This window comes from Amblyraja radiata, chromosome 21, assembly GCF_010909765.2.
Source record: "Amblyraja radiata isolate CabotCenter1 chromosome 21, sAmbRad1.1.pri, whole genome shotgun sequence".
NCBI lineage: Eukaryota > Metazoa > Chordata > Chondrichthyes > Rajiformes > Rajidae > Amblyraja > Amblyraja radiata.
The window spans coordinates 33,415,772-34,528,452 of NC_045976.1; the positions used below are offsets into that span (position 1 = coordinate 33,415,772).

A 1,112,681-nucleotide genomic window follows, 5' to 3' on the forward strand; every position below is an offset into this window, starting at 1 on the left:
CAGTCAGAGGGCATTGCCTTAAGATAAGAGGGGCAAAGTACAAAGGGGATGTGTGGGGCAAGGATCATGGCGGGTGCCTGGAAAGCACCGCCAGGCAAATGCGATAGTGGATTTAAAAGGTTTTTAGATATGTGCATGGATATGCACCCATAGTCAGGATTGAACCCGGGTCTATTTGAAGAACTGTTAATGAGAGAAAAGGGGGCCAGGAATTGGACCTTGCCAAGGCAGTTAACAATGTTCCCTGACATGAATTCAATTGGACAACGGTCTTCCCATCTGCCATAAATGTTGATTGTACCTTTGTGATGGGGACTGGGGACTGGAGAAAGGAGGTCAGCTACAAATGATATAGAAACATAGAAACATAGAAATTAGGTGCAGGAGTAGGCCATTTGGCCCTTCGAGCCTGCACCGCCATTCAATATGATCATGGCTGATCATCCAACTCAGTATCCCGTACCTGCCTTCTCTCCATACCCTCTGATCCCCTTAGCCACAAGGGCCACATCTAACTCCCTCTTAAATATAGCCAATGAACTGGCCTCGACTACCCTCTGTGGCAGGGAGTTCCAGAGATTCACCACTCTCTGTGTGAAAAAAGTTCTTCTCATCTCGGTTTTAAAGGATTTCCCGCTTATCCTTAAGCTGTGACCCCTTGTCCTGGACTTCCCCAACATCGGGAGCAATCTTCCTGCATCTAGCCTGTCCAACCCCTTAAGAATTTTGTAAGTTTCTATAAGATCCCCTCTCAATCTCCTAAATTCTAGAGAGTATAAACCAAGTCTAGCCAGTCTTTCTTCATATTGGTCCGCCATATCCTTGTTCCCCATGATCAACTCACCTGTTTCTGACTGCAAGGGACCTACATTTGTTTTAACTAATCTCTTTCTTTTCACATATCTATAAAAACTTTTGCAGTCAGTTTTTATGTTCCCTGCCAGTTTTCTTTCATAATCTATTTTTCCTTTCCTAATTAAGCCCTTTGTCCTCCTCTGCTGGTCTCTGAATTTCTCCCAGTCCTCCGGTATGCTGCTTTTTCTGGCTAATTTGTACGCATCATCCTTCGCTTTGATACTATCCCTGATTTCCCTTGTTATCCACGGATGCACTACCTTCCCTGATTTATTCTTTTGCCAAACTGGGATGAAATTTTTTTGTAGTTCATCCATGCAGTCTTTAAATGTCTTCCATTGCATATCCACCGTCAACCCTTTTAGAATTAATTGCCAGTCTATCTTGGCCAATTCACGTCTCATACCCTCAAAGTTACCTTTCTTTAAGTTCAGAACCATTGTTTCTGAATTAACAATGTCACTCTCCATCCTAATGAAGAACTCAACCAATTATGGTCACTCTTGCCCAAGGGGGCACGTACAACAAGACTGCTAACTAACCCTTCCTCATTACTCAATACCCAGTCTAAAATAGCCTGCTCTCTCGTTGGTTCCTCTACATGTTGATTTAGATAATATCCCGCATACATTCCAAAAAATCCTCTTCCTCAGCACCCCTGCCAATTTGATTCACCCAATCTATATGTGGATTGAAGTCACCCATTATAACGGTTTTGCCTTTGTCGCACACATTTCTAATTTCCTGTTTGATACCATCTCCAACTTCACTACTACTGTTAGGTGGCCTGTACACAACACCCACCAGCGTTTTCTGCCCTTTAGTGTTTTGCAGCTCTACCCATACCGATTCCACATCCTGCAAACTAATGTCCTTCCTTTCCATTGCGTTAATCTCCTCTCTAATCAGCAACGCTATCCCACCTCCTTTTCCTTTCTCTCTATCCCTCCTGAATATTGAATATCCCTGGATGTTCAGCTCCCAGCCTTGGTCACCCTGGAGCCATGTCTCCGTGATCCCAACTATATCATAATCATTAATAGCTATCTGCACATTCAACTCATCCACCTTATTACGAATGCTCCTTGCATTGAGACACAAAGCCTTCAGGCTTGTTTTTACAACACTCTTACCCCTTATACAATTTTGTTGAAAAGTGGCCCTTTTTGATTTTTGCCCTGGATTTTCCGGCCTGGCACTTTTACTTTTCACCTTGCTACCTATTGCTTCTACCCTCATTTTACACCCCTCTGTCTCTACGCTCACACATTTAAGAAACCCTTTCCTTTTAACTCCATCCTCCACTATCCCATTCGACACCCCACCCCCCTTATTCAGTTTAAAACCACCCATGTAGCAGTGGCAAACCTGCCTGCCAGAATGCTGGTCCCACGCCTGTTAAGATGCAATCCGTCCCTATTGTACAGTTCCCCCTTACCCCAAAACAGATCCCAGTGATCTAAGAATCTAAATCCCTGCCCCGTGCACCAGTTCCTCAGCCACACGTTCAGGTCCCGTATCTCCCTGTTCCTGCTCTCGCCAGCACGAGGAACTGGAAGCAAACCGGAGATAACAACCCTGGAGGACCTGCTTTTCAGCATTTTTCCGAGCTCTATAAAGTCACGCTGGAGAATTTTCATCCCCTTCTTTCGGACATCGTTTGTGCCGGCATGCACTACCACTTCCGGATGTTCACCTTCGCCCTTGAGGATTTTCTGCACTCTCTCCGTGATATTCTGGATCCTGGCACCGGGAAGGCAGCACACCATCCTCGCACCCCGTCTGTTGCCGCAGAAACCCCTGCCGGTAACTCTCAGAATGGAGTCTCCCACTACAATGGCGTTGCCTGCCTTAGGCCTTTTTGGTTCTGGCTCAACAGCCCTATTCGCATCGCAAGCCAGTCCGCCGCTCAGTGTAAACACGTCTTCTGTCCCGACAGCGTCTAAGTGGGTGAACCTGTTCACAAGAGGTACAACACCCGGGGACGTTGTCATTCCATGCTTCCCTCCCTTTTTCACTATCTCCCACTTTCTCTCTTCCAGTACCTTATGTGTAACAATCGTACTGTAGGACTTGTCGAGGAACGACTCCGTTTCTCGGACGAACCGGAGGTCATCCACTTGCTTCTCCAGTTCCCCAACACGGCCCTTCAGGAGCTCTACCTGGATGCACTTCTCGCATTTGTAGCAGCCAGAGGCACCGGCGGTGTCCTTGACCTCCCACATACTGCAAGCATCGCACTGAATCAGCTTGCCTGACATCTCCTTCTTTCGTCTCCTCTCCGAAGATTCTCGAGCCAAAGACTCACACTTTTCTCACAGGGCTCTCGAGCCAAAGACTCACACTTTTCTCACAGGGCACTTCCCTCACAAGGCCGCTCACTCACTGCCGCTCGCTAAGAGCAGTCTTGCTTAACTTGACTGATAAATTGCCTGATTTACCAATTTACAAACCAAATTCCTCAGTTTTCAACTGTTTTCCCAGCACTGAAACTGTTTTCACTTCTCTCCTCCCACTTGGGCTAGAGCCAATCAGTCGTATATCTTGCTATGCTCCTGCTGCTGTTGTTGCTCCCAAAACTACAGCAGTTCTGAGTCAAGTCTGCCTGTCCTTGACCTGTACTTTAACTGTTTTCACTTCTCTCCTCCCACTTGGGCTAGAGCCAATCAGTCGTATATCTTGCTATGCTCCTGCTGCTGTTGTTGCTCCCAAAACTACAGCAGTTCTGAGTCAAGTCTGCCTGTCCTTGACCTGTACTTTAACTGTTTTCACTTCTCTCCTCCCACTTGGGCTAGAGCCAATCAGTCGTATCTCTTGCTAGCTCCTGCTGCTGTTGTTGCTCCCAAACCTACAGCAGTCAGAACAAAAGGTGAAAAAAGCCCTCACGAAAAATGCTGAAGTAACTCAGTGGTTGAGGCAGCATCTCTGGAGAAGATGGACTGGTGTTGTTTTGGGTCAGGATCTTCCTTCAGACATTATGTGGGGGGGAGGTAGTGGGGGAAGAAAGCTGGAAGACAAAGCCTGGTAAGTAATACTGTAGGTGGATACAGGTGAGGGGAGTTCTACCTTTTCTCTTGCCCCTCCTCTTTTCCAGTATTCTACCCACCCCCCCCATCTCCACCCCTCACATCAGGCTGAAGAAGGGTCCCGACATGTAACGCCACCTATCAATGTTCTGCAAGAATGCTGCCTGACCCGTTGAGTTACTCCGACACTTTGTATCATTTGTTTGTGTAAGCCAGCATCTGCAGTTCTTTGTTTCTACAGGACAAACAATGTCTGGTCCTGTGATGCCAGTGCAAGTGGGGGCATCAGTGATTTGTTTTTTTTCTCTAATTTGTCCTGTATCCATGTATTCTGTGTGAGTTATGTCGGGGTTGTCTGCGAATACTGTCTGGGGTAATAGAATGTCTCCGGCAATGGTGTCCATGATAACAGGTTCAGGGTGTGCCCTCTTCCTTCCTTGTTCTAGTTCTCCCTCACTCTTCTCTCCTCCCACTCATTCTGTCCACAGCATACATTGTAAATCTCTAAACGTTGACACTGGGATAGGGGAGGATTCACCGAGTTGCTGTTAAGGCCTGTCCTCGTTTCACTTGCTTTTCACTGAGTCATTTGAATGGGAATGAGGAGATAAAGAGGCCATCCGCCCAGCACTGTTTCCTCATTTATTGCTGATTGTTTTTTATTTATTGCAGCAGTCTCACAGGCTGGTAAGGGATATGCTTGTGAGCAGCAGGTGAGTGGGAAGAAGCTGTCACCTTAAACTAAACAATGTACTTCCCTCTGGGCAAATGGGAAATGAATTTAAAAAAATCAAATCACAGACAGTGATCCCTGTAATGTGCGTGTGCGGACTACAGCCACCAAGCATCTTGTAGATCGATCAATCTCTTGTCTTAAGGGCCTTAAGGCAGAAAGAGTTAGAAATGGATTAAGGTCTGCTTCAAAGACTGATCACTGGAGGTATTTCCCCAGGAAACAGTATTAAGACTGTAACTAATCTGCATTTTCACTCAAGGTCTAGATGTAGTTATTGTTGTCCCCCTAAAACGTGCAGAACTCTCACCTCAGTGTGGAAAGATTCCTCAGTATCAGACCTTAAAGTGTTGGGAGACTGGACCTGTTGTTAAATCTATTAAACTGCCTGTCACAAATTATTATTTATTTTGTTACCTTGTGTGCAAGATCTTTGGGTCTTCCCTCGTTGGGGCTCAGTGCTCTGCCACCCTTGATCTGCAAGCACCAGTTAGATGTATTCCTGGCAGGTTTGTTGACCTCCTGACACCCACCACTACCTCGTTAGATCCATGTATTGTTTGGCTGTGAACCATAGATCTGTACATATTTAAGCCTCGACAACTGCAAAAGCATGTCAGTGTATCCACATCCTTACTCTGTAACATTGATCCATGCATTTACATCCCGTAATCTAATGACAGCACGATTCTCTGCATTCTACGTTTATGGGGATGAATCATTACATCTGCATACACATGCACTCCATTTCAGTCCTCTTGCATCCATGTATCTAGACATTTATGATGCACAATTTATATGCCTGTGACTGCACATATATACAGTACTTACGTTCCCAGATCTATCGACCTACATTCTGTGTTTGCACCACTGTTTCTTTGGGTGCAGTCACAGGCAGATTAATTTTATAATATAAACATCTTGGTATACGAGTTCAAGAGAACTGATGCAGAGTACATACAAATATATAAATATAAAGTTCGTCTACATAAATATGTGATGCAAGTATAAGGTACTATTAGATATAGGTCTGAACCCCGACATGTTCAAAGAACATGTTCACATAAAGAAGGGTCTCGACCCAAAACGTCGCCCATTCCTTCTCTCCAGAGATGCTGCCTGTCCCGCTGAGTTACTCCAGCTATTTGTGTCTATCCCCTACATGTACAGTTGTAAGTATGGGATTATGTCCACAACCTTCTGGCTGAAACCTTTTGTCTTTTGTTCCATGCGCAAGATTTTTCTTTTGATTTTACAGCAATAAAGAAAAGTTGTGTTTGAGCTCAGCAGGGTGTAGTACCTGAAGCTTGCCAGAAGGAGGCAGGAGGCTCACACAGGCATCCTGGTACAACTGTTCTCCGTTTCTTGGTCTGTTGCATACTGCCATCTGTATATCTCCCCTTGGGGAAAATAACTTGTGAAAAGAAATTCTCAACAAACTATAAAAGAAATTCAGAAATAAGAATCCTCAAGTATAGGCCCACGGAGAGCGCTCTAATCACTGCCAGTGAGATGATCAATTCCATGGAGACAAGTAAATAGTGAACCAACCATGTACAGCCCCAGAAATGGCACAGACCTGTCTTAATCACAGCGTTCACCCAGAACAACATGGATCCAGGGTTAGAGGCTGCAAACCTATCCAATCTTTCACACAGCATCTATATACAGTAATGGGCACCCGACTGTGAAGAGGTATAGCATTCAGCAAGGGGTTAGAAGATAAAAGCACCATGGGGAGTGAGTTGCAGGCTGCGATCTACTCAAGGAGTTTGGGTGGTTCATATTGCATGCTTATCTGAGAATACATTGTAGGTTCAAATCTAATCAATGGTTTTACATAGAATGGCAGCTCGAGTGAGTGAGTTTCAGGCTGGGGATATGATATTCCTTGTAAACCTGGCCTTTATTGTCCATTCTTGACCAGAATTCCAAATTTTCCAATCCATTCTCATGTTCTGAAACATTGTTTCTATCTCAACCAACTCCCGGCCCATTCCACAAGTCTAATAGAGTATTAATTCTATTTGTTTTGAACAAAATGTCTATGTTGAACTCCATCAAAAACATCCTTGGAATCGACTACGACACTGCCCTCTAAATCTCTTCATATTTGATGTTTTACAAAAAACCTCAGTCTAATTCTTAGAAAGGATATCAAGATCTTGGCAAGCATGTAGACAGGAGTCACTGCAGTGGGTACACAAAAATGCTGGAGAAACTCAGCGGGTGCAACAGCATCTATGGAGCGAAGGAAATAGGCAACGTTTCGGGCCGAAACCCTATAAGGGTTATAGGGTTTCGGCCCGAAACGTTGCCTATTTCCTTCGCTCCATAGATGCTGCTGCACCCGCTGAGTTTCTCCAGCATTTTTGTGTATCTTTGATTTTCCAGAATCTGCAGTTGCTTCTTAAACACTTTGTCACTGGAGTGGGTCCAGGTTCTTAGGACTTCAGCTACTTGGTAATGGCAGAGATGTTGGGATTGGCCATGGAGCTGAGAAGGCTTATAAAATATTCATTGGAGATGTTCAAATTTATGAGTTTGAGTTCGGGGAAATTGTTTCTACTGGCTGTCGTGAGAAAAAAGTTTAAAGTTAATTTGCCAAAAAGCCAATTGAAAAGTGATCAAAGCAGAATCAAAACTATTAAGTAAGTAAATAACTAAAGTAAGTAAGTAAGTAAGTAAGTAAGTTTATTGGCCAAGTATTCACATACAAGGAATTTGCCTTGGTGCTCCGCCCACAAGTAACAACATGACATACAGTGACAGTTACGGAGAAATGGATTTGGATAAATGCTCAAAGGAAAATGTTGTTAAGTTGACCAGTAGGAATGGCGTCAATTAGAGCGCATTGTCAGAGAATGGGCACAACAGAACAATTAATCTCTCTTTGTGCTATGGGGTTCTATGATTGTACATGATGTTAGGTGTGGCACAAGCCTCCTAAAGAGACAAGAGTGCCTTTGGATCGGCAGTCCCCATAATGTCAATGCAGCACAGATTCACAGGACTTCCCTCTGGAGGAAGGACAAAAGATGAAAACAATTTCATGTCAACTGCCAGAATCTGACACTTGGAGTGCACTGAAAAACTCAGATAGCAGTAGTTCCAGGGAAGATAAAGTCGCCAAGTTACATTGATGCTTAAATACTAACATTTGTAACTCTCTGTATTCAGATACAACATTTTGGAGCATGGGAAGGCTTGAGCAACTGAGATTGTTTTCCGTTGAACAGAGAATATTAAGCGAAGATTTGACAAGAGGTGGTCAAAATTACCAAATGTTTTGTTATCAGTCGTAGTTATGTATGGCAAGTGAACATTGGTTCTGCAACACTTCATCGTAAAACTATCTGATTATTCCCAACCCTCAGTTGTGCATCTAGTTTACAAGTTGCTGCATAAAGTTCATTAAAGATGGTTAGATGAACGTGTCAGGTGAGCGTCTGCAACATTTAGTCACTGTTGCATGGAATAGGGACTGGATATGGAACATAAATGTCAGATTTGCCAGCAACCTCCACATTTATGAACGAACACAAAAGCAAATTGACAGCCTTTTTTGAGTAGATGTTTACTAAATAACTATTAGTTAAAATTAAAACTCTTTGAATTGGAGGCAAATTATTGACCTGGGTGGAAAATTGGCTGTGTGGCAGAAAAGTGGAGATAATGGTCTTTCTCCAGGGTGTGATTAGTGGTGTTCCACAAGGACCTGTGCTGTGGTCACAACTATTCACTGCATTTATAAATAATTTAGCTGAGGGAAAGGAAATTACGTTTCTAATACGTTTGTCAATGACACAAAGAGAGGTGACACCCTGAACAGTGCTGAGGGAAATATTAAACGATAAAGTGCTATTCATGGATGAAGTGGATAGACACCACTATGGAAATAGATCGCATTCTGGACAAATGCAAGGTCATCCATTTGGATCTGAATGAACAAACAGTGATGGTTCGAAAGACTTGGAGATCGTGTACATTGGTTATTAAATTGTCACAGGTGCAAAATAAATTGAGGGCTGAAGATTACTGGCTTTCCTATTTAGAACATTTGAATAAAAGGGGGTAGAATGTAGGTTACAATTATACAAAGCTCAGTTTCCACCACACCTATGTCGCCATGGCAACAAGCCTCATGTTATGCGTGGTTTAAGTTTGGAGTTCTATTATTCAGACAACAATTCGTGCTGTCAATTGTTCATTTCTAATTAACAATTGGTCGCAATCTTTTTCTCAAAGTAGAGGAGCTCAGAACTAGAGAGCATAGTTTTGGCTGAGAGGGGGAGTGATTTAAAAGAGACCTAAAGGAAAATGTCTTCAGGCAGAGGATGGTGTGTATATGGAACAAAGTTGTAGAGGCGGGTAAGTTGGCAACATTTAGATGATATTTAGACAAGTACATGGATAGGAAAGATTTAGGGGGGATATGGGCCAAATGCAGGCATGGTGCTAGCCCAGTTGTAAAACCTGGTCAGCATGGACGGGTTGGGCAGAAGGACCTGAATCCCTGCTGTAAAGCTCTATCGCTATGCCTCGAATTTCCTGGCAGCTGAAGGTATTAAGGTTCAGTGGATACAGTGGGTGCATGAATCTGTCAGGCAGTTCAAATATTCCACATTTCAGGATGTGTACCTTTATTCCAATTTCTCCCCAGGTGACGAGCACTTCCTAATTTAATTTATGAACGGCCCCTGTCCAATTTTACTATTACCCCCATTTGTCCTTGTCACAGTCTGCCCTCTCCTCATTCTCATCCACTTCACCTCCCAGTATTTTTCCACCGGTCCCTCCTTCTCCTCGCCTGCCACTCCCCTCTCATCAGCCCAACTCTCCTCACCTGTTGCACTCAGTTGCCTCTGATCACCAATTAACCCGGTATATAGACTCTCCTCACCGGTCACACAGTGCCAGATTGTTCACAGCATTCATGCAAGACTCTCCAGCGATTTCCCGACTTCCTGCCTGGCTTCGTCTCTCCTTTCGTCTGTCCCTCGCTGGTTTGTTTGCATCGTGTGTTGGATCTCCTGGTTACCGGACCTTCCGCTACCCCGACTACGTCTCCTGCCTGCCCCTCTTCGGAACCCTCGCTCAATCCTGAGCCTCTGTGTGAGTACGGTGTACCCATTCCTGTGTTACTACTCTGTGTTACAGTATCGTAATAAAGTTTGTTACCAACTATACCTGCCTGAATCTGTGCTGCTATTGGGTCCAAGCTATACCCGTTACAGTACAATCTGGCCAACAATGGACTCAGCGCACACAACGTCTCCGTCAAACCGCTTCGAGAGGATTGAGCACACGCTCCTGCAGCACAAAGCTATGCTCACTGCCTCCAACTCCGAGGTTCGACAGGCTGTGTCAAACGAGCAAGCATTGGTTGCACTAGCCACCCAGGTCCAACAGCTGACGACCACCCTCGCCCAGGCTACACCCCATGCTTCGCCTCCGGCTCCGACAGCACCAGCTCCCGGTCCGCCAGGACCATCACCTGAGCCCCGGGTGGGAACCCCGGAGCGCTACGCTGGAGACCCGGAGGGCTGCAACCCATTCATCACGAACTGTTCCATTCTCTTCACCCTACAGCCCTACACCTTCGCCCAGGAAGCGGCGAGAGTGGCGTTTACCATTAATCACCTGACTGGCAGAGCTTGGCTGTGGGGAACGGCTGAATGGGAGCGACGAGCGCCGGCTTGCTCCTCTTTCCAGGCCTTCGCCGCGGAGCTTCGCAAGGTGTTCGGTGAGGTTTCGATGGGTCCGGACGCTGCGGGAGGTCAGCTGGGGTTGAGCCAGGGGAACCAGAGCGTCGCTGACTTCGCCATCGACTTTCACACCAGGGCCCGTCAGAGTGATTGGAACGCCCCGGCCCAGTGTGACGCTTTCTTGCTGGGCTTGAATGACTATATCAAGGATGAGTTGGTGTCCCACGACCTTCCTTCTTCTCTGGATGGGCTTATCGAGCTAACGAGCCGTCTGGACCGACGCATCCTGGCGAGACGTCGGGAGAGGCGACAGGGACAGGCGGACCGCCAGCTATCCACCCAAGCTCGTTTTCCTCTGGAGACTGGACTACCCTCGTCGGGGCAACCGTCGAGGCAACCCGAACCCATGCAGGTGGGTCGCACCAGTCACACCCCCGAGGAACGGGAACGTCGGCGTCGGGGGAACCTCTGTCTCTACTGTGGCCTGGCGGGTCATTACATCTCCAAGTTTCCAGTAAAAGGCCGGACTCACCAGTAGCGGAGGAATTACTGGTGAGTCGAACCTCTGAACTTTCCTCTGCCCGACGCCCTCTTTGTCATGCCCGTCTGCTGTTGTCTGATGGTTCTCACACCCTCGCCACCTTCATAGACTCTGGTTGTGACATTAATCTCATGGACATGGAACTAGCCCGCCAGCTAGGCATCAGTTGTGTTCCCCTGCCTGAACCTGTTCCCACCAACGCCCTCGACGGCCATCTCCTGGGGACTGTTTCTCACCAGACGGTCCCAGTGCGCATGCTCCTGTCTGGTAATCACCATGAGGCCATCCAGTTCCACATCCTGCAGTCTCCCCGTCTTCCCCTCATCCTGGGTTACCCCTGGCTTCGGCGACACAACCCCAACATCGACTGGAGGACGGGGGTCATCTTGGGTTGGAGTCCTTCCTGCCACCAAGTGTGCCTGAAGCAAGCCTCAGCTCCTCAACATGCCACCTGCTCCAGTTCTGCTCCAGATCTGACGGGGGTCCCAGCCGAGTACCATAACTTTGGGGAGGTTTTTAGCAAGTCTAGGGCCACCTCCCTTCCTCCTCATCGGCCCTATGACTGCGCCATAGACCTCCTGCCTGGTTCCGCTCCTCCTAGGGGTCGCCTTTACTCCCTGTCCGCCCCTGAGAGAGGCGCCATGGAGAAATACATCAACGACTCCTTGGCTGCTGGTCTCATCCGTCCCTCCTCGTCTCCTGCTGGGGCTGGGTTCTCCTTCGTGGAGAAGAAGGACAAATCTCTGCGTCCCTGCATAGATTACCGGTGCTCAATGGCATCACGGTGTAGAATAGCTACCCTCTCCCACTCATCTCCTCTGCTTTCGAGCTCCTGGAGGGGGCCACCATCTTTTCGAAATTGGATCTACGCAACGCCTACCACTTGGTCCGCATCAAAGAGGGAGATGAGTGGAAGACCGCCTTCAACACTCCCACGGGACATTATGAATACCTGGTGATGCCCTTTGGCCTCACCAACGCCCCGGCCGTCTTCCAGGCTTTGGTCAATGACGTTCTCAGGGACATGTTGAACAAGTACGTGTTCGTCTATCTTGATGACATCCTCATCTTTTCACGGACCAAGGAGGAACACGTACACCACGTCCAGGCAGTTCTACATCGGCTCCTGGAGAACTCGCTCTTCGTTAAAGCTGAGAAGTGCGAGTTTCACTCCCCGTCAGTCTCCTTCCTAGGATACATCGTTGGCCAAGGGAACATCAAGATGGACCCCACCAAGGTCTCTGCTGTCACCACCTGGCCTGTTCCTGACTCCCGCAAGCAGCTCCAAAGGTTCCTGGGGTTCGCCAATTTTTACCGACGGTTCATCCGTGGCTACAGTACTGTGGCCGCACCCCTCATGGCACTCACCTCCTCCAAGGTTCCGTTCCGGTGGTCTGCCGCGGCCGACGAAGCTTTTCAGACACTCAAGACACGGTTTACATCGGCCCCCATCCTCCAAGTTCCGGACTCAGAGAGACAGTTCGTGGTGGAGGTGGACGCCTCCGACGTGGGGGCGGGAGCTGTTCTGTCCCAGCGGGCTGCCGGGGACCAGAAGCGCCATCCATGCGCCTTCTTCTCCCGACGCCTGACCCCTGCTGAGAGGAATTATGACATTGGCAACCGAGAACTGTTGGCGGTTAAGTTGGCGTTGGAGGAATGGCGTCACTGGCTGGAGGGAACCGAGCAGCCTTTCTTGGTTTGGACTGACCACAAGAACCTTGAATACCTCCAGTCAGTCAAGAGGCTCAACTCTCGTCAGGCCCGCTGGTCTCTCTTCCTCACCCGCTTCAACTTCTCCCTCTCCTACCGACCTGGGTCCCGCAACGTGAAGCCCGATGCCCTCTCTCGACAGTTCTTGGCGAAGGAGGAGCCTGCCTCTGGCCCCAAGACCATCCTCCCGTCCTCGCACAGGGTTGCCTCCCTCACCTGGGAAGTGGAGGAGAAGGTCAAGGCGGCCTTGGAGAACCAGCCGGGACCCAGCGCATGCCCTCCTGATCGCCTGTTTGTGGTTTCTGCCCTGCGGTCCGACGTCCTTCAGTGGGCCTACAGCTCTCGACTCACCTGTCATCATGGCATTCAGCGGACCAAGGAGATGGTGCTACGGAGGTTCTGGTGGGCATTGCTGGAGGAGGACACTCGGGAGTTTGTCAACGCCTGTCCCGTTTGCAACCAGCACAAGATCTCACACCAACCTCCTGCGGGTCATCTGCTTCCACTGCCTGTACCCCATCGACCATGGTCCCACATCTCCCTGGACTTCGTTACCGGCCTGCCCCCATCCAGTGGTCACACCACCATCCTGACCGTGGTCGATAGATTTAGCAAGATGGCTCACTTCATGCCCCTGCCCAAGCTTCCGTCAGCCAAGGAATCTGCCGAGCTCATGTTACTCCACGTCTTCAGGCTCCATGGTCTCCCCGTCGATGTGGTCTCCGACCGGGGACCCCAGTTTGCCTCTGTATTTTGGAGGGAGTTCTGCACGCTTGTGGGGGCCACCGTGAGTCTGACGTCCGGATTTCATCCCCAGTCCAACGGCCAGACTGAAAAGAAGAATCAGGAGATGGAGACGGCGCTGCGGTGTATGGTGTCCAAGCATCCCTCCTCCTGGTCCCAGCAGTTGTTGTGGGTGGAGTACGCCCACAACACCCTGACAAGCTCGGCCACTGGGCTCTCCCCTTTCCAGTGTGCCTACGGGTTCCAGCCTCCACTGTTCCCGGCGCTGGAGAAAGAGGTTTCCTGCCCGTCCGTCCAGGCCTTCATTCGCCGCTGCCACAGGACGTGGACCCAAGCCAGGGCGGCTCTTCTCTGCTCCGTGGACCGTTACGCCACGGCTGCCAACCGTCACCGCAACCAGGCCCCCACCTACCTCGCGGGCCAGAAGGTGTGGCTGTCGACCCGGGACCTTCCCTTGAGGGTGGAGTCCAAGAAGTTGGCACCCAAGTTCATCGGTCCCTTTGAGATCCAGAAGGTCATCAACCCAGCAGCTGTGAGGCTCAAGTTGCCTCGTTCCATGCGGGTCCATCCTACGTTCCACGTGTCCAGAGTAAAGCCAGTCTGGGAGAGCTCCCTGGTCCCCGCAGTCCCTCCACCTCCACCTCCTCGTCTCATCGACGGAGGCCCCGCCTTTACGGTGCACCGCCTCCTGCGCTCCCGCCGTCGCGGGAGGGGTCTCCAATACCTGGTCGATTGGGAGGGTTACGGTCCAGAGGAGAGGTCCTGGGTTCCTGCTCAATACATCCTGGACGCCTCCCTCATCAGGGAGTTTCACCGGCGTCATCCCGACCAGCCGTCCAAGTCCGCCACTCCTAGAGGGGTCGCCGCCCCTGAGACTCTGTCCCCTCTTCCGTCTGAGGCGCCCAGTGACGACGAGACGGAGCTTTCCTCTGATGCTATGGAGGAAGATGCTGTCATGGATGTCTCGGACGAATATTAGCCCTCCTCCGGTCCCCCTCCTCCCACCCGACTCTGCGTGGGATTGGGTTTATTTTATTTATTGTTTTTTCTTTTTTTGTTTTGGGACGTCAGGAGCCGTCCCTTGAGGGGGGGGTTCTGTCACAGTCTGCCCTCTCCTCATTCTCATCCACTTCACCTCCCAGTACTTTTCCACCGGTCCCTCCTTCTCCTCACCTGCCTGCCTGCCACTCCCCTCTCATCAGCCCAACTCTCCTCACCTGTTGCACTCAGTTGCCTCTGATCACCAATTAACCCGGTATATAGACTCTCCTCACCGGTCACACAGTGCCAGATTGTTCTCAGCATTCATGCAAGACTCTCCAGCGATTTCCCAACTGACTTCCTGCCTGGCTTCGACTCTCCTTTCGTCTGTCCCTCGCTGGTTTGTTTGCATCGTGTGTTGGATCTCCTGGTTACCAGACCTTCCGCTACCCCGACTACGTCTCCTGCCTGCCCCTCTTCGGAACCCTCGCTCAATCCTGAGCCTCTGTGTGAGTACGGTGTACCCATTCCTGTGTTACTACTCTGTGTTACAGTATCGTAATAAAGTTTGTTACCAACTATACCTGCTTGATTCTGTGCTGCTATTGGGTCCAAGCTATACCCGTTACAGTCCTGAATTTCTCTATTCGAAGTAAAACCATTAAATCTCTCGATCCAGCTAAACTCGAATGCGTATACATCTTCTTATGCCCCTGTCCCACTTAGGGAACCTGAACGGAAACCTCTGGAGACTTTGCGCCCCACCCAAGGTTTCCGTGCGGTTCCCGGAGGTTCACGGAGGTTTTTGTCAGTCTCCCTACCTGCTTCCACTACCGGCAACCACCTGCAACCTCCGGGAACAGCATGGAAACCTTGGGTGGGGCGAAAAGTCTCCAGAGGTTTCCGTTCAGGTTTCCTAAGTGGGACAGGGGCATAACTTTGTGCATGTTAGCCTTATAAATTTTAGCCAGCTTAACCAATCTTCGTATCCAGCCTTCTCTGTCCTGGGCATCTGAAATCCTGAACGGTGTCCCAAATTCTTTTCCCTGAGGGGTTCCACTATTCCCCATCCTGGTTTACTAGTCCAGTGCAGTCACAGTGATGCCATCATTCACATTTATCACACAGAGCATTGCAAAGGTTCGGCAGTGCAATGGATCTCAGGATCATACTGACTATAATTTAAAATGGTTCTGTCCAATTTATTCTTAATATACATGATGGTGTTATACTTGAGCTTGATTCATTGCCTCATTTGGTTCTCACATCTTATTGTAAGGCCATAAGCTATTCGATTCAATCAGCATCTAAAATACCTGTGATGGTATTATATCGCCTGTATTTTCTTTCCACTTTGACTGATGCATCATGCAGATAATATCATCAATCCAGCTGTCCAGCATCATTAAAAAGACACATAATAAAACTGGAGTAAGAGTTCTGTAATATATTATTAATATTTGATATGCTTTTAAACACAACAAAAATATATTACATTTTGTTCAGAATGATTCCCAACATTGCTCACGTAGACACATCATTAGAAACTCACAACAGGCACTGGGAAACTGGGGCCAGGGTCGCGGTGTGCGATTATCACACTGACACTTGATCCAGTCCAGGATACACACAAGATTTCACCCTAGTTACTGCAACCAGCTGTGTCCTTTCGCAAATCTTACCTGGGGGCTATTTCTTGAATGGCTAGTACCAATTCAAGCCAACCAGCACTGATTAAATTCAAACTGCCGCCTCCTAAAAGGGTGCGTTATTGCTGGAATCAAAGGCATTCCACACTAATTTGGATTTGTTAGAAGCTGCGGCTGATCACGAAGATCCTGATTTTCCAACCAGGAGCCATTTCCCATTAGAGGAATTTTCTCTACCTGAAAAGGCCAGGGTGACAATAAGGCGAACTTTAAGAGTGGCCGTGGGAGGCGCCAACAGCTGGACCTAATGCCCCCAGGACTTGAATGTAGAGCAGGAGAACGTTCAATGACCTCACATGCATGGCCAACATCAAATGATGCATCTTTAAATCCCATTTCCACCATCTGCACCACCAGCTTCAAACAGCAGAATACATGGGATTAGAGCTCGGTCGATATGGTACTCATCTGCCAGTCCAGAAGTCTGGACAAATGTTCTGGAGATGGCATTTCAAAGCTCACTGTCGCAGCCGTAGAAATGAAATTTAACTGATTAAATATTCTGGGAATATTCTTGAAGGGCCGAATGGCCTCCTCCTGCACCTATTTTCTATATGGTGCAGCAAATGTGAAATTACCAGAAGATTATAAAACCCCACCTGGTTCACTAATGTCCTCAATGACCCTTTTCTAGTTTAGCCAGTATGTGACACCAGGCCATGGCAATGTCATTAACTGTTAACTCCTATTTGCAATATTTAAAACACCAAGCAATCAAGTCTAATCAGGGGCAGGCCTCGAGAGTGATGCATACATTCTATAAATGAACAAGTAAGAACCATCAGTGTTTAAGAAGGAACTGCAGATGCTGGAAAATCGAAGGTACACAAAAATGCTGGAGAAACTCAGCGGGTGCAGCAGCATCTATGGAGCGAAGGAAATAGGCAATGTTTCGGGTCTGAAGAAGGGTTTCGGCCCGAAACGTTGCCTATTTCCTTCGCTCCATAGATGCTGCTGCACCCGCTGAGTTTCTCCAGCATTTTTGTGTACCGAAGAACCATCAGTCCTTGGTTGCCTTATAAGCCGCCACACCAAGCTGCTGTTCAGGGACTATACGCTGTCAACGGGTGTCCTGGGGGATTTCCGTGACCGCTGGGCACCGAAAATCGGGTGGAACGTATCCTTGACAATTATTGTAATATAGTTGTTTAATGCTCAGTATATTTGATATTTGAGAATATTTGTTTTGCTTTGTACTATGTTGGTGGGTTTGTTGGTATTGTTTTTGTATTGTACATATTATTCTTGTAAATAATTGATTACATTTATTTTTGGTAAAAATAAAATGCTGTTGTTCATGGAGCGATATCCAGTCTAAAACTGGAGCTTAAAATATAAGAACATCAGAAGAAGATAGGAGCAGGAGTCGGACATTCGATCCCTCAAGTCTGTTCCACTATTTAATATGATCATTGTTGATGTACTCCAGGCCTCATTTCCTCTTTTCTGCCAATTCCTCACATCCCTTAATTCCTCCTAGTCTTTGAAAAAGTATCCACATCTTCTTTAAAAGCCACCAATGATATAGCCCCCACGATAGCTGCCAGGACAGCTCTGTTCAAAGGAGGTAGACAAAAAAGCTGCAGAAACTCAGAGGGTGCAGCAGCATCTATGGAACAAAGGAAATAGGCAACCTTTCGGGCCGAAACCCTCGGCCCGAAAAACGTTGCCTATTTCCTTCGCTCCATAGATGCTGCTGCACCCGCTGAGTTTCTCCAGCTTTTTTGTGTACCTTCGATTTTCCAGCATCTGCAGTTCCTTATTAAACACTCTGTTCAAAGGAGCTTTGAGGGTGGTATCACACTCCAGAAATCTGCTCTCTGAAAGATCACAGGGATTGCTGATGTACCGGCCTGGAGAGCAGTGGTTCTTTGCTGTTCTCTCTCAGGGTGGCCGTATTTGCCCGCCTACCACTGACAATCTGCTGTTAACCATTAGCAAGGTTATGGGGTGGAAGATTGCAACCTTCATGTGGTCCGCCCTGTTGCGACTAATGCAATCAACTCGACGTGCACAAACGGAAGATCAAATAGAACAAGTTGTCCAACAACTTTAGGCTGTGCACGCCACACGAAAGAAGAAGAAGAAGAAGAAGCAAGGTTATCACCAAACCATTGCTGATCATGGGAGCTGGTCCAGTCCAAAGTTGGATCTTTTATGCCAAGAGTCCTTCAAGATTTGCCTCAAGTGATACAACTTCCTCCTGTAGGTCAATTTAGCCATTCAAAAAGCACTGTTAATTAATTTAATTTAATTTCTTTATTTATATAGCACATTTTTAGTCAACTTGCATTGACCCCAAAGTGCTTCACATAATTACATCCACACACACAGGCAAAGGTGGGTGAAGTGTCTTGCCCAAGGACACAACGACAGTATGCACTCCAAGCGGGATTCGAACCAGCTACCTTCCGGTTGCCAGCCGAACACTTAGCCCATTGTGCCATCTGTGCTAATGGGGATTAGCTCAGGCAAAGGCAGAGGAACAGACATTGGGGGGGAAATGCAAGTGAGTTTTATTTTTGAGTTTTGTGCATTTGTCATGGTCGGATGTCTAAATATGTTTTAGAATACTGATTTGTTTGTTTAATTTTATTCTGCCATCAGTGTCTAGTGGACATGAATAGCAGCAAAAGAAGCTAAGATAGGAATGAGATGGAAAATTAAGGTTGTATTTACAACTTACAGTTTGATCAATTAATCTCATTATGAGATCGAATGAGGGCTTTCAACATTATCCCCTCCCTTTCTCCTCTGCCACACCATCCCCTACTGCTGCAAGCAGCACGTCACGTTACGGCCAACTTACAGTTCATACAGGTGTCAAAGGTTTTGGGGAGAAGGCAGAAGAATGGCGTTAGGAGGGAGAGATAGATCAACCATGATTGAATGGCGGAGTAGACTTGATGGGCCGAATGGCCTAATTCTACTCCTATCCCTTACAACATTATGACCTTATGACAAAAACATCATCATGGAAGCCTGTAAAAACAAGGAACTGCAGATGCTGGTTTACAAAAAAAACAAAGACACAAAACGTTGAAGTAACCCAGCGGGTCATGTTGCATCCCTGGAGAACATGGATAAGTGACGTTTCGGGTTGGTTCCCTTCTTCAGACTCAACATGGAAACCTGCTCTGCTGTAGACTGTGAGGCACTTTCATATCAATTCAGGCACTGGGAGTTTCACAAGACCATCAACTGTCCTCTTGATGAGGTTGCAGGAGACAACATTCTGGGCAAAATCACACAGGAGTGAAGGATCAGATGGTGAGAGGAATGCCCCGAGGCTCTGAACATTAGATACAAATTTATAAGAGGAATGGACAACACAATTTCTTGTCTCTGACCCCATCTGTCAACAAGAACACACCAGTCTTTTACCTCAGCACTACATTTTTGTACTAATCCTTGATTCCCTTAACATCCAATTATCCAGGCTTATTGTTCGTCTTCTTGTTGCCCTCAGGATCAACGCGTCTGTCAGTCTTTCAATCATATTAGTTTATGGTCAGGATTTTGCAGAGTCGTGGAGCTGTACATCAGGAAAACAGGCCCTTTGACCAATCAAGTTGCCAAACCAAGCTATTCCCATCTGCCTGTGCCTGGCCAATATCCCTTTTCAATCTTTCCGATCCATGTACCTTCCCAAGTGTAATTGTAGCTGCCTCTACCACCTCCCGCTGGCAGATACACACCACTCTCTCTGCAAACATTGTTCCTGGAAGTATGCACTTGCACCCTTAGATATCCATGTTCTACAATATTCCCCAGGGCCCTATAATTTACTGTGCAAGCCCTGGTATGGTTTGTCTTACCAAAACACAATACTCACATTTATGTGAATTAAACTCAGCTGCTATTCCACGCCTGTTACCCAGTTGATCAAGACCCCATTGTAATTTCAGATAACATTCTTTACTGTCCACCATACAAACATTTTTAGGTTCATCCACAAACTTACTAACCATGCCACTTACATTCATCTCCAAATCATTAACATAAATAACAAACAATAGTGGATCCACTGTGGCCTTCAGTCCAAAAAACCTACACTGTACCATCACTCTCCGCATCCTATCTTCAAGCCAACTGGCTAACTTACCTTCGATTCCATATGATCTGATCTTCCAGACCAGCCTGCCATGTGGTGACTCAACAAAAGGCTTACTAAAGTCCATGCAGACCACATCATCCACACTGCCTTCATCAATCTTCTTGGTCACCTCTTCAAAGAACTCAAATTCATGAGGCACAATTTCCTACGTACAAACCCAGACTGCACATACCTGATGAGCCCTTATCTTTCTAAATGCAGACACAAGGAACTGCAGATGCTGGTTTGCAAAATAAAAGACACAAAGTACTGGAGTAACTCAGTGGGTCAGGCAGCATCTCTGGAGAGCATGGATAGATGACGTATATCGGGTCGGGACCGTTCTTCAGACTGATTGTTGGCAGAGTCAGTGGGCCCAGTCCACAGGTGGCTGGGGACCTGCAATGGCAGTGACCCGGCCTGGGAGTGGTCAGGGACACGGTGAGATCTGGCACTGGTGTGGGAATCGGTGGGCTCGGCCTCATGGGGCGCGATCTGCAGTGGAGACTCCGGCCTGTGGGCGGTCAGGAACGGGGCTGGGTTGCAGCGGGTCCATCATTGGCCCGGCGAGCTTGTGATCCTGGGTGGAGATCAGGTAGGTGAATAAGTGTTGATTGAAGGCGTGAATCTGGAGGAGGATAAAGTTTCTCAACTTTAGAGGTCCCTTGCAGGTCTGGGTGAGTGAGGCCGAAGCTGTGGGAGGGGCAGAGCAGGGGCCTGCTGGTGCCGGTCATGGCGGAGAGTGTAGACTGTGAGGGGCAAGGAGGGAGAACTGCTGCAGGAAGCCGTGGATTGAGCGTAGGTCCCTGAGATCCTGGTTGGCCCCAAACCTGGTGGCGCAGGCAAGTGCTAGGGCTGCAACAATTGGACTGGTCCTACCTATACTTTTTCATAACTATTTTACAACTATAGATTTATGCTTATAGGTCCCAAAGTACCACCAACCCCCTCCCCTGCACCCTCCCACCCCCTCTGCAACCCCACCCCCTTCTCATGCACCCCGCACTCCCCCTCACTCCCCACTGCCCCTCCCCTGAAATTCTCTCCACAGAAATAAAATTGCAAGTGCTTAATAACCAACACAACCAATAAGGGGCACCCCATGCTTTGAATAATGAAAAGTTCATCCAAAAGAGTATATTTTAAAAAAACAATCAAAACTTAATAAACAAGATACTTGGAATTCTGTTTGAGTTTTCGCAATTGTGTGCCATACTGTATGTTTGGAGATTTATACAACAGCTCATTGCTACATATCAGAGCAGAGTACTGTATACTGTAATGGGCCTGTCCCACTGTACGAGTTTATCCAAGAGCTCTCCCGAGTTTAAAAAAAAATCAAACTCGTGGTAAGCACGTAGAATGTATGTTGCGGGTACGTCGGAGCTCGGGACGTCTCTTAGCGGCTCGTAACGCTAACGGCAGGTACTCGGGAAACGTAGTAAGCTCGTGAAGACGCGTGAAGATTTTTCAACATGTCCACGAGAGCCCCGAGTACCCACGAGCGGCTATTACCGTAATTCTCCGAGTTCGAATCAGGGGAAACTCGGGAGAACTCTTGAATTAGCTCGTACTGTGGGACAGCCCCATAAGTCTAGAGATATTAGAGGCTTGTGATATATGCACTATAATAACCATAGGTGATTCTAATTATAACAGAGATTGCACAAATTGGCAAGGGTAGCCCTGAGGGCACGTTCATAGAGTGTATTTGGAATGGTTTCCAAGAGGAATAGAATGAGGAATCATCCAGGGATCAGGTTATTTTAGATCTGGTTAGAGTAATGAGACAATATTAATTAATGACCTTCTATTAAAATATCCCCTAGGATCACAGCATGGTAGAATTTCAAATTCAGTTTGAAGGTGAAAAACTTGGGTGTGAAACTAAATGTCCTAAATTTACCTAAAGTAAACTACAGCAATGGTATCAGGACACAGTTGGCTAAAGTAAGTTTGAAAATAGAGTACAGTGTGGCGGTCCCTGGGGGGTAGGCCACTCCTGGGATCATCCCCCTCGCCGATTGAGGGACAGGGGCATTGGTCTGCCACGGGGTTTCCTGACGACCCTGGGTTTAGTGCTCTCGAGGTGTGTATGTAGTGTACTCTCGCTGTAGGGATTAAAAGACTACTGTTTGAACCCGCCTGGCATCTGGCCTTTTCCTGACCTCGTCCAGGCCGCTACAACAGAATAAGGTGTTTAAGAAGGAACTGCAGATGCTGGAAAATCGAAAGTATACACAAGTGCTGGAGAAATTCAGCGGGTGCAGCAGCATAGATGCTACTTCACCCACCCGCTGAGTTTCCCCAGCACTTTTGTCTACGTACAGAATAAGGTGACAGATCAGCTGTTGCAGATACTTAAAGAGATAATTTTTAAATCGCAGCATGATATATTCTGGTAGCTAACTGCAGATGCTCTGAATTGAAAGAAAAGGCGTACATCGTTGTGCAGAATGGTGGTAGGTTGGAGGATTCCCCCCCTCCATGAGCTGTGAAGGCAGTCAGTGAGTATGGTCAAGATGGTGATTGAAGGATATTTAAACTATAAAAGGGTACGGGTAGAGAGAGCGGGGAGGTAAAGTCGAAGCTGACACTGAGCTGGGACATTCTTACTCCTTTATTATTTTCCAAACTCTGACAAACATGAAATGTATGGGTTGTTGTTTCAGTTACTTTACAAACCGAGAAGCAGCAGTGAAATTTCTTTTTTTTTAAATATTTTTATTAGAAGCAAACACATATTATAAACATTTCAGCAGTGAAATTTCAACGGCACAGAGCCGAGGAATACAAGTGACCTTGATATACCAAAAAAAAACCACCTTAATAATAGAGCCCAACCCATTTGGGAGCAACATAAGGAAGCTTTTTTCCCCACCTGCTGTGTTGGAAATTTTTAACCATGCCTTGAAGTATTCAAGAGAGAGTTAGATATAGCTCTGAGGGCTCACAGAATAAGGGTTGTACTTCCGGTGGCGCTGGTGCCAGCAGCCTCCACCTTCAGCCCGGTATCTTTTTGTTTTTTTGTTTTTTTTAGTTATGTTAAAGTGTGTTTTTTATGTTTTTTTAAATGTCTTTATGTGGGGGAAGAGGGCACGGTAAGGGGGATACCGTCCTTCGGTCGCTTCCTGGAGAGGACGCGACTATTATTCGAGTCGCGTCCTCACCCCCCCCAGCGGCCTACCTACTGGATTGGCGCGGCTTTTCCTGCCGGGAGCGACCAGAGCACCAGCAGCGGCGGGACAGCGCTGTAACATCGCGGGGCTGGCGATGCCGTCTGGAGCCCGGAGTGCTGGACCTGCTGCACCGACATCATGGAGCTGCGGTTTGCGGAGCTCCCAACGCGGGCGGCGCTGATCAACAACGCGGGGTCCTGCGACTCCGCCCGGCTCGGGAGCTGCGGACTCGGGAGCTGCGGACTCGGGAGCTGCGGACTCGGGAGCTGCGGGAGGCTGAGGAGGAGGATGGTCCGGGCCGCTGAGGAGGAGGATGTTCACCGTCGGGGATCGGCGTCGGCGTTCCACCAGCCCGGCGTGAGGGCCTGAACATCGGGCCGCCCGGGGTGGTGACTGCGGGTGCTCGGAAGGCCTCGACCACGAGTGAACATCTGGGAAGAACGGAGGGGAGGCTGGCTGGACTATGGTGCCTTCCTCACCTTGGTGCCATTGTGTTATGTTGTGTCGTGGACTTTCTGTGTTTGTGCTTTTTTTTAAATTCTATTTTATTTTTAATATATTTTATTATTTATTATTATTTATTTATTTTTTATGATACTGCCTGTAAGGGAAATTCATTTTGTTGTCTCTAACTGAGACAATGACAATAAATTTGAATACAATACAATACAATACAATACAATACAATACAATACAAAGGGGATATGGGGAGAAATTAGGAACGGGGTGTTGATTTTGGATGATCAAACATGATCATATTGAATGGTGGTGCTGGCTCGAAGGGCCGAATGGCCTCCTCCTGCACCTATTTTCTATGTTTCTATTTTTCTATGTCCTGCAAAGAATGTGGGTTCTTCTTCTTGCGTATGGCGTGCACAGCCTAAAGTTGTAGACACCAAAGCACTACATCTAATTGTTTGTGCACGTCGGGTTGATTACATTAGTCGAAACAGGGTGGACCACGTGAAGGTTGCAATCTTCCATCCCAGAATGTGGGTGCTGCACGTCAATTAAAACTTTCAAATTGGGATGGGCAGATTTTTGTTGAACTGTGTATCAAGAATAAGGAGTGAGAGAAATTATATGAATTTATGTTTGAAACCAACCACAGTAAAATACAAGAACTTTCAGGTATATATTACCTTCTGTAGCCTCAGTGTTTTGCAGCTAATCAAAATGTGGTCACTATTGCAATGGAGAAAATGAGCAAAATGCAAAAATACTGACCTGATAATAAATAGCAATCTGTTTGGTGTTATGAGTTTAGGGATAAATAACAGTCAAAATACAAGGGAAAACTCTGCTCTACTTCAGAATAGTGGCGTGATGCCCCAGTTTAACATCGCATCTGAAAGTTGACACCTCTGGGAATTCAGCATCCCTTCTGTACCGAGGGCAAGTGTCAACTTTGAACTTTGGAGTGGGACTTGAACCCACAACCTTCTGATCCAAAGGTAGGAATGCTACCCACTGAGCCGAGGCTCAGCAATGACCTGCTTCAACCGCAGAGGAGGCTCAAGGAGCTGAACGGTTTTGGCCTGCTGCTGTGTTTCTAAGGGACTTCAACACTTCGACAGGTAGAATAAATGGAGGTGAGACACCAACGGGAAATAAAGATCATTGTCTGGGTTAAATAGATGATGATGTTAACGCCTGTGCTCCTGAAACTGCTGACTGCAAGCAAGTTCCACTTACAGGCTGACAGCGTCACTGCTTCACAGTGCACCGAGAAGCGGACAATCCAATCAGGTAATATATACACCCGGGGGCACCTGCAGACAAGTCCTGCTCACACTGCAGTTATGCACGGATCAGATAGCTCCACAGGGTATAGAAGCTGGACATTAATAAATGTTAATTGCTTTAGTAACAGTTTGAAATGATCTGCTTTGTTGAATTTAGGCAGAGCCAGATTAGATCCAGCAAAGCATGGAGCTGGTGTTCTGCTGTCACCATGTTCTATGGCTGATAGTTCATCAGCAGCCCCTTGTCCTACCACCCTTTACCCCATCCTCCCATAGACCAGGAGAGGAGAGGGGCAGATGGGGGTGTAGAGGTGTAGGTTTAATGAGGGAGCTGAAGGTCTCAGGGATTTGACAGAGGGCAGGTGTTGAAATAGATGGTTTGGGGGGATGGGATGGGATGGGATGGGAAGCAATGGGATGGGATGGGATGGGAAGCAATTGGATGGGATGGGATGGGAAGCAATGGGATGGGATGGGAAGCGATGGGATGGGATGGCATGGGATGGGATGGGATGGGAAGCAATGGGATGGGATGGGATGGGAAGCAATGGGATGGGATGGCATGGGATGGGATGGGATGGGATGGCATGGGATGGGATGGGATGGGAAGCAATGGGATGGGATGGGATGCCGTAGGGTTAATAGAGTGGAAGGGTGAAAAGGAAAGCGAGGTGGAATAGTGGGAAGATAGAGAAGATTCTAGAGGATCAGATTGTTTTTAGGCATCGGGTTAGTCAGGTAGAAATGTATAGTGGGAGGGATGAAGGGGACCATCAGGCCATGATCAGATTGTTGATTGAAGGAACTGGATGGATCAGTACTTTGGAAAATCGGGTGGCAAAGAGGTGAGGGGAGGGTTGGAGGGTTTTGTGGTGGGCTCTGGTGGGGTGGCATGAATGAGCAGAAGAGTGGGTTTGGAGGGTTGTTACCTGTTGGGGTGGAGGTGAAGGAGCGGAAGAATGATGGTGCGAGGAAATATCAGCTGCTGAATGGAGTTTGATTGGGGGTGAGGAGGTTAAAGGGTAGTGTGTTAGAAGGCCAACGTGGAGAAGAGAATGATGCAGAGGAGTGGAGTGAACAGGGAAGAAGAGGAACAGGTGATAGGGTGTCGATAGAGGGAGCAGATGATGACAGAATGGGGGCATTGAAGCGAAGCATGCATCTGCTTGTCTCAGTAACAACACATAAGGTTGGGTTGTACAATGGCAAAGCCTACAGTATTTCCAATATCTTCCAACATTGCAACCTAGACTGACACGGATTAGGACAACGTGGGAATCCAGTCACCTCCAAGTTTCATCTCCAAGCCACTTATCATTCTGACTTGTGAATACATCAACGTTCTCCCGTGTTGCTGAGTGAAAATCCTGGATCACCCTTTCCTATGGCATAGAAGCACTTGCATCACACAACTGCTGCAGTTCAGGAAGGTATTTTCTCAGAAGGAAATAGAAAATGAATTCTGGCCTTGGCGACAATATCAGGTTCTTGATGATGAAAGGCTGGGGCTTATTAAGGCATCAGGTTTAGATTTAGATCAACTGCATTTTGTTGATTACTGCATTTCGTTGTCTCTGTACTGTACACTGCACAATGACAATAAAGTTTGAATCTGAATCTGAATCTGAATCTTAGAAAGCCGCGATATCCACATTTGGCAATTCTGTAGAAGTTGTTCAGGAGATGGTGTGGTCAACACCAACCTGTCTTTATTACAGTTAAATAGTCAGGCTGCTTCATTGTTACTGGAAAACCTTTGACACTGAGCCACAAATGGTGAGATTAGGAGAACTGGCCAAAATAAATAAATGTTAAGGTGCAACCTTCAGGTGGAGAATTCAATGTAGAATTCACTGAGAGATTTGGTAGCAAAGGTGACTCATGGCCAGTGAAGTTGGAGATGTACAAGAAGTGAGATTTGGAGGACTACCAAGATCTGATTTGTGAGACACGACCTCCCACGTACAAAACCATGCTGACTATCCTTAATCACAAACGGTCTGTGTCAAGGGTGAAGAAAATCATCTCTGATCCCTCCCACCCAGCACACCACATCTTCCACCTGCTGCCATCAGGAAGGCGCTACAGCTCACTGTCCGCCAAGACATCTCGATTTAAAAACAGTTTTTACCCACACGCAATCCGAATTCTGAACACACTATGATAACAGCACATATCCTCCCCATGCATGAACTGTATATTGTAAGATGTTGTGTTTTATGTTATGTTTGACGGGAATCAGCCTACCTTGTAACATCCTGTACTGAACCTGAATTCCACCAGCTTGACTGTGTGGTCATTAAATAATCTATCTATCTATCTATCTATCAGCCCTAGTCCAAGTCAAGTCAAGTCAAGTTTATTCGTCACATACACATACGAGATGTGCAGTGAAATGAAAAGCGGCAATGCTCGCGGACTTTGTTTAAAAAAACCCAAAACAAACAACCAACCAGACAAACTACAAACAGAATGTAACAGAATCACATATTCTTTTACATATTAAATATTGTGGGCAGAAGGAAAAAGGGGAAAAAAACAGCAATTTAAAAAAAAAAGCAGTAGAGTGGTTCAGTAAAGTTAGTCCCTGGTGAGATAGGAGTTTACTGTCCGAATGGCCTCTGGGAAGAAACTCCTTCTCAACCTCTCCGTTCTCACAGCATGGCAACGAAGGCGTTTGCCTGAACGTAGAACATCCATGTAAATGAATGTATATCCGTTCCCTCAGAATACTTTCTAGTAACTTCCCCGCTACAGATGTTAAGCAGATACTAAGGGTTTTGACAGTAATATTGTCACACTGTATCATGGCTGTATCATGAATGGTTTAGCACAAGGAGCTACTATGGCAGGGATATGTTAAAAGAGATATGTAGGAAAGAACTTAAAAGAGATATAAAGAAGCCAATATATAAATTCATCACAGAATAATTCAGTCGAAAAAGATGATGCTCAGCCTGCCGCGCCTCTGCCTACTCTCTGAAAGAGCCGCCGTGAAGTCCCACCTCCCTGCACAAACAACTATCCAGAAATGAGGAGACTGCATGGTGGCGCAGTGATAGAGTCGCTGCCTTACAGCGCCAGAGACCTGTGTTCGATCCTGACTACGGGTGCTGTCTGTACGGAGTTTGTACGTTCTCCCTGTGACCGCATGGGTTTTCTCCGGATGCTCCAGTTTCCGCCCACACTTTGTTGGTTTGTACAGGTTTGTTGGTTGATTAGGCTTTGGGGTGATCGCTGATTGGCATGCACTGGTGGGCAGAAGGGCCACTGTGTCTCTGACGTCTAAAGTCTAAAGAATTGGTGGAAAGGGCAGGGCTTTAGATCAATGATAGCTGTGGCTGGCTAAAAGATATGCACAGGGACGATGGGCTGAATGGCCTCTTTCAGGGCTTTATTTTCTATAACTTGGTTTCTGTCTTCCCACATGCTTGATAGGCAGCGTGATAATTGTAAAAAGAAACTGCTGTTGGATTCAGACTGTGAGCAAAGAGCTAGAGGACAGAGCTTCAGAATTAACAAGCTTCAAGCAAGACTGCAGATTAAGAGAATGTTTTTCCCCACAGACTGGGAATCTGCAAAGCAGACGCTCAGCAAAGCAATGCGTTCTTCAGAGAAGAGTTAGATAGATATACCGGAGCTAATGAAGTATGAAGGTCACAGCGATCCTTACAGAACTATGAATAGATGTAGTGAGGAATATGTGTAAAACCACGGATAGAACCAGGACGGCGTGTGAAACCAGAGGTACGGGTAGAAGAGGATATAAATATAGACCCAAAGAAATGTACAAACCCAGGGAAAAAATTAGAAAAAATTATTAAAATTTGGGAGAGAGGGGATGGATTAAGGGTACGTGTAGAACTAGGCAGCACCATAACTGTGTGTACAAATAGGTATAGAACCAGGAATATGGCTAGAATTATGGATAGAACTTGAGGGTCGAGTCGCAGGTAGATAAAGTGGTCAAAAAGGCTTTTGGCACTTTGGCCTTCATCAGTCAGAGTATTGAGTATAGAATGTTTAAGAAGGAACTGCAGATGCTGGAAAATCGAAGGTACACAAAAATGCTGGAGAAACTCAGCGGGTGCAGCGGCATCTATGGAGTGAAGGAAATAGGCAACGTTTCGGGCATCCAAGATTTTCCAGCATCTGCAGTTCCTTCTTAAATACTGTATCACTCTATGACTCTATAACAAGGGATTCTGCTAAAATCAGGCAAAAGAAAAGAAGCATTGACTTGAGAAGTTGTTTAAAATTAGGGATAGACCGGCACTGAGAATAGGAATAAAATATGGATCCATGGAAAACCTGGAGTGGAAAAAGAACCAAAGATGGAGCCAGGCTTTGTACAGAATCTGGATTAGTACCAAACGTGCAGGATGGAGACAAGGACAGAGCCATAATCCACACAGGGCAGGTATAAGAATAGCTTATGGGATACCAGGAATGCCTATAGAACCTAATAGAGACCCATTGATGTATGTAGATGCCCAGTTATGAATGGAACAGGGACCTGGTGATGGAACCAGAGATAGTTGTGCAACCAAGGGATGAATCTGAAACCGGGAATCTAAGCTGTAAGGAATGGGACGGACGATAGAGCAGGGCTAAAAGCCTAGACGTGAAGTGTCCTGTAGTACAGGGTGTTTGTAAACCTTCTCTCACAAAACTTCATCCATTTCACTTCTGCACTATTCAATTGATCTCTGACCTCAATGTCATTTGTAATCTTTCAACACAAATCTACTCCACGCAACTTGTCTGGCTCGTGCTGCCCCGGCATTGTTCAGCTTAAATCAAAACATTGCTCTGGCATCCAACATGTCCTTTCATTACTTCTCCCACGATACCACTGTGATTACACTTCAAATGTTCTTCAATGGCTGCAAATTGGTTGGGTCGTGCTGAGGTTATGATAGGCACTATATAAATGGAAAGTTATTGGAGGCTTTGAGCTTCAGGTTGGCACGCCACCCTCAGAATGGGAAGCTGAACTGCAAATGGAGCACCTAGTCTTGAGGAATTACAATTGGCCTCCTGGACATGGCTCAGGAGAACAATCAGAGGTGCATCAAAAATAATTTGTGATCATTTTGTTTTCCTTTAGCTCTAGAAACATAGAAACATAGAAAATAGGTGCAGGAGGAGGCCATTCGGCCCTTCGAGCCAGCACCGCCATTCATTGTGATCATGGCTGATCGCCCCAAGCTCTGGATTTAGTTTAAAAACAGATGAGGGAAAGCAGCATTCCATGTTTTCCAGTTTTTGGAAAATTAATCCTCCTCATGGTCCCTGGACCGTGACTCCCATCAGTTCTCCAGGAATTGACCCGTTACATGTTCTGCAGGAAGAAACAGGTTAGCTGACTTCCAGAAATATTCTGTCAAGAATCATAAGAGTTAAGAGTGTTTATGTGTCATATAGACCAACAAAGGAACAATGAAATTGTTTATTTCAGCAGTTTAACATGCCCATAAAGCAATGCACATAGATCAGTATAATAAGCAAAAAAAATAACCACTGTAACACAACTACAAAAAAAAACAAAACCCATAGTGCATCCAATGACACAATGCACTGAAGTTCATAGTTGCTGAGGTTAATGTTGTGCAGTGTTCAAGAGCCTTATGGTTGCTGGGCAGAAGCTGCTCTTGAACCTGGTGGTAGTGCTTTTCAGGCTCCTATACCTTCTTCCTGATCATATGATCATAAGGTCATGTGATGGGAGCAGAATTAGGCCATTCGGCTCATCAAGTCTACTCTGCCATTCAATCACGGCTGATCTATCTCTCTCTCTCCTAACCCCATTCTCCTGCCTTCTCCTGAATGGTGGAGTAGACTTGATGGGCCGAATGGCCTAATTCTACTCCGTGAACTTGTGAACTTGTGAGGTGGGGTCACGGGCAGCAGTGTAATAGCGGCTACAAAGCCTGATCCTGTGATGTTGGTTACTGGCTGATGGAATTTCTTTTCCCCAAGACACTAAAGAACGTTCCCCGTGTGTATTTGAAATTGTGTGACAGGATCATTTGCTTTCCTGCAGCAAGCAGACAGAACAATTTTTTAACATCTCATCCAAAAGATGGATTATAACTGGAGTATTATTCTGCCCATGTAATGGCAAATGTCAGAGTTGCCAACATCATTGCCTTCAAACCAGAGTAACAACCTGCATTGTTATATCCCTGCAACAACGATTTACATTTATATAGCATCTCTACCATTTATTCATTTCTTGGGACCTGTATTTATTGCCCTTGCATCATGCAGGTGAGCAGAACGTTAGTCAGCGCTCCTGACCTGTGCTGTGGAGAGGCTGTGGTGTTTACATGGCAGATATTTTCATGATCGATAGTGACCTCAGGATGTGAGTAGTGGAGCCTTGGCGATGGTAATGCAATTGAATGTCAAGGGAGTTGGTTCTGTTCTGCCTTGTTGAAGATGGCCCCTCTGGGACTTTTGAGGCTCAAATGTTACTTGTCACTTATTAGTCCATGTCAGAATGTTATCTACATTTAACAGTATACAGTCGTGGACTGTATTTAATGCCCCTGTCCCACTTAGGAAACCTGAATGGAAACCTCTGGAGACTTTGCGCCCCACCCCATGTTTCCGTGCGGTTCCCGGAGGTTGCAGGTGGTATCCGGAGGTTGCAGGTAGTGGAAGCAGGTAGGGAGACTGACAAAAACCTCCGGGAACCGCATGGAAACCTTGGGTGGGGCACAAAGTCCCCAGAGGTTTCCGTTCAGGTTTCCTAAGTGGGACAGGGGCATTACTGTGGAGCTGCAAATGAACTGAACAATATCTGCAAACATCACAAGCAAACATCTGCACGTGAGCTTTTGATGGAAGGAAGGTCATCGATGTAATCTGGAAGCCAGGATTGTAAATCTTCTGAAACAGTTTAGCTGAAGGCACAGCTTGCCTGGAGAACTAGTCTTTGGTCCTACAGCCGAGATATTGTCTGATCGTGTTCTTGTGATTCATATCCCGCTATTCCCCGCATTTCCATGTGCTTATCTTAAAGCCTCTTAAACTCCACTATCTTATCTGCCTCTACCACTAACCCTGGAAATACATTCCGGGCCATCACCACTCTATGTGTAAAAAACATCCCCATTAAACATTCTCCCCTCTCACCTTATAGCTGTGCCTTGAGTGTTGGACATTTCTATCCTGGGAAAACGGTTGGAATAATGATTAAATAATGATATGTGTGACCTAAGGTTGGGAACACTCACACACTCATTTGCCTCATGATGTCTTGGCTGCAGATGAAAGCCAAGAGGACTGTGGACATGATGAAGGAGGGGCAGTGCTGCTATCTCACAGCTTCACCAACGTGGGCTTCGTACTTAAGCTTTGGTCCTGTGTAAAGTTTGCACCTTCTCCCTGTGACTCTGTGGGCTTCCCTTGAGTGCTTCTTCCCTATTTGGATGATGGAATTGATGGTTTTGAGGCCAAGTTTGCAGATGATACCAAGACAGGTGGAGGGACAGGTAATGTAGAGGAAGCAGGGAGTCTGCAGTAGGATTTGGACAGGTTGGGAGGATGGGCAAAGTGGCAAATGAAATACGGCATAACAAATTTTGCAGTCGTGCACTTTGGTAGTAGGAATAAAGGTGTAGACTATTCGGACTATTCAGAAATTTATAAGTACAAAAGGATTTGGGAGTGCTGGTGCAGAATTCCTCAATGGTTAATGTGCAAGTTGAATTGGTAGTAAGGAAGGTAAATGCAATATTAGCTTTTATTTCGAGAGGACTAGAATATATAAACAGTGATGTAATACTGAGGATTTATAAGGCACTGGCCAGACCCTATTTAGAATATTGTGAGCAGTTTCGGGCCCCATATCTGAGGTGGAATGTGCTGGCATTGGAGAGGGTCCAGAGGAGGTTTACGAGAATGATCCCAGGAATGATTGGGTTAACATATGATGAGCGTTTGACGGCACTGGGCCTGTACTCGTTGGTGTTTAGAAGGATGAGGGGGGGGACTCGTTGAAACTTACCGAATAGTGAAAGGCTTGGATAGAGTGGATGTGGAAAGGATTTTCCACTAGTGGTAGAGTCTCGGACCAGAGGGCACAGCCTCAGAATTAAAGGACATACCTTTAGGAAGAAGATAAGGAGGAATTTCTTTAGTCAGAGGGTGGTGAATCTGTGGAATTCATTGCCACAGACGGCTGTGAAGGCCAAGTCATTGGGTATTTTTAAAGCAGAGATTGACAGGTTCCTGATTGGTAAGAGTGTGAAAGGTTATGGGGAGAAGGCAGGAGAATGGGGTGGAGAGGAAAACATTGATCAGCCATGTTTGAATGGCGTAGTTGACTCGACGGGCCGACTGGCCTAATTCTGCTCATGTGACTTGTGAACTTATGAACCTCCCACACCCCTGTGATCTGCTGACCGACAGGTGAACTGGCTGTAGTAAATTATCCCAAGTCTAGGTGGCTCAGTGGCAGGAAAATCTGTGTGCAGTTGATGTGCACACACAAGAGAACATGTTGCAGGAAAATAAATGGAGGAATAGGATTGAAGGGATAGCCATGAAATCTGCCATAGACTTGATGGGCCAAATGGCCTCATCCTATGTTATGATGAAAACTAAAAATGAATTCTGAGACCTGTATACTGACATTACATTTCCCTGCTCCTTTCACTACCTCTTTTTTTTCTTTTTTCTTTTGTTAGCGAATTCATTCTGAAATGCTATGATTAACTTGGTATCAATAGTTGGTTTTGCAGGTGGATAGGACACTGCACTAATAAAAGTCTAATTCCAAAGAATTGCTGCTCCATCAACTGTGACTTTTTGATATTACGCAGTATTTATGACTTTAAGACAGTAAAATCAATACTAAAGAAAATGAAGTGTTAAATCCAAGTGTCATCGTTTCTGTTTAGTTAAAACATATGAAAGTTTGAAAATCTCAGGCCGGAGTCTCGTGAGTCTTTACAAGCTCTACAAGGCTACTAAAACACTTTGATACAATCCACACCGGAGCCTTTCAGAACTTGACCTCTGCAGTTCATCATCAAAGGACTTCACTCCTGAAGAATTCATGGCTGAATGCTCGTTAGACGCTGAATCTCGCCTCCTTTTTAATATTCTGAACTACAGTATGTGCAGCCAGAATATAGATATAAACCATCTGCCGCATCCTATGGCAGGGGAAGTAAAATAAATCGGTTGGTTGGAAAAAGCTAAGAGGGAAGGGAGGAGAGGGGGGGGAAGGAGGGAGTGATAGAAGGAAAACTGTCCTCCGACCCTTGCTCTCTGTAAATTCCTCATTTGCTGTTCTCTCATTCTCGCACATCTCTCATTTTCTTTCTTTGTCTTATTTCTTCTCCCTTCTCCTGGGAATCCTCTTTTATGCCTCCTCTGCCATTCCACCCATGTGTAAATCTTTCTCCTTCTCGCCCGCAGTCCGTAGCAGCCCAAGTCTGAGACATTATTTTTGATGTCAATGCTCAACAGATTGTTTCCTTCAACACGGTGACAGCTGATTGGAGCCTTGCAAGGCCTGAAGGGCAAAGCGTGACCCAGACAATATTCAGTCGAACCAGAAACAGAAGGGGAATGAACATATTGTGGAGCCCATCGACCTGCCTCGACAACAGATCAACATCTGATGGCATCTCCCGTAGAAACCAACCCGACCATCCGGCCATTCTACACCCACTTTCACCTCAGCGGAAATGATGTGGTTTGAGTGATGTAGGTCAAATGGAACGAAATGACACTGCTACTGTGTAATACACTGACACCATCCCATCTGGATCGTATATGGAGCTGCAATCTTCTCGTCATAGTTAAGGATTTATTTTGAGGAAGTCAATAAAACCAGGAGACAAGGAGAAATATTGAGGATGACTATGGTTTATTTCCTTGGGAAAGAGGAGTTTTCAGAGGTAATTTATTGTCGATTTTTGGGCATTTTTGTAGACCTCCCATGGCACTATCTGGAGGGTAAGTGAGACATTTCAGTGATTACATCTTCAAGATGGTTGTTTAGTGTCCAGCGGAAATGGGATAGGAGATGCTTGATAGGATGGGAGCACCTTGCTTGTGAAGTACAACACTCATTTCTCCATTTGCAGAGGGCTTCTGTGCATCGGTGACATGGGGTCTCAGTGACATCTGGAACGATCCTTCCCCTACTTTGCGCATTGATGGGCCGGTGATTCCCAGGAGATGGAGGAGGTGGTTCATTGTCCAAGGAGGCTCTGAAGATATGCTTGAATCCTGTTGCCTGACTCCCGGTAATCTCTGCCACGATGGAGCTTAGAATAGTGTCTGATTTCACGGGCGGCACGGTGGTGCAGCGGTAGAGTTGCTGCCGTACAGCGCTTGCAGCTCCAGAGACCCGGGTTCGATCCTAACTATGGGTGCTGCCTGTATGGAGTTTGTACATTCTCCCCGCGACCACGTGGGTTTTCTCCGAGATCTTCGGTTTCCTCCCACGCTCCAAAGACGTACAGGTTTGTAGGTTTTCAGGCTTAGTTGAAGTGTAAATTGTCCCCAGTGTGTGTGTAGGATAGTGTTAATGTGCAGGGATTGCTGGTCGGCACAGACTCGGTGGATCAAAGGGCCTGTTTCAAGGCTGTATCTCTAAACTAAATTTGTGAGCCTGATGTCGGCCACAGAACTAAGTGAAATATGGGTCTAAATGCTGAGCCTCTTGTCCAGGAAGAGGACCTTGATATTGTTTTCCGTGGATCTAGAGGATTTTACAGGAGACCTTTGGTGAGATCTCTCCATAGCCTTGAAGCGCCTGGTGTAGGAAGTCCAAGTGCCATCAGTTTAGGAAGGTCGGGATCAGTGCTGCCAGGTAAACCATGAGTTTTGTGCCAGGTTTGAGGTCATGGTCTTTAGGAGCCTTTTACTCAGGCGTTGCTGGTGCATTGAAGGTTTAGTTTAGTTTAGAGACACAGTGCAGAAACAGGCCATGCGGCCCACCGAATCCACGCCGAATCCACGCCGAATCCCACCGAATCCACGCCGAATCCCACCGAATCCACGCCGAATCCCACCGAACCACGCCGAATCCCACCGAATCCACGCCGACTTGTGATCCCTAGACCCTAGAACTACCCTACACACTAGGGACAATTTACTCTTTTTTTTTAACCAAAGCCAATTAACCTACAAACCTGTACGTCTTTGGACTGTGGGAAGAGACCGGAGCACTCGGGGAAAACCTATGTGGTCAGGGAGAGAACATACAAACTCCATTCAGAGAGCACCCATAGTGAGGATCGAACCCGGGTCTCTGGCGCTGTAAGACACCAACTCTGCCGCTGCATCACCGTGCCGCTCCATGAAGGTGATGGTGAATCTCGTCATCAAAGCCTGACTTGATGGAGAGACAGCTCCAAATCTATCAAGAATCTTTTCTTGTCCGAGGCCTCTGTTGTGCAGCGGGGCGAGGATGGGAGAGGACCTTGGTTTTGCAGAAGTTAAGCGTAAAACCCATTCTCTCCTACGCTTCAGTGAACAAATCAATGGTGAAGATTAGCCTCTGAATGTGCGCAGATGCAGGCATTATCTGAGGTCAGGGGGCAGTCCGATTCTGAAGTGGAAGCAAAGTGAATTTGAAAGTATCCCACTAGATCTTAAATGACCTTCACTCCAGGAGGAAGCTTATTGGGCTGAGGTGTAGTGCTGCATTAGGTGGATAAACGTGTTGGACAATGATACCGCCTAGCTGGAGACCAGTCTAGAGTGGGATTGGGTCCGGTATGAACCATTTGATTAGGATCATGCCATCGTTAAGCAACCATAAATGCTGAGGACATTTTGCAGACAAACCCAGCTGGATGTGGAGTCAGGGGTTCTAGTTTCCAGGGAAATTCATCAGCAGGGTGCTCCGTGCCTGAAGAGGTCCACAAGTCACAGTGCCGACTCTGACACCTCCTGCCACAACTAGCATGATGCCCTCGTACTTTGTGGTCACTGCTCAAGAGTCAGCATGTCAACATGGTCGTAGGTACAGGCGATCTCCCCATCGAGTGACGCAGACTCGCCGTTACAGAATTCACAAATCGCCACCCAAAAATGTGAGACGCAGAATAATCTTTGCTCTCTTTATATGGAAGAAAGTTAATAAATAAACACAAGCATTCTATTTTCATCTCCTGTGTCTTGACGCATCTGCGGATGATGCAGCTCCATATGATGCGAGATTGTGATAAGGAGCATTTTCTTGGAACACTGTTCAAAATGGGCAAAGGTTTACTACAAGTCACAGGGAATAGATTTTAGTTTAAAATCAAATTAGATGAAACATCATCTCCATAAAATGGCAGAGCAGGCCCTCGGAGCTGATCGGCCTACTCCTGCTCCTAAGTTGCATGCTAGCTGTTCACAATTTCCTCCTCCCACTCGGAGGTCAAACACATCTCCCTCTCCTTGGTCGGAGGATCAAACACGTTTCCTCTCCCAGCTGACTCACGTGGTCTTTGTGGACAGTGAATGGTGGACATGTAGCTCATCCTGCAGCATCATGAAGTACCGTCTGAAGTGACCCAGCAAGCCATTCAACTGCATCTAATCAGGTTCGGAAGAAGAGCAATGCTTCAATCTTCTCAGAGCAAGTAGAGTACGCTGGAGCTCGGAGAGATTTTAGAGAGTTATGGCATGGAAGGAGGCCATTGAACTGAGCAGTCACGGTGGCGCAGCGGTAGAGATGCCGCCTTGCAGCGAATGCAGCGCCGGAGACCCAGGTTTGATCTGCTGTCTGTACGGAGTTTGTACATTCTCCCCGTGACCTGCGTGGGTTTTCTCTGAGATCTTCGGTTTCCTCCCACATTCCGAAGACATACAGGTTTGTAGATTAATTGGCTTGGTAAATGTAAAAAAAATGTCCCTAGTGGGTGTAGGATAGTGTTAATGTGTGGGGATCGCTGGTCCACGCTGACCCGATGGGCCGAAGGGCCTGTTTCCGTGCTGTATCTCTAAACTAAACTGGTTTACTATACGGATATAGCGACAGGCCCTTCAGCCCACCGATTCCACACCAACCATCCATCACCTGTTCACACCAGTTCTATGTTATACCATTTTCACATCCACTCCTTGCAAGCCAGGTTCAATTTACAGAGGCCTATTAACCTACAAACTCTCACATCTTTGAGATGTGAGAGGAAATCCAGGGCACCCGGAAGAAATCCACGGGGAGAAAGTGCAAATTCCACACAGACAGCAGCCGAGGTCAGGTTCAAACCCAGGTCTTTGGCGTTGGGAGGCAGCAGCTCTCCCGGCTGCACCACCATGCTGACCACCTGTGCGGCGTTTGGGAAGCTGCTTAACTGATCCCACCAGGGTTGCCGATTGTGGATTCCATGGATCATGGAAGCGGCAATTGCAGAGGCTGCCATCTCCTGGCCCACTCAACACTAACATTTTTATAACAATGAACAAAACTATTCAAGGAAATAGATGATAAAAATCTACTATATTTTGCCAACTTTTGATGGCGGTGACTCTGAAATCAAACATTAATTAAATGGGGGGCACCATTGGCCAATCACTCAACTGTTTCCTCATGACCTTGCTAATCTTAATAACCTCAGCAAATAACCTTGCTAGTCTTAAAATCAACAGGATGTTATATCAAGAGAAATAAAAAATGCAGAATGTGATAAATAGAAACATATTCAAAATAAACAACTGCAAAAAATGCAGTGATTTGAGGAAGTCCTCTTTTATACAGAGGTAGTGGTCTCCTCCTCCACATGTAACAGGCTAACCTTCAACCACTGCAGCAGGATAATTAAAAATAACATCTGACTTCTTTCAGAGGCTCCAGGGTTCACCCTCAGCAAGAGCTTCAACACTGGCAGAGCGGCTTAACTGGAAGGAACTAGGCTACGTGATGAGAATTTGAGGAGCCACCAACACCTCCCTCCGCCCAGCCCCCAGCTGGTCTGTCAACATGCATGTGCATCCAAGGAACCAGACTGCAAAGTCAGTCTGACACCTACACTTCAGCACACTTGCCTCCCCCATCTTGTTTTATAACAGGAATAGTCACTCACACTCTGATTCCCATCTCCGATTACCCAGCTTAAATGTAGCACCAAGAGGTCAGCCATCTGACTCTGGTTTCAGGTGGACTGTGTCCGTCACTGCCAGATCAGTCCGCACGCACAGACCTTCACATTCACACAACAAATGTGTCAGCTTGACACTTGCCTTGTGCTTTGGCACTTCTTGGCTGCTAAATTATTTTGAACCTCGCTCTTGTTGAAGAGGACATTTCTGTTAAGAGCCCAAGGAAAGAGTCAGTACAAAGTGATTCAAGTCTCCCAACTCAATCCGTGTGGTTAGTAAAGCACACGGCATCGTCAGCATCAAGTTCTAGCTCAGGCCCTGGATCCTTCCCACTCCGTCTTGGTCCCTCAGTCCCAGCTACCTGTCACAGCCTCCTTCCCTCAGTCCCGGGATTCCCTTCACACAGACTCACTCCCTCAGTCCAAGTGACATGTCCGAGACTAAGGGGTGAGTCTGAGTGTCGGAGCCTGTTACAACCTGCTTCACTCAGTCTCAGGACAGTCTATCACTCAGACAGTACACAATATTCGCCATGTTTCCTGTGCCATTCACCATCCAAGTCCAAAGTTGGTAGAAATGTAGTCTTGTAGTTAGTAAATTGTCGAGTCTTGTCCTGATGGCAGCACTGGGTCAGAGTTGCAAGGTGGTCCTGGCCAGCTGATATTGTTGAAGTCCTCCACCGCTGCTCTGCCACTCCCTGCCCTTCCAGGCCGTGTCCAGTCCACATGCTCAGACATTTGCAGCACTGCCTGATCTAACCGAATCCCAGGCTGCTGCACGGCCTCCAGAGGCCTACTCCACTGTCACCTTGATCTGGACACATGGACTCGGGAACGCCCCATTCCTCGCCTATCGTAGCCACCACTCAGCCTCTGGGCCCCACGCACCTCCTGCAGCCAATCTAGGAACACCCAGAGCAGGAGATCAGGCCCCAGTCTGCTTAGCTTTGCCATTGTTCTCCTACATCCACTGTCACTGCATCTTGAAGCAGTCGATGCCTCAAGAGTCGAGATACCAGTAGACATTTAAGAGTAATGTGGGGCACTTTGGGAAAATAAACAAATTAAAACAGCAGCATAATCTCAATGGAACCATTTTGAGATGTTTACAAAAGTAGGTTAATCTGGATGTACAAAGATTAATTAATTCAACAATAGGCAGGTCATGCTCCACCTTCACAAATAATCAGTTAGTTCTCATGACCAATTCTTGATGCCATGCTTTAGGAAGGATTCCACAGCTCTACCAAGATGCAGAGGAGATTTGCTCAGATGATATCTAGATAGAAAGTTGTGCGGAGAGACTGGGGAAGCTTGGACTGTTCTTGAAACAAATAATGTAGTGGGGAGATCTAATGAAGATAGTCAAACTTGTGAAGAGTTTTGCCAGAATAAGGAGCAAAAACAGAGCTCACACTTGAAGGTCACTAAGTAAAAATAATTACAGAAGAACCGGAGGAGAATATTTTTCAATAAATCATTGTTCACATCTGGGACGAACTTCATGAAAGTGTGGTGAAGGCAGTTTTTACTGGACCTTTCAAAAGCGAATCAAATGTGTATTTGCTAAGAACTAATTTTGAAGAAGAATCTGCAGCTGGGACTAATTGGACTTGGACAAGAGGCACCAAGTAACCCACTTCAACGCTGTCATTCCAATTCCAATTATTTTATTAAAGCTCTGGAACACGAATTCAGTCTGGATCTCTCTGACTTAGAGAGAGGTGTCTACTGGGCCAGATGCATCCAAAAGTAACTGGCTAGTACTCTGGCTAGAGAGTTTTATACTGGGTCTAACCTACTTCCGGAACCATGTATTCCCTGCTACAATGATTGATGGAGCCTTTAACTAGTCTGATTTACTTCCTGGGCCTCCTGGGTCACAGACAGAGCAAGAATAGAGTTCCTCTGGACCTCATCATCCACCCCACTAGTATTCAATGGATTGTCCTTCACACTCTCTGACAATTGTAATAAGATGTCACCACCAAACACATTTTCCCCTCCTTCCCTTCTCTTTCAGCATTCCAGAGGGATCATTCACTTTGCAACTTCCTGACCCACTCTCGCATCTTCATCAACACTCCCCCCTTCACACCACCTTCCCATACAAATGCAGGAGATATAACACCTGTCCTTTCACCTTGTTCCTTCCAACCCCTCAAGGTGCTACAAATTCATTCCAGGTGAAGCAGCCATTCACTTGCACATTGCTAATCGGGGACACAGCACTCAGTGTTCACAGTGTGGCCTCCTCTACATTGGAGAAATCAAACACAGACTGGGTGGCCATTTTACAGAGCAGCGTACGTTCATTCTGCACGGGTAACCCTGAGGTTCCTGTTGTCTGTCATTGTAAATCTCCATTGCAATCTGATGCCAGCAGCCTCTTGCATTGATCCTGAGCGCCCACATCATCTTGAGGATCAATGTCACGACTTCTGCCTTGACATGTTGTAGCCTTCAGGACTCAATTACCAATTCAACAATGTCAGGTAACTCTCCTTCTGTATTTGTATTATATTTTGCCGTTTCTGTTGTAAGTTGTCCAGCTGCAAGGTTAACTCTTTGTTTTTCTCTCGCCTAACTGCTAGATTTCTTGGGCATTTCCTGCAGCTTTGACCTACATTTCTCAGCTTCCATATCTTTGCTTGTTTTATTTCTCACTATCTTCCTGCCCCTATTAATCTACACATAGTCTTGGTAGTCCTGGCCCCAGCCTATTGAAAACAATATTCCTTTTGTCTTCTCTATCCCTCCCCAATCCTTGTTTGATAGGGCAGAATAGAGGGAGCTTCATCCCATGTTGTGTAAGTAGGAACTGCAGATGCTGGTTTAAACCGAAGATAGACACAAAATGCTGGAGTAACTCAACAGGATAGGCAGCATCTCTGCAGAGAAGGAATGGGTGACGTTGCGGGTCGAGACCCTTCTTCAGACTGATGTCAGGGGAGAGGGAGATACATAGATTAGTAAGTGTAAGGTGTGAAAATAGGATAAAGGGAATAGAGATCAAATAAAATATAGAATAGATCATTGTTAGCTGGGAGAAGGTAACAACAGAGACAAAGAGACATGTAGTTGGAGACAGTAATACGGGTCGGAGAACTGGGAAGGGGGAGGGATGGACAGCCTGGGTGACAGCTGGAACAAAGAAAATTTAATTCTGGATCTAATTCAACCTGTGCCTATCTGGGCGGTGTTTTATGGGGCAGTGTCGAGGGTACTCTACTGAATGCAAACAGGCATGGGGTGTGTGATGGCATTGTTTAGAACCTTACTCTGGATTTAGATTTGCCATCATTGTGGGAATTTGGAATTTAATGACAACTTTACACTGGATCTAACCTGTTCTGTGCCTGCGCTGTAAGTGTTATTGGGAAAATGTATTGAGAGCCATAATCAGGATCTAACCTATGCATTTCTATCCTGGGAGTGCTTTATAAGGGATGGAATTAGCTTCATCCTGCAGTAAGTACTTTTACCCCTACATCTCCAAAGAGCAAGAAACCTCTTCCATTAAAATTAATTGAAATATCTCAATTTAATATAACATCTCTGCGCCATCAATTGCTGTGACTTACAGGAGATGGCTCTGTAATTCAACTCTTGGCTCAACTCATCTATTTCTCTCCATTACTGTCCCATAGCAGGTATCCGGGGTGATTTAGGAAATCATTAATTCAGTCTCAGCACAGCCATGCCTACAGATTTAGGCAGTACAGGAGATGGGTGTAATTCTCTGGGTAAGACATGGTCATTCATCAATTGCACAACTTCCTCTAATTTTCTTTTGGTTTACATACAAATTAATTTGTTGCCCTCCGCACTTGCTGCAGTGGGATGGTTGCGTCAGGATCATATTTTATTCCGACATTGGGTAATCACTGAGGAATTATATTCCTTGTTCACGGTACTTCAGAATTTGTTTTGCAGTAATGGTTTTATAATTAACTTTTGAACCAGTGTTGGGAAAGCTGGCCGTTCAACCCATGTACGCCGTCTGTTCTAACACTCCAACACTTGGGAAATGTGCCTTCTTTTAGGGCAGATTATAGGGCCAGGGAAGCAAAGCAAAAAATCCCCAGTCATCTGTGAATTCCCTTGAAGGATTTACTGAGCTGTCAACTCCTTTTGCAAGTGATACAGTGTGTTGCTAACAGAGATAGTGCCTCACAGCTTGAGCAACCTAGGTTCAATCCTGATCTGCCTAGCGCTGTCTATGTGGGGTTTGCATGCACTCCCTCTGATTACCACCACCTTCTTTAGTCAGAGGGTGGCAAATCTGTGGAATTCTTTGCCACAGAAGGCTGGGGAGGCCGTGTCAATGGATATTTTTAAGACAGAGATAGATACAGTAGATTCTTGATTAGTACCGGTGTCAGGGGTTATGGGGAGAAGGTAGGAGAATGGGGTTAGGAGGGAGAGATAGATCAGCCATGATTGAATGGTGAAGCAGATGTGATGGGCTGAATGGCCTAATTCAGCTCCTATCATTTATGAGCTTATGACCTTATGAATACACAGGTTTCTTGCAGATGTTATTGTTCCTTCTCATGTCCCAAAAGGTGTGCGGTCTGGTCGGTTAATTGGCCATTACAGATTCCCCCAAGCATGAAAGTGAGTGATAGAATCAGGGAGAGTTGGTGGGAATGGGGGCATAATAAATTGAGGTCAGCATTGATGTGTAAGAAGGAACTGCAGATGGTGGTTTACACCGAAGATAGACACAAAACGTTGGATTAACTCAGCAGGTAAGGCAGCATCTCTGGGGAGAAGGAATAGGTGACGTTTCAGGTCGAAGGCCCTTCATCAGACTGAGGCACTTGATGGTCAGCCAGGGAGCAGGTGAGCTGCAGGATCTGCCCCTGTGCTGCATGAATCCATGGATCTGTAACTTTCCCTTATACAGTGAGATGTAGTGACCTCCTGCTTCATAATTATGTTTCCATGGCGATGTGATACGATCTCAAGTACGCATCCAGTCATACTTGGCGATATGAATTTTCAACGTTGAGGGGAAATAACAAGCTTTGTAAGATGCACATTAGAATAAAGATGGTTGAATAAAAATCCAATTGTGCAGAGAGAAAGATTTGCAAGATTCACACAGAATTATCAGGAAACAACACTCTGGTCATTTGAGGGCCTTTTATATGTTGAGGTCGGAGTTCTCATGGAAGGAAATAATGGACGTGCCAAATGGACTCTTCGATCTAACCCATCATCTTGGCAGGAGGTGAATCGTTAACTGTACGACAGATTAGCCACTCTGAAATTGACCAGTGTTGATCCTGAAGCATGTAAGGGAACCACAACCAAGGAGATTTTATCTCAAAGCACTGGTACAACACTTAAATTAAGCAGCAGGATGCACTGCTCTGAAAGGATCAGCACTATAACAGTTTAACTTGGAGACCTTCTAACGAGAGACAACCACTATCAGCATTGAACGGGTATGGATTATTGGTAAAGCTGTCCTATAATGCAACCTGCACACCACTGGGCTAAGTACCTAACCCACCTATGAGCTTTGAAGCAGGAATTAATTCATGTTGCCAACTTTGGTTGGACATATCCCTGGAATTTGCATCTGATGGCCTTCCACCTCAGCAGCCCCTTCCCATGTAGCCGCCTTGATCATCCATCTTCATGTGTCCCCCTTTTCACAAGCATCTGGAAAATAAATAGACTCATCATTACCCAAAGGATGATTCTTGATAACAGTCAAATGGCCTTTACCCTTCCCCATCACTTAATAGGTATTAACCTATGAATGAAACACAATTTTTAAATTGCCAACTACTTGTCCTGGATAGACACAAAACGCTAGAGTAACTCAGCAGGACAGGCAGCATCCCTGGAGAGGAATGGGTAACGTTTCTGGTCGAGACCTTCTTCAGACTGAGAGTTGGGGGAAAGAGAAATTAGAGATATAGAACAGATGAATGAAAGATATGCAAAAAATTAACAATGATAAAGGAAACAGGCCATTGTTAGCTGCTTGCTGGGTGAGAACAAGAAGCTGGTGCGACTTGGGTGGGGGGTAGGAATGGTGACAGAGGGAATGCAGGGGTTACTTGAAGTTAGAAAAATCAATATTCATACCACTGGGATTGCAGCAGTGTCCTGGAAATTACCTTGATGCTTGTCAATCAATCTCGGAGGCTTGGCGACCCCATAACTGGAGTTGCCATCACTGACCCAGTTTCTGAAGCAAGGAATTTAAATAGGGAATACCTTCTCTCAGTTTTGCTCAAAGCTGTCATCAACAAAAAGGAATACAGTGTTTCACTTACTGGTTCAAGTGAGTTTATTGTCATGTGTCCCTGTATAGGACAATGAAATTCTTGCTTTGCTTAAGCACACAGAAAATAGTAGGCATTTACTACAAAACAGATAAATGTGTCCATATACCATGATATAAATATATACACACATGAATAAATAAACTGATAGTGCAAATAACAGAAAGTGGTTGGTAAGCTTTTTTTTAATAAATGATGTGCAAAACCAGTAATCTGAGTAATTTAACAACGACTGAAAAAATAGCAATAAAACAACAACAATCTTTTACACAGATAAGCTTTCTGAAATATTTCCAAAGTCAAGAGAAAGAAATGGATGCATTGGTCAAAGGGGAAACTATGGCAGGAATATGAACACAGGGCAGGGGACAAAGTGTCCAAAACCCTCAACACATTTAGACAGTACCTGGATATTAAACCAAAGAGCTGTGTCTATGGAGCCAGTGCTGAAAGGTGCCATTAGGTTGGGTAGCTGGTTTTAAGCAGCACGAATGGGCTGAATGGCCTCTTTTTCTGTTGTAAACTTACTCTGTTTTCTCTTCTGTTGAAGTGAGGGAGAGTTATCTTCAATGTTAAAGCCGTGCAAACCGTTCACAGATTTTCTCCAGTCCTGGCCAACTTGGACTGGATGAATGTCAGGAGCTTCTATCACTAGACATAGCATATTTAAACGATTGGTTGCCCAGTCATGCCCTATCATCACTGCCTTCCCAAACTCTTCATTACCTGAATGGATGATTCCCTGCATCCCTCTCCCACCCAAGTCCTACTGGATTCAAGTCGTCCTGTTGAGTCTCATTGTTGTAATCGTTCTCACCCAGGCCACAGTTTAAACCAGCATCTGCAGTTCCTTCCTAAAACAAAGAATATTTGTTTCCCATTTTCAGTCATGTTATAGCCTCCCCTAAAATGCTGCATCAAATACTCACAGGGCAGACAAAGTGGAGTGTAAAACTCCCCCTATAGCTTCAAAGACACGTACACCTTGGATTTGCTTCAGTAAAACTTCCTCTAAACTCATTCATCAATCACTGGGGTATCTCACACGTTAGACTCTCTGCAATGTCCCATCAAACATTCCAGGGGTAGATAAACCATGGGTTAAATTAAAAATAAATATCCCCCTAAACAGGCATGAAGTATTCAAGCAGCATCCTCGCTGTTATCTTGAACATTCCCTGGGCACATCTACATGAGGGAACAGTACAGACTAGATGCTGATTATCACACATTTTATAGTGTTCCAGGTCAAGTAGGGGTTAGCTGTGATATTGACTGAAATCTTACATTTCCATTTCTACAAGCAATCTTTCATGTACATCCAAATCTACAATATTTTATATTTTTACGTTATTTTACCTTATACTCTCTCCACAATAGCCTTATTCCTTCCAATTCAAATTACACAGAGAGTGAACGAGTGCTGCATTTTTTTTCCCCTCACTTAAATGGTGTTTTGTTTTTAATCTTTTGGGACTTTTCTGTCCCTTGATCCCTATTGATCATTCTTGCTTGTGTAGTCTTATTAAAATCATTATTCATTTATTCAAACACACTGCTGTTCTTGCTTGATTGAATATTTAACTCCTTTGCCCCTTTTATGTGAGATGGAAAGTTTCCTGAATTAATGGAACGTTTCATCTTAATGATAATCATTAAAAAATACATTTTAAGGAGCATTGCCCATCTTAACACTTTATATTACTTGGAAACTATTAGCCGACACATTAAGTGAAAGAGTAACAAAGGATTTAGTTCTTAAAGAACAAAAGAACTGCATTCATCACATCTTCTGCCATTTGTCTTAAAATGGTCCATGTACTTTGAAAGATGATGATTACTGTAAATGGGCAAATATGGTGATCAATTTGCAATTAAATGAGAGATAAACATGGCCATATCATCAGTAGCCTCTCCTTGCTAGTCTTTATTTAATACCAAGCTCTTCAACAGCTTAGAGGTGGATATAACAGATTTTAGTAACTCACTAGAAGTCAGTTTAATACCACATCCAAAACACATCTATTCCAAAAATGCTCTACTTTGTCCCGCAGAGTAGCTCAGTCTAGAGCAGGGGTGGTAAACCTTTTCATGTTGGAATGCCGCATCAAGTTAGCTGTAATATAATAAGGCCGCATCCAAGAAACTTCAATTAGATATACTTCAAAATGTATCAAAGGTATCAAAGGTATTTTATTGGTCACATTCACATACACCTAGGTGTAGTGAAGTGAAATGCTTCTTGCCATTTTGCAGCACATAAAGAAGGAATACAGACATAACATTAATAAGAGTTTTAAACATAAAGAACATCCCCCCACAATGGTTCCCATTATGAGGGAAGGCACAAAGTCCAGTCCCCAACCCCAGTTCACCCATAGTCGGGCCCATTGAGGCCTCCACAGTTGCCTCTACGGAGGCCCGATGTTCCAGGCCGTTCTCGCCGGGTGATGTTGCTCCGGCGTCGGGAGAGTCCTCTCAGCGGCTTGGGAACCCTGGAACGGCCGCTTCCGTACTGGAGGCCACGGCTTCCAAAGCCAACAAGGCCGCGCCGGTTGGAGCTCCACAACTGGCGATCTCATCTAGAGATCCCAGGCTCCCGGTGTAAAGTCAGCGCCGCCGCCCGCAGCTGATCGCTCCACAGTCCCGCAGCTCCGTGATGTTTTCCTCAGCGATCTTCAGCTCGCCGGAGCTCCAGCGCGGCGACCCGGGCAAGGCATCGCCCGCTCCGCGATAGCGCTCCAGCGCTGTGCCGCCGCTGAATGCCGAGGTTCTAAATGTACATTATTTTGTAAAAATCTAACTACTATGTACTAACTTCAAGAAATTGAAAATAAAATTGTTAATTCTAAAGTTAACTAACCTTTTAATGACTTTGTTGTGACTGCTTTTTGTGGGAAGTTAACGGACATTCTAGAGTCGCATTAGAACTAAATCATGAGCATAACAGGTGTTAAAATAGCCCTCATGACTTACTAATGTTTTAATTGTGTCCGTCCGTCGAGGAGGATTAGTTCGTTGAATCTTCTTTTACTCTTTGGTATTTTAAATACGTTCATTTTAAGATTAAAATAAAAATAATAAAGGCGAACAAAAATGATTTGTTCTACAAAATTTGGATTCATTCAAAAGGCTGCACTTAATGGCCTAGAAGGCCACAGGTTCCCCGCCCCTGATCTGGAGCAAGAGGAAGAAGAGGAGGCCATTGTGTACCATTAAATTTGATCACAATCTGATCTCTTTTATTAGCCCCATAGGTCTTGGCACCCTGACCCTTCCCCTCCAGTACTCTCTCACAACTGGTGGACCTGTCTCACTAAACTCTCATCAGTCTGGTTGTCTGGGAGCTGGTAGTTGATCCCTTTTACAGACACACCTTTATAACTACCTCTGGAGTGTCCTTTCATACTTCCTGATCCAGGGTTGCTGGCCTGAACAGATCTAAGGATTGTGTGCCACACTTCAAAACCCTCTCCTTTGTCCACTTCCAACTAAATCCCTCCCTCTAGCTTTACAATTCACTCCCCATTTCTCATTAGCTGACACCTCGTGGCAATGTTATTGGTCTATATTTCATTTCTAGCCTTCGCCACTTTCTCTACCTATCTGCCATCAAATCCTTCCTCATCTGTATCCATCTATTACTTGCCAGTATTTGTTTGTTCCACCTCTCTTTTACAGCTTCCTCCCCGACCCCACCCCCACCCCTCCTACCCACCCCTCCTCCATTGTGGGGGGATGTTTTTTATGTTCACATTTCTTTATTATTGTTATGTTGTATTCTTTTTTATGTGCTGCAATGGCAATCCGCATTTCACTACACCAATTGGTGGATGTGACTAATAAGGACATTTTGAACCTTTGAAGTAGACCAAGTAGTTGAGGCATTATCTAGGTGGAACAAATACTGATTTATCAATCAGGAAATCAACCAATAAAGAGAAGCAACATGAAGGAAAGTGTGTCAAGAGTCAAGAGACTTACTGTATTATGAGCGTTTAATGGCTCTGGGCCTGTATTCGCTGGAGTTTATAAGGATGAGGGGTAACCTCATCGAAACATACCGAATAGTGAAATGCCTGGATAGAGTGGATGTGGTGAGGATATTTCACTATCCAGAGAAGTTAGGACCAGAGGGCACAGTCTCAGAATAAAAGGATGTGCCTTTAGAAAGGAGATGTGGAGGAATTTCTTTAGCCAGAGGATGGTGAACCTGTGGAATTCATTGGCACAGATGGCTGCAGAGGCCAAGTCTTTGGGTATTTTTAAAGCAGAGATAGACATGTTCTTGTTTCGTTAGGGTGTCAAAGGTTACGGGGAGAAGTCAGGAGAATGGGGTTGAGACTGAAAGATAGATCAGCCTTGGTTGAATGGCGGAGGAGACTCAAGGGGCCGATTGGCCTACTTCTGATCCTATGACTTATGAACTCACATTGTCATATGTACTGGCAACGGAACAATGAAATTATTGCTTGCAACAGCTTAACAGACGTGTAAATGCAATACAATACAATACAATACAATTCAATTTATTGTCATTTGGACCCCTTGAGGTCCAAACGAAATGCCGTTTCTGCAGCCATACATTACAAACAAATAGACCCAAGACACAACATAATTTACATAAACATCCATCACATTGCTGTGATGGAAGGCCAAAAAAACTTCTCTCTCCACTGCACTCTCCCCCCCCCCCCCCCGATGTCAGAGTCAAAGTCAAAGCCCCCGGCGGGCGATGGCGAATTGTCCCGTGGCCATTAAAGCCACGCCGGGTGATGCAAGGTCGCTCACCGGGTCTTGGTGTTAGAGCCCCCGGCGCGCGCTCGCAGTCCCGCAGCCATTCCAAGCCGCGCGGGGCGGTGGTGTAAGGCCCCGCTCCAGGATCTCTTCAACCCCGCAACTCGGGCGGGAGAAGTCGCCGTTGCGGGAGCCCGGAAAAGCGGTTTCCCTCCAGGGACCCGCGGGCTCCCGGTGTCACTGTCCGCCAAACCCGCAGTTGCAGCCACCGAATCTCCGGGGGTCGGGCCGCAGCAGCGTCCACCACAGCTCCACCCGCTCTGGACTCGGCCAGCTCCGCGACGGTGAGGTGAGTAGTCGGCACCACAGCCCCCGGTCTTCCTGTTGGAGGCCGCTCCTCGTTGCAGCCCCAATGACAACGGAGACCCGACAAAGAAAAGGTCGGGTCTCCCGTGCAGGGAGAGATTTAAAAGTTACCCCCTCCCCCCCACACCACCCCCACCCCCCCACACACATACCCCAACAAAAAATAACAAAACTACATAAAAACATAGACATAAAATAATAAAAACGCAGACGGACTGCAGAGGCCGCTGCTGACGAGAGTCGCGCCGCCTACCGAAAGATGCAAACAACATGTAGATGATATATAACTATCAAAACACAATAAATTAATACAGTAATACCAGTCTCACCGAACACCCCATACACTAGCACTATCCTACACATTAGGGCCAATTTACAATTTTACCGAAGCCAATTAACCTACAAACCTGTCCATCTTTGGAGTGTGGGAGGAAACCGGGGCACCCGGAGAAAACCCAGGTGGTCACAGGGAGAACGTATAAACTCCGCACAGACAGCACACCTAATGAGGATCGAACCCAGATCCCTGGTGCTGTAAGGCAGCAATTCTACTGCTGTGCCACTGTGCTGTCTGACTCTCCCTTCTGCCTTCTTCCCAATGGCAGCAGCGAAATGTGAGCATGGCCCCGGGGGTTGTGTGGGCCTTTGATGCTGGTTGCCTTCTTAGAGGCTATGCCTCCTATAGACCCTGTCAATGGTGGGAAGGTCAGAACTTGTGATGGGCCAGGCAGCATCTACCATCCTCTGTAGTCCCCTTAATTCCTGGGCGTTCGAGTTGCCGAAGCAGGCCGTGGTGCAACCAGTCAGGATGTACTCTATCCTACACCTGCAGAAGTTCCATAGAGTATTTATACGAGTGACATACCATTGACATTGGAACTGAGCCAAAACTTTGACCAGTCAATCAAAGTGAAGAATTATCTCCTCAGTCTGCAAAAAGAAATGGCCCTTCAAACTGACATTGAACCAACGAGAGACAGCTTTTTATTGATCCAGCATGCGAGTAAATTGAAATATGAAAACCTGAGTTGGATAAACATTATTAACCATCTTCAATCTGCGACATCATGTCTGCTGTAATTTCTAATAAGCCTTAAATGTTGCTTCAGTCCATTATGTAAAGGTCATGTGGCATGAACTAGACGGCTATTTCAAACCCCAATCTACAGAGTCCAGGCTGAGGGAGTGTTGCAATGTCTGACACATTGACCTCCGTGTGAGATGATTCACTGTCCAGGTGAATACAGAGAACTCCTCAACAGCACGTTGAAGCAAGGCAGAGGAATTCGCCATTGAAAGAGCCAGTAACCTGACATATTTCCCTACATTAAAACATCACCGATGTTGGCAAAGCACATCAGGGATCCATGAGTTTATGAAAAGCGTAACAGAATTCCATGTTCCTCTTCCTTTATATGTGATGCATACACCGACCTGCAAGTCTAGTGCTCGGTGGAGTAGCCTTGGATGCTCAGAGTACACATCATCCTTGCCCTTGCTGAATATCACTTGATATTGGGAACTTGCGAGTAGTCAATCAAACTGAAATGTGTGTCTTAACTGCAGCAAAAGCAATGGCCTTTCAAACAAGTATTGAGCCGCTGTGAGATAGCTTTTCATTGATCACAGCTTGAGCAGAAACGTCACTCTGACATTTCCTATTCCTATTTCTGCTCCAATTTCCTCCTACTTTTATAAAGTGCTCAAGAACAGCTACAGCCCCAGGGTCAGTCAATGCGAAAAAATAAATGACTATAAAATACAGTATGTACAAAAATACATAAACAGCCAGATTTGGGAAACATGACAAAGCTCAGTATCCGTTGACTCTTTATGCCGGCTGAAAACCGACTGGCCTATCACTTGATCATGGGTATAGAGTTATGCAGCTATAGAAACATATAGCACAGAAACAGACCCCTCACCCCGACTTGTCCATGCTGACTAAGATGCCCCATCTGTGCCAGGCCCATCTGCCTGTGCTTGGCCCAGATCCCCCTAAACATTCCTATCCATGCACCTGTCCAAGTGTCTTTTAATTGTAGTTATGGTACCTGCCTCAACTACCTCCTATGGCAGCTTGTTCCATATAACCACCACCCTCTGTATGAAAACGTTGCCCCTCAGACTCCTTTTAAATCTTTCCTCTCTCAGCTTAAAACTATGTCCTCTACTGCTTGATTCCTCTACTCTGGGTAAAAGATTCTGTGCATTCAAAATGTGTAGGAAGGAATTGCAGATGCTGGTTTAAACCGAAGATAGACATAAAAAGCTGGAGTAAAAGCTGGATGTGCATTCCTCCTATCTGTTCCTCTCGTGGGTTATATGTACCTCTTTAAGATCACCTCTCTGCCTCCTGTGCTCCATGGAATTATATCTTAACCTACCCAACCTCTCCCTAAAGCTCAGGCCCTCGAGACCTAGCAACATCCTTGTAAATCTTCTCTGCACTCTTTTCAACTTAATGACATCCTTCCTATAGCAGGGTGATGGAAAATGACCACAATGTCTCACAAATGACAGGCCTCACCCAATGTCTTGTACAACTGGAACATAACATCCCAACTTTTATACTCATTACCTTGAATGTAGTAGGATAATGTATTGAAACCCTTCCTGACCACCCTATCTACCTGTGACACCATTTTCAGGGAACAATGTTCCTGCACTCTTAGATCTACAACACTCCTCAGCCCCCTGCCATTCACCCTGAAGGTCCTGCCCTTGTTTGCCTTCCAAAAATGCCACATTTTGTGCTTATCTGCATTAATTTAATTAGCTATTGCTTAGCCCACTTACCCAGCTGATCAATGTCCTGCAGTAATGTTTGATAAACAAGAGCAGACTCAGGCAATGGGGGCAGGGTAAATCAAACACACATTTCCAGCTGGAATCATTGGATGATGAAATGTGTAGGAAGGAACTGCAGATGCTGGTTTAAACCGAAGATAGACACAAAAAGCTAGAGTAACAGCAGGACAGGCAGCATCCCTGGAGAGAAGGAATGGGTGATGTTTCGGGTTGAGACCCTGCTTCAGACTGAAGAAGGGTCTCGACCTGAAACCTCACCCATTTCTTCTCTCTGGAGCTGCTGCCTGTCCCGCTGAGTTACTCCAGCTTTTTGTGTCTATCTTCAGTTTAAACGTCGGTTTGTGTCTATCTTCGGTCACTGGATGACAAACTCCCTGAGTAATCCGAGCACAAACTAAAGCTGTGAGGGCACACAATATGGGCCGGTTCCTATTACAACCATAGAAATGATCTGATTGGGAAAAGTTCAACTGAACGACTCAGTGATAGTACGGCTTTCTCTTGCATTGCCCCTCCACTTCAAAGAAGGACATTTCAGGACCAATTGATCCACCTCAACCAGACTTAAAGTAAATTAAAGGCACAATGATAAATCAAAATGGTAACTTGGAGTAAAGAATCATAAAGCCATAGAGCACAGAACAAGGCCATTAGGCCCAACTTGCCCACACTGACCAAGCTGCCCCATCTTCACCAGTCCCACATTTGGCCCATATCCCTCTATATCATGGGGTTAATCTCAAAGTGGCCTGGGGTATTAATGTGACCTGGTCAATAGTAACAGTCTGAACTAGGTGTTACCTCAGCATACTTTGCGTATTTTTTAGGCCACAGTTGAAGTAACAGGGTCAACTTTTTGAAGCTCCATTTTGTGGCTGATCACCACACATCGATCCAATCAACATTCCTCCATCGACATTCAAATCAATCCCGAGATTCGTCACACAAGAGTCAACCTATAAAAGCCGCTCTTGGATTCCGACCTTTAAGAAGACATTCGGGAGAGTTGATTGAGGGCGGAATTGATCCACGTCTTGAACACTGCAAAATATTTATTGTGCAGACACAGGGGCCACTTTAATTAAAATCACGGTGCCACAGGCCTTGATAGAAAATGAATGAGTCTTAAACAAGATTAAAAATTAGATACTTTTTTCTAATCAAGTATTGGATGTGCAAAGTAAACTCTTACCAAAAGTTGTTAAACACAGTGAGTCACTGTTAGGATAATAATCTTAATCTATAAATCAACATTATTAAAACAGATTACATGATCATTGCCGCACACTATACAGCTTAGTCCGTGAAACTTGATTTCCAAGTTTCCAATTATAAGGCACAGCAGGTAGTGCTGCTGCCTCATGGCGACAGGTTTATACTTGTCCTTTATGTGGAGTTTGCATGTTCTCCCCAGGACCATGTGGAATTCCCCCTGGATTCTCCGCTTTCCTTACACACCTCAAAGACATAGAAGGTGATGGGTTAAATGCCTGGAAGTTGGACAAGGGCTCTTGGTATCAAACTGGGTAAAGGAATTGATGAGAACGTGAAAAGAAATTGTTACAGGGAAAACTATTGGAGGAATGGGATTGATCTGTGAGACACTTGAAGCATCAGTTGGCCATCATCTCTTAAAGGGTGGTACCATGCCACAGTTAACAAAGCTGTTGCCTCACAGTTGAGTGGCCAGGTTCAATTCTGATCTCTGGTCCGATTGGAGTGGAGTTTGCATTTTCACTTTGTGACCCAGTTAGTTTCCTTTGAGTGCTCCAGTCTCCGCCCACATCCCAAAGCCATGCAGATTGGTCAGTTAAGTGACTACTTTAAGTTACCTCTAGTCTAGGCAACACATTGGTTTGTTATTGTCACGTGTTCTGAGATACTGTGATAAACTTTGTTTGAATGCTTTCCAGTCAAATCATACTTTACATGGGTATAATCAAGCCATTACTCAAGTACTCGAGGGAGGCAAAGAGAAAATACCAGGGTGCAGAATACATTACAGTTACAGAGAAAGTTCAGATAAAAAAGTTCAGGCTCAAAATTCAGGTTGGTTGAGAGATCAGGACTACACCTTTATGCCCCTGTCCCACTTAGGAAACCTGAACGGAAACCTCTGGAGACTTTGCGCCCCACCCAAGGTTTCCGTGCGGTTCCCGGAGGTTTTTGTCAGTCTCCCTCCCTGCTTCCACTACCTGCAACCTCTGGCAACCACCTGCAACCTCCGGGAACCGCACGGAAACCTTGGGTGGGGCGCAAAGTCTCCAGAGGTTTCCGTTCAGGTTTCCTAAGTGGGACAGGGGCATAATAGTTTATAACTGGTAGTCTGATAACAGAGGGGAAGAAGCTGTTCCTAAATCTGGTGTTACGTGCCTTATATCTTATACCTTGTGGTCATTACTTCCAAAGAGTCCACCAGGGACTATACTGGAAGTTGGACAATTTATACTGGATAATTTTTACATTTACCAAGCCAATTAACCGACAAGCCTGTACGTCTTTGAAATGTGGGAGGAAACCGAAGATCTCGGAGAAAACCCACGCAGGTCACGGGGAGAAGGTACAAACTCCATACAGACAGCGCCTGTTGTCGGGATCGAACCCGGGTCTCCGGCGCTGCATTTTGCTGTCAGGCAGCAAGTCTACCGCTGCGCCACCGTGTCTTTTGTATCTCCTGCCCCACAGGTGAGGGGAGAAGAGTGAATGTCCAGAAATCAGAGCCAGAAAAGGGCAAGAAGTCTGGGCAGAGGTGGCGAAATATTATAAAGGAAGAAAACTGTTTTTCAAACCTTTGATGAAAGAAACATCTTAAAATCAGAAATAGTTATCTCCCACGACATAAACACAAACAATTAGGACCGGTCTTCTCCATGGTTAAAAATTGGTGTACTGTGCAGCAAATGTTAGCCACTGTTTTAAATTCATACCACATCTTGATTTTTTATATATTTCTATAATAACTTTTAATGCCCATATATATAATGGAAACTGCCTATGTCCTGTAAACGTGTCATTCTGTAATAACAAACATCTAGTACTGTTGCACAAAGTTTAAAAAACGGGTTTACATTATAAATGTGGGCTTGGGGAATTCATATTGGAGAAAGTCGGTTGAAATGTGCACAGATATATGATTTAAATATATTAATAAATTATTGAAATCTGTCAAACTAAATGGAAAACATGATATGATTCATGAAGCACAAAATACTTTAATCTGTCAGCTTTTTAAGATTTGTTCTCCGTTGAATAATATTTATTATCTAGTAGTGGTTGGCCATTATTAGATGTAAAGCAATTTAGGGTGTTCCGAAGTTAGGAAAGCTGCTATGAAATTTCACTTTTATGTAATAAGAGCTTGGCTTTGCACTCCCTTTACCTAGAATCTGACAGCCCATCTCGCAAGGATCACCAACTAAACTCTGGAATTTCATTGACTATTTGAAGGGGTAGATCGGTCCAGCACGGGAACCTAACTGAAGTTTGAACTCAGGATTAGATGAAAAGTTATACTTTATAATCCACGAACCTATCTCCAAAGATGTATTATCAGTAAATCATTCCATTCGTTTTTTTATCTTGACATTTGTGTTTTTTTTCCTCTTTCTCTCTTACTTCCTATCTTTAAAAAAAACAAAAAAACTCTGGAATTTCTCTGTGTAAACTTTGCCTCCTCTAAGTCTCCTTGTTCCCCACTCAGAAATTCCTTTAAACGAAGATGCTGGAGTAACCCAGCGGGACAGGCAGCATCTCTGGATAGAGGGAATGGGTGATGTTTCCGGTCTTCAGACGTGTCTCTTTGGCAAAGTGTTTGGTCATTTGACTTGATATCTCCTTTTAAAGCCAAAAGTCAAATTTTGTTTGAAGCACCTTTATCATAATAACATACTGTACGTGATGCATTGCCCTGAAAAGCATTGTGTATTTTATTTTGATAAAGGTGCTTTATAAATGCAAGGTGTAATATTTATTCTGTTGTGAGTTATCTGTTCTCTGGAACTCACTGACAAAACCATCCAAAATCCTTTCTTGCCTTCAATAGCTTTTGTAAAAATGTTTATTTTTGATCGTGACCTCAATCTCATTTTCTGTCCAAATTTCCTCCACACCTGGTCAAAAATCCTTTGCCTTTTCCTCCTGAGACCTTCTCTTACATAAGAATTGCCTAAAGGCTGTTTGTCTGTATCGTGGACATTGCAAAGGGAGGAGATAGCTCAAGAGCATCTCATGAGGGAGCCGGCCGACATTGACCTCAGCTTCTCCAAACAGCCTGCAAGGTGTTCAAAGATAAGACGGCAAAACACAAAGTAGTCCTGGCACACTCGTAGCCTATTTGGATGAAAGTACTTTTGAACAAAGGAGAGTTTAAAGCCATTGCCGTGAGTGGAAAAAGGGAAAATCGCATGGGAATCAGAGAATCAGCAGCAAACTGAGTTTGCTGGAAGTAGTCCATTGTAGGCTGCTGTTAGTTTCATCTCAGCTTGTTCAGATCACACGGACGAACATTAAATCAAACATGACCTCTCGTCTCTCTCTCTCTCACACAAACTCCCTTGTCTCTCTCCTTCCAGAAATCACCATGTACTCTGGGCTATTGTCCTTACAAACTGGAGTCAATCATTATTTTATATTGAAGTAATTATTAAAGCTAATTATTATAAGGTTGTAATTAAGTTGCCAATTAATTGTATGCTTGTTATAATAGGACACCAATGGCCTTCTGCAAACTTTAGATTTCTCAGAACAATTCAATCTGCAGTTTGCTGGAACGGCAAAACTCCTGATTTAATGTTGAATTACATAGAAGTTGCAGTACAGAACGGGCCGTCAACTCACCCGGTCCGTGCCAGTGCTTGTACCCTAAAGGAGTCTCTACTATCTCACCCTAATGAGCAGGACTTGCTTTTCTTCCCCCTTCCCCTTTATCTAGCCTCCTCTCAAGTGCATCTGTCCCACTCGTATCAGCAACTTCATTGCTTTCTTCTCAGTAGCTGGGAACAAACCTCCTCTTAATGTGGATCTCATTACCACAGAGAAATTCATTGCCTGGTGCGGAGTGAAGGTGTAACCTCATCCTGCTTTGGTTGGCAGTTGTGTCACGTTGATGAACAGTGTAAAGATGGTCCATAATTGCTTTCTGAGCATCTTAGGAGTGGGCAGTGAGCTTGTGGTCTTCAGAGTTTGAGGAGCTGTCTGTCAGTCCTCATTCCGACTGGTTTAAATCCCAAAATGTGTGAAGGATCACTAACTAGTTTAGGACAGGAATTTTTCCGTTTTTATTTTCGACCTAATTCAGGGGGAGTTTTCCTACTGTTTATTCGTGCCTGGCAATAATCGAGATTTCCTGTTTCGAAAATCTTCATTCAAGAGATGCATTACCTTTCAATTTCTCCAAGAGCAACTAAATCAAAATCAATAATAATAGTAATTACTCACCTCATTCAGGTTTTACTTCAATTATTTATTTGACCAAATCTTCATTTCCTGTCATGTAATTGTAAACAAATGGTGTATCTCGCTGTATTTGTTTGCGCTGCTAACACCAGACCCACACCTCATTGATCCATGCATCTTGTAAACAGGCATCAGCCAGTCTGAAACATAGAAACATAGAAAATAGGTGCAGGAGTAGGCCATTTGGCCTTTCGAGCCTGCACCGCCATTCAATATGATCATGGCTGATCATCCAACTCAGTATCCTGTACCTGCCTTCTCTCCATACCCCCTGATCCCTTTAGCCACAAGGGGCACATCTAACTCCCTCTTAAATATAGCCAATGAATTGGCCTCAACTACCTTCTGTGGCAGAGAGTTCCAGAGATTCACCACTCTCTGTGTGAAAACAGTTTTTCTCATCTCGGTCCTAAAAGACCAAATACCCCCTTATCCTTAAACTGTGACCCCTTTTTCTGGACTTCCCCAACATCGGGAACAATCTTCCTGCATCTAGCCTGTCCAACCCCTTAAGAATTTTGTACGTTTCTATAAGATCCCCCCTCAATCTTCTAAATTCTAGCGAGTACAAGCCAAGTCTATCCAGTCTGAAGAAGGGTCTCGGCCCACAAACGTTACCCATTCCGCCTCTCCAACTCTAACGTGTTGGTAACAACGTGTATTTATGATTCATTGACTTTGTGTTTTAACAAAGCTCCTCACTATCCCCGCACCAATCTCCCACTAGTTACTCGTAATGATTAGTGGGATCAAAGCCTGGTTTTCACAGATGCTCTCTTTGTCAGTCTCTGCAGCAACTACAGAGACGGCAGCAGGAGTTATATTTGAGCAATGTTGAGCCTTGCAATGGATTGCTCACGGTGCTTTTTGTGTGTAATTGAAGAGGTAAAAATGTGTTTAGCAATCAGTCAAAGCAGTTTGAAAACGAATTAAACACATGCAGGCACAGCTGCAGATGCGAGGGATTAGCTAAGCTTTACTTCACCCCGACTTCACCACTTGGGTGCATTGCAGAAAAGATTAATATATGATATTGATAATTGTTATGAGCCCAAAGATCCATAATGTTTCAGATGATAACAGATTCTATCATTTATCTTTCCTGCAAAATTCATTTGGGGCCCCAACACTGTAATAATTCAGAAATGGGTTCTGATCCAGAAGGATTCAATCACCATTTGTGCAGAGCAGTGTTGCCCAATAGAAATTGCTGCTGTCGTTTTGGCAATGAGTAGCTTATCCACATGCACTAATTTCAGCAGCAATCACTTCACAGGCAAACAAGTAAATGTATTTCCCATATGTATATATACTTAAACATCCACTTCCACTCCTTGTCAAAGCCTGTATTACTTCTTCTTCACCAAGGTTTAATACTCTGGAATGAAATTAAAACGCAGCGTGCTTCAGTTCAACTTCAAAGCTTGAGTCCAGCATTAGCTTGAGGAGACACAAGAGCCTGCAGACGTTGGAATCTTCAGCAAAAAAACAAACTGCTGGAGGAACTCAGCTGGTCAGGCAACGTCCACGGAGGGATATGGACAAACAAAATAAAGGATCCCGACCTGAAACGTCATCTGTCCATTCCTTCCACAGAAGCTGCCTGACCCGCTGAGTTCCTCCAGCTGTATGTTTTTTATTTGTTTTTGCCGGAGTTCTTGGACTTAAGAATGTGAACTCACTCAATGTGAAAGATGTGGCTGATGTAATACCAGGTTGCACCGTTTTAAAATGTCAAGCCTTGTCCGGCTGCGTTTCATCTGCTGAATGGAGCTGCAAATGCTCGTTTATACCGAAGTTGGCACAAAGTGCAGGAGGAACTCAGCGGGTCAGGCATTGGAGAAAGAGAAAGGGTCATGCTGCTTCAGCTGCTTTTTATGTTGTTTACACAAATAGTTCAGTGAAGAAATGCGGCAAACCAGTTTTTGTGGCTGGAGTGCACCACAACAATGCTGTTACTCTTCAGCTGTTAAATAAATGACCCTTGTTGTAGATTTGAATTACCGTCTATTTTCAGGGAGAGATTGTTAGATGTGGTGTCAGAGGTGTGGTAGATATAACAACAAAGTGTAGGTACTGTGGCTGATGTGGGAATATTAAGTACTGGGCAAGGAGCGTGCTAATGGTTTGATGCTTGGACATGTGCCCAAACTCAATGAACTCTGTGATTCAACTGAAACAGGAGATGGTGGAACAATTGAGGATGCCTGAACCGCTGGATATCACAGCAGGTTGATTGTGTAAAAAATGGAAACATAGAAAATAGGTGCTGGAGTAGGCCATTCAGCCCTTCAAACTAGCACCGCCATTCAATATGATCATGGCTGATCATCCAAAATCAGTACCCCGTTCCCGCTTTCTCCCCATATCCCTTGATTCCATTAGCCTGATGAGCTAAATCTAACTCTCTTGAGTACACAGAGACAATAGAAGGGAAAGCTTACATTCTTCTTTGAGGGGTTGCGGCAAATAAACCAGATCAAATACAAATCAAGATGTTCTATATAATTGTGTAGGAAGGAACTGCAAATGCTTAAACCAAGGATAGACACAAAAAGCTGGAGTAACTCAGCGGGTCAGACAGCATCTCTGGAGGAAAGGAATAGGTGACGTTTCGGGTGGAGAGGCTCTTTTGTATCTATCATCTTGTTGAAATAACTTTATGATGACATTGACAGTTTTGACAGAGGACAATCAGTCTGGAACATTAACTTGCTCTCTCCCCAAATGCCGTGGGATCATCTAGGCATTAACAGGAGTTTCTGTTTTATTTCAGTGACAATAACTCTCAGTGAATCACTCCAGTGACAAACTTCATCCCTTAACCTTTGCCACTGAACACATTCTTCTAAATGTGCAGGCCTCCTCGTTTTTTGTTGCATGGTATGTTAACACATGTTAAAACCCATCTACACCATTTAGTTAATCTGATTAATTAATTCAAATCTCTTGAACTATTGTTTATTTTCTGCATCGTTCCTTGGGCAATCGCTTCCAGCTTGTTTCTCTTCCTCAATCAGTTTTTAGTTCAATTAATTAATGTGATACTAGCTCTAGAAGCCTTAATCATCTTTTAAAGCCTCATAAAAGGAATCAGCCATCGAAGACCATTCATCCCTTTGAGTTCATGCTAGCTTCTTGGAAAAACAGCTTTTGTACGCATCTTGCCCAAGCCTCATCTTGATAGCCCTGAACTTTATTTTCTTGCAAATGTTGGTTGCGAATGATTTAATTATCTTTTGAAAACCATAAAGGATTCTGCCACCACCATCCTGTCCAGCCCGGAACACTTGTGAGTAACAACAATTTAATCTGGCGCTTCAGTTCTGTTGCCAAACACCTTAAATATGTCCATTCAGGGTGTTGACAATTCCATCAATGGGAACAGTTTAGGTTAGCTTACAGATACAGCATGGAAGCATTACAATTCTTACCTTCAGCGGCACTGCAGTTCTGCCACTAAATGTGTGCGCAACTTTGGCGCCTTTGTGGGGGGGGGGGGCGGGATTAAAATGCCGTTTTCTCCTGCCTGTCGGAGTCGAACTTCTTCAGGATGTTAAGCTGCTGCAGAAAAATCGTTCCGACTTCTGTTCTCGGACGTTTAAAAAAAAAAATCGCAGGTCAATTTAATCCCTGGAGTAAAATAAAAAGCTACTTCTAACGCCGTCAACGTCTACAATGGGACGGATCTCACGTAGGGGACAAAACAAAATGTAAGTTGTTTATTTTACGTATAAACTTGCTTCTTAGGATGACTTTAATCAAAATTTCATTGGCGATAATGTGATTATAGCCCCATACGAACCGGCAGTGTTTTTCCTGCCGATATGGGGTTCAAATTCACTGCAACCGCAACGTTCCAATCAATCGCGTTCCACAAAAACCCACTCGCAAGATGATTAAAATGCCCATTAATTTACGGGAATTAAACATTCCTTCCATTTGGCCTATAAATTCATGACAATGAGATTTAAAAATCATGTTATATTGTGAATTCTTGTGTGAATGTTATTTGGACACTTAGGCTATTTAAAAATGTTAACCGTTTCTTAAGAAATGGATAGATGTTTAGATCTAGTAATTGAATTTTGTAATTAGCTACAATTAGGTAACTAACTAATTATATGCTTTAATTTCAGGTCATCCAAGTAAGATTGTTTCATATTTGTTTCAGAATGCTTCTATCTATAATAACTGAAATTTTCATTCAGTTCTCTTAATTTTTAAGAATGTTATGGGCTTTTGGCTGTCCTCGATCACAGCATTTGAGTTAAGTCAATGGAAAAGCAATAGGGAACAAGATGCTAATTTCAGAGTATGAAAATGGCCATACCTTTGTTAATACTGAAGTGAATTAGGTGTCAAATTAAACTTATTTTAATGCTTTATCTGATGGGATAAATTGCAGACTTGATTTTTAAAATCTCAACATTTTGTAACATTGCTACACCATGTTGCATTTCCTTCCAACCATCTCTTTAAAGAAGAACGATACAAGCTTTCCCAACCTTCCCCTGTAACATCAGTCTTTCAGACCCGCAACCATTCCAGCAAATCTTTTCTGCACCCTCTTCAAAACTGAAGCACAGTGACTGGAATTGGGTGCAATACTACATTTGTGTCAAGGCCATCATTATATAAAGCTTCATCTTGACTTTCTGATGCCCTGGCTCCTGTAGATTTTCTAAACTTGATCTGCCACCTTCATACAGTAGATTCATGCACATACACTAATGTCTCCCTGTTCTGACATTTCCTTAAAACTTCACACTTTGTATTTTATTACAACGTGGTTTTCTGAACAAGTTTATCATGTTCTTTTCTGCATTACATCTTGTGTACCACCAGCTAACTACTCCACTAATGTCTCTCTTCTCCACACTGTTCACTGGGTTTCCAAGTACTATATCGTCTGATAATTTTGAAATATTCTTTTGAGTACTTGAATCCAGTTATTAACATGTATCAGAGGAAGCAGTGGTCCCAGCACCGTCCCTGAGGAATGCTGCTGTCTCCACTCCAGAAACCACTTGCCATCACTCTCTGTTTTCTATCCCAGAGCCAGTTCCTTATTTACGGCCCCTTTGTTTTATGAGTTTCAATTCCATTTGCTATAATGTTGCACGTTAAGGTCCATATAAACCACAACAGCCACATGGCCCTAATGAACCCATTCAGTTAGCTCATCAACGGACAATTAATTAATTAAATGTCCTTTTTACAAATCTCTGCCAGATTCCATTAATGATTACATATTCAGCCACTTAACTGTTGATTTAATCCCAGGTCATTATATCGAAGAGCTTCTATCATCAGAGAGATTAAATTGAATTCCAGAAATGGGCCAATGTGACCTGCCAAAGATCTGGGATCATGGACTTCCGGGAAGACAAGTCAGAAACATAGAAACATAGAAAATTGGTGCAGGGGTAGGCCATTCGGCCCTTCGAGCCAGCACTGCCATTCAATATGATCATGGCTGATCATTCAAAATCAGTATCCCGTTCCGGCTTTTTTGAATTGAGTTGTTGAATTCTTGGATCTCTTGCTGAAGCCAATGAGAAGCACATAAAATTCATCAGTTTCCTCCTGATTGAGTGTAATTTCTACCCAACAGATGCAACTTGATTAGTCAGGGCATCAAAGGTTATGGGGAATAGGCTGGAGAATGGGGAATGGGGTTGAGAGAGATAAGCGATGATCGAATGGCAGAACAGACTTGATGGGCCGAATGACCAGATTCTGCTTCTATGTCTTGTGGTCCATGACCTACCTGAATGACCCACCAGATTCAGGGAGTTTCTTTCCAGCTGTTATCAGGCAACTGAATCATCCTACCACAACCAGAGAGCGGTGCTGAACTACTATCTACCTCTTTGATGACACTCGGACTATCCTTGATCGGACTTTGCTGGCTTTATCTTGCACTAGACGTTATTCCCTTATGAATCCCTTATGGATCGACGGTAATCATGTATTGTCTTTCTGCTGACGAGTTAGCACGCAACAAAAACTTTTCACTGTACCTCGGTACACGTTACAATAAACTGAACTGAAACTGTATTAAGGCCAGCAAGAAGCGCAGTTCATGTGATGAAACATTAGCGCACATTCAGCCTGGTGCTTGAATATGATAAATGCAAGAACCAAGGCACATAGCAACATCATGGAGTGTCTGAAAGACAAAGTAGCCAGACACAGATGTCTATACATCAAACTATACTTCATGACAGTAGGCATGGCCTTGTGGAAGCTAAACCTAATATTCTTGAAGGAGAAAAATAGTGATGGCCACCTTTACAATAAGATATGAAGACATCAATTAATCCGTTGAAAAGGATTTCATTTTTTTAAATTAAATGGGTCTTCAGGGTCATTCTTACTTCTCCGTTTGAATAAAAGTATGACACATGCAATCTTCTTTTGAAAAATATAAATGCCTTCTCAGAATCGCATTCATGATGTTCACCAAGTATTTGTCAAAGAATGTGGGTGTCAGGGGTTATTGGTGTATGTTGGTGTTTTGTGTTCAGACCCTGCTTCATGACAGAGATGGAAAAGGAAAGATTGCCAGTGTACAGAAGTTCAAGGATGGATGCCGGCAGGTGATATGTGGATCCAAGGGGAAAGGAGATAAATAGAAGGTGTGACAAGGGGGTGAAGGGATGGTAAAGCTGAACAAAATGGGGGCAGAAAAACAGGTGGACAGGCAAGGCCAGATTTAGATGAAGAGAGGCCCTAAGCTGTTCCACTTGTGAGGCCCCCCCCCGCGTTGGTTTTCAGCGCTGGCGGTGAGACAGCCGTGGCGGCCAAATCTCCCACAATTCAAAGCGAGGGAGAAAGTGCCCAGCGCTGACCAGTTGCCGTTGCAGTGCGCATGCGCAGGGTGGCCGGTGATGCGCTGGTCGTGGTTGTGCGCATGTGCAAGGTGGCCTGCCGTGCCGGCGGATGAGGAGCGAGCGGAGCCCGGCGGACCCGGACACGGCTAGCGGAGGGAGATGGAGAGAGGGAGATAGAGACGGGGGCCGCCCAGAGTTGAACGGTAGGTGTCCTGCCTTGGCCGGAGGCCCCCTAGATTTCGAGGCCCTAGGCTTCAGCCTATGAAGCCTAGTGGTGAATCCGGCTCTGCGAGGCCCCCCTAGACCTCGAGGCCCAAAGCTTAAGCTTGTCTAGTTTATAGGTAAACCGGCCCTGTGATGACAGAGAAGGAAAAGGAAAGATTGCCAGTGTACAGAAGTTCATGGATGGATGCCGGCAGGTGATAGGTGGAACCAAAGGGAGAGGGGAAAAATGGAAGGTGTGACAAGGGGGTGAAGGGATGGTAAAGCTGAACAAAATGGGGGCAGAAAAACAGGTGGACAGGTTGGTGTATGTGGAAGAACACCAGGGGAAGTGGATTGACATTGGAAAATTCAATCCTCATGCTACCCAAGTGGAGTATGAGATGTTCTTTTTCCAATTAGTCTCTCCGCAACAATGGAGAAAGGTGAGGGCAGATAGTTTGGTGTAGGAGTAGGAGGGAGAGTTAAAATGATATGCAACCAGAATAATCCTCCAAAGAATGAATTTCCTTCTGGCTTATTAGCAGCTCTTGAGATAACTTCAAAACAGATTTTGTTTGATCTCCATGAAGGGAGTTGGGATTCACCACAGTCCTTCACCTGCAGTGGGGTGATGAATTCACACACTTGCTAACTGAAATACTTGTCACAGAGTCATAGATTCACACAGCATAGAAGCAGGCTTCCAACTACAGTTTCCACACCGTGAGCCACAATAGGAAAATACACCCAACTACAAAACAAGATGTTTCGATCTGAAGGTTAGCTATGTTCCACTCTCCCCATGGTTGCTACCTGACCCTAAAATGATTTAAACGTTTTTCGATTTTATTTTGGATTTCTAGAATCCACAGTAGTTTGCATTCATTTTGGTGAGAACCCCGAAAGATACAGCATGGCAATTGGGCCTTTCAGCCCACCGTCCACATCAGGGGCGGAAATCCCGGGGAGGGAAGGTGGGACACGTCCCCCCCTATTTGAAAGGTGAGGGACAGTCCCGTTCCCCGTCCCCATTTTTTGTAATCCGGATTTTAAAAAACGGTGAAATCTCCGCTTTCCGCGAGACAGTGGGGGCGGGACTGCTGATCAAGGGTGCAGATTGGACCAGAGAGACGTCGGTCAGCAGGCAATGGGGGCGGGACATGATAATTCAGCGCGGTGATTGGAGGAGGGAGACGTGCCAAAACACTCTCCGCACAGACCTGCGCCTCATCTGCAGCCAGGATCGATCCCGGCTCTCCGGTCCCGTCCGCACCCGAGTGCCCCACACCCGGGGGTGGCCAGAGACGTCAGGAGTCAGACGGGCGCGGTGCCCCCAGGCCCACAGCCAGCGCTAAACTCAGCTCAAGCAGAGCTAAACCCAGCTCAACTCTGCCTGTCCCGCCAGGTTAACCTACAGCCCTGCCGGGACTTGCGGGAAATATGGCCCAGGTTTACAGTCAGCGTGGAGAAGTAGCGCTGGTGTCCCGTCAGTCCAGGCAGGGCTGTAAGTTAGCCCGGCGAGACAGGCAGAGTTGAGCTGCATTTAGCGCTGGATTAAGCCTCCGAAGCCTCACGTGTGTGTGTGTGAGTGTGCATGCGCGCGTGGCCGCCAAGAAATTGTGTCCCCCCTGTCCCCCGGTCCCCTCCATATTTTGATAGCGATTTCCGTGCCTGGTCCACATTGACCATTGATCACCCATTCACACTCATTTTACGCTAACCCACTTCCGCATTCGCTTCCTACACATTGGGGGCAATTTACAGAGGCCTTTCACATGCAAACCTGCAGGACTTTGGAATGTGGGAGGAAACCGGAACACCCGGAGAAAACCCATGTGGTCACAGGGAGAATGTGCAAACTCAACACAGACAGCACCTGAGGTCTGGATCGAATCTGGGTCTCAAACGCTGTGAGGCAGCAACTCAACCAGCTGTGCCATTGTAGCCTCCTGTACAATCTTGGTTTATTTAAAAACATGTCCAGTCATTAACATTCGTTGATCCAGAAGTGCAGGGGAGGGGGAGGATTTTCCTCAGCATGGATCAGAGTGAGGTGCAGAGAACAGCCTCTAATTTAACCTTAAGCCAAACGCATGGCTTCAATAACAGAACAGCAACCAATTCAAAAACATTACGCTTTTCTTATTCTAGCTGGTGTGAATTTAAAGCAAGTCCTGACAAACGAAACAAAAGGCCTTCTCCGTGATAGGGGAAGCTGTCTGGATCCCACTGGGAAAGATACCGAAGTCACAAAGTCCCGTCGTATTCCACTGAGCGTGGTGATAACGAGCGTGTGGAACAGGAAATGTCACAGTAATCTCAGGCACCAAAACTGCCCCGCTCCCAAGCACCGTCATCCATCATTTTTAGGAGTGCAGTTATGTAGAAAAGTTGTAATAATTTCAGACTAGCTCAGAGTGACAGAAGAAACATAAAGGGCAAGGCAGCCCTGTCTGCTCTCTTCTTCCTTCGAGTGCATGCTTAAACACGGCTTCTGCTGGGAATGATTCCTAAAGGAAGGGGTGAGAGAGGGCCAGGCACTTGGCTGCCTCTGAGACGGCTGTGCGATCAGGGAGAGAGTCAGCAGCGGAAATCATGCTGGAAATCCCAAAGTGAAACAGAGATAGCTGGAGGTGCTCGGCAGGTCAGGTAGCGCCTGTGAGAAGAGAAACATGAGTTCACGGAGCATCAAGGACCCTGCGTCAGAAGTGGGAAAGTCAGGAAATGGTGCCTTTTAATTGCAGGGCGGGGTGGGGGTAGGGGTGGAGATAACAGAGGAAATGTCCATGATAAGATGCAGACTATTGTTATCAAGGCAACAACTGTCTAAAGGCACAAAGGCTACATACAGAAGAGAAAGAACATGAAACCACGACATCTATGGAAAGGGAAAAGAAGGTGAGTTCCCTGAAATTGTTACATCTTTAAATTGTTCCAAGATACAGCACACCCAGATGGAGATACAGTTCCACGGTCTTACACAAAGTGCTGGAGTAACGCAGTGGGTCAGGCAGCATCTCTGGAGGGATCGCCTTACACTTTGCGTTTTGCTCAAGATTCCAGCATTTGCAGCTTTTTATGTCCCTTGGGCCCTACTTTGGAAATCAGGGAGGAGGTCAGCGATGATGAGATCAAAGGTGGTGTAGAATGGAGAATTAAAGTGACGGGTGACTGGATGATCTGGATCACCTGGGTGAACTGAACTGAAAAAGCAGTCATCCCCATCCATGTTTAGCCTCTCGGGTGTAGGGATCCAAATCCACCAAATTGTGGGAAGTGCAAATATATTCCTGCTTCCCTGGATAGTGGGACAGAAGAGATGAAGTGGAGCCAATGTTGATATTCACTTTACCCCAACTGGCTCCGCCAACATCTTTAAAAGATGCTGTTACCTGTCAGAGAGGACCAAAATAACGCCTAGTGTTTGATCTGTCAGAATGCCGCGTTCATTGAAAAATAGCGGAAATTAGCGAACCAAATTGAAAAAAAAATACAGTGAGTGTGTGGTCAGTCAGTCGGAATGAAGAGACTCACCATCCCGGTGCAGTCGTGAGAACATGCGGACAAAACTAGGACACAGGAGGTAAATTGGCAACGTTAGCAATACAACCATTCTGATAAGAATATAAGCTACGTTCACCCACTGACATGGAGAGATTGGGCCACATTTGGGAGGAAAGCAGATAATTAACTGGCAGATGAACCAAGTACAGCTCTTGGCTCATGTTTGCAGCTGGTGCAAAGGGATTGCTGCACAGAGTGCTGATAACCTGGCAACTAGTTACGGAGCGCGTGGGACGGGTGCACCTCGGCTGCTGTGAGGACATGAGAAAGGCAAATGAAACAAACCTTTTTTCATTTGAATCCACGTAAGTTTTAAAGGATCAACACAGACTACACCGCTATCCATCTCCCTGAAAGATAACGTATAGAATTCCCTCCTCGTTTTTGGAACATTAGCAATGCATAACTAAATGCTTTTTCACCATTTCCACAAATGAAGTGCATCCCCCAATGATGAATAATCACCGAGATCTACGAGCCAACAATTAATTAGGTTTATATTCTCAAATCACCAGGAGAACAAACAATATGGAATGAGCAATGGGGGTAATTGTGCTAAAACCAATTAGGCCGCTTCCTGGAAGTTCCCAAAAAGAATCCCTGAAATGACTGCCTCATCCGGTGATGCTCCCCTCCACACTCCGCTTATCTCTGCACGTGGCTTGGTTCTCACCCACACTGTACTTGCGATAACTTAGTTGGAGGATGGATGAGGCACAGTTACGGTCAATATCAATTGAGACCGGAAATGAGGTAGGGGGAGGGATTATTCGAGCCCAGTTTGTGATCACGCTCTTGTCAACAGGGTCATAATAATATCTGTCCTCCCATCAGTTCTCTTTGATAAAGTTCCTGACCAGAAACTTCCAAAAGGACACAAGTTGCTGGAGTAACGCAACGGGTCAGGCAGCATTTCTGGAGAACATGGTTTGGGACCCGGCCCGAAATGTTATCTGTCCATATTCTCCAGAGACGCTGCCTGACTCACTGAGCTGTTCCAACAATATGTGTTATTTTGTACAAACCAGCATCTGCAGTTCCTTATGTCCACAAGGAACTCCTGGACTCTACCCAACAACAAACTCTCCCACAACTCTCATGCAACTGATCTGAAACGTGGCCTATCCATGTCCTCTGGAGATATTACTTGACCCGCTGAGATACTCCAGCACTTTGTGTTCTACACAAGATTCCAGCATCTGCAGTTCCTTGTTTCTCCATTCTTGCTCAGCAACTAGAATGCTTTCCCTTACAGGTCAGAAGCAGCCATTGGTTGTGTATAGTTGTCATTAATGTGTATTCACAAAACTGTACCCTAATTGGAGAATCTGTACTCTATGTGTACCACCAGGGGGCACCGCACGATGGCAGCCTCACCAACAGTCTGTCCGTCTATTTCTCTTTTTTTTGTTATTTTTAGTGTGTTTTAAAAGTTTGTGTTAATGTTCTCTGGTTTGTTTTATGCGGGGGGTGGGGGAGGGGGGTCGGGGAAACTTTTTTCCAATCTCTTACCTTGCCGGAGATGCAATCGTTTTCCAGATCGTATCTCCGGTCGCTCTGCGGCCGAACATCATGGAGCTGGCGTCCTTGCTCGGGACTGACATTGAGTTCCACCGCGGGGACGTGACTTACCATCTGAACCTGCGATCCCTTGCCTGGGATCGACGCTCCAACCACGGCCTGCGGATTTCACCATCGAGGGACTCGCAGACTCGGGTAGAGACCGATGTCGGGATGCTCCAGTCGCAGAAGGTTTCGACCAGCCCCGACCTGTGGTAGATCGCCCGGTGTGGGGGAGCTGAGATTCCCCCCCCACCCGATGTAGGAGCTTGATCGCCCCGACATTGAGGGCCCAAATGCCGCCGGGTACAGGAGTCAAGATCGTCCCGTCAACGGAAGGCTCGAGGCCCCCGACCGCAGGAGAACAAAGAAGGGAAGAGATTGAACTTTTTTTCGTCTTCGATAACAGTGAGGAATGTGGAGGAGTCACTGTGGTGGATGTTTATGTTAAAATGTATTTTGTGTGTTCTGTTGTTTTTTATTGCTAAGACTGTTTGGCAAATGAAATTCCTCGTATGTTGCAAAACATAGTTTGGCTAATAAAATATGATTATGATTATGAACAGGCATCCCTTAAAGCTATTCTTTGCTTTTTACTTAACCAATCCATATGGCAGTAAGAGCCACACTCATCACATGGGTTATATTTGGGTTTATTAATGTCCATCTTAAAAGTACTGCCTCTATTATTGGACTGCCCCAGAAGTGGGACCATTTTCTCCACATCCATGCCGTTGAACCTTTCCAGAATTGTAATTGCTGGATCACACCTCCATTTCTCAGCATCCATCTGCTTAGTTTCGCTGTTGGTTATTGTTTGTAGATCACCATGAAATGGTCATAAGTAATCCTTATAGGTTCCTTGGGCTTCTATATATTTAAACTATTCAAATGACTTTGAGATTCTGTGAGGATAATGATACAGTGTGAGAGAGTATGGAGGATATTAATACAGGGCTTTCCACTGCACAGCTCGGCACAAAGTATTTTGTTCGTGGAGACGGCTTTCTTCAAAGTCTCTGCGTTATCTGGCACTTAGCAATAAAGAAACTCGCATCCATACAACCATACTTATCACTTCAGGTTCTGTAGGACTGTAATCAAATGTCAGATCAGACAACATAAAAAGCTGAAGATACTTCACAGGTCAGGCAGTATCTAGGATCTCAGGAGAGATTCACTCCTTGCAATCTGCAAACTGCTTGAGAGGCTTCCTGTGGGCAGGGCTGGCCCTGGACAACGGCCCACTCATGGGAGCCATTGCTGGCAAAAAGGAAAAAAAACCCTGCAGATGCTGGCAAGCATTAATAAAAACAGAAAATGCTCTTAATACTCAGATCGGGCAGCGTCCGTGGGGAAAGAAACAGAGTTACAGTTTAAGTTTGATAACCTTCAGTAGAAGCACTCCCGGCCTAGAGCACAGGGCTCACCCCTAGAAGGGAGACATTGGTGAACTTGTTTACGAATAGTAGACAAAAAATGCTGGAGAGACTCAGCAGGTGAGGCAGCACCTATGGAGAAAAGGAGTGGGCGACGTTTCGGGTCGAGACCCTTCTTCAGACTGATGTCAGAGAGAGGGGAGGGGAAAAAAAGGAAGAGGCGGAGACAGTAGGCTTGTGGGAGAGCTGGGAAGGGGGAGGGGAAGGAGGGAGAAAGCAAGGACTATCTGAAATTAGAGAAGTCAATGTTCATATCGCTGGGGTGTAAGCTACCCAAGTAAAATAGGAGGTGTTGTCCCTCCAATTTACGCTGGGCCTCACTCTGGCCATTGAGGAGGCCCAGGACAGAAAGGTCAGATTCAGGTGGAGTTGAAGTGCGTGGCAACTGGGAGATCAGATTGGTTAGTATGGACTGAGCGGAGGTGTTGGGCGAAGCAGCCGCTGAGCCTAAGCTTGGTCTTGCTGATGTAGGGAAGACCATGGATGCAGTAGATGAGGTTGGAGGAGGTGCAAGTAAACCTCTGCCTCATCTGGAAAGACTGTTTAGGTCCTGGGATGGAGTCGAGGGGGGAGGTAAAACGATAGGTATAGCATTTCCTGTGGTTGCAGGAAAAAATACCAAGGGAGGGGGTGGTCTGGGTGGGAATGGACGAATTGACCAGGGAGTTATGGAGGGAACGGTCTCTACGGAAAGTGGAAAATGGAGGAGATGGGAAGATGTAGCCAATGTCAGAGGATTATATTTTGTATGCGCCGGCTGATGGGGTGGAAGGTGAGGACAAGGGGGACTCTGTCCTTGTTACGAGTAGGGGGATGGGGTGTAAGCGCTGCGGGATATAGAGCAGACCTTGGTGAGAGCCTCATCTATAATAGAAGTGGGGAACCCATTTTTCCTAAAGAATGAGGACATCTCCGATGCCCTGGTCTGGAACACCTCATCCTGGGTGCAGATGTGGTATAGATTACGGATAGGGTTGCCAACTGTCCCTTATTAGCCGGGACATCCCGTATATTGGGCTAAACCATCCTTGTCCCGTATTTGACTACTATTACTTGGGTCGAGGGGACTGTCGGGTCGGAACGCCGCGTCCGGCCCCGCCTCACCCGTCCTGACGTAGTGCAGCCCATGCAGTGCGGCAGCAGCGCCTCGCCCGTGGTCGTCGGTCGGCAGTCCGGCCAGCCGTCTGACCTTCGCTTACCGCCGACACCACCACCCCTCCTTCTCATGACCGATCATCGGTTCATGAGTTGGACGGGGTGCCAGACTTTGCGCACGAGGTCGCACGGGCCAGAACTCCTCAGCTGGCCCGCCGGCTGGGCTTTGTGTGCAGTCCAGCACCCGGGCCAACTCATCATTCACCGAGCCACTGCCTAGTCGGTCAATGAATTGCCGTCGGGAATTTGTCCCTTATTTTGACCATTTGTCCCTTATTTGGAAGTGAGAATGTTGGCATCCCTATTCGTGGACCTCATTAGGGTTAGGGAGGCACTGCTGGCCTGTTATCGAGATCCTCTCCTCGCTAACACCGGGCTGGTGCTGGGTACGTTCACTGCCATCTGGGGCAGATTGCCTGGTGAAGAAGCCCCAATGTGAATTTGTAGATCATGGCAGTCTTCTCCTTCCTCCCCCTCCTCTTCTTCCTTCGGGCAGTGGATCAGGTGAGAATTCAATCTTCTTCAAAGTGAGAATCTACCAACTGAGGGACAACAAGAATTTGGTGAGAATGAGGTTTCACCGCAAAACCCAGGCATGCTTTGTGTAAACAGCACGTTGATCGAACTGTTTCGTTTAAGCTGAAGATGAAACTAATTTTCTTGCTTTAGGCATTGCTGGTGGGGAGAGGACTTGGTAAAATAATGGATTCACAGAGCGCACAAAGGAAAAGCAGCGTTTGAATTACAAAGTAGATCATCAAAAGATGGGACCAGACAGGAATGGGGGAGGTGGTAGTGTAATGTGAGGCAGATAAAAATGGAATTAGCGTGCATGTGCATAAATGTCTAGAACATGGTAAATAAGGTTGATGAGCTGTAGGCATAAGTAGCCTCAAGGGATTGTGATATAATGGCAATAATAGGAAATTTGGCTCAAGCTAGGGAGCAATGAACAATTAATTGTCCCGGCTATGCTGCATTCAGGAAGGATAAAAAAAGAATCAAAGATATTTTAGCAGTGCACGGAAGGGCTAAAGTAGATTAAGGTCCGTAGCCAGTTTCTATTTAGTTAGATTAAGGAAGAGTGCAGGAGCTGTTATGCTGATGAGTGGGAACTATCGGCTACAGGAGAGCAAGAAAGATGTAGAGGAGCAAGTTTGTGGGCTAGTTGCAAAAGGGTGTAATTCCTTTAGAGAACTAACAACGCAGCGGTAGAATAATCTTATATCTACACGGACAGTAATTGTATGGGATGGAAGGGCTAAGAATTCACGGTTTCACCTTCACACTGGCATGGCTAATGGGGCTGCTGCCTCAAAGCTCCAGAGTCACAGGTTCAATCCTGTCTTCAGGTGCTGTACGCGTGGAGTTTGTACATTCTTGCTGTGACTGCCTGAGTTTTTCCACAATGTCCCCACACCTCCAAGACATACAGGATGGGAGGTTAACTGGTCCCGAGTGCCTACATGGGTAGTGAGTGGTAGAAACTAGGGGGATGATGAGATTGTGGATTGATAAGGATAGATTAGAGGGAATTAGTTGGGGAATGGGATTGCACTGAGGGCTAGCATCAACTCGATGGGCTGAACCAACTTCCTTCTGTGACAATGGGAAGAAAGGGAGTGTCATGATCAGTTTACTTCCAAGGTAATCCTAGATCTAGTCTGAAGAATTAAGTGGGGCAAGTGAAACATATCTGGGAAGAAGAGGGTTTTGAAATGATGGTTATAATATTCTGTAACATAGATTATGATGATGCCGTACAGTTCCCTGTTGCACTGGAGCCAGGTCTGGGGGCACTATCCCTCGCGCTAACCACCCTGACTACAGAACTTTAGAAACAGGCACAACAATCTATCTTGTGAAGACACTGAACTGGAGGAGGGCTAACTTTGCAGAGTTCAAAGGAGATCTGACCAAGGTGGATTTAAATCCAAGAATGAGACTGAAAGAGTAATGGAGGGCAACAGGGATGGAGTAGTTTGTGTGAACAGTGGAAACGGTTGAATGTCTCTAGTGCAGGCATGGGACTGTGAATGTGAGGGTGTGTGTGTGTGAGAGTGTGGGACTGAGTGTGTGAGTGTGAGACTGTAAATGAGGGAGTGTGAGTGTGGTGCTGTGTGTGAGAGTGTGGGACTGAGTGTGTGAGTGTGAGACTGTAAATGAGGGAGTGTGGAACTGTTAGTGTGAGCTGTGAGTGTGGGACTTTGGGTGTGCATGAGAGTGAGTGTGAGACTAGGTGAGGGAATGTGAGTGTGATGAAGGACTGTGAGTGTGTGCATGTGGGACTGTGAGTGTGGAACTGTGTGTGTGGTACTGTGAGTATGTGAATGTGTGAGTGTGGGACTAAGAATGTGTGAGTGTGGCACTGTGTGTGTGAATGTTTGAGGATGGGACTGTGAGTGTGTGCATGTGTGCATGTTTTGCGGTGGCGCGACTCACCCGTTGCAGCGGCCCCTACAGCCTGTCTGTCTTTTTTTTATTTTTTGTCTAGTTAAATGTAGTGTTGGTGTTTTTTTAATACTGGTTTTAAATGTGTATATGCGGGGGGGGGGGGGGGGGGGGAAACTGTTTAAAATCTCTTCCCTGTCCGGGAGACCCGACCTTTTCCCTGTCGGGTCTCCGTTGTCGTTGGGGCCTAGCACCGTGGAGCAGCCTCCAACCTGAACGACCCGGGGGCTCGGGAGACTGCGGAGCTGCGGACTACTCACCATCGTGGGGCTGGCCGGCCTCGGAGTGTGGGGAGCGGTGGTGACTCGCTGCTGTGACTCGACTCCTGGGGCCCGAAGGCTCCAGCAACACAGCCGCAGGTCCGGTGGGCTGTCGGGACATCGGGAGCTCGCGGGTCCGGGGGGAGAGAGAGGCCGCTTCCCGGAGCTCCCGCAACGCGACTTCTCCAGCCCGTGTCGCGCGGTTGGAACGACCCGGAGCGGGGATGTACATCGCCCGGCGCGGCTTCATGGCCGTGGGACATTCCAGCGCCCGCCGGAGGGCTCCAACATTGTGACTTTTAGACCGGGAGCGGGGCCGTAAATCGCCCGGCACGGCCTAAAATAGCCGTGGGACTTAGCATCGCCCGCCTGGGGCTTGGACATCGGGAGAGACATGGAGAACAGGGGAGAGAAAAGACTTTACCTTCCATCACAGTGGGTTCACTGTGATGGATGTTTGTGTGAATTAAATTGTATGTATGTCTGTAGGAAATTGTCTTTGTTTGTATGGCTGTGGAAACGTAATTTCATTTGAGCCTCACTGAGGCTCAAATGACAATAAATGGTATTGTATTGTTGTATTGTGTGAGTGTGGGACGTGAGTGTGTGTGAGAGTGCAGGTGTGGGACTGAGTGTGGGACTGTGAGAGTGTGAATGTTTGAGTGTCGGACTGTGAACGTGTGTGTGAGTGTGGCTGTGGTTGTGTGTGTGTGTGTGTGTGTGTGTGTGTGTGTGTGTGAGTGCAGGTGTAGGACTGAGAGTGTGTGAGTGTGAGTGAAGGATTGTGAGTTTGTGAATGTGAGTGTGAGCGTGGGACAGTGAGTGTGTGGGTGAGTGTGAGTGTGTGGGTGTGAGTGTGTGAGTGCGAGTGTGGGACAGTGAGTGTGTGGGTGAGAGTGTGGGTGTGTGGGTGTGAGTGTGAGCGTGGGACAGGGAGTGTGTGGGTGAGAGTGTGAGTGTGAGTGTGAGCGTGGGACAGTGAGTGTGTGGGTGAGAGTGTGAGTGTGTGAGTGTGAGTGCGAGTGTGGGACAGTGAGTGTGTGGGTGAGAGTGTGAGTGTGTGAGTGTGAGCGTGGGACAGTGAGTGTGTGGGTGAGAGTGTGGGTGTGGGTGTGAGTGTGTGTGTGTGTGTGTGTGTGTGTGTGTGTATGTGTGTGTGTGTGAGAGTGCAGGTGTAGGACTGAGAGTGTGTGAGTGTGAGTGAAGGATTGTGAGTTTGTGAATGTGAGTGTGAGCGTGGGACAGTGAGTGTGTGGGTGAGAGTGTGAGTGTGAGTGTGAGCGTGGGACAGTGAGTGTGTGGGTGAGAGTGTGAGTGTGTGATTGTGAGTGTGGTATTTCTGATTTGCATATCCAGTCCAGAATCATGTCACTACTGAATTGCCCCAACATGCACTCTGCTGCTTTAGCAGGAGAGGGGAAGACTGGGGAAAATAACCAATGTGAAAATGGATTATTTTTTGTCGTTTGGGTCACAGATTCAAACTGTGTTTACAATCATGTTGAGGAGAGGAAGTTGGAGCTGAGCCGTGTCTCTCCCGGGTACCGCGGGTTGATTTGCTGATGTGCTTTCACTGGCCCCTGGAGGCTCGGGCAGGTTTATAAATATAATCTGGAGTATTTCCCTACAGAATGCCGTGATCAGGATTGACTGGCTGGCTTGTCCGATCTCCCGGGATTGCCTCTTGGCTGTGATTTATTTCTTCATTCTTTTTATTCTGCTCTGGCTATCCTTCATTTCTTTAGATTAGATTCATTTACCTTGCTCCTGGTGCCAAAGATTGTTGTATCTGTCTGGATCTGTTAACTTGTTTTTTGTTGCATTAAAGCAGCTTGAAAGCTGTGATGAAACAGTTGATCACTTCATAAACCCCCAGCCAGGAGAATGCCCCACAGCCCACCGCTACTTGGACAAAGCACTCCCGCTGCTTATCGGTTAAAGGGGTCTCCTGCCGGCTGAGCAAAGGAATGAGTTAGTGCAAAGCGTTTAGATTTCGGTGTCTATTCCTCTTTTTTGGACAGCCCCCCAGGGTTGCGTATATAACTTGTTTTCACTCCAGTTCGAAGGGTTCTGAGGGAGTCCAAGTGCAGAGCAAAGTGTTCTTGTTGGGGGCAGGAGGGTTGTTCATTTTCCTCAACAATTCCACCTGGCTTCTGTCAAAAAGATACAAGAAGCTCGATACCTTCAGGGAGGTTGCCATTTTGAGAGATCACATACCACAGATTCACACACATCAGTGATGATGTTACAATTGTCAGCAGATTTGCGAAAGCATGCTCAAGGAGATTTTACTTCGGAGTCACGTGAGTGACTACGTGAAGAACCCCGCCAGGACGCATGCGTGTCATATCGCTACACGCATTGCAACAAGTCACAGCAGGGGGAACGACGTTCCCCTAGCGGCAAAATTTGAAAACCAGAAACAGCAGGGAAGGAGACTCTGCGTTCCAGAATTTGAAAGTCGGGAACAGCAGGTAAGGAGACTCTGCGTTCCTTCCACTCACCTTTTAGGTGGAAACATGGACCGGATCCATGAAGGCTGCGGGAAAGCTGGCAGGGGGAGGACCGCGGAGTCGCGGGCAGCCGGCAGCAGCAGGTAACGGCACGCTAATCTCCCGTAATGGGAACAGCTGTGCCCGGCTTTCGCTCCCGACCCGCTCCCGCACCGGGCCGGGCGGGAGAGGGAGCAAAACTAATGTTTCCCCGCGCTGGGTCTTTACAGGAGGGGAAGCTGGACAAAGGAGTGTCCACAAGTGCTGCTAGTGAAGCTGGCTGGGGAAGACCGCGTAATAGGAAGAGCAGTGCCGACTTTTGGTCTCGCGCCGGCCAGAACACCACGGCCGGGCGGGAGACTATTCAAATGGGGCCGTTGACTTTTGACAAGTCAATAACGGCAGCAGACGGGGTGGAACGACGCTCACCCGTAGCAACAATTTTAACCTGGACCTGCAGGGAAGAGCTGCGGTCTTTTTTGTATTTCCATGCTGATTGCAGGTGCAGAAACCAACGGGCTGCGGCAAAGCTGGTGGGCTAGATGGAATCAGCTGTGCCAGATGACCTCCACACCGGCCATATCCACTCCACGGAAGGACAGTAAGGACAAAGCTGGAGAAGGAGGACCGTGGAGCAGCGGGCAGCCAGCAGCACTTGGATCACCGGTAGTGGGATCAGCTGTGCCGATGTCGCCTCCGCACCGGCCAGATCCACGCGGCCGGGCGGAAAGGCTAGACACAAAAGAAACAAGGTCGTGGACTCAGAGGAGTCCGACTTTGAACAACCGCGGGCGGCCAGCGCCCGAGAGCGCTGGAGCCGGAAGAAGCGGTGTATGGAGCTTTGCTCCAACGCGACAGATTCCGGGAGATGGAGTCGGGTCACTGTGGGCCCTATGATAAACCCACAGCAGTTCCTCTTGAAGGGCTGCACAGTGCTTCTACCTCATCAGAGGGGAGCACTGCGGGTCAGTTCTGGGCTGACCTGGAAGAGGGGTCCACAGAATAAAAGACAAGTGTGCAGGGGGTGCAGGAACAAGAGAACCTACTGGAACCCACGACGGCCAACGACAGCACCCCCACGCACCCACCAGCAGAACTGGTGAAAGCTCGAAGGACCGGTACCCAAAACATGAGTCTTTTTAGGCCATGGCCCAGACCGGCCTTCTTGGAAGATGCGGGGACCTCCAACGCCAACCAAACCGAAAATCCAGACCCCAGCGCTACAACAGCAGCGAAGAACCTACAAAAAGTAAACCTGCCACTGGTAACTATGGAGGTAGGTGGGTCTGGTTCCCTACAATATACAGTGGGCACGGAGATTACACTCTTTTCTGAATGCATGGAGCATGATAACAACCGATACTTACATCTTAAGCAGTATCCAGGGATATACAACAGAGTTTATACACAAGTACAGCCCTCCAGTTCAACATATACTGAACTGAATGTTCGTGCCTTCTGATAAAGGAAAATCAAAAGCGCAAGCTGAACTGAAGCAGCTTCACATAAAAGGTGTAATTGAGAAAACTCAACACGAACCATTAGAATTCGTGTCCAATATATTTATCAAAAACAAAAAAGATGATGGTCATCGCATCATCATAGATCTGACAAAATAGATACCTTTGTTACTGCTTAACAATTAATTCCCAAAGGTTACTTCAGTGGCCAGCATCGATTTAAAAGATGCTTACTATTCAGTGCCTATACGAGGTGACCACAGATGTTACTTAAAATTCAACTGGATGGTACAACTCTGACAGTATAAAGCACTGCCAAATGGGTTATCATCAGCCCAGGCTGTTCACAAAAAATTTGAAACCAGCCCTAGCGTTTCTACGGAAACGTACACACATGGTCATGGCATATTTAGATGACATACCCATTATGGGCAAAACTTTGGAATTGGCCAAACAACCTGTAACAGCCACAAAACAGTTATTTGGAAAACTGGGATTCATTTTTCATCCAGTTAAATCTAAACTAACGCCTTCCACTACTATGGACTACCTGGGGTTTCACCATTGACTCAGTTCACATGTCGGTGACTCTGCCTAAGGGAAAGGCTAGAGATTTAATAGAGGCTTGCAATAACCTCACTGACATCAGCAAACCATCCATCAGATTGGTAGCTAAAGTAATTGGCATAATGATGGCTACCTTCCAGCCACACTATTTGGACCTCTACATTACCAAAACATACAGAGAGCAAAATACAAGCACTCTAAATTATGCAGGTCACTTTGACAGATCTGTGAAACTACCAATCAAGCTAAAATGGAACTAAAATGGTGGATAGATAACATCTGGCCTTGTTTCTATCCAATCATTGTCAGTAACCCTTCCATGGTACTACAAACTGATGCCAGTGCACTTGGGTGCGGAGCCACCAATACCATACCACCGTGGTAGCATACATTAACCACAGGGTGGAAACAAATCGACATCATGTGACAATCTGGCTATACAAATTGGCAATGGTGTATCCAGAGAGATATTTGGATATCAGCCACTTACCTACCAGGAAGACTAAATTCAGTGGCAGACACCAGGTCACGCAAATTTAATGAAAACACCAAATGGATGTTGAATAAAATAGTACTGCTGATATCACAGCAAAATATGGAACACCAGATATTGATTTATTCGCATCCAGACTTAACCACCAGTTATCAAATTATGTTACATGGGAATCAGACCCTGGGGCAGCGGCGACAGATGCATTTTCGCTGCATTGGGGGGTGGAATTGTTTATTACGCATTCCATCCTTTCCTGCCTCATCAGTCGGGTATTAAGGAAATACAACAAGACTCTGCATCTGATATTGGTAGTACCCGATTGGCCTACACAACCATGGTTCCCAGTGGTATCAAACATGGTATTAAAGACATGAACATCCCGTCTGTTCTGGAATATCTGACAGGCCTCCACTATGATGAGGGGCTCAGTTACAGTGCCATCAACTGCGCCAGAAGTGCCCTATTGACTTACCTATGGCAGGGGACAGAACATTACACTGTTGGGACTCACCCACTGGTACAAAACCTATGAGGGGAACCAGATACTCCCAAATATGGGATGTGAGAATAATCCTGAAGATGGTCAGGAATTGGTCTCCAGCAACAGTTCAGTCACTGCAAAAACTAGACTGGACAACATGACTTCCTCAACAGAAAATATTACGTTTCATATTTATGAGATAGTAAGCAGAACAGAAAAGGGATTAGCAGGCCTCAATATACAATTAGGTCATACCCAACAGATGACCGTCTGTGTATAATAAGACATCTGTCGTTATACATGGAGAAAAAGAATATCCTAAGAGGCAATGAAAAGGCACATTTTGGTCAGCCGCTAGCAACCACACCAAGAGTGACGGTCCAGACCATCTCAAGATGGCTGAAACAGGTGCTAACACAGGCTGGGGTGGATACTAATTTTTAAAAATCTCTTTCCACCAGGGCTGCAGCTACATTGGCAGCGATACAGTTGGATGTACCAATGGACCAAATCCTCAAGGCAGCAGGATGGTCTGGAGGGGAAAACATTCCAATTATTTTATAATACACCAGTAATGAAACCTGGAACGTTTGCAGAAACAATTTAAGTTCTGTAAATTAATTTAAACCCATAAAAAGGGGTTATAAATTTGTGTTAAAAATTTTTATGATTTCAATGTCGAATTCATGTCCAAATTATGTTAACACAATTCCTCCCACAGTCAAGGCAGACGTGATGCATGGACTCGTTTCCACGGCATGAAATCACAGAGCTTTAAAATCTTCACGTAGTCACTCACGTGACTCCGAAGTAAAATAGTAAGATTAAACGAGAACTTACCAGTTTGAAGTTTGATCTGTATTTTATGAGGAGTTACGATGAGGGATTACGTGCCCTCCGCTCCCACCCAGATCATATACTTAACTGGTACCTCTTCTCTAATCTTACTATGTTTAGTCATTACAGTTATCTGTGATTTCACACCGCTGCTTTGAAGAATGGCACGCATGCGTCCTGGCGGGGTTCTTCACGTAATCCCTCATCGTAACTCTTCATAAAATACAGATCAAACTTCAAACTGGTAAATTCTCGTTTAATCTTACTATTTCTTCCTAATCTCGTGCCATGATGGAGTGTGGTGCATTTGGCATCCGTGCAATGTGACCCATTCAACAGCACTGGCTGAGTGGAATCAGACTTTCGATGTTGTGAGCAATGGACACTGAAGATGGATCGCTGATCCTGTCGGTGGATTTGAAGGTCGACACAAACTACTAGAGTAACTCAGCGGGTCAGGCAGCATCTCTGGAGGAAAGGAATGGGCGGCGTTTCGGGTCGAGACCCTTCATCGGACTAAGAGTCAGGGAGGGGGATTGGAAGGACTCTGCAGACATGGCAGGGAAGGTCACTCTGCAGTGACTCGGAGTTACTATTGCAAGTTGCTCCTTGCCGCTGAAGCATTGCAGAGGGCAAGGATCACTGTTGCCAGCCAGACGTGAGTTCTTGATTTGCACTCATTCTGTGCTTCACACCATCAGTGCTGACACAATAGAGGCAGTGATGGATTTGTCATGGACGTCTGCCTTCACTGGGGGTGGGGGGGAGGGGCTCCTGAGATCTGCTGCCTTCACATCACGCAGTGTTTGACTGAGCACTGCTTCAAGAACTTGAATAAATATGAAGTGCATGGGAACCCTTCCTATGGTTCATGATTCTCTTCCCAGCCCTAAGTTCATGAGTTTGTGATTAATGAATTGCTGAGTGACACAGGGTTCATGAATGGACCATCTCTTGGTTAACGAAGATAGACAGAAATTGCTGGAGTAACTCTGCGGGTCAGGCAGCATCTCTGGAGAAAAGGAATAGGTGATGTTTCGTGTTGAGATCCCTCTTCAGACTCTTGGTCAACGAGCTCTGGTCAATCAACTTCTCAAACCAAAATGGTTGAAGGATGTGAATTGAAAATCCAAAAAATTGCAGATGTTGGAAATCTAAAATAAAAACAGAAATTGCTGGAAATATTCAGGAACCCAATCAGCATCTGTTGGAAGAGAAGCAAGGCTAAAGTTTCAGGTAAAAGACCCTTCATCACAACTGTTCCGATGAGCAGCCAGATATGTAATTCCCATGGCAGCCAGGCCATGTACAAGCCTCTCGATACAAGTGCTGCCTGAAGTCCACACCGTCTGGTTCAGGAACAGCTATCTCCCTACAACGATCAGGTTCCTGAACTGACCCACCATGGGGCGGCAGTAGAGCTGCTACCTCACACAGCGCCATAGATCCTGACCTCGAAGATAAGGGGATACTGAAATAAAACTCATAAACAAAACATAAAACTAATTAGGTACCAATTAACCTGGATCAGGCTAAATCTCTCTACTAAATGTAACTTAGACCTTAAGTAATTGCATTTAAAATTGTATTAGTACGAACAAATAAAATAACTGGAAGTGACAGTGTAGGCTGTGTGTCTGGATCGTGGTATGGAAGTTTATGATCGAGAATATCCCGGTCGTTATTTATCCGGGAAATGTTGTTCCAAATCTCATTACAGAGCACCTGACCTCAGGGCAGCGCTTGAATGAGGGCATCGTCGAGGAGCTCTGGTAACACGGATGTTGATTGGCATTGCGGAGAACCTTCCCCACTCACTGGATTTATACCTTGCACAAAGGCAGAGAGTTGGGATAAGGGAGGTTGATCAACTCAGCCCCTGGGGCATCACCACAGGAGTCCCTCAGGGCAATGTCCTAGACCCAATAGCCACTGACTACTTCGTTAACGGCCTTCCTCCCATCGTAAGGTCAGAAGTGGAGATATTCCTGCCTGCATTCAAACAAGCAACATTCACTTTACATAAACACAAAATGCTGGAGTAACTCAGCGGATTAGGCAGCATCTCTGGAGAAAAGGTACTGGTGACCTGTTGGGTGGAAACCCTTCTTCAGACTGCGAGTCAGGGGAGAGCGAAACTAGAGGTATGAAAAGGCACAGAACATTTAAGCACAACATTTCATGCCTCTATTTCAGTATTCAGTATTTCTTTAATATCATTTTCACTGAGTACTCGCATACACAGAGGAAACGAAAAAACGCTACTCGATCAGTTTCCATTCAGTGTAGTTAATTAAAAAAGGATAAATACATAGAGCTTTAAAAACAAATTAAAATTACCATGTCTAAAAACAGAAAGTAGGCCTAAAATTTACAATAGAATAAAAACAGACATTCCGCCCGACAGTGGCTTTACTTTGACAGGTGCCTAACTGTCAAAGTATAGACGGGGTTGGATGTGTTGGTGAGTGATATTTGGGGAGGGGACAAAGTCCGTTAATCAGTCTTATTGCCTGTGGGAAGAAGCTGTGGAGCGTCCTGCTGGTTTTGCCTTTCCCCTGACTCTTGGTCTGAAGAAGGATCTTGACCTGAAATGTCATCTGTTCCTTTTTGTAATGAGTCGAATCGTACACTTGTCAAGATACAACACATATTTATTAAAGTCCACTTACAGCATTGGTTTGCAGGACATTACAGTAACTAGCAGCCACTCAGACTGACTTACGTGAGCAAGATGTTGGTAATATAAACCGCATATTAGGCTGGGCAACTACTAACAAGCACTACAAATGGCTGGTGGGAAATAACCAATCTACATCTTTCCTTGTAGAAACAAAATAAAGCATAGATACGTGGAAACATGGTGGCCAAACAATACTGTAGCCGGAACGTTAATAACGCGTATGGGGAAGTATAAATGGTTACACAAAATCGCCGTATGTAATGGGTGGCCTGCTGACCCGTCCAGCACGTGTGCAGTACGAATCAGCATCTCCTCCTTTCACTGGTGAAGTGACGGGAGGTGACAGGGGACGTGACTGTGGATGGCACCGGAGACCCGCCGGGTAGAGGTGGTGAAGTAGGCGAGCTGGGCGTTGAACGGCATGGAGAGACCACGGGGGACACAGTCTCTGATAGTGGAGCAGCCGGCCCGGTAGTGGGAGGGTATACAAAACGCGAGACCTCTGGATACGGAGTCAGTGGATATGGATTCCTTCTCAGGAAGGAGATGTTGACGATTGCATCTGTAAATGTTCCCGTCCGCGCTAACCAGGTAGGAGCGCGGTTCTTTGGCAGGGCTGTGGATGTGACCCAGACGCCCATAGCCCTTGTTGGTCTGGAGGCGATCAACCTGTCCACTGGAGAGAGGTTTAAGTGGCTTACTGGAATTGTAGTTGTTTCTGGACTGCGGGCAGAGACCGGACCAGTGGCTGCAAAAGCTGCTGGGGTACAGGCAAGGCAGCACGGGTTTGACAAGACATCAGTCGTTGGGCTGGGGAACCCAGTATGGGATCCCTGGCAATGTTCCTTACATTGAGCAGATCCAGGTAGACATCAGATTTAGCAGGGTAAGGGGGTGCCGAACGTAGTAAGGTTGGACGAGTCTGGGTCCAGCGGAATCTGCCAAAATGAACTTTTGGCATCCAGAATGGGGAACACTGATGCGTTGTCTATTTGAGCAGCAACTTCCGCTACCGTAAGCATAGGGTGGTGCGGGCGTTTGATAGCTGTGTTGAGATCCCTGGGGTTTATACAGATATGGATTTCCTCTTTGTTCGTCTTCGTTGCAACCCCCATGGTGGAAGCCCAGTCAGATGGGTCAGTAACTTGAGCAATGTCATCCAGGGAGACCATCCGCTTGAGCTTATTGTGTACTCTGTCATGCATGGCATGCGGAACACGATGTGAGGCTCGAACCACAGGAGTGACTTTGAGATCAACGGCGATGCTGTACTTGAGGGCCAGCTTGCCAAGCTCATCGTTAAATAGTTCTCTATATTAAGAGAGTATTTGCTGAGTGGAGCCCTCAGCGATAAAGAGTTGATGGACAGCGCGGCCAAAGTAGACTAGGCCAAGATCGTGGCATGCATTGATACCAAGCAAAGTTTCAGAATCCCCCTTGACGATATAAAACTTCAGGGTACGAGGCTGCGAGTCTATGATGCAGTTTAAATCAGTTTGTCCAAGCGGGTGTTGAACAGCACCCCCATGGGCCTGAAGCGTGGCCAAGGTCTTTTCAACATGTTCAGCATTACATATTTTTTTTAACTCAGATAACGAGATGACATTGCATTTCGCGCCGGTATCAATCTTTGCGATCACAGGCTTGTTATTCACAAACATGGTTACCTCAGGGTCAAGTTGCTCATTAGAGGAAGGGAGGAGAGAGTAGGTGGCTGAATTGGTATCTTCACTTTCAGAGAGCTGAGCGGAGGATGGCAACTCAAGCTCTCGGCTTTCGTTATCAGCAAACTCATGTTGTAACAGGTGCAAACCCAGCCTTGAGACGGATTGAGTTGCACGGGAACGGCAACATTTTGCAAAGTGGTTGAATTTCTTGCAGAAATTGCAAATTTTACCATAAGCAATACTGAACCGACCCGGAGCATGAGAATAGTTACAATAAGGACATCGAGTAGCAGACCTTCTCTGCTGGCAGACTGGGGGAGGCTGCGGTTGACACTATACTAGGAGCGCTGGCTAGAGATCACAGACTTAATGTGAGAAGCCATTATCTCAGCAATCCGACAGGCATGTTCGGCTTGATTAGGAGTCAGTTCAGTGTTACGAAGTAATTCATCTCCCACCTTGTCACTGAGCATACCTCTAACGAGTTTGTCACATAAATCTCGAAAATGACAGCGCGTAGCCATGTGTTTTTAAATCACTGATAAAGCACTCTAATGGCTCCCGACTTGTTGCTTACGAGCAAAAAACTTGTTACGTTCGATAAGAGAGTTCGAGGGGAGGTCACACAACTGTACAAACTTTGCAAGTAGGACAGCAGGGTCATCAATCGTTTCTGCAGGCACTTGAATCTGACCGTTTGTGTATAAAACAGCAGGCTCAAAAGTAAAACGGTCGGCACGTTTCATTGCCTCAGGACCAGCCAGGTTTAGTAACACAGAAGCACGTACATCTGGGGGATCATTGCAATGAACGATGCGAATGCGGTGAATGTAGTCGTGCTCAAAAAGGCGCCAGTGTTCAGCAATGTCAGAGTCAAAGATCAGAGGACTAGGACGGCGAGACGAGTTTTCCATGATAGAGATAACAGGCACATAAAACAAATATAAAAAACAAAAGCCGATAAACATGAACGTGGACTCACTTCTTGACACCATGTAATGAGTCGAATCGTACACACGTCAAGATACAACACATATTATTAAAGTCCACTTACAGCGTTGGTCTGCAGGACATTACAATAACTAGCAGTTACTCAGACTGAATTACCTAAGCAAGATCTTGGTAATGTAAATCGCATATTAGGCAGAGCAACTGCTAACAAGCACAACAATTGGTTAGTAGGAAATAACCAATCTACACTTTTCTCCTGAGATGCTGCCTGACCCCCTGAGTTACTCCAGCATTTTGTGTCCATCATCGATGTAAACCAGCATCTGCAGTTCCTACCTAAACATTCACCTCACACATAGTCAACCATTTACAGGCTCTAAGAGGGGAAATACAGCCCAGGATATTCTAGCCTTGCCATTGCCGAGTCACCCATCATCAACACCCAAATCTGAGGAAGGACATTATAGCCATAGAGGGAGTGCAGAGAAGGTTCACCAGACTGATTCCTGGGATGTCAGGACTTTCATATGAAGAAAGACTGGATAGACTTGGCTTATACTCGCTAGAATTTAGGAGATTGTGAGGGGATCTTATAGAAACATACAAAATTCTTACGGGGTTGGACAGGCTAGATGCAGGAAGATTGTTCCCGATGTTGGGGAAGTCCAGGACAAGGGGTCACAGCTTAAGGATAAGGGGGAAATCCTTTAAAACCGAGATGAGAAGAAACTTTTTCACACATAGAGTGGTGAATCTCTGGAACTCTCTGCCACAGAGGGTATATTTAAGAGGGAGTTAGATGTGGCCCTTGTGGCTAAAGGGATCAGGGGGTATGGAGAGAAGGCAGGTACGGGATACTGAGTTGGATGATCAGCCATGATCATATTGAATGGCGGTGCAGGCTCGAAGGGCCGAATGGCCTACTCCTGCACCTATTTTCTATGTATCTATGTATCTAACACCCTGGGGGTGGAGGGAGGGGGATCACTATCAACCTGAAGTTTTAATACTATGACTACAAAAGCAGGTCAGAGGTTGGACATGTGGTTGGTGACTCGTCTTCTGACACCCAAAGGTCTTCCAGCATTTATCGGCGAAGGTCAGGCGTAAAGTGGAACTTGGCTGTAACAAAAGTCAAAACCACAGCACCATCCACGACAAAGCAGCCACATGACGAAGCATTCACCCCCCCCCCGCAGCTCCTCCCATCCTCCCATCACAATGCACAGCAGTAACAGGCTGCACCATCTCCTCCCAATGCACAGCTCCTCCCAAACCTGAAACCTCTATCTGAAGGACGAAGGCAACCAATGCACAGAAACACCGCCACCAGTTGGTTCCCCTCCAAGCTCTGCAACATCCTGTTTTAGGAATATATCATCCGCCTGTAATCATCACTGGGTTTCCTTCTTATCGTCACCGTGAGAGAAACATCAGCAGAACATCTACAGAGGGGGAAGGAAGGGTTCACCGATGTCTTCTCAGGGGTGGGCAACAACTCCAGCATTGACACCCTGCGAATGAACTTTTATGAACACTCAGGAAATATGATTGCCTTGTTACACTCCATCTCAGGGTCCTTGAGTTGGAGATATCCTAATAATTAAATGTGTGAGAGGATTTTCTGGATAGTTTTCCCCAAGGCACAATCACGCCAGAGAACAGCAGTTGCCGGAAGCAGAGGTTGTGAGTGTCAGACACTTGCGTGGGTGAAAGCTAGAGAAGGTAATGAAGGTTACTTGAGATTTGTGTGCCCCAGTCCAGGGCAGCTTGGTTCCTGCACTGAGCCTACCTGGACTGCACTGGGAGACATAAAAGCATCAAGATTTATTGAAGACTTTTGTAGAGAAAGGAAGAGACAAATGTACATTAGAAGAGGAAGGAATGTCAAAGGTATCGGGGAGGGTGGAGGATCGAGGGAGGGTGGTCTTCAAAAGTTGGTTCAGTAAAGTTAGAAATTAAACCAATGAAATAGCAAATTGGTCGGATAATCACGTTGTGCCTTCCTTCACAGCACAGGAAGCAGAGAATTTATTCAACACTCCACTAAATTTGTTCACGCAATGACCATGAGGCTGACAATTACTTCCCATGATCTCTGACTGAATGGACACCAATGGCTTAACACGCTCAGGTGATGTACAGACCGTTTTCCCTGAAGACCTTCAGTGAGCCAGGTGGGTGGCCATGGTCCACTAGTAGTTTTGTGATCGCCATTACTAATACTAACTATTTAATTGTTAATGATCTGAATTTCTATTGTCCTGCTGTGGGGGTGAGATGCAAACTCATGCCATTAGATCACTAGTCCTTAATAATGAAAAGACTGGAACTCTAAGCAAGATAAACATTAGCACTAAAGACCAACATCTCCCAAGCCTTAAAGCTTCCACACCAAGGGTTGCAAGGAAGCAAGTGAAGAAATATTAGGTGCTTTTCCTCTTCCTTTAGGAATTGTCTCTTTTGATGATAAATTTACAAATGCAGTTCCATCATTTATGAAAGGTGAGAATAAAATCAGAGCGTGAGAAAATTTGTTTGTTCAATACATGTCCTGTGAAATGATTGGAATTCATATCTCCAAGGTAACTGTTTGCTCTGAGGTATTTGAGCATAATTAGAAAATTGAGTTTATTAAGTGTAGGTCATGGCCAAAGAAGCAAATGTATTTTTTTTGAAGGAGCTGCTAAAGCAGTGGTCATGTCTATGATTGATATTTAAATAGACTTTCAAGCAGTATTCAGGTTAAGAAACTGTTAGCCAACATTAAAGCTCGTTGAATCTAAGACAAATTATTGATTAGATGGTAAAGCCAGTGAGTAGGTTAAAGATCCGTGTTCGATTCTTGACTATTTACTTTATTTATTCAGGATTTTAATACAATAGAGAGAAGGATATCAATGTTTGCTGATGGTACACGGATTAAAGCTATAGTAAGTCTAGTAGACTGGAACATGAAGTTGCGGAGATATTGATAGATGAGGTAAATAGGCACAACAATGCAGGTGGATTTCAGTGAGAGATTTAAAGTACACAGACTACTGAAGATGGAATGTTCAAGTACAAAACTTATCATACAGGCTTACGAATATTTGTCTTTATAAGAATACGGCAAAATATAAAGGGGAAGACGGAGGTACAAGAAACCACAGGTGCTAGAATCTTGAGCAAAGCACAAAGTGCTGGAGGAACTCAGCAGGTCAGGCAGAATCTGTGGAGGGAATGGACTGATACTAATTTGGGTCAGGACCAATGAAGGGACCCAACCTGAAAAGTCATTTATTTGTACATGAGACATAGCTGTGGGGGGGTGGGATTGAACTGTGGCGAAGATGCAAGGTGGTTCCAATCTGATGGTTCCAACCTGGGCACTAGGGGCGCTGCACTGGCAGCAGCCTCTACCTACAGCCTGTCTGTTATTTCAATCTTTTTTATTATTTTTAGTTAGTCTAAAGTCTTGTGTTGGGGGAAACTTTTACTTTTCTATGTGGGGGAGGGGGGCAGGGTAAGGGGGAACCGTTTCCCAGTCTCTTCCTGGCGGGGACGCGACTATTTCTCCGAGTCGCGTCCTCGCCCCCCCACCTCGCGGCCTACCGGTTGGATCGGAGCGGCCTTTCCTGCCGGGGACCGGGGACCGGACCAGGGCTGCTACAGCGGCGGCGCAGCGCTGGAGTCACCGCGGAGCGGGCGATGCATACCTGGGTCGCCGTTTGGAGCTCCGAAGCGTTGAGCCGTTGCTCCAACATCGTGGAGCTCTGGTGCGGAGAGCTTCCAACGCGGGCGGTGCTGACCGTCATCGTGGAGTCCTGGGGCGCCTTGCAGAGGGTCTCCAGCAGCAGTCTCCACCCGGCGCGGCCTGCGGACTTTGGAAGCCGCCGACTCCGGTAGGAGGGGGCCGACTCTGGTGTCCACGCCGCTGAGGACGTCCTGCAGCCCCGACGTCGGACTTACAACACCCCGGCGAGCGGTCCTGAACATCGGGCCGCCCGTAGCGGCAACTGCGAAGGGCACGGGGAGGCCCTGACCACGGGGAACAGTGGAGGAAGAGACTGACTTTGGTGCCTTCCCACACAGTGGAAAACTTTGATTCTGCTGTGTGGAGATGTTTTATGTCAAACTCTATAGTGTGTTATGTCCCTTATTTTATTGTATGGCTGTATGGGAATCTCATTTCACTGTGCCATCTGGCACATGTGATTAATATATCAATCTTGTATCTTGTATGTGGACAGGTCTATGCCAGAGGCTGTGTGACCGGGTAAATGTGAATTTCTCCACTGCGATTGCAAAAACAAAAGGACATATGTTACGTGAAGGGTGAGAGAGTGGGAAAGGGGAAGGGTCAGTGGGACTTGGGTATCCATGCCCCACAGTCACTGGAAGCAAGCCTCGTGTACAGCAAGCAATTAGGACAGCAAATGGTATGTCGACCAACATTGGAAGAGAATTGAAGTACAGGAGCAACAATGTCTTCCTGCAGTTGCACTGGGTCTTGGTGAGATCCCATCTAGAGATTTCTGTGCACTTTTGGTCTCTTTTGCTGAAGTATAACAGGAATAAGTTGGGATGAAGAGGAGCAAAGGGCCTATTGGTCTGACTGCTGAGATGCCAGGACTGATGCATGAGCAGAGGTGGGTCACTGCATGCAGTGGAGTACAGAGGAATGAAAGGGTATGCCATGAAACTTACACCATTCCAATGGCAATAGGGGGCATAGATACAGAGAGCATGTGGACATGCACGAGAGAGCCAAGATCAGGAACATTTGGATGGTGGTGAACCTCTGAAATTCTCTGCACATAGTGCCCAGGTAATTAAATATGTTCAACAAGAATATAAATATAATTCTTAATGCCAAACAGTTCTAGAGAAATGAGGAGACAGAGGAAACAGGGTACAGAAGGCGTTGAATGGTGAATCAGATGTAAAGGCCGAATGGTCTCCTCCGGCTCCTGATCTCTCTGCTAATAATAGCCTGGTGTTTATGCTGCTGAAAAGCTGCTTTGTCCTCCTGATGAGCAGACAAATCAATTTGATGTTTTATTAATTCTATTTTCCATTATTGAATTTTTTGATCTTTCACAATTAATTAAATATATCTGTCACACTTACTGTGAAGATAATTAGGTTACTTGGAAAGATTGAGTCTAAGAAATGAATATTCATGCCCTTAACATTTCGGGAGATGTGCAAATCTGTCATTGTTACTGGGTTGAGGCAGAAATCTTGCATTAATAAAGTCTAAGTGGCTGTTATACTTTTCTGTCACAATGACACAGATCAGGTAATTGAAGGAGGAAGAAAAGTGTTAACATTACTCATACGGAAATTCACCAGGGGAATCAGATTCAAAATCCGTAAATAGCCAATATCCCAGAGTGTTTACTTGATAGTGCACTGGAAACTCAATAAACCTGTGGCAAAGGCTACGTCCGACAATGGAGGGGTTGAGGCTGGAAACAGCAAGTAGCAGACAGGATAAAGGAGGAAAGGAGCGTATTTGCATTTATATGGTATTTTAATGTACTTTAAAGCCCATGCAATATATATTGTCAGTGTCATCGCGTTATAATGGAAGAATCCATCAGGGGCTTCCATGTGTGACTATGGGCTTCCCTGGGGTGGTCTGATTTCCTCCCAGATCCTCAAAATGTTCGAGATGGTAAGTTAATTGGCTTTTAAATAGTCCCTAACGTGTATGTGAGAATCTGGAAGAGGATTAATGCGGATATGGGGAGAGTTGGTTCATGGGAAAATTAGTGTGGAATAGGGTTGCTGTATAAGCTGCCGTAGACTCGATGGGCCAAATGGATTTTTTCTGAGAGACAGAAAATCTATCTCTATTGGGCGGCATGGTGGCGCCGGTAGAGTTGCTGCCCTACAACGCTTGCAGCGTCGGAGACCCGGGATCGATCCCGACTACGGGTGCTGTCTGTACAGAGTTTGTACGTTCTCCTCGTGACCGTATTTTTTTCATCAATCGACACACAGTACCCCATAATAAAAAAGTGAAGACAGGAGTTTAGAAATTTTTGCAAAGTAATTAAAGAGAAATAACTGAAATATCACATTTACATAAGTATTCAGACCCTTTACTCACGACTTTGTTGAGGCATGTTTGGCAGCGATTACAGCCTCAAGTCTTCTTGGATATGACGCTACAAGCTTGGCACACCTGTATTTGGGTAATTTCTCCCATTCTTCTCTGCAGATCCTCTCAAGCTCTGTCAGGTTGGATGGGGAGCGTCGATGCACAGCTATTTTCTGGTCCCTCCAGAGATGTTCAATCGGGTTCAAGTCCGGGCTGTGGCTGGGCCGCTCAAGGACATTCACAGATTTGTCGCGAAGCCATTCCTGCATTGACTTGGCTGTGTGCTTAGGGTCGTTGTCCTGGTGGAAGGTCAACCTCCGCCCCAGTCTGAGGTTCTGAACGCTCTGGAGCAGATTTTCTTCAAGATCTCTCTGTACGTTGCTCCGTTCATCTTTGCCTCGATCCTGACTTGTCTCCCAGTTCCAGCTGCTGAAAAACATCCCCACAGCATGATGCTGCCACCACCATGCTTCACCGTAGGTATGGTATTGGCCAGGTGATGAGAAGTGCCTTGTTTCCTCCAGACGTGATGCTTGGCATTCAGGCCAAATAATTCAATCTTGGTTTCATCAGACCAGAGAATCTTGTTCAGGTGCCTTTTGGCTTCTGGAAAGCTCTCCCATCTCCACAGAGGAACTCTGGAGCTCTGTCAGAGTGACCATCGGGTTCTTGGTCACCTCCCTGACCAAGGCCCTTATCCCACGATTGCTCAGTTTGGTCAGGCGGTCAGCTCTATGAAGAGTCCTGGTGGTTCCAAAGTTGACGGAGGCCACTGTGCTCTTCGGGACCTGCAATGCTGCAGAAATTGTTTTACACCCTTCCCCAGATCTGTGTCTCGACACAATCCTGTCTCGGAGGTCCACGGACAATTCCTTCATCCTCATGGCTTGGTTTTTGCTCTGACATGCACTGTCAACTGTGGGACCTTATATAGACAGGTGTGTGCCTTTCCAAATCATGTACAATCAATGTAATTTACCACTGGTGGACTCCAATCAAGTTGCAGAAACATTTCAAGGATAATCAATGGAAACAGGATGCAGCAAAGCTCAATTTTGAGTGTCATAGCAAAGGGCCTGAATACTTATGTAAATGTGATATTTCAGTTATTTCTTTTTAATTACTTTGCAAAAATTTCTAAACACCTTTTTTCGCTTTTTTATTATGAGGTATTGCGTGTAGATTGATGATAAAAAAAAATAATTTAATCCATTTTAGAATAAGGCTGTAACGTGACAAAATGTAGAAAAAATGAAGGGGTCTAAATGCATTCTGAATGCACTGTATGTAGGTAATTGGCTTGGTATCAGTATAAATTGTCCCTAGTGTGTGTAGGATAGTGCTAATGTGCGGGGATCATCAGTCGGTGCGCTGAAGGGCCTGTTTCCGCGCTGTATCTCTAAATTAAACTAAACAGTTTACTGGGGGCTGTTAGTTTCCATGGACAGCAGCGTCATAATAGCCAAATAATTAGATTTACTGATGTTGGCTAAAAGGTAGAATAGTTACCAAGGCACAGGTGATAACTCGTGCTTTTCTGCAGAGTAGTGCAATGTAAAACACCAGGGTCATATTCACAGTAGAAGTTTATACAAATTTATATTTTGGCAATAGCTTCCCATATTCCCATATTTTTTCCCATAGCAAAAAATGCCCATCAAGACCTAACAGTTGATGGACAGAACAGTTTTTGAACCTGTTCACAGACTTCTGTACATTTTTCTCAATGGTAGCGGTGAGAGGAGAGCATGGCCAGGTTAGTGTGGGTCTCTGATGCTGGTAGTTGCCTTCTTGAGGCAGCTCCACCTGTAGATCCCTTCAATAGTGGGGTAGTCAGTACCCATGATGGACTGGACAATGTCCACCACTTTCTGCAGCCTCCTTCATTCCCAAGTATTTGAATTTCCAACCCAGGCCATGAATGTAATGCCCCTGTCCCACTTAGGAAACCTGAACGGAAACCTCTGGAGACTTTGCGCCCCACCCAAGGTTTCCGTGCGGTTCCCGGAGGTTTTTGTCAGTCTCCTACCTGCTTCCACTACCTGCAACCTCCGGCAACCACCTGCAACCTCCGGGAACCGCACGGAAACCTTGGGTGGGGCGCAAAGTCTCCAGAGGTTTTTGTTCAGGTTTCCCAAGTGGGACAGGGGCATAACCGGTGTGTATGCTCTCCACTGTACTCATGTTCGATAGGGTATTTGGTGACATGCTGAATCTCCTCAAACTTCTGAGGAAGTAGAGGAGTTGATGAGCTTTCTTTGTGATTGCAGGAACATGCTGGGCCAAAGACAGATCGTCAGAGATGTGTATGCTTCGGAAGTAGAAGCTGTTGACTCTATCCATTGCTGTTGACATATAAAGACAGGTGCATTGTCCCATAATTTACCCTTCCTGAAGTTATCAATCAGCTCCTTTGTCTTGCTGATGTTCTGAGCAAGATTGTTGTTCTGACACCAATCAACCCAACAATCGATCTGCCTCCTGTACTCATCGTTACCTGATATTCGTCCAACATAGGTAACATCTGCAAATTTAAAGATAGCATTGGAGCTGTGCCTGGCGACACAGTCATGGCTCTAGAGAGAGTAGAGAGCCCTGTGTTGATAGTCGGCGAGGATTAGGTGTTGCTACCAATCTACATTGATTGAGATCTGCCGGTAAGGAAGTCGAGGATCCAGCTACATAGGGAGGAGCAGAGAAACAGTTGCATGAGTTTTACGATGAGGTTGGAAGGGATGACGTTGTGGACTGGGCTGAGTCTGAGGAACTGGAGGCGAGAACAGCTAAAGTCATTGCAGAGCCAGTATGAAGTCAGTAGGAGAGATGGACTGAGAACCTACTTTGTTGTGAGCAGGGGGTGGGATGGGCATAGTGCTTGTACAACGTCCAGTGCCATCAATATGTTCCTGCAGACCTGGTGGGAGTGAGGATGAGGGAGTGCAGTTGACAAGGATGATAAACAAAGGAGGGTCTTATACAAAGTCTGGCATTGCTTATCTGATCCCCAGGCTGACGTGGCCACAGCAAGTTGCTAACAGCAAATCCTGAACATCTATTTTCAGGCTTGGTACAAAGGATGTTCCTTGTTCAGGTGCAATGTATCAATTAATCTGTCCAAACGTTTGAGAGGCAAAGACTGGCCTCAACTACACAAACTGTGCAAGATGAGCAATCAGATGGCAGCTCTGGTTAAACCTATGTTCAGTCAGCCGGTGTAGTGGGAGTCAGAAGGCAGCATCCAGCTCTCACTCCTTCTATTGTTTCCATTTATTAGTTTATGAGGAGAGGTGCAGGCGCTGTCAGCGTTGATTTATGAGAGTAGTGTGCTGCACTGATCCCAACTCTCCCCGTACATCTCTAAGCCATTACTCACAGACAATCAGTGTTTGTGCGCACACCCCAGCTTGGCTCATCCCAATTTAATAATATATATGTTATTACTGTGGTGTATAAGGCAAGGACACCACGACCATCGATATGGTTAGAACTGCACTTCAACCAACAGCTCTGTGCAGGCAGTGAGCAGCGAAACAACAGCAGGTACTTGGATTAACATTGAAGTACGCAAGCAAAATGTTAGCCTTAATGCAAAAACTGAATTCTGCCGACTCTGGAAAACGGAAACGACAGTATATTCTGAAAATGCCCACATTTCAAGCTCCAGTCTGTGGAGAGAGAACGTATTGGGATCGATGGCCCTTTATCAGGACAAAGAGTCAAAGATGTTTTAAACAGGGACATGGGTGAAGGGAGATAAAGAACAGAAAATGTATGATAAAGTGGAAGACACAAATGATAATAGGAATGGGATGAATAGAGCTAAAGAACCAATAGCTGAGTTTGGAGAGGGGGAGTAAATCATTCCCAACTAACATCCAACAGATGGGGGCAATAATCGTGATCTCAGAGTATTGGAACTGTATTCCAATCCTCGCAATTTTAAAATGCTTGAAAGCCTAAACTGAGCCTGACTGGGACAATGTCAGAGGCTGAGGGCAGAGGTCGGAGTGGAATGCAGATGGAGAATTAACAGGTGAGGAGATTGTAAACCTATGGTCACACTTGAGAACTTTTTACGCAAAGCCCAGCTTGCATCCGTGTCTCCCCAGTGTCGGCAAAACTATGTTATGAACAACGAACAATAGACAATAGGTGCAGGAGTAGGCCATTTGGCCCTTCGAGCCAGCACCGCCATTCAATGTGATCATGGCTGATCTTCCCCAATCAGTACCCCGTTCCTGCCTCCTCCCCATATCCCCTGACTCCGCTATTTTTAAGAGCCCTATCTAGCTCTCTCTTGAACGCATCCAGGGAACCTTCCTCCACCGCCCTCTGAGGCAGAGAATTCCACAGACTCACCACTCTCTGTGAGAAAAAGTGTTTCCTCGTCTCCATTCTAAATTGCTTACTCCTTATTCTTAAACTGTGGCCCCTGGTTCTGGATTCCCCCAACATCGGGAACATGTTTCCTGCCTCTAGCATGTCCAAACCCTTAACAATCTCATATGTTTCAATGAGATGCCCTCTCATCCTTCTAAACTCCAGAGTGCACAAGCCCAGCTGCTCCATTCTCTCAGCATATGACAGTCCCGCCATCCCGGGAATTAACCTTGTAAACCTACGCTGCACTCCCTTAATCCTTCCTCAAATTAGGGGACCAAAACTGCACACAATACTCCATGTATGGTCTCACTAGGGCTCTGTACAACTGCAGAAGGACCTCTTTGCTCCTATATTCAATTCCTCTTGTTATAAAGGCCAACATGCCATTTGCTTTCTTCACTGCCTGCTGTACCTGCATGCTTGCTTTCAAAGACTGATGTACAGATCCCATTGTACTTCCCCTTTTCCCAACTTGACGCCATTTGGATAGCAAATTTAGAGACACAAGAGACTGCAGATGCTGGAATATGGAGCTTAAAAAAAGAGAGCTGATGGAGGACCTCAGCGGGTCAGGCCGAAACTATTGGAGAGAAATGGTCAAAAGATGTTTAGTCCCGGGACCCTTCATTGTTCCCCAGATGATGGGTCCTCACTTGAAATGTCGACTGGTTGTGAGTAGATAGGTTTTGTTGACAACACAGGGTTTTTGCATTAGATGACTGTATGTCATTTTGTTTACGCTTGTAGACGGTTGTTATTACATGTTTCTCCTTCAATGCTGTGCATCAGGGACTTAATGTTGCTTCTTGATGTTGCTGGAACTCATGGGCCATGGGGTTTAGAAACGCGGAGGGGGAAGTGAATGACACATCCCCCGTGGGGACAAATCGTGGGGCTAAGATATTCAGAAACCCTGCCCCAAGGCTCCTTGATCTGAGTGAATTAGTTGTGTGCTCATCAGCGTTCAGCTGCACCACAGATGCTGCTTCCTCTGAGAACCACTCTCACCCCTGAGTATTGCAGCCTCAATGAATTAGTCGCAGCTGGCCAACTTAACATAGTTAAGGAGGCAGGGTAGGGGATGAGAGCGTTTGGTCAGCTCAGGGGGTTACAACATGCTCCTGTGGTCTCTGGTTTCACACTTGGATTGTGACACTTCTGTTCAAGTGTCCTTGACATGTTTTGCCATCACTCCTAGACCCTAGTATGCTGCATTTCCTACTTTTGACAAACATTCCAGCTTTTTTGTTCATGTATTTGGAATATTAACAGCTCTATTAAGAGCTTCCATACCTTAATCATTCCTGATATGAACCATGACGGATTTAAAAGGTCCGATGACAATATCTTGAGGAAGAGTATTAGAATTCTTCCTGGTATCCTGAACAATTATTCCCTTTCATTGAACATCACAAAAATAGATGATCGTCACTTAATTCAATGCTGTTTCTCAGATCCTGCTGTTCAAATTAGTTATCACATTTCCCTATAAGTAAATGGGCAGCACTTTCAACGTTCTTCATTGTGAACGATAATCAAATGTTTTCAATTCATAAAAGCTGATTGTCTTCAGCACGCAAATAGGAGGAATAAAACATTTCTTCCCGGGGTCCCAGAGTCATAGATGGCTATATGGCACAGAAACTGGCCCTTCTGCCCACCTGGTCTGTGCCGACCAAATTGGCCTTCTGGAACAGTTTTGTCTGCCTCCATTTGGCTAATTTCTTGTCCAGAGTCTCTTACCCAGAGTAGGTGAACCAAGGACCAGAGGACATGGGTTTAAGGTGAAGGGGAAAATATTTAATAGGAATCTGAGGGGTAACTTTTTCAAAGGATGGTGGATGTATGGAACAAGCTGACAGAGGAGGTAGTTGAGGCAGGGACTATCCCAACATTTAAGAAACAGTTAGACAGGTACATGGATAGGACAGGTTTGGAGGGATACGGACCAAACGCGGGCAGGTGGGACTAGTGTAGCTGGGAAATGTTTGCTGCTGTGGGCAAGTTGGGCCAAAGGGCCTGCTTCCACATTGTATCTCTCTATGACTCTATATCCTTCTAAACCCTTCCTATCCATATATTTGGAGATGCATCTTTAAAAAGGTATAACTATATCAGCTTCCTCTAGCTTGCAGAAGAGAATTTGCAGTTCACATTGATTCATGCAGTACAGAAGCAAACCCTTCAGCTCATCAAGTCCATGTGACCATCAAGCACTCATTCACATTCATCTCATTTTATTCAGCAAGTCCCCCCATATTTTGCCACTCACCAGGGGCAATTTACCTTGGCCAATTAACCTATCAACCTGCACATGTTTGGGTTGCAGGAGGAAACCGGAACACCCGGTCATTGAAAGAAGGTACAAACTCCACACAGGCAGGACCCAAGTCAGGATTTCTTTGGTGGTATGAGGCAGTGTCAGACTCTACAAGGACCAAGTGTCAGGAACAAATGCGATCAGCCCTCTTGTGTTTGTCAAGGGTCTGAATCCTGTAAGCCTATCAGATAAATTGGAGACTTGCAGGGGGCAATTTGTTCTCCCGGGGCTAAGGAGCCTGAGGGGTGACCTGATAAATGTAGACAAAGGTATAAGAGGCAAAAAGGTCAGTGTGGATGTAGAGCCTGTGATGATACTACTGTTGTGGGATGAATAACTGGTAATGATGAGTCAGCTTATAGGAGGGAGATTGAAAATCTGATTGAATGGTGTCAGAACAATGCTGTCAACTCCAGCAAGAACAAGGAGCAACATAGTCTGCCAACCTGCCTTCAGCAACAGATCGGTGGTGGAGAGCGTCCACAGCTTCAAGTTCCAGCGCGCGCACATCCCTGAAGATTTGTACTGGGCCCAGCGCATTGATGCAATCACAGAGAAAGCTCCTCAACTTCCTTTGAAGATTGAAGAGATTCAGTGCGTCGCCCAATACTCTCATGGAATTCTACAGATAGAGAGCAGGCTGATTGGTTGCATCATGACCCAGTTTGGCAATTGAAATGCACAGGAACATAAAAGATTTCCAGAGAGTGCCCAGTCCATCACAGTTACTGACCTCCCCACCATTGAAGTGATCTATTGGAGGCACTGCCTCAAAAAGTCACCCAGTATCGTCAAGGACCTACACCATGCTGGCCATGCTTTTGTTTCACTCCTATCATCGGGAAGAAGGTCCAGGAGTTTTAAAATCCTGACCACCAGATTTAAGGACAGCTTTTTCCCACCATCGGGCTCTTTAACATTGCACAACACTAACCTTAATAACTATGAACTTCTGAAGTGCCTTTGGTTGCACTAAGGACTTTGGTTTCTGCACTAGTATTGCAGATATTCATTTATTATTCAAATATATATAAATTATCTGTTATCTATTTATTATTAGGTTTATAGACGAGTTCAGCTTCTTCAATAAGAATTTAATTGTTTTGTGATCTGAAGAAGGGTTTCGGCCCGAAACGTTGCCTATTTCCTTCGCTCCATAGATGCTGCTGCACCCGCTGAGTTTCTGCAGCATTTTTGTGTACCTTCGATTTTCCAGCATCTGCAGTTCCTTCTTAAACATATAACAAGCACTCTTGACATTGTTAAATCTTGACAGTTTGTGTGCTGTACAAGGCCGAGTCAGAGCCTCTCCAGTCCCATTCCTTCTCTCCAAAGATGCTGCCTGTCCTGCTGAGTTACTCCAGCTTTTTGTGTCTACCTTCGTGTCCCCCTCCAGTTACAACACTTTCACTGCTCACAGCTCACTGCAGACGCACAGCAGGCCCCCTGAGGCTGTTATGTCATTGGCTGCACTCATGCGCTCCTCACTGCTTCCTGGTTCACATAGATAACAACAAAGCTCACAGCCCGTGAACAAATGAACTGTGAGGAGAAACAAACTGCTGGAGGGACTCAACGGGTCAGGCAGCATCTGTGGAGGCAACTGAACAGACAACGTTTGAAGATCGGTCTTGAAGATGAAACGTTGTCTGTCCATTTCTCTCCACAGACACTGCCGGACACGTTGAATTCCTCCAGTAGTTTGTTTTTTGCTCGTGTTGCCAGCATCTGCAGTCTCTTGTGTCAACGATTGAACTGTGACAACCGTATAGTAATAATATATTGATATTGACTTGCAGGGCATCACAGCCTCTCACTCATAACCTGTCATTACAAACACACTCGGTCTCCAGAAACAAACATTCACCTGGATACTTTCCGACACTTCCCTACCATTCCTTGACCTCACCATCTCCATCGCAGGGGACAGACTCCTGACCGACATACATTACAAACCCACTGACTCACATGGCTATCTGGACTACACGTCTTCCCACCCTGCCTCCTGTAAAGACTCCATCCCCCACTCCCAATTCCTCCGCCTACGCCGCATCTGTTCCCAGGATGAGACATTCCATACCAGGGCATCGGAAATGTCCTCGTTCTACAGGGAACGTGGATTCCCCTCTGCCACCATAGATGAGGCTCACACCAGGGTCTCATCCATACCCCGTAACACTGCTCTCTCTCCCCATCCCCGCACTCGCAACAAGGGCAGAGTCCCTCTGGTCCTCACCTTTCACCCCACCAGCCGGCAAATATAACACATAATCCTCCGCCATTTCCGCCACCTCCAACGTGACCCCACCACTCGCCACATCTTCCCATCTCCCCCCATGTCTGCCTTCCGCAAAGACCGCTCCCTCCGCAACTCCCTCATCAATTCTTCCCTTCCCTCCCGCACCACCCCCTCCCCGGGCACTTTCCGTTGCAACCGCAAGAAATGCAACACCTGTCCCTTCACCTCCCCCCTCGACTCCATTCAAGGACCCAAGCAGTCGTTCCAGGTGCGACAAAGGTTCACCTGTATCTCCTCCAACCTCATCTACTGCATCCGCTGCTCTAGATGTCAGCTGATTTACATCGGGGAGACCAAGCGTAGGTTGGGCGATCGTTTCGCCGAACACCTCCGCTCAGTCCGCAATAACCTACCTGAACTCCCGGTGGCTCAGCACTTCAACTCCCCCTCCCATTCCCAATCCGACCTCTCTGTCCTGGGTCTCCTCCATTGCCAGAGTGAGCAACAGCGGAAATTGGAGGAACAGCACCTCATATTCCGTCTGGGGGCCTTGCGTCCGTATGGCATTAACATTGAATTCTCCCAATTTTGCTAGCCCTTGCTGTCTCCTCCCCTTCCTTAACCCTCTAGCTGTCTCCTCCCACCCTCCCATCCGCCCGCCCTCGGGCTCCTCCTCCTCCTCCCCTTTTCCTTCTTTCTCCCCCCCCCCACCCCCCATCAGTCTGAAGAAGGGTTTCGGCCCGAAACGTCGCCTATTTCCTTCGCTCCATAGATGCTGCTGCACCCGCTGAGTTTCCCCAGCAATTTTGTGTACATTCACCTGGATACTGATGCTTCCCAGCTGTGACCTCTGCTGGACACCCAATGAAGAAGTTTTACAAGTACCTGATTCTTTCAGCATTCCCTCCTCACACACTGCATGGCCTGTCTCTGTGTGTGTGTGTGCACCTGGGGTGGAGAGACTACCTGCCCCCGAGGGCATGTTTACACATCAGTGCTCCAGGGAGCTTTGATTTATTTAAATTCATTAACAGGATGGCTCATGGCAAGGCCAGAATCCTTCGTCAATCTGTAATTGTCGACCCTCTGAGACGATTGGGTATCGGTGGATCTAGGGACAGATGCAAGTCAGTCTGGGCAAGGACATAGACTTCCTCCCCAAAGTGCACTGGGCAACTGGATGAAATTTCACAGCCTGCCTGTAGTTTGATGATTACTATTACAGTGACCTGTTGCTTTATGTAATGCCAGATTTGTTTAATCATATGATTTCTTTAAAATCCAAATCATCAGTGGGATTTTGTCTCTCACCCCTGGGCCAATGGTGTTAATCCCAGGCAGCTGATCTAGCAGGTAAAAACTACGTCACTAAGCACGTCGGATGAAAACAGCATTAGGGGGAACGTCCATCCGAGTCTATCCTGATTTTAGTTGAAATGCATTATTTCAAAGGATGTACAGTAGCTGCCGCTGCCAAGGCTGATATTTATTGCCCATCCATAGTTAAGGCCATTATTTATTGCCCATCCTTGGTTAAGGTTATTAGTTATTGCCCATCCCTAGTTAAGGTTATTAGTTATTGCCCATCCCTAGTTCTTCTCTTCTTCTTCTTCTTCTAAAGGGCCTGTCCCACTTAGGCGAATCTTTAGGCGAGTGCAGGAGACTCTGCGCTCGCCTCATGATTGCCACATGGTCACCACATGTTCACTGGTGGTCTCTGGTGAGTCTCCTTCATGGTCGCAAGGAGATCCCGCATTCTGGGAACTAGTCATGGCCTCAGTATTGTCTCAGCAAATTTTTCAACATGTTGAAAAAGTTACTCCGACCAAAAATTGTTCACCATGGAGAAAATCGATAACCGTGTAGTCATAAGTGCAGCGGTAGTGGGGTCACCATGTCGTTGTAGGTAGTCAAGGCAGCCGTAGGTAGTTTTAGTTAATCGCCTTTGCTGACCGGTCATTTTACTTCGGAGTCACGTGAGTGACTACGTGAAGAACCCGCTCAGTGCGCAGGCGCGGCATTACGCCAGCAGTGCAACAGCGGCCGCAACGGGAGCTAGGCTGTCCCGTTACAGGATGAACCGGACCGTCAGGTGAGTATCCTGAGGTCGGGTTTTCTTTTACAGGTGAGCCTTTTTTCTGCTTGTGTTTTTTACAGGCAGAGAAAAAGGCTCTGGATAAAACTGCCCCGCGTTCAAGGAGGAACGGTTTCCCGTCGGGGGAAGGGGGGCAGCAACAGGCGGTAGGAGCGTTACCCGGTGTTCCGCTATTCCCCGACACCGTGCCGAGGCCAGCCCGCTAGTACCTGAGCAGCGGGCTGGACGCATAGCCACTCGAGAGGCATCCGGCAGGTGTTCCCGATTTGGGACGGGACGTCTCTCCACCCGCAAGGGGGGAGAGAGAGCCGCCTGAGCCGCTGGAGCGGCTCACGGAGCAGGAGCCTGCGAGACGCGCTGCTTGAGGGGCGCTCTCGCTTCTACAAGGCAAAAGCTCCAGAAGAAGGCGGTAGGAACCGGGCGCTCCGCTATTCCCATCACCGCGCCGAGCCCAGTCCCGCTAGTGCCTGAACTGCGGGCTGGATATCTAGCCATCCGAACAGGCATCCGGCCGGTGGCGTCCGATTCGTCGGACGGGGACATGTCTCCACCTAAATGGAGGAGAGACAGCCGCCTGAGCTGCATCCAACAGCAATTGGAGCAGCTCCAGCGAGATGCGCAGAAAGAGCGCTCTCGCGAAAAGAAAAAACAAGACTTTCGAAATCTGCCCCCGTCCAACTCCGCAAGAGGAGAAGGGGGGGCAGCAACAGGCGGTAGGAGCGCTATCCGGGCGTTCCGCTATCCCCGACACCGAGCCGAGTCCAGCTCCGCTAATGTCTGAACAGCGGGCTGGAGGCAAAGCCAAACGGAAGAGCAACCGGCCGGTGGCATCCGACTAGTCGGACGGGGACGTCTCTCCACCCAGGAGGGGGAGGGACAGCCGCCTGAGCCGCATGGAGCGGCTCTTGGAGCAGGTGCTCCAGCAAGGTGCACCCCAGGAGGGGAGCTCTTGCAGAGGGAGGTCAGGCACTCTCTCTACAGTGCCTCCTGCACTGTCCATTGCATCCTCCTTTCCAGAGGATAGCTTTGGGGACCAGGACTGGGCTGGTCCAGAACAAGGGGTTATGGCTGAAGATTTCGGGAGTATGCAGGGGGTGCAGGAGCAGGAACAGCTGCTTGGTGCAGTGGGCCGCTACGTGTCAAAACCCCGTGCAGGGGAACCGCTAGAGGCCAAACTAGCGGCAAGTATCAATCACCTTTCCAACAGAGCTCTGCAGGGGCAGGTGATTAATGAAGCTTTAGATACTATACGGCGCCGGAGAACTGTGAACCTCTAAAAAGTACCAGCGGTGAACAGCCAAATCTGGGGACACATTGGGGCAACCATCCGGGACCACGAGCTAAAGCTGCAGCGGATACTCCGACTATTGACAGCAGGCATCACTTCGTTTGCTCGTTCTATAAACAACACCGAGATGACCACCAATCAACAGGATACACTCGCGTTGTTGTGTAACACGCAGTTTGAAATTAATAGTCTGCGGAAATAAATCATCAAACCTGCCATCAGTCCTCGATTTGCCGGGCTGTGTAAAACACCAGCCGATAAGCCAGACAGGCTGCTCTTCGGGAAGGCAGGGTATAAAACGAGCAAACTGAAAACACACACCACCAAGTGGCAGCACCCCGCCGCATCCACCAGTAAACATCCACCATTCAACACTGGTGAAAGCTCGGGGTCCGCTTACTTTCACCGTAAGTCTTTTTAGACCAGGGCCCAGAGCGGACCCCATGGAAAATGCGCCAACCCCCAACAAACACTCCACATCAGACACCTCGCAAGCCGACCAAAGGGAATCAGAGGAAATACCCGTAACCAGGGAGGTAGATTGCACCGGTTTGAAGCATAGTGGATATAAAATACAATTCATGTCAGAAAAAACGCTGCCAGTTCAACAATGGTCCCAAAGGGTATTTCTCCCTCCGTCAAAGAGAAACGTGAGGGACAAGCTGAACTGGTGAGACTTATCACAAAGGGGGTCATCGAAAAGACCAAACATGAACCTTTGGAATTTGTATCGAATATATTCACAAAAACCAAAACAAAAAAAAAAAAAAAAAAAAAAATGGTGGCTGTCGCATCATCATTGACTTAACATCACTAAACAAATTTGTTAAATATATACATCTCAAAATGGAGACATATGTTACTGCCAAACAACTGAATTCCAAAGGATATTCGACAAGTAGCAAGAGTAATTGGGAAAATGGTAGCAGCATTTCCGGCTACTCAATTCGGACCTTTGCACTATCAAAAAATTTACAGAGAGCAAAGGTACAGGCAATAAAACGACATACAGGTCACTATGATCGTGTCATGAACTTACCCACTGAAGCAATATCAGAGCTACAGTGGTGGGCAGAAAACGTTTGGCATAGTTTCAGCCCTATCTTTATCACTAACCCTACTTTAGTTACTAAAACAGATGCCAGTGCTCAAGGCTGGGGAGCGACTAACTCCATATCCAGCACAGCTGGTAGATGGACTAACCTAGAGTCATCATTACTATTTACACTAGGCATTAACTATCTAGAGATGTTGGGCGCCTTTTATGGTTTAAAAGCATATGTATCTAATATGCAGCACTTGCATGTTCGGTTACAAATTGATAAATACTACGGTGATGGCTTATATTAACCATATGGGTGGCATAAAATCATTGTCATGCGACAAATTGGTCAACATGATTTGGCAATGGTGTGTCGAAAGACATATTTGGCTATCAGCTACTTACCTACCAGGTAAGCTAAACACACATGCCATGAGAAAATTAAACGCCTGGGTTGCAAGTTTGAACAGACCTTACCTGGAACTGGGATTGTCCAAACAAACCATCACCATGTCGGCATCCCTTCGAACATCCACCAGAGGCAGTACTTAACCAGTATCAAAAAAGGGAGAAGTACTGCCAGGAAACAGGGACGACATACGCAGCAGCTACAGCCACCAACATACTGGAGTTCCTGGCCTATCTACACCACGATGTAGGGATCAGCTACAGTGCCATCAACAACCAGCGCCAGGACAACAGGCGATGGGATCCCATCCACTGGTGGTAAAACTGATGAAGGGCATTTACAATATCAAGCCCTAAGCCCAGGTATACCCATATTTGGGATATCAGTGTGGTCCTGACATATCTCAGGGAATGGCCACCAGCCAGATCCCGCCGGCCTCGAGCAAGCTACACTAAAGACGCTCATGTTGATGGCACTTGTATCCGCTCAGAGGGTCCAGTCACTACACCCATTGCGACTGGACAACATGATCACAGCTCCAGACCAGATCTGTCGTTATTCAGCGACTGATCAAACAGAGCAGACCAGGAACACCTAATCCAGTCGTAGTTTACCCACCAGAACCACGGTTATGTGCCATGACTCACCTACTATCCTACATAGACACAACCAAAATATACGAGGGAGATGAAAAGCCTTGTGGGTCAGTCACAAAAACCTTATGGTCGGGTGACGAGCCAAACCATTGCGAGATGGCTCAAGCAGGTGCTAGAAACTGCTGGGATAAACACTAACATGTACAAATTTTATTCCACCAGGACAGCATCCATGTCGACGGCTAAAGAATGGACATGCCTATAGACCACATCCTGGCTACAGCAGGATGGTGGGGGGGAAAAACCGTTCAGAAATTTTATAATAAGCCGTTGGCAAAACCTGGTTTATTTGCAGTAAAGATTTACGAACTGCAAATATTTAATTTAAGCCCAGGGGAGCAACTTAATTCTTTGTTGTTATTGTTTAAAAAATACCATTGTGTTTTTCTACAAATAGACTCATTGGTTGATTACGATAACACTTCCTCCCTCAAGAACTTCGGCAGTGAGTGAAATGAAACTGTTACACGGTTTGAAATCACAGAGCTTTGAAATCTTCACGTAGTCACTCACGTGACTCTGAAGTAAAATAGTAGGATTAAACGAGAACTTACCAGTTTGAAGTTTGATCTGTATTTTATGAGGAGTTACGATGAGGGATTACGTGCCCTCCGCTCCCACCCTCATTATATGGATCAAACTAATAAATTGATGTCTCCTTATCTTTACTATCTTTACTTCAAATAACTGTGTCTATCTGTGATTCCACACCGCTGCTTGGAAGTATGCCGCGCCTGCGCACTGAGCGGGTTCTTCACGTAATCCCTCATCGTAACTCCTCATAAAATACAGATCAAACTTCAAACTGGTAAGTTCTCGTTTAATCCTACTATTTTCATTGGCTCATTGGGGGAAAAAACATAAGCAGGAATTTTCAGAACCAAGGAAACTTCACAGCTGTGTATCTCTGGCTTATTAAAAGTTGGCTGGCTTCTTAAAAGTGTCTCCGCGTCTTCTCCCCCCATCCCCCCTCCCCGCTCTTTTACTTACCATACACTGTGCTAGCCGTCTTAACCTTCCTGTTCATCGTGGTGTGTGTCTGTATCACCTTGGCTTTGCACCGTGTGAATTTCAGACAGCGCTCCCCCGCTTTCCCTGGCCCCCGTCTTTGTGATGTGTTTGTGTGTGTGTGTGTTCCGCTCTGACAGTAGCTGTTCCAGTTCACGGTTTTTCAGGCGAGTGCCGCGAGTTTGAAGGTCGCAGGCAGTCCACTGAAAAGTCGCCTGTGAGACAGGTCCTTTAAGCCCTTGGCTCCTCTAGGGAGCATAGGCCATTGACAAATGTCCTCCATCTCACTCAGTTGTTGGCAATTCTTTCGTGATCTCCCCATTTGAACCCACTCTCAGACATTTCTGTCTGAACACCTCTTCTCCAGCTGTTCCTGGGGCGACCTCTTTTCCTTTTTCCTTGGGGGTTCCATTTCAGGGCTTGTCGGGTGATGTTTGTGGCAGGTTTCCTGAGGGTGTGTCCAACCCAACTCCATTTTCACCTTCGAATTTGTAGGTCAATGGGCTCCTGGCTTGTTCTTTTCCACAGATCCACATTGCTTACTTTGTCTCTCCACCACATGTTAAGTCTTCTCCTAAGGCAGGTGTTAATGAATGTTTGCAGCCTGTTTGTAGTGTGTGTTGTTGTTTTCCATGTCTCTGATCCATACAGCATCACCTGTTTCACATTTGAGTTAAAGATGCGTATTTTGGTGTTGATTGAGATGTGTTTTGAGCTCCAGATCTTCCCGAGCATTTTAAACACCACCCTAGCCTTATTGATTCTACTTCTTATGTCTGCTTCTGCCCCTCCGGTGATGTCCACAACGCTGCCTAGGTATGTGAATGTTTCTACCTCCTCTAGAGCAGTGTTGTGCATAAGGATAGGGTTGCTGGTTTTGGAGTGGATCCTCATCCCCTGTGTCTTTGCTGTGTTGGATGTAGGACCATGTTTTGTTGCAGCTTGTGAGAGTCTGTCCGTCTTCTCCTGCATTTGTATCTGTGTGTGTGAAAGGAGAGCTTTGTCATCTGCAAAGTCAAGATCATCTAGCTGCTCCCACATTGTCCACTGAATTCCATTTCTTTTCCCTTCAGTTGTTTCCATCATGATCCAGTCAATTGCCAGGAGGAAGAGGAATTGTGACAATAGACATCCCTGCTTGACGCCCGTCCTGACACTAAAGCTCTGAGAGAGCTGGCCTGCATACATAACTTTGCATGAGGTTCCATCATACGAGTTCTTGATTACGTTTATGATCTTGGTGGGAATTCCATAGTGGTCCATTAGGCGCCATAGTGTTGTCCTGTCTAAGCTGTTAAACGCTTTCTCAAAGTCGATGTACAGGGACGTGTTCCATTCAATAGACTGCTCAATGATGATGCGTACTGTTGCTATGTGGTCTGTGCATGAGCAATCCTTCCTGAATCCTGCTTGCTGGTCCCGTAGCCTCTTGTCTACAGCTTCCTGAAGACGGTTGAGGATGACCCGGTTGAGAATATTACTGGGTACAGAAGGTAGGGAAGGCCACTATTTACTGCCCACCCTTAGTTAAGGCTATTAGTTATTGCCCATCCCCAGTTAATGCCCCTTTTTATTGCCCATCCCTTGTTAAGGCCACTATTTATTGCCCATCATAGTTAAGAGTTAACCACATTGTTCAGCCTGGAATTTCATGTAGCCGAACTTTATACCGATTGCAGATTCCATTCCCTCAAATGGACTGGATGGTCTTTCATCACAAGTCACTAGTTTTGTGGTTTCTATTACCATGTTTAAAAAATTTTTTTTTTAATGTATTTAATTACTTGAAGTTAAATTCTCCAGCAACTATGGTGGGATTCAAACTCATGTCCCAGGATCAATGGTCCATAATGACCAGTGGGTGCGTGACCAGTTATTTACCACCAGGCCCCCACACATCGACAGGCCAGGCACGTGGAATCCACTTCTGTAAAACATACTGCTGAGTGTGGGGGAACACCACTGTTGTCACGCACGCTGTGGGGCATGTTTTAACTTTATTCATTGCAAGTTTGTAAGACTATGGACGTGACTTATTTGTATAATAAGCATTCTGCAGGCACTGGGAAATTCCCCTCCATAAATGCATCTGTATCTAGCGAGAGGCAAAGTAATGATTTTCACTGATGTGCTTAATGTACGCAGAGGCAATTAAACTTCAAAGTGCAGGGAGCTCAGCTCAGTCACAAGCAATCCTCATTTGTGGAGAAAGGGGGCTGCTCCCTCTTTGAAGTTCCTCTTGCTACAGGCCCTTACACAGGATCTGCCTGTTCAGTTAAGCATTGTAAAAAGTCTCATTTGACAGTAATACCGTGAGGAATGGAGATGAATAAATGCTGATGTTCTGTGATGAACAGTGCTCTGGGCTTGAGAAAGAACAGGCCACATTACCTACCAACTCACCAGGAACTATGTGCAGATGTTAAAAGCTTCTGACCAAGCCTCTTGCTGTGTTCATAAAGCCTTGTCATGTAGGAGTGGACATCTTAGTGGACCAGAGCGGTTCTGGAGCCAACCGTAACCTTACGAATATGGATGATAAATATAAAGGCTGGAGGCATAGCTCTAATTTGGCTCAAGTAAACTGTGTATAGCGTGAATTTATAGATTCATAGATTCAGAGATACACAGCACAAAAAACACTCCCTTTATCCCAAGTCATCCACCTTCAGCTTTATAGGGCTTTGTTAAAGCCACATTCGGAGCACTGTGTGTAATTTTGCCCCCCCCCCCCACCCATTCCAAGACAAATGTGGAAGTTTTAGAAAGGGTGCAGAGGATATTTACCAGAATGATGCTGGATATCAGCAACAGGGAGGTTGGACAGACTTGGATTGTTTTCTCTGGAACACCTGAGGTTGTAGAGAGACCAGATAGAAATATGTAAAAGTATGAGTGGCACAGACAGGGTATATAATTAGAACCCTTTCCCAGGATATAAAAAAACAAAGGCTAGAGGGTATAGTTTTAAGGTGACAGGGGTAAAGTTTAAAAGAGATGAACGGGGAAATTATTGTTATTACAGAGGGTGGTGAGTGCCTAGAATGTGCTGCTGTTGGAGGTAGATATGGTAGTAGCATTTAAGAGACTTTTGGATGGGCCATGGATATGCAGGGAATGGATTATGTGCAGGCTGATAAGATCTGATCTTGGCATCATGTTCGGCACAGACATTATGGGCCAAAGAGCCTGTTCCTGTGTTCTATGTCCTATGAACCAAGATGCCTATCTACACCAATTTTCTATACATGTACCTATCCAAATGTCTTTTAAATGTTGTAATTCTACCCACTGCTACCACTTCCTCGGACAGATGTTCCATAAACCCTCTGTTCCCCCCCTCAGGTATGGTTTAAAACCTTCCTCTCTCTCAAAGGTGATCGTGGCAGGCCCCACAGCAGCAGGGTGAGCAAGTGAGCTGCTTGGAGGGAGCTGACTGATGGGCCAGGCTGACCCCTACTTCATCCATTCACTGCCGCCAGGACACCGGGCCTTCGGGTGAGGAAATAGAGACTTGGATTTTCAGAGGCTTGGAAGTTGCAAGCTGATGCTGGAACATTGCCACAAGACCTGTGCTGTCCCACAACTGGATCTACTGTGGGAATGTAGGGAATGACTTGACCGGATAGTGAGCAGAACAAGCATTTCACTGTTTCTCTGGCCATGTTACAATAAATAAACTAACTCTCCCTAAGCCTGTACCTACCCCACCCTGGGAAAGACTGTGACCATTTACTCTTTGACCATCTTTGCTCCTCCTCATAATTGTATAAACCTCTATATAGTCACCCCTCGACCACCTTTGCTCCAAAATAGTCCCAGCCTTTCCAATGTCACCTTTTAACTCAAGCTCTCCAATTCAGACAACATTCCTGTGAATCTCTGCTGCACCCTCTCTAGTTAAACCCCATGCCATGGGCCCTGTTATTCACTGTGCCTGTGCTGCTCTGGTTTCCCAGCCCTGCTTTAATTTCCAAAAATGCATCACATTACACTTAGTCTGAATTAAATTCATCTGCTATATCCTCGTCCACTTTCGTAGGTTAATCTACAACATCCTGTTGTAACATTGGACAACCTTCACTGTCCATCATATCAGCAATTTTGATGCAATCTGCATTTTTGCCAATCATGCCACTTACATATAATTTGATATATATGACAAACAACAATGGATCCATTATCAATCCCTGCGACAGACCACAGGTTACAGGCCCCAAATCTGAAAAACAACCATGCATAAACCCTCTGCCTTCTACCCACAAATCAATGTTGTATCTATTTCGTTCTCACTCTGGATCCCATTTTTATAACTTTGCAGGACCCTATAAAATCCCTTGTTTATGTCCATGCAGACAATATCCACAGCCTCACCCTTATCAGTGATCTAGTGCCTCCTCAATTGAATTTGTGAGGCAGGATTTACCATGAACAAAACCATGCTGACTATCCCTAATTTATTCTTACCTTTCTAAATGCCAGCCTTATCTTCCACTCTAACCGGAACTGACTCTGAACTGTTCTTATCAATACGTTTAAACCCTCCCACGTGCCATGCGTCCCTTTAGCTACTAACTGCCTCTCCTAACCAACCTTTACAAGTTCCTGTCCAATGCCATCAAAATTAGCCTTGCTTAAGGAGGGGATGTGATGATTGTACAACCAGGTGAGTCTTGTGTGTTGCTAGGCTACTCTTCATTCTCTCAGGGTTGATTGATTGAAAGATACAGCATGGAAACAGGCCCTTTGGCCCACCAACCCTTTGCCCACCACACATTCACACTAATTCTGTATTATCCCACTTTACATCCACTCTTGATACACTAGGGGTAATTAACGTACCAACCAGCATGTCTTTGGGATACGGGATGAAACCGGAGCACCTGGAAGAAACCCACGCAGACACAGGGAGAACGTGCAAACTCCCGACACACAGGTCTGGATCGAACCCGGGTCTCTGGCGCTGTGCGGCCACAGGTCTATCATTTTCACCACTGCTAATTGAGGTGATTGTAATTGAAGGTGACCTCAGATTCAGATTCAGATTCAGATTCAGATTCAACTTTAATTGTCATTGTCCGTGTACAGTACAGAGACAACGAAATGCATTTAGCATCTCCCTGGAAGAGCGACATAGCATATGATTTGAATAAATATTTACATTAGCATATATACAGACATAGTGTTTTTCCTGTGGGAGGAGTGTCCGGGGGGGGGGGGGGGGGGGGGTGATTGGCAGTCACCGAGGTACGTTGTTGAGTAGAGTGACAGCCGCCGGGAAGAAGCTGTTCCTGGACCTGCTGGTCCGGCAACGGAGAGACCTGTAGCGCCTCCCGGATGGTAGGAGGGTAAACAGTCCGTGGTTGGGGTGAGAGCAGTCCTTGGCGATGCTGAGCGCCCTCCGCAGACAACGCTTGCTTTGGACAGACTCAATGGAGGGGAGCGAGGAACCGGTGATGCGTTGGGCAATTTTCACCACCCTCTGCAATGCCTTCCGGTCGGAGACAGAGCAGTTGCCATACCATACTGTGATGCAGTTGGTAAGGATGCTCTCGATGGTGCAGCGGTAGAAGTTCACCAGGATCTGAGGAGACAGATGGACCTTCTTCAGTCTCCTCAGGAAGAAGAGACGCTGGTGAGCCTTCTTGATCAGAGTTGAGGTATTGTGGGTCCAAGAGAGGTCATCGGAGATGTTAACACCCAGGAACCTGAAGCTAGAAACACGTTCCACCTCCGTCCCGTTAATGTGGATGGGGGTGTGCGTGCCGCCCCTGGACTTCCTGAAGTCTACAATGAGCTCCTTGGTCTTCTTGGAGTTAAGGGCCAGGTTGTTGTCAGCGCACCATGCTGCTAAGTGCTGGACCTCCTCCCTGTAGGCCGACTCATCGTTGTTGCTGATGAGGCCAATCACCGTTGTATCATCTGCATACTTGATGATGGTGTTAGTACCATGTACAGGTGTGCAGTCATAGGTGAAGAGGGAGTAGAGGAGGGGGCTCAGCACACAGCCCTGTGGAACGCCGGTGTTCAGGGTGAGGGTTGAAGAGGTGTGCTTGTCTAACCTAACAGACTGTGGTCTGTTGGTTAGAAAGTCCAGTATCCAGTTGCAGAGGGAGGGATCGATGCCCAGGTTACCGAGTTTGGTGATCAGTTTAGATGGTATAATGGTGTTGAATGCTGAGCTGTAATCGATGAACAGCATTCTTACGTAAGTGTCTCTGTTGTCGAGGTGGGAGAGGGCGGAGTGAAGTGCCGTTGAGATGGCATCCTCCGTACTCCTGTTCTTGCGGTAGGCAAACTGATAGGGATCCAGTGTGGGGGGTAGGCAGCTTTTGAGGTGTGCCAGGACCAGCCTCTCGAAGCACTTGGTGATGATGGGGGTAAGTGCAACTGGGCGGAAGTCGTTGAGGCTTGCCGCAGTGGAGTGTTTTGGCACTGGCACGATGGAGGTGGTTTTAAGGCACGTGGGGACAACTGCTTGGGCAAGTGACAGGTTGAAGATGTCAGTCCAGACGTCTGTCAGCTGCGCAGCACAGGCCCTGAGCACGCGCCCGGGGATGCCGTCAGGGCCAGCAGCCTTACGTGCATTAGTCCTACTCAGTGCCACGTATACGTCATAGGGGGTGAGTGTGAGGGGTTGGTGATCAGGCAGGTAGCACAGCCTTGATGGCTGTCTCTAGATTGTCCCTGTCGAAGCGGCCATAGAAGTGATTAAGCTCCTCAAGGAAGGAGGCGTCGCTGGATGTGGGGGTGGTGTTGGAGGGTCTATAGTCCGTGATGGCCTGGATGCCTTGCCACATGCGTCGGGGGTCGGAGTTGTTGTTGAAGTGCTCCTCAATCCTGAGCTTATGGCAGTGCTTGGCCTTCTTGATGCCCCTCTTCAGGTTAGCCCTGGATGAACTGTAGGCTCGAGCATCGCCTGACCTGAAAGCGGTGTCCCGTGCTTTCAGCAGTAGCCTGACCTCGCTGTTCATCCATGGCTTCTGATTCGGGAATATGGTCACCTGTTTGAGGGAGGTGACACTATTGATGGTGGAGTTTATAAAGTCCAGAATAGAGGATGTGTAGGAATCAATGTCCGTGTGGGAGTCAAGGGTGGCCTGGGCTGCAAACGCCTTCCAGTCAGTGTTTCCAAAACACTGCTGAAGTGTGAAGTCCGCTTCCTCTGACCAGACTTTAACTGTCCTCACAGTTGGTTTAACCCGTCTGATGAGTGGGGAGTACTTAGGGGCAGGAACAATGATACGTGATCAGACTGACCAAGGTGGGGGAGGGGGATGGCTTTGTAAGCTTCAGCCATGTTGGTGTAGACTTTGTCCAGTGTCTTGTCTACTCTAGTGGGGAAGGAGACATGTTGGTGGAATTTGGGGAGTACAGTCTTCAGGTTAGAGTGATTGAAGTCACCCGCAACAATGAAGGCTGCCTCGGGGTTGTGCGTCTGTTGATTGCTAATGGAAGTATGCAGCTCTTTCATTGCAAGCTTGGCATTAGCATCAGGAGGGATATAGGCTGCAGTCACAACAGTGGAGGTGAACTCTCTGGGCAGATAGAACGGTCTGCATCTAACCAAGAGGAACTCAAGGTTAGCTGAGCAGTGACTCTCGATGATGGTGGAGTCCGTGCACCATGCTTTATTTACATAAATGCACAGACCCCCACCTCTGGTCTTACCGGAGTCTGATGTCCTGTCCGCTCGGAGTAAATGACGCCCCGTTAGCTGGATGGCGCTGTCAGGAACGTCGGTGTTGAGCCAAGTTTCCGTGAAGATCAGGATGTTGCAGTCTTTGATCCAGTTGTGGGAGGTGATCCTTAGCCGGAGTTCGTCCATTTTGTTTGCCAGTGAGCGCACGTTGGCGAGGAAAAGGCTAGGAATCGCCACCCTGTGTGGGGCTAGCTCTAACCTGGCCTTTAACCCACCTCTGCGTCCCCGGCGGTGCTTTCCTGTGTTTATAGACACAAGAAACTGCGAATGATGATTTACAAATAAGACGCAAAGTGCTGGTCTAACTCAGTGGGTCAGGCATCATCTCCGGAGAACATGGATAGGCAATGTTTTGGATTGGAACCCTTCTTCAGCCTGATTGTGGTGGGGAAAAGAATGCAGGAAGAGAGGTGGGGCGGGACTAAGCCCGGTGAGCGATAGGTGGATACAGATGAAGGAGGGGTTAGATTGGCAGATGGTTGGACAAAGGCCAAAGGTGAAAAGACAAAAAGTGTGAGAGTGGGAGATAAGGATAGAAGAAGCACAAAATGTGAAGCCAGATAGGTATGAGAGGGGGAAGGGAAAAGGGAGAAATGGGTGTGCATCCAAGTGGGGCGCATGGTAGAGAGGGGAGAAAGGGGGGTGGGGGATGTAAAGTGGAGATTTTTATAGGTTTACTAGACCAAGTGCAGACCCGTTGGGTCTGTTTCCCCAACGGCGTTTGCGGGGGGGGGGGGGGGGGGGGTGAGAAGAGGGGAGGGAGGGGAGAGGAGGAGGAGGAGGAACGGGATAGATTTGGGAAGGAAAGGAGAGCGGGGTAGGGGGTGTGAGATGGGGAGAGAGATGTGGGGGAGGGGGGATGGGGAAGATGGGGAGGAGGAGGGTGGGGGGAGAGGGGTGGGGGAGAGAGGGGAAAGAGTGGGGAGGGAGAGTGGAGGGGAAGGGGGAGAGAAGTGGAAGAGTGGGGAGGGAGGAGGAGAGGGGTAGGGGGAGTGATGGAAGAGGGACAGAGGATAGGGGGAAGGGGGTGTGGGGAGAGAGGGAAGGAGGTGGGGTTAGAGAGGGAAGGGGGTGGGGGAGAGAGGGATGGGAGAGGGGTGAGGAGAGGGGGAGGAGAGAGTGGGAGAGAAGTGGGAGAGTGGGGAGGGAGGGAGGGGTAGAGGGGTAGCGGGAGTGGTAGAAGAGGGACGGGGGAGTGGTTGGAAGAGGGACAGAGGGGAAGGGGTGGGGGAGAGAGGGGAAGGGAGCGGAAGAGAGAGGGGTGGGGGAGGGAGAGGCGTCGGGGAAGGGGATAGAAGTGGAAGAGTGGGGAGGGAGGGGTAGGGGGAGTGGTGAAAGAGGGACAGAGGGGTAGGGGTAAGGGGGTGGTGGTAGAGAGGGAAGGGGGGTGGTGGAGAGAGGGATGGGTGGGAGAGGGAGAGGGGTGAGGAGAGGGAAACATAGAAGCATGGAAATTAAGTGCAGGAGTAGGCCATTCGGCCCTTCGAGCCTGCACCACCATTCAATATGATCATGGCTGATCATCCAACTCAGTATCCTGTACCTGCCTTCTCTCCGTACCCCCTGATCCCTTTAGCCACAAGGGCCACATCTAACTCCCTCTTAAATATAGCCAATGAACTGACCTCAACTACCTTCTGTGGCAGAGAGTTCCAGAGACTCACCACTCTCTGTGTGAAAAATGTTTTCCTCATCTCAGTACTAAAGGATTTCCCCTTTATCCTTAAACTGTGACCCGCTTGTCCTGGACTTCCCCAACATCGGGAACAATCTTCCTGCATCAGACAAATGCAATTCAGGACTTTTCTCTTCACAAGCAAAGTCAGAATGACGGTTAGTGAAGAATTCGAATATTCGCTGAGCGTTCAGATGATGCGCGCGCCTCCTGCACCAAAGGCCTCTGCATCAAAGGGAGAGAGGGATGGAAGAGGGGAGGGGGGGAGCGTGTGTCGTCACACACAAAGATCTTGTAGCGGAGAGCTCCGCTATAAGATCTTTGGTCACATACTAAGCATGCGCCTCCACAAACAGATGAGCGTCTTCTTGAATGGAGAGCGCGTGGCCTGCCTCCACAAACAGTCACACACACTGAGGACCCGCCCCCACAAAAAATATTTTGTGAGGAAGGGAGGAGGAGGGTGGAGAGGGAGGGGGAGGGGGGGGGAAGAGGATGGGGGAGAGAGGTGAAGGGGGGGGGGGGGGTTGGAGCGGGCGTGCATGAGTCGAGAGAAGAAAAAAGGACAGAGAGAGAGAGAGAGAGAGAGGCTGGTACAACAACAAAAAAGCTGGATAAACTCAGCGGGTGCAGCAGCATCTATGGACCGAAGGAAAAGGGCAACGTTTTTGGCCGAAACCCTTCTTCCGCGTTTCGGTCAATTCGCTGCTTAGATGCTGCCGCACCCGCTGAGTTTATCCAGCTTTTTTATGTCTACCTTCGATTTTCCAGCATCTGTAGTTCCTTCTTAAAGACAGAGACTGTGCACGGTAAGGGAATGAGGAGGGAGAGGGGGAAGAGTGTGGAGGGAGGGGGAGAGTGGAATTGGAGGGGGAGAGGGGTGGGGGGAGAGAGAAGTGGAAGAGAGGGGAGGGAGGGAGGGAGGGGGAGAGGGGTAGCAGGAGTGGTGGAAGAGGGACAGGGGGAGTGGTGGAAGAGGGACAGAGGGGTAGGGGAAGGGGTGGGGGAGAGAGGGGAAGGGAAGGGGGGGGTGAGGGAGAGGGGTGGGTAAGGGAAGAGAAGTGGGAGAGGGAGGGGTAGGGGGAGTGGTGGAAGAGGGACAGAGGGGAAGGGGGCAGGGGGAGAGAGGGAAGGGGGTGGGGTAGAGGGGGAAGGGGTGGGGGAGAGAGGGATGGAAGAGGAGTGAGGAGAGGGAGAGGGGGAGGAGAGAAGGGGAAGAGAAGTGGAAGAGTGGGGAGGGAGGGAGGGGTAGCGGGAGTGGTGGAAGAGTGACGGGGGAGTGGTGGAAGAGGGACAGAGGGGTTGGGGAAGGGGTGGGACAGGGAGGGGAAGAGAGGGGTGAGGGAGGGAGAGGGGTGGAGTAAGGGGAGAGAAGTGGAAGAGTGGGGAGGGAGGGGTAGAGGGACTGGTGGAAGAGGGACAGAGGGGTAGGGGAAGGGGGCGGGGGGAGAGAGGGAAGAGGGTGGGGTAGAGAGGGAAGGGGGGTGGGGGAGAGAGTGATGGGTGGGAGAGGGAGAGGGTTGAGGAGAAGGAAACATAGAAATTAAGTGCAGGAGTAGGCCATTCGGCCCTTCTAGCCTGCACCACCATTCAATATGATCATGGCTGATCATCCAACTCAGTATCCTGTACCTGCCTTCTCTCCATACACAAGGGCCACATCTAACTCCCTCTTAAATATAGCCAATGAACTGACCTCAACTACCTTCTGTGGCAGAGAATTCCAGAGATTCACCACTTTCTGTGTGAAAATTTTTTTCCTCATCTAAGTACTAAAGGATTTCCCCCTTATCCTTAAACTGTGACCCCTTGTTCTGGTCTTCCCCAACATCCGGAACAATCTTCCTGCATCTAGCCTGTCCAACCCCTTAAGAATTTTATACGTTTCTATAAGATACCCCCTCAATCTTCTAAAATCTAGCGAGTACAAGGCGAGTCTATCCAGTCTTTCTTCATATGAAAATCCTGACATTTCAGGAATCAGTCTGGTGAACCTTGTCTGTACTCCCTCTATGGCAACAATGTATTTGAGCATTGGGCATTGTGACATCACACGATGGAACGTTCACCATGGGCTGGGGATCCTGCAAAGGCATATGTAAATGAATCCATTCCGATTGGTGCTGCTTCTATGGGTGCGAAGCCAGTTTATTTTTGAAATATTGGGGGGGGGGGGGGGGGGGAAGGATTTGATTAAAAACGTGTACTTAAACACGACGAAATGTAATGAGGAGCGGATACTTAGAAAGAAAAGTGAAATCTCTACCGAAATGGAAAAGATGTCGGCGAATCTGCGTCTGGTTTCGGAGTTGCAGGGAATCAAAGGAAGAAATGCGGCCGGAAGCCGTACATGTAAATGGATCCATTCCGATTGGACGTCTGCGAGCGTCGGGCATCGCGATTGGACGTCTGCGAGCATCGGGCATTGTGACATCGCACGGCGGGAACGAATCGAAAGGCAGGAAGGGATCCGGACGCCAGCCGGACGGATGGGGCGAGAGTTTTATATATTAACTAGACCAAGTGCAGACCCGTTGGGTCTGTTTTCCCAACGGCGTTTTGCGGGGGGGGGCTGCGGCATCAAACTCACATTAACCACCCCCCAAACACCCAGGTGGGGGGAGGGGGTGGAGGAAACGGGACAGATTTGGGAGGGAAAGGAGAGCGGGGTAGGGGGTGAGAGAGGGGGATGGGAGAGAGATGTGGGGGAGGGGGAGGATGGGGAGGAGGGGAGGAGGGAGGGGGAGAGGGGTGGGGGAGAGAGGGGAAAGAGTGGGGAGGGAGAGTGGAGGGGTAAGGGGGAGAGGTGGAAGAGTGGGGAGGGAGGTGGAGAGGGGTAGGGGGAGTGATGGAAGAGGGACAGAGGGGTAGGAGGAAGGGGGCGGGTGGAGAGAGGGAAGGGGGTGGCGTAGAGAGGGAAGGGGGTGGGGGAGAGAGGGATGGGTGGGAGAGGGAGAGGGGTGAAGAGAGGGAAACATAGAACCATTGAAATTAAGTGCAGGAGTAGGCCATTCGGCCCTTCGAGCCTGCACCACCATTCAATATGATCGTGGCTGATCATCCAACTCAGTATCCTGTACCTGCCTTCTCTCCATACCCCCTGATCCCTTTAGCCACAAGGGCCACATCTAACTCCCTCTTAAATACAGCCAATGAACAGGCCTCAACTACCTTCTGTGCCAGTGAATTCCAGAGATTCACCACTCTGTGTGAAAAATGTTTTTCTCATCTCGGTCCTAAAAGATTTACCCCTTATCCTTAAACTGTGACCCCTTGTTCTGGACTTCCCCAACATCTGGAACAATCTTCCTGCATCTAGCCTGTCCAACCCCTTTAAGAATTTTGTACGTTTCTATAAGATACCCCCTCAATCTTCTAAATTCTAGCATGTACAAGCCGAGTCTATCCAGTCTTTCGTCATATGAAAGTCCTGACATCCCAGGAATCAGTCTGGTGAACCTTCTCTGTACTCCCTCTATGGCAACAATGTATTTGAGCATTGGGCATTGTGACATCACACGATGGAACGTTCACCAGGGGCTGGGGCTCCTGCAAAGGCATATGTAAATGAATCCATTCCGATTGGACATCTGTGAGCATCGGGCATTGTGACATCACACGATGGAACGTTCACCAGGGGCTGGGGCTGGTGCTGCTTCTATGGGTGAGAAGCCAGTTTAGTTTTGAAATATTGGTGGGGGGGAGAAGGATTTGATTAAAAACGTGCACTTAAACACGACGAAATGTAATAAGGAGCGGATACTTAGAAAGAAAAGTGAAATCTCTACCGAAATGTCGGCGATTCTGCGTCTGGTTTCGGAGTTGCAGGGAATCAAAGGAAGAAATGCGGCCGGAAGCCGTCCATGTAAATGGATCCATTCCGATTGGACGTCTGCGAGCGTCGGGCATTGCGATTGGACATCTGAGAGCATCGGGCATTGTGACATCGCACGGCGGGAACGAATCGAAAGGCAGGAAGGGATCCGGACGCCAGCCGGACGGATGGGGCGAGAGTTTTATATATTAATAGAAGATAGATAGATAGATAGATAGATCACTTAAAATTGGAGAATTAATTGTTCATATCATTGGGTTGTAAGCATTTCACTGCAATGTAAGTTAGATGAGAGAGGCAAGCATGGCCTTCCTTGTGACATGACCGGACACACCGAGATCCCAAAGGGATCCCACTCACTCGCTTTCTCCGAGCAGAGCTTCCCTTGCACTGATGGCAATGGGACGACCACCTAGTTTGGCTAAGGCTTTCAAATGTCCTGGAGTAGCACATGAAGGGTAGACCTGCCTAGAGTCACAATTGCTGCATGGTGTCAGATCTTGCTACTCACTCCAACATGAGACCGTGGGATCACTATAACTTGCAGTGTAGTAAGAGTAACATCAGAGAAACATTCTGCCTGTCTTGATTGAAATAAATCACTACCTCTTCCTTCAGCAGAGAGAGAACTGTGGGTGTAGGTGGTAGTCCATTGTGTGAATGTTGTTTAATGATTGCCCTAATTGTAGTGTTTGTGATTTTCTTTTGTGTTGCGGCAAGCACTGTATGCCAAATTAGCCAGCTAACAATATAATGTCATTTATCGAAGGCAGCTATTGTGGAATTGAACAACAGATTATGGTACAGCAATTTTTCAAGGTCAAACCACATGATACACTCAGATCTTAAAGGCACACTTATACCTCTGCAAGCTATGATACTATTCTACTATGAGTCAGTCATAGAGATGTACAGCACAAAATCAGGCCCTTCAGCCCACCACGTCCCTGCTGACCATCATGCTCATCTATTCTAATCCTCTTTGCTTGCTTTAGGTTGGTATTCTCCTCCTGTATCATCTTCCCGGTGGAAGCAGTTAGATGAGAGCTAGCCTGGGTGGTGTTGGTCTTTGCAGATCTTAGATTCCTTCTTGAAGCTGTGCCTCCTGTTGATCCCCATGATAGTGGGGAGGTCAATAACTGTGATGGACTGGGCAACGTCCATGATTTTCTGCAGCCTCCTTTGTTCCTGGACATTTGAGTTACTGAGCCAGGCAGCGATGCAACCAGTCGGTAGGTCCACAATCATGCACCTGTTGGAGTTACACATGGATCCGCAAACATCCGATAGGTTAATGGTCCCTTGGATTTCCCTACCTGAAGTCAACAATTAGCTCCTAGGTCTTGCTAACATAAAGAAGAAGATTGTTATCCTGATACCACTCAACCAGATAATCGATGACCTCTCTGTACTCAGACTCACCTTACCAATTATTCACCCAATAATACTATCATCTGTAAATGTATAGATAACATTAGAGCTGTGCTGGTTATAAAGTTATATCTATCTATCTATCTATCTGTCTATCTGTCTATCTGTCTGTCTGTCTGTCTGTCTGTCTGTCTGTCTGTCTGTCTGTCTGTCTGTCTGTCTGTCTGTCTGTCTGTCTATCTATCTATCTATCTATCTATCTCCAATTTGTACTGACTGACGTCTGCCAATGAGGAAGTTGAGGATCCAGTAGCACAGGGAGTAGAATACCCAGTTCCTTGAGTTTGATAATAATTTTAGAAGGGATCGTGGTGTTGAACGCTAAGCTGTAGTCAATGATTGTGCAGAAAGAACTGCAGATGCTGGTTTACTCCAAAGATAGATACAAAATGTTGGAGTAACTCAGCGGGACAGGCAGCATTTCTGCGAATGGGTGACGCTTCGGGTCTGAAGAAGGGTCTCGACCTGAAACGTCACCCATTCCTTCCATCCATAGATGCTGCCTGTCCCGACGAGTTACTCCAGCATTTCATTTCATATATGTTCTTGTTGTCCAATTGACAGACAGCATCTCCAGCACAATGTAGACCCAGGGAGATTACATCTGCTGTTATTCCGTTGTGACTGTAGGCAAATTGAAGTTGTCCAGATCTTTACCACGGCAGTAGTTGATATAGTATTACGGATATCCTTTTAGTGCAGGTGAGAACCTTGGACTGTAGTAGTGAGAGGTTGAATAGGTCCATGAAAATTCCAGCTGGCTGGTTCACACATTTAAGAAAATGGCCAGGTACACCATCAGGTCTGGATGCTAGCTGAGCTTGCACCTTCTGAAGGATCTTTTCATGTCACCCTTGGAGACTAAGATCACCTGGTTGTTGGTGACTGTGAGAGCTTGTGTAGGTATATCATTGTTCTTCCTGCATCCAGGGAGTCAGACCTCACAACACTGGATGTCTGGGTTCTGTATCCACAGACGTTTTAGAGGATCCATGTGAATTATTTTTCCCAGAAAAGATGCCTGAATTTTCGGAGGTGCCTTATCAGTTACGATGTGCTCCCACGGTAGATATGTACTTCAACTGAATCATTTGTTGGTTCAAAAATATATTTTGGATCCAATTAGCCAGCTTGCCTTGGATCCCATGGGTCTTTACCTTCTGGATCAGCCAACCATTTTGGAGTTTGTCAAATGCTTTACAATAGTACTTCGAGACAACATCTACCACATTGCCTAATCTTCAATATATTTATCTGAAATTATGAAATTAACTAATTATTTACAGATATGAATAGTCTCTTAGATATCTTAACTTGAAAACTCTACACTGTGAACTATATTTAAGACCTCAAGTGTTTACTTCAGATATAAGTGATTCCAATAAATCTCTCTTCATGTGCGTTTTGTAAATATTTAGTTTAATGTTGTGTTTTATAATTGACAGGTGGATATAATTATCTCCATATCTATGAACCCTAAAGCTTGGAGTGAGCCTACCTGATCGCAATTCAGATTTTTTTAGTTGTGCAATAAGCATGTTTTAAGTTGTAGAGCAGGGGAGTGGAGGGAGGACAAAGGAAACGCCTGTAATAACATGGAGACGAAGCAAAATAGAATGACAGAGATAGCATTCGTGGCAGCTGAGAGAGGGTGGTAAAATGTTGTTAATTGCAAATATTCTGTCAGGCGGTGGTATAAATAGAAAAAGACAAATTGGAACAGGGAGGAAAGAAAAAAATAATAATACTGGAACTGTGAGGAGCAGTCTCAGGAAATTTGGAAATACCCAGCAGGCTGAGGAGAATCAGTAAAGAAATACTGAGTTAACATTATAATATTACAGTGGAACTGGCCGTGTTTGTTTAAGTTATCCAACTAACATTAACTTACAGATGCCCTGTGACATTTTTTACACAAACTGGTAGGGCAGTGAACTGACATTTATGAATTAAGTGTTGAATCCCCTGTGCTGAACCCAGAGCAAAATGAGATGTTGTTCTTGTCATTGACATTGGGCTCAATTGGATGAGATCAAATACGGGGACACCAGAAGTGGTGTGGGATGGACAATTAAAGTCACAGGCAAATTATGGGGCATTTTTGTGGACTGAATGTCGATGTTCTGCATAGTGGAGACTCAATCTACATTTGGCTTCTCCAGTCCTGACCAACAAATATAACTTACTAAAGTTATAAATATAGCTCACTGCCTCATCTGGAAGAAATAAATAGGTCCCTGGTTAGTGGGATGGGAAGAGGTAGAAGGGCAAAGGTGTTGCCTTCTTGTGGTTTCATGCAAATGTGCTGTTAGAATGCAATTGGATGTATGTGCAGATGGAAAAGTAAACATGGAGTTCCAAAGGGAACCGTCTATATATGTGAAAGGAGAGGGGTGGGAAAGGGAAGATTTGTTGTTGTAACTATTGAGAATGGTGCAGTGGAAGAAGAGAAGGGAAACCTTATCCCTCAGTCCAAATGGCATGACCCAGTCCATTATCTGGTCATTGCCAATAACTATGAAAGATAATTGGGGCTAACAGCATTTCATTGTGCTTCAACGGGAAAGCGTTGAGGTTTTTTTCATTTGACTTGCTGGCCTAATGAAGGTTTCACTTCATACAATACTAACATGCATTCTTATTGCTGTCATTCCAAAATACGACAGCCTTTGGTTGTGCCATAAATGGTGTTCCTCTCTACTTACTCATTATCCAATTCTACTGTGTATTCAGGGGCTCTGCAGGAATGCTCCATTCCAAGGCAAATGGGGACAATCGTCTTCACATTTTTCAAGGAGTCGATCCCTATGCTGTGACATTTATGGCACCAGGCTGCCTTGAACAGCCATTCTGAGCCCAATTCTCCAACATGTCTTGCTGTGTTCCCGTCTCCCGTACTCACTTGATCTCCTGGTTTCCCTCTGAACTCACTCATGGCACCCATCTGATTCAACTGTGAAGACCTTGTGGCCATTAAACTTGTCCCTGGTTTGTTTCATTAAGAGACTCACCATCATCTCATCTGTTTCCAGCCAAACCACCCGCAGCAATGAGATGTTTCTCTCCTCAACATATCATCACAGTCCTCTATTCGCTGTGCCTTGCCCCAAGCTTAACTATGTAATTGGTCTGAGAAACAAGTCCACATTGAAAACAAGTCCACAGAGCAATAGCTGAGCCTGCTGACACTTGATGGGGCTAACCTAATTACTGTTCTTAACATGTCATCTACATCAAAGGCCATGGAATGAAAGAGACTGTGGCCACATGGAAAGAGAATTGCGTCCAGAGGAGTTCTCGAGGTCAGGATTATTTTTCTTAGTTTACGGTATTAACACGAATACAAGGCACAGTTTCTGAAGTTACAGGTGATCCAAAACATAGCAGTGTAGTAAACTTCATGAATGACAGCAACACCAAGGAGACATTGACAATGGGCGGATAGGCGGCAAATGAAATTTAGTGCAGAGAAATGTGAAATCTCACACCTTGGTTGCAATTTAGTGGCTGAGAGAATAAATTTAATTGCAATTTAATTCGATTTGATTTCATTTCAAATAAACTTGAAATTTCGTGCTGAGAAATGTGAAACCTTACACTTGGTTCATTGCCCTCTGTGCCCAAGTGATCCCAGTGCCCATCTAAACACCACTTAAATGGTGTCAGTGACTGCTTCCATCACTCTTGGGCAGTGAGGTGGGCAGACTGATTGCAGCAATGAAACAGGAGCTGGACAATTAGCGGAAAGGAAAGAATGTGGGAGACCATTGGAGAGGTGGTGGAGTGGGCCCGGCTGGATTGCTGGCACATAGAGCTACCATGGAAGATGAATAAATGGACGTGGACATAGAAAATGAACGAATAGTTAGTTTTGGGCAGCACGGTGGTGCAGCGGTAGAGCTGCTGCCTTACAGTGTCAGAGACCCAGGTTTGATCCTGACCATGGGTGATGTCTGTACAGAATTTGTACAATCTCCCTGTGACTGCGTGGGTTTTCTCCGGGTGCTCCGGTTTCGTCCCACACTCCAAAGACGTGCAGGTTTGTAAGTTAATTGGCTTCTGTAAAATTGTAAATTGTCCCCAGTATGGGATAGTGCTAGTGTATGGAATGATCACTGGTCAGCGCAGACTTGGTGGGCTGAAGGGCCTGTTTTCACACTATCTCTGAAGCCTGACAGACTACCCCTGATAGATAAAAAAATACTGGAGTAATTCAACAGGACAGGCAGCATCTCTGGAGAGAAGGAATGGGTGACATTTCGGATCGAGCCCCTTCTTCAGACCAAGGGTCTCGACACGAAATGTCACCCATTCCGACTCTCCAGAGATGCTGCCTGTCCCGCTGAGTTACTCCAGCATTTTGTGTCTATCTTCGGTTTAAACCAGCATCTGCAGTTTCTTCCGACAGACTAGCCCTGTGTTGATTCTGTGAAATCCCATAATCCATGTGACATACGTTGTACAGACTGAGCATTTTGTGACACAGTGTTGTCACTTAGGTGGTGAAGCTTTCAGGACATCTAGTTCTAGGATTGTATTACAGGCACAACCCTTAGAGTACAGAACCAGTTTTGACATTGCCATGGGAACCACAAGCGCTTGGACGCAGATAGAGTTGAGATGTGTAATTTAAACTTGAAGATGTTGCTCGCCCCTCACCTGTCCAGTTCTGAGGCGTGAAGTGGGGCATCGACAGCGGAGAAGCCTCGGCGGTGGCGACCCCTTGCGAGTCAACCCACGGTCGACGGTCAATGAGAGCGCCGAGGACCACTGTGAGGGGGAAGAACAATGCGGGTGCAAAGGACAATGGGGACCCAGGGTGGGGGAACAGTTGTGTGTGGAGAGGAGGCGAAGAACGAAAGGAGCAGCCGCCCTGCTTTGTAACTTTGCCAGTGCCGTAGGTGGCTGCTATGTGTTTACATTGTGTATGCAAGCAAAGAATCTCACTGTGCCTAGTCACAAGTGACAATAAAGTATTCCTATTCCTATATTCCAGATGTTGAAAGGGGGACCTGGCGGGGGGGGGGGGGGGGGGGTGCCCGACACTGGGGTCACCAGGTTCACAAGCCAGGCTCGCTAACCTCTGGGCAAATGTGCTGCCCGCCACTCGCTGCCGGGACTGCGGACAGGGCCAAGTCTGTGGACTCTTCACTCGGTGTTCAGACTGAAAAATAAACGCCAGTGTGTCTGGGCCCAAACCTCGGACTTTCACACGGTGATTGCAGAGAGCATTGGTGTGCTTCGTGCTTTGTGTTCAGCTAATCCCCGGCTGGACGCAGCGAGCGAGCGAGACTCCACGGGTCTCTGTCTCTGTCTCTGTCTCTCCGGGCCGTTTATCACGCTGCTCTAATTGGTATGCAGTCAGAATAGTCGCAAACGATCCAATGCCTCTTCGGGGACTCGCTTACCTGCTACTGCTTTTAAACTTTTACCATTTCATGTTTCCTTTTAACCTTTAAAATCAAGGATATAAATCAAGTCCTTTTCACAATGAAAGCCCGAGTTAGCATTTAGTGATTTGCAGTTTTTACAATCAGCACCCACGGATGGATAGTGTTTTTTTATTGTTTGCCTGCCTTAGCTTGAAGCTGAAGCCCCCCCCCTCTCTCCCTCCGCTGGGTGTTGGTGGGGGAACAATACACAGAGGCAGAGGGAAGACATCGGGATTAGGGTGGACAGGGCTGCTCCGTAAACTGCTATAATAAGCAGTTGCAAATGGAGGGATTGTACACACGGCAATATGAGTGTGATAAATGTCATTAATTACCCAGGCTCTGGACCTCTCAGCTCTTCCTATTTCTGCTCCACTTACAGCAGCTGCATCAGGTGATCTGAATCTCTCCTAAGCTGTGCTGAATGGAGATGAATTTTTTCCACCGTCTCTATCTCACTTATTATAATTTGCTCAGTAAAGGATGTGTTGCCGGGAAAGTGCGGCGATCAATCTCCGTGGCACCTACTTGTCATTCCCAGTTAAGTTCCAATCTGTTCCCGAGCTCCAGTTGCCATCGGAATATCAAATAGCCACCTGTGTGAATCCTTCCTATTGCAAGGGGAAGTGTTGGGATCCGGACCCAGCAGTTCAGGTTCAGTGTGTTAGAGGGTAACACGTGGCCATGGAACACACAGTGTGGAGTCAACTCTAGAGGGCGAGGAGAACAAGAAACAATCATGGCTCTGCTGAAGACCTCAGGGGTTGAGGGGGGGGGGGGAGAACAGGGGTTCTTGGTTCTTGGTTTCTTGGTCCTCCAAAATATTCCAAATGGAATTTAAACTGGAGGTGGTGGAGGGAGGACTTAAGCCAGAAAGGGTTATTGGGAAGAAAGAGCAACTTTAAATTTAGTTGCATCTGGTTGGGTTCTCCGTAAACTGCCGCTTACTGTCGGAAATTAAGAGATTGTGCACATGGCAAGGTGTGAGTTTGATAAATGACGAAGGTCTGAAGAAGGGTCCCGATCTGAAACATCACCCATCCCTGTTCTCCAGGGATGCTGCCTGACCCTGGCGTTACTCCAGCACCTTGTACAGAGAAGATTTACGAGGATGTTGCTGGGACTAGAGGGTCTGAGCTACAGGGAGAGGTTGAGCGGGCTGGGACTCTATTCCTTGGAGCGCAGGGAGATGAGGGGTGATCTTATAGAGGTGTATAAAATCATGAGAAGAATAGATCGGGTAGATGCACAGTCTTTTGCCCAGAGTAGGTGAATCGAGGACCAGAGGACAAAGGTTTAGGTGGCGGGGGAAAGATTTAATAGGAATCTGAGGATTAACTTTTTCACAAAAGGGTGGTGGGTGTATGGAACAAGCTGCCAGAGGAGGTAGTTGAGGCAGTGTCTATCCCAAAATTTAAGAAACAGTTAGACCGGTACATGGATAGGACAGGTTTGAAGGGAAATGGAGCAAATCCTGGCAGGTGGGACTAGGGTAGCTGGGACATGTTGGCCGGAGTGGGCGAATTGGGCCGCAGGGCATATTTCTACACTGTATCATTCTATGACTTTGTGTCCTCATTCCTGAGTTGACCAGAGAATGTTTATCAACACAGCCAGCAGATAGAATAGCTGGTTAACAGCCATTGACTAAACTCACAGATCACACAGGAGTCGATGAGAAAGTGGGATTACATCAAATTAGTTTGAACAGGTGATCAATGATCAGCATGAACTCAGTGGGCCGAAGGGCATGTTTCCATGCTTAATCTGTAAAATAAACAAAACGAAAGACTGATCCTTGGGGAAACAATAACCGCAGATGCTGGAATCTTGAGCGAAACACAAAGTGCTGGACTAACTCAGTGGGTCAGGCAGCATCTGTTGAAGGGATGGATAGATGATGTTTTTGTTCGGGACCCTTCTTCAGACTGACTAGAGTGGAGGGGAGAAATCTGGAAAAGAGGAGGGGTCAGGACAGAGCTTGGCAAGTGATAGGTTTGTACAGGTGTTTTGATTGGCAAATTGGTGGACAAAGGCAAGAGATAACAAAGGAGACAAAGGGGTGTAAGCTCAGGAAAGGAGCGAAATGTGAAGCTGGAAAAGGGATACAGGTGGAAGGGGACAGGGAGGAGAAAAACGGGCAGAATAGTGGTAGAAATGGGTGTGTACCTGGGTGGGGCTAGCGGAAGAGAGGGGAGAAAAGGGAAGGGGGAAGGGGAAGTTGGTACCTGAAATTGGAGAATGCAATGTTCATAGTGTATGAGGGAACTGTAGATGCTGGTTTAAACTGTAGACTCAAAAAGCTGGAGTAACTCAGCGGGACAGGCAGCATCTCTGGAGAGAAGGAATGGGTGATGTTTCGGGTCAAGACCCTTCTTCAGACTGGTCTCGAAGAAGGATCTCGACCCGAAACGTCACCCATTCCTTCTCTCCAGCAATGTTCATAGTGTTGGGTTATAAGTTGCCCAAGCGGAATATGATGTCCCGTTCCTCCAGTTTGCGTGTGGCCTCACTTTAGCAATGGAGGAAGCCTAGGGCAGAAAGATCAGAATGGGAAGGGGAGTTCAAATGGTTAATAACTGGGAGATCCAGCAGGCCTTCACGGACCAATTGCCAATGTTTGGTGAAATGGCCGCCAAGTCTACGCTTGGTTTTGTCGATGTAAATGAGGTGGCATCAGGAGCACCAAATGCATTAGATGAAATTAGACTAACCCTTGCACTGATGCGCAGTGGGACCGTAAGTAAAAATGAAAGGAGACAATCTATTCAAAGTTGTCTTAATAATGTCGGAAAAAATATTGCAGCATCTGTTTCTGTTCCTGACCCAGTGGAATAGTTTGTTAAAAATGTACAAAAGATTGAAGATGGATTTGCTGCATCATGCTTCCTTCTGTTGCCGGGTGCACCACTATTCAATTTGCAATATGCAGGTACAAGGTGTATGAACAACACTGCCTGACTCCCTCTGCTCTGCTTACTGCTGTGAACATATGGTCTTGAATGTCAGGAAATAACCAGCTGGTCCACTCTGCCCGTTTCATGATAACCAGAACATCGCAACTGAAAACCTCTCTCCCTGCAGCATGTAACGTCCATGCAGAGGTAGAACAGCACAAAATCAGTCTGAAGAAGGGTCTCGACCCTAAACATCACCCATTCCTTCTCTCCAGAGATGCTGCCTGTCCCACTGGATTACTCCAGCATCTTGTGTCTATTTTCAGTTTAAACCGGCATCTGCAGTTCCTTTCGACACAAAAACAACCAACAAGGGGAACCTCCGACACACTTCCTGCAAACCAGCCCAGATCAGCAAACATAATCTCTCAAGTTCAAGTGAGTTTATTGTCATGTGTCCCTGTATAGGACAATGAAATTCTTGCTTTGCTTAAGCACACAGAAAATAGTAGGCATTTACTACAAAACAGATAAATGTGTCCATATACCATGATATAAATATATACACACATGAATAAATAAACTGGTAGTGCAAATAACAGAAAGTGGTTGCTAATAATCAGAGTTTTGTCCGAGCCAGGTTTAATAGCCTGACGGCTGAGGGGAAGTAGCTATTCCTGAACCTGGTTGTTACAGTCTTCAGGCTCCTGTACCTTCTACCTGAAGGTAGCAGGGAGATGAGTGTGTGGCCAGGATGGTGAGGGTCTTTGATGATACTGCCAGCCTTTTTGAGGCAGCGACTGCGATAAATCCCCTCGATGGAAGGAAGGTCAGAGCCGATGATGGACTGGGCAGTGTTTACGACTTTTTGTAGTCTTTTCCTCTCCAGGGCGCTCAAATTGCCGAACCAAGCCACGATGCAACCGGTCAGCATGCTCTCGACTGTGCACCTGTAGAAGTTAGAGAGAGTCTTCCTGGACAATCCGACTCTCCGTAATCTTCTCAGGAAGTAGAGGCGCTGATGAGCTTTTTTGATAATTGCGTTAGTGTTCTCGGACCAGGAAAGATCTTCAGAGATGTGCACCCCCAGGAATTTGAAGTTCTTGACCCTTTCAACCATCGACCCGTTGATATAAATGGGGCTGTGGGTCCCCCTCCTACTCCTTCCAAAGTCCACAATCAGTTCCTTGGTTTTGCTGGTGTTGAGGGCCAGGTTATTGCGCTGGCACCATATGGACAGTTGCTCGATCTCTCTTCTGTATTCTGACTCATCCCCATCAGTGATACGCCCCACAATAGTGGTGTCGTCAGCGAACTTGATGATGGAGTTCGCACTGTGGTTCGCTACGCAGTCATGGGTATAGAGTGAGTACAGCAGGGGGCTGAGCACGCAGCCTTGAGGTGCTCCCGTGCTGATTGTTATTGAGGCTGACACATTTCCACCAATACGAACAGACTGTGGTCTGTGGACGAGGAAGTCGAGGATCCAGTTGCAGAGGGATGCGCAGAGACCCAGTTCTGCGAGTTTGGTAACCAGTTTGGAGGGGATGATTGTGTTAAATGCCGAGCTGTAATCAATGAATAACAGCCTGACATATGAGTTTTTGTTGTCCAAGTGGTCCAGTGCGGAGTGGAGGGCCAGCGAGATCGCATCCACCGTTGATCTGTTGTGGCGGTATGCGAACTGCAGTGGGTCCAGGTTTTTGTCGATGTAGGAGTTGATTTGCTCCATGATCAACCTCTCAAAGCACTTCATCACCACCGGCGTTAGTGCTACTGGTCGATGATATTCCCTCTTTATGATACAATCTCAGCTACATTTAAGATCCAGTTGAATATCCTCCTGAAGCCATGTGGAGACATGGAGTCAGCACACGGACAATAAAATCCAGAAGATCTCTGGGATGAGGTCAAGCAACATCTAGTGTTCCCAACCACACATTGTTTACACTCACGAACAGGTCCTCACCACTGTAAGGGAGGCGTTAGGATAAGGTAATTATGAGCATATCTCAATGAATGGTGAGTTGTTCCAGCCTCCTTATATAATCAAGCAGGAAGTAAAACTTGTACATGGGATGACTAGCTCGCCATAAAATTCATCCCAACCCATTGATCACAAGGGCAAGACTGGCATCAAAACAGTTGTCATCTGGACATTGCCACTCCCTCAGTGGGCACCTTGCTGGAATTCAAACAGGTTCTGTACCCAACACCTTCTCAAGCACATTTTCTTTCTGTATATGGTTGGCCACTACTTTAAGATCTATATTTTGAAAGCTGTCAAAGTGGCATCCCCTAATCTCTTGCCCAAATCATTCTTGAGGAACTGATAAATTTGAACCTCATCATTTTATTCAATGCTTTTAATCTACTAAACACCCTGCCCAAGTTCTCATTACCTTCGCCTCTTAGTCATTTTTCAAGGCCAGATCTAGACTCCTGTCCCCACATTAATCTTCTCAAGTTTAATATGAAATTTCTCTTCCTGCCCAAAATGTAGAATTAAACATTGTTCCTCCTCTTTACTGTTTCAATGTAACTTCATAAGAACAGGGTTCAGAGATTAAAGAGTAACTCAGTGTGGCTGCTGGCATGTCTGGAGAACATGGATAGGTGATGATTCAGGTCAGGATCCTTCTACAGACCCACAGATTCATACTGATGGAACATTGTACCACATTTAGACTAAGGTGTCAGGATAAGAAGTGTCTTGAGGTAGTGGCTCTTTGGAACGCCCTACGTCAGGGGACTGTGGAAGCTCAGTCACTGAGTACAGTCATTGCTGGGATCAAGAGATTGTCAGAGAATAAGAGGATTGATGAATGTGGGGATCAGGTAGGGATTTGGACAAGGCATTTGAGGGCCTTATAGTCTGCTCCTGCCTCTTGTTCTTGTGTTCTTATTGTCACGTGATAACCTTGTAAGTGAGACATTACATGCCTGCAGACAGTGCTCCCAATGCATCCTCATCAATGCTCTATCAAGGCAAGGATAAGCACTTAAACTTGGATATGCTTAAGATCCATGATGGTGCTTGATCAGTTTCCTTGACAACATTTCCCCATTGACTGGAAACTTTATGTGAATGATTAATAACCATACTCAAATTATTTTCCACTTTTGCTAATGGACACCCCATTCATGGTGAATATATTTCACATTTCCTAATCCAATCTCCATATTTTACATTTACCTAGATTAACATCCATCTGCTTAATTGGTTCTCATCTCTCCGAATGGTGTTTATCTCTCTTACAGTAAATTGTCACTTAGCCTGGTACCGTCAGCAAATTTCACAACACCGAGGCAGCATACTCCCTAAATAATCTATAAAATGGCTGTACTCCCCTGAGGGTTCTGCAAGTTTATCCAGTCAGTAGCAAAACTATGAAGTTGATCTTCAGTTTTCATTAAGCCCAGGGGAGAGAAAGTTGAACCAAGGTCTCTCATTAGGAATGACAATGCCCAATGATGCGTGCTCACATAAACTGCCTGGCCTGCTGGTTGTTCACAGCAGCTTCTGACTTTTATTTCTGAGATGGTGGGAAAAGAGTATAATTGAGATTCAGATCTTCATTCTGACATCAAGATCACAAATCCCATTCAGTAGAATGCCCTTGGATTGGAAAATGTGTTTTCATATATTACTGACAATCAATAACCAGTTTGACCTGATGCCTGAAGGCATTGGAGAGTGTTGCTCTTTCTTCGCCACCTTGCTCTCCTCTGACCTTCAGCCCTTGTTCTCCTCCACAGTCATTTTCCTCCTTCCTTCGACATGTTGAGAGGATGTTTCCACTAGTGAGAGAGTCTAGGACTAGAGGTCATAGCCTCAGAATTAAAGGACGTTTTAGGAAGGAGATGATGAGAAATTTATTTTGTCAAAGGGCGGTGAATCTGTGGAATTATTTGCCACAGACGGCTGTTGAGGTCAAGTCAGTGGATATTTTTAAGGCAGAGATAAATAGATTCTTGATTAGTACAGGTGTCAGAGGTTATGGGGAGAAGGCAGGAGAATGGGGTTAGGATGGAGAGATATATCAGCCATGATTGAATGGTGGAGTAGACTTGGTGGGCCGAATGGCCTAATTCTACTCCTATCAATTATGACCTTAGGACATTCCATTCCCACCTCCATTTTTTGCTTCTGTACTCTCCTCCAACCTTCACATCACTCCACCCCACTCTCTTCCTCAACCTCCATACTGTCTTCACCCATTCTCTCCTCCAATCATTTTCCCCTGCTCTATCCAATCCTCACCATTCTTAGCCTGATTTCCTCCAGCCAATAGACAATAGGTGCAGGAGTAGGCCATTCGGCCCATCGAGCCAGCACCATTCACTGTGATCAAGGATGATTATCCACAATCAGTGCCCTCTTCTCGCTGCTTGTGCCTGATGTCCCACACCACCAAGTTCACTGCTACATTCCCACTACTCTCAGGTTCGTGAACCCTAATCCTATCTTGGCAACAGAACAATACAGCCCACCTCTTACACTCCCAAGGACTTGTTTTCTAATTGTGTATTTTTGCACTATTTTTGTTTTTCATGCAACCTTTTGCTCACTGTCTTGTAGAAATTGTGTAATGAATGTATATTTTATTTTGTTGTGTTGCCTGAGTATATGTGTCCGTGATGCTGCGAGCAAGATTTTCATAGATCCTGTACCTCATCGTACCTGCACATCAGACAATAAACTCAACATTGTTGCACAATATAACGTGGGTCTTTCTATATTCTTGTCTCATGAGCACTGATTACAGGCACAGGGAAGTTTAGTTGGAGTCTGTTCTTTTTCCAACTAATGGTGTGTTTCCCCAAGACAAATAAAATAAGTATTTGCTATGGGTCGCGTCTGGCAATTTTGGGTACAATATATTAGTCTTCATTTTGTCTGGTTATTGTTGACCAGAGATTTGTACCCTGACAACAGCTCAGCCATCTCAGGCTGAACTAGTCTTGCAGACAAACTTCCAAGCTGTCTAGAGTGTTATACAGTGGCTGGTTTTCTTCTAGCTGGTGAGCATGGAGGGCACTTACCAGCCACTTGAACAGCCTGATTGATGTCAAGGGACAGGATAACCAACTGGAGAATTTTGTCCTTATGTATTAGTCGTTTCCCATCTTAGTACTAATGCAATGGGGAAAAACTGTTTAAATCGCTGAAAAACAACTGAAAACGCTTCACAGAAGTGAAATCAACTTGAAATAGACCATGCAAAAGACAACAGAGTCTTAATTAGGATCTTAAGGGATAGAGGTGGCAAGTTTTGTATTGAAATCGCAGCATGGAGATTTGGCAGCTGAACACAATGGTGTGGTATAGTTTAGATAAGGTGCACAATCGGATGGCACATACACATAATGCCAGAAACCCAGGCTCAATTCTGACCTCGAGTGCTGTCATTATGGTGTGCACATCCCAGAATATGCGAGTTTGTAGGTTAATTGGCAGTGTGTATGGTGGAAGCAAGAGAGGGATAACATAGAACTAGTGTGAAGGGATGAGTGACGGTCTGTTTCCATGCTGTATCTTTCAATACATTCAATTAATAGACAAAACATCAATTAATGGTCAAAAAACATGTTCTTTGAAGGTTTTCAGTTTTAGAAAAGTTATTGTGTTAGGAAGGGTAATACCATGGAAGGATTTAAGGACAAGAATAATTTGGAGGCCTTGGTGGTTGGTGAGCAAGAAGAGAGATGATGGGTTTGGGAATTGGATGGAAGCAGAATTATGGATGAGTTGAATGTTGCGAAGGTTACAGCAATGAGAGATGGCCCGGGAGAGGATTGTAAAACTTGAGTGGAGAGTTGATAAAAAGCAATAAGGCTGAGGCAGTGGATTGGGAAGAAGGAACAGAATGGATGGCTGATGTTCTTGGTGTGGAAACTAAGTTCAGCTTGGAGTGCAACAGGAAGCCAAGTGGAGAGAAGAGGCTGCATCAATCAAAATTGGTGGCGACAAGGGAATGGAATCAGTGACATGTCTTTGTGATTGAACATGACAGAGACGATGGTTTCACTTTTCATTGTTTGAACCGGAGGATATTATACTACTGTGGCAGAAGCAAATTCTTTGTCGAGAAGAGAGCAAAAGCAAAGATGCAGGAGGGAATTGTTTCCAAGTGAGAGGAAGAAGTTTTAATATTTATTTTTACACAGGGCAGTTGATATCTGGAACTCGCTGCCAGAGGAGGTGGTGGTATCAGATACAATCACTGTGTTTAATAGACAATTAGATAGACACTTAAATAGGCAGGGTATAGAAGCATACAGACCTATTGTAGGGAAATTACATTAGCAAAATAGGTCAGTATCGACCCATTGGGCCCACACATGCCACACCTACACCACTGAAGCATTTGAAGGGATGAGATCGTGGAAGTGTTACTTTATATTCAATCCCTGACCTAGAAATTATGATGGGTCATTGTGGAGGGGAGCAACCCAATTTCTGAATTAGGAGTGTTTAATGGTGAGTGAGCCGTGAGCCAGCACTGACAGAATTACATTTGATAAGCAGGAAAATATTTTGTTCCTGATTTTGCTTGACAGAATCGGAAGTGATTCCTCTGGAGCTGGTGATGAGAATAGAATTCTCCTCGCTCAGATTAGATGAATTGCAATGGAGCTCTTTGTTCCCTTGTTTCTTCCTCAGAGGTCAATTATTGTTACATTTAATATTTACATCATAAACCCTCGTCTCCATTTTCTGCTGCTTGTAAAACCTTCTCCCTTGTCCCCCTGAACAAAGAGTGTTAAATTGGCCAGTCCCACTTTAACATGGAAAATATATTCCCAATAATATACTGCTCATTAATTAAACATCACAAACTGTCTCAATAATTCAAAATGTTAGCAACAAATTATAAGCCCAGCTTTAAGCCTGCCCAAACAAAAATGATATATTGGGGCAGGATGGAACAGTCTATTTAAAGTTTACCCATTTGTGTCCAGAGCTTTAACTGTACACAGTGAATGAAGTCCTAGCCTTGCTGGCGTTGTATTGACATTTGTTCGAAACGTCCGCGATTATGAGCATCTGAGCAATGCAGTGAGTCAAAGTGAGTCCAATAGTTTCACTCTGGAGGCCTGGCTATGAATGTGGTCTGGACAGTTGATGATGATGGTCTCTGCTCTTTGATGACTGTTAAGTCTTCTTAATCAACATAATTAATTCAGGCAGCACTAATAAATTTCCCAGCAGACATCACTCTCCACTGCAGGATGACCTTTATAGTGATATTCATTCTCAATTATTTTTGTATTAAAATCAATAGCACTTGGCAAAATACATCGTTCTTCAGAATACTGCAATTTAAATCTATTTAACTTTTGAGCCTCAAGATGGAATATTTGCTGAAGGCAATTTAAGAGTGAGCGCATTTTATCACGTGTTTCAGGATTTGAGCGTGCCAATCTAGAGGGTACACTGAATGTATGAATCAAAGCCAACATCTCTTTTATTGAGCATCATTCCTCCTTGTGATCTTTTATTCGGCAGCTGGAGCAGGCTTTCTGATCAAAGGAGGGCTTCAAATTCTTTTAAAGATGTTAATGTCAAAGGCCCAGAGTGAAGGACACCATCAATCTTCCAAAGAACTGAAGAGAAGATGACATGGGTTAAATCAAGTGTTGCTGGAGTATTCTCATCATGCTTGTGTTTTTAAAGTCTGTCGGGTGCAGGATGACGATTCAGGAAAGGAGGAGGTTCTCGTGGAGAATAAAACAAGAATAGGTTGGGTGTCCGTTTCTATGGTATAATAGAACTGGTCAATACAAGGAACTGTAGATGCTGGTTTACAAAAATAAGACAAACAGTGCTAGTGTAACTCAGCTGGCCAGGCAGCATCTCTGAAAAACTTGGATAGGAGACGTTTTGGGTCAGGGCGATGGGTCCCGGCCCGAAGCGTCATGTATCTATGTTCACCAAAGATACTCCCTGACCCATTGAGTTACTCCAACACTTTATGTATTTACTTTGTCCATGGACCTGGGCAGTTTTGAAATACTCAGATTGTGAGTTGGTGTGGGACTTATACAGTCAGTGTGAATTCTAAACAACAAAATTAACTTTGTACCATTTTCAAAAAAGGACATTAGCTCATCTTTGTCCACCATCACCCCAGGTAGCACATTCCAGGCACCTACTCCCTCTGCGAAAAGAACATTGCCCCGCACATCTCCTTTAAACTCAACCCTTCTCATCTTAAAGCTATGCCCTCTAATATTTGATATCTCTATCCTACTCTTTCAACGCCTCTCACAATTGTATATGCCGCTATCAGACTCCCCTCAACCTCCTGCATTCTAGAGAAACCAATCTGTCCAGTTCCTAACTGTAGCAAATACCCTCTAAACTAGGCATCATTCTAGTAAGCCTCCTCTGCACCCTTTCCAAAGCCTCCTCATCCTCCCTGTATTGGAGGCGACCAGGCCTGTCCACAATACTCCATATGCAGCCTAACCAAAGTCACACAAATCTGCATTACAAGAGTTTTGCATTATTACCTTTTTTCAGACATTGTGCAGCATGCTGTCAACTTCCTCCATTGCCATTTTGCTAAGGTACTCTTTGCTGCAATATGAATCTCCTGAAGTTTGCACATGGTTGTCACTGAAACTGAAATGTGTCAATGGAATTAAGAAAAAATATTTTACTTCTTGAACCTACACCTGCTTTTATAATTCGTGCATATCTGAATTTTAAATTTCTTCTTAATCTTAAAAGTTCTGTCAATTCTTTCCTTTCTTCAACTAGGAAAGGTACAGCAATGACTTTTTATTCAGTCTCTTAATATTAATCGTTGCCTTCAATGAACAGTCCCTAGTTATTTGTCATCACTTTCAAACTAGGAGATTCAATTCAGGACATATTACTCCATTGAGATGCTAGCTCATTAAGTTTGAGATGACTTCACTTTTATGCCACAGCGTTTTTGTTGCTTTTTCAGCAACAGGAATATTGAAGGATATTTGTAGCTGCCCTCCAATATTTCCCCCTCGCCCAATCTGGTTGTCTAACGTGTTGGGGATTCAGGAGTGGTTGGAAAATGACCATGCAGTCCACTGGCAGGATAGGAAATGTATATTAGACATTGATACATTGACATTCACACAGAGAGTGGTGAATCTCTGGAATTCTCTGCCATAGAAGGTAGTTGAGGCCAGTTCATTGGCTATATTTAAGAGGGAGTTAGATATGGTCCTTGTGGCTAAAGGGATCAGAGGGGTATGGAGAGAAGGCAGGTACAGGATACTGAGTTGGCTGATCAGCCATGATCATATTGAATGGCAGTGCAGGCTCGAAGGGCCGAATGGCCTACTCCTGCACCTATTTTCTATGTTTCTATGAGTGATGCTTTATAAATGGAGAATAACTAGAACAAGATAGGCTTTAAAGAAAGGAGATGATATCATGGTTTTGAGAAATGTTAGCATAGCAGAGGCTGAATATATAGCCAAGATTAGCACTGAAAATTACAGTTAGTTGGTTGGGAGCTCTTTTGAAAGGGATTTAATGGAATACAAAGCAAACCTAATGGAAAATGCAGCCTAACAGCAGCAACTCAGACATTCCACGAGTTACGCTAGAGCTTCAAAGGTGGAGATTTGCTTGGTTTTATAAACATGGACCTTGTTTCTAATAGTTATTTCTGATTAATTGAAACTACGTTGATCTTATTAGCAATTTGTGAGTGGTAGATCAGTAACAATCATCACATTTGGACCATTGCGAGTCATTTTGGGTCAACAACATTCAATAGGTCATGGGTTTAGAAGATTGCTGTAAATAGGCAAAATGGCTGTTTGGCAATCACCTTCATTCTTGCACTGTGGGTTTTCAAGTCTCATCATGAACCATTAAGTCTAGACCATCGCTTCAGTGCATTTTCAATGCAATGTTGAAGGAGATGTTTGTTGGACGGAGCATTAATTTGAAACCTTTTGTTCTTTCAAGGGCCGCAAAATATGCCAAAACGACAGTGGAATTCCCCAAGTAACTTGAGAACTATTTTGTTCGCATCCACGAGAGACTGAGTCAAAGAAACTGCTGTGTGCCCATGTCAAGCTGGCACATTACTCGACGGTCACTCAGATGACGATGTTGTTCCCACAGTCTTTTGTTTGTTCTCTTCAGTGTTACTTCTCCAGTGACAGCTGCTACTGCCAAGTAACCTTGACTGAGTGCTGCACAGTGACTGCAAAAGAGTGGTTACGGGTTGTATATTGAGCTCAGTGGCAGGGTATCGATCGAGCAGACTGCTCTACCCTGATAACATATCACACATAAAGACTACAAAGATTGATGATGTGCTGTTGTTTAAGCCCCAGTTATTCTCCAGTACTTTGCCCAATCTGCCATTCTTCATCTGAGTGTATTGTCTCTCTAGCTGACGAGAAGCCCAAATACATGCACCAGGCAATGTGAAACCTGGATGGAGTTTCCTTCTCATCTATAGTTCAAAACGTTAAGGCTGAGAGCTGGGACCTTGCTGATGTGCACAGCTTTTAAAATGTGGCAAAGAGTTGCATTTATACATTGACTTATTGAAGAAACAAAACTATTATATTTCAGATTCCCTGTGCCCCAACAGGACGCTGCGTCAGTCATTGGAGCGAGGAAAAAGGATAAACAAAAAATAAAAGGAAAATGAGAAAAAGACACACCGGCCAATTTACATAGTGCAATGTTCCTCCAGAAACAATATGATCATCTGTTTCCGGTGAAGTGGATTGACGGATAAATATTGATCAGGGCTCCTGGGAGCTCTTCCCTGCTCTTCTTTGAAACAGACAGTGCTGAGTCACAGTGTCCATTTATAAAGTAAGAAGATGATTCACACGCTGACTAAACTGGGGGCCAGCTCACCACACAGACCATGGGAATGCAGGTTTGATAGCTGCCTGGCTGTGTGGGATGAGTGCAGTGGAGCTGAATTAACACAAGTTACAGTCATTAATCTAAAGGACTTCGACTGTGCATTTTAATTCCGTTTTTTCACACTGCAGGAGAAATAACACCCCAGCTGAGAAACACGAGCCAGCAGTCATCAATGTCTCCCGCTAAATAAAGATATAAATGAGACAAAAACCACTATTAAGTCAAAGTAAAAAATTGATTCAAGGCATGCGACATGGATACACGACTGAAATGATGGAAATTGCCGTGTCTGCTCTACAGTGGCTCTTTTGATGAATAATCGCTGCAGATGTGTGAAAATAAATTGCAGTGTGGCAGACAGAGAATAGGTAGGGTCAATATTAGGGATCCATTTAAATCTACTTTACCCCATTGGCAGTGGGAAACGATGAATAGAAGTGGGGAGGCCATAAGTGGCAGCAGTCTATTGTCAGGAGTGAGGATGTTGTACTTATACTTGAACTATGAACTTAGAAATTGAATCACAGTACATCTCTTGAACACCAGTGGATTCTAGTAGTGGCCTCCTGCCCACATCAGTACTTCAATGGCACAGCGCTGGATTTCCATAGCAAACAGTACATCTAGAAAATTCCCGATATCCAACAATGGATTGGTGAGTTCTCGGAGGTTCTTGTGTGCAAACTGATATATCGTCAATACTTAATTGACTCATTCTTCTTCTGTTAGGCAGAGTCTCGGAACGATTTATCCCCAGCATGGTTCTGTGGATCTGAGGTGGCTGATGATGCCACAGTGTGGTCCTCAGATGGGGAGGGATTGCTCAACAATGTTTGGGGACTGCTCGTGTAGGAAGCTTCTTATGTTAGGGCTCTGCATACTTGTAGAGTCCCTCGGTATACTGTGATTTGGGGAATTCAGTAGAATTCAGAAATTGATGCTACCCTATGGCAAAATGAATGGAGCTTTAGCTGTTACGGCAGTGAGCTGCTTTCTTGACATTGGTCACAATTACAGCATCTGAGAGGTTCCTAAGCATGGTCTTCATCCATCCTGATGTGAGAGATCTGGTTGTGAGTGGCTGTCTGAAGTTTCTCGTGTCACATATTAGAACATTGGCAAGGATACGGTCTGCTCCAGAGACCTTGTGGCTCTCAAGTTGGATTTATCATTTTCAACCTCTTCTCGGTCTGGGATGTTAGCAAGTCCGGACCGGAACATGGAATGGAGCAAAGGATTGCAAGTTGGTTGAGGAGTTCTTCAAAGTGTTCCTTCCATGGGGTGCTGCCTGGCTCCTTATCTTTGGTTAGCACTCATCCATCCTTGGCTCTCAGAGGTGAGGTAGCGTGTGCAGTAGTTGGTACTGACTATACTGAAGAACCTGCATGTTTCATGCTGGGTCTCCTGCATTCTTTCCACCCACATGAGTTTTAAACACCTCATTAGTAAGCAGAACTAAACCCTTTTCTTGCCGCGCTCAATATAATGGTAAGCAGAATGTTCACGTGACATGATAGAAACTGTCAGAGTGATTAATTTGATTGAAAAGTATAGAATTTGATCATTTTGGTCATGGTTAACATCAGTTAACTGTAATGACATTTGTAAATTTTCAAAGAACACTTCTTCAGTTCTTCCTTTTCACTGTGTAGATATTTCTTATTTCCTGTCCCATGTGCCCAAATCACTGTTTATTCACATTAAAATCTGCCAGTGAGTATTTCCAAGAGCATATGCAAGAAATAGCAGCAGGAGCAGACCTTCAGCGCCTGGCATCTGGTCTGCCAAGGCCAGCATTTTATCAGTGTCACTTTGCTGCATTAACCTCATTTTCCTTAATTCCCTTAATATCCAGAAATCTGTCTATCACTATCTTGAATATACCCTGTGATTGAGACTCCATAACTATGTTGGATAGAGAACTCGAAGGAATTGTACCCCCGGGGGCAAAGACATTTCTTCTCATCACAATTTTTAATAACTGTCTCCTTATTATGGGACTGTGTCCTTGGTTCTAAGGTACATGAGGAGAGATGCAGGGCTGATGTTTTAGCCAGGGAAAATATCAGGGCTGTATCTATTTTAACAAGCTCTCTAAGAATGTTATATTTTTAAATGTGATCAATTCTCATTCTTCTGCATGAGATTACAGGCCAGATATGCTTAATCCCCCTTTTATATGCATCTATAGAGGCTTTCCATGTTTGTTTTTTTCTGGGGTACTCTTGTATCATATTTTCTCTTGTGTGGGAAGGAACTGCAGATGCTTGTTTACACCAAAAATAGACACAAAATGCTGGAGTAACTCAGGCAGTATCTCTGGATAGAAGGAATGGGTGACGTTTCGGGTCGAGACCCTTCTTCAGATCTATTTTCTCTTTTCTTGCTATAAAGGGTCTCCTTTGGTCTAATACTTTCTTTAAATTCTCATTAGCCACAGTTGGACCATTTTTGTCACTGGGTATATATACCTGGAAACAGCTTATTGTGTCCATTTAGCTCCCCTGTAACTTTCTTGATTTACCCTCACATGAACCCTCGCTGTACGATTTAATTTAAATCTTTATCTATAATCTTGGTTATTCATTCACTCAGACACTGGTTCCAGTCCAATTCACAGGAAGCCTGTCTCAAGGGAACATCTCTCTCTTTGCCCAGTAATGGCTCCATGAGTCGAAACACTTTCACCCACACCCATCACTGAACCGCATATTCAATTTTCTCATTTTAATGACCCTATATCAATTTGTATGCATCTCAGGAAGCAATTCAGAGAATATTAACCCAGAGGTTTGTCAAATTATGCATGCTATTAATTCCTTAATATGTTCGTCATTCTATATCTGTGATTAGACTACTTTGTTAGATCTGAAGGCATTTAACAAAGTGCTCCCCCTACCTATGTAACCTATATCCCTCTGGGCATCTATTCTTCCACAATTTTGGCTTTGTGCTACATTTTCATAGCTTCATTATTGATTACTGCACTTTCATCTTTCTGTACTCTTTCACTCAGTGGGCCAACAACCCGCGTCCCCTCGAAACTCCTCACTGCCCCAGTTCCTGCACTCCCTCAAAATTCACCTGATAATGTGGCCCGCACTCCCTTGAAACTCACCCTCATTCTGCTTCCAGCACTCCCTTGGCACTTAAGCACTCACTGGAAAATGTATTATTCTACTGTGTAACACCTTATATAAACATGAATTAAAATGTTTAATAGGAAATAACTCCAAAAGTCTGAAAAATCTGATGCACTGGCTGCCCCAAACACCCGATAGCATTGGCCTAACAGGGTTTTATTGCAGCTATTTCTATTTAAATTAAAATCTTTGTGAAGTGCCTTGGAAGGGTTTACTATCTTAATGTATTATACATGACTAGAATATCTACTAAAGGTAGAGATCCCCTTAAAATTATAAAGGGGCAATCTTCTTCCTTTATTTAACTTCATTATTTTACCTGTATGGTGCACCTATTTATATAATCGTTGTAAGTACTTGACAGTGTCGCACAATTCGACATATTAAATAACTAATTAACAAGCAAAGCTAAATCCTATCCCTACTGCACTTCACATAATGATGCAGACTGCACTTTAATCATTATTTTCCCTTAGCATACTTCTGCTTACCTTTCTCAATATTAAATGGCATTTAACATTAATCTACCCTATTGCTAAGTGTTTGGCAATCTCAGATCATCCTGCTTTTCTGTGAATCGGTGTCTTCTGCAAAAGTAGAAAGCTGTTGTCACTTATTTGTTGGGATATTGGGGAGCGGGCAGGGAAGAAAGGGACGCTGGTTATGGAACAAAAATCAGAAGATGTATCCACAGGAATCATAAATGTAAATGGCAGAATCCATAGCAACAAGCAGTTGACTGGAAAAATGGAGGCAGTGGTCATGATCTCTGAAATTATCAGACTGAATATTGAGTCTAGAAGAGTGCAAGGTGAATAGTTTAAAGATATAGCTTGCACCAAGCCTCGTTGGAAGTGTTGGGAGCTTTACACAGGGAGATTAGAATGCAAATGCAATGGAAAATTAAAATAATGGCGAAATCATTGGCTCAGGACCCTGCTAACAGACTGTTCACACATTCTGCGCTTGCTCTTCCCAATGCAGACAATGCAAACTGTGAAAATAGTACCCTGAATGCACAAGTAAATCACTTGGTGAAAGGAAACAAGTGTGGGAGGCTCAGGACAGTGGTACAGCTCAAGCATCACATCTCCTGTACATGTTGAAAAGAAGATGGAGTGACTGAAGAATGGATCAACGTGACTTCCACCTTTCCTTGGTCACTAGTGCTGTCTCAGACTGGTTCTGATCCTTTTCATACCTCGTTTCTTTCTCTCTTCCCTGACTCTCAGTCTGAAGGGCCTCAACCCGAAATGTCACCTATTCCTTTTCTCCAGAGATGCTGCCTGACCTGCTGATTTACTCCAGCATTTTGTGTCTATCTTCACCTATTAATTGCCAGGCTTTGTCCTACCCCCAACCTCTTTTCCAACTTTACCCTCCCTACTACAGTCAGTCTATGGAAGGAAGACACAAAATGCTGGAGTAACTCAGCGGGTCAGGCAGCATCTCTGGAGAGAAGGAATGGGTGACGTTTCGGGTCGAGACCCTTTCTCAGACTGTCCATAGAAAGATCCTGACCCAAAGTGCAATACAATACAATCTGGGCCTCCTATGTCCTGCGCAGATGCTGCCTGACCTGCTGAGTTCCCCCAGCACTTTGTGCTTTGCTCAAGATTCCATATCTGGAGTTCCTTGTGCCTTCATTTTCATTTCATTTCATTTTCAGGGCTTACCTGATGCTGGCTTGGGTCCAGGTATCCTGATGTCAAAGTCCAGTTCCAGCTCCAGACATAGAAGTCGTGCACTGGTGGGTACGCTTAGGTTAATAGCATCATACTGCACAGAAACAGGTGCTTTAGCCCGTCAAGTCCATGCCCACCATCAAATAGCCATTGGCACTCATCCTAATCACCAGCACTTGGCCTGTCGCCTTCTTTACATTCGCAATTCAGGTGCTTGTCCAGAAATTTTATAGGTTGTGAGAGTATCTGTTTTCGCTATTTTCTCACCTATCAATATAACAAGGATATTGGTAGATTAGCACTGATATTGTGTAACACTCTGGTACAATACAGGTGGGTACAGATGTGCCATATTATAATAGCTGCCATCCCAAAGACCTATCTTAAAGAGCTAGAACTGGCCAAATGGGCACTAACATTTGTTAAATGATAATTTTCTTCATGTTCTCTCTTCTGGATATATTACTCTTGTTGAGAGAACTACATTGGAAGGATTCCCAGATAAAGCTAATGCTTTGAAGCGAAGTAATTTTTGAGGGAGGACAGGAAGGAATTGAGTCCAACTTCCTCACTTAGGAAGAATGTGTGAACAACTTTAAAAAGAAGCACTTAAATTTTATGTACCTTTCAGAATGGCCTGGAGTGTTGCCGTTAGTTTACCTCAATGTAACACCACACACTTTGGGCAGTGGTTTGAAAAACAGATTTCAGGAATGGGAACCCGCTGGCCCTTTATTATATTCCCTTTTCCCTCTTTGACCATTTAACATCATTTCATACAATGACCAAGGTGCACAAGATAGTTTAGCCCTCTGACCCTGAGCTGGTGCTGGGAGGTAGTTACATAGTGGGGTGTGTGATTGCCTGAAGCACACCGTGGGGTTTGCGATTGCCTTAGGCACTTGTCGATTGTGGTTGGAATACAACGTTGGTGATCTTATAGGCGGTACGCACTTCAGATATTGTATACGCTGCTGACGGATCAGAGCCCGTTTGCAGGGGAACTCTATGACTATGTCAGCATTTGATGAGGATCTCCTCTGGGACCGTGCCAGTATTTAACAAACATCTATTCTGGGATTGTGCTAATATTTACACGGGGATCACAGGTGCATGTCAACGGTTAACCACATTCTTTACAGAGATTATGCCACTGGGTGTGGGGCTGTTTTGTAGGGATTTGCTCTGGCACATGCTGTTATTTGCTAGGGATCTCCGCTCAGCGTATGCCAATATTTGCAGGGTGAGATCCATATAAGAACATTTAGAGTACTAATGCAATAACACACGTTTCCTATTAACATGCTATTGCTCAATGGAGACCTAATCGCCCAGCTGATAATTGTCTCATGTCAAGTAGTACTTGGCCCTTCAAAGCAGGCATGGTCCAATGTTTGAAATCTGCTCTCTACTCATCTCAGCTAAGCAGCCTTAACAAACCTCAGTGAAACGAAATAACATGCGTCATTATTCCTGCTCCTGATCGTCGCCTAATTACCTATGCTAGGGACATGCATGTTTGTAGGTGGATGATGTTATTTGAGGCCATAATAAAGATTGTCCATGGCGTATTATCCCCACAGGTATTGCATGAACACTGTCTATGCCCTCAGCTGTGCAAGCATCCAGGTGGAAAAGCTGTAATTCAGCATGAACCATCAGTCTCCAGAGACTGGAGTGCAAGAAGCGGAGGAGGGGGTGAAAGTGCAGGAAGAACTGAAAAAAAAAACGATTAAAAAAAAAACTTTGATGCAAAGCTTTAATGCATTCCCTTCTAGAAACCCACTTGAAAATCGAATAAAGTTCAAAATGACAGGTCTATGCGTGCTTTCCCCTCTGCTGGGCGCCATGCGATGTTTCAGTGCAGCTGGCTGCTTTATTATTTTGTTTTCCCTGCTTGATATATACAGGAGTCCCAGAGAGAGAGAGAGAAAAGCAGCAAAGCCAATGGGGCTTTACCCTGCTGTATGAATAAAACAAATCACACTGCCATGTGACTTGCTGCTGAACCGCACTGCAGCTGCTCCAGCCTCTGTAGGATCAATTCTGTCACCACGTTACTCTCAAACTCTCATTATCATCAGAGACTGTATGCTTTCCCTCTCCTAGCCAGGGGCATTTCACTTTTCAGAGATATACAGTTTGTTAAACAAAAGAATTCACTAACTTGCAAAATCTTGATCTCTACATTTGTCTCTGTCTTGTATAAATCTCTTTCAGATTTTTTGCTTGTTCAAATCCTTTGGGTCTGGTGAGATTTTGTTGGATCATAGAGGCGCTCACATACCAGAGAAGCCTCCATTTTCTTTAGTGTCTCTCCTGAAGGGATGACTCGCCTACTGCCATTTACCTGTCACAATTCTTCATCTTGAGCCTAAACAATGCCCATTGCTGTTTGTTGGCAAGTAGCGACCAACTGAGAAGTACCTTTTACCATCTATTGCCTGACCACAGGGGCACGTCATTTGGCCCGTGGATCTCTGCCAACTCTCTGAAAGAGATAATTAATCTCACAACCGTTGCTCATTCCCAAAGCCCTACAACTTACACCCCTTGAATTATTTATCCATTTCATTTTTGAAATTTATTGGATCGGTTTCCATTTCTTTGGGCAGTGTATTCCAGTTCACAACAATTGCTCTTGTCAAAGATGATATTAAATGTTCTTACCAATAATTTGCTCAGCAAGGACCACTTCAGTCCAGATCTTATTATGTCTTCAGACAACATTGACTGCAGAGGTGAGGTCTGACTGCCCTTATCATCAACATTGTGCTTGACTGAAGAAGACACAATGCTCAGTGGTTCAGACAGCATCTCTGGAGAAAATAGATAAGTGACGTTTTGGATCAGGACCCTTCTTCAGAGTGATTGAAGGAGGGTATTAATTACTTCATAATTACTCCAGCAATTTGGCATCTGCTGTTTCTCTCTGTTACATTTGATGGAATCATTTTAGTTCCGAGCCAATGTTATTTAAGTCGGTTAGGGCAGTTCATCCAAGCGATCAATAAGTTCCATATCTACTGGCTCTTAATAAGACCAAATGCTTGAAATGAAACCATTAATTTTATACTTGATACTATACTGGACAGTACAGTTCAAAACTGGGCTCTCAGAGTAAGGAAAACTGAAACCTTCCAAATTGGTGTTTCCAATGTCATTGCGTTAGGTTAGATATAAACTCTGTCATATTAACACATAGGAATACTTAATAGCTACCAGTCACCATATTTAATAGCATCACATCATGAACTTCAATCTCAATTCATTTGATGATTTTAATGTTATTATATCTCCATACTGCACATTCTAGGTGTAGCAATCTTTTAATTGTTATCAGCATATGAACAAAATTATCGACTAGTATAATCTACCTGGAGGTCCACATATATCAAAACGTTCGACCATTCTTAGCACAGGGGTCAGGCACTCAGGTGGCCTTGCTCAAACCACTCTGGTTTGGTGACGCAAAAAGCTGGAGTAACTCAGCGGATCAGACAGCATCTCTGGAGAAAAGCAATAGGTGAAGACCCTACTTCAGACTGAGAGTTAGGGGAAAGAGAAACGAAACATATAGACGGTGATATCGAGAGATATGGAACAAATGATGAAAGATATGCAAATAACTACAGATGATGCGCTGGCACCAGCAGACTCTCGCTCTGACTCTCCCACAGCTGCAGGCCTCACTCACCCAGACCTAAAGTCAACCCCAACTTTACTTCACTCTACATCCTTTATCATTGTTATTTTTTTGCATATCTTTCATTCATTTGTTCTATATCTCTCTATATCACGGTCTATATATTTCGTTTCTCTTTGTCTGAAGGGCCTCGACCCGAAACGTCACCTATTCCTTTATTCCTTTATTCCAGAGATGCTGTCTGATCCGCTGAGTTACTCCAGGATTTTGCGTCAATCTTCAGTTTAAATCAGCATCTGCAGTTCCTTCACACACACACTGGTTTGGTGACATATGGCCGAGACAGAGCATCCGGAACGGCCAGTCTACCTGCTTGGGTAGACTGTTCAGCTGATGGAGATGAAGGCAGCATGCCTTGCACCTTCCTCAGCATTTAACCACATCAAACTGTAAGTGAAGAGATCATGGCACTAAGGATATTCCATGTTGCCAATGCTACTTTTATTGAGACTGTAAGCATTAAATATAATGACAAGAGACAACATCAGGTAAGGGAGGAAGCGGGGGGGAGGAAGAAATCATAAACCCAGTTAAGAGTTACAAATGATAATTACTTGCAATCAAGTCACAAGCAAAATTAAAATCAGAGAAAAAGAGGAAGGAACAGTTTCCTAATGTACATTACACTGCATCAGCTATTTGTACCCACGTTCTGCTCAAAATAAGCGACTGATAGCTAAGCAAACAGGGCATGTACCTTAGAAAGACTCTGTTGGCACCATGTTTTAGGTTTATATATGGTCCAAGCTTGCGCAGACACAGGATTCTAACATTTGGGTAATATTTTTAAGACATTAATAGGATGAACTCAGGTGCCTCCGCTACCCATTCTGTCCAAGGCTAATTGATTTTTGGGGGTGGGATAAGGGAAGCTCCAGATGCAACAAAATCCTAAACCTGCTATTGTGAGCAAGCTCAACACAGAGTTACAGATAGAAAATCATTCCCCTTTGTTAAAACATAACAGACAAAATGTTTAAAAACCCATCAAAAAAAAACAATGCAATAAGCAGGGTATGCAAACTTGGAACCATTTACAAGTTACACAGGAATTTCCCCTTTAACAATCCATCTGTCCTGCTCAGGAACATCTGCTTGAGTTTTTCCTTGAACAGGACTTGCTTTAATTACCTGCCAATCAAACATTGGGTTGTCAAGTGCAACATTTGCCAGCATCTTATTGTGTTACTGGATCTCGCTCGAGATAACCTTAGCTCGTAATGTTTTATCAAAGTGCAGACTTTTAAAAAACCCCAACAGGAATGAAAAGAAATCGCCAAATGAAGAGTGCTGATTTATTCTGCAATTCAGGGGGGTTTAAAAGAGAAATAAAAAAATTCAGATCAAAGCAAGGAATTAAGTTTCCAGTTCATTTCACAGACTAAGATCATCATCCAATCATGATTAGTATCTCAGCCTCTAACTGCCAACTGTTCATTTGAAAATAGAGGCCAAGTGCAAAGAGAGTCTGAATGCCTGAGAGGAGGGAACTGAAAGTAGCAAGTCTCTCTTTTAATGCATTGGTTGGGGGATTGGGAAACACTGAGAGAGAGAAAAGGCAGAGGGGAAATCAGTATAGTGTTGTCTTCACATGTGGTGTCTTCAGCGTCTGTAACCAAATTCATCAGCGTCATCAGCTCGAAAGTCACCATAGCGCCAGAGGTTCAACTGCAAACAGAGGAGATTATCAATGCAGCAATGAGTGGAGATGAGCAAAGCAGGGGAAGCATTTCAACAATAAGGCACAAGGCATATTACTAGAAGGGCAGTGACCAAGGGAGGCAGGCAGGTAAGCAGGACATGGCAAGTTGTCAAATGTGGGAGTCAAAGAGAGAGGCAGTGAGAGAGGGAGAGAGAGAGAGAGAGAGGGAGAGGGGAGGCAGAGAGAGAGAGGAGGCAGAGAGAAAGGGGGGGTCAGAGAAAGGAAGTCAGATAGAGACACAGAGCGAGGGGTAGTCGGAGGAGCAGTCGAGAGGGGAATCAAGGCGGGGGTCAATGGGGGTCAGTCAAGGGGTGGGTCAAGAGGGGGTGTCAAGAGGGAGGAGGTTGGGGGGTTGTCAAGGGTCCCAGGGGTCCAGACAAGGCACGGGGATGTCAACTGAGGTGGGGCGGGAGTCAAGTGGGATGGGCTCAGGGGGGAGATGGAGGATGAGGGAGGAGGGATGAGGGAGGGGGGGGGGGAGGGGTTGTGTGATGGACAGAGAACGAGGTCAGGGGAAAGAAGGGATTGCACACTGCTCTTACCCTGGCAGATTTGGCAGCCTCTTGGGCATTCAGGTATTCTGTAATCTGCGTAAAGAGAAAACCAGCTTTAGTCTAAATTATAACACTAAAGCAACATTCTGCAAATGGGGATAAAGAGACAAAAATACTTGAAATGCTCAAGCAGCATTTTTGGACAGAGGAACATTTAATGTTTACAATATTGCAAATACTTTTATCAGTATTGAAAAATCTGGTGACAAGACACGTTCTACAATGGAGACAGAGGTGGAGGAGGGGAGATTAAGGATAGGTTGGGTGCAGAGGTAGGATCTTTTGTTCCTACCTCTGCACCCAACTTTCTCCACCTCTTAAAAGTGTTTGACTTTAAATACGTTATCTAGAGAAGCCATGCTGCATATTCTATCTTAGACAGGTCCCCAAGGGACTCATGAGGCAGAATGGGCTTTAAACATACAGATATCCACACCTATCTACTTCTTCCTATCCATGTCTTCCAGAGATGCCTCCTGACCCACTGAGTTGCTTCACGCTTTGTGTTTTTCCCAGATACCCACATATCTACACTGGTGAGGCCGCATTTGGGGTTTGGTGTTCAGTTTTGATCACCCTGCTGTTAAGGATGTTGTTAAGTTGGAAAGAGTGCAGAAAGGATGTACAAGGGTGTTGCCAGGACTTGAGGTAGCGAGAGGATGGACAGGCTACTTTTATTCCTTGGAGCGCAGGACGAAGAGGAGCGATCTTATAGAGGTGTATAAGATCATGACGAGAATAGAAAGGGTGATCACACAGTCTCTTGCCAAGAGTAGGGGAAACGATGATCAGAGGACATAGTTTTAAAGTGAGGGGGGAAAGATTTAATAGCAACCTAAAGGGTAACCTTTTCACATAAAGGGTGGTGGGTGTATGGACGAGCAGCCGGGGGAGGTAGTTGAGGCAGATATTATAACATTTAAAAGACATTTGGACAGATAAATGGATGGATATGGTCCAAACGTGGGCTGGTGGGGCCAGTGTAAATGGGGCATCTTGGTCGGATTGGGCAAGTTGGTCGGACGTATATTATACAGAAAAATATACATCTGCAGCTCTAAGTAGTAAGATTACAACCTGGTATTTTGTATGTAGATAATGCATCATATCCACTCATCTCAGGCAGATTGGATGGTCAACAAAACTGCTCATGATCATTTTGGGAGGGATCAAACATGGACTAACGGAGAGGTAGCCTGGATTTTTAAAGTATTGTTGGGAGGCCAGTGATATTGGCAAGGTAAATGTTTTGGTCGTGGTGATGGAATTCCTCTTGAGTGAAGAAATTCCAGAAAATTATGCAAATACTCAGCAGATGGGACAACATCACAGTACAGAAAAATCAATCAACATCTATGGGTAATGGCCTTTCAATAGGAACTGATGTGGTTTGAAGAAAGGTCATTGATCTGAAGCGTTAATTGTTTCTCTTTCCACCAACGCTGCTTGACCCACTGGGTATTATGAGTATGAATGTTATAGGAGCAGCATTAGGCCATATGGCTCATCAAGTCTACTCTGCCATTCAATCATGGCTGATCTATCTTTCCCTCTCAACCAATTCTCCTGCCTTTTCCACCTTGTCTTGACACCCTTACTAATCAAGAATCTGTCAATCTCCACCTTAAATAATACCGAATGACTTGGCCTCCACAGATTTCTGTGCCAATGAATTCCATAGATTCACCACCCACTGACAAAATAAATTCCTCCTCTTCTCCTTTCTAAAGGTATGTCCTTTTATTCCAAGGCTGTGCCCTCTGGTCCTTGGGTCTCCCACTTGTGGAAACATCCTCTCCACGTCCACTCTATCCAGGCCAGAACAAAATCTCCAGCATTTTGTTACACGTTGCCAATATTTGAAATGCGGTCCTTTGCCTCTGGAATTTATTTTACTGTTTTACAACCGAGTGGCTTGCTAGCTCACTTCAGAGGACAGATAAAAGCAGGTCAATAATCCTAAAGGACATTCATGAAGCAGTTACATTTTATATCAGTTCTCCAGGTGTTGTGATTATTTTTTTTCTTATGCCAACTCCTAAATGATCACATTTATTGAATTCAGTTTCACCATTGCTGGTGAGATTTGAGGTTTTTAAGGTGTTTAGTTCTGGCTCTTAGTTAGGCCAGATTGGCTTATTCTACACGGATCACCGGTAATCCTCCCTCTAGGAAGCCACACAGAATACTAGACACTTCAGAAGGACACTGAACAAACACGAACTGTCTTTCAGATCAGGCATTAAACCATCTGCACTCTCTAGGGTGAATAAAAAACATCCCATGCCTTTAATTTAAAAGAGAGAAAGGGAGATTTCCCAGTAGCCAAGCCAATATTCAGACTTCAAAAAACCCTAGAAACAATTATGCAGTCATTATCACATTTTTGTCTGGGGGATTACACTGTTTGGAGATCGACTTCCACTGTCTTACACTATAAAAAAGTGTGTTGCCTGCAATGTGCTATAGTACATTCCGAGGTTATGAAAAGGTTTATAAAAACACTAGGTTTTCATTCATTTTATTGGCCAAACAGCCTGCCAGCACATACACACAATCAAGGCCAATGCACAAAGAGTAGCTGTTAAGGTGAGGCGCTGCAGAACTCTAGTGAATTCATGCTCAAATAAAGGAGCCAACAGATTCTGTAAGGCAGGAGTGAAATAAAAAAAGCCACATAAGAAAAATACCGCAAGAAAATGGATGTGGAGGCAGCAACATCATTTTTATGCAGTATAACAGCTCAGCTCAGACACTCGGTCCAGGAATTACAGAAAATTTATCACACAGAAGGTCTTCTGGACAATCGTGTCTGAGACAGATTAAAGAGCAGCACAACCCAATTCCACCTCCCAGTGTCACGTCTGTGGCCCTGCAGGTCTCAGTTATTCATGCACATGTCAACTAATAACCTTTCAGGCATATGCTCCACATCCCTTATGGCTGCAGTATGAAATGTCGCCTCATCTTCCCTCCGAACCAGTTATCTTAATCAACTTGTTTTTGACCCCTTTTTCTTATTTAATCCATCAAGTATCTCATATTATGTACCTCAGTTACTATATCTCACTATCTCATCCTCCTCTGTTCCAAAGAACACAACCCAAGCTTATCTAATGCCTCTTCACAGCTCAAATCTTCCCGACTTGAAAATAGCTTTGTAAATTTTCTCCACGCCTTCTCCATCTTTCCTCTCGTATGATGACCAGAAATATATACAATAGAATCATAGAGACATGTAGTACAGAAACAGTCCTTTGTAGCACTGACTCCGCAGAGACCATGTTGTCCTTTTCATTCATATTTTATTCTCCCCACATTCTCATCAACTCCCCCCAGACTCTCCCACTCGTCTACACACGAGAGGCAATTTACAATAGCCAATTAACCTACTAAACCCACATTTCTTTGGGATGTGGTAGAACAGGGTAAAAATCCTTAGTCACAGGGAAAATGCATAAACTCCACACAGACAGCGAGCAACCTAGGTCTTTAGCGCTGTGTGGCAACAGAACAGACATTTTTTAGGTCTAGTGCTGCCCTGCTCCTATATTCCATGCGCCCATGATAGAGCAAAGCATCCTGCTTGCTTTTTAAACCATCTTATTAACCTGTTCCTGCTTCTTTAAGGATCCGCAGACAACCACTCCAATATCCTTTTATTTTTCCTGCCTTATTCAATTTCCTCCCATTTATCGAGGAGACACTTTTTCTCACAGAGAGTTGTGAATCTGTGGAATTCTCTGCCTCAGAGGGCGGTGGAGGCCGGTTCTCTGGATACTTTCAAGAGAGCTAGATAGGGCTATTAAAGATAGCGGAGTCAGGGGATATGGGGAGAAGGCAGGAACGGGGTACTGATTGGGGATGATCAGCCATGATCACATTGAATGGCGGTGTCTAGCTCTCTCTTGAAAGTACCCAGAGAACCGGCCTCCACAGCCCTCTGAGGCAGGGAATTCCACACTCACAACTCTTTGTGTGAAAAAGTTATTCTGCAAATATGGTCAGGAAAATATTTAAGAACCTTTCCCTTATCCTCAATTCCCACACACAGATTCCCTTTTGGCCCTCTTGCTATTAATACTCTAGACATGTTCTTTGCCAAGTTATTTATTGCTCTTTATGCGCATACAACATCATTGAATTAAAAAAAAACTTTAATTGTCAATAGTTTCTCATTCTCATTCTTGCTTTTCTTCTAATGCAGCAGAAACAACCTGGTACTCAATCCATCAAAGACAAAAGAGCTGGTCGTTGACTTCAGGAGGAAGAGGAGAGAGGAACCTGCTCCCTTTTACATCAAAGGAGACATGGTAGGGAGAGTCACTGGCTTTAAGTTCCTGGGAATAAACATCTCCCAGGACCTCAAATGGCAAATGAACACCGTCACTCTCGTGAAGAAGTCACATCAGCGGCTGTATTTCCTGAGGTCTCTGCGGGGAGCAAACGTCTCACAGCCGCTGCTGTTGTCCTTCTACCGATGCGCCGTGGAGAGTATCCTCTCCTATGGAATCCTGGTGTGGTTTGCTAGCTGTACTGTGGCTGAGAGGAGGGCGTTGCAGGGAATTATAAAAACTGCGCAGAACATTACAAACGCCCAACTGCCCTCCTTGGATGACATATATAGGGGCCGATGCTTGCGCCGGGCCACAAATATCAAGCAGGACACATCCCACCCTGCCAACCACCTTTTTACTCTGCTACCCTCTGGGAGGCGATTCAGGACTCTGAAGGCTCGCACCGGTAGACTAAAAAATAGTTTCTACCCATGTGCGATAATAGAGCTAAATTCCAACAGAGAATGCTGAGGAAGCAAAATGTAATTCCAAGAAATGCCGCCAAATTCTTTTAAATTCTTTTAAAATACCTATTTATTTTTTACTAATAAGTGTACATATGTGTTAATGGTTGTCGTGTTTGTATTTTTTTTTTAACCGGAGGAGATGTAATGGAATTTCGTTGCACAGTATTGTGCAATGACAATAAACGTATTCAACATCTTCATCAGAAATCACTGCTACATTATCTACATTCTACCAGGCTTTCTGGTACTCCAGCCTCTTGGGTGTCTGACATTAGCCATTTCCTTTGTCTTCCCCTACCCTCCATGAACTTACCGGCAGGCTCTGGTTTAGCATTTCCAACCTGTTTCCTCATGGCAGCTTTTAATCTCAATTTAGAATATATCTTTGCCTAGACCTTAAGGCATCGTTATTCTCCTGCTAATCTACCTGCCTCTCCTCATTTACATTCAACTCTTTGACTAAGATTTTGGTTACCTTAACTTACTTCTCATTCTCTGGCTGAGTGTTCATTTGATGCTGGAGATTTTGCCAAAACCCCTTTTACACTATTTTTAATTTGCTCTCTCAAATGTAATTAGATTGAATGTTTGAAATCAAATTTTAAAATCTGATGTTAAAAGATTGATATTAATAAAAGCTATCATGTTTGAAGTAAGGAAATATGCTTGCTTAATGACGAAGATTGGAGATTAGATATTTTGGATATTTGACCTGAGGTAATTACCATGAGGAAGGATCTTGGGCTCAGATCAGGAGTTAAGGCCCTGTCCCACCTACGTGTCCTTGGCATGCTAATTACGCAACCTCGTCGTCGCTTTGAGGCGCGACGGTCCCGCGAAGGTCGCTCGCGTCATCATGCACCCGCACAGCCGTCTGGAGCGCGTGACGTCATTTGAAGATGAACACAAAATGAAGGAGTAACTCAGCGGGACCGGCAGCATCTCTGGAGAGAAGCAATGGGTGATGTTTCGGGTCGAGACCCTTCTTCAGTCTGAAAGTAAATGTAAATTGGAAGGGATGCCATCTACATCTATCTATCTATACATAACTCAAACTCTGATCTTGTTATCTTCGAGTTTGGCAGTCTTTCTATTCGCGCAAAAACGGTTCGCGATAGAGCTACAATTTTTGCCAGTTCACTCACAGTTCACCTGTGCTGCGAGTGCGCCAAGTTTCATTCCAATCGGTTGAATGTCGTAAAAGGTAGCGAGGTTTAAAAATCTTAAAAACCGCGCGTGCGCAGATCGATCTCTTATCCTGCCAGTCGGCGCCGCGCAAATTAATCTCTTTCCCTGTCACTCCCGGGGACGGTCCGCCCCTTCCTGCGCCATCGCATCTTTACTCGAGCTGAGGGTGGCCGGCGGAGGTTTACAACCGGACTTTCGGAGGGACCCGAAGCAGCCCCGCCCCAATCAGCAGCCCCACCCCAAGCAGCAGCCCCGCCCCAATCAGCAGCCCCGCCCCAAGCAGCAGCCCCACCCCAAGCAGCTGCCCGTCCCAATCAGCAGCCCCGCCCCAAGCAGCAGCCCCACCCCAAGCAGCTGCCCGTCCCAATCAGCAGCCCCGCCCCAAGCAGCAGCCCAGAGTCGGAGACGTCGCCGATGTCGCCAAATGGAAAGCGGAGACTCTGATCCCGGCGGAGGAGAACGACCAGCGACCACTGTGAGTCCCCATCGCACCGCCAATTCCAGCCATTACCCCTCTGGTCCCCCTCGCATTCCTCCTCCCCTCCCTCCCTCCCCATTGATGCTCCCCTCTCCTCCATGGCTCTTCCCCGCCTTTTCTCCGAGCTTACTCCCTCCCGCCCACACACCCCTCGCCCCCCATAACTGCCCCCTGCCCACCCACTCCTTCCCCCACAAACCCCCCTGCCCACACACAACCACCCCCCGCTCACACACATTCCCCTCCCCCACATCCCCTGCCCACAAACCCCCCAACCCCCCATGCCCCCACAAACCCCCCCCTCCCCCACACCCCTCCCCCAATAACTCCCCGCTGCCCACACACCCCTCCCCCCCACAAACCCCCCTGCCCTCACACCCCCCCCACCCACACACCCCGGCCTCCATAACCCCCCTGCCCCCACACCCCTTCCTCCCGCTCACACACCCCTCCCCTCCACAATCCCTCCGCACGCACCCCCCCCCCACCCACACACACCCCGCCCACACATCTCCCCCATCCCCACACCCCCTCCCACATCCCTCCTCCCCCTCCCACACCCCTCCCGCCCACATCCACACCTCCCCCCCACCCCACACCTGCCCCGTCACACCCCCCCCATATCCCCCCATATCCCACACCCACCCCCCCCCCACACCACCCTCTCCTCCCCTCCTACACCTCCCCGTCCACACACACCCCTCCCACCCAACACCCCCCCACCCCCGCCACACACCCCACTTCACTCCCCCCCCCCTTCCACACATGAAGAGGAGGGGGAGGCAGTGCTCGGGGATGAGGGGAAATGAGCCGTACCTGTGCAGTTAGGGGCTATGGGTGAGTGGTGGAATATTGCGTTGGGGAATGGGTTGCGTTGGGGGACCAGGCCTCTCGTATGACTGGGACCCAACGGGTCCCACTTAGTCTAGTTATCTATAATTCCTTCTTAGATGCAGAAGAGGTTGTGGAACCCTAGAAAATGGCAACTGTGACACCACTGTTCAAAAAAGGACATAAAGATGTGGCCAACAAATACAGGCCAGTCTATTTCATTTCAGAAATGCAGAGAATCTTTTAGAAATAACAATCAGGGATAAAGAAGGAAAGTCCAGGAGAGAGTGCAGAATGATTTATTGGAACCATTTCAACCCTGCGAGAATTCAAATGCAAGATTTGACGGTAGAAGCTTGGGTTATTCTTGGAGCAAAATCTGAGAGATTATTTGACAGAGGTGTACAGATTGTTCCAAGTTCAGGTTGGGATAGAGAGAATCTGTTTTCATTAGTGGATAGCTCAAGGACTAAGGAACAGAGATTTAAAATAATGGGGTAAAGATAGCATAGAAAAATGCATTGTAAAACCAACAAAGGAGGCATGATATTTTAGGTCCTGCTATATGTCAACCAGTAATCTCATGATGAGCAATCCTCTGAGGGAAGATGATGGCAGTATAATAGAACTTTACATTGAGTTTGATGGTGATGTATTAAAGTTAGAAACTAGAGCCTTAAATGAAACAAAATCAATTACATGGTATGGCATGTTGCCGATGGCAGAGTCAAAGAGCTATACTCTACATATAGTGCATTCTACATTATACAGTTATTCAGCCCAACTTTCCATGCTGACCAAGTTACCTACCTGAGCTAGTCCTATTTGCTTGCATTTGGCCCAGGTCTCTCGAAATCTATTTAATCCATGTACCTGCCTTCATGTCTTTTGGATATTGTAATTTCACTCACTTCTACCATGTCCTCCGATAGCTCGTTTCACATACCCACCACCCATTTGTGTGAAAACGTTGCCTTTCCGAATCCCTTGAAATCTTTCTCCTCTCACCTTAAATATATGCTCCCTAGTTCTGAACTCCCCTCCTCTATGAAAATGACTGTGATCGTTCACCTTATCTATGCCCCTCATGATTTTAAATACCTCATCCCTCTGTCTCTTATCTTCTCTGGGGGGAAAAACAGGCTATCCTGTCTCTTCTTCTAACTTAAGCCTTCCAGTCCTGGCATTGTCCATGTAAATCTTTTCTATACCATTTCTAGCTTAATACAATGAATGCCATATGACCACAACTGGAAATGATTGGAGATTTAGTTTGGGGAATTAGATTAAAAGGTAAACTAGTAGGTAAACAAACATTTAAAACATGATTTCATAACTCACTATGACCATACATTCTACTCAGTATAAAAAATTCATCAGAATCATAATCCATCCGTAGCTAACTAAAGAGGTTAAGAATAGTATTAGATTTAGAAAGACATGATGCTGCCTAGCAGAGCATAAATGAAAGGATTGTAGATGAGTAAATAGAGGAAGTGTAGGATGAGCAGCCAATCACGTTGAAAAATTCTCAGATATTTGTACAGCTAAACAAAAGCTAATATTTAAAACATGTAATGGACCACAAAATAAAGATTGGAACCTATTTGATATGTTGAGGTAGATGATGAAATAGCATTTTTAATAATATGTGAAAATTGCATGCCTCATGCATGAAATTTTATTTTTAGGACCAGTGAGTTAGCCTGGAAGTAATTCTGACATAGAATGCTATTAAAAGTTAACATTTTCCAAGATATTTTACAATGAGATCAGTTAATACTCGGAATTTTCATTTAATTCACTGATTTCCCTTGATTCCAATAGAGCAAGGTGTAAAGTACTGCAGTCTGTGGGGAAACACTGCAACTTCAGAGTTTCCCTGCTAAACTACACGCAACCACTTCTATGGTATAATATTGAATGCTGATAGTTTTGCCAGCATTATAACTGCAAAATATGAGCCAATGTTTCCATAAATTAGTTTTGTCCTGTCAAGCATAGGCCACGTCCTCTGGTTTTATTGTAATGGACGAGGTGCGATAACTTGTCGTGGTTTCCATTATCTAGTCATTTTACAATCCTTAAAACACAAGTCACAAATAAATCACTCAATATACTCTTTGCTACTGTGATGCATTCTACTTAATTTACTGTCCCCTGTGTCTGTCCATCCTCTTCCTCCCAAATCATTCTGGTTCCACCATTCTATATTGTTCCTGTATAGAACTTGAACTGTACATAATATTTTAAGTGAGGATGCATCAATGATTTACAAAGAGGAAAGATTAACTTAATTATAACTCACTGACTTCTTAATGCATCCCAATTCTTGATTTATTGCACTTGTGGCCATTCAGCATTGTTGTGATGAAGTTAATGTAATGTCATTCAGTACTCATCTGTGCATATTTTTTTTTCCTGGGTTAGTACACTAGATCCATCTGCCCCTTTTATTTTCACTGTGACATTCTAATTGAGTTATTGGCATGATCAAGAAAAATTGCTTGAAAATGCTGCAAGGTACATGCATTGCGCTGAATTAGCCAGAGATGCAAGTACATTTAAGAATATCCTCAAGGTTGAGGCCTACATTTAACATTTGTGGCTTGAGAGGTTAGGAACTTGCAGTATGGTCAAAAGCATGTGAAAAACAATAACTAAGATTTAATGTTTAAAATATAGTCCAAAAAATTCTATCACATATCGGATCCCTTGCTGCATTGTAAACAATTCTATATCTCTGTATATCTCTGGAACTCTCTGCCACAGAAGGTAGTTGAGGCCAGTTCATTGGCTATATTTAAGAGGGAGTTAGATGTGGCCCTTGTGGCTAAAGGGATCAGGGGGTATGGAGAGCAGGCAGGTACAGGATACTGAGTTGGATGATCAGCCATGAGCATATTGAATGGCGGTGCAGGCTCCAAGGTCCGAATGGCCTACTCCTGCACTTAATTTTCTATGTTTCTATGTTTGTATATGATCTTCCACTTATTTTTTTTATTTATTCAATTTTGGGACATGGGCACAAATGGCAGGGCCAGCATTATCGCCCATTCCTAAATGTTCTTGAGATGTTAGTTGTAAGCGGCCATCTTTCTCATAAAGGTACTGCCACAGTGCTGCTTTGCAGGGAACTGCAGATTAGATATATTTCCAAATCAGGCTGGTGTGTGATTTGGAAGGGGACGTGCAGTTGCTGGTGCCTTGTCCTTTGTGATGATAGAGGTCTTGGATATGAATGAGCTGATGAGGCAGTCAAGCCAGGAAATTGCAGTATTCTACGTGGTATTGCAGTGTGACTGCTGCGCACTCGTGGTGGAGTGGAAGATGGGGGAGCAATTTTTCCAACACTCCCCTGACTTGTAATTTATGAAAAGATTGTGCAGTGTCAGGATCCCATCCTCAGCCTGCTCTTGCATCAAATGTATTTATGTCACTAATAACTCAAGTTGCTGGTCAACAATGACCCCTCTCTCTGTCCCTGTCCCTGTCCCAGGATGTGAAGGTGGTGCATTGATGATAGAAAATGACCACCGGGTGGCGCCTGCAATGGCCACCTCACCAACAGTCTGTCTCATCCCTTCCTTCTTTGTTGTTTTTTAGATTGTGTTAAATGTATGTTTTAATATTCGTTAACTTGTTATATGTGGGGGTTGGGGGTGGGAGAAACTTTTTTTTTAATCCCTTAACTTGACGGATATGCAATTTATTTCCGTATCGTATTTCTGTTCGCACTGCGGCCTAACATCGTGGAGCTGGCGGCCTCTGCTGGAGACCGACTTCGGGAGCACCAACTGCAGGAGCCTGCGGACTTTAACATGGTTAGGGACCGACTTCGGGAGCTCCAACCGCAGGAGCTTCGACCGCCCTGACGAGGGGGCTTCGATCGCCAGCTGCGGGGGATTTGATCGCCCCGACTGGGGATGGTTCGACTGCCCCGACCGTGGGAGAATAAAGAGGAAAAATATTGGACTTTCTTGCCTTCCATCACAGTGAGGAATGTGGGGAATCCGTTGTGGTGGATGTTTATGTTAACTTTTAAGTAGTTGTGTGTCTTGTTGCTTTTTTTTAATATGGCTATATGGTAATTCGAGTTCCACTGTGCCTTAATTGGTACACGTGACAATAAACTGACCTTTGACCTATGAAATGCAATTGAACATTAAGAGTACACGTTAGACTTTTTATTGGCAATTGTCCCAAAATCGTTTGTAGCACAAATGTTACTTGCACTTATCAGCCATGGACGTTGTTTGGGATTTGCTGCTTCATTTGCTGTGGAATTGCCAATGAGGTTGAACAATATTTAATTATCAGTAAATGTCCCTACTTCTGATCTTATGATGGAGGGAAGGTCACATGAAGCAGTTGAAGACTGGGCTAAGAGACCAGCTTCAGGAACTCCTGCAGTGATGTCCTGGGGCTGGGATAATTTGACCCCTACAAGCCACAACCTTTCTTAATGTGAGATATGACGAGAAATGTTATCTACTTGATGTCAACTAATGTTCATTGTACCAAGCTTCCTTAATGCCCCACTCGATCCAGTGCTGCCTTGTTGTCAAGGGTAGTTACTCTTGCCTCACTCTGGAATTCAGCTCTTGTGGTCCTGGTAAAACCCAAACTGGGCATTAATAAGCAGGTTATCTGCAATACGGAAATTACGTCACCAACATGGACCTGAAAACTTGAGCTTCCTCAACCATATACTCCCATTACTTGCCAATCTTTCAGATCCAGCACAGATATATAATGTAGACACAAAATGCTGGAGTAACTCAGTGGGACAGGCAGCATCTCTAGAGAGAAGGAATGGGTGATGTTTCGGGTCGAGACCCTTCTTCAGACTGATATCAGGGTAGTGGGCGGTACAGAGATGGAATATAGTCGGAAACAGTGAAATGATCGCCAAGCCTAAGCTTGATCTCGCCAATATACAGGCGAGACCAAGCACAGGCTCGGCGATCGTTTCACTGAACACTTCCGCTCAATCTGCCTTAACTTACCTGATCTCCTGTTTGCTCAGCACTTTAACTCCCCCTCCCATTCCCAATCTGACCTTTCTGTCCTGGGCCTCCTCCATTGTCAGAGTGAGGCCCAGCACAAATTGGAGGAACAGGACCTCATATTTCACTTGGGTAGCTTACACCCCAGCGGTATGAACATTGACTTCTCAAACTTCAAGTAGCCCTTGCTTTCCTTCTCTCTCCATTCCCTCCCCCTTCCCAGTTCTCCCACCAGTCTTACTGTCTCCGACTACAATCTATCTCTGTACCGCCCACTCCCCTGACATCAGTCTGAAGATGGGTCTCGACCCAAAACGTCACCCATTCTTTCTCTCCAGAGATGCTGCCTGTCCCGCTGAGTTACTCCGGCATCTTGTGTCTACCTTTAATATAAACCAGCATCTGTAGTTCTATCCTACTGATATTATGTATGTACTTATTTCCCATGAGAATTTTGTTACAGAATCATACATGATCTATGATCTTTGATTGTTCCTGCCTCTACAGCTTTCTCTAGCAGCTTGTTTCATTATATCAAATCAAAGTTGCTATTTTGTAAAGATGTTGCTGTATCTCCTCAATGGTGGTGCTGTGTTCAATGTGGACCCTTCACCTGGGTTTCTCTTTAATTCATGTCGAAGATTCATTGAAATTGTCCTTTTATGTGGAAAAAAATGTCCACAATCATTAGCACTCTTCCCAGTAAAGAACCAGCTCTGAGGGGGGTATTGTAAGGGAGAATGTGCTTATTATCCAACATTCTCAGTTGATATTAGAGAAATTTATAAATCAGAATTCTATGCACTGATCTGCGAATCACCATGAAATGCTGCAAACACACCCGAGGACTCAAAGCCCGCAGAGAATAAGCAGTGCGCTATTAAGATTACTCCTGTTTACAAACTAATCTCCATAGAAACCATCAGCTCTTTCTAGGGCTCAAGGAGATAATGCTCACTGGTCATGTACAATAGGTTTAGGTGTAGGCTTATTATTGTTACGTATACAGAGATATGATGAAAAGCTTTGTTTTGCATGCTACCCAATCAAAACAGATAATTCTATACATAAATGCAATCAGGCTAAATCAAGTACAATAGGTAGAGTGAATAGAAATATAGAGAATGCAGAATATTGTTCTCAGCATTATAGGTAGATTTACAGATAGAAATAGAAATGAGTAAGGCAATGCACAGGAGGAGAGTCAATCCTCCTCTGCGACCACCGTGCAAGGAGTCGCCACTATCTGGCACCGTCTTAACTACATTATTATTTCGAGTGGCAGGCATGTGGAACTTGCTGATGGTTAAAATGCATACATTTAAAGGGAAGCTAAATTGTAAGAGCAACAAGAGCAAATACATTGATTAAATTTGGTGGGGGAGAGTGTATATTGGAGAGGCTAGAATTTGGGTGTAGAGTAGGGTTGGGGGAAAATATATAGTATGAGCATTTGTCAAAGATCAGGGCTGCATTAATAGGAGGCAGTGATAGCAGCAATCCAAATCAGGAGTTTGTAGAAAGTCATCCATTTGAAATATTAACTCTGTTTCCCTCACCACATTTTGTGCCTGATCTACTGTACATTCCAGTAATATCCTGTTTTATTTGAAAAAATATATCAATTTATGAAATCACAGAGGACAAAGTAATAACGGATTACTAAGATCGCCAGTTTTTATTTATTTCTATATCATGTTTTTTTTTATCAGAATGATAATCCACAGCAGAAAGTACCACCTAAATTGTTCATTGAAACCAGATTATTAACTAGACTGACGTTATAAAAAGCAACTTGAAAAATCTACTTTTAATTTAAAGGAATAAATTAAATCATGAAAGACATGGTAAAACAGGCGATATTTTGTGTGCAGCATGTGACTACCTCCCATCACCAGTAGTCATGTTTGCAGTACGTATCTGTAGTTTGAGGAATTTCAGTGCTGAGTTGATGAAGTGTCTGGGGTTTAGACACTGAATCAGGGGAAGATGAAGTTACCTGGACAGTTTGTTCCAGGAAGTGGAGATATCCCTTTGGCTAACTACTGTGGATTTGGTTAGTTGTCAGGGATAGAGGAGAGTGGGACTATGACCGAGACAGGTATCGGGATTCTGATGGAAGCTTTCCTTCCTGCATTTGTCCAATAGGTACAAGGCATCTAAGCCTAAATCAAAAAATATACCCTGGAAAATGATGATCTCAGGACTGTTGCCTGAACTACATGCAAAATGACAGAGATAATAAGATCAGAGCATGAATAAGTGTGGGAGAAAAGATCTTCAGTTAATCGGGTAATGGGGAAGAGAGCTGTTCTATTGGCGTAGCTTCCCCTGAATTGAGCTGTGACCAGTGCCTTGCAAGTAAAATAACTAGGGATGTACAAAGGGCTTTAAACCTAGTAAGGGTGGTATGTTGCATTAGTTGGGCAGTAAAGCAAGGGTTCAGGTGAAGGGAAATTTAGAATGCCAAAGAGAAAGGCCGAGGAAAATGTTTAGGGACAAAAGGGGACTGCAGGTACACAGATAAAGGTGTGTGTGTGGAGGAATTTGGAGGAATTAGGAAAATCAGTGAGATCCGAAATTAAGGGCTCTTCACCCGAATGCATGCTACATTCATAAAAATATGTTGGAATTGATGGCACAAAAAGAGATAAGCGTTGATGGAAAATAACTAGTTAAAATCTAATCTTGTGCAATGGGAAAGTGTAAATAAATAAGCTTGTGGTTAAAGGGCCATCCATGGGAAATGTTCACATGTGATGGAACCTTCTATTAAATGTAACTTAATTCAATCTGAAATCAGGGTCCTAAATCTAAACAATGTGAACTTTGAAGATATGAAGCAAGAGTTGGTTATGGTGGAGTGGGGAACTACACTAAGGCAAGCAAGAGCATTTAAAACACTTAATACATGTTTGCAACAAATATACTATATATCGCTTTTAATACCTAAGAAGTTAAAGATAATATTAGATCAAAGGAAGAGGCTTATAATGTTAACAAGAACAGTAAGCCTAAGGATTGGAACAAAAAACAGAATTATGCAAAGGAAGGCATTTATAAAGGAAAGCAGAATATGAAAATAATCCAGAGAGATACATGAAAACAAACTGCAAAAGCTTCCACAGATATTTAATACAGAAAATAATTAGCAAAAGTTAATGAGATTCTTTATGGACTGAGACAAGAACATTTATAGTAGAGAGTAAGGAAACAGTAGAAATATTGAACAAATGTGATGTATCTATCTTGTCAGACAAAGTTGAATAAACATTCAGGAAACAGTAAACAGGTCTAGAGAGAATGAAGTTTTGAAAACAATTAGAGGTAATTGAAATTTCGAATGGTTATGCATAAAGAAAAAGGTGGTGGAGAAGGATGTGATGAAGGATGAGATGGTTGATAAAGGCTGAGATTGATGGCATTGAGAGAAATTATTTGTCTCAGAAGATCAAGATGCATAATCAGTTTAGGTAGCAATCCACAGGTCCTAGTCAATAAGCATCCAAACAGTAGCTGCACTGTGGGACATGATACAAATTAAGAAATAATGAGGCTTGTTAAAAAAAACAGCAATGCAATAATCATGGATGAATTTATATAGATTAGACAAAGCAAATTGGTAAAGGTAGTCTTGAATGTGGCTTCATGGAGTGCATTCAGGCCAATTCCTCAGAACAATACACTATGGAGCCAATTAAGGAACTGGCTATTTTTAATCTAGTCATGTGTAATGCGACTGAATTAATGACTATCATGCAAAGTAATCGTAACATAATACTATTTCACATTCTGTTTGAAAGTGGGATGCTTGTGTCTAAAGCTGATGTTTTCAACGTAACTAATGACCATTATCAAGGGATGAAAGCAGACTTGGCTAAAGATGCTTTGGTAAATAGACTCAACAACAAAACAGTAATAAGAACTGGCAGAAATTTAAGGGAACATTTAATACTTCTTAACATGTATACATTCTGTTCAAAAGACAACAAAAATAATGATTTATTCTGGCTAAGTAGATAAGTATGGTAACAAATTGAAAGAAGAATGTGCGAAGATTAGTGGTAGGCCAGAAAATTGGAAGCATTTTGAAAAACACCAGAGAATGACAAAGAGGGGAGGGAGAAATGGATTATAAGAATTAAGTAGCATTTAAGTACTTAAGGAAGTGACTCTAGAAATCGTGGACTCTAGAAATCGTGGTGATCATTTTCCAATGTTCTATAGATTCAGGATCAGTTCCTGTGGATTGGAGGGTAGCTAATGCTATCCCACATTTTAAGAAAGGAGTGAGAGAGAAAACAGGGAATTTTAGACCAGTTAGCCTGACATCAGTGGTGGGGAAGATGCTGGAGTCAATTATAAAAGATGAAATAGCGGCACATTTGGATAGCAGCAACAGGATTGGTCCCAGTCAGCATGGATTTACGAAGGGGAAATCATGCTTGACTAATCTTCTGGAATTTTTGAGGATGTAACTAGGAAAATGGGCAAGGAAGAGTCAGTGGATGTAATGTACCTGTACTTTCAGAAAGCCTTTTATAAGGTCCCACACAGGAGATTAGTGGGTAAAATTAGAGCACATGGTATTGGGGTTAGTGTACTGACATGGATAGAAAATTGGTTGGCAGACAGGAAACAAAGAGTAGGGATTAACGGGTCCCTTTCAGAATGGCAGGCAGTGACTAGTGGGGTACGCCAAGGCTCGGTGATGGGACCGCAGCTATTTACAATATACATCAATGATTTGGATGAAGGGATTTAAAGTAACATTAGTAAATTTGCAGATGGCACAAAACTGGGTGGCAGTGTGAACTGTGAAGAGGATGCTATGAGGATGCAGGGTGACAGTATAATGTGGATAACTGTGAGGTTATCCACTTTGGTGGCAAGAACGGGAAGGTAGATTATTATCTGAATGGTGTCAGGTTCAGAAAAGGGGAAGTACAACGAGACTTGGGTATCCTAGTATCTCAGTCACTGAAAATAAGCACGCAAGGACAACAGGCGGAGAAGAAAGCTAATGACATGTTGGCCTTCATAACAAGAGGAGTTGAATATGGAATCTGTGGAATTCTCTGCCACAGAAGGCAGTGGAGGCCAATTCACTGGATGTTTTCAAGAGAGAGTTAGACATAACACTTAGGGTTAATGGAATCAAGGGATATGGGGTGAAAGCAGGAACGGGGTACTGATTTTGGATGATCAGCCATGATCATATTGAGTGCCCTTCGGTGCTGATTCGAAGGACAGAACGACCTACTCCTGCATATATTTTCTGTTTCTATTTAATGAACTGTAAGATTGGAAGCTGTGGAGAGGTAATTTCCTGAAGTGATGAGATATTCATTGGTCTGGAGTGATTAGACTGATGCTCATTGGTGCGTCTGTGGTCAAGGCGTAGGTATGAAGCTTTGTCCTAGAGTCTAACTTCAGCAAGGTAGAGGTTAGTCTACTAGACCACAGAGACACCCATCTTATCTGCAGGTTTGACGGCATGTTTGGGGTTGGAGTGGAGTGACTGGAGGTCACCGGAGAGGGTGGAAGGTGGTTCAGAGACGACTTCAAGGTGGTTTTGGAGTTGGGAGTGGTGATGAGATAAGAGGAGGGAGGAAGGTTTTTTGGTGTGGTCAGTGGCAGGGAAGAGTGGCCATGTTAGTGTCAGGAGATGCGGCTTGGAGGTGGCCGGGAAGCAGTGATGACGTCTGGGACCCCCCCCCAGGCTTGTAATCCTTCGTGACATCAGGAAGCAGCAATGCATAGATCAAAGCATAGATCCAGCAGAGGTGTAAGAAGAGCGGAATAGGGTGGAGTGCAGGTGTCAGGGGTTATGGGGAGGAGGCAGGAGAATGGGGATAGGAGGGAGATATAGATCGGTCATGATTGAATGGCAGAATACACTTGATGGGCTGAATGGCCTAATTCTGCTCCTATCACTTATGACCTTATTGCCTTATAGGTGCTTGGCATGTTTGAGAGGATGAGGCCAGGAGCTGCATGAGTGACAGATAAAGGGCATGAGGTATCAACTCAGGGCAGAGAGGGTAGAGTGTAGGGAATATTGTTGGGAGAAGCAATGAATGGAGTGTAGAGCAGCGATTATGCTTTTGGAAACTTCCCTAGATTCTGGAACGATCCAAGTAGATTGGAAAACATATCAACTCCTTTACAAAAGAGGGAGACAGCAAACACGAAACTCTGTCATTGGTAAAATATCATCATAAAAAGTAGGAGCCTTGATATCTAGAAAGTGGTTGTACAATTTAATTTAAGGGCCTGTCCCACTGTACGAGGTAATTCAAGAGTTGGCCCAAACTTTCCCCTGATTCGAACTCGGAGAATGTCCGTAGCGGGTCCGTAGGAGTTCGTGGATTTCTCGTAGCGAGTAAAAAGTTTTTAAAAATTTCATCACGAGTATTCTCCGAGTTCGAATCAGGGGAAAACTCGGGAGAACTCTTGATTTACCTCGTACAGTGGGACAGGCCCTTTCGTTTAGTTTGGAGATACTATACAGCAAGGAAACAGGCCCTTAAGCCCACCGAGTCCGCACCGACCAGTGATCCCGTCACATTAACACTATCCTACACACATTAGGGACAATTTACATTTATACCAAGCCAATTAATCTCCAAACCTGTAAATCTTTGTGGAGTGTTGGGGGAAATTGGAAAAAACCCATGCAGGTCACAGGGTGAACGTACAAACTCCGTACGGCCAGCACCTGTAGTCAGGATTGAACCTGGGTCATTGGCGCTGTAAAGCAGCTACTCTACCGCTGCACCACCATTCCACCCATTCATACAACATGAACACAGTTTTGTGAAAAGGGACGGGCGTTGGACAAATTTATTTGAGTTCTTTTAAGACATAACTGGCAAAGTAAATGAAGGGGAACCAGAGGTTATGTATCTGAATTCCCAGAAGGTATACGAGAATGTGCCAGATAAAAGGTTACTATACAATGTCACAGCTAAAGAATTTGGGATAATGTATTGGCATGGAGTGAGAATGGCTAACTAACGCAAACATTGTGAGAGAAGATGGATTGCTTTCAAACTGGTCAACTGTAACTAGCAAGTGCACCCCAGCAGTATGAACATTGACTTCCTTAACTTCAAGTAACCCTTGCTTTCCCACTCTCTCCATCCCTCCCCCTTCCCAGATTTCCGACCAGTCTTACTGTCTCCGACGGCATTTTATCTCTGTTTACTTTGTGTTACCTTCTCCCAACTAAAGGGCCTGTCCCACTTTCACGACCTAATCCACGACCTCTGCCGAGTTTGCCCTTGACTCATACTCGCAGCATGGTCGACACAAGGTCGTAGCAGGCCGTGATGCTAGTCGTAGGTACTCGTGGCATCAAGTAGGTCGGGGCGTTTTTCTAGCATGATGAAAAATGTCCACGAGTAAAAAAGGTCATGAATTAGGTCGTGAAAGTGGGACAGGACTTAACAATGATCCATTCTACATTTTTCTTGATCTCCATTGCCTTTGCCCTGTTTTCACACCTTACATTTCCTTACCTGTGTATCTTCCTCACCCCTGACATCAGTCTGAAGAAGGGTCGCGACCCGAAACGCCACCCGTTCCTTCTCCCCAGAGATGCTGCCTGTCCCGCTGAGTTACTCCAGAATTTTGTGTCTATCTTAGGTGCAACAGGGATTTTATTTGGCTCTTCAAGGTAATCAAAATGCTGACAATACTAAATATGGCAGGAAATGTATCTGTGAGAATATGAAGGGATACAGATAAGTGACTGGGCCAGTATTTGGCAGTTGGAGCACAAATGTGGGGAAATGTGGAGCCATAGAGAACATTGAGCTTTCTGCATTATTCAATAATATCGTGGCAGCTCTGATCTTGGCCTCAATTTCACTCTCCCCATTGGGAGGGAAAAAATGAAAGGCAAAATATTAGTTAAATGTAAAGAGACTTTAGAATGCCGCTGTACAAAATAATCTGAGTTTCTTCAGAGATAATCAGAGAAAGTTGGTACACAGGTGCAAGTACTTGGAAAAACATATTGCAAGGATAATTGAGTATAAAGTATGGTAACTCTGCTGGCAAAATCACAACTGGACCACAGCGCAGAGTTTTGATCTCTGTGCTAAAGGAGAGATACTGTTGCTTAGGAAACAGTTCAGAGAAGGTTCTCCTGGTTAATTGCTGAGATGGAGTTCAGAGAGCATGACATGGTGGTGCTGGAGGGGGAATGCTGCCCCTCATGGAGAAATGAAGAACTACTTTCAAACCAAGTGGTTGCCATTTAACGCAGACACACAGTAAGGATTTCGTTTTACTCTCGGCGGATCATGAATCTTTGGCAAAGACGACAAAGAAGGGACCAACCATAATTAAGAGTACTTGTGGCGACTCTTTTGTGTACTGTGTATGCAAAAACAAAGAATTTTATTGTACCTTCATGGTACACATGACAGTGAAGTATCTAGCTATCTATCTGAAAAATGGTGTGGAGAACAAGGTAGTGAAGAGATCATGATGCTCGAATAGGGTGTGTGGGGGTAGGTTCAAGCATAGTAATGATGTTCTTCACAAACCACCTAGCGCGACAGCCTTACACCAGTTAAATGAGCACATGGGAGAAAGCTGTGGACTCAAGTTCCAATCCAGTCAGATGACTACAAAACTATTAAACTAGGGCATTGTTTGAAAATGGATATAGAAAAATTATTGGTATTAAGGAGCAATGTCTGGTGTCCTGGTCAAATGCAGCACTCAATCAAGATCTGTAAAATTATTATCTGATTGTCACATTGCTATGAATTGGAGCTTACTGGATATAAATTGGCTGCTGTTTCCTACATTACAACGGTAACTGCACCTTGAAAGTACTTAATTGGATGCTAAGTATTTTGTACATCCATAAATTTCAAAAGATGAATTACAAATCAAAATCTTTCTTCTTCTTAGGGTATCACCATTATATATGAATTATAGCTCAGCATCGCTTAGCAACCACAAGCAAGGAACAAGGTGCAAATTAACCAAAAAGGGCATCCTCTTCATGCAAAGGATGTTGATAACAGATTTTAAATGCCACAAGATTCATCCATGCAGAAAGAACAGCTGTCTGCAAAATTATTTTGTTTTTTCCTTCACTAACAAGTTTCTACAACTCCATTCCACATTGATAATTTCTTATAAAATAACCGTGCATAGTTCCTTGAAGGTGGAATCTCATATAGATAGGGTGGTAAAGAAAGCTTTTGGTATGCTAGCCTTTATAAATCAGAGCATTGAGTATAGAAGCTGGGATGTAATGTTAAAATTGTACAAGGCATTGGTGAGACCAAATCTGGAGTATGGTGTACAATTTTGGTCGCCCAATTATAGGAAGGATGTCAACAAAATAGAGAGAGTACAGAGGAGATTTACTAGAATGTTGCCTGGGTTTCAACAACTAAGTTACAGAGATAGGTTGAATAAGTTAGGTCTTTCTTCTCTGGAGCGCAGAAGGTTAAGGGGGGACTTGATAGAGGTCTTTAAAATAATGAGAGGGATAGACAGAGTTGATGTGATCAAGCTTTTCCCTTTGAGAATAGGGAAGATTCAAACAAGAGGACATGACTTCAGAATTAAGGGACAGAAGTTTAGGGGTAACATGAGGGGGAACTTCTTTACTCAGAGAGTGGTAGCGGTGTGGAATGAGCTTCCAGTGGAAGTGGTGGAGGCAGGTTCGTTGGTATCATTTAAAAATAAATTGGATAGGCATATGGATGAGAAGGGAATGGAGGATTATGGTATGAGTGCAGGCAGGTGGGACTAAGGGAAAAAAATTGTTCGGCGCGGACTTGTAAGGCCGAGATGGCCTGTTTCCGTGCTGTAATTGTTATATGGTTATATGGTTATATGGTTATAATTTCTTACAAGCCCATTATGTGGAAAGAGAAGAGCCTGAAAAGCTCACTGTGATATATTGGTACTATGATGCAACATACATTTCAGTCTGCAGTAAAGGATTATACAATTTTTAAAACAGTACTTGTTCCATAAAAATCTTTCCTATTCCGGTGGGATTTGCAGGAAAGAGGTTGGGGCAATCCTTATGAAAACATGCAAAACCAGAATTATCAGTTTGTAAGATGAAAGTGTTTGCAGACAGATCTGTCTAGAGCAGACAGGTCGTTGCAGGGAGTGGTGTAGTCAAGTTCACAGAACACCCCTTGTACTACATCCTTGCACATCTCGGTACTAATAAAACGGACTTTTAGCGGCCATTTTCCTTCATCCTCAAACATGCACCAAAGCTGATCTCCACAAGATCTACCATTTGCAATAACCTAGCTGATGTTGTTCCCGCTTCCACTTCCGTTTGCTATGCACTCTAATGATAAGCATAGATGTTTTTGTTCCTTCGTTAATTTGTTATTGAGGGCCACCCACCACCATACCCCACCCACCGCTTGGACCTTCAGCCAACCTCATCCAATATCAGGCACTATTTCACCCACGTGGCACCTCCCACAGGGAAGGAACAAATTCTCTATTTCAGCAGTGGGTGCGAGGCAAGAGTTGAGCAAGTTAAGCACAGGGTTTGGGCTGAGTGGTGGTGAAATAGTAACCAGTATTAGCAAAAGCTATAAATGAACATATGCCATGCATCCTCAGCATTTCAGTATCTAAAAAGATCCAAACAGCACTTTGTTGAAATGTTGCATTAAATGTGCAAATGAAGTTGGGGTGGCAGGATCCTGCACAATCTGGTAACAGATTAAAAGCGGGCTTATAATACCGCAAAGACATAAGGAGCAGAATTAGGCCATCGGCTCATCGAATCTGCTTTGCCATTTGAATGGCTGGTTAATTTTTCCCTCTCCACTCCATTCTCCCGCATTCTCCTCAAGCCGTTGACGCCCTTACAAATCAAGAACCTATCAAACTCCACTTTAAAAATACCCAATGGCTCAGTGCTTTTAAAGTCTTGTTCAGTTAGCTTTGCTTTCATAAAATGTTATGAACAATTAACTTAGTGTCATGACCTGATTTATAAGATTCTTCATAGATATTCATTAAAAACAGATTCTTTTCATTGAAAAACTACTTCCAGGATGTGATGAATCTGAGTTTGCCATCATCACTGTTCCTGCATCCACCTCACCCGCTTCTACCATCTCATTTCAAAGGAGATCGCAGCCAAAATACTATTTTATCCCTGAAATGTTAACTCTGTTTCTCTTTCCACATTTGCTGCCAGTCCTGCTGAGTGTTTCCAGAATTTTCTGCTTTGAATTCAGTTTCTGAAATGTTTCTGATTTTCATGCGAAGAATCGAGTTGGGACTTTCCCCGAGTAATTTATGTTCCAATTTTCCTTCCTCATACGACACAGCACAATGGAGCATTTCCATTAAAAATAAGCACCTGCACCGTCTAAATTTCTATAAAGGTTGAACTGTTTGCTGAGCGAACTTAATGTGCAACACAGAACTGCTGTATTAGACACTTTGCTTTATTAGTTCATAACCATGGCTTTATTTAGTTCCGTTTGCTTACCCTGAATATTGATTTAAAAAGTATAGTACTTTTCTCTGCTACTTCTGCAGCCTTGGTTGATGAAATGTTGTTTGTGCACTTCTCATATTCACTGTAATTAGCTGGGTTCAAGCTCAAAAGCCACAAAGGAATCCTCTCCTAATGGCTGCCCAGTGTTTCCTACTAGAAACTGCATATATGTATACAGTAGTAAATGGCCAGCAGGATCCACCAATTTAAAATCAAATGCACGTGCCCAAAGGCAACAACAACATCACCTTCACGGGAATAGCTGAAATGTTTTTCTTCAGCTCCCTCAGCACCACTTCCAAGAACAATCCTATTGGCACAGTAGAAGCATCTGGCTCGCAATCCAGAGTGCAGAGTTTCAACTCCAACTATCACTTGTTTCTGGAAGCTGGAACTGCAACTCTGCATTCTGGGTTAACTGATCAACAAGTGGAGAAGTTTAGTTGAGTTTAGAGATACAGCGTGGAATTGGGCCTCTCAGCCCACCGACTCCGTGCAGACAGCATCTGTAGTCAGGATCGAACCTGGTTCTGGGTCTCTGGTGCTGTAAACAGCAACTTTACCATTCCACCACTGTGTCACCCGCACGTATTGACTCAGATGAGAATAATTCTAAGCAAATGAACACTAGAGGTGGACTGGAAAAGTCAGCTACCATGACATCGTGCTTTGTGTTGGGACTATAGCCTTGATTTTTCAAATAGTTTTTCCCAGAAAGGCAAAGCTTTCAACATTGATGACTGCTTTTACTGAAGCAGTCTTGAAATAAGTAAATTGTCTGCATGTTCCAGTGTGGCATCATGGATGTTCATTGGAGTTTGGAGATGGGATGTTGGTGAATTCAGCAAATGCTGGCACCTCTTGATGGTTGACATTTCTTTAATTTCCATCCAACCAGAACAATATTTTCCTCAGATAAAAAGTGATAAATTAACTCAGGATTTGCTAATTAGCATTGGGGTTTGTTAAACCCATTTTTCCATTCACAGACCCCCTAACATGGAGCTTATTAGGAGTTTCCCAATATATGGAGGAATACTCTCTTTCATTTTAGAAGTGGCATTGCCTTCCTGTTGCAACCTAGAAGTTGAAAATAGGCTTATAATTGTAGACACAAGGATGCTGGCCACTTAAGCAAAACGCAAAGTGCTGCAATAACTCAGCACCGCAAGCAGCACCTGTGGAGGAAATTAATATACAACATTTCAAGTCAGGACCCTTCTTCAGATTGATGGTCTGATCAGTCTGAAAAAGGGACCCAACCTGAAATGTCACCTATCCATTTCCTCTACAGATGGTGCCTGACCCGCTGAGTCACTCCAGTACTTTGTATTTTGCCTGAGCCTTATAATTGTTACACTTGGGAGGATTAAAGTGCATCTGTAGTTTCTGCCCATTTCATTATGTTATAAGAGATATGATCTACCCATTAATGTTGGTCTCCGAGTCCGGGTACCAGCATCCAGATGGCTACTGCTGCATCTAATACATTAACCTTGGACGTAGAGTCAATGGTCTGTTTCCTGCTTCATTTATAGATACGGTTGGGCAAATGATTTGACCTCCTTCACTGCTGTAACTGTTTTTGATGATATTACTGGTATAATAAATGGACAAGTTTATGCCAATTCTTATTTCAAATCCTTAAGTATTACAGATGTAGCACAAAAAATATTCTAGATATCAAAAATAACCACAGACAATAGGCTTCTTTCAGCAGAGTGGCACAGTGGGATATTTTAAAATCAATTCTGTGAGGCAAACATTCAATTGCCGGTCAAGAGAATGGAAATGTTTCTATTGATGGAGGCAATAAGCATGAACAAAGAACATGGAGAAGAACAAGGTTGGAAGATATTATTCTTTGGACCTTTGAGAATCCTTCCAATCTAAGTGCCCCAGCAAACAACATGCCTTAGGCTTACTTCAGGGCTGACTTAAATAACTGTAACTGAAACATAGAAAGCTATTGGTGACCTTAACATCTGTTAGCAGTGCCAGGCCACTACCAGCAGAAGAGGTCAGAGTAAAAATCTGTTTGCAACTTGTGTCATGTTCTACCAGTAACTTCCCTAGCACGGTGTAGCCTTCAGGAGAAATACTCGTCTAACTGTGTAGGGTTATGTAGCTGTCTGTAAACTCCAGGATGGGGTAAATGAGGTGATACTTGTTTCCAGTTCTGGTGACAGACAGGCTCTGTATCCGTTGTTCTTTAAAAGGCAAAGATGGACAGTGATTCACTAAGTGCACTTACTGTTCCAATTTGGATTGTTTGCAGAATGGGATAAATTAGGCACCACAGTTAATGCCGGAATGACAAAAAAGACAAAAGCAAAAGACAAAATGTTACAATAAACTTCATTGACTGACAGCGAGTGTACTGATCAACAATGCATTCTTCAAAACCTCCCTGCCCCTGTTCTTCAATCCACCTACTCCAGCCCTGCCTGTCTGCTTGGTAGCCCACATCTCCCTCCCTATTCGTCATCCTGCTAACCGCCTTCAACTCTGCCCGTTTACAATTCTGGAGATTGCTTTCAGATGAATAGGAGAGAAAAATGGTGAAAATACACAATGTATCTCTAAAGTCTGAAGTCCAAAGAATGCTGCTCGTAGTAATGAACCCATGTTATTAGGCCACGTCCTGCATATTAATCCCAACAATTCTATTGTTCAATTTTATACATTGGCATAGAATCTTAGAAATTTACACTCCAAAAGAACATCATTCGGTCCACTGAGTCCAGGCCATCCCAAAGAAAATGTTATCAGCCTTATCCCTTTTCCGAGTTCTTGGCCTCGAGGTATTCCAGTTATGTATGGCACATCAAGTGCTCATCCATGTACTTGATGATGACAGCTTTTGCATCAACTACCCTTTGAGGCATTGACTTCTGGACCCACATCATCCATATGATGAGAATTATTTTCCTCAAGTCTCCTCTACTGCTTTTGTCACTTACCCTACATCCATATCCCATTGCTATTTATGCATCTTCCAAGGGAAGTAAATCCTTCCTGTTCACCTTGTCAAGAATCATCATTTTAAACACAAAATCTACCATCAACATATTTTGTTCCAATAAAACTACAATCAAGCCAATCTGAAATTCAATCATGTTAGCCAATCTCGACCTTCCATTGCCACATCTATGATGTCTGGTCTGGATCAACCTGTGTCTTTTGAAACAATTAAGTATACTATTCCTCAGAATTGTTCCCATTTTTATATGTACACAATTTACATTCCAATCAATTGGTTTGCAGCTACTGGATTGCTTTCTCCCTTATAAAATATCGTATTAGATTTAGTCTTCCAAATCTCTGGCACAATGCCAGTAGTTAAAGAGGGCTGGGAAATAAAGATCACATACGTTTTCCTCCCCTGCTTAGGAGACTCCAATGCATTTCATCTGAGCTTGGTGAATGGTCCACTGTTAAATGTGCTGAACTTTTTAATATTTCCGATACAATTCATTTCACAGCATTCCTCCTTCAATGTCAATGTTTGTATGACTCTTTTCTGAAAAATCCTTTGCATTGTTAAATCATTCACTTGAAATGAAGATAATACAAAGCAGTGAATTGGAAATATTCTGGAGAATGCTTTGGTTCTAGTTGATAAAATATGTAATCTGGTCAATTTTAATTCAGTTTTGAATATACAAATCTTGGGGTTGTACAATTAGCTTCAATTCCTCTGAGTAAAACAGTATTTAAAAGCCTCAGCCAGATTTGCACCCACAATTAGGTAATAATTAGAGGGGGGGGGGGGGGGACACTGAAGCATCAGCAAACACTGCGGTAAATCCTGCATAAACCGGTGTATATCTCTTTACTGGAACTTCCAGTTTGTTCATCATGTAAGGGGCAGATTCTGGATCAATCCATGTTGATGCCCAGGGCATATGTTGACCTATGTCCCATAACCCTTGTTTTAGGAAAAATGGTGTCAAGCTGGAAAGGGTGCAGTTAAGATTTACGAGGATGTTGCCAGGACTTGAGGGCCCGAGCTATAGGGTGAGGTTGAGCAGGCTAGGACTTTATTAATTGGGGAGCAGGAGGATGAATGGTGATCCTATAGAGGTGCATAGAATCATGAGAGGATTAGAAAGGATAAATGCACAGTCTTTTATCCAGAGTAGGGGAATCAAGAAACAGAGGACATAGGTTTAAGGTGAGCGGAAAGAATTAATAGGGACCTGAGGGGTAACTATTGTTTACACAATGGGTGGTAGGTGTATAGAATGAGCTGCCAGAGGAGGTAGTTGAGGCAGGTACTATTACAACATTTAAGAGCCATCTGGAAGATACAAGGATAGGGGGTGGATGATTGCAACCTTCACGTGGTCCGCCCTGTTTCAACGAATGCAACAGGCAATCATGGTCCAATTCTATACTGCCATCGTAGAGTCTGTCCTCACCTTCTCCATCATGGTCTGGTTTGGCTCGGCCACCAAGCACGACACCTGGAGGCTGCAGCGAATCGTCCGATCAGCTGAGAAGGTTATTGGCTGCAACCTTCCCTCCATTGACGAACAGTACACTACAAGGGCCAGGAAGCGAGTGGGTAAGATCATCTCTGACCCCTCTCAGCCTGGCCACAAACTCTTTGAATCACTTCCCTCTGGAGGCGATTCCGGACTGTCAAAGCTGCCACAGCCAGACATAAACACAGCTTTTTTTCCACGAGTAGTAGCTCTACTCAATAACCAAAAGTCTGTAGCCTCCTTTTGCTCTGGTATTTTATTTAATTCACATGTTTAATCAAAATGTTTTATTATTAATGTTTTATGTATCATTCTTTACTGTCACTGTATGTCATGTTGTCACTTGTGGGCGGAGCACCAAGGCAAATTCCTTGTATGTGAATACTTGGCCAATAAACATTCATTCATTCATTCATTCATTCATTCATTCATTCATTCATTCATTCAATCAATCCGGCATGCACAATCAAATAAGATCAAATAGTACAAGTTGTCCTACAACTTTAGGCTATGCATGCCATACGCAAGAAGATACAAGGATAGGAAAGGTTTGGAGGGATAATGGGACAAACATAGGCAGATGGGACTAGTGTAGCTGGGGCAAGATGGGCCAAAGAGCTTTTTTTCAAGCTGTAAGACTCGATAAGAAGCTCCACTCCAACCTCCTTAAATACAGATAATCACTGGTATGAAGGAAAGAACTGCAGATGCTGGTTTAAACCGAAGATAGACACAAAAAGTTGGACTAACTCAGCGTGTCAGAAAGCATCACTGGAGAAAAGGAAGAGGTGACGTTTCGGGCCGAGACCCTTCGTCAGTCCGACCTGCTGAGTTACTCCAGCTTTTTCAGGAAGAAATGTTGATCAAAATTTGGTCACACACAATATAAAAATGGCAACTTCATTCTGTCAGGTATGATACATGCCAGGCAATGAACTAATGATCAGTTGCCAAAAAAATAGTGGATGTTTTCACAAAGCTCCCATGGATGTAGACAGAGTAGACTTATTTGCCAAAAAAAACTCTACACAGAGCTGATACTTGAAAGCACGGCAGGCTACGATGTTGTTAGATGAAGATTAAAAATAAATGATGTCTTGCATATGCGATGTGTATTATAGATGAAGATCATCCTTGATCATTCAAGAACAACAGCTAATAAGACGCTGACAAAGCTGGCTGAGTGTGCTTTGTCAGGATATTACATCCTCACCAACGTGCTTCCACTCACCAATCTACAGCTATTCTTTTTGTAGAATATGGTGGAATGGAAGGAAATGAAGAAAATCAATCACTTCCTTAAATATTCAGGATGTCATGCCGACATAGAGAACTAAAAGAAAACAGCGCAGGCAAATGTGCTTAAAATAAGATTGGAATGAGATACCTCTTGGGCACCTGCTCCCCTTTTCCAGCACCAGTTAAACCTTCTGACAGATAGTAGTACTTTGCTATTTTTCACAAATCATTTCAAATCAAAGCTGAGAATTTAAAACAATATAAGAGAGATCTGACTTTCCTTCACAAGCTACTGCTCTACAATCGGATAATAAGCTGCTCCTCTCTACTCATGGGGGAGGCAGGGAATTAGTCAACAGATTCTATATTTATAATTCTACAAAGACACCAGGTGCTTCTGTGTCAGACTATTGGGAATATACTTTACGTTTTGATGAAGATAATAATAATTACATCTCCCTATCTTTAACGTGCTCCCACATGATATTAATATTTGATGGATGCATTTCAATCTTCCAATGAAAGTAAACTTAGCATCAACTACATTTGTGTTTAAATAGTCTAAAATACTTATTAATACTTCCCTTGCCCTGACTGCTGCCTCCAAAAATGAAAACTTGAGTTTGTGTACTGCCTCCTTGTGGACAGGTTTAGTATAGGTCTGTCGGAAGGAACTGCAGATGCTGGTTTAAACTGAAGATACACACAAAATGCTGGAGTAATTCAGCGGGACTGGCAGTGCCTCTGGAGAGAAGGAATGGGTGACATTTCGGATTGGGACCCTTCTTCAGACCCTTTATACTAGTATAGGATTAGTGTTACTGCGACTCCGCATTCAGGTCTCCCTGGGTCACCAGGCGTATTCCCTGCCTATTATCCATGCCTCTTTAGGTCTCAGCTTTAAAAGATCAAATGATTACCCTATGCCTGGGCATTGCTGAGAAGGGTTGATATGCAGATTCTCTCATTCAGAGTAGCAGTAAAATGGCAGACAAGTATAAAATACATTTGTGATAAAAGACTACACAGAAGTTCTTTAGGCACATTGTATCCATGCTGGCATCATTTAAAAAAAAAGCTTTTGATCTAGTTTCCTGGACTAAAAATAGAGAGGGTGATAGGACAGATGACGGAGGAAATGGAGTTGGAGGTAAAAAGAAGAAATAGGAAAAAGATTCAGGGCAGGATGCTGAATTGAACTTGGTTATTGTGATTCCTAAGATTCAAATATCCTGGTGACAACTGTTTCAATTTACAATAACATCTGTCTTATTTCCAATTTTACCCAAGCTCTCTTGGGTGAAATAGCAAAGAGCAGCCAGAAAGATTGGAGCTCTTGGATCGCCGGAGAAAAGCTCCGACCGCCGGCCTGCGGCCTATAAAACCATGAAGCCACGGTCTCCGGTGGGAAGCGGCCGATTCGGGACCTCCTCGAGTGTCCGTCCGTCCCGACGTTGGAGTTTCGAGCATCCCGACGCGAGGGCCTGTACATCGGGCCGTCCGTAGCAGCTACTGTGGAGGGTTCATGGCCCCGACCATGGATGAAGAAAGGAGGAGGACTGACTGCACGTTATTGCCTTCCACCATAGTGAAGAATGTTGATTCCACTGTGGTGGATGCTCATGTTGTATTCTATTGTGTATTGTGCTCTTTTTCATTGTGTGGCTGTATGGTAAATCGAAATTCCACTGTACCTTAATTGGTGCATGTGGCAATAAATGTGAAATTGAACGTTTCAGGTTGGGACCCTTCTCTAGACTCCCTTTGTCACCCAGCGCCTGAGGAAGGTTGGGTGACAGAAAAGTTAGGCGTGGAGCTGTGACAAATCTGCCATTAAATTAACAACATTTATTCGTTTGTATCAATTTTTCCAGCATCTGCAGTTCCTTCTTAAACATTTATTAATGATAGCTTACTCTCCATTATTTTCAAGCATTCAATTGATGTTGACTGTGAGAATTCTTATAGTCAAGGGATGCAAAGAGAGAATGGGAAAATGGTTGAGAAAGATTGTATCAGCTCCGATCTGACTGAATAGTAGACCAGGCCTCAGAGGCTGACTGTGCCGGCTCATGTTCCTAATTCTTATGAACTGAAGCAAATACCAAGGTAAACACCAGACTGGAGAGTGAGTTAAAAATATATAAATCTTGACAATCCTCTTCACGTGTACAAGCTTACAAATGGAAAGGTCATTGTAGGAACAGTAAAGCTGAGTGTCTCAGCTGTATCTGGCCTCGCTCATGTGCTTCCCTGTTTCTGGAACTGGGCCATTTTGCATTGGCCTTCGCCCAGTGATTGTGAACTGGTGCAATCCCTCACCAGTGTGACGGGTTCAGCCAATTAAATAGATATTATTACATTAGTGTGTCACCTACATTCCCTCCTGCACCTGTGTCCCTGAGATTTGGGGGCTAATACAAAAGAAACTGCACTGGCAAGTGAGGCTTTGCTTAATATAAACTGAGATTCAAGTTGGTTCTTTGAAAATAAGGTAGAAATTCATGATCTTTTGTTATGCAAAAATGTAGCTTCAGAATTCAATGACTTCCTTTATAGTCCTCTGAAATGGCATTTGAACATATTAACAGGAGAAAAGAAAGGACAAACCAGGAGTGTTATTCAGAGATAAAAAAAATCCATTTTACTTCAATAAGGCATGTGTTAGTGTAATAAATCAGTTTTCATTCCTTACTTTTTCCCTCTTTTTTCCCTCCTAAATGTTTGATGAGAGACCGTGGCGGGAGAATAACCTCCTTACAGAAACATACTGTATAAAATTATTAAAGGATTGGGTAGGCTCGATGCAGGAAAAATGTCCCGATGTTGGGGGAGTCCAGAACCAGGGGTCATAGTTCAAAAATAAGGGGTAGGCCATTTAGGACTGAGATGAGGAAAAACGTTTTCACCCAGAGAGTTGTGAACCTGTAGAATTCTCTGCAACAGAAGGCAGTGGAGGCCGATTCACTGGATGTTTTCAAGAGAGAGTTAGCTTTAGCTTTAGGGCGAAAAGAATCAAGGGATATGGGGAAAAAGCAGGAACGGGGTACTGATTTTAGATGATCAGCCATGATCATATTGAATGGCGGTGATGGCTCAAAGGACCGAATGGCCTACTCCTGCACCTATATTTCTATGTTTTCTCATAACCTGGGCTGTAACTGGCTTGGGAATGGCTAATGGGAGTTATGCACAGAGAATTTTAGTCTAAATATATATATTTTATTAAATGTCCTCTGTGTTTCGTAAGACTGTAAAAGGAACTTTATTCCGTATCAAAACCATACTGCACCCAGGCTGAAATTGTTTGCTGAGATAGCTGAAACTGCTTGATGGGATAGCCTGGAGTTTTACTCAGTATGTAACATACTGAGAGACAGCCTTCTCACCCCCCACTACAATCAGTCTGAAGAAGGTCCTGACCCGAAACATCAGCTATCCATATTCTCCAAAGATGCTGCGTGAACCATTGAGTGGCTCCAACGTGTTGTGTCTCTTTTTATAAACATATGCTGTACTTTCCTAAGGCCAATTCCTGGAGGAACACAAAACCTGAATGGGCTGATAATGCCAAGGTGGGATCAGCAGGTTCTGCCACGGGCGGGGCAGGTAGTGCTTCCTAGATGCTCCTGTTCCTCATGGGCTTGGTGCTCTTGGTGAGAATGTTAAAACATTTTCTCTGAGAACTTTGAAGTGGCTTTCTCCATCCTCCTAATCTCTTGCTGTGGCGGAGCTGATGGAAGTGTATTTGTTTCGGGGATGTGGTGCCATATGAATGATGGGGTTGATGCATCACAGCTGACTGACTGTAATTACAGTCTTGTTGCTGGGAATGTTGACCTGAGAGAACATGCTGACGATAGCTCCTTTATCCTGCTAATAGATTTGAAGGATTTCATGCAGACAGCAATGGTTGTCCCTCTCCAGTGCATCAAAGTGCCTGCTAGATATATATTTTAAAATTATTCTCTCACATCCTTCAGTGAAAAATGACGGTGGTGGGATTCCAGGTGTGCACATATGCAGACATGGCCTGCATATTGCACTTAATTGGTAGAGGATGGAGTGACTTTGGTTCTGCAGTGGGTGCAACAAAGGTTGAACAGTTTCCCATTTGTCTTTTTTTAGAGATACAGGATGGAAACAGGCCCTTCGGCCCACGTAGTCTGTGCCGACCAACAACCACCCTCGGTCTGAAGAAGGGGCTCGACCCGAAACGTCACCCATTCCTCCTCGCCAGAGATGCTGCTTCACCCGCTGAATTACTCCAGCATTTTGTGTCCACCTTGTACACTAGTTCTGTCCGACACTCTAGGGACAATTTACAGAAGCCAATTGACCTATAAACCTGCACGTCTTTGGAATGTGGGAGCACCCAGAGAAGCCCCACAGGGAGAAGGTGCAAACTCCGTACAGACAGCACCCATAGCATCGATCCCGGGTCTCTGGCACTGTAATATGCCCCTGTCCCACTTAGGAAACCTGAACGGAAACCTCTGGGGACTTTGGGCCCCATCCACGGTTTCCGTGCGATTCCCGGAGGTTGCAGGTGGTTGCCGGAGGTTGCAGGTAGTGGAAGCAGGTAGGGAGACTGACAAAAACCTTCGGGAACCGCACGGAAACCTTGGGTGGGGCGCAAAGTCTCCAGAGGTTTCTGTTCAGGTTTCCTAAGTGGGACAGGGGAAAAAGGCATCAAGTCTACCACTGCGCCATTGCTCAAGATTTGTTTCATTCCAGCAGGAAACCTGTTGGAAGCGAGATATAAAACTGCAGCAAGAAAGACAGAGTAGAGAATTGGAGCAATGGTAGTCTGAAGGGTCTGGATCCAAAAAGTCACCCATTCCTCTCCAGAGATGCTGCCTGTCCCGCTGAGTGACTCCAGCATTTCGTGTCGCTCTTGCTTGATGCCAGTTCTCTGCTGAGATTGGGAGAATGCATAGACCTGGTTGCTTTTATCTGCAGTGGATAGAATAGCAATGAATTTCTGAGAATAGCCAAGGTTAAGAAATATTCTGCAAAGGCTCTATCTGTCAACACAGATGAAGGTTTTTTGTAAGGTCAGAAAAGGCCATGTATAGTTGTTGATGTTGCTCCTTGCATTATTCTTGGAGTTGTCGTGTGGTGAAGATCATATCCAGAATGCACCAGCAACACCATTACTCCAAACCATAAAATACATATATGGTGTTTGAGAAGTGTAGATGATTAAATATTCATTGGGTTAACTACTGTTGTGTGTCCTAGTTTATGACTTCCAACTGACTGGGAAATACTAACACTCCTGCTGCACCAAGAAACGCACTTAAACCGTTGACATTAATATAAAATGACCTCCAATTCCATATCTGTAGCTTCTGAAGTGTAAAGTAAATGGTTTTAAGTCCCCTTCAAAAACCTTCCTTGTCATTATTTGATCAAAGGCTGAACTAAAAAATAATTAACTTTGGTGTTTAGGCTGAAGAGAGAAATTCTGACATGAATAAGATCCAAAATGTCTTTGTACTTTCCTGGTTTGCTGCAGGATAACAGCAGCCTAGGTACTCAATTGGCTGCCAAACGTTGCATTAAGGTCTGAAGGAGACTGGAGAAAGATGGAGAAAGAGGAGGGAGGAGAGAGGGGGAAACTTGGGGGGGGGGGGGTCCTGAGTTTAGGGTCCAGGCATCCCAAGCCAGGGTTATTAATGGTGCAAAGGAAATCAGTAAAACATAATTTAAAACAATGAAATATTGATGTGGAATAGCAGGTGTATTCTTCACACTAACCCAGTGCTGAGCTCCTCCAAGATGCCAACAACTGCACTTCCTTGTCAACCCTCCACCCCCTCTGTACAAACCTTTATATCTCTTGTATACACACACATATATATATACATACATACTGCAACCTTCTAACTCAAAACACATCACAGACTTAAATTAACACCATCTGTGTGGATTATTGTTGTCAGTAAATATTCAGTTCATCTCTTTTTCACAGACAATATCTATCCAGCTTTTCCACCTAATTCCTACTCATTGGCCATTGCTTCCGTCCTTGAATAAGTTTTGAGCATTATTTATTATGAGTGGTAATATAATAATAAAACATTTTAAAAAAATGACTGAAACACCATTTCCTTTTATCAACAAATTAGAAATTGATGGTATATTTGACATGTAATCTCTAAACAGGACTGTAAATATCACCCACTGATATTTCTTTTGCAGTGCCAGCAATTCTTCCGACTGATCCAGTGAATCCAAGGTCAGTCTCATCAGTAAGGGTGGAAGTAATTTAACATTCTCACCAGTGTTGAATATAATAGATTATTGAATGTACACATTCCACAGGATTTTACCTATATGAATCAAATGCTCTGGCCATTTCCTGCTGTACCAGTCAGTACAGGCTTACTTTCACTCTTACTCATCACAGGGTAAACCACTGATAGAATTCTTATCACTAAGACAAAGATCCATCTGGTACAAATTTGAATCACACAGGCAGACGAGAGAGGGGAAGAAAGACAGATGGAGCCAGGTGAAGGGAGGGGAGGGTGAAAGTGGAGACAGTTGCTGGAAGGTGATAAGCAGCAACACAAAGGCTGCCAGTGTTGGAATCTGATAAGAAAGGTGATAATGGGGACCATTAGAGAGATGAATGAGAGGCAAGGGGGGGGGGGAGGAGGGAGTCAAGAGGGATGGGGAGAGAAATGGGGGAGGGAGAGGGAGAGGGGGGAGGAGGAAGGATGGAGGGGAAGGGGGGAGAGAGGTAGAGAAGAGGGGGAGAGAGATAAGCAGGGAGAGATAGAAAGAGAGAGAGAGAGAGAGAGAGAGAGAGAGAGAGAGAGAGATAGTGACAGTGACAAACAGAGAGAGTGAGAGGGAGAGAGGGAAAGAAAAATAAATATATAAAGAGAAAGAGAGAAATAGAGAGGATGGAGAAGCTGAGAGAGCGAGCCCAAGTGAAAGAGTGCGAGAGAGAGACACAGATGGAGGCAGAGGCAGAGAGAGAGGCAGAGAGAGAGAGAGGCGGGGAGAGAGGCGGGGAGAGAGGCAGAGAGAGAGAGAGAGAGAGAGAGAGAAAGAGGGAGAAAGAGGGAGAAAGAGGGAGAAAGAGGGAGAAAGAGGGAGAAAGAGGGAGAAAGAGGGAGAAAGAGGGAGAGATACAGGGACAGAGAGGGAGAGACAGAGGAAGAAAGACTAGGAGATAGGGAGTAAGGGAGAGATGGAGGGAGGAGAGTTAAAGGGAGGAAAGAGGGAGGGAGAGACTGAGGGAGGTGGAGGGGGAGGAAGAGACACATAGGAGGGAGAGACGGATGAAGGGAGAAACAGAGGGAGGGAGGGAGAGAGAGAGACGGAGGATGGGAAGGAGACGGAGGGAGCAAGGAGAGATGGAGGGAGGGAATGAGGCGCATGGAGAGAAGGAGGGAGAGGCAGAGGAATGGAGGAAGAGACGGAGGGGGGAAGAGACAGAGGGAGGTGAGACAGTGACAGTGAGACAGAAAGAAAGAGGGAGATGGGGAGAGAGAGAGAGATAGTGAGAACGAGACAGAGAGAGAGAGAGAAACAAAGACCATATCGGGAGCACTGAATGCAGTTGATACGTTTGGCGGAGCTGTCTAGGCCCCTGGATGTTGTGAGAGTTGGACCTCTGCAGTTGCAGGCATCCATGGGCACTGGGTGGGGAGGTATGAATGGACTCACAGCAGGAATGGTACCTGTGGAAGACAGAAAGGGGTGAAGAGGGCACAATGTGGCTGGTGGTGGGTTCTTGTAGCAGCTGGCTTCAATGACGGAGGATGACGTGCTAGATATGGAGGCTAGTGGGATGAAAGATGAATTCGATCTCCGTTCTGTTTGGAGAGGGGTGGGGTGAGAGCAGGTCAAGACAAAACAGAGGAAACACAGAATGGGCTCCATCAGCAACAATATGAGGACATTCCTGAAAAGGACAGTGCAGATGCTCTGGAATGGAAGGTCTTGAGAGGAGACGTGGCAGAGATGGAGAAACTGGGAGAGGGAATGGCATTCTTACAAGAGACAAAGTGGGAAGACACCTGTGGGAGTCAACAGGTTTATATAAACATCAGTGAATAATTTGTCTCCCGAGATGGCAACAGAGAAATCTAGAAAAGTGCCAGAAATGGTCCAACTGCATTTGAGAACGGGGTGAAAGTTAGTAGCAAAGGTGGTAACATTGATAAGGCCCACACACAGGTGCAGGAACAGTGTCTGCTAGCCCATGGGAACACAGGCACAACTAGGGCCCATACCAGTGCCTGTGGCTCAATGTGTACCAGGAGTCCAAAGATAGATCATGCAAGCCACTTTAAATTCTCTACATCATCGTCTATAACTCTTGTTTCCCTTATCCCTAACCAGTCCGAAGAAGCGACTCGACACGAAATGTCACCCATTCCTTCTCTCCAGATATACTGCCTGTCCCGCTGTGTTACTCCAGCTTTTCGTGTCTATCTTCGTTCAAGGGGAAGACATCTTTAACCTGGTGGACGAGAGTGTTGATGGCGGAGAACTGGGTGGATCTTTGTTGCTGAAAGAAATGGAGAGTTTTCACTGTGCGCCCATCAGCAAGTTGTGAAAACTCTCCAAGAGGCCACCACTATGTCATCTTTACCATGTGGATGTCCAGTCCTTGTACACCCATCAGCAATTGGACATCCATAGTGAAGATGAGGCAGTGGGGGCTGTGGAAACAGAACGTATCCAGGGAAAAACAAGTGCAGAGAAGATAGAGGCAAGGTATACAATATATTCAGTGGGGCAAGGGCAGGCAGATACTGGGTCGCCTAATCCTGTTGTGGACTTTAGGGAAGGTATAAAAGTACGGGATTGGGGCAACATCAAGTTGGAGGATGTGGAGGAGAGATAAGTTTTATTTTTTCCTTCAAGTTTTGATTAGATTAAACCTTTTAGGCACTCCTTCTTGCTTAATTATTTTGTGAGTAATAGATTCCCTTTGGACTTTTGGTCCTGATGATTCATCACAGTTTGTGGATTTTGTGCAAACTGGCTGCTACGTCTGACTCGGGCCACCGCTCCTCACAGTAAATCATTTCACTTGAAATGCTTTGAGAATCTCGAGGAGCACAAGAAGGTGTTTCATGGATGCAAGTCTATCTTTCATTTCTGGTTACAAACAAAACTGTCTGCAGCTGTCTCCAAGTCAAATCACCATCACAAATCAATCTTACATTTTCAGCTTCTCTGTCGTTTGGTAATGCAGGGAAAAAAAAAAAGAACCCTCCATGTATGGAAGATGGAGAGAATTATAAAGTTCTATTTTACCAAAAGTCTTGGGATCTACTCGGCTGCGTTGAAAATGATCTCTACCTTTGGTAGACAAAAATGCTGGAGAAACTCAGCGGGTGAGGCAGCATCTATGGAGCGAAGAAATAGGTGATGTTTCAGGTCAAGACCCTTCTTCAGACTGATGTGGGGTTGAAGGGGGGGGGGCGGGAAGAAGAAAGGAATATGCGGAGACAGTAGGCTGTAGGGGAGCTGGGAAGGGGAAGGGAAGGAGGGAGTAAGCAAGGACTACCTGAAATTGGAGGTCAACGTTCATACCGCTGAGGTGTAAACTACCCAAGCAAAATATGAGGTGCTGCCCCTCCAATTTGCGGTAGGACTCACTCTGGCCATGGAGGAGGCTCAGGACAGAAAGGTCGGATTCGGAATGGAAGGGGGAATTGAAGTGCCGAGTCACCGGGAGATCAGGTTGGTTAATGCGAACTGTGCGGAGGTGTTGGGCGAAGCGATCGCCAAGCCTGCGCTTGGTCTCACCAATGTAGAGCCGTTGACATCTAGAGCAGCGGATGCAATAGATGAGGTTGGTGGAGGTGCAGGTGAGCCTCTGATTCACCTGGAAAGACTGCTTGGGTCCTTAGATGGAGTCGAGGGGGGAGGTAAAGGGTTAAGTGTAGCATTCCCTGCGGTTGCAAGGGAAAGTACCAGGGGAGGGGGTGGTTTGGGTGGTTAAAGGCCAGAGTGTGAAGAGCAGGGGGGCCACTAGAGTTCACAAAATTAGCAATTAACTCACGTGCCACAATGTAGCTGTTGGGATGGGAATTCTTCATTATTAGCAAATGATGGAATTTATTGAGAAAATTCAGTTGGAATTTAATCCTACTGTTGCACATGTGGAAGAACAGCAGTGTCAGTGTGTCTGCAACTCAGGCTATACTTGACCTGAAACCTTTTCAGTGTAAAGAAAGTTTCTTAAATGTACCACTTCTAGAGTTTGTTACTTTGCTAAACTTCTGCCAACCTCTTGTTTATCGGAAAAGTCTTCCAACTCTCTAAAGACCAGTTACTATACCATCTTCAGTACAAGTTTGTGTTCACTCCAAAAACACATCCATTATGAAAAGAGAGCTGTAAGGAGTGGACATAAATCTAATGTCAATGGTTAAGCTTTTGGAAGCCACAACGTGCAATAATATTACAATTCATTCTAAATGCTTGAGTAAGGACAACTTTTATGGAACTTGTAGAAGGCAAATTAAGTCCGACACAGAGTGCTGAAGTAGCTCAGTACGCCAGGCAGCATGTCAGAACATGGATTGACAATGGTTCGGGTCAGGACCCAACTTCAAACTGTGTGTGGAGTGGTGGTGGTGGGGGGGGGGGAGAAAATAGAAAGCTGGAAGAGAGGAAGGGCAGGAGAAAGCCTGGCAGGTAATAGCCCAACTCAGATGAGGAGAGTTATTTGATAGACAGATGGTTGGACAAAGGCTGGAGTGAAGACAGGTGTGAGATAAAATAATTGAAGAGTTGCAAATTGTGAAGCTAGAGGAAGGAATGTAGATGGATGGGGAGGGGAAGGAGAAAAATAGGTTTCAAGTTCAAGTGGGGCACAGGGGAGGAAGGGGATAGAGAAGGGGGTAGGTTATATGGGGGAACGAAGGGATAGGGGGAAGGTTGCGTAGTTACCTAAAATTGGAAAATACAATGTTCATATTGTTGGGTTGTAAGCTACCTAAGCGGAATATGAGGTGTTCGTCCAGTTTGCCTGTCGTCTCATTCTGCAATGGAGGAGGCCCAGGACAGAAAGGTAATGGAAAGAGGTGTTAAAATGGATAGCAACCTGGAGACTCAGCAAGCTATTCCGGAACGGAATGTAAGTGATCAGCAAAAGGGTCGTTGAGTCTATGCTTGGTCTCATCAATGTACAGGAGGTCACATTGGAAAAACTGGATGCAGTAGATGAGGTCAGATAAGGTGCATGTGAACCTCTGTCTCACCTGGAAGGACTGCTGGGGATGCCTGGATGGAGGTGAGGGAGGTGGTCTTGGGACAGGTGTTTCACCTCCTGCAGTTGCAGGTGAAAGTACCTGGGGAAGGGGTGGGTTTAGGTGGGAATGGATGAGTGAACAGGTGAGGACCAGGTGAACTGCACCCTAGTTCCGCCTGGAGAGAGGGGAAGTGAGAGCAGATCTACAGGACAAAGAGGAGATGACAGCAGGGGAGGAATCCATGTTTACTAAAGAATGTCTTCGAATGGAACGCCTCATCTTGGGAGCAGATACGGCGGAGACGGAGAAATTGAGAGTAGGAGATGGCACCTTTGCCGGAGGCAGGATGGAAGGAAGTACAGTCCAGATCATTCTGGGAGTCAGTAGGTCTGTAATATATGTCAGTCGATAGTCTGTCCCCTGTGATGGAGTCAGAGAGATCAAGAAAGGAGAGAGAGGTGCCAGAGATTTGAGGGCAGGGTGGAAGTTAGTGGTGAAGTTAATGAAATCAATGAGTTCTGTATAGGTGCAGGAGGCATCCCCAATGCAGTCATTAGTGTAGGGGAGCAAGATTTGGGGGATGGTGCCAGTGTACGTTTGGAATAAGGACTGTGCAACATAGTCAACAGAAAGGCAGGCATAGCTGGGGCCCAAGTGAGTGCCCATGGCTACACTAACTTGGAGAAAATGAGAGGAGCCAAAGGAGAAGTTGTTGAGGATGTAGACAAATTCCACCAAATGGAGTAGAGTGAAATGAATTGGTGATGATTTAGAATAAGGGTTTATGAACCAAAGCTTCCATTGCACTTTGACTCTGAATTCCAAAGACTCATGACTCTTTGAGAGATAATTTTAGCCCATAATGGGTGGGCCCTTATGTGTAAGCAGCAACCTCTGGTTCTGGTTCAACCACTAGAACAAACATCCTTTCCACACCCACCGTCAAAAACCCTTAAGATCGTACGTTGCAATCAAATCTCCTGGAAATTCCAGTGGATACAAGCCCAGCCTGCCAACCTATCCTCATAAGATAATCTATTCATTCCAGGTATCAGTCTCGTAAACCTTCTCTGAAATTATAGCACATTGGATCTTCCAAGACCTCCAATAAATTGAGCAAAATGATTGCCTTTCATAAATTATGATTTACACTGCATTTTTCTAAGTGTCCTGCTGTAATGTTTTTAATAAAGCCTTCTAATATTTTCTCAATATTTAAGCTAACTGACAGATGTTAAGCTGACTGGCCTGTAGTTTCCTCTGTTTTCCCCTTCCTGTTTGAATAAATGAGCTATATTTTCTATTTTCCAATTTAACAAAACTTACCCAAATATAAGGCGTTTTGGACATTTAAAACCATTGCATCAATGCTTTCAATGCCCATTCCCTTCACGATCACTCCCATGAAGTCCATCAGAACCTGGCGATTTCACTATCTGTAGCTCCAAGTGAGCATATTTGTTCTGTGCCACTTCCATGGTGATTCTGACCACCAGAACGATGACCGACAACCGGAACGCACCCCCGGTAGGCCCGACTCGCCCCACAGGCCTCCCAGGGGACTGCGGCGAAGCCTGTCTGGGCCGAAGGAGCCTCGGCAGTGGCGGCGATGGGAGCCTCGGTGGCGGCTGTGGGAGACCTTGCGGTGGTAACGGGTGCCTCGGCGGCAACGTGGGCCTCGGTGGGAATGAAAGTCTCGCGGTTGATGAGCGTGAGGGGGAGAGGGGAAGACAATGGAGGATCTGGCGCGGGGGGACCGCAGTGCGGGACGGTGGGAGAACAAAGGGGGATCTGGTCTGGGGGAGGGGAGGCACTAGTTTGGAATCCCCTTCCCAGGGGATAAGTCTGTGTTTATTCATTTGTTCCGGTGAAGGCGCTGTGCACACGAGTCGGAATGAAACCTATGAGCAATTCTCTTCTCAGTGGATCATTATGCTTCTGATAGGATCCACCTGATCATTCGCAATTCAACACGAACAATCCTTATTACCACTTGCCTTTCTTTTCTATGTGATTTACATATTAATTTAATTCCTATGGTTAATTAATTTTAATGACTATAATTAATTAAAAATCAACCAATCTGATCTCATCATGCTGAGAATTAATCAGAATATGGCACAAGAACGCTGTAAAATTCAAGGCAAAAGGATTCTTTTTGTCTGCGATACAGAGATACAATATAATGAAGACAGATTAAGTGCATCTTCCAATGGCTCACATGAAGCAGTCACCAAGTTGCTTTCTCAGGCCGGACTATAACCATATAACCCTCCATTCCTTTCCCGTCCATATAACTATCCAATTTATTTTTCAATGATAAAAACGAACCTGCCTCCACCACCTTCACTGGAAGCTCATTCCACACAGCCACCACTCTCTGAGTAAAGAAGTTCCCCCTCATGTTACCCCTAAACTTCTGTCCCTTAATTCTCAAGTCATGTCCCCTTGTTTGAATCTTCCCTACTCTCAGTGGGAAAAGCTTATCCACGTCAACTCTGTCTATCCCTCTCATCATTTTAAAGACCTCTATCAAGTCCCCCCTTAACCTTCTGCGCTCCAAAGAATAAAGCCCTAACTTGTTCAACCTTTCTCTGTAACTTAGTTGCTGAAACCCAGGCAACATTCTAGTAAATCTCCTCTGTACTCTCTCTATTTTGTTGACATCCTTCCTATAATTAGGCGACCAAAATTGTACACCATACTCCAGAATTGGCCTCACCAATGCCTTGTACAATTTTAACATTACATCCCAACTTCTATACTCGATGCTCTGATTTATAAAGGCCAGCACACCAAAAGCTTTCTTTACCACCCTATCTACATGAGATTCCACTTTCAGGGAACTGTGCAGTTATTCCCAGATCCCTCTGCTCACCTGCATTCTTCAATTCCCTACCATTTACCATGTACGTCCTATTTTGATTTGTCCTGCCAAGATGTAGCACCTCACACTTATCAGCATTAAACTCCATCTGCCATCTTTCAGCCCACTCTTCCAACTGGCATAAATCTCTCTGTAGACTTTGAAAATCTACTTCATTATCCACAACCCCACCTATCTTAGTATCATCTGCATACTTACTAATCCAATTTACCACACCATCATCCAGATCATTGATGTACATGACAAACAACAGTGGACCCAACACAGATCCCTGTGGCACCCCACTAGTCACTGGCCTCCAACCTGACAAACAACCATCCACCATTACTCTCTGGCATCTCCCATTCAGCCACTGTTGAATCCATCTTGCTACTCCGCCATTAATACCCAACAATTGAACCTTCTTAACCAACCTTCCGTGAGGAACCTTGTCAAAGGCCTTACTGAAGTCCATATATACAACATCCACTGCTTTACCCTCATCAATTTCCCGAGTAACCTCTTCAGAAAATTCAAGAAGATTAGTCAAACATGACCTTCCAGGCACAAATCCATGTTGACTGTTCCTAATCAGAACCTGTTTATCCAGATGCTTATATATATTATCTCTAAGTATCCTTTCCATTAATTTGCCCACCACTGACGTCAAACTAACTGGTCTATAATTGCTAGGTTTACTCTTAGACCCCTTTTTAAACAATGGAACAACATGCGCAGTACGCCAATCCTCCGGCACTATTCCCGTTTCTAATGACATTTGAAATATTTCTGTCATAGCCCCTGCTATTTCTACACTAACTTCCCTCAATGTCCTAGGGAATATCCTGTCCGGACCTGGAGACTTATCCACTTTTATATTTCTCAAAAGTGTCAGTACTTCCTCTTCTTTGAATCTCATAGTTTCCATAGCTACTCTACTTGTTTCCCTTACCTCACATAATTCAATATCCTTCTCCTTGGTGAATACCGAAGAAAAGAAATTGTTCAATATCTCCCCCATCTCTTTTGGCTCTGCAGATAGCTGTCCACTCTGACTCTCTAATGGACCAATTTTATCCCTCGTTATCCTTTTGCTATTAATATAGCTGTAGAAACCCTTTGGATTTACTTTCACCTTACTTGCCAAAGCAACCTCATATCTTCTTTTAGCTTTTCTAATTTCTTTCTTAAGATTCTTTTTACATTCTTTATACTCCTCAATCACCTCATTTACTCCATGCTGCCTATAATTATTGTAGATCTCTCTCTTTTTCCGAACCAAGTGTCCAATTTCTCTTGAAAACCATGGCTCTTTCCAATTTTTACTATTTCCTTTCAACCGAACAGGGACATAAAGATTCTGTACTCTTAAAATTTCACCTTTAAATGTCCTCCATTTCTCTTCCACATCTTTCCCATAAAACAAACTGTCCCAATTTACTCCTTTTAAATCCTTTCGCATCTCCTCAAAGTTAGCCTTTCTCCAATCAAAAATCTCAACCCTAGGACCAGTTCTGACCCTCTCCATAATTATATTGAAACTAATGGTATTGTGATCACTGGTCCCGAACTGTTCCCCAACGCATACCTCTGCCACCTGACCCGTCTCATTTCCTAACAGGAGGTCCAGCACCGCCCCTTCTCTAGTATCTATTCTCTATGTGGGACGTGGGATTTTGGGGTAATGCTGACATTCTTGATAGATGGAGGAGAAAATGAATATGCCACCATTTAACAATAGTGAACAGAATTTTTGATTAATTCACCTCTCCTTAAAGCAGAACACCAAACACCTGAGAAGCACCTATTAGTCATCGAGTTGTATAGTGTGGAAACAGGCCCTTCGGCCCACCTTGCCCACATCGGCCAACATGTCCCAGCTACACTGGTCCCACCTGCCTGCATTTGGCCCATATCCCTCCAAACCTGTCCTATCCATGTACCTGTCGTACAGTGTCTTAAACGTTGCGATAGTCCCTGTCTCAACTACCACCTCTGGCAGCTTGTTCCATACACCCACCATGCTTTGTGTGAAAAAGTTACCCCTCCGATTCCTATTAATTCTTTTCCCCTTCACCTTAAAGCTACGTCCTCCGGTCCTCGATTCACCTACTCTGGGCAAGAGACTCTGTGCATTTACCTGATCTATTCCTCTAATGATTTTATACACCTCTATAAGATCACCCCTCATTCTCCTGCACTCCTGAGTCCTGGCAATATCCCCAGAGCCCTACCATTCACTGTGTAGGTCCTGGCTGTGTTAGACCTCCCAAAATGCAACACCTCACATTTGTCTGTATTAAATGCCATCAACCATTCCTCAGCCCACCTGGCCAACTGATCAATCACTCCCCAGCTGGCCAGGCAATTCAGCACAGAGGAGAAATTGAACCACAGATGATTCTGGCTTACTTGGCTAATAGCATCCTTAATTGTCATGACAAAGGATGACATGTTTCAGGCATCTTCATGTTAGTCACACACTTTTTCAAATAGATTAGATCTGGTCTCTGCCACCAGATCCTTTACACTTTGCGAATGAATGTTCTATTGAGCTTATAATATTCATGCACATATTTTAAATTCACATAAAACATTTATAAGATATGACATTAAAAGTAATGCTATATATTAGCAGGGCGTAGAATTTTTTTTCTTAAATAATTATAGGTTCTTTCTTTAAAATCAAATATTTAAACTAAATTATATTACCGGTAACCTAGCACATTTAGAATTGCCTGATATTCTAAAGCTTAAGTGAACAAAGGCAGCACATCTCAGCCACAATATCTTGTATTATCCTAGACTTTAAAGTAATAAAATGTCCCAAAGCGGTTCAATGGAAAATGAGTATATAAAAATTGGCAATGAAAATAAAGGAAATATTTTGAGAGAATGGTATTGAGGAGTTTTAAGAATGGTTTCAAGACAGAGGTGAGGTAAAGCGCAGGTATTGCTGAAGTTAAGACCTGATGAGTTGAAGACTAACAATGGTAGAACAAAACGAGCTAGGAAATGACAAAAGGTCTGCATTGGATGAATGTGCAACTCAGGGAGAAAGTCAGGTCAGCAGAAATGTACAGAAATAAGGAGAGGCACACGCAGATTACAATTTAAAGGCAGCATATACAGGGGTGATGAGTGAACAGCATCTGGTACAAGCTAGCAGAGGGACAGCTGAATTTTAGATGACCTCATCTTTAGGACGGGTGCCAGGACAGCATTCAATTAGCCCTGGCTGGATGCAGCTGAGCACAGATGAGATGAGATGAGGTGGGGATGGAACCATGTAATGTTATGTAGTCCATTTGCTTGGATAGGATATTGGTTTGGAAGCTCAGCATGGGGCCAAATGGGATAAACACGTTGTGCCTAATCTGGCTCAGAATACATTATAATATTAATATGTGGATAGTGACAAGCAAGTTAAGGAAGGAAAAAAATCATAAGGAGCTCAACTGGGGTGGAATTTAAAGACTTTTGAAGGCAGGGTGCTGGATATGATGGTAAAGTGAGTTTGGAAAACCTCTAAACAGTATCAGCTGCTGAAGTGTCATCTTGGTTCAATTGATTAAACCTGTACGAGTCAGCAAGTTGTCAGTTCAAGTTTCACTATGGGTTTGAATGGATAAATTGAGTTGGGATGTTGATGTAGTGTCAATGCAGCGTTTATTGTCTGAGGTTGCAATCTTTTTATTGTGAAATTAAAGCAAAATCATATGCGACTGTTCAAACGGATGGGAAATATATGATAATGAGATTGCAGCTCAGCTGCCCTCGCTAACACGGTGTACTCATCTTAATATTCTCTGTTTTGAGCTGAGAATTTGGGCTATAATTAGGCTGATGCTTTTCAGAGAGAAGTAGACAAAATAGAATGAAATGGATATCCTGCTCCTGGCCACTCTCCCAATGTTGGAAGTGGCGAGTTGGCCGAGGTTTACTTGACTACGTTCATACTCAGAGTTGAACAGCTAAACAGCACCTGCAGCCCAAGTTCATGTATAAAATATAGTCAATGAAATGAGGCGCTGATGTACTCTTGGCGTGCATAAAATCATACTCAACATAGAAAATAGGTGCAGGAGGCCATTCGGCCCTTCGATCATGGCTGATCCCCAAAACTGAATCTTTTGGATTGAAGGCAAAAAGACTCAAAGCAGTATGTGCTTACTTGTATGGGTGGACAAAGAGTTAACCACAAAGAAGAATAGGAATCTAAAATGAAATGCCAATTATAGTTTATTACAGCAGAAAGGATGAGATGGTATATTGAAAAGTTATCAATTATAATTATAAGCAGAAATACATTTTCCCCATTATTGTTATTGCACTAGTACACTGCTCATTGAATATTTAATTCTAACAAGCAATAATTAGCTAACTTTGGAATGAGATGTGTACCTGTCCTTTGGATCATGAGCTGTGCAATACTAATTAGGAGGCTCTGCATTTAGCACAGCTGCAGATAGCTCAGCCCGATTCATCCCCTTCTCACGCAGGCCAGAAATTACATGTTTATCTAATACATTTTTGGTGCAGTATATTTGACCCACTTTATGTATGTTGTTTATATTTTCAGCCCTTTTATTGGATTTATTTATTGATGCTGAACAACCTTAACAAACCTCTACTTCTCGCAGGAAGCTGTGGCTGCTATTTACAGATTTATAACTCAGGTCTGCTTGGCTTTCCTCTTTCTCACTTCACTATTCTTCCCCCTACTATTACTTTACAGTGGTATCAATCATCTCCTGCGGTAAAAACATTTGATTACTGCCATATTTCACCCCATAATAAGAGTTCTTTCACAATTTTATGTTATCGAAGCAGTAGAGATTAAAACATAGTAATGTCAGCCAGGTCTTTCTGCAATCAATTCATTTTATGAGAATTTGGCAGGGTTTGCGAATAAATAACGTACTTTGCAAATCACAACTACCACTGATTATTTTAAATCTTGCTCACTTAGGCAATCTTGCAAAAAATCCTCAACAATCACATTGGAACCTCTGTGCAGAGTGTCACAGTTACACAGCTGTCTGTCAGCCAATCTAGTTGGATTATCTCTGGATTTTATTCAAGAGAAAAATTGACACAAAAACTCTTGGTAGCTCTCAGCTACGGCAGATGCAATAAGACGAGACTAAGGATAGAAAATCACTTCAATTCTTCATCCTCTACCTTGTGCACACAATGAGATGAAAACAGGCTGAGGTTTGTCTGTGATGCAGCCCTGTTCAAAAAACAGACAAAATGGTGCGGAGAGTTTATGGGCACTCACAGTAACTTGATGGGGTTTTTCCCCCACTATCTTGCTTTCTTGTAATATCAAATTTTACAGAGTTCCCCAAAAATACAGCTTTATACAAATCAGGGAATCGGCACTTCAGCAAAGATTACTGAATCTTCTTTCGCTAGGATAGAGAAGGCTGAAGGGTCCTGATAGCGACAGATGGAGATTTTTCATGCTGAATGGTGATTATAGGTCAAATAATATAATACATCTATTTATAAAACCGATATGGAATTGAGGCAAGAGTGGTAGAGATTTGGAAGCTGCTACCCCAAGTTGTGTTGGAATTGTACACTACTGATGCATTAATGGGGAAGCTATAGGGACATGGGGAGAAATCTGTAAAAGAATATGATGATAAGATGAGATGAAGGGGAGCAAAAGGAGACGTGCTTGCAGCATAAACCCCGACATGGATCAACTCTACTAAATGTGTTTTTTTCTTTTCTTTACATTAAATGCACCTCTATGTAATGTAAACATGTTTTTATATGTGAGGAAAAGAGAAACCAGGCAGGCGGGGAAAAACATAATTAAAATTTGAGAAAGCTTGTATGAGAGAGGAATCAAAGCAGAGACCAGCAGGTCCAAGTTGCCCTATTGCAACATTATAGATTCAACTGCAATTCTGGAAAACTAATGAAAGATGCCAATAAAACAAACACTCAACAATTCATAAAACAAGATCAGAGTGCAAACGAATTCTGCATAGAAAATGCTCTCCTTGCTGTTGTATGTTTATGCTGACTGCAGCTAATTCATACTGTGGTGCTGAAACAACAGTACTAGAATTTTGCAGGTGTAATCATGTCGCCGACATTTCCCATGTTAGAATGCTGTGGGCTCATGTGGCCCAAAGCCAGAATCAGAATGCAAGAATCACAGCAAGTCCTCATTGTGTTGAAGGCAGCTGCTAGAAATGCTCCTGGGAGACAGGACTTGATAACTCTCAAAGCACTGGCTGTGGGCTAGGTAACACTGCAAAGATACCTCTGATAGAATCCTTGCTTTTGAAATAAATCCCACAGAAAATAGTCTCTGTGTTAATGAAATGTTCTGCATTGTGTAGAAATTGTATTTACGTACAGCATTATTTTACAAGAGTTTCAAAGGTGTACGTTGAACAGTGATATGTAACTCTCCTAGAAAAGGACTGAAAAACATTCAAAGGCACAAAGTGCTGGAGTAACTCAGCAGGTCAGGCAGCATCTCTGGTGATCATGGGTAGGTGGCGTTTCGGATCGGGCTGAAGAAGGGTCCCGACCCGAAACGTCACCTGTCCATGTTCTCCAGAGATGCTGCCTAACCCTCTGAGTTACTCCAGCACTTCATCTATTTTTGTAAACCAGCGTCTGCAGTTTCTTGTTTCTAGAATAACATTGACAGTTTCATAGTCCTATTTGTTCAAGGTTTCTCTCTGCCAGCTCTTTGAAAGAACCATTCAATTAATGTCATTTTCCCACAGACTCGCAATGTTCTACTTTCTGATATCTCTCCAACTCCCTTATTGAGTCACCATTGAAGTTGCTTCACCATCCTTCCAGGCAGCACATTCCAGTATAAGAACGATTCAAAATACCTGACAGGAACAATGTGCAATTACTGCAGATACTCATGCTTCAAACAAGTTGGCATCCAACAAATCTGAGGATAGACATGACAAACATTCTCTTCCAGGTATGTGCTAACACTCGCATATAAAGATTTGCTTTTATATTCTGTCCATGTGGTATATTCCCATCAGCTGTCACTTTGTTCCTCCACCGCTGGAATACTTAAAAAGAAGCAGCATCCTCTCGCTGCATTTATCCAACCAGCTATATTCAGTTTTACATCAGCACTGGGACGCACAGCTGAATCAGGAAGAAGCACCAACATAAACAAACCACAACAAAATCAATATCCAAAGGTGCTTAAGATCTGAAACAAAACCAGGAAAAGTTGCAGGATATCAGGTGGTACCAGCAGGAAGTGAACGAATGATCCGGGTTGTTGAATATACTGATGGGCTGAAAGGTGTACTTGGTTTCTGCCTCCACAAATAGTGCTCTAACTACAGAAGGTTTTCCAGTATTTTTCATTTTTATCGATCAATATGGTTCATCTGCCCATAAAAAGACATGCATTTGATGCCCCTTATTTGACCTCTGCACATCCCAATGAACTTTACAGCCAAATAAATTGTTTTGAAGCCTAGTCATTGCTGCAACATGGAAAGATGTTCTGTGTCCATTTCTTACGGTTGTTCCTCCAAAGTGAAAGGACAACCTGCACGGAACATGTTCAATCCTCTCTTTTAACTCCAAACTAGAATATTAATTTCTAGTTTTCTTGGCATATTGATTGGGATAGCATATGTAGGTTACCCATCAGGGAAAGAAAACACAACTTGTATTGAAACAGCATATCGATCAATACTCCAATTATTGACATGTGTCCATTATGCAATCACTTACCACTTTCTGCAGGTGCTTCTCCTTACGCGCGTCCACCATCACAAGCCCCTCCTTGACTAGTCCCAGACCTACATCATCCTTCGTATCGGTAAACTGCAGTGTAACGTTCGAGCAACTGAGTCCTCCAAATTCAACATTCAGCAGGCACTGAGTGTTTTGAATGTCCCTGACGATACTGTCGATGGCATCAGCTCGAGCATCTTCCTGCAGGACAGAAGACCACTTTGCTTAATAGCAGTTATATTATAACTGGACACAAGAACTCACCAGCAATGATTGTTTTGCTGAATCTTAGTTTTCCCATTTCCAGAGTGAGGGCTGGAATCTGCTTCCAAATTCTGGGATGAGAAATTGCATGAGATACTTGCATCTTCTGGATATGTGTTGCCCAACACAGGTCGTATAATTAATAGGAATCCAAAATGTCAAACATCCCCCCCACAAATAGGACTTACTTCAACTACTAAGTGGTTAAAGATAATTAATGGCCATTGACCTAATAGGCTGTGAAATTCCCAAAGATTTATAAATGTCACATTCTTATCCTCAGCTACATGAAGGATCTTGATACACAATGTGAAAATCTACATGCGTGTTAATAACATCAAGCATTACCTCATATTTTGCTTGCATAACTTACAACCCACAATATTAACATTGAATTCTCCCATTTTAGGTAACCTCTTACAACCATCTCCCCCCCCCCCCCCCCCCCCCCCCCGCCTTTCTCCCCACATCCCCTCCTTACCCCATACCACACTCTATTACCCACTTCCACCTCTATGTCAGCTGGGCTCGTACCTATTTCTCCCCGCCCCTCCTGGATTCCATCCACTGGCTTCCCAATTTGCAAATCTTCAATCTGTCTATCGCTCCTGCTTTTATCTCTGGCCTTTGTTACAACTATAAAAACCCTCAGCTGTGACCACCTATTACCTGCCACGCATTGTCCTGCCTCTCTTCTCTTCCAAATGTCTTCCTCCCCCTCCCCCCTCCACTTACAATCAGTCTATAGAAGGGTCCCGATCTGAAATGTCAGTATCCATGTTCTCCGGTGATGCTGCCTGACCCACTGAGTTACCCCAGCACTCTGTGTCTTTTTGTGTAAAATCATCACCTGCAGTTCCTTGCTTCTCCATTCTAGCTTTACCTCTCTTGGGCCTTTTCATTGTCAATTGAGGTTTAGTTTGCAGCCTCTGAATCAATATACTATTGTTTTGACAGCCACACCAGAGTTACGAGGATCAGATCTTATACTAATCTTCAAGTCCAGTCCCGAGGGAGTGTTACACTCTCTGAGACGTTGATTTTCAGATGAGATATTAAAATGAGGCCTGAACATATCTCTCAGGCGCAGGTACAAGATCCTTTCAAAGTAAGGAAGAGTTATCCCTGGCGTTTTGGACATGAGCTAGATCATGCTAGTGCAGGCCAGCAGGTCTAGAGAGACCAATGGCCATTTCAAGGGCAAGCATCAGGTGTTCAAAATTTCTGCAGCAGCTCATTGTAAAGTGGAAGCACTGACAACACGGAAGTCATCAACTATTATTAAACCGCTAGGTTTAGCTGTTCTTTGTTTTTCTTTTAATTCACTGGATATATATAGTGATAAAAAAGTTTAATGAGTTTTTGAAAACATCTATTAAAAAGGAAATCCCACTGCTTTTAACAGTGGCGCTGCAGTAGAGTTGCTGCCTTACAGCGCCAGGGACCCGGGTTCAATCCTGACTACGGGTGCTGCCTGTACAGAGTTTGTATGTTCTCCCCATGACCGTGTGGGTTTTCTCTGGGTGCTCTGGTTTCCTCCCACACTTCAAAGACTTACAGGTTTGTAGATAATTGGCTTTGGTAAAAATTGTAAATTGTTCCTTGTAGGGAGGATAGTGCTAGTCTACCGGGACGCCGCTCGGCACAGACTCAGTTGGCCGAAGGGCCTGTTTCTGCCCTGTATCTCTAAACTAAACTAAGTTGCCCTGATCATCAGAGATATTTGGGAACCGTGCAAAGTCAGAGGGGTCCACGGAAGGAGCCTCAATTTGCACTGCCTGAGGTTTACTTGCCTCTCGAGGTTCCCTCTGAATTGCGACACAACTGTGGAAGTGAGGCGGTGAGATTATTGGGAGTTGCATAAACGCAAAAGGTTTGTATGGCGATAGGACTTGTGGGAATGGGCAGTGGGGGCAGGATGCCACTGAGACAATGGCCGGGTCCAACTCAAACAGCCCAATATTTCTCCATCACTCTGCATTTCTGAAACAGATTGTACAGTCAGAACCACATTGCTGTTTCTAGGAACAATTTCCTTCATTACAAGAGTGACTGCACATCCTCGGTTCTGAAATGGCTGGAACATGGGGAAAGGATTTCAAAATGCAGCACAGAAATGCAAGGTTTTTTTTTGTTATCAGCTTGCAAACCTTTCTACTACATACTGTTCTCCAAGGGAAGTATGCAAAGATTCTAAGTAATTCATAGCCTGAAATGTCAGCTTGCCTCAGCTGTAAACATTCCTGCAATTGTGAGTTCAGTTTCCATTTTGCAACTTGGAACATATTTCTATGAGACACTGAAGGAGTCCTGCACTTTTGACAGCATGAGGATGGGATGTTAAAACACGTCAAATGGTTCATGTTGCCATAGTAAGCCATGCTCCCCAGAGATTGCCACGGAGACACATTATTTGGACAGCGTTGAAAGAGGGTAAACAGTGGCAGGATCAATATGCCATCAAACCCCCAGGAACTACCTGCAGAATAGCTTTTAGTGTTGGGAAATCACATTTAAATAGCATGCCCGAGAAATGTTCTGTTTTATTAAAGCAAGAAACTGCAGATGCTGAGAATTTGAAAAAATAGAATATTCTGGAAATATTCAGCATCTCCGACAATATCTAGGAACAACATTAAACTTTTAAATCGATGAATTTTCCACTTTTCTGATTAAAGTTCATCAACCACATTTACTTTTACCTCAGTTTACTTTGTTTTTTACTCTACAGATTTGCTGAGTGTTTGCAGCATTTCCTGTTTCCCGTCTGTCATCTCATACTAGACTAAGTTGGACCCGTTCGGTCCCTGTCACACGGGAGACCTGGTCCCCCAATGCAACCCATTCCCCAATGCAATATTCCACCACTCACCCGTTCCCCCAATGCAACCGTCCCCCCAACGCACCACTCACACATAGCCCCCAACTGCGCAGGCACGGCTCATTTCCCCTCATCCCTTTTAACCCCCTCCCTCTTCTTTCCCCTCTCCTCCACCTTTCCCCTATCCCTCCCTCCCTCTCCTTTCCCCTACCGTCAGTCACTCCCTCCCGCCCTCCATAACTCCCCTCCCCTCCCTGCCCCCTCCTATCCCTCCATCCCCCACTCCTCACCTCCCCCTAGAGATAGAGATCTCTAGAGATTCCCCTCTCCCTACCTCCCCCACCCCCCCCTCCTCTCCCTCTATTCCCCCTCCTCCCCCACTCTCCTCACCTCCCCCATTTCCCCCCTCTCCCTAACCCCTTCCTCTCCCTCAATCCCCCCACTCTCCCTCCTCACCTCCCCAGGATCTTTCCCCTCTCCTCCTCCCCTCCTCCAATTCCTCCCTCTCCTTTCCCCTACCCTCAGTCACTCCCTCCCTCCATCCATAAAAAGCAGTATCTGCAGTTCCTTCCTCCACAGGTCATTCATTGTTAGCTGTAGTTTCGATCCCGTTGACTTGACGATTGGACCAGTTTGCAGTGTGTGTGTGTGTGTGTCGGCCACTCTGCAACCCGACTCGACCCCCCCCCCCGCGCCTCAGCCGCCGCTCGGCCCATCCCCGCCCTGCCCGCCCGTCCGCTGCTGCTCGGCCCGTCCCTACCCTGCCCACCCGCCTACCTGCTCGGGCCGCAATGAGGGGGGGGGGATGGAGTCGGTGTTCGGCACGGTGGGCACAACGAGTTTCGATGAGCTGGTGGAGAAGATCTCCTCCGAGAAGGCAGTGAGAGTGAGTTACCGCTACGGCGGCGGAGATGGACCCGGGGGACGGGACCGCCATTCCCGCAGAGGGCGGGCGGGCGAGAGGGGTGAATGATGAGGGAGAGAGAGAGAGACGGGACCAGGGCCTCCACTGAACCCCCCACCCCGCGGTCGCCGCAGGTAGTGGGGGAGACGACAGACAAGTTACTGTGAGGAGGGAAGAGAGGAGTTTGTGAGTGAGGCTGGACAGGCCGCCGCTGGTGGGGCAGGAAGGGGCGTTGCCACCCTGGCCGTGGCATTGACTGACAGAAGAGACCAATCTGCGTGGCGCTGACTGAAGGAATTTGCGCACACGCGGTTTTTAAGATTTTCAAACCTCGATAACTTTTACAATATAACACGGATCGGAAAAAAACTTGTTGAACTTGTAGCACAGGACAACGGTGAGTAACCTGCCGAAAAATCATAGCGGTATCATGTACCGTTTTTGCGCAAATAGAAAAACCCTGCAAACCGGAAGAGCACAAGATCAGAGTTTTAGTTATGTATAGATTTCTGATTTGATCATCCTTTTTTCCCTGCTATGTCCTTCACTCTCTTCCACTCATAGAGTGATATAGTGTGGAAACAGGCCCTTCAGCCCAGCTGGTTCACACAATATATCCCAGCTACACTAGTCCCACCTGCCAACATTTGGTCCATATCCCTCCAAACCTGTCCTATCCATGTTTCTGTCTAACTGCTTCTTAAATGTTGGGATAGTCCCTGCCTCAACTACCTCCTCAGGCAATTTGTTTCATACACCCACCACCCTTTGTGTACATTAAAGTTCATTAATTTCTAACTTTTCCCAGTTGAAAAATCATTGATCTGAAATGTTTGCACTATTTCTTTCTTGACTGATGGGACCTAACCTGATGAGTATTTTGGACATTCTTTGCTTTTAGTTTAGATTTCCAGCATCTGTGGTATTTTCTACTCAATTCCAAACCTCCATAGCCCATATTTAGGTGAAGTGTTTTGGGGTGGGGGTTGGAAGGAGGAGGAGGGGAGAGAGGGGATCATAATGACCTAAGACCTATGACCTATGTTCTGAAGCTGCAAACACCACAACATCACTGCAACTAAATGCTTCACTTTCCAGAAGCAAATCTCAAAATTTGGCTTAAAACCAGAAAATGCAGGTTATGCAGTATAATCATAGTCGGGCCCACTGGGCATATCCCACAGCCTCACCGTTTACAACACATTACACAGACAAATATGTTGGTAACAGCTCCGTTAGCTTACTTGGACTCAATCTATCATTCAGATTCACTTTGTTCTATATGTGCCTCCCTCATTTTTGCTGCTACTTAAAACTAACTTGCTTTTTTCTCCTTTTCCCAGTTCTGACGAAGGATCCCAGACCTAAAATGTTAACTATTTCTCTTTCCAAAGGTGCTGCCAGACATACCAAATGTTTCCAGCATTTCCTGTTTTTATTTCAGATTTGCAGCATTTGTGTTTCTTCCGTTTTCTAAATTTGGCTACGTTATTGCTGGAGGTAACAGGAGATCAGAAGGTTCAATCTGTGCTCCATCTTCTCAGCTGGGCCAAAGGTAGTATGTGAACGCCACAGAATGATCAAAACACCTATAGAAGAAATGGCCACTCAGTTTCCCTTCTCCTAATCACAAAAAGAGCAAGCTATCTAAGTGGTGAATGTGTGTGATTATTACAAGAGCGCAGGATAGCATTTGGCTGAGATGCACCCCATGATTAAATAGCTGGAATGTATTCATCCTCTAGATTCCTGTATGAAGAATGGGCAACTGGATCAGAGGGCTGGCTGGCATCCAGCCGCGAAGCATCAGCAAGTCTGTGCTTACATAGTTGGTGGAATGAAATGGAAAATGTCTAAAGTCGAAGCTGAGACTTTCAGATATATTTTGAGCTACTGATCGCACCCACCTACTCAATGAGAACATCTTTACCTGTCAACACCACAAGGTGCCAGGTATGTGTGAGAAGAAGGTGAGTAAAAGCTACTCTGAATTCAATGAGTTATACTTATTTCTGCAAATCAATCTTTCCCAAGAAAACAGGCTGGGAGAAAAGAAATGCAAACCAAATGAACCTGGTTTAATTAACTATTTACTGTTATGACTTCAATTAAATATATAAATTAGTAATTCCCTCAAGGGGTACACATTCATTATACTTGCAAATTATAAATGAGAGACTAATGGAATCAACTGATGGTTGCTAGGGAACAGAATGCTCTTTAGTACGGGGAGCCTGCTGTAGGGCAGTTGATAAGTGTCGCTTTGAAGATGTAATGATATTCCCAGTGGCTAGAAGCTTGATCATTTACAACACTATTTTGAAATATAGACATGCAAAGATGGCATCCAAGAAAAAAATTACCCTCTTCATCAGAAAGTTGAAATCATGATCGTTCACGCTATACCCTAACCCTTGTAATCCTCTCTTTTTTGAGTCCTACTCAGAGTGGAATTTATTTTTCTTTCACAACGAGGAGATTTTTTTTATCACCTCATGTGTGGCAGTATCTAATTACCAACAACAGAAAATGCTGAAACTAAAGGTCAGTTAGCATTGGTGAGAGAAAGAAAGACAGTTTAACATTTTAGGCAGATCCCGCAATGTGAAATGTTTCATTCGTTGCTATTTACTCTTTACAGGACTACCGCATTTGAAACAACCTGGTGCAGCTTCTTAAATACTATTTAGGGTGGACGTTAATTGGCAATCTTGTCAGTGATGGTCACAATCCATAAATAATTAAAAATCAGAGGAAGTACTTGAGCTTCTTCATTAAACAACAGCAATAATGTTTGTTATAACCAGTATCTATGTACATTCATTGCTCATTGCCGGTGATTCCTCTTTGATTGAGGCTAAGAGGTATTAGTGCAGGAAACTCGACCGCCCAAACCCAAAGAGTAAAGCTTTCTCCACTGCTTTCTAGAATCAATTACAGAATAGAAGCACAACAGTAGAAATGAATGCTGGAAGACAACGGGAGATTGACCATTATAAAGACAATACACAAAGTGCTGGTGGAAATCTGAGGGTCAGACGTCATCTGTGGAGGAAATGGACAGGTGAAGTTTTGTGTTGGGACTTCCTCAGACTGATGAAGTAGGGGAAGGGGGGGGGGTGAAGCTGGAAGAAAGGTGGGGGGGGGGGGGACAAAGCCTGGCAAAGTGGAAACAGGTGAGGAAAGATTTGGTTGGCAGATGGCTGGTGTAAGTAACAAAGGTAAGAGGTAAAAAGGAGATAAACGGGTATCAGATAAGGAGAGTAATGATATGTAAAGCTGGAAGGGGGCATGGGGAGAGAGGGGGAAAAAAGGAAAATTAGGGACTTGGAGATGGGCGGTGAGTGTAGGAAGGAGTGGAAAGGAGCAGGGTGACTGCGAGGTGGGAGCAAAGAGAGCACAGCTGAATGGGGCTCGCAGGAAAGAGAGTGGTTAGGGTGGTATTACTAGAAATTGAGGAATTCAATAGTCATACCCTTGCGTTATAACCAAGCGGAAAGAGGTGCTGTTCCTTAAAGTTTGCATGTGGCCTCATCCTGGCAACTGACAAAATAGTGTTGCATATGGCCTCATTCTGACCAAGGAAAAATGGTCAGTACAGGAATGCCAGGGAAAATTAAAATGATTAGCAAATGGGAGGTCACCTAGTCTATGCTTGGTCTCGTCGAAGTAAAGGAGGCCACAGCGGAAGCACCAAATGCAGGAGATGAGGTTCGAAGAGGTGTACGTGAACTTCTGTCTCACCTGGAAGGGCTGATGGGGTCCCTGGATGACAGTGAGGGCAGAGATGTGGGAACAGGTGTAACATCTCCTGCCTTTCAGAGGAATGTACTTGAGGAGGGGGTGGGTTGTGTGGGGAAGACATGAACAAACAAAGGAATTCCAGTGAGCCTAGTCTCTGCAGAAAGTGGAAAGGGGATGGAAGGATGTTACAGGTGGTGGAAATGTTGGAAAATGATATGTTGGAGGTGGAAGCTGATGGCGTGAAGTTGAGGATCAGGGGAACTCAATCCTTGAACAATCTGGAGGGAGCGGGAGTGAGAGCAGAACGGCTGGACGCAGAGGAGACACCACTTTCCCTGCACAAGTGCTGCCTGACCCACTGAGTTCCTCCCGCAGTTTGTGTTTTGCTCAAGATTCCAGCATCTGCAGTTCTTTGTTTCTCCATTGTAAAGCCAAAGCCCTTAATCATTTGGAACACATAATACAAAGCAGAGAGAGGAGGGAAGTTTTCCGTTGACCAGGACAGACCAAATGGCCTCCTATGTCTGAGATTTTCGATGATTCAATAAATGATTTAATTCATGTTTGTGGCTGAGTAAAGAATGTTGAACAGTACTATTTTTTCACTGCACTGGGAAATTTAGTGTTCTTCGGAAGCTCTAGCACAAGGTGTAACTAAATATCTCATCCCTTAAACAAAAAGTCAAAATGAAAACAAACAAAATTGTAGATGCAGAAAGTCTAAAATAAGAACAGAAAGGTTTGAAATACTCAGCAAGTCACTTCGACCTGTTTCCCCTCATATAGATGCTACCTGATGTTGTCAGGGTTACCAACATTTTCTGTTTTAATTTCAACTCTAATAACAATCTTCAAAGCTTTTCTTCGTCTATTTTGAAGATAACGTGTGCTAATGCTAAGCACTGATGTTGAGGGAAATAGAAGTAAAAGTTAAGAACGTCACATAAGCAGCTTAATTCACAACACTGAAGATTATTTACTGTACGTCCATTTTCTTTACATGATAACAGTACCAACATCACTAAATTAAACAGGCCCACTAGCACCATTTGTGTATCATCAGGCTGGAGTTTTGTCTACATTTCCATATTGGCTTTATAGCAATCACAAAACTTACAGATCATGTGAAAATAAAAAAAATAATTGTGAACATTTGAAAGGAGTTATTCAGCTGCAGTTATACTTACATCTTGTGGCACCTGGATATATGCAAAGCAATGCTCTGTGGCCTGCGGTGGCAGGATCCGTGTGCCGAAGGCAGGCGGCAAAACACCTAGGCGAGAAGATGCCACATTCTCTCTCTGCGGTAAAGAACAACAATTAGCACATCTCACCCTGAAGTGACTACAACAACAGCTTGTTTATATAGCACCTTCAATTTGGTGTTCACAGGAGCATTATCAGATAAAATAGGATGCATATTAGGACAGTAACTGAGAGCTTGGTTGTAAAGGTTGGTTTTACAGAGCATATTTAAAAGAGAGGTGTGAAGAAGAGTCCCATCCTGAAATGTCACCAATTCATTCCCTCTACAGATGCTGCCTGACCTGTGGAGTTACTCCAACAACTTGTGTTTTGCTCAAGATTCCAGCATCTGCAGTTCCTTGCTCCAGATTCCAGCATCTACCATTCCTTGTATCTCCATCTTTTCCCTCTTTTAGAACATAGAACAGTACAGCACAGGAACAGGCTCTTCCGCCCATAATGACTGTGCTAAATACAATAACAAGACCAACTCGTACCTGCATGCACATAATCTATACCCTCTTTTCCCTGCAATACCATGTGCCTATTCAAAAGTCTCTTAAATGCCACAATCCACCATCACTCCCAGCAATGCGTTCCAGGCATGTTCCTCATGATGTTAAAAAACTTGCCCTGCACATTTCCTTTAAACCCCATCTCACCTTAAAACTATGCCGCCTGGTATTTGATATTCACACCATGGGAATAAGGTTGACTGTCTACCCTATATGAAGGGACATTATTTACCAGGGTCATGGTTATGCAGATATCAGTCTACAGAATGACTGATGTTGTTTCTGTGTGCGTCAGCTATATAAACGCATGGAGAAAACACCATTATGATTTCTTCTGTAGATGCCCATAGCAGGTGTTCAGTAACCAGAAAGAAGGAACCAGGCTGTATTCCTCCACTACCAACAGCCATAAGGTCAACTTGATCAATTATCGAGGTACTGTTAGAAGTTCTGATTTGAGTTAGCATTAAAAGGAGCATGTCCAATGAATTTTCAGTTCGGCTAGACCCACTGAGTAAATCAGATGTATCCAAACTGAAGAATAAGCAAGGAAGTTTCAGAAAGCTATTTCAAGTGAGATTGCCTTCGGATTAAATTTTGTATTAATGATGATGTTTGTGGTTCAATGACAGTTTCTGCAAAAACCACACATTTTGGGAAACTGAAAGGAAGATTGAGGTTCAGTCACCCGCTAACTGAGCTCAGCAACTGTACAGTAAACTCTCCAGCAGCCTTCACAGCATCAAAGATATTGCCTTGGAACACCACCTACTAATCTATTCATTGGAAGTCTGAGGCTACAACTCAGATTTATGGCACTGTTTTTTTAAAATTCAGTTCAGAGATTATTTCTTTTTTCTGTTAGTGTCCATTAAAATTCTGTCAGTGGCATAATCAATGAAATGGCTTTTACACGCATAAATTAAAATAACAACATAACACATTCAAATTCATACTGGGTTATTAAAACACATTTAATTCGACGCTTGTCTTATGAAATGCTTATTTAAAATATAAACTATGATAATTGTATGAATAAAGCTCCATTAGTAATGACAAAATCTATTGCGTGTGCTATGTTGTAAACAGACAACTCAGACGAGTCTTTACTATCGTGTCTAACAAGTGGGAGGGTCTGGTGGGTATGTTGCTCTGAATCAGGGAAGTGGATCGCAAATTATAAACTTCAACCTACAGGTTACACTATCAGTGCACAGACATCTCACATCAATGATCACCTTTTCAACGTCTTAAACTGTTTTCCCCAACCGCTGTTGCGACAGAGAGTAAATTGCACACTGGCACAATTTCTCTGCTGGCTCTTGTGGTATTCCCTCCATTTTGTTCTTGTTATCACGGAACACAAAACAATTACTGATGGCTGCTGGATCATTGGGTATCTCAGGACTTTCAACAAGGGTAATGACTTTTTTAACAAATTTAATTACCGAGCCAGAAATGTATTACAAATCATTTCAAAACCCTGTTGCAAGTACATGCTGGAGTGCTGGTGAGCATGTGGCAGCGTTGTCGCCGCAGGAGTTCTCCAGCTAGTCAGCTTACGAAGGATCCATCTGGTGATTCAACGTGGTTTCTGATTGCACAATTGCCTGAGCAAAATGTTGTCCTCTTCTACGTGCTTTCTTTGCATTTTAGTTACAGCTGATGTTAGTGACACCTGCACTCCTCCAGAAGCTGACATTTGGCACCTCGCAGTGCTCTGAAATTTGACAGGCCGTCTTGCCAATAACAACAGAAATATAAACTCCAAATATAAAATATACAGTATTGAATCAGATTTCTTTCAGCAAAATCTTTGCTTTTCTTTAACACAGTCAGTTGCTGCTTTTCTTTTGTATCCTATTCCCAGCACATTTATTATCTTTTATTCCCCTACTGTTGCCACACGACTGACCAATTAAATGGGACTGGTCCGTGGTCTAAATGCGTGTTTTGAAAGTAACACGGAGTATTCCCAAAGTATAAATTCCACATGATTGCGAGAAAGGAGTTTAATCTGTTTTATACAGAACCTAAAGCATTTGATTCATCAATGGGATGAACTTACCATACTCACCTTCCTTGACCATTGTGCCCCAAAACTGGGACTCCTGAGAATCAGTCAGTTCTTTAGATAATGTGTGAACATGACATGAACTTAGCATGCATTTACACAAGACAGTACTTGAAAAAAAAATTAGTTAAAAAGAAAGTCGCTCCTGGACTGTCAGTGTGAAGAAAGTGTTATTCAGCATTACTGCTAATTATAATCTAATTCCTTCCCCATTGCTGGCTCTGATTCTCTCAGCTTCGCAGCAGGTGAGATACAAATTGATGAAGGATAGTGATGCGAGTTGAAACCAGCATTTATTGCAAGGAAGGGGAGGGGGTTAACGACAATTCATGGCTGAGGGAGAATGCAATTGACTCCCAAATCTCATTTAAATGCCGGCAGCAAAATAAATTTAAAGACGCATTCAATTTATCACAGAAAGAAAATGTGGGTTGGTACTTCAACAGCATGGCGTCCACCTTCAAATTAACAGAATCAAAGGGAATTGCTTAAGCTGAGAAAAAACTGCATCTGGCTATGTTCCTAGTTGTGAATCGGGTTGACCGACAGCTGCCCTTCTATTTGATGAACATTCGGAGAGCTGTGTGCGGAGACCCATGAGCTGAAGAGGTTTCTTTTCGTTGCAATGTGGAACCACTTCAGAGCTGTAGAGGAAATTTGACAGAGCAATGGCAATCTGTGCATCAGGCACTGATGCAAAACTCTCAACAGCTGCTACAGAGCAACCCGAAGATATATCACTAAGTGCTTGCCTTAAGAAAACCATTTTTTTGGGTCATAGGACTAACTATATGGAGCAGGGGAACAGAGCCCACAGTCCTTGAAGGCATTCAGTTTTTGTCTCGCAAAACAGATGGCATCTGGTATCCCCATGATTTGAATCTGGAGTCAGCTGTAGTTACAATGGTGCACCAGCAAGCAAGTAGGGTTGGATGGGTGATGACAGCAGAAAGTAGTTCTTGAGCACAGAGTTTAACAATAGTTCTTGAAGTGCAGTCAATGATCTAATGTGGAAAGTGTGGTAATATTTTGCACACTGGGTTTCACAAATGACCAAACCTCAGTTTTGGGGTATTGCTTGTGGATTCAATGTTGCTCGGGCAAGGTCTGACCTCCATCTTTTTAGGAATCATGCCATGTTATCTTTTACAATCACTTGGGCTGATGCCATGGTATTCTTCAGTACAAGCGAAAGGACAAATTCAGAATCTGTTAAGGTAGCTTCTCTAACAGAGCTGCACTTTGTCAGTTCCACACTGAAGCATCAGCTGGATTCTGCACTCATAACTCTGAGTGTATCCTTGCTTCCCAGAAAAATAGGATATTTCAGTATGATCACAACATGGGAAATGGAAGCAACCCTCCATTATTGAGCTCAGACTAATTTATTCCAGTACTATTATAGGTTTTCTTTAAGTGGCACCTTTTCCATTCATTACACAAAACTATCAATGCTAGGAACTGTATAATTCCAGATTGAGACCAAACTTTGCCCGAGATACTTCCAAGAGACAAGCAAATTATAGCTTCCTGAAAATGCACCATTCTCTTTATCAACCGCTACAATGGTTAGGGGAAGGGTTTGCATGAGTAGAATTACAACCAATGTAGCCAACTGGCACTAATAATACGGTGCAGAACCCCCCCCCCCCCCCCTCTAATGGTTTGATATGATCCTTTCCCTGTAGTTTAAGGTGTATTAAAACACAGCACAGAAGCTGGCCACTCAGCCACCAAGCCTATGCTTTACACTTAGGCTGCAAAGTTCCATAACGTGTTAGCAACTCTAGTATTCTGACAAAATTCCATGCCAGTCCTGCTCTACTGTTTTAGTCTATTTCCCTATCATCCATGTGGCTATTGGCTAATGAGATAACAACAGACAACATTTCACTGCAAAGGTAAGTTATTCAGAGAGGCTGAATTCATATAATTTACAACTGACGGGAGAAAGACTAAATGACAGATGCTGGTGAAAGGATAGTGTTGCAATCGACTGAGTCACAATCCCTGTGTTGCTACAGGTTTGCTGCAACATGCAGACAGATTTATAAACCATCTGTAAGCTTTTGGTTGGGGGAAAAAAATCAATATATTTGTGAGAGTATCTTTTGGCTCCTTGCATTCACTCAATTGGATTTATGAGAGATTAGATGCAGAGCCAGTGGTAATATTTCGCTCTGTGGGGGTAATTAATTTGGGCAATATTGGTAAGGCTTCCTTTACTGCCATTTCTTGTTGTACCTACACCTCTGGTGTAAAGATGGCCCTACTTGAACTGCTGCAGTCCTTGGGCTAAAGGTGACGGAAACACTGGCATGTGTTCCAAGTCAAGAAGATTGTGCGTTTCCACAGTGGTACTGAAGTTACACACAAAATGCTGGAGTAGCTCAGTAGTATCTCTGGATTGAAGGAATAGGTGACGTTTCACACAGAGAGTGGTGAATCTCTGGAATTCTCTGCCACAGAAGGTAGTTGAGGCCAGTTCATTGGCTATATTTAAGAGGGAGTTAGATGTGGCCCTTGTGGCTAAAGGGATCAGGGGGTATGGACAGAAGGCAGGTACAGGACACTGAGTTGGATGATCAGCCATGATCATATTGAATGGCGGTGCAGGCTCGAAGGGCCGAATGGCCTACTCCTGCACCTATTTTCTATGTTTCTATGTTTTTTGAGTCGAGACCCTTCTTCAGACCGCTCTTGTGCAATTCTGTGATGGAAATTACAGGAAGAAAAAAGTCCTGCCAAAGGTATATTGGGAAACCTATAACGGTCATTCTGTGGTCATGTATAGGGACAAAAGTGAGGTGTGTGGATAAATGTACAATCTCAGCTGTACCAATCAATTTCTTTAGTTTTGATGGCATAAAATATACGAGTATTGTTGTGGCTGCACAAATTCAGACTACAGTTGAGTATCTGATCCCACTTCTGATTTAAACCTTGGCGCTGTCCTGTGCACGGCTGCCCAGCCAGCAGCTCTGTCTCTTCATCTTTTTATTTTTTATTTTAGTTAGTTAAGTGTTTTGTTTGGAGGTCTAGACTTTTTTATGTGGGGGAAGGGGGAAACTACCTTTCAGGGTCCCTACCTGGTCGGAGAGGCAGCTTTTCTCCGGGCTGCAGCTTCGACCCGTCCTTGCGGCCTACCAGCGGGCCTGGAGCGGCGTTTCCTGTCGGGGACCGCCCAGAACCTCGGCTTCGGCGGCGGCACAGCGCTGGAGCGCTATCGCGGAGCGGGCGATGCCTTGCCCGGGTCGCCGCGCTGGAGCTCCGGTGAGCTGAGGATCGCTGGGGAAAACATCGCGGAGCTGCGGGACTGTGGGGCAACCAGCTGCGGGCGGCGGCGCTGACTTTACACCGGGAGCCTGGGATCTCTAGATGAGATCGCCAGTTGTGGAGCTCCAACCGGCGCGGCCTTGTTGGCTTTGGAAGCCGCGGCCTCCAGTACGGAAGCGGCCGTTCCAGGGTTCCTAAGCCGCTGAGAGGACTCTCCCGACGCCGGAGCAACATCACCCGGCGAGAACGGCCTGGAACATCGGGCCTCCGTAGAGGCAACTGTGGAGGCCTCAATGGGCCCGACTATGGGTGAACTGGGGTTGGGGAGTGGACTTTGTGCCTTCCCTCATAATGGAAACCATTGTGGGGGGATGTTCTTTATGTTTAAAACTCTTATTAATGTTATGTCTGTATTCCTTCTTTATGTGCTGCAAAATGGCAAGAAGCATTTCACTTCACTACACCTAGGTGTATGTGAATGTGACCAATAAAATACCTTTGATACCTTTGATACATGATGGATCGGCTTGAAAAGATCAGGAAGGACACACTCATCAAACAGTGCACATACTCTTGTAACAATGATATTGATCTGGAACTTGCTTGTAATAAATGGTGACCACTTCTTCCATTCCACCACTGTTCCTCCCAAGTTATCAATGATCTGTGATGTCGCTGCAGTCAGTTGTCAAAGAAAGTTTACCTAATACTCATCAATTCAAAACTAGATATTGTCAAGATTCTTTTGCAGCTTGCAAGGGCAGCAGGATATCGTTTTGCTGTGGGCAAATCCTTTAGCAAAGATGTCCTGGGAGTGTGATGGTAATCCTCTAACTACCACAGCCATCCTCTCTATGTTAGATTTAACTGCAGCCACTAGAGAATTTTCTGTAGACTCCCAACTGGCCTACTTATGCTGCAGCATTGTTGATGCCATTATTTGTTCAAATGCTGTCTGTCACCTCCTCTCTATGTTCCCATGATCACTTACCCTTATTCAATTCCCCCAACAGAGCATACTTTATCTGAATTCCCCATATGCAATGCTTTAGGAGATAGTCCTGTACAACATAAAAGGACAACATTGTATTGTTGTTCCCTTTAAAGATCAAAAAGACAGAGGCTTGGATCATGGTTCGGATTATGTTGCTTTTCTTACAGCTGATCAAAGATAAGCAAAAATCTTGGGAACTCACGTGTGCGTCATTTGTGACAGAAGTCAAGAAAGAAGTGGATTTCTGTTAAAAATGAAGCTCTTGAAAGTTCATTGATTCCAGAAATTTCAAGTAAACCTTCTCAAAGATAAATTGTTTGATCTGATTAAAATAGGTGGGGTACATATCCCCTTGTAAAACAAAAGGAAGAGCAAGGGAGAAATGGGAAATCATGATGAGGAAATGAACTGTCAGTGTAAGACATTTCACATTCTGCTTGCAGTGCAAGATGAAACCGCTCCCCCAGAATCTCAGTGCTGCCTAAAATTCCTGGGAGTGCTGTAAATGTCAGGTTTCTAGCAGACAATACGCTTGTTCCAGTAATTACTTAAGCAATTTAGAAAAGGAATGAGCTAACATGTTTGCTATTCCCAGAGATGGCTGCTTCTTAACTGCAGAGACTGCATATATTTTGAACTCTGGGAAATGCACTGGCTGAATATGAATATTCAATCAGTTTTCTATGAAAGCAGCTGAAATGCAATGAGTTCTCGCCTATTTGGATGGGAACGATTAATGCAGCATTATGTATAGCTGGATTAAGACGATATTCAATAGACGGGAAAATCCTTTTAAAAATAACTGTGCCTGGTGGTTGGAGAATCACAAATGAAAAAAAAATTAATTAAAATTTAAATGGCAGAAAATTTATGGAACCATTATGGAAGATGTAACGTGGCATCAAATGTCAAGTGCATGTTACAATTATTCTCATTTCATTAAGGAAAAAAAATAACAAAGTCAGTAACAGCAGCAGGATCACAAATTTCTGCCTCCATTTTCCCTTTCTTTGTTTCTTTTGTGATGTATTCTTGAATATTTTTTCTTGCAGTGACCATGTCACACCAAACACGGATTGAGATTTTTAAAAAACAATTGTTGTTTTAACCCTGATGCGGAGGAATTACATCTGCTTGCGAGGGAGAATGAAACGTGGAGGTTTCAAATAGAACAATTAGCCGTTGAAAGCGTTGAACAAAGGAGCGAACAGTCATAAGGTACTCACGTTGCCATAGTCAATGTAGAAGATGTGGACTTTGGCAGGCGACTCAACCTTTTCCACCCGGGCTCTGTACCTGTTTTGAAAACATAAGTGCGATTAGCAAGAGAGACAATTAGTTGGTCTGGGAACTGTTTTTCGCAAGGCAGGCTGCTGTGATCTGGCCTTTGCATTCAGACCCTGCTGACACGCATATAACATAAGTAGAGGACACACAACGGTGGCCACCGCTTAAATGGTGCTATCTGACATTGATGAAGCTGTTTTCACAACACTGCTCTGATTTTTCATTAACCTGGCCTTCCAGCAGCACTTTCCAATTTATTTTTTACCCAATCTTCATTTATATTTTCATAATGCTCTTGTGCATTGAAATGTCTCAGAGATGCACAAGTTATGTCTGTCATTTCGCATCAAGTGGCAATCATGTTGGTAGGGCGAATGGTCGCTGATAGAATGAATATGGTGGATCAGGGTGCAGAAAGCTAAGGTGCTATCAACAGGGTAAACAGTAAAGAGATGAGTGGGGTGCCAATGCATGTTGCTACCAGAATCTGGGCACCAACATTGCTGAGCACATCAGATTGTGGACGAGGCATATGGAGCATTGCAAACATTAAAATTAAAGTCAGGAAAAACATAGAAGTTGGAGAAGGGTGGGAAAACAAAAACATTTGAAATCGGGTGGAAGGAGGAGGCTGACTTGATGGAAGATGAAGCAATGGTCAACCAGTACATCACAAAATTTGCCAACAAATATATGTCAGAAAGGAACACAGAGCGTGAAATATCCACACAAAAGTGAATCTTTGCAGCCATAATGATAAGCTGAAAGGTTTAAAGTCAAGATAACAACAGGAGAAATATTTGCTGCGGGTTGCAGGGTAGATACAGAAACAATAAGCTAAACTTCCTGGACAAAGCCTGCATGTACCATCTGTACAGCTCAGATGTGCTGTGCTCTCCTAGTGATCTCCCAATGTTGGACCCCATGGAGTTACATGACTTTGCCAAATTCCCCAGCAGTTACATTGGAAATGTGTCTGCTAAACCTACCTGGAGCCAGTGTTGGAACCCATTCACCTGATAGAGAGGTATGACTTAAGAAAGACAAGTATAATTTATATTTTTTCAATTATTTGAGGTAATTCATATTAAAATGTTGCTATGCCTTTGATCCTCATAGTCATTTGAAGCACCGTCCTTCCAGCAAAGTTTGCTTAGCTAGCTTGTCACAAGGTAGGAGTTTACCATTTTGAACCAACACAGCAAACTAACATCGGATAAATTCTGCAGTTGGTATGCCTGTCACCAGAGATTGCATGCGACGTTTTATGCAGTAAATTCAGGACTATGGATGGATTACATGAAGGACTATTGGTCATTTTTTTAAAATCCAATTCAATTCATTTCTCGTCCCCCCTTATTGGTGAATTGCCATGCCAAGACAGGGGAACAGTGAAATATGTGGTGCAGTCCCACCATCATGAAATACTGGCAAGGTTGCAATGTCTTAATCGAATGCTCAATCCTCATAAGAGAGGCTCAGTGATGAATGCTGACGATCTATTTGTTCTCAGCTGATATCCATTAATAATGGTGATTGTGGATCGGACAAGGCAGTTTAGTTTGTTTCCTCCATTTGTGATACTCACACAAACACAATTCCTTCAGTTAACTCAGACAGATTTGGGTTGCAACTGAGAGCTTACAAGTCTGCATAGCTGAACTACACACAACTAAATACTGTTTGGGAGAGCAATACAATGTTTAGATAATTAAATTATTTACACATTTGTTAGTCACGGAGAGAATCCTGGATCCTGATTTCATTGCAGCAGAATCACTGGCTTTACTGCAGCATCTGCAGAACAATGAATTGTGCTGTTGTGAATAATAGCCTGGCTTCAATCATTCCTGCTTGTAGGTTTCTTTCATACACATAAAACAACAATAAAATAAACACTTCCCCTAATGGTTGATCTTTCTACCAACATTGAAAGCACAAATTATAATATAAAAAGACCAGCTTTCAGTATTCCAGCATATTGGATACAGACTACTGTAGGCTCCAGTGCGCACTACAAGTTGGCCCTGAGCAGAAATGGCATGATGCTTCTCAGTTTCGGCTTAGTTTATTGTCACGTGTACCGAGGTACAGTGAAAAGCTTTTGTTGTATGCTAACCAGACAGCAGAAAGACAAATCATGATTACAATCGAGCCATTGACATGATAATGAATGAGGGTTCCCACGTTTCTTGTACAGGTCATCCTCCATCTCATCCCCGTGGGGGTGGAAGGGGAGGGGGGTGGAAATGGAGGGGAAAACTAGCTCTCCACAGCATCCGGCGGAGGAAAGATGCCCCACCACACACCCAGGGAGGATATCTCCCTCATGCCCCATGATGAGCTGCGACCTCTCCCATATTCCTCTTGGATGTCAAGGCTATCCAATGATATGAGTGGTTAACATAGAAAATAGATGCAGGAGGAGGCCATTTGGCCCTTCGAGTCAGCACCACCATTCATTGTGATCATAGAAACATAGAAAATAGGTGCAGGATTAGGCCATTCGGCCCTTCGAGCCTGCACCGCCATTCAATATGATCATGGCTGATCATCCAACTCCGTATCCCGTACCTGCCTTCTCTCCATAAGGGCCACATCTAACTCCCTCTTAAATATAGCCAATGAACTGGCCTCAATTACCTTCTGTGGCAGAGAGTTCCAGAGATTCACCACTCATGGCTGATCATCCACAATCAGTAACCCGTGCCTGCCTTCTCCCCATATCCCTTGATTCCGCAAGCCCCTAGAGCTCTATCTAACTCTCTTTTAAATTCATCCAGTGAATTGGCCTCTACTGCCTTCTGTGGCAGAGAAATTCACAACTCCCTGGGTGAAAACGTTTTTTCTCATCTCAGTTTTAAACGGCCTCCCCTTTATTCTTCGACTGGCCCCTGGTTCTGGACTCCCCTAACATTGGGAACATTTTTCCTGCATCTCGCTTGTCCAGCCCTTTTATAATTTCATATGTTTCTATAATATCCCATCTCATCCTTCTAAATTCCAGTGAATCACCAAATATTCTTCACTGAGGTGGTATGTGCACCTCAAGGGTAATACCCACCGAATATTATATTCTTGATGTTCTTCCTCTATAATTGCTCATTATTTTAATTATATTCTTGCCTTTTGAAGCAAATGCTGAGGATGTTTCCTGAACAATTGGCTTTTTGATCATCCAAGCACTCAACGAAAACACTGCAGCTGGCATTCACTCACGCTTCGTATGTTTGTACTAAAGCACAAGGCACAGAACACAGACGTAAATGCTTAAGTAAGCTAATTTTCTCCTGTTTCCTCTTGCATTATCAACTTTCTGTACATATCTCTGCAGAAAGTCAGGATTTTGGGGGTTGAATGTATTGCATACATCTGGGAAGTGACTCTCTTACACCCAGTTATCTGTTTCGGAGGGATCGACAGATTCTGCTAGGCATGGGGCAGATGAGAGGGGTCGTGGGTGCTGTCGTATTCGCCCTTTTTTCAGCTGTTTGTGCATGCTCTCTGCAAATGTTCGCTCAGAGCCCAGCCAACTTTTTCAGCTCTTCTTTGAACTGTATCATGCAGTCATTCATCATATGAACTGGCAGATGAAAGCACAAGGAACTGCAGATGCTGGAAACTTGACCAAAACAGAGAGCTGGAGAAACTCAGCGAGTCAAGCAACATTTGTGGAGGGAAAGGGCAGGGGATGTTTTGTGTTAGGGCCTTTCTTCAGACAAATAAAACCCTGACCAAATCACAGGTGTTCATGTCCCAAAGATCTACTTGCAAACTAAGTGAATTTTACATGTATTTCCATTTTAAAATTTGGTATGATATGCTAATACTAGATTTTTTTCATCTATTTATTACACTGAATCCAAAAATGCCACAAAATGTTTCTTTATAGTTTTACCAAATTGAGGTAAAATCAAAATAAATATTTACTGTTGTAAACACCGATTATCCTTGAATAAACTTTAGATGCAACAGTCATAACCTGTTATCCCAGGGCGGAAACTTCCAACACGAGTGGAGCGTAGCTAAAAGATGAGAGGGGGAAAGTTTAATGGAGATATGCTAGGCAAGAGAGTGGTGGGGGCCTGGAAAACACTGCCAGGAGTTGCGGTGGAGGCAGATGCAATCGTGGTGTGTAAGAAACTTTTGGATAGGAACATGGAAGTGCAGAGAATAGAGGGATATTGATCATGTACAGGCATATGAGATCAGTTTAACTTGGCATCAGACCATTCATGTCGCGGCCCTGTCTCCACCAATCTTTCCACCACCACGCGTAAGAAGCAACAAGACAGGCACCATTGTATGCAGATGCTGAGAAGTGTGTTCAGCTCTGGCGGAACAACTTCTAATCTTGTGTGTGGACTCGATAGGAGGAATTTGGCATCATGTTCGGCACAAACATTGTGGGCCTATGCTGTACTGTTCTACGTAACATTGCGCACACACAGTGACTGCTTTTCCCCTCTGCTTCAGTTGCTTGTTGGTCTCCTATGTTAGCTTCACAATACATCATCTGCTCCCCAGAACGTTGACCAACCAGCATTTCATGTCAGGGTGTCTCTGACTGTTGATCAGGGGGAGCGTCACTTCTACATTTCACTCTGCACCAGCCAGTATCTACACAATCCCCAATTAGCCTAGTCAACAGTGCTTTTATTCTCACATGTCCTCATGTTAACATGGTGAAATTCTTTTCCTCACAAACAGTCCAGTATAGTATCACCATAGTACAGCAAGTTTACAACAGGAAAAATCGGCTGAGCCACATGCAGAGGGTGCCATATTTTGGCAACAAGTCCACGCTCTAGTTGTGAGCGCTGCCTGTACTAGGCAAGTCCCAGGCTGTTGTGGGTCACCAGCCATCTCCTTCCTTGGACGCCACTTCCCTCTCCTCGTCCGTCCTTTGTTGCAGAAGCCATTAGAAGCTTCTGAACTATATCCTGGTAATCCAGAAGAAACTGGGAATGTGTTTATTATTTGTTAACAGATTGACAATTCGATTGGTGGAATAAGAGCTGAATCAGTGGCCGGATTACCAGAGCAGAAGAGGGGAATAGATTTGATCTGGACAAATCCTGTGAGAACATTCAGCAAACTGCTCATGCCGTCTCCCCACTTGTGAGTAGCTGCAGAATTACATTAGAACACTCTGGGTAATTCAGTATTCGTATCTGTCAGATGGTAGTGTTGTCAGTTTATAACTGAAATGATGATTCTATCAACTACTATCAGTGAACAGTTGATCCAAAACAAACATTCATTTTTCATTCTTTACAAAGGGCAACATTCAAAAATGGTAAGATTTTCAGAGGGGTGAATGGTACACAAATGGGAGACTGAACCTGAAGCAAAGCCAAACAAGGATCAGCAACCTTGTGGGCTTAGCTGTGTTTGCTGTCAATCTTTCTCCTGTGTTTCGTGCACTAGCGAACCATACACTTACTGTCTTAGTGGAAAAGAATTAAAACAATCAAGGCTTTTGATCCACTTAGTTTTAAATCGAGTAGATGCTAACCATTAAGCATTTCCGGTGCATTTATCTGGCCACCATGCCAGATGTATTTATAGTATCACAAACGCTTACTTTCAGATGCCTGTTTTTTTTTTGCTCGAGTTGCTATTGTTAGTTGAAACTAGTGGGGAAAGGCCAATGTTGAATACATCCACAAGGCAACAGCAAAGCCAGTTATGATCCTTCCATACCATTGCCTTTAAAAATAACTATCACAGTTCAGAAACACTTCTAGTAAATGAGCAATTGTGGGAACATTTCAATAACCTGCAACCTGGTCATTAACTTGAGGAGGCCAATGAAGCTTGCAATAACATCAGGTTCTGGTCCAGAAATTTGCCAGACTCCTTGGAATCCACTACAAATTTAAAACAATGTCAACATTGCTATAACAGTCGGTAATTATCACCTTGGAATGCACCTTCCCCAGGGAGAGAATAAACACTGAATCAGTAACAATAATTGACATTATTCTTTGTGCACTCCTACAAACGTTTCTCCAAAGAAGCCTGGCTCCCGACTAAGCCCAAAAACTCAGGGCTGCCAACATTGGGTGAGAGTTGGGAGTGAGAAATTTGCGAGAGACCAAGCCCGAGGGAGCATCGCGACCGGGGGGGTACGGAACATTTGCATTTTTCAGCTTGAAATTGTGCAATATGGTGCATACTGTATATCTTTGGTGGTGGCGCGACTCACTGTTGCAGCGGCCCCTACAGCCTGTCTGGCTTTTTTTATTTTTTGTCTAGTTAAATGTAGTGTTTTTGACTCTGTATATGTGGGCGGGGGGGGGGGGGGAGGGGGAAACATTGTAAAAATCCCTTCCCTGTACGGGAGACCCGACCTTTTTCCTGTTGGGTCTCCGTTGTCGTTGGGGCCTAGCACCTGGGAGTGGCCTCCAGCCTGAAGGACCTGGGGGCTCCAGTCACGGATCCTGCGGAGCTGCGGACTACTTACCATCGTGGGGCTGGCCGGCATCGGAGCGTGGGGAGCGGTGGTGACTCGCTGCTGCGGCCCGACCACGTAGCTCGGAGGCTCCAGCTGCAGCCGCGGGTCCGGTGGACTGGGACATCGGGAGCTCGCGGGTCCGGGTGGAGACCGCTTTCCGGAGCTCCCGCAACGCGACTTCTCTAGCCCGTGTCGCGGGGTTGGAACGACCCGGAGCGGGGCCGTACATCGCCCGGCGCGGCTTCATGGCCGTGGGACATTCCAGCGCCCGCCGGGGGCTCCAACTTCGTGACATTTAGACCGGGAGCGGGACCGTACATCGCCCCGCGCGGCCTAAAAATGGCCGTGGGACTTATCACCCACCTGGGGTTTGGACATCGGGAGAGAAATGAGAACAGGGGAGAGAAAATACTTTGCCTTCCATCACAGTGGAAATTGTCTTTGCTTGTATGGCTGTGGAAACGGAGTTTCGTTTGAGCCTCAAATGACATGTAATAAATATTGATTGATTGATTGATACTGTAGCGAGTCTTATAACTTACACTTGAATGCAATATATATGCTTTAAATTGGATTGGAGCGTTTTTGAAAGGGGGGAGGCTGTGCGATCACTGATCACTGGCCTTAGGGGTACCCGGTGAGGGAGTGGAGCAACCGAGTGGGGAGAGGTTGTGGAAGAAGCGTAGGAACATTTTGAAATTTGATGTATTAAAATCATGTTTTAGTGCACTGTAGAAGTATGATTTCAATGTTTTTTGTATGAAGTATTTTTAGAGGTAACTTTTTAGGGGTAACTTTATCCACACAAAGGGTGATGGGTGTATGGAACAAGCTGCCAGAGGAGGTAGTTGAGGCAGGGACCATCCCAACATTTAAGAAACAGTGAGACTGATACATGGATAGGACAGGTTTGAAGGTATGGACCAAAAGCAGGTAGCGTAGCTGGGACATGTTGGCGGGTGTGGGCAAGTTGCGCCGAAGGGCCTGTTTTCACACTGTATCACTCTATGACATTATACCTCCACCATGCACGAATGCTTCAAAATCAAGTGATCGAGTTTTATTGCCATATACTCAAGCATAGAAACATAGAAAATAGGTGCAGGAATAGGCCATTCGGCCCTTCGAAGCCAGCACTGCCATTCAATATGATCATGGCTATTCATCAAAAATCAGTACCTCTTTCCTGTTTTTTCCCCATATCCCTTGATGTCGTTAGCCCCAAGAACTAAATGTAACTCTCTCTTGAAAACATCCAGTGAATTGGCCTGCACTGCCTTCTGTGGCAGAGAATTCCACAGATTCACAACTCTCTGCGTGAAGAAAGTTTGTCCTCATCTCAGTCCTAACTGCCCCCCCCCTTTATTCTTAAACTGTGACCCATGGTTCTGAACGCCCCCAACATCGGGAACATTTTTCCTGCAGTTACAGTAAGTAAAAATCTAGCAGGCAAGCAGGATGCTTTCACCCACCACCCCCATTTGAAGTCCACTACCTTCCACCGTTTCTACCCAGTGCTTGGTACTTACTTCCAGCAGCCACTGGTTGTCCTCCAGAATGCACCGAGCCGCAGCCTGATCCATGCCGGTCACCTGGGCGAATTCGGCACAGAGACTCTCTTTCTCTCTCTCTGCCCCCTCGCTTCTGCTCTCTCCTCTCAACCCCCCTCTATCTCTCCCCTCCCCCTCTCTTTCCCCTCTCTCCCTCTCCTCTCACCCCCTCTCACTCCCCTGTCTCCCCCTCACTTTCTCCCCTCCCCCTCTCTCCCCCCTCTCCCTCTCTCCCCTAACTCTCTCTCCCCTCTCTTTCCCCTAACTTTCCTGGTCCGAGAACACTAACGCAATTATCAAAAAAGCTCATCAGCGCTTCTACTTCCTGAGAAGATTACGGAGAGTCGGATTGTCAAGGTGGACTCTCTCTAACTTCTACAGGTGCACAGTCGAGAGCATGCTGACCGGTTGCATCGTGGCTTGGTTCGGCAATTTGAGCGCCCTGGAGAGGAAAAGACTACAAAAAGTAGTAAACACTGCCCAGTCCATCATCGGCTCTGACCTTCCTTCCATCGAGGGGATATATCGCAGTCGCTGCCTCAAAAAGGCTGGCAGTATCATCAAAGACCCACACCATCCTGGCCACACACTCATCTCCCTGCTACCTTCAGGTAGAAGGTACAGGAGCCTGAAGACTGCAACAACCAGGTTCAGGAATAGCTACTTCCCCTCAGCCATCAGGCTATTAAACCTGGCTCGGACAAAACTCTGATTATTAGCAACCACTTTCTGTTATTTGCACTACCAGTTTATTTATTCATGTGTGTATATATTTATATCATGGTATATGGACACATTTATCTGTTTTGTAGTAAATGCCTACTATTTTCTGTGTGCTTAAGCAAAGCAAGAATTTCATTGTCCTATACAGGGACACATGACAATAAACTCACTTGAACTCACTTGAACTTGAACTCTCTCTCCCCCTCTCTCTCCCTCTCTTTCTTCTCTCTCTCCCCCTCTTCTCTCTCCCTCTCTCCTCTCTCTCCCCATCGCTTCCCCCAACCTCTTTCTCCCTCCCTATCTCCCCCTCTCCACTCTCCCCTCTTTCTTTCCCCTCTCTGTCTCTCCTCTCACTCTTCCCCCCTCTCCTCTCTTCCCCATTTCTCCCTCCTACCTCACTCTTCCCCTTGCCCTCTCTCCCCTCTTTCTCCTCTGTCTCTATCTCTTTTTCTTTGCCCCCCTATCTCTCTCTTTCCCCCTCTCCCCCTCTCTTTTACCACCCCTCTCTCTTCCCCTTCTCTCTCCCATTCTCTCCTACCCTCTCCACCCCCTCTCTCTCTTCCCTCTCACCCCTCTCACTCCCCCCCCTCTCCCCCCTCTCTCTCCCCTCTCCCCCACCCCTCTCCCTCTTCTCTCTCTCCATTCACTCCCCCCGTCTCTCCCCTCTCTCTCCTCTCACCCCCCTCTCTCTCTCCCCACTGTCTCCCTGCCCTCTCTCTCTCTCCACCTCCCTTTGAGAGTCTGTCCCTTCGGCACAGAGACTCTCGCGGCAGCGGCAGCGGCGCTTCCGACGCCCGGGACGTGCACTGTCCGGAGTGCGCCATGACCAGAGCTGCAGCGAGCGACACGCCGGCCCCGGCAAACACTCGTCCGTCCCGGCTCCCCGCATCTGTTCCGGCCGCTGGTTCTGCTCCCATCCCTCCCGCAGCCCCGGCTCTCCAACACCCGCGGATCATGCAGTTTATCCGAGTTTTGAAATTTTCGTTGATCACAAAATTTCTCACCACTGAGCGTGAGAAATTTCTGATGAGCGTGAGGGCGTGAGAGTTTGCTTGAGGGCGTGAGTCTCACGCTCACAGCGTGAGAGTTGGCAGCCCTGAAAAACTTCAGTGCAGGACCAGAAAAGTGCTGCACAATTGTTAGTCTTTCTTCGACAATAAGTAGCCCATGTGGAGGACCTACATCAAGATTGTAGAGAGCAGAGAAAAATTACCCAGTAAATGATGAAGTAATAATTTATTTACCTGGATGATAAACTGGTGGGTATAGATAGAAATGGATAGAAGACTGATGCAGCATTTTTAATTCATTAATTCCTTTTGCAGGATATGGTTATCAATGTCCAGCATTTATTGACTCGTCCGAATGGTCTTTGAGGAGGGTATTTACGCAAGCGATTCTTGAACCACTGCAATCATCTGGTTAAGGCAGCCCCACAATATGATTGGGTACAGTGATGTGTTTCTAAGTTTCTTTGTGATGTGTTTTTAAGTCAAGTGCAACCTTGGGAGGAGGGAGCAGGGCCAGCATTCGTACGTACCTGATTCTCTCATCTATTCCAGGTGGTAAACGTTGTGGGTTCGGGAAGTACTGCTGGAGATCCTTGGGCGACTTGTGCATTATACACGGAAACCAGTGTGCATTGGTGAGGGCGAATTCATGTTCAGAGTGGTTGATGGGAGTACAAATCAAGCAGTCTGTCTTATCTTGAATTCTGTGTTTTGAGAGTTGTTCGTACTTAAATTCATCGAGGCAAGTGGAGAGTATTCCATCATAGCATCACATTTCTGATTATTTCCCTTATGGACTTATGTCGGCAAGTAAAGCACTGGCCACAGGATACCCAGTCAATAACCTGCAGGTCCAGTTGAATTTCTGACTCCCAGGACATAGATGGTGGGAAACTTGTTACTGGCAGTGCCTTTCGGTGTCATGGATATGAGGCTAGTTTTCCGATGTTGGAGATAGTCATTGTCTGGCAGCAATGTGCTGTAAACATTACTTGATATATATTAGTCAGAATGTTGTTCAACTCGTGCTGTGTGTGGACAAAGGCTGCCTCATTAGCTGAGGATTGAAAAATGGAATTGAATATTGAGTAAACACGAAGATTCATGGTCACTCTGACCTATCATGGAAAGAATGGCCTTGATGAAGCAGCTGATGATAGCTGGACGGGTTGACCAACATCAGTGTTTTCCCTTGGTGCCCAATTACTTTAGTTTTACTCGGGCTCCTGGATGGTACACTCAGTCAGGAAGGAGTGTGCTGATTTCAAGGGCAATCACTCCCATTTCAGTTTTTAGAAGCATTAACAGGAGGACCATTTAGAAAAAAGTTTTACACTGCGAATTCCTCTTACATGGAATGCACTAACTGATAGAGTGAAGACAGATTAAGTGGTGACTTTTATGGATGCAATTTTAATGAACTATGTTGAGACAAAGCTTGGATAAATACTTGAAAGGAGGAAAAAAATATTGGATTAACAGGAATGAAGAGAATGCGATTAAGTGGATTGCTCTTTCAAAAAGCCGACACAAGCACTTATGTTTTGTGTTGCCTTGAAGTCTATGTTCAAGACAAAGAATGGGGAGAGCACTTTGTTTCACTTTAATAGTTCCAACTATTAAAATCACTTCTACAGGCTTCTCATTCTGCATGTTCCCACTCACTAGATCACATGACTTCACTACGTCATTTGCATGTAATTTGCATGTCACAGGTCACAGCACAGGTTCAATTGTAACAATATGACAAGTACATTAGCAGAACGCACAGTATAATAGGAGTTCACCTGGCCCTCGAAGCTGGCTTATCTTTCAATATGATCGTGGCTGGGCTCCCTCAAGCCTCACCCCCTCCACGGTGTTAATTCCCCAGAGCTCTCAATTTCCCAAATGTGTTGGCCAAGCTATATCCTGATAATGCCCATTCAGATCTCTTCCATAACAAAATAGCAGGTAAAAATAATAGGCAGTGTCAACAAAATAGGCAGTGTCAACAAATTATAACCTTGTTAGTAGCAAAACAGGGAACAAGGAAAGAACACTCACTTTAATCGACAAAAAACTTTCCTAATTAATCACTTGAGGATGGTGAATAACCACAGCTAAAAACTTGGACATTGGAAGAAAAACCCCAAGACAAAGATTGTAATTATCAGTGAACCTTTGGCAATACTCTCCATTGACATTGATCCAATGGTAATAGAATCAAAATGTCCTAATCGTTGAAAACCAATGGTTCACCTCAATCTTCTCAAGAGTAGTTAACGATGGGCGGTTAATACTGGCCTTGCCAATGCTTCCTCCCTCGTCCCATACATTTCCCAAATGAGTAAAAAGTAAAAATATTTTTTTTGTAATTACTCCTGTCTGGATGCTCTCGTGTACTTTACTGTATCAGTGTGGACATTGGTCCTATATTGACTATTAATGGTTGAGATTCCATGTCAATCATTTTATCCCTCTTTTCATCTGTCCCTTTTGCATATATGCTGAGAAATTAATATGCATTACTATGCAACCAACCGTGAAATGCTTCCACTAGTCAACTCATCTGTGTAACCATAATGATGTATTTCCACTTGTGGTGCAACTTAGAACCAGAAAATTATCACCCTTGGGGTATTTGCTTGTCAAAGCACATTTATATCAGCATATTGTTCGTCACATCGAGAAAGTCAAAGTCTGGAATAAACCGGATTAGATTACAGAATCACTAATCGTGCACTCACTCTCTGAAAGAATTACAATTATCACTAGAAAAAAGAATTAGCCAAACAAATTGAACAAATAGCAGATACGTTCCCTGGACCTGACTGTTTGTGCTCTAAAGTTGCAAATGGCTGCAAATCCAGTGAATGCATTTAGCCCCTGTCCCACTGTACGAGGTAATTCACGAGTTCTCCCGAGTTTTCCCCTGATTCGAACTCGGAGAATGTCCGTAGCGGGTCCGTAAGAATTCGTGGATGTCTCGTAGCGGCTCGTAATGCTAATGTTAGGTATAAAAAGCAACAATTTTTTTCATCAGGAGTATTTTTTTACTCGTGGACATTTTTTGCAGGGATGAAAAAACGTCACGAGTTACTGAATGTCCAGAGAACCTACCGTTAGCATTACGAGCCGCTACGAGACATCCCCGAACTCCTACGGACACCGCTAAGGACATTCTCCGAGTTCGAATCAGGGAAAAACTCGGGAGAACTCGTGAATTACCTCGTACAGTGGGACAGGGGCTTTAGTTGTGATCCTCTAAAAATATCTGGACATGTCCATGCAGATTGGAAAACTACAAGAGTAATGCCCTGATTCAAAATGGAAGGAGATAGAAAACCGGAAATATTCAGACGGTTTATTGAAGATCTGTCAATGGGTATACTTTGAATTTATCATTACGGAAGTAGCAGCAGGATATGTAGAAAATCATATTTTATCTTATTCACCAAGGTTTTATGAAACAAAAGTCTTATTTGACTTCAAGTAAGTATAGTTATTGCAAGCATAGAAATAATAGGGTAATTAAAGGGGAACAAGTGTATTTGGATGTTTAGTTTAATATAGAAGCAGCATGGCAACAGGCCCTTCAGCCCACGCTGAGCATCGATCACATAACTAACTCTATGTTATGTCACCTTTGCATCCTACTCACTAGGGATAATTTACAGAAGTCATTTAACCTACAAACCTGCACATCTTAGGAATGTGGGAGGAAACCAGAGCGCCTGAAGAAAACCCGCACGGTCACATGGAAAATGTATAAACTCCACATAGACAGCACCCGTAGTCAGGATTGAACCCGGGTCTCTGGCTCCACTGCTGCGCTACTGTGCCGAGGATCTCCAAAGGTTTTTCTATGAGATACCACATAGAAGGTGAATGGGTAAGATAAGAACATGGTATTGGGAAAGGCATGTTAGAAGGATAAGAGAATTGGCTAACTCACAGAAAACAGTCAGAATAAATGGACTATTTTAAAATAGGTATAGCAACACTTTACTGAATTGGATAAAAATCAGGTACCAGAAGATAAATCAGACTTAGAGCAATGGGAGGCATTTACAGAAATTCAAGAGATTCAGACTTAAATATATTCTCACAATAAAGGTGGGGCAGCCAAGTCTAGTTCCCAGTGCAAACATGGGAAGCTTTTGTCAGACATTGTGAGCTTAATACACCAGAAAGCCTGGAACAACATAGAAAATGTAGGATGAAATGAAAAAAAAAAAGGACAACAATGAGTATGAACAAATATTGGCATATGTGGGTACAGTTTTTAACCAATATGTTGTGACTGTCTTCTTTAGAGCAGAGGCTGATATATTGTAGTTAAGATTAAAGGGCCTGTCCCACGATGCGAGTTCACCCAAGAGCTCTCCCGAGTTTAAAAAAAAATCAAACTCGTGGTACCTCATCACGAGTATTATTTTACTCTTGGAAATTTTTCACACTGTTGAAAAAACTTCACAAGTTTCCCGAGTACCTGCCGTTAGCATTATTAGATTAGATATAATTAGATATTAGATTAGATATTAGATATAATTTATTGCCACACAGCCAGGCTGGTGGAAATTTGGGTTGTCTGCAGCGGTACAATAATAAAGAACACACAACCACAATAAAACTGTAACACAAACATCCACCACAGCATTCATCACTGTGGTGGAAGGCACAAAATTTGGCCAGTCCTCCTCCATTTCCCCCCCGTGGTCAGGACCAGAGTCCAGAGTCAGTCCAGGATCGGCTCTTCCTCACCGGAGACCGCGGCTTTAAGTTGTTGTAGGCCGCAGGCCGGCGGTCAAGATTTAAAGTTCCCGCCGCAGCCAGAAGCACCGTAGACTGCAGGGCCGGCGGTCGAAGCTCCCCTCCAAGGGTGATGGTAAGTCCATGCCGGACCCGCGGTAGAAGTCGGCTGCGGGCCGGCAGTGATGGCTTCTTCTTCCCCCGGGTCCCCAACGTGAGATCCCGAAGATGTTATGAGCCACTACGAGACATCCACGACCTCCGACGTACCCGCTACGTACATTCTACGTACTTACCACGAATTTGATTTTTTTTTAAACTCGGGAGAGCTCTTGGGTGAACTCGCATTGTGGGACAGGGCCTTAAGGAATGTAATATGGGATAAATACCGGAAAAGAGGAAGCCTTTAAATGACCAGACACAGATGAAATACAGAAATGCACAAGGAACTGATGAAATACATACTAGACTTCTCAAATAACAACGGCACCACATTGCAGAAGCTTTTACTGCAATATTTCAAATCTCCCTGGCTATTGCACTTGTCCCAGAAGAGCAGAGACCTGCTAATATTGTAGCAATCTGTAAGTGATTTCAGGGCAGTTAGTTTAACTCCTGTGGAATCCATTTAAGAGACAATATAAATCTTCATTCAGAAAGGCATAGATTAATCATGGACAGTAACTATGGATTTGTTAAGGAAGGTTGTGTCAGATTAAATGGACATTTGTGAGGTAACAAAAAGAGTTGATGAGGGCAATGTGTTTGATGCAGTTTACACAGAGTTTAGCAAGGCTTTTAACAAGGTCCCAGTTAATTGGCTGGTCGAAAAAGTGAAAGGGCACAGATACAAGAGAAAATGTCAAATTCGATCCAAAGTTGGCTTAGAGGGATGAAGGGAAAGGATAATGGTCGATGGATGCATTTGTGACTGGAAGGCTGCTCTCAATTCTCGGTTCCTTAGATTTTGTAGAACTTGTTAATGATTTTGATTTAAATGCAAGTTTAATGAAGAAGGCTGCTGATAGAATAAAAATTGGCACGTAATTATCATTGAGAAAGAGAGCATTAGAATGTAAAATTCAGATAGTCTGGTCAATTGGGCAGAAAAATGGCAAATGTAATTTGATCCACAGAATCACAAGGTAATCGAGGAAAATTAGTCAAGGCAAGCAAATAAACAATAAAAGGAAGGGCATTGAATAGTTTTGTGGAGAAGTGAGCCCTTGGAGTGTATGTCCATAGATCGATAGAGATAGCAGGTCAATAAAGTGAATAAAAAGGGATTTTATTTGACATCCGTGGCATAGAATATAATAGCATGAATTTTACATTAGAAGTGAAATCAAAACCTGTGTATATGTACAGTCTGATCGCACCATTTTATGATTATGAAGTTATGATTGTACTGGAGATTTACAAAGATGCTGACGGGATTCGAAAATAGTAGCCATGCGGAAAATATTAACTACATGAGAGCTAAGGAGAGATAGTGGAGAGGTCTGAAATTCTGAGTAAACAAGAAGGAAGAATTTATTTCCCCAAACTACAGGGGTCAGAAACCAGACAGGAAATTTTAAAATTATGGATTAGAGAGGAGATGAGGATTTTTTTTTTTAACCCAGGTGGTAAAATTGGTCTGGAGCTCACTGTCAGAAAAGGGATATGGGCAGAATCCTTCACCAGGTTAAAAAAAAAACACTTGGATGTGAGCCATGAACGGCTGATTTATGTATTTAATACTAAAATGAGGGATTAGGTTAGGTAATTGTCTTTCAAAAGGCACAGACACAATGGGGTGAATGGCCCTCTTTTGCTTCATATATTTTCTCCAATCCATGGTAGATAGGTGAGTGGAATAGGAAGATGAAGGGGAAAACTTCAGCTTCTGAATGCATCTGAGCACAAAGAAAAAAATCAGCAAATAGTCCTCATCTCCTGTGATTACTGTCTGAATGTAGATGTGCTGCTGTCAACACAAACCTGGAATAGGCTCAGGAGTGAAAGCTCTGAGTGAGGTCCAAATCCATGCAGTTGGACAAAGTATTGAAGTCAGCAAAGGCGACAGGATGAAATACCATGTTAGCACTTTCAGGACAAGGAAGGGGAAAATTGCAAAAATCGACAATTTATATTATAATGTGTGTTTAACTAAAAACACTTTCAAGCCACTATGTAGACTTTTACAAAGAGAATTGGTGCCTGGCCAACAAGTGTCAGAGGCTAGTCTTGCACATGGTTCCCTGCAGTGCATATTACCACATTTTAACATTGTGTCAGGCGGGAGATACTAGAAAACACTATTTGCTATTTGCTTAAAAAGCCTCAGCTCTTAACTCATCACAGATCTGGGATCTGGTTTGGGAGCCAAGAAGTTGAATAAAAACTGATTCCAACTGGGATGGTTCTTTGATAATCTGAGAAGGATGTTAACCACTAACAAGCATGTATCAATACTGCAAAGCAGGGACAGATTACTTACATACATACTCATTAGGAACAGGGCTAGGTAGGCTATTCAGCTCCTCAAGCCTGTTCTGCCATTTAATAAGACAATGGCTGATCTGTTTGTAACATCAAATCCACATTACTATCTGCAACAAGTTTTCTCCTCTTGCTTATCAACTGCTGCCTTAAAAATATTCAAAGACATTGCTTACATCACTCTTTGAGGATCAGAGTTCCAAACAAATTCACTTATTTTCCTGCAAGGGTGATCCCTTATTATTAAACGGTGATTACTAGTTCTCGATTGTCTCACAAGAGGAACCATTCTTCCTGTCCCCACCCTGTCAAGACCTCTCAGGGTTATTCATGCTACAATTAATTCACTGCCTACTCATCTAAATTCACTATACTAGCCTAGTCTGTTCAACCATTCCTCACAGGATAAGCCACTCAATTCCCAGTATCAGTCCAGTAAATATTCCTTAAAGTGTTTTCCTGAAAATGTCCAAAACTGTACTAAAAATCAGCAATTTTGGTACTATGGAAATAAGTTTCAGACACACACAATGATATTTTGAAGTGCAGTTGCTAATGTGATTTAGGGGAAAAAAATACAGCACCCAAGTCAGACAGATTCCAATGAGATAAACTGTTCAAATACCCTCTATTGTGATAATAATTAGTGAAAGATTAATATTGGCTGGGATAATGATGAGTCTTCTTCAAGTAATGCCATTGGTTCTTTTACATTCTCTCAAAGGGGCATTTGGGTGCAATGAAGCTCCCATCAAAGGCAGGCAGGTGGCAATCCCACAGTATTGTGCTGTGGTGATGGTCTAGATCACCAGTCTTCAGTGGTACATGAACCCAGCGCCTACTGAGAGGCAACAATGGCACTGTTACATCAAGATTGTCATGTATACATGCAGCTATCAAATTTAGCCATGATCTTCTGGGGCGGTTAGGAATAGAAAACATATTTTCAATTAGATCCACAGCTGTTTCATTGTGGTCAGTGCATTTCATCAATATTTGCAAAAAATAAAGTGCTGGAGGAACTCAGCGGGTCAGGCAGCATCTGTGGAAGGGTCCTGACCTGGAATATCGCCTGTCCACTATCTCCACAGAAGCTGACTTCCTCTAACTTTTTTCTTTCAAGATTCCAGCATCTGTAGTTGCTGGTATCTCTCAAATAAATATTTGGTGTTGGCTAGCGAACGCATTTGGAGTTTAGATGGCTGAAAAATGTCTGTCCCCTGAAAAGCGCCCTAAAATCCATGGTCTAACTATACCAACAGAAGGGCACTGTTTAATATATTTTCCACCCAGGGTTCTGCCTAGCTCATCAATGTCTACCCCATCTACTCCCACTCCACTGTCCAATAAACACAGCATAATTACAGCAGCTGACCCCCATGCTATCGAATTGTGTTCCTAGAAAAAGGCCTGTATCACATCTTGCATTGCCACAAATCTGCGTTATACGTGCATGCATCAAGAAATGGGAGTTAAAAATTAAAATATTGTTAATTTTGTTCACATAGGTTTCGTGAGGGCAAATTTTATTCCGCATCTCAATTTTTGGGTCGTGATCGGTGAATTCTGTAAGGGCAAATCTCCGTCACAAAAACACAGTTGTAATGCTGGTGGTGGGATCGCCCCTGTACAGAATTAAAACAAAAGTGCTGGAATCATACAGTAAGTGGTGTGGTGCCTGGCAGGAGAGACAGGACCTTTCCACTTGGGAGTAATTGCAGGGAACCAAAGATGCAGAAGTCATAGAGGAAGTGGGGCAGACTCTCACTACAACGTCTGTGTCTTCTTACACTGCTGCAATATTGCCTCGTGTCAGTTTGATGATCAGCACCTCACCTTCTGTACGGATATGTTGAGGCCCGAAGGACTTCGATTGGCGATGCTGGTTCGAAGGGTCGAATGGCCTACTCCTGCACGTATTGTCTATTGACTTCCTTTCAATTTGCTTGTATTCGCCCTTTTCTATCTCTGACTGTTGCTTTTTATAACAATTTCTAATATCCTAACGCAATGGACTCACTTTGCTCCAAATCCTTCTCACCTCTTTCTCCAACAAAATGAATGGATGGTACAATGCTGCCAATCAACACGAGTGTGCCTAATCGAGGAAGCAGCCCGTGTGCTCTGAGCTTGGCCTATACTGAGCCACATGGGAGAGTCAGGGAGAGGCCAAGGTCGGCGGAAGTTAAAGTTAGAGATGAGACACAGATGGCAGTGATGCGTTGGTCTTTTTTTACAGTCAGCAATTATGCCAATAAAGAGCTGTGTCTCCACGACAGTCAGAAGTAGAATGTTATCACAGGCTGTTTGCTCATATCATTATAATGTTTTTAATCCAAAGAAAAATCACTTTCTTTCTCCTTTTCTTGAAGCAGCTAAGTCCATTGTGGCAGTGACTCCAAATAAAACTCTGGAAATATAGCAAATGTACAACTACTTCAATTAAATCCTATTCAATAAGATGTGTGTAGTTCATTGAAAGATATTCAGAGAAATAATGCACTCATTTTAGTGCTTCAAATAGGCATTTATAAACCGGTAAATGCATTCAGAATAACCCAGTTCAGAAACAGCAATTGAGTGGATGTCCAGCTAATCTATTTTTCCTTTCTTGTACTCATCAGCTATTATCCTCCTTCCAGTGATGCAAATATCTATGGTTTCATTAACTGTCTTTTATCTCAGTGCCGATATGTATCCAGGTTGTGCAAAAGTCTGCATGTAGCGCGTTCTGGCTCGTGGGTTACTGTAGATTATAGAACACTGCTGCCAGCAAACTTTAGAGAATTATTTGGTTTCTTTAACAGCAGTGATTGCATATTCAAAGTGAATCATTTGAAATCAGATATGATGAGATACTAATCAGTTCGTAATCCTTATATCATGGGACATGGATCCTAGAGCAAGTAGATCACCTGGTAAAAGGGACTTTAAATTAGTCCTAGACAATTTACTACGCATTTTAACTCCCCTTCCCATTTCTGTACCATCTTTCTGTCCTGGGCCTCCTCCATTGCCAGAGTGAGGTTACACACAAACTTTATGTCTTTTTATCTTTGCCCTTTGTCCAACCATCTGTCACTCAAAACCTCCCCTCACCGGTATCCGCTTATCACTTAGATCAGGGGTCGGCAACCTACGGCACACGGGCCGCATCCGGCCCATAACACAAAATTATCCGGCCCACAGGCGTATTATTTCAATTAGTTCTCGTGACCTGGGAACTGTAGCCAGTCCCGGGGACGTGAGCTGAATGGGGAACTGCAGCTAGTCCCGGGGACGCGAGCTGAATGGGGAACTGCAGCTAGTGAGAAGGCACGAAGGCGACCTGGGAGCTGTTTAAGAAAGAACTGCCGATGCTGGAAAAATCGAACGTAGACAAAAATGCTGGAGGAACTCAGCGGGTGAGGCAGCATCTATGGAGTGAAGGAATAGTTGACGTTTCAGGTCGAGACCCTTCTTCAGACTGATGTGGGGGTGGGGTGGGAAGAAGAAAGGAAGGTGCAGAGACAGTGGGCTGTGGGAGAGCTGGGAAGGGGAAGGAGGGAGAAAGCAAGGACTACCTGAAATTGGAGAAGTCAATGTTCATACCGCTGGGGTGTAAACTATTCATGCAAAATATGAGGTGCTGCTCCTCCAATTTGCAGTGGGACTCACTCTGGCCATGGAGGAGGACCAGGACAGAAAGGTCAGATTCGGAATGGGAGGGGTTGAAGTGCTGAGCCACAGGGAGATCAGGTTGGTTAATACGGACTGTGCGGAGGTGTTGGGCGAAGCGATCGCCAAGCCTGCGCTTGGTCTCACTGATGTAGAGCAGTTGACACCTGGAACAGTAGATGCAGTAGATGAGGTTGGAGAAGGTGCAGGTGAACCTCTGCCTCACCTGGAAAGACTGCTTAAGTCCTTGGATGGAGTCTAGGGGAAGCGACAAGCGTAGCATTTCCTGCAGTTGGAAGGGAAAGTACTGGGGAGGGGGTGGTTTGGGTGGGAACGGACAAATTGACCAGGGAGTTACGGAGGGAGCGGTATCTACGGAAAGCCGAAAGGGGAGGAGATGAGAAGATGTGGCTAGTGGTGGGATCCTGTTGGAGGTGGCGAAAATGTCAGAGGATTATGAGCTGACCTGGGAACTGCAGCTCGACCCGGGGCATGCAGGTGACCTGGGCGCTAAAGCCAGTCCCGGGGCAGGCGAGCTGATCTGGGAACTGCAGCCAGTCCCGGGGACGCGAGCTGATCTGGGAACTGCAGCCAGTCCCGGGGACATGAGCTGATCTGGGAACTGCAGCCAGTCCCGGGGACATGAGCTGACCTAGGAACTGCAGCCAGTCCCGGGGCACGTGAGGGACCTGAGAACTGCAGAAAACGAACTGAAAAACACGTGAAAACAAATGCGAAAAACAACACCAAGTGTCACACTATGGTGATAGATGTGGCCCGCCATTCGTTCACAGACATGGGTCCTGGCCCCTATACAAAACAAGGTTGCTGACTCCTGACTTAGATAGACACCAAATTGTGGAGTAACTCAGAGGTACAGTGAGTTCCATCTGAGTTACTCCAGCATTTTCTGTCTATCTTTGGTTTAAACCTGCATCTGCATTTCCTTCCCCCATTTATCGCTTGCCAGGCTTCAGCTTTCTCCACCTCTCTTCCAGCTTTCTCCACCTGACTCCAATCAGTCTAAACTGGATCTCTTCAGCGTTTCAAAAATTACCTATAACATGCCTTGGTTACCTATAACATGCGCAATCAAGGCCTTAATCAAGGCCCCTCTGAATCCATCTGTTAGTTGCCATGTTTTGTCCTGCCCCTCCTTTCTTCCACATTTCTTCCAGCTTCTCACCCCTACCCTCCCCCCCCCCTCTCCCCCACCTACCATCATTATCTGCCTGCAGAAGGGTCCCCATGTGAAATGTCGCCAGAGATGTTCTCCAGAGATGCTACCTGACCCACTGAGTTACTCCAGCACTTTGTGTCATTCTTGTGTCGAATAGTATTTGATAGGACACATGTGAAATGTCCTGGGAGTTTTGCCATGTTCAAGACTTCACCTGAATGCAGGTTGTTGTTAGTTCTACTGAATTAGTCATCGTTTTACCGTGCTAAATGCGCTGGCTGGCCATTGTCAATCAATCAGTACATGTGTAGGTCCCTGTGGAATGGATGCAGGTACAGGAAGGCTTGCTCTGCATCACAAAGTCAAGTGAAGGAAGATACACCATTGGTTGGTTCTTTCCAGGCTTGCAGACTGCAATATAGGCACAGCTGCACACCAACAAAAAGGGCAGGACAAATTAAAATTAACTGACATTTTACATTAATCCTGGTGGGGTGTAGCTCTTGAATTGAATATTATTTGCTTTCAAATACTGCAGCCTGTCAGAGAAAACTGACCACTGTGCTCTTTTTGCAAAACAATAAATAAATATTTGAATGTAATGTTCTCTTTACCATTCTCCATCGATGAACTTGGCAATGCAGAAGTCTCCTCGGCGGGGTAAATAGGAGCCCTCTACAGGTGGATGGGCCGTTATCTCGCCCTTCATGCTCTCCATTAATTTCTCCAGCTGAGTACCTGCAAGGTAGAACAGAGCAAAGGATAATTAAATTTAAATTTTCACACTGACATCTTAATTAACACCTTGCCATAACCTTAGAGCATTCCAGCAAGGGTTATGTACAGCAGCAGAGCGATGACGATCAATACACAGTGAGTAAAACACCGGGAGGAAACAAACTCAGATACAACCCTGCTGTCAAGACCAGGAAAACGACCTCCCGATTAAAATATTTCTCATGAGAAATTGTATGCTAATTTACTTCCTCTGGAAAAGTAGAAACATTGTGTTTTATATTTTTAAATCAAAATCAATGACAAAGAAAATTATCAATATTCGAAATCATTCTGCAGATTGAATTGCTGCATTATTATTTTTAAAAAGCCGACTTTGATTTCAAAATAAATAAATGCAAAATCTCAAAGAGGCTGAAGGCATAATTAGTTGTATATTAGTAAGAAGAAAACTAGAATTTACAAACTGATTGCTCCACTTATAAATGATGGATAGAAAGGTAAGTAAATTGGGAGTATGAATGCAGATCAATGATCTAACTGAATGGCAAACATGACTGAGGAGATGAATGGCTCCTATGGCCCAGTTGGTAACATCCCAATTGGTAACAACTGTAAATCAACTATGAATTACCATGAGTTCCCCAAACGTCCTTTTCCTGGAAACCCAAAGTACAGCCATTTGGGTTATCTGAAACAGTCCTAATTGCCCCCTTTCAATTTTTCCCACTTCCTACAAAACAATGATGTACCCATGGTTACGCACACGGACCTCTGCCATGCTCATCCCGTTGTTGCCATTCTTGTACCTACTCTGCCTCCCTCTCCAACCCTATCTCTACTATGTTGAAAAGCGCATTGGTGCTGCTTCCTGTATTCGCGTGGATCTCATCAATTTTTCACTTTGCCACCAACTTTCGCCCTGCCCTCAATTCACCTGACATTTACCTTGTGGTCGTAAGCGCATGTGATAGCAACATCATGAAGTGACTCTCCGAGAGTGAAGTCACTCTGATACTTCTTTTTCTGGATGTCTCTGTCTCCATTTGAGGAGACAAACTAACCACCGATGTCTACTATAAAGCCACAGACCCCCACAGCTACCCTGGCTGCACCATCCTCCCACTTTCCCTCTTAAACAAAATTTTTTCTCCTTTTCTTTGTCTCTTTTGCATTTATTGTCAGGGTGAGGCATTCCATTCCAGGATCACTGAAATGCTTCCCCTCTTCTGCAAATGATGGAGTCCTCGCACACATTTCCTCCATTTCACACACAGGTGCTGTCACTGGAGCATTCTTTTTGTTTGCTCCTGATTCCAGCATCTGTAGTCTCTGTGTCTCACAGGTTGTTTTCCTGCTGTATCCAGAGGCAGAAATCTACAACATCAATTCTACTTGTCGTTGCTTCTGGCTCAAGGCAGGTTCAGTGAGTAATCCCCTTCCTGCTCTGACCAGATAACAGCCACTTTTCCATGCTTTAAAAATAATCTGTAGCAACATGGAAGCATGCAAAAGGTTGGAGCGGCAGTGTCGAACACAGAACGGAACACAGGAACTGCGATATCTGTGCCGACCATGATGCAATTTAAACAGCACCTCTGTCCACACAATCTACATGCCTTCATTTGCTGCCTGTTCATGTGTCTGTCTAAATGCCTCTTTTAAAAGCATTATTATCACCCCTCTTTCCCCCCCTCACCCCCTCCCACCACAAATCATGTTTTCCAGGCACCTAACACTCTGTGTGTCTGCCACCTTGCCTCTTAAACCTCGTTTAAAATGTCCCATTCTTTGTTTAAAGCTATGTCCTCTAGTATTTGATATTTCCACACTGGGGAAGAAGCCTCTAACTGTCGACCCATTCTATGCCGTTCATGATTTTATATACGTCTTGAGGGACCCCAACATTGCAACAGTGTGAGTCTCCGAGGCAGAAAGTTAACTAGATTATCTATTTCGCAAGCAGAATAACATCATCTAGCTAGACAGCTGCAGCACAATACTGAGGGGTTATTGCACTGGCAGAAGAGTTGTTTTAGATGATACATTAAACAGACTCACCTTGACGTTCAGGTAGATAGAAAAGAGCCCATGAATACTATTTTAAGAATAAGAAGTGACCTGCACCAATGATCTAATTGCTGTCTGTCACTGTTTTTCCTACATTATGACAGTGACTAACATACGCTTAATTGTCTCTCAGGGTATTGGGAGCATTCTAGAGTTGCAAACGGCACCACAAGCACAGTTTTCTCCTCTTTTAACAACATACAAGCACAACTGTGGGTTCTTTTGCTGATCCAAATTCATGCTCACATTCTATCAATATTGCACAACTTCAGGAGGAGCCTGTGGCATCATAGAGGTATTTCTGTCTGAGTTATTCTGAATTATAAATTGCCTATTTCAAAGCAGCTGGTTTTTATTAATGGGGAGCAGGTCTCCCTGATGGCTTCTTCCCTCAAGAGTTACAGGAATGATAGGATCTTGGCTTTTGGCACCACTCCCCTTGCCTCAAGTTATTTACTTACTTAAGCCCCCTTCGGTCATGGCTGACAATGGGTGTCTCCAGGGTGCTATTCCCTATATGGAGGACGCCTGTGCGTGACTTTGTGGGGAGACTGGTGCATAGACAGCCACCTTGACAGATCTGGGTCAGAATCCAGTGGCATGAAGTCCAAGACCCTTTTCTGCTGCAGCCTTCATCCGCCTTCCCAGCCGTTGTGACGCTCCACTAAGGTCAGCCATCGTCCTCCGCCTGTTCCACCCTTGAGGTCTTGGTTGGATTACTCTTTGTCAGAGACCTCCCCCTCGACCTTACTGCTATGGGTGGCCCTACCAGGAGCATAACTCCAGACGGCATTGCTCTCTTGTACAATGCCAGTATCACTAGCCACAGCACTGCTATTGTGTACCAGATAAGTAACCATGAGGAACAGCAGATGCTGCTTTCCTAAAAAAATAATCAAATTGCTGGAGTAACTCAGCGGGTCAGGCAGCATCTCTGGAAAACATGGATAGGTGACATTTCGGGTCAGAATCCTTCTTCAGACTGATTGTAGTAGAGGGGGAAGAGCGTTGGAAGAGGGGTGGGTGGGGCGGATCACAGACTAGCAAGGGGAGAGGTGACTATAGATGAAGGTTTTTTTGGGTTGGCAGACAGCTAGACAAAGGCCAGAGACGGGAAGACGAGAAGCATGAGATAAGGAAAAAAGAAAAGTAGAGGCGTGAAATGTGAAGCTGGAGAAGGGAATATAGGTGGAAGTTGATGGGGATAAGGGAAACGGGAGAAATGAAGATGCATCTAAGTGGGGCACAAGGAAGAGAGGGGAAAAGGTAGCGGGACGGGGGTGGGGGTATGTGCGTTTGTAGGATAGTTACCTAAAATTGGACAATTCAATAATCATACCATTGGATTGTAACATACCCTAACAGAATTTAATAGGCCATGGACATGTGCAGCTGCTCCAATCAAGAGACAAGACCTTAGTCCACTCCATTTATTTGAAGACAATACACAATAAAACAATTATTCTGCATAGCCCTAAAAAAAAAGCATCAAGGGATTGAAGTGGATCAAAGTCTTCCCTCTTAATTGGAGCAGCAGCCCATGTCCATGACCAATTGCTGGCTCACTGACATCTGACTCTATCACTACAGGCAATGTCCTGTTGAAAGCCTCCAGTAATGCTTCTGCAATGGACTCTTAATGGGATTCCAGTACTCATGGTCATCATTTCACTTCAGGGGTCATGGAAAGAGCATTCTTGTCGCAGCCCTGTTTTCACCACCACGCACAAGAAGCACAAGACAGGCACCATTGTGCAGATGCCGAGAAGTGTGTTCAGCTTTGGCTGAACAACTTCAATCTTGTGTGTGGACTCGACAAGAAGATTTCACTTCAGATTAATGGCCCTAGGTCCTATCCTGACTCGGTAATATCTAGACTGTCTGGCTTTCATATGAAGAAAGACTGGATAGACTTGGCTTGTACTCGCTAGAAATTAGAAGATTGAGGGGGGATCTTATGGAAACTTACAAAATTCTTAAGGGGTTGGACAGGCTAGATGCAGGAAGATTGTTCCCGATGTTGGGGAAGTCCAGGACAAGGGGTCACAGTTTAAGGATAAAGGGGAAATCCTTTAGGACCGAGATGAGGAAAACATTTTTCACACAGAGAGTGGTGAATCTCTGGAACTCTCTGCCACAGAAGGTAGTTGAGGCCAGTTCATTGGCTATATTTAAGAGGGAGTTAGATGTGGCCCTTGTAGCTAAAGGGATCAAGGGGTATGGAGAGAAGGCAGGTACAGGATACTGAGTTGGATGATCAGCCATGATCATATTGAATGGCGGTGCAGGCTCGAAGGGCCGAATGGCCTACTCCTGTACCTATTTTCTATGTTTCTATGTAACACATTTTTCAATGGGTCACACGTGCTAAGGATATCACATAATTTACTCACAAGAATATTTTGGAAAAATTGTTAGTCTTATAGGGAATGCGACAGGTGAATTACATCTAGCAAAATCCTACACAGCAACATAAAAACAACTGGATCATCTGCTTCTGTGATGCTGTGTAAGTAATGGCCAGGACATTGGGGAGAAATCCTTACCCTTTGGAATCTAGGACATCCATAGGAAGGTGAGGGCTCTCAGATTAATGTTTCTAAAGAAGAAACTGCCCTTGGACAGTGCAACATTGCCCTTGCACTACAATGGGTACATATTTTTAGCTTGTGTTTGAACCACAGTAGTGGGGCATTAAGCTGTACAGCTCAGCTCCTTCACTGCACCATGGCTGTTAAGTAATAAAATTAGTTGTTGCATATGATGAAACAGGAGTATAAGCAATAAACAAAGAGAAAGGCACTTCTCAAAGTAGTTTCTCTGACTGTCATCAAATATGTGCCCGCATCAAGTTCTGAACCTGTCATCTGCAAAGTTACAACTCACCCAAATTGTGTTTCAATCCCACATTTGTTGTTTTGATTTGTTTTAATATTCTGGTCTTGAACTGCTGTTGAGGGTTGTTTTGACATGAATGCCTCAAGATAAATGTTAAATTAGATCAGCAAAACCTGTTAGTTTTGGCAATTGTGATATGTAGGGAATAAAGGAATGGGAATTTATAAAGAAATGAGGAATTCACGAAACACAGAGGTACTCAAACATTTCTATTACACGCCAACAACACAGGGAGGCATTTCAGAACTGACAATTGTCATTGAATGCGGGAGCTGCAGAAAATTCAGTTACTGAATCCAACAGAGAAAAATATTTTACATATAGTTTTGCTGCAAATGATATTTTGAAGTTTCTTTCTTTCTTTCTCCCGTTTTGAAAGCTTGATTGCTGCAGTTACGTCCGGCTACAATCCCTTCTCGGTTCTTCCATTATTTAAAAGTTACCTTAAACACTCCAGGAGATTACAAACAAATGAGCACAGTCATGCCACAGGAACCTCATAAGAGACTGGAAGCTTTAATTTAAGCCAAAGCAATGCAAGATGCATTAAAAACGAGGATTTGCCTTGTTTACTGGCAATATCCATGGGAACTAGTTTGAATATTTTGAGAAGTGCAAGTATGTTAATCTAGTCCTCATCAAGTTGCAGTCTGCGAGTACTTGTCTGCACGTTTGTTGTCTTACTTACATTATGATAGGCACCAACATTTATAAAATAGTTTGAAGGTTACTTGGAAACAATCTGCATCCCCTGGGGTGCTGGAATCAACTACTACTGAGCCAATGATTGCCAATGCACAAGGAGTGTTGCACGTACCAGGAGGAAAGAATCTTTCTTCTCCATGGGGTGCTTGTTTTTGACAGACACAATAAAGAATAAAATGGGCATCATAAAGATGGTAAAGGAAAATAAAAGCATGTAGTGTGCAGCAGAGGTCCCCAGGCTATTGTGTGACATTGGGACTTGATTTGTGGTAAGGGGATGGTGCCGAGTGCCATGGCTCCATTATTCGGGGTAACCATCCAAAATCTACGCCACCCTATGAACTGAACCAGCAGTATAGAAATATACAGGCAACTGTTTCCCACCTTTCTTTGGAGAGAAATTCGGGCTGCGGTGATGTCACAAGCTTCTGAAGCTGTGTGATACCAAGTTCTATGAATTGAAAGCAAATGATTGAGAGAATGATCCTGGGAAGGACATCAACTGAGGAGAAGGGGTGGGATAATGGACAAGTACTCCAATTAGCACAACATGACTAGTGATGTCCCGCAGGGATATGTGTGAAACCGCAATGATTCACCATGTTTATTCACAATGTGGATTAAACTGCATGTTTAACTTCACAAACAAGATGTAGATAGACAGGCACTGGAAACAATGCAGATGGAAGTACAAAATTACAAACAAATATTAATATGTTAAGTGAATCTTCAAAACTGGGGAAATTATGTATTCTCGGGAATTTAAAAGATTAACATTTTCAAGACATTGATGATCATTCGTGATCATTTTCCAATGTTCAAAAGATTCAGGATCAGTTCCTATGGATTGAAGGGTAGCTAATGTTAACCCACTTTTTAAGAAAGACGGGACCAGTTAGCCTGACATCAGTGGTGGGGAAGATGCTGGAGTCAATTATAAAAGATGAAATAGCGGCACATTTGGATAGCAGTAACAGGATCGGTCCGAGTCAGCATGGATTTACGAAGGGAAAATCATGCTTGACTAATCTTCCGGAGTTTTTTGAGGATGTAACTAGCAAAATGGACAAGGGAGAGCCAGTGGATGTAGTATACCTGGACTTTCAGAAAGCATTTGATAAGGTCCCACATAGGAGATTAGTGGGCAAAATCAGAGCACATGGTATTGGGGGTAGGGTACTGACATGGATAGAAAATTGGTTGGCAGACAGGAAACAAAGAGCAGGGATTAACGGGTCTCTTTCAGAAAGGCAGGCAGTGACTAGTGGGGTACCGCAAGGCTCGGTGCTGGGACCGCAGCTATTTACAATATACATTAATGATTTAGATGAAGGGATTACAGGTAACATTAGCAAATTTGCAGATGACACAAAGCTGGGTGACAGTGTGAACAGTGAGGAGGATGCTATGAGGATGCAGGGTGACTTGGACAGGTTGGGTGAATGGGCAGATGCAGTGTAATGTGGATAAATGTGAGGTTATCCACTTTGGTGGCAAAAACAGGAAGGCAGATTATTATATAAATGGCGGGGTGGGAGATTGCAACCTTCACGTGGTCCACCCTGTTTTGACAAATGCAATCAACCTGGCGTGCACAAACAGAAGATCAAACAGAACAAGTCTTACAACTTTAGCCTGTGCATGCCATATGCAAGAAGATCTGAATGGTGTCAAGTTGGGAAAAGGGGAAGTACAACGAGATCTGGAGGTCCTTGTTCATCAGTCACTGCTAGTAAGCATGCAGGTACAGCAGGCAGTGAAGAAAGCAAATGGCATGTTGGCCTTCAGAACAAGAGGAGTTTCATCTCCGCAACATCGCCAAACTCAGACCCTCTCTCACACCTCCCGCTGCTGAAAGACTCATCCATGCCTTCATCTCCTCCCGACTGGACTATTGCAACTCACTTCTCCTTGGCATCAGCTCCACCTACATCAACCGACTCCAACTGGTCCAGAACCCAGCCGCCCGACTCATCACCCACACCAAATCCTGGCATCACATCACTCCAGTCCTCAAACAACTTCACTGGCTTCCCATCTCCCACCGGATCACCTACAAAATCCTGATCATCACCTACAAAGCCCTCCACCATCTGGCCCCCCCATATCTCACTGACCTCCTCTCCCCCTACCAACCCTCACGGTCCCTCAGATCCACATCAGCCGGTCTCCTCTCCATCCACAAGTCCAACCTCTGCAGTTTTAGGGACAGAGCCTTCTCCAGGGCAGCTCCCAGGCTCTGGAACTCCCTCCCCCAACTGATCCGCAATTCCGTGTCCCTCACCATCTTCCAGTCCCGTCTCAAGACCCATCTCTTCACCTCTGCCTATCCTTAGCCCCACGTCCCCCTCCCTTTTCATCTGTGCATTAATTGCCTCATATTGTGTTTTGAATTGTATTCTGTTTTTACTTTGTGTACTAGTCATGTCTCTACTATTTATTTCATTCCCCTTACATGTTTTTCCTCTACCTGCTAAATTTTTGTAAGGTGTCCTTGAGACTCTTGAAAGGCGCCCATAAATAAAATGTATTATTATTATTATTAGTATAGGAGAAAAAAGGTCCTTCTACAGTTGTACAGGGCTCTAGTGAAACCACACCTGGCGTATTGTGTGCAGTTTTGATCTCCAAATTTGAGGAAGGACATTCTTGCTATTGAGGAAGTGCAGCTAGGTTCACGAGGCTAATTCCCAGGATGGCAGGACTGTCATATGTTGATAGAATGGAGCGGCTAGGCTTGTATACTCTGGAATTTTGAAGGATGAGAGGGGTTCTTATTGAAACATATAAGATTATTAAGGGTTTGGATATGCTAGAGGCAAGAAACATATTCTCAATGTTGGGGGAGTCCAGAACCAGGGGCCACAGTTTAAAAATAAGAGGTAAGCCATTTAGAATGGAGATGAGGAAAAACTTTTTCACACAGAGAGTTGTGGATGTGTGGAATTCTCTGCCTCGGAAGGCAGTGGAGGCCAATTATCTGGATGCTTTCAAGAGAGAGTTAGATAGATCTCTTGAAGATAGCTGAGTCAGGGGATATGGGGAGAAGGCAGGAACGGGGTAGTGATTGTGGATGATCAGCCATGATCACAGTGAATGGCAGTGCTGGTTCGAAGGGCCGAATGGCCTACTCCTGCACCTTTTGTCTATTGATTGTAATTCACAGATAATCTATTTCTGCTGGTTGGGAAATCTAGGATGCATGATGAAAAAAAACATGAGTGATTAGGAGCTGATTCTACACATACAAATTGTGGTGGGTGTTTGTAATCTTTCTTCCAAAAAGAGATTTTAACTTTAAATCTATATTTTCTATAATTAAAAGTCATCAATGGCTTTGGGGCAAAAACAGACATGTGGAAAGGTCACAGTCTCGTCTACAATCTCACTGAATGGCAAAAAATACTCATCTCTTGCACCTATTTGCTTGAATACGAGTGAAGTGTTGAATATCAGAAACACTTAGTTTCTTTCAGATGCTGATTTTGTGCTTCTCAGATTAATCTAATCGCTGCGCACCCTCTCTCAACAGATTGTTCAGTGCTGTGAAAAGAACTTTATCCAGAAATGCTGTTATTTGTACAGGATTTAAATAAGTTCCTGATCCCTGTGTATTTACATTCAACACAGCTGATCCAACAATGTGGATGGAATGGACAGGTGATGCTTCAGGTCCATCTTCTGACGCTGCACTCCCTTTTGCTCTTCCTTCCGCTCCCGACTTTTCAGCCTTAAAAAAAGTTTCACGTCTGATCTCGGTTGAAAAGTCACTCAAATATTAACTTTGCTTCGCTCCAGATGGTTGCTCTGTGACTTGCTGGGCACTTAAATATTTGCTGTTTCATTGTTTGATTTAAGTTGTCTTCATAAAGTGCAAGAACCATGAGGGAGGTGCTGATGGCACGGCAATGGTTTATCATGGCCACAGTGCACGTGCAGTAGTAAATCTCGTGCAGCACTAACTAAGGTTGTGCATGCATCTGTGCATTCCCATCTCCTGGAATGCATCGCATCATTTGCTCCACCCAAGAAAATTTAACTTGTCGTCAGAAAGCCCTCCACCAGATGGTAAACGTCTAAACAAAAGTTGGAATTGCTGGAAGCACTCAGTGAGTTGACAGAAAGGGAAACAACATATTCGATTTACTAATTTTTATCACCCAAAAATGTTCTGTCTCTCTCTGCTTCGATACTGCCTGATGTGTTGATTGGCTCCAGCATTTTGATTCTATGTTAAATTCCATACGTTGTTGTTCCAAGGGCCTGCATATATTTGTACCAGAACCTTCAGTTTCACCTCACAGCAGGTAAATGGGATCACTGATCTTACTTTAAAAAGTTAATGTAGGTAAATATTTCATTGGTCATTCTTTATTATAAAGTCATACTTTATAATAAATGTTATTTATTAGGAAACAGGGCCCACGGCTCATTGTCCATGTTGACCAAGATGCTCTATCTAAGCTAGTCACATATGCCAGTGTTTGGCTCATATCTCTCGAAATCTTTCTTATGCATGTACCCAAGTGTATTTTAAATTCTATTAAAGTACCTGCCTCAACGACTTCCTCTGACATCTCGTTCCATATACTGACCTCCCCCTCAGTTAAAAAGTTGCCCCAAAGGCTCGGATTAAATCCTGCCCCTCATCATAAACTGATGCTCTTTTGTTTGACCCTGGGTAAATCACTCAGCGAATTCACCCTATCTATTCCCCTCACGATATTATACACCTCTATAAGATCACCCCTCATGCTCCTGCGATCCAAGATATAAAGTCCCAGCCTGTCCAAGCTCTCCCTATAGCTCAGCCCTTCAAGTCCTGGCAACATCCTTGTAAATCTTCTCTGCATTCTTTCCAACTTAATGATATCCTTCTTATAGCAATTTACCAAAACTCAGTGTTCCAAGTGTGGCCTAACCATGCATATTTGCCTGTCCCGCTGTTACTCCAGCATTTTGTGTCTCCTTTTGGTTTATACCAGCATCTGCAGCTCCTTTCTGCACCTTGCACATTTTGTTTTAATGAATTAGCAACAGTTACATACTTTCAAATAACTTTGGAATTTATTATTAATCTTTTTTTTTAATTCCACCATGTCCAAACATGCCTGACTACCAGAAGGCCCTGAAGGTGGTGTGTGGACAGGGTCCAGTTTCTGCTCCTGGTTGCTGCTCTTGGGTCTACCATGCCTTGTGGAAGGGTTGTGGCAGCATTTTTGGCCATGTATTAGAGCTGTAAGGCCAAAAACATCACTTGCAGTTGTGGGTCTGGTTAGAAAAGCAACTTTCAGGCATGGTGGTGGTTATAGCATGTCTGGCACCTTCTATTATTCCATTATTTGTTTAAGAATAATAATGTCACGTTTCCTGAACATAAGCTGACACTGTCTGCCACCTTCTTCGTTACTCACTTGAACCCATTTCATTTTTACAGTTCACTTTCTCAGCTAGCTTTGTATTATCAGCAAACTTGGATAGATTATATTCCCTGTCTTTTCCAGAAATCTTTAAAACATGCTAACAAAAATTATACGCTTTGTAAGTATATCTCCTTATGTTTTATCCCAGGAGAAACGTTTGTGGCTCCAACTTCTGCTCAGAATGCAGGACTAGCTTTATCATCTGACGCTGTGGAAATGGAACAGGTCAGACTCCCTCTAGCAATTGCAGTGCCTACATTCGTACACACACGCGCACACACATATGCACAAAACCACCAGTGACCAAGGCTTTATAAAACAAAAAGCAAGATTGCATTCACTTGCCATCTCGGAATGTAAGATTAAATTACTCAGGTTGTGTTCAAAAGCCCCGCTGGACCAATTTGCGATCCTCCAGCTATGACACATACAGAGGCCACAAGAGCAGCTTCCGCTACAGAACAGAAAGATTTCATTTTCTGAACTCAGTGTGGAGTTCATGAGATTGTAGGTGTGAGTCAAATGAAATAAGGCAGGTAATGGAATTTATTTATTTTTGATGAACAGTCATCACCCAAATCAAGTTTTGAAAACGTAAACAAAATCACAGAACCATTGACTCATTGTTGATTATCCCCACTCCACTCTGTGGCACCATGAGTGCATTCTAGACCCCTGGCCATATGTAGTTTGGTGACCATCTTCTATCAACTGCCCACCCCTTGCTAACAGTGTCAGTTATGCCCTGCAATCCCGACACATCAAATTAAACCTGCTTCAACATTCAGCTCATAATTATCATTTTTATCGGCCTTTAGTCCTCCAGTCCTTTCGGATCCCTCAAGAGCAAATTATTGCAAATTGTTTACTTGGCCATTACTCGCCCTCTCATCTACTGTGCAAGTGACCAAGGCCAATGTTAACGTCTTTTGACTTTGGCGATGTGTGTCGGTGGGCCATTCGGATGTGAAAGGAATCACAGCCAAATTAAACTTGTCTTTATCCAGTTTATCAGTCAGGAATGAAAAAGGCTAATCTAATTTTCTCCACCACCTCCCAGCTTCACCTCCTTAACCTACAAGTGCTCTGGCCAAGTGTGCTGAGATTAATGACACTCCTGCTAGGATCAATAAAGGAGTTCATGAAGCCAAACTGCCAACAATGGCATTTAGGGTTGGAAATCAGCTGTCTGTATTTGGATTAAGACTAAATGCAACACTTGTCTACATCAATAAGGATAACTCTGAAAATTCACCTGCATTGGCCTAGCTGATCATTCAGATGTGACAAACTGCTGGGGTAAAAATAATGCTCTGCTGCGATTCGAGATAATCAGCATTATTCAGGCAACCTAAAAAAACAACAAATATTCACTAAAGTACCATGAACCATAGAATGAATTAATTGAAATCTAATAATTCAATCTAAGACCTTCTTGCTTTGGCACTCAATGAACAAGTTTCATTTGTAAAGTACCGTTAATATAGAACATCTTAATGTGCTTTACAGAAGTGTAATGTAGCACAAATGGAAACTAATCTAGAGGATGCCATTACCAGAGATTACCATAGGTCTGGTCAGTGAAGAATTTCCAGATAAGGGATTTAAAAAAAAATCAGTTGCTAGAGTACATATAATGGTGAATTCTGTCCATCTCTGTATTTTCATCATTTCATTTTAGATGTTAGATTCATCTCCTTGCTATTTAATAAATACATTGATGAACCAGGGCAGCTACATGTTTGCTTACTGGCCTATACACCTAGGGTAATGGAAATTAGAAAATAGATATCAGAAGAGGATTAAACTGCAGAGTTATGGTCGTCGGTTACATAGTCTGCTGACTCTGACAACCTAGATAAACTCTGTTCAAAATGGGCCTCGTACCAAAAGGCGAATAGTTTGCACTCCAGCAAGAAGTCCACGCCTTCAAGAAAGACTGGGAACACCAAGTGAAAAGAAAAAGGAAGTTTGAAATATTCGCCAGAAATAAGATACATGGCAATGAAACTTTAAATGTCTCACCTTCAGTGCAGGATGCAGCTAGCAATATGAGCAGCAATTTAGGTTAATGCCATCTGGAGATCAATTTGTGCAAACCTAAATATAAATACTGTGCCCACAGAAGGTGAAGAGATGGGCACCATGCCAACAATGTAGGTTAATGTGGTTATAATATTCGGCCAACACTTGTTAAATACCTTACCATCAGTTTATACTCTGATAGGTTGGAATTAGGGATTTATTTTACATATAAAAACCATACGTTTAATTTGATTCCATTCACAATTGTAAGCTTCAACTGTTCACGTGTTGTACTTAAATAGATTCAAAACGGATGAATTCCTGTCACAAGGCATTCCTGTTACAAGATGATCTCCAAATATTTCTCCAAGTTTCCCCCATTCACTTATGATCTGGATTCCATGGAAACCAGCACATTGCCTCTGTGTGGATCGGTCAGCTCCCTTTGAAATGCAATTTCACAGATGACATACAAGTTGAAATAAAGACACAGAGAACAAGTCTAACATTTAATGAAACATCTGATCTCAGTTGCTTATTCAGGACCACATACGATGCAGATGACAAGCCTTTTGCATTTCATTCTGCCACCTGATGCACTGCAGGCTACGAGTACAAACTACCAATGTGAAAAGCAAGGCATTCTCCCATTAAACAGTTATAAAAGCAAATGATGCTGGAAATCAGTAGATCGGGTAGTTTTTGTGGTGAGAGAGACAGAGTTAACGTTTCAGGTTGATGATCTTTCATTGATTCAAATCCACTGAGTATTTCTGGGGTTCTCTATTTTTCTTTTAAGATTCCCAGTACTGTATTTTTTATGCTTTTCCATTTATAATCCACTTACAATTATTGAGCTTTGTCCTTAGAGATGGTATAATTTCCATATTGTGGAAGATTCAAAAGAAATAGTTAATTCAGTTCTCCCAAGACCTATAAATGTACTGTTGGTGATTTCTATTTATAGTGTGGTGATACTTGGCTTGTTAGATGAAAAATTGTGGGTAAATTTAGGTGCAATGACAGTTGAAGGGTTCGACAGGGCTGACCTTGATGCATTAGTCAGTTTGGACAATAAACGGAATTAGAAAGCTATCACACTGATATCAAGTTAGTTCTGCAGAAAATGACATCAATTTATTATTAGTATTGGTTAGTTGAATGGTAACAAGCATGTGACTATCAGTGATAGAATAAGGGAGTTGAACAGGTTTACTGCAAAATAATGGTGAAGTTATTGATAACAGACAAAGCTTATTAAAATTCACAAATAAAGCTATATCAGACAATACAGAAACAACAATGATATGCATTCATTTTACTTTGATCCAGATGCATTAAAGATATTCTGTTTGAGCTGCATATTAGCACCAAAGACAGAACACTTGGTGCAAGAGGTTTTGCAGAAGCATCTGACAGAATGAGAGGGAGATAGAGAAGCAAACATCTTTAGGGATGGAGGGGATTTAGGAGCTTCAGGTCTAGATAGCTGAAGGTTCATTATCAGTACCCGGCAATAAAAATCAGGGATGTGCAGGAGACTAGGAGCAGAGGATTAGAGTTTTTATGTGTTAGACGACGCTACAGGTCACACAGACAAGTAGAGTTGAAATCATTAAGGCTAAAATGAGAATTCTAAAACACAAGAAAAACATGCAAGTTATCAGCCAGAAAGGACTTTACAGTGATAAAAAACGAATGAAGATAGGGATTGTCGTCCATATCCCAGTTCAGAATGGCAATGGATCAAATGTTCTAAAACATATTTTTGTTTTAACTTGTGATATTTGACTTTCCATGTTGTGAATATTGTTGATTTGTGGAGTCATTTATATGGTAATAATGCAACTTTACTTCCCCCTAGAAAAGACTACTCAGTGCCATACATCTGCGTACTGATGTTTAGTTTCATAGAGCTATTGATCTCAATGTGCTCTTGTTGAGTGGGCTGAGCTGAGTCAAAACAAACCCACAGGATGCAAGCAATTCTAGCAACCTCTGTCTAAACCTTACTCAAGGATGCTTACCAACCCTTTCGAAGGAGATTATACCTACGGGATGGTATTCTTGTAATCTGAGATCTTCGCAACGAGGACCCCTGACATCCCTCTTTTTTTGTTAAATCAAAAGAAAATCTTCTCTGAAGTTTATATATTGCAACCATCTAGGTAACATCTGTAATTCCTCCTTATGCGTAGAAATTAAATACGAAACATTTACATCTTTGGGCTTGCCCAGTTTGTTGTATAAAGTCTCCTCTCCTCCACCCTTCTTTCTCCCTATTTCCATTATGCTGGATCTCCTATAACAAGCAAGCTACGGCAACTTTTGCAAATTACTTATTAAAAGTTTTATCCATTTATAAAGCAGAAAAAAATGAAACATTGCAAACATATTCAAATTTTCAAACACACCAGGCTGAAGAATAATGGGAAGACTCCAGAGCAAGCATACATAGCACTATTTGTGATCCTGAACCTATTCCCTGTGGGTTCTTTACATAAAAGGCCAAATTAGCAATGACCTTTCCTGGGGCAATAAGAAAGAAGGAATCCTGAATGATTTACACTTTTCAATGCACCAAAAGCTGCGAGAAAGCGTCTACCTTTTAACTAAATGATTCCGCTACAAATTACGCTATCCATGATGCCAAAAGGCATTCTGCATTGACCGGCAAAGTGCAGTGGTGCTAAAAACAAAATGGTCATTGACAGTCAATGACATGGAAGCATTTGTTTCTTCAACACTGCTGCTCAAGAGTCAAAAGTGTTTAATTGTCCAGGACTGCATCGGCACTGGAATAGTGAAAGCTTTTAAGGCGCACTAAATGTAGTAATACAACAAATAAATATTCAATAAACTATCAGTTATTTTAAGTAAATCAGACCATGATAGTGCAAGCCAATTGCAACCTTAGTGGTGCAAAGTCTCTTGTAGTATAGTGCTGAGGTAGTGTGGTGCAGGATGGGTTAAGAGACTGATGGGAAGAAGCTGATCTTGAACCTGGAGGTAATGGTATGTACTTCCTGATGGTAGCAGTGAGATGAGTGCATGTATGATGGTGTGGGTCTTCACTGATATCAGCCATCTTCTTGAGACAGCGCTTCCTCTTGATCTCTTTGATGTGGGGAGGTCAGTACTCATGATGGACAGGATAATATCCACCACTTTCTACAATATCTTTTGTTCTTCATCCTTCGAATTACCAGACCAGACAGCAATGTAACCAGTTAGCACATCCTCCTTCGTACACTGCACAAGTTCAATAAAGTATTCGGCGACCTGACCTGCCAAATCTCATCAAACTTCAGAGAAAGTAGAGGTGTTGATGAGTTTTCTTTATCATTGCATCAATGCACTGGGCTCAGGATTGATCGTCAGAAATGTGTACAGCCAGGAATTTGAAGCCGCTGAGTCTCTCCACCGCCTTCCCGCCAATGAACAAAAGTGCATGGGCCATCAGAAGTCAACAATCTGCGAGGTTGTTGTTTTGGCACCACTCAACCAGATTATCAAACTCCCTCCTCTACTCTGACTCATTAGTCATCCAACAATGGCGGTACCATTGGCAAATTTAAATTTGTTGGAGCTGTGCCTGGCAGAGTAGAGCAGGGGATTGAGCACCCAGCCTTCAGGGGCCTCTGCATTGATGGTCAGCGAGAAAGAGGTGTTGTTGCCAATTCATGTTGATTGCAGTCTGTCAACGACAAGTCGAGGATCTAATTGCTTAAGGAGGTGTAGTGACCTATCTCCATGAATTTGGTTACGAGTTTGGAAGGAAAGATATTGTTGAATGTCAAACTATAGTCGACTATGGCCTGCAGTCCAGTGCAGAGTGGGGAGCCAGCTAGATTGCATTCGCCGTCGATCTGTAGCGGTGGTATTCGAATTGAAGTTGGTCCAGATCATGACTAAGGCAGGAAACGATTTATATCATATCATTATTCATAATGGATGAGTGTGTCACTGTAGTGTCACAGAGTTGTTGAGTCACGTCACATTGTTTGGTTATTATTCAAAACTAATTATCTTCTACAATTTGCTGTTTCATACAGCCGTTTCCACTTCATTGCTTTCATTCAATATTAATTTGAACAGCACAAATAATCCATTCAAATATCAGTAACTACAGTCTTTGGCTCTCTGCTTTCAAGAGAGAGTTAGATAGAGCTCTTAAAGTCAGGGGATATGGTGAGAAGGCAGGAACAGGGTACTGATTGTGGATGATCAGCCATGATCGCAGTGAATGGCGGTGCTGGCTCGAAGGGCCGAATGGCCTACTCCTGCACCTATTGTCTATTGTCTATTGTAAGACAATGTTCAATAAATTTCATGTATCCAAAATAATCATCAAAAAAACAGGTTGAAGGAAATAAAAGAAATTCAAAAAACTGTAGTTCTGGAAATAAACGGAAATGCTGTAAACACTCAGCAGGTTGGGCAGCATCTGGGGATAGCAAAATAATTAATGGTTCGATGCTGCCCGAACTGATCAGGGTTCCCAACATTTTCTGCTCTTCGGAAGAAAATGGATTGGTGGGGTCACTCTCTAGTCTTTATCTCTGTCCTGGATACATTAAAGATGTCATGTTTGGCGATTGCAACCATGTTATTCACAATGAGATTAAGGAAGCCTCTAACTCAATCCCAGTAGACCAAGCAAACAAAACATTAGACAATTTAGAAACTAATTAACATTTTGTCCCGACTTCCATGCTTGAATCCCTGCTGATGAAGGTCAACATGCCAAAAGCCTTCTTCACAATCCTATCTACAGGTGATGGCATTATCAGAGAACTATGTATTTGTACTCCTTGATCCCTCTGCTCTACTCTACCCCAGGGCCTTCCATTTACTGAGAAGGTCCTGCCCTGGTTTCACAACAGAATGCAACACCTCGTACTTAGCTGAATCAGACTACATTTTCCATTCCTTGGGCCACCTAGCCAGCTGATCAAGATCCTGCTGTAATTCTACATAACCTTGTATTCTGTCACTGGACCACCTTTTTTGATGTCATCTGCAAACTTAATAATCATGTGTTCTATATTCTCATCCAAATCGTTGCTGTTGATGACAAACAGTAATGAGCCCAGCACCGACCGCTGAGGCACATGACTTGTCACAGACCTCCAGTCTGAAAAGTAACCTTTCACCACCACCCTCTGCTACTTACCACAAAGCCAATTCTGTATCCAGTGAGCTCTCTCTCTCTCTAGATCCCATGCAATTTAACCTTCCCGAGAAGTCCATCCTGCAGAACCTTTTCAAATGCCTTGCAGAAGTCCATGTAGGCAATATCTACAGCCTTGCCCTCGTCAACCTTTTTGGTTACTTCTTCCAAAAACTCAATCATACTCATGAGACATGTTTACTCAAGCACAAATTCATAATGACAATTCATGATCAACCCCCATCTTTCCAAATGCATGTACATCTTATCCCTCAGAATCCTCTCTGGCAGCTTTCCAACCACTGAAGTTAGACTTATTGATCCACATATCCCAGGTTTTTCTTTGCAGCCCTCCTTTAGAGGCACCTCACCTGTGTCTAACAATGATTCATATATCTTGTCCAGGATCCCTGCAATTTTTTCTCTAGCTTCATGCAGAGATTATGTCAACTTGTTCAGACACAGCTAGTTCACATGAATGGCAATGCAATATGATCGGATACACTGTTTCAGAAACATTAATTGAAGAACTAATACAATACAGGCCTGGGCAGCAGGGATAAGGTCTCCGTTCCTCTTTGAAATATAGCCGCAGGAACTTTCACATTCACTTGAGTGAATAGTTTAGCAACTCAACTGAAAATCAGCACCTCAGTCAGTACTGTATTGGATTGCATACTGAGCCAGAGGAATATCTGAATAGCCACAGACCGAGAAACTTTTGCTCATTATTCCTTCATCATAGGCATCAAAATCACACACCCAATTGATCCTTAATTTAGGCTGACATTCAGAAGCAAGAAAAAGCCATTAAAAATAAGATAAACAATCACATAAATACTTCAAAGTAATTAAAAACATTACAGCAAACAAAAATAATTAAAAAGACCTTGCCTTGTTCTTATCCTTCTTTGCAGCTGTGTAATCTCAATTGAAATATAAGCACATGGCTGGCAGATATTTCCTGAGCAGATTGTCCAGCTTTAAGTGGTGGGGACCTCAAATTTGCTGAATCTCCTGCAATCTAATAGCAAAGCCCAGCATACAGAATCTGCTTTAAGTGTGGGACTTTTGTGCTTGGATATGCATGTACATCTTGAACTTGCTGGCATTTTGCCACAGAGCTGCTGGGATTTACTGGGCAGATACGACTTAGTTGCATGACTCTGATCTAGGATGAGTTACTGTGCTGGAAGCAACCAGTGTCTATGGAAGATTTTGTCAGCAAGAATTAAATGCTCTTGAGGGGAGTAACTGAAGAAAGCGAATGACAAAAGAACAAAAGGTAAGTGAATAACATATTGGAGTTGCAATTAGTTGGGACAATAGCCCGGGATTTTGGGGTTGGTCGGGGTGAATGGGAGGGGGGATGTGGAGATAGTAGTTACATTACTGATTAATTGCATGACAAACACATGTATTTCCAGCACTCTGGGCAATTGTTTACTCGCCTTGAAATTTCAGTCAATGCACACATGTATTAAAGGGACATTATTAGTAATTCCAATCAATGGCTGATGTGGTTAGCTGCAGGCCAACTGTGTGACTAGCTTACTGAGAAGTGTGTACAAGAGAAATCTGTCTCTCTGAAAAATACAATGAACCCTGCTCTTGCAAGATTCTTTATAGCTGGGAAAACAGAGATGCAATACATCTTAGTCATCACCAACCTTGTATTGTGCAGGCCATTTACAATGAACTAATCTGTGCAGCATTATTTTGCCCACTCTACAAGGCTGTCTTATGCATCACTACGAGCAATGCAGTAAACCAAAGTAATTTGCGAGTTTAAAAAAAAATGATTTTTCAGGATCCTGGCATTACTGACAAGACCAGCATTTATTGCTACCCCTAATTGCCTTCTTGGTGATGAGCCACTGTGCTGTACTCCTTCTGTTGAAAACATCCCCTCGGTGGAAGTGGGGATTCCCAGGATTTCGACCCAGGGATGACAAGATATTTCCAGATTACGATATGTGCAAGTAGGAGGAGAATCTGCAGGTGATCATATTCCCTGTAACTGGTGCCTTTACTCTTGGAAGTAGAGGTTGCAGGGTTGGAAGCTGCGGTTGGAGTACACTAGCTAACTACTGTAAGTGAAGTGTATTTTGCAGACGGCATAACTGCAGCCACTGTGGTGGTGGAGGGAATGATCATTTCGGGTAATGGTCGGGGTATCGAAATTAAGATGGTTGCTTTGTCCTGGACAGTGTGAAGCTTATTGACAGTTTTAGGAGCTCTATTCATATTCATGTTGGCAAGAGAAGAATATTCTAGCCCACCCTTTATTTGTGCCTTGTCGGTAGCAGAATGGCTTTAGAGATGTCAGGATACAAGTCAATCACCAAGGGCTCTGTTGAATCAGGTTGAATGAAAAATAAAGGCACAAAGCGCTGGAGTAACTCAGCAGGTCAGGCAGCATCTCTGGAAAACATGGAGAGGCAATTTTTTTTGGGTTAGGACCTTTTTTCAGATTGATTATGGAGGGGAGAAAACTGCAAGAGAGGTGGGAGCAGAACATACTCTGGCAAGTAATAGGTGGATACAGGTGAAGGTTTGTTTTGATTTGCAGGTTGTTGGACAAGGACCAGAGATGAAAAGATAACAAGTGTGAAATGAGGAGATAACATTACAAGATGTGCAAATTGTGAAGCCAGAGGAAGGAATACTGGCGGAGGAGACGGGAATAAGGGGAAAGGGTGAAATGGGTGCACAGTAATGTGTGGCACAGGGAAGGGAAAGGTAACAAGGGGGGAGGGGCAGTTATAGTTTAGTTACGAAAAATTGGAGAATTAATTGAATTGAAATCTACAAACCAACGCCAACCTCTCCCCCCTCCCTCTGCAGTTCCTTGTGTCTATGAATCTAGTTGAATGTCTGGTCAATAATGACCACTTTAATGTTAATATGGGGGTCTCAACAATGGCAATGTCATTGAATGTCAAGTGCAATTTGCTAGACTGCCATATCGAAGATGGTCATTGCCTGTTATTTGTATAGTGCAAATGTTATTTTTCAAAATCTGCCAATAAGCAGGCACGCACCGCTTCCATTGCTGAATAGGTACAAACTAAACTGAACGTTGAGCAATTAGCAGCACACATCTCCTCCTCTGACTTTATAATGCAAGGAACGTGATTGATGAAGCAGCCCAAGGACCCAGCTTTCTGTCCTGCGGTGATGTTCTGGTGCTGGGATGATTGATCTTCAATAACCACAGCTGTCTTCCTTTATGTGAAGTATGACTCCACTATTGGAGTGTCCATTGTCCACTTTTACCATGGACTCTTCATGCCACACTTGGCCAAATACCGTGTGAAAGCCAGTCACTCTCAACCTACGAGTGGAGTTCAGCTATTTAGTCCATGTTCTGCAGAGGTCTGGCACTGTGTGTTGCTGGCAACATCCAGACAGGATATCAGTAAGCTGTGAAGGCGGCACTTCTTAGCTGTGTTGATGAAGCCTTCCATCATTGCGCTGTAGTTTGAGAGTCGACTGATTTGCCAGATGGATTTGTCCTGCTCTTTTGTTGATTTTTTTTTCCTGATGATTTTTTTGTCTGTAAGTAAACCTGTTAGTCTGTGTCCAATATGGCTGTCGGAAGGGAGAGTGGACGCTGGCGCGCTTTAGCTGCCGCTGCTCTCTCTTCACATTGTGTTTTTGATTTTTTTGTTTTTGGACTAAATTCTGTTTTTAATTTTATTCCGATTATATGTTTTATTATTCTTGTTAATCTCTGTAAGGTGTCCTTGAGATTTCTGAAAGGCTCTCAAAAATAAAATTTATTATTATTATTATTGCTCTATATGAACAGGTCATTGCTGTGCTATTTTCCACATGCATTGGTGGATCCAGGTGTTGCAACTATACTAAGAAAGCTCACATCAGGACATGTGAAGAAACTGTCAAATGTGTTATCATTGTTGCATAGGTCAGGCACATGCCAATTATCTGAATTATCTGCCTGTTGAAATAGAAACATAGAAAATAGGTGCAGGAGTAGGCCATTCGGCCCTTCAAGCCTGCACCACCATTCAATATGATCATAGCTGATCATCCAACTCCGTATCCTGTACCTGCCTTCTCTCCATACCCCCTGATCCCTTTAGCCACAAGGGCCACATCTAACTCCCTCTTAAATATAGCCAATGAACTGGCCTCAACTACCTTCTGTGGCAGAGAATTCCAGAGATTCACCACTGTGTGAAAAATGTTTTTCTCATCTCGGTCCTTAAAGATTTCCCCTTTATCCTTAAACTGTGACCCCTTGTTCTGGACTTCCCCAACATTGGGAACAATCTTCCTGCATCTAGCCTGTCCAACCCCTTAAGAATTCTGTAAGTTTCTATAAGATCCCTCCTCAATCTTCTAAATTCTAGCGAGTACAAGCCGAGTCTATCCAGTCTTTCTTCATATGAAAGTCCTGACATCCCAGGAATCAGTCTGGTGAACCTTCTCTGTACTCCCTCTATGGCAAGAATGTCTTTCCTCAGATTAGGAGACCAAAACTGTACGCAATACTCCAGGTGTGGAGTATGTGGAATACTGTCTCACAAATTGTCAATTCCAAAATGTCAAACCAACTTTAAAATCTTTTTGTTAATAAGGCTGTTAAGCATTATGGAACCGTTGAATAGATGAAGTTAGGGAACAGGTCGACCATGGTATAAGTAAATGCTGGAATAAGTTCTTTTCGCTGACTGGCACTCTCCCGGTTGCCTGGCTTTGCAAGCATATTGTAAGGACTCGAAGGACTGAATTATCTGGAGAGGCTGTCAGGCGAGGACTTTATTCCTCAGAGCATCGGAGACAGAGGGGTGATCTTGCAGAGGTTTTGAAAGTCATGAGGGGCATAAGTAGGGTAAATGTACACTCTTTTTTTTCCAGGATTGGGCAATTAAGTAAGGCAAGATTTAATAAGAACCTGTCGGGGAACTTTTTCCTTGCAGAAGGTGGTACATCTCTTGAACATGCTGCCAGAGGACAAAAAGCTCACCTAAATACAACTTGCAATTCTGCAGCCTCCACTAAAATGCAGTAAGAATGCATTATTATACATACATCAAGCTTTCAGTGAGATAGTTGGTTAAAAAAATAATAAACAAAATTACAGTCTAGGAAAGATAACATGCTGGCTCCAATAAGAGTAATGGAAGGGACATTTTTAAAGAAACATCATTATTCATTGTCCTGGTTGAGTCTAGATTTTACAGTCATGCTCACCAAATAATGCCAATTGTTAACTTTTGGAAAAAGATCCAGTTATGCACCCAGGGACATTTGGAATGCTGACAAATCATAGATCGGTGTTTTAATGAGGTAGCCACACCAAAGGTTCAGGCAAAACATAGCTGGATGACCATCAGGTAAAGGTAAAGAAAGTAGACAGATTCCCCTGTGGCCATTTTTCTCAAAACACATATATCATTTTGGATACAGTTGGACTCGGGGGACTGAGTTATAGGGAGAAGTTGGGCAGGCCAGAACTTTATTCCTTGGAGCGTAGGAGTCTGAGAGGTGATCTTAAGCAGATGCATAAAATCATGATGGGCATAGATAGGGTAAATACACACATTATTTCCTGGGGTTGAGGGATCATGAAATAGAAGGCATAGCTTTAGAGTGAGCGGCGAAAGATTTAGTAGGAACCTGAGGGGCGACATTTTCCACACAGAGGGTTGTCCATTTCTGGAACGATCTGCTGTTCCAGAGGAAGTAGTTGAGGCAGACACAATAACAACAATTAAAAAACATTTAGGCAGGCAAATAAACAGGAAAATTTTAGAAGGATATGGGTCAAACAAAGAGAAATGGGACTAGTTTAGAATGGCTTCTTGGTTGGCATGTATAAGATGGGTCGAAGAGCCTATTTCAATGCTGTATGCCTTTATGACTCTACCTAGCAACGACTCCCCAATGGCTACTATCGTAATTGAGAATGTCTGACTCTCATTCTCAGCTGAGTGCAAAATGAAGGCAAAAAATGCTGGAAAATGCTGGAAACTACAGATAATTTGTACAATGCATGTTTGGGAATACGAGTGCCACTACCTTTGCTGTGGAATGCAGTATTTTGCTGCAATCGTATTGAATTAACTGCCAAGTTTATCTAAAATCCGCAAGGCAAATCGTCAATGAATTTAATTGATTTTCCAAGTGCAGTAAACTGGAACATTTTTCATTTTGTTGAAGTTGTGTCTTTTTGGTGGTTGGCCTTAACCATCTGGCAAGTTCATTGTCAATTGTTGTTGAACGCCTGAGAGATACAGATTAAACATTGCTAGTTCCAACATCACAGAAAGGCAAACGGCAATGACATGACGACATGGAATTACATATTCTGAGCAGAAATGGCCACTTGCTCCAACCACTCCATGCTGGCATTTATGCTCCATTTGAACCTTGCTTTATCCAACCCAGTGGTGCACAACATACATTCAACAGATTACGTGCATTCTAACCTGGCACAGCTTCAGCCAGAAGATTTCCCTGCAGGAAATTAGCACGGCATAAGCTGTCCAATGTCAGAGTTCGGATGGAATGACCGTATCAAGGAAGTCTCAAGTATTTCAGAACTTCCCTAGTCATTTGCTCAGGGGTGCTTTGAATTGCCAATATGGCCCACATAGCGAAAGAATTGTGTACCACTGGTCATCCCTATTGCAATATGCACTTTGCTTCTTCCTTTACTTGTTTAACTCCTCCCCAAATCCATTTTTTGCGATTCACCACAGCCGCTCCACAGGGAAGAATTCCCCATTCTCACCATCCTCGGTAAACAGCTCTTTGTCTTGCAAACAATGAGTTGCTGGCGGAACTTCGGTAGGTCAGGCAGCATATGGGGAAGAAAATGGACAGTCGATATTTAGAGTTGAGACAATTCACCAGGACTCGTCTCAATCCAACATACCAACTGTCCATTTGCCTTCGCAAATGAAGCTTGACCTGCTGTGTTTCTCTAGCAGCTCCTTTTTTGCTCCAGATTCCAATGTCTGCAATCTCTTGAGTCTTCAGTTCCTTCTCTAAAGTCCTTACATTTAATTTGCAACTAAATTATGATTATGGCACTAGTTTTGGACTTCATGATGTGAAAAGATTTCAAAATCTATATTAATAAATCTTTTCTTAACATTAAGAAGTTTAACAATTCACCCCTCGGCTTTCTCTCCTCAAAATAAAGAAAGTGATAGTTATAATCTTTCATGTTGAGAAAAGACAGCTGGATTAGGTGGTAGCTGCATAAAATATCAAAGAAAGAATAAATGAACACTTTTCTGCCCATTGGCATTTTCACCAATCGAATGCTTTTATTTTTCTTTATCCTGTGCATGAAATAGCATATGGAGAATAATGCAGATCTTAGTCAATTCTGAGCCCAGGGCTCTGCAATTTACATGTAATCGCAACTCTTCACATCACAGCAAACTCAGCCACCGCAGTAATCTCCAATTGTCATCAATACCACAGTATCATAATGCTGGATCAGTGAATAGATTTAGCCCAAGGAAGCAAGACGTTGAATATAGTTGGAAATAGTGTAGAGTGGGGGAGGAAGGGAGAAGTGGTTGGCGAACTAGTAAATAACAACTTTGCTCCAATAATGCCAGTCTTATTTAAGTTGCTGGAAAGCTGAAGAATGGAAGGTTTTGAGCTCATGGTGGTTACATTATTGGCCGAGTTGCAGACTTACTGCGCCAACAGAGCTGGATAGATTATTGTCTCGTCTCTCCAACAAAGACGTTGAAAGGTTCTGACCAGAAACGTTGTTTGTCCATTTCCCTCCAGAGATGCTGCCTGACTCACTAAGTCCTTCCACCAGTTTGCTTTTTGACTTTGAAGTACTCCTGGCTTCCAGGTGAAACCATGCCAATAGAATGCAGCCACTCCCAATAAACTTTTCCGACAACTTTAACTTACTGCCTCACGGTTGAGACAGCAAGTTGACCTTCCATCATAGCCAAGTGGGGCATATCTTGTACTTTTACAATTCTGTAGCACAATGGCTGTGCTTAACACATTTTAGCAACAGGACTGGGAAAGAATTAAACTTCTTTATGACGTTAAGAATTTGTTGAATTCCAATGGTAATGAAAGAAGCGATTCTCCTCATTCAGTCCGTGGTGTTTTGCTATTTCTTACTAAGTGAACCATATACAACTCTCAAATTGACGCCTAACCAAACCTTTAAGCACAAATTCAGGATAATTTCCCCGTTTTTAATTGATGTAATCCAAGATCCAATATACGAGGCCTACTACTCCTTGAACACATCCTGCCACTGGTGGGTCCAGGCCCCTCTGTCCATAAATACTCTTTATAATCTACCACGGTTTCACCACATCCCTTCTGCCAAAGTGCATCAGCTAACTTCCCTACTTCCATCTGCCAAGTCTGTCTGTTCCACTAGTCTAGCCATATCCTGTTGCACCTGCTGCTATCCTCACTGTTTGCCACACTTACAAGTTTAGCATCACTGGCACACTTTGAAATTATATTCCACCATCCAACACAGAGCCAATTTATATTTATCAAAATTTTGATAATAGGATCTGTAGACTGATAAAGATACATAAAATTCGCTAAACACTACCCGCCTTTTGTACTAATTATTTCTTAGAGATGAAACCCCAGGGTGAAAAATGGATGGAGCTTTCACTCCCCCTGCTAAGCGCTCAATTTCTTTGCTGTTTGTCATTGGGTCTGTTTTTCAGACTAGTACACTTTATCATATGGGCAGTCACTAAACACATCAAGGTCAATGCTTCTAAAAGCTGACTGATCAAACCAATGCTTGTGGCACTACATTGGTGGCACATACCGATTCATTTGTTCAGAAAGCAAAACAGAATATTGGAATCTTTCAAAAACATTCTTAAACAGATGTAAACAGAATAAATAATTGAAAAATCAGTTGCAGACATTCCGTCAAACCACTAGCACAAATACTGCAGATGTGCAAACACTCTATTTGAAGGGAACATTTTCTCCAGGACATACAAATTTATTAGATCACCAGTATTAAATGCCGTCGAATTCAGGCAGAGTACCTAGTCATTGTTCATCAGGCGAAAACGTTCCCTTTCCATGTCCCTATTGGCTCAGCCGGTAGAGCTGAGGATAGGGAGCTAGGGATCTGAAGCTATCCATATATTAACAAATGTCTCATCTCTTATGGCCAATACTACAGGCAGCTGAGGCTAATGAAGATGTCACTGTGTCAAACAGCTCATCTGGCATGGAGCCTGGATGTGGACCGGAGAGCAAGGCTTGACTAATTAAATTCTCTAATTAGAAAAAGCAAGGGATCGATGAATCAGCACCTGAGTTGAGCATATCTGTGCTCAACACAGTAAGTGGGTCAAACAATGTCATTCAGCCCTTACTTTCAAGGAGACTGCTGAAAACATCACAGTGACACAAGTCTATTTTTGGTCCTCTATTTATTATCTGGCTAATAGGCAAATATCTTTACTTCTGAAAATAAAAAAAGGGAATAAAAAAGTCAAATACAAACTTCAAGCCTAATTCTTCAGGCAACCACTTAAGACAGCTAATTTGACCATACAGAATTCAGTCCAAGCTTTCTCATTCATATACATATTCTAAAAAGGTTGCAATAGATGTTCTGGATCATGAATTATGTGATTTTGTCACCCTTAAGACACTGAAATCATAGCTTCCATGAACTAAGATCAGTCAGTTCAAAATGTAGTGGGAACTAAATCTGGTCTACTGTGAGCAGATTTGGGCCCCATATCTGGGAAAGGATGTGCTGGCTCTGGAGAGGGTCCAGAGGAGGTTTATAAGAATGATTCCAGGAATGAGTGGGTTAGCATATGATGAGCGTTTGATAGCATTGGACCTCTACTCGCTGGAGTTTAGAAGGTTGAGGGGGAACTTCATTGAAACTTACAGAATAATGAAAGGCATATATAGAGTGGATGTGGAAAGGATGTTTCCACTGGTGGGAGAGTCTAGGACCAGAGGTTACAGCCTCAGAATTAAAAGGCACTCTTTTAGAAAGGAGATGAGGAGGAACTTCTTTAGTCAGAGGGTAGTTAATCTGTGGAACTCATTGTCACAGAGGGCTGTGGAGACCAAGTCAGTGGATATTTTTAAGGCAGAGATAGATAGACTCTTGATTGGAATGGGTGTTCAGGGTTTATGGGGAGAAAGCAGGAAAATGTGATCAGGAGGCAGAGATCAGCCATGATTGAATGGCGGAGTAGACACGATGGGCCGAATGGCCTAATTCTACACCTATAACTTGTGAACTGTATAGGCCCACTGCAACAGAGGATGCAATCTTCTAGGTCAGGCGATAAAGCATATAAAATTATAAGAAGCTGTGGCACAGATTGAGGCCATTCAGCCTATCATGTCAAAAGTGGAGACATGTTGCTCAAAATGCAGAAGTTAGGTTATTCCCACTTCCCAGCTCGCTAACGCACACAGTATTGCCAGTTGCTGGTATTCAATTGCCCATCCAGGTGCCTTGTAAACGTGACCTCGGCTTCTACCTTCACCAACTTTTCAGATTCAGACTATTTACCAGTTAGCTGAATGCTGCTGGAGCAGGGAAGCAATTTGTACAAAATTCCTCAGAGCTTTTGTGCTGGGCCAAAGATGGCTCTTGAAAAAGAACATGTGTAAAATAGAACAATTCACTTCAATATGTTACTGTCCAACGTGGTCACCTTGACATTAGCTTACCTCGGTACACATTGAGGCGAGGCTAACTACTTGTTCTCAGTCGGAGGAAGGGTCTCGACCCAAAACATCACCTATTCCTTTTCTCTAGATATGCTGCCTGATCGACGGAGTCACTCCAGCATTTTGTGTCTATCTTTGGTGAAATTAGCATCTGCAGTTCCTTCTTACATACTTGTTCCCATATTGGTACAGTGTACGGTAAAGGTGAACAGCTCACTCCAGTCTGGGTAACTCACTCCTCTTTCTCTCATTGCTCTCCTCTGTGATTCTGACTGCTCTCATGCTCTTTGACATAATCTCATCCAGACTCACTACCACACCCACATACGTATCCTTCTCCTGGATCGATCTATCACTTGGCGGGTGCAGCAACATCTAAGGAGCGAAGGAAATAGGCAATGTTTTGGCCCAAAACTTTGCCTATTTCCTTCGCTCCATAGATGCTGCTGCACCCGCTGAGTTTCTCCAGCATTTTTGTGTACCTTCGATTTTCCAGCATCTGCAGTTCCTTCTTAAACACTCGATCTGTCACTTGCCAGCTCTTGTACAACCCCTTCCCCTCGCCTCTTTCCACCAGCTATCTTCCCTCTATTACATCCGCCCCAAGAAGGGACCTGGCCCAAAATGTCATCTGTCCATTTCCCTCCACAGATGTTGCCTGCCTGAGTTCCTCCAGAAATATGTGTTTGTTCAGGGTTCCAGCACCTGCAGTTTCTTGTGCCTACTGGGGATGGTATAAGGTGGGTGAAAGGGAACAAGACACACAATCTGGTTTCTGCCAGCCCCCAACTCAGATAGTAACTCAAGCTTTGCCTTCACCTTTTGGAGAACAGCCCAGAGCAGAGTGCTGCTGGAGGCCAGGAGCCAGAGGGCAGTCCATTGAATGGATTTACTATTAATATGTCTGAAAATAAACTGGAGAGTCATTCCCAAAGTGACACTTCTGCCTCTCCTGATTAATGAATTAGAGCAGCATGCTTGCTACACAGAATCGTAAGAAACGAAACTAATAAGAATTAATGGAAGTTGTAACTGAAGTGGGACTATAGATTGGTCAAGGTTCAAAGCACAACCAGTGAACCAGATTGGAATTTCTGCAAATGTCAATTTTATTGTGCATTTAAAAAAATCTCTTGCAGCTCGCTGTTGTGGTCAGTCAGAATGCTGGATAAACAAATATACCTGCCCACTTTGCAGTCCCCAATATATTAATTTGAGTAAATGTCTTCATTACATGGCTGGTCAAGTTATTGAGCTGCATTGGATTCCCAGCAGAATTTCACAGAAAAATGTGTTGTAGTACCCTCAACAGAGACATTGTTTTATAGGGAAAGCATGTGCTGCTGTGACTCCCTTTCCAATTGCCTTTCCAATTGGCTTTCCAGATGGTCAGAACACAAATGAGTAATAATGTCTTTCAATCTCTGGGAAAAAAAGAATCAATGAAAACAAATCTGGTGGGTCACAGACCACCAGAGTTACTAGATGCAGTTGTTAAATCCTTTTATGGGCAGAGAAACTAAATATCACAGCAGTATGCTACTTTTATCCAATCATTTCAACAATGTTTGATGAAACAGAAGAGAATGGTTGAAAATAACCATTGAGTTCTTAAATTCAAAGTATTAGCACAATATTAAACTGAAAAGAACCAATTACTATTTCAATGTTTCATTTGGGATTTGTGAGAAAAAGCTAACTGTGTTGTATAACCAAACTGTAGAGGTTTATAGCACAGAATGAGGCCACTCAGCAAAATCATAACCCAACAGGCCAAATATGGCCATCAACTTCATGACTAGTTTTATCCTGCATTCAAATTCACTTGGACCATCTCCGACATCTCCCTACCGTTTCTGGATCTTACTATCCCCATCACAGGAAGCAGACTATTGACTGACATCTACTACAAACCTACTGACTTCCATAGCAATCTAGACTGCACTTCTTCCCACCCTGCTTCCTGTAAAGACTCTATCCCCCTACTCCCAATTCCTCCCTCTATGCCGCATCTGAGCCCAGGATGAGGTTTTCCATACTAGATCATCGGAGAAGTCCTCATTCTTTAGGAAATGGGGGTTCCCCTCTTCAATTATAGATGAGGCTCTCATGAGGGTCTCCACGATATCCCGCAGCTCTGCTCTTGCTCCCCTCCCCCCATTCGCAACAAGGACAGAGTCTCCCTTGTGCTCACCCTTCCACCCCATCAGCCGTCCCATACAGCAAATAATCCTCCAACACTTTTTTCACCTCCCTCTACTGGTCATATCTTCCCATCTCCACTCCTTTCTGCTTTCCGCAAAGGCCGTTCCCTCCACAACTCCCTGGTCAACTCGTCCCTTCCCACCCAAACCACCCCCTCCCCAGGTACTTTCCCCTGCAACCACAGGAGATGTAAAGGAAGTCCCTTTACCTCCCCCCTCGACTCCATCCAAGGACCCCAACAGTCTTTCCAGGTGAGGGAAAGGTTCACTTGCACCTCCTCCAACCTCATCTACTGTATCCGGTGTTCCAGGTGCCAACTTCTGTGCTTCGCTGAACACCTCCGCTCAGTCCGCCTTAACCTACCTGATCTCCCGGTTGCTCAGCACTTCAACTCCACCTCCCATTCCCAATCTGACCTTTCTGTCCTGGGCCTCCTCTGTTGTCAGAGTGAGACGCAGCGCAATTTGGAGAAACAGCACCTCATGTTTCGCTTGGGTAGCTTACACCCCAGCGGTATGAACATTGACTTCTCTAACTTCAGATAACCCTTGCTTTCCCTCTCTCTCCATCTCCTCCCCCTTCCCAGATCTCCCACCAATCTTACTGTCTCGGCTACATTTTATCTTTGTCCCGCCCCCTCCCAACATCTGTCTGGAAAAGGGTCTCTAACCGAAACGTCGCCCATATTCCACCACGCACCCATAGCCCCTCATCCTCCCTCTTTTCAAACTCTAAAAAAAATTCAAGCACTTGCTGCCAAGACTTTAAAAAAATCCAATTCCACTTTCCCTACCCACTGGCCCCTCCCCCTCCTGTTCAGCCTCAATCTGCCGGGACTAAGTGTTCTATGATTGCAACATTGTTGAGATCCCATTGTGACATCATAGCTGTAACTGCCAGCAACTGGCACTGAAGTGTTGAAGTGATTATTTCTCAGACTGGATTTTACAAACTTAAAAATGTGATAACGCAAACTATAACATCAATCTAAATGAAACCTGTTGAAAACACACGACAGGACAATTGTGAGTAAGACGGTGCAAACATTTTAGCGCTATCGTGTACCGTTTTGGCGTAATTTCAGGATCTCACTCACACGCACGCACACACACAGACATCCAAACAAGATGAGAGTTTTAGTAATATATAGACTATCATAGGTACGTAGACAATAGGTGCAGGAGTAGGCTATTCGGCCCTTTGAGTCAGCAGCGCCATTCAATGTGATCATGGCTGATCATCCACAATCAGTACCCCATTCCTGACTTCTACCCATATCCCTCGATTCTCTGGGTGAAAGTTTTTCCTCATCTCCGTTCTAAATGGCCTTCACCTTATTCTTAAACTGTGGCTCCTCGTTCTGGACTCCCCCAACATCGGGAACATGTTTCCTGCATCTAGCGTGTCCAATCCCTTAATAATTTTATATGTTTCTATAAGATTCCCTCTCATTCTTCTAAATTCCAGTGAATACAAGCCCAGTCGCTCCATTCTTTAATTATATTCACTGGGACCAATAATTATCTATCAATCAAGGTCACCAAAGAAGATAATCTGCCACATTGCTTATTGTGGCAAGTTGCTGTGAAGCTAATTGCATCAGACTTGTTAGGGTAGATTATAATTTATAGATGCTGTGTTCCTCCAGCAGTTTGCTTTTTTGCTCAAGATTCCATCAGTCATGATTGAATGGCGGAGTAGACTTGATGGGTCGAATGGCTTAATTCTACTCCTATCTCTTATGATCCGCAATCTCTTGTGCCTGCACAATTACTAATATGGATTGAAGAGCTCACACAGATTGCATTAGTTATCTGTCACAACACAATTTTCCCTACAGTGGGTTGGATGAATAATTAAGCTAAAGATTTTGAAAAATATCACGCACTTGAAAATTGAACATGGATCAGTAATAAGGAATCTAGTTTCCGGTTTCCCAGCCCTGTTCTAATATTAATATCATCACTCAAACTGCACCCATGTTATTCTGATTCTGACTTTGCTGGGCCTATGCAGTTTTATTAACACCAAAAATCTGACACCATCCAGAACAAAGCAAACCCTTGAGTAGCATCTCATCCACTGCCTTAAACAGTCAATTATTCCTCTACAAGAATACCATGGGGGTATATTGGGAACAGTGATCACGATTCCACAAGTTTTAGCATAGTTATGAATAAGGGTAAGTCTAAACCATGGGGCAATGTACTAAATTACGGTAAGGGCGGTTACAGTGTTATTAGGTTGGAATTTGGGTGAGGAATTTGGGAGCAGATTTTATTGGGTAAGTCCAGATCTGAAATGTGGGAGTCGTTTAAATGCCAGGTGATCAGAATTCAGGACTGCATGTTCCAGTAAGGAGGAAGGACAATGCTTGCCTTTATCATTTGAGGCATTGTAGAAGAGTCAGAAAGTAACATTGCACATTAGCCTCATACAGAATGGAAACAGGACCTTTGTACAACGCAATTTTTGTTTTATACAGACGGTGGTGAGTGCCTGGAATGCGCTGCCTGGCGTGGTGGGGGAGGCAGATATGATAGTGACATTTAGGAGGATTTTGGATAGTTACATCGATATCAGGTAATGAAAGCATATGGATCACGTGTAGGCAGAGGAGATTATTTTAACTTGGTATCATGTTCAGTGCGGACATGGTGGGCCAAAGTGCTTGTTCCTGTGCTGCACTGTACTGTGTTCTTAACTACCCATATAGATTGGTGGTCCATCAAACTAATTTCACTTGACAATCTCACATAATACCACTCGGCCAAGCAGTATTCATATCTATGTTCCATAATGTGCCATCTGCCTCTTGTCTGTCTTTGAAAGAATTATTTGCTGAACATCCTAACTTTGTATTAACTGCTGTCCTAATTTCATGCTAGCTGCTATTCAGAACACCTAGCAACTGGTAGCCTCTTTGCTGCGAACCAAATTGCCCCATGTGCATCCCCATTACTTTAATTACCTTCCTCAGAAAACAAACCATCTCCCACAACAATAAATGTCATGATAACATTAAACTTCACAGATAAAATACTGCCTGCTGCTTCCACTCTCACAGTTCACTTGCCAGAATCAGTTGCAGGTTGAATAACGCTGGCTCACAACCTCATCTTCCTTTTCGACGAGCACATTTTATTCCATTATCTTTCCCACCATAAACATTGTCCACTTGCACAAAAATTACATTACCTGAACTGACTTCAGAACGGGCTGTACTGTAAAATCTGAAAACTGCCCACTTAGAGTTGACTGATTGATCATACAGTTCAGTAAATTCTTAAATCCTTTATATATTTATAAAACACTATTACTTAAGATTAAAATTAAAATCCTAGCTGTAAAGGCTAATGAAATATTCCAGTAATGTGCAATATATGACACCAGTGTAAATCCATGACAGGTTGCTACAGTCATTGCTCAGCCACTATCACAGTTAAATCATACTGCTTTCAGTGCATTACTGGAAGTAATTTGGTAAATTCTGCTAAACACAAGGAATTGCAAATGCTGGTTTACAAAAATAGGACACAAAGTGCTAAAATAATTCAGTGGGCCAGGCTGCATCTCTGGAGGACATGGATAGGCAATGTTTCAGGTTGGGATCCTTCAGACTGTAGTTACAGGGGAGAGAGCTGTAAGAGAGGGGTTGGGGGGCGGACAAAGTCTGGCAAGCGTTAGTTGGATACAGGTAAGGGGAGGGGAAGGGGTTAGATCGGTTGATGGTTGGACAAGGGCTGGAGATGAAAAGACAAAAGGTGTGATATAAGGAGATAAGGAATGAAGAAATGTGAAATGTGGAGCCAGAGGAATGAATATTGGTGGAATATTGGTGAAAAGGGTAGGGGGTATTTGTAGGCCAGATTTCCAAAATGGGAGAATTCGATGTTCATACTATTGGGCTCTGCTTCTCCCGTTTGTGTGCAGGCTCATTATGGCGATGGAGGAGGCCCAGGGCAGAAAGGTCAGTATGGGAACGGGAAGGGAGTTACAATGATCAGCAACCAGGAGATCCAGCAGGCCTTGCTGGATCGAAAGCACGTGTCTGCTAATCTGACAATTGCAAATAAGAACTTTACTACAGAAATTAAATAGGAAGTTTAAACTTCGATACAAAAAGAGTTTAAACTAGAGAAGCACAATGCAGAAAAGTGGTGCAACATGTTGTTTTCCACTGGAAATTATGAATGTTATATAAGCAGCGCCACTATACCCCAAACATCTAACTTATTATAGATGTCCACCACCCTGAGTCAGCTTGAATATATGTAGCAATATTGAAGAAAACAAATATTAACACTTTACGTAACTGATGTCACCACTTTTACTCGGATATCATAGGTTTAGCTGAGCCAACGCCCCTGCTGTAGGTACTGACCTGTCTCCACATCCTGGACGTAGAAGTGAAGTTCATCTGTAATCTCCGTGACAAAAACAGGTTTGTAGTTTGTCGTGCGCTCCTTCTCCTCTGCAACCTGTAGCACTGCTTCTTCTGGTGGCTGTTCCTCATAATTTGACCAGACCTGCAATAACGTTAAAATAGTGAGCAGTGAGCCAGTACAACCCAAAAGAAAATTGCAATAATATAAACTGTCAAAGATAGGAAACATTATAAGTGCTCAGCAGGCTGTCCAGCATCTAAAGAGAAATGTTGATAGATTTGCTTAGTACAGAGATAAGATGAAATTTTCTTAATCGAAGGGTTGCGAATCTTAGCAATACTCTAGCTCAGAAGACTGCACAAGGCAGGTACGTTCAAGGTGGAATCAACAATGTTTGCACAATAAGGGCATCAAGGGATTTGGCTGTAAGCGAGAAGAATTGAGTAAGATCAGGCACAATCATACTGAATGGTGGGGCAGGTTTATGGGATTACTTTATTAGCCCCTGCATTTCGAGTATTTCTCTCACACAGCGCCCTTTCTTGGATGACCAATACTTTTGCTTTGCTATTTTTGTTTAAAGCTAAAGAAGATCTTTGGAGAGAAATAGCCCGTTGGAAATCTGAATGTCAACAGTGGCTTGACAAATGCACAGCTTTTTGAAGAAATAGCACTGTTAAAAATGTATCTTTATAAAGCTGTATAGCTCTATTACTGCTGCTCCTGGCACCAGAAACAGCATCACATTTCAGTAACAATGCCCTGCCAGAGGAGACTACAACATATATAGATAGATATGCAGTGAAATATTATTCCTGAATTTGCCAAGTTCATGAATGACTAAGCAATCACAGCTGTGCAGCAGCAGGTATCACTGTATTCTTAGTAGCAGCACTTTTATGATTATTCCATCTCCACCAATGCGAGAGAAGTTATCTTATATATGTAAAAATGAAAGTTTCCACATCATCATTCAACACTGGTTTAATGGATCAGAGTACAGCAACATTGATTATGTGATTTCATTATCCAAGTTTGTGCTTGGAAAGGAGTGGAAGGGCAATTCAAAAAAAATAAATGACTAAGCATTCTAAGCATCCAAGTTCCTATTGAACTATAATATTTACATGATTGGAGGTTTTGGGGCATTTGCCTGTAAAAGTCACTAGAAGCCCACGGACATAATCACAGGATCATAAACAGGTTAAAATGCCAGAGGCTATTCGGCCCATTGTTTCTCTGCCAGCTGTCTGCCAGATCTGGATCTGGGTACTGGGCACCATTTGCTAGCAAGTATTTGTAATATTGTACCTCAGTAGCAGTCAGAAGAGACATAGGGAAAGCAAAGTGAGATGCCAAGACAAACGCAAAGATAAAACACACTTTTTCATTAAAACTTCTGTAACAATTCTTAAGTCTGTGAATTTCTATCATGCAAGTCATGTCCACCATGGGGATAAAGCACTCACATTTACTGCATGGAAGAAGGTTAGACTGGGTAAATTGTATATATAATACCCACTAGCCTCTTCCATAAACTGATTTTGTGTTAATAATTTTTGAGTTTTATTTCCAGACTGCATGAAGCACAGGAGAATATCTGCTTTAAATTTTAGAAGTGACAGGTACATTGCTCCCCCTTACAACCAACAACTTCAGATCCACGTTAATATAATGTCCTTATTAATCAGGCCCTGAGGAAACATGAGAACCATCTTTCGTGTGATTCAGGTTCCTCACCTCAGGAGATATATAGCAAGAATTCCCACAGCTGTGTGCATGGGTAGAAGCTCCTTCATTAACATACATCCAATTCTATATAGTACATTCAACAAGTCTTCCCTGGAGAGACCTTCAAAAGACATGATCCCTGGATAGTTCAAGCCTATTTCCCATTTGTGTACATACAAATGTTTTCCCGGACCAGACTTTATGTGAACTATCATCTGATGCCATCAAACTTGCCCTGCGGAGCATGAAGTAAGGTCTCTTGGAGGTGATTCTGTGAATTTCTTCATCACACGTCAGTTATGTGGTTGTGCAAGACATGAAAGGAACTCCCTAGAGATATTAGCCATGAACTGCTCTTTCCTTTGTCACTTCTTTTTAAATCTATTAAGATTTCCTTAAAATGAAACTGCAGAGTATTCTTATAGGACAACATTTTCAGATATTGAGGAACATGACATATTTGTTTTTTTCCCCTCACACAGTCTTTCACTGAACAGGCCAGTTCACCTCATCGTTCTGATCAGTAAATATCTCCTCATGTCAGAGGATAAGTTAAGAATTGATGCTTGACAAGTATGTCAAGCTTGACAAAATCGACAGAATCGACAAGCTTGACAGAATTTATGCTTGACAAAATTGGCAAGTATGATGTGGTGGGAATTACAGAGACATGGCTGCAAGAGGGCCAGGGCTGGAAACTGAATATTCAAGGGTATACCTCCTATTGAAAAGACAGACAGGTGGGCAGAGGGGATGAGGTAGCTCTGTTGGTGAGGAATGAAATTCAGTCCCTTGCAAAGGGTGACATTGAAACAGGAGATGTGGAATCAGTATGGATAGAACTAAGAAACAATTCCTCCACTTTGATGACCTCGAAAAGATCATCCACACATTTATCTCCTCCCGCCTAGATTACTGCAACTCTCTTTACGCAGGCATCAGCCAATCTTCCCTGTCCCGCCTGCAACTGGTCCAAAACGCTGCAGCGAGACTCCTGATGGGCACCCGAAAAAGGGACCACATCACCCCGATCCTGGCCTCTCTCCACTGGCTCCCTGTGCGGTTCTGTATACATTTCAAGACCCTCCTCTATGAGTACACAAAGCCCTCAATGGGCTTGCCCCCTCCTACATTAAAAGTCTTCTCACCCACCACTTCCTCCGAGCCGCATCTTCGCCCCCTCCTCGTGGCCTACCATTTGGATTGGCGCGGTCATTCCTGCCGGGACCGGCCAGAACTTCAAGCTACAGCTTCAGCACTGAGGTACCATCGCGGAGTGGCCCGCCGAACCTCGCCGCCCCACTGGGGCCTACCCACGTCGCCGCCTCACTGGGCCCACCAAACATCGCCACCGCACCGGGCCCACCGAACCACGGCGCAGCACCGGGACCCGCCGAACCTCGTCACCTCACTGGGCCTGCCGAACATCGCCGCCGCACCGGGCCCATCGAACATCGCCGCCTCATCGGGCCCACCGAACATCGCCTCCCCACCGGGGTCCGCCGAACCTCGCCGACGTACCGGGCCCACGAACCTCGCCACCCCACCGACCATCCACCCACCGAGACCTCCCACGCTTTGCCCGCTGACCCGGACTCCACTCCCCACGAGGTCTTCCACCATCGATTCCACCGACCCTCGCCACTCCACTGCCCTCCAGCAGCCCGCAGCCGTCGCCTTACCTGCAGCCTGGACTCAGCACCGGGTCTGAAGCTTCCACGTTGCAGACTCCCACTCCCCTGGGTTTGACTGCGCTGGCTCCTAGTGCCAATCCCCCCAACCCTGGCTGTTCCACTGGGTCTTCCTCATCCCCCTCAAACCATGTGACCCCAGCTCTTCCCCACCCACACTACAGTCCTCATACCCTCCTCCCCCCTGACCACCCACCATACCCCCACCAGACATCGCCTCGGCCTCAGTCCACTCACCTGCCTTCCTCCGGCCCCAACCCCCATCCTTGCCGTGTGTTCACGATCCCCCCTGACCCCCCCCTCTCAGATACCGAACGGTCTGTCCTCAGCAGAGTTCTCACCTTTGTCCCCCTCCATCCCCACCTCAATGAGTTCTGCGCCCGCCGCGATTTGGAGATCTTCTTCCAGCGCCTCCGCCTCACAGCGTTCTTCCATGGGAAGGAGTCCTCGCCCCCCATTGATGATCCCTTTTCCCATCTCCAATGGATATGTTGAAATCAGCGAGGCCTGAGGCTGGGAGTTCCGCAAACCACAGCTCTGATGTTGAAGCAGCAGGCCCACACTCCAGAGCGATCCAGGTAAGGCATCGCCCGCTCCGCGGTGAAACCAACTGTTTAATGACAACATATAGTAGGATCTAAAAGTGTCACACTGTCACTGTCGTGTAGTCATGGTCATCTAGTCGCGGCGGTGGGGGATTGCGAGGGGGGGGGGGCCCTCACAAGTGAAATAGCCTTGGACCTCTCTTCATCTAAATCCGGCCCTGCCACACCTGCAGTATTGTGTGCAGTTTTGGTCCCCTAATTTGAGGATGGACATTCTTGCTATTGAGGGAGTGCAGCGTGGGTTTACAAGGTCAATTACCGGGATGGCGGGACTGTCATATGCTGAGTGGATGGAGCGGCTAGGCTTATATACTCTGGAATTTAGAAGGATGAGAGGATATCTTATTGAAACATATAAGATTATTAAGGGTTTGGACACGCTAGAGGCAGGAAACATATTCCTGATGTTGGGGGAGTCCAAAACCAGGGGCCACAGTTTAAGAATAAGGGGTAAACCATTTAGAACGGAGATGAGGAAACACTTTTTCACACAGAGGGTTGTGAGTCTGTGGAATTCTCTGCCTCAGAGGGTGGTGGAGGTCGGTTCTCTGGATACTTTCAAGAGAGAGCTAGATAGGGCTCTTGAAGATAGCTGAGTCAGGGATATGGGGAGAAGGCAGCAACGGGGTGCTGATTGGGGATGATCAGCCATGATCACATTGAATGGCGGCGCTGGCTCGAAGGGCCGAATGGCCTACTCCTGCACCTATTGTCTATTGACAAGGATTTTGTATACAAACATGTATCAACGTAATGGGTTGTTATGAGAAGATTGGTTTCTCGGGAGTGCAAGAGGAGTGAGGAGGAGGCTTGGATCGCTTCTATCTATTAACTACATTAACTTTTAATGACTGGAGTAAATCACTTGATGGTTTGTCTCTATCATTCTGTCATTTTTGCCTTGAATTCACTATGAATTTCCTTTATTTCCCCCAGATTTTCTCCTGGGTTAGATGATGGAATTTTATGGAGTTTTTCATTATATCTCTGTACACATACATTTACAAAGTACAATACAAAGGACATATATTATCACATACACCAATTGGTGTAGTGAAATTTGACTTGCCATGCAGCACACAAATAAAGATAAGACACAACATCAAAGAATTTAACAGTAAACATAAAAACATCCCACCACAATGGTTCCCACTGTGGGGGAAGGCAGCAAAAGTCCAGTCCCATCCCCAGTTCACCCATAGTCGGGACTATTGAGGCCTCTGCAGTCGCCGGTATGGCAGCCCGATGCTTCAGGCCCTCTCGCCGGATGATGGAGTTCTGGCATTGGGTGAACACTCTCAGCGGCTCGGAGTGTCTGGAGCGGCCGCTTCCTCCCCGAAGACCGTAGCTCCAGAAGTCCACGGGCTGCACTGGTCGGAGCTCCGACACTGCCGATCTCGTCGTGAGATCCCAGGCTCCGCGGTGTTTAAAGTTCAGTGCCGCCCGCGGCTGGAAGCTCCACAGACCGCAGCTCCGCGATGTTGGAGTCGGCGGTCACAGCACTCCGGAGCTTACCGCAGGGCGACCCTGGTAAGGCATCACCCTCTCCACGATGGTGCCTCAGCGCTGAGCTGCCGCCGAAGCTGAAGTCCTGGCCGGTTCCGGCAGGAAAACGCCGCTGCAGTCTGCCCGTAGGCCGCGAGGAAGGGGCGAAAACACGGCTCGGAGAAAAGTCGTATCTCCGACAAGGTAGGGACTGAGAAAAATAGTTTCCCCCTTTCCCCCCCCACCCCCCCACATAAAAAGACCTCGAACACAAACCTTTTTAACTAACTAAAAAAAAAATTAATAACAATAACACCAATATATTGGCATTCATTAAAAAGTTTTGAGAAGAGCCATTCATTCCTTCATTGGCTACACTAATTGTCCTATCATTTTTGCCTCCAATTTTCATGGATGGTATACCCATGAAGAAAAATCTTGCTGACCTCTACTTGAAGAGACTATCTTTTCTACATTTTGTGTCAGCAAATCACATTTGCCTTCCAGAATATTAAACCGTCCTTCAAAAGCTTATTATCACTGATTGCCTTTGATCAAAGTTTGACTTACAAAACTGTTGCCCTTTACCAAAGCCTGTCCATAGTTTTCTCTACCCCTATCCAAAATAATGCACAATACATAATATAGGATCATACAAATGTATTGTACAAAGGCAGTCCATTCACTCCATTGCATTTTAAACATTTAAAAATTAAACAAAATTGTACACATGATCAAACTAAGAAACAATTAATAGCATTCAATAAAGTAAAACAACTAATAACCGAACATAGTTTTTTTCTTCTGAAATTTGTAGCGAGGCATCCCCATTAGAATTAAAGGGGATTCATTCCTATTATGTATATTCTGGACCTGGCTGGTGTGGGATTGTGGAGAATGATTGACCTTTCTCAGAGGATCCCCTGTGTAGTTCAATGTTCCAATGGAGAAGCAGGGTCTTGGTTTAATCTCCCACCATGAAGATGACATGAAGATGACATGCATGAAGATGACATGCATACAATATAATACTTCCTCAGTATTTAATTCAAATATCAACCTGAAGAATTAGTTCATTGGTCTCTCACACAGAGACAAGTTTGCTAACTATGTCAAGTGCACACAATGTTTACACAAGTGCTCATTAACAATAGTCAATCGGTTATCCACATGTGGAGATAGCACAGTTCTGTCCTCCTATACCGCCCACAGTCCAAACTGACCAGCAGGGTTACTGGAAGTATGATTACTGTCAGCAGGTAACGACACCTGATTTTTGCCTTTCCCTCAACATGCAGACACTGTATAGTACTCATAATGCCTTATCTGAATTCACTATAGATTGAAAATAAAATAGGGGAGTTCCCCATCCTATTTGAGTTTGTGTGCATCTGGATTGTTTTATAAATTAACCTGTGGCCTTGCTCCCTGTGGCTTATCCAAGAACAGAAGCCATGAGCTGATAAGATGTGTGCAGAAGTATATAACTGATTGACACGAATTCTGAACTGACATCGTGATCTGGATTACAATTGATGGATGGGCCATAATTATAGTATGAAAACAAAAAAAAATCAATTTAATGCAAGACAAGCACAGAACATTGATGTTCCCCGAGGCAGAACACCGCCAAACAGTTCTGATGCTGATGGTGCAGCTGCTGAGGCAGACCTGATATTCATCAGCTCTAATCCACTGAAGCAAGTTATGGGGCTTGATGAGATCCAAGAGGCAAATAATGTAGAGAGTGTTACATAGCCCTCATTTTGAAGTCGCTAATAATGTAGATTGTTACATCGTCCTCTTTACTCAAGAAAAGCCAAAGATGTAAAAAGACCATTGAATACGTAGAATCTCATCTACGTTCTTAGCCTAACATTTAGTCACTTGTCAAATGCTTCTGATGGAAGATTTTCAATTACCTTTCCTTAACCCAACTAGATGAAGATAATTGTTGTCATCAGATTTAGTAATCATTTGTTTAAGTTCACACTTACTAGTTCTACTTTTAAGTTTTACTTGAAAGAGGCCAAAGGAAATTACAGATGTTGGAAATCTGAAAACAGAAATGCTAGAGAAAGCAAGAAGGTCAGCTCTAATTATCTTTGAGAGGGCTGGGGTGGGCAACCTGTAATGTTAGGTGGGGAGAGTGTGGAGGTGTTAGGTATGGAGTTCCAAATTTTTGACCCAGTGATGAATATGGAATGAATATCCAAGTTGTGGCATGCAACATTCAAGGCATAGTTGCCGTCACCCGTCTGCTGCACTTGTCCTTGCAGGAAGTGTAATGTGACCAAGATACTAAAGAGAAAGCTGGGTATCAACATTTAAATCTTCTATTTAAGCAACAAACATTCAACTCCTGGAATTTGCAAGGCAGAGTCGGAATTATTTTGTTATTGGTATTATGATTTATACACAGATATTACTCAAAACAAATCCTTTCACACTGTTAACAAATCCTTTCACACTGTTAGCAAAAATTCCATTTAAGCAATTCCCTTTCTTTGCTCAATGAATTATTTGTCAAACTGTGAATCCGTTACATACCCGTTTTTAAACTGAGACAAGTTAATGCTATAGTCTTAATGACATAGTAAATTACAAATTAATACATCTCTATATTACTAAAACTCTCATCTTGTTTGTTTGTCCATTTGCTTGCCCGTTTTGTATTTGCTCAAAAACGGTACACGATAGCGCTGCAATTTTTGGCCCACCTTACTCACCATGTTCCTGTGATGTAAATTAAACAAGTTTCGTTCAGATTGATGGTATATTTTACAAGTTATTGACGTTTAAAACTTAAAAAAAACAAAACAATTTTTAGACCACCTTACTTACAATTATCTTGTGGTGTGTTTTTAACAATTTTTGTTCAGATTGATATTATATTTTACAAGTTATTCACATTTTTAACTTTACAAATTCCGACTTTGAGAAAAATCTCTTCCATCAGCCTGGCAGTTAGCAACTATGACGTTACAATGGGATCTCATAACCTGCACGTGAGCAGGGTTCCAGCTCACAATGACATCACAATGGGATCAGCAGCTTCCACCTCAAGGGGAGATTTAAAAAAAAATCTGTTTTAATCAAATTCTTGTGGGAAGGTGGAATAGGAGAGGGGACAGGCCTCAGACCACAGCCTCAAAAAGTAACTGACTCACTTTCAGTTACTTTAAAATCCGCATGCACGCATAACTGAAAGTCTCCCCGGCGAAATGGGCGCGGCGCGGAGGCTGTAGTGAGGTCTGGGGGCGGCGGCGTTCCAGCCCTGCGGAGAGGGCGAGGATCGGGCCCCGGCCTCTCCCTTCTCCTCCCCAACGTGCGGGATTTGAATTGACTGCGGCGCTGAGGCTGGAGCAAGGTCTGGGGCGGCAGAGTTCCGGCCCCGTGGGGAGGGAGAGAAGCGGGCCTCGGCCTCTCTCTCCCACTCCCCACTCTACGACAGTGTATTGGAGACAGCACCAGTCCTCCTGCTGTTTATTGCCATCATGTCTGTGCCTTCATTTCAATTCTGCAGCTGCGGGGATAATCTCAATGGCAAGGATCTCTCTGGGAGTGTAAGGCTGGGGAAGGTGATTGAATCGTTGACTCCTGCAGCCTGCCCTGCTTTGTCAAGCTTCCACAGTAACCTGTCCCTGCAGCACCGCCGATCCACATCAGAACCCACCGCAGGGTGTTGTGGGAACCCACACGCACAGGGAGCCTGTGGCACAGGGCCTGTACACAGCCTGATCTACTGGGAAGAGAGAGGGAGAGGGAGAGGGAGAGAGGGGGAGGGAGAGAGGGGGAGGGAGAGAGGGGGAGGGAGGGGGAGGGAGGGAAAGAGAGAGGGGGAGAGGGAGAGGGAGGGGGGAGGGAGAGGGGAGAGAGAGAGGGAGAGAGAGAGGGAGAGAGAGAGGGAGAGAGAGAGGGAGAGGGAGTGAGAGAGTGAGAGAGAGAGGGAGAGAGAGAGGGAGAGGGAGAGGGAGAGGGAGAGGGAGAGGGAGAGGGAGAGGGAGAGGGAGAGGGAGAGGGAGAGAGAGAGAGAGAGTGTCCTGGGGGATGAGGGAGAATGGAGGAGGATAGAGGCAGGATGGTGAGGTTATGGAGGAGGGGAGGGAGGAGGGGAGGGAGGGGGTGAGGGGATGAAGCAGAAGAGGATTGGTGGAAGGTGGGGGAAGGGAGGATAATGGAGGAGGGGAATAGGGGACTGAAGAGGGAGAGTGAGATGCGTTCACATTGATCTTATATTTTACAAGTTATTTCCATTTTAAACTTTAAAAACGTCAGCTGCTCCTGCGCAGTTGGGGACTATGGGTAAGTGGTGGAATATTGTGTTGGGGGAACGGGACCCAACGGGTCCCACGGTCTAGTATTCATTAAAAACCGTTGTCCTTTTGAGGATTAAAACATATGTCGTTTTTGTCGTCCAATATCAAATTTAGAAGGTGGGAATAGATAGATAAATTAAAAAAAGACCTTCAAAGCCATTTTATAGTTTCATCAATGGTTCTTGTTTAGAAATGTTCAATTGTTCCAAATCTCATCCGAGAAAAACACACAATGAGATAACCAAGGAAATGTCATATTATCTTAACCAGTAGAAACAAAGATCCTTCATAGACATGTGTAGGAAGGAAGTGCAGAAGCTGGTTTTCACCGAAGATAGACCCAAAATATTGGAGTAACTCAGAGGGACAGACAGCATCTCTGAATCCTCCTCTGGATCTAGGAAGAAATAAGACCATGTTGCTACCAAATGCAATGTGGCTTGATCTGAGGAGAAGCTGGAAAAGAGCAGGGATCACACACTATGATCAAGTGCCTGTCAGCCGGGCAGAGATCCAGGTATGGAACTTGGAATAATGTTGGAGCAGTCTGACTGCCAAGACTATTGCACCGTGAATTATCCAATTGCCAGGCAGGAAGGTTCAAGTCAATTATTCCTCCCACCTTGGATCAAGAGTTAGCTTTATGGAAGGAAACAGGATGCTGGTGGAAGGTTGTTTTTCGGACTGGAGGCCTATGACTAGTGGTGTGCCTCAGGGATCGGTGCTGGGCCCATTGCTGTTTGTGGTTTCCATCAATGATTTAGATGATATACAAGGCATAATTAGTAAGTACTGCGCATGTTGTTCCATTGTTTAAAAAGGGGTCTAAGAGTAAACCTAGCAATTATAGACCTGTTAGTTTGACGTCAGTGGTGGGCAAATTAATGGAAAGGATACTTAGAGATAATATATATAAGCATCTGGATAAACAGGGTCTGATTAGGAACAGTCAACATGGATTTGTGCCTGGAAGGTCATGTTTGACTAATCTTCTTGAATTTTTTGAAGAGGTTACTCGGGAAATTGATGAGGGTAAAGCAGTGGATGTTGTATATATGGACTTCAGTAAGGCCTTTGATAAGGTTCCTCATGGAAGGTTGGTTAAGAAGGTTCAATGGTTGGGTATTAATGGTGGAGTAGCAAGATGGATTCAACAGTGGCTGAATGGGAGATGCCAGAGAGTAATGGTGGATGGTTGTTTGTCAGGTTGGAGGCCAGTGACTAGTGGGGTGCCACCAGGATCTGTGTTGGGTCCACTGTTGTTTGTCATGTACATCAATGATCTGGATGATGGTGTGGTAAATTGGATTAGTAAGTATGCAGATGATACTAAGATAGGTGGGGTTGTGGATAAGGAAGTAGATTTTCAAAGTCTACAGAGAGATTTATGCCAGTTGGAAGAGTGGACTGAAAGATGGCAAATGGAGTTTAATGCTGATAAGTGTGAGGTGCTACATCTTGGCAGGACAAATCAAAATAGGACGTACATGGTAAATGGTAGGGAATTGAAGAATGCAGGTGAACAGAGGGATCTGGGAATAACTGTGCACAGTTCCCTGAAAGTGGAATCTCATGTAGATAGGATGGTAAAGAAAGCTTTTGGTGTGCTGGCCTTTATAAATCAGAGCATTGAGTATAGAAGTTGGGATGTAATGTTAAAATTGTACAAGGCATTGGTGAGGCCAATTCTGGAGTATGGGGTACAATTTTGGTCGCCTAATTATAGGAAGGATGTCAACAAAATAGAGAGAGTACAGAGGAGATTTACTAGAATGTTGCCTGGGTTTCAGCAACTAAGTTACAGAGAAAGGTTGAACAAGTCAGGGCTTTATTCTTTGGAGCGCAGAAGGTTAAGGGGGGGACTTGATAGAGGTCTTTAAAATGATGAGAGGGATAGACAGAGTTGACGTGGATAAACTTTTCCCACTGAGAGTAGGGAAGATTCAAACAAGGGGACATGACTTGAGAATTAAGGTACAGAAGTTTAGGGGTAACATGAGGGGGAACTTCTTTACTCAGAGAGTGGTGGCTGTGTGGAATGAGCTTCCAGTGAAGGTGGTGGAGGCAGGTTCGTTTTTATCATTTAAAAATAAATTGGATAGTTATATGGACGGGAAAGGAATGGAGGGTTATGGTCTGAGCGCAGGTATATGGGACTAGGGGAGAATACGTGTTCGGCACAGACTAGAAGGGTCGAGATGGCCTGTTTCCGTGCTGTAATTGTTATATGGTTATATGGTTTGCAGATGACACCAAAATAGGTAGTATTGTAGACAGTGAAGATGGTTATCAAAAATTACAGCACAATCTTGATCAGCTGGGCAAGTGGGATGAGGAATGGCTAATGGAGTTTAATGCAGATAAGTGTGAGGTGTTGCATTTTGGAAAGTCAAACCAGGGCCGGACATGCACATTGAATGGCAGGGCCTTGGAGTGTGTTGTAGAACACAAGGATTCAGGAGGTATCTGAAAGTGGCAGCACAGGGAGATGGGTGGTAAAGGAGGCTTTTGGTACATTGGTCTTTATCAGTTAGGGTATTGAGTATAGAAGTTTGAACATTATGTAATAGTTGTACAAGACATTGGCGAGGCCACATTTGGAGTATTGTGGTCAATTTTGGTCACCCTACTATAGGAAGGATGTCATTAATCTGGAAAGAATGCAGAGATTTATGAGGATGTTGTCAGGATTCGAATGCTGAGCTATCGGAAGAGTTTGGGCAAGCCAGGACTTTAGTCCTTGAAGGCCGATTAGTGATCTTATATGGGTGTATAAAATCACAAGTGGAATTGATAGAGTGAATGCACAGGGTATTTTACACAGGAGGGGGGAATCAGAACCAAAGAACATTGGTTTAAGTTGGGGTGGGGGGAGAAATTAATAGGAAACTGGTAGCTTTTTCACTCGTATAGAATGTGCTGCCAGAGGAAATGTGTAGGAAGGAACTGCAGATGCTAGTTTACACCAAAGATAGACACAAAAAATGCTGGAGTAACTCAGCAGGGACAGTTAAAATACCAAAGAGGTCAATTGCACCCAATAGTTCCAATTTCTGTTCTAAAAGCAAGATATCTGTTGTGCGCAAATAATTATATCAATGTCAACCTTAGTGACACTATCTCATCCCACAGAACACTGAATTGCTCCATGGACACTCGAGTATTGAGTGCACCTCTTGCACAATAGGTTTTTGGGAACTGCATTTAAAATACAGCTTTCTGGGAAAAATTGTCTTCCTGGAGGAAATCCTGCAGCTTTGAAATTTAGCGTGCAAGCCCAACGTTCACAAACGCTTTCTTTACCCATTCTTAATTTGCTTTAATGAAATAAATTACCACCTCTGTTAAACAGAAAACAAAATGGACTTGTCCCATGCAATTTATATCAAAAATCTACAAGGATATATCACAATAAATGAACAGTAATTAAAAATTCCAAAGTCAAATAGTAGAAAATGTTCAATAAAAACAAAAGATGTGAGAAACACTTGGCAGTTCCGGCAGCATCCGGAGGGAGAAAAAGAGTAAACCTTCAATAACCTTTCTTCAGAAGCAGAAAACGTTACAACAGCAGGTTTTAAGTTGGAGAGACGGGAGAGGGAACGAGAGAACAAAGGTCTGTACGAGGATGGAAACAAAGAAAGTGAAAAGCACAGAGAGTGCTGGCATCGAAAATGCTGAAGGCTTATTCATTGCAGCTGGTCTGTCTGGAGGTGGTGTCTATAGAGGAAGCTTAACAAGGCAGAGGAAAACATTAACTGTGAGATACAGAATACAACAGTTGCTTATTTTGCTTATATAGTGAGAATGTAATGCAGTAAATAGTGATCAAATTATATTCCAATTTGATTCTATATTCTGCTTTCCATTCAAAGGAGGGAGGCTGTCCCTGCCTGAATGTCTGCCACAAAATGCTGGAGTAACTCATTGGGACAGGCAGCATCTGTGGAGAGAAGGAATGGGTGATGCTTCGGGTCGAGACCCTTCTTCAGTCTCAACCCGAAACGCTACCTATTCCTTCTCTCCAGAGATGCTGCCTGTCTCGCTAAGTTACTCCAGCATTTTGTGTCTACCTTCGATTTAAACCAGCATCTGCAATTCTTTCCTACACTCAATGTTTGCCATGCTATCTATGCGGATAAGAACAACAGTTCTTTGAATTCAGTGAACAAACACTCTCCGGTACTCCCACGCAAGAGCACAGGAGCAAATTGGAATACAATTCAATACATCAATTACAATACTGCACTCTCAGTACAAGAACAGAAAACACTGCTTGGTTCAAGGCCAACATTGCTGTAATGGAACCTGTCATTTAAGCCAAGCGATCCACCCTCATTAACTACAACAAAGATCTGAGCGAGACAACTCTGAGTGCATTAAGAGTTGCGTGGGGTACCTTATTAACGTAGGAATTAGTAGTAAAAGTTGGCTACTTGGTGCTTCGAGCCTGTTCCACCATTCAAGATCATGTTGATATACTTGCATTTTCCTGCACTACCCCCTTGAGTTATAGAATGATAGAGGCCCTTCGGCCCACCTTGTCCATGCGGAACTAGTAGGCAATTTGGAGGAGTCCCATTTGCCTGCATTTGACCCATATCCCATGTAAAACCTTCCTATACGTTTCTATGTCCAAATGGATTTTGAAAGTTGTAATTATATTTAAACTGTCGATCTCTGTTTTGAAAGCAGAGATTGGTAGATTTCCAGATATTAAAGACTCATGGCTGAGACCATGACCACGGCACGTTGAGGTAGAAAATGTCAAAGATTCACCAACATCTGAGAGAAGAGGTTTCTCCTTATTTCAGTCTGCATAATGTATCAGTTATTCTGAGATAGTGCACTCTGTTCCAAGATCCCTCAGCCTGGGGAAACATCTTCCTTTCATTTACCCTCTTGGATTCATTGAAGTTTCAATGAGATCATTTCTTTATTCTTCTGAACTTTAAGCCTAGTCTAGACAATCTCTCTCATACATGAAACATCACACCCGACTAACACCTTTTCTTCAGAGATGCTCCCAGACCTGCTGAGTTACTCCTGCATTTTGTATCAGTCTTCACATCCCACGAGCAGCCTGGTGAGTCTTTGATGCTTTTACTTCTGCAACAAACTTAACCTTTTATTAAAAAAAGAGACCAAAACGGCACGCTATTTTCCAGGTGCAAAGAGTGATAATGTCTGGGATCTGTGTCGACAACCACGGGCTACAACTCTGTCAGGGTTTTCAGTGGTCTTTTGATATAGCGACTGAAAGGTGTATGCATGGCAGGTTCATTCAGGAAGGAAAACAGAAGCAGAGAGGACATCACTGATGGCTGAAAGCAGATGGAACACCATTTCAAGGTGCATTTCAGGAAAAATATCATCATCAAGGAAGCTTGTGTCCACACAGAGAGAATGCCTCTCTTGAAAGAGCGTGAAACCAAACCTGCAGTGGTTTAATAAAGGGATCAATACATTGCTATCTGGTAGGATCCAAGCAATGATGATGCCGATCCATGAGTCGATCAGGGGCTGCTGTAGAATCGATCACAGAACTTTGCACCAGGGTGCAAAGATATACCTTGTACAAGAGCAATGTGACCCGAGTGATTGCAACAGTTCCCAAGAGGGTTTCCCGCTGAGCATTGTGGGAAAGTATTTGTATGCATTACCCTGCTAGATCTTGATTGAAAGCATTTACCTCAAATCTGAGGTTTTAGAACCAGGAGATCCATGACTGATATAATCTTCACAGTTCAGCAGTCACAAGAGAAATGCCGTTATATATTGCCTCTATCGATCTCATCCTAGTATTCAATTGTGTAAGTAGGGGTTCCTCAATTAAGCTGCTGAAGCCTGTGAAACTGCTCAGTGTGATCTATTCCTTGCACGTTAACATGAGGGATAAGGTTAATTATGATGAAACAACATTGCAAACCGTAGAGATCTGCAGTAGTGCCAAACAGAGTTATGTTCTCGTAACGATACACCTTGGCATACTCTTCCCGGTGATGCAATCATGTCTTCAGCTCATCCACAGAGGATACGTATTTACATACAACTGGTCAGATGCTGCTCAGCCTTGCCTACCCAAGGAGCGACAAAAATTCACTGGATTGTCGTTAGGTAGCTAATTAATCTATGCTGACAGAGTTGCCATGGGGGCTATGCTCAGGAACAGTTCCTTTAATGTCTGGAAAGAATTCAAGTTGGTATTCAAGATCAGAAAGCCGTATGTCATGGCCCAGAACCCCGCCATCAGTTAACATGGATACCTTTTCTTGAGCCTGGTGACAGTGACATACAAACGATTCCTTCACCATATTGAAATTAATATACAAATTGCAAAAGCTGTAATTGTTAGGTGAAGGTGAGCAAGAAGGCCAGATAGGGAACACCAAACCTCAAGTTTACCATGCCTATGGCCTTAGTAATTTCTTAATGGCCAGGTCAGGGCAATGTATACATTGGAGGAATGACTGAACAGTCTTCGCCTTTCCTGTCTTAGAGACACCCTAAGCAGGTTGAGGCTGTCAATTTACAGGTTCTGGACTGTACAAAGACTGCCAGCATGCACTCCTAAGCCAGCAATGTTTGCAACAGATTTGGATGATGACGATTCACAAAGGCAGTCTATATCGTTAACTGGCCACCGGGCCCTGGCCGCTTGTATGTCCACATCTCCACTACAAGGATAACTGTAAATGAGAGATGAAGGTGGTGGGCATCAATGTACACATGGAAGCTTACTGCCAACAGCACCAGACAATGACAGTTCAGAATGGCAGTGGAAGAGGCCAGGTGAAATGGAAACTCGGTTGGCTTGGAAGAGGGTGCAGAGGAAACAGAGGCCAGCCTGCTAGAGTGGAGCTCCTGTGCCACATCAGACAACCTTCAATGTACAATTGACTCTCAAGATGCAAATCACTGCCTTACAGAACAGACAGCTTTCCCAGGTCCGTATAACCTCCTTCTCTCAGCCTTTGCTCAGTTTGCAAAACACTGTTCTTTATGACTCTGGCCTTGGTCCAGACCTCTTCCTGTTTAACACAGCTCCACATAGAATTTATGGCATTTCTCAGCGCAAATGCAGGTATGTTTCAAGTATCCCAAGTGAGCATAGAAGGCCTGAACTTCGAGGCTGAAGTCCACCGATTTCTTGACTGGATTCTTGTAGTATCCCCATCCTAAAAATATATTTCATTTGGAATAGTTCAGAAACATTTTTATATGCTGGAGTAACGAGAACTTTGACAGACTGTAAAGCCAGGGGCAGGATTTTGTTGTACCAAAGTTTCCAAAAAAAGTTCTGAGGTCAGGGCTAATTCTGGCTCCCGACAGACTGATCAGCCTATGCCTCATGCTGATAAGTTCAGGGTAATGCAGCAAGTGTAGGTCTCATCTGGTCCTCATAAACCAGTTTGACATCTCCATACAAAGACTGAGGGTCTCCTGTATTGTCAAGAAAATCTTTCTTTGGCAGAAACAATGAACTGAAGCCCGGTGAGGTAGATGTTCAAGAAATCAACCACACCGACATTGCTCCGTTCAGTACTAAGGCAGGAAAAGACAGTGATTTATTCGTGTTTGTGGGATCATCCATCAGACAAGTGGCTATAATTAAAAGCTATTCATTGCATATTAAAAGTATGATTAGAGTGCAATGCAAATACAATAGGTCTTTCTGCTGAGATATATGTACATTTTGTAAAAATGAAATTACAACAAATTGCTTTAAAATTAGTTTAACATTATGGGAAGCAATCATCGGTGTATCATGAAAAGACACAAGGCAGCAGGTCAGGTAGCATTTCTGGCAAACAAGGATTGATGACGTTTCAGGTTGGGGCCCTCTTCAAATTAATTGTGGTGACGGAGGTGCAGGACAAAGCCTGGCGAGTAATCGGTGGATACAGATTGGGGATGGGGTTTGATAGGCAGGTGGTCAGGCAAAGGGAGAGGGAATGCATTGGAGTGTGTTGGAGTTTGTAGATTAGTTACCTAAAATTGGAGAATTCAATGTTCATACAGTTAGGTTATAAGCTACTCAAATGAAATATGAGGTGTTGTTCCTCCAGTTTGCATGTGGCCTCACTCTGGTGATGGAGGCGGCCAAGGACAAGAAGGTCAGTATGGGAACTGGAAGGGAAATGGAAATGGCTGGCAACCGGGAAGTTCGGAAGCCCTTAGCAGAGTGAGTGCAAGTATTTGGCAAAACGGTCGCCAGTTCTATGCTTGGTCTTGCCAATGTACAGCAGGCCACATCGGGACACCTGTTGAGGTAGATGAGGTTAGAGGAGATGCATGTGGACCATTGTCTCACCTGGAAGGACTGCTGGGTTCCCTGGATGGATGTGAAGGAAGAGATACATGGACAGGTGTTATATCTCCTGTGGTTGCAGCGATAACTACCTGTGGAGGGGGTAGTTTGGGTGGGAAGGGATGAATGAACCTTCTCATACTTCACAATTTACGATCCTTATCTCACACTTTGATTTTTCATCTCTGGCCTTTGTCCAACTATCTGCCTATTAACCTTCCGCCCACTCAACTGTGTCCACCTATCACTCGCCAAGTTTTTATACATTTTGGTTTCACCATGTAGAAATTACAGCAGTCCCTGAAATGGGGGGACTATGTATAAATACAGCTGTCATTTCTACATGGTGAAACCAAAATGTATAAAAATTGCTTTTTAATAAAATCTGACAATGTGCACTTTAACCACGGGTGATTTTTTCGATTACAAATCTCACATTGTGGAGTACAGAGGCAAATAAATAAATGATGGGTCTTTGTCCCAAACATTATGGAGGGCACTGTATACATTCTTCGTAATAACTAGACTCAGAAATGAATTATCATCACATTGTAAACAACTTTCACCACATTCTCCTGATCCACTTGAAGTATCACTGATCCTCAATGTGTTTAAGTTTAGATTAATATTACATTAGCTCCTCGTGTTATCTCATAACAATACATCTGTATCCTGCCAAGCATTTTAACACTTGGATAGAAAAACAACTTTTTTAATTTCCAAGTAATCACTTGTCGCTGCAATCAACCTCTTCCTTTCTTTACCACCATCTTAAAACATCCTATACTCCCCACTTTGTATTTATTCCACAATGCTCATATAATCCTCTTTAAAGAATTTGACCATCCTGAGACACAACTTCATGGATATTGATAATGTCTCTGTACCTCAATGTCATGGATGCTTCCATTTGTCCTGGACCTCTGCTGTACAGATATAACTAATTCTCCTGGGTACATGCTGGAGAAACTCAGCGGGTGCAGCAGCATCTATGGAGCGAAGGAAATAGGCAACGTTTCGGGCCGAAACCCTTCTTCAGACTGGTTCTCCTGTTCTTCAGCCCATCAGATGCAAATTATTCTCCTGCAACTTAGATTCTGAATATTCTCCTGTTAAACACCGTGGACCTTGTAATTCATCTGCATAGATTCTAATCATTCTCCTGCACCTTGGTTCCATTGTTCTGCCCATTTGTCCACACCTTGCTCAAAAGTCCCTTTTTTTTTAACATAAGCAGTGCACATAGGGTAAAATGTTCCCATAGTTTCCACTGGACAACATTTGGCATGGAAGTCTACATTTTCAGCCTTAAACCTAATTTGTGACACCACTTTTTTAGATGAGCTCATGAACTCAGTGCAGACCAATGAGTAAACTGGAGCCCTTGTATGTATGACATTTTATTTTTTGGAGAAGCTTTGTGCTTTGTTTCTGCAATCCTATGATACATTTAGCAATTTAAGAGAAAAAGTAAAGACTACAATTAAGACTTTGTTTACTTTGCCTGGATTTATTCTACTGCGTTATTCTCCTGTCTTCTGGTCGCTCTCCAAGTTCTGTTTACCTATAATTATAGCTTTCACCCATCAAACTTAGAATCTGGCAAAACAAACCCCCCTACATTAATAGTTGATCTTCCCGATTGTGTCGCATGCAGGCATTTCTTAAACAGAGATCGAGTTTAACCCTGAATAATTCCAGTTATTTATAAAGCCACCGGGATTTGATTTGCACCAACTTGCTAGCTGCTAATCTAGTTCTATTCATTAACTCTTTTTCATTTCCAGTGAACAGTAATAGACCTAATTTGCAGAGTACCTCCTTTAACTTGCTTGCAATTTACACACATCTGTCTCAGTCATCCCTGAGTCATTTATTTTCGCATTGCTTCGTGTCACTTCTTCCTTTTACTCTGTATCAGCTCAGCCACCATTTCAAAATCCACAATCTTATGCATGATGATTAATCACAACCTTGCTGAATACCATGGCAAAAATAACTGCCCAATGGCACATTTCAGTCACCTGCTGTTAAGGTGTCTATATTTTTGCTATTATCTTATTCTCCCACTCTTCAGTTCCTCCTTCTAGTTTTCAAACAGCATTCTCAATAATGCCCAGTGTTGACACCATTTCATTATAATACTGAACACAAAATGCTGGAGGAACTCAGTGGATCAGGCAGCATCTAGGGAAGGAATGGACAGCAGCACTTTGGATTGGGCCCCTTCTTTAGACTTGTGACGTTTTGGATTGGGACCGTTCTTCAGACCCCATTCCATTCCCTCACCACATACTGCCTGACCTATTGAGTTCCTCCATCACTTTGTGTTTTTCTCAAAATTCCAGACTCTGTAGTTTCTTGTGCCTTCATTGCTGTTCAGTTCAGTTTGGTTTATTACATGTGTACCGGGGTATAGTGAAAAGCTTATGTTGCATGCTATCCAGTCAGCAGAAAAACAATATATGATTACAATCGAGCCATTTACAGTGCATAGATAAAGTAAGAAATGTTACTGTAGGAATAGAGATTTAAGAATGTGGAGCGAAGGTAGATACAAAATTCTGGAGTAAGAGTGTGATGCGATTGTAATATGAGTTTGCAGATCTGCTTCTGTGGCTAGTACGCAAATAGTCGCTTGGGTTGGGCGCCATCTTGGAAGCTAGCTGTACTATTTGGCTGCTGTTCTCATTAAAAAAGTGCTACTTAAATATGAATTATTATTGTCTCTTGTAATGCAGCCTGACTCTTGCCTCTCAACAGCCTCTCTCTCCCACAGCTCTTATTTTACATGCTCTGCATTCACCTCGTTTAGTTTATCCCCTCATTCAACTGTCTTCCTCTTCAAGCATAACCTTTCTGCCACATTTGTGTATGTGAACTTATCAAACTCAAAGGAGTTCATAAGCACACGAGCCCTACTCTTCAAATCCATTCACCTCCAGGTTCTTAATCACCTAACAATGTTTGCATCAATAACCCTGTCCAATCTCCTCATCTCTGATGAGTGAATATGTCACATGACACACAGACCATCGTTCTCATTTTAGCTTCCATTTCCTGGAGCAGCTGAGACCCAGACTGAAAAGCATTTACAGATTGTTCGCAACGCTAACATATTCTTCAAACTTCTTTCTGTTAGAAATGGAAATACTTTGTACTTTAGCTTAAACGACTTAATTTACCATATACTAGAACTTTATCCAATTCATAAAATCATCATAAATTTATAAAATCGTGGTTATGTGGCTGTGGAAGCACTACAGTAAAGACCTTCCTCGAGATAAGTAAATAATTCCGCAACACATGGCTTGTGGTAAAGCAGGGGTCGGCAACCTTGTCCTGCCTCAGGGCCGGGACGCATGTCTGTGAGCGGATGGCGGGCCACATCTATCACGTGTTCACATGGATCCCACCCCCATCCCGTCCTGGATGGCAGGCATCAAATTACGTATTCACAGAAGGAAGACAAAAATGCTGGAGAAACACAGCAGAAGAGGCAGCCTCATGCAATCCTTGCATGTCTCACCCACTGACTGAGTTCCTCCAGCATTTTTGTCAGCCGTCGATTTTTCCAGCACCTGCAGTTCTTTCTTAAACGTGTTCACAGAAGGTGCGCGGCCGTGCTTGCGGCTTTGCGCAGGATGCGGTACAGCCAGAGCTCGGCCGCTGCTCGGGGTGCTGCTGCTCGGGGCGTCCGGCCTTTGCTCGGGGCGCTGCTGCTTGGGGCGCTGCTGCTTGGGGCACTGCTGCTCGGTGCACCCGGCCGCTGCATGGGGCGCTTGGTTACGGGGAAAAAATCCGCCTGCGGGCCAGATGATTTCGGGTTACGGGCCGCAATCGGCCCGGGGGCCAAAGGTTGCCGACCCCTGTAGTAAAGTATCTGGCTCATCTATTGTTAAGGTGATGAGAGAAAAGGAGCAATGCTTTCTGCAAATACAGCAAATTGCACATAACAGCTTTGCAGCAGAATGTTAATTCCCCACCTCTATCCTGGATGGAGGCCCCGATCCTAGTCTTTGGTACACATGCATTGTTTCAGTGTTACTGGATGGAGAGCCATGTATCTAGATGCCATTTGCCAAACTTACTTGGACCAGGTCACATCCCTGCCACAAAGTTCATTTAACGTTTATCCTGCTGTCAATCCCAGAATCAATACAAAAGAAGAAAGCAAAAGACCAGGATTCAAATCTCCTTGGTAGGAAGGAGCTGCAGATACTGGTTTAAACTGAAGGTAGACACAAAAAGCTGCTGTAACTCAAAATTACCTAGTATTACTGATTATTAATTTATGGAAATATTGATTAATAACAAGCATGAATGAGCCTGTAAAGCTGCAGCAAATAAGAATCTGATTATTCCTTTGCAGGAACATAAGATAATTATATACTCTTGAGTACTGCAATATGAAGAGTAGAATAACATTAGAAAGAGTAGAAAGAGGTCAAATGTCCTTTGAGGCTGTTCTGCCATTTATAAAAATCATAGCAGATCCTCAACTTCAATTCCAGTTTTATACCCATCCAAAGCCTGAGCTTAAATATGAATCTCTGTTTTGAACATATGCAATAACTCTGCATCCACAGGCTTTGGGGTAAAAAATAAATAATCATTTCACATTTTAATGGCCATCCTCTTCTCCTGAAACAATGCCCATAGATCTAGACTATTCAGACAAAGAACACCTTGCATAGCTATCATGTCAAGCCCCCTTAGAATCTTAAGGGCATGTCCCACTTTCGTGTCCTTGGCACGCAAATTACGCGACCTCGTGGTCGCATTGAAGCACGGTCATCGTATGGCCGCGTGGGGCCGGTCCCACTTAGAAGCGCGGAGGGGTATGTAGTTGTGATCGACATCGCGCGGGGTTCTGAAATTTTTGTAGTGAACGAAATCTTTGCGCGCCAATGGTCTGTCGCGGAACTGACGGCCAAACGGACAGGCCCAAGACCCTGGCGCGACGCAACGTCTCACCTTCAACAGCAGCAGAAGCAGGCAAACGATCGCCGAACTCGGCCTGGGGCTCACGGACGTTGCGGTCCGGATCCGCCCCCACTTCTACTCCCAGAGCGGGGCCAAGAAAATTGAAGATAGACACAAAATGCTGGAGTAACTCAGCGGGACCGGCAGCATCTCTGGAGAGAAGCAATGGGTGACATTTTGGATCAACACCCTTCTTTTCAGACTGAAGAAGAGTCTCGACACGAAACGTCACCCATTCCTTCTCTTCAGAGATGCTGCCGGTCCCGCTGAGTTACTCCAGCTTTGTGTCCATCTTCAAATGACGTCACGCGCTTTCACGCGCTCCAGACGGCTGTGCGTACGCATGTAATCGCGCTCGACCTTCGCGGGACCGTCGCGGCTCAACGCGACCACGAGGTCGCGTAATTTGCGTGCCAAGTACACGTAAGTGGGACAGGCCCTTTACATTTCAATTATATTGTCACTGCTGTTTCCGAAAGTCCAGAGCATGGAGTTACTTAATCTAGCCTCATAGAATAATGCTCTCATCTCAGAAAGGATTCATGAGATCCAGTTAGCTTAGGCTACGTGTGTAAAAGTTTCTGCAGTGATGTTTGAACTCACGAACGTCCGACTCAGAAGCAGGAGCTTGATACTCACTGAGATATAACTGGCAGCATGTTAATTAAAATATGAATAACCTTAAATCTAAAACAAAGGCCATTTATAGCAGCACTGTTTTTTTCTGCATCGTAACTGGTGTACCAGGATTCAAATCATGAATGATGAAATACCATATCATACAGCTCGTTTGAGCAAACTATGTACCCCAGTAGCTGCTGTAGCTAATTTGCTTGACCCTTATTCAGTGTAATGTGTTGACTAGCAGTGAAATTCAATGTGATAGAAAAACCAATTTGTGTGGAGAAATGGTGTTTTATATTTACAGTAATAGAAAAATTTATCATGTTTAAAGAGAACGGGATATGACATTTACACTGGGTCGAACCGAGCAGACTCGGAATAATAATGAGTTGCAAATCTGACCTGTTGAGATGAACAATTAACCTCTAATTAATCTGCTGTTTAAATATGCCTTGTGTATAAAGAATGGACTGAACAAAGCCTGGGGCAGAAATATATCCAGCTAACATACCCAGAGCTAACAAATTTAGCTGCTTTTCTCTTCCATTTGGTGTCTTCAGTTTTTTCCATTTCTGATAAGAGTTATTCAACAGGAATTAGTTGAATTAGTTTACTTACATAAACAATTTGCACTCAGGAAATCAGAAGTGAATGTTAGGCTAGCAGATTGACATCAACTTACAAGTTATAGATGAGTATTTATTGAGTATTTATGTAGGTACATGTCATAGTATCATGTACTTTCATAAGTTAAGGATGTAATTCTGATCTCCCAATCTACCTTGTTTGGCTCTTGCACTTTAAAAAAAAATGCACTTCCTCTGCTGCTGTAACACTTTATTCTGTATTTTGTTTCCTTTCTCCTTTTGCACTTCCGGGTCATATAACTACTCGTATATGGTTTGATTGCACTGATATAAGTTATGATGTGTTTGGATAACAGAGCTTTTCACTATATCTCAGTATATGTGACAATAATTAACCAGTATGGCATCTAGCACTGATAATAACAACCATGACACTAGATCACTCATACCTTTAGGGAAGGTAATCTGCCATTGTTATGCTCTATGCATGACTGCAGACCCACAGCAAAGAGCTCCACTCTCGACTATCTCTGCAGTTCAGGGACATTAGACAGTTCATAATTCAATAATTAACCAGCACTATTCATATTTCTCCAAACAAATAAAAAGAAGTTCAGAGTTTGAAGATGAGATCACATTAGGAAGCATAGTTAATATCAAAAAACGTGCATCAGTATTCACGAGGACATGAATAAATGTCAGCATGAAATGTAAACAGCAAACTAATTTCAACACAGATAAATGGCATATTTTGACAGATGGTATCTGGAATTAGCACTCCTCAGACTCCTGCAAATGTGGTAATGGTTCAAAAGGATTCAGGGATACTTATTCATTGAACATTAAAAGATACCAACACAGATTGCTGAAACTATAAAGAATAAACCAGGCTTTGGGTTATTTTTTCAAGGAAAAAAAAAGTAAAGTAAAGGAGTAATATAAACTCATATAACTAGACAGAGAGCACCAAGTATAGTTCTGGAGTCAAAATTATGAAAAGGGCACCACAGTCTGGAGAAGGAAAAGCTGATGCCTGAATGGAAAGGGTACAAATATAGGAACATTTGACATGTCTCTTTTCTATGGGAGTGGGGCAAACTAATGGACATTAACTTACAAAGGAATTTCAATAAATGAGTCAAACAGCAGTTATTTCTACTGGAGGGAATATCAAAACCAGGGAGATTATACGTTGGACCATTAACTACAAACCCAACTGGGGCAATTTGTCTTTGCTCAGAGTGTAGGATAGAGGAATCAAAGGGTATATATATGAAGTAGGAAGAAGGAAAGCTCAAGGGAGTTGTAAAGACCAGTAAAGATATTGGCTGAATTGTCTAATATTGTGCAGTGAAGCTCCATGTAATGTTGAATCTTGTTAAGTTGACGTTCCAGTGCATCTTTCATCCGAGTCTGTACACAGAACACTGACAAAATCTAATATTGGGTTTGAATCCACAAATACCTTGAATTAAGAGACAAGAATATTACCAACTGAACTCCAGGAGTGAGCAGTAAATGCTAGGCTTGCCAGAAATATTCATCCCACCTAAATGAGTTCAACAATGTATTTACAGGATATGGATGTGGCCATCTTTCAAAGATAATTCTTGGCTAAAGTGCTTTGAGTTCCTTAGAATTGTGAAAGGCGTTCTACAAGTTCAAGCCCCCCCCCCACCCCCCCCCCGAGTCAATAGATCACTGTTGCCAATGGCTTACAGGTTTTAAAAACAATGTCCCTTACAAATTGTGGTGTCAAATTGTACAAAATAACGATTGTCTTTCTGGTTTTCCACAAACAAATATGATGGAACTATACAGCATTTCCGTCAGCATTTCAGAGAGAAAAGAGAAATTCACATTGTCGGCAGAGATAGCTCTTAACTGCTTCAAAGTGCTGATCTACATTTTCTCTCTGACTAATTCTATTTTAAGATTCTCAATTAATTAAAAAGCCTCTGTGTTGACTCCTACATAGCCTGAATACGTATTGAGTAAGTGTGAGCATTTTCCTTAGTACCTCAACTTGGACTGACCAGGCTGAGCCCACACACTACTGGACTGCAGCTACAAATCTCCTGACAGGGCAGTGAGAGTGGAAGGAGTCAAGTTGGGAAGCAGATAGTGTGTCAAATCTGCTCAAGGGATGTATCGTTCAATACAACTTCTGTTAAAAGAGAGGGGAGGTAGAACAGAATATGAAGGAAAATGCAGATGCCCTGAAAAAAGACCACTCCGATTCAACGCTTTGAACACGATATGCAGCATCCAGAACAGAAGAGAGCAACTTGTTATAGGAGAGACGTGATATTACGACATCTGTCAACATAAATACTCATCTATAACATGCAAGTTGATGTCGATCTGCTAATGAGTCTCTGTTGTGCCAAAGAAGGCTTTTAAGTAATCATTGACTACTGATTAATCTATGTTGACCTATACCATTCTAGCCTCTGTGACTACACATATTACTTAATGCCACTTAACTCTTTGCTTTCCTTGGTGTACAAACTGTTCATAGGTTATTTGTGCTCTCAAGCTTCTCATGTTCTTTCCTGTGCCATGTAATATGAATACTGTATTAAACTATTAAAAAAAAGGACGGAATTCACAGAAGGAAAAAAAAGGCAATTCCACTGGTGAATGGATGACCATTGTGTAAGAGAGTATGGGCATGTAGAGAGTATTAGCATGGCAGAAGAGACAACTGCAGATACTGGAAATCTGAAATCAATGCAGGAAATGTCAGAAACATCTGTTTTAAAGAGAAACATAACTTTTCAGGTCTAAAACCCTTCAGATTAAAAAGATAGAAAAACAATCCCATGGGTTAAAATTCCAGAATTTAAATTCTAACAACATTGTCGATGTTCTATCATCACAAAGTCTGGAGAAGTTGAAAGGCATAATTAGTGATTTAAGTTGATTGTGATCTTGTGATGAAGTACCAACCACATTTCATGAGTGAATATTTTAGTTGCGATGTGCAAAGGAATCATTGCAAAGACATATGACCTTAAAACTCAAGCTAATTTTGTCCAGCAGTAAAAGCAGGAAGAATGTCTCTCCACAAAGACGTAAAAGTCTCTTCCCTGAAGTGCTGCTGTAATTGAAGGGCCCAATTGAATTAGCAAGTCTGCACCAGATTTTCAAACAAAAATCTGGAATTCAGAAACAAACAATGAGTGCATCAACGGGGAGAGAAACTGTGTTCATGTCTTGGGTGAAGATGTTTTCATTAGAACTGCAAAAGTGAGAAGACTGACATGTTTTGAGATGTGCAGCAGGGCAGGGTGGAGAGAACAGGTAGTAATGAACAGAGTTGCTAAAATCACAAGGACGGAAAAGAAAAAGGAAACAAATTGAAACAGAAAGTTAATGTCACGTCTATGTTGAGAAAATGTAAAGGAGTTATCTGAAATTGTTTGACAATCTAGGTGGCTGCAAATTACCCAGGCATAAAATGAGATGAATGCGTGAGGGCATCAACCAGCCAAATAGCTAGAAAGATAAAATTGCCGGGGAGACAATTACAAGGATAGAGAGTCAGGGAAGGCAGCAAAATAAGGAGATAGCGCACAAAACAGAACATTACATGTAGGTGCGTTTCTGATTTCGAACACCACTTAGAATCATACAGTGTTTGGAAACAGGCCCTCCTTCTCAACTTGCCCACGCCGACCAACATGTAGCTATGTTACAATACTTACCTTCAGCGGCGCTGCAGTTCTGCCACTGGCCATGTGCGCGATTTGGGCGCCTTTGAGGGGGGGGGGGGGGCGGGGTTAAAACACAGTTTTTTCCTACCTTGTCCTGGAATATATTTGGTTGGAGTGAAAGCTTTTGCTAAAGAATTGTTCCGACGGGCGTTCTGTGTATTTTTTTTTTAATCGCCCGACAATTTCAGCGCTGGAGTAATTTTAAAATCAGCTTCTAAAGCCGTCAACACCGACAACGGGGACGGATTTCAGGTACGGGACAGGTAAAAGAAAGCTGTTTATTTTATGTATAAAAGTGGTCCTTAAGATGCCTTTAATTCACATTTTAAGTTGCGAAACGATGATTTAGTCCCCATCCGAACCGACAGTATTTTTCCTGCCGATATGGGGGTCTAAATTCACCGCAAACCGCAACGTTCCAATTGATCGCGTTCCAGAAAAACCCACTCGCAAGATGATTTAAATGGCCACTAATTTACAGGTATTAAACAGGTATTCCTTCCATTTGGTCTATAAATCCATGACAATGAGATTTAAAAATTATGTTATATTGTGAATTCTTGTGTGAATGTTATTTGGACACTTAGGCTATTTAAAAATGTTAATCTATTCTTATGAAATTGATAGGTGTTTAGATCTAGTAATTGAATTTTGTAATTAGCTACAATTAGGTAACTAACTAATTATATGCTCTAATTTCAAGTCATCTAAGTAAGATTGTTTCATATTTGTTTCAGAATGCTTCAATCTATAATAACTGAACATTTCTTTCAGTTCTCTTAATTTTTAAGAAAGTTATGGGCTTTTGACCGTCCTCGATCACAGCTTTTGTGTTAAGTCAATGGAAAAGCAATAGGGAACAAGATGCTAATTTCCGAGTATGAAAATGGCCATAACTTTTTTAATACTGAAGATATGAAAGTGAATTAGGTGTCAAATTAAACTTATTTTTATGCTTTATCTGATGGGATAAATTACAGACTAGATTTATAAAATCTCAAAATTTTGTAACATTGCTACAACATGCCCCAACTATAGTCCCAACTGCCCATGCTTGACCAATAACCCTCTTAACTTGTGCTATCCATGCTGGTTTATACCAAAGATAGACACAAAGCACTGGAGTAACTCAGCGTGCTAGGCAGCATCTCTGGTGAAAAAGGTTGGGAGATGTTTCGGGTCGGGAGCCTTCATAAGACTGCAAGCAGGGGGTGGTGGGGGGAGTAAAGAGCTGGAGGTGAGAAAGGACCAGGACCAATCAAGGCGGGCCGCAAACCCGGATGGTGCCTTGCTAGGCCCATTGTTGGCCAGGGGAGGTGTGATCTCAAGAAGGATACAATATGCCCAACTGTGAAACTGGTCAAACAACTAGGGTGGAGGAAGGGATAAATGGGCGGGGAGGGGATGAGATGAGTGTAACTGGAAGTTATTTAAAATGAGAATTCAACATTCATACCACTGGGCTGTAAGCTCCCCAAGCGAAATATGAGATGCTGTCCCCCCAATTTACTTGTGGCCTTATTCTGGCAATGCAGGAGGCCCACGACAAAAAGGTGAGTGTGGGAATGGGAAGGGAAGTTGAAATGGTTGGCACCCGGGAAATCCCATAGCCCTTGGTGCACTGAGCTTAAGTGTTCAGCAAAACTGTCGCCGCATCTATATTTGGACGCGCTGAAGTACAGGAGCCCACATCGGAAACAGTAGATGAGGTTAGAGGAGGTACATGTGAACCTCCGTCTCACCTGAAAGGACCGCCAGGGTCCATAGACTGTTGGGGTCACTCATCCCTTGAATCCATCCAGGAACCCCGACAATCCTTATTATGGAATTACTATGTTCCTCCTCTACTCCCCATGGATATCCTTATGTATCATTTAGCTGCATAACTCCATGTGCCAATGAATGCTCACACCATCTTCAATGATGACTGAATTCTGTTAGCAAACTAAGAAATATATTCTTGGGAGAGAAGGTAGGTGATTGGTTTGACATATTTTATGACAAATCCTTTCAATTGTAAGAAGTCAGAAATACCGCCTGAGGTCAAAATTAACAAAAGTGTAAATCTATGTTTGCCAGACTGCTGAGAATTGTCCCTGGCTGGAGCTCAGTGGGTCAAAATGTTAGAAAAATGCAGAGAAAAAAAATTCATGATTGGGTTAATGAGGGTTAATTTGATCAGCCTTTAAAATCTGATATATAGCCAAGAGCTCTTAAGCCTTTTCACAGCACAGTTAGTAGCTTGGGTGTAATAACCTGCCAGATAAAACACTTCAGGTCCCACACACCTTCCAACAGATTGTTTTTAATTTTAAATAAGAGGCTCCGTTACAAATTATATTATTGTTAAATAGTTACTAACAGGGAGAGAGTGCGCACAAGAGAAAAAGAGCACAAACGACAGCAAGAGATTGAAAGAGAGCGAGTGATTGAAAAAGCGAGCAAGCGAGAGAGAGAGAGCAAGGGAGGGGGGAGGAGGGAAAAGAGAAATAACAAAAGAACAAGAGTTGGCCATTTACCCTCAAGCCTGCTGCACCATTTAATAAGATCATGGCTGATCTGTAACTAAACATAATCTACCTGCCTTCAGTTCATTCCCTACAAACTCGTAACGTTGAATTATTTTGTCTACTTCCTCTCTCTACAGTTACAATGGTGCTTTAGAGCAAGCGAGTTCCAGATTTCCACTATCCGTTCTGCAAATAAAAAATCTTCCTGACATTCCCTGAAGGTCTTGATCTAATTTAAGATTGATAAACTCTTGTTCTGAACTTCCCCTCTGTAAGAAATAGTTTCTCTCTACCCACTAATTCAGCAATTATCATTTAATATTCTTTTGAAAAACAAACGTAATTACTATAAATCTGAAAAAGAAAAAGCTGGCGTATGTGTGTCTGGCTAGGGCTTCCTAGCATTTCTGTTTTTCTTCCATGGTATTCTACGTGCAAGACAAAAAGACAATGCTGGTATATATTTGTGCATCACTGGCTTCAGTTCCAACGTGATCATGGGTTTATAAATGGCTTTAATTGGTACTGGCGTGTAAAGCAGAGACCCACAACGGCAGTCCCAGTCTATGAAGCAAGACCGGCACAATTGACCTCTAGACCACCACACTTATTAGGGCAAGAAATTTGACAATGATCAGCTTCCAGTTACATGATGTTTGTGAAGGCATGCTAGTGCATGCATTTTTCTTCCATGTTGGAAAATACACTGATAGATGTTAATTGAATGGTGTTGGATAGTCTGCTCTCTGCAACGAAGTAGCTAGACGATGATTAATGCTTACTCAGTGGCGGTTGAGTTGTTATTTAAAGGTTGCTAGAACCTATGAGATTGCATGTGCCGACATCATCAAAGGAGAATAACAACCATAAATAATTAATTGTTTATAGTTTAATTTGCTGGATTTTATTTAATTGCAATTGTAAACCGGTAATTTAATTCTGGGTCAAAGTAAACCTCAAAAAATGAATGTAATGAAGCAAACAGCAGATCACAGAAACATGCCAAATCAAGTGGCAGTCTGTCATCCAAATCAGCGGGTGGCATTAATGACAACAAAGCCTAATAGAACATGCAGACTTGAGCTGCATTCACAGAAAGCAAGTCAGATGAAAGAAATACTGAGGGAATGTTATCACCTGGCAACAGTTTTTCCAGATTAAATTCTTTCCCCAGCAAACAAGTCAATTTGCTTCTGACTACAGTAGCTGATTGATAAACATCTTCCAAAAATAATTTCAGTGCTGCATGTAATAGACAGAATTGCTGCAATGTTAAAGGAGGAGAGGTAAATAACATTTAAAAGGAAACCTGGTAAGGCAATTGAAATATACTGACAAATGGCTACAATGCTACCACTCGAGCCCAAACAGAGGCTGATCGTATTACCTTAATCATTTACTCATTATGATTCAAGAATTTCTGCATCCCTCGCCCTCAGCAAAAAGTCACTTTTTTCCGTTCAGTCTTGAGGAACAAATGCGTAACCTGTGTTGGCAAAAACCCTTCAGTTAACTCTCCTTCCCAGAGACAATTATCAGCCCCTTACTCAAACAGCCAAGAACACCAGGCTGGGAGTGTGATTGGCACCATAGTCTGCTCTGGGCATATTAAAGCTATATATTTTCTATTTGAAGCAAATGAAGTGAAGACACCTCTTAAAAGATACAGTGACTAAACAAACCTACCCAAATTGATGCTTTTCCAAGATTATTCATCAGGCTATAATAATCTGATTAAAAACCCAGTGGTTTTATGATGTGGTGTTAGAGAGAATTTGTTGTTTGAGGACATGGTTATTTGATAAAAGTGTTTAAAATTAAGGAGGAATAGGGTGCAGAATATTGTTTCCAGTGATTGAAGACCTTAAGAGGGATTATAAATTGGAAATTAGATTTCAAATAGGGAGCAATTTAACTATTTTTAAATGCAAAGAGTTCAGATTGAAGAATATGGACAATGTTAGTGATTAAAATAGATGATATCAACGTTTCATAGTGACATTGAAACAGACCCTTCAGGCGATCATCAAGCATTCATTTACACTAGGGTTTTCTCTCAGGCCAGGTTTGAGAGAGTTTAAAGAACATGGAATAAAAGGGCACAGCAAAGAGTTGGAATTCGGCATCATACCTCCAGAGGATAAAGGCTAACATAGACTGGGCTGAGTGGCCTGTTGCCATTAAGTAATTTAAAGCAATAATATTATGCAGCCCTAGTGTGTAAGTGCATGGCTGATAGGAATGTGGGGGAAATAAAACAGAATTAATATAGGATTGGTGTAACATCGTGCTCAGTGGTTGGCATGGGCACAGTGGGCTGAAGGCCCTGTTTCAATGCTCTATGAGGATGGGCCTTACACGCAATATCCACAGGAAGATGACTCTGTCCTTGCTGCACCACACAGTGTCTGCAACAATAAAGATTAATGGCAAGTCCCCCCCCGAAACAAACACCTTGAGTTCTGTCAATGGATGAGAAGCAAAAGAATGTAATATGCACTCAGAGCCTCTGTGAAGAAATGCAACATCCTCACTGACTCCTGGGTTTTCTTACTCCTGACCACTCAAAGTGAAGAAGAAACATTTGAGATTGAGGACCTGAAGGCCACGAACGAGGACCATGTGCAGGCATTGCGTAAGTGGCGGAAGGAGCTGACCAACCCGCAAACTACCCACCGTCTCACCCCTTCAGCCTTTAAAAGAAGATAAAGAGAAAATAACTCAAGCAGGCTATTAGAAGGGCCAAATGAGGCCATGAAATGGCTGTGAAGATTCAGATTAAGGAAAATCCCTAAGTTTTTTACACCTACATCAGAAACAAGAGGTTATCTAGGGAGAAAGTAGGAACGCTCGAGGATGGAATTTGTGCTTGGAGTCTGGGGATATAGGCAAGGTACTAAACAATTATTCTGCATCTGTTTTCACCAAGGCTATGAAGGACAGTGAGATCAGTGTGGAGAGTACTCATATGCAAGAACAGTTTGAGATTAAGAAGGAGGCAACACAAATAGATAGAGTGGTAAAGGAAGCATATGGTATGCTTGCTTTTATAGGTCGAGGCATTAATAAGAGGGTATTCGCTACAGGGAGTGGTTGGATTGTTTTCTCTGGATCGCCAGATATTACGGGAAGACCTGATAGAAGTATATAAAATTTTGAGAGGCACAGAAAGGATAGATAGTCAGAACCTTTATCCCAGGATAGAAAAATCAAATACTACAAGGCATAGGTTTAAGGTGAGAGGGGCAAAATTTAAAGGAGATCTGTGGGCAGGTTTGGTGACAAGAGGTGAGCACCTGGAACACCTGGGCATGGTGGCTGAGGCAGATACAATAGTGGTATTTTGGATAGGAATATGGATATGCAGGGAATGGAGGGATTATGTGAAGGCAGGTAAGTGTTGGTGTTGGCGTCATGTTTGGCACAGATATTGTGGGCCGAATGGCATGTTCTTGTGCAGTAGTGTTCCATGTTTAGCTTAGTTTAGAGATACAGCGTGGAATAGACAATAGACAATAGGTGCAGGAGTAGGCCATTTGGCCCTTCGAGCCAGCACCACCATTCACTGAGATCACGGCTGAACATCCACAATCAGTACCCCATTCCTGCATTCTCCCCAACAGGCCCTTCGACCCACTGAGTCCACACCGACCAGTGATCCCCGCACATTAACACTATCCTACACACATCAGGGACAATTTTACATTTACCAAGCCAAAACCTACAAACCTGTAGGTCTGGAGTGTGGGAGGAAACCGAAGATCTCGCAGAAAACTCATGCAGTCACGGGGAGCACAAACTCTGTACAGATTCGTAGTCAGGATCGACCCCTGGTCTCGGGCGCTGTAAGGTAACAAATCTACCACTGCACCAGTTCTATGTTCTATGTACATCAAACAGCAACCCATCAATCTCCAGCCTTTCAGTATTCTCTACACAATCACTCCAGACTAATCACTTTTGATCCGCTTTTCTTTGTCCCCTTACTTCAAGAAATTGGATATTATCCTAATCTAAATAAAATAGCAGTTTAACAATAAGCTGCCAATGTTGTTCAGATTAAATATGTCAGAAAAATCCTTAACTACCCTCAGGATTTCTTTTTGTTTGAGTTAAAAAATGTGAAAAGTTTATAATTTGGTGGGGTAATGACACCCCATTTCTCTGTTTCCAGTTTTTATTGCAAGTTGAGACTACAAAATCTAATTTTTGGGAACTGTAACCATTTTATTTTTACATAAACAAAGCCACTCTTAGATGCCTTGTCAAGCTCAACCCAAAGCTGGGCGAGGCCTCTGAATGTAGCTATAAATTATAAATTAAAAAGAGTCCAGTCCTTTTGGGATTGAGTCGGATGTATAATTACTTCTAACAAATCTTTTCTCATGAGCATACTCCATTTCTATTGATGGGGTTTGTTCTAAATTGGTTGACAGGAGTAATGGATGCAAAGAAAACAATGGAACAAGGGAATGTTTTAACAGCAGCAATAACTCTGATGGGGTATAGGGTGATTTCACGAAAGGTCACTGGGTCATAGGTCTTCACGCACGGAACCGCAAAATCCAACTGGGGTACAAACGTCACTTCCAGTACATGTTATTGATGCTAGAAACGCGTATTTTCAAACCTGTTAAAAACCGCGAAAACGGTTAGTTTTTGCGCTGTAAATAACTGTGCCAGTCGGGATGACCGTGAGACACAGTTATCCTGCTTTAGAGTTCCAAAGATTAAGGAAAATGAAGGTAAAGAGAAGAAAGAGCTGAAGGGAAAACAACAGTGGAAGTTGTTGGCCGTGCAGATATAAAGATAGAAAATATCGGGAATTATCGCGTTTGCTCACTGCATTTCATCAAAACTAAGGCATTATTGATGTTTTGATGAAATGCAGCGAGCAAACGCGATAATTCCCGATATTTTCTATCTTTATATCTGCACGGCCAACAACTTCCGCTGTTGTTTTCCCTTCAGCTCTCTCTTCTCTTTACCTTCATTTTCCTTAATCTTTGGAACTCTAAAGCAGGATAACTGTGTCTCATGGTCATCCCGACTGGCACAGTTATTTACAGCGCAAAAACTAACCGTTTTCGCGGTTTTTAACAGGTTTGAAAATACGCGTTTCTAGCATCAATAACATGTACTGGAAGTGACGTTTGTACCCCAGTTGGATTTTGCGGTTCCGTGCGTGAAGACCTATGACCCAGTGACCTTTCGTGAAATCACCCTATTGACAGGAAACTTCTATCTTTTCAACAGAAGTACTGAGACTGTTTTGGTGAGAGAAGTACCAAGCAAATATTGTCAGACCGTAACGTGAGAAAAGCACATGGGAGATATTTAAAGCCCACTAGTCAGAATTCAAGACCAACATGCCTCTGTGAGGAAGAAAGACAAGGATGGCTGGTTTGGGGAACTTTGGATGATGAGATGTTGCAAATATAGACAATCTTTGGCAGACCAAATTTAAATGGAAAATATAGGGTAGGTGAGAGGATCTTTAGGAGATATGATGTAAAAGAGGCCTTGGTGTGTAATCCACAGCTCCATGAAAGTGGCAACACAAGTGGATAGGATGGTGAAGTCAGCATATGGAATGGTTGACTTCATTGATGAGGCCACCGGGTATAACATTTAGGAAGTCATGTTACAGTTGAATAAAACTTTGGTAAGGCCACATTCAGAATATTGTGTGCAGTTATGGACACCTTACTGGAAGCATTAGAAGAAGGATGTGGAGATTCTGCAAAAGAGATCATCAGGAAGTTGCCCGGATTGTAGTGTATTAATTTTAAAGAGAGGTTGGACAAAGGTGGATGTTTTTTTCTAGAGCATTGGAGGCTGAGGGGCGACCAGCTAAAAGTGATTAAATATATGAGAGGAACAGATAAGGTCGATATCTTTGTACCCAGTTTGGAGAGGGCATAGATTTAAGTTGAAGGAGAGAACGTTTGAGGGAGATTTATGGAGCATTTTATTTGACACATTGGTAGGTGGCTGGAACATGCTGCCAGAGGTGATGGTGGAAAAGATAGCAATGTTTAGCAGGAACTTAGACAGGCTCATGAACAGGTAAGGAATGTCGAGATATAGATCTTGTGCAGGAAGATGGGATTAGTTTAATTTGGCATTGGCATAGATAATGTGGGCTAAGGGGCCCATTCCTGTGCCATAATGTTCTATGTTCTATTCAGTATCTGTGGTAAAATACCAGGTGTAAGAGATCATAGGATGCAGGAGCAGCAGTAAGCCTAATAAGTAACCTCATTTTTCAAAGTAGTTTTAGAATGCTCCCAGAAACTGACTACATCAGCTCATAACATTCTCCAAGTGATCAACCCAGCGTACTGAAAGGATCAGGTCATGGTGATCTGAAACAATTGAGCAATTAGAAACTGTCAAACTTCACTGTCATTTTGCAAAGAAACAGACAGCAATTTCTCATTCGTCCACTTGCACAAAACAGGTGAAAGTTTACGTTGCTCTCAGTGATGCCCTCTTCTCCAAATGCTGCAGATTTTGTAGATGGAATCAGCAAAAAACACTGATTTGTTGGGAACCACAGCTGCGTTTTAATTTTCACAGGTAGATAAGGTAGAATTGAATTTTCAGAGAACACACCAAACCATAATTAAATCTCTGCCACTCCTGACCATGAAGGATTCTGCATAGCGGATCCCAGAAGCTACCGTTCAGAGGATCAATGAGAGATACATTTTTTATTTAATTTGGCCAATCAAAAATTGCAAGTGTCCATGCCTGACTGAAAAAATCTCAGGGTACAGTGATTATTGACTAACTTCAGACCAAATTGTTTCCCCAAAGTCACCCAAAGTCACTTATTCAGTTCACGACCGGCTTGGGAATCTGAATTTTGTAGGTCATGTGATCAGAGCAGGAAAATTGTATAAGAAAGCCAACAGCCTGCTATGAATTTGTGCAGGATAGCCAATTTCTCATCTCAAGGTGCACCATACTAGATCATTAGTTTCATGAACAGTAAAATCTATCCCACACAGAGCGTTAGATATTTGTGAGCAGCTGTGACCATCATCACTTCACTGTTGACTGCAAGATCCAGACAACTGGAAATGAGAAGGAGCAGGGCAAGGTTAGACTTGGTCACATTGCCAAGTTAGTTGATTACTCCTTGATACACATTCAAATTATTTTAAATAACTTTGGAATTTCTTCTGAATTTATTTAAAGTGGAATATGAACTGGCTTTAGAACCAGAAAACACATTCTGTTAGGATATCCAGCAGATCAACAGTATTCTACTAAAAAAATGAACAGAAAAGACCTCTAACAATTATAGCACTAGATCCCAGGCATCAATTTGTCTTTATTATTCACCAGAATCATCGCTTAGGAGGACCATATCAAGTCAAGTCAAGTTTATTCGTCACATACACATACGAGATGTGCAGTGAAATGAAATATCTTATAGCATACTGATGGCTTTCTTCCAACCTTGGCCAATTCCTTTCAATACCTGCCTGTCAGTTTCTATGCCAACTAGGAGAGGTGTATAACATAATATTGGTGTCTTCTTTGCTTGCCCAATGTTATTAACAGACTCTCTCATTTTGTTTCAATGACCGAATATATGTGTAAACTCTGCACACCTGACCAACTGCTGCATTCAAGGTTTTGTGTCAGTGAATTGCCAACAAACAGGTCTTGTTTAATCTCCCTCCTTTTCTAAACTGTGCTTCTGCTTTTATCATATCAATGTGATGACAAATCCTCAATTCCTCATTCCATTTTCATTGCTTCCAGATATGGTATGGTTTAAGCATGCTGTAACATCTGCAATACATTTCAGATCGTGGATATCTGAACAAAATGACTGATTCCCACACGTCTGTCAGATATTCATTTTTAGGAATTCAATGATTAAAGTTTTCTAAAATAATTAAATTCTAATTTACATTGCAAATTATAGTTTAGTGTCCACAACATCCGTGTAGAAAAGCACGATTTCTAGGGAAAATATTCTGAGTGTGCATCAAGGGTAATAGCAAATCAGGAATCCCAGAACGGTCTAGTCAATACCGAAACACTTGGGATTAATCTTAACGTTCTCATCCTTCTGCCATGTTGAATTTGAATATCCCGCCACAACCCCATGGCCAACTCATCCCTACCTACCCAAACCACCCTTTCCACAGGAACTTTCCCCTGCAACCGCAGGAAATGCAACACCCGTCCCTATATCTCCCCCCTTGACACCGTCCAAGGGCTTTGAGGCAGAGGTCCACTTGCACCTCCTCCAACCTCATCTACTGTACCCGCTGTTCCAGGTGTGGACTCCTGTATATCGGCAAGACAAAGCGCAGGCTTGGCGATCATTTCGCTGAACACCTCCGTTCAATCTGCCTAAACCTACATGATCTCCTGGGTGCTCAACATGTTTACTCCTCCCACACTGACCTTTCTATCCTGAGGCTCCACCATTGTCAGAGTGAAGCCCAGCGCAAATTGGAGGAAGAGCTCCTTATATTTCGCTTGGGCAGCTTACACCCCAGCGGTGTGAACATTGACTTCTCTAACTTCAAGTAGTCCTAGCTTTCACTCTCTCTCCATCCCCTCCCCCTTCCCAGTTCTCTGACCAGTCTTACTGTCTCTGACTACATTTTATCTCTGTACCACCCACTCCCCTGACATCAGTCAGAAGAAGGGTCTCGACCCGAAATGTCACCTATTCCTCTCCAGAGATGCTGCCTGTCCCACTGAGTTACTCCAGCATTTGTGTCTATCTTCGATTTAAACTAGCATCTGCAGTTCTTTGTTGAATTTGATGAATTGCAGAATGTTGTGGAAATTCTAGACACATTCAGCAAATCATTGGAATTATTCAAAAAAGGCCAAGGCCTGATATTGGAAGGACCTCTGCAAACCATTTTTGGCTCAAAATTGGGTCCAGATGAATTTCTTACCAATTTCACTATGCAGGAATGCAGGAATCTAATTCCAACACACAAAGTGGTGGCAAAGCCACGGGTCCGGCTCACTTGCTATCTGACCTGCTATGTTTATTATTCCACCATGCCGACCTAGATGTCCACCTATCCATACTTATCCCGTAATCTTCTCCACCGGCACAGTGGCACAGCGATAGGGCTGCTGCTTTACAGCGCTTGCAACACCAGAGACCCTGTTCGATCCTGACTACAGGTGCTGCTGTATGGAGTTTGTACGTTCTCCCCGTGATCTGTGTGGGTTTTCTCTGAGATCTTCGGTTTCCTCCCACACTCCAAAGATGTACAAGTTTGTAGATTAATTGGCTTGCTATAAATGTAAATTGTCCCTAATGTGTGTAGGATAGTGTTAATGTGCGGTGGTCGCTGGTCGATGCGGACTCGGTGGGCTGAAGGGCCTGTTTCCGCACTGTCTCTAAACTAAACTAAACCTTTCCTATTCTCATAATTGTCCAAATGTATTTTAAATGTTGACCTGCCTCAACTACCTCCTCTGGCAGCTTGTTCCATATACCCACCACCCTCTGTGTGAAAAAAGCTGTCCATCAGGTACCTACTAAATATTTCCCCTCTCACTTTAAACTTATGTCCTCTTTTTATTGATTCCCCTACTCTGGATAAAAGACTGTGCATTTGGTCTATCTATTCCCCATAAGATTTTATACAGCTTCATAAGATTACCCCTTAGTCTCCTGCACTCCCACGAATAAAGTTCTTTGCCTGCTCAATCTTACCCTATAGCTCAGGCCCTCGAGTCCTGGCAATATCCTGGTAAATCTTCTTTGCACTCTTTCAGCTTACCGACATCCTTGTATAGCAGGGTGATCAAAATTCAACACAATACTGTGCAGCTTCATTAACCCGTTATACAACTGTAAGATAACATCCCAATTTCCATACTCAATAGAGACACAAGGAACTGAAGATGCTCGTTTACAAAAAGGAGACAGAAAATGCTGGATAACTGCAGGTCGTGAAGCACGTCTGAATAAATATGGATAGGTGATGTTGGAGTGAGGCCACTGGAGAAACAGCATCCCACATGCACACTGGAGGAACAACACTTCACATTACGCTTGGGTAGCTTACAATTTAATGGTATGAATGTTGAATTCTTCAATTTCAAGTATCTAAGCTCCTAAAGACCTCCCCCCCCACACACCCTACATATCTTTCCTATGCACACCAAGATTCACACCTACTTCCATCCTTCTCCCACCCATCCCCTCCCACCTATATTCCTTCACAATTCACAAATCTTCGCTCCTTGTCTCAAACTTTATGTCTCTGCATCTCTGGCCTTTGTCCAATCATCTACTTACCTAAAAAAAGCCCTCACCCGTACTCATCTATCACTTGTCAGGCTTTGTCCTGCCCCCACCTCTCTTCCAGCTTTCTTTCTCCCCTCTCCTCCCCACTGATCACAATCAGTCTGAAGGGTCCGGACCCAAAATGTCACCTATCCATGTTCTCCAGAGATCCTGCCTGGCGTGCTGAGTTATTCCAGCACTGTATCTTTTTATGTGTCGATATTCAATACCCTGACTGATGAACACCAACATACCAAAATCCCTCTTGACCACCCTTTCTACCTGTAACCCTACTTTCAAGGAATTATGTATCTACACTCCTAGACCCCGCTGCTCCACAACACTCCCCAGGGCCCTGGCATTCACTGTGAAGGGCTTCCCTGGTTTGACTTCCCAAACTGCAACACCTCGCACTTACCTGCATTGAACTCCATTTGCCATTCCTCAGCCCGCTTGCCCAACTGATCAAGATCCTGCTGTAATTTTTGATAACCGTCTTCACCATATTACCACCAACTTTAGTGTAATTTGCAAACTTGCTAATCATGCCTTTTGCATTCTGATCCAAATCATCGATATAAACCACAAATAGCAATGGGTTCAGCACCAATCCCAGAGGCACACCACTAGTCACAAACCAGTCTGAAAATCATTATTCCACCATCACCCTCTGCTTCATTCCATGAGCTAATTCTCTATCCAGTCAGCGAGCTCTCCCTGCATCCCATGCAATCTAATCTTCCACAGCAGCCAACCATGCAGAACCTTATCAAATACCTTGCTGACAACATCTATGGCTTTGCCCATGTCAACCTAAAATGTACTATATATATAGATAACTATGTGGCATATGACTTAAACATGGTGCATGTACTCTTTCATCTAATTTCTCAGCTACATTGCTTCCAATGGAAGCAAAAGGGCTAACAGTCAAATGTTAATTTTCATTTTCCGATACCTCTGTTTTATAAACTAATAACTAATTAGTAAATCCTTGAAGAAAAAGATAACCTTTTGAATGTTACTGCTAAATATACCTCTAATATTCTTCCAGAAAATCTGCTCAGATCATAACAACTTTCATATTTTTTTGCCTCTGATTTTCTGGCAGATCATTTGAGAACCGTGGTTACTTGGTCTTCTGCAACTGCAAAGAGTTTCTTTCCTTTTACCCTCACCAAATATTTCATGGTTTTGAACATCTCTCTTAAATCTCTTCTTACCTTTTCTGCTCGAACAGCAGTTTTGATTCCCAAAGCCCAACAATCCACAACAATCTTAATATAGGCTCACTAATGAAAAATGACCATTTGACTGAGCTAGCAATTGTGGAACCACATACCCAGCAAGAACATGTACCTTCAGGAAAGAAAACAAAATAAAACAGGGAGCAATCTGACAGGAAAGACAGTCGTAGATAAAGAGCACAGTTGTCACCCGAAGGTAATTATGTCACCTTGAACCAAAGGAATCGTGACTGTCCACTTTTGGTTGCAGTAAAATGTTCCAAAGTAATAATGTGTGAAGCTATCGATGGTTTCTGGAAGTGAGGTGGGAGGCAGCAAGTGTAGCTGGAATGGGCTCTGTGCGAAGGGAATTGACAATTTTAATGGAAGGTCACAGGGCACAGCTGGAGATTAAATTACAATCGGCTGGTGAAATTCTCTGCTGCCTGCTTATGATCGAAACGACTGGCCATGAAATACTACATTATTGGTGAAGAATTTACAGAGAAAGAAAAAGAATGAACCCTCCCTTGCTCAAATCATTTTATGTATTTCGCACATCAAAGAAGATCAATACAAGAGCTCTCCTAATTCCTCAATATATTCTTTTCAATTGTAATCATTGCAAACACAATCAAAAGTGGTGCATGCGACACTGAGCTGATTTTTGAGGAAATAAATCATTATCTTCCTTACTGAGCTGACGTCCCTGCTCAATTATCCATGAATACCAGACCCACCAGCAATTCTCGTCTTAAGAAGAAATGCTGTTTATCAGAAACATATGTTTGAAAATATCAGCAGTCAACTCCACCACATTATTTTAACCCCCAATGCTTCCTTAGTTAAATATTTGGGATTTAAACACAGGAACACCTAATCTAAGGTGCACCTTACAGAATCGCTACACCATAGTTTTCCTTGGATGCTCCGATTTCATCCCACATTCCAAAACATTGGGCCCTGGCAGTTTAATTAGACACTATAAATTGTCCCTCATCTAAGTGAGGGGTAAAAACTGGGAGAGAATTGATGGGAATGTGGGTAGAAACATAGAAACATAAAAAATAGGTGTAGGAGTAGGCCATTCGGCCCTTCGAGCCTGCACCGCCATTCAATATGATCATGGCTGATCATCCAACTCAGTATCCTGTACCTGCCTTCTCTCCATACCCCCTGATCCCTTTAGCCACAAGGGCCACATCTAACTCCCTGTTAAATACAGCCAATGAACTGGCCTCAACTACCTTCTGTGGCAGAGAATTCCAGAGATTCACCACTCTCTGTGTGAAAAATGTTTTTCTCATCTCGGTCCTAAAAGATTTCCCCCTTATCCTTAAACTGTGACCCCTTGTTCTGGACTTCCCCAACATCGGGAACAATCTTCCTGCATCTAGCCTGTCCAACCCCTTAAGAATTTTGTAAGTTTCTATAAGATCCCCCCTCAATCTTCTAAATTCTAGCGAGTACAAGCCGAGTCTATCCAGTCTTTCTTCATATGAAAGTCCTGACATCCCAGGAATCAGTCTGGTGAACCTTCTCTGTACTCCCTCTATGGCAAGAATGTCTTAGTATAGGGGTAGAATAGAAAAGGTTAGGGTAGGAATAATGTAACATGGGTGTTTGATAATCAGTGCTGACTTGGTGGGCAGAAGTGCCCGCCTCCATGATGCATCTCTCCATAACGTCAAAGGCAGCATCTCGCCAGTATTTTGCCATATACTGTCTGCCAATCCACCCATTATGTGCAAAGAAACTGATCTCAGCTGTGTTCCTAAGACAGTCATAGGGACAAATGGGCTCAATATCCTTCGGCCAGAAGCAACGGGAAAAGAATGGCTTCTTTTTTGGAAAGCCTCTCTGCATATATTGGGGAAGTTCACGACTTGAATGCACTACTTTCCATACCTACAGAATAAAATACACAGGCAAGACTCACTGTGAGCCAAGCGATAATTGTACTCGAGGCAGTGACACTTGGAAAACAGCAGTTCAGAGAAGGTGGGAAAACCAGCATCTGCAGTTCCACCTTACACATTAAATATATTTTGTGTCTGTTTCAAAACAAGATGATTCCAAATTCTGCTTCCAATTTCCGTTTGTCAATAGCTTCAGGTATAACAATAAAAAATACTTAACTCGTGATGCTGCCCACTGATTTTGACATTACACATTCTGAAATTAATTTGTTCTTACTGACAGAAAATTAATTCACACATATACGTAGGTTCTCTCTGCTTCTAACAAATTCAACTACAACACATTTTTAGAAAAGGAATGAGCATGGCACCAGGAAGGAGGGGCGGGAGGATGAAGATGATTGAGGGAGAGAAAAATAATATCACTTTTCTTTACTCATCCAATTTCAATTTTGGCAGATATTTTAATTATTGAGTGCAGCTATTTAATTCAATTGTAGACCATTGCAGACCAAGCTGCCAAATACACACCCGTCTATTGTGGCAAGGCTTGTATGCTACAACGGGCTACAAGGGGAAATTGGGCAGAATTGCTGGTAACAACTCATCCCTCCTGATGAGCTCAGGGCATTCTATGCCTCGGTTTCACCTAAACCCACGGGCACCATCGCGGATGTCAGATCGGACTTCCCGAGAGTGAACCCGCGAAAAGCAACTGGCCTAAATTGAATTCCTGGCTGTATCTCGGAACCTGCATGGACCAACTCTCCCTAGACCAACCCAAGGTTGCTTTAGCAAGACCACTTTCATCCCAGTGCCAGAAAAATATAAGGATGCAAGCCTTAATGACCACTGTCTGGTGGTTCTGACATCCGCCATCATAATGCGCTTCCATAGACTAGTCATGATGTACCTCAGTTCCAATCTTCCAGACAGTCCTGATCCACTGCTAGACAGTCCTGATCCACTGCACTTGCCATCATCCCTGGAACATCCGCATCATTTACATCAGGCTCCTATGCAGCCATATTTTGTAGTAACTTCATTTACAAGTTGCAGATGACACCACTGGAGCAGGCTGGATCTTAAACAATAATGAGACAGAGTCCAGGAAGGAGGTGGAGAGCTTAGTAGTGCGGTTCAAGACACTCCCTCAAATCAAAGGAGTTGGCCATCAATTTCAGGAAGTGGATTGGAATAACTCCCCCAGTCCCTATCAAGGGCGCTGAAGTGTAGGTGGCTGAGGGCTTCAAGTTTCTGGGTGTAAATAGTTTGCAACAATATATCCTCGTCCAACCACTCTGACACTAAGGACAAGAAAGCAATCCAGTCTCTATTTCCTCAAAAGGATAAGGATAAGTCTCTATTTCCTCAAAATGGATAAGACACGTCTCCAATGACTCCTACTAATTTCTTTAGATGCACCATAGAAAGCATCTATCCCGATGCATCACAGCTTGGTATAGCAACTGCTCTGCCCAAGGCTGCAAGAAATTGCAGGGAGTTGCGAATGCAGCCCAGTTGATCCTATTTCTGCTTCTATTTTTAATATATTGTCAACACTCTCTTTGATTGTAAGATGGGATAGAAAGAAAAGTGGAAACTTGGTAGGTAGGCCTTTTGGAGCCCCTGACCAGAATATACTAAAGCCGATTAAAAAATGCATTAACAAAATAATCAAACACCTGCAAAATTAACATTTTATTTTAAATAAGATGTATGAAAACTTAATATAATTTTCTTCTTCCTTCTTCTCCACTAGAACTCATTATTTTTAATGAATATACTCGATAACGAGAACTGAAGTCATGGAGTCTGCACAATTCTGGAATCACGGCTCTTCCTGAGAAGCATTATGATTCTTGGCAGTGATGTGAAACATTTGGGCTTCATCCAGAGCACACTGACTGAACAAGGACTCTTTGAAACAAGAGCATCATCAAGTAGACCCGAGCTCGGTCAAATGTGGGTTATGTGCAAAACAATGAGAATTTTGTGTTGAAGAATAATTAGCACTGTTAGCGTATTAAAGACAATTTACTAAGATGGATTGTTACCAGAAATAACATTTTACTCTCAATCTCATGGAAATACAAATGCGCAAATAGTAAGTGGAGATCCATCCATGTAGTTATATTGTTATAGAATTAATGCAAAGTAAACATTTTTTTAAATAAACAGATGAATTGACGACATACACATGATACAAGGCAGTTGCTAAACACCACTTCCTCATGATATTTTGAGATGGGCAATAAATACTGACCATGTCTATGACATCCAGGTTCCAAAAATGAATAAATATATAAAACCTGAGTACATCTGACATCCAGGTTCCAATAAATCATACAGGCTGGAACTACCTGGTTGGAGTCTCATGCTATGTTGAATTATCAGATCTCGGCTGTGGCAACGAGTGAGGCCACAATTGCTCACACAGAATGATCATTAGGGAGGAAAATATCTACTACTACCATTACTTTTTAATGTCTCCAACCGGCAGGTTTACTTTGTGACCACCAGTTCCCGCTGTGACAATCTCATGGTTGCATCATTTTCGACAATGCAGTGAATAGGGTCAAGGATGGGAAACTTTCAGCACCCATAAAATGTAGCCCAGCAAGTGTTACAGCCATATTTTCCTACCTGATTTAAGCAAATCATCAGGATCCTATAATTGTCACTATACTTAGACACTAAGCAAGAATCAATAAGTCGCCCACTGGTCCTCACCATCCACCAACATTTATGGGCCGGGCAAAAGATGTGCGAGTCTTTAGATTTTAGAGATACAGCATGGAAACAGAACCTTCAGCCCACTGAGTCTGCGCTGAGCTGACCAGCACTATCCTACACACTAGGGACAGTTTACATTTTTTTTTTACCAAAGCCAATTAACCTACAAACCTGTTGTCTTTGGAGTGTGGGAGGAAACCGGAGCACCTGGAGAAAACCTACATGGTCACAGGGAGAACCTACAAGCTCCATACAGACAGCACCTGTAGTCATGATCGAACACGGGTCTCCGACGCTGTAAGGCTGCAACTCTACCAATGTGCCACCCTGACCTTCTTCTTTACTGTCAAGGTAAAATATTTCTGAACACGCCACACCCCAACTCCCAGACTGAGCCATAGTACCTTAATGAATGCAAATATTTGCACATTTTACTCAAACTTTATTTTTAAATGCAAAACTCACAAGAGTTAGTCCCGGACATGAAAATTATTGGATGGAACCGCAAGTAAGCCAGATATAATGTGAATAACTGTCATTCCCAAATACAAGATCTTATTCAAATAGATCAAAGGGAATACAAAGAAAAGGCAATGTATATCAGACGCCGATCGAGATTGGAAGATCACTTAGCCATATAAATATTACATTTGTTTCCTTCAATCAAGAGATTGATATATATTGCAAATACCCAATTAGTGTGGTACTCCATCACTCCAATCCTCAGATCTGCCACTTATTCTGTTAACTTTATATATCTTCTTTAAATATCTTCCCCCGGATATAATACTGGCAGTCCCCAGATTACCCAAGGGTTCCGTTCCTGGGAATTGATGATAAACTGATATCTTTGCAAGTCAGAAGTGTTCATTTTTGTGTCACTTTACATACGTTTCCCGTAATTCTTTCTTTCATTGAATAATCACCCTAACAGAACACATAATTGAAGTAGTGCAATATATACTGTATTCAGTCATTAAATCAGGTAATTTGACTGTCAGATGACTGGTGTTTCAGTGGAAGAGCACAGTGATCGTAATTCCATAAGCGAATGTATGAATCAATGAATGAATGAATGAATTAATGCTTAAGTGTCACATGTGAGAGGTCACAGTGAAATTCTTTGCTTGCATACCTAAATAGTCGCCACGTAAAGAGTGCTTACAAAGTTACTAATTATCCATGCCAGGTCCCCCTTGTTCTCCCACCTCCCCCTCCCTCACAGTGCTGCTCCCATGCCGGGTCCTCCTTTGTTCCTTCCCCCGGCAGCGGCATCCTCACTTCCACGTGGCCCGTCCTTGTCCGTCGGTGGGCACCATCATCGAATGCAGCATCAACCTCTCCACTATCGCAGCCAGGTCCTCTCCGGACGCCTCAGTGGCGCCGACCCAGGCCCCATCCGCGGACTCCGTCGACCCAGGTTCCGTCGGCCGCGGGCTCCATCCTTGGCTTCTCCGCGGCCCAGGAGGCGTCCGCCATTGTGGCCCGCTGGGAGTTTTTAAGATAGTTATGAATAAGGAAACGTCTAAACCTTGGGGGAAGGTGCTAGAATGGCGTAGAGCATTATTAGAATGGAGCAAGGATGAGTAAATTGGGAGCAGTTGCAATTGGGCAAGCACCAGCTGTTGGGGGCAAGAGCCAGCCTGCTGATCAGAGTTCAGGAACGGCCTGGTCCAGTAATTTGGAATGACAAGGATGGTAAGGTAAGGGAAACTTAGATGAGAAAAGAGGTTGGAAGTTTGGTCGAAAAGGAAAAGGAAGCGTACATAGGGTTTAGAAAGATGAAATCGAAACGATCTTTGAGGATAATTAAGCTAGTAGGAAAGAACTTGTGAACAATTAGAAGGGTCAAAAGGGGCCATGAAATGTGTGTGCTCTCGTATTCTATGCTCTATTTGTAACCCAGGAAGCTCCTATAGGTCCTTGACTATTTTTAAAAGCCAAAGTTTATGAAGGTTGATAAAATTCAAAAAGTAATCAAAGGGCGGCACGGTGGCATAGCGGGAGAGCTACTGCCTTACAGCACCAGAGACCCAGGTTCGAACCTGACTACAGGTGCTGTCTGTATAGAGTTTGTCCATTCTGCATGGGTTTCTCTGAGATCTTCGGTTCTTCCCCCCCACCCCACTCCAAAGATGTAGTCTGAAGGTTAATTGGCTTGGTAAAATTGTAAAATTGTCCCCAGTGTATGTAGGTAGCGTGGACTCGGTAAGTTGAAGGGCCTCTTTCCGTGCTGTATCTCTAAACAAAACTAAATAAATGCTGAAAACAGTCAGCAGGCTATGCAGTGCATGTTGAAAAATAACAGGTTTAATGTTTGAAGTAAGTGACCCTGTCAGAAATTAGAAAGTGAGAAAAATAAATACATTTTAAGTTGCAGAGGAGGTGGAGGGAAGGATAGATAGAAAAAACTGAATATCCGTTATACAGTAAGGCCAGGGTTGCCAAAGAGTTAACTTGCAGAGATCTTCACGTCAAATGGGTCAACGAGTGCAGTTGGAGGGTGATAATATAGACAAAGTAGTGCAATGTGCTGCAAATGGCAGAACAGAGAGACATGCCCACAGGCCAGCCGGAACTAATGAAGAATGAAAAACTGAGCCAATACCACAGATGGATGACTTGCAGCAGAAATGGCCAATTGTAACACAGACAGAGAAAATAAATGACCGAGTAAGAGAAATCAATATTGATTGCCGAAATCTGCATCACGCCTACACTGTTGCAGCTCCTGCAAATTCCTCAAATGCTTACCCGTCATCATGCCTTTTAAGGAAGTACCTAAATACTTTATAACCAACATCCCTATTATTGGCATAATAGCCATCGTTTAAATTTAGTAAACTAGTGTATTTGTATTCAGAAGAGAGAATACAACAATACAAATGAGTGCAGTTGGAGGGAGATAATATAGACAAATCCAGGGATGTTCCAGAGATAAGATGTTGGTGAACCATGGCTTGCAAAGTTGCTTTAACCGGACTCAATTATTTTTGTGCATTTGGAACAAGAACAAGCATTTGGACTGTTTCTTCACGTACAAGGGTGCAAGGAAATAGAAAGAGTTCCTCCCATGAGAAAGCCACTTCTTTCTAACCACATCCAGTAAAATTACAAATTGAGTCAACAGCATCAGATGTTGAAGCAAGAATGAAATTTTGAACCACAGAACCAAAGCATAATCTCAACATTTGTAAATGTCTTAAGGTGCACAGATCTTAATCAGCACATATATTTGAAGTCCCTCAGCTTCAAAAGATTGGCAAAATCTACTCTAAACAAAATACAAAAAAAAGCACTTAAAGATGCAGTCAGAGGCAAGATAGATATAGACAAGTGGAAAGATATCCTAGAAAAGAAGGTCTGACGATTTCAAGTTTTAAATAGTTGTTGAAGGAGAGAAATTAGTGCCTAGATACTAGAGCTAAATATGTGCTTATGGGCTGCTGATTTAACTCAACTCTATACATTTGGTTCCGCTAAAATCAATGGAATTAAATGAGTGCATCAAGTAGCCAATTCTCACACACTTAGTGCTAGCAAGCAACCAAAGATAGATTTTTCTCCCATAATTTACAAATTACAAATTAAAAATGTGACATAAATTAAAACAAGACACTAGTCAAGCAAATGTGTACGTTTATCAAAAGGAAACTGGGGCGTCCACAGGAGTGCAAAGCATATTCAAGAATAGCACCAGAGAGACAAGGACATAAATAGGAATATATTCACAGAAGCAGAGAAGATTAAGGAGGGATGTAAATGAAGTGTTCAAAATTATAAAAATGTTTGAGAGCAACCAGCAAAAGATTATTTCCATAGATTGGTGAATCATTTATGAGGAGCATAAATTTAAATCTAGTACTCAAAACATAAAGGGGAAGGTTAGAAGGAATTTCATTCCCACAAAGGATTATTAGACGCAGAATACATTATTGCAAGTGGCTACTTAAGCCAAGTAAATCATGACATTTGAGGGGGAATTAGACGAACAGATGAAACAGAATTCTAAAGGCTATGAAGAAAGGGTATGGAAATGAAATTAAAGCAGCGAGTTCCATTGGGTTTACTGGCAGTATTAACAGGCACAATTGACTAAGGGTCTTATTTTCTCCGATGAAATCTCCATAATATCAAGGTTCAATTTTGAAACATTATTGCTGTCACTTCTTTAAGCAGAAATAATGAGCGAGAAACACAACAAATATTGTAAATCTGATATTGAAAATAAATTCCAGTCCAGTGAAAACTTACTGTGTACTATTGGCTTCTTCCATAGATTTGTCTTCAGTACCGATTTCTTAAACCCAATAAGCTGTTAAAAATTGGTCAGAGATATCTCTTCTCTCGTGCTTTTAAAATAAATCAATGATATTGACAATGTAACATAAAATAGTGCAGGAGGATGCTTGTGCCCATCATAAATGTTTTGGGCCAAAATAGTTGTTAAATGTTATCAGTCAGCATCTGCAGAGAAAAACTAAAATTGTTGTATATACTTTGACAGAACTCAAAAGTAAGACAGACTGAATCGTTGTCATATCTAGAAAATATATTTCAGATTTCATTCTTTGTTAATTCTGATGAAAGATTCCATAGTCAAAACACTAATAAAGAACAAAATGAGTAAGCTCAGTAATTTCATGTAGATTCATATGGAATTACACAACACAAAACAGGCCATGGTGTCCAACTCATCCGTGCCGACTAAGGTGATAATCCAAGCCAATCTAATTCATTTGGCCCTTATCCCTCTGAAACTTTCCAATCCACGTGTCTGTAAATATGGTGGAAGCCAGTCCAATTACAACTTCTTGTGGCAGCTCGTTCCATGTACTCGTCATGTAATTTGCCATCTCTATCTCGTGGGTATCAGGAACAGAAAAACCATGTCCTGTAAACATTGATTCTTTGAAATAATAGAGAACAAAACAAGACCATAGCTGCAACAGGCTATGAAAATTACAGTGCCAGAACACATCTCACTTCTAAGACTGTAATGATCTTATCGTTGGTGACTAATAACTGGCCTATTATTTCTTTATATTACCGTCTCACTGTGCAGATTGGCTAAATTCTCACAACACTCATTCATTTTTTACTCAGCAGCTTTAAAATATCAATAAAGCAAAATCAGATAAAATACCATTTCCATGCCAAGACATTTTGTGCAAGCATCAGGTATTATATATATTTTTGATTACCAGCAACATAGTGCAAATCTATTTTTATTCTGATCAAACAAATAACACTGAAATATGACTAACACTCATCAGAAAGCTGTAGGTTAAAGTTCCACACAAGAGGTTCAGCACATAAGTAACTGACATTTCAGACGTACTGTGAGAATGCTGAACTGTCAGAGGAGCCATTTTTTGGAAATGACTTTAAACTGAATCCCCCTCTGCTCTATCAAGTGCACATATAAATCTGTGTAAACTTTGCAGGGAGTTGATCATAAAAATCTTGGCTAAGGCATCCATGCATTAGCGAGGGAATGGTGCACTATCAATCTTTCGGAGGGAAATAATCCAATCACAGCTTTGTTTAATTTCTTTGGAGGACAGGAAATATCCCAGGATGCTATTTCAAAGAAGAATAGGATAATTCCACTGATGACCTGGCCAATACTTAGTTCTCAAACAACACCACTCCGTGTAAATGATTTCTTACATTCGATTACATACACTGGATATATGGCCAGTCAATGGTGTTATGTTCCACTTGAGCTTTCCCCAGTCTTTCCTCAATGTAAACCCTCTATGCCCTTCTCCTGTCATGTGCTTAACCAACCTCTCTTTCAATCCACCCGTATTATTTGTTTCAATCACTCTGTGAAAGCAAGTTGCTCATTCTCAAGCTCACTGAGTAAAGTAGCATCTTTGGAGTTTTATTGCTGAATTTCTTTGTAGCTATTTACTTTGATGGCAGCTACTTTCCTTCTTTCCCAAAAGTGGTAATTTTCTCTGTGTACCTTTCATAAAATTCTATTAGATTCTATAAGACTCCGCAGCTGCCTTTTCTCCAAAGGGAAGAGAGCCTGTTTATTTTTTCCTGATATACTGTACAGGTCTGGTATTGTTCTTGTTAACCTTCTCTCCAAGAGTCTATATGCTATTTATAAAATGCCACCAGAATTGATTAAAAAGTCATCAAATATGGTCCAAGCAAGATTCACCACAGGTTTTATTACATTTCAATTCTATGCCTTCAAACTAAATCCCAGAGTCTGACATGATTTGTTTAAGACCTGACTACACTTGTGGCACAACAGTAAATGATCGGTCTGTTTGTAATCCAAGATCCCTTTGCTCTTCTACTTTACTTACATTTACATTCTTACTAGTGATATTGCCACCTATCTATTCTTTCAACCAAAATATATCCCCACCCATTGTATGTGTTCATCTTAATTTGCTATTTGCTAAACATTTTCCAATTTAGCCCATGGAGAGGACTTGGAAAATGGCGCTAAATCTGACAACTCAAAAAAGAGGGGGTGCGCTGGGGGGGGGGGGGGGGGGGGGGGGGAAGGGGAGATATCAGTAACCCAAAGAAAGCGCTGTGATGTGGGTGAAGAAGGGCTTGCTGGTGCACCTTACGAGTCGGGAGTGGGGTCGGAAGTCGAGACTCTAAACGGCCGGGGAGACGGTGGGAGCTGGGGATGGGTCGGCAGATCATTCCATTCACATTCAGTTTAAATTTTATATTTGCTTTATTTAAGTTTCTGGCACTCCATTTAGAGACATGGGAGGGATGTCATTAGCAGACCAGGGGTGCTTTGTTGTGTCATTATCATGTGACATCTGTTCATCCAGAAAGACGGATAATCCAGAAAGGCTCTGGAACCGAGGGTGCTGGAAAATCGGTGTTCAACCGGTAATGATATTTGGCTACGTCTTCAGTAATAACTGAATTTTACAACCTCTTTTTCTGAAAATTATTTCCACATATTTGAAGCTAGCTACATCTCTGCGATTGTCTGCAGCAGAAAACACTTTCTGCGATGCAAGGGTTGCCATAGAGACAGGAAAGCGTTTGGTTTCACTGTTATTCACCACCTTCTAGAGAGCATCCTAAAGTCCAGTCTTACCCATTTAATTACCGCGTGCAGAAACTTCCTACGTGCAGTTTGACCACCTTTTCTACTTTACCTTTGAAGTGTCGACAGTGTCACAAGATATTTAATTGTCCTAACAAGACCTTTGAGATGTTCAGAAGTTACAAAAGGCCATGCAATTGAAAGTTATTCCTTACTGATAAAAAATATGGTGACTGACCAGTTAAACTATTAAATTAGACTCGAAATCCTGTTGCCAGTCAGCATTTGCAGACAGGAGAGAAGAAACAAGACAGCTCAACAATTTGCCTACAGGAATTATTGTAGCTTTGGATCATTTTAACCACACATACTGCTCCACTATTAGAACATTAGTGTGACCAACAGAGCAACTATCCTTTTGCGTCAATTAGATGATGGCTGATTTGTTGGTTTGTCTCTATTCTATTTTCCTGCTCGATCTCCATAGCCTTCTATTCACCGGTAATCCAAAAATCTGTTCAGCCTCAAATATATTGAATCACTTAATATCCATAGCCTTCTGGGATGAGAAATTCTTGATATTCATCATCTTCGGAGTAGAAAATTAAAAACCCTGCAAATGCTGGAAGTCTGAAGTTAAAAAAAGCAGACTTTGCGGGAAACACTCAGCAGGCGAGGCAGCATAAATGGAAAGAGAAACAGAGTTTACATCAGGTTGAAGACCCTTCTTTGGGGAAGAAAGCCCTCACCTCAGACTTTAATAGGTATCCTTTTATCTTGAAACAATGTCACCTCATTCCAGTTTCCCAAAATAGGGGAAATATCCGAGCTGCATCTATTCCATCAAGCTCCCTTAGATACTTTCATTTTCAATAAAATTGCCTTTCAGTTTTCTCAACTCCAGAGACTACATGCCAATCTACTCAAATGTTCCCTTTCCATGACAGTCGCTTCATCCATGGATACATCTTGTAACCCTGTTCTGCAATCAGGGCCGGCCTTAGGACGTACAGGGTCTTGGTGAGACCACACCTGGAGTAATCTGAGGAAAGACATTCTTGCCATAGAGGGAGTACAGTATAGGTTCACCAGACTGATTCCTGGGATGTCAGGACTTTCATATGAAGAAAGACTGGATAGACTCGGCTTGTACTCGCTAGAATTTAGAAGATTGAGGGGGGATCTTATAGAAACGTACAAAATTCTTAAGGGGTTGGACAGGCTAGATGCAGGAAGATTGTTCCCGATGTTGGGGAAGTCCAGAACAAGGGGTCACAGTTTAAGGATAAGGGGGAAATCTTTTAGGATTGAGATGAGGAAAACATTTTTCACACAGAGAGTGGTGAATCTCTGGAATTCTCTGCCACAGAAGGTAGTTGAGGTCAGTTCATTGGCTATATTTAAGAGGGAGTTAGATGTGGCCCTTGTGGCTAAATGGATCAGGGGGTATGGAGAGAAGGCAGGTACAGGATACTGAGTTGGATGATCAGCCATGATCATATTGAATGGCGGTGCAGGCTCGAAGTGCCGAATGGCCTACTCCTGCACCTATTTTCTATGTTTCTATGTTTCTATGAGGTGCGGGGCCGAATTGGGAAAATGTTTCGTAGAAATATAAATAATTAATTATAAATGAGTCACATGTCGTGAGTAACATGACAATTTGGGGGAGAGTTCCTTTCACAGCTTGTGGGGAGTCTAGCCAGGGGTAAAGTTGCGAGGAGGGAAGGAGCGATGAGAAGGAGGGGCTCGGGTTCATGCCTGTAACACTCACTCACCGCTGCCACGGCGCTCCGGGCGACACCGCATTGTGGCTGGGGAGGGAAGCAGCTCACGTGGCTACGAGCGGCCTCCATCGCCGGACAGCGGAACCGACTCCCATCTCAGCGCCTTCTGCCGGCCCGCTCACATCTGGCAGTGCTTTCCGTCTGAACAGTGAGGGGACCAGCTCAAGAGCAAAGATCATAGAGCGGAGTGGGTCAGCGGGTGATGGATAACATCACAGCGGGCGGTGGAGCTTACTCTTGTGTTAGCGCTAACAAGGGATCAATTGAGGTTAAGAAATCTTAATGACGCCGCGTGTATTGTATTCAAAGGAACGCAGCGTCATTAATACTTCTTCTAAACACAATTACACATTTACTGAGGAATGCGGATCGATGCATTGATGACGCATTGGATAACGACTTCTTAACTACTGGCTGTTAATGCAACTGCTACAGTCGTTAACACATCGTTTGTGTCTGATAGCCGTACAGCGCTTGTATTCCATGTACAAAACCATGTAAGTTTTGTAAAAAAAAACATATGGCGAATGTATTTTTTAAATCTTTATTTAACAAAGCGAATTTCAGTTTCCATATGAAATACGGAAAATTAACGCGGGGCCCCCCTTGGGCGCTGGGCCCAATTTGGAAAAATCGGTCCAATCGGCCTAGGGCCGGCCCTGTCTGCAATCCTTGCATGATCAATATATCCTTCCTTAGATAAGGAGACAAAGCTATCTGGAGTAGTCCAGTTGTAATGTCACTAAGATTCCTATGTTTCATCTCAACCCCATCAAGCCTTACCATTCGAGCCAATATCTCTTTCTTGGTATATTTACATGCTAACTTTATGTTACTTGTAATAATAATAATAATGGATGGGATTTATATCTCAGAAGAACAGCATTAATTCATTTCTCAAGATAAATTATATTCTGTTTATTTTGCTCTTTCCAGTGAAGTGGACAACCTTCTATTTCTCCACATTATACTCCATGAATATTTCATATGTGAATAGTCATTTAAAACTAGAGCTGTGAAACGTGAAAACGTCAGCCCTTCATATCCTTGCCGGCCATCGAGTATCAATCTATCCTAATCCCACTTACCTGTACTTGGCCCAGAAACCACTTAAATGTTGACTTTTTGTCTTCTTCACTCACAGGCAGCGCAATGATTGCTTGATAGATACCTCTGCTTATACAGTGTCCTTCATAATGTTTGGGACAAAGACCCATCATTTATTTATTTAAATGGGGGGACTATGCATAAACACAACTGTGATTTCTACATGGTGAAACCAAAATGTACAAAAATGACCTTTAATATAATCTGACAATGTGCACTTTAAACACATGTGATTTTTTTTCTATTACAAATCTTAAATTATGGCGTACAGAGGCAAATAAATAAATGATGGGTCTTTGGCCTAAACATTATGGAGGGCACTGTAAATACTTCTGCTACTGGGAGAAGTTTACTACTGTCTACCCTATCTATGTCCCAGCTAATTTTGTACACCTGTATCAAGTCCTCTCTCAGCATTTTGTGCTCCAAGGAAAACAAAGAAAGCTTATCTGGTCTTTCCTCATAATGGTGACACTTCACCCCAGACATCTGTCCCTCATACACTTGAGATATGCTTGAAATATCATTCTCTGTGTATGTCCTACCCTTTCACGATTTCTCAAAATACATCGCTTTGCCTTTATCAAGATTAAATTCCTTCTGCCATTATCCTGCCCAATTTACCAGCTCATCAATACTTTCTGTAGCCTGAGATTATCCTCCTCACTATCCACAACATCACTGACATTGTGTCATGTGCCCACTTTTAATTTGAGTTATTAATGTAGCTAGCAAACTGTTAGAGTCCCAGTACAAATCCTTACGGTAGAAAACTGGTCCAAGGCTCCAAATGCAACCCTCCACCCTCACCTTCTGTCGCCAATAACCAACCCAACTTTGGTGCATATCCCATGGGCTCTCATCCTTTAGACCAGCCTTCCATGTGGAAACTTGTCCAATGCCTTACTGAAGTTCATGTAGGTTATAACCATCAACCACATTGTCCTCATCTACATCAAATTCCCATTTATCCAGTATTTATGCATCCTAAATTCTCAAGCAGCTGACCAAAATTAAAGTGCTTTGATTTTATAAAAATAAGCTCAAAACGTGAATGTTATTTCAAGTGTTATTTTGTCTGAAGACATTTTAAATGTATTTATGCTCACGTAAAGATAGTGCAATTGTAGGCTGATGAGCAGCAGCATCATCTTTGAAGGTGTATAGCATGTACAATGTGGGCCAAAGGGCCTGTTCCTATGTTATACTGCTCTATGTTCCATCATTTGGCACTTTGGTGTTGGTGAGAACAGTCAGTCATTTGATTTTTTGCTGGACTTTACATTAATCTTGTATAGTCTTAAAATATAGAACTGCAGTGTTAAACACTGATACTTAAAAAGGCAAGGAGATGACATGTAGTTTGGCAATTTATTTAAAGAGTGTAGAGAATGTTAGTGGGTACTGCACTGTCATTTTACAGTGCAATTCTCACATAACCAGCAATATTCATGCAACCAGCATCCCCGTTTCTGAGAGTATACTGTGTATATTCAGTAACGTTTGAAAACAAGTAGTCAACCCGGATCTTCCTCCATCAAAGCTACATTGACTACCCCTGATCGGCTTTGCCTTTCTAAGATGCTTTCCCCAGATTGTTTCCATTAACTTCTTTACCACTGGATGTAGGACTTACTGACCTGTAATTCCTTGCTTTATCGCTGCCACCTTTCTTAAATAAAGGAACAAGTTTTGCTGGCATCCCACCAAAAGTTAATGATAATTTGAACATCTCTGTTTGTTTGAAAACCACCTCCACCCTTGCCTCCTATAGCAGCCTGGGATACATCATATCAGGCCCAAAGGATTTATCCACCTTTGAGTCTGCTTTATATCTGGGGGTTTGATCATGATGGTGCTCGAAATGAAATTTTCTCTTTTTCCACAATCTTTATTGCTCTCCCTTCTTTTCAGTTCAATAGGATCCCATTTAAAAAAACACACCTTGAAGAATTTTGAGAGATTTCAGGGTTAAATTCCAATTAACAACTGCAGACAAAAGAAAATGATGTACTGAAATACAAAGTGCCTGGACAACTACTGCCTATACTGAGTAACATTTAGCCAAATTCCAGCTTTTTTTAGGCATCATCATCATTTATCATCTTCCATCAGCACCAATTTAAAAAGAGCAGGCAAATTCTATTCTGTCCAGGTTAATATTAATTTCCCAGCCAACTTCACTTAAAATAGATGTCCTGGTCATTATTATGGTATGGAGTAGCAGTGTGCAAAGTGGTGACAACATTTCCCAGATTGCAAATATCCTAGATTACAGTTAAGCAGTGCAGGGCATGGTGGATGTTATACAGAAATACAAATGTTTCTTCTTCTTTCCACTATAAATCGTTTTGTAGCACCCTCCAAAATATTAAATATCGTGAATGATAAAAATGCCATTCCTACACTTAAAACTAATCCATCTATTTATTAACTCTCCAATAATTATATTTTGTATGTACCAGGCCTTGATACATAATACGATTCTTACCAAATAACACAATAAATACACGTTATGTGACATTCATTTTAAGTAGTGTTTCTTGCTAGTTTCCAATTGGACCTAATTGGGCTTACTCTGATGTATTAAATATGGTTTACTTGATTTATTCAATTTTATTATATACTTCAATGCCTTGTATCAGTTCTACAGTCCAGCTATCTTCAGCTTTCGAAGCGGAATTAACAAGTTAATCTCAAACACAACATAAACTGTCATTGTTCGATAGCACTTCAAGCTTTTACTTGCAGCACATGTTTAAAACATTTTGACGGTCAATGGTGGTTGTGTGTTGAACCAGCACATAATTATTTTCACACAAGCTAAGAACAAACTGTAGACTTTCTCATTGAAGGAGCTTCATCAATCCCATTCACATAATGACATATAAGTGGCACATAAATCAGATCTCAAAGCAATAATAATAAAATAAAATAATAATAATAAAATTAAACATATTAATAAAATGATGACACCTGCTCAGGTCAAACAGAGTCTGACAATGTAGAAAACCACAGAAACCAATTAGGACATTTCAGAATACCAACAGGGTTAAGTTGGCATGATTTGACAACTCAATTAGAAAGCATCTGATTCATTCTAATGCAGGGGAGTTTGCTTTCATTGTAGGAAAGCAAATCTGATAACAGAGTTCTTTAGAAAACAAAGCAAATGTACTAAGAGCAGTGACAAACAAACCATTTTAGTAGAAATGGAGAATAAAACACCTTCAAGCACAAAGGAAAGGCTTGGGATGATTCACTGTAAAGTGAGAAATCGATTCCACGGGGATTGGAACCAAAGAATGCAATTAAAGGTCAGAAACATTTATTTTTATAAAACTAACAATGATGTGAAATATACTGCCAGGAAGATGGGCAAAATCAGACAATTGGAAGAGAAAAAAATGGCAGGAAAGAACTGGGGGCAGGCCGGGGGTGGAAACAAATGAGATATTGCTCAAAGAATATAATAGGCACGTTTGGGTTGTATAATTTCTGTCTGCATTCTATGAAGCAACTAGCTGAGGAAAGCCTTATTCTTTTGTCAAAATGAATGACTTTCCCGATACTGTAGTCCTGAGATAGCACCTTTGAAGCTGTAGGCAGAAAAATAAATTCACACTTTCTGTCCAATTCACGTGACATACAGAATTATACAGAAAGGACAGGTAAAAGCATAAAATAAGCTACATAGAATATTGACAAGTCCAGCATGTTATATGATAGCTGCATGGCAATGGATTGGAGTTTGTGTAAATTTGGCCTTATACACCATTATGGGACCTGCCAGTACAGATCCAAATATATCCATTTTAAAAAGGTCAGCAGAATGATATACAGTAGCAGCCTCTTAAATCACAATACCAAAAAGGTCAAAGACCCATACATCTCGTAGATACAACAGCACTGACACATAGAAGGCCATCATTTTGAAGGGCACATGTCTCTTGTGCATTGAAATGCCTTCACTTTAGTTATGGGAAATGCATCCTTGAAATTTCAGAGAATGATTTAATCTGGTTTAAGTTTATTATTGTCGTCAACGTGTTGTGAGGTACAGTGAAAAGCTTTGTTTTACATGCTGTCTAATCAGATCAGATAACATTATACATAAATACAATCAAGTCAAACTCAAGTCAATAGGCAGAACAAAGATAACACCCTTCACCACCATCATCCACAACTGTGATAAAAACCTGAGATGCAATCAACTGAGCACAATATACTAATGCACAAATTATTATTCCACCTTTAATAGAACAGCTTGATTTTGGCCCCAAAACATTAAAAAAAAATCTGAATAAAGGAAAAGAACAATCCAGCTTTCAACTGTTTAAAGAACATTTGATCCGCAAGTGAAGGCACTTCCTGCAGTTAGAAGGTTCACATAAAACAAATCCCTTGTTCTCTCTTCGTAGGCTATTAAAAGAGGCAAAACCATAGTAGATCTCATGAGGTTTTCATCACAAAGTACACTACTGATAGTCAACATACTCCTCCAAGCCCTACAGGCATGCTTGTTCAAAATACAAAAACATTTTGGCCTGCCATTTCCCCAAATAAAGAACCATTGATTTCTAGTTTATGCCAGTGCATTCAGAATTATAATCACACCAGTCAACTGCATTAAGATGGAAACTAGTCGCGTGGAGTACTTGGCTCCAGATGATTTTAAATGAACTCCATTGATTTTGTCAGATGTTATAAACACAGGCTTGACAAATGGAGTAAAACTTAGGAACCATTTTCAAATCAATATATGCGAGAGACGCTGGAAGTCACAGTTTCTATGGTGTGCGGGACAAGATGGAGAGCATTAAAAAAAAAACCCTAACGGGGTTATCCTGATAATCTGCTGCAATCAGTATCAGCTAGTGTCATGCTTACTGAAGTTTATGGCTTCATTGTCCCTGTAGGTCATTTGCCGATAACAAATTCTCCAAAATAGCCACATACTAAAACTGAACGGTGATCAGAGATTCAATTACAGCATCTTCTAAAGGTCCAGCTATACTTATAGGAGAGTTATACAGTCCGGTAACATAGAAACATAGAAATTAGGTGCAGGAGTAGGCCATTCGGCCCTTCGAGCCTGCACCGCCATTCAATATGATCATGGCTGATCATCCAACTCAGTATCCCGTACCTGCCTTCTCTCCATACCCTCTGATCCTCTTAGCCACAAGGGCCACATCTAACTCCCTCTTAAATATAGCCAATGAACTGGCCTCGACTACCCTCTGTGGCAGGGAGTTCCAGAGATTCACCACTCTCTGTGTGAAAAAAGTTATTCTCATCTCGGTTTTAAAGGATTTCCCCCTTATCCTTAAGCTGTGACCCCTTGTCCTGGACTTCCCCAACATCGGGAGCAATCTTCCTGCATCTAGCCTGTCCAACCCCTTAAGAATTTTGTAAGTTTCTATAAGATCCCCTCTCAATCTCCTAAATTCTAGAGAGTATAAACCAAGTCTATCCAGTCTTTCTTCATAAGACAGTCCTGACATCCCAGGAATCAGTCTGGTGAACCTTCTCTGCACTCCCTCTATGGCAATAATGTCCTTCCTCAGATTTGGAGACCAAAACTGTATGCCTTCGGCTTCATTGATCCGTGCCATCATGGTGCCCACCTGATCCCAGTGCCCACCTGATCCCATGCCATTTGTCTGCATTTGGCCCATATCCCTCTAAACCTTTCCTATCCATGAACCTGTCTAAATATCTGCTAAACATTATCATTTTACCAACCTCTACCACTTACTCTGGCAGTTTGTTTCATATACAGGCACTGCCCGGCTTACGCAATAGATGACTTGCGTGACCTGGCATAAGTCAGAGCTCCCCCATGGTCACCACGCTCCCCGGTGGTCCCATGCACTTTTCTGCAGCTCGGTAGCTCAATCACATCCTTCCTGTAGGATGGTGACCAACCGGAACTCCACAACTCAGCGCAGAACAGTGACTGCTCACTGCAGCAACCCCAATGCCAGCCTTCACAAGCAGCCATTCAACATCTGGATCCACTGGATGTTTTTTTTCATGGATTGGTACCAGATTTCCAGCACGTGGCTGGGATGGTAGAGATTCATGTTCAAGAAGGAACTGCAGATGCTGGTAAATCGAAGGTACACAAAAATGCTGGAGAAACTCAGCAGGTTCAGCAGCATCTATGGAGCGAAGGAAATAGGCAACGTTTCGGGCCGAAACGTTGCCTATTTCCTTCGCTCCATAGATGCTGCTGCACCCGCTGAGTTTCTCCAGCATTTTTGTGTACCTCTGGTAGAGATTTTACTTCGGAGTCACGTGAGTGACTACGTGAAGAACCCCGCCAGGACGCATGCGTGTCATATCGCTACACGCATTGCAACAAGTCACAGCAAGGGGGAACGACGTTCCCCTAGCGGCAAAATTTGAAAACCAGGAACAGCAGGGAAGAAGACTCTGCATTCCAGAATTTGAAAGTCGGGAACAGCAGGTAAGAAGACTCTGCGTTCCTTCCACTCACCTTTAGGTGGAAACATGGACCGGATCCATGAAGGCTGCGGGAAAGCTGGCAGGGGAGAACCGCGGAGTCGCGGGCAACCGGCAGCAGCAGCCTAAAGGCACGCTAAACTCCCGTAATGGGAACAGCTGTGCCCGACTTTCGCTCCCGACTCGCTCCCGCACCGGGCCCGGCCGGGCGGGAGAGGGAAGCAAAAAACTAATGTTTCCCCGCGCTGGGTTTTTTTCCACAGGAGGGGAAGCTGGACAAAGTGGTGTCCACAAATGCTGCTAGTGAAGCTGGCTGGGGAGGACCGCGGAGTCGCGGGCAGCCGGCAGCAGCAACCAAAGGCAGGAGCAAAGGCACGTTAATCTCCCGTATTGGGAACAGCTGTGCCCGACTTTCACTCCCGACTCGCTCCCACACCGGTCCGGGCGGGAGAGGGAGCAAAACTAATGTTTCCCCGTGCTGGGTCTGTACAGGAGGGGAAGCTGGACAAAGGAGTGTCCACAAGTGCTGCTAGTGAAGCTGGCTGGGGAAGACAGCAGAGTCACAGGCAGCCGGCAGCAGCAGCTGAAGGCACGTTTATCTTCCGTAATAGGAAGAGCAGTGCCGGCTTTTGGTCTCGCGCCGGCCAGAACACCACGGCCGGGCGGGAGACTATTCAAATGGGGCCGTTGACTTTTGACAAGTCAATAACGGCAGCAGACGGGGTGGAACGACGCTCACCTGTAGCAACGATTTTAACTTGGACCTGCAGGGAAGAGCTGCGGTCTTTTTTGTATTTCCATGCTGATTGCAGGTGCAGAAACAACAGGCTGCGACAAAGCTGGTGGGCTAGATGGAATCAGCTGTGCCAGATGTCCTCCACACCGGCCATATCCACTCCACGGAAGGACAGTAAGGACAAAGCTGGAGAAGGAGGACCGTGGAGCAGCGGGCAGCCAGCAGCAGCCAGCGGCACTTGGATCACCCGTAGTGGGATCAGCTGTGCCCGATGTCGCCTCCGCACCGGCCAGATCCACGCGGCCGGGCAGAAAGGCTAGACACAAAACAAACAAGGTCGTGGACTCAGAGGAGTCCGACTTTGAATAATCGCCGGCGGCCAGCGCCCGAGAGCGCTGGAGCCGGAAGAAGCGGTGTATGGAGCTTTGCTCCAACGTGACAGACTCCGGGACATGGAGTCGGGTCACTGTGGGCCCTATGATAAACCCATAGCAGTACCTCTTTGAGGGCTGCACAGTGCTTCTACCCCATCAGAGGGGAGCACTGCGGGTCAGTTCTGGGCTGACCTGGAAGAGGGGTCCGCAGAAGAAAAGACAAGTGTGCAGGAGGCCATGGCCCAGGCCGGCCTTCTTGGAAGATGCGGGACCTCCAACCCAACCAAACCGAAAATCCAGACCCCAGCGCTACAACAACAGCGAAGAACTTACAAAAAGTAAACCTGCCACTAGTAACTATGGAGGTAGGTGGGTCTGGTTCCCTACAATATACAATGGGCATGGAGATTGGGTGGAGATTACACTCTTTTCTGAATGCATGGAGCATAACAAACGATATCTACATCTTAAGCAGTATCCAGGGATATACAACAGAATTTATACACAAGTACAGCCCTCCAGTTCAACATATACTGAACCGAATGTTCGTGCTTTCTGATAAAGGGAAATCAAAAGCGCAAGCTGAACTGAAGCGGCTTCACATAAAAGGTGTAATTGAGAAAACTCAACACGAACCATTAGAGTTCGTGTCCAATATATTTATCAAAAACAAAAAGATGATGGTCATCGCATCATCATAGATCTGACAAAATAGATACCTTTGTTACTGCTTAACAATTAATTCCCAAAGGTTACTTCAATGGCCAGCATCGATTTAAAAGATGCTTACTATTCAGTGCCTATACGAGGTGACCACAGATGTTACTTAAAATTCAACTGGATGGGACAACTCTGACAGTATAAAGCACTGCCAAATGGGTTATCATCAGCCCAGGCTGTTCACAAAAAATTTGAAACCAGCCCTAGCGTTTCTACGGAAACGTATACACATGGTCATGGCATATTTAGATGACATACTCATTATGGGCAAAACTTTGGAATTGGCCAAACAAACTGTAACAGCCACAAAAAAGTTATTTGGAAAACTGGGATTCATTTTTCATCCAGTTAAATCTAAATTAACGTCTTCCACTACTATGGACTACCTGGGGTTTCACCATTGACTCAGTTCACATGTCGATGACTCTGCCTAAGGGAAAGGCTAGAGATTTAATAGAGGCTTGCAATAACCTCACTGACATCAGCAAACCATCCATCAGATTGGTAGCTAAAGTAATTGGCATAATGATGGCTACCTTCCAGCCACACAATTTGGACCTCTACATTACCAAAACATACAGAGAGCAAAATACAAGCACTCTAAATTATGCAGGTCACTTTGACAGATCTGTGAAACTACCAATCAAGCTAAAATGGAACTAAAATGGTGGATAGATAACATCTGGCCTTGTTTCTATCCAAGCATTGTCAGTAACCTTTCCATGGTACTACAAACTGATGCCAGTGCACTTGGGTGCAGAGCCACCAATACCATACCACCGTGGTAGCATACATTAACCACAGGGTGGAAACAAATCGACATCATGTGACAATCTGGCTATACAAATTGGCAATGGTGTATCCAGAGAGATATTTGGATATCAACCACTTACCTGCCAGGAAGACTAAATTCAGTGGCAGACACCAGGTCACGCAAATTTAATGAAAACACCAAATGGATGTTGAATAAAATAGTATTTGCTGATATCACAGCAAAATATGGAACACCAGATATCGATTTATTCGCATCCAGACTTAACCACCAGTTATCAAGTTATGTTACACAGGAACCAGACCCTGGGGCAGCGGCGACAGATGCATTTTCGCTGCATTGGGGGGGGGGAATTTATGCGTTTATTTACGCATTCCCTCCTTTCCTGTCTCATCAGTCGGGTATTAAGGAAATACAACAAGACTCTGCATCTGGTATTGGTAGTACCCGATTGGCGTACACAACCATGGTTCCCAGTGGTATCAAACATGGAATCAGAGACATGAACATCCCATCTGTTCTGGAATATCTGATGAGGGGCTCAGTTACAGTGCCATCAACTGCGCCAGAAGTGCCCTATCGACTTACTTATGGCAGGGGACAGACCATTACACTGTTGGGACTCACCCATTGGTACAAAACCTATGAGGGGAACCAGATACTCCCAAATATGGGATGTGAGAATAACCCTGAAGATGCTCAGGAATTGGTCTCCAGCAACAGTTCTGTCCCTACACAGACTGACATTAAAACGGTCATGCTAATGGTATTGGTCACGGCACAGAGGATAGTCATTGCAAAAATTAGACTGGACAACATGACTTTCTCAACAGAAAATATTATGTTTCATATTCATGAGATAGTAAGCAGAACAGAAAAGGGATCAGCAGGCCTCAATATACAATTAGGTCATACCCAACAGATGACCGTCTGTGTATAATAAGACATCTGTCGTTATACATGGAGAAAACGAATATCCTAGGAGGCAATGAAAAGGCACATTTTGGTCAGCCACTAGCATCCACACCAAGAGTGACGGTCCAGACCATCTCAAGATGGCTGAAACAGTTGCTAACACAGGCTGGGGTAGATACTAAACTTTAAAAATCTCTTTCCACCAGGGCTGCAGCTACATCGGCAGCGATACAGTTGGATGTACCAATGGACCAAATCCTCAAGGCAGCAGGATGGTCTCGAGGGGAAAACATTCCAATTATTTTGTAATAAACCAGTAATGAAACCTGGAACGTTTGCAGAAACAATTTAAGTTCTGTAAATTAATTTAAACCCATAAAAGGGGTTATAAACTTGTGTTAAAAAAAATTATGATTACAATGTCGAATCATGTCCAAATTATGTTAACACAATTCCTCCCACAGTCAAGGCAGACGTGATGCATGGACTCGTTTCCACGGCATGAAATCACAGAGCTTTAAAGTCTTCACGTAGTCACTCACGTGACTCCGAAGTAAAATAGTAAGATTAAACGAGAACTTACCAGTTTGAAGTTTGATCTGTATTTTATGAGGAGTTACGATGAGGGATTACGTGCCCTTCGCTCCCACCCTGATCATATACTTAACTGGTACCTCTTCTCTAATCTTACTATGTTTAGTCATTACAGTTATCTGTGATTTCACACCGCTGCTTTGAAGAATGACACGCATGCGTCCTGGCGGGGTTCTTCACGTAATCCCTCATCGTAACTCCTCATAAAATACAGATCAAACTTCAAACTGGTAAGATCTCGTTTAATCTTACTATTCATGTCAGGTTTATGCTACAACAGCATTGTCAGCAATAATATCCCCTATTGTTAATGTTATAACATCCCTTTTCGGAGATGATATCATCAGCGCTTTTATACCTGTGAATGCATCCGATGCACGAAGAAATGTTGAAGAGCACGGTTGTGGGTGAAATACAAAGTGGAGGAAAGGGTGTCCATTTGCTCCGTTAATGAGAATTAATACTATTTGTACGAAGCTAAATAAATAACAAGATAACACTGTCCCTTTCCTAAAGTAAACACTAATCGCAAACAATAGATTGACATACTGCTGGAAATGGTACAGATGGCATCCCACAGAATAGATAGTACAGGCGAAGGGGAATTGCTGCAGCTACGCACTGGTCAATCACCACCTGCATGAACTACAAATATGCTGGAAGTTCAGGGAACCGAGAATTTGACAACATACCAGCAGAAGTAAAGGGGCTTGATGGATACACAAGAGACTACAGATGCTGAAATCTGAAGTGATAAGCTAAATACCTGATAAACTCACAGGGTTCAGCAGCAACTCTGGAGGCAGAGTTTCAGGACAAGACCCTGCAGGCCTGTCTTGCATGCTTGCTTATCACTTTGATCACCTGAAATTCTTTGCTGGTGCTTCTCGCGAAAACCTGAAGAATTATTCTGTTCCTCCCTTTCACTGAGAAATACTTTGATATTGTTTATAGGATTTTGCTGTGAGCAAAATGTCAGTTCTATTCATGCATTTACGGATGCTTTATTTCAGTCATTGTAATTGAGGTTCATTGGATGTTCACTGGTTGATAATTCCCCACACACAAATACAAGCTGTTCCCTGGAAACATTCAGCCTCATAAAACGAGTCTTCAAACAATGCGTTTAGAAATTCCCTCGATTTCAAAATTCTCAGTCTTTTGTTCCAATTGCTTTAGGCCATGGCCTAGTCCCATTCCTGCAACATCCTCTGCCTCTACAATAACAAAGTACCTCAATGTTAACATCAGCAGAAACAAAAACTTGCCTACATTTGAAATCTTTTCAACTTATACGCAATGCCCCAACCGATGAAGGCCAGCATATCATTGGCCATCTTTACTACTGAAGTTTAGTTTAGAGATACAGCGTGGAAACAGGCCGTTCAGCCCACCGAGTCCGCGCCGAACATGATCATCCATACATTAGTTCAATCCTACACACTAGGGACAATTTACAGAGCCAACTAACCTCCAAACCCAAACGTCTCTGGGGTGTGAGTAGAAACTGGAACACCCAGAGGAACCCATGATGTCACAGGGAGAATGTGCAAACTCCGCACAGACAGCACCCGAGGTCAGGACTGAATCCATGTCTCTGGCGCTGTGAGGCAGCAGCTCTACCGCAGTGACATTGTCCACTTTCCATATTGCCACTTTCAGGGAGCTATTGACTTGCACCCCCAGATCCTCTGTACATCAATGCTGTTAAGGGTCTTGCCATTAACTGTATACTTCCCCCATACATTTGACATCCCAAAGTGCAACATCTCATACTTGCCTGACCTAAATTCCTGCTGCCAATTGTTCACCCTTCCTTACCTGTGACTGTCATAAATCCCACTGCATCCTTTGACAGCCTCACTGTCCACAAATCTACCAATGTTGTTGTTGTCTGCAAATTTACCAACCAACCATCTACATTTACGTCCAAGTTGTTAATATATGTCACAAACAATGAAGATGGCAGCACAGATCACTGAGGAACACCACATGTCATAGACCTCCAGCCAGAATAGCCTCTTTCCACCACAAGAAATCATTTGAAAAATCTTACAAGCAAGAGACTTTATTACTTTAAAGACAAAATTACCCTCTTTCACCATACGTTTTACAAAGATTGCACAATGTTCAATTGCATTTCAAACTCCTCAGAATATAAAGCAGTCCATCTCCTTCTGGGGCAAAACGTTGTTAACATTCATCCATGGCAGTCATACCAGTCATCTGCTGGCCAATACCCATCTGCAACAAGTGAGCCTAATCACCCACACTTTACATTCAGTAACTTTACCACTGCCCACTACCTGTAGAATTCTGAAGATTTATTCATCTTCAACTGAACATTTCTCCCTCATGTCGGTCCCACATGGTAACATCACTTTAGGACTGTGACCCCTAGTGCTAGATTTCTCAGTTAGGGTAACATATTGTTCGGATCGGCCCTGTCCAGTCCTCAAAATAATTTTGTACACTTTATAGAGAACACCTCTAATTCTTCTAAATTCCATAGAAGAGGACGTGATTATTTAATGTTCCCCCTTGACAGACATGCAACCAGTCTGGTGAATTGTTGCTGATCCCTCTTTATAGCTAAATTATTTTCAGGCAAGGATACAAAAACAGTACATAATACGCAATATATAGTCTCACCAAGGCCCTATACAAATCATCTTGCAATAAAGAACAATATTTCATTTGCCTTCCTGAATGACTGCTGAAAATTCATGGTAGTTTTCAGAAACATAAATACCAGAGAACGCAGGTCCCTTCAAAGATTAGCATCTCCTAGTGTCTTAACAGTAAAAAATACTTAGCATTTCTGTAGTGGCTGAGATAACCTCATATTTTTTTCACAAGGTACTTCCTTCTCATGTTGTTGCCCATTAGCTAGCTTGTTTATATCTTTGCATCTGCTGCAATACTCATTCCCACTTAGTTTCCTGCTAATAGCTAGGTTTGAAATGTTACATTTGGCCTGCTCAGCTAAATTGTAGATGTCATCCTTTGTCCCGAGAGACTGCTTTGAGAGAAGACTATACCAGCATGGATTGAGTTAGTTTACAGATAGAAAGCAAAGAATAAAAATAAACTGGTACTTCTTTATTTAAAAAACGAATATCGAATCGTACTGCACCTTAACTGGCTCTTTGGCCCACAAAGCCTGTGTTGAACAAGATGCCAAGTTAAACTAATTTCTTCTGCCTACATGTGTTCCATATCCCTCCATTCCCTGGATATCCATTTACCTGTCTAAAAGTGCCATAAATGCCACTTTTGATCTGCCTCACCACCACCGCTGGCAGCAGGTTATGGCACACACCAGACCACAAAATTGCCCCAAACATCTATCTATCTATATCTATATACATAACTAAAACTCTGATCTTGTGCTCTTCCGGTTTGGAAGGGAGAGGGGAGAGAGGGATGAGGGAGGGAGGGGGAGGGAGGGAGGGAGAGGGATGAGGGAGGGAGGGGGAGAGAGAGGGACGGAGGGAGGGAGAGGGGAAAGAGAGGGAGGGTGTTGGGTAGGCTGGTAGGGAGGGGGTAGAAGGGGTCTGGGGTGATGGGCAAGGTGGGATAGATGGGGGAGTAGATGGAAATGGGGACAGGGAGGGGTGGATTTGATGGGAGGGGGATAGGCGTGAGTGGTGGAATATTGCGTTGGGGGAACGGATTGCGTGGGGGACCAGGCCTCCTGTGTGACAGGGCCCACTTAGTCTAGTCTCCTTTAAACTTTGCTCCTCTCACCTTAACAAATGCCCTCTAGTCCTTGACATATCCACCCTGGGGGGGGAAAAGATTCTGACCTCTATCTTTGTCCTCATTATTTTATATACTTCTGGATATAATGATCTGGATATAAGGTCGCCACTCAGCCTCTGATATTCCAGAGAAAACAATCCAAGTTTGTCCAATCTCTCGTTATTAGTAACATTAATATCCTCTAATACAGGAAGTATTCAACCAAGAAAGAAGTTGCTGGTGCTCACAGGGCACATGTGGAGACGTATGAACAGACAATCTTTCAGACTCATTCAGCCATCTTGAATCTGAAGAAGGGTCCCGACCCGAAATGTTGTCAGTCCATTTCCCTCCAAAGATGTTGCCTGACCCCATTGAATTCCTTTGGCACTTTGTTACTTGCTCAAGATTCCAGCATCTGCAGTCTTGTGTTTTCTTAGACACAAAATGCTGGAGTAACTCAGACAGCATCTCTGGATAGAAGGAACATGTGACATTTCGGGTCGAGACCCTTCTTCAGACAGAGCATCAGGGCAGAGGGAGTTACAGAGATAAGGAAGTGCAAGAGATCAAAAGATGTAGAATAGATCATTGTCAGCTTGGAGAAGGTGACAACAAAGACAGAGATACAATGTAATCAGAAGGACAGTCAGACTGGTCTTCCTACCCTACACGTCTTGTGTTTTCTTTTTGATTTGGTTGGCTCGGAGTAGTGGGGAACCGAAGGGATCCCAGTTTTGTCTCCAATTATTCACTTCTACTCTGGTATTGAGGATCCCAAGGTGACCGATGAGTGTAATATGGATATTGCTGACTTCCACAGAGGAGGCAGGAGACACCTAATTGGCTTGGCGGGTAGGTAGGTAGGTTGTTCGGTGGTATATCTCTTCTGATGTCAATGCAGCGTTACGAGGTATGGATAAGGTTCTTACTACCATTCCAAATGCTCCTTCTCCATTTTGAGTAGTCACAGAGTAGGGATTGCTGAGAGTCAGAGGGGGTATTATATGTTTTTTTCTAAAGAGGCCTTGAACATCCTTGACTCTTTTCATCTGTCTGCCTAGTAGTTTATTCCCGTGGCAGAGCTTGGAACACCATCTGTCTATGGAACTGATATGCTACAATGCTGAGAACGAGATATATCCTGCACTCTGGAGCTTCTCCTTTGCTCTACCTATTGTACTTGAGTTTGACTTGATAGTATTTATGTATAGCATTTTTCGATCTGACAGTATTGCATACAAAACAAAGCTTTCACTGACCCTCGATACATGTAACAATAATAATAAACCTAGAGCTTTTTCTGGAAGTGTGCATCGGGCATGCAAACAACATGGCCTGCCCAACAGAGCACTAACAATATTGAGGATTTCATGGAGACAGGGTTGGTGCCATCTTCCAGTGCTTCTACTCAGCGGCTGTAGAAAGCATCTTGTCTGGAAACATCACAATCTGGTTAGGGAACTGCTCTGCCCGGGACAAGAAGGCTATGCAGTTCGGCCGAACGCACTATGGGAACAACACTCGTCCCTCTTCAGGAACTATACATCAGAAGGTGCAGATCCAGAGCCAGCAACATTATGGGGGACCCCTTCCACCCCAGCAACGGACTGTTCCAGCTGCTACGGTCAGGCAAACGCCACCGCTGTCATGCTGTGAAAACAGAGAGGATGAGACGGAGTTTCTTCCCAGAGGCCATTAGGACTGTAAACTCTTATCTCACCAGGGACTAACTTACTGTACCAAACTACTGTTGGGTTGTGTCTTTTTTAAATTGCTGGGTTTTTTTCTCACCAATACGTAATTACTGATTCTGTTCTATTCTGTTTTGTAGTTTATTGCACATTCCGCAGGCATTGCCACTTTTCATTTCACTGCACATCTCGTATACGTATGTGACAAATAAACTTGACTTGACTAATTTCGGGAAAGTTGGACACCGAATAGTGGAGAGTGAAGACGACCTCCTTCGACCTCCCTTTGACTATGATGAAGACTCTCTACGACTACCTTCAACTACCTTTGACTACCCTCGATTACCTACGACTAACATGCCGACCTAATATGACTAAACCTACGAGTAAAAAAAGTATTGATTTTTTCCATGGCGACCTTTTTTTACTCACGGGCATTTTTTAACATTGAAAAACATGCCGTGATCTAGTACACGGGGACTACTCTCGAGCATGAAGGAGAGTTACAAAGACCTCCTGCGACCTCGTGTCGACCATGCTGCGAGTATGAGTCGAGGGTAAACTCGCCAGAACTCGCGGATTAGGTCGCCCAAGTGGGACAGGCCACAAAGTCTTCCAAAAATTCAAACCATCTTTCCTGGTTCTTTCACATCTACTCCAAGAGCTAAATTGTCAAATAACTCAAATTACAAAGATGTAATATGTTCCGAGCCACAAATGTAGTATTCCACCGGTCCTGAAGGTTTTGCCTTGCTACCTTGGTTTCACATGCCAACTTTTCACAGGAATCAGATGATTAACTGTACTCCAGTTGGGCTAATTAACTCAGCACTCTTGGGGAAATGGAGGATTGCATCTTAGTTTTTCAATGCCCGATACATTCATCAATTATCAGTGGAGCTTCATCTCTGCTTACAGGATGCAAGGTGCATTCATTGACACTGATTCGGCCACTTATAGCCTACATGCACATGCACACATGCAATTAAATAAAATGAGCTGATGCCAGCTGGCTGTGTGATGGAGTGCGGATTAATTAGTTGTAATGCAGGGAGTCAGATCTTTTTCCACTTCACCATGAGTTAAATGGTGATATACCAGCTGCACCAAGTACACTGCATCTGTGTAAACTTCAAAAGAGTAAATGCACACAATGCTCCCAGCCTAAATATTGTAGTGGCCAAGTGCTAAAGATCCGTACGCATAAACTGGCCAGAGTATTTAAGAACATCTTCAACCGCACTTCTTTTTAAAAAAAATTTTTATTAGAAGTACGGTAAGTTACAATAATACACAACACATATGTCTTAATACATTTTTTGTACCGCTTCATTTTTTGAGCTTTAAGAAAAAGATAGAAGGAAGTAAGGAAAGTGCGCAAGAATCGTGAAGGTGCAAGAGAGTGTTGAGAAAAGAAAGCCCCTTAGAAAATAAGTTAGAGAAGGAAGTAAAGAAAGAAAGTAGACCCCAGAAAAGAAGGAAAAAGAAAGGAGAAACAATCGCTTTATTATAACATTAAACTCCGCAGAAAGGGGACTACCAACCAAGTCTGTTCTTGTTGGCTTTTTTTTTTTTTTTTACCCCCCGTTGCCAGATCCTGGCACCTTTTTTAAATCTATTTATTTATTTTTTAAATTAGTATTGCACCTTATGCTTGTAATAGTTCCAAAAACGTAGACCACGTCTTTTGGAAGTGGTCTGCTTTGCCTGCTAAGAGGAATCTCATCTCTTCCAGATGTAGTGTTTCAAACATATTTGATATCCACATTTTTATTGTTGGTGTAGGTGCATTTTTCCAGAATTTAAGTATGAGCTTTTTTCCCCATTATTAGCCTGTAATTGAGTAAATTCTTCTGAAACACGTTTAGTTCAGGGTTACCTTCCGATATTCCAAAAATGATCCATTCTGGTTTTGGTACCAGTTTTATTTTAATTAATTTTGTAAAGATATCAAATACTTCATACCAGAATTTTTGGATTTTTGTACAAAAAACAAAAGAATGCGCTATGGTAGCTTCTTGACACAGACATTTATCACAGATGGGTGAGACATTAGGGAAGAGTTTATTTATTTTAGTTTTTGAATAATATAGTCTGTAATGTTTTGAATTGGATGAGAGTATGTCGTACGTTGATCGAACATTTATGCACCTGTAGTAAGTGATTATCCCAGCTCTCTTTTGAAATTTTTATAGCTAATTCTTGTTCCCAGTCTCTTCTAATTCCATCAGTTGTGGGTATTTCTATGTTTAAGATGATGTTATATAGGTACGATAGTAGATTCGCTGATTCCGCCTTTGTCTTCATTGCTTCATCCAGTAAGTCGGTAGGCATATTATGATAGTCTTTTGTATATTTTTTCAGATAATCACGAATTTGAAGATATTTAAAATATTGATTATTTTTCAAATTATATTTCAGTTGTAGTTGTTGAAATGATAGTAATTTTCCCAATTCATACAGATCTCCGAGTGTTTTGATTCCCATTCTTTCCCATTGTATAAATGATTTGTCTATAATTGATGGTTTAAACGATGGATTATTAACTATTGGTATTAAAAGAGATAGGTTTCTTAATTTTAGATTCTGTTTTATTTGTTTCCATGTTCTAATTGTGCTATGTATAATTGGATTTTTATTATAATTTTTGTTATTCAGATGTATTGGTGAGAGGAGTCGCTCCTATATTACACGGAGAGCAGTCCTCTCTTTCCATTACAATCCAGTCCACCTGCTGGGCAGAATTGTCCAACAGGTGAATCATATTTTTAATATTTACTGCCCAATTATAATACATAAAGTTAGGGAGCGCTAGACCACCCAACTCTTCTGCGGTCAGTAGGTGATGCCAAAGGGCAATGGGCATACCGGTGCCCAAGAGAAGCATGTTGATCTGCCAAATTGACGACCGTCCAGTATACAGTTGGTTTCTGGCACGAATCAACACCTACCTCAGAAATAACCAGACTCCTCTTTAATATAACTATCGCCACAACAAGGCAGCAGCAGATGATATCTCATGGGCTCTGCACTCTGCCCTAGACCATTTAACACATATGTCAGGCTGCTGTTCATTAAATACAGCTCATTGTCCTTGACAGGTAGAGCCCTCCTACTATCGCAAGGATCCACGAGTTGCTGCCTCTAGAAGGCCCACATCTATCATCAAGGATCCACACCATCCGGGCACTTCTCTCTTCCTGCTGCTTCCATTTCAGACGGAACCTGAAATGCCACACCATCCGGTTCAGGAACAGCAGCTTCCCTACAGCCTTCAGGTTCCTGAACTCATCTGCAGAACCCAAATCCTACCTCAGCAATGCAGCACCATGGACCACCTCGTCCACTACAATGGCATTGCGTTTCAATTGTAATTCGAACTGTGATCTTGGCTTTTTTTGCATAGCCTTTTTCTTTTCTCTGTCTTGTATGATTTATGCTTTGTGCATTGTCTGACTCTATGTGCCTGTGATGCTGCTGCAAGCAAGATTTTAATTGTAGGTATATCTCACCGTACTTGTGCATATGACAATAAACATGACGACGCCATTCAAGACACCTGAAGGGATAATCTGTACGCTCCAATTCCACCATCAAAGGTGCTGCTTTTCACTGGGGAGCAAAGGGAGCACCTTGGTTTCCGAGCCACCATTCCTTTCATTATTCCAAAATCAGACATTAATTACTCTTTGGGATTTTGCTCTAAAACTAGTTGCAGCATTGTGTCAGTTTTTGACCTGTTCCGTCTACTAGTGCTTTAGAACCCCAGAAAATCTTCAAAGAGTACATTTTATTGACTATCCTTGCAGCAGAAGGCAGAGTATGAAATGCAAGTGGATGAGTCACTGCTCTATTCTAAGACTGTCTTTTCAATACTGCAGTAACATTTTGAAGTTACTGTTGAATGCTGAGGTAGTGCAGTATTCATAGCTGACTGCAAATCCCCCAGATATTCCTTCATAGTATAATACCAGGTAGTTGTTGGGGAAATTGTTGCTGTTTTACGTATCAGTGCTCAGGGTCAATGAAGATTCTGTTATTGAATAATGGCAGAAGCTTAGAGTTTTTCCTCCTCTGTATCTCCAATGAGGACAGCATGTACTCGCAATGAGGTGAAACTGCCCAATCTCAAAATGACTTGAAGTCGAGATCATGTAGTATTATACTGTACATAACAAAAACAGTTATCTTGCCCTTTGATTCTTAACACCTCCATGTACTTATCTAACATATCTTTAAATATGTTTATGCTATTTGCTTCAAATATTGGTATTAAAAGAGATAGGTTCAAATATTCCTTGTGGTTTAATTTCATAGTCTAAGTGCACACTTAGTATAGAAGATTGGCTGTACAAAATCTACTTCACAACATTGCTTTTCAGTGTTATGCAATTGAAAGTTGAATTACCCCAAAGTGAAATGCGATATTTACCACGTATGGGTTTAGTTTCGTTTAACTTAAGTGCAGAAACTGGCCCTTCACCCACCCAAGTCCGTGCCGACCAGTGATCCCCGCACACTGCCATCCTACACACAAACTAGGGACAATTTAAAATTACACCGCCAATTAGCCTACAAACCTATATGTCTTTGGAGACAGGAAACTGGAGATCCTGGAGAAAACCCACGCAAGTTGCACCCATAGTCAGGATCATACCCGGGTCTCTGGCGCTGTAAGGCAGCAGCTCCCCCGCTGTGCCACTGTGTTTGTGGGTGATGTTATGAAAAATATGGCTCCAAAAGTCCTGGTGTATGAAAGTCTTGTAACTCAGTATAATCTCAACACCAGTTTCATAAGAAAAAATGTTGTTCCCTCACATAAAGCTCTTTTTAAAGTACTATAAGCAAAACTACACCAAGTTGCCCAAGAAGTGACCCTCATTGACTCTCCTTACTTACTTTCTAGCTTTGCACATTATCACACCAGGCACACGCCAACCACTGTGCTCAACTCCTTAAGGCTTTGGTTCCCCCGACTCTCCAATGGACATCCGATGTTATGACTGTCCAGTGCCCAGGGTTCATACAACATCCCTATTAGGAGCCCCAATCTGGAGCTGTGGTTTATGGAGCTTCCAGCCGCGGGCGGTGCTGACTTTAACATCGTGGAGCTTGGGATCTTTCGCCGAGGATCGCCTATGTTGGAGCTCCGCCCAGCTCGGCCTGTGGACTTCGGGAGCGGCGGTCTCCGGTAGGAAGCGGCCAATTCGGAACTCCAGGCTGCTGAGAGTGTCCTTCTGACGCCGGAGTTCCATCTTCCCGGCGAGAGGGCCTGAAACATCGGGCCGCCGCAGCGGCTACTGCGGAGGCCTCAATAGGGCCCGACCACGGGTGAACAAGAAGATGAGGACTGAACTTTGGTGCCTTCCCTCACAGTGGGAAACGTTGATTCGCTGTGGGGGGATGTTTTTATGTTTTATGTTAAATTCTACAGTATTGTGTTCATCTTATCTGGGTGCTGCATGGTAACTCAAATTTCACTGCACCAATTGGTGTATGTGACAATAAATGTCCTTTGTCTTTGTACCCACCACACTACCCCAGATTCCTACCTAATGACCATTCCCAATTCCAGGTCACTGCAGAAATACCCCTGCACTCCCAGTTCTTGCCCTCGGGCAGCTCTTTCCCTAATCAAACTTTGGTCCTGGGCAGCACACTTTCAGTTACAGAAAGATGCAAAGCCTTTTCAATAGCATCCAAGCCCATGACTTGCAGTGGGAAGGGAAGAGGGGTTCCCATAACCCAGGCAGGATATTGATCTTGACAGTCTGCCAGCCAAGACTGATCCCAAATCCCCTGAAAGCCACGTTGGATGTCCCTGGTGGAAAATATGTACAATTATTTCACATGATCAGCCAAAAGTCCATATAATTTAAGATTCCATCCCAAATCTGTGCCAAATGGGTGATCCTGTTGGTAAAAGCATCGGTGCTATCACTAGTCTCAGGATTTCTAGCTGCAGAATGGAAAGACAATTCTGGTTTCCAGAATGTCAGATAAATGTATGTAGAAGTGATAAGATCATGCTTGGGCTCATCTGAGTGTCTATTTAATGGTATAATGGGCCATTACTTTTTCAGGTGCATTATATCTACTTTGGACATAAAAGAAAACCTGCTAGCAAAAAGCAAAGAAGGAAGAGAAATTTGGGTTAAAGGAAATAAAATTCAGCAGATCCCAGGAAAATGACACAAGATGAGTCCTTTATGAGTGTTATGGGCCTGTCCCACTTACGCAACTTTTTCGGCGACTGCCGGCACCTGTCCAAATTCGTATTCCACTATGTATTATGGGTCGTTGCAGGTCACTAAACTTGTGAAAAAACTAAAGATAAAATTAGGTTTTTACTTTAGAAACAAATCTTGTTTTTCTTTTGAAGCCAAAAAAAGACTTGCTGCTGCAACGTTTATGTCTGTGTTGGACTATGGTGATGTTTTATATATGAATGCATCTTCAAAATGCCTACAGTCTTTGGACACGGTCTACCATGGAGCACTGAGATTTGTTACTAATTTTAAAACCCTCACGCACCACTGCACTTTGTATGCTCAAGTTGGATGGTTTGCCCTGTCCACCCGCAGACTCCATCATTGGCATATCCTTATTTATAAGACTATCCTCGGTGTTCTTCCTTCATACCTGCAGAAGTATGTAATTCGAAAAAGCACAGGAACTTATCAGCTCCGCTCTGAGGACTTGTTCTTACTAACTGTACCTAAAGTCCGTACTGAACTGGGGAAAAGGGCATTTAGTTATGCTGCTCCCTTCGCATGGAACCAGCTGCAGAATGAACTGAAACTTAAGGAGCTGGTTTCTATAAACAGATTTAAATCCCTTCTTAATGATGTTGAAGCAGGCTCTTCTGTCTGTACATGCTTTGTTTGATGATGTTCTGACTGTGACTCTATTTATATGTTCTCTGTTGTTTTTTTTAAAAATTATTGTCTGTAACTATGGAACTGCGCTGCTGCCTGTCTTGGCCAGGACTCTCTTGTAAAAGAGATTTTTAATCTCAATGAGACTTATCCTGGTTAAATAAAGGTTAAATAAAATAAAATAAAATAAACTAAAGATTTTCAACTTTCGAAAATCCAGCGGCGACCAGAACAAGGTACGACTCTTTGGGCGACTACTCACGATCATACAGGCTTCACCCCGCGACATGTCACCGGGGTATCGCCTTTATGGTCGGTGAGTGTTCTCCTCAGTCACCCAAAGAGCCGCAGCGTCTTTCGGGTCGCCGCTGGATTTTCAACATGGTGAACATTTTCAGCGACCTGGAACGACCGATGACGTGTGCCGGCAGTTGCCGAAAATGTCGCGTAAGTGGGACAGGCCCATTAGGATGAAAACAATACTATTAAGAATTTGGATCAAGCAGCATCAATTGTAGCTCGGCGAAGAATTTAACAAGACACATTTACAGTTTGGATTTCGCTTTTAGCTTAAAATCTGCCAGTTTTTCTCAGGGGAAAGAGGACTGGCCTTGTTAAAAAGAACATTCTTCCGGTAAATAAAAAGCTATTAATCACACAATTCACTTATTACTCACTTCCTGGCCCTTACCAGTCACTGTTCACTATTGTGCTCCAATAATGTCATCCTAATATTCAAAAGTTTACGAACTAATAAAGTGGCAAATTACTCTCGAGTGTTTCACCTACAACGAATCACCCGAAAGGAAAACAGCCAATGTAGGGAAACGTGGCAGATCAGGCGTCATTAATGGATGATGTTGGTCGAGGGTTGTATTTAGCCCTAGTACATGCAGAGTTTACCTGGATCAATCTGACTAAAGCCTGAAGAGGCATCAGATGAAGTATTTCAGTGCCAATTATGGAGTTGAATGCTGGACACATGTTGAAAGTAAACACAACTGTGCAAGATTAGTACATGGCGGGCATTCACCTCAATAAGCAAATGGAGTTAGCCAACTGTAGTGTTTCAAATAAAATCAATGTCAGTTATTATCCCTAAAACCACAGAATTGCATGATGAATCAATTTAGATTAGTTCATTGTCATATACACCACGGCTGCATTGAAAATCCCTTTTTACATGAAGCTGAGAGTAAACAGTATAAGGTAATAATAGATACAACAATGAACATGCAAAATAATGCAAAACAACAGAATGTGCGAACTGAAGTAGTGCAAAACAAAATACATGTGCAAAAAGAGAATGTAGATAATGTAGAATAAAGAGTATGTGGCAGCATACCCAGAAAGGGGATGTGAAAGAGGGGATTGGTTCAGGAGTCAGAAGTGTTGAAGAAGCTGTTCTTTAGTCCAGGCTTTCAAGCTCCTGTATATTCTCTGAGAAGGAAGAGTAGGGAATGTCCAAAGTGGCAACTGTTTTTAACAATACTTCCACCCGCTCTGATTCAAAGAACCGTAAGGATGGACTGGATGGAAGAAAGTGCCAAGCATGCGATGAAGTGGGTTTTATTCACCACTCTTTACAGGTTCAGGCAATAAAGAATGGAGAATTTGCCATTCCAGGCTGAGATGCATCCAGACAGAATACTTTCTATAGCACATCTGTAGAAGTTCAAGACGGATGCTTGTGCATATGCCGAATCTTCTCAGACACCTCAGAAAGTAAATAATCTGACACGCTTTCTTGATCACCACATCAGTGTGAAGTGTCAAAGGGCCAGATTCAATTACTGGTGATATAGATGCCTTGGAACATAAAGCTGTCGACCATCACGACAGCAGCTCTGCTGATGAGAACAGGGTTGTGTCCATCCCTTACTTCCTTAGATCAATAACTAATTGTCATCCTACTGACATGAAGGGCTGGGTTGTTGTTTTGACAGCATGCCAGAAGGTTGCCAATTCTTTCCTGTACTCCATCTCATCATTATTGTTGACATAGCCAGCAACAGTGATATCCTTGGCAGACCTATAGATCAAGGTGGTGTTGCACTTGGCCATACAGTCATGGTGTGTACAGTGGGTAGAGCAGGGACTGAGCACAACCTTGAGGAGCTCCTCTGTTGAGGGTCAGGGTGGAGGAAATGTCATAACCAATTCTAACTGACTGAGAACTGCCAATCAGCAAGTCAGGGTTTACAGTTGACAATTTGTACCATGATGTTGAAGATTGAGCTGTGGTCAATGAATAGCACCCTGACATTGGTGTTCCTATTGTCAAGGTGATCCAGAGCTGATTATAGCACAAGACAGATGGTGTCCTCTGTAGACCTATTTTTCTGGCATGCGAATTGCTAGGGGTCTAGGTTGTGAAGCAGCTAGGCGCAACCGATGTGGACCATTACAAATCCTTCAAAGCATTTCATCATGGACAAGGTTAGCGGTACTGGGTGGTAGTCATTGAGATGGGTCATTTTATTTTTCTTTGGGACTGGAATGATAAGAGGTTTGCTTGAAACAGATGGGAATGAGACACTTTTAACAGGGAGGATGAAGCTGTCGGTGAATACTGTTAATTGGTGCATGATTTCAGAACCTGCCCAGAAACTCTGTCTGGACTGGACAGGACACTTACTCAGAGTTTACCCTTGTGTAAGCAGATCTGACCTGCCACTGAGATGTACGGGACAGAACCACCGGGAAAGGAAGCGATGTATCTTTGTGCAATTTAGTTTGCCTGTTCAATACGGGCATAAAATGTATTGGGTTAATCTGGTGCGTTGTTGGTAGAGATTGCCCCCAATTTCAGCTCGTAGCCCTTGATATTATCAACACCTGCCACACTCATCTGGCATCCACTTGAGCCGAACCTCTGGCTTGCTCTGAAATTCTCCCTTGACATTTCTGATATCCTTATGGAGAACATACTGTACTTGGCCTTCTTGTACAGAGTGGGGTCATCCTTCTTGAAAGCCTCAGACCTGGACTTTAGCATATCGCTGCTCAACTAAGGTTTCTGGTTAGAATAGACCCTAATTATCTCTGAGGGAATGCCGTCATAACCACAATTTTTGATGGACCTCGTGATGACTGAGGTATACTCATTCAGTCTGCACAAAGTGGTCCTCAACATGTATCTAGTCCATTGACTGAAGACAACCCTGAAGTAAACCGTTAGCCTCCTCAGATCACGGCTGTATTACACTCTTTTTGGTGCCTTGCGCTTCAATCTCAACCTGTACGATTTTTCCTTTCCCTTCGTAAACAGAAAAATGTAGCACATAACTCAAGGAAATTAGTTGTCACAAGCCGGTACTTTCAACTCTCGAGGTAAGCATACTATTCCTACAGGAAATTTTACATGCTCAACAAATCCGAGCAAAGTTTGCTCCAAATTACATTCGAGAAATCATCTTCTGGGAACAACTTGATCTTCCAAATATATAGAATGAACGGAAAAAACCCCAGATGTTTTGCAAACCTGCAAAAGACTAATTAGCTGCTGTTTTCATTTCTGACAATACTTATATTAAAGGCACACAAAAATTGGTATGATACTTGTGCCCGGCTAACTTGTAAATATTAGGGATTTTGAAATGTTCTGCTTGTGCAAGATATTGCATTAAAAATGATTAATGTCTCGAATGTTATGCTGTCAACATTCAGAGTATTAATAACGTTTGAGAAATGTTATTTGCAAAATCCTAACTAAATGTTTTTACCAAACTATTACTTAATTAAATGCAAGACTTTAGACAAATATTCCAAAAAAATTCGAGTGCCAAGCCTATCCCCCAAGAACAATTATTTGGTATCGATGGCAAGCAAGGAACTAAAAGGACTATTATTAAATAATTTACTGTATGGAATAAACAAAAAACTAGCATCTCCCAGTGAAACACTTGGGTACAGTTCCACTGGTACCAGAGCCAGCAGTGCCACATATAAATCCGGATTGTGATCCAACAAGGTATTTAGGCTTTGTTGAGCCTACTGGCTTCCTCCATTAAAAAGGAACAAAGAAACGTCCAACAGTGGTTCACTGAAAATTGATTAATGAGATGCAGAACTGCTACAAAATTTTTCACCAGTCCCTTCCCAACCAATCTAGCTCAAAAGGACATTAAAAGGGGAAGAGTTTTAGTGACATACCTTTACACTAAGGCAGTTATGTACCGAGCCTGGGAATACTGATCAAGCACTGGATATAAATATTCCCTCAGTGAAATTGCTCACAAATTGGAAACATGTGAAACGAATACCAAAACTGCAGCATAAATTGATAAGCAAGAACTTGTAGTGTAAAGCTGACTATTGTAGATTCAAGATTCACTCTTTGCATTAGAGTTAGCCTAACTAATTTGCCTGATTTCTAAGTTATGCAGTGCTAGCTTGTGTGAAACATTGGCCATTGCATGATATAATAAACGGTCATTTCTCCTGCTAGTTTTTTGGACATTGAGCACTGGATGGTTATTGAAAGATTTTTGGGAGGTTCTTGGGAAGGTGCGAGGAGTTGACAGGAGGGATGGGGACTTGTCTCAAAATTAAAGAGGCAGAAAATCTAATGATCTGTTGTTTCTGGAGCATAGCGGCCAATTATTAAATGTGAAATGCTTTAATAGCATCCGTAACAAGAATACCTCAGCCCCACTTGTCAATCCAACCAGCTAATTCACAGTTTGGAAACACAATCCAGTCTGGTGTGTGGCACTGCTAGATCTGTTACGAGTGGAGGTGTACTCAAGTGCTTCATTGGGAGGTATTGGTTTCTTGTTTGTTTCAGAAGCAGAATGATTGTGCAACATAGCTGTAGCAGTTGATTTCTGATCCCCAAAGAAATGAATGAGCGAGTGATTGGAAATAAAACTTCAGAAGTGCAGCACAGTGTGAAGCCACTGCTTTACTGTGGGTTTAATGCAAGAGACGGAGGTTTCATTTCTACACAACCACCCAGGCATGAAACTCACCAATATAGTGCATCACTCACTGGGCTATTCAAATTTAGATTACAGCTTGAAATGCAATAGCTGGTTCAGTGAAAAGAAAAATCAAAGGCAAAAGGAATAAATGCTTATTTTTAAGCATTATTTAAGCTTTGTAATGTTAGTTCAGTCTTTTGACTACATATATATGTATTTCCATCAATTTACACTGATTCTTAACCCAATCCTCTGGGGATCAAAAACTTTCAACGGCAATAAACGTGACAACAGTAAATGTTAGAAGAGCTATCTAGTTCCTGATTTTTGCTTTAATTGAGTTAATTGCTATACTGGCACATAGAAACATAGAAACTAGGTGCAGGAGGAGGCCATTCCGCCCTTCGAGTCAGCACCCCCATTCATTGTGATCATGGCTGATCGTCCCCTATCAATAACCCGTGCCTGCCTTCTCCCCATATCCCTCGACTCCACTAGCCCCTAGAGCTCTATCTAACTCTCTCTTAAATCCATCCAGTGACTCAGCTTCGACTGCCCTCTGTGGGCAGGGAATTCCATAAATTCACAACTCTTTGGGTGAAAAAGTTTTTTCTCACCTCAGTCTTAAATGACCTCCCCTTTATTCTAAGACTGTGGCCCGTTGACTGTGGCACATTGGACATTTGTGAATCATGATCTAAGACACCCAGAGCCCTCAGTATCTCAGCTATGCAATCTTTTGCTATTTGTATTGTTAAACCGCAGGCCTTACCACTGCAAGATCACAAACTCAATATGCTGAGGGCACAAGCATTTCCTTAATCAGTTGGGTGATTAAGCGCTTGGGTTAAGCGGGGGGGGGGGGAGGGGGGGAAAGAAACAAAAAAAAAGTCCTCTTCAGATTGCTGTACATTGATTATTTGTGGGGAAAAGAGCACCAGATGGAAATACAAGTGCTTCTCTGGAGATAAATAGCCTTCCAACATTTTTGAAGCTCACACAAGAAGAATAGATACTTAAGCGAAGTAACAAATCGCTGGAGAATGTAAAAAAAGTCAATACCTCCAGGAAAGGAAAAAAAGCCATAAATCCGAACATGAATGACATCATACTTCCCATTACATTATAAGGTTCGGCAAAAGAGAACTCTGCATTAAGGAAAGAGTTATTTGTTTAGCTAGAGAAGATGATGTTGGAAAATGACTGATTGTAAATTGCTTAGTTTAATTTTAGTTTAGAGATACAGCATGGAAACATTCCCTTTGGCCCACAAAGTCCACGGCAACCATCAATCGTCCGTTCAAATTAGCTCTGTGTTAACCCACTTGTTCATCCTTTCCCTACACACTAGGGGCAATTTGCAAAGGCCAATTAACCCCACAAACACACATCTTGTGGGAAGTGGGAGTAAACCAGAGGAAATCCACGCAGTGACAGGGAGAACATGCAAACTCCACACAGCCAAATGTCAGGATCGAACCTGGGTCCCTGGTGCTGTGAGGCAGCAGCTCCATCATTGTACCACTGTGCTGCCACCACTTGTTAAAACATATTACCAGTTTTATCCATTTGCATCACACAGTAATTAGAACCAAGTTATTAAAAAATCCAGACTTGCAAATATTGCTCAGGTTCTGTCTGAATTTAAAGGCGGCACAGTGGTGTAGCTGGTGGACTTGCTACCTCACAGCGCACAGAGACTCTGGTTCGATCCTGACCTTGGTTCTGTCTGTGTGGAGTTTGGACATTCTCCCTATGAGTGCGTGGGTTTTCTCCGGGTTCTCTGTTTTCCTCCCACATCCCAAAGACATGCACGTTTGCAGGTAAATTGGCCTCTATAAAATTGCTGCTAATAGGCTGGGAGTGGTTGAGAAAATGGGATAACATAAGACTTGTGTGAACAGCTAATTAATGGTTGGCATGGACTTTGTGGGTTGAAGGGCCTGTTTCCATGCTGTGTCCCGAAACTAAATGAGAATCCGTTCTTGTTAGACAATAAACGTGAGTGAAAGCCAAAGACTGGGTTGAAAAGGATCAAATAGATGAACAGTGCAAATTTTACCGGGTGCCTGGCTGATCTACCAAAGAGATCCGGCAATGCCAAATTTGAAGTGCAGTTTCCAGAAGAGAAATCACAGTGCTTTGTTTTCGAGGTTGTATTTACATAGAATTACATACATAGGATCTGCACTATAAACAAACCATTCAGTCCAGGCCAGTGTTTATATACTCGAGTCACCATCCATCACCCCTCATTTAAATCCAGCAGCATTCCTTCTCCTTTATATGCCTGTATACTTAAATTAATCCCTAATATTTGTTCCTTGCAATGGTGAGCTCTAGATTTGTACCATTATGGGTAAAAGGGCTTTTTCTGTTTTTCCTCCAGATTTCGTGGTGTTCGTGTTATCTTCTTGTTAGTCACCAGTTATGATGATCCACACAAGCAAATTGCTTCCACCTTCGACAATTCTAAATACCTTCATTGTACCATCTCTTTGCTTTCTTCTTGACCAGTCTGTTCATTTTCTTTCTCACATGTATACCCTAACATGTTTGGTTAACATCTATGAATATTTTCTTACCACCCTTTGTACTGTACATCTTTTTGCATTTTCCCGATGTTGGGGGAGTCCAGAACCAGGGGCCACAGTTTAAGAATGAGGTAAGGCATTTAGAGCGGAGATGAGAAAACACTTTTACACACAGAGACACACAAGCTCCCCGACCATGACAAGGTTGCAATCCAACGGGAATTTCTAGACCAACTAGAACTAAATGCAGTAATTTAAATGTGATCCAATCAAGATAGAAAATTAGAACTACTTTTCAATGCTATCCCTCAGAAATGACCAAAGTGCTTAGGTTACTTTTCCTAATGGTCTTAGGTAGACAAAAAATGCTGGAGAAACTCAGCGGGTGAGGCAGCATCTACAGAGCGAAGGAATAGGCGACGTTTCGGGTCGATACCTAATGGTCTGGTTCACTTACAGTGAACAAATTATTTATTGTCCAGGACCTTTTTTGCTTCTATTTCACCCACACTTGTACTTATCAAGGAACAAGTGATTGTTCTATTCCTCCTGCCAAAATGTACAAGCTCACTTTTTTATTAAACTTCATTTTCCCAGGTATTTGCCCATTCTGAAAGTTTATGTCCTTCTGTCACTTGCATTCCTCCACATTACTAAGTATACGGCATCACCTGCAAATTGAGAACATGTCCCACAGCAGAACTGCACTGCATGGCAGATGCCTTTCATGAAGACTATTGCTGCTTCACTGCCATTTTTAAAGCTCATCTTTAAATGAACATTAAACTGTATGTCCTTGAATTTTCTCAAAGATTTGACATTTTACCGACTTATGTCTAACATTTACTAAACATTACAATTTTTTTCAGAAAAATATTTCCTTATCTTCGAAACAAGTTATAGCTCAGTTACAATTCTCCAGCAGGAAATGGTTACTGTGATGCAAAACTTGTCATACAGTTAGGAAGAGTTTACCATTATAACAAATCACTTCTTCAGTTGTTTGATGAATTGCCAATATAATGAATAAATGATTTCAAAGTGCAAGAAAGTATATTTTCAAAATCTAGCAACAGACCAGTTGATGCCTACAACAGGTTGCCTGGTGGTATTGTAATGCAAGGTCTTATCCATATGATACATTCAGTAAGTGTCCAGTGCCAACAGTAGGCAACGGGAATAAATCTTTCTTCAAGCCGATACAGAGCAGGTTAGGAGAAAACAAGAGATTATCAGTTGCAAAATGACAATGCCTGAGAATTGGAAGCTGGACACTTTTACAGCCTTTAAAGCAGTGATGTTTGAGGAGAAAAATAACAGATTGGTAACAGACTTTCTTACATTCAAAAGATAATCTGTTTCTACCATAATGATTCAAAGCAACAGCAGAAGTAATGATGAAACTACTGAATATCATTGTTTGTCTGATATAAAATTACCCATTGAAAACAACAGTTCCAATATGATGGAGTCAACAAGGTAAACGACCCATGCAGTTTAGGTCAAGATAAAGTGATTTTAATATTCACAACCATCTCGATATCATTCCAAAATGCTTTATTTTGAAAAGAGAACATTTATCCGTCAAATATTAAAATCCTTTTGATTTTTTTAGACAATTGTAATTTTCGACAATCACTCACACAGATACAAGGCATAAACCCCACTCAAGGTCTTTCTTTCATCATTACTACAAAGCTTACCACCAACAATTCCAAGTAGTTTTCATATTGTTTCACAGTTGATTTAATTTTTTCTGATGTGTCATTCCATTGCCATTATAGTTTGATGGGTTTTTTTTCAAAATAACTATTTGCTTTTGCCTTGAGGCTTCAAACGTGGTACTGCTGCTGGAGCAAGTACGTTGGAGGCTGGAGACAGTCGGTAGTCAAGGGTGAAAACATTCCAAAATCAAAAGGACTGATTTAAATTGCAGATCTGAAAAAAGAATAAACATTCATTCTCCTCCACCTCCAGCACTCAGCGGCTGCCGTGTGTCCATTTACAAAACACACTGCAGTTACCCACTGCCTGCTACTCTGCCAGCACCTCTCAAAACGACCATATCTACAATTAAAAAGGACAGGGGTATTGGACACATGGAAATAACCCTCAGATTTACCAATTTGTATGCTGTCCATGAATTGAGTCAAACGCCTTCTTGAAGTCTATGAAGGTTAGGACGGCCGGCAGGTTGTTATTCTTCACCTCCTCAATGATTCTTCAGAGGGCAAGGATCTGTGTGACCGTGTTCCTCTTCTCTCTGAAGCCATTCTGATTGCAACATAGCTTCGGGTCGATAGTAGCCCTAATCTGGTTGAGAATCAAGTGGTTGTAGACCTTGGCCAAAACACATGTCAGGCTGATGCCACGACAGTTGTCAGTCTTCTTCAGGCTCCCAGATTTGGGGACGGGGGTGATGTTGGATTGTGACCACTGTGTTGGCTTGTCAATCGTCATTAGCGCTGTGTTGCAGAACTTGAGCATGGTGTCGTCGAGCTCACAGTTTTTCAAAACGTCTGGAGGGATGTTATCAGGGCCTGGACTCTTCCTTTGCTTCAGCGAGGTTTTCACTTTTCGCAGCTCCTCCATGGTGAAGGGGCCGTCGTGAATCTGTACATCCATGAGGACAGTCTCGATCTCCTCATCTTCCTCAGTGACAGTTGGAGGTGACCCAAGCAGGTTCTTGAAATGCGTAAACCACTTGTTGATTCGGTCCTCTGGAGAGTTCCCGTTGACTTGACCTGACTTGCTGTCCAGCCTTGGAAATATATCATCCTTCCTTCTTTGTTGTTAAATCCTGGAACTTCCCTCTGAACAGCAACAAGGAAGTCCCTTCACAAGAAGGACTACAGGAGTTCAAGATGGCAATGCATTATCCATCTTCTCAAGGCCATTCAGGATGGGCAATAAATGCCCAGCTCCTGAAAATGAAGAAACATTTCCAATCCTAATTGACTGTTGCAATTCTGCTCCATTTGAAACTGTGAAAAAACTTTCCACTTGATCATTATTTAACGTAAATTGTTGGTGACATGCCTCTAGCTTAGTTTAATTTATTATTGTCACGTGCATCGAGATACAGTGAAAAGTTTTTGTATGCGTGTCATCCAATTAAAAGAAGATATGTGAATACAATCAAGCTGTCCACAGTGTGTAGATGGTGCGCACGTAACAACTTGTCACTAAACACCTCCAAGACCAAGGAGCTGATTATCGACTTCAGGAGGTCCCATAATGGAGAATACGCCCCAATCTCCATTTACGGGGAAAGTGTGGAGAGAGTGTCCAGCTTTAAGTTTCTGGGCACTCACATTTCTGAGGACCTCACATGGTCCACAAACACCGCTGCGCTGGTCAGGAAGGCACAGCAACGACTGTTCTTCCTGAGGACATTAAAAAAGACTGGTCTGCCCCAACAGCTGCTGACAACGTTCTACCGCTGCACCATGAGAGCATACTAACGTATGGCATCTCTGTGTGGTATCTCAGCTGCACGGAGGCGGAGAGGAGAGCTCTTCAGCGCGTCGTCCACAGAGCGCAGAGGATCATTGGGACACAGCTACCAGCCTTGGAGGGCATCTACCACACACGGTGCCTCAGGAAGGCCGTCAGCATCCATAAAGACTCCTCACACCCTTGTAATGGACTGTTCGAACTACTTCCCTCCGGCAGACGTTACAAGGCCTTCTACGCCCGAACCTCCAGACTCAGAAACAGCTTTATTCCCAGAGCTATAGCGGCTCTGAACCGGCCCTGCTGAGTGCCCCCCACCCCCCCTGGACTGTCTCCCTCGGATGGTCACGTCACACAGCTTATTTATTTATTTTACTTTTCTTTTACATCGGTTGGAAGCTGCATACTAAATCTCGTTGCACTGACGTGCAATGACAATAAAATATATTATTATTATTATTATAATAAAAAATAAAGGGCACAACATTTAGTGTAACAATATAGCAAAGGTCCAATAAAGTCCAACTGAATTTCAAGGGTCTCCAATGAGGTGGATGGGAAGTCAAGACTGCACTCAAGCTAATGAGAGGACTGTTCAGATACCTGATAACAGTTGGGGGGAAAAACTGTCCCTGAATCTGGAGGTATATGTTTTCAAACTTATATAAAGGGGCTGATAAGATGCTTTCTAAGGCACATCTGTAGAAGTTAGTGAGGGTTGTTGGAGGGCTAAGGCTTCAAAGGAAATAGAGGTGTTGCTGTGCTTTCTTGGCCATAGCTTCGAAGTGGCTGGTGCAGGACAAATTGCTGGTGATATTTATTCATCGGAGCATGATTCTCTTGACCATCAGCACGATCAATGTAGGCTGGGTGTGTGTACTGCTTCGCTTTAAAGAACAAAGAAGTGAATTTTCTGAAGGAGTTCATGAGCCGAAAGCTGAGATAGAATAACGAACCAATGAGGAATTAAGGAAATCAGTAATGGACAGAAAGCCAAAATTTGAGTATCAAACAGTATTGGATTTACTCATTAGGACAGGCAGCATCCCTGGAGAGAAAGAATGGGTGGTGTTTTGGGTTCCTTCTCTCCAGAGATGCTGCCTGTCCTGCTGAGTTACTCCAGTTTTTTGTGTCTATCTTTGATTTAAACCAGCATCTGCAGTTCCTTCTTACACAGTATTGTATTTAGCCTATTTTCAATAGTACACAGTTGGATTTTTCAAATCAAAATGGAATAAATGTTACATGATTAACCAGACCATTCTGGGATAGAGTGCTTTTTTACCACCTTTCAATCTTCATTTTTGATAAAATCCAATTCTGCAGAACTCTTAATTCTCTTCACATTACATCCATTGAGTACAATATATCAAAGTTAGAGATAGCATCCTCAAATGCCGTCAGTGCTTCTTGCAAATCCCCTTGACCTTTTTGTCCTTCTATGTGCCCATCAGTTTTCCAGTATAAGCTACGTATAACTACTACACCATTACCCGATCTTGTTAATTTACACTTGCCTTTCTAAAATTAATGAAAAAATCTTATTACCGAGCTTTAATCTTCCATTAATGGTTGACATTAATTTATCTCCTGAAAAAGGGATACTATATGTATTTAAAAATATATATTTGCACATAGCTAATACAGCAGAAATGGAAAACAGTGATGCACACAAGGAAAGATAATGGAGGATTTTGGTTGTGGGCGTAGGTTGGGAGAGATAATTAGAATGGGAGGAGTTGGCACGAACCGCGGTTGTGCAGAGCTCAGAGATGAACAAGAGTAATGAAAGGGTGAGGCTGGGGAAAACATTGATTGATGTCTGGATGATAATCTCATCATTGCCCTTATTGGGAATGTTGGTAGTTTATAAGCATGATGTAATTATTTTAAACTTCAAAATACCTTTAAATGTCTTCTATACTTAGTTTTAGATACATTTTAAATCCTGTATATATTTAGATATAGTTTTGAATTATGTCAGTAGATTTTAGTAGTAAAAGATAATGGAAGGTGGCCTGTGGCAGGAAGCATAACATGCAGACAGCCTGTTATACCACAAACAATCGATTTACTCAGTGTAGTCTATTTAAGGAACAAAAGAAACATACCACAGCAATTTCTCCCAGTAGGTTCTGCAAAGAAATCTGTGTGAAGGGTAGTTGTTCATAAATTAGATGCATAAAATCAATCCCAGTCACTTTCAGCATTGTGGTTACAAAGCTTGATTGACCGGGGAATTCCCCCTCCACTGGCTGGCTGTAGTATTCTCACCACATACAACCTTTAAGGGCCTATCCCACTTGGGTGGCCTAATCCGCCAGTTCTGGTGAGTTTGCCCTCGACTCATACTCGCAGCATGGTCGACACGAGGTTGTAGGAGGTCTTCGTAACTCTCCTTCATGCTCGAGAGTAGTCCCCACGTACTCGAGGCCTCAGCTAGGTTGCGGCGTTTTTTTCAATATGTTAAAAAATGCCTAGCGAGTAAAAAAAGGTCTCCATGGAAAAAATCGATACTTTTTTTACTTGTAGGTTTAGTCGTAGTAGGTCGGCATGTTAGTCGTAGGTAATCAAGGGTAGTCGAAGGTAGACATAGATGGTCTTCATCATAGTCGAAGAGAGGTCGAAGGACATCGAAGGAGGTCGTCTTCACTCTCCACTATTCGGTGTCCAATTTTCCCGAAGTTAGTTGTAGCTAGTCTTCAACATAGTCGAAGGAGGTCTTCTACATAGTCGAAGGAGGTCTTCAACATGTTATTTTTTCAAATTCCCCTAAACTCGCCAATTAGGTCGCCCAAGTGGGACAGCCCCTTTAGCATTAAATTAGTGGTACACAATACACAGTCCACATCCAGTTGCTGAGGAGATGGCCTCAAATAATCTGAACTCAACACTGTTACAGCCCAGTTAAAGCTGGGTCTGGGTGTCAGGGCAACACCTGAATCTGGGCTCAAGTCCTGGAACCCTCCTGACACTGATCTTGGAGCTGCTATAGTTTGTGATATAGAAACATGAATAAAATAAAACTCTTTCCCACGAGCGAACCTCAGCAATGGTTAGGATTGCAAATCTAGCTTTCCCAGGAACAAATTGTGCATCATTGGATTTATATGTTCACAAACTTCTAAATACAGATGCTATTATGTGGTCTTACTTTATATCTCATAATCAAATAATCATGCCTCAGTTACACTAGAAATAAACTACAGGTTAACAATGTGCTGAATGTGAAAACCTGTACATATGAATGTTCCCATGAATATTAGTCATTCAAATGAAAGCAATTGAAACAAACGTTTACATGTAACATCCCCACAGAAATGAACACCGATGTCTCGAAGAACACTGTTTCTCCACAGAAGGTTAAGAGATTTGCTCTGATTGACAAGGCAATCGATACTTGGACAACAATACTCTATTACACGATGAAACATCCTCCGATACTTCAATGCGAGTGAAATCGCCATTGAGCATGGGACACCCTGATATTGAACCATTGTAACCAGGCAGAGGAGGGCAATAAATAAATGTTAATGTTAATTGGTCCTCATTGAAGCTGCCATGATGAGATCAGGGAAGATATTAAGTAGCCATCTCCTGCATTAACAGATCATTAAAGACATGTCCCTGTCAGTTCATACACTGGTCAGGATATGTTCATTGTGTCAATTAATATTCTTGCTGTTTGTATATCTAGGGAGCATTCCTCTAACACTCTAACAAAAGAGGTATATTATGGACGTCTAGATTTTGGCACTCACGGCTCCTCAATAATTGAACATTCAATAGGATCTGTCAGTTGGGATGTGTTCCCATTGTAAATATGTAATTCTGCAAATTTACTTGTCCACACTAAAAACGTTAAAGTAGGTAATTACAACCATTCAAATTGTCCTTAATTGCCTACTGTTATCTTTGTGTTTGAAAAGTATAAAACATCACTACATTGCAGAGTGTCAGGAAAGGATAAGAGAGGAGAAACAGATTTTCCCGAAGTCTTGCTTGTGATGCATAAAGACCTTTCACATCGACCAACTTCAGTCTCCTGTGATTTACTCACAGTCACACTGTGACTTATTCATTACCATGCTTATGGAGGTTTGGTTACCATATCTAGTGATATTGTGTGCTTTTCGACATAGACAAAGTTGACTTATGGACGTCTATAAAAGTACAACCTGTTCATAAACCGGAGTTAGGAAATTTTCACTCATACTAGAACGTTACCATTGTTAATAAGAAACATGTTTTTACTTTGAACACTGAAAGCCATCAAGAACTGCTTACTCGGATATAGCCTTAATACTGAAGGAACTACCCCTTAGTCTGCCTAACCAATATGCTTCTAAATTCACAAGTAGTTTCAAGTGCAACATTTTTCATACCCTACATTGATCAATGTGAAGCCACTGTCAATTCAATACCAATCTATTTTATCTGTGGGATGCAATAAGCAAAATAGAATTATGAAGGCAGGATTCGATTTTGGTCTCTTGCCATACACTAACTCATCTGCTGCTCCAATCTTCATCTGTTCATTGTTACCTCTACATTTGGATAATCTAGTACTGACATCCGCCTTTAATTGTGATCCCATTCCCATTCCCCCATTTATTTCCCCCAAGAACTCTCACTCACATGATCATCAACTACACTCAGATTCTCCTGTCACCGACATACACTTGGGGTGACTTATAGGGGGTAAATTGACCTCTACCCCAGCACCCCTTTGGGTTATGGAGGAAACAGAAGCACCCAGGGGAAACCCACACAGTCAAAGAACATACAAACTGCGGACATATAGCGTCAGAAATCAGGGTTGCACCATGACTGCTGCTGCCCACAATCCGTTTATCAAGGAATTCCTCCCCTCAATCCTGCCTGCTTGTATACTTTACTCCTTCGTTCAAAGCTTGCTCAGAATTTACTCTCCTGACCATGTATTTGGTTAGCCCCGCTGATATTTCTCCTTTGGTTCCAAGTGCTTTCTTTCAACAGAATACCACCAAAGAACTCATATTCGTTTTCCTACATTGAATGGATTGAATCAATGAAAGCTGTGGTTGTATCACAAGTTAGGTGAAAATGACAGAAAAAAACAGGACTAACAATTGGGTTGAGATCATTTCAAGGTCACTGACTTGCCACAGGGTCTTGAATAATTCCAAATTGAAATGTGCACAAACAAATTTGCTTAAGCAAGTTGGTATTAAAATTTGATTGCTTCACAGATCTCTATGCTATGTGTTATGAAAGCTCTCGGAGGTCATCATTTACAATAATTACTTACACTTCATGATGAAAGAAGGGGGGGAAAAAACATCACACTGTACAAAATTTGAGCACTCTGCCTCTGATCTGCAGATTACAGAATACTCTCCATGTGCCACTGATGAGAGCTAGTGCCGTTCATGCTCTACATTACAGGCACGTAATTCTACTCAGATGCCAAAGACAAAGGGATCTCTGTCAGTCCGATTAACCCAGTCTCTGTGTGAAAAGCCAAGCGAGAATGATCTTCTTTTAAAAAAAAAAGTTGGCAGTTAACCAGATTTTTTAGAAAATTAAAAAAGACGTATTTATTCAAGAATCCCAGAGTTGAATTACAAAACACAACTGCACTCATTTCAGGACAGCAACTAAAATCACAGACAAACCCCAGGGTGCCATTGGCCTCAAATGACCTATCCTTGCTTTCACAATCCGTAACAATGACAATCCTTCATCACTTTCTGCTGCTTCTCATTGACTATTCTGTAATTCATCTACCCAGAGACTGAGACACTATCAAGAAAAGCCTAAAGCCTTTATAACTGCCTGTGGCAATTGCTGGGGGTGGAGGAGGGGGGTTTCCAAGGAGAGGTGGAGAAAACTCAGTTTGACATTGTATTCAAACACAAACCAGATTTTCCTGTGACAAGTTGAAAGAAAAGTTTTGGAAAACATCCAACACAAAGAAGTGCAGATGCTGGAACCTTGCGTAAAACACAAAGTGCTGGATTAACTCAGCGGGCCAGGCAGCATCCCTGGAGGACAAGGATAGCGATGTTTCGGGTCGAGTCAAGTCACTTCTTTGGCATTCATTGGAAAATTGCCACCAATGCCGTCTTCTCGAAATTCACTGGTGGGGTAGGCAACCATCCTCTCCCAGGCAAATCCTCAGCAGAGAGATCCTGGTTTCTCGCTGTTAGTTATTTTAGACAGGCCATGTCATTTGCATGTGTGATCGCAGACCCCTGAAGGACACTCTATTCTAAACTGTGACATGGGATGAGATTACCACGCAAGCAGAAGAATGGATGGTTTCACCGACTCCTAGGAATCTTTGACCTAGGAATCTTTGACCTAGTATGTTAGCTTTCATAGCAAAAGGATTTGAGTATAGGAGCAGGGAGGTTCTACTGCAGTTGTACAGGGTCTTGGTGAGACCACACCTGGAGTATTGCGTACAGTTTTGGTCTCCAAATCTGCGGAAGGACATTATTGCCATAGAGGGAGTGCAGAGAAGGTTCACCAGACTGATTCCTGGGATGTCAGGACTGTCTTATGAAGAAAGACTGGATAGACTTGGTTTATACTCTCTAGAATTTAGGAGATTGAGAGGGGATCTTATAGAAATTTACAAAATTCTTAAGGGGTTGGACAGGCTAGATGCAGGAAGATTGTTCCCGATGTTGGGGAAGTCCAGGACAAGGGGTCACAGCTTAAGGATAAGGGGGAAATCCTTTAAAACCGAGATGAGAAAAACTTTTTTCACACAGAGAGTGGTGAATCTCTGGAACTCTCTGCCACAGAAGGTAGTTGAGGCCAGTTCATTGGCTATATTTAAGAGGGAGTTAGATGTGGCCCTTGTGGCTAAAGGGATCAGAGGGTATGGAGAGAAGGCAGGTACGGGATACTGAGTTGGATGATCAGCCATGATCATATTGAATGGCGGTGCAGGCTCGAAGGGCCGAATGGCCTACTCCTGCACCTAATTTCTATGTTTCTATGTTTCTATGACCTATGCCCACTCAAAATGGAGAAGCAGAATTTGGATGGCATCGCGAACCTTGAGGCCATCCATTGGCGCACAGGGAAGCCTAACTACCACTATGTCAGCCATCTCCTGAATCATCACTCAATGAGTCTGCTTCCCACTTTGGCCACCTCAGAACTCATTAAACTGGAGTGGAAGCAAGTTATTTGCAAGGCCAAGACTGTCTACAATGAAAATACCCCGCCACCTTAAATCCAATTTAAACTGAAGAGCGCAAGTGAACAGGCTTGATTCACAATGCTGCACAACATTTGCACAATTAGTTATATGACCTCACTGAAATCCTAATTAGTGCCTTTATCTGAGCGCTGTGTAACAAAGCAAGGACATGCAGCTGCAGTCAGCTAAATTAGGGCAAGTGAAAGTTAGCACAAAGCATTAACTATGGCAAAGAGCAGTCGGAAGGAGTTTTCTTGTTTCTGAAGGTGTGAATTCTATGCTACTTTGAATTCAAGATAAACATTAATGGCTCAATGTTGCTTTATTTATCACATGTGCAACTGCACAGTGAAGTTCTTTTTGCATATTTACGCATGCAGACGTTGCCATTTTTTGCCGCCATTTCCACAGTCGAGTCCATCTGGGCTTCCCAATCCCGGGAAGGCCCAGGCTCCTCCATCGCCTTCGACCGGATCGGCCCCTTGAACCTACATCCCTCTCCTCGCCCGGACATCTTTGTGTCCCGAGGCCGGTTCCTGCAGCCGACCATGAAGGCGCAGGAGGCAATACCCTGGTTCACCCTCCTACCGGCCCTTGCTCCTTGCATCTGAAGTCTCCAGCGACTCCCTCATCGTCGGTTCTCTATATTTAGGCGGCCGAGCACGGCCCGGGCCCAGCGGCTTCCCTCGACAGGCCACGCGTGGTCGGCCGAATCTTCAGGTCCTCCGGGGAGGCTTCTGCCACCCGGCATTAAAAATACATTTATCTTTGTACTATGACTGTGAACGTGCTCAATTCCAATATATGGCAGCAGAGTTTAAATAATTACCCATCTCCAAACTCAAACTCACCGATTTAACTTGTGCTCTCACTGTGCTGGTGGAACAAGCCAACAGTATCTCATATGATTAACACAAACGATAAAGATCACAAACTTTGCTGAACCTGATTTTTAGGACAGTTTGCAATAATCATGGAACAACATGTCACTGATAAAACTTTTCACTGAAACTGGCACACTAAGACCCACATGACAATGAAGAAACATCTCCAATAACCAATATACTAGAAGAGCACAGTATTGGTGGCCATTTAGAACCCGTCAAACTAGGACTGCAGGAGATCACAAATATTGACACTTCAGTCAGAAGAGTTGACTGGACATTGTCAGCTGACTATCTGAGGGATGTTCACTGGGGATCTGAAAGAGTAATTGTTACGAATAGTAAAATAGCGTTTTGTTATAGTTGTAAGAGTATTGATAGGACTCGACTTGTAAAAGGTATAACAGGCAACATCAATGAAGCCGTTTGATTAAGGGATTCTAACCTTCTGTATTAAAAGATCACAAAGAAGAACGTGAAGGGGCAATTCCAATGTGAGTTACATGTATTGTTCATCGTCAACAGTGACTTCAATCAAGCTGACTTCAGGACATATTCCTCAAATACGATCAGAAGGTGTCCTGCCTCTCACTAATACTCTTGATCACCTTTGATCACTTCAAAGTAGGATAGAATTCACACCTTCAGAAACTTTCAGAACAAGCCCCTCTTTCCAACTGCTCTTTGCTATAGTTAATTCCATACCCATGATCACTGTTACACTATTATCAAGTTCTCTGATCGCTCCATCACTTGCTTTCAATTTGGCCAGTCTGTTCTCCTGTGATGCTGCTTCTGCTGGATTACAGATAGAGACTGAAATGAGGGGCGCCAACAACGAGAGTAGTACAGCAGTGGTCAGTAGAGGCTGAGGGTCTACTTCAGGACTGCCTTGGGTCAGTACACTGAAACATGTTCGAGACCAACTCATCCAGTTTGAATCTCAGTTGCTACCAGTTTCATCAAGAATTGTGTTCATGATGGTGTTCTGGCAGAAATAATTAGGCTCTATCTGAAGTAAAAACCTTAATGAACAGAAAGATTCACCCTCTACTAAAGTCCAGATCCAAGACTTTCAAGAAGGATGATTCCGAGTATGATCTGCTCAAGGCTATTAGGAATATCAAGTGAGCCTTTCAAAACAAGCTGGAGGCTCAATTTAATCAAGTAGATGCCAGGCGACTAGTGATAGGCCTGAATACCATCACCGACTATAAGCTGAAGTCGGGGCCAACAACCGAGTGAGGCGGAGGACATTTGTCAATGGCCTATGCTCCCTAGAGGAGCAAAGGGCTTAAGACGAGGAAGAAGATATGTCATAGGAGCAGAATAAGGCCATTCAGCCCATCGAGTCTACTCCGCCATTCAAACATGGCTGATCTATCTTTCCCTCTCAACCCCATTCTCCTGCCTTCACTCCATAACCCTTGAAAGGGCGGAGAAATAACATATAAGGTTTAATCCTAGCAAATGTGAGGGATTACACTTTGGTAGGTCAAATGTAATGGGGAATTATACAGTTGAAGGCAAGTCCCATAACGGCAATGATATACAGAGAGATCTCGAGGTCCAAGTCCTTAGCTTCCTGAAAGTAGCAACAGAAGTTGAAAAAATGGTAAAGGAGGAGTATATTATGCTTTCCTTCATCGATCGGGACATTGAATATAAGAGTCAGGGAGTCATATTGCAACCAAATAGGACATTGGTTGGGCCGCATGACAATTACGTGCAGTTCTGGTCGCCTCATTACAGGATGGATGTGGGGGTTTTGGAGAGGGTGTAGAAGAGCTTACCAGGATGCTGCCTGGATTAAAGGGTGCGATTTGACAAGGAGAGGTTTGACAAACGGATTGTTTTCTCTGGAAAGCCAGAGGTTGAAGGGAGACCTAGTAGAAGTATATACAAATGGGAGAGTCATAGATAAGGTAGACAGTCAGAACCTTTATCCCAGCATGGAAATGTCAAAGGACCTTGTGCTGTTCTATGTAATCTATGTATGACTCACCTACGAGTGGAAACATCTACCCTGTCGAGCATCCTTAGGATCTTATATGTTTCAATAAGATCACCCATCATTCGCCTAATCTTCAAGGAATCAGATACAAATTGTCGAGTCTCTAACTTATATTTTTATTATTCTTGTATTCAAACGGTTAATTATGGGGGAGGTGAGTAAACAATTATTCTGAAACCTCATTCTTGATAAATGAATATAACAATAATGGGGTTTTTTCAATGACAATATCTCAGAGATTTAAAAAAAAAAAAAGCTTATTGAGGAATGGTTACATGTAAAATCTTTGTTAAGATTGACTTAGAACATGTTAATAGATAGGTGAAGGCAATGGAAAGCAAAGTAAATCTCTACTGGGTTTCAGGTACTAACCCGAAGGAAGGACTAGGGCAACACAAGGATAGCAATCTTTACAATATCATTAAAGTCAGGTCGTTAAAGTAAGAAGTGTGTTAAATCCTGAGCTTTTAAACAGGGGCATAGCATCCAAAAGCATGGAAGTCTTTCTAAACGTATTCAAAATATTAGTTGGGCCTCAATTGTAATATTGTGTTCAATTTTTGGTCTCACATTTTGGGAAGGAATGGATGGAGATGTAATGAAAGAATTTGCAAGAGAGATTCCTATCAGGTACGAACAATTTAAATTATGAGGAGAGATGGGTAAAGCTAGAATTGCTCGCCCTGGGGCAAAGGTAGTCAAGAGTATGTCAGAAGTGTTCGATTCTGTGGAGTAAGGAAGGAGCAATGCATTGTAGTCACCGAAGAGTCTGTAATCAATGTGGACAGATTTAATTTGGATGGTTAAAAACAAAAGTAACTTTTGGACACATTTATTAATAAAATGGATTGCTGTGAGCTTGAATATTCTATTCAAAAGTATCGTGCAACAATATTCAATTGTAATGAAGAGAAAAGTAGAAAATGCCAAAAATGGAAAATATTTGCAGGGCTCTGGGGAAAGTGGGACTAATTGGATGGCGGTCCTAAAAATCCAGCACTGGCCAGACAACCTGCTTCTGTGCTGTATCATTTCAAATAATATGATCTCTAGGTTCATCCAAATTATCGCAACGAGTGTATAGTGCCTATTGCACCTCCTCAGGGCACTATTTCACAAACTACCCACTAGCCCTGTCAGCCAACTGCTTCCCTGACAACAGCCTGCAAACTTTGAGTGACCACTCAGGCAGGTGCATTTCAACCAAGGAGTATAGATCAACTGTAAGACCTCTTATTTAGTATGTAAAGGGCATTATGCTTGTTTAGGCATGATGTTCCCAAAATTTTAATTGATCGAAATATCAAGGTCCACTATCTAACCCATGATGTCGTTGGCCAAGATGGTTTTGACTGTTTTCATGTCATAGGAGCAGAAGTATAATTCCTCATCGAAATCACGGACACAGATGGCTGTGGAGGTCTAGTCAATTGATATATTTAAGGCAAAGATTGACAGATTCTAGATTAGGAAGGGTGTCAGTTGTTATGGGGAAAAGGCAGGGGAATGGGTTGAGACGGAACAATAGATACACCATTAATGAATGCGGAGTAGACTTGATGGGACGAATGGTCTAATTCTGCTCCGAAAACATATGAACATATAAACTTAGGACATCCCCTAGGATAATCAAATGGGTCAACATTCCCAACCTGTCACATCTCCCTCTGCTACTTCAGGAAGTTCCCAATAGCAGTATCACTATTATGTCCTAGAAGAGTGCACTCATGCTTTTTCAAACTGTGTCGTGCAATTGCTCCAAACTACGCATTCAATCTTCCAAATCCAATTAAACAAAAAACATAACTACGAGCAATAAGAAACATATAGCAGCTTAATTAAGCATGCTCTATTTTGCAAGAATATGATTGACGTAATCTTGGCCAATTCTTTATCAGTGTTTACAAATTCTTCCCAATGCCACAAGCTTTTAATTGTATTGTGGCACTTTCTCAAATGCCTTTTGGGAATTGAAATATGACACACCTACTGGTTCCCACTTAAAGTACCTTAAAGTAAGCCAATAAACTTTCAAACCCTGTACCACGGTAACTGAAATGAAGTGGTGACATTTCAGTACAAAATGCAATTTATCACATAAGCCTCCTATCTATTTAACATCAGCTGACACATTTATTGAACCACATCACTGAATCCTACATCAGAAAAGAATGCCCTTTGAGGATTCAAGATTAAAGGCGGCATTAAGTTGTTTGCACATCTTCATCAAAACTTGTGATATGCAAACCTATTCAAATGTCATTATATTTACCGAGTGCTACACTTTGTACAGTGAAGGTCTTCTAAGAATACCTATTTTCTTACTTTCCCCGCTCAGAACAGAAAAGGAAGAAAAATAGAAAACTTGTCCAAATATATTTAAGCTATAAGCCTCATCTTAATAATTCCCTGACAATGTTTATAGAAGAATATGAATTAAGTTAACATTTGGTGTCCTTTAAAGTGCAATGGACAAGTGAACTTGTTGAGGACTTCAGCATTTACATATTTAGAGGTCAACTGTATGAACAGCTGTCTCTGTTGTCCAGAGTTAGCAAATATTCCTGAAATGTTTTGCCCAGAAAAAGGTTTTATTTATTAAAGGATTTCCTGACATTCAGAATTTAGACCCCTTAGGATCTTTAAGAATGGTAATATTGTTCAGAATTCAATTCTTAAATGAAAATAAATCAATTTTTATAATTGCATGATCACATGCAAACCTGCAGAGAGCCAGCAGGGGTTCAAACCTAAATAGCCTTCTTCCACAAAGGCATCATTCTTTAATTCAACCAAAATGCAACAACTTACATGCTTTTAAAAGGTCAGAGTATTTCAATTAAGGGACCGCTTCAATATAATTAATTTCCAAATTAAACACCCTTATTCAGCAAAATATATTTTTTAAATGCAGGCAACACTCAGCAGATCAGCCAGCATCGATGAAAGGTGGAAACATTCATTTATCTTTTCGTAGATGCTACCTGAAGTCCGTAGTATTTCCATTTTTTCCCGGCATTATTGCAGGTTGCCAGCATTCACAGTATTGTTTTCCTGAACCAATGGGCATCGTGAAAATCACAAATACCCACACCCGCAACATTTTTGAAAAGTCCAAGCTGCTTCATAAAAATAGTACTCCCATTCAAGTCCTACCTTTTCCCGTTTCAGCTTGGCTGCCTCCTCAACTGATATGAGTGCTTTGTAGTAGGAACTCCGCTCTGCAGTAAAATGGACCTTTGACAGCGAGTGTTCCACAAGGGCAACAGAGAGATTGACCCCATCTATGTGCAACCAGCCGATGAAATTGCCAGCTTTGTCCATGCTTTCCACTTCTACCTCCACCTAAAATTGGAAGAGAACATGTTAGTGAACTATTCCAACATCAGATCAATTAAAAATGATTCAAGACAAACGTGCTCAAGGAAAAAAACAAACTATAAAGTATAAAATACATAACAGAAATGTCCAATTGTGGAAGGTGTTAGATGTTTTTATTTAGAATACGAGTGACATTTGCCGATCATTAACTGTCTTGAGGATGAGAGATTTGGTGTTTTGCTGCAAGACTGGAATCACCACATAAAATTAAGGCCATGCAATGTTGAAGTCAATAGGAACATCAAATATAAGATGGGATCATACGGTAGACCAGCTAACAGGAAGATGAAAGAAGGGACAGGAATCACCAAATATATCAGAATGACAAGGCCACAAAGCATGTGGTGAAGATGACTGTTCACCAATATCTCGCTTTCGTGACAGTCGGCGATCAAACAGTTTGGCTGTCATGCCAATCAAGCAGCTTTTATGATCCAAAAACAAAATGTGAGAGGAACTCAGCAGGTCAAGCAGCATCTGTGCAGGAAATGGACAGCAGATGTTTCAGGCCGGGACCCATCCTCAGACTGATGATGCATTGTGTGAAAGCTAGAGAAGAGAGGTGGGGGTGGAGCAAAGCCAGGCCAGCCAAGTGATAAAGTGAATACAAGAATAAAAGGGAGATAAGGCACCGTCCCCTTCCAACCATAACCCTCCATCCAACTTTACATTTGTATTCACTTTATCACTTGCCTGGCTATGCTCCACCCCCACCTCTCTTCTCCAGCTTTCACACAATGCATCATCAGTCTGAGGATGGGTCCTGGCCTGAAACATCTGCTGTCCATTTCCTGCACAGAGGGTTTCGACCCGAAACGTTGCCTATTTCCTTCGCTCGGTCTGAAGAAGGGTTTCGGCCCGAAACGTTGCCTATTTCCTTCGCTCCATAGATGCTGCTGCACCTGTTGAGTTTCTCCAGCATTTTTGTGTACCGTTACATTTTACTCCTCCTTTTCGTCCCCTATTCCACACCTTTTTGTCTCCTTTTCACGTCTAGCCTTTGATATCTACTCCACCAATCAACCTCCCCCCTTTCTCGTATCCACCTACAATTTGCTCGGTTTGCCCCACCTTTCTTTTTCAGGTTTTTGACTCCATCCCATCAGTCTGAAAGAGGTTCCTGACCTGGAAGGTTGCCTATCCATTCATTCCACAGATGCTGCCTGATCCTCCTGTGTTTTGCTCAAAATTCTATCATCTGCATTTTTTGTGTCTCTAGCTTTTATGATCTGTTTATCTTGCAAAACTGATTATTGGTGCCTGTGAGCCCAATTATGATGGGATATAACTGCCTACTAAACAATAGGAACTTCAAAATGTAATTAATTGCATTTAATCCAATTTAACACTTTCAAAGCGAAGTGATAGGGTATACAAAAATACCTGTTCAGTTTGTTAAAAAAATAATAAATGTTGTAAATTATAGACAGTGTTTGTAGTGATATTGCAATGCAGTAGGAACTGATTTTATACATTCCCTCAGCCAGAACTGAAGTGTGTTCTAATGTATTGCATCATCCATGTCCAAATATAGATTTAAAAACAGATATATGTCTATATAGACACAAAATGCTGGAGTAACTCAGCGGGACAGGCAGCATCTCTGGAGAGAAGGAATGCGTGACGTTTCAAATCGTAACCCAGTCACCCATTCCTTCTCTCAGCCTGTCCCGCTGAGTTACTCCAGCATTTTGTCTATCTTCGGTTTAAACCAGCATCTGTAGTTCCTTCCTACACATATATGTCTATATAATTGTTTCTGTAATAATGATAGGAAGATGACAAGCGAAAGTAAGTGAGTGTAACTACATAAGGAGACTGAATTAACAAACAGAAATTGGCTGGTTAGTAACCATTTCACTTCCTGGAATGTATGGATCCTTTCTGAATAGTAATCGGTCAATTCTGTAAGGGAGAATTTCCTTCCATTGCCCGAACTGCCATAACATAGTGCCACCTGTATCCTGAAGCTCTAATGGATCAGATATGACAGACATAAAGACTTTACTTGGAGAAAGGAGAGAAAGGCCTGGGGGGAGGGGGAAGGAGAAAGCTGTCAAGCAAAGAGAGTGAATGAAGGAAGGCAAGCACCACAGTGAGGAAGAAGGTATGTGGCAGAAAGAACAAATAGTTAAAATGCAGACATATCAAGAGGACACATAATTTAGAGGTTCAAAGACAGAATACAGAAGATGAGATGGGGGAAAATCAAAGGAAGATGAAGAGGAAAAACCGAAAAAAGTAAAAATACAAATATGCTAATGTTTCCTCCCATATCAGACTTTAAACTGCTTTCGGCTTTAAAAACATGCAAAATAGAGAGCATGTATTTCACCACAGCACACTTAGGTTAACATTTCCTTTTTTCTTTAATTAAAAACAAATGAAAACATAAATAGTTTTTTTAACATTTTCTTCGCTGAACAGAAAATATCATTATCTATTCCACTTAAAAGGTACTTTCACTGAAATGCAAAAAATAGAAAGAATAAGCTTCACTGCACAGCACATTGAATTCTAACAATCCTCTTTCTGAATTCACCATGCACACAGGGATGGTCATAGAGAAATCTAACTGATCTCTTTAAATAATGGCTCTGTGATTACCTGAGCCACAACACAATTATTGCATTCTTCGACAATAGTACATTAGCCAAACAATCAATACATGTGATCAATATTTATCAGACTATATCAAAAGCATCTTCATCTTAAATAATAATCTATTTTAAATGGTTGATTTCTCATGTTGAACATTTGCTAACAGAAGCTTAAAAAGTCTGGGTTATCAGAGTTATGGAATGGGGGGTGGGGGGGATCTAGCAATATTAGATCTTTTGTAGTTATTTTTACCAGTTCATCAATGGTATAGTTGAAGCAAATGACTTCCAGTGTTTCCATTTTGCTTTTTTTTAAATGTTATTTATGGAATGTGGGTAACTTTGGCCAGCATTTATTGCATTAGCTAATTGCATTGAGAACATCTGTGTTGCTGCTGGTAAGGGTATTCATACAATTCTTGCTCTCGTCACGGTGGCACAGCGGTATAGTTGTTGCCTCACAGCGCTTGCAGCGCCGGAGACCCGGTTCGATCCCGACTATGGGTGCTGTTTAGAAACATAGACATAGAAAATAGGTGCAGGAGTAGGCCATTCGGCCCTTCGAGCCTGCACCACCATTTAATATGATCATGGCTGATCATCCAACTCAGTATCCTGTACCTGCCTTCTCTCCATACCCCCTGATCCCTTTAGCCACAAGGGCCACATCTAACTCCCTCTTAAATATAACCAATGAACTGGCCTCAACTACCTTCTGTGGCAGAGAATTCCAGAGATTCACCACTCTCTGTGTGAAAAATGTTTTCCTCATCTCGGTCCTAAAAGATTTCCCCCTTACCCTTAAACTGTGACCCCTTGTTCTGGACTTCCCCAACATCGGGAACAATCTTCCTGCATCTAGCCTGTCCAACCCCTTTGTACGGAGTTTGTACGTTTTCCCCGTGGGTTTTCTCTGAGATCTTCGGTTTCCTCCCACACTCCAAAGACGCACAGGTATGTAGGTTAATTGGCTTGGTGTATGTAAATTGTCCCTAGTGTGTGTATTATAGTGTGAATGTGTGGGGATTGCTAGTTGGTGCGGACTCGGTGGGCCTGTTCCCGCATTGTATTTCTAAACTAAAACTAAACTAAACTGGAGAGAAGATTTATTTAGTGGCACCAAAGATAAGGGACTTCAGTCCGATTAAGCAACAAAACATATAGGATTATTAAGGTTTTGGACCGCTAGAGGCAGGAAACATGCTCCTGATGTTGGGGGAGTCCAGAACCAGGGGCCACAGTTTAAGAATAAGGGGTAAGCCATTTAGAACGGAGATGAGGAAATACTTTTTCACACAGAGAGTTGTGAGTCTGTGGAATTCTCTGCCTCAGAGGGCGGTGGAGGCGGTTCTCTGGATGCTTTCAAGAGAGAGTTAAAGAGAACTCTTAAAGATAGCGGAGTCAAGGGATATGGGGAGAAGGCAGGAACGGGATACTGATTGTGGATGATCAGCCATGATCACATTGAATGGCGGTGTTGGCTCGCAGGACTGCATGGCCAACTGCTGCACCTATTGTATATTATCAATAGAAAACCTGGATTAGTTCCCCTTAGAACAGAGGAAAATAAGAAAAGGTGCAGTAGATGAGCTCAAAATGAAGGAGGTTGAAATAAATTGAGTGAAATGTATCCTCATGGTAGGGTCAGTACCTGGTGTGTACAGATTTAAGGAAACTAACACAAAGAAGACGACACGAGTAAAATGTGGCCACATGGCAATCGTCTGGATTGCAAGTTATAAAGGTTGGTAAAAACAGATTAAAGAAAATTTTAAGGGATCTGAATAAATAACCCAAAATAAATTTTGCTATGATTAAATAGGATGGGAATGGGTCAACTTGGATTGTATTTCAAAGAGATGACCTAGGCATGACGACCCTACCTCAGGCAGGATTTGCACATCAATTATGGAACCATTTTTAATCTGCCACCTGAAAGTCTGCATTTTTTTATCAAGAAGCACCACAGTAATATGCCTTATGGAACAATAAAATTATATAGTACAAATGTGTTTATGGCAGTACCTTTAAAACAGTTATACTGTATTCCATCTCTCCGTGCCCCTATTACCATAGCTCTTTCATCACAACACTGCAATCTTTTCCCCACTAACTATCATAATCCCTTTAAAAAAAAGCATCACCTAATAAGCTTCCACCATTCTAAAACTCACACCAATTATTTTTTCTCTCATGATACCTCTGCTTCAGTTGATAATTAGTTTAAATCTTTGTCTTCTGGTCGCCAGTCTTTCTGCTGCTGGAAGCATTCTCCTTTATTTACATTATTAAGCCCTTAGTGAGTTTGAACACCTTTATTACATGTCCCCTAGAAAAACTCAGTTATTCTCATCTCTCCCCACAGCTAATCTTTCATCTCTTCAACCATTACAGTTGATTATTACATCCGGTCTACACACACTTCCGACATTTTCCCCTTCACCGAAATAATGACAGCCTCCTCCCCTAACTTCTTATATTTGAAGGCTGCGACATTATTTCCTTACATTAATCTCCACCGCCTAAAACAATCCGCTGGATTACTTCCTCTTATATCATCTTTCTACTCAAACTGACAAGATGATCGAGCAAATGGAACAATGACTCCTTAGACTCGAGGATGATATTCTTTTACGTCAGTTTTGTGGATTCTCAGGTGATGGATAGAATGCAAATGCATTCCTTCCTGCACTTACGCAGGGCCTCTACACAGTCCCCATGCAATACAGTCCCAAAATTAGTTGAGTGTAGATGAATTTAGAGATGCAGCATGGAAACAGGCCAGTCAGCCCGCGGACCAACGATACACCAGGTCTATCCTACACACGAGGGACAATTAAAGAAAGTCAATTAACCTACAAACCTGCCTGTCTTTGGAATGTTGAAGGAAACTGGATCACCTGGGAAAAACCCATGCGATCACAGGGAGAATGTACAAACTGCATACAGACAGCACCCCTATGCAGGATCAAACCCAGATCTCTGGTGCGGTAAGACAGCAGCTCTACCGCTGTGCCACTGATGGAAATCTCCTTCTCCATTCTGAGGAGCCATGACTCAGGAGTAGGAGAAGTGTTGCATGTTTCTCCCTGAGGAGGGCTTGAGAACATCCTTCAATCCTTTCCTCTGCCTGGCATTGGCATGCTCAATGGAGCTAAATGAACACAACTAGAACGTCAATACTGAAAGAGGTCACTGATGGCAGTTCACATCCTTCCAGTGAGTTTGGAGGACTTTGTAGCAACAGCTTTGGTGGTATTGTTCGGGAATCTTAATGTGCCTACTGTTGAAGTTCCAAGTCTCAGAAGCATCCAGGAGATCAGGGATCAGTGTTGCTCAGTGACTAATTTTGTCCTAGATCAATCTGCGAAGTACTGCACAGACACTGTGATCGTGAATTCTGCTGTCGAAGGCTGCCTTTGGTGAGAGGTGCCTCATTAGACATGAGACGATCCATGTTTTCCAGGGTCTCACTGTGAACTTTATTGTTGAAGGGCAGAGTTGTGTAGCAGGAGCAGGTCTTATGGATATTGAGTTTAAAGTCTATCCTCTGAAATGTTTCAGAGAACAAGCTTACGTTCAAAGCTTGGTGTCTAAGCACGCACAAATATAAACGGTCTGCATACTGTGCAAATCTGCCGACTGAGGTCCAGTCAGTGGGAAGAAGGTATAGGGGTCTGAATACAGTAAGTTTGCAAGCGGCTTCTTCCTAATAACCATTAAGCTATTGATACTACGAACTCCCACTAAACTATATATATTTTTTAAATTTATATTTATTAGAAGTAAGAACAGTAATGTGGCACCTTTCAAGGTGCCTAATATATATTGGCATGTTAGTTTATGTACAGCTTCATTTTTTTTAAAATAATAAAAGAGAGAAAGAGAGAATAGATAATCAAAAAATAGAAAAACGTGTGATGTATGGTGTGTGAAAAGGAAATGGGAGGAAAGAAAGTGAGAAAAAAAAAAGAAAAAAAAAGAGAAAGAGTAGAAAGTAGGAGATACGTATTTATATTCTTGACCATCCTTCACCCAGTCCTGAAACAATTGGTTTTTACGATTTTGTTGCACCATATGCTTCCAAGAAGTCGATAAATGGAGACCAACTCGTTAAGAATTGGTCTGGTTTATCTGTTAGGAGGAATCGCAACTCCAACTAAACTATGAACGATGAACCTTGGTTGCACTATGGATTTCAGGCTTTGCTTTCAGTACTATATATTTTTTTCATTTATTGAACTTTTTTTTGTTTATTTATTATATTATCTATTGGTTACAAATCCATTGTGCTGCTGCAAGTAAAAATGTTATTGGTCTATTGTAACATATGTCTTCTTGACTAGAGGAGTATAAAATCAGGAGTGGAATGGATAGCGTGAATGCATGGAGTCTTTTATTCCAGATAGGGGACTCAGAAACAAGAGGACAGAGGGTTAAGCTGGGAGAGGTAAGATTAAATGCAAACCTGAGGTGGGTATTTGAATGAGATGCCAGAGGATATAGTTGTGACAGGTCCTATAATAGCATTTTAAAAACTTGGACAGGTACATGGATGGGAAAGGTTTATAGGGATATGGGCCAAATAGGACTAGCTTAGATGGGGCATCTTGGTCGAATGGATGAAGCAGGTTGAAGGGGTCTGCTTCCATGCTGTACGACTAAAGGCAGAAAACACTGGCAAACACAAGTTATAACAATGATTACACTTCAAATGCAGTTCACATGACGTTAATCATTTTGGACATCTGGGTCCATGAAAATACCCATATAAAATGCAAGTTGTTTTTATCAAGAGATGCAGGATTTAATACAGAGATGATGGATTGAAAAAAGAAACAAAGCAAAGCAAACAACACAAAGAGAAGAAACGGTAAGTTATGAATGCAAAGAGATGACGAGGCAGCTTTGGGATATCATTACAGGAAATTAAATAATTGTACAAAATGCTCTCATTGCAAGTCTCTGAACGCTTCGATTTTGCTTTTTGTGCGAAAACATTGCTCTTAAACAAGGCATGCATGCAGATCCCAAGGCTCTCTTTGCGAGCTAATACTTTGATTGCAAGTAGGGTAGAAAACAATGGAAATGAAATAAAGACATGCAAAGTCAGCACTTTTTAAAGTTAGTACTATATAACTTGCTGGGGGCATTATTGAAACAATGTTGAGAAATTATAAGACTGTGTACATGTTGTCACTTCTTTTATAGTTCAAGCTCAGTGCAGGCAGCAAGTAGTGGACAAAACAAATGGGAATACTCCAGGCGATATAGAATAAAGCCTTCCTATATACTCTCGGGATGATGCATCATATTGATAACAATCATGAATCCTAGAAGTTTGAGTATCTGATGCTATTCAGGAGAGGCAACTCAACACACAGTTTCATAGAATCTGCTGATGTGCCTTAATGAACCTATTATCCTAATTGCGTTTAATTATAACTTTTTACTATTCCGTCATCTACCCTCCTAAAAAAAGGACTGTGGTGCTGAATTTCATTTTCATTCTACGTTCATTCCTTTAAACTTCCTTTAAGTAGTGGAACTGAGTCTTGAGAGACAACACCTTTGTGGTACCAGGCAAAAGTGGGTGACAATGGCACAAATGAAGAAAAGAAGGATTAAAGGAGACGTAGATAATGGGATAAATCAAACTGGCTAAAACCTGCAGTTGAAAAGATGTTGTTCCTTGCTGCTTAGCACATCCTGGGCTTCTGCAGGGCACCCACATCCCCTCGACTCAGTCAGGAAACTGGTTTGGTCAAGAATGTGACTTGGAATTATGACGTAATACAAATGAGAATCTCAAGATTACTCTCTGCGTACAATGCCCGATATAATGTTTGGGACAAAGACCCATCATTAATTTATTTGCCTCGGTTCTCCACAATTTGAGACTTGTAATAGAAAAAAAATCACATGTGGTTAAAGTGCACATTGTCAGATTTTAATAAAGGCCATATTTATACATTTTAGTTTCACCATGTAGAAATTACTGCTGTGTTTATACATAGTCTCCCCATGTCAGGGCACCATAATGTTTGGGACACAGCAATGTCATGTAAATGAAAGTAGTCATGTTTAGTATTTTGTTGCATATCCTTTGCATGCAATGACTGCTTGAAGTCTGCGATTCATGGACATCACCAGTTGCTGGGTGTCTTCTCTGGTGATGCTCTGCCAGCCCTGTATTGCAGCCATCTTTATCTTATGCTTGTTTTGGGGTGCTAGTCCCCTTCAGTTTTTTCTTCAGTCTATAAAAGGCATGCTCAATTGGGTTCAGATCGGGTGATTGACTTGGCCACTCAAGAAGTTACCATTTTTTAGTTTTGAAAAACTCCTTTGTTGCTATTGCAGTATGTTTGGGATCATTGTCTTGCTGTAGAATGAACTGCCGGCCAATGAGTTTTGAGGCATTTGTTTGAACTTGAGCAGATAGGATGTGTCTATACACTTCAGAATTCATTATGCTACTACCATCAGCAGTTGTATTATCAATGAAGGTAAGTGAGCGAGTACCTTCAGCAGCCATACATGCCCAGGCCATAACACCCCCACCACCGTGTTTCACAGATGAGGTGGTGTGGTGGCGCCTAACGGCAGCGGCTTGACTACAGTCCATCTGTCTTTTTTTAAATTTTTGTCTTGTTAAATGTATATATGTCCTTTTTTTTGGATTACATTTTTTATTAGAAGTACAATAATACAATGTGTGTTAAATGTATGTCTTGACTCTAGTTTTTATTATTTTTCTTTAGCTGTGTATATGTGGGGGGTGGGGCTGGGGGAAACCATTAGTCTCTTCCCTGTACGCGGACCTGAATTTTTCCCTGTCGGGTCTCCAATGTCGTTGGGCCTAACATCGTGGAGCCGGCGGCGGCCTCTGGCCCGAACCAGTCTGAGGGCTCCAGTCGTGGAGCCTGCGGACCTGACATCGCGGAGCTGGCCGTCTTCGGAATGGGAAGAGCTGTGGTGGCGCGCGGCTGGGACCCGACTTCATGTGATTTTATTTCTATTACAAATCACAAATTGGGGAGTACAGTGGCAAATAAATAAATGATGGGTCTTTGTCCCAAACATTATGGAGGGCACTGTGACTTCTGCTTTAGAATGCACATTATGACACCCCAGAAGAAAAGCTCAGGATGAGATGATAATCTTTGCCATGGAATGATAAAACAGAGAGCAGGACTTTCACAACTAACCGTTGAACAGGGCTTACTGGGATAAATTATGAGTTGTGAAATAATGTTGATCACACGGATGCAAGCAGAAGCCTCCACGTGACGACAGAAACTGCACCACAGTGACTGACTGAAGTCGCCAATTCTGCAAACACCGACCGTCACTGACCGACCGGAAAGACATGATATAGTAGAGGGCCGGACACGAGGAAGAAGAAGATGTTGTGCACCAAATACACTGCACACCCGCATGATATGGAGTGAAACTAAATAGCATGGACTTGATGTAAAGATCTGCTTATCTGGTTACTGGTAAGAACATTCACTATCTTTGGAAGCAAATAGGGGGGAAAGAAATTGCCCAGGAACAAAACTGCAATTCTGTGGTGGAAAGCTCAATTGCTCATATGCTGGAGGCAGCTCCAAACTAGCCATGTATTCTACCACCAAAACCAGCTGATGAAAATGCTGCTAATCTAACATTTTAAGGGTTAGTTGAAAAATCATTTCAATCATAGTCAAATCTTTCCTCTGCCTTCTCTTCACGAAAGAGAGTCCGAGCTTTTCTAATTGATGTTGTGTCTGTAGTTGCTATCCAAGGAACCACACTCGTAGATTTTCCCTTGACGACCTCCAACACTCTCACATCCTTCAAATAATGTGGCAACCAGAATTAATAATAATAATAATGGATGGGATTTATATAGCGCCTTTCTAATACTCAAGGCGCTTTACATCGCATTATTCATTCACTCCTCAGTCACACTCGGTGGTGGTAAGCTACTTCTGTAGCCACAGCTGCCCTGGGGCAGACTGACGGAAGCGTGGCTGCCAATCTGCGCCTACGGCCCCTCCGACCACCACCAATCACTCACACACATTCACACACAGGCAAAGGTGGGTGAAGTGTCTTGCCCAAGGACACTACGACAGTATGCACTCCAAGCGGGATTCGAACCGGCTACCTTCCGGTTGCCAGCCGAACACTTAGCCCATTGTGCCATCTGTCGTCCCAAAATTGAACACGATACTCAAATTGAGGCAGGATCAGTGTTTTAGAATGGCCCAGCAGGACGTTCCTGAGTTTAAACTGTATGCCTCAAATGGTAAGCCCAAAACTGTGTATGGCTCATTGACTGCTTTCTCAACCTGGCCTGCCATTTTCAATGATCTGGGCATATTTCCAAGTCACTCTGCTCCTATACCCACTTTGGATCAGTATTCTTTATTCTACAATCGCTCCTCATTCTTCCCACCAAAATGTAACACCTCACATTTCTCCACATGTTTGCCCATTCACCAAACTTTCGATATCCTTTTGCAGTTTCAGTGTTGTCCATGCAGTTCATAATATTTCAAGTTTCATGTTATCTGCGAATTATAAATTATAGTATTCACTAACAAGTCCAATATTAATATTTGTCAAAAAAAGCAATGCTCCCAAAAACAATCCCTAGAACTGCCTGGGATCTTTATCCAATTCAAAAACAATCATGTACCATGATTTCTGTTGCCTTTACTTTGATAACTTTATATTGTGCTATGTGCTTCAATTTTGACGATAAGCTTGTTAGGTGGCATCTTATCAAAAGTCTTCTAAAAATCCATATACACCACATTAACATTATAATTCTCTTACCTCATCAAAAAGTTCCTTTCAATTGGCTAAACCTGATTTGCCCTCAACTAGTCTGTGCAGTCCTGTCTTAATGAATTCATTTTCCTTCAGGTGACTATCAAGCCTGGTCCAGATCAATGTCTCCAAACAGTTTCTCCCATTGAAGACAGCCTCTAGTTGTTGGGTTTGTTCTTATTCCCTTTTGTGTACTTCAAAGTGACCTTTGCTTTGCTAACTTCAGTCTCGGGTACGATCACCATGTCCACATTGCATGTCAGTGAGCCTCTGATTCTCCCTCAAAATCCTAGATTTCATCCTATCTGATCCCGGTGACATCCCGACTTTCAGTTTTGCCAAATATCCTTAAACCTCCACGTTATCAATTATATCAGCTGTTGAGGGTTACAAAACTTCATTTAAAAATAAGCAAAGTTTTGATTTAATTTTACGTACAAGAATTTATTCTCCATTCCTTTCTTTTCGAAGGAAATATTTTCTACAAATCATTTTCCTTTTATAAAAAGATATTGAGTTAAGTCTCTGCAGGCCCACACACAATATACTTTTACTTCTCTGGCAGATCAAAAAAATAAAAGAATACTGTAATGCATTTTAAATGACTTGGGGATGAGAAAGCATTGTTCTTTGTACTGCAGCCTGCCAGTGCTTGTATAGAGAATACCAGTATCCTCTTAAGTCCTATCTCAATAGCTGCAATGGTTTAATTGGTCTCAACAACTATGGACTACAGAAGGGCTGGTGGGAGGAATTGTGAAACTGTGCAGCATGAAGAAGAAAAACAAGATAAGATCAGAAAGAGTACAGACAGATGACCGTTTTAGGTATAAACACTTCAGGCTACCAGATATGGAAGAAAATTGCAGATGCATTGAACATATTTTCCAACGCTCTCTAAATCTGGGAATTTTGACATGATTATATAATTGCGAATGTGTAGTTGAGGAATAGAGCGAAGGACAAACCTGGTAATGTCAAGCTGGTTCAGTTTTAGTTATTGTAAGATTATGAGAATGGATTATCTACGACATGGTCAATGGCCATTTGCAGCTCAGAGTCAATAAAGATTATAGAAAGATATAAATCTGGTTAAGACAGGAAAGGGAATTGCAGATGTATTGACTATATTTTCCAACATTCTCTAAATCTGGGAATTTTGACAGGATTATTTAATTGTGAATGTGTAGTTGAGGAATAGAGTGAAGGCAAAACCTAGTAATGTTAAGCCAGTTCAGTTTTATTTATTGTAAGATTACGAGAATGGGTTATCCAGGACATAGTCAATGGTCATTTGAAGCTCAGAGAGAGTCAATGAAGATTAAAAAAACGATATATATCTGATTAATCCAGTTTAGAATTTTAAAAAAGGTTTCAAAAATTGGCCTGGGGGAGTTTCCATGTTGTTATCTCTATGCAGTTCCGAAAGGCTTTCAGTAACATCTGGACAAGAGAAGAGTTGAATATATAAAAGGCCATAACAATATGATATAAAAATAAATGGATTAGAGGCAAGCTTGGGTGATGCAGATTTTTTTTTTTTTTAAACAGGCATTAATGTCTTTGATGACATATCATATTTGAAAATTACATTAAGTTGTGTAGGCGGGAGCAGAACGTTTTAAAAGGTCACAGCAGTGTAAGCAAGATTGCAATTTGTGTGGAATTATTAGACACCAGGCTGCATAATCCTGTCGTATATTCATGGGTTTAGAAGGTTGATGGGAAATCTAATTGAGATATGTAAAAAGTAAGAATCTAACACAATCAATACAAACAATTACTTCTTATCATTGGGGAATGTAAAACAAGGATGGAGGTGGCGGGGAGCACTGCTTTAAAATTAAATAAATGTAGCTAATTTATGAGTAAAATCACAAAGCAGCTTATCCATACAAAACCTAGTTGGAATCTGGAACTTATTTCCTCACAGACTGTGGATCAATAACATTGTTTTAAGACAAGGAATAAAGGCAGTCATTTGTTTCCGTTCTTAGACTGATGGAAAGACTACGTTAAATGTTATTGTTTTTCTCCTTCAAATAATGAACAACTTGATATTTGCAAATTTGTTTTGTATTACGACCAACAAATTCAGAATATTTTTAAGTGAGATTATCCCAAGATTCTGATTCTGTGATTCCTGTGTGCCAATGTCCTTGTTTATATTAAATGATGAAGCCATTAAAGATGGAAATTGGGCAAAAAGCTGGAAGCTGTGCAAATCGCACCTTCAGTGACTACTGGAGATCAGGAGATAAAGAGCAGAGTACATAATCAACCAGGGGACCAAATGCCTGCTGCTCATGGAATTTAAACAATATTCAAGTTGCTGCAACTGGAAATATAGTCTCAGGATTCCAATAAACTGAATGAGATGAAGACACACATCCAGGGCTTTTAAATGGTCTCTATTAAGCACAGGATAGTTGACTGTTTTATGGATGTGCTGCTCATTAATACTGTAGTTGCCTGATATGATTATTTTTATATACATCACCTAGCTCACCAAGCCATTACCATCCTCAGTCCCTTTACAAGATTTCTAAGGAATGCAGACACTTCAATAAACATTGAAATAATTGTGTTTAAATCACCCATTATTTCTGTGCTACAGTGAACCTTTAACGAGTCCTGCTATTCATCTTCTTTAGCTTCCTCACAAACATATCCCAAGATTTGGCCCAGTTGAATTGGTCCATAGCTGGGCTCTCCCAACCAGATGCACTGCCTCCTCACCTTCTTGCCTGCCAGGAAAAGCTGGCAAACAAGCTTTCAATTGCAATTCAAGTGTGACCAAACCAATGTAAAAGTGTTTCATGCTTCAAGTTTCTCTCAACGTTTGGAAGCAAAAAGAGGGAAAAATCAATTCCCTTATATCAATCTGCACCAAGCACATGCAACAGAAGCAACACATGTTTCACCCAGGCCTCTGGTTTCAGCATTTTTAAAGTAACTCCCAATAATGTGGGCAAATGTTTGGTCATCTTTTACACTGAAACTGTAGATCCATACTCATTGAGAAAAGAAACAAATTGAAGTGTTTCTAATGGCAATCAACTAAGTGCAGAAGTTGCAGTTAGCAATATTGATTTAGGTTACATTAGAGAGAGAGTGTGGTCGGTAAGGAACAACAAAATGTTGATGTACTGAAATAGCACAAGTTACTGGAGACCACAGAAGTACCAAATGTTCATAGCATGGTTGGATTCAGCTCATTGTGTCTGCAGCAGTTCTTTGTTACAGCAATTCAAAACCAATTCCTATTTCTCTCCATAACCTTGTATTTTCCAACATTTCAAATATTTATCCAATGCCCCAATTAAAACAAATGCAGTTCTGGTTGACTCAGCCATATCATGTGGCAAAGCATACCATGCTCCATTAATTCTCCACATTAATATATTTCTTATGTGTTGTGTTCTGGTTTACAAGTCTATTTTAACACCATACAGGAGTAGGGAGCAAGAGGAGTGTGTGGAATGACTACCTATCGTATTTACCACGAGGGAAACATTTGCCCAGGAAAATTGCTCTGTGTATCTGGTTTAATTTACTTTACAAAAAACCCAATAGTCTCTTAGAAGAACTTGGCAGGTTGCATTCAGCAGTTGCACAATGCTGTGACATCTAAATGAAAGCACCTCTAAATATACTAACTATTCCAAATTACATACATGCAAGGATGTTATGTGCTTACAAATCTGCACAAAAGGACATTAGACGTGTATTTAGTGGGTGAAATCAAAATAAGTATCATCAGTGACAAAACAGCATTACTGTTGATGTAAAACATGGGATATTTAAAACAGCTTAATAACCAATTATAGTGATTTTTGGGGGATTTTTTATGATGTTATAAATATTCCAGTACATTAGTTTTTTCTCGACTCAATCAAATGGCAGCACATTTGTTAATAATGCAATAATTTAGCCACATCAAACATACAAACATTTAATTAGTAATGACTAAGATAATGGGTGCACAGCACCCGACAGATCATAACAAAAGATGTTGATCTCAAGGCATAGACACACTGTTCTGTGCAATATAATGCAAGGACTGGGAGTCAAGATTAAACTCAAATTTTACTTCAATTTAACTACAAAATAGCCATTTCTGCCTTCAGTGACTTTAGATCCCAATTCTCTTTCTGCGTTTCCAAATCAAGCCATCTTCAATTATAATGCCAAAATTGCAACGTAAAGGATTGATTCGATCGTAAATGAGAACGTCTCTTCAAATGATTGATGATACAACGCCACAATTATCAGACCCATCGCAAACTAATCCGTCCAATTACCCAACGACTCCACAGGTGAATGTCTAGGAACACCAAATCTAGAACTTGCATTTCAAAAATGTAATAAAACGATGCAAAGTAATTCCAGAATAAACAGAAGTATTGCTTTTAGAATGCTTCAAGATCAAGCACCAACATTACTGGCTGAACATCACACGAGCAGAATAAGCATCTAATGGTAAAATGGTTTGCCACAGAATATTATTTTGCTACAGAGAACTACAATTCTCTACCCAATTTATTGACAGACTCCAGAGGGAAAAATACAATTCCCAGTCACACTTTCCTATTTAACAAGCTTGTAAACAACCTAATGTACAATTTCACAATCACTGGTCAAGTTCGGAGGTTTCTCATCTATGTGTTGCAATAAAAAATGCTCAACACCGTAAATGAGATTTACTGCATCTGCTACAGCCAGCGTGCATTCATGCTTCCAACAAAGCGGGCCCTGAGTAATTGTAGACTTTCGTGTTCACAAAACAAAGATGTATGAAAAGCTCCCAGGCATCCCTTTCTAATTGTTTTCTTGCTCTTTAATCACAACTTAAAACAGTAACCAATATAACACCATTCACACATCGGGATAAAGTTGAAATTGGTATCAGCACCTGCTCTGACATACGACTTTAATGGTTTAATAGAGGTAAACAAAAATCGTACACAAAAAAAAATTAAAGAAAATTTGCACCTCTTGCTGATCTCTTCAAAACGGAAGCACTGTCTCTGCTTCAACACCAGTGAAACTGCCTTTGATGCTTTACACCAAATACAATTTCATTCGGTTGTTATTCAACTCAGTCTCTTCTTAGTATCCCTCATTCTCAGAGTAGCAAATGGATGTTTGAATGACTATACATTAGCCCAATGCAACCCTGTATTTTGAGATGAAACAGTGGACGCTTTCATCTCTTGATGAATTTTAGTACGTAGAATAAATTCCTGTAGGACGTGTATCGAGTTTGTTATAGGGAACATCTCTTTCCAAACTGAGCGATAAATAACTGGCATGTGAGTACCTGCTGTTGAACTCCACATCCAATGCTGGGCTCAAAGATTTTGAATCAAATGATTCTTGATGGATGAGAATAAGATGCCTTTCACCACCCAATCTTCCATCCATGTAAAGGCCTCAAACCCTGCTGTTCTAGCCCATTATTTCTTCCTCTCACAATTACCTAGCTTTCTTTTAAATGTGCCTGTGCTAGTCATCTCAAGTTCTCCAGTATTTCCACACCCAATTTTTGATAATTCCTAAATTTATTTCCTCCATCTCTGGTAACCAAGTCTAAAGGCTATGGGCCCCAAACACTGACATTATGAAATCCCTTTACTTTCTGGTCACATTTCCTACTTTATGATGTACCTTAAAATCTTCATTTGAAACATAGAGCACCAGGAAATAGGAGCAATAGACCATTCAGAATGGCTGAGCTTCTGTAGTAATAATAATAATAATAAATTTTATTTAATGGGCGCCTTTCAGACATCTCAAGGACACCTTACATAGTAATCGGAATAAAAACATATGGCCTGCAAACCCCTATGCGGTAGAGAATTGCACAGGGCCACCAGCCTTTGATAATGTTCCTGTTAAGCTCTTTGGAACATTTTGCAACATTAAGAGCATAATATAAGTAAGTCGATACTGCTATTTCTTTCAAGACACGACTGGATTTATTTGTGACAATTTTCTACTTAAATAAAAATGAAATTTCACTCCACTGCAGTGTTCCACAAGTTTAACCTTCACCAAAACATGTACAATGTCTCCCGACTTTCACCCCATATATTTTTCCCTCAAGTAGAAACTCGGAAATGTCATAAAAATGCATCATATGTAGAAACTAGTCTTTGTTAATTACAAAACACTCCATCTACATATGGACGAATTATATTTTATCAGTTTCTTTCATAAAGATGCTACAAAGGAAATGTGCAAAGATGGTCAAAAGCAAAATATGAGCAAGACCGATAAATTGATATAAAACAAACCAGGTTGGAAATGGGCAGCTGATCACATTGCATTGTGGAAAGAGAAAGAGTTCTTGCTTCATCTTGATGGCTTTTCATTGGTTTTGCTCTCCACATACGCTGTCTGACCTGATGACTATTTCCAGCTTCTCTTTTCACTTCAGCCTTCCAGCAACTACACTACACTAATGTTAGTACCTCCACCAACGTAAAGCACTTTGGCCAACGAGAGTTGTTTTTTAAATGTGCTATATAAATAAAAGTGACTTGACTTGACTACACCATTTTGCATTCAGACTGAATTAATACATGTGACATCACATGCTTATTTAATGCTGTTAAACACGGATTTTGATGCAACCTATACCTAGCTTCCTGCCATATAGTAGCATTTTGCTTTCAGACCTTTTGAATGTGGGTAAGGTGACAAGAGACAGTGACCCTTCAATGCTAAGCTGAACATTTGGCTGCTCAAGAATGCATCACATGTGCTGCTAAAACATGTCCAACAGAAAGTCGTTAGAGTGATCAGAACCTAGGAATCTTGATTTAATTGGTCCTTGCTTACTGAATGGGAGGAAAGTCCACTGTAATTAGCTAGTTAATCTGAAAAATACAAGATCTTTGGTATGCAAAACTCAGACATCAGAGTTTGATACATGCAATTTCTCATGTTTATTGCTGCTGTTAATTCCACACCCATCTTACTGCCATATAATAGTATGATGATCATTATTATTTTTGACAAATGGTAATATAAATAACCACATAAACCATTGCTTCTAATGCTTCAAAAATAAACCATTGCACATTCCTACAAACCTTAATCATAAGGCACTGAAATAAACTACCTAGACGCAGTTGAATTTACTGATACCATCCATAACTTCAATTTCTCCAGGCATAACAACCTACACCTTTATTACCTTTGTTTGTGGCAGTTAAGTCTAGACCAATATTTTATCATCAGAAAGACTACATTAAGAAACAGAACAGAGTTGTTTTTACAGTCAGCAGGTCAACTATTAAAACGCATGACAGAACTGGGAATTGCTACCTGATGTCACCTTGAAAAATGTTTAAGAAGGGACTGCAGATGCTGGAAAAATCTAAACTAGGCTCGGTGACCGCTTCGCCCAACACCTCTGCTCAGTCTGTACTAACCAACCTGATCTCCTGTTTGCCCAGCACTTCAACTCCACCTCCCATTCTGAAGCTGACCTTTCTGTCCTGGGCCTCATCGATTGCCAGAGAGAACAACGCCTCATATTTCACTTCGGTAGTTTACACCCCAGTGGTATGAACATTGACTTCTCTAATTTCAGATAGTCCTTGCTTTCTCCCTCCTTCACCTCCCCCTTCCCAGCTCTCCCACATAGCCTACAGTCTCCGCCTCTTCCTTTCTTTCTCCCACCCACACCTACATCAGTCTGAAGAAGGGTTTCGACACGAAACGTCGCCTACTCCTTTTCTCCATAGATGCTGCCTCACCCGCTGAGTTTCTCCAGCATTTATTGCCTACTTTCACCTTGAAAAATAGTCCCTTTTGTCAAGAAGTGTAAGAAGAAACTGCAGATGCTGGTTTAAACTGAAAGCAGACGAAATGTGTAAGAAGGAACTGCAGATGCTGGTTTAAACCAAAGGCAGGGTCTGAAGAAGTGTCTCGACTTGAAACGTCACCCCTTCCTTCTCTCCAGCGATGCTGCCTGTCCCGCTGAGTTACTCCAGCTTTTTGTGTTTATCTTCCTTTTGTCAAGAAAGCAGAGCCCACAGTCCATTCTCTATTTCCCTTCACGGAAAATGGTTCTGGTTAAATGCACACAAAGAATTACAAAGCTATGAAATCAATTGTTACTCTACATTTGCCATTCCTTATCTGTGCATCAGACATGAAAGAAAAAAGTATTTACCTCCTGTTGCTCTATTCACCTCAGGCTGAAGAGAATACAAACTGAAAACTCTAAAAGAAGTGACCTCCACAATTATCATCTATGTTACTCCCTGAACATTAAATAAGGCAAGAAGAGGTTTTCATTAAATGTACTCTCATTCTCTATCTATGTTCACCTTACTGTTGACAGGCTATGACCCAACACACTGTGGATCTTGATATATATGTAGAGTACAAGCGTTCTGCAGGAATGTTTTACCACTATGGACCTTAGATGTCAAATTCACTAAAGTCTGAACTATCTTTAATTTTCTTTGGCTTTCCTTTCATTTGGCTATGAAAAGTTCACTTGGAAACAGACAAACACAACAATTAAGACCATTCAAAGCTTTAATTTTAACGTCCGACGGGTGTGGTTTTAGAGACCCAGAGGCAACAGTGTTACGTCTGAGTTCTCCAGCAACATACACAGAAATACCAGAAAAATGGGGTTAACATACTCCCAGATTCAGTATCAATTGCATGAGGTAATGTCTCAGGAAACACCAGCCACTTCTAAATACCTCCAAAGTTGATTTTCACTCTTTGCCAAAAGCCAGGCATTCCAATGGCACTAGTAATCCTCCCCTGGCCCCTTCTTATCTGATTAAATTATTCAACTTACTTACAAAAAACCTTGCCATGATATTTGGCCAAGTATCCCACAATGCATTAGCAATTGCCTTTTTACAACAGGAAAGCTTAAATATGACAGTAACCGATGAACTCTTTCAGCTAATTGGATATAATTTGATTCAAACTTTCCTACGCTATTCTCAATCACGTTTTACTGTTTACTTTCCTGCGGCAAGCAATATGCTGCCTGTTGTCATTTTAGATGACACTGAATATTTCTTAGAAGAAACTTGCTCTCTGGATATTCTTAACGCTATTAATGACAAGCGTATTTACCAAGCCTCTGCCCACGTTTACACATTTTTGAGGACTGTGCCAGTGGTGGCTCAATGGTAACAGTCTTGCCTGTGAGTCAGCAAGCTCCACAACTTGAGGATCCACAAGGCCAAACACTGCAGCATCGGGTTAAGTGCTGCAAAGTTAGAAGTATTGCTATTTGGATGAGATATCATCTCTAAAACCCTATTTTCCTTTTCATATGCACATAAAAGATCCAAAGGCACAACTATAAATCTTCAAAATTCTGCTGTCCTGGTTTAGAAATCCCTATGGTTTAACATCTGGCTCCCTGGTTTTGTTCCTGATGCTCCTTCTAAACTTGCCTGGTACATTGGAAAAAAATATGCCACTGGGCAATGTGTAAAAAAGTTAATTAAAACCGAGTCAGGTACAACATCCAATAATTCGGATAATCTGTAAACCCTACATCACCTTTCAATTCAACATTATCCATGTCTCTTCACTTTAAAAAATATAGATTTTTTATCAATATTTGATGAGTAACCAAATTGCAACCAGGTGCAAATAGCCTCATGATGGATGGGAGATCGTCAATGATGCCAACTAAACATTGCTTGGCCTTATGTACTACTCTGAGGAAATTCTACAACGATGTTTTTTGGCTGAGACTATTGTTCCACAACAATGACTCTTATCTTTCTTTTACAGATTCCGGTCACATTCCCTCTTGATTTTTAGACCTCAATTCTACTGATACCTTGGTCAAATATGGTTTTGATATCAAGGGTAATCACTCTCTCTCACAAAATCACCTCAGTTGTCCACATGGGCACCACAATTGCAATGGGGCATGGAGACAAATGAACTGGCTTTAATTAGCACAGAAATGAAAAACAAATACAACTGCAGATGCTGGAATGTGAAACACCAACAGAGATGCTGGAAGTGCTCAACTGTTCAAGAAGCACCTGTGGAATGAGAAACCAGTTAAATCCTGAGCAATGGTCCTGACCCAAAACATAAACTGGCTTCTCCAAAGATGGTGCTTGACTGGCAGTTTTTTCCAGTGTTTCTGGTACAGGTGCACAACCCTTTATCCGGAGTTCCGGAAACCGAAAAGCTCCGAAAACCGGACATTTTCCCCAGGATGTCGTCTGCACACCAAAGCTCGCGTTTGGCGCCAAACATGACCCGAAACGACCCATGGTCAACCCAGGTCTGCACTACTGTAGCGGCTGCCTCCTCCCCGGAGACCGGGGAGACACTTAAACATCGGTAAATCATTGCTTAAATGTTAGTCAGTTAGTTTGGAGGGCTTTTATGTGAAGGGGGAGGGGGGGTGAAGGGGGAAACTTTAATTCTTAGTCCCCTACCTGGTCGGAGAGGCGTGGAGCGGGCAATGCCTTACCGGGTCGCCGTGCAGTAAGCTCCGGAGCGCTGTGGCCGCCGACTCCCAACATCGCGGAGCTGGGGCTGCGGTCATCCGGCCGCGGGCGGCGCCAGCTGCAGCTCCGACCCTGGCAACTCTACCCCTGGCTGCGCGGCGCTCCAAATCCAGCTCGGCCCGCGGCCGGACGCCCGCAGCCCTAGCTCCGCGATGTTGTGTGTCGGCGGCCACAGCGCTCCGGAGCTTACCGCACGGCGACCCGGTAAGGCATTGCCCGCTCCCCGCTGGTATCCCAGCGCTGCGACGCCGCCGACTCCCAACATCGCGGAGCTGGGGCTGTGGGCGTCCGGCCGCGGGCCGCGCTGGATTTGGAGCGCCGCGCAGCCAGGGGTAGAGTTGCCGGGGTCGGAGCTCCAACCGCGGCCGGACGCCCGCAGCCCCAGCTCCGCGATGTTGGGAGTCGGCGGCCACAGCACTCCGTAGCTTACTGCACGGCGACCCGGTAAGGCATTGCCCGCTCGCCGCCTCTCCGACCAGGTAGGGGACTAAGAATTAAAGTTTCCCCCTTCACCCCCCCCCCCCCCCCACCACATAAAATCCCTCCAAACTAAGTGACTAACATTTAAGCAATGATTTACAATGATTCCCCGGTCTCCGGGGAGGAGGCAGCCGCTCTAGACTTTTCAAGCCGCCCGCGCTACCTACCTAATCTACGCAAAAAATCTTCCATTCGGAAATCCGAAAAATTCCGAAATCCGAGAAGTGTCTGGTTCCAAGGCTTTCGGATAAAAGGTTGTGCACCTATATTATTAAGTAACAGTTGATACCTTTGTTGATGATATTTTATTAAAAGTTGATTGACGGGTTAGCGATATTCACAGTGGATAGCATTTTCTTGGACAGGACATACCCAGACACATTTTTTGATTGTCAAGTAGATACTTGGTTGTAGATGTAATTAAACAACTCAGCTGGAGACACCACTGGTTCCAAGGCACTCCAGCCAGATGAAACTTTTGCAGAGCCAACACTGTCAGCCATAGCCTGATATCACACGCAGTGAACTAAATTGGCTGAAGACTAGCCAACTAATGCTGGAATTGGTACACCAACCTCGTACTTCTGGCAAAAGCTGGGGATTTAGAGTTTAAGTGCTGGTTTCCACCAATGTTGTACACAGAGATACTCTTGGAGCCACCTCTTTGCATAAGTTGTTTGGCAGCCCACTTATTAATCTTCCAATGTCTTAGTTTTGTACTGCATGGGCAGAAGCAAATAACCACTCCTTCAACCAAGTCCCTGATGACGGGGTAATAAACAAAATAGTAAACAAGGCTGTAACACTGCTTTGGTTCTTTCTAATGGGGACAAATACAACGTTTAAATTTCTCCATCTTCCATAACTCGCCCATATGACAGATCATTCAACAGTGTTTCAGAATTATCCTCCTTATGTTTTAACTTGTGCTGGTGGGTGAAGCATACAAACGAGTAAACAGCTGACAAAAACTAGTAGTCAAGATTTCAGAAAAGTATTACTGATATGAAATCATTTATGAATGATGAGAGTTAAAATAGAATAATGAAGTTCCTTAGGGCTCAGCTGGGCTCATTTGATAGCACTACTCTTGGATTATGTTTACCCCCTGCACGATTGTATAATCTGCTCTCAATTCCAATACATGCCTTGGAGAATGGTCTATTCTGAGGTTGCCATTCGATTGTTCGTCTGGGCATTTCATATACCGTAACAGCAATCAAATTAAGAATAGGGATCTCTCTCAGTGTCTTCCAATATTCCTCCCTTAATGTAGACAAAACTGAACTGCTTAATTTGTCGTCTTGTAACTGGAGTCAGCAACCTCTTGCTGTGAATAAAATGCCCAATGCTTGGTAATGCAGAATCCCATTTCAAAGCAATTTGTTGAAAGTGAAATGCTTCAGGAGGCATAATCAATTGAATGAGGGGGTTTAATTCTTTTTGATACAATTAAACTACATGGTCAAATTACAGACATAGATTTTTCAACACTTAATTGAGATAATACCCAAATTAATTTAGGAGTTGAAAGTGTGAGAAAATGTGGCTGTTAACTGTATGAAATTGGCTGGGTGTGTCTTGAACTAGGGTCAAAATTCCAAACTAAATTTAGTTGAAGTTCACTAATACCATTATTTCCTCAATTTGCACCATTTGCCGCTGGTTCTTGACAATCAAGCTTTAACATGTAGGATCGAGGGACGTTAGTATAATGATAGTATGGTGAGGTACCATGAACAGTGATTCAGTTCAGAAGATCCTATTCTTACTATCCCCACCTCATAAGTACGTCACTAACCTGCTCCTCTGTCATTCATTTACGACAAAAATAACTAGCACATAGTTCATCATATTTCAGAGAATCTGGTATTTTATGAAATTATTTCATTATTCTGGTATGAAGAACATTTGAAGATGTACAGATGAAATAAAGGCATTAATCACCTTGTAATAAAGAGACACATAACTATCCGAATGTCTGGATGAAAATGATAAATACAATTAAAAAAATTAAGAGAAGAGAAATTATTGTGCAGCATTTATAGCATCAATTTACAGTGTTTGCAATAGCCAGCAATCCAATAATATCACACTGAGTCAGTGTGGAGCCAGGGAATCATCTCACCCACGCATGTTGCACATAGGTAATCAAATCACATATACACAGACAAAAAAATGGATAATGTCAGACAAAAAAAAGAGGTCTATTCACATTTTAGTGAATAATTAAAATTTAAACCCCTCCAAATTAAGCATCTATATTTTACCAGGAAATATTGTTTGAACTTTAAACAAAAGAAATACATTCCAAAACAGAACCAAACAGCTATTGCTATTACACTCTTAAACCAATCACCTCTATCACATTCCTTCGTGGAGGAGGTGCTGCCACGTACTTAATCTTAACTCTACTCCATTCCATTATTACACTTCAGGATTTTTTTGCACTACTTCAGATTGTTTGACGACCTTTGCACCATTCTGCTGTTTTGCATTTATTGCTGTGTCTTTCATGTATACTGTTCACTCTATGAGCTTCATGTGAACAAGGAATTTCATTGCACCCTTTCTCTGACAATAATCACATCTAGAGGAGATCATCAATGGAGGAGGCTGCTGAAGATCAATTTGGCAGAGAAGGGGAAGGATGTTTTGTACACACTTAAAAACCAAAAGCATACTGGAACCGAAACATATGAACACATACATAGGGAAAAGGCTTTCCAATTTTTACATGTGCACAACTTTTATTATGTTTTTTACTGATTTTACTGCATATTCCTGAAACATATAGATACTTTGCTGTTTATTTAATGGTGAAGTGTAGCAATCGTACTCTTGACAGAATTAGGAAGCACATGTGACCCATTTCGAGAAGAAGGGTCGGGATGGGGCGGGAGGTGTGGTTTAATACAGGTCCTCCCCAGGTAACAAACACCTTACATATATAGAGCCTGCACATAACAACGTGTGTTTGAATGAAAGACCAGCAGGATGGATTTGACGGTTAATGCAGGGCTGTAGCCATTTCGGCCATGTGGGATCTTGGTTCATGACAATACTATTGCACCTTGCCAAGAAATCTGAGTGGTTGAATTAAACATCAAGAGTTAACATTGACCTTGGTTGGCCTTTGATTTTATTCAAATATATTACTGGGTGGCCAAAGTTCTGATTTGTGAACTGCTCAGGTTACAATTAGTTTTCAAGAACAGAACCCTATCGTAACCACAGTCTGAAGAAGGATCCTGACCTGAATTGGTGCGTATCCATTCCCTCCATGGATGATGCCTGACACACTGAGTTACTCCAGGACTGTGTTTTGCTCAAGATTCTAGCATCTACGGTTACAACGGTCTCCTGTCATAACTGACAGCCTAGGTATTGTTCATTGCAGGAAAGTAACACCATTCACTGCTGATCCTGAAGGAATTCTAAACTAAGATCCAGCTCTGAGCATTGAGAAAGAACTCCCTTATTCTATGCAAGCTGCTGCCAGAAATCAGTTCAAAGGGAAATCTTAAATCCTGCCAGTTATCATGTGATCAAGCTGGCTGCGCACTCAATTACAGAATAATTCTGGCAGTCAGCCAATCAGAAAGGAAGGGATAAAACTTTTAGTAAATGTTTTAACTATTTTACAAGGTACTAAATGAAGGTTGGAACATGCACACAAGATTCAGATGGAAATTTATATGTTTTTTAATTCCTGTTTATGTTGCACCATTATTTTCAGTATTTGACATTACACCAGAAGATTCAAGAACAGTTTCTTCCCCGCTGTTATCAGATTCTCGAATGGACCTCTCATCTGTTTGGGATGAATTCTGGGTCTTCCAATCTATCTGGATATGGCCCATGGAGTTGTATAAATCTGCACTTACTGGAGAATCGAAGATACACAAAAACGTTGCCTATTTCCTTCGCTCCATAGATGCTGCTGCACCCGCTGAGTTTCTCCAGCATTTTTGTGTACACACAATATTCTGTATTCTGCTTATTTCCTCTTTTTCACTTCCTGATCTACTCTTGTGTGGTATGATTTCCTTGGATAGTCTGAAGAAGGGTCTCGACCCGAAACGTTGCCTATTTCCTTCGCTCCATAGATGCTGCCTCACCCGCTGAGTTTCCCCAGCATTTTTGTCTACCTCCGTGGATAGCATGGACGTTATATGAATAGCATGTATTGTCAAGGACCAACTGGGAGCTTCAACCGCAGGAGCTTCGATTGCCCCGATCGCGGGAGCCTCGATAGCCCTGTGGCGCCGGAGCTTCGATCGCCGACTGCGGGAGTTTCGAGCTCCCCGACCGTGGATGCTTCGATGGCCCCGGCCGCGGGAGAAAAGGAGGAAGAAGGTCAAAGTTATTCGCCTTCCATCACAGTGAGGAGTGCGAGGTCACCGAAATCAAGATGGATGCTGCCTGCGCTGGTGGGGACTTGGAGGGATTGCCGTGAGTGCAGTGGTCTCGGTGTTTGCAGGGGCCTCATGCCACGGGAGCATCCTGGAGTCTGGTGCGAGTGCGGACGGCTTTCTGACTGTTCATGCAGACAGGGACTGCAGAGAGAGAGAGACAAGCAACTCTGGTCACAAGACGGTGGAGCGTGTGTGTGGCCCGGACATTGGACTGATGTCTGTGCCTAGGGATTCTCACATGCCGCTGCGGTGGCTGTTTATGTTTAATTTTTTATGTAATATTGTGTTTTGTTGCTTTTTTTGGTGTGACTGTATGGGAAATCAAATTCCATTGCACCTTAGGGTACACGTGACAATAAAGGACGACGGAACTATTGAAATCAAAGTCTTTCATGTATCTCAGTACATGTGACAATAATAGATCAATACTGACACCGACATAAAGGAGTTTACTCAGCCTGTTAAACACACAGGCCTCATTCAACAAAGCATAACAACACTTTGTTGGATAGCATTGGAAAAGTACAAACAGTGATATCAGTAGAGTACATAGGAATCAACAACAGCAGTTTTGTTATTTCTCGTGTTAAACCATTATGGATGTTGACCTATACCTGGCTGTCAGTTTCACGGAATAATAATGGTGAAAACATGTAGTTCCATCGTCAGCACATCATATGATTTAGGCTAATATTTCATGTTTGATTTTATATCTTACATCGAGCACTTCTGGAACAGAACTCTAAGATACCAAGTTTGAATTTATGGGATAAAAGGAGTTATTTCGAGGAGGAAAGCCATCAAATTAGGTGGTATCGATAATATATTACGTGCAAACCTGCAAAGAAAATAAGTCTAGATGATCTAACTGCCTATCAGTAAAAGCAGCGAGCTTTAAAGTTGATAGAAAAAGGAATATTTCCATTCAAATGCAATAAACATTTGGAAAAAAACACAAGGATACAGATACAAAATACAATCTGATCATTCAAAATGCAATCAAATTTCTCTCAATTGTTAACCAGAATCATCGAATGCATCAAGAAGATGCTACTGGCCTACAAACCCTCTCCTTGATTATATGCTGTAATGGAGATTGGAAAGATTATATGATGAGGACAATCAAATGTTGAGCAACCAAGTGCGTTATGACATCTCACTCCAATATTTTAGTTTTACAGTGCAGTTCTCAATAACTGCAGATTGTGATATTCACACATGCTTTCCAATGTGGTTTAGATCCAAAAGACACTTGCAAGATCCAAAATCTCTCGATAGCTGTCCAGGCATGACCTACTGCAGTGTCGTCTACAGAGTGGAACAGCCCGGCAAAGAGGCCGCAGGTGGGAAAACATGACTACCTTGATGGCCTTCTGATACCATGAGCTGTCAAAAGCCTTTCCAATTGTTTCAACATGTCGCCATTGAAATAGATTCAATTTAGAAAGAGTCATTGTTTTTTGAAAATTAAAACAATTTTTAAAACACGTTATCTGATGTACATCAATTAAAACATTATTAAATAAAGAGGAAACTCATTACCTATTCAATACAGATTAGTGACTCCATTCAAATGAATGGGGCCATGTTAAATATGGGAAATACTGTTGACATAAAGCTCAGGGGCCAGACACAAATGTTGGGCTCCTTAGCTCAAGGTAATCTGGAAGCAGTGGGGTGTCCAGAGGTGGAATGAATGGTCAGATGTGCAGATATGTGACCTCCCATGCATTCATCACTTGCACACACCAATGCAGTCTTGCAAGATATAAACTTGCTCATCCATGAGGAGCACCTTGCCAGTGGTATTCTGCAGAACAATGGGCAAGAGAGGTATATATTTCAGACTGCTAATGTCATTTCTCTTGCAACGCTGTCTGATTTACTTTTAACTATGTGTCTTTCTTTCAGATCAATGAGACACAGTGCCTGATGTTCATATTTAAATAATATATAACACAACGCTGACTCTCGTGTGACAACTGCCAGTGTGGCAAGAGACCCATGATGATCAAGAAATGTGAACCAAACCAGGATAAATCTAGACCGCAAGGTGTGTTGACATTGGCTGAGTATTGGAAAATGAAAAGGGCCACGGATAAATTTAAGGCATAATATATTTACAGAAATGTGACCATACACACATTCTATGAGTAGTTTTTTTAACTTTAGTAATTTATTTAGCAAAATATTGCAACCAATGAATAATTAAACAGATTTTTTCCCTTAAATTTAATAAGCAAGGCTCATAATAAACCAGAGGCACTGAAGAACTGTATTCAGTATTCATAAGAATGTGGATAAATTCTTATTTATAAAAGAAAATGCATGGTCAAAAGCAGCAAAATCATTGACTTTTATTTTAAAATGCCACTGTGTAATGTTATTGCGTAAAGCAGATATTCCTGAATAGTATTTTCAAATTAGGACAGAACAGATAATTGGCAAAAACGATGAGCTGCACAGCAGTTAGTCCATGCAGTAAAGCAGCCTTCTAAAACCATCCAAGTACTTCAGAACCCAGTTATTCAAAAACTCATAATGGAAGTTCAATACTCTGAAGTGATTACTGGGCAATAATTGGGTGAAGGGATCAGTAGACAGGAGGAAGACCTTGTGCATGTACAAATCTAAAAGGAGTGATCATCAAAAGAAACCAGTTTGATTCCTAGAATAAGTTGGTCAGACTCACATTAGAGAATATGGCCTTGCCCATAAATTTGAATCAGCTCTTCTGCTGAGAATAGCCATGGTAACCATTCCCCATACTACTTGCCAATGTCTTCTGGATTGGAAGTGTGTGCCTCGTAGTTCAGTGGCTCATGATACTTAAATGTCTGGGCAAATAGAACGGAGAGCTGGCAATGAACAAGGCAAGTCCAAAACGGATGTACTACTTACCAATTCTATTTTGTACACTAGGCATAGGGGGTTGGATTATAAGCCCGTGCTATTGGGTTGATGAACTGTTTTTTTTATACTGGGGAACTATATATGTATATATTGGTTTGTATGAACCCTGCTTGAGAGGAAAAGACTACAACTACTTTTGCACTTTGGGATTGGAAATACAGTTATAAGTAAACATCTCATTGACAGAAGCCAGGGAGAAAGATTATTTAAGAAGTGCACTCTAGGATTCAAATTGCTTTTGAGTTCCATATCCCCAGCCCACCTCATATCCAACTTCACCATCACTTGTTTTAGTATTCCACTGGTACCAGGAGCCGACAAAACAAAATTTCTACATTATACCAGAAACCTTTCACTCTTCTGGCCTCAGTGCTGAATTTATGTAGCTGAGATCTTACTCAGATTTGCTAGGTCAGCAGCTGCTGCTAGTGTCGGCGAAACACACGAGCATTTCTGACAATGCACCAGGGGTAAGATGATCGGCTAGTCATGTGATTTGCATTCCCGGTGTTCAGCCATCATTGTCTTCCATGCCATTCTTGGGGCATTGGAGTCTCCTATACTTTTTCACGTTTTCCATGCTTTCCTTATTTCTATTTGTTGTCATTTACATAACTTCCAGCTGTTAGATTTTTCCTTCACTCTGGTATTTTGTAGTGTTATTTTCTCTTTATGTTTACACCGTAATGGCTTCTAACACTCGAATCCTCAAACTAATTATAAAACATTTCAACAATCGGCTCAACAATCTGACTTATTTTGCTTTCTCCCTGGTTTCTGGAGAGCTCCCTTTATACCGTCAACTGTTTCTGACAACATCTGCAGTATATTGCTTACTGCACTGTTTGCTGTCTCCTCACTCTAGACTCTCCCATGTTGACCCATCCAAAGGATTTTATCATCTCTCCACAGAAAAGCCCGATTGTCTAAGCTGAATATTCCTAATGTTTTCAATATTCTTGAATATTCTTTTCTACACTTTCTAAAGTGGTTCAATTCCAGAAGCAGACATAAAAGTGATACTGTCAATAACTATGGCTTGTCAGTCTGCATCTTTGAAGTGAAAAATAAAGATAATGTCTCAGGCTGGTCACTTTTCATCAGAGCTAATATTTTTCTAATAATATCCAATTTAGACATGCCATATTTTTTTATCTCCACCTAAATTGCCTGACCTACCAAGTTTATATAATATTTTGTCTTATTCTTCAATGTGGGATGGGAACGAATCCAAACTCCTAGGAAGCTTTAACCAAGGTTGTTAACATTTCATTCCTGGATGTTTAATCTATTTCCCAAAAAGTGAGCTCCCATAGGAGAGCAAACAAAAGCCAGTACCAGTACTTTATTCATGCAAATTTCGTTTCTGTGATTTAGATCCCCTTTCCTCCTTATTCACATAACTTTTCATAAATTCCAAGGAATCAATGATGTCCCTTTTCATCTCCCCTTCTTAACACTCCACATCTCCCATTCATGTTAGATTGAAAACAATGTGGTGATCATTTCAACCTGTGTAAAGCAAGCAGCTGACACCCAGTTCTGAGTCTTACTGCCATAGAATCTATTCATCAGCAACAGCCTTGGAAGAAAGGGGAAGGGGAAGGGGGAGGAAGTTTTGGGAGGGAGGTTAGGTAGCTGACAGTTGAGGTAGATGGGAAGGAGAGAGTGAGATTGACTGAGACAAGAGAGACAATATGCATGAGCGGAGTGGAAGGGAGGCAAAAAGAGAGAGGGAAGGAGAGAGGAGTGGAGGAGAGACGGGGAACAATATCGGTAGTGAGTGGGGAACAGTAACAGCCGAACACGTTGGCAGGAGAAGAGGGCGTGCAGGATCAATCGAGGGGTGTGGGGTCATCACATAAAGGGCCTGTCCCACTTTACGAGGTAATTCACAAATTTTCCCGAGTTATTCATGAATTCTTCCTAGTTTTCCCCCTTGATTCAAACTCGCAGAATGTGCGTAACGGGTCCGTAGGAGTTCGTAGATATATCGTAGCGGCTCGTTATGCCAGCCTTAGGCACTCGGGGCATCAGGTAAGCCAGGACGTTTTTTCGAGCCTGATAAAAAATGTCCACGAGTAAGAAAGGTCGGGAGGATGCCTACGGCAGGTTTACGATATATCTACGGACTCCTACGGCCTCCTGCGAGTTTGAATCATGGGAAAACTCGGGAGAATTCGTAAAGTGGGACAGGCCCTTAAGAAGGGGCAGTGAGCAGCCATAATATAAAAGTGGATGGGGGGGGGGGGGGAGAAAGGAAAAGGGGGAGGTGATGGCGACCAGACGAGAGGGAGGATGGAGAGCCAACCAGGAGAACACAGGAGAAAAGGCCAAAGCCAACCAGGAGAAAAACGGAAGGTGATGGGAACCAGGAGAAAAAGGTGGGCGCAGCCAGTAGAAAGGAAGGCGGGTGTGGTGCCAGGATATGGCAGTAGGTGTGTTGAGGGAAAGTGATGAGGTGAGGTACAAGATACATATCTCTGCAGGTTACGGCTCACATATACATCCTGGCACTTTTAAATGCCTTTAGGGTCCAACAACTGCTCCTGCCTTTCTTCATCTCTAATCCTTCCATCAATTATGTTAAATTACTTCATTTCCAATTAGATTTTTGATTCGGTTTCCATTTCAAGGTATTTTTTCCGCAATTAAATGAAGAACTGCTGCTGTAACCATTCATGACTAAGAGCACACTTTTTTTTCCCACTGTTTGGGATTCTCTCGTCAGACTAGCTCAGAAGTACTATCCAAATCTGTATTTTAAGCCTTCATCTGAATTTTTAAACTGCGACTACTAAGTGTGGCCATTCGCAAGCCTGAATCTTATGTTAAATAAACACACATAACCTCAAATGCTCGTCATTCGGCAACCCAGGGATAGATAATATTGCACCAACATTCCAATCCCAGACTAAAACTACATCAACTCTGATTTAAGTGTTAATCAGGCCTGATCAAGCATAGCTTCTCAGATGGGAAATTTGCATAGTAGTGAGGCTACATACTGATAGCAATCGTGCCTAGAAGAAAGCCCATCTCTGGCCATCACATCTTGATGCTGGCATCTCTAATGGTCCTCTCAAACCTGCCTGTTTCCAATTATACCACTGCTGCTTCCCTTGCTATTAAGAACAACTAGCTCACAGCAGAAATCTGGTTCCACTGAAATAAGTGCCATTAAAATCTGTGCTCAAAACAAGCTCACCAAGAGCTGTGTTGATTAGAAACCCTTGTCCAGTTTGATTGAGGTAACGTCGTATTGCGGAACATTAGGAGGTAAACAAATCATGCAGTGAGGTAGAGGATGAAATTTAATTGTAGATTTCAAATATCGTCAGATAACTTGATTGTAACGCAAGAGCTCTTCATAAATCCAAATCCCTGATTAGATTTCACTGCAATTCTCTTCCAGATATCCCATTAATCGAACAAGCACAAATTGTGTAATTTCAAGTAGCAGACTTCCCTGAATAAACAGTTACAATGTCAGCACGCTTCTGAATGGAAGCAGAGGCTGAAGCAGTTCTTGGAGGGTTAAAACTCACTGAAGTGGTAAAGCCCTGGAACCACCCTCCTACAAAAGGTTTTACGGTGTCCTTCATCTTTCAATCATTTCTGTAATAATCAGCGATGTCAAAGGAGCTGTTTATGCCTCTCAACCATCTCACGGTTATTTAACATTCCAGATGAGGTTTGTGATGATGAAACATTTTACATTTACTTTCATCAGTGCAACACCGCCTACTCAGCTTCAAACACATCTCCCCTTTCTGGACAATCCTAAATAACTATTGTACAGCAATAAGCATCTTGTTAATGGAATGAAATGTCACAGGAACAAATGCAATTCAGAAGCACTCTTCTCATTCACAACGAGATGAATTTGGCAAATCCAGCTATACCACTGTGACAGAATGATATTCATTGCAAGAGGCAAGTATATGGAAGATTTGGTCAGAAGGTGGAGGACTTTTATTGCCCTCCATTTTGCAAGGCAACTAACAATTCCAGCTCAAATACTGATTGTAATTACTTTATACAAGGCTGAGCAGAAATGAGAAAGTCGGAGAGCTCTTCTGCAAATGGCAATAAACGCGAGGTCAGCTTAATTTTGAAACTGAGTATCTTGACAACCAAAGGCCGGAGTTAGTTACAGACTAGTCATGAACTATCTTTAGAAGTTTAAAAGCTTACTCCTATTCCTCTGGCAGAAGTAAGGAGAAAAGAGTATGCCAGGGAAGCATAAGAGCAAGAAGGCACTGCAGTTGTTTGGTCCAGACTATGGAGTTATACAGTACACAAACAGGCCGTCCAGACTAACTCGTCCATACTGACCAAGATGTCTATCTGAGCTCGTCCCATGTTCCTGCATTTGGCCCATAAACCTTTCCTATCCATATACCTTTCACCTTAGTTTTCAAACCCTTTAGTTTTAGACTCATCTATCTTTAAAAACAGTGTCCATCCACCTTATCTACATACCTCATGATTTATATAGCGTAATCAGGTCACCAATCAACCTCCTGCACTCTGGAGGAGAAAATCCCAGCCTATCCAGCCTCTCCTTATAATTAAGTCCTCCAAGACTAGTTAACATTCCTTTGAATCTTCATCATCCTTTTCAGCCTAATGACATCCTTCCAGCACCTGGACAACCAAAACTGTGCACAATACTCCAAGACAGGTCTAACCAATGACTCGTACTGTTGCAACATTATGCCCCAATTCCTACAGGCAATGCATTGACTGATGATGTGCATCTCGGGTGGGCCTTGTTCACCACCGTCTATCTGTGCCATCACTTTCAGGGGACTATGTTCTTGTCTTCCAAAGTCTCTCTGTCCTACAATACGCTGCAGGGCCCGATCATATATTGTACAAGTACTGCTCTGGTTAAATTCACTAAAATGTAACACTCGCACTTATCCAAGTTGAATTCTATTTGCCATTCTTTAGTCCATTCCTCCAGCTTATGTAGATGCTCTTGTAATCTCAGATAACCCTCTTCACATTACCAATTTTTGTGTCAGCCACAAGTTTACCAACCATGTTAACAATATCATAAAAATTGTTAACACAGACTATAACCTACTGTTATCTGGAGGAGACAAGGACCACAACAAATGTAGTAACAAGTTAACGAGCATCACTCTATTTAAATGGAAGGAATAGCAATCTCAATTGGTAGCAATCTAATGCCTTTCACGTCCTTAGGATTTCTCAAAACATTTTGAGAAATGCACTTTCACATGCACTTAGTTATTTTGGTGTATAGTCATCATTCTTCTAAAGGCAGAGATCAGTTAACCTATTGGTCGTGTTTTTTTCCCCCTGCTTATTTCACTCAGTATTTGAATGGAAATTATTGTTATGCTTCTTTCTATGATTGGTGCAATAATAAAATGGCAAAAAATATGAAAATCAGCATAAACAACCATGTGAAATTCTAGTTGCACTGATATTATTTGATGTTCGAAGCTTTGGTACATCTTGCAAGACTGACTCCCAAAAAGCACTCTTGGGAAAACACATGCCTTTTTAATACAGGCACATCTAACAATCAGCCTTTATGGCTCCAAGCACTATTAGCACTGGAAAATATCACTCCCTGACATTGTGAAAGGGCAAAACCAGTGTGATAGAGTCACTTTCCAACAGTGAAGTGTGTACTACAAACTTTTTTAATCCCTCCCACGCGGCCCAGAAAAACGCAGATGTACACTGACATGTGATCTTGCCCATGCAGTAAGTCGCAAACATAATTCAAGTTGACACTGAGACAATTCAGCCTTGGAAGGAATCGCAACTCAATCTGTATTAAAAGCTGAAAATCGTGTTTTCTTCCCTCCTGTTGCAGCAGTTGTTAAAAATTGCAATATTTGAAAGTGGTTGGTGTGCAGAAAGAACTATGTGCCCATATACCCAAATCATTTAAAATTAACATGTAGGTGTAGAAAGCAATGTTCAGATCAAATGGGATAGTAGCATTTATTGCAAGGTGATTTGAGTACATTTATTGCTCCATTTATTCAAGGCCATGGTGAAACAATGTCATGACTGGTATGTGCACAGGGCTGGCCTCCCTACCCAAGAAAGGGTATACATGCTAGAGAAAGAGCAGTGGTGTTAACGAGTTTAAGGCCTGGGTTGGTAGGTTTGTTGCATGCAGAAATAAACTTGTCCTGCACTCTCTTACATTTAGAAGAATGAGAGGTACGGGTGGCACGGTGGCGCAGTGGTAGTGTTGCTGCCTTATCCGGGTTCAATCCTGACTGCGGGTGCTGTCGGCAGGAAGTTTGTACGTTTTCGGCGTTACCTGCGTTGGTTTTCTACGGGTGCTCCGGTTTCCTCCCACACTACAAAGACGTACAGGTTAGTAGGTCCCAAGTTGGTTTGGTATAATTATAAATTGTCCCAAGTGTGTGTAGGATCGTGTTAATGTGCGGGCATCGCTGCTCGGAGCGGACTTGTTGGCCCGAAAGACCTGTTTCCGCACTGTATCTCTAAAACTAAACTAAACTAAAGGTAATCTCAGAAACATACAAAATACTGGCAGTGCCTCACAGGGTATACGTGGAATTGATGTCTCCCCTGGCTGAGCTCCCTTGAACCAAGAGTCAGCCATTCAGGATTGAAATGAAATAAAATGAAATTAAATTGCTTCATCCAGCAGGTAACATTAAGCATGCAGCTTTGGCATTCTTGATCAAACGTGCTGTGGAGGTTCAGTTGCTCAGTTCATTCAAGATAAAGATTGATGGTTTTAGGTACTTAAATAATCAAGGGCTATGGTACCGAGGTAAAATGTCAGCCATGCGTTTAATGAACAGCAGAACAGGTAGCATGGGTTGAACAGGCCCTCTCTTGCTTCTATTTGTTAAGTTCCTGTATTAATTTAAAACTTACGATCCTGCAAGGCTGTTGAGCATTCAGGATCATCTTTATCTAACATATACTCATATCTTCAAGAAGAATTGGCTAGATATGGAAGATCATTGAGAACAAATTAACACCGATAACAGTGACAAGCTCAGGTTCATGTGTTACATTACAGCACAAAGGAAATGTCTCTTAAATCTTCTTGAACATTTTTAATTTACAATTCCACACTGCAAGAAGTAGATTAGATCCTAATTAGAAAGCACCAATAACATTAAATAATCATTCTAAGGTTTTTTTTTCCCAGAATAGAAGCAGATTCATTTTGGCAGCATTCACAATGGCTTATCTTCAGATATCATTATAGAACCAGGGATGCTCAAAACATAACCTGATGCGAACTTTGGCTTGGTCAGCTGAAGAGGAGCATGTACGATGCCCAAGCGATCATGCATACATGAATAATAAACACCAGCACTGCAGTAGGGTATGGAGGGAAAGAGAATGGGTTTAGTTTAGAGATACAGAATGAAATAAGGGCCTGTCCCACTTAGGCTATTTTTAGGCGACGGTCATAGTTGTAGCAGGTTGCCGAAAAATCTGGACCCCACTTCGACATAAAATTTGAAATAGAATCATTACTTTCACAACAACAAAAAAATGAAGGCAGCACAGGCGACTACCTACGTTAACCTGGCGACAACTACGACAGCACCTACATCAGGAGAAGTCAAGCTACGCTCATTGGCGTCAAACCCACTGTCGCTGACAGTGAAAATCCAGCGGCGACCAGAAAGACGCTACGACTCTTTGGGCGACTGAGACTACTCACGACCGTACAGGCGACACCTTGGCAACTATGTGGCGACAGCCTAGTCGCCTAAAACATCGCCTAAGTGGGACAGGCCCTATAAGCTCTTCGGCCCAATAGGTCTACATTGACCATCAATTGCCCGTTCACACTGGTTCTATGTTATCTCACTTTCTCATCCACTCCATGCACATCAAGAGCAATGTTTACAGCGGCCAATTAACCTACAAACCTGCACGTTGTAAGGATATGGGAAGAAACCAGAGCACCCGGAGGAAACCCACGTGGTCACAGTGCAAACTCCAGACAGACAGCAGTCTGTCAGGATCAAACTCAGGTCACCGGCGCTGTGAGGCAGCAGTTCTACCGGCTGCACCAAGAAAGAGGACTGTGGCTGAGGATGATTTGAGGAATGATGCACACAAGAACATCAGCAAAGAGAGATGGTCAGTAGCAATGGAAAGTTGAAGGTAGCATAAACCTGTGCAAAGATTCATCTTAGAATCACTGCCATTAGCATAGAGGGTCTGGCTCAGCTAAAAGCTGCTTCAAAGATTTTATTGGCCTTGCATGTATCGTAGAATTTTGCAGAAGTAATGACGGATGAATATTACATTGTTTGTCATCATCACTTTGAATGCTGTGCAGGCACCAGGTGAGAACAAGATGCAAAACAATGCTGGCATCAACTTGAGTCCGCAGGATTCTGCCCAACTTGAAAATGGCCTTCCAAACCCAGAGGTTTACATCCCTGTTGAATATCAAATAGCCTCAATTGTCTACTTCAAAGACTTTGCAGCCACCTCAAAAAATGATAGCTGGGTTTTTTATGTTTGAGGCTGCACTTGAGAATGCCTTTGGCATGTTTTGTTTCATTATTAAACTCCAAATATAGATAGAAGTAGTAGTTGTTGGTTTTGTTGTTGGAGAAACATGCAGGACAGCATCCTAAATAAAGCAGTCCACATGATTGGCATCCCAACTATCACCTTAAACATTCATTTCGATTGCATCTGCAAGTTGCACAGCTTCAAAATACTGAAGCTTCTTTGACAGCACTACTTAAATACTTACACACCAACATCTAGAAAGATAAGAGCAGCTTCAGTCGAGGATATAACCACCTTCAAGATCCCTTCTAAGGTACTGTGCTGCCTTGATAGGGCCTCCTTAAAACATTGTGGGAGCTCATTCACCAGATGACTGTAGTTCATTGTGGTATTTCACCATCAATTTCTCAAAGGCAGCAAAGTGCGGTCAATGAATGCTGGCCTTGCCTACAATGCCCACATGCCGTAAACAAAGGCTCAAGAAAATTACCATTTTCATTAATTAAATTAATGGGAGCTAACATGCACACCTTCAAAACAACAAAAATCTGAAGCAAACAAGTTATTCAACCTAGACGTGGCGTGCATGGATGGCTTTTGACAAGGTCCCTCGTGGCAGGCTGGTCCGGAAAGATAAAGCTCGAGCGATCCAAGGCATATTGGCAAACTAGTTTCAAAAGTGGCTTGGTGATAGAAAACAGAATATAGTGGGAGATGGGTGTTTTACTGATTGGAATTCTGCACTATGTGGTGAACCACAGGGATCTGTGCTGGGACCTCACTTGCTGGTTAGATATATAATGGGATGCGAATGAAGATGATATGATGGGTAAATTTGCAGGTGACATGAAAATTGGGAGTCCAACAAGTATTTATACAAAATAACAAATATTGAGACCTCTGCCAGGGAAGCAGACAATACATTTTGACAACATCTGCTCAGGAACCTCAGATGGAAATTTACACTGAGTGCTGGCAGGTAGAATTTGATCCAGGCATGTATGTGGAATGAAGTAAATGACAGAGATCTTAATAGAGTTGATGTGCAGAGAACATTTGAAGTGCAAGTCCATGATTCCCTGCAAGTAGTGACACAGGTGACGAGGGCAGTGAGGAAGGTGCTTAATTTGTTTGCCTTGATAGGCTGAGGCATTTAGTATAAGCTTTAGGACATCATATTAAAGTTATATAAAATACTGATTAGACTACATTTAGAATATTGTATATAGTTCTAGCAGCCGCACGACAGCATGGATATGGTAGCAATAGAGAGATTGCAGAAGAGATGTTCCCTAGAATGGAGGGTTGTAGTCAAACAGAGTATTCCCGATTACACTGGGAATATTTTCCTCAGAATGTGGGAGGTCCAGGAGTGGCCTTGGAGGTTTATAATATTATGAGGGGCATAGTCTGGATAGATGGTCAGGCACTTTTCTCCAGGGCAGGGGAGTCTAGAACTAGACGTTACAATTTTAAGGTGAGAGGGAATTTAAAGGAGATCTGAGGGCAAGGTTTTCGACACAGAAGGTGGTGAATATCTAGAACAAGTTGAGAGAGGAGATAGTGTAAGTGGACAAGTCAGATGTTTGGACAGATATTTGAAGAGGAAGGATATAGGAAGATATAGGAATTCAAGACATTTAGAAGTGAAGACAATGCATCAAAGAAATAAAAGTGTAACTGAGCTGGCGTTTGTTCGATTATCAAAATCTGATACAACAATGTGATGTGATCTCCTAAAGAAATGTAACTAAGAGTTCACATCCTAGCTCTCAGTTACACCTCTTGTAACAACAAAAATATTAACTTTGAGGAAAGCAGATGATGCCTATTGACACTGCTGCTCAAGAACTCACTTCTTTTGGGAGAAAGAGGTTTGTATTTAATAGTGATGGTTGGAATAAAGTTACAGATAACCCATGTGTGTAAGGGACACAAGTGAGATACGTTCTGCTGATGTGTGAAATTAGTGCATCTGTGAAAGCTGACCTCTAGCATGACTACCTGTGTGCAGGAGTCTGAAATATTCTCCAGGCTCCTGCCTCGAATGAATAAACATATGTAAATAATTGAGGCACCTCCCTTGGTGACTGGAATGAATTTAATCAATGCTTTGTCTTGTGTCTGCAAGTCTGTAGGATGTTAGAATATATAGGTAGTAATTGTAGGAACTGAGCTCAAACTCGCCTCTGGATTATGTGCAAGATTAAAACCACTTATCCAGGAAGATTGTTGCAAAGATGAAAAGAAAATGTAAAGAAATAGACATAGAAACTCAAAAGAAAAACTGTCGTCAAATGATCTGTGCAGCAATTTCTCCAACATCAAAGATACAATAAGTGAACAATTTCACCTCCACCATTCTGGTACATCTGCTCTGCTGAAATGTGCAGTCTTTGTAAAAGCATTATTTCCGACACAAAAGCCTGAATCCAATGCTATGTCAAAGTGTTAGATATTCACAATTTCAGCTCTGTTGCTATACAGGAATTTGCAGGGATCTCAGTGCAGAGACTTTTGACCTACGTCCATGTACTTTTTAATACATTCATTGGCGATTATCAATGTCATGATTAACTTAACAAGCTGTAAAAAATTATTCTGCAGTCCTTAACTGGGTGAAAAATATCTTTTAGATTTTTTTCCTTTGTATTTCTTGCACAAATTCTGAATTTAAATTACATTCTTTCAGCGCCTTGTATTTTTGAAGTACTGTTAACATGTAAAATGCCACAAGGTTCTTCATAGGATTTGACACCAAGCCTCATAATGAGATGTTATTCTAAATGATGAAATCTGAAAAGTAAACTGGAGATTTTAAAGCCTGATTTTATCTTAGTCACTTAGCCACTCACCACATGTTAACAGCCACAAGCTATTGTGTTGTTTCCCCAGTGCTATCATCTGCAATGCATTGAATTTCTGATTTTTCATATTAAATAGCAGAATTTCCACAGATTAATGTACAACACTAACTACAAAGTAATAGTGAATACTATATATTATTTTAATTATATTATGCAAACTTCTTCTATGTTTCATTTGACAAAAGCACATGTTCTTTCGGGAACTAAGGGGATCTTCAGTTAAGGAGATGCTTTGGATCATCTGACATCGAGTGGGAATGGTGTTAAGATCGCATTAGGACATCCTGGTCTTGGGCAGGGATGGACCAAAACCTATTCAGAATGAATTAGTCAAACATCTGGGCTAATGTGACAGTATGAGACAGGTGGAAGGGAAGGGAAGATGTAAATATGAAAGCACTTCATCACAAAAAACATATTCCAGTCAATGTTAGAATAGCAGTGATTTATACAGGGGGCATCTATTCCACGTCAAAATATCACAAATAGCAATTATGCAATTTGTTCACTAAACCAAAGGAAGAGATAAAGTTTGGTGTTTGGGTCCGAAGAAGGGTCTCGATCCGAAACTTCACCCATTCCCTCACTCCAGAGATGCTGCCTGTCCTGCTGAGTTACTCTGACATTTTGTGTCTACCTTTGGTTTAAACCAGCATCTGCAGTTCCTTCCTACAATGTTTGTGTTTTGTAGAAATAAGGTCTGCCTGGCTACAACTCCAGCATGTTTGTGTGACCACATTCACCGTCTTAATTAACTATGAAGATTGACTATATAGGTGAGATATTTCAGCATGCCACCACAAAAAGGATGAAAAATAAAGATTTCAAAAAAAATTTAAGCTTTTGAAAGCTAGCCTCCATTGGAGAGGCAACCTTCAAGCTACAAGCAAGCTATTCGTAGTAGTGTAATTACACTACTATTGTGCCAAGCAAATTACAATTTAATTTTTATTTATGTTCAATATCCGGCTTTTCGGAAGTATGAGTATAATTTTGATTTTGTGCAATTGTGCAAAATGAATATCAGTAAATATCAAGCCTAATTTACACAAAATATTTATTTATGTTATCTTCAATAGACGGAGGTGCAAGGGACTGCCAATTTACTGTTTGACTTGTTTTCTACTAATCCCTTCAATGGACAATCTCTGGGGCAGTTCCTCAAGCATAAACACCCTAACCCAATCGACCATTCTTCATCCATGTAAATTAGTTGTTTAATTGATGTTGGCCAAAAACGTTTCAAACAGATATCCATTTTCTCCACATGAAAAGTAACTGCACAGCTGGTGTGTGAATACAGATTGACTTTCATAATGTCCCATCCCACCCCAGGCCACTGGAGATCAACTCTAGAGATTCATCTATCACTTGTTAACTCAGTATCGATCAATAGGGAAAACATGTCATCTTCACATTACTTGAAAAATAAAAAATTGCAGATGATGGAAATCTGAAATAAAAACAGAATCAGCTGGAAACATTCAGTAGGTCAGGCAGGTAATATCATTGGAAAGATGAACAGAATAATGGGGTTGTCCCACTTAGGTGACTTTTTAGGCGATTGCAGGAGACTATGCAGTTGCCACATGGTCGCCACATGTTCGCGGGTGGTTGCCGGGGAGTCGCCTTCATGGTCGTGAGGAGTTACCGCATTCTGGGAACTAGACGCGGCCTCATTATGGTCTCAGTGAATTTTTCAACACGTTGAAAAATTAGCGGCGACTAGAATGAAGTCACCATGGAGAGTAGCGAGAATTCTTGAGCTGTGATTGGGTCGCCAGGAGGTCAGGGGTTCTCGTAGGTTGTAGCCTGTGCTGACCAGTGAATTTCATTGGCTCATTGGGAATAAAAAAGGTAAGCAGTAGTTTTCAGAACCAAGGATAACCGACCGGTAATGTTAAATGTCCGCCGAGCTTCGCAGCCGTGTATCTCTGGCAATTAAAAGTTGTCTCCACTCCTTTTCCCCCCTCCTTTAAAGGACTTACCGTACACTGTGCTTTAGCTGTCTTTATACAGCGCCAACCTTCCTGTTCATCACGGTGTGTGTCTGTTACACCTTGGCTTTGCACCGTGTGAATTTTTTGGACAGCGCTCCCCCCGCTTGCCCTGTCGTGCGCCTGCATAACGGCTGATGAAGGAAGCGATGTGTGTGTGTGTGTGTTCCAATCTGACAGTCGCCGTTCCAGTTGCCGGTTTTGTCAGGTGACTGCCGGCCACTTGACACTCGCCGGCAGTCCGCTGAAAAGTCACCTAAGTGGGATAGGCCCATTAGGGTTTCAGATCAAGGACTCTCCATGAAAACTATCTTCTCATGTGTTTTGCACTGTGTTTACACCAGTCAGAGACTTGGCCAAGATGGATCACAATTCTACAAAACTGACCGTCAATGATCATTAAACTTTGTTTTTATTCTTTTTTAATTAAAATTTCCAAGCCAGTGTTTGTCATTAAGTCTGTAGTAGAGGATATTGATGAATGCCGCGAGCTACTGCTCCTGACTCAAATACAAACAAATAATAATATCAAAGTGAACACCACCTTCAAATTCCATGAAGTAGGCCTGTGCTGATAATGAAACAGAAAATGTGTTTACATCCATCTCGAGCGCTGCTGAAAAATGCAGAGTCTTCCCAGAGTAGAACGGTTGCCTGGTGTCTCAGCTGTTCTCACCATCCAGACTGTGGATCGACTAACAACATTGAATCCATTTCAATTAAACTGAGCTTATGATTGAATCAGAAATTTAATAAACTGAAAACTAACCACAGAACATTCAGCAAGTTTGCTCAAATAACATTCAAATCTGCCAAAGGGATTAGGATTTTAAAATGCTCAGCTCCTAAAAGATCAACAAACCTCCCCTTTAGCAGAATAAGAGAATCTCAGATACATGAACACCTTCCATGTACTTCCATCCTACAGCAACTCAGCAGAGTAAACATTCACCATTTTAAATAACTATTATCAACAGTTTTAAAATAAAAAGGCTTTAGAGACAATGGGCACTACAAATGCCTCACTTGGTAGTGCTTTGTTTCCTTAATGACTAAATAAGAAAGGATGTCGTGATTTTTAGGTAGACAAGAGACTGCAGATGCTGGAATATTGAGCAGACACAAAGTGCTGAATGAACTCTGTGTTCAAGAAGGAACTGCAGATGCTGGAAGATCGAAGGTACACAAAAATGCTGAAGAAACTCAGCGGGTGCAGCAGCATCTATGGAGCGAAGGAAATAGGCGACGTTTCGGCCCGAAACGTCGCCTATTTCCTTCGCTCCATAGATGCTGCTGCACCCGCTGAGTTTCTCCAGCATTTTTGTGTACCTGCTGAATGAACTCAGTGGGTCAGGATGCATCTGTGGAGAGATTTGACAGATTACATTTTTTGGGCGGGACCCTTTTTCCGTCTAATGGAGTAGAGGGGAAGAACGCTGGAATAAAAGAGGTTGGGGTGGGGAAAGGTCTGGCGAGTGATAAAGGTGAAGGGGGGAGTGATTGCAAGATGGTGGAGATAGTGACAAAGGCAAGAGGTGAAAAGGAGACAAAAAGGTGTCAGGTCAGGAAAGAAGATGAGTGACCTTTAAAGCTGGAGAGAGATGGTGGAAGCAGATGGAGGGAGCAGAAAGAAGTGGGATAAAAGGTTAACCATATAACCATATAACAATTACAGCACGGAAACAGGCCATCTCGACCCTTCTAGTCCGTGCCGAACACATAATCTCCCCTAGTCCCATATACCTGCGCTCAGACCATAACCCTCCATTCCTTTCCCATCCATATAACTATCCAATTTATTTTTAAATGATAAAAATGAACCTGCCTCCACCACCTTCACTGGAAGCTCATTCCACACAGCTACCACTCTCTGAGTAAAGAAGTTCCCCCTCATGTTACCCCTAAATTTCAGTCCCTTAATTCTCAAGTCATGTCCCCTTGTTTGAATCTTCTCTACTCTCAGTGGGAAAAGCTTTTCCACGTCAACTCTGTCTATCCCTCTCATCATTTTAAAAACCTCTATCAAGTCCCCCCTTAACCTTCTGCGCTCCAAAGAATAAAGCCCTAACTTGTTCAACCTTTCTCTGTAACTTAGTTGCTGAAACCCAGGCAACATTCTAGTAAATCTCCTCTGTACTCTCTCTATTTTGTTGACATCCTTCCTATAATTAGGCGACCAAAATTGTACACCATACTCCAGAATTGGCCTCACCAATGCCTTGTACAATTTTAACATTACATCCCAACTTCTATACTCAAAAGGGGGGTCAGAGATGAGGGTGAGAGATGTGTGATGAGGAAGTGAACATTTATGCCAATATCTTCAGGTGGAGTGGAAGACGAGGCCAGTCAGGCGAAGGATGGGTTAGTGAAATCGAGAGGAAACAATGATTGCCAATTCCAGCAAAGAGCTGCGAAAGGCCAATACTGAGCAATATTACAGTGGAAGCATTAAGATCGTAAGGCATGGGACTGGAATTAGGCCATTCAGCCCACTGAGCCTTCTCCGCTATTCAATCATGGCTGATCTATTTTCCCCTCTCAACCCCATTCTCATGCCTTTTCCCAATAGTCAATGTCAAAGTCAAAGTCAAATTTATTCCTCACATGCACCAACCAAGGTACAGTGAAATGAATTTGCCAGCAGCTATACGGCTGAAAAAAAGAACACACAATGCACAATAAAATCCAACACCAACATCCACCACAGCATTCTTAACTGTGGTGGAAGGCAACAAAGTTCAGTCAGTCCTCCTCCCTTGTTCATCCATGGTCGGGGTCATAAACCGTTCGTAGTCACTGCTATGTCGGGATGATTGAAACTCCGACGTCGAACACACTCCGCGGCTTGGAGTGCCACTTTCCTACCGGAGACCGCGGCTTCAGGATGTTACAGGCCACAGGCCGACGATCGGAGCTCTTCTCCGGCGATTCCCGGCAAGGGATCCCAGACTCCGGATGGTAAGTCCATGCCACGCCCGCGGCTAGAAGCTCCGCAGACCACAGCCCCCATGATGTCAAAGTCACCAGGCCAGCGATCGGAGCACTCTTCTCTGGTGACCCCCAGCAAGGGTTCGCCCCAGCTCCGCGATAGAAAAGTCCACGCTGCGCCCGCTGCCGAAGCTCTGGGCCCGACTCCGGGAAAGGCCGCTCCAATTCAAGCTGTTAGGACGCAAGAGGGGAGGTGGAGAAACGACGGAAAAAGTTGCCTCTCCATCGAGGAAGTGACTGAAAAACGGTTTCTCCCTTTTCCCCAACACCCTCTGCCCCCACATAAGACACACTGAGAGACACTAAAAAAAACACTCAGACATACCAAAAACCCCCCAAAAAGTCAAAATAACGAACACGCTGCTGGCAGGGCAGCCGATTCGCAGCGCCCCCAACCGACCAATAGTCATAGTCATAGAGTGATACAGTGTGAAAACAGACCCTTCGGCCCAACTTGCCCACACCGGCCAACATGTCCCAGCTACACTAGCCCCACCTGCCTGCGCTTGGTCCCTCCAAACTTGTCCTATCCATGTACCTGTCTAACTGCTTCTTAAACATTGGGATAGTCCCAGCCTCAACTATCTTCTCTGGCAGTTTGTTCCATACACCCACCACCCTTTGTGTGAAAATGTTACCCCTTGGTATTAAATCTTTTCCCCTTCACCTTGAACCTATGTCCTCTGGTCCTCGATTCCCATACTCTGGGCAAGAGATTTTGTGCATCCGCCCGATCTATTCCTCAATAAGATCACCGCTCATCCTCCGGTGCTCCAAGGAATAGAGACCCAGCCTACTCAACCTCTCCCTATGGCTCAGACCGTCTAGTCCTGGCAACATCCTCGTAAATCGTCTCTGATCCCTTTAAGCTTGACAATATCTTTCTGAAAACATGGTGCCCAGAACTGAACACAATACTCTAAATGTGGTCTTACCAACATCTTACACAACTACAACAAGACCTCCCAACTTCTATACTCAATAATCTGACTGTTGAAGCCCAATGTGCCAAATGCCTTTTTGACCACTTCATCTACCTGCGACTCGATCTTCAAGAAACCATGCACCTGCACTCTTAGATCCCTCTGCACTACAACACTTCCCAGAGGCATACCTTGACGTCCCAATATGCAACACATTTTTCTGTATTAAATTTCATCAACCATTCCTCAGCCCTCCTGGCAATTGATCCAGATCCTGCTGCAATCTTTCACAACCATCTTCACTATCTGCAAAACCACCCACTTTTGTATCATCAGCAAACTTGCTAATTTTGCCCTGGATGTTCTCATCCAAATCTTGGATGTAGATGACAAACAGTAATAGGCCCAGCACCAAACCCTGAGGCACACCACTAGTCACAGGCACCTAGTCTGAGAAGCAACCATCCACCATCACCCTCTGCTTCCTTCCATGAAGCCAATTTGCTATCCATTTAGCTATTTCTCCTTGGATCCCATGCAATTTAATCTTCCAGAGCAGCCTACCATGTGGAACCTTGTCAAATGCCTTACTGAAATCCATGTACATAAAATCTACAGCTCTGCCCTCATCGACCTCTTTGGTCACATCTTCAATAAACTTTGATGTCCTTCGTAATCAACCTCTGCCTTAAAAATACTCAATGTCTTAGCCTCCACACAATGAATCCCATAAATTCACCAGTCTGGCTGAAGAAATTCCTCCTCATCTCCATTTTGAAGGTACATCCCTTTATTCTGAGGCTGTGCCCTCTGGTTCTAAATTAACGATTACTGGAAACATCCGTTCCATGTCCACTCTATTTAGGCCTCTCTATTAATCTGAGAAACAGACACAAAGTTATTCATCTTAGGGTGAAAGACAATGCCAAATTTATGAACAATCTTGTTGACTCATTACAAGCCTTTATCAGAAGGTGGAATTGATGGAGAAAACCAAAGACAACAGCTTTAACATTTCCAATAATCCAGCTCTTTGCTTCTACAACAGATTCTTCGTTGCCCATTTCTCTGACAGAAAAGCCATTACTTTGGATGTCTAACAATGGCCATTCAGCTGTCAAGATAGGACGGCGAAATACAGGAGAACAGAAAGATATACAAGGTACTATTTATTAAATGAGTGAGGTATCATGCAATCATCTGAGACATTTTAATTATAAATATTGAAATTATGGAGCAAAATATTGTTGGATAGTTGCAGCAAAAACTGCTACACTGGCTTGCTAATACCAAGATGAAACTTTCCTTTGGGCAATTTAGGGCAGGTAATCTATGTTATTTTCTTAGCAATAGCTACAGCCTGTGAATGAACTAAAACATATGTATTGTCAAAAACAAGTTGATTTGTTGTTGTAATAAATATTGTTTCTTTTAAGTTTTGTTTTTACATTATTACAGATGGGGTGTTCATTAAAAATACAATTTGATACAATTTGATAAGCAATAATTCCTCCTGTTTGTATGGTGATCCGTTTTGAACTTCCTCACAGATTAGTATTCTGTGGGGCTCGTTATCTGGGGCTGCGTGGGGCTTTTTTGCAGTTAATCTGCAGAGGTTTGCAAGATATCGTGAAAGATTAATTGGAGCCAAGGACTCGTGCCTTGTAAATTCACTGAATAAAGCTTTGTTTCTCTTATTCCTTCCCTTTTAGAGAAACATAGGAAAGAAAAAACATGGGGAACCCTGAATCTTTGATGAATGCCCCAGTGACCAATGATTTTACACACACACGCACACACACGCACACACACTCTGTTATTTGTAAAAGCAGCCATATCAGTCTTTCCTGCCAATATTCTAAGATGCTTCAGGAAGCCACATACATTGTGAATAAATCAGAATTTGGCAAGCTGCTTAAAGAAAAATGGACCACGTTACTGAGTAAAACTAGCTGCAAGCATGCCACAGCTCAGGGTAAAGAATCTGAAAGTTCTACTGTATGATAGATTCCTCATTTCTCCATCCTTGTCCAAAAAAATGTATTAACTGTTGCAACGTTTTCTTTCATTGGAGTACCTATTGTCAATGAGGGCATCACAAAGCTAATAGGTTTTGTGTATGTTATGGTGATACTTTGCAAAGGTCACAGTGATTCGTGTTCTGAACAACAATGCCTAATTGTGCTCATTTTGTTGGGCCGAAGTGGGGCGAGGTATGTGAATTAAATCAGAATTCAGGTCGCAATTACTCTTCACACCTTTTCATAGAAACTGTCCAAAACATGATCAAGGCTGTCGGGGATGCTTCCCACCACACCCATGCTGAATAACAGATCATCAGTTGCAGAAAATAGACAGAAAAATGGTATGGGATATATGAACAGTGGGGGCTTTCCATGTATTTGAGAGTCCATATTTTTTTCAAGCCAGAAAAATGGATCCCATTCCTATTATATAAAGACACTAACCGAGACAAAAACGGTGGGACACTCCTAGAAGAATTGAGTAGACAATGATGGGTGACTAACCAAAGAGACTAATAATTATCACAGTGCAAGTGGTACCAGGAGCAAAACAGGTTGTGTGCTGTAACATATGAAATTATAATTTCCATTTGAAGGTGTTCCCACTACTGAGCTTTTAATCAGAAGAAAGTCATTAATATAACTGTTGATGAAGAATGATCTCTGCTGACTGCCCCAAGCAACAAAATGCTAAAACGGGAATAAATAATCTCCAGGAATCACATCAACCTTCGTTTGTACAAGGTATCATTCAGCCAGTGGATTAATTCCCCTCATTTCTACCAGACTTCATATTTTACCCAGATTATAAACAATCACAATTGCCTCACCCTGAGAATTCAGCTCATCAGTTCATGTCTGAACAAGGCAATAATGAAGTTTAGAATCAAGCTGTCTGGCAAAACCTAGAGCCATCATTGCGTTATTGATAAATTGTAGATAGACACAACCATATAGCTTGAACCATTGCAACCTTCAACACACCATACCCCAGAATTTGTGTAGGATGGAACTGCAGATGCTGGTTTACACTGAAGATAGACACAAAATGCTGGAGTAACTCAGCGGGACAGGCAGCATCACTGGAGAGAAGGAATGGGTGACGTTTCGGGTCGAGACCCTTCTAATTGATGCCATTGTCAATAACACTTTCCCAAACTTTACTAATGATTGAGAATGGACTTCAAGGTTAGTATTGGATTTGATTGGATTTGTCCTGCTCTCTGTAGGCAGGACAACCCATATTCTTGGGTAGATTCAGGATTGGTCATTTCACTGAAATAGCTTTTCCTGAAAGTGTTGCTGGCAGGGGCACGTCTTCAGTGCAACACCAGTTTGCAATCTTGCCCCATATACATGAATGTTTCCAATGCTCTCAATGAATGGCTGCAAATACTTCAGCCTGCTTTTGACTCTTATGTTAGCACCTACTTTCGCTGAAATGGAAATGCTCTTGAAACCTTGTCCCACAAGCAGTTTAACTGCCTACCATCATTTTTTCCACATGTGGAGAAATGTGGAGCTATATCCTGTTTGCTACGAGTATTCCTGCATTGAAATCTCATTTTTAGATATGCCTGGCCATTTCTGCTACCTCACTGATTTGTGGTTAGTCCCCTGTTTAAAAGCAACGAGGTGATGGATTATGATGGTATGAATGACTTTATAGCTGGTTCACCTCCGGCTCTGACAACAGCTCGTGGATATTCAAAAAGAAGCATTTCATGCAATCGAATCTTCAAGACACTTTTACGATGTTCAAAGAAGTATAGGACCTGGCATTATCTATTTTGCACTTTGCAGAAGAGCTGTTTTATAAATAGAGCATCAATACACCAATTATAATTATTTTTCAATTATCACCAACTGCCAAATCTCACCCAGTTGGTTAACAAAGTAGACCCCGGGACCGTATCAATATTATTTAAGAATGAAGACTTTGAACATAACTCCACTTTCCTTTCCTCTCCAGAAGCTGTACCTCAGTGACATAACGCTTACAGTATATCCTCGAATATGTATTGAAGCAAAAACAACCAACTCTCTCTTGTGCAATCAGCTTCAAATTGCTGCCTATAGTCATCGCCTGAATGAACCACAATCAGGACGAATATTTTGCCCAATGAAGGGTCAACAAAATCTATAATACTTATAGGTGACTTTACTCAAAGATACCTAGCAGCACAATAACACCTCATACGGCACTAATCCACCCTCATTTCTTATAAAGAGACAACAGTAGCCGGCTACTAGTTTTAATTGTATGGGTTGTGGTCATTTTGGGGTTCTTTAACCGAGGCTTAATATGTTTCTTAAACATATACCTGCAGTATAAGTTTAGCTGTACTTCCATTGGATTTTGAGTTAGCGAGCTGGAATCATCATGTACATACAAATATTGTTTGTGTACTTTCAGGCAAATCCAGACCGTCTGTCTGAGTCGTGAAAACTGCTGACGAGGTAATATACATGCTGTTCAAAGGAGGATGAACAGCTGCAATCTGTTAACTTTGGGGAGGAAAAAAAATAATAATCAGCAAACTGTATGATATTAATATTCCTAAAAAAAAAGGACCAAGATTTCAAAGCAGATCTGGGGACAGGAGTGATTTGTTAGGCTTCACAGTTCAATTGTTTTCTACATTACACATTTGCTTGCCGTTTCATTTTCTGAAGCTACACAGGTGGTGTTCTTTAATAGAATAGATTGTTTACACTGAGACAACTCTGGTATCTTATTTACTGCGGGTCAAGGTTTATATTCAAGCAATATTAAAATGATTAAAGTACATTAAGGTTGAAAGAACACGCCTTGTGCCACTCTTTGAGATTCCATGCAAACCAGCATTCATCAGCTCAGCCAGCAATTGTAGGCGAGGGGCAAAAGGTCAGATGGACAAGGGGTGGTTTAACCACATGGCACCATATAACTGCCAATAGCTTTTCACTGGCAGTGCAGGTCAGTGCAAAGTGTCCCTCAATTAAGGAAAGAAAGAGAAGAAACTTGAACTTTGGTTTTAGAGTGTTGAAATTCACCTAACAACATTCTAAATCAGCATTCATTTCACTTCAACACCCGCTGCACTCCAATTTCCCACCTCTTTGCTTGGGGAGATAATTTGTGCCATTTGAATTTTAGTTTTGAGTTTAAAGCAAAACACCATGAAAATAACAGCCTCTAACCTTATGGTTGTCCTTTTGGGCATTCTCCGTTTGTGATCAAACTCAAAAACCTCATGTTGTAACTGCATTTTGGATGGAAGAAAACATGTTCATCAGATTTAATACTTCTGCTCACATCAGCTCAACATGGATGGGAAAAGTTATTATTTTGATTTCTAAGTGCTCCCGTGTAGATTGGTCACTCCACACTAACCATTTGTAGTGCTTTATTAGTAGAAGCTCCGCCTACTATACGGTTTATATTATCAGAACTCAGCTCATGCTGTCAGTCGAATAGTCGCTACACAAGCTATAACAACATGCTGAAGTGTACTGTAAGTGATCTTTAATAAAACTATGTTGTACCATGTTGAGCGAATGACTGGGTGATTTACATCCTGATTGAGTTTTTTGATTTACAATAGCCTGGCAGAGTACATTGTGGAAACATATTCACATCCCAAATGATGCAGGTTGATGTGTCACAAGGCTGTTCCTAGGTGGACACAAAATGCTGGAGTAACTCAGCGGGACAGGCAGCATCTATGGAGTGAAGGAATGGGTGATGTTTTGAGTCGAGACCCTTCTTCAGACTTCAGGTCTCTCCAGAGACGCTGCCTGTCCCGCTGAGTTACTCCAGCATTTTGTGTCTCTCTTCGACTTAAACCAGCATCTGCAGTTTCTTCCTACACAAGGCTGTTCCTAACCTGGTTCACCTAATCACATCAACATGTCCTCATGTGGAAACATGTTCCTTCTAATCCTGATCAACCTCATGGAAAAGCACCAAGCTTTCCTAATTTAGTATTTCTCCTCAGTTCAGCAATTGCTCTGCTGATCCAATTGTTCACTCCGAGTACTGGTCTGGAGATTATTTCCAAATGCAATTGGTCTACTACTGGCAGCCGTGCCATCACTTATGGAATTCTCAAATGGCAGAATGTCTTCTCTCATTTTCTCAACCTTTCATTTGATCCTTAAGATTCTGCTTAAAACGTATCTATTTACCAAGCTTTTGAACAACATTCCTCATTTCTCCTTTAGTGGACAAGTATAAAACGTTTGGTAATACTCCTGGAAGTACCGTGGGAGGTTTTACTGTATTAGACTAATGCAAATAGTTGCAGCAGAAAGAGCTGGCACATTTAAACATCACTGTTTCTCAGGTTTGACCATCATTGCTGATTGATATTGGTTTCTCAGTCAGCGATAAATTAAAATTAAAATACTTGTAGCACAAAACAAATAACTGGAGGAACTCAGCATTCAGATTATGTTTTATGCTCTTGATTCCAGCATCTTCAGTCTCTTGAGCCTCCATAATTCCTTTCTACTTGTTTTTAATAATAATAATGAATAATGGATGGGATTTATATAGCGCCTTTCTAATACTCAAGGCGCTTTACATCGCATTATTCATTCACTCCTCAGTCACACTCGGTGGTGGTAAGCTACTTCTGTAGCCACAGCTGCCCTGGGGCAGACTGACGGAAGCGTGGCTGCCATTCTGCGCCTACGGCCCCTCCGACCACCACCAATCACTCACACACATTCATACTTGTTTTTAATAATTTCTTGACCATACCCCAGCCCCATTCCTTGAGATTTTCAATCTTACCACATGAGCACCATGGTGCCCTGCATCTGAGATTTGTCCCAATTTATCAATATATAAAGCTGATGTTAGTCAAAGATCTCACCTCCAAATGCCCCAGCTTCCCACTTGCAGAAGAAGCGACCTGACCAGAAAAGTCATCTGTCTATTTCCTCCACGGATGCTGCCTGATCCATTGAGTTTGCCCAACAGTTGTGTTTTGCTCAAGATTCCAACATCTGCAGTTCCTTGTGCCTATTGTTTAAATTGACCCTGAAATGCTTCTTTTTGATTCCCTTTGGTCCTGCTGCGTTTGTGGCTCAAGACTATTTTATCAAGCTTATCCGTGAAACTGCATCAGGTTAGTTGCATACTGATGTTATCATGTTGACCATCAAATACATTAATAATGGACTCAGTCACAGTGCTACTAACACCTTAAGCCCAAACATCAGAACACATTTAGTGGAAGAGTAAAATATTAGCAAATGTTCCATTGAACAGCTGATTTGTTTGGAAACAGACAACTGAGGAAGAAGCTGTTTAAGAAAGAACTACAGATGCTGGTAAAATCGAAGGTAGACACAAAAACACTGAGGAAGCTGGGCAAGTACAGTCCCAGCCATGGAAAAACAAAAAAGCTATAATAAGTAGGCTCTGTATATTTTCCAAGACAGAAGTCTTGAACATGGCTATATTATCTCTACCTCCTCCCCCCCGCCTCCTATCGTCTGTAATATATTTGAGAATCAGTTTTTTTTAAATAGTTAATTCAGTCAGCTCCAATAGGAACAATATGTCTAGTCTTTTAATACTGAGGATTCACTTCATAAAGAGTCGAAATATATAATATAAACTTTGTGATCCATATTATATCAAGTTAATTAAATGGCAATAAATGGATATAGTGGAAACAGAATCAAAGAGTTTTTAAATGTCATTAGATTTTGAACAATTTGGCATCAGAGTCTACTCTTTGAATCACTATTCAGTGTTTTCTTTGCATAATCTTTTTAAAATCATTGCAGTATTTCTGCAGCTCAGTGATTTAGCCGACCAACCCAGCACATTAATCCCTTTCAAATAAGTAGTTTTTAAATATCTAAGTGATGACTTTTATATTTACACGGATTATTATTTGAAATTTTAATCAGAATATCAGTAGGTGGCTGTATATTCGATGGATTGTTCCAAGTTCTCGTTCTGCACCAACTTCATTAATAATTAGTTGTTGCCATTTTTTTTGCTTTTTGACGACAATTAACAGTGAGTTTAAACATGCAAGTTAAATGCACACAAAGATGATTTTACATTTATGTACCCTGGATTTGTGACAAGTAATAAAACAGTTTTACGCAACTGAAGTGTGCATGTGGAGTTCAAAAGCAACATGGCCGCATCCAGTCACTTCCATCCCTCCTTCTTTCCAAAATGTTATGATGCATAAAAAGAAATGCCAAATGAAATTCACCAATTCAGGATTCCTTAATTTCAGCAATTCAAATTTTCCAGCAAGTTATGAAAGGGGCTTATATAGATTTCGATTTCAAAGATGAGGGGGCAGGACGTAGGTTGTGGAAAGGAAAAGGGAATAGAAACTACATTTGGCATGTAATTAATTCATGTTAATTTCTTCGTTTCATCATTTAAAACTCAAATAAACCACGTTCTCTGAACCAACTGAACTTTATATCAATCATTTTACATGTCATTCTGATCTATAAATAAAAGCCGCTGTCCTATTAACTATTATGAAGTCTAAAACAAGTGGTTGAAAGAAGTGAAGGGAGGCGAAGAAGTAGTATCCTAAGTCCAACACAACGTTGTCTCACCTATGTATTTCCAGCACCAGTGAAGACCAACTTTACTGTGGTTCATAACCAGTCTATTGATAACATTGACAGACATTAAGAGTGACATATTGACTTCAAACTCAGCCCTTCCCTGTAGAATCATATAAAGGTGTGGCAGACAAATCATCTCAGCATGGAAATAATTGTGAAACCAACAACATATTCTCAAGTGCAAATCCAAGAAAACAAAATACAATTACATTTTTATTGAGATACTGGAAGGCAGTCATAAATTATGACATACTCGAGTAATTGCAATGCTTGAAAAGACACTATAGCAATCCATTCTGTTATCCCATTGCTGCAGAGCAGTAGTGAAATTAAGGTTAAGAATTTGTATGGTCAAGTAAAGTGAACACTCTGCACACGTACACACCAGGTTCTTATCTTCACATATTTTGGAGACTGAGTGATAAGAGAGGTCCTCTCTTAGTCTAACACTGGTTCCAGAAATAATTTTATTTGCCTGAGCAGATTATTTAGTCTCAAGTGTTGGCCTTCATTTCAATGACAAAAATGACATATCATTTAATTTTACACGTGACCAGAAAATTCAGCTCATCAATATCTTAATTGTCCATTAAGTAATAATTACAAATAAAGCATCTGTAAGACATATTTAGGTAGTCTCCTTACCACATTCCAGCATGACACAATTATAATAAGTATTGTGTGAAATGAATGCTCTTTGACAAATTAGATTTCCCTTGGGTCAAAGTACTTTGGACACAAAATCCTTTGGTCCTGGTGAATTCTGTGCACATCAGGTTCAGTAACGGCGGGCCCGATGTGCAATTTCTCTCATTTCGGGCATTTGGATTTCATTGGACCACCTTAGCACAGTATGTTTTAAACCAGATAAAGGCTACAAATGGAACAACTTCAAAAACAGAAGGCAACTTAAGACAACCCAGAGAGAACACCTGGGATATGCAGCTTATTACTGCCACCCATTCATCGGCAACACAAGATGTTCAAACCTACAGCTGCCACACAGATGTGTTCATTGAAAACTTTGTTGGCATTCCCTCATCATTGACCATGTGACTTGAATTCCAAGTTGAACAGAAATGGAAGATGGAAAATGAAACCAGTTTCAAGAACAGGATAATAATGATCACCAATCATCAATATCCAAACCGAAGAGGAACAAGCAGTAATACGACTTCCCTACCACTCTACTTCTAATTCTTCCTTTGATACATTCATGTAAAACAGTATTTTATCATTTTTTGGTCATCTAACTGATGTGGTTTGGCAATGAAGTGCTTATATTTTTTTTCCTGCATTAAGAGTTTTATGATTGGAAGCTGTTAATTCCAACATTTTATAGTGCAAAGCATTTTTAACATTGAAATACTACTTTTGGAGACCCTATATAATCTCCTAAAATATGGTATCAGCTAAATGGAAAAATTAGTTCCCTTTGCAACCAATGCATTAGGCAGCAATGAAATAAATCAACTCAAGGACAGCAAATTATAGAAGAATGCATCCTCACGATCCTGTGTGAAAACAGCTCAGAAATAAGTGGAAATTCAGAATAACTCTACTCAATGTTTTCAAATGTTGGCTGGTTAAATCTAAAAATACTTTAAAGCAGGATATCATGACCATCAGCTTTCCACTGACTCATTCAACCAACATCCACAGGCACAATTTTCAAACACCTTTTACAAGGTTGTTTTATTAAAGAACTGAATAAGATCCTCGTATGAAGCAGTTTGGATTGCACCAGTTCTGATTCAGTGTCTTGAATAAATCAGGATTATAAAAACACTGTATTTCACAGTCTGCATTGCTAAAGTATAATAAAGAACAGAATTACATTGTTGGATCTATTCCTGATGAATTCTGCAAAAATAGTACAAATAGAACATTGATCTTAGGATCCTAAAATATGGAATGAGCTGGACTAAATAGAACAGAACGCAGGCATCAATAACATGAAATCAAATAAACTCAGTCACCAAATGAGTATCAGTGTCATCCTTTTCAGAATAACACATATTAATGATTTTCCAAAACCTGTCAGTGATGAAAAGGTGTTGATAGCATCCAAACCTTCGCTTTTTTATAAGTTAAAAAAACCCCCACCCAGAATGAAACTGAACCAGGAGAATTGAAACCATAGATGCATTTAAAGAGATGACTGATAAACAAACTGACAGAGAAAAGAACATTCAGGGTCAAGTAGGCATATAAACAAAGGCACAATTGAGCTGAGCCAAACTGTTGCTGGAAAGGACACAGGCAGGCAAAGAGAGAGGATGAGTTTGAGAAGGGGACGGGGGGGACGGGGGGGGGGGGGGAGAGAAGTGGAGGGGGGGAGGGAGAGAGGGAGAGAGAGGGAGGGAGAGAGGGAGAGAGGGATGAGAGAGGGAGAGAGAGGGAGGATCTCGTGTTTCTGTCGCTCTCTTTCTTTCTCTTTCGCTCTATCTCTTTCTTCTTGTCCTCTCTTGCTCTCTCTCTCTCTCTCTCTCTCGTCTCTCTCTCGCTCGTCTCTTTCTCTGCTTTTTCTTCTCTCCTCTCTCTCTTTCCTTCCTCTCTCGCTCTTCCTCTCTTTCTTTCTTCTCTTCTCGTTCTCTTCTCTTCGCTCTCTCTGTCTACTCTTCTTTCTCTCTTCTCTCTCCTTCTCTCTCTCTCTCTCCTCTCTCTCTCTCTCTCTCTCTCTCTCTCTCTCTCTCTCTCTCTCTGAGAGAGAGAGAGAGAGAGAGAGAAAATATTTATCTGCAACTATTCCCATCAGTAATCATCATGGGAATTTGCACGGGGATGTTTAAATTATTCCTTGTCTTCAAAAAACATTCTGTTTAAGGTTCTAATTGTTTACATCAATGATGCTCAACATTCTCCAAGAAGAGTCATGAACTGCTGGTCACCTACTGAAAAGGAAGGAAACCTTCAAATCTATCCAAGGACAAAACAAAATTATCTATCAGCCCCAGTTACGCATCTGACAGGAGGTTATATTTTAAGAAACTAACACTTCTAGTCAAATAAATCTTTACTTCCTTGTCTCAGCAACATCATGGAACATCTCCTGGAAAACATTCCATTTTGCTGGGAAATTAACCCGTTTTGCCTGGATTCTCCAAAAATTGAAGTCTGTCCATACATAGGAAGAATAATGCCTGTTAACAGTGCTTCTTCCTTCTATTCCAATCATGAATGCATATTATTTCCCAGCCAGGTTTGAGCTTGGTATTTTTATTGTCAAACACGTCACTCGTTCAACAGTGGTTTATTGTCACATGTGCGAAACACAGTCAAATGATTTTTGAGTTGCCAGATTTGATGTCAATTGCGAAGTGGCCGGTCCATGTGATAGGTTTTATAGAGCATCGCCTGTTCCAGGTGAGCCACTGCAACGTGTAGTGTGGCCACCATGAGGGCGCGGGAGGCAAGACCCCAGTTCACTTTCCTACTGGCTTTGCTCCTCGTGACCATCGTCGCTGGCTCCCTCCGCTTTGCTACTCTGGTCTTCGCCGCTTCCGTTCCCTCCACAGCGTCGGTCCGTTGGACGAGTTCCTGGATTGTGCCAGCCATGCCAGGTCCTCTGAGCAGGTTCCCGGCATCATTTACTATCTCCCTCAGTTATGTGGTTCTAGACAAAGATAGCCAAGCTGATCTATAATGGGGTCTATTCTTTCCCTAGCCACCCTTTTACTCTTAATATATCTGCAGAATTTCTTGGGATTTCCCTATACTTTACCTGGCAGATTCATTGCATGTCCTTTTTTTCCCCTCCCGATCGCCTTCATAAATGTACTCCAATGCTTCTTATATTCGCTAAGGGATTCTCCTGATTCTAATTGCCCAAATCTGACATGTATGTCTTTCTCTTTCCTGACCAGAGTCTTAACATCACTCATCAACCAGGGTTCCGTTAATCTGTCAGCTTTGCCCTTCACCCTTAGAGGAACACGCTGCCCCTGTACTTACTTTTGAAAACATCTCACTTGCCAGTCGTCCCCTTACCAGCAAAAGTACTCTCCCAATGGAACCCTGCAAGTTATATTGATTAAGGAAGTTTTCTTGGACATATTTAACAAATTCTACCTCATCCAAGCCATTTACACTCTGGGAAACCTCTTCTAATTCACACCGACTATACAAAGGTCTACAGTGCCCTCCATAATGTTTGAGACAAAGACCAATCATTTATTTATTTGCCTCTGTATTCCACAATTTGAGATTTGTTATGGAAAAAAATCACATGCGGTTAAAGGGCACATTGTCAGATTTTATTAAAGGGTATTTTTATACATTTTGGTTTCACCATGTAGAAATTACAGCTGTGTTTATACATAGTCCCCCCATTTCAGGGCACCATAATGTTTGGGACACATGGCTTCACAGGTGTTTGTAATTGCTCAGGTGTGTTTAATTGCCTCCATAATGCAGGTATAAGAGAGCTCTCAGCGCCGAGTCTTTCCTCCAGTCTTTCCATCACCATTGGAAACTTTTATTGCTGGTTATCAACATGAAGACCAAAGTTGTGCAAATTAAAGTCAAATAAGCCATTATGAGACTGAGAAACAAGAATAAAACTGTTTAGAGATATTAGCCAAACCTTAGGCTTACCAACATCAACTGTTTGGGACATCATTAAGAAGAAAAAGAGCACTGGTGAGCTTACTAATCGCAAAGGGACTGGCAGGCCAAGGAAGACCTCCACAGCTGATGACAGAAGAATTCTCTCTATAATAAAGAAAAATCCCCAAACACTTGTCCGACAGATCAGAAACACTCTTCAGGAGTCAGGTGTAGATTTGTCAATGACCACTGTCTGCAGAAGACTTCATGAACAGAAATACAGAGGCTACACTGCAAGATGCAAACCACTGGTTAGTCGCAAAAATAGGATGGCCAGATTGCAGTTTGCCAAGAAGTACTTAAAAGAGCAACCACAGTTCTGGAAAAAGGTCTTGTGGACAGATGACACAAAGATGAACTTATATCAGAGTGATGGCAAGAGCAAAGTATGGAGGAGAGAAGGAACTGCCCAAGATCCAAAGCATACTACCTCATCTGTGAAACACGGTGGTGGGGGTGTTATGGCCTGGGCATGTATTGCTGCTGAAGGTACTGGCTCACTTATCTTCATTGATGATACAACTGCTGATAGTAGTAGCATAATTAATTCTGAAGTGTATAGACACATCCTATCTGCTCAAGCTCAAACAAACCATTGGCTGGTGGTTCATTAGCAAGACAATGTTACCAAATATATTGCTAAAGCATCAAAGGAGTTTTTCAAAGCTAAAAAATGGTTAATTCTTGAGTGGCCGAGTCAATCACCCGATCTGAACACAATTGAGCATGCCTTTCATATGCTGAAGAGAAAATAAACATGGCAGTAATTTCTACATGGTGAAACCAAAATGTATAAAAATGGCCTTTATTAAAATCTGACAATGTGCACTTTAACCACATGTGATTTTTTTCTATTACAAATCTCAAATTGTGGAGTACAGAGGCAAATAATTAAATGATGCGTCTTTGTCCCAAACAATCTAGAAGGCACTGTACAACACAGTTTCAGCATAGTGTTCATTCCCTTCCTATTTCTAAGTTTTACCCATTTAGTCACTAGACAATCCCTCCCCCCCAAAAAAACACTCTCTGCACACTTATCAATGCAGCTTCCAGGAGAGATTATGAGCTCGTAATTAGAAACAATAACTTTTTACCGATTTTCCCTTTTTTATTTCAGCCAAGATTACCACTGGGGGCACCGCAGGTAATATTGAAAATGAAATTGTCAACTTTGCAGACAGGACTTGAAACATGGAGCCCTCTAATCTAGATATTACAATGATACTGGAATTCATTATATTATAAGCAATAACTTATAACCTACACATATATGCATAAATGTAATTGCTATATTTTTAAATCAGCCCATCCCTTAAAATGGTATGAGCCCACACAGAAAAAAGAGAAAAGCATTTAAATCTAGTTTTACGATTTCAATGGAATGTAAAAGCTATACGATTAGCTGCACTCCATTAAGTGCTTTAAGATTAATGCAGTTGCCAGGCTATTATGCATGTCTGCTGAAAAAATCGACAAAACTTAAGTCATTTGAAAATCTCATTCATTTTCTAGAAGTCTTTAAAGGTATATTTGATTTAAAGAAGCCTCAAGACAATTTTCTTTTCTTCACCATATCATTACTAATATAAAACATATTGTTATGCATTTCTTATAATCACTGTCCCGTTCTGCTCTTTGGTAAACAGTGACATTATTTTGTCATTATGGCACGTGTACAAGCATAATATTCCATCCAGTCCTGTGCATGTGGGTTTGTGATCTGATGTTGCCCTATCGGGCAAAGGTAATACAGGGCGAGGTTTACTGAACGAGTTCAGAAAATCAAACATTCAGCAGAGCAGGCAAAGTCTGTGACAGGGCTTTTCCTCAGCGGGGTTTTATAAAAGCTCACAAGAATAATTTGAGAAATCTGTGTGTTGCTGCGGCTGTTGCAGCTTATTCACTTGCCACCATCTTGCAATGCTGATGTTTTACATCAAATCATCTCCATCTTTTTCTGCCTTTCCTCTTGTAAGCAACAATTTGCCTTTAAATGTCAACCCCTCTCCACCAACCTCAACCCCCTCATTATACCTCGTTAATTGAAATAGAAAACTGATGCCAGAATTATGGGTCCAATTTATTAAAATGTGAAAATGATGAATGTTCTTGAAGCACTGCAAAGTGAACGCATTTGATTTTGGTGCAGTTGCAGCACAGCAGTCCTCAAAGGATTAACTGCTTTCTTAACCTTGAGAAACACAGAAGCATTCTTGCAGTCTAAAAATATCACATTGCCTTTCTTATTTGCAACAGGACACAACAGCATTAAAATCAACTGCAAATATTTTCTTTAAGATACGACTTCCCTCCACCACAAATCAACCAAGACTAAATTATAATCCAGCATTGTTATAGCATCTCTTGCTTTCAAAATTCCAAAGGAATTCATGTACAGCAAATTACTTTTAAGTGTAGTTAATAAGTTTACAGACATACATGGGAATCATTTTATATAGGTCATCGTAAACAATAATGCGAGGGTCTGGCTATGACTTAATTGATTGAGCGAAGAGCTTGTATAGATTCCTCAATCAAATCTGTTATAACATCTGGTTCTGAATGCGTCAGTGAAGATTGGCACTCCCAATAATATAGCATACCTTCAGGACTGCATTAAACTCTCAGCTAAATTATGCTACTCATCAGTTTCTCTTACTCAGAGACAATAATGCTATTAAGACAAGCAGTCACGTGACAAATAATGCAAGTTTCATTCTTTGCAATGTAGTGATATGTACACTGGAAACATAATGGACATTGGAAAACTTTGTGAAATCCAAGTAGAACATGTGGAGAATGCAGTCAGTCCTTCTTGGAGTTTTAAGGTATATAAAATTGTGGCTACCAAAGGGCCACTCGTCTGTTCTTGAGGTGCAGGCATGAACAGATCAAAATGGAAGAGGGCTACCATTTTGGCTGCATTTGATACGTGATTAAGTGTGCATTTATTAAAGATAACAGGTCCGCATGCCATCCAATTAAATAAAGTAAGAATAAATTTGCCATCGTCACGATTGAATCCAATCACAATTCTACTATCTACCTAGAACTTGCTTAAAATATATAAATGCGAAGATGTGTACATCAAATGTTTCAATGAGTCATTCATTAAGTACACGACCCATGAGATGTGCCAGGATAGGAAAAGGGCTGACTAAGAACAAAAACATAATCCTAAAAGAGTATATTATTTCTACATCAATTGCAAGGCATAGACCAAGGAAAGAGGAATAAAAAAATGACACTGCAATACAGACCTCCATTACGCAGCTTGTGTGTTTATCACAATTAAATCTATGCCTGTCCTTAGCCAGAATCAGACAGTAACCTTGATGCCAAGAAGCACCTTTGCTGCAGCAGTGCATTGCCCCACCCACCATAGCAAAAAAGCATGATATCTCATTTATACCACACACTGCAGATTCAATGGTCATTAACCATTGACTTCCAAACATTCAATTTACAAATTTTCTTTGGGTGCATGTCTCGATTTATGAAGCTATTGAACGCTGCCACAAGGAATGCACCAATTCCCATCCATATTGACATTGTGCATCCTCCCACGCCATTTTATCTTCATGACAATCACGGTGCTCTGCCTGCTGTGGTGATTTATCACAACTTATTTTGTGCATTATTCACATCGGATTCAAAACATTTTGGCAGTTTCGATGACTGCACCTCCTCTAACAAATTGCAGAAAACTATAACCATTAATATTAAAGTTAAAATATAATTAATATAAGTGGAAACAGTGAGTAATTGGTAGACAATTAGCCATGTTATATCTTGAGCATCAAAAGTACAAATAAGCTGAAGAGTTATTCCTGCAAGTGTTACAATGGGCAGATGTGTTTCAATTATGAAAATTGGGGGAAAAAAAGGTCAAGTTGTGATCTGATGATCCAGGAGAAAGCAAATCTAGAAATAATGGGAATAGAGTGATGAAAGTGCCAACATATGTTCAAATCTTGTTTGAACGTTTCAAAATAAGTGCATAAATAAGTGCATAATATGTTTGTGGAAAGTGTAGATAATGTATAGGTGCAGAACGGAGCTAAAATGAATCAACGAGAAATGTGGCTTCTCTCCGAAATGGGTGTTGAATGTAAATCAGACATGGCTCCTTTGGAATGATCGTCTTAAGGGACGAGAAAATTGCTCCAGGTTTTAAGGGAAACAAAGATCACTTTAGTCTTCTCATATATCTGCAATGATACAGGAGAACATGTGATCCATCCAATCCATGACAGCTCCCTGAAGCACAATCCTAATAACCCCATTCTCTCTTTCCTTATTTTCCTCTTTCCCTGCAACTCATTCTATCTCACACATGCCCATTAATTTTCCTTTGATTTGTTTTGTAATTAAACTACACCAAGGGGCAATGTATAGCAACCAGTGAAGCTAGGCGCAAATCTTTAGGATTGGACAAGGAAACAATTAGGGGAAGCCCAAGTGATCACACAAGAACGAGCAAACTTCTAGCAGCCAGTGGGTTGTAATATTAATTGTTGCATCACCAACCTCTCCTAGGAGGCGATGCTGAAAGTTAAACTCCTCTGAAGTCTACCATTTGCAGAGCTCTAATGGCCCATGCAATCCTTCCAAGATTTCTCCCCCTTCATCAAACACTCTTGCGCAGGGAATAATCTGGATAACCATGATTTTGGGCACAATACAATACAATACAATAACGCTTTATTAGCCAAGAATGTTTTGCAACAAATGAGGAATTTCATTTGCCAAGGCAGTCATACAAATAAAACGCAACAGAACACACAACATTTATTTTAACATAAACATCCAACACAGTGACTCCTCCACATTCCTCACTATGATGGAAGGCGAAAAGAAAGTTCAATTTCTTCCCTTCTTTGTCCTCGAGCCTTGGGCCTCCCGTTGCCAGGACGATCTTACTCCCGTAGCCGACGGTGGGCCTTCCTTGTTGGACCGATCAAGCTCTGCATTGGGGGGGAATCTCAGCTCCCCCGCACCGGCGATCTGACCTCGGATCGGGGCTAGTAGAACGTCGTGCGGCATCCAGAGCTTCTCGACTCGGTCTCTCCCGAGACTGCGAGCCCTTAATATTAAAGTCCGCAGGATGTGGTTGGAGCGTCGATCCCAGGCAAGGGATCAGCTTCGATGGTAAGTCCACGCCCCGCGGTGGGGCTCAAAGTCAGTCCCGAGATGTGATGTTAGGCCGCAGAGCTACCGGAGATACGATCCGGAAAACAATCGCATCTCCAGCAAGGTAACAGATTGAAAAATAGTATCCCCCGCCCCGCCCCCTACATAAAGCAACCCAGAGAACATTTACACAAAGTTTTAAAACACAGTAAAAATAACACAGACTGTTGACGAGGCTGCCATCGTACAGCGCCCTTGGTGGTTTCAGCGTTCACTTCTATTTCTCTGTTAATATGTCATTTCTACATTCAAGGCTACAACCCATGGCATCTAATGAGATGTAACCACCACTGGCAGAAATTTGGAAGAGGTCTAATGTCACTGACAGCATCAGTACCCCTTGCAATGATGTAATGATGCAACTGTGAATCATGAATAGAGAAAATTATAGCTAGAGTATGCAAGATATCCGGTGAATTTGCAAAATCACCAAAAGACATTAAGTTGACAAGTGGGGCTGGATTTGAAGTTGAAGAGATTGAAATTTCATGTGAAAGAAGGATTGGGGGTTTAGTTTTGAGCATGGGTGGAAATCGCTTTTAAAACATGGGGGAGGACACCCAATGAGGCCTGACATCTAGGACAGGGGTCGGCAACCGAACTCATCTGGCCCGCAGGTGTATGTTTTTTCAATTAGTTTTCGCAACTTGGGAACTGCACCCAGACCTGGGGCACGCAGGCGATCTGGGCACGACAGCCAGACCTGGGGCAAGCGAGCCGACCTGGGACTGGCTGTAGAGCCCAGGTCACAAAACATGGGGGGATTGTCCCCCACCTCTCAAAACATGTGAGAGGTGGGGGACAATCTCCCCAGGATTTCCATCCATGCTTGTGTAACGGAAGTCACATGAAATAAGGAGATTTATATAACTGTACCACCATCCAAGCAGCTCAATACGAAAAGTCTTTCAGAGATGTCTTTCTACATCATGCAAATGAAAGCCTTGTTCAAGTCCAATCTGAGGCACTGTCTTAACCATGACCATGTGACAGAAAATGGTGTGCTTTACCCCAAGGAATGTTACCAAGAGAGAACTATTCAGATTTTCACTGATACCATATTTAAGCCCTATTCATCAACCAACTAGCGGAAGCCAAGGGGAGTTTTTGTTCCCTTCTTGATTTACAAATTTTTACATAACAAAACTTATTCCAGAATACAATCCTTTATACCGTAAAACACACTGACATTATTCAAAATATCCCTTCCTTCCCCTCATGCTATGCATTCATTTCCTGCATCAACCCTGAAATTGCTTTCACGACACCAACAAATAAAATCATGATTCTGGTTAAGGTGATAACCAAGCATTGGGTTTCTGCCCCTCAGCTGACGCAACCCATGTTAATGTCAAGCACAAAGAAGTGTGACAGCGTTCACTTCTATTACAACCGATTTCTTCAATTTCCCCAGTGGTTCTTAACTATTAGTGAACTGCTGAACTCATGTGCCCCTGGGGCAAATCTGAATTATTGCTGTTCTAGCTGGTCTCAGCCAAAATATGACTAATGGGCAGTTGCATTGAAAGGTAAATCGTATCTTTGAATTCATGCAGAGGTGGAAAGGTTTCTAATTAGCCAGAAAAAGAAGAACATATTCAATTTTATAGTTCCATTCTCAATATCCATGTTCTCCAAAGATGTTGCTTGACCCATTGAGTTACCCCAGTACTTTTATAGAATGCAGAAAGGCATCAGCCTGGCATCAGAGCAGTCATCACCGGTGTTCAATTGCACTTTGCTGACCTTTCACCTTTTAAACAAAGCATTTTAAATAAGCCCTCTTTAAAATATGAGTAGCTCAATTAAGTTAAACAGAATAATTACAAAAACATTGATTTCCATAAACTGCAAATCAGATTAATGCGTGGTAATGCAATCAAAACATGGTTTCATATCTAGAGGAACAAAATTGGAAATAATTAAACCCAAAATTCCAGAGAAATAAAAATTGCATTTAAAGAAAAGGCAAGCAGAACACATTTCAATAAAACCTGACTTTATTTTACTTTACCCCTTTTTGAAAACATGAGGGATGGACGAGATGGACGATGGTAAGGCCATCAGAAAGGCCAAAAGGGACTTCTGCTCCAAACTGGAGGACGAGACAGATGTTCGGCAGCTGTGGCAGGGTCTGAATGCAATCACCTCCTACAAGGCAAAACCAGGAGGCAGCTCGAATGCCGGTGTAACATCACTCCCTGACGAGCTCAATGCATTTTACGCACGCTTTGACAGGGAGAATACTGATGTGCCTTCCCGATCCCCCATTCGCTGCGATGGCATTTCAGTCTCAGTCACAGAGGCCGATGTCAGGAAATCCTTCAGAGGGGTGAACCCCCGAAAAGCACCTGGTCCTGATGGTATACCCGGCCGTGTTCTAAAAACCTGTGCGGACCAACTGGCGGGAGTTTTTACGGACATTTTCAATCTCTCACTTCTGAGGTCTGAGGTCCCCACCTGCTTTAAAAGGGCATCAATTATACCGGTGCCCAAGAAGAGTAAGGTGACATGCCTCAATGACTATCGACCAGTGGCACTAACGCCGGTGGTGATGAAGTGCTTTGAGAGGTTGATCATGGAGCAAATCAACTCCTACATCGACAAAAACCTGGACCCACTGCAGTTCGCGTACCGCCACAACAGATCAACGGTGGATGCGATCTCGCTGGCCCTCCACTCCGCACTGGACCACTTGGACAACAAAAACTCATATGTCAGGCTGTTATTCATTGATTACAGCTCGGCATTTAACACAATCATCCCCTGCAAACTGGTTACCAAACTCGCAGAACTGGGTCTCTGCGCATCCCTCTGCAACTGGATCCTCGACTTCCTCGTCCACAGACCACAGTCTGTTCGTATTGGTGGAAATGTGTCAGCCTCAATAACAATCAGCACGGGAGCACCTCAAGGCTGCGTGCTCAGCCCCCTGCTGTACTCACTCTATACCCATGACTGCGTAGCGAACCACAGTGCGAACTCCATCATCAAGTTCGCTGACGACACCACTATTGTGGGGCGTATCACTGATGGGGATGAGTCAGAGTACAGAAGAGAGATCGAGCAACTGTCCATATGGTGCCAGCGCAATAACCTGGCCCTCAACACCAGCAAAACCAAGGAACTGATTGTGGACTTTGGAAGGAGTAGGAGGGGGACCCACAGCCCCATTTATATCAACGGGTCGATGGTTGAAAGGGTCAAGAGCTTCAAATTCCTGGGCGTGCACATCTCTGAAGATCTTTCCTGGTCCGAGAACACTAATGCAATCATCAAAAAAGCACATCAGCGCCTCTACTTCCTGAGAAGATTACGGAGAGTCGGATTGTCAAGGAAGACTCTCTCTAACTTCTACAGGTGCACAGTCGAGAGCCTGCTGACCGGTTGCATCGTGGCTTGGTTCGGCAATTTGAGCGCCCTGGAAAGGAAAAGCCTACAAAAAGTAGTAAACACTGCCCAGTCCATCATCGGCTCTGACCTTCCTTCCATCGAGGGGATCTATCGCAGTCGCTGCCTCAAAAAGGCTGGCAGTATCATGAAAGACCCACACCATCCTGGCCACACACTCATCTCCCTGCTACCTTCAGGTAGAAGGTACAGGAGCCTGAAGACTGCAACAACCAGGTTCAGGAATAGTTACTTCCCCTCAGCCATCAGGCTATTAAACCTGGCTCGGACAAAACTCTGATTATTACCAACCACTTTCTGTTATTTGCACTATCAGTTTATTTACTCATGTGTGTATATATTTATATCATGGTATATGGACACATTTATCTGTTTTGTAGTAAATGCCTACTATTTTCTGTGTGCTTAAGCAAAGCAAGAATTTCATTGTCCTATACAGGGACACATGACAATAAACTAACTTGAACTAACTTGAACTTGAACTTGAACTTGAGTTAAATCTCCAGAAAAAATCTAGAGATTATAATAATAATAATAATGCATTTTATTTGCTGGCGCCTTTCTGGACACCCAAGGACACCTTACAGGACATAAAATCACAATACATTTATCAATATTACAATCAAGTTGATTAAAAACAAAAAACAAAAAAACAAAAAAATACACAAAACATTTTAGGATGGACAGTGATTTTAAATTAGATCATCAAATAGGCGCGGTGGTTAAGTCCAGCTTCTTTCATTTAAGGCAGCTGGCAAAGGTGAAGCCCATTCTTGAGCGGCAGCATTTTGAAACAGTAATCCATGCCTTTACTACATCTAGGCTGGATTACTGTAACACACTCTATTTTGGAGTTACTCGATCTTCCCTGGCTCGTCTCCAGTTGGTTCAAAATGCTGCTGCTCGCCTTTTGACTGGAACTCGAAAGAGGGAGCACATAACGCCAATTCTGGCCTCCCTCCACTGGCTCCCGGTGTACTTTCGAGTTCATTTTAAAATTCTTTTATTTGTTTTTAAATCTTTAAATGGGCTCGCCCCGCCTTACCTCTCTGAGCTGCTTCATCCCTACGCTCCTGCCCGGTGCCTCAGGTCAGCTGATCAGCTGCTCCTGGAGGTACCGAGGTCTAAGCGGAAGCTCAGAGGGGATAGAGCCTTCTCTGTTGCTGCTCCGGCACTCTGGAACACTCTGCCGTTGCACATCAGACAGGCCCCCTCACTGTCCATCTTCAAAACCAGTATTAAAACACATTTATATTCCTTGGCTTTTGACACTGCTTGAGACTTTGCTCCTGTTTTAGTGCTTTTAATGTTTTTAATTTTATTGTTTTTACTCTTTCTTTTAATGTTTTTATTGTCGTGTAATAATTTCTTGTCCATGATTAGTCATGTACAGCACTTTGTTGCAACAGTGGTTGTTTTTAAAGTGCTCTATAAATAAAGTTATTATTATTATTATTATTATTAAAATCAGGGTGAACATGGTGGAAGTTATGTCGGGTATGCTAATCTAAACAGGTGTGTTTTGAGTTGTGATTTGAATTGATCGATAGTGTCCAGGTGACGGATGGGAGGTGGGAGAGTGTTCCAGAGACGTGGGGCAGAGCAGCTGAAGGCTCTGGCACCCATGGTGCTGAGTCTAAATGTGGGGACAGTTAAAATTGCAGCTGAGGAGGAACGAAGTGACCGGGAAGGAGTGTATGGTAGCAGCAGGTCAGAGAGGTATTGGGGAGCAAGGTGGTGTAGGGCTTTGAAGGTCAGCAGTAAAATCTTGTAGTTATTCCGGTGGTGCACAGGGAGCCAGTGGAGCTGAGTGAGGATGGGTGTGATGTGGTCCGATGATCTGGTGCGGGTGATGATCCGGGCTGCAGAGTTCTGAATGCATTGGAGGCGATGAAGAAGTTTATTGGAGGTGCAAGTGAGGAGGGCATTGCAGTAATCGATGCGGGGTGTGACCAGAGCGTGGATGAGGACTTTTGTATTGTCTTTGGAGAGGGAGGGGCGGAGTCTGGAGATGTTGCGGAGATGAAAGTATGCAGAGCGTGTGATATTGCTGATGTGGGGGCCAAAGGAAAGTGTACTGTCCAGAATGACGCCGAGACTTTTGACATGGGAGGAGGTGGGTATGGGTGAGCCATCAACTGAAATGGTGAACGGGTGGGTTTTGGAGAGTGTGGACTTTGAGCCAATTAGCATGATTTCTGTTTTATTTCCATTGAGTTTATAAGAATTATAAGAAACAACTGTAACAAACAAAAAACGGTATGAGCCAAATCAGTGTTAATCAACATGGGTGTGCTGGGACAATTCAAGATATTGATAATGTCCCTGAGTATTTAAGTTCAAGTTCAAGTGAGTTTATTGTCATGTGTCCCTGTATAGGACAATGAAATTCTTGCTTTGTTTCAGCACACAGAACTTAGTAGGCATTTACTACAAAACAGATCAATGTGTCCATATACTGTAATATAAATGAAATCAATTTCATTCAAATGAAATACATGAAATATTGCCTATTTTAATCTCAAAAAGAATCTAATGAATAGACAGAGTTGGGAAGAGTTTAAATTAGCCAGAAAATGAAGAACAAGTACTACAACGAGTCTGAACTAGGGTCCCGATCTGAAACGTTGCCAATCTATTCCCCCCACAGATGCTGCCTGACCCACTGAATTTCTCCAGCATTTTGTGTGTTCTGCTCAAGAAAAAAACATCATATTGTAGATTCCAGGATAGCATGCTGGCCCACAGGCACTGAGCTAAAAGACATCAAATGTCTTATGAGAATCTTGAAAATAAAGCCCCATAGTACTTTCATAAAAGTATTGGAAGGATAGGCAATATGGTAGAAGCATACAAAGCAAAGATATGGAGCGAAGAATTGAATTTAAATCAGATTAGAAAGACGGTGCTTAGAATTGTCGTGGGATCTTTGTTCACATCCGTATAGAGACAAGAAAAATCTTCCAGGATATGACTGAATAAAGATCCAGATCTCCATATAAAGGTTTATTATAAAAATGGGCAGCCTCGATGCCAAATGAAATAAAAATAGAGAGAGACGGTAAAACAGAGCAAAACTGTACTGCTGCTGATCGCTGACATGGAACTGCTATCAGTACAGGCATAATCCTTCCACTGTAATTCTACAAACTGCAGGACTGCTGCGAATATGGATATACTCAGTGATGGACAGATATTAATTTGACTGCTGATGACTCCTTTTGCGCAGAACATCTGAGTCACCAACATGGCCCTTGCTGTAATCATCCTATTGCTAGGTTTTTCCCATGTGGCTGGTGCTTCGAAAGAGAGACACTCATCTGACGTGTTACATCAGCAATTGTGTCTGAAAGTCAGGCTCTTTATTTTTAAGTTTTAATGAAATGTTATTTTAGTTTTTCTTGGTTACAAACGTTGGAAAGAGCACAATTTTGCTGTATGTTTGAAAAACAAAGTTAGTTTCGCGTGGGGTCTTCCAGGACTATAATCATATAGCTTATGGCCAATAAGGTTGTAATTTTGGAATCATGGCAGTCAATTTGCATTCATACAGCTCCCAGCAATTGCTGCCAAAGAAATCTCACTTACGTCTGTTTGCACAGCTGTTTAGGAGACTGGATTGCAAGGAAATAATGACAAAAGTGGCATATTTGGTTAAAACAATACAGGGAAGGCCAATGCCAACATGGATTACTTGGGCCAAATTATGGAGGAAGGAACTGCAGATGCTGGTTTAAACCGAGGATAGACACAAAGTGCTGGAGTAACTCATTTCATGCTGAGACTCTTCTCCAGTCTGAAGAAGGGTCTCGACCCGAACGTCACCCGTTCCTTATCTCCAGAGATGCTGCCTGTCCCGCTGAGTTACTCCAGCATTTTGGACCAAATTGTTTGCTTCTCAAATGTGAATAACCTATCGACGCCTTGATATAGCAACCCTTCAATGTTGTACCTCTATCAGGCTGAAATACTCAAATAGCATAAACCCTGAACATGTTGCTATCACTAAGGGAAGACCATATAATTAAAAGAACTGCTTCATTTTAGAAGCACATTGGTGCTACAGCTTGTAGAGGTGCTACCTCACAATTCCAGTGATCCGCGCAGGAGCGGCACGGTGGTGCAGCGGAACAGTTGCTGCCTTACAGCGCTTGCAGCGCCGGAGTTCCGGGTTCAATCCTGACTACGGGTGCTGTCAGTACGGTGTTTGTACGTTCTCCCCGTGACCGCGTGGGTTTTCTCCAAGATATTCGGTTTCCTCCTGCACTCCAGACGTACAGATTTATAGGTTAATTAGCTTGGGTTTGTATGCTTGGTATAAGTGTATATTGTCCCCAGTACGCGTAGGCTTGTGTTAATGTGCGGGGATCGCTGGTCGGTGCAGGCTCGGTGGGCCGAAGGGCCTGTATCCGCGCTGTATCTCTAAACTAAACTAAACTGGTCCAAAGTCAATCCTGACCTCCAATGCTCTCTGTGTGGACTTTGCCCATTTCCCCATCATAATGCGGTTGCCTCCAGGTGTTCAGGTTTCTTCTCACATCTCACAGATATGCAAGTTGGTAGGTTACTTGGCCACCTGTGTGGAGGTGAGTGGTAGAATCTAGGGGAAGTTGTTGGGAATGAGAGAATAAAGTAGGATGAGTGTAGGATTAGTGTAATTAGTGTAGTGTAGGATTAGGGTGTTTGATGGTCAGTGTGCACTTGGTTAGCTGGAGGGCCTGTTTCCATGCTGAAACTACTTTACGATAAGCCATTTGCAAGATTGTACATCAGTTTACATTTAATAAGAGGCAGAGTCAAAATCAAAACTCGCCAAAGTCAACAAAATATATTCCACTCAGAATCACATAATGGTTACAGCACTGAAGGACCCATTCATCCCACTGAAGCTCCACTAGGTGTAATCCAGCTAATTCTATTCCTTCTTTCACCCACAGCCCAGCAAATTACTTCCTTTCAAATATCTATCCAGATTCTCTCGCAATGCTTCAATTTACTCTTCTCCATCCCTAACAGTGAATATCACACCCCAACCATGATGTAAAAAAAAAAATACTTAATCACTTTTGGTTCTTTTACCAATCACCTTAATTGTCTGCCCCCAAGTTCTTGACTTCTCTAACAACAGGAATCATTTCTATCTATCACCCATACTTTTTTTATTATTTTATACACCCATTTCATATATGTAATTTAATAAAACGCCATCCCTTAAAATTGGATTGCACTTTACTTTTTATTCAATCACAAATGCAAAGGATGGAGAACAGAAGGCTGCACAAGGTAAACCTGTAAACAGTGTATTAATTTCAGCACAATTAGAAAGATAACATTTTCAAAATTCATGAGCTCCATAATTGTGCCGTCAAAACGTTTGCCTGAACTCTTTCGTTCGGGAGCATCAACAATAAGATTGCAATTTTCAGTCATGATCCAAGTGCAACAGTGCATGAGGCAGCACATCCTCATAAGGGAAGTTATGCTTGTGACTGTATCAATTCTACTAAGCTGTGAGCAACTAGCAGCAAGAGATCTGGCAAATAAAGGGAAAGTTGCCAGGAGATGTCAAGAAATATGGTTCTAAGTTCACCGACCTGGATCTAGAGATCCTATCTGAAGAGATATACTCCCACGAGAGAGTTCTTTTCATCTGGGAGGAGAGGTCTGCATGCTACATTGACGATCTGCATGGGCCCTATGGAAACTAAAATGTTCACGTCTGTTTGTATTTGCTGACCCCCTTAGACCTGTACGCATAAATACACGAGTGGTGCAAAAAACATGCCCCTGAGAATTTGGTGGCTGCTTGCTGCATGATGAGCGTATGACCAAAGGCACAGGCTATGTCAACAAGAACGTTATCACCCCTCTTTCTCTTCCTCCTCCTTCACAGGTTCCCATGTTTCCTCTGAGGAAAAGATATTGGTTTCCTGACGGCTGGGCGTTGTAAGGCCAGATGACAATAATAAAGTCCACACTGTTTGGGGATAATGGGATGAAAATTAATCATTTAATTAACCTTGAATATCTGGCTTTGGCTAGGAAGAAGTTTTTCTCATAACCAACAGTAATCGAACGTTATGGAAGGAGAATCCTGTGGGCGCCCCATATTTCAGTGAAGAGGCTGCTAGCTCTGTATCATACTCTACAGTGAAGAAACACCCGCATCTTTGTGTTTTGATGTCCTGGTTACCATGACAAGCAACAAACTAAGATGTCCTGTAGATCAGCCATGACTATGTGGAACGACCTAGTAACTAGCAATTTAAGTTCACTGGCAACCTCAAACAGCAATGCAGTCCATAAATGCGCACACAACTAAAGGTCTGTTTCCCCAGAAGTTGCACATCTGTGACAACTGATATTATAAATCTTAGCTTCGAGGCACATTTCTCCTGGGAAAGGTCACGGCAGGAGCATGGATGAAGACATCAAGGCATAGATGTCTAATCTCTCGGGGTTCCCAACTTGGTTCAAGTGCCTGAGATCCTGGTCCTACAGCTCATTGTCATCCAACAGAATCAATGAAACCACCATGCTAGCACACAGAGTGTGATGTTTCAAATGTTCAAATAGCAATAGGGGGTCAGTGAAAGTCTATGTGCTTTCAGATACTTACAGACATCCTCCAGAGTCTTCTATAGCAGATAGCAAAACTTGGAACCAAAAGTAAGAATGTCCCATTAACTGATAATGTCACTGATCATGCCCTTCAATGAAAGCATGATTCTGCTGACGTAAGATAACAGCTATTACTCTTCTGACACTTCTCAGAGAAATATATTTTTAAAACATTTGAATGAGTAATGCAAAATTGATGGAGGATAGGTATATGGATAGGAAAGGTTCAAAGGGATATATGTTAAACACAGTCAAATGGGACTATGTGAATTGTAAATGGAGCATCTTGGTCGACATAGACGAGATGGGCCAAAGGGTCTGTTTTCATGTTGGATGACTATGACTGATTGCAGAAATGTGTCGTAACATTGAAAACACTCCTGCACAAATATATAAAGTCTGAAGAAGGTTCTCGACCCGAAACGTCACCATTCCTTCTCTCCAGAGATGCTGCCTGACCCGCTGAGTTACTCCGCAGGAGACGCAACACCTGTCCCTTTACCTCCCCCTTCGTCTCCATTCCAGGACCCAAACAGTCTTTCCAAGAGAAGCAGGGGTTCACTTGCATCTCCTCCAACCTCATCTACTGCATCCGCTGTTCCAGGTGTCAACTTCTCTACATCGGCGAGACCAAGCGCAGGATCGGTGAGCGTTTAGCTGAACACCTCCACTCAGTCCGTCTTAACCAAGCTGATCTCCCGGTGGCCCAGCACTTCAACTTCCTCTACCATTCCCAATCTGCCCTTACTGTCCTGGGCCTCCTCCATTGTCAGAGTGAAGCACCAGCCCAAATTGGAGGAACAGCACCTCATATTTCGCTTGGGTAGTTTACACCCCAGCTGTATGAACATCGACTTCTCTAACTTCAGGTAGCCCTTGCTCTCTCTCTTCATTCCCTCCCCCCTTCCCAGTTCTCCCACTAGTCCCACTGTCTCCGCCTACACTCTTACTTTGTCATACCCCTTCCTCTGACATCAGTCTGAAGAAGGGTCTCGACCCAAAACATCACCAATTCAATTTCTCCAGCATTTTGTGTCTACCTTCGATTGTACCAGCATCTGCAGCTCTTTCCTACACATATATAAAGTGGTCGGTTGAAATTCAGGAGTGAATCAAAATTAACTGTAAATAATTATCACACTTTAACTGGGAAATAATCCATATAAGGCAAGAAATAAAAATACACGTGTTCTCATTTTGAGGCCATTCTCAGGATTGAATTCTGAGCAAAAGAGATTTTGAATCAGAGCCAACTAACTGGCATAACTGGTTCATTGAGCTATGGGACCTAATTTTAATCACCTAATCTTACATGTTCTGATTTTATCACTCTTAGGAATCTCGATAGTCTCAAGTATGGTCTTGAGAACTATAAAATAGTCTCAAGGAGTTCAACTCATCAAGAACAAAGCAGTCCACTTGATCGGTACACAATCCACCCCGAGATTTCATTCTATCTACTACCATCACACTATGGCTGCAGTATTCACCACCTACAAAATATACAGCCGTTATTTCAATAACACCTTCCACGCCTGCCACCTCCGTTAGCGAGGACAAGGACAACAGATACTTGGGACTACCATCACCTATAAACCTCTTTTAGGTAGAGACAGAAAAGAGAAAGTTAATCATGCATGATTTCTCTTCTTCACAATCCACCACAAAATGCATAATTGGAAAGTGAAGGAGGTCAGATTTAGCACCAATTACCGAATGAGTAGACTAATGCCCCTGTCCCACTTAGGAAACCTGAACGGAAACCTCTGGAGACTTTGCGCCCCACCCAAGGTTTCCGTGCGGTTCCCGGTGGTTGCCGGAGGTTGCAGGTAGTGAAAGCAGGTAGGGAGACTGACAAAAACCTCCGGGAATCGCACGGAAACCTTGGTTGGGGCGCAAAGTCTCCAGAGGTTTCCGTTCAGGTTTCCTAAGTGGGACAGGGGCATTATAGTTGATACTCAGTGTCACGACTCATTGGAGGATTGTTTTCTTGGATGAAGAACAATCCCAAGCATAAATAAAATGGACCAATGTAAAATACCATTTGCCATTCATATCCCAGACAAAAATAAATCATTGCTTACCAAGAGAACTTCAATGCCCACGAGCTTTAAAAAAGGACTGCAGAATAGTTCCCATCATTAATTTTACAGTTTGCTCAGCTGTCATTAGCTTCTTAGCCATAAATCTAGTCATACGATCAAATTTGTTGCAATGCCAGATCTGATAACAACAAAGCTCCTTCCGCACAATGTAACTGACAGTTCTACAAAATGGCAAATGCATTTCTCAGATTGCTATTGCTTTTCAATTGACACAAATCCACGCAAAAAGCTCCAGAAATTATATAGATGAGTTAGTTACTACAAATCGGCAATTCCAATGCAGCAGCACAAAAATTTTGTTAAAGTGAAACCAATTTTAAACTTCGTGTCCGATTCAAATCAAGTATCTTCTCGGTCCAGATTTTATTGAGGCAATTTAAAAGTATTCACCACATCACACCAACACAAATGATCAATAAAGATTCATCACTGGGTTGCCGATTTATACCACGGTGCAGGGTTGAACCATTATGTATGTCTATTCTATTCTCTTTCCACAAAATGCATTCAGAAATGTATCAGAAAATAACGGGGACCTGGAAGCACCGTGCAACAGGCACTACCTTTCAATCCAGGACCTCAGATCAAATCCAGTCCATGTTTGTTGGATCGTTGGATCTTCTGCTTCTAGCCAGAATTGGGTGTGTTGACATGGTTTCATGGGTCTACAACACAAGCCTGCGTCAGTTTTGCATGAACTGAGGATCTCCCCAATTCCACAAGAAGCAGGATCATCTTACAGACGAAAATAAATTACAAAGAGCACAGGTAAGCAGATGGTCACAGTCTTTTTTCCCAGGGTAGGGAGTTGAAACCAGAGGGCACAGATGTAAGGTGAGGAAGAGCACAGATATAAAGGGGACAATGGGGTCAACATTTTCCATGCAGAGCGAGGTGAACATGTGGATCGAGCTTCCAGAGAAAGAGGTAGAGATGGGTACATTTGGATAGCTTTATGAATTGAAACGGTTTAGAGGGATATGAGCCAAAGGCAGGCAAGTGGGAGTAGCTCAGGTTTCCTGCTGTATAACTCAATGACTCTAAATGGCTATGAAATCAGAAAACAGTTGGGATTGGTGAAATGTTCGCCTCAATGCTTGTCATGAGGTTAAATAAGCTTTACCCAGCATCTAACAGTGTTAAATCCACACTTGCCACCATTGGGTGCCAGAGAATATAATTTAAAAACCCAGGGCCAATTCTATTCATTACTTACACATGATAATTTCATTATCACAAAACATTTTGTGATCCATTTTTGGGGAACATTAAAATGTTCCTCCAACTCCCTCAAAAAACAAAATTACAAAGAAAAATTAAATCTGGTTCTTCAAAAGCAATTAACTCAGATTAGTTCAAAAATTGTCAATTGATTTTGCACTAATTATATTCAGTGGGAGTTTGGTTTACTCTACTATGAAATCAAGAGAGAATTAATGTATATTATACATTTCTAACCTTGCACTAGGTTGTGGATTTGAAATGGAAAATATTTATTCCCTCAGAATAGTAAAACACAGTAAGTCATAGTTTTTGGACATCAATTGGCGCTATCAATCTTCATTTTCTACACAAGATCTCCAATTTTCCTATTTATGCAAGAATAAAGAAATTGCCCCACAACATAGTATGCTGACTTCAATTGGCTAAATTCCTTTTGAGAATAACATGGTATCCAGCCCACACTACATTAGCCTGAAGGCCATGAACACAGCTGATGTGAACGGGATTGATTCTTCTTTGCAAACCTGCACTTTTTCCAGCAAGGTTTCTGCATCCAATATGCTTTAATGGTTCCTACCTAGACAGCTTTTTTTCTGTCAGAACTAAAGATATATTGTGTGAGATGAATGCAGGTGAGAAAAATCATTTTCCATTACCAGTTTGCTCTGACCAAAGGGAAACCTGAGATGAGGCGAACATCATATTGACAAGTTTGACAAAATTGAAATTGAAATTTGCTTTTCTGTATTTATCTGGAAAGTAACGTTCATAGTTGCAATCACCATGTCCAACAACCTATCACTGACATTCAATGACACTGGCATCACTAATTCTCCCATCAATATTCTAGGGAGTGGGAGACGGGATCACTTGTGACCAGAAACGACTAGATCTGCCACATTAAAACGTTGACAGCAGCCGCAAGTCAAAGGCTCGCATCCTGTAGCAAATGACTCCAAACACCCCAATGTTTTTCACAACACGCAAGTCAGACGTTTGATGGAATACTCTCTTTTTGCTTGGATCAACGCTACTTCAACAACACTGACAAAATCTGAACACCAGCTAAGTAAAACACCTCACTTGATTTACACTCTTTTCAATGCCTTTAACATTAATTCCCTTCAAATGTGGCACACTCTGGCTGCAATTTTCACCATCTATGAAAATGCACTGCAGATACTTTTCTGGACCATTCTGAGAACACTTCTAACACCAAGAAAAAAAACAATTTCTTGTAGATTTCACTCTATGACATAGAAACATAGAAAATAGGTGCAGGAGGAGGTCATTTGGCCCTTCGAGCCAGCACCGCCATTCATTGGGATCATGGCTGATCGTCCCCAATCGTGGCTGATCGTCCCCAAGCAAAGAGTAGGAGTGAACGGGTCCTTTTCAGAATGGCAGGCAGTGGCGAGTGGAGTGCCGCAAGGCTCGTTGTTGGGGCCGCAACTGTTTACCATATATATTAATGATTTGGAAGAGGGAATTAGGAGCAACACTAGCAAGTTTGCGGATGACACAAAGCTGGGTGGCAGTGTGAACTGTGAATAGGATGTTAAGAGGTTGCAGGGTGACCTGGACAGGTTGAGTGAGTGGGCAGATGAGTGGCAGATGCAGTATAATATAGATAAATGTGAGGTTATCCACTTTGGTGGCAAAAACAAGGGGGCAGATTATTATCTCAATGGGGTTAGGTTAGGTAAGGGCGAGGTACAGCGAGACCTGGGCATCCTTGTACACCAGTCACTGAAAGTTGGCGTGCAGGTACAGCAGGCAGTGAAGAAAGCTAATGGAATGTTGGCCTTCATAACAAGAGGATTTCACTATGGGAGTAAAGAGGTTCTTCTGCAGTTGTATAGGGCTCTGGTAAGACCACATCTGGAGTATTGTGTACAGTTTTGCTCTCCTAATTTGAGGAAGGACATCCTTGTGATTGAGGCAGTGCAGCAAGATTCACAAGATTGATCCCTGGGATGGCGGGACTGTCATATGAAGAAAGATTGAAAAGACTAGGCTTGTATTCACTAGTGTTTAGAAGGATGAGGGGGTTCTTATAGAAACATATATAATTATAAAAGGACTGGACAAGCTAGATGCAGGAAAAATGTTCCCAATGTTGGGCGAGTCCTGTCTAGTCCTTTTATATGTTTCTATAAGAAATCCCCTCATCCTTCTAAACGCCAGTGAATACAAGCCTAGTCTTTTCAATGTTTCCTCATATGACAGTCCCGCCATCCCAGGGATCAATCTCATGAACCTACGCTGCACTACCTCAATTACAAGGATGTCCTTCCTCAAATTAGGAGACCAAAACTGTACACAATACTCCAGATGCGGTCTCACCAGAGCCCTATACAAATGCAGAAGACATCCACCATGCTGATTTCTAAATACTTCTTCCTTCTCGCTTGGTCTAAATCCTGGACATCTTTAGCAACAGCATTGTGAAGTACAAGACATTGGTGAGGGCACATTTGGAGTATTGTATGACTACATGTTGACTACTCATGCCTATTTTAGTATGGCAATAAGAATAGTCAGTACCTCACGAGACACCTCAAAAAAGTCAGCATCTTCAAATTTGGAAAGGCAGAAGCACAGAGGAATCACCTGTGATATTTAAATTGCCTAGACATTATAATTAGTAGGTATCATTGCAAAGTAGACACCTTTGTTTTAATTAATTTCTTTATACATCCTACATTGCTCCTCGTTAATCTTGCAAAAGAAAAAAAGCTACACGGACAGGTGGACTGAATAATGCAATTTGAAGAAAAACACTTGGTTAATATACACAAGAATCTTATTCACATTAACAATGACAGAACATTCCATTGAATGCGTTTAATTGTGTTGGCATGTTGACATTTAGGATGGAAAGCATCGGAGACAGGATGAGGAGAGAGTCAAAATAACTGAACTAGGAATAGTTGATTGCATAAATTATTTTGTAGGAAGAAATGTAATACGCATTGTTCAAATAAAGATCATCAGATCTATTCTAGTCCTCAGGCATATAATAACTTGTCCAAATTTATTGAGACTCGTTGAATGGATACAGTTTGCCAGCACCACTGATCTCAATATGTATGAAGGAACTGCAGGTGCTGGTTTACACTGAAGATAGACACAAAATGCTGGAGTAACTCAGCGGCACAGGCAGCATCTCTGGATAGAAGGAATGGGTGATGTTTCGGGTCGAGACATACTTCGGGGTGAGATTCAGGGGAGAGGGAGACACAGAGATACGGAAGTGCAAGGTGTGAAAACGAGACATCAAGGGGGATACATATCAAGGAAAATGTAGAATACATCATTGCTTGCTGTGAGAATATCCTGATTATGTAATAATTATAGTGTAAAATATTTTATTGTAATAGATTAGCTTGTCTTTTTCGGGTTCTGAATAAACTGAAGTTTTATAATTCTCTACCATATTAGAGGAACTATGGAGATCAGGAAGCTAGAGGCCTGCATCCCAAACTTTTCTGAAGATGCTTCCTATGCCCAAGCAAAACACGATTAACAATAGTGGGAGAGGATGTGTTGGTGTTTCCTGGGGACTCGGGAATTTCTGTAAACAGAAATCGTCTGTGGTGTTACTGATAATGATGCTTACATTGTTTAAGAAGGAACTGCAAATGTTGGGCTTTTGACTAAGTTCCTGTAGTTTAGGGGTTTCGTAACTAAGTTTGTGTTTGATTTAACCACAGTATGACGAGTGTATTGTATTGTGGCAAGTATGCTTTGAATGGGTTCAGCTTGATTGATTTGAGTATTGTGTTGAATGTCATTGCTGTAACTCTGTATAACCATGTTACTACGTTTCCAAAACACTATAAAATATCCCGTATGTCTTCATTCATTAGAGTGGTGGCTTAGGAAAGTCAAGTGTCTGTTGCATACTTGACTCTGTATCCCTGACACTCTCGCCGGCTGATGATCAGTAAAGCTTGAGTTGGTTTACCTAACCCATTGTGAGTTGTCTGTTTGTAAGAAGTGAACCTTAACAGCTAGGAGAAGGTGACTTTAACTCCCCCTCCCATTCCCATACTGACCTTTCTGTCCTGGGCCTCCTCCATTGTCAGAGTGAGGCCCAGCGCAAATTGGAGACACAGCACCTCATATTTCGCTTGGGCAGCTTACACCCCAGCTGTATGAATATTGACTTCTCTAACATCAAGTTACCCTTTCCCTCTCTCTCCATCCCTTCCCCTTCCTAGTTCTCTGACCAGTTTGACTGTCCCCCTGATAACATTTTATCTCTGTATGCTTCGTTGTCACCTTCTCCTAGCTAACAATGATCTATTCTACATTTTCCTTACAGTGCATTCGGAAAGTATTCAGACCCCTTCCATTTTTCCACATTTTGTTACATTCCATCCTTATTCTAAAATGGATTAAATTCTTTTTTTTTAATCATCAATCTACACAATACCGCATAATAAAAAAGGAAACATTTCTAAACACCTATTTTCGCTTCTTCATTCTGGGGTATTGTATGATTTATGATTGATGATTTAAAAAAGATTATTAATCCATTTAAAAAAAGGCTGTAACATAACAAAATGTGTAAAAGGTGAAGGGGCCTGAATACTTTCTGAATGCACTGTAAATCTGTGCCTCCCTCTCCCCTGGCTCTCAGTCTGAAGAAGGGTCTCGACCCGAAACATCACCCATTCCTTCTATCCAGAGATGCTGCCTGTCCTGCTGAGTTACACCAGCATTTTGTGTCTGTCTTCACTGATCTCAATAATGTGCTGTGATAGTAGACCCCCCTCGGTCACGACTGACCATGGGTGATGCAACCCAGTTGTTGGCTGCTTGCTCTAAACCTCGGCTAGAGCAGTGTCGCTTGTGGCTGAAGAGACCAATGTGGGAGTGACAGTCTCTGTGGCAAAGGTCACATTTGTATGTGGTCTCCGGTTTGTTGAAGTTGCTGCGCTCCTTTCTGCGTGCCCGCCTGTCTGCCGCTGCGTTCGACAGTTTCTCTTCTCTCCCGGTTTGAGATGTTGGTTCAGGGTACCTCTCCACCTCGTGCGGTCAGCTACAAGGCTCTCCCACGACTCCATATCAATGTTGAGCGCCTTCATATCTCTCTTGCAGACATCCTTGTAACGTAGCTGGGGGCGGCCGATGGTTCTCCTCCCAGATGTCAGCTCTCCATAGGGGATGTATTTTGGAATATAGCCATCCTCCATGCAGTGGACATGGCCCAGCCACCGTAGTCTGCGCTGCCTGAGTAGAGTGGACATACTGGGAAGGCCAGCACGAGACAGGATCTCGGCATTGGACACTCTGTCTTGCCAGGATATGGCGGATGCTTCTAAGGTGGAAGGTGTTGAGTCTTCTCTCCTGCCTGGCATATGCAGTCCATGTCTCACTGCCATGCAGCAGCGTGCTGTTGAAACAGGCGTTGTAGACTGCTATCTTTGTCTTCACTGTCAGCTTTGGGTTGGTCCACACTCGAGTTGTGAGGCGAGCGAGAGTTGTACCTGCCCTCATGATCCTCTAATCAATCTCTGTGTCCAAAGAGAGGTTGTCAGTGATGGTGAAGCCGAGGTACGTGAACTGATGGACGGCATCAAGTTTGTAGCCGTCGATGGTGATGACAGGCAGCACCTCTGTATCCTGCCCCAAGATGTTCGTCTTGGGATACTTTAATTAGTTAAAACTATAATAAGTGAACCAGATTTATTTTTAACTTCTTTTGATGGCAATGAGGTACACTGCCAACGTTAATAGGAAAAGGAATCTATTTGTTCTAATTAGTTTTATGGAACAACAATGAATAATTTATTTACAAAGGGATGTAAACTTTGTAAACTTTCACATATACTCTATGAATTTTCTGCACACTAAATTGTCTCAACACCTTCATTGCAATATTCAGAGTGACTTTCCTGTTGCTATACTTACCTCTTAAGAGACAGATGCATGACATGCTGTGAAACCACAGGCATATTCATTCTCGCTAGGTTTTCATATTATAAAGAGAAGCTTTGTGAACAGGACTGATGTCACCATGGGAAATTTTACCAAAACGAATGCATTATTTTTCACTATCAGAACGGTCAAGCTTTCATTTATTACATCCTGACCATTACTTAACTAGACTTTGTCATATTTTATTTTGCAATTCCAATACACATTTCTGCAGATTTACCAATGACTGTCTGAAGAAGGGTCTCGACCTGAAAAGTCACCAATTCCTGCTCCAGAGATGCTGCCTGTCCCTCTGAGTTACTCCAGCTATTTGTGTATACCTACAACTTCTAATCACTTGAAGGAATCATCAAATCTTGCAGGTACTCCCTAAGCCGTAGTTAGGAATGTTTACTAAACCTTGATTAATTACAGGAGTGGGTAAGAAAATAAATGTAGAGCCACAAACTCATGCAGCATGGAAACAGGCCCTTCGGCCTGCCTCGTTAATGCAAATCAGGTTAATATTATGGGCTGGTCCTGTTTGCCTGCATTTGACTCATACCCCCCTCAACCCTTCCTCTCCAAATATCTGAACACATTGTCTCTTGAAAGGCTTTATTGTATCTGCTTCTACAGCACCTCACAACTACCCTTTGACTCCTTTCTCCAAGCCAATTTGGAATCCAATTGACTCGGTCACCTTGGATTCCACACAATCTAACCTTCCAGACATGCCTACTATGTGGGATCTTGTCAAAGGCATTGCCTAAGTCCATTTAGACAATGTCCTCTGCCCTATTTCCATTAAATGTAGTGAAACATTCTGTAATATTATACTAATATACCCTAACGTCCACCATCACCTCTTTCCCGTGCTCCACCTATATCCCTCTATTTAGCTTTACACTTTAGTCTTCTTTGAGCTGAAACCCTTTTGTCTCCTTTTCATCTCTCGTCTTTGTTCACCCATCTGCCAATCAAGGCTTTGTCCCAACCCCATGCTATATTTCCCCTCTACTACAATTAGCCAGTTTAGAAGTAGAAGGACTCCAATCCAAAATGTCACCTATCCATATCCTCCAGAGATGCTGCCTGAACCTTGAATTGTCCTAGCAGGTTTTTTTCCCTCTAAACCAGCCCTGCAGTTCTTTGTGTCCCCACATTGACGTCTTAGATTAGCATACCTCATTGTTTGTGTCATTCATTATTGCATAGTTTTCTGCCTATGATTCAGCAGGTTGTGCATTCATGCTTCATTACAGGACTAAAGCATAGAATCCACTGCTACACTGTCTGTGTGCGGCACTGTTCAGAATGATGATCTGATGAGGCAGTCTGATGATTCCATTCATTTGGACAAGAAAAAAGTTTATGTCCACTTTCGTGACAAACATTTAACCCTATAACTACCAGAATAAATTAAATTAACAATATTTGGTAGAACAAAAGTAATTAATTTGCTGTGAATTGGTTTACAAAGTTAAAAATAAATTAGATGTTATGTTAATAACAGTTACATCTTGTGTCTATATACCAGATCATTAAATTCAAACATAATGTTCAAAGCCAGATTTGAACAGAATACTGAAATTTATAAACTGAAATTTATATTTTACACATAAAAATAAGTGTCTTATTTTATTGCTGAAGGTTTAAAATAATAGTTTTGAACTTTAGGTTGTACAACATCTTCCTCTAGTATTTTTGAATGATTGAAATTTTCAAACCTTGTCATTTGTGACAACTACTTGGGAGAAAACCAAACTGCAGTTATGGATGACAGATAATAGCTAAAGATCCAAGTGGTTCCAATGAATATAGTTCAGTGTTGTATGCAATTTATTAAGTAGGACAAAACCTATCATTTCTCATTTGACAGGTTTGTCTGAATAATGTTAGACAGTATTTTTATTCATTTTTTAAACATGCCTAGCATGATGTTAAGACAAGCCATTTATTATTATAAAATATGTACACAACCCCCAATTAACTGAAGTTGCATATACTGTGAAAGTTGACTTTAAAAAATTGCTCCCCTATGCAAACATCACAATGACAAAGAACGAAAACAGTTGCTTCTTTAGTCAATCTTCTTGTCAAGCCTTCCTCAACCGCATTGCGTTTTTGGTTGCAATTCCCACTTGCACGTTGTCTAATTGACTATTTTGCACCAGATTTCACCAAAGTAAGTGGAGAAATATCACTACATTCAGTGGAGAAAGTTGTTTTTGTCACCAATACTACATGGTTGCATAACAAATGTTCGCTAAATTCACCTTCCCCCATTCAACACCATTGATATTAATAAAAATGAATTTGGAGTACAAGTAGAAACTGATATTATTCAGCACATTTAGCAAAGGCAACAAAAGATGACTTTATAATCATGACCCACGAGTACAGTCTGTTCCACAAAATGGGAACCCTTCAGACATTATGGAATAATGGCATACACTGGAAGAAAAATGAAATAAAAACTGGAGATACTAAAATTCTGAAACAATAACAGAAAATGATGGAAGCATGCAGCAGATCAGGCAGAATCTGAATACTGAAGTCATGGAGAAAATCTCTATTGGCTTCAGTGTTTCTGCTTGACATCATCTGAAGAAACATGGTTGTTTGTGGTGCAGGTGGATCATCTCAGTGCCAGGAGTTCATAGAAGAGTTTTCTTTTCAATCCCAATGCTTTATGTGCATCAAATATTAACGAATATATTGTGGCGCGTGCGGGTGGTAAGCCGTGGTGTGGTGTAGCCGCACCCCCAGCAAGCGAGCCATGGCTGCCACCCGCAAGCTAACGGTCTGGTGGAGAGGTTCCACCGGCAGCTAAAGGCAGCACTGAAGGCACGACTCTCCGGCCCGGACTGGATGGACGAGTTGCCGTGGGTCATGCTGGGCATCCGGACTGCTCCCAAAGAGGACTTGGCCTCATCATCGGCGGAGCTTGTGTACGGGTCGCCACTCACGGTGCCCGGGGAGTTCGTGCCGTCGGCGCCGGGGCAGCAGGGAACGCCCTCATCCACCCTAAAGCGCCTTCGCGAGCGAGTTGGCAGGCTCGCACCCGTCCCAACGTCCCTCCATGGGACATTTCGCCCACACGTGCCATCAGCCCTCAGGGACTGCCCATACGTCTTCCTGCGCCGTGATGCCCACCGGACGCCACTCCAGGGGCCGTACGAGGGCCCGTTCCGGGTGCTGGAACACGGGCAGTCGACTTTTGCCAGCTTGTGAGGAAGTAGGGCTTTCTCTTCTCTCCATCATGACGCCAATGGAGCGTCGGGGTCACCAATGTGGCGCGTGGGTCTCAAAAGGAAGCACGAAGTCCAGTGTTTTGAGAGGCACCTTTAATTATGTTCCTCCTGGTTGTAGGGAAGACCAAACAAGAGAAAGATGGCACCCAAACCCCTGCCTTTAAACCCTCTGGCTAAGGGACGCCTCCGAACTGAACCACTGCCGTGCCGAGGGGTTTGACAGTATGATGGCACGACCCTTGGGAGCCGCCACAATATCAGTATTATATCAAACTGCAGATGCTGGTTTACACTCAAGATAGACGCAAACTGCTGCAGGAGGGTGGAGGGAATATCAGTATTGTGATGAGTATCTTGTTTTCCAAACATGGGACTTCCAATTGGAATTAGCAAATGAGGCATTTTGTCATACAACCGCAGGGAGCATAATGGCCAGGAGAACTTACAGAGGGGCACGAGGAAAGAAATTACTTGTAAAACATTCTTGCTAGAGAAACTGGACAAATAGCATAAATCTAACAGGAAACCCTACACAAAGACATTTTCTTGCATAATTTTAATGAAGCTCTTAGATATCCTATCCAGTTGCACCTTCTCCATTTGTGAGCCAACACAGCAAATGTTAAAAATCCATTCGCTCATAGTAATTCCAAAGCCAAAGCCCAGCTCTGTTCACATTCAGGAGAGCAGACCTCAATTAGCTCTTCGCTCCACCATGGCCAAAGGCAGTGAAGCCAATTGCACCTTAAACTGATTCAAAACAGGTTGTAAAACAACCCTAGGGACATCTGATCTATCATTTGAACTTTACCCCATTTCTTCAGCTATTACATTTATTTGAAAATATTTCAAGTAATTTTTTGTTCTGATTAATTTAAAGAATGAAGTTTTAAATTTACAGTCAACCAGACAATTTACATTTGTATGTGAAAATTCATCCATTCTACTCAATGCCTGCCTCCTGGAGACTACCATGCCAATTTGTTTCAAGATTTAATCCAACGCTAGCAAATGAGTGGGAAGATGTGTTTTGCATTCAACGGAAATAGTAAATATCCCCCTCTTTAAAGGACATTAAACAGCATGACTGAGGAATGTTTCATCAGGTTATGAGGAATGGAAATGACATGTTAACATTTGTCATTGGAGAGAAAAGAAAGTCAAGAAATTAGTTAAGAATAAATCGTTGCCATTTTGATATATATTTTTGTCCTGTCCTTCTACCAATTGTCAATTAATCCACTTGCCTTCTCAATGAAATCCTTGGAAATCTTCTCAGCTTCCTGCAAAATTCGAGGTGAAGTTGACAGCAAGGGAGGAAGGGTATTGATCATGGCGCTGAGGATGTGGGAGTAGGGATAGCAAATGCGACTTAAACAATGGGTTGGCAGTTCACACGGAATGCATCGATTAGACAACTAATTATTAACCGCAAACAATATTTTGGAGGATTAAAAAAAATTTAGGAAACATTATCGTACCATTTCTGATTCCAGATACAAAATGAATGTTCAATATACCATTTCATACAATATAACATTAGATTACAGGAAGGGTTTAAGTATACTTAAGAAGCATTGAAGGCAATTTGTAACAAATGCGGTAAATCATACAAAATACTGAACAAATCAAAGTGTTCTCTTCTCTGAGTGAAATTCCTGCTGTATTGTTGAAAAAAGTTATAACATATATTTCTCACATTTAAATCACAAATTGTTCAAAATAATTTAATTGGATTTCAAAAAAGTGTAAAATGAAGGGGTTTCGACCCGAAACGTTGCCTATTTCCTTCGCTTCATAGATGCTGCCTCACCCGCTGAGTTTCTCCAGCATTTTTGTCTAACTTCGATTTTCCAGCATCTGCAGTTCCTTCTTAAATATCTTTCTGTCACAAATGCATTTACAATTAAAGGTGGTTTGATACATTGATTAAAGCATGCAACTTGCTCTTTGGTTTTGCTGCACAATGTACAGATAACAAAAAGATACCATGAAGTCCAAAGCCCTGTCTTCTGTTTCATTGAAGTTTCATTGCTAGATGTCCAATTACAAGATTGCAAACCCTCAAATCACCCCCGTGACTATTCAGGGATAATCAGATTTTCCCCGTGCACAAAATCTTTGCTTTCCTGTCACCAATTCACTGCCCCTGCATGTGTCACTTCATTTTAATGAATTTCTTAAACCCTGTCTGAAGAAGAGTCTCGACCCGAAATGTCACCCATTCCTTCTCTCCTGAGATGCTGCCTGTCCCACTTCTTCTTCTTGCGTATGGCAGTTCACAGCCTAAAGTTGTAGGACAACTTGTTCTATTTGATCTTATTTGATTGTGCACGCCGGGTTGATTGCATTCGTCGAAACAGGGCGGACCACGTGAAGGTTGCAATCTCTCACTCCCCTGTCCCACTGAGTTACTCCAGCTTTTTTGTGTCTACCCTGTTTGACAATCTATTCCTCATCCTATTTTCTCCTCTCTCCTTTGCATTGAGTTAACTTTCCTTAATGAAGCAGCATTTGGGGCTCATTAGAAGACTAGGATTCAGAATGGCAACTGAGCGATTCATTCACACTAAACTATTTGGCATCACATTAATAATCAAAATATTAGTAACTACACTAATGTTAGACATGCAAGAAAGTAGTTGAGGACAATATTTCATAAAATGTGATGACCCCCAGCTGTCAAGCAACCCACATTCCCACCCACCCTTCATTTAGGATTTCACCATTTCTTGCCCCAATAATTTCAACTAAATGGAAATCTGCCACGCTGATGTATCTTACACAAGAGTGATAACAAGGTTTACTGATACTAATGGAAATAGGCAGTCTGCTTGTTCAGAAATAAGCAACTGAAGAGAAGCAAACAAGCAATGTTGTGGGAAGGAAGAATGAAACAGAGCCGTAAGGAACCTGGACTTAAATATTTTTGTTTGACAAGACTGGAATAGTTTAATTTAATTACTGCCTTATAACTTGCTGCCATCTATTTCATGTATTTTAAACAGCAAGACTACAAATAGCAATCATAATTAAACCTTCAAGTTTTCAAACAGATCACAAATTAATTTATCAGCTGTAAAGAACATAAATAGATTTTAGTTCAACATTTTCAAAACATTTCCAACTGCTCCTCCCATCCGTACAGCTGGGCACTTTTACCAAGGAACCTAACACACATTTGTGGGCATAAGAGGCAACTTTGACACTTTCAAAACAAACCTGCTATCTTTTTCATTTTGGTGCAGCTTCTGGAAACACCTGACATAGGTATCTATAGCTTTTGGCCATTTATCAAAAAGGCAATATGCTATTTAATTCTGCATAATAGCAGAACTAAACCTAATCTCATCTGCAACTGCAATTCACTGGCATAATGACCAATTTTGTTCACAATGTTACCTTACTTCCCCACCAACGCAACAACGACTGCTCAAGAGTGCTAATATTAAATTATTCTTCACAAGATTAGCTAATGTAGCACAAATCAGGGATCAAATATATTTCTCGGTACTGAAAATTTAAGTCAATAATAAAATGCTCAATTAAACAGTTTTAAAATTTGCCTGCCTAAGAGAAATAGAACAGGATACAAATTGCACTGGCCTACGACCAAGTGAAAATCATGGGCTAATGTCATCATCTTAACTGTACAGCACAACTCTGTGTGGCAAACAAACATGTATGCTTATAAAACATCATCTCATTGTGAGGAGTCTCTGTGGTAATGCTGCAGAATGCTAAGCGTTGACTGCTACATCAGTATTCCTGACTTCACTCTTCCAGCAGCCAGCATGATTCGGCAATGCGCCATATTAACATCAAACACAACCACCTACAGAATCCCGCACTATCAAAAGAAGCACTCCTTTTCCCTCTCTCCCCCCCCCCCCCCCCCTCTCCACTCCTCACCCCATACACAGTGTACTAACAACCTCGTAGAACAGCAAGTGACACTGAGTGAAGGTAGTCAAATGTCTGCAGTTCTACATCGAGTATGGCAGAATGTACAGATTCATTTCTCTTGCTTTCTCATTTTGGGGCATGCAGAGTCGCTAATCAGAATCACACTCCTGTCTGTCACCCAATTCAACTTAGAGCATGATCAACAGGCAAGCAGCAATCTGTGCAGACTGTCAGCAACTTCCACATTGCAAGACAATACTCTGCTCAAATGATGGCTTCTGGCTCTGCAATACACCATTCCCTCTTCAAGGAATTAACCAGTTCATGTCCGTTAAGTATAAAGGGAAATTGCTGCTTATTATGTTCAATTCTATGTGGACTTTTCTCATGTAGAATGATCTCAATGTAGTTTTCATGTACAAATATGGATTACTGCAGGAAACTCCAGCCAATCTCCTGGGCTGCCGGACCCAGAAGGGCACAAGTGAACTAAGAAGTCTTCCATTTGATTTTGTGAATTGAAATTCTTTGGGAATATCTGCTCAATTTGTGTTATTTTGATACATAGAAGTAAAGTTAGATTCCGGCTAAAATAATGGTGGATGTGGTTAATTCTACTTCAGTCCAGCCCCATTTTAATTTATTCTATGTTTATCTGAAAGCACCTTCCCATATATTCTTCCAATGGTAGCGGCACCCTTTCTTTAGATTCCAAGAGAGGTTCTGTTGTTTGAACTAAGATCAGAAAAATGAAACATAAATCCTCTCAAAGGGTTCACATCACAAAGGGAAACTTTGATCAAAGTCCATGAAGTAGCCAGTATGGATTGAAGTAATGTTACACATGAGGAATCTATTCCTGATCGTATCAGGAATATCAAAACCAATGGAAATCCGAGGACATCTGATGAGAACGATGAAAGAATTAAAACTGGAACTTGTTTATATCATTGCCAATAGATAGGAGTACTGATAAAAAAACTAAATGTATTTGCCTTTATAGAACTGGAGAACACAATGGATTTATTGGTACTAGATGATCAGAAATTAATGTAATCTTGTTTGTAAAGTTCAAAAGGTATTGTTTGCTGGATAGCAGTAAGCAGAGCAATTCTAACAGATATAAGCCCTCAGCTAAGCTCCAAAGTCGCCTGTATCCCTTGATGTGTTAGTGCTCAACAATATATTCTTAGATCTGAAAAAACTGCTTCCTTCTTCCATCCCAAACACTTTGACAACCCATACGTCTCAACTTCACAAACCCAAATTTGTTAAAAGCTTTATAGCAGGGAAGCTTAAATATATTTTACTGCTTAAAAAAAAATCCTTTCTTACCTCTACTTCATCCCTTATCATCTCTTCTTCCTAATCTGAAAAGTACACCTAGCTGAACACTGTTCTGCTTCCTTGCACCTCACTTGTGGTTGATCGAGGATTATCTACTTTATTTAAAAAACACTTTTTTGCCAGCTAATGAAAAAAGGCTTGCTGTGTCCTAGAATCTCGAAATCAAAATTTCTGTCATTCCTTATTAGGAACGGCAGGTATCCAAAAACTAAGATTGATGAACGTTGAGCATGATTTTGCAATTTACCTAGTCTAACTAGTTCACTGAACTAAAGAGTTTCATGCTTCCCAGAGCAAATTTTATGATCCCTTACATACAAAAAATGACGTTGCATTTTACATGGATCAATTTATGGTCAGTTAAGACAATTCAAGTCACACATCAACAGTCATAGAGTTATACACAATAGAATTACATTGAGGAAGATCATTTAATCTTTGTGAGATTAAAAAAAGGATTTTTCCAGCCTGACGACTCAGAGAGTCAAAGTTGTGCAGCACAGAAAGTTAGGTCATTATCAATGCAGTGGGCTAGTTTGCTTTTTGCTCCCCTTATTTGATATCTTCTGCCTTTATCCAAGCAAATTCCTTCCAAATTTTGTTTCAGCACTTTCTGGCCAGTCTTAATTTCACAGTGAGTATTCAAGCAAATTCTCCCTGAAGAGTATATTCTCCTTGAACATAGTTAAAAGATCTGGCAGCCTTTGTAACAGCAGAAGACAAACACAATTAATCTACTGTTATCAATAGCCAGCAAATCACATTGTGCATATCATCACATTATAGTCACTGGTCAACATTGATCAGAAAATACATTGCTTGAAAAAGAATGGACAGTTTTCTCAACCATTTAGTGTGTTAATTTCACGGGAACTTGGATCTACTAAGAAATGGAAAATTAGGAACATTTGATCCATACAAAGACATCCCCATATAAATCCATGCACTTGGGAAAACTATGCCTGCACTTTAATTTTGAAAGTTCACATGATAAGCCTAGACAAGGATTGTTTCCTGTCCCTTCAATATAGAGAAGCAAACAATTGCCTTCATCAGTTTATCAAAGAGCCTCAAATAATTTTATCCCTTCCTCTCTCCGCCTCCTCTGCCCAGGTCCTCTTATACACCCACCTTCTTCCTCTCTTACACCACAGCCACCAGTCACCCTTTACCTCATCCCCTTCCTCTTTCCTGCTCACCTTTCCCTTCCTTCTTTTGTTCCAATTTTCCACCACCTCATCCATCCCCCCCCCCCCCCCCTCCCCCCACCACCTCCATTCAATTATATTCTTCACTTTCCTTGCCTATCAGGTTTCAGAGCCTGCAACCAATTATTCTCCACTTACCACCTCCAGGCCGTTGCTATCTTCACCCTTCCCTGCCCCACCTGACATTCTACCGATGCTACTTGACCCGCGGAGTTTTTATTGCTGGATTCCAGCATCTGCATTTCTTGGAACCCTAAAGTATTGCTTCCTTTTGTTCCCTAACCAAATGGTTAATCCCAAGAAGAAACATTTCTACGAAGTTGTTATTCTAACATGAATGTGTTCATCCAATACATCCTTTATTATCTGTTTATCTACAATCAAACCACAATGGAGGATCAAAGGCAATCCTCTACTTTGTACAAACTTGATTCTTGATCCATAATTTTGTTTAACAAGGAATTAAACCGTTTCACTGAAAATAGTTTGAAAACAGAATGAAGTACAAGCATTCAAAAGTTACCGAAAACTGGAAATAAAGTAATTACATTAAGTATGCAGACATTCTTTTATAAAATACTAGACGGCCCGTGAACCCGTTGGACCCTCGTTGTGATGCCAACGATCCCCGTTATGACGCCAGTCAAGTACAACCCGTTCAGTTATTTCAAATTCCGTCAACCGGCAACCCTCCCCCAACTGCGCAGGCGCGGCTGATGGGCCCGGCAGGTGGGAGCGCACTGCCGTTCACGGTAGAAAATAAATTAACGTTTATAAAGGGAATAACTTTGTAAAATCGAACAAAACTTGATACTGCACACTGCAGGCGGTTCGTGAGTAAGACGCCCCTAAAATTGTTGCGCTGTAGTGTACCGTTTTGGCTGTATTTCGCGAACATACATACATACATACAACATGAGACTTTTAGTTATATATATATAGATAAATGCGGCTCTGGAATTAACAATTGATAATAAAACATAGCTACCTTTTCTTCACACTGAAACAAATCAGCAAAACAAACTTGTAAAGATACCAACATCTAGAAAATACTTCAATAAGTTAAACCAGCTTCAGTACTGAGATCAATAGCAATAACCTCCATCCTTCTTTATACTGCAACTTATAAAGTTATGGATCAATACATATTGAATTAAATATTAATAAGGCTTCAAATTTTAGCATTTGATGCCAGAACCTGTGGATTAAAAAAACAAAAATCAATACTGATAACACAGTACAGATTTATCACTCTGAGGACATCAGGTCGACTGGGTCCCATGGTGCTGCAATCGTTTTAGGATATCCAGTTGTCACACTTCTGTCCCGTTATTATACTCATCTCTAACAGATGGTATAATTAATGCAGGCCTTGCACATCATGACATCCTAACATATTTAAAGATGTGACATCTTCAGTTATTGCAGCAGTTCATCAGCCTGTGTTATTTATACACTATTTAGTGCTTGTAATGAAGTTGCATTAAATCAGAGGTATTTTTATTGTTCTAGTTTTTTCCATCTACAATCCAGATGTACTTTCCTGCTTAGGACAGCTTAACTGCAGCAACTTTTGACTTTGACTTTAGAGATACAACACGGAAACAGGCCCTTCGACCCACCGAGTCTGTGCCGACCATCAATCCCCTCGTACACTAACACGACCCTGTACACAAGGGACAATTTTTACAACTTACTGAAGGCAATTAACCCACAAGTCTTTCGGAGTCTCCCAAGGAAAAGACACTCTGCTAACCAACCTTACTGTTTTGGATGATCTTCAATTTAGTTTAGAGATACAGTGTGGAAACAGGTCATCCGGCCCACCAAGTCCACTCTGAGCAGTGATCACACATATATTATACTGTATACTGTGTCCGCTGTTCCAGATGTCAACTTCTCTACATCGGCGTGACCAAGCGCAGGCTCGGCGATCGTTTCACTAAACACCTCCGCTCAGTCGGTCTTAACCTACCTGATCTCCCGTTGGCTCAGCACTTCAACTCCCCCTCCCATTCCCAATCTGACCTTTCTGTCCTAGGCCTCCTCCATTGTCAGTGAGGCCCAGTGCAAATTGGAGGAACGGGACCTCATATTTCACTTTACACCCCAGCGGTATGAACATTGACCTCAAACTTCAGATAGCCCTTGCTTTCTCTCTCCATCCCCTCCCCCTTCCCAGTTCTCCCACTAGTCTTACTGTCTCCGACTACATTCTATTTTTGTCCCGCCCTCTCTGCTGACATCAGTCTGAAGAAGGGTCTCGACCCGAAACGTCACCCATTCCTTCTCACCAGAGATGCTACCTGGCCCGCTGAGTTACTCCAGCATTTTGTGTCTACTACTTATATACTATTCCTACCCTACACATTGGGGACAATTTACAGTAGCCAATTAACCTACAAACCTGTGCATCAATGGGAGGAAACCACACGGATAAAACCCATGCAGCCCATAGTCTGAATCGAACCCAGGTCCTTCGAACTGTAAGGCAGCAATTCTACCGCTTCACTACTGTAATGCCAAAACTGTCATTGATACCTGGGTCAAGAGGGTGAACTTTATGAATGGAAGCAACAGGTTATGCAACCATTTGATGACTTGGGTGATGCAAAAACAATATCAACAATTTCAAATGTTTCCATGTTAAATCACCAAATCTGAGGAAACACAAAGCAGGGTGGGAGTGTAAGTTGCAAAGACAAAGTGATTTGGACAGTGAATGAGCACATGCACTGCAGATAGAGTATAATGTGGATAAATATGAGTTATCCACTTGGATCAAAAAATAGGAAAGCAGATTATAAACTGATTTATCAAATGATTTGATACAGAAAAACCTGGTTAGCTGGCTATGGAAATAAGAATTTCAATAAAGCAGATGGTTATGAAGTCAAATGGTACGTTGGCCTGCATTATGCGATTGAACAGGTCTTTGGTGAGATCTCACGTTGAATATTCATTCATACCTCCTACATATTTCATGAAACATCTTTAAAACAGAACAAATTATCAGGATTCATTATAAGCGTATAACTAATTCAATCCACAAATTGTAAGATAGGAAAATGTGCACAACACATTGTTCAAACAATAATTAATTCCTAGGTACACAAAAATGCTGGAGAAACTCAGCGGGTGCAGCAGCATCTATGGAGCGAAGGAAATAGGCAACGTTTCGGGCCGAAACCTTTCTTCAGACTGATGTCAAAACATCAGTCTGAAGAAAGGTTTCGGCCCGAAACGTTGCCTATTTCCTTCGCTCCATAGATGCTGCTGCACCCGCTGAGTTTCTCCAGCATTTTTGTGTACCTTCGATTTTCCAGCATCTGCAGTTCCTTCTTAAATAATTAATTCCTCATGTGAACACACGCAAAGAAAATTCCATGTAGTTTTCCCAATGTAAAAAATATCACCAAGCACACCTCAATATGAACCATATACAAGATCAAAGGTGAGGTGGCAAACTTGGCCACCACGTTTGATAACAATGTGTTTAGCAGAATATTCTAAATGTAAAATTAAAATAGAAAAAGTTTGTTCAACTATTGGATCAAATGAAAAGAACTGACAATTACATATCGATGTAACCAATTTCTTTAAATAAAGTAATGCTTGGGATGTGGGCAATAAAAGTCTAACATTTATTGCCGATTTCCAATATCCTTCAGTAGTGTGCTACGGATAATTAACAGTCAATTATATTGGCATGCAGGCTAGAATGAGTAAGAACAGTGGGCTTCCTTCCCAATGGAGCACATTTGCAGCAATCTAATATAATCAAGTTTTTTTTATTATCCAAATTTGAATTCCCAAACTACCATGACAAGATGTAAATTCCCACTATATTCCATATTATATTTTCAATGTATCTTGGAAAATACCCAATGTAAAAGATAGGAACTGCAATGACCCAGTATAAAGAAGATATGTGCTGGCGGTTTCCCTACAGATAATTGCACACATTGCCAAGAGGGTTCCAAATAGAGGTCTCCTGGCATGAAATTAAAACCTAACCTGAACACCATCAATTCATAACTGTTGAGCTAATGATAGAAACTTTTCTTTTAAATTCTAATCTGACCGTAACCCGCACCTATAATCAGGTCTTCATGGGCTTGGGTCAGGTAATCAAAGAAAAAAATACTGATAAAATGGAGCAGTTCAGGGAACATTTTTGGGAAGAGAAACAGTTAAGGGTTCCAGTCCAAGACCCTTTGTTAGAACTGGAGAAAGAAAAACAAATTTGTTTTCATTAGCAGGGAAGATGCGTCGGGATAAGTAAAACAAAGGGACTATCTCCGAAAAGGGAAAAGCAAATTTGGTTTCCAGCTAAACTGTAGTCTTACTTCTATTGTTAAATTGGGGGCGGGCACAGTGCAGGTGAAAGAAGTTAATAAGAACCCAATTGAAATGTTTTTACCTGCCCAACAATGACTTGTTTATGAATATTCCTATATGTAGCAAAAGACCACTTAAAACCATGATAACAACAATAATGTGTCCAAGATAAGTGACCATGACTGATCACCTCAAAAGTGAGTGCATTAAACAACACATACCCAATTGCTCAGCAAGGTACATTTCCATCCAGTACTTTAATTAAACAGTAACTGAACACATGTATGACCACAGAGCAGGAACATCATTAAATCTAAGGTCTTCACATTTTTTGAGTCACCTTCCATACTCTCAGATTACAAGTCCTTACAACCATATTCTAACGTATTCTGGGCCACTTTATTTCATATTCTGATAGCAAGTGAATAAATGTTTTTTTTTTAAATGGCTTGGCCTTAAGATTTGGATCCTATGCTGTTGTTGAGATACCTAAAAACACTCAGGTCATGTGTCACCTGATCAGTAGAAACATGTGGTACATGGATAGTAGAGGTTTAGAGAGGTATGGGACAGGCAATTTGAACTAGTTCAGGTATTGATTGGCATGGATGTGATGGCCCAAAGGGCCGATTTCTATGCTGTATGACTATGACTCAGGGGACAATCACATCCATTGTCAATGACCATGTGGTAAGATATCATAACCTTAGCTTTTGCTGCAATTTGGAGAAAACTCTTAAACCCCTTTGAACAATGTCATGCATTGGTCATTTGCAGATTAATTGTACTTAGTTTCTGATAGCTCTCTGATAAAATAAATAATTTGCTTTTGACACCATCCGCTAGGGATTTTAAATCAAAAGGCGATTGTACAGTGCATTGAAATTAGCTTAATAACAAAGCACACAGCATGCCCCTATTAACCTTGCCTCAACCACAAATTCAATAAATCAGATCCAATAATATTAAGAGATGCTTTATGGTGTATCTCTGACGGGTGGAGAATAAAGTATTAACATTTTAATTAGGGTTCTGGTAGTTTGAGACATTAACTGACAACACACCATTGCAAGCGTGGGAAACAGAGTATTCACACACTTAAAACCAGTGGGTGGATGAAATTCAGAATCCATCTTCATGACTCCCATTAACCTTCTCAAAAGGAAAGGAAAAAATCTTAAGAGATACAAGAAGTAGGAACGCTTCTTTTTTTCTAGAAGTCACTTTGCTTATTGAATTACATATTGAACTTCCCCCTTGCCTGATTCCACTACAGTAGCTGCAAGAAACAGAAGCAAATAACCAAAATAAAGACTTTCATAGTAAATTTAATGTTCATTATTTTTAACCTCATTTAGTCTTCTGACCACTCTATTATAGATTCATCTTATCTCTGCCGTTTAATGCAATATCCAGTGACATCCAATTTTAACCTTCTTAATTTCTTAACCAAGTTTTTTTTTTAAATTGGCCTCACAGGTTCATTCCTTTCAAACCATGATCATTGTTTCTTTTGCCTTCCAAGGATAAATTAATTAATTATAAATGAGATAAAGTAGAAGTCAAAGCTACTGAATGCTTAAAGATTGATCATGATTAGCATGTATAATGCAGGGATGTTTGGGCAGTGCTGAGAATTGTTTGATCGATGTAAAATGGGATTGATGTACGATTAGAATAAATCGATGCTTGATAACTGGTGTTGACCTGATGGGCTGAAATTCCAAATTTCTGTACTGTATAACTGCTAACTCAGCTCAAAAACTCAGGAAGCAGAATCATTTTAGGTAAAGATAAGGATAACAAGGGACAGAGTACAGGTGGGAAAAGGAAGGCAGAGGATCCACAAACCTGTCTTTATCAATGGGTTAGTGGTGGAGAAAGTCAACAGCTTCACGTTCCGAGGTGTGCATATCTCGGAAGATCTGAACTGGACCCAGCACATGGATGCAATCATAAAGAAAGGACATCAACACCTCTGCTTTCTCAAAAATCCGATATGTCAGCGAATACTCTCTTGAAATTCCACAGGTATATGGTAGAGATCATATTGACTGGTTCCATCGCAGGGTTCAGCAACTTGAACACCCAGGAACAAAGAACATTACAAAAAGTGATGAACACGGCATAGTCCATCACAGGTACTGACCTCCCCCACCATCATAGGAGGCACTCTGGCCACACTCTCATTTAACTTCTGCCATTGGGAAGAAGGTAAAGGAACCTGAAAAACTGTAAAGTCCAGGTTCAGGAAGAGCTTTTTCCCCCAACAACCATCAGGCTATTGAACACTACACACTCCAACTATACTCCGAACTGCCTTGGTTGCACTAGGGACTTTGGGATTTTGCACTATATGTTTTTTTTAAACTTTTGAATCTTGTTTGTTTGTTTATTATATTGCCTATTGACTACTGTGTTCATCAACCTGTCATGCTGCTACAATTAAAAATGTTGTTCCGTTTTGGTACCTATGACAATAAAACACTCTTGACTCCTGAATCTTATGGCACCATAACAGTGGCTATATCAGTCCCTCAGGGTAGCAGAGGACCTCAGTACCAAAGGTTTAACAGATGGCTGAAGGGTTCATTATAGATCCACAGGCCATGTGACAAATGATGCCAAGGGAGCGAGGACAAGCATGTTGTGCACTTATTCTACCGTTAGCAAGAACCCACTGAGTGCATTCCCAAATGCTCTTTCTTCATTTTAAGCATCCAGAGCACAGGGATTTCCACAAGATTGCTACAATTTTCCAGGAGATTTGGGTAATTCCGTGGAAATTTTTTATCTTTGTTCCTGGAAATCTGTTCCTGTGACAGTCTTGTACCAAGGACATGAATCATATGGTGCATCTAATGGAACTGATTGAATGTAACCAGAGCCTCTATAGTGGGGATGCTAGCCCATGAGTGGACAGTGAAATTAGTTAACCTATCTTGCTAGTTAATTACGAGGATTTTAGATAAAATCCTGGCGTTATTTCACCAGATCCGAGGTGCCTTTGATAAATTTGTCCATGATTGTGACGCTTAAAAGGAGACTGCGCTGAGGATCACCAGCTTGTTTTTGGGCTTAAGCCTTTGCTCTAAAATACCTTTTACACCAGTCAGCTGAAGGCTGTTCCGCCACACATGAGTAGTGAAGTAAACTTCAGCTGACTTTACTAAGTGACGGTTCCTATGCGGTGAAAGGTGATCCCTATTTTCTTGGGTTTATGGATTTTAATTGTCGGGGGATATGTTGCGCTTTCGTGTCAGGTCTGTAAAACATTCTCTCTTAGATGTTCAATTTAAGGCCACTCTTTTCTGTCTCTCATTAACCGAAGCATTAACCATGATGTGCAGGTTGGTTTCATACTGTTTCTGCATCCTGTAATGTGATGATCAATGTTCAGGTGATCTTGCCGGATCTTGGCGCTGAAGTAGAGGAAATGGCTGATTAATTTTCTACTCATCTTGCAGAGTGATTGCTTTTAAATGCTTGTTAGGAATGAAGTGCAGCATTGCAGCAAATAATAGTCACAGTCATACAGTGTAGAAACAGGCGCTTTGGCCCAACTTGCCCTGGGTGACCAACCCTCTAAACCCATCCTGTCCACGTACCTGTCCAAATGTCTCTTAAATGTTATATCTCCTGCCTCAACTACCACTTCCGGCAGCTTGTTCTATATACTCACCATCCTTTGTGTAAAAAAACTCGGGTTCCTACATCTTTCCCCCCACAACTTAAACCTATGTCCTCTGGTTTTCAATTCTCCAACTCTGCGCAAAAGACTGTGCATTTACCCAATCTACTTGTCTCATGATTTCGTACATCTCCTGCACTCCAAGGAAATGTCTTAAGGGGCTGTCCCACTGCGGCGACCTATTCTGCGAGTTTAGACGAGTTTGCCCCCGACTCAAACTCGCAGCATGGTCGACACGAGGTCCTAGGAGGTCACTGGAATTCTCCATCATGCTCGAGGGAAGTTCCCGAATACTCATGGCCTCAGCTAGGTCGCCGAAAAATTTTCAGCATGTTGAAAAATTTTCCACAAGTAAAATTTGGTCGGCATGGTTCTTTTTGACTCGTAGTGCAGTGGAGTGGGGTCACTATTTAGTTACAGGTATTCGAGGGCAGCCGTAGGCAATCTCCTTCGCTGATCGGGCATTATTATTGGCTCATTGGAGTTTTCAGGACCAGGGAAACCGACCAGTAGGCTAAATGCCCGCTAAACTTTATTATACTTCTTAAAAGTGTCTCCATTCCTTCTCCCCCCCTCCCCCCCCTCCCCTCCGCTCTCTCTAAACGACTCACCGTACACTGTGGCAGCCGTCTCTACCTTCAAATTCATAGCGAGTGTGAATTTCAGACAGCGCTCCGTGTGTGTGTGTGTGTGTGTGTGTTTGTGTGTGTGAGTATGTGTGTGTGTGTGTGCGCGCGCGTGTGTGCATGTGCGGTCGGTCGATCCAGCTCGCGGTTTCAAAGCGGACGGTCGAGCCAGCTTGAGGTTTTCCAGGCGAGTGCCCTCAAGCTTGAAGGTCGAAGGCACTCTTCTTAACTCGCGGATTAAGTCGCCGCAGTGGGACAGCCCCTTTAGCCTGCTCAACCTCTCCCTACAGCTCAGGCTCCCGAGTCCTGACAACATCCTCGTAAATCTTCTCTGCACCCTTTCCAGTTTGAGAACATATTTCCCATAACATGGTGACCAAAACCAAACACTATACTCTAAATGTGGCCTCACCTATGTCTTGTATAACTAACAAGATCACCCAACTTCTGTGCTCAATACTTTGACTGATGAAGGCCAATGTGCCGAAAGCCTTTTGACCACTCTATCTACCTGCGATGCCACTTTCAGGAATCTATGTACCTGCACACTTAGATCCATCTGCTCTACAACATTCCCCTGAGCCCTATCATTCACTGTATAGGTCCAGCCCTTGTTAGACTTCCCAAAATGCAACACATCACGTTTCACTGTAAATTCCATCAACCATTCCTCAGCTCACCTACCTAACTGATCAAGACCCCGCTCGACAATTTTTGACAACCATCTTCACTATCTACAATACCATCCACTTTTGTGTCATATGCAAACTTGCTAATCATGCCTTGTATGTTCTCATCCAATACATGGAATACATGTGTGGCAGTTTATTGGAGCAATATATCATTGCCTCAACTTGGGTCTGGTCTGGGCATATGTAACGAGACACGATTAATTAATAATCTCATCATGAATAAATCTTTGGGAAAATGTAATCCGAAAATGATAAATTGGTTACTCTCAAATCAAAAGTCCTGAAGGAAGAACATAAATAGAGGCAATTACATCGGAGAGTTGGTAAAGTAGGTCTGGATATTGGTTAAATGGTATGATGGTAGATTAGCAAAGGCATGCAGATAAAAAATAATTCCTGATTATCAATAAAAATGCGCTCCATTGAGAAATAAATCTATAGGAAAAGATGATATATCTACGGTTAGAGTAATTAAAAGATTATTAAATTGAAGGAAAAAACTGATTACACTGCAAAGAGTTGTGGCCAGCATGAGAAATGGGGAGATTTCTTTACAAAACCAACAAAGAATAACTAAAAAATATTGTAGAGGTTGAGAACAAAATTTGAGTGTAAATTAACAAATATAAAATGTATGAGAAGAACACCTTCTAGTACAATGAAAGAAAATGGAAATAATAGTAAACTCCTGTCACTCAAAACCTAATACAGAGGAAATCACTGTGGGTGTTAAGGAAAAACATGTTAAACAGATTTTCTATCTGTCTTCTGTACAGATGACAGTAAAAAGCAAACACACCAAAGACAGTAGATAACCGAGTGGCAAAGGAGAATGAAGAACTTCCACAATTAATATTAATAGGTAAAAATTACTAGGCAAGCTACAGAGAACCAAAAGCAAACAAAACCTCCTAAAAATCCGCAAGCAGAACTGCCCTGGCAGACCCATTTTCTGCCTGCTCATGCCGTGTTGAGCTCATCTCCACATACCGCGATTCTATCCTATCCCCCCCCCCCCCCCCCACTTGTCCAATCCCTTCCCACCTACGTCCATCAACTCCTTGGATGGATACTACAAAAGTGACAAATGCAAAACAGAACCGTGCAGCGCAGTGCAAACGAAAAGTTGTGCAAAAGAAAAAGTAAATTGCAATAATGAATAACTGAATGAGGTAGAGCTAATAGTAAGAGTACATGGCAGCACCTGTGGGAAGAAGATGCAAGAGAGCTAATTGGTTCAGGAGTCCGACAGTAATGGGAAATAAATTGTTCTTATGTCTGGAGGTGTGGGCTTCAAATTCCTGTATCTTGTCCCAGAATGTAGAAGAAAGAAATGGGAATTGCAGGCATACTCTACCTGATGGCTGTAGCGAAGAAGCTGTTCCTGAACCTGGACGTTACAGTTTTCAGTCTCCTGTAACTTCTTCCCGATGGCAGGAGTGAAATGAGTGTATGGTCAGGGTGGTGTGGGTCTCTGATGATGCTGGCTGCCTTTTTGAGGCAGTGACTCCAGTAAATCCCTTCGATGGTGGGGAGGACAGAGCCGGTGATGGACTGGGCAGATTTCACAATTTTTTGCAGTCTTTTTCGCTCCTGGGCATTCAAGTTGCGGAAGCAGGCCGTGATGCAACCAGTCAATATGCTCTCTACTGTACACCTGTAGAAGTTCAAGAGAATCCTCTCTGACATACCGAATCTCTGTAATCTTCTCAGGAAGTAGAGACATTGATGTGCTTTCTTTATAATTGCATCAGTGTGCTGGGTGCAGGAAAGATCTTTGGAAGTATGCACGCCCAGGAATTTGAAGTTTTTGACTCTCTCCACCAGATAAACAGGATTGTGGGTCCTCATCCTTCCTCTTCCAAAATCCACAATCAGTTAATTGGTTTTACTGATATTGAGAGTCAGGTTGTTGTGCTGGCCCATTTGGTCAATCGGTCAATCTCACTTCTATACTCTGACTCATCACCATCTGTAATTCGTCCAACAACGATGGTGTCGTTGGCGAACTTGAAGATGGAGTTCGCACTGTGTCCGGCTACACAGTCATGAGTATAGAGTGAGCAGAGCAGGGGGCTGAGCACGCAGCCTTGAGGTGCTCCCGTACCGACTGTTAATGATGAAGAAGTGTTTCTGCCAATTCGAACATACTGCGGTCTGTGGATGGGGAAGTCGAGGATCCAATTGCAGAGCGATGCGCAGAGACCCAGTTCCATGAGATTGGTAACCAGCTTTTTTTTTTTTTTTTTTTTCATTGAGCTTGGTAACCAGCTTTTTTTATTTATTTATTTTTTTTAAATCAAAAATATTTATTCAAATATTAAAATTGTATTTACAATACAATAAAACAAAACACCACCATAATACAAGATCAACAAATATGCTAATCAACTGCTAAACAACTATATTACAATCCTTGTCAAGGATACATTCAACCTCCCTCGGTGCCCAGCGGTCGCGGAACTCCCTCAGGGTGCCCGTAGACAGGGCGTATTCCCTTTCCATCCGCACCCGGGCACGGACGTATCCCCGGAAAAGGGGCAGGCAGCTGGCTCGGGTAGAGCCCTCCACCGTCTGGCGCCGTGACTCGCGGATGGCCAGCTTGGCCAGGCCCAGGAGCAACCCCACCTGGTAACCAGCTTTTTTTTTTTTTTTTTTTTTTTTTTTTAAATCAAAAATATTTATTCACATATTAAAATAGTATTGACAATACAATAAAACAAAACACCACCATAATACAAGACGAGCTAAACAATTATATTGCAATCCTTGTCAAGGATACATTCAACCCCCCTCGGTGCCCAGCGGTCCCGGAACTCCCTCAGGGTGCCCGTAGACAGGGCGTATTCCCTTTCCATCCGCACCTGGGCACGGACATATCCCCGGAAAAGGGGCAGGCAGCCGGCTCGGGTAGAGCCCTCCACCGTCTGGCGCCGTGACTCGCGGATGGCCAGCTTGGCCAGGCCCAGGAGCAACCCCACCTGGTAACCAGCTTGGATGGGATGATGGTATTGAACGCCGAGCTGTAGTCTATAAACAACAACCTGACGTAAGTGTTTTTATTTTCCAAGTGGTCCAGTGCAGAGTGGAGAGCCAGTGAGATCGCATTCTCCATTGACCTGTTGTGACGGTAGGCAAACTGTAGTGGGTCGAGGTTCTTGTTGTGGTAGGAGTTGATATGCACCATAACCTATCTCTCAAAGCACTTCATCACCACGGAAGTTAATGCCACTGGTCGGTAGTCGTTGAGGCACGTCACCTTGCTCTTCTTGGGCACCGACATTATTAGTGCCCTCTTAAAGCAAGTGGAAACCTCGGACCACAGCAATGAAAGGTTGAAAATGGCCGCAAGTTCTCCAGCCAGTTGGTCTGCACAGGTTTTGAGAATCCGACCGGGTATACCATCAGGTCCAGGCTCTTTCCGAGGGTTCACCCCCCTGAAGGGTCTTCTGACGTCGGCCTCTGTAATTGTGACTGTAATAGCATCAGGGCGTATGGGGGCTCGGGAAGTCACGTCAGTGTTCTCCCTATTGAAGCATGCGTAGAACGCATTGAGCTCGTCAGGGAGTGATGCTTCGCTGCGCTTGAGCTGCCTCCTGACTTAGCCTTGTTGGAGCTGATGGCATTCAAGCACTGCCACACAGTTGCCGAACATCTGCCTCATCCTCCAGCTTTGAGCAGAAGTCCCTTTTGGCCTTTTTGATTGCCTTGTCAAGGTCGTATCTGGACTTCTTACAGACCTCTGTGTCACCAGACCTGAATGCCCGGGATCTGGTCTTCAGAAGAATGCGGATCTCCTAGTTCATCCAAGGCTTCGGGTTAGGAAACACTTGGAAAATGTTTGTAGGAACACAGTCCTCCACACATTTCCTTATAAAGTCTGTAACGACTGTGGCATTTTCATTCATTTCCGTTGCCGAGTCCTTGAACATTGCACAGTCTACTGACTCCAAGCAGTCCCCGGCTATGGTGGTAAAGGCTGGGGTGTATGCTGACTGGTACTTGTTGACCACGGCTAGCCGGACGTCTGCCTGGGGTGGGATGTAGACCGCGGTCAGGATGATGGAGGTGAATTCCCTCGGGAGGTAGAAGGGGCGGCACTTCACCGCCAGATATTCCAAGTGCGGAGAGCAGGAGTTAGACAGAACTGCCACGAATGAGCACCACAAAGATTTGACCATGAGTTGAAAGTTCCCTCTGTTGTTTCCTCTCCTTTTCCTTCTAGCAACCAAAAACGTCTTCCTTTCTTGCTTTTCCAGTTCTGATAAAAGGTCACTGAACTGAAATACAGTCCCTGTTTATCTCTCAGCAACCTGACTGGCTGAATCCTTGCAGCATTTTTTGTTTCACCTGTGGAATTCCAGCATCTACAGTTCATTTTCTTAATAATGAGAAGGATCTGAGTATCCTTGGAATGCAGTCATAGTAAGTGATTGGGAAAGTTCACAAAATATTATTTTCTTCACTACTGAGGAAAGAAAATACTAATGTAGGGAGACTGCACTTCCATTACATTCAACATTGATGAGACAACAGGGCATCACAACTCTTCCTCAGTAGGCAACAAGAGTAGTGAATTTAAATATCTTTAGGATAGAACTGGACAGATTCACCAGAAGCAAGGGAGTGAAACATTACAGTTGGTGGACAAGAGTTCAGGTTTCAATCAGATCAGCCTTGATGTTATTAAATAGCAGAGCAGACGTATGAGGTCTAATCCTGTTCCTAACATATGTATGAACGTTTGACTCACACAACAAAGCATTATCACTTGTGCATTATTAAAATAGAATTCTAAGATGATGCGTGTCTAATCTTTGTAAACCTCTCCCTCGTGCTATATCACGCCAGCAGCTCCACCACTTCTACACCTAAACCCAAATGAAAAGAATGGATTGAATAATTCAATGGCCAAAGGTCTCTGATGTCACCTTTTCAGATGGTTAAACTGATTGACCACCCAAATGACCAGTAAAAAACACATATGATATTGCTGGTCATTACAATTGTGGGCACAACACTAAACAATAATTTAAACAATCACTTTCTTTCCTTTGCATGTTGGCTTATAGATTAAAATTACCAGTAGTAATATCTAAAGATTTTTAGAAGTGATGCAAAAAAAGCAATAAAGCCACTGATCAAATTATGCTTGCTTTCTTCAGTGATCTGCATGAAAAATATGACACTGGCAACTTCTCTCTGATTATTTCTATATTAAAAGTTATTAGACATCTAATGGTTCCACTAATAATTACTAATTCATTGAGAAATAGTTGTGTAACCATTTAAATATATTATATGGATAGGTATCAAGAGTGGAACTAATTGGTATTGGAGCCAACTGCACAGCTACAAAAAAATACATTAAGTGTCACACAAATAGTCATAGCCACATGATAATACTCTCCTTCTGCAAAGGAACCCAACGATCTATCAGTGACATTGCAAGCACACTATTAATGTCAGCATGGAAATATTTTTCAATTACCAACCTTTTATGTACAGCTACTCCAATCCAGTAGAACATTCCAAGGCAAGGAAAATAAAAGAAAGCTTGTGGAGCTTGTAACATCTATTTTTCACCTGTTTTTTTTTTAATTAAAAAAAAAAATGTTTTAGTATGTTTTAAAGTATGTGCTTAATGTTCCTTTGTGTGTTTTGTGTGCTTCGGTCGCCTCCTCCATGGAGAGGCGACTTTTTCCAGGTCGCCTCCCCCGTGGCCTAACATCAAGGATCGGCGCGGCCTTTCCTGGAGACGCGTCCGGGACTTCAGCGGCGGGCGCAGCGTGGACTCTCGTTGTGGAGCGGGTGAGCCCTCGCTGGGGCTTCCTGGAGGGGAGCGCTCCGTTTCGCTGGCCCGGGGCAGCCGGCAGCCTGAAGTCGCAGCCTGAAGCCGCGGTCTGCACAGCTCCAGCTGGTGCGGCGTCTACAGCCCGGGATCCCTCGTGGGGGACCCGGGGGAAGAAGAAGCCATCACTGCCGGCCCGCGGCCAACTTCTAACGCGGGGCCGGCATGGACTTACCATCACCCCTGGAGGGGAGCTTCGACCGCCGGTCCTGCAGTCTACGGTGCTTCTGGCTGCGGCGGAGACTTTAAATCTCGACCGCCGGCCTGCAGCCTACAACAACTTAAAGCCGCGGTCTCCGGTGAGGAAGAGCCGATCCTGGACTGACTCTGGACTCTGGTCCTGTCCACGGGGGGGAAATGGAGGAGGACTGGCCAATTTTTGTGCCTTCCACCACAGTGATGAATGCTGTGGTGGATGTTTGTGTTACATTTTTATTGTGGTTGTGTGTTCTTTATTATTGTATCGCTGCTGACAACCCAAATTCCACCGACCCTGGTTGTGTGGTAATAAAATCTAAATCCCTATCTCCTGCCACATTTCCCCCAAATGGACTCCCGTCCTTTCCAGCTGTTCTGGAGGTGCCAATTTCCATCAGGCTTTATTCCAGAAGCACTTTTAAGTGTTCACATGGATCTTTTAAGACCACCCAGAGGGTCAACGGTTTGCTCAACGTTGAAAGAAAGAATCGCAAATGAGTCAAATGCTGTTCTTAATATTGATCTTTATATACATCAACTGAAATTCAGACATCAACCCATAAATCAGGAAAGTGCCAGGAATACATTAGAGAAGATACCATTCCCATAAAATGCTTTGATTGTTCAAAGTTCAATCATACAAGTGCCATTATATGCTGACTGGGTACATCCTTGTCTCAACAATTTTTGCTCTAGATAGAATAATTGTACATGAAGGCAATTCACCAGTCTTTTTTCCCCTCAGATTTTCAGGTATCACAGCCAGACAGTGCTCTGTCAGATATTAGATTAGAATTAGATTAGATTCCTTTATTGTCATTCAGACCTTTCGGTCTGAACGAAATTATGTTGCCTGCAGTCATACACAGAATCAATAAAAACAAAACATACAATGAACACAAATTAAACATCCACCACCGTGAGTTCACCAAGCACATCCTCACTGTGATGGAGGCAAAGTCTTATCATCAGTGAGTCGGTAAATATAAACAAGAAAAGGCATGTTTCTCAAATGCAATGCATTCCCCAGCCTTGAACTGGAAACAAGAATTCACATTTCTCCCTTGGATAAAGTGACACTGGTATTTCTCCTTCCTGTTAAAGTGCTTATTGCAAGATTACTAGTAGATTGTTATTTGATTATCAGATTTGTTGTGAACCAATGGCTTTTTGTTAAAATATATTTCCCAAAGCCAGACAAAAAAACAGACAATATTTTAATATAATTTTCTAGCCACAATAGCTACAAATTTTCAATTTTCAAACTAAAAGCAATTCCATCTCAATCTTCACCATTTTTTAAAAACAGTTGGGAGATGCAAAGGACTGAGTTATGAATAATAAATGTAAACAAACTAGCAAGGTCATTCTGATTACCATGTTAATAGAAGTTGGCTCAGCATAGCCTATTCAGATTGCAGTTTGCCACCCTACCGCCCGCCCTCTATTTGTTCAGCATGGTGTTACTCCTGTATGCGTTTAGAGAACATTAAACAGCAATGCTGCCTCACTAGCAAGCCATTAGCGAACACATGCTGAAAGGAAAAAGGTCCTCAAAACTCGAGCTTGGAGCTATTGGGTCAGGCTCATTCCATTCCACAGCAATACATAGTTAGACCAAGCGACCCACATGGGAGAACCAAAACTGCTATCAATGATTTGTAAACATGCCCAATCTTGGAACAGCCACAATTGTCTCACTTTAGCCAACTCTGCAACATTACAGCAATTCAGCATCAGTTCTGGCATTCAATGCACTCTGACCTACAGCACCTAATGGGCCTGTCCCACTTAGGCAACTTTCTAGGCGACTGCAGGAGACCATGCAGTCGCCACATGGTCGCCACATGTTCGAGGGTGGTGGCCGGGGAGTCGCCTTCATGGTCGTGAGGAGTTCCCGTATTCTGGGAACTAGTCGCGGCCTCATTATGGTCGCCGTGCATTTTTCACATTGTTGAAAAATTAGCGGCAACTAGAATGAAGCCGCCATGGAGAGTAGCGAGAATTCTTGAGCCGTAGGTGGGTCGCCAGGAGTTCCTAGTGGGTTGCCAGGAGGTCGAAGGTCGAAGGTTCTTGGAGGTTCTCGTAGGTTGTAGCCATTGCCAGGCATGGAAATCGCTATCAAAATATGGAGGGGACCGGGGGACAGGGGGAACACAATATCTTGGAGGCTGCGCGCGCATGCACACACGCACACACTCACACACACGCGCGAGGCTTCGGAGGTCCTGTGAACGGTATTTTCTGCTCAATCCGGCGCTAAATGCAGCTCAACTCTGCCCGTCTCGCCTGGTCATGCCTGGACTGATGACATATTCCCCGTAAATCCAGGCAGGGCTGTAGGTTAACCTGGCGGGACAGGCAGAGTTGAGCTGGGTTTAGCGCTGCTTCTCTGCCCTGAGGGCACAGCTCCCGTCTGACTCCTGACGTATCTGGCCACCCTCGGGCGTGGGGGAGGGCTCTCGGGTGGGGACGGGGATGGTCCAGTGGCGGTGCAGGTCTGCCGAGAGTGTTTTGGCAACTTGAGTCGCCGGCAGTCCGTTCAAAAATCGCCTAATCTAGATCTTGTTGTCACCTTAAATATCCTTCTTCACTGTCTACTATCCCACTAATTTTTGTGTTGTCTGGCAAATTTGCTAACAATGCCATTACTTTGTCATTCAAATCAATAATGTACATAACTAACAGCAATGGAACCAGCAGACCATTATGGCACTCCACCAGTCACAGGACTCTAATCAGAAAGACAAATCTCCACAACTATGTTGCTATTTTTCAACCTCTTCCTTGCTACACTATTCAACTCCTGAATCAATCGCCTAATTCACAACCCATTCCCAGAGGTGTGGCCACACTTTAATATACTTTTGCACAACTCTAATTGTGCACTACAATCTTGCATGATTCTGCTGTTTTGCACTTGGTGTATTTATTGCTGTATTTAGCCGTATACCGTTTACTCCATAAGCGAGCGAACAAGGAATTTCATTGCATCCTGGTGTATATGACAATACATAAATCTGAATATCAAATGCGATGATGCATCTCGGAAGGAAAACGAGGGCAAGTCAAAAACAGGCTCAATGGAAGAGGCCCAGGTGGAAAATTGTTCGATCTGCACAAACAATTATAGAACAATAATAGAATATTGAGGTCAGAAGATGCCAGTTGTGACTTGCTAGCTTTTCAGTAGAGCTATCAAATGTTTCTTCTGCTCTTTTCCCTGACAATTTGTTGGCCGACTTAGCACACCCTTAACACATGACCACCTTCTCAGTATCTAAAATGGAAACAATCTCATTTTGAGTGAATATTGTGAAGCAGTTTATTTTTTTTACAAAACCATGCAAATATTCCTTATATCAGTGTTTGATTTCCCTTCTGGAATACTTGCAATTAATTGGAATAGGAAACAGGTGGGGAGGGAAACTTTTCCCGCTTTTAAATGCCCAAGGAGCTGAAATGCAAAATAAAAATGAACAAACCAATTTCAAATATGCAACAAATATATAATTGGTGAGAAATCTATGGTGAACAGAAGAGTTAAGCATCTTAGTTAATATACAACAAAGTATTCAGCAGCAAATGTCACATAACGTCAGGATCTGGTATAATCAACTCTGAAGAATAATTGTTCAAGCTGATTAGCAGTTCATCACAATTACTGTTTGTGGATATCTCTATGAACAGATTGCCCAGAAATCATCAAAATAACATAGATGCAAATTCCTTCTTAACAAATATTGCCAAAAGAAAAAGATTTTGTTCAACCTTTTTTTCTCAATGGAACTACTTTGTTTAATTCTATTTCCCTGTTGATTAAACTGTCTCTCTGTTCTTTCTCCATGTTCATTCTCTTTCAAATTTATAAATTGTCCCCAGTGTATAGGATAGTGCCGGTATTTGAGGTGATCGCTGGTTGGCACAGACTTGGAGGGCCAAAGTCCTGCTTCCACACTGTATCACTAAAGTTTAAAACTAGTCTTGAATGCTCAGCTTCAATAAGCATCAAGAAAAACGAGTTTAACATTTTTTTAAAATTATTTATTTGTTTCCCACATAAACTTAGTGGGAGCAGATTTTAGTCTGTATCTCAAATTTTTGAGTAATGACTTATGGATTGTGTTTGGGTGAATTTCCGTTACTCATTCAGCCGTAATATGAAGATCACCTGTAGCTAAATAAAAACTACCAAGCTTTGGTTTAATCAGTAAATAACTTCCCCATTAGAAAAATAATTTGTCATTTCTAACTGTTCACTGTTAAATAATGCAGTAAACATTCAAAATCCAACAAGGAATATATACCAATTCACCATCTGCAGAGACACACTTAAAGTAATCTCCAGAAAACATGCTACATAGTTCCAAACTTGCAGCTTTAATTTCACTTTGTTCTTTTGCAATTCATTCTCATTTAGTTACAGGACTGATTCACGGTAATTTCATTTGACGCAGTGGCTTTATGCAAAAAAAACCTTGCTGAGCTGCGATTAGAGCTGTCACTAACAGCATTTGTTCATTGGTGAGATAATTGCTATAAAAGGCAGTTATTTCGAGAACCTGGATTTTAGCAACTGCAATTTCAATGGAGCGGAACCAACTCTAATTTGCAAAAATAGTCAGTTTATTCATTTAAAAAAAACTTACTATGGATATCACGTTATTTATGCTGGACTGCTGGACAATTTCAATGTGCATTCCTGTTAAACAAATTGCAAGTTCTACGAGATCAGAAGACTATGTCCTACCTCCATGAAAAGTTATATGACGTGGATGTTTCCATTTGAATAGAGATGCTTTCAGCCAATTTTCCTCCTATTACTATTCCATGGAGTTCCATAAGACATTAAAACAAATACCGTAAGTTACTGCATGCTGTTCCCAAAGCAGTGTCACCAGTGGTCCAATTTTTCTTTGTTATTCTATTCTATTCTGTTATTCTATTCAAAACGAATAGATGATTGTGGTGTATTTATGCTTTACATGTAAATGTATCATGTGGCCAAAAGACTTCAGCCTATCAATTGTTTTTTTCATTACTGATAACTGACACTGCAACCCAAGTACTACAAAAGTAGCATTGTGAGTACTGCAGTTTGGCAGTATCAGACAGGTTAAGTGTAGGTGCAACCGCATAACAGCACATAATGTTGAAAAATGGCAGGTTATCCACTTCGCTAACAAAAAGCATCGTATTTATTTAAATTGTGCGAGATTGATAGGTTTTCATGTTCAGAGAGACCTGGTGCCCTTGTGTGCGAATCACTGAATATTAATATATAGGTGGCAAATAGGAAAGGAAATTAGGAAATGGTATACTAACCTTTGTTGCAAGAGGGTTTGAATACAAGACTAAAGACATCTTTCCACAATTAGACTGTGCCCTTGTGAGATCCCATTTGGAATATCGTATACAGGTTGGTCTTCCTGCACAAGGAAAGATGCGCTTGCGAGAGAAGGAACGCAACAAAGACTCACCAGAGTGAATCATGGTATGGGGCTGGGGATTCTCCAATGAGGAGAGCTGAAGCAGATGGAGTTTAGAAGAATGGAGGGTGGCCAAATTAAAATGTGCAAAATTCTTTTAGGGCTTAGATGCAGAGATTATATTTCTTCCAGTTTGGATGTCTGGAACCAGCGATGGAAGCTACGCAGTTGGCCATGCAGGACTGAGATGCAAAGAAAAACATTGACATCCATTAGTCCTGTATTGAACCGTCGTTTGCCTACATTAGGCAACTCAGCTTGCTCCCGACATCGTATTGTCCATAATGATCTGCTGGCTGGAAGCTAGTGCATCTGACCTTCTGCTCTACCAATGATCCAGTGGTGGAATGCTGATATGCTGAACGAAGGAGGAAAATTTTACATTTAGTCCCTCACATTTTCAGGATGGCTGAGGTAGAATAAAGAAAGTGTCAGATGGTAATAACTTGGAAATTCAAATAAGACACTCTGTGACCATGTCATATTAAGTCACAGCAACAAAATAGCAGAATGAAAATATTCTTCCTTATTTACACTGTGGAGCACAAAATCCTTGAACAAATGATGGGAGCAAAGAATAACACAGGTGTAATTGCAGGTTGCGGGTTTAAAACAGTGCGCAGTGAAGGTCCCGTCCCGAAATATCACTTGTCCATTCCCTCCCCAGATGCTGCACTTCCTCCCGCACTTTGTTTTTGCTGAAGATTCCAGGAAGAATCAGGAAGAAGTGAGACCACACCTGGAGTATTGTGTGCAGTTTTGATCCCCTAATTTGAGGAAGGACAAACTTGCTATTGAGGGAGTGCAGCGTAGGTTTACAAGGTTAATTACCGGGATGGCGGGACTGTCATATGCTGAGAGAATGGAGCGCTGGGCTTGTATACACTGGAATTTAGAAGGATGAGAGGACATCTCATTGAAACATATAAGATTATAAAGGATTTGGACTCACTAGAGGCAGGGAACATGTTCCCGATGTTGGGGGAGTCCAGAAACAGGGGTCACAATTTAAGAATAAGGGGTAAGCCATTTAGAACAGAGATGAGGAAACACTTTTTCACACAGAAGGTTGTGAGTCTGTGGAATTCTCTGCCTCGGAGGGCGGTGGAGGCCGGTTCTCTGTATACTTTCAAGATAGAGCAAAGATGGGGCTCTTAAAGATAGCGGAGTCAGGGGATATGGGTAGAGGGCAGGAACGGGGTACTGATTGGGGATGATCAGCCATGATCACATTGAATGGCGGTGCTGGCTCGAAGGGCCGAACGGCCTACTCCCACGCTAATTGAGATATGAAGATCTGAAGAAGGGTCTCGACCCGAAACGTCACCCATTCCTTCTCTCCAGAAATGCTGCCTGTCCCAGCATTTTGTGTCTATCTCAGAAGTGAGATATTATTCGCTTCAGCGCATAATGCAAAAGTCAGGGCAAAATATAGGTATTCAAAGATATAAATATACATGAGGGAACCCTGGATTTGTTTGGCTCTCCTGAACCCTAAAAGTCACTTGAAGATTTGTAACCAACTCATCCAGCAGTCTCCATTCCTGGTGACTAATGTGCATCACAGTATGGTGACAGTACATAATGAGGAAGGGCTGCAAATGAAATGATGATTTACTTAAAATCAATTTCACAGCACCGGAGAATGCTTAGGACTTCAAAGAGTTTCATATACTACAGCACATGCATACCATTGACAGCACATGTCGGCAAATGGGCCATTAATTCAATTTTTCAAGTTGAAAATTCATCTTTACAGTAGGCTGTACCTAGTTTTTTTTTATTATGGCAAGGTTGGTTACTTGCTCAATGCTAATGCCATAGCAACCCACTGAATCTCAGGACAGGAACTGAATCTTGGCATAAAAAAGATCTGAGCAGCCCCCGGGAAAGAGGAAAGTGATTTTTTTTTTTAGCTTTAATAGCTATTAATTGCCTCCTACTGCTGAATGGCATTTTAAAAAGTACTAAGCTGGGAGTTTGCTGAAAACCGTCAATGTCTGGATTCCTCCTTTCTTTTGAAGATTTCAACAGCCATACACAGAACGACTCTCCTGGGGGAGTCCTCTTCTCTTTTCAGAACATTATTCTGAGCATCTTTACCTATTTCCATATCGTGAAGTAACGTAGATAGTGAATACAATTTTAAACAGAGATTCCTAGTGGGCTAATAGCTCTGGCCAGCAGGAAGTCATTTGAAAAATACATGATTTCTTGGAACGTGGTCATCAATCAACAGTCAGTATTTCTTGAACCGCAGAGTCATTCTAATCCATGCAATGGTTTGCTGGATACTCTGGAAGACAACCAAGAGTCCACCATATTGGTATTGAACGCAGCAACAGCAGAAGGACACAGGTTTCCACCTCTAAAGGACATCAGTGATGTAACAGTTTTGTAGTCACCTTTACTCCTTGTATCAGAAACAAAGTCACTAAGAAATATATCTATGCTTATTTAATTGAGGTTCACGTGGTTAAATTCACACTTTTAGCGGTCTGAGAAACGACTACTGGAGTTAGCAACGTAATTTTATTCGAAATATCAAGTTGCAGCATACAGGTTAATCAGACATGTCTGGCCACATCGATGGTCAGCGCTGAACTGCCGCGCGCAAAGGAAAATCCGCGCGAAAACAACAGCCCCTCCCGAGTCACGTGACCGCGGCTTCCGAACGCCGCTACACACTCGTAAATGTTTCTGGAAACTGCTTTGTAATGTCGGTACAGTTCACCTTTCACTGACTCTAATGCTGTTGTCAATAACAGAAATGGGTGAGGAATTTGTGATAGTTCGCTTGACATTTCCAGTCACTGTTCTAAGAAAGCCCCTCATGATAGATTTTAAAGTATCATTAACATTTTGTCCATAGATGTAATCAGAGATTTAAAATGGAGTAGCTCACGAGAAAGAATGAAGGTAAAGAAAAAAGAGAAACAAGCAGGCTAATCTGAGATTGTAACATGCAATACCAGAATAAAGCTCGGCTGCCAATAATAATCCCCTGAATTCTAAAACTAAATAAAAGATAACCTAACAGAAGTGAAATACAGATATAACCTTCTCAGGGTCCCTGTACTGTGTGGATATTTAGGATCTACTGACAATCTGCGTCATGGATGAGATAAACAAGTAATGGACACTCTGGAGCTTCAACTGAAATGTTTTATTTATGCTGTATTGTTGTCTCCTTGAAGAAATCTGCCTGCTGATCCCACATTAAGATAGACATGGCTAGGGTTCAGTGAACCCATTTACTTGAAAGAAGAATGAAAGTGAGGGAGCAAAGTAAGTACTAACTAAATTACATGTGTAAGTGGTGTTTATGGTTTCAAAAGATTCAAAAATCTAATCTTCTTCTTCTTGCGAATGAAGCATAAACCAAAGGAATAGTTAGACCTCAAGCCGGGTGTTAAGCAGCCGGGTTGTTGTCTCTGCGTCAATGTCTGCCAGGCCCTGACACAGCTCCATTTGGTGGGTGGTAGTGTAGGCATCCAGAGATGACATGGTTGGCTGTCTGTTGTTCTGCTCCGCATTCACAGGCTGGGCTCTGGCGGAGCCCCCATCTCCACATGCTGGCATTGAAACGCCCAACTCCAGTACGAAGTCTGTCGAGCTTCACCCATGCTCCTCTGGGGAGGTTAGATCCTGGACAGCTTTTATCTGGTGAAGAGATGTAGCTGTGTGATGGAGATGAGGTTGCCTTCCACTCCTGTGACCACTTGGTGGCTTTCCAGTGTGCTTTTGTCTCAGTTGGCTGGCTGGATGCTAGTAGTTGTTTTCCATATGGAGCAAAGGGACTTCAGTCGGGGTGGCCTCTGCTCTCTGTATAGGGAGCTGCTCGACTGGAGTAGGTTGAAGGCACCCAGTGATGGTTCACAAGGTGCTGTTCAGGGTCGTGTCTACCAGGCTAGTATGTCTACTACTACTCCATACGGGTGCGCAGTACTCAGCTGGGGCATACACAAGAGCTAAGGCAGAGGTGCGAAGAGTTGATGGACTGGCTCCCCAATATTTTCCTGCCAGGCGTCGGATGAGGCGCTACATGCCATGCCCTTGTTGCGAAGACCAGCCAGGTGTTGGCGAAATGTAAGCGACCTGTCCAGCTTTACGCCGAGGTAAGTAGGTGTTTGCTGGAAGTCCAAGCGCCTGTTGTTAACGAAGACAGCTAGCTCTCGCTTAGCTTCCTTGTTGTTTAAATGGAATGCTGTTGACACTGTTTTGCCTTCGCTCAGCTTTAGACGCCACTGTCGTAGGTATACTGCCAAAGTCCCCATGTCTTGACTCAAGGAGCTTTCGATTGTCTTCCACTCTTTGTGTCTCATCAGGATGGCTAGATCGTCAGCATACCCATATTTTCCAGCGATGGTCTCTGGGACGTCATGGATGTACACATTGAAAAGCAGCGGAGCCAAGACGGATCCCTGTGGGACGCCATTCTTTGAGCTGTCCATCACTGGTCTTAAGCATAAAGCTGCGGTTTGATATCAGCTCCATGATGTAGCGTACCATGCGTCTGTCTAGCAGCACCCGAAGTAGCTTTGCAGTTAGTCCCCGGTGCCACAGGGTGTCATAGGCAGCTGTCAGATTTATAAGAACAGCTCCTGCCTTCTCATTTGCCTCAAAGCAGTCCGCAATGTCTTGGATGAGGAGTGTTACCTGGTCCGCAGTAGATCGATCTTGGCGGAAACCAGCCTGCTCGTGGGGTAGTTGAGGGTCAATGATGGGGTTGATACACCTGTTGATCAGCCTCTCAAGGAGTTTGTATGGGATGCAGAGGAGCGAGATGGGCCGGTAGCTTTTAGGATCATCCTTTGGCTTGTTCGGCTTCGGGAGAGCGATGACTGTTGCACGACGCCAGATCTTTGGTATTTTGCACTTCTCCATGGAGGTCGACGGGTGCTGTCGAATCCAGTTGGTAGCAACGTCTCCAGAATGTAATAGAAACACCGGGTGTATGCTGTCAGATCCGGAGGCCTTTCCTGCTTTCAACATCTTGAGTGCTGTGGCCATTTCCTCACAGGTGAAAGCCATTGTTAGGTCCGTATCCACTGTCACGTTTCCATGGCTCGGCCACCTCGTTGCTCACTATGCGTGAGAAATCACGGTCACAGTTTGTGAATCGACCATTCTTGACTAGTTGAGATGCGATTGCGTTGGCGGTCACTGGGCATTTGCCGGGTTTGGATGTAGCTCTGCCGGTTAGGCGGCTGACTGTGTGCCAGGCTTTACTGCTCGAGTGGGTGATGTCGATCGATTCAATTGTCTCAATCCAGCGTTCTTGCCGTTTCTCATCCAAACGTGTGAACAATGTAGTGGCAGTGGTGTCAAGATCCTCTTTGGTGCCAGCAGCAGTATGATCTACGTATAGCTGTTGACACTCATCATCCCAACATGGAATGTAATCCCTCTGGTAGCCACGGGGATGGCTTTCTTGCCTGTACTGATAAGCATGTTGCAGTAGGCTTGGTAGGAAGGGGGATAATCTTAGCATAATCCACAACTATGTCAGCAATGTATTGTTCACATCTTCTAGGTGAGAGCAATTCAAAGTGGCATTCATGGTGTTGACCTCAGAAACAAGTGAGAAACATAAAGTCAAGCAATTACCACTGATGCTGTCTGGCCTCTGTTTCCAACATTTTTACTTTTGCACAAGGTAATTTGCTGGTTACAGGCAATTGGATAATAACATTGCTATATCAAAGTGAGGCCCGTACTGGTGAGCTGGTCTGAATTCTTGAACTCACATTTTTCAGCATCTACTGACTGTTGAAACCATAATACCCCGCTCTGCTCGACCCGTTTTCATGTTTTGCTTTTTACCTATCTATTCCATGCTTCTTTAATCTAGTCTTACACTAGGTGTTGTCGTTTTATAATTGTTCTCATTATTGTTTTGCATAGGTGCATGCTAACATAACATAACATGGCTGACATAGACAAACACACAGTCAAAGAGATGGAACAATATTTGGGTGAGATTTAAGAGGCTGTCGCACTGCGGCGACCTAATAGGCAAGTTTAGAAGAGTTTAAGAGAGTTTGAAAAAGTGTCATGTAGAAGACCTCCTTCGACTATGTTGAAGACTAGCTACGACTAGCTTCGGGAAAATTGGACACCGAATAGTGGAGAGTGAAGACAACCTCCTTCGATCTCCCTTCGACTATGTCCCAAACATAATGGTGCCCTGAAATGGGGGGACTATGTATAAACACAGCTGTCATTTCTACATGGTGAAACCAAAATGTATGAAAATGGCCTTTAATAAAATCTGACAATGTGCACTTTAACCACATGTGATTTTTTTCTATTATAAATCACAAATTGTGGAGTACAGAGGCAAATAAATAAATGATGGGTCTTTAATCCAAGCATTATGGAGGGCACTCCAAAGTTCCTTTGCAAACTTTCATGCATTAAAAACTTCAAGGATACTGGCATTCTTTGAATGACAATTCTTATTGTGTAAAATACTGGGAAAAAAATCCCACATCCAGATTCTTAATCATTTGGCGCAATATTTTTTTTAAAAGTACATTGACATTTTTCCAAAGAGCAGATAGTGCAGGTGTTATTGTTATAGAGACAATAAAATGAACTGGCATATTATTGAGAATCTCCCACCAAACCTCACAAGTACATAATAATATCCTCACAAAATCCACTATGTACAAATAAGGGTTGTAGCTCCCCACATTCCATATTTAACGATAGAAAATTAGACATTATGACGTTGTCTTGATGGTCATTTCACTCTAGGCTGTTTTCAGCATAAACATAAATCCATTCAGTGAGATTGCATCCCTGTGTCAAGCTATAAAATGTTTCATGACAATATCAGCCCATCTATATGATAAAAGCAAGTCACTGGCATAAGAAAATACCCACACCATTACAAAGAGATTTTAAAAGTATGTTCACAGCAAAAGATTTGGGGCAAAATCAAAAGAAGCCCTGAAAATTCCAATCAGTGTAGAAAAATGTATGGATGGTCTGGCAAGTAATAGCAATTTAATGGGTTTTAAAAACCACCACAGATACAGGAAAACTGAGGGAAGGAGAGAAAAGAACAAAAGGGAAATAAGTAAGAGTAGGATATGACCAAAAGGATGATGGTTACGGGAACAAGCAAAATCAAACAAAAGATTGACCTAAAGGTGGTGTCAATGGAATTTGCAGAATCACTGAAATTGTTGAACCTTCATAGCCATGTTCAGTGTCACACTTGCAGACTGATCTGAAACATTCCACAATGCCAATCTGCACTTGGCTTCTGAAATGTGGAACAATGAATTTGATGAACAATTCCAGTATTTTCTGTTTTCAATTCAGACTTTCAGCACCCACAGAAGTTTGCTTGAATAAAAATTCATATGCAAGGTCAGAATGTGTCAGAGCCCTGGAAAATCTCGAAACACGACAGACAGTTCCCTCAGCAGTGAAAAATCTACATGCTAAAGGTGCTTGATAATAGACCAACTCTACTCAGCTGGAGTAAATGAGCAGCATTTTACTTGCCCTGTGTTTCACTTAACAATTACTGCTCAGAAATAATCAATGGTACCCCAATTCAATAACTATGTCAACCATGTTAAAAGTCATTCTCCAGAAGATGAAGTCTGAATGAAGGGTTTCGTCCCAAAACGTCCCAATTCCTTCTCTTCATTACCCTTACCCGCTGAGTTTCTCCAGCATTTTGTGTCTACCTCCAGAAGATGATAAATGCATTTCTCATATATGTTTTTCAAGTGCCCTAAGGTCAAATGTAATAATAAGGTCAAATTTAATGCCGTAAACTTAAGTCAACTCCTGAAAACTAAAAAATAGTTGTGCTGTAATTCTTGGACTCATTTTGAATGTCCCCCACCATCACAGATACAAAGCTAATTTACTCCATGGTGATGTGAAGAAATGGCTGACTGGTTTGGTTAAAGGTAATTGATAGGTCCTGATAAAATCTGGCTCCAGTGTTGAAGATTTGTTTCCAATACAGCTGTGACATCTATCTAGCACTGTGGGAAGTACGTCTCATCCACAACAAGCAGGAGATTTCCAAACCAATTTCCAATCCACAAAGTGACTGGAATTGTTGTTGACAGTGCCGTCAAGCCACACTTGATCACCAACAAACTACTCGCTGATACACAATTTGGATTCCTCCAAGGCCACTTCTCTCCAGACCTCATTTCCATTTTATCTAAATACGGATAAAAGAGCTGAATTCCAGAAATGAGAGTAATCGCCGTTGACAGCAATGCGGTATTTGATTGAATAAGTGCAACTCAAAGAAATCAGGTGGAGTCAAGGGGAAACCCTTCCACTATTTATGCAAGAATTATCAGAAGGGTTGATAATAGTGGAAGACCTATCTTCTAAGTCCTGGTTATTTTAATAGGAATTTGTCAGGGCAACATACAAGCTACATGAATAACTGATCTGAAACCCAGTGGCTGACAGAACAGGCACATAAATTAAAGAATAGTCAAGAAACCAGTTTTTTTTAAAACAATGGCAGAAAAATATTAGTCAAAGAGAGAGGGCATAGTTTTAAGATGAGGAGTCCTTACAATCCTTACCTTCCACCACATCCGCCATCGCATACAACACACAATCCTCCAAAATGTCTGCCACCTCGAACAGGATCCTACCACTAGCCACATTTTCCCATCTCACCCCTTTCCGCCTTCTGCAGAGACTGTTCCCTCCGCAACTCCCTGGTTAACTCATCCCCACCCAAACCAAACCCCAGGTACTTTCCCTTGCAACCACAGAAGATGCAAAACCTGTCGATGTACCTCCTCCCTCGACTCTGTCCAGGGACTCTGGCAATCCTTTTAGGTTAGGCAGAGGTTCACTTGCACCTCCTCCAACCACATCTACTGTATCCATTGTTGAAGATGTGGACTCTTGTACATCGGCGAGACCTAACGCAGACTGGATGATTGTTTCGCGGAACATCTTCGCTCAGCCCGCCTCAACCAACCTGATCTCACGGTTGCTGGACATTTTCCTCCTTCCCATTCCTACACAGACGTTTCTGTCCTCGGTCTCCTCCATTGCCAGAGTGAGGCTAAATGCAAATTGGAGGAACAGCATCTCATATTTTGCTTGGGCAGCTTACAGCCCAGTGGTATGAATATAGATTTCTCTCACTTCAGGTAGCCCCGTTCGGTATTCCCTCCCTCTCTATCCCTCCCCCAACCAAGTCACACTAGCTTCTCGTTATCACCCGACAAACAGCCTGTTTCCTTTATCATCGTTACTTTTTTGCATATCTTTCATTCATTGTTCTTTATCTCTCCACATCATCATCTATATCTCTCGTTTCCCTTATCCCTAACCAGTATGAAGAAGGGTCTCGACCCGAAACGTCACCCATTCCATCTCTCCAGAGTTGCTGCCCGCCCCGCTGAGTTACTCCTGCTTTTTGTGTATATCTAAAGTTTGTGCTGTGCAATGTTTTTGATATGCAGAGGGTGACGGGTGTCTGAAACGCGCTGCCAGGGGTCATTGTGGAGGCAGATACGATAGTGGTGTTTAAGAGGCTTTTAGATCAACACAAGGATATTCAGAGAGTCGGGATATGGATCACGTGCAGGCAGATGAGATTAGTTTATCTTGGCATCAGGTTCGGCAAAGACATTAAAGGCTGTTCCTGTGCTGTATTGTTTTGTTTTCTGTGTAAATAAGGCACAAATAAAGGACACAATGGAATATTCCTTGCCTCCTGATTGCAGCTACAACCATTCTAATGAATATCTAAACCACCCAATCCACCATCCATTCCCCACACTGTGGTAGCAGCATGCTCAATCAACAAAAAACAGAACTGCAATCTGCATTAACACCATTTCTTAAGCCAGCGAGCTTGAACATGCCAGGACAGCAGGTCCAATTCAATAGTTCATGTGAATTGGTTTCAATTTGAACAACACCCTGATTTGTAAATACCACCTGGTTCTTTTAGAACCCAGGATTCAAAATCCATAAAATGTCTACTCTGCAGTGTTTATTTAGAGCACTGTCACCACAAACTGCACCAGTTCAAAATGTCAGCTCACCAATACTTCTGGGGGTAATTAAGCATGGCCATTAAATGTTGTCTTGCCAGCAATGGCCACATCCCCTGCATGAACAAAACGGTACCTTTTATGTTTTAAATATTAAAATTAGAAAGCTTACATCAAGGCTGAAGAAAATGATCATGCATATGACGTGCCAATAACTGAAGGCAATTAAAGGCAGCTTATTTCTGCAAGGTATGGAAGGCATTTGCAATACTAATCTTTTGTTTAGAATGGCCAAGAGCATAAGAAATTAAACATGTGGCTATGCATTCAAAAGTAAGGTTTAATCCCAAAGATGCGAGGCTGGAAAGAATAGGATAAACAATTATACTGCAATAAAACAAGCTTTTATTTTAAATACTGTATAAACTGGAGATGTGAGTGTTTAATCTTGGAAATAAGGGGCACTGAAAGGACACAATATTGTTTATTGCTTTAACCATTTGAGCTAATTAGGCAAAGGAAGACAAGAGTGACCCAAAGGCCTGTTTTCTCATGAGGCATTTTAGTTAGTGGGAACAAACATTAGATACAAATGAGAAGGACATTTTAAGGGACCTGTAGGGAAACATTTGCAGAAAGCAGTAAAAAAAATTAAGACTGAGAATAATAACATTTTTCAACATGACTAAATTATAAATCCATTAAGACATTTAAGGCAAAGGAACTTGCCAATATTTGCATAATAGACATGTTGTTGAACTATTTTGAATTCTAACCGCATATTCAACTTGAAAAAAAGATCTCTTTGGACGAATTTTATTGTAATGGAACCAATAAGTGACCACAAAATACAAAATTCATTTAACAAACTCATTGACTGCCTGCAGTTTTATCTTCTGGAGATAAAGATCAGCTTTTATGGAACTGTTGGGTGTGGAGCCAAATGGATCTCAATGCACACATGCAAACAATAAACCACCACCAATGAACTTTAAATTGCTCAACGCTTGATTGCAAAGAGCAAGTGACTGAAACCAATAGAATAAATTGCAGTGAAAGAACATTTCAAATCCCGGCATACTGTAAAACCTGTACCTGGAAGATATTTCAATGGTAAAATAACACCCACTATTGTCAGTATATTATTACAGAAGAAGGTGCATATCTAACTGGTGCATCAACATAATTTTGGATTAATTCATTCTTTCTTAATTTGGTAATATTGCACAATTGGATTACTTGCATTACTTGCAATCAAGGTATTTGGCAGTCCAAAAAGTGTCTGTTCGCCAATACAGCAGCCAATTTGTGCATAACAAATTAAAAAAAATAACACTGAAATAAATGTTTTAGTTAGGCTGATAAATATTAGCCAGAACTACTTTAGTATTTTACACTGACCTCAGCACAAACTTGGTTTCCGTTTCATCTGACAGATGTATTGTGACAGTGCAGACTCTGCTTGATACTGCGCTTCAGATTTAGTCGTCCAATTTTGAAATGATGTTTACATTCACACCCCATTCATTCAGATGTCAGACTCAAAATCAACAATAGAAGCAAATATTAAGCACATAAACCTTCCAACACATCTTCATTTTAGAATTCTCTCATGTTTAAAGTGCACTTATCTCATTAGCCAACTTACATTTTGTGTCAGACAAAGAGTTTGTGATATCCCAAAGCTTTTGAATCTTGTCAATTTGCTTTCAGCACTTGCTCATATTACAGCTTTCAAAATCTCCCCTGAGAAGTGCCTAATCAACCTAACAATAGAATTCCTTGGCAGTCCTGTAAACACACTAACCGCTCACATAATCTCATCATCCAGGGAATCGTGGCAAAATTAGACGTATGTACAGGTTTTATTGAGGAAAGAATAAAATCCAATAATCAAGCAGTATTTTACAGATTATTTGTATTTTACAGTTAAAATCTTCAGACATGACATGATGTGTAAAACAAATATGCGTGTCGACTTCACGAGGACATCTCTAAACACCAAACCTGCAATTCAACAAAGGTACCGGCAGGAGATAATGAACAGCATCAATCTTATCCCGTTTCAGATTTTTTTTCCTTCCAGTTTGTTAGAGGCGCAAAGGGAAATGAACAAATAGGCACCAGTTTGCGGCTGTACGAAAATTTGCATCCTCACCAAGAAAAATTACAACATAATAATCTTTAACCACCTCCAGCCACCTGGTCATATTCATCAATTCAATATATCTAGACCCCAAGAATTATCTGAATTATCACGTCACAATGATTTCTCCACAAAGAGTAAATACAGGAAGTCCAATTAATCTCTTTCAAAATGTAATCCACTTGTTCGGCCAGGGCTCGGAGAAAACTCTCTCCAATCAAATTTAATATAACCACTAGGTACACAAAAAAATGCTGGAGAAACTCAGCGGGTGCAGCAGCATCTATGGAGCGAAGGAAATAGGCAACGTTTCGGCCCGAAACGTTGCCTATTTCCTTCGCTCCATAGATGCTGCTGCACCCGCTGAGTTTCTCCAGCATTTTTTTTTTTTTTTGTGTACCTTCGATTTTCCAGTATCTGCAGTTCCTTCTTAAACACTTACTATAACCACTGATTCTTTTCAAACGATGCACCATTGGAGATGTGTTTCCAATAGCTCATCATTTGGTAAGACTGCACTGGACAGACAGTACAGACATTGTGCTCCAAGCTCCAGAGCAGGCTTAGGATCTACAAATTGCAGTTTGAATGCTATTGCTGAGCTAAGATTTTAGCAGTCAATTGTGGACTCATAAAAAGTAAACGAGAAATATAGTTAAAGCACTGCTTGGTGGGGTACTCAGTCATCCTTTGCAGAAGATTCCAGATATTATTAACAATGAATAAGCTGTACACAGCTCGAAATGATAAATAACGTCTGCAATCTGTGGGGAGAAGTAGGGAGGTCGAGGGGAGGAAAAAAGGTCAAGCAATTAAAAAGTGGATATGTGTTCCTGACACCACCCAGTGATACCAGCCAAATATTGTGTTTGGACAATGACATATCTGTTTGTACGGTCAAATTAAACTAAGTGTTAATATTAAATAAAAAATAAGCATTGCAATAGAACATAAGCAATATTGAAATTAGTCTTCTACCCATGGATTGGAGTTTCTCCATTCCCCTGCATTCCTTGTCACACATGAACGTTGCAAAGGGAAGGTGCAAAAAATATCATCAGAACTGAAGGACATGACTTATGATGGCTCCTGCCTTCAACAATACTATGAAATGGGCTGACCAACAGCAGAACTGGAATGGCATCAATAACTTCCCAAGGACAGTCAAGTGTAAGGTGTTGCATTTTGGGAAATCAAGGCAGAGCAGGGCCTTCCCAGTGAATGGCAGGGCACTGGGAAGAGTTGTACAGCAGTGGCATCTTGGAGTACATACACATAGTTCCCTGAAAGTAGCATCATGGGACTTGCTGACCTTCATCAGATTTGTTTAGTTCACAGATACAGCATGGAAACGAGTCCTTTGGCCCACAGAGTCCACGCCAACTATCGACCACCCATTCACACTAGTTCTATGTTTTCCCACTTTTGCATCCATTCCCTACACACATGGAGCAATTTTACAGAGGCCAATTGACCTACAAACCCACACGTCTTTGGAAAGTGGAAGGAAACCAGAACACCCAGAGGAAACCCACATGGTCACAAGGAAAATGTACAAACTCCACACAGACAGCACACAAAGTCAGGATTGAACCGGTGCTGATAGTCAGTAGCTCTACCAGCTGTGTGACTGTGCCGCCTAGTCCGAGAACTGAGTAAAGATGTTGGAACATTATGTTACCATTGTAACATTACAAGACATTTATTAGGAGTATTTTGTTCAGTTTTGATCACCCTGCTTTAGGAAAGATACCATTGAACTGGAAAGAAGATTTACAAGGATCTTGCAAAGACTCAAGGGTCTGAACTATCGGGAGAGGTTGGGCAGGCTGGTGCTTTATTCCTTTGAGTGCAGGAGGCTGAGGGGTGAACTTAGAGGTGCCTAAAATCATGAAGGAGAATGCACGGAGTCATTCACCTTAGGCAGATGACATATTCAAGGAGACAGGCAAGATTTAATAGGAACATGAGAGGCAACTATTCCACTAAAGGAGTGGTAGGTATACGGAATGAGCTGCCAGAGGTGGTAGTTAAGGCAGGAACTATAACAGCATTTATTAGACATTTGGATAGGTACGTGGATAGGAATGGTTTAAATGGATATGGGCCAAACGAAGACAAACATAGAATCATCGAAAATCGGTGCAGGAGTAGGCCATCCGGCCCTTCGAGCCATTCGATATTATCATGGCTGATCATCCAGAATCAGTACCCCGTTTTCCCTATATCCCTTGATTCCATTAGCCCTAAGAGCTATATCCAACTCTCTCTTGAATACATCCAATGAATTGGCCTCTACTGCATTCTCCGGAAGAGAATTCCACAGATTCACAACTCTCTGGGTGAAAAAGGTTTTCCTGATCTCAGTCCTAAACGGCCTACCCATTATTTTTTAGAATGTAGACAAATGGGACTAACTTAGATGGGGCATCTTGGTCAGCATGGACGAATTGCGCTGAAGGGCCTGTTTCCGTGCTGTATAAATCTATGCCACGACCATCTCGCAGGAGTTACTGTCCCACTATAAATATAGAAGAATCGAAACTCATGGGGGAACATGCCACATGAATCTGCAGATTCAGTGTAATCCCCCCTAGCCAAGAACTTGCATTCCTAAATATAGTTTTCCTTTGCATCAAGTGAAAAATCAATGATCACCGACCACCACTTCCAAACCACAAATAGTTTCTATAAGACCGATGGAAGTTGTTTGAATAGAGTCTCAATCTCTTTGCTCCAGTTGAATGTGCGCAAGTGAGACCTCCGATTAAAACAGGATTGGGCTCAGCTGTGACATTCGCCACGGTCACATGCACAATCACTGCCCACTGCCCGGATCACAAAGAGACGGGTCATTGAATTTGCATCGGGAACATACTCCAATTAGTCCTCTCCAGACATAAAGACGAGAAAACCTGACTGAAACCAAGTCTTAGAAACAAGGAACTACAGATCCTGGTTTACATAAAAGGACGCAAGTACTGGAGTAACTTAGCAGGTCAGGCAGCATCTCTGGAGAACATGGATAGGTGATGTTTCGTGTCAGGACCCATTTTCAGATTAGCACGTGGATGAGCTTCAAGGAGGGTTTCTCAAAGGGGGACAGTCTTGTCTTTTTACTGACTCTATCATTGATATTTTTGATTTAGTTTTATATTCTATTAAATCATGCCAGTCCAGGCCCATATGCAGTTGCCGGCAATAATGGTTGTTTCGGCCAACAGCTTGTATTTTTGGCAAATTCATCATTACAAACTATGTTGTGTTTGCAGAACATAAACAGACCTTACCTCCACATATGCTGGCTGACTCACTGAGTTCCTCCAGCACTTTGTTTCTTGTTCACAATTCCAGCATCTGCAGTCATTGCAAATACACCACAAAAATCTTTTTACAGCAGTTGGACAAATGTGGATGGGGTTTCATTCTATTCGGTATTTGGATCAAATTGACAACAGCCAATTGATTTTTTTCATATGAATTACAAGAGAGGTCTAATCTCCTTGTGAGAGAATAATCTTATCGACATGAATTTGCAATTAAACATCAGACAGTAACCACCATGCCACCTCTTGCCTGCTGTTCCATCACACTGTGTTACCACTGCAACCACATTGCCTCATTTCTTTGGGAACAACATGATCAGGACAATAACTGCATTTTCCTTCTGTGGCTGCATTCAGTAGTGTGTGTGAAGACATTTAAATTTGATCACTTTTGGAGCAACAAACCCTTGCACAAACCAGATTGTATTGTTTGATATCTTTGATGAAGAGAATTCTCAAGTAGGGCCTTGATTCTTTATTTGAAACATAGAAACAAAGACATAGAAAATAGGTGCAGGAGGCACCTTCGAGCCTGCACCGCCATTCATTGTGATCATGGCTGTGCAGTACAAATGCTGAAATGTCATCAAAGACAATACCAACATTCAAATTTGCATCAATCGATTCTTTGGAGGTGGATCATTCAGGTTATTTTACGAGATGTAAAGAGTACTTAGAATTATCAAATTTGGTACAAGAAAAACATTCCAGAAAGTTCTGGAAGGGTGTCAATGAACTAGTTATGGACCAACTAAAAAATGTTGTTAATGGCTATTTCTACGAGGCTACTGTCTAAAACACTTCCTAAACCCTGTTTCATAACTTAGGATGACGGGATTTTAACTTAGACCTAAATGATTGGACAATACCACTAGGTTTCGCTATCCTGTGAAGCATGTCATGCCATCAGCCAATCCTGTTGCTGTGATGGGCGTTTAATTCCTTTAGATTTCTGCACAGAACTAAACCCTGCTTCTTTGAATTCCACGTGATAAATTATTTGTTTTATTGATATGAAAAGTGTTTTTTTATTTACCTCAGTATGCCCTTTATGTAGATGGTATGCATAGTTGTAGTTAGGTCACAATAAACTATTACCCTTCAGTACTGCACATAAATAGTTTATTTCCATCACTGACATAAATATCAATAATTCCTCATTGGAAAAGGCCCCAATTTGTGAACTACAATCATGAAAATACCAGTGTTGGTTTTAGAATCCAGTTTAACCATTTCTTCACCATAGACCTATATTTAAGGCTGTTTCAGAAATATTCAGAGCTTCAGAGCTATGGAGAGTGAATAAGAGTCCAATGGCCACCTCTGGAGATGACATTGATGGGATTAGTGTCAATGAGCGGATAGATATTGATGGTCAGCATGGACTCAGTGGGCTGAACAGCTTGTTTCAGTTCTGTATTATGATTCTATGAGCTGGGATGACGGGACTATGTCCTATCTGTAAACAGCACAGTTCGAACTAATTAGATAATTAATTTTATGGCAATGTTATGAGGATTGTACCAGAAACCAAAGGCAACTACCGTTACTGAAGAAGGGTTTCGGCCCGAAACGTTGCCTATTTCCTTCGCTCCATAGATGCTGCTGCATCCGCTGAGTTTCTCCAGCACGTTTGTGTACCGCATGTCCAAGATCGTTCACGCATCAAGCAGTATTGACCTGTCATTGAAGTGATTTAATTTCAATGAGTTTTCAAAACTATGACAGAGTTATGAAGTTTACTTGTCTTCTATGTAGTAAATTGATTTGCAGGCATGCCTCTTCTCTGGCGAGTCCCAACAATTCAACAAGCAATAATCATCTTTGATGCATCTGACATCAAAAATAACAATTGATATTCCTAAAATTAACTCCCAGAAGAAGTATGTCAATGTGGTTTTGAGAAAACAGCAACTGGTAAGTTTGTTTTATTTTAATCATTAAAATTCAATTTATTTTGTAAAGCTGTGAATATATCAGAAACAACAATGAGATGTCAGCTGGATGAAAAGCTTGGGACTTTTATTGAGTCTACATATACCATTGAAATGGGCTATAAAACTCATTTCAAAAAAATTATGCTGTCAAACATACAAAAACAATCACAATTCTCTGCATTTTAAATAAGGAAACAATTATTAGCAATCTTCAATAGAAAGTAAAATTCCAGTGTATCTCTTCATATTCATGATCAGAACTAACATCTCTGGAAGGTTGTGCACTATTGTCCTATCACTTCAACCTCTTTTTCTATTCATTTGCTCCACAAATGATTTACGTAGTCTCTCCACAAATGCATCAATGCTAGCGTACTGAGACCAGAAGGCACAAGAGCATAAGCAGGTAGCTCACAACTGCTGAAATAAATTTAAAGTTAAATTGATAGCACTCTGCACGATTTGAATCGCATCCTGAGTTTACTTGGTATATATTGATGCCACCCTAAGTAGTGTCAGAGATGTCAGACTTCAAACATAAACCTAAAACCATCAACCGTATCTATTCTCACATGATGACAAATCTGCTCATTTTTGGACGAGGCTGCAGCAAGTGATATTATTTTGGGGAAGAAGTCTTCCACTTGCAATATTTTTGGTAAAGACTTCTGGAAATCTACTTCAGCTTTGACTCACTTCCCCTCAAGGCAATCACATTGGCTAAGTGACATTTTTAGACTGGCTTTCTCAAAACATGTTTTATCCCATGTGAGGAACTTCCTATTTGTCAGAAGAAAAATTAGCTTTTTGAAGATCTAGCAAATCAGACAAAATGTAGTCATGCTCAATTTAAAGGGCAGTTTTTTTTACTTTGCTTATTTTCATTCTGGAAAATAAAGCGAACTTCTCACAGCAATTATTTTCCATTCTTCATTAAAAACATCAGAAGAAAGATCACGTTATCGATTGGTTTCATGTTCAACATTCAAGTTTCTTCAGTTAGATAGGTGCAAGCTAAACCTGAACAAAGAATGCCAATGCACTGTCGTTCAGAGGCATACGCACTCATCTCATTGAGGATTAAAGCTGAAGAGAATCTGGAGGGCAAACAAACAAATTCTAGGCAGATTTGCAGTTAACTAATGATGCAGGCTACCAGAAATTTGTTGTATGGTTTAAAATGGAATCATAATTCAACACCTGCACTAAGTGTAGTTAAAAACACCAATAATCCAGCACAACATGATGGACCAGCAGGTTTTCCAGACCAGGTATTCTGGAGCATTGGATATTCTATTAATACCTCCAAACACTTTTAAATCGCCCTTTTGAGAAGTTACACAGTAATATACATTTTCGACGTGAACTCAATAAGTTGTAAGGCTGCCGAGGAATAGAGGCCTTGGCCAATTGGAAGGGAGCGTGGCAAACATTACCTAGCGGGCTGATGCTGAATCATCAGGATGTCCCAATAGTTGGATGGTGGATTATCAGAGATTTACTGTAATATCATCTTAAAACTACTTCACTGACAGGTCCACAACTGATGCCATCTCCATGGCCCTACATTCATCCTTAGAACACCTGGATAAGAAGGACACCTACAATTCAGAGACAATACCTCTGCTTTCTAAACCATTATCCCAACCAAGCTTGCCTCCAGAGTCCGCAGTTCCCTCTGCAACTGGATCCTCAACTTCCTGACCAAGACAACAGTGAGGATAGGTGATAAATCATCCTCTATGATAATCCTCAATACCGCTGCCCCATCAGCCCACTACTATACTCCTTATACACTCATGACTGTGCAGCAAAATACCAATCCAACTCAATGTCCAAGGTCACAGGTGACACTGCTGTCGTGGGCTGGATAGCATATAATGATGTGAAAGAGTACAAATAGGAGATTGAGAACCTCGTTACTTGGTGACAAGACAACAACCTCTCCCACAATGTCAGCAAGACAAAGGAGATTGTGATTGACTTCAGGAAGAAAAGCAGTACACACAGCCAGGTTTACATTGATGGCCCCAACGTAGAGATGGTCGAAAGCTTCAGGTTTTCGAAATAAATAGTAAGTAAGTAAGTAAATTATATTTATATAGCACGTTTAAATCAACTTGCGTTGAAACCAAAGTGCTTTACATAGAAGAGAGAATTAGGTTTCCGCACATCCATAGAAAAATTTAAAAAAAATATAAAAATGACACATCACATTATAGAATTTAACATGAACGTCCCCCCCACAGCAGAATCAAAATTTTCCACTGAAGGTTTCCACTGTATTTTCCTTAGAAGGTTTCGGAAGTTCAGAATGTCCCCAACAACTCTCACTAACTTCCACAGATGCACCGTAGAAAGCATTTTATTGGGATGCAACACGGCCTGGTTTGAACACGGCCATTTTGCTTGGGGAACTGGGATAGTATTGTTCGAGCAGTAACTTGGCTAAGAGAAGGGCAGGGCTCGCCACGCGGTAGTCCAAGGCATAGATGCAACAGGCATGATAAAGTTGTAAGGAGGAGAGGAGGGGGCTTGCCTTCTTGATCAGGGAGAATATACAGTGGCTTGCAAAAGTATTCATACCCCTTGAACTTTTCCACATTTTGTCACGTTACAACCACAAACGTAAATGTATTTTATTGGGATTTTATGTGATAGATCAACACAAAGTGGCGCATAATTGTGAAGTGTAAGGAAAATGATACATGGTTTTCAAATGTTTTTACAAATAAAAAACTGAAAAGTGTGGCGTGCAAAAGTATTCAGCCCCCTTTACTCTGATACCCCTAAATATAATCCAGTGCAACCAATTGCCTTCAGAAGTCACCTAATTAGTAAATAGAGTCCACTTGTGTGTAATCTAATCTCAGTATAAATACAGCTGTCTGTGAAGGCCTCAGAGGTTTGTTAGAGAACATTAGATAACAAACAGCATCATGAAACCCAAGGAACACACCAGACAGGTCAGGGATAAAGTTGTGGGGAAGTTTAAAGCAGGGTTAGGTTATAAAAAAAATATCCCAAGCTTTGAACATCTCACGGAGCACTGTTCAATCCATCATCCGAAAATGGAAAGAGTATGGCACAACTGCAAACCTACCAAGACATGGCCGTCCACCTAAACTGACAGGCCGGGCAAGGAGAGCATTGATCAGAGAAGCAGCCAAGAGGCCCATGGTAACTCTGGAGGAGCTGCAGAGATCCACAGCTCAGATGGGAGAATCTGTCCTTGACAACTATTAGTCGTGTACTCCACAAATCGGGCCTTTATGGAAGAGTGGCAAGAAGAAAGCCATTGTTGAAAAAAAGCCATAAGAAGTCCCGTTTGCAGTTTGCCATAAGCCATGTGGGGGACACAGCAAACATGTGGAGGAACGTGCTCTGGTCAGATGAGACCAAAATTGAAGTTTTTGGCGTAAATGCAAAACGCTATGTGTGGCGGATAACTAACACTGCATATCACCCTGAACACACCATCCCCACTGTGAAACATGGTGGTGGCAGCATCATGCTGTGGGGATGCTTTTCTTCAGCAGGGACAGGGAAGCTGGTCAGAGTTGATGGGAAGATGGATGGAGCCAAATACAGGGCAATCTTGGAAGAAAACCTGTAGAGTCTGCAAAAGACTTGAGACTGGGGCGGAGGTTCACCTTCCAGCAGGACAACGACCCTAAACATACAGCCAGAGCTACAATGGAATAGATCAAAGCATATTCATGTGTTAGAATGGCCCAATCAAAGTCCAGACCTAAATCCAATTGAGAATCTATGGCAAGACTTGAAAATTGCTGTTCACAGACGCTCTCCATCCAATCTGACTGAGCTTGAGCTATTTTGCAAAGAAGAATGGCCAAAATTTCAGTCTCTAGTTGTGCAAAGCTGGTAGAGACATACTCCATAAGACTTGCAGCTGTAATTGCAGCGAAAGGTGGTTCTACAAAGTATTGACTCAGGGGGGCTGAATACTTTTGCACGCCACACTTTTCAGTTTTTTATTTGTAAAAAAATGTGAAAACCATGTATCATTTTCCTTCCACTTCACAATTATGCACCACTTTGTGTTGATCTATCACATAAAATCCCAATAAAATACATTTACGTTTGTGGTTGTAACGTGACAAAATGTGGAAAAGTTCAAGGGGTATGAATACTTTTGCAAGCCACTGTAACTACAGTGCTCAGAGAGGATCGTCCAGTGAGGCTCTATGGATAAAACTTAGAAATACGAAGGGAATGATCACTGAGATGGGACTGTGTTATAAGAACCCCCCCACGCCCCCACCAATAGTTGGCATGAATTAGAGGAGCAGAAATGCAGGAAGATTGAAGATAACTGTAAACATAATAGGACACTATCGTGGAAGAGTTTAACCCTGTAAATGACTGGTTCTCCCATTGTGTAGAGAGATTGGTCAGGATAGATTTGGTCGGACTTGTCCAAGAAAGGTTCTTTCGTCGATATATAGAGAAAGCTACTGGGAGAGGACACAACGCTAGACCTCATCTTGTGGAACGAGGTAGAACAAGTACGGAAATGTCAGTCGGGGAGAATCTTGGGACCAGTGATTCTCACTAATAATTCTATTAGTTTTAAACTAATCATGGAGAAGGATAGGATTGGCCCATAAGTTAAGTTCCTAAATTGGGGCACCACCAATTTTGGAGGCATAAGGCAGGAACTTACACAGGTCAAGAGTATATTTGCAGCTAAAGAGACAGCTGGCAAATGGGAGGCTTTCAAAAGTGTGTTTGCAAGAGTAGAAGGGTCGCATGTGCCTGTTAGGGTGAAGGCAAGTTGGCAAGTTTATGGAACCCTGATTGGTGAGAGATGTTGGTCAGGAAAATGGAGGCGGCACATTTAGGCAAGTTTAGGCAGTCAGTTTCAAGAGAATTCTTCCTCAACTATAAGAAGTGTAGGAGTACATTTAAGAAATCAATTAGGAAGGCACAAAGAGGAAATGGAATGGATCTGGCAGGCAAGTGAAAGGAACAGCTCAAGTGATTCTACAGGCATATTACAAGTAAAGGGTGGCTAGTCAAATAGGTCACCTTAAAGATCAGCATAGGTGACTTTATGTAGAACCACAAGATATGGAGGAGTTATTAAATAAATACTTCTCATCTGTTTTTACTCAGAAGATCATGGAAGCTAAAGAATGAGGCACAGGAGATGTGATGTCTTAGATCATTTACAAATTAACAAAGAGGAGTTTCTGGGGATTTAAAGACCATTAAATTAAATAAATCCCAGGGCCTCACGATGTACATCCTTGGTCCTTGAGGGAAGCTAGGAAATTGCAGACAATGGCACCATCTTTAGCCGCAGATGAAGTCTGGGAAACTGGAGGGTGGCTAATGTTCACAGGCCGTTGAGCCTGATGTTAGTAGTGGGAAAATTGTTGGAGGAGAGTTCTTAGACACAGGATCTACCAGCATTTGGATAGGCACAGACTGATTGGGGACAGTCAGCATTGCTTTAAGCAAGTTGAGACATCATGATGCAGCTGCACAAGTCACTGGTAAGACCACACTTGGAGTACTGTGTAACATAGAAGCATAGAAAATAGGTGCAGGAGGAGGCCATTCGGCCCTTCGAGCCAGCACCGCCATTCATTGTGATCATGGCTGATCGTCCCTTATCAATAACCCGTGCCTGCCTTCTCCCCATATCCCTTGACTCGACTAGCCCCTAGAGTTCTATCTAACTCTCTCTTAAATCCATCCAATGACTTGGCCTCCACTGCCCTCTGTGGCAGGGAATTCCATAAATTCACAACTCTCTGGGTGAAAAAGTTTTTTCTCACCTCAGTCTTAAATGGCCTCCCCTTTATTCTAAGACTGTGGCCCCTGGTTCTGGACTCGCCCAACATTGGGAACATTTTTCCTGCATCTAGCTTGTCCAGTCCTTTTATAATTTTATATGTTTCTATAAGATCGCCCCCTCATCCTCCTAAACTCCAGTGAATACAAGCCTAGTCTTTTCAATCTTTCCTCATATGACAGTCCCGCCATCCCAGGGATCAATCTCGTGTAGTTCTGGTCACGCAGTTATAGGAAACTTGTAATTAGGTTGGTAAGGGTTTAGAAGAGATTCACCAGGATGTTACCTGGCTTGATTTACAGGGAAAGGTTGGATTGGCTGGGTCTTTTTTCTTTGATGCGTAGGACGCTGATGAGTGGCCTTATTGATATGTATAAAATCACGATGGACGTTGATAAAATGAACACTCACAGTCCTTTTCCCGGGGTAGAGGATTCAAAAACTAGATGACATTGGCTTAAGGTGAGCGGGGAGACACTTAAGAGGGAATTCAAATGCAACTTTCTCACTCAGAAGGTAGTCCATACCTGGAATGGGCTGCCAGAGAAAGCTATCAAAGCGGTTATAATTACCATTTGAAAAAAAAGTTTTGACAGATATTTGTAAGTGTTTAGAGGGCTATGGGATAAAGGATGACAAATGGAACTGGCCCCATAATGTTGGCATGGACCATTTTGGTCGAAGGGCCTGCTTCCATGCTATACAGTTCTATGACTCTACAACTTCAATATTACCAGGATTTCAAGAAATAGGAGACAAGAGACAAGAGACATTTATTGTCACATGCACCAATTGGTACAGTGAAATTTGTGGTCACCATACAGCCATACGAATAAAAAAAGAACACAGAACACGATAGTCTTTAACACAAACATCCCCACACAGCGGTATCAAAGTTTCCCACTGTGAGGGAAGGCACCAAAGTTCAGTCATCCTCCTCTGTTGTTTTGTTGTTCACCGTGGTCGGGGCCTCCCGAGCCCTCCGCTGGCGCCGTTACGGGCGGCCCGATGCTCAGGCCCTCTCGCCGGGATCATGGAACTCCAACATCCGAACGGGAGAACATTCTCAGCGGCTTGGACCTCCGATTTGGCCACTTCCTACCGGAGTCCGCGGCTCCAGAAGTCCACAGGCCGAGCTGGGTGGAGATTCACGCTGGCGGCCCTCGGCAAAAGGTCCCAGGACTCCGCGACCACCCGCGGCTGAGAGCTCCGCAAACCACAGCTCCCCGATGTTGAAGCAGCAGGCCCAACACTCCAGAGGATCCAGCGCTGCGCCGCCGCTGAAGCTTTGGCCGGTCTCCGGCAGGAAAGGCCGCGCCAATGTAGTTGGTAGGCCGTGGGGGGGGGAGAGGACGCAACTGGGAGAATAGTCGCATCTTTGCCTGGAGGTGACTGGGAAACAGTTTCCCCCTTACCCTACCCCCCTCCCCCAGATACAAATACAAAACAAATTCTCCAAAACATACTTTTAAACAACTAAAAATAAAAAAAAGATTCTTGATGCAGTACTTGACAAAAATAACTTTAATACCTCACACCAGAGCACATAACTTGTCTTATTGCACTTGGGCCAAAACTGCTGTGAAATGCAGTCAAGTAGACATGGCAGTACACAAACTGAGCATCTAAAGTTGTCAGTGAGTGTTACTGAACATCATCGTCAACTTCATTTTCCATAACATTGTTGATTAATTAGATTGGATTGGTAAATGGCTGGATATATTTTTGTGCTTTTTTGTGAAGAGATACCAAGGCAATTTTCCACATTACTGGGTCGATATCCATATTACAGTTATAATGGAACAGCTTTGCTGGAAGCATGGCTACTTCTAGACAGCTACTGTATAAGGCTGTCTACGACCAATACCTGCATGGGCAAAATACCTCCATCTCCATCGCAGGTAACAGACTACTAACCGACTTCTACAAACCCACTGACTCCCATGGCTATCTGGACTACACTTCTTCCCACCCTGCTTCCTGTAAGGACTCCATTCCCTACTCTCAATTCCTCCATCTACGCCGCATCTGCACCCAGGATGAGGTGTTCCACACCAGGGCATCGGAGATGTTCTCATTATTTAGGGAACGGGGTTTCCCCTCTTCTATGATAGATGAAGCTCTCACCAGGGTCTCCTCTGTATCCCGCAGCTCCGCTCTCAATCCACATTCCCCCGAATCATAACAAGGACAGAGTCCCCCTTGTCCTCACCTTCCACCCTATCAACCATCGCATACAACATATAATCCTCCGACATTTTAGGCACCTCCAACGGGATCCTACCACTGGCCACATCTTCCCCTTTCTGCTTTCCGCAGAGACCGTTCCCTCCGTAACTCCCAGGTCAATCCGTCCCATTCAACCCAAACCATCCCCTCCCCGGGTACTTTCCCTTGCAACCGCAGGAAATGCTACACTTGTCGCTTTATCTCCCCCCTCGACTCCATCCAAGGACCCAAGCAGTCTTTCCACCTGCACCTCCTCCAACCTCATCTACTGCATCCGCTGTTCCAGGTGTCAACTGCTCTACATCGGTGAGACCAAGCGCAGGCTTGGCGATCGCTTCGCCTAACACCTCCGCTCAGTTCGCAATAACCAACCTGATCTCCCGGAGGCTCAGCACTTCAACCCCACCCATTCCGAATCCGACATATCTGTCCTGGGCCTCCACCATGGCCAAAGTGAGGCCCATCGCTAATTGGAGGAACAGCACCTCATATTTTGCTTGGGTAGTTTACACCTCAGCAGTATGAACATTGACATCTCCAATTTCAGATATTTCCTAGCTTTCTCCCTCCTTCCCTTCCCCTTCCCAGCTCTTCCACAAGCCTACTGTCTCCGCCTCTTCCTTTCTTTTTCCCGCCCCCCCCCTGACATGTCTGAAGAAGGGTCTTGACCCGAAACATCGCCTATTCCTTCTCTGCATAGATGCTGTCTCGCCCGCTGAGTTTCTCCAGCATTTTTGTCTACCTTCGATTTTTCCAGCATCTGCAGTTCTTTCTTAAACACTCCATCAGTCAAACTAGCTTTTGAACTCAGTATAAGCAGCATCTGCTGGTAGACAACCGAACACAACACTGAAAATTCAGAGCAGTCCTAAATTGGTGGAGTACCTTGATGTCCTTGTCATGTGAGGAAATGAAGGATGAAAATTGAAGGGAGATATTTGTACTTTAATTGCGTGAAGTCGTCCAGAACAAAGACTCCGTTTTGCTTTGCTGTCTTTTCTCCTTCTCCCATTCCATACTACACTAGAACATCTCTCTCTCCACCTAACATATTGTCTTGCCATCCACAGAGCAGCCAGCTCAGCACTACAAGGGATGACGTAACACTGGCAGACAGCTGACCAATTGCAGTTTACTGGCCCCCAGCAGTTGAAACATCAATTCATGTTTATCCCAACAGGGACTCGGGACAGTAAACTAGCTTAAATCACTGCAACATATTTGCTACTTGACTCAACCGCCACATCTCATGCATTCAGCATAGACCAAAATAGAAAGAGCACCACAAGATCTGAAATTGCTATCCCCTTCACAGGTTATATATTCATATAAAATGCAACACGGCTGGAAGCATTTAGAACAAACTCCTGGAGAAGACAGTGAGGCAGGGAGAAGGATGGGGGGGGGAGAGGGGAGGGGGAGGTTGGTGGGACAGTGTAGCTAGCTAATACATACAAGAGCACTGCATCACACCAATGTACTGCTTATTACGACATGCGTCAGCAATACATTCACGTTCTGAGTGAAGGACAAAGAGATGAGAGCGCAGTCTGTGTGGCTGGCTGCAAAGGGAGACGCGAGAAAAAGAAATAAATTGTTCCAGAAGACAGAGGTTTCTGCTGCAGCTGTTAAGTCACTGGCCAACAAAGACGTTATTAACAGGACAAAAGACTAAAAGGAAACTACCACAACTGACTACCTGAAAACAAAAAAAGGGTATCACACGAAATACAGTGAGAAGAGAACAGGACCTTTCTTTCCTTTTGTTAGGATGCTAATTTTGCCAACATTTAAAAAAAAGGCTCATTGCTGAAGATTTTCATTTCATCAGTGAGAGAAAGGGAGCGCTCTCCGGCAATCTTTTCTTCCTCCAATCGCCTCCCCCCTCCCCTTGGAGCAATCAACGGATTATTGCTAACTGTGCGGGAGGCAGCCTGCAGCTGCTGCGTCTACTGGTGGAGAACTGGCAAGTTAAGCTGCTGACTGCAATATGCTGCTCGTAGCTGTTTTTAAAATCAGCCGATGCTGGCAGAGAGGAGAGTGAAATAGATTAGCGAGCAAAGCTACACCAAGAAAGAGACTGGTAACGGCGGCGGAGAGAAGTGGGAGAAAAAGATACAGAGGAAGCGCTCCACACAAAGCAGAGCGCCTGGATGCTTTATCAGCGATGGAGCGCACTCGACAGCATTCTCAACTCAGAGGACAAAAACCGCGACTGTTGATGGCGCTGCTCTCTGGGGCAGAGAGGATGCATGCACCTGCGTAGCCAATTGGGCCTCACCTCTGTTGGTCCTTTCTACTGGTTTGGATTTATTAGGAGCCATTTTGCGAACCCTTTATTTTTTTAAAGGAAGAGGAGAAAATAGCACTAGTATCTAGTGCATGAAAACCAGGGACTGCACTTTTGTCGAGGTAGGTGTGACAGGCCGTCCTCATTGCATCGCTCTCCTCTCTTTCCCCAACCCCACCCCCTCCCCTTTTCAGTGTCGATCGCTACAGGCACTGGTAGCCTGCTGTGCCGGGGTAGAGCCGATTTTCAAATCAGTGCCGTTCCCAGACTATGGTGAATTATGAATGTGCCACATCATGAATCTCTTGTGGCAGGTAACTGTGCATCACACCTGGAATGCTGCCCTGGTTCTTCTTGTCTACCTCACGGTACGGATGTGGAGTATGTGCGAAGCATCAAACAGAGAACAGAGTTGTCCAGAAATCTGCTCCTGCAGTAATCACTTCAGCAAAGTCGTCTGCACTCGCCGTGGACTCAAAGAGGTCCCTCAAGGGATCCCTTCTAATACCCGGTACCTCAACCTCATGGAAAACAACATCCAGCTTATAAAGGCAGACACCTTTCGACATCTGTACCACATGGAGGTCTTACAGCTCGGCCGGAATTCCATCCGGCAAATAGAGGTTGGTGCATTTAATGGACTGACTAGCCTTAACACACTGGAGTTGTTTGAGAATAGACTGACTGTGATACCAAGTGGCGCATTCGAGTCCTTTTCAAAACTGCGTGAATTGTGGCTCAGGAACAATCCCATCGAAAGCATTCCATCATATGCTTTTAACAGGGTGCCATCCCTGCTGCGCCTGGATCTGGGGGAGCTTAGAAAACTAGAATACATTTTGGATGGTGCTTTCGAGGGCTTAATTAACTTAAAATACCTTAACCTGGGGATGTGCAACCTGAAGGACATGCCAAATCTCACACCACTGGTGAGGTTAGAAGAGCTGGAAATGTCCAGTAACCATTTCCCTGCAATTAAACCAGGATCATTTCAGGGGCTTAAATCATTAAAAAAGCTCTGGCTGATGAATTCGCAAGTCAATCTGATTGAGCGGAATGCCTTTGATGACCTCACTGCACTAGTGGAACTAAATCTGGCCCACAATAACCTTACTTCACTGCCACATGATCTGTTTGCACCACTGAGATACCTGGTGGAGTTGCACTTACACCACAACCCATGGAGTTGCGATTGCGATATCCTCTGGCTCACCTGGTGGCTGCGAGAGTACATCCCCACAAACTCTACCTGCTGTGGCCGCTGCCACGCCCCACTTCACATGAGGGGCAGATACTTGACAGAAGTGGAGCAAGGCACTTTCCAATGCTCTCGTCCAGTGATCCTGGAGCCACCACAGAACCTAAACATCTCTGAAGGGAGAACGGCCAAACTGAAATGTCGAACGTCCTCCATGTCATCTGTTCGGTGGTTGTTGCCAAATAACACGATATTGAGTCATGGCTCAACACATCCCCGTATGTCTGTATTTAACAATGGAACCCTATACTTCTTGCACGTTTTAATAACAGATGCTGGTAACTACAAATGTATGGTCACCAATGTGGCAGGGAATGCCGATGCATCTGCCTTCCTCAGAGTTAGCATGGCAGAGATCAACACGTCAAATTACACCTACTTTTCCACAGTTACCGTGGAAACAACACCTGAGACCGTCAGGACTAAAGTTCCGCCATTTCTGTCGACGCCACCCACTTACAAGCCAGCATTCATCTCCACTCCCACAGTGCTACTGCAGAGCACGAGGAGTCCCAAAACAGTGGTGGTGGTGCCCACACTGGCTGCCATGGACACATCTCGCACCAGCCTGGACGAAGTCATGAAAACCACAAAGATCATCATCGGATGTTTCGTGGCGGTAACACTGCTGGCAGCTGCCATGCTCATAGTGTTTTACAAACTTCGCAAGCGGCACCAACAACGGAGCACGGTGGCGGCAGCCAGGACTACAGAGATCATTAACATGGAGGAAGATCTCACGCCATCAGAAGGAGCTGTTGTCGTACCCTCAGTCCACGACCACATGAACTATAACACGTACAAACCAGCACATGGGGCTCATTGGACAGAGAACAGCCTGGGTAACTCGCTCAACACCACAATACCTGAGCCATTTATTATACAGACACATACCAAGGAAAAGGTCCAGGAGACTCAGATCTGACCTGTACATTATATATGTATGTAATATATATATATATAATATATATAATATATATATAATATGTAATATACATATGTGTATATATAATATATATATATATGCAATCGAATGCACAAGGTGTCAGAATTTTGTAAAAAGTGCAAACCCCAAGACTGTTTTCTTGTATATGCTTATATCAAAGCAACCATGGCTGATTAAAAAAGTGATTATATATATATATATATACACATATATATATATATATATATATATATAAAATAAAATAAACTATTTTCTAACCTGTAACTTATGTTTAAGAAGAGAAAGCTGTTCAAGACGCTTTCGTGACTTTGGAAAAAAAAAATGAGCTGACCAGTTTAAAAAGGGCATTCTGTAATTTTTAAAGCCAATGCTATGAGGATGCAGTCAAACATATTTATATGGAAATTCTTTCTAAGCCCCAAAATATGACTTTACAGGTTTATCTTGTAAAAGCACCAATTTGTACTGTGCCAAAATGTTAAAAGGCAATAAAAAGGGATTTTTTGAGAAGAGTTGAATTAATTTATAATTGAAGAAAAACATCAACCTTTTCATCTGAATGAAACCAGCGAGGGCTCGTTCCACTTCAAGACATTTTCTGTTTATTTATAAACACTCTTTTCTGCATGCTGTGATACTGTGAATTCTATAAAATGGTGGAAGTCAGATGAGTCTGCTAATTACCGCAAAGCATAATCTTGCCGTGTGTGTGTGTGTCTGCACGCGTATGTGTGGATAGAGTGAGTAAGTGATTGATTGTGAGAGAGAGTGTGTGTGAGGAAAGAACAGAGACAAGAATTACCGGATGTGAGGGGGAATGTGCAGTGCAACGCAAAGGATTGTAAAATACCTGCAACAGACCCCAAAATAGGGGAGAAGGGAGAGAATTGAAGCATATTATGTGGCAATAACCTTTTAACAACTTCTGCAGTAAGAATGGAATGCATTTCTCAAGACTTGAGTGATTTATAAAACAGTGCATACTGCTGGCAGCTTCACAAACGCTGCATTCCATTTGGAAGACTTAGCTTTTTTTGTTGGCAGTCTCTTGCTGCAGTGTCTTAACTGAAGGACATGTGGCAATGAAAGAGTTAAACATCAGTATATTAAATGTTTCTATTGATCATCTTCCATTTCTGGTGATTTATTTTAAAAGGTGGTTCAATGTGCTGAGTATCAGGAAAAGATTGTGCAGCTGGGGAAAGAAATCTTTGAATATTTTTATCATTTTCAGAAATGAAATCAACACTATTAAATGATGAATCACATTCCTGTCTGGTATGAAGGGAAAACCTGAGCATAAAGCCAGGGATTTGTTCAAATGGTTTGAATGATGTTTGCCTTAGCTCAAGTCTATACTGAAAATGCTCTGCTTGCTTCAATTGGTGTAATATATGAATAGCAATCTTATTCTTGTAAAAGTTATTTGAATTTTACTGCCGTAATCCATCTGCTGACTATGCTGCTTCTAACCCAGCATTAGCATGCAGAGAGCACTAGCTGCCTAATTTAGAATTTTCTAAATGTCGACAGGATGGATTGAAACGGAATTGCAGTTTCATAAACCCGCAAGCAGTCAGGGCAGTAGACCTGCGTCAAAAGAAATAAATGCGCCATGTTAAACCATTAAATTAGATCCTCAAGAATGGTGGTGATTAAGGAATTCTCAGTCCTACACGGTCTAACCATAAATGTGCCATTGTGCTTTATGCTGATACCAGGAGGTGGGGTAGTAAAGTTGATGCACCAAGCACTTTAATCAGCTCAGGATCTGCTGCTTCAATACAGCAGACACTGGAACATTCATCACTAACTATCAGAGACTGATCGCTGTCCTACCATTTTAGCAACGGTGGCTTTCATTATGCATTAATGGTCATTCCTGCTTTCAATTTACTATATATTATCAATCACTTTGTCACATCTAATCAATAATGATATTCTGAGATGTATGAATGAACGTACAGTTTGAGGAGTGCGTACAGAAATGATATCTATATTTTTGTTGCAGTGCTTCTTAAATCACGCAACCTTCAAACACTCTGTAAAACAAACTGATCATGCAGTCATTTTTTGGTGTTCGGAGGGGTAGGTAGGTGATTTTAAAAACTAGTGAAAGCATAGTAAGAATAATATCTACAGCAAATGAGATGTAGTAACTAGTTTATTCCACTTTAACCACGATATTAATATGATGAATGACACTTTCTGCATCAACTTCACAAATGCAACAGGTTTCATGCAGAGCCAGTGGGGAAAAAAATGTTTTTATCATGTATTAAAACAATACCAAGATAAACGAGGAAATAGTTGGAGCAGTGTCTGATAGCTTGGTCATTAGATTTTAAAGGAAGTTTGAAAAGTAGGAAATGTTATAGATGCAGAGAGATATAGGGTATGAACACCAAAATGTAGGTCTGAGATTAAGGAGTGATGAAGTCAAGAAGATGTGAGAGGTGAAAGTCTGAGAAATTTCAAATTCTCAGAAAGCTTTTCAACAGAAGAGTTTGCAGCTATGTTTGGGGGTTGTCAATAGAAAGTCTATGAAGTCATTCGAAGATAGACACAAAGTCCTGTAGTAACTCAGCGGGTCAGGCAGCATCTCTGGAGAAAAAGGACGGGTGACATTTTGGGTCAGGACCCTTCTTCAGACGATGATTTGAAGATATTTATTTTAATTGTGAGCACTGAGTGTCAGGAAACAATATGTTAGGCAGTAAATTTAAAAAAAAATGCAGATGATGAAAATTTAAAATAAAAGCAGAAAATTATGGAAATAGTCAGCAGGTTAAGCAGCACCTGTCTATAAAAAAAAACAGTTTAAGAAGGAACTGCAGATGCTGGAAAATCGAAGGTACACAAAAATGCTGGAGAAACTCAGCGGGTGCAGCAGCATCTATGGAACGAAGGAAATATGCAACATTTTGGGCCGAAACCCTTCTTCAGACATATAAAAAAACAGTGACTGTAGATGCTGGAGGCTAGAGCGAAAATTAAAACTACAAGGAGGAACTCAGCAAGTCAGGCAGCATCTGTAGAGGAAAGATTTTCTGTTTGTTGTAATTTCTTCCACAAATGCTGTCTGACCCACTGAGTTCATCCAGCAGTTTGGTTTTTTTCCCCCACAGAGAAACAGAGTTAACATTTTAGTTTTATGACCCTATGTTGGAATTTGGAGAAAACACACCAGTTTTAATCTGCAGAGGGTGGGAGAGAGATGGACAAAGGGAATATCGCTGATCAAGGTCGCCAGTTTCACAGCAACCTGGGCCAGATTTATTTATTTTGTTTTATCCTCTCTTCAAACCAACTTGCTTTCTCTCCCAGTTCAGGTGGAGAATCTTCAGTTTGAAACAATAACAACTTGTTTCTCTTTTCACAGATACTGACTAATCTTCCTGTAGTTACAGTTTTTTGGCAGCATGTGCACTAGTTATGGTTAACGTACAATTTGCACACACTATTTAAATCTGATCTAAGATATTGGTTTAAATCTTAAGTGATTTATAAAATTATCATTAGGTTCACTAATATCCTTCAAGAAGCCTGGAGATTATTCAGTTCTGTATCCACTGATGTGATTGACTTTTAATTGCTGTTTTAGATCAGGGACAATTAGGAATGGACAATAATATTCCAGCTTTGCCAGTGATGTCCACGTTATGTGAATGAATTATTTAAAAAAGGGCATTACAACAACTAACAAAGTTCCATGTGCTTCCAATTTTAATTATCCCTCAATGAAACAAATGTATGCCCTATAATATATACTTTCATGATGAAGTACAGTTTACAGTATCTGCCTCAACCTTTTGACAGCTGCACCGCAAATTATGTTTCAGAATTTATAAATCCAATCGCACTTTCGAAGGACGACGGAATGGGCAAAAACAGAAAAAAGAGATTGATAGATAAGAACCTCTGACTGCCCTTGTCACTTTCTTTTTGTGTTTAAAGAATCCAGTGACAAACACCCACGTATTTGGAAAACAGGACCTGAGCAGATTCAGCACCATTCTTTGTGCGTGTCTGTGTGCGTATATTGGTGTGTGTGTGCCTGCATGGACGTATGTGCTCAATTTATTCATATCTTCAAATAAGTATCAGGTTTTCCAAGCTTGAGATTTTTATAGAAGGACCAGATCATTTCAAAACAATTATGATGCCTTTAAACGATTGTAATGCACATTAATGAGATTAGATTTAACCTGCTAATAAATGATCAAATTATACCCTAAACTTTCTGTGGGTGAATTTCACCATCCATCTCCTCCTCACCCCATCAGCTATCATTTAAAATCAATTATAATGCACTTCAAAATTTTGGAATTGAAAAGTATTTTATTTTACAAATTATTTAAAGTGGACACTGTACATTCTACTGCTGTTCCACCTTTGCAACACGGGCTTACTGCAGTATCATTTTCTGCCAAACCAGGCACAAGAAGCCATTTGCTGGGCTTTGCATTTATTTTCATTTCACCGACACTCTCTCAGGTCCAAGGGTCTGTACATACATATCGACTAATATGACGTTCCAAGGATCTACAGTGACTAATCACTCATTTTTCTTATTCACTCATGATTTTTAGTTTTCTTTAGTGAAGAAAGATGTATATATTTATTGGGTAAGGATTTTGAAATGCGCTTTATGTTTTGTTGATAATCTGCTCAAATGTATATTATTTGTATTGCTTTTAATTGCCCAGTTTCTTTATTGCTATGGATATAAAAATATCATACTCTGGCTCACAGGTTGAAAAAATTTACATTTTCCAGTGAAGTCTTCATATTGGTGTAGCATTGTTTATCGATATAATAATGTTACATCTTTCAGAGTAAAAGCCCTGTATTATGATGGTGGGGGAAAAAGGTGAGAAAAGATTGCGTATTCCACTAATCAGTACCTTTCCCCTGCAGAGTGCACGAAGGTGAGGGGAGAATTTGTTCACTTGGAAAGGGTTCCTAAATGGCCATTGAGCAATGTAGCAAAAATGTGAACACATCAGCTGAGCTAGAAAGATATTTTAACCATTTTTACAGCCACGTTCAGAAAGTCTGTTTTAAATTTAGGGTGCAAATAATGAATTCTTATTCCTCAAATATTTTCATGTTTATTCTTGGGATGATTTGTTCAAATGATTGAAAGCAAACAATTTATATCTGAACTTAACCACACAACTCATGTGTAATCCACATATCTTAAATCCACTAGTCTTTATTACCCATTTGGTGCAGACCTCTACCGATGGAGGCACTGTGTCAAATGTGTTGCTCTGTGTTTATTTTATTCATTGTTGGCAGGGTCCTGCATTTATTTCTCAAACCCATTTGCCGCAGAACAGCTGACATCTTAAACTGCTGCAATCCTTTTAGTGAAGGTACTTGCACAGAACCGTGGGGTGGGAGTTCCATGATTCAGAACAGCAACAACAGGGGAGGGGAGCAATGGATTTACTAGTCGGCGATGTGTGGGAACCCACAGGAATGGTGTTTCTATACACCTGCTGCCCTTGTCCTCCTTTATGTTAGAGGTCTTGCATTTGGGAGGTGCTGTCAAAGTAGCCAGGGCAGGGAAATGGAGTGCACTTTGCAGGTGGAACACACTACAGCCACTGTGGGAACAAATATTTGACGTGGTAAATGGGGCGCCAATCAAGCAGGTCGCATTGTCCTTTTTCATATCAAACTCGGTGAGATTTATTGGTGCAGCACTCATCCAGGCAAGTGGAGAGTATTCCATCATGCTTCTGGCATTGCTTTAAATGCTGGAATAGCCTTGGAGAGTCAGGAGATGAATAACTCACCACAAGACATTCAACCTCTTATTTTTATTTTTTACCAGATTCTTACACATTCCTACACCAACATTCTGACACAGGACATTCAACCTAGGTTCTACCCCTTATTAAATCTGTGCTTTTCTAAAGAGACAATAAGACGGTTTACCATTTTCTTTTCAATAATTTGGTAAAAAATAAAATTAGACTATCCGATCTGTATGTACTGGGTTTATCACTTCCTCCTTTTTAAAAAAAACAGAAACAACTAAGGTCAAAATTTCGCCATCTCCAACGGGATCCCACCACTGGCCACATTTTCCCATCTCCTCCCCTTTCTGCTTTCCGCAGAGACCGTTTCTTCCGTAACTCCCTGCTCAATTCGTCCCTTCCCACCCAAACCCTCCCCGGTACTTTCCCTTGCAACGGCAGGAAATGCTACACTTGTCGCTTTACTTCCCCCCTCGACTCCATCCAAGGACCCAATCAGTCTTTCCAGATGAGGCAGAGGTTCACCTGCACCTCCTCCAACCTCATCTACTGCATCTACTGTTCCAGGTGTCAACTGCTCTACATCAGTGTGACCAAACGCAGGCTTGGCGATTGCTTCGTCCAATACCTCTGCTCAGTTCCCAATAACCAACCTAATCTCCCGGTGGCACAGCACTTCAACTCCCCCTCCCATTCCGGATCCGACCTTTCTGTCCTGGGCCTCCTCCATTGCCAGAGTGAGGCCCAGCGCAAATTGGAGGAACAGCACCTCATATTTCTCTTGGGTAATTTACACCCCAGTGGTATGAACATTGACTTCTCCAATTTCTGGTAATCCTTGCTTTCTCCCTCCTTCCCCTCCCCTTCCCAGTTCTCCCACAAGCCTACTGTCTCCGCCTCTTCCTTTCTTTTTCCCGACGCCCACCCCCCGCCCGACATCAGTCTGAAGAAGAGTCTCGACCCTAAACGTCGCCTATTCCTTCTCTCCATACATGCTGCCTCACCCGCTGAGTTCCTCCAGCATTTTTGTCTACCTAAGGTCAAAATTAAGGACTCTTTACCTGAATTTACAAAGCATTCATAACAGATTTGAATAAATTTGTGGTATAAATAGAGATAAATAGATAGATTGTCAATACAGACATATGGCTTCAAGAACATCAAGATTGAGAACGCCGGCACACTTGACATGTTGAAATATTTGGAAAAATGGAAAAATATTAATTGATCATTTTCACTCAAGGAAAAAGTACTGAGAAAAGTTACAGAATTAGGGGCTAACAAATCACTTGGATCTTGTGGCTGCAAAGGTCACAGATGCAACGGTTAATGCCAATGTTTTCTGATGGCTCGATAATTGTTCACAGAAATTAAACTATGGGTTGAGATAAGGGCGTTATTTTCAAGTCAGTAAACTGTGTCTGGTAGGCTTTAGATTTGCGGCGACCTCAGTAACTAAAAATCCTCAATAGATCAGGCTTTACAGGACCACAGCCTGCTGTCAGGCATTACTGTGCATGGCCCACACATATCTAAATTGACCTGAGCTGATGCAGGGTACAATTCACTCTGGCCCTACCAGCTCTCAAAATAGGCAGTTAGATCCGGACAGTAATTGGGACTGTATGGTACGGGTAGAAGCCAATCTACAAAACATTCCTGGTCAGAGGTAAATATAAGCTGGAACATTGTTTTCCATCATAATTATCATGAATTTCAATCATTTTAAAGTTGCTTTATACAATTAGAACCAAATATATATATATTTTAAATATATTAAAAACAGATAAAATCAATTCGAAAAATTAAAGGTAACCTTGCCCTAAACTAAATGCCTTGAATCACAATTGAAATCAACGAAGAGCCAGGATGGAAGAGGCAAATCTCCAGCATAATGAAACCCAACAAAACTCAACCCCATTTTGTATTCCTTGGGGAACCCAGCAGTTAAACGGTGAAATGCCTGCAAACCAGCAGAGTTTGGCTGAATGGACGATGGGACTGAATGTGGAGTGTTTAAGTTAATTAATAATAGAAAGAAAAGATGGCAAGCATTGTTGATAAGACACAGTATCTGTAAAGGTAAGCAGACAGCTTAAATGAGTGCATAAAAAGACGGCAGATGGCAGATATAAAGTTATCCACTTTGGCATGTAGAATGGAACAGCAGGATGAGTGTTATAAATCTTGGAGAGATTTGAGATCTCCTTTTACAAGAAACAAAGTCACCAGCAAACAATTTAGGGCAAATCAGATGTCGCCTTTGTTTTTACAAGGAATGCAAGAGTGCTGCAAACAGCAGAGGGCTTCACTGAGAACCCACCTGATCTAATGCAATTTAATTGAAGATGTACTTGTTTTAGAAGCAATACAGCAAAGGATTACAAGTTTGACTCCTCAGAACAGAGTTTGTCTTGGGAGAAAGGATTAAGTAGAATGGACCTATAATCTCTGGAAGAGAAATGAAGGGAATAGAATTCGTAGTCAGGGAGAGACATTTGAGGCAAGTGCCAAAGGCGATAACTGATCAAAATTTCACAGATGAGAATGTGTGGTTGATCATCGGTTTGGATTTGGTGGGTTGAATAACTTTTTTTTTCTGGGCTGTATCTCTCTGTGAATCTAAAATCATGGTTCATTCATAACTAAACACTGGCTTTGCCTCTTGTAAGAGTTGCCTACCTCCATGCTCGTTTTTTTACCCCAGTACTCGGCTGTACACTCAAGAAAATGAAGTGCTGCAAGTTCGGGAGGGAAATGCAAATCAGCACGCTGACAATACATGTGCAAGGAATGCAATACTTACAAATTGCAGCAACAAATCTGACGGGATTCATGATTTTTGATCAGCCTTACAATTATTTTACATAAAATTGTACTTTGAAGTGATTTATCTAGGCAGATATAACATTTGTTTTGGAAGAAAAGGGGGGAATTAGGCATATATCCAAGACAAAGGGAATGGCAGGGTTCTGTCAGTGGTCTTAATTTCAAATCAGCTATCAGCAGGATCTAGTTTACCTCTAGAGCTGCATGATTAATGGCAAAGCTTCAGTACTTTGGGCTTACACAGAAAAGAGTGCTTCAGCAGCTTCTCCCTATCTTCCTCGTGCTCTTCAGCAAGTCTGCAACTTGTGTCGACAGACATTTTAGATTTTTATCAATTAATGAAGTTTTCCCAAACTCCTGCTATGTTAACCTGATAGTTTACTTTGCAATTTGATGTTCATTGTCAAGAATACTTCAGAATCCTGACTCGTATTATAAGGTGTCTAATTTTCCCTTGCTCTGCCCAGTGGAGCGCTCAGACTTGTCTTTCTATGTGCAAGCAGCAATTGGTTTTGCAGAGTTGCAATTCTTTGAATCTCGTAGTACTAAAGATACTTCGATCAATTTTGGTGTAATTTAACGGCTGATCCTGGTCAGTTAGAACAATAAAACAACTTGATTCAGTGGCAGAAGGGGCTAAATGATGATGCTTGCAACAGTAAAAAAAAAACCTGTGACCAGATACAGTGGTACCTGTGACCAGGTACAGTTCCACATTCCTTTTTATTTCCTCAAATTAATCAAATAAATTAAAACTTTATTGAAAAGGATTTGCAATAAAGTAGATTAACTTGCAATAAAGTAGACAACTTGCTTTTAAATGCTCTTTGAACAGAGTTTCCCATTTCTGGCTGATTATTGGCAAGATTATCCTTTCATGAGAGCACTCCAGGCATTAAACACTGCGCAATGATGTGCTATTTGAAAATAAATCAAGAGCCAAACCTTCGACAGAGCTTGCATTTCACCAGTCCTAACTGATGACTCCTTCCACTGCAGTCATATTTTACTTTGAAGACCAATCAGAATGAACTTTTTTATTCCACTATCAAAGTCTACAAATTCAATCAAGTCTGGTGAAGTGGACCCAAAATTAGCTTGGTGATAGGAGGCACAGAGTAGTGGTGGAAGGACACCGATGACCCATTCTTAGTCACGTGTGTGACCAAAATTACGAATAATTGTAGAATACATCTCTTCTAATTCTAAAAGCATTACAGGTATATTGTTTTGTACTGTATATATGATTCATATTTTTTTTCGAAGTTTATCAAGTGAAATATTTGCAATGCTGACAATCTTTGTTTAGGGTCAGAGGTCAAATATGGCTGGTTACGTGTGTGTGACCTCACATTGAAGCATTTTTTTCATGTATTACTTTATGTGATGCCATTTGGTAACACGTGTGACATTTTAGTTCACTTTCCAAAGAAAGGCCCTATTGTGATTGCAAGTCTGTGACCACTGAGATTGGTGTTGGAATCTCTGCTGTTCTTGATGTATAATTAACAAGTTAGATATAAATGCCGGAGAAACAAGAGAGGTTGCCTAAGTTTACACAGATGAAAAGTTGGATAGAGTGTTTGCAAATGGAATTTAATCCCAGTTAGTGTGAAGTGATGCATTTCGGCAAGTCAATTAGGGGTAGAACACATATGTTAATGGTAGGGCATTAAGGAACGTCGATGAACAGAGAGAGACATAGGATTCCAAGCTCATAGTTCCCAGCAAAGGTCACTAGGATGGTGAAGGTGGGATGCAACATGCTAGCCTTCATACGTCATGGCAAAGATGATAAGACCTCGGGCAATATATTGCAATGTACAAAAACTAGTTCGTTCACACGTGGGTGCAGTGTGCAGTTCTGTCTGCCATACTCTAAGAGAAACCAAGTTAACATTTCAGGTTGTAGCCCTTTCGTCAGATGATGTGACAGGTTTCTCTGTTTCTCTTCCACAGATGCAATTTGAACTGCTACACTAGGTACGCCCATTGATTTTGCAGCAGAGTGCAGAGGAGGCTCACCAGATGTTGCCTTGATAGGAGGACTTTAGCTATAGGGAGAGATTGGATACAATGCCCTCCATAATGTTTGGGACAAAGACCCATCATTTATTTATTTGCCTCTGTACTCCACAATTTGAGGTTTGTAGTAGAAAAGAAATCACATATGGTTAAAGTGCACATTGTCAGATTTAATTAAAGAACATTTTTATACATTTTGGTTTCACCGTGCAGACATACAGCAGTGTTATACATAGTCGCCTCATTTCAGGGCACCATAATGTTTGGGACGAATGGCTTCACAGATGTTTGTAATTTCTCAGATGTGTTTAATTGCCTCCTTCATGCAGGTATAAGAGCTCAGCACCTAGTCTTTCCTCCAGTCTTTCCATCACCTTTGGAAACTTTTATTGCTGTTTATCAACATGAGGACCAAAGTTGTGCCAATGAATGTCAAAGAAGCCATTAAGAGACTGAGAACCAAGGATAAAACTGTTAGAGATATCAGCCAAACCTTAGGCTTACCAAAATCAACTGTTTGGAGCATCATTAAGAAGAAAGATACCATTAGTAAGCTTACTAATCACAAAGGGACTGGCAGGCCAAGGAAGGCCTCCACAGCTGATGACAGAATAATTCTCTCTATAATAAAGAAAAATCCCCAAACACCTCTCCGACAGATCAGAAACACTCTTCAGGAGTCAGGTGTGCATTTGTCAATGACCACTGTCCACAGAAAAGTTCATGAACAGAAATGCAGAGGCTACACTGCAAGATGCAAACCACTGGTTAGCCGCCAAAATAGGATGGCCAGATTACAGTTTGCCAAGAAGTGCTTAAAAGAGCAACCACAGTTCTGGAAAAAGGTCTCATGGACGTATGAGACGAAGATTAACATATATCAGAGTGATGGCAAGAGTAAAGTATGGAAGAGAGAAGGAACTGCCCAAAATCTAAACCATACCACCTCATCCGTGAAACACAGTGGTGGATGTGTTATGGCCTGGGCATGTATGGCTGCCAAAGGTACTGGCTCACTTATCTTCATTGATGATACAACTGCTGATGATAGTAGCATAATGAATTCTGAAGTGTACAGATCTTATCTGCTCAAGTTCAAACAAATGCCTCAAAACTCATTGGCCGGCAGTTCTTTCTACCGCAAGACAATGATCCCAAACATACTGCTAAAGCAACAAAGAAGTTTTTCAAAGCTAAAAAATGGTCAATTATTGAGTGGCCAAGTCAATCACCGGATCTGAACCCAATTGAGCATGCCTTTTATATGCTGAAGAGAAAACGGAAGGGGACTAGATTCCAAAACAAGCATAAGCTAAAGATGGCTGCAATACAGGCCTGGCAGAACATCATCACTCAGAGAAGAAACCCAGCAACGGGTGATGACCATGAATTGCAGACTTCAAGCAGTCATTGCATGCAAAGGATATGCAAGAAAATACTAAACATGACTACTTTCATTTACATGACATTGCTGTATCCCAAACATTATGGTGCCCTGAAATGGAGGGACTATGTATAAACACTGCCGTAATTTCTACATGGCGAAACCAAAATGTATAAAAATGTCCTTTATTAAAATCTGACAATGTGCACTTTAGCCACATGTGATTTTTTTCCATTACAAATCACAAATTGTGGAGTACAGAGGCAAATAAATAAATGATGGGTCTTTGTCCCAAACATTCTGGAGGGCACTGTAGGTGGGCGTATTTTCACCGGAGCGAAGAAGGCTGAGGGGGAACCTGATAGAAGTATAGAAGTTGTTGCGAGGCATAGATGGGCAAGATAGTCAAAATCTTTTTCCCACATGTCAGGAGTGACAAAAACAAGACGGTGTAGTTTTAGGGTTAGAGATACAAATATTAAAAGGGATCTCAGGTGCAAGTTTTTTTTTTTACACAGAGAGAGGCTAATATCTATCAGATACAATTACTGCGCTTATAGGGTATGTAGATGACATGACAAGGCATAGAAGGATACAGTCCTCAGGCAGGCAAATGGAATAGATGGGCAAAAAGGTCAACATAAATGTAGGCTTTAGGGCTCATCTCCGTAATGTACAACTAAACAGACCAATTAACTTGATTTTAATTCAAGGCAGAAAACTGGGCAAATGTGTTGTTGGTGCCCATTAACAGGCTCAACCACTCCCACACTGATACATTACAGTTATGGCTGTTTTTATTTATTAGCAGTTACAAGTTAGTCACTTTTAAAATCAGTTCCTCAATTTGTTCAGGATTAGATTTTTATTAGATCCCCAGACACCAATTACTCACAAGATAAACCAAGGTGGTTTTGAACTGGGCTCATTAGCTACATTTCATTGGGATGAAAGGCGGGAACTATGATTACCTCGGATTCTTCTTTACTAAAGTGTGTATGTTTTAGAGGGCCTAGAACAAGACAGTTTAAATTGCTAAGCTAAATGTTCCAACAACATGCTTTCAGAGCCAAATGTAAAATAATTCAAGTACATTTTCTTAATGAACTGTCAGTTGTGTGGTGTTAATAGATAAATGATTACCAAATAAAAGAATAAAAAGCTAAAAACAGGATATATTATTTCCAAAAGCATTATTTCCATTATGCTTTTCAAAATAGTGTAACATGAGATAGATGCTTAAAGGTGGATAAATCCCAGGCTGCAATAGGTCGCGAGAGAGGAGATTGCAAGGGTTCTGATAGATTTTTTAAATATTTGCTGACCACAGGCAAGGATCCAGATGACTGGAGGACATCAGGGATAAGACAGGTAATTATAAACTAGTGAGCCTAACGTCAGTGGTATGGATGTTATTGGAAAAACTACTGAGGGATAGGATTAATCTATACTGGAAATAAATCAGAGATAATCAGCATGTGATGTTGGTAGGTGATCCTGCCTGACCAATTTGATTGCATTCTTTTTTTGAAGTGGCAACAACATGTATTAATGAGGGCATTGCCGTTGATGTAGTCTACATGAATGGCAGTAAGGCCTTGATAGGTTTCCACATGAGATACTGGTCCAAAAGGTTAGAGACCAGCAGACCCAAGGCAATAGACAATAGACAATAGGTGCAGGAATAGGCCATTTGGCCCTTTGAGCCAGTGTGATCATGGCTGATCATCCCCAATCAGTACCCCGTTCCTGCCTTCTCCCCATATCCCCTGACTCCGCTATTTTTAAGAGCCCTATCTAGCTCTCTTTTGAAAGCATCCAGAGAACCTTCCTCCACCACCCTCTGAGGCAGAGAATTCCACAGACTCACCACTCTCTGTGAGAACAAATGTTTCCTCGTCTCCGTTCTAAATGGCTTACTCCTTATTCTTAAACTGTGGCCCCTGGTTCTGGACTCCCCCAACATCGGGAACATGTTTCCTGCCTCTGGCGTGTCCAAGCCCTTAACAATCTTATATGTTTCAATGAGATTCCCTATCATCCTTCTATACTCCAGAGTGTACAAGCCCAGCTGCTCCATTCTCTCCGCATATGACAGTCCTCCCATCTCAGGAATTAACCATGCAAACCCCAATAGCAAGAATGTTCTTCCTCAAATTAAGGGACCAAAAACTGCACACAGTACTCCAAGTGTGGTCTCACTAGGGCTCTGTACAACTGCAGAAGGACCTCTTTGCTCCTATATTTGATTCCTCTTGTTATAAAGGCCAACATGCCATTTGCTTTCTTCACTGCCTACTGTACCTGCATGCTTACTTTCAGACTGTTGTACAAGGGCCCCCAGATCCCTTTGTACTTCCCCTTTTCCCAACTTGACACCATTTAGATAGTAATCTGCCTTCCTGTTTTTGCTACCAAAGTGGATAACCTCACATTTATCCGCATTAAACCTCCATCTGCCATGCATCTGCCCACTCCCCCAACCTGTCTAAGTCACCCTGCATTCTCATAGCATCCTTCTCACAGTTCACACTGCCACCCAGCTTTGTGTCATCTGCAAATTTGCTAATGTTACTTTGAATCCCTTCATCCAAATCATTGATGTATATTGTAAATAGCTGCGGTCCCAGCACCAAGCCGTGCGGTACCCCACTAGTCACTGCCTGCCATTCTGAAAGGGACAAGTTAATCCCTACTCTTTGTTTCCTGTCTGCCAACCACTTCTCTATCCATGTCAGCACTCTACCCCCAATACCCCCAAGGCAAGTTGGCAAATTGGGGGGACCATTTCACCAAACACTTGTGCTCAGTCCGCCAAGGCCTGCTGGATCTCTCAGTTGCTAACCATTTTAACACCCTTCCCATTCCCATACTGACCTTTCTGTACTGGGCCTCCGCCATTGCCAGAATGTCACATGCAAACTGGAGGAACAGCACCTCCTATTTCAAGGTACACAAAGGTACACACTTCTTCAGTCTGAAGAAGGGTTTCGGCCCGAAACGTTGCCTATTTCAAGTATGAAGAAGAGTTTTAGCTCGAAACGTTGCCTATTTCCTTCGCTCCATAGATGCTGCTGCACCCGCTGAGTTTCTACAGCATTTTTGTGTACCTTCGATTTTCCAGCATCTGCAGTTCCTTCTTAAACACCTCCTATTCCATTTGGGTAGCTTACAGCCTAATGGTATGAACCTAATGGATTGAATTCTCTAATTTTAGTTAACTACTAACCTACAAACACCAGCCCCTCTCCCGTTCCTCCCACCTACCTTTTTCCCTCTTGTCTTCCCTGTGACCCACTTGGATGCACACTTCCCCACATATATTCCTTCCTCTGGCTACATATTTTGTGCCACTTCTATTATTTCCCTGATAGGGAATAGAAGATTGTGAAGATTGGTAGTATCAATAGTTGGAGACGTTATCCCATAACGGAGGCGCCTAAAATTAGAGTAGTTTAGGAGGCAGGGTTAAGATTTAGAGGTGATCTGAGGGGGAACTTTCTCACCCAAAAGATAGTTTAAATCTGGAACACACTTCTTGAGTGCATGATGGAGGCAGCTAAACTCACCATTTAGGGAGTATAGAGACAAACACTTGATACACCAATGTATGGAAGGCTATGGCCCACATTTACCTAATTGTCAGCATAAACATGCTGGATTAAAGGGCCTGTTTCTGTACTGCATGACAATGGTTAAACAGTACTATTGACTATGTGTAAGATTCAAATGTTTGAAGGTCATCTACATTCCCAATTTAATTTAAAAAAAGCCTAATGCTTCATAAATAAATGTTAATTAAATCATGGTATCATTTTATTTATTGCATTACTTTAATACAACTGAGATATAAGGAAAACTATTTTTAAAAAGTATCACACGAGTAGCCAGGTCTTTAATGGGAGGGAAGATATGAATAAAATTCTTGGCGAGCTGAGCTGATTTAATATCTTTGAAATAGAACTAGAGTGCTTGAATATCGTTTGCTAGTAAAGACACCTTTCATCTTCCTTTCCAATGATTAGATGGAGGCAACGATAATAAAAATCTGGGAGGTTTATAAGAATTACTTCATTGCAACAGCTGTTCAAATTCAGGGATACGAGTGAAGTGCTAGATCAATTCTAGGACATCAGTTTAATATACTTTCTTAAAGTAAAATGAGCAAACAGAGTAATTTATAATTTGTTGGATGTTATTCAAATATTTTATCTGAGAATTCTTTTCATATTCAAAGTTCTCTCATCATCTAAAGATGTTTGCAAAACAACCTTTTTCGTCACTATATAAAAGGAGATTGGGTAAAAACAATAAATCATCATTACTTAATCTGAGATTTATTTCAATGTGGAAAGGATTGGGAGATAAGTGGGTAAAAAAAGAGGGAACCCACAGCCATGCTGACCGCAGAGTACCCATCTATATTAACCACATTCAGCAGTACCTGGTCTACAGTTTTCCTGACCTTTGCCATTTAAGTGCTGTGTAATTAAAAAACAGATGTAACTATACATTTAATCCAAAAATCAGTGCTGGAGGAACTCAGCATACATCTAGTCCTCATTATCTGCAGATCCATGAGGTGAGCTGTGTATTACTGGGAGGGTTGGTAAACATCAGCTTTCTCTCAGGACCCTCTGCTGCAGCATCCAGTAAATCCTGGATGCTATTATATGGATTACATTTGATATCTGCTGCTGCCAAGTGATGAAACATCAATAATCAGTATGCAGGCTGAATCTGGATCAGAAATCTGGGCAGGTTTTTTTTAATTGTTAGTTATTTTTTACAATTATGTAAAACAAATTAACCCGGAAAGTTATGTTTATGTAAATCAATGCACAGTTCCTGTAATAACCAGCGTTTTGGCAGGTGAGTTAAAGCAAAAGTTAAAGCTATACATTGGGCGCATTAGCTACCAGGCTAGCGTTGCAGCTGGAGGTGCGAGTTCGGAGCATGGGTTGGAAGTGACGCCAGAGCCAAGGATCCAGAGTGTGAGCTGGGAGTGCATCCAGAGCCAGGGGTCTAGAGTGCATCCAGAGCCAGGGGTCTAGAGTGCATCCAGAGCCAGGGCTGTAGAGTGTGGGCTGGGGGTGCGGCCAGAGCCAGGGGTCCAAACAGGGGTCTCAAGTGTGGCCCGGGAGTGCAGCTGCAGCCAGGAGTTGGGAGCGAGGGCCAGGGTTAAAGCCGGAGCCCGGGGTCCTGAGCATGTCTAAGTGTGCGCACAACTTTGTTGCTTTCTGCTTCAGTGATAACTGCCAGCTACAAGCTGCTGTGGATGGTGAGAAAAATCAGAAGCTCGTCAATCTCCTCTCTATACAGACGCAGTAAATCAAAAGCAAACCACGCTTGTTTTGACAAGCTGAAACATGCACAGAAGTTGTTTTTTTCCACGAAGAGGTTATTCGCTGTATGTTATTGCAGCCTTTGTGTTATTGCCAGCAGCCTTCAAGGATCTGCATTTTTTGTTATCCATAGGAAGTCGGTGTCCTTGGCCCTTGTGGATAACAAAGACTTGGTATATTTCAGGTGTGCAATATGCTTCTTGACAGCCAGAGGAAGCATTGTCAAAAGTCAACCAAATGTGTGCTAAAGCAGATTTATTACACACCAACTACACTTAACAAGTGGCTCAAACGAAATGTGGAACACTGAGCAATATTGAGTGATATTTTGCTCTCCCAAGACTGCTAATATAAAGCCAAAGGCCAGAGAAAGTAAAATGAAGTTGCTGCATTAGTATCCTATATTAGAGGTCTGAACTAATAATTGCAGCTGGCATGGGATGAGGACGTTTCAATCTCATCACAGTAGACGGGGAGCTGCATATTATTCATTCAATACATTTGGAATAAGCAGCAATATTGGTGATCAGGAAACTATTAGATTGCAATCAAAACCAGTTTGATTCTACAATCTGCTGGCTTTAACTGGTCTGTGACTCCAGCTCCTTCAATTGATTGACTCTGAACTTCATTCCAAAATGGCCTCTTTATGTTGACTGTCATAGAAACATAGAAAATAGGTACAGGAGGAGGCCATTCGGCCCTTCGAGCCAGCACCGCCATTCATTGTGATCATGGCTGATCGTCCCCTATCAATAACCCGTGCCTGCCTTCTCCCCAAATCCCTTGATTCCACTAGCTCCTAGAGCTCTATCTAGCTCTCTCTTAAATCCATCCAGTGATTTGTCCTCCACTGCCCTCTGTGGCAGGGAATTCCAAAAATTCACAACTCTCTGGGTGAAAAAGTTTTTTTCTCACCTCAGTCTTAAATGACCTCCCCTTTATTCTAAGACTGTGGCCCCTGGTTCTGGACTCGCCCAACATTGGGAACATTTTTCCTGCATCTAGCTTGTCCAGTCCTTTTATAATTTTATATGTTTCTATAAGATTCCCCCTCATCCTTCTAAACTCCAGTGAATACAAGCCTAGTCTTTTCAATCTTTCCTCATGACAGTCCCGCCATCCCAGGGATCAATCTCGTGAACCTACGCTGCACTGCCTCAATCACAAGGACGTCCTTCCTCAAATTAGGAGACCAAAACTGTACACAATACTCCAGATGTGGTCTCACCAGAGCCCTATACAACTGCAGAAGAACCTCTTTACTCCTATACTGAAATCCTCTTGTTATGAAGGCCAACATTCCATTACAGGGTTACAGGTTACAGGGTTTCCTTTATTGTCATTCAGACCGAAGTCTGAACGAAATTTCGTGCCTGCAGTCATACATACAATACAATAAAAAACAGCAATAAACACATATTAACATCCACCACAGCGAGTCCACCTAGCACCTCCTCACTGTGATGGAGGCAAAAGTCTCCATCTTTCTTCACTGCCTGCTGTACCTGCACGCCAACTTTCAGTGACCGGTGTACAAGGACACCAGGTCTCGCTGTACCTCCCCCTTACCTAACTTAACCCCATTGAGATAATAATCCGCCCCCTTGTTTTTGCCGCCAAAGTGGATAACCTCACATTTATCTATATTATACTGCATCTGCCACACATCTGCCCACTCACTCAACCTGTCCAGGTCACCCTGCAACCTCCTAACATCCTCTTCACAGTTCATACTGTCACCCAGCTTTGTGTCATCTGCAAACTTGCTAGTGTCGCTCCTAATTCCCTCTTCCAAATCATTAATATATATGGTAAACAGTTGCGGCCCCAACACCAAGCCTTGCGGCACTCCACTCGCCACTACCTGCCATTCTGAAAAGGACCCGTTCACTCCTACTTTTTTGCTTCCGGTCTGCCAACCAATTTTCTATCCATGTCAACACCCTACCCCCAATACCATGTGCTCTAATTGTAGTCACCATTCTCCCGTGCGGGACCTTATCAAAGGCTTTCTTAAAGTCTAGATACACTACATCCACTGGCACCCCTTCATCCATTTTACTTGTCACATCCTCAAACAATTCCAGAAGATTAGTCAAGCATGATTTCCCTTTCATAAATCCATGTTGACTTGGACTAATCCAAGACAAATATCCACATCCCACAAAATCTTCCCAGTGAACAAGGTAACACAATGTATTTCATCACAGACACAACTCCTGCAACCTTGTTCCCACCTCCATCCTTCCTTGTTAAATACTCTTTTCACCGCAGAATAGGAACATTCCATCAAGTTGTCATAACTGGTGGCATAAGATTAATCAAAACAATTTATCTCAATAACTTTTATGATATTTCCATTACCAGAGGTAATGAGGTTATTTCCACACCTGATTTCACAACTAGTTTAAAAATCTGTGATAATATTACACCTGCATTTCTATTACGTGCTCATTCTTTATGCAAAACACAATGTGCACACTGACCAAGCAACTATTTGAAATCCAGGTCCAGGAACCATTCCACAAAACTATTTAAGGAGTCAGGGCATTGGGAATAAGGAAGAAAGATTCAAAGATAAATGCTGGTTCAGTTAATCAACTAATCACATTAAGCAGACCAATGAGGTCAAAATACAAAAGTAAACTCAAAATGTGATACACTCTCAGAGAACAAGCAGATCAAATGTACAATCATTTCAGTTTTGGAAGAGACTCCAGGTTATATGTTGTCAGTTTAACTTGATGCTAACGTGCTATATGTGTTGGGTTTGTGTTGTGGAATATCCATGTTCAATCAGAACATTCCATTGTGGATAGGCTCAGGTCCGCTCATTACTTCATCCAGGTCAGTTAACTGGGTTGTGGCTGTTGGCTGGACACTTGGAATGAATGACTGAAGAATTTGACCCAGAATGAATTAGTTTCCAGTATTCAATGTGATTATACACACATGGAATGAGAAGATGGTATCAATAAGTACCTTCTCCTGCCTTGGTTTCATATTTATAATTACTCAGTCAGTGATACTGTCTTATGACGAGGTGGGGTTGCTGCTGGACGAGGGACTTCACCCAGCTTCTTGTGCCTTTTATATCTGCGGATGTCATGTCCAACTGCACATCAGTGACAGGCACAATATTCTGCAAATGCCTCAGGCTTGAGTAAGAGAATAAACAGATAAGAGCTAGGCTTTGGATCATGTTCAGATTTAGAGTGGACATGATCAGGTCAAGTTTTTCATTTTAAATCCAAGTACACTTTTATTCCAGCCAGTGCAAGAGTTTCGACTTTTTGTACCACTATCTCACTACATCGTTTATTAACCACAAATTGTAAAACTGGTCCTCCAATCTTTATTCATCCTGCCAGAAAAATAAAACATATTACAGCATTTGATTACAAGATAGAATTGCTGCAGGCGATTTTAAAATTAGACTTTGTCGTCTTCCCTTGCAGTCATCGTGCTCACCACACAGGCTCATATACGAGGAAAAAAGCAGATGTCCACCAGAACCTATAAATCCCAGGCTGAGTCAGTACCTTCAAAATTGAATTATTATATTCAAAAGCTTTCCAAAACACTCGCCACAAACCAAGGGATCCATTCTAATGAAGAGGCAGAAAATATATTCAGGTTTCTATCTTTGATAAGCAAAATAAATGGTTTGAACCTTACCTTAAAGACTGAGCATGTAGCTACATTTCAAATACTGCATCTAGATCAATTTGTACTAAAGAAGAAAGTGACAATAACGCAATAATCTAATAAATCTCAGTTTTACCACTAAAGCAAATCGAAGGTAAACCATCCCATTTTTATGAATTTTTAGGTATAGTTGGACAATAGTGGTGTATCTACTATATATAGGGACGACAGATGGCACAATGGGCTAAGTGTTCGGCTGGCGACCGGAAGGTGGCCGGTTCGAATCCCGCTTGGAGTGCATACTGTCGTTGTGTCCTTGGGCAAGACACTTCACCCACCTTTGCCTGTGTGTGAATGTGTGTGAGTGTTTGCTGGTGGTCGGAGGGGCCGTAGGCGCAGATTGGCAGCCACGCTTCCGTCAGTCTGCCCCAGGGCAGCTGTGGCTACAGAAGTAGCTTACCACCACCGAGTGTGACTGAGGAGTGAATGAATAATGCGATGTAAAGCGCCTTGAGTATTAGAAAGGCGCTATATAAATCCCATCCATTATTATTATTATATATATTTATAAATCCCCACAGATTTATCCCCTGGATTCTCCAGATTTAAATATAATTTTTAACATTGCATGAAGTAAATGAACAAAATGTCCCTTTTGAGCAACTCAAGTAAAAAACAAAAAAAGGAACTTTGATACATTAACATGCAACTTTCTGTCCACTTTATTTAAAATAAGAATATTGTATTTTCAACTACAGTGCCCTCCATAATGTTTGGGACAAAGCCCCATCATTTATTTATTTTATACATTTTGGTTTCACCTTGTAGAAATTACAGCAGTGTTTATACACAGTGTCCCCATTTCAGGGCACCTGCCTCCTTAATGCAGGTATAAGAGAGCTCTCAGCACCTAGCCTTTCCTCCAGTCTTTCCATCACCTTTGGAAATGTTTATTGCTGTTTATCAACATGACGACCAAAGTTGTGCCAATGAAAGTCAATGAAGCCATTATGAGACTGAGAAACAAGAATAAAACTGTTAGAGACATCAGCCAAACCTTAGGCTTACCAAGCATTGATGATACAACTGCTGATGGTAGTAGCATAATGAATTCTGAAGTGTGTAGACACATCCTATCTGCTCAAGTTCAAACAAATGTCTCAAAACTCATTGGCCGGCAGTTCATTCTACAGCAAGACAATGATCCCAAACATACTGCTAAAGCAACAAAGGAGTTTTTCAAAGCTAAAAAATTGTCAATTCTTGAGTGGCCAAGTCAATCACGCGATCTGAACCCAATTGAGCATGTATTTTATATGCTGAAGAGAAAACTGAAGGGGACTAGCCCCCAAAACAAGCATAAGCTAAAGATGGCTGCAATACAGGCCTGGCAGAGCATCACCAGAGAAGACACCCAGCAACGGTGATGTCCATGAATCGCAGACTTCAAGCCGTCTTCTTCTTCTTGCTTATGACGTGTACAGTCTAAAGTTGTAGGACAACTTGTTCTCTTTGATCTTATTTGATTGTGCATGCCAGGTTGATTGCATTCGTCGAAACAGGGCGGACCACGTGAAAGTTGCAATCTCCCACCCCACTTCAAGCAGTCATTGCATGCAAAGGATATGCAACAAAATACTAAACATGACTACTTCAATTTACATGACTTTGCTGTGTCCCAAACATTATGGTGCCCTGAAATGGGGGAACTATGTATAAACGCTGCTGTAATTTCTACATGGTGAAACCAAAATGTACAAAAATTGGCCTTTATTAAAATCTGACAATGTGCACTATAACCACATGTGATTTTTTTCTATTACAAATCTCAAATTGTGGAGTACAGAGGCAAATAAATAAATAATGATGGGTCTTAGTCCAAAACATTATGGAGGGCACTGTATATTTACCATCACAGTTGAAATCAGTTGAAAGTTTTATAATACAAGTCCTTTAGAATTTAAGTAACCAAGATAAATACGCTTGAGCAAATTGAGTTGTACTTAAAAAGAGGTTCCCTGAGATCAGATCAAAAGCAGAGAAGAACAACATTTAAATTTCTGAAAATTTATTTTAAATTGCCTCAGACACTAAAAGAAATGTACCACAATGGCTGAAAGCTAGAGTAATTTTGACGATAGTTTTATTCACCTTCTTAAAACATAAGTTGGAACCAAAATGGCCACTCGAACTTCATCTGAATGTAATTTCAACTTCATCCTGGACTTCCTCATTGGCAGACATCATTCAGTGTGTATCATTAACAATATCTCCTCACTGATCATCAACACAGGTGCACCACAAATTTGTATGCTTACACCCCTGCTCAACTCTCTTTGCACTCAAGACTGTGTGGTTAAGTATTGCTCAGGATCTTATAGAAACTTACAAAATTCTTAAGGGGTTGGACAGGCTAGATTGTTCCCGATGTTGGGGAAGTCCAGGACAAGGGATCACAGCTTAAGGATTAGGGGGAAATCCTTTAAGACTGAGATGAGAAAAACATTTTTCACACAGAGAGTGGTGAATCTCTGGAACTCTCTGCCACAGAAGGTAGTTGAGGCCAGTTCATTGGCTATATTTAAGAGGGAGTTAGATGTGGCCCTTGTGGCTAAAGGGATCTGGATGTATGGAGAAAAGGCAGGTACAGGATACTGAGTTGGATGATCAGCCATGATCATATTGAATGGCGTTGCAGGCTCGAAAGGGCCGAATGGCCTACTCCTGCACCTATTTTCTATGTATCTATGTATCTTTGTCATCAGTACCACCGTTGTTGGCCAAATTATGGTGGTGATGAGTCAGCGAACAGGAGAGATACGAGACCTGGTTGAGTGGTGCATTTTACTCAAGGTCAACAAGACTCAAGGAACTAATCGTTGACATCATTAACGGGAAGTCAGGAGACCACACGCTAGTTTTCATTGGTGGGTCAGTGGTGAAGAGTTAGCAGCTTCAAATTCCTGGGCATTAATATCTTAGATGACCTGACCAGGACCCAGCACATAAATGTAATCATGTTAAAGAGCTTTGGCATCACAATGGTTATATGAACAGCCTTCTGCAACAGCCACTTGGTACAACAATTCCAATGTAGAGGAACCAATGGGAGTTGGGGGCTCAGCCTGATCCATCAAGGGCACAGTCCACCCTCCATCAAAAGCATATACTCAAGACGCTGCCTCATGAAGACAACATCTTTTTTCATGGATCCCGTCCATCCAGGCCATGCCCTCTTCTTAGTGCTGCTGTCGGTCAGGAGGTATAGAAGTTTGAACTCCGACAACTATCATGTTCTTGAACCAACCTGCACAACCTTAAATTGACACAAAAAGTTGAAGTAACTCAGCGGGACAGGCAGCATCTCTGGAGAGAAGGAATGGGTGACGTTTTGGGTCGAGACCCTTCTTCAGACCCTAATCCTCAACCCTTATCTCCCTCGACAACAAAACACGACAGGCTACGTCTTGCACTGCCGAGTCACCTTGTTTTTCTTTTCTAATTGAGTATTGCACCAATGTCTTGTATTTTTTATTTCTTTTTACTGTCTTGCAGAAATTTACATGTAATTTTATGGATGGTGTATAATTTATATTTCAATGTATTTGTCCGAGTCTAGATGCCTCTGATGCTGATGCGAGCAACATTTTCACTGTACCTGTATTTCACTGCCCACTCCAAATAACTTTTCACCTCTTGCTGATCAAGAATCCATCTACTTATACCGTACAAATACTTTGAAGATTCTGCCAGTTCCAAAGACAAACACGACTTAATTGGAAAAAAAGGGCAACTCATCTATCTTAAATAGCAACGCTTTTCTTTTAAATAGTGGCCAACAAGACGAAACATCATCTCCATGTTTGCATTGTCAAGATCCCTCAGGATCCAATAAGCTCCAATAAACTCCAATAGAAACAAGCCTAGTCTGTCCAACCTTTCACATAGGACAACCCATCCTTTCCAGGTATGTAGACATAAAAAGCTGGAGTAACTCAGCGGGACAGGCATCATCTCTGGAGGGAAGGAATGGGTGACGCTTTGGGTCGAGACCCTTCTTTTTGTGTCTACCTTCAATTTAAACCAGCATTTGCAGTTCTTTCCTTTCCAGGTATGTGTCCAGTAATCACTGCTTCCTTAACTGAGACCAATATACAGTGCTCCAGATGCACTATCGATCCTTGTGTTTTAAAAGCATTCCCAATCATACTGTTAAAGGTGGTCTCTTACTGGTAGAATATCAATTCACGTTTACGTATCCCCCCCGCCTGCACTCAAGCAAACCAACGGCAAAGTGCCATTTGTCATTTTTGGGGAAAAGGGATTATTTCTCGAAATGCATCGTTTGAATGCTTACTCGAAAACAAATTAATATTCAAAATTCAATACACGAAAGAGTAATTAGAACTTTCACAGCTCGCAGCTGTGCGGGTCATTACGCTAAGGAATGCTGTGCACCATCATCTTCATTTAGTCTACCTCTTTGCCTAATTAACTTCATTTAATTTTTAAACTTGTGGTTTTAACAGAATGTATGAAGGCGACATGTGGGATACTCCCATGAGAAGGCCGAAGCAATAACTAAAATGAGCTACATTCCCCACAGGTGCATTCTATTATTAACACCCTACCAAAGCCTATCTTCCATTAATTAAAAATCTTCTATTGTCTCATATGTTTCATATTGTAAAGGTCGTTTTAATGCAATAGTCTGGTACATATTTACCAATTTGTTTTAATATACTGAGGTCCTATCTTCCTAGAGACAAAAAACTTGAGCAAAATTGTCACAAGTTTTGGAATCCTAAGCCTTGTTATTGTAACAAAAGAGACCAAGAAATAATTTAAGGGGGGTGGGGAGAGAGGTTTATGGGTTAAAAAAAATCCATGTTATGATTGTTGAGGCAGTGGACAATTTCAGGAGAAATTGATTTCCAGAGAAAATTGAAGAACAGAATCGGTTGCCACTGAGAATAGTTGTGGTCGGGTACAGTTCATCATGATAAACATTTGAAGCAGAGTAAGAGCAAAAAGGCGAAATTTTCTCTGCGATCATTGATCACATCTACCCAACTTTGACTGTTGTGCTTATTCTTCTGAGCATCTAATTGCGTCATTGGGATGCTCTATGTTTTGAACAATTTGTTGTTTTAAAGGAGAGGAAGATTATTGAACCAATTAAAAGCTCTCCAAAAAAACGTGCTTTTGTTTCTCCCTTGGCTTCCTTTCAGGTGCAACAAATATTTACCTTTCCAGCCTAAAGAGTTATGTACAAACAGTAACATTTCTGGCTGATCTGATGCTTTCTGAAGATAATCATGGTTTAAAATAGCACAAAAAAAGAGACAATATTCTGAACATGAATGCTAATGGAGGGTTTGGTTTACAAGGTAGGCTGAACGCCTATTACAGTCAAACTTTCTGTTTGAATTTCAACTGGACGCCGATATACATATCACAAAATCTAAATTCTCAAGGAATCTTTGACGAAATAAGAAACAACACAGGAGAAAAATGGACTGATTGAACTAATTGTGCTACAATCTAAAATTGTAATCAAATATTTTGTAATAGCTAGTTATCAAAAGAGCTCTCCATGCAAGAAATGGGAATAATTCACAAACGTTAATGGTGAAGGGACAAGAAGGTAATTTCCAGTGTTTTTTTCCTGTATGTGCCAACTCACAGTTCCAAGGGTAACACTCTACTACTTTACTGAAGGCTTAATAATAACATGCTCACTTGGTAAACATAAACACGCTACTTCACCATGGAAGACATACAATCCGACTCTCATTAACAAATTGTATGTCCTCTGTCCCCAAAGTGGTCACAGCACGATCCACCAGTTACCATTTCTATTCACCTACACATAGTTATCAAGGAGCTCAAACACTGAACAATATTTTGGCAACAAAAATAAATCATAAATAAATAAAATAAAACTCACATTTCTCTTTTAACAAAATAACTCATATTTCAAAATATAGAAATAGTGGGCAATTTTGTTATTGCCAAATTTAAAAGCAAAGGATGATTTTTTTAAATTGCCAGAATTTTAAGAATTGTTTGATACTATTTATTGACATTGGGAGTTAAAAGAGGGTACCAGGGAAGATTTGGATAGGAAGGAACTGCAGATGCTAGAGTAACTCAGTGGGACAGGCAGAAGAAATCCCTCTCTGGACAGAAGGAATGGGTGACATGTCGGGTCGAGACCCCTCTTCAGACTAAGGCACTAGTTGCTTGAGCATATGCATTGACAGATATGACAATGGACAGGCAATGGGAAGTATTTTAAGAAATAATTTGCAGGAAAAAAAAACTTCTTTCAGGAACAAAAATCCAATGAAGTGATCTGACAATAGGTGGCAGAAGAAATTAAAGTTTGCATTAAATGCTAGGAGGTTTATAAAGATACCAGAAATCGCTACATACCTTGACTCCATACTATCCCCCTTGGTCAAATCCCTTCCCACCTATGTTCTAGACACCTCAGACACTCTCCGCCGCCTCCGCGCATTCCACTCTCTAGGCCCTCACCCCCTCATCTTCACCATGGACGTCCAGTCACTCTACACCTCCATCCCCCACCAGGATGGCCTCAAAGCCCTCCGGTTCTTCCTCGACCAGAGGAGCAACCTATACCCAGCCACTGACACTCTCCTCCGCCTAGCGGAGTTGGTCCTCACCCTCAACAACTTTACGTTTGACTCCTCCCATTTCCTCCAAACACAAGGCGTAGCTATGGGCACACGAATGGGCCCCCTGTAAAGACTCCATCCCCTACTCCCAATTCCTCCGCCTACGCCGCATCTGTTCCCAGGATGAGACGTTCCACACCAGGGCATCGGAAACGTCCTCGCTCTTCAGGGAACGGGGATTCCCCTCCTCCACCATAGATGAGGCTCGCACCAGGGTCTCTTCCATACCCCGCAACACTGCTCTCTCTCCCCATCCCCGCACTCGCAACAAGGGCAGAGTCCCCCTAGTCCTCACCTTTCACCCCACCAGCCGGCAAATACAACAAATAATCCTCCGCCATTTCCGCCACCTCCAACGTGACCCTAACCACTCGCCACATCTTCCCATCTCCCCCCATGTCTGCCTTCCGCAAAGACCGCTCCCTCCGCAACTCCCTTGTCAATTCTTCCCTTCCCTCCCGTACCACCCCCTCCCCGGGCAATTTCCGTTGCAACCGCAAGAAATGCAACACCTGTCCCTTCACCTCCCCCCTCGACTCCATTCAAGGACCCAAGCAGTCGTTCCAGGTGCGACAAAGGTTCACCTGTATCTCCTCCAACCTCATCTACTGCATCCGCTGCTCTAGATGTCAGCTGATTTACATCGGTGAGACTAAGCGGAGGTTGGGCGATCGTTTCGCCGAACACCTCCGCTCAGTCCGCAATAACCTACATGAACTCTCGGTGGCCCTGTGAATGTAAATCTTGAATCAGCACTGTAAAATGGTTATGTGAAGGGAAAATGGAGGTCAGGTGAACTGGGTTGAAACTTAAAATGTCTGCTCACCAAAGTTGCTGACTATGTGGCTGCAGGCCTCAGGAAGTTGTGATCCTGAGAAATACACATTATCCTGCTGATGCTGCATATTCGCAACTTTGATATTCCCCGCACTCGTCTGATTGAGGTGGCTGAGTTTCAGAAGGCTGAAGAATATGCAACCCACTGGCTCCCGAATGTCTGAGAAATGTCCCTGTCTTAGCTCTAGTATTGTTCCAATAATTAACATCTCCCATTGTGTACTCCCTGTCTTAGCTCTAGTATTGTTCCACTCATTAACATCTCCCATTGTGTACGTGCCTGTTATCATGACCATTGTGTACAGGTCTGTCGATTGTTTGGGTAATGTGGGAGGGGGCTAAACGGTGGCATTAATGTATATAAAGCATTGCAATTAAGGGCAGTCAGCTGACTCTTTGCTAGGTTGTCAAACCTGTGTGGAGACTCCTGCTCAATAAACGTACGTTTAAAGCAACCCTGGTGCCTGATCGATTATTGTCGAAACAACCGATGTGAGAGAAAAAACGTGATTCAACATTTTGGTGGCAGCGGTGGGATGTCAACCAGCAACTGATCGAGCCGGCGAGTGAATCCACTGGGCGACGGGATCGATGTGAAGGGTGCGCAGCCAAGTGAGTAGATTTAGTTAAATCTCCTCTTGGTCCTTCCTCGTATCCCGGCATAGCAGGGTAATTCGCTGACTTGCGTCAGTTGGTGGGACGACATCCGAACGTTCCGGTTGTGGGCACTGGGATAGGGCCGTCTCGAGGATTATCCTAGTCTGATCGAGCGGATAAAACACCCCGTAGAGGGGGACCGTAGACGGTATATAAGAGGAGTGCACTGGGTATAGGAAGTTAACTAGTATTGAGACGTTAACTGAGACCAAGGTACCCCCATATCTCACAGAAAGTCCACTTCAAAGTGACTGAGTGAGATACGGTGGAACCAAGGACTCTAGGTTAACCCTGAAAGAGTTAACAAGTATTGAGTGTTAACCGAGACCAAGGTACCCCCATATCTCACAGAAAGTCCGCTTTAAAGTGGCTGAGTGAGATACGGTGGAACCAAGGACTCACGGTTAACCCTGAAATTTTGGTTGGGATATTTGTGTGACCGTCTCGAGGATTATCCTAGTCTGATCGAGCGGGTAAAACACCCCGTAGAGGGGGACCGTAGACGGTATATAAGAGGAGTGCACTGTGTATAGGAAGTTAACTGGTATTGAGACGTTAACCGAGACCAAGGTACCTCCGTATCTCACAGAAAGTCCGCCTTAGACTGGTTGTTAAGAGAGGAAATCCTCCACGCGAAGGTCAGGAATTGAAGTGACCAAGTGAGATACGGCGGAACCAAGGACTCGCGGTTAACCCTGAAAGAGTTAACAAGTATTGAGTGTTAACCGAGACCAAGGTACCCCGTACCTCACAGAAAGTCCGCTTTAAAGTGGCCGAGTGAGATACGGCGGAACCAAGGACTCACGGTTAACCCTGAACTATTGGTGTGTAATAGCATAAGTGTATATTGAATCGTCGGATTAAAAAGTATTGAGTGTTAACCGAGACCAAGGTACCTCCGTATCTCACAGAAAGTCCGCCTTAGACTGGTTGTTAAGAGAGGAAATCCTCCACGCGAAGGTCAGGAATTGAAGTGACCGAGTGAGATACGGTGGAACCAAGGACTCGCGGTTAACCCTGAAATATTGTGTGTGATATTATAAGTTTAAAAATGGGTAATGGTATGGACACCAGTGGTCACCCAGACCGGCCATTACATCAGCTATGTTTCTTGCATCCAGAAATGGAGGAGACCTTTAGGCGTATGTCGGGAGGACTCATTCATAAACTGGGGAAGGATGAATGGCCTGAAGGGGGTTCCAATGATATGGGTGTGTTGTCAAGGGCTCAAAGTATAATATGGAAAACGGATAGAAAAAATATATATAAAAAGGCCATTCAGTTGTGGATCGATCATTGTAACAGAGAAAAGGCACGGTCTTTAACGGCCAGTTGGCAGAGTAATGCCTTGAAACTAGGAATACCCCTGACCGAGGGGGGTCAGGAGAAGTCAGCGACAGTACTAAAACAAGAATGCAGGCATGCAAAGGAAAGTAAGGATCGTCAGCAGAGAGAGAGACAAAATAAGGCCAAGGTAGATAAAGACTTACGTAAGTCGGTGGCTGGCATAGATTTGGGAGGTGACGACGAGGAGGAGGTAGAGGATTATCCTTGGGGAGTCCGTGGAGCACCCCCGTTGAACCAGCCTGCCCCCGTTGCCAGTCCTGTGTCCGCAAATGTGCGGCTCACACGACAGGAGATTCCCCGGTCCAAATCGGTAACAGGTTGGCTGATGAAGCGGCTAAGTGTGCTTCACGCGATAGATTTAAAGTGGTGGGTAGTATGATGAGGCAGGTGAAAAGCCTTTATATGGGCTCGTCTGAATCTGAGAAACCTATGCCAACCATAAATGATGTATTGCTCTTACAGGGGGACGCCTCTGCTAATGTTATAATGGAATGGGAGCAGCTGGGCTGTCGGAAGGCTGACTCTGGACTGTGGCTCACGCCGGCCGGACAGACCTGTATGACAGACCAGTTAGCGACCTGGGTCATTGATTGCCTACATCTAGCCACTCACTGTGGGGCCACCCTGCTAGTAGACGCTCTCTTACAGGCATGGTGGCATCCTCGACTTAAGGTTTTGGCAGCACAAACTAGCGCACGGTGCCTCACCTGTGCGACACACAACCCAGGTAAAGGAGTTGTCTGCCAGACAGGTCGTACTCCATTACCTACTGCTCCGTTTGAAACCTTACAGATGGATTTTATTGATTTGCCTAAGTGTCAGTGTTATAAACATGTACTTGTTATTGTTGATGTGTTTTCTAGGTGGATTGAAGCCTTTCCCACCACTGATTGTACTGCTTCTACGGTGGTGTCTATTTTATTACGGCAGTTTGTTCCTCGATTTGGGGTTCCAAACACCATCAGTTCAGATAACGGCCCTCACTTTATTGCCGCTATCAATAAAGAATTGTGCCGACAGCTGGGCGTAACCCAGCGGCTGCATTGTGCTTATCGCCCACAGGCTGCAGGAATGGTGGAACGCTTGAACCAGACCCTGAAGACCAAGCTTGCCAAGCTGGTGGACCAATCAGGCTCCACATGGGTTAAAATGTTGCCTGTTGCTTTGTTCCAGATCAGAGTCCTTCCAGCAGGGAAGACAAGGTTGTCTCCTGCAGAGATCATCTATGGCCGACCTCTGCGTACCCCCTGGACAGACATTATCCCGGCCACAATGACATTGCATCACATGACGGAGGAGATGGTCTCTTACGTCCTTGCCCTTACAAGGGCCCTGCGTGAGATTCATGGGGAGGTCAAGGCCGCTTATGTGGGCGACATAGATTTTCCCGTTAATGGACGGATCACCCCGGGCTCTTATGTGTTGATTAAGAATTGGGTTCGTAAAGACACCCTTTCTCCTCGATGGTTGGGCCCCTTCCAGGTTCTCCTCACCACCCCCACCGCAGTAAAGGTAGAAGGACGATCGGCATGGGTGCATTTGCACCATTGCAAAGTGGTTGGTGACACCAAGCAAAGGGGGGAGGTCAAGGTCAGGGAGGGGGATCCAGTCCACGGGAAGCAGGGCACGAATTAATTTTGCCATGAAATTGCACGTTCTTTTCTTTTTCCCTCCCTTGTCTTCACAGATACGAAATAAATCGCTAAGATGAGGGTCGTTGTGGCATTAATATGTGTGGTGACCACTGCAGGGTTAATCGGTTTTGGCTGGAAATGGACAAAGCCTGAACATGGACGGAACGAACGAGGAAAGAGAGGAGAACGAGAAGACTCCAATTTATTCATCCAGGCACACAACGAGATTCGGCGAATGGGACTTTTAAATGGACTATGAGTGTTGCCATAAGAATGGCAAAAGGGGGGAATGTGAATGTAAATCTTGAATCAGCACTGTAAAATGGTTATGTGAAGGGAAAATGGAGGTCAGGTGAACTGGGTTGAAACTTAAAATGTCTGCTCACCAAAGTTGCTGACTATGTGGCTGCAGGCCTCAGGAAGTTGTGATCCTGAGAAATACACATTATCCTGCTGATGCTGCATATTCGCAACTTTGATATTCCCCGCACTCGTCTAATTGAGGTGGCTGAGTTTCAGAAGGCTGAAGAATATGCAACCCACTGGCTCCCGAATGTCTGAGAAATGTCCCTGTCTTAGCTCTAGTATTGTTCCAATAATTAACATCTCCCATTGTGTACTCCCTGTCTTAGCTCTAGTATTGTTCCACTCATTAACATCTCCCATTGTGTACGTGCCTGTTATCATGACCATTGTGTACAGGTCTGTCGATTGTTTGGGTAATGTGGGAGGGGGCTAAACGGTGGCATTAATGTATATAAAGCATTGCAATTAAGGGCAGTCAGCTGACTCTTTGCTAGGTTGTCAAACCTGTGTGGAGACTCCTGCTCAATAAACGTACGTTTAAAGCAACCCTGGTGCCTGATCGATTATTGTCGAAACAACCGATGTGAGAGAAAAAACGTGATTCAACAGCCCAGCACTTCAACTCCCCCTCCCATTCCCAATCCGACCTCTCTGTCCTGGGTCTCCTCCATTGCCAGAGTGAGCAACACCGGAAATTGGAGGAACAGCACCTCATATTCCGCCTGGATAGTTTGCGTCCGGATGGCATGAACATTGAATTCTCCCAATTTTGCTAGCCCTTGCTGTCTCCTCCCCTTCCTTAACCCTCGAGCTGTCTCCTCCCATCCCCCCGCCCTCGGGCTCCTCCTCCTCCCTTTTTCCTTCCTTCTCCCCCCTACCCCCCATCAGTCTGAAGAAGGGGTTCGGCCCGAAACGTCACCTATTTCCTTCGCTCCATAGATGCTGCTGCACCCGCTGAGTTTCTCCAGCATTTTTGTGTACCACCAGAAATAGCAAAATGGCTGAGGATTGGGAGCATTTCAAACTCAGCAATGGAAACCAAGAAATTTATTAACATAAAAGATCCGGTAGAATTTGAGAGTAAACCAGCAAGAAACATACAAGCAGATTGCAAGAGTTTCTGCAGATATGCAAAAAGGAAAATATAGGCAACCTGAATGCAAAGACAAGAACATTTATAATAAGGAACAAGGCACTTGTAGGGAAATTAAACTAGATTATAACTGTCCTCATAAAAAAAGAGTACTTTGGGAGGTCAAACACTAAGGGGAAAATATACAATTAATTGCATTATCCTTGACAGCATTAATGTACAGAGGGATCTTGGGGTCCATCCAGGACCATAACTCCCTGAAAGTGACAACAAAAGTAGATAGAGCATTAAAGAATTAAAATGGTATGCTTACCTTCATTGGTCAGGGCATTGAGTACAAGAGTCAGGAAGTCTTCACAGGACTTTGGTTAAGCCACATTTAGAGTAATGCATGCAGTTCTGGTCACCCATTATATGGAGGATTTTCGAAAGGGTATGGAAGAGGTTTACCAGAATGATGTTTTTAAGAAGGAACTGCAGATGCTGGAAAATTGAAGGTAATAATAATAATAATAATAAATTTTATTTATGGGTGCCTTTCAAGTCTCAAGGGCACCTTACAAAAATTTTGCAGGTAGAGGAAAAACATGTAAGGGGAATGAAATAAATAGTAGAGACATGACTAGTACACAAAGTAAAGACAGAATTCAATACAAAACACAATAATAAGGCAATTAATGAACAGATGAAAAGGGAGGGGGACGTGGGGCTAAGGATAGGCAGAGGTGAAGAGATGGGTCTTGAGGCGGGACTGGAAGATGGTGAGGGACACGGAATTGCGGATCAGTTGGGGGAGGGAGTTCCAGAGCCTGGGAGCTGCCCTGGAGAAGGCTCTGTCCCCTAAACTGCGGAGGTTGGACTTGTGGATGGAGAGGAGACCGGCTGATGTGGATCTGAGGGACCGTGAGGGTTGGTAGGGGGAGAGGAGGTCAGTGAGATATGGGGGGGCCAGATGGTGGAGGGCTTTGTAGGTGAGGATCAGGATTTTGTAGGTGATCCGGTGGGAGATGGGAAGCCAGTGAAGTTGTTTGAGGACTGGAGTGATGTGATGCCAGGATTTGGTGTGGGTGATGAGTTGGGCGGCTGCGTTCTGGACCAGTTGGAGTCGGTTGATGTAGGTGGAGCTGATGCCAAGGAGTTGATATGGGAGAGGGGGGGGTTGTGGGGGGATTTGGTGCCAAGGTAGATCTGGGTGTCATCAGCGTAACAGTGGAAGTCCAGGTTGAAGTGGCGGAGTATCTGACCAAGGGGGAGGATGTAGATGATGAAGAGGAGGGGGCCGAGTACGGAGCCTTGGGGAACGCCTTGAGTAACTGTGGCTGTAGCAGAGGTGTGGTTGTGGAGAGAGATGAAGTGGGATCTGTTGGAAAGGTAGGAACGGAGCCAGCTGAGTGCAGAACCTTCAATGCCGAGGTCTTTGAGTCTGGTGAGCAGGATGTTATGGTTCACTGTATCGAAGGCTGCGCTCAGGTCGAGGAGGATGAGGATGTTGAGGGAACCAGTGTCAGCAGAGGTGAGGAGGTCGTTGAGGACTTTGAGGAGAGCAGTTTCTGTGCTATGGAGGGGGCGAAAGCCGGATTGGAGGGGTTCAAGTAGGTTATACGCAAGGAGGTGGGAATGAAGTTGCTACGCAACGATACGCTCCAGGGTTTTTGAAAGAAAGGGGAGGTTTGAGATTGGGCGGTAGTTAATGAGAGAGGAGGGATCAAGACCAGGTTTCTTTAAGATTGGTGTGACAGCAGCAGTTTTGAAAGCGGAGGGGACAATTCCTTGGGACAATGAGGAGTTGAAGAGATTAGTGAGGTTGGGGCAGAGAACGGGGAGGCAGGACTTCAGCAGGGGAGTGGGGAGAGGGTCGAGGGAGCAGGTAGTGGGTTTGGAAGAGCAGATGAGTTCGGAGATTTCAATAGGGGTGACCAGGTCAAACTGGGAGAGGAAGCAGTGTGGAGGAGGGGTAAGGAGGTCAGTGGAGATGTTGAAAGGAGGGGCCTTGGTAGGTGGTGGAGTAGATGCTGGGGAGTCGGGTACAGGGGATAAAGATTGATAGATGGTGCTGATTTTATCAGCGAAAAAGTGGAGGAATGAGTTGCAGAGATCCGGAGTAGAGGTAGGGAGAGTGTTGGCTCGAGGCTTGAGGAGGTTGCCCACTGTGGAGAAGAGGGTTCTGTGGTTTAGGCAGGGATCGTTGAATATGGAGGAGAGGTAGGCAGATTTTGCAGCAATGAGGGCATCTTTGTAGTCAGTGAGGTGGAGTTTGTAAGCTTCAAGGTGGACTGTGAGAGATGATTTCTTTGTGAGTTGTTCAAGTCGGCAACCAGTCTGTTTCAGTTTACGAAGTGCAGGTGTGTACCAGGGTGAAGATGTGTTGAAAGTTACGGTTCTTGTTTTGAGGGGGGCCAGAGTGTTGAGGGAGGTAGACAAGGTGGAGTTGAGATGGTTTGTGAGATCATCAGGTGAGAGGGGGGTTGAGTCCAGGGGGAGAGTGGTGGAGAGCAGGTCAGAGAGATGGTGGGGATCAATGGATTTTAGATTACGGAAGGTGATTTCTCGGAGGAAGCGGGGGCGAGGTGTCGGAGAAGGGATGGTGAACCGTATAAGCTTATGATCAGAGAGGGGGAAGAGGCAAGGATGGAGGTCGAGTACCGGTTGATTTGTGGAGCAGACCAGGTCAAGGATGTGACCTTTGTCATGGGTGGGAAAGGTGACGTGCTGAGTGAGAGAGAAGTTGTCAAGTAAAAAGGCGAATTCAGATGCGAGCTTGCAGGTGGGGGAGTCCATGTGAATATTTAAGTCACCAAATAGCAGCAGACGTGGGGAGAGGGATGAGGCAAGTGTGAGGAGTTCAGTGAAGTCAGATAGGAAGGAGGGTTTGGTTTAGGTGGCCGGTAAATGAGGATGACTGTCATGGAGGAAAGGGCTTTGAAGGCGAGGAATTCAAATGATGCTACTGGGGGGAGGGGGAGTTCAGTGATACGAAAATTCTGGTTGAAAATAACAGCGAGGCCACCTCCATGGCGGGAGGGGCGGGGCTTGGAAATGTAATTAAATCCAGGTGGGGATGTTTGATTGAGGGAGAAGAAGACATTGGGTTGTTGCCAGGTCGCAGTGAGCAGAAGGAAGTCCAGAGTGTTGTCAAGGATTAGTTGATGGAGGGCAAGGGCTTTGTTGTTGTTTCGGGCCGAAACGTTGCCTATTTCCTTCGCTCCATAGAAGCTGCTGCACCCGCTGAGTTTCTCCAGCACTTTTGTCCACCTTTACCAGAATGATGCCTGGGTTAGGGAGTAATAGTTATAGGGAGAGGTTGGATAGACTTTGATTGTTTTCTCTGGAACGCCAGAGGTTCCAGAGAGACCTGATATCAGTATATAAAATTATGAGAAGCATAGACGGGGTAGACAATCGGAACATTTTTCCCAGGATGGAAAAATAAAATATTGGAGGGCATAGCTTAATGAGAGGGGCCAGTGTGAGGGGCAAAGTTTAAAGGAGATGCGCGGGGCAGATTTTTTCAATAGGGAGGGTGGTTGGAACATGTTGCTTGGGATGGTGGTTGAGGCAGATATGATAGTGGCATTTACGACATTTTGACATAATTTTGCCAATATTTTGAGAGTTGGTTACAGAGGTAGTGAACACGGATCTTTTCGCCAAGGAATCGAGAACTCAGATCTCGAAGGAGTCTCGGAATAAATGGCAAGCCTCAAGATTCAAGAGAGTTTATTGTCATGTGTCCCAGATAGAACAATTAAATTCTTGCTTTACTTCAGCACAATAGAATATGGTAGGCATGAATATAGCCTTTTAAGCCTATAAGGAGAAACATCTTCATGCAGAGGGCATCAAATTCGGAATTCTTAGGCTGCGGGAATTTCAGTTATTTGGTTCATTTAAAACAGAGATCAGTAGACATTTGCATATGAAGAGAATAGAGTTGAGTATGAAGAGAACAAAGAGATAGTGCAAGAAAATAGCATTGATGGATCACTCATAAGGCCAAATGGGGACTTGCTCCTTTTATGTTCTGGGAATTGTGGTGATTTCTGCGCAATCTGATCACTTGGTTGTAAGTTGGATGTAGGATTTAAATAGATGGAGCCATTAACCATATGGTGCAATTTTAAAAGATGAATCTGCATGTAATGAGTTTAGATAAGGGATCTATGAACCATTTAAAAGGTTAGTTCCACTAAATTACACGACAACAGCCGAAGGCAGGTAACAGGTGTTTACAGCAAAGATATTACAACATAATGTAAATTATATAACATAACCAGGTGTTTTTAATATTTTCCAAATTAAAATGCAACGAAACAGTGTTCTCCCCAATTGGAGGCCATGCAACATAGAGTTGTCAGTGGGATAACAGTGAAACGCTAAATGTCCAGACGATTAACATTGTTTGACACAGAATAATCGGCCATTATAAAGCTGGAGACACATTGAAGAATTCAGCACCCAATGCTCATTTCTACCTTCACCAGAGTAGTGTGCAAATGTAACTGTCCATTCTTTCACTGCCCCATGGGTATCAAAATAACAGAATGGTTACAACATGCAGGTGGTCATATCACCATTGGGTCTGCTGCAACAAGAAAATACAGCTGGCTGAACTTCTCTTCATCATTTGCTTTTACTCTCTCTCTGTCTATATCCTTTATGATTTTAATTTCTACTTTCAAATCTGTTTGCAACCACCCCTGCGCCTAGAAGAACATTCAACTTCTCTAAGGTATCCACATAAATCAAGTTCCTCATCCTTGAAAGCATTTGGTAAATCTCTTTTGCAACTTTCTAAAGCTTTCATATTTTTCCTAAAACATTGCACCAAGAACTGCGCCTAAACTAGTGATTCCTCACATAGTCATAGAGTGAAACAGTGTGGAGACAGGCCATTTGGCCCAACTTGCCCACACCAGCCAAATAAACAATTTCCAATTTTTTGTACCTTATACCTGTGTTTATAAAACGCCAGCATTAATCACAACCTTCCACAAATTTCAGATGAACACCACCACCTCTGATCTGGTACCATTTTGGAATTGAAGTCTCAAATTTATATTCCCTCCTCTTATTCTTCCTACCATAATTAAATGTTTAATATTTATCAGATTTAAATTTAATCTACTATCTTGCTGCCCATTTCACTGGTATGCTGATATCTCTTATCTATATTACTAAAAGTCTGATCTTGACCACTTCCTGGTGTTTTGTACATTGATTTTAGAAAAAACACTGCAACTTACGGCTGTGATTTTTGGCCATCTTACTCAGTCCCCCTCCGCTGCGAAGGTCAAGAGGATTTTTCCCATCGATGAAAAATTAAAGAGTTATTAGTGTTTAAAAAATGTTGAGATTCTCCTGAAGGTCACGCCCCTTCCGGAGGGACTATAAAACACGGCAGTGTTGAGTACCTCAGTCAGTCTCTGCAAGATGGGGGAGCGAGAGGGTCACGTCTCTCAGTCTGAGCTGTGAATAACACTGAACACATGTCTACTAAACTGTGAGTGGTTTTACTGACCTGTCAGTGCCCTTAATGTGGTTTGAAAATATAGTTTGGAAATGCTAAAGCTGTGTTGCCTTTGGTTTGGAAATGCTATAGCTGTGTTGCCTTTGGTTTGGAAATGCTAAAGCTGTGTTGCCTTTGGTTTGGAAATGCTAAAGCGGTGTTGCCTTTGGTTTGGAAATGCTAAAGCTGTGTTGCCTAATTAAAGTTGCCTTGCCTAATTGAAGTTGCCTTGCCTAATTAAAGTTGCCTTGCCTAATTGAAGTTGCCTTGCCTAATTAAAGTTGCCTTGCCTAATTAAAGTTGCCTTGCCTAATTAAAGTTGCCTTGCCTAATTAAAGTAGCCTTGCCTAATTAAAGTTGCCTTGCCTTCTATATAATTAAAAGTCTAATCATGACCACTTCCTGTTTGCGCTTTATATTGATTTTAGAAAAAGCGCTACCACGTACGACTGTGATTTTTGGCCATCTTACTCAGAGTCCCCCTCTGCTCATCAGGTGCCGAGGATTTTTCCCATCGATGAAAAATAAGAGTTATTAGTGTTTAAAAAATGTTGAGATTCTCTCTCCTGTCAATCACGCCATGAAGGCCACGCCCCTTCTGGGGGGAGGGACTATAAAACCCAGAAGTGTGGGCATGGCTCAATCTCTACAAGATGGAGGAGGGAGAGGTCACGACTCACTGTCTTTAGTGGCCTTGCACCCGGCTTGAAATGGTATGAAACTGCACTTGAATTTGGTGGCCTTGCACCCTGCTTGAAATGGAATTTCAAGGAGTAAGCCGTGAGTCAACTGCCAGCCCACCAGCCGTGAGTGAGTGAGCTGCCAGCACAACAGGCTTGAATGACTGAGCCGCCAGCCCAAGAATCCATTCAGCCCACAATGTCCATACTAGCCCTCTGGAAACCAGTCCCTTCAGCCCACAACACACATACTAGCGCTCCAGAAAGCCCCCCCCCCCCCGTTACTGGCCTCCAATATTGGAATTGATGGACAGGTGGAATATTGTTGGGGGACCAGCCCTCCCGTGCGATGCTGGGACCCAACGGGTCCCACTTAGTCTAGTTATCAATAAAACCAAGCTTTCATATGTTAAACCAAACCTTCAGGTTTTCATCTGCATCATCTGCCCTTATATCTGATAGTGCCCACTTCTAATTGCATGTGAAGAATATCCTTTCAAATGAGGTATCCAAGAATTATACCATAAAGCAACATTTTAAATTAACTTTCAAGAACTCCCTGACAAGACATTTTGGAATAGATGGAAAATAATGTTTTTAACAGCAGGTAGCAAAGAACTGGCAGCTGGAATGAAGGGAGAGCATGAAGAGCAGAAGAAGGAAAACAATTTGAAAGATGTTTCAAAAATTAAACAAAGCCTTGGGAATGAGTGAGAAGATTCTGGAGAATAGTCCGGCAGCTGAAAGAGAATCAATGAATGATGGGCAGGATAGAGAACGAAAATCAGATCTGTATCAGAGAGTGAGGGTGGTCACTGATAAGGTGGGCCAAGGGAACAGAGTTGGATGTGGATATGCTCAGAAATCAGTCGAATCCAAATGTTTTGAACAGTAGAAGTGGGAAATTGACAGAGGATAGAATATAAACTATAAGAGTGCAAGAGGTAACAAACACAGTCCCTGCCTAAATAGCTGTGTACAAGCAGCATATGGACATCAGTGCCCAATGTTAAGAGAACACAGATTAATCACCTCTGTCTCATGTGTGAAAGCTTAAAGAAAAGGAAAGCTGAAAACAACACTTGCCTTTCATTTCCTGGCAACAAGAATTTAATAAATCTAGGACACACACTAACATTTTGCATTACAGCAAGTCCAACAAACAGCAATGAAAGTATTCTCCAGAAAACCTATTTTAATTATTGGACAATAGATTAATGTTTTCCATTTCATGGACGTCTTGCTTTAATGCCTCACCTGAAAGACAGCACCTCCAACAACATGACAATTTCTCAGTGCTGCACTGAAGTGTCAACCGGGATTACACGCTCATACTTCAGGAGTGGGACCGCTTCTGACTAGAGATGTAAGGGCTAAGCAATGAGCTATGGCCTTTTCAGTGAGGAGGTTCTACAATGACCCAATTCTCCAACCGAAAAAAAAAAAAATACCTGGAGTAGTCAAAATGCAGAATAGTCTAATACAGAAATCTTAGCCAAGGACAAAATATCTGCATGATAAAATATGTTTGTGTTATTGCATGAAAATCGTTAAATTATATTAGTGCACAAGAAAAGCTCTAATCAAAACTCCCTGGATAAATAACAAAAAAAAACTCTTCCCCTTCTACCTCCTAGCCCTGAGTTTGATGGTACTCTATTTTATTTTTTTTGAGAAAAGCCTCCTTCAAATGTAAGCAAAAATAGATAAATACTAAAATGTTTTTAAAGAAAAACAGGCAGCCAAAACCAGGATTACTAAATTATACATTGCAAGGTGAGATCACATTTCCACTGGCAGTCAGATTAATAATTTGGCCAATGCACTCTTTTAAAGTAAGGACTATCTACAATAAATGCATGACATCTGGCCAGAGGATTATAAATTATGCACATCTTGTCACTAAACACACAAAACACAATTACTTGCGAAAACAATCTCTCATGTCTGTCATACAAAGTTCAGAAATATATGCACCAACAAAGTGAAAGTAGCTTTGACAAACAAATTAGGCGATAAACCCCGAGCAAATAACTACCACTCTAATGAATGAAGTTGTGACTCAAGGTTTGAGATAACATAGAATAGTCCGGACATCTGTTATCACAATGAATAACACTATGAATAATTAACACTGTGTATATATAAAAACACACTCACACCTTTCACAAATTCAGGAAGTCCCAAAGTAGTTCCACGACCAATAAATGCAACGATGACACCAATTTCAAATATTATGAAGGAAAAACAGTCAATTTTTACTCAGCAAGATCCAAATCAGACAGTAACTCAGCATTGTGTTTTTGAGATGTTGGAGGTGGAATAAATATTATTCTTGATAATAACTGCACTCTCCTCCTTTGAACGTGTACAGCCAGTCAGAAGAACAAACAGGGCCGGCAAGCGTTTAACCATTCATCCAAAAATAATGGCATGGTCATTAGAACCTAGATTCTCGACGAGACCTGCACCGAGGTAGAAAATTGCTGCTGGAGTAAACACGAGCTGTAAATTGATGAACCCACACCACTTATTTTCAGAAAGCCACTTTGGTTTCTTCAGACAAAAGCGAGGGACTAAATAGAGATCGTTCAAAGGGGCAATGCAGCATGCTTCTCAGGTTGTACAGTTTTTCATTATTTTCAGCGAAGTATATGCACTCTTGTTTAAAAACACACATAATCAATATCCTCGTCCTGATCTTTCTTCGCAGCAGTCACTCAGAATAGAGAATGACTTGTTTCCGCACCGGTTTGTGAGTACTGAGGTGACTAGTGAGGCCAAAGTGGCGCAGTTTTTCCACAGATATACACAAAAAACTGGAGTAACTCAGCGGAACAGGCAGCATCTCTGGAGAGAAGGAATAGGTGACGTTTCGGGTCGAGACCCGTCTGAAGAAGGATCTCGACCCGAAACGTCACGCATTCCTTCTCTCCAGAGATGCTGCCTGTCCCGCTGAGTTACTCCAGCTTTTTGTGTCTATCTTCGGTGTAAACCAGCATCTGCAGTTCCTTCTTACACAAGGTTCTTGCACAGATGGAGCAGGGAGATGGTCAATGGCATAAATGGTCAGTTGGCTTTTTTTAGTTGGTGTGATCCTTCAAATACCTACAAAGGGTTTCTGCGTGCACCTGATGCACAGCCTCGAGGTTCTCAAAATCATCTCAAATGCTCCTCCACTCCGCAACAGTCACAGGCCAGAGGTTCAGTGGTTGCCGCTTTGGATCATTGAAAACACGACAGAGAAGCAGACCATTTGCCCTACCATGTTGTGCTGGTTGAAAAAGTGCTAACCAAACTAATCGCATATTCCAGCATTTGCTCCAGTGTCTGCAGGTTATGGTTCTTCAAATACATATTCAACAACTATTTTAAATGTGACAAGGGCTGTTTGTAGTGGCCATTTGGTTGTTTTGCGTGTCATTAATGATGGCAGACAGCCCGTTATATTGTGGGTGGGATTTATGGCGTATTTTTGGGCGTATTTGGAGCTATGTATCTTGCGCAGAAGCTTAGTTTTTAGTTTAGTTTGGAACCAGCATGGAGAAGGTTTACCCTTCGACCATGCGAAGTGTAACAGAGACACAAAGAGGTTTCTAATGTCTACAGCGATAAGCTGGAGTTCGATGAAGATTATAGTAAGGATGTTTTGTATATAGTAAGGAAGTAAGTATAGTTTGGATGTACCTTATTGTTTTCATCAAAAATAAAGAATTTATTCATCAAAAGACTGTGTTTTTGAAGACTTATCTGTGAAGAAGCTCTGCAGGTCTCTGACGGTGAGCTTGCACGCGTACGAAGACATTCACCTTAACCATGCTGTCCATTTAGCGGCTAGAGGGAGTAATCTCTTGAACGATATAAAAATCTGCAGCTACAGCTATCTCTACCACTCTATCAAAGATTCATCCTCATTTCCCCTCTAATTATTTTACTAATCACTTTAATGATCGCCCCTGGTTTTTGGACCAGATAAAATCGGCAAATTTCGTACAGTTAAAGGATTCAGATCTTGAATTCACCTTAAACTGCCCGACTTTTATAAACATCTATCAGGACTTCTCTGAGCTTCAAACGCTCCAGAGAAAGCAATCCAAGTTTATCCAACCTTTCCTTATAGCTAATGCAGGCAGCATCCTCCTCTGCAGCCTCTCCAAAGCCTACACATTCTTCCTGTAACAGAACAACCAGAACAGCACACAATATTCCAAATACAGCCTAAACAAATGTTTCTAAAGCTACAACATGACTTCAATGCCCCTACCAATGAAAATAAGCATACTTTACACCACCTTTATCTCTCTATCTAAAGGTATGGACTTGGAACCTAAAATCCACCTGTACATCAATGCTGTTAAGGGTCCTGCCATTGACAATATAAAGGTCCACCACCAATTTTCCAGCAACTGGTGGAAAATCTTTAATCCAAAGAAAATTACAAGTGAATACATGAAATCCCCCCGCTGGAAGTGCCCCCGAAAATATGGAGCCTAGGTCGGGTGATGCGGCCAATCTCAACCAATCTGGCTGGTGTGGTAAATGAGATAATACAGATAATGCCTGTCCCACTTAGGAAACCTGAACGGAAACCTCTGGAGACTTTGCGCCCCACCCAAGGTTTCCGTGCGGTTCCCGGAGGTTTTTGTCAGTCTCTCTACCTGCTTCCACTACCTGCAACCTCCGAGAACCGCACGGAAACCTTGGGTGGGGCGCAAAGTCTCCAGAGGTTTCCGTTCAGGTTTCCTAAGTGGGACAGGGGCATAAAAGGCTCTGGAACCAAGGTGCCAGAAAATCGGCGGTGGGCCTGTACTTTCCCCTTCCAAATCTGACATTTCTCCACCCATGTCTGTAACTGATCTATATCCTGCTGCAGATGTGACACAAATGCTGGAGTAACTCAGCGGGTGAGGCAGCATCTCATGCGAGAAGGAATGTGCAATGTTTCAGGTCGAGACCTTTCTTCAGACTGATGTCAGGGAAGCGGGCGGGACAAAGATAGAACGTAGGCGGAGACTGTCTCCCACTGAACAAGCAGTCACCGAGTACATTTCTCTTTCGCCAATAAACAACCCCAGGAGTGCAATACCCCAGGCCCCACACCAACAGCAATGCAGATTCAAATTGGTAAACTCCTTATCCTGCTGTATTATCCTTCTTCATAAACTGATGATATTCAGAAAAGAAAAATACCTCCAACATCCTTGAGTAATGACAAATTTCAACTAAATCAGAAGGACATTTTGAATGCGCATGAAAATCAAATGAATCTTCCAAACATTTACTTCAATTCTGTGCAGTCCATAAACAAAGTCTCCCCAAGAAGACAAGTTCTCATTCTTCATGCATAGTGTAAAAGAGCTATTACTTTACAAAGTGCCATCTTAGATTGATTTGGAAATTTATTAGGGCAAGGAAGGATAAAAATCGGTTGAGCAAGGTGGATACACATCAACACTGGGCTTGCAACACATTTGCAAAGTAATTTGTAATGAGCAAAATTGCAGATGTACTTATACATTAGATCTCAGCAACTTTTGCCCACTTTTCTAGAAGGAGATCCTCTTATAATGAAATACAACCCAGTCACACTTCAGCACTTCACCCTCATCCACAATATCATTGATCTTCCATGTACCTCACAGTCATTCCCAATCTCCTTCATCTACTAGGGATATGGGGGGGGGGGGGGGGGGGCGGGGATCAATAGTCAATTTACATTCTTTATTTATTTAAAGAAATGAGAACTGACACATTTGACGACTATTAAATGTTTTCTGTGCACTTAAAGGGTGAGCTGAAACTTAAGCAATCCAACCAAATTGAAAATGAGAATGAAATATATTTTTTAAAACATATTTCAAAGTAAAACATTGACTGGAATGTTGACATTGCACCTTCATAAAAACACAGTACAGTTTTCTACCCACTCCTCCAAAAATGACAGTTCTGGAGTAACTCAGCAGGTTAGGCAGCAACTCTAAAGGACATGGATACGTGATGTTTCGGGTTGAGATGCTTCTTCAGACTGATTGTAGTCGTCTACAACCACTACAATCAATCTGAAGAAGGGCCCTGATCCACCTATCCTCACTTTCCCGAGATGCTGCCTGACCGGTTGAGTTACTCCAGCACTTTGGCTTTTTTTGCAAACCAGCTTCTGCAGTTCCTTGAGTTCTAACTGAGTAACGTAGGAATAAACACAGACAAATCTAAAAAGTAGAATATTTTCCCAAATCTAACAAAAGGTCATTGATCCAAATTTTTAATTCTGCTATCTCTCTCTGCTGATGTTGCCTGGCCTGCTGAGCACTTTTTGCTCTTTCTGGCCTTATTTCATGCAAATCTCCTTTGTGAACACTAATGAAAATGTGTCCAATTAAAATTTAGTTGTTGATAGGTTGCTTGGTGAGGGATTCTGATCAATATTATTGCCTCCCATACCTGCAACGAAGGATAGATTTTATTTAATTTCAGATGAAAAGAGTGGGCAATTTTGTAACAGGATAATTCTGTCACTGCAAAAACAGGCCAGAGACCACGTCACAAGAACAAACTGCTTCTCAAGTGGCAATGGCAAATGGTGCAAGTTAAATTTGGTTCTAAATACTTTTTTCCCTCATCTCAAACAGGGGAATAATGAGAAATGGACTCTTATTTTAATCTCACCAAATAAATCCACTTCAGAACTCTGATGCCTTTTCAATTCGGTTAGGTTAAACCAATTGCTCTGATTTATTACTCTGTTATAGTAATTGCTCTGATTTTAGTGACAGCTATCATTTTAGTCATGCTTGATCAATTAAGGTAGCAATGACAAAAGGTGACAATTGCACAGCCATTCCTTGCTTCAAAATTTCTCCAGCAACCCCCCTGACATTACACTTTCTCAGTTTTCATATCCCTCAGGTTTCCTTAATTTCTCTGATTAGTTCGCTGCCTAAACAATGGTGTTGTTTCAAAAAATCTCTTTCACACTGCACAACCAATTATATGTCGCTTATATACACTTCTCCATGGATTGTCACCTTGTCGTGGTGGAGAAGCTTGTGTGGTCCTGAGATCCTGAAAACCATGCCGTCTGGAGCTATGCTCCTGGTAGGGCCACCCATGGCGGTAAGGTCGTGGGGGAGGTCCCTGTCAAAGAGCAATCCAATCAAAACCTCAACAGTGGAACAGGTGTTGGATGATGGCTGACTTTAGTGTAGCGTCACAACGGCTGGGAAGGCGGATGAAGGCTGCAGCAGATAAGGGTCCCCGGTTGTCTCGGACTCCATGCCACTGGATCCTGACCCAGATCTGTCAAGGACCGTGTGGTGGCTGTCTGTGCACCAGTCTCTCCACATTAACAGTCACACACAGGCGTCCTCCCATAAGGGCAGGCAAACTGGTTTTGAGTGACCGCCGATGATGATATATGGACAGGTCAAAGCTGCTGGCTGAATTATTGTTTTGTAGGCTGATGCTGATACACATCCCCCCCCCCCCCCCCCCAATTGTCTGATTACATAAAACCACAACTATTGAATCATTCTTGAGGTACATTAGATCAAAGTGAGCCTGAAAAAAAATAGCTAGAGGCCAGAAATTGAAATTAATGAAAGCAGATTTAAAACCAGTGCGATTTTTTCCCTAAATCCAAGGATTGATGACCATAATCTGCCTGCTAGGTAAAAAGTAACAAACACTGAAGTCATTCAAAATGCAGTTGAATAAATTGGGGAAAGACAAGCGTCTTATCCTTTGCTTGCTCGTGATATTTATATTAAATAAGGAACTTTTTAAAAAAAATAAGTGAAGAGCTATTACATTAGCTTGAATTCATATAGAATTTCGCCAAAGATATTTCAAGGGAAAATTAGACACAGTTATTGACAGCTGACTAAAAATATGGCCAAGAGAAAGCCTATAAAAGCAGTGAGTAAAAATGTAGAAGGAATAACTGCAGGCAATGTACTGACTCATTTACACTTCAATGTGAGCAAGGCAATATAATTAATAACAATGAGGATAATTATCCAAAGGAACAATTTATTGTTATGACTTATATATAGCACAAGAAAGTCTGACTTGAAAGTTATGGTTTCAATTGTAAAATCAACCACAAAAGGAACCAGAATTCAGCCTCATCTTGTTTTTATCCAGGGCACTTAAAAATTAGTTTTACTGATTTCCAATCATGAGCGGAACAACTAGCAATTTCTATCTCCTGCTCTTGAACTGATTAGACCTTAAATCCACTTCAATGGAGTGGCGATCGGTGAGGTAACATTTGCCCCACTTGTATTTGCCATGATTTGTCCCCTACAAGATGAACACAATCACACAAAACCACCACAAAAGCAAACAATAGTCAACATCTGTGTGATAGTCACAAACCTACAGATCTGTTGTAAGGAACCATGAGACAGAACCAATGCAGGGAATCTACTTGCCTCAATCTACTCCAAAGATGGTGAACACCAGAACAAACACATGCTACGGTAATGATTGATAACCCAAGAAAATTTGTAGTACAAGTTCTAAACCATGGAACAAATCACATCATCATGCCCTCTAAGACATGTTGTAGGAGGTACCACTGGCATCTCATGGTTGACAAATTGGATATCTAGTTTGAGGATTTTCATGTCATACAATGGAACACATACCTTTTAAGTGCCTAGTCTAATCAATGAGGAAATTGATGCCTCTAGGGGCGCTGCACTGGCAGCAGCCTCTACCTACAGCCTGTCTGTTATTTCTATCTTTTTTACTATTTTTAGGTAGTCTAAAGTCTTGTGTTGGGGGAAACTTTAACTTTTCTATGTGGGGGAGGGGGGCAGGGTAAGGGGGAAACCGTCTCCTAGTCTCTTCCTGACGGGGACGCAACTATTTCTCCGAGTCGCGTCCTCGCCCCCCACCTCGCGGCCTACCAGCTGGATCGAGCGGCCTTTCCTGCCGGGGACCGGGAACCGGACCAGGGCTGCTACAGCGGCGGCGCAGTGCTGGATTCACCACGGAGCGGGCAATGCCTACCTGGGTCGCCATTTGGAGCTCCGGAGCGTTGGGCCGCTGCTCCAACATCGTGGAGCTCTGGTTTGGAAGAGCTTCCAACGCGGGCGGCGCTGATCGCCAACACGGAGTCCTGGGGCAGCAGTCTCCACCCGGCGCGGCCTGCGGACTTTGGAAGCCGCCGACTCCGGTAGGAGGGGGCCGACTCTGGTGTCCACGCCGCTGAGGACGTCCCACAGCCCCGACGTCGGACTTACAACACCCCGGCGAGCGGTCCTGAACATCGGGCCGCCCGTAGCGGCAACTACGGAGGGCACAGGGAGGCCCTGACCACGGGGAAAATGGAGGAAGAGACTGACTTTGGTGCCTTCCCACACAGTGGGAAACTCTGATTCTGCTGTGTGGAGATGTTTTATGTCAAACCCTATAGTGTGTTGTGTCCCTTATTTTTATTGTATGGCTGTATGGGAATTTCATTTCACTGTGCCATCTGGCACATGTGATGAATAAATGTATCTTGTATCTTGTATCTCTTGCCTGATAATATCGCAGTCTTGGATTAGAATTCTTGTTGAAAAGCTTCAGCAAACAGAACACGCAATGAGAGGGCAAAATATAGCAAACATTTGCAAATGCTGGGAACATTCTTTGGTCTATCAAAGTCTTACACACAGGTCTGCTGCTTAACAAACTGCACCCACACAGTTGGCCGGTGCTAATTGCATTCTTACATTCCATTTTTATGCAATAGTTCTGTTGAAAATCAGTTTTGTTTTTTTATCTAATTTAACATTTCCAAGCTTGTAGTAGCCGTGATCTCATTACTGAGACCCATTGTAAGCTAACATTTAACAACTAAATGGACTAATTAGGATATATTTGTATCCATTTATTAACACAGTGAGTGTTAGTTTGGTATAATTCACTGAATTCCAATCTGTGGCAGAATTACTCAATGGCACAGCATATATTACAGCGTGCAACCATGCACTGCTGAGAACTCCATTGAGATCAGCTGTGCTGCGTATCTGGTTATGCAGTTTTTTCACTCCTCATTTGTTACCAACACCTCCCCCCAAAAATAAATTCATTGCCAAAAGCCCTGTGAAACCGGGCAAATTAATCATTTCAAGCACAACAAACATCAACAGAACTGTAGATCTGAAATAAATCTCACGTCTCGCTCATTCTCTCTACTCCACGGACCCATCGGGCAAAAGATGCAACGGTTTGAAAGCACATACCACCAGATTTAAGGGCAGCTTCTTCCTCACTGTTATCAAACTTTTGAACGGACCTATTAAAGCTAAGGACATATTCTTCATCCCACAATCTATCTGCTTATGGTCCTTGCACTCTGTTTCTTGTCTGCACTTACACTGTAGCTGTAACAATATTCTGTCTGATTTAATTGTAATCATGTATGGATAATTTACCTAAATAGCACACAAAACAAAAGTCTTTCACTAACAATAATAAACCAAAATAAATCTGTTTTCAGAAAAAGATAAGGAAACTAATTTGGATTTTGGCACATAACACTGTGCTTTCAGTGCTTAAAACAAAATAAAGCAACCTCCCATTCATACAGCTAATATTATATCTCTAAATTATGCTTCCTAAATAATGTCAACTCAAAATTCATCAATGATCATTAAAGACAGCTGCCAGGATGTGAGAGGGGAAATTCAACTTCACTGAATAGAAACATGAATTTAAAACAAATCTACTTTATGATAGACTTTCTCCTCAAATATCCTTAGCTGACATCCAATGAGGATTTTAGATTTCAAATATCTATGGTATTATGCTTTTGTTTCAGGTGTTTAATTCAACACCACTTTGAAGAACTGTCAGAAATAAGTTTCGCATTTCAACTTTTTTTCCCCGATAAAAAGCACCACTCGCTGAAGGCTTTCTGCTCTAATCAAATTTACTGACTGTTTTTCTCTCCACAAAAGTTACCAAACCTGCTGTCCACTTTCCAGAAAATGTTGGTTTTAATTGAGGATTTAACTTTATTTTGCATATCAACTAAAGCCTTAGTAAAATAATTTAAATAGCCTGAAATGGCAGTGATGCCAAGTAAAAACATGAACGAAAATGAAAATAATAGCATAATTATCACTAAAAACTGCATTTAAACTACATAAATGTTTGCCATTATTGTAGCTTCTTCTTCCAGCACCAAGGGGATTCTGTCATCGTTTCCTCTCTTTGATATGACATTTAAACAGTCTATTAATAAAACAGTCGCATTAACGAAGTAGGCTAAAATGGCAGATCAATAATTTAACAAAATATAATCCTACAACAGTTTGTTTTGTCAGGCACATATCACAAGATTCCCCAAAGTCATTATCTAAATGTGAACAAGATTGGTTTACACTCCTGAGATTCCATTTATCAAAAACAGCCAGTACTGCAAGATCGAGGAGCCTGGGACCTCTACCCTGCCATCATCCATATGAAAGGTTGGATACAACAGATCTGACAATTAAATATATTGCGGTTTTGCCTCCGCCTTGCCATTTTTCTTGATGTCACTTTGATCAATAGAGAGAAAGGCAAGAAAGTCTTAATTCAACAGCAAGCATCAGGAACAAAATGCTAAGCAAAATTACAAGCCGTCACACAATGTTCTTATTTCCCGCACATACAGAACTTAAAAGTAACATTGTGACATTGATGCCACAAGACCTTTGGAGGGCGAAAAGTCTGCTTGAAGCATTCAACAAGTATTGCACCAAGAAGCCACTCAGTTGGACTAAATGGGGATAAAGGGGTGGTGTGAATTGCATGTACACAACTTCAGGTGGTGCAGGCAAGAACATCGATGTCAGGAAATGGTCCTGGTTTTGTTGTGTTCAGCTGCTTCATTAATGGCTGTCCTTGTAATTGGCCACAAGTCAGTTGAACAGCGAATAAATCCACAGAATTCAAAACCTACAAGCAACATTCACACGTCCCTGTGATAATGGAAATCTTGGAGGCAAAAGTGTAGGTTTTCCTTGTCCCCAAAGGTATAATCACCAGAAAGTCCTATCCAGATAACCAGAAGTTTAATTGGACCAGCAAAGCCAAAAAGCAAAAATATCATCAGATGCCAGATATCTGAAATAAAAACAATGCTGAGTTTATTCAATAGTTCGGACAACAATTATGGCGAGAAAAATCAGGAATGTTTCAGATTGGCAATCTTTCTTCAGAAATGGCCAGTTCTGATATAAATTGTAAAGACTGATTATTAGAAATTGTTGTATTGAATCTGAAGTCTTAAGGCTTAAGGCTTTAATGTGCCAAGTTAAATTGGCAAACTTAGATGAGCCTAACTGGCTCTACCATGCAACAAGATCGTGGGTGATGTTCTATCTCAAATACAATTTTCCTTGATGTCTTTAATATTCAGAACTCCATCAATTTTGTATACCTCAACTCTTTGGGTTACTGGGTTCTAAAGAATCATCACGCAAGCAAAAATGCTTCTCCTCATTCCTGTCAAATACATCCTTCCCCTTATTTCAAGACTGTAACCACAAGTTCTATATTTCTCAGATAGAGGAAATGCCTTCCTCACATTTACCGTGTAAAGCCCTCAGAGGTTTGTACATTTTTCCTCAAAGAAGTTTATACATTTTTGATAAGGTCGCCTCTCATTTCTTCTAATCTCCAGAAAAAAGCGGCAAAACCTACTGGCTTTCAAAGTCACACAGCATGGGAACATGCGGCCATCCACGTCCATGCAAACTAGTGGACACCCATCCATATCAATTCCTGGTAATTCAAATGCTTTCTCCCTCACGTGACACAGCCGTCAGGAATGAGTCTATTGACTGTGAGTGGTAGCTCTCAATGATTACGGGCAAAGACAATTCAGGTCCTGTAAATAGATAAATAAATAGGTATATCTATCTTCTATCTACATATCTATATCATCATATACTTATTAAAACTCTGATCTTGTTAGTGTGTATATGTGGTTGCCTTTACATCTTCGCAAAAACACTACGTTGTAACGATTATATTTTTACATATTCCGGTTGACATTTTTCCCGTCGAGGCTGGGTAATTGGGGGCTATGGCTGAGTGGTGGAATATTGCGTTGGGGGAACGGGTTGCGCTGGGGGAACGGGTGAGTGGTGGAATATAGCGTTGGGGAACGGGTTGTGTTGGGGGACTAGGCCTTCCATGGGGGCTATAGGTGAGTGGTGGGATATTGCGTTGGGGGAACAGGTTGCGTTGGGGGACCAGGCCTGCCGTGTGACAGGGGCCCAATGGGTCCCACTTGGTCTAATTTTTTTTTTAATGTATCAGTATTACCGGTTTTTTTTCCAGCTCACATTTCTCTATCTTCGATGTTAGTCTGTATCTCTCTCTCTCACATAGTTCATCTATTTAAAGCATCCTCGCCGGTACACAAATTCTCACGTAGAAAATGTGGGATGATTTAATCTTACTTTTAGTTTAGTTTAGTTTAGAGATACAGCGCAGAAACAGGCCCTTCAAGTTCATATCGACCAGCGATTCCCAATCAGTAATACAAGCCTAGGGACAATATATACTTATACCAAGTAGACAAACTCAAGCCAATTAACCTACAATCCTGTACGTCTTTGGAGTGTGGGAGGAAACCGAAGATCTCGGAGAAAACCTACATGGTCACGGGGAGAACGTACAAACAGTGGCCGTATTCGGGATCGAAGCCGGATCTCCGGCGTTGCAAGAGCTGTAAGGCAGCAACTCTACCGCTGCGCCACCGTGCCGCATTAATTTAGGTTTTACTGGAACAGTCCGAGAGGCCAATGATAGAGGTCAGAATGGGAGTGGATGGAGAGCTTTCAGTTGCCTGTCACCTTAATTCACAAGTAAATCTCTTTTATACCTTCTCAAAGGCCTCCCACATCTTTAAAGTGTGAGGGCCAGATTTGGACTCAATATTTCAGTAATCATATTTTCCTTGCGCTTTATGCCTCTGTATGTAAAGCACAAACACTTGTAGATTCTGTTACAGAAACAAATCACTTACATAATCTGCCCTGCCATTTTGAATGAATTATGCACGCAATCTAAATCACTGATTCTGAATCCCTTTTAAAATCGTGTCTCTGGTTTCATTGCCATCTCTTGTTCATCCTACTGAAATATAACACGTTAACATTTTGCTGCATCAAATTTAATTTGTACCAACAACGCAACATTTGAAACAGTAGAATTGAGAGCATGGTGGAAGCTCGTTACCCACAAAAGGAGAGTGAATAATTACACGGAAAGGAAGGGGAAAAGGACAATATGCAAACAAAGCATATCTTGCAAATTAGTAACTCTTTGAAAGAGCCAGGTTAGACACAAGATAATTTTTTTAAGTACAGCTTTAGAGCAGAGACAACAAGCCGTGGGCTTATATCAAAAGAGTGGCACATAAGCCAATAATGCCAAATTTATTCATGCAACGGAATACAATATAGTACACATCATTTTATAAAGTTTTCAGATTTGCTCATGAAGTGTCCTCTAGCTATAAATAGTTATTATGTTTGGGGTGAGATCCTGCAGAATTTTTCGATTGAGATGCAATTTATTTAAATGTGAACTGTAACCTCCAACCCAACGTCCTGAACATGAGTCGTGAATCTGTGCAATTCATTGCCGCAGATGGCTGTGGAGGCCAAGTCAATCAATATTTTTAAGGCGGAGATAGATAGACTCTTGATTAGTACAGGTGTAAGTGGTTATGGGGAGAAGGCAGGAGAATGGGGTTAGAAGGGAGAGACAGATCACCCATGATTGAAAGGTGGAGTAGACTTGATGGGCCAAATGGCCTAATTCTGCTCCTATCACATGACCTTCTGACACTATAAACATAAAAGCATTAAATGATTGATTTGTCAGATCAACCGCTAAATCTCAGAATGTACATTCTGAATGTGTTTCTGGTTACCCAATTGATCAATTGAACAATGGTTTATTCTATACTAGATAAAGACAAAAAAGACAAAAACATTTATCGGAACTCTGTTAAATTTCACTAAGCACTTATTATTTTTTTATGTTTCTGTTACTGAAGTCCAATTGGATGTGGGCCTGATCTGTAATCACACTTCGGACTGAAAAATGATAAAACCAACTTGATTTGGTTGCAAACCCATGCAAAATAAAATGATCTCCCTTCTGAATTACTGCCGTATGTATGAAATACACCCCAAGACCTTTTTTTAAATTTCTTTGCTCTTTTTCCCTTACGATGCATCCCTCCATGATGCATTTTTCTTTTTCTCTATGCTATTGGAGAGGGTACGTGAAAAGGTAAGATTAATGATGTTTCGTTTTACTTATACAACCTGACATACATCTTCTGAGCAGCTTAACTACGATCGAACATTATAACATTTTCCTCAATTCAAACCAAACTTATTTGCCTGCATGAGTTATAGAGTGCTCCGAGTACTGAGTTTATGAAATGCTCCCTGGGAATGAAAGTTGCTTCTTGGTCCCTCATGTCATTACTTTTAGATACCTGTAATAATCTGACAATCTCAACCTGTGTTACATGGCCATTTAACATTTTTGTGAAGACATTTTATAATGTTGGTGACAATCTCCATGTCATTAATGGATGAAAGGCGGTAAAATCTCTCATCGTGAGAATGTTCTTTATTCAATATTAACAAGATAATCTGTTCTAGATATCTGTGAGGCACAGAGGTTGAGTTGCTACCTAACAACGCCAGAGACCCAGGTTTGATCCTGACTATGGGTTTTGTCTTTATGGAGTTTGTATGTTTTCCCTGTAACTGCTAGGTTTTCTGCGGATGCTCTTCCCACATTTTCTCCCACATTCCAAAGACTTGCAGGTTACTTCCATAAACCGTCCCTAGTGTGTACGATAGAACTAGTGTGTGCAAGTGATTGCTGGTCGACGATCATATACTGCACATCGTGAACAGCCCCATCCCAGTCAGTCTTGACCCACTGAAATTAACCTACCACCACAACAGATCCACCCCAAATGCCATCCCACTAGCCCTACGCACATCCCTGCAATATCTGGATAACAAGCACATCTACTCCAGACTCCTATTTATTGACAATAGATCTACCTTCAACAACATTATTCCAACTTAAGTCAATTCAAAACTCCTGGACCAAGTACTCCAGCACCCACCCCTTTGCAATTGAATTCTTCACTTCCTGACCCATAGACTGATAATAAGCAAGTAGAGGCGACAAAGTATTCTCCAAAATATTCTTAACACTGGTGTCCCACAATGCCATGCCCTCAGTCCCTGGTCTAGTTGAGTTTCCTCCCAACTACTACCTCCACAATGTTAATGCTGATGCCACTGAACGCAAAGAGGAGTTGGTTAGGCTCTTTTTTGTACAATACGTCATAGCCTTGCAATTTTGCTACTTGAATATTCCTTGCAGGATACAAGCCTGTGGCTGAATGTCAATTAGCTCTTGCTGAATAAAGTCAAGGGATGCTATATTTGCTGAGGAATTGCAAAATGAATTGAACATGTGTCCTCATCAGCAAAACATCCCCACTTCTGACCTTATGATGGAAAGATGTGCATTGGTGATGAGCCAAAGATAATTAGGTCCCTAAGAATCCCTAAGAAAATCAAACATATCATGGCATTCAGAGCTAATATTGCACAGAGCAAAATATTTAAGCAATGCTGAATGTTAATATCCCATTCATTCATCCCTCTCATCCTCACATCACCCCCCCTCCCCACCCCTTCTTCTCTGTCCTTTCCCTATTGTGGAGGTAACTGTGAGAGGGACATGGAAGAATTATCTCGATTGTCTAACATTACTTTCAAATCTAAAAATAATTCTGCGGAAAGGAGGAAAAAAACAGACTTATTGAGAATCTCTTGATGCAATTGCAGGGAAAGGACTTTACTTTCCGTAGGATCAACGGATCAAAATGGAGCAGTCAGTGTCGAGTTAATTAACAACATGCACTACCCTAAAATGGTGATTGGGGCTTTTTGAGTTGCACAAAGGAATCATTTTATGTGAGAACAACTGAAATAAATCTTTGAGCCTTCACACATAGGGGAAGTAAATGTATCCAAGTTGAACTTAACTGAACTTAAACATATACTGCAGAGCTGCCAACTTTTGTCAGAGCATTTCAGTATTCTAGTACCTAAAAACCAGTATTTTGCTGAGGAATTCAGTGTTTTTACATGGAGCCATTTTGCTGAAAAAAGTGTTCTTTTTTATGTGCGGTCATACCCATGTAAGAGTATAAGAATGCATAACTTCGCTACCAATTGACATGTCTTCTACGCACCTATGCATTCATTACCATCTCTTTGTATACTACTGTTTGAACGGCTGCTTCCTCCTTTTGGCACCAGATGATGATGTAGAAGCCATTTTGGAAGCCTCCCTTTCCCTCCCTCACTCTCTCTCCCTTCCTCCCTCTCATTCTCCCCTTTTCCCTCCCCCTCTCTCTTTTCCTCCCGCCCTCCCTCTCTTTTCCTTTTTTTCTCCTTCCCTTTCTTATTCCCTCCCTCCCTCCCACTCCCTCCTCTAACAGTCTGTGACCCATAGCGCTGTGGCCATAGCACTATGTGTAAAGGCAATAGCGCTTCGGCTGGGAGCTCTATTTTTAGAACCCCTAGTGTTTAAAATTCCCATGTTAAACTGACAGCGCTGTTTAAACGTGGAGCGGGACAGGCAGATCAAAGCTTACAAAAATAATTATCCAGATCTTGAAATTTAAAATACTAATTGATTTAATCTGCTATCATTTTTAAAGTTACTGTATGACTTTTTATATCCATGCATTTTTTAAGCAGCAAGATGAATCAGGAAGTCGGGCTTATTTTTAAAAAATCCGTATTTTACAAAGCAAATCCGTACATCCGTATTCTGATAGCTTTCCGTACAAAATACGGAAAATCCGTACTACTTGGCAGCTCTGATACTGGCATAGCAATAACTACTGATAATTCAGCTTCCCCATCAACTACTATCCATTGGTGACATATGTTTTAATTTTCTTTACCCTCACCGAAGATTAATTTTGTTATGTCCAGGGTAATACAACAGGCTTCTATCGATGTGATTGACAATAAGCCAGTTCGGTATTCCGAAAAACATAAGAAATTATGGGATTTGTCGAGGGTCATTCGAGAATATAAAAAGCGAACGGGGTGCCTGGCAGCGGGGGAAAGTGGGGAGTAACAGCGAGAGAGAGGGGGCAGATGCGAGTGGGAGACAGGGAGAGACAGTGAGAGGTGGGGGAAGAGAGGTTTCAGTTAGACGGACAACCACTGGTAAAGCCATGGCTCGTTGCTTCTAGGACAGTCGAGAAAATGTCCTCAATCGAGAGAATGCAACTTCAGAACCCCCTCGAATCGACCGCGTTGCAGATTTCCACGGGCGCAAGGAACAAATGAGCTAAAGTTTGCGTTGAGTGAACAGAGTGTTCTTTCCGCCCTCGTCGTTTTGTGAGAGTGGTTGGATCCCGGGATTGAGGAGTCAGCATACGACAGGTGAGCGGCCCGCGGTGGCTGGTGCCTCTCGGCTCGCCGCTGGAAGAACTGGCACCTCTGCTCCCCAGGTCAGGCGCTGCTTCCTTGAACCCGCTGCTCGGCGGCGGCCGACTAGGATTCCAGAGCATCGCCGATGCCTCACATCAGCTTCTGATCCCCCGCCACCTGTCCGGATAACGTGACCGACGTTGGTTGAATTGAAGCTGGGATCCAACCACTCTCACAAAACGGCGGTGTACGGCGAGTACGTTGAGAACACTCAGTTCACTCAACACAAACGTTAGGTCATTTGTTCCTTGGGCCTGTGGAAATCCATGCTCCCATCCATCCCAAACACAGCGCAAAAGTCTCATGCATGTGAAGTCTGAATGAGGCTCATCTATCCAGAGGTCCGCGGGCGGACGTTTCGGCCCAGGCCCGCAGCCAGCGAGGAGGGGAGGCGCCGGCCCCAGCTCGACTGTGCTTGTCCCGCCGGCGGGACGGGACACTCGGGAGGGAACGGGGACGGCCCAGCGGCGGGTAGTTAGGGACGAGACGCGGGTCTGCATCCATGCAGCGGCACGGCTGCCAAAAGTGTTTATCCCGAGCGACCCATGAACTGTGCATGCGCAGTCGGAATACCGAACTGGCTTATTGTGTTATACAGCTGTTAATATAGTATAAATATTCAATTAATTACAAACGAGCTCAGAAATAGCATTGTTTTGCATGTGGACTGATCATAAAACATTATATAAAGCCACAGGTTGAAGTAAGTATTTCTGTGGTTGGGGGTGATGGGTCATCATTAAAAATGCAGTATCGATGAACTTATTTTTGTTTTATTGCAAGTATTGAATTGGAGTTTCAGTGCATTTATTATGTGTTATTGACAAGAATTTTTAAACTTGAAAACCTATGAATGATTTCAGCACATATGTCAGAGAAAGGGAAAGGGCACAGCAGAAACAAGCAGTGTGCAGGGTACAAGTAAACAGGAAGGTGAAGTGGAGAAAGGACAGATAGGATTGAAGAGTTGAATGAATGGGATATTAACAGTCTGTGCAACACTACCAAATTAAGAATTCAACCAGCATGAAATTAAACAATCAATTGGTAGATGAAATCCTTAGACATTGAATCAAAATCTAATTCCTTTAAATTCAATCTTAAAAAAACAAGGTTCAAGCTGTATGCAAAAATATCTGGTGCTCAATGAATTTGAAGTAGCCACCATGGACAATGAGTCAATTTATCAGACTGCCTTTGTCAGCAACTGAAACCACATGATGACTTCCACCTTTATTTTTAGTGCTCAGACTCTTCAGTTGCCATTGCTCAATGCTCATTGACACTTCAGAATAATTCCACCAAATACTGCAGCTACATATGTTTATTTTCTTCTTTTACCTTAAGGAGTGCAGAAAATCAATTTAAGCTTTCAAATGGTAAAAATAACTCAATATGTACAAACACTGCCTTCATTAATAACATGCACCCTTTTTGACAGCATGATTCTTATTTTTCTGTTTGTTCTGACCTGAAGTCCATGGTTTAAAATCCCTGTTGCTGCTGGTTCATAAATCAATAAGCAACAGACGATCTGTTCCAATATTTCTTTGATTCAGCTTGTGGCAAACATATCACATTATCTTTCTCTCGCTCTACCCTTTGGCTTGTTTCATCATGCAACAACTTTCCTAGAAAGAGTATTCACTGGATAAATTGTCCAGGATTGAATATTCACTCAGAAGATTGCCCAATCAGTCAACCTAAAAGCACGCATTATTAGAGAATAATTTTAAAGACAAATATGTCTTGGTCCATCTCCAGAGAGAATTTGTTTCTGCACTTCAGGCATATAACCTTCAAAAACCAAGTATTTTAGCAAGTGGGAGGAGCATGTGAGCATTCAGCAACAAAGTACAAGCGAAATAAAGACTTGAAGTTTGATTCACCTTCGGACTGTCAGAGTCAATTTTTATTGAGGGTGTGTGCATCACCTAAATACAAGTCTAACTTTTCAATCCCCCTTACCAGATGGTTCCTCACAACACCTAAAACAATCACGGTAGGGGTCAACATCACACACTTAAACTCACCGTGGATCCAAAGCTATGAGTTTACAAATCTATGCTGAGACACCAGTATAACTGTGAGAGACTCCTACACTGCTGAAGGTGCTATCTTTTGGCTGAAGCTTGTCCTCCTATATGGCATTAGTTTGAATAAACAGAAAATATCCAAGAGATCTGCTAGATAATTATGTGTCAGTCAAAATCCCCAGAAAATATTTGCTCATCATCTTATTTGATAATGTAGAAATTGATGTTGTGTTTCTTCCTTTTTTCAAAAGAAGTTACACTGCAAAGTTGTAATGAGGAGGGGTGGAAGAGGAGGAGGGGTGGAAGAGGGGCCGGGTGGGGGATGAAAGGGACAGAATGATAAAGCTGCATTAAATTGGTTTGAACGAGAGGAACCAATGGTTTCGCACTTGCAGCTCTTAAGATTTGCAAATGGCTTTGCCTTTAATGAGTGTATACAATGAACTATTAAGAGAGAATTAATTAAATCAGCACTGCAAAACCATTAGAAGCTTCCCTTAAAGTATATTTATATTATAAACCCGTTAAGGTGGCTTGAGATCCCGTGGAACTTTTATTCTAATAAATAGTGGAGTTAAATCATAATGCAGCACATTAAAGTTAGCCAATTTCTCCTCAAGGCAATGTAGAAAACTCCTTGTTGCAAGATCACGTTGAAATACAAGACTGTCAAGGATTTAATATATTCCACAATTCATTAACCTGCATACAGATTTCTCAACTCTCTATTGAGTATCATCGCCCCCTGTCTCACTTTGTAGCCACCTCCATGATTAAAAGCACAGCTGCGCAATGTTATATTGAACTTCTATCCCATGCATATCCAATTCATTTTCAACTGTTACAAATATGCTGAGCAGACACTTTGTTCAGACAGATTAGACAGGTACATCCTTTGTCAATAAGAAATTTTACTCTTAAGTATATCTCAGTGGGTTACAGGCACCAGATTCAATTATTTCCCTCTCCTGAAAATTATTTATTCACTTCCCTTCTCAAAGCATCAAGTACCTTGATAAATTAAATTATAAATAGGGAATCAATAATAAAGGCACATATGACAGCAGATGTGAGGGAACTCAGCAAATCAGACCGCATCTATGGAGGCACAGGGGAGTCGTGTTTTGGATAGAGACCCTGCATCAGGACTCCCTATAAAAAGTAATGACTATGATTTCTATGAGCCTAAATTTTGAGTTGGTGATAGGAGAGCTTGAGGCAGGAGCACCAAGGTGAAAATGGGGAGATGGTGAAGGTTGTTGAGGTGAGGCAACGGGTTGGGCTGAGGGGGAGGGATGTGGTGTGGGAGACAGAAATGCTAAATGGGAGAAAAAGTATCAAGCCCATCTCTTTCCGCAAATAATGGCTTCTCGTGCATTTCCCAGAGAGTCATGAGGGAAAGATCAGGTTGGAAAATCTTAGGTGCACATTAGATGATACACAGCTACTACATCATGACTACAGTTACCCAGGGTTGACTGTGGCCTAGTGATACAAATGAACAGCAGATACAGAAAACTAGAGGAGAAAAAATAAACTGCTGTTGGGTCGAGCAGCATCTATGGAGAAAAATTGTTGACGTTTTGGGTCGAGAGCATCACGACTGTAGTTGAACAGTGTAGCTTTTTTCAAATAAATGAAAAGATTGTTCCTGATACCTTAAATAATACTTGCACTGATGCCTGCATCTATTTTCATAAATCCCAAGCTTTAGCAGTCCCACAAATGTTCTCATTTAAACAGCATTCAAGCCAAAGTAATGAGAATATATTCAACCAATTTGGTATGTGATGTGGTTCAGTTGTTTTAGAAAGGAAATAAATGGGTTAGTCCACATTTTCATGCGTTTTTGAACCAAATCCATCCTATTCTCTTTTCAAATCAAGATAAAACAGAATTCAAGACTTGCTTCAATACCTTCAAGCCCTGCAATAAGTCTGCACCATTTTAAACATCAATGAGTAACGCTTCCAAAGGCAAGAATCACGGCCAATTATTGTGATTACCATATCAATTATTTTTTGTTCAAATTGCAAGGCCAAAATCTGCACTGATGGTTAATTGGTCAGTTTGTTAATGAATAAGGTTGTTTAAAAATATATAACACCCATACACCTGCATTTCCCAAATCTACATGAGGGCAAAATAGGTAGTTAAGATTGGAATGATAAACTTCAATTGAAATTGCAGCTCTTTTCACTGAGGTTAAGAGATCAGATATGAGGCCATAATCAAAAAGGAATTTCAACAAGTGAAATGGAAGAAAGCTCAGTGGTTTGAGAATGAGGCAGTTAAAGCAAGTTGAGAATGAGGCAGTGTAGGGGTAGAGTTGCTGCCTTTAAGCACCAGAGTTCGATCCCGACTAGGGATGATGGTTGTACGGACTTTGTACCATATCTTTCTGATCATGTGGGTTTTCTCCGGGTGCTCCGATTTCCTCACCTTCCAAAGATGTGCAGGTTTGTAGGTTAATTGGCTTCTGTAAATTGACCCTAGTGAGTAGGATAGAACTAGTGCATGGGTGATCATTGGTCAGAGAGGACTTGGTGGGCCAAATGACCCGTTTCCACGCTGTATCTCTAAACTAAAAACTCAATGGAAGGTCACCCAAAACAGTAAGGCTGGCTAGCAGAATGTCTTTTCTTTGGGTTTAGAGTTTATAAAATATATATATTTTTTTATTTTTTTTTGTCACTTAAATTCTCAATGCCAGAATGTTTTTGTTTATAAAAGATAAAACCCTAAGGTGCGCTAGTGGCCAGTATTTTTCAAATAGATCAAGATCCTTCCATAAGCAATTTCTGCAGTGAGAATAGTGGACGTTGCTGGTGGCCAATGACAATGGCACACTGTAGCAATCAAATTATGTTGGGAAGAAAAAGAAAGAAGCTGGGTTATTGTACATCCATTCAACTCAACTCCCAAAAAGATTCTAAAGAAGAAAACTTTAGATTCAAGGTTGAAAACTCCACGAGAATTCATACAATGACGCAATTGTCCAAGAATCATTTCAATCAATATCTAAAGGGACACTATCACATCATTGTAAGCAAACCCTGCATGTGAAATTGGCAGACTATCAAATGGGAACATATCACAATCAAATAAGTATCACTACCCATGGAGACTTCAGCACAACCATAAATGTCAAGCTAACGATAAGATCACAACGTGAGAAGACCACTGGCATAACACATGTGAATACGTGTGTGTTCTTTCCAAATATCCTGCAACTCTTCACAACATTTCAAAGCCCAACCGATGTAGGATACAAGTTGACTCACCGTTCTCTCACACCTCCAGTCGCCAAAAGCAGAGAATGTATTGTAACATTATTGAACGATGACCCTACAACTATGGGCAGTGCTGGTGTGCCGTTCACAAGTGCTTGATATCCCTTATAAAGCCTGCATAAAACAGTCCTGTATTTTTCACAACATTGACTGCATTTATAAAGCAAACATTGCAAATTGGAATTAGAGAGGGCATTTTAAAATGACATTTTTCAGCACAGCAGACAAAAGTAGGATCGGGGATCCCCAAGTCACATAAAATGTGTGTGCAGGGTTGATGGAGGTAGAGCTGCAAACTTTATAGGATTTTCTTGTGAATAGAGGCAGGGAAGGGGGCTATGACATTGAAATAAAAGAGCAGTTGTAATGTTCTCAAACAACATGAATCGGTTCACCACGTCCAACACCAACGCTGTGCAGCACAGGAAAACAAAGTCTCACAACTGAACGCCACCAGACACGACTGTGAAATTCAATTATCAAGCAATCAAAAACCATTTCAATACAAATCTTTTATCTCCAGTACCATTACAAGTGAGAGATTTGGAGAAAAAACCTGCAGACTTATGTAAGTCATTCACATACCTCACGCTGCAGAACCAGCTCTTTGGTGACTTGTGTAGCATCTTCACTAAATGGTTCTCCTTCCTGGATTCCTGCAGGTGTGTTCCGGGACCCACGAGGGCACTCGATACCTGAAACAATAAATAAAGAAATTGAGATTTAAAAAAAATAATTCTGCCAATGTTTGAAAATAATTATTTGTTCAACAGGTTCCGATATCATGAAGGCCAAATGACAGACCAGTGGTATTAAACAGAATGTTTCAATGCCTCAAACTGTCCCAGGCAGCAAATGCCAAAAAGTACTATTAAATAACAATATTCAGAATCAATTAGACATGAGAAGTGAGCATTGAGAATGTTCACGTAAGAAGTCTATCGGCTTGAACCAACAATACAGCATCAAATACCAAAAATCTTTACAGGGGCCAATTTCCTTTCTCCAATACATTGGGAACTAATGACTCAAAATGTATAGGATCCAATAGATCCAGCCGTGGATAACCTTCCTCACCGTTCACCAGTTTTAGTGTCATCTGCAAACATACTAACCATGCTAACAATGTTCACATTCAAATCATTCAAACAGTAGTAGATCTAGTACCGACCCCTGTAGTACACCACTTGTAACAGGCCTCCTGTCTGAAAAATAATCCTCTACCACCACTCTAACAATGTTGTCCTGGTGAGTTCCATTGTCTGTAACTCATTTTCACCTAGCCCACAGCTAACAATGGCCAGTTTCATTTATCATCGTTAATATTTTGTATAATTCATTTTTTTGTTCTGTGTTTCTCTAGATCACCATCTATAACTCTCATTTCCCTTTCCTCTCACGCTCAGTTTGAAGGGTCTCGACACGAAACATCACCTATTCCTTTTCTCCAGAGATGCTGTCTGACCCGCTGAGTTACACCAGCTCCTTCCTACACATTTCATCTACCACCACCCTCTGTTTCTCACCTCTCAGCCAATTTTGTATACAAGTTGGTAGCTCGCTCTGGTTGCCATGTGATCTAACCTCCCGGACCAGCCCACCATACGGTACCTCCTCATAAGCTTTGCAAAAGTACATGTACTGCATTACCCTCGTCAACTTCTTGGTCAACTCTTCATAAATTCAAACAAATTGGAGAGACACAATTTCCCACAAGATTTAATAAGAACCCGAGAGGTCAAATTTCCACACCGTGGGTATGTGGAACGAACTGCCAGAGGAGATAGTTGTGGCAGGTATTATAACAACATTTAAAAGGCATTTTGACAGGTTCATGGAAAGGAACGTTTTAGAGAGATATGGGCCTAACGCAGGCAGATGGGACCATTGCAGATGGGGCATCTTAGGCAAGTTGGGGGGAAGGGTATTATGACTCTGACTTTAAATCCATGATGACTATCCCATTCCAAATGAATATCAATCCTATCTCTCCGAATCCCCTGCAATAACTTGATGCAAACACTGATGCAAGTCTGGTTTTGCAGATTTTTGTCTTGCAGCCTTTCTTAATATGAGCCATATTTCAGTCTGCTGGCACCTACTGTGACCATAGTTGATGCAAGTATTTCTACTCTAGCAAATACTTGAACAGGTCTTGGGGATTTATCTTCCTTAATGCATTTTAAGACCTCCAACACCTCCTCTTCTGTCATGTGGACTCTGCAAAATATTGCTCTGACCTTCTCCAAGTTTACTAGCGCCCGTATCTTTCCCCATAGTTGACGATGTTGAGGGAGTAGTAATTTCAAAATAAGATGTCCCCCGCCAGATGAAATGTAAAACCAAGGCTCTTCCTGCCCCCTCAGATGAACATAAAACATCCTAGGGTGCTTTGCAGTCCCAATGAGTAGCCCTGAATTTCCATTTGCCTGTCACTTCAATCTTCAATCCCAATTTAGCCTCCCTGCTTTTGACTCCTATTCTGCTCCAATATAAGCTTATGGCTCGCCACATTGGAATCTTTTCGATTTCAAACATTGATTCCAACAATTTTACACAACCACCCCATTCTAAGCCTTGAATCTCACGTTTCCAGCATTCATTCTTCTCCTCCCTCTGCTTGTAATTTTACACTAAATTTGTCTCCATCAAAGAGCATCACTCTCTCTCTTCTGGTCTCCCTATCACAAATCTTCCCATAACCATTTCAGAATGTATCCCCACATTACCCCTTTGTCTTCCTCAGTGACACAATCCCAGGTACAGATGCTTTTTTTTCTCGTGCCACAGCCCCTTCTCCTTCCCAACCTCCAAACCAGTCTCAATCCCATTGCTTTCAGTAGAACCTGAGTCCATTGTTGCAATGAAAGTTGAAACTTGGAATGTAGGATTACCACAATATAAATTGTTAATAACACCCCAGTCTAGCATTAGTCAATGAATTCTATGGAAGCACCAGGATTTCTAAGCCAACATGTCATTGGATTCCATCTGTAATAAGGGTGTCAGGAATTCTATACAACAAATGTCTGAGACGTATGTGGGCAGGTGAATATTCAGCAGCAAAGCCTATCAAATGGTGTAAATAACAGCAATTACCATGGAGCAGCAGACGACTGTGCGATCAGCACTAACATATGAATAAGAATACAAGGAACCAATAATAAACATGGCAATGATGTCTGGTGCTATAACTCCACTACTATACAGCTCTGTAAAATTCAATATGAAAAACAATCTGTTATTGGTTACAATTGAAGTTGGGAGCAGATTAATGGGAAAATCTGTAAGAGATACAAAAAACTAGGTCTAATGACAACACAAACAGACTGTTAGATCCAACTCGTTCATACTGACAAAGGTTCCTACCTGAGGGAATCCCACTTTGCCTGCATTTAGCCTACATCTTACTAAACCTTTCCTATCGATGTACCCGGCCAACTGTCTTTTAAACATCGTAATTATACACGCATCTACCACTTCCTCTGGTAACATGACATCTAATGATGTCATAGAGTTATACAACACAGAAGCAGACTATTTAATCCAACATCCAAACCTACCTGAGTGAATCCCATTCGTCTACATTTGGCCTATATCTCATTAAACCTTTCTTATCCATGTACCCACCAATATGTATTTTATACATTGTAATCATACCCACATCTACTACTTCCTCTGGTAACTCATACACCCCTCAGGGCAAAATTCTATTGGGAATACACCCTGCTACACAGTATTCTTTAATGCGGAATGTCTAAAGGAAGGAATGTTGATAGTTGGATCTTCCTGGCCTAGCTGTACAAAGAAAAAGCTTCCATGTATTAAACTTTGCTTATTTGAAATAATAAATGGAGGAGGCTGAATAACAGTCTTTACCACTGGATATTTCATATTTCTGAATAAAGACACAAAACAAATTGAACAAAAACAGGTATTACCCTTGCCAGTAATTGATTCACTGACAGTCTAAATAATATAATTAATATGATAGTCAACCGTGTGTTGCTCACTCGTGCTGTCCTTACAATTTACAATGTGCTGCACCAGCTTACACTCTGTGTGTTCATTTGTGCATGCATGTGTACGAGATGGATGGGGATTAGAAACCGAGATGGATATATGTAGGTGACACAGTTGCGCAGCTAGTAGAGGTGATGCCTCACATGGCTAGAGACCCAGATTGAATCTTGAGTTGAGGTGCTGTGTGTGTAGAGTTTGCATGTTATCCCTGTAACCACCTTGATTTCCTCTTGATGCTCTAGTTTCCTCCCACAACCCAAAGAAATGCAGGTTTGTAGGTTAACAGGCCTCTGTAAATTGCCACTAGTGTGTAGGGAGTGGATGAGAAAGTGGGATAGAACAAATGTGGGTGATCGATGGTCAACGTAGACTTGCTGGGCCAAACAGGAAGAAAACATGAGAAAGGGGCAGATGAAAGCAGGATAAAAGGGAGAGAGAGAGGGAGAGAAAGAGAGGGGGAGAGAGAGGGAGAGGAGGAGGGAGGAGGGGCAGAGGGGGAGAGTGGGAGGGAGGGAGGGGGAGAGGGAGGGGGAGAGGGAGAGGGAGAGGGAGAGGGAGAGGGAGAGGGAGAGGGAGAGGGAGAGGGAGAGGGAGAGGGAGAGGGAGAGGGAGAGGGAGAGGGAGAGGGAGAGGGAGAGGGAGAGGGAGAGGGAGAGGGAGAGGGAGAGAGAAAATAGCTTAATTGCCAGGAAATACGATAACTATTTATATTCGTGACAGCATTTTTATCGTGATCTGGATGGTCTCTCCAAATACATGAGGCAATGAATGACTTTTGGAAGTAGGCATACTGGGAGTACTGGGTGTAAGCTTTCTTTCTTTAAAAGAAAAGCAGATGGTTGAACCTTTCAGTTATGTTAATCAAGACACCAACGTCACTTTCAATATCGGATCAAATGGCACCTCTGGGTCTTGCTGTTCCACTTAACAGATGGAATACATTTAACTATACATTTCTATTTCTTTTATATTTTCTTAGGACAAATACTAGAGAGCAGAGCTTTAAGGTGTGAGGTGCAAAGTTTAAAGGAGTTGTGCGGGGCAACTTTTTTTTTTAAACGGAGGGAGCGAGTGCCTGGAACGCACTGCCGGGGTCGGTGGTTGCGACAGATACAATAGTGGCATTTAAGAGACTTTTGGATAGGCATGTGGATTAGCAGGGAATGGAGGGATGTGGGTTATGTACAAGTAGTTCTGGGCGTCATGTTTGGCACGGACATTGTGCGCTGAAGGGCCTATTCTTATGCTTCATTGTTGCACGACATGGAGGTGCCGAGTCACCCCCTCAACTCCATCCTCGTTTTCATTTCCAATTTTTTTCAAATATCCTATTCTCTCACACATATCCATCAACCTCACTCTGATTGACCAATTCTCAGCTACATTAGGAGCCCACTTAACTTACCAACTCAAGTTTATGGGAAGCGGTAGGAAATCAAAGCACCCAGGGAAAATCCATAGTTGCAGGGTGATTGTGCAAACTTCACACAGATGACACCAAATGTCAGTATCAAATCCATGTTGTTAGAGGTGCGAGAGTGTACTGTCATCATGATAATGGATCAGATACTAATGAACACACTCTTAATTCAGGAATTAGTTAATCTTTTTACTTAAAAACTGCTCGGGTCTGCATGTTTGATGTTTGAAAGCAAGTCAGACCATATCAATGACTTTCAGTGTACCAGCAGAAAATAACTCAAATGGCAAGGATTCTGTTCTGTTCCATTTTCAAAATGCATTTGATTAAAAGCTAGGAGGCAAATTTGATTACAGCTAACAGACATATTTTAAAATGCTTTGTGAGAATCTGTACCAATGATGTGCTTGTTGCAACTTGAAATATTTACATTTCAGAACATACAATGAAAGTCCTAAGAGGATGGCATGCCTGTTTCTCAGGATAGGTTGAATGAGCAAGAGACAGAGGGTGGGCCTACGGCAAGGATGGGTGAGAGATGTACATGTGCAGCTAGGGTTGTCAACTTTCTCACTCCCAAATAAGGAACGAAAGGTCAAAATAAGGGACAAATTCCCGACGGCAATTCATTGACCGATACGGCCGTGGCTGGGTGAATGATGAGTTGGCCCGGGTGCTGGACTGCACACAAAGCCCAGCCAGACTTTACACCTTCTTAAAACTCCTCAGCTGGCCCGCCGGCTGGGCTTTGTGCTCTGCTGCACGCGAAGTTCAGGACCCCATCCAACTCATGAACCGATGATCAGCCATGAGAAGGAGGGGTGGTGGCATCGGCGGTAAGCGAAGGTCGAAGGTCGGACAGCTGGCCGGACTGCCGACCGACGGAGCCACGGGCGAGGCGCTGCTGCTGCTGCGCTCCATGGCCTGCAATACGTCGGGACAGGTAAGGCGGGGCCGGACTCGGCACTCCGACACGACAGTCCCCTCGACCCGAGTAGTAGCAGTCAAATACGGGACAAGGGCAGTCCCGTATGGGACAAACCAATTTAGCCCAATATACGGGATGTCCCGGCTAATACGGGACAGTTGGCAACCCTATGTGTAGCATAAGAGTAGATGGTGCAGAGATGGGGGTTCAAGAGGGCTTTGAATAAGAAGCAAAGATGGAGGATGAGACAAAATACTGCAAGATGCCAGATAAATCACAATCCTAAGGTTAAGTATGCAACAGAGATAAATGTTTACCTTTTGGTAAATGAGCGCTTTAAACAAAACCTACATCTCCCAGCACTGTCAGTGTTTCTCACGTTCATGTTCAGTTATTTTCCTACCAGTAATTAGTTATCACTGACTGCCTGCAGCTAAGTTAATATTCTACAATGACATCTATTGTACGCCTCCTCCTCTATATCTCCCAATTTCAGCAATTAGCTCCTAACCTCTTTATCTATATATAAAACAGTGGCATTTTCATTATATACGTCTTTGTAAGGTGGTTCGTGACAAATCATATTTTACCAATTACCAAGAAAAAGATATAAAAGCAGGAAAACCCCAGAGTTATTCCAAATTCAAAACAGTGATTTATGTTGAGTCTGAAGAAGGGACCTGACCACAAATAGCCTTGGTCCAATGCCGCCTGACCCACTGAGTTCCACCAGCACTTTGCTTTTTGCACAAGATTCCAGCATCCGCAATTTCTTGCATCTCAGATTTATGTTCAATGCCCTCAGTCCATCAAGAGCAACATTAATATTAATTCAATTGTTTAATTCACATTCGCCCTATTCCTCTTCACAGTTGGTGGTATTAGTGAACAAATAATTTATTTTGTGTTATTGTTACACATGGTTTTTGCACTGAAGAAATAGTTCTATTACTTTTGATAGTGCCACAGTACACAGTGGGTCCATTCAGCCCCAACACTGCTTATATCCTGCCTGGTCTCTTCTATACTATTTGTAGATTTATCAACAACGCAGGGAATCTCCAGAATGGTTCCAATTCATTAAAGGAGCAGCCAGTGATGACATGAGGTAAAGAGCATAGAGATTAAGGTAGAGGCTGAAAAACCAAGAAATAACTCAATTCCTCTCAATATATGTCTGCTCCCTCCCATCCACACAAATCCCTCCCAATGGCTGGACCAAGACCATGGACTCGCTGGGGGCTGGAAATCCGGCTTCATTGGTTCACTTGACAAGGGGGCCATTATCAGAAGGAGAAGAGAGGCAGGAATTGCGTCCAGACCCTGGTTCATAGCCAGATCTATACTCAGGTGAACTGTACCAGTGGGCACATGATTAGCAGGTTGGAAAAGAGCACCAGAAATAATTAATAATATAGCAGCAGACAAGACAGAGTAGCAAGACAGAAAAAAGTGAAACAGGAAGAGTTATGCAACTTGTACCTTTGAGCATGTGAAAATATCAATCAATATGGTTATTGTAAAATGTGTTTCTTGTGACATGAATATGGTTATGAATAACTTTTAAGGTGTTTCTGCAGAAAATAATTTTCCTTTCAGCATATAATTATCAGACAGCTGTGGAATTATAATTATAACTTTCAAAAATATTTTTAAAAAACACAGATTTACAATTCAAATTCTAACAGATATTATGGATGCTGGGATCCAATTATCGCCCTGTGTTAGGTTTCCAGCAAATAAAACAGTGAAGCAAAATGCTCACTCGTTGAGACAGTCAAAATTTACAAAGAGCAACACTAATGTTATATCTTGCAACAAGAATCAATACATAATAATTGTTGCGATTTTTTGGGCGACTGCTGGCGACTGTCACAGTCACAGCAGGTCGCCCAAAAAGCTGCAAATGGATCCCCCCCACCCCTCCATGACAATGTCTACGACAAGCTACGACAACCTACTACTTAGTCGATGTCAAGCTACGGCAAGCTACCGACAACCAGCGACCCATTAGGACGTCCACCTACAACACAGGCGACAACCTACGACAACCTATGTCCACTTGCGACAAACTACGACAAGCAACGACCCTGTCGGCGACAACTGAAAACAACTGAAGACAATCGTCGTCAGTACCCGTCACCGGTTGACGTTGGTAGTCGCTAATGGAATTCACCGCAGTCAGCACCAACCAACGACAACCAACGTTGCCTGGCGACAACCTGCGTCCTCCTGGCGACAACCTGCAACAGCACCTACGACAGGAGAAGACAAGATACGTCAAGCCCACAGTCGCCGAAAAGCTTTGAACGTTCTATAATCCAGCGGCGACCAGAAAAACGTTACGACTCTTTAGGCGACTTGAGGAGACTACTCATGACAGCCTAATCGCCTGTAGTTGTTGAAAAAAATCGCCTAAGTGGGACAGGGGCTTAAGACACAGAAATCATTTTGCAGGAGGGAGGGAGGCATCGCATAGAATAGCAACAAGGGAGAATTTGAGGAGGGGGAGAGCAGGATAGGGGGAACAGGAGAGAGAGGGCAATTACTGGGAGGCAATAAAATCTGACCACATTTTTTACAGAAACATATTAGTCAGGTTAGATCAGTTTTGGATTCCTATGTTCATTTCTGATTAAAAAAGCAAGTAATTGCCTGGATTATAATGACACAACAAATGAAAAAGGCTAGGAAGATATCAAGAATCTTATTTGGGATTTAAAATATTAACTGGCATCAATTAAGTTATAGCCAGATTATGCTAAAGGCAGAAAAAAGTTGAAGAGCCAAGACTGGAACAACATGTTTATTGAAAACACTGCTTCAGCTGTGGTGGAGTGGAATAGAACCTAGAATAGTACAGCACAGGAATGTGGCCTTCACCCCACAATGTTTATGCCGAACATGATGCCGTTAAACACATCTCATCTGCCTGTATATGATCCATATATCTCGATTCCCTGTACTTCCATGTGGCTGTTTCAAAAGCCTCTTAAACGCCACTATCATATCTGCCTCCACCACCACACCTCGCAATAGGCAATAGACAATACTACAATAGACAATACTGGTATTGCTATTCGATGAACAGTATGACTCCAAAAGTCACTTTATGCAGAAAAATAGACCATTTAAAGAGCAGAATCAACAGGAAATACGGATACGTCTCCAAATAAAAGCAGGCTACTTTTTTTTAGAAAAATCCAACGAGCAAAGGACTGTTAGATTTAAGGTTGTGACCATCAAACTTGATAGGCAGGGCTATTACCCAATTAACTTCACACTGTCTGGTTACAGCATTATCATTTCATGCACCAAAGAGGACAGATTCCACGCAGAATGCATCATTTAGTGTGGATAAATACATGATAATTTGGACATTAATGTGGAAAAAGAAAAGCATTGGACTCTAACATATAGTAATGACAGGAAGGTGAATTAATTGGCATAAAATCCTTCTCTGATCCAACTTTATATGATAAGCAAAGATTTGCACTGACATAGCAATTCAGCAAGTTTCTTGAAAGTAGCATACTCAATCAAAGATTTTGATGTGTTGCTGTACACTGATAGGAAAAAAAATCAGCCAGCACTGTGCATAAAAGAAACAAATTGCCATTTGTTATTAAAAATCCGGAACATGGATTACAATGTTGTTGAATGCAAGAGACCTTCTATATCCAATTTGTGTGATAGGCATATAGAATAAATTCACACTGTTAGACAACAATACCTTAAAATAAGGGATATGTACCTTCCCCACAACAATACCATTATCATTGTCCCCCAACTTCAAGCATTGTACCCTCATCACTAGTCCTGTGCCTAAAGCTGAGATTGAGCCATACCCCAAAAAACAGATTGTCCCATTTGGCCCAAGCAGAGCTTCTAGCCCAATTTTCTTTGGAAATGTAAATAACATCCCTTTTCTTTATCTCAAAATCACATCATAATACTGCTTTAAATTCTATTTGCCATTTGTTCCCACTTTCAAAATTGATCAATATCCTGTCGTATTCTTAGATAACCTTTCTATCTGTCCACAACATTACGAATTTACAGGTCAAGCCATCTATCTATATTATTCTCCATGTAATTAATATATATGCTAAACAGAGGGACCAGCATCAATTCCTAAGGTACACCACTGGTCACAAGCCACCAAATATTTAAGCCAGATATATTTAAGGTGGAAATATTTAAGGCAGAGATAGATAGATTCGTAATTAAAATGTGTGTCAGGGATTATGGGGAGACAGCAGGAGAATGGGGTTAGGATGGAGAGATAGCCATGATTGAATGGCAGTAGACTTCAGGGGCTGAATGGCCTAATTCTGCTCCTATCACTTATGATCTTATGAACCTTCCACTATCACCAAAGATATTTTAAATCCAATTAGCCAGCAAACTCTGGATCCCACTTGTTCAAACATTCTGGAGTTTGAATATTCTGAATATTCAAGGACTATATCCTCCGCATCACTCATGTTGGTTGCCACTTCAAAAACTTGTGAGCTATGATTTGCCAGGCACAAAGTGATCCTGGCTATCCATCACCTGGCTCTGCTTTTCTAAATGCAAATAAGCCCTGTCTCTCAGAATATTCTCCAATAAATTTCCCACCACAGATGCAAGGCTCACCAGCCTTTAGTTCCTTAGTTTAGAGCTCTCCTTCTGGAATAAAGGCACATTAACTCAAACCTACATCATTACTGGATGGAATTAAACAAATGTGAAAACTAAAATCAAGATTTTCATTAGGTTAATTCTAAGAACTATAAGCAAACAAAAGTCTGGGAACTGAAATAATTATTCAGACCAATGTATCTATAGCTTTCAGAAAGAATTTTGATAGTGATATTTTTCTACATCTTTTCTAATCTCTAAGTGGTAAACAATAACCAAGATAGAGATTTCCATCCCAAAGATAATAAAAGTATACTTTAATGCCCCGGAACTGTAGCATTATAAAGACCCAACCAATTAAATTCCCCAAATCACTGTTGGGCTAGAAACATCACGACCTATTGCCACCTGCCATACCTATCTGCATTTGGAAAATTAGGCTGAATATGAATTATTGAGAATGAAATCATGCGACAAGTCAAAGTATATTCATTTATTACATGGCTTCTAAAGCGTGATAAAATAATGGGGAAGTTGCATAATTCAGGATTTCCAGGATAGTGGGAAGGTCATTCGCTCTTCTTTCACCCTAAAGATTTGCAATCACCAATTCACTCCCCCTCTCATCAATAATTTTGTGGTATGAAATGAAGCATTTCTGCTGGATTCTGTGCATTAAGCAAGGGCTGGCAGACAAGAAGCAAATTAAACGTCCTCTACTATATCTTAGCAACATCTGCAAATCACAATTTTTGCAAAGCACCTCGACTGCATCAATGTCAATTTAATTTTAGACCAATTTATTTTGGTAAAATTAGTCAGAACTATCACACAAGAACCTTAAAATGAATAGCGAAATATTTTCGAACAAATATTGATCTTAATTATTTGGTGTGGATTTAGTTCAATTAACAAAAGACCCTCTGCCAATGCACTGTATCATCAACTCTCAATTATGATTAGGATTCTCTGCAGGTCAATGATTTAATTCCAAGCACCTGGACATTAGATGATATTTCAGTATTTGGTCTGTGCTTAACAAAGCAGGAACACATCATCATGTCTCTGGGTTAAGATCAAGATATCAAGGCCCTTGTTCCTGGTTATCAACCAGTCATCCTTGTTGAAAGTGCATGTGAATACAATGTTCCCAGTGGACACTCAGCCAAGTGTTCTGTGCAAATATTGGACAGAATCAGCACCATGTTTTGGATGATTAAGCTAAGACCCTGTCTGGTTTCGGGTGGCTACAATACATCCTAAAGCACTATTCATACAAAACATGGGTTTTGGCCTAGTGACATGGCCATTTCCTTTTCAACATCAGTAATCAGACCTGTCAAATAAGAATACTCATATTTAGTGCAGCAACACAAAGAGTTTTATTTCTTTAAGCTTTCTACAATAGAAACACATTTGCTTTTTAATAGCGCGTCATTTGCAGTACAGTTTGCTATGTCCTAAGTGTGAGGCAGGCAATGAATAAATGCAAATCTGTCTTTAATTTGTTCTTTAAAAAGCCCTTGTTGACATTTATTCAGATGTAACTGAAAAACAAAGCAGTGAAAATAAAACTTCTATTATTGTCCTCCACATAATTTTAAGTGCAGAAGCATCAAATTTACATCTTAAAACAATGCCTGTTATGGTATAATTAGGTTTCCTAATAAAGATACTTCTTTTAAAGTAACATCGACTGTACAGATAGACACTGTAATTAATTTACAAATTATATGCAATAAGTTGTTCAGGACAGGAAGCAACAGTGCACTGTCCAAATCATTCCTGATTAGATTATATGGCTGTAGCCCATAGATAAATAGTTGAAATAGCCATAATAGTAATAATAAAACTAAATGGCAACACCTGGCATTGAGTAGCATGTATTGCAGCTGAATATCATACTTTTCTTTTCTAGCAATGACCAAATTGAACATCCAGTCAGGTCAATGACCTGACATGGCATTGGGCCCAACTTAATGCCAAGATATATTTTAAGAGGTGCAAGTGAACCTACGCATAATATACATTGTTACCATTAAAATAACTTACCACGCATCTTAAATGACACGTTCTTTTGAAAGTGCAATATCTGCAGTTAATTATCTCAAACATCACAACAAGTCTTCCTGGATTACAAAAGTTTCCATTCCTGTGAACGGAAGCCTTTGAAATTGAGATTTAATATTGAAACACAGAAAATATTGGTCCTTTTTGGCTACTTCACCTCAGTCAAGGGAATCATCCTCCAAGCATCCAGTCTGGCTAGCTCTGTCAAAAATTTTAATGTTTCAATTAGAACACCTCACATTCTTCAAAACTCTGGTCAATATGAACCTCGTAAAACTAATCAATCCTTATACTGCATTCCCATGTTCCCCCTATAGCAAATATATCGTTTTTAAATAGTACACTCTTTCTGGATTTTCTACCAACATGGATAACTCCACATCTATCCACATTAGCCTGCATCTCCATGGTCCGACCCACTTGCTCAATATTTTAAAGTCATTTGTAGCCTCGATATATTCTCCCTACAATTCACAATCTTACCCAGTTTTGTGTTGCTGACAAACTTGGAAATATCACATTTCAGTCCTACATCTAAATTATTTATATGTATTATTAGTAGCTGAACCACAAGGTCTGCAAGCAGTGATAGCTCACCAGCCTGCTACTTGAAAATGATCTATTTACTCCTACTCTCTTATTTTCCATGTTTCTATGTAACAAAGCTGAGTAGTGAGCTAACAAAGAGTAGCAGCTGGAGATCTGACACAGCAATGAGCCGAAGGATAGTTTTAAGAAATAAACTTTAAAGTATTTATTATATTCTACAGAAAAAATATTACTGATATTTTTGCAATGACATGATTAATTTTATATGTCAGAAGAATTACAATTGAAGTTGGTTCATCAAAACTATAATAAAGAAAATGACTTAGGAAATTAAGACAGTGCGTGGGATTATGAATGTTTAGAGGAAACTTCTAAATTCAAAAAAGCAAATCATTTGCAAATAAAGCCATTAAAAAGATGAATGTTTATAACAACATTTCCATTTATATACTTTCAATCTCATACATTTCAGAAAATGCTAATTAACTTGATGATCTATTTTTCATAGTTTATATGGGCAGCGCAGTAGCACAGTGGTAGAGTTGCTGTCTCAAGGGCCTGTCCCACTTTCCCGAGTTATTCACGAATTCTCCCGAGTTTTCAAACTCGCAGAATGTTCGTAACGTGTCTGTAGGAGGCCATGGATATATCGTAGCGGCTCGTTATGCCAGCCGTAGGTACTCGGGGTATTTCTTTACTCGTGGCCATTTTTCAACATGCTGAAAAAACGTCCCGACTTACCTGATGCCCCGAGTACCTACGGCTGGCATAACGAGCCGCTACGATATATCCACGGACTCCTACGGACTCATTATGAACATTCTGCGAGTTTGAAAACTCGGGAGAATTCGTGAATAACTGGGGGAAATGGGGCAGACCCTTTACAGTGCCAGAGCTCTGGGTTCGATCTTGACTACGGGTGCTGTCTCTGTGGAGTTTGTATATCCATGTGTTCTCCCTGTGATCACGTGGATTTTCTCCGGGTGTTCCGGTTTCCTCCCACATTCTAAAGACGTACAGGTTTGTCGCTTAATTGGCTTCTGTAAATTGTCCCTAGAGTGTCGGATAGAACTAATGTATGGGTGTTCGTTGGTCAGCGCGGACTCAGTGGGCCACTATATCTCTGAACTAATACTTCAAAGTGCAGCCATGATTGTAATGTGGAGACTCTGAAGTCAATTTGTGCATGGCAAGCTCCCACAAAAAAAATAATTATGGCGATTGACAAGTGTGTTTTGGAAATACTGATAAAGGAATAAACACTGGTCAGGGTAAAAATTGGCACAAAGTGAGGCAACATTCTTTGGAGGACTATCAGTTTGACCAACAATTGTCATAAGCACCTGCAAGAAAAAGTTGAAAGTCATGCATAGGTGATCATTGCCTATCATTGTGTTCTGAGATTAGGTCCGCAAGACCCCAGCTAAAAATACAAGAACTTTCTGTCATTTGCCAGGTGTGATATTGGGAAAAGTGCCAGATTGCACCAGAAACAGATACAGCGCCTCCATGGGCTGGCTGCGTCTTCATCAAACTCAGTTAGTACCAGACTCACGTGGACCAGCTACAAGTTTATGAGCACCTAATGACAGATTCCAGAGCATCTGGCATTTTGTTTCATCTCTGGACTTGTAAGGATCCCAATTGGGCAGAGACTCCCCAACTTTACTGCAGTGAATATGCTTCTGCCATCCCATACCAGTCAAACTGTGGACTAGTTATCATAATCTTGAAAGGGGATTCCTAGCCATATAAATTATATATAAAAATATATATTTGAAATAATTTCACGAAAATGGATTTAACAGTTTGTTGTCTAGTATTTTAAATTTTAAAAGTGATCTTTTAACATTAACTTAAAAGTTGTTTAATGCTATCAATAAAGCATTCAAGTTGTTTGATAGCTAGTTTAATCTGGCAATTGAAGTCAGGCAAAGGGGATAAACTTCAAGCTGATTTATTTGAAGAGGTGTAGAATGGAACTGCAGATGCTGATATATACCGAAAATAGACAAAGTGCTGGAGTAACTCAGCCAGTCAGGCAGCATCTCTGGAGGAAAAAATGGGTGACATTTCAGGTTGGGACCTTTCTTCAGATTTATACTTGTTCAGACTGTGTCTATCTTGTTTGAAGAGGTTCTTGCCGGAAGATTCACTAAAGTAAAACCAGATTAAATACATAGGTTGAGATTACGGACTAGCTCTCAAAATATTACCAATAAAATGGCAAAAAAGTTTAGCCTGAATTTTTACTTGTGGAAAGGATAGTCGAGAAAAGGCTCTGGGTGAGTGTTAAAACTTCTTGAATGACGAATGAAATACATTTATTACAAAAATTCAGTTCAAGTTTGGTGTAACCAAAGGATATACTTGGCTCCATATAGTGCCATCTTTATGTGGGGTATCCAACCCAGTGGCAACATGGACAACATTATTTGAGGAATACTTCCATTGGTGATTGGCAAGTTGATGAAATTCTGTCAGGAGAGGCTGTTTTCGGTCATTTACACAGTAATCAAGTACATGAGGGATTCAAGTTCAACAAATGTATTGCATGGCAACATTCTGATTGAGTCAATAGTATAGAGGTGTTCAACTTGAACGAAAGACTTACTTACAGAGCACCTCATCAATCACAGAATCAAAGGCTGCAGGAGGAGGCACCATGACAATATCGGCTTTCTGAAATGGCTAAGTGGCTAACCACTTCGTTCAAAGCTCATCATATTTAATTAAAAATCTAATGCAGCATCCAAACTGCACACCGCAAGGCCTGACAAATGAGATGAATTTGTTATTTTCTTAATATACTGCTTAACTGAAACAATCTGTGGTTGGACACACATATAGTTGGTGTTTACTTAAACGACAAACCTCAGAACAAGTACTTTCTCAACTGTAACATTTCCTCTGACATTAACTGCTGGGAAAAGCAGACTGCCTTGATTATATTGGACTGAGAGATTACCAGGTTATGTTGGCAAAGACTGAAATGAAACTATGACTCAAAAAGCAAGTTAATTAAGCAGATAATCCTGATTTATAATCAATCGACAAGATTTTTGTGCAATAAATGGTTTAAACTTCAGATTAGTGCTCAGTAGCACTAAATTTCTACATGTATAGTGGACTCAATAATGACCCAGAACCATGACATTTAAAACTACTGCTACAATTACATTTAGGACAAGAAAATGTAATCATTAAAGGATGATTATAGGGAATTGTGTATGGCTGGAGACATACAGAAATAAAATCTAATTTAAAATAAAATCTAGATGACTTAAAATACAAAGCCAATACTCTGGCTGCCTCAATCGAGTGCATGTAATAGGACCTAGCTTTAAACTAATGAAAGCCTTCTAATCACAAGCAAAGTTCCAGTGCTGGGAACTCTATAATTCGGTATAAAGTGCACAATAGGAATGAAAACTCATGCAAAGTCCAACTTTAAATGCAACTTCAAAATATCCCCAAACCATATGTTTGATTTTAGAATATTCCTTTCCCAATAATGCATTGAATAGTATCTATGTTAATCTTTAACCAAACTTCAAATTCAAGGTTCACAAAAATCTAAAATCACCCCGACAACATGTGTGAAAATTATTTTGTACAATAAACCTACAAAGATTCTCTTTTCAAATAGACAATTAATATCTTACAGCTATTTTCTCCAAAGCAATAATCAGTAAGATTGAAGCTGAAGATATTCAGAATGTGAACATTTCAGTCGAGATTATATCAGACTACCATTCCTTATCTAAGGTAAATCTCACAATCAAATATGCAAATTAAATCATTAACATAATTATAGGTTTTCTTCAGCTATGTGATGATTATATTTAGAAATTTTATAATGATGCTCTTCCTGTCTAATTTCTTGGGGAAATCACTTTTTCCTAATTAACCGGATTCGCCACAAACTAAGTCAGATCTAATCATCATAGCTCATTAGAGGTGTCCCTATTAACATTAAGGACCCTTAAATTTGAACCAAGTTTAGTTGCAGCACAAGTTTAGAGCAATGCTACTTTGTTAGTTTACCACAAATGATCATCCAAGTCCTGAAGAGGATGCTAAAGTGTTGGTCATGCATGTTGCAACCATCACATTGATTGCAATTGGCAGTCTTTCCACTCGAAACAACTCCACTTGTGGCCTACTTAATTAGAACTGGGTGTAACGTGGTTCCTTTCCCCTTCCAACAAAGGTGGGACAATTCAGCAAACATCAATCGATCTCTCACTGCTCAACATGGAATTTATTTATTTAATTTATGGCCCAGCACGATATAGCATTTCTTAAATCAAATGAGCAATAATAAATGCTGGTGTATAACATGGAATCCCCAGAACAATTTAATTTCAACAAATGTTTGCAGTGAATGAAGAACAGGCACTTCTAAAGAGCAAACACATAAACGAGGGTTGATCAAAGTATCGATGTAATGCTGGCATCAGAGAAAGCCTTCAATTAGAAGCTGTGTCTAATAAATGAAGGTTCTGTGGAGGGTGAGTAGTGAAAGGGAGGCAGAGGTGGTGGAGGCATTGGTAAGGGGAAAGAGATTAGGGAAATTATTGTGTCGGAAGGAACAGCAGATGCTGGTTTAAACCGAAGATAGACACAATGCTGGAGTTACTCAGCGGGATAGACAGCATCTCTGGAGAGAAGGAATGGGTGATGTTTTTGGTTGAGACCCTGATCTGTTTGAAGAGGGGTCTCGACCCAAAATGTCACCTATTCCTTCTCTCCAAAGATGCTGCCTGTCCCGCTGAGTTACACTGGCATTTTGTGTCTATCGAGGGAAATTATTGTTACTGGTTCATTAATTTCTCCCTATTTTAGAAATTTGACTGGCTGTATCATGTTGGTTGCGTCTGACTGTTCCGAAGGGAACAAGAGCTTTCCGCATCATTCCCACATAGTTGAGTCCCAGCTGTATATGCTGACTGACGTGCCATTGATGCAGAACTCCACATGGAATCCAACAACTGTGCCCTGTTTTACAGGGATTTCTCAGCATTATGCAAGGAAATTGGCTTCTCCAATCTTAAATCTATGCAACCTGGCTTAAGATCAGAAATCATATCCATTTGAATGGAGTTTCTTGGCCTGGTTAAAGGAATTAAAAAAAAAAAAATTTGATTATTTTTTTCATGATTTCAATGTGTTTTTGATTTGGTAAATTTTCCAAATTATTATAATCATAATCCATCAATATCAGGCACATTTAACAACAATAAAGTAATGTCACTGCCTCAGTGTGGTTTCTTGTCTAACATTGTCAGTAGGGTTGCCAACTTTCTCACTCCCAAATAAGAGACAAAAGGTCAAAATAAGGGACAAATTCCCGACGGCAATTCATTGACCGACTCGGCCATGGCTGGGTGAATGATGAGTTGGCCTGGGTGCTGGACTGCACACAAAGCCCAGCCGGCGGGCCAGCTGAGGAGTTCTGGCCTGGGCACCAGACTTTGCGTGCGACCTCGTGCGCAAAGTCCGGCACCCCATCCAACTCATGAACCAATGATCGGCCATGAGCAGGAGGGGTGGTAGTGTCGGCGGTAAACGAAGGTCCGAAGGTCAGACAGCTGGCCAGGCTGCCGACTGACGGGGCCACGGGCGAGGTGCTGCTGCTGCACTCCATGGGCTGCAATATGTCTGGACGGGCGCGGCGCTCCGACCCGACAGTCCCCTCGATCCGAGTAGTAGCAGTCAAATATGGGACTAGGACAGTCCTGAATGGGACAAACCAATTTAGCCCAATATACAGGATGTCCCGACTAATACAGGACATTTGGCAACCCTAACTGTCTGGGTTTTCTGCGGTGGCAACCCTAACTGCACCACCCGAGGCCTAATCAGACGCAAGGCCTTACTATAGCTCTCTATCCATCTCTAGGGTACAGAGAGTCAACTTGGTTATCCACTGCATCTGGCCCAGATTAGCGTATACAGGCAGCAATTGCAAGCCCTGGTCAGAATGATCTGGTCAAAATCTGCTCAAAATACTCCTCCTACTTTGGGGTTTTACAACAGCAATGTTAAGCAGACTGTTTTGGAAATCAAACATCACCTAGAAATCCAAAATGCATAGCAAATAGATTGTTATTTAATTATTCTTGTCTTCCACCTTGGCAGTCTCTTCGGGTCTTTGTGGAGTGGTACTTTATTCACCTGTTTATCTGAGTCTATGCTTGCTTCAAAATTTATATCTAATTTTGTCAGTTAAACGGTTGAATTCTTCACATTTGCTCACTGCCTTGCAGATTGTTTTAATTTATTTTTGCTTTAATTTCACATTTCTTGCATCCACAATATTTTGTTTTCGTATTCTTAAGTATCAGCAGTAAATCTAGCTTTAAATATGATAAGGTAAAATGTTATCAAATCTCTCTCTGCAAGGTTACCCTACTACAAATGCTGCCACACACGTGGCAATACAACTTTTCCAGGTCAACATCTTCCCAACAAAAAAATTAAAAGAAAGGCATATCCTTGCCTCAGTTAAAGTTATTGGTCTGTCCCACTTAGGCGACTTTTTAGGCGACTGCAGGAGACTATGCAGTCGCCACATGTTCGCAGGTGGTTGCCGGGGAGTCACCTTCATGGTCGTGAGGAGTTCCCGCATTCTGGGAACTAGTCGCGGCCGCATTATGGTCGCTGCGAATTTTTCAACATGTTGAAAAATTAGCAGCAACCAGAATGAAGCCGCCATGGAGAGTAGCGAGAATTCTCGAGCCGTAGGTGGGTTGCCAGGAGGTCCTAGTGGGTTGCCAGGAGATCGAAGTTTCTCATAGGTTCTCGTAAGTTATAGCCGGTGCTGACCGGTGAATTTCATTGGCTCGTTGGGAAAAAAAATGTAAGCAGTAGTTTTCAGAAACAAGGATAACCGACTGGTAATGTTAAATGTCCGCCGAGCTTCACAGCCGTGTATCTCTGGCTTCTTAAAAGTTGTTTCCACTCCTTCTCTCTCCTTCACCTCCCTCTCCCTCGCCCTCCCCCCTCTTTTAAAGGACTTACCGTAGGCGTCTTAATTACAGCGCTAACCTTCCTGTTCATCGCAGTGTTTGTCTGTATCACCTTGGCTTTGCACCGTGTGAATTTCACTCAGACAGCGCTCCCCCCAGCTTGCCCTGTCCCCCGCCTGCATAATGGGCTGGTGAAGGAAGCGATGTGTGTGTGTGCGCGTGTTCCACTCTGACAGTTGCCGTTCCAGTTGCCGGTTTTTCAGGCGACTGCCGGCAACTTGACAGTCGCCAACATTCGCCTGAAAAATCGCCTAAGTGGGACAGACGCATTAAGATCTGAAATATTTCCCAGCCTGCAGGAATACTTCTTGCAACACAAGCGTTTTGTAACATGAGCATACTAATACAAAGGTTATTACCTTTTAAAATAATATTCTTAACTGGTTCAAGGGCAGGCTAATTGTGCCAGAATATACTTTTTTTTAAAGAAAAAAGTAAATTATTCATTCATTCTTCCCGTGCACTTCATTTGAAGCGAAAGTAAATTAAAATCAGATGCATGAATATAATTTTAGAGGACACGGAAAGCCAACTGTTAATTACTGTAAGAAAGTACTAAATTCTCCAATGAACCAGCTGTCCCCATGGGTCTCCTATTTCTCAAGGACAGTAACAGCTAAGATCAAAGACAAAAAGAAAAAGCTGGAGTAACCCAGCGATTCAGACAGCATCTTTGGTGAAAAGGAATAGGTGACGTTTCGGGTCGCGACCCTTCTTCAGGTCTAAAGAATGGTCTCGACCCGAAACGTCACCTATTCCTTTTCTCCAGAGATGTTGTCTGACCTGCTGAGTTATTCAAGCTTTTTGTGCCTATCTTCGGTATAAACCAGCATCTGCAGTTCCTTCCTAAGCAGTTGAGATCAACTGAGAAACACATCTTCCCCGAAAGCAGCTTACTTAGTCAAGGTCCTTTGTATAACAGCCTATGGATAAAGTACAATGAGCACTGACTGCTGCCCTGTAGCTCGAACATCAACATAATGAAGTGCTTTGAAAGGCTGGTAATGGTCCACATCCGGGCCAGTCTCCACAATAGACACAAAATGCTGGAGTAACTCAGCAGGACAGGCAGCATTTCTGGATAGAAGGAATGAGTGACATTTCGGGTCAAGACCCTTCTTCAGACTTGACCGAAACGTCACCCATTCCTTCTATCCAGAGATGCTGACTGGCCCGCTGAGTTACTCCTGCATTTTGTGTTCATCTGCTGTGCATGCCAGCACCTGCAGTTCTTTCCCACACACCAGTTCCCAAAATAATCCAGACCCCTTACAACAAAAATAGGTCTACAGACGACACCATCTTCCTTGCACCACCACATTCATCTCTGGATCACCTTGACAATAAGAACACCCACGTCAGGATGTTATTCAGCGCAGCCTTAAAACACCAAAACTAAAATGCAACTGGCATCTGGACCCCTGACCAGCAAGTTTCAATCATTTGTCATCACATTTCCACCACACTAACCCTCAATACTCCTTGCACCTCAGGGTGTGTGCTCAGCCCCCTGCACTATTCCCTGTACAGCCATAACCGGGTAACAAATACAGTGCCAACTCAATCTTTAAGTCCGCTAATGATACCACCGCTGTGATCAACAATGATGAGACAAATTGCAGGAAAGAAATAGGGAGCCTTGTGTCCTGATGTCAGAACAACAACCTAGAGTCTCAGCAAGTCAATAGTGATGGTTGTGGATCTGAGTACATTGGAGGGACAGGATTGGCAGCTTAATGTTCCACGGCACATGCGCTACATGCATGATAGAGGTGGGGATAAAAGAAGAGGAGTTGCATTGTTTATTACGGAGAACATTATGGCAGTAGTCCGAGATAACATTACTCAGGGGTTGTTAAGTGAGGCTAGATAGATAGAGCTGAGCAATAAAAAGGGGACGATCATTTTATTAGGATTGTATCATCGCCCCCCAAATATGGAAACTAGAGGAACAAATATGCCAGGAGATTGCAGACAGCTGCAAGACTAATAGAGTTGTCATGGATGGAGATTTCCCAATATCGACTGGGACTGCCATTATGCCAAGAGGTTAGATACAGTAGCATCTGTCAAGTGAAAGTTTCCTCTGGCAATTTGTAGAGGGCGCTGCAAGGGAGGAGACAGAGCGTGACCTACTCTTCAGAAATTGGGACGGGCAAGTGACTGAAGTGTCAGTGAAGCCTCTTGGGACCAGCGACCACAGTTCCATGAATTCCACAGGGCACAGCAAATTGGCCTGGCATGGAGTGAAGCATTTAATGCAGTTATGTGATGGAAAATCTTGTAGTTTGCTATCAGGAGCTTTATCAGAAGAAGAGAGTAACTATATAACTGATGCACTATAATGCTGAGAACTATATTCTGCACTTGGTATCTTACACTTTGCCTTTCTATTGTATTTATGCTTAGTATTATCTGGCCTGATTGGATAGCAAGCAAAATAAAGCTTTTCACTGTCCCTTGGTACACGTGAGAATAATAAACCTAAACCTAAAAACACAAACTACTGGCAAACTCAGCGGGCCAAGCAGCATCTGTAGAGAGAAATGGACTGACGCCGTTTGGAACAGGCTGGAAAAGTATACCAATGGTTCTTCCTACTTACGATTTTTGCCCTCCTGTATTTTGAAAGATTTCTAGTAATGTGTTTCCCTCCAATCCCTTTAATCAACTGCACTAAACATGAGACTCAACCATTAAACATCTGTTCCTGAATTTAAACCCCTCCACACCAGTTATTTAACCTGCAGGTATTTAATTAACATAAGGGATCGCATTGCGTAAAACTGTTTCAAGTGACAATTCACAAATCAGATGTAAATATTCTGGTTACTTTACTGGGAACAGAAATTCCAGTCAAAAACAAAATAAAAGTATTTTAAGTAAAATAACATTATTCAAAATTATCTTATTAAAAATAATAGATCTTTTCCGGGTCATCACCATGTACAATATACAAGGTCTTAACACGCAAGGTCCTAGGAGTTTTCGTAGAGTCGACATGATCTAATTCAATGTGGAGCAGACTCGAGGGGCTGAGCAGTCCACTCCTGCTAATTTGCGGCTGTTTTGCAAGGGGAGGAAGGGGGCAGTGTTGTCACTAATGTTTAATGATGGAAAGCAAGGGTTCTTCCAATGACTATTCCTATGTGATTGATGAGAAGCTGAGAACCCTCTTGTTCTTCTGATAAAGCTCCTGATAGCAAAACACCATATTTTCCATCACTTGTGTGCATTAAATGCTGCACTCCATGTCACACCAATTTTCTGTTCACTCATAATTATACAGGGTGAACATTTGAACCATTTCACTTAACTCAAAAAAATGTGTTGATTTCATCTCATCCGGTGGTTGCCTTTAATAGCCTAGTGGCGGCGCGGCTCTGGCTGCAGCGGCTCTCTGGCAGTCCTGTTTGTTTTGTGTTTTTTGGGTTGTTTATTTTCGTTTTGGTTAGTCTAGTTTTGGTTTTTAGTTTGTGTTTTGGGGGGGGGGGGTTGAAACGGGGCTTGCTGTCTCTCCCTGCGGGGGAATGCGACTTTTTTGTCGTATTCCCCTTCTCTGCCTCCGTCTGCGCTGAGGCCTAATGGCGGAGCTGGCGACCTCGAGGCTCAGGAGGCAGAGCCCGCCAGGACTCGCACTGAGCTCGCTCCCGTGAGGACGGCCCGGCTCGGGGCTGGAACAGGGCTTTCGTGAGGGGCTGTGACGGCCGGCCCGAGGAAGGTACGGTGCTCCCGTCGGAGTAGCCGAGCTCGGGGAGGTACAGCGTTCCCAGCCGAGGGAGGAGCGGCGCCCGGTCAGGGCGGCCCAGCCTGAGGGAGGAGCGGTGCCCGGTCGGGGCGGCCTGGCGCGAGGGAGGAGCGGCGCCCGGTCGGGGCGGCCTGGCCCGAGGGAGGAGCGGCGGCCTGGCGCGAGGCTGAGACAGTAGCAGTACTCACGTGAGGGCGATCCGGCTCGGGGCTGGAACGATGCTCCGGGGGCTGGGATGGCAGTTCTGGTGGCGGTGGCCTGAGACCGGGGGTTCGGCCGCGGGCCAGCGGCTGCGTCAGCAGGTCTGGTGAGCGGCAGCTTCGACTACCCCGGGCCGCGGTGTTTGAGCCGCGAGGACAGGTTTTAACATCGCCCGGGGGGTATCGCCTCAGCGCAGAAGGAGAAGAGGAGGGAAGAGACTGCAGCCCTAAGACTTTTGCCTCCATCACAGTGAGGAGATGTTGGGTGGACTCACTGTGGTGGATGTTAATATGTGTTTATTGTTGTTTTTTATTGTATTGTATTATATGTATGACTGCTTAAATTTCGTTCAGACTTCGGTCTGGATGACAATAAAAAGGCTATTCTATTCTGCTATTCTGCTAAAATGCTACCATTTTGAAATAATGATCAGAAGTACATAGTTCTTGATAATTCTCTCAAACAATGCACACCAACAGAATACACATTTGACCTTAAGGACTGGTTGCCATTAATTTGCTCTTAAAAACCCTGCTGATCATACACTGAATGACAGCGAGCATGACACTTAAGTGCACAACTTTGTCAATATCCTTCCCTGTGAAAACAAAAAGGTATGTAATGGGCCTGTCCCACTTAGGCGATTTTTCAGGCGACTGGTGACTGTCAAGTCGTAGCAGGTCGCTGAAAAACCGGCGACTAGAACGGCGACTGTCAGAGTGGAACACACACAAACATACACACATCGCTTCCTTCACCAGCCAGTTATGCAGGCGGGGGACAGGGCAAGCGGGGGAGCGCTGTCTGAGTGAAATTCACACAGTGCAAAGCCAATGTGATACAGACGTACACCACGATGAACAGGAAGATTGACGTTGTAATTAAGAAGGTGAAAGCACAGTGTACGGGATGGGTCACGTAAGTCTTTTAAAAGAGGGGGTGGGGAGGCAGAGGGGGAGAAGGGTGGAGAAGGAGGGAGGAGGAGTGGAGACAACTTTTAAGAAGCCAGAGATACACGGCTGTGAAACTTGGCGGACATTAACATTACCGGTCGGTTATCCTTGGTTCTGAAAACTACTGTTTACGTTTTTTTCCCCAATGAGCCAATGAAATTCACCGGTCAGCAGTGGCGAAAACCTACGACAACCTATGACAACCTACGACCTCCTGGCAACCTACTACCACTGCACTTACGTCACGAGAATTCTCGCTACTCTCCATGGCGTCAAAATTCTGGTCGCCGCTAATTTTTCAACATGTTGAAAAATTAGCGGCGACCAGAATGAAGAACTACTCACCACCATGCAGGCGACACCCCGGCAACCTTTGGCGAACATGTGGTGACCTTGTGGCGATCTCATAGTCTCCTGTTGTCGCCTAAAAAGTCGCATAAGTGGGGCAGGCCCATAAAACGCTTAAATGTTTGTTTTATAATTACAGACTTCCCCAGACATCAAGTTCCTATATATCAAAAAAAAATTGCGCTACATCAATTCTAAGCAAGATATTTTGTATCATCAGCAAATTTAGTGGCTCTGACTTGTTCATTTGTCAAGGTTATTAATAAACGGCACAAGTCTTTGCATATTTCCCTATGGGAATCCCAATAGTCACGCCTACTCAACTCTAATAATTACCCTTTACAACCACATTCTGCTGCCTATTGTCAGGCCAATTTTCTGTTCAACTTACAGATTTTGCACGAATCCCCAAATGAGCTTTCACTTCAGATATCTTTTGTAAGGAACCTTGTCAAATGAATTTTGAAAGTCAAGTTACTTGGTATCTGCTGATTTTCTAGCTGAATCATCTCTTTTAAAAAGAACAATTCTTTTCTTATAAACTCACATTAACTTTTGGTGACAGCAATCTAAAAATCTGCAAAATTTATTCTTTTGTAACAGGGAGACAATTTTCTAATGGCCGACATGAAACAATTTAATCAAATATCCAGAATTATCCTGTGCCAAATTCCAAAAATTAATTCCCCACACTTCCTCATTTTTTTCCATTCATGCTTATTCCCCCTTCCTCCATATCACATCTTCCATTAACACCTTGAAGAACAGCAATCTATTGAATTATGTCAAGTGGAAATCTCAAAATTGTTAAGATCGTCAAAGCAAAACATATGGGCCTACTCAAAAAAGAAAAATAGATGGGAAAATTTACAGCATCAGTCTTACATATTGTATAGCAGATTTAGAAGTAGTAACAGAAGAGGGAGGCAAAAGACAGAAGATTGGCAAATAAACCACTCTGCCCAGTCATGTGATCAAGCACACATGTAAGTTTCCATGCACAGAAAAATCAGGTTTAAATACGACTTATCACAGAAATTCATTCTTGTATTATTTTTCCTTTGCAACGATACATGATTAAAAAAACAATAAGCTAACCCTAAAAAGACACAAAGTGCTAGAGTAGGGCAGCACAGTGGTAGCATTGCTGCCTTGTAGAGCCAGAGACCCAGGTTCGATCCTGACTAAGGGTGCAGTCAGTACAGAGTTTCCCTGCGAACGCGTGGGTTTTCTTGGGGTCCTCTGGTTTCCTCCCACATTCCAAAGACGTGCAGCTTCCAGTCTGAAGAAGGGTCTCCACCCAAAACATCACCCATTCCTTCTCTCCAGAGATACTGCCTGTTCAGCTGTTACTCCAGTAGTTTGTGTCTATCTTCGGTTTAAACCAGCATCTACTGTTCCTTCCTACAGTTTTGTAGGTTAATTGACTTCTGTAAATTGTCCCTAGTGTGTAGGACTAGAACTAGTGTCCGGTGGGCTGAAAGGCCTGTTTCCACACTCGGTAAATGCTAAAAAATGCTGTGATGCTCAGGGGGTCAGGCAGCGTGTCTGGAGAACATGGATAGGTGACATTTCAGGTCAGAACGCTTTACCTCGTGTCTCCAAGCTAACCTTAACGTTAGTTTGCTTCAATAATTCCCGTTACATTGCCTCTATTCTTTTGGCATCTCCTTTGATTGGAAACAGATAGAAAAATAAGGTAGAAAATCAACCACTATTTGAAAATGACTCCCTGAAATTGAATGGTATGATAAGGTTCAAATACAGGACATCGATTCATTTAAATCAAACAAGGCAACCCACTGATGTGGGGAATTATAACCTGTCATGTTATATCCAAATGGCAACTATATTGATTGAACTGTTGCAGTCAAAGAGGCAGCCATCACAAAATAGAAGCATGAATATTGTGTGCAACCTTAATAGACATTTGGAGGTTACCACCTCGATGGTTTATGGAGTTCTCTGAGAATGTTAATAAAAATTCAGCAATGAGATTGATAATGACAACTCAAGGAGTGGAGTGAATCATCATTAATGAATGATTGCAGGATTTCAAATCAGAAAGTGATTTAGTAAACAACCAAAGGTAATCACGATTCTGAAATAAACACAGCTACACGATGACCTAAACTGGCATGAGATAAGAGAAATTATCCCTAAAAACATTATTAAAAAGCTTCACTAAGTAACAGCTGTAAGTTGGGAAGTTCATCGCGTCATAAGAATGCACAGTCTCAAAGGCTAATAAATAGGGAGCAACAAGTCAATAGTCATCGTCCTTTAGTGATATCTTGAATGGCATAGATGGCCAGGGCATCAGGCAGAAACACAGGTTGTTACTATGATAATAAGATGAGAGGGGAAAGATTTAATAGGGACCAAATGGGAAACTTTTTTCACACAGGAGGCGAGTATATGCAATGGGCTGGCAAATGTAGTTGAGGCAGGCAGGCACAATAACAATACCTAAAAGACATTTGGACAAGTACATAGATCGGGAAGGATTAGAAGGATTTGGGTCAGTCATGGACAAATGGGACTGGCTTGGAGCATCGTGGTTGTCATGGATAAATCGGGCAGAAGGGCCTGTTTCCTTGCTTTAAAACACTATGTCTCTAAGAGTGCGGTGGAGGCTGGTTCTCTGGATGCTTTCAAAAGAGAGCTAGACAGAGCTCTTAAAGATAGCGGAGTCAAGGGATATGGGGAGAAGGCAGGAACGGGGTACTGATTGTGGATAATCAGCCATGATCACATTGCTGGCTCGAGGGGCCCACTTTTTAGTTTCATCCGCAAACTTATTAACCACGGTGACTACATTCACATCCAAATCATAAACAATGAACGACAGTGGAATCAGCATCGAATCCTGCAATACACCGCTTGTTACAGGTGTCCTGTGTGAAAAAAACCAAACCTCTATCACCACCCTCTGTCTCCTAACTTTAAACAAATTATCTATGCAATTGGGTAGCTTGCCCTGGATCCCATGCAATCCTAGCTTCCAGATCAGCCTTGCGGTTCATTGTCAGAGGCCTCACTAGTCCATGAGGACAATGTCTATCGCACTCTCCTTGTCAATATCCTCAGTCACCTGTTCAAAAAACTCAAATTGTTGAGTGGTTTCCCACACACAAAGTTATGCTGATTACCCAGAATCTTGCCTGTCCAAATTCTTGAAGTTCCCGCAGCCACTACCACAAGAAAACCTGCTTGACCTCAACAGATTTCCTAATAATTAAAATAAACCAAGTTTACTAAACTGGTGAATATTAGATTATTCTCAAGAACACTCCCAGTGGAACTTATTATAAAGATAATAAGGATGAAGAATAATAGGTGGGGAAATAATTAGTAGACAAGAGTAGTACAATACCAAGACAGAAGGTCAGACGCCCAAAAACATTCAATGTTTCCGTCCATAGTGCTTGCGTCATTTCGCAGAATGAACCAATCCAATTCTCTTCCCAGTCTTATTTTTCTAGTACTTTATCCAATTCCCCTTTATAAGTTCATTGAATCTGCATCAATAATTTCATTTCATATAACTGGAATGGTGCAAAACCAAAATGTAACCTCTCTTTTCTCCTACTTTTTGTAAGAGAATATCTATCACTGGTACCATTCTATAAATCTCATCTTTAGACTCTCTAGTGATTTGATAACTTTCCTGAAGTGTGGTGCTATAATCTGAAAACTCCATCTGTGATCTAATTAACATCTTGGTAAATTTTAGCATAACTTTCTTGCGTCTATATCCAAAGCCTCAAAGTATACCAATAAGATTAACCTATACCTCAACTTGCAAAACTATTTTGTCATGTTGATAATTGTGGGTGGCACATTCCCCACAGATATTTTCTGCTTCGAAGTCTAAGTAAATATGGCAATAAGTAATAAAAACCTCTCGTCATGCGTCATCTTACCAGAATATATCATCATGCATCGTGCATGATCTCTTCAGGAAATGGAAGATCGTACATTTCATTAAACAAACCAACAAGCCAACTAAGAAAGAACTGCAGATGCTGGAAAAATCGAAGGTAGACAAAAATGCTGGAGAAACTCAGCGGGTGAGGCAGCATCTATGGAGCAACGGAATAGGCGACGTTTCAGGTCGAATCCTTCTTCTGAGTTTCTCCAGCATTTTTGTCTACCAGCCAACTAAAATGAGTACTTTTTGAGAAAAAATAATAAAGCACAGTTTTTTAAAAATAATTAAAATCTTTGCAATTCTCCAACAACGCAACAAAATATCTCTTTTGATGCATAACTATAATAGAATGGCCTTCTGAAACATGATCACTGCTAAATATACCACAGAACCATTTGATTAGTGACGTATCTGATATTCTCAGGCTGATTGTGGCTTTGGTGTAATGTAATAAACTGTTCTTAGTCTTGTAACATATCTAAGCCACATTAAACAAATCTGTTGTGCCAGGCCACTTAATGTGCTTTTGAAATGGATACGAGATTCTAAATAGCATAAATACAGCCCAATGTATACTGTAAATAGATCTACCGAATACTTAATTGAATGAGCTGACTTGACTCAGTGAAGTGGGTGCGTCAGTCAGTCTGGGATGCACTTTTTCTGTTGCTTGATAAATACCAATCAGGTCATAATAATAGGATGCATCGGGGAACATTGCTACAGCCAGCCAGAGTAGACATGACTGGGTAATTCACCTGTCAGTCAAGCACAGAAACCGAACAACTGATATTTTTCATGTAATTTATACCCTTCACCTCTACATTTCTTTGAAAGCATTAACCTACTTATACTGGCAAAAGCAGCTATAATTTTGTTCATTCTCTTTAAATAGATTGATAGTTAGTCATGAACCTGACGTGTCTACTGCATAATGGAAGAACACTGCGAGTCAAAACTCTCTGCCCCACCTTCAACTCACTGTCTGACAATGCTGACAATAAATGTTCTGATATGATGATAATAAGTCAGAGAACATCCGGAAAGTGGAAAAGTGAAAAACTGGAAAGAGTAGTAGTCTCCAGATAATTAAAGATCTGCAGATCTTTGAAATTACATAGACCATGCAGTATAGAAAGAAGCCATTCAGCTAACCAATCTATTCTCCCATTAATGCTCCTTTCAAGAATTTGTCCTAATCAGATAAAATGACCTTGGGTATCCTTCTGGAGGTCTTGTCAGGCTTTCTGCAAACAATTCAAGAATCATTGATTTTACATTCTGACAATGAACAAAGTAATTTCTCCCAAATCCCCTATTTTATTTCTTATAACCTGATGTAGAAGCCTGCAGTTTTGCTCTTCTCCAAAGACCGAAGCATTCTTTACTTCCATCAATATCCAATAGATCACCCTTTAGCTTGCATCATTCAATAAAAAGACAAACTGACATTAGACATGCAAAGACACAATACGGGTCAAACATTATTCAAACCAAAAAATGTCATGCTCAAAGCAGTACAAATGTTATAGTCCTTTACTGAAAGGGATGCTTAGTCTGGTATTATTCTTGAGGTCATCAATTAAGGGACGCACAGTGGTAGAGTTGCTGCCTTACAGCACCAGAGTGTTTAAGAAGGAACTGCAGATGCTGGAAAATCGAAGGTAGACAAAAGTGCTGGAGAAACTCAGCGGGTGCAGCAGCATCCATGGAGCGAAGGAAATAGGCAACGTTTCGGGCCGAAACCCGAATCTGAAGAAGAGTCTGAAGAAGGGTTTTGGCCCGAAGCGTTGCCTGTTTCCTTCGCTCCATAGATGCTGCCGCACCCGCTGAGTTTCTCCAGCACTTTTGTCTACTTATAGCACCAGAGACCGGGTTCGATCCGTACTACGGGTGCTGTCTGTACAGAGTTTGCACATTCTTCCTGTGACCATGTACTTTCTACAAAGACATGCAGGTTTATAGTTTAATCAGTTTCCGTAAATTGTCCCTAATGTGTAGGATAGAACTAGTGTCCGGGTGATCATTGGTCAGCGCAGACTCAGTGGATGGCCTGTTTCCACAGTGTATCTCTAAATACATCCTCCTTGCTTTGTTATCAACTTTAATGATCAAAAGTAAATAAAGCAGGTAAGCACTTCAGGTATGTACAATCAAAAAATTATCATATTTAGCATTACATTTTTCTTTTCTATGCCCTCTAGAAATAAACCATTTGCTTGATTTATTTTTATATGGTTTTAATAACCTTCATAATCTCTGATTTGTGCCTATATGTACTTTCAGGTCTCTTTATTCCATTAACCAATTTTGATTATTTTCCAAATGATTTTTTTTTTCAATTGTTTTCTCATAACAATACTATCCACTCATCTTTGCACAAAACCATTTGTCATTTCATGCCATTTGGAAGTTCATCTTGTAATTAGCAGTCCCTAACACTTTTCCCAGGTCTGTATCATCTGCAAATTGAATACCTGTTCTTGCTTGGTTCCAATATCAAAATCATTAATATAGCTTGTGGACTGTTGTTTCAACAGCAATTCCTCTGATAGCCCACCTGCCGTTGAAAGCGTTCTATCAGGATCCTTCACAGCTTGGTTTGGCAACAACTTTATCCAAGACTGCAAGAAATTTCAGAGAGGTGTGGATGTAGCCGTGTCCATGTTACAAGCAAGCCTTCTCCCCTTATGCACACCTGCATTTCTGTAATTGTAATGCCATAATGTTGGCCTGGAACTCTGGTATTTTTCTCTTTGCACTACCCGTTGTACTTGTTTATGGCAAGCTTGTTCTCATGTATAGTATGATTTGATCGGAAAGCGCAAAATTATGTATTTCACCCTATATCTCAATACATGTGACAATAATAAACCAATTCCAATATTTCCGCTATTCTAAGTAATTCTTCTCACCCAGAACTATTCTTCACTTCTTTTGTCTTAAAAGTTATCTTTTTGTTACTTTACCACATTGCATGTTTGCTGCCAAACCTGCAGCAAAACACATTTAATTCATCGTAAATCAAGATAGAACAAACACTGATCAAGCTTCATATCTCTGTGTACCTTAAGGAACAGATGGATTTATACTGAACTTTTCAAACAGACTGTGAGTCAAAGGAAATACCAAAGACACTGTTCATGCAAATGTCAAACAGAACTACATTTTCCCTTAATATGGGAGCAATTAATATGGACTAAGCAGGAGTCACAGAAGGACGCTCAACAGCTGTGGCAGGGCTTGCATGCCATCACCTCCCACAATGCAGAATCGGGTAGAATCAGAGTGTGTTCTGATCCATCCCGATGTTGGAGTTTAGATCTACATTTCTAGATTCTATCCCCTTTCTTAAATATATATATAAGAAAGGGGATAGAATCTAGAAATGTAGATCTAAACTCCAACATCGGGATAGATCAGAACACACTCTGATTCTACCCGATTCTGCATTGTGGGAGGTGACTATATATATAAATATAACTATATATATATATATATAACTATATATGTATATATATATATATAGTTATATTTATATATATAGTTATATATATATAGTCTATATATATTAGTTATATATATATCGTTATATATATATATTGTATAACTATATATATTATATATATATATATATATATATATATATATATATATATATATAACTATATATAACTATATATATATAACTATATATATTATAAACTATATATATATATATAACTATATATATATATATGACTATATATATATATATAACTATATATATACTACTAGACCAAGTGCAGACCCGTTGGGTCTGTTCCCCCAACGTGCGGTTGTGGGGGGGGAGGCGGCATGCAGCGTCACACACACTAACTATCCCCCGTCCCCCCCGTCCCCCGCAACTTCACGCTAATTACCCCCCTTGATATTATATAATATTATTAATTTGCTCCTTTCACCCCATAACCACCCTATCTACTGATGCATAGCCCCCAACTTGCAGTCACATCTAGAGAGGGGGGGGGGGGGGGGCAGGGGTAGAGAGTGAGGGTCAGAGACAGAAGGGGTCAGAAGGACCACGAGAGAGAGGGTGAGAGTGGAGGGGGAGAGAGATGGGCGTGCTGAGGAGGGGGGTGAGGGGGAGAAGGTGGGGAGCAGGGAGGGGATGGAAGGGGTGTGGATGCGGAGGGGAGAGAGGGGGGAGAGGAAGAGGAGGAGGGGGGATGAGAGGAAGAGGGAGGGGGGAGAGGAGAGGAGAGGGGGAGAGGAGAGAGGGGGGAAGGGGAGAGGGGGGGAAGAGGGAGGAGGGGGGGAGGGAGGGAAGGGGGGGAGGGAGGGAGGGGGGGGGAGAGGGAGGGGGGGAGGGGAGGGGGGGAGAAAGGAGGGGGGAGAGGAGAGGGAGAAGAGGAGAGGGGGAGGAGAGGGGGGGAAGGAGAGGGGGAGGGAGGAGGGGGAGAGGAGAGGGGGAGGGAGGGGAGGGAGAGGGGGGGGGAGAGGAGAGGGGGGAGGAGGAGGAGAGGGGAGAGAGAGGAGAGGGGGGAGAGGAGAGGGGGAGAGGGAGGAGAGGCGGGAGAGAGGAGGGGGGGGGGGAGGAGGAGTGGGAGAGAGGAGAGGGGGGGGAGAGATGAGAGAGGAGAGGGAGGGGAGAGAAGAGGGGGGGGGGAGAGAGGAGAGAGGAAGAGGGGGAGAGAGGAGAGGGGGGGGGAGAGAGGAGAGGGGGGGGAGAGAGGAGAAGGGGGGGAAGAGAGGAGGGGGGGGGTGGAGAGGAATAGGGGGGAGAGAGAGGAGGGGGGGGAGGAGAGGAGAGAGGGGGAGGGGGAGGGGAAGAGGAGGGGGGGGGGAGAGAGGGGGGGGGAGGGGAGAGAGGGGAGAGGAGGAGAGAGGAGAGGGGGGGAGAGAGGAGAGGGAGGGGAGAGGAGAGGGGGTGGGGGAGAGGGGAGAGTGGAGAGAGGAGAGGGGGGAGAGAGGAGAGGGGGGGGGAGAGGAGAGGGGGGGGAGAGAGGAGAGGGGGGGAGAGGAGGGGGGGAGAGAGGAGGGGGGAGAGAGGAGGGGGGGAGAGAGGAGAGGGGGGAGAGAGGAGAGGGGGGGAGAGGAGGAGAGGTGGGGAGAGGAGGGGGCAAGAGAGGAGAGGGGGGGGAGGAGAGGAGAGAGAGGGGGGGAGAGGGGGGGGGGGGGGGAGATGGGGGGGGGGGGGGAGAGGAGAGAGAGGGGGGGGGGGGGAGAGAGAGAACCCAAACAACCATTTACAGGCAGTGCTTTTTTCCTTCAAACTAACCATAACCATATTTTCATTTTCAAACCAAATTTAGGGTACTTACTCACAGCTGTGTAGACATTTGTTCAGTCATTCTGAGCTCAGACCTCCATGTTGTAGAGACTGATTGAGGCACACCACTTCCTGGTTTTATAGTCCCTCCCCCATCCCACCAGCAGGAGCAGCAGAGAGAATGGGGAATTTTGTAAAATCATTATTATCTCTTTCATATTTCATCGACGGGAAAAATCCTCAGCACACATACGGCGGAGGGGGACTCTGAGCGAGGTGGCCAAAAATGACGGCCATAGGTGGCGGCGTTCTCTCGGAAATCGCAGCACAGATCGCCAAAACCGGTCAAGAACAGAGTTTTAGTAATATAGATAGATAACTATATATAGAGTTATATATATATATAGTTATATATAACTATATATATATATAACTATATATATATATAGTTATATATATATAGTTATATATATATAGTTATATATATATAGTTATATATATATATATGTATAGATATATATATAGTTATATAGTTATATATAGATATATAGTTATAGTTTTATATATATATATATAGTTATATATAGTTATATATATATATATATAGTTATATATATAGTTATATAGTTATATATATATATATATATATATATATATATATAACTATATATATATATATATATATATATATATAGTTATATATATATATATATATAATATATATATATATATACACACATATGTATAGATATATATAGTTTTATATATATACTAGACCAAGTGCAGACCCGTTGGGTCTGTTTCCCCAACGGCGTTTGCGGGGGGGGGGGGGGTCTGAGGCATCACACTCACATTAACCACCCCCCAAACACACAGGGGGGGGGAGGGGGGGTGAGAAGAGGGGAGGGAGGGGAGAGGAGGAGGAGGAGGAAACGGGACAGATTTGGGAGGGAAAGGAGAACGGGGGTAGGAGGTGAGAGAGGGGGATGGGGAGAGAGATGTGGGTGAGGGGGGGGGGATGGGGAGGGAGGGGAGGAGGGAGGGAAGGGGAGAGGGTGGGTGGAGAGAGGGGAAAGAGTGGGGAGGGAGAGTGGAGGGGGAAGGGGAGAGAGAAGTAAAGTGGAAGAGAGGGAGGAGAGAGGGATGGGGAGAGGAGAGAGATGTGGGGGGGAGGGATGGGGGCGGAGAGGAGGAGGGAGGGGTAAGAGTGTGGAGGGAGGGGGAAGAGTGTGGAGGGAGGGGGAGAGAGGTGGGGGGAGAGGGGGGAAAGAGTGGGGAGGGATAGTGGGAGGGGGGAGAGGTGGAAGAGGGGGGAGGGTCAGAGGGGTAGGGGGAAGGGGGGGGGGGGGGGGGGGGAGGGGGGGGGGAGGGAGGGGGGGGGAGAGGGGGGGGGGAGGGAAAGGGGTGGAGTGAGGGAGAGAAGTGGAAGAGTGGGGAGGGAGGGGTAGGGGGAGTGGTGGAAGAGGGACAGAGGGGTAGGGGGAAGGGAGCGGGGGGAGAGAGGGAAGGGGATAGGGTAGAGAGTGAAGGGGGGTGGGGGAGAGAGGGATGGGTGGGAGAGGGAGAGGGGTGACTAGCGGGAAACTTAGAAACATAGAAATCAGGTGCAGGAGTAGGCCATTCGGCCCTTCGAGCCTGCACCTCCAGTCAATATGATCATGGCTGATCATCCAACTCAGTATCCTGTACCTGCCTTCTCTCCATACCCCTGATCCCTTTAGCCACAAGGGCCACATCTAACTCCCTCTTAAAGATAGCCAATGAACATGGCCTCAACTACCTTCTGTGGCAGAGAATTCCAGAGATTCACCACTCTCTGTGTGAAAAATGTTTTTATCATCTCGGTCCTAAAGGATTTCCCCCTTATCCTTAAACTGTGACCCCTTGTTCTGGTCTTCCCCAACATCCGGAACAATCTTCCTGCATCTAGCCTGTCCAACCCCTTAAGAATGTTATACGTTTCTATAAGATACCCCCTCAATATTCTAAAATCTAGCGAGTACAAGGCGAGTCTATCCAGTCTTTCTTCATTTGAAAGTCCTGACATTCCAGAAATCAGTCTGGTGAACCTTCTCTGTACTCCCTCTATGGCAACACTGTATTTGAGCATTGGGCATTGTGACATCACACAATGGAACGTTCACCAGGTGCTGGGGCTCCTGCAAAGGCATATGTAAATGAATCCATTCCGATTGGACATCTGTGAGCATCAGGCATTGTGACATCACACGTTGGAACGTTCACCAGGGGCTGGGGCTGGTGCTGCTTCTATGGGTGAGAAGCCAGTTTATTTTTGAAATATTGGGGGGGTGGGAGGATTTGATTAAAAACGTGTACTTAAACACGACGAAATGTAATGAGGAGCGGATACTTAGAAAGAAAAGTGAAATCTCTACCGAAATGGAAAAGATGTCGGCGATTCTTCGTCTGGTTTCGGAGTTGCAGTGAATCAAAGGAAGAAATGCAGCCGGAATCCGTACATGTAAATGGTTCCATTCCGATTGGACATCTGCGAGCATTGGGCATTGTGATTGGACATCTGCGAGCATTGGGCATTGTGACATCACACGATGGAAACGAATCAAAAGGCAGAAAGGCAGCCGGACGGACGGCAGGCGACAGGCACAGACTTTTATATAATAGATAGATATATATATAGTTAACTATATATATATATATAAAACTATATATATATATACTAGACCAAGTGCAGACCCGTTGGGTCTGTTCCCCCAACGTGCGGTTGTGGGGGGGGAGGCGGCATGCAGCGTCACACACACTAACTATCCCCCCCCCCCCCCCACTCACGCTAATTACCCCCCTTGATATTATATTAATATTATTAATTTGCTCCTTTTACCCCATAACCACCCTATCTACTGACGCTAGCCCCCAACTTGCAGTCACGTCTAGAGAGAGGGGGGGGGGGGCGGGGGTAGAGAGTGAGGGCAGAGAGAGAAGGGGCAGAGACAGACAGAGAGAGACACACAGAGAGAGGGGCAAGAGGGATAGGGGGGTGTTGAGGAGGAGAAGAGGGAGGGTGGGTGAGGGGGGACAGGTGGGGGAGGAGGGGAGGAGAGAGAGAGGGTGAGAGTGAAGGGGAGAGAGAGGGGGTGCTGAGAGGGGGGAGAGGTGGGGAGCAGGGAGGAGGAGGGAGGGGTGGAGGGAAGAGGGTAGGGGGTACGGAGGGGAGGGGGTTTAGGGCAGAGAGGGAGGGTGGGAGGGTGGGATGGAGGGGAGGAGGGGGGGAGGGGTAAGAGGGAGGAGGGAGGGAGGGGGGAGAGCGAGGGGAGGAGAGAGGGTGTGCTGAGATGGGGGTGAGGTGAGGGGAGAGGGAGAGGTGGGGAGCAGGGAGGGAGAGGGAGGGTGGAGGGAAGGGGGTAGGGGTGTGTGGGAGGGGAGTGGGGGTTTAGGGGAGGGACGGTGGGGGAGGGATGGAGGGGAGGAGAGGAGAGGAGAAAAGAGGGGGAGAGGAAGAGAGAGAGGGGGAGAGGGAGAGGGGGGGAGAGGAGAGGGGAGGAAGAGGAGGGGGGGAAGAGGAGAGGGGGGGAAGAGGAGAGGGGGGAGAGGAGAGGGGGGAGAGGAGAGGGGGGAGAAGAGGAGAGGGGGGGGGAAGAGGAGAGGGGGAGAGGAGAGGGGGGAGAGAGGAGGGGAGAGAGAGGAGGGGAGAGTGAGAGAGAAAGGGAGAGAGACAGGGGGGAGAGAGAGAGAAAGAGAGAGGGATAGGGAGAGAGAGGTGGGGGGAGAAAGAAGAGGCAGTGCTTTTTTACTTCCAACTAACCATATATTCATTTTCAAACCACATTATGGGTACTCACAGCTGTGGTGACATTTGTTCAGTGTCATTCAGAGCTCTGATTGAGGCACACCACTTGCAGAGACTAATTGAGGCACACCACTTCCTGGTTTTATAGTCCCTCCCCCCTGCCGCCAGCAGGGGCAGCAGAGAGAATGCGGAATTTTGTAAAATCATTAATATCTCTGTCATTTTTCATCGACAGGAAAAATCCTCGTCACACATACGGCGGAGGGGGGCTCTGAGCGAGGTGGCCAAAAATGACGGCCATAGGTGGCGGCGTTCTCTCGGAAATCGCAGCACAGATGGCCAAAACCGGTCAAGAACAGACTTTTAGTAATATAGATATAGTTATATATATAGTTATATATATATTGTTATATATATATTGTTATATATATATAGTTATATATATATATATATAGTTATATGTGTGTGTGTGTATATAACTATATATATACTATATATATATACTAGTATTAGTAGTACACCTGCCCTATGCACAACAACTTTTAAAAAATAATTATTCCATCCATCCTCTCTCGCTTCTCCGAAATGCGAATGCCAAGTTTGAATTTGTGCATTTATCCTCAGTTTATTACATTTGTTGATTTAATGTCAACTTTTTTTATTTTAAACGCTGTTCCGGTCATTTTTTATTTTATAATTTAATGTAATATGTATTTGATGTGTAAATTTCACACTGGTAAATTCTGAATCAAATAATTATTTAATATTAGACTCATAGAGTGATACGGTGTGGAAACAGGCACTATGGCCCAACTTGCCCACACCAGCCAACATGTCCCAGCTACACTACGCCCTACTCCGATGGATCTTCTGCCGATGCTCGCAGGTATCGCACCTGCCAAGCTTCGCAGAGAGTACTTCACTCACAAGCTGGTGTGCAAGGCCCCATCAGATGCCAAACATCCTTTGCACCACCTCGCCCAGGACTCTCAACAACTGGGACCTCAACGCCTGTCATCTCGTCGCCCCTTCTCCCGTCACGCTGCAACCCTCTGTGGCTCCGGTTTCAACACACTAGGAGCATGGAGAACCAGCTGGGAACAGACCCTCACGGCCCTCGACAACAGCACATTGAACTGGCTACAGCGCCTGGGGCGGCGTTACATAACCTCTGTTGCCTCAAACGCAAGAGGAAGCTACACTAGTCCCACCTGCCTGCGCTTATTCCATGTCCCTCCAAACCTGTCCTATCCATGTACCTGTCAAACTGTTTCTTAAACGTTGGTATAGCCCCAGCCTCACTACCTCATCTGGCAGCTTATTCCATACACCCACCAACCTTTGTGTAATATTGCTGCCATTTCAATACCTCTGCCTGTGACTTTGTACTATCAACCCCCTAATGTTCTATTCTTGTATGACTGCAGAACCAAATTTCGTTTGAACCTCATGTGAGGTTGAAATGACAAATAAATGGTATTGTATTGTATGTCCCTATTCCCAATCCTTTCTTTAAAAAAAACCCACAATGCCAGAAAAATATTTTAATGTTTTATTTCTCTGGTATAAAATGGTGACGCAGCAGTAGGGTTGCTGCCTTACAGCGAATGCAGCGGCGGAGACCCGGGTTCGATCCCGACTACGGGCGCTGTCTGTACGGAGTTTGTAAGTTTTCCCCGTGACCTGCGTGGGGTTTCTCCGAGATCTTCGGTTTCCTCCCGCACTCCAAAGATGTACAGGTTTGTAGGTTAATTGGCTTGGTAAATGTAAAAATTGTCCCTAATGGGTATAGGATAGTGTTAATATGCGGGGATCGCTGGTCGGCACGGACCCGGTGGGTTGAAGGGCCTGTTTCCTCGCTGTATCTCTAAACGAAACTAAACTAAAAGAACACAACCATACATTGTTATCCAAGAGGTCTTATCCTTAAAGGGCTTTCTCACAGTGCGACCTGAAGCAAGACTTAACAAGAGTTTAACATCGTGGGAACCTTCTGCAATAGCAGTACGGCATTCGTGGACCACCGAGGACCTCCGTGGCGCTAACGGCAGGTAGTCGTGTAACTTTGTAAGGTCGGGAGAAAATTCAAAAATTTTTGAATTTCTCCAAGAGTGACTTGAGCAGCGTTGCAACATTGTATGAACGCAGATGCCAGTGCGATATCCGTGCGATATCCGTAATGACTCTTGCAGGTACCGTGGGAACTCCTGCGAACGGTAAACCCGGAAGCTTGACAGAGGGGACATAAGGTGAGTAAAAAAGGTGGTCTCAATATCGCCAATGGACCATGTGTCCATCGAGGACGTCCCACCTAATTGTCATTGTTTGAGAATCTTTTTCACAGTAAGACCTGCAGAGATGCCTCTCAGAAAAGCGCAAAGAAAGGGGTCAAAGAAAGTCAGAAAGTTTTTAGCCATGCAGGTAAATGAGGAGGAGACTCAGCAAGAGAGACAGGTGGAGAGGCAAGAGGAGATGCCAGAGATACCACTGCCTGTGGGCTCCTTGGAGCAGGGAGAGGGTGATCAAGGTGGATTTGAGATTGCCTCCCCAGTAGCTGTTGCCTCCCCAATAGCCTCAGCAGACGATAACATAAAGGGAAGATGGCAGAAGGTAAGGCCATATAACTTCAACAGGGAACAAGAGGGGGAACTGGTGGAGTGGTACCAATGCAATGAGATTCTCTATGACAAATCCAGAGAGGATTATAGAAATAGGGAGAGAAAGCGCAACCTGCTGGAGACGAAGGCTGCGGAGTATCCCGGGTGCTCATGTGAGTGGTGATGTGATGCTCATGTTGGTGGCTCCACATTTTATTATATCCTGAAGTGTGATAAAGCTTTTACCTCAGCATTTTGATTGTCATTGCTTGTTTACCTCACTGCTAAATAAATTTATTTTTTACTATCAGCTTGATGTCTGCAAATCGTCATTAATACATCACTACAAGATGAATGTCTCTAATGTTATAATCCCTCTCATGCTGAAACACAAAATACCTTAATGGAGGTGATATAATCACATTTTCACTCATTTACATTTTTGAGTGTGCAGGACCCTGAAATGTTCAGCTATTTAAACGTGTTCTTCACCTCTTGGTAGAAAATGAAATAAGACAATCAGCACGGTAAATGTGATACAAAGTCTTTATTCCTATTTGACAATATAAGAAGACGAATTCTGTCACATAGTGAGAGGAGATGCATCACACAAAACATTTGTCTGTAAAAGGGCCTCGCAAACACGAAATACAACAAATGAGGCACGCGAGATTATTTAAAACACATTATATCCATCAACCTCCGCTACAAGCGTGAACTCAGGCATTTAAAGGGACAATGCAATGTTCTAAACGACAGGTTTTGCGGACGAACATCTTATAGGAAGCACTTTTCAGAGGACAACACTAGGAAGTCAGCTTATAACATGCAGTAGTGTTCCTGTGGTCGGCTACCCATCAATATAGCTGTCCTGCCACGGCACACTCCCCAATTGTGAATTGTAGTAAGCGCAGAGATGGTCTCTTTGCTCTTTCACACTGGATGTGCCCGAGTTACCTTTCAAACGCTGCAGTGAGACCATTTTCAACTTGTTCGCACCACTTCTCCAAGCACCTAGTGTTACTTCCCCTGTGTCTCTGTCCACTATGTCACCGTCCTGGATGGATGTTGCTGATCCAGCAGCTGCACCTCTCATTCGGATCAGGTTGTGCAGAACACATGCTGCATATACTATACTCTCCACATTCTTGGGCCTCTGCTCCATTGTCTTGAGCAAGCATCTAAATCTGTTTGCCAAGATGCCAAAATAATTTTCTACTACCCTCCTGGCCCTTGACAGCCTGTAATTGAAGATCTTCTGTTCCCTAGTTAGATTCCTCTGTGGATATGGCTTCATAATCCAGGGCCGTAGTGCAAAGGCTTCATCAGCAACCATCGCATATGGGATGTCCGGGCTGTCTTCTCCTGACAGAGGTTTTGGATCAGGCATGCCTGCTGTTCCACCTTCCATTTTCTTTCCAAGCCAGGTTTCTTTCCAAATCCGGCCATCACCAACACTTCCAGGTGTGCCCACATCCACATACAGGAAGTTGTAGTTATAATCAACCACCGCCATGAGTACAATTGAGTGGAATTTCTTGTAATTGAAATAATTTGAGCCACCTCCGGGTGGTTTACGAATTGCCACATGCTTGCCATCCAAAGCCCCACATGTGTGAGCAAAGTTCCACCTGTTTTCAAACCCCAGTGCAACTCTCTTCCACGCATCTGGTGTACTGGGGCATTCCATCACTTCAGCTGAATAAAATTGGATGATCGCCTCACAGGTTTCTCGGACAATACCACAGATGCTGTTGGTGGCAACAAGAAAGTTGTAAGACAGACTTTTATAAGAATCGCCTGAGGCCAAGTAGCGGAGGGTGATTGCTATGCGCAACCCTGGTTCCAGTGCCTTTCTCATTACAGTGTCAGTCTTCTTCAGCAGAGGTCCCAAATTATTCTTTAACTCATTAAAGAGCTTGGGTGAAATTCTGACAAAGTTTTTGAATGCACTTTTATCCTCTTCGCACAGCACATTAAGCAGTTGCTCATATTGTCCAAATTGAGGTCTCCGTTGAAACATGGGCTTAACCCAGTGAGACGTCCTCTTAATTCTCTTTTTAATTAATCTCACCCTTATGCCTTCACGCAAGCGTTTTCGATGCACATGTTGCGCTAATGCATACAGCGCGTCAATGAAAATAACAACCAGCCTGTACTCGAACCAACTTTGTATAGGCATGTCTGCAAATGAGCCAATTCTACGAACGGAGGATATTTATATAGTGTGTGAAAAAAAGTGACATCATTTGTGCCACGTGATTAACTACACTACAGTCCACGATGTTCATTCACGATTAACGGGAAAGATCGGGAGACGGACAAGTCACTCGCACAAATGACAGAATTGCCGAGTACCGTGGGAACTCTTTATCTACCCCCCGTTATATCGTGCGGAACTCGTGCTGGACCACGACCACTTCACTCGGGTGACATCTTGCGTCAGGTCGCACCGTGAGAACCGGCCATTAATGGTTATCTCTGATATTTCCTTGGTGCCAAGACCTGGCACGTACTAATCAAAAAGGCAACTGCAATGCTGGCCTTAAGGTCTCAAGGACTGAAGCAGTTGATAATGTGGAGTGGGTAGAAGGTGAAACGGGGCAAGCTACAAGTAATACTGCAGCTATTCAAAGCAAATTACAGGTTGTGTGTTTAGTTCTAGGCATCACAACCTATGATAGAGACATTGCCCTTGGAGTGTTCATTGTAAATTTCCCAGATTAATGTTGAAACGATGGCTAAAATAACAAACAAAAAGAAGCTTGAATTCTCTAGAATGTATCTGTTATGGAATGTCTTCATTGACACAAAGAACTGATAGTGTACATGGAAATAAACTATTTCTGCAGCTCTGAAGTCTAGGACTAAGAGACTTAGTTATAAAAAAAATGATGTCAAGTCTTTCAGGAGTGAAATTATGGAATTGTTTTTACAGTCACACTCACTGAGAATACAAGCTCTATTTTGCAAACAGCCATTGATGATGCTGCTTCATGTCAAATCTAAGCAATAGACTTGTTTAAGTATTAAGGCACATGTACATGGAGTAAGATTGGATTAAATGGCTTAAGGGACTAAACCAGGGGTCAGCAACCAACGGTCCCCAGGCTGAATGCGCCCCGTAACCCGAAATCATCCGGCCCGCAGGCGGATTTCCCCCCCCTTATTCATCAGGCCCACCGAGCGCCCCGAGCAGCGGCCGAGCTCTGGCTGTACCGCATCCTCCGCAAAGCCGCCGGCACGGCCGCGCACATTCTGTGAACACGTTTAAGAACGAACTGCAGGTGCTGGAAAAATCGAAGGTAGACAAAAATGCTGGAGAAACTCAGCGGGTGACACATGCAAGGATTGCATGAGGCTACATCACCCCCTGAGTTTCCCCAACATTTTTGTCTACCTTCTGTGAACATTTGATTTGATGCCCGCCTTCCGGGGCGGGGTCAATGTGTTCATGTGATAGATGTGGCCCGCCATCCGCTCACAGACATGCGTCCTGGCCCATATGCAGAACAAGGTTGTCGACCCCTGGACTAAACGGTCGACACCTATCCTGAGTTCCTTATGAAAAGATTCAAAACAGATTTTGTATTGATGCCAAATAGTAAGTTTCCAAATTATGTTGATATCTTGACTGATTGAAGTTAGTGCAGATTTCTCAGTAGCTCAAAAAATATCTATCAATACATAATTGTAATCTAATGCATAATGGCCAGCAAAAGAGGGTTTACAAAATGTTGTAGTCTGAGTTAACCGAAGTCTACGATGGGGTTGCGTCTGTTGAGGACATGTTTGACCAGATTTATGACTTCAGTGCAATTGCACATATAAAGGATGAGATAGCCGATCATTTGGATACCAGTAACAGGATCGGTCCGTGTCAGCATGGATTTACGAAGGGGAAATCATGCTTGACTAATCTTCTGGAATTTTTTGAAGATGTAACTAGGAAAATGGACAAAGGAGAGCCAGTGGATGTAGTGTACCTGGACTTTCAGAAAGTATTTGATAAGGTCCCACACAGGAGATTAGTGGGCAAAATTAGGGCACATGGTATTGGGGGTAGAGTGCTGACATGGATAGAGAAGTGGTTGGCAGACAGGAAACAAAGAGTAGGGATTAACGGGTCCCTTTCAGAACGGCAGGCAGTGACTAGTGAAGTACCGCAAGGCTCGGTGCTGGGACCGCAGCTATTTACAATATACATCAATGATTTGGATGAAGGGATTCAAAGTAATAATAGCAAATTTTCAGATGTTACAAAGCTGGGTGGCAGTGTGAACTGTGAGAAGGATGCTATGAGAATGCAGGGCGACTTGGACAAGTTGGGGGAGTGGGCAGATGCATGGCAGATGAAGTTTAATGCGGATAAATGTGAGGTTATCCACTTTGGTAGCAAAAACAGGAAGGCCGATTACTATCTAAATGGCGTCAAGTGGGAAAAGGGGAAGTACAACGGGATCTGGGGGTCCTTGTACATTAGTCTATGAAAGTAAGCATGCAGGTACAGCAGGCAGTGAAAAAAGCGAATGGCATGTTGGCCTTTATAACACGAGGAATCGAATATAGGAGCAAATAGGTCCTTCTGCAGTTGTACAGAGCCCTAGTGAGACCACACCTGGAGTATTGTGTGCAGTTTTGGTCCCCTAATTTGAGGAAGGACATTCTTGCTATTGAGGGAGTTCAGCAAAGGTTAACAAGGTTAATTCCCGGGATGGCGTGACTGCCATATGCTGAGAGAATGGAGCAGCTGGGCTTGTACACTCTGGAGTTTCAGATTCAGATTCAGATTCAGATTCAACTTTAATTGTCATTGTCAGTGTACAGTACAGAGACAACGAAATGCATTTAGCATCTCCCTGGAAGAGCGACATAGAATATGATTTTAATAAATATACTATTTACATGTATACAGACATAGTGTTTTTCCTGTGGGAGGAGTGTCCGGGGGGGGGGGGGGGGGGGGGTGATTGGCAGTCACCGAGGTACATTGTTGAGTAGTTTAGAAGGATGAGAGGAGATCTCATTGAAACATATATCAAGGGCATCATTAGAGACAGCACACACCCTGGACACTGCCTCTTCACCCTCCTGCCCTCAGGAAGACGATACAGGACACTGAGCGCCCGCACGACAAGACTAAAAAACAGCTACTACCATAGAGCTGTGACACTACTGAACTCTATCCCCCTCCCACACTGATTCCCCCCCTCTCTCTCTCACACACCCGCCCATACTCCTATATGTTTATAGTCTAATTTTTTAATAGTTCTTTTTTAAACGTATTTTTATACTCGTATTCCTGTGCAGCTGGAGGACTGCTCCAACACAATTTCGTTCTTGTACAATGACAATAAAGATTATCTATCTATAAGATTGTTAAGGGTTTGGACATGCAAGAGGCAGGAAACTCCAGAACCAGGGGCCACAGTTTAAGAATAAGGAGTAAGCCATTTAGAACGGAGATGAGGAAACACTTTTTCTCACAGAGAGTGGTGAATCTGTGGAATTCTCTGCCTCAGAGGGCAGTGGAGGCGGGTTCTCTGGATACTTTCAAGAGAGAGCTAGATAGGGCTCTTAAAAATAGTGGAGTCGGGGGATATGGGGAAAAGACAGGAACGGGGTACTGATTGGGGATGATCAGCCATGATCACATTGAATGGCGGTGCTGGATCGAAGGGCCGAATGGCCTACCCCTGCAACTATTGTCTATTGTCTATTGTGTGGTACAAATGGAATACAAACTTTTGAATGCCAACAAAGTTGAGAAAGATTCTCCACAGCACCATTAGGTCGACGCGGTGAAGGTTTGTGTTTGGTCAAGAAAACCTCAAATATGCTGCCTTCTGCATTTTTCTTGGCGATGTCAGGCAAGGCAAAAAAACATCAGCTGAGCTTCTGAATGGATGGAATATATACTGCAATTTGGGGAAACTTCAGCAACTGCAAGGATTGCAAGGAGGCAGATGAGGCAAACTCTCGGGATTTCATTCCCCGCAGGAAGATGCCTTTATCGTTTTCATAGAAACATAGAAAACATAGAAAATAGGTGCAGGAGTAGGCCATTCGGCCCTTCAAGCCTGCACCGCCATTCAATATGATCATGGCTGATCATCCAACTCAGTATCCTGTACCTGCCTTCTCTCCATACCCCCTGATCCCTTTAGCCACAAGGGCCACATCTAACTCCCTCTTAAATAAGCCAATGAACTGGCCTCAACTACCTTCTGTTGCAGAGAATTCCAGAGATTCACCACTCTCTGTGTGAAAAATGTTTTTCTCATCTCGGTCCTAAAGGATTTCCCCCTTATCCTTAAACTGTGACCCCTTGTTCTAGACTTCCCCAACATCTGGAACAATCTTCCTGCATCTAGCCTGTCCAACCCCTTAGGAATTTTGTAAGTTTCTATAAGATCCCCCCTCAATCTTCTAAATTCTAGCGAGTACAAGCTGAGTCTATCCAGTCTTTCTTCATATGAAAGTCCTGCCATCCCAGGAATCAGTCTGGTGAACCTTCTCTGTACTCCCTCTATGGCAAGAATGTCTTTCCTCAGACTTGAAGACCAAAACTGTACACAATACTCCAGGTGTGGTCTCACCAAAACCCTGTACAAATGCAGTAGAACCTCCCTGCTCCTATGCTCAAATTTTCGCATGATTACAGGATCCACTGAGGTCCTTTATTTCCAATGAGTCTACAAATGTGTCAGTAGCAACTCTCCACCTTATTGCGGAACTTTTGAACACATATCAGATGCCTTGTTTTTCATCTGCACCATAAAACTCAAACTGGGAAAAGAGTGAGCTATTCAGTCCTCTAGGTCACTTCTGCCCTGGCTTCCTGAGGGGAGATGAAGCTTAAAACCCAAGAATGCCATGAGTTTGTGGTTAGATAGCTACTGGATCTCCTGGTCATTTCTCAAGCCAGTCCTCGTGTAATTAACGGTTTCTTTCGAGATGTGAATTCTGGTGAACTGAAGGGCAATCCAGCCACTGTGTACTCTTAATAACTCATTTTGGATGGGAGTTGTCATGCTGTCTGAGAAAAAGATCGTTGAGTCATTTCAAAAATCTTGGAGGGGCAAGTTTACTAGGCTAATGCGAACAATGAGCAGAAATCCTAGTTATCACTGCGGCACCAATCTACCTCCACCACCAGGGCAGTGACAATGAACTTTGCCTCAGGAGAGAACAAATAATGGTCTCAACTTTTTGGTATTTCCCCAAGCTGAAGTTAAACACAGATTGAGGAATATTAAAAAATCCTGAAGAAAATTGACAAAATTAAACCGTGTTCTGAAGCGTTGATCGGCAAAGTTTGTGATGCATCAAGCCAGAGCACTTAAACAATGCCTATTAGAATATAAATTCCCAAATTAACATCAGCAGCAGGTATGGCTTCATGACAAATCTCCAAGATTCAGTCAAACGAAACCTTCCCATAATTGTTACGTGTTGTCTAGAGAGATTTAACTTTAATTTATAGCAACAATTTAAGAAAATACAGCGTCCTGCATAATGTTTGGGACAAAGACCCATCATTGATTTATTTATCTCTGTACTCCACGATTTGAGATTTGTAATAGAAAAAAAAATCACATGTGGTTAAAGTGCACATTGTCAGATTGTATTAAAGGCCATTTTTATACATTTTGGTTTCTCCATGTAGAAATTACAGCTGTGTTTATACATAGTCCCCCAATTTCAGGGCACCATAATGTTTGGGACACAGCAATGTAATGTAAATGAAATAAGTCATGTTTAGTATTTTGTTGCACATCCTTTGCATGCAATGACTGCTTGAAGTCAGCGATGCATGGACATCACCAGTTGCTGGGTGTCTTCTCTGGTGATGCTCTGCCAGCCCTGTATTGCACCCATCTTTAGCTTATGCTTGTTTTGGGGACTAGTCCCCTTCAGTTTTCTCTTCAGCATATAAAAAGCATACTCAATTGGGTTCAGATCAGGTGATTGACTTGGCCACTCAAGAATTTACCATTTTTTAGCTTTGAAAAACTCCTTTGTTGCTCTAGCAGTATATATGGGATCATTGTCTTGCTTTAGAATGAACCGCCGGCCAATGAATTTTGAGGCATTTGTTTGAACTTGAGCAGATAGGATGTGTCTATACACTTCAGAATTAATTATGCTACTATAATCAGCAGTTGTATTATCAATGAAGATAGGTGAGCCAGTACATTCAACAGCAATACATGCCCAGGCCATAACACCCCCGCCACCATGTTTCACAGATGAGGTGGTATGCTTTGGATCTTGGGCAGTTCCTTTTCTCTTGGCAAGTACTTCTTGGCAAACTGTAACCTGGCCATCCTATTTTTGCGGCTAATCAGTGGTTTGCATCTTGCAGTGTCATCTCTGTATTTCTGTTCATGAAGTCTTCTGCGGACAGTGGTCATTGACAAATCCACACCTGACTCCTGAAGATTGTTTCTGATCTGTCGGATAGGAGTTTGGGGATTTTTCTTTATTATAGAGAGAATTCATCTGTCATCAGCTGTGGAGATCTTCCTTGGCCTGCCAGTCCCTTTGCGATGAGTAAGCTCTTTCTTCTTAATGATGTTCCAAACAGTTGATTTTGGTAAGGCTGATGTCTCTAGCAGTTTTATTCTTGTTTCTCAGTCTCATAATGGCTTATTTGACTTTCATTGGCACAACTTTGGTCCTCATGTTGATAAACAGCAATAAATGTTTCCAAAGGTGATGGAAAGACTGGAGGAAAGACGAGGTGCTGAGAGCTCTCTTATGCTTACATTAAGGAGGCAAATAAACACACATGAGCAATTACAAACACATGTGAAGCCATGTGTCCCAAACATTATGGTGCCCTGAAATGGGGGGGGGGGGGGGATTATGTATAAACACAGCTGTAATTTCTACGTGGTGAAACCAAAATGTATAAAAATGGCCTTTATTAAAATCTGACAATGTGCACTTTAGCCACATGTGATTTTTTTTCTATTACAAATCTCAAATTGTGGAGTACAGAGGCAAATAAATAAATGACGGTTCTTTGTCCCGAACATTATGGAGGGCAATGTAAGACCATCAGCAGTGCAATGGATGCAATTTATGATGTTTTGTTTACAACTGCACCTTCTGTTCAAGAGGGACTGTACAAGGCTGTCATAATTGGGCAAGCAGAAACCCACTCTTTTGCCTTTATTAAACTTCACATATGTACATAAGGAAAAAATATCAAGGTATTTTGCTTTTGATTTAATAAGCTATCATATGCTGAAATACAATAGATAGGTTTCGAGAGGTAACAATTAAGCTGCATGCAACACTTTAGCATGTTAAGATATTATATAAATAAATAAAAAACAAATCCCTTTCCACCAATCGAGCCATGGAAATTCAATTTGCAATGCAATATCTTCTAGCTCATCTTTCTTCCCAGCTTTAGATTCTTGCAATATGGTTATAATCATCTGTCCCCAAAACTTGAGGTTGAGTAATACCTTCTATTTTAAAAGGCACACACACAAAATCAAAAACCATAAATGTGAGAAAGCTGAAATTAAAAACAGCTGGAAATGCTCAGTGGGACACGCAGTATATCTGCAAGGAGAAATAGTTGTTCCCAGTTTAAATGAAGGAGCCCATAATATAAACGTTTGCACTTTACAAATAAGTTAACAGACCTACTGATAATTTCCAGCAGTTTGTTTTATCACAAAAATAAAAGATTGAGTATCTGTTCCTTATATTTGATGCACTTCCAGGCAACCTGGAGCATACAAAAGCACAGCAACAGGCCCTACAGCCCACAATGTCTGTGCTGAACATCATGGCAAGACAAACTCTCAACTTCCTGCACATGGTCGCATATCCATGTGACTATCCTAAAACCTATTTTATTGGATAGACACATGGCTATGCAGATTCATGTATACCATTGAACCTGCCTCCACCACCACCACCTCTGGCAGCTTGTTCCAGGCACTCTCTACGTGTAAAAAAAAACCTGCCCCACAAATCTCCTTTAAATTTTGCCCCTCTTACCTTGAAACTATGACCTGTCATATTTGATATTTCTACATTGGTAAAAATGTTCTGACTCTATCTATGCCTCTCATTATTTTATATAATTCTAGTCGGTCTTCCCTCAACCTCCACATTCCAGTGAAAACAATCCATGTCTGTCCAACCTTCCCTTGTAGCTAATCCATGCATCATTCTGGTAGAGTTGCCCTGCATCCTTTCCAAAACCTCCACATCCTTCCTGTATTGGGGTGACCGGAACTGAACACAATACTCCAAACACGGCCTGACCAAAGTCCTATAGAGCTGCATCATGACTGCCTGACTCATATTCATTGCCTCCACCAATAAATGCAAGCATACCAGATGACAATAAAACCAACGTCCACCTTTAATAATAGAAGAATCATCATTAATCCAGAGCCAAATTCATAGAGATACCGAGTACAGAAACAAGCTTGACCATCATGCACTCCAACCCCATGTTAGTTTCCCCACATTCCCATCTACTTCCCTCAGATTTTGATTCGCTTTAAAATTCATGGTTACTGGGATCGTAACCATGAATTTTAAAGCGAATCAGTGGCTAGTACAGAAATAATGAACCTCAGCTAGAAAAGAAAGTAAACCAAAAGGATCTGACCAAGATGCCTTGCCTTTATAACTAAAAAAAATAAAAAATTCATGGTTACCAATTAATCTGGGATGTCGGAGGAAGTTGGAGCACCCAGAGGAAACCCATGAATCACAGGGTGAATGTGCACCAGATGTCAGACTTAAAGCCTGGTCTCAGGAGCCACGAGGCATCAGCTCTAGTCACTACGCCATGATGCTGGATGTATTAATTTTCAGAAGTTCTACGAGAACATGACAAGTAGAATTGATAAGCACATTTATTTTTAAACAATGACATATTAAAATATCAACATTAACCAAGAAATGTAGGTGTCCTTGTCACAAAGCTAACGTACAGATGCAGCAAGCAATTGGGGAAATAATTGGTATGTTGACTGTATTAAGAAAGGATTTGCAAACAGGAGTAAAAATGTTCTACTGCAACAATGAAGGGCCTTGATGGAATAATGTGTACATTTTTGGTCTTCTTATGATAAAAAGTATCTACGTGGCATAGTGCTGCAAGAACTAACATACCAGTTGCAGAGATGGCAAGTTGGCCAATTGAGATATCGAGTAAACTCTGCTTGTGTTCTCTCGTACAGAAGAATAAAAGGTCTCATTGAAACTTACAATATTCCAAGTGTTTAATCGTCAGGTTGTAGAGAGGATGCTTCCCCAGGCTGAGGAAAATCAAACTATAAGTCACTGCGCTCAGAGGAATGCATAGACCATTTTGGAGTGAGATGAGAAACCTCTTCCTGCAGAGTGTGGTGAATCTATGGAAGTCTCTATTCCAGAAGGTTGTGGTGGCACAATAATTTAATTTCACTCAAATTAGAGAACAGTGGATTTCTGGATAATAAGAGAATCCAGAGAAACACGCAGAAAAAAATGAAGATTAGCCATGAACAAGGGCAGAATAGTTCAAATCGGCCAAATGGGCAATTCCTATTCTAATTTTTATGTTCTTATAATTCTCATATTTTCTACAGTACTAGCGGAGTCCCTATGATTGACACTAATTTCCTCCTGAGAGAGAATAGACATCTCATTAATTATGCCAACCTGCTGTCACTGGAGTAAAATTACCTTCTTTCAGACAGGTGCATGCTTCGATTCACATATCAATTTGATCACAAAGCTACATTGGCTGAAACCAGGACCCTTAGAGTGAAGTACAGCAGTCTTTCCACCGACTTTTATTTGCTGGATAGAATCTAGGTTTCAGAGCCCGAGAGAGAATGTTAACCCACTGAACCATTTTATCCCCTTGGGTATTTATTATTTTTTAAATAGGACAAATTTTCTCAATGAAAGTTGCCCTAAACGCATGCTTTAGTTTCAAATAAGATGTTCATTATACTTACAATTTTATGAAATCTAAAGTAAATTATACTAAAAGATATTTTAAATCCACTTGAACCATCTGACCTCCTCAATTTAACTGTGATATTAAGTGCAAATGTATGTAAATGGCAACATTAAGTTTTATGCCGTGAAAATAAAAAAGGCTACAAAAGCTGGAAATGTCCATGTTTTATATTATGAGATCCCTCGCCTGCAATCCCCTACAATTTATCCAACTTCTTTCGTCTCCTTCCTAATTCCGAAGAGGGTCTTTGACTAGAAATGTTTAACTTTATTTCCCTTTTTATAGATGCAGTGCAACCTGTTAGAATTTTATGAGGTATCTGGCCACACACCCATTTCACCCCTGCCATTGAGAAGAAGGTACAGAAGCCTGAAAATGAACGTCCAGGAACAGCTTCTTCCCTACAGCTATTAAACACCACAACTTCCAATCTCATATTGTGGAGTACAGAGGCAAATAAATAAATGATGGGTCTTTGTCCCAAACATTATGGAGGGCACTGCATTTGCTTTTTCCCTTTATTTCAAACCACCCAACTCCCGTAGTGTCTACAATGACATTTGTTTTCAGTAAGCAAAACCCGAAACGCTTACAATTCACTACGGGTCTAGATCTTCAATAAATTTTGAAAAATCAACGCCACTTTTTGTCCACAGCTCCTTAATATAATCCTGCAAATGGTGCAATTTTGATCTTTTGAGTATTTTTTAAGTTCAATAACACAAGAACTAGCAAAGCCCGATTACAAAGCCATCTTTTGTACATTGCTGTTACCTTGAACTAATTTAATGAACTAATGAAAGACCTAATTTTAAACAAGAAAGTAAAGATGATCCCTAATAGTAGATTTGCATTTTTCTATTAAACGTTAGGCACGACTCTTGGCTCCCTCGCCACAAATCAGAACGGTATGTTACAGTCAAGTGTAATACATTGAGTATGAAAAACGATATGCACAATCTAATGAGCGATGAGCAAATTACTAGAGGCACTGTCTCATAAATGCCACCTTTAATCAAGACACAGTCTGTTCCCACAGGTGAATGCTAAAACAATCCAATAGTACTTATTTTAATGGGAGACGACAAACCTTATTCCTAAATGTACCTAAATCTGATTCCTTATCATCACTTTGCTATTTTGGTATACGCATTGATAGCAAATTTCATGCAGTGACCACACCTGGGCAAAAATAATTATTTGGGATATTCTAGAATGCGCAAGACAACATGTAAACGCACATCAGTTGTTTTTAAATTATCATTTTTGTGCAGTTGATTACACTCTACTCGAAGATGGCTTCAATGCAAAGATGGCTTTAACACTCCAAACGCAGGCGGACACTGCAAACCAGTAAGAATGCATTTATTTCCATCAGCAGACAGTATGGTTTCATATAAATTGGTAGAGGGATTAGAGATGCGACAAAGCTTTATTTTCACCCTAGACATATCAAAATGTTATTCAACTTGCATTTAATAGGACAAATTACAACATTAAAAGTTTTATGGGGTGAACATTTTTAAAAATAACAGCAGATGCAGGAAATGGTCTATGTTTTACCCTATCAGAGAGATCCCTCTATCGCACTCTCCAATCTCTTAATAATCTTATGTGTCAATAAGATTGACACCCCTCTGAAACTAAAACTGAAGCTGAAATGTAAACTCAGTTTCTACCTCCCCCGGATGCTGGAGTAAGTCATACAACACAGAAACAGGTGCTTCCTCAGCTTGTCCCATTTGCCTGCATTTAGCCCATATCTTTCCCATCCATAAAGTTGTTAAACATTGTCATTGTACCCACTTCCATTATAATTAATTCCATATACCCACTACCAAATGCTGACTGATTTGCATTGTGCACATCCAGCATTTAGTATTTGTTTTCAAATATCCAACATCAGTTTCAGTTTGATGACCTGTCGTCAGAACCGAGAATAGGTTTAAATTGCAGATTAGGGATTGTTGGTGATTGTGTGGAGAGTTATGACAAGCTGAAGTGGTGCCAGTTAAGAGGACAGTAAAGATTGGTTAACTGCAGGTAATCTGTCTGGAGGTACAGTACTTATAGGAACTGAATGAACACCAAAGAGGATAAAAAAAAGTGCTGGAATTGAGAGATACAAATCGGAGAAGCAAAACAGAATTGGCCTTATGCTTGCAAACAGAGTGTGATGGGGAAGTTGTGTTTCGGACTGGAGCTGTGACTAGTGGGGTGCCTCAGGAGTCAGTGATGGCACCACCACTGTTTGTGATTTATATCAATGATTTGGATGAGAATGCACAAGGCTCATTTAGCAAGTTTGCAGATGACAATGAAATAGGTGATATCCTAGGCAGTGAAGATTCATCATCGTTGAAAACATTAGCAACGTGGTGGTGCTGGTTTCCGACGAGAACGGTGACGGACGCACCACACATCTCTGTCCTCCAGTTCCTGCGGACTTCCGCCGCTGGAAGTATCGGATTTTGATGTGTGCGCTTCATCATCATTCCTTACAATGTTATGTACGACAGTGAGCGCAACTTCTACTGAAGTGTGGATGGCCGTTGGCTCGCTGAAAGCTCATCCGCCCTATGACAGGTCTTGTTTTTGGTCCTGCTGGGGGTTCTGCTGGCAAACCAGGTGGGGGAGATGGATTAGTCGCCGACTATCCGACCATGGAACAGGTAGCACGGGATTACATGGTACCCGTGGCTGGGGGGGGGGGGGGGGGGGGGGGGGGGGAGAACTCCCCCCAACCTGACCTGAACATGGTTATCAAGAATTATAGCTTGATCTTGATCAGCTGGGCAAGTGGACCAAGGAATGACAAATGGTGTTTAATTAAGTGTGAGGTGTTACATTTCAGGAAGTCAAGCCAGGGCAGGACCTACAAAGTGAATGGTAAGGCTATGGGAAGTGTTGTAGACTAGAAGATTAAGGAGAACAAGTATCTAGTTCCCCTAAATAACCATTGCTGGTAGAAAGAGTTGTGAAGAAGGCTTTTGGCCTTCATCAGTCAAGGAATTAAGTCTAGAAGTTTGGATGTTTTGTTACAGCTATCCAACTAGAAAGACGGATAATCTAACATTGTTGAATTCAATTGTCATTGAATTGTGTCTTCAAAGTGCCAAATTGGATAATGATACGTTGTTCTTCAAGCTCTCAATGGGCTTTGAATAAATAACACAGGAGACCAAAGTCTGAGTTCTGAGTGGAATTGAGATGGAGAACTAAAGAGCCGAAGCTCTGGCTGAACTGAACAGAAGTACCCTGCAAAGTAGTCAACCAGTTTAAACTCATTTTATCAAGTGAAGAGGAGACTATATTTTGAGTGCACTGTGGAAAATGGTTTTGGGTCCCTGAACAGAGGGAAGGTGAGAGGTAAAGGGGCAGATGCTGCATCTCCTGAAATGAAGTGGGAAAGCCTTGAGAAGAATGGAGGATGGCAATGCAAGAATAAACTTGAGTGCTCGAGGGAATGATGTGTCTTGTGGTACATGTTGTACTGGCATTAATTCTTATCCATTTTTTGCTCCATTTATAAATGTCTACTTTTATTTACACCTGCTGCAGACAGATTTCAAGCAACAGCAGCTCTTTTCCTTTTAAAAATTGAACTGAGGCATTCTCTGTCCACTCAAGTAGACATAAAAAGCCCATGGCAGTATTTCAAAGCACAGCAGATAAATTATTGGGCAATATCGATCTTTGGATCAATATCACAAAAACAAATTATTTGATCATTAAACTGCTGTCTATGGAATCTTATTATAGTCATAGAGTGATACAGTGTGGAAACAGGCCCTTCAGCCCAACTCGCCCACACCGGCCAACAATGTCCCAGCTACCCTAGTCCCACTTGCCTGCGCTTGGTCCATAACCCTCCAAACCTGTCCTAACCTTGTATCTGTCCAACTGTTTCTTAAACGATGGGAAAGTCCCAGCCTCAACTACCTCCTCTGGCAGCTTGTTCCATACACCCACCACCCTCTGTGTGAAAAAACTACCCCTCGGATTCCTATTATATCTTTTCCCCTTCACTTTAAACCTATGTCCTCTGGTCCTCGATTCCCCTACTCTGGGTAAAAAAGACTGTGCATCAACCCGATCTATTCCTCGCATGATTTTGTAGACCTCTATGAAATCTCCCCCCATCCTCCTGCGCTCCATGGAATAGAGACGCAGCCCACTTAACCTCTCCCTATAGCTCACACCCTCCAGTCCTGGCAACATCCTCGTAATTCTTTTCTGAACCCTTTCAAGCTTGACAATATCTTTCCTAAAACATGGTGCCCAGAACTGAACACAATATTCTAAATGCGGTCTCACCATCGTCTTACACAACTGCAACATGACCTCCCAACTTCTATACTCAATACTCTGGCTGATGAACGCCAAAGTGCCTAAAGCCTTTTGACCACCTTATCTACCTGCAGCTTGACCTTCAAGGAACCATACACTTGTACTACTATATCCATCTGCACTACAACACTACCTAGAGGCCTACCATTTACTGTGTAGGTCCTGCCCTTGTTCGACGTCCCAAAATGCAACACCTCACACTTCTCTGTATTAAATTCCATCAACCATTCCTCCACCCACCTGGCCAATCAATCCAGTTCCTGCTGCAATCTTTCACAACCTTCCGCAACCACTATCTGCAAAACCACTAACTTTTGTATCATCAACAAATTTGCTGATCTTGCCTTGTATGTTCTCATCCAAAGCATCGATGTAGATGACAAACAGTAACGGGCCCAGCCCCGAACCCTGTGGCACACCACTCGTCACAGGCCTCCATTCTGAGAAGCAACCTCCCACCATCACCTGCTGCTTCCTTCCATGGAGCCAATTTGCTATCTCTCCTTGGATCCCATGAGATCTAACCTTCCAGAGCAGCCTACCATGCGACACATTGTCGAAAGCCTTACTGAAATCCATGTTCAACAACATTTACAGCTCTGTCCTCATCGACCTTTTTGATCACGTCTTCAAAAAAAATCAATCAGATTTGTGAGACACGACCTCCCACGTACAAAACCATGCTGACTGTCCCTAATCAGCCCTTGCCCATCCAAATGCCTGTATAACCTATCTCTCAGAATACTCTGCAGTAATTTACCAACAACAGATGTTAAGCTCACTGACCTATAGCTCCCAGCAATTTCCCTGCAGCCCTTCTTGAAAAGAGGCACAAAATTTGCCACCCTCTGGCGCCTCTCCTGTATTTAAGGACAACTCGTAAATTTCAACCAGGGCTCCCGCAATTTCCTCACCAGTTTCCCGCAATGTCCTTGGATATATCTGATCCGGCCCCTGAGATTTGTCCACATTCAAACATGACAGTACCTTCAGTACTTCCTCAACGGTAACACTGACTGCTCTCATGACACTTCCAGTGTCTGCTCCAATTTCCTCCATCCTACTGTCTTTCTCCTCGGTAAAAACAGAGGAGAAATACTCATTGAGGACCTTGCCCATCTCCTGTGGCTCCACACAGAGGTGACTGCTTTTATCCCTGAGAGGTACATTCATATCCTCTATCTCCCTATTCTTAGCTTCACTAGCACGAGGTACTGGGATGGAGGTGCTTGAGAGGCGTATGAGGCACAAGGTGCAGGTCATCCTGAAAAACCCCGGGCATCCCCTCCATATAATTCTGGAGAGTCAAAAGAGCACTCGGAACAACAACCGGCTCCTCTCCCTGCCCTGTAGAACGGAGCGGTTCAGGAGATCCTTCACCCCTGCAGCCATTAGATTTTATAATTCGGACCGCTAGGCTGTAGGGGGATGCATTTTGCAATTACTAATTTTTAACTGTTAATTATTGGTCTTTTTAAGTATTTATTGCTCTCAGGTAGTGTCCACATTGTATTCTATGTATTTTCTGTCTGCGTTCGTTTTGAATCTGTGGGTTTGTTGGTTGGGAGCTTCTGGACATCTGAATTTCCCTGAGGGGATCAATAAAGTATTTATTATTATTTATTATTATTATTACTAGAAGCAATTATGCACAAATTGTTCATGCCTTTCCACATTACAGCAGCAACCACACGTCACAAAATACTCCAGTGACTGTAAATTACTTTGGGATGACTGCAGGTCATGGCAGGTGATACAGTCAAGCCCCTTTGTGCAGAGTGGATCAATGAATAAGGATCTTTTGCCAGTCTAGTTCACCTATTGGATCTGTACAGACAACCACTGTTTAGAAAACCATTAAAAATGGGAATATATTAGAGATATTTGACAGAATAGCCAGTGGGTAGTAGAAGACATTTAGAAATTCTGTGCTCATACCCATATAGAAGTTAACCATGTATCTGTTGAGAAGGCATGAGAGGAAATAAGAAGAGCATGAAGAGATAGTAACTTTGCATTCCTATATGAAAGAAACACCAGTCCCATACTCAACAGACCACTTTAGGAAGATTCCGTTCCTGACCTATTGGCTGGAGCAGAGCAGTAGAAATTTGATTCTCAAAAAAGGGAATTTCTCATTTCATAAACACAATAGTTAAAATTAGGGTGGGGATTGTGTCATTTATATTTACCTAAATATGGAGCGCTACCACAAACACTTCTTAGTGTTATGGTAAAATCAATAGACAGGATTCAATTACCATTACGTAAAAGAGAAGTCTTTCCAGGAACTCTTTTAGCTTTATAAAATATTGGCCCAATTGAACAACTGACAACCAAGCTGACTGAGAATATGCTCAGAGCATTAAAAAAAACTCCATATGCTCAAAGCGGAAAAAAAAACTATATTATCTGATGCTTAAAAAGGATACCAATCATTAAAATAATGACCTGCCAATGTAAACTCTAAGAAAGCTTTTAAAGAAAACTCTCTAATATTTGTTCCTTGTAAACAGCAAAAAAAAATGGGTGTACCGAGAGTAGAATTCAATGAGATTCCCACTTATTCACCAACAGTGCAAATAGTACAAAAGACAGCAATGCAGTAAACCCTCGCTGTAACGGAGCTTGCGGAGCGGCGTACATTATTACCAATTGTCCGTTATCATCGAGTAAGTTTTATCATAGTATATAGTTGAAACAAAGAACTGTAGATGATGGTAAATGCACAGAAGGATACAAAGTGCTGGAGTAACACTGCGGGTCTGGGAGCATCTTTGAAGAACATGGATAGGTGACGTTGGGACCCTTCTTCAGACTGATTCAGCCTTCTGAGTTACTCCAGCACTGTGTCATTTCACCTTTAAACTAAACATCAATGCCGCTGGTCTGAAGGAGGGAGGAAGAGGCTGAGTGGATAATTCAACAGGAAGAGCAGGAATTGGAGGAGGAGCAGGCAAGGAGGTGAGGGTGTCCAACAATAACTGAGCGTCAGCGGTGTGAAGAAAGTGCTGTCCCCAGGGGCTACAACGTGAACCACAAGAACAGCTGAGCTGACCGGATCACATGATGGGTGAAGAAGGGCCCGTTGGCGCACCGGCGAGCCGGAAGTAGCGCTGGAAGCCTGGGCAGGTTGGGCGGTGTGAGCCGGGATGGCATCGGCAGGTCCGTCCGTTATAAACAAAATCCAATAGAAATAGGTCCGTTAAAACAAGGGTTTACTGTATAGCATTGTGCAGATTCATTATAGCTGTATCTTCCTTCACTCTCTCCTTCCCTCCCCTATATGCCTCTATCTGCCTCCCTTTTTTTTCTCCTTTCTCTTCCACCTGCTTCCATCCATCCATATCTTTTCCCGCTTCTGCCCTAAACTCCATTCCTTTCCTCCTCCTACCCAGCCCCATTCACAGTCCTGATGCAGGGTTTTGACCAGAATCATTAGCACTCCTCTGGCTGACAGTTTGTTGCTCCATATTTCAACATCTGCAAACTCATGTGTCTCTGTACATGCATTAGCATGCTGGTAGTGAAATTACAACATTTAACAAACGGACATCTATGCAATTCATCAGGTTCAACTCGCAACCACGGTCCACTGAAGTGCAATGTTAACAGAGTTTTAAGTATTTAGTAAGAATCACTAGGTCGCGCAGCTCTGAGTACAAAAGTCAAACAATTTGCACGGCTGATATTAAAATAACACTTGCCTTTCCTGTTGATTTCCCTCCCCTCCCCAACTAAATAGGTACACATAGATGTCCCTCCAAGCAGGCCCAGCTCCCTGCCGCGGACTGCGTACCCGCCCACCGAGGCCAGAGGACCGAAGATTGCCCGCTGTGTACGGACAAGGACCCGCCAGTAGGTCCGGCTCACGGCTCGTGGACTCTGAACTCCACGTACGGCGGCAGTCAGTAGACGGGAATTTAGTTTAGAGATACAGCACGGACACAGGCCCTTCGGCCCACCGAGTCTGCACCGACCAGCGATCTGTGTCGGCGCCAAAACGAGGCAACTCTTGAGTACTGCCTAGCTGAGGTGTGCAGTGTGACTTTACCAGGTTGTACGTAAAACAAAGAATTTCACTGTTCCTAGATACATCTGACAATAAAGTATCACTGAATCATTGAAATCCTGGAAAGTTTTCCAAAATGAGGGCCTGTATTGTCCCACATTTTAATAAATAAATAGATGTTGAAGTGAAATAAAATGCCAGTTTCTATTAAAAGTTAATGTTTGCATTCTACATCCACACATACATAATCAATCACATTCAACTCATAACCAAGAGCAGTTTTCCCTGCAGGTACTTGCTGAGCAATTTTGCAAATTACAATTTTGCTGACAAATTTTACTTGGGTACAGGGATGCTTGAGGTGGAAGGTCAACACCTCATATTTGTGCAGCAGCCCGTGATTGCTTTGAGACCAGATTAGCACAGAAGGAATTTCACTCAACACATAATCAAAGTCATTGAGACCAATCCAGAAGCTGACACAGGACAAAATATTTTAAATGTTTGCATATCCTTGCACCCCTATTTGGCTGAACACAGAGATTCAGCAATGAAAAGATAAATATTACAAATCTTCTTCACAGGTCAATCAGTGATTGATTTCCCAATTTAGACATTGGTTTGAATCTGAATGGCTCAACATGTCTGAAGTCATCAGATAGATTTAATGTCTCCGTTTGCTGGGGATTCTGCCAGCTTTTCAACTTCATAAGGCTGCGTTACATTTTACTGACTTTATTTCTGGCAGAAAGTGTGGTAATAACGTACAGTGCCTTCCATAATGTTTGGGACAAAGACCCATCATTTATTTATTTGCCTCTGTACTCCACAATTTGAGATGTGCAATAGAAGAAATAATATGTGGTTAACATGCACATTGTCAGATTTTATTAAAGGGTATTTTCATACATTTTGGTTTCACCATGTAGAAATTACAGCTGTGTTTTCTGTATTTCTGTAATTAATTTATACATAGTCCCCCCCCATTTCAAGGCACCATAATGTGGGACACAGCAATGAAACTCAGCGGGCGGGACATGCAAGGGTTGCATGAGACTGCCTCACCCGCTGAGTTTCTCCAACATTTCGGGATCCATGTGTACACGTGACAGATGTGGCCCGTCATCCGCTCACAGACATGCGTCCCGGCCCCTATGCAGAACAATGTTGCCGACCCCTGATTTACAGCATGCTCGTTTGCCCTTTAGATTGACTAGTCATTGGCAGCATTTTTGCTCAACAAAAACCTTCCTTTTTCATGATTTAAATCTGTCAGTATAACTCTCTATTCCATTCCCCCTTTTTTTGCTTGTCCTTTTTCAACTTCAGCCATTTCCTCTGGCAGTGAGTCTGGATAAAGAAGTTTCTCTGAATTCTATAATGGTTCTCCTGGTGACCATTTGATATTAATGTTCTCTTGTTATGCTATTTTCCACAAGTAGAATCATTTTCTACTGCACCCACTGTTCAAAAACCTTTAGAATGTTATCTAACCTACAATCATCCCCTCATCCCGCCCACCCCCACCTCACCTGGATTGATACCCATTTCTCCTCTCCCCTCCCCCCGATCCCATCTACCTATATTCATTCTTCTGGCTTCACAATTTGTGCCTCCTCTAGCTGTATGGCACACTATACATCTTTTCATGTCTGGCCTTTGTCCAACAATAAACATACATCACAATTGGGCCTGGCTCTAATATGATGTACACAATTAGCAATCAAATAATGAAATCTCAAAAGTAATACCTTTTGAATTTATGAACTTATGAATTCTGGATTGAAACAGCTGTTCATATACACATCAGTTGGAACATCTGCTTTCTGATTTTATAGACTATCTTCAAAATACACACAAGTTACAAAAGATCTGCCACTTCATCAAATCACCCCGTCAGCACACTACTACATACTACACACACTGACAGGCCTTCAGATCCAATTAAATTTTAAATAACGCCACTAACAACATGGAGACAAGAGAGTGCAAGTGCTGGAAACAAGAACAAATAAAAACCGTTGGAGATATAATTAGATAGAAGAAACCACTGCGTTAATGATGAAGATAGTATTGGTAAAATTCAAAAAACTTGTTAAAGAATAGAAGCTTAAAAGCAGTGGAAAAACTCAGGAAAAATTGCACAACTCGGTATCAATATGCCTGAATATGTCGCTCGCAATATCATGACAAAGGGAACAATATACAAGTGAAAATGTTGCAAGAATTGAAACGTCTGACTAATGGTGGTGATAAAAAGGCATGGAGGAATTTGATCACAATACATTTTTTTTTAATTTAGACACTGACTCCACTGAAGAATCGCAAATTCTTCCCCACCTAACCTGAAAGTATAAACTGGTCCCCACACTTATGTCTTTATTCTACACCCCAATAGACAATAAGTGCAGGAGTAGGCCATTTGGCCCTTCAAGCCAGCACCGTCATTCACTGTGACCATGGCAGATCATCCACAATCAGTGCCCCGTTCCTGCCTTCTCCCCATATCCCTTGATTCCGCCATCTTTAAGAGCTCTATCTAACTCGCTCTTGAAAGCATCCAGAGAATTACCCTCCATTGCCTTCTGCGGCAGAGAATTCCACAGATTCACAACTCTCTGGGTGGAAACGTTTTTCCTCATCTCTGTTCGAAATGGCCTGCCCCTTATTCTTAACCTGCGACCCCTGGTTCTGGACTCCCCCAACATCGGGAACATGTTTCCTGCCTCTAGCATGTCCAATCCCTCAATAATCTTATGTTTCAATAAGATCCCCTCACATCCTAAATTCCTGTGTATAGAAGCCCAATCGCTTCATTCTTTCAACATATCACAGTTCCGCCATCCCAGGAATTAACCTCGTGAATCTATGCTGCACTCCCTCAATAGCAAGAATGTCCTTCCTCAAATTTGGAAACCAAAACTGCACACAATACTCCAGGTGTGGTCTCACTAAGGCCCTGGACAACTGCAGAAGGATCTCTTTGCTCCTATACTCAACTCCTCTTGTTATGATAGCTTTCTTCACTGCCTGCTGTACCTGCATGCAGTGACTGATGAACAAGGACACCCAGATCTCGTTGTACTTCCTCTTCTCCTAACTTGACACCATTCAGATAATAATGATTATCAGATTCTTGCCAGCAAAGTGGTTAACTGCACATTTATCTGCCATGCATCTGTGCAATCACCCAACCTGTCCAAGTCACCCTGCATCCTCATCACAGTTCACACTGCCGCCCAGCTTTGTGTCATCTGCAAATTAGCTAGTGTTACTTTTAATCCCTTCATCTAAGTCATTAATGTGTATTGTAATAGCTGCGGTCCCAACACCGAGCCTTGCGGTACCCCACTAGTCACTGCCTGCCATTCTGAAAGGGACCCGTTAATCCCCACTCTTTGCTTCCTGTCTGCCAACCAATTTTCTATCCATGTCAGTACCCTACCCCCAATGCAATGTGCTCTAATTTTGCCCACTAATCTTCTATGTGGGACCTTACCAGGGGCTTTCTGAAAGTCCAGGTACACTACATCCACTGGCTTTCCTTTGTCCATTTTCTTAGTTACATCCTCAAAAAATTCCAGAAGATTAGTCAAGCAGGATTTCCCCTTCGTAAATCCATGCTGACTCGGACCGATCCAGTTACTGCTATACAAATGTGCCGCTATTTCATCTTTTACAATTGACTCTAGCATCTTCCCCACCACCAATATCAGGCTGACCGGTCTATAATTCCCCATTTTCTCTCTCCCGCCTTTCTTAAAAAGTGGGATAAGATTAGCTACCCTCCAATCCACAGGAACTGATCCTGAAACTTTAGGACATTGGAAAATTATCACCAATGTGTCCACGATTTCTAGAGCCATTTCCTTAAGTGCCCTGGGATGCAGACCATCAGGCCCTGGGGATTTATCAGCCTTCAGTCCCATCAATCTACCCAACACAATTTCCTGCCTAATGTGAACTTCCTTCAGTTCCTCCATCACCCTCGGTCCTCTGGCCCCTAGTACATGCAGGAGATTGTTTGTGTCTTCCTTAATGAAGACAGATCCAAAGTACCTGTTCAACTCGTCTGCCATTTCCTTGTTCCCCATAATAAATTCACCTGTTTCTGTCTTTAAGGGTCCAACTTTGCTCTTAACTATTTTTTTCCTTTCATGTCCCTAAAGAAGTGTTTAATATCCTCCTTTATATTATTGGCTAGCTTATCTTCATACCTCATCCTTTCTCCCCGTATTGCCTTTTTAGTTATCTTCTGTTGCTCATTAAAAGTTTCCCAATCCTCTGGCTTCCCGCTTATCTTTGCTATGTTATACTTCTCTTTTATTTTTATACTGTCCTTGACTTCTCTTATCGGCCATGGTCGCATCTTACTCCCCCTTAGAATCTTTCTTCCTCGTTGGAATGAACTGATCCTGCAACTTCTGTATTATTCCTTGAAATACCTGCCATTGTTAACAATACCTGCCATTGTCAACAAACTGATATTACAGATGTATCACTGAATTATAACATAGACTCCTACGGTACAATTCAGCCCATTCTGCTAACTCTATCAACAGCAAGCTAAATTGTGCCACTCCACTATTTCTACAAAGCCCTGCAAATATTTTTCCTTTCAATTATATATATAATTTTTTTTTCTCCAAATTACAACCTCAACAAACCTCAAATCACTTTGTGCTGCATTGAAAACAACTCAAATATTTATTTCTCCTTTATTTTGGTTCTTAACCTTAATTCTGTAATGACCAAATTTCCAGCCAGAGGTAACAACTTCTTATTTACTGTCAAAATCATTCACAATTTTGAACAGTTCCATTAACCTTCTTCATGATTTGTACAAAACTATTGTTATTTTAGCACAGGCAAATCAAAAGATTTTTCACAGATCTAAAGAAAATTGAAAATGCTGAAAATATTCAACGTCAGGCATCATCTGTGGAAAGAAAAGGTTCAGGTCAAATGTCCTTCATCAGTACAAAGATAGACAAAATGCTGAAGTAACTCAGCAGGTCAGACAGCATCTCTGAAGAAAATGGATATGCGATATTTCGTGTCGGGACTCTTCTTCAGACTGCCCTTTTTGGGTAAACCAGCATTTGTAGTTCCTTACATTTCCAATAGTAGTTCCCAGCACCTGCACCTTTGGTTCTTCTCTACCCACTGAGACTGCTTGAGTTGCCTCTTGTTTGCTGCATTTTCTGTTTTCATTACAAAATAATTATCTCATTTATATGGAAGCAATACATTTTTTCTATTTTCTCCCTTATCCTATTTTGATTTTCAAAGCTTGGATTAATTTAACATTAAAAAAAAAAGCCAGCATAGAAGATATTTGATGGCAAATAACAAAACGTTTTCATCTAAATGCAAAGAATATTACAGCGCTGAATACATCAAAGCTTGCATCGTTGATTAGAACCATCTTTACGCAGAGCCTCAGTAGGAACCAACATCTCACGCTTCGCCAATGATTGACTTATCGGTACAAATTATATTAGACTTGCATTCCCTAGAATACAGTAAATTCTGGGATAATAACTTCAGTTTCATATTTTGAAAGAAGTTAGTGTAAAAGGTGTGGAAGAAGTGTTTTGGCAACAAAACATTAAAATGAGACTCTGTATATTCAGTGTGGAATAAACTGTTCCGTTAAGCAAGGCTTAAATATGGAATTCTCTCCTGCAAAAAGCAGATATTAGTTAATTTAATATTATTTGATTTAGATAAACCAAACCAAAAATATAAAAAGATATGTACAGGCGACTGAAGTTATGATAACAGTTGCCAATGGTCTTAGTGAATGATGGGACAGCTCAATGAGTATAATAGTCTCTTCCTATTCTTTCTTAATCTTTTATAATCTGAAGATAAGGCAATGTTGCGAACTCTCATTAGAAAAATAACATATTATTTCACAAAAGATGACAATCCCACTTGCTTTCCTTATCTAACTGCCAGTCGGAGACTTAGTGAAATGCTGCAAATACTTATCCTCATGGCATTTCACTGTATTTATGTTTCTGTGAAATTACAATACCTGTAGGAAATTTATATTCACAGCAATATGTGTCTGCAGTGAAGCAAAAATATGCCTTTCTAGCCGAGGAAAATGAGACTACGATTTCTTATCAACGGAATTCAAATAACACTAACTAACATAATTCCTACCGCAGTCGAAATAACATACAATTCATCACTGATAATACTTCAGTTTACATCATACGTGATATTTGGGACTAAGACCCATCATTTATTTATTTGCCTCTGTACTCCACAATTTGAGATTTGTAATAGAAAAAAATCACATGTGGTAAAAGGGTATTTTTACACATTTTGGCTTTGTGGAAATTACAGCTGTGTTTATACATAGTCCCCCCCATTTCAGGGCACCATAATGTTTGGGACACATGGCTTCACAGGTGTTTGTAATTGCTCAGGTGTGTTTAATTGCCTCCCTCATGCAGGTATAAGAGAGCTCTCAGCACCTAGTCTTTCCATCACCTTGGGAAACTTTTATTGCTGTTTATCAACGTGAAGACCTCAGTTGTGTCAATGAAAGTCAAAGACACCATTATGAGACTGAGAAACAAGAATAAAACTGTTAGAGACATCAGCCAAATCTTAGGCTTACCAAAATCAACTGTTTTGGGACATCATTAAGAAGAAAGAGAGCACCGGTGAGCTTACAAATCGCAAAGGGGCTGGCAGGCCAAGGAAGACCTCCATAGCTGATGATAGAAGAATTCTCTCTATAATAAAGAAAAAATTCCCAAACACCTGTCCAACACATCAGAAACACTCTTCAGGTGTGGATTTGTCAATGACTACTGTCCGCAGAAGACTTCATAAACAGAAGTACATAGGCTACATTGCAAAATGCAAACCACTGGTTAGCCTTAAAAATAGATGGCCAGGTTACAGTTTACTTAAGAACAACCACAGTCCTGAAAAAAAGTATTGTGGACAGATGAGATGAATATTAACATATTAGAGTGATGGCAAGAGCAAAGTATGGAGGAGAAAAGGAACTACCCAAGATCCAAAGCATACCACCTCATCTGTGAAACACGGTGGTGGGGGTGTAATGGCCTGGGCATGTATGGCTGCTGTAGGTACTGGCTCACATATCTTCATTGAAGATACAACTGCTGAGGTAGTAGCATAATGAATTCTGAAGTGTATAGACACATCCTATCTGCTCAAGTTCAAACTGATGTTTCAAAACTCATTGGCCGGCGGTTCATTCTTCAGCAAAACAATGATCCCAAACATATTGCTAAAGCAACAAAGGAGATTTTCAATGCTAAAAAATTGTAAATTCTTGAGTAGCCAAGTCAATCACCCGATCTGAACCCAATTGAGTATGCCTTGTATATGCTGAAGAGAAACTGAAGAGGACTAGCCTTCAAAACAAGCATAATCCAGGCCTGGTAGAACATCGCCAGAGAAGTCACCGAGCAACTGGTGATGTCCATGAATCGCAGACTTCAAGCAATCATTGCATGCAAAGGATATGCAACAAAAAATACGAAACACGACTACTTTCATTTACATGACATTGCTGTGTCCCAAACATTATGGTGCCCTGAATTGGGGGACTATGTATAAACGCTGCTGTAATTTCTACATGGTGAAACCAAAATATATGAGAATGGCCTTTGTTAAAATCTGACAATGTGCACTTTAACCACATGTGATTTTTTTTCTATTACAAATCTCAAATTGTGGAATACCGAAGCAAATAAATAAATGATGGGTCTTTGTCCCAAACATTATGGAGGGCACTGTAGCTGAATGCGTAAATAGCTTCCCTATATTCAAATCGTACAACTTTAAAGTGTACTGTTAATAAGAAAGCTTACAACCTCTACATAATCCACCTCTCACCCAGCAAGGTGCTAGTTTATTAGATGCTGTTTAAGAGCGAATCTGCCCAATAACATAATTTTCTTAGGCAATCTGTAAACACAATGAATCTAGCCTCCAAGGATTAGACTGGTGACTGCAGTTTTTCTTTAGGCTTGGTGCGCTAGCTGTAACTTCAAGTGGTTTTTTTTCACCTTTCCTAAATTAAACCAAAGATGAAGGAATTCTGCAAAATATATATATTTTTGTATTCAACAGCAGCAAGTTAGAATTTTTTGTGGATAAAAAGAAAATGTCTTGAGGTAAGACGTCACTTAGTGGCTAGAGCATATTAATGCATGCAACTGAATAAATTTAAATATGCTATTCAAGATGTAACATTTGGATACAATTGAGCCACATACCTTGTCTCATTAAACCAGCACTGTCATCCAGATATATGCAAGGTTTGTTATTTACATAACACCAAACGCATCATGCAATTTGAAATAAAATCATGCAATCTAACAAATTAACAACATTTTAAATTAACAAATTAACAACATTTTCTAGTCAAGGTCGTGATAGATTTGTTCAAATGAAAAAGCCAGAAAATGTGGAAATAACATTTATTTTAATTAGCACCAACTGCAGTTATGTATTTTTCCCTGGGGAGGAGGGAGAGGGCTTGATTCTGGATATTTCATTGTTATCATGGGAATAGAAGTCATAAGAGTCATAAAGTGATACAGTGTGGAAACAGGCCTTTCGGCCCAACTTGCCCACACCGGCCAACATGTCCCAGCTACACTAGTCCCACCTGCCTGCGCTTGGTCCATATCCCTCCAAACCTGTCCTATCCATGTACCTGTCCAACTATTTCTTAAAAGATGGGATAGTCCCAGCCTCATCTACCTCCTCTGGCATTTATTGAATGTCTTTTTTTGGTTGTTATATTATCTATTGAGTACTGTGTTTACAAACCTGTTATGCTGCTTCTGCAAATAAGAATTTCAATGTGCCGTTTCAGGACATACGAGAATAAAACACTCTTGAGACATTGGTGGTCAGGGGGTGTTTGGTATGGTTGTACATGAATCATTAAAATGTAACATGCTGGTTATAGTAGCAGAAAGGCAAATGGCATGTTGACCTTACCGCAAAAAGATTGAAGATGTCTTATTGCAATTGTACAGGGGCCTTGTGAGATTGGACTAGAAATATCAAGCGCAGATTTGATCACCTTACCCAAAAAAGGATGCCATTACAAAGGAGAGAGTGCACCACTGATTCCTGAGAAGGGAAGACTATCTTATTAGGAAATATAAAAAATATTGGGCCGAAATATGAGCTCAGAAAAAGACCAATGAGCTCATTATTCTTTTTTTAGCCAAGAGGACTGTCGAGTTTAGTCACTACATATCCAAGACAGAGAATTAATATTTTGGATATTAAGAAAAACTGGGAATTTGGTGATATCCAGGACAGTTTTTTTGAAGTATAAAATCCAGTCATAATCTTACTGAGTGACAATAGAAGGGGCACGAGGAGCAGAAAGACCTATTCCTGCTCCTATTATTTTTTATAACACTTCAAATGTACATCACTGGTACTGAAGCGTGTTAGGAGGTGCTTAGTTTTAGGAGAGTGCAAAAGAAATCCAAGGATTCTTTAAAAAGCATAAAAGTGAAGACATTCATCACTACCTCCAACAGGGTCATAGAAGCTACACAAAACAGTGGAAGTTTCTTTTAAAAAAATGTGCAAACACGGAAGTTATTGGTTCTTGAGAAAAATCCTGTGATATATATCTGCAGATCAACACATTGGTGACCACCATACAAGAATAGATCTAGCATCTGGGAAGTACCAGCACCTAGGAGGCACAGAATCCAGATGAACGATTTTGTCCTAAACTGCTATGTAAAGAAGCAAAAGGACAAATTCTTATTTGCGTGGTACTCTGGGGCCATCGGTATTTGTCATTGCTGATATGTAAATTAATTGGCTAATATACATTACCCTTAATGAAGACGGGTGGGGGAAGAGAGTTGATGGGTAGGTTGAGAAAAAAGGCTGCAGGGAAATATGGGGAAACGGGACTGGGCTGTTTGCTCTGAATGCCAGCAAAGCTGCGGCAGACCAGCGGCTTCCTTCTATGCCAGAAGATAACATGAAAAGTATGCGACATTGCCCAATGTGTAGTAACATTCGTGCTCAATGAATTCCTCCTCTTTTAGGGAAGAACACAAAACCTATGGTAGCTAACTAACCTAATACAGCAGGGCAGTTTTTAGATCCATCCAGACATTGTTGAAAACGTGTTTCGACTTGTACCACTGGTAAAGTGGCACTATAAATCAAGATTCAAAGACCCATTTGACTATAGAGAGAAATGGCCAGAAGGTAAAGTTCTCTTTTGTAGTATTGAATATCCTGACATGAATTGTATTAAAATCACAGAAATCCCTCCTGAGAACCATCAAAAAGATTGCAACAGCTGACGAAAGTGACTCACCACCAAGGGAATGGTTTGAACATGAAACTTGCTTCTACTTAAAACAGCTGGAGTGAACAATACTGATAAAGATAACTGGAATCTTAGTAAACACTTCAGGAGAAAACAAATAATTAAACAACTTTCAATTAAATAGATTGGAAGGAGGCACATATGAAATATAAACATAGGCATTATGTTTATATACAAGTGCATACACTCAGGGTTTTTGTCTTGGTCACAGTAGATTACAACATCTTCAAAACTCACCCACCTATATTTCCCAGCACCTACTAACATGCATCCATTTCTGAAGAGTTTACAATGCCAAATAACATGCAGAATAAAGCAACAGCTCAATCATAAAGAGCAAAACTCCATCCTGAGACAATATTCTGGCTTCATTGTCATTGCTAAGAATTAAACACGAAATGAAGGCTGATACTCTGGTGTAGGACTTAAATTTGAGCTGCATTGTTGAAGGGTCCATCTTCTAAATGACACATTAAACCAATGCCCAGTTAGCTTCCTCAACAAAATGACAGCATTTCAGAAACCAACAGAATACTGGTAACCTGGCCAATAATCTATCAATCAACATGATGCCAATGACATTGCCATTTGTGGTAGATGGCATGTAAAAATCACACATGCCTGCATTAAACAATAAAGATGCTTCCAAATGACTTAATTAACAGTAAAATACTTTTTAACGGGGCCCACTGTAATTAATACCTCTCTCTCTAACCAAGATGTCAGCTCAGAATTATTTGATAAACTTGGACCAAACGCAGACTCAAAATATAAATGTAATAAAGTGTCAATCAGCTCACCAAATCATCAGGGGATGGTCAGGAAGCAAGACTATGAAATTATTATAATCATTTTTTAAATAAATGGTTATGCATATCTGTCCTGGTGTGTTCTAATACTCTTGCACACCTTAATTTGGTCTACTTTTATCTCTTCACAACAGCCCATTCTATCTCCAGCTGCATTCAGTCATCATTGAATCCAATTCCTCCAGCACCTTCAGATGTCAAGGCCTTCACCGCAATTGTTGACCAAAATCATTCTTTCTCTATCCTGTCTCTTGCACGACTATCCCCAAAATCTAGTTCTGACCACTCTTTTGGTTGTCTGCTTTATTATCTCCTTACACATGGCGGGACAGAAGCTGGTGCTGCTCCCTTCACACCTCCCGGGACCTGCTCTTGATACTGATCCTGTGTGCTGTTTGTCTGGTATTTGTACACACTCCCATAAAAGGATGGACTTCCACGAGGTGCTCCAATTTCCTCTCAAAATGGGTACTGTAAATTACCCCTCGGGTGGAAAATAAATAAAAAAGAAAGCTAATGGCCAAGCAAGAGAAAATAAATTGCAAGGAAAAATAAAAGAGAAGACAAATAGCATCTGTGGAGGCAAAAAAATAGACATTTTGATTCGAGACTATGCCTCCCAACAGGGAGATGAAGGTGCAGAGATGTAGGGTTTTGACTCAAAGCGTCGACTGAAAATTTTGCTTCCTACACATGTTGTTGGACCTGCTAAGGTCTTACAGCGTTCATTGTTCCAGTCTATATCATCTTCATACTGTCTCTCTGTCTCTGTCTCTGTCTCTCTCTCTCTCTCTCTCTCTCTAACAAAAATTCACATTAATTCCAGTTGAAAGCCAATGAATCATTATCTACCATGTACATTTACAACCCTACATTTCAGTGGTTTACAACAGGAAACTAATGGCAAGATACAAGATTGAGGAGATTTTGAATTAAAAAAAATAGGATGACTAAAAGGAGCTCAAAAGAATGGTTCAGTGTTATACCATCCATATAGCAATCTTTGCAAATTGCTCCTTTGCCAATATGTTCCAAATGAAACTCAGCTAACGGGTCGCTATTAAGATTATATTCAAATAAGAAGTTGTGAAACAGATAAATTCTTGCCACAAGTGCAATCAAACACCACAAAAGTTCAACTGCTGGTGCCAAGCCACTTTAAACACAAAATTTCCTGACCTGAGTATGAGGCTGGCAGGTAATTTTATCCTAGCCCAGTTTCCAAAATGAATGGGGAATAAAAGAGGCCGTCAGATGCAGCTGAACTCACCCAAATTATGTGCGTGGTTTTGTTGTTAAATAAATGGACTAGATCCAGATTTAATAGCTCATCCCCAGATGCCATGGTGATGGTGGGCCTTCATGGAATGTTACAATTCAAACAGCATTCGCCATAATGGTTTGATACAATTGAGTAACCTGCAAGGTGATTTACAAAGGTAGTTCAGAGTCACTACTCTTGTGTGGGACTGGACTCGTGGGCAGACCAAATGGTGATATTATTTGTTTAAGAAGGAACTGCAGATGCTGGAAAATCGAAGGTACACAAAAATGCTGGGGAAACTCAGCGGGTGCAGCAACATCTATGGAGCGAAGGAGATAGGCAACGTTTCGGGCCGAAACCCTTCTTCAGACGGTGATATTATTTAACTAGTTGGGATTTTGGTGGCAATTTGATAGCTTAACACAGATGTTTTATTCCAGATTTTGTTTTTAAACCTTTAAAAGGGGACAGCAATTGACAGAATGGGCTCCCCCCGTGGCTGGATTATTATGTGAATTAAATACATTTGCTTTAAACTACCACTGTGGGAATTGAACTGTGATTCAATGGATCATTAATTTAAGAATAATAATGCTGCCATATCCTCATAATAAACATAATTTATAATTTTCAACACATTTTCAAACTACCAATAATCTAATTTCCAGAGACATCCCATTAGCATTACTCAGCCCAATAGGGCAACTGAAGTCACTGAAGACCATGTAGTAGTGAAATTTACTGAAGCTAATTCAGCTCATGATTGGGTTCAGTAAATCCTCTTGGCACAGGCATCGCTTTGTGTGACTGTGCCAGTTGGAACATGAATTACAGTAGCCTGACAGGTATATCTCAAAAGGCACAAGGTGTTCCAAAACCAAATACTAATTGCACAGTTACACCATATATTTTCTATCAAATATGCACGGCTTGCATGCAGAGTCCCAAAATGTAATCAGGATAGATGCCTTTTCCTTGGCCCTACACCAGCCCGGATACATCTGGGTAACAAGCACACTTACGTCAGTCTTTTATCTTTTGATTATGGCTGCATTCAACACCATAATTCCTACCAAACCCATCTCCAAACTCATGGACGTAGGACATGGCACCCTCTTTGCAACTGGATCCTTCCATTTCTGATCAATCAGTAAGGATAGGTGACAAAGATCCTCCAAGATAATTTGCAACAGCAGTCCCCTGCAATGCAATGTTCTCAGCACCTTATTATAGGTATGTTGCAAAGCCTACCTGAAGCGTCGTTGAAAATCTGTCGCTGCGAGTGTGCGCGATTTTGGCGCCGTTTAGAGGGGGCGGGTTTAAAACGCGATTTTCTCTAAGCTGTTCCAATCGAAAATGTTCAGCCTAGTTAATTATTAACGAAAAATCGCTGGAAGACCCCGTCGCAAAAGCTATTATTAGGTTTAAAGGCCTTGAATAATAGTTATAGTAGTTTAAAAATCAATCTCTAAACCCGCGACCGCCAGCAACCGCAGGGTCTCATAAAGCAAACAATTGAAGTTAGGCTGTATATTTTTACATTAAAAAGGGCTTCTAAAGATCCCTTTATACAAAGTTTAATATTGCGAGTAGCTCAATTTGGGCCCATTATATTCCGCAGTATTTTTCTCGGCATTTGGGGGCACAAATCTACCGCAATGTGAACGTTCTAAACCAGCGCGTTCCACAGGGACCCACTGGAAAGCTGATTTAAATGGGCATTTATTTACTGCAATTAAACATTAAATTCCTTCCATTTGGCCTATAAATTAATGTAAATGAGATTTAAAAATCATGTTTTATTGTGAATTATTTGTGAATATTATTTGGACATTTAGGCTATTTAAAAATGTTAATCATTTATTAAGAAATGGATAGATTTTTAGATCTAGTAATTGAAGTCTGAAATTAGCTACAATTAGGTAACTAACTAATTATATGCTTTAATTTCAGGTCATCCAAGTAAGATTATTTTATATTTGTTTCAGAATGCTTCAATCTATGATAACTGAAAATTTCATTCAGTTCTCTTAATTTTTAAGAAAGTTATGGGCTTTTGACTGTTCACGATCACAGCTTTTTTGTTATGTCTATAGAAAATCAATAGGGAACAAGATGCTCATTTCCCAGTATGAAAATGGCCATAACTTTTTAAATACTTGAGATATGAAAGTGAATTAGGTGTCAAATTAAACTTATTTTTCTGCTTTATCTGATGGGATAAATTACAGACTTGATTTTTAAAATCTCAAAATTTTGTAACATTGCTACTTATTATACCCCATCAAACAATAATAGACCAGAGTACAGGAAGGAGATTGGTAACATGGTGTCAAGACAGCAGCCTCTCCCTCAGTGTCAGCAACATGAAGGGGTGGTGCTGAAGTGGAGATGATCGAGAGCTTCAGGTTCCAGGGGAAAATATCGCCAACAATTTGCCCTAGTCCTACTACATAGATGCTACAGTCAAGATTTCATTCCAGTGTTTCTACTTCCTCAGAAGGCTAAGGAATTACATGTCTCCAATGGCTCCTACCAAATGTTACAGATGTGCCATAGAAAGCATCCCTTCTGGACCCATCATGGCTTGGTACACAAGAAATTGCAGATGGGTGTGGACACCACCTATCATGCAAACTAGCCTCCTTCCTGTGCCCCTCCCACATACGCTTCATGCTACCTCAGAGAAATCAGCTAACACAATCAAGGATTACTCATACCACAGTCGTTCCTCTTTACTTCTCTCCCATTGAGCAGAAGATACAAAAGCTTGAAAGCACATATGGCTAGATTCAAGAATCTAGCTTTGTTCCTGTTGTTATCAGGCTCTCGAATTGACCACAGCAAGGGTGAATTGCTTTGCTAGACTTGCAGAGGCAGGGATCAATGAAGGATATTTGGTGTGCTTTGTTAAGGGGAGATCCAGTCCGAGTAATGTGAATTTTTTGAAGTAACTAATGACACCATTCAGATAATAATCCCCAATACCATGTGCTCTAATTCTGCACACTAATCTCTTGTCAAAGGCTTTTTGAAAGTCCAGAAACACCACATCCACTGGCTCTCCCTTATCCAATCTACTTATTACATCCTCAAAAAATTCCAAAAGCTTAGTCAAGCATGATTTCACCTTCATAAATCCATGCTGACTTTGACCGATCCCGTCACTACTTTCCAAATGCGCTGCTATAACATCTTTAATAATCAACTCCAGCATCTTCCCCGCTACCGATGTAAGATTTAATGGTCTATAATTCTCAGTTTTCTCTCTCCCTCCTTTCTTAAAAAGTAGAGTTTCATTGGCTACCATCCAGTCCACAGGAACTGATCCAGAGTCGAGAGAACATTGAAAGTTGATCACCAATGCATCCACAATTTCTAGGGCAACCTCCTTGATTACTCTAGGATGCAGACCATCAGTCCCTGGGGATTTATCTGCCTTCAGATCCAACAGCTTACCTAACACCATTTTCTGACTAATGTGGATTACCCTCAGTTCCTCCCTCCCACTAGATCCTCGGTCCCCTAGTATTTCTGGGAGATTGTTTATGTCTTCCTTAGTGAAGACAGAACCAAAGTACTTGTTTAACTGTTCTGATATTTCCTTGTTTCCCCAATATAAATTCACCTGTCTCTGACTGTAAGGGACCTACTTTCGTCTTAACTAATCTTTTTCTTTTTACATACCTAAAGAAACGTTTACGGTCAGTTTTTATATTCCCTGCAAGCTTTCTTTCAGGCAGAGAATATAAAAACTGACTGAACAGTTTATCTCTGGCTAAACCCTTCATGATTTTAGATACCTGTTAGGTCTTTGTGCCGGCTCCTCGGTGCCAAGGAGAGCAGCCTAGCTTTCTCAGTTTATCATTTAGGGTCAAGAGGAAACGAGGCACAAGAAGTAAAAACAGAGTGAAAGGATGTGGATGGGACACAGATATTGGAAACATTGGAGTTGAGGACGATCAAGGGATAACAGACAATGGTACATGTGTGGTGTTTAGTATCTTGACATTTTACCCGTTCTCAAACCCTCCACAATCTTCATAATGCTGGTAAAATGACATGTAAAGCATCACAACTCATTTGGCCCTACCCCCCTCCACCCCACCCCCCGACTTCAGATCATGAGGTAAACTAAAGTTGCATTGCTAAAATCATAACAGACTAACACAACGGATAGGTGACAGGTATTTACACTAAACCACCCACAACTTTCCTTCCACACCACAGATGTGGCATTATTAATAGCAGGCTAGGCTAATGATTTAACCACTTGCCTGCCAGTAGGAAGGTGATCAAACAGGTCTCTTTTGGCATGTAGAGCTTTAGACGGGAACCACTGAAAACATACTCAACCACGGCTTCCGAACGCCCCGCTCTTTGTAAGAATGGCAGGAACTGTTTGGCTTTCTGAGTATCCTGTAAGATATAAAATTGAACATTACTTTAGTAATGAAATGAAATGCTTCTGAAGTGTATTCATTTGAGTATTCTGGGAAACATGGCAGACATCGCACACACAAGATCCCATAATATAACAGTAGAAATTATTTTATTAATGATTGAGAGATAAATTTTAACCAGATAACATAACTTAAGAAACAGAAAGGGTAATTCAGTCCATCATGCCTGTTCTACTTTCTCCTTTTACCACAGTATCATTTTCACATATCATTCCATTTATTCCTTTAAAATTCAAAAATCTATCAGTTTCTGCCTTGAATGTACCAACCAACTGAGCCTCTAGTCATATTGAGAATAGCAAAAAATAATTGCTCTCTGGATAACAAAAAATATTTTAATCTCAGTCCTAAATGACGGACCCCTTATTTCCTGACTGCAACCCATTGCTTCAAAACTGCAGCCAAGGGAGACATCAAACCTCCATCTTCTTCTATCGTTTCAATATCTCTGCAAAGAAAAACCCATCTACCACCTTACAGGAATCAATCTGGTGAATATTTTTTGCATCCCTTCAATCATAAGTATATCCTTTTGTGTGGCAGGAAGACTAGGACTGCATAAAATGGTCTATGCATGGTCTCATCAGGGTCATGACATTTCCAATAAGACCTAATTATCTGTTCAATGAAAAGCAATATGCCATTTGCCTTCCCAAATGATTGCTCCCAATACTTTAAATTCGGAACTAATTGTGGATTTTAGCTCTGTATTCAACACCACTGTGCCAGAGCTGCTGCACTCCAAACTCTCCCAGTTGACTGTGCCTGAACCCCTCTGTCAGTGGATCACCAACTTCCTGACAGACAGGAAGCAGCATGTGAGGCTGGTAACACAGTAATACAAGAAGTAACACAGCTGACGTCCTGGTGCCTTCGTAACAACCTGGAGCTCAATGCTCTTGAGACAGTGGAATTGATAGTAGACTTTAGGAGAGCTTCCCCTCCCCTCCCCCCACCAAGAGCGGAACTCGCTATCAAAACATGGAGGGGACTGGGGACACAATTTTTTGGTGGCCACGCGCGCATGCGCACACACACACGCGAGGCTTCGGAGGCTCAATCCAGCGCTAAAAGCGGAGATTTTAAAATCGGGATTACAAAAACTTGGGGGGGATGTCCCCCACCTCTCAAAACATGGGGGGGACGTGTCCCCTCTGGCCCCCCCGGGTTTTCCGCCCCTGCCCCCACTCACCATTAACAACACCACAGCCACATCAGTGGAGCCTTTTAAGTTCCTTGGACCCATCACCAAGGACCTTAAATGGGGGGGGGGGGGGGGGGGGGGGGGGGGGGGGGGGGGGCACCATCGACTCCACAGTCAAAAAGGCCCAACAGAGAATGTATTTCCTGCGGCAGCTGAGGAAACACAATCTGTAACAGGCAATGATGGTCCAATTCTAAACTGCCATCGTAGAGTCTGTTCTCACCTTCTCCATCATGGTCTGGTTTGGCTCAGCCACCAGGCACTGGCTGCAGCAAATCGTTCGATCAGCTGAGAAGGTTATTGGCTGCAACCTCCCACCCCCATTGACGAACTGTACACTGCAAGGGCCATGAAGCGAGCAGGTAAGATCATCTCTGACCCATTAATATCCTGGCCACAAACGTTTTGAAACACTTCCCTCCGGAAGACGACTCTGGTCTATCGAGGCCGCCATAACCAGACATAAAAACATTTTTTTTCCCCATGAGCAGTAGCTCTACTCAATAACCAGATGTCTGTAGCCTCCTTTTGCTCTGGTATTTTATTTCATTCACTTGTTTTAACTATAATGTTTTATTCCTAATGTTTTAATGTTTTATCCTTACTTGTTTACTGTATGTCATGTTGTCACTTGTGAGCGGAGCACCAGGGCAGATTCCTTGTATGTGTACATACTTGGCCAATAAACTTATTCATTCATTCATTCGTTCAAATATTTTTTTTAAACTCTGCTTTTCTCTTCTTTCTCACAAAGAAAATCAACTTCACACACTTCCAAAAGGATCAGCTGATTGATTCCCGGGGTAAAGTTTATTGCTAGAAAAAATACTGAGCATTGAAGTTTGGAAGGATGAGATGTAAAACATACCTGAGAGAGTGAGATAGAATAAATACTGAAATGCTTCCACCCATGGTGGTATCTAGAATTGTTTCCAAATAAGTTTGAACATTTCACAGGTAGAGAAATTTGTTGAAGGTTGTAAATCCTTGGAATCCTTGCAGGACTTGAGGATGAATCACTAATCCTAAGAACCCACAGCGTGTTGTTAACCTGGATACAAAATTAGGTTTGTCATAGACGACAGAGAGTAGTAGTGAAGGGATGATATTCTGACTGGAAGTCTGTGACCAATGGTGTACTGTAAGGTTCAGTGTAAGATTTCTGGTACACAAAATTGCTGGAGAAACCCTTCTTCAGAAGAAGGGTCTGAAGAAGGGTTTCGGCCCGAAACGTCGCCTATTTCCTTCGCTCCATAGATGCTGCTGCACCCGCTGAGTTTCTCCAGCAATTTCGTGTACCTTCGATCTTCCAGCATCTGCAGTTCCTTCTTGAACACAGTGTAAGATTTCTGTTATTTTATGATCTCGTTGAAAATGTCAGTGGTCTGATTTACAAATTCACAGACAAAATGAAAATTGGTGGAGTTGTCAGTAGTGAGGAATAGTGTCAAATGATATTTATAGAATACAAATCAGTCTGGAAATGGCGTGTGGACTCTAATATTCTTACGGTTTTGCATTTTGTGCCTTTGTGTAAGAAGAAAGTACACAATAAATGGCGGGACCCTTAGTAGCACTGATGTAAAAAGGGATCTTGTGCATAGGTCCATAGCTCCCTGAAAGGGCGTGCACATAGATAGGTTGATAAAGAAAGCATATGGCATGCCCGTCTTCATTAATTGGGACACAGGGGATAAAAGTGGGGAAGCCATGTTGCAGTTGTACAAAACTTTTGTTTTAAGCCACATTTGTAGCTCAGGTTGCCACACTAAAGAAATAATATGCAAGCTTTGGTGAGAGTGCAGAAGAGATTCACCAGAACGTTGCCTGGATTTTACATATTAACCACAAGGCGAGGTTGGACAAACATGGGTTGTTTTCTCTGAAGCGTCAGTCTGTGATAGTTGGCTGGAACAAGTTGCATGGGAGGTGGTAAAAGCGGGTACAACAGTAACATTTGGGAGGCATTTTGACAAGGCACATGAACAAGCAGGGACTGAATACATGAATACAGATTATGTGCAGACATGGGATATATTAGTTTGGCATCATGGTTAGCCAAGGGCCTGTCCCTGTCTCTATACTGTTCTATGCAAGTGCAAGATTGAGTATAAAAGGGAGCCTAGAAAGATGGGGAACAGACAGGAGTGTAGATCAGAAGCTAATGTCACATTAGCCATGCCCTAAATGAATGATGGGACAGGTTTATAAGGCCAGTGATACAATCCCTGCTTCTATTTTTTTGTTTTTTGCATTCTCATTCAGGTATTTTGTTTTTCAGCCAGCCAATGACAGGTCTAATAGCTCACCGTGTGCTGTAAATTTCTGTGAACAATATGCGCATTTATAAATCACAAATCAGGTGAGTTCAGAATGTTGTTGCATTTCAGACAATTCAGTTCCATTTCAATAGTTTCAGGTAAATTAAGTGCTGCTGCCTTTCAGAGCCAATAAGACGACATTTTTGAATAGGCTATCTCCGGAAAGTGCATTTTGCCACAGTGGTGTGTCATTGATGCTGAACACATTGAAATATACAGAAACTGCTGGGAAAGTAGATGTGTGCGGCACAAAGGACAAACAACTTGGATCCATATGCTTTAAACTACATAAGGAAGCTGCATCAAAATTATTTACCATTACTGGGTAGCTTATTTGTGAGAGTAAAGGGAGAAACTATTATTGAAAACTGTCATGTAACACAGGACCAAATAATTATACACAGCCTCCAGCTACAATATTAAATGCTGCAATCTCCCTGGGGAGTCAGTGGCAGTCGTGCATTTCTAGAGCCAACTATACTTGCTGAATGTAGAGCAGGGTGAAACAAAAAAACAAGAACAATCTCTTCAGAGCTCATTATCTATAGCTGCAGGTGGAGCGTTTATAATGAACTGGAAGTGAAAAGTCAATATGTTGCTCATAAAAACATTTGGGGTAATCTGATACAGTGCCCTCCATAATGTTTGGGACAAAGACCCATCATTTATTGATTTGCCTCTGTACTCCACAATTTGAGATTTGTTATAGTAAAAAATCACATCTGGTTAAAGTGCCCATTGTCAGATTTTATTTAAGGGTATTTTTACACATTTTGGTTTCACCTTGTAGAATTTACAGCAGTGTTTATATAGTCCCCCCATTTCAGGGCACCATAATGTTTGGGACACATGGCTTCACAGGTGTTTGTAATTGCTCAGGTGGTGCTTAATTGCCTCCTTAATGCAGGTATAAGAGAGCTCTCAGCACCTGCTCTTTCCTCCAGTCTTTCCATCACCTTTGGAAACTTTTATTGCTGTTTTCAACATGAGGACCAAAGTTGTGCCAATGAAAGTCAAAGAAGCCATTATGAGACTGAGAAACAAGAATAAAACTGTTAGAGACATCAGCCAAATTTAGGCTTACCAAAATCAACTGTTTGGAATATCATTAAGAAGAGAGCACTGGTGAGCTTACTAATCGCAAAGGGACTGGCAGGCAAAGGAAGACCTCCACAGCTGATGACAGAAGAATCCTCTCTGTAATAAAGAAAAATTCCCAAACACCTGTCCGACAGATCGGAAACATTCTTCAGGAGTCAGGTGTGGATATGTCAATGACCACAGGCCTTCAGACCACAGAAAACTTCATGAACAGAAATACAGAGGGTGCAAACACCTGGTTAGCTGCAAAAATAGGATGGCCAGGTTACAGTTTGCCAAGAAGTACGGTTCTGGAAAAAGCTCTTGTCGACAGATGAGACAAAGATTAACATATCAGAGTGATGGGAAGAGCAAAGTATGGAGTAGAGAAGGAACTGCCCAAGATCCAAAGCATACCACCTCATCTGTGAAGCACGTTAGTGGGGGTGTCATGGCCTGCACATGTATGGCTGCTGAAGGTACTGGCTCACTTCATTGAAGATACAACTGCTGATGGTAGTAGCATAATGAATTCTGATGTGTATAAACACATCCTATCTGCTCAAGTTAAAAAAAAAAAATGCCTCAAACCTCATTGGCCGGCGGTTCATTCTACAGCAAGACAATGATCCCAAAATTAGTGCTATAGCAACAAAGGAGTTTTTCAAAGCTAAAAAACGGTAAGTTCTTGAGTGGCCGAGTCAATCACCCGATCTGAACCCAATAAGCGAGTTCGGTATTCCGACTGCGCATGCCCAGATCAAAGTTCACTGCATAAACAGCTTGGAAAGCAGTGGAGCAGTGGGACCTTCATTCCTTCCATTTTTTCTAGGTAAGAAAATATTGCTTTCAAACTATGAAATAGTTGTATTTATTGTTCCTTTGTTAAAAGCTAAGATTATTTTGTTGTTTTTATTGCTTTATTATGCTTTGGAGAGTGAGCGAGATCGTGCTCGTCCGTGGTCGGTTCGGGTCCGGGTCTGTTGAGTTGCTGCTGGGCCATTCCCGTACCTCCCGGGTCTGTCTGTTGGCCCGGCGGGAGTTAAGCTGGGGTTGGCGCTTCTTCGCCACACTGGCTGTGGGCCTGGGGCCGTTGGTGTCATCGGTCACAACCAGTGCGGTGAAGAAGCGGAAACCCCAGCTCAACTCTCGCTGGGCCATCCGACAGGCCAGGACCGACGACACCAGCGGCCCCCAAGCCCATAGCCAGCGTGGAGAAGAAGTGCCAACTCCAGCCCGACCCCGCTCCCCGACGGGCCAGGGACCGCCAGCGGCCAACCCCCCGGCGCCAGCGAAAGTCGAGCATCAGCCATACCACACAAGGCACTGCAGCAACTCGGCCTTGTCTCCGCACCGGCTGTAAGCCCGGACCGACGCCCCCGGACAGGGACGAGACACCTGGAAGGGGACGGGGACGGGAATGGCCCAGCAGCAACTCAACAGACCCGGGCCCAACACCGACCACGGACGAGCACGATCTCGCTCACTCACCAAAGCATAATAAAGCAATAAAAACAACAAAATAATCTTAGCTTTTAACAAAGGAACAATAAATACAACTATTTTATAGTTTGAAAGCAGTATTTTCTTACCTAGCAGGATCAAAGCTGGAAAAAACGGAAGAAATGCAGGTCTACACTGCTTCACTGCTTTCCAGGGCTGTTTATGCATAGTGACCTTTGACCTGGGCATGCGCAGTCGGTATACCGAACTCACTTATTGAGCCTGCTGAAGAGAAAACTGAAGGGGACTAGCCTCTAAAACAAGCATAAGCTAAAGATGGCTGCAATACAGTCCTGGCAGAGCATCCCCTGAGAAGACACCCAGCATCTGGTGATGTCCATGAATCGCAGACTTCAAGCAGTCATTGCATGCAAAAGATATGTAACAAAATACTAAACATGACTACTTTCATTCACATGACATTGCTGTGTCCCAAACATTATGGTGCCCTGAAATGGGGGGGACTATGTACAGAATAAACATTGCTGTAATCTCTACATAGTGAAACCAAAATGTATAAAAATGGCCTTTATTAAAATCTGACAATGTGCACTTTAACCACATGTGATTTTTTTCTATTACAAATCTCAAATTGTGGAGTTCAGAGACAAGTAAATAAATGATGGGTCTTTGTCCCAAACATTATGAAGGGAACTGAATATGTATTTTTAAAACACACTTGATTTGCAACTGAAATTGGCACTGCAGTCAGAAAGAAAATCAGCAGACTCTCAATCCTGCCAAATCACATCAGGTTTGTTCTCATCTGGCCACATAAACAAAGTACAAATAGACACTGCCATTAGAGGAACAGGTATATTTATTTCAGGGAGACAGAGGAATCATTTTTAAACTACTGACAGACAGGTTATAATTTACTCCTATTTAAAAGCATTTTCTTTAATCAGCACAAAAACACAATTAGCTTCATGCTTTCATATAGAGTGGTTATGAAGCTGTCAATTAAGAGGAAATGGCATCAGGGATGGAGTCTTTAAACCTAACAGTATAATCTCTTCCATATTTGTTTGTTTTTTCAACAACACAGATCAAATTTAAGGCTAAACCTGGGTTATGTTACAGAACCACATTTAAAAAAAGCATAGCAGCAGAGTAATGTATATGATTGAGGCAATCCCATCCCAAAGCAAAAATCCATATTAGGATATTTTCCAAACATGTCTCTAAAAGGATTATTTGCCATCCGATGCCAAAATTGTAAAACCAAAATACTCAAATAGTGGATTGAAGTTATGGAGTGAAATAGCACAGAAAGAGGCCCTTAGGTCCACCATGTCGACAATGGCCCTGGGTACCTACCTCTTTCTCCCCCTCTCTATATTACCAAAAGTCCTGTCTTGTTTCTATTTATCTATCTATGAGCGCCTATGTGATCTGGGACCTACGTCAAAACAGTACACAGTAGTTTTGCACCACCTTACTCAACTTTGTCCTGATTCAACTTTATTGTCATTGCACAAATACGAGTACAGGTACAACAAAATGCAGTTTAGCTTCTGGTCAGAGTGCAAGATAGCAGAAATAAAAAATACTGGTTAAACAATATGTGCACTGTGGATGAATTAAACTGGTACATAGGCAAATAAATGTATACAGATGGGAGAGTATAAAAGATAGCTAGCGTCGGGACTGTGAGTTCAGCAGTGTAATGGTGTTATTGAAAAAGCTGTTCCTCAGCCTGCTTGTGCGATACCTGAGGCTCCTGTACCGCCTCCCTGATGGGAGGAGGGCAAATAGTCCATGGTTAGGGTGAGAGGGGTCCTTGATGATTTTCCCGGCCCGTCTCAGACACGGTTTGCGGTGGAGGGCATCCATGGCAGGGAGCGGGGCACCGATGATGTGCTGAGCGGTTTTCACCACCCGTTGCAGTGCCTTCCTATCAGCTGTGGTGCAGCTGCTGAACCATACCGTGAAGCAGGTGGTCAGGATGCTTTCGATGGTACAGCGGTAGAAGTTGGACAGGATCTGGGGGTACAGGTGAGCTTTCTTAAGCCTCCTCAGAAAGTAGAGGCGCTGCTGTGCCTTTTTGATCAGTTTGGTGGTATTGAGGGACCAGGACAGATCCTCTGAGATGTGTACCCCGAGGAATTTGTAGTTGGAGACTCGCTCCACCTCAGTCCCGTTTATGTGGATGGGGGTATGTCTGCCACCTCTGGTCTTCCTGAAGTCAACAATGATTTCCTTCGTCTTTTTTGAGTTGAGGACGATGTTGTTATTGGTACACCAGGCTGCCAGATTCTGGACCTCCTCCTTATAGACTGATTGGTTGTTGTCCCTGATCAGTCCTACCACCGTGATGTAATCGGCAAATTTTATGATGGCGTTGGAGCCATGCATAGGGACGCAGTCATGGGTGAAGAGGGAGAAGTGGGCGGCGCGACTCACACGTTGCAGTGGCCCCTACAGCCTGTCTGTCTTTTTTTTATTTTTGTCTAGTTAAATGTAGTGTTTTGGTGTTTTTTAATACTAGTTTTAAATGTGTATATGTGGGGGGCGGGGGGGGCAGGGGGAAACTAATTAAAATCTCTTCCCTGTCTGGGAGACCCGACCTTTTCCCTGTCGGGTCTCCGTTGTCGTTGGGGCCTAGCACCGTGGAGCGGCCTCCAACCTGAACGACCCGGGGGCTCGGGAGACTGCGGAGCTGCGGACTACTCACCATCGTGGGGCTGGCCGGCCTCGGAGCGTGGGGAGCGGTGGTGACTCGCTGCTGCGACTCGACTCCTGGGGCTCGGAGGCTCCAGCAACACAGCCGCAGGTCCGGTGGACTGGGACATCGGGAGCTCGCGGGTCCGGGGGGAGAGAGAGACCGCTTCCCAGAGCTCCCGCAACGCGACCTCTCCAGCCCGTGTCGCGTGGTTGGAACGACCCGGACCTGGACCGTACATCACCTGGCGCGGCTTCATGGCCGTGGGACATTCCAGCGCCCGCCGGGGGCTCCAACCTTGTACTTTCAGACCGGGAGCGGGGCCGTAAATCGCCCCGCGTGGCCTAAAATGGCCGTGGGACTTATCATCACCCGCCTGGGGCTTGGACATCGGGAGAGACATGGAGAACAGGGGAGAGAAAAGACTTTGCCTTCCATCACAGTGAGTTCACTGTGATGGATGTTTGTGTGAATTTAATTGTGTGTATGTCTGTAGGACATTGTCTTTGTTTGTATGGCTGTGTAAACGAAATTTCGTTTGAGTCTCACTGAGGCTCAAATGACAATACATTTGTATTGTATTGTATTGTAGTAGAGGAGAGGGCTGAGCACCCTGTGGCACAGTGTCAGAGTGGAGGAGGTGAAGTTGTTGATCCTAACAGACTGGGGTCTGTTGGTGAGGAAATCCAGTGTCCAATTGCAGAGGGAGGTGGTGATGCCAAGTCCGCTGAGTTTGGTGATCAAGCTGGCGGGGATGACAGTATTAAATGCGGAGCTGAAGTCGATGAACAACAACCTGATGTAGGAGTTGTTGTTGTCCAGGTGGGTCAGGGCAGAGTGTAGGGCCGCAGATATGGTGTCCTCTGTAGACCTGTTGGGCCGGTAAGCAAGCTGATGGGGGTCCAGTGTGGGGGGGAGGCTGGCTTTGAGGTGAGCCAAGATCAGTCGCTCTAAGCACTTCGCAATGACAGGGGTGAGTGCCACTGGGCGAAAGTCATTGAGACTCCCTGAAGCTGACTGTTTGGGCACTGGCACAATGGTTGAGGTCTTGAGGCAAGTAGGGACGACACCCTGGGCCAGTGACAGATTGAAAATGTCAGTGAAGACCAGGGATAGTTGTCCAGTACATGCCCTGAGCACACGCCCGGGGATGCCATTGGGGCCGGCAGCTTTGTGCTCATTCACTTTGCTCAGTGCGCCTTGTACAGCAGAGGTGGAGAGACTGAGGGGTTGTTCATTCGGGGGTGGGGCAGCTTTGATGGCTGGTGTTTTATTGTCCCGATCAAAGCGAGCATAGAAGTAGTTTAGCTCGTCAGGAAGGGAGGCGTTATCTAGTTATCTGGGGGGGGGGGGGGGGGGGGAGCTCCTTGATCTGCTGTTTGTATTTGAGTTTTGCGCTCCTGATTCCCTTTTTCAGGTTGGCCCTGGATGAGCTGTATCCCTCAGCGTCGCCGGATCTAAAAGCGAGCCTTCAGCAAGAGTCTGACCTCTCTGCTCATCGACGGCTTCTGATTAGGGAAGGTCTTTATTTGTTTGTGGGTTGTGACGTTGTTGGTGCAGAATTTTATGTAGTCCAAAACGGATGAGGTGTATGTGTTAATGTCCACTGTGGTCGTTCGTAAAAAGTTTCGTTCAGATTGATGTTATATTTCACGTTATTTATAATTTTTAACTTTGAAAATTTAAGTTTAAGAAGAATTTAACAGCTATGAGGATCTAAATCCTTGCTGGCTCAGCTTGCAACAAAGTTGCATACAAAGTTGCAATCGAGGAACACTCAGTCCTTCCAGCAGGATTTTACCTGAACAGGAGGGGGAGGCAGTGCTGGGGATACGCCCCTGAATAGTTGGGGGGGGGGGGGGGGACCGGGGTAGGGTTGGAATATTGCTTTAGGGAATGCGTTGCGTTGGGGGTTCAGGTCTCCCGTCTGACAGCGACCCAACGGGTCCCACTTAATCTAGTATATATATTACTAAAACTCTCATCTTGTTTGGATGTCTGTCCGTAAGCGTGTGAGTGAGATCCTGAAATTACGCCAAAACGAAAAACGATAGCGCTAAAATGTTTGCACCACCGTAGTCACAATTGTCTTGTGGTGTGTTTTCAACAAGTTTAGTTCAGATTTATGTTATATTTTTATTAACATTTTCAGCTTTACAAATTCAAGTTTAAGAAAAATTTAGGAGCTATTGGGATCCAAATCTTTGCTGGACCTGCTTGCAACAAAGGTGCAATCCAGGAACACTCAGTCCTGCCAGCAAGTTTTTAACATTTAAAAACAGTACAGGAGAACTGCTTTTGCATTATTTTTTAAAGTCCTCGAAGCAAGAGGATGGGGAGGCAGTGCTGGGGGATATGCCCCTGTGTGAGTGGAGGAATATTGCGTTGGGGGACCAGGCCTCCCGTTGGGGCTATGGGTGAGTGGTGGAATATTGCGTTGGAGAATGGGTTGCTTTGGGGGATCAGGCCTCCCATGTGACAGGGACCCAACGGGTCCCACTTGGTTTAGTGTGTATACAAAAACACATACACACACACACACACACAATTATAATTATATTATTAAAACTCACATCTTGTTTGTTTGTTTGTATGTACCCGTGCGTGCATGTGTGCAATATTCCCATATATATCCTCCACATAATTCTATATATCTCAATCAAGTCCCTTCTCAGTTCCAATGATACTGTCCCGTCGAATGATTTATTTAATTGTATTATAACCTATCAACTCTTGGCTCGAGCGTATGAAGGCAAGTATCCTTCTTAATTACCTTAGCCATTGCTCTACTCATCATACCAACTGACAGTAGATTCTGTAGCTGAAAAATACCTCCTTGATGTCAAAGTTTTGTGTCATTTGGAAACGTAATCGCACTCCCTACAAACACATAATTGACGAATATAACAAACGGCAAGCATTCTGTGGGTCACTACTGGTCAAAGGCTTCCAACCCACAAAAACAATCCTGAACCATCATCCTCTGCCTCCAATTACCAAGTCAATTTGTCAAAAAGCCCTTGGTCCTTTCCAATTTGAACAAGTCTCCCACATGGGAAGACTGTATAGACTATAACAACCACATTACCCTCATTAGGTACTTCAAAAAATTCACATTACTCAGACTGGATCTCCCCTTAACAAAGCCATACCAAATATCCTTGATTAATCCCTGCCTCTGCAAGTTGAGCAAAAAAAAGTACCAGCCTCACCTTATAACTCCAACCCCGGTAAAATCCTCGTGAATAATTTCCACACCATTTCTAGCTTAATGAAATCTTTCTTAAAGCCGGGTGCCCAGAATGGCACACAATACTCCGAGTGAGATCGCACCAACAAATTGTGCGAGTGTAATGTAATGGTGAACATCAATAATCTAAATAAAACTATTAAATGGGCAGAATGTTTGGCAACCAGATGAACATTTGCAGTTGGACATATACCAGAAGAGGAAATGACTCAGCAGAACCACACTTACATTGCTCTATCAATTAGCCAGCAATAAACCAAATTGTAGCAACATTTGCAGAAGTGATGGCTGCTAACTTGTACATTTCTACATAACAGACCTCAAGTAATGATATCCAATGTTTGCTCATCTGTGAATTTATTCGTTTTTTTTAACAAACCAAATGTGAGACTATTTACCTTCAAAATGTGTTCAAGAGAAGTCAAAGGAGCAGAATTAGGCCATTTGGACCATCAGTCGGTCGGTGGGGGCGCTGTGAGACGGCTGCCCTGCCAGCAGCGTGTTCGTTATTTTGACTTTTGTCTTTTTTAGTGTGTCCAAATGTTTGTTTTAGTGTCTCTTGGTATATCTTATGTGGTGGGTGGTGGGGAGGGGAAAGGGGGGAACCGCTTTCAGTCGCCTCCTCGACGGAGAGGCGATTTTTTCCATGGCACCTCCCTCGCGGCCTAACAGCATGGATTAGAGCAGCTTTTCCCGGAGTCAGGCCCAGAGGTTCAGCAGCGGGAGCAGCGTGGACTTTTCCATCTTGGAGCGGGCGAACCCTTCGGGGGACGCCAGAAAGGAGTGCTCCGATCGCTGAATCCTGAAGCCGTGGTCTGCGGAGTTTCTAGCCACGGGCGCGGTGTGGGCTTACCATCCGGAGCCTGGGATCCCTTGCCGGGGATCCCCGGAGAAGAGCTCCGACCCGCAGTCTGCGGCCTATAACACCCTGAAACTGCGGTCTGCAGAGCTTCTAGCTGCGGGTGCGGCGTGAACTTACCTTCCGGAGCCTGGGATCCCTCACCGGGGATCCCTGGAGAAGAGCTCCGACCGCCGGCCTGCCGCAAGGATTGGCAGTGTAATTGGAGGAAAGAGGTTTCACAAGTCTAGGACCAAGTGACATATTCTCTTACTAAAGGATGAAAAGGAGGAAATTTTCTGCACAGAGAGCAGTGAATCTTTGGAATTCTTTAATCTGGAGGAATGCAACAGCTCAATCGTTGATTGCATTCAAAACAGAGATTGAGCTTGCGGAGAAAAATTATGTCCATGGTAGAAGATTAGCCAGGATCCTGTCGATTTGCAGAAAAGGCTTGAGGGTCCGAATGGCTTACCCAGCTTCTGTTTCTTATCTCATGTTCAAAGTCATTCATAACGTTTTATAAAATCTACAAAAAGCAACATCTGTTATCAGGTACTTAAGAGAGTACATATTTCAACTTCACCACTGTTCGCCTGGGTTCAACACTTGAAACACATTAATTTGCATTTTTATGAGGATTAATTAACAGTTACAATTTAGTTTTCATTTTTTGTGGATGCTCTTGGGACACACTTATTTAGTGGATTGGAAAAAAATAAATACAAATTACAGGAATAGTCCCTATTAATTTAAACTTTTTTAAATAATGGCTCCCCAATGGCAAAACGCTGACAATTCCTTAAAAATAAATAATGGAGGCCGGCAACATTTTCACCTTCAGCTACATTGCCAAGAAAAATGAATTTGAAAACTCTTGTGAACTGAATTTTCTTAATTTATTTCACTTTTGGGACTCCAGCCCATTTAGATAAGACTCCTGGCTATATAGCAATCCCAAATAGAAATGAACTTCCTTCATCAAGTTCCCAAGGGATGAAATTCCTTATTATGAATCAATCCAGAAAGTAGCATCAACACTCACATAAAGCTGAAAATGTACAGGTCATGGATGCAGGAAGACCTTCAGCGTATGAAGAGCCATTAGTTCACACTGAGCTTAACGCTGTACATTACCATCCTGTTCAAAAGCTAGAAAATGGAAAATTGCTCCAAACACCAATGTTCATGCAGACCTAAATGCCCCATTTAAACCAGTCCCACATCCCTCTAAACCTTTCCTCCCCATCTAACTGTCTAATAAAGTCCTAGCCTCCCCAACCTCAGGTCTTTTAGTCCTGGAAACATCCTCGTAAATCTTCTCTGCACTCTTTTCAGATTTATGTTATCCTTCTTCTAACAGGATGCAAAAACTGAACACAATACTCCAAGTAAAGCTTCACAACATCTTATACAACTGTAACCTAACAATCCAACTGACATCAATTCCCTGACTAATGAAGACCCCTGTGCCAAAAGCCTCCTTCACCACCCTATCTAACTTTGACACTACATTCAGTGAACTATGTACTTATACTCCTAGATCTCTCTGCTCTACAATATTCCCTAGGGTTCCACCGTTCACTGTGATGAACCTGTCCTATTTTGACTTCCCAAAATGCAATACCACACACTTGCCTGCATTAAACTCAATAAACCATTCTTCATCCCACTGATCAAGATCCCACTGTATTTCTTGACAACTGCCTGCATTGGTCAACAATACCTCCTATATGCATAATGCAAACATGGGACAGTTGATTTCTTTAAAGACACATTAATTTATCCAGTTCTCAGTCATTGGTTGCAATGTATCCCTGGAAGAATTGGGTTTAGTAGCGATTTCATTCTTTTCAGACAGCTTGCATTCAGATTATAAACTACCAACTTTCAAGGAGCGAATGCTCAGAACAAAAATATGGGGCAGGTATTTCTTTGGGTATTTTCAATAGAAGGCAAATCACCCTTTTGAAGAAGGGTCTCGACCCGAAACGTCATCCATTCCTTCTCTCCAGAGATGCTGCCTGTCCCGTTGAGTTACTCCAGCTTTCTATGTCTATCTTCACCCTTTTGACTTCCTTGTTTGGTGAATTGTTCCTAAAATGTCTAAAATACTGAGCAATTTATTTCAATCTTGCCTTGCTCCATTAGAAAGCCACATTGATTACGTATTCCACAGATTTATTTTCTCTTATTTTTATTTTTTTGTTTTACATAGAAACAAAACCAAGCTCTTAACGGAACAAATTGTGTCTCAATAAGGCTCTGTAGTAATCCAATTTGTTTAAAAAAATAAGCACCACCTCTATGATTAGTTCCACAGATTTACTGTAGACTTATAAATGAATATGAAATAATAAAATCAAAGCTCAATCAGAGCAGTCAGATCTAGATAAATGCAGAACTAATTTGACAAGTCTTGGCAAAATGAGGATTTATACCAAATAGAATGAACAAGGTGGCAGACTTGATCTGTTGCTCGAAGCCAGTCTGCTTTGATCTAAGTCTATTGCATTAGATGACCAACTTTCAAACGATTCTGCGTGTGCCAGCAATATATTGCATCAGTCCTTCTATTTGCTCAGGAAAATGACACATTGGTTGAATTTAGACATACAGTTAAAGTAATCTAATGAATCTTCTTTTCCAACTCATCCAAAATACTACTTTCCCAACAAAACTTAAATTAAGCCAAGACCTCCTTTTCCCACTACTGGCACCTCTTATTTGCTGGTCAATGAAAAGATCATTTTATACAACTTACCCTTTTAGTATGAAGGAAAAGGATATAGAATAAATTGGAATAAAAGCGAAATTATGTCTTTAAAACTACAGGATGCGAGACACTTATTAAAATTCCCTTTTAAAATTGCAACAGAAAAATTCAAGTATTTGGGTATTCAAATTACGAGAAGACACAAATCATTATTTAGCACCAATTTTATGCCACTATTAAATAAACTGAATGTTATGATTAAATTTTGGAAAACGCTCCCGCTCTCATTGATAGGTAGAATTAACGCTATAAAAATGACTTTCTTACCACAATTAATATATTTGTTTCAAGCGATCCCAATATATATTCCAAAATATTTTTTCAAAAAACTAGATTCTAATATCACTCATTTTATATGGGATTATAGAGCACACAGAATTCAACGAAAGCATTTGTGTAAACCTAAAGAAGTTGGGGGTTTATCATTACCTAACTTTACGTATTACTACTGGGCAGTGCATATTAAGAACATAATGTACTGGTTGGATAGTTCCACTCACCAGTCGGGAGTGGATAAGAATGGAGAAAGAGGAGTGTTTCCCGTACGATGTAGGAACGATCTTGTTCTCACCGATAAAATTGAATAGTATAATATATAAGAACCCAATTATTCACAATACAATAGGAATTTGGAAACAAATAAAATTATCCTTGAAATTAAATAATCTATCAGTACTAACCCCAATATTGAACAATCCTGCATTCAAACCATCTCTTATCGACAAAACATATAAACAATGGGATAGACTGGGGATTAGGAAAGTAGGAGATATGTATGAATTGGGCAAATTGTTATCATTTCAACAATTAAAATCAAAATTTAAACTGAATGATAATCAATATTTTAAATATATACAGATATGTGACTTTATGAAGAAATATATACATAGATTTCAAACTATATTTTTAGACCCTTTAGAAGAAGCAATGAATATTAAGGCTGATTCACAAAAACTAATATCATATTTTTATAATAGTATATTAAATAGAGAATTACCCTCAACAGAGGCACTAAGAGAAGATTGGGAACATGAACTAATGATAAAGATCCCGAAAGATAGATGGGAAAAGTATCTGATGAACACACATAATTGTTCCATTAATGCAAGACATAATTTAATTCAATTTAAATTATTACATAGACAATATTATTCAAAAACGAGGTTGAATAAATCCTACCCAAACGCTCCCAGATGCGATAAATGTTTGTTTCAAAATGCCAATATAACACATTCATTTGTAGGATGTACAAAGTTGAATACATTTTGGAGCGATATATTTGATATATTTACAAAGCTCTTCAAGTCAAGAATAGAACCTAATACGGAATGGATTATATTTGGAATAATAGTAGAAGATATCAATTTAAACAAAGACCAAAAAGTATTCTTTAATTATGGGTTAATAATTGGAAAGAAATTGATACTTAAAGTTTGGAAAAATACCGCTATACCAACTATTAAAATGTGGATTAGGAATATGACGGACATAGCACACCTTGAAGAAATGAGACTCCGCCTAATAGATAAATATGACCAATTCTTAAGGAGTTGGTCCCCTTTCATCGACTTTTTGGAATCATGTGATGCAGCAGTACTGTAAAGATTACTGATTTCAGGTCAGGTCGTGGATAGATTTACATCTCCGAACAAAGATTTGAAAATTTCTTTTTTTAAGGGTCTTTTTCTCCTATTTCTACTTTCTACTTTTTCTTTTCTTATATACACACTTCACATTTTTCTATTTTCTACTATCTATTTTTCCTCTTTTTCTTCTCTCTATTTTTTGTTTTTTTTACTTCCTTTTCAAAAACATTAAATTAGAGGTTGTACATATAATGTATTACGTTATGACATAGTTGGCACCTAAAATTAGGTACACTGTATTGTTTTGTACTGTATTAACTTCTAATAAAAAAAAATTAAAAATTTTTTTTTTTTTTAAATCAAATTTGAATGTTGATGCCACCATGAAATCCCTTCTGTCTTCACCCTATCACCCTCCATTCCCACAAAAATGATCGACCCAAATACACACTGTCCAGTCTTGAGCAGTGCTCCTGCTCGCGAATTACTGCCAGATCTGTGCAGGAACCAGACAGCTGCAAACAGCAACAATGCACACAGCACACACCATGGGAGAGCTGTCTGTTGTTAATGCACTAGCCACATTGCCAATTGTTTAGTTTGTAGCTCAAATATTTGTTGGAATATTCATTTCATCTACTCTTGAACAGGATTTTGAGGTTAGGTTTGTATACAGCATGTAAACTTGATCATTATCTTGAAAAACTCCAATAAAGGTAGCAATCTCAAAATCTTAAAGAGGACAGAAATTATTTTATTTTTATTTATTCATTCGTTTTCCATTATGTCATTAAAAGTTCATATTCTATTCACAAACCTGATCAAAATTCACTTAATTTGCAGAAATTAAAGCAATATTTATGGTCTAATCGGTTATCTGTTCAATTCAGCTCCAAGCTTTGTTTGATATTCTATTGTGAATACTATATTAATTTGCCGAGCTACAAAAATATACAGGGAGTTCTCAGCATTGCATTAGAATTTAATGAAGATTATGTTCTAGTTTATATGGCATGGATTACATCCAACTATTTATTAGTTCAAGTTCAAGTGAGTTTATTGTCATGTGTCCCTGTATAGGACAATGAAATTCTTGCTTTGCTTAAGCACACAGAAAATAGTAGGCATTTACTACAAAACAGATAAATAGAGTTCTCAGTCATTCTTTATTTATGAAGCTATCAAATTAGCCTTTGATGTATTCACTCTCCACATAGTTACAAATGTCTGTTGCAAAACTGTTTACTGATTCATTACTTACTTTAACCAACAAAAAATGGGGTCTAGCTCACTGTATTCAAAAGTAAAATCTAGTCGCTTTTTAAGTATGAGCACGAAGTTAAAATGTCATTTCAAAGTCACAAAATACATGGTCAGCAAGTTTTTTTGTTTTTGCCACTAGCTAGCAATGAGAAATGATGAACAACTGAAATTTAGACGTGCAATCATCTTGACATTAATTGTAATGAGTGGTACAGCCAAGCTGGTGTTATCAATCACAAATTAAGGTTTTGCTGTCAGAAAAACTGTTTTAGCTAAAGCTGCAAAATAACTCGTTATTATTGTGGAATTCATTTTCGATATCAATGATCTCCATGGACTCAGATCAACAATATGCTGCCAGTCTGATAAGCAATTTTGCTCCATGGAACATTGAAGGGAACTTGAGTTAGGTTATTTCAAAGCCGCTTCATATTAAACCTGCAGATACAACACTTTAAAGTGATTTATATATTGAGAGCTACCGCTAAATGGATGTGATGTTACTCCACTTCCACTTGAATAGGGCACATTTCTGGTTTGGGATAACCAGTCAAGCAGCTCCTACAAGGTAACTCAGCCCTGCAAGTTCAATATGGCTTTCGAAAATGTTCAGCTATTATTCTGCACATTAAATTTGGTAAATAACCACAGTGAGCCTGCCATAAATGGAACTGCGATCACATTTCTCATGAACACAGATATCTTAAGGATTTCACTTTTGCAAAATACCATTTTTCAAAAGGTGACATATATTGACCCACTGGTTGCCCATATACAAAATACTTTCCAGTTAGATGATGTATAATACTGCAAAGAAAGAAGATTCAATATTTATTTAAAAACACGTAGATATTCTCCAATTAAGCAGCTGCAGGAATCAGCCACAATGTTATAAGCAAAGGGTCAAGAGACTGTGAAACATTGCATTAAAAAAAGCAAAGGACCCTCCCTGACCAGAAAGGTTGTCTGTCCATTTCCCTCTACACATCTTACATGACCCGCTGAGTTCCTCCAGGCACTTTGCTTTATGTACGTCATAAAAAGCTATCAGCAAATGTAGTATTCAATTCTAGAAAGTGGAACAATATCCATTTCAATCCTCCTCCTCACTTTATGCATTGGCAGTCACACAAGTTTCTCTGTTTATCTACAATCATAGAATATATAAAATTTCCTCAGTCTAAATATGACAAAGCTTTAAGTCATTTCCCCACAAACAGGAGTTCAAACGCAATGGCAATCAGTAAGACACGAAAAAATATTGTAAAAAATTTGTGGATACACAAACAAAGAATGGAGGGTATGGAGAGGGGAAGAAAGCATGTTCCACGTGAATCGCTATCTTCTACTGCAAAAATATTGAAGTCAGTTCATCAAACCTAAATTGTTAATCAAAACCTCTCTCACCAAACGAAAATACCAAACGAAAATACCAAACGGTTTACTTACTTAATGTCACCAAATATCTATCCCTGTTCTCATTCCAGCTCTCAAAAATAATTAACTGACCATGAAAAAAAACTTTTGCATGGGGAGATTGTTATCCATATATATTATTACTGAAACTCTCTGTTTGTATGTAAGCTCGTGAGTGCTTGACGATTCAAAACTCCGCCAAAGCGGTACACGATACCACTACAATTTTTGGCCCACATTACTCACCATTGTCCTGGGATGTAAAAGGGACAAGTGTCGTTCGGATTTATGTTATATTTTGCAAATTATTGACATTTTAAACTTTACAAAAGCCACTTTTTAACACTTTTCCACATGCCCTGCCCGTCAGCTGCGTCACAATGGGATCCTGAATCCCATTTACATTAAAAAATCACGATTTAAAAAAAAATCTGTTTTAATCAAATTCTTCCATTTACATTGTGTTTAGGTTGTCTAAAGAAAAACCGCGGTTTTCATTGCGAATTCCAATTTTTTTTTTAAAGCGCTTTTCAATGTGGGGGGGGATGGGAAAGGGGGGAGATTTCATTTTTAAAAACATCGTGATTTTCAATGTGGGGTGGGGGATGGGATAGGGAGGAGGTGAGGAGTGGGGGAGCATGGGGATAGAGGGAGAGGAGGGGAGTAGGGAATGACTGAGGGAATTCGCGCGCGTGGATCTTAAATTAAATGAAAGTCTCCCGCGCGTCCACAGTGGGGAGGGAGAGGAGCGGGACCCGGGGAAAGGACTAGGCCACAACCTCGGCCTCTCCCTCCCGTGGCTCCAGACCACTCGGCTCGTCCCCCCCACAGCCCCTGCCTCAATTACAACTTAATCGCTGACGTGGTGGAGCAAACAGGGTCGGCGGTGGTTTACATCGAGATCATGGGGAGGTGAGGAGGGAGATTGGAGGGATTGAGGGAGAGGAAGGGAGAGGGGTTATGGAGGGAGTGAGGGAGTGACTGTGGGTAGGGGAAAGGTGAGGGAGGGAGAGGAGAGAGAGGGAGAGGTGAGGGAGGGAGAGGTGAGGGAGGGAGTGGGGGAGGGGAGGAGAGGGGAAAGAAGAGGGAGGGTGAAGAGGAGGGGGAGAGAGTGCTGGGGATGAGGGTGAATGGAGGAGGATATTGGTAGGGTGACTGGAGGAGGAAGGGCGAGGTAATTGAGGAGGGGAGGAGGAAGAGGGAGGAGAGGAGGGAGGAGGGAGGAGGAAGGAAGTGAGGAAGCAGAGGGAGGGGTGGTGCAGGGTGGGGAGAGGGGAATAGGGGATTGAAGACGGAGAGTGAGATGCGTTCACATTGATCTTATATTTTACAAGTTTTTGCCATTTTAAACGTTAATAACGTCAGACGCGCCTGCGCAGTTGGGGGCTATGGGTGAATGGTGGAATATTGCGTTGGGGGAACGGGACCCAACAGGTCTGCACTTGGTCTAGTTAAGATATAAAGCTTTCTCTTTTTTGTATTGGATATTCAATATCATGTGATATTATTCAGATGAAATGATATTTCTTGGCTTTAGGGCTTTAATCATGCCCTTTCTCTACAATTCTCTGTCTACTAGCACTAAAACAACAAATTAGCAAGACAATAGTAAAACAATAGATTAAAGATATCCTTGCTAATTTGGAAGTTATTACTCCATTTCAAACAAAATAAAATAAAATAAAATTTAAATTAAATTAAAACACAGAATGTTAGAAAATGGTTATTGCATTTTTTTCCATTTTTATTCATTAAATATCTTGCTTTCTTCAACTTTGTCTATATTTTGCATTGAACGACCAGCTTCATTTTGTCACTGAAGTAAGTATTTTTTCAAAAAAAATGCAGGTCTTTCTGAAATGAGAAATTTAGTACCCTCATCAGGAATTCCTTATTAAATGTGAATGACTTAAAAAAAAATGTTTTTAAAAATCACACCGTATTCCTGAACTGCCGTTCCTTTCGGTACATTATCCCAATGTACCGTAAGGGGGGGAGAAGGGGAGAGAAGTGGGGGGGGGGGGGGGGGAGAAGAAGCCAGCCAACTTATAATAAAGTCTAGCGGGCATTTAACCTACCGGTCGGTTTCCCTTTGTCCTGAAAACTCCAATGAGCCAATTAAAATGCCTGGTCAGCGAAGGAGATTGCCTATGGCTGCCCTCGACTGCCTATAACTACATAGCGACCCCACTCCACTGCACTACGAGTTCAAAAGAACCATGCCGAACAATTTTTACTCACGTAATATTTTTCAACATGCTGAAAATGTTTCCTCGACCAAACGGAGGTCGCGAGTATGCAGGAACCTCCCTCGAGCATGAAGGAGAGTTCCAGTGACCTCATAGGACCTCCTAGGACCACGTGTCGACCATACTGCGAGTTAGAGTCGAGGGCAAACTCTTCCAAACTCGCATATTAGGTCGCCACAGTGGGACAGCCCCTTAACAGTGTTGGGTCGAAACTACCAAGACGGGGCCAAGATGGGGGGAGGCAATGGAATGAGAAGAAAAACTCACACCGTGTATGATCTGCAAATTATTGCACATAAAAGTAACGGAAACAATCAATCTTCCATTTCCAGAGGGAATTCATCTGGCACGCGATGGAAAATCATTTCCCAACTAGACACATTTACAGTTTTCAGGACTCATATATTTATATATCATTCATATAAACTAGAACTGATCCCTCCTGTATCCCACTAATCACAGCCTCCAAGCACAAAAATTACCCATTTATTCCTGTTTTATGTGTGTCAGCCAGTTCTTATTCCACACTTGTTTAAATTACCCCAATCACAGATGCTCTCATTTTGTTTATTAACCTTATGTGGCACGTTATAGAAAGACTTCATTCTGTCCACATGACCCCAAGTTTCAAGTCTCCTGTAACTATAATCCTTCATTTCACTCCAGCTCTGATTTCAGTTTTTGGCATCTGACACTATTCCACCAAAATCTACATAAACCTGAGGAATGCATTTCCCAGCTTTTCAGACTCAATATTGATTTCAACATTTTCAGTTAATCAGAATTGCAACCAATTTTATTTCAGATTTCCAGCTTTCGCAGTCTTAGGTGATTTCAGATCGTAACGCTGCACTTTGCTTCCTCCCAACTTGTTCCTTATATTGCACAACCCATGCTCTCTCTTCCACACTATCAGAAACCTCTTTTGGCTTCTTTCCTCCCTTCTCAGGGTGTTCAAAGTTTAATCTATAATTATTGCAAGTTTTCATCAAATGTTATTAACCAATGTCTCTCTCCACAGATGTGCTGACCTGCTGAGTATTCCCAGCATTTACTGGTTTCATTTGGATTTCCTGCATCTGCAATATTTTGGTACACATTTACCACCTATAAAAAAGCCCACAGTTAAAAACTGAACTACATTAATGTAACAAATGTAAGCAGTGAAAAAACCATGACATCCTAAATTAATGGATCAATCATAACACTATAACTCAGGAAGAGATTAATATGGAATACTTTTTAGATTTTACAGTCAGCACAGACAAATCTTATCAGAACTACAAAATTTCAAATGATTCGATCACTTTGTTCTTTTGCTTGTGTTCACTTTCAAGCATTGGTTTAAACGCTGATGGCCGTCAAAGATTTAGATAGATACAATGTGTAGGAATTAACTGCAGATGCTGGTTTACACTGAAGATAGACGCAAAATGCTGGAGTAACTCAGCGGGACAGGCAGCAACTCTGGAGAAAAGGAATGGGTGAAGTTTTTGGTCCAGACCCTTCCTCAGACGAAAGAAAGGTCTTGTCCTGAAATGTCACCCATTCTTTCTCTCCGGAGATGCTGCCTGTCCCGCTGAGTTACTCAAGCATTTTGTGACTATCTAAGATACAGATACATTTGGTTTGTTTTATATAAAACATAAGGGCATCTATACTCAGTAACACAGTAGCAGTTTGATAATGCACAGTAACACTTTGATAATTCTTTGTGTACTCAGTGGTTTGGCACTGGGCTCACCAGGCATCCATCCCATGTAAAATGACTATGGCTTCCACACCCCTTTGCACACTGTGGGAACACAGGTCCCAGCCCATCCAGGGCCACGGGTCCTCCCTTATACACACCTCGGACACGGTTCACACACTCCCTTTAACACTGCAAGGCCATGGGTTCACATGCTCCCTTTGACACATAGAAACATAGAAAATAGGTGCAGGAGTAGGTCATTCGGCCCTTCGAGCCTGCACCGCCATTCAATATGATCATGGCTGATCATCCAACTCAGTATCCTGTACCTGCTTTCTCTCCATACCCCCTGATCCCTTTAGCCACAAGGGCCACATCTTAAATATAGCCAATGAACTGGCCTCAACTACATTCTGTGGCAGAGAATTCTGGAGATTCACCACTCTCTGTGTAAAAAATGTTTTTCTCATCTCCATCTTAAAAGATTTCCCCTTTATCCTTAAACTGTGACCCCTTGTTCTGGACTTCCCCAACATCGAGAACAATCTTCCTGCATGAGGGCTATGGTTCCCACACTCTTACGCTACAAGGGCCCTGGTTACCACACTTTTTAAACTTACAGGGATTGATGGAAATGTTATACTACTGCATTACATGGAAAAATAAATAAATTAAAAGTGCACCGAATTATCAATTGGAAAACATTCAATTGGCAGTGTGAAAAATCTGCCCGTCAAACATCACCGAGGCAAACCAGATTAATTACATTTGACTATATCAATTCTAAAGCTTGGGAATTATTTATTTTTTAAGTATACTTAAAATGTTAGATAATTGCATTTTTAAAAGTAGGTTAAAAATGTAACATTCAGAACAGTTTGAACTTGTTTGATGCAGACACATTCCAGTTGTGCAGATAATCTATCCAGCATTACTACATAAACTTAATTTGTGTCTCAAAGGACAATTTTACAACCAAATGTGTTGATAACAGCAGATTTTTAATTCCCATTGGAGTCCTCTTCTTGGCTCATGTGCGAGGTGTGTTTTAACAGGAGTCAGCCATTGCTTCACTCAGCATAATTTTTCCATAATGTTCCTAGAATTTTCAGGTGATATTTCCTTTACTACATTTCTCAATATATACCATTTAATGACAGCAGTGAACACTGCAAGGTGGATATTTTTGTGTGCGGATGGGAAATGGAAGAAAATACATACATTGCTCAAACATATCTACCATGATCATCAGTACTGAACCACAACAGGGACATAGAAGAAAAAGCTATGGAGGGTGGAAGGCAAAAGAAAAATTCCTAGAGACTGGAATATTTGCAATACAAGCAGTTTGATAAACAAATATTTAAACAACACACATTCAAATTAAGTTCAACTGTAGAGCAATATAATGGCACACTAGACTTAAAAGGTACTATTTTGCAGCTTGGACCTTGAGCATTTTCAAAAACAATATACAATTGCAAATTTAATTGTTTAATCAATGAGCATACTTTGGACTGATGTCCTTGCATTAATCATAATCCATAATTTTCTGTTTACATTATATTGGAGGAGATAACTGTGCTCAACAATGTTCATAAAATTTTGGAAATATATATATATAGTACAATATAAATCGGGCAGTTAAAAGTGTGTGCTGGTTGACAAATAGCTTTCCAATTTAGTCCTATTTTATGGCACTTAGTTCAGAACAGATTGCAGACAAGTGTAGAAGGGTCTAGGTGTTCTAGCTCATGAATCACAATAGGGTGGCAGACAAGTGGTTAGAAAGGTAAAGGGCATATTGCCCTCCACTGCAACAGGGTTGAAGTTTAAAAATAGTTAAGCCTTGCTGCAGATGTATAGGGTAATGCTAAGGCTGTACCAGAAATACTGTGCAAAGTTTCAGTCCCCTTGTTCAGGAAAGGATATTCTGGCCTCGGAGGCAATCCTATCAAGAGCAGTAAGAAAATAGTAATATTATTTTTTGAGATGAATGATGGGGTAATGGAGGAAAAGGACCAGGTGATTTTATTGAAACATACAAAATCCTTCGGGAGAACAACAGGATGTCAAATGTTTACACTTGTGGGTGAATATTGAATGAGGGGAGGGCACAATCATTAATCAACAATCACTAACGTGTGTATGGAAAACTCGGAGAGGATATTGAATCTCTGGAATTCTCCATGGGTTGTGGAGGCTAGACAGACAATAGAAATAGACAACAGGTGCAGGAGTAGACTGTTCGGTCCTTCGAGCCAGGATCCCCATTCACTGTGATCATGGCTGATCATCCACACTAGTACCCCGTTCCTGCCTTTTCCCCATATCCCCTGATTCCGCTATCTTTAAGGGCGCTATCCAACACTCTCTTGAAAGTATCCAAAGAATTGGCCTCCACTGCCTTTTGAGGCAGAGAATTCCACAGTTTCACAACCCTCTGATTGAAAAAGTTTTTTCTCATTTCCGTTCTAAATGGCTTACCCCTTATTCTTAAACTGTGGCCCCTGGTTCTGGACTCCCCCAACATCGGGGACATGTTTCCTGCGTCGAGCGGGTCTAAACCCTTAAAAATCGTATATGTTTCAATAAGATTCCCTCTCATCCTAAATTCCAGAGTATACAAGCCCAGTCGCTCCATTCTTTCACCATATGACTGTCCCGCCAACCCGGGAATTAACCTTGTGAACCTACGCTGCACTCCCTCAATAGCAAGAATGTCCTTTCTCAAATTCGGAGACCAAAACTGCACACAATACAATGTGGTCTCACTAGGGCCCTGGACAACTGCAGAAGGACCTCTTTGCTCCTATACTCAACTCCTCTTGTTATGAAGGCCAACATGCCATTAGCTTTCTTCACTGCCTGCTGTACCTGTATGCTTACTAAGGGCATTTAAAGTAGTAAATACATTTTTGAAAGATAGAAGGAATTGATGCCTATGGATAACTGAAACAAGACGCCTGGGTCAGATCAGCCATGATTATACCGAATGGTGAAGACATATCTGAGAGGCCAAATGACCTACTCCTGTTTCTATCTTCTTGAGTTCTCACCCTGCAGATCTGCATTTCATATGCCATACACATCTATATATCTATATCTATATATCCATCAGATTGATGTTATATTTTACGTTATTGACATTTTAAACTTTACAAAAATCACTTTTCAAACCACTTTTCCACGTGTCCTGCCTGTCAGCCGCATTAGAATGACGTCATAATGAAACCCCGAATCTCATTTACATTAAAATAAATTGTGATTTTTAAAAAAAAGTAATTTTTAATCAAATTCTTCTGTTTTCATGAACAGTTAACATTGTGTTTAGGTCATTTTTTTTTAAAAACGCGATTTTCATTGAGAATTTCTTTTTTTTAAATCGATGTTTTCATTGTGGGGGGCTGGGATAGGGGGTGGTTGCATGAAAAAAAATTGTGATTTTCATTGTGGGGGAGAGGGTGGGATAGGGGGAGGTGAGGAGAGGGGGAGCAGGGGGATAGAGGGAGAGGAATGGGGGTAGGGAGCGAAAGAGGGGAAAGTGGGGGGGGGGTGAGGAGGGAGAGTGGGGGGGGGATAGAGGGAGAGGAGGTGGGAGTAGGGGAGGGAGGGAGTGGGGGATAGAGGGAGAGGAGGACAGTGGGGGAGCTGAGGATGGAGAGTGGGGGGGTGGTTTAGGGGGGAGGTGAGGAGTAGGGGAGCAGTGGATAGAGGGAGAGGAGGGGGGTAGGGAGGCGAGATGGGTTATGGAGGGAGGGAGTGACTGACGGTAGGGGGAAGCAGTTGGGGGAAGGTTGCCATGACTCGCGTCACAACGGGGATCTCTGGAGGCACAATGGGAACCCATCATCCGTGGAATATTGCCTTGGGCAACGGGCCCAACGGGTCCGCACCTGGTCTAGTATTGTTTAAATTTGATGTGGGCATCCACCTCGACTGCCTTTCCAGGAAATCTGTCCAGACCCCATTACACCTTCAGTGGAGGTTTTATTCTGTCCATCTCTTATTTAATCCTTCTACCAATTGTTTTAAAGCTACTCTTTGACTCCTCTGGATCAGAAAACAGATGCTTCTATTTACTCCATTGAGGCATCGAATACCTGAACCCTTGTTATAAGCTAAAGTTTCAACGAAAACAATTCTAATTTATCCAAACTTTCTTCAAAGCTGCAATTTTACAGACCTGAGGTCAACCAAATATATCCACAGTGCACTCTCTCAGTGACTGCTGCTCTGTACCATTCTAGCAAAACCTCTCTGTTCTTATCGGAAACACTGTAGAAAAGTGACAGCCAGCATTGTTTCATACCTATTTATCGTTTCAAAGAAACACACTAAACAAATTCTGCTCACTGGTTTAAATTACAATGAGGGCAAACATGATAAGCAACCTTGTTGAACAGAAACAAAGAAATGGATGCTCCAAGGTCAAGTATATGGATATACAGCAAGAACCAACATTATGGTTTTCACAACATTCTCATATCTAAGGCAGGTAAATTCAAATATCCTTAAAGAAAGGAAATAATAGTCTGCATGAAATGACTAGGGCAGAACAGAAATGAGATTAAATTCATTCCAGATCACAATCACACCTTTAAACACAAAGCTTTTTCGAGGCAGCACGATCTATTTATTCAGTGCTGTGGTATTTTGGTGACCTTAATACCATCAGGTAGAGGCAATTCCACGGCACATACACAGATATACAGCATTACTGGTATATTATAATGTTTATCCTCCACCCACCCCAATTACCTCAGTCCACCCTGCAATTAGCCATCTCAAATACACTAACATACTATGCTTCAAATGCTTGATGAGATACTGTAACATATGCTCACCACTCCACAGAACGGGAACCAATATATTTTATACAGTGACATGTAAACCTACTAAATGTCATAACACTCACTCCTAATTTAGTTGCTAATTTACCTTACATGATATTAACCACAATTATCATACAAGGTATCATAACTTTGTTTGTGAAAAATACACGTGCCAAGTAAGTACATTTATTCCCTATCATTAACAATGACCCACTGCGGACCTAATTAAACTTTGTTAGACCAGCAATTATAATAGTAACCAAATAAATACATCTGCCATTCTTGATCTAGATGGACATTGGATTGTTTTCTAATCCATAGCTTTGGTGGATGATTTCTATATACAATATGCAAGTCTGCAAATGAGACTCGACCTGCACAGACGCGCTCCAAAATTAGTAAAAGTTCAGATATTAGGAGCTGGCAATATTGTTGTCTCCAGTTTTATTATGTCACCCACAAGTACACATATCATAGTCTTCTATCATTTAATTGCCTTCTCGCTGAATGGAGGATACACTTCCAATAACCTCAATATCTACTTCTTCAATGTCTAAACAAAGCTTGAAAAAAAAGTTGAAGATTATAGTTTAATAATAAAATAATGTAATAATAATATAAGATTTCTTCGACTATAGATGAGGCTCTCACCAGGGTCTTCTCTACCCGTAGTTCCACTCTCACTCCCCATCCCCCCCACTCGTAACAAGGACAGAGTCCCCCTTGTCCTCACTTTCCACCCCACCAGCCGTCACATACAACAGATAATCCTCCGACATTTTCGCCACCTCCAACGGGATGCCACCACCGGCCACATCTTCCCATCTCCTCCGCTTTCGGCTTTCCGCAGAGACCGCTCCCTCTGTAACTCCCTGGTCAATTCGTCCCTTCCCACCCAAAGGTACTTTCCCTTGCAACCGCAAGAAATGCTACACTTGTCGCTTTACCTCCCCCATCGACTCCATCCAAGGACCCAAGCAGTCTTTCCAGGTGCGGCAGAGGCTCACCTGCACCTCCTCCAGCCTCATCTATTGCATCCGCTGTTCTAGGCAAGCGCAGGCATGGCGATCGCTTGGCCCAACTCCTCCGCTTAGTTCACATTAACCAACCTGGTCTCCCGGTGGCTCAGCACTTCAACTCACCCTCCCATTCCAAATCCGACCTTTCTGTCCTGGGCCTCCTCCATGGCCAGAGTGAGTCCCACCGCAAATTGGAGGAGCAGCACCTCATATTTCGCTTGGGCAGTTTACATCCCAGCAGTATGAACATTGAATTTTCTAATTTCAGGTAGACCTTGCTTTCTCCCTCCTTCCCCTCCCCTTCCCAGCTCTCCCACAGCCCACTGTCTCCACCTCTTACCTTTCTTCTTCCCCCCCCCCCACCCACCACCCCATCAGTCTGAAGAAGGGTCTCGACCCGAAACGTCACCTATTCCTTTGCTCCATAGATGCTGCCTCACCGCTGAGTTTCTCCAGCATTTTTGTCTACCTTCGATTTTTCCAGCATCTGCAGTTCTTTTTTAAACACTTCAGTCTGAAGGAAGGGTCCCGACCCAAAATGTAACCTCTCCACCAGAAATGCTGCCTGACACGCTAGGTTACCCCAGCACTTCATGTCTTATTCTGTGAAGACCGTTCTGAACCAGTTTTTTACTTTCCCTTCATTTTTCGTGTATCACCAGCAAGACCCATCATTGCCGGTGACATGGTGATGAACTACATTCTTGAATCACTATGTAGAACATAGAAAAGTACTGCACTAGAACTGGCCCTTTCAACCCACAATCTGTGCTGACATATAATGCCAAGATAAACTAATCTAATCTGCCTGCACATGATCCATCCATTCCCAGTGTATCCAGATCCTATCTGCCACCGTCACCACCATGGTGGCGCTTTCCAGGCACCAACCTGCACATCTTCTTTAAACTTTGCCACTCTCACCTTAAAACTGAAGAGCGGTTTCGACCAGGGGCGGAAAACCCGGGGGGGGGGGGGGGGGGGGGGGGGGGGCAGAGGGGACACGTCCCCCCATGTTTTGAGAGATGGGGGACATCCCCCCCAAGTTTTTGTGATCCCGATTTTAAAATCTGTTTTTAGCGCTGGATTGAGCCTCCGAAGTCTCGCGCGTGTGTGTGAGTGTGCGCATGCACGCGTGGCCGCCAAAAAATGGTGTCCCCCGTCCCCTCCATGTATTGATAGCGAGTTCCGCTCTTGGTTTCGACCCAAAACATCACCCAGTCCTTCTCTCCAGAGATGCTGCCTGGCCTGCTGAGTTACTCCAGCATCTTGTGTCTACCTTCGATTTAAACCAGCATCTGCAGTTTTTTCCTACACCTTATAACTATGCCCTCTAGTGGGAGCCATTTCTATTCTCGGAAAAAGGTTCAGAATGTTTACCTACCTATGCCTCAATTTTATATACTTCGATCAGGTCTCTCCTCAACCTTTGACATTCTGGAGAAAATCATCCAAGTCTGTGGAATTCTCTGCCTCAGAGGGCAGTGGAGACAGGTTCTCTGGATGCTTTCAAGAGAGAGCTAGATAGGGCTCTTAAAAATAGCAGAGTCAGGGGATATGGGAAGAAGGCAGGAACGGGGTACTGATTGGGGATGATCAACCATGATCACATTGAATGGCGGTGCTGGCTCGAAGGGCCAAATGGCCTACTCCTGCACCTATTGTCTATTTGCTCAATGGCTCCTTGTGGCTAATACCCGCTTATACAGGCAGCACTCTGGTAAACCGCTTCTACATCCTCTCCAAAGCATCCACATCTTTTCCATAATGAGGCAAGTAGCATAGCATGCAATACTCCAAATGTGCCCTGACCAGAGTCTTATAATGGCATCATGACTTCCTTACTCTTATACACAATGCCACGACCAATGAAGGCAAGAATATCATACAGCTTCTTTAGCATTCTATCTATGTGTTGCCATTTTCAGATAGCTATGGATCTGACCATACAAGATCAATGCTGTTAAAGGTCTTGCTATCAACCATTATTAACCTGTTAACCTTCCTCTTCCATTCGACCTCCCAAAGTGCAACACCTCACGCTTGCTGAGACTAAACTCCAACTGCCATTTCCCCACCCAATTTTGTAGTTGATCTCTTCCACACTGTATACTTTGACAACATTTGTCCTCTCCATCCCATGAAACACAAAAACCAGACCAAATGAGGTTAGCACATGGTGTCAATAAGATAATTTACAATACCATGTTACACGATCAGCATTAATGAAGCTATATATTTTTTTTTAAATTCCACATTATTGTAATTAAATGCTGTTGCACCTTCAGGTGTTACTCCAAGCCTTTGGATTAGCAGTCCAGTAATTTAACCACCATGCCTCCGGGATTCTCACACACACACCATGCCAGGGATTCACACACACACACTTTCTCTCTATACAACACTGTTCCATCATAGAATCATCCGCACAATGAAAATTTGACCTGTAAAGTATCTTCCATGATTCAAAACATCCCAAAAAGCTTAGAGCTCAATTTTGTATTGCAAAAAAAATCTGTACAGATATCCACACATAGCAAAGCTACACAAACAATAACGAAGAATGAAATAAATGTCTAATAAATGTCTGACGTTCTTGGTGTTGGATGAAAGAAAAACATCCCAAAGTCAATACTTCTTCTGCAAGTACCCTTGGAGGAGCTTTCACATCCATCCAGGGCAGACAATGTTTTGGTTTAACCATATAGAATCACAGAAAATGAAATAATCCCGTAATGTTTTCCTGAAATGGCTGATGAGGCAGCACTTAAAAATGTTTGTGGTAGGGTTTACACAGATATTTTGTCTGCAAACCAGATCTGATACCAATAGGCACCTTAGGACTCCAACACTCCTTAGTTCAGCCTACTTACATAAAATGTGGTTGCAAAATCACTCATTTTCTCCATTAACCCTCCCATCTCTTCTGGGTAAAATGTAATTTTGACTTCAATATCTCTTCCCCTTTCCACACCTAACGCACCATTTCCACTCTCATGTAACTCCTGCCACCGCAAGAATCAGCTTCACTGTAGTCATCCAAAGCTTGTAATTATTCACTGCCTGTATAAGCATTTTCAGTTAGCACGTAAAGAACATCACTGCCCCCTGCTATTAAAAATCACATATCTCCAATTCAACTAATTGAATGCAATCCAATCTGTTCAACCCACATTTCGACCCTACCCAAAATCACCTGAGCTCTCATTACAGTTTACCGTTCTTTATAATTAAAGTTAAACAGTATCAGACCACAGGGAGTTGCACAACTGATCAGTGCAGCAGCAAGAAAAGTATTAGTGTCAGATTTTCCTTTGTGCACAATTCATCCTCTTTAACGCACTGGGCTACTCCCTGAAGAGCCAGTGATAAATAAAATGGATCAACTCTTACATATAAACAGCAAACTTTGTGAACTGTCACACGCTGCCAAATATCCAGTACAGTACTCAATAAGCACTAATCTTTCAGATGAAATATTAAACTATGGCCTGCACACTGTGATGAATGGGAAATATTCAACATGACATCATTTCAAAGGGTTAAGGGAATGAGGAGGTGTATTCTCCTCACCACTCCATGCTGTGGCTAATTAACAACCAAGAATTAAAGATGCTATTTAAAGTAAAGTGTTAACTTCAATGCCAATATTATATTTCTGACCAATGCACCAATCCTATGTATTCAAAAATATCTGCAGACCGGGAACATTTCTTTTTATTCCTTACCTTTTTCTGAAATACATCAAAACTATCTCGCCCACGGAAGCGGGTGGAAGTTGGGTTGCAATGGAACAAGAGTACTATTTTAAGGTTCAAATGACAGCAAAGTGCAAGCTATAATGAGTTAGAGGGGGCCTGTGACAAAGAAGGACTAATAAATTCAGTGCAACATGATACTTTATGTAGCATTAGTGTAGTTTTGAGATACAGCTTGGAAACAGGCCCTTCTGCCCGCCGAGTCCACGCCGACCATTGATCACCCATTCACACTTGTTCAATGTTATCCCACTTTCTCATCCACTCGAGGCGCAATTTACAGAGGCCAATTAACCGACAACCCCACGTTTTATGGATGTGTATTGAAACCATTGCTGTGAGGCAGCAGCTCAACCAGCTGCACCACTGTGCCTCCCTTAAATTCTGTCCTATGAAAGATACAACTTCAACTAGGAAACACTTTTTCTCACAGAGAGTTGTGAGTCTGTGGAATTCTCTGCCTCAGAGGGCGGTGGAGGCAGGTTCTCAGGATGCTTTCAAGAGAGAATTGGATAGGGCTCTTAAAAATAGCAGTCAGGGATATGGGGAAAAGGCAGGAACGGGGTACTGATTGGGGATGATCAACCAGATCACATTGAATGGCGGTGCTGGCGCGAAGGGCCGAATGGCCTACTCCTGCATCTATTGTCTATTGTCTAACTACAATTTAATCAGAGTAACAACAAAGATTCCAAAAGAGAATTCTGAGAATGTGGGTGGGAAAAGAGTAAAAGAATACTTTGAAATAACTAAATAATGAGAGATATTCAAGGCTAGTGTGCGCCATAAACATCTCACTGAACAGCCAAGCCTTCTTACTTATTTCCCCAATATAAATACTTTATATCCTATCCATTTGAATCTCCCAGTGCCAGTCTATTTTTTTTCTTGTCAAGAATTTGTTCATAACTACACTGTTTCCTCTTACTCTCACGATTAAAAGTAATCCTACTTTATAAAAAAATGTTCTCTTCAGAAATTGAATATTGCCATGTTATATTTGTTAGTTACTAAAAAAACATGTCTGGCCTTGAGTGTTGGTAACAGCCAGGTCCAGTTTCATTAGATACTAGAACAAGTGCAGACTCCCCCAACATAATATTCCACCACTCACCCGTTCCCCCAACGCAATATTCCACCACTCACGCATAGCCCCCAACTGCGCAGGCGCAGCTCATTTCTCCTCATCCCCAGCACTCCATCCTCCTCTTCACCCTCCCTCTTCAATCCCTAGAGAGGGAGAGGTGGTAGAGAGGGAGTGGTGGCAGAGACAGAGAGGGGGTAGAGAGGGAGGGGAGCTAGAGTGGGAGGGGGAGGGGGATAGAGTGGGAGAGGGAGGGGGCAGAGAGGGATAGGGAAGTAGGGAGGGAGGGGGAGCGGGGTAGAGAGGGAGAGGGGCAGAGAGGGAGAGGGGTAGAGAGTGCGGGGGGTTGAGTGGGGGAGGGTAGAGATGGAGAGGGCGAGGGAGAGAGAGGGAGGGGGGTAGAGAGGGAGGGGGAGGGTAGAGAGGGAGGGGGAGGGTAGAGAGGGAGGGGGAGGGTAGAGAGGGAGGGGGCAAGAGAGGGAGTGTAGATGTGGCAACTACCCTCCCTATCCCCTCCTCTCTCTTAATACCCCCGCCCTGCCTCATCACCTCCCCAGTGGCCCATCGTCGCAAGGCCTCACCGCTGCGGTCTTGATATGTCCTTCACCGCCGCGATCGCGAGGCCTCCTTGATGGCCGCGTAAAACCCCAGCTGGGGGGTTGTGGGTAGAAGCCCGGGTGGAAAAAAGCGGAATGTTAATTTAAATGCGGCCCTCCCCCTGGCCTCACTCAAAGCGCGTTGAAGGACGTTTGCCGTTTAAAAACTTGGTTTTTAAAATGATATAACTTGTGAAATATAGCATGAAATGTGAAGTGAAGCAGTTTATTTTGTCAACAGGGTTAATGAGATTAATAATCTGTGAAAATTTCTGCGCTAGCACATGCTGTTTTAATGAAGGTAGAAAGACACATACATACACACGCATACACACATACTAGATTAGACTTTTAATAAGTTCTAGACCAAATAGGACCCGTTGGGTCCCGTCCTCTCAACGCGCGGTTGCAGGGAGTGGGTGGGGCGGACTGCGGCGTCACACACACACTAACCACCCCCCACACACACTAACCACCCCCCTTGATATTGTATAAATATTATTCATTCGCTCCTTTTACCCCATCCCTCGCCCTATCCACTCACGCATAGCCCCCAACTCGCAGACGCGGCTACAGAGGGAGAGGGAGGGGGGTAGAGAGGGCGGGGCAGAGTCAGAGGGCAGAGACAGAGGGAGGAGAGCAGAGGGCAGAGGCAATGGGCAGAGGCAGAGAGGGCAGCGAAAGAGGCAGAGCGCGGCAGCAACCTCCCCACCATGCGCCGTCATGAGGACCCCGAACGAGGCGGCGAGCGGGTAGGCAGGGAGGCGAGTGGGCATGCGAGCATCGACCAAAGGACCGCGGGTTGGGCCGCCGCAGTCTTCAGCTATGATCTTTGGTCTTCAGTCCAGCGCCCGACTTCATCTCCGGCTGCGTCTTTTGAATAACGGGAGGGAGGTGGGAGGGGTGGGGTGACGTCACTCGCAGTGTGAGGAAGAGGGCACGCAGACCCATTGTGACGTCATCAGCGAAAGACAGTCATTTTAAAATTCAGTTTTAACAGATTTTTGAACATTTTCAGTAATAACTCGAGAAATAAAGCATGGCATTTTCAGATAAGGCGATTTTGGACTCCACTGGAAAAATCTCTACCGGAATATGTTAAAATGTTACCGTTATCGTGTCGTTTTTTTCGAGAAGATGTGATTATACACAAACAAATAAATACACACGCACATCCAAGATCAGACTTTTAAGTATATAGATATAGATTAATGAAACCTTGATTTGGATGATGCATGATTGGGTTTAATTTTTCTTGACATTTACCAAAAGGACTTATTCTACACCATTTACAATAACATTACAATGTACAAGCATCTGATCCACGCTGACCCAGTAGTAATGTTGCTCATTGTATGGTATGCCTATAGCTGTAAAAGATTTGTGGTTCATTCTGAAGCTGTGGAGTGGCACAATTTACTGATTGCATCAACTCAGTCATTTGCATTTACTTGCCCAAGTTTGGACCAAAATCCACAGACTCTTTCAATGTTAAAAGAATCGAATACATAGAAAAGATCAGAATATGTGTAGCTTGAATTGGTAGATGAAGATAAATGCGTTGATAAGAAAATATTGCAAGAAATAATCTATTTGAACAGCAGGAAGCCGCACTACACGTTAATGAAACAAGTAGAACGGCTGACGCCAGCATCCAGATGAAACCTTTGCTGATTCAGTCATAGATACACGATGGATTATTGAACACATAGGCGTAATACATGGTGTTGTGTGAAGGCATACAGATTTGGATGTATTCAAGAAGTATTCAAGAAGGCAATGGAGGCGGTAGCAAGGGAAGCACAAGGTTTGCAACATCTAGAGCAATAACCAAAGAAGCCAAGTCTTTAAATTACCTGAAATAGAAATGTTATAATTGCAGCAGCATGTACGCAAACTTGAGGAGTATGTTTAACATAATTATATTAAAAGGTTTGCTTCAGATTTTTGATTAATCTGGGGGAATATTTCCAACACCCTCAGCCAGAGCGTAAAGCTGGGCATTAACATTGTTTGCAAATTATTGCACTCCGGAGCTCAGCAGTGGACAGTACGTCAATACTGATCAAGTAGCTACTATCAAGATAGAAGAGCCAATTTAATCAGTGGTGACTTTTACGGTCAATTCCTGTGCTTCAGAGTGGAGTCATTTGCTCATAATGTTGTGCAAATACACTATTAGGCAACAATTGTACTCCCAATTAAGGTTTCCAAATGAAACTCCAAGGGATCAAGATTGAAAGGAGCAACTCATCTCTTGATTCCTTGGAGTTTCATTTGAGAGATTTAAACTGGGAGTGTAATAGTTGCTTAACACTTTATGTGGCCAACATTGCGCAGCAAATGGCTGCACTCTGCCGCATAGGGATAGGCAGTAAAAGTAATAATTACACAACTGCTGATAAATTCTTGATAGTTGGACTCGGAGTCACATTGCTGGGTTATATTGATTCAGGACAAATGTAGACCGGACAATCTTGTGTAACGTATTAGCCCAGAGCTAGTAGCCAGTCAAGGCCCTGATAGAGATTTGCATTAATCAAAGAGTACGAAATGGGATTGAGCATAGAGTCATGAATGCACAGAAGACCACCAATCTAATCTATGCTGGCTCCTAGCAGAGCAATCGCATCAAGACACATTTCTCTCTCAAGTGTCTATTCAATTCCCATTTGAAAGCCAGTTTCCATCTGCTTCACAGTTAGCAGGTTTATGTCATAATTATTCTCTGCAAGCAAGTTATTTCTCTCCTCCCCTTGCACCTTTTCCCTAAAATGTGTATTCTGTGTTTCTTAATCCTTGAACCATCTGCTAATGGGAAACATTTAGATATCCCTCTCAAATCCACATTCAACATTCAACAAGAGGAAATAAAAACAGCTTATCTTGCATAACCTTCTGGTTAAAATGTACCACTCTTCATTCTAATGTACATTACAAAGTTTATCACCATTCCGCCCATTTCTAAAAGCACAATGGAGAGTATGCTCATGCTTCCAAACACTTCGCATCCCCCCAAACACGATTACATTGAAAGATTTTTCAAGCTCATCAAACAAACAATAAAATTCACTTATGTCATGTTAAAAAGACTTGCCTGTGCAACAGTGTACACAACTCACCCCAGAGATGTCAGCAACACGGTGGATTGGCACCTCCTTCTTACTATGCAGTCCTTTGGCATTCTTAATGGCCCTAAAACAACATAATGAAGAGACTGAAGCAAAACAATGTTTAGCAATCAGAAGTATCTCTTTGTCTTATCCATCCCTTCCCCATTCAGAACAATGTAATGCTAAATTTGAGCTGAATTGTTAATTCTATTGCTCATTCCCTGTTGTGTTTCCCATTTTTGTTTAGATTCCAGCACCTGACGTTAAACAGGTTATGATTGATGTATTAAAAAAACAGCGTTAAACTTGTCAATGCAAACTCTAGACATAACAAAAGGGTATAAAAGTTTTAATGAAAGGTCATTGACCTAAATGTTAATTCTGTTGCTCCTTATGCAAAATCTCCAGTGTTAACTATTTTCAAATATGCCATTGATAATTGTGCAAAGATCCAGTATGGAAACAAAATGTAAATATCACAGGCCCAGTAGCACGTGCCAGGTTTACAATCAACAAATTCAAGTCCTCTAATGATATTTTGTCCAAATAAAGCAAATGCTTAGACCATTCTGCCTACTGTTAAAGCAAGGGTTCAAATAGGGCAGAAACTAACATCCAAGCAACAATAAACAACATCCTGCATAGATGTAGCAAATCATCACCAGGCGTTCCGAAACGCCAAGCAAAATTGAAATTGCTCATTTTATACAATTTACAAAAGAAATTTGGTAAAATAAAGCATTTTAAATTGTACCTTAAAGGAGTAACGATGTAAAGAGCTTTGTGGATGGAATTTGGGACATGGATACCAATAAAATATAGACTTCTGCAATGCAAGAAAGAATTCTACAACATGAGAGACCATGATGAATCCAAGTCTGATCATTGATCTTAGATGCAGATAATCCCTTACTCCAAAAGGATACGCATACCAATGTCAGCCTTATATTCCAGGCCAACATTCCGAACAGTCATTTGTCATGTTGGCCAGGTCAGGTCATTCGCATGCCTGACAGCAGACTCCAGAAAATGGTACTCTATTACAAATACTGTCGTGGAAGGAAATTACCAAGCAGACTGATAAAAACATTCAAAAATGTGCTCAAACTTAAACTTGTAGAGATGCAGCGCGGGAACATGCCCTTTGGCCCACCGAGCCCACGCTGACCAGCGATCACCCTGTACACTAGCACTATCCTACACACTAGGAACAATTTACTCAAAGCCAATTAACCTACAAACCTGTATGTCTTTGGAGTGTTGGAGGAAACCGGCACACCCGTGGTCACAGGGAGAATATGTAAACTCCGTTCAGACAGCACCCGTGGTCAGGACTGAACCTGGGTTTCTAGCGCAGTAAGGCAGCAACTCCACCGCTGCGCCACTGTACTGCCCACGAGAAACCTTCCTTTCAGTGGGAACCTTGAGAAACCTACGCTCAAATGCAATCTTCCACTGCTTCCTGGGAACCTCCATCTCTGCACTAATGATTAAAGAGGAGCATTTGAGATGGCTTCAAGAAATAGGTATGTTACAATACTTACATTCAGCGGCGCTGCAATTCTGCCACTGGCCATGTGCGCGATTTTGGCGCGTTTGAGGGGTGGGGGGGGGGGGGGCGGGGTTAAAGCGCTTTTTTTCCCGACTTGGTCCTGGATTACATTTGTTGGAGTGCAAGATGTTGCTAAAGAATCGTTCCGACGACCGTTCTGTGTGTTTTTAACAAATTCGCCCGACAACTTAATCGCTGGGGTCATTTTAAAATCAGCTTCTGAAGCCGTCAATGCCGACAACGGGGCTGGGTTTTACGTAGGGGACAGGTAAAAGAAAGTAGTTTATTTTTATGTATAAAAGTGTTTCTTAAGATGCATTTAATTCACATTTTAAGTTGCGAAACGGTAATTTCCCCCCCCCGAAGAACCGGCAGTGTATTTGCTGCCGATATGGGGACTAAAATCACCGCAACCGCAACGTTCCAAATGGTCCCATTCCAGAAAAACCCGCAGGCAAGTTGATTTAAATGGCCATTAATTTACAGGTATTAAACATTAAATTCCTTCTATTTGGCCTATAAACCCATGACAATGAGATTTAAAAATTACACAGAAGCAGCAAAAGGAGCCTATCACCTCAAACTACTCATCCACAATAACCTTGTTACATATCTGTAGAAATATCTGTTCCTACAGTAGCCTCATCAACCATCTCAGAACCCGCCATAGAAAAAAAAAAAAGAATGGTCGTTGGATTTTGCATTCATAATTGTCATTCAGATCCCAGCTGAAATATCTGAACAATGATGAATAGTACTGGGAAATGAAACTGAAGGTGTGTATCTTAAATGCTAGCGATACACAAAAGCCACCCACATACAGCCATATTTTCTTTTACAAATTGAGTACAACTCAATATAAAAATTGAAATAAAATGAATAAAACCTTTGCATGAGACATAATACCAATCTAATCGAATGACACATACACCAAGCTACAACTGAGTGCATATTGTACAGAACAGCACGATGGTCACAAGCATAATGTTCACCAGACATTAGGGCAACACTGATGATATAGAAAGTCTGCAGGTATTCTTTGAAAATATGGAGCACCAAAAGCTGGCACTTTAGCCCACAGCATGGAACAATTGCAATTGTACAATTTATGAAAAGATTTCACTCCATCCTAAATTGTATTAAAAATACCAAAAGCTTCCTTATGCCTTTAGGTGTCCCAGCCAATTGAGTGTTCAAAGTGTGTTCACATTACAAAAGTAATTTACTTATTTTTAAGTCAACCTCTCATTGAAAAAGGAAAAAAAGAACTGCACGTCTCACTAGGACCGAGAGATACAGAAAACCCTGTCTATTAGGATACAGCGCAGGAGCTTTGCATGGTGATGTTTAGATCTACGAAATTCGAGCCACTTGTACCGGGGCTCAAAAGTATTACCTCAAGTTGAATTTTTACTGATTTAGTGTCTTAATGTTTACTATAAAACAGCAAAATCCCAATAGATTAAGACCACTACAACATGTAGTGAAATTCAGTATACTGCAACATGGATTTGGGACTTTAAAACAATGATAGTATGTTGCAACTCTGTATTAACATGGAGTCAGGTCAAGGATGGTCAATTAAATCAAAAATGCAAGCCGAAGAGAATGTATTAAATCACAGTGGTACAGTGTTAGAGCTGCAGCCTCACAGTGCCAGTAGCCAGGTATGATCCTGGTCGGAGAGGCAGCTTTTCTCCGGGCTGCAGCTTCGACCCGTCTTCGCGGCCTACCAGCGGGCCTGGAGCGGCGTTTCCTGTCGCGGACCGCCCAGAACCTCGGCTTCGGTGGCGGCACAGCGCTGGAGCGCTATCGTGGAGCGGGCGATGCCTTGCCTGGGTCGCCGCGCTGGAGCTCCGGTGAGCTGAGACCGCCGGGAACAACATCGCGGAGCTGCGGGACTGTGGAGCGGCCAGCTGCGGGCGGCGGCGCCGAGCTTTACACCGAGAGCCTGGGATCTTGCGACGAGATCGCCAGTTGTGGAGCTCCAACCAGCGCGGCCTTGTCGGCTTCGGAAGCCACGGCCTCCAGTACGGAGGCGGCCGTTCCAGGGTTCCCAAGCCGCTGTGAGGACTCTCCCGACGCCGGAGCACCACCACCCGGCGAGAACGGCCAGGAACATCGGGCCTCCGTAGAGGCAACTGTGGAGGCCTCAATAGGCCCGACTATGGGTGAACTGGGGTTGGGAACTGGACTTTGTGCCTTCCCTCATGGTGGGAGCCATTGTGCGGGGATGTTCTTTGTGTTTAAGACTCTCATTGGTGTTATGTCTGTATTCTTTCTTTGTGTGCTGCAAAATGGCAAAAAGCATTTCACTTCATTACACCTCGGTGTATGTGAATGTGACCAATAAAATACCTTTGATACTTTTGTGTTGCCTGTGGGGAGTTGTATGTTCTCCTTGTGACCGCGTGGTTTTTTTCCGGGTGCTCTGGTTATCTCCCACATTCCAAAGACGTGCAAGTTTGTAGGGTTAATTCATGTCGAATGCAAAAGTGGGACAACTTGGACAAAATCATTAAACAAGTCTGCAAGGCAGGAATTAATGAAATTTAGTTCCCCAAATGGGACATCAATCAGCTCAACCGAAAATATGCTGGTGATGGTTGTCAAAAATGTGGATATATGGATTAAATATTAAGAGGTGGAAAACAGAAGGTAAAATATTAATGCCTTACTACATACATAAATGGTGTAGACAATGGTGAAGGCTCTCAACCTGACCAATTGAATTCCTCCAGCACTTTGTGATTTGCAGACAAGAGAAGGTCAGGTCAACAATAAACGTTTCAGGCACACCTTCAAGAAAGACAACTCAAGATATGCCCTTGGATATTTTATTTTTCCATCCTCAGAAAAAGATTCTGACTGGTTACCCTATCTAAACCCCGCATAATTTTATAAACTTCTATCGGGTTTCCTCTTGGACTTCAATGCTCCAGAGAAAACAATACAAGTTTGTCTAACCTGTTCTTAAAGCTTGCCCCATTGTGGGAATTGCAAGTACCTCAAGATCCTTTAGCTCATTATAAGTTTGAGTTTAGTTTGAGTGATTATGATGAAACTCGCATCTTCATCGAAACTCCTGGAAGCAACCAATGAAGATAACAAATTCTATCAAAACTGAGTAATGATCGATGCAAATTGCAAGGGGAGGGAAGCCAATTCTACTGGACTATTCAACATCATTTTAAAGGATAGAAACCTCTGACAGGGTGCAAACGGCAGAAAAGAAATAGAAAAGCCCAACTCCAACAGAACACTCTGTACAAATACGTAGACTATGATCATGCCATAATCAACAGTGCTGTGATAAAAAGGATAGATAGCATGACACCATCCTCAGTCCGGACGGACAAAGGCACCCACCCATTAGACCACGTCAGTGTTGAAGCAAAGGACAGCAAAGATGTCAGCATTAAGCTCATCATTGCAGGAGCCGATGAATAAGGATCAAGCACCACTAAATCTGTTTAATTGCTCTCACAACTACAGTGCCTGCCAAAATCAGCACGTGTAAAGCTAGAAGAATTACTGGAAGAGATTGATGAAAATTTGAGTTTCAACTGATTTGTTTTCCCTCCAGTGGCACGAATGAATGAATCTTTAATTGCACACAGTGAGCTGCTAAAACAATACAAAGCCAAGTCAGTCGCCGTAATATAAACCAAATTTATTCAATGTCGCTCAATCAGCAATATGGTATTTCTTAGTTAACATCACAAATACTAGAAAATACAACTAATAATTATCTTAGAACCTACTTTACCAAAAACAAAGTGAGTTGGTCTGAAGGGCCTGTTTCCATGCTGTATGACTATGAGTGGCAGCCTGTCAAGGCTGGGGCTGGAAAGGATGAGCACAGCAGCGAATCACCATTTACATTTGGGGCTCAGGATTGCTTTGGCTAGTACAGTGAGTACAGGCATTACTAGGGACTGACAGCAACTTCTCCATGTGTTGGCAGTCTGCCTGATCCGACGGTCCCTCTCATCACCTGCTTTAACTTACATTGGAAGTTTCTGCTTCTCTTTGCTTATACAACTCTCCCTAGCCCAGATTTCCCCTATATTAGGAAATGGTGGTTGCTGGCTACAAGGCTGGTTATCAAAGGAACCTCCAAGTAAAAGAGGAGAACACAATTCGTTGGTGGAATACCACTGGAGGGGTCAAAAATCGATATTCAGTTTCCATCCACTGGATGTGAGATCTGGCTGGAAGGAAAGCAAAGAAGGGGAATCCTACCCTGGTTCAGAGAATGGGAAAGACAGGCAAGAGAATTGAGAGATATGGAATAAAATTAAATGAATAATAATATCACTGCATTTTTTCCCCGTAAACATTTTTGAATTTAGAGTTCAATGACAAATGGTTCTTTTTCTTTAAGGTAGGAAAATAATTTACTGTGTTGTTCCCACCAGCAGCATGAGCAACCTTTGTCTTTTCTCTTGAAGCACATTCATCATCCAGACTTGGGCATACAGGACATAATTTCAAAGTGTTCGAAATGTAAAATGAAGCAAATAAGACTATCAAACATATACACAAGGTTAAGTAAAGTTTCTCTATCCTCGACTGACCCTCAGGATCTATGGTAATTTGCTTTCACTCTAGGTTTGTGATGTCCACGTCCATAACCTCCTGAAAGTGGCAACACAAGTAGATAAGAGTTTGGTTTTATTTGGAATATTGCAGGCAGTTCTAGTCACCCCATTACAGGAATGACAGAGGCTTTGGAAAAAGTGCACAAGACATTAACCAGAATGATACCTGGATTAGGGGGTATTAGCTACAGTGAGAAGATGGACAAACTTGGATTGTTTTCTGTGGTACGATGGAGGTTTCGAAGAGACCTGGTGGAAGTATATAAAATGATGAGAGTCATAGAGAGGATAGGCAGTCAGAACCGTTTCGCAGAATGGGAAAATCAAATGCTTGAGGGCATAGCTTTAAGATGGGAGGTGCAAAGCTTAACGGAGATGAGCAGAGCAACTTTTTTTTTAAAACACCGAGGGTAGTGAGTTTCTGGAATGCGCTGCCAGGTGTGGTGGTTGAGGCAGATGCAATAGTGGATTTTAAGAGACTTTTGGAAAGGTGCTTGGATATACAGGGAATGGAGAGTATGGATTATACACAGGTAGATTTAGAATAGTCCTGACATTATGGTCGCATGGACATTGTGGGCTGAAAGGCCTGTCCCTGTGCTGTATTGTTCTACGCTCTATGTCCAATGTGAATGACAAGCACATGTGAGAACTGCAGATGCTTCCACAGGAGCGCCCTGTGGGGTAGGTAGATCAAAAGTTTTAAGATGATACACCAGATTTCTTTGTTTCTATTGCATGAGCTCCAGGTTCTCAATAAGTTGATAAGATTGTTTCAAGAACCAAGCACGACCCTCAATTTCACTGTGAAAGTTACACAAAATCATTGCAAAAGATGAGTAGCACTCAAAAGACCGAGCTCCTATCAGTTTTCCTAATCAGAAAAGATGCCCAGACCTGCAGAAGTCTAAAACAGGGGTTCCCAACTTTTTTTGCCCCGTTTACCCCAGCAACTTTAATAGCACATAACAATATTATTTCACTTATTTATGAACTAATGATGAACAGAACCAAACACAGCCAGTCAATGAGTAAAAATATGTACAAATCCAGAATCAATAAATGTACCCCCTGGGTAGGCGAAATTTCCCTGGGTTGGGAGCCTTGGGCTAGAAGATCAGAATGGTACCTTGATATGTATCAAAAGAATCCACTTCATTTTCCTGACAAAGTATTCTCCAAGCAAAGTTTTGTGGAAACACACTGTCTACAGCTGGCATTCCAGAAATTCTTTTCAACTGGTAGGAAGTGATTTGGTGTAAAACTATTACTATTTTACAAGTACTAGGAGAAATTAAAAATGAATAGAACAAATTAAGCATTTTGACATTTCAGATGCAAGCCTACATCCTGCCACCCCCTGGCACATAACTGCGACATACCCATGAGGTTGCTTTGTCCCCTATCTATAGTGATTGCTACAGTGATGGGTCAGAAAATCAAAATTCCAGTGGCAAATATGGTCCAGGGGTTTGGAGAGGAGCGTGGTTGGAATTAGTGTTGTTGATGGAGCAACAGTCAATAAATGGGATCCTGGCATAGTGTTCTTGTTATCCAGATATTCTCGGGATGAGAACGGCCAGAAAGATGGTGTCTGCTGTGGACCTGTTGTGATGGTAGGTGAACTGCAAGTGGATGTAGGCTTTCTTGGAAGGCTGGAATTATTATACACAACAGCCTAATCGCTCAAAGCACTGGATGATGGATATCAGAGACACGAGTCTTCAGGAACAGTGGTCATTAAGGTACACCACCTTGTTTGTCACTATTTTATGGCACTATAATGATCGCAATCGTCTTAAACTATGTGGAAATATCAGACTGGAGTCGGGAATGGATAAAGATGCCTGTAAACATTTCTGTAATCTGGTCCACACATGGCTTATCTTCTACTTTAAATCCAGATTCTTGCTGATCATCATAGCCAAAAAGACTATGTACACTTAGAATTTTATAGGCACAAAATGGAAATCAAATCAAAATGGAAATCTGACTGAAAATGCTGATACATTCAGCCCACATATGGAGAAAATACATTTAGTAAAGAGGACACAGAGATTATTGGTCTAGAAAAACATTCCACAATAAAACAGAAGCAACAATGCAAATAATACAGATTAATAGGAACAAAGGGAAAGACAAGAGTGACCAAACAGATCAATCAATCTCTAAAGATTCAAAATAACTAAATCAAAAGATACGTGTTTTGTAAAGTTCGGCAAAAACCATCAGGTTGATTGATCACAGCATGTGAACCATTAAGTCACATTGCCTGATGGGGGAAATAGGCAATAAAACACATATCCCTGGCATCAAGAGGCTTGACATGATCGATTTGTAATTGGTCAACTGCGAAGAATAAGCATACTTCAGCAGAAAAAAATATATATAAAAAGGAACAGTACAGAGAAAAATCAGACCGTGTGGTGTTGGGCCTGACAAGATAAAGTTGTCAATATTAACAGAACATTGACAACCCAAAAGTATGCTATTTGTCCCATTGCATTCACACTGGTCAAAATAATCTATGCAATCTAATCCCACTTTCCAGCATTAGGTCCATAATCCTGCAGGTCATAGATATTCAAGTACCCTGATCCATAAAACTGCCAACCTAAAACGTCACCTGTCCATTCCCTCCACGGGTACTGTCCAGTTACTCCAGCACTTTGGGTTTTGCTCAGTAACAACATAGCTGGTCTTTTATCCAGTCCTGTGCAAGAGATCTGGGGACTAGACTCAGCTGAAGAACCAAAGAGCTAGGGCTGTTGTTCAGTTCCAGGTCCAGGTCCAGGTTCATATCCAAGTTTTCCAGTAGTTCCATATATATATATAATAATAAAACATCAGGTGCCAGTGTGCCATTTTATACCAGGGATGCAGTTTTATGGATCAGGGTGTCGTTAATAATTTCGGAAACATTGGATAGTTGATGCAAGCGCTCTGGACCATACGATTTGAGTTATATCCCTGCTGCAGCCTCACTGCTAGATTTCACTTGTACAACTTTGGGATGTGAGAGAGAACCAAAGGACCTGGGGGAGAAACACAGAGTCATCGGGCGACGACAGTGTTACATGTGCTAATCAATGAGAATACTGCCGGGAAAGGAAAAGTTTTAGTTGATAGGAAAAGCTGTTATTTGCTTTATAGCAAGAGGTTGAGGAGGGAAAAAAAGAAGTTCGCAGGACAGGCAGCAATATGGAGGTAAAGAGTTGGTCGATGTGTTGGGTTGAGAATCTGTGTCAGGTTGAAGAGGGATTAATGTAAGGTTTCTGAAAAATGTGGGGCCTTTATGGACACTTATCGCTAAGCAGAGGACTGAAAAATATTAGAGATGAAAGAATTAGTGGGGAGATGGAGGGAAAATTGTGTTAGTAGCTGTGAGACCCTCTTCATATTTAAAAGTACTCTAAATGTACTTGTACAGGCCCTATCAATTGCCAGGCTAGGTCCCGTCCCCACCTCTCTTTTCCAGCTTTATACCCAATCAGTCTGAAGGGTCCCGACCTGAAACACAGTCTGTCCATTCCCTCCATAGATGCTGCATGACCCATTGAGTTCTTCCAATATTTTGTGCTTTGCTTAAGGTTCGTGCAGCTTCTTGCATAGCCACTGTTCTAGGTCAAAGGACACAAGCAGTACCTGGATAAAGCAATGAAATCAGTCCAGCACAGCTTGAACCAGCCCAGAGTATTTAAGCAGAACGTACATCGAAGTCAGGTATTTACGCTGCAGCCTCAAGCCTCCAGCCTCAAAGTGAACAGTAGCAGTTTGGGGAGGTGCTAGGGTTATCGATACATACAATTATCTGCTTCAACCTCACTCCACAACTGTCTCGATTGCCAGAGCTTAGAGTGGACTGCCACTCCTTTTAATGTGCTACAGCCTCCCCACCAAGCTCTAATAATCTTTTTAGTTACTGGACATGAAAATTGACATCCACTGCCAATGTCACACAGAACTTCTCATTTTCCTTTTTGACAACGAGTGCGGCGTATACCAGTTTGTTGGCAACACTATCTCAATCTCATTGTGAATGCAATATTGGTGGAACAAAATCCTGATAACCCTGCCCCCTCAAAGAAATTCAGTCATCACATGACTGCACTCTACTCAAGCTGGAATAACTAATAATGTAAGGCTCTGTGTTGTACACTGCCACTTTAATGTTAGTTTGTGTTAAATGTGCATGAACATTCTTCCAATTCCTCGAGCTTCAAAATTCAGTGTATGCAAGGCAGACAACAATGACAAAACACAATTCACTGGTGCAGGTAATTCAAAATCACAATCCCCAAGTGAAAAAATACTAAAAGTCAGAGCCAGAACAGCACAGAAACAGGCCCTTCAGCCTGTTAAATTTATTTTAAAAGTTGCCATTGTATGCACCTCAAAAAATACTGTCCCACTCAATTTTTCCTCCTACCACAACCACTCTTAAAGCACGAGTTAACCTGATGAATCAACATTTGTCACCTTCAGAACAAAGCAGAACCTTTCCAAAGAAACCAAAATGGAACATCACTCTGGGCATCATCTCACCACGGCTGTGCACAATTGCAGCTGCCCCATGTAACATCTTCCTAATCATTCATTGCAACAGCACGTGTTTCTGCAGTTCAAATACATATTTTATTTTATACACGTTCTGCATATTACATACTGTAACGGCACAACCCCCCCTTCAGGTCACTCCGATCTCCATCACCGGTCGACAGGCAGGAGGAAGCCCATGATCAGCACCACAAACAATGCCCCATTGACAGAAATCAACGGCTCTGGAGTAAACCGAGGCCACAGCTGGGTCCAATGAGTGGATCAATTCACCTGCACCTCGTCAGCCCTACTCTCTTATAAACCCAGGAGATCCAGCCAGGAGAGAGAAAAGAGGGCAGGAAAAGGAGAGAGTGAAAGATCTCCTGCTAACTGTTTTCCCATGCTCAGAAAAAAACTGAGCCACCCCGACAAACCTGAGACCGTCAGCCCTTCAAAGCCCCGGGGAAGCTGACAAATCCAGGATGCCTGTGCCTCCTCATTGATGATGAGGGATTGTGCCCTTGAGCGGACCTGAACCTTGGACACTACTGTTTGGCATTGGAAATAGAGCCTATATCGCCAGTTCACATTACTGCGAGTGCCAGTGTGGTCATTGCTGATCTGGCGTCATGACTGACACAATAGTTTAGTTCTCACCACAAAAAGGAAGAACAGTTCCAGGTGACCCCTGTGTTACAATTGTTCAGATAAAATTTGCTCTTAGTAGAATTCACAAATTACTACCCAAAAATTTGAGGAATAGAATAACATTAGTTCTCATGTAATCTGGGTGGGGGTGAGGGAATTACTTGAGTCACTCTTTTGTGTTCAACTGTTTCTTGATGCATGCGCAGATTATGCAGCCTCGTGTTATGCAAAATTGTGATACAAAACATTTTCAAGGACTGCACAAGCACCTCACCCCCGCAAATACATGAGGGTCACCCAGTATTGATTATCCAATACAAAGTCTACAATTGCCATGCTGGAATTCAAACATATGACTTAATAATTTGTCTCAGAATGCTCCCACTTAAACTGGCACGGTAAAGAATATCAAAGTTAATCAATGATCACAACGCAGATTTGGTTAAAAATGCACCAATGGCAATGCAGAGCTGGATCCAGACATCCACTGAATTTGCGGGACCTTCTATTGGACTGAGTCAGGATTATAATTCCACATCTCAAATAGCAAAAGCGTGACCCATTGTGAGTACAACAGTATGCACATGATGATGTTATCAACACAGGAGGTACTTCAGCTCTTTCATGGGCACTCGACTGTAATAATTTAACAATCACCCACTGATTTTGTACCATTGAAATCACAGTTCACTAACTCAGTCCACATCTGTTAAATGAATACCCCTGCTAACTGCCTAACTATATTTGTTAAATGAGCTATGAAAATGATATTAGCAAGGATACATAAGAATTAAATAATCCATCTAGTCTCTGCGAGAGGTGTCTCAGAAGTGCAGTCCTGCTCAAGCATGAATTTGTAAGTACAATGCATTGGCAGGTGGTGCACACCACATCTCCAACTATTGTTATTAAAGATAGTTATTTTTTAATAGATTAATAATAAAGCATTTATTATAAATATATTCTCTATACGTTAATTTTTATAGTCTCCCTTTCAATTTTTGTTGAAAATACAAGCTGAATGTAAATAAGGAGGGTCAACTGGGTCTCGCTAAAATAAACCAACCATTGAAGTTCCATCCATTATAAACTGGGTCAAAAGAGGAATTGAATGCACATTAAAACATGTTCAGTAATTATTAGGCAATGGAATGAAGCACGACTGAACTCTGTCCCGGTATGGAAGTCTAGAAGGAAACAGGCGTGGTGGAAGCAAATTAAATGCAAGAGGAGAGAGATGCATATGTTCAAGGTCAATTGGTGTGAAACTCTAAAATGAAACGTTGAAAGTCAATCTGAAGCGAACCAACCGGAAACAATCTTGACCTCAAACAGTTCATTGGAAAAAATGCATCACATGGACAACTAATGGAGATTATGCACCATTTCCCTAATTTTTATTTTAGAAAAAGTATTGTGTGGTGCCACTTATGACATTGGATACCATGAAAGAAATAACAGCAATATAACACATCAGTTGAAGCTGAAACGCTAAAACTAATGTTTTTTTTGCTTATGCATAATGTATGCATTTCATTTCATCGAAATCCATTAGACTGCAGAGGTCAAAACTGGGCAAAGAAATGGGACATGAAAGAGGATAAGTTCATAATCAAATTTAGTTAAGTTTTATATACAGAAGTCAAAAAAACGATTTTTATAAAGTTAATCTGCAGCTAACAAACTGTCTGCCAATGGCAGTTTATCAGTTAATTAGGCAGTTTATTAGAATTTGTTACCTTGTAATGATATCCGTGGTTGGGCCATGTATGCAAGTTGAATGAATAAGCATCACTAATGCCAACAACCTAAACCAAGATCTTCAATATTAGGAAACCAAATCAAAGTGTGATATCATAGGAAGAAGGAAGCAGGCACAGAGCATGGTTATTTACACCATCTTAGAGGGGTTAACATAGAAACATAGAAAATAGGTGCAGGAGTAGGGCATTCAGTCCTTTGAGCTAGCACCGCCATTCAATATGATCATGGCTGATCATCCAAAATCTGTACCCCGTTCCGGCTTTTTCCCCATATCCCTTGAGTCCCTTAACCCTAAGAGCTAAATATAACTCTCTCTTGAAAACATCCAGTGAATTGGCCTCCACTGCCTTCTGTGGCAGAGAATTACACAGATTCACAACTCTCTGGGTGAAAAAGGTTTTCCTCACCTCAGTCCTAAATGGCCTGCCCCTTATTCTTAGACTGTGATCCCTAGTTGTGTACTCCCCCAACACCGGAAACATTTTTCCCGCATCCACTCTGACCAATCCTCTAAGAATTGTATATGTTTCTATAAGATCAACTCTCATTCTTCTAAATTCCAGCGAATTCAAGCCCAGTCGACCCATTCTTTCATCATATGTCAGTCCTGCCATCCCGGGAATTAACATGGTAAACCTATGCTGCACTCCCTCAATCGCAATAATGTCCCTCAAATTAGGAGACCAAAACTGCACACAATCCTCCAGGTGTGGTCTCACCAGGGCCCTGTACAACTGCAGAAGGACCTCTTTTCTCCAATACTCTCCAATACTCAACTCCTCTCGTTTTGAAGGCCAACATGCCATTAGCTTTCTTCACTGCCTGCTGTACCTGTATGTTTACTTTCAGTGACTGATGTACTAGGACATCAGATGCCTCGGCAGCCAAATTTGCCCCCTGCGACCAGGGCTCCAGTACTCTGGCCCGGTCAGAGCTGGCAGATCCGCTCCCATGGACAACTTCCGAGCAACTTTACAGGCCTTCTCAGCGGCTGAAGCAGACCGTTCCAGAACCCTTGGACTCCTCTCGGAGGCTGTGACCTCTGTTGGTCGGGTTAAACAGATAATCCGAAAAGTCTCTGGAATTAAGGGTAAAGGAAATTTGGTGGTTGACCTGAATGTGAAATTCACAGCCTGGAACTGAGAGTGATGGAAGCAAAGTCACTGACAGCATTTAAAGTGTGTGTGGACAAGCACATGAATTGCACATAGAAGGCTATGAGTAAGTACTGGAAGATGGGATTGATGCAGATGATGCCCACTGGTCGGCCAAATGGCCAGTGTCCACGCAGTATGACTCTATGACTACTAAACTAGATTAACTCGACTAAAAGGTAATTACAAATTTATAAACAGCCGGATGAAAACCTGCATTTAGAAAATATATTTGCATGGATAGACAACTGCCTAACTGATTGAAAACAGCCGGGATTAATGCATCATTTTCAGGTTGGCAAGCTGTAACCAGTAGAGTGCCACAGGGATCAGTTCCAAACCCTCATCTAATTATGCTATATTAATGGCTCGGATGAAGGGAATGAGTGTATTGCAACCAAATTTTCTGATGAAAATATAGATGGAAAAGCTTGGTGCGAGAAGGGCAAAAAAGAGAAGTGGTCAGAATAAATGACTGAGCAAAATATGGGTAGATGAGTGGTGTCGGTTTCTTCCTAGTTTTCCATGTCTAGATAATATTAGAATTTGGTGCCTATAAAGTTGGAGTAGTATAGCATGTAAACCGGCCCTTCAGCCCACCTTGTCCATGCCAACCACGTTGGCAAACTGGGCAGGTCCTACTTGCCTGCATTAGGCCAAAAGCATCCAAATTCTTCCTATCCATATATCTGTGTGAAACACCCCCCCCCCCCCCCCCCCCCCCCACACATCTCCTTCACCCCCTGTGCCACACTTGGACACACATTTATTTCTCCCTTCCCTCTCTCATCTCTCATTGCACCTACGCTCCTTCCTCTAGCTTCACAATTCATCGACCCTTTTGTCTCATACCTTCTGCTTTTTCATCTCTGGCCTTTATTTATCCATCTACGTATCAAAAGCTCCCCTCGCCTGAATCAACCTATTTCTTGCCAAGTTTTGTCCTACACCTACACCTACACCTACACCTACACACACCACACACCACACACACACACACACACACACAAACTCAGTCTGAAGAAATGTCCCAAACTGAAATGTCATCTATCCATGTTCCCCAGAGATGCTGTCTGACCCACTGAGTTATTTTTGTAAACCAGCATCTACAGTTCATAAATGCAAATCAATAAGTACTTTAATCCCATATAAAGAATAGTTATTTTGTTGAGTTCTGGTGAGTTAATGAAACAGAGTCCAAGTCTCATTACTCTTTATCATTACACGAGAGGACCAGCAAAAAGTTAGGTACTTTTTCCATATTATAATCTATATGCTTGTTAAATACACAACTCATTTTGTGTGGTTATGAGTTGGTAATTAATACATTTCAAAAACAGAGGTCATATAATAACCCCAAATTTTACTAGACTTAATTCCATAACTGAACATTAAGTGAAACAGCAAAGCCTTTCAATTTATTGGATATTATTACATCTATAAACACTTGGAACCACTGAATTAGACTGCAGCATAACTTGAAAATAGACACAAAATGCTGGAGTAACTCAGCGGGACAGGCAAATCTCTGGAGAGAAGGATTGGGTGAGGTTTCGGGTTGAGACCCTTCTTCAGACTCGAAAACATCCTTTATTCTTCATCTTATTAGCATTAAAACTGCCACTAAAGAATCCCTTAAATAAGATAATGACTTAAAATAATAACTTGGTGATTAATATTAACTTCAAGAATGAGAAACTGTAAATGTCTTGCACAATAGTCATCCTTGGGGCTAGTTTGAAAAAAATGAAATGTTCAGTGATATGTCTTATTGGTAAGGACATGCCAGTGACAATTATTTTTCCATCCTCCTTCACAGCTTTTAGCTGAAGCCCTACTTGCTTTGAGTTTGTATTTTAAGACCGGAGGAACAAATCAAGAAAGATTATATTTGACGACAGGGTACGACCACAGTTCTCAGCCAGCAGAGTTACAAAGTGAGTGGCAGCTTTTAGATCAGCATCCCATCACATAAGGAAATTCATCTGACTATTCACTGAAGTCTGCTCATTGGCTCACTGGGCCTCAGTCTGATATGAGATGATTATTTCTCTCAACTTTGATTTAAAGGTAAAGGCTCCAAGCAAACAATAGAATGCAAGATTTGAGGCTACGCACATCTTCCAGCCAGTTCCTGCTCAATGCACGATAAAAACTTAATGATGCCTGGATAGCACACAGAACAATGGTTTTCACTCTATTTCGGTACACACGACAATAAACAAACCAATATTAATACCCTACAGCATTCACCTTATTGTTGTGACGTTAGCTACACCCCACCAGAAACCATTCTCAACCTTTATATGAGAAGACATTTCCGTACAATTTTGCTCTTTTCAATTGGAGAAAATACCTGGTTCCATTTGGCACCTCTCCACATCTGATACTAAACAATGAAACAGGAAGTTGGATGATTATTTCAAACCAAATAGAACTAGAAAATCTTGAATAGAAATGAGTTGAAGCAGAAATGATGAATGTTAAATAATTCATGAAGTAAAGGAAGATATTCAAAAGTAAAAAATAGCACTAAGTTTCAATTATCCTTTTAGTAACTTACCATTTTACCTGCAAGAAATTTGCAGGAGTGAGATTACCAGCATAACAGTGGAGGAAGAGGTAATGTTTTATGTAAAAGAATATTCATCTGAACTGCTGTCCATGAACTCTTGCAGGTGCTCGGCCTCTTTCTACCAGCTTTCTCTCCTAAAAGATAGCAGCTCTCCAATCCTTGCTGCTCACAGTTCTCATTGCATTCTATTACATAATTTCTTTGCTTTATAGGCCAATAAGTTACACAGAAATAAAATAATTAGGTCTATAAATTCTCTTTCTGTCACCCTGGGACATGGGTCACTTCACCAAGGCATTATACGATTGCCATATGTCATTACTACTTCAACCCAGTGACGTGCGGTGAGGCCAATGGCTGGGGAGGCACTGGCTTCTACCCCATCCTAACTTAGTGGTGTGTGTGTGTGTGTGTGTGTGTGCGTGTGCGTGTGCGTGTGCGTGCGTGTGTGTTAGTTGTCTCTGCGTGATGTGTCTGGGAGGAAAGGAGAGAAGGGAGGAAGGAGAGAAGGGAGGAAGGAGAGAAGGGAGGGAGGGAAGTAGAGAAAGAAGGGAGGGAGGGAAGGAGAGAAAGAAGGGAGGGAAGGAGAGAAGGGAAAAGAGAGAGAAGAAGGAGGGAAGGGAGGGAGGGAGGGGAGGGAGGGAGGGGGGGGGGGAGGGAGGGAGGGAGGGAGGGAGGGAGGGAGGGAGGGAGGGAGGGAGGGAGGGAGGGAGGGAGGGAGGGAGGGAGGGAGGGAAGAAGGGAGGGGAGAGGCCGGCGACGGGAGTGGATGCCGGGGTCCCGAGTCGAGAGTAGATTACTCCAGCGTGGGGCCCAATTGGGAGCACTCAGCAGCCCAGAGCCTCCGAATCGGCCGCTACAAATCAACGAATCAACCTACCAGTCTGCGCCGCTGCTGTTGAAGCTAGCTAATGCGGAGGGAGAGTGAGGCAGCGTCAATTACGTGAGCCTACGTAAATGACGCTCGCTCTCCCTCTAATGGGCTCAAGACACGCCCCCTTGTGAGGCAGACGTGATAGCTGCCTCCCCTGGTGCTTTTTCATTGCAGTTTTATGTGAGACCAGTGAGCACAAATGTAATATATTTACATGTGAAATAAGCAATCTGGACTATGGAAGGTGAGGACATGTAATGAAGGGGTTTACACACATTACATTGGTAACATGCATAGGGATAGTAACAGGCACACACTTATTGCCCGCGTTCCATGCCGTTTCTGAGGGGCTGCGCAATCAGAGGGGAGGCTCAGCTCGTCGCTGCCTCACCTCTCATCTCTTCTTGTATTTGCAGCGGAGCTGTGCAAATTTGGCGATTTTGACTACAAAAAATAATTAGATTCATATAGAAATGACATTTATTACACAGATCAGTGGAAAAATCTTTATATTTATTTGATTTTATTATTATTTTTCTTTACTTTTCTTAACAGCTATTTTCATTGAGAGTATGACAGGTGAGGCTCTGCCTGCACGTCCCTGCTTCAAACACATTTCTTTAATTTCACACTACCATTGCCACCTCTGCTTTCAGCTGTTCCTTTCTTCAATCGCCACACTTATTCATCCTCTTAAGATGCAGCGCACACGTAGTAATCAATCGCAGGGTTCCTTTGGTGTCAATTGTTTGATTGTGTAACTGTTAAACTTGTATGACATTAAACTCCCTACTTGGTTGAAACTATAGTTATTGTTCTCACAATCCACAGCTTCATTGATCAAAGAAAGGGGTGAAGAAACAGATTCAGTTGAAAGAACATTGTTGATAACATCAAACTCATGGGATCCATATCACAAAGTCAAATATCATCAAAATCTTCAGAATTTAAAATATTTGCACATACCATTAATCACATCATTGATCCAGCAGGAGATAAAACCAATCTCTTCAAATGAATTATTTTACCAGGAAAATTTTCATACTTAAATACAAGGAACAATCTCCAAATTAAATGTATATTTTCACATCATGTCCAACATGATGCTATATTAAACCAATCCCGCCTAGCTGCACATGATCCACATACCTGCATATTTGTGCATTTATTGAAAATGCCATAAATGGCATTATTGTTTCTTCTTCATCATCGTTTCTGGTAGTGCGCTCCAGGCATCTGCCACTCTCTGCATTAAAAAACGTTCCCCGCACATCTCCTTCAAACGTCTTGTACCTCTTGCCGCACTTAACTTAAAGTTATGCTCTTTAGTATTTGACATTTTAGTTTAGTTTATTATTGTCAAGTGTACTTGGGTACAGTGAAAAGATTTTTGTTGTGTGATATCCAGTCAAAGAAAAGACTAAACAGGATTACAATCACGCCATCCACAGTGTCCAGATACAAGATAATGGTTATAATAAAGTCAAATCTTCCATTTTCCCCAAAATTTCAATCATCATTTACCTGGCCTCTGCAGCAAGTAGCTCATCATAGTGGGAGGATCGTTGATCATCATCTTGTCGATAACGGATAACTGTGGCAAGGCCTTTACTCACTAGGGCTTCCGCAGTGTTACTGAAATAGAACAGAAACAGTTACTAAGAAGCCATACATTTACGAGTGAAGAAAAAAATGTTAAGTACAAGAAAGATAATATACTCATGACCTAATAACTCCACGGTTAATTGTTAGGATTCTGCAAATTCAAGTAAATTTCCAAATTTTCATATTTCTATAACCTATTACATCTTATCAGTTTTTCTCAAAGGAAATGTTCTCAATGTTGTGGGTTCAACCCTGCTCCTGCAGTTTAGCACTTATCCAGGTTGCTCATTCACTCCAGTCAAAGGTACGATTTATCTAATAACATTTAAAATTAGGCAAGGTACCTACAAACTACTGAAAAGAATATACAAGTTCAATCTATGCATAAAGTCAATAGGCCTGACTTTGGGGTGAACATGGGGTGGCCTTGTCGGCTTCGGCAGCCGCGGGCTCCAACCAGGAAGCGGCCGTTCCAGGTGGCCCAGCCGCCGAAAGGACTCTCCCGACGCCGGGGCAAGACCACCCGGTGAGAACGGCCAGGGACATCGGGCCTCCGTAGAGGCAATTGCGGTGGCCTCAATAGGCCTGACTTTGGGATGAACATGGGGTGGGGACTGGACATTGTGCCTTCCTCCACAGTGCTATCCACTGTGGGGGGATGATTTTTGTCTAATTGTAGTCCTGTAGGTCTGTGTCCAAGATGGCTGCCGTGAAGAGAGAGTGGACGCTGGCGCGCTTTGGCTGCCGCTGCTCTCTCTTCACACTGTGTTTTTGATTTTCTGTTTTTGGATTGAATTCTGTTTTTAATTTGTGTCTCTGTGATGTCTTTATTACTTGTTATATTCCGATTATATGTTTTTATTCCGATTACTATGTAAGGTGTCCTTGAGATGTCTGAAAGGCGCCCATTAAATAAAATTTATTATTATTATTATATACAAATACTTGGGATCACTGAAGATACGTATCAAAACGCTACCTCTTCCCCACAGGGATTTTATATCAGGAGAGTACATTGTTCAGCCCAAGCAGAACACAGAAGCTTGATTGTTGTCAAGTGAACCAAGGTAATAAGTTATATGCTTCAAACACAATGAGTGTTGGGAATTTGTGGCACAATTGAATAAGTGTACTGCCAACTGAATTATCATGGTCTGGTTACTGCTCTATTAAATTATTTTACAAGGCAGCACTTGCAAGCGAATTTGTGTATGCATGTTATGCACTATATAAACACTGGTTTGTATCTCTACTCTGCCATGGTGGGAAAGAATATATATTTCAAGCTATTGATAGGTTAAGCACTGCCAGCAGTAAATTGCATAAATTCAATTACCCTCACATAATAATTGGCTGTGTTCTCTCCAGAGAGGCATGAGTATTGGAAAAGATAACTCCAATGGAATCCTCCTCCTTATAAATGGCTTAAAACATAGCCATATAATAACCAACACCTTGTTCTATCAGAGACAATTACATGATTCTATGTCAGCACCTGGTTCAAAAATAACTTGCATTGGAAAGGTCACAATGGGTCATGGGAAAAAATAATAATTATGAGCAACTTAAGACCATGATGTAGTATGAAGCCCATGACCCAAAGACTAGATAGTGGTGATAAAGAGATCTAGCAACTCTTCAATATCCATGACATTGCATAGATTCTTCATATCCCATCAAGACTATGTACAGCCCAAACTCTGAAGGACACAGGAAAGCTTATCAAGGATAAGGATGCCGCCTAGAACGAGCAAGTTGAAGAATTGGACTTTGATTTCATTCCTCTGTAAACTATCTGGTTCAGACCTCTGAAAGCAACTAGGTAACTGTTGGAGATAGAATACCAAATTAAGTTCCAATAAAAAATGAGAGAAGCTTCAGCCACATTAGACTGAGAATCCGAAAAAAGGACCTCAGGAGCCTCAGACATGCCTGCTTTCTGCCATGGAAAATGTGTAAAGGGCCTGTCCCACGAGCATGCGTCTAGCACGGACGCGGAGTTCACGCTAAGCTCACGGTAAGTACGCGCTAAGCACGCGCTAAGCTCGCGCAAAGTTTGCGCGTGACGTAATTTACGTCATACTCACCAATCAGCTGGGCAGGAGGCGGGCCGACTGGAAGAGTCGCACGGCACCTGGCGGTGACGTCATCACGCAATGGCACGCCGGGAGGTGACGTCATCACGCAACGCCACGCGCTAGGCGTACGCAGTCAAGATGCTGTGTACGACGTCAAGACGCTGCATACGACGTCAAGATACTGCATACGCCGTCGAGACGCTGCGTCCGCCCTCAATGCGCCTGCGGGCCGACAGGCCGTTGGTGCGCGATGATTTCAGACAGTGCGGGATTTTCGGAGCCCCGCGCGATGTCGGGACCAGCCCCGCACAACTCCATACGCCTCCGCGGTTCGAAGTGGGACCGGCCCCTTGCGGCCGTACGCCTCAAGCGACCACGTTTGGTCGCGCTAGATGCATGCTGGTGGGACAGGTCCTTGCCTACCACCACCTTCAAGTGGGTGAGCTGTTGCTCTCCAAACTAGTGTGGATTTCATCCATTCGGATAGCAATGATTTTTATTGTTCCAAAAAAGTTGAGTATTTTTAAGATAATAATAATAATAATAATAAATTTTATTTATGGGCGCCTTTCAAGAGTCTCAAGGACACCTGAAGAAAGAAAGATACTGCTAACAGCATCAATCATTATACACGGCATTTATGACCTTGCATTCGTTTCTGAACCCAGCAACTGAGAATGACTATGGACAGAAAAAGTCAGTCTGAGGAAGGATCCTGACCCCAAACGTTGTCTGTCCACACATGCTGCCTGACCTGCCGAGTTCCTCCAGCACTTTGTTTTACACTCAAGATTCCAACATTTGCCGATTCTAGCATCATCACGACGATGGTGAATATATTTTATAAATTTAGCTACCTTCAGAAGTTTATCTTCAGTCAATATCTACAATATGATAACATCAAACCACAATTCTAATCAACAGATTCAATTGGAGCACAGACTGTGGTCAAAAAACATAACCATGTCATTATTCCAATATGTATATGAACATATCAACCGAGATAGAGATTCTTGATTAGTACAGGTGACAGAGGTTATGGGGAGAGGGCAGGAGAATGGGGTTAGGAGGGAAAGATAGGTCAGCCATGATTGGTGGCAATCTATTGTGAGGTTATCCATTTTGGTGGCAAAAACAGGAAAGCAGACTATTATCTAAATGGTGGCCGACTAGGAAAAGGGGAGATGCAGCGAGACCTGGGTGTCATGGTACACCAGTCATTGAAAGTAGGCATGCAGGTGCAGCAGGCAGTGAAGAAAGCGAATGGTATGTTAGCTTTCATAGCAAAAGGATTTGAGTATAGGAGCAGGGAGGTTCTACTGCAGTTGTACAGGGTCTTGGTGAGACCACACCTGGAGTATTGCGTACAGTTTTGGTCTCCAAATCTGAGGAAGGACATTATTGCCATAGAGGGAGTGCAGAGAAGGTTCACCAGACTGATTCCTGGGATGTCAGGACTGTCTTATGAAGAAAGACTGGATAGACTTGGTTTATACTCTCTAGAATTTAGGAGATTGAGAGGGGATCTTATAGAAACTTACAAAATTCTTAAGGGGTTGGACAGGCTAGATGCAGGAAGATTGCACCCGATGTTGGGGAAGTCCAGGACAAGGGGTCACAGCTTAAGGATAAGGGGGAAATCCTTTAAAACCGAGATGAGAAGAACTTTTTTCACACAGAGAGTGGTGAATCTCTGGAACTCTCTGCCACAGAGGGTAGTCGAGGCCAGTTCATTGGCTATATTTAAGAGGGAGTTATATGTGGCCCTTGTGGCTAAGGGGATCAGAGGGTATGGAGAGAAGGCAGGTACGGGATACTGAGTTGGATGATCAGCCATGATCATATTGAATGGCGGTGCAGGCTCGAAGGGCTGACTAGCCTACTCCTGCACCTAATTTCTATGTTTATATGATTGAATGGCAGAGTAGACTATGGGCCGAATGGCCTAATTCTACTCCTATCACTTATGACCTAACGACCTCATGAACCTCCATACGAATTACAATAGGATAGGAGTAGCCCATTCAGCCCTTCAAGGTAACTTCACCCTTCAGTATGATCACAACTGATCTGGGGTGGTACCGTGTACGTCAAATCTCTTCATCGGGATCATACGCAAGCCTCATTGACCACTTGAAAACCCACAGATATGCAGTAAAAGTAAATCATCCTCCATCACAAGGGACTGCATTGGTAGTGGTAAAGTCTAAAGTAAAGTTTAAAGTCTAAAGGACTGCATTATTAGTAGCAGAATGGTAATATCAGGATCTCCAGGTGAAGAAAAATTCCTCACATCTACATTTAATCCCACCCATTTAAATCGATGATCCGTGGATATTGAATTGTCTGTTTCCTGTCAACTATCTAGGCCCCTTAAATTTATACGACTTAATGAGTCACCCTCTTCGGTTGCGATGGCAAGATGGCATAAAAGCACACTGAAAAATCAGTTGGAAAAAATGAAAGTCTGAATGATTACATAATGAGATTTAAGTGAAGAAATATTCATGGTCAAGGCTGTAAATATCTGTGTAGTTTACTGACAATCCTACCTGTCAGACTTCAAAGCACCAAGCATGCGTTTTTTTAAATCGCTATCTCAATTTTTGGAACACTACAAATGCTATGAACAGAGAAGATGCAACTACAAGGGAAAATAAGAGGAAAAGGAGGACATGACTCATGAATTTGTTTGGGTAACAGAATAATTGGGACCACAGCAAATTCAATGGATACACTCCTGGGTGAAATGCTGCACAAAAGGCCCTGAGCAACAAGAAAATCATCAGATGTAACCTAGGTTGAAAGCAATTTCATACTAAAAATATTGTATGCATTGCAATCCAGCTGCAAATATCCTATTTACATTCCACAGCACGAACAAAGCAGACATAAGAGAGTGCAGATACTGGAATCATGAACAAAAAAAAAAAACACACTGCTGGAAGAACTTAGCATTCAGGCAGTCTGAAGAAGTGACCCGACCCAAAACGTAATATGTCCATTTTTTCACAGATGCTGCCTGACCCACTGAGTTCTCCCAGTAGTTTACTTGGATTGTGCATGTGCATGATTTTCCCTTGCCAAGACTAGTAGTCCTGTGCAATTCCCTCTCTTTAACAATGCTTGGTAAAGTTCTTTATACATCTACCAAGTAAAGTGCCGCATGATATGTCTATCTATTGCATTTGCAACCTGCATGGTGAAAGTTACTCCTTGATTTGAAACCTACTGCTCTCATTGTAAAGGAATACACGTGCAGGTCCACTGCCACAATCAACAGTGATAAAACTGGCTTAAACTATAATTTTGAAGTGGTAGTGGATTTTGTCATTCATGCTGATACTTTATTCAAGCATGAAACAGAGTTAAAGCATGCCTACTTAGCACCAAACATGACTCGGTCAAAATACCTCTGATTTTCTCTTGCCAAGATTAGTAGTTAATTGGTGGAATACTGGAGAGCTTTCATGAGATTTCTGCAAGACAATTTGGCCTATGCAGCAAAATTCTCAGACTAAAGAATTTAATCAGTTCCAAAGATTTTAAAGTACATTTTATTTTTTGACAGCCTATGTACATCCTGTACCTTCAGGTAGAAGGTACAGGAGCCTGAAGACTGCAACAACCAGGTTCAGGAATAGCTACTTCCCCACAGCCATCAGGATATTAAACCTGGCTCGGACAAAACTCTGATTATTAATAACCCATTTTCTGTTATTTGCATTTTATCAGTTTATTTATTCATGTGTATATATATTTATATTATGGTATATGGACACACTGATCTGTTTTGTAGTAAATGCCTACTATGTTCTGTGTGCTGAAGCAAAGCAAGAATGTCATTGTCCTATACAGGGACACATGACAATAAACTCACTTGAACTTGAACATCCTTGTGCAAATTAATTGAATCATGGGCTGATTTTGTTTTTGTTTCATATGATGAGTTTCAAAGTCTACCCCAGATCTACACAAAAAGCTGGAGTAACTCAGTGGGACAGGCAGAATCTCTAGAGAGAAGGAATCGGTGACGTTTCGGGTCGAGACCCTGAAGAAGAGTCTCGACCCAAAACGTCACCCATTCCTTCTCGCCAGAGATGCTGCCTTTCCTGCTGAGTTACTCCAGCGTTTTGTATCCATCTTCTGTTTAAACTAGCATCTGCAGTTCCTTCTTACACATTCAAAGTCTTCCAGTTGTTCTTTTATTTAAAAACAACAACATTCAAAATATATCTCAAAACATATTTACACCAGCACTGTATCAGTTTTGCATCATCTATCATTTGAGAAGAACTCTAGCAAATCACCAACTGGATACCACTCCAAAAAGGCAAACAGAGATCATAACCTTGCATCACTATTTCTTGAAGTCACAGCAAGAGATTGCCGCAAAGTTTGTAGGTGTGAGCCAAACCTCCTTATCCTGGAGTGTTAGCCAAGGGTCCCAAACTGGCTCATTATTGCCAAAGAGGACGAGCAGTACGGCCGCTAAAGGAAGACAACTCCAAGAGATGAGGCCTTACTGATTCTGGAAAGTAAGAATGATCCAAGAAAAACAAGCGATGCTCTGAAGAAAGATTTGGAGGCAGTGGTCTCAATAAGCTCAAGCACTGTGCGATGATGCCTCCTTGAAGTCATTCATATAGCCGGATGACCAGTGAGTAAACTATTTATAATTGTCGATGAAACAATAACAGTGGGCCTTAAGAGATTGGACATTTGATGACTGAAGAAAAGTAACAAAAGCCATTGCCTGGGTAGACAAAAATTCTGGAGAAACAGCGGGTGAGTTTATATATTTTATAGTAACGGATGCGACCTGCTGGAGAGCGGTGGAGTGGCGAGGGTCGGTAAAGATGATGGTGGAGGCCCGCGGGGAGTGGAGTCCGGGTCAGCAGGCGGAGCGTAGGAGGTCCCGGTCAGCGGATGGCCGGTGAGGCGGCGAGGTTCGGCGGGCCCGGTGAGGTTCGGCGATCGCGGTGAGGCAGAGAGGCTTGACGGTCCCGGTGAGGCGGCGAGGTGAGTAGGTCCCCTTTTGGTGGCGATAGTCGGAGGAAGCAGTGAGGTAGCGAGGGTCGGCGTTATCGGTGAGGGGACGATAGTCAGAGTTACTGGTGAGGCAGCGAGGGTCGGCGTTATCGGTGGGCAGGCAGTGGCCACATGGAGGTTGGCGACAGTGGCGTCTTCGGTGGTCCGGGCCTGAGGTCGGTCCGGGAGGCGGTGAGTACTGGTGCCGCTCCTCGTGGTAAAGATAGCGCCGCGGAACTTGGGCTAGGGGCCTGCAGGCGGTCGAGTCGCGGAGTGTCGGTGGCAGGAGCGGCCTGGAGGCGGGCGAGTTTAGGGTCCTTGGTGGAGTCCAGGTGGGCCAGGAATCGTTTATTGAAGGCGTGGATCTGCCGTAGCATGAAGTAGATTGGGGTCCGTTGCAGATCTGGGTGAGTGAAGCCCGAAGTTTCGGGACAGTCAAAGCGAGGTCCTGCTGGTGCCGGCGCATCGCAGCCAGAGTAGATCGCAGGGCACAGAAGAAGCGCCGTGTATGGCGGCAGATAGCCCTTCGGTATCGATAGTCCGGGTTGGGTCCAAACGGGGAGGTAGGGAACTGGAGCAGGAAACCATGAGGTACAAGATGGAGGCGCAGGCAAGGCCTGAGAAAGCAAACGTGGCTGTGGTAATGGATCTGGGTTAGGATGTGGTCGTAGAGTTGGAGGGAAGGGGGAATCACAGGAGGGGGGGGGGGGGGGTGCAGTGAGAGCGGAGGCTGTTAAACCGTCTCCGGAGAGAGGAGGAGAACTTCTTCAAAGTAGGCATATCTTGAGGAGATTTTGCAGTGGAGTAGATTAAATGTTTAAGAAGGGACTGCAGATGCTGGAAAATCGAAGGTAGATAAAAATGCTGGAGAAACTCAGCGGGTTCAGGGCCAATGTAGCCAACAAGTTTGGAGATTAAAGGTACACAAAATTGCTGGGGAAACTCAGCGGGTGCAGCAGCATCAATGTAGTGAAGGAAATAGGCGACGTTTCGGGCCGAAACCCTTCTTCAGACTGGCGAGTTTGAAGAAGTTTGGAGATTAGTCAGAGAACTGGTAAGAAATTGTCACCATCAAACATCCTGAATAGATTATGTTCTGGGGTTGTTTCAGTGACAAGAGTGTTGGTCCGCTGCACCCATTTGATAAAATGAGGTTGCTGCAATATATTAATGTATTGCAGAGAAGAGAGGTGCCGGAGATTGCAAAGACTTTTCCAGATGGATCTAGAATATTCCAGCACTGTGCCACACACCAAAGATGGTGGCTCAATTTTTCCAGCAAAAGAGGATACGGGTCTTGGACTGACCTGGTAACTTGCCTAACCCGAGTCCAATTAAGAATTTGTGATCAATTATCAATCCAAGACGGAAAAGAAAGGACTGTACCATGAGACAGAAGCTCATCAAGGGCCATAATTCAGCTGGGCTAGAGCGATGAAAAATTCTTCAACATGTACATTGACGTTATATCCGAGTGTATGTTTGACACATTTAATTTGCACAAGGCTGTATTCAACAAGAAACTCAACCCTGTGATGGAATCAAAGGCTTCCAATGTGAAGCACCCCATGTTCAGAGTTTATGCCATACTTGAAAGAAAAATTAAAATATCATAAACCTGTAGGCTTTGGTGACTACAGACCTATATTTTGCATTATTCAATAACTTAAAATCTTAAGCAGCTTTTAAGTCTTTTATCCATTCAGTGTTTACTAACAATCAGGCAATAACAAGGTGCTTTGATGAGCATGAATATTCATTGCGATTTCAAGGAAATAAGCTTTCTTTCCTGATTTTTGAAGATCAGAGTTTGGACCAGCATGCGCTGGTACAGCGTACTGGCACCTCATAAAAGTTAAACACCAGATTTTCCCACTTTTAAAATTTCAAACTGAATTTATACTTTTTAGTTTAAGAAGGAACTGCAGATGCTGGAAAATAGAAGGTAGACAAATATGCTGGAGAAGCTGCTGGAGAATTGCTGGAGGAACCCTTCCAGGGTTTCGGCCCAAAACGTTGCCTATTTCCTTCGCTCCATAGAAGCTGCCTCACCCGCTGAGTTTCTCCAGCATTCTTGTCTACCTTATACTTTTTAGTTATTAGTTTATTAAATTAGACATTGTTTGGTCACAAAATCAAAACAGTATATTGATGGGGAAAACAAAAATGTTGATGTGGCTCAGTTTTTAATTGATACATATACCAGCACCATTTTGTCTACAAGAAAAGGCACGGGTCTGGACTAACTATTTTGCAAGCAAAAATGCACAATAAATCCTATGCTCATTCCATACACTAGAAATCAGATGCTAGAGCACCAGTTTCCAGAAAGGGCAGCAAAATTCATCTTTTAGCAGCTAGTGTAAACGAGGAACATTATCTTAGAAATGTGTCATCAACGACTACAAATAAATAACTTCAATGTGTACAATCTCATTAAAGATGCATGCCCCTTTTATAACTGCAATGGATTTTCAAAAGCTTGACCTTAAATTTAGAAATTAGGACTTTAATCGGGATTTTTGTATATATCTAAAAGTATTTTATTATTTACATGCATTAAATATTTATTACTACAGAAGCATGGTTGTAGGTAAAAGGTTCTGGAGCACAAAATAAGAATGAAATAAAATTTGATGGTATTCCAATTAAATTGCACTTTAGAGACCAAAAGTTGATATTCAGTCAAATATTTCTAAAACACATTAAACAGCTTTGCAAAACACTTAAACAAAATCCTTAAACTGAGCCAAAAATAAAATTATGTCAGAACCTTATACAGTTCCAGCAAAGTCTAGCAGGCTTATACTGAACATCAAACTGCAGATGCTGTCAGCCTAAAAGAAAAACATTACATCTCAGAAATGCTCAATTGGTGGGACAGCCTCTGCAGAGAGAGAAACAAGTTAACACTTTGGGTTGTTATAAGATATTGATCTGAAATATACAATGTTTCTCCACATAGAAGAGTGTTGACCTGATCTGTCCAGCATTTTCTACTCTTACCACAGTACTTTGCCTTTGTAATTCGCTTTCCCTTATAACCCAGTTTACACTTGGCTTTGAACCATTCTAGCCATGGTCTATTCTTCTGCACTTTTCAATATACTACCACTTAATGCAAATTTCCTTGCCTGGTTTATGGTCTTCTCAGTACATACCATGATTAATTTTCTCCAGAATGAATTCCATTTGCCACTTTTTTTTGCAAATCAACTCAAACAAGTATAAAAGCATAACAATTAGCCACCCAGTCGCCCATAAATGGAAATGGCAATGCTGTCATACAGACACGCAACATGATAACTGACCGTTTGGGAGCACCATGTCCAAGGGAACTCATCTATACTAATGCTTTTACCAGCACATAGTCCATAGCCTTCAATGCTTTGGCAATTCCAATGCTCATCCGGATGACATTTGTAATTGTACTTATTGTGGCATCTATCATCACCATATATTGTTTACTGTGTGCTTCATGCAAACAAAGAATTTCATTGCATCCTGGTGTAAATGGCAAACTGATCTGAAACATAGTTCGTAAATACTGTAAGAGTACGACCTCCATCAATGTCCCAGGCAGTGCTTTCCAGATTGCCACAAGGTGAAAATATTACACTGTAACTCCTTACTCCTCATTTTAATCCTAAACTCTATGGTTTTAGAGATTTGACTTCACTATCTACTCTATTGATACAATTCGTGATGTTATATCACTCCATCTGGTCTCCCCCCATCACCACCACTGCCTCTTCTCTTTCAGGATAATCAATCAAACCCTATCCAACCTCTCCTCATACTGAAACTTCCCATTCCAGGCAACGTCCTGGTAAATCTCTTCTGCATGCCCTCCAGTGCAATCACGTCCTTCCAAGTGTGGTGATAAGGGCTCCAGATGAGGCATAACCAATAATTTATCAAGTTCCATGAGTTTATCCGAGGGCGGAACGGCTTCCGGCCATCTCGTGAATCTGTCCATGATGGTGAAGTGGTGGGTGACACCTCTGGATGGGGGCAGCGGTCCAACGATGTTGACGTGGTCGAAGGCAAAGTTCTGCATCGGCACCTTGATGTGACGCTGAATCTTGGGAGGTTTGACAGGGGATGCACGGTCTAGGCACAACCCGCGCCACACGAACTTGGCTTCCATCAGTGCCTTTGGTGTCTGGATGGAAGGGTGAGCTAGGACGTGAACTATGTAGAAAATCCAGCGGCGCCAGGCAGCCGGGATGATGGGTCTTGGCTGTCCCGTAGAAATGTCGCAGAGGAGTGTGGTGTCAGCGGGCCCGAATCTCACATCCTCCAACAGCAGGCCTGAGATGGCGGTGCTGTAGACGAGCATCTCTTCATCCTCTCGCTGGGTGTGTTTGGAGCTTAGATGCTTGCGCAGTAGTCTAGTTCTTTAGATTAGTTTGGAGAGATGATGGAGAAGGTCGATCCTTCGACCATGTCATTGTTACGGAGGCCTGATTTTAAGGGATTGGTATGCACGATACGAACTAAAACCACTGTTGTAATAAGATTAATAACTAAGTTGTGCTTGCTTCTAGAAGATGAAAATCCTTCAACCATCAGCGCGAGCATTTTGTTCATGAGCACGGACGGTTTGCAGACGCCTAGGCCATCCATATGCGGTAGTTTTGCCGCCCTGTCGCGGCAGCTGAGACCGAATGTGAACGTTGAGGAGCATCTTGATCGCTTCGTACTTGTTGTCGGCTGGTGGCTGGCGAAGGGAATCAATGAGGCGCCCGGAGGTTTCCTGGTCCAGCGCACCGACCACGTAGTAGTGCTTGGTAACCTCCGCAGTTATCTGGCGGATGTAGAATTTGGCTTCAGCTTGGTCAAACCACACTTGGGGCCGTGATATCCAGAAGGTGGGCAGTTTGAGTGAAACTGCTGATCTGGGTTGTCTCCTCCAGACATGATGAAATCCAAAAGAGGCTGTTTTGGATCGTCAGGGTCACCACTGAAGAGGCTCAAGTGTTGTATAAACACTCAGTTTAATATTTAAATGATACAGCTCAACAATGAGTACAATGTTGCCCCTCATCATCAAGGGGACCGTGGTGGAGAGGGCTGACAGTTACAGATACCTGGGACTACAAATAACATCAGATCTGAACTGGACTTTGAACACTGCAGCCACAGTGAAAAAAAGCCCAGCAGAGACTGTACTTCATCAGGCTGCTCAGAAAAGCTGGTCTGCACTGTCGCCCTCTCACCCAGGTCTACAAAGGACTGGTAGAGAGCATCCTCACCACAGGCATCACGGTGTGGTATGGAAACACCACACAGACAGAGAGGAAGGCTCTGCAAAGAGTCATAAAGACTGCAGAGAGGATCATCAGAACTGAACTCCCCTCCATGGACACAATCTACACACAGCGCTGTCAAAAAAGAGCAGAGAGAATCATTAGAGACACACTACATCCAGCTCACTCCCTGCTCAAACACAAAAACTGCACATACAACCTCAGGCACAGACGAGCGGACAGTATCGCCACAAATAGAACACGCTTTTTTAAGAGCTTCTTCCCTGCAACAGTGAGACTCTTGGCCAAAACACAACAAAATGAACTGATGTCCTGATATAGGGTTTGTGCAAGTTACAATGCTCTATGTGTCTTCTGTGTGTCTTTTTAAATTTTTTTTAATTTTTTAATTTTTAATTTTAAACTTAACTTGACTCTCTGAATAGCCGCACAAGAGTTCCTGTGTGTAAGCACAAATGGCAAATAAAGTTTTTGACCTTTGACCTTAAAAGGGCAAGGTGTGTGAGTTAACGTGTTGACTGCGAAGTGAGGACTAGCTCTGTTGTCCGCTGCACCCCACCAGCTGTCCATCCAGGTCGGCGCTGATTGGTCGGCCCAGATCACGCAAGTCCACACGAGTGCTCGAGCTGGCGAGCGATGATTCGAGACCAAAGTGGCTCGGCCCGCCACTAGATATTCCTTGGCAGCTAAACGCAAGGTGGCCAATTGTAAAGCAATTAAACTGAGAGATACTCAAGAGTCCAGAACTGGAGCAGCATAGATGTACTGAATTATTACAGTACTGAAGTAGATTAAAATATAAAGAAGAAAGAGGGTTTGAAAAAAAAGAATGAGATTTTTTAAATCAAGCTGCTGCTCAAGGGTGACAGGTAAACAGGTGATCCCGGTGTTACAGCAATTCGGTAATGGAAATCCGTCCTCACAAATCACTGACAAAAATTCTGAGTTTCAGAATTTAAAAAAAAAATACTCATGATATTGATATGTAATACAGTAAATAAACATTTTTTTCACTTTGCAGTTTCTAACATGCACAGATGAAACAGCTTAGTTTTCTGGAAAACTGCGAGGCAGATCATGCAGAATGCAAACCACTCCCTGCACTCCTTGCCCTTATTGCAGAGGTCACCTTAAGATGCAAGTTTCGATCAGGCTGCAGAGTATTGACTAATGTTGTGAGCCTGACGAGGGATGAGGGATGTGTTTTTAATTTTTAATGAAAAAGATAAATCAGAAAGGACGTGACCTGTAATAAGTACCATCATTGGTGAAACTGGGTTTTAAGACCTCAGAAAGTAAGCTTTAAAATCAAAGTATAAAATATGAATATAGAAACTTATATTCGTTGTATTTCAACAAACATGGTGTGGTTCTTTGTGCACTGTCACTCAGAAGCTTCAGCTTCATCTTATATATCTTTTTCCTGCAGATATCATCAAATCAATGATTTTTTTTTTTGGACAGAATTCAGAAGAGACAACCATCTTAAATAATAAGAGAAAATTGAGCTGGGGAATGTACAAACAAGGGTTTAAAACTCAGCAGGCTTTCATCATTACTGCAACAAAATTACTGTAATTGGACCTGCTCTGCAATTGCCCACAGATGCCGTACAGGCTTAAAACATACCCAACAGCAGATGTTACAAAACATTCTGTTCTTTCTCATTCTCTCTCTATTACTTCTTCCTTCTCCAACATCACTTAAAGAACTATATGGTCACCAAAATGCATCTTGCGTACGCGTGTGAAACATCTCGAATGCAGAAAGAGCAAGTGTTTTAAAAACCTTTTAAACTGTAAATCTTGTACCACTTAGAGCTCTTGCAGCAACCTATCAATATCTCACTGCACTCAGACCTCATCCTCATTCCATTAGATCTCACCCATCAGTGCACACATTTCAAGAATTAAACCAATTAGCAGAATGATTGTTTAACATCCTGCAAAATAAATGGTTATTATTTTGGGCAATTAAAGTGGTGATTGTTTACTAAGCCAGCAATAATTATGATGTAAGTAATCAAGAGCCTTCAGAGGTTGAGTCGTGCACAACATACCATGCACATGTATCTAACACGACATCATGGATACAGAATTGGCTTCATGGAAGGAAGCAGAGGGTGGTTAAAGGACAATTTTCAAACTGGAGGCCTATGACAAGTGGTGTGCCTCAGGGATTGGTTTGGGGCCCATCTGGGGCTTATATGAACATTTAGATGAGAATGTACAAGGAATGGATCGATTGGCCAGATGGGCAGTGAAATGGTTGATGGAATTTAATGCAGAGAAATGCGAGGTGTTGCATTTTGGGACGTCGAACAAGGCCGGGACCTGCACAGTAAATGGTGGGCCTCTGGGTAGTGTTGTAGATTGGAGGGATCTAGGAGTACAGGTGCATGGTTCCTTGAAGGTCGAGTCACAGGTAGATCAGGTGGTCAAAAAGGCTTTTGTCATTTTGCCCATCATCAGTCAGAATAAACTGCTGGAGTAACTCAGCGGAACAAGCAGCATCTCTAGAGCGAAGGAAAGGGTGACGTTTCAGGACCCTTCTTCAGACTGATGTCAGGGGAGTGGGCGGGACAGAGATAGAATGTAGTCGGAGACAGTAAGACTGGTGGGAGAACTAGAAGGGGGAGGCGATGAATAGAAAGGGAAAAGCAATTTGAAGTTAGATAAGTCAATGTTCATAACGCTGGGGTGTAAGCTACCCAAGCAAAATATGAGGTGCTGTTCCTCCAATTTGCACTGGGCCTCACTCTGCCAATGGAGGCCACCCAGGACAGAAAGGTCAGATTGCGAATGGGAGGGGGAATTAAAGTGCTGAGCAACCGAGAGAACAGGTAGGTTAAGGCAGACTGACCGGAGGTGTTCAGTGAAACGATCACCAAGCCTGCGCTTGGTCTCACCGATGTAGAGATGGGGAAGGGAGAGCAAGAGCAGAGCAGTGGGATATGGAGGAGACCCTAGTGAGAGCCTCATCTATAATGGAAGATGGGAACCCCCATATCCTAAAGAATGAGGACATCTTAGATGATCTAGTATGGAAAACCTCGTCCTGGGCGCAGATGCGGTGTAGATGGAGGAATTGGGAGTAGGGGATAGAGTCTTTACAGGAAGCAGGGTGGGAAGTGGTGCAGTCTAGATAGCTATGGGAGTCAGTAGGTTTGTAGTCCCTTGCTCAGAGTAGGGGAATGGAGGACCAGTTGTAGGTTCAAGGTGAAGGGGAAAAGATTTAATAGGACTCCAAGGGCTAACTTCTTCACACAAAGGGTGGTGGGTGTATGGAACAAGCTGCCAGAGAAGGTAGTTGAGGCTGGGACTATCCCATCGTTTAAGAGACAGTTAGACAGGTACATGGATAGGACAGGTTTGTAGGGATATAGACCAATCACAGGCAAATGGGAATAGTGTAGCTCGGACATTGTTGGCCAGTGTGGGCAAGTTGGGCCGTAGTGCCTGTTTCCACACTGTATCATTTTATGACTATGAATGATTAATAAGTTTACATATGCCACTAAAGTAGGTGGTTTCGTAGATAGTGAAAATTGTTATCAAAAATTGCAGGTCTTTTGATCAGCTGGGAAGATGGGCAAAAGAATGGCTTATGGAATTTTATCCAAATAAGTGCGATGTATAGCATTTTGGGAAGTCAAAAAGGACTGTGAAAGGCAAGGCCCTTGGGAGTTCAGGGGGAACTAAGAGTACAAGTATTGTTCCCTGAAAGTGGTGTCACAGGAGGTCCAAGGCATTCATAACCAAAGGCACAAATACAAAGGCATTCAGCAATGTTATCATTTTATGTCATAGTCCTTCATGAAAAAGTTAATTTAAATCAAAATGTATGGAACCTGCGATGTAGCATAATTGGTGAATGGATTGTAAGACCTCAGAAAGTAAGCACCCAGTTCATGATTCAATGTATTTTGTAATTTTATTAAATTTTATACTTTTATAAATTTTGTAATTTTGCAATACAAATTGAGATCGGAAAAAAGAAAGTACCAACAGTTCTTTATGCATTTCAAAGGTGATGAGTCTTCAAGATTAACAACCAATTTTGGCATAAGCAAAGTACAAGCAGCCAAGAGATAATTTATTCAAAAGGAGAAAACTGCAATGCTTTGATTTGCAAGGCTTGTATTCCTGGGCAAATTTACATAATTAACACAATATTTTCCACAAATTTCACAATAAAAGTGACCATTTCAACATTCCCCTCAGTCAATCTCACTAATTATTTTCAAATGGAGTAATATTGCTTGCTCCTTACTAAGTGTGAAATCAATTCATCAAATTGCTTAGCAGAAACTGTCGAGTGAATACCCTTCTTTCTGCTGTGATAAAGCTGTGTGAGATTTTATTGGTCAGAAACCAACATCATAAAACCGATCTATAATGGGGCAGAACACTGAGAATCGCTAAGATTATCTAATACCACATGCAGTTTTGCTCTCCATTTCACTCTTAGATGCACACAAACAAATGGATATATCAATTCCACCCCCAAATGATGCGACACCACTTGGTAGACATAAAACATGCTCTTTTAACATTGCAGCATTCTCATCATTTGCTTGTTCGACACACGTCACTGCAGTTATCTATTCAGTGTAGGAGTATTATTTTCCAGGCGCAATCAGTACTTGGAAGAGGTCCGACTTGGAACCTCAGCATCGTCTGCCAAGAAAAGTAATTCTTTTCTGAAGCAGGTACAGTTCCTGTTGTTTCTGTGATCTGAGCTTAAATAAAATTAATTGCTGTGGCTGTTCACTAGTGTCTATTTATTTTGCTGCAGTAAACCAGATCTATATGCACATTGTAATTAAAACATGTCAGACAGTATCACGATACCAAACCTCTCAAAATCCCCACCCTTTCCACTAATAATTTTACACAATTTAGGCATTTATATACGACTAAACCATCAAAAACCTCCATCTAAAGAACATCCCTACTCCACACCCATTTAAATCAATCCAATACTTTTATGCATTGGACACAAAATGTTGGAGTAATTAAGCGGGACAGGCAGCATCTCTGGACAGAACAAATGGGTCACGTTTCAGGTCGAAACCCCGAAGGTTCTTTCAACTTTAATGTGTCCTTCATTACTTATGCAACTCTGGAAGCCTGTTTACAATAGACCAGAGTTGAGTTTGATATATTGCTCTGCTGAACAGTTACACGCTTTTCAGTTCAACCCTTGAACACAATACCCGCTAACTGAATGTTGTTACCTGAAATCTATTACCTACAATATGATTAGGCATCATCACAATGAATGGCTGTGCTGGCTCGAAGGGCCAAATGGCCTGCTCCTGCACCTATTGTCTATTGTCTAATACCCTCACAGTCCTGTGCTGAAATGTAATCTTCGATTCAGGCAGAAGAGGATTAGTTCTGCCTTGACCAGCCAATTAATCTACAGGCTCAAAAATTATACTTCCGCTGGAATCTAAAGATGTTTTGCAGATGAGGCCGTGGAGATAAACTTTAAGAGACGACCAAGTGGGACACGTTGGGTTCCGTCCTCTCAACGCACGGTTGTGGGTGGGGGGGGGGCGGCCTGCAGAATCACACACACACACTAACCCCCCCCCCCCCTTGATATTATATTAATATTATTAATTTTATCCTGTTCCCCCATCCCCCGCCCGATCCACTCGCACATTGCCCCCAACTGCGCAGCAGGTGCAGTTAGAGAGGGAGAGGGGGTAGAGAGGGAGGGGGAGTGGCTAGAGAGGGAGAGGGAGGGGGTAGAGAGGAGGGTAGAGGTAGAGGGCAGAGAGAGAGAGAGAGAGGGGCAGAGGGAGAGTGGGGGTAGAGTGTTGGGGGGGAGAGAGGGGGGGACATGATAATTCAGTGCAATGATTGGAGGAGGGAGGTGTTGGTCAGAGGCGGAAGTAGGGGGGTGGGACTAAGGATAGAGTGCCGTGATTGGAGGAGGGAGACCTCCGTGGAGCAAAGATCATAAAGCGGAGCTTGAATTGCATGCCCAGGTCATAGGGTCACAAGTGAAAAACACTCTCGGCAGCCCTGAACACAGACCTGCGCCTCATCCGCAGCCAGGATCGATCCCGGGTCTCTGGCACCGCAATCACTGCCGAACCGCCACTGGACCATCCCTGTCCCCACCCGAGTGCCTCCTCGCCCCCCACGCTCGGGGGTGGCCAGAGACGTCGGGAGTCAGATGGGAGCGGTGCCCCCAGGCCCACAGCCAGCACAGAGAAGCAGCGCTAAATCTAGCTCAACTCTGCCTGTCCCGCTAAGTTAACCTACAGCCCTGCCTGGACTTATGGGAACGACGGCCCAGGTTTACAGCCAGCGCGGAGAAGCAGTACTAGCTCCGGACTGGTGTCCCGTCAGTCCAGGCAGGGCTGTAGGTTAACCAGAGTTGAGCTGGATTTAGCGTTGGATTGAGCTAAAATTACCGTCCACAGGGCCCACGGCTGAAGCCTCCGAAGCACCGCGTGTGTGTGTGTAAGCATTCGCATGCGCGCATGGCCGCCAAGAAATTATGTTACCCCCCCCCCCCCCCCCATGTTTTGATAGTAATTTCCGTGCCTGGGCCGGCCGGGCGAGAGCGGGCAAGGCAGGCGTCAACCAAAGGACTGCGAGTTCCGCTGCTTCAGTGCAGGGCCCGACTTCAGCTCCGGCTGCGTCTTTTGAATAATGGGGGGGGGGGGTGAGGAGGGAGAGTGACGTCACTCGCAGCGCGAGGAAGACGGCATGCGCAGCAGACCCATTGTGACGTCATCAGCGAAAGACAGTCCATTTTAAATTCAAAGTTTTGTCAGATTTTTGAACTTTTTGAACATTTGTAATAACTTGAGAAATAAAGCTTGAAATGATAATACACAAACAAACAAACACACACACGAACAAACACATCCACATCCAAGATCAGACTTTTAATAGTTACTAAACCAAGTGCAGACCCGTTGGGTCTGCTCCCCCAAAGCACCCGTCCCAGGGGAGGGCTGGTTCCCGAACGCAATACACCTTCACATAGAAACATAGAAATTAGGTGCAGGAGTAGGCCATTCGGCCCTTCGAGCCTGCACCGCCATTCAATATGATCATGGCTGATCATCCAACTCAGTATCCCGTACCTGCCTTCTCTCCATACCCTCTGATTCCCTTAGCCACAAGGGCCACATCTAACTCCCTCTTAAATATAGCCAATGAACTGGCCTCGACTACCCTCTGTGGCAGAGAGTTCCAGAGATTCACCACTCTCTGTGTGAAAAAAGTTATTCGCATCTCGGTTTTAAAGGATTTCCCCCTTATCCTTAAGCTGTGACCCCTTGTCCTGGACTTCCCCAACATCGGGAGCAATCTTCCTGCATCTAGCCTGTCCAACCCCTTAAGAATTTTGTACGTTTCTATAAGATCCCCTCTCAATCTCCTAAATTCTAGAGAGTATAAACCAAGTCTATCCAGTCTTTCTTCATAAGACAGTCCTGACATCCCAGGAATCAGTCTGGTGAACCTTCTCTGCACTCCCTCTATGGCAATAATGTCCTTCCTCAGATTTGGAGACCAAAACTGTACGCAATACTCCAGGTGTGGTCTCACCAAGACCCTGTACAACTGCAGTAGAACCTCCCTGCTCCTATACTCAAATCCTTTTGCTATGAAAGCTAACATACCATTCGCTTTCTTCACTGCCTGCTGCACCTGCATGCCTACTTTCAATGACTGGTGTACCATGACACCCAGGTCTCGCTGCATCTCCCCTTTTCCTAGTCGGCCACCATTTAGATAATAGTCTGCTTTCCTGTTTTTGCCACCAAAATGGATAACCTCACATTATCACATTATACTGCATCAGCCAAACATTTGCCCACTCACCCAGCCTATCCAAGTCACCTTGCAGTCACCGAGCATCCTCCTCACAGCTAACCCTGCCCCCCAGCTTAGTGTCATCCGCAAACTTGAAGATATTGCCTTCAATTCCCTCAATCCAGATCATTAATATATATTGTAAATAGCTGGGGTCCCAGCACTGAGCCTTGCGGTACCCCACTAGTCACTGCCTGCCATTGTGAAAAGGACCCGTTTACTCCTACTCTTTGCTTCCTGTTTGTCATCCAGTTCTCTATCCACATCAATACTGAACCCCCAATGCCGTGTGCTTTAAGTTTGTATACTAATCTCTTATGTGGGACCTTGTCGAAAGCCTTCTGGAAGTCCAGATACACCACATCCACTGGTTCTCCCCTATACACGCTACTAGTTACATCCTCGAAGAATTCTATAAGATTCGTCAGACATGATTTACCTTTTGTAAATCCATGCTGACTTTGTCCAATGATTTCACCACTTTCCAAATGTGCTGCTATCCCATCTTTAATAACTGACTCTAGCAGTTTCCCCACTACCGATGTTAGACTAACTGGTCTGTAATTCCCCATTTTCTCTCTCCCTCCCTTCTTAAAAAGTGGGGTTACGTTTGCTACCCGCCAATCCTCAGGAACTACTCCAGAATCTAAAGAGTTTTGAAAGATTATTACTAATGCATCCACTATTTCTGGAGCTACTTCCTTAAGTACTCTGGGATGCAGCCTATCTGGCCCTGGGGATTTATCGGCCTTTAATCCATTCAATTTACCCAACACCACTTCCCGGCTAACCTGGATTTCACTCAATTCCTCCAACTCCTTTGACCCACGGTCCCCTGCTATTTCCGGCAGATTATTTATGTCTTCCTTAGTGAAGACGGAACCAAAGTAGTTATTCAATTGGTCCGCCATATCCTTGTTCCCCATGATCAACCACCTGTTTCTGACTGCAAGGGACCTACATTTATTTTAACTAATCTCTTTCTTTTCACATATCTATAAAAACTTTTGCAGTCAGTTTTTATGTTCCCTGCCAGTTTTCTTTCATAATCTATTTTTCCTTTCCTAATTAAGCCCTTTGTCCTCCTCTGCTGGTCTCTGAATTTCTCCCAGTCCTCCGGTATGCTGCTTTTTCTGGCTAATTTGTACGCATCATCCTTCGCTTTGATACTATCCCTGATTTCCCTTGTTATCCACGGATGCACTACCTTCCCTGATTTATTCTTTGGCCAAACTGGGATGAACAATTTTTGTAGTTCATCCATGCAGTCTTTAAATGTCTTCCATTGCATATCCACCGTCAACCCTTTTAGAATTAATTTCCAGTCAATCTTGGCCAATTCACATCTCATACCCTCAAAGTTACCTTTCTTTAAGTTCAGAACCATTGTTTCTGAATTAACAATGTCACTCTCCATCCTAATGAAGAACTCAACCATATTATGGTCACTCTTGCCCAAGGGGGCACATACAACAAGACTGCTAACTAACCCTTCCTCATTACTCAATACCCAGTCTAAAATAGCCTGCTCTTCGCTCCCGGTTGGCGTCTCCCGGCTGCAGGGCCGAGTACGGGGGGGAGAGTGATCAGGGAGGGGGGGGGGGGACACGCCACACGCGAGCAAGAAGACAGCAGTTATTTTTTCAAAGTCTTATCAAATTTTTGAACATTTTCATTAATAACTTGAGAAATAAAGCATGAATTTTTCAGATGAGGCAATTTTGGACTCAACGGAAAAAAATCGCTGCTGGAATATGTAAAAATATTACCGTTAGCGCATCATTTTTTTCGAGAAGATATGATTATACACTAACAAACACACACACACAAATAAACACTCACACATCCAAGATCAGACTTTTAATAGGTATATGATATGATATATATTATGATAAATATTCTGTTCTTGATCCATGATTCTGGGTTGTTAAATTTGGCCTCTTAAATTCAAGACTCACTGATTTCAGTCATAATCAGACAAGAAGTTTATGACATAAGCAAAACTCTGAGATTGCTTTCAAGTTTCTTTTCATTGAGCATTCACAACTGGCCTAGTTTGTCACATGCCAAGTAAATGTCCATATCTTAATTCCTCTGGAGAATTACATCCAGCAACTCATGGTCTTTGGTAGTCTTGAAAGTAACTCAATCTTTATAAAATTCACCAAGCTTGAAAGCAAATACTCTCAGTTCCTGACAACCTAATAGAATATTGAAAGCACACGATCTGCACCTGAAATAGAATGATGAGTTCATGGTTCAAAGATGAATAATCCTCTGGGACTATTTTACACCAAAAACAAAAATCATCTTTCTATTTCAGGTCCTGACAGCTAGCTTATCAATGGTGACAATGTATTGCTCATTAGCAAGATATAAATAGAGAAAAATGCTTCAGTGCCACAAACTCTCCTCTTTTTTATTCGGAAAGCTATTTTGTAATTTTTGTCTGGTACAAATAGATACCTAAAGCATCCTTCAATTTTTTTCATGAACTCAAAAGGATAACAGCCAAACCTAAATGATATATCAAACTCGAACAGAAAAAATGAATCCCAGTTAATATGAAAATAAAACATGCAGAATAATATCACCATCTGTTGAAGAAGCATGACAGGGAATCAGCAATGTCAAGTTCACTTACAATCTTGTGTTCGTTGCTGTCACTGTGATTGACATGCACAGGCCAGCAAATCTATAACAGTTACCGAAAGAGGAAATCATTTCTAACCAGAAAAAAGATAGAAATGTAGAAATATCTATAAATTGTAAGCAGAATCAAGTGCTTTTATTGGCTTATTGTGGATCGCACAGTTATTGGTAAATGTCTGTTCCTTATTTAATTGGTTGTAAGTTTTTTTTAAGTGGTTCTCGACTCTGGGACTTCTGTTTACATTTTGCACCATACTCTGCAAACTGACAGCAATTAATCAAAGGCTATAGTTCATATCTTAGTGACAGGTCCCATACCTCCCAGTCTAATGTATAGAGTCCACACTGACTCATATTTTAAAGGAGCAAGGAAAAAGCTGGTGGATGCTTCCTCCAATTTCAACATTAACATTTGAATTAAAGGACAAAACCTTTCAGAAAATATGCTGAAAACACACGTACTGTAGGTATGAATGAAAGTGAAACAGATGATATCCTTATGCAGCTTTATCTGCCTTGAAATGCTGCTCAGACTTGGTCACAGTCACAAGCACCTTTACAATTTCGACTAATTTAGCTTGACCAAATACCTGTTTACTTCCACCAATTTCCTACCACAGTAACTCAGTAGCGAGGATGATGAATAATCAACCACGTCCTTCCAACTATTAAATGTATTGCCATCAGCTGCACAGTTTTTCTTAAAATATTATTTGATATATCTGTGCATTTTCTCAAATATTTCAAACAGCTCTATCAATTGCAAACATTGAATAAAAATATGGACTCAATATTTCTGTTAAACAGTTAGTTACCCACAGAGATACAAGGATTTCTAGAAAATAAGAAAATTGAGCAAGTTTGTAGTATGGTTAACCCAAGAGCCTTGTATATTGGAGAAGCATAATGGGAAATAAAGTTAATGAGGTTAACTTAAAGATAATGTTTGGAGACAAATCCCTCCCAACACAGAATTTTAAAGTCCACCCCAAATTAACACTATCTACCCCAAATAAATACTATCGACCCCAAATAATCCGACATTTTCGCCACCTCCAACAGAATCCCACCAGTGGCCACATCTTCCCATCTCCTCCCTTTCCGCTTGCTGCAGAGACCACTCCCTCCGTTACTCCCTGGTCAATTTGTCCCTTCTCACCCAAACCACCCCCTCCCCAGTACTTTCCCTTGCAACCACAGGAAATGCTACAATTGTCGATTTACCTCCCCCCTTGACTCCATCCAAGAACTCAAGCAGTCTTTCCGGGTGCGGCAGAGGTTCATCTGCACCTCCTCCAACCTCATCTATTGCATCCGCTGCTCTAGGTGTCAGTTGCTCTACATCGGTGAGACCAAGCATTGGCTTGGCGATCGCTTCGCCCAACACCTCCGCTCGGTTCGCACTAACCAATCTCCCGGTGGCCCAGCACTTCAACTCTCCCCTCCCATTCCGAATCCGACCTTTCTGTCCTGGTCCTCCTCCTTGGCCAGAGTGAGTCCCACCGCAAATTGGAGGAGCAGCCGCTCATATTTCGTTTGGGCAGGTTACAACCCAGCGGTATGAACATCGACTTCTCCAATTTCCGGTCTCCAATTGCTTTCTCCCTCCTTCCTATCCCCTTCCCAGCTCTCCCACAGCCTACTGTCTCCGCCTTTTCCTTTCTTCTATCTGCCCACCCTCATCAGTCTGAAGAAGGGTTTTGACACGAAACGTTACCTATTCCTGCGCTCCATTGATGCTGCCTCACCCGCTGAGATTCTCCAGCATTTTTGTCTGCCCCAAATTAACATGTAACTTAATGATTTATTTGTCAGTTCTGTACTCATGGAAATTCAATTATGTTTTCAATTCTCATTCAGAGCATGAGGAAATAATTTGTAATAGACTATGAGCTTGTCAATTTAATCTATACTATAGGCTGTAAATGATTAAACAACAGTATTTAAAATAAGGCAATTTAAACAAGATGAATTAACTCACAAAAACCTTGATGATTTTCAAATATAAAGTTTATCGAAAATTAAAGGCAGTATTTTCTACTGTAATCTTATTAACAGAAACAAATTTACAAATTACTGCTAGCGTACAGATACAAATAATGAACATTTATTACTGTAACTCTACATCTGATGTCAAGTAGTGATATTGGGAAACTTATTTAGGAATTGACATATTTAGAGTTGTTCAAAGACTTTGACAATTTAAATGCCGGTGATCATTGAAATTCCCTGCCAAGTAGAGTTTTCAGGAGTTGTTTCTCCAGTTAAAGGCAGTTTCGAGACCGAATCATGGAATCTGTATGACACAGAAGATCACTTGGCGCTTCAAGTCTGGGCAAGGCCATGTAGTGTAATCCTGAGAGGAGTCTGAAAACAGTGACCACCAGGTTCGAGAATACTTTCTTCCCGACAACCATCAGGCTCTTCACAAAACTAACCTCAATTATCAACTATGGACTGTCACTAAGGACTTTGAGTTATTTTTACACTAGTTACAGATTTATGAATTATTTTTTTTGTTTGTTTATTATGTGCATTGTATTTTATGTGTATTGCCTGTTATGACGAGGCAAGAATTTAATTGTTTCCTGTTGATACATATGACAATTAAATGCTCTTGACCCTTGCCCATTTCACTCCACAGATGCTGACTGACCCCGATAGAGTTCCTGCTGCTCTTTGTTTTTGCTCAATCACCCTGACAGCCCTTACCATGTCAAGCCCTTTGAGTCTTTTGAATATTTGTGGCCAATTCCCCCTGCCATTGCTTGATTACTCAGCCAGAAAAGTTTTCTTATTCTAACATTTTTACCTCCCCTCAATAAAACAAACCCCAAAACATTCAAGGCCCCGCATCTTTGGTCAGGGGCCGTTGTGTCCATGAAGTGGTCCAGGTAGAATCCATTTTCAATGAAATAAGGGAAACAAGCACATCCTGGCTTAGAAAACTTGAGTATTAGAAATTTTAATCTTATTGCCAAACCATATATACTTTTCACTCTCAAGGTCTTTAATTAAATCTTGCTTGCAGATACCACAGTCAACAACAGTCCAGCGCCTGTCTGCAGCCTAGGCTTCACATTACATAAAGCAACTGAGCACAAGACTTTCAAATAATACTATACAGGTGTGCCATTTGTGAAGATGAAACTAAATGTGGCCGCAGGGATTTAAAATTCAATGACATTACCGCTGCTTCCTCCACTTTGATCAATATTCTCTGTGTAGGGACAGGACTGACAAAAAATAACTAGCCCAGTCACATTTAATCTGCAGCTATAAGAGCAGTCCCCACCCAAGCTGAATATTCTATAGCAATGATCCACCTCACAATTCCCCCAGTCTTGGTGAGCTTGATGAGCATCCCACCCACCCTAAATATTCACTCGCTCCACAATCATACCGTGATTGCAGTGTGTACCAACTTTGAAATGCATTACAATGGCTTGCCATAGCTACTTTAACAACACCTCGCAGCCAATGACATCAATTACCTAAAGGGGAAAGGGTGCCTTCAATTTCTCCCTTTAGTCACATGTGATCAATCACTGTGTCCAAGAACTACAGCTCCTGAACCTGCAGAAGTACTTTCATCAGATGTATTGTGACAACAATGACGGTTCAACACCTTCTGAAAGGAAAAACCCAGCAATACTAGATATTACATTTTATATTTTGTACAATAGAAACCTGTATTGCATTTTTTAAATGTACTTGTAGAATGTAGAAAAAATTGGCAGAGTCAGCAGTTAAAGCCCAATCAGAATTGTTTTTAACAAGGTATTGGTAAGCCAGTTTCCTAGCCACTGCTGTCTTTGATGTGAAGGTACACGCATCATGTGAAGATAAGGAATTCTAGGATTTTGACTCAGCTGTGAAGAAACAATGTCAATATCTCCATGTCAAGAAGATGAGGGAATTGGAGCAGAACATTGTAGCAAATGCATTTGTACATTTGATGATAATGGTCTCAAGTTTGATGCAGGCTGATGAAAAGCATTTTTTAAGTTGATATACAATCAGCACTTTGGACGTTAAGTGGTCATGGTGGTGGGCAGGAGGAGCGGGTGCAATCAAGCTGTTCACTGACCCTCTCGAGTATTAAGTGAACAATGACATCCAATTAGCAAGTGACGAGCATTCCCACACTTGTGATTCTTGCCGATACCAGAAAGGATTCAAGTCAGGTGGCGAGTCACTCAACCCAGAAATCCAGCTTCTGATCTGTTCGTGAAGCCACAGTATTTAAAAGGCTGGTCCTGCAAAATCTTTGGTCAATGGTAAACGTTCAAAATGTTGATAATCTAGTACAGGTGCACAACCTTTTTTCCGAAAGCCTTGGGTCCAGACACTTTTCGTAATTTGGAATTTTTCGGCTTTCGGAATGGAAGATTTTTAGCGTAGATTTTAACGGCTGGCTCAGTGGTAGAGTGCTCGGCTCATATCCGCAAGGTCGCGAGTTTGCGCCTCGATCCCGGCAGTTACTCAATCACGAGTTTGAGTCTTCAATGTAGTTTTTTCTTGCAGAATAGGAGAGAATAGGAGGGTTAGGCTGGGATCATTCTCTGCGAGATGATCTTAGTGCGGGAGACAAGTGTAGGAGAGGTGTACTGACTGTGTGGGCAGAACTTTGGAAGTGATTGCCCACCATTCTCAAAAGCCGCTGTGTCTCCCTGTCCCTCCAACTCCAGAGGAATCCGCTCCCCGATGGGCCGCTACGGCGACAAGTGGCAGTTCGCCCACAGCCCGAGCTGCGCCACCCCAAGAACAAGACGTACCTTGCACACCATCAGCTTCTGCCCCTACAGGGAGCGTGTTCCTCTGGAGTTGGAGCGGGGCTGGGCTGGAGTTGCTGATCTGGGATCTCCGTGCTTGCAGTGGGCCTGGGGGTCGGTGTCCCGATGAGGGGGCGCAGCTCGGGCTGTGGGCGAACTGCCACTTGTCGCCGTAGCGGCCCATCGGGGAGCGGCTTCTGGTGGTCCTGACGTCTCTCAGCTCCTGTCCAGGGGGGTGACCGGAGACGTCAGGACCAACAGGAACCCGCTCCCCGATGGGCCGCTACAGCGACAAGTGGCAGTTCGCCCACAGCCCGAGCTGCGCCCCCTCATCCGCAACCCGAGTTCCTCTGGAGTTGGAGCGGGGCTGGGCTAGAGTTGCTGCTGGCTGTGAGTCTCTGGGATCTCCGTGCTTGCAGTCGGTGTCCTGTTGGTGCTGACGTCTCCGGCCACCCCCCTGGACTGGAGCTGAGACTGGGAACTGTACTGCAAACAACCCCACAGTTCCCAGTCTCAGCTCGGGGGTGGCCGGAGACGTCACAGCCCGAGCTGCGCCCCCTCATCCGCAACCCCAAGAACAAGACGTACCTTGCACACCATTAGCTTCTGTCCCTACGGGAAGCGTGTTCCTCTGGAGTTGGAACGGGGCTGGGCTGCTGCTGGCTGTGGGTCTCTGGGATCTCAGTGTTTGCAGTGGGCCTGGGGGTCGGTGTCCTGTTGGTCCTGACGTCTCCGGTGACTGGCACTGACCTGCTGGCATCGCCGACGTGAAGACAGTGCAAAGCCCCCGCGCCGGTGCAATGGGCGGGGAGCTGGAGAGGGGAGGGAAGGGGTCACACACATGGCCGGGAAGCAGAGGGGTGTAGGTGGGGTGAAACTGAAGGGAGCGACAATCTGCTGCTGCCTGCCCGCTGAGTTAAAAAGTTCCCACGCAAGACTCACGATACACTGTGTATCGTGAGTCTACCGTGGGAACTTTTTAACTCAGCGGGCAAGCAGCAGCAGATTGTCAATTATTAACCCTCCCGCGCAATATACCCTCACCTTCTTTTTTATGAATGGGGATTTAGTTCCCCTTTCTTCGAGGACCGACCGGAGGTTCCGCTGTCACCTCTGCGGGCCGCCCTCGGTGAACGTCTTCAAGGACCTTTCTTCAAGGACCGAAAAAATGTCCGCTATTCGGAGCTTTTCGTTATTTGGAACTTCGGATAAAAGGTTGTGCACCTGTACTGTTCTGTTGTTCTTAATGGCCCACGCTGCACCACACAACTTTCCAAAACACTGGTTAGACTGCATTGAGGGGATTTTGTGCCGTTCTGGTAACCGCACTAAGAAGGATCTGCTGGAGCGAATGGAGAGCAGATTCACCATGATGCTGCTTGGATTAGAGGACTTTAGTTATGGAGAGCGGTCTTGCCTTCCCTCTGGTGAATGAGGCAGAGGGCTGACATCTGCAGTAAGAATGCGTCATTGGGTGAGAATTGGGTAAGAATCCAATGGCAGCCCCGACTGGATTAATAAACCATGACAAATTTATTCAACACGGATATTTGTAGAACTTCTATCACTGCACATTACTCTTTGCAGATGCCAAATCATTGGTTTTCTATAAAAACAGAATTATTGACGCTTTTTTTGTTTACAATTGTGACTGCATTGTAGGAATAAAACCAACAGCGCCTACGGCCATCCTCTCAAACAGCTCAACATAACCCTTTTTTTGGCGACTGTCCAGACTACATGGAGTTAAAACAAATTAAACAACCAGAAATATTATCCAGTTAACTGCATGCTAGGATACTGTTACATGAGCCAAATTCTTCCGCCAACAGCCAAGTCTCCCGGGATCTTATTATCTTCCCTCAATGATAAAGAATTAACAGTTGTCAGAGATCTGCTTCAGCTTTACTACTCACATTCCACCAATTGTGACCGTAGAGCAGGTGCGTTCAGGAAAAGCTGGGACTCCACCCGCAGCTGGGCTCGCTTGCCTGATGTAGTCCACTGTCACGTTAACCTAATGAATGAGAGAAGAGATCAACGAAGGCATATCAAAGCAATCTAAGTTCTGTCAGCAAGGGGCCGCATTTGTAAATCACAGCAGATGATAAAATGAAAGTGAACACCATAAATCAAGGAAAATATAGAAAATCCACAGATTCAGCTGCATCCGATCAAGAAAGATGCTTGAAATTTGAAACCCAATTCAAATATTTAAATCTCATTTGAGTCATAAACAGATAAAAATCACAACGCGAGGACAGATATCTGAAATACTGTTTGTAATCAATATAAGTTATTGAAAGATCAAATTTTGGAGTTGAGCAATAAACTCATCAGTTGGGGGCACACGTCACATTCAAGCACCTAATGAAAGCACAAAGCTGAATGAACCTTCAAAAAATATCAAAGTTGAGCAAATCAAAATTTTAAAGTTGATTCCTGGGGGTGCACATCTCTGAAGATCTTTCCTGGTCCGAGAACACTAACGCAATTATCAAAAAAGCTCATCAGTGCCTCTACTTCCTGAGAAGATTACGGAGAGTCGGATTGTCAAGGAAGACTCTCTCTAACTTCTACAGGTGCACAGTCGAGAGCATGCTGACCGGTTGCATCGTGGCTTGGTTCGGCAATTTGAGCGCCCTGGAGAGGAAAAGACTACAAAAAGTAGTAAACACTGCCCAGTCCATCATCGGCTCTGACCTTCCTTCCATCGAGGGGATTTATCGCAGTCGCTGCCTCAAAAAGGCTGGCAGTATCATCAAAGACCCACACCATCCTGGCCACGCACTCATCTCCCTGCTACCTTCAGGTAGAAGGTACAGGAGCCTGAAGACTGCAACAACCAGGTTCAGGAATAGCTACTTCCCCTCAGCCATCAGGCTATTAAACCTGGCTCGGACAAAACTCTGATTATTAGCAACCACTTTCTGTTATTTGCACTACCAGTTTATTTATTCATGTGTGTATATATTTATATCATGGTATATGGACACATTTATCTGTTTTGTAGTAAATGCCTACTATTTTCTGTGTGCTTAAGCAAAGCAAGAATTTCATTGTCCTATACAGGGACACATGACAATAAACTCACTTGAACTTGAACTTGAAATTGATTGAGTTTTTTCTTAATTGGATAATTAAAAAACCATGTTGTTGGGTGAAGGGACTGAATATAGATAAATGGAGGTAAGATGCAGCTCAACCATGAAACATTGAATGATTGAATACCAGAAACGTCTGCTGCTATAGCACCATTTCTTGGTAGCTCTTTCTACCCTTGTGATATCCACTGAGTCACGCAGATGCTAACCCAGTGGAAACTGAATGATCAATTATCATCTAATTTATTATATAACATCTAACTATTTCCCCTCAGACCTAGAAGGATAAAGAAAGGGCTAGGTTTATGCAACCCTTTCATTCTCTTGACATGAACGCAAAAAGTATTCTCCCATGAGACAACTGCCTTGAATATCCTAAATTGACACTCTTCCTCATGCCAACATCCACCTTCCGATCATCCCAGTAAAACAGATGGATTTCCTGTGCCGAATAGACCACTCTAAATGATTCTTCTATCTGCCATCTCTCTGCCAACTCCCCCAACGTGTTCAAGTCTTCCTGCAGAGTCCCTGCTTTCTCCACACTACCTGCCCCACCACCTATTTTCATATCATTCACAAACTTGGCCACAAAGCCCCTCATCCAAATCATTAATATACAACGTGAAGTGCAGCGGCCCCAGCACAGAGTCCTACAGAACTCCGCTAGTCACTGGCAGCCAACCAGAAAAGGCCCTCTTTATTGCCACTCTGCCTTCTGCCATCCCTCCAACCTGATATCCATGCTGGTATCTGCCCTTTGATAGCATGGGCTCTCATTTCCCACAGCAGCCTCCCATGTTGCACCTTATCAAAGGCCTTCTGAAAATCAAGGTATACAACATCTACTGACTCTCCTTTGTCTGTCTTGCTGCTTACTTTTTCAAAGAATTCCAGCAAGACCTCCCATTCACAAAGCCATGCTGACTTTGGCCTATTTTATAGTGAACTTTAAGTACTCCGTAACCTCATCCTTTATAATGGACTCTAAAATCTTATCAACCACCGAAGTTAGACTATAGTTCCCAATATTCCGCTTTGCTCCCTTCAGCGAGCTTAATCGCAGAAACTACTCAGACCCATATTCTTTTCAATAAACCCATCTTTTAAATCGAGAATCTCTTATGTTTGGGAAACCATTTCAAATAGTTTGATTTAAATTAATGCCTTGCCACATGGCATCATTCAAATGTATACCATGTCAAATTACCACCTCCAAAAAAGGGATCATCAAGGAACTTGATGGATTACACTGAAGTGGCTGGTTTACACTGAAGATAGACACAAACTGCTGGAGTAACTCAGCGGGTCAGGCAGCATCTCTGGATAGAAAGAATGGGTGATGTTTCGGGTCGAGACCCTTCTTCAGACTAGTCTCAAACTGAAATGTCACCCATTCCTTCTATCCAGTTATGCCCCTATAGTCTTTGACATTTCCAATCTGGGAAAAGGTTTCTGACCGTCTATCCTATTGATAAGCCACACAATTATATTTATTTCTATCATAACTTCCATCATGATATATCTGTCCAAGACATTATTATAGCCATACATGGAGCATTGCGAACAGTTCTGGTTGCCACACTGTAGGAAGGATGTGATTAAGTTAAAGAGTACACAAACGATTCACAAGGATGTTGCCGGAGCTGGAGGCCTTGAGTCATAAAGAAAGAATGGATAGGCTGGAACTGTTTTTTTCTGTAGTGAAGGAGGCCGAGAGTGACGTGATAGAGATTTATAAAATCATAAGGGGCAAAGATAGGATAGTGAGTGTCTTTGTCCCAAAATGGGCATCTAAAACCAAAAGGTAATAGATAAGGTGAGGGGAGAAATTTTGAAAAAGATCCTTCTGGCAAGTCTTTCCACGCAGAGGGTGCTGATTATATGGAATGAGCTGCCAGAAGAAGTGGACAAGTGGACAGCAGACGGCATTTGGACAGACACATGGATAAGAGGCTGAGAAGGATCTGAGCAAATTGCAGGTAAATGGGACTAGTGCAGGTGAGCACAATGGGTGGCAGGGACAAGTTAGGCTGCTGTATAACTATGACTCTACAACTATCAGATGATGCACAATCTGATCACTGCACCTTGTCCTCTTATCTGTTCACTGTTTAAACTTCTGGTGCTGCATACATTTTCAGAATCCTACAATTTTGTGATCAATGTTAATTTTGAAAGTAATGTAAAGCAATTTATTTTAATCATGTAAATTCCAGATAGCTGAAATGCTAATAATATGTTACAGTTAAACGGCTCTGAACCTTACCTTCAGCAATAAGATAAAGACTACCAGCCTATTTAACGTTATTATCATGAATGATCGGAGCCGCTAATTCAGCACCGCACAATTTGCATGATGCAGTATACTGGAAACTAAATGCACTGATCCAAATGATAGAATACAAAACTCCATATATCATTTTTCTAGCATTTCTGTTTAGGGGAAATCAAAGGCTTAGATATGCATTGTGGCCAGTACAATTACCAACTCAACCAATTAAGATTAAACGCATTTTAAAATGACCAAGTGAAACTAATTGGATTCAATAATATTCTTATGGAAAACCAAATTAATAATGGCACCTCGTAAAATTAAAAAAAAAGTGTTTTTTTCCCTATGATGGTGTAGAGTTCCTTCTTTTTAAAATAATCTTTTCCTACTATAGGGGCTAGTGGAATCAAGGGATATGGGGAGAAGGCAGGCACGGGTTATTAATTGGGGTCGATCAGCCATGAATGGCGGTGCTGGCTCGAAGGGCGAATGGCCACCTCATGCACATATTTTCTATGTTTCTATTTTTCTATAAATGTACAATTGATATAGGCCACAAAATCAGCTACAATTATTGCCATATTAATGCTGCTATTGAAGAGCACAGAAAGACAATGCTGCAGTTGCTGAAGTCTGAAATAAAAAGTGAAAAACCTGGATATACTCAACGAGTTAGCAATTCAGGCCGATGAGCTTACATCAGAGAAAGGTTGTAGAAAACAGTGTAGGGAGTGACAGTGGGTGGGGAAGGAAAGTGGGAAAATAAATAATTTATGTTCTGGTGAACAACAGGAAAAAACAAGTGGTGGTGCCATTAGTTAAATAATCTGGGAAAGATATGTCTGCTGTATAAACAGATAACTGAAAAAGTTTTTTAAAAAGTAGATAGAGAAAAAATGGAAATAAGATACACAACTTAAATGGCTGATTATCTAAAATTGCTGAAGTCAATGTCAAGGCGCTACTTCATTAACTACCTCAACTGAACCTGCAGCTCACAGCTGAGGACCATCGAGAAACTTGACAAGGGCAGTGCTATTATTTAATGTTTGGGGAATTGACCAATGGCTCTGAGGCTGAAACACATCTAATTTTGTATTTCTCACCCTGGATCATGAATTAATTCAACATTGAACTTTAGCTACTGTTTTCCAGTATTTTGTCTGGAGGTCTTCCCTCCATAGCCTCCGATCTCTGTTGTCCCAAAGCCATGTAGACAACAGCCAATACCCTATCCTCATTACTAACTCCAACAGGTTAGTGACCTGCCACGTACACAGCCATGCTGACTGTCACAAATTACCCCATTCCCTTTCAAATGGGAGTAAATCCAATCCAGAAGAATCCTTTTCCATAGCTTTCCTACCACTCACGCAAGACTCACCAGCCTAACATTCCCTAGATTTTCTGTACTATCCTCCGTAAACAGATGAACAATATCGGCTATTTACAGGTCCTCTGGGACTTCACCAGTGGCTCGAGAAGATGCAAGGAATTTTGACAAGACCCATGTGATCTCTTCTCTTAACCTGGCATAGTTCCCATCACACCCTGGGAATTTATCCACCACTTCAAGAGCCCCAGCATCATCTCCTTCATGATCTCAAATTGCCCTTGCATATTAGTATTCTCCACAGTGCTTCTATGTCCTGCTTCTTGGTAAATACAAGTACAAATTAGTCTTTTAGTATCTCACCCGCATCCTGTGACGTCCTTTATCAAAAGCAGAATGAAATTACAGCAGATGAGATGGGAAGAATGGTCTCGCTAAAAAATGAGATCAGTAACTGATCTGCATGACTGAATGTTCAGTGTGAGCCCATGATACAATGGGATGTCAACATGATCATCCTCCACAATTTTCAACAGCAATGTGATGCATATATAGTCCCTTTTCATTCAACTTTTCCTTGCCCTTTTGTTTTATTGCCTCTCATGCTCTTGTCCACTCTTCCATTTTCAACAACACATAACACTTTCCACTGCTGTTTACTTTACTACCGTAAGAGATGCAACACCTGATCGTACATCAATCCAAGCACTCATTCCAGGTGATGGTGACTTAGTAGTGTTTCTTATATACTATTTTACATACCGCACAGCATGATCACAAGGTGGCCTCCTTCATATTTGGGAAACCAATGCAGAACTGCAGAATGCTCCCAATCCGTTTGCAAGAATGGCTCTGAGCTTCCTGTTGGCTGTCACAGGATTCATCATCCTACTTTGTCCTCTGCCTTGTCCTCCTACACTGCTCCAACCAAGCTCAATACAAGCTTAAGAAACAATAGCTTTCAATGGTGTATTACAACAACCTTTGGGACTCAAAAGCCACAAATTCAGGTTTTTCCAGTCGTCACCTTGCATCTCCAGTATTTTTTGGTCAAATCCTTTCTTCTGGTATTTTAGATATTATCTCCTCCTGGTTGTGTCTTCTGCAGACAGCCGCCTCAGCCAATAATTGTATCATTCAGCATCTCCTGATCTCCACACTTCCCTTTAGATGTCTGTCCATTTCCCATTGCTACAAGAACAACAAACTTATTTTACATTGTTTCCAAAACCAACTGTTCCAAATTAACACCCTACATTGAATAAGTAAACAAGAAGGCTGATGAAAGGAATGCAAACTATGGTATTGAAGCAGATTTTCAAAAGACATTTTAGAAAAATCAAAGCTCAAGCAATAAAAGCAATCGGGGCAACTTGAATGAAAACAATTGGCTCAAGGGCATAACCAGAGTTCTGATAATTGGTCTTTTATCAGAATGAAGGGCAGTAGACAGTGATGTATCCTGAATGTCAACGTCACGACCATTGTTATTTTTTGGATATACATTTTCAGTTTGCTGAGACAAAATTTCTAAACTTGCAGGCAACAACAAATTTCAGAAGTGTGGTGCACAGTGTGAGAGGATAGCAAAAGAACATAGACAGTCTGCCCGAATGGGCAGACAAGTGGCAGATGAGATTTTACAGAAGTGTGAAGCAACACATTTTGGCAGAAAGACAGGAGAGAGACAATGTGGGCTACATGACAGCATTCTAAAATGTGCACTATATATGTGGAATGATTGGTGGGTAAAGAATACGAGATCCTGGGCTTCATAAATAGAGACATAGAATTAAACGCAGAGAGATATTTTCCATAAATAAATTTTATTCAGAATAATAAAAAAACAAACAAAACAACAACAAAGTTAAAACACTTCTGACATTCCAATGGCTAAACATACATTCATTAGCATTATATTTGGTGGTGTTCACAAAATTATCATTATACCAGGCACCCTTGCAACTCATGTGCCCCCCTGGGTTGATATCCCTTCCCTTGTTTGAGGGGTGTCTCCACCAGAACCCCCCCTCCCCTCCCCCCCCCCCCCCCCCCCCAATATGCAGCAGCTGGATTGTGGTCCTCCCACACAGAGCCTTGCCTTTGGCTACATCAAGCTTCAGCACGTCCCTCAGCATGTACTCCTGCAGTCCGCAGCGGGCCAGCCAGAAACATTCCCAGATGGATATCTCACTCTGCTGGGAGATCAACAACTAAATAGTGATTTTCAACAAGTTGATGACCTTCCAGCGGAACTTGATGTCATTCTCCGAATGTGTCCCTGGGAGTAGTCTTTAAATCAGAGTGTCCTTTGTTACGGAGCTGTTCGGGATCAACCGTGACAAGGACCCTTGCATCATTCTCTACACTCTTTTTGCAAATCCGCAAAGAGTTGGGCAACCGTCTCCTCTCCATAGCAGCCATTTTGAGGGCAATGTGCACTGGTAGTAAGAATCTGATGGTGCAGGAAGGATTTGACTTGGAGAGAGCCCCTCACCACCAGACAAGCATGGTCTTGGTGAGTTCTGGCAGTGGCAATTCGCCAAACAAGCTGGGCAGTCTGCTAAGGCAACCACACCATAGGATTGAGTACTTTTCCTGCAGTGCCTCCAGGATGATCCGTGCTGACCCCTGCCTGATAGACTTGTGGTAAAGATGTTGGTCCGGAAAAAACATTTCCACAAAGGACAGATGGTGCAGATGAACCTGACTTGGACAGGTTGGGCGAGTGGGCAAATGCATGGCAGATGCAGTATAATGTTAATAAATGTGAGGTTATCCACTTTGGTGGCAAGAACAGGAAGGCAGATTATCTGAATGGTGTCAGGTTTGGAAAAGGGGAAGTACAACGAGACCTGGAAGTATAACTAAAACTCTCATCTTGCTTGTTATTATGTCTGTGTGTCTGTCTGTTCGGATGATCCTGAGATTACGCCAAAACGGTATATGATAGCGTTACAATTTTTGGCCCACATTACTTACCACTACCCTGGGGTGTGGTGTATCTAGTTTCGTTCAGATTGATGGTATATTTTACAATTTATTCAAATTTTAAACTTAAAATAATGTAACTTTTCACTGTAAAAAATGCAATTCCATTTGCTGCCCCTGTCCGTTACAGTGTTACAAATGATAGGACACTGGGAATGCTGTCATTTGTAACATTGTAACGGCAGGAGCAGTAAGTAGAATTGAATTTTTTGAAGTGAAAAGTCAAAATTTTCAAGTTTAAAATGAGGGAAGGTGAAGAGGAGGGGGAGGGAGAGCTAGGGGATATGGGGAAATGAGCTGCGCCTATACAGTTGGGGGAACGGGTGAGTGGTGGAATATTGTGATGTGGGAACGGGGCCCAACGGGTCCCTCTTGTCTAGTCTCAGTCGAAATAGTCTATCCCTTATTCTTAAACTGTGGCCCCTGGTTCTGGACTCCCCCAACATCGGGAACATGCTTCCTGCATCTAGCCTGTCCAATCCCTTAATAATTTTATATGTTTCTATAAGATCCACTCTCATCCTAAATTCCAATGAATACAAGCCCAGTCGTTCCATTCTTTCCTCACATGACAATCCCACCATCCCGGGAATTAACCTCGTGAACCTACGCTGCAGTCCCTCAATAGCAAGAATGTCCTTCCTCAAATTGGGAGACCAAAACTGCACGCAATACTCCAGGTGTGGTCTCACCAGGGCCCTGTACAACTGCAGAAGAACCTATTTTGCTCCTAAACTCAACTCCTCTCGTTATGAAGGCCAACATGCCATTAGCTTTCTTCACTGCCTGCTGTACCTGCATGCTTACTTTCAGTGACTGGTGTACAAGGGCACCCAGGTCTCGTTGCACTTCCCCTTTTCCTAATCTGACACCATTCAGATAATAATCTGCCTTCTTGTTCTTACCACCAAAGTGGATAACGTTACATTCATCCACATTATACTGCATCTGCCATGCCTCTACCCACTCAACCAACCTGTCCAAGTCACCCTGCATGTCATAGCATCTTCTTCACAGTTCCCACTGCCACCCAGCTTTGTGTCATCTGCAAATTTGCTAATGTTACTTTTAATTCCTTCATCTAAATCAGACAAGAATACAGATTGAAATTGACAGTCAAACGATAAAGGGGCAAACTAAAGAAAAACTTAAAGCATAGAATGGATATGATATGGAACCAACTGCTTTCAAGAGTGCTGGAAACACATTCAACGAGAGTGAAAGCAAATTAGAGACACATGAAGGAAAATAATTTGTGGAGCTGTGGAAATATGAAGGGGGCAGGAAAATGGGACTGAATAGATTGCTCTACAGTGAGCAACATTGATTCAATCAGTCAAATGACTTCCATTTCAGCTGCAGCAATTCTATGACTGCAAACAAATTACCTCAACCATTTGCCACTGCGCCGCATTGAGCATTATAAAGCTTATTAACTCTTTTGTACATTACAAACATCAGACTTTGCAAAGGCTATCTACCTGCATTTCCTAAACACTAGATTTCTTGCAAGTCTTACTGGCCAGACCAACATAAAGGAAGTTGAACGAATGAAAATAAGGTAGAGCAAAAGAAGAGTCAAATCAGGTCGAGAAAGAAAGGAATACGAGAAAGATATTACAAACGAATAACTTAAAATATATTTTTATAATGTTTTCAAAAGCAAAAAATACACAATTATCTAGATGCAGGAATGAGAGTGAAACATCTAACACCTGGGAGTTAGAAAACATTGCGTTCATTATTGTCTTGTTAAAATCTAAAGGTTTACATGCTTTATTACCAAACCATTTATCAGCTATCAATGGGCTTGCAATTTCAATTAATTGTTATATTTTCGCTGCAATATCCAAGATCCAGTCCATGAACACAAAGGTCTCCAGTAACGGGTCAGATTTCATCCGTGAATTGATTCTTATCAATTGATACAAAATAAATTGCATCAACAATCTTTCATCTGGAACACTTCGGGCCATGTTATGCCAGGCAGCTCATCACATGGAAATACTATTCAAGAGTTTCATCCAACTTCGTACATTCTTCTCCCGTTCACAGTTAATAGCAAACATAGCAGGGATGACAATGGAACAACAATGGCGGGTACTTCTGGGAATAATACAGAAGGATTATTCATAAGAGGAAGAAAGATTAAAAGCAGAGTAAGGGGCGGCCGTGGTTGACAAGGGACGTCAGGGACAGTATAAAAATAAAAGAGAAGTACAACATAGCAAAGAGGAGCGGTAAGCAAGAGGATTGGGTAATGTTTAAAGAACAACAGAAGATAACCAAAAAGGCATTACGGGGAGAAAACGTAGGGGGGCAATACGGGGAGAGGTGCGAAGGTAAGCTAGCCAAGAATATAAAGGAGGATAGTAAAAGCCTGAAGAAGGGTTTCGGCCCGAAACGTCACCTATTTCCTTCGCTCCATAGATGCTGCTGCACCCGCTGAGTTTCCCCATCAATTTTGTGTACCCTATAGTAAAAGCTTCTTTAGGTATGTGAAGAGGAAAAAATTAGTTAAGACCAAAGTTGGACCCTTGAAGACTGAAAAGGGTGAATTTATTATATGGAACAAGGAAATGGCAGATGAGTGGAACAGGTACTTTGGATCCGTGTTCACTGAGGACACAAACAATCTTCCTGATGTACGAGTGGCCAGAGGATCTGGGGTGACGGAGGAACTGAAGGAAATCCACATTAGGCAGAAAATGGTGTTGGGTAGACCGATGGGACTGAAGGCTGATAAATCCCCAGGGCCTGATGGTCTGCATCCCAGGGTACTTAAGGAAGTGGCTCTAGAAATCGTGGATGCATTGGTGTTCATTTTTCCAGTGTTCTATAGATTCAAAATCCGTTCCTGGGAAATAGAGGGTAGCTAATGTTATCCCACTTTTTAAGAAAGGCGGGAGAGAGAAAACAGGGAATTATAGACCAGTTAGCCTGACATTGGTGGTGGGGAAGATGCTGGGGTCAATCACAAAAGATGAAATAGCGGCACATTTGGATATCAATAACAGGATCGGTCCGGGTCAGCATGGATTTACGAAGGGGAAATCATGCTCGACTAATCTTCTGGAATTTTTTGAGGATGTAAGTAGGAAAATGGACAAGGGAGAGCCAGTGGATGTAGTGTATCTGGACTTTCAGAAAGCATTGCATGAGGTGTACACGGTTAATTCCTGGGATGGTGGGACTGTCATATGCTGAGAGAATGAAGCAGCTGGGTTTGTATACTCTGGAATTTAGAAGGATGAGAGATGATCTTATTGAAACAAGTAAGATTATTAAAGGTTTGGACATGCTAGAGGCAGGAAACATGTTCCCGATTTTGGGGGAGTCCAGAACCAGGAGCCAGAATGTAAGAATAAGGGGTAAGCCATTTAGAACGGAGATGAGGAAACACTTTTTCACACAGAGTTGTGAGTCTGGAATTCTCTGTCTCAGGCAGGTTCTCTGGATACTTTCAAGAGAGAGCTAGATAGGGCTCTTAAAGATAGCGGAGTCAGGGGATATGGGGATAAGGCAGGAACGGGGAACTGATTGGGGATAATCAGTCATGATCACATTGAATGGCGGTGCCGGCTTGAATGGCTGAATGGCCTACTCCTGCACCTATTGTCTATTGTCTAAAACTACTGAGTTAAACAAGGGAAAGAATCCACAGAAATCTGTGAAGTCCACAAGAATTGCACCGCCACTGCTGGAAAGTTACTTATTTAATGGCAGTTGTGCAATTGCAAAGGATGGTTCAAAATAAATAAAAACCAAGAAAGTTACAGTAACACAAACATGATTTGTAAAAATAAACTATATACGCGCACACAAAAAGCCCAACTTGTGGCAATTAACTGCAGATGCCTCTGTCTTGATCCTTATTTGAAGTTCAGCCTCACTTTCTCTTTATTATAATCTCTCAAAAGGATAAAGTTAAGCATTAGCATGAGAAGTTAATAACATGAGATTTAGCAATTGAAAGCCCATCTATCCCTCGAGTTTTCTTCTGCTCAATAAGATCATCAATGAGCATGCATCTCAAAATTTCTTTCCTGCCACATATCCTCTGATGCTGTTAATATCCAAAAATCTATTATGCTGAGTCTTGAACATACACAATTGCTGAATATTCATAGCCCACCAAAACACAGTATAATCACCTACGTAAAAGACATTTCCCCTCATATATTTTCTATCCTTTAACCAAAACTAATATCTACATTAGTATTACTTTGAAGTCCATGCCTTTTACGTAACAACCTTATTTTGTGTGGAACCTTATCAAATGTGCATCGCGGTCAGTGACTCTGGGAGGGACCAGCCTGTACCACACCTCTGTTCCACCCGGCCCTGTGTGTGTGTGTGCGTGCGCTGCCAACACACAGCCCGTCACAGTGCGGCCGCACGGGGGAGACGAGGCAGAGGGCGGCCATGGCCATGGGAGAGTGGGGACTGTCCCGAGGGATGCGCTCCTTCGGCCGCTTACAACTTGGTGCTTGGGCTCTGAGTGCCCAGTCACCTATGGATTGTGTGGGAAAATGACCCCCACCCTCCCGTCTCCATCGGCCAGTGATATGATGGACGCGGGGGTCTGGACCAATCACTGACAAGTCCTCCCCCCCCCCCCGGCGACGTCATGTTCGTTATTTGACTTTTCGGGCAGAGCAGCCTGTCGATGAGTTGGCCTGTAGCGACGCAGCCGGTCGATGAGTTGGCGTTTCAGCATAGCGGCCTTTCGATGAGCTTGTTTTTAGGCGTCCCATCCTTTCGGTTAGTTGGCTTTTAGGCTTCATATGCTTTCGGTTATTTGGCTTTTCGGCTTTGTTTCCGTTCGGTTATTTGGCTTCCACTTCTTTGCTTCCGCTTCTCGTCCTTCGACGCCACGGTCGCTCACGTTAACATTACCGGTCGGTTATCCTTGGTTCTGAAAATTATTGCTTACGTTTTTTCCCCCAATGAGCCAATGAAATTCACTGGTCAGCACCGGCTACAACCTACAACAACCTTCAGCCTCCTGGCAACCCACTACCACTGCACCTATGGCACGAGAATTCTCGCTACTCTCCATGGCGGCTTCATTCTGGTTGCCGGTAATTTATCAACATGTTGAAAAATTTGCGGTAACGATAACGAGGCCACGATTAATTCCCAGAATGTGGGAACTCCTCACGACCATAAAGGCGACTACCCGGCAACTACCCGCTAACATGTGGCAACTGCTTTAAAAATCGCCTAAGTGGGACAGGCCCAAAATAGTTGACATTTCAGGTCGAAGACCCTTCGTCCAAAAATGTAACGAATAATCTTCAAACTGGAAAGTCAAATGTTTCTCTTCCCAGCAGCTTGGCCTGCTGAGTATTTTCAGAATGTTCTGCTTATTTTCTGACAAACACAGGTATTCAGCTAACTGGCCGATTTTAAATGATAAGGCAACTATCACATCTGCAGCCACCTCTTTTAATGCTATCAAGTATTTGCCTAGTTTTAGTAACGTCAATTTCTCCATTGTTCTCTCTCGTAATAATGATTTAACCTTCACAACCATCTTTAGCCAAAGGCTTCTAAGCCACATACAGGTGCACAACCTTTTATCCGAAGATCCAAATAACGAAAACCTCCGAATAGCGGCCATTTTTTCGGTCCTTGAAGAAAGGTCCTTGAAAACGTTCACCGAGGGCGGCCCGCAGAGGTGACAGCGCAACCTCCGGTCGGTCCTCGAAGAAAGGGGAACTAAATCCCCATTCATAAAAGAGAAGGTGAGGGTATATTGCGCGGGAGGGTTAATAATTGACAATATGCTGCTGCCTGCCCGCTGAGTTAAAAAGTTCCCACGGTAGACTCACGATACACAGTGTATCGTGAGTCTTGCGTGGGAACGTTTTAACTCAGCGGGGCAGGCAGCAGCAGATTGTCGCTCGCTTCAGTTTCACCCCACCTACACCCCTCTGCTTCCCGGCCATGTGTGTGACCCCTTCCCTCCCCTCTACAGCTCCCCGCCCATTGCACCGGCGCGGGGGCTTTGCACTGTCTTCAAGTCGGCGATTGCAGCAGGTCAATGCCAGTCACCGGAGACGTCAGGACCAACGGGACACCGACCCCCAGGCCCACTGCAAGCACGGAGATCCCAGAGACCCACAGCCAGCAGCAGCCCAGCCCCGTTCCAACTCCAGAGGAAAACTGCAAACTGGCCGGAGACGTCAGGACCACCAGAAGCCGTTCCCCGAGCTGCGCCCCCTCATCGGGACACCGACCCCCAGGCCAACTGCAAGCACGGAGATCCCAGAGACCCACAGCCAACAGCAGCCCAGCCCCGCTCCAATTACAGAGGAACCTGGGTTGCGGATGACGGGGCGCAGCTCGGGGCGTCGTAGAAGCCCATCGGGGAGCGGGTTCCTGTTGGTCCTGACGTCTCCGGCCACCTGCCATCCTCCGGGAACTGTACCGCCCTTGCAGGAGAATGGGGTTGTTTGCTGTTGCAGAGGGAGGGGGCAAGGGCGGTACAGTTCCCAGTCTCAGCTCCAGTCCAGGGGGGTGGCCGGAGACGTCAGGACCAACGGGACACCGACCCCCAGGCCCACTGCAAGCACGGAGATCCCAGAGACCCACAGCCAGCAGCAACTCCAGCCCAGCCCCGCTCCAACTCCAGAGGAACACGTAGGGGCAGAAGCTGATGGTGTGCAAGGTACGTCTTGTTCTTGGGGTGGCGGATGAGGGGGCGCAGCTCGGGCTGTGGGCAAACTGCCACTTGTCGCCGTAGCGGCCCATCGGGGAGCGGATTCCTCTGGAGGGGGAGGGGGGGTATTGTGCTGTTTGATCGCCCCCTGCTATCCCAGGGACAGGGAGACACAGCGGCTTTTTAGACTGGTGGGCAATCACTTCCAAAGTTCTGCCCACACAGTCAGTACACCTCTCCTACACTGCATTTCATACAAACATTTATTCTGCAAGAAAAAACTACATTGAAGACTCAAACTCGCGACCGAGTTTACTGCCGGGATCAAGGCGCAAACTCGCGACCTTGCGGATATGAGCCGAGCACTCTACCACTGAGCCAGCCATTAAAATCTACGCTAAAAAAATTCCATTCCGAAGACTGACAAATTCTGAATTACGAAAAGTGTCTGGTCCCAAGGCTTTCGGATAAAAGGTTGTGCACCTGTAATACCATTTTCTACTTAGAAATTTTGAGGAGCAGCAAACTATACATGCTCACCACCCGCCCACTGTTCTTGCCTTGGACACATCATAGGAAAGAATTTCATGAACAAAATCACACAGCTCATAGCCTCCCAATCACAACCACCACCTCCTCACCAACACCTTCTGAAAATGCTTTGACAGCTTGTGGAATTAAGCCCCAGGCTTAACAGGTTGTCAAAACAGTCAAATAGATTGAATGTACACAAAATTGCTGGGGAAACTCAGCGGGTGCAGCAGCATCCATGGAGCGAAGGAAATAGGCGACGTTTCGGGCCGAAACCCTTCTTCAGACTGAATTGTATGTATGTGTCTGTGTCACACACTGATGAACTTGTACTTTGTTTTTATTTTAATCTATAAAATTATACAAAAATTGAAAACACTAATCAGTTTAAACAACTCAAATAACAACTTATGTTTAAGAAGGAAATGCAGATGCTGGAAAAAATCCTTCTTTAGACCAGTAGGGTCTCGACCTGAAACATCACCTATTCCTTCGCTCCATTGATGCTGCCTCACCCACTGAGTTTCTCCAGCATTTTTATCTACCTTAAATAACAACTTAAATTACCTAAGAATCACCTCTTTTTTGTAACTATTCATTCCGTCAAAGCAATGGAATCACTGAACATGCGCAGAGTTTAACCAGACACATATCAACAGGCAGACTATCCAACTTTAATTGCTGGCAAATTGCATGGAGTAGGTGCTTCCCCATTAGAATCCAAAAGGAGATTTGTGTCTGAGCGCAGCCACACAAAAGTGGGATTCTAATGTGAGAAAATTCTAGTTTGCCCCAAACATCCAATTGTTGACAGCATTATTTTCCCCCTGAAAGAAATTTCAGGGCAATTAGCCAAATCAACCACATTGATTGGACTAAATGCCAACAGTGCCCAACCTTCTGTATTTAGCTGGGTCAGATGCGCAAGGCCAATTTGGTTAATCCACCACACCACAAGCCAGAACAAGCCCTCAACAGTGAGTAGACTTCACTTGGTGCTGTACACTCACATACAGCCACCAGACACCCGATGGCCATGAACATGATTATTATACATTTATTTTTGCTACTCTTTTTTTATACAATTATATTCTCACAGCCTTGTTTTCATCATGCAACCCTTTAAACTGCAGAGCCAATCTGGTGACTGCACGATGACCCTTCCACAGCTACATCCTTTCATTTCACAATTTCAATTGTAAATTGGAATTAACTTGAATTACCTAACACAGCCAATGGCTGATAACATTTGAGCAGACACTTTGCAATTGATTCCTACCATACCATCAAGTTATGAGCACCATTTCCCTTAAGAATTAAGTGGACTGATTTTTTTCTTCCAATAAGACCTGGTGCTGAGCCAAAGTCTCAAAATGGACGAAAAGCAAAAAAAATTGGCAATCTGCAATTTAAAAAAAAATGAAATGCTGCAATACTTAGGTGATCAGAGGGTAAATGTGGAGAGGATTAATACTTCATATCAATGACTGTTCTGCAGAAGTAAATAAAGTAGAAAGCAAGAATGCTGGAGAAACTCAGCGGGTGAGGCAGCAACTATGGAGCAAAGGAAATTATCAACGTTTCGGGTTGAAACCCTTGTTCAGACCCGAAACATTGCCTATTTCCTTCGCTCCATAGATGCTGCCTCACCCGCTGAGTTTCTCCAGCATTTTTGTCTAACTTCGATTTTCAAGCATCTGCAGTTCCTTCTTAAACAAAGTAGAAAGCAAGCATGTTTAAAGTTGAGATTGGGATGAGAGAACAAAGAATCTCAGCAAGTGAAGGCCAAGATTACCCAGGAGACAAAAATATAATGTTTAAGAGACGGTGTTGAATGATTATTAATCAAAGCTGATCTCCTTACATGAAACAAAGAAAAATGAACATTGGCAAAAAAATGAGAGAAAATTAAATACCATGGCAGAACTATGAGATGTAGAACAAAGTAACTATTGAAAATCTGAAATCAAATCAGTTCACATCTGTGCTAAGAAAAAGAAGAAGCTCCTATCCACACTCTCCAGAGATTCTGCCCTCTAGTCTCAATCTGCACCAAGACATACAATCTCTCATAATCTCTATAACCACACCAGGATAGCCAAGAGATAGATCTTCACTACTTTGAACAAAGACTCAAACAGTTTTCTTACATCTTACATCATTCTTCAGGATGAACTCAATTCTTACTCTACTAACTTTTTCAAAACCAAAGTTGTTGCTACAGAACTTACATCAGCCCAAGCAATGTCTGTCCGGGAGCAGGATACGTCCTTGTTTCAGTTCTCCTTCACACCCCCCCACCCCCACCTCAGTTTTTTCTGATACATTCATGACTGTAATCAGTGACTTAGAGAACTCAAAAAATGCAACTGTCTTGTCTATCTTGACTACACCTCCTCCCATCCTACTTTATATAAAGACAATTTCTATTCTCTTGGTTTCTGATGATACTTTCTACACCAGTGCTAGGATGTCTTTTTTTATTTCCCCAAATCATAGCGCACCACTAAAGATGACAGGCGCGTCAAACATGTCTGTTCTTTTCACGCGCTTCTGTGCTGAATCCCCTCCTCCGTTGTTCTCGACGCACTCCATCTCACTATTCCTTGCATAATTTACTCTAATTTCAGCCACTTTTGATCAGGTTCCACTAACAGACAATCTTCCCCTTCCAGAACTGCAAAAGAATCATTTATTTCTGTGATTCGTGATTTGTTCTTCCATTTCCATTAACCACACTTTCTCATAATATGTCCCCTTCAACTGGAGAACACTAGTCCTTTCACATCTTGATGAGGAAACCAAGCACAGATAAGAGGAAACTTCACAACACCTTGGTGATCCCGAGCTTCTAATTACCCGTCGCTAAATCTCCATCCCACTACCATTTCGCGTTCCCAGTGGTTGCTTCCTCCTACATTGTCCCAGTAAATCCCAAGCATCAAAAACAACCCCCCCCCCCCCCCCCAAAAAGAGTCAATATTGAATCTCTAATTATAGATTATCTTGTTTCCATCATTGACTCAGGACCATCCATTTGCAGGTCAATTCATTTTTTCTCTCTCCAAGGATGCTGCCCAATATAGCTGACTACTGCCACATCTCTTTCATTTCAGATTTAGTTGCTCAGCAATCTGACATATTATGATTTTAACCTCGAAGCAGTGCCTCTACTTCTTTCTACACAACAGAAACCACTGCATACAAATGAACACCATTCTGTCAAAGTGAAGCTCAGTAAACAGCAGGATCCAACAGGGAACTAAATTAGAACAATCTTTTTTCCAGGCATGCCTAATGACTTCCAATTTACATTTTCCAAATTTTATGTAGGTCAACAATTCAACTGATCTACAATGAGCAAGGACAAAGTGCCAGGATTTCAGCCAACAGCCGATTACAAAATGATAGAAAAATATATTATAAGCAAATGTAACAAAAGTGAGACTTTTTCAAATAAAGTATTAAAAACAGAATTGATTACAGCATTGATTAGCTTAGATTTTTTTTCCCCTGGAGCATCGGAGACTGAGGTGAAAATATATAAAATTATGACAGACAGATAGGGTAGGCAGTCAGAATCATTCCACTTTGGGTGGAAATGTCAAAAGCTAAATTGCATAACTTTACGGCGAAAGGGGGGATGTTTAAAGCAGATGTGTGGCATAGTTTTTTTTTTGAACCTACACAGAGTACTGCAGTAGTTGCCTAGAAAATACTGACGGGGGGGGGGGGTTGCAGAAGCAAACACGATAGTGGCATTCAAGAGGCTTTTCGATAGGCCCATGAATATGCAGGAAATGGAGAGATGTGGTTCATGCGCAGGCAGAAGGGATTAGTTTAATTTGCCATCATATTCAGCATAGACATGGCATTGATGTAGTTATAGAAGGCAGCACAATGTTGTAGCGATTGAGTTACTGCCTTACAGCGCCAGAGACCCAGGTTCAATCCTGACTATGAGTTTGTACTCTCTCACTGTGACTGCGTGGGTTTTCTCCAGGTGCTACAGCTTCCTCACACACTCAAAAGACATAGAGGTTAATAAGCTTCTGTAAATTGTCCCTAGTATGTTGGGTTGAACTACTGTGTGGAGTAAACGTGGTTGGCATGTACTCAGTGGGCCGAAGGGCCTGCTTCCACGTTGTAACTCCAAAGTCTAAATTCTGAAGTCCAAAGAAATTATGGAACAAAGGGTCTCGTGCAGTACTGTTCTGTTCTATGTTCTATGTACTGTAAGAGTTTAGTTTAGTTTATCGTCATGTGTACCAAAGTACAGTGAAAAGCTTTTGTTGCGCATGATCCAGTCAGCAGAAAGACAATACATTATTACAATTGAGCCATTTACAGTGTATAGATACATGATAAGGGAATAATGTTCAGTGCAAGGTAAAGCCAGTAAAGTCCAATCAAAGATAGTCCGAGGGTCACCAATGAAGTGGATAGTAGTTCAGGACTGCTCTCTGATTGTGGTAGGATGAATAAGATTGGTTGAATGTTCACGCTGATTAGAAATCCAACGAACAAGCCACATTCATACTCTAACTACACATTCTGTGGCAAGTGAATTTTTAAAGCCTTTCCGGCTCTACAAGGCATAATGTGTGCAAGCGAATATTCTCTACTTACCTGATTGAGTGAGCTTGACACCATCCAAAATAAACCAACCAGATTGAGTGACAGTCATTCACACACAGAACATTCAATTTGAATAGCACTTTATGCCTGCATAAATTGCTCTGCAATATTTCCACAGCTTCCACAGCTCCCTAGATAGCACCTCCAAAACCTGAAAATACTTCCACGGAAGAGGACAAGGGCAGAAGAGACACTCTCCATCACCTTCAACTGACAAGTTTCACACAAAAAATAAAAAAAATCAACCAGGAGATTATAATCAGGGGAGGGAAAAAAATGGACAAATTCTGACTTGACAGAAACATTATTCAACAATTGACCTTTCCAAAGCAAATTATATATTTAACATGATTACTGCTCGGATCAATGGTCAAAGATCAACCGATATACTCGTTTACCCTCAACACATAAATTCATTATGTAAAGCACTTCATGGTGTCAGAAGGCACCATAAAAAAATAACACAAAAAACGATAAAATACCAAAGACCATTCAAAGTGAAGTAGATACACCAAAAAAATAATTCAGAGGTTCCAAGTGAGTACCGCATATTTATCAACATTTAGAACAGCACATCATAGGAATAGGCCTTTCGCACAATGTTTGTGCCAAACATAAACCGATCGAACCTGCCTGCACATGATTCATACCTACATTTCCTGCCTGCCTAAAATCCTCTTAACCACCACTATCATATCCTCCACCACCACGCTTGGCAACTTATTACAGGCACTCGCCATCTTCTTTGGTTAGGCTGCATTTGTAATATTGCCTGAGGTTCTGGAAGGATGGGGAGGCTTTGAAGATGGTGCAGGGTGGAAATGTCAAAGACCTTAAAGTGAAAGGGGCAAAGTATTATGATGATATGCGGGGCAAGTTTTTTTTACATCCTTTGTCATTTCAACTCTGGGGTGAAAAGGATCTGACCGTCTACCCTATCTATGCCTCTGATAATTTTATATTCTTCTGTCTCAGGTCTCCCCTCAACCACCAATGTCTTTACAAAGGATACAAAGGATATAAAAGGACATTTATTATCACATACACCAAATGGTGTAGTGAAATGTGACTTGCCAATGCAGCACACAAATAAAGATAAGACACAACATTAGAGAGTTTAACAACATAAAAACATCCCCCCACAATGGTTCCCACAGTGGGGGAAGGCAGCAAAGTCCAGTCCCATCCTCTGTTCACCCATAGTCGGGCCTATTGTGGCCTCCGCAGCCAGTCCGATGTTTTCAGGCCCTCTTGCCAGAAAGCTGGAACTCCGGCATCGGGTCAACACTCCTCAGCGGCTTGGAAATGTCTGGAGCAGCCGCTTCCTCTCCGGAGACCGCGGCTCCCGTAGTCCTCAGGCCGCGCTGGCTGGAGCTCCGACCCTGGTGATCTCAGATCCCAGGCTCTGCGGTGTTTTAAATCCAGCACCGCCCGTGGCCGGATGCCCGCTGCCACAGCTCCTTAGATGTTGAAGTCGGCGGCCACAGCAATCCGGAGCACACCGCACGGCGACTCGCCCGCTCCGTGATGGTGTACCTGCGTTGCGCCGCCGACGAAGCTGCAGTCCCGGCCGGTCCCGATAGGAAAGGCCGCTCCAGTCCGATGGTAGGCCACGAGGATGGGGGGCAAAGAAGCAGCTCGGAGGAAAGATGCCTCTCCGACCAGGTAGGGACTTGTAAATAGAGTTTGCGAAAACAATCCAAGTCTGCCATTCTGTCCTCATAGTTAATACTCCCTAATCAAGGAAGCTTTCTGGTGAAACTCTTCTGCACCCTCTCTAAAGCCTCCACATCCTTCCTGTAATGGAGCAACCAGAACTGTATGCAATTCTCCAAATACAGCCAAACCAAAGTCCTATAAAGCTGCATTTAAAAAAATATTAAGAAGAATATTAGACCTTGAGTATTCTGTTATTTAATATCTCTCTGCAGTTTGACTGATCTCACGCCTCGTTCACTTTCTTGCACCCTGACCCAAATTTCCCACTCTCATGGCCCTTAGATCTCTCAATAATAACTTTGAAAGTATTCAGTGACAGATCATTCATGCCCTTTGGTGTAGAGAATGCTGACAAAAAATCATATCCTCAGACATTTTTTGCAACAAATGAGTATTTTTCATCTTCCTAATCCAACCCAATAACAACTAATCTTTGCCTCAACCCAAAAATAAAAATGAAGCAAGTAGCTCAAGTAAAGAATAATCCCCTGAAGTATGAGATGAGAAAAGTAATAGAATAGAATAGAATAGAATCTTTATTTGCCACGCAACCAGGGTTGGTGGTATTTGGGTTTGGTACATGATGGTACACTGCTTTAGTCACATTAACACATATAACAACACAGATCATAGTAATAAAGTGCATTCATACCACATCACAAATCACAAATCTCACCAACAGAACATAGTGCAAAAGAACAGACAAAGACCATAGACAAGACACTATATACATCAAGAGTCCTTAGTGTTGTCTGTTATTGGAGGGAATTGAGTGTTCTTATTGCTGAGGGGAAGAAGCTGTTTTTAAAACGGGTGGATTTTGTGGCAAGTGACCTGAGGCGCCTCCCTGAAGGGAGAGACTGGAAAAGGTGGTTTGCTGGATGGGAGGGGTCCGAGATGATCTTTATTGCCCGTTTTGAGGTACGTTGTAGGTAAATGGAATGGAATGAGGGGAGGGGGGAGTTGATGGTCCTGGAGGCCTTGGAGACAATGCGCTGTATTCTGTGTAGTGAGTGACTGTCAGTGTTTCCGTACCAGACTGTGATTGAGGAGGTGATGATGCTTTCGATAATGGATTGATAGAAACGGACCAGGAGGTGTTTGTGGACTCTGAACTTTTTGAGCTGTCTGAGGAAGTATAGGCGTTGTTGTCCTTTCTTAATGATGTGGTCTGCGTTGATGTGCCATTTTAGATTATTGCAGATATAGGTGCCCAGAAACTTGAATGAGTTGAATAATAGGAAATGGAAAAATGACAAACATTCTAAATAATTATTTTAAACCAAACTTCACAGTGGAAGACATAGTAATACCCCAATAATAAATAATCAATGGGTTTCAGAAGAAACCATCTTGGTGAAAGATAAAGCAGACTTGAGTAGCCATCAGGCTATTCACAGAGAGAGACACAAACAGGGTAATACCAGGCACCTCATACTAATGGATTTTCCTGCACATGCTAATCCTATTTTCCCACATATGCACCGTATTCTTTTATGCCTTGTACACTTAATTAAGTGCCTTCTGCTCCTTTTCCCCCCTGCTCTTACAACACAGAGATGTAATACTTCAGGTCCATGACCTTCCATCAGCAGAGAAAAAATGTTGGAGGTGCAACAATTTACAAATCCTGCCCAAATAATTAGTCATTATCTGGGCTGTTCAATTGACAGATTGCACACAAACTACACCCAATGTATCCCTGACATCTCAAATATCATAAATTTATTCAAAAATGCATATTGAACATAATATGGAAACAATATTAAGGAAGTTAGCCTCAATGGGTTGAATGATCTTCTACTATTTCTAAAACACTACGAGCAAGAATGAAAAATGCATTTGGATCTTGAAGAGGAGGAGTTAAAATCCAAGTCTTCCATCTCCAAATTCTTCCTTTCACAAAAAAAAAGCCCGTTTCATTTATCTTCTCCAGCACGACTGCTATAATATCTACAGGCAAGTTTACAAGGTCAGTCATAGTCACTCTGAATTAAATCACTGCAACAGAAACTCAGCCCCAGGAGACCAGGCAAGAAAAAAAATGACAAAACATGGAAATTGTTTATGACTTTTTACAGCTTACAAATCCAATGTCACCCACGCAGCCAACTCACCATGCTCCAGATTCATTTAAAGGTTATTGATTGCACACACACACACATACATGTAGTTTTCTTTAAAACCAGTGGCGAATGCGGTCATGATCTTCCATCTGCATTGCACCTCAGCTGAACTACAAACATTCACCATTCTGACCTTCATTAATCTAGACATGGCACCCTACCACTCCCACCTGCCACCGAATGAAAATACTGAATTCTATTACTTTCTATGTCAATTATATAAAAAGCCAGTATAAACTATTTATACAACCGATATCCTTCACATGCCTGATGATGAGTGCTAGGATTGCTGGCCTTGACTATTAATATGCATCTTCTTCGACACCAATCCATTTACAATTTCATTTCCGCTCGATTCAGCCACATTGAAACTTGACAGCGGATCGCTCTAATGCATCTAAATTCATTTTCCTCATAATGTGCCTGCATTAGTATTCCTGTGCTATCCTGTAACGGAAGTAAACACAGTTTACATTAACTATGGATGTTGGGAAAGGCCCAAGTAGAATGGCAACAAGGAGATCACTTCACCCGAGCTCTCAGCAAAAAAGAATAGAAAAAGGTTGGCAGGGTCAGGATGGAGCCAGAACTCCTCATGTATCTTTTTTCCAGGCATCTTAGTCCAAACAGTATTAGCATTTGGTCATGATCTAATAATTTTAAGTCTGATGAAGGGTGTCGACCTGAAACGTCAACTATTCCTTCTATCCAGAGATGCCGTCTGTCCCGCTGAGTTACTCCAGCATTTTGTGTCTACCTATAATTTAATGTAAACAAATTCAGATTGGACAGGAAATGCAAGGCAGCAAGTGTGCGGAAATCGATAAATACTACAGTTTGCTTCCTTCAGATCACCAATCTGCTCAAAATAGATAATGATTTACAAGATTGGACAAACTATGCCACTGAACAATACACAGAATCTTTGAAAGTTACAGGATATGTGCAAAGCTCTTCAGTAATGAAATAACAGCAGAGGTGCACAACTTTCCTTAGTAGGGAGAGCCACATAAATAATCAAAATCACTTGTGAACCACTCATGTAAAACATGTTTCTTTCTGACAGCAGATATTTAGATTTGATTTTGTACTCACATATACCAGGACACAAATTCTAAAATGTATTAACAGCCTAGATTTTGTTCAGGTTGCTACCAAACAACTAAGTCTTTACATTGTCTGTAGGTGTTTGACAGCATAATGTTTTGAAAGTCATTTTAAAGCCCTAACAGTCTGGTATGTTGATCCTTATGGGCCTGTCCCACTTACACGATTTTTTCGGCGACTTGCCGGCAACCGTCATTGATGCAGCAGGTCGCCGAAAATGTTCAACATGTTGAAAATCCAGCGACGACCAGAACAAGGTACGACTCTTTGGGCGACTACTCACGACCATACAGGCTTCACCCCGCGCGATGTGTCGCCAGGGTGTGGTCGTGAGTAGTCTCCTCAGCCGCCCAAAGAGTCGTAGCGTCTTTCTGGTCGCCGCTGAATTTTCAACATGGTGAACATTTTCGGCGACCTGCAATGACCTATGACGGTGCCGGCAGTCGCTGGAAAAGTCACGTAAGTGGGACAGGCCCATAATGGTATTTGATCACAGAACATAAAATACTACAGCACAGCTACATGTCCTTCAACACACAATGTCTGTGCCATAGTGCACATGATGTCAGGGCCTATCTGCCTGCACATAAACCATATCCCTCCATTTATTGCATATCTACATGCCTATCCAAAAGCCTCTTAAACAACACTATATCTGCCTGCACCACCACCCTTGACAGTCTACCCTGACAATCTACCCGACGTCTTTCATAATGTCATACACTTACGTCAGGTCCCCTCACAACCTGCAGTGTTCCACAGGAAACGATCCAAATCTGTCCAACCTCTCCTCGTAACTTATACCCTCTAATACTGGCATCATTCTGGTAAGCCTCCTCTGCACCCTTTCCAGACCCTCTCCATCTTTCCTGTAATGGGGCGACCAGAACTGCACACAATACTCCAAATGTGGACTACCCAAAGTCCTATAAAGCCGCATCACGACTTCCAGACTCAATGCCTTCACCAATGAAGGGAAGAATACAGTGAGCCTTCTTTACCTCTATCTACGTGCGTTGCCACTTTCAACGGCGTTACGGACATTAACCCCAAGACCCCTCCGTACATCAATGCTGTTAAGGGTATTGTCATTAACTGTACTTTTCACTCTTACATTTAACCTCCTGAAGTGCAACACGTCATATACTTTCTCAGATTTCTCCACCCATCCCTGTTCCCAATCTATATCCCGCTGTATACTATGAGATCCTTCCTCACAGTCTGTGACTATAGCAATCTTGGAGTCATCTGCACATTTGCTAACTAACCGATAAAAATTAAGTCGGAGTCATTTTTATACAAACAACAAGAGGTCCCAGATCAGTTCCCTTCAGAACTCACTGGTCACAATCTCCTTGTGGTCACCCCATGTATTTTAATCCTCTGGATCAGCCTATCACGGGGAACTTTATCAAATAGCTTCGAAAAATCCAGGTGGACAATATCCACCGCCCTACCTTCGTCATCTCCTCAAAAAGCTCAATCAAGTTAGTAAGACCCGACCTGCCACATATAAAGCCACTGACCCTAATTAGCCCATTCTCTCCCAAATGGGAGCAAGTCCTATCTCAAAGAATCATCTCCAATAGCTTCCCTACCACTAACCTGAGGGTCATCGGCCTATAATTTTCTTGCATTCTCTCCACTTCCCTTCTTAAACAAAGGAACTACATTTCCTACTCTCCAGTCCTACAGGACCTCGCCTGTGGTTAGAGAAGATGCCATGATCTTCGTCAAGGCATTTGCAATCGTCTCTCGTGCCTTTCTCAATAAACAAAATGTATAAAAATGGCCTTTATTAAAATCTGACAATGTCAACTTTAACTACATGTGATTTTTTCCGATTACAAATCTCAAATTGTGGAGAACTGAGGCAAATAAATAAATGATTGGTCTTTGTCCCAAACATTATGCAGGGCACTGTAATACTGGAAATACTCAGCATGTCAAACTGATTCACCCCAATTGCAGGCACATGCAAAAAAAGCAAAGTAGATGTGGCTTAAACAAGGTCTCAAATGATTGATGAATTCACATTGCAACAATGGCAAGGTTAAATGAGACTTCATGAGGAATTATATTAATATTAAGTGGCTTAGTGCAGACCCCAGCATGAGATTTAAAAGGAATTATATTTTTAAAATATTAAAAGGGCATTGATAAAAACAGGAGAAGTGACTTGCAGTATCTGAGCAATGAGGCATGACAATGTGCCACGGTGGAGTAGAGCATCCCTCACTGGTTCAGATGCCCAAATGCCCATGCTTAGTGGCAGGCTGTTTGCCACAACCCGGATATCTGCCGTTCTAACCCATTTCAAAATCCAGATTGCTCAATTTCAGGAAACTCCCATTGCATAGCCCATACAGTAGGAACTGGAGCTGGAGAAGTCCTCTTGAACACGCAGAAATTAGAAATAAAGCATTTGAAAGATAGCAAACAATCGTAAGGTTAATGCAATGGCCACACTTTTCTCCACACCTGTTCTACAGGATTTAAACTATGCCTATATTATCATCGCATAAACTGAATGCTCAATCTGGTCAGCAAGGTACTTTGAAGGTACACAAAATTGCTGGGGAAACTCAGCGGGTGCAGCAGCATCTATGGAGCGAAGGAAATAGGCGACGTTTCGGGCCGAAATCCTTCTTCAGACTCTGTGCTTTGAAGGGTTTTGCTGAGAAGTCCACAATGTTAGGCAACATGATTTTGCTGAATGTTCCTTCACCCTCAACTCTCATGCTGCACTCACTGTAACTTAAAGGCCGTGAACTAGAGGCACTTCTACACATGGCATTCATTAACCTACAAAAGACCAAAGGCATAATTAGCCAGAAAAGCATCTACAAAGATCCTACTGAAAATTTGCAATCCACAAACGGTGCACTCCCTGTTGAGAAATGACAAGAAAATGATGGCAACCATCCTGCTTGAGAAAGAATCACCATTTCAATTTTACATTGGTGCTGGCATGAAACAAAACCCATTTAACACCAATGATCTTTGGTATATTATTCCCTTTTCTCCTCATTTGCCTTAAAGGCAATCTTTTTGGTGTGATCATTGGTCAAATTTCAATAGGCATCTGACATTCATCAGTTTCAGGGCAAAAGGCACATCAGACTTACTGTTCTGATGAACTATCTGTCAAGTTCAACATGATAACCAGTCCTGAGAAAAACATGTTCTACGTCAGCAACATTCTATCTCCGGACCAGACGAATCACATCTGCTCTCTCCACTCAACATTTTCAAATTCACTTAGTTGCAACAAAGAATTAGATGGTAGAATTGGCAATGCCAACCATCAAGCTAAGTTGCTCTCCAACCTGTGTTCTCATTTACCCCCAATTTACTTGTGTGAGAAAGCTGAAACACTTAAATTGTACAGTTTCCACCTTTGCTGTGTCAGGAAATATTCTTGGGGTCATGTGGGACCAGTGTATCACCAATGAGATCTTTGAGAAAAAACAGCCCACTGACCGTGAAGGCTTTGTGGACATTAATGGGCGCAGTTGGTTGCTTCATTGTCGTGTCTAAAGCCGTATTCAATCATTGCCTGTGGCACAGAGGAAGGCCAGAATTCCAATCCAGCAACAAGGTCTCAAGAAATTCAACATTAGCACCAACACATGCAAGATCCTTGACCACATCAGTTTCCTGGCACATCTCCCTTTCTTCCATTATGATTATGGAAGCCCAGCCCCTTCCTTGCAAATTACAAATATTGCTCAACTTTTTAATGTCCAGATGCCATTCTACAACATACGAGCATGATATCAGTCTGTCACACTTCCAGGATCTCCACTAACCAATCCAACACAATTTATTAAGTACCTTTCACATAATTAAGTATTTGCACTAGGAACATCCAATTCTTCAAATTTGATCTTGAACAAGAAGGTTACTCTGAAACACAGCCAAGTGTAACATCACTTTTGGCAATGATCTCTAAAATCTTCAGAGCACAGACAATAAATTAGTGCCAGTTCTTACTAACTGTTATTCTTGTGTAGGCAAACACAGCCATTCAAGAAATTAAATCTGGGAGATATAATTAAAACACTGATCATACCTTTTGCTTGTTTCAAGTGCAACATATTGCCATGAACACAATTTAAATCAATTCCAATTGTATCCAATATTGTGGGGTTTTTTTTCAAATATTGAATTGCCTCAATATTTCTCAATAATAAAATGAGCCCAAAGAAGATACAGACGAATAATCAGAACTTAAAATGTGGTCTCCACTACAGATTAGGGACTACTTTTCAGAACACCCCCATTCACTCCACAAGCATGTCTCCATGCTTCCAGACACCGATCACTTTAATTTCCCATCCGAGTCCTACTCTGATTTCTTTCGTTTGGCCCCCATGATAAAGCTGAACCCAATGTTGCCCAGATTTTGAGAAACAACTCCTCATCAATCCTTATGGAGTTAACATTTAACTATTTCTTGTATCCACAAACTTTTTTCTTCTCCCTCTCAACAGATGCAATTGTACCTCCCTTCCAAATTGTCTCCATGTAAGCCACAATTACAGAAACAGGCCTTTCAACCCACAGCGACCATCGAGCATTTATTTGCACTGATCTCATACTAATGATATTTTATTCTCCCTATATTCCCCTCAAGCCCCTCCAGATGCTACACTTCCATCATCCCACATATGTCAATTTATAGTGGTCAATTAACTTTGCATGCCACATGCCTTTGGGGGTCTGAAAGAAAACTGGAACATCAAGAAGAAACCAAGGTAGTCACAGAAAACATACACATTCCAGCACCAAAAGTCATATGTGAACACAGGATTCTGGAATAATGAGGCAACAATTCTACTACTTCCACCCCTTGGTCTCCAACTTCTGATTTTTAAAGCAATTGTTTGCTTTCAATGGTCCTTTATTGTCACGTGTGCACTACAATGCAATTTTGATGTGCGATCTATCACAACAGTTCCTTCTATTCCCTCTACCCTCCTCCTCTGCAACTGAAAACATGTTTTTCTTCTCACTTTCCCAGTACGGAGGAATTCTTGACCCACTGTTGCAGCTTGGCCCAATGAGTGTGTCCAGCAATTCCTGTTTTTATAAGAAGCATTTTAAAATATTTTAGAAAATATACCCTGCAAAAAGTGCCAAGTGCTGCTCCAATTTGCAATTTCTCCCTTAATCTATGAAGGATTTCAAAGCATATTTTGGAAGATCTATTATGACCTTTTCACCAGAACATTTTTAAATAGCCTGTTCACATTTCCCTGAAACAAAAAAATACCATCTTTTATTATTAAATGGAGTTTGTAACAAAATAAAATGTCATTCAATTTCACAAATTCAGCTCTTTTGGAAGCAGTACAAGTCTCTTATTTCCAGATAAGACAAGGACATAACATCTTACTGTATATATGAACCTAACTAAGCACATCAGTTATGTATATTTTCATCATCTTTAGCCACAGGTCAAGTTCTAGAACACTGGACGGTGGTTAATTATTTTACTGTAATTTACTATTATTTAAGAAGGGCAGCATGGATAAGCCAGGGAACGAAAGGCTGGTGAGCCTGGCGACAATGTTGTTGGAGGGAATTCTAAGGGATAAGATCTATCAGCATTTGCATAGGCACAGGTTGATTAGGGGTAGTCAGCATGGATTTGGCATGGGAAATCATATCCCACAAAACTGAAAACGTTTCACTGAGATCAAGGCAGTGAAGACTGTCTATGTGAACTTTAGCAAGGCCTTTGAAATGGTCGCACATGCAAGGTTAGATCTCATGGAATCCACGGTGAGCTAGGCAATGACATTCAAAATTGGCTTGCAGGAAGGAGTCAAAGAGTAGATGTGACGTTTTCTTTTTTGATTGGAGGCCTGTGACCGGTGGAGTGCCACAGGGGTCAGTCCACATCACAGTAATTCACACAGAGTTAAATAGTATCCAGTTAATTGATTTTGTAGCTTTTAGCTCTTTCCCTCAATCCAGAAGTCACCTCCATGTATTGCTCAAGTGTGGAAGAATTAGTCACGTTTGAAGTTATTATTCCTAAAACGTGTATGCTTCTAAATATCTGTCAATTTATCCAAACCTTGCATTAATTAATCTTGTGTCATTTCCAAGTTAACCGGCTTTTTAAAAATATAATGTTCAGTAACAGATTGAAAGCCTAGGATTTATTATTAGGGGATCAATTTCATGGCTCCTCTTTTTAGACACCCCCACAGGAGAAATTACTTCCACTCAACTGGCTAAGAAGGCCAGTGTGGGAATTACAGATTCTTCCGCAGATGGGGCAGGGGTGTAGATTGAGGATGATCTGCTCCTACACTGCACATACAGGGACAGTTTGCCCCTAATGCAAGGCCAAGAAGTTCTCAATAAACTCAAATACTCCTCCTCCACTTAAACCAACCATGGGCCAAAAATTCCCTGGAGTCATAGACGCATAGAAACGGCTGAAATAATCTCAGTATCACATCTATCCTGAGATCAGTTCTGCAGGGATTTAAACAGTGATTTAAACAGTAGAGTAAGTTTTCAGTCTGAAGAAGGGTCTCGACCCAAAACGTCACCCATTCCTTCTCTCCAGAGATGCTGCCTGTCCCGCTGAGTTACTCCAGCATTCTGTGTTTACGTTCGATTTAAACCAGCATCTACAGTTCTTTCCTACACAGAATAAGTTTTCAGCCAGGTCTGAGGTCTCATTCTTCAATATTCTTTTCCTCGATTGACCAATGGCTCTATTGACCAGTGGCACAATTTCATAGCAACATCGGCCTTCATAAAGAGGTGGCTCCAAAGATAGGGGAGGAAGCCCATATTTTCCACGACCAAGAATCTTTAATATTTCTGAGAAGATGTGGTGCGGCAAGGGTTGCTCTCTTAATTATCTTTTCCACCAAAGCAAAATATTTTATAAATTCTCAAGTCTCAACTGCTCCAATAACTTCCCTAGCACAGAAAATGATACATGGTCTATGCCAAAGACACTTTAAAGCAGCTAAGACCTGAAAATAGCGCTCCCATTGTGAGTGACTCTTACAATTTTACTTTGGAGAGATATGTCTAGCACCTTCCTGAGAGCCATCTGTGCTCTATAATAACAAGCTGCAGCATCAGGTTCTGTCTAACTTTACTCAGTGCCAATTATATTTTAATATACCCAAATTGCTACTGAATAAATCACACACATTTTCATCATGATCAAGTGACATAACATAAGACAGTGAACCTACAGCTCTGATACATTCCAATCACTATTCAGTTTAAAGAGATTACCACATTATGTGAAATGCACGTACAGATTATTGAAAGATGGCGCAGGATAATTAGAAATAGACCACTTCCAAGTATTCAGAGCCTAGCACAAGAATAAATACCAAGAGGAGAATTGATTTGTCCATAAGACATGGAATGGATGGAATGCACTTTTGGACTGTTGAAGCAGACATCAATTCTACGTGTTCAGCCTGTGGCTGAGCAGAAGTGTGGACGGTGGAGGAAATGGAGAAGGGGAAGAATAAAGAAATAACGCAGGGATGAGGGAGACAAAATTGTATGTTGGCCGATATTACAAAAAGATGAGTACAAAAGTAAATATATAAAAACGTAGAAGCGGGAAGTAGAAACAGAAAATGTTGGAAATATCCAGCAGGTCAGACACAGGAAGGGGAAACAGAGTTAATATGGGAAGCGAAACTAGATTGACATTAACTCCCCTTCCCCTGCTATTTGTTTCCAGCATTACTTATTTTTAATAAAGAATTCTTCCTGTAATTATACAAAGCTAACATGAGACTGCAGCTGGAATATTGTGCATGGATCTGGTCTACCTATCAAGTGAATGATATACTTGTGACAGAGGGAGAGCAAAGATTCACCGAAGTGATTCTTAAGATGGGGAGGTATTTGCGTACGAGAAGAGGTTAAATTTGTCTTCCAGGTTCAGAAACAGTTTCTTCACAAAAAACATCAGGCTCTTGAACACTACAACACCAACTAAACAATTAACTTGGTTGCACGAGGGCCTTTGGGCTTTTGTTTTGCACTAATATTGTTTTTTTTCTAATTTAGTGAACTTTTCATTTGTTTATTATTGTATCTATTGAGTGCTGTGTTTACAGACCTGTCATGCTGCATTTCCTTGTAAGAATGCATTGTTCTGTTTTGATACATGTGACAAGTAAACACTGTTGAATATCGAACAGATAGGGCCTCTATCATTTCAAATTCAAATCACATTGAAATCTATATATTTTTTATGGGGCTTAACCAGAGAGGTACAAAGATGACATTTCCCCTATCTGGGGCATACAGACTCAGGAATCGCAGTCACAAAGTAAAAAGGTCAGTTATTTCAACATTGAATGAGAAAATATATCCTATCCCAGAGGGCAGTGAATCAAAGATACCTGGTTGGTAAAGAAAGTGGCAAACAAGGATAAGATCAGCCATGATATTGATGATTGGTGGTGCAGACATGCAGCCTCAAATGTGTCACATTATTTCTACAGCTCCTGCATATATTTATCTTATCTTCATAGAACATAGAAATCCATTTTAGGTACACAGTCTATTTTCTGCCTCTCGGAACTATCTTTCATCAGCCCCTCTTCATGCTTGTTTCACTGTAACCTATTCTCTCACAAGCCCATCAATTCCTCCCAATTCTCCGAACATCCAGCTACACCAGTAGTAAATGAACTCCAAACTAAGCACTGCGCAAGGAAGAGCTTTAATAACTTATAACTAGCCCCCAAGACTAACCAGCTGTCAAATAACATGTGTAAACCTTTGGGACGTAGGAGGAAACTGAAGCATCTGGAAGAAAAACCCATGCAATTATAGTGAACATGCAAACTCCAGACACACTAGACCCTGGGTCAAAATCAAACCAGCATCACTGGAGCTTCACTACCAAGGGCAAATATTGAATTCTAAGAGGACTGTTGGACATCTTGACAACTATCAATTCTAAAATAAATACCTTTTGGCGTTATTAACAGATCCACGTAAACCAGCAAAATCATTGCAGCTATTCTACAACAGAATTGATATTTGCCACTAAATGGACATTTTCGAATGCTAAGTTTTCTGAAAAATAAGAGACATTAGTTACTGAAAAAAAAATCACAACTTGGGTAAAATTCACACCCGAGAGCTCTTTGTCCCATCATTAATTTCAATCCAACATTACATTCTGTAAAGAAAGGTAGACAAAAGTCTGAAGTCTGAAGAAGGGTCTCGACCTGAAACGTCACCTATTCCTTTGCTCCATAGATGCTGCCTCACCCGCTGAGTTTCTCCAGCATTTTTGTCCACCTTCGATTTTTCCAGCATCTGCAGTTCTTTCTTAAACATTCTATAAAGGAAGGTATTTTGGGCAACAGAATAAAGATTGCCATTCTAGCTAGTAAGCTCTCTTGCTGCTGGATCACAATAACCAATAATTTAGTCGCAGGGGCAAGCTGCCTGACAACAGCCAGTCAGGTCTTCATGCCCCTAGTCAATCTACAAGCACATTACTTAAAGTAGACAGCTCCAACATGCTTAGTGAGTCCAGGTCAGGGACTTCTGGTAATAAGTACCATCAAAAAGCCCTGCACTAGAAACTGCATTAACAAGTTATACCAGGCTCCCAAGACTAACCAGCTGTTAAATAATATGTGGTAGAACAAAGATTAAAATAATTCAATTAACCCAATGTCTCTTCCTTCATAGCCTTTCCCCTCTACTGCAATAAATGGATTGGCAGATGACCACATACACTCTGGCATGGGCTCAGCAAGCTGATTTCTCAGTATATCTGTCGGATAAATACAGGAGGTCGGCGCTCCAATCTTACAAGAAAGAATCTGACAGTGGAGTTCAGCCGGGAAAACACTAGAAACTGGCACAGCCTACAAGATTCAGGACCACAAGCTCTTCTCAGAAACCTTTACTTACAGCAGCCTGCAATTAGAATTTATAATATGCAGTGTTCATTATATGCATTTGCATCCTATTCTAATATTTAAATTAATCATGTTGCTTTATCCATTTATTCATGCACGTCAAAACACTCAATTCGCTTTCATACAAATGTCTGGGTCAGAATAGCACAGAGCATGTCACATACGTTCCATGGACTGTGACCGCAAACAAAGCTTTACACTGCAAAATGAGCCAGGTTCTATGAAATCAGTAAATATTTAAATGATATTTACCAATTTTTCAATAGTAAACCAATTGCCTGAAATTAAAGCATTGGAATGGGCAGTGGTGGAGAATGACCCCAAGTTGACCAATTATAGCTTATAAAGACAAACACAAACAGTATCAAATGGTTTGGCTTAAGTATTTGGTTCTAAATTGTAATAAGATACTGGTGACATCTTCACTAACTTGCAGAATGTGTAATTTATGTATAATTTGTGTTTTTGTGCAATGAGAGTTTAAGTGCCTGTGATGCTGCTTCTAATTTTTCAGTTTATCACAAAGTACAGTTAATATATTTAACTTGACGAGAACAAGAAATATCAGCCATTTTGTCAAGAAACTCCTTGAAATGTCACATTCTGCATTTGTTACATGCATAGTCGCTTCGTGAATTAATTTTGAAAAATCCCCATCAATCTCACAGAGTTCTTGCACTATTAACCATTAAGGATATACATTAGTTTCCTCGGTATGCACTAACGCACACAAGTTATTCTCTTTACAGTTGACCCTATCAACTAAAATACTGCAGTCACTGTATTTAAATTGCACTGTTGCTATGTAACTTTTTCTCAATTAAAGTAGTTCACTTATTCATGTAAAGCTCTCAATTTACTCAAATAAAATTGTACCTACAAACCCTGCCAAAACTATGTATGGCTGCAGGAGCTATCCCCAGCCTTGGGGTGTAGCCATCCAATTTTAGAATACAAGAATTTTTTAAAAAAGGGGTCATAAAGCTTGACATTGGAATAATAATTTAATTTTTACACTTAACAGAATAAACACTGTAACAGTCTAAACATCAAACATTTGATATTGATCAGTTTATTTGCAGTAACGGGAGCATAAACAGGTATTGCATTACATGGTTATGCCAATGCTTGCAAGCAATTGCATGATTTTTGAGTTGTTAACAACTTCCAGCGCTTGCAGATCATGCGAAGAAAACATTGTCAAACAAAGGTTTACAACACGTTTTCTATGGAGAATTGAAGCAACACTTAGGGCCAGGATCAAAAATAGAAGAGTTCTCAAGCTAGGAACATACCGGAAAAAAAAATGAAGCTGATGACTGGAACACTGATTAGTAACACTGGAGCACCAACAGCTTGACAATCAGCACCGCACCAAGATACTAAAGAAGTTTCATATTTGGATTTTTGATTATATGTATCTGTCCTCGTGATACAAGCAATATTAATAAAGAGTTTGTATTAACTTACTCCAGTTCTCCAAAGTCCTTGGTAATCCTCTAGTGTTTACAATGCTTCAAATTAGGAAGCAGTTCACAAAGACGGATTCTAACTGGCACCAAGAAAAGGGAAAGGAGGAAAAGGAGAAATAGAATGTTGCTACCCAGGAGTCAGCATGGACCCAAAGACCTGAAATATATCCTTCTGTATTGTTATTAATACGAGTTTACGGCAAGATATAATTTTACTATGTCTTTTGCACTAATATGCCTTGATTTTTGCAGTCTTCTTACTTTTAGAAATGTTGTACAATTTATGTTTTCATGTGTAGGAAGGAACTGCAGATACTGGTTTACACCGAAGATAGACAAAAAATGCTGGAGTAACTCAGCGGGTCAGGCAGGCAGCATCTCTGGAGAAAAGGAATAGGTACCGTATTGAGTTGATACTTTTCTTCAGACTGAGAGTCGGGTTTGTGTACCTGTGATGCTGCTGCAAACATTGTTTTTATTTTACCTGTCCTCATCATACTTGTGCATGTGACAAGAAGCTCAATTTGAACTTGAAAATGAACCATACAGAATATGACTGACATCACAAGTCACGTTGCATAGGAGAAGCAAGCATCATTACTGGCTGAATAATCTTGCCAAACTTGGCATCCAAGCAATATCAGAAGCTAAGCCACTGATTTACCAAGCTATAATGTCATATAAAGCCAGAGCTTAGATGTTTCAAGCAGGGATTGTTTGATTGTCAATGAATATTACATGAATAGAAGCCTCTCCCTCTAATTTTAGATGTGTAATAACTCTCACTTTATATTTACTGAACTCTGCTATATATAATGTTTGAATGAATGAATGAATACGTTTATTGTCATTGCACAATACTGTGCAACGAAATTCCATTACATCTCCTCCGGTTAAAAAAAAATACAAACACGACAACCATTAACACATTTGTACACTTATTAGTAAATAATAAATAGGTATTTTAAAAGAATTTAAAAGAATTTAAAAGAATTTGGCGGCATTTCTTGGAATTACATTTTGTGTAACTGCTAAACACAGTTCCAAGCAATAGCATTGAACAATGGCTTTCAATTTTAAAAAACTTTGATGGTCTTTAATTTACCAAACCCATCTTCCAGCCAGAGTGTATTTCTCACCTTCCTATTTCAAAAAATATGTTGGAGAGCAATAGTTTTTTTTAAACTGGAAGTGCAAGGCATAGATAATCTGCACCTGTCTACCCAGTACAGCACATCAACAAATTAATGCTCCCCTTTCTATTATAATTGTCATATCCAGCCAATGAAAAAGGTGCTGCCTATTGTGATAACATTTATTCACGCTGTAATGAACACCAGTAGATGCATGGTGGGACCTAATGAAACCACTATTGCACCATTTAAAAGGAAGCATTGATCACTTTCAAGTCCTGGTGGAATTTATTTGGGAATGTGATTGCTAGCATAGACATAAAGAGCAGGATTTTCAAATAAGGCTGCAAATGCCTTCAGTAGTCAATTGAATGGACACAAATGGCAACCTATACCCAGGAAGCCATTAAAGTCTGTAATGAAGAGGCTGTGAGGGGAAGTCACTGCCTAAATCAATGTGAAAAGTGAAGATAGACACAAAAAGCTGGAGTAACTCAGCGGGACAGGCAGCATCTCTGGAGAGAAGGAATGGGTGACGTTTCAGGTCGAGACCCTCGTTCAGAAGAGTGAAGCATTGATGACGTGGAAGAAATGCCAGGACAGGTTTAATTTCATGAGCTCTTAGAATGGAAAACACCAGAAAATCCTGTCTCCCACACATTGCACAGCTACCATCATATAGAAACATAGAAATTAGGTGCAGGAGTAGGCCATTCGGCCCTTCGAGCCTGCACCGCCATTCAATATGATCATGGCTGATCATCCAACTCAGTATCCCGTACCTGCCTTCTCTCCATACCCTCTGATCCCCTTAGCCACAAGGGTCACATCTAACTCCCTCTTAAATATAGCCAATGAACTGGCCTCGACTACCCTCTGTGGCAGGGAGTTCCAGAGATTCACCACTCTCTGTGTGAAAAAAGTTCTTCTCATCTCGGTTTTAAAGGATTTCCCCCTTATCCTTAAGCTGTGACCCCTTGTCCTGGACTTCCCCAACATCGGGAGCAATCTTCCTGCATCTAGCCTGTCCAACCCCTTAAGAATTTTGTAAGTTTCAATAAGATCCCCTCTCAATCTCCTAAATTCTAGAGAGTATAAACCAAGTCTATCCAGTCTATAGGTCTATAGGTCCGTGCAATAGATTCCACCCCCACTCTCAGCCCAATTCTCAATTCCATCAATCACAATTTATGCTCCACCGTAATCTCAAATATTTGTCATTATTCCTGTACTGAAACGCACATCTCAGAGTGTGTAGACATACTCCTGGTTTGCCTCTTGGCCATATCAAATAGACACATTCCAACATTATTGCATTTCCTGCCTGCAACATACAGCAGCAGATAATTGATGCCGGCAGCAATAAATTAATGGGGTCAGGAACATCACCATCAACAACGCTGCTTCAAGGTTCAAGTACTGGCTGTCATTCGAGTGGGCCACAAAAGAGTGCACACTCAGTGGCGCTTCACAGTTCACAGGAAAGGGCAATGATGCAGTCTTCAGGGCATGGTAGCACCGTTTTTTTCCATGGCAAAATTATTACTGCAGCGGAGAAAGAAAGGGTCTCCTTTTTAATAATTTAATACAACCAATGGGTGGTATGTTCTTTGGTCTCAACTCCATCTTCCAGCCCATTCCCCATTATCCCGACAAAGCACTGTAATTGCTGTGTCACTGAGACTTGCACTGCAGTAGCAACTATTCATTTCCTTGTTCCTCTCACAATATTGGCTAACATTTCACATGCCTAATTACTTTTGTCTATGAATGTTTGTTTCCTATTTCTTGTACGAGAATAGTCAGTTCTTTGACCACCAACATTTAATAACTTCACACGTTTTAAATCTGCTGCTTTACTATTATTCCTACTAAAAGAAATAACCTCATATTTTCCTTCATTGTAATACTTACCTCTGCAGACTGAATCCTCCTCACAAACGTTCCCACTTAACAGCGACAGACTGCACTTAGTCAGTCATATGTAGGGATGTAATGCCGAGGCTCTATATGGCGCTGGTCAGGCCCCATTTGGAATATTGTGAGCAATTTTGGGCACCATTTTTGAGGAGGGTTGTCCTGGCTCTGGAGAGGATCCAGGGGAGGTTTTCAAGAATGGTCCCAGGAATGAGGTTAACATATGATGGCCTTTTGACTGCATTGGCCCTTTACTCGCTGGAGTTTAGAAGGATGAGGGGGAACTTCATTGAAACGTACAGAACAGTGAAAGGCTTGGATACAGTGTATCCAAGTTTCCACCAGAGGGAGAGTCTAGGACTAGAGGTCATAGCCTCCAAATTAAATTACATTCTTTTAGGAAGGAGATGAGGAGGAATTTCTTTAGTCAGAGGGTGGTGAATCTGTGGAATTCTTTGCCACAGAAGGCTGTGGAGGCCAAGGCAGTAGATATATTTAAGACAGAGATAGAAAGATTCATGATTAGTACGGGTGTCAGATGTTATGGGGAGAAGGCAGGAGAATGGGGTTAGAAGGGAGAGATAGATTAGTCATGGTTGAATGGTGGAGAAGACTGGATGGGCCGAATGGCCAAATTCTGCATCTATCACTTATGATCTTATGACCTCATTAACCATAGACTGTAAATAGTGAAGGTCCCAACTGTGATCAGAGGAAAGCAAAAGTTTAAAATAACTCGTTGCTCCTACTGTTGATGCAACTGCAAATTCTGAAATCTTGAACAAAATATAAAATGCTAGAAAAACACAACGGGTCAGGCAGCATCTGAGAAAATAATGGACAGATGACATTTGGGGCCAGGACCCTTCCCCCCCATTCTAGAGTCCCACGGTTCCATTTAATCCCTCCCTCTTTTCCCTTCCCCTTCCACCCATATCCCTTCCTCACTTTACATTTCACTCCTCTTTTTTCCTTATCTGATACCCTTTTGTCTCCTTTTCATCTATGGCCTTTGTCACTTACTCCATTCATTTACCACCCACCTCCCTCACCTATATCCACCCATCACCTGTCAGGCTTTGTCCAATCCCCACTCTCACCTTTCCAGCTTTCGCCCTCCAACTCCAATCAGTAAGAAAAGTCCCGACCCGAAATACTGACCGTGCAGTCCCTTCACTGATGCTGCCTGACCCATTGCATTCCTCCAGCAATTTGGCTTTTGCTTGATACTTCTACGCTGTTTTCAGTTAGCAAATTGTCCCTGGATAAATTGGCTCTGGGACCTGAACCGATGGTTGGAAACTGGGGAGGTGGAGGGGTATGTTGAGGTCAACAAGAGATTTTCAATTCAGTCAAGTTATTAAATCTAGAGTGGAAACACAAAATCTAGAATAAAAATGTTCCTATTAGTAATGCCTAATGCAAAACTAATAGACCATCAGGAAAACTAACTGGATCAATAATAGTCCTTTAAGGAAGGAATGGCTTAAAGGATGGCTCATGTACAGCTCCAGGCTCAGAGCTACTGACTGATTCTTTACAACCCTCTAAAGTGACTTGTCAACCCATTCTCTTCAAGTACAATTAGAGATGGAAAATAAATGCTGACCTCGACAAAGGAACATCTTGTGAATAAGAATATAGGTGATATGTTCATGTTCTTAAGTGATAGGAGCAGAATTAGGCCATTTGGCCCATCAAGTCTACTCCGCCATACAATCAAGGCTGATCTATCTTTCCCTCTCAACCCCATTCTCCTGCCTTCTCCCCATAACCTGTACTAATCAAGAATTTATCTATCTCTGCCTTTAAAATATCCACCGATGGCCTCCACACCCTTCTGGGTATAATCTGCTTTTCAAAACCGATGTCCATATACACAAGTGCACATGATGTCTTCATAAAATTCATCCTCACATATCTCCTCATAATGCTCTTGCATTTGTGTCCTTGTTACTTCAAATAGCCAAAAGTTTGGTATGCCCCAGCATTACAGCATCAAGAAAGCAAAACAAATATTTTGTCACTCAAGGTGACAAATTCTTATCTTTGAACCCATCCTTTCCAGCACAGGCGTAGAGGTCTTCTTCAATCAATGCTGTGGACCCAGTCACATTTCTGCAGAGATTCAGCCTTTCATTGCAGCAAAGGTAGACTGCAACCAATTGCTCAATGCCACAATAAAGACTCAGATTTTTTTGCCATGCAAACTCTGCTGTTTCCATTAAGGTTCTGGATATGCATGTTCAAAAGGAGCATTGAGAATGTTATGCCATCATACTAGAAGCCTATTATATCACTGCTGCGCCTCAAAGCAAGCCCATCAGTCCCAATTCCCCACTACTTTCACACATGCTATTTAGAACATGCCTGATTCTTTCATCGGCCAATCAATAGCAGCTTAATAACCTACCAATAACACATATTTGTGCTAAAGGGGGAAAATCGAGGCTCTTAGGGAAAGCCATTTGGCCACAAGAGAATGTGCAATTGGCATACAGATAGCATCAGAACCCAGCGGGCTCCTACTATGCTTTTCCCCCATTACACTATACACTACTCAGCCATGTAATACATTTCCCCTCAATTTCAACTTTACTTTTTTGCTACAGTCAGACAAATGCTGCCTTGATGTCAAATTAATAATGCTGAACACACATTTTTGTCCACGCTTGGACCATGGCTGTAAAAAGATCAGAAGCCAAATAGGCCTAGTGTTGATAATAAATAGACTGATGGGGTAATAATTGGCCAAAATTGATTAATTCTTCAACTATTTGTTTATGTATGTTTTGCAGTTACAGCCACACAACCACATCTATACCTGGGGCACAAGTCTTCCGTGTTTCAGGAGGATGCTGCCACAGAATTCTGGCAAAACAGACATACTGCTTCTATATAATTTATCATGGTGGATCTATATTTTAATACATGCCGCTTGGATATAGCTTCCAATTAATTCAAGTTCTGGGTGAAAAAGACAACTTTGGAAAGACATTGGAGGTTTAAACCAGTCAGTGTAATCATTTATCACAGCTGGACAACTCAAATCCAAATACATCAGTTTGCAATATCATATAAACAACTTTATCTCTGCCTGTAGCCAATACCTGCTTACAAATCTGATGCATTTCATTGTGTAATTCCACAAGGAACAAAAAGTGTAATAGCACTTAGTAAATCATAAGACGCACATAAACACATGCATAATTCATGAAATGACTGATATCAAACTTAAATTTCAGAATTACAAAGCAAACTAAAGGACTCAACATGCGAATATCCAGTTTACAAGCACTCACAATTATGTACGGCTATACATTTGATTAATATTTTCAAATACAGCTTGGCATTCATAATGCTTATATTTAAACCCTTTTGTTGAAGAAAGAATTGAAAAAAAGATTAAATACAAAATATTAATATTTGCTGCAAGATGAAACATAAATGAACATATCTGGAGTGAAATGCTAAACATTGGATTTTAAGTATACACTGCTGTGTCCAGTTTCCAGCCACACATCTGCTTCCTAAAAGATGTCTTCCTGCCCATTCTCCAGGTAGTCACAACAATCCTTTCCCAACTCCAACTTTGTGTATCCTTCCTTGCTCCCAGAATGTATTCGGACTTGCAAACAAAACTTACAAATTAGATTAGATAACCTTTATTGTCATTCAGACCGAAGTCTGAACGAAATTTGAAGCAGTCATACATACAATACAATACAATAAAAAACAACAATAAACACATATTAAATGTGGTCTTTCAAGCAATCCAATGTAAAAGATAGCCCTTCCGAACAGCAATCACTCAAGAATTACATAATGGGCAACTTTAAGACCATAGGCCAGTTGATCATTGGAAGTCACATGGCAATAATGAAGTATGAATGAACGACGGATTTCTTGAAGCGTGCAGCATTTTTATTATAAAAACAGCCTTGGCAAAGTGGATTAAGATCCATTAAGGGCAACATGCAATAAAGTCTCACCTCAGTCTAGAATATAATTTTACGAATTCCCATTTCAGATGAAGACCACCAAAAAAAGTGGGTCAGGCCAGCATAGAGTTGACAAATTAAGCTGTGAGGCATTGAAAGTGGATATAGAGGGTAGAGACGAGCACCAAAGTTCCCATGCAAAATCATGGTATTACCCGTCACGTGGGGTGGAGGGGCCCAATTTTACTTAATGTAATTTTACTTCATTTACTTTACTTACCAATATGCCAATTTTACTTACCCTACAGAAAAGCAACACAGACATTTTAGAACAGTCTGCCTTTCAGCTCAACATGGTGACTCATGGTGATTAAAGTAGAAATCTATCATGTATTCAATGTTATTGAAGATACAAATCTTATTGGGTGAGTGACAGAGAGTCACTTACACCAGTCGACAAAAGAGTTTTATTTAAGTGTGGGAAAGTGGTACTACCATTCCATAATAGGAGAGTAAAGAGCAGGTGCAACAAACGAACATTGAGCCAAATGGTGTATTCTCCTTTTTTGTTTCAAGCAAGTGTAGTATAAATGCTAACACAGAGACACAAGGAACTGCAGCTATTGCTATCCTGAGCAAAAAACAAAGTGCTGGAAAATCTCAGCGGGTCATTCAAGAGAGAGTTTGAAATAGCTCTTAGGGCTAACAGAATCAAGGGATATGGGTGTTGGATTGACATAACTCACACACAGTGATCTACAATAGGGGAAAAGCAGGAACGCGGTACTGATTCTGGATGATCAGCCATGATCATATTGAATGGCGGTGCTGCCTCGAAGGGCCGAATGGCCTATTCCTGCACCTACTTGTTATGTTTCTACATTTCTATCTGTGGAGGAAGTGCGCAGATGAAATTTCCGGTCAGGACCTTCTTGAGACTGATTAGAATAGGGGGAGAAAAAGCTGGATAAGCATGATAAGTAGATAAAAGCGATTGGTTTCTGGGGGGGGATGAGATTGGCAAATGTGTGGAGTAAGTGACAAAGGCTAGAGAGGAAAATGAGGCAAAAGGATGTCCAAAAAGGAAAGATAAATAAAATGTACAGCCAGAGGGAGTGAAATGGGTGGAAGTGGTCTGGAGAGAGCGGAAAGAGTGAAATAAAAAACAATGGTGGGACTGGGAGGTAGGCTGTGGACCGAGCAGCGAAAATGTGTCTGGTATTTAACTTTCGTGACCCATGTCTGGGAACTACTTGAAATTTTGCACAGATTTAGATAAAATATAATTGAGAAGGAAGTCATAACTCATCAGTGCCAAAAGTTGCACATTAATTAATTAAGCTAATTAGAAAATGAGCTTAAAAAGTAAGCGCTATCTCGTGTTCAATGCTCATATTACTCCATGGCGAGCCTAATTCAGTGCTGCTATCTATAGGTATGTTGCAAAACTTACCTTTAGCGGCGCTGCAGTTCTGCCGCTGCCCATGTGCGCGACTTTAGCGCCTTTGAGAGGGGGGGGCGGGTTTAAAACGCGATTTTCTCAACGGTATTGAAATCGATGTTGTTCAGCCTACTTAGTTGCTGACGAAAAATCGCTGCGAAATTCGTTCGCTGCAGGTATTTTTAAACTAAATTGGATTATTTAATTGTTATAGTAGATTAAAAATCATCCTCTAAATCATCCTCAACCCCGACAACGGGACGGATCTCATGTAGGGGACAAGGCAAGGTAGGTTGTTTACTTTTACATTAAAAAGGGCTTCTTAAGATCTCTTTATACAAAATGTTATGTTGCGAGTAGCTGACTTGGGGGCCCATTCAATCCAGCAGTATTTTTCATGCCGACATGGGGTACAAATTCAACGAATCCCACTGACAAGCTGATTTAAAAGCCATTAATTTACAGCAATTGGACACTAAACCCCTTCCATTTGGCCTATAAATTAATGTCAATGAGATTTAAAAATCATGTTTTATTGTGAATTCTTGTGTGAATGTTCTTTGGACACTTAGGCTATTTAAAAATATTAATCTTTCCTGAAGAAATGGATAGATGTTTAGATCTAGTAATTGAATTTTTGAATTAGCTACAATTGGGTAACTAACTAATTATATGCTTTAATTTCAGGTCATCCAAGTAAGATTGTTTAATATTTGTTTCAGAATGCTTCAATCTATAATAACTGAAAATTTCTTTCAGTTCTCTTAATTTTTAATAAAGTTATGGGCTTTAGACTGTCCTCGATCACAGCTTTTGTGTTAAGTCAATGGAAAATCAATAGGGAACAAGATGCTAATTTCAGAGTATGAAAATGGCCATAACATTTTTAATACTGAAGATATGAAAGTGAATTAGGTGTCAAATTAAACTTCTTTTTATGCTTTATCTGATGGGATAAATTGCAGACTTGATTTTTAAAATCTCAAAATTTTGTAACATTGCTACTATCTATTTAAACCATATATTATTTCACTATATGTATATGTATGTGTGTGTGTGTGTGTGTGTGTGTGTGTGTGTGTGTGTGTGTGTGTGTGTGTGTGTGTGTGTGTGTATGTGTGTGTGACTGTAATTATACATAATTATATGATATAAAATATATACAATGAATATAATTGTGAGTGTGTATTTTGAATGAGACTGCCGCAGAAGTCCGGCTCCTGAACCAGCCTAATTAATGGGTGAGGGCAGCTGCTGTGGGCACCCCCGTTTACTGAACCCCACTGACTGCCAGTGTGCAGAGTGGGGGTCACGGTCATAGTGGGACTGGGGCAGTGCCGGGCTGGGGGAAGGCGAAGGCATCTTCCACTGAGAGGAAAATATCTAACCTTAACCCTAACTCGCCCCCCTTTCTGAGCTGCCCACAGCTGGAGCTGGGGCCACTTTGGGACCGGCTGCAGGCTCCGTGAGTGTGGCCGCTCAGCGTGTCCACCTCGCCCAGCATGTCCTTCTGGATCATCATGGTGATGACGGTGGGGAGCAGCACTGCCCTGCACGCCGCCCAGGGCGCCTTCAGCACCCCATAGCGCCGGCTCCGTCAGTCCGCCCACTCGATCGCTCGCTGCAAAACCGGCCTACCAACAGTCCGACCAATCCTTTGCAGCACTCACCGGCCTACCGACAGCCCGACCGACCCCTCGCAGCACCCACCGGCCTACCGACTGCCCGACCGACCCTTGCATCATCCACGGGACGGCCCGACAGCCGGACCGACCCCTCGCAGCACTGACCGGTGGCCCAAAAGACCCTTCACAGCACTCACCGGCCTACAGACAGCCCGACCGATCCTTCGCAGTATCCACCGACCTACCGACAGCCCAACTTCCTGACCGACCTGACTGATCAACTGACTGATCGACTGACTGACCCTAATCCTAACCCCAGCTCTACATTTTTATTTATCATTTTTATTTAACAGTTCACATCATAACTTTACACAGATAAAGCAATTACCTTTATTCCTTTGAAACCTTGCTATTGTTTTGATGTAATTAGGAGGCTGCCATGATCCCAGAGTGCTCGCTGCCTCGTTACCATGAAACAAAGCGCATGACGGGTCAATTGGCATCCAACGCAATGTCAAACGTGCATTGATTGGACAGTTACTACTCGGAAAATTGGAGGTTTTTCCCATATTTTAAAAATATGTGCAGGTTTTGGTCTTGACGAGTTTCAGGTATGATTTATATAATATTTTTATACAATATGTTAAAAATTCAGATATTTGTGTGATTTGGGTCACGAACAAACGAAAAAGCACTTCGGCCCACAGCCTAAGGTGGGAGAAATATGTGTGCACTGGGGTGGGGTGGGGGAGGGGACATTACTTAAAATTGGGGAATTTTGAGTGTCATGACGGGTGATGCAGTCAGAAACGGGTGAGTTGATCATGGGGAACAAGGATATGGCGGACCAATTGAATAACTACTTTGGTTCCGTCTTCACTAAGGAAGACATAAATAATCTGCCGGAGATAGCAGGGGACCGCGGGTCAAAGGAGTTGGAGGAATTGAGTGAAATCCAGGTTAGCCGGGAAGTGGTGTTGGGTAAATTAAATGGATTAAAGGCCGATAAATCCCCAGGGCCAGATAGGCTGCATCCCAGAGTACTTAAGGAAGTAGCTCCAGAAATAGTGGATGCATTAGTAATAATCTTTCAAAACTCTTTAGACTCTGGAGTAGTTCCTGAGGATTGGCGGGTAGCAAACGTAACCCCACTTTTTAAGAAGGGAGGGAGAGAGAAAACGGGGAATTACAGACCAGTTAGTCTAACATCGGTAGTGGGGAAACTGCTAGAGTCAGTTATTAAAGATGGGATAGCAGCACATTTGGAAAGTGGTGAAATCATTGGACAAAGTCAGCATGGATTTACAAAAGGTAAATCATGTCTGACGAATCTTATAGAATTTTTCGAGGATGTAACTAGTAGTGTGGATAGGGGAGAACCAGTGGATGTGGTGTATCTGGACTTCCAGAAGGCTTTCGACAAGGTCCCACATAAGAGATTAGTTTACAAACTTAAAGCACACGGCATTGGGGGTTCAGTATTGATGTGGATAGAGAACTGGCTGGCAAACAGGAAGCAAAGAGTAGGAGTAAACGGGTCCTTTTCACAATGGCAGGCAGTGACTAGTGGGGTACCGCAAGGCTCAGTGCTGGGACCCCAGCTATTTACAATATATATTAATGATCTGGATGAGGGAATTGAAGGCAATATCTCCAAGTTTGCGGATGACACGAAGCTGGGGGGCAGTGTTAGCTGTGAGGAGGATGCTAGGAGACTGCAAGGTGACTTGGATAGGCTGGGTGAGTGGGCAAATGTTTGGCAGATGCAGTATAATGTGGATAAATGTGAGGTTATCCATTTTGGTGGCAAAAACAGGAAAGTAGACTATTATCTAAATGGTGGCCGACTAGGAAAAGGGGAGATGCAGCGAGACCTGGGTGTCATGGTACACCAGTCATTGAAAGTGGGCATGCAGGTGCAGCAGGCAGTAAAGAAAGCGAATGGTATGTTAGCTTTCATAGCAAAAGGATTTGAGTATAGGAGCAGGGAGGTTCTACTGCAGTTGTACAGGGTCTTGGTGAGACCACACCTGGAGTATTGCGTACAGTTTTGGTCTCCAAATCTGAGGAAGGACATTATTGCCATAGAGGGAGTGCAGAGACGGTTCACCAGACTGATTCCTGGGATGTCAGGACTGTCTTATGAAGAAAGACTGGATAGACTTGGTTTATACTCTCTAGAATTTAGGAGATTGAGAGGGGATCTTATAGAAACTTACAAAATTCTTAAGGGGTTGGACAGGCTAGATGCAGGAAGATTGCTCCCGATGTTGGGGAAGTCCAGGACAAGGGGTCACAGCTTAAGGATAAGGGGGAAATCCTTTAAAACCGAGATGAGAAGAACTTTTTTCACACAGAGAGTGGTGAATCTCTGGAACTCCCTGCCACAGAGGGTAGTCGAGGCCAGTTCACTGGCTATATTTAAGAGGGAGTTAGATGTGGCCCTTGTGGCTAAGGGGATCAGAGGGTATGGAGAGAAGGCAGGTACGGGATACTGAGTTGGATGATCAGCCATGATCATATTGAATGGCGGTGCAGGCTCGAAGGGCCGAATGGCCTACTCCTGCACCTAATTTCTATGTTTCTATGTTTTCTATGTTTCTATGACATTTGGCTGTAAACTACCCAAGGTGCAGTTCTTCCAGTTTGTGCGTGACCTCACTCTGGCAATGGAGTAGGCGAATGGTCAGTGTTGGAATGGGAAGGAAAGTTAAAATGTTTAGCAGGCAGGAGCTCCAGGAGGGCTTGGCGGACCGAGTGCAAGTGGTCAGCGAAACAGTTGTCTATTCTTCACTTGGTCTTGCTGATGTAAAGGTGGCTATATCCGAGTGCCAAATGCTGTCGACAAGGTTGGAAGAGGTGCACATGAACCTTTATCTCACAAGGAAATTGTAGGGTGTTCACAAGGATGTAGATGTAGGTGGAGGAGTGGCTGCAGGGGAAAGGGCAGGTTGAGCGAGAAGGGACAAACAAAAGCAGAAATGGATGGAGACAGGAAGATGTGAATGATGGTAGTAGGATCACACTGAAGGTGGTGGAAATGTCAGAACGATGTGTTGGACACGGAGGCTGGAAGGAATTAAAGATGAGGACAAGGAAAACTGTCTTTGTTCTATCTGGGGGGACAAACACCGTCCAAAACTGTGGGACATTGAGGAGACACATGCGCGAGACGTGTGTGAGGGGTTCATCCACAACACTTATTCTTGTCACTCTTGGACACTACATCAGTGCAGCTTTTCTATGTGGGGGAGGAGAGTCGGGTAAGGGGGAAACCGCCTCCTGGTGAGGATGTGACTATTCTCCGATTGGCGCGGCCTTTCCTGCCGGGGACCGGTACCAGAGCTCCAGCAGCGGCGGCGCAGCGCTGGATACATCGCGGAGCAGGCGATGCCTCACCTGGGATCGGCATTTGAAGCTCCTGAGTGCAGGAACAGTCAATTAATTTAAAAGGAAGAGAAGGATAAGTGGGTATAGCAAGCAGAAGTTTATTGATGACGGTTTGTTATCCTAAAAATGGCTTTGCCATTTCCTAAAAAATAACATTATAGTCGGCATGATCTTTGATCAGTCAAAGGACAATAGAAAGAAGAGCGTGTCAAGAAAGAACAGGTTTTATGGTGCCTCTAGCTTGCATTACCATTCAACAAGATTATAGTTGAACTACCTCAAGTCCACTTTCCAAACCAGACCCAGACCTCAAAAGCCGTTCTTGAAAATGCTTCCAAAGAAATTTGTGCTCATAATTCTAAAGATTTACAACCATCTGAGCAAAGAAATATTTCTTCAGTCCTAGATGAGTTACTAAACATCCTCTACTATGCCAACGCAAGGAAAACAGCTGCTCAGCAACAACCCTGACATGCCCTCTCCACAAATCTCATCTGTTGCAATGAAATTGCCTTGTGAATTTCTATTGAACAGAAGCTTATCATATTCAATCTCTATTCACAGGACAAGCAAGCCATTCCATCAAATAAACCGGTGAACTTTTACTGTACCACCATATATCTTTATTTAAAAACTGAACAAAACAGCACATAATACTCCAGGCATGGTTCAAAATACAAATGATTGTAGCTGGAACTTCTTACTTAAACTCCATACACACTGCAATCAAGGACATGTCATTGCTTGCTGCGCCTATATATTTTATATTCTGTATTTCATGTACAAGGCCACCAGATTCTCTGTGAATACTAACATCTAATCGACACCCACATTAAAAATGATAAATAATTGTATCTAAGGCTCCCTTGACACAATAAAATGCCCATGGTTTATCAAGATAATATGAACTCAATGAATTCTAACCCTGCAGCATTATGAAAAGATGATAACCTTCATCATCCTGGCCCCAGTCCCTCAATTAAACCATAACAAGGATTCAAGAAAGACTATTCAGCAATGTTCCTTCAGGCAACATCTCAGCCACAGAAATAATTATATAAAGGTGATAAAAGTGACCCAATTCAACAAAATATAAAGGGACAGAAAGGAATATGTTAAGAGTTTGCTGGAAATGGAAAAAAAAAACAAAAATGAATACGACGTCAGTCCTGCGCCAAATTGGATGGGTGTAATATCCATTGGTATTTTTGTCAATGCTGTTTACTCAGTTTCAGTTTGAATACAGAATGCATTTAAAAATAAAATCAATCTTCATTTGACACAAACCCAATTAATTTTGCTCAAACCATCTCATTCTATGATTGAATCCTTTGTAGCAGAAACATCATTAGTTCAAACCCGAGCACAAAATACTTCATTGTGCACTAAACAGCTGTTCCGCTTACATACCCAGCAGCAAATTCACAGCAAGTATAAAACATTGTAGAAAGGTGTATCAACACTGTACACCAAGACAGTGTAAAAACCCTTAAACCTTTTGGCAGTGGTTAAGATCCAAGATAAATCGTATGCCCTTATTATGAAATCTTGAACACAATGTCATTTAAAGTGTGAATGGACAGATAATCCCTCAAATACATGTTTGGAACTGCATTTTTTTTTAATTTCCCATGTTTTTTCTCAACAATTTCAGTTCAGCGTTGCAGTACATCAATAAATTAGCATAAATTGCCCCAAATCTGCCACAGTTATCAAATTCAGAGGCCAGGGACCTATGCTTGGATCGAAGTAAAATCAAAATACAAATCGGCTCAAGAAGCTCGCTTGACTAAATGGAATATACAAGGGCACCAGAAGAACCTTTCAAGACTACAATGATTGACACAGATTGCATGAATACTATTCCTATCGTTGGTTAAGAATAGCCATCGAGTATATAGATCCCAGTGTGGGTCACATTCCTTATATTTCTACAACTTCCCTGCAGCTTAAAAAAAAATAAGATGACTGAACTAAACAAACTAAGAGGCATTGTCATTTTTGACAAAAGTAATATTTTAAAATTAAAATGAAAAATAATTGGAGATATTCTGCAGGTAAGGGAGGTCTGTGAAGAGGGAAAAAGAGGTAAGCATGACTAGTAAACATCTGTTTTTCTCTCTCCAGAAGTGCTTCCTAAACTGTTGAGCATTTCTAGCAATTTTGTTTTTAATTCATATTTATAGCATTTTCAACGTCGCTTTTCAAAGAAAATAATATTTTTGAACTATCAAAATCTCCCAATGCACTTTAATGTTATTTTGCATGTATCTCTGCCCTGAATATTAGAACTAACGAGTCTTTCTAATATATTCTGCAATTCTCAGAGCATATTTGTTTTATACATGTGGAAAATACAGCATTGTGCATCTTCACCTGAACTTCGTTTTGCTCCTTCCATCTTTCCCACATTTAATGGATGGCAAGCATGGTATTGAAATAAGACATGAAAGACAACACTTCCAAATGGGGATCAATGGAAACGACAGCTAGCAGCCTCCATTTATATCACCTCCATTTCCTTATACCTTCTCCCTCACCTCCACCCAGAGACCATTGCAGTCTTTCCAGAAGATACAGAGGTTCACATTGCACCTCCTCTAACCTTATCCACTGCATCCAATGTTTCTGATGTGGCCTTCTGTACATCAGCGAGACCAAGTGTCAACTCGTCGACTGTTTCAGTGAACTATATAGAGATAGACTTGGCAGCCTTGCTGCACTACCTTGAAGTGCCCACTGTAGATAGTCCAGACATCAGGAGAATAAAGTAGGACTGGGCCATCAACACTGCCATATTGACCAGGAGTTTTAATCTTAAAGCAATTTTCCTCAAGCAGCTAAATGCTCAGCTGGAAAATGCCATCATCTATTTCTGCCTTTGCAGAACGTGGGTTCCTGACCTAGGTGATGAGGCCCACGTTTTGCAAGGTTTTGTTAGTGACCGCTGTTTATCAGATACAGTGCGTACAATACACAAGTATGCAAAGCGTCGCCACGTATAGGATGTATTCAATTTTGGCCCAATGGTCCCTCTTCCTTCTTGTCGTCTTGTCGTCTTGTCATCCTGCCCCCCGTCCCCCCCCCCCACCCTTCCCGTCAAGTCCCTCTTTGTTCTCAGAGGCTCCCCCACGCAGGGTCCCTTAGCTCCACATATGCTTTAGATTTGTAGGCAAACTGCAGTAACATCGTGAGAAAGCTTGAGCATTGTTTGGGCAATGGTGCAACCTTGCTTGACACCATTCTGCACTGAGATGAGGATTGTTGTGAGCACACTGGTTAAGATCTCAGCCTCTATTTAGATTCTCCATATTTGTGAAGGATGTTCCCCAATTGACAAAGACTTTTGAGAGATCAAAATGCATAAACAGTAACCCTACATTTTTGATAAGAGTGTTTAAGAAAGAACTGCAGATGCTGGAAAAATCGAAGGTGGACAAAAATGCTGGAGAAACTCAGCGGATGGGGCAGCATCTATGGAGCAAAGGAATAGATGACGTTTCGGGTCGAGACCCTTCTTCAGAGAATTTTAATAGCGTTATCACACTGTTACAACCAAGTGCATTGTGTACTGTAAATGTACACAACTCACACTGAAACAAGGAGCGGCTCTTTTGAGATTATTTAAGATAACCCTTGCAATGACTTTTCCTGTGACAGAGGGGGAGATCCCTCTGCAATAAAGGTCTGAAGAAGGGTCTCGGCCTGAAACATCACCCATTCCTTCTCTCCAGAGATGCTGCCTGTCCTGCTGAGCTACTCCGACATTTTGTGTCTATCCTCAGTAATAACAATTTGATTTGTTTCTTGGTCATGATCACGACTTTCTGTGATCCTGAAAAGGTTGTCTCAGCTCGAAAAAGGGCAGGTCACTGACCTTGACATTACTAAAAAAAATCATAAATCATTGTTATGAGCAAGTTGTTGGAACTTCAGGTCTCCATCCACAAACCAACTGTTCTTTGCGTTATGGATTTTCCATTGAATGTGGGTCGTAAACTATCTGTAGAGTGGTTCATTTTCCAATGCACAGTGGAGCTTCCAATCCAGGAATGCCTTGCATTTGTAATTGATTAATTCCAGCACATCTTGGTAATTCTCTGAAATTATTGCTGGTGGTTTCCGGTTGAGGAGCCAAAAGACTTTTCACAGTTGCTGGTTATGGTAATTTCAAAGTAGTTCATATGCTATGGAAACAATGCAGCTCCTACGGCTGGGAGTCAATAGGCTGTCTGAGAGATGCATTTGAGAAGAGCTCTTCACTGGGTCCTTGAGATCTTTAACATTGATCTTGTGGCAATATTTCTGTTGTTGTTGCCAGAAATGGAGATAATGTAATAGATAGTTAGTCCAACAGTTACTGGCAACTGCCATGGTATATGCGGTGGGTATCCTTGTCACGGGTCCTTCATGTGCATGATAGTAATCCAGCAAATAGCCAGGTTCATACTCAGCATAGTCACATTCAAAAGGAAAGGATAAATTAAATGAGAACATTTACAGGGACACGGGAAAAGAAATTGGAAAAACCGATTGGATAACTGACTCAAAGAATGTCCATTGGCAACCACGAGTCCTTTATGCTTTTATCTTGGACGACTTCAGAAATGATAACATATTAATAATACATTTCAATGATTTTTTAACAAGATAAATTAAAGGAGAGCAGAGCAAAGCAAGCTTGATGAGATATAGCAGTGCATCCTGCAGATAGGTCATGATATAACCTGTAGATAGTGGATTATCCCAGTTTTTATGTTCCACTTTTCTCCCTCAGATTCTCTCTTCATATATTGGGTCATACTGCGTGGAAACAGGCCCTTCGGCCCAACTTGCCCACGACAACCAACATGGCCCATTTTTACACATACAATTTTTTGATAATAGAACGAAGAATCATTACAGTCTTTGCAAGTTTTACTACCTCATAAACAACTCTACAACTTCACTCTGTGCCTCTATTCACACCTTCCCAATTACAATCTTTGCGTTGTTGCTACCTAAAAGGATTAACCAAATTGCCATATTGTTCAATCTTATTTAATGTGCATGCAGATCTTTCCATTTTCTTTCCTCCCATTATTCATCCTCTCAGTGCTGTCCACAGACCTGTCTTTGGTTATCACTGTTCCACTCTACATTTGCCTTCCACCTGAAACCGGTGTTCACTTTGATAAAAGGTTCTTGATCCCCTTGTGCTTATTGCAGATGATTACAGGCTATAGATGCAAGATAACTCAGCACACTTAGTCAGGATCGAACCCGGGTCTCTGGCGCTGCAAGTGCTGTGAGGTAGCAACTCTACCGCTGCGCCACCGTGCCGCCCTCTCACAATTTGTTACATCCTCTCACAACTCATTTTAAATTGAAGGTACACAAAAATGCTGGAGAAACTCAGCGGGTGCAGCAGCATCTATGGAGCAAAGGAAATAGGTAACGTTTCGGGCCGAAACCCTTCTTCAGACTCAGCCTATTTCCTTCGCTCCATAGATGCTGCTGCACCCGCTGAGTTTCTCCAGCATTTTTGTGTACCTTCGATTTTCCAGCATCTGCAGTTCCTTCTTGAACACAACATCATTTTAAATTGAGTTGCTTTCATCGTTTCTTTTATCTGTTCTGCTTTAAATCAAGTTAGATTGTGAAAATACATATCTTGATTCCAACCACAATCAACTTTTTTTCACCCTCCTAACTTCAGTGCTCTCTTTTAAGTGCTCTACTTTTTTAATTCTCGTGCCCATTTTCATGGACAACCTCCAGATCCTGCCATCTCATGTCACAAACATCCCTAATGATACACACATGATTAGTTCCTATTTCCACTTCCCCCACTCAAAATGTCATCCTTGAGCTGGAAAAAACATCTCCCCTCAACAGAAACCTTTCCAACGCAGATAGATTGCTTAACCATTCTTTGTCAAAACTATCTGAGGCCACAAAGCATGACTGATTCTTGCTCTTAATTTCTTAATCTGTTATCCTGGAATCAAAGGTTATCACTGGGTTCAGTAACCTATTTAATAACATTACCATGCTCCTTCTATTCATCACAGCAATGCAGGTGCCGATTATTGAGACAAGGAACTGCAGATGCCGGAATCTCAAGCAAAGCACAAAGTGCTGGAGTAACTCAGCAGGTCAAGCAGCCAATGTGGAGGGAACCGGTGGGCGACATTTTGGGCTGGGACTCTTCTTTCGCTAAAAAGACCATCTGTACTTGCTGACCCTCAGCATCCATTCACCTTCCCCACACAAGTTCAAACTTCCACTGACAATAATTTCTCTTGCAGATCTCATTTGTATGCTGTATCAGAGCTCACTAAGCCCCCGAGATCCAGCTGCTGCTCCAAGCCGATCACCCATCTTTTGGAGCCTCTGATTACCGATATGATTAATGGTGCTCTCTTCTCGGGTGCTGTTGTCTCTCCCTCACATGTATCAATGTCACTCTGTTTTCACAAACAGATATTGTTGACCCCTCTTTTTCTGAACAAGTGATCCAACATGAACCTCCTCTTCCACCCAAACCTATGCCTATCTTTCTCAAAATTACATTTGAATCCCTAAAGACCCGATCGCATAAGTACAGTACTGAGAAGGACCCTATCATAGTAAAATATATTATGTATTAATGGACCCTACTTCACTGTCCCTCATTACCTTTTCCAAGCCATTTCGCAGATAAAACCCATTTTAATTAAAAGCCTTTCCAAACTGATTCCTTCATTCGTTAATAATAAACATAGTGAAAAGCATAAAGTTGCTGATTAGAAAAGTACTTTAAACAAATCTTATTCAATACCCTTGATAGAAACAACTACATATTCTTTGAAAAAAACAAATGCTGGTATGGATTCAAATTCATCAGTGTTGATGCCTTTGAACTCAAGTTCATATTCCTGGATTCACAAACCCCTCTACCTGTTTACCAATTCAAAGCAGTTTCTGCCACCTTGTGGCAACTGAATGACAATTGAAAGTAGAGATAATTTAAATATTCCACATGAAACATACAACCAGACAGCAATTCATCTGGTGAAATAATATAATTCCAAGAAATTGGAAGTCCCAGGGAAAGCACTTACATCTGGACCAAAAGAAGGTCAAGGGGAAAAGGGCTCTGAATGTTAAATTCGAGCATTTATTTGAAAGAAAACAGAATTGGTGCCCTGCCTGTATTCACAATTGTACTCCCTGTAAACTCACAACTGTACAGCCAAATTTATCTCTAACTCCATCTATGCAGTATATCTTAATGTTCATGCCATTCCATTAACTGGTCCTTTATGCTTAAGGATGCTAATGACCACTGGGTGGCGCCAACAATGGCCGCCTCACCAACAGTCTGTCCCTTCCTTCTTTGTTGTTTTTTTTAGTATTTGTTAAATGTATGTTTTAGTGTTCTTTAGCTTGTTTTATGTGGGGGGAAGGGGGGGGGGGGGACTTTTTAAAATCTCTTACCTTGACAGAGATGCGATTTTTTTCCATATCGTATCTCCGTCCGCCTAACATTGAGTAGTTGGCGATCTTTGCTGGAGACCGACTTCGGGAGCTCCAATCGCGGGAGACTGCAGGACTTACCGTCGTGGAGCTTGCGATTCGTGTTGGGGATTGACTTTGGAGCTCCAACCATGGGAGACTGCGGACTTTAACATCGTGGAGCTCGCGGTCCCTGGTTAGAGACTGATTTTGGTAGCTCCAAGCCGCGGTGGCATCGACGCACCAACGCGGGGGCTTTGATCGCACCGACTGCAGATGGTTTGACTGCCCCGACCGCGGGAGAATAAAGAGGAAGAGGATTGGACTTTATTACCTTCCATCACAGTGAGGAATGTGGGGAATCTGCTGTGGTGGTCGTTTATGTTAACTTTTATGTAGTTGTGTGTCTTGTTGCTTTTTAAAAAAAAGTATGTCTGTATGGTAATTCGAGTTTCACTGTACCTTAATTAATACATGTGACAATAAACTGACCTTTGAACCTTTGAAAACTGTCCAGCCAAACATTGTCCACATTCCACCCGCACCCCATCAACTATTACAAATAGAGATGGATCTATATTTTAGTGCCCATTTTCCATCTACCTCCACTCCACCAAAACCTTTAAATATCATCTCATTCACATTGGTAATAAGGGAACAAGAAACAATATGGTCCTTTTTAAACACACCTCATGTTTTTGCTTTAAAAAAAAATCAAGCAAGTAATACTTTTTGTTGCAAAAACCTTTGGGGGTATTACTGAACGAGTGTCTTCTGGAGGGGTGTTGGATAATTTTATTCACAGTTGGAAAGCAGCAGATTGGCAAAATACCTCAAATCAGTTCCCATAATTTAGGCCAGCACCTCCATGCCATATTTTGTGATGAAATCATCAATGCCTGCTGTTCAAACAAAAATATTCAGTGTCATCAGCTGCTTCACAAGATAAAATAGTGCCTCAGCCAAGACAAAACAGCTGATGACACTGCATATTTTTGTTTAAACAGTAGGCGTTGATGAGTTTGTCACGGCAAATGCCTTTGAGGAGTTACTGCAACACTGACACATACACAGCAGTAAGCAATGGATCAGTCATCATCAATGTGGATGCAATCTCTCTGGAGTCAGAGTCCATCTACTCACCGAAAAGTGCACCATAAGCAAGGATAAATAATTTATGGGAACACCAACACAGAAAACATAAATCTCAATTGATCTACATGTTTAAAGCAACAGCGGTGAAAAAGCAGCCCTCTTTGCACCTATTCAAGGATATAAAATGATGCACCAAATAATCTAACGTACTTCCTTTAACCCATTACATCCCACTCAAATTGATATAAATCTACTCCACCCAGTTTGACATCGTGATCACCTTGCACACTAAAGTGAAATGAATCCTCCATGATGTGAGCTAGACTGCCTGCAAAACATCTGACAACCTATCATTTTCCCATATATCTTAATGGAAACATTGCTTGTAAGAAGTTGAGTGTTGTACTTTTCGAGATGGCAGTAAAAAGGCTGCAAGCTATGTAACTTGGCAACTTGGCATACAGATGCTACAACTAGTAACAAATCTGATTATGCATTGTAAATTTGTAATCTATGCCGGTAAGCCCATTACGAAGAAATAGCTAAATTAACTTTACATGAGGGGGAAGCGGGGAGAGGAAAGAGATTAAATTTAAAGTGAATTAAAGCAGTTAAAATAGAAGAGCTGTGTATTCAGAGCTATTTTAGTTGACATAAAACACAGAAGTTGTTGATGAGCAATAGGTTTTCCTATCCACTCATTAGAGACTGTTAATTTACATAGATGCACAGAATCATTCAGCATGGAAACAGGTGCTTCAACTCCATTTGTCCATGCCAACCAAGGTGCCCCATCTAAACTAGTCCCATTTCCCCACATTTGGCCAGTATTCCTCGAACCCTTTACTATCTATGTACCTGTTCAAATATCTTTAATGTTTTTTTATACCTGCCTCCACCACTTCATCCGGAAGCTCGTTATCTATACCCACGCCAACTGAGTGAAAAAATTGCCCCTCCATTTTCTATTATATCTCGCCCCTCTCATCATAAGCCTATATCCACTAGTTCTTAATTCCCCTCCAAATTGTGCATTCACTCCACCTATTCCCCTCAGAATTTTATACACCTCAATATCACCATTCAGCCTCCTCCGCTCCAAGGAATAAAGCCCTAGCTTGCCCAACCTCTCCCTGTAGTTAATAACTGTAACATAACTTCACTTCTACACTCCATTCGCTGGCTGAAGGCCAATATGCCAAAAGCCTTCTTCATCTTCATCAAGTGTAGAACTGCACTCCATTTCACAAATCAGATTGATTTTTTTGAAAACGTGACCAAAAAAGGTCGATGAGGGCAGAGCTGTAGATGTTGTGTACGTGGATTTCAGTAAGGCATTCGACAAGGATCCGCATGGTAGGGTGCTCTGGAAGGTTAGATCGCATGGGATCCAACGTGAGATAGCTGAATGGATAGCAAATTGGCTCCATTGAAGGAAGCAGAGGGTGATGGTGGAAGGTTGCTTTGTGGACTGGAGGCCGGTGACTAGTGGTGTGCCTCAGGCTTCGGTGCTGGGCTCGTTACTGTTCGTCATCTACATCAATGATTTGGATAAGAACATACAGGGCAAGATTAACAAGTTTGCCGATGATACAAAAGTGAGTGGTTTTGCAGATAGTGAAGATGGTTGTGAAAGATTGCAGCAGGATCTGGATTGATTGACCAGGTGGGCGGAGGAATGGTCGATGGTTGATGCATTTTGGGATGTCGAACAAGGGCAGGACCATCACAGTAAATGATAGGCTTCTGGGTAGTGTTGTAGAGCAGAGGGATCTAGGAGTACAAGTGCATGGTTCCTTGAAGGTCGAGTCGCAGGTAGATAAGATGGTCAAAAAGGCTTTTGGTACTTTGGCCTTCATCAGTCAGAGTATTGAGTATAGAAGTTGGGAGGTCATGTTGCAGTTGTATAAGCTTAGAGACACAAGGTTCTGTATCGGTGACGACCCAATACCAACAGTGTCTGAACAGCCAGTTAAAAGCCTGGGCAGATGGTACAACGCAAGTCTCAAGGACAAAGAGCAGGTGCAACAACTAAGGCAAGAAATTGTCAATGGCCTGGAGAACATCAATCAGACCCTACTGCCTGGGAAACTGCTCTGGTGCCTACAGTTTGGACTCCTTCCTCGGACAATGTGGCCACTGACCATTTATGAAGCCCCAATAACAACTGTGGAGAAGATGGAGCGAACCATAACTTCATACGCGAAGAAATGGCTCGGGGTCCCACGATGTCTAACTAACATCGGCCTATATGGCAAAGGGGTCCTGGAACTACCTCTCACTAGTCTAACAGAGGAATACAAGTGTTCTAAAGTAAGACTTCAGATGACACTGAGGGACTCTAGAGACAAGACCATCAGTGCTGTTGCGCCGCCCCTAGTAACTGGCCGGAAGTGGACACCATCTGATGCAGTACAGCAAGCTTCATCAGCCCTGAGACACAAAGACATCGTGGGGCAAGTCCAGCAGGGAAGAGGAGGCTTTGGCCTTACGACAAGTAAACCAACTTGGCGAAAGGCCACAACATCAGAGCGGAGGACATTGGTGGTCGAGGAGGTGCGGCGACATGAGTAGGCCGCAAGAAGTGCAAAGGCGGTCTCTCTTGCCAAACAGGGGCAATGGATGCAGTGGGAAGGTGTGGAGCGGAGGAAGATCAGCTGGAAAGAACTATGGGAAATGGAAGCAAGCAAGATCAGCTTCATCATCAGAGCGACTTATGACGTGCTTCCATCACCAAAGAACCTCCATCAGTGGTACGGCGAGGATCCAACCTGTGCCCTCTGCCCAACTCCAGCGACCCTCAAACACATCATGGTAGGCTGCAAGACCAGCCTCACGCAAGGGAGATACACGTGGCGGCATAATCAGGTACTAAAAAGCCTGGCATCAGCCCTTGAGAACAGGCGGTGTGCGACCAGCTCCTTGCCTCCGAGAGCAAGCAACCCCCTCCCCCTAAGGGCAGCAACCTTTGTCCGAGAAGGACAGAAAACATCTAAACATCCTTCCACCAGATCAGAAGAAGGAAACCTATGCAGGGCCCGCGACTGGAGGATGCTGGCGGACATCGGCCGACAACTAGTTTTTCCACCTGAAATTGCTTCCACCAACCTCAGGCCAGACTTGGTGTTCTGGTCCCCTTCACAGAAGACTGCTTACATCATAGAGCTCACAGTTCCATGGGAGAACTCTGTTGAGGAGGCCTATGAGCGTAAGAAGCTGCGTTACGCAGAGCTTGCAGCAGAGGCAACGCAGCGTGGCTGGAACACCAAATTCTATCCAGTTGAAGTGGGATGCAGAGGATTTGTTGCGTCATCTACCATCAGACTGCTGAAGGAGCTTGGAATCCACGGTCAGGCTCTGCGGAAGACCATAAGATCACTCTCAGAGGCGGCTGAAAGAAGCAGCCGGTGGATTTGGCTCAAGCGGAAAGACCCATGCTGGGCCCCAAGTATTTCAGGGTGAATCTTTGGGACGGTTTGACACGGGACACGCGCTGAGGGCTGATCATCCTGCAGCGGGCCGCCCTTGTGGAGGGTGTATAGTGTTAAAAGGCTGAAACACCCAGTGATGCAAGGGTACACTACTGATGATGTGTCCTGTGCCCAACTGTCCTGAAGGTTACCCAGGCCAAGATATACGTATCCACTCCCCGCCCCCCCCCCCCCGCCCCCCCACCGATGTTGAGCGTCTACCACTCTCAACAATCAACGAATGTCGTGAAATGCTCCCCACCTATTGGCACAAGGGACTTCTTAACATCTTGTCCTGTGTACTTGATTCTAAGACGTTGGCGAGACCACATTTAGAATATTGTGTTCAGTTCTGGGCATCATGTTTTCGGAAAGATATTGTCAAGCTTGAAAGGGTTCAGAAAAGATTTACCCGGATGTTGCCAGGACTAGAGGGTGTGAGCTTTCGGGAGAGGTTGAGATGGCTGGGTCTCTATTCCATGGAGTGCAGGAGGATGATGGGGGATCTTATAGAGGTGTACAAAATCATGCGAGGAATAGATCAGGCAGATGCAGTCTCTTGACAGGAGTAGGGGAATCGAGGACCAGAGGACATAGGTTCAAGGTGAAGGGGAAAATATTTAATAGGAATCCGAGGGGTAACTTTTTCACACAAAGGGTGGTGGGTGTATGGAACAAGCTATCAGAGGAGGTAGTTGAGGCTGGGACTATCTTATCCCATCGTTTAAGAAACAGTTGGACAGGTACATTGATAGGACAAGTTTGGAGGGATATGGACCAAGCGCAGGCAAGTGGGACTGGTGTAGCTGGGACATTGTTGGCCGGTGTGGGCCTGATTCTACACTCTATCACTCTATGACTCTATTGAGAATTTGTTTCTAGAACAAGATTACAGCATGAATAAATCTACTACTTCATTGTTCAGGACAGGTACATCTCAAATTGTAGCCGAGATCATACGTGAAAGCTGGCAAATAAACCTCAAAAACCCAGGCAGTTCAGTTCTAATTAAATTTACTTTTTTAACTCCAATTGAATAAATGTACTGCTTCTCTGACCCAATGAGAAATTGAGAACAATAAATTCCATGTTAAATGCAACCTCGAGAGCAGTTCAAGCTATGGCTCACCAGAGGAGGAAAATGCACTGCCCAATGAACATGACCGTGGAACCTGTATTACAACGCCATCACGGTGGTTAAACTATGGTTGCACTCTATTGCCTAAACCTCTCTTCACCGTGAATGAAGACTCATGCTGGTTCATTCATAGAATTTTGTCCTGCATTTTAGCAAGTCATGATTTAGTAACATACAACAATAACATTGTTACCATAAGTGTACAAACTAAATTTCTGTGTCCATGTATGTTCCACATTTTTAGAAACAATAAAAAAACCATTTAATTAGGTAGTACAGGCAAGCTGCTTGATTTATTAATTTTTGAAATAAAGCATTTGTTCCTTTAATACCAAAACTTCATATATGCGTTTGTATTTTTGGAATAACACGCTCAAATTTACTACTGGCAGCTTAGTTATATGTTTAATTTAACGGTTTTTGAATTGCGCGTTGCATTTCAAGGGCGTACCCCAACGTAAAAAGCGAGATGTCTGTGCATTAATTTGAGCAACTGTGCATGCCTATGAAAAAATCCTCAATCCATTTTGGCACGAAAGGAATGGTTACAAATAGAGAGCATAAAAGAGAATTATGCTCTTTGCTTGTGAAAACATTAATCCAGACATACTTCTCCCCATTGTCTACTGTTCATGCTACAGACTGGTACATTAATCTGAAGGTAGTGCAGATGAAGGATCAAGAAGACAGGAGTTATTACCAAAGCCAAATGTTTCATCCATGTGGTTAGATTAGATATAGGAGCACCACCAGAAAAATGCAACTTCAACAACAACTTTTGAATTAGGACAAATTACAAGCTTACCTTTTTGCCAATCAATTTCTTCCGTAGAAATTCTCGGGCTTCAAACATGTAAGGAATATCGTAGAGAGGTCGCAGCTTTTTTCGGTCCTAAGGATCAAAATAAAAGCAAAAATATCTTTAAGATATTGTAAAAGATATAGCATTCTGAAGGGCTGGTGAGCAACTTGTCTATTAAAAACATCAAACAATGGTCAGATAAATTTCATCCACAATAACCCTGCTGAATTTTAATCTTTTGGATCTCTGTACTTAAAATATGGCCTCTCTAAAGCCTTATTTACTTGGTTTACCTCATTATTACCAGGTTTTATTAGTAATTACAAGTGCACTCACATGCTTGCCAATCTTCGATGATTGACAAAATTGACAAAAATCCTCAAAATTTAAACTATGTACAGTATTTCATGCTGTTCTGAATGTACTGGAAATATTTACAGGACTAGCAGGCGAACTGTTTCATGAGGAAAGGTTGGAGAGATCAGGCTTGTATCTATTAAGTGGGGATAAATGAAAGGGGGGTGATTAAAACAAAAGATTTTGATTAAAGATGTTTATGATTCTGAGGGTTCTGGATGGAGGGGAGCTCGTTCCTCTTGTAAAACAGTCTAGAACTACAACTCACATTTAACAACAAAGGGTCACCCATTTAAAACAGAAGATGAAACTTTCTCTCTCAGTGGGTTATTAATCTTTTATCACTTCCTCAACCAGAGACTGAATATTTTTCAGGCAGCAATAGAATGGTTCTTCATAGAGGAGAGGGTTAGATTATAGCAGGTAAACTGGGCTGCAGAGCTGAGATTAACAGACCAGTCTTGAATTTATTCAATGTTGGCGCTGGCTCAAGGGGCTGAATACCCTACACCAGCTACTAATTCATTGTATTCCTATTTTTAATAAGGAAGCAAAATAAATCAGGAATATTGAAGAGACTGAAAGATCACATTAAAGAAAAACAACTTAATAAAGACAAAAAAAACCCTGAAAAATGTAGATGCATTATGTAATTGAGTGTAGAAAAACTGCACAAATAATATTGGTATTTGCATGTGAACTGAGAAAATTAAACAGCCACTCCTGAAAATAAGGATTGAAAGTCCCCGTTATAAAATTGCTCACATTAGAAGAACCACCATTGTGATCAAATGGTGTCTATGCCAGTTGAATGTAGTTAGTTTGGAAAGAAACACCATTTCTAATTTTTTATTCAAAAACACAAAAATTTAAGAAGTATTCATGGAAGGCAGCAAAGTATTACTCCCATCTTAAAAAAATATTTAACCTTTATGTACACCTCCAGAAATATCTGGGTGAATGGTGGTAATGGGGTCACAAAAGGAAAGCAGGCAATTGTAATACACCTCATACATCTTCATGTAAAACCAAAATGCTTCATTGAATTGGAAGTGGAACAACAGCTGGAACATACACAAACATACCATTGAACTGTGATCAATATCCTACAGTTACCAATGAGATGTGTGGAATACACAATAGTTTCAACCACCAAACTGACTATTTTGGCCCAACCAGTTAGCATCAATGGATAAGCAAATATGTTATTTCATATTCATCCAAGAGTCAATTCAGTAATGGTGGTTGAGAGCTGAAAATTGGTCAAGCCACCATGGGTACCCATTTTCACCATCTTGAATTTGTGTTATATTTACAAGAAGAATGATAGACAAACAATTAGCTTAACAATTCAGCAAGAGATCATTCCTGAATATAGAGCACAACTCAATCAATACCACCAGATGACGCCATCAACTTCTGATCAAGAGGCAAAGTATAAATAATTACAAATCCATCTCTTCTCTATATATTTCATGCTCACCTCCAACACGTGTCAAATACTCACACATTGTATAACTAAAATAGAGGTATTCAAATCAAATGTATTTATGTTCCATGGCTGAGCAGTAGAGGTACTGGCTTACAGCGTCAGAGACCAGGGTTCAATCCCGACCACGGGTGCTGTCTGTAGGGAGTTTGCACATTCTCCCCGTGACCTGCGTGGGTTTTCGCCAAGATCTTTGGTTTCCTCCCTCACCCCAAAGACATACAGGTTTGTAGGTTAATTGTTTTTGGTATGAAATGTAAATTGTCCCGAGTGTGTGTATGATAGTGTTGGTGTGCGGGGATCCCTGGTTGGTGTGGACTCGGTGGGCTGAAGGGCCTGTTCTGCACTGTATCTCTAAAACATAAATCTACAGTGGCCTCTCTTCCCACGGGCTCTATGTCTTGGGTGTCAAAAGAACTATCCTCATCTTTCCCATTACTCATTTCCATCCTGCCTCGCAGCAAAATCGCATTTCTACCACGTCAGTTTCCACATGAATACTGATGACACTTTGCTCTAAATCAACACAACCTCTTGACATTTCTAAGGTCTCTGAACTGCAGGAGCAGTCAGCAGAAATTGCTCCAACTATAGGCAGCTCAAAAGCGATGGCATTATGGAAGAGCAGAAGTATGTCACCATAATCTTTAACCTAATGGCACTGCATATTACTCATTCTAGTACCATAATCGAGTTGAAGGATGAATGCTCGTTCACTGAATGCAGAACGGCATGCTGGAAAGAGCACCAGGATGTTCCCAACAACAATATGCATACCTTGCCTGGCTGCAACACAGGACCTTGTGAGTAAAGAACAGTTAAAACAGCTGCAAAAGGCAACGTTTAAGCTTCCGAGTCACAAAAAAAGATCAGCCCTGTCACTTCTCGTCCTGAAGTGCTAAAGTAACATAGTGGGTCAGGCAACATCTCTGGTCAAGACCCTTCTGTCTAATGTATGGGGGGGGGGGTTGTTGGGAAGAAGGCTGGAACAGAGGAGGAGCAAGACAAACCCTGACACGTATTAGGTGGATAGAAGTGAGGAGGCTTTCCACCTCTGACCTGCCACGCTTAGTCCTTCCTCCTCTCATCTAGCTTCCTACCCCCCCCCCCACCCCACCCCCCTCCACCACACAATCAATCTGAAGGATCCCGACCCACAGCTTGACCCACTGAGTTATTCCAGCACCAGGTTTTTTTTTGTAAACTAGCATCAGCAGTTCCTTACATCTAATCCTGAAGGATTGTAGATAATTATACAGCTAATGGAAGGAGGCACCAAAACATGCCCGGTCACAATGATGACCCTGGTGGCCATGTGTGCCAAACACAAGTCTAAACCATTAGCAACTAAGAGATGATCCATCTCAGCTTCCAATCAAAAACAATATGTTTAAAACAATCAGATGGTAAACCAAATGACATATCTTATCTCACAATAAGATAAGCTGCAGATAAATGTAAATCATCACTAGGACTGCCTGTTTTCATCTATATAGAAGATCTGGCTGCCCATATCAAGTCATTTGCAGTAGAAGTCTCACCCATGCCTCATTTAGTGCTGACCATTGAAAGACCTAACCGACAAGACCCCCTTTCATTCTGCCCTCAAACCTTTGCCATCCAAAATGCTACCTATGTCTCAACTCATACTAAGACCCATTCACTTGTGCTTGCTGACGAATGCCTTGATATTAAGATTCTAATGTGCTTTCAAATACTTACAAGATCTTTTCTGCGATCTTCACCTGGTTTCTATTCATCAGAAAAGATGACATAAATACAACAAATTCCTGGAAATATGCAATAGCCAGGCAGCATTAAGACCTCAATGGTGGAACAGGAGGAGGATGATGGCTGACTTTAGTGGAGCGCTGCATGCTGCAGCAGAAAAGGGTCCCCGGTCGGCATTCCACTTTGAAGGAAATTACCCGAAATTCGGGAAATTCTGGTTGTCTTCGAGTAATTTTAGGGAAATGAAATAATAATTTCGGGAAATTCCTGGCCCACTGCACACGTGCGGGGAGATGCAAAGGGGTCCAATCAGGCCCGTTTGAATGAATTGCGGGGGGAAAAATGTACCTGTACATTACGCCAAAGCGCAGTTGGGGGAGGCCCTGTCAGCCGCGTCACAATTGAAAATGGCGCCAGTGATGCAGTAGGGACACCGTCTCCCCGGTATCCGTGCATGCGCAGTTGGGGGCGGCTTACAGGGACGGGTAATACCATCAAATTCCAGGTAATTTGGAATTCAATTTCAGGAAAGAAAAAAAAAATTTGAGGTGTGAAAGCACTGATTCCATGCCACGGATTCTGACCCAGATCTGTCAAGGACCGTGTGGTGGCTGTCTGTATACCGGTCTCCCCATGTTAAACAAAGTCACGCACAGGCGTCCTCCATGAGAGGACAGTCAAACTCGTTTCGAGTGACCGCCAATGATGAATGGAGTGAGAAATGAAGTTAGAAGCTCAGACTAATGATTTTTAAATGATTTCCTCAAACTCAGCTTCTCACCATTGGCAGCCATGCCTTCAACCCTCAAGTCTCGAAAAATGTTTCCCCCAATCTCATCTGCCTCTCTATTCCGTTTATAAAAACCTCATTCAGCTATCTCTTTGATAATCTCATAGCAATCTTCCCTATTATATCCCTCTGTTCAGTGCCCTCCATAATATTTGGGACAGAGATCCATCCTTTATTTATCTGCCTTTGTACTCCACAATTTGCGATTTGTAATAGAAAAAAAATCACGTGGTTTAAATGCATATTGTCAGATTTTATTAAAGGGTATTTTCATACATTTTGGTTTCACCATGTAGAAATTACAGCTGTGTTTATACATAGTCCCCCCATTTCAGGGCACCATAATGTTTGGGACACGTGGCTTCAGGTGTTTGTAATTGCTCAGGTGTGTTTAAATACCTCCTTAATGCAGGTATAAAGGAGCTCTCAGCATCTAGCTTTTCCTCCAGTCTTTCCATCACCTTTGGAAACTTTTATTGCTGTTTATCAACATGAGGACCAAAGTTGTGCCAATGAAAGTCAAAGAAGCCATTATGAGACTGAGAAACAAGAAAAAAAACTGCCAACATCAGCCAACCTTAGGCTTCCCAAAATCAACTGTTTGGAACATCATTAAGAAGAAAGAGAGCACTGGTCAGCTCACTAATCACGAAGGCACTGGCAGGCCAAGGAACATCAGCTGATGACAGAAATATTCTCTCTATAATAAAGAAAAAACCCCAAACACCTGTCCGACAGATCAGAAACACTCTTCAGGAGTCAGGTGTGGATTTGTCAATGACCACTGTCCGCAGAAGATTTCATGAACAGAAATACACTGCAAGATGCAAACCACTTGTTAGCCGCAAAAATAGGATAGCCAGGTTACAGTTTGCCAATAAGTACTTGGAAGAGCAACCACAGTTCTGGAAAAAGGTCTTGTGGACAGATTAGATGAAGATTAACATATCAGAGTGATGGCAAGAGCAATATGTGGAGAGAAGGAACTGCCCAATATCCAAAGCATACCACCTCATATGTGGAACACGGTGGTGGGGGTGTTATGGCGTGGGCATGTATGGCTGCTGAAGGTACTGGCTCACTTATCTTCATTGATGATACAACTGCTGATTGTAGTAGCATTTATGAATTCTGATGTGTATAGACACATCCTACCTGCTCAAGTTCTAACAAATGCCTCAAAACTCATTGGCTGGCGGTTCATTCTACAGCAAGACAATTATCCCAAACATACTGTTAAAGCAACAATGGTCAAATCTTGAGTGGCCAAGTCAATCACCTGATCTGAACCCAACTGAGCATGCCTTTTATACGCTGAAGAGAAAACAAGCATAAGCTAAAGATGGCTGCAATACAGGCCTGGCAGAGCATCACCAGAGAAGACACCCAGCAACTGGTAATGTCCATGAATCGCAGTCTTCAAGCAGTCATTGCATGCAAAGGATATGCAACAAAATACTAAACATGACTACGTTCATTTACATGACATTGCTGTGTCACAAATATTATGGTGCCGTGAAATGGGGGGACTATGTATAAACACTGCTGTAATCTCTACATGGTGAAACCAAAATGTATAAAAATGGCCTTTTTAAAAAATCTGATAATGTGCACTTTAACCACATGTGATTTTTTTCTATTACAAATCTCAAATTGTGGAGTAGAGGCAAATAAATAAATGATGGGTCTTTGTCCCAAACATTATGGAGGGCACTGTATCTTTATATCAAATATTGCTTCTTCAAAGGTACTACTATATTATTGCATTAAAATATATATTTTTAAATAATTAATTGCTGACCAACAAGCTCTCATACTGAAGAAATGGTCTCAAAGCGAGGGGTTATTTTGCATACCCAACAGATCTTTGTAGGGATTGCTGATTAAAACGGAAGAGGAACTGAAGATTGAAGATTTTGAAAAGTAAAACTGAAGGGAAAGTTTCCTTTATCGTCAATAGACAATAGATGCAGGAGTAGGCCATTTGGCCCTTCGAGCCAGCACCGCCATTCAATGTGATCATGGCTGATCATCCCCAATCAGTAACCCGTTCCTGCCTTCACCCCATATCCCCTGACTCCGTTATTTTGAAGAGCCCTATCTAGCTCTCTCTTGAAAGTATCCAGAGAACCGGCCTCCACCGCCCTCTGAGGCAGAGAATTCCACAGACTCACAACTCTCTGTGTGAAAAAGTGTTTCCTCATCTCCGTTCTAAATGGCTTACCCCTTATTCTTATATGTTGGCCCCTGGTTCTGGACTCCCCCAACATCGGGAACATGTTTCCTGCCTCCAGCGTGTCCAAACCCTTAATAATCTTATATGTTTCAATAAGATTCCCTCTCATCCATCTAAATTCCAGAGTATACAGGCCCAGCCGCTCCATTCTCTTAGCATATGACATTCCCGCCATCCCGGGAATTAACCTTGCGAACCTACGCTGCACACCCTCATTAGCAAGAATGTCCTTCCTCAAATCTGGAGAACAAAACTGCACATAATGCTCCACGTGTGATCTCACTAGGGTCCTGTACAACTGCAGAAGGACCTCTTGGCTCCTATACTCAACTCCTCTTGTTATGAAGGCAACATGCCATTCGCTTTCTTCACTGCCTGCTGTACCTGCATGCTTACTTTCATTGACTGATGAACAGATCTCATTGTACTTCCCCTTTTCCCAATTTTACACCATTTAGATAATAATCTGCCTTCTTGCTACCAAAGTGGATAACCTCACATTTGTCCACATTCAACTGCATCTGCCATGCATCTGCCCACTCACCCAACCTGTCCATGTCACCCTCCATTCTCATAGCACCCTCCTCACACTTCACACTGCCACCCAACTTTGTGTCATCTGCAAATTTGCTAATGTTACTTGTAATCCCTTCATCTAAATCATTAATATATATAATAGCTGCGCTCCCAGCACCGAGCCTTGCGGTACCCCACTAGTAACTGCCTGTCATTCTGAAAGGAACTCGTTAATCCCTACTCTTTGTTTTCTGTCTGCCAACCAATTTTCTATCCATGTCAGCACTCTACCCCCAATTGTGCCCTAATTTTGCCCACTAATCTCCTATGTGGGACCTTCTCAAATGTAAATTCGGTCACCCAAGGCAACCATTAGAACATGAAATGTTTCACTGCGCATGGCTACTCAGGCACAACACAGAATATTTAAGAATCAGATTATTGTTTGAAAATAAATAAGATACCAAAAGAGAAGAGATGCAACAGAAATTAGATGTCCCCGGGTGAAGAATTAGCAGTAACGGGGCATGATGATGTAATGGATCACTTGTATCTGCAATTCTAATGATTGATTTTTAAGAGCCCCACTCAAAGTGATCTTAACATCTGCCATACTGCACTAAAATAATCATAGTACAATAAAATAATTATACATCAGCTTTTTCTCTGCATGTATAATATAATGCTGAGCCTGCAATCTGAGAGAGCACAAAAAGTGACCGAATTTACATAATTCAAGTGTTCAGGATAGATCTTAATACTTTTAAAAGACTAAAAGGATTTTCATAATTGGCACAATTCAATGAGTACAGATTTAGAATACAAAAACTAGAGACTGTCAATGAAAGTGGACAATTCACAGCAAGCTGGTCATTACTGGATGGAGCAAATGGGATTCCTCTGAAAAAAGCTTTGAACAAAAAGTCAATGAATTCTTTCAAAATTTCTCTTTTAAAAGTATGTAATCCTAACTTATTTTCATTTCTAAAATGCATTTTTGATTTTACAATCAAGGATTACACTACAATTTCTTCTGTCAAACCAAACATCATGCTTCAAAATCATTTTTAATTTAAACAAGCCCTATACTTATTGCAAAATTACAAAAATTACAAAAATAGGCATCAATTTGGCATCGTGCATCACAATTTCACCAGCAATCTGGAATCTGAGAGCTGAGCAGGGAAGTTAACATGTTATCAACAGGGCTGCTATTTTCTAGGTGGGTGGGCTAAACAAATTGCAGCTGGACAAGGTTTCCACCCCGTGATGCAACATTGCAGTCACAATTGTGGGAGAAATTGTTTAAAAATAAAGCCAACCATCCAACTGTTTTTCTAAAATAATTCTGTTTTGTTTCCAAAATATAACACCTTGCAGCAGAATTAAAATAGTCATGTTGAACGTGTTTGCTGAGAGAGCAACATTCACAATCCAAACCTGTTCCAAGGGAAAGTCAGGAAAAACACATTTTAATTCACCAACTATAACCAGATACAGACATTTTTAGAACTGCTACAGTTTGTTAAGTCAGATTTATTAACAGTTTTTTAAATGGGAGTCTGCAAATATTTTAAATTTAACTTGTACTTTAAATAGTATTAAACAGAACAAATTTACTGGTGGATTGTTTCCGTGTTAATGTGATCTCTTGCACTGCTTCAGGGAGATCGATTTGGAAATGTCAGGCTTTAGTTTCAACACTTCCAGATGCATTGCTACTTAAAGATTATTATCTGTGCTCCAATTATGCATTTGGATTCATTAATATTCATAGAAAGAAGACATGCTTGTAAATGAATATAGAGCCAAAAAGCAAGTAAACTTTCCTGACTTCTTGTCTTAGTCACTGGAAACGGTTCCAGTGAAGACAACTTTAGAAATCAGGAAGATTTTTCCCAATGCTTATTGCAAAGCTTCTCAGTACTTCGCAGGTTAATACATTGAAAACTTAATTCGGCTCTCTCGGGCTCGCCAGGAAATGGATCAACAAAAGACAACATTTTCTTTTGTCTTAGGAGATGGGCGTGGAAGACAGTGTAATCAGTGTGGAAAAGACTAAGATGTACGGTCACTTTGAGATCAAGAAGCTGGTGGCATTGGTGCTCTTGAAAAGCACAAGGTGGAGAAATCCCCAGGGCCTACACCAGGTTATTGAAAAGGCAACGATCTTTGTATCTTCTCTAGCCACAGTCGAGGCCCCGGAAGATTGGAGACATTCTATCCTCAGGGACAATTTACAGAAGCCAATTAACCTACAAACCTACATGTCTTTGGAATGTAGGAAGACACCGAACATCTGGAGAAAACCGAAGCGGTCTCAGGGAGAATGTACAGACTCCATACAGACAGCACCCATAGTCAGGATCGAACCTGGGTTCCTGGTGCAGTCAAGCAGCAGCTCTATCGCTACGCCACTGTGCCACACTGCAATTTCTTGCAGTCTTGGGCAGAGCGATTCCCAAATAAAGCTTTGATGCAACCAGACAGTATTTCTGTGGTACATCTGTAGAAGTTTGTAAGAGTCACTGAGACATGTCAACTTTCCTCAGTCTTCCGAAGATGCAGAGGCATTGGTATGCCTTCTTGGCGGCTGTTGTTACAACGTAGTTGGTGCATGACAGATCATGGTAATCTTTATGCCACAGAATTTGAAGCTATCAAACAATTCCACTTTGGCACCATTGATGCTGATTGGGCCATGTTTCCACATTTCCTGAAGTCGATAACTACCTCCTTCGTCTTGCTGACAGTGAGGGAGTTTCATGTCCTGACAACATGTTACTCTCTTCTGTTCCATTAATTTAACTACTGGTAGCAGACGTGAGACAGGGACAAAAATGAAAAAAAGAGGAAGAGATAGATTTCTCCACGGATCTTGAAATTCGGCAAGGTCCCACCGCCGCCGCGTGGCCCCACTGCCGCCACGAGGCCCCACCGCCGTCGCGCTCCATCATCACAATCCGCGGTAAAATCTCATGCCTGTGGTGCTGTGCAGGTGCACACAGAAGACATTTGATGCAATTAAAGAATTATGGGAAGTGTACACAAAGCATTATGACATGGGTAGATACAGAAAATGGATATTTCTGATTTACAGGAAAAATAGAATTGGTTTATGGACAGTTCTCAGTAACAATACCCTTACGTAACCTGGGACTGCTTGTATTAGAATGCTTCTTTAGGTTTCATACAAGTTAACAAAAATGTATGTCTTGAGCATCCAAATCCCATGAAACTGTTGATACTGTCAATTAGTTCTCGCTTTCTCTCCTATGCACCTTTTATGTTCTCAGGCCTTAATGCCCCCCAACTTATTTTCCCCTTTGCTACCTCCTACCTTTGGCTCCATTTGCTATCAATCCACTGTTACTTTACCATTCTATTCATGCCTTCTAGAAGCTAATCTTGGACACAACTTGCCCCACCCATCTTACCAACAAAACTTTCCTTACATTTTTCAACAATCCGTTTGCGCTACCCTCTGCTTGGCGAGGACAAAAAGAGCTTTCATTTGAATAGTGCAATTACAACTTAGTCCAAATCTGTAAAGCCCTGCTGAGGCAAATCATGTACTGAGCACCACAGTTTTACTTGCTGCAAAATCTACTGTCGTTACTGGCCTACACTACTATAACAGAACATGCCAAAACTTCCACCACCAGCGAGGATCATGGAGCAAAACCAATTACGGGTTACCCAATTCACATACCAGGAAGACCATTTGAGAACAATCCACCCTATCCTCCCTTTTATCCATACACGTATAAATCAGGGGAAAATAGCCTGATTAACTCGCTTACCTTTCACCCTCTCTAGCCTGACGGCAAATTGGGTTGTGTTTACCATTTATTGCCCTGGTTGTCAGCATCATCCTGAAGAACAGAACTCTCTGCCTAAAGTAATCTAAATAAAGCATATTCTGCAGATTGCAAAACAATGACAAAGACGGAGCCAAGCAGGAAATAAATTGGGCACAAATCTGCTCTTTGTCTTCAAGTTTTGGGTGCAGAGGTCCTCATTTTTTTCTGCCGAGGACAATACAGATGCAATGGATTACCTCATTATAAAAATCTCAATCTTGGCCGGTACTTTTTGCTCTCCTCGTAAAAATAATTCACAATATCCACACAAAAGAAAAATGTATATATGAATTAGGAGGCTTCAGTCTCCTCCAAAACTCAATAAGATTGCGGTGAGTCTGACTGCAATCATGACTTTCCATCTACATCTACCCTACAATTTCTCGTCCTCTTTCTTTTCCAAGCATCTATATACCTGCCTGAAATGATTTTGGCTATGTCAAGTGTCTGTCCTTTAATTTTTAAACTGCGATCGCTGGTCTAGATTCTCCCACAAAAGGAAACATTGTCTCCATCCCTCAGCATCTTATATATTTCAATCAAATGCTCTCTCACTCTTAAATTCAAGCCTACCTTGCCTAACTATTCCTCACGAACAATGCAGCCCCGGACGTGTCCGGCCGACCCCTGGGCGGGATGGGAACTCGGGGGTGGTGGACAGGGCGATCCAATGGCGGTTCGGCAGCTCTTGTGGCGCCGGGACCCGGGTTTGATCCTGGCTCTGGATGTGGCGCGGGTCTGTGTGCTCACTCTCCCGTCTCCCACTCGCATCTGCCCCCTCTCTCTCGCTGTTACACCCCACTCTTCTGCTACCTGGCACCCCCGTTCCTCAGATTAAATATATTTTTACACATAAATTATGAATAAAGATAAGAATTTATACACAGTTTATACATCCAGAGCTTTGTTCGCTTTTTCTTTATGGTGAATGACCTTTGACAAATCCCATGATTCCTTGCGTTTTTTGGAATACCGAACTCGCTTATTACTGAAATAATGACAGACCACTATTGAATAGTCACTTCATCCTAATCATCCAACTTCACAATCTTGTAAGAATTTGAACATTTATGTTTTGTATAGCAGAGCAGCGGATGCAATAGATGAGGTTGGAGGAGGTGCAGGTGAACTCTGCCGCACCTGGAAAGACTGCTTGGGTCCTTAAATGGAGTCAAGGGGGGGGGGGAAGGTAAAGCGACAAGTGTAGCATTTCCTGCAGTTACAAGGGAAAGTGCCAGGAGAGGGCGTGGTTTGGGTGGGAAGGGACGAATTGACCAGGGAGAAAGCAGATAGGGGAGGAGATGGGAAGATGTGGCAAGTGGTGGGATCACGTTGGAGGTGGCGAAAATGTCTGAGGATTATTTGTTGTATGTGACGGCTGGTAGGGTGGAAGGTGAGGACAAGGGGGACTCTGCCCTTGTTACGAGTGGGGGGATGGGGAGTGAGAGCAGAGTTACGGGGTATAGAAGAGATCCTGGTGAGAGCCTCATCTATAGTAGAAGAGGGGAACCCCTGTTCCCTGAAGTATGAGGACATCTCCGTTGCCCTGGTGTGGAACACCTCATCCTGGGTGCAGATGCGGCGTAGATGGAGGAGTTGGGAGTAAGGGATGGAGTCTTTACAGGAAGCAGGGTGGGAAGAAGTGTAGTCCAGATAGTCATGGGAGTCAGTGGGTTTATAGTGGATGTCAGTGGATGTCCATCACCTGCGATGGAGATAGTGAGGTCAAGAAATGGTAGGGAAATGTTGGAAAAGGTCCAGGTGTATTTGAGTGCCGGATGGAAGTTAGTGGTGAAATGGATATGAATGTCACTTGCCACTTTTCAGCCCATAACAGAGATGTGTAGATCTTGCTGCATGCAGACCAAGGCTATTTCATTTGTTGAAGAGTTGTGAATAGAATTGAACATTGTGCAATCAGCAAACAACTTTATCATGGAAGTTATTGAAGCAAATGAAGAGGGTTGTCCTAAGCCTGACAAGTATACTGAGACTGGCCTGGTTGACCTTAAATCATTCTTCACCAGCCACTGAGTGTTTTTGACTTAATGTACAATAATTTTACCAAAGCACCTTGAAGTCACACACGTCTTAAATGCTGCTTTGACGCAAGGATGCCCACTCTCACCTCCACCTTAAATTCAGAAATGTGGTCCATTTGCACAAAGCTGCTATCAAAGATGCCTAATGTCACTTTGCTTACCTATGATCATAACTCTTTGTATGGGAAAGCGGGAATATTCAGAATTTTAAAATTACCTTAAAGAAAATGTATGGAACAGAAAGGCACTAAAAATGGAGCATATGGCAGTACATTACAAAATAAGGCAATTTGACAGCATAATTAGGAAGCATAACAGTTTGCTTACAAATCAGGTTACAGCAAAAATCAATGTTAAATGTACAAGAACTTTCATTTTATTTTAATCTAATATGCCATAAAATTTATTTGGCAACAGTGAACTGCAATTGTTATTTAATGCAAATAGATACAAAGTTACAGACCAATCAAGAACATGAAGATTACCAAGTCATTTTCAGAGCTTCATTCTATTAACCAAGGTCTGCAGCTGAGAGTTCAAATAATCAAAAAAGTATCCAAGCAAATTATAATGTTTGATCAAGCTGCATTTTTCACAAGGTTCTATGTCAGACTACATAACAATTCACCCACCAATTACATTTCTTTCAATAACCTCTGAGCAGATTGTTCTTTTCAACTGAGCTCACAGCTTTCATCAAGGCAAGATTCTGCACCATCCCATCACACCCACTTTCACTTATAACCAGAGCATGGTATACCCTATTTCAAGGCTACCCTAAATGCAGAAGGAAATCCCAAATCCCAATTACCTGTAAATCGCAAACTGAGGTCTCTCAGGGTTGAGGACAAGTTGCTTCCACACTACCTCTGTAGGTTGCGAGGGGACATAATGAGTTCCACAATGGAGCCATATTCATGCTACAATTTTGCAAGGGGAAATCCTAGAAACATTTTCTCTGCTCCTGGAAGGTCGACAAAAATGCAGGAGAAACTCAGCGGGTGAGGCAGCATCTTGGGGGCGAAGGAAATAGGTAACGTTTTGTGTCAAGACCCTTCTTCAGACTGATGTGAGCGTGGGGGGGGGGGGGGAAAGAAGAAAGGAAGAGGCGGTGACATTGAGCTGAGGGAGAGCTGAGAAGGGAAGGCGAAAGCAGGGACTACCTGAAATTAGAGAAGTCAATGTTCATACCGCTGGGGTGTAAACTGCCCAAGCGAAAGATGAGGTGCTGCTCCTCCATTCTGGCCATGGAGGAGGCCCAGGACAGAAAGGTCGGATTCGGAATTGGAGGGGGAGTTGAAGTGCTGAGCCACCGGGAGATCAGATCTGCTCCTGGAAATCATTCCTTGCATTGGTATTCACAATTTCGTGCTTGTTGAAAAGAATCCAGTATTAGGCACGTGGAAGATGGGGGTCAACAATTGGAACTGGTCATGCCTGATCAATGGCAAGGATTGCTGCTACTGACAAAGGGTATTTCACACAAAATATTCTTCTTGCACTCTCAAAGATGCCTGACCTGCTCAGTGAGAGGGAGGATGAGACAAATGGTATTTTCGTATGATACATTGAACATTGTTTCAGTCCTAATCAATCAGCTCCTTCAGCTCTTTTATTGATATATCATTAGGTTATATGTGATAGGAGCAGAATTGGGCCATTAGGCCCATCAAGTCTACTCCGCCATTCAATCATGGCTGATCTACCTCTTCCTCCCAACCCCATTCTCCTGCCTTCTCCCGATAGCCCTTGACACCCGTACTAAACAAGAATCTATTTATATCTGCCTTAAAAATATCGATTGACTTGGCCTCCACAACCTTCTGTGGCAAAGAATTCCACAGATTCATCATCCTCTAACTATAGAAATTCCTCATCTCCTTCCTAAAGGAACTTCCTTTAATTCTGAAGTTATAACCTCTGGTCCTCGACTCTCCCACTAGTGGAAACATCCTCTCCACATCCACTCTATCCAAGCCTTTTTACTATTCAGTAAGTTTCAATGTGATCCCCCCCCCCCCCCCCCCCATCCTTCTAAAATCCAGCTAGTATAGGCCCAGTGCCGTCAAATGCTCAACAATTGCATTAGTGCTGCTTCTTCCATCATTACAAAACACACTTTACAACACATGATACAAAGAAACTGATCGTGGCTATAACTTTCCCAATTAACCCATTTGGACCCATCTTTCGTTCTACACTTTTACTCTCCCTCGCCCACCTTTACTATGACTGAAAACTCTCCTGGCTCTAACAAAGGGTCCTGAACTTGAAATGTTAACTCTGTTTCCCTAGCACATATGATGTCTGAACTGCTGAATGTTTCCAGCATTTTCAGTTTAATTTCATATTTCCAGCATCCACTGATTTTTTTCCTCATCACTTCTGTGTAAAAGCAAACTCCACCATTAAGAACCAGCTTCAGCAGAGCCAAGTTACAGATACAAGAAATGAAATTAAAGCAAGATTAATCTACAAGTAGTTTAATCTTTCAAACCAACTTTAAACATCAACTGGCTTCCTGTTTACAAAATAATATTCAATCATGCTCCGGTGTAATTTCATGTTAATGAAATCAAGCCACCAAGCAAGACAGGAGCAGCTTGGTTTTGCATCACTGATTATATATACATTACAACGTTAATAGACTTATTTATTAGCAACATTATTAGAGCCGAGGAGTTATTAGAACCTCATTAGTGAGGTACAATTAGAAAAGAAAATCAAGCTGCTTCGCTCATGCATTGATATAAAAACCCGCTTAATCACCTTCATTATCGAACTCTACTCCCTGCTGTCCCCATTTAATTGAAATTTTACCACATTAACAGGATTTGCATTGGCATAGTTGGTATTGGCAAAGCTAACTGACATTCCTTATGACCTGACAGAACAAAGTGTGTTGTCCTGAGGGCCATAAGTAAATATGCACAAGTCATAATTTTCACTGTTGAAACAAAAACGCACAAGTTGTTTGAACAACTTAAATTGTGAGCATCTTAACTGACTTATCCTTCATGTTGAACAGTTCTGACATTCTCAGTAATTCCTTGCCTTTAAGAAATTGTACTTGCCAGTGTTATTTGTCCATCTAAGACCCAAACAGGTATGCGGGTGACATGTAGTGACCTCTAAATGCCACAGAACTGGCAACAGTAAAGATCTTGCTCTGTGCTACAAAGGAGCCAGCAACATAACAAAAAAAAAAATCCACGATATTTGTGTTATCAACTGCGATTAGGACAGCACTAAAGTGAAAGTACGGTTGCGTTAAAACCCAGACGCCATTCAATTGGCAAAAACATTTATTTGAAAAACAGCGCTTGTGCTAATCCTTCCTTATTTTTATCCAAGTTAATTGATGTGCATAAACACCGCTGCAAAGGATAGCCTACCAAGGTGAGGTATAACCTTATACTCGTCTTTTAAATCGGGGGAACTTAAAAGGATGGGTTCATACATTTCATCTCTCCTTGAACACAAATCTTAAATTCCTTGCAATAGGTAGTTCTCACAACCCAAATCATTTCAGGGATAGCAGCATTCTAGAGGTCAAATGAAAATATCCTGTTATGTGAACTGGGTTCATGCCCCCAAAAGTATTTATCTCCCAAGTACCTGAATGATGTTTAATCACAAGGACAATGAAATCAACACACTGATTTATTATATCATAAAATACACGGATAAACAATGATTACAAGACATTATTTATTAAATAGCACCTTTGTAATAAAAAAGGTGACACTGCAGATCTTTCGATAGTTGAACCCACTCTCCAGAACAGTAACCTTTCATGTTAAACACCACCATGGCGAAGCAGGGATACCTCGTTTTACCCTAACCTTCAGATGCAAACACTCCAGCCCCTCCCATTTCACCTTCCCTTCATTAGTTGATCAGTTAAGCTGAAGTGATTAAGGACCCTATTATGGCATGAAGTGTCTTAATAATACTGAATAATGAATGTCTTACTGATTGTCTTATATTAATTTACATGCAAGGATTTTGATGTTCTAATAACTTTCCTTCAGAGAGCTGATCAAAATACCTGCTGTTGCAATGTCAAGCCTTTGCTTTGATTAAAAAAGACACAAATAGGTCTTTGGAAAAGAATTCAAAATCAAATACATGGTTACATCAGATACAGTTTAAACCGCAAAAAACTCCAAAATTTGTTACTAATTTCCTAAAATATTGAGGATGGATGCCAAATTTAAACTATTAAGATAATCTGGGGTGCATCTGTCAAAAAAAAGATAAAACTTCAATAGAAACTATTTAAAATGTACTTTCATTGTCACTGTAATATAGCATATCCAGCATTTCCTATTCACGCTCACAGCACATAGAAAGCTATTCCGTAAGTCAGCAAATTTACCATGGAACTAGATCACATATACATGTATGAGTTTCAAAACACAAGCAGCTAATTTTCCTCAATTCTTAAGGCACAAAGTTGTTCTGGAAAATCCGTCAAAAATTTTAGTTACCCCCATTCGCAAAACAAAGCTAACATTTCAATTTTGTCTGAAATGTATCTCGTGCACTGGATGAAATACATAGTTTTATTATAAAATTAATTTTAGGACATAAATCATTGCTCAGTTAAACATTTAAACATTAATCATTGCTAAGTTAAAAACATTTTTTAAATAATGAGCCTGAATAAGAATAAAAGTTGAAAAGGTGGATTAAAAATATGGAAAAAAGCTGCCATAAATAAACCATGTCCAGACAGTTTTACTCATCTCAAGTGGCAGTAAACGTTCATAATCTTAAACGTAATTTGCAAACAGGAAGAATTATTTACGCTGACGTGCATACAGTTTACTTTGTTTGCTTTGTTTATGTGACTTTCATTGGAGATTGTCACATCTTGCACTGTAGGCATAAATGTTATTTACCACGTATTAGCCTACAGCCAAAAAATGTGCCTTGGTCACCACTTACAAGCTGCACAGACTCCTGCAATCGAAGGATATGCAAACTGGCACATGTCACTTCTTTGGGTCTCATAAAGAAGGGGGAAAAAAATCAGTCATTGGGGAACAAAAAATAGTTGTGTCTAGAACACTGCGCCACACAGCAATGTCCTGATGCTGAAATGATTCATCTTTAACAATTACAACCATTCACTTTGTCATGGGTTTGGGGAAGATGGGGTGTGGAATTACGAAAACATTCCAACTTGGACCAAATTTAACTGGTTGAATAATTCTACAAAATTGTTTTTAAATTAAACATTTGCAGCAATTAATACTACAATATCATCTACTGTTCCATGCAACCTTTATGTCAAGCTTGTACTTTTGGTTGAGAATATATTTTCACAACTTTGTTTCATGTGAGAACCAGTAAAGTGCTCAGCGATTAGGTTTTAGACTCAATGGTCAAAGATATAAGCAGCTAAACTGCTAACATTTGCAGCTGTTAACCAAATAATCATCTTCATTAAATGCATAAAGAATCTAATACCATACAAACAGGTTAGCACATAGTACACTCAGAAAATCAGGAAAAGCATTCTAATTGGGGCTGAGTCCCCATATTTCACGTCAAATATTTAAAATACCTTCCAAATTATTAATCAGAAGCTTCCAAGAATGCAAATAATAGCTCGATGATCCAAGATGAATACAGCTTTATTGCATTAGAAAAGCAGCTTGCATTAATGAAGATGTGATACATAATACAGTTTGTTGGAAAATGCTGTAATGAGCAAGAACATTACCCTTCATCTTAGCGACATCACTAACATAATTACACAGATACCTTACATCTACCGGACTCTGTTTGCATATTGACAATGCAATAACAGCAATTATTCAGCAAATACCACAAATCTTCATATTGGTTAGATTGAGCTTCTCTCCACAGAGCACAGCTAATGTCAGATGCCGTGTAAAACAAGTAGTGGAAGTCACCCCCTAAAAGCAGTGGATGGAGCAGTGAAAGAAATTAAAAATATTAATGTTGACTATTTTGAACAACTTTACGGCATAATTTATGCAAATTCAGTCACTGGGTACTGAATGAAGATCTTAAAGGATTAGGCTGTAAATGCAAGTAAATGCAGCTACAGTGCCCTCCATAATGTTTGGGACAAAGACCCATCATTTATTTATTTGCTTCTGTACTCCCCAATTTGAGATTGTCAGATTTTAATAAAGGCCATTTTTATACATTTTGGTATCACCATGTAGAATTTACAGCCGTGTTTATACATAGTCCCCCCCCCATTTCAGGGCACCAGAATGCTTGGGACACAGCAATGCCATGCAAATTAAAGTAGTCATGTTTAGTGTTTTGTTGCATATCCTTTGCATGCAATGACTGCTTGCAGTCTGCGATTCATGGACATCACCAGTTGCTGGGTGTCTTCTCTGGTGATGCTCTGCCAGGCTAGTCCTCTTCAGTTTTCTCTTCAGCATATAAAAGGCATGCTCAATTGGGTTCAGATCGGATGATTGACTTGGCCACTCAAGAATTGACCATTTTTTAGCTTTGAAAAACTCCTTTGTTGCTTTAGCAATACGTGTGGGATCATTGTCTTGTAGAATGAACCGCCTGCCAATGAGTTTTGAGGCATTCGTTTGAACTTTAGCAGATAGGATGTGTCTATACACTTCAGAATTCATTATGCTACTACCATCAGCAGTTGTATCATCAATGAAGATAAGTGAGCCAGTACCTTCAGCAGCCATACATGCCTAGGCCAAAACACCCCCACCACATGTTTAGAGTTAGAATTTCCTTTATTGTCATTCAAACATTTAGTTTAACAGATGAGGTGGTATGCTTTGGATCTTGGATCTTAGTCTCATCTATCCACAATACCTTTTTCCAGAACTGTGTTCACTCTTTTAAGTACTTCTTGGCAAACTGTAACCCGGCCATCCTATTTTTGAGGCTAACCAGTGGTTTGCATCTTGCAGTGAAGCCTCTGTATTTCTGTTCATGACGTCTTCTGCGGACAGTGGTCATTGACAAATCCACACCTGACTCCCGAAGAGTGTTTCTGATCTGTCGGACATGTGGTTCGCGTTTTTTCTTTATTATAGAAAACATTCTTCTGCCATCAGCTGTGGAAGTCTTCCTTGATTTGCCAGTCCCTTTGTGATTAGTAAGCTCACCAGTGCTCTCTTTCTTCTTAATGTTCCAAATAGTTGATTTTGGTAAGCCTAAGGTTCGGCTGATGTCTTTAACACTTTTATTCTTGTTTCTCAGTCTCATAATGGCTTCTTTGACTTTCATTGGCACAACGTTGGTCCTCATGTTAATAAACAGCAATAAAAGTTTCCAAAGGTGATGGAAAGACTGGAGGAAAGACAAGGTGCTGAGAGCTCGCTTATACCTGTATGATGGCGGACTGCAGGAGTGGTGCGCCGTTGTGTATGGCTGCTCTACCAGCAGTCCATCCTTTCACCCTTTTTTATTTTTATTTTTAGTCCTGTTAAAAAACAAAATGTTAGTTGGAGGTCTTTTGTGTGGTGGATGGGGGAATGGAAGGGGGAATCTTTATTTCGTAGTCTCTCCTTGGTTGGAGAGGCGTCTTCCCTCCGAGCTGCTTATTCGCCCCTTCCTCGCGGCCTACCATCGGACTGGAGCGGCGTTTCCTGTCGGGACTGGCCGGGACTACAGCTTCGGCGGCGGCACAGCACTGGACACCACCACGGAGCTGGCGATGCCTTACCGGGTCACTTTGCGGTAAACTCCGGAGTCCTGTGACCGCCGACTCCATCATCGAGGAGCTGTGGCTGCGGAGCGTTCAGCCGCGGGTGGCGCTGGATTTAAAAACACCGCGGAGCCTGGAATCCGAGATCGCCAGAGTTGGAGCTCCAACCAGCGCGGCCTGAGGACTTCGGGAACCGCGGTCTCCAGGGAGGAAGTGGCCGCTCCAGTCATTCCAAGCCGCTGAGGAGTGTTCACCCGACGCCGGAGTTCCAACATCCCGGCAAGGGGGCCTGAAAACATCGGACTGGCTGCGGAGGCCACAAATAGGCCCGACCTCGGGTGATCACAGAGGAGGAGGACTAAACTTTCTGGGACCCTTCCTCACAGTGGAAAATTTTGATTCTGTTTGTGTTGAATTCTATGACGTGTTGTGTCATTTTTCTTTTTTTAATTTTTCTATGGATGTACAGAACTTAATTATTTATTTGATGTAAAGTACTTTGGTTTCAACGCGAGTTGATTTAAACGTGCTATATAAATAAAACTTATTTACTTACGGAGGCAATTAAACCTGAGCAATTACAAATACCTGTGAAGCCATGTGTCCCAAACATTATGGTGCCCTGAAATGGGGGGGGGACTATGTATAAACACAGCTGCAATTTCTACATGGTGAAACCAAAATGTATAAAAATGGCCTTTAATAAAATCTGACAATGTGCACTTTATGATTTTTTCTATTACAAATCTCAAATTGTGGAGTACAGAGGCAAATAAATAAATGATGGGTCTTTGTCCCAAACATCATGGAGGGCACTGCATATACAATTGGATAGGGCTGATACGAAGCTTGTTCCTACCATTCAGAACTCCGATTGTGGATTAAGGAAAGGGAAATGTACTCAAACGTTACACAAACACATTTAATATTTCCGAGCTAATATTATTAGAGTTTAAGAGTTTAAGAACATTATTCACTAAATCAAAACTCAGCTGCTGATGCTGAGGAGAAGAACTGGTCCTATCCACATCTCTATCTACTTGAGAGACCAAGGTCACAGTTTGAGGGGTGCATTGTGTCTGTATGACTAGGATCTATTAAATAGATCATACAGAGAACAAAGGAACATGTCCATGTGTAAGCACATGCTGCACACACCAGGAGATCTTATCAGACATTCTTCTCCCTTTGAAATGTCAACAGCGCAGAAAGCAAAAATAAATTCAACGGAAGTGTTCTAAAGGGAGCCAGCCCAATTCTGCATCTGATATCCAAAATATACATTAAAAAAAAATAGGTGGCTTATTGATGCACTTTAAACATGTTTCAATCACCATCGAGGAGACACTTCCTTTATATATCTTAAATTGCCCTTTTTTTCTTCTTCATACAGAATATAGTGCTGCGTTGGACCCTTCTTAGGATCAAGAGACTTGATAAAATAGCTGTGTTTTCCGTGTTGGCATCCTCACAAGATTGCATTAATGAAGTATTTGTTATGGTTGGTTTAATGAAGGAAAACAGCAATGAATCAGATATATCCTTTAATGCAGATATCAGAATATATTTCATGTGATCCTCAAAAATCAAACCAAACTTAGCATAAGACTAAAGGAATCTGTAGTATTATCATCAATTAATTTCTACTGATCATGTTTAGCAGATAAAAATATATATTTTTAAATTCCTCACTGGTTATTTTTGACATTTTAAATACTATTTTGACAAGGTTTCCGGTGGATGCATCACCACTGGCCAGAATACTAATTTGGGTATTATGCTGGTTGTAAGTTTAGACAAACACAATCCAAATGAACAAAAATGTTTCCAATTATATAGAAACATAGAACATAGGTGCAGGGGTAGGCCGTTCGGCCTTTCGAGCCTGCACCACCATTCAATATGATCATGGCTGATCATCCAACTCAGTATCCTGTACCCGCCTTCTCTCCATACCCCCTGATCCCTTTAGCCACAAGGGCCACATCTAACTCCCTCTTAAATATAGCCAATGAACTGGCCTCAACTACCAATGACAATGTAACATTTCCCTTGGCCTATTGTTTTCATACAGTAAAAGTACATTCTCTGAAAAGCAATGTGATACAATGGCAAGCCATCCTGCTATTCCAATTAGTTGGTTATCCAGATTAGACAGACGAGATTTATGATAACAAATTTATGGTTGGCCACTTGTTTATTCAAACTTAATGAAATGTCTCACAAAAATCCTCAAGAACGAAATCCGAAATTCTCAAACAGAGCCGACCACACATATTCAATACTTCAAGAAAGATCCTTTGCCTTGATCAGGCTGGAAGAGTGGGTTTATAATTGAGGAAAATCTAAAGAGGTAATCCAAAAAAGAAGAGAGTTTAGATGAAACAGATAATGAGAAACTGCTTCCAATGGAAGGCTTATATGGATTTAGGTAAATGGGAAAAGAACTAAATATACAAAGGTCTATATACAAGAGAAACTGTTTCCAATGGAAAGCCTATATGGATTTAGGTAACTGGGAAAAGAACCAAATATACAAGGGCAGATTTAATTTTAAGATCATAAGTTATGATGAAATGAATGGTAGAAGAATGATTCAATATTAGTTTTCAAATCAGACCTGAATTTCTGTAATGATACACACAAGTTTTGAAGATTCAGATCAATGGTGGAGAAAGAACACTTAAAGGTTACAAAGAAAGTAAGTTTAATAAAGTATAATGAAATACAATAAAAGGATTAAGAGGATTAAATTAGTCACAAGTCTTACGTCCTTCTGCTCATCGGGCCTTCACTGATACACGCGGCAGCTGGCAACAAGGGTCTCATGACTCTTCTGCAAATTGGGGACTCCTTTAACAGTGACCTGGCCTCAAGAACTCAAGGGTCCTGGCGCTGTTCCAGTTCTCATCTGAGGAGAAGTCCACTAAGCTCACTCGCAGCATGCACATACTGTATATACTCAATAAACCTGCGCTTTTCCCTAATTAACAACAGTCAACTATGTTTTTAAAACTAGAGATCCTTAGTGATGGGAACAAGGATTATTTATTACATCTAAGAGACATTAATCACACATGGAAGAAAAGTTTGTCATCTAACAACATGTCCTTGCAGCTACGTGATACGAGGTTCATTATTTACTGGCTGTTTCAAGTGAGCCTAATTATTTCCCTTGGCATCTAATTGTTTTTCTACGTGAGCCTGTTTTCTTAACATAGGGACTGTGAGAAAGCCTGTTTTAACCCTTACATTACAATTTCTTTAGTGTCGGGTTTTTTTTTTAAAAGAATAAAGCTTAAAGGTTTAATTAAACTCAAAACTCACGACAGAAGACCACTTGAAGGTGCTTCAATTCAAATCGTATTGATGAATAATCAACTCGTATCTCCATAAGTTGGATATTAATATCATGTGATAAACACAACTTCACAATTAAATCCATACTGATGAAATCGTTAAAGACTATGCCATTTGATTTAAAAACAAAATATATTACCCAATATATTTCATGTACAAATGGTATCTGCTGAATGTTTAACAACTTCAATCTGTCCATATTACAGTTTACACCGATTGTGTGGTTGTTTTATGACTGTTTCATTCCTGGGATAAATATTTTTTATTCAAACCAATTTCATTCCTGTGATAAATAAAGTTATATCGTATCGTATTACACCACACATTAATAAATTAAGATTAAATAAAAACAAGTGCTGTCCTCACAAATATCAGTTTCATAATTTCAACTATTTGCACAAATAAATATATAATCTTTTTAACATAACATTAATATATTTCAGTCCTACTTATTTCTGACATAGGTTTATTTAGTCCACTGTGGCCATGCCAGTCCCAATTGAACAATCCATCAGTCTCATTGCCCTTCTTATTTCCCTTGCCCTGAAACCTATTCTCTCTCCCTTGTCTCTCTCCTTTTTTTTAAATCCTTTTGCTATTTATCAACACTAAGTGGGTAATTACAGCAACCAATAATCTTGACCAGCAGGTTTTTGTGATGTGGCAGGAAACTGTGGAAATCCACACATTTAGGGAGAACAAGCAAATGCCACACATACACCACCAGACCTGAAACGTCACCTATCCACGTTCTCCAGAGATGCTGACTGACCTGCTGAGTTAGTCCAGTACTCTGTGTCTCTTTCTGAGTATTGTATTCATCGTCATAGAGTGCGACAGCAAAAAAACAGGCTCCTCAGTCCATCAAGGTGAAAACGAATGAGATCACTCTGGAGCATGGCGACTCATTGCTTGCTCTTCCCAAAGGAGGATCAACTACTGTCCGATACATTCGCTCTACTCTTCCAAATATATTTTCTACCTGTCTAACAAACCTTACCTAACCCAAGCTGACGAGACTAGCTTATTCCCCTCTGTTATCAGGTTTCTGAACGGTCCTACCATAACCTAAGGTACTATCCAATTCACCTCTATCCCATTGGGGGATGGTTTATGGAACTGATCCGCTGCAATGCCGAGAATTATATTCTGCACTCTGTATCGTCCCCTTTGCTCTATCTAGTGTCATTGAGTTTGACTTGGTTGTATTTATGTATAGTATATCTGAAATTATGGGATAGCATGCAAAACAAAGCTTTTCATTCTACCTTGGCAAACGTGACAATAATAAACCTCAACCTAATGCTGGAGGCCCCATAATGGTCAGGTGAGCGCGTGGATCGGACAGAGCCTGCAGTGGCACAAGACATCGACAACATCGCCAGGCCAACCCCTGTAACTCCAACCCGACATGCCTTTAAGTTCAAATTCGCACCATATATTTTTAAGAACTTTACACTTGAAGGATGCAAAATGTATGTAGCACGGTACATAAAGATGCATTATTGTGCTCTATAACATATGGGAAATTCCAGTTATCAGCAAGATGCATGGTTATTCAACCAAAGAAAATGAATTCTAAATGTATCTGTGATATAGTACTGATAACATAATCCACTTTTTACTTTAATTACCTCCTGTTTTACAAGAGAAGCAACCAATAAAGACATCACAGCATTTGGATGTTGTCAACAAATTATTTTTTGGCAAATATATTATTTTTGAAATGAATCCTTATATCCTCTCTTCTTAGACATCTTGCTACATGCAAGATGGCGCCTGCCTGTGGCGACTTTTGAGGAGCTCCGGAAAGTTCCCTTGGGAAGGTATTGGCTAGCATTTGAAGGGGAAAAACTAATAACAAGATATCCACAATCCTTGAAAGCCTGCTGGCCACAAGGGGTTTGCAAAGCCCAAATGTAAATGTCCATTGTATCCTATCGTTTGACAGGTGTATGGCCATGGAAGAGAAGAAAGGCATGAACGATAAAACAAGGGTTTACTAGAAGGCTTAAATATCGATGCCAGGTGCTCCCTTTCAAGACAATAGCTCACTCAAACATATATCAGTGGCAATTCAATTAAAAGTAAAGATGTACAATACAAGCTTTGTACTCAGTAGGCAAGGAATTTTGGATAACGGCCAACTTCACAATTCATCACAGAGGAAGAATTTAACTTCAGCTGCAATGACCTCTAGGCAGCTAAACAATAGCTGTAACTTACCCAAAGGCAGAATACTGCACTATACAAATTGAAGCAGTCACAACAGGAAATAAATTAGCTTTCATCAAAAGATTCATGATCAGCTCTACCAACACCTGCCCTTCCTTGCTAAAGATATTCCAATGTTGGGAATTGGCATCATTTTTTAAATACATGAACATTAACCTTGATTAGCATTTTCGAATTGTTAAAGTGGGTCAAATTGCCAAATCGCTTGAATCCCTTGATTCTTCATCTATGCAGAAAACTTTAAACGTGAATGTTCGGTACTTTCAATTAAAAAAAAAAAGATTATTCCAAGGGCTGCAATGTAAACCGCCATAACGTTGTCCAGCTAATATCTCTACCCAAGGTAAAATGTTCCAAAGTCTTCTTTGTGGAGATACCCTCAAAGAGGTCATAATCAATGTATCGTTATCTACCACTCCTCCTTGTAGTCCTTGACATCCATCGATGACATTGGCTTACACTGCATTCAACCACAACTCAAAGGACATTTTTCCTTTTCAATTCGTGCTGAATTTTTTTTGAATGGGGAAGAGAACGCCACACATCCAAAATAAGCTGCCGTCCAACATTTTTTCTCCACTTACATCTGCAAAAATCTATTGAGATCTGACATTATGTTTGTGCCATCAAGTACCGGAAACAAGTTTCAGTTCTGAACAGTTCTGTTTAGTTTATTGTCATGTGTACGAAAGTGCAGTGAAATCTTTGTTGCGTGCTATCCAGTGAGCAGAAAGGCTATACATGATTACAATCAAGCTGTCCACAGTGCACAGATACAGGATAAAGGGAATAACGTTTAGTGCAAGATAAAGTTCAGCAAAGTCCAATTAAAGATCGTCTAATGGTCTCCAATGAGATAGATGGTAGCTCAGGACCACTCTCTAGTTGGTGATAGGATGGTTCAGTTACCCGATCACAGTTGGGAAAAAACTGTCCCTGAATCTGGAGGTATGCACTGTCACACTTCTGTACCTCCTGCCTAATGGGAGAGGGGACAAGAGGGAATGTCCAGGGTGAGACTCATCCTTGAGTATGTGGGAGGCCTTGCCGAGGCAGCGGAAGTGTTAATGGAGTCAATGGAAGGGGCGTTGGTTTGTGTGATGGTCTGAGCTGTGTCCACATTTCTCTACAATTTCTTGCGGACTGGGATGGAGCTGTTCCCAAACCATGCTGTGATGCATATCGATAAAATAGTTTCTACAGCGGATCTGTAGAAGTTGGTGAGAATTGTTGGGAACATGCTGAAGCCGTCTAAAGAAATAGAGGGGTTGGTGCGCTTTCGTGGCCATTGCTTCGATATGGGTAGTCCAGGACAGGTTGCTGGCGATATTTACTCTTAGGAACTTTTCAACTATCTCTACTTCAGCATTATCACTATTTCTTTTATCTTGCTGACATTGAGAGAAAGGCTGTAATCTTGACACCGGGTCACATAGTTCTCAATCTTTTCCCTGGACTCCGTCTCGTCACCATTTGATATCCAGCCCACTACAGTGATGTTGTCTGCAAATTTGTAACTATCCTTTGTTTTCCCTTTGTGCACTGATTATGCCATGTGATTTTCCATCGCCAAATCAATTCGTGAAATTTTCCTTCAAATGGCTCAAGGAGGAACTATGATCTTCAATAAATCCTGCTCAATGACCGGTACAAGGTGGGCAATTTAAGAACACTATGCATCAAAAAAATCTCTATAGAAATCATAGTACACTTCGTAAGTCTACTAATTTTAAAGTGAAACTGAAAAAACATTGATCATCATCATTCAAGGTGACTAATTCAAAAATTAATGTTCCTTGAAATATTAGAACTAAAGAATCCACTTATCGCACTGCAAGAACTCTATCCAATATAAATAATTATGAATCTTGATAATTTTACCTCCGGATAAAACGCACTGAACTGAAAACATGGCAATCAAGGCATGTTTAACAGTCATACACATATGTAGTCATTCAAAAGACAAAATAAATGTTACTGAAAGCTCCATTTAACCATTTTCTTGCACCCCATCCATTAATTCCTTAGTCGGGTATCAGCATTTAATGTACCACAGGTTCAAGTTCTAACTCTAATGATAAAACATTGATTTGTAATATAGTACATGGATGGCTCAGTTTAACTGGAGTTGCATTCATTTATTATCAGGCTGAGAACTAATTTGCAATTTTTGTACAAATTAGCAAATTTCCTCCACACTCTATTCAAGGACATGACATCTTACCTAAAGTATGATGTCCAAAAATGAGCAAACAACCTGCTTGCAGTCATTTTTAAGTTTAGCAAAACAATTTTTCAGTTCTGTTTGTAAAGCAGTATTTTAAACGACTTTGTAACCTCTAGCCAAAGGCTCATGCACATCTGTTCACTTCCCCAAAGTTATCCTTATTTCTGCACCCACTTTAAAATTATCTCATTTAATGGCCACTTATTCTTCCAACCAAAGTGAATGACATACTTCTCTGCACTGAAAGTCACTGCAGTTTTTATTCTCTCAACGGCCTGTGCTCCCTTAAGAACAGCGCATCTTTACAATGGCTCTTACCATTTAAAAGAAAACACTGGCAAAGTCCATTATATTTTGTTGCTTATTTCTTGTCAGAGCACAGTGATATTTGCAATCCTTCAAATTAGGCATGGACAGTAACATATCAGAAACAGCAGTCACCTACACACCTGTCCTTCAGGAGGAATATACCTCTCTCCAGTCTGGAAAAACAACTTATTGCCACTGCTTCCTTCTTCATCCTTTAGCTAATTTTACATTCACGCTGCCATTCATTCTTTATTCCACCCGTTTCAATTCTGCCAAGTGTACAGTTAGGTTTTTAATCAAATTATTTTACAAAGTTCACAATATCATGTGTTACATTTAAATTTGTCCTGGCTGCCATTAATTAACTCATATTTTCAAATGACAATTTGCCTAGAAGTAATCGAAAAATACTTTTGCGATCACCATTGTCAGGTAATCTTGCCTGCAAAGTGCCTTGCATATCTTTTTCTTCTTTGAACACAATGGAATACTTTCAATTCCCCAGTGAGGCTTAAATTACAAGAAGAGCAATCGTGAAAAAAAATCTTACGCCATTAGTTGTTCCTAATTGGAAATCCCCACATCCCAGGAATTAACCTTGTGAATCTTTTATAGACTGCCTATTATGCTAGGCTACCTTTTCTTAAATATAAGGAAGCAAAACTGGGGCCAGTATTCGAGGTGTGACCTCACCAACATATTGTTTGTCATCCTAACTCATTACACAATAATGCTAATTGTTTTATTATTCACACAGAATCATAGATCAGCCAGGATGAAAGCTAAAGGAATACCAGCTCATCTTTCAGCTGGGCACTACACAGTTCTGTTTAGCTGGATAGGAACGGTTCAGAGAGATATGGGTAAAATGCAGGCAAATGGGACCAGCCCAGAATGCCAACATGAACGGCATGGACTAGATGGTCTCAAGAGCCCGTTCTCTGCTGTATAGCTCAATTTACTCTATTTTGCAGTCTGTAGGATTTTGCAATTTCAGATAACTTGCTCTTTCTTTGTTTGCATTTGAACTGGCCATTTATGTTTGCCACTTCTTTTTTCTTTAATTTGTATGTTCTGGATGCTGTGCATGCTTCACCCACGCTTCACAACATGAGCAACACATACAAAAGCACTTAACTGCAACATTATTCCACCCTACTAGAGACATTATCTGTACCAATTATTACCTACCCAACCTTCTCTGCTACCCAGACTAACTTATTTTCTCAGTTCTGATGAAGGGGTTTCAACCTGAAATGAGAACTTTTTCATTCCACAGGTGTTACTCGACCTGCTGAGATATTTCAGCCTTTTTTGTTTTGCTTTCCGATTATCAGCATCTGAATGTTTTTTTTCACAGCTAGGATCTTTTGTTTATTCAATTGCAATCCATCTTCATTTAAATACCATCTGCCTGGTGTTTCCTCTTATAGAACTGCATGATTTCTCACTTTAAACTCCATTTGCCAAGTTTTTAATGTTCATTTTCAATGTTCTGTTTCAGCATGCATTTATCCTCATTGCACCATTACCTCCCACCTATTTTCACAGTATCTGCAAACATTTACCCCCCCCCCCCCCCCCTCCCTCCCCTTTCACATGATAACTATGATCAGTAAATAATTGCGGGCCTCATTTCTCCATCAAAACAAAAGAAATAAAGTGATGGAGTAACTCAGTGGCTCAGGCCGGGCCCTTCAGTAGGTTTATTCCATCTTTGCCTTCTGTGTGATAACCAGTCTTCAATCCAGGACAACACATTCCCCACAATCATGACGTTGGCTAATGATATTGTCACATATTTAATGAAGGTTAGAATTTTCCGCGGAACTGGTCTGCACGCAGCCTATTTTCCCTCTTCCTCATTTTCTCAAATCATTTGTAAACAGTGACCTCTTGTGATGGCTCTAATTTTAATTTGGAGTGAACAATCTCAAGAGATCACCACTGTCACAGATAAGTGAAACATGGATTTGCAGCATCCCTCGTATAGTATACTATATCTGTTAAAGTGTAGAGTTGTGGCATTCGAGGTTGAATAGTGAATTAAAAGACAGTGAGCCATGAGGGGTTAGGATGTGCCATCGAGCAGCTTCTGAACATTATCCAAATCCAAAGATGGAACGTGATTAATCTCTATCAAATTTATATTAACACTTCCCTCCACCTGATGAGTTTGTTGGGATGCGTTCCAATTATGATATTCAAATTTAAAAGCAGTAGTATCTATAGACAATAGGTGCAGGAGTAGACCATTTGGCCCTTCGAGCCAGCACCGCCATTCAATGTGATCATGGCTGATCATCCCCAATCAGTACCCCGTTCCTGCCTTCTCCCCATATCCCCTGACTCCACTATTTTTAAGAGCCCTATCTAGAGCATCCAGAGAACCTGCCTCCACCGCCCTCGTCTCCGTTCTAAATGGCTTACTGCTTATTCTTAAACTGTGGCCCCTGTTTCCTGCCTCTAGCATGTCCAAGTCCATAACAATCTTATATGTTTCAATGAGATCGCCTCTCATCCTTCTAAACTCCAGAGTGTACAAGCCCAGCTGCTCCATTCTCTCAGCATATGACAGTCCCGCCATCCCGGGAATTAACCTAAACCTACGCTGCACTCCCTCAATAGCAAGAATTTCCTTCCTCAAATTAGGGGACCAAAACTGCACACAATACTCCAGGTGTGGTCTCACTAGGGCCATGTACAACTGCAGAAAGACCTCTTTGCTCCTATATTCGATTCCTCTTGTTATAAAGGCCAACATGCCATTCGCTTTCTTCACTGCCTGCTGTACCTGCATGCTTATTTTCATAGACTGATGTACAAGGACCCCCAGATCCCGTTGTACTTCCCCTTTTCCCTACTTGACACCATTTAGATAGTAATCTGCCTTCCTGTTTTTGCTACCAAAGTGGATAACCTCACATTTATCCGCATTAAATTTCATCTGCCATGCATCTGCCCACTCCCCCAACTCACCCTGCATTCTCATAGCATCCTCCTCACAGTTCACACTGCCACCCAGCTTTGTGTCCTGCAAATTTGCTAATGTTACTTTGAATCCTTCATCTAAATCATTGATGTATATTGTAAATAGCTGCGGTCCCAGCACAGAGCCTTGCGGTACCCCACTAGTCACTGCCTGCCGTTCTGTAAGGGACCCGTTAATCCCTACTCTTTGTTTCCTGTGTGCCAACCACTTCTCTATCTGACCCAGACAGAATCCTATTTAATGCTGTCGAACCAACCATTGACACATAAAGTTATTTCATTTAAGAAAAACAACATGGGTTTTCCAATTTAATAGAAGTATGCCATTTTCTAAAAAAAACATATCTACATAAAGGTTCTTGCAATTTAACATACCAGGAAGCTCTTCATTTCTTGCCTTTCACTCTGCTGCAAAACATGAATATGCTAAACGTGAATAGGTTGACATGTATGACCTTCGAGATTTGGATAAGCACGTGTCAGGTCAAGGTGATGTGTAAAGTTGATTCTAGGTTGACCTCTAACTTTGCAATCAGATCGGTAACAATGATGGTTGGCATGGATTCAATAGGCCAAAGGGCCAGTTTCATGCTGTCTCTCTCTTTGACTGACCTTCACCAACAACAAAAATAAAAGTAATTATCTCCAGTGTGGGCAACATAACAATAAATGGGTGGCATTTCAGGTCGGGACCCTTCTTCAGACAATCCATCTGAAGAAGGGTCCCAACAAAAAATGTCCAGTCCTTCAACAGATCGCTGCCTGACTCACTGAATCCCTCCAAAACATTCGCTCAAGATTCCACTATCTGTAGTTCCTTGTGTCTCCTTGACAAACAATAATATTCACTCGAAGGCACACGTGGACGTCCTGTTCAACCACAATTCCGCGTTTGAGGGTTGTTCCTGTGCCTCAACCCACAGCAACCAATTCATTCTAGATATTATAAGATAATTTATTTCATTGTTATTGGACCCAGAAGTAAATAAACCAACTACTATTCTCTTAACAATAATAGCTATACTTCAGAAATTTGTTCTTTTTGCTATGTCCTGGAATGCTTCATTGGTAATATACAATGTAGATACTAATCCATCTTCCTATTTCACTTGTTGGACAACTTGAGGTCATGCAGCATCTCATTTTTAAAATAGAAGCTTATACAAAATAAATGTACCTAACTGCAGGAAAGATTATTGAAAGCTCTATGTTATCAGAATCTATAAACCAACAGATAGCCGAAGTAGTCCCATCTGGAGGGAGTCCACAGAAAATGGACATGTTGCTCTAATGCCTTCTCTTCTCCAGCACCTTTTGTGAGAGAGATCACTTCATCACAGTGCTCCCCAATTAAACTGATTATCCCTCGAGTTCAAGGTAGTCAGGGCTCATGAACATACAAATTAGGAGCAGATGTAGGGCACTCAGCATATCACCTGCTCTACCATTTAATATCATGACAGATCTGATTGTGACCTCAACTAAAAGAATCCAAAAGCAATTCTCAACACATTATGGATTAGGCCAAGAATAAATGCCGATTCCTTCCATCAAACATTGATATTATTTGAAGTAGTTTAAAATATTAATCTATTCAGAAAACTTTAAATTATATACAAATAGTCATGTACATGCCTCGGGCAAAAGCAACAGCAAGTCAAGGTGAAAATATAATTAGTCCTTTTCCGCTTTAGTTAAGAGTCAAAAAACAATCATAGAGACATGTAATTATTTTTCTCTAATCAATACTGGATTACATAGCCCAAATTAGGTTTTTCAGCTCATTGTGCCAACTTTCGGAATGAGTTATTCAATAGGTTGTTTTCAGTTCTTTTCTACTTCCTTGCATCGCCCACCTACTCTCTCACTTCTGCACACCACCCCCTGCCCCCAGTCTTTGCAAGTATTCATCTACATTCCTTTCAACTATTCAATATAAATCTACTCCCACCACCTATTCACACAATGCACACAATGTCAGAAATGTGCATGAAAAAAACATTTTTGAATACCCAAATGACTATCACAAATTTGCATCCTCTGGGTTTTATCCAGCCTGGAGAAATGCATTCACTCTGTTGCAACCTCACCAACAACCCGGCTGCTCAACATCCGGCTTGAGATCTAACCATTCCTTTGGTTTATGTTTCATTCGCAAGAAGAACCACCTCCATAAAATATTTCCATAACCTTCACTGCAGAACAAGTGGTTTAAAGATGACAAATTTCTATGACAATTTGGACATAATTTTAATTAGTTAGTATTGCTTACATTCCCCCCCCCCCCTCCCCCCCACAGAAAAATACATTTCTGCTCTTGGTCAAATTAACAATCCAATCCAAATTAAATTGCACTTCTCTTGCGATCTTCGGTTAAGGTAATCTAATACAAAGTATGTCAGTAGTTAAAAATAGCACACACCAGTTAAATCTTTAAAAGTTTCTTTCAACCGACCTGAAATTCATCAGCATCTATTTCAAATTCAAAATTACACAAGCCTTTGTAAAGCCAATTAAACTAAACATGGATCCTCTCGCTGTTATCTGGATCATACTCCATCTGCCACTTTTCAGCCCATTTCCCCAAAACATCAATATCATTCTTCAGACCACGACTATCTTCGACTATCTTCCACACTATTAACAACTCAGGCATCTACCCGTCATCCGCAAACTTACTGATCTTGTCTCCCATATCCACATTCAAGTCATTCACATGCATTAGAAACAACATGGGGTACCACAAGTCACAGGCATTCAATCGCAAAAATGATCCTCTACCATCATCTTCTGTGCTTTATTGCCAAGTCAATTTTGGATCCGGTTGGCTAACTAAACTCCATATAAATCACATTTGCTGCCCTATGCACTTCATGGCCTCTTCAAATAATTCAATCAAATTGGTCAGACAGGATCTGCCCTCATAAAGTATGTTGGCTGTCTCCCTGCCTTTCCAAGTGATCATTAATCATCTCCCTAAAAAACGTTCCAGCATCTTCGCCTATCACAGATGTTAGGTTCATAGGTCGACGGCTGTCAGGCTTCTCCCTGCTCGCTTTCTTGAAAAGGGGAAGCCATGTTTACTGTCTTCCAATCAACCTATACCTCACTTTAGAAATCTCAGCAGGAGCACCAGAAATATCTTCCCTTACCTCTTGTAGCAGCCTGGAATAAATCCCATCCAGTCCTTTCAGACATCCAGTCTTAGGCGGCAGAGTGATATCAATGTTTTAGTAAAATACACTGAAAAGTGGCAGGTGGAGTATAATCCAGATGCCGTTTGAGTGTATTAATAAGGCCACCAAGATATCTAGTCCCATTTCCATTTATCGAGACCTGCACCAGACTTTCAAATTCTTCAAATGAAAAGTCCCTTTCCTTTGTCAATACTCATCCTAAGTATTAATTTTAAGAGCTCACCTATACCTTCTGGGTCCATGCAGATTGCCCACATTATCACTAATAGCCCCTACACTTTCCCTTGGTTATTCTCTTGCTATTATAGAAAAGCTTATAGAACACCTTCAGACATATGTGATTTTGCATGACCCCTCTTAGCCTTCCCAATTTCCCAAAGCATTTCCTCACGACAAGCCTCCCCCATAATTAGTACCCTGTATCTGTCATTTGCTTCATTTTTTCTTTATTCAATCCTCAGTATTCCTTGACTAACCAGGTTTTCTCGCTACACATGGTTTTCACCTGCAGGAACATGGTAACCTTGAACTCTTGTTATTTCTCCTTTGAATGCTTCCCACTATGCAGATGCAGACTCACCTGCCAGAAGAAGCAACCAGCATACATTTTCCGGGTTCTCCCTTATGTTAATCAAATTGGCATTCCCCTGATTTAACACCGTTAAACTGGTCCAACACCATATTGTTTCTTAACTTACTGATTATGGAGGGAGGGAGTGACTGAGGGTAGGGGAAAGGAGAGGGAAGGAGGGAGTGGGGGAGGGGAGGAGGAGATGATGAGGGAGAGTGAGTTGCGTTCACATCTATATTACTAAATCTCTGTTCTTGACCGCTTTTGGCCTTCTGTGCTGCGATTTCCGAGAGAACGCCGCCACCTACGGCCGTCATTTTTGGCCACCTCGCCCCCCTCCGCAGCATGTGTGCCGAGGATTTTTCCCATCGATTAAATATGACAGAGATATAAATGTTTTTACAAAATTCCCCATTCTCTCTGCTGCCCCTGCTGGAGGGAGGGGGAGGGACTATAAAACCAGGAAGTGGTGTGCCTCAATCAGTCTCTGCAAGTGGTGTGCCTCAATCAGAGCTCTGAATGACACTGAACAAATGTCTCCACAGCTGTGAGTACCCATAATGTGGTTTGAAAATGAATATATGGTTAGTTGGAAGTAAAAAAGCACTGCCTGCAAATGGTTGTTTGGGTTTGGGTTGAAGTAAAAAGGCACGCTCTCCCTCTCTCCCCCCCCGCCCTCTCCTCTCTCTCCCCCCCCCCCCCCCCCCCCCCCCCCCCTCTCCCCCCTCCTCGCTCCCCCCCCCCCCCCCCTCCCTCCCCCCCCCTCTCCTCTCTCTCCCCCCCTCTCCTCTCTCTCCCCCCCTCTCCTCTCTCTCCCCCCCTCTCCTCTCTCTCCCCCCCCTCTCCTCTCTCCCCCCCCCTCCTCTCTCTCCCCCCTCTCCTCTCTCTCCCCCCCTCTCCTCTCTCTCCCCCACTCTCCTCTCTTCCCCCCCCTCTCCTCTCTCTCCCCCCCTCTCCTCTCTCCCCCCCCTCCTCTCTCTCCCCCCTCTCCTCTCTTCCCCCCCTCTCCTCTCTTCCCCCCCCTCTCCTCTCTTCCCCCCCCCCTCTCCTCTCTTCCCCCCCCTCTCCTCTCTTCCCCCCCCCTCTCCTCTCTCCCCCCCTCTCCCCTCCCCCTCCTCTCTCCCCCCCCTCTCCTCTCTTCCCCCCCTCTCCTCTCTTCCCCCCCTCTCCTCTCTTCCCCCCCCTCTCCCCTCCCCCTCCTCTCTCCCCCCCCTCTCCTCTCTTCCCCCCCTCTCCTCTCTTCCCCCCCTCTCCTCTCTTCCCCCCCCATCTCCTCTCTTCCCCCCCCCCCTCCCTCGCTTCTCCCCCCCCTCTCCTCTCTGTCCCCCCCCCCTCTCCTCTCTTCCCCCCCTCTCCTCTCTTCCCCCCCTCTCCTCTCTTCCCCCCCCTCTCCTCGCTTCCCCCCTCTCCTCTCTTCCCCCCCCCCCGCTCCTCTCTCCCCCCCCTCTCCTCTCTCCCCCCCCCTATCTCCATCTCCCCCCCCCCTCTCCTCTCTCCCCCCCCCCCTCCCCTCTCCCCCCCCCCTCTCCTCTCTCCCCCCCTCTCCTCTCTCTCCCCCCCCCTCTCCTCTCTCCCCCCCCCCCCGTTCCCCCCCCCCTCATCCTCTCGCCCCCCCTCCCTCTCCTCTCTCCCCCCCGCTCCTCTCTCCCCCCCCTCTCCTCTCTCCCCCCCCTCTCCCGCTCCCCCCCCTCTCCTCTCTCCCCCCCCTCCCCTCTCTTCCCCCCTCTCCGTCTCTCTCCCCCCTCCTCCCTCCTCTCTCCTCTCCCCCCCCTTCTCCTCTCTCTCTCTCCCCCCCTCTCCTCTCTCTCCCCCCCTCTCCTCGATCTCATCCTCCCCCCTCTCCTCTCTCTCCCCCCTCTCCTCTCTCTCCCCCCCTCTCCTCTCTCGCCCCCCCTGCTCCTCTCTCTCCCCCCTCGTCCTCTCTCCATCCCCCGCCTCTCTCTCTCTCTCCCCCCCTCTCCTCTCTCTCCCCCTCTCCGCTCTCTCCCCCCTCTCCTCTTGCTCTCCCCCCTCTCCTCTCTCATCCCCCCTCACTCCTCTCCCCCTCTCCCGCGCCCCATCTCCTCTCTCTCACCCCCCCGCCCCCCTCTCCTCCTCTCTCATCTCCCCCCTGCTCTGCCTCTCCACCCGCCCTCGTCCTCTCTCCCACCCCCCCTCTCCTCTCTCTCCCCCCCTCTCTCTCTCTCTCTCCCCTCTTTTTCTCCCCTCCATCCCCTCCCCCACCGTCCCTCCCCTAAACCCCTCTCCCCTCCACACACCCCTACCCCCTTCCCTCCACCTCCCTGCTCCCCACCTCTCCCCCTCCCCTCACCTCACCCCCCTCAGCACAACCTCTCTCTCGCCCTCTCCCCCCTTCTCTCCTCCCCCTCTCTCTCCCTCCCCTCCACACCCCCTACTCTCTTCCCTCCACCCTCCCTCCCCCTCCCTGCTCCCCACTTCACCCCCCTCTCAGCACCCTCTCTCTCCCCTTTACTCTCACCCTCTCTCCTCCCCCACCTTTCCCCCCCCACCCACCCTCCCTCTTCTCCTCCTCCCCACCCCCTATCCCTCTTGCCCCTCTCTCTGTCTCTCTCTCTCTACCCTCACTCTCTACCCCCGCCTCCCCCCCCCCCCTTCTCTCTAGATGTGACTGCAAGTTGGGGGCTATGCGTCAGTAGACAGGGTGGTTATGGGGTAAAAGGAGCAAATTAATAATAATATAATATCAAGGGGGGTAATTAGCGTGAGTGCGGGGTGGGGGGGGATAGTTAGTGTGTGTGTGACGCTGCATGCTGCCTCCCCCCCCCCCCCACAACCGCACGTTGGGGGAACAGACCCAACGGGTCTGCACTTGGTCTAGTTGATCTTATATTTTACGTTATTGCCATTCTGTACTTTAAAAACGTCACAGCCGCGCTCCGACTTGCCGGCCGGCCGCGCCTGCGCAGGTGGGTGAAGGTTGCCATGACACACGTCAAAACGCGGATCTGTGGCATCACAACGGGAACCCGTCAGCCGCGCCTGCATTGGGGGACGGCCCCAACGGGTCCGCACTAGGTCTAGTACTTTATATAGCCGGTGATAGTCATTTGCTTGCACCACATTTCCCTTTTCATTCTCTCAAAAACTTGTTAAAATTCTTTATTGGACCACATTTTCCTTTAAAGCAACAAGTGACAAATACAACATCTGAACCACCGACTTGGAAAATTTACAGGGCCCAACAAAACGAGAAAGCTCAATTAACATGTCTCGCCAATGTAGAAGCAGAGAGATTAATGACCATCACTGCTGGTGTTAATTTGGTTCTTGTAGTTACAAGATTCAGCAATTTCTTCACCCCTGCATCTCAATATCATGATTCAGAATTTTAGCACAGTGCCCAAAATTAAGTGCCACAAGCCAAACATTAATTGTATTGCAGTTCAAAGTTTTAAGGAATGAATGGATAGGTACAAATCTATTATTTGGAACTGCATGGTCTATATTTCTGGGATAGAAAAATACCAGAAGAATCAACTGGGAATTGATAAACAGTCAATACATAAGCAAAGCAGAGTGACGTTCAAAAAGTTATGACAAAAATGTTAACTAACAAAGTTGACAGCATGGCAGCTGCTGCTGTTAAATGCTGTTTTTATTTAATACCCTGCTCTGTCTCTTCATTTGCGATACACAAGTTTTGGCAACTGGAAACTGATATATTTTAAAGACAAAATAGATGAAGCAAGTTTAAAACCCCCACATTTCAAACAGATCATGGAATCATTCAATCAAATTCTCGCAATTGATATTTAGACAAAATTCTCTAAAAACCCTAATCTACTTCAAAATCAATTCAGTGCCCATCTTCTTTCTTGAAATATTTAGTCCAGAAACTAGAATTCTCTCTTCAGGTATTAAATTGTTTGATTTTATTTTTTCAGTTAAAAAAATTATAATTTGAAAATGAAAAGCAACATACTTGGCGAGCTGTTTCTGCAGAGCTGCAGACCTAATGATGGAAGCTGGGATTAGGCAGAGTAGCTATTTTTTTTACGAGAGAGACTGACACAATGGTGCCATGAATTTTATATTATACTATAAAAACAACATACATCATCAGAATGAAAGCTCATCCGCCAAAATATTAACCCCAATGGTCACCAAAGATGCTGCCTGACCTATTGATGAATCCAAAATTTTATGCCTTAATTAAAAATAGACAGTTTGAAGAGAAGAGAAACTATCATGCTGCCAGAATTGTTTGATGAAACAACCAAATGTCAATTTAGCATTATATTCATAAGAGCTGCAATTTGTTAACTTTTAAATATGAGAGTAAAGAAATAGCAAGCAATCAATCCCTGATATTTTTATACATCTAATGTACAGAATGCACCCTGTTATATGGGCAGTGACCTGCAACAATAAATGAAAAAGATTACGGCTCATGGGATCCAGGGCAAGTTGATGAATTAGATCCAATATTGGCTTGGCGACAAGAGACAGACACTGATGGTATTTTTGTAATTGGATGCCTGTGACCAGTGGTGTTAAATGGGATTGTGCTGGGACCCTTATTGTTTGTAATATATGTGAATGATTTAGATGTGCATATAAGAGGCTTGATCAGTAAATCATAAGATGACATGAAGATTGATGGAGTTGTTGACATTGTGGAGGGTAGTCTAGGCTAGAGGCGATATCAATGTGCTGATGAAATGTTCAATGCGGCTAGGAAATATACCATGAATGGTGGGGACCCCTGTGAACCGTTGAGGAGCAGAGGAACCTTGGTAACAAGCCTAAAAGATCCTTGAGGGTGGCAGCACAGATGGATAATGTGCTTAAGAAGGCTTCTTTACTGGCCTTCATTAGCCAGCAATTGAAAACAAGGGCAGGGAGACAATAATGCTTTATAAAACCATAATCAGACCTCAGATGGTGGACTGCAGACCTGCTAACAATATTATAAGAAAAATGTGATGATACCAGAGGGATTCGCCAGGCCTGTTTTCAAGCCATATGATGCACTGACAAATAATTAACTGCCTCAAGATGTTTCAAGCCGAGTTATATACAGAGTCCACTGCACTATGCTGGTAATCACTTATTTTTTCTGAAGAAACATATCAATTAGCAAAGTGCGGTGCCTTATAAACAATGGCAACAGGTTTGGATCAAATTCATTTTCCATAGATTAATGTATGATAGTACTCAACATTTAATTATTTTGTTATCACTTTTGTCCAAAACACAACACTTCCACTTCCTTTGTACTTTGTATTTTTATACCTGATTGATCTCTCCTTCAAGCCTCGGAGGTCGGATGCTGGAGAGATGAAGAGTCTTCTGTTCACCCGAATTTAATTTTGCCACCATGGCATCTGCATTTAATATCTGCATTACCTGAAACAAAAATGTTAGAAACAATCGAATTACTTCAACAGAATTGATAATTTTACTGCAATTGTCAGGATATATACTCCAAAATTGATGATGCCTACACAAATTACCCTTATTCACACTGAAGTAAAGAAAAACAAATCTGTTGAAAGCACAATATTGTCCCAAATACAGTAACACTTCCAAAGCCAATTGGAATCAAATAGTCCATTGGATTGCCTTTTCAGCGACCAAATACAGCTCAGTCAGAGGCATACAGCACAAAATCAGGCCCTTCACCCCAACACATCCATGCCTGAACAATTCTGCCAGTATAAAATTGAAGACCCACCAAAATTTGTCCCCTAAGATATTAGATGTAATTTTTCTTAATCTTTTAGAATTGGAAACAAAATACCATAACATTCATAAACCATGCATTGCCATTCAGAGCCTTTGGAAACCCTCAAACCCAACAAAATAGAGGAAAAAAATCCATTATTGATCTATTGCTGCTGGATATCAAACATCTCTCCCAAATCAAATCAGTAAAGCATAGGCAAGTGTGAAAAGAACTGCAGACATTAAACATCTTTAATTAAAATCCAAAAGCACAGCAGTGGTGCTATTGAGCAGTTAGGCCGTTTCTGTGGAGTGAACAGTAAAGATAATATCTCAGGTAAATGATGCTTCATCAAATTTAATAGCAGGCTTCTTGAGCCCATGTTAGCCTCATATACAGAGCTTTAATAATCAACATGTTTTTTTTTAAAGAATGTTGCTTGAAATACAGTAAACCCCTTTCATAAGAGACCAAAGGGGGAAATGAAGTCCGTTATTGTCGATTGTCAGCTATAACCAAGTACGGTATTATTATTGTATGTTGTTGAAACTAAGAACTGCAGATGATGGTTAATGCACAAAAGGATGCAAAGTGCTGGAGTAACTCAGCTGGTCAAGCAGCATCTCTCGACAACATGGATAGGTGACATCAGGACCCTTCTTCAAACTGATTCAGTATGCCGAGTTACTCCAGTACTTTATGTTATTTCACTTTAAAACTAGGCGCTGATGCCACTGGTCTGCACCAGCGAACCCTTCTTCACCAGCTGCTGCAGATGTTGTGGCGGCTCACGATGTTGCCATGCCGACAGAGCTTTCTTCAGGCCACCGCCGCCACCGAAAGGACGGGCTCGGTTACCGTCGTGCTCCCGCCCCTTTCACCTGCTTCCCCTTCTTCCTCTTAGCAGTGGCTTCATCCCCTCCACTGCTGCCTCCTCTTCCTCCCCCACAGTCACAGACATCTTCTCAGGTGGAGTATGTCAACGACTCCAGGGGAGAAGTGGAGGTGGCAGAGTGGACAGAGACAGCGGCGGTGGTGGAGCAGCTGTGCGGATAATGCGACTGGAGAAGGTGGAGGCAGCAGTGGGGGAACAGACAAAGCGATGGGCGATAGGAAGAAACGGCAGCTGGTGAGAGAGGAGGGAGCCCCACTGTAACCAAGTGTGTCTTGTCAGTGGCGGCCATCTGAAGAGAGCTCTGTCCCCATGGGTACAATGTGAGCCACAATAGCCGTTGTACGGTGGGTGAAGAATGGCCCACTGGTGCGCCTTGCAAGCCAGGGTTGCCTTCAGAAGCCAGGGCTGTAAGTGGCCGGGAAAGCTGAGGTGGGTGTTAGTGGCAGGTCTACCTGCTATAACCTAAATCCTCTATAAAGAAGTCAGTTAAAACAAGGGTCTTCTGTAATAATTAACGCTCACTGAGGCTTCTGAAGAAGGGTCTTGACACGAAACGTCACCCATTCCTTCTCTCCAGAAATGTTGCCAGCCCCGCTGTTACTCCAGCATTTTGTGTGTACACCAAGTATGGAACTGTACAACTCAGCAGAGAAAAGGCAGAGTGAAGCGCAAAAGTTAGAAACCATAATTGATGACAGGAAATGCTTTTTTAACATGGAAAATTTGTGACATTTGAATTTAACGTAACACTTTAACTTGAACAATCTCGTTTAAGCCGGTCATTGCCAGTCCCATTTCCCCGAGCGAGTCTGAACACTGTCCATGTTTTGCAATAACGCAGGCATCAGCCGCTACAGTACTCCAGGAATTGTATGCAAAGTTGCACACCTTAGTTCCATCGAAGTTCAAATATACTTTTAACAATGAGAACCAAAATGATATATAGATCTCAAATTGACATTTTAGTGAGCTTTATACATTTCATTCCTCCTTCACTCCAACCCTCTCCAGCTATTGTTTTCAATGGGTGTGACACAAATGGAAAACAATCATCTAAGCTTATGCACCAGCTACACTAGACATTTGGCAGCCTATCAAGACCATTTTGATAGCACCTCAAGTTGTTGCTTATAAAAGGAATCCCAGCAATACCAGTGTCTCAAGAATAAACATGTGATGTGTGCAACTCAAAATTAAGCTGGACAATGTCAGGGGAGGATACTTTATCAGAAAAAAATGGTGGCGCAACGTAGTAATAATAATGTTTTGTTTATAGGGACAGTGCATATTAATGAACATTTGCATGTAAATATGCGAGATTGTAGCCAATCAGTAGCTAATTTCCGTCTCTAGTCCTGTTTAGATTGTTGAAAATGTGGGGAAAACGACCTTTTCAAAGATTACTATTGATCTGAGTAACAGTATATTCTGCGACCAAATAATGATAGTGGAGGTTGACATGGTTCAAAAATTTAAAAAGTTGATCTGAAAATGTTGATCTAAATAAAATGGCAAAATCCCCACTGAATTGTTTTTTGAAATACCCGTAACCACATTATTTCAACGGTAACCCCTCATGATCTGGGATCTTTTTAATCTATTATCAACAACACCCAGCTAAAGTAATTCCCCAATAAAATGGTTCACACAGCAGCTTGCATCAACAGCAACATTAGATTAGAACTGGTGCTCACTGCCTGTGGGCCGCTCTGCAAATTACTCTCTTTTGTAATTCTGTTGACAGTAACTAATCGACTTGATATCCAAGGGTTTTAAACTCAAGAAATGCATGGCAATCAATCCGTGTATATATTCTAATGAAAGGACCTGACATGAGATGGAATTCATCATAAAGTCCAGGAGTTTAAAAAAAATGTTCCAGTTGCTGAGAGGAAAGAAAGCTCTGCAGAAAGAGACTGCATTCGACATCAAAGTGCACAGGAACACATGGAGAATGATTATAAAGAGTCCAAGCACTGCTGTTCTGAGCCAAAGGTAATTTCTTCCAGCAAGCAATGTAGTAAAAGCCATGCCGTTTATTGTATCTATTTCAAGCATGTTCAGAACAACCGGTGCCAATACTGTACATCCTTTCATCAAGATTTTAGCTTTCTTCATGTAGAGCAGGGGCAACACAATTGAAATCTATCAGCCACTGTGCGGCTATATTAGAGATCTTTATGCATACAACTTATTATTTGGTGCCAGTTGCCATATACATTTGCTAGAAAAGAGCCTAATTTGCCATGTGTGCGATATGTGGTAATATCCAAATCCCACATGGATCCTGTTTAGAACCTTCCAAGTCTTGCCAGGGTTGAATCAGTTCCTTGGTATGGACAGAGATCTTGGTCCAGGTTTTACTCGTCCATTATCACTGTTTAAAATGGATGCAAGAACTGAAGGAGCAGAAAGTATTCCTCAAAGCCATGCAATAACTTGAGCGTTGAGGACAGAGAGTGAAAGGTACCAGACGGCATCAGATGGAATGGTGGTTGCAGAGAATCTGATTTTCACAGGTGTGAAAAAGGGTGCCATTCAACAGCATGAGAAACCATCATTGGGCATTCTCATACATGGCAGAATTCAATAAGGTTTATATGGCCACTATGGACCACAGTATTCAACAGTGGAGTACATCAGTTAAAGGGCACACGATATGGAAACCAATGTTAGCAACCCAGATTTTGGATGGAAGTTTCAGAACGTTAATCCATGCTTTCGTGAAACTTTCTGAAGATGGATGCAAAAGGTGGAAACTCATAGAATGAGAGTTATAGAGCAGGAATAGGCTCTTCAGCCCACCTACCTACCACCATATCAATCTATACACGTGTGTGTGTGTGTGTGTGTGTGTGTGTGTGTGTCTGTCTGTGTCTGTGTGTGTGTGTGTGTGTGTGTGTGTGTGTGTGTGTGTGTGTGTGTGTGTGTGTGTGTGTGTGTGTGCGCGCCATGCGAGTGAGAATCTAGTTAATTCCTATTTTCTACCAAACGCGAGGCCACAGCCTTCCCATTTTCACACATCCTACTCACATTTTTCCCCTGGTGGCGATAAACATCTTCCCGTCACATTTCCACCTATATTTCCGAAGTTATTAATTGTTGAGATGAAAAAAAAGGCAAAACCTGCCTTCTCAGACAGCTTCCAGCCTTCTCACAGAGATGATGTCACAATGCCTCTCACGGTGCACCAATCACAATGGGCTCTCAAGCTGACTGCCGACTGCCACAATGACATTACAATGGGACGTTGCTGCCCCTCTACCAATATCTGGAGGGGCTGCTCATCAAGTTCTGGTTGCATTTTGGTCCCATGATACTGGTGTTTGGGCACAAGGCAGGGAGTGGGGACGGTCGATCGGGGGGGGGGGGGTGGGCTGGACGACTCATCACCCCCCCACCCCCACCCCCCCGGGGTGAACACCAACGCCACCCAACGGGTCCCACTTGGTCAAGTACCACATAAATGTTGAGAGCCTCTGCATCTGCCACAATTTCAGCCAGTACATTCCAAATTCCAACTACCCTCCTGGTGAATCCATTTTTTTCCTTTTATCCCCTCCAAACCAAACCTCACTTCTGATATATCTATGCCCTCTGGTTATATATACTTCTGCTCTGGGGAAATATTTCCTATCATCCTCATAATTTTGTACACCGCTATCAAAACCCCTCCACAGCAAGAAAAAACAAATCCAGCCTATTGAGGCTCTCCTAATGAATGAAACACTCCATCCCAAGAAACATTCAGGTGAATCTTCTCTGCACCCTCTCCAGAGCAATCACATCCTTTCTATATTTATAGCAACCAAAACGGCACACAATACTCCACATATGGTCCCACAAATGTTTTATGAATCTGTACCATAACTTCCCTCCTCTTGTACTGAATCAGCCGGCTAACATCCTTTATATCAGCCTACCAACCTGTGCAGCCACCTTCAGGATCTATGGACTTGTACATCTGTGTCCCTCTGCTCCTCTTCATTCCCTAGGGCCATAACATTTATCATGTATGACATACTCTTATTTGATTTTGCAAGATGCATCACTTTGTACCCAAGGTTAAATTGCATCTGCCACTGGTTTGCCAACGGATCAACTCATCAATATCGTTCGATAGCCTCTTAGTATCCTCCTCACTATTCACAATACAACCAATCTTTGTATCATTTGTCGAGTTACTCCATGGATGCCCGTCTCAGATCATGACAAGCTTTCTATCTACAGAAGATGATGTCAAATGTGAGATTGAGGGAGGGTTGGCGAGGTCAAATCCAGTATTCATAACTTTTAACCACTACAGCTTGGCTTACTGTCAAGAATGTCCTCCAGGCTTATGCCTGCAGCCAAAAGGCCATACAGTGTCTGCATAGATAAATTGTCCCTACTTTACGTAGATGTTGAAGAAAATGGACCTCCATTATGACGGTTTTGTTTACAGTTCAGACACAAGCCCACATTTCCAAACTATCAGTGGCAGATTCTAGGTCAACGAATGCAGCCAACTTTGAGAGTAAGGTGGAATCTGCCCTCTGTGCTCATTATCAACATGAAAATGTTGTTGCAATGAGTTCATTGGGTTTAACATTTGCCTTCTCAGAGGGGAGAGAAGCATTAAAATGACCAAATCTTCAACTAATAAACTAATCCATTAATCTCCAGGGTGTGCGGAATAATAATTCAGGCGACCGCTCTTCAGTCATCAATCAGTTTAATCAGTGAAGTTAACATGAGATCATGCACTTCACTAAGAGGAATCAAAAAGCAGACCTTAATCAAAATGGAGTGGAATTGAGAAAATACGTCAATTACAGAAATCTACGTGTTCTTATGCATGATTCGTAAAAGTAAACATACAGCTACAGCAAATAGTTAGGTAGGCAAATTGCATTTTGACCTTTGTTGCAAAGGGTTGGAGTTTAGAAATAGGATTTAGTCACAATTTTGCAGGTTGTTGGCAAGGCCACACCGGGAGTACTACGTACAGATTTGGTCTTGTTAAAAAAAAAAAGGATATATTAACTTTGGAACCTGTTCAGAAGCATTCACTAGCCTAATTCATGGGTTGAGTGAGTGTGTGTGTGTGTGTCAGGAACAGCTTTGAAATTTAGACGAACAAGGAGTGATCTCTTTTGGTTTGGTTTAGAGATACAGCATGGAAACAGGCTCTTCGGCCCACCGAGTCCACGGCAACCATCAATCATCCCTTCCCACTAGTTCTACGTTATCCTACTTTCTCATCCACTTGCTACACATTTGAGGCAATTCACTAAGGCCAATTAACTACAAACCCGTATGTCTTTGGAGTAGTGGAGGAAACCGGAGCACCCGGAAGAAACCCACCTGTCACAGGGAGAACGTCCAAGTTCCCCACAGACAGAACCTGAAGTCAGGATTGAACCCAGGTCTTTGGCATTGTGAGGCGGCACCTCTACCAGCTGCAAAGCTGTGCTGCCCTTGAAACACAGAAGGCCCTAGGAGGGCATACAAGATATTTCCACCAATGTGAGAGACGTGAAAAGCCTGCAATGGTGTGGTCTTTTAAAACAGATGCACAGATATTTCTTCTTGAAGATACCAGCAAATCTCTGGAATTCTCTGCCTAAATGGGTTCTGAGGGTTATATCACGGAGGTATTTAACAGGAAGGTTGATACGTTTTTGCCAGATCATGGTATTGAGACCCCTTAGGGGGTCTATATTACGTCTATACTCTATACTAAGCCTTTACTGAAACCCGAAGGGTCTCGATCCGAAACGTCACCTATTCTTTCTATCCAGAGATGCTGCCTGTCCGGCTGAGATATTCCACCATTTTGTGCCCACCTTCGATTTAAACCAGCATCTGCAGTTCCTTCCCACACCTTACTCAAACCTAGTCTATACTCAATACTAGTCTATACTCAATACTAAGGGGTCTCAATATCCTAGTGAAGACGCCTGGCACAAATCAGTCTTTTTGGTATTGACTGGATGGGGAGGCTTACTCCTATTTTCCCGTGTTCTCATGTTTCAGGATGGCATTAGCAATTATCCCTTGCTAGATTTATGGAATATCATTTTTTTATTTTTTTTAAAGGCTAACTTTTTATTGTAGGCTTTTGACTGCAATTAAATGCAATGCTGATAGGAATTATCCATGGTATGTTATATGTACAATCAACAATTGAACATCAAGTAATTTGGATAGATAGTACCACCGCACAGTAAAACAGCATTAATTTAAGAAAATAGAGTTCAGAACCATGTTACAAGCTTACGGTTGACTGGGATAGACAATAGACAATAGGTGCAGGAGTATGGATTTATGGAATATCATGATTGCTTTAATACCTAAAATCATCAATGTGCATTGAAATATCAAGAACAGGACTCCCATCAACACAACTCCGAGGCTATCGCGGAATTCAGTACAGCACAATTTATATGGCAGAAAATAAAAAGAAATTGTGCAAAATAACTAAAACCTTTCATGCTTCCAAATCATGGTTTGCCTCTTGAGAGCTTCCCAAGAGTCTACCAAGTCAGCAAAAAATGAAAATTTGGTAAATTCTAATTAAACAAAACATGGCAGCTTATAACCCAAATGTTAGAATCATAGAGCATAGACCAAGCCCTTCATCTCAACACATTCATCCTGACCAAGATGCCCCATATTCCTGTGCTTGGCCCATATCCTTCTAAACCTTTCCTATGCATGCACCCAATCCAATGTCTTTTAAATGTTGTTATTGTGCCTACTCAGATAATAATTCTCTCCCAACACCCATGCTGTAACAAGGATGCCTCCATAGGTTTTTTTGGTGCCCTCTGGGATATGCACAGACCAAATGTTTGGACAAGTTCACATCAGCAAAAGGTAGTTAAATGCTGCTGCTCAAGCAAACAGAAATCTGCTGCAACCAAGAGAGGATAGAGCTAACATTCCAATTAATGCTGCCAACAGCTATCGTTTTAAATTCAGTTTAATAAAAATTCAAGACAACATTGTATTCGTTATTTCAACTGAAGAAACTGAATGCTAAGATCGGTGCGGTACCATGGTGCATTTGGGATCATTTGTTTATCGCCCTAAATATTCACAAATGTGTTTCAGGACTTTTCCAGACTTAAATGATAATGCCTGTGTAATGAGGCATTTTTATTATCCTCTCATGCAACACAATCCATCCAGCACTCAAGGGCGGGATAGCTGAAAGACTTGGTGATAAACGGTTGGTAATAAAAGCATAAAAGTTTCGAAACAAAATAGGAACAAAATATTCCACGTGAAAAATACAGTAGGTGTTGGGAGACCTAAAAAATAAACAGAAAATGCTGGTAGTAGTCTGTCAATTAGATACCAATATGTGTGAAAAGCCATCTCAGAATTTAATATTTATTCCGGTACTTGACTCAAATTACACATAATACCACCAACAACCGATTCCCATGTTCCTAGTGTCAAAATGAAATCCAATTATGAGTCTCACAGCTTATCAGACTGCTAAGTCATTAGGTATTCACTCAAGGAGGGGCTCAAAAGTATTAGCAGATTCACACATAGCCACTTGGGCTTTACTTGGGCTTTACTTGGGCTTTGAAAAAGTCACATAGATGATGCAGGAGGAATGAGGATTTTTTAATGTCTATATTCCAAAGACCACCTCAGATTTAGGAAATAACAAACTTATTTGATTACATGAAAATCAAGGGAAGTCAGAAATCTCCAGAATTACCTTGGCAGTAACACTCAAAACATTTGTAGTCAGGATGGGCAAAACGAAGGTGGTGGCACTGTAGCGCAGCAGTAGAGTTGCTGCCTTAAAGCGTCAGAGACCCGGGTTTGATCGTGACAACGGGTGCTTGTCGGTATGAAGGTTGTACTTTCTCCCCGTGACCAGCGCGGGTTTTCTCCAGGACCTCCGATTTTCCCCACAATCCCAAGACGTACAGGTCTGTTGGCTAATTGGCTTGGTATAATTGTAAATTGTCCCTCGTTTGTGTAGGATAGTGTGTGGGGTTCACTTGTCGACACGGACTTGTTGGGCCGAAGAGCCTGTTTCCGCACTGTATCTCTAAACTAAACTGTATTAGATAAATATGGCCAATCTATTTAAATATTTCAAGTATATCAAAGATGATAACATTGTTTGACTGAAATAGCATACCCGGGTTTTAAAGAAAAGTTTATATTTTATGATGGAGGCCAGGAAATTGATAGGCAGACATTGGGCTGTTTAAGGAATTAGCTACAATCACAAAAATAGCCTGTAACTACTGATGGAGATTGGCGCACCATGATTATTGGCGGAATTTAAGTTGTGCCTATTGCTTTTTAAAAAAATACTAGACTAAGTGGGGGGGTCCCTGTCAGACGGGAGGCCTGGTCCCCCAACGCAACCCGTTCCCCCAACGCAATTGAACAGGAAAGAATTGAAAAAAAATGCTTGCAATTTTATGATACTCAGATCTGTGTGGGTATTTAAGATCCATCTTTTTCATCCAGTTATCACATTCATCTAGATGGAATGGGCAAAGGGTTTTGGCTTTTGATGATTAGAAATAAAGAGTCATGAATGTGACAAGCCACCACATAAGAGCTAAGAGATTTAGATTTCTAGAAAATAAATCACAAGGTTCAAAAAAAACCTTGCAAAAAAACCTAGCAAAAAAACAAAACAACATTTATTTGCAACATCCAAAATAAGCATGCGAAACCCTGGAAGCAGTCAGGATGGTCACCTGATGCGTAATTTAAAAAAAAGTCAAAGTGCTGGAGCATCTCAGCAGGTCAGGCAGCACTTCTGGGGAATATAGATAGGTAACGTATCGGGTCAGAACCCATCTTCAGAATGGGAAATTTTATGTGGTTTCAGTTATCACAAAAGGACATCTTTTGACACCAAACGACAGACCAAAAAGAATTGAAATAAAAGAATTAATCTGGTCTATTTGGACAGACTTTATTTTGAAAGAAAGTCAGATTAATGGGTCATGCATGCAAGATACAGAAGCACAAATATCAGAAATTGCAGAAACACTCAGCAGATCAGGCAACATGTGGAAAGAGAAAATGAGTTGACGGGAACACACAATGCTCTGGAGGTACAGATGGCCACAATCAGCTGAGAATACCAATATTGATAACCTGTTTCTCTTTAGAGATGCTGCCTAACCTAGTAAAAACTTCTAGCATGTTATATGCTTATGTAAGATTTCCAGAATCTGCAGTTCTACATTCTGTATCTACATTCCCCTAAATCATTAGTTGCGCTGGATTAGGCATTTACCCAACTCTCTGATTAATACTAATGCAGCATTAGCAAAGTCCCAATCAAACATCAGCTGTCCCCATTCCTTCACTCCAGAGATGCTGTCTGTCCCGCTGAATTACTCCAGCATTTTGTGTCTATCTTTGGTGTAAACCAACATCTCCAATTTGTTCCTACACAATTAACCTCAAAAGTGAGCTAGGAAGATGAAAATAGCTAGTAATTCCAATTCTAAATGCTTCCGAGTGACCCTTGTATGCATGCTTCCATTTCACTGCAAGTATACGTGAGGTGTTGCACTTTGCGAGGTCTATTATAAGGAGAAAATATATAGTTAATGGCAAAACTCTTTAGAGTGTTGAGTGAAAGAGTCACGGTCATGTTGCAGATTTATAAAACTGTGGTTAGGCCATAGTTAGAGTATTAAGTGGAGTCCGGTCACCCCACTACAGGAAGGATGTAGAGCATTTGGAGAGTGTGCAGGAAAGGTTGATCAGGGTCCTGCTTCAAGGGTATCAGTTATTAGAAGGGATTGGACAAAACTTGGACTGTTTTAAATAGAAGTGCCGCATTTCCCGGCAATGAAGACGCTATTTTTTAGCCAAAAATAAGGCACGAAAATTTACCTGCGTCTTGCAGGCCGAAGGTTAGGTTGTTAGCCAAGAAAGATAGACTTGGCTATCCCTCAGTACAGCAACATCAAGAACGAAGTTGCTGTACTGCGGTAGACAAAAATGCTGGAGAAACTCAGCGTGTGACGCAGCATCTATGGAGCGAAGGAAATAGGTAACGTTTCAGGTCGAGATCCTTCTTCAGACTGATGTGAGGGGGGGGGGGGGGGGGGGGGGGAAGAAGAAAGGAAGAGGTGAAAACAGTGGGCTGAGGGAGAGTTGAGAAGGGGAGGGGAAAGCAGGGACTACCTGAAATTAAAGAAGTCAATGTTCATACCGCTGGGGTGTAAACTGCCCAAGCGAAATATGAGGTGCTGCTCCTCCAATTTACAGTGGTCCTCACTCTGGCCTTGGAGGAGGCCCAGGAGAGAAAGGTCGGATTCGGAATGGGATGGGGAGTTGAAGTGCTGAGCCACCGGGAGATCAGGTAGGTTAATGCGAACCGAGCGGAGGTGTTGGGCGAAGCGATCGCCAAGCCTACGCTTGGTCTCACCGATGTAGAGCAGCGGATGCAATAGATGAGGTTGGAGGAGGTGCAGTTGAACCTCTGCTTCGCCTGGAAAGACTGCTTGGGTCCTTGAATGGAGTCAGGGGGGGGGAGGTAAAACGACAAGTGTAGCATTTCCTGCGGTTGCAAGGGAAAGTGCCAAGAGAGGGGATGGTTTGGGTGGGAAGGGACGAATTGACAAGGGAGTTACGGAGGGAGTGGTCTCTGCGGAAAGCAGACAGGGGAGGAGATGGGAAGATGTGGCCGGTGGTGGGATCCCGTTGGAGGTGGCGAAAATGTCGGAGGATTATTTGTTGTATGTGACGGCTGGAAGGGTGGAAGGTGAGGACAAGGGGGACTCTGCCCTTGTTACGAGTGGGGGGGGATGGGGAGTGAGAGCAGAGTTACAGGCTATAGAAGAGACCCTGGTGAGAGCATCATATAAGTAGACGAGGGGAACCCCCGTTCCCTGAAGAATGAGGAACACCTCATCCTGGGTGCAGATGCGGCGTAGATGGAGCAATTGTAGTAGGGGATGGAGTCCTTACAGGAAACAGGGTGGGAAGAAGTGTAGTCCAGATAGCCATGGGAGTCAGTGGGTTTATAGTGGATGTCGGTCCGTAGTCTATCACCTGCGATGTAGATAGTGAGATCTAGAAATGGTAGGGAAATGTCAGAAATGGTCCAGGTATATTTGAGTGCCGGATGGAAGTTAGTGGTGAAATGGATGAAGTCGGTCAGTTGTGTGTGGCTGCAGGAGGTAGCACCAATGCAGTCGTCGATGTAATGGAGGTAGAGTTTAGGGATAGGGCCCTGGTACACCTCGGAGGATAACCAAGTCTATCCCTCATTGCTGGCAGCTGATGGGAAGCGGCTGTAAAGTGGGAAGTGGCTGCAAAAGGACAGCGCCGCAGGGGAAGGAGTTCCTTTCACGGCGTGTGGGTGTGGGGAGTCTGGCCCGGGTCAGCACAGGCAGGAGCGTTGAGAAGAAGGGGGTTGGGGATCATGCCAGCAACTCACTCACTGCTGCTGCGGCGCTCTGGACGCAGAGCCACCGCATTGTGGCCGGGAAGGGAAGTAGCTCGGGTGGCTGCGAGTGGACGCCGCATCAGGGCCTTCTGCCAGCCCGCCAGCCAGCCACGGTGTCCTTCAGCACAGGCGCAACCGGTGGAGGTGGTGGTTGGTGGGTAGCTACTGGGCGGAAGGCTGGCTCTTCCGTCCCGGGCTCGCTCTTGCTCTCTCTTTCTACTAGTCCCGGGGCAGGCCACCTGGGCGGTACAGCCAGTCCCGGGGCAAGCCACCTGGGAACTGCAGCTAGTCCTGGGGCAAGTTAGCCGGCCTGGGAACTGCAGCCATTTGCGGGGCTCGCAGCCGACCTGGGTGTCACAGCCAGGCCTGGGGCAAGTGAGCCGACCTGGGCGCTACAGTCAGTCCCGGGGCTCGCAGGCGACCTGGAAACTGCAGCTAGTCCCGGGGAAGCGAGGGATCTGGGATCTGAAGCTGGTCCCGGGGACGCGAGGCATCTGGAAACTGCAGCCAGTCCCGGGGCATGGAGGCGAGATTGCCGACCCCTGGACTAAACCAAACCCTTGATCCTATCCCGCCATCCTTTTTTCAAAATTTATGAACTTAAATTGGGGGTGCATCTTTGACGCAGGTGCGTCTTCATTACCGGGAAATATGGTATATAAAATAATGAGAAGCATAGATACAGGAGACAGTTTGCAGCTTTATCTTCCAGGGTAGAGATGTCAGAGGGCATAGCTTTGAGATCAGTGGGGGTAAGTTTAAAGGAGATGTACACTGCAGGTTGTTGTTCCAGTGTCAAGTGCCTGGAACACACTACCAGGGATGGCGGTGGAAGCAGATGCAATAGTGGCGTTCAAGAGGCTATTACATGGGCACATGCACATGCAGTGAATGGGAGGAATATAAATCTCGTGGGAGTTTAACTTGGGATCATGCTCTGTACGGACACTGTAGGCCAAAGGGCGCATTCCTGTGCTGTATTATTCTACGTTTTATGAACAAGATCGAGTTCAAATGATGGTTTCCCAATCACACAATCCAGCATCTCAACAAAAAAAGACACAAAGCAAAATATTACAACAACAAGCATCTTCGGAAAAGGGTTGAAAGATGAACTCTTAAGAGTACATTATTTAAAGGCCACTGTCTTGTTGTACCCATGCATCAGCTAAGTGGTCAACAGACCAACTCTAGACACAAAATGCTGGAGTAACTCAGCGGGACAGGCAGCATCGCTGGAGAGAAGGAATGGGTGACGTTTCGGGTCGAGACCCTTCTTCAGACTGACTCTAGATACTACTGAGCAACAACCAAAAGGCTGGTGGAACTCAGTGAGTCAGGCAGCATCTGTGTAGGAAAACAAATGTTTTGGGTTGGGACATTTCTACATTCAGATCCGAAACATCATCTCTCCATTCCCTCCAGATGCTGCCTGACCACTGAGTTCCTCCAGTGTTTGTTTTCTTTTTGCTAAAGATTCCAGCATCTGCAGTTTTGATTATCTACAGATATTAATTTGTGGTTGGCCATTTCCTGAGTTAGTGGAATTAATAAATTCACATCATTTGATGGCCAAAAACATGTAAAAAAGGAAGTGACCATATGATCCTCCATGCTTCTGCAACTGCAAATGGAGTATATTTTCTCTGCAGTTATTCCCTTTCAAGAGAGGTTAGATTAAATTCAGTTTTGCAATCCAATTTGTTAAAATATGCAGTAGATAACAGCATCTTGCAGTTAACTTCAGTTCAACAACACCCTCTAGTGTCAGCAATGAGTGATACCATGGATCTATTTTAATCCAAAATAAAATGCAATCTCCTGATGCGATTCCTGGCACAACCCGCAGATTTGTGCACCTTTTTTTTTCTCTTGACCTGTCTATGATATCACCAATGCTGCAACATATCAAATGTCAGAAACAAAGGACAAATTCGCAGAACAAACTCTTCAGAATCCATAATGGTATCTCCAATATGAGGAAAGCTGTCTGCGCTGGCAGAGAGCCTGACCACCTCAAACTTCATTTACAAATGGCTTTGTCACAACTTTTTCATTTCTTTCCATGTCCAGTAATGGAAAAAAGCACTTCCAATTTACATCAGAATCTTCAAAATCTCAACTATCTAATATTAGCTTGGTCCTCCACTGACCACAAAAATGTTGCAGCTCTTGATCTGCAAGAGTCAAGAGTGCTTAATTGTCTCTGAAGAAGGGTTTCGGCCCGAAACGTCGCCTATTTCCTTCGCTCCATAGATGCTGCTGCACCCGCTGAGTTCCTCCAGCAATTTTGTGTACCTTTAGTGCTTAATTGTCATATGGCTTTCGTTTCCTATGACAGGAACAGAACAATAACATTCTTACTTGCTTTACAGGCCCATTAATGCAATGACACAAATATACACTAATTTCTCGGTGAGACTCGGCAACCAGACCATAATAGTGTAACGCAAAATGCATAGTGCAACACAGTCCATAGTGGATCATTGCTGAAGCAGCATTGTGGTTAGGGTTGTACAGTGTGGTTCAAGATCCTGATGGTTGAGGCATAACCGTGGTCTCCTCTCCACCCACCTGCTCCTCATGAAAACCATTACATTGTACCGGCGCTCCTTGGTTCAATCCACTATCAGTTCCCTGAAGTCTTGGTTGATTTAGCAGTTTAGGCCTTTACCACAAGATGTAGCTAACCACGTCATTTATATTCCAACAGTAGCTTGGAATACAGAGATAAATCCCACCATTTTCTATGACACAACCTCTCCCCATCTTTTAAAAATCAGATCCAGCCACAAAAATTGAGATCACATCTCTCAGCCGTAATTGTTATTCCCCTTCCATTCCCAAACAACCAAACCAGCATCTTGTTGTTTGCCGATATATTTAGAAGCGTTGGTTAGTAAGTTTGCAGATGGAAACAAAATGGTTTGATTTGCTAATAGTGAGGAAGGCTATCAAGGACACAGTGGGATTTAGCAGTTTTATCCGATGTCAGAAAAGTACTATAGCAGGTGGAATTTAATCCAAGCATGTGAGAAGCACTTTGGGAGGTTGAATGCAAGAGAAAGTACACAGTTAATGTCAAGACACTTAACGTCATTGGTATACAGATACATTTTTAGGTCCATCTATGGTAGATACAAGGACACAAAGTGCTGGAGTATATCAGCGGGTCAAGCAACATCTCTGGAGAACATGGAGAGGTGACATTTCAAGTCGGGACCCTTCTGAAGGCATATGTATGCTTGCCTTCATGGGTCAAGGCACTGAGAATAAGAGTCAGGAAGTTATGTTACAAATTAATTAGAAACATAGAAAACATTAAAAATATAGGTGCAGGAGTAGGCCATTCGGCCCTTCAAGTCATGGCTGATCATCTAAAATCAGTACCCCTCTCCTGCCTTTTCCCCATCCCTTGATTCCTTTAGCCCTAAGAGCTAAATCTAACTCTCTCTTGAAAGGGTTAGGTGGCATTTCAAGTACAGTCTGTAGCGCAGGGTGGAAGTGGAGGTTTAGGAGAAGAGTTTGACTAGAACGCTTCTTCGATTATAGGGGATTAGCTGTAAGAAGAGATTGGACAAACCTGCATTGTTTTCTCTAGGGTATCTGAGGCTGAGGGGAGATAATAGAAGTATATACAATTATGACACACACTGTTTCCATGCTGTATCTCTAAATTAAACTAAGCTAAACTTAGATCGGGTAGACAGTCATCACCCTTTTCCCAGGATGGAAATGCCTGTCAATGACCAGAGGGCATAGTCTTAAGAGGAAACGGGCAATGTTGAAAGGAGATGCACAGGGCAAGTTTCTCTATGCTCATACATGTACTACGCTGCCAATTGTGGTGGTGGAGGCAGATGCAATAGAGGCATTTAAGGGGCTTTTAGATGGGTACATAGATATACTGGGAATGGTGGGATTTAGAGCAGATGCAGGCAGAGGAGATTAGTTGAACTTTATATGCTCAGCAAGGACACTGTGGACCAAAGAGTTAATTCTGTGCTATCTAATGCTCACACCACCTAGCTCAAACTCCCATTCATCTCCCTCCAAATATACCCTGCTCCCCACTACCCCAACCACCTTGATGTTTAATTGACCATTTTCACACAATGGGGACAAGAAATTGATTTGATCTTGAATATACTCAGCACAATCTCAGGCCTCGGGGATTAGAGATTTCCAAAGATTTGCAAGCTCTGAATAAAGAAATTTAGAGAGAAAGAGAAGAGAGACAGAGTGCATGAATTACTTCCAAAAACTGACCAACACATGTTGTTAGATGTTAAGGAAATACAGAATATAGGGACATAAGGTAGTTGCAAGCAAGAGACACGCTGGTGGTAAAAGATAAGCCACAATTGTACTGAATAGAGGAACAAGCACAAGGGGTCATCGTTTTTGGGTATCCAAGCTTACTCAGCCGTTATGTTCTTGTTAGTTCAGTCAACTATGGCTTGGACTGCAGGTGGTGCTGCTGCCTTACAATTCCACTCATCACTGTTCAATCCTGATCCCCAGTGGCATGCAGAATTTCTACATTCTCCCTATGACTGTACAAGTACCTGCCCTGGTGTTCCAATTTTCTCTTTTCTTTCCAAATTCATGCAAGTACGTTAATTGATTACTCAGAATTACCCCACATATAGAGTAGTAGGAGAATCTAAGGTGGAGTTGTGGACACATGAGAAAATAGATTGTATGGAAATAAGAAGGGGTTTGGGGATTGAAGGTAAAGACGATGGATAATAGTGCCTTTTTCTCATATTGTATAATGATGTGAAAATGAAATGACATGCTGCTGTCTCTATTATTTTTAAACATGAATTGTAACTGGATACAGATCACTCAGATATTGTGGAAAAAGACAGGTGGTCATCGTGCCTGGCCTGTCTGAGACAGAAACCAAGACCCCGCCTACATGCTCAGTTGGAAACAGTCCATTACTATTTTATAGTGGGAGAATTATCACACATACCAGCTCATACATCCTTCAACCGATATCATTAATAAATAAATTATGGGGTAATTATCGCATGTTTGTAGGAGTTTGCTACAATTGTGACTATAATAAAAACTTTTGGTAACTGTAAAGTGCTCCCTTGAAAGGGATGTGAAAGACATAAAAAGAGACAAATTGATCATTATTACACAGGCTTAAATAAATAATATAATTTGCAGGCCAGTGTTCAAACCTCATTTATTTCTGACTGCTTGTGGCTGGGTATCGTTTAAGCACAGACTAAGTCTCAAGCTCTTTCATCAGGTGAGCCCATGCTCTCCATGAGCTGAAGCTGATCCTGGGTTAATGTAAGAATTTAACATGAACCACACAATGAACCACACCTGTCAACTCGCAGGTAGCTCTGGCAGCTGCCAGATTCAAAGCTGCTTTGCTTTCCATCTTTAAGTAGCCCGTTTTGATTTTGATCAAGGTTACAAAGGATTCCTAACTAGAAAGAAAAGTGGAATAGTAACAAAGTTTGGTGTAACAGAGTAAAACTTGAGTAAATGTTTAATTAAAAGCTGAACACAACAGACTCATAGCAGTAATCTCCAATATACCGAATTGTTGATCCTCATCCAAAGGCCATGTAATGATAGCATACCAGCTCACTCAAAATCTTGGGGGGTAATTTCAGGCTGCATAATCTCCGTAGAATCCTGCCATCGGGAAGAAGGTACAGGAGCCTGAAAACTGTAACGTCCAGGTTCAGGAACAGCTTCTTCCCTACAGCCATCAGGCTATTAAACACTACAACCTCAAATAAGCTCTGAACTACAATAGACTATTATTGAACTACTATTGTTTGTTGTGTGTGTAGTGTGTGGTGTGGGGTGTGTGGTGTAGGGTGTGGGGTGTGTGGTGCGGGGTGTGGTGCGTGGTGCGTGCGTGTGGACACTGAACATTTTTTCTCTCGCGTTTATTATATTGGTTACAGTGTACTATGTTTACATATTCTGTTGTGCTGCAGCAAGAAGGAATTTCATTGTTCTTTCTGGGACATATGACTATAAAACAATCTTGATTCTTGAGAATCATGCTCTCCATGTCTGGTTCCCCAGTCACGATATCAGTGAAGAGAGCTGACATAGACATTTCAAGATGAGCAAATTGTATACACTTGAATGCACAAATATACAACCCTAATGCACATTTTAAGTACTGCCCATTGATAATTTGAACCAACCTTAGCCACAAAATGTTTATCCTTTTGGTCCACATTAGATGTTGGAGCCACATAATCTTTCCAGATCCGAAGTTTTCGTTCTTTGGCAGATCTGTCAACATAAGAGAATGTTCTTAGTATTTTAAGATTTATCTTGAGCTATAAAACAAGACAATTGGCAACAGAATTAGCCAGTTGACACAAGTGCTGATCATTCAGTACGCGACTATACATCACTTTTCCCAAACAACAGTTAACCAGAGATCAGATAAGTCCAATGCCCAACTTTAGATATAGGTAAGAATTTCACTAAAATATTCCATACTTTCCCATGCTCTGCCCATAATGTAGTCTAAATCACAACCATTCCTGCTCCTCATTGTTATATTATAATTGGGGTTGTTATATCAAGATGATTTGTTAAAGGGTTCCTGCCTTGCTTCCAGATTCATTGATATAGAGATCAATGAAAGAGTCACCAATTTGAAATCCACAAACCCGATAACTGAACACTGCTTTAACACCAAGCTCAATTACTTCTCCTCCGATTTTGAAATTGAATAGGAATGAACTATCATGGAAGAAAATGCAACTGCTCTTTTGAGCGATGGGCGATATTGACATGATTTTCCGAATTAAAGTTCCAAGATCGAGAATCTCAAAACAAGATTTTTTTTGGAACATGCCTCTTCAAGTAGCAAAGTGAAATGCACACATTTTTACTTCAAGTATATTTTAAACGCCATTGCTCTTGTCATATGTGACAAGTTGATGAAGCACTTCAACAACAACTCGTATATCGCCTCATTAGAAAAAAGCTGATCAATCACAAAGTCACTGGGACAATGTGTCAAAAGGAGAAACGACCATAGGTACAACATTGCCAATTATATTTTTAATTGCTTTGGAACTCCTGTCTATAACTGCCACAACAGGGATTCCACAATTCCAAATGCAAACTCAAATGGGAAGTACAAGATAAAAGTCATCCACAATTTCTATGTTAGTTAGGGCGCCAGCATTCTGGTTGGACTGGAACAATTTTAGTAACAATATCACATTAGTATTCATCACTCTATTGGACCATAGCCGACCTCAGGTTAACAGATGCAAAACATAAGGTACATAAGGTACTGGAGAAGGGTGAAGAAGAATCAGTCTGTAGAAGAGTCTCGACCCGAAACATCACCCATTCCTTCTTGCCAGAGATGCTGCCTGTCCCGCTGAGGTACTACAGCATTTTGTGTCTACCTTCGATTTAACCCAGCATCTGCAGTTCTTTCCTACACATAAGGTAGTGGAGAATTTTTAAAGATCAGAAGTACATAATTGATCGAATTTTCTCCAAGAAAAAAATTTGGAAATAGTGCACAATGCAACAGATAACACGCAACGACTCTATTTGTCCAAAAGATTGACATTCTCCAATCTAATGGAAACTTCTAATGATCCCATGAATACTACCCTCGAGACTCATGAATGAATGAAAAATGAATGATGAATACGTTTATTGTCATTGCACAATACTGTGCAACGAAATTCCATTACATCTCCTCCGGTTAAAAAAAAACACAAACACGACAACCATTAACACATATGTACACTTATTAGTAAAATATAAATAGGTATTTTAAAAGAATTTAAAAGAATTTGGCGGCATTTCTTGGAATTACATTTTGCTTCCCCAGCATTCTCTGTTGGAATTTAGCTCTTTTATCGCACATGGGTAGAAACTATTTTTTAGTCTACCGGTGCGAGCCTTCAGAGTCCTGAATCGCCTCCCAGAGGATAGCAGAGTAAAAAGGTGGTTGGCAGGGTGGGATGTGTCCTGCTTGATATTTGTGGCCTGGCGCAAGCATCGGGCCCTATATATGTCATCCAAGGAGGGCGGTTGGGCGTTTGTAATGTTCTGCGCAGTTTTTATAATTCCCTGCAACGCCCTCCTCTCAGCCACAGTACAGCTAGCAAACCACACCAGGATTCCATAGGAGAGGATACTCTCCACGGCGCATCGGTAGAAGGACAACAGCAGCGGCTGTGAGACGTTTGCTCTCCGCAGAGACCTCAGGAAATACAGCCGCTGATGTGACTTCTTCACGAGAGTGACGGTGTTCATTTGCCATTTGAGGTCCTGGGAGATGTTTATTCCCAGGAACTTAAAGCCAGTGACTCTCTCCACCATGTCTCCTTTGATGTATAAGGGAGCAGGTTCCTCTCTCCTCTTCCTCCTGAAGTCAACGACCAGCTCTTTTGTCTTTGATGGATTGAGTACCAGGTTGTTTTTGGTACACCAGACAGTCAGTTTTTGGACTTCATCCCTGTAGGCAGACTCGTCGTTGTTGTTTATCAGTCCCACCAGTCGTGTCGTCCGCAAACTTAATGATCCTGTTTGTACTGTGTGTTGGTATACAGTCATAAGTGTATATTGTGTACAAGATGGGACTCAGCACACAACCCTGTGGCGCTCCTGTGCTGAGCGTCAGGACTGGGGAGTAATGGGACCCCATCCTGACAGTCTGTGGGCGATCTGTTAGAAAGTCCTTAATCCATCCGCATGTGTTTGCAGTTCATCAGCCATAGCACCAATAATTAAGTTCAGTTTTCCTGGTCATTATCATTTTTCCTGACTTGCCTTCCAATCCACAATTTATTTACAGTGCCCTCCATAATGTTTGGGACAAAGACCCATCATTTATTTATATGCCTGTGTACTCCACAATTTGAGATTTGTAATAGAAAAAAAATCACACATGGTTAAAGTGCACATTGTCAAATTTTAATAAAGGCCATTTTAATATTTTGGTTTCACCATGTAGAAATTACAGCAGTGTTTATACATAGTTCCCTCATTTCAGGGCACCATAATAATTGGGACACAGCAATGTCATGTAAATTAAAGTAGTCATGTTTAGTATTTTGCTGTATATTCTTTGCATGCAATAACTGCTTGAAGTCTACAATTCATGGACATCACCAGTTGCTGGTGTCTTCTCACGTGATGCTCTGCCAGGCCAGTGTTACAGCCATCTTTAGCTCATGCTTGTTTTGGGGCCTAGTCCCCTTCAGTTTTCTCTTCAGCATATACAAGGCATGCTCAATTAGGTTCAGATCGAGTGAATTACCATTTTTTACCTTTGAAAAACTCCTTTGTTGCTTTTGCAGTATGTTTGGGATCATTGTCATGCTGTAGAATGAACCGCCGGCCAATGAGTTTTGAGGTATTTGTTTGAACTTGAGCAGATAGGATGTGTCTATACATTTCAGAATTCATTATGCTACTACCATCAGCAGTTGTATCATCAATGAAGATAAGTGAGCCAGTACCTTCAGCAGCCATACATGCCCAGGCCATAACACCCCCACCACCGCGTGTCACAGATGAGGTGGTATGCTTGGGATCTTGGGCAGTTCCTTCTCTCCTCCATACTTTGCTCTTGCCATCACTGATATAAGTTAATGTTCGTCTCATCTGTCCACAATACCTTTTTCCACAACAGTGGTTGCTCTTTTAAGTGCTATAACCTGATCATCCTATTTTTACGGCTAACCAGTGGTTTGCATCTTGCAGTATGGCCTCTGTATTTCTGTTCATGAAGTCTTCTGCGGACAGTGGTCATTGACAAATCCACACCTGAAGAGTGTTTCTGATCTGTCGGACATGTGTTTGGGGATTTTTTTTTTATTATAGAGAGAATTCTTCTGTCATCAGCTGTGGAGGTCTTCCTTGGCCTGCCAGTCCCTTTGCGATTAGTAAGCTCACCAGTGCTCTCTTTCTTCTTAATGATGTTCCAAACAGTTGAATTTGGTAAGGCTAAGGCTTGGCTGATATCTCTAACAGTTTTATTCTTGTTTCTCAGTACCATAATGGCTTCTTTGACTTTCATTGGCATAACTTTGGTTCTCATGTTGATAAACAGCAATAAAAGTTTCCAAAGGTGATGGAAAGACTGGAGGAAAGACTAGGTGCTGAGAGCTCTCTTATACCTGCATTATGGAAGCATTTAAACACACCTGCGCATTTACAAACACCTGTGAAGCCATGTTTCCCAAACATTACAGAGCCCTGAAATGGGGGGGGGGGGGGGGGGGGGGACCATGTATCAACACAGCTGTAATTTCTACATGGTGACATACAAAATGTATAAAAACGGCCTTTAATAAAATCTGACAATGTGCACTTTAACCACATGTGATTTTTTTTCTATTACAAATCTCAAATTGTGGAGTAGAGGCAAATAAATAAATGATGGGCCTTTGGCCCAAACATTATGGAGGGCAATGTATTTCTGGAAGGTTATTTGTATCCTCATTGGTTTTCCATTTATTAATTCTCCAAACAAACTTACCGCAGGATGAATGTTCACTTTACTAACATATATTTATTTTTTAACATTTATAGAAGCGCTGTTTTTAGATTCCAGTCATTCCCTCGTCTCCCTGCTCCTGTCCAATAGAAGGTAAAAGAGCTTGAAAACCTCCACCACCAGGCTCAGGAACAGTTTGTTCCCCTCCATTATTAGGCTTCTGAACAATGTTGCCATTAGCTAGGGTACTGTTCAATTCATCTCTACCACATTGAGGACATTGTACTTCGTCTATGGAACTGATAGAAAAATAGGTGCAGGAGGAGGCAATTCGGCCCTTCGAGCCATTCATTGTGATCATGGCTGATCGTCCCCTATCAATAACCCGTGCCTGCCTTCTCCCCATATCCCTTGACTCCACTATCCCTGAGCACTTTATCTTCCCATTTGCTCTATTGTACTTGAGTTTGAATTGATTGCGTGGTATATCTGATCGGTTTGGATAGCATGCAAAACAAAGCCTTTCACTGTACTTTGAGATGTGACGATAATATACCTAAATCTAAATATTTAGGCCTCGTTCCCTTGTCAATTTTTTTAATCATAGTTCTTTTACTCATTCTTTTCCTTGTTTTATAAGCAGTCTGATATTCTGATTTGTTACAATCCTTGCACCAAATGACTTTTTCTATAAATTTAATAATTTCTTATACTTTTATGGTTAACCATAAATAGCAGGTTCGTTCCTTCATCTTTGGAAAGCATCTACTCTGAAAGATCCCCTTAAGTGCCTGCTGTCAAGTGACCAAACCGTTAATTTAGTTACCCAAATAGTTTAGTTGACTTTGCTTTCATGCTCTCTTATTTGTCCTTCAAGTTAAAATCATTCGGCACTTTTTTCTCCCCAGCCTGCACACAAAATTCAATCACTTTATTATTGCTGCTACCTTGGGGCACCTTTACCATCGTTAATCCTCCTCTTTGTACAATACATGTTTTTTGGACATTCAAATTGGCTCAGAAAAGCATGTCAATTCCTCATTTATGCTGCCTTTACTGATCTGTTTTTTCATTCTCTGTGCACATCAAGATACCCAATAATTATTACCTCACTTGTCTGACCAGCTCTCAATAACACCCCCTCCCCATTGCCTGCTCCCATCTTCTTAGAGCTATCTTGATTACATGCAGACATGAGAAATAAGAAAAGGAGTATGATTGAGCTGATTTTGGCCTCCGCTGCATCTTTCTGCCTGTTTCCTACAAGTGTACACTTCCCGATAGACCAGACATCCATCTCAGCCTTGAATATATTCAATGATTCAATCGCTTCTCTTCCTGGCAGTGAATTCCATAGACTGAAGATTCACAGAAAAAAAATGCTCTCATCTTAAATGGGCATTGCTAAACTATGCCTCTAGTTCTAGATCGTTGTTGGGCAAGGGAAGAGATAGAGCCCTCAGGCTCTCAAACTCCCTCATAAACGTGTATGTTTCAAGAAAATCACCTCTCATCTTTTTATATTGCAAGGAGTAAAGGCTCAACATTTCCACATAAAACAAGCCCTTAATCTCAGGAATCAACTTGGGGAATCTTTCAAATCCTTCAAATGCCAGTAGGTTCTTGCTCAAATAAAGAAATCACAACTGCACAGGTCCGGTCAACACCCTGTACAGATAAAGCAAGGCACCTCTTTCATTCTTTACTCCTTTATCATAAAGACCAACATTTCATTTACCTTGCCACCATGCAAACTTTACAGTTTATTTACAAGGACACCCATAATCCCTCGATATAGCAGCCTTCTGTAGTCTTTCTCCATTCAACAAATATCCTGGTGGTTCACCATCAGCTGATGATTGCAATTTATATTCGCCGTGGCTCCAGTTCCCATGCTCCCCATCCATTAGCGAAAGCTCCACATCCCGCACTCACTTTAAATCCACCTGCTCCTGTTGGCCGCATTCCTTCAAAACCCATCCCGTCTGCTTCCCTCGCCCCCTTCAAACTTACCAGCTTCACTGAATAGTTGCTGTGAAACATCTTTATATGAAAGTGAATTAATATTGTGCCAATAAATATGACATTTAATACTCTGAAAAGTCTGTTATCTAGCACCAAAGGCACAAGGATACTGAATTAACTGAGTTTTACTGTAGTTACATGAAGCCAACATGAAAATCCTTCCTTTTCTTGAGGCTTTAATTCATGCAGCAACCTTCTATGTAGTATGCTATAGAATGTCCTCTGGCAATACAAATAGTTCATTAATCGATTCCACTTTTCTTGATATTGCTCAATACATCAACAAACTCCTATAAATTGGTTAAAAGCAATTTCCCCTTCCTGAAAGGAATAGATCCAGTATCTTTCAATGACGATTGGTATCTCCAGGAATACTCATTCTTCCTACCAAGGAACTTTTCATTTAAACCATGAGTTACAATTCTCAATCTTTTAGACCCTTCCGTCCCACAAATGTGAAGTATTGATTTACACATACTTTCAAGACCATATAAAATATTTACAATGTACAATGTGGTCTTCTCTACGCCAAGGAGACAGAATACAAAACAAGTGACCATTTTGCAAATCCGGCTTTGCCCACAAGAGGGATCTGTCCACTTAAATTCTCCTGTTCTCATTCTAATCTGCCCTGTTTTTGAAAAAAAGCTGAATCCTTCGAGCAATACTTCACCTTCAATGCAGGACTTTATCTGAAATTATTGAAAGCAGATTAAGATTCGTCCCTAATTTGTTGTTCTTATTTCAGAATTTCACACCAATATATCCTTTTGAAATTATACTATTCTACTTCTCATATATATACCTCCCCCAACAAATCTGCATGTCTCATTGTCACCCTCTTTTGTGTTGCATTCAATTTCTTACTCACTCCAACCTTTAACCTCATATACACTTCTCTCTTCCCAGTTTTTAATGTATTTGCCATTGCCCAATTCTGATGAAAGGTCATCAGGTTCACTCAGACACTTCCTGACCCAAGCATTCCCAGCACTGATTTTACCACGGTAGACAAATATGGTGGAGAAACCCAGCGGGTGAGGCAGCATCTATGGAGCAAAGGAAATAGGCAACGTTTCGGGTCTGAAGAAGGGTTTCGACCCGAAACGTTGCCTATTTCCTTTGCTCCATAGATGCTGCCTCACCCGCTGAGTTTCTCCAGCATTTTTGCTACCTTCGATTTTCCAGCATCTGCAGTTCCTTCTTAAACAAACTGATTTTACAACATAGCCTTTGATCCTGCAAGAGTTTTGACTGGATCCAATGCACATCACATCAATGCAAAGCTCATCTGAAAACAACAGCATAAAATTTAAAACTTACTCCAGTTGCACGGAAAATGAGTCAGGAACTGATTTCCGAATTTAAGGTGCCGAGACAATCTCAAACAACATTACTTGTCCCCTTACACATACGTAACATAACATCAACACTTCCCACTCATTCAGCGAACACTTCCTCCCACACTGGCAATCACAGGAGATTTGACATAGTTGCTTCCAAAGTGAAAAATCTGAAGATTGATGGGAAGGTAGGGGGAGAGGAATTAAACATCATATGACATTACTTATTCAGAAATTATGGGAATGAATTATGGGCAACAATTTAAAGAGATTCCCAATTTCTCTTTCCACCACCTCCTGTGGCAATTCTTGCAATATAACTCAGGAGACAGGTTCATTGCCCACCTGGCAACTGATTCAATTGCTTCTTGTTACTTACATTGAATGCATGAGCACTGGACACCAAGGAAAAGCCCAACAGCAAGTAGGAGACAGACAGTTAGCACAAACTGAAGTGACAGGTATTCAAGATTCATTGGGAAAAGCAGAAAGCACAACAGATATTGACCTCTGTTTTACTCAATATACAATCATACATGTTTCCCACTATGATCAAATTATAACATGGTTTTCTGCTGATAGGTTGATAAATCATTTAGACTGCGAAAGCAGTAATCAAACTGTGCCCACTGGCAACAAAAGGCACATTTATACTTCAAAATTTGAAACGATGAAAATATACCATTCATCCTAACACATCCACAGCAGTCAAAAGAGAGATGCCAGCTAATGCCACCATCCAGCACTCCACACTTTCACTGTAGGTCATTGTTCATCAAGCATGCATGGAAAGATTCAAAATGTAATGAGTGCTTCTGCCTCTACCACCATTTTAGGCAATACGTTACAGTTCACTACCTTCCTCTGGGTTCCAGACCAGGGCATCAGCTATGTCCTCATTCTTTAGGGAACAGGGGTTCCCCTCTTCTTTTATAGATGAGGCTCTCACTAGGGTCTCCTCTATATCCCGCGGCTCCGCTCTTATTCCCCATCCCCCAACTCGTAACAAGGACAGAGTCCCCCTTGTCCTCACCTTCCACCATATCAGCCATCTCGTACAACATTTTTCCAACCTCCAACGGGATCCCACCACTGGCCACATCTTCCCATCTCCCCTAAGGTACACAAAATTGCTGGGGAAACTCAGCGGGTGCAGCAGCATCTATGGAGCGAAGGAAATAGGCGACGTTTCGGGCCGAAACCCTTCTTCAGACTGATGGGGGGTGGGGAAAGAAAGAAGGAAAAAGGGAGGAGGAGGAGCCCTCGGGGCCAGCATCTGCAGTTCCCTTTTGAACACTTCCCATCTCCCCTTTCTGCTTTCCGCAGAGACGGCTCCTTCTGTAACTCCCTGGCCAATTTGTCTATTCCCACTCAAACCACCCGCTCCCCGGTGAACGGTACTTTCCCTTGCAACCGGAGGAAATGCTACACTTGCTGTTTTACCTCCCCCCTCCACTCCATCCAAGGACCCAAGCAGTCTTCCAGGTGAGGCAGAGGTTCACCTGCACCTCCTTCAACCTCATCTACTACATCCGCTGTTCCAGGTGTCAACTTCTCTACATCAGCGAGACCCCAAGCGCAGGCTTGACGATCGCTTCGCACAACACCTCCTGTCAGTTTGCACTAACCAACCTGATCTCCCGGTGGCCCAGCATTTCAACTCCCCCTCCTATTCCGAATCCGGCCTTTCTGCCCTGGGCCTCCTCCATTGCCAGAGTGAGGCCTAGCGGAAATTGGAAATTGGAGGAACAGCACCTCATATTTTGCTTCGGTAGTTTACACCCCAGCAATATGAACATTGACTTCTCCAATTTCAGATTGTCCTTGCTTTCTCTCTCCTTCCCCTCCCCCTTCCCAGCTCTCCCACAAGCCTACTGTCTCCGCCTCTTCCTTTCTCCCCCCCCCCATTGGTCTGAAGAAGGGTCTCGACCCGAAACGTCGCCTGTTCCTTCTCTCCACAGATGCAGTCTCACCCGCCACATAGGAGGACCATGTCAAAAGTCTCATGGGCCAGTCCCCCTTAGGCTATTTTTAGGTGACTGTCATAGTCGTAGCAGGTCGCCGAAAAAACGGCGATTGGACCCCCATCGACAAAAGATTTGAAATAGAATCATTACATTAACAACAAAAAAAATACCGAAGTCAGCAGCGGCGACAATCTACGTCACCTGGCGACAACCTACGTTAACCTGGCGACAACTACGTCAGGAGAAGTCAAGCTACGCTCATTGGCGTCAAACCCAATGTCGCTGACCGTCTCCGAAAATGTTTCAACATGTTGAAAATCCAGCGCAGACCAGAAAGACGCTACGACTCTTTGGGCGTTGAGGAAACTTCTCACAACCATACAAGCAACACCCCATCGACCATGTGGCGACAACCTAGTCGCCTGTAGTCGCCTAAGTGGGACAGGGCCCTTACTAAAAATCTATGTTGACCGCATGAAGCTTAATCAACCATACAATTCCAAGCTAAATATAGCTGCTTTCACCCATTTAGCTGTGCATTGAGTACAGGAGTTGAGACGTCATATTACAAATATATACTAGATGTTGGTTAGGCCACATTTGGAGTACTGTGTACAATTGTGTTTTCCTGCTATAGGACCGTTGAACTAGAACGGATACAAAAATGATTAACAAGCATGGTACTTGGGGTGAAAGCTTTGAACTATAAGGGGAGGCTCTTATAGAAGTATATAAAATCATGTGGAACGTAGATAAGGTGAATAGCTACAGTCTCTTCCCCCACGGTAGGAGAATCTAAGACAAGAGGTCATAGGCTTTAGGCGAAAGGGAACAGATTTAAAACGATTCTGAAAACTAACCTTTTCCACACAGGGAAACGGGCCAGGTACGGGGAATTGGAAAATGCTTAGCCAGGCAATTTGGTCAGTACTAACAAGTTGGGCTGAAGAGCCTGCTTCTGTGGTGTATAGCTCTATAACTCTATATCCTAATTCACAAAGAATTGATCAAGTATCCAGTTTAAATACATTTGGGATTCTGATGGTACACTCAAAATTTAATCAGAGTGTTCTATAAAAGTAATTGCACTAAGCAAAAATTCTGATTTTTAACAGTTTGTCAAATACAGTCTTTTGCCTTCCACAGAATATTTTCAGATTCACAATTCACAGTCAAACAATTTACCTTTCACCAGCTCGAAGTTTTTCAGGTCCTTGGGTGTAAACTGCAATTGACCAGTCCACACAGCGAGCAAATCCTTCACGAAGCAGCAACTCTGTGATATTACCATTCTGCGGATGAAATGAAAAGAACCTGCTGTTAGTGTGTTGTTTTCTAAGATGCAAATTATGAAAAGCACTTCTTCTGGATGCACCATCCATCAGAACAGCAGGCAGTGCCTCACACTGCTACATTTGTTGCACTCTCACGAACATTTCCTTTAAACAACAAAGTCTAATGCAGTCAGAATCCGAGCACAAAGCAGAAGAGGTAACAAGAATGCACCCATTTGCGTTCTGGTTTACCTTTCAATTGAACCACAAGGTAGAAGGCATTGAAAGTCTTTATTGTTTCCCCCACCTCCAATCTGGCAGAATATCTGTTCACCCCATATTCTCCCTGCAACACCAGCATTCAGAAGCAGAATATTTTTTGTGCATCATGCTGCTTTGCCCAGCAGATGGCAGAATTGAGTAGCTTCAGCTAGTTTCGATCTTGCTGCCAAGGAGAGAGTTTCTTAAATAGTCAAATTTAGCACATCTACATTTCAATATGATGCCTCAAGGAGTGAAAGAACACATGCCTTCTGGCATGTCCTTTCCCATAATTGTACATGCAAAGAACCCCAATCTTCAGAAATGGAAATCTTGCACAATTAAATAATTCCAAAGAGACAACACAGAACTATATAAACCTAGAAACACGGGTTACTCCAATAGCCATCAATTAAACGCTAGTTAAAAAACATGACAACAGAGAGAAACCTGCAACGTACGCTATTTTTGGGTACACCAATGTCAATTTTAAAGGCAGGATATATTAACATTCATCTGTTGTAATGATTAAGTCAACAGGAGCTGAGGAAATTGAGTATTAAGGAGCAAAAGATTTTTCTACCAGCTTCATTTATGGTATAATTGTGCCTCATGGAAGACCAGCAATTAATGTTTTTCTTTATTTTTCTCCTGAATCAAGTGGCTCGAAAGGCTATTTCTGCCAGATTACCCACACTTCTGTCGATCTGATTCCCAGACAATCTGGTCTGGGCAGGAACTGCAGATTTTTACTGGGATACATGACAGGCTTTTAAATAAAACTATCATGATCACTATTGATGACATTACACCTTACTTTTAAGGTGACTTACTGAACCAAATTAAAAGTCCTGCTGTGGTGAATTTGAAATTGCATCTCTAATCATTAGGCTATATCTCAGGAATCCTTGCCCAAACTCATCACGATGCAGAAAAATATTGCCGTTCTCTATGCAGAGTTTAAAACACACCTACCGTGACATTGAAGAATCTGCAAGCTAAGCAATCTGTCCAAATAAAATACAAACTCATAAAGCTTCTTTAGACATGACTCGAGAACTCTCCAACACTCAGATTGTTACAACATACAAGAATGCTTTATGCTTCCAAGGGATTTGAAAATTAGTTCCTGGCAGCCAACAAATTGGCTTCCTTGCTACCTTATAGCGAATGCAGCACCAGAGACCCGGGTTCAATCACGATTACGGGTGCAGTCTGTACGGAGTTTATATGTTCTCCCTGTGACCTGCGTGGGTTTTCTCCGAGATCTTCGGTTTCCTCCCACATTCCAAAGACGTACGGGTTTGCAGGTTAATTGGCTTGGTAAATGTAAAAATTGTCCCTAGTGGGTGTAGGATAGTGTAAATGTGCGGGGATCGCTGGTCGGCATGGACCCGGTGGGCCGAAGGGCCTGTTTCCGTACTGTATCTCTAAACTCTAAACTAAAAAAAGATCAATAGGATTGTCAAGAGAAATATACTGTCCATCAAATTAAGATTCCTGACCTGAAAGTACTTGATTGGCAATATAGAAACTTCAACCAATTTACCTCACGTCTCACTTTCAGATCAGGCTTGGTACCCAGTTTCCATGTGGTGCTCAGCTCATCGTAGTCATGTTTCTTAGCAAAACACCAATAATGAACAGAGGTATTATTCTGTCGGCCTTACAAGACTTACCGGGTGAAGGATGGTGCCTAGAATGACCTGATTCTGCACACTCTCCAAGATGATCTGGACATCCCTCTGCAGAAGGCGTGATTCTGTAAAAAATTTTGCTTCTGCTGCAAATGGCTCTGGCGTTTCAGCCCCATCAGCTTCACGTTTGAATGATGGACACTAAAAATGAAAATGGAATAAAAAAGTTAACATGTATATATGTAACCGCAGAAAAAAGCTACAGATAACAATTCTGTGCAAGGCAATCTTAACACATCGCAGTCTTATAATGGCACCAATAACAGATTAATTAAAAAATTGATCTCTTTTTACTTCAGTGACCCAGAAAGAAATTCTGTCAAAATGGCCATAAAGGCAATTATTGGGGAAATATCAATTTCCTTTAACTTAATAGCATTCTGGTTTCTGGGATAGAAAATTGATCTCGGCAGGCAGCACTACATAATGGGCTGGCAATGCCATGAGGTGCCATTTTTAAGATTATAATATTGAGCAGATCCGTGCTCATCATTTGACTGATACTAAATATTGCAATGCAAAAGTATTTGGACTGATATTAGGAAATCACATAACCTACAACAACTTGTGCTTACACAGGGTCTTTTACATGTTATACCAGTACTAAAACAAACAATAAATATTTAAGAGAAAAAAATAAAATTTAGGATAAACAAAAACTAGATCAAAGTTTGAAAATAACGTAGGGAAATATTTTGGAGAGGAAATCTCAGAGCTTATAGTGTAGGCAGCTGACAGCAGAGCAACCAATGGTGGGGATATAAAATTAATTGATGATCAACAAGTCAGAAAGTGAAAGGGCACAGAAAATTGTGGATGCAAAGAAAGTTGATGACAAAAAGGGATCAAAAAAGTGTGATCTTGCTTGATTTAGAATCAGGACAATGCCAAACAAGAAGTGAACAAAAGACAAGAAGTGAGGTGATGATGGACAACACTTTGCAGAATCAGAAATTATAGTATGGCCATATCCATTACAGCCCAAATATGTTCTTTGGTCAATTCTGTTTCCCAGCTTTCAATCCTTTGAGGTTATCACACGTTAAATTCTCATCTATCTTACCAAGGCAGTGAAGGTTTCTGCCTCTGACCTTTCAAGTTGCTCCTAACATAACTGCCTTTTATTGAAAAATCATCATCTTCAATTCACCTCAATTCCTTCCACCACTTATCACAAGGTTATGGTCCCTAGTTATTGTCCTCTCCGTTAAGTGAAGTAGATCCTCCTTGTTCATTGTGTCAAATTTCATGTATGAATAATGTTGTGCTTTTATCATTAAAAAAGTTACACTAACATTATGACCTTTTTAAATCAAAGTTAAACATTTCCTGACCCGGTAATTAAATGTTCAATTCATCTGTATCTTTTTCCTCCCATCAGGAAGACTAGATAACTCTTCACTTTCATAAGATTGCTGCTCAATGTATACCAGCCCCCACATTCTCCTACGCCTGGATACATTTAAACAATTTCTACTCAAAAGGTCGATTTAGTTAATCAGCCAATTTCCAATACAAATAAATGCCTCAAGGTGGCTGTGGACCTGAAGGAAGGAATGCATTGCTACATGGTGAAACCAAAATGTATAAAAATGGCCTTTATTAAAATCTGACAATGTGCACTTTAACCACATGTGATTTTTTCTATTACAAATCTCAACTTGTGGAGTACAGAGGCAAATAAATAAATGATGGGTCTTTGTCCCAAACATTATGGAGGGCACTGTATTTCAAAATATAACACTCTCCTTAAACATTTTACATAAAAGTAGTGCTTAGTAATTTAACAGCATAAGATACGATGGTTTATGGGCAACCAACCATAGAACGAAAAGTCGAGTTACACTTCAGATCAATGAACACTGGTCAGAACAGCCTGGAGGTTTGACAAAAGATCACTAACCTGAAATATTAGTCACCTTTCTCACCCCCAATCACCCAACACCAAAGAGATTTTTTCCTATACAAATAATTTCTGACATAATTTTTTTTTCCAGATTTTCAGCATCCACGGTACTTTAATTTTGTCTGTCAATTTGCAGTATTATTTGCACCACAGAAGCAAATAACTCAGCAATATGACAGAAAATGAAAATGCATTGGAGCTGTGAATGGACAAATAAATGTATTGGGAAATTAGATGGATCTAGCGAGCACTTAGAACATTGGTTACATCCATCTCAGAAATGCAAGTGAAATCGCATACTAGTAAATGTAATTACGTCAAATACAACAAACATGGACAAATGTTATACCTTGACACCAGAAAGCATCACCGTCACCAGGTAGTAGTCAGGCAGCAGCAAAGCCCTCACGACACTTCCATCTCGCACATGCTCAATGACAGCTGTATGTAGGGAAAAAACATTCAGAATTAATCTGTTGAGCAAAACAGAAGGTGACGGATGTGGCAGGGAATGTCAAGGAGTCATCCAAAAATGAATAATATTAATAAATAATTCTGGACAGGCAGCAGATATTGAACAAGGAAGACAAGGAGAATAAAAGGACAAACAGCACAGCACATGATCTTTGAACAAAAACTTTACATTATGGCATAGGAACTAGTAAGGATGGCACTGGGGACCAAAATTTACAAAACATTGATCATCCCGAGGAAAGGTTGTAGTTGAAGGTGCTTGGAAAAGCTGTATTTAATCCTTTGTACTGAAACAATTTCCAAATTGATAGCCCAATGACATCAGCACAACAAACTAAAACCACTGTCAAGTTGCTGACATCAAATGCAATCTCTTCCAATGTCTCAACAGGAAAACATCCAACCTCAATCTCCGGTCCTTTCAACAGATGAAACTAACATCTTTAATCACGTCTTAATAGCTGAACTGTACTGGATGTGATTGCAGTGACCAGCAACAATGAGCACCATTGAAAGTATTTCAGAACACTTTGCCAATATTGGATCTTTGAAAATTGAGTTTATTAGTACAATATTTCTAGCTTTCCCCCCCAGAATCATTTATTTTTAAACCATGGTCAAAGATATAGTGTTATGGCAATTTGTGCAATGGAAATTTGCCCTTAAGGAATTTACCAAAACATTTCACACGCAGAATATAAATTCGCGCTTACAGAATATATGAGAGAAAATTCAAAAAGTACCCAGAAATACTGACAAAACATTGGAAATCTGAAATCAGGAAATGTTACAAAAATGTAAGACAGCATCTGTGAATCAAGAGATTTAGCGTTTCAAGTATGCAGCCTTCACCCATTCTGATGAAAGAGCATCAATTTGAATGTAAATTCTGTTCCTCCCTCCAGTGATGCTGCCTGATCAACTGAGCCTTTCCAACATTTTCTGCTTCTATATACAAACTGAAACATTCAGTATAACTTGGGACTCGAAGATAAAGACAGCAGTAAGGACAACTAACCATTAACAGGTTTCTGATGATTGGAGTCAACAAAATAGCGAGGATTATCGATGGTGTACTTAAGATCCCGAATGGTTTGAGAACCTCCTCCATCGCCCCACATTCCTTTCTTTGCAGCTCTTGCTTGATCCTCAAGTTCACAAAGTCTTGCTTGCTCAAAACTGAGAATGAAAACAATACAATTAAGGATTCTGTGGCACTGTAGACAAAATTAGATTTATAATTCCTTGACATAAAGGACAGCATACCCTCAGTTCTCCCCCAATGAACCTTTTGAACCGAAGTGATACCTGCAAGATATTTTACGGCACTTTACGGCATTTACCTGCATTTACCAGTAACACCTGCAAGATATTTTACGGCACAGGGGATCTCATTGAAACATATAAGATTGTTCAGGGTTTGGACACGCTAGAGGCAGGAAACATGTTCCCGATGTTGGGGGAGTCCAGAACCAGGGGCCACAGTTTAAGAATAAGGAGTAAGCCATTTCGAAAGGAGACGAGGAAACACAGAGTGGTGAGTCTGTGGAATTCTCTGCCTCAGAGGGCGGTGGAGGCAGGTTCTCTGGATGCTTTCAAGAGAGAGCTAGATAGGGCTCTTAAAAATAGCGGAGTCAGGGGATATGGGGAGAAGGCAGGAACGGGGTATTGATTGGGGATGATCAGCCATGATCATATTGAATGGCGGTGCTGGCTCGAAGGGCCGAATGGCCTACTCCTGCACCTATTGTCTATTGACATAGGTTGAGATCACTTACCATAGATGCATACAACACCATTGTAGACAGATGGTTCCGACCGGGTAAAGTTTATTCACAGGAGTTTACCAAGTGACAGGTACCAAAATTCTGAATATCATTATTCTTTCATACATATTATGTAAAGAATTTGGCCAAGAATCCTGACTAAAATGAATGAGGTTTCCAATCATGTGCCAGATTCAACTGGCTTAGGGTTGGGGAAGCAGATATCCTAGCATCATCACATTCTGCCATTTAACTTCCAGGCATAGTGCAGCAATAAAGCAGCATGGCTAATGAATATGCAAACAAAGATTTGCACAAATGCAGGACTTAGTAACGTAGGAACAGCTCAAATCTGGTTGTTCAACAGACTCTAATATGATTCAGCCCAATATGCTGAATGCATCATATTGGAACAAGACAGAGATCATGTTATTTCTTCATACTCTGAAAGCATACATTTACAGCCTTTGAGGTCAAATCTTCTATATTCAACTAGCTAAGAACTTAATTAGGCATCAAGGTAAGCATTTTAAATGCAGCTGACCCACTAATTCAGACCCTTGAATCGTTAGCCTCAAGATGACAGGCTAAGGGAGTGGTAAGAGAAAAGAAGTGGAGGGATTTAACAATATTCTTGTTATGGCCCTCTGCACTCAAATAACATTTTATTCAAGAAATTTCACATTCAATCGAAACCAAACCTGCAGATACTGCAAACACAAAACTACACACATTTTACAAATTGGTGGTGCTTTAAAGTTGATTAATTTGCTCTGCAGAGATTCTACTCTAATCAAATATGAAAGGTATAAACAGCATAACAATTCCTCAGTTTCATTAAATTAATCAGAACTGCTTTCTCATGTACAGTATACTCACTTAGATCCTCGAATGCCTTCTCTACGAACTGCAACCAATCCCTCAGTTAATAATGATTCTGCAATATTCTCGCCTGTTGTATCTGAATAATCAGAAAAAGAATAAATTCAGTCCATTAATTCAAATGAAAATTCACTTAGATGGTTTTATTGGCCCACATCCAGATTCCCCAGGCAACATCCAAGGAGAGTGCTACTTTTCACAGGTATACTGACAACACCAGGCTCCACTTTATCACTAAATTATCAGACTACTTACCTAATTGAGTTCTAGAAAAGATTTGAAAGACCAAACAAGTCTTAAGTACTTTGCTAAAAGCTTAACTCCCTGGTCTCCTACTCCCTGGCAATTTATAGAAACTGAGCACTCCAGTTTATGGGTACTGATGTGTGGGGAGTGGATGCGAAAGTGGAATAACATACAACTGGCGTGAATGGGTGATTGATGGTCAGTGTGGATACAGTGGGCTAAAGGGACTGTTTCCATGCTGTATCTCCACGCTAAACTAAAAATTCCTTTGAAGATCAGGAATTTTTGGAATTCTTTACCGCTACGAAAATGGATGAAGTTCTCAACAAACAGAAGAGTTATGTGGAATAGCTAAGAAAGTAAAATTGAGATCAAGATCAGATATGATCTCAGACACAAAATGCTGGAGTAACTCAGCGGGACAGGCAGCATCTCTGGAGAGAAGGAATGAATTTATTGAGTGGCAGAGCAGGGTCAAAGGGATGGGTGTACAATCAACTCCTGCTGTAATTTCTCATATTTGTACATGATTCCTAAACTCCTGACTACAATAAATATTTACATTTAACGCAAAAGGTATCATTTTTTACGATATCACAAGGTTTGAGGATATTTTAACCAGATTTTTTCCATGCAATGTTCAGTTGCCATAATGGAAATTAGACTATTCATCAATGTACATTCAATGACAGCAATTTATTAGAAGAATAATCATTAACCTTTCCCAAGGTAAACCACTCCATATTCACGACCTTGGGGAGTCTTGTACTCCACTGTGAAACACACCTCTTTTCCAATCAGTTTCTTTCTGAGAAACTCTCGAGCTGGCCAAGCCCAAGGCTGTTTTAAAAAACAAAACAAGAATGGATGTTAGTAAGAGACGGAAGAATAAAAAAGTCTTCAAATCACGTATGTACACACACACACACACACACACACACAATTCTGAAGAAGGTTTAATGATCTGATCCTAATGAACTAGCCCCACATTAAATCATAGCAGCATACCAATGGGCAATGCAGCTTGGTAGTCAATAAACAGCATTATTCACATGGTGGCATTTTCAACTAAAAACAAATCCCCCAGTTCACATTCTCCACCTGTGGTTTATATCAAATGCTCAAGATCCTCTTTAAATAGCCAGTGAGGAACAAGAGCACTCGACCCGCGTTCTTCACTTCCAATAATGAGCTTAATGCTATAATGTAAACTTTTTTTCTGAACTCCAAAACTCCTAATATATTTGGTATACAAGAAGACAACCAAGATGTTATAAAAAGCATGGCACAAAGGGAAATTTTGCTTTGAAAGCAATGAAGTATTGACACAGCTTAAAATTATCACCCAAGATCACTATCTCCTCGAAGAAACAATATGCACAGGCTGCATTCCTGAGTCACGGGAAGTGTAGGTGGAGTCGAACAGGGGAAAAGTGGAAAACACAAAGATAGAAGCAAACTATAATGAAATCTGTAATCCTTAAAATTTTACTTGTGCATGATTCAACAACCATAACACATCAACAACCATAAATTAGACGATTCCATCAAAAATCCTACATTAAGATTTTGCAAAGGCTCAGAAAAGTTGATAAATTACAGGTTTTTCAGATAGTAGTGGGGTTGCCATGTTCAGATACAGTCAGCCTAATAAACTATATCCAGAACATAATTTTCCTATGAATAGAAGCTAGGGGGGATTGATGAAGATTGAGGGGGGATCTTATAGAAATGTACAAAATTCTTAAGGGGTTGGACAGGCTAGATGCAGGAAGATTATTCCCGATGTTGGGGAAGTCCAGAACAAGGGGTCACAGTTTAAGGATAAGGGGGAAATCTTTTAGGACTGAGATGAGAAAAACTTTTTTCACACAGAGAGTGGTGAATCTCTGAAATTCTCTGCCACAGAAGGTAGTTGAGGCCAGTTAATTGGGTATATTTAAGAGGGAGTTAGATGTGGCCCTTGTGGCTAAAGGGATCAGGGGGTATGGAGAGAAGGCAGGTACAGGATATTGAGTTGGATCATCAGCCATGATCATATTGAATGGCGGTGCAGGCTCGAAGGGCCGAATGGCCTACTCCTGCACCTAATTTCTATGTTTCTATCTATGTTTCTACATCAATTAAAGGCATAAATCCAGATCGAAGATTCATGGCAACTAAATTCTCATCAAGGTACATTATTTCTTTCAAATCGACCACCAACATTTTATACTCGGTGAAACACACCAGATAAACAAAAACATTGTGAATACAGAGGACAAAAGGTATTTGAAAGGAAAAAATAATACATGGCTTTATTTTGGAACAAACCTGCTGATTCTCTCAAAGCAATTTCGCTCCATTTGTCATTTTTATACAACCCCATCAACTTCAAAATCAAAAAACTATCTACTGTACCGAAAACCAATCCAAATCAAACTAGTTGTCAGAATTCCTCCAACTCATTCTGATTCTGTGTTTAAGTGCTCTACCATTCTCAATGTGGCACAAACTACATCAAGACTATAACGCAACATGAAAAACAAAGCTAAAACTAATTAGGCCACCAGCCAAACAGCATCATGAGATTGGTTTCTAAATTGGGAGAACTGTTCACAGACTTGTCAAGCAATAGCCTGTCACAGATGGACTTTAAATCACATCCTTCAAACAACATGCCAGACTCCATCACAATCTCTGGTTATGTCTTGTCCTGCCAGAACTATAGAACATACCCACTACAAGTGCTGTATAGTGATATGCAAATATCAAATGTGGACATGGAGATATCCTCCAAATGATGTTCCTCCATGTAGTAAACTCTTATATTGCTTTAATGGCACCATAAATACAGATCACACTGAATGGACAACTTCAATAACTTCAGTATCCATCAGTAAATGGTTTGGTGGCTCAAGTATCAGCTGCACTGGCTCGGTCTAGAAGATAATCATTGGACTGTGTCTGTAGCAGGCGATGATGTGATAAACCGACAGGATTGCATCGTCAGCATAACTTCGTGTTTTGGACAGGACAGCCTTCTTCACATCACAGACATGATCAATCGTATTGTATGGCAAAACCATTGCACTAAAATGGTACAAAGTAACAGTTTTAACAGATCAAAACTGGACATCAATGAAGCATTGCAGGCCATTGGTGGCAGCAGGGTTATACTCCACTAAAAACCATAAACCCATTGCCCAGCCTGTCCTTCAGTTACCTATTGCAATGAACTGGGTTGATCTTGGCTTTAACAATAAGCACAAGGATCCAGAGCACTTGCTGTACCTAAAAATGAGGTGTAAATCCAGCAAAACTGCAACGAAGCAAAATCTGCAATCAATAAATAGAACAAACAGATCCCACAGCCAACATGCTAGCTCAGAATTCTGCAGTACTGACATATCAAGTTATGAGTGGTGTTGCGCAATTCAGCAGTTAATGAAAGGTACCTACTTACAAACCATCCTATCACTGTTGCTTAGGCTGGTATGCAAATACCAAAGATAATATGAACCATTTCAATCATCGGATGAAGACATGTTTGCTGGTGATGCACATTTTTCAACTTCATTCAAAACTGTCCAGGAAATGAAGGAGTCCATTATGCATGCAGCAAAACTCAAGCAACATTTATGCGTGGGTTGTTATGTGAATGTAACAGTTGCACCAATTGCCAAGTCATTGCCATGTTCATGAGGTCTAGCTACCTCCACTGACATTCCATGGAATTACTATTGACCCAGTCCCACACCATCAACACCTTGGTTGCACCACCAGGGAGGTCAGGTCACCACTGACAAGATACACTTGGTGTGGCACAAATACTGTGGCTGCAAAAGGAATTCAGAGGCCGGGTACCCTATGCTGTCAACTGAAGATTCACCTCGGTGAGATGCCATTCTAAATTAGAGATATATTTCTGATCTTTCACAGCAACTGGGTTGTTGGATGAGGTGTTCCAAGATTTAGACCCAGTTGCTGTGAAGGAATACTGGAACACCCCATCCAACAACACCGTGGGATTACCTTGGCCTACACAAATGGGCACACCAGCACTTTCTCAAGACCAATTAGGATGGCTATAAATGTTACTTGCCATTAAAGCCCATATGCCAAAACAAATTCAATAAAATAAAAAAACTTTCCAAAAGACAGAATTAGTAGAGAGATTTAAATTAATCAGCAAATGAACAAGAGCAGAGATAGACTTAAATGTAACTTTATGACTTGATCTTTAAAATGCTGCTTGAAAGATTAATGGAAATAGATTCAAAGCTGGGTGGCAGTGTGAACTGTGAAGAGGATGCTATGAGGATGCAGGGTGACAGACAGGTTGGGTGAGTGGGCAGATGCAGTATAATGTTGTTAAATGTGAGGTTATCCACTTTGGTGGCAAGAACAGGAATGCAGATTATTATCTGAATTGTGTCAGGTTAGGAAAAGGGGAAGTACAATGAGACCTGGGTGTCCTTGTCCATCAGTCACTGAAAGTAAGCATGCAGGTACAGCAGGCAGTGAAGAAACCTAATGGCATGTTGGCCTTCATAACAAGAGTAGTTGAGTATAGGAGCAAGGATTTCTCCGTGGGTTGTCACCATGTCGTGGTGGAGAAGCTTGTGTGGTCCTGAGATCCTGAGAGCGATGCCGCCTGGACCTATGCTCTTGGTAAGGCGACCCATGGTGGTAAGGTCGAGGGGGAGGTCTCTGACAAAGAGCAATCTAACCAAGACCTCAACGGTGGAATAGGCGGAGGATGATGGCTGACTTTATTGGAGCGTCACAACAGCTGGGAAGGCGGATGAAGGCTGCAGCAGAAAAGGGTCCCCAGTCGTCTTGAATTCCATGCCACTGGATTCTGAGCCAGATCTGTCAAGGACCGTGTGGTGGCTGTCTGTGCACCAGTCTCCCCACGTTAAAAAAAGTCACGCACAGGCGCCCTCCATGAGAGGACAGTCATACTCGTTTCGATTGACTGCCGATGATGAGGAGCAAAGAGGTCCTTCTGCAGTTGTACAGGGCCCTGGTGAGAACACACTTGGAGTATTGTGTGCAGTTTTGGTCTCCTAATTTGGGGAAGGACATTCGTGCTGTTGAGGGAGTGCAGCATAGGTTCACGAGGTGAATTCCTGGGATGGCAGGACTGTGATATGATGAAAGAATGGAGCGACTGGGCTTGTATTCACTGTAATTTTGAAGGATGAGAGGAAATCTTATAGAAACATATAAAATTATTAAGGGATTGGGCATGCTAGATGCTGGAAACATGTACCCGATGTTGGCGAGTCCAGAACCAGGAGCCACAGTTTAAGAATAAGGGGTAGATCATTTAGAACTGAGATGAGGAAAAACATTTTCACACAGAGAGTTATGAATTTGTGGAATTATCTGCCTCAGAAAGTAGTGGAGGCCGATTCACTGTGATGCACCCAAAAGAGAGTTGGATAGAGCTCTTAGGGCTAGTGGAATGAAGGGATATGGGGAGAAGGCATGGAAACAGTGCGTGTCAGAATTGTATATACTTCTATTGTCTCCCCTCAGCCTCAGATATCCTAGAGAAAACAATACAGGTTTGATCAACCTCTTCTTCCAGCTAATACCTATAATCGAGGCAGCATTCTAGTCAACCTACACCTCCACTTCCACCCTGAGCTACACACTGTACTTGAAATGCTACCTAACCCTTTCAAGAGACAGTTAGATTAGGGCTAAAGGAATCAAGGGATGGGAGAAAAAGCAGGAACGGGGTACTGATTGTGGATGAACAGTCATGATCACATTGAATGGCAGTACTGGCTCGAAGGGCCAAATGGCCTACTCCTGCACATATTGTCTATGTATCTATGTATTAGACCCAATTAATTACTGGGCGAAAAAATGGGTCCTGGATTAACTCAGCATTTCTGAAGAACATGGATAGGTGATGTTTCGGATCGACACCATTCTTCAGACATTTCAATCTCACGGAGGGTCCCAACCCCAAAATGTCACCTATTCATGTTCTCCTGAGATGCTGCTTCACCAGCAGTTACTGCAGGACAATGGATTTTTTTTTGTAAACCAGCATCTGCAGTTCCTTGTATCTCCTGATTAAAAGGCGATTCCGACTGAGAACTCGGAAACCACCTAGAAGATGCTTTGGATATTGACAACAGAAATATATAGCTGTCTTGGATTTAAACAGTATAAGGAAAAATTGTTTCCATGTAACATAATTCTCTATAACATTAATTTTTTTTAAGAATGCAATTATCAAGTTATAGCAGAGCTTCATGTATTAAGTAAAAGCTAAATCACACAGAAAAAGACACAATGGAGGTAGAAACAGCAGCTGGGGACAACAATCACAAGAGACCGGAAGGTATGCAATTATAACAAAGCATCTGCACATCACGCAAACCAGCTGTTATGCTGCATAAAACCTTATCCTCATGGTACACTCAATTATTTTCCTCCATTTTATTAACCTCTTCCAAGGTAAATGCATTCTGCTATCCACTCAGCCCAAATTTCTCATTCTATACATTTGTATTAAATCTCTCTTTGGCCTTTTCACCAAAGGTTTCACTTCTTTAAACTGTATTTTAAAATATTTTAAAGGCTAATTCAAGTATTTGGCATGTCTCCAATCAATGAACAAAATTTTGAAAGTCCAAACGTAATCCTGGACTTGCAAAACTTGTATATATATATATATATATATTAAAAATTCACCTCATCAGGGGTTTCCTTGGATTCTGGTTGATTTGGAGCAACACGTCGTGCCAGGGCACTAGGACGAATGTTACTGAGGTTAATCTGCCGTTCTGGCGGGGGTCCTCCTCTTGGTTGGCCACGGACAATAATCGCACCACCTGACAGCGCCTGGGAAAGAGAACAAATCCAAAAATTACCTCACAATGAAGCTACCTTTGGGAATTGAAGGACAATAGTCTAGCTTTACTGGTTCAGAGAGATTGTTACTGTTGGTCATAAGGAAATTGCACTAATGTGATATAAATACCACTAACTGACAAGCGTTTTAATAATACAATTGCTGAAGCTAATGTGGATGTATTATTGAACAGGACTATGTTCAAATGGATTCAGACAGTAAACAAGGTCTGCATTAAGGCTGAACACAGTGTCAATGCTTTATACATAGATGCAGTTGGTGTGTTTGTGTTAATAAAAACAATATTTCTCTCCTCAACCTCGCTGCATGAAAAAAAATCAATGCAGTCTTACATAATGTATACACTTATTTTAAACCAACATAGGTAGATATCAATACCAATGTGGAGAACCTCACCAATAAAAGTTACAGTATCAGCTAACAAGAAATGCAAAGCACATTTTGGTAATATGCACCATACACAACGCAGAAACAGAGCAATCTGATCACTTTAGGCTTAACTCTTAATTCATTCCATTATTGCACTTTAGGATTTATTTTTGCACTACTGCAAAAGCGCCTTGAGTATTCTAGAAAGGCGCTATATAAATCCCATCCATTATTATTATTACTGCAGATTAACACAAATCTTTCCACCATTCTACCGTTTTACATTAGTTGTGTTTATTGTTATATCTATCACTATCATATATAATGTGTATATGTATTTCATGGGACCAAGGAATGAAATACTGAGGTTCTATAAGATGCTGGTCAGGCCTCATTTGGAGTGTTGTGAGCAATTTTGGGCCTCATATCTGAAGAAGGATGTGCTGGCCCGGAGAGGATCCAGAGGAGGTTTATGAGAATTATCCCAGGAATGAGTGGGTTAACATATGATGAGCTTTTGACGGCAATGGGCCTCTCTTCACTGGAGTTCAGAAGGATGCCGGGGGACCTCAATGAAACTTACCGAATAGTGAAAGGCCTGGATAGAGTGGATGTGGCGAGGTTGTTTCCACTAGTTGGAGAGTCTAGGACCAGAGGACATAGCCTCAGAATTTAAGGACATTTCCTTAGGAAGGAGATGAGGTGGAACTTCTTAAGCCAGAGGGTGGTGAATCTGTGGATTTCATTGCCATAGAAGGCTGTGAAGGTCAAGTCAATGGATATTTAAGGCAGAGATTCTTGATTAGTACGGGTGTCGGGGGGTTATGGGAAGGCAGGGGAATAGGGTTAGGAGGGAGAGATAATTCAGCCATGATTGAATGGTAGAGTGGACTAATTCTGCTCCTATCACTTATGAACTTATGAACACGAAAGTGTACATGACAATAATCTATTTTGCATCAGAACTATCAACATCCATATTCAGAAAAAATTATGCCAAATGCCACTACTTTTGCGTGGAAATGGACAAATGTTTCGAGCAACAACCAGTTATCTCGCACAAGGGAACCCAAGCGTGGGTATTTTGAGTATTTGGATACGTTTTGAAAGGGGCGAGTAGAAGTTCTATTCACCGAACAAAATTAGGAGGAAGGAGTGCCAAAAACTTAGACGAGGCAGAGCTTGTGAGTGGTATCCAAGAGGGTTTCTTGAAACAGTTTGTGAATAGTCCAACCCAAGAAAGGAAGACACTGGATCTTGTGTTGGGAACAGTCAGCCTGGCCAGATGACTGGTGCTTCAGTGCAAGAGCATTTTGGGGATAGTGATCACAACTGCATAAGATTTAAGATTGTTTTGAATAAGGGGAGAAGGCTGAACCTTGCAGGAAGATACTAAATTGAGGTAAGGCAAACTACAACGTTTTTAGGCAGAAGAATACACTGGGATAAACGAGAGAAGAGGAGAGTAGCTAATGTTTTCCCTTTTAAGAAGGGAAGTAGAGGGACTCCAGGGAATTATAGGACAATTAACCTCACGTCAGTGAAAGGAAATCTACTGAAGAGGATTTTCTGGGAAAGGGTTTACTCTCATTTGGAAGAGAATGAGTTAATTGGGGATAGTCAGCATGGCTTTGTACACGGGAAATTGTGTCTTACTAATTTGAGTTTTTTTGAGGTGACGAAGGTGATCGATGAGGGGAGGCTGGTGGATGTTGGCTGCATGGATTCTGGTAAGTCATTTGACAAAGTCCCCCATGGTAGATTGATCCAGAAGATTAGGATGCATGGGTTGAACAGTGACTTAGTAATTGGATTCAGAACTGGCTTACTGATAAAAGATAGAGGGTGTTGATGGAAGGACAATATTCAGGTTGGAATATTGTCCTTCGTTCACCACCCTGTCTTCTTCCTCAGGCTGGAGGTCTGTGACCAGTGATGGTTTGCAGGGATACTAGAGAAATGTCTGAAGAAGGGTTTCGGCCCGAAACGTTGCCCATTTCCTTCGCACCATAGATGTTGCTGCACCCGCTGAGTTTCTCCAGCATTTTTGTGTACCTTAGAGAAATGTCAGATTGGGTTTAATCTGAGCAAATGTGAGGTGTTGCATTTTGAGAAATCAAGATACAATTAATGGCTTAACACCATTGGTATACAGAGAGATCTGGGGGCTCCAAGTCCATTACTTCCTGAAAGTGTCAACACAAGTAGATATAGAGTGGTAAAAGGGGCATCTTGTATGCTTCCTTTCATAGGTCGGAGCATTGAACAGGACAAATGGAATATGATAAGACATCCTCATTTTATAGGGGAAAAAATTGAAAAGCAGTAATATTTAAACAATGGAGAGTTTGAAAGATATTGGTGATCAGGGGGATCTGGGCATGCTTTAAATCACTAAGTTAATAAGTACAGCAAGCAATTAAGAATGTGTGTGGTATGTCACCCTTTATTGCAAGAGGATCCCATTATGATTAATGTCCAGCTCCTATCATATAGGCCCATAGTGAGGCAGAAATGAAATATGTACATATCTGGTCTTCACTCAAGAAAAGATATGTTTGTGACAGAACAAGCACAGTGAGGATTTACCAGACAGATTTGAAGATAATGAGCATGTCATATGCGAGATTAATCAGACTCACAGCTCTGGAAGAACAAGTGATTTTATTGAAATATACAACATTCACACAGGGCTTGACAAGATAAATGCAGAGGTGATCTTTCCCATAGCTGGGATGTCTAGAACACAGAGTTACTGTCAAAAGAAAGAGCATACTGTTCGAAGAAGAAATTTCTTCATCTAGCAGAAACTTTGGAATTTTCTTACCAAGAGAGCCAGAGCTTTGATTGCAAGATATCTTCAAGAAAGTGATTAAAGTATCATTATGTATCAACAGAATCAAGCATTAATGCAGGAAAGTGACACCAATGTTAAAAATCAGTACTGATTTTACAAATGACAGATGGCATAAATTTAAATGTGTTCCCACCTGCTTTAAAATAATAATAATAATAATAATAATAATAAATACTTTATTGATCCCCTCAGGGAAATTCAGATGTCCAGAAGCCCCCAACCAACAAACCCAGATTCAAAACGAACGCAGACAGAAAATACATAGAATACAATGTGGACACTACCTGAGAGCAATAAATACTTAAAAAGACCAATAATTAATAATTAAAAATTAAAAATTGCAAAATGCATCCCCCTACAGCCTAGCGGTCCGAATTATAAAATCTAATGGCTGCAGGGGTGAAGGATCTCCTGAACCGCTCCGTTCTACAGGACAGGGAGAGGAGCCGGTTGTTGTTCCGAGTGCTCTTTTGACTCTCCAGAATTACATGGAGGGGATGCCCGGGGTTTTTCAGGATGACCTGCACCTTGTGCCTAATACGCCTCTCAAGCACATCCATCCCAGAGTCTACTCTCTCCTCCAGCACTGAGTTAGCTCGTTTAACCAGTTTGACGAGCTTCTTGTTGTTTTTTGCACTAATGCTGTTGCCCCAGCAGACAACAGCGTAGAAAATAATACTTGCAACCACAGTGTTGTAAAACATGTGCAGCATATCATTACACACATTGAAGGATTTGAGCCTTCTGAGAAAAAAGAGTCTGCTCTGGCCTTTTTTGTAGAGGGAGTCAAGAGTTGACAGACCAGTCCAGTTTGTTGCCAAGGTGCACTCCAAGGTATTTATATGTCTGCACCACTTCAATGTCAGCCCCTGCAGCGTTGACTGGCTGAAGGGGGAGCTTGGACCTGCCAAAGTTAACCACCATCTCTTTAGTCTTAGTTGTGTTCAGGATGAGACAGTTCTCTTCACTCCAGGCACAAATAGAACTGGTCAAGTTCCTGTATTCCTCCTCCTGCCCGTTCCTTACACATGCCACAATCGCTGTATCATCTGAATATTTCTGTACGTGGCATGTGTCAGACTTATAGTTAAAGTCTGCTGTATACAGGGTGAAGAGGAACGGGGCCAGAACCGTTCCCTGTGGGGCTCCAACATTGCACACCACTGTGCCAGACACTGTCCCCCAGCTTGACAAACTGTGGTCGACCCGTCAGGTAGTCGTATATCCAGGAGATAAATGTGGAATCCACCCCCATCTTCTTAAGCTTGTCATTCAGAATCAGGGGTTGGATGGTGTTGAACGCACTTGAGAAGTCAAAGAACATAATCCTCACACAGCCACCGGGTTTGTCCAAAAAAGTGGAATCAAGAGAACAGTGGCATGCCTCAATGACTACCGACCGATTCACTAAAGTCTGTGATGAAAGCCTTGAGAGATTGGTTATGGCGCATATCAACTGCCTTAAAATGAAACTAGATACACTACAGTTCAACACAATAGATCAATGGGGGATACAATGTGTGAGAATGAACTGCAGATGCTGGTTTAAATCGAAGGTAGACACAAAATGCTGGAATAACTCAGCGGGTGAGGCAGCATCTCAGGAGAGAAGGAATGGGCGACGTTTCAGATCGAGACCCTTCTTCATGCTGATGTCGGGGGAGGGGGTGGGACAAAGATAATGTAGGCGGAGACAGTAAGACTAGTGGGATAACTGGGAAAGGGATGGAGACAGAAAGCAAGGGCTATCTGAAGTTAGAGAAGTCAATGTTCATACCGCTAGGGTGTAAACTACCCAAGCGAAATACGAGGTGCTGTTCCTCCAATTTGCGCTGGGCCTCACTCTGACAATGGAGGAGGCCCAGGACAGAAAGGTCAGATTGGGAATGGAAGGGGACGTTGAAGTGCTGATCCACCAGGAGATCAGGTGCTGACCGGAGGTGTTCAGTGAAACGATTGCCGAGCCTGCGCTTGGTGTCGCCGATGTAGAGATGGGGGGGATACAATCTGGCTGGCTCTCCACTATGCACTGGACCACTTGGACAATAAAAACACATATGTCAGGCTGTTGTTCATTGACTACATCTCAGCATTCATAGAAACATAGAAACATAGAAATTAGGTGCAGGAGTAGGCCATTCGGCCCTTCGAGCCTGCACCGCCATTCAATATGATCATGGCTGATCATCCAACTCAGTATCCCGTACCTGCCTTCTCTCCATACCCTCTGATTCCCTTAGCCACAAGGGCCACATCTAACTCCCTCTTAAATATAGCCAATGAACTGGCCTCGACTACCCTCTGTGGCAGGGAGTTCCAGAGATTCACCACTCTCTGTGTGAAAAAAGTTCTTCTCATCTCAGTTTTAAAGGATTTCCCCCTTATCCTTAAGCTGTGACCCCATTCAACACCATCACCCCTTCCAAACTTGTTAACAAGCTCAGGAAATTAGAAACTCTGCGCGTCCCTTTCCAACTGGATTCTAAACTTCCTCCTCAAAAGACCACAATCTGTACCAATTTGCAAAAGCACTTCCTCCTCTAAAGTATCTAACCATCAGCACAGGGGCACCTCAAGGCTGTGTGCTCAGTCTCCTGCTCTACTCACTCCATACCCAGGACATTGTCGCTGGACACAGTTGCAACACCATGTTTACATTTGCCGACGACACCGCTGTTGTTAGTACAATTATGGGCAACAATTAGTCAAAGAGAAAGATCGATAGGCTGAATGAATGGTGCCAGAACAACAACAACACCTCGCAGTGCCAGTAAGAACAAGGAGCTGATTGTTGGATTTAGAAGAGGGAAGTTGAGGATCCACAAATCTTTCTTTATCAACAGATTGGCTGTGGAGAGAATCAACAACTTCAAGTTCCGGGGCGTGTATATCTCTGAGAATCTGTCCTGGGCCCAGCACATTGATGCAATCATGAAAAGAGCCCATCAAAGCCTCTATGTCTTTCGAAGATTGCAGAGATTCAGTATTGTCAATTAATACTTTTTTGAACTTCTATAGGTGTATGGTGAACACCTATAGACTGGTTGGCTGGTTGCATAAAGGCCTGGTTCAGAAACTTTATTTCAGGGCACCATAATGTTTGGGACACATGACTTCACAGGCATTTGTAATTGCTCAGGTGTGTTTAATTGCCTCCTTCATGCAGGTATAACAGAGCTCTCAGCACCGGGTCTTTCCTCCAGTCTTTCCATCACCTTTGGAAACCTTTATTGCTGTTTATCAACATGAGGAGCAAAGTTGTGCCAATGAAAGTCAAAGAAGCCATTATGAGACTGAGAAACAAGAATAAAACTGCTAGAGACATCAGCCAAACCTTAGGCTTACCAAAATCAACTGTTTGGAACATCATTAAGAAGAAAGAGAGCACTGATGAACTTACTAATCGCAAAGGGACTGGCAGGCCACGGAAGACCTCCACAGCTGATGACAGAAGAATTCTCTCTATAATAAAGAAAAATCCCCAAACACCTGTCCGACAGATCAGAAACACCCTTCAGGAGTCAGGTGTGGATTTGTCAATGACCACTGTCCGCAGAAGACTTCGTGAACAGAAATACAGAGGCTACACTGCAAGATGTAAACCACTGGTTAGCCGCAAAAATAGGATGGCCAGATTACAGTTTGCCAAAAGGGTCTTGTGGACAGATGAGACGAAGATTAACTTATATCAGAGTGATGGCAAGAGCAAAGGAACTGCCCAAGATCCAAAGCATACCACTCTGTGAAACACGGTGGTGGGGGTGTTCTGGCGTGGGCATGTATGGCTGCTGAAGGTACTGGATCACTTATCTTCATTGATGATACGACTGCTGATGGTAGTAGAATAATGAATTCTGAAGTGTGTAGACACATCCTATCTGCTCAAGTTTAAAGAAATGCCTCAAAACTCATTGGCCGGCAGTTCATTCTACAGCAAGACAATGATCCCAAACATACTGCTGAAGCAACAAAGGAGGTTTTCAAAGCTAAAAAATGGTCAATTCTTGAGTGGCCAAGTCAATCACCAGATCTGAACCCAATTGAGCATGCCTTTTATATGCTGAAGAGAAAACTGAAGGGGGCTTACCCCCAAAACAAGCACAAGTTAAAGATGGCTGCAATACAGGCCTGGCAGAACATCATCAGAGAAGACACCCAGCAACTGGTGATGTCCATGAATCGAAGACTTCAAGCAGAGGATATGCAACAAAATACTAAACATGACTGTTTTCATTTACATGACGTTGCTATGCCCCAAACATTATGGTGCCCTGAAATGGGGGAACTATGTATAAACACTGCTGTAATTTCTACATGGTGAAACCAAAATGTATAAAAATGGCCTTTATTAAAATCTGACAATGTGCACTTTAACCACATGTGATTTTTTTATATTACAAATCTCAAATTGTGGAGTACAGAGGCAAATAAATAAATGATGGGTCTTTGTTCCAAACATTATGGAGGGCACTGTATGTTATCTACGGTACAGAGGTACAGAGACAAGATGGAGTTACAGATGGAGCAGCAGGACACCAGAAGCCTGTGGCAGGGGCTACGGATTGTAACCAACTACCGGAGCACCCCTCCCTCATCCGCAAGTGCCGGCACCTCCCTAGCTGATGACCTGAACTCCTTTTACGCTTGTTTTGAGAGGGGCAACACCACCCCAGGTCTGCCGACTATCGACAATACCGCCAGCGGGCTGGCTACCGAAGCTGAAGGGAGGAATGTGCACACATTCTCGCTGTCCGAGCACGACGTGAGGAGGGCTCTGACACGGGTGAACACGAGAAAAGCTGCAGGCCCCGATGGCATCTCGGGGCGAGTACTCAAGTTCTGTGCTACGCAGCTAGCTCTAGTGCTTACTACATTATTCAACCTCTCCCTGGACAAGGCCATGGTCCCTGCCTGCTTCAAAAAATCTATCATTGTACCGGTACCTAAAAGTGCCTCCCCAGCCTGTACACACATGACTGGGAGTTAGATGTGGCCCTTGTGGCTAAGGGGGTCAGAGGGTATGGAGAGAAGGCAGGTACGGGATACTGAGTTGGATGATCAGCCATGATCATATTGAATGGCGGTGCAGGCTCGAAGGGCCGAATGGCCTACTCCTGCACCTAATTTCTATGTTTCTATGTCCGGTGGCCCTTACCTCGGTAGTCATGAAATGCTTTGAGAGGCTGGTGAAGAAACACATCTGCGCCTTCCTCCCTCGGAACATGGACCCGTTACAGTTCGCATACCGTCCGAACAGATCCACGGACGATGCGGTCTCCCAGGTCTTGCACACCGCTCTCTCCCATCTGGACAGCCAGAAGGGGGGCTACGTGAGGATGCTGTTCACAGACTACAGTTCAGCCTTCAACACGATAGTCCCCACCAGACTGGCCGGGAAGCTAATGGAATTGGGGCTCAACACCTCCCTGTGTGCCTGGGTCCTGGACTTTCTCACCGCCAGGCCCCAGGTAGTCAAGATGGGAGGGAATACATCGAAAGTCCCTCACCCTGAGCACAGGATCGCCCCAGGGTTGCGTCCCTCAGCCCCCTATTGTACTCCCTGTACACACATGACTGTGTGGCTAGGTTCAGCTCCAACTCAATAATTAAGTTTGCTGATGACACTGTGGTGGTGGGCCTGATCTCAGACAACGATGAGAAGGCCTACCAGGAGGAGGTGGCTGATCTAGCACTCTGGTGCCAGGATAACAGCCTCCTCTTGAACATCAAAAAAACTAAGGAGCTGATCATGGACTTTAGGAGGGCACATCATCCGAGGACATACACTCCATTGAGGATAAATGGGGATCCTGTGGATAGGGTGAACTGTTTTAAATATCTGGGAGTCCACATCTCCTAGGATATGACATGGGCATCACACGCCTCAGCACTCGTGAGTAAGGCAAAGCAGCGCCTTTACCACCTCAGGTAATTGAGGAAATTCAGAGTGTCTCCGAGGATCCTCCAGTGCTTCTACGCAGCGGCGGTGGAAAGCATCTTGTCCGGGAACATTACCATCTGGTTTGGGAATTGCTCTGCCAAGGACAAGAAGGCTCTGCAGAGAGTAGTGCGTTCGGCCGAACGCACTATGGGAACTTCACTTGCCCCCCTGCAGGAACTATACATCAGGAGGTGCAACTCCAGAGCCAACCATATCATGAGAGACCCCTTCCACCCCTGCAACGGACTGTTCCAGCTGCTACGGTCAGGCAAACGCCTCCGTTGCCATGCGGTGAGAACGGAGAGGTTGAGAAGGAGTTTCTTCCCAGAGGCCATTCGGACTGTAAACGCCTATCTCACCAGGGACTAACTCTACTGAACGTTTTTCCTTCCATTATTTATTATGTAAAGGTATATGTGTGTTATGATTGTGTTTATAGTTTGTTTGGTTGTTTGTCTTTTTGCACAAAAGTCCGCGAGCATTGTCACTTTCATTTCACTGCACATCTCGTATGTGTATGTGACAAATAAACTTGACTTGACTTGACTACTGTGTTTATGAACCTGTCATGCTGCTGCAAGTCAGAATTTCCTTATTACGTTTTCTGTACATATGGCAATTAAATACTCTTGAATTAAACGTATTACTTGTGTCTCACAGGAAGAATGAGTCAATTTAATCCTGTTTAAATGTATGCTGGAGGTTATTACTAAAGTTGCAACAATTCAGCAAGTCAACATGATTTTGTGAAAATGAAGTCATATTTAACTAATTTATTGGAGTTCTTTGAAGTAGTAACATATGCCGTGGAAAAAGGGAAACCAGGAGATGTACTAAGATTTCCAGAATGTATTAGATAAAAGGCCATAAAGGTTATTACACATTTTTAAATGAAAATTTATTGGGTAAGAATTGACATGCATGACGTATACTAAAAATTAGCTGGTTAGCAGGAAACGTCAGGCATAATTATTTCTTGTTGGCAAACTATTACAAGATATTCACCACACCAATCATATGTGCCATGGACTCACCTTTTCACTATTTTACACAAATAACTTTGAAAACAACAAAGGCACACCTGCTAAATTTGTTGATGATGCAACAAGTAGAAAAGCATATTGCAAAGATGACAGGGAGGCTACAAAGAGATAGTTAGGTTAAATGAGTGCAGAAATCTGACAAATGGACTATTATGTGAAAAAATGGAAAACTTAATTTTGTCAGGGAAAAAAAATACACTTTAATTCAACATGTATATTCATACATACTGCACAATTCACAAATGTGGTAAATTAGCAAAGTTAATAGAATGTTTTTGTTTCTTGCTCAGGGACCTGATTACAAAAGTAACCTAAATAGGGCACTGGGGAGATCACATCTGGAATACACTGTAACCTAGTCACCCTTAAAGAAGGATGTTAACACATTGTAAGATGTCAACAGGACACTTGTTACAGAAATACTTGGAATGGGGAGTATTGTCTTATGAGGAAAGACCGCAGGCTAGACCTGTATCAGCTGGAATTTGACACAGTGGGTTACAGGGTTACAGGGTTTCCTTTATTGTCATTCAGACCGAAGTCTGAACGAAATTTCGTTGGCAATATAATTGAAAAATAATTGGCAGGGAACAAATATTTGGCAGGGAACAAATTGCAAATATACAGTGCCCTCCATAATGTTTGGGACAAAGACTTATCATTTATATAACTGCCTCGGTACTTCACAATTTGAGGTTTGTAATAGAAAAAAAAAAATCACATGTGGTTAAAGTGCACATTGTCAGATTTTAATAAAGGCCATTTTTATACATTTTGGTTTCACCATGTAGAGATTACAGCTGTGTTTATACATAGTTCCCCCATTTCAGGGCACCATAATGTTTGGGACACATGGCTTCACAGGTTTGTAATTGCTCAGGTGTGTTTAATTGCCTCCTTCATGCAGGCATAAGAGAGCTCTCAGCACCTAGTCTTTCCTCCAGTCTTTCCATCACCTTTGGAAACTTTTATTGCTGTTTATCAACACGAGGACCAAAGTTGTGCCAATGAAGGTCAAATAAGTCATAATGAGACTGAGAAACAAGTATAAAACTGATTATAATGGATTGGTCACTTAACGCCAATGCTACAAAATTCTATCTCTCAGGTGAATAAAAGTCAGTGAAAGCCAAGTCCTTGAATATTTTTACGGACAAGTTGATGAGAGGGGTCAGTGATGATCTTACCCGCTCTCTTCCTGGCCCTTTCAGTGTACAGTTCATCAATGGGAGGGAAGGTTGCAGCCAACAACCTTCTTGGCTGATCGAATGATGCGCTACAGCCACCGGATGTCATGCTTGGGGGCCGAGCCAAACCAGACCATGATGGAGAAGGTGAGGACAGACTCTATGATGGCAGTATAAATCTGGACCATCATTGCCTGTGGCCGATTGTGTTTTCTCAGCTGCCGCTGGAAGTACATCCTCTGTTGGGCCTTTTTGACTGTGAAGTCGATGGTGGCCTCCCATTTAAGATCCCTGGAGATGATGGTTCCAAGGAACTTGAATGACTCCACAGATGTGACATGGTGTTGTTGATGGTGAGTGGGGGGAGAGGAGGGGGAGCTCTCCTAAAGTCTACAATCAATTCCACCGTCTTAAGAGCATTGGGCTCCAGGTTGTTGCGATGGCACCAGGACTCCAGCTGTGTCACTTCCAGTCTGTAGGCAAATTCCTCCCCATCCTGGATCAGTCCAATCAGGCTTGAGAAGCTTGACAGGGGAGTCTGTGGAGGTGCAGTTGTTGGTGTAGAGAGAGTAAAGGAGGGGAAAGTATGCAGCCTTGCGTTGCTCTTATGCAGTGTCTGCGGATCCGAGTTGCGCTTTCCCAGCCTCACATGCTGCTTCCTGTCCTTCAGGAAGTTGATGATCCACTGACAGAGGGGTTCAGGCACAGTCAACTGGGAGAGTTTAAAGTGTAGTAGCTCTGGCACAATGGTGTTGAATGCAGAGCTAAAATCGACAAACAAAATCCTTGCATAGGTCCTGACGGTGTAGGTGCTGGAGGAAGACGTGCAGGCCTAGGTTGACTGCGTCATCCACTGATTTATTTGCCCAGTATGCAAACGTCGCCCATTCCTTTTATCCAGAGATGCTGTCTGCCCCACTGAGTTACTTCAGCATTTTGTGTCTTTCTTTGGCGTAAACCAGCACCTGCAGTTCCTTCCTCCACCACATTATATCCCTCGAGATAACTCCTTCCAGAACCAACAATTGACCTACCAGGGCACCACCTTCCTGGGGTCATATGTTGCCGGACCTGATTTGTCCTGGTCTTCTCTCACCCCAGCTCACCCATTCCCCCCACCCCACTTTCAGTCTGAAGAAGGGTCCCGACCCAGAATGTCACCTATCCTTTTTCTCCAGAGATGCTGCTTGACCCGCTGAGTTACTCCAACATTTTGTGTCTATAATTTGAATACAGGTATTGTATTCAACTGTTTATATGGAATTAACCACCAATTGTGAAATGCAAATATTCCATTTAATAAAAACATTGCCTATTTTACCAATGATTTTAATGGCCCCCACATGTATCTCTGCAATAGCTTGCATATTCATTGTTACAGCTTAATCAATTATAAATTGAATTATAGAACTGGTATGCAGATAAATCTACAGGAATCTGGGGAGAGCATTTGAATTTGACACTTCAGCAGTAAAGCCAAATTGTATGCAAATGGCAAAATAAACCAAACGTTGAATGATATAATCAAATTGTAATCTGCGCTGCCTGTTATAGTGGCACAATTAAAGCTTTGCTTAGTTTTAATTAAATTCCACATTTGATCTGTGAATGATTGCTACATATTAATACCAAGTGACACAATTGGAAATATACTCTGTTCCCATTGCCTGGATATGGTAACTTCAATAGCCTGCGAGCAACTCTGTCCTCTAATGCTATTTGACGTTAACGGGCTTTCATTGTGATCATGTGCAGTTTCTTCCCACATTCTAAAGATGTGCTAGCAGGAAGGATAATTAGCTCCTGTGAAATACCCCCAAGTGAGGGGGAGTGGATTAGCAGACTGTTCTAAGAACCAGCATGGACTTGATGGGCTCCGATGTCATGCAAAATATGAAACGACAAGTTTAGATTTACCATCAAGATGATTTTACTTTCACAAAATGTGTCATGATACTCTATGTGCCAAGTCCTCAAGGAAAATCTAGTAGTATAGGACTTACCTTTCACCTCAGATACAAGTTCAAATTCTGCCAAACAAGGAATGTCTTCTTGATGGTACGCAAAAATGCTGGAGAAACTCAGCGGGTGCAGCAGCATCTATGGAGCGAAGGAAATGGGTGACTTTTCGGGCCGAAACCCTTCTTCAGACATTTTGATGTCTTCTTGATGTTGTCCGACAGCTTCCACAAAAGCTCTTAAAGTGTTTCTAATTTATCACGTTGGCAATCACATTCAGAATGACCACTAGATAAGAAATTTTACACAATTGCAGGAGTGCTGTTCTTCATAATAGTAGAATGAACAACCAATGTCTTTTACTGACAATGTTGCTGAAAATAGAATTCTATTTCCCAAAGCCAATATCTTTGTTTGATAAATAAAATGATGAATCCCTAAATGCAGCGATTTTCTCCATAATTCTCTCTATTCTGCATTCCACACTTACAAGCAGCATTTATTTCGCCTAGACAGCCAGTCTCCACATGTAAGACAAAACTGATGAGACTATTATTCAATCACAGAAAATCGATATCTTAACCAGAGTCAATCAGGAGGAGTAACCCCAAGGTATGTTTCCATCTGTCCGAGATTAATTATAGCACTTAACACGAATGAATTTGCAAATAACACCCAAGACATCTTGGGCAGCAGACACCAGTATCACGGTCCTTGCTTATATTCATTAACCTAACAATTCATTGTTTGAAATTAGAACATCAAAATATCACCTATGCTTTTTAATCGGCAAGACAACTGGGAATCAATGCTGATCTTAAAATATCAAATCCAAGATCTAAATCTAATGTAGCAACCTTTTAAGAACATTTTGTGCAACAGTTTCTCAAAAGAGAACGATCTGATCAGATAAATGTTGTCTAGTCTTGAATAGGTCATTCTAGTTGAGAGCAAGTTAGAATTTGTTCTAGACCAACCGTTGGGTCCCGTCCCCTCAACGCGCGGTTGCGGGGGGGTTGAGCTGCGGCGTCACACACACACTACCCAACCACACACACACAGCGGGAGTGGGGCTGGGCCACGAGCAAAGGCATTGTGACGTCATCAGCTGGCCAGCGGTTAGATTTGAAAAAAAAGATTTGTGAACAATTTTAGTAATAAACTCGGGTAATTAATCAAATTTACAGACGAGGGTTTTTTGAAATCATGAGATCAATCACTACCGGAATATGTAAAAATTTCCCCATTTCGGCGTCGGGTTTTCGAGGAGATGTGAATCAAAGGCGAAATCAGACAGACAGACAGAGTTTTAATAAGTATACGATGATAAAGTGGCAAACTGCAGGAACAGCATTGGATTATTTCAACAATCCTAAATCAAGGCACAAATTTCTGAGAAACTGAGGGAACAATCATATGGAGGAAAATAAGTATTCTTATTAAGTGAATATTTTGTCTGAAGGATTCTGACCCAAAACATCAGCTATCCATGTTCTCCAGGGATTCTTGCTGATCCGCTGAGTTACTCCGGCATCGTGTTTCTATCTTTGGTACAAGCCAGCAACTGCAGTTCCTTGTTATTACATCAGTCTGAAGAAGAGTCTCGACCCGAAACGTCACCCATTCCTTCTCTCCAGAGATGCTGCCTTTCCTGCTAAGTTACTCCAGCATTTTGTGTCTACCCTTGTTATTACAAATTAGGTATTCAATTTTAAATCACATTTTGCTAAAATGTTTTTATATTTCTACTCCCTTAGAACACTTGATAATGCAAGAATAATCTCTGCTTTTAATAATAAAACATCTAAGAAACAAATTAAATTTTCCAATGTTCTGAAAATCACCTTCAATTGGTTGAGAAAACTGCACTATTCTTTACTTTGAAAAGGTCATCGTTGGGCACTACTAGTATTGGCAATTGACAAGGCATTTTCAAATGCCCTTCCGTTTGATTCCGAATTCATTCTTTCATATCCACAAGTCAAATAGTTAGTCAGTTACATACCTGTAATAAGATCAAGCAGTGACATATTTTAACAAGCTTGTGGCCACATGACTAAACACTAATCTTCATAAACACATTTCTACTATGTATTAAAAAAAAGAAAAATAGCTCATATTTGCTCAACTTAAGGGTGATACTGCATAAAATCATAAGCTCGCACTTTCTTGTCCTACAAATTTGTACAATCCAGGCTGACTTTTCAGTATCGTTTTAAATCAAAAGCATTGACTTTTGGACAAGCCATCAAACTGGTGACATAGGGAAGTGATACACCATCTGCATCATCACAATACCGTCTGCATACCACCATCACAAGAAATCCCAAAGCATTGAATATAATGGCATAGATTACTCCTAAACCAACTGTCAACATTCTTCCTTCAGCCAGTACATGGCTCGTTCATCAAACTCTTCCACAATAGGCCCTTTGTGTGTTATAAACACCCAACAGATGGGCACTCCATACATATGAATGAGTTCTCATAAATATTATTAAATTCAAACGAGAATCAGTTTTGGAAAAACAACCTGTTTACGTACAATCTCCTAACAATAATTAGACACCTTTGTCTCTTAAGAACACAGCTTGTCAGTTTCACCAGCAGAGGCCACTTGAGAGTTGATTCGGAAATTGACAAGCAATTGTTTATATTTGATACTTCTACAATTATATAACATTTTAAACAAAGTAACATCGACTTCAAGCCCATCAAAACAAGCCATTGAGCATGGGACATCCTGATTCTGTACTACTGTAAGTGAGCAGGGGGAAACAACAGGCTTTCACGTTAATTGGCCCTCATCAACAACATTCATTACAATACAGCAGAGGTATGGTTACCATATTGAGTGATTTTGTGTTTTTTTTTTTAATTTATGGACACAATTGGCTTATGGAAGCTTGCAAACACAAAACCCGTTTATAACCAGGGGACAGCTTATACTACCTCCATTACAAGCACAACTGAAATCTCACAAGAATACAATTTTTTTAAATTTAATTTTAAAATGGGTAATCCATACAGATTCAAGCCTGCTCAGGTCACTCAACATTATTGATTAATCCGCAATCTCAACACTCCTGCTCTATCTCCACATACTTTGCTTTCAAGAAGTTGATTGCGGTCTGGAATACACAGATTGTCAATTCCAAAGATTCAACTTCAAGAAGTTTCACATTTCAATTCTAAAGGACTGACTTCCTTGTTCCCAAAAATGTACTTTATTCATAATATAACAATAAGAACAATTGTTTCTTGTCTTTCTCTGCTTTCACTGTACCATCAATTCAATATATTGTCTTACAATGCATCAACACCACTTATGTTTCCATCTTAAACAATGCAATTGTGAAGAGCCTGAGAGGATGCAAGACAAACCTTCAGTGTCCAAACGTGACTGGATCAGAGACTCCGGTCCATCCCCACACAGCTTTTGCAGTGGTTGTGTGATGTTTAGTCCATTCTTCACCATGTACTCCTGAACCTTTCAATGTGCCAGTATTTGCATTTCCTTTCATTCCATATCACGGACCCCCAATTCCTGACTCTCCCTTCAGGTAAACAGCCCAACTGCCCATTCCATAGAGTTCTAATAACTTGTTGAAGGAGATCATTTTCATTTTTATAAGCACCCATAAATACAAGTTTATTCTACCACATTTTCTTCATTCTACATATATTGCCTTACAGAATGTAGACAAAAGTGCTGGAGAAACTCAGCGGGTGCAGCAGCATCTATGGAGCGAAGGAAATAGGCAACGTCTCAGGCCGAAACCCTTCTTCAGACTGATCATGACTTGCTTTAAATTCCCCTGTCCCACTTAGGAAACCTGAACGGAAACCTCTGGAGACTTTGCGCCCCACCCAAGGTTTCCGTGCGGTTCCCGGAGGTTGCAGGTGGTTGCAGGAAGTGGAAGCAGGTAGGGAGACTGACAAAAACCTCCGGGAACCGCATGGAAACCTTGGGTGGGGCGCAAAGTCTCCAGAGGTTTCCGTTCAGGTTTCCTAAGTGGGACAGAATGCTTGTTGCATTACCGAAGCCTACATAGACTTGACCATAAAGAGGACCATATCAATGCCATTCTAATTGCACGCTGTACTTGTTACATTGTCTTCGTGTACAAGGAAATCCAAACCCTCTGAACACCAACACTTGCAATTTTTTGGTCATGTAAAGAATTATTCCGTCATCCTAAGCTTCCTATATACTCCATGTGCTACATTCTTGCCAAATCACCCAGCTTTGCATCCATCCCACAATATACTTTCTGATCCAACACAATCATGCCCACCCCACTTATCTCAAAAGTCAAAACTGGGTTCTCTACTCCTCCCTGTGCAACTGGATCCTCATCTTCCTCACGGGCATACCTCAATCACTACAAATTGGCAACACCTCCCTGCTGACTATCAGCGCAGGGGCACCTCAAGGTTGCGCACTCAGTACAGAGCACTACGCTCTCTACTGCCACAACCATGTGGCCAGACACACCTCCAACACTATTTTGAAATTCACCAATGATACCACTAGTGGACAAATAACAGGTAATGATGAGTCAGTAAAATAGGACTATCAATAATCTGGTCGAGTGGTGCCAGACAGCTATCTTGCACTCAATGTTAGCAACACCACGTAGGTGATTGTTGACTTCAGGAAGGGAAAGCAGAAAGTCCATTAACCCATCTTCAGAGGCAGGGCAACAGTGGTGAGAGATAACAGCTTCAGGTTATTGGCTGTGCACATCTCCGATGAACTGTCTGTCCTGGGCCCAGTATAATGATGTAAATCACAAGGAAAGCTCATCTTGGAAACATAGAAAATAGGTGGGCCCTTTGAGCAAGCACCGCCATTCAATATGATCATTGCTGATCATCCAAAATCAGTACCCCGTTCCTGCTTTCTGCCTATATCCATTGATTCCGTTAGCCCTAAGAGCAATATCTAACTCTCGCAAGAAAACATCCAGGGAATTGGCCTCCATTGGCTTCTGTGGCAGAGAATTCCACAGATTCACAACTCTCTGGGTGCAAATGTTTTTCCTCATCTCAGTTCTAAATGGCCTACCCCTTATTCTAAAACTGTGACCCCTGGTTCTGGACTCCCCCAACATCAGAAACATTTTTTCTGCATCTGGTCTGTCCAATTCCTGAACCTCACCACAATTCCCTTAACCTCAACTTCCTCAAACCTTTGAGGAGATTTGGCACATCATTGAATACTCTATCGATCTTCTATAGACATATGGTAGAGAGCGTACTGGTTGCATTAACGGTTCAGTAACCGGAACTCCCCAAAACAAAAGGGGTTGCATAAAGTATTGGACATTGCCAGGTCCATCATTGTTTTGACAAAGAAATCCACAAAGAAGTGCTGCCTTGTGAGAGCAGCTAACTTCAAAGAGCCACACCATAGTGGCTACGTTCTCACCTTGCTGCCACCTTCGGGCATAAACCTAACCACAACCCTACCTCATCAACGGATTACTATGGACTTTATACAAGGTTGCAGAACATATGTCAGCTTCAATTACTTGTTGATCTGTGAATTGTGCTTAATGTGTCTGTAAAGCTGCAACATATAAGAATGTTGTGGCCCTGGTGCAAAAGACAATTAAAACACTCTAGACTCTTGACCTTTGCACTGTGCTTTTACGCTATGTCATTTAATTCACTGGTATATACCAAACCTTAGTGAACCCAAATGTTGGTGTTTAAGGGGTTTGAATTTCCTAGTGCAATAACAAGCATGTGCAGCATGCAATTAGAAAGGACATTATGTCACTGAACCCCCCGGTAACATTCCACCAGCCGACCAAAAGTGGCTTTTTTTTGGCAATAAATTTACTTTATAAAAATTCATGTCAACTCTCCAACAATTATACGAATATATTGTAATCTTCTACCTACTAATAGATTTAAGCTTTCCCCCATCTAATGTCACAGGGCCAACTACCTACTGTGTCCCACTCTTTCTGAACCACAGATAACCTGTTTGGCACTTTTCAATCTACAGGGACCATTTTGCAATACGTAAAATTCAGAAGTTTCAAAATCAATGCTTACGCCCTCTCTGAACCCACTTCTTCTGAAACCCAAAGATCCAACCCATTGCTTTTTCATTAGATTTAATTCCCATTAACTCCATTACTTTTAAAAAAAACTAATATAAATTTCATCTGTAACTCATTAAATCTTTGTTCCAAACATGTTTACAAAACCCATGTGAATTTCAGCGCAATGTCACTCTTCCATGAGATTTCATGGAACATTAATTTTAGCACTATGCAATGAGGCACATATCTCAGATTTCATTCTTAGTTTCTGTGAAATAACACTGAAGTCAGTGATATTTGATTATTTTGGTTTGAAATAGCCTATTGACAAATGTTGCCCAGGAGGATACATTTAATCTATTGGCCAACAGTGATCCTAACCAATCACAATGGAACTCAGGGCTTTGATTAGTTACACAGAATCCCTCCCAGAATGAAATTTAAAACAAAAAGTTCAAAGACGCAATACCATCCAGGCACAGAAAACTGCAGATGTGGAATCTTGAACAAAACATGAAGCGCTATAAGTGAGCAGCTCAAGTAGCATCTGGAGGAAATGGACAAAGGACACTATGTCGGGACTCCCCTTTAAAATTATTGATATGGTGGGGGGGAGAAGAGAAGAAAACTGTAAAAAGGAGGTGAGACTGTCTGACAGGTAGATACCATGGGAGGTGATTGGTACTTGGGTGGAGTAAGTGACAAAAGCTAGAGGTATAAAGGATACAAAAGAGTTTCAGATAAGTAGTGCAAGTAGAGGAGTACAATATAAAACCAGAGGGATGGATATGGAAGGAGGGACTTGAGTATGTGGTAAGAAGCAGGGTGCTAGGTGAGGTGGCAAAATGTGTGTGAAGCAGGGGTTGCAGAAATGAGAGGGTGTTGAGGACATTACTCAAACTTTGAGACTTCTCATACTGTTGAGATGTAAACTACCCAAGCAAGATAGGAGGTGAAGTTAGACACAAAAAAACTGGAGTAACTCAGCGAGACAGACAGCATCTCTGGAGAGGAATAGGTGACGTTTTGGGTCAAGACCATTCTCTCCAGAGATGTTGCCTGTCCCGCTGAGTTACTCCAGCTTTTTGTGTCTATCTTCAGTTTAAACCAGCATCTGCAGTTCCTTTCTACAAAACAAGAGGTGTTGTTTATTTTAACAATGGAGGAGACCAAGGACATAAAAAGTCAATGTGAGAATGGGAAGAGGTTTTAAAATGGTTAGCAACCAGGAGATCGAGCAGGCCTTGGAGGACAGAGCATAAGTGTTCGGCAAAACAATCGCCTAATCTGCACTTGGTCTCACCAATGTAAAGGAGACCATACTGGAAAGTTAATAGCATTCTGCTCTCACAAGCAAAGCTGTCAATTGAATCAGTGATCACTATGAACAATACTACACCCAATTGCTAAACAATCAAGAGTCAAGAAAGTTTAATTGTTTTAATTGTCATATGCACCAGGAATAAAATAACAAAATTCTTACTTGCTGCAGCTTTACAGGCATATTAAAACACAAGAAATACAATTAATAATACAATAAATCATCTGTAATACTAGGTAACCAGGGCAAACCAAAGAACATAGCACAACCTAAACCAAGTCCACAGTAGCTGGTTGCTGAGGTAAGGTTGTGATTTTGGTTGTACAGTGTGGTTCAAATTCTTAGTTGATGGGAAGAAGCTGTTCTTGAACCTGGAGTTCACTGTTCCCAGGCTCGTGTACCTTCTTCCCAGTGATAGCAGCGAGATGAAAGCATGCCCGGCGTAATACAAACATGACTATTCAGCAAACAATGATCATTTGTTTTTAAAAATTACATGTATATCCATTCTCTACTTCATCGGGCAAACAATTCAGCATATATTTGTGTTCCAGCGTTGAATACAAGCCCATAGAGTACATATTTTTAATATTAGTATCAATAACATTTGTTTCCATAAGTCACGTTCATTTCTGTTTAACTTTCCGAGCAAAGTTTGTTAATTCATTGATAGCAGTTGATTTCCTTTATGACCTACTGAACAATATCTTACTGCAGTTCCAAGTCAAATGTCAAGAAAGTTCTGGGTGCAATCAAAAATATGAGTTGTCATTGTCAGGCACTAAATGGTGAGAATCAATCTTTCATTCAATTGCCATCCAAACACCAAGGTAAGTAGAACATTCGTCCCATTTAATAACCAGAAAATTAAAGTACAAATAATGTCCAAACCACTAGCAGAGTTCTGCTGTCTGCCAATATAGTACCATGTTAAGGCAGTGACGAAAATAAACTGGTGATACAATCAGTTTGAAAGAAACAATTTTTAAGATGGCTTTTATGGTATCTGACAGGTAGGATCATATTCTTTTAGGAATCACATTTTTTTTGAATAAAAAAACTGCAGGAGAACCAAATTTAAAAAGAAGCTGCATTAACAAAGCTTTCTGCAAAATAAAGCACATACGTGGAGATCCACAGGGAACAATTCGATGCGTTTGGTAATAACTAATTCTGTAGTCAACTTCAATGCAGCGTTTAAATATCTTATTAACCACAGCCATTTCATTACCGGGATAAATACTTAGCTCAATCTGCATATTTATATGTTCCGACCTCTTTAGAGAAAAATAATTGATATAATCCCGAAAATTAACGCAAAATGCTGTAGTAAGTCTGCAGGTCGGGCCGCATATCTGGAGAAAATTGAAAATAGTCGGAACCAAAAGCTGCCCGACCCAGCATTTTGTGTCTATCTTTGGTATAAACCAGCATCTGCAGTTGCGTTTTATTACTTTGGTATAGTCCCGAAGTCAGTACTTCGAAAGTGTAATCCACGGTCAGAGTCTGTGCAGCGAAACTGAATGCAGTGCTTCTGCGTGCTTTATCCGTTATAAAGTTAATGGGAAAACGGAACAGTGCGAGCCCCCTCGTCCACAAGAGGAGTAAGATTGCTGACAAGGCTGCTGATATTGAAGGATGAAACGTTCTCCCGCCTTAGAGGCAACGTGTTACTTTCGATGGACGGTCACTCCGGAGAACGCTCTGCCTGGTTCCGATCTTGTGTCTCATCTAAGTAGCTGGAATAGTTCTCCGCTCCTTTCGCCTGCCCAATTCACCGTCGCCCCAAGGCTTACGTGGCTCATTCTGTTACTAGGTTCCCCGTTAGACAAGCATAGAAAACCTCAAGAGTTTTACTCTGATACTGTGGCTCTCTGACCCTATAGGATTTCCTGCCCGCCCGCCCGTCTTGCAATCCTTTAAGACTCCCTCTGCTAAGTTCTTCCTAAGTTTGGTGGGAAGACAGCTGCTTCCAAGACTTCTTGACCACTTTACGGCGCCCCCTCCACTCGTCCCATTTAAATAAGCATTGCCAGTCCTCGTGTCAAACCTTCGCAGATTGAAACTTTCCCAGTTAACAGTGTTTACGGAGTTGTCAGTAAGTCCCGCCTGCTGCAATAGAGGTTTATTTCGGCACTTTCAGCTCGGGAAGAGGGATAAACCTCCGGAGCTTGTCAATGCTTACTCGCTCCCAACCTTTGACTCTTTTGTCAAACTACATTCCCTCCGCCAGAAACAAAAAAAACCCTGACCTCCCCAAGCCACGGTTATTTTGCACCCTGCTCCTGCCTCTCGTCTCGCTAACGACGCCAGCATCTCACCAGCTTGACGATCCCTCGCTGGAGCGGGAAGGCCGGGGCCGTTGACTGGGCTTGAGAAGGAGTCGCGGCCGCTGTCGCCATCGTGCCTGAACTTAACCGTGAGTGAACCGGAAAGAGAAAGCCCGCAGCGCGCCGCACGCACCGAGTAGACGCTCCGAGAGTGACTGCTTCCGGGTGGGCGCCAGGGGCAACCGGGACCGAAGGGAGCGACACGTCATGGTTACCACGGAGACCCTTTCCGGGTTAACGGATGCTGGCGCGGCCTTGGACACGTCAGCTCAAGCAGACGGGAGGCGAGGGAGCAAGAGGCAGATCTACGGCCACCCCGAGCCAGTGAACCTTGCTCAGTCTTAGTGATGCAATTCGGAGTCATTATTAGCCACTCTTCAATGTCAGAAGACCGTGTGTGAGTTTGAGCCCTGCTCCTTGGAGGTGAAGGGGAAAAGATTTAATAGGAATCTGAGTGAGGGGTAACTTTTTCACGCAAAGGTTGGTGGATGTATGGAATAAACTGCCTGGGGAGGTAATGAGGCTGGGGCTATCCCAATGTTTAAGAAACAGTTAGACAGGCACATGGATAGGACAGGTATGGAGGGATATGGACAAAACGCGGGTAGGTGGGACTGGTATAGCTGGGACATGTTGGCCAGTGTAGGCAAGTTGGGCTGAAACGCCTGTTTCCATACTGTATCACTCTATGACACTATAAGACCATTGCAAAATAATGTAGGCTGACACTCGGGCACAAACATATTTATCAAGTCAAGTCATGTTTATTCGTCACATACACATACGAGATGTGCAGTGAGTGAAATGAAAAGTGGCAATGCTCGCGGACTTTGTGCAAAAAGACAAACAAACAAACAACCAAGCAAACTACAAACAGAATGGAACAGAATCCATATTCTTTTTCATATTAAATATTGTGGGCGGAAGGAAAAAGGGGAAAAAACAGCAAATTAAAAAAAAGCAGTAGAGTGGTACAGTAAAGTTAGTCCCTGGTGAGATAGGAGTTTACAGTCCTAGTGGCCTCTGGGAAGAAACTCCTCAACCTCTCCGTTCTCACAGCATGGCAACTGAGGCGTTTGCCTGACCGTAGCAGCTGGAACAGTCCGTTGCAGGGGTGGAAGGGGTCTCCCATTATTTTATTGGCTCTGGAGTTGCACCTCCTGATGTATAGTTCCTGCAGGGGGGCGAGTGAAGTTCCCATAGTGCGTTCGGCCGAACGCACTACTCTGCAGAGCCTTGTCCTGGGCAGAGCAATTCCCAAACCAGATTGTAATATTTCCGGTCAAGATGCTTTCCACAGCCGCTGAGTAGAAGCACTGGAGGATCCTCGGAGACACTCTGAATTTCCTCAATTGCCTGAGGTGGTAAAGGCGCTGCCTTGCCTTACTCAGGAGTGCTGCAGCGTGTGATGTCCATGTCATATCCTCAGAGATGTGGACTCCCAGGTATTTAAAGCAGCTCACCCTATCCACAGTATCCCCATTTATCCTCAATGGTGTGTACGTCCTCGGATGATGTGCCCTCCATAAAGCCTGCTTGATGCCTACTCGCCCATTCAGTAAGATTGTTGTTAATCTTTTACCTCCGTGTTAGTTTCCTGCACTAATCCATATCCATTGATACCCAAAGATATATCCATCACTGTGTTGAAAATAACTTAGTGACTCTGCTAAGAGAATTCATAAGTGATAGGAGAAGAATTAGGCCATTCAGTCCATCAGGTCTACTTCGCCATTATTTGTATGACTGACTTGGCAAATTAAATTCCTCGTATGTTGCAAAACATACTTGACTAATAAAGTATTATTGTGATTGTGATCATGGCTGATATAATTCCTTCTCAACCCTGAATAGCAAATCCCTCACTAAATTCATCTTTTATTTAGTTTATAGCTTCTTTTTTGAACAATGGTACAATGTTAACTATCTTCCAGTTTCCAGCTGCCATTCCTATAGACAGAGAACCCTAACAGATTGCAGTCAGTGTCGAACAATTTCCTGTTTAAGAAGGAACTGCAGATGCTGGAAAATCGAAGGAAGACAAAAGTGCTGGAGAAACTCAGCGGGTGCAGCAGCATCTATGGAGCGAAGGAAATAGGCAACGTTTCGGGCCGAAACCCTTCCTCTACTGTGATGGAACGTCTTTAACCTTGAATATTAACTTTTTTGTGTTCACAGATGATGCCTGGCCTGCTGTGTGTTTCTAAGTACGTTTATTGTTTCCCCATTCTTAGTTATACATAAGAATCTGTAGTAAGCTAATTAGTTCAACTGACCCTGCTCCACCAGTCAGTGCGATGATAATGGCTGATCCAACATTGTCATAAACTCAATACCACTTTCCCACTTTCCCCACATAAGATTGAAAAAAGCAGGAAAGTAAAATACAAGTCAAATCAGGGAGAGAAAAAAATATATAAAAGAAATGGATATGACAAAAAAAAGACAAAGGAAAAGTGGGAGGCAAATAAATATTAAAATTCTCTTCGAAGAGTTTACTATCTCCAGTAATTTAAATACTTCCCTTTCTCGACTATGCCAGCAATAAATTGATTCATGCTGTTAAGTACAAGTTCTAAATTTCTATGCTGAGTTCAATGGACAATTGGTGTACAAACATAGCAAGTTCTTAACCTTTTTTGTACAAAGCACATAATTCAACGGCCAGAATCAATCAGATTTACAACTCACCACGCAGCTCTTTTCCTGAATTCAGGGCTCACTTGCACCTTACTTATGGTGCACACCATGAATGTACCATCATTTTTGCAGAAAGACTTAAGCAGTTATCCACATTTTGCTATCATATCTATGATCTGCCATGCCCGGGAGCTCTTTCAATCTATTCATTCTGTCCTTGACGTGCGTAGTTTTATAACATAAATATGATTTCACTCGGACATCCCAATTTTATTCCAAACTCTAGTATTTCCATGTTAATTCACACCATATCCAATTCACCCAGTTGCGCCCTTGTTTTGACAAACATCAACCCACTCTCAGTTTCAGATGGATGATGCAATATAATGGCCAGCATTTTCATATGCATTCACAAACAGAAACACATGCAATTGGAGAGCATTTTCATCTTCTTGTGTACGGCGTGCACAGCCTAAAGTTGTAGATCAAGGGTAGTCATCCAGGCCAGGACAGCATCAGTTACTGGGTGGATGGCTTTGATGTCACCAGGGAAAAACCTCAGTGGGCTGTCATTCACGGTGTGTGGGATGGTCTGGTCTGGATGTCCGCGGTCATCCCCCACTTATGCAGATGATGGGCTGTTCTTGCATGGAGGGTGCGGATACTATTCAGGGTTAGCCATTGCTTGCGATGGAGGTCAAAACCCGTTGGTTTCACTGTGGGGTCTGCGATGACCTCTCCCTTGTTGGTGTTGGCATCTTTCCAGACTCTGCGCCACTCAGGCTTGGAGTCAAAATCTTCCAGGGATTTAATGGAAGACCAGAAGAATTTGCGGGACTTCAGGCGCATTATGGGCAGATTTTTCAAATCAGCATGGATGGTAAGGTCCTTGATGGTGCACCAATCTTTCAATATCCCTTCTGCGTATGCTGGGAGGGGCGATATGAGAGAGGACAGGGAGCCACTGCAAAGGTGTTGACTTAAGCATCCCTGTGATGACCCGCATTGCAGAGTTAAGGACAGTGTCAACTCATTTGGTGTGGCAGCTATTAGCCCAAGCTGTTGAGCAAAACTCGGCTGTGAGTAGACTAGGGCTAAGCTTGCGGTAAGGAGGGTGTGTGCATTAGATCCCCAGCTGTTGCCTGCAAGTTTCCAGATGATGCTGACCCTTGCTTTCAGTTTATCAGCCACCCTCCTCGTGTGTTCACGATAGGTGAGGGTGCGATCCAGGGTGACTCCGAGGTACTTGGGGAATTTTTCATTCTTCACCGGCTTACCACGAAGGACACTTGGAGCTTTGCATTGGCTAGCCGATTGCTGAGGAAGGGCAGTGACAGTTTTCTTAAATGGGTTAGGGTGAAGTCGCCAGGAGGTAAAATACTCCTCCATCCCCTTCAAGTCTTGAGTTAGCACTCTGCTGATATTCTCAAGGGCAGCTCCCTGATAGGCAAGGGCAAGGTCATCAGCTTATGCAAACTGTAGATCAAATATAATGGAGGCATATATTTATATAGTACTTTTGTTGTGGAAAAATAAACCCAGGCACTTAGCAAAGAAAATTACATAATTAGATATTAGAAAAGATTACCAGAAACTTGGCAAAATACTTTAAGGACCATCTGAAAGGATAGATGTTTGATGAATGTTTTCCATAGCTTAAAACCTAGGCAGCTGGAGATATGTGGGATGCACAAGAAATTGGATTTGGTCTTTGAGCTAAGAATGAAAATCAATACAAATGCATGAATGATGAACATTTTAAATTTGAAGTCCCACTAGAGAATTATCAGTGAACACACAGAGTTGGGCCTGAGATGACCACTTTCCTGATTCCAGCTTCCAAGCTGCAGAAATAACTCGGGTCCATTCGTCATGATTTTGATATCTTTTGACAAGATTGAAGATGGCACATGGACAACACAATTCCCACGTATTCCTGCTCTACGAATAAACACAGCTGTAATTTCTACATGGTGAAACTAAAATGTATAAAAATGGCCTTTAATAAAATCTGACAATATGCACTTTAACCACATGTGATTTTTTTCTAATACAAATCTCAAATTGTGGAGTACAGAGGCAAATAAATAAATGATGGGTCTTTGTCCCAAACATTATGGAGGGCACTGTATAAAATGAATTTTGTTTGGTCATCCTGTTCAGTAAGCGTAGACTAAAGTGAAAAGATTTTAGTTTTAGAGATACAATGCAGAAGCAGGCCCTTCGGCCCACCAAGTCCGCAACGACCAGCAATCTCCGTACACTCGCACTATCCTACACACTGGGGACAATTTATAATTCTCACTGAAGCCAATTAACCTACAAACCTGTAGGTCTTTGGAATGTGGGAAGAAACCAGAGCTCCTGGAGAAAACCCACAGGGTCACAGGCAGAATATGCAGACAGCACCCCTGGTCAGGGTCGAACCGAGGATTCTGGTGCTGTAAGGCAGTAGCTCTACTGCTGTGCCACCGTGTCACTCGGTGAAAGAAAACATTAAAGTTTTAAATGAAAAAATAAAAGCCTATCCTTTTTGAGAAGTTGTTTATAATGTCTGATTATCAGAAGAGTACTGCACCAGGGGAGTTGGCAATGCTCAAGTTTAAAGTAGCCCTTGCATTGGGATCTAGGAGTGGGAAGGTCGGTATGAATGACATGTTTTGGACTGAGAAAGAGGTTCTGCTAAGTGTTTAAGTAACTATGAGGTGTATTGAAATGCTCTTCTTTTTCCCAATATTAATACATGTACTTCACCAGTAGGTGTAAGGGGAGAGGAGAAATATGTATGTCCAAATGGGGCACAGGGGAGAGAGTGGGGAAAGGAAGGGGGATACTTTTATTGTTACAAAACAAGACACAGAATGCTATAGTGCACAAAAGACACAAAATGCTAGAGTATCCCCCCCCCCTTTCTTTTCCCCTCTCCGTTCTGTGCCCAAGATGGACTCATACCTATTTCTCCCTTCCCACTTACATCCCCCCTAGTTTCACAATTTGCTACTCTTCAACCATTTGTCTTGCACCTCTGTCTTTTCATTTTTGCATTTTTGTCCAACCATCTGCCAATCAACCTTCCCCTTACATGTATCCACCTAGCACTCGCCAGGCTTTGTCCTGCCCCTCCTCTATTCCAGCTTTCTTCCTCCCCACCACAATCCGTCTGAAGACGGGTCCCGACTTAAAACTTCACCTATCCATGTGCTCCAGAGATGCTGCCTGACCTGCTGAGTTACTCCAGCACCTTATTTCTTTTCTCAGCTAAAAGATAATTGGTACAGAGCACTGAATAAAAGACAATTTTGGAAGAAAATATCTAAAGTGTATTGTAACGTGCAGGATGTGAATTCAGTGAAGTTGAAAGGAAAGTGGGTGGATTGAGTCATTGGAATTGTACAGGAATAGTCACAAGACGAGTTAAAGGAGCAGTGAGATTTTTTATAATGGCTATAAAAGAGATCGTATTAAGATTCTGCAATGTGATGGAGAACAGATTCGGGGTTTTATTGGGATCATATGCAATAGAGACTAAATGTAGTAGAATGGATTATGTTATTTTAGATTCTGGCCTGTATGAGTGAAATGGAATATGATTGTTCCATTGAAATTCTGGGGCCAAGGAAAGAGCGTTCACGTCGCGGCCCTGTTTCAACCAATCTTTCCACCACCACGCACAAGAAGCACAAGAAGCGCAAGACAGACACCATTGTGCAGATGCCGAGAAGTGTGTTTAGCTCTGGCTGAACAACTTCTAATCTTGTGTGTGGACTCGATAAGAAGAAGATTGAAATTCTGTGCATGCCACTACATTTTGAAACTTTATCCTGCTGTCTCCTAATGGTTTAATAGCAATACCTCAAATTAGGCTTTGACCCACACGGACCATAAGGTGGTTCTATCTATATTCTGATTTCAGAGGAGTGCACTTGAAAAATCAACAGTTAGATTTAAAGTCTTGTGGCACATGCTGAAAATAGTATTCAAATAATACATTTTCATAGGCTAGAAATGCAAATCAAATAACCTCATCATTTATGTTTCAATTTTCATTTAATTTTACAGGATGCAGAGTTTATAATGGATAAATAGCCTGCCAACAAATACAAGTTTTATTGAAGATGGTAATCAAATTCTGCACATTTTGATAAAACTATTCCTTGTAAGTAATAAGCTGCTTTGCAAAATAACGAAGAGATTGATAAGCCATCGTACAGAAATAATAAACACTTTTAACAGCCCTAGGAAAGTAGCAAAGTGTGCTAAGGTGTATTACAAGAGAATTGTCATAGAAACATAGAAATTAGGTGCAGGAGTAGGCCATTCGGCCCTTCGAGCCTGCACCGCCATTCAATATGATCATGGCTGATCATCCAACTCAGTATCCCGTACCTGCCTTCTCTCCATACCCTCTGATCCCCTTAGCCACAAGGGCCACATCTAACTCCCTCTTAAATATAGCCAATGAACTGGCCTCGACTACCCTCTGTGGCAGAGAGTTCCAGAGATTCACCACTCTCTGTGTGAAAAAAGTTCTTCTCATCTCGGTTTTAAAGGATTTCCCCCTTATCCTTAAGCTGTGACCCCTTGTCCTGGACTTCCCCAACATCGGGAGCAATCTTCCTGCATCTAGCCTGTCCAACCCCTTAAGAATTTTGTAAGTTTCTATAAGATCCCCTCTCAATCTCCTAAATTCTAGAGAGTATAAACCAAGTCTATCCAGTCTTTCTTCATAAGACAGTCCTGACATCCCAGGAATCAGTCTGGTGAACCTTCTCTGCACTCCCTCTATGGCAATAATGTCCTTCCTCAGATTTGGAGACCAAAACTGTATGCAATACTCCAGGTGTGGTCTCACCAAGACCCTGTACAACTGCAGTAGAACCTCCCTGCTCCTATACTCAAATCCTTTTGCTATGAAAGCTAACATACCATTCGCTTTCTTCACTGCCTGCTGCACCTGCATGCGTACTTTCAATGACTGGTGTACCATGACACCCAGGTCTCGCTGCATCTCCCCTTTTCCTAGTCGGCCACCATTTAGATAATAGTCTAATAGTAAATTTGACACAGAGAGATAATAAGACAAATGATCAAAGGCTAGAGAAGGCGGTAGAGTTTAACAACAGAAGATGTGAAGTGGGAATGGTGGGAAGAAAGGCAAGAGATCAAGAAAAGGAATGCCAGAGTTTAGGGCACAGCACCAATTATGGGCTGATTAACACAAACATAATTGAAGGGATTGTCTAAGAAAGGGCAAGACCATGAAGCAATCAGTAAACAAGGTTGAGATTTTTGTAACTGAAGTAGGAATGAATGTACATCACTAAAACCCCTGAATTTCACATTTCCCATCAGTTTCCAATTCCAGCATTTGCAATATTGGCTGCAAAATCACATATCCTACATTACATTTTTAATTAAAGCTTTTTGGTTTTGTTATCCATTCTATATACATTTGCATTTGAATACATCAATAGGTAAGATTCATTTTTCTCACTACAAAACATACAAATCTTGTAATTATTTTCCTTTTTCACCCTATTTCAAGAAGGGAAAATGTGCTTGATGAACTCAGTGGATGTGATTTGCTTAGATTATTAGCTTTTAGTGTAGCTCTAAATATAAGGTTACTGTACAAGACCAAATATCATTGATTGATATCATTTGAAATTTGGTTAGGATAGGAAATTGATATTGGGAATAAATATCTAGGTGATTTTTCGGATGGCAAGTGGTAACCAGTGAGGTACAGCAGGATCAGTATTTGGTCCTCAACTATTCAGAATATATAAATATAGATACATTTGTTTTGGTTGAGACAGCCATCTGTAATATTTTGTCATTGACAACACCAAATTGGGTGGGTTCCGTATTGTGAGGAGAATGCATAAGACTGCAAGGTAGCTCAAAAAGAATGAGTGAACGGCAAGAACTTGACAGATGCAGTAGAATGTGCACTGTACCGTAATTGTAACATGTGACAATAAACTGACTTTGAAACCTTGAATGTGGATAAAATAATCCATTGCAGTAAAATAAATAGAGGTGTTAGTCAAATTGTGTTAAATTGGGAAGTATTGATACACATTCAGTGACTTGTACACCAGCCACTGAATGCAAATGTATAGATGCAGTAAGTATTTTTAAATGGCAATGGTATGTTGGCCTTCATTACTAATTTGAGTATGGGAGCAAAGATGTCATTACAATTATACTGCATCTTAGCACGATGACACTAGTGGTGTGTGTAGTTTTGGTCTCCCTATCTAAGTAAGTGTATTCTATCACTAGAGGGAGTGCAGGGACGATTTGCCACACTATCTAGAATGAAAAGTCACATTCTCATGATTACAGGGTAACACATTAAGCACTGAGATGAAGGGAAATTTCTTCGCTCATGGAGTGGGGAACCTATGGAGCTCACTACCTCAGAGGGGTATAAAGGCCAGGACATTCAATATACTGAAAGGCTGATAAATGTACACAAAAGACATTCATAAGTTATGGGGACAGTGTGCATATGGAGTTAGATGATCAGCTATGACCCAATTGAAAGGTGGAGCAGACAAAATGTAGAAACAACGAACTGCTTTGCTGGTTTATTCCACAGACCCAATGGTTTACTACTGCTTCCTTTTTACGTTTCCAGTACTCTGGATCAAAAATTATAGAGCTCCTCTAGTATCTTTGCTCAGGATGTAATTGTGCAGCACCGCCAGGTGATGGCGGTAGAGTGCCACAAGTTATTTTTTATCTTTCACATTCTGATAAAAAATGCCAAATTTCCTATTAATTCTACAATTACTTTCAAAACTATCATAAATACTTAAATATAAATAATAACAAAATGTATATATACGTAAGAACAAAGTGTAGTACTTTAAATTATGTGTTATGCCTAGGTATAATTATCTCACATTCTTCAGGCAGCTCTCATCTGCTCTTCAAATAAAAGTGCTGGAGTAACTCAGCAGGTCAGGTAGCATCCCTGGAGAACATGGATAGGTGACATTTCGAGTCAGGACCTTTCTTCAGACCTAATCTTGTCTCTTCAAGTACAAATTGCTAGGAAATTGGCTGCCAATGTTAAAATATCATACATTCATGAACACTTCCCTTGCACAAATTTTACTCAAGGTAAAAGCTGCTTTATACTGACTTGACGCTGTGCTTTTCATACATAAACAGTTACCAGTCACAATTAAAACAATTAAATATGTTTTTTGAAATTAAATATGAATGGCATTTTTTTTCTCAGTTCCATTGAAATTTTTAATGTCCAATATTAAGTTCAAACTAAACATTCAAAACATATTTAAAAGTAATAGTTATATTTATAATTGATTTTTTTAATGTCTTTCAATATTTTAATTGAAGCTTTTATTTGAAAGCTCTAACCTCTCCCAAAACCCTGACCTATTTGGAATGTTAATCAAAACAGAGACATTGATATCTGCAGGAAGGTCCCCTGTTTAAAGAAATACAATGTGTATAATTTATCAAGATTCTTAAGAAGTATTTGAGCCAGCTGAATGACATAATCCTGTTGAGTCTCCAACACAATTTATTTGATTACATAATCAAAAGTAATTGAAGAAAATTAAAGAATAAACATTCAACATTTCTGCAGAATGAACAGTAAAACAAAGTACAGCACAGCAATAGGCCTTTCAGCCCACAATGTCTGTGACAAACATAATACATACATGATAAACTACATAAACTATCCCCCTCCGCTTGGCATGATCCATATCCCTCCATTTCCTGCATAGCCATGTGCCTATCTAAAACCCTTGTAAACACTACTATTGTATCTGCTTCCATCACCACCCCTGGCAGAAGGTTTCAGGCACCCATCACCCTCTGTGCAAAAAAAATTGTTCCACACATCTCCTTTAAACTTTGTGCTTCTCATCTTACAACTGGGAATGCTGAGGCACCATCACAGTAGATTGATGATCAAGAGGTTGGTGATTAGTCCAGTGATGGGGATGGATGTTCAAGTGGTCTCTTGATAATCGGTGGGAGGGCACAGAACGCAGAGGATGATGGGTGATGCTGAGTAGAGAAGGGGAGGTGAGTGCCTGGGATTTTTGGAACTGGGAGTGTGAAGGCAATTTGAGAGAAGTTTGGTAGCGAGGGTCCAATGTCTGAGGAAATTGTCAGTGACAGAGCCAGTGTAGGTGTTCAGGAGCTTGGGAAAATCAGTTACTCATAAGATCTTCCCAGCAGTGGCTCAAGTAGTATTGTGCTCTGTAACTAGTACTAAATACATCACCAATTGTGTGAGGGTTGTACATGCTATCAGCCACTGCGTCAAGCTCCAGTTTGGAATTGCTGGTACACTGCCATCCCACTTAGCGCCGCCTCACAGAGAACGGATTACTTACTGTGCTCTTGTCCTTCAGTCCAAACACTCACAGGTACATATCATTGCAAGATGGTGCCAGTGTGGTGACTAGGTCTCAGAAGAGGATCTGGTCTCAGAAGAGGATCTAGTATCGTCAACTACAATAGTTCCACTCTTTTTAAATCTCTTTCCAATTGTAAATCTGCCAGGGCTTCTGCACTATATTCTGCACTCTGGAATTTTTCTCTTTGCTCTACCATGCGTACTTGCATATGGTTTGATAGTACTCATGTGCAATATGATTTGAATGGGTATCGTACAAACAAAATGTTATCACTGTATCTCAGTAGATGTGAGAAAATCAACCAATATCAATACCAATTCAAAAAGGACATCTACTTGGACAGTAAGCTGCAGTGTCAGGAGCCTGGCATGAAACCCTGCCCTCCACTCTGCTGTGCGTGGCATGAATCCCAGCTCTCCACTGACACTCCCCCAGCAATGAATTGTTCCTCAATGTGGTAAGGCTGCCTGTGGGGGCTGGTGTCAGGTGGCCCAATACAAATGGTGCGAGCTGCTCAGTACTGGAACACGAGGCTGATGGCTGCCTTGTGGTAGATGTGGGCCATTGCAGGGAGTGGCCTCACCTGCTCCATGTGTTGGCCATGTTCACCCAGATCCCACATTTTCTCTGTTGGAGGTGATGTAATCCGCCATCTCCTCTCCTAGTGTGAAGCTGGGCTTCTAGTCTCTCTTTACTTTAATGCTCTGCCCCACTTCCACACTAACTTATCTTCTTGTCCGCCTACACTCTCCCAATGAAGATCAGGCAACAGCACTTCATTCCTCAATTGGCCACTTTGCAACCTTCCAGAATCGGTATTGCATTTAATAATTTAACACATTGAGGCAGACACCATTGATAATGTTTTTGCTATTCCAGTTAAAAATCCACTGGACCCATCTTTTGTTCTTTACGACCCATCTTTTGTTCTTTACGTTGAGCTAGTTACTTAATTTATCCTGCTTTCACCGATTAACCAGAGGTTCCACTTTATATCTTGTGGAGACCAGAGTAAGTAATGTTTCCTTGTTTCCGTGCAGTAGATGACATTGACAAGAAGATAGAAAAGCAGCTAACAGAGAAAGAATCGATACTCTTTATAAAACCTTATGGTTTGAGCCAACAGGGCTGGCATTTTGTGGGATTCAGGGGACGTGGAGGTTGGAGCTTACCTGATGTATTAATTTACAGTTCCTTGCTTTTTGTTATCCTCTGTCTTTTGTTCTTTACATTGAGCTAGTTACTTAATTTCTCCTGCTTTGCAATTTTCTTGTGAAAGAACTTTCATACTGATGGTATCTCTTGGAGGATGAAAGTTATGCACCGGGTGACAGCAATTTGGAAAGGAGCTTTAAAGTAATGATGGTCTTCTTAACATTCTTTTCATCATTTATATAAATTAATTTATGTTTTCCTCAAGCTGCAAGATTTCATAGAGTATCGATTCTTTCTCTGTTAACTGTCCTTTTACCTTCTTTTCAATGTCAAATACTCCTGCAGAAACAATGAAATATTACTTAGTATAGTCTCCACAAGATACAGTGGAAGCCCTGGTGACCAGTGAACGCAGGAGAAATTAAGTAACAAAAATGATCCAAAGAATATTGAATAGAACATAAATATCCTAATTATTTCTTCAAAGAGTCAATGGATAGAATCTTATCAGTGGAAAGAAATATGCAGGTATTACATAGGGTCCCATATGTATATTTGGCCCATATCCCTCTAAACCTATAGTACCCATGTACCTGTTGAATGTTTCTTACATTTTGCGATAGTACCTGCCTCAACTTCCTCTGGCAGCTCGTTCCATACATCCACCACCATTTGTGTAAAAACATTACCCCTCAGGTTCCTATTAAATCTTTCCTCCCTCACCTTAAACTGGTGCCCAAAACTGAACACAATACTCTAATGTAGCCTCACCCATGTCTTATATAACTGCAACATTCGTTGCAGGTGTCAGAGGTTATGGGGAGAAGGCAGGAGAATTGGGATAGGAGGGAGAGATAGAAACATAGAAACATAGAAAATAGGTGCAGGAGTAGGCCATTCGGCCCTTCGAGCCTGCACCGCCATTCGATATGATCATGGCTGATCATCCAACTCAGTATCCTGTACCTGCCTTCTCTCCATACCCCCTGATACCTTTAGCCACAAGGGCCACATCAAGGGCAGAGAATTCCAGAGATTCACCACTGTGTGAAAAATGTTTTTCTCATCTCGGTCCTAAAAGATTTCCCCCTTATCCTTAAACTGTGACCCCTTGTTCTGGACTTCCCCAACATCGGGAACAATCTTCCTGCATCTAGCCTGTCCAACCCCTTAAGAATTTTGTAAGTTTCTATAAGATCCCCCCTCAATCTTCTAAATTCTAGCGAGTACAAGCCGAATCTATCCAGTCTTTCTTCATTTGAAAATCGTGACATCCTAGGAATCAGTCTGGTGAACCTTCTCTGTACTCCCTCTATGGCAAGAATGTCTTTCCTCAGATTAGGAGACCAAAACTGTACGCAATACTCCAGGTGTGGTCTCACCAAGACCCTGTACAACTGCAGTAGAACCTACCTGCTCCTATACTCAAATCCTTTTGCTCTGAATTAGCCATGATTGAATGGCGGAGTACACTTGATGGGCCGAATTCTGCTTCTATCACTTATGATCTTGTGAACATGACCTCCTAACTTCTATACTCAATACTCTGAATGATGAAGGCTAAAGTGCCAAAAGCCTTTCCTACCACCCCATCTACCTGTGATGCCTCTTTCAAGGAACTATGTACCTGCACTTTTAGATCCCTCTGCTCAACAACACTCCACAGAGTGCTACCATTCACTGTGTAGGTCCCGTCCATGTTAGACTTCCCAAAATGCAACACCTCACATTTCTCTGTATTAAATTCCATCAACCATTCCTCAGCCCACTTGCCCAACCGATCAAGATCCTGCTGTAATTTTTGGCATCTCCACTATCTACAATACCACCCACTTTTGTGTCATCTGCAAACTTGCTAATCATTTTGTGCATTTAACATAGAAAACAGGATGAATATTTATAGCACTATGTCTTAATTATATTGGGCATTGGGTTAAAATCATTCAGTCTTCTATGGGACAACTTACTGTTTGTCAAGTCGACTATTTCAGTCTCAAGGGCAAATTTGAAATACTTAACCAGATGCAAGATTTCCTCAGGACATTCCATTTGCTCCAAACTTGTTGCCTATTCCCACAGCCTTATGATCACAAAGTAAATCAAGCAATCTGCTTAATGCTCTTTTAAAGGTGCATTTGAAAAGAAGGATCCAATAATGTGGACAATTAGTAGTACTTAAGAAATGGGAGGAACCACAACTCATTTTAATATATAATGAACTTAAAACGGAGCCACACGAGATTGTTGTCAAATCTAGTTTGCCACCTACTCAGATGGAACGATGTTTAGCCAAGTGAACAGATGCTTGGTTGAAGTGGTAGTTTTTAAGCATTGAAAATTAAAAACCTACAGATGCTGGAAATCTGAAATAAAAAGAGAAACATTTTGGGGTCTTTGGCCAGAAACATTTAACTTTGTTTACCTTTCCACAGATGTTGTCTGACTTGCTGAGTAGTTCGAACATTTGCAGATTTTAGGGATTTTGTTAAAGGAGGAAATGCCTCCTTTAGCTATGGTCATATTTAAGAAAAAAACATTGAAGCAAAGATCTCTAATTCAGTTATAATTCAGCGTTTCACTTACAAAAAACGATATATCTTCCTGCTTTGTAAGCCAGTGTTATATTTCATTTTGCAAGCAATAGTACATAAATATTAGGTACACAAAAATGCTGGAGAAACTCAGCGGGTGCAGCAGCATCTATGGAGCGAAGGAAATAGGCAACGTTTCGGCCCGAAACGTTGCCTATTTCCTTCGCTCCATAGATGCCGCTGCACCCGCTGAGTTTCTCCAGCATTTTTGTGTACCTTCGATTTTCCAGCATCTGCAAGTTCCTTCTTAAAGTACATACATATTAACTGGAATGAACGAAATATAAACTCGAATCAACGGAATTCAACCTAGAGCTAAGGGTTAACGAGAGAGGCAGAATGAGAGGCGGCGAAATGGGTAGAATCCGAAAAAAATGCCAGCGAACAATAAATCCAGGAAAAGTCAGAAGAGCCAAAGTAAGCGCAAGCGGAATTAATACAGAATTGTAAAGAGATACGAGAAAGACACTGAAATATATCATAGAACGTGCAAATACCTGTAAAATTGTGGATAAACAGAGAACGCATTAAATAATGATGGCAACCTAGCGCAAAACTTTGCTATTAAGAGACAAAGTAAAATATTGTATATTACTGCCGATTGATCCATACGGAGATGTATGGATCAATCGGCAGGGGGTGTGTGTCTGTGTGTGGGGGGCGGCCGGGGTGGATGTGGGGACATTGAGCGGATACTCCATGATAATAGGGGGCAAGGTAACGAGTTGTCTTCCCATTGACGATCGATTATTAACAGTATTATTTGACGGCATTGTCAAAGCAAATCACATGTAGAAACAAGACATCAACTAGTGGAAACTTTATGAGCAAAAGAACAACGTGATATCATCCGAATCTGCGGCAATGCCAGGTATTGGTGAAAAAGTAGATGACTGGGAACCTGAGGTAGGGTGAATGTACCCGGCCACCAGACAACTCTCTGCTATCCTAATTACGACTCGTTAAACCACAAAAGAAGCCACTCTGCTGGTGTTTAGACCGTCACACCATCACTCGACAATCCCCTGCCGTTACAGGACGGCCATCAGTTTATCGGGATACCGGAATAGATCATTTGAGCAATGACTGAAAGCAAGTTTATGCAGTTCGATAATTATCGCTCTTTGTTTAAAATCGGCCAATTGCTGGTCTCACTTAACTGCAATTTAGTCAATTATAACGGTGGGAGAGACTGGACTGATGCCAACGTGGCGATGGTGCAGTGTTTTGAAGGCCGGGGTGGGTGGACGGACGTACTCTCAGGAGCCGCCTCGACACTGCAGGTCTGGTACCCAAGCGCAGCACCAGAGGAGGTTGTGTTTGAATTCCGCGCGTCCTACAGCCCACGTTGCCTCTCTCTAATAGCACAGTTAACAGGAGGGCAACATAGACGCGCAATAACGGAACATCTAACCGGAGGAACCTGTCCCATCAACAACTCAGTAACAAGTACAAACTCAAAGAAGACATTTGGTTTATTGAGATCTCTCCTTTAGAATGCTTTGTGGGGGGAAATAGAAAAAAGTGACTTGGAAGATATTTTTTAAATTGCGCGCTCAAATGATTAATTGACTGAATGTGAAAAAAAATCGAAATGTATACTTCTTATTAGTTATTTTAGAAATGAAAAAGATGAAAAGTATGAAGCAGGCATGGACACATATAGGGAAATGGGTGTCGACTTATAATTGCCATTGTCCCCAAGCAGTTAGGTGTTCTAATGACAGGATGCTACGGTGTTTTCCCGGGGCCGAGGCTGGCAGATTGGACACAGATGGATGTGTTGATGCCCTGAAGAGGTGAATAAAGCCCAGATCCTCCTGGTTAATGTATAATTTGCAACATATGGTATTTTAACATCCAACCCATGCTTTTGTGGAGAGGATAACTTGGTGTACGACCTACTAATGATACCCAATTATTCATTAACAGTCCCCAGGACCAGATCTCTACGGATTTTCATTTGCTAATATTTGCTCTTCAAATATTTTGTGAAACGTTTACAACATATTTTATCTGTGGACTCGGCCGGGAACATCTGTGATCCTTTTCACAGCAACATTTTATGAACAGAGAGCTGAATGGCCCATCCACCACCACCCATATTTACCTCTCATATGCACACACAGAAAACCGTAATAAAACAGAATAATGTGAGAGATTTATGATTTATCCAGTGCAGGTTCACACGAACATATGGCAGGCGTTGGTTGAAAAAAGTTATTCGTCCTTTACCGCCGGAGAGAGGGACAGTAACACTCTGCATCGACCATCTACAATGATACATCGGTCACGTGAAAGGCACCAAAGAGAACCATTGCTCTCAAAGCACGATGTGTAAGTTCCACACTCGCCCCAAACACTTCCAAGCACGGCTCACTCAGCCCCAACCCACCACTGAGACCGAACACTCCTGCCTTCTGTGCAACCTAGTGGTGATGGAGTCAGAGTGACAACTAGGACCAGGGGATGCTGAGGCGGTGACCTTCCAGGCAGCTTTCCATCTGAAGAACTCCCTTCAAAACTCAATCCCTGCTGATCATAATATTCACCTCTGATTTATAGTTTGTGTATAGGTGCTATTCTGAGTTATGCCTTACAGTAAGATGCCATGCACCTTACCCGAGGGAAAGGTCTTGTTTTGCCCAGCTCGGTGTTATCTCCCTGATATCTAAACTCATTAAAATGTCTGTGTTTCACTGTGGCTCAACTGGGGGACAAATCTCCCCGAATTTGTCAGCTGTGTCATCGAGACATTTCATTGATTTCAGACAGAACTGTCATTACAGATATTTCAATCAGACCACGTTGCACTCATCCAACAAGCATTTGTGCAATGAAACCTCGTCCTTACAGATTTACTTCCTGCAATAAATCCTTTGTTCTTCCAATATTGCCACCTCACATTCAGTGGAAGTTCTGATTGCGCTTACTTTGATTTGGGTTCACATTTGGAACATTTTTCCAAATGGATATTTCTAAAATTATTATTTTTTCAACCAAACCAATTTCATGTCATTGATATTGGAAAAAAAACAACCCTTCATGGCCTTTCCGAGCCGATCACCGGGACTATCTGGGGAAACACTTCACACCTGTTCTGCAGGGAAAGTCAGTGTGAAAAGCCACCGGAGACACATAACGCGCGCCCAGCGCATTGACTTAACGAGGCAATAGTTTGTTTAGCCTGGGCCGAGCAGCCTTTTATTCCCGAATGCCAGAACAAAACCAATTAACACCACGTCCCGGAGTTGCTAGGCACCAATGAAATTTAATTTCACCACTTCGGTTACATACATTTGAAACCCATAGACTTTGTTTTATTAAACCCGTTCCCAGTCCACGCGCACACAGCCATTCATCTGAAGACGTTGGGGGCATTATTATCACCCAAACATGGACAGAGCGCACGTTAGCCACTGTTCCAGATTAGCCATGAGTTAAATAACGCGGCGGTTCTGGTTCCTGCTGCGTTGTGTGGCACTCGACAGGGCACATAAACAAGCTGTAGATGGGAACTTCCCACGGGGTAGAGGGTCGGCGGGAGTACCATGGAACGCCAGCCACCTCGCTACTTCAACTTCAGTCTGTCCAGGGACTGCGGCCATTCGCGTTATCCGTGTTACTCGACTTATTGAGGAAATATAATAAGCATTTCAACGTAAGGTGCTGATTTAGCACAAAATTCACACTCGGCGCCTGTTCACTTTCAACATTCACATTTAGATTTGGAGTGGGCGCTGGGCTCTCCGTGAATCTGCTTCAGTTCCCATGTATGAGGAGATTTGTACTTGTAGAGGGACGTGGCTCGCATAGTCTAACACTCGGGATATTCGCGTTTCCTCCTTGTGGGCGATGCGCTCCACGGACCGGACGAAGCGCAACATAAGCGCAAAATTCAGACAGGTTTGACAGAGAGATCCTTGTGGGAAGACGGTGTTACTAACAATTAGCCATTCCGGGTTGTTAAAACTCCATAAATATGACACTGTACAAGAAACTCCAGAACAGCTAAAGCGAAGCAATGTTTATAATAGGAATGCAATGTCGAGAAAGGGCACACACGGAGCTTGAATCAATTCAAACATTAAGGGCAGTTTTATTCCTCCTTATCCACCTCTGTGAAATTCTTATGTTTAAAATTCAAAAATAGCTTGCGTATGATGTATACTCCACAGGATATACATATTGGTAAGCTATGTGATGTAGCGATAGCACGAGTATCTCTAATATATTAACATTTTAAATTTGCGCAATTAGACCTGATCAAGATTAAATCCTGAAGTTTGGAGAATTATGCACACACTCGATTTATGCTTTCACCTGTCTCGTCTCGGGAGTGTTTGAGAGTGCTAGCTTCCCTCACAACTTCAATATTTGTGCTGCTTTAGTTTTGGGGGTTTGCCTTTTACAGTTACTGTACAAGAAGGCACAGAAAAACGGATCTGTACCCAATCTCTTTGCTGAACGAGTAACCAGGACGTTTCAAAGGTGGCGGAAATGTCAGAGGGATTGGTGGATGTGGGGGTGAAAGGTAAGGACCAGGAGAACTCTATCCCGGGGGATCCCGACCCGCGTCCACCAGAGATGCTGCCTGGCCCGCTGCGTTACTCCAGCGCTTTGTGTTTTGCGCCTGTGTAAACTGTTGATCTCAGTGGAACAATGATAAGCTAAAGTGTCCAGGGTCCAGCTGTTACTTTCGACGGTAAATCTTCCAGGCAACTTGTAGTTTCCGTCTTGTGGTCTCAGGGCTCATTTCGCGAAGTCGCTAATTATGGTCGATATTAGCTCATTACAAAACGAAGACAACACTTTTACATTTCATTCCTTTTGTTTACAAGTCTTACACTGTTTGTGTTGCATGGTGAAATAGCCATTAACCCATAATAATTTTACTCATTTTCTATGCGAAATTAGTATGTTTGTGTTTTACTCATTTCTATGCGGAATCGGTATTTTTAAAGTCAAGGCCTGCTAGAGTAACGAGAGGACGAGTCGGGAGTCAACACCGAGTTGGTTGGTTCCATACAGACCTTCCATCGGCTCACTACTTGTGATCAGTAAATGAAAATCAAATGAAAAACAAAACCGATGCTGGAAAACTGAAATAGAAGCAGAACTTGCAGGGAACACTCAGCAGGTCAGGCAGCATCCGTGGAAGCAGAAACAGACCTAATGTTTCAGGCAGATATTACCTGACAGACTGTGTTTCAACATTTGGTAAGATCACATTTGAGGTACTGGGTATAATTCTGCGCCTCTGGCTATAGGAGGGATGTCATGAACTGGAAAGAGGCCCAAAAACGATTTACGAGGATGCTACCTGAACTAAAGTGTTTGAGTTATAAGGAGAGGCTGGGTCTTTTTTTTTGGAGTGCAGGAGGCTGAGGGACGACTTTATAGAGATGTATAAAACCACGAGGGTAGATAAGGTGAACGACCACAGGGTAAATGTCGTCTCAAAGTAGATTAAGGGCGACATATTTAAAACGGACAACTCTTTCACATAGAGTTTGAGATGGAACGAACTGTCAGAAGAGATAGAGACAAGTACACTTACTTCAAACTAAAAGTATAAGCAAGCGTGAGTACACTTACACTAAAAGGCACTTGAACAGGTGGATATGAAACATTTGGAGTGATATGCGCCAGGCACAGGCAAGTAGGATTAGCTCGGTTAGACAACTTGGTCGGCACGGACATGTTGGGCCGAAGGGCCGTTTCCCTGCTTGTTTAGCTCTATGTCCGTGTAGCTCTATCTTCCGCGTCTGTTTGCAATCTATACTCCCTGATCCTAATCTCCTCCCTTTCTCCCAACCTGACCCCTCCTGCATTCTCCTATCAGCGTCTCCGCAACTGAATGTTAAAAGCGCCAGTCGGCAGAGACAAAAGACTGAATTAGCGCAGAAGCTGCCCGCGGGAGGGTTCAAGACAGACACAGCTTCAAGCACCGAATGTATCCCACGCAAGGTAAAAAAAACAATCGCACTCACTACACAGTTCATTCTTTCCTTATTGTAATACACAAAGGAAGAGGAGGTCGGAATGGGGCGGCAAGGTTTAAATCCACCCGACTTACTCGATGAGCTATCTGGAGTTTGGACGAACTGATGTGGAGAGGCATTTTAAACGATACATATTTTTTCCTTTAGGGAAGACAAAATCGAGTTCATATTTTCCTCTCAGTAGGTGGGGCGTAAAACTTGATTCTCATTTGACCAGAGAGCAGAGTTTTGTTCCTTTTATTTCTCGTAGTTTCTCTTTATTTTGGCCAAAAGAGCAGCTCCCACAAACTTAATAAACCTATTAAAACCATCCGCGGGATTTTGATTCTTGGTCTCAGAACATTAACTGCTGTGAAATTGGATAGGCGGGATAAAGGTGACGGAAATTTCGCGGACGAACTGGAACCAAGTTTAACTTAAACGGGTATTTTTCAAAGGAGAGGACTAAAAGAATCAGCGCATTGTCAAGTCCGTCCCGAAACGTTGCCAATTCCTTCCCTCCATGGATGCTGCCTCACCCGCTGAGTTTCTCCAACATTTTGTGTTCACCATCGATTTTACCAGCATCTGCAGTTCTTTCTTAAACAATGACTTTCTTAAACGTGACAGAAACGACATATCGGGTGGCAATCGAAGAAGCGCTCCAATCTCTAGAAAACTGCATATTTTGTCAGTCAATGCCGTTGCGGTTCTGTCCATCCTAACCCCTGTCCCACTTAGGTAACATGAACGGGTACCCCTGGAGACTTTGCGCCCCACCCGAGGTTTCCGTGCGGTTCCCGGAGGTTTTTGTCCGTCTCCCTACCTGCTTCCACTACCTGCAACCTCCGGCAACCACCTGCAACCTCCGGGAACCGCACGGAAACCTTGGGTGGGGCGCAAAGTCTCCAGAGGTTTCCGTTCAGGTTTCCTAAGTGGGACAGGGTCCGAGGCCCCCAGTAGAGCAGAACATATTAGAAGTCCCAATTAGAAGTCTCATTCCTCATTTAAAAGTTTAAGCTTCCTCACACAAGTTATGGCTTGTGACTTTCTTGCAGAACTTGAATCATTAATAACAAATGGGCAAAATTGAAGTTTGTGAACCTGAATCAATGCCACGGAGAGGTATTAGAGCTATTTCATTGTTAAGGCAAGAGGAAAGATCGCAACAATTCCAATTTGTTTTTATATTCCCAGAAGTTAAACCAATGGTAAAAAAACCCCCCAGAAGATTAAACCAGCATCTGCAGTTCCTCCCCACATATATATATATTTTAAAACACTGGTCTGGTTGAGAAGTTGGGCTCAAGTTTTGGCTGTAAATCCCCATGAAAGCCTCCAGTATTGATGCTTCATCCCATGTTTATGAGCGTTTTTATTACAGCATTGAACACAAAGTTCCAGGATTAACTTGACTGATCGAGCAGGCACTAAACTATAAGCACCACTCCTGTTAATGCATGCAAGTTCCAAATTACTCAATGTTTTAATATACAGAAGGGAAGAATATCTTTGAAATAATATTGCACAAAGGAGCTGCTATGTTAAATGGGCTTTGCTTGTGCCACTGCTTTTTTTGTCTATTGACGACATATTGTCAGTCTGTGTTGTTAGACTGTTGCCCCGTGAGAGGGCATTTGTGATATTTCCCCCCCCCATGCTGCAACTTTTGTGCCAATTATGTTGTCAATCTTTGGATCTCTTTCACTTCAATAGAGATGGTGCCATGTGCTATAGCACCAACTCTATTCCTGGTTTGACATTAGCTGGAGCAGTGCAATTGTGTCGGTGTCATTAGGCTAAATATATCAGCAGGACTTCTAATCCAGCCTACAATCTAGCCACTCTTGTTGAACGCTTGTGAGAGTAGTGATTGAAGACACCACCTTGTATTGCCCGGTATCTACAGATTACTATTCTTTGTTTAATCCCAACTAATCCCTACTGGGTGCTGATATAGGCAGCTCGCCCATCCCTAATGCTTGATGTTCCTCATCTGAATGATCTTAAAATTACAACATAAAATATGTTAGCAGGAAGTTTCTGGGTGTTCATAGATTAGGGTCTTTTATATTCACTTTTGCTACATTGCCTCCCAACTTGCAGGCGAGGGCTGTGTAAACCAGCTGGGAGGGGTCTTTGTGAATGGACGGCCCTTGCCCACATGCAAGCGAGAGAGGATCATAAAGATGGCAACAAATGGCATCAAGGCTTGTGATATCTCCAGGATTTTACAGGTAACCCAGGTTTACATTTTGCTTGTGTTTATGAAAATGCAGAGCGGACGAACTGAGAGTGAATATTTCCATTCTTTTAGACATAAAGATTTGAGGTGGAATGAATCTCCACTGAATTGCCAAATTCAGCTCAGAAAATGTACTCGCATTTCAAGCCCAACTGGCAGTCTTACTCAAAGAAGAACAAGGATCAAGCTAGCCTATAAAGTTGTTTACTGAATGCATAAACAAGCTGGAACTCTTTCACTGAACAATGGTACCAAAGCTGCACCTCGTGGTTCTTGCTGAAAATTTGAGATCATTCTTCTGACTCAATTCCCTGCCCTACTTCAATTTCCCCACGTACATTTTTACTTCTACCAAATCCTAGTCCTGTGTCAGATACTTCCATTTTAATCCATCACAGCCCTTACCATCAGCTTGTGGATCACAGCATAACTTGTCCCAAACTGTGACCATTCCCTTTGTGATGCGCATCACTCATACCAACTCTTGACTTTTCTGGCATTCTCTCCCATTCCTTTGTATTCCCTTTCCCTCACATTTGAAAGCCGCCTAAGAACACATCTATCTGATCATAGTTTCTGCCAGTTATCATTCTTATCACTGCCTTCAGGACCATACTGGATATTACAGCACTTCACCTTTGTATATCTACGGCCATCATAGAGTCTGTTCTCACCTTCTCCATCATGGTCTGGTTTGGCTCAGCCACCAAGCACGACATCTGGAGGCTGCAGCGAATCGTCTGATCAGCAGAGAAGGTTATTGGCTGCAACCTTCCCTCCATTGACAAACAGTACACTACAAGGGCCAGGAAGCGAGCGGGCAAGATCATCTCTGACCCCTCTCACCCTGGCCACAAACTCTTTGAATCACTTCCCTCTGGAAGGCGACTCCGGACTGTCAAAGCTGCCACAGCCAGACATCAAATCAGTTTTTATCCACGAGTAGTCGCTCTACTCAACAGCCAACAACCTGTAGCCTCCCTTTGATCTGGTATTTGCTTGATCAATGGTGTTTTATCATTAATGTTTTATTATTATTAATGTTTAGTGTTTTCTGAGCCATTCCTAACTGTCACTGTATGTCATGTTGTTACTTGTGGGTGGAGCACCAAGGCAAATTCCTTGTATGTGAATACTTGGCCAATAAACCTACTTACTTACTTACATTGCTCTACCTGACTTTGTCTTAATGCTCCCTATTGAATTCAATGATGTCTCTCCAATGCAGGTCTCTAACGGCTGTGTGAGTAAGATACTGGGTCGATTCTACCAGACGGGCTCTGTGGGTCCAAAAGCAATTGGTGGGAGCAAGCCACGGTTGTCCACCCCAGAGGTGGTGGCTAGAACTGCTCAGCTAAAGTTGAATAATCCATCAATGTTTGCCTGGGAAATACGTGGCAAGCTGCTGTCAGAGGGGATCTGCACCAGGGACAAAATTCCCAGTGTGAGTTTGCAATTCAATTCACTTTTACAATTGTAAATTCTACCTCCAGAAAAAGTGACCGGAACATGTTGAGGAGGGCAACTTTCCATCTTGAAACATAGAAACATAGAAACATAGAAAATAGGTGCAGGAGTAGGCCATTCGGCCCTTCGAGCCTACACCGCCATTCAATATGATCATGGCTGATCATCCAACTCAGTATCCTGTACCTGCCTTCTCTCCATACCCCCTGATCCCTTTAGCCACAAGGGCCACATCTAACTCCCTCTTAAATATAGCCAATGAGCTGGCCTCAACTACCTTCTGTGGCAGAGAGTTCCAGAGATTCACCACTCTCTGGAAATGTTTTTCTCATCTCGGTCCTAAAGGATTTCCCCCTTATCCTTAAGCTGTGACCCCTTGTCCTGGACTTCCCCAACATCGGGAACAATCTTCCTGCATCTAGCCTGTTCAACCCCTTAAGAATTTTGTAAGTTTCTATAAGATCCCCCCTCAATCTTCTAAATTCTAGCGAGTACAAGCCGAGTCTATCCTGTCTTTCTTCATATGAAAATCCTGACATCCCAGGAATCAGTCTGGTGAACCTTCTCTGCATCCCCTCTATGGCAATAATGTCCTTCCTCAGATTTGGAGACCAAAACTGTACGCAATATTCCAGGTGTGGTCTCACCTGGAAGATGGTTGAAGTCAGAGAGCTATTAAATCTAATTGGGTCTGTGTGCTGATTCTTTAAAATAAAATGAAGCTAACTGTGTCTGGACAAACATTGTCACACCCCAATGTGATGGGGTCGGATCAGTCACATCCACGAACGCTGGGCTCACAGGAGGAAAGTGTTTGTGATTTGGTACAATCATTAAAACAAGCCAAATCCTTCACATTATTTGTGATGTGCAGTGAAAGGCTGTCTTTGAGGTTGAGGCAAAGATAACTGTTGGAGATAGATTAACTTTATTGTGCCCTGCCCTGGACCCATCTGACCCTGGCCACATGAAGCTAGAACTTGGTGAACCCACTATGCTGGCATCCATCTCCAGTCATTTTCAGAGGTATAGATATCTATGTCAACCCTTCCACGAGAATTTAATATATTTAACTTGGAAGAGAAAGATTAAATATATACATAGTACGTTAGTGTCAATATATATATATATTTTTTGGGGGTGGTAGATTGCAACCTTCACGTGGTCCGCCCCGTTTCAACTAATGCAATCAACCCGACGTGCACAATCAAATAAGATCAAATAGAACAAGTTGTCTTACAACTTTAGGCTGTGCACGCCATACGCAAGAAGAAGTCAATATTTTTGACTTGTAGAGAGTACCAGATTGCTACATCATATTGTAGTTCTTGATTTCACTCCTAAGTGCACAGATTCAATTTTAAGAACTCCCTAATGGCTGGAATAGTTTCTCCATCAAATTCCTTTAAAATGTCAAAGACCTCAATTAGCTCACCCATCAATTTTCTACACTCAAGTGCGAGCATGTCAGGCTCACACAAATACTACTTTAACCCTTCCAATATCATTCTGGTGGATCTCCAACTTTCAAATATGGTTACAGGAACTAAATTCAGTGCAAGATGGAATCTGATCAGGCACTCGGTATGCACTGCAGAGCACTTTGGGCCACTATTCTATGTTCAAGATACTAAGTAAATGCAAGTCATTGTTTTTGTTGTGTCAACTAACTTTGAAACGAGTACCTGAAAATAATGCATTGATTTTGCTTGCATCAGCTGGTTTAGAGCTCGGTTTGATAACTGGCTCCCAAGGAGTACTCATGTGTGCAGATAGTTGTAAATACTTATTATGTATTTTCTAGGTTTCATCTATTAATCGAATTCTACGCAACCTGCATACTGACTCTGCATCCGAGACCACGAGAAGAGTGCAATGGCCAGCAGGTTGGATTGCTTCTTAAGAGGAAACAATTAGTAAGACAGAATAATTAAGTCACGTGCAACAGTGCATGATCTAATTCACTCGTCCTGTGTCTGTTGCTTTACTGTAGCTTCTGGTTCAGCAAAGCTTAATTTCAAAATTCTCATCTTCAATTCTGAAACATCCCATGGTCTTCCCTATTTCTGTACCTGTGATTTCCTGCAGCCCCATAACCTTCCAAAATATCTGCATTCCTCTAATACTGGCCTCTTGCTAATCCATCTCTGATGGCTGCCTTCTGTTTCCAAGCCCCCAAACTATGGATTTCACCTTGATTCACTCCTCTCCTATCTATTTCTCTTGAAACTTCTCGTTGACCAAGCTTTTGGTCTGGCAACATATTTTGGTTTGCTATTGTTCCCAAGTGGCTCTTTGATATATTTCGGCCACATTAAAGGCTTGTGCTAAATGGAAGCTCTTGGTATGATTATTGATGAGCATAAATTATAAGCTATGTAAAGACTAACAGTATTCCATACGCTTTGGTACCCATTCTGAAAACAAATGTATTAATCGTTAAAAATTACAAACGTTTCAGCTACCTCCTCTATTTGGTGTCAAGATATCAGATTTCTAAACACCTTCCTAGTAAATAATTTAAGATTTCCACCCCTCATTTTGATTTGTCAGACCATGGATATAATTTACCTGTGCAATTATACCTATCGCACCGATTACCATACATTAGTTGCTTCTAGTTTTAAGGTTCCCAACGAGTGAAGCCATAGAGGGAGTGCAGAGAAGGTTCACCAGACTGATTCCTGGGATGTAAGGACTGTCTTATGAAGAAAGACTGGATAGACTTGGTTTATACTCTCTAGAATTTAGAAGATTGAGGGGGGGATCTTATAGAAACTTACAAAATTCTTAAGGGGTTGGACAGGCTAGATGCAGGAAGATTGCTCCCGATGTTGGGGAAGTCCAGGACAAGGGGTCACACCTTAAGGATAAGGGGGAAATCCTTTAAAACCGAGATGAGAAGAACTTTTTTCACACAGAGAGTGGTGAATCTCTGGAACTCCCTGCCACAGAGGGTAGTCGAGGCCAGTTCATTGGCTATATTTAAGAGGGAGTTAGATGTGGCCCTTGTGGCTAAGGGGATCAGAGGGTATGGAGAGAAGGCAGGTACGGGATACTGAGTTGGATGATCAGCCATGATCATATTGAATGGCGGTGCAGGCTCGAAGGGCCGAATGGCCTACTCCTGCACCTAATTTCTATGTTTCTATGTTTCTATGTGAAGCCGTCACTTAATGCATCTCCTGACAAGCCACTGCCATGCTGTATAATGCAAATTGGAAGTGTTATATGCCAACTTGAGAAAACATTTGGAGCTTCAGGACATCTTGTCCAAAATGAAACACTCCCTCAATGCAACACTGAAATGTAAACCTAGATTACACATTCAAATCTCTGTGGTAGGATCTGAACCAAAATGTTCTAAATCTTTAGACTTGAGATAAGCATGGAAACAGATCGTTCAGCCAACAAGAGTCCACACGGCCCAGCCCTCACCCCGTACACTAACACTATCCTACAGCAACAATTTAGAAGTCAATTAACCTACAAATGTGTGTCTTTGGAGTGTGGGAGGAAACCCGAGCACCCGGAGAAATCCCACGCAGTCTGAAGGGGAACATACAGACTCTGTACAGACGGCATCCTTAGTCAGGATCGAACCTAGGTTTCTGACACCATAAGGCAGCAATTACTGCTGCACCATTGTGCTGCTCCTCATCCAAAGGATGGCTGGTGTGATACATAAGAAAAATAATGCTTGAAGGTAGTTTTATCAAGGAACATTATTGAGAGTAGAGAGAACTTGGGTTTGTATCAACCACAGGCCATATTATCATTGACTGTCCTGGATATTACAAGATGTTTCAAGTGTTTCAATTGGAAAGCTGACCTCCTACCTGCTCAATTTGTGTTCTTTTGTCTCAGATTTTGGAGAGCACGAAATGAGTCACGCTCAAAACATCCTGGTGTCCGAGCTTGCCAGGGATATTCAGCCAAATTGTCAGCAAAAAAACCGAACCGTTTTCACACAAGAACAGGCCGAGGTGTTGGAGAAAGGTATGGGATGGTGAAAGATCGAGATCAAACTGGGCAACAGCAGAATGTAAAGGATCGAATTAGCAGTTATATGGCCTCCTTCACATGCTCGGGCATCTTCACGGCTGTTAAATGTTAAAGTGCAACAGACCAGGTGCACACAGTGGAATTTCCCAAACAGCCAGTGGACAAGTGAGCAAATATTTTGCTTTGATGTTTAACAAATACATCATAGAATATTCTGTATTATGGGTAGGGATTGGGACTGAGCTCCCGGGCCAGTGGAGGCGTCCATCTCTTCTGGGTCCACAATGGAGGAAAGTGGCGATACGCGCACTGCTTTTTGATTTACCTGATGGAAGTGCATAAAATTATGAGATGCATAGATGGGATAGACAGGCTGAACCTTTTCCCCAGTGTGGAAATGTCAAAGACTGGAGTGCAAAGGTGAGATGGGAAAAGCTTAAAGGGGCTGTCCAACTTGGGCAACCTAATCCGCGAGTTCTGGCGAATTTGCCCTCGACTCATACTCGCAGCATGGTTGACACAAGGTCGTAGGAGGTCTTCGTAACTCTCCTTCATGCTCGAGAGTAGTCCCCGTGTACTCAAGGCCTCAGCTAGGTTGCGGCGCATTTTTCAATATGTTGAAAAATGCCCGCGAGTAAAAAAGGTCGCCATGGAAAAAATCGATACTTTTTTTACTCGTAGGTTTAGTCGTAATAGGTCGTAGTAGGTCGGCATGTTATTCGTAGGTAATCGAGGGTAGTCGAAGGTAGTCAAAGGCAGTCGTAGATCATAATGGAAGGGAGGTCAAAGGAGATCGTCTTCACTCTCCACTATTCGGTGTCCAATTTTCCCGAAGTTAGTCGTAGCTAGTCTTCAACATAGTCGAAGGAGGTCTTCAACATGACATTTTTTCAAACTCTCCTAAACTCTTCTAAACGTGCCAATTATGTCGCCCAAGTGGGACAGCCCCTTAAAGAAGCTGTGCAAAGGAAGGGTTTTTAAACAGAAAGTAGTAGGTACCTGGGACACACTGTCAGCTCCATTCCCTGCATATCCATGTGCCTATCCGTAAGCTTATGTAGATATGATAGTGGTGTTTAAGAGGCTTGTGGATAGCCCCATGGATATGTGGGAAATGGAGGGAAGTGGATCATATGCAGGCAGTGGAGATTAGTTAATTTGGCATCATGTTTAGCACAGGCATTGTGGGCTGAAGGGCCTGCTCCTGTGCTGTACTGTACTGTTCTATACTCTATGCCTCTTAACATTGCAGTATAAAGGTGGTACATCTGACAGCACTGAACCATGAATTAAGCAAATACCCTCACTTTGTAAGAGTATTAAATCCATGATGTGTTTTAACGGAACGGTGTTGTGGATAAAGGGGAGAAGACCAATGTTATTCACCCTACATAATTATAAGATAATATACAAAAAACATAAGAAGATTAACACAAGGCACAACACAGAGGAGCGCAAATGTTTAAATTAGAAAATTCATGAGAGTTTGGAAGAAGACTGTCAGCCAACAGCAAAGGCAACTGGAAATGATATTATCAGCAAATTGAAAATTAAAATTTTGTCACATAGTGCCAACATGAGAATTGTCTTCATATTTCCAGAGAAAGCCAGAGAATCAACAGTTCCAGCACTGAGTTAGAATCATCGATAACATTACAAATGAAACAACATTGAAGGAGCAAATGCAGTAGAAATTCTAACATTGAACAATGCAGCTCATTCATGTCTACCTCATCAATGCTGTGTTTAACTTGTGTTTCTGTTGTGGTTTCAGCATTTAAAAGAACACAATATCCAGATGTATTTGTGCGAGAGAAATTAGCATCAAAAATATCTCTTCCAGAGGCAAGAATCCAGGTGAGGATTTCATCCTTTTCTAGCTATATTCCAATCTGCATCAATTAACTGGAAGGTAATGATAACCATTAATCAGATCCAGCTATGGCTCGTTTGCCTGTGCCTGGGAATGGAGCGGACCTTAAAGGGGATGTGCAGTCTGACAACGGGAGAGGATTGGAGTAGGGTTTTTACACTAATCTAGACCCTCGGGTGTTGTCTGTGTGGAGTTTGCACATTCTCACTGTAACCATGTGCGTTTCCTCTGGATGCTCCAGTTTCCTCCCAACTCCCAAAGACGTAGAGATTTGTAGGTTAACTGACCTCTGCTATTGACCCTAGTATGTAGGAGTGGATGCGAAAGTGGGATAACATAGAATGAAAGTGAACGTGTGGTTGATGGTTGGTGTGGACTTGGGTGCCAAAGGGCCTGTTTCCATGCTGTATCTTTCAATCAATCAATCAATCAATCAATCAAGCTAATCTATTTTCAAGTGGAGACCGAATAATATTATTCCAGAGTCTTACTGGATCAAGTTATGGTGTTGATACTACTGCACCATACTCTTCAGAAGAAATGAGACGGAGTTGGACAACTTGATGAAAGTGAGAAATGCTTGAATAGTGAATCATCAATATGATGAAGAGGAACCATAGTGCGATACTTTGAATTGTGAAAAGAATGTGACCATTAACTATGTTATGGATAATGGCAAGAAAAATTATAAACCTAGTGCCTTACACACACAATTTGTGAGGAAAAACTGTACAAATTGAGACGGAAACCTTTGCAATAATCTAATAAAATGTCACCAGGTCCTTTTGGGAAGTTACAAGTCAGAAATGATTATGAGTAATGCTAAATCTGAAATAAAGGCCACGTTATGGTACAAATGTGGGCAATTTTGCTGTCATAGAACAATTATGTGATCAAATATTGTTCTTCAAGCATATCATATTTGGTGATGTTCTATTTTGATTGCAACATATGTCATAATAACTAACATTGATCTGTACCTCTTTAATAATTTTATCACATGGCCAACCACTCCGTCTGCTGTTGCAACTTTGTTTCCTGTCAAATTTACCGGAGAGTCTGTCCGTCTCTTTGGAGAAAGCAACGAGAAGAATGTTGTCTTGAGATTATAAGCTTTTATTTCATGAAGTGAGTTTTTTAGTAGTTTGAATTACCAATGAGTTTCTGGTATCTGTAAGGAAGTTACTGAGACGTGATGTCAGAAATGATGGATGGTGAGACAATGAAACAGAACATTGGCCAAGATCCCTCCCAAATAAAACAATACATGGATTAGTTAAATGACAGCTAACTTTGTGATTCAATTGAGGTCATATTTGCCTCAGAAGGCAGTGGAGGCTGATTCTCTGGATGCTTTCAAGAGAGAGTTAGATAGAGCTCTTAAAGTTAGTGGAGTCAGGGGACAGGGTGAGAAGGCAGGAATGGGGTACTGAATGCGGATGATCAGCCATGAATAGCGGTGCTGGCTCGAAGGGCCTACTTCCTGCACCAATTGTAATGCACTTTGGAATAAGTAAAGCCCGCAAGCTGTTAGATGATGCAGGGTGGTACATTGGTGTTTCAAATATTGCTCACTGCTGAACAGGTATTGCCTTCATGTTGTCTAGATCTTACTCCATCCAAATATAGACCACCTTTTTGCCAGTGTAGTTGCAAATGGAACTGAAAAATGTTCAATCATCGCAAAACATTTCCGCCTCAAAACTAATGATGGAAGTAAGATTGACAGGGCAACGGATGATGGTTGAGCTAAAGACACAGCCCTGAGCAACTGCCGTGACAATGTAGTGGGGCTGGGATGATCGGCCTACACCTCAATGAGATTATGGCTGTACTGTGATCTAACGTACTTTCTTCATATTAATTAACACTTTCAGTGAATAAGAATCTATTCGTATCAAAATTTAATTTAATTGATCAAGCGTCAACTGCAATTTGTGAAAAGGCATTAGACACTTCCAGCAACCCTCTGCATACAGAAAGATACGGCTATAGTCTTTGGATGGACTTCTTGTCCTGAGCTTCTGAACCAGTGCACATAGTTGCTTTAATGCAATGAAAACTTCAGCATTTAATTTATAACTTCCAGCAAATAAAATCTTACCATATGCAATCTCTGTAATTTAACTCATGGAATCCAGGCTGATAAATCTGTGCTACATTCCTTCTTAAAGAGTAGAGTACTGAAATGCCCACAACATTCGCAGCGTTGTGAACTTCTACCCTTTGGTAATTCGGTCTACTGTAAGTTAAAGCCAGCATTCCTTTTGCCTTTGTCCTAACCATCTAAAATTTATAGGGGATATTTTTAGTTTTGTCTGCATTGAAATATATTTGCCATAGCTTTGTCTTTTTTTGTTAACATAAATGATATTTCTATTCCTTTTGCATTTTTGGCAAAAAGTTTCATAATTTTCTTGATTTTATTTGTACCACATCAATTTTTAAGTAGTTCCCTTTATTTGCACCAACATTTAGTTCCAAATATAACTATAAAATGTATTTTCTAATTTTGATATTTCTGCTCATATGATACTTTCGTATCTTTCCAAGGCACAAGGATTTGTGCTAATGTTTTGCCTTTTTGAATAATTAGTTTCATGTCATCTCTAACCTCTCCGATGAGGAATAGAACTCTTTCCCCAACTCTTTACACAATCACAAATTGCATTGAATTTTTAACTTCATTTTAATTGCATTGAATTTTTAACTTGATGCTGCCTAGAATTAAAATAAATATTTGTTTAAACCATGGTTCCTTTACTCCATAACTTCTGCTGGAATAGCCAAGGATAGAGTATGCCAAAGGCATTTACCTCTTGATTTCCCTGTTCCTACACCTTCATTAACATTATATTTACATTGCCTCTCCTCATTCCTATTGCCCAAATAAATGATTTAATATTATCTTGTATTGCAATTCAACTGATGTGTTATACTATCTGTGTTAAGAAATAGGAAATTATTTATTTAGAATCATTGAGTAATACAACACAGAAACAGGCCATTTGGTCCAACTCAACCTTGCCATCCAGGTGCCTACCTGAGTTAGTCCTATTTGGCCCACATCACTGTAAACCTTTCTTTTCCATGCACCTGTCAAAATGGTTTCAGGTGTTGTAATTGCTCTTGTCTCTAGTACTACCTCTGGTAGCTTGTTCCATATATAGACACCGCCCATTATGTCTTTCTCCTCTCCCCTTAAAGTTATGCCCTCTAATCACAGACTCCTCAACCCTCAGCCCCTTTCGCTCTGGTGAAAGCAGTTTCAGCTGAACCAGTCTCTCCATATGACTCCAGATGTGAACATGCTTGATCACCAGCGATCTAGTCAGGAGTAGATTTTCATAACAACTATGTAGTGATAGAGAGCCATCACACCTTATGAAGCTGGGTAGGAAAGAACTGCAGATGCTAGTATAAGTCAAAGATAGACACAAAATGCAGCTCATGCAAATGTAACTCAGCATCTTCAATCTGAAGAAGGGTCTCAGCCCGAAATGTCACCCATTCCCTCTCTCCAGAGATGCTGCCTGTCCCGCTGAGTTGCTCCAGCATTTTCTGTCTATTATGAAGCTTGGATTTGGCCCTACACCTTCACTTCACATCATCGCAGTTCACTCTGGTGAATTGACATTAAAATTGCCCTGCCCTAAATCCATATCCTTCCCAATCCCAAATCCTAATTTATCCCTATCCCCAACCCACATTTCTCCCTCTTCCTCGCAATATTCTGAGAGTTGGTATACCTGTTGTGCCCCTTGCAATTCCAAATCTATACTTCTCTCTACCTCTAGCCTATACTTCTCCCCATCCCAAATCCATCTCCTGCTCTGATTTCATTACTGGATCCCACTGTATATTCACTTTAAGTTTATCCCACACACCTTAAATGCACGGCTGCTGAATGAAACAAATGTTGCCCTCAATCATTAAATAATCGAAGGTACACAAAATTGCTGGAGAAACTCAGCGGGTGCTGCAGCATCTATGGAGCGAAGGGAATAGGCAACGTTTCGGGCCGAAACCCTTCTTCAAACTGATAGGGGGTGGCGGGGAGAAGGAAGGAAAAAGGAGGAGGAGACAGCTCGAGGGCTAAGGAAGGGGAGGAGACAGCAAGGGCTAACAAAATTGGGAGAATTCAATGTTCATGCCCGCCGGATGCAGGCACCCCAAGCGGAATATGAGGTGCTGTTCCTCCAATTTCCGGTGTTGCTCACTCTGGCAATGGAGCAGACCCAGGACAGAGAGGTCGGATTGGGAATGGGAGGGGGAGTTGAAGTGCTGAGCCACCGGGAGTTCAGGTAGGTTCTTGCGGACCGAGCGGAGGTATTCGGCGAAACGATCGCCCTACCTCCGCTTAGTCTCACCGATGTAGATCAGCTGACACCTAGAGCAGCGGTTGCAATAGATGAGGTTGGTGGAGATGCAGGTGAACCTCTGTCGCACCTGGAACGACTGCTTGGGTTCTTGAATGGAGTCGAGGGGGGAGGTAAAGGGACAGGTGTTGCATTTCTTGCGGTTGCAACGGAAAGTGCCCGGGGAGGGGGTGGTACGGGAGGGAAGGGAAGAATTGACAAGGGAGTTGCGGAGGGAGCGGTCTTTGCGGAAGGCAGACATGGGGGGAGATGGGAAGATGTGGCGAGTGGTGGGGTCACGTTGGAGGTGGCGGAAATGACGGAGGATTATTTGTTGTTATCATTAAATAATTGTCTGACATTGACTGACCAGGGGGAGGCAGTGTTGTATCATTCCCTGAAAGGGTAAAGCTGTCAATATTGGACCACTTGCCCAATGTAACACCCCTTCTTCTTTTTACTTATATTGCAATCACTGATACAATAGGTTGGCAGATCTGATATTGTTCATTTTACATCATTGCCCAGTGAATATGAGATGCAAATAACTGTGAGAGGGTGACATAAAGCTGAGGGGATTCGGTCAATGGATCCTTGGCTAACTTTGTCCTCTCTTAGGTCTGGTTTTCCAACCGACGAGCAAAATGGAGACGAGAGGAGAAGATGAAAATGCGACCTGGCTTTTTAAGTAGTAAGTAGGCCAGCCCAACCTGCAATGGGATCCTTTTAATATCACCATGGAATTATCTTCAATCTCTTTGTTCCGTCTCGGACATTCTTCGCGAAAACTCCTGAATGTGGCTTTTCATGGCCATCTATGGTCACTAACGTTACCATTCTGCACATGAAGCTTTTTAACTGAAGATAGTCCCATGCTGGAAAGCCTGTACTTAAATACCTGGTGAAGAGAGGAAAGAACTTGCTCATTTAATCCCACAGGGCATTCAAATCATACACTCCCAGGTTAGGCATAGAACAAATAATGTCAAGTTCCTTCCATACTGAACCGAATAAACATGCCTAAGATATGTGTAGGTACAAGACAAAATATATTCCGTCCTGGTCCATCAAACAACCCCAGGGTGGGTGTAGCATGGTTTAAGATTCTTGTGGATGGTATCAACCTGTATATCCTCCTCTGACTTAATGCTGGTTTTCAAGAAAAAGTGTGAAGGAATAAAAGTTGTATAGTAACTTCGCAGGGCTAGGGGGGAAGCTGTTCCTAAATAAACTAGATGTTTCACTGAAAACAGGGGAGCTGCAAGTCACATGCTTCCAGCATCTCTTGCCTCTGTCTTTTGATCATTCTTCATTCGCCATTGATTTAATAAGAATGTTCTTCATGTCCTGTGCAGGTACATCCTGCAATGTGGGATTGAACCCATTACAAGGCTCGCCTCATGCATTTCCTACTTTTCACCCATCAACAATGACCGATAGTCTTTCTTGCCAGGTAATCGCACCTTAATTTCCTCCCCTTTGCTTCGTAATATGGTCATTTAAGGAAGTGATAATTACTGACTTTGGCATCCAATGTAAAATGTTTTCTGCTCCTCATTGTACGTAACCCGTAGATCAATACAAAATGCTGGAGTAACTCAACGGGCCAGGCTGCATCTCTGGATAGAAGGAATGGGTGACGTTTTGGGTCAAGACGCTTCAGTTAGTTTGTTTTTGAATCTCCGGGAAGATCAACCATCACAGTGATGAACACAGGATCATTACAAACTGGTTTTTCAGGCAGTTCCACCATTCAGTTGGATCTTGGCTGAGCTGCAGCTTAAATTTATTTCTCTAATTTATTCCGTGTCCTTTGATAGTCTTACAAAACAAAAAAGCATCTATTGTTTAGTTTAGTTTATTATTACTATATCATTGTCACATGTACCAATGGACAGTGAAAAGCTCTTTTGCTGCCTGCTGTCCAGTCATCGAAAAGACTATAATCAAACCATCCACAGTGTACATGTACAGGACAAAGGTATAACATTTAGTGCAAGATAAAACTGATTGTCTAATTAAAGATAGTTCGAAGGTTTCCATGAGGTAGATGAGAGGTCAGGACCACATTCTAGAGGACGGTTCGGATGGCTGATAACAGCCGTCTGTGAATCTGTAAGTAGGCGTTTTCACACTTCTGTACCTCTTGCCCGATGGAAGAAAGGAGAAGAGGGAATGTCCAGGGTGAGTGGACCATGATTATGCTGGTGGCCTTGTCATTATTTCCTCAGGGCATATTGTTTCCCCAGTATGCACAGCCTTTTAAGTGGATGTGGTAGTGGTGACAGGGGTAGGGACAGGGGGGAGAGTGTTGCATTGGGTCGTGTTGCGGAGGGGGTGCTGGGTTAGGGGGGGCGTCCTCAATATCCACCATCCTATGTATGCAAAAGTGCCTCTTGATATGGCTTCTGGTTAGCCCAGACCTAACTTTAAGATCACCTACCCTTGCTATTGATACACCAACCTGAAGAAAAAGTTTGTTCAAGAAGGAACTGCAGATGCTGGAAAATCGAAGGTAGACAAAATTGCTGGAGAAACTCAGCAGGTGCGGCAGCATCTATGGAGCTATATGCATAGATGCTGCCACACCCGCTGGGTTTCTCCAGCAATTTTGTCTACCTGAAGAAATAGTTTCTTTACCGCCACTTACCTCAGTTCCTTTATCATTTCAGATCAACTCTCTCTCAGTCTTTTGCACTCTCCATTTGGAGTTCCAAACAATGCACCATTGGCTGGGAAACTGAACTGTGTACTCATCTCTTGCAGCCTTACTGGCCTCAACCTCCACATCCAACTCAGCCCCTTCAGAGCCTGAAGACACAAGGGTATGTGGCAGCAGAATCACAACTCTACCCAAACAACACGGCAGAGATGTGGAATCTACACAGGTTTGATCCGTACAGGGCGCTGGAATCATCAACATGCCTCGGTTCTGGATCCATTTATTCCTCGCAAGCGTCTAACGGTAAGCCTGTTTACACGCGGAGAGGGTTTGTGACATGGCAGGGCTGTTACCTCTCACTCCAGCTATCTGTTGCTGCAACTTTCAAATAAGCCAAGATAAAGAAGTACATTCATGGGTTATTGGACCATGTGTGTAGTTCTACACGAGATTCTGCATCTCCGCTGAGGAAAACCATTATTAATCGATCAATAATTTCAGGCATGGCTTCAGTGGATAACATTATTATCTCTGAGTAGACGTCATGGGTTAAATCCCAACCCTGGGACAAGCATTATTTTTTTTCCATGAAGAGTTTGAGGGAATTGCTAGCAAGACCAGTTGCTCATCCCTTAACTGCTCTTGAGAAGGTGAACTACCTCCTTGAACTGTTGGCATTATTTCCATCCCACACTGCTTTTGGGTTATAAGTTAGTGATTTCGGGCCCAATGAAGTAATGGTGACGTATTTCCAAACCCATGTGCTACAGCAGGTAAGCTCATTGGTGAACCTGCCAATGCTGGAGTGTTCATGCACCTCCAGACCTCATCTTTCTTTGTGGCAGGCATGCTAGGTTTGGAAGATGTGTGGTGGCAGCATTGATGAATATCTGCAGTATATTTTGTCATGGTGCACACTGCAGCCACTGTGTGCTAGCGATGATGGGAATGAATATGTAGGGCAGTGGATCAGTGCTGCTCAAAGATCTTTGTCATGGTTTTGACCATCATCATCATCTAAAAACCTACCCTTGCAATGCAATCTTATCCGGGCAAGTGGAAAGAATGGTATTGTGCTCCAACTTGTGACTTGCAAATGTTGGAAAGGTTTAGGAGATGATACACTAATAACAGGACATTCTGCAACTGACCTGCTTGTAAAGCTACAGCACCTAAGCATATGATCCATGTCCTTCCATTCTTTACATATTCATGTGCCGAATTTAAAAGCCTCTCTAAACCCACTCTCATATCTGCTTCCACCACCACCCCAGGAACTTTTCACTCTCTGTCAACTATCCCCTTTACAGCTGAAAGCTGTCTGCTCTCGTATTCGATATTTCCACGCTGAGAAAGATTCTGAATGGCTACTCTTTCTCTGTGCCTCACAGAATTTTATAAACTTCTATAAGCTCTCCCCTCAGCCTCCAATACTCTGGATAGTTTTGTCCAAACCTCTTCTTTAGCTAATACCCTCTAATCCAGGCAGCGTCCTGAGTAATCTCTTCTGCACCCTCTCCAAAGCCTACACATCATTGCAGTAATGGGGCAATGAGAATTGCATACAATACTTTAAATGTGGTCTAATCAAAGTTTTAGAAAGCTGCAACACGATTTCTATTTTTTATATTCAACGCCCCAACCGTTAAAGGCAAGTATGACATGTTTTTATCACCTCTTCCAGGGAACTATGTACATGTATGTCTGGGTCTCTCTGTTCTACAACAGTTTTTATCCAATTGTCTTGCTCATCTATTGTCCATGGGTAAGGCGGCCAATCTCCAGATTATCCTTTACAAATCCACGCTAGCTTTCCTAATTTACTCAATTTTTCTCCAATTATTAATCCAGTGCCTTCTTTCCTGTTAGATTAGAAAGATATTAATCTGGACATATTTAGAATCTGTTCACCTTATTTCCCCTTAACACTATTACTACCTCATTTTACTTTGGGATAATTGAATTTCCCTTTAAAACTACTCTATTTATGTTATCACTCAGACTTGTTGCTGAATGAAAAGTAGATGATAACATTCCAAGCGAGCACCAACATCAGTTCTGCAGATTTAATTGACACCTCATCCTTCCCTTCATCATTAAGGAAAAAACAGTGTATTTTGTTCCAGTAGATTGACCAGAAGTTTGATCAGAAGTTTGATCAGAAGTTTGATCAGAAGTTTGAACGGAGGTTTGATCAGAAGTTTGATCAGAAGTTTGAACGGAGGTTGGGGCAGGAAGGGAATATAATGGATGGATGTCGTAACCTTCTCATGTTATGTTGACAGGTTAGGGAAAATAGGGATTTGAAGTGCATGCTGTTTCTCCTGTGTTCCATCATCGGGAATTGTTGTATTAGACTAACTCAAACATTAAACCCTTCTTACAGATTTGGCTCCATATAAGCCTAACCATCATGTCATTGAAGGAGTCTTAGGTCATTATAATGACCATATGCTACATATTCATATGAGTCTTTTGTATTATATTTCCAAATGCAAGCTGATGTATTATTCCGAATGATCATTTTTTTAAATGCTTTTCTAGGACAGACGCTCACTGGGATTCCACTTCCTGGTCCTGTTCTGGATCATACGCCGTTGGTTATTTCTGCTGACAACATGACCTCACTGCCGGTTCCTGGCACGGATAACACATCACTATGTCTTCCTGCCAGAGAATTCACATCCTTTCCTATTCATGCTTCCAGTGCCATTGTAAACAATGTTAAAGTGCCATTTCCAGTTACAAATGCTGGCTGCTTGCTGGATAACCCACTGCAGTATTTTAGTTCATTGAACTACAATCCTTTATTGTAGCGACTGCTCTACTCCCACTATTTACCCTCTTTGTAATTCTGGAGCTGCAACGTGGCAGCAGCACATATTGATGTTGAGTTAGCGATATTGTCACAGGTTGGTAGTTACCAGCTTGTCTGACTGTCCTAAGATCAAATCATCCTTTCCTTTTCTTTCTACTGTAATTATGTGGCAAGGCTTTGAAAAAAGAAGCAACGTCCGTCGATCGATTATATTTATCCTTTCTTAAGGTAGCCCAAAATGACACGAGAGCTCTCATTCCACGATTCAAATATTTTCATTTATTATTGTTATACAAGGCAAAGAAGGTCTTTGTAGCCAAAGTTGTGCATGTCATACTCCTGTGGTTCAGAATTTGATTGGAGCCCACCGATTATTGCCAAAGCATCACATTCTCATTGCATTTAGCTTTTGCTTGGTTTGGTGATTGTTGCTGTAGGACTACTGGAGGAACATTACATACTACACTGTGTGTAAAAGCAGTGGTATCCCAAATATCCAATGGCGACAAACAGACGTTGAAGTTAAATGTAAAGTTCTGTTATGAAATGAAGCCCAAATGTCTTCAAGAGGCAGATGCAGAATGCACAACACAAGTCTTCATGGAACATTTCATGCAAAGATTGTTTGATATCTGGTACAATGTATCCAGTAGGTGATGGAGGAAGTGACAACCAACAAGAGGACAATAAAATGAAACTGACCCCACAGACTAAATGACTCCAGTAACCATCAACGCTGGCCTGAGGTTTGAACTTATGGGAGTGCTACTGAACAATGTTTTAAAGCAGGAATCCTCGAGGGGAACACAACAATGCCGCTCTTCTCAAAGTTGTTGCTACAACTGGATACTGGTCAGGAGCAAGGACCCTGGGGAGATTGTCAGCTCCCAGAGCAGAGGGAACATGATGACGTTGACCAATATGCAACACAAATGGACAGACCGAACATCACATCTCTCTGGCCAAGGTGGTTTGAGCAGAGCATGTAACCAGAGAACATTTGGATGCCTTTATACATGAGGGTCTGTTTTGTTTGGGAATGAACTGTAGAATCTGACTCTATTCACTAATATCTTCCAAGAAGATAAATGTGTTGTCCTTTCTGATCTGACCTCTATGTGTCTCCAGACTCACACCCATGTTGTTCTAACTGCCCTCCACAAACTGCTCACCTACACAAAATCACAGTTACAAAGTACCAGCAGAGGAACTCCAACAGTTACAAGCAGAGAGATTGTCCATCAACACAAAGGGCATTTGCTTGGGCAAAACACAGCCAGCCTAGTCTATCCGGTGAAAGCTCCTCTCTCGCTCTTTGGAGAGAGATGGCAAAACTGTTCCACAGACCAGTGACACGGCAGCTTCACCAAGGCAGCTTTCCAACCAACCTCCGTCACCTTTGACAAGCCACCCACCCCGTATCTCGCCACAGCTTGCACCCTGCCAACAAGGGCCATGTGTACGAATGTGATGGAGTCATCTCCACTTCTGTGGATAAGTGCAACACTAACAACATGCCAGAAGATGAAGATCATTCAGGACCAAGCTTTTCCCTTAGTACACTACTGTCTAAAACATATAATGCAGTGCATGTATCATTAGCAGTACAAGGCTCATTTTTCCATTTGCTGACAAAATTTACATTTTATTAGCATATATAATTTTCTTTCACATGCGTAGATGTCTGGAAAGATTTTACTCAGGTTCCAGCTCCTTAATATGCAGTAGCAGATTTGCCTATACAGTGACCTTCCTTCCCAGAGCCATTTTGGTGGCTACACCGAGCTTCATTGTGTCCCTCAGCATGGCAGTCTTGTACTTTGGACAGTGTCGGGCTGAATTATATAGTCAAGGTTACCTCCCATCACTGGAAGACCAGTGGACTTCAGGCAGACCAAACTGATAATCAGTCAGCACAATTTGATGTTATTCCTCAGTAGGGCAGAAAAGGACAAATTGCGGAACACTTTGTTGAGGTTCACCCCGAGTGTCTTCATAACACAGGACTCTATTCCCACTGCGAGAAACATCAATTGCCCCTGGAAGGCCATCAACTTGGATGAAATGCACTTTGATCTGCTTGAAGCTGTCTGCAGTTGCATGCTGCACTCTGATATGTTCCACAGTGCTGTAGTATAGGTGCACTGATGCAGAGGTCATTTGCAGTAAGGGCTACGTGGGGGAAAGCAACAGCATAGAGTCATCCGGCCACTGGGCACTAATGTAATTAGTTCTCAAACCTCTTGTCAATGGAATGCCTGGGAATGATACATTGATGCCATGGTGACAGAATGTAAATACTTTGCAGTAATTACAATAAAGAACTCTAGTTAATAAATCAAAGCTTCTGGGGCATTAGTTCAGTTACATAAACATAGTGCATCACTGTGGCATTTGATGGCCCTGGACAGTTTGTCTACATTGACCATTGACACAAACTCATTATTAGATCGGAGTCCTCATCATTGAAAAGTCGTTGGTTTCATGTTTGTCAAATTTTGTCAAGACTGAGACCCAAACCCACACCTTAAACATTCACACACTCAGGCATCAGCATGGTCTCAGGGGCTACCATTGTCAAATAATACCCCTGGTCCCTTGAGAATGAATAGTCACATTGTACACAACAATCAGACACATAACCAGTTGTGGTGGGCTTTCAGGAACTGTTGGTTGTCCTGAAGACTGGGCGATCACATTGGGAGCTACTGCCACTCTTCCTCAGTCTCCCACAGATAGTAATGGATAGTTGAATAGGCACAGGCATGAGGACACTCATTGACCCTGGTCTGGATCCAACAACTATCATTTTTCCAGATTGGCCCACTCCTTCCTTCATCTGTCTGACAAATTCCCACATCCCAAACCATCACATTACATTTCCTTATTATGTAAAAGGAGGCTATTTGGCCCATCGAGTCTATGCTGGCTCTCAGAGAAGTTTTATTAATCCTCTACCTAGCAACCCATGTTCTCATATTCCTACCCAGCAAGCAGCTCGTCTTTGGGATGCGGGAGGAAACCGGAGTTCTCAGAGTTCCCACATGATCACAGGGAAAAGATGCAAACTCTATGCAGAGAGGGCGGGAGGTCAGGATTGAACCAGGGTCGCTGGACATGTGAGGCGGCAACTCTACTAGTTGCACTGTGTGCGGTAGGTGGTACTTCAAGTTCAAGTTCAAGTGAGTTTAATGTCATGTGTCCCTGATAGGACAATGAAATTCTTGCTTTGCTTCAGTACTACAGAACATAGTAGGCATTGACTACAAAACACTTGAATAAATAAACCGATGAAGTGCAAATAACAGATAATGGGTTATTAATGTTCAGAGTTTTGTCCAAGCCAGGTTTAATAGCCTGATGGCTATTAAACCTGTTGCAGTCTTCAGGCTCCTGTACCTTCTACCTGAAGGTAGCAGGGAGATGAGTGTGTGGCCAGGATGGTACTTGCAGCTATGGCAGTGTAGTAGTTCGATTAACGGATGACTTGGAGTATGTGAATTCAAACGCTGCCATGTTTGAGACTTTGAAGTGTAGATGTAAATCCATTTCAATATCGAGATCCTGAAGCATAATATTGTTGCAAAAACCCAATTATGTCCACACACGTTGTTTAGGGAAGGAAATTTGGTGGCACCACATCATCAACTCTTAACCACTGTCTGAAATGGCCAATGAAACTACTCAGTTAACCTTCAGAGGGTCAACACATCCTGACCCTGTTGGTGATGTCCATGTTCAATAAGAGCAATTAAAAATAAATAGATGAATCCCAGTCACAGTCCCACCACATAAAACAAGAAGGAAAAGGGATGTCATTCTGTTGATCTCAGATTAGAACTAGCACTTTCCCGAGCGCCTCTTTACTCACCTGACCCCTTTTATTCTGCCACCATGTGCTACTCATGAAGATCGAATTTGGAGAAAAGGGAAAAAAATTCATAAAAATTCATTCCCCTCAATAATTCACCCATTAAAAATTAAGGGAGAATTATGAGCACGTATCCATGTGATAAAAGGATCAATTTACATACAGGTTTTATATTGAACAGTGTTTTTGTGGGAGAGAGTAGAATTTCTTCAAACACCATCAACATCTCTGAACGTGGTGGTGTATAGATTGGCACCCTCGACCATTGCTGTCCGAGTTCCTCTGACCTCTCTGTGTCCCCTGAATATACAAAGTAGAATTGAGTTAAAATGTGCCACCATGCCACCCGTCCCCCTCCACGTCCGAGCTCAAATTTTAATATAAAGGAGCATTTGGTAGAAAAGCGGACTACAGAGGTTTAATAGTTATGACACAGGCTTACAACACTTGCAAGACTTCTTTATAGATCTAAATCAGAGTCTGAAGGATCCGGACCTGAAACATCACCTATCCATTATCCACCTGCTACTGCACCATCTAGCTTTCCAAGTGATCCCTTTGTAGCCTTAGAAAACATTCCATGCTATCCACCACCACACCACCAAATTTCGTCAGCTGCCAACTTACCTCAGTGTGGATAGGATCTAGAATTCCCACAGGTGATCATTGTTGCTAGCTGGGTTCAATATGCCCAGCAAGCCATTGTGGTCGGTGCACAGATAGCAACCATTGGGAGCTTGGACTGACAGAAGGTTGTCTGAGTGAAGTTTGATGCAGAAATCCAGAGGAACGTCTCCAGAGACGAAAACATTGTCATTGGGTCCCACGGCCCAGTACTTCCCATTGGTCCCTTAGGAATGAAAATGAATATTCATTTTGTGCCCTGATGATTTACAGGATAATCTTACCTGTTGACTATCTTTATTTCATAACAGAAAGAATACAACATTAAGAGAAACAGCACAAGATTCCAGAGATTTGCAGCGAAATGGCATGTTCTATCTGACAGACAAATGACTAAAGGAAGGATGGCACAATTCGGACAGAGAAAGTTAATTAGCCTGGATAATGCAATGACGTTGCCTCCCTCTGGTAGCATCATTCCTGAACCATGGATTCTCCCTCTTTCCCTGGGCACTATTTCAATTGTTCAGAGCATCAACATCTGATCAGAGTCCAAGCTAAGGTACCAAACGCACATTCTTTTAATTTTCAAATACCACTTTGGCAATCTTCCAAAGCATCCCTCAGCGATACTTTGGTTACCTGCAGACTTGATTATTCCAATGCCTTCTTGATTCCCTTTCAATTTTCTCACAAATGAGCTTATCAACAACCCTGATCAACATCCTGGCAACACACTCATCTCTCCGCTGCCATCAGGTAGAAGGTACAGGAGCCTGAAATCTACAACATCCAGCTTCTTCCCCACAGCCATCAGACAATTAAACACAACTTCAAACAAACTCTGAACTATAACAGCCTATTGCACTTTATCTGTTTATTTATGTGTGTGTATATATATATATTCTATGGTATATGGACACACTGATCTGTTCTGTATTTATGCCTACAATATTCTGTTGTGCTGCAGCAAGCAAGAATTTAATTGTCCTATCTGGGACACATGACCATAAACTCTCTTGACTTGACTTGACTGTTGCAATAAATTTCTCCCATCCTTCACTCCATATTCATCTTGTGGTTAAAATTCTTGTATGGCGTCACCTGTTTCTACTCTCCCTTAGTTTTACAAACCTCCAAGACCTACTTTCTCACCCTCCAGCCCCTTCCCCTGTGATACACTGTTGCACACAGGCTTCCAATCTCTCCACCCTCTCTGCCTTCTATTACCAAGTTAATTTGCCCACATAATACATTTGGGGTAATCAGGAATCCTACATGCAGAGTTCATTAATGTGTAATGGCAAAGCTGAAAAAATAATCAAGAAGAATGGAATGTTAACTTTTAAGTTTCAATGGCTGGAATAACAAAGAGAGTGCATTTTGCTACAGCTCTAGAAAGCTCTGATTAGGCTCTATCTGAAGAGTTTCAGGCTCACATCCCAGACATTACAGATTTTCTCAAATGATACGTGGACATAAAGAGCTAGTTTACCAGTTTTTACATATTTAAGAATGAAAGAATAAAAATATTGCATTATCATATTATCCACAGAGAAGTGGCTGAACATAAATGAGTTACAAACATTATCTAGAGGATCATTGGCTAAAAGACCTGGGCAAATGCCTCACAGCTCCATTGACCCGGGTTTGAATCTAATCTGTTGATCTGCTCTGTTTGTGTGGAGTTTGCATGCTCTCCCTTTGACTGCATGGATTTCCCCAGTTTCATCCCACATGCCAAAGACAAACCAGGCTCAAGGTTAATTAATTAAACTACTCTGATTGTATGTGAGTTTTAAGTGAATCAGGGTGAAATTGATGAGCAAATGATAAAGGTTGAAAGGAAATTAATAGGAGTTCTCTGAGATCTGGCTTAGATACAATGGGCTAAATGGCCACGGTCTGTGTCTGGTCAAAGGTTTATTCATTGAAGAACTTAGAGGGAAAGAAAGGGAAAAGAGTTTAGTTTAGAGATACAATGTGGAAACAGGCCCTCTGTGTCGACCAGTGATCCCCGCACACTAACACTATCTTACACACGGGACAATTTGGACAATTTACAATTTTTATCAGGCCAATTAACCTGCAAACTTGCATGTCTTTGGAGCATGGCAGGAAACCAGAGCATGCGGAGAAAACCGGTGGGTAATGTTGTGGAGGTGACTGGATTTGTAGGTTGGAAACTCTAAGAAGGATCAAATCTCATGTCAAATTTGTAATCAGTTTGAGGCAGCCTCTGAGCAGCTAGGGAGCGAGATAGTGGAGAGGGGATGGAGTTTGTTGCAAGGGTATCAAGGGTTTTTTGACAATGTGGGGTGAACCGGTCACTTGCCTTGGAAATGACAGAATCCTCCTTTGCAAAGAGTCAGTAGGATGATTTCATACTTGCTCTGGCTGCATCGTAGCTGGGTTGAATGGTAATCGGTGGCGATGTACCCACATTTACCGCGGAGGATGAGAAAAGGGCGGTTCATCAGCCTCAGAATGAACTCTTCATTTGGTCCTGAAACAGAGCCCCAGAGACAGTCATCGGGAAGCCAATTCAAGGTATAGGTTCATCACATGCCCCTACAGCCCAGTAATCCACAATATCCAGCAGCTCAGCATTACAATGGGGCGTTGCAGAGTCGGACAGATTTACTGATTGGAATTTTGGAGAACCACAACTGCCTCTAAATGATGATAATGATCTGGACTCTCACATACACACTGGCAGACAACACAAAGCATAAGAAAGGGGAAACTATAGAATTTGGAACAGCATGAGATGGTCAGAAAGTTATAAAGCATGGAGACAAGCCATTCAACCCACCCAGGCCCTCGTTGACCATCAAACACTCCTCAACGTGACTGGTCTTGGAGGGGAGAATGCTCCTCAAACTGCAGAGCATCGTCGACAATACAGCTCACCCCCTCCATGACACACTGGTCATCCTGAGGAATACCTTCAGCAACAGACTGGTTCCACCAAGATGCAGTATAGAATGCCACAGGAGATCTCTTTTCCCTGTGGCTATCAAAGTTTAAAACTCCTACTCTTTCTGTCATGGGGTTGACTGACCCCCCCTCTTCCCCCTCGCTTCCCCCCCTTCCCCCTCTTCCCCCTTCCCTCCCCCCCTTTCCCCCCTTCCCCCTCTCTTTCCCCCTCTTACCCCTCTCTTTCCCCCTTCTCCCTCTCTTTCCCCCCTTCTCCCTCTTTCCCCCCTTCTCCCTCTTTCCCCCCTTCCCCCTCTCTTTCCCCCCTTCCCCTCTCTTTCCCCCCTTCCCCCTCTCTTCCCCCCTTCCCCCTCTCTTTCCCCCCTTCTCCCCTCTCTCCCCCCTTTCCCCTCTCTTCCCCCTCTCTTCCCGCCTTCCCCCGCTCTCCCCCCTTCCTCCTCTCCCCCCCCCCCCCCCTTTCGCTCACCTTCCCCCCTCCTCCAATCTTTGCACATTCCAATCCTTTCCACTTGTCACTTTAATTTCATGTTTCATATATCTTGTGGTTTATGACTGTTGGCAGACCAATTTCCCTCCTGGGATAAATAAAGTTCTATTGTATCGTATAATACATTCACCCTACGCTAATTCAATTTTAGTCTCGCATATGCTCTCTCCAGAAGACTTAAACAACTGTTGAACAATGTTCACTGTGTGGGCAGTACTAAGATTGTGATCTGATAATCTGAAGTCACCCATATGAGGAACATTCTTTCACTGAACATGGCGAGAGGAGAAGGTGAGAAAAGGAGTCGAGTGACAAAAGATCCAATAATAACCAGTTGGACTAAAGTCTTGCTTACCTGGCTGTTCAGCAGAGGCTATCATCTGTCCAATGGGTTTCATTGTCAGGTAGAGTTTGTTCGCAGCTCGTAACCTTACTTTGCCTTTGTTCCACTCCAGGGTGAAGTAAGTTGTCTTCTCGCTGTCATTCCCATTCGCCAGGATGTTGGCTGGTCTCCTCTGCTCAAAAAGACAAGTCACTATTTATATTTATAGATCATTAACTTCAGATCTTAATGGTATTTTAATAGATCACATTGCTTCAGGACAATAGGTGCAGGAGCAGGCCATTTGGCCCTTCGAGCCAGCACCGCCATTCATTGTGATCATGGTGATCATCCACAATCAGTACCACGTTCCTGCCTTCTCCCCATATCCCCTGAATGATAAATCCCTTCAGGATTTCTGCAGCTGTCCATGCTGTCATAGCCATTGAAGTTTGGACGGGACTTGCTTATGTACCAAAACCAGCCTTCTGCTGAATTCTAAGCACACCACACCAGCCCACTGTGAACATTATTGCCCCTGGGCTAACGTACACCTGGACCCATTCACCAATCTCCCTCCCTACAATTGCTGATCTGTTTTCTGCCTTCCTGTCTGAGAATGCCTTGATGTAGGATTCCCATTGTTTGTTGGTTGTGACCTCAGATTTTCCCTTTCACTGGACCACAATCCAGCCCACATCCCTCCATTATCAGGGCATGTGCTAAATGCCAACTTTAAAATAATGTTGTTGGCTCTGCCGGTGAAGCTTGAGGTTAATTATGTCCTCTACTTCCAACTTTCCTGCCTCCCTCCTTCCAGCACTCCCGCCTCTTCACATCTCTGATCTTTATTTCCTGTAAATATGTGAACATACTCTTTTTAGTTTAGAGAGACAGTATGGAAACAGGCCCTTCAGCCTACGCTGACCATTGATCACCCTTGCACCCAGTTCTGTTGTCCTACTGTCACATCCATTGGACTTCTCCTATTCCTACACACAACTGAGCATTGACAAAGAGAACAGGAGTTTAATAGTGTTCTAAGGGGTATCTTCTGCCAGGTATAGCATTAAGTCACTTTACAAGATTTTTCTTTGTTGCAGGTTATTTTCCAGGTTTTCCTTGTCTATTGGCAAGATGGAAGGGGAAGATGGAGTCTCAGAATGACAAGAAACTTACTGAAATCATTTTGAACATTAGTATTTCTAAAGGTAAAGATGCAAGGAGTGTCTTAAAAAAAAAAACCACATTTACAATCAAACTGGAAATGCAAGAACTCTAAGACTCTGCAGTTAAAATGTTTTTTTTTAGTTTAGTTTAGTTTAGTTTAGAGATACGGCGCGGAAACAGGGGCCCACCGGGTCCACGCCGACCAGTATCCCCACGCATTAACACCATCCTATACCCATAGGGACAATTTTTACATTTACCAAGCCAATTAACCTACAAACCTGTACGTCTTTGGAGTGTGGGAGGAAACCGAAGATCTCGGAGAAAACCCATGCAGGTCACGGGGGGGATGTACAAACACCGTACAGACAGCACCTGTAGTCGGGATCGAACCCGGGTCTCCGGCGCAGCGTTCGCTCTAAGGCAGCAACTCTACCACTGCGCCACCGTGACATTATTGTACGAACACTGAATTTTCACTTCAGATTATCCTCACCCCTGGTGTTCTTCCACACACACTCATCTGTCCACTTAGCTTTCTTTTACCTTTGATCATGTATGGATCTTGTTCAAAGGTCTAATGAATATCTTGTCAGTGCAACGGAGTTTTTATCACAGTAGTAACGATAGGTTGAGAGATCTAACCAATGATTTATGTTAGGCCTGCCAGGTCAGAGACAGCAGGAAGACAGAATTACACCACCTGCAAGATCACCTCCAAGGCATCTCCCAATTTGGAAATGGATTGCTTTGTGTTCATCATCATTGGGTTTAAATTCTAGAATTTGTCAGGAATTAAATTCACGGAATTAAGTAAAAAGATCTAAAACAAAAATATTAGTATTAGCAATGGTGATTGTGAAACTGTTGGCTTGTTGTAAAAAGCCTGCCTGGTCACTTAGTTCATAAAATATATTCAGCATCAGTCAAAATCTGAATGACTCCACCAGACAACACATGCCAATGCTGTGTTGAAGCTATTGCAACGGTACCATGTAACACACCTGCACCAGAAGCTGTCCAGTTATGGTTCGTAATCTAACACAGTCTTTATTCAGGTTGGATTCATATTGGAAAAGCGAGAGCTCTGTGATATTCTCAGAACGGGCATAAACTTCTACTCCTAGGAGAAAAGAGAATTCAGTAATCATTAACTTGTGATATTCTTATTAGTGTATTAGTGGTAAATAAGGCATATGGTATACTTGCCTTCATGAGTTGGGACAATGGGTACAAGAGTCAGGAAGTCACGATGCAGCTTTATAGGACTTTGGTTCAGCTACATTTGGAGAATTGAGTGCAGTCAATAGACAATAGACAATAGGTGCAGGAGTAGGCCATTTGGCCCTTCGAGCCAGCACCGCCATTCAATGTGATCATGGCTGATCATCCCCAATCAGTACCCCGTTCCTGCCTTCTCCCCATATCCCCTGACTTCGCTACTTTTAAGAGCCCTATCTAGCTCTCTCTTGAAAGCATCCAGAGAACCTGCCTCCACCGCCCTCTGAGGCAGAGAATTCCACAGACTCACCACTCTCTGTGAGAAAAAGTGTTTCCTCGTCTCCGTTCCAAATGGCTTACTCCTACATCTGAGATAAAATGTAGTCGGTGACAGTAAGACTGATCAGAGAACTGGGAAGGGGGAGGGATACAGGGCGAGGGAAAGCAAGGGCTATTTGAAGTTAGAAAAGTCAATGTTCATACCACTGGGGTGTAAGCTGCCCAAGCGAAATATAAGGTCCTGTTCCTCCAATATGCGATTCATGTGATGCACAGCTTGTGCCATCCATGTAACCCTTTTGTACCTCATTCAATGACACATACATCTGCTCACCCACCACCTGCATTACCTGACTGCCCACATAGTGAAAAGGTGTGCACGTTTGCCTACAATCCATACTCCTTGCTATCGCCTTGCAGGTTTGCCTGCAAGAGATGTCTAACCAAACCAAAACTCACGCCCTATTTCTGTGTTATTTTGAACACCACTTCCTTCCTGGAACTTTCTAACGCTTTCCCGAACATTTAAACGTCCTTTAAATGTAAACAAAATCAGCCTGAAACAGTCGAGGTTTAGGAGCAATAACAGCACAATGAAGTGGGATGTGAGGGAACTTGTGCAACACCACGTCAGCATTAGCACACGCTAGCTGGCCCAAGTGACCTGTTTTTGTGCTCTGGTGGGAAAATGGACTGACTGCTTCTTCCTACAGAGTGCCAGCGTGAAACTGGTGGCCTGAATGGCCTCTTTTCATGACATCATGACTCTGTGACAATATCTATTAGAAACCTTGATCACATAACTTATGCCCCTGTCCCACTTAGGAAACCTGAACGGAAACCTCTGGAGAATTTGCGCCCCACCCAAGGTTTCCCTGCGATTCCCGGAGGTTGCAGGTGGTTGCCGGAGGTTGCAGGTAGTGGAAGCAGGTAGTGAGACTGACAAAAACCTCCGGGAACCGCACGGAAACCTTGGGTGGGGCGCAAAGTCTCCAGAGGTTTCCGTTCAGGTTTCCTAAGTGGGACAGGGGCATAAGTGAGCAGAAACCCAAAACTCTACTCAAAACACAAAACAGTGATAAATACCCAAAAAGAACTGTATATACCAGTTTCTAGAATAAATTAGAAATTGAACACTACAGCTGTGCATGTTTAACCTTCCAGATTTCTCACCATAATTAATAGTCACATATTTGTTTGAACAGGTCTTCAGTGTGATCCAAGGCTTGGGTCTCTTGATGATGAAAACAGCCTCCATGCCTGATGGACACATTCCCGCTGAGAGAAGACCCGACCTTGAGTGAGGGAACAGGATCCCTTTCTCTCCAGCAGACAAGGTGATCATGTAACCGGCCTTCAGATGCAGAACAAAAGCTGTCTGCTTTGAGGGTTTGCTAAGCAGCTGACCTTCGGTGGTCAGGTAACTTAAGTCACTTGTTTGGAGATGGTACTTCCCGTGGTCAAAATGAAATAAGAAGATGCATTCTTCGGAGAAGGGAGCTGAGGCCTCAGCAATGGCCTGGCCTTGGGTATAGTGCATCCGCACATAGGACTTGGATTGGAGGTGGAACAGTGCAATTTGCGGATGCATGCTTAGATGTGGGATCCATTGCTGAGGGTTGGTTGTATCCTTCAGTGAACAGAAGACTTTATCTACATTACTCACAAGATAAGTTCGAAGCCTTAGGGATTTGAAGACCCAAGATCCATTTGACTGGTATTCCAAGAGAAACAAACTCAGCTCATTGGAAGGACCACATTTAATGGAGCCATTTATGTCGGGCTGCAGGGTCATTCCATTAAATGCATGCAGTTCGACCAGGACCTGAAGACCTTCTGTTGACTTGAATTTCACATCCCAGATCTGTACGATGGAAAACAAGAGACACATTTTAGTTTTGGTTACTTGCCTTTCCAATTCAATCACAATGATCATCTGCAATCCAATTCCTAGTACGCAACACAGCTTCCTAGTCCAACTTTCAATGTTTCAAGGTTTCAAGGTCAGTTTAGAGTCACATGTACCAATTAAGGTACAGTGAATTTCGAATTACCATACACCATACCAAAAAAAACGCAACAAGACACACAACAACATGGAAGTTAACATAAACATCCAAGACAAGACAAGACAAGAGACATTCATTGTCAAATGCACCAATTGATACAGTGAAATTTGTGGTAACCATACAGACATACAAATAATATAAAGAACACAGAACACGATAGTCTTTAACACAAACATCCCCACACAGCAGTATCAAACTTTCCCACTGTGAGGGAAAGCAACAGTTCAGTCATCCTCCTCTTTGATGTTCTTTGATGTTCACCCGTGGTCGGGGCCCCCCGAGCCCTCCGCAGTCGCCGCTGCGGGTAACCCGATGTTCAGGCCCTCTCGCCAGGATGATGGAAACATAGAAACATAGAAACATAGTAAATAGGTGCAGGAGTAGGCCCTTCGGCCCTTCGAGCCTGCACCACCATTCAATATGATCATGGCTGATCATCCAACTCAGTATCCTGTACCTGCCTTCTCTCCATACCCCCTGATCCCTTTAGCCACAAGGGCCACATCTAACTCCCTCTTAAATATAGCCAATGAACTGGCCTCAACTACATTCTGTGGCAGAGAATTCCACAGATTCATCATTCTCTGTGTAAAAAATGTTTTTCTCATCTCAGTCCTAAAAGATTTCCCCTTTATCCTTAAAGACCGACTTCGGGAGCTCCAAGCTGCAGGTGCTTCCACCTCCCCGACGCGGGAGAACTCCGACGTCGGAACGGAAGAACATCCTCGGTGGCTTGGACCTCCGAATCGGCCACTCCGAATCACCACAGAGGGTTCCCCACGTCCCTCGCTGTGATGGAAGGCAATAAAGTCCAAGCTTCTTCCTCTTTTATTCTCCCGCAGTCGGGACAGCCGAACCATCCGCGCGCGGTCGGCGCGACCGGAACCCCCGCAGCCGGTGGTTGAAGCCCCTGCGTCAGGGCATTCGAAGTTCTTGCGTCGGGGCGATCGAGTCTCCCACGTCGGGGAGGTCGAAGCACCTGCGGCTTGGAGCTCTCGAAGTCGGTCTCTAACCAGAGACCACGAGTTCCATGATGTTAAAGTCCGCAGGCTCCCACGGTTTGAACCCCAAAGGCGATCCCTGACAGGGATTGCGAGCGCCGTGATGTCAAGTCTGCAGGCTCCCACGGTGGAGCTCTCGAGTTGGGCCTCCAGCAAAGGCCGCTAACTCCTCGATGTTAGGCCGCAGTGCGGACGGAGATACGATACGGAAAATAATCACATCTCCGTTGAGGTAAGAGATTAGAAAAAGTTTCCCCCAACTCCCCCCTCCCCCCACAAATAAAACAAACGAGAACACTAAAAACATACATTTAACATACAGACAACAAAGAAGGAAGGGGCAGGCAGACTGTTGGCGAGGCAGCCATTGTTGGCACCACCCAGTGGTCAATAGCCACGGTGCTTCACATCCATGTCGGCAACAACAATGCATCAGTACCTAGCTCAATGGCTATTATTATTATTCATGTGCTGGCTGGGACAATGATATCCATACACTATTTAGCGGTATACGTGACAATAATAAACTAAACTATACTAAACTTACAGATAGAGGAGTTGTCACAGTTCGATGCTATACTGATCCCAGAGATAAGCATTTTCCAAAGATAGACACAAAATGTTGGAGTAACCCAGCGGGACAGGCAGCACCTCTGGAGAGAAGGAATAGGTGACGTTTCGGGTCGAGACCCTTCTTCAGACTAGAGGGGGAGCAGCGAGAGTAGGTGTTGCAGAAGAGAACTTCTTCAAAGTAGACATACCTTGAGGAGATTTCGCAGTGGAGCAGAAGAAATGTTTAGGAATGAACCCCAGATGCTGGTTTAAACCGAAAATAGACACAAAATGCTGGAGTATTTCAGCGGGACTGGCAACATCTCGAGAGAAAAGGAATGGGTGACGTTGTGTCTATCTTCGGTTTAAACCAGCATCAGCAGTTCCGTCCTAAGCATTTTCCAAAGCAGGCTCCAGTTATCCCCCCCCCCCCCCATCTTGAATGAAGCATTTGAATTCACGTTAAATGATTTAATATTTATATCTCTCCTTTTGAACACACCCAGAAATGGAAACTTTGCCTACACGATCTACTCAAAGTGCTTTATATCTTTAAATAAGTTGTGCAGCCTTTTATTTTCTAAGGCATCTATTCTCACAGTTATAACTTTTTGATTTACATGGAATCATATAAAGGAAGAGCATCAGAGGTGACTCTTCAGCCCATCATGTTGGTGCTTTGACAGATCTATCCAAATAGTCTTGCATCCAGGTTAAAATAACTTGATCTGGAAAAATATTCTCATTCATCTTGCCTCGGGCGCTATCATTTTATCCTGAATCTTTGCCTCTTGTTTTTCACCATTCCGACATGAGAACCATCTTCTCCTATTTATGCAAACGCTTCATGACGTTAAACACTTAATTATCTATTCAAGGATCTCTGCTGATCCCAACCCCACCCCACCCCAAGGCTCCATGTAATTGAAACCCCTTGCCCCCAGTATCAGTACAACAAACCTTCTCTGCATTGAAATTCTTTCTGAACTGTTATGACACAGAAATAAATACTCGTTGGAGAACAGGAAGGGGAGGTGCGATCAGCATTTTTAGAAAATATTTTTGCACAAATTCCTCATTTTATATTTCCATAAGCCGTAAATCCCATATGCTTCCCCAAAAAATGTATTGTCTCGGATTTTCCATTATGCTCTCCTTTTCCTGAAGATCAAAGCTTGTGTCACTGATACACAAGTCCTCAGACACCTTCAAGTCCATCAAATTAATTTAATTGTGCAGGGCATCACATCGAAGCCTGTTTTATTTTTATTTTTATTAGAAGTACAATAATAAGGTACCATAGGTACCTAGTATATATTGGCATGTTGCAATTCATGTACAGCTTCTTGTTATTTTTATTTTAACAATAAAAAGGAGACAGAAAAAGAATAGAAAATAAATAGAGAAGTGTGTGATATCAGAAAGTGAGAAAAGGAAAATGAGAAAAGAAAGAAAAGAAAGAGAAAAGAAGCAGAGGTAGTAAGCAGAAGAATAAAGGAGAGAAGCCTGTTTTAAACTAAAATCCCTATCAACTTAAACACTGTGGAAGATACTTGCATAATGATCAGAGCTAGAAACTCTGGTTCAATGTGGCTCAACCCTCACTCTCTGCAGTTTAGCAATTCTGATGTTAGGTTAATTATTGCAATTTAAGTTTGAGATTAGTTATACTCAATACAACTCCTGCTCCATGCCAGTCCCTCCAATTATCATTGCTCCATGCCAGTCCCTCCAATCTCTCATTCTTTAAAGGTTATATTCAACTATTCCAGTCGCATAACTGTTCATTGTTGAATAGATACCTGTTTTGGACCCAATGATGTTGTCACCAGTGATACATGATTTTTGGATGGCTCAGCAGTCAAGTAGTCTCCACAACTGGTTACCAGCCCAATACTAACATCAGTGCTTGACATGGCAATGATTAATGGCACTCTTCACACTGCAGTGGTTTAAATCACAAAAATGCCCAATGCCAAACTGTTCATTGCTCAGTCTCACCACCAGCAGCCACTGCTTCCACCTCCACCAGGTTTGTGACCTGCTGTACCTTCAGCTGACTTTGCGGCTGTCTTCATGATGTCATAAACAGGAGGGGCAGGTGAGGGAGGCAATGCTATGGTTGTCCAACCAAGGGCACCTCTGGGTACAAGGGCAAGAGGAAAGGGATTTGCCAACGTGATCTGCAGTGATTGTAGAATGAATGAACAAGCATGAATCTGGTCAGTGGGTGTCTGATGTGGTGACAAGGGCCGCAGTGGAATTTATTAACAGTGAGGTGAGTGTTAATATATTCTGAATTGAATGGTACGGTGGCGCAGCTGTAGAGTTGCAGCCTTACAGCACCAGGGAACCGGGTTTGATCCTGACTACGGGCGCTGCCTGTACGGAGTTTGTACGTTCTCCCCATGACCGCGTGGGGTTTCCCCATGGGCTCCGGATTCCTCCCACACTCCAAAGACGTATAGGTTTGTAGGTTAATTGGCTGCTGTAAAAACTTGTAAATTGTCCCAAGTGTGTAGGATAGTATTAATGTATGGGGATTGCTGGCCAGTGTGGACCTAGGTGGGTTGAGTTCCAGTAAGGTGGTGAACACCACAGCAGCCCCTGAAAGACTGTGACACCAAAAGCTCATGGAAAAGATTGGGAAAAAATATTTCCTAAAAAATGGATGGAGTCATTTCCAAGCAAGAAAGTCGCCGGCAGTTGCCTGAAAAATCACCTAAGTGGGACAAGGCCCATTACCCTTTTATCAGCCTGCTTTTGAAAGTGCCCAAATGACCCAGGCCAGACAATGACCACTTCTGAGAGAGTCTAAGCAGTGACCTCTAACATTCCATCAGAGTCCCTCACTGTTAATCCTCTACCTGACCAGCAGCACCCAAATACAGTGGTTACAAGACCAGGTCACTTGTAAAAACCCAATTACATTCAAGCATCTGAAACAACCCAAGACACAGCAGCTCACTTGACTAACACCCACCCATCACACCGAGTGTTCATTCCCATCAGTGGTGTAACAAGAATGCAATGGTTTTATACCAAGTTTTAATAAGACACCATGCCTCAAAACAACCACCTCCCATGCAAGACAAAGACAGTGGACATATATTGGAAAGTTGCCAGCTTTCAGTTTCCCTCCAGGTTGCAAGATGTCCTGAGATAAAAATGCAATCTGTTCAACCTTTGTTGCCAAGTAGTCACAATCCTGGCACTGCCCAATGAACAGAACACATTGTGCACATTCACACCAACTATAGGGACAGATTTCATATTGTCTCACGGATTTAGTCCTCGATAGTCACTCGATAGTCGGATTGATGACCGAGGATCGGAAGGTAATTAGTACGCACTCATGAGCTCTCCACGAGACATTCAATGCCGTCAAAAGAGAAATCTTCCAAAAACAGTCTCTCGATTAATAGTTTTTTTATTGTAATAGTACTAACAATAAGATAATCATAAAGGCTTCTTCTTGTGTAAGTACATTTCAATCATACTCGTGGTCCTGCTCGAGCATGGTCAAAAACTATGTCTCTTCCCCGATCTTCTTCAAACTAAACTAAAAAACTCCTTGAGAGTCTGTGCCAGAATCCCAGCCACAAACACGCCTCAGATTACATATAAATTCCACCCACATAATTACAGGCAGATAACATTTAAAGATAACATACTGAGTTAAGATAAATGGCTACACCACAAACAGCTGAAAAAGGGTTTCGGCCCGAAGCGTTACCTATTTCCATCGCTCCATAGATGCTGCCTCACACGCTGAGTTTCTCCAGCATTTTTGTCTACCACAAACAACTGCAATGTTTCAGGAAGGCTTCTTACCCTCCCCTGAAACTGTATCTAGAGCCTAGATTTAAATAAAAACAGACAAGATGGAAAGTCAAGTTTATTGTTTGGGCCAATTGAAAATCTATCCCAATGTAGAATGATGTCAACCTCTATATTACCTCAGAGTTGGTCAACTAATGCCTCAGTTTTTAAGCTCTTGGACTTTATCCAAATACCCCTCTCATCCATCACTCACCTCACATGCACCTTCCATAAACGTGCAACATTCCAACATCTGTGTCTCCACTTCTGTCCTTCCGTGCACCCTTGATTTTAATTGCTCCACCACTGATGTCTTATCTTGTATCCTAAACATTAAAATGTCTTCCTCGTGATCCACCCCACTTCTTTCAGATGCTCTCTAAGGCCTATCTCGTGGTGTGATCTCTTCGTCAATTTGTTTTAACACCTCCCTCCGTGGCTCATTGCTAAATAGGTTGGTTAATGTTGATATGAATCAACCTGGAAGGTTTCCCCATGTTAAACATCGTACATGAATTCATAGACAATAGACAATAGGTGCAGGAGTAGGCCATTCGGCCCTTCGAGCCAGCACTGCCATTCAATGTGATCATGGCTGATCATCCCCAATCAGTACCCCGTTCCTGCCTTCTCCCCATATCCCCTGACTCCGCTATTTTTAAGAGCCCCATCTAGCTCTCTCTTGAAAGCATCAAGAGAACCTGCCTCCACCGCAGAGAATTCCACAGACTCACCACTCTCTGTGAGAAAAAGTGTTTCCTCGTCTCCGTTCTAAATGGCTTACCCCTTATTCTTAAACTGTGTCCCCTGGTTCTGGACTCCCCCAACATCGGGAACATGTTTCCTGCCTCTAGCGTGTCCAAACCCTTAACAATCTTATATGTTTCAATGAGATAACCTCTCATCCTTCTAAACTCCAGAGTGTACAAGCCCAGCTGCACCATTCTCTCAGCATATGACAGTCCCGCCATCCCGGGTATTAACCGTCTAAACCTACGCTGCACTCCCTCAATTGCAAGAATCGTGCCATACTGTCATGCCAGAGATAGAGGAGGAACAGAAAAATGCTGGAGAAACTCAGCGGGTGCAGCAGCATCTATGGAGCGATGAAAAAAGGCAACATTTCGGGCCGAAACCCTTCTTCAGACTGATAGGGGGTGGCGGGGAGAAGGAAGGAAAAAGGAAGAGGAGGAGGAGCCCGAGGGCTGAGGGATGGGAGCCGTAAGAGTTGAACAGTTGGAAGTCATCCACAGTACTGACTCTTGCTCCTTTAATTACCTTTGTTATCTGCAGGATTCTTTAGATTCACATGAATAGCATTGGTACATCCATTGATGGTACCTGTGTATATGGCCTTTCCCAAATGGATGAATCTGTAACCTTTATCGTAGTGGTGAATTTGAGAGACCTATAACATGAATTTATTGGGCATTACATTGAACAACGAGCCGTTGCACAAGGAGTATATTATTCAGTTATGTTTGGCTGTCAAAGTATCAAACATAACCAACTGAATACAAATATGAAACTCAAATAATTGACAATAATTACAAAAGTACATAGGTATAATATATTATTATCATCAGATGCCTTTCTGCCTGACCCATTGGGTTTCTACAGCATTTTTTTTGTAAACTGGCATCTGCAGTTCCTTGCTTCTATCCATTAACATATATTCATTGTTACTGAATTTCAACTGACATAGTTTAATTATACACTCCTCAAACAAATCAGCACCAAAGCTCATGATCTATTTAAAGATTTAAATTATGGTATGAACACTGAATTTTGCAGTTCAGATTATTCTCACCCCTGTTCTTCTCCACACACTCACCTGTCCACTTAATTTTCTTTTACCTTTGTTTACCTCACCTACCTCCCTCCCTCTATCTGATTCTACCTTCCAATCATCTCCTCCCCATTTGATTCCTTCCACCCTTCCCCAAAATGCCACGGGCAATCTTCTCTCATCCTTCTCAGTCCTGAAGCAGGGTCTCGATCCGAATATATTAACATACAACTACCTGAGTGTTTTTTCCAGCATTCTGTTTATCGTCCCTCCCCACTGCCCATTCAACATCACTGAAAAAGGAGATTATTTGGTCATTTGTTTCATTGCTACCTGCAGAATCTTGCTGCACACAAATTAGCTTCAAAGTTTCCCACTTTGCCATAGTGGTGATTCTTTTAAAGTCAATCACTGTATGGTGCCCTGAGATATCCTGAGGTTAACAATCACTGTATGGTGCCCTGAGATATCCTGAGGTTAACAATCACTGTATGGTGCCCTGAGATATCCTGAGGTTAACAATCACTGTATGGTGCCCTGAGATATCCTGAGATTACTTAAGTGCAAATCTTTGTCTGAGAGATATAGACGATGATGTAGAGAGATAAAGAACAATGATTACAAAGATATACAAAAAAGTAACAATGACCAAGGGAACAGTGTTCTACAGTCAAAAATGGGCATTACACGAGAATAAAGAAATCAATCCTGTAAGGTGACGACACCTTGTTGGTTGATACCAATCACATAAGAATCTATTGAGTAGAGTCCATCGTTCTTTGGCCATTAGCGTGATCCATTTTAGAAATGTCACTAGTGTTTAGTTTCTGATTGAACGTCTGATCGGAGGCCCCGACAAACAGGCGTTGCACTGCTTGCTGAGGCCGGTCGGTCTCCCTGATCCTTTCACTCTTCACAATTTGGACGGTAAATGGTGAGGGCCAAGTGAGCTAAGGAAGTTTTGCAGAGTGCTTTGATATTCCTGAGGATGCTGCCGCAGGTGTCCGGCGTGGCGGGATATATCCCAGCTTTTCCCAAATGCACGGATGCCCGCCTTCTGCCAATTGTGCAGCATAGTTTCCACTTGCATGTAGTCACTCAGTGGGTCGTCCTTGCTGTAGAACACCAAGATGGGTGCAGGGCAGGGGTGTTCCATGAAGTTGTTGATTACAGCTTTGTGATGGCTGCTGATGTAACCTCTCAAGAGCCAGAAAACTACCATCCTTTTAAGAATTGGCTGAATGAAGGGAGGGGCGGTCATCTGTGAAACACCTGGAATATATACACACAAAAATATTCATCACAGATTTAGTCTTTTCATTGGTGAGCATCAAACAGATGGCTGTACCAGCGAGGCCAGGCTGGGTCTAGGCGATAAAACTATGAGGCAGTCGACAGGACAACCCAGTGACATAGCTGGTTAAGCTGCTGCCTCAACTTCAGCAACCAGAGTTCAATCCTAACCTCAGCTATTGTTGGTGTGGGATTAGTACATGACCAAATGGGTTTCCTCACACATCCCAAAGATGTGCAAGTCGATAATTTAATTGGGACATTGGAAATTTCCCCAAGTATGTAGATGAATAGTACAATCTTGGGGGGAGTTCATGGGAATGTACGGAGAATAAAATGGGATAGGTGTACACACCTGCTGGTGATTGGTGTAGACTCAGTTGGCTGAAGGGCCTCATTCCATGCTATTCCTCTGTGAAATTTGCAAGCACACAATAGGGGAACTCATTGCCACAAGAGTGGTTGAGGCATTTAGCTGATGGAATAGCTGAATAGCAAAAGAATGAGGGAAAGAATTGTTGTAGCCATTTAGCCATTTAGCTTAACTCAGTATGTTATAACTATAACCAGTTACCTTTACATTTTATCTGCCTGTAATTATGTGAGTAGGATTTAGACGTAGTTGGAGGCGTGTTTGCGGCTGGGATTCTCGCGCAGTCGCCCTAGTAATTAGTTTAGTTTGAAGAACTCGCTAGAATTTAGAAGATTGAGGGGGGATCTTATAGAAACTTACAAAATTCTTAAGGGGTTGGACAGGCTAAATGCAGGAAGATTGTTCCCGATGTTAGGGAAGTCCAGAACAAGGGGTCACAGTTTAAGGATAAGGGGGAAATATTTTAGAACCGAGATGAGAAAAACATTTTTTACACAGAGAGTGGTGAATCTCTGGAATTCTCTGCCACAGAAGGTAGTTGAGGCCAGTTCATTGGCTATATTTAAGAGGGAGTTAGATGTGGCCCTTGTGGCTAAAGGGATCAGGGGGTATGGAGAGAAGGCAGGTACAGGATACTGAGTTGGATGATCAGCCATGATCATATTGAATGACGGTGCAGGCTCGAAGGGCCGAATGGCCTACTCCTGCACCTATTTTCTATGTTTCTATGTAAGAAGCATGGGGGAGAGGTCACAGCTTTCCACCATGCACGAGTCTGACTTACGAGTAAGATCAAAATGTACTTAAACAAGAAGAAGTTTGGATGAATATCTTACAGTTTTTACTATCACAATAAAGAAACTATAAATTAAGAAACTGTGTTTAGAAGATTTATCTTTGGACGGCATTGAATGTCTCATGGAGAGCTCGTGAATGCGTTTTGATTCATCTCCTGAACCCCTGTCCCCAATCATAGTGACGAGAGGAAAGATTCCTTGAACGATATGAAAATCTGTCATTACAAGGATATAAAGTTATTTATGATAGGGCTAGATGGCGTTGTGTAAAAGGAGGCTTAAGTGAAGTAAAACTGCCTGCAAGGGTCAGTGAGTTCATTGCACACCACCACACCTCGCTACCTCATTGGTGATCTCCGACTATCCTTGATTGGATTTTACTGGCTTTAACTTGCACTATACGTTATTCTTGTTATTTCTTTTATCATGTATCTGTACACTGTGGATGGGTCGATTGTAAACATGTGTTGTCTTTCCGCTGACTGGTTAGCACGCCACAAAAGCTTTTCACTGTGCCTTGGTGCACGTGACAGGAAACTAAACTAAACATCTGATTTCCTGCACGTTCTATCATTGCCGTTATGGGGTGATGCCACCGACACTTCCTGGTGTGAGATGTTTTGCGATATCGAGGTCTTGAAGCTCTGTATCAATGCCGATCTCGACGGGCTTTGGCCAGTTGATGAGTGGGCTTGTGGACAAAGGACAAGGTGGAGGGGCTCAGATTCGGAGAGCACACAGCGGGAGAAATGAAAATAGTTACTGCTCAGCCACCTAAGTCATCTGACATCTGCGGGTGAGGAGGATGACACTGAATCAGAGGCTCTACTCCTAGATTACACTGGCTTGTAATCATAAACACACAATCTCCCACGGGAAATGCACTGTGCAGCATGAAATCATTTATTTATTTTGTTGTTAAGTATGGTGCATTCGAGAGTTTTATCAGCACAGCTCTGAAAATGACAAAATCAGCAAGAAACATCTTTTAGTACTCACCACACCAGCAGCGACTAATCTGATTTACAGTCGCTCACGAAAATCCACTGAGCAATAGTTTAATTGGAGCAAACCAGTTGGTTTCTTCAAAAGTTATTTTTTTTTCTCAGTGACAAATCCGTTCAGACATTGGCCACAAAGAGAATAAGCACAATCTGAACCCTGCCCGATTGCAAGCAGCAGAATTCCACAATGTTAACAGGAAAGTGGGCGATGAGGGATATGAACCTGCAGAAATGTTCAAGGAACAAGGAAACAAGTGTGCGGGGTTGCAGGTGTGACTCACATTGAACATCTCCTGCGAGCTTTAGCATCTGCTCTGCCAATTCCACCGACACTGCATTGACAGGAACCAGTAACAACTCAATAACATTCCTCACTTTCTTTGAAAGACAAGAGTACCTCCTCACCTTTGGCCATTTGGTCCACACTTCCTATCACCAGGCTGTCGAAGATCTGGCCCACAATCCTGGACTTGAAGTTGGAGTGGCAAGGAACATTTCTTGAGGCCATGATCATTTCGGCAAAGACGAAGCCTCCAATGGAGAAGGCGTGAATGACAAGGGGGCAGGAGTCGAAGGGCTCTCTTTGGAGCAGCTCCATCACCTGCAGAGCGTACGACATGCCCGAGGGTGGCCAGAGGAAATGCTTGATGCTGCTTTCCACAACTAGGATATCGTAGCCATAGGGATAGTAAATCTGCCGGTATCGTTCGATGGCATGAGGCTTGGCTCCGAACCAGGGCAACATGAGGAGCAGTGGCCTTCGGCATCCAGTGAGGTACTTGCTGCTGTTTCGGTATAGCGTGATGGTTTTGGACAGCCTGTTCATCGTAAATGCCGGATAAGCTGATTGTGGTAGTGGCATTTGATCAGCCATCTGAAGGGGATGATGGTGAGGAGACAAGGAAAGATGACATTAATTTATGTGTAGGAAGGAACTGCAGATGCTGGTTTAATCCGAAAATAGACACAAAACGCTGGAGTAACTCAGCGGGATAGGCAGCATCTCTGGAGAGAAGGAATAGGTGATGTCTTCGAGTCTGAAGAAGGGACTTGACCCGAAACGTCACCCATTCCTTCTCTCCAGAGATAGTACTTGTTTAGTACTGAGTTACTCCAGCTTTTTGTGTCTATCTATGATACTAATTTAGTTTAGTTTAGAGAAACAGGCCCTTCGGCCCACCGGGTCTGCGCCGACCAGCGATCTCCACATGTTAATACTATCCTACACACATTAGGGAACATTCTTACATTTACCAAGCCAATTAACGTACAAACCCGTACGTCTTTGGAGTGCGGGAGGAAACAGAAGACCTCGGGGGAAACCCACGCGGTCACGGGGAGAATGTACAAACTCCACACAGACAATATCTGTAGTTGGGATCGAACACAGGTCTCCAGCGCTGTAAGGTAGCAACTCTACCGCTGCACCACCACCGTACCACCCTGTAATGTACATGGACATCACTGTGCACATTGTTCCTGCCAAACCTTTCCTCCCAGTGACATTTCAAAGACAATCAACACCCAGCTGCTCCAAATGACCATTTCTTTCATCCAAACCTAAACCCATTGAATGGCACAGCATTCAATTTGCTTTCCATTGCTTAGGATCTCAGGCCATAATATTCTGACTCAAATGAAGTCCTCCCACCTTGTTGACACTTAACATGCTACTAGTACTTACACACCAGAAATGCTCTATGGATTAATTGCACGAAAAGAACGGAAGCTTTGGAGAGGGTGCAGAGGAGGTTCACCAGAATGCTGCCTGGATTAGAGAGTTTCAGCTGCAGGGAGAGGTTGGAATGACTTGGTAGACACAAAATGCTGGAGCATTTCAGCGGGTGAAACAGCATCTATAGAGAGAAGGAATGGCGACGTTTCGGGTCAAGACCCTTCTTCAGACTGATGTCAGGGGATGGGGCCGAGACAAGGAAAGAAGGTAGGCAGACAATAAGACTAGTGGGAGAACTGGGAAGGGGGAGGGGAAGGAAAATAGAAAGCAAAGGCTACCTGAAGTTAGATAAGCAACGGCTACCTGTAGGCTGTGGACCGAACATCAAAAATGTGTCTAGAAATCAAATTCGTGACCCATGTCTTGGAACTACATTAAATTTTGCACAGATTTAGATAAAATATAATTGTGAAGGAAGTCATAACTCGTCAGTGTCAAAAGTTGCACATTAATTAATTAAACTAATTAGAAAATGAGATCGTAAAAGTAAGTGCCCTCTAGTGTCCAATGCCCATATTACACCATGGGAAGCCAATTTCAGTGTTGCAGTCTATTTAAACCATATATTAGTATACCATATATATATATATGACGTGAATATGATTGTAATCATAATTATACATAATTATATTATATAAAAATAATATAATTAATATAATTGTGAGTGTGTTTTTTGAATGAGACTGCCGCAGAGGTCCGACTCCTGAACCAGCCTATTTAATGGGTGACGGCAGTTCCTGTGGGTTCCCCCGTTTACTGAACCTCATTGACTGCCAGTGTGCAAAGTGGGGGTCATGGCCATAATGGGACTGGGGTAGTGCCAGGCTGGGAGAAGACAAAGGCATCTTCCACTGAGAGGAAAATACCTAACCCTAACTCGCCCCCCTTCCAGAGCTGCCCACGACTGGAGCCACTTTGGGACCGGCTGTGGGCTCCGTACGTGTGGTTGCAGGGGAAAGTACCGAGGAAGGGGGTGGTTTGGGTGGTAAGGGACAAATTTTGATTTTGATTTTTGACTTGGATTGTTTCCTCGGGAATGGCAGAGCTTGAGGGGCACGATAGAATGATATAAAATTATGAGAATCATAAATAGGTTAGACAGTCAGAACCTTTTTTGGGGGATGGAAATGTCCAACACTAGAGGGCAAAACTATAAGATGAGATAGAAAAGTTTAGAGATGTGCGGGGCAAGTGGGGGCCCTGGAATGCATTGCCAGAGATGGTCGTGGAGGCAGAAATGATAGTGGCGTTTAAGAGGCTTTTGGATAGACACGGAAGTGCAGGGAAGAAAGGGATATGGATCAGGTGCAGGCAGATGAGATCAGTTCCATTAGGCGCCATGTTCGGCACAAACATTGTGGACCGAAGGGGCTGTTCATGTGATTATGATTATGCATTATGATTCATTCACCAACCTCCATCGCTTACCTCAACTGAAGTTAAACAAGATGTTCACTAACTGCTGCGATACAGCCTTTGCATCGACACAGCCCAGTGTAGGACATCACGGCAGCATTGTGAAGTCACCAACTAGCGATCCAACCACAGTCCCTGGAACAAGCAGAAAAGGTTTAGTCACTATCCTCAACGTTCATCAACCCATTAATGATTGGTTTGTGGTTCCATGATTTTTTTTGATTTTTTTAATGCAACATGTAAACAGGATCTTCACCCCACTGAGTCCAAGCCGACCATTGAGCACCTGTTCACACTAGTTCCATGTTATCCCACTTTCTCATTCACTCCCTACACACTAGGGGGCAATTTAGCCTCCAAACCCACACATATTCAGCACATGGGAGGAAACCGGAGCACCTGGGGGAAACCCACACGGTCACATGGAGAATGTGCAAACTCCACACAGACAGCACCCGAGGTCAGGATCGAACCCGGGTCTCCAGTGCTGGAAGGCAGCAGCCCTACCTGCTGTGTCACTATGTCGCCCTGGTATTTCCTTCAAACTGTCCCTATTCAGAGTACAAATGGATTCATTGCACGATGGCCATCACTTAAAAATACCTTTTGAGGTTGGGCTCACTAGCGACCACTAAACCCAGAGACAGGTGTGGCCTGGTGCACGGAGCAAAGTCAGCTCAGTATCTACCGTTGTCTCTCTCGGGGCTGAACATTGACTGAGAATCTTAATGTTGACAAAATGCCATTGTATTTACACAAAACTCACCTGCAGGAAGGAAGTAGCATGAGAGCACTTTGCAAATATGAAGCTATTCTAAACCCTTGTAAATCCAACGATTCCCTCACATAACAACAGACAGGAGTTTTTGAATGCAGTCTCCAAGTAATATCAGTGAAAATCTTCAACTATCTGGCATCAAAGGTGGAATTTGCCTCTCACAGTAAATCTATAGTGTTGATTGTACATGGAGTGTTCGGTGGACTGTTGCATCTCTTGGCACAGAATTGAGTAACCCACTTCCTCATAATTAGTGCCAATAATAGCAGAAAAACCTAACGTTATGAGAGTCCACTCCCAAGTCCGGTATTACTCTCTTCCTTAAAATTGGAACTGACCTGTCATTGTCCAAGGTATACAATAAAAGAAAACAAGAACAACTAGAATATAACAACTAACAACACCGTTAAACAGCTGTAATGCAACACAGGGTCAATATTAAACAAAATCTGACTGAGCGATGGCCTCAACCCGAAACATAACCCATTCCTTCTCTCCACAGATGCTGCCTGTCCCACTGAGATACTCCAGCATTTTGTGTCTCCCTTGGATTTAAACCAGCATCTGCAGTTCTTTCCTACACATATGTTTAGAAAGAGGTGGTTTCAAAGCACTTCAAACCGTGCCACCAATTAAAACCAGCAATTGCACAGGGTGCCAAAATCGGACAAAGGAAGATTTATTTTCTCAGATTGGCTCCACAGATATCCCTTCAAATGTCAACAATAGCTGGTGGCTTTTTGAGGAAGGGTCTGAGTGCATCTGGTCCAACCTCCCGCGTCCATTATCCTTCACAATAATATCCTTGCAACAAGAAAACAAAGTGGTTCAAAACAAACTATTTCCTTGTTTGCAATATTTTTCACTCACTGCATATTTCACAGTGGAACATCTTCAAACTGCAGGCAAACCTTTCAGTCACAGTTGTACTTTTTTTCCTTACAGCTAATCTGGCTGTAATATGTTGCGACACAGAAAATGTACAATCTAGTTACCACACTGAACCAGACAACTCCGCCCATTATGTTCATGCTGGTGTTTAGGCTCCACATTAACCTCCTCCACAGTTTTTCATTTATACCCAGCTACACATCTTGTTTCCTTCCACCTACATATCATCCCTGAAGTGTAGCAATGCTACTTGCCTCAATTGCTCCTTAAGTTAATGCAATTCCAGTCTCACATCTCTGGGTAAAGAAGCTTCTCCTGAACTCTCCAATGGATTTATCAGGTTTATATCGACTCGAATAGAAGTGTGCAACAGCCTAGCGAGGCAACGTTTCCAGATGCAAACAGTGCAAAGTGTCCATGCCCAAACCGCCAAAGGCAGTAGGTCACAGGATTATTCTGTGGACTATGTGGAATTTGTTCTGCCTTAGACTGTGTTAGTGCTGGAAATTCTGGACTGGGCAAGAAGTGCTCAACAGAACTGAATCCTCATCAGCGGAGAACACTGAGCTACATTGTCTTCATCCGCACACAAAAAATGCTGAATGTTCCTCTAACAATCTTAGATCATAATGTGGAATCTAACCAGTGAACTGGTCCATTATGTGTGTGACCACAACACTTAGGGCACCAACTTCAAACTTGCCCAACATATTCATTTCATAAGACGCTTCGGATGCCTGTAATTCCTTGGCTATGTCACATGCTGCTCTGGGCAGACATTTACATTTAACTGCAGCTTCTGAGCACTGACCTAGATCAGCTCCTGCTCCAACATCACCTTTTTGCTAAGATGTTAAACGAGGGTGGCACGATGGTATAGCGGTAGAGTTTCTGCCTTACAGCGCCAGAGATGTGGGTTTGATCCTGACTATGGGTGCTGTCAGTACAGAGTTTGTACGATTCCCCCCCTGACATGCGTGCATTTTCTCCAGTTTCCTCCCATACTCCAAAGACATACAGGTATGTAGGTTAATTGACATGGTATAATTGTAAATTGTCCCAAGTGGGTGTTGGTGGTGTTAGTGTGCAGGGATCGCTGGTCGGCATGGACTCAGTGGGCCAAAGGGCGCTGTATTTCTAAACTAAACTAAAAGTGTTCATTACGTAGGAATTAACTGTAGATGCTGGTCTACACTGAATCCCCTGACTCTCAGTCTGAAGAAGGGTCTCAACCTAAAACGTCACCCATTCCTTCTCTCCAGAGATGCTGCCTGTCCCTGCTGAGTTACTCCAGCAGTTTGTGTTTATTAAAAGCATTCATTAATGCTCTTGAGCAAGGGTCAGTGTTGGGTCTACTGCTGTCTGTTATATACATTATCGACATGGTTGACAATGTAGTTAAGATTGTTAGTAAATTTGCAGATGATACCAAACTAGGTGGTTTTGTGGACAGTGAGGAAGGTTATCTAAGCTTACAACAAGTTCGACATCAGTTGGGAAGGTGAACCAAGGAAATGCAAATGGGATTTAACCCTAACAAGTGTGAGGTGATCAAAGCAGGGCAGGACTTGGACAGTAAATCGTATAACACCGGAGGGTGTTACAGAACAGCAAGATCTAGGAGCACAGGTGCATAGGTCCTTAAAAGTGGCGATTCAGGTGGACAGGGTGGTGAAGGTGGTGTTTGTCACGCTTGGCTTCATTTGAAAAGGTATTGTGTATAAAGGTTGGGACATGATGATGCAACTGCACACGACATTGGTGAGACCATCCTTGATCCTTGGAGTGGTGTGTGTGCGTGCGTGCGTGCGTGCGTGCGTGTGTGTGTGTGTCATAAAGTTGGAAAGGGTGCAGCAGAGATTCACCAGGATGTTATCTGGGCTTGGGTTACAGGGAGATATTGGATAGGCTGTCACCTTTTTAGTTGGAGCATAGGGGGCTGAGGAATGATGTTTTTGACGTTACAAGATCATGAGGTGCATGGATAAACAGAACTCTCACAATAAATTTCCCAGGGCAGAGGATGGACATGAGTTAAAGATGAGATGGGAGAGATTTATGTGGGAGCTCGGGAGTTTTTTTTTTTCATTCAGAGAGTAGTCCCTATCTGGAATGAACTGCCAGAGGAAGCGATAGAAGCAGATACAATTACATTTTTCAAAAGACATTTGCACAGATATATGAATAACAAGGGTTTAGAGGGCTATGGGCCAAATGAAGACAAATGGAATTAGCTCACTTTAGCATTTTATCAGACTACTCCAGATTGCATTACAATCTTTGCAGTGTTCTGCTGTTTTTCATTCATCGCTTTATTAATTGTTGTATTTTCTGTGTACTCTATGAACATCATACACATTGGGGATTCCATTGCACTCAGATAATCTGAATCTGAAATTAGAACTCCCCCCTGTGGAAAGGTGCTGTAATACTTCCATTTCCTTATGCCCCTGTCCCACTTAGGAAACCTGAACGGAAACCTCTGGAGACTTTGCGCCCCACCCAAGGTTTCCGTGCGGTTCCCGGTGGTTGCAGGTGGTTGCCGGAGGTTGCAGGTAGTGGAAGCAGGTAGGGAGACTGACAAAAACCTCCGGGAACCGCATGGAAACCTTGGGTGGGGCGCAAAGTCTCCAGAGGTTTCCGTTCAAGTTTCCTAAGTGGGACAGGGGCATTACTGTGCACTGCTCAAAATGTGGTCTCCTCTGCACAGGAGAAGTAAAACACAGGTTCTTTGGTCAAACTTCTGCACCTCCATCCCATCCACATATCTGACTGCAATCTCCCGGTTGTTTCTATTCCAACCCACCGCAGCTTCCATGGCTCAGCGTTAGCTCACTGAGTAGGGCTCAGCCTGCTCCATCACGAGCACAACCCACTCCACCGTTAAACTCATCCACAACAAGGCAGCATCTATCAACAAGGATCCCCACCTTCTGGGAAATACCATCTTCTCGCTGCCACCGTTGGGCAGAGGAACAGAAGCCTGAAGTCCCACACCGCCATGTTCAGCGACAGCTACTTTCCTACATCCGTCAGATTCTTGAACCGACCTGCACAACCTTAATCCTACCTCAGTAATGGAAAACCAGACACCATCAGTTCAAGTTCAAGTTCAAGTTCAAGTTCAAGTGAGTTTATTGTCATGTGTCCCTGTATAGGTCAATTAAATTCTTGCTTTGCTTCAGCACACAGAACATAGTAGGCATTTACTACAAAACAGATCAGTGTGTCCATATACCATAATATAAATATATACACACATGAATAAATAAACTGATAAAGTGCAAATAACAGAAAATGGGTTATTAATAATTGTCCGAGCCAGATTTAATAGCCTGATGGCTGCGGGGAAGTAGCTATTCCTGAACCTGGTTGGTGCAGTCTTCAGGCTCCTGTACATTCTACCTGAAGGTAGCAGGGAGATGAGTGTGTGGCCAGGATGGTGTGGGTCTTTGATGATACTGCCATCCTTTTTGAGGCAGCGACTGCGATCAGTTGCACTATCATAGACTTGTTTATAATTGGGTTTTTGCACTATTGTCATGTTTTGAAGTCTTTTTTTCCTTTTCACTGTCTTATATAGTTTAATATAATTTTATGCATAATTTATGTTTTGTGTGCTGTCTGAGTCTACATGCCTGTGTTGTTGATCCAAGCAAGCCTTTCATTGCACCTGTATCTCTCCCTATCTGTGCATAAACTCGACGACTGGGCTTTTGATTTGGTATTTCGCAGAACTATAATTATGTCTTGGGAAGAACTGCAGGTGCTGGTTTAGATCGAAGATAGACACAAAATGCTGGAGTAACTCAGCGGGACAGGCAGCATCTCGAGAGAGAAGGAATGGGCGACGTTTTGGGTCGAGACCCTTCTTCAGATATAAAATATATCAGTTGTTTTGCCAAATACAATTTTCCTTCCTTAAATCCAGGTTTAATTTGTCCAATCCCATTGAAGGGTATTTCCCCCGTTAAACTAGCTGTTCTATGCACATTCTTGTTTTCTCATGTATTTATATAAATTAGCGAGTGATATTGCCACTCTCCAGCTGAAAGAACATTTCCATACAGTTTGGATGATGACAACCAATACGTCAATATTCTGGAAATAACATCTTACCAAATCTGCTCCAATTTCTCCTCTTAACTCTAATCTCCAATCTTGTAACCCTTCAATATGTTTCCAATCCACTCACTCTATCTTTGTGATTCGCTCAGAATATAACTGCAGCCAGGAATTTCTGCCACCCAAACCCAAAAGCTCTCAAATTACCTCCCTAAGCTTCTCCACCTGTCTATCCCATAAGAAACAAAAAAACCTTCCAGCAACTATGTTGACCATCTGCACTAATATCTCATTAGGTCTTCCAGTGAAGTGTCTGTGGCCTGACCTGAAATATATATCTAAATATCTATCTATCTAAATATCTAAATATCTAAATATCTAAATATCTAAATATCTAAATATCTAAATATCTAAATATCTAAATATCTAAATATCTAAATATCTATCTATCTATCTATCTATCTATCTATCTATCTATCTATCTATCTATCTATCTATCTATCCTAACTAAAACTCTCATCTTGTCCTCTTCTGGTTTGCGATGTTTTTACATTTGCGCTAAAACGGTACCCGTTAGCGCTACGGTTTTTCGTCACCATCCTCACAGTTCACCCGTGCTCCAAGCGCACCAAGTTTTGTTCAGATCGGTGGAATATTACAAAAGTTATGAAGGTTTAAAAATCGTAAGGTCAGCAGATTGGTCTTCTCTCCTGTCTTCACGGGGACGGCAATGCTGCTACCGGCACCCGCTGTCAATCACCGGGGCGATGAGAATAAAGCCCCAGAGGCCGGGCTGAGTCCAGAAGCTCTCCGCCCCGAGTCCGTCAGTCCCGACAGCCCCCACCTGAAGCCGTCCCCATCCCTAGCTGCAGGACACTTCCCCTCCCACCGGCCCCCGTCTGAAGCTGTCCCTGTCCCCAGCTGCAGGATGTTCCACACTGGCCCACTCCTGATGCCAGCGGGGAGCGGTAGTGGCAGGCCGCGGCAACAGTAGGCTACATCAGCAATAGGACACGGCAGTGCTCCCTTCCCTCCCCACCGCCACCGGCCCCCGACAGCCCCGCCTGAATCCGTCCCCCTCCCCAGCTAACCGGGCGCTCCCCCACACCGGCCCACGACAGCCCCGCCTGAAGCCGTCCCCCTCCCCCAGCTACAGAACGCAACAAGAGACGCAACAGAAAGAATGGACTGAATAAATCTCTCTTAACGTTTAAATGTTGTTATATTTATGTATTCACATTTTTAAGCTTTAATAAATCGCTTTTCCACGTGCCGTGCTCGTCAGCTGCGCCTGCGCAGTCATATCTGCGTGTTCTACGTCACAATGGGAACCGAGATGGGCGGGAATGGCTGTGCCGGCAGAGGGCTGCGAAGAGTGGATGGGTTGACGAGGGATGGAGTGAGTGCAGGACGCTCCTCCCCACCGGCCCCCGAGTGCCCCAGCCTGAGGCCGCCCTCCGCCCCCGGCTGCAAGACGCTCTCCCCCCTCCACTGACCCCCCCCCGACAGCCCCCACCTAAGCCATTCCCCTCCCCCGCATGTAGGACGCTCCCACCCCCACCGGCCCTTGACAGCCCCCGCCTGAAGACGTCCCCCTCCCCCGGCTGCAGAATGCAACAAGAGACGCAAAACATGCACACCTCCCCTCCCATCCCATGCCACACACCCCCCTCCGCCCACGCCACACAGTCCCCCGCCACACACCCACTCCTCCACATCCCCCCCTACAACCCCCCTGCCAACACACACCCCCATTCCCTTCCCTCCCCTCCCGTGCCACACACCCCCCTCCGCCCATGCCACACACTCCCCCGCCACACACCCACTCCTCCACATCCCCCTGCCAACACACACCCCCACTCCCTTCCCTCCCCCTCACACGTGAAGATGAGGAGGGGAGCGCTTGCGGTGATGAGGGGAAAGCGCCGCGTCATGCGCCGTTAGGGCTATGGTGAGTGGTGGAATACTGCATTGGGGGAACGGGTTGCGTTGGGGGAACGGGTGAGTGGTGGAATATATTGCGCTGGGGAATGAGTCGCATTGGGGGACCAGGCCTCCCGTGTGGTTGGGGCCCAATGGGTCCCACTTATACTAGTTTGCTATAAAAATGAGTACGTGCAATAGTCAGTGGGGGCCATGGAGATTGATTTAACTCGATTATTCATCTTGCGCATGGCCTGCACAGCCTAAAGTTGTAGGACAACTTGTTCTATTTGATCTTATTTGATTGTGCACTCTGTGTTGATTGCATTCGTCGAAACAGGGCGGACCACGTGAAGGTTGCAATCAAATTAATGTGGGGATTATTTAGATACTTGATTAGTCATTGAGTCAAAGGTTACAGGGAGAAGGCAAGATAATTGGAGCAGACTCAATGGGCTGAATGGCCTCATTCTTTCCAAGTGTTGTGGAGATACTTTGAAACATGAACTCATGTGTGTGGACCAACATTTGGTCTGAAACAATGGGGGGGATCAATCTGGAATCTCCCTCCCTTTTCCTGGGGATTCAAGCAGGAACAGTAGACAGGGTGGAGAAGTTCCTAGTTACCCCAGTGGCAGGATGTGTAGATCCCTTCCTGCCCACATCAGAACAGGAACTCACCCCGGGAGCCCGACAAAGTGGTCGGGGAGGGGATAGTAGGAGCTCTCTGCTCCCCTTAGGGGACATGTGCCCACAGTTGGCCGCAAATCCACGGCGGCGCAGAAACCCCCCCAACTGGTCCCACTCCTGCGGGGAGACGCGGCCGTTTGGAGAGGAGGCCGGGGTGGAGAGAGGCGATGCGACCCGCACCGACCCCGGCCCCGGCCCCGGCGGAGCAGAGGGGGTTGAGAGAGGGGGCGGAAGGCGGTGGGATTGGGGAGGGGAGCCGGGGAGAAGGGTGCTGGGAGGGGGTGAATATGGGAGAGGAGAGGAGAGGGGGTATGGGGAGGAAGGGGGTGGGGAGATAGGAAAAGGGAGAGGGAGCCGAGGAGGGGGCAGAGGATACGGGGTAGGTAGGAGTGGGAACTGGGGAGAGGAGGGTGGGTGGGGAGCCGAGCTGGGGACGTGGGACGTGGCTGGCGACCTCCCTGGAGATGGATACGTATTTGTGTCCAAAGATACTAGAGCAGTTTGTGTCTGTTTTATATTTGGCCGCGTCAGGCTCCGGGAAAGAAACTGAAGTGGTTTTACGCGGAAGCAGGAAAGGGGTCGGACAGGGGAAATGAGAGGTTCAGTCAGTCAGTCAGTGAAACAAGAATCAGCACATGGGCAGAGCAAGGAGAGGTGTTTGAGGTACAGGAGGGAGACGGCGGGGAAATCCGTTCAGTGACAGCTGATAAGTATTTAAAAGAGGAGCCACTTACTTCCCGAAGTGGAGGCGATACCACTGGCGAGAACAGCATGATGGTTCTAATCAAGTTGATGCAACAGTCTGGCAAAGACTGACGCTCCCGGAAACGCCTCTAAAGCACAGTCCTCGCTTACAGATTGTTATCAGGTCCATATCTACCCGGCTTCAAACAAAAGAACATCAAACGAAAATCAATTAAAGTAATATAGTTTTGAAAGTCAGGGAACCCCATTCTCTCTCCAATATGATCACAGGTAATACTTACACTTCTTTCTCGTACACGCTTATTGCACACATTCCCTTATTTCTCTTAAACGATCTCATGATGCAGATTCTTCCATCCAATGCTCACTGTATGTGTAAAATCCCTCTTCTCTAAAGCTCTCGTGTTATCTCTCTGTCATTGGGTGAGCATGCTCATAATCTGGCTGCTCTTTCTCATAGTTCAACAATTCACCCCTCCTCACCTAATGCCTCGCAAGGACTCATTTTCAGTCCCCCATGCTCCCTAAACTCTCACGAATCTACAGCCAAATTCTGCTCTAACTCCATACAAGGTTAATTCCCGGGATGGCGGGACTGTCATATGCTGAGAGAATGGAGCAGCTGGGCTTGTACACTCTGCAGTTTAGAAGGATGAGAGAGGTTCTCATTGAAACATATAAGATCGTTAAGGGGCTTGGACACGCTAAAGGCAGGAAACATGTTCCCGATATTGGGGGAGTCCAGAACCAGGGGCCACAGTTTTAAGAATAAGGAGTAAGCCATTTAGAACGGAGACGAGGAAATACTTTTTCTCACAGAGAGTGGTGAGTCTGTGAAATTCTCTGCTTCAGAGGGCGGTGGAGGCAAGTTCTCTGGATGCTTCCAAGAGAGAGCTAGATAGGGCTCTTATAAATAGTGGAGTCAGGGGATATGAGGAGAAGGCAGGAACGGGGTACTGATTGGGGATGATCAGCCATGATCACATTGAATGGCGGTGCTGGCTCGAAGGGCCAAATGGCCTACTCCTGCACCTATTGTCTATTGTCTATTGTCTATTGAAGAGTATTGAAGATTGTACTGCTGCTGACAACCCAAATTTCCACCAACCCTGGTTGTGTGGCAATAAATTATATCTATCTATCTATCTAAGACATTGTTCTGTTCAGTTTAGTTTATTGTCACATGTATTGAGGTACAGTGAAAAGCTTTTGTTGCGTGCTAACCCATCAGCAGAAAGACAATACACGATTACAATTGATCCATTTACAGCGTATAGATACATGATATGGGAATAACCACACCCATACATTCAACCCCTCTTTAAATTTGGCAGCCACATTCTCGCATGCCCCTCTGATCCTCACTGCATTTAGTCATAGTCTCAATGATTTTTGAGACTACTGGGACTCTTGAGACATGGAAAATGGTCCGCATATTTCAGGGCTTCATCGTGCAACTTTATTGTTGAGAGTTGAGTTTGTGCAGTTTTTGTGTTTGTATACACTCAGGGGCCAAACTCCAAGTCAGCAGCGACTCATTCACTTAAGCACATGAGGGAATGGACCTTTGACAAGGCTTTCCATTACTCCGAATAACATTTTCTTGCATATACTAGGGAATGAGGAATGTGTTACACCCCCCCCCCCCCCTTTCATAATATTATCCGGTCTATGGCTCTGAATAAAACTTTACATTTTTCTGATGACATTTCCCTGCATCTGGCATAAAATAAGGAGTATTTGATCCCATTAGGAGTTTAAGGGGAATAAAGAGCATATCACATGTAATATTGGATGAGCTGAATTGCCCACTTCTGAGATTTCACATTAATCCTTGTACGTTATTTTCTTCAGATGGCCCAAAACTGTGCTAGTGCACTGGACATGTTGGTGAATTTCATCACTGCCTTCCCCGAGTCCTGGCTCCTGACGTTATCCAACGTTATCCGTAACAGGAAGGGAAATGTATCCACATTAATCAGCAGGATAGGTCGAGAAAGGGTTAATTTAGCTGCAGAGAGTGCCTGCAATATTCTCCTCAGTACTGCAGCAAAATCTGTATAGAGTCGGTAGAGGCATGAGTTCCAATGCAAGACTTGAACCTTGAAATCCTGATCGAAGAACAAAAGTATCAAACCTAAACTACACTACATTATAACAGCTGTGTTATGATTTACAAATGTAATGTACCACAGTCAAATTAATGGTAAACATCTCAAACCTAGATGTAGGGACCTTTTGGAAATGTATCATATATTTAATATCAATTTGTACTGTCACTTGCCAAGCCTAAATGCTTGGAACTTAAATATTTGGCTTTTAAATCCATTTAGTTTTGATATCACAGCTGGATTAATCAGTATCCGTGGAGAGAAGAGAGCTCAAGACTGGGACTGGAATCAAGAACAATTTGCATTTGTGCAACAACTTTATTATAATTAAATTTCACAAGATACCTCAGAGAACAATGATGAAACAATAAATTGAAACTGTGCCAGAACAAGAACTAATATTAGCACGTGACTAACAGCATTGTCGGTGAGGAAATGGTGAAAGAATGTTTGAATGGAGGTGGTGAAAGAGGCAGGGAAGTTTAGAGACACAAGAGACTGCAGAGGCTGGAACGGAGCAAAGACAAACTGCTGGATGAATGCTACGGGTCAGGCAGCATCTGTGGAGGGAAATGGAAATCAACGTTTTGGGTTGATACCTTTCAGCTGGTCTGAAAGAGCAGAGAGGCAATAGCCATTATAAAAAGGTGTGGCGTGGGGTGGAACTGGATCTGACAAACGAGACCTGAAACGTCACCTACAGTTTTTTTTTCTCCAGAGATGCTGCCTGATGAGTTACTCCAGCTTTTTGTGACTAATTTCCGACGAGGAGCGGTTGATTGGCAGATGGAGGCATGAGGGGGAGGGGAGAAAGGAGGTAGCACCAAAGGCTGGAAGGGGATAAGTGGAGAAAACAAAGGAGGTAGAAGGTACAGGAGCCTGAAGACTGCAACAACCAGGTTCAGGAATAGCTACTTCCCCACTGCCATTAGGCTATTAAACTCGGCTCAGACAAAACTCTGAACATTAATAGCCCATACTCTGTTTATTTGCACTTCAGCAGTTTATTTATTCATGTGTGTATATATTTATACAATGGTATATAGACACACTGATCGGTTCTGTATTCGTGCCTACATGTTCTGGTGTGCTAAAGCAAAACAAGAATTTCATTGTCCTATCAGGGACTCCCGACAATAAACTCTCTTGAACTCTTGAGGCCCCATTTCCGTAACCAGCTTCTGTCTCCGCATAGATCCCATAGCGGAGCAAAGATAACTAGTGCGGAGCTGGAAGCCGGTTACGGAAACATCCTCGTAAAAATAAAAGTTCTTTGGTAAAAATCTTCTCCTTTTCAAAATTATAATTTATTAACACAAACTGTTCCCCCGCAACGTTGATTACATTGCGAGTCGGGTCGGGTCGGGTCGGGTCGGGTCAGGTCTGGTCGGGTTACTGAAATGGATGAAAAAAAGGCCCACGTTGCGTACTACACGTCAGCCCATTGCATTTAGCAGGAGTGGTCTATCTTGCTCCGCTATAGGATCTTTGGGCAGTCCCTTGTTCCTGTCCCTCAAGTGCCGAGGGGGATGACCCAAGGAGTGGCCTAATATCCAGGGACCGCCACAGCATCAATAAATCGAGAAAGAGTTAATGTTTTGAGTCAAAGACTCTTTTGCCTATTATTACTGCTTGACCTGCTCAGTGTTTATATTACAAATTTCGTGCACTGACAGATTTGATTTCCAGTAAATCATTATTATATCTATACTGTTTATACTGCGATCTTCACTTAAACAAGGAATTTCACTGCCCCTGGTGTCTATAACGACAAACTAATCTGTCTGAATCTATAGCAGTTTTAGATTTCTAGCCTGGATACCCAAGTCTGATCCTATGTGATGTCCATCGATAAGAACGTGAGCCCTTGTCGATAAGGATTTGAACTTACAATGAAGGAAAAGTCCCCTGGATGTGGGAGTAAAGAGCAGCTGGAATCTCTGGGAACATATACTTCACCAATTTCAGCCTTTACAAGTCAAGTACAATCTAATAATAATTGGGTGGTGTAAATGCAGGTAATCTACAAGAGGTTTCCCAGGATCTGAGCAAACTGAATCTTGGTAGAAAAGTGCTTTTAAAAATAGATGAGCGGACTTATTATGGAAGAATTAAGTCAAACGAATGAAAGTGTTTGCGTAATCCACATTGATCTTGTGACTGATGAAATCTTGTGATTTGCCTTTTGGAGATGAGGACAGAGGAAAACAGCAGCTTAGAAACACGAAGAAGAAGCTAATTGTATGAGAAAGGCTCTATAAAGATGCCTGTGAATGTTGTGGGCATTGAACCGCTTCCGGTAATATGCACAGGTCGCACTATAGCCGGACAGAACCTGTTGGCTCAACCATCTGTCGTAGACGCACTCGCCAGGGAGGGAGATGAGAACCGCGTGTTAAGCTGCAGAATTTTACTGTCAAAATTCTACGATGGAAATTAGCACAATGGCCCATTCATCATATAAAGTGACTTCTTCTGACACCAATGGAGGCCTTTCAGCCAATTGGTTCCCACTGGTGCATTCTTAATCATTCCAATCCTTCACTTTGTAAATTGTATTGGTTTGAGAAAAGAAAAACTGGCTCTGCTTTGGTTTGCTGAGTCAGCGAGGTGTGACTGAAACCGACCGATCGTGAGTCAATGCTGACACTGTGGTTCAGCTTGAGGGAGCATGGTCCTTGTGGGAATACTTACTCGGTTCTGATGAGGAGTGTGAACATGGATTCATTGATTCATTGGATTTGGGTGGCACGGTGGCATAGCGATAGGGCGACTGCTTTACAGCGCCAGAGACCTGGGTTCGATCCTGACTATGGGCGCTTGTCTGTACGGAGTTTGTACATTCTCCCCATGACCTGCGTGGGTTTTCTGCAAGATCTTTGGTTTCCTCCCACACTTCAAAGACGTACAGGTCTGCGGTGTTGGCTTGGTATAAATGTAAAATAAATTGTCCCTAGTGTGTGTAGGGTAGTATTAATGTGCGGGGATCGCTGGTCGGTGCGGCCTTGGTGGGCCAAAGGGCCTGTTTCCGCCCAGTATCTCTAAACTCAACTAAACTAAACTAAACTAAAACTCCTACCATGGCGGGTGTTATTGAGCTGAGGTTGATGCTTAATGGAATCAGATTCCCTTTCCTGCTCCAGGAATCACAGTCCCTCTGTGGGAAATGATTGCACAGTTTGAAGGGATGATCTCCAGGTTAGGGCCTCGACAGTGTATATAGACACTGGCAGTCTCTCCGTCTAATCCCTTGGATAATTATGGGATGAGTAGAGCAGAGGACTGATCACCTAACCCTGAGGTCCCCCTGTGCTGATGGTTATCATGGAAGTGCTGCTACCAATTTGTAACAATTGTGTTCGGTTAATGAGGAAGTCGAGGATCCAGTTGCATTGGGATGAGTGGAGGCCCGGTTCCATGTGCCTGATAACAGACTTGGAGAAGATGATGGTGTTGAACTGCTGAGCTGTAGTCGATGGACAACAGCCTAGCGTAATTTTCTTATTGTCAAAGTGGTCCAAAGCGGAGTGGAGAACTAGTGATATCACATTGCTCATGGATCAAGAATGGCAGTAGGCAAATTGTAGTGGGTTCATGTTCTTGCTTAGCTCAATTTAAAGCCGGTCCCAATCCTCCAGTCCAACATAGCACAGTATCCCCACCAACCCATTGTGACAAAGCTCCCTCTTCTTCTGAAATATGGAGCTCCGATGCCCCAGCCCCAGTACAGGCTGACCTAGTGAGCAGGCCTTTGAGAGAAGTACCGGGCAGTACTCGGTCAGTGCTGAATATGTGCATTGCCTGGTCACATTGCCTGAGACTGCTAGCCTGGAGTATCGCACAGAATACTATTCAATATTACCCTCTGTGACTGCTCTGTCACTCTGTTGGATCAGGGCCGACCTAATCGTCAGCAGCACCAAACTGCCTCTAGTTTGTTCTCAACAATCTCCAAAACCAAGTGAGTTCAGGGTTGACAATTCCCAATGCATCCCAACATCCCTGACACTTCTAGGAGAAATTCTGCATTTCTAGCATCCTTGGAGTATAAAACTGTTGTCCGATTTATTTTCCAAATGGTATAGCTCTAATTTTAGGGTCATGTTTAAAGCTATTGGATTCCCTCTCCAAGGGAGATGGTTTCACTGCATTAAACCTCTTTGGTGCAATTCATAATTTTAAACACCTTTAACCATCACCTCTTAAGTCATCCGAATAAATCATTGTAATGGGGGGGGGCCCTTCAGCTCACAATGTTTGGGTCGAACATGATGTCAAGTTAAACTGATCTCATCTGCCTGCTCATGATCCATAAACCTCTAATCCTCGCCTATCTAAAAACCTCTTAAATGCCACTATCTTAAATGGCACTACAGGAAGCTTCTACTTTCTATGTTCTCGTAACCACTGCTCTCTTTGCTGAAAGGGGCAGACGTTTCATCTGATAGAAGCTCCTTTGCTGATAGTAGACAAAAGTGCTGGAGAAACTCAGCGGGTGCAGCAGCATCTATGGAGCGAAGGAAATAGGCAACGTTTCGGGCCGAAACGTTGCCTATTTCCTTCGCTCCATAGATGCTGCTGCATCCGCTGAGTTTCTCCAGCACTTTTGTCTACCTTCGATTTTCCAGCATCTGCAGTTCCTTCTTAAACTCCTTTACTGATATACTGACTAGAAAATAATAACCTTCCCCAGAGAGTAGTGGAGGCAAAATGCACTGGGGTATCTGTGAATAAGTTATATAAACACTTGGCAAAGGAAGGAATAGATGATATGCAGATAAATGATGGAGATGGGTAGGAGGGAGATTGTGTTGCAAAAACATGTTGACTTGATGGCTTGTTCCTCTGTTGTAAATTTGATATAATTAAATAAAGCACTTTCTCTTACAACTACAACTGTCATTAGAAATCCTCAAGCCTAGAACTGCCCTATTAGAAATCAGTAGACTAGGGACGAGGAGGCTATGGAGTAGTATAAAAGTCTTTGCTGTTTTTTGTAGTTATGTATTGGTTAGATGAACTGATTGAACTCTCATGGGAGGAGTTATCCACTGGTGCATTTTTATACTTGGCTGCTTGCCATGTCCTTGGGCAGGGCTGTTAATTGTCTAATTTTAAAATAGGTTTCCTGATACCTAAATGTCCTAAATGAAACGTAACCTTACAATATCTGTGATTCTCTGAAAGCTGGAGTAAATGTATTGCCTTACCATTTGAAACTGAGGCTTCAGTTCAATTAACTTTTATTAACAGCAAGAGTAAACTTTGGAACTCAAACTTTTGTCCTTTACATGTCATAGGAGAAGATGGGTTTTCTTTTTGATTTACAGGTATTTGAACGAGGCCAACATTATTTGTAAGATCACCATTTATTCTCCTTGCCTCGTTGCCCTTGAAAGAAAGAAAAAGTGCTTACAAACTGCGAACATCTCAAATGTTCTGCACAGGGGCAGCATGGTGGCACAGTCCCAGCACCAGTAACCCAGGTTCAATCCTGATCTCAGGTGCTGTCTGTGTGTTGTTTGCACGTTGTCCCTGTGCCCGAATGGGATTCTTGGGTGCTCCAGTTTCCTCCCCACGTCCGGGTTTGTAGGTTAATTGGCCTCTGTAAATTGCCCCCCAGTGTGTGGTGAGCGAATATGAAAGTGGAATAACATAGAACTACTGTGAACTGGTGATCGATGGTCAGCGTGGACTCAATGGGCTGAACGGCCTGTTTCCTTGCTGTGTCTTTCAAATTTCAATCAACCGGAAGTTGCAGCAGTTCCGTAATGATAGTGTAGGAAATATTTTCATCACTATTTTTGGGGATCTGTGCATCATTGGCAAGTCTATTATTTATTGCCTTCTCCGATTGTCCTTGTGAGGGTTTGTTTACTCATCCTTCAAGTTCAAGTTCAAGTTCAAATGAGTTTATTATCATGTGTCCCGGTATAGGACAATGAAATTCTATCTTTGCTTAAGCACACAGAAAATAGTAGGCATTTACTACAAAACAGATACATGTGTCCATATACCATGATATAAATATATACACACATGAATAAATAAACTGGTAGTGCAAATAACAGAAAGTGGTTGCTAATAATCAGAGTTTTGTCCGAGCCAGGTTTAATAGCCTGATGGCTGAGGGGAAGTAGCTATTCCTGAACCTGGTTGTTGCAGTCTTCAGGCTCCTGTACCTTCTACCTGAAGGTAGCAGGGAGATGAGTGTGTGGCCAGGATGGTGTGGGTCTTTGATGATACTGCCAGCCTTTTTGAGGCAGCGACTGCGATAAATCCCCTCGATAGAAGGAAGGTCAGAGCCGATGATGGACTGGGCAGTGTTTACTACTTTTTGTAGTCTTTTCCTCTCCAGGGCGCTCAAATTGCCGAATCAAGCCACGATGCAACCGGTCAGCATGCTCTCGACTGTGCACCTGTAGAAGTTAGAGAGAGTCTTCCTTGACAATCCGACTCTCCAGTGAATTTGGAGAATTTAACAGAGACCTCGGTGGTGCATCTTTCCAATGCCTGTAGGTGCTTGGTGTAGGTACTCAGATCTCAGAATACCGAGCCTCTAACATGGACCTTCAAGGCCAGCGTTGGTTTGATGGCTCAGACCATCTCCACCATCTTGTATCGTCTTGAACTGGTGCAGTCCTTCCGGCAGAGGTACTCCCTCAAACTGTCACGTAGGACATTTCAAGATTTAGACCTAACAGGCACAGCGACCCTTGCCCCTTGCCCCCCTCCTTCTCAGCGGATCATCAGTTTCGGAAACCAGACTCACACAGGGCCCCATTTCAGAGCCCTGGCTCCAGCCACAAACCTACCTTTCCATCAACCGCATAGCTGTGCCTTGTCACACATGGAGGACCGGCGGAGATGTGGCTGCACATGTCAACCTGCCACAAACATTGCTGTGGTCCGGGGAGCTGACCTGAACATTCAAATAAACACTGAACTTGAAGATTCATGTCAAAGGCTGAGTAATCTGTGACCTAGACTATTTACAGTTAGAAACATAGAAAATAGGTGCAGGAGTCGGCCATTCGGCCCTTCGAGCCTGCACCGCCATTTAATATGATCATGGCTGATCATCCAACTCGGTATCCTGTACCTGCCTTCTCTCCATACCCCCTGATCCCTTTAGCCACAAGGGCCACATCTAACTCCCTCTTAAATATAGCAACAAACACTGGTGTCTTCTCCCAGCACAACATCCCCAGCTTTGGGGTCCTCGATCACATTCAATCACCTGCGTTGGGCAGGGCAAGTCATCTGGGTGCCTGGCACTAGACTCTTGAAGGAGAACCGCTCTGCTGAGTTTTGTTATGGGGAGAGATAACCACAGTCAGATAGAGGGAAAGATTCAAGAATGTGCCCAAAGCCTCCTTAAAAAACTGCAACTTCCCCAATGGATCCATAGAATCCAGGGCCCCAAACTACTCAGAACGGACAAGAAGCATTCCGAGTGGTATTGCGAGCCATATTGGAAGCACACAGCAGCCTTGCATAAGTGACAATTTTAAAAAGCCGCAGATGCTGGAAATCTGAAATTTAAAAAAACAGAAAATGTTTAGAGGGACAGGCTACATCTGTGCAAAGAAAAGCAGAGCTGCCAGTTCTGCCCATGGTTGCCCCAGCTTTACCCTCTATGCAACTTATCAAGCTTATTTTGTCTCCTTCCCAATTCTGTTGAGGCAATTTTGACCTTCAATATTAGCCCTGTTGCACTTTGCCACAGATGCCGTCTGACCTGCTGGGTCTTTCCAGCATTATGTTTTTGCTTCAGCTTCCTGCATCTGCAGTCTCCTTTGTCTTCATTTGTGGCATTTTCTCTTTTTATAGCTCTGTATAAGAGCGAGAAGCTGTGCACCGCCTGTCACTCAGCCTCTTCAGCCACCTCTGCCCCATACAACCTGAGTTTCCCACAGTCTTAACTAAAGGTGTCAGACCTGTCACCTTGGAGACAAGAGAATGGCATTGAGTGGGATAGATCACCCATGATTGAATGGCGGAGTAAACTTGATGGGCCGAACGGCCTAATTCTGCTCCTAGAATTTATGAATTTATGAGGTTGAAGAGATTACAAATGCTGGAATCTTGAGCAAAACACAAAATACTGGGGGAACAGTTTGCAAATGGGACTTAGCTTAGATGGGACATCTGGGTCGGGATGAACAAGTTGGGCCTAAGGGCATGTTTCCATGCTGTAATCCTATAACTCACCGGGTCAGGCAGCGTCTGCGGAGGGAATGGACAGTTGATATTTTGGATCAGAATCCTTCTTCAGACTCACTTTAACAGAGGTTTAGACTGAGGAAGGATCTGCGACCCTAATATTTGCTTTTTCTGCAGATGCTTTCTAACACACTGAATGTTGCCACATTTCATGTTTTTATTTCAGGTTAAGTCAGGTTTATTGTTATATGCACAAGTACAGTGATGTGCGGGTACAATGATAATCTTGCTTGCAATGGCATCAGACTCATAGACGACATACAAAAACACAAATTTCATGCATCTGCAGTTTTTTTTACATTTTCTGTTGAAACACTGACCTCATCGGGACCCTCAAAAGTGTAGGGGAAGCAAGTCGTTCTCGACTCCGAGGGACTGCCTCAGGGGAAGTGGAAGGGGACAAGGAGAATGTCATATCTTTTCTCCATCCACAGTCTTCCCATTGTGCTCTAATGATTTTCCGAGTCCCGGCTTGTCGCTAGTGTACAGGGAGATTAATCCAATGTGATGCCTTGAAGCGAGGTCACACTCTGTTTAAATGAGAAGGAGATGGGGGTGGGCTTTAGTGGTGGGAGAGGGGGATGGGCAACTGCTGCTGAGGAAACGTATTAATATGTTGATGAGTTTGAGGTTTTAAAACTCTGAGGACTGTAGTAATTGTTCTGCACCAGAGTGAAAATGAATAATCACTGCCTGTAGGCTAAAATTTGTTCTGCTGGGTTTAGGGTAATGCTCCTGCTTCACTCACTTGATGCATCAACTGAGGCCTTGCCTGGTACCTTGGTGACCTTCTTCACCATTCAACCAAATTCCTTCCCTTCCTTCATTCCCAGTTGACCCATTATTGGGATAGAATCTACCGATGTCTCAGAGAGGCCGTGGGTGGGCTCATATCAAGTTCAAGTTCAAGTGAGTTTATTGTCATGTGTCCCTGTATAGGACAATGAAATTCTTACTTTGCTTCAGCACACAGAAAATAGTAGGCATTTACTACAAAACAAACAAATTTACATCTGGACCGTGTCTGCCCCCCCACTGGCTCCACAGCTCTGTGCTACTGACCTACAGTGTGGAAGGGAGTGGGTGGGAGGTTTGACTGGTCGAGGGACCTTTACATCGGACTATTCCTGACCCTGGTCACAAAGGCCATACATGGGGTGGGACAACGTAATCAAGGAATCTGTACATCCTGGCTGCCTGTCCTTCTTTCCAGATTATGTTTGTGCCTGGTACAAAGGATGTTTCCTGTCGGCACCTTAGAGGGTGGAATGTGGCCGTGACAACAAGAACCACATTTTAATTCTTGTTTCTGCCTCCCTTCTTAGATCAGTTATTTTGAAAAGAAATCCCATAATGAATGGATAATAGGCTTCAGCAATGACTTCTGCCATCAAAGCGAATTCAGCAAAAGATACCTAGCTCTCTATCTCTCGTTACCCTTTCCCCTGTCTTTCAGTCTGAAGAAGGGTCGCAACCCAGAAACGTCACCTATTCCTTTCATCCAGAGATAATGCCTGACCCACTGAGGAAGGGTTTCGGCCCGTAACGTTGCCTATCTCCTTTGCTTCATAGATGCTGCTGCACCCGTTGAATTTCTCCAGCATTTTTGTGTACCTTCGATTTTCCAGCATCTGCAGTTCCTTCTTAAACAAGTTACTTCAGCTTTTTGTGTCTATCCTCGGTTTAATCCAGCATCTGCAGTTCCTTCCTACTCATACCAAGGATTCAGATAGTTTAACAGCATGGAGCAGTTTACATTGACTAAGCCTACACTTACTTGAGGTGGTTCACATTGATGAGAGGAATGGCAGGTACTGATGGAAAATATTTTGCCTGTGATTGAAACCTAGAAAAAGAAGCTGTTATCTTAAAATTAGACTTCTGCTGGTCAGAGGTAGTTTAAACAGGCATTTCAACAATGGAAATCTGGAACTCTCCCCGCAAAAAAACTATTAGGGTGGTTTGAAATTTTCTCAACTGAAATTTAAAAAAATATTTTCTGATAAGAAATACTAAACTTACATGTCTGAACACTGCTGTTCATTTGTTCCCAACTGACTCTGATCTGAAGAAGGGTTTCGCCCAAAACGTTGCCTATTTCCTTCGCTCCTTAGATGCTGCTGCACCCGCTGAGTTTCTCCAGCATTTTTGTGTACCTTTGATTTTCCAGCATCTGCAGTTCCTTCTTACACACAAATGACTCTGATAGTTTAACGTCTGACTGTGAATGTAATTCCCAGCAATAACCATGAATTCATGGATTTGACTCGTGTACATTGCCTGAATCTTCCTCTTCCTTTAGCTCAGGGTACTAAGTTTTTAAAAAAAGGGATCTCACCATTGTTCTGCTATGTGCAGCTAATTCAAAATAAGTGTTTTATCAAATCTTATGTGCATCGTGAGATCTCACAGGCTGGGGAACCAGTCACTGAAAAACCTTTATTATGTAATTATCCTGACTCTAAATGGCAATCCTGTCAGGTTCAGCTGTGGACCTTAATAAAATTATTTTATTACATTTCATAAAAGGATAGTTACTCCCTAGTTGCTGGCCACAAACACATTCACATCATATCACACAGTGCTGACCAGGTCGAACCTGAACAGAGGCATAAAAAAGGCCAAAGTCATCCACAGGCAAAGGGTAGAAGACCACTTCAATACCGCGGACACCAGAAGCATGTGGCAGGGTGTCAGGGACATCACTGACTACAAGAGCAGCCCCGCCTGCCCCCACGGTGATATCACACTGGCCAACGAACTAAACACCTTCTTTGCCCGGTTCGAAACTGGCAACACCACCAGGTGTGGATTAACCCCGGCCATAGCGGAGGGACAGGCCTTAACACTGAGCACTCAGGAGGTACAGTGCGCTCTGCGTAGGATCAATCCACGCAAGGCTGCAGGCCCGGATGGAGTCCAGGGAAGAGTATTAAAGGACTGTGCTGGACAGCTGGCGGAGGTATTCACGAGAATCTTCAATCTATCTCTATCTCTGGCAACGGTCCCCAAGTGCCTGAAAACAGCCACCATAGTGCCGGTGCCGAAAAAGTCCAAAATCACCAACTTCAACGACTACCGGCCGGTTGCCCTGACTCCAATCCCTATGAAGTGCTTCGAAAGGCTGGTCCTCTCCCATATTAAATCCAGCATCCCTGCCTCACTGGACTCCCATCAATTTGCATACAGGGCAAATAGATCGACAGAGGATGCCATCTCTCTGGCCCTTCACACTGTCCTGACTCACCTGGACAGACAGGGCACGTATGTGAGGATGCTCTTCATTGACTATAGCTCTGCATTCAATACGGTCATCCCCACCAAGCTCACCACCAAATTCCACCAGCTAGGCCTCAGCTCGCCGATATGCGCTTGGATCCTGAACTTTCTCACGGAGCGACCGCAGGCAGTGAGACTGGGCCCGCACCTGTCCTCCACCATCACCCTGAGCACCGGCACACCACAGGGTTGTGTACTAAGCCCCATGCTCTACTCTTCACTCACGACTGTGTCCCTGCATTCGACACCAACACCATCGTGAAGTTTGCAGACGACACAACAGTGATTGGGCTGATCACCAACGGTGATGAAACAAACTACAGAGCGGACGTGCAGAACCTGGCGGACTGGTGCGCCAATAACAACTTGGCACTAAACACCTCCAAGACAAGGAGCTGATTATTGACTTCAGGAGGTCCCATTCTGGAGAATACGCCCCAATCTCCATTTATGGGAAAAGTGTGGAGAGAGTGTCCAGCTTTAAGTTTCTGGGCACTCACATTTCAGAAGACCTCACATGGTCCACAAACACCGCTGCGCTGGTCAAGAAGGCACAGCAACGACTGTTCTTCCTGAGGACATTAAAAAAGACTGGTCTGCCCCAACAGCTGCTGACAACGTTCTACCGCTGCACCACAGAGAGCATACTAACGTATGGCATCTCAGTGTGGTATCTCAGCTGCACGGAGGCGGAGAGGAGAGCTCTTCAGCGCGTCATCAACAGAGAGCAGCGGATCATCGGGACAGAGCTACCAGCCTTGGAGGGCATCTACCACACGCGGTGCCTCAGGAAGGCCCTCAGCATCCATAAGGACTCATCACACCCCTGCCACGGTCTGTTTGAACTACTTCCCTCCGGCAGACGTTACAAGGCCTTCTACGCCCGAACCTCCAGACTCAGGAACAGTTTTATCCCAAGAGCTATAGCGGCTCTGAACCGGCCCTAATGAGTGCCCCCCCCACCCACCCCCTTTGGACAGTCTCCCTCAGATGGTCACGTCAATCAATTCAGCTTGCTTATTTATGTATTGTATTTATTTATCTTTCTTGTACATCAGTGGAGCTGCACACTAAATCTCGTTGCACTGACGTGCAATGACAATAAAATATATTATTATTATTATTAGCCCCTGTTGCCTTAGGCTGATCTCATATCTTTCCTCTGACCACAGTCCTTCCATTGTGTTGTGTTTATTCAAACACGCATCCTGTTATCAGTTCACAGGGAGATTAATCCAATGTGATGCATTCATGCAGAACTCCAAGTTAACCTAACAAATGTCAGAAACCAGCAAAGGTTTGGAGCAGAGATAACAATTAGGTTAGGTGCCTCTTGTGAGTAAGAGAAAATATATGGTGGAATGATGATCTGCACTTTTGATTCCACTGTTGTGTTCTCAGATGGATTATTCGCATGACAGTATCTACAGATCAGGTTAAGCACGTTCCTGTTCCACCTGGTTTACCTTAAAATGAGGAGGCTGAATTTTATCATATATATTGCTTGCAAACCTGCTGAGCCAGAACTACCAGCCACCACCCTCAGATGTCTGCCAAAGATCAGGCAGCAACAAGAGATAATCCCAATGTGCGCTGGCCCCAGTAGCTCAGAGGAGAACTAACAATTAGGCATCACTATATTCCTTCCAAGCTAATTCAATATCAATCACCATCCAAGAAATGTTTTTCAACAAGATCTCATAGCATCTAACAAAATCCTTCAAATATGCTGGCGATCTCCACTCTCTGGTAAAGTGTCCGACCTCCTTGAAACAGATTACTTCTCAGTTCCGTTCTCTGCAGGAGATGCCATCCTCAGCAATTCTTCCAGATGGTGTAGAATTATCCAAAGTCACTTCAAAGCCCAATTATGTTTTGGTACCTGTGGTAATCCATTGAGCCAGGCAACTATTTGGTTGATGTTCTGTCTATTTCCCAGAATGACCCGATATGACAATGGTCTGTACTCTCCATCACAAATCCATTTTGGTCCAAAACTGATATCACAAATAAAGACTTCATCTCCCAGTTAGAAACTCCTTAGTTTTGTACTTTTATCGTGATATACTTTAATTATAACTATTTGTATAGTATTTTTGATTTCAGATTGGGTGAGATAACATCAGAAGTTGACCTCAATGTTTTTTTTGTTGTACATCTTTGAGAACTTATTGTCTCTCAAGTATTTTCTGTAATATAGTAGCCTTGCCCACCTTAACATAATGACTGTACATAAAACTGCTGGAGAAACTCAGCGGGTGCAGCAGCATCTATGGAGCGAAGGAAATAGGCAAAGTTTCGGGCCGAAACCCTTCTTCAGACAAGAAATGTTCTGCGAGATAATGTCTAAGATGTCTGAAGAAGGTTTTGAAGAAGGGTTTCGGCCCGAAACGTTGCCTATTTCCTTCGCTCCATAGATGCCGCTGCACCCGCTGAGTTTCTCCAGCTTTTTTGTGTACCTTCGATTTTCCAGCATCTGCAGTTCCTTCTTTAACATAATGACTGTTCCTCCAAACCAATGAAATTTCTTCCAGACAGCCTCTTCCCAATATGTTTGGTCTGTAGCCTGTAATAACTGTTGATGGTAAGGTTTTAATGTGCCTTTTGTATTTCATTGTCACACCAGCAACTCCATCAGCCTCAAAGCTTTCACCTGTACAAGTATTCAATTTTGGCCATGCCTTTTTAAGTTCTGGTGTAGCACTGTAAGGGCACCTGATAAATTTTCCATCAAAATGCTGGAGTAGCTCAGCGGGTCAGGCAGCATCTCTGGAGAAAAGAACTACTGTAGATGACATTGGGTTAAGATTCTTCTTCAGACATCTTAGACATTATCTCGCAGAACATTTCTCATCTGAAAAAGGGTCTTAATTTAATTTCTTTATTTATATAGCACATTTTTAGTCAACTTGCATTGACCCCAAAGTACTTCACATAATTACATCCACACACACAGGCAAAGGTGGGTGAAGTGTCTTGCCCAAGGACACAACGACAGTATGCACTCCAAGCGGGATTCGAACCAGCTACCTTCCGGTTGCCAGCCGAACACTTAGCCCATTGTGCCATCTGTCTTGACCCAAAACACCTATTCCTTTTCTCCAGAGATGCTGCCTGATCTGCTGAGTTACTCCAGCATTGTGTGTCGATCTTCGGTGTAGACCAGCATCTGCAGTTCCTTCCTACATACATTTTCCATCAGCTTCACCAGTGTAACACTGCATCCAGTGCTAGCACAATAGATGGCACAATAGGCTAAGTGTTCGGCTGGCAACCGGAAGGTAGCTGGTTCGAATCCCGCTTGGAGTGCATACTGTCGTTGTGTCCTTGGGCAAGACACTTCACCCACCTTTGCCTGTGTGTGTCCTTGGGCAAGACACTTCACCCACCTTTGCCTGTCTGTATGGAAGTAATTGTGTGAAGCACTTTGGGGTCAATGCAAGTTGACTAAAAATGTGCTATATAAATAAAGACATTATTATTATAGCTTCAAATGTCACCTCTGATTTTTATCTTCATAGTTATGGTCAATAAGATTATTTTTGTTAAGACCGCCCCCTTTACATTGCACATCATAAACACTTCCTTAGTTTTACAATCCTCGCTCGCTTCCTCTGCATGGGAATGGGGGAAACTGAAAACATCGAGCACCTTTCCTTAGTTTCTTGTTTTCAATTTGCATCTTTGGGATTACGCTTATTCCTGCAATCCCTGGTGATGTGGCATTTTTAACCACCAAGATAACATTTTTTCTTTCTCTAATCAGGATTCAGATCGATTGTCCTCACAGCAGTAAATCTTTATTTACGCATTGAAAGTGATGGTCAATTTACTTCAAACACGGCATCGCCAGTCACACTTACAAATCATGTTTTTTCTTGCCAAATCCATTACTTGGGAAATATTCATTGCATTTTCAAAGGTCAGATTAATCTCTGATAACAACCACCTCGAAACAACATAATTGTTGATTCAGCCAGTAAAAATTGTCCCTTAGCAAATGCGAGAATGTATCGGTGTAATTACCATTTAGTTTAGTTACGTTTAATTTAATTTAGAGATATAGCATGGAAACAGGCCCTTCGGCCCACTGAATCCACACTGACCATCAACCATCCTTACACTAGTTCTACGTTATCCCACGTACATCCTACACGCTAGGGTCAATTTACAGAAGCCAATTAACCATATAACCATATAACAATTACAGCACGGAAACAGGCCATCTCGGCCCTTCTAGTCCGTGCCGAACACTTATTCTCACCTAGTCCCATCTACCTGCAGTCAGACCATAACCCTCCATTCCTTTCCCGTCCATATACCCATCCAATTTATTTTTAAATTATAAAATCAAACCTGCCTCCACCACTTCCACCGACCACCAATTAACCTACAAACCTGCACGTCTTTCAGATTCAGATTCAGATTCAGATTCAACTTTAATTGTCATTGTCCGTGTACAGTACAGAGACAACGAAATGCATTTAGCATCTCCCTGGAAGAGCGACATAGCATATGATTTGAATAAATATTTACATTAGCATATATACAGACATAGTGTTTTTCCTGTGGGAGGAGTGTCCGGGGGGGGGGGGGGGGGGGGGTGATTGGCAGTCACCGAGGTACGTTGTTGAGTAGAGTGACAGCCGCCGGGAAGAAGCTGTTCCTGGACCTGCTGGTCCGGCAACGGAGAGACCTGTAGCGCCTCCCGGATGGTAGGAGGGTAAACAGTCCATGGTTGGGGTGAGAGCAGTCCTTGGCGATGCTGAGCACCCTCCGCAGACAACGCTTGCTTTGGACAGACTCAATGGAGGGGAGCGAGGAGCCGGTGATGCGTTGGGCAATTTTCACCACCCTCTGCAATGCCTTCCGGTCGGAGACAGAGCAGTTGCCATACCATACTGTGATACAGTTGGTAAGGATGCTCTCGATGGTGCAGCGGTAGAAGTTCACCAGGATCTGAGGAGACAGATGGACCTTCTTCCGTCTCCTCAGGAAGAAGAGACGCTGGTGAGCCTTCTTGATCAGAGTTGAGGTATTGTGGGTCCAAGAGAGGTCATCGGAGATGTTAACACCCAGGAACCTGAAGCTAGAAACACGTTCCACCTCCGTCCCGTTAATGTGGATGGGGGTGTGCGTGCCGCCCCTGGACTTCCTGAAGTCTACAATGAGCTCCTTGGTCTTCTTGGAGTTAAGGGCCAGGTTGTTGTCAGCGCACCATGCTGCTAAGTGCTGGACCTCCTCCCTGTAGGCCGACTCATCGTTGTTGCTGATGAGGCCAATCACCGTTGTATCATCTGCATACCTGATGATGGTGTTAGTACCATGTACAGGTGTGCAGTCATAGGTGAAGAGGGAGTAGAGGAGGGGGCTCAGCACACAGCCCTGTGGAACGCCGGCGTTCAGGGTGAGGGTTGAAGAGGTGTGCTTGTCTAACCTAACAGACTGTGGTCTGTTGGTTAGAAAGTCCAGTATCCAGTTGCAGAGGGAGGGATCGATGCCCAGGTTACCGAGTTTGGTGATCAGTTTAGATGGTATAATGGTGTTGAATGCTGAGCTGTAATCGATGAACAGCATTCTTACGTAAGTGTCTCTGTTGTCGAGGTGGGAGAGGGCGGAGTGAAGTGCCGTTGAGATGGCATCCTCCGTACTCCTGTTCTTGCGGTAGGCAAACTGATAGGGATCCAGTGTGGGGGGTAGGCAGCTTTTGAGGTGTGCCAGGACCAGCCTCTCGAAGCACTTGGTGATGATGGGGGTAAGTGCACCTGGGCAGAAGTCGTTGAGGCTTGCCGCAGTGGAGTGTTTTGGCACTGGCACGATGGAGGTGGTTTTAAGGCACGTGGGGACAACTGCTTGGGCAAGTGACAGGTTGAAGATGTCAGTCCAGACGTCTGTCAGCTGCACAGCACAGGCCCTGAGCACGCGCCCGGGGATGCCGTCAGGGCCAGCAGCCTTACGTGCATTAGTCCTACTCAGTGCCACGTATACGTCGTAGGGGGTGAGTGTGAGGGGTTGGTGATCGGCAGGTAGCACAGCCTTGATGGCCATCTCTAGATTGTCCCTGTCGAAGCGGCCATAGAAGTGATTAAGCTCCTCAAGGAAGGAGGCGTCGCTGGATGTGGGGGTGGTGTTGGAGGGTCTATAGTCCGTGATGGCCTGGATGCCTTGCCACATGCGTTGGGGTTCGGAGTTGTTGTGGAAGTGCTCCTCAATCCTGAGCTTATGGCAGTGCTTGGCCTTCTTGATGCCCCTCTTCAGGTTAGCCCTGGATGAGCTGTAGGCTCGAGCATCGCCTGACCTGAAAGCGGTGTCCCGTGCTTTGGGATGTGAGTGGAAACTGGTGCACCTGGAGCAAATCCACTCGGTCACAGGGGGAACGTAGAAACTCCACACAGTCAGCACACCGTAGTCAGGATCGAACCCATGCTCTGACATGTGAGACAGCAGCTTTACTGCTGCACTACTGGGCTGCCATTTAATTTATTCAATTCAGCTACCTACTCACTCATTTACATGAAGTTTCATGTCATGAGGTCAAACAAGGTCAAGGAAACCTCCTCCCGATTACCACCTTCCGCTACAATCTACAAAACACACTGCAGTTTCTCTCCCAGACATCAACTTACAAACCTGAAACCTCTATCAACAAGGACATGGGAAGCAAGTGGATAGGAATACCAGCACCTTCAAGTGCCCCTCTGATCTACACATCAACCCAGACTTTGAAGTATATTGTTGGTCTTCATTGTTGCTGGGTCTAAATCCCCAAACTCCCTCCCTTCATCAGGTCCTACCACAACGCCCAAGGTAGTCCTATGCTGTTGAAGGCCCGACTCGGAGCTGAGGCTGTGGCGGCCCGACTCAGAGCGGAGACGGCATTTTGGCTTTCGGCAGCGGCCCGAATCGGAGCTGAGGCGACATGACTTCAGAGGTCCGCTGGACTGGAGGGCGGCATCTTTGGCCTGGATCGCCTCAGCGCAGAGGGAGAACAGGGAGGGAAGAGACAGAGACTAAGACTTTTGCCTCCATCACAGTGAGGAGGTGCTTGGTGAACTCACTGTGGTGGATGTTAGTTTGTGTTTATTGTATGTTTTGTTATTTATTATTGTTGTGTATGACTGCAGGCAACGAGATTTCGTTCAGACCTGAAAGGTCTAAATGACAATAAAGGAATCTAATCTAATCATATGGGAGTCCCTGAACATAAGGACTGCAGTTCAATTCAATTCAATGACACTTTATTGTCACATGTACCTAGGTACAGTGATATTCTTTGTTTTTGCATACGAGTAAAATCATACAGCAGACCTCACCTAGACGATACACAAAGAGTCGCCACATTTCTGGCACTGACCAAGTTTCAAAAGTTCTTGGAACAGTCTCATCTTCTCACAGCGGCAAACCAGGCCTGTTACTGCACATGGCCACAGGGAGCCTGCCAAGCCTCCCTCCGTTCTCGACTGCCCCTCGTCTGGTCCCCCTTCGTTCTCAGCACCCCCCCCCCCCCCCCGTCCGATCTCATCGGCCCCCTGCCAGGTCCCTCTATGTTCTCTGCGGCTACAAATGATTCCAGGAATAAGTGGGTTAGCATATGATGAGCGCTTGACAGCACTGGGCCTCTACTCGCTGGAGTTTAGAAAGGTGAGAAGGATCTCATTGAAACTTGCAGAATAATGAAAGGCACAGATAGAGTGGATGTGGAAAGGATGTTTTCACTGGAGGGAGAGTCTAGGACCAGAGGTCATAGCCTCAGAATTAAAGGACGCCCTTTTAGAAAGGAGGTGAGGAGGAACTTCTTTAGTCAGAGGGTAGTTAATCTGTGGAACTCAGTGCCACAGAGCGCTGTGGAGGCCAAGTCAGTGGATATATTTAAGGCAGAAATAGACAAATTCTTGATTAGAACGGGTGTCAAGGGTCATGGGGAGAAGGCAGGAAAATGGGATTAGGAGGCAGAGATCAGGCATGATTGAATGGCGGAGTAGACTCAATGGGCCGAAAGGACTAATTCTACTCCTAAAACCTGAACTTGGGAAGAGGTTCACAAATGCAGCTCACCATCAACTTCTCGAGGAATATTAGTGATGGACAGTAAATGCCGACCCTACAGATGCTGCCTGGTTCTGAAAGTGAATATATATTAAAAGAAACAACCCAGACAGCCATATCCATTTACTTTAGAGCAGCTCAGTTTCTGAGAGCAGTTTCTGTGACGGTCTCGGTACCTTCTCCAGTGACTGCCCTTGCATGGACTCATTGAGATGAGAGTGATCAGTAAATCCATATGCTGCAGCTTGCTTCATACACATGGCCTGGGGGCAAAGACAGGCAGCTCTGCAGAACCAGCTGTCGGACTGACCCACAGCACTCGCAAGCATCCAGTGGACTGCACAAGGGCTGTGGAGAAAGAAACCAAATAAATCAAATGAATACACAAAGCAACAACAAATGGATTTACAACCTCCTGACAATGGTACTTATTTACATTCATAAAATTGTCTTTTGTTCCTTCTTCTCAAATGACCATTCTAAGAGCATAGGAGACTTGCTTCCACGGTAACACTGATTTGATCTCCCCTCATTGATATGTGCGGCATGGTTAGAAGTCATTATATCTCTGGTTTTGCCTCCCAGTGTCTGGAATCCACTCACTCTCTCATATGAACAAGGCTGCCTGACCTGTCAAACCTCTTCCACCTATCAGCAAGAACATAGTTGCTCCATATCCTAACTCCGCTGACTTGCCTAGGTTCTATAACTCCTCTGAGTCCTGCTGAATAACATAAAAATCTGTTCTTAGTTTTTCAATTGGCTGTTTGCCTAAATATTGAGAACATTTCAGAATTCAACAAAGGCTGACCAGGAATTTGAAAAAGGAAGGGAAAATAGAATTTGAAAGTAGACTAGTGAGAAACATTTTAAAAAAAATGCAAACTGTTATAGATATGTCTCAAAAACCAGTGAGTGCAAATGAGAGTCCCTTGGAGAGATAGGTGCGAGAATTCATAATGGGAAATAAGGAAATGGCAGAGGAATGTAACAAATATTTTCACAGATGACGACGCATAATACAAACCAGAAACGACAGATAATGAAGGGTTCAGTGAGAATGAGGATCTGGGCTGCCACAGTGGTGCAGCGGTAGAGTTGCTGCCTTACAGTGCTTGCAGCACCGGAGACCCGGGCTTGATCCCGATTATGGGTGCTGTGCGTACGGAGTTTGTACCTTCTCCCCGTGACCGCTTGTGTTTCCTCCAAGGTTTTCGGTTTCCTCACACACTCCAAAGACGTGCAGGTCTGTCAGTTAATTGGCTTGGTGTAAATGTAAATTGTCCCCAGAGTGTGTAGGATAGTGTTAATGTGCGGGGATCTGGTCGGTGCGGACTCGGAGATCCATGTTGTATCTCTAAACCAAACTAATACTAAACTAAAAGGAATTAATGGTAAAATTAAACATTCAGAGAAATTACAGAGCCTGAAAACTGATAAATCGCAAGTGCTTATGGTGTACATTCCAGAGGTTGGAAAGAGATAGCTAGGGAGACAATGTCCGCTCTGGTTATCATCTTCCAAATTTCTATAGATTCATGAATAGTTTCTGGAGTGTAGCAAATATGATTCCAACATTTAAGAAAGAAGGAAGAGTGAAAGTCGGGTACTACTGACATTGGTAGTTGGGAAAATTTTGAAAGCTTTAATTAAGAATGTGATTTGAGGAATGGGTGATGTTTCGGGTTGAGACCCTTCTTCAGACTGAGAGTCAGGGGAGAGGGAGACACAGAGATAAGGAAGGGTAAAGTGTGTGATAACGAGACTTCAAAAGAGATGAAGCTCAAGGAAAATGTAGAGTAGATCATTGTTAGCGAGGAGATGACAACAAAGCAAACCAAGATAAAATGTAGACACAAAATGCTGGAGTAACTCAGCGGGACAGGCAGCATCTCTGGAGAGAAGGAATGGGTGACATTTCGGGTCGAGACCCTTCTTCAGACTGATGTAAGGGGAGTGGGCGGGTGAGGGATAGAATGTAGTCGGAGAAAGTAAGACTGGTGTGAGAATCAGGAAGGGGCAGGGGATGGAGAGAGAGGGAAAGCAAGGGCTATTTGAAGTTAGAAAAGTCAATGTTCATACCGCTGGGGTGTAAGCTACCCAAGCGAAATATGCTGTTCCTCCAATTTGCGTTGGGCCTCACTCTGACAATGGAGGAGGCCCAGGACAGAAAGCTCAGATTGGGAATGGGAGGGGAAGCAACCGGGAGATCAGATAGGTTAGGGTTGACTGAGTGGAGGTGTTCAGCGAAACGATTGCTGAGCCTGCACTCGGTCTCGCCGATGTACAGAAGTTGACACCTGGAACAGGGGATACAGTAGATGAGTTTGGAGGAGGTGCAAGTGAACCTCTGCCTCGCCTGAAAAGACTGTCGGGGTCCTTGGATGGAGTCGCGGGGGTAGGTAATGGGGCAGGTGTTGCATCTCCTGCGGTTGCAGGGGAAAATACCTGGGGAGGGGGTGGTTTAGGTAGGAAGGGACAAGTTGACCAGGGAGTTGGGGAGGGAACGGTCTCTTTCCGGAAGCAGAAAGGGGTGGAGATGGGAAGATGTGGCCAGTAGTTGGATAAAATGTAATTGGGGACAGTCAGACTGCCTGTATCGCTGAGTTGCTCCAGCATTTTGTGTCTATCTTCGATGTAAACCAGCATCTGCAGTTCCTTCCTACTCCGGTGCGTAAATGAAGGGTGTTTGGATTTTTAGAAGATTTTCTGTAAGCTCCCATGCATGAGGTTGATGAACAAGGTTAGAGCAAAATTAGAGGTAATTTACCAGTGTAGTTTGAGTGTTGGTTAATAGATGGAATGTAAAGAGTAAGAATAAATGTTTCCTTCTCAGACTGCCTGTACCGCAGTGCCTTGTGCTTGAGCCCTAACTATCTACAATCTTGATCGCAATTTGAGACTAAATGTAACATTTCTAAGTTTTCTGACGACACAAATCTACGTGGGAATGTGAGTAGTGATGAAAATTCAAAGCAGCTTTAATGGAATATAGTCAGGGGTGAAACAAACGTTATTTTTTATTGGTGTGATTGTATCATTAACATTGTCGGCTTAACTCATTCATATTAAATGTGTCACCACTTACTTACCAGTACAGTTTCCAAGTCTAAACTGGTTTATTCCTATCTCTGGATATAGATAAGCGAAGAGAATGGGCAACAATGTGACTGATGGCATTCAATGGAAAAATGTGAGGTTATCCACATCCGCAGAGGGAAAGAAGAAAACGGAGTCTTGTGATAAATGGAGAGAATTGGGAAATATGTTGGTGATTGAATGATGTATTTGTACCATGTTACTTAAAGCAAACATGCATGTTCAACAGGCATTTAGGAAGACATGTGGCATGTTGCCTTTATTGCAAGAGGATTTGAGTACCTGGATAAAGATGTCTTACTATCATTAAATATGGCCTCTGTCTTTCTGCTAACTGGTTAGCGTGCAACAAAAGCTTTTCACTCGGTATACGTGACAATAAACTAAACAGAGACATTGTGTGTAATTTAACTTCCTATCCATAAAGCAAGCCCATCACATGAAAGAGTATAGCAAAGATTCACCATGCGGGCTCCTGGAGTGTTATATCTGTCACATGAAGAGAGATCGGGAGGGTTCCGTCACCATTAACTAGAGTTTAGAAGAAATTGACACATACAAAGTGCTTAATGACCCCAACACGAGCATAATTCCCCTTGATATAGGAATCTAGATTTAGGGGGTCACAGATCATGAACTAGGTGTAAGCCATTCATTACTGAAATGCTGAGAATATTCTACATTTAGTGAGTGGGCAATCTTTGGAATTCTGCATCTGATATGCTTGGGAAGGTCAAGTCATTGATTCTAGAACATAAATCAATAGATGACAGCATTTTAGAAGCATGAATGTTTCTGGGAAAGGGCAGAACAGTGGTGTAGAAATAGATGAGCCATAATTCAGCTAGCTGAATGGCAGTGCTGGTTACATGGGCCAAGTGATTTACTCCTACTCCAATCACATATGTTTTGATTCCCCCCGTTGACCAGAATCAGCTGCTCTTTCATAGTCAAGCTACAAGCAGAAAGAAGTGTAAAGAGATTGCAGATGCTGGAATCTGCTCAGAAGGCTGGACAAACTCACGTGGGCCCGGCAGCATCAGAGGATGTGAAAGGTGTAAGTCAAGTCAAGGGGACAGGAAGGATTGCCAGTGTGGAGCAGTATGTAGGGGTCGGATGGACCAGATGGGGAATGTATGATGGGCAGATGGAACTAGGTGGGGGAGTGGATGGCGGAACAGTGGCCAGACACAAACTGGAAGAAAAGCATCTGATCTTCGGCTTGGATAGCTGAAAACCTCAATGGTATGAACACTGATTTTCTAACTTCAGGCAACCCACATCCTCCAGTGTTCTCCTTCCACACACTCACCTGCCAACCTGGTTTTCTTCTCCCTTTGTTGATCGCTCCCACCTCTTCACCCCCACCTGGTGCCATCTGCCCATCAGCCCCTCCCCATCCGGTTCTGGCCCACCCACTCACATACTGCTGTCCACTAGCAATCCTTCCTGTTCCTTCTCAGTACTGATGCAGGGTCTCCACCCAAAACATTCCACTTACATCTTTTGACCAGCTGAGTTCCACCAGCCTTCTGTTTTTTATTTGCACAAATGAAAAGAAGATGTGTGTTTCTTGAGACTGTCATTTTATACACGATAGCAGCTGCTGATATGTTACTTTTAGAGACGGGTAGGTTTTGGAGTGGACAGCCAGTTTCTTGAAGGGAAACGTCCAAACAGCAGGAGAGATGAAGCTGAATTGTCACCATTTGAAAACTCGTTGCAGTGGCTCTGGGCTGGATCCCAGCTGCTCGGACAGGCAGTCCCAGAATATCACGTTGGGCTTTCAGCGAGCTGATAGTATTTCGAGCAGTGACGGGGACGTTGCCTTCGGATAACAGTATGTTTGGTGGAGTAGATGGGAAATGGCGACAGCGCGCCTGGCGGATCACACGAGTCACAGAAACTAGTCTTGGTATTACGGCATCTCCCATCCACCGTGGAAGCGCTGCGGAATAAATTTCACAATTCCCATCGCACACACAGACACACACACAAGCAGACCACCCAACGCTTACATGCCGGTGGCATTTCCAAAGCTTCGCACTGAACAACATGTATGGTCCCGGACAACACAATGTAATGGTAGCTCTACCTCCTCACTCTGGGGCGGCCAGTGGTTGATCCATGGCTCATCTCAAGACAAGCAGGTGGGAATATTTACCCGTCTTCATTACAAGTGCGGTGATAACGGAGTTACCAGTCTGAAGGGTCCCGAATCGAAACGTTACCTATCCATGTTTACCAGGGATGCTGCCTAGCCCAATGAATTACTCCAGCACTTTGTACCTTTGTTTGTAAACCAGCAGCTGCAGTTCCTTGTTTCTACGAAGTGTCACTGATTGATTGTCACTGGGAAAACGGGGTCTGAAGAAGGGTCTAGACCCGAAACGTCACCCGTTCCTTCTCTCCAGCGATGTTGCTGTCTCGCTGAGTTACCCCAGTTTTTGTTGTGGCTTGATATGACTCATTGTTAGTCCGGCCTTGGGATAACCCAGTTAATGTCATCATGCCCACTCAATCCAGGTAATACAATGCCCCAACCTCCTAAAGAAAACCCATCCCTCTGCTATCACCTAGACTCCCAAACTGGAATGACTGACTGTTCTGCCCGGCTGCTCCTCTCTCGGCGGCAGTCGTTCATCCGCTGGTTATTCATGGTGAGTTGGTTGGGAGCCGCTTGTCTATTCAATGATGTAGTGGACACCAAAGTGGGAAGTCTTCTAATTCCTGGCATTTTCTTTTACAATCTCCTCCACAGTCCCGCCCTGATCCCCACTCCTCCGATATTTTCAGGGTCATTGAACCGTTATAAGGAAATGGATCTTTGAACAAAAAGGGACATATTGCTGAAAGACCTCAGCGGGCAAAACGTTCTTCCAGCTCTTGGCCGTTTTAGCTCCAGATCCCAGCATCTACAGTCTCTCACACCTCCATTGGATCTTTATCCCGCCTTAACCCACTGGGGGATGGGAATGTTATTATTACTCGACATCAAATCAGCTGGGAGTTCCTCAGGTCTTCGGCTCAGCTGAACTGTGATCTGCAGTAAATGTAATCCTTTCACAGCAATATGGTAGGTTTCAAACCACATTGATGCGCCGTCGGAATGTCGGGACATGGCCAATAGTTTTGAATTAACCAAAGCCAAGAGCCCATCTTCTCGCCAGAAGAATGCTAAGTATATTTCGGTAATGTCCTGTTAGATCATATGTGGAATTTCCCTACAAGTCCTGGCCAATGTTCATCAATTGGGCAAAATTGCTCATTGTAAACATATTGCTTGGTGTGTGTGAGCTGGCAGTGTGTAAATCGGTCATCCCGTTCCCCACATTGTAAAGGAAAACGTTGCGGGTGCTTGAAATCAGAAGTAAAACCAGAATCTCAGCAGGTCAGGCAGCGTCGGTGGAGGGAGAAACAGAGACTCTACTTCACTCGCTGTTGGAGGGGTCGAGTGAGCAATGAGAGCATTAAAAAAAGTGAGTTCTTGTCAATCGGTGCATGTACAGAAACGATTTGCGAAATAAAAGTATAACTATCAATGATTATCTGGAATGTACTGATTGGATCTGGCTTTGAGGGTAGGCAACGCACAGAATCTATCGCATGTGAAATGGTTTAAGCGTTGTCGTTCAAGTGATATTAAGCGCCGCATAGAAGATTCTTTCTTTGCAGTTAGGGAGCTTCGCTGCAATAGTGCAGAGAAATAATGACTTGATGGACTCCGGAGTGCTCCGAATTTGCGACCAGCTGTCAGTGGCCGAGCTCCAGAGATTCCGACGGCACCAGCCGTTTCCTGCACGGTGGCTGTAGACAACAGACTCGCTCCCAACCCTCCCTCCCCCGCCCTCCCTCCCTCCCTCCCCGCACCAACTCTCCCTCCAGCCTGACACCAAGCGGACTCCCTGTCCTGGCTTGTATAAACACAAAGGGCTGCAGTCAGTCACTCGTCCTCCCTTTTTCCTTGTCGCTGCCTCTTTCCCAGGGCTCTGTCTGCGCCGGGTTTTGACAGCTGAATAGTGTGTCTGCTCGCTTATTGTGCTCTAGCCCGGAGAGGAAGCTGCATTTTCACAAGAGGCGTCGGCAGGACCCCGGACTAAGGTAGTAGAGATCTTCAGGCATTGCATACCTGCGCTGCGGAGTTAAGAGCGAGCGAGCGGGCGAGTTGGGGGGTTGCGAGGGTGGAGGTATGTGTGATTACAGTTGTGAACACAGTGAGTGACCAAACACTGACTGGCGCAGGTTGATCACTGACCCGCACAAAACCAACGTCTTTCTGTCTATTTAAAAAAAAATGTCTCCCAAGCAATTCACTGCCGGACAGAGTGAAATTGGAGTGAAACTGAGGCACGGGGTTAGATGCTCTTTTGTGGCTAAGCGAGTGCTTTGGCCTCGAGTCCTCATCTCTTGAACTTGCCGTTACAACAGCGAGGGCCAACGCTGGTGCGAGCGCTCAGAGCCGCGCAGGCGGTTCTGCCGGGTCTTTTCGTTCAACTTAGTTAAAATAACGAACAGATAGTCTCGGAGCTTTAAATGCAGATAATCTTGTTTACAGAGGAGTTCGTTGTTCTGACCGAGCGTTAAATATCTCGTTAACCGGTTCCGTTCGGTTAACGGACCGCTCGACACATCGGAAGAAGGGTCTCGAACCGAAAGAGACGCTTGCCTGACCCGCTGAGTTACTCCAGCATTTTGTATCTACTCGACACATCAAATGATCACACATTAATCCTTCAACTGGTAACAGGGTGAACACATCCATTCATCCTTGTGAGATTGTAGCGTCAGTTGTGACTCCAGTCAACTAACGTTGTTATTATGCAGTCTTTCATTTATTAAACCTTGTCAGGTGGGTGATATTGGTTGGTGATATACCAGCTAACACATTAAAGACAGTTATAATGGAGATTTGGTTGGTGGTAAAAGGCACAGTTTAATGAAGGTACACAAAAATGCTGGAGAAACTCTGCGGGTGCAGCAGCATCTATGGAGCGAAGGAAATAGGCAACGTTTCGGGCCGAAACGTTGCCTATTTCCTTCGCTCCATAGATGCTGCTGCACCCGCTGAGTTTCTCCAGCATTTTTGTGTACCTTCGATTTTTCAGCATCTGCAGTCCTTCTTAAACACAGTTTAATGAATGTTGGTCGGTGATGGCTGTAAATTCATTGTACAATTCTAGTTATATTGGTGAAACTATTTGTGATACCAGTTAACTCGTTAAATGACACTGGTTAATGTTGAAGTTTTGGGTAGTAATGTTAGTTTACACATTGCACAATAATACATGTGTTGGAAGCTTTAGCGAGACTAGCATATTATACAGTACTTGTAACGATTGTTGCAGTTTTGCATGGGAAAAGTAATTAACATGCCAATTTTAAGCTCTTGGTGATATTATCTTTGGCCTTTTTGAAACAGATTTGAGGATTGCCATTGAAAATCATTTAAAATAATTTACAAGGTATTTTCATCATTGAGCCCCTTGAGATAAATATCTGCTTGTTTAGTTGGACATTCCAGAGCCGGAGGCTTCATTTGAAGAGCAGTCAGTTCCCCTGAATAGCATTCTGCTCATCCAGTGCCAGCTACAACAGAGCAGGCTGATCTCCCTCTCCATGCTCACACTGTGCCTCCAGCTGGTGTAACAGAGTCTTAGAGTCATACAGCATGGAAACAGCCCCTTTGGCCCAACTTGCCCATGTCGATCAACACTAGTCCCACCTGCCTGTGTTTGGCCTGTATTGTTCTAAACCTATCCTATCCATGAACCTGTCCAAATGTCCATGGGGGGGGGGTCACAAAGACCATTGGGTATGACTCCATTAATAGTGCAATATAATACAAGTTTTGTTCAGGAAGGAGTGATACCAGCCAGTCATTATCTTCACCATCTCCGACCTTGTCCTGTAAAATATGACTTCCATTTAATATTGTGAGGTATATAAAATATTTTGCGTAAATATACAACTCACAAATTTACCAAAATATTATTGTTGACTTCTGTGATCCATGGGCTGTTGATGTGTTTAGCAATTTCATATTTTTCACGTGAGGACATTCAGCCCATCAAGTTCATGTTAGCTCTCAGCGCAACTCCGTAAATCCTGTTCTCCAATTACTTCCAGGTGACTTTTTCTCTCGTCTGCTTGACAACTCTCCTGATTCTCCTGCCACCCACCTACACCAGGGCTAATTTTACATTGATAGACACAAAATGCTGGAGTAACTCAGCGGGTCAAGCTTATGTCATTTTACATTGGCCAATTAGTCCACCGACCAGCACCTTCTTTGGCATATGGGAGGAGTGCCAAACGACATTCTGTTTAGTAGTTTTTTTGCACAATTCGCAAGCATTGCCACTTTTCATTTCACTGCATATCTCGTATGCAAATGTGACAATTGAACTTGAACTTGAAATCAGAGCAACCGCAATCACAAGGAAAACATGCAAACTTCACATGGACAACACCCAATAACAGGGTCTAACCCAGGGCATGGAGCCTGCATGGCAGCAGCGCTGATTACTGCGTTACCATGCCTCAAAATCATGTTGCCCTTTCTGGAGCAGTACTGAGCCCAATGACACCTCCGACCATTCAGTGTATATTAACAGGTATTCTGAACACACACTGATTCTGCAGTTCCTTATGGATCATTGCAATGGCAATGCATAATATGTTCAGTAGAAATCTCTTCCACTGCCCTATTCGAGTATCATTAAATTCAGGCTTCATTAGGTACAAATTCTGGAATAAGTTGCAGAAGCTTTGGAATTAGATCAATATTACACAGACCACAACAAGCTGCATCTTAGACATTGTCGTACTCAGTCAAGCTGGGACATGGTTTTCTAGTAGCATAGAATCAATTGTGAAAGTCCGTTTTTTCGGGGTTTTGCTAACATTTAACTTGAAGACAAATAAAGGCAACAAAATGGGTATGAAAGTCATAATGGGAGTGGAATTCACCATTGACTCAGTATTTATTTATTTTTCTTTTGGTACAGTCCAGCTTGCTGGCCATGTCCCACAACTTGTACCTTTTTAACACCATTACACAGGTAAAGCAGCTCAATTTATTCTTAATGGCTACATTAAATCACTGTTCTCATCTTATTAGATTTACTCACTATATACCACCTGCCTATTTTCTCCGCTGCCGAAACAAACCGGTTTCTCTCCTTCCCTGATGAAGGGTCTCGAACCTGAAACATTAACTGTTTCTCATTCCACAGATGCTGTCGGACCTGCTGAGTTTTCCCAGCATTTCAGTTTTCATTTCAGTGGACACATTTGTGGATATATTTGTCAGTGCATGTTGCTGTATATTGGTTGTGTTTATGCTGCACCCAATCAAATTCAAATCCCTGCCTCCTGAGAGCTTAGTTTTAATGTTATTCAGAAGGCCAGTGAACTGGAGTCTGCCTGAGATACTACATGCTGTTTCACAGTGGAAAAATCTGCCAAAGAGAAATGTAGAATCTGTGTCCTCAGAATGTCTGGTAATTTGCACAGACGGAATGGAAATGTCACTGCCAATCCACCAATACCCTGGAGAGAATGGCCAGATTGTTAGACCTATTAATTACCTCCTGTATCATGACTGTCATGAGAATGTTATTCTTTCCTATGTAACATGTGAACAAAAATAATCTACATTCTTAATGTAAAGTAATTAGACCAATACAGTATGAGGAGGAAGGAGATAAGGGCACCCACCCCACCACTACCAAGCAAGTTATATTTTACTCAGATAGACACAAAATGCTGGAGTAACACAAATGCTTTAATGCAGTAAATCATCCCAATGCTCTTCATTGGACTATTATCAAACATAATATGACACTGAGCCACATGAGGAGATATTAGGAGAGATGATCAAAAGTTCTGGCAAAAATATTATGTTTAAAGAAGTGTTAAAGCAGGAAAAGAAATACAGGGTAGACAAAAATGCTGGAGAAACTCAGCGGGTGAGGCAGCATCAATGGAGCGAAGGAAATAGGCAATGTTTCGGGTCTGAAGAAGGGTTTCGACCCGAAACATTGCCTATTTCCTTCGCTCCAAAGATGCTGTCTCACCCGCTGTGTTTCTCCAGCATTTTTATCCACCTTCGATTTTCCAGCATCTGCTGTTCCTTATTAAAAAAGATATACAGGTGCAGGAAGAGAGCTATAGCCTTTAGATTCAAGAAGCTGAAGACATGTCTTTGGTAATAAAAAATGATGGAAATTGGGATGTGCAAGTATGCCCATCAGCGATTGCACTACCTGAGGAAACTCAAACAGGCCTCACTCCCCACCAACATCCTCAGGACTTTTTACAGGGGCACGGTGGAGTCTGTACTCACGTACTGCATGAACACGTGGTACTCCAACTGTAACTGCTCAGACAGGAAGGCTCTGCAGAGGGTAGTGAGGGGAGCAGAGAGGATCATTGGCGTCTCCCTACCCTCGGTACAAGAACTGTTCCAGAGCCGCTGTCTGAAAAAAAGCTCTGAGAATAGCTAAGGACAAACTGCACCCCCTCCACACACACCTGGATCTCCTGCCATCAGGCAAGAGATACCGTAGCATCAAAGCCCGGACAACCAGACTGCTATACAGCTTCCTTCCACAGGCTGTGAGGCTGCTAAACAGTCACTCCATCTGATTCTGCTGCTTTGCACTGACAATTTAATAACTCTGGCACTGGCCACTCAAATCAGCTGCCCTGGACATTTTAATGACTGTTTTTACTGTATTTTAATGTTGCTGTTTTACCTGCTTTTAATTATTTATACTGTTTCATCAGGGACTGGATTGTTTTTTATTGTTATTATGTGTGAAATGTTTAAGTTTTATGTGCGATTCCCTGGGAAACGTCTTCTCATTTTGCACTGTACAATTGTTGCTTTGCAAGATGACAATAAAGGTTGATTGATTGATTGATCCGGAGAACCATCATTAGACACATCTCAAAGTCTCACCCTTATTCCAAAACAATTAGCTTCTTCCCACCAGAGAATAAAATTAACGAAACATGTGTTTATCAAGAACAAGCACAACGATACCTAAAGTTTGCCCAAGCTATATATTAAAAAATTGTAAGTCTAAGATTAAATACATCCAATTCTGAAGGATATTTTGCAGTACCTGCACTCTACCCTAATTCTAAAGTAATAATAATATCAGGGGTTCTTGTATCTATTAATACCCTATACAGAGCCACTTGTGCAAGTATTTAAATGTTTGTGTGTATGTCTGTTGAGTGTTGCTCTCCATGTAAGAATGAGTGTGGCAAACTTGTTCACGGGCTGGTGTTTGATTTTTATCCATGACATCCAGGGTGGAAATGTGATAGACAAGAGGGTATCGCTTTAAGGTGAGAGAGGCAAAGTTTGAAAGGGATGTGCGGGGCAAGTTGTTTTTTCACAAACGGTGTAAACGTGGATGCCTGGAATGTGCTGCCAGGGGTGGTGGTGGAGGCAGATACGTTAGTGGTGTTTAAGAGGCTTTCAGACAGCACAAGGATATGCAGAGAATGGATCATGTGCGGGCAGTTTTATCTTGGCATCGTGTTTGGGCACAGGGGCTGAGAGGATGTACTGTTCTATGATTAACACAGCAGAAGTTGGCAGAGTTGAATAGATGTATTTCTTAGGTATGTATAACATGATCTCCTGCCTCCAATCACTCTATCCCGACACACCCACTTTCACTAATCAGAAAACAAAGACGGCACTTACTTTGCACTGTTCTGCATTGTGAGCTAAACAGATATTTGCCTTCCTCCATTAATTTCATTACCAATAAAAAGAAAGTGTTGTTTTTCCAATATGGCCCTGCTTTTCTCCAGGGGTTTGGTCACAACATTGTGTTGGAGATTAATCTGTCATCTCTGATCATTCTAGGATAATCCTGGAAGGTAGCAAAACAAAAACAAACTACCGGAGGAACTCGCCCGTCAGAAGTATCTTGACACAAAATATCTGTCCATTTCCCACCACAGGAACCGCCTGGCCTGCTGAGTTCCTCCAGTATTTTGTTTTCAGCTCAAGATTCCAGCGCATGTAGTCACTTGTGTCTCCTGGAAATTGGCCTTTGATTTGAAGGATAGTCTTCAGTAACCCAAAATGGAATGAACATGCGGAAGACTGCTGGCTTGAGAAGTGGCAGTAGTTAATTACAAAGCTGGTCTGTAATTAAAAATATGAGTATTCTACAATTAATTTGAATGAATGAATGAATGAATAAGTTTATTGGCCAAGTATGTACACATACAAGGAATTTGCCTTGGTGCTCCGCTCGCAAGTAACAACACGACATACAGTAAACAAGTAAGGATAAAACATAAAACATTTGCGGTTGCAGCTACTAGACTGTGGAACAGCATCCCCCTTCCCATCAGAACTGCCCCCTCCATCGACTCCTTTAAATCAAGACTAAAATCTTATCTGTACTCCCAAGCCTTTCCTGACGTCCACTGAGTGAGGGCTATATGTACAGTATATATGTATGTAGTTTGTTTTGTTTATACTATTCTTATAACAAATGTAAAACACTTTGGCCAAAGAGAGTTGTTTTTTAAAATGTGCTATATAAATAAATGTGACTTGACTTGACTTGATTAAAACATTAAGAATAAAACATTACAGTTTAAACATGTGAATGAAATAAAATACCAGAGCAAAAGGAGGCTACAGACTTTTAGTTATTGAGTTATTTTAATTACTGCTCGTGGAAGAACGTTGTTTTTATGTCTGGCTCTGGCGGCTTTGATGGTCCGGAGTCGCCTTCCAGAGGGAAGTGATTCAAGAATAACATGTTTGTAACCAAAGTAAACAATTATCTAAACAGTTATTCAGATATATTCTAAATTACTTCTTTAGTTTGTTTCCTTGCACCATTTTTTTGGGATGGCATTAGCTTTTGCTGGTGTTAGCTGAGCAGTAAGTGCATGGTCCCTGCTTTTCACTGCCTCACCCAAATGTTCATGCATGAACCGAGGCAGTGAACTCTTGCAATACTACCCAGCCTCAGAAGTTGCCACAATGAAACCTAATCCAACCTTTCACCTCTCAGCCACATGACAGACTTTCTGGAAAGGCTCTTTGGGGCTTGGTTGGTTTACTTTTCTTCCTATGTCGGTGCTGGCTCAAAGGGCCGAATGGCCTCCTCCTGCACCTATTTTCTATGTTTCAAGCATAGAAACATTTTCTATGTTTCTATGCTTGAATGTAATGGAACACCCATTTTTGACAGAGCTGAGATTGGGAGAGATTTGCAACCTCTAAGATTTTATTGAGGTTGGTCACTGAACAAAGTCCTTCACCAGTCTGAGGAAGGGTCTCGACCATTCCTTCTCTCCAGAGATGCTGTGTGTTCTGCTGAGTGGCTCCAGCATGTTGTGGCTATCTTTGGTGTGAACCAGCATCTGCAGTTCCTTCCTACACAAAATATTTCACTTATTTGTTCCCAAATATTGCTATTAATTCTTTGCATGCGAGTTGGCGCTGAGAAGATTGAAAGAGTGCATTCCTTGACAAATCTCTTTCTGTTTTTTAGGATTTCTGACTACCGTTCTAATATTCACAGAGTGCCTGGAGAATATCAATATGCTGTGCACCAGTATTATTTTTGTGCACGTTATTTCATCTTTCGTGATGGGAACAAAAGCTGCAGCAGAGGGAGTTACGGAACATGAGGCACCTCAGGCCACCAGTCCATCATTTCAAAGAGATTTGATTGATCTCATCCGGTTAACCACTATGAGTCATCAGGGATTTGGACTGGAGCTACCTCTGGCATCATCTGCGTTGCCTCCAGAAACGGAAAGTAACCTTGAACCTTTGCTGCACTCTCACATGTCAACACTGCCCGCACAAAGGCAGGCTAGTACAAGTCCAGTGTTGACGTCTTGGATGCCGACAGTTGAAGGTGAGACTAGTGCAGAGCCAATGTTGATACCACACATCAGCGTAGAGTCTGGCGATATCTCTGCAAATGCTGAATCGTTCAACCAAGGTGACATTGGCTCTCCCAGAAGTGTTGCACAGCTGGAAGCTGCCACATTTTCAAACAAAAAACATATAGATGTCCCAGCTGCCACGGAAGGTCTTAGAGGAGCCATTCCTACTCGTCATCCAGAACTGGTGAACAAATTCAGCAATTCCACTGACATTTCCATTCATGACCTGTCTACAATTGGATTTCATCTGGCTGGATCCTCAGCTCTGTCAGCTTCATCCCTGATGTATCCGGCGAGGCTGGGAACCACCCCTGAGTCCCCACAGGGAAGATCAATGATGCCAATCTATACATTTCCTGGTTCTCAGAAAAGACCAGCCACAGAAAGACCAATCATCACCACTCAAAGTGCTGAGGTGCTGACCAAAGTGAAGCCATCAATCCAAATGACTTCTGATCTTTGGAACAACGTGCTTTTCTCAGTGACTGAACTAACACCTGAGACCTTGAATCCATCCTCAAAAGGTATTACCCATCAAATGGTCACATCAGCCAAAGACAAATCCAACCATGGGTTGTCAACAGTAAAAGAAACATCCTCGGGCATCACCCTGCTCAACGAAGAGGTTGAGTTGGATAATACTGCAGCTCCGAGTACGACATTGGGAAGAAGCACACCTACTAGCGAAGCACACAATGCCAGCTCTCCTGATAAAGGGAGATTGGATTATTTATTCATAACTTTGCTTTCTTCTACTCCAGCCAACCAACCTCAACAAACAAAAGTCAATGAGCAGCCAGAAAGGGCAACAGGCAAGTAACAATGCTTTATAACTAACTATTAATGACTAATAAAAATCTAATTGCAGAAAATCTCACCTGAACATTATTGTGGCACTTAACCAAATAACAATTTGAATCGTTTCTGAATAGCCATCTGGTTTTACTGCAAGACCGTGTTGGAAAGAACCGCAGATGCTGGTTTAAATCAAAGGTACAAAACGCTGGAGTAACTCAGCGGGACAGGCAGCATCTCTGGGGAGAAGGGATGGGTGAAGTTTCGGGTCGAGACCTTTCTTCAGACTGATGTTAGGAGAGTGGACGGGACAGAGATAGAATGTAGTCGGAGACAGTAAGACTGATGGGAGAACTGGGAAGGGGGAGGGGATGGAGAGCGAGGGAAAGCAAGGAAGCTAGAGAAGTCAATGTTCACACTGCTGGGGTGTAAGCTACCCAAGTGATATATGAGGTGCAGTTCCTCCAATTTGCACTGTGCCTCACTCTGACAATGGAGGAGGCCCAGAACAGAAAGGTCAGATTGGGAATGGGAGGGGGAGTTGAAGTGCTGAGCCAACGGGAGATCAGGTAGATTAAAGCAGTCTGAGTGGAGGTGTTCAGCGAAATGATCGTCGAGCCTGCGCTTGGTCTCGCTGATGTACAGAAGTCAACACCTGGAACAGCAGATACAGTAGATGAGGTTGGAGAAGTGCAAGTGAACCTCTGCCTCACCTGAAAAGACTGTCGGGGTCCTTGGATGGAGTAGAGGGGGGGAGGTAAAGGGACAGGTGTTGCGTCTCCTGCGGTTGCAAGGGACAGTACCTGGGGTTGGGGTGGTTTGGGTGGGAAGGGACGAGTTGACCAGGGAGTTGCGGAGGGAACGGTCTCTGCGGAAAGCAGAAAGGGGTGGAGATGGGAAGATGTGGGCAGTAGTGGGATCCCGTTGGAGGTAGCGAAAGTGTTGAAGGATGATTTGCTGTATGCGACGGCTGACGGGGTGGAACGTGAGGACAAGGGGGACTCTGCCCTTGTTGCGAATGGGGGGAGGGGGAGCAAGAGCAAAGCTGCGGGATATCGAGAAGACCCTAGTGAGAGCCTCATCTATAATGGAAGAGGGGAACCCCCGTTTACTAAAGAACGAGGACATCTCTGATTATCTAGTATGGAAAACCTCATCCAGCGTAGACGGAGGAATTGGGAGTAAGGGATAGAGTCTTTTACTGCAAGACTATTCAAAACCAGAATAACATACAAGGAGTAGACAGTAAGTATTATTCCTATAATGTGCTCACAGAACATAGCATATATATCACAATTGTTCGGCGCGGACTTGTAGGGCCGAGATGGCCTGTTTCCGTGCTGTAATTGTTATATGGTTATATGGTTATATGGTTATAAGGAGGCGGTATGGTGGTGCAACTGGTAGAACTGCTGTCTCACAACACCAGGTTCAATCCTGACCTTGGGTGCTGTCTGTGTGGAGTTTGAATGTTCTCCCTGTGACTGTGTGGATTTCCTCCGACATCCCAAAGACGTGTGATTTTGTAGGTTAATTGGCCTCTGTAAAATTGCCCTTAATGTGTAAGGAGTGGATGAGAAAATGGGATAATGTAGAACTAGATGAATGTTATCACATTAGTTTTGATAACATTAACACTAATTCTATGTTATCCCACTTAACATTTTTCTGGTCATTGTGGACTTGGTGGGCTTGCTACACCTGTAAACTAAACTAAACTAGATTGAACTAGACTGTGCCGACTCTTTTAAACAGCAGCTGTTTCCCTTGTCTTTGCAATTCAAACACCTTACCTCTCAACACTAATGTATTCACACTGGGCTGGTAAATTCTGTGTTACCAACTGTGGAGGTCACAACATCTCCTCTGAACTTCTGATGGTCTGTGTGCGTTTTAGGTGAGCTTCAAGCGATGCCATTTGCTTGCTGCAATTGTGTGCAGGGGCTGTAGGTCCATTTAACGTCAACACCACTCAATCTCTCTCAAGTACTCTGCTTCTTTGCAACATGCACCAAAAACGGACAACCTCATATTTTTTTATCATTCTATTCTATATGTCACATTCTTATCCTCTCACTCACTCCGTCCATATCCCCTTGAAATCTATTTATATCATCCTCCATACTCAAAATCCTATCTAGCATGGAATTGTTAGCAAACTTGGAAATGTGACATTTGGTCTCCACAGCCTAATTATCAGAATGTGCAGTGGACTGCTGGATCCTCGTGGCACCCCACTATCCATATCTTACCAACTTGAGAAGATTTTGGTTATTCCCACGTTTTACTTACTGTTTGTTAAGCAATTTTTAATCCATGTTAGTATATTACCTCAATTTCCACATGTTCTAGCAATATTAACTAATATCCTGTATGTGATCCATACACCACATCCACTCAATGTCCCTTACCTACTCTGCCAGTCACACTATCAAAGAACTCCAGTAGTTTAGTTAAACGTGATTTTTCTTTCATTAAGGTATGCTGATTCGGCTCAAAGTTATTGCTCTTTTCAAAGTGTCCTGTTACTACTCCTTCAGTATCTTTACCACTGATGTCAGTGAGGTCGCATTTCAATCTACAGTAACAATTCCAGACTGGCACTGGGACTTGGGATCAGACTTGAACCTTGGAAAATGAGCCTCAAAGCATAATGCTATAAAGCTCTAAAGCTATTTCATCTGAATCTCAGGGATGTAAAACATACTGTAAGTCCGGTGAGATTTATCAGCCTTCAAGCTCAAGAATTACTCTGGCTTTATCGTTAGCTCTTCATTCTCAGTACATCTTTGATTCCCTGATGTATCTGACATAGTTTGTGTGCCTTGTTCCATGAGACAGCAAAATAGTTGTTAATTCCTCCGCCATTTCCTTATTTGCCAGCATGAAATTTCCTGTCTTTGTCTACAAGGGGCTCACATATGTCCTCACACGTGGTTTTTTTTAATGCTCTTAGCTCTTGCAGTCTGTTTTCTTTCTCATCAGTCCACCCTCTCTTTCTCTCTTGCCATTCTTTTATTTTCTAGTCCTTCTTCACTGGCTTCCAAAAAAACGCTCAATCTTTAGGTCTACTTCCATTTCTGACAAATTTATAAATTGAATTGAATACTTTATTGTCACATGTGACACGTCGCAGGGAAATTCCTTGCTTAGAATTAGATTTATAAGCCTCCCTTTTCGATTTCGCACAACTCTTAATTTCCCTTATCAGCCAAAGTTGATCATTTTTCACTTTGTTTTGTATCCTGAGGAAGTATATAGTATAAACCTTTTGCAACTTTTGAATTCTTTTGTTAAATGCTAACCATTTCATGTCCACCACCATACCTTTCAGTGTATTTTTCCAATCAACTACAGGCAATTATCCTCTCATACCTGTATAGTTTGTTTTGTTTAGATATAAGACCCTAGTGTTGCCCTGAACCACATTACTTAAAAACGTACCGTAAAATTCCATTCTATTATGGTCACTCTTCCCAAAAGCTCCCTTGACAGCAAGATTATTGATCAGTCCTTTTCTCAATGCACAAAATAGATTTTTCCCTTGTTGGTGCTTCAACATATTGATCTTGAAAAGAATTGTGCAGAAATTGCACGAGTCCATCTTCCACCTTATTAGAGCAAATTTGATTTTGTTAGCCTATCTACTATCCAGCTGAACATATTATTCCCAATGCCATGAGTTCTTTTCTCCCTCTGAAATATTTTATGCAACGCCTTATCTGATGCCTTTCGGAAATTAAACCTTTATTAGCTTACCTTTATCTACCCCTCCTTCTCAAAGGGCTCTAAATATCAAACATAACTTCCCTTTCACAAAATATGCCAAACCTGCATATTATTTTATCAACATATCCTGCTGTTACTTCCTGAATAATGGATACTAGCATTTTCCCGATGACAAGTGTTGGGCTACAGGTTTCTAATTTTAAACTCGGAAATATAACTCATCGAAGCTCCAGTAACAGTCTGCAAATCTTAGCTGTACTAAATCAAAAGTTAATGTACCTTCCTTTTATTTGATGCCCAAATTTCAACATCTACTCGTAGGGTTTTACACAAGGCACTGTTCAACCAAATGATAATTTCCCTTCATTTGTATTCCCTTCCTCATCAGTTTATGATTGATTTCATTAGGCTTTCTGAGTACATCCTACGTTGATTAAGGTGAGTTGTCTCTTTTCTTTTCATAAATAAAATGGCTGAGGATGATCTAATAGAGGACTTTAAAATGATGAAAGGTTTTGATAAAATGGACACAAAGTAAATGTTTCCACCAGTAGGAAAGACATACTGTAACTAGTGGCTGTTACTAGAAGGTAGAATGGTTGAGGCAAATAGTGTAGGAGGATTTAATGGATGGTCACACAAGCATCTGATGGAGAAAGCAGGAAAGGCTCACGTTGGTAGATTTACATGAGGAAAGGCAAGAGGAGGCACGAGGAGCATAAATGCTGGCATGGACTCTATGCATTGTACATCCAATATAATGTAATTGCACACCTACAAATATTGACATCTAAAATACGGGCACCTCACGATTGAGAAAATATTCCAGTTTGTTTATTTCAACCCAAAGTGAATGAAGCTGCATGAAACATGATCTTCCAAAGTTTTTACACTCCTGCAGTACTTGTCCTTGAGTAACCCCCCCCCCCCCCCCCTGCACAATGCACTGTGTCTGGTTAGGTGGCAGTGCCCTCTACTTAACCTCATGAAAAATAACAGCTTGACTTTCAGTCTGAAGAAGGGTTCCAACCCGAAACATCACCTATTCCTTTTCTCCAGAGATGATGCTTAACCCGATGAGTTACTCTAGTACTTTGTGTCTATCTTTGGTATAAACCAGCATCTGCAGTTACTTCCTACACATAACCCATGTTTGTAGGCCTGCATTGGCTCCTGGTTAAACTATGCCCTGAGTTCACAATTCTTATCTTTTTCTCACCTTATTCTCCTTTTGTCATCACCTTTAAACTTCAAAATCTCTGTGCTTCTCCACATCTGGCCTCCTTTGCGTACCATTTATGTTGCTCCATTACTGGCAGCCATGCCATCCCTTCCTAATCCTCTCTGCCGTATTTTCCGTTTTTAATGTGTGCTTTTCTGTTCAAGTTCTTGGTCCTCTGTCTAAATATTTCCTGCAATGACACAAGTGTCAAATTCAGTTTTGATAACCTCTCCTTAGATGCAACAACAGTAAAAAAAATGCCGCATAAATGCAATTCATTTGTTATAGAGTTCGCTTGGGTGATCCTTGGATTAGGCAGGAAAAGGAACTGCAATGCACTTATAATCACCAGCCTCGTATTGCCCATAGTCTGGACTGAGAAAGAAAGAATGGGATGTTGTTGAGGCATCGGTGATAGCTGGCTCTGGTGGGACTGCAGCCCTGGGATTCTGGAGCGGTGCAGAGACAAAATAAAAAGGGATCATCGTTGTAATTTATGAAGCTGTACCTTTATTTTCCTTCAGTCACATTTAATAAAAGACGAATGGCTTGAGAAAGAAAGAAATAGAAAGAGTGGAAAGTGTGAGAAAAATCTTTATAAAAGAAAATCACAGGATCACATACTCACTGCAGCATTTTATCAGTATTCCGTGCATAACTGGGCCTGATTTATGTCATCTGCTCCCTGGAGGGCTGTGAAAAGAACATATTAGAATCCAGCACATGTACACATAGATCTACATATGTTTCCTCTCTGATTCTATCTCTCTTTCATTCGTTCATTCTTTCAATGCTTCCAGCTGTCTGCCTTCCTACTATTCTCTTTCTATTTCCCTCCTGCCATTTGCTCTGTCTTCATCCACTTGTTTTTTCTCTCTCTGTCTCTTTCACAGCAACCTCTCTCCACTCTCTTTCTCTCTTTCTATCAGCAACCTCTCTTTCCTCCCTCCTCTCAAAATAAAACCAAGTATGGAGAATATTTCTGAAGATGCCCTTGTGAATTGTTAAACAATAGCAGAACCAAGGATGGTACAAATTCGTTACTGAGGAACTCAATTGAGCCGCATCCTAGGATTTTCACCCAGTGGCTGCTATTCTACGTAATAAACATCACTACCATGTTGCATCTGAGATCATCTTCTGCTGGTCTAGGAGAACCAAAATCCTTAGATCTGCCATCATTGTGAAGGTTAAAAATTATTCATTTAATTTTATTTCATGGTTCTTGGTTTTATCTGGATTAACTGAAAAATCTCAGTGATATTTTTACATTGATGGAATTCAGTATTTACAATTTCTACTTTTCATTCTCTTATCACCAGCTGCAGATAACCTCTGTGTGGACTTGCCCTTAATTTAGCCATTACACATATTGTTTCAATTTATTTCAAACACCACACCCTAGTGATGCTGTTGATAGCAGGAGTGCCGTTTTGAGTTGTATTTTAAAGTTAATTATTATAATGTTTGCCTGGGATACATTCCAAAATGATATGCCACAGCCAACTGGGGCAATAAGTATTTGTTGGGTTGATTCCATGTGCACTGAAGCCAACATCAATCCAAACCAGTTAATAGATTGTTTGCTTTACCAGTTTAACCCATAGTGTACAGAATTGATTCTGTGCAAACAATGAACTGACAATTATATCATATTTCTCAAATCCTTATGATGTGTGGAAGAACAGAGGGGTCTTGGAGTACGTCCATAAGATTTTTGAGGATGGCCACACCGATAGATAAAGTGGTTAGGAAGCCATTGGGATTTTGGCCTTCAGTAGTTGGGGCAATGAGTACAGATATAGGGAGGTTATGCTCCAACTTCATAACATCTTGGCAAGACCTCAGCTGGAGAACTGCGTGCAGTTCTGGTTACCATTCTATTGGAAGCGTGTGGAGATGGTACAGAGGAAGTTCACCAGAATGCTGCCTGGGTTAGAGCAGTTAACTTAGGAGGAGAGGTTGGAAAAGTTAGGTCTGTTAGGTTAAGAGTGGACATGATTAACATATATAAAATTATGAGGGGTGGAGATATGGGAGACTGCAGGAAACCTATCCCCATATCAGATAGAACTAGAATTTGGTTCAGGACTAAGAGATTTGAAGGGGAGATGAGAAAGACCTTCTTCATCCAGAGAATGGTAAGTACCTGGAATGCATTGTCTGACAGCATGGTTGAAGTTGGGTCGTGAGATGAATACAGACATGGAAGGCTGTGGGCCAAGTACTAAGCGATAGGATTAATACAGAAGAGTACCCACCTAATGACATGAACAAGTTGGGCTGAATGGCCTGTTTTCATGCTGCACGATTCAGCGATTGTTTGTTTCAAGAGCTTTACATCCTTGAAGATGTAACTCCTCAGATGTAATCATTGTTAATCTAGGAAATGCAGTGATCGATTTTAGCATAGAAAGATTCCACAAATAGCATTGCAACAATGTCCAGCTGATGGCTGAGAAATGTGACTGCACAATTATTTATATATCGAAGATAGACACAAAATGCTGGAATAACTCAGTGGGATAGGCAACATCTCTGGGGAGAAAGAATGGGTGACCATTATTTATTATTTATAAATGTAAATTATTTATCAATGTGTGTGACTGAAGATCTTTTTTTATTTCTGGAGTGAAGTTCAGAAATTTGGGTCACACCAGAGATTCAGTTTGGCAACTTCTGGACTGAACTAACCACACTACGTGAATGCAAGGTGCTGGATTAGGCTAAACCAGATTAGTCTCTATTATGTTTTAACCTTCTCCCACTCTTTCTTTCCGATAATATAGTGCCAATGGAAACTGTCTCCACACTTGTTACCTCTGCCACCTCTGAGCCAAACATGGATATGGGAAATCGTGGAGGTTGGGACACAGTCAGTCATCCACAAACTTCCACTCCATCAACCTTGTGGACAAAGCCAACACAATTCACAGGTTAGCCTGACAGCGTGCTGGTACAAAGAACCACCTCTTGTTTGCCATTCAGCTTAATGTGCGGCCTACCTCCACTTGGATTAGCAAGCCGTGGGTTCCAAAAAGGAGCAGAAATGTATTCAAGTATCTTGAGCCAATCATAATATTGAACATTTCTTTTATCTCTATATAGGATCTTGCTGTGTGTGCTGTAATTTGTTGATAATGTTTTCAGATGTCCTGATAATGTAATTAGGAATTTGAAATTTTGTTTCTCAGGCCAGAAACCCACATGTCTGGACAAAACCAAAAAAAAGGACCACACCTAAATCCCATTTATTTCTGCTCTCATAAATAATATCTACCACGTGTGTGTTTCAGCAAATGGGTCTGTAGTAGGGGTTCATCATTATCTTCCCCTTTCCCATCTCACCTCACCTCCAAACACTGAAAATGTATTAACAGGGAGATGTAGAAACAAGGAACTGCAGATGCTGGTTTACACAAAAAGACCTAACGTGCTGCAATAACTCAGCGGGTCAGGCAGCATCACTGGAGAACAAGGATCGGTGACGTTTCGGGTCGGCCGAGTTACTCCAGCACTTGTGTCTTTTTTTAACTGAAAATGTATTATTGCTGTGGTCACCTACATAGAGGTAGGTAACCTTTCAAGAATCAACTGACTCACCCAATATCACTACAAAAAATGTTATGGAAGTCACTGATCCCTCCCCGACACTACTCTTTAATGAAAAGTTGATGTCAGAACATTGGCCTGTCTTCTCTTTCAGTCCTGAGACACAAAGGATGATCCAAATACATGCATTCATATCGGTCCTTTCGAAACGTCAGGATATTCCAAAGCAACCAATAAGTTCTTTAAATGTGGAATAGAAGAAACGTAATTGCCAATTTGTGCACAGCAAGGTTCACAATCATTAGGAGATAAATGGCGTGACGTTTTGTTGTTGGTGATGTTGGTTGCAAGATAAATGCTGGCCAGGATAATAGTGTCCCGGGGGAACCCGATCCACCCGCCGAACGACCGTGCCGCCGCCGACCGGAACAAAAACCGTTCTCGTAGGCCCGACTCGCCCCACAGGCCTCCCAGGGGACTGCGATGAAGCCGGGCGGCGAGGCCTGTCTGGGCCGAAGGAGCCTCTAAGGTGGCGTCAATGTGGGCCTTGGCGACAACGGGAACCTCGGTGGCGGTGGGGCTTCACGGTCAATGAGCGTGAGGGGGAGACGGGAAGACAATGGGGACCCGGCGTGGGAGGACCGCTGTGAGGGATGGTGGGAGAACAAAGGGAGACCCGGTGTGGGGGAGGGGGGGACTCTCTAATTTAGAATCCTCTGCCCAGGGGATAAGTCTGTGTTTGTTTCTTTGTTTGTTTCTTTGTTCCGGTGAAGGCGCCGTGTACAAGGCAGCCAGCCAACAGTTGCTTGTCTTTTCCTTTTTGTTTTCACTTTTAAGTTCAGGTTTTTGTGTACCTTGTGCGTTGTGACTGTCGGCAGACCAATTTCCCTCCGGGGATAAATAAAGTTTTATCGTATCGTATCGTTAGAGAGAACTACCCTGTCCTTTTCTGAATAGTAACATCTCCATCCTAGGTTTATGCTCTGCATGGTCCTCGTCCCACTGTTCTATCTTCATCTCATCCTTTCTTCATCGTGTATTTGGCTTTGGGATCCCTTACATCCACCTGCAAAGGCAGTTGAAGCCCTTGAGGAAAATAACACTTCCTTCACTCCTCCAAGTCCCTGGCCATTTGCGCTGCAAATCTTTTAATCAAGTTCTGAGTGGTAAAGGCACAATGTTAATTATTGTTTGGTGAGCCTAGTTCCACAAAGAGAATAGATGAAGCGAAAAATCTGACGTATTTGGAAACAAATAGTTAAGACTCTACATTTGGATAATCTCTCATTTAGATTACCAATTATGAATAACCCATTGTTTAAACCTGCTATATTAGATGGGGGGTTTAAACAATGGGATGATTTAGGAATTACAAGGATAGAACACCTTTATAGAAAAGGAAAATTTCTTTTATTCCAGGAGTTACAAGATATTTATGGATTGTCTCCACAACATTTGTTTAGGTATTTACAAATTAGAGATTATATTAAATCCAATACACAAGATTATAAAAATAAAGAAGCAGGACTGTTAGACGAACTGTTTAATTTATATCCAAATACAGAAAAATTAATAGCCTATATATATAACATCATTTTGGATAAGGAGAATCCAATAACGGAAATATATCGTCAAGCATGGGAAAATGAAATGGGATTGGCTATAACAAAAGAAAACTGGGAAGAAAGTCTACAACGAATACACCGGTGTTCATTAAACGCCAGACATATATTGATACAATTTAAAGTATTATATAGGTTACATTATTCGAAAACTAAATTAAATAGTATTTTTCCGAATCTCTCCGCTATTTGTGATAAGTGCAAGAAAGCAGAGGCAAATTTAATACATAGTTTCGTTACATGTCCTAAATTGAATTATTACTGGACAGAAATTTTTAAAGTTATTTCTGAAGTCATCAAAGTTAAATTGGACCCTAACCCAAAGCTAATAATATTTGGAATTCCGGATTTACATCTATCACTTACAGTAAATCAAAGAAATTTCTTTGATTACTGTTTGATAATTGGGAAAAAAATCATATTGAAATTTTGGAAGGGAACATTATCCCCCACAACCAAAATGTGGGCAGCAGAGATGATGGAGACGTTACATCTGGAAAGAATTAGATTTGTCCTATTGGACAAGTATAATTCTTTTGAACAGATATGGTCTCCATATATACAGTATTTAGAGAAGTAGCTGTTCTTGGCAACACAGCTCGGCGTGCACCCTGCGGGATTTGGTGAGAACAATTCATTTTTATATTGGAATTAACAGATATGTCTTTATTGATACTATCACTTGTAGTAGTTTTTTTTTTTTTTTTTTTTTTTTTTTTTCGTTTCTCTTTTCTTTCTTATATATAATCAAATTATTATTTAATTACTCTCTTAATGATTTATAACTGTTCTATTCTTTTTCTATCATTATTTCTAAAAAAAATAGTAGATAAGTATTATTAGTGTTTTACTTAATGCAAATTGAATTAATTTGATATAAAGTTGTTTGAAGCATTGTAATTGATTACCTTTAATAAAAAAATATAATACAAAATCTGGAAATTAAAATAACAAATGGATGCTGAAATTGAACATCTTGAATCTTCTTAGATAAATGTAGTGTAATAGCTTAATCTGAAACCAGTGTGAGATTGTATGAATTTGTTTTCTCATGCTTTTGTATCACATGGGTTCCCTCAAACCTTTCCCTTGTCCTTCCCTTTGCTATTACTAATTAGTTCCTTATATTTATTTTGTTGCAGCTGCTCTCCAATGATAATGAGGAAAGAATGTTTTAGAGCTGGGAGAAAAATTAGCAAAGAGTACATAGCTTATGGTTTTAATAAAGGGCTCAGGCTTTTGCCGTGGGGGCTGGGATAGGAGTTCTTTTACAGCCTCATTATAGCAACAAAAAAAGTTAAGACAAATGCTTGGAATTAACAGAACATTTCAAGCATATTTGAAATGGAGCTCTAACAATAAAAGATTACAAATAACCACAATGCATGCGGTGCCTTGATCACTCTAAATTTGATTAAAAGTTTATGATTGTAATCTGTCCATTGAATCAGTTTGTATGTGAGTCAGCCTTTTAACATCACACTGATTCTCCCAGCAATACATCACCTGCAGGACATACATAGGGTCAGCTGCTTGGGCTATTCTGATGAACACTATCTGCTTCGGAAACATATGTATCTCTGTTCATTCGTCAAACATTGTGTGTTATTAACCTCAGCCCATTCCTAATTGAGTGCATGGGCAGATTTAGCTGAGTCTGCATAATTTTGAAAAGCCACAAATCCCTCTTATTCATTCGCAATGTGGTTCACATGGTTTAACAATATCCAGGGGATTTGATATGAAGCTGCTCTGCTCTGTTGGACAGCGGTGCCCGTGGAAACTGCTGACACCATAGGTGTTACTTAGATGACATTATGTTAGCCCCACGCACTCTTTTTGGCAGAAATGTTTCATTCACAGTAACTACATGCATATTTAACAATATTAAGCCACAAGGAATTAAAGCGCAATAGTAAAAAAGTAGGTAGACAAAAATGCTGGAGAAACTCAGCGGGTGAGGCAGCATCTATGGAGCAAAGGAAATAGGCAACGATTCGGGTCGAGACCCTTCTTCAGACCCGAAACGTTGCCTATTTCCTTCGCTCCATAGATGCTGCCTCACCCGCTGAGTTTCTCCAGCATTTTTGTCTACCTTTGATTTTCCAGCATCTGCAGTTCCTTCTTAAACATAGCAAAAAAGTAAGTACTTTAATTTTAATTTTTACCAACAATGGAAAAAAAGAGCTGAAAGTTCACAAGCATCCACTGTGTAAATGAATATCAAGATCACAGCCATCCACTACTTGAATTTTAATTTATAAAGCAGGAATGCAGTTAGCTAGCATCCATGTTCATCACGTGAACTGTAGCTGATGTTTTATCTATGATAAGTGGTTCGGGAGCTAAAGTATCTGGAGTCAACACCTTGAAAATTGTAAGAGTGATGTGTGAAATAGAATGATATGTGAAATATAGGTGTATAGCAAGTAGGTAAGATATGGACATAATGCTATTGGCGACGTCTGGTTTTGGGGATAGAGCAAGCTTATTCAAACTGAATGTAGACAGTTCTCCAGAGTACTAGTGCTTCTATCCTGATCAGAGCCAAGTTGGTGATGATATCAATTGTTGGCAAGAGCCAGACCGTCATTAATAATTTAAGTGCCCATTGTACATGTCTCCCAATTTTCAGATGTGTATCATAAAATTACCATAATTTCCATTGGAATTTATGTCCCACCAATATCCACTTACTGTATACAATTATGCAATGTGAAAAGTTGCCCTGTAATAGTTCAGGGGAGACTACATACTGATTTCTGCAAAGACCCTCTTCCTGTTCTCATTCCACACAGGCAGGATCTCAATGAAATGTGGCATAAGCTCCATTTCCAAATAATTTCTTTGAATGGACAGGAGGTTATAAATCACACTGCTTCCTGGCATTATGAAGTGTGGTGCAGTGTTCTGCTTAAAAACATCTTTGAATTTATTGTGGAGAATCAGAGGGTAGCAGTAATCATTACCTTTGCCACACTAACACCAACTGGTAAAAGTATATAACATTTTGAGAGAGGATAGATAGGGTAGATAATCAGAGCATTTTTCCCAGACTGAAAATGTCCAGGACTTGAGGCCACAGCTTCAAGGTGAGAAGGACAAAATCAAAAGTAAATGTGCCGGGCAAGTTTTTACTCAGGGAGTGGTGGGTTCCTGGAACACGCAGTCAGGGGTGGTGATGGAGGCATTTAAGAAGCTTTTAGAGAGGCACATGGATATGCCAGGAAAGGAGGGATATGAATCACGTGCAGGCAGAGATTAGTTTAACTTGGCATCACATTTGGCACAGACATTGTGGGTTGAAGGACCGGTTTCTGTGCTGTACTGTTCTGTGTTCCTTTCATGCAGTGCTCTTACGACAATGTTGAGTCATTGTATAAAGAGATTCTCCTCATTAAGCCCTTAGTCTTTTGCCAATTATCTTAAATACATGGTCAACATCCCTCCAGCAAGTGTAAAGGCCAGCTTCTTTTTTTTATCAAAAGCTCTCTCCCAACTTCAAAATACTACACTAACTCCCCTGTTAAAAAACCTCCCCTGCCTGTAGCCAATAACCCCAGCTTCTCCGATCTCTCACCATGTTTGTCATTCACTTGCCTGCACCCTCTTCAAATCTCAGACTGCTTCCTAAAATGGGGTGGTCAGAAGTAAACACAATATCTACTTTTCTTTCCTTGCTCTTGTGCTCAATTACTACATTATAAATTATTTTTTTACAAATATTTATCTAAAATATGTGTCTCCAGGAAGCTGAACAGCAGGCAACCCACAAGTGAGGTTTAGTTCCTGGCTTATTTCATGCATTATATTTAGAATATTCTTTGTATAAAAATAGATAATTAAGTTTCCCTATTCTCACTACTATATTTTATTGCAGTTCCTGTTTTTAAATTGAATTTCTTTCTGTGTTTCCTCTTTTAGTCACTTTCATCAATTATTTTTTTGAAATGTATTTTTAGTGTTGACCAACATGAATCAGGAGATGACAAATGAGCATCCCTTCCCTTCCCCACACCCACCTTCCATCGCCAGGAAGTGCAGATATCAGGAAGCTGTGTATTTGTGTGTGTGAGAGAGAGAGAGAGGGGGGAAGGGGCAGGGGGAAGGGAAGGAAGAGTGGGAGAGTGTGAGGGAGGGAGAGAAGGCATAATTTGTACAATCTTAGCACCAGATCTGAAGCATTCCTGAATACAGAATTCTCAATCACTCAATATTTTCCACGGACCTTAACCCGGTGTGACTGGGGCTTGGAAAACACTGGTCATCAAAGTGGTTGGTTTACATGACTGATCGCAGTGTCCCCCCTCCCACAGTAGAAATAATGCGGAGGCATAAGTGCTGGGCAGTGGAGTGATACGGGTTGTATCCCATTGACAAGGTCTTAAACTGAATTCAGAACAGGAATGTTACCATTCCAAAAGCAGAGGCCTAAATTTCAATAGCGCTAGTTTCACTGCAGACCAAACTTTTTCAAACCAGCTAAAAAAGCAACACAACCCAAATCACTATCTTAGGGGAAAAGCACTTGGGATCATTCTTTACTTTGGGTTAATCTCCATACATGTCACTCCAGAGCTACTCCTCTAATCACAGTCCTTCTGACCACCTCCACCCCCTTGCCCTCATCTGCATTTACCTTGTAGACTTCATTCTGTAGGTCCTTCCTGCAGTTGTGCATTTTTTGAATCATTTATGCTACCACATCTAGGCAGCTGTCATTCAGGGTTGAAGGTCATGGGTCTTTGCACATCTAAAGATGGGCTGGATGGTTCACTTTGTTTCTGTTCACCAATAACATGCAAAGATAAAATCAGGACAATCAGCCTTGGCTGATTAGGATCAGGAACATCGACTAGTCTTTCACTTATTCTGCCTGAGAGAATATAGAGGAAGCTTTATCCTATGTCTGACCCATGATTTACACTTCTGAAAGTGTTTAACAGGATCAAGTTTAGAGAGAACTTTGCCAAGTTTCTCAGTCTGTCTCATGAATTAAAAATCTTATGCCAGGGGCTTTTCAATATTGGCTTGTCTTCATTCATCTGTAAGTAGATGATACCTTGGATTGTGTAACATACTGGCACCATGTATGTGATGTCTTTCACTCTATGTTTGTACAGCTTCAGCCTTGCTACTTCACTGTATCTCCTTGTCTACTCATTTCCTATCATTCTCCTTTGATGCTTTTCTTCACTAAGTATGTTATCTAAGATTGTTATCTAAGATTGTAACTATGTCTTTACTCATTTTCCCTTTCCTATCCATGCAAATATCTGACTTGCTTTATCTTGTTTGCTTGCTATCAGTGTAAGCAACCCACTCTTGTGTTTATGTCATATTCTTCCATTCATTGGTATTTGCTCCTTCAGCATTTTGATTTTCTGTAGCTAACCTGGTCAAACTCATAAACGCATAAAAGGTTCGTTGACACTTGTTCTCCCTTGAGCAATCAAAAGCCCTCTTTGCAACAATATATAATCTTGACCAAACAGTTCTGAACCTCAGGGTGGTTCGATGGATGTCACAATAAATGAACAAATACCCAGTACTTTGTCCTTGAAGTGGAACGAAACAGAGTTTGCAGCCTTTAATAATTGCATATTGCTGCAGATATAATTCATAAGTTTAGATATAATTATTGCAGGGTTACAATCAAACCAGCGTAGAATGATCACAATATACCAGAATATTGAAAATTGAAAGGGAACTTCACATTAAGCAGCAATCCCAGTTACTGCTTCCTATTTTAATCATAAACCCAGTTGAAAGGCCGAAAATAATGGAGCAGGAGATCATGAAGGGTCAATGCCTTGCACAGAAACAGAGTTGATTCAGATGTAGCAGTTAGGCTTGTCTTGTAGATGGATGGAGCCGAGGTAGCAGTTAGTCTTGTATTTTAGAGGGTGGAGCAGATAAACCAAAAGAGGATGTTGGGTGAGATTCTTGCCTGAATATTCAGCCGGTTTCTTCAGTTTTCAATCTCGTCTCTGAGACAAAATTTGTTTGTCCATTTCTCTCCATGAACGCTGCTTGACCTGCAGAGTCCCTCCAGCAATTTGTTTTCTGATCCCATTCCCAATTTGAGAGGGTAGGCATGAGTGAGGACCAGAAGGATAAGGTGGGGAAGAGGGAAGAAATTATAGAAAAAAAGGTTTCACCTGGAAAGAAAATGTGGGCCCCGGATGATGGGAGGACAAGGACGCTGTTAAAGTTGTTGCTTCTTCTGTGTTTTCAATGCAGGTTCAACTGGAAAATCAGTAGAAAAGAAAGCAAACTCAATGCTAGCATTTATTTCAAGAGGGCTTGTATCTAAAAACAGGGATGTAATGTTGAGGCTCTATAAGGCACTGGTAAGGCTGAATTTGGAATATTGTGAGCTATTTTGGGCACCATATCTGAGGAAGGATGTGCTGGCTCTGGAGAGGGTCCAAAGGAGGTTTACAAGAATGATCCCAGGAATGAGTAGGTTAACCTACGATGTGCGTTTGTCGGCACTGGGCCTGTACTCGTTGGAGTTTAGAAGAATGAGGGGGGAACCTCATTGAAACATATAGAATCGTGAAAGGCTTGGAAAGAGTGGATGTGGAGAGGATTTTTCCACTAGTTGGAGAGTCTAGGACTAGAGGTCATAGCTTTGGAATTAAAGGATGTTCTGTTAATCGGAGGGCGGTGAATCTGTGGAATTATTTGCCACAGAAGGCTGTGGAGTCCAAGTCAGTGGATATTTTTAAGGCAGAGATAGATTGTTTCTTGATTAGTACAGGTGTCAGAGGTTACGGGGGAGAAGGCAGGAGAATGGGGTTAGGAGGGAGAGACCGATCTGCCATGATGGGTGGAGTAGACATGATGGGCCGAATGGCCTAATTTTACTCCTATCACTTATGAAAAGGTTAGTGGAGGATTGGTAGTGTTTTATAGTTGATTGCAACTCTAACAGCACTCAGAATCTTTATACTATTAATTGCAAAGTATCCTATCCATTACCTTCTAAAATCATCCCTTCCTCCACCGTAGCAAGTTGTCAAGCCTTCTTCAAGAACACATATTGCTGAGAAGGACAAAGTGCAGGTTAACTGGAATGTTATCACCTTTAAGTTCCCCGCAAGTCACACACCAACCCGACTTGAAAATATATCACGTTTCCTTCCTCTGTATTGGGTCTCATTTCTGCAACTTCCTATCCAACGCCTCAAAGCCAGTTAAGTATTGTCAAAGAATACTGGTCTTGCTTGCATTGATCATTACTAATCAATGAACTTTGATAAAAACTGGGTGTTATTTGTCATAAATTTACACATTGGGAAAAAAAGGAATGATTGAAACTAACATTTCCTTACAATAGATGCAAAAGCCATAATTGAAATATTTTAAGTAGATTTATTAATGGCTAGAATATTGAAGTGTTGGTGATGTGGCAGTTCTATTTTGACATTATCATTTTATTTCTTCTGTCTAGATTCTAATGTTGGATATGAAAATGTTTCTGCTGTTGCTCTCCCAGCAGCATCCACTGTATCCAGCTATGGCCCGAAAGGAAACTGCAGTTCATGCAAAGATCGGAGCTCCATTCACCCTGATGTCGAAGGAACCCAAGACACAACCTTCAATCCTCATTACCCAATTATCTCTCCACTATTTGTTATCCTCCACACAGACTGGAACACAGCACTGGCTGAATGGGGCCTAGCTTGGGACCTCCATGTCTATGGACTGGGGTTAGCTTTTGGCTTTGCAGGAATCATGTCTGCACTCGGTATCCTCCTCCTCCCCTTCAGATCTCCCTCGGGTTTCGGCTACTTCATGGTTCTCAATGGTCTGCTTTTCCTGACGAGCTCAACCCGAACTTTCACTTTCCTTTATGATGCTTACTGTTACCAGGACAAACTACCTGCAACCGTTGCTTTACTGCTCCATGACTTGGTCTTTCCTTGTCTTACTTCTGCCTTTGGACTCATAATCTTGGTTCTCTCTCTGAGACCCGGCATGGAAGTTGTGGCATCGAGTTTCCAGCGATCCTGCCTGCTAATCGCTCTAGTCCTTCTCCACTTCACGCTCAGCGTGAGCATACTTCTGGTCACCTTGCTAAAGCAAGCTCCCTTCCTCCTCTTTGTATCACATGGGATTTTTGTGGTATTGGTGACCATCTTATCCATCCTGGTTTTTGCAGTATACTGTCACACCCAAATGGTCGACATGCATGTCTACAATGTGAAGTCCTCCACACCTTCCATGGATGCCTTCAACACCCAACCCTTTGGAGACATTGGGCATTGGGGAAGGATGGCCAGGTTAGCAATGTGGACTGCAGTGTTTGGCTTGTGCTGTGCTGCATTTCAGTTATATGCGATTCTGTATGGCCTAGGTCTGGCTGGAGATCATGTTTTCCAGCCATGGCCTTGGTGGATTTTCCAGTTTGGCACCAGTTTGTGTGAAGTGGGGATGTCCCTCACCATGTCCCTTATTGGTATCTACCCTTTGTTTTGCATCCATAAGTTCGACCACAACTGTTGCAACAAAACGTTCTGCCTCTCTCCAACTCATGCTTCCATGAAAGCCCCTATACTCGCTAACACCTATCAGTGGTCAACCTCACACCAGGCGAAGCCACTGGGCAGTGACACGATTGTTCGAAGCCAATCTGAATGTCTGCCACTCTACACAATGTCTGACAACCAGCTTAGCAGTGGTGAGGAGATCAACCTGATCTATCACAGCACTGAGGTAAAATATCTGGACTGCCATTTAAGGCATGGCGGGTCCTCTAGGACCTCCTCCTTCATCAGTGTTCAGGTAGACAGTGATTCCACTGCTGACCTGAGACCCCCGTCTCCCATTAACCTGAGGCGCAGCATAGACGAGGCTCTCTTCAGTGAGGCCCTCATTCCCGAAGGTCTCTTCCATTGGTCAAGGCTAAACAGCTCCAGCAACATGTCCCTCTGTGAGAACAGGTCCCTGCCAACCAGCAGCGAAGTCTTCAAGGAGAAGGCAGAGGATAGAGGGCTGTATCGGACATCATCTTGTGCTGGGATGGAGAGGGGACTTGCCAGCACCTTTAGGAAGCTCAATGTGATTCGAGCCTTGTCTGTCGATAGGTGGGAGGACAGTAATGCTAGTTCAATCTGCAGAACACCCCAGGGAGGATCCTCGCTGGCACTTTGCTCCAACCCAGACAGACGGAGTGTCTTAACCATCAGCCCAGAGCAGAAATATTTCAGGGACTCCTCCCAAATAAGTCTTCTCCAGGTTCCGAGCCAGTTTCAGGCTCCGCCCGCACAAGAGGACATGGACAATAATGACCTCCCGGATTCAGTAACTCAAGCTGAATTCATGAAGATCTGCAAGCAAATTGACCAGCTCAGTATTAGCAGTGACACAATCGAATTGTGAGTTTGGCATTGGGACAGTTGCCAGCCAATGCTTTTGCCAGCCTGCCTCATATTTCATATTTGAAGATGCTTATAAGGATCTGTGCTCCAGAAATGAAGACTTGCAATGCCTCCAACCAAAAGATCAGAGATGGCTGGGCCGAGAACACAAAGGCCAATCGCGGTCTTGAGTGGTAGGAAAAGATGGGAACTGGACTGTGTTTTGTACTCTTCATTACTCTGAATGGGAGAGAATTCCAGGCATAAAGTGTAATGCGAGTCAAGGTTTAGTTCGCACTACATACTTCCAACATACTGATACTGCCATTAAACTTCTGCAGCTGTGAATATGTATATATGGTGAAAGACTGTGCTCGTGATGTGCTGAGAAACTGGGCTTCTAAGATAGCCAAAGAGAAATTTCATGGTTTAGAATTGAGATGTGTCAGCTATTTCTGAGGTTGTTCATCTGAGTGACTCACGCACACAGTGCCAAGACCCAGAGAAATTGCTGCCAGTGCTCAGTTAAACTGCTGTCAATTTGGGCAAACAGACTGAATCTGGTTTTGGTTAGGGAACTAAGAAAGTGAGGCCTGAATGATTGGTAGACTGCATTGGCGTATTTATGTCAAAACAGGACAGAGGTGTGCCACTGGACCTGCCTCTGTTCCCATTAAATATCTTGCTAGTCCCTATCCTATAGAATAGCTGCATAATGCAGCACTGGACAGGATTGTAGACAGAAAATCAGAATAGAGCCAGGTTACATTAACCTAAACTCTTAATTGTTCTGAAGCAGGTTCTTGATGAAGGAGGGACTAAACTTGTAACCTCTGTTTAAGAAGGAACTACAGATGCTGGAAAATCGAAGATAGACAAAAGTGCTGGAGAAACTTAGCGGGTGCAGCAGCAACTATGGAGCGAAGGAAATAGGCAATGTTTCGGGCCGAAACCCTTCGGCCCGAAACATTGCCTATTTCCTTCACTCCATAGATGCTTCTGCATCCGCTGAGTTTCTCCAGCACTTTTGTCTACCTTTGTAACCACTGTTTATTGGCTTGACCAGAAGTGGTGTCTTCTCCACGACGTTTCCTCTATGGAAACTTGGAGGCTGCTGAAAACAAGTGGCAGTGGACGTTGTTCAATCAACAACAAGAGAGATTAGGTTGCGTGTCCCAATTGCAGCGGCCTTTGAGTCTTTGATATTGGTCCTAATGAGCTGTGAAAAGCAACAACAATAAATCCCCACACGCTTCCTTATTAAATCAGGTTACTTTGTCCAGTATCCAAGGAGCAGCCGAGATGGAGTAATCTTCAATAGTGATAGAATCATAGAGTCATATACCATGGAAACAGGCCGTATGGCCCAACTTGCCCACACCGGCCAACATGTCCCAGCTATACTAGTCCCACCTTCCTGCAATTGGCCATATCCCTCCTAACCTGTCCTATCCATGTACCTATCTAACAATTTCTTATACATTGCAATAGTCCCTGCCTCAACTACTTCCTCTGGCAGCTTGTTCCGTACACCCACCACCCTTTGTGTGAAAAAGTTACCCCTCGCATACCTATTAAATCTTTTTCCCTTCACCTTGAACCTATGTTCTCTGGTCCTCGACTCCCCAACTCTGGGCAAGAGACTCTGCATCTACCGGATCTCTTCTTCTCATGATTTTATACACCTCAACAAGATCACTCCTCGTCCTCCTGCGATAGTTGGTATTGTGTGAACCTTCATGTTATAAGTCATGGAGTCACAGTGTTACACAGCAAGAAACAGGCTCTTTGGTCCAACTCTTCCCCATGCTGATCATGATGCCTATTTATACTAATCCCATTTGGCTATGTTACGCCCATATCCCTCTATTTCATTCCGAATCAAATACCTATCCAAATGCCTTTTAAGTGTTGTAATTGTATCTGCCTCCATTACTTCCTCTGGCAGCTTGTTCTATATAACTACCACCCTGTCTGTGAAATTCTTATCTTGGAGACCTCCTTTAAATATGTTCTTTATACTTGAGTCAACGAAATATCCAATCAGGCAGGCTACAGTCTAGCCAAATCAGCACAGGATTATACCTGGGATATTCCGGTGAAGGGTCAAGGACCCAAAACACTAACTATTCCTCTTTCCACAGACGTCGTCTGACTTGCTGAGTGTTTTTATCCGTTTTCTGTTTTAATTTCACATTTCCAACTGTTTCTTATATTTTCATTTACTTTGGATATTCTTGCCAATGGAGATTCATTGCAAAGATGCGAATGGTTTTTGGCAATAAAAGGTCTGGGTGGTGCACGGTCTTATGTCCAGACGGTACTTCTGCTCGGCGAAGTGCGGACTTGGAGAATAGTACCAGTCTGCTCATGTGCATTTCATCAATCAGAGTATCTGGTCAGATACGTGTCCCTGTATCTCATTCTACCAGGTTTCACCATCACCCTCTCTTAGACAGCATCAGCAACACTTGGAACCTGCCCAGTCCAACACTCATCCCTCTCACAGTCTTTCCCTTTGTTCCCTCCTCAATGAGAAACATGCTCAATATGATTCAAACAAATGCACTTGTTTTCTCATGTTTCCAGTTCTGATGAAAGGTCATCAAACCAAAACGTTCACTTGGTTTCTCTCGCTCACTCTCAACAAATACTGCCTGATCTACTGGTGATCTCCAGAATTTTCTGCTTATTTAAAATTTCATATTTGCAAAATCATTTTTTGGTTTTAGCTCTAACAAAATACCAATCTCACCCGACGAACTAATAACTCATTCAGACAGAAATCTGAGTTGACAATCTGATCCAACAAAGTGACTGGCACCTTTCCAAAAGGGCATTGATTCTGCACCTTGATTCTTGAATGCACTGACCTTTGAATTTGCCAAAAGTTGCTGCTACAAGGCCTGTTAATACATGGGTACATTTTCACATCGTAGAATTTATCTTACTATTTTCCCCAAATTGTGGTAAACGTCTAAGAATAATTGGAAAAGTGGTTGTTGGAATTCCTTGGTGACTGAAGTCCAATGATCTGATGTCATGGGCACCAGATTCATGACAATGGAGGTTCTTAGGAACTCTGGGTAATTAGGAATGTTTCCTGACACATTGTAATTGATGGCAAGTCTCTCTAACCCCATTTAAATATTTTAAAACTTTCCCTTTGCCTTCATTAAATCAAGAGTCTAATAAGATCAACATCGTCAATGACTAATGTTCTGGGGATTAATTCTGCAATTCCACATCCCAAAAGTCATCCCGATTCAATTTTTCTTATGATCACAACACATGTTGCAGAATTATTCCTCTTGTTCTCCTGCAACCTTACATCTAATTCCCAATAGGCAAACTTATGTTTTGGATCAAGTATTTATTGAATGATCACTTTTCATTTGACAGCAGGATTTGATAATTTACTTAATCAGGCGCAGTTCACAACACCTCGGTACTATTTGAGGCACCTCCAGCAACATAATCTCAAATGCGGATTCAAAAAATGTACTTGTTATCTTCAACCCAGAGCAAAAGATCCTAAATTGTAAAAGATAAAACACAATCTGAATAAACATCCCTAAACTTAGTCAATACCTAAAGATGGTTGATTTTTTAAAAAATTACAGGATAATTCATTACTTATTGCGTGAATTTAATTTTTTTATTCACTTGAATTTGTAATCAATCATCGCAATATCACCCAGTAAATTAATTCCCACATCAATGCCAATGGTTTCATAAGTTCAAGGAGCAGAATTATGCCATTCGGCCCGTCATGCCTACTCCGCCATTCAATCATGGCTGATCTAACTCAACACCATTCTCCTGCCTTCGCCCCTTCAACTGTACTAATCAAGAATCTGTCAGTCTCCACCTTAAAAATATCCACTGACTTGGCCTCCACAGCCATCTGTGGAAATGAATTCCACAGATTCACCATCCTCTGACTAAAGTAATTCTTTCTCATCTCTTTTCTAAAGGTACACCCTTTTATTCTGAGGCTATGGCCTCTTGTCCTAGACTCTCCCACTAGTATAAACATCCTTTCCAAGTTCACTCTATCCAGGCCTTTCACTAGTCAGTAAGTTTCAATTAGGTGTCCCCTCATCCTTCTAAATTACCGTGAGTACAGGCCCAGTGCCATCAATTGCTCATGATATGTTTAACCCAATCATTCCCTGGATCATTCTCGTAAAGTCTGGTAGATTATTTGGTATAGGCTGGTATATGAAGGAATGTTAGAAGCTAGTGGGCACCTGCTCCTCTCCTGGGCATTAGCTGCTTGGTTTGGTTTCCCATGTTGTTCATGAAGAATTACTGTAAATTAACTGATCACCAAGCCCCACATATGGGAAATCAACAAAAGGACTACACCAGTCACGTGAACTCAATCCTAAAGATGCAAGGAGACCAGAACTATTGCTGACTGGCACATAGTCTCAAGGGTCAATCATGGGCTGGATTTTGAAGCAACGAGAGAACTAACATCCTTCTCCACTCACCTAGAGTCCACAAAGTCCTACAGCTACCCACAAGGACCTGGCAATCTCTGTAGTTTGGGTTTATTCTCCGAACATTGGTCACTGACGAGATTCAATTTGAAAAGATCTCTAGTTTTCAACAATGGCGATGTCATTAAAAAAAACGGAGAACTAATCTCACTGAAGAATGTCCATAGTCAGAAAATCAGGATGTAACAAGCACAATTTTAATTAAACATCCTAAAGCGCACAAATTAAAGAATTTAAGAGAAGAGCTGTAATTTCATAGTTGAGACGTTCAAATAATTATTTTAAAATCTATGTAATTTGGAAATATTTTCTGAATGAATATCAATTGACACATCCATTTTTATGGCCATGGCCAGAAAGGTTATTTCACAGAAAAATATGACTTTGTATGCAGTTAGAATGCCACCTTGCAACAGTCCGTCACTTTCAGATGGTTTTCTGCACCAAGAATAATTCCTAAGTACCCTAGGTTCTGTTTTCATCAAAGAACACAATGGAGATGGTCACAAAATAGATAACACTGCAGAGGAGCATGGAATTACTAACTACATTTTCCTGTGTACAATAACACGCATGCATGGTCATTATCGGGTTTCTTACAAGATCAGCACAGAAAGCTTTGCTTATTGCCATTGACTGTAGGTCTGACCTCTTTCTATCTCAGAATCTTATTCGAATTTGACAGTATAAATTGGGGAAAGATGAGGGTGAGAATGGAATTATTCGCACTAACATACAGTCATTGTTTTTAGCACCAATTCCAACAATTATGAGAAGATAAAGAGCTTGATATTTGTGCTGACACCAAAATTCCTCTGATCTGTCTTTCAAAATATATCTTCTGCTTCATGACATTGTTAACTGTGTTTCTCTAGTTGTGGACACAGGAAAGGTAACCAAGAGTTTGCTTCATAACCCTAGTAGGTTATGACTAGCCACCTAAAATAAGGAATGTTAATGAAACTGATTAAAGATGAAGGTATTTATTAATATATATATATATATTTGCTGAAATTATGGTTGTTCAATTTATTAAGATTTGATTAGTGACTATGATCTCAACTGTCATAATTATGTTTTACTTTAAAAAACATTTCTAATATTGGATAAGACATGGTTTTAAACTACCACATAAATTTTAAGTAATAAATTTCATTTTTTATTTATTTCCTTATGTTTTAAACTAAACTAAATATTTTGGAAAATCAGTTTCATTTTGTTCAATTTCTTTATCTCCCTCTCTTTGTGTATGGTAGGAACTGAAAACTAATTCTAAAGTGATTTTATCTTTCATCATCAGCCCAACATTGTAATGTCTTTCATTCACTTGGAATTGTTTTGGAAAACTTACAATGATAAAAAGTTGCTGTATAAACTACACCTTCTGGTTGTCATCTGCATCATCACCTTAGCCACCAGATTCTCTCGATTAAACCACAATTCTCTGGCACACTGCGGCGCTCAGATCACCATCTCACCTTATTGAAGTACATGTGCCTGTGATTCTGCTGCAAGAAAGATTTTCACTGCAGCTGCACCTCACTGTACTTGTGCAAATGACATTAATCCTGACTTGACAATCTCTTCAAGGTCTTAGGTTGACCTGTCTAGTCATTCACAGTCGGTCACCAATGCTTCAGGTCGATTTTATGTAAATATGATGAGCTACAGATGCAATGAAAATCTCTGCTTGCAGCAGCATACACCAAAATATGAATTGTATATAAATTACACATAAATGCCACAGGACAGCAAAAAGGATGATTGCAAAAATCGAGCCATTGGTTCAATCACGTGGAAGATAAGTCCATGGTAGTGCAAGAAGTGGTCCTTTAATGATCCTTCGCTGAGGTAGGATTAGAGTCAGAAGGTCATGACACAACCCTCCCCCTCCTTCCCCCTTAAACCCTTCTTTTTTCCCTCTCCCCTTCTCCCCTGTGCTCCACCTGGATCTGCACTTATTTCTCCCCTCCTCCTCCCCATCAACTTACATTCTTTCTTCTGGCTTCACAATTCGCAACTCTTCAATCCTTTTGTCTCACACCTTCTGTCCTTCCATCTCTGGCCTTTGTCCACCCATCTGCCTATCAAATAACTCTCCTCATCAGTGTTGGCCTATTACCTGTCAAGCTTTTTCCTGCCACTCCTCTCTTCCAGCTTTCTTCCCCCAACCCCTCCTTACAATCAGTCTGATGAAGGATCCTGACCTGAAATCCATGTTCTCCTGAGATGCTGCCTGACCCGCTGAGCTACTCTAGCACACTGTGTCTTCTCTAGGATTAGAGTTATACAGTTCACTTCAAGAACCTGATGGTTGTAGTAAAGGAGCTGTCTCTGAACCTATGGTGTGGGATTTTTGTGTAAATCACAAACCAAAGAAAATGATCTGTCAGCTGATAGTCGTGCTTCAGTGAAAGCACCCCTACCACTTAGTCAAAACAAGTCCCGCTTTGGAGATGCGACTGTATATAGTTTGCTGACATTCCAGTGCACTACTGAGGGCTGCATCGTTCAAGGAGTCAACTTTTGAATAAAATGCTTAACCAAGCTGACCTTTGCCCTCTATAGAAGGACATTATCTATGGTCCATGCTCAAAGGAGATACTCTTTGGTCTTGGTCAACAATCAATACTGCTAAATAAAATTATTATTAGGCCATATATCTCAAGGCTATTGGCTGACATTACTGTGTGAAAATTAAGTGGCATTAGTCCCTAAAAGGAGAGACTTCTATTTATATGGTGTCTTTCTTGACCCCAGGAGATAAAACAAAAATACATTGCATGTTCCAAATACTTTACAGTTATAGTACTGTTATAGTGCAACAAGCACAGCAGTTAAATCGTTACACAAGGCCCACAATGAGCAATGTGTTAATGACCAGATAATGTTGATGCATGGACAATTCTAGGCCAGACCAGGAGAGATAATTCCCTTGCTCTTTGTGAGGCTGCCATAGGATCTTTAATAATATGGAAAAGATAGCCCACACTTCCTCGTTACTGCACTGCAGTGTCAGACAAGATTCAATTGTCAAATATTGCAGAGAAATAAAGAGTCATAGAGAGCTACATCATGGAAACAAGCCCAACAGCAAATTGAGTCTGCACCTACCATCAACCGCCCATTTACCCTAATCCTATATGAATCCCATTTTTATCCACCATACAAGTCAAGTCAAGTCACATTTATTTATATAGCACATTTAAAAAACAACTCTCGTTGGCCAAAGTGCTTTACATTTGTTATAAGAATAGCACAACAAAACAAACTACATACATATATACATGTAGCCCTCACTCAGAGGACGTCAGGAAAGGCTTGGGAGTATAGATAAGTCTTTAGTCTTGACTTAAAAGAGTCGATGGAGGGGCAGTTCCGATGGGATCTCTGATCATCTTCCCCTGTGATTCTATCAATCCCCTAGACACCAGGAACAATTTACAGTGGCCAGTTAACTTCAATTAAAAGGAAATGCTGCAAATATTTAGCAGGTTTCATGGAATCTATAGGCAGTAAAAGACAGTTAATAGTCCTAGAATAATATAGCACAGAAACAAGCCCTTCAGCACAGCTCGAATGTTCCAAGTTGATCAATTTAATGCAAGGTCATTAACATGAAATATTAACTGTTTCACTCCACATTGAAGTTGCCTGCCATGTGGAATTTTTCCAGTATATTCATTTTCACCATGCCAGATTAACATGATGTAATTTCTGGAGTGGAATTGAATATGTAAATTCCTGCCTCAGGGGCGCCACCAACTGAGTCACAGCTGACATTGCATGTCAATCGCACTAAGTTCAACAGAGACAAGGAACCGCAGATGCTGGAATCTTGAGTAAAACACAAAGTACTCGAGTAATGCAGCAGGCCAGGCAGCATCTGTGGAGGGAATGGATAAGTAATATTTCAGATTGTGATCCTTCTTCAGATCCAATCTTCTTCAGACTGGGTCTGAAGAAGGGTCCCGACCCGAAATGTTACCTATCCATTCCCTCCTCAGAAGCTGCCTGATCCGCAGGGTTATTCCAGCGCTTTGTGCGTTATTCAGTTTGGTCGTCAGTTCAAGATCTCTCACTGTTCAAGAGTCCAATCCAAGCTCACACTCATAATGATTTGTTTGGAAACTTGCCAAGCCGTGTCTCAGTTTTCAAGATCATTGTTCATTCTTCAGTCATCAGGGAAGGACAGCCACAAACACTTGCTGTGCATCAATAATCAAAGCACAAGGTCATTACCAAATTACCAAGGCAACAAAGTATTTATGAACAATCTTTGAGGATTAATCTCCAGAAATTGGCTTTATTTTCATCGCAGAAATATTAACGACGTGGTGAGAAAAAATGTTTTGACCAGCAAGCAGCATAGCTTATTCTGCCTGGTATAAAAGCAGAACATTCTAAAAAATACTCAGCAGGCCAAGCAATGTCTGTCGAAAGAGAAACACTTAAAAAAAGTTTCAGGTCTGAGATCCTTCATGAAAAATGTTCCCTATGTCCCCAGAGAGGCTGCCTGACCTGCAAAGTGGTTCTTGAATTTTGTTTTTATTTCCGATTTCCAGCATCTCCAGTTGTTTGATGTTCGTTATTGCGATGGGCATTCACAGACATGATTGTAACTTGTGAACATAAAGAGTACGGCCATTCGATACCTCAGCAGTATTTCTCCTCCTTCCCATTAACACAGAGAGTGACTGTACTTTGGAACAGTTTACCACATGGTGCATGAAAACTAATCTCCCTGCAGTTCTTCAAAAGGGAAACTGGACAAATTCTTAAGAAGTTTAAAGAAAATTAAAAATACTGATTCCGGACATCTGAAATAAAAGCTGAAAACATTGGAAATACTGAATAGGTCAGGCATCACAGTGCTGCAAGGTCTGATGAGTATTTCCAGCATTTTCTTATTTTTATTTCAAATTAAAAAAAAAAAAAATTTAATTTGGTAGATTAGAAAGTAACTAGAAACAGTGAGTTGGTGATGGATATCCTTTTAATGTGCACTGCCACAAACCTGCTTCACTAATAAGGAGCCCAAAGAAGGGTCTCGACCCGCAACGTCACCTATCCATGTTCACCAGAGATGCTGCCTGACCTGCTGAGCTACTCCAGCAATTTGTGTCCACAGGATTATCAGTTTGCTGGAGTTCATTTACCTTCTTGTAATTCATTGTGGTTATCTACCAGTTTGCTGCCTTACCTTTGTCTGGCATCGTGTCGATTCTCACCTACTGATCTTCTTGGAATCATGTATTGATACACTACAATGAAATGAGTAGGATTCCCTGCTTTATTGTGCTTGTTTAGACACTGGCAGATAAAGGCACCGCTGATCCACAGGATCCACAAGCTCCGATGACAGAAATGGTCAATTAGGTTGAATACTGGGGCCTACCATAAACCTTAAATATTTAACACTGCTATATACGTCCAAAACCAAGGTACAAATGTCACCTGTCCATTGGCCCCTAACTAATATTCTACTGCCAGTTTACAACAAAGATTCAAATATATTTTACACCAATGTTATAACATTGCTGCACAAGGGCATTGACCTTATCAATGCAGAATATACCCAACAATTTGAAAATATGTTGAAAGTAACTTTAAGTGAATCAGATCATTCAAATGTGGACATCTCCAAAATCATAATAAACAAATTCCATGACCACTTTATGGTACATTGCCAATATATCAGCTGAAATGTCTCCAGAGTCAGAAATATTTGCAATCCTCTGGTAAAGAAATTCCTTCTCATCCTCTTATTTTGAGAGTGTGACCACATTTCTGGACACCCCAGCCAGGGAAAATATCAACTTAGCATCAATCATGTCAAGTTTCTAATTTTCACATTTCAGTGAGCTCACCTGCATTCTTCTAAATTCTGCATGGTATAATCTCCACAGTTGTCAACCTGGTAAACCTTTATTACTGAAGATGGACACAAAAAGCTGGAGTAACTCAGCGGGACAGGCAGCATCTCTGGAGAGAAGGAATGGGTGACGTTTCAGGTCGAGACCCTTCTTCAGATTGGTTCGGGATAAGGGAAACAAGATATATAAAGACGATGATGTGGAGAGATAAAGAACAATGAATAAAAGATATGCCAAAAAGTAACGATGATAAAGGAAACAGGCCATTGTTAGCTATTTGTAGGGTGAAAACCAGAAGCTAGTGCGACTTGGGTGGGGGAGGGATAGAGATAGAGGGAATGCCTGGGCTACCTGAAGTGAGAGAATCAATATTCATACCACTGGGCTGCAAGCTGCCCAACCGAAATATGAGATGCTGTTCCTCCAGTTTGCATTTACCCTCACTGTCACTGTCAATGGAGGAGACCTAGGACAGAAAGGTCTGTGTAGGAATGAGAAGGAAATTTAAAATCTTCGGCAACCGGGAGATCAGGTAAGTTCAGGCGGGCTGAGCAAAGGTATTCGGCGAAACGATCGCCCAGTCTACTTTTGGTTTCGCCGATGTATAAGTCCACATCTTGAACAACGGATACAGTAGATGAGGTTGGATTAAGTGCAGGTGAACTTCTGCCTAACCCGAAAGGTCTGTTGGGGTCCCTGGACAGAGTTGAGGGAGGAGATTTAGCGACAGGTGTTGCATCTTCCGCGGTTGCTGGGGATGGTACCAGGGGAGAGTGTGGTTTGGGTGGGAAGGGATGAGTTAACCAGGGACTTGCGGAGGGAACGGTCTCTGCAGAAGGCAGAAAGGGGTGGAGATGGGAAAATGTGGCTAGTGGTGGCGGAAATTTTGGAGCATTATGTGTTGTATGCGACGGCTGATGGGGTGGATGGTAAGGACTAGGGGAACTCTGTCTCTGTTGCGACTATGGGGAGGTGGAGCAAGGGCGGTGCTCGGGGTACCGAGGAGACACGAGTGAGGGTCTCATTTATGATGCAAGAGGAGAACCCCCGTTCCCTAAAGAGTGAGGACAACTCGAATGTCCTGGTATGGAACACCTCATCTTGGGCGCAGATGCGATGTAGCCAGAAGAATTGGGAGATGGGGATAGAGTCTTTGCAGGAAGCAGGGTGGGAAGAAGTGTAGTCGAGATAGTTGTGGGATTCAGTGGGTTTGTTACTTTATTACATTATTAAACCTTTATTACTTATCTCTTTATCCCAATACTTCCTTCTTTAATGAGGTCAGACCTGCACACATGGTTCTTGCTATAGTCACACCATGGATCTATATAACTGCAGTAAAATATTTCCACTCTCTATTTAATCTCTTGAAATAAAGGCCAGAATACCGTTTACCTTCTTAAATGCTTAGTACATCTGCATGCTAACTTACAGTGATTCGTGAACAAGGACAGAGGTTACTCTGAATAGCAAAACCTTTTAATCTTGCGACTTTTTTCCCACCAAAGTGGATAATGTGTCATTTTTCCAGGTTACATTCCATCTGCTTTTCTGGTCTCTATTCCCTTAACGTATCAATATCTTCCTGGACCCGCTCGGCATCCACTTCAATTAAGTCAGCTAGTCTTGTGCTTTCAGCCAACGTGGATATATTAGCTTGTCCAGGTCAATCACATCTCCGACAAAGCTCAACCATGGATGTAGGGAGGTTGCAAGGCAGTCGAGGTCACGACCCGTGATCCCATACTGTTGCCACGCAACGCCTTCTGGAGTACACGCGGTGAACGTCAAGTAAGCACTTACTATGGCCGCCAGTACAGCCGGACCGTCTTCTATCCCAGCATGCGGACTCCACGATGACTGGTTCCACACTCGCGGACCCCGGGCCGTCTGTCCCCGCGGCCGGGGGGGGGGGGGGGGGTGTCGAGGGGGGTGGTGTTGGTGTATTGACCATTTCGGCGGTTTTTAACAAGTAAGAAAGTACGCATTTCGTGTGTTAACTGTGTATGCCAGAGGCTGCCATGTCCTCCAGAAGGATTGAGCTGCTCCCTGCGTCACGCCCTTTGACCCGATGACCTTAAGTGCAACCCCCCTAAATCATACTTCATACCTTCATTTCGATTATCATGTTTGGGATAACTGGACCACAGCATGAACCCTGTAGCACCCCACTGGTTGTTGTCCTCAAACCCAGTTATTACCTTTTTATTCCTAGGATCTGTTTTCTATCTGTTAACGAATCCTCAATCCATGCCCTCCAAACTACGTTATCTACTAGCTTCTTGTATGGTGCCTAAATTCAGTCATCTATTTTTGCTCCAGATTCCAGTATCTGCAGGCCCTGGTTCACCTTTATCCAGTCTGCTGCCAACCAAAGATCTTTGCTGCCAACTGCGACCTCAGAAAAAACAGACTTGTCCAACGGGTGACTTCCTTTCATCCCATTGTTGTGTTTTGTGCCCTGTTGCGACTTTCTTAACCATAAACTCCAGAATTGTCCTGACCACTGATATCGCCAACTGTCCCTCTCCTCTTTTAAATGGTCGCTTTACATTTGCCGCTTTCTATAGTATCTTTGCTGTCTAATTTGTGGACTCGTCCTGAATGATTCGATCGACGTTTGATTTGCATCCCTGGAGGAATGGGCACGAACACGACTGGAGGTACAGATCGACGATCGATTAACTGCGCTGGAGGAATGGGCACGAACACGACTGGAGGTGCAGATCGACGATCGATTAACTGCGCTGGAGGAATGGGCACGAACGCGACTGGAGGTGCAGATCGACGATCGATTAACTGCGCTGGAGGAATGGGCACGAACACGACTGGAGGTACAGATCGACGATCGATTAACTGCGCTGGAGGAATGGGCACGAACGCGACTGGAGGTGCAGATCGACGATCGATTAACGACACTGGAGGAATAGCTCGGTATTTGATTGGTCGCGCTGGAGGAATAGAAGCAAGATGGCGGCGCAGGTCGCTGGGAAGGCGCCGCCGCCGGGGGAGGACGTCGACTGGGAAGAGGAGGTGAGGCGAGCAGACGATTACATGCAGACTCTCAGCCCCGGGCTGGTTCCCCGTCACTGATGCCAATGGGAGATTGTGTGGGACAAGCGAGGTTTCGGGTCGGGATCCTTCGTGGAGTCAGCCGATAAAATTGGTCTCAGATTTGGTTCAAACCTGTGGCGGAAGGACCAGAGCCGGCCCTAGATTTGTCCTGTTACCCATCTTTCATTCATTTGTTCTATGTAACTTTTTTAGTCTCTCGTTTCCCTCTCCCCTCTTCTTCTTGCGTTTGGCGTGCACAGCCTAAAGTTGTAGGACAACTTGTTCTATTTGATTGTGCACGCCAGACTGATGACATTCGTAGAAACAGGGAAGGTTTAATTGCAACACGCGAAGGTTGCAATCTCCAATCTCCCCCTCCCTGACTCTCGGGGGTCTCGACCTGAAACATCACCTATTCCTTTTCACCAGATATGCTGTCTGACCCGCTGAGTTACTCCAGCTTTTTGTGTCTATCGTCGGTGTCAACCAGCATCTGTAGTCCCTTCCCACACATTTTGCCTAGCAAAATACGTGTTGACTTATGGTCCCTGTGGTTCAGACGGCTGATCGAGAAACATCACGTTATTGGAAGCGGTTCGGGTTTTGCAGCCAGCATATCTGACAGAGGGTGCCACGAGATGTATTGATTTGTTATTGTCTCAATTATACTTATGGAATCTTCTGCTCTCTTTCCCCTTTCTTAACCCTTTGGGTCACACATCTTCATCATAAGAAGAGCCAGAGTACAATGTTTTTGGGTCAGTAGGTTATGGATTTAAATCTTACTCCACAGGCTTGAATGCCAAAATGAAGGGACACTATAATGCAGGAACTAAAGGGATGATGACTAGTTAGACATGTCCTGGTTGTTTGGAACAGAGAATAGTATAGCACAGGAAAATACTTCAGCCAACAATGTTTGTGCCAAACATGATGGCAAGTCAAACTAATCTCTGCTGCCTGCATGAGATCTGTATCCATCCATTTCCTGCATACCAATTTTCCAATCTCCTAAATGTCACTATTTTATCTGCCTGCACTACCACACCTGGGTATTCAAGGCACCCACCACTCTCAGTGTAAAAAAATACTTTCCCCTCATCTCTTTTAAACTTTTCTCCTCAAAGGTAGCCCCACTTTATTTGATGTTGATGTCACCGTCGAGTGTCTAACTATTCCTTTCCAATCTCCACAGGAACAACTGGTGGTAGTGGAACTGTCAGGGATTATCGACCCAGATTTCCTTTTGAAGTGTAGGAATGAATGCAAAATTGTGGTAAGTGGGTGATAAAGTACTGCATGAGTTGTTTAGGCCTTCTCTGTTGCACTTAAACTAGAGGAACAGCACATTGTATTCTTCTTGGATAGCTTGCATCCCAACAGCATGAACATTTGAATTCTGCAATGTATAGCAATACCCCAGATGAGAGAGCAGGTGTATTTCGTCCCATGCTCCAAGGCTCCAGCTTGTGGAGTTTACTGGTCATGTCCGCTTGTGTTGTGGGGAAAAGAGATAGCATTGCTGTCATTAGTTCATTATGTCACTACTGTTGTATCAAGTAACACATGGGACACAAAGCTAACTAGATGGATTTTATTATTTTTGTTTCTAGCTGACTTGTAGTCCTGTGACTGTTAAGTAGATTCAGGTTTTATGAGGTCTACTCAATTGGGTTTACTTAAACAATGTCTAATTCATCACAAGCATTTAACCTTTCCTTTTTTCTCCCCAGGGTATAGATACTGAGCAGCCTATCATGCAGGTGGACAGATGTGTTTTTGCTGGAGAGTATGAAGGCCAGTATTTTACTACTTTGTGTTTCTGGGGCAGAATGTGTGGATGTCACTGCATTGTTTGGTGGTGTGGATGAATATGTCACATGGACCAGTTTCAGGTCCTAAATGCCAGCAAAATCCTGAGCATGATCAATAGCATTTTATGACCTTGAACACTGGGGCATTCTATCCGACGGACTAATGGGAATAGCTTCACAATAGAGTACAGCAATCAGGTGGGTTACTGAGAAAGACTAAATGCCGCCTTGCTATCACATGAGAACGAGTTGAAGGGTGTTTTAGCTGACATCCAGCATCTGGAGAGAATCCACAGTGGAGCAGTTCAGCTGTGAGGATTGCCATGCATGAGTTGTTTAATAAAGAATGGAAAAACCTCAAGCAATTGCTTCAATTTCCTATTTATGCCTCTTCTGGGTGTAACACATCATCAGGATTTCTGCTTAACTTGTTTATTGTATGAAACAACGGATTGTTGAAGGGAGATGAAATCATGGTAACTGCCAGGGAAAGTATGCACCAAAAAGCAAACTAAGATTTTAATGTGTGAGTATACCCGTGTCAATCGCTGAATTGCTACTAATTTGCACTGCATATTTTGTTACAGATGTCCTGGGAACATGTGTGATATTTGAAGAGACTTTTGCGCCAGGTGAGTGTGAAAACATGTTTTCCAGAGATGCTGCCTGACCCACTGAGTTACTCCAGCACTGTCATTTTTTGTAAACCAGCATCTGCAGTTTCTGGGAGTAACACATCATCAGGATTTTTTTTTTAATGTTTCTGCATAGGATTTGTCATTGCCAGCAAGGACACCATTGATCATTTTTTCCTAAAGGCCTTTGAGAAGCCCCTTGGGTCTTTTGTTGAGGGGATGGACAGAAAGCTTTATAAAAGAGCCAAAAGGCAAAATAACCATCAGGATGAAAAAAACGGTTTGATTTATTAAAGTCTATACTTCTAATGTATTTGTATATTTCAATTGGACAAATAGACCTAATGTTATTTATCCACTTTGTATGGCGAAATATTCCAAATGCCACTCGCTCTTGAAATCTTTGGTTGTGTAATGTACTACAGGTGCACAACCTTTTATCCGAAGATCCAAATAACGAAAACCTCCGAATAGCGGACATTTTTTCGGTCCTTGAAGAAAGGTCCTTGAAAACGTTCACCGAGGGCGGCCCGCAGAGGTGACAGCGGAACCTCCGGTCAGTCCTCAAAGAAAGGGGAACTAAATCCCCATTCATAAAAGAGAAGGTGAGGGTATATTGTGCGGGAGGGTTAATAATTGACAATATGCTGCTGCCTGCCCGCTGAGTTAAAAAGTTCCCACGGTAGACTCACGATACACAGTGTATCGTGAGTCTTGCGTGGGAACTTTTTAACTCAGCGGGCAGGCATCAGCAGATTGTCGCTCCCTTCAGTTTCACCCCACCTACACCCCTCTGCTTCCCTGCCATGTGTGTGACCCCTTCCCTCCCCTCTCCAGCTCCCCGCCCATTGCACCGGCGCGGGGGCTTTGCACTGTCTTCACGTCGGTGATGCCAGCAGGTCAGTGCCAGGCACCGGAGACGTCAGGACCAACGGGACACCGACCCCCAGGCCCACTGCAAGCACAGAGATCCCAGAGACCCACAGCCAGCAGCAGCCCAGCCCCGTTCCAACTCCAGAGGAAAACTGCAAACTGGCCGGAGACGTCAGGACCACCAGAAGCCGTTCCCCGAGCTGCGCTCCCTCATCGGGACACCGACCCCAGGCCCACTGCAAGCACGGAGATCCCAGAGACCCACAGCCAACAGCAGCCCAGCCCCGCTCCAACTACAGAGGAACCTGGGTTGCGGATGACGGGGCGCAGCTCGGGGCGTCGTAGGGGCCCATCGGGGAGCGGGTTCCTGTTGGTCCTGACGTCTCCGGCCACCTGCCATCCTCCGGGAACTGTACCGCCCTTGCAGGAGAGTGGGGTTGTTTGCAGTTGCAGAGGGAGGGGGCAAGGGCGGTACAGTTCCCAGTCTCAGCTCCAGTTCAGGGGGGTGGCCGGAGACGTCAGGACCAACGGGACACCGACCCCCAGGCCCACTGCAAGCACGGAGATCCCAGAGACCCACAGCCAGCAGCAACTCCAGCACAGCCCCGCTCCAACTCCAGAGGAACACGTAGGGGCAGAAGCTGATGGTGTGCAGGGTAGTCTTGTTCTTGGGGTGGCGGATGAGGGGGCGCAGCTCGGGCTGTGGGCAAACTGCCACTTGTCGCCGTAGCGGCCCATCGGGGAGCGGATTCCTCTGGAGTTGGAGGGGGAGGGGGGTATTGTGCTGTTTGATCGCCCCCTGCTATCCCAGGGACAGGGAGACACAGCGGCTTTTTAGACTGGTGGGCAATCACTTCCAAAGTTCTGCCCACACAGTCAGTACACCCATCCTACACTGCATTTCATACAAACATTTATTCTGCAAGAAAAAACTACATTGAAGACTCAAACTCGCGACCGAGTAACTGCCAGGATCGAGGTGCAAACTCGCGACCTAGCTCGGGGATTCAAGAATCCCCGAGCTAGGCCGCCTAAGGGCATGTAGCCCCGCTAGGGTGACATGAGTGCGAGAGGTGATTCAATGCTGCGGGCACATTTACAAATTCAGGAATTCATTCAGCACACTGCATTTCATACAGACATTTATTCTGCAAGAAAAAACGACATTGAAGACTCAAACTCGCGACCGAGTAACTGCCGGGATCAAGGCGCAAACTCGCAACCTTGCGGATATGAGCCGAGCACTCTACCACTGAGCCAGCCGTTAAAATCTACGCAAAAAAATTTCCATTCCGAAGGCCGACAAATTCTGAATTACGAAAAGTGTCTGGTCCCAAGGCTTTCGGATAAAAGGTTGTGCACCTGTACTTGTGGTGACCAATTTATGCAGAGCAAGTTACTAAGCCAGAGTAGGAGCGGCTGTTGGGGGTTCAGTTTATTTTAGTTTAGAGATACAGCACGGAAACAGGCCCTTCAGCCCACCTAGTCCGCACTGTACACAGATCCCCACACATTAACACTAACAGACACACACTTTTACATTTATACCAAGCGAATTAACCCACAACCCTGTACGTCTCTGGAGTGTGGGAGGAGACCTAAGATCTCAGAGAAAACCCATGCAGGTCGCAGGGAGAATGTACAAAATCTGTACAGACAAGCACCTGTAGTCGGGATCGAACCCCGGTCTCTGGTGCTGTACCGCTGCACCACTGTCCTGCCCTTGCGTTGGTGAAGTATCCTTAATTATTGATTGAAGAATAAATAAGAAGCGATGAAAAGGAGTTTCAGTTTATTAACTTATCTGGAAGAAAAAAGTGCTCCATCAACAACACAGTGCTCACTCAGGGCTGTGCTACAGTTTCTTTGGAAATTATATTCTCAGATGTCTGCATTGTACCTTGAACCCATTGTCTTTTGACTCATTGTGTTTGGTAAATAACCGGATTTAGACAACGGAGTATGTATAGCAAGGTAGACACGAAAAGCTGGAGTAACTTAACAGGACAGGCAGCATCTCTGGAGAGAAGGAATGGGTGATGTTTTGGGTTGAGACCCTTCAGACTGGTTGGGGATATGGGAAATGACATATAGACGGTGATGTGGAGAGATAAAGAACAGTGAATGAAAGATATGCAAAAAAGTAACGATGATAAAGGAAACAGGCCATTGCAAACTGATTGTTGGGTGAAAACGAGAAGCTAGTGTGACTTGGGTGGGGGAGAGATAAAGAGATAAAGAGAGAGAGAGAGAGAGAGAGAGGGAGGGAGGGAATGCCAGGGCTACCTGAAGTGAGAGAAATAAATGATACCACTGGGCTGTAAGCTGCCCAAGCAAAATATGAGATGCTGTACCTCCAATTTGCGTTTATTCTCACTCTGACAATGGAGAAGACCGAGGTATGTGTGGTAATGGGAAGGAGAATTAAAGTGTATAGTAAGGTATTTCATTACACTACCAAATAAGGCACACACACTCACATATCCACATTCGCACTCGCAAACACAGAGTACACAGTAAAGTGCGCCCCCGGGTGGTGACCTGTTAGCGATCACCTGGCACCCTTCATGACATGATCCAAGGCCGGTTCAAAGATGCGACCGATCTCACATTTCTGGTGATATTGCAGTGTGTTAACTTGCATTTAGTTAACCAGTAATTTGCCTGTTCCTTCATTCGGGTGGGGACTGGGAAATTGAGGCTCTGGCAGGAAGTCTCAATAGCACAGCAAAGTGTAATGTTCCATAATTGTTGCGTTGCAGATTCAGATATAGAGGATAAACTGTTGCTCCAGTACAAATATCACACAGTAAAAAAGTTGCTGATGAAGCGAACCTTCTTGAGTGAGAAGAAGGAAGGAGAGGAGAACACAGGTTAGAATTTATTTTTTCCTGATGCCTTTCCTTGAAAGGCAACTGTTTAAATAGTTATGCAAACTAAATGGCTCTCTGATCAGCCATCACTGTTTGTCCTCTCCTGTGTTAGCCAGTGCAATACGAGTCAGCTCTCTGCTTGAACCGCACGTTTATTTCCTGCTGACCCGTTCTTTATCCTTCCCAATACTGTGTGCATTCCAACAGTGGCTGTTCAATCTGGTTCATTTTTGCACAGTCTCGGGGATATGGATCATCTGCAGGCAGATGAGATTAGTTTATCTTGGCTTCATGTCTGGCACAGCGATTGTGGGCTGAATAGCCTGATTCTGTACTCCATTACCTTGCCCAGCCAGAGCCAAGTGTCCTGGGCTGAAATCAAAGTGATGCAGGGTAGAGGTAGCTCTGCTCTATCGCAGCTTTCCATAATATGAATTGGATATAATGCAAGTTATGAATTAGGGAACATTATTTGCATTACACAGGCTAACTTAGTTAGAATATGATTTTGATTTGGACCTAAAGAACCACTTAAAAGATCCTTTGGAAATTGGCAAGCAGAAGAAAAGTTGTCTTGGATATAGATGCTACAGTATACGGGGGAAATAAATATTTCCATGTAACCTATCCGCAGTAATCGTCTCCACTGTCTCATAGAACATAGCGCAGCATAGGAACAGGCCCTGTTGCCCACAATGTCCATATGGAATTTGATACCAAGTTAAATTAATCTCTGCCTGCACACGATCCATGTCCCTCAATTTCCTTCATATCTATGTGCCAATCCAAAAAATCTCTAAATGCCACTATTGTATCTGCCTCCAGCATCGTCCCTGGCAACCTACTACATTGTGACTGTCTATCTTATCTATGCCTCTTATAAATTTATCATCTGCAAACTTACTAACCGACCCGTCTATGTTTATGACCAAGTCATTTTTATGTATCACAAACAGCAGAAGTCCCAGACATGAGGCCCTTGGTTCTCTCTACTTCCTTACCCTTTCATATTCAGCAGCCCTCTAAGAACACTTTATCCCTTCAATTATAATAATATAATAATAAATTTTATTTATGGGCGCCTTTCAAGAGTCTCAAGGACACCTTACAAAAATTTAGCAGGTAGAGGAAAAACATGTAAGGGGAATTATGTCTCGAATTATACCTTGAAATGATTTGTACAATATTGGCAGCCATAGCTGTAGCATTTGCCATTTACTATGATCTCAAGCAGTTTAGTACATGGGTTTGGCAATTAATCCTCCTGTCAGGTATCTTTTTCTCTGATAAATTTATAAATCTACTCTACTTTATAAATTACAGTAGCTTGGGGATTGAAGTTAAAGTAGAGGAGGTAAATCCAAAATAGTACTTTTAAATCGATCTTGGACACTTGAAAAATTGTTTGGCAAAGTTTTATTTTATTGCATATGATCCCTCTGGAGGTAGTGGAGATTCATATTCTGGAAATATTTAAGGTAAATCAAACAATGCCCTGGACAAGAAATGTTTGAACATGTATTAAGGTGATCTAAATTGATGTGTTCATTCATTTATTGATCGACAAGTATCTGATATGAATAAAGCAACTACAACAGTGAATGGGAATCTTCTCTTAGTGATATTCTGAGACTGTTTTAGAAGCAAAATGCTCATGTCGACATTGGTTAATGGCTGAATATTGTTCAGAACACCCTTTTGTTATTTCCCCTGAAAATGCTAGTGAGGTCGAACATCTCATCTGAAAAATTGGCAGTGCACCATTCCCTTGAGTTACTCTGTCCAGTTAGTCTAGACTTTGCGCTCATAGCTTTGGAATGGGACTTAAAACTTCTTACCAGATGCAGGAGTGTCACACATTGTCTGTGGTTGGAAATGGATCGTTTGGTTCTGGCAGCTGTTAGTTTTGCCCCATTTGTTTTTGTCTTTTGAAGCATATATTTTGTAACAACTTGTTATGGTGATTTTTTTTTTGTTTTCATCCAGGGAGGATAGAGTACTTGAAGATCAAGGAGAATGATTTCACACGTAGAGGCGGTTTGATCTGCAGCTTTGTTCCAAACCGCAGCAGCTTGGTGGACGCTAGGGACAGGGTGATATCTGAAGAGGGTCTTGATTTGATGACGATGCAGGATAATGAGCCTAACGTTAGCTCGGGCTCGGAGCCTGAGGTTAGTGACCTGGAGAATGGAGGCACAAGTCAAGAACTGAATCGCCTCGTGGATGAAAATCCCAGTGGAGGGAATGTGTCTACATCTGATGCTGAGGATGGTGTAATGGAACTTGTAAATCAGAGTTCGGAGGAACCTGACGTAAAGTGAATGCCTGCATTGTTGGCTGCAATTCTACTGAGAGTACTGTTGACAACCATTCCTTTCTGTCTCCTTATGCCTGCCCTATTGATGGCAAAGGCTTTGAAAATCAGGTGGATAAACAGCCACAGTTTCTGGATTTTGGTTGCCTTTGTCCAGTTCACAGATGCCCATACATTATACACATGAGCAGGAGTGTGATGACTGAGATAAAGATGGCACAAGAGACTTAAATACTTTTTTATTTAATGTATTTTATAATCAGGGTGAGCGTACTTTGAACAGTGCTGGTGAATGGCTCTATCTGTGTTTTGGGAATACTTTTAAATTGTCTTTGTCTTTGAAATTTGACAAAGCTTTTTTTATATGAACCATTCAACCATGGAGGTGCATGGACATTTTCTCCCTTCAAATTCCTCTCAAACTCATGTTGGGTTTAACCTCTTCTCGGAGAACGGTTTGGTGTGATTAAATCATCCAGCTGTCCCCTGCCTTGTTTTAATGTACATCAGAGGCCTCTGCTGCTCCTATCAACTGCCATTATCTAGGATTGCCCAAAATGCCCCAGTCTTTTTCCCCCTCATGTCCCAACATCCTTTATCTGTGTTCATTAAGGAAGCACGGCTATGTGAAGGCTAGAAACAAGGAACCGCGGATGCTGGTTTACCAATGAAAGACATGAAATGCTGGAGTAATGTAGTGGGTCAGGCAGCATGCCTGGAGAATGTGGAAAACTAGCGGTGCTAGTTCTATTTCAATACGTTGGAACTATAGACATCTGCGGAAAATGTTGAAGAATCTTTATACATTTTGTGGGTAGGAGTTTTATCCAGTCCAGCATTTCACTCTGGCACCTGCTGAATTTTGGAGCCTGCTGTGCTTCGGTGATCTCCTGGTACTGCTCCTGCCCTATAGTTGGATTCTGCCTCCGGCAGCAAACACATTGGCAGCTTGAGAACTGATAATGTAATAGGAGTAGCTATGAGGCAGCATTGAATGTTGAAAGGACGATTGATTGTTGGAGAGCAGAAATGAATGCAATGCCTTGTTAACAGTTTAAATTCTGGCAGTCCCTGTGATGCTGGATCACCATTCTGATGCGCTTGAATATACATACAGAAAAAACTCTCGATACTGGTATCTAATTGTTCAGAAAGTGTGTAGGAAGGAACTACAGATGCTGGTTGACACTGAAGATAGACACAAAATGCTGGAGTAACTCAGCGGGACCGGCAGCATCTCTGGATAGAAGGAATGGATGAAATTTCAGGTCGAGACCCTTCTTCACATTGAGAGGGAGGAGGGAGACCCAGATCTGGAAGGGTAAGGTGTGAAATGAGATATTAAAGGGGAGAAAGTTCAAGGAAAATTAGAATAGATCATTGTTAGTTAAGGGAAGGTGACAACGAGGCACATAAAGATAAAATGTAATCGGGAGGACAATCAGACTGGTGGGTGAAGTAGGATGGGGAGGGATTGAGAGAGAGAGAGAGAGAGGATAGCAAGGGTTACATGGAGGTAGTGGAATCAATATTCATACCACTGGGTTGTAAGCTGCCCAAGTGAAATATGAGGTGCTGCTCCTCATGTGATGGTCTAGTGTCTGACCTGCTCATAAGTCCTGCATGTGATTCAGGAGTTCAGAGTGTAAGCCAATTGTTCAACCAGAGCCGATGATCCAGACTACTGCTGGGGTTGGAATCTGGGCAGAGGGGCTGGGTGTATTACTGGAGCCTGTTGGGATTCAGAACACTAGTTGACAGGAATGTTTGCAGTCAGAGCCAGGGTCCTGAGTACATGTATATTTACTGTTTCCCATGAAGTCATTTGGTTTGCTGTAGAATATTATACTACTGTGTGACATGTTTTTCAAAGAAGTAAAATGAAAGTTAATTTTTTGTTACTCACATCCTATGTTTTTGATAATCTAAGATCATTCAGAGCTGGTATCAAAGAATAAAAAATCAAGCTTGCTTTTGTGCAACATGTTCAACATTTGCTTTAAAAATTACATTCAAGGTGTCAATGACCACCCCCCCCTCCCCCAACAAAGTGATCAGAGCATGTAATTGGGGGGGGGGGGGGGGGGGGTGGGTGTAAGACAACCTTCGCTCCACTGGGGAACCAAACCTGTAACTTCCTCCATCTAGAAGAACAGACAATTGGCGGGAGTGCCATCTTCTCCACCCTCCTCCCTCTTTGCTGGGTCAAAATTCCTGAACAGCCTAATTTATGCATACTTCTGTGGTCAACACTGTCTTAAAGCCAATTAAGATTATTAGACTACCTACACCTTAAAAGCAATGGAGATGCCACCAATATTATTCAATAAAATTCTGAATTCACTTGGCAGGATAAGCAACACAAAGTTAGTGTCATTTTCCAAGCCAACGTCTCCAATATAGATGCTCTACACACAGTGGCTCCAATAGGCAAGCCTAATCAGTTGCACGACTGAGACCAAACTATTGAAATAGGCGGTCTACTTTGAACTCCAACATGGCAAGAGTTCTCCAAGTGGGCAGAAGAAGGATGTTCTCAAAGCCCCCTTGAAAAAGTGTAACTGCCATCATATGGGGAATCATTGGCACTTGACTGCTCAAAATGGAAAGGGACCATATGGCATGGCACTATATTTCATTCCTTTGTTAAGGAATACAAAATTGCTTGCTGGCCTTCATCTAGCAGAATATTGAGTATAGAAGTTATGTTACAGTGCTAAAGACATTGGTGAGGCTGCACTTGGAGTATCATGCTTAGTTTTGGTCACCCTGTTACAGGAAAGATACCATTGAACTGGAAAGATTGGTGAGGTTCCTGAACTATAAGGAGAGGTTGAGTAGGCTAGGACTTTATTCCTTGGCGGTCAAGAGATTGAGGAACAATTTTATAAAGGTGTAAAATGTTTTTTTTTTTAAATGGACCAAAATGTAGGGGAATCAAGAATTAGGCATAGGTTTAAGATGAGAGGAGAAAAGCGTGGCAATGTTTTCACACAGAATTTTTTACAATTGTTTTGAATTTTTTCAATTATTTTGAAAGATACCTCAAAACTGCAATAACTGCACGTAAAAAAGAGCAAAACCAAAATACTAAAGAATAATGTTACATTTATTCAATGAGAAATTCAATAGTAAATCAGATGATAATTGAATAAATTGGATATTCTCATAAGAAAATATATATTGAAAGACCAATCATATATATTAAAGGGTTTAAAGACACCATATGATTTTAATTAAGAACAGCAGATACATTACAAAATATCTGTTCATCTAAAAAAAAAAGACCACTAAATGACTGCCAGGCTGATTCTCTATCACAAATCTACCTTTCTTCCTGATCCCCATATCTTAGATACTTATAACACTAAGGGCCATTTGGCCCATTATAATCATGTTGGATGAAAGAATCATCCATGTTCTTGCTCTTATTCAATAGCCTGGTAGGTTACAACACACCAAGTCCTCAACCAAAAAACATTTAAAATGTGGCATAAGTTTCTGCTCCACTGCAGCTTTCCTACCCATCATCCAACACAACCAAATGTTGTATTATCTATAGAATAATCATGGCTTCAACACTTAAATCTAAATCACTTTTTTTTTTAAATCATAGAAAGCAAATGATGGGCACCAATCCCTGTGGCATGCAGTCTTTATTCACTGAAACACAATAAATTAACTTTTTAACCAAGCTTACCACTTTCCCCATGATCTCAAAGATTTGTTTTTCCTGAGCAACATCCTATGAAACAAAATTCAAATCATACTATACGTGAGCACAATCAATCCATACTCATGTACAACTGGTAACGCAAAGAGAAAAATACCAGAGTAGAGAATATAGTGTTATAGCATTACAGTTTGTGAGAAATGTTCTCAATGACCAAACACTAACAGCCTTCCGGGGGAAAAAAATAATGCATTCACAAATCTCTTAACAAATTTATCCTTATCTCTTTTTTAAACAGGTGATAGTAGGGATGATAGGCTTAAAACATCCCCAACCATTCACAGCTTTACCATCCAACTTTATCAACCAAACAGATAGAGTAACAAAGTTGCTTCTTTTGAATGGACAATTGGTAATTTCACACACGGAAAATTACAGATAGGACTGGATTACGGCAGGATGTTCTTGTATAAGATGCTTTTCTAGAAATGCGAGAATCTTTTTCCATGAATCCTCCTGAGCGTCTGCATGAGGTTTAGTTGTTCCTCCCCACAATACTCTAACTGTAAGAAAAAAATGGCATTACAAAAAAAGTTAAATATTAGATTGAGGGAGGTATGGTTTCCAAGTCAATATTACTGCTGGAGTCCAACTCTTGTGAATTTTAGAAAAATAACCCATTGTTCTTGAGCAAAACAGCTTCCTGAAATGTGGTCAATTTCTGTTCATTCTATCTGCAAAGCAGTGACTTTCACAAAGCTCCTAAGAAAGCAACCATTTTGCGTGCACTCCACTCGAATCTACATAATTCTATCCATATTTCTCTACCTTTGAGTTATGATGGTTGGTGAAGAATTATACAATAATTGATAATTCCAAGAATAGATCTTCAGTATGTCATTAATCAATTCAACCAACCAACCAACCCAATTTTCAAGTATTTCCTAAATGTACCCTGAAGCAACTGGGCATAACTCATTTGGTTGTAAAGAGATGTGGGGGGTGCTTTCCGAACTGCCAAATTACAAGAAGGAGCTGCTCTAACTTCAAGTTGCTGAACATAATATCAAGTTCAAGTTCAAATTTATTTGTCACATTTATTTGTCACGTGCAGTGAAATGTAATTTACCATGCAGCGTTACAAAGGACACAATACACTACATAATTCAACACAGACATCCACCACAGCATTCTTCACTGTGGTGGAAGGCAATATAGTTCAGACAGTCGTCCTCCTCCTCCTCCCTTGTTCACCCGTGGTCAGGGCTCTGATTCTCCGTAGTCGCCGCTACGGACTGCCCGATGTTCAAGCCCTCTGGTCGGGATGGTCGGAACGCTGACATCGGGGCAGGTCGAGCACACCCCGCTCACAATCAGCCACCTCCTTACACGGAGACTGTGGCTTCCAGATGTTGTAGGCCGAGGATCGGCCACCCCTCGATGGTAAATTCCACTCCACACCTGCCACCAGAAGCTCCACAGACCGAGGCTCCAAGATGTTGTACGCCGCAGGCCAGCAGTCAGAGCGCTTCTCCGGCGACCCCAGGCAAGGGGGTCCGCAAAGTTAAAGTCCCCACTGAAGCTCTGGGACTGCGATGTTAAAGTCCTGTTGCCTCGCCGCTGAAGCTCTGGGCCCGACTCCGGGAAAGGCCACACCAAACCAGCTGTAACGCCGTGAGGAGGAGGCAAAGAAGCAACAAGGAAGAATAGGGAGGTTTGAACTATTGTTTTAATCCATGGGAGGCATCCAAAGATCTATGCAAATAATGTTGGCAAGTCTGTATGCAGAATTAAACAAATCACTCAATTTCTAAAACCAGTTTCCTTCCTTGCCTTTCCTCATTGCCTTCACACATAAACTTCACAGACACGGGTAAACTGGTAAGTATTAAATTGAAAGAACATTTGTTAAGTAAGAGGCTTGCATGCAGAAGAGATATCACAAACTTTAACATAACGGCATACACCACTTTTATCATGAAATTTAATGGGTTGGGTCCCATGTTCACACGGGAGGGCTGGTCCCCCAACGCAATATTCCACCTCTCCACCAATTCCAATATTGATGGCCGGGGGGGGGGGCTTTATGGAGCGCAAGTATGGGTGTTGTGGGCCAAAGTTGTGTCAGTTGTGGCCTCTACATCATGATCTTCCAGAGTGACTGACTCAGGTTCAGGCAACCAGGGTTTTATAGTTTCCTTCGTTCCATAGATGCTGCTGCACCCGCTGAGTTTCTCCAGCTTTTTGGTGTACCTAGGGTTTTATAGTCCTTCCCCCACCCCGGAAGGGGCATTACCTTCATCGTGGTGATTGACAGGTGAGAGGAACAATCAGCTGATCTCAAGATTTTTTTAAACACTCATAACTTTTTTATTTTTCATCGATCGGAAAAATCCTCGGGGCTGCCTCAGCGGAGGAGGACTGTGAGTAAGATGGCCCAAAATCCTAGGGTTATAGGGTAGCGTTTTTTCTAAAATCAATATACAGCATAGACAGGAAATGGTCAAGATGAGACTTTTAGTTATATGGATTGATGACAATGAATGCAAGCTTCTTTTCTTGCAACGCTAACCTGAGATCAGCAATAAATGAGGCCTTGCCAGGGAAGTTCATATACCAGGAACATTTTTTTTAAAACATGCAGACTTTTCTACACCAGGTGAGAACGAAACATCCAGAAACTAAAGTGGATTTACATTACTTACACATTTATGATCTATGGCTATAAATGTACACAAGACTACATTCATTTTTTCTGTGCCTTTGAAATTATGATGGAGGGAAGAAGTACATTACACTTGTGAATGCTGTAAATGAAATCTGAAAGGGGCAGGGAGGGATCTTGGCAGAAGATAGACACAAAAACTGGAATAACTCAGCGGGTCAGACAGGATCTCTGGAGAAAAGAAATAGGTGACTTTTCGGATCGAGACCCTTTTTCAGTCTTCGGGATTCACTTAATGACATTGATGAAAAGTATGCAAAGAAAAATGCCCCAAATAACTTGGAATTTTAAATAGGCTGGCTCAATGCTTCTTAATTGACCAAGGGTTCTAAGACAAATATTTTAAACAAACGGTGGAACTGCTAAAGAGTTGCTGCCTTGCAGCGCCAGAGATCCGGCTTCAATCCTGACTACAGTTGCTGTCTGTATGGAGTTTATACATTCTCCCGTTGACAACGTGGGCTTTCTCCGAGATCATGGGTTTCCTTCCACACTCCAAAAACATAGAGTTTTGTAGGTTAATTGGTTTGGTGCAAATGTATATTGTCCCTGGTGTAGGATAGTGCTAGTATACAGGGTGATCGGTGGGCCGAAGGGCCTGTTTCTGCCCTGCATGTTTCTAACCTAAACCAAACAAAACTGAGCAATATCAGAGTATGAAAGTAGAACCAGCAAAAGGGACCTGGCAAATTGGATTAACCATTAGTCCATTTAGATAAAAGGCACACATTTAAGGTGAAATTTCAGAAGAAATATAGATAGAGAAAAAAAAATTCTAAGGTACTAAACTTAAAGAAAAAGCATATAACTGTACAAAGAACAAGGTTAGAAAATTGGATGGGATATATAAAGAAAACTGATTAAGATTAATAAGGAAGGTAAAAATAGAATATGAGATAAAACAAATACAAGAACATGTTATAAAAACATTGATAGATATTTAAATAAATAATGAAAAGGATTCTGCTTCAAATAGCACATCTTGTATATGTTACTGAAAAAAACAGAATATGCATACATGGAAAATGATGGATTTGAAGGCAAAAGTGCAACTATGCTTAATAAACATGGAAACTGACCCTTCAGCCTACGAGGTCCATGCTGACAATCAAACACCCACTAACTCTAATTCAACTGCAATTTCCAGATTTCCATCAACTTCCCCATCTAGACACTAGGGTCAATTGATAGTGATCAATTAATCTACCAACCTGCAGGTCTTTGGGATGAGAGGGGAAACTGAAGCACCTGGAAGAAATATAGGGAGTCACAGGGAAACATACAAACACTCATCAGATAGTACCAGAAGTTAGGACTGATTCTGGGTTGCTGGTGTTGTGACACAGCAACTCTTTATCTGTGTCAATGGTCCATCTTTCAATGATTAGAAATGAAAACGACACATACACATTTATATTCAACTTCATAAGGGAATAGAATGCTCACTGCCAGTACAATTTTATATTGCAGCACCAAACACACCTACAGTCTAAATATTGCAAATGTGCATCAGGATTAGTGAGATAAAGTGATACTTCAGCTAATGAGCTCACCTGTTTTATTTAATGAATGTATCTTAAACTTGGTTATCCTGAAATGTGGACTATATGGAGGCTCAATTAGATGTCCAGTCTGAGGATACAAGATTGTTGTGAGCAAGTGATCATTTCCTGCAGCCTTCATCAACTTCAAAGAGAAAAAAATGAACCAGGTTTTAACCTACAAATATTTAGAGTCAAAAACCTCAATCTTATATGCAAGTTGGATAATATGCACTTACCTCATCAGTAGATTCAGCTGAAGCACAGCTTTGATCATCCTCACCACAGATTATCATTAAGGGGCATCTGATTTTATCAACCTTTCATTGAAAGACAAAAATGTATGTTGTGAAAGTTGACAACAGTAGATTGTGTGCATCAAATTATCTAAAGGAAAATTTTGAAGGCATGAACAAGTAGAAATAAATCATCTAAAATCATCGAAACGGAAAAGGGGAAGTACAACGGGATCTGGGGGTCCTTGTACATCAGTCTATGAAAGTAAGCATGCAGGTACAGCAGGCAGTGAAGAAAGCGAATGGCATGTTGGCCTTCAAACAAGAGGAATCGAATATAGGAGCAATGAGGTCCTTCTGCAGTTGTGCAGAGCCCTAATGAGACCACACCTGGAGTATTGTGTGCAGTTTTGGTCCCCTAATTTGAGGAAGGACATTCTTGCTATTGAGGGAGTGCAGCGTATGTTTAGAAACATAGAAATTAGGTGCAGGAGTAGGCCATTCGGCCCTTCGAGCCTGCACCGCCATTCAATATGATCATGGCTGATCATCCAACTCAGTATCCCGTACCTGCCTTCTCTCCATACCCTCTGATCCCCTTAGCCACAAGGGCCACATCTAACTCCCTCTTAAATATAGCCAATGAACTGGCCTCGACTACCCTCTGTGGCAGGGAGTTCCCGAGATTCACCACTCTCTGTGTGAAAAAAGTTCTTCTCATCTCGATTTTAAAGGATTTCCCCCTTATCCTTAAGCTGTGACCCCTTGTCCTGGACTTCCCCAACATCGGGAGCAATCTTCCTGCATCTAGCCTGTCCAACCCCTTAAGAATTTTGTAAGTTTCTATAAGAGCCCCTCTCAATCTCCTAAATTCTAGAGAGTATAAACCAAGTCTATCCAGTCTTTCTTCATAAGACAGTCCTGACATCCCAGGAATCAGTCTGGTGAACCTTCTCTGCACTCCCTCTATGGCAATAATGTCCTTCCTCAGATTTGGAGACCAAAACTGTACGCAATACTCCAGGTGTGGTCTCACCAAGACCCTGTACAACTGAGTTTACAAGGTTAATTCCCGGGATGGCGGGACTGTTGTATGCTGAGAGAATGGAGCAGCTGGGCTTGTACACTCTGGAGTTTAGAAGGATGAGAGGTTATCTCATTGAAACATATAAGAATGTTAAGGGTTTGGACACGCTAGAGGCAGGAAACATGTTCCCGATGTTGGGGGAGTCCAGAACCAGGGGCCACAGTTTAAGAATAAGGAGTAAGCCATTTAGAACGGAGACGAGGAAACACTTTTTCTCACAGAGAGTGGTGAGTCTGGGGAATTCTCTGCCTCAGAGGGCGGTGGAGGCAGGTTCTCTGGATGCTTTCAAGAGAGAGCTAAATAGGGCTCTTAAAAATAGCAAGAGTCAGGGGATATGGGGAGAAGGCTGGAACGGGGTACTGATTAGGGATGATCAGCCATGATCACATTGAAACAATGGCCTACTCCTGCACCTATTGTCTATTGTATCTACAAATATTCAAACAGAAATTTGTCATTATATTAGCATTATTTAGCAACACCATCTCTACATTAGCCTTATTAAAAAAACATTTCGAATTTAAACATTTATAAATAAAATTGCTGCACTAAAATGAGGAGAATAATATCAGTAGAATAAAATGTATTGACACCATCCCCTCCAATGGTTCGCACTCTCCTTCAACATCCATGACTTGCCTGATTTTATGGTAAAATTTTATAGCAAGTACACATGCAAAATATTTTTTGGCCCATTGCTAACCTATTATTCCTACAGTTAGTGAAATCTTTTAACTATACAATGGGCTTTGTATAATTTGTGATTGGAAAGGGAACGTGTTTCCATATCATAACACCATCTTCCGTAAACTTAATTTTATGTATAAAACCTGGTGAAAAAACAGAAAAGAGAAAAAGAAGAGTGGTTAAAGAAAGCCCAAGTAATATTTTATTCTGATTGTTAATCCATTAACCCTTTGTTTTTAGTAGTTAATATAGGTTTACATAACCCACCAATTTGCATTTGTAAACTGTCTAGAGATCATGTTTTCATAAATTCATGATAGGAGCAGAATGGGGCCCATTAAGTCTACTCTGACTTAATGGGCCCCATGGCCTAATTCTGCTCCTATCATGAATTTATGAAAACATAATCTCTAGACAGTTCCATTCAATCAAGGCTGATCTATCTCTCTTTCCTATCCCCATTCTCCTGCCTTCCCCCCGTAATCCCGAACACCTGTACTGATCAAGGATTTCTAGCTTAAAAATAACAATTGACAGCCGCCACAGCTTTCTGTGGCAAAGAATTCCACTGATTTACCACCCTCTGACTATATAAATTCCTCTTCATCTTCCGAAAGGAATGTCCTTTAATTCTGAGGCTATGACCTCTGGTCCTAGACTCTCCCACTAGAGGAAACATACTCTCCACATCCACTCTAGATTTGAAATATTTTTTCAGAAGGCAACCAATTCTCCCTGATATTTAAATACACCACACTCACATTATGGTCTTCACCTCATAGAAACATAGAAAATAGGTGCAGGAGTTGGCCATTCGGCCCTTTGAGCCTGCACCGCCATTCAATATGATCATGGCTGATCATCCAACTCAGTATCCTGTACCTGCCTTCTCTCCATACCCCCTGATCCCTTTAGCCACAAGGGCCACATCTAACTCCCTCTTAAATATAGCCAATGAACTGGCCTCAACTACCTTCTGTGGCAGAGAATTCCAGAGATTCACCACTCTGTGTGAAAAATGCTTTTCTCATCTCGGTCCTAAAAGATTTCCCCCTTATCCTTAAACTGTGACCCCTTGTTCTGAACTTCCCCAACATTGGGAACAATCTTCCTGCATCTAGCCTGTCCAACCCCTTAAGAATTTTGTAAGTTTCTATAAGATCCCCCCTCAATCTTCTAAATTCTAGCGAGTACAAGCCGAGTCTATCCAGTCTTTCTTCATATGAAAGTCATGACATCCCAGGAATCAGTCTGGTGAACCTTCTGTACTCCCTCAGGAGGGAATGCCCATTGAAGGACAACAATTATACATAAAAGGAAAATCGCAAGATATTAGATGAACTTACTCGTCCTCATCTTCAATTACATCAGTATTTCCACTCTGGACACAGTTTAAATGAGTCCCACTGATGCCGATTAAGCATTTTGGCTGAAGAAAAAGTGCAAGAGGTGCAGTGGATGAACCATTAACATCAGCAGAAGAATTTGTAAAAATGAATCAAAGAATATAAAAATGAAAACTAGAAGCTGAGTATCAGGTAAACAATGCCAATCTCCAGTTATCAAAAATTCCAACAGGTTCTTGATCAGCTGGGCAAGTGCGCTCAGGAATGGTTAATGGATTGTAATGCAGATAGGTGTGATGTGTTGTCTTTTGGGAAGTCAAACCAATGCAGGGCATTCGCTGTGGAATAGTAGGGCCCTAGGTTGTGTTGTAGAGCATATTAGTACAGGTATATAGTTCCCTGAACGTGGCATCACAGGTAGATAGAGAGATCAAGAAAGCTTCTATTCATTGGCGTCATTCAGTCTTGGTACTGTATAAAAGTTAGGACATTCTGTTAAAGCTGTACTCGATATTGGTGAGGCCACACTTGGCACATACTATGGTCAGTTTTGTTCATTTTGCTAGAAGAAGGATATCATTAAGCTGGAATGAGTGCAGAGAAGATTTACAAGTATGTTGCCAGGACTTGTTGAGTACTAGAGAGAGGTTGGACAGCCTAGGACTTCGGAGCTCAGGAGGCCAAGGGATGATCTTATAGAGATGTATAAAATCATAAGGTGAATAGATAAGGTGAATGCACAGATTCTTTCATCTATGGTAGAAGAATCAAAAATAAGAGGACATATGTTGTAGATTGATGATGCATGTGAAATAATCACACATAAGCCAGCATCACTAACTCCACCCCACTATAACACTTATACTAACACTCATTTCCCAGCACTGCAGTTCGAGCAGCTAGGATGCACTGACAACCTGTCGTCCTCAACGCTGCTAAGTTTCAAGTGCTCATTAAAGATGTGTTTAAATCATACACTGTCTCTGGCTCTTGTAATGCAAGAGGGGCAGAATTTAATATGAACCCGAGGGGCAACTTTTCCACTTGTATGGTTATGGAACATGCTGCCAAAGGAGGTAGTTGAGACAGATACTATAATAGCATTTAAAATACACTTGGATAGGTACATGGATAAGAAATATGGGCCAAATGTACACAGTCTTTCGATGGCTGGATAGCATGCAAACAAAAGCTTTTCACTGTACCTCAGTACACGTGACAATAATACATTTAGCACCTCCCAGGACAAGACTTATCTTATTTTTAACCATTTTAAAACGTATGGCATTGTGATCACTGTGTCCAGAATACTCTTTCACTGGCTGGGCTCGTTTCTCATGGTCCTTCTTTGAGTGGGACTATTCACATAATGTTTCAGGAACCCTCTTGGATACTCTTAACAAATTCTGCCCAGACTAAGTCCTTTCTACCAATTAAATCCCAGTCAACATTGGGGAAGTTAGTCGCCCACTATAACATCCCTGTTGCTTTTATGGCTTTCCATAATCTGTTCCTCCGTCTCCCGCTGGCCTATAATATAATCCCATTACAGTGATTAGACCTTTCCCATTTTTTAACTCTACCCATATTGCCTCAGTGGACAAACCCTCCAGTAGGTCCTCATTAAGTGATAACATGATAATCACCATGATTATTGAAGCAATTCCTCCACCTCGTTTACCTTTCTCATTGTCCCGTCTGAAACATTGAAACCCAGGAAGTCTTATCCCTCTCACAAACATTGAAATCAACATACTTCAGCCCATTAGCTTCACTATATTCCTTAACCTCTCCCTGCCTGTCCTGCCTTTGAGACTTACTGGTCACAACCTCTACCTTCCCATTATTCCATCCATTTGCTGTCCTTCTCCTCTCGTTCCGACTCCCCTGCCACTCTAGTTTAATCCCTCCTGAGTAGCACTAGCTAAACGCCCTGCTAGGATATTATTTCCCCTTCAGTTCAGCTGCAATCTGTTCCTCTTGTTCAGGTCACCTATGCCCCTGAAGAAATCCCAATGGTCCAACAATCTGAATCCATGCCCTTGCCCCAACTCCTCAGCCATGCATTAATCTGCCTATTTCTCTATTTCTCCCCTCACTTTCACTTGACACCGGGGGTAATGCAGAGATTACCGCCCTTAAATTCCTTCTTTCTAACCATTTGCCCGACTCCCTGTATTCACTCTGCAGGACCTCATCCCCTTTCCTATCCATGTCATTTGTGCCAACTTCTACAAAGTATCTATGAGATGCAAAACTTAACATTCTTTTTTTGCAAGTAGTTTTCATTGTTGATAAACTCACCTGAATATTTGTGACCTCTGATGCCATTGTAAATGCAATTGTGAATCCAAGTGAAAGCCCTAAAATGGCAACCATGCCTTTGGCAACTTTTGGATGGTTATTCAAGGCATCAAAGGCCTCCTGTATGTCAGTGAACAATATATTGCAGCAACTTGTTATTTAACAGCAACATCACCAAATCCAACAATAGTAAACATCAAACACTTAAATTGTCTTTGGTCCTGACAGGACAAGACTTCTGCCAAGCTTTGCCTGACTTTGGCATGTTTATACAATGGGTAGAATCAGTTGTGGAGGAGTATTTTACACACCACTGAGCTGCCTGCTTTGAAAGTGCAAAGAAGAACTGTCTCCAAGTCCTTGCCAATTATTAATTATCCAACTTCCAAATGCAAAAATACTTGAAATATTTAAATCCAACGAAATATTCTTTACCTCGAAGTAAGAAAGTTTTTGGTCAAAGACCTCCTTTGGCTGTGGAACGTCTTTATGTCCTGAGTATGCCAAGGCGAGCACTGCAAATCCTCTGGATGCAAGTAGAGCTGCTCGGTATTCAACAAGACCTCCTCCACCACCCCATATGTCCAGGATTGCAGGAAATGGTCCAGGGCCTAATAAATACATCAGGATATGCAGTTCTGAAATTCAGCTAACAGATTGTTCGAATATAGGAGAACATTGTGTACATCATCTCAATCATGATTTCTGCACTCACTCAAAGGAAATTTTGTGAAAGACATCCATTTATATAGTACCTATAGACCCTTCAGAAAAACATCCAAACATTTTACATAACTCAGCCTCAGCATGTTCCAAATTACTTAAGTGTATGGAGTATAGACTATACATGGGATACTGTTTACAATTTTGCTCCTATTAGTTAGGGAGGAGGTAAATCTATAACGCAATACCATATCAAAGTTGAAAAGAGTAAAGTGATAATATATAATCTATGAGAATATCTTATATTTCTCTAGATCATGTATTGAAGTATCACATTAAATGTTTTGGGATATATTGATTTTGGAAAAGAATTAAAAATTGAGTTGGAATCTCCAGGATTTATTTTGGCACGTTTTTCCGTTGATTTTGAAATTGTGGTTTTTAAGCTTTTTATCACAAAGCAATTTAGAAAGCTATTGAAACAGTGACTTTGGTCAAAACCAAGAACTGATTTGTAACATTCAAGAAAGCTTGTTGCATTGAAAAATCTTCATGCTTCAATTTTGGATTTCAATGTTACAGAGAGGGTCAACTGATGGCTGTTTCCCATGGGATTGGAATATATGAATGACTCTTGTTAGTCTTGTCATTAGCACAATATGAAATTGTTACGAAAACATACGCTAATATTATTGAACTCATCGAGTTATGAACTCAAACTCATTAAACAATAACATATATATATGTTACAATATAACAATGTAGCAATAACAATAACATACTGGATAGACTTGGCTTGTACTCGCTAGAATTTAGAAGATTGAGGGGGGATTTTATAGAAACTTACAAAATTCTTAAGGGGTTGGGCAGGCTAGATGCAGGAAGATTGTTCCCGATGTTGGGGAAGTCCAGAACAAGGGATCACAGTTTAAGGATAAAGGGGAAATCTTTTAGGACTGAGATGAGAAAAACATTTTTCACACAGAGAGTGGTGAATCTCTGGAATTCGCTGCCACAGAAGGTAGTTGAGGCCAGTTCATTGGCTATATTTAAGAGGGAGTTAGATGTGGCCCTTGTGGCTAAAGGGATCAGGGGGTATGGAGAGAAGGCAGGTACAGGATACTGAGTTGGATGATTAGCCATGATCATATTGAATGGCAGTGCAGGCTCGAAGGGCCGAATGGCCTATTCTTGCACCTATTTTCTATGTTTCTATGTTTCTATGTTTAAAGTTGGAAAAAGTAAAACAGAAGACATACAGATTAAAATGACAAGGTGTGAAGCCTGAAGACAAAATATACCACAATAGAGTTCAAGATGCCATGAAATCTGTCATCTGAAATATTGGGGGGTAATGTAATCCTTGTGAAATTAATTGCAGAGGGAAGTAAATTATATGAAGAACGAGCATTGTTATCAACCTCTTGCTCCTTCGAATTCAATTTCCTCCAAAATGTTAACTACCTTGTCCCCTGATCTCAGCTGCTAATGTTAGTGTTATCACCTCCGATCTTGTCTCTTTGCCATTAATTTCTTGACCCCTCTCATAAAATCAACCCTTGGCATCTCTATCCCGCACATTACTAATCCTTCTCCATCTCCATTTCCTATTTAAGAGATAGTAATACTTAGAATAGTCTTGCTCTAGGAATGCACTGCATTATGAATGATCCACTACAGTGAGATTCAAAAGGAGAGGCGCTGTGCCCCTGTCTCACTAAACAGGTTGAATTTAAGCTTCACCCCAAAGAATAAGTATGCCATCTGAACCAATAGTGAGAATTAATTATATTCTCCAAGACATTGCCACTTTGATGGATCATTATCTTCCTCTTGCTATGGCAGGAATTTAGGGATCCCCGGCCTAAATCTCTTCACATCAATGTTCACATCCTTGCATCCCTGTTGTTCTTCTCATCCTTGTATCCCTGTCATTAGCACATATTCCCCAGCCAAGAATGGGCCAATATGGACACCCTTTCTGAGGCCCTGTTTTGTTCTGGCCTTCTCTGTCTTTCAGTCTGAAGAAGGGCTCCGACCCGAAATGTCACCTATTCCTTTTCACCAAAGATGCTGCCTGACCTGCTGTGTTACTCCAGCATGTTGTGATAATCATTGTTATAAACCAGCATCTGCAGTTCCTTCCTACACTAAATTTCTTGCTAGGCTTGCACCATGAACAGAAACATTTTGGCCATTAATCAAAAATCTGAATACAGGATCTTGCTATACAAGAACTGCTTGATGCATTTTCCTAAATAACAGTAAACATCCTTCAATGTATTTCACAGAATTCAAGCCACCTTGGTATACATGAATACATACTAAACTACTTAACATCATATTTTTCATGTTATGAAATCAGGTAGGGACAAGAAAGAAAATGAGATAAAGGTTTGAGAATAATTGCAGTAAATTCCACGAGGAACACGAGGTGAAAGAAAATAAAGACAAATGATGGAATATTATCACTCTGCAGCACAGCATTCCATTACCTGGTGGAAAGAATAGTGTTCCAACAACACGGCCTTCTTTGATCTCTAACCTGGTGGTGCCTGGGGCCATATAAAAGCGTTCTAATACAACTGATGCCAGAACTGTATCCTTGTCAAAATTACTGGAAATCCAACCATCATAAACTGAAACAGTAACTGTAGTGGAGTGGTTGCATCCTTCTTCCTTAACCTATAAGGTAAATTGGTAAATTTAAGACATAAAACCTATACCCAAACGGGGAGAGGGGCGAACGAGGCAGATGATACTAAAGTGGGTGGTATCACCGATAGCAAAGATGATTATTAAAAATTACATCCGGATTTTGATCAATTAGGCAAGTGGGCTGAGGAATGGATAATGGAGTTTAATGCAGATAAGTGCATGGTGTTGCATTTTGGAAGTTAATCCAGGGCAGAACCTTCACAGTTAAATTCAGGGCCCTGGGGAGCATTGCAGATCCGAGGGATCTCGGAGTGCAAGTACATAGTTGCTTGAAAGTGGTCTCACAGACAGTGAGGATGGTCAAGAAGGCTTTTGGCGCATGGGGCATTAGTCAGTTTATCAAGTACAGAGGTTGAGATGTTATGTTACAGTTGTACACCCTGCATTAGGAAGGATGTTTTTAAGATGGAAAGAATGCAGAGAAGATTTACGAGGGTGTCGCCAGGGCCTGATGGCCTGAGCTATAGGGAGGGGTTGGACGGGCTTGGACTAATGTAGATTGGGCACAATCATCCCGGGATGGGCAAGTTGGGCCAAAGGGGCTGGTTCCGTCCTGTATGATTCTATGCCATTAAAAATGATGCTGTAAATGCTTTCCCCATCACAATGTCTCCATTTCAAGAGTGGATTCAAAAAATGAAGTAATAGCCTACAAAACTACAAAACATTTAAAAAATAATATAGAAAAATAATTATATTTAACATGTCCATTATTTTTTCTTTAAAAATTGTACCTCATTTCTTGACGATTATCAGGTGCAAGCTTCATACTCCAGATTAAGCCCATTGGCTCTTGACCAGTGTAAGTGCCTCCCAATGACTTATCGTGGCTGACTGTCAAAAATAACATCAAAAACTTACTAAAGGCTTTTACTTGTAACATAGAAACATAGAAATTAGGTGCAGGAGTAGGCCATTCGGCCCTTCGAGCCTGCACCGCCATTCAATATGATCATGGCTGATCATCCAACTCAGTATCCTATACCTGCCTTCTCTCCATACCCCCTGATCCCTTTAGCCACAAGGGCCACATCTAACTCCCTCTTAAATATAGCCAATGAACTGGCCTCAACTACCTTCTGTGGCAGCGAATTCCAGAGATTCGCCACTCTCTGTGTGAAAAATGTTTTTCCCATCTCGGTCATAAAAGACTTCCCCCTTATCCTTACACTGTGACCCCTTGTTCTGGACTTCCCCAACATCGGGAACAATCTTCCTGCATCTAGCCTGTCCAACCCCTTAAGACTTTTGTAAGTTTTTATAAGATCCCCCCTCAATCTTCTAAATTCTAGCGAGTACAAGCCGAGTCTATCCAGTCTTTCTTCATATGAAAGTCCTGACATCTCAGGAATCAGTCTGGTGAACCTTCTCTGTACTCTATCTATGGCAAGAATGTCCTTCCTCAGATTAGGTACGCAATACTCCAGGTGTGGTCTCCATCCAGATGAAAAGTTTGATACTGAGTGGTGAACATTTATTTAATAATGTTTTTTTCCAAATTCATGCTATACTACAAAGTTTAAAAATAGGATAAGATGTTAATTTCTAAATTGACTTGAAAGCAGATGAAATCAAATGAAAACATTTGTTTTTCCTCCCTTCATCTTATTTCACCATAAAAATCACAATTCAAGCTACTTTGCTTGTGTGTAGTGTTTTAGCCATTTACTGAAACACTGAGAAAGCACACCAGGCTGATCATGACAAAGTTTATCTAATTAGTTGCATAACCGTGGCATGATATTGCTAAAATAAGAATTATAATCAAAGAAACAGCTCTTTCACTGCAACCCTCCATCTGCCTAGTCTCTGTCCATTTAACCATATCTTTAATTTATACTCAATGCGACAGTATTTGAAACCTTCTCTGCTAATATAGAAAATAAAATCTCACTGGAGCTTCACTGTAGACAAAAATTGACCACTTCCCAGGTTGAATCATGTTTCTGATAAAGTTACATAAAGTGACAATGCTATAACCAATCAGTGGAGATAATTGTGTTATTAGCTCTGGTTGTGCATGGTGATCACACTACACTGCCTCAAAAGACCATGACTGATTTCATGCACAATATTCACATGTAACCATCTGCATTTAGTTTAGTTGAGTTTAGTTTAGAGATACAGCGCGGAAACAGGCCCTCCGGCCCACCGAGTCTGCACCGACCAGTGTTCCCCGCACGCTAACTCTATCCTGCACACACTAGGGATAATTTTCAATTACACAGAGCTAATTAACCTAAAAACCTGTACATCTTTGGAATGTGGGAAGAAACGGGAGCACCCGAAAAAACCCCACACAGGTCAAGGGGAGAACGTACAAATTCCGTACAGACAGCACTGTTGTCAGGATCAAACCTGGGTCTCTGGCACTGCAAGGCAGGAACTCTACCACTGCGCCACCTTGCCACCCCTATTTTGCAGAAATATTGTCAGGACATTAACAGGCTTTTATTGAGAAAGTAGGCTGTAGCTTTATGTTTCCTGCTCTTGAAATAAATTAACTTGATCTGCTGAAACAAGGAACTGTAGATGCTGGTTTACACAAAAGGACACAAAGTGCTGGAGGAACTCAGCAGGACAGGCAGCATCTCTGGAGGCACATAGGTGACTGAAGTCTGAAGAAGAGTCCCGACGCAAAACGTCACCTATCCATGTTCTGCCTGACCTGCTGAGTTACTCCAAAACCCTGTGTCCTGAACTTTATTTGCTGTGCACTTGAATCATTCCTGTGAACCAAACATCTCAGTCCACATCCAAATCATTGGCTGGTGCAGCATAAGCAACAAATCCTTGGTTCAGCTAATTGTGCTCATACACAGATCTTAAACTACTAATGGGCACAACGTATCTACCTTATACGTAGCTTGAGCTGCCTCAAACTATATATAAAGCAGATAAGATGCCTCCTTAAGTGTTTTTTAAAACCTATTTGATCTGCCTTCTGAGAATCGATGGATCACTTGTCAGCTGTGATAAAATCAGAGGGATTTATAAAAAATATTATTTTCGCTCTCTCAAAATATCCGTCTTGAGAGTAACATTGTTTCCCAAGTATTAGCAATGCAAAATTCCTCAGAAAAGGGCAAAAGACAAAAGATGTAATTTAGCTGTACGAACCTCGGACGATCCTCTCCGAATCACTGATGTAGTGGGCATACGTCATCCACCTATCGTCATCCTCAGACAGAAGCTGCGAGTGCAGTGTAACCTGGTGGTTTGGAACTAAATGTACAATCTCAAGCTTGACTGGTTCATCCACAAGCCCCCTTGTTGGCTCAGCTTTGATTATCGGTGCCACACCGAGACTATTATTCATTGCTATACCTAAATTTAAAGAACAAATATCCATGGGAATATCCATATAATAGTAATAGTTCCTTTAAACATGCACAATGTAGATTTTTAAAATCAGCTATTAAAACGAATTTAACATTAAAACCATAGACCATTAGACCATAGTCTAAATTAATATCATAATTACAAACAATAAGCTAGTCATACATTATGTTGTGCCTTTTACCGCTTGACAGCTGCCATCCACCATTCTCAAGTGCTTTGAAGCAGGAGTGAAGGATGGGCGGCATGGTGGCGCAGCGGTAGAGTTTCTGCATTAGAGCCCAGAGACCCGGGTTCAATCCTGACTTCGCTTCTGTCTGTACGGCGTTTGTACTTTCTCCCCATGACCGCGTGGATTTTCCCCGGGTGCTCCGGTTTCCTCTCACATTCCAAAGACATACACGTTTGTAGGTTGTTAGGCTTTCGTAAAGATTGTAAATTGTCTCTAGTATGTAGGATAGTGCTGGTGTACGGGAATCGCTGGTCGGCACGGACACGATGGGACGAAGGGCCTGTTTCCGTGCTGTGTCTCTAAACTAAACTAAACTTTAAAAAAAGCAGCCCCTATCTCTTCATTGATAATGTTAAAAGTCCAAAACTATAATTCCACCAAACTGGAATTCTGATGACTTGTCTAGTCAGACCTGTGCAATAATAAACCTTTCTTCCTCCAGGACAATTGTCAAGCAGACTACAAATTAATAAATTAAGAAATCTATTATTTTCCATAAGAATGAAAAGATGCAAGTTCATACCGTACACTACTGTACCTGAAGTGAGCGGTCTTCCAATGGATGGCTTCATTTTATAGAAATTACAAGAATAGATGCTTCTTACCAAGTATCCAAAAATATTTCATTATCTAGTGAAGCAAAGAATATTGTGACAACGAAAATATACTGAATTAGTCAAATAATGTTATGATTAAAATTAAATACACCTATATATATTGATATACGTTTACTTTCGACAAGTGACATATTTTTTACAATCTAAAAATATTACATGATCCTAGTGCATGAATGTGGCAAAATGTGGCTCATCAGTACAGATTATGTAGTTGAGCTTTTGGATGGACAGACTTTGCAGAGCTATTGGTACCGTAATTTGTCTCAGATTCAAGGGATGCCACTGCCTGGTTATTTTAACAAGGATGATATATTTGATTTTCTAATAGAAGATTTAATTGAAAAGAACATGAAGAATCCTCTGGATTATATTTTAAACATAACTACTGAAGCAAAAAACAGGCAAACACTTTTTTTCCACTGGCATTGTTTCAATAAGTGCCAATATTCTAATGGGAAGGAAATATTTTGCAAGTCTTTTCTACAGGGGGCTGTTTATGTGGAATACATGACGGATGGTGCTTGGATTGCAAAGCAAAGAACTACAAATGCTGGAAAGCTAAGATAAAATCAGAAACACAGAAATACTCAATTTATCATGACATAAATAATGCTTCAATTTGATGATTATTTAATCGGAACTAGGGAAATTAAAAAATAAATAAAGTTTTTATTTAAGGGCGGCACGGTGGCGCCGCAGTAGAGCTGCTGCCTTACAGCACCACCGGAGACTGGTGTTCGATTCCGACTACAGCTGCTGTCTGTACGGTGTTTGTACGTTCTCCCCTTGACCTGCGTGGGTTTTCTCTGAGATCTTCGGTTTCCTCCCACACTCCAAAGACGTACAGGTTTGTAGGTGAATTGGCTTGGTATATGTGTAAATTGTCCCTAGTGTGTAGGATAGCGTTAGTGTGCGGGGTTGCTGGTCGGTGCAGACTTGATGGGCCGAAGGGCCTGCTTCCACGCTGTATCTCTAAACTAAACTAAAGTTACAGGGAAAGGTGATGGATTGGGGTAAAAAGGGTACGTGTGTAAGAAGATGGAGACCAAGAATTAATTGTCAGAAATGTCAATTGGAGCTGACTGATAAAGGGCGGCAAAAGCTTGTTAATTGATCTTGATCTATGTTAAAAAAGAGTCGAATCAGAAGAGAAAAGGAGAAACATTTTGAAAATGAGATAGAGAACACCATGGCTGCCAAGTATATGAAATAAAAGAGAATGCTGGAAATAACAGGTTAGGCAGCAACTGTGTTGAGAAAGTGTATTGAATTAATGTTGAAGGTTTGATAACTTTTAATCAGAACTGACCTAAGCTGTTTTTCTAAAATTGTTCAATTCAATGTTGATTCCCGAAAACTATAATGTGTCTTGTTGAGAGACGTTATTTCTCAGCTTATACTGGATTTCACAGGAATAGTGCAAAAGACCAAAGTGTTCAGGGCAAGAGTGAAGTGGGGAATTACAATAACAGGCAATTAAAAGCTCAGGATCATCTCTGCAGACTGATATAGGGCGTAAAACAAACTAATCATCCAAATTATGTTGGCTTCTGCTCCGCACTGTATCATAAGCCTGAATGGAGCATGTTAAATTGGATGCAAGATGAAAACTGAGAAGGTGCAGTTATGTAGAAACAATGAACTACAGATTGCGAGCTCCACAATGTTAAGTCCGCAGGCTACCGCAGTTGGAGCATCCAAAGTCGGTCTGCAGCAGAAGCCTCCAGCTCCTCGATGGTAGGCTGCAGTGCGGACGGAGATACGATATGGAGGTAAGAGATTCCATCGAGGTAAGAGATTTAAAAAAATTTCCCCCATCGCCCCCAGCCCCTCAGAAAACAAACTAAAGAACACTAAAAACATACATTTAACACACACTAAAGAAACAACAGGGAAGGAAGGGACAGACAGACTGTTGGCGAGGCAGCCATTGCTGGTGCCACCCGATGGCATTTAATGGAATATAGTGGAAGTAACCGTAGAAACACTGATGTGAAAATCGCAGCAGAAAAAGATCGTAGCCGGTGAGTAGAATGGAGTTCTTAGAGGAGGATGTGGGGAAACAGATACAGTCAAGATAACTATGGGAGCTTGTAGGTTTATAATTGATATAGGTCTCTAATCTAGCCTGAAATGGAGGCAGGGTGTCCATTTCAGGAGAGGAGTCTGAAATGAAAGTGAATGCAGGGTGGAAATTGGCAAAGTAATGAAACAAGAGAACTACAAAAGGACCAACATGAGATTCAGGGTTGATGTTTTACCTTGATGCCCAGTTCTAGCGTGGATATTGGGGTCAAGGAAAGAGCGTTCACGTTGCGGCCCTGTTTCCACCACCACGCACAAGAAGCACAAGAAGCGCAAGACAGACACCATTGCAAGCAGATGCCGAGAAGTGTGTTCAGCTCTGGCTGAACAACTTGTGTGTGGACTCGACAAAAAGAAGCGTGGATATTCTTCAGACTGTCTGAAGAAAGGTCTCGACCCGAAACGTCACCTATTCCTTTTCTCCAGAGATGCTGTCTGACCCGGTGAGTTACTCCAGTATTTTGTGTCTATCCAAGGGATGTTGGCTCTACCGTCTTTAAAGTGAAATGAATAATCTGGGAGATAAGAACTATTGTCCCAGCCAATATTGATCCCGCAACCAGCACCACAAGAAGCACTGAAAAGCACAAGGTATCAGTTGATCTGGAGGCGGAAATGGCCGGTGGATGAAACTATAGGTAGACAGTGCTCAATGGTGATAAGTTATGAAGCTATTAGAAATGCATTCTTGTCTTAAGTTCACGATTTTACATAAATAAGTTTGACTGACCTGAACTTTCTCCTCACAGCAGCTGGCACCGACTTCAATGCTAAAGCTGTCTGGATGGTTTGCTCTGCACTTACTCTGGGAGACTAGTCTCTGGGAGACTAGTGCAGAGACTCGGCTCACTCAATATGGCATTTCCATAACTTTCCATATGTGGCACCCTGCAGCCTGTGCACGCTTCCCCCAGCCCAGTGTGTAGGAAGGAACTGCAGACGCTGGTTTACACCGAAGATAGACCACAAAATGATGGAGTAACCCAGCGGGACAGGCAGCATCTCTGGAGAATAGGGATAGGCAACGTTTTGGGTCTTCAGACAGCGTTTAAGAGTGACTGAAGAAGGGTTCTGACCTCAAACATCGCTTAACCAGAGATGCTTTCATTCTTTTCACAAGAGATACTCCACTCTTCCTCCACAGATGCTGCCCGATCTGCTGACTTATTCCAGCATTTAGTGTTTAGCCAACTCTGTTCACTCAAAGTCCATGGAAGTCATCAGCATTTCTGCCTGTGGTGGTGAAAATATGTGCCTTAGAACTGGCTCATATTTAGCCAGGCTGCTCCAACACAGTCACAATACGGCATCTACCTAACCATGTGGAAACATACCTAGTTGTGTCCTGTAAAAAGGATGTAAACAGGCATGGACTAATTCTAAAAGGACAAATTCAATACTACTATTGACTACTCAGTCCATTCTCAAACAGCAAAGGGTTGGAATTTCAAAAAATTTGAGTCTGAAGAAGGGTTTCGGCCCGAAACGTCGCCTATTTCCTTCGCTCCATAGATGCTGCTGCACCCGCTGAGTTTCTCCAGCAATTTTGTGTACCAAGGGTTGGAAAGTGTCTTCTGTAATTAAGCAGCAGAAAAATGTAGAAATAAGGAACTGCAGATGTTGGCTTTCTTCAAGAAAGAGGCAACATTTTGGGGGGGGTAACAGGGTCAGGCAACAGCTCTGGAAAGCATGGATAAGTAATGTTTCGGATCGGGATCCTTCTGCAAACTGATGTGGGACAAAAATGCTGGAATGCTGAAATGCAGGACAAAGCCAAGCGAGTGATGGGTGGATGCAGGTGAGGCTGGTGTATAGTCATCTCCCAACCCCTCACCACTTCTTTGCTGCTGCTTTGAGCTGTCCTATCGCTGGATCAACTCTGTGATGTTGCATCAGTTTCCAACTCAGTGGGTTCCTGCAGATTCACCTAATGCTGACTTTGTTTGACTCTACTTTAGCACACTTTAATGTGAAAACCTGATTAACTGTCTTAAACCCAATGAATTTATCCTGATGGATGCTCTCCACACATCAGGTGATGATGCATTCTCACTTTGAAAGAAATAGCATCGTTATTATCCTTCTGTTGCATATCTCCTGCGGGAGATTAAAGGTATCACATAGAATGTTGAAAATTTTGATTCAGCACATATTTACTTTTTACTTTTGCTTCACAGTTAGTCCAGGTAAGTGATGTTGTATACAGTACCTCTGACTCAGATATTTTTCGCTCTTAGTTACCTGCAAGAGCACAATTTCTAATTATATCCAAGACCTCGGTGGTCCCAGTGGCTCGATTGTAATCATGTATTGTCTTTCTGCTGAATAGTTAGCACACTACAAAAGCTTTTCACTATACCTCAGTACACGTGACAGTAAACTGAACTAAACTCTTTGTGGCCTTCTCTCCTCTCCTCACTTCCACTGTAAGAGCAGTTTGGAAGTTAAATGAGTCATCCACCATTTAGTTTAGTGTATACATGTAAAAACTGATTGTGGAGACTGACTACTTTGCTTAAATTTGCTTTGTAAGGTACTGAATTTGACTTTCAAAATTGCATGGTGTTATTGTTTTTGCCTCTTCATGCTTCTGTGCAGCGGATAGCGCTTGGTATTCCACAGAAGCAGCATTTTAATGGGGCTTGTCTAGTTTTGAGGGAATTCTGGAGCTTTTACATGGCAGTTTCAAGCTTATTTTGCTGCCAGTTGGAATTATTGTTGTTGCTTCAGAACAAGTGGTTACAGAACATGGAGCAATCCATCACAGGAACAGGCCCTTCACCCCACAATGGCAAATAGGATGCCAAGTAATACTAATTTCCTCAGCCTGCACGTTCTCAATATCGCTCCCCGCATATCCATGTGCCAATCTAAAAGCCTCTTATATGCCACTGTTGGATCTATCCAAAGGGGGAAATCTTTTAGGACCGAGATGAGAAAAACATTTTTCACACAGAGAGTGGTGAATCTCTGGAATTCTCTGCCACAGAAGGTAGTTGAGGCCAGTTCATTGGCTATATTTAAGAGGGAGTTAGATGTGGCCCTTGTGGCTAAAGGGATCAGGGGGTATGGAGAGAAGGCAGGTACAGGATACTGAGTTGGATGATCAGCCATGATCACATTGAATGGCGGTGCAGACTCGAAGGGCCGAATGGCCTACTCCTGCACCTATTTTCTATGTTTCTATCTGGCTATATTTTCAATTCCAGTTTACATATATAGATACAACATCTGCTTGTCTCATCTCCTTCCTCACAAAAAAACAACACGGTTGAATATCACTAAACTATGTATAATTGTGGACAGTGATCATTTTGCTGTTGCTGTTTTGTTTAAAGAACTCTGGCATTTTTACAACTTTAAAAGCTTAGTCTGTACCCCTTGTAAACTGTCCCCAATCAACTGGTTGAATGTTGTACCTTGTTCCATCACAGATGCACAAGGAAATCATAATATTGGAATTTCCAGGCTAAATGAATTTAAAAGAGGTAGCCTGATTTTCCAATCCTTTAAGCCTAATAAATTAGCATAAAAACAAGTAAAACTGAGATTTCAACGGCTAAATTCAATGGCCCACATCAGCAGATTA

The 1,112,681-nt window shown here is 42.7% G+C and overlaps 6 protein-coding genes, 1 long non-coding RNA gene and 1 pseudogene across 10 annotated transcripts; 3 read left to right on the forward strand and 5 right to left on the reverse strand.

Annotated features, from left to right (window-relative positions):
• Window positions 1–152,219: 152,219 nt before the first annotated feature.
• On the reverse strand, window positions 152,220–930,998 carry snd1 (staphylococcal nuclease and tudor domain containing 1). The gene is made up of 24 exons (XM_033040015.1): window positions 930,863–930,998; window positions 907,625–907,774; window positions 901,645–901,765; window positions 900,677–900,758; window positions 899,050–899,210; window positions 897,907–897,998; window positions 895,634–895,792; window positions 893,605–893,711; window positions 882,802–882,892; window positions 863,837–863,950; window positions 822,992–823,078; window positions 759,558–759,658; window positions 729,905–730,015; window positions 710,680–710,752; window positions 672,236–672,377; window positions 594,285–594,394; window positions 384,470–384,658; window positions 280,725–280,869; window positions 245,008–245,131; window positions 222,535–222,604; window positions 214,392–214,505; window positions 205,469–205,672; window positions 154,045–154,089; window positions 152,220–153,468 (listed from the first exon to the last, which is right to left on the reverse strand). Exons 1-24 carry the CDS (start codon window positions 930,941–930,943, stop codon window positions 153,403–153,405), a joined length of 2,739 nt encoding a protein of 912 aa, XP_032895906.1. The 5' UTR covers window positions 930,944–930,998; the 3' UTR covers window positions 152,220–153,402.
• lrrc4 (leucine rich repeat containing 4) lies at window positions 527,049–530,557 on the forward strand. The gene has a single exon (XM_033040016.1). The coding sequence runs from the start codon at window positions 528,128–528,130 to the stop codon at window positions 530,024–530,026; it is 1,899 nt and encodes a 632-aa protein (XP_032895907.1). The 5' UTR covers window positions 527,049–528,127; the 3' UTR covers window positions 530,027–530,557.
• Window positions 930,999–976,849: 45,851 nt separating the features above from the next.
• fscn3 (fascin actin-bundling protein 3) lies at window positions 976,850–983,930 on the reverse strand. The gene is made up of 5 exons (XM_033039279.1): window positions 983,168–983,930; window positions 981,499–981,617; window positions 979,358–979,517; window positions 977,911–978,081; window positions 976,850–976,884 (listed from the first exon to the last, which is right to left on the reverse strand). Exons 1-5 carry the CDS (start codon window positions 983,928–983,930, stop codon window positions 976,850–976,852), a joined length of 1,248 nt encoding a protein of 415 aa, XP_032895170.1.
• Window positions 983,931–991,758: 7,828 nt separating this feature from the next.
• On the reverse strand, window positions 991,759–1,007,003 carry LOC116985311 (transmembrane protein 53-A-like). 2 transcript variants are annotated; one of them, XM_033040018.1, is made up of 4 exons: window positions 1,006,927–1,006,999; window positions 997,858–997,980; window positions 995,100–995,568; window positions 991,759–992,499 (listed from the first exon to the last, which is right to left on the reverse strand). In XM_033040018.1, exons 3-4 carry the CDS (start codon window positions 995,566–995,568, stop codon window positions 992,141–992,143), a joined length of 828 nt encoding a protein of 275 aa, XP_032895909.1. In that variant the 5' UTR covers window positions 997,858–997,980; window positions 1,006,927–1,006,999; the 3' UTR covers window positions 991,759–992,140. The 2 variants fall into 2 exon arrangements, with proteins under 2 accessions (XP_032895909.1, XP_032895908.1); XM_033040017.1 differs by lacking the exon at window positions 997,858–997,980 and having other exon boundaries at window positions 1,006,927–1,007,003.
• Window positions 1,007,004–1,035,548: 28,545 nt separating this feature from the next.
• Window positions 1,035,549–1,064,805, forward strand: prrt4 (proline rich transmembrane protein 4). The gene is made up of 4 exons (XM_033040019.1): window positions 1,035,549–1,035,759; window positions 1,043,202–1,044,416; window positions 1,052,140–1,052,286; window positions 1,061,984–1,064,805. Exons 2-4 carry the CDS (start codon window positions 1,043,252–1,043,254, stop codon window positions 1,063,912–1,063,914), a joined length of 3,243 nt encoding a protein of 1,080 aa, XP_032895910.1. The 5' UTR covers window positions 1,035,549–1,035,759; window positions 1,043,202–1,043,251; the 3' UTR covers window positions 1,063,915–1,064,805.
• On the reverse strand, window positions 1,049,172–1,076,914 carry LOC116985314. Its single transcript, XR_004415243.1, has 3 exons — window positions 1,076,478–1,076,914; window positions 1,059,164–1,059,308; window positions 1,049,172–1,050,043 (listed from the first exon to the last, which is right to left on the reverse strand). It is a non-coding gene; the product is annotated as an uncharacterized LOC116985314 (long non-coding RNA).
• A 281-nt stretch (window positions 1,076,915–1,077,195) lies between these two features.
• On the forward strand, window positions 1,077,196–1,087,821 carry gtf3c6 (general transcription factor IIIC subunit 6). 3 transcript variants are annotated; one of them, XR_004415244.1, is made up of 7 exons: window positions 1,077,196–1,077,309; window positions 1,078,526–1,078,606; window positions 1,079,064–1,079,127; window positions 1,079,732–1,079,776; window positions 1,083,415–1,083,525; window positions 1,085,512–1,087,297; window positions 1,087,340–1,087,821. XR_004415244.1 is itself a non-coding variant. In XM_033040021.1 (7 exons), the coding sequence occupies exons 1-7, from the start codon at window positions 1,077,247–1,077,249 to the stop codon at window positions 1,085,844–1,085,846; spliced, it is 669 nt and encodes a 222-aa protein (XP_032895912.1). In that variant the 5' UTR covers window positions 1,077,231–1,077,246; the 3' UTR covers window positions 1,085,847–1,087,821. The 3 variants fall into 3 exon arrangements, 2 of the variants coding, with proteins under 2 accessions (XP_032895911.1, XP_032895912.1); XM_033040021.1 differs by having other exon boundaries at window positions 1,077,231–1,077,258; window positions 1,077,289–1,077,309; window positions 1,085,512–1,087,821; XM_033040020.1 differs by having other exon boundaries at window positions 1,085,512–1,087,821.
• Window positions 1,087,822–1,095,918: 8,097 nt separating this feature from the next.
• On the reverse strand, window positions 1,095,919–1,106,944 carry LOC116984891 (annotated as a pseudogene).
• Window positions 1,106,945–1,112,681: the final 5,737 nt, after the last annotated feature.

Coding starts and splice junctions, on each gene's coding strand:
- lrrc4 (XM_033040016.1), top strand. CDS start 528,128: ATGTGCCACATCATGAATCTCTTGTGGCAGGTAACTGTGCATCACACC.
- snd1 (XM_033040015.1), bottom strand. CDS start 930,943: ATGGCGACAGCGGCCGCGACTCCTTCTCAAGCCCAGTCAACGGCCCCG. Junction 899,211..900,676: donor GAAGGCATTCGAGGATCTAA/GTGAGTATACTG, acceptor TTTCATTCTCAG/TTTTGAGCAAGCAAGACTTT. Junction 384,659..594,284: donor AGCTGGTTCTGCAGCGTGAG/GTATGTGAATGA, acceptor TTCCAATTTTAG/GTGGAGGTAGAAGTGGAAAG.
- fscn3 (XM_033039279.1), bottom strand. CDS start 983,930: ATGATCATTGTGATTGAATTGGAAAGGCAAGTAACCAAAACTAAAATG. Junction 981,618..983,167: donor ATATGTGACTATTAATTATG/GTGAGAAATCTG, acceptor CTTTTCTCCTAG/GAGTAGAAGTTTATGCCCGT. Junction 976,885..977,910: donor AGGATTCTGTCATTTCCAAG/GCAAGTGACCGG, acceptor TTATTTTTTCAG/CTTTGCCATTACACATTAAT.
- LOC116985311 (XM_033040017.1), bottom strand. CDS start 1,006,965: ATGCTGTTCTCGCCAGTGGTATCGCCTCCACTTCGGGAA. Junction 995,569..1,006,926: donor TATCGCCTCCACTTCGGGAA/GTAAGTGGCTCC, acceptor CATCCCCTTCAG/ATGGCTGATCAAATGCCACT. Junction 992,500..995,099: donor TGTGGACCAAATGGCCAAAG/GTGAGGAGGTAC, acceptor TATATATTCCAG/GTGTTTCACAGATGACCGCC.
- prrt4 (XM_033040019.1), top strand. CDS start 1,043,252: ATGCTGTGCACCAGTATTATTTTTGTGCACGTTATTTCATCTTTCGTG. Junction 1,044,417..1,052,139: donor GCAGCCAGAAAGGGCAACAG/GCAAGTAACAAT, acceptor CCGATAATATAG/TGCCAATGGAAACTGTCTCC. Junction 1,052,287..1,061,983: donor AAAGCCAACACAATTCACAG/GTTAGCCTGACA, acceptor TCTTCTGTCTAG/ATTCTAATGTTGGATATGAA.
- gtf3c6 (XM_033040020.1), top strand. CDS start 1,077,247: ATGGCGGCGCAGGTCGCTGGGAAGGCGCCGCCGCCGGGGGAGGACGTC. Junction 1,077,310..1,078,525: donor ACGTCGACTGGGAAGAGGAG/GTGAGGCGAGCA, acceptor CAATCTCCACAG/GAACAACTGGTGGTAGTGGA. Junction 1,078,607..1,079,063: donor GGAATGAATGCAAAATTGTG/GTAAGTGGGTGA, acceptor TTTTCTCCCCAG/GGTATAGATACTGAGCAGCC.